At 49.2% G+C, this 1,153,433-nt stretch overlaps 4 protein-coding genes, 1 long non-coding RNA gene and 1 pseudogene across 24 annotated transcripts; 4 read left to right on the top strand and 2 right to left on the bottom strand.

The window, feature by feature from the left end:
• Window positions 1-31,088: 31,088 nt before the first annotated feature.
• Window positions 31,089-116,918, bottom strand: DYNC2I1 (dynein 2 intermediate chain 1). Of its 9 annotated transcripts, none has more exons than XM_028092387.2 (25): window positions 116,616-116,912; window positions 102,343-102,396; window positions 100,751-101,168; window positions 99,389-99,480; window positions 96,641-96,949; window positions 91,729-91,805; window positions 90,427-90,481; window positions 87,788-87,856; window positions 85,481-85,558; window positions 84,700-84,895; window positions 83,475-83,577; window positions 81,218-81,347; window positions 79,181-79,292; window positions 78,332-78,420; window positions 76,973-77,102; window positions 74,397-74,569; window positions 73,389-73,551; window positions 69,438-69,551; window positions 69,282-69,343; window positions 68,744-68,795; window positions 65,610-65,670; window positions 62,736-62,835; window positions 62,419-62,550; window positions 60,367-60,590; window positions 31,089-31,914 (listed from the first exon to the last, which is right to left on the bottom strand). In XM_028092387.2, the coding sequence occupies exons 1-25, from the start codon at window positions 116,814-116,816 to the stop codon at window positions 31,911-31,913; spliced, it is 3,198 nt and encodes a 1,065-aa protein (XP_027948188.2). In that variant the 5' UTR covers window positions 116,817-116,912; the 3' UTR covers window positions 31,089-31,910. The 9 variants fall into 9 exon arrangements, 7 of the variants coding, with proteins under 7 accessions (XP_027948188.2, XP_087874781.1, XP_027948184.2 ...); XM_088018655.1 differs by lacking the exon at window positions 31,089-31,914 and adding an exon at window positions 51,072-51,738 and having other exon boundaries at window positions 116,616-116,913; XM_028092383.2 differs by lacking the exon at window positions 31,089-31,914 and adding an exon at window positions 51,812-55,242 and having other exon boundaries at window positions 116,616-116,910.
• LOC114200339 (tyrosine-protein kinase Tec pseudogene) lies at window positions 34,600-36,551 on the top strand (annotated as a pseudogene).
• Window positions 116,919-124,505: 7,587 nt separating the features above from the next.
• Window positions 124,506-125,596, bottom strand: LOC114200343 (uncharacterized). Its single transcript, XR_003607449.2, has 2 exons — window positions 125,373-125,596; window positions 124,506-124,982 (listed from the first exon to the last, which is right to left on the bottom strand). It is a non-coding gene; the product is annotated as an uncharacterized LOC114200343 (long non-coding RNA).
• Window positions 125,597-126,049: 453 nt separating this feature from the next.
• Window positions 126,050-209,445, top strand: ESYT2 (extended synaptotagmin 2). Of its 6 annotated transcripts, XM_088018587.1 has the most exons (24): window positions 126,050-126,417; window positions 155,593-155,634; window positions 156,520-156,654; window positions 159,618-159,694; window positions 163,597-163,669; window positions 163,916-164,005; window positions 172,371-172,426; window positions 177,559-177,679; window positions 181,131-181,307; window positions 182,309-182,391; window positions 183,771-183,819; window positions 184,874-184,963; window positions 185,430-185,525; window positions 187,352-187,453; window positions 191,162-191,224; window positions 194,603-194,677; window positions 195,400-195,486; window positions 199,686-199,835; window positions 201,060-201,445; window positions 202,567-202,665; window positions 203,988-204,119; window positions 205,749-205,854; window positions 206,552-206,601; window positions 206,698-209,445. In XM_088018587.1, the coding sequence occupies exons 1-24, from the start codon at window positions 126,106-126,108 to the stop codon at window positions 206,741-206,743; spliced, it is 2,697 nt and encodes an 898-aa protein (XP_087874713.1). In that variant the 5' UTR covers window positions 126,050-126,105; the 3' UTR covers window positions 206,744-209,445. The 6 variants fall into 6 exon arrangements, 5 of the variants coding, with proteins under 5 accessions (XP_087874713.1, XP_027948179.1, XP_027948178.1 ...); XR_003607441.2 differs by lacking the exon at window positions 187,352-187,453 and having other exon boundaries at window positions 205,775-205,854; window positions 206,698-206,737; XM_028092375.2 differs by lacking the exon at window positions 187,352-187,453 and having other exon boundaries at window positions 126,051-126,417.
• Window positions 209,446-223,272: 13,827 nt separating this feature from the next.
• On the top strand, window positions 223,273-292,589 carry NCAPG2 (non-SMC condensin II complex subunit G2). Of its 6 annotated transcripts, none has more exons than XM_088018282.1 (30): window positions 223,273-223,342; window positions 223,755-223,909; window positions 224,787-224,848; window positions 225,117-225,233; window positions 230,558-230,746; window positions 231,304-231,418; window positions 233,099-233,253; window positions 235,074-235,208; window positions 237,799-237,893; window positions 239,403-239,472; window positions 242,249-242,335; window positions 245,630-245,725; window positions 246,732-246,857; window positions 258,883-259,062; window positions 260,313-260,465; window positions 264,755-264,977; window positions 265,214-265,311; window positions 268,760-268,933; window positions 270,952-271,022; window positions 272,383-272,536; window positions 273,049-273,222; window positions 274,532-274,648; window positions 274,737-274,877; window positions 275,320-275,419; window positions 279,844-280,031; window positions 280,858-280,998; window positions 284,319-284,422; window positions 285,058-285,158; window positions 286,289-286,388; window positions 292,173-292,589. In XM_088018282.1, exons 4-30 carry the CDS (start codon window positions 225,129-225,131, stop codon window positions 292,222-292,224), a joined length of 3,444 nt encoding a protein of 1,147 aa, XP_087874408.1. In that variant the 5' UTR covers window positions 223,273-223,342; window positions 223,755-223,909; window positions 224,787-224,848; window positions 225,117-225,128; the 3' UTR covers window positions 292,225-292,589. The 6 variants fall into 6 exon arrangements, with proteins under 6 accessions (XP_087874408.1, XP_087874410.1, XP_087874407.1 ...); XM_088018284.1 differs by having other exon boundaries at window positions 223,278-223,342; window positions 223,646-223,909; window positions 224,787-224,833; XM_088018281.1 differs by having other exon boundaries at window positions 223,278-223,342; window positions 223,646-223,909.
• A 19,684-nt stretch (window positions 292,590-312,273) lies between these two features.
• Window positions 312,274-1,125,155, top strand: PTPRN2 (protein tyrosine phosphatase receptor type N2). Of its 2 annotated transcripts, XM_088018277.1 has the most exons (23): window positions 312,274-312,409; window positions 393,494-393,544; window positions 539,799-539,912; window positions 610,817-610,919; window positions 620,212-620,371; window positions 635,814-636,174; window positions 661,974-662,168; window positions 663,399-663,439; window positions 666,354-666,733; window positions 684,184-684,270; window positions 702,742-702,821; window positions 856,448-856,512; window positions 1,015,802-1,016,014; window positions 1,036,652-1,036,846; window positions 1,059,993-1,060,140; window positions 1,075,313-1,075,386; window positions 1,082,262-1,082,339; window positions 1,093,054-1,093,173; window positions 1,094,147-1,094,313; window positions 1,099,730-1,099,783; window positions 1,101,582-1,101,646; window positions 1,116,506-1,116,579; window positions 1,123,552-1,125,155. In XM_088018277.1, exons 1-23 carry the CDS (start codon window positions 312,319-312,321, stop codon window positions 1,123,621-1,123,623), a joined length of 2,988 nt encoding a protein of 995 aa, XP_087874403.1. In that variant the 5' UTR covers window positions 312,274-312,318; the 3' UTR covers window positions 1,123,624-1,125,155. The 2 variants fall into 2 exon arrangements, with proteins under 2 accessions (XP_087874403.1, XP_027948198.2); XM_028092397.2 differs by lacking the exons at window positions 312,274-312,409; window positions 393,494-393,544 and adding an exon at window positions 539,582-539,696.
• Window positions 1,125,156-1,153,433: the final 28,278 nt, after the last annotated feature.

Genomic DNA, 1,153,433 nt, shown 5'->3' with positions numbered 1-1,153,433 from the left:
AGAGGGCACAGTGGCTCTGGGGAGCGCTATGCATGAAGTCACTTCAGTAAACAAACCCCAGCGCCTTTGCTCTGAGGACAGGGCATTATCTGGAGAAATTAATTCTGATAATATTCCAGCCACAGGGAAATGACAAATGGAAATGAGGAGGGAAAAGGTATTTGTCAAGCCTCAAATGTGGAATTTAGTATCCAGCAGACAGTTTGAAACCACCCTCTCTCTTGCAGGAAGGCATTATCAGTCACTGCCAGGCAGGCCAACCCCCAGAACAGATGGTAAAAATGCCTATTATCCTCATGCCCAAAATCTGTCTGCTCCAAAATAGAAAAATAACATTTTCAGAGGTGAAGCAGGTGTGCTTGGAAAGAAGGGCAACAGATCCCTCTTGGACGTAATGAGAAGCACAGCCCTTTCCGAAGCAGGGGAGGAGGACCTGAACCAAGCACAGTGGTATTTGTTGAGCACCCGACATTCGCTAGGGGTACTCAAAGACAGGATGTCCTCTACTTCTCAGAACAGACCTGTGCATGAATAACCCCTTGTACAGATTAGGGGCAGCTCTGAGCAGCAGGCCCAGGGCTCCAAACCCAGCTCTTCCCCATCCGGGGCCAGGGGGAGTGTGGGGGCTTACGGGGCTCTAAAGTTTGGGTCTCGTTTGTTTTTATGAATGGCTAATGGAAAACGTTTAACAGCTTATTTTTAACCTTTAACCTTTTGCACCAAATTACCTGGTAACACTTCGAAAGGAAAGAAATCATTTTAGCAGCTCCCTGCATGTTCACTCTGAACCCAGTACCACAGGGATGTAAAAGATCTGAGGAGCCACAGAATGCCAGGCATCCCCGGGGCTGTGCCACTTCATCTGCACTGATCAGCACGTGACATCCAGCAACACTGCGTAGCCTCAAGCCAACACAACAGAAAGAGCCGGTAAAGAAAAGCCACACCTAACAGTTGGATCCCGGCTGTCTCAGGTTCATACCAACAGGGAAATGGACATTTCATCCCAGTCTTAGAGAAAGCAGCTAGTGCCATCTGCATCCCCATCACCGAGGGCCTTGGACTCGGATCTGCACACTCAAAGAGCCTGCCCTTCCAGAGCCCTTTCTAAGAAAACCAGACCACAGAGAGTTGCCATGACCACCACTTTGTACTTAAGCCTCCAGGTGTCAGGGATTCCATCCTGCTACCCCATTTCCCAAGGTAGTGTCTATCACAATGTTGGTCACAAATATCTGTAAAATTGAAGGATGAAGAATATGAAGGAAAAAATCAGAAAACACTACCTCCAAAAATCAGAAATCAAAACTAACAAGAATCCAGGCAAGACATTGGCAAGCACCAATCTTCCCAAGGGTTGTGTCCTCCAGGGGACTATTTGAAAATGTGACCCATGGGGTGGCCAGGTAGAGGGAGGAACATCTCTTGAGTGTCATCCAATCCCATGAAACAACTGGAAACCTGTATCAACAAGCCCACTCGGGACTGCACCAGACCACAGGTGATCAGTGGTCATGAATAGCACCGCGGAAAGCTGGCTAGAGTAGAATTTGCCATTCCTCGGTTCCCTGGCATCACGGGAGGAGGCCAGTGCGTACGATCCTGTCTGTCAGAAATACTACCACAGCCATCATCCCCCCACCCCGACCCCTCACTCAAACCCACGGTGGGGAGCACAGGAGTGCTAAAGAGATCTCAAACTCCTCCAAGGCAGTCTTTGTACTGCTGGGTGAAGACATCCAGAGACTCACAGGTATTTCCACACGAGTGAGACAGAGCAGGGCCCTAGTAGGCGCTAAGCTGCTTTCATACTTGACCTGCTGCCCCAGTGTCAACTAGCTTACTTGCTCCGAGGTTGTAGGTCAAGGTAAAGTGTCCTTTCCACATTTATATTTCAAAAGAATTTCAGGCTAGCAAGCAGCAAGCAATTCTGACTGTGCCTGAAAACACCTGGGGAATTTATTCTTTCTGTTATTAGCAGAAAGCCTAGTTTTAGGGCTTACATTTTTCATGAACTCAAGAAAAATGTGGGGAAACAATTATCTCTGTTGGTCAGGGAAATATGAACACTCTTCCATGTGAAGAGGTTGTGGCAGGCCCCATGAGAGAGACTCACGTCAAAGACACATGACAGGGCCCCTAACGGAGTATCTGGGTGCAGGGAGTTCAGCGCACGTTTCAGAAGATGCAGAAGTTGTTAGATGCTATAAATACATGGAGAAAATTGTAAGCACTTGGGTATGCCTTAGGAAAACCTGGAGCACGAGTGAAATAACCACCTTCTGCTCTGATCCCTCTCCCTACAGGACGTTTTCCCCAAACACAAAGCGAGACCCTGGGAAGACTGGCATGTGGATGCAGGCGGAGTGTGTGGGATGAGCAGCTCCCAAACTTTGAGTTTCTTTGTATTTCACAGTCCCAAGTTTATCCTCTGGCTTTTGCCCTCCATACAAAGTTGCCAGATGAGAGTCACAAGAGACTTATATACGCAAACTAGATTGCCGCCAAATTAATTCACAATCAGAATGGGGCAGAGCCCGTGATACATTCTCGAGGCTAATCCACAGGAAGGTGGACTGAGGTGGGACTGGGGATTTGTAGTCAAGGACCTAAGCCAGGAGTCTGCAGGTAACTGGGGTGGCAGATGCCAGCAGAGCCCAATCCTCTCCAGGGACATATTGGGTCCAAGAGCCAAGCACCGGCTTAGTGATCTCAGCCCCTCTCCGTGGACAGCACACTCCCTTTGGGCTCTTTCCTTTACATGGTTTTCTTGGCCAACAAGTCCTTATCTTTCTCTTTCTGACAGATGAGCCCTTTCTTTGGTTATATTCACCTTTAATCAAGTTACACAGAAATCTCTGCCTGAGACATTTTGTCTATAAGGTCAGTTTACATGTCTTTGCTCTGATCCACACTAAGTTACTTCTCAGAGGGCCACCAAGTTCCCACTCGAGGGAAGCCTGTCAATATGACATAATAAACATACAAAACCAATACTTGCCATGTATGTACTGTGGAACATGAATGTGCATGTGGCTGTAGGAGACCAGAGGAACCACAGGTGTGAGAGGGAAGGTTCCAGAGGCGACAACTTGAGACTTGAGACAACTGGAAACACAAGAAGGGGCTGTCCAGATGAAGGAAGTGGAAGAGGGGTCCCAGGAGCACTTCCAGGCTGACGGTGCAGTAGAAGACTTCAAGGAACCCACAAATAGTTCAACCTCTAAACCACAATATCTTTAAGGGCAGCGACTGTCTTATTCACTCCTGTTCATTGTAGAGTACCTCACTATTAGCAGCGGTTCAAAAAATACTGTTGAATGTTGAATGAATGGCTCATAGGAAGCAAGTGGCAGATGGTGAAGAAGGAAGCTATAAATATACATAGGATTCATTCATGAGGCCACTTGCTTTACAAGCCAAGCAGTCTGCATTTTATGCTGAAAACCACTGGAGATTTTAAGCAAGGAAAGTAACATAATCTAATGTTCCTATGGAAATTTGTAGGACAAATGAGAAGGGCCCAAACTGGGTTGGTGGAGATGTGGAGACAGATTCAAAAGAGTGTGAAAGGTAGAATCAATAGGACTTGTGTGGATGATAAGCAGTAGTCCAAGATGACTCCTTAATCTTGACTTTGGACAGCTGGGTGGATAGTGGTGTCATTCATTCAGACTAGGAATTTTAGAGCAAGAATCCATTACCAAAGAAGATAATGGATTCAAACAATAGAAAATTTAAGTATGGAGTTTAGGTGAGAAAAAGGGGGAGGGGATGGGATGAATAGATAGATGATGGATAGATGGATGGATGCTGGATGGATGATAGATAGATGGATGATGGATGGATGATAGTTGGATGATGGATGGATGGATAGATGGATGGGTGGATGATGGATGGATGATGGGTGATGGATGGATGGATAGATGGATGGGTAGATGATGGATGGATGATGATGGATGGATGATAGATGATACATTAGATAGATAGATAGATAGATTAGATAGATAGATAGATAGATAGATAGATAGATAGATAGATAGATAGATGATGGATGGATGATAGATGGATGATGGATGGATGATAGATGGATGATGGTTGGATAGATGGAGGGGTGGATGATGGATGATTGGTGGGTGGATGATGGATGGATAGAATAATCCTCTTCTTCCTCCCTTCTACAAAAACCAACATGTACATTTCTAAGCTGCCTTTTGAACCAAAGCTAAAGTCTCTTTCCCAAATCACAATCCAAATAATTCTTTAGAATATTACTAGCAGTCAGTTTTGAACTGTCATCTACTGAGCTTAAGCCTACTCAAACCACTTGACAAAGACCATAATTCAAGTATAATTATATTTCTTCTTGAGAAAACTCAATAAATATTTGTTTACTAAATAGCAAGATGTCATTTCTGAAATGACTGGAGCAGTTGAATGCTCCACAGAAAAATGTTAGACATGGCCCTGAACTCTGAGTAACTTGCTTTACATCTCTCAGAGTATGTACCAGAAAGTACCAGAGCATGAAATGTGGGGCAAGGGGTCCCCAAATGCTCCAACAGATTTTCTAATTGCATATTCATTATGAACACTTAATTGAACTTGTGACATTAATTTTTTTTCCTACCTATATTCCTTCATTGCATTCTCTGTGCCTTTTTTTAAATAATTTTTTATTGTTATGTTAATCACCATACATTACATCATTAGTTTTTGATGTAGTGTTCCATGATTGTTGGTGCATAACACCCAGTGCTCCACACAGAATGTGCCCCCTCTTTAATACCCATCACCAGGCTAACCCATCCCCCCACCCGCCTCCCCTCTGAAACCTTAGTTTGTTTTTCAGAGTCCATCGTCTCTCATGGTTCGTCTCCCCCTCCGACTTACTCCCCTTCATTCTTCCCCTCCTGCTATCTTCTTCTTTTTTTTTTCTTAACATATATTGCATTATTTGTTTCAGAAGTACAGATCCGTGATTCATCAGTCTTGTACAATTCACAGTGCTCACCATAGCACATACCCTCCCCAATGTCTATCACCCAGCCACCCTATCCCTCCCACCCCTCACCACTCCAGCAACCCTCAGTTTGTTTCCTGAGATTAAGAATTCCTCATATCAGTGAGGTCATATGATACATGTCTTTCTCTGATTGACTTATTTCACTCAGCATAACACCCTCCAGTTCCATCCACGTCGTTGCAAATGGCAAGATCTCATTCCTTTTGATGGCTGCATAATATTCCATTGTGTCTATATACCACCTCTTCTTTATCCATTCATCTGTTGATGGACATCTTGGCTCTTTCCACAGTTTGGCTATTGTGGACATTGCTGCTATAAACATTGGGGTGCACGTACCCCTTCGAATCCCTACATTTGTATCTTTGGGGTAAATACCCAGTAGTGCAATTGCTGGATCGTATGGTAGCTCCCTATTTTCAACTGTTTGAGGAACCTCCATACTGTTTTCCAGAGTGGTTGCACCAGCTTGCATTCCCACCAACAGTGTAGGGGGGTTCCCCTTTCTCCGCATCCCCGCCAACATCTGTCGTTTTCTGACTTGTTAATTCTAGCCATTCTGACAGGTGTGAGGTGGTATCTCATTGAGGTTTTGATTTGGATTTCCCTGATGCCGAGCGATGTTGAGCACTTTTTCATGTGTCTGTTGGCCATTTGGATGTCTTCTTTGGAAAAATGTCTGTTCATGTCTTCTGCCCATTTCTTGATTGGATTGTTTGTTCTTTGGGTATTGAGTTTGATAAGTTCTTTATAGATTTTGGATACTAGCCCTTTATCGGATATGTCCTTTGCAAATATTTTCTCCCATTCTGTCGGTTGTCTTTTGGTTTTGTGGACTGTTTCTTTTGCTGTGCAAAAGCTTTTTATCTTGATGAAATCCCAATAGTTCATTTTTGCCCTGGCTTCCCTTGCCTTTGGTGATGTTTCTAGGAAGAAGTTGCTGTGGCTGAGGTGGAAGAGGTTGCTGGCTGTGTTCTCCTTTAGGATTTTGATGGACTCCTGTCTCATGTTTAGGTCTTTCAACCATTTGGAGTCTATTTTTGTGTGTGGTGTAAGGAAATGGTCCAGTTTCCTTCTTCTGCATGTGGCTGTCCAATTTTCCCAACACCATTTGTTGAAGAGACTGTCTTTTTTCCATTGGACATTCTTTCCTGCTTTGTCCAAGATGAGTTGACCATACAGTTGAGGGTCCATTTCTGGGCTCTTGATTCTGTTCCATTGATCTATGTGTCTGTTTTTGTGCCAGTACCATACTGTCTTGATGATGACAGCTTTGTAATAGAGCTGGAAGTCCGGAATTGTGATGCCGCCAGCTTTGCTTTTCTTTTTCAATATTCCTCTGGCTATTCGGGGTCTCTTCTGGTTCCATACAAATTGTAGGATTATTTGTTCCATTTCTTTGAAAAAGGTGGTTGGTATTCTGATGGGGATTGCACTGAATGTGTAGATTGCTCTAGGTAGCATTGACATCTTCACAATGTTTGTTCTTCCAGTCCATGAGCATGGAACGTTTTTCCATTTCTTTGTGTCTTCTTCAATTTCTTTCATGAGTATTTTATAGTTTTCTGAGTACAGATCCCTTGCCTCTTTGGTTAAATTTATTCCTAGGTATCTCATGGTTTTGGGTGCAATTGTAAATGGGATCGACTCCTTGATTTGTCTCTCTTCTGTCTTGTTGTTGGTGTATAGGAATGCCACTGATTTCTGTGCATTGATTTTATATCCTGCTACTTGACTGAATTCCTGTATGAGTTCTGGCAGTTTTGGGGTGGAGTCTTTTGGGTTTTCCACATACAGTATCATATCATCTGCAAAGAGTGAGAGTTTGGCTTCCTCTTTGCCGATTTGGATGCCTTTGATTTCTTTTTGTTGTCTGATTGCTGTGGCTAGGACTTCTAATATTATGTTGAATAGCAGTGGTGATAGTGGACATCCCTGCCGCGTTCCTGACCTTAGGGGGAAAGCTCTCAGCTTTTCCCCATTGAGAATGATATTCGCTGTAGGTTTTTCATAGATGGCTTTTATGATCTTGAGGTATGTACCCTCTATCCCTATACTCTGAAGAGTTTTGATCAAGAAAAGATGCTGTACTTTGTCAAATGCTTTTTCTGCATCTATTGAGAGGATCATATGATTCTTGTTCTTTCTTTTGTTAATGTATTGTATCACGTTGATTGATTTGCGGATGGTGAACCAGCCTTGCAGCCCAGGGATAAATCCCACTTGGTCATGGTGAATAATCCTTTTAATGTACTGTTGGATCCTATTGGCTAGTATTTTGGTGAGAATTTTTGCATCCATGTTCATCAAGGATATTGGTCTGTAATGCTCCCTTTTGGTGGGATCTTTGTCTGGTTTTGGAATCAAGGTAATGGTGGCCTCATAAAATGTTTGGAAGTTTTCCTTCCATTTCTATTTTTTGGAACAGTTTCAGGAGAATAGGTATTAATTCTTTAAATGTCTGATAGAATTCCCCTGGAAAGCCATCTGGCCCTGGGCTTTTGTTTGTTGGGAGATTTTTGATGACTGCTTCAATTTCCTTAGTGGCTATAGGTTTATTCAGGTTTTCTATTTCTTCCTGGTTCAGTTTTGGTAGTTGATACATCTCTAGGAATGCATCCTTTCCTTCCAGGTTATCTAATTTGCTGGCATAGAGTTGCTCATAACATGTTCTTATAATTGTTTGTATTTCTTTGGTGTTGGTTGTGATCTCTCCTCTTTCATTCATGATTTTGTTGATTTGGGTCATTTCTCTTTTCTTTTTGATCAGTCTGGCCAGGGGTTTATCAATCTTGTTAATTCTTTCAAAGAACCAGCTCCTAGTTTCATTGATCTGTTCTATTGTTCTTTGGGTTTCTATTTCATTGAATTCTGCTCTGATCTTTATTATTTCTCTTCTCCTGCTGGGTTTAGGCTTTATTTGCTGTTCTTTCTCCAGCTCCTTTAGGTGTAGGGTTAGGTTGTGTATTTGAGACCTTTCTTGTTTCTTGAGAAAGGCTTGTATTGCTCTATACTTTCCTCTCAGGACCGCCTTTGCTGTATCCCAAAGATTTTGAACAGTTGTGTTTTCATTTCCATTGGTTTCCATGAATTTTTTTAATTCTTTAATTTCCTGGTTGACCCATTCATTCTTTAGTAGGATGCTCTTTAGCCTCCATGTATTTGAGTTCTTTCCGACTTTCCTCTTGTGATTGAGTTCTAGTTTCAAAGCATTGTGGTCTGAAAATATGCAGGGAATAATCCCAATCTTTTGGTACCAGTTGAGACCTGATTTGTGACCTAGGATGTGATCCATTCTGGAGAATGTTCCATGGGCACTAGAGAAGAATGTGTATTCTGTCGCTTTGGGATGGAATGTTCTGAATATGTCTGTGAAGTCCATTTGGTCCAGTGTTTCATTTAAAGTCTTTATTTCCTTGTTGATCTTTTGCTTAGATGATCTGTCCATTTCAGTTAGGGGGGAGTTAAGGTCCCCCACTATTATTGTATTGTTGTCAATGTGTTTCTTTGCTTTTGTTATTAATTGCCTTATATAATTGGCTGCTTCCACGTTAGGGGCATAGATATTTACAATTGTTAGATCTTCTTGTTGGATAGACCCTTTAAGTAGGATATAGTGTCCTTCTTCATCTCTTATTACAGTCTTTGTTTTAAAATCTAATTTGTCTGATATAAGGTTTGCCACCGCAGCTTTCTTTTGGTGTCCATTAGCATGGTAAATTGTTTTCCACCCCATCACTTTCAATCTGGGGGTGTCTTTGGGTCTAAAATGAGTCTCTTGCAGACAGCATATTGATGGGTCTTGTTTTTTAATCTAATCTGATAGCCTGTGTCTTTTGATTGGGGCATTGAGCCCATTTACATTCAGGGTAACTATTGAAAGGTATGAATTTAGTGCCATTGTATTGCCTGTAAGGTGACTGTTACTGTATATTGTCTGTGTTCCTTTCTGATCTATGCTGCTTTTAGGCTCTCTTTTGGCTTAGAGGTCCTCTTTCAATATTTCTTGTAGGGTTGGTTTCGTGTTTGCAAATTCCTTTAGTTTTTGTTTGTCCTGGAAGCTTTTGATCTCTCCTTCTATTTTCAATGATATCCTAGCTGGATATAGTATTCTTGGCTGCATATTTTTCTCATTTAATGCTCTGAAGATATCATGCCAGTCCTTTCTGGCCTGCCAGGTCTCTGTGGATAGGTCTGTTGTCAATCTAATGTTTCTACCATTGTAGGATACATATCTCTTCTCCTGAGCTTTTTTCAGGATTTTCTCTTTGTCTCTGAGACTCGTAAGTTTTACTATTAGATGTCGGGGTGTTGACCTATTTTTATTGATTTTGAGAGGGGTTCTCTGTGCCTCCTGGATTTTGATGTCTGTTTCCTTCCCCACATTAGGGAAGTTCTCTGCTATAATTTGTTCCAATGTTCCTTCTGCCCCTCTCTCTCTTTCTTCTTCTTCTGGCAGCCCAATTATTCTAATGTTGTTTTGTCTTATCGTATTGCTTATCTCTCGAATTCTGCCCTCGTGATCCTGTAGTTGTTTATCTCTCTTTTTCTCAGCCTCTTTATTTTCCATCATTTTGTCTTCTATATTGCTGATTCTTTCTTCTGCCTCACTTATCCTAGCAGTTAGTGCCCCCATTTTTGATTGCACCTCATTAATAGCCTTTTTGATTTTGACTTGGTTAGATTTTAGTTCTTTTATTTCTCCAGAAAGGGTTTCTCTAATAACTTCCACACTTTTTTCAAGCCCAGCTAGTATCTTTAAAGTCATGATTCTGAACTCTAGGTCCGACATCGTACTAATGTCAGTATTGAGTAGGTCCCTGGCAGACAGTACTACCTCTTGTTCTTTTTGTTGAGGTGATTTTTTTCATCTTGTCATTTTGTCCAGAGGAGAACAGATGAATGAGAGAACAGAATGCTAACAGGTTAACAACATCTCCAGCAAATATACTCTATACAAATCAGAAAAGACCTGAAACCAGGGGACAAGAAAGGGAAAGAAAGAAGAGAAGAAAAAAAAAAAGGAAAAAGAAAAAGATAAAAACAAACAAAAACAGAACAAAACAACAAAAAAAAACAGAATATAATCAAATATGATCAGGCTGGTGCATAGATCAGTGCCACACACTAGCTTTTGGGCATATTTTGGTCTGTTGGAAAAAAGTGCCTCCTAAAATTTTAAAGGAAGAAAGACTTATATATGTACAAAATAAGGGTTGATACAATGAAGGGATGGCAGATGACTGTAAAGATGAAAATTATAAAAGATTTTATAAAAGGAATTGATAAGATAAGTTGTTTTTAAAAAGAAAGAAGAAGATTTAAAAAGAAAAAGAAAAAAGAAAAAAAAGAAAAAAAAAGGGAGAGAATGTGATCAGGCAGGAGGCTAGAACAAAGCCATACACTAGGGATTTAGGGTATATTTTGATCTGTTAGAAGAAATTGTATCTCAAAATTTTAAAGAGAGAACAACTTATATGTATATGCCAAAAATAAGGGTAACTACTATGAAGGGATAAAAATATGACTCTAAAAATGAAAAATAAAAAATGTTTTTTTAAAAAAGGGATTGATAAGATGTTTGAAAAAGGGAAAAAGAAAAATTCAAAATAAAACGGTTAAAAAAATTAACCTTGAAAAACTAATGAATTATGGTAAAAAAGCCGTGAATTCTATGTGCAGTATTCCCCTAGCGCTGGAGTTCCCCCGTTCTCCTTGATCGGTAAACTTGGTCTTGGCTGGCTGTTCGTGCAGTTCTTCTGGGGGAGGGGCCTGTTGCCGTGGTTCCCAAATGTCTTTGCCGGAGGCGGAATTGCCCCGCCCTTGTCGGTCCGGGCTAAGCAAGCTGCTCGGGTTTGCTCTCAGGAGCTTTTGTTCCCTGCAAGCTCTCGGTACAGCTTTGGAGGACCAGGGTGAAAACGGTGGCCTCCCAATCTCCGCCCGGAGGAGCTGAGAACTCGGGGCCCCGCTCCTCAGTGCGCCCCCAGAGAAAAGCAGTCACTCCCGTGTCCGCGGTCTCCGGCCGCACTCCGTGCTCACCCGGCCTGTGACCGAGCGTTTCTCTCTCTGGCACCCGACCCCGTGTGGAGTCTCCAAACCCAGCAGATCCCTGCGGTGCGCTCCCGCGCCGCTCCTCCCCGGGGAGGGAGGGGAGTCTCCCCGGATCTGCCACTTGTGGGGTCCCTGCTGGAGGCGCAGTGGCCCGACTGGGCCGCGGGTCACAGTTTATGGCCACCCCGAGCTGAGAGCCCGCGCCTCGGCTCCGTCTCTGCAGCCGGCTTCCCCGCTCCGATCCCTGGGAGCTCTGCCGCACTCAGGCACCGCCGGTCTTTCTGTGACCCCGAGGGTCCTGAGACCACACTGTCCCGGGAGGGTTCCACCCCCCGCTTAGCCACTGCAGCGACGTCCCTCCGCGGAGCCGACTTCTAAAAGGTCCGATTTTGTGCTCCGCGGCTCTAGCACTTGCCAGAAGCGGCCGACGGAGGCCCCCTCCCCCGCCGTCTATCCTCCCGAATATCGCCTCGGATTCACTTCTCCGCACGTCCTACCTTCCAGTAAGTGGTCGCTTCTCTGTTCAGAGAGTTGTTGCTACTCTCCTCTTCGATCTCCTGTTGAGTTCGTAGGTGTTCAGAATGGTTTGATCCCTATTCAGCTGAATTCCTGAGACCAGACGAAACCCAGGTCTCCTACTCCTCCACCATCTTGCTCCGCCCCGTGACATTAATTTTTAATTAAGGAAGCACGTTAAAGTTTCAGCTGCATGGGCATTTGTGTGGACACATTCCCCGAGTGATTAAAGCCCAGGCTTCATTCAGAGGACACACGCAATCTGAGCTCTGTCTTAGTAGGATAGGGTGGGACCACCCTGAGAGTGACTCCAGCTTACAGGGAACCAAGAACCTTTCTGGCCAGAGCTGCTTTCTGCCCTGCACCTCAGGGACAGCTCCCAGTGGGGCCAGCCTTTCACACTTTCCTAACAAACTCGTCTTCCCTCTGGGATTGACCACTGTGCTCACGCCTTCTACTTCCAACATTAGCATCTTAATGAAATTGAGTTGCCATTAAGAAAGCCTACCATATGGAGGAAAATACATCACAGAAGAGGCCCAGGCAGTCCAGAGCAGGTACGGGGAGGAAGATGCTGCTGGTCACGCTGACCAGTGAGCCTGTGGTTGGGGGTGGTGCTGAAAAGACACTGACTGTAGCTGAAGGCACAACGTATGCTCCAGCAGCCTGAACCCCTGGGGACACCGGGAGATCAGGCCCCTGCAGCTGACGGGGCCCTGTGTGCTCTGAAGTGGGCGTGGGTCAGTTCTATGGCCTGGGAGCAGCTCAGATGCTAAAGGGACAAGCTTGATGAGGAAATAATCTCCCCCATGGGGACATCCACTCCGAGGCTCTTTCCTCTTCCAACTTCTCTCGGCTCCTTCCAGGAAGGCAGTGATGATTTTGGGGAATGGGGCTATGCCACCTGTGTAGGACTCCAGCCCAAGCTAAGTCAGTCCCTTTTACATTTGCCACTTCAAGCTTTGGGTTCTGAAAAGATTCTCCATGCAGACTCTCTATCCCAGCATTATCTGGAATAAATACTTAGTAGCATCTCTCAAGTGCCAGACCCTGTGTTAGGCACTAAGGATATGTCTCTAACCAGAAAAATAAAAGGACTTTCATCCCTAAAGAGTTCCGTGGACTTCAGAGCCTGCCTCATGCCCCTTAGAAGGATCACCCCAGCATTTATTTCACTCTCTCCTTACTAAGGGACCCCTAGATTCTCCCGAGTTTTCATTAGTATAAACAAGAAAGCCGTCAATATCTTGGTGCAGAACTCTGGAACCAGAAATTGGCCTACATCCTGGGCAGTTGGAAATCCCGTGGACAGCTGGTGTGGTAGGACCCAGTGCCGGGGGTGGCCTCCAGTGCGGATGGGGCCATGCCCTCAGACTTACCCACATTCTGGCTTCAGTATCTTCACTAGGAAAATAAGCAAGTGAGACCAAATCTCTAAACGCTCTTAAGCTAACATTCTGTGGTCAGGACCTTTTGTAATTCCTCCACAAAATCTGGAGTTGATGGTTTTGGAAAGGGTTTTAGTGGATAGGGTAAACATACCCTTGGAACTGCCAAATTTTCCAGAGAACTTTCTTGCAGAAACTTCATGAGCCAGTTGGCCGGCTCAGAATATCCACATGCGCACTCATTCTGAATAGAGGGCTCACCCAGGTGACGCTGAGGGCCATCCTCGGGTCATTCTTCAGGTCCAGAGAGCAATGGGGGAGCACAGACCTTCGGATACATACCAGGAAGACCCCCTTGGGTGGGCAAACACTGACCCAGCCTCTCCCCTCTACACCCCCATGACTTTTCCACTGGACCCCAGGTCCCCAGGCACAACCACCGTAGCCAGTGCCATGGGGGCGTTAAATACTGTCAGATGACCGTTGGCAAGCAATCTGAGCCTCACCCTGTGTTGGTCTGGGAGGGGCTGTGGACGGTGGAGATAGATGTCAGCCTGCAGGTTTCTCCTCAGAACACATAAGCCTCACAATCTCCTCTCCAGTGCTTTCCACTGGGACGGGGTGGGCCTGTCTTGCCTCCACCTCTAGAAAACGCTTGGGAAATTCCAGTCTCCCACAGCCTCACCATTAACTATCTCCGGAGGCTCTGTCCTCAATGGGGTGGCACCAGACCCTCAGCCCTGCACACAGGTCCTCCTCAGTCTGCCCCTGCCTGCTTCTCTTGTCCTCACAGCTCACAGTTCCTTCACACTCCGGGTGTGGCTCACGCACCCGCCATCATCCTGGGGGCCACCTCAGAAGGTCCCACTGGTAGGAAGCAGCTCCTCAACCCTGAGATAGAACCCACCACAGGCCCTCTGCGCACCCATGCCCTGGACTGGCTCCCAGCCAGCATGGTGGCACTGTCTGCACTTCCCGTGTCTCATCCTGGTGATTATAAAATCCAGAGATTAAATGGCCCGGGCTTAGGCACCAAAATCTGAGGCTCCATGCCACCATTCTGGGAGTTACCTGGACACCCTGGCCACCTGGTGGGAAACTGGGCTAATGCTTCTGTGGCCTGTGGCCAGGTGACCCAAAGAGAACACTCGGCTTACTTCTCCACAGATTTTCATCCCGTGACTGGGGGGCCTAACATAGCACCTGGCACACATCAATACATCTTTGCTAATAAAAGAACACAACACTGTGTGACAAGGTCCAATGGATCCCTATAGGAATGGTCCCCTTTGACTCTGTCTTACAAAGCCCAGCACCACAGTCTGCTTCAAGGGTGCCAACCACAGCCCCCTTGTCCTCCTTGGCAAGCCCACCCCACCCTCCACCAGCAGCTGGGGGAACAGGCCTCCAAGGCCCCTGCTGGGCCTGAATCTCTGCTGCATGCATAGATTGAGGGTGCTAGAGGGTCTGGATCTCCCTGTCAGATCATGGTTGCTCCCTCTTTGGGCTCATTTGTTTCCCACTTTGGTTCATGCTTTCTCTCAGAACCAAGATGAGGAGTCTGCAAGGAAGGTCTTGGCAAAATACTTGCCTATGGTTTCTGTTTGAATTCACACAAACCTTGGGTGCCTGGGTGGCTCCGTCAGTCAAGTGTCTGACATTTGATCTCAGCTCAGGTCTTGATCTCGGGGTCGTGGGATCAAGCCCCGCGTTGGGCTGCATGCTGGGTGTACAGCCTACTTAAAATAACAGTAAGAATAAGGATAAGAATAATTTACACAAACCTCTGTGGGTCATCCCAGGGCAATACTCAGAAAAGAATGTTAGAGGTAATTGGACTAATTATAAATGTCCTTCCTATTGTTTGGCATCCGGCAGCCTCCTGTAGAAAAATCATGCAAAGTTTGGTCTACAAGAACCTCAGGGTGGATCACAGGAAGGAAAGTCATCATGGAAAACTCCTTTCATAAGTGAATGTTTCAAAATCTTCAAGAACCAATCGAGGCTCAACAGGGGGTTTCTGAATCAGCATCAAGAGCTTCCTCCTCTGCCTCGATCCTGGAGAGGTTTGATAAGCTTTTGAGAAGGGATGTCAGTCAGCACGGGCGTCAGGCTGCACGATTCCCCCGCAGTGCCACACAGAACTTGATTCCCTACCAATTTCAGGGCAGGTGGCCTTCTCAGTCCCCTCTGTTCTCTGGCTTTCTTTGCAAGCCCACTGCCCTGAGAGCAGGTCCAAATGTCAGTCCCTTTGCTAACACTGCTTTACCCTTCAGTAAACAGCTGCGGTTTTGATGACTATCAGTTGATCTTACTGTGGGTTTCTCCTGGTTTCCTGCAAATGCTTATCAGACTTATCAAGTACACAATACAATGTTGCCATTTATGACCTTACTTTGCCATCACACAGGGTCCAGACTTTGAGAAGTAACCTCTGCTCATCCAGGGATTTCTCACTGTGCTTTAATACTCTACTCCATGGTAGTACCTGGCCCTGAAAACATGAAAGCCAGAGATTTCACTGTTTTTTTTTAACCTGTTATAAAAAGAAAAATAAAATTTCTGTCATTTTAAAAGATGAACTCAAGTTAATGAGTCTAGAAACATTGGCCAAGTCATCAAATGAGGACATGCTTTACCCTTGCCAGTGACTGTGGCCAGAAATAATGGTATATGGTCATATAGTGCCCAAAACTAGAATTACTGGACCATAAAAATAAGGCTTTGGGGCGCCTGACTGGCTCCATTGGTTAAGCATCCAACTCTTGATCTCAGCTCAGGTCATGATCTCAGGGTTGTGAGATCAAGCCCCACGTTGGGCTCCATGCTCAGTGCAGTCTGCTCGTCCCTCTCCCTCTACCCACTCCCCCGTTCACTCGCGCTCTCTCTCTCTCTCTCTCTCTGTCTCTAAAATAAACAAATAAAATCTTTAAAAAATAATAAGCCTTCAACAGTATATAAGGAACTCTTGCAATTCAACAACAAAAAAGCCAACAATACAGTTCAAAACTGGAAAAGGACTTAAATAGACATTCCTCCAAATAAGACATCAGGATGGCCAGTACACATGTGGAAAGATGCTGCACATCAGCAGTCATCAGAGAAATGTAAATCACTTGCACCCGCAAACCTCCACTTCTGACCCACTTCTCAACCCACGCACCAGCCCTCGTGAAGCGCCCACAACACCCACAGCTCTGGGTGTGTCCGAGGGTGTGATGGAGCAGGACACAGTCCCTTCCCTCCAGGGCCTCAGTGTTCACGGAGAGCAAAGGCAAACCTGATCAGTGTGCGGTAGACCAGAGAGACGCAGCCCTAGCACTGTGGACATCCAGGCATCGAGGGAGCCTGGAGGGGCCCTTAAGTGGGATTTGGAAGGGAATCAGCACGGATGAAGGCAAGCCAGAAGAGAAACTGGTGGAGCCCTTGTTTCCCTGTCCTGGCGACCAACTCCAGCCTGAAAACTGTTTTCTGTTCTTCCCCTTGGGGGTTTTCTTTGTCTTCTTGTGATGCACTCCCCACTGCCCATCTGCACCCCATTGCGCTTCAGGTCAAGAACACCCATGTCCAGCCCCTCTCTGTGGCCTTTCTTCTGCCACCAGAATGTACTCAGAGCCACAGAGATCCACACGTCCTACATATGACAAGATGGAGGGTATTTGCAAAGAGAGCCTAGTTTGGGGGATTGGAAAATAGTGATCTTCATGATTTTCATGTGGCTTATTCTACAAGGAACTTCTCTAAACTTACAGTAACATAAAGATGGCTTGGAGAATGGGCGGGGGCTAACCTCTCCCACATTCTCCATCTGCCCGTCCGGGCCTGGCTAACCCTCCCCACCTGCCCTCTGCCTGGGGCAGCCAGTGTGAGCTCCTGCCCACCCACCCCCCCTGCCGCCTGCCATAAATTCAGAGCAGGGAAAGAGAGGTGGTGTGTTGAGTCCCTGCAAGATGGCCTCAGGCTGACTGTGCCCCTCACACAAGGGCCTCCACACTCAGAAGGGACCCCTTCTCAAATGCCCCAGGAGAGGGCGCCAACAGTCCCCGCTGGGAACCTGACATAATAAATAATGTGACCCATTCACGTAAGGTTTGCATTCTATAAACAAATTACTAGGCGTAGAATTACATGCATTAGCCAAGAGTTTGAGGAGAGAAATTTAGAGAAGAGGCCGTTTCCAGTGAGGGTCTCGTCAACATACCCTCCACATTCCCCACAGCTGATGCATCTCCTTTAACTGTGATGATAACCCTCTCTGTCCTACAGACCAGAGCCGAGGACACAGGTGCTGGGTCACCCACAGTAGCTTCTGGGAGATTTGGGCCAGCAGCCCTCTCCCCTCTACCCTGTGTGCTGTTCCGGGAGGCCCCCTTTGTCTGCAGGTCAGCCCTTGCTGCCGAGAGGACGTGGGGAACAGAATGGGGGAAGCGAGAAGGATGAAGAGGAGATGTTGGCCCTCCCCATCTTGATGCTGATGCTGGACCCACACTCAGAATCTTCTCCAAGTTCCATAAAACTACCACTCACGGAAAGCCACGGCAGGCAGCCCAGAAGTTATTGGCAATTTCATAGGTGAGTTGGAGGCATTCAAGAGACATGAGTCTTGGACAGGGGAAGAATTGTTTTGGGCCCAGTGACCAGGGGTGGAGCAAAAGGGGGGAGGCCGGGCCCTCCCTTGCCCCACCACCAGGCCACACAGCTTTGGGGTACAGGCCTTTGTGGGGGTCTCCTGATGAGTGGGGAGCCGACAGAGGTGAACCCCAGTGGGAGTGGGGTGCATGGTGGGCAGCCAGGCCTCCAGGCAGCTGGGAATGAAAGGAAAACAGGGCATTTGGGTTTTAGACAGACAAACCCCATGAGTGGATGATGAATTGCTGCGGCAATCATGTGTGACACAGAGCAAACCAGAAGCCAGGAAAAACGGTCTTATTCCCAAAATAAACTTCTCTTTTCCCCTCAAAGACTAAAACATGCAAGGGCCTGCTAGTGATCAAAAGGAGAGTCAGCAGACGCTCTGTCTTGGGCTCTGGACACAGGGCAAAGCCCCGGGCAGTCTCGGGTCACTTAACCTCGGCTACCAGAGAATGTGCATTCCCAAGACGGGAGGCCTTAGAAAACTTCAAATTCCACTGAATCCAGATTTCCACTCTGGGTCCTTGCCCAGAGGCTCTTCAGACTTGCACAGCCAAGTTTTACATTTCCCACTAATGCACAGTTTTAAAGGACACAGACCTGAAGAGACATTTAGAGTAAGATCAGAGGCCACCGTGGAGTGTTGCTGGCACCAACAACACTTAGTTGTTTTAGTAACTTTACTACTTAGTTACTTTAGTAACATTTAGTAACTTAGTTACTAAATGTTCTGTCCTTAGTAACCCTAAATGGGGCGACTGGCTCATGCTCCCGCGTGTCGCAGCTGCGGTGCAAAGAGGTGGCGACTGGCTCATGCTCCCGCGTGTCGCAGCTGTGGTGCAAAGAGGTGGCGTTCACGCGGCAGGCGTGGGCGACGGTGCTGGCTTCGCTGGGAGCCTGGGTGTGCCCGGCTCTGTCCAGGTGTGCTCACAGGGACCCGCCAGGGCAGACCCCCCCGGCCCCACACCACTCACCACCCCGTGCTAGGGAAACCGGGACCTGAGGGCAGAGCCCAGGCACGGGAACAGAGGGTGGACAGGGGAAGCCCCCAGAGCAGGTGACAGCTGAGGGCTGAAGGCGGCAAAGGAGCTATAGCCACGCCAGCACAGGTGTGTGTCCAGTTGTCACGCGCGAGTGTGTGCGCAAGCATTCGTGTGCATGTTCGCGTGTGTGTGTGCACGTGTGGATGTGTGTGCACGCGTGCGTGGGTGTGCACGTGTGGGTGTGTGTGGAAGGGCGCTCCAGGCAGTGGGTGGATGGGTGTGTGCACACGTGTGGTTGTGCATGCGCACGCGTGTGTGCGTGCACGTGTGGGTGGGTGGGTGTGCGCGCGCGCGTGGGTGTGCACGTGTGGGTGTGTGTGGAAGGGCGCTCCAGGCAGAGGGAGGGAACAGCATGTGTGGGACGAGCTTGGGATGTCCCAGAAATGGGAAGAAGGCCCATGTGACAAGAGCGGGTTTTTTCTGAAGGCCTGAGAGCGGGTCCGGACAAGGGAGCAACAAGATCCTGCGGAGGTTTAGCACAGTTACTCAAGCGTTGCTGGACAGGTCTCGGGGTCCCCGCCACCCCCGCCACGGGGCTGACACCAAGCACGGCTCCTCAGAGCGGGCTCTCCTCAGCACCGTTGCCGTGGCTCCCACGTTAGCAGGGACGGAGCCCAGTTCGGAGCGCCCGTCTGAGGACTGAACTGATTTACACAGTCTCCCCTTGCCCTCGGACACCCTGTCCGCAGCCGCCCACACGGCCTGGAACCCGCACGGGAAAGACATCAGCCTCCCTCCTCCATCGGCACCGCCTCCCGCAGACCCGCTTAACCGAGAAGGTGCCGATTCAGGAAGAGGTGGCGGCCCAGAGCCCCCCTGCAGCAGAAGGGTCCGGGCTGAGAGTGGGGGGTGGTGGGAGAGACCGACCTTCTATTGCCTATTTGTCGGTACCAGGGCCACTCGTGAAGCTAGGTGGGCGCAGCCTGGAGCAGGCAGGCCGGCCGGCTGACGCCCCGGGCCGGGGGGGTCAGCACCCCACCCCAGCGTCTCCACTGACAGAGGGGCAGCCTATCGTCCCCGGGCAAAGTGGTTTCTGTGAGCGCTTAGGAGAACAAAGCAAGCGGTTCCGTGAGGCGAAGTGTGTGACCCCTGGCACTTAATGATCCCTAAGACAAGCTTCCACCAGGTGAGAAGCTGCCGGAAGCCACTGGCCTCCCCAACCAGCTGTGACCCATGCACCTGTTGCGTGAGCCCCCGGAGGCCGGGACCAAATCCCTCGGGACTGCTGCCGCTTCCCAGGTGTCTCCTTCCTGAAGGCCGCTACAACTCTAGGGAGTAGCGCGGGGTGCTGTCCCGCCCTCCGCGTCCAGCCCCAGGGAAGAGGGGTCCCGTGGGGGAGAGGGGCCCCACAGCGTGGGGGGGCCCTGCGGGCTGCAAGGCCAACGACGGCCCGGGAACCGCTGCTGGGATAGTGTCCACAGTCAATGCGCTCCATCTGGGCCAGGGCGTCACATCTCCGGGAAGCAGGAGAAGGGGGTGGGGTTGGAAACCAGGGGAAGCCTGAGCTTCTGCCGCGCTCACAGGTAACAATGAAGGGTCCGCTCAACAGCATTTTGTCCTGTGCAGTCTGTGGCAGCGACCCCGCGGCGTCCCGTGCTCAGGTGACCCGTGCCTGGTGAAGACAGGATGGAGCTGCCCAAGGGTTGACGGCTCCGGAGAGTCTCTGCCAGGAGACCAAGCGTCCCCGGGACGCCGCGCGCCGGCACCAGCACTGGACGAGGAGGAGGGGCCGCTCCGCTGGCTGCGCTTTGCAGACATACTGGAAGTGAACCAGGGAGCGGCACCCTTTCCCCCGTGAAAGCACAGCATTCCCACCCTTTGCAGGCAGCCTCCTGCAGACACTAACACCTATTACCATGGCACCTCGAGGTTCTCGAAACAACTCCTTTTCATCCCGGGAAGTCCATTGGCCGACACCCTCCCTCTCCTGAGAGCAAAGCATCGTAGGAAGGAGGCATGCTGAGGCTCCTCTTGCTCGGCAAGCTGCTCTCTCGCCTGACACAGACACTCTGATCTGTCAGGATAATCTCCAGGAAGGCACAGCATCTGTGAGCTGGTAGCCTGAAGACGTGAGCTATGCTCCTCGGATCAGCACAGTGTACCTTCAGATGAGGTGTGGGCGATGCCACCCCTGAAACGGGTTCCGGAGAGCAGCGTCCTGGTGAAGCTAGCCCCCGGCCGTCCACCTGGGCATGTCTGGACAATGGGCATAACTAAAACCCTGACAATCTAGGGGCTCAGAGTACGGCAGCAGCACCGGTTGCCTACCGGCCCGTCATTAATCTTGACAAAGTCCCCAGCCCTTCACTGCAGAAGCGTGGCCCACACTTCTGCATGTGGCCCCTGCCCCATGGCTCTCCCTTCTCCCTGAGCCCACTCTCCCGAGGAGAAAGGAAGGGCCCCACAGCCACTTTTGGCTGCTTCCCCACCCTGTCCTACAACCCTTTGCCTCTTGCCCTCTGCCCCAACTGCCCCTGGGGATTTACCCTTGTGAGCTGTTTCATGCCGCTCCAGCCACGGCAGGGACCCAGGCCCCCAGGAGTGCTGCCCAACCTCCCTCCCAGCACCCTGCCTCCCAGATGCAAGGCTCCTCGTTTCAAATATGTCTGTCCAACCCTTCCTGGCACCTTCCCTTTCCACAGAGAGGATGCAGCCCCTTCTCCTTTCCAAGGCTGAACATTCCATACTTGAGAACATGGTGGCAGATTTCGAGGTTCTAGCAGCTCTAAACCTCTCTTCCTTATTTGTAGAAAGGAGGTAATAATCACTCTCTCCAGTGAGATTTAGGATCACAGGCAAGAATGCGTGTAAACTGCATAACATAGCCTCATACACGGAGTTCCCGTTTCGTTTAGCTATTAACATCACTTCCTCTTTCCCCCAGCTTGTTCAGACCTTCAGCCTCCCACCTTCCTTCCACCTCTGGCTGAGGCCTCTGCCCTGACCAACCATCCTGAAGAGCAGCCAGGGCTTGCTTGCTTGTGTCTGGACTCCCCCTCACTGCTACAATAATCCGTCCTGCAGTGACCTTCTCATTGTTAAACCCAGCAACTGCTCTTCAGTCTCCACCAGGCCAGCTCCCTAAGCTACTGTAACAGTGAATTCCATGTGGACTGGGCTGGCCACAGGTCCCAAATATATGGTCAAACACTCTCCTAGATGTTCCTGAAGGTGTTTTTTGCTTGGGATTAACATTTTAATCAATGGGCTTTGGGTAAAGAGATTGCCCTCGCTAATGTGAGTGGTCCTCACCCAAACAGTCCAAGGTCTACATGAAGAGAAATGGACTGAAGTCCCAGGAAGACAGAATTCAGGCAGCAGATGGCCTTCGATCTCAGACTGCAGCATTGGCTCTCCGCTGGTCTGCAGGCTACCCACCATCCTGCTGCATGGCAAATTTTGGTATTCCATAAATGTTTGTCATGCAAATGAGTACATTCCCAGGAACACAGAGGGTGTAGTGTGTATTGCTAACTCCTCCAACAAGTGCTTGTCTAGGGCCCACCATGTATGGAGGGCAGAGATATGTCGGTGTAAAGACAAGTGTTTTGCTGGAGCTCAGGAGGGGAAATCAATGCGAGCAAGATGTGCTCTTGCCCAGAGCAGGGAAGCAAAGAGGCCAGCAGAGCCCTCCCCAAGAGGACCAGACCGTGCTGTGGGCCAAGAGAGTGTGGTAGACTGAGAAGGAGCTCTGAACCCAGACAGATCTAGACAGGAACCCTGGCCTCCTGCTCATAGGACTTTTCACTCTGGGCAAGTGGTTTCACCTTCTGAGTTACAGCAAAGGGGGTAACCCTACCCTGTAGGAATGGCAAGGATCAAGCAGAGGGCACCAGTACATGGCATATGGTGGGGCCTGCTGAAGGTTAGCGTCCCCTGCCATGGCCTGTCGAGCTTTAACACAGAGAAGCTACAGAGGAAAAGATGAAGCCGGTTTGGTGATGAAATTCTAGTTCTAAACTCACAAAAGAACAACAATCACCACCTTTAAATGTGTACAAAATAAATGTCCTGTGGCTTGAAGGAAAGGATTGGCCTCTCTAGGGACTGACCTGCAAATGTCCAAGCTACTTAGGGACCCACCTGCCTCCGCCCACTCAGGTGGCTAGGAGAGAACACCGAAGTGCTGGGCGGACACCGCAGACAGAGGGGCTTGCGAACAACAGAAACGTGTTTCCCACAGATCCGAGGCCGGAAGGCCAAGATCAAGGTGCTGGCGGATTGGGTGTCTGGTGAGAACCTGCCTCCCGGCTTCAGGGGTGGTACCTTCTTGCTGTGTCTGCACATGGAGGAAGGGCGAGGGGGCTCTCTGGGGTCCGTTTTATAAGATTCCATCATGAGAGCTCCACCTTCATGACCTGATCCCCTCCCAAGGGCCCCACCTCCCAACACCAGCACCGTGGAGTTAGGATGTCAGCATATGCATATGAATTTTTTTTTAGGGAGGACAGAAACATTCAGTCTATAGCACCATCAAATGCGTGGAGCTGTTAAAGACGTTTAGAGCCAGCCTGTATTAACAGGGAAATGTTTAAGTTGCAGCATTAAGTATAAGAACAAATCAGTGTGCATAATTATATACGGAGTGCAATCCTTAGATGCCCAGAGTTACTGTGGGAAACACAGCCAGCTATAGCCACACATCGAACTACGAAAGCAAACATGGTCAGGAAATCAGTCTACATGTAGCATTTTCTCTTCTTTCGGCCATTCTAAACCTTCCATATTTCATGACCATGAATTATTTTTATAATGGAAAAACAAATATAAAACCATTTTAAAAGATAAGTTGCAATTATAAAGAAAAAAATCGAATGAGTAAAGAAGTCTTGTTATACAATGAAATGGTGGGTTTCTCATCATGGAGGATTCAAGGAAAGTGAGTTGGGGATTTTGTAGAAGAGATTCACCAGTGGACTAGCAGGGTGCCTTCCAATGCTAATATTCCGAAATTTTAATACATTTTATTTTCCATTATCAGAAGACTCTTCAATGCTTAAAACAATACTACTGTATGACCTAGAAATACCAGTTGTGGGCCATGAAAAAATTAACTAGGGACATCGCTTTTAATATTATGTTGTTAAGCATTCATTAATCTAAGATATAAATGCCTTTACTTTGCAATTTCTCTTCCAGAAGTTAATTTTAATTTCCTCCCATTATGAAAGTGAGCATTTGCCTGTAGAGAGAGCTTAGGTCTGTTATCAACTGACAAGAAAGACTTCATCTCAGAACTGTGATGAACTCGAGATAAGAGTTTTGCTGCCATTTTTAAAAAAGAATTTTCAATTATTGTTAGCAGGAGAGAACACATTTAAAAACATTAACAACATGATGACCTCTCCCCCACTGCTTATTGAAGTGTGGCATGATTTTGTGTTTTGAACCAGTACGTTTCAGCTGTGAAATGCACTCACTGTAAGCACTGAGCTGAGTGCATGGAAACTGTTACGCTTCTCATTTTATGTGATCTCCTAATTGGTATGTAGCAAAAAAATAATTTTCTAAACCTGTTTTGTTGCTTGTTTTGTAATAAAACCATGTGAAATACTGAAGAAAAAAAAAAACATTAACAACAAAGTTACCAACCTTTTGCATTTTCTCTTTCAGATTTGTACATTGTTGTCTTTGTTCTAAACAAGACATTACCCCCCCATTCTAAATTTCACTTCTTTGTTCCTGTACCACTATGTCTTCAGAATATGTTCTCCAGCATTTTAGGCTATAAGTGAAGAAATCAGTGTAATCGATTAGTCTGACTCAAGAAAATGGATGTTAGCTCCCAAATGCCTGAACTAAGTTCCCTAAAACACCACCATCTCTGATAGATTAGTAGGTAATATGAGGGAAAATGATGGGGGGGGGGGTCCTGGGGTTTGAGGACTTTTAATTTATTTTATTACTTTTAATTTATTATTTATACATAGTATTATATGTGCATGTGTATATATGCTTTATATGTTATTTTTGCTACTTTATTACTCTATTTCCTTTGGAAATTCACACTCCACATTAACCTATAACAATCTCTGAGAAGTCCTGCAATATAATAAGCTCTTTAACTATCTTTAGCCCAGTATTTAAAAAACACACTGTATTTCACTGAATCTAAGCCATTGCTTGAAAACATACGACTATTTGTGTACCAAGTAAGGACAAATAGTCACTGCTAAGTAAACTACTACATGCATGGAATTATAGGGCACATCATGACTTTTAAAGCATTACGACATTCAAATTAACATCTTAGAATGTATGAAATATGCTCATTCGCCGTGTATATCAGTTATCTATTGCTGCAAAGTGTATTATGTCACAAGTGGCATAAAGTGATCGATTTATCTGCTCATACTTCTTTGTGTCAGTAGTTGGGTTTGGCTCAGCCGGTGGTTCCCTTGCTCTCTATCCTGGGCCCCCTCTCATAGCTGCAAACAATGGGGTCTCTGGAGCTCCGATCTCACCAAGTTCAGAGGCTTAACACACATGTTCCATGGAAAGCCCAGAGGAACTGGGCCTTAGAGTAAAGATTACCAGCCAGTGCTAAGGGGTTTGTCCCAGAACTACAGGAAAAATATAAGTCTGTCATAACAAACTGTGAGGCCAAGCCTCGTAAGTTCATGATCCACCTTCCCCAGAACATAGTTCCACACTCTTCAGGGGGAGTTAGAAGCCAGAATCTTTACGACATTATTCATCACAATATCCAGTGTACAACCAAAAGTTCCTGAAGAAATAGGAAAATGTGATTCTTAGTTAAGAGAAGAATCAGTCAATAGAAGGAAACCCACCAATGACCCAGAGTTCCAATTAGTCAAACGGGCTTTAAAATTAAAAAAAAAAATGTGTTTAAGATTCTACAGGAAAGAGGTATAGATACAATAAGTAGGAGATTTAGAAATTTAAGGAACGGATGTTCTAGATATGAAACCATAGTATCCAAAATCAAAACTGTATTGATCAGGATCAACATCTATTTGAACACATCAAAACACAATATTTGTGAACTTGAAAACAGGCCAGTAGAAATCATACCGACTGAAACACATAAAGAAAAGGTATTTAAAAACGAACTGAATACAATAATAAAAAAATGAACAGAACTCAAAAGACCTGAGGACAATATCACATGATCCATCCACAGACGTATAGTCGAGTCCCAGAAAGAGAGACAGAGAGAGAAACAGGAAGACACACAGAGAGAGACAGTGAGAAACAGAGAGAAAGAGACAGAGGTGGGGGAGAGGGAGAGGAGATGGTACATTTAAAAATATTGAAAGATTTTGTTGAAAAGATAAGAATATTCAGTGACCCTTGTTACAGATGGTGAGGCAGACTATATTCAGGGCCATTTGATAGATATAGGGACCAGGTCAATGAGATTTTGCAAAAAGGGAAAGAGATTGGGCTGAACACAGCATGGATGTGGGCAGGTAGGAATTTATAGCCAAAGAGCAGGCAAGTTGGTAGGTGCGAAACCACTAAGAGGAATGGGGGCACCTGGGTGGCTCAGTTGGTGAAGCGTCTGCCTTTGGCTGGGGTCATGATCCCAGGGTCCTGGGACTGAGCCCCGAGTCAGTCTCCCTGCTCAGCGGGGAGTCTTCTTCTCCCTCTCCCACTCCCTCTGCCACTTGTGTGAGCTCTCTCTCTCTCTCTCAAATGAATAAATAAAATCTTAAAATAATAAAAATAAAAAACACTAAGAGGAAGCATCAGGGTTGAGGGGTTCTGGCTGAGCTGACCTGACGGGATTCCTGCTGAGGGACTTCACCTTGGGGAAGGTGGGGAATGAGGAACCCAGTTAGATTCAGATTTGGCTGGGTTGGTTCTGGCAAACTGACTTACCAGGGTTCTTGCTAAAAATGGATTTTATAAGAAAGAGCACAGGTCAGAAACCTAAGTTTGGACAAGCAAAGAATCTTTGTCAAAATAATGTCCAAAATATGTCCAGATTTGAACAAATGTAGCAATCCCAAGATCAAGGAAACCAGGCAAGAATAAGTCAATAAAAAATAAAATACCTACTCATATCATAGTCAAACTGCTAAAATAAAAGGCAAAGAACAACAAAATCTTACAATTAACCAGAGGAAAAAAGACATTACATAGAGGGAAACAATGATCAGAATGACCAATTGCTTTTTATCAGAAACAGTGGAGGCCAAAAGATCATGGAATAACAGCTTTAAAGTGTTAAAAGAAAAAAAAATCTCAATCTAGAATTTTATATAGAGAAAAACATCTTCCAAAAATGAAAGGATCTCAAAGATGGGCTCAGATACACCGTTTCTACCTCCGCAAGTTACACACTGTAAGGTGGCCGCAGAGCGCGCCCCGGCAGAGGGAGGGAGGGGCCATGCAGGACGGGGGAGCAGAGCCGCCTCCCGGAGAGAACCCCACCACCCAGGACACCCACAGCAGTGCCTGTGAGCCCACCTCCGCCGGGCCGAGAGGGGCCGCCACACCCTGTCTGGTCGCAGAAGTAGTTCCAAGCAATAGTGGTGCCAACTATCTTTTGGAAATGCCCACTTCACTTAAAGTCACCAAAGAAATGTAATCATACTTCCGTTACGAAGATAACATAAATCAGTCTGCAGATCTTTAAAGAGTGTCCAAAGCTCAGATTCAAATTATATTCAAACTATACAGGGTGGTTCACCCCCAAACCAGTGTCCACAGCTGGGCTCCTCACCTCGGGTGACACTACCTTTCCATCAGCAAGTGCTTCCAAAATGTCTTGAGGAAGTAAGAGCCGGACAACCCAGGAAAGGAGGAAGCCCGAGAGCACCCTCACACTGCCCTGTGCTGTGCTGGCTGGGGTGGTCGTGAAGACCCAGGACGTTCGCAGTCACGATTCCGACACCGGTCCCCTCAGACACGTTGTGGAGGACCGGCGCCTGCCGCTGGGGGTGTCCAGAGGAAACGGCCACCCTAACACCTCTGGCCCGCTGGACACCAGCCCTCTCAGGCACCAGCCCTCCCCCACGACGCCTGTGTCTCAGGCGGGGAACGGGGAGTTAGTGGAGGGAATCGGCCTGTGCATTTTGGGCCCTCCACCAAGGTGTCCTTGGGAGGTGGCTCTGCGGCTTTGGCCAGGCAAGTCTCTGGCGTCCCCAGGCTCGACCTCCTCCCACACCGAACGCTCACCCCAGGACCACCCCACACTACAGGACGCCTGACACAGGGACCCAGGGACCCCAGCGGGAATGCGGGGAGACACCGACAACAGCCACTTCTGGGAGGCGCTGTCACACGATCATCAGTGCTTCTTGGTCCCCAGTGTCCTAGGCTCCCGGAACTGTGCAAATGTGCCGAAAATTAAACGGCAATTTTTCACAGAGTAATACCGTTAGGAGTCTCACACAGAAGTCATCTAGAAATTCAAGCTTTCCTCTCAGGAAAAACAGCTCCATTTTAACCCAAAAGTAGAGTATTTTATTATTTTAATTTAGGGGAAAATCTGGATTCCTTATAAAATGCTAATTCTTACACCAAATAGTGAGGTGCTTCCAGACAGCCGAGGGAAGTCTAATGACAAAATGTCCGCTCACATGTCACACGGCAGTGACACAGCTTCCTCTCACTTCTAATTTTTCCCTACGTTTTCTTGTTGTAACGTTTGGTGACGCGGTGTCTGCAGGAGAGTCGGTACCAGTTGGGCATTTGAAGGACCAGTATCACAGGCCAACAGCCTGAGGGCATCTGCAGGTGTGTGCGCTCTGGGGCTGGGGAGGGTGCATGAGGGGCTGAGGGGCAGGCTGGCCGGCAGTGCTCACTGGGGGGTCGGCATCTGCCCCCCGCCCCTATACGAGGCAGAGATGCCTTGAAAGGACAATTTTATTTCTGACTTTTCCCCTATTTCTGGGTCAGTGTTTGTTGTTCCGTTGCTGTGGAAACACTCAAACTCTGGATTCCTTTTGACTAATAAGTAGATTTCTTATGCATGACCATGAGCAGAACGCACTAATAGATTTGGTCTTTTATTTTTTCAAGTTGAATAGCCACATTTACCCATAATTTAATCATGGGTAACACTTGTTCAGAACCGACACCGAGTAAGCCTTACATTTATTTAGTTCTCATCGTGTACCAGGAATTGTGCTAAACACTTCACATGGATTATTTCATTTAACCTGCACCCCGATTCCATGAGGGAGGTGCCTCAATACCCAATTTCTCGAGGGATCCCAGTTACGGACAGGGACACGGAGCACGGGGAGGCTGAGGCCTTGCACAATCAGACTCCGGCAGAGCATGGCTGGAGCCCAGCCTGAGTGCAGACCACACTCTCATCCCCGTGCTGGCTAGACGCTGTCTCGTGCCCTTCGTTTTCAGACCAACAGGATGTTGGAGCAAGACAGAAAACAGGCCAAAACTATCGATGTTGCCAAAGCCCTAAGTGCAGTTTCCCATATAGTATCCAGTAGAAAAACATGTTAGTCACATCTGAGGAAGCATTTCGTCCAGTGACATCAGGGAGAAAGAAACATGGGCGGTGGGGGGGGAGAGGGGTTCGTTGCAGCCCCTGGGTAGGATGCCCTGTGACGAGCAGCTCTTACCAGGCTCCAGGATGAACCCAAAACTCTGGGTCCTTCCCAACAGCCAGTCTTGAGTAAGATGCACACACACTCGTGCACACGAATGTCCACCTATATAAATCCATACGAAAGGATGGGGCGCCCGGGGGGGCTCAGATGGTCAAGCCTCTGCCTTCGGCTCAGGTCATGATCTCGGGTCCCGGGATCGAGTCCCGCATCAGTCTCCCTGCTCAGCGGGGAGCCTGCTTCTCTCTCTACCTGCCACTCCCCCTGCTCGTGCTCACTCTCTCTCCCTCTGACAAATAAATAAACAAATCTATACGAAAGGAAACACTATGAAGGTCACCAGAACCAGGCAGGTTTCAAACATGAGAAAAGCAGTTGAACTCTGGAAGAGAAGACAAAGCTGTCTAGATGGAGAACCTGCTAAATGGCAGATTATCGAGAAGATTCTTGTTCATAAAAACTAGAGGAGTTTCGTGGTCCCCACATTGGAGCACACGGAGCGTCCAGCTCTGCCCATGAGCAGGAGACAAGGATTTCGGAAAACCCCCAATGGCCCAGGCATGCACATGCACACAACCATCTGCTCCCCGGAGCAGGGGCTTGGGGACTGGCTGTGCAGTGGCCATGGGCGCCGTGGCTCCGTCAGTGGTACAGCTGCGCAGGTCTGGCGTGAGAAGGCCACATCCACTCACCACATCAAACTGCCCAGGGGCCTGCAGACTCATTGCTTCACTGTTTCCTCAGCCAGCTCACAGTCGGACCTGATGTGAGTGTGGCCTCTTTGAGGACTGGGTGTCCAAGACACAAGACTCTGCAGGGAAAGGACTCGACGGGCTGCTTTGGCCTGACATGCTGCCAGGGCTGAATTCAAGCACGAGCCTCGCCCGTCCTGGCTCGCTGTTCACTCCCATAAATTCCAGTTGATCTTACTCTGTCATAAACAAAGCTTTTCCTGGAGAAATTGCTTGGTTTGTTAGGACAAAGCCAGTCTGCCTTTATTTTAAGGCCCATCAATTATGCATACACCACACTTGGAGGCTAAGCATCTGTTTGGTTTGGTTGTTTAGCAGAAAATGTGAACTGCGGAGAACCTTCTGTGCCTTCTGTGACGGAAGCATTGGGGTGATACAATTTAGGTCTTTTCTGTGTGACTTGGAACAAAACTCCTGACTTAGAATTTACAGGAAAAAGCCTCTCTTCTCCAGCTTTCACGCTTACGCTTAATCAAGTAAGGTTGGGTGATCCTTTGAATACAGTGTGAAGAAAAAGAAGGAAGGGTCCTATTTTTCTGAGCTGTTTCTGGCTGGAGGCAGAAAGGGTGAACTATACCCCCATGATAAAGTAACCACAGAGAAGGATGAGCGTTTCCGTTAAAAACAACAGCTAGAACACACAAAAAAATCCAGAAACTAGCCATTGAAATACAAACAGATCTGCCAAGTTAATAAAGAACTACACGGCCATATTAAAGCCCAGGGATAAAGAGGGTCGGGAAGGTGTGTCTCTCAGAGACGTAGGCACATTAAAATGGCCCACAGGTGGGAAGAAGCGCCCTAGCAACACTGTGTGCACAGGGAAGGCCAGAGTACAAGGTCCAAGCACTTGTAAAAGCTCTTTTCAAGGAGCGAAGACAAATTCTCATTTATAATCTGTCATTCCTACAGAGACAGCCATGGAACCTCGCCCTGAGTCTCTGAAGAGCAGCTGTTCCCCAGCTGGGAGGAACTAGAAGAGCCCAGATCTGGGATGTGCCTGCAGACCACACATCAGTCTTGCTGTGGTGTCCCTCCCCTGCCCCCCACCTCCACCCCAAGGGGGAGATCCTCGTACCAGAAGCGCCGGGCACACTCCAGCAGTGAGGCCCGGGGGAGGCATGTGGTTAGCCTGGAGACGTGCAGGAGAGGTGACGGTGGGAGACGGGGGTCTTAGCCCTCATACACTGGGAAGTTATCAAAGGGCATCAAGCAAGCAAGTGATGGGTCCGTTAACATTTTTTAAGCTCTTTCTAGCTGCTCTCAGGCTAGTGGAGGAAGCATGGAGCTCAGGCTGACCCCATGACGCACAGCCAGCCAAGCCCGCCGTGGGCAACCCTGAGCTTTGGTGGAGGGGCCTGAACGGAAGACCTCTGTTGGGCGGGGAGACCACATGGAGATGGGTGGGGTGAGGGCACACGGCCAGCTCAGGGGACACTGCACAGGAGCGTTCGTGAAGGAGAGAGACAGAGATGCAGTGAGCCAGCCTCCTCGTGACAAGAGGGCATTGCATAGACTCAGATCCTGCAATGGCACCACTTGGGGAACAGAGCTCCCCACGTTTTTCCCAGCCTGGGTCCTGGAAGAACCAGAATCCAGGAAAAGAGGGAGGAGAGAAAGTACAGATCTGCACCCCCTTCCCCACCGCAGATTAGCAGACCTGGGGAGGTCTGAGCTGGAGGAAACGAAGGGCTTGGGTTGATTGGAGATGGAACTGAGATGAAGATCACACCAGACAACTCTGGGACCCGGAGACACTGAAAGCCGGTGGGACCCGCCGCAGGCATCTTCCAGGCTGGAGGCTGCTGGACAGACGGGGCCTCAGAAGCACAAGGTGATTTCCCTTAAGTGACCTGCTGTCCCAAGTTCACACTGAACATTTTCAGGCTGTTTTGAAACTGCTTTCGGAGTCCATTTGTCCATCTTCCAAGAAAAGAGCCCCGTGTTTTAAAGTCCCATCACCTGAAGGAAAACATTAATACCACGCCTGAGAACTCATCATATTCACCAGACTAGATGCCCAATGCACCCAACATGCCTCAAGGGCCGTGGAGAGACGGAAAGTATCGGTGGCTGGAACCCAGGGGGAAAGTGGCTTCGGGAACCGGCAGGCAGGAGGGAAACAGAGAAGGGAATGTCAGCTCGCCTCCCCTCCTGCCGCCTCCTTCCCCAAACCTTCATTTCTGCAAATGAATTCTCCACATCCATCCCCCATGGGCATCTCCTAGCAGTGAGAGGTCTCCTTCCCAAGTAACACAGTAACAGCTGGTGAGGTCCTCCTTCTTTTCACATCGTATAATGGAGTGGGGCTGAGCTGAAAATGAACGGTCACCGCTGACAGTGTGGAGGACATGGATTTGAAATCCCAGAGATGTTTAAAGAAGGGATGAACCCAGGATCATTTGCCTATAAATAAATCACGATTATTTAAGAAGAAAAGAGGCTCTATCCGTGATAGGTTACAAAAAAAACCTAACAAGTTAAAACTTGAGTCATCCAGTTATTTGGCATTGAGCAGACAAAATAAAAGAACGTTTTAAAAGACGCAAAAAAGAGTCTAGCTCCTTGTTTATCTGCAGTGTATTGCTACAAGACGGACACAGAGCAGAGAAGGGTTTTCAATAAACACTTGTTACTAGAGGCACAACACCCAGAGAGAGTACTTATCGAGCACCTTCCATGCAGAAACCGGCCCTGCAACTACAACTACTAGAGCCCACAACTAAGTAACAGATCAGGGCCTCTGCCAACTCCGCAGGGAAAAGGAATCCATGTTCAGGGACAATTCACTACAAAGTAGCTGAACAGGGATGTTGGTGAAACAGAGAAAAAAAAATGACACAAATAATGCAATATATGTTAAGAAAAAAAAAGAAGAAGATAGCAGGAGGGGAAGAATGAAGGGGAGTAAGTCGGAGGGGGAGACGAACCGTGAGAGACGATGGACTCTGAAAAACAAACTGAGGGTTCTAGAGGGGAGGGGGTGGGGGGATGGGTTAGCCTGGTGATGGGTATTAAAGAGGGCACGTTCTGCGTGGAGCACTGGGTGTTATGCACAAACAATGAATCATGGAACACTACATCAAAAACTAATGATGCAATGTATGGTGATTAACATAACAATAAAAATTATTGAAAAAATTATGACAATAAACAGAGATACCAGCCAATCACTGATTCCTCCTTGCTGGTTTTTCACATCCTCATCATCTGCTTCCCACACTTACATAGTAAGTTTTAAGCTTTAAGGACCGCCATTATTAGGAGGTCTTTCTGGAGATTCTACTCTAATAAAACTGCAATCATTTCAACACTAGCTACTTTGCATATAAATTAAAAGCATAATAGATACAAATGGCACCACCTTCCACCATGGATTTTTCTCATGTGTCTTTCTCTAAGCTTCCCTCTTCCTCTAGAGCCTTTCCCAGGGTGTTTATAAAACTGCCCCCAAATCTAAGGTCTTATGAGTGGCAGCTCAGCATGGAGACTGGGCTTGCTGCAGCCGCCCAGGGTTATCCAGACGGGGTGACGCCCTGAGAAATGCCCTCACCCAGCAGAAAGCAGGCCCGTGGGGACCCCGCTCTTGCTGACCGGAGCCCTGCCTGAAAAAGCGCGAAGCAGCTCGGGCACCGTGGAGGCAGGTTCTGGCGGGAGTCTGAGAGTCGGTCACATCGGCATAAATGGAAGGACAGGTGTTCACAACACCAGGGAGGCAGTGATGTGCGTGAGACAGGGAAACTGGCAGTCCTGCCCAGTGGGTATTGGGCACCTGAGTCTACATCTCCCTTCTTCTGAAAATGGGGAGGCTAAGAGCCACTTTCTGGGGCCAAAGAGAAAGGAAAGGCCACTTGAAAGGGCCCCTGCTCAGAACCAAGCCTTCCTCATGGCAGGGCTCAGAGAGGAGCCACTCTGCTTGAGCCTCTGCCCAAAAACGGTGTATGGTCTGTAAGTACACACATGAGTCTTGTGCGGAGGAGCCCGGGAGGACTCTTACAAAGAGGAACGACTGTAATTCATCTGTGATGCTGCAGAGCACACACAGCAGGTGCCTGGCTCCTCCTGGGTTGACCTGGTGAGTGGTCAAAATCATTGTAAATCATCACCCTTCAGAGGCCGAAGAAAACTTGAAATCATCTCATTGCTCTTACCACATTTATGGTGTTGAGTCTTTGCAGCAAAGTGGTCTGTGAGTCTCTAAAACGATCCTCGGCTTCACTTGCTCTCCGATTTTGCACTTACTGAATGCCGGGCACAGTGCTGAGAGCATGGCTCCCTACAGCATCCAATAGGCAGGTGCCAAGGCCCCTGACCACCATACCGATAAGCCAAGGGAAGGGGATGGAATTGCCCTAATGGTGGCAAGAATTAAATTCTGAGCAGGTGTTACAGGAAGAACTGTGTTTGTAAACATGTATACGAGAGGTGAGGGAGCCTTTTGGGATTATGGGGCTGAGTTAGAACCCCACTCTGGCGTTTGATTAAGTACAGGTTTTCAGGGGTGGTTTAGATGTACTGAAACCTGCCCCTGAGTTCTGCTGAGCTTCCTGGGTATGTGAAGCCAAGAGGCAGTCAAGAAGACAAGGGAGGAGAGGACTTCACACTGTCTGTGGCTCTGCGCACCCTGTGCACTCCAGCCAGAATACTAGGATCTTCAATGGCAAGAGACAGAGTGATCAGAAGACCGAGATGAATTTTAACTCTATTCTAGAAGAGATTCTTATTAAAAGATCACAGCAGAAAAAGAAGACATCACCGTTAAACTACAAAGAGAGACTTTTTGTGCTAACAAAGTCCGTGTTAACCTACTATGAGGGTCGAGCAGAGAAAAAATACAGAAAGGGATTTATTGATGTTTCAAAAATCAAGTGTGTGGAAATAGTGAAGAATGATGAGGGTGTTATTCCCTGCCAAAATAAATATCCATTTCAGGTTGTTCATGTATTTGCATGTTCATGTATTTGCAAATTATATGCAAAAATTGTTCATTTTTGCACCTAGTGCACAAAGCAGGGACCAGTGGGTGAAGCAGTTAAAAGAAGAAATAAAGAATAACAATAATATTATGATTAAATATCATCCTAAATTTTGGGCAGACGGAAGTTATCAGTGTTGCAGACAAACTGAAAAATTAGCACCTGGATGTGAAAAATATAACATTTTGAGAGTAGTATAAAAAAAGCATTACCTCTAGCACCAGAAACAAAGAAGCGAAGGCCTCCCCCACCAATTCCACCTGAAGAAGAAGAGAATAGTGAAGAAATCGTTGTAGCCATGTATGATTTCCAAGCAACAGAGCCGCATGATCTCAGATTAGAGAGAGGCCAAGAGTATGTTATATTAGAAAAGAATGATGTTCATTGGTGGAGAGCAAGAGATAATACGGGAGTGAAGGTTATATCCCAAGTAATTATGTAACAGGAAAGAAATCAAACAACTTAGACCAATATGAGTGGTATTGCAGAAATACGAATAGAAGCAAAGCAGAGCAGCTCCTCAGAAGTGAAGATAAAGAAGGTGGTTTCATGGTAAGGGATTCCAGTCAACCAGGCATGTACACAGTCTCCAAAGTTTGGAGGTGAGGGCTCGTCAGGTTTCAGGCATTATCATATAAAGGAAACAACAACATCCCCAAAGAAGTATGACCTGGCAGAAAAACATGCATTTGGTTCAATTCCTGAGATTATTGAATATCAGAAGCACAATGCAGCAGGACTTGTCACAAGACTGCAGTACCCAGCTAGTACGAAGGAGAATGCACCAACCACTGCAGGATTCAGCCAGGAAAAATGAGAGATCAATCCTTCAGAGCTGACCTTTATGAGGGAACTGGGCAGCGGACTGTTTGGAGCGGTGAGGATAGGCAAGTGGAGAGCTCAGTACAAAGTGGCAATCAAAGCTATTAGGGAAGGTGCCATGTGTGAGGAAGACTTTATAGAAGAAGCTAAAGTGATGATGAAGCTGACACTCCCGAAGCTAGTGCAGCTTTATGGTGTATGCACCCAGCAGAAACCGATTTACATTGTTACCGAGTTCATGGAAAGGGGCTGTCTTCTGAATTTCCTCCCACAGAGACAAGGTCATTTTAGTAGCGATGTGCTGCTGAGCATGTGTCAAGATGTGTGTGAAGGGATGGAGTACCTGGAAAGAACAGCTTCATCCACAGAGATCTGGCTGCCAGAAATTGTCTAGTAAATGAAGCGGGAGTTGTGAAAGTATCAGATTTTGGAATGGCCAGGTATGTTCTGGACGATCAATACACAAGTTCTTCTGATGCAAAATTTCCAGTGAAGTGGTGCCCTCCCAAGGTGTTTAATTACAGCCGCTTTAGTAGCAAATCGGATGTCTGGTCATTTGGTGTTTTAATGTGGGAAATATTCACTGAAGGTAAAATGCCCTTTGAGAAAAACACCAACTATGAAGTGGTAACCATGGTTACCCGGGGCCCCCGACTCTACAGGCCAAAGTTGGCATCCAAATATGTATACGAGGTGATGCTGAGATGCTGGCAGGAGAAACCAGAGGGAAGGCCTTCCTTTGAAGATTTGCTGCGCACAATAGATGAACTAGTTGAGTGTGAAGAAACTTCTGGAAGATAAGTGGTGGTGTGATCCGTGGCGTCCAGATTCCAAAGCATGAGGAAGAAATGGCACTTTGTGGCTAACTTTTAACTTATTTAGCACTTGGACATGTAGACTGTTTTACTTATAAAGTGAAAAAACCTAAAGCATTTGCTTCTAGGCCAGTCCTAGCTCTGGGACTGGATCTTTCAAGTTATGGAAACGCTGCCGGAGAGATGGTGATTAAAAACACTCACTTTTATCACCCCACAAGTACTTGAGCACTCACCATGTGCTAAGTACGATGCCCAGACCCCAAGGTTTTCCCATTTTAGGGGTGTACATGGGGCCATGTTGGCTGGTGTCAATGGAAGGTCAGGATATTTGGGAAAGGAAAGGGAATTAGAGCCTTGTTCCAGCAACCTCTTTCCTTTGACTTCTACAGAATTCTGGGCCTGAGGCATTGTCTAAAATGTGGGTTCTGGATGAATCAGGAACCCATCTTGGATAAGTACCCCTCTTTTGTTTTGAAAACATCCATTTTCAAGACTGACATTATTTGTATGCTGTATATATTGTAAATATATATAATATATAAAGATATATATTTATAAGAAAAAAAAAGAAGACAAGGGAGGAGACATGTGGGTCCTGTGTCCCCACAGACGCTGGCAGCTAGTAGACGCACAGAGCAGGCCTCTGGCCAGGGGTCTCAGCGCCAGAAAACAGCCAACATGAGGAAGAAAGAATGACTGCGTTTGGGATCTCTGGTCAGCACGTGTTTGGAAGCCCAGATGTCAGGTGGAATAAGACAGTGGCGTGATGCCAAAGATCAAGCAGGTGCTTGCTCACGTCTGAGCCACGGCTTCAGTATGTTTCTGGCATGGAGAGGCATCTTGTCATCAATGCCAACAGAAGTCAGGCAGGGCCGTGCTTGTCACCGCTGGGCAGGTGCTGACGCCCACGCACCCAGGACCCCCAGCCTGCGGCCTGTCGGGGTGCTTGGATTCTTCACATCTGTATAATTGTAATTTCAATTTCAATGCCTAGTTACAATTTTACTTTATTTCTTTTAAAGATTTTACTTACTTATTTGACAGAGAGAGAGACACAGCGAGAGAGGGAACACAAGCAGGGGGAGCGGGAGAGGGAGAAGCAGGCTTCCCGCGGAGCAGGGAGCACGATGCGGGGCTCGATCCCAGGGATCATGACCTGAGCCGAAGGCAGTTGCTTAACTGACTGAGCCACCCAGGCGCCCCACCTAGTTACAATTTTAAACAGTTCAAAACATCTTCAGTCTGATGCAGTAAGATAAAAAGTGACTGTGTAGGCAGCTGACTTCCTGTCATGTGCCAGACAATAAAACTGAACAGAGTAGAAATCTCCAAGTATCTCAGACTGCGTCACAAAATTTTCCAAAATTGAAAGCGTTGGTGGTACAAGTTCTTGTAACACAAAGACCACATCCCAGCCACTGAGCAGCTGTCAGAGCTTGTGGCTGTCGTGGCCAAGTGCTATTTAACTGTCCACCAATCCAGCCACAGTGACATGTGGAGCTGCACGAGAGACAGGCAGAAATGCCGGGCGCTGCTCGACACTTCCCAGCAGAAGGCTTCCCACGTCTAGAAGACCAGGAGGCCCCAGTTTTCAGGAATGGCTGTAGAAGGAGCGAGGAGCCAAGGGCAGCTCGGGGGACTCTGCACAAGAGCCGGCCGGACTCCATCTCTGCATGACCCCTGGGGACTATGCCTCAGTGCCCCTCTTGGGAGAAGCTGGGTTTGTCTAGAAGGAATGCCAGCCTGCTGTCACGGACCCTGCTGGAGGGAGGCCGCAGGAGGTCTCCCCCTCTGGGGCAGCAAAGGGGGCCAGGCTGGGTGGAGGACCGTGCGGCCCTCCCAGGGGCTCCTCACCTGTCTGGGACATTATTAGAACCACCAAATGCCTGACACTGTGCATTTGGGTGCAGCTGGGGCGAGGGTTGTTTCACAACCAGCTGCGCTGAGTACACGAAGGCAGAGGGGTCTCAGGGATGCCCGGGAACCGAGGGGCAGTGACCAGCAGCCCTGGCAGGACGGGGTTGAGTCCATCCACTGAAAAGCCCGGGGTCAGGGAGGCGTCCCCTGCATCTGAGCTGCCACATATGGACAAACAGACAACAATGTCCACTAGAAAGGTGTACACTGTGGGGTTTGGTGTCCCTTTTCCCTGGAATAGCACGAACTTAGTGTGAGCCTCACACTGTAGAGGGGGGATAGGGTGGCAGTGCCCTGGACTGTTGGACGGTGAGAGAGACCCCGGGCTCCAGGCACTCGTGGTCACAGGCTCAGGCCCTGCCCGAAGCACTGAGATACAGAGGGGTCCTCAACGGCTCAGTTTGAGGAAGGAGAGCAGCTACCCCTGCCTGTGGAACATGGCTCAATGGTTACACCGAGCAGGCGCGGGCCAGCCCGGATGCAGGACCTAACAGACGGTCCCACACAGCCACGGGGGGCTCCCCAACGTCGAGAGCCAGAGCCGTAAGTCAGCACTGTCAGAAATGGAATCTGAAAACTTGTGTGATCAAAGTTTGGACGGTATGAGGAAGAGAATGGTGATAGTACTTCGGGATCGCCCGTTTTACAAAAGCATGGGTTTAGGGAAGATAGTGAAGTGTGGATAAGGTCAGGTTTGGGAGACGCAGGGGTCCAGGGCCAGCCAGCGGGACGTGGGGGCACCGGCGTTCACACCGGAACAAACAAGTAGACAACAGAGTGTTCAGGCCCAGGCCAGGTTCCGGAGACTGACGGAGAACCCAGCCACAAGGAAGACGCCCCACTCCAGGAAGAGGCCGTCAGGTGAGCCTTTCCCGCCCTCTCCAGCCCCGAGCAAGCTTGGTCTTGGGTCGGAGTCTCCAGCCACTGAGGGAGACAAGCCAGGGCGAGCAGAATGAGACACCGAGTAGCCACCCCCCAAACACAGCGCTCATGCCGACCTTTGCCACCCCATGTGGGCCATGGCGGGGTTCTCACGTTGGCCCACAGCAACCTCTAAGACGAGTGGACCGAGTGGACGGAGAACATTGCCCCCATTTCATAAGCAGGGAGTGGGGTTGGAAGTGGATTGACTTGTCCAAAGACAGGGAAGCTGGGAGCCTCAGCCTCCTGACTCCTGACCCTCCATCTTCCCACCTTTCCCCTCACTTTGTGGCACAAGACTGAGGATAAAGCAGGAGAGTGTGGTTCTCTCTGGCCCTGGCTTGGCTGAAGAGTGCCTCCTGCAAAGAACAGGCCCTGACCTTCAGCTGGACACACATCCAGCCTCCCGGGAGCATTCAAGGCCCACGCTCTTACAGGCTGCCTGCTCTCACTTCCCTCCTTCCACTCCTGTGGCCTAAAATGTGGCGGCAGCAGCAACGTGGGGTGGGCTCTAGGGCGGAGGAAGCCTGAGCATGTCCCCAGGAAGCCCCCAGGCCAGCTCTGGAGTCCTGGGCTCAGGCGCGTTCTAGACCAGGGCTCCGGAAACGTTTTCTGTGAAGGGCCAGAGAAGAAAGGCGGCCCATGCCGGCCCAGCCCTTGCACCCAACTTGGTGCTGTCACATGAAAGCCGACTCATCATCGAGGAGCTTGGCTGTATCCCAGTGGAACGGCCCCCACAAAGAGGGGAGCCAATGCTGGCTGACCTGTCCTGAGCGAGAGAAAAGTAAATTCTATCATCGTTTAAGCCGTTGACCCAGGGTCACTTACAAATCCTATGATAAAATCAAATTTGACAATCCTGAGTATGGTCTATTCCAAAATTACCGAAACAGCAGCAGGACAGTTTAAAGATAATGCTCAGTTATACCTTCCTGCAGAGCCCCACAGGCAGGCTTATTTCTGTCCAGATGCCTTTGGTCACCCTGCTCCCGGTGACAAATGCCCTCCAGCTGCTTCTCCAGAGGTCTGGTGGTCTGCCACCTCCGTGTGGCTGAGGAGGGCTGTGTTTACACTGTTACCACACACACATGAGGGGCCACAAGCTCACCAGGAGCCGAGTAGGCTGTGCAGAGATGGGTGGGGGCTCTACTCTAGAGACCCTGGACCCTGGGAAATATTCAAAGTCAAACATTTACAAAACACTACAAAGGTCAAACAAAATGCTTCTGCAGGCAGGACCCCTGACTGCGCTGGAGTTGGGCTTACACTCATTCACACACGTACACACTCGCACACACACATGCATGCACACGCACGCACACACTCGCACACACGCATCACAGTTGTGTGCACACATGCACTCACACACTTGCACGCACTCGCACGCACACATGAACACACACGCACACCTGCTTCACACTCGGATGCACACTTGCACACATGAACACACACGCACACCTGCATCACACTCAGATGCATACATGCACACTTGCACACACGTTTCCCTACCACCCTAGGGCCTGTCCTGCCCCAGCAGCACCACACAGCCCGTCCAGAGCCACCCCTGTAAAGAGGTCACTAGGACACCGGCTACAACTCTGGAGGGTGAAGAGCCTGAGCACGTGACCCAGGGGAAGACACAGGACGATGTGCTCCCAGCCTTCAGTTTGCAGAGCAGTGCAACTAAACTTTGGGGAAGCAGAAGGCTCAGAAAATCACATATTCTTCTTAATTCAATTTCCTGGATGCCACAGAATTAAATGGAGAATTAAATGTTTTAAAAGCTTTTAAAATAAATCAGAATGCCTTAAGAAATAATCCTTCAAACGTAGTTTGAGGGTCTACAACAAGCAAATAGTGTGTGTGAGGTAGGGGTGCTTCAAAGACGAATTAATATGATCTCCACCCAAAGGGAGTCACAGCCTAACAGGAGAGAGACGTGCACACAACTGATTAAGTTTGGGCAGAATTAAATAAGCACCAGACGGGGGCACCCGGGCGGCTCAGTTGGTTAAGCGTTACATGCAAAAAACAGAAAATTTAAAAAACAACAGATTACAAATAGTTGGATATTGAACCCAAACTGTGTGCAGGTACTATAGTCCATTAAGTAAACATAGAAAAAGGAATAAAAGATGTCTGGAGGGTTCTCATGGAAGCAGCTCTGTGCACTGACTCACTTGGACACTGATTTGGGAATCACACAAGCTCCCCCTTCCTGCAGCTGCTTTCCAGTGGGCAGAGAGAGACAGTAAATCATCATGTACCCAAGAAGTTGAGACAATGCCGTGACAGACGTAATGGGGGTGATGCCCAACGACAACAGAGCGCACACGGGCAGGTGCTAGGAAGGCATTGCAGAGCTTGTGGATTTATCGGAAAGACTGGAGAAACACACTTTGGGCTGAGCTTCCTGGAGCAATGCTGCAAATGGCACCCAAGGGCCCCAGGAGTCTGACCATTCTCTGCCCAGTCACCACCAGCCTGCCCCCGTTGTCCAACCTCTGGATCAAAGGTCTGAGTGGAATGTTGCCTGGGAACTGTGGGAGACGGGTGGATTTTCCTTTGCTTCTACTTAAAAGGGCAGGATTCAGCCCTGGGACCTACTGAGGTGGAGAGGACCACAGACCTGCGGGTGAGCGTGTCACAGGGGAGTGAGGCGGCCTGACACCCAGACGGTGGGAAGGACACACTGGGGGTCACCCCAACACGACCACCAGGTCCCGGTGAAAGTTGACTCACTGGTGTTATTAGAAAAGTTTGTAGTCGGGCGCCTGGGTGGCTCAGTTGGTTGGGCGACTGCCTTCGGATCAGGTCATGATCCTGGGGTCCCGGGATCGAGTCCCGCATCGGGCTCCCTGCTCGGCGGGGAGTCTGCTTCTCCCTCTGACCCTCTTCCCTCTCGTGCTCTCTCTCTCTCATTCTCTCTCTCAAATAAATAAATAAAATAAAATAAAATAAAAATAAACTACTGAAATTCTTCTGAGCCATTAAAAAAAAAAAGTAAGATTAGAAATGGGTTTTCAGGGCACCTGGGTGGCTCAGTCGGTTAAGAGACTGCCTTTGGCTCGGGTCATGATCCTGGAGTCCCGGGATCGAGTCCTGCATTGGGCTCCCTGCTCAGCGGGGAGTCTGCTTCTCCCTCTGACCTTCTAACCTCTTCATGCTCTCTCCCTACCATTCTCTCTCTCTCTAAAAAAAAAAAGAAAAGTTTGTAGTAAAGACTGTCTTCTCCATAAAGATGGAACAAAACCTTGCCCCTTGTAACAGAGCTGAACCACATCCTGTCTGATCTGTCCTCACCTAATGCCAGACAGCAGGTAAGAAAGCAGGAGCCCATACTGAACCAAGATGGTTCGCGTGAGACGTCACATTACAAGGGAGGACTCCAGTCGGAGAACCCACCAGAAGAACCTCAGATCCTGGCTGTAGGACTGGCCGTGAGATGAGAGAGGCACACGCTATAGTGAACCCGTTTAAATGTCACCAGCGGTTCCTAGGAGCTTGTGCTGAAACCAAAACATAGAAATGACTCAGATAGATAGACGATTGATAGATAAAACATGGATAGATAAGATTGAAAGATGACTGATAGATGATAAATTGATAGATTATTGACGATAGATCAAAAGACATATGGAAGTCAGAGAGACAGTGGTTCTCAGCCACGGTTGCTAATTGGTAAACTGCAGAGCTTGAAAACAACTCTGTCCCACCCCAGAGACCCTGAATCAAGCAGTTTGGGGGAACCCTGTACTGAGTTTGCTCCCAGGGACTCCAGTTTGCAGCCTGAGAATCAAGCTCTGAGCATGTGTGACATTGAAATACACGCGTGTGGCAAATCTCTCCTCCCTGAGGACGTGTGTGAGTGAACAGATCACAGTGTTTGATCAGAACGCCACCGGGCCCCAGCTGGCTGGGACCCGTGTGCCCGGAGCGCCCGGTGTGTTAGAAGGAACAGGTGGAGAGGCCACACCCCATGTCAGGGGCCCCTGAGCAGAACGCCCGCACTCCCGTGCTCTCCGCTGTGCACAGGCACCTGCTCCGGGGGAGGCTGGCGTGGGCCAGGACCACCATCTTCCCAATTCTGGGCACAAGGGCCAGCAAGCCCATGGGCCACAGTCAAAAGCCACATGTCTGGCCTGTTTTCACCCAGTTGAATCCAAACATCAGCAGGGAAGGAAACAGGGTTATCTTTTAGTTCCCCAAACAACTATTAGGTAAACACTATGATTTATTCCTATTTGACAAGAGAGTAGACTGAGGCAGGTAACACCCAGATCACACACTATGTAGACCCAAACCTTGGGGACCAGAGTCTGTCTGATGGGCCCTCACTGAACCACGTTTTACCAAATGCCTGGCACAAGCTGGGCATAGAGGAAACCTTCTACTGGACACCACTGCAGAGTCAGCTGTGTTGGTAAGAACGGGGCGACCCAACCCTGGGGTGGGGAGAGCTCATCCTGAGCCCCAGCACTGGACGGCCTTCCAGCATGAAGCGGCCGGCCCAGAACAATGTGCGAAACCCAGACACACAGCTGTCCCTGTGGGCCTCCTCCCAAAAAGCCACGTGTGTTTCCTCTGATTTCACCCTTACTCTTCAGAGGCCGGCTGGTCAGCTTAAATGAGTCCTGAGACAGGCCCCCCGGACAGCAGGGCTGGGGCAGGGCGCCTTGGCCGCCGGCTTCCCCAGTGTCCTGTCAGGCCCCCGCTAGGAAGCTCAGGGCGACCCGCCCCTTCCCCGCACGCCCTCGGGAACTGCTGTGCCTGTGTCATGGTCCGGAACGCCTGCTGAGCTGTGGGAGGGAGGGGAGAGAATGTATGCCGGCCTCTCCCTGCCTCTCCAACCAGTTAATGGTGCACAGGCTCCCAACCTTTCAATGAAGATACTTCCCTGTCGCCACGGAAGAACTGCTGTCGTATCACAGTCGGACTTGAATTCAGCCTTGGGAATTTGAGTGTAAAAGATACTGAACAAAAGTTAAAAAAAAAAAAAAAGATGTCTTTTAAGTAAAAGCCTTGACTTTGTGACAACCGGGTGGTGCATTCCAATACTCGGGGGAGAATTTTGTTATCATGGATTTATAAAGGTAGTAATTATAGCTTGAAGCTGAACCATCAAAATTCCAAATTCTTTCTGATGGTAGCTTTTTAGTTGCCAAGGGGTTGTTTTGCTTGGGGTTCGTTTTCCCGTCCTCGTGGCTTATTTCCACATAAACCACACACAGATGGTGCTGATCCCCTCTGCAGGGCAGGACACCTGCTCCCCCAAGTTACACTGCCCACCTCATCACCGCTCCAGGGGAAGACTGGTGTTCCCTGCCCAGCTGCACCCCTTCACCACAGAATCACCCCTCTGGCAGACGGTCCTTAGAGACACGTAGCTTTTTGCTTTAAGAGCACAACAGTCCTCAGGCTTAGAGAAGAATGGCCCATCATCGCTGGAGAAAAGGCACTTCTGACTTGAAGAGGGTTCTGTTTTGAGTGGTGCAGATCCACCCTGTGAACTGCGGTTCTCAGATGGTAGAACTGGCTTACTTTCTGAGGGAAAAGCCCCTGCAGAAACGAGGACCTTGAGGTCCTGTGGGGGGCACCAGCCGCACGTGCATGGTCAGTGCTCACCCTCCACCCACCCTTCATGGAGGCGTCCGGGAACGTCTCCTGAGTCAGGGTGAATGCCCAAGTGTGGTCAGAAAATGTAAGAACTGTAGGGACAGGGCTTCCCTGTAGAAAAGATTGTACCTAACTGTGGGTTTTTTAAGTATTTCACATTAGTGCTTATCAAAAATAGAAGGTCTTCAAAAAATAAAAGTGATTATCCCCCTTGATATCACCATGAGAAGACTGGACTCTGATGGATATATTTTAAATAACATTTCTTAGAGGAGAGCCCTTAGCTGTACTGCTTCTTGCAAATGTGTGTGGTTTTGGAATTCTAAATGCAAGCTCCATAGTGAAGCCCAGAGGACGTGGGATTGGAGGGATGGCCGGATGTTTGCTGCCCCCATATGGCTCACTTTCTCACAGTTCCTGTGCCTTTTGCAAATCCCCAACCCCAGAACATCCTTGAGGGAGGGCAGTCTTGCTCCAGGGAGCTCTAAGCAGCACCAACAAGCCACTGAGGATGGGTGAGCTGCAGCCCCAGCACATGCAGAGGAGCTAAAAGTTCCTGTGTTCTGGGCCCAGCAACGGGCTGTGGAGACCCAGGAGAGGTTGGGAGATGGGTCAGTGACCTGGGTGAGGGGGCACCTCTCCAGGCTTCTCTCCTGGACCCCTGCCCCAGGCAACTGTCAGAAGCATGGCCCTGAGAGCATCCTCCTGGTACAAAGACCCCTTTGGGGCCAGGACCTTCACCCTGTCTGCGTACAGAACAAGCCTTAAGCTGTCAGAAGGCATGTTCTTTGTCAGAATGGCTAAAATCAACACGGGAAACGACAGATGTTGATGAGGATGTGGAGAAAGGGGAACCTCGTGCACTGTTGGTGGGAATGCAAGCTGGTGCAGCCACTCTGGAAAACAGTATGGAGGTTGCTCAGAATGTTAAAAATACAACTACTCTACGAGCCAGCAATTGCACTACTGGGTATTTGCCCAAAGGATGCAAAAATACAGATTTGAAGGGGTACATGCACCCCAGTGTTTATAGCAGCATTATCAACAATAGCCAAACTGTGGGAAGAGCCCAAATATCCATTGACAAATGAATGGAGAAAGAAGATGTGGTATATACATACACTGGAATATTACTCATCCATCAAAAAGAATGAAATCCTGCCATGTGCAGTAGCATGGATGGAGCTAGAGAGTATTGTGCTAAGTGAAATAAGTCAGTCAGAGAAAGACAAATACCATATGATCTCACTCATATGTGGACTTTAAGAAAACAGATGAACATATGAAAAGGGGAAAAATAAAAAAAGGAGAGAGGGAAACAAGCCATAAAAGACTCTTAATGATAGAGAACAAACTGAAGGTTGCTGGAGGGAGGGAGTGGGGGATGGGCCAGACGGGGGTTGGGCGTTAAGGAGGGCACCTGTTAGGGTGAGCACTGACTGCGGAGGGAGGGAGTGGGGGATGGGCCAGACGGGGGTTGGGCGTTAAGGAGGACACCTGTTAGGGTGAGCACTGACTGCGGAGGGAGGGAGTGGGGGATGGGCCAGACGGGGGTTGGGCGTTAAGGAGGGCACCTGTTAGGGTGAGCACTGACTGTTGAGGGAGGGAGTGGGGGATGGGCCAGATGGGGGTTGGGCGTTAAGGAGGGCACCTGTTAGGGTGAGCACTGACTGTCGTATGTAAGTGACGAATCACTGGATTCTACTCCAGAAACCGATATTGCACTGTATGTTAACTACCTAAAATTAAAAAAAAAAAAAAAGGCACACTCTTGTCACCCTCACATCGTAAGTGATGACCATGTAGCTAGGAGGGAAAGATAAAAACTGGGGTCCCTGGGGGGGACGGGGGCAAAAGCAGGGGCTAAGCTCAAGGCGTGGCCAGGAAAGCAGCAGGAACACCCTGAGACATGGGGCCAGGGCCTGCTGAGAGCAGGCTCCATCGATACACAAACCCAAAGTCCACCCCCCAACAGGCCATGTGCATCAAGCAACAAGTCACCTACTGGGGAACAACCACTGTGAGGAAAAGTGCAGAGGGAACCCCAAAACTGAGGGTGGAGCAGACACTGAAGACACCCTCTGACAAATGAGTCTCCACCTACCCCCAAGGCCCAAAGGATCAATGAGAGAAACCTGGGGCAACAGCAAATCCCAAGCACATCCCAAGCCCTGATTAGACTGACTCAAGCCCTACAGAAAAGGTCTGGCAGGAGAAGGCCAGCCATTCCAGGCTTTAGTCTCTACTGTCCTACACCAGATATGCAACTTTCAACCAAAAAACCAGAAGCCTACACAAAAGCAAGAAAAAATGCAACACACTCTTAAGAGATGAAGCCACCATCAAAACCATGGATACCATAGTGAGGTTGCGCCCAGGTGGCTCAGAGGTTTAAGTGTGTGCCTTCAGCTAAGGTCATGATCTCAGGGTCCTGGGATTGAGCCCCATGTCAGGCTCCCTGCTCTGCAGGGAGCCTGCTTCTCCCTCTCCCCCTGCCCCTCTCTCTCTCTCAAATAAATAAAAATAAAAAATCTTAAAAAAAAAGAACCATGGATACGATAGTGATGTTGGAACTAACTGAATAGTTTGCAGGGAACTTAAAATAGCTATGATTAACACATTAAAGGTTATAATGGAAAAGGCAGACAACATACAGATCAGATTGGTAATTTCAGCAGAGAAATGAAGACTATAAGGAATTAAGTAAATGTAAATGCTAGGAAAGAAAAACTTAATAGCAGAAAAAGAATGCCTTCAGTGGGCTCATCCTTAGACTCAATACAGCCAAGGAAAGAATCAGTGAACTTGAAGACAGGAAGAGAGAAATTACCCAAACTGAAACAGAAAGAGAAAAAAAAAAAAGGCAGAACATATTATCCAGGAGTTGTGAGATAATATCAAACAGTCTAATGCATACATTACTGGAATCTGAGAGGAGAGAACAGGGGAAAAGAAATATTTGAGGAAATAATGGCTGAGAATTTTCCAAAAGTAATGATAGACGCCGAACTGAGGGTCCAAGAAGTTCAGAGAACATCAAGTAGGATAATTTTTTTAAAAAGTGGGGCAGGGGGGCAAGAAACCCACATATCATATTCAAATTGTTGGTAAAAGTCAGAGAAATTCCTAAGAGCAGCCAGAGAAGAGACATATTACATACACAGGGACAAAGGTGAAAAGCTAGGCACCCTGTCTTCAGAAACGTGGCTGACAATGGAGGGATATCTTTGATGTGCTGACAGAACACTCTCAACCCAGAATGATGTACTGAGTGAAGACGCGTCTCAAAAGAAAAGGAGAGGGGCACCTGGGTGGTTCAGTCAGTTGAGCATCCGACTCTTGATTTCAGCTCAGGTCGTGATCTCAGGGTCATGAGATTGAGCTCTGTGTTGGGCTCTGTGCTCAGTCTGCTTGAGATTCTCTCTCTCTAAAATAAGTAAATAAATCTGTTCTTTTAAAAAGTGGAGGAGAAATAAATACTTTCTAAGACAAAGAAAATTCTTAGGAGTTTTATTGCCACTGTCGCTACTCTCCAAGAAATGTTAAAGGAAACTTCTCAGGCACAAGGAGGACAATACTAGATGGCAGCTCACATATGCAAGAAGAAAAGGAAAGCACAGGACACATGAGGGTAAGGTAAGATTCATTCTCCCCACACGGAATTACTTGAAAAGTTAACTGTCTAAAGCAAACATAACAACACACTGAGTGTTTATAGCACATACGAGGAGAATATATGCAGACGCACACAGGATGAGAGGAAGCAGGTAAGTTCCTCACCGTGCCCCTGAAGAGGTATACAACGTTCAGAGACAGACTCTGGTTAAATAAAGATATATGTTGTAAGCCCTAAGGCAATCACTAACTACTTTTTTTTTCTTTCTTTTTTTTTTTTTTTTTGGATGCAGTGTTCCATGATTCATTGTTTGTGCATAACACCCAGTGCTCCACGCAGAACGTGCCCTCCTCAATACCCATCACCAGGCTAACCCATCCCCCCACCCCCCTCCCCTCTAGAACCCTCAGTTTGTTTCTCAGAGTCCATCGTCTCTCATGGTTCGTCTCCCCCTCCGATTTCCCCCACTTCATTTTTCCCTTCCTGCTTTTTTTTTAACATATATTGCATTATTTGTTTCAGAAGTACAAATCTGTGATTCAACAGTCTTGCACAATTCACAGCGCTCACCATAGCACATACCCTCCCCAATGTCTATCACCCAGCCACCCCGTCCCTCCCACCCCCCACCACTCCAGCAACCCTCAGTTTGTTTCCTGAGATTAAGAATTCCTCATATCAGTGAGGTCATAGGATACATGTCTTTCTCTGACTGACTTATTTCACTCAGCATAACACCCTCCAGCTCCATCCACGTCGTTGCAAATGGCAAGATCTCATTCCTTTTGATGGCTGCATAATATTCCATTGTGTATATATACCACCTCTTCTTTTTTTTTTATTTTTTTATTGTTATGTTAATCACCATATATTACATCATTAGTTTTTGGTGCAGTGTTCCATGATTCATTGTTTGTTCATAACACCCAGTGCTCCATGCAGAACGTGCCCTCCTCAATACCCATCACCAGGCCAACCCATCCCCCTACCCCCCTCCCCTCTAGAACCCTCAGTTTGTTTTTCAGAGTCCATCATCTCTCATGGTTCGTCTCCCCCTCTGACATACTCCCCTTTTCTTCCTCTCCTGTTATCTTCTTTTCTTTTTTCTTAAAATATGTTGCATTGTTTCAGAAGTACAGAACTGTGATTCAACAGTCTTGCACAATTCACAGCACTCACCATAGCACATACCCTCCCCAATGTCTATCACCCAGCCACCCCATCCCTCCCACCCCCAACCACTCCAGCAACCCTCAGTTTCTTTCCTGAGATTAAGAATTCCTCATATCAGTGAGGTCATGTGATACATGTCTTTCTCTGATTGACTTATTTCACTCAGCATAACACCCTCCAGTTCCATCCACGTCGTTGCAAATGGTAAGATCTCATTCCTTTTGATGGCTGTGTAATATTCCATTGTGTATATATACCACCTCTTCTTTATCCATTCATCTGTCGATGGGCATCTTGGCTCTTTCCACAGTTTGGCTATGGTGGACATTGCTGCTATAAACATTGGGGTACACGTACCCCTTCGGGTCCCTACATTTGTATCTTTGTGGTAAATACCCAGTAGTGCAATTGCTGGATCGAACGGTAGCTCTAATTTCAACTGTTTGAGGAACCTCCATACTGTTTTCCAGAGGGGTTGCACCAGCTTGCATTCCCACCAACAGTGTAGGAGGGTTCCCCTTTCTCCACATCCCCGCCAACATCTGTCGTTCCCTGACTTGTTAATTTTAGCCATTCTGACGGGTGTGAGGTGGTATCTCATTGAGGTTTTGATTTGGATTTCCCTGATGCCGAGCGATGTGGAGCACTTTTTCATGTGCATGTTGGCCATTTGTATGTCTTCTTTGGAGAAATGTCTGTTCATGTCTTCTGCCCATTTCTTGATTGGATTATTTGTTCTTTGGGTGTTGAGTTTGATAAGTTCTTTATAGATTTTGGATACTAGCCCTTTATCTGATATGTCATTTGCAAATATTTTCTCCCATTCTGTCGGTTGTCTTTTGGTTTTGTGGACTGTTTCTTTTGCTGTGCAAAAGCTTTTTATCTTGATGAAATCCCAATAGTTCATTTTTGCCCTGGCTTCCCGTGCCTTTGGCGATGTTTCTAGGAAGAAGTTGCTGCGGCTAAGGTCAAAAAGGTTGCTACCTGTGTTCTCCTTTAGGATTTTGATGGACTCCTGTCTCACGTTTAGGTCTTTCAACCATTTGGAGTCTATTTTTGTGTGTATACCACCTCTTCTTTATCCATTCATCTGTCGATGGACATCTTGGCTCTTTCCACAGTTTGGCTATTGTGGACATTGCTGCTATAAACATTGGGGTGCACGTGCCCCTTCGGATCCCTACATTTGTATCTTTGGGGTAAATACCCAGTAGTGCAATTGCTGGATCGTAGGGTAGCTCTATTTTCAACTTTTTGAGGAACCTCCATACTGTTTTCCAGAGTGGTTGCACCAGCTTGCATTCCCACCAACAGTGTAGGAGGGTTCCCCCTTCTCCTCATCCTTAACAACATGAGTTGTTTCCTCTTTTGTTAATTTTAGCCATTCTGACTGGTGTGAGGTGGTATCTCATTGAGGTTTTGATTTGGATTTCCCTGATGCCGAGTGATGTGGAGCACTTTTTCATGTGTCTGTTGGCCATTTGGATGTCTTCTTTGGAAAAATGTTCATGTCTTCTGCCCATTTCTTGATTGGATTATTTGTTATTTGGGTGTTGAGTTTGACAAGTTCTTTATAGATTTTGGATACTAGCCCTTTATCTGATATGTCATTTGCAAATATCTTTTCCCGTTTTGTCGGTTGTCTTTTGGTTTTGTTGACTGTTTCATTAGCTGTGCAAAAGCTTTTTATCTTGATGAAGTCCCAATAGTTCATTTCTGCCCTGCTTCCCTTGCCTTTGGTGATGTTTCTAGAAAGAAGTTGCTGTGGCTGAGGTCGAAGAGGTTGCTGCCTGTGTTCTCTTCTAGGATTCTGATGGACTCCTGTCTCACATTTAGGTCTTTCATCCATTTTCAGTCTATTTTTGTGAGTGGTGTAAGGAAATGGTCCGATTTCATTCTACTGCTATTCAACATAGTACTAGAAGTCCTAGCCACAGCAATCAGACAACAAAAAGAAATAAAAGGCATCCGAATCAGCAAAGAAGTAGTCAAACTCTCACTTTTTGCAGATGATATGATACTTTATGTGGAAAACCCAAAAGACTCCACCCCAAAACTTCTAGAACTCATACAGGAATTCAGTAAAGTGGCAGGATATAAAATCAATGCACAGAAATCAGTAGCATTCCCATACACCAACAAGACAAGAAAGAGAAATTAAGGAGTCGATCCCATTTACAATTGCACCCAAAACCATAAGATACCTAGGAATAAATCTAACCAAAGAGGCAAAGGATCTGTACTCAGAAAACTATAAAATATTCATGAAAGAAATTGAGGAAGACACAAAGAAATGGAAAAACGTTCTGTGCTCATGAATTGGAAGAACAAATATTGTGAAGATGTCAATGCTACCTAGAGCAATCCACACATTCAGTGCAATCCCCATCAAAATACCATCCACTTTTTTCAAAGAAATGGAACAAATAATCCTAAAATTTGTATGGAATCAGAAAAGACCCCAAATTGCCAGGGAAATGTTGAAAAAGAAAAGCAAAGCTGGCGGCATCACAATTCCGGACTTCCAGCTCTATTACAAAGCTGTCATCATCAAGGCAGTATGGTACTGGCACAAAAACAGACACATAGATCAGTGGAACAGAATCGAGAGCCCAGAAATGGACCCTCAACTCTATGGTCAACTAATCTTTGACAAAGCAGGAAAGAATGTCCAATGGAAAAAAGACAGTCTCTTCAACAAATGGTGTTGGGAAAATTGGACAGCCACTAACTACTTTTTAAAAGAGGTATAAGAGTGCTAAGTCAATAGACATAAAATGGAATCAAAACAATGCTCAATTAACTAAAGAAGAGGGGAAAAAGGAGGAAAAATAAAATACATTTCCTTAATTCTGAAAGAACGTTGATGTTTTATGCAATGCTGACCTTGATCCTGTCTGTGGATCGCCTCCCAATGAGCCTTCTGACATGCATATTCAGGTCTTTTATCAACTCAGGAAGTTCTTCCTACAATTGTTTATTGTTACTTCTTTTCCAATTGTTCATCCTTAGAAGCACCTATAACTCCTAGTTTGGACCGCTGGTCTTTTACAATTTCATCAATTTGTCCCTCTGCATTCTGAGAAACTCCTCAAGTAAGTCTCTACATCACTGCCCCATTATTCCTAATGGAAAATACCCATTCGTCATCTTCAGTGTGGATTTTAACTCTTATTTTACACATTTTCTCTAGCATTTAATGTTAAATCTGTTTTCTCCTGTGGCTTTCTATTACTTTTCTAGAAGCCATTTCTCCTTATAGTCTATCATTTTGTTGTTGTTTGCTGCTTGCCTGTTTTTCTTCCTCTGGCCAAGTGTCTTCAGATGCCTGCTCCCTTTCTGGGTCCTCAGAATAATATTCTTTCATTTGCCAAGTAATATATTTCACAGCACTACATTCATCACTCCTGGTCTACTCCTCCTTCAAAGGTCCAGACTCTGTGGTTGCCAACAAGCCGGGCCCAGTGGGACCTTCTTCTTCTAGACGCTGGGGTAAGAGCTGTGCACATCTCCAGCCCTAAACAGACTCTTTCTAGTGCAGACCCACAACTCAGATGGGGCCTCCTCTTCTTCCTCTTCTGTTCCTTAATGTCTCTTAGACACTCTAAACAAGCTATTCAAAGAGCAAAACCCCCTAAAACTGGCTCCTCCAATAAGGACTGCCGGCAGGACCCTTCTAGTCCCCACATGTCCTCAAAGATAATTTTGGCAAAATTATATTTTGGCACTTATCTCCCTCTGGTTATTTCCTGGTGTTGGGGTCTCGATGTGAATGGGAGGAAGGAGGTGCTGGTGGTGGGCATGGGGGAGCTTTGTCTGAAAGCAGAGAGCAGCATCCCCTGAAGGGAGAAGCAGCTCCCCCAGAGGACTGGGGAGGGGGGATCTGCAGGCAGGAGTCTTGTGTCCAAGACACAGGCTCCAATAGGAGGACCTCAATCCCTAGGTGTCACTGGCCCTTTTCAGTGGAGTCCAATGATCTCACACCTAGTTCTCCTAATCAGCGGGCCAGTTTTTGGTGGCCATGCTTTTTCCCTTCTGTGTCCTGAGCCTCTGTTAGGATTTAGAAGAGCCAGTATGGCTGCTAACTGGATGCCATCTTATTCTGGAGGTCTCTGGAGGTCACTCATTATTACTAGAGTAGTTAGACTCCTCTCAATTCCAGTTTAGGTCAAATTTCACAAATAAGGACTTGGGGGGATGGTAGATGAGGGGCCAGGGGGATTAGCCTGTTTCCAGAATTAAAATCTCCACCACCAGTCATGAACTACGGCATTCTGGTAGGACTCTGCTCTGTATTAGAGCCACACTGCCAACTCACTCAATTGCTTCTTTCACCACTGGCTGAGCACCGTGTGTGAGGCAGGCACACAGCCCTCGGAGACAATGGTGAGAAAGAGACACATCTCTGTCCACAGAGCTCCTGGTCCAGTGAAGGAGACAGAGCACATCGACTGAACAAGTCAGACACATACATGTTTACACACAGGGGCCAAATGCTCTGGAATGTCCCTTGTTACCTTCTGGGTAAAAGATGCTCTCATCCTGCCGTGAGATCTTCCTGTGGCTAAGTGGGAGCTCCGTGTGGCCAGAGAAACTGAAGCCCCACCTGGCCCCTCGCTGACCATCCCCACCCCTCACTGTGCCAGGGGGCCATCCTGGGCTTTCTTGGATCTCACCCCAAAATTCTGTTATAACTGAGTACAAAATTCAAGAGCATTTATTTACTTAGGTTATTTTTATACAGACATTTTTAAATACTAAAGCATAATGTAAAATGTGCCTGACATTCAAATAATGTCAAAAGAAGCCCAAGAAAGTTTTAAGAAAACACAGTTGGCAGAGGTCATTTCAATGACATAACTCCATTTAATTTATACCTGAGTATGTCCTTTTCTGCAGGACTAAGAAAATTGCTCATTAAAGTACATTTTCATGGTAGACTGTTTAAAATATAAATGTGCTAATATTTTAAAGCTATTCTAAAAATAAGTAGAAATATTCTCAAAGAACATAATCAACATGACTATTTCCTCTCAAGCTCAGCATACACTAAAAGGTGTGTTGTTTCCATTCAAAAAATAGTGATTTACTCACTGGGAACACTGAGGTGACATTCTTGTAAAGTAAGTTACATAGAGAATACATACCCTCTATCAATGTACATGCACACGGATACAACTGTCTTTCCCGTGTGGGTCATCATTCTGCCCTGCCCCCGTCCCCAAGACCACACCCCGCTATCTGGCAGCCCCCCTTCTACAGGGCTTCCTGAAAGAGTAGCCGCAGCTTCCTCAGCTCGTCTCCCACGGGGGCTGCCCACGCCCTCTTCAGGTACTGGACGTCCACGCTGCCAGAGGCTCTGGCCAGCACCAGGGCCAGGAAGCTGCCACTGGCCTTCTCTGCTTCACCCACGACTGTCATGGCCACCAGCCTGAAAGTAAGAAGCACATGCTGTGTGATCTTGAGTCTCCCAAATTATCCATCCTCCAAGGAAGGAGTAAAAAGCAAAGGAAATTCTAAAAATTTCAGTAATAGTCAAAAGAAAGGTTGGGCCAGAAATAAAAGATACAAAAATCTATGGAAACCGCTTAGAAAACGTATTTCTGCATTTTTGCAGACTGACCGCTTGCGAGGGGCACAGATCATGATGGAGGATGTGCTGCCTGAAGACACCTGGGCTGGAATGCCTTGAGCACTAGACCGTCCCATCCAGCTTTGCTCCTTCTGGTGAACGGGGATGCCAGTGGCCCTCAGGCGCCCAGCAAGAAACCCAGAGCCAGCCCAACAGCCCTGACATTGCCTCTCCCGTCCCTTCACTGACCAGTTTCTCTGACTGGGTCCTGTCTCTAACCTTCCCCCTCACAGGCTGCTGACAGACACTCAGCAACCTGCATCCCACGTCTACTCGAGGCCCGCTGGCTGCTCAGGGCCACCCAGATCCCAGTTCCCACACAGCACCTGCAGTACCGGCCTCTTGGGACTCTCGCTCCTCCTGTCTTCCTCTGTTCACTTCCACTTATCCTTTGAGACCTGACTCAGCGGCATCACCTCCAGAGGTCTCCCCTGGCCCCTGACTAGATCCCTTGACGATGCCTGATTTGGTCAGGGGTCCCCAGCATCCTCGAAATGCCTCTGGCCTACATTCATCCCACCTTTACTCACCAAGAAGGCTGAGACCATGCCCACCTCATACCGACCTCAATGCTCCCGCCCCTCCTGTCTCCTCATAATGACAAAGGCCGCCAGCACCAGCACCCACAGGGGCCTTGATTCCGTGGGATCCACGACTGGCACAGGACGGGAGCAGTGAGCCCCTCCAGGGGGTTGCCAGCGGTCGCAGGTAGCAGAGAATCCCCACTGTGGCCCCACGGGGACTGAGTGCCCACTGATACTCCTAAGTTTGTCCCCACAATCCAAATACTCCCCCAGCCCCAGGCCCCTGTGATGTAAGCACAGCACACCCCGATAGGGACCTGACTTAGCCCCTGGGAGGCCAGTCAGTCTACACCCACCCACAGGCCACACTCTGGAGAGCCACAACACGATTTGTGGCAGGTGAGCAAACTACGAAAAATTACAATCATTGAGGGAGACAAACCATGAGAGACTCTTAACTCCAGGGAACAAACAGGGCTGCTGGAGGGAGGGGGTGGGGTAGCTGGGGGATGGGCAGTAAGGACGGAGGTGATGTGATGAGCACTGGGTGTTGTACGCAACTGATGAGTCACTGACCTCCACCTCTGGAACTAACATGACACCATACGTTAACTAACTTGAATCATCACTTAGTACTACTTAGTGCTTCAACACTGCTGTTCAACTACTAGTGTAAAACACAGGTCAAGTTTAACTGCCACAAACTTGGAAACATGAGCAGAGGGTGACAAACGTGAAGGCTTCCGCTGCGTAGCAACCGCGATACTAGGGTGCACCACACGGCGTGCTCCACGGGGCACCGCTAAGCTGGGTCTATGTGAAAACAGATGTCAAAGCACCAGCGTGGACTCTGACGGTTCAGGTAAAATGCCCTTGGGATTTGAGAGCCAGACAGAATCTAAGCCAAGGGCAGAGAAAAGGCACAGTCCGGGCTCGCAGGCTGCTACCACCCCCCTGCCCTGGCCCAGAGCCGTGCCTGCCCCCCACACACTCACCGCCTGGCGTGCTTCTGCTCCCAGATCATGAGCACGCAGCTTACTTATCACCCTAAATTCACCCTAAATGTGGTAAATTCTTCCTTCTACCTAAACTTGTGCCTTTTAGACTCTGTCAGTTGCTTGTTCTGTTCTTCTCTGCAGCTGAAGAAACACAGCCCTTTCTAGGAATATGACTTCTTTAACGGACACTGCCGCTAACCAGACAGGAGGCGTCTAAGATGGAATGCTCCACATCATTCTGGGCTCTGCCTCAGCAGCTCCCCTGCTCTGTGCGGCTTCAGCTCGCTGCCCTCTGCCGAGATCCAGACACGCTGGCCGGTCCCCACTGCCACCAAGGGCATGAGGGGGGGAGAGACCCCTGTCCCTACCCCAGGAGACCCCAAACCTCCCCTCTTCTTGGTAAGACCTTCCTTCCCTGCCCCACCGAAAATCCACACTGGATCCCTCCCTGTTCATTTCTCCCATCACAAGTTGTGGGACTTCCTAGTTTATTTTGTTTACTACCCATCTTGCCCCATCAGGATGTGAGCCTACCAGCTGGTTCACCGCTGTACCCCAGGGCCTGCACTGGGGCCCGGCGCACAGTAGGTACTCGGGAAACACTTATTTTATTAAATAACAGACAAACTTTGGGAAATAAACTGTATGTACATTCTGTTTATAAGTGAATCACAGTCTGGATTTCAATGATGTATTTTTTAATAATTAGAATAATGTAAGTGGGTCCATTTCTGGAGACTCTATTCTGTTCCATTGATCTAAGTGTCTGTTTTTGTGCCAGTACCATACTGTCTTGGTGATTACAGCTTTGTAATAGAGCTGGAAGTCCGGAATTGTGATGCCACTAGCTTTGTTTTTCTTTTTCAACATTTCCCTGGCAATTTGGGGTCTTTTCTGATTCCATACAAATTTTAGGATTGTTTCTTCCAGCTCCATGAACAATGTCAACGGTATTTTGATAGGGATGGTGTTGAACATGTAAATTACTCCAGGCAGCACTGACATTTTAACGATGTTTATTCTTCCAATCCATGAGCATGGGATGTTTTTCCATCTTTTTTGTGTCTTCCTCCTCCATTTCTTTCATAAGTGTTCTGCAGTTTCTAGAGTATAGATCCTTTACCTCTTTGGTTAGGTCTACTCCTAGGTATCTTATGGTTTTTGGTGCTATTATAAATGGAATCGATTCCCTAATTTCTCTTTCTACAGTTACACTGTTAGTGTATAGAAAAGTAACTGATTTCTTTGCATTGATTTTGTATCCTGCCACATTACTGAATTGCTGTATGATGTGGTTCATATGTACAGTAGACTACTACTCAGCCATCAGAAAGGATGAATACCCACCATTTGCATTGACATGGATGGAACTGGAGGAGATTATGCTAAGTGAAATAAGTCAAGCAGAGAAAGTCAATTATATGGTTTCACTAATTTGTGGAACCTAAGGAACAGCATGGAGGACATTAGGAGAAGGAAGGGAGAAATGAAGGGGGGGAAATCGGAGGGGGAGACGAACCATGAGAGACGATGGACTCTGAGAAACAAACTGAGGGTTCTAGAGGGGAGGGGGGTGGGGGGATGGGTTAGCCTGGTGATGGGTATTAAAGAGGGCATGTTCTGCGTGGAGCACTGGGTGTTATGCACAAACAATGAATCATGGAACACTACATCAAAAACTAATGATGTAATGTATGGTGATCAACATAATAAAAAAAGAATAATGTAAGTGTACCTACTACTTGCACTAAATACACAAAGGTCTTAATTTTTTCAGGTCTTTTTTTTTTTTTTTTTTTTTAGAAAGAGAGAGAGGTAGAGAGAGCGCACAAGCAGGGGAACGTCAGGTAGAGGGAGAGGGAGAAGCAGGTTTCCCACTAAGCAGGGAGCCCAATGCGGGGCTCGATCCCAGGACCCCGGGGATCATGACCTGAGCCAAAGGCAGACACCCAACCGCCTGAGCCCGCCGGGTGCCCCTTTTCAGGTCTTGCTGGTGTGTCCTAACATTCTGTCAAACCGTACCCTGGTTTTGATCACCGCTTGCCCTTCTTTTTCCTCTACAAAGGGACGTGGGTGACAGCTGGGTGGCCCCCTCCTCCGCAGGTCATGAGAGCTTTCATTTCATAGCAGGAGAATGTACTGACAAAAAAGAGAAAATCTCAAGAAAGAAAACAGGTATCGAGACAAAATGGGGTCAAGAGAGAGCCCTTCACAGTGAAAACTTGATACGTATTTCAACTGTCGATTAAACAGAACAACAAAAACGGGATTATTTAAAGCACATCACTAACTACTCGCATGAATGGGTTTCACCTCACTCAGTGCAGAGGCACATGGGGCTGGTTTGAATGGGACATCAGTTTAGGGCAGAGAAATGACACTGATGTGAAATTATGTGAATTACTGATTCCCATGTAGTATCCCTTTTTAGAAACGAGAAGGAAGACTCTGTATATCGCTCAAATACTGAATTTAAAAGACGAATAAATGGGATGCCTCGGTGGCTCAGTCACTAAGTGTCTGCCTTCTGCTCAGGTCACAATCTTGGGGTCCTGGGATCGAGTCCCACGTCGGGCTCCCAGCTCCTTGGGGAGCCTACTTCTCCCTCTGCCTCTGCCTCCCTCTCTCTCTCATGAATAAATAAATAAAATCTTTAAAACATTAATTTTTTTTTTTAGATTTTATTTATTTATTTGACAGAGAGAGACACAGCAACAGAGGGAACACAAGCAGGGGGAGCAGGAAAGAGAGAAGCAGGCTTCCCCCCGAGCAGGGAGCCTGACGTAGGGCTCGATCCCAGGACCCCGGGATCATGACCTGAGCTGAAGGCAGACACTTAACGACTGAGCCACCCAGGCGCCCCCCCCCCAAAAATTTTTTAATTAAAAAAATAAAAGACTAATAAATGAATGCAACTAAGGAGCTCACAAAAAGCTTTTTTTATTTATAGAATGATAATCATGGTGGGGGGCAGCACCTGGGTGGCTCAGTCATTAAGTGTCTGCCTTCAGCTCAGGTCATGATCCCGGGGTCCTGGGATCGAGCCCCATGTCGGGCTCCCTGCTCAGTGGGGAGCCTGCTTCTCCCTCTCCCTCTGCCCTCCCCCTGCTTGTGCTCTCTCTCTCTCACTCACTCTATCTCAAATAAATGAAAAAATAAATAAAAAGGATGATAATCATGGGAAAATAGTATAGTGTGAATTCTTTAATCCACAGACTATTCTGGCCTAAATATGAAATAACATATTCTAAAGTGGTTTTCAACATATTACTTAAATATGTAAATATAAAAGTATTTAAATTTAAACATAAATAACCGCAGTTTAAAGTGTAGCAACCTTACCCATAAATCACCAAGGATGCTTCTGAGAACTGCCTGTGAGGGCACATCATCAGACTCACCTGTCTGGGGAGATGAGCTGTTTGGCTACAGGACCCAGATCACTTTCCAGCAGATCCCAGATATAAATACAGGACATGTCATCCTGGGCCAGAAACATGGCAGGTCTGGTCAAGGACCAGTGGAGGCCTGTGACCGCGTGGCCGTTGGTGCTGCTGTCCCACTGAAGGAGAGGGCACTCGGACGTCAGCTGGTGTAACCTGATGCTTCCATCTGAACAGCCGGCCTGGGGACAGGGGTGGACATTGTTGGTCTCGTTCTTTCTTCTTTTTCACTCAGTCTCAGCAATGAGGGACACTCTTCAGAGCACTAGGTCTGTCCTCACAAATTACAAAGGTGAGCATTCGCCCTGGAGATCCTGATACACTTGGAACCCCCTTCCCCTTCCCCAAATGGCCAATAATGAATTCAGTGAATACATAAACAGGTGTTTATCTTTAACAAAGTTGAATATTGCTAATTCAACCATAGGCTGTTAAGATTGGCTCCAGAGAAATCAATAACCCACCTTTTTAAAAAGATCACATAAATGTGAACCAATAATACGGTTATATATTCCCCTTGGATTGAAATTTTTATAAAACAAAACTTGGCTGGTTAAGTAAAAGCCCAAATTTTTAGCTTCGAGAAGCTTAACTCCTTTTTAACGCAATATATTTAATCCTTCACATCCTTCCTCGAAAAGAGCAGAGGCATGAGTTAGCAACCACAAAATGCTCTGTGCACTCTAGGATTGAGCACGTAAGTGTACATCACGGGTAAGGATTGAGCACATAAGTGTACATCGCGGGTAAGAGAAGCCAGGTCTCCCCCTGCCAGGTGGGTGGAGGGAACCAGGGTTGCCCTGGCATTAAGGATGTGAGTGAGCACCGGCTTTATGATAAGCAGACAGAGATCAAAGCAGGTATCGATGCTGTGTCCTGCCCAGTGAGCACTTCTTGCTGCCCAGATCTTGGTTTCTCAGTACTTTTCTCCTGACTGGAGCCAGGACTCCTTGGAGAAATGGCTGATTCCGGAGTTTGCTGTACCAGAAAGCAAAGGTCAGAAAACACAAGAGCCAGCCTGAAGGGTGTCCCCAGGACAGTCTGAGCAGCAGAGGACGTGACCCAACGAGGAGAGTCAACAGTCAACAGCCATGTGTCCACCTGACGTCCTAAATACACACATGCGTGCCTGCCCACGAGAGAAGGGAAAGCCTTCCTACCAGCGCACAGCCAACCAGTAACATAAAACTAAGGGGAGGACTAGGAAATCACCATTTGCTTATCACCCCAATAACGGATGCAGGCAAGCCATGCCAATGGATGCCCAGACCGAGTGACCGGCGGGGGGAGCTGGGAGCTGCGTGTGGGGCACCAACCGAGTGACCATTTCTCTCCCCACAGACACATGGGAATCAGACAGGGAAAGGAGTGACTCCACTGGCAGATGCGGGTCAGAGCAAACCTGAATCTAATCATGAGGAAACATCACACAGAATCAAACTGAGGAGCCTCCTAAGCCCCTCAGAATGTCTGAGGAACTGTCCCAGAACTGAATGAGATTCGTGACCTCAGGTGTTATTTTGCGTATAAACCAGGCCGTCATTGATCAGACCCGCACGTTGGATGCCAGGGCTGTTCCAGTGCTAACTTCCTACTGGTCAAGGCTGGACTGCAGCTGCAGGAGTATGACCCTATTTTTAGGAAACCAACACCAAACTATTTAGGGATAAAATATCATTTCTGCAACTTCCTGTCAGACAGTAAAGCGTGGACACCCACACACAGACTGGGGGAGAGGGTGGAGCCCCGGAGCAAAGGATGTGATGCAACGGGCAGGTTCTTGTAACTTTCCCATAAACCCAAATTACGTGAAGATAAAGACATTTCAGACCCATTCCACAGCCACATGGAATGCTCTGCACAGGCTACACAGAGGGGACCTTCGCCCCATGCAGTCCACTGGCACCAATGTGCGCTGGTGAGTGATCAACTTTAAAGAAATCCCCAGAGATCACTGCTAGTGTTTTGCCGCCCAAACAGAAATGGTGCTTTAACAACAGACTTTCTTACCAAGAATACTGGTTCTCCAAATGGTGAAAAATCGATCACATTCACTTGGACTGGTCTCATACCAGGTTGCTGGGCTTTGTACAATTTGGGAGATACTCTCAAATCTTGTCTGGTGCCATGACTTATAAGACCCTGGTAATGAGAAGACCAATGGTGATATAAAGGATTAGGCATGAGGTTGGATAAAAGCAGTTATTCTTGAAACAACTACACAGCATCATAATAAAAGCAAATAATAAGTCAATCTTTAATGAAGATTTGCCAAACAACCAAGAAAGGAGAATGAGTTACAGAATGAGATTTAAACTCTTACTTACCACGTCTGTGCCAACAATGAAATGACTAGGGTCTGAAGGCAGAAACTTCACATTCAGGGTTCGTGTGGCCCCCCAGAATTCACAGCCTTTATGGGAAAGGCTGGAAAGAAACAGCAAAATGAGCAGATGAACTGTTTGGTGCCAGAGGGCTGACGGCACTTCACACATTTACCCCTCACTGGGTGTCCTCAGACATGGAGCTGCTGGTCTCACCCTTCCCCCGTGGCTCTTCGTTGCTCTTTTCCCATTCCTTTTTCTGCTCCCTACGCTACACATTCCTCCAGCTCTGGTCTCCTGTTCACTAATTCTTTCTTTAGCTACATCTAATCTACTTAACCATTCACATACTTTAAAATTTCAGAGACAATTTCTTTCTAGAAATGTCTTTTAGATTGTCCCATTATCCCAAGTTCTTGTTGTGCTGAGCCCATTCATTGTGCCGTGGTAAATGTTTCTTCAGGCTTGCAGTTTTTATAATTTTTCTTTCTGAACTGCTTCTTCTAAGAGCCCTGGGAGCGTATCTCATGGGAGCATCTCCCACGTAGGAGTGCTGACAATACTGACTTCATCTTGTGCGTGTCCTCTCTCAGGGCTACGTGTTCCAGGCCCCTTGGAAAGTAATATACACACCTTAGAAATGACCACTGAGGCCAGGACTGGGGGAGGCTTCCTTTGGCATTCTACCAATTTGTTAAAGATAACAAAGGGTCCCCCCTTCCTGAGACACAGATGGCACCATGAGATCTAATTAAGGGTTAGCTTGCAATGAGGCGCACACGAACCCTCTGAGGTGTATGTGAACCCTCTGACCTTACTGCAATGCCTCTCTGCACATCCGCTTACTCTATAAAACCTGTGCACTAAGGTCTGAACTTTGCAGAGCACAGCTCTGGATGGTCACCTGCTCAATCCTCCCTGTCAGTAAGATACCCTGAATAAAACGCTGAGTAAACTGGATGGAGTCACCTGCTTTGTTTCCTGGTCTCAAAGTGCCTCCTCAGTAGGAAGGATGGACCCTCCTCCTCCACCTTCGAACACCGCCTACCGGGCAGCTGTTCCAGTGTTGGATGGTGAGCCACTGGCCTGAGATTCTGATGCCACCTCCTCAGCTTGTGGATCCCAGCCCCTGCCGGGAGCTCAGGGTTTCAAGTCTCCCACACCCCATTGTCTCTCCTGGGTTGGGGTGGGGATCCCTGAGTTTCTCTCTCACTGAAGGGGCCATGAACTCAGGAATCCCGCACAGGGCTCTCACTTCTAGCCCCCAGTGTCAGGCAAGCCTGATGCGTCACTGGTTGCATGGCCTGAGCCCCGCACAGCCAAGAAGCCTGTGACAGCCACACTGACACCCAAGCCTCCACACCACACAAAGGCTTGCACGCCAACTCTAAGCTCCATTCCTGGCTGGCACCGTCCTCTTCTTTGTTGGAAAAACTCTATTTAGTTTATTGTTAGTATTTACGCTATACAGTGTATGTATTTGTAACAGGAAAGGGTCCATGGCTGCCCCTTCTGCCAGAAGTTGGGAATCTGGCCACTGTCTCTCATACCCACATTGAGGACTGCAAATGTCCCTGGTCAGCTGAGGACTCTTCAGTCTGTGCCTCCAGCTAAGATCTCTGCTGTGGAGCTGGCTGCCTCCTGGGCATCTCCACAAGCAGCACGAGCCCAGTCCCCTCCCCCTTAGCTCCGGTTCCTCATGTTGTGTGCGGTACACCTGGCAGCCAAGCCAGACACCCCAGTGAGAGGCAACTCCTCCAAACTCCACCCCTTTAACTGAGATCAACCCCTCCCTATGCAAGATGGCCACCATACTTCAGACCCTATCCTTCTAATCAACCCTACAACAGCCTCCTGTCTCCCTTCCTCTGTCCAATCCCACACTGTCGCCAAGCAGATCATTCTAAATCACAAATAAGACACACCACTCTCTGCCTTAAAATCCTGTACTGGCTCCCTACCCCCTGCAAGAGAGCCATCTGGACCCTGCAGCACAGCAAACACTCTGAGGTCTGGCCAGAGACTCACTCCCACCTCTCTCGACAGCAAACCTGCCGGCAGTTTCCTAGGGGGGTCGGGTGCTCCTGCCCCTGGGCCTCCCATGGGCTGCTCCCTCTGACTGAGCACGCTCCTTGTCTACCTCCCGTCTCAGCTGCCACCTCCCCAATCCACGGGGAAATTCAGTGAGGGCCAGGGGTCACAAGGTACTAGCTGACTTCTTTAAACATAAAGAATTCCCTGTAGTAATCATATTTAAACCAACTAAAGGTGACTTAAAATCTCAAAGCAGGTACAAATTCATTACTATACCCCAGAGGCATTCTAAGAAGAATCACGCTAATATAAACAACTTTTCAAGGGTAAATCACATGCTGATAGCCCCCAACTGCAATAAACGACAAGAAAAAAGATGTTTCGGAAATAAATTTACATGGAGTATATAAGTACCACAAACGATATTTGTATATTTAATAAAAATTTTTACATCACATTAAGTTATACGAGTAAAAGTAGAAATTGAAATTTCTGAATAAAACTTTCATATTGATGTTTCTGGTTCCTGAAACTTACCTATTTAACTTCAGAGTTATATTAAACCTGGTTGAAAAATAGTCAAGTTTTTGTAGTACCAATTTATAAGATAAAAATTATTTTAATCAAAGAAAAAAATGTTAGCTCTATATGTGGTAACTATTTATTACACTGACTCATTAATATTAAACTAATTGAGCAAAAATACAGTGTGAGGAGTTGGATTTTTCAATGCACACCCGACCACACATTTTCTGTATGTGCAATTACCTAACGTTATTTCCTTCCGTGGAAGTCGGTCTTGGGAGAGGAGAGAACGTTCTCACTCAGACTGCACAGGCTTACCTGTCGCTCAGCTGAATTACAGCACTGTGCACCAGCTTTATCCTCCCTCCAGGTATCAGACCTAAAAATAGGAAAACCATAAATAAATGCACCTCTTAATACAAGTTAAACCAAAATCTAATCACAGTTGCCTGGAATCATTTCTCATTGCTTAAACATCTGTGTTAGGAAATGACACCAAATCGTGGGCCCATAAAGAGTGTTCCCTCCCTAATGCAGGCGAGGTTCGTGTAAACTGCCCTATGAGAAAAGGACTGTGGAACCAATCAAGAAGCCTTTACATTTTTAGATCTGATAAAATAAAAAAATGGCAGTACACTAAGCAAAACAAAACCAAAACCCCTTAAGTTCCCAACAGGAATAGTTTGCTGTAAATGCCCACTGATGGTCTTATGCTCATCAGAAAACACCGAGGACCTCCCTCCTACAAAGGCAGAGGCACACCCGGCGGTCACCCGCTCCTCGGTGCTGGTACCCCCTTCCCTGGACTCCCGAAGCACTTATGGCCACAGCTCTGACCTCTCTGCCATTCACTGACTTTGCCTCCTGTGTCTGCCCCCAATATCCTCCTCCTTTTTTTGTAATTACCGCAAAGGAGGGAACTAAAAATTTATGCATACTGAAACCCAAATTCTGGGCAAGGTACTGCCTAGACCCTTGGGAGTATAGAGACCCTAACCCTACAGACAAATTCAACTTGCAGGAAGTGTGACTGATTATAGTGACGGGCTCTGTCAAGGTTACAACTCTGATAGGAGAATATTCTATGTTGTCACAGACTTGAGACTGCCCTCGTTTTCCCCAGCACACTGTCCTCCTGCAGGAACTCCAGTGCTGAAAGTCTCGGCCCAAATGTTATGGCCTCCCCTGGGAAGTCTTCCTGCCCTGGCTCCACAGCCCTTACTAAGCACATCTTCTGAAGTAGCGGTCACATCACCGATGGCCATGGCTGGTGTGTCAACCTCCCCATATAAGACAACACTCCCTGGGGCAGAGCCAGCATCCTGTCACCTTGCTCCCCTGGCACCCAAGACAGGGCCCAGTTTGTTGAGAACCCTTCATCGATGGTGAGTGATTAGCTGTAGCCGTGATTTGAGTTAGCACTCATGTAACACACACACACCTCAAACGCTCCCACGGGCATTTAATGGTCGTGCTCTTCCAGCACCGACTACTGGTATGAGTGTCAGCCCCTCTTTTCCCAAAAGCAAAGCTGAAACATGGTCAGAGTTTGGGTAAGTGGTCCTATAGATAAAAGGAGTTTTTATATAACAACACTTAACGATGAAATACACACTGCCCTATAATAACTTCTGTGACTATTCCATATTACTACAAAGCATTTTTATGCAAAATGATTTCATCTCCACAGGCAGATTATGAACTAACTGTGGACAGAGACTTTCTAACTCCTCACCACCATCCAAAATTCCTAAAAAATGGCCTGGTCATGGCTCAAGTGAGCAACACAGGCAGCCTGAAGATGCGCTCGAAGGCTGCAACATCCTTGGGTCCAGGGCATCAGCCTGGGTGAGGGCAGGGTCAGCCCTGAGCCCAACTCTGAGTCCGGCCCCACCATCAAGCCACACTGAGGAGGGGTGAGCACCTCCCACGCTGTCCTGCTCTAGCAACCCAAGAGTCTATGAGCCCCCCAAAGGCTCAATACAGACTCAGTATGATGGCTTTGTAAGAAGCAGAGAGGAAGCTATAAGAAAACAGTGAGAAAATAGTTACTCTGCCTCAAAAATGTTTACACGTGAAATCAGTGAGATAATTCAGCCCTGTTTTCATTAAAGTTAGAGTCCACAGTACTTCCGAGCACTGTCTCTGACATTCAGCACGAAGCACGCAGCCCTTGCTCCATGGACACAAAGTGCCCCATCTCTAACCCTCTGGTTTCCAGACGGCAGGAACAAGTGTCAGCCGGGCACACCCCTCACACACACAGGGTGAACGGGGCTGGCCCCTGGAAAGTAAGCAGTTGAACTAATGATGTGAGGACAGAGTCAGGGAGTGCCAGACCCAAGGAACAGACTCAAGAGTCCACCATGCCCAGGCCTCGCGGGAGCGAAGCACTGGACACCACGGCATCGCAAAGTGCTCGAGCTGACTCACACTTCTGAGATGGAGCAGGGACGGGACTCCAGTCCCTCATCCAGAAGTCCTCACACGCCACCGTCACCCAGTTTTCTAGCCCTGCTTACAGGTGCTGCCAGAAACTAAGCCAGACACCAGAAGCCACAAGCCCCCAATAAGCAAGCCCCCAAGACCCAGTTTTTGACCAGTTTACTACAGTTCAGACACCCTCCAGCATCTAAAAGGGAAGTTCGGCTGTGAGAACCAGACCAAACCGGTCTGAGCCAAGATGGACCACAGTGCTGACCCTTCACCAGCTTTCCCTCTCATTATCATACTAAAAATCACACCCGGGTGTGGGGATTTAACATGCTAGCTAATTAGACATGTAGCGTATGAAGGAGCATGAAGAAGCATGACCGCTAAGTGTGCCAGCCCCCAAAAAATCCCTGCTCTACATCTTTAGACATCACCCTTTTCCCACCAAAGTTTCTTTAAAGCTCTCACCAACCCCTCCTGGGGAGGCAGCCTGAGGACTCCCTTTATGCATCCCCCTAGTGCTGGGGCACAAGCCCCAGCAAAGCCCTGCCTGGAACCCCCTTTGGGCCTCTTGTCAATTTCTATTGCTTAGCACGCCCAGGGCCATTCAGTAAACACTTGCACTCCCCCCGACGTGCGAGGCCGTGGCAGGCCTCTGCCAACTCCAACCTCAGAGAGGCCCCGGAGTCCGACCAAGGGAAGACCACCCACAATGAACATGCGTTCAAGCGCTCAGACTCCTGAGTGCATGGAAGGAACACAGAGAAGAGAATGGCACACAGACAGAAGCAGAACTTATTAACCCTTCCTGAAATGAAAACATCATCAGCTGGAAGGAGTATTACTGAATCACTCGGACGTGTCTATTCAGCAGTTGATTACCGTTATACAATATAGAACGTTAACGTTCATTTTTCAGGCAGCTACTCACTTATTTTTCAAAGTGGTTGTCAGTATCTTTAATCTCTATTCACCCTAGAAAACATAGACTAAGTTAACTTTTTTTATTTAATAGTTACCTAAGTCACTTACTGAGCCTGCAATATCTGCCTTTGGTAATTCAACAACCACCTAAAAACAGAATATTGAAATGAGTATTAATGCATGTCAGGGATATACCAGGACACAATCTAAGCAAAGTGCAGTTCTAATTAAGATAGCATTCTATATTCAGTACTAAAAATATAACTGCTCCAGAAAAAAGACTGATCATTAACTTCAGAATTAGTATTTTAAATGTTATGAATCCCTTTCCTTGACCTCTTTTCACATCTCGTCACTCAAACTGGCCGGTGGCCAGAGCCTCAGGGCGTCCTCTGAGAGCGCCCCAAGAATGCATCCCCAGCGCCCTCCCCTCACTCCCCCAGGAAGTCCTGCAGGAGCCTCCGAGTCAGTCCAGTATCGCCCTCTCGGTGCTTGCGTCTTAGCCAAGCATATCATCGTCCGACCACCAGGCACGTATGAGTGCCTGGACTACCACAGAACTGGCAGGTCCGAGAGCCCATGCATTCAGTCGGCGCTGCCCCGTGTGTGAGCACCTGGGCACATCCTACTCACCCACACATTGAGAACCCCACTTTCATCCAGGGAAGCAATGTGGAATGACAAACCTGACATTTCTAGTAAAAACAGAAACAAGAAATGGCTTGTGAACAAAGAAACCACATTGTATAACTTGATTGAAGGATTTCACAGAAGTGAAAGATCACATACCTTCTTGAGTAGAAAAGGGGGAAAGCACAAAACTCTGTTTTTTGTAGACAGATGTGGAGATGGGTTCTATGGCTTGAACAGGACTGCGGTGGTTTACGGAAGTCAGGATACCATCTAAGGTTTAAAGCACACAGGACCACACGTGAAGAAGTCACAGAAGCACAACTAATGTCACGCGGGGACCCATCCTCCCCAAACACCACAAAACCAATATGGACCCCAAATAAAATGATGTGTGATCACAGCTTTCAGCATTACTGTGAAACGGAGATCATGGACCTCAAAACACCTGTAAGGAGAGAGAGAAGTACTCATTCCAACAAGGCTATAGGCACGGAGGGCAGGGGTGAGGTCAAGACTCTCCATGGCACGAGGGAGTCAAAGGCCCAACAGAAACCAGGCAAAAGCGCCCTGAGAGCAAACCCAGCTTCCCGGGCAGGGCCTGGTGGGCCACTCACCAGCTACAGGGATGGACAGGCTGCAAAGTGAAGCCAGACAGGGCAGGGCACGGCAGCACACGGAGCAGGGACACTCGCCTGCCCCACCCAGGAAAGAAACGACATTTCACAAACTAACAGAATAAAGCTCCTCTGACCTAGAATAGCCATCTATAAAAAGTCCAAGAACAGGAAAAAAAAAATCGACAAACTCCATACAAAACTGCTATAAGAAGAAAATACAAAATGCAAATCAAAGGATGTGAGATAAAAATTCTCCTGCCCCAAACAAGCACTTAGCAGAAGCCCAGAACTCACCACCCTAGACTGTGTCACATCTCTTCAAAAAGCACTTGGAAATGTACTTCAAGCAAGCAAGCAAAAACAACACCTGAAATCAGAAACCCAGGACAGACATGGAGAGAAAACAGCAAGAAACAAAATGAGAGTGGGGGCTGAACCCTGAGAAAAACCAGTGAAGAGCAGACAAGACTCTAGTTCGAGCTTGAGGAGCAAGCACTGAGGGCGGCCCAGGTACTGGGCAGGGGGCACGCTGGGAGGAGAGTTGTGCAGTGCAGGGGTGGGGGGAGGGGGTGCTGTACACTGCAGGGGGGCTGCACACTGGTGAGCCACCCTGGGGAGGGGCACACAATGGGGGGCCACACTGAGGGTGGCCTGCAGATGGAGGGCACTGGGGGGGTCCACTGGAAGGGCCTGTAGGGGGAAGATGCTGGTGGGGGTGTGTGCAGGGGCTGGGTCAGAAGCTCCCTGGCTCACTCCCCGCTGGGAGCTTAGTGAAACCTGAATGGTCCCAGTGACAACATTCAGCGGCAAAAAAAAATGAAGGAGGTGTTTGAATGGAGTCACTTATCTATATATGTACAGTTTAAAAACTTAACAGTTCCAGTGTTCTGAATATGGTGGTGAACTCAAACATTAATTAGTATATCAGGAGCAATTAGAAAATGCACATTTTTAAAAGCTATCTTTTGGGAGGTGCCTGGGTGGCTCAGTCGTTAAGCGTCTGCCTTTGGCTCAGGTCATGATCTCAGGGTCCTGGGATCGAGCCCCACGTCAGGCTCCCTGCTCAGCAGGGAGTCTGCTTCTCCCTCTCCCTCTGTGATCTCTCTCCCTCTCTCAAATAAATAAATAAAACCTCTTTAAAAAAAAAGCTGTCTCTGTAATAGCATCAAACCGATAAGGTACCTATAAACTCATACATTCTCAACAACAGCAACACTGCCCCAAGGAGGCAAAGGTTGTTTGTTAGGGGACAAAAAACCTTTTTGTATGCATTGTGAAAATTAATAAAGGGAAACCTCACTACAGTGGAGGTGGGAGGCTAGATGGGGAGCCCAGCACTCAGTGCCCGTCACAAAAACTGTCAGTTAGAAACCCCAACATCAGAACACTCCACAGGACAGAATCACCAGGGAAAGATGTTCACTGCGTCCCCAGCAGCTCAGCCAGTGAGAAACCTCATCACCTGGAACCCTGCTTTTTTCCAGTGGACCTTTCTTCAAAACAACCCCCCCCCAACTTCCTCCTTCTCCAAGCAGTACCGTCCCTGTGTCCTGTGTTTCTTGCACTTGCCTAGATCTGCCATAGCGTGCTTATGTGGATTGCAACCCTCTGCCATACCCAAATAAATCCATCTTTTGCTGGTACAATAACTGGGAGTTTTAAGGCTAACAGTATAAAACACAGTTATGCATATAGTACATACACAGATACGCAACATATGTGTGATATCAAAGTCTCACGGAGGAAGACCAGAAACAGAAAGTTCAAAACCCCACTTGGTTAAGAAATGAGAAGATGAGCCACAGCCTGGGAAAAAATACTGGCAAAACACACATCTGATAAAGGACTGTTATTCAAAATATAAAAAAAAAAAAAAACCCCTCTTATAACCCAACAAGGCAATATATCACTTGTAGAAATGTGCAAAACGTGAACAGACACCTCCCCAAAGAAGACACACGGTGGCAAAAAAAATGGTGCGGGGAGCTTTGGGAGCACCCAGGTGGCACAGTCCGTCGAGCGTCCGGCTCTTGACTTGGGCTCGGGTCACGATCCCCGGCCGCAGGGTCAAGCCCTGCGTCAGGCTCTGTGCTCAGCAGAGTCTACTTGAGATTTTCTCTTCCTCTCCCCGCACCTCATGCATGCTCTCTCTCTCTAATAATTTTTTTCTAAAAAGCCTATGAAGAGATTCTGCACATCATATGTCATCAGGAAATGCACATTAACACCATAATGAGACACCACTACACACCTATCAGAACGGCTAAAAGGCTGGTGCTACCACGTGCTGGTGAGATACAGAGCACCAGGAGCTCATACTTCGCTGGGACTGCAAAATGGTCCAAGCGCTGATACAGGCCCTTTGATGCAGGCTCTATTCACAGTCGCCAACAACTGGAATTAACCACATGCTCACCACCTGGTGGACGGGTAAACAACATGGTGCACACATTTGAGGGACGAGCTGCTGGTGCACGCAGCAGCACAAGGAGCTGTAAATGCAAAATGCTAAGTGAAAGAAGCCAGGCTCAACGGTCTACATTCTGTAGGATTCCATTCATTTGACATCGGGAAAAAGTAAAACTGTGGAGACAGAAAACCTATTAGTGGCTGGTGGGAAAGGAGAGACAGGAAACCAAGTGTGTGTTGGGCACAGGGGCTCCTGGGCAGGAATGGAGAGAAAGACAGAGTGGAGCCAATGGGGTCTGAGGGCAGGCCCCGCCACAAAGTCAGTGTGACCAGGGACAAGCTCCTCCTCTCCCTGAGCAGCAGGGAAGTAGGCCAAGATAGGCATTAGACAACCAATGTCTACAAAGCACTGAGGAAGCCCCAGAACACATACCCACCAAGGGGTGGGGGTTGTGGCTGCTGTGGTTGTGGAGGCTGGTTTGGCGGTTGTCATGGTTGTTGGCTAAGGCTGCAGTTTGTGGTTGTTTGGTCGTGGCTGCTGTGGTTGCGGTGGTTGTGGCGGTTGTTGCGGTTGCTGTGGCTGTGGCGGTTGTGGTGGTTGCTGTGGCTGTGGTGGGTGGTTGTAGCCGTGAGTGGTTGTGGCTACGTGACTGTGGCTACAATGGCATGGCAGGAAGGATTCACATTAAAGATCCTGGCAGGTGCAGATGTTCAGGGTCTTTTCATCCCCCAAGAAGTGAATCATTTTCTGTCTATTTCAAGCATTCGTGGGGTTAACTACGCCGTGGAACACACACGTACCAATATGCCTTAAGCTAATTTAAAACTAAAAGTTATTTCACTGAGGATTTGAAATCCAGAAATTTAACAAGAAAGAGCATTCTAATCATTGTTGGCCATGAGCTGAGCACCACCTGGGTAGATTTTTGACTTCACTATTCCTCAAATGCCTCTTTTGTTCATAGGTCAGACCCCATCCTGGGGTAATCTGAAGGAATAAATGCAAAGACGCTGCAGATGTTCCTCAACTCTGTTATGACTTTTCTAGAAGACACCGGATGGGCAGGTGGGGGTCACTGACCAGTAGAAAACGTTGCTGTCCTGAAGGTCCAGAAGCAATTGCCCAGCTTCACATAATGATGTATTCTAGAGTCTTCTCGTAGGTCCCACACAAGGACCGAGCCGTGCACTGTCCCAGCAAACAGTAAAAAGGCTTTAAAAGGGCTAAAGCAGCAACATGTGACCTGGAATGACAAACACAGGAAGCTGGAGACTGAAAACGTGAGGCCGTGGTCATGGGAGCACCAAGCTTCCCCATGTCCCACACTGTCCCTGGGAACCCCCCACCGGGAAGTAAGCAGGCGCAAGTCAGCATCTGCTCCAAGTGGAGAGCAGGGAGGACGAGCCACTGCAGGACCGGCGTTCACAAACACGGGTGCCTCGCACACAGCTGGGCACACAGAGTGTGCTCCACAGCCCCTCCGTTCAACCCCAGTCGCCAGGCCCAGAATGGCAATGCCATGCTCTGTCATTTTATTTACATCCTATACCACAAAACCTGTGAAAGTTATTCTTCTCAACCGCCTTGGTGAAAATCAGTGACTTTGAGATCAAGGAGCATATGTACTTTCCCAATCCAAAAGGAAGCAAACCTAAAAGGACAACTCTCCCACTGTACCTGTTAATGAGGGGCTAGGAGAAGCACAAGAGAGGGCTCTGAAAACCTCCACGCTGCTAAGACACCCCTAAAATATCCATGACTCAAATATTGCAAGCCAAAAAGGGACACTTCTCGGGTCCCAGAGACATGCCAAGGGTGGCCAACATCTTTATGAAGTCTATAGCTACACGGATACCTACTCAACCCCAGTGGACCTATAAGGCTGTGATAACCCCAGATTTCTTCAGTCTGAGTTGCTCTTTGAAATAAGAATTTCTAGAGTCAAAGTAGACACGCGCATGTGTCCCATCACACCTGCATATAGCTGAGGGCGGCCGGGAAGGGAAAGAAATGGCCATCCACCTGCACCTGCCCCTCCCACTGCCTGCCCTTCCTCTCAGGAAGCCTATGGCTCTCCCGGGGCCGTACCTTCGACTCACATATCAGGACCTTCTGAGGCCCCGAAGGCTGCCAGATATCCCACACGCACAGCACATATCTGCAGTCCAGCACAGGGGCGGCCGCGGCTCCAGGCGGCCCGTGCACAGACACCACCGTCTGTCTCTGCACCTGAGAGGCACATAAGCACGACACTTTTCGATCTGGGGGTAAAAATGAGAGAAGTGTTTCTGCATGTTAGTGTTTGCCGGAATCCATGTTAAATGAACACACAAGGATATTCAAATAAGGGCGCCTGGGTGGCTCAGTCAGCTGAATGTCTGCCTTCGGCTCCGGTCATGATCCCAGGGTCCTGGGATCGAGCCCCGCGTCGGGCTCCCTGCTCCGCGGGGAGCCTGCTTCTCCCTCTGCCTGTACCCTTCCCCTTCCCCCTGCTCATTCTCTTTCACTCTCTCAAATAAGTAAATATTTTTTTAAATATTCAAATAAATTTCTGCTTAATGAAGAAGTAAAGTCCTTTCAGAGCTGCCTGGGCCTGAGGTCTGGGTTTCAACAGGTGGCCACTGCTCCTCCTGAGAAAGGCCCAAGCGGGCCCCATGGTTTTCCTGATGTTCGGCATACGCCGCGCCTCGTCTGCAAGCTACTCTCAGAGAACCAAGTTGCCTGGACGCGATCTGGAGTCAGGCCACGCAAGGGGTCCCTTTCGTGCCTCACTGAGCCCCTCAGAGCCTGTGGTTTTCACACAGCGAGGCCTTCTCCCTCAGGAGCCAAGAGCGCCAGCCCTGACACTTCCTCTCCTCAGAACTCACCCGTCTGACACACTGCACATTCACTTTCCCAGTTACCAGGAGGGCAGGACTTCTGTCCACTCGACCCAAAGAAACAGCAGGCCAGCATTGGCTGCATCGTTCTTTGGTGTGTGTCTGAACAGTGAGGATGGCACCACACAGATCCGTGAAGATCACAGACTGGGGTGTAATGTGACCAGGTCCCAGGTCCACAGGTGAGACCAACTCCTCACTCGGTCAGATAACCTGCCATCTAATCTCATTTTCCTTCTGTTACCTCAAAATTCATGTCACTGAAGGGGTGCCTAGATGGCTCACGAGGCTGAGCGTCCGACTCTTGGTCTTGGCTCAGGTCGTTATCTCAGGGCCTTGAGATGGAGCCCCACATCAGGCTCCGCACTGGGCATGGAACCTGCTTCAGATTCTCCTTCTCCCTCTGCCCTCCCTACCACCCCGCTCTCTCTCTCTCAAAAAATAAGTTCATGTTACTGGAACACAAAACAAACTAACGAGAGAAACCTGCACACTGTTCACTGGGGGAACTCATGCCTACCACAGCCAAGGGCCCCGTGTTGTAAGAACATACGTGCATTGTGTTTCTCACAAAGGATTCTAGATGCATGTATATAACCCAAGCTCCCTCGGTTTTGTAAGCTGTGTTACTCATCAGCTCCTGGAGCAAAGTGTGTCTTTAACTCCCATTTCTTGGGGTGAGGTGGGCTGTGGGAGTGTGAGCGTGCAGGTTTTGAACACTCTAGATACAATGATTTACTATTTTTCTAATAGGGTAACTCTTACCTTTTAAAAATGAAAACTCTCACAGAACATGCGTTTTTTTTTTTTTTTAAACTAGTAATGCCATTTCTGTTCGTGGTAAATGAAAAGGGACATATGTGAATATAAATCTCTAGAGAGCAGGCAGGACAGAAGAAACATCTAGAGGAAATGGCACCAACGCCTGGCTCCCCACAGGCCCAGGATGCTGGACGAGCCGGCCACTGGGCCCCCGGAGCAGACCGAGGCAGCTGTAGAATCTTTTCCTCCCAGTACCACAACAGGCCTTTACTGAGTCCAATCATAATACTGTCAGACTGGCATGCTCTCACTACAGGATTTCATTTACTGTCAGGTAAAGCCCTGAATATATTTTTATTCTTTCTACAAGTGCACTGTCTGTTTCTTTGTACATACAGTACAAGAAACAAATTATTTCAGAAACTAACAAAAATACTCTTCCTTTCCCTCCGACACAGACCAGGACAGACTGCAGCCACTACCTCACCAGCTGGAACAAGGCAAAGAGATGACCAGCTGAAGAAACATCAATTTGACCATGTGAACGCACTCTGCTTAAAGCAACTTAAACGCTCACACATGTATGCAGCAGCTCAGCCGGGGTGCTCTGGGACCAGCTGAGGTCTGAGGATGAGGACCCATGGGAAGAGCAGCTACTCACACTGCGTTCACGGAGCACCCCCTCACGTGGCCCCCCGGGGCCCCCACTCCAAGGAACCAAGAGAAACCGAGTAACAGACCGGAAGAAACGGGATTTAAAACACACACACAAAACCTCCGCTTCCACTCATTTAAATTATGGCTCACCCCCTCCATCACCTGGGGCCAGTGTTCATGTGAGTCTAACGCAGTTTCCTTTTTAGAAGAAAACCGACTTTGCATTTCAGAGTTCTGCAGATGATGAATCTCTGTTCTGTATTCAGTAAACCCCATGACATTAACACAAGATGCAACAGTAAAGATCATTCTTTCAACATAAATGCTCGCTACGAGATTTCAACACACTTCAAGGCTAGCCCTTACTCTGAAGGAACGGCAGGCTGGTATTCAGCTGAGAGGAGTTGTCACTGATATGCAGGGTGCTGTCCTGTGTCCTGGGGCCCCAGCTGGGTTCGGCTCCCACACGATCCTCTTCAAGCAAAACCGCAATCACCTTTCAAAGACAATGAGCAGTCCTTCATAAGATTTCAAATATATTCACTTTTATAAGAACAAAACAAAACACACAAATCATTACCTATCACATTTCTGAAAATAACTGCTTAACTCCAAGACATCACAGAAACAAACAGAACAAAATTATATTGTTCTCTCTGCACAATAATAGAAACAAACAGGTAAAGTTCCATTAACATAAACTCCACAGGACAGTCATTGTTTAAACACTTTTCTAAAAATAACAGGAGGAGGAAAACAGCGGACCACCCCAGTTTTCTTGACTAAAGAAGGGGTATAAAAATATGTCAGGCATATACACACCACTACTGTCTTTCTCATGGGGCCACAGTGAAGACAGAATGGGCAGTACTGTCACTGAAATGGCTCTAACAGGGTCATGTTTAGGGTGATGATGGGAAAGGGGACACACGGCAGAACCAGGAGAAACATCCACCGCAGAAATGGGACCGGCGTGGGAGGTCGGGCTGCAGAAGACAAAGGAGAGCTGGGAGGTTAGGGTCAGCCCAGACCCAGCCAGGCCGACTCTGGCCTCACTCATTCCTACTCCAGCCCCACCTCCCTTCTCACCCTGTACCCAAGGGCTCTCTCCTCGTAGCTCCTCATGAACTGACCCTAAAAGAGAAGCTGATTAAGTTTAAAATTACGTGAAAGTATGATCTATCTCATGAAGCACAGACTCTCCCCTAACACAGCACGCGGGGAGGAAGGAACCACCGTGTGTCCAGAATGCAGACGGGGAAACAGGTGGACTCCAAACCCACACGTCAGGGCCCACGTTTACCACACTGGCCGCTCCCATAAAGACACAGGAGACAACTGAGAGCACGTGAGCGACTTCACTCTCAATAGTTTTAAGGGTCCTTTTGAGAGACTCACCCTGAAACGTGGAGGGGCTGACAGAAATAGCTGGAGGTGGATGTGGGGTGAGGCCATCAGCCATGAGTTGATAACCAGCAGTGTACATGGGGGTCAACAGACCATTCCCATCATCTTTGTATGTATTTTGTAAATTTCCTCAGTTAAAACTCATGAATTTATTAATTTCGGATAGCCTAGTGTATGCCTGCCTTCACAACGTAGTATGTCTGTTTTTTAGTCTATATTTATGTTAAAATGTAAGAAACCGGTATTAAAGTATGGACTCCAAGTACACAGCCAGCCTTGTGGTGACACACATCACACGGGGGCCCAGTGAGCACGTACCTGGCACGCCGCCCGGAGGAAGCTGGACAGCCTGGGTGTGTCGACCTTCGGTGCAGCGGCCACATCACAGGGATCTCCACTCATGCTCCCTAAAGAGAGCAGGCTGCACTGAACCAACCAAGTGGACCCTAAACTTCATGTCTTACACACCTTAGGATTCAAAGAGTTGTTACAAACTTTTCCCTGGAAGGAAAAGTCAGAGAATTTTACGTTGTATTCTCTAGATCTACCACGATTTTTTCAAGAACAACTGCACCTTGTTTTATGGAAGGTCTGTACAGAGAATCCTACTTACGTACACTAAGGGAAATAGTTAAAGGCATCAATTTAATCACTTTGTAAGTGTTTGGGTATCTTCTTTTCCTAGGGGGAAGCTTACCTGAGGAAAGGCAGCAGTAGAACCCTGGCCACACAGGGTAAGTCCTGTGAGTAAAAATCAACTAGGAAGGCAACCGGCCTCAAGCATGGCAGCGTGCATTCTCTTGGCCTTCCATCCAACACTCAGACAACATGTCTGGAAACCGAACCTCCTATATGAAATTCTCTATTAATGAGAACAGGCCCATTTGAAAGCACTTGTTTAGAATATGGACTCTCCCTCTGTTTAGGAATAAAAGTGTTATCAACCCTGGTCAAGGCCCACCCTGGGCCTTTAGTTCAGTGCTAATGTTAGTGGTTCCCAAAAGCTAGTCTGCTCTTGCGAAGAATACTGGTGTCTCCCTAGTCACACATTAACAACCACACTGGAAGAAACGGTACAGGAAGAAATGACAGGAAAGGGAATAAACACAACACCAAAAATAACGTCAAGACACTGCCCTCAGTGCTCAAGAGCAAAGGCCTGCTCACCCCCTGACACGGCCGTGCCCTCTCCGGGGTGCTGGGTCCACACCCCTCTGGTCTCTATCTCTTCAGTCTGGATGTCTCTGTCAACGTTATCTTCATTGTACTGAACATATGCCTTAAAAAAGAGAGAGAGAGGCTGGAATTAGCACTGGGTCTCAACTCCAGAGCAATTTCTCATCACTGGAAAGAAAAAAACAAAAGTTTTTAAAGTCAATAGTGAGTATTCTTGCTTTTGTCAAAGGTATTGTGGTAGAAATAACAATCGTGCAAAGACCACTTGTGTCTTAAATGTTGATACATACAGGCCTAATTTTTGAAGGTATTTTCAAAAACTCACATTAAACTGTTAGGTAAAAATTGGACAGAAGTGGAAGGAGACCCTGAGGCAGAGTCCTAAGTCCCAGAAGGGGAGTGATAGAGTCAGGAGCTGGAGGTGAGGACGGTGGTTTTAAAAAGCTATGCATTAAAAGCCTGGAGCTCAGCATCCTGACCTTGGGGCTGACGGGTCAAAAGCCACAGGTGTGGAGCATGGGCCCTCCTCCACCTCTGCCCCAGGGAAACCCCTAGACTCTACAGGATGCGTTTGCTTTGCGGGTACAGTCCCACCCTAGGAGAAAGGCCCCCAGGATGTTCCAGTTCAACCTTGTTAGGGGCAAAAACTCCCCATCCCAACCTGTGGGAGAAGTTTCCCAAAGGACTGAAAGCACCTCCATTAGACACAGCTCCTCCCAGCCCAGAGAGACCCAATAACATCCAATCCCAAAACAACCTAGCCCCCTCTCCACCTTCAGAGTGTCCTTCTGCTTTAACACACTGCTTTGTGCTTGCTGCTTTCCTTCTGGCAGTCTTTATTCAAACATGGATCCCCACAGAAATCTTCTCATTCACATAATACAGAAACTCCCTCATCCCTGACAAAACAATTTAGCTTTGGTTTGAAAATACTGCCACCTAGTCCACCAACTTCCTATTCTCCCAGAACATACTCTGTCTTTGCAAACCAAACACAACTTTTTTTATTTCGAAAAATTTATAAACTTTTATTTATGCTTCAGTAAAGATAAATGTGTTACTAATAGCTTTGAGATGAGCAGGTAACCTACTGAAGGATGGAGGGAGCCAGCTGTGAAGCCAAGACTAATCTGTCAGCTTTCTGAGGTTTGCCTGTGCCCTTCTTCCTATGGAAAGAGTCTTACAGACGGAGTGTACCCAAGCACCTGTTGACCGATGACAGCATCAGGGACAGAAGAAAAAGGTTCAGAACCTTTACAACCTCGTTGGGAAGTTGGACAGTTACGAAACTCATGCTTACAATACTACAGGGGAGTACAAAGTGTGTGGTGTGGATGTAGTAAGTCTGGAGTAAGAAGAATTCAGTGGAAGCCATGAGGAAGGGATTCACCTAAGGAACGGGCGTGGACACTGAGGACTTTCGGCAGGTAGAGGAGAGGAGGAAAGCAAGGTAACAGAGAGGCATGCGGGGATGGCGAGTTAAGGGAGGAGGGGGGGTGGAATGCAACAGATGGGACCATGGGCAACGGATCCAAACATAACATTCTGCTTGACTTTTTTTTAAAAAAAGACTTTATTTATTTGCTAGAGGGAGAGAGTGTGGGCGACAGAGATTGAGCGAGAGCACAAGCAGGGGGAGCGGCAGAGGCACAGGGAGAAGCAGGCTCCCCGCGGAGCAGGGAGCCCGATGTGGGGCTCGATCCCAGGACCTGGGACCATGACCTGAGCCGAAGGCAGACGCTTAACGACTGAGCCACCAGGCATCCCTCTGCTTGACTTTAAAACATCTGCAAGTCTGGAAGCGTGCCCCATTCCACGCGGGCTCAGGAGCCTGTGGAGCATTCGTGGACATGTGCACACGTGCACAATCTCTCCAGGTTAATGAGCACCACATGATGAAGGGGTTCCCTCTTCCTCAAGTCTACATCCTTCCCACACTATTCCCAAGCTCTATCATTCTGGAACAAGACACAGTATAGCACAAGTATACCTTACTGTACCCTACTTGTTAATACATCTTATACTAACCTGCTTGGTATTTTTTTTCCCAAAGTTTCTGATATACATGTCATATTCATTTACTGGCGGTAGATCCAAGAGAGAGAAAGTGAATGAAAAATCTAAGTCAATGAGCCGAAGCAGCTTTGTACTGCGTGTCCTTTAAAATAAATTGGAAACAAGAGAAAAGTTAATAATATACAAAGGAAAGTACAGGGAGAGCATAAGGAACCTTATAATCAGATCAGGTAATTATCAAGGACCGAATTTTCCTGGGGCTGTGAGTCTGAGGTACTTAACAGTTGTGAATAATAAGACAGTCGTGCATACACCAGCAATGTGACTACAGAATGAACCAAATTTTTGATTATTCTAATTCCGTGCACCTGAGGTGAACACAAAATAAAGTTATAATATTTGCATGCCTAGAATTTTCATGGAAAGCAATTATTTTGCTTCATGAATTGATGTCTTGATCAGAAGGATTACATTCTGTGATGTCACCTGGGCTGTGGCCAGGTGCACGCTGTCTTTTAGGCCACTCTTCCGAGATGACCAGACAGGAAGTAGCCAAGCAGCACATACCACAGTCCATCGCCCCTCCCACCCGACAATGCCGGCAAGATGCTGCTTGCACGTGTGCTTGCCAGAGTGTTTGCTTTCTTTCATTTACTATGATTTCCACAGAGCTGGTGCTCAATCTGCATGTGGGGAATGGTCTCCACCACCTGGGCAGCTCACAAATGAGATCTGCTCCCTCCCCATCCGTATGTGCCCATTCTCGGGCTTTCCCACTAACTGCCACCTTTCCATAACCTTACTCTCTGGCCACTGTCACACCTTCCCCAATTAGTACCTCCAGTCCTCCATATTCAGTATAATTTCTGACCTGAAATAATTCATGTAACACACGTACACTTATGTATCATAATACGGTAACATCCCATGAACTGCTGCCCAACCCCAGAACCAGAAACCATGGGATGACCTGTGCCCACATAGGGCCCCCCACTGCCCGTGACAATCAGTATACAGAACTTGGTAACTATCATCTTCTTGCTTTGTGAAATATAATTTCATCTTACATTTATATATGCCTAAACATCACACTGTGTGGTTCTGATTTTCTCTGAGTTTATAAAAATTATATTAAACCATATGTAGTTTCCAAGACTTGAATGAGGTTAAAGCAAAAACAAAACCTAGCCATAGTGCCAAAAACTGATTTTACTACCTTATATTTTATAAGGACAACAAAAATGATATGAAAACTTATTATTATTCATGATTTATTTGTTCATTAAGCAAAGTTTCCTGAGTACCCACTAAGGTCATGTTTGAGCCAGATGGAATGATGGCTTTTAAAAAACATTTAATTTGGGGCACCTGGGTGGCTCAGTTGGTTAAGCGACTGCCTTCGGCTCAGGTCATGATCCTGGAGTCCCGGGATCAAGTCCCACATCAGGCTCCCTACTCAGCAGGGAGTCTGCTCCTCCCTCTGACCCTCTTCCCTCTCATGCTTTCTATCTCTCATTCTCTCTCTCTCAAATAAATAAATACAATCTTTAAAAAAAAAAAACATTTAATTTTTACATTTACTTCTAAATCATATTTGAATTTAATATGATAGACCCTTTACTTGAGACTATACCCTTTGACTTTCATAAATTTCTAATTTTATAAATTTCTAAGTTATAAACGTGGACTGTGACATCTGGGAGCCCTGGGTTCCAAACTTGAGCCTCTCTCCCCTCATCTGTAAAATGGGGCTGCAGGGAATGAAGTAGTTGACACACAGGGAGCACAGTGCCTGGGACACAGAGGGAAACTCGCACTATGTGCACCCAGCTGTTAGCACTCTTGACCCTTACAAATTGCTCAGCCTCCTCCTCTGAGAAACGGACACAGGAACACTGAGCTCTCCAGTGTGCGAGCATTAGGTGGCGCTCGCTGCACCTCGAGTGGGAGCCCCACGCGGAGACGCAAGGAGGGCCAAGCTCATTCAGTTCAGGGAGCACAGGGCTGTGACCCCGCCTCAGCCAAAACAGGGTGTGACTCCCGGGGTGACTCCAGAATCTACAAACGCTGGACGCCAAGCAGTAGTAGACATCGGTGCACTTCCACTATTAACACGACAGTGGAACACGGAGAGACGTAGCACAAATTTAAAAACGTACATAACGTCAGTAGTGAAAAGAAAAAGAAAAAGAAAAGCTCTATTTTTTTAAAGCATACTGAAGTATATTAAAATTCCATAATACCCTTCACAAATTCCCAACACACCTACTTTTGCTTAAGGGCCTGAGTCCGACTCTTCTGACGGCGTGAGGCTGTTGCAAAATCAACGAAAATTCCACATACAGGGGCTCTGGCAGGGGAACTGTTTTCATCTGTACAAAAAAAGAAAGCTATTTTCTGAAACTGAAATATTTCTTTCGGGCGGGACAGCTCCCCTGGCTTCCAAAACACTGGTTTCACTATAAGCTTGGAGAATATTCTATGTATCAGCACTCGCCAGCTCAGTTCTGCCTCATCTGTGGCAAGCGCAAAATACAAGGGTCCTAGGGGCGCCTGGCTGGCTCGGTCGGAAGAGGTGACTCTTGATCTCCAGGTCATGAGTTTGAGCCCCACGTGAAGTATAGAAATTACTTAAATAAATAAAACTTAAAAAAAAAAATGAGGATAATTATCATTCTGCCTTTCATTTGGATTATTATATTAACTACTAACCTAATTAGTTGTATTAATTGCTAATTGTTTTACTAGATAATTTAAAGTAGTATATAAGCCAGTAATATTTTTAATATTGTCCTATTGACCTTTGGTGCTATGTTTAATGCTAATTTTTTATCAGAATGTCATAGCTTTCCCTTTAAGTGACTTTAAAATATTTACTTCTACTCTTACAAGTGACTTTATCATAGCACAATGCCAAGAATTTTTGGGCAGAACACATTTCTAATTTCGTACAGGAAATCCCTGGGAAAGAAGGGCTCACTTAGGAGTGCTCTTGAGACACGTCCAGTGGGCCACATTCCTGAACCTGTCTCCCTGAACCAGCCCTCAGCTCTGCAGCCACCGCCCACATAGGCTCTCATCTGCTCTGAGCCTCCCGCCGACCTGGTCACTCTCCTTTGTGAAAATCGAAGACAGTGGCCAGAAAACAGAGCATGCACTGCAGACGGGCCAACTGACAGGAAGGGAAAAGTGAACAGGGCCACACGCAGGACCGGCGGTTCCTGTGTGAGCGCCCCCAGAAGGGCCTGTGCTCACAGCCACCCACAGGCTGCAGGCGCTGACCAGGGAGGCCATGCGCAGCTTCTCTCCCTCAGACAGTCCTGAACACACAGGGCCGGTATCTTCTGAGTGCCTCACACGGCACCCTTGTGGGAGCACACGACGCTCACGCATCTGCCACCTAGTTAGAAGGACTCCGCACTCAAGGATCCTGCAGGTGTGGGCGCCCACTGTCCTAAGACGGATGCGTGAACCTGTCCTCACAACCCTCTCACCCTCCAGCAGACCTGGCTTCTGAGACAGTCTGCAGGACAGCTTGCCGATCCTTTCGTTTTCTGCATTAATGGCTTTCTGAATCTCCTGTATCTCCTTCTTTCTGGCCAGAGGAAGCTCTTCGATTTTCTCTTTTGGTTCCAGCTCGTTAAAGCTATCATCATCTCCATCACAAACCTCAAAGTCATCTTCGTAATCCTAAAAACAATAATCACAGTTTTGGAACCTTTAGACAAACTAACTTTAAAGAACACACATACAGAACAGAACAAACAATTTAGAATTTAAAACAGACAAAATGCTCATTATGGCTAAGAAAGATTTTTACAGTTAACAGACACCAATGCCACTGAGTTATAGATCTGTATAAACTGCTGCCTTTTTCTCTAAAAATGAATCACACTGTATAGATTTACATACACTGACAGGTGTCAGTAACAATAACGTGCTAACATTTTTGTGCTAAGAATGTGACTGTGTGTGTGTGTGTGTGTGTGTGTGTGTATGTGAATATATGTACCCTATACACACAGAGATATTCATTCCAATACAAACATACATGTTTGGATGCAGTGCACTTAATAGGTTAAATTGTAAAATCATTTAATTATATTGCATTGGTAAGCACTGATAGTGTAGCACTTTTTATTGGCAACAAGCCTAAATCAAACAGATATAGAGTATTAAGAGTAACAAAAAGAGAAATAAAGCTATTAACATAATTAAGCAGATTTTAGAACAAATTATTTTTAAGCCGAGAAAAATTTTAACTTTTATACAAACTTCAAAATCATCTTCAAAGCAAGCTGTATATTCATCAGCTCCAGCATTTTCTGAATCAATGTCTTCCTTTTCAATTTCCTAGAGGTAAAAAACACACACACAAAAATTCAATCATAAATTTGAATCTTGCAAATAGGTTGGGAAAATGTTAAGATTAATTTGATGTTGCTAATTTTAAAATGTATTTATAAAATGAACATAATCCAACTTCAAATTCTTTAAGAAATACCTTCCTAAGTGGTAAATACGACCGTAAAGAGGAAAAGTTAATGAACTCATCCTTTCTGAGAAACCACCACAACCCTGATGAGGCGCTAGTGCGGCCCTCTCCTCTTCACTGAGCGGCAGACAAGCTGCACAAATCCTGGCCCCTCAGAATCAGAGCACACCTGCCCCATCACTCCAGCACTCCAGGCCGGGGAATAAACACAGTAGGAGGGGCGCTCCGTCAGGCTCTGGAGGTGTGGGGAGGCTGCACACATCATTCCCAAAGCCATCCTGGCCTAGGTACCCGGAAAACTGAGTAGAAACATATTCCAGGTTTCCAGGATAAGAGGGTAGCAGAAATGAAACAGATGTTTAGAAAACTCATATTTTCCCTCCAAAAGCTGTTCCTCTTCTTATCCACATCTGCTCTTCCACGTCACAGGAGCCCCCACCAGGCCCCGACCCTCCCCCACCATCATCCTCAGCCCAGCACCCCCATCCCGGCCATGTCCCCTCTCATTCACTGAAGTTCAGAGACATCCTTCTTTAGAAAGAAGCATGACTGCACCACACCTGCTTTCACGCCCCTGCCGGATGGCCCCCACACACCACACATTCACCAGGGCTCCGGTTCTTACTCTGGAGGGGAAACAGTAAAGTGGAACTCTGGCCACAGGCAGCATGGGCCTGGGGGGCAAAGGGGCAGGAAAACAGTGGCCTGGCTTCAGGGTAAAAAATGACCCCAAGTTTTCAGGGGCGAAAACTGGATGGATGTCAGCAACTCAACCAAAACAGGCACAGAGGAGGGAGAGGGGGCCTAGGGCGAGAATATGGTGAGTGTGAAGAGAGACAGGGGCATCCAGGAGACGATAGAGCTCAGGAAGCGCCCAGTGGCACAGTCTGCCACCTGGAAGTGCATCTTTCATCTCGAGAACCCAGTGCAGTGCTGTGCAGTAAACAATGCCCAAAACCAAAGCTTGATGCCACAACCCAGCTGTTCCTCTAAGTGGCTACCTGGTCTGACTTTCTAAATAGGCACATTCTTGTATGCCCACAGGACTGAAAGGATTACTAAGGACACCTCATTGCCTGGGGGTGGGGAAGAGTTATTTTATGCAGATACTTTATAGGAAAAACTGTCCCCTAAAAAAGATCCTTTTTGGCACACTGTCATATAAAGTCACTGGACATTAAAGTGAATGATGCACACCACATTTACTGCACCAACAGACAGGACACCTGCTAAGTGATAAGAGAAACAAAAACAAATGCTGTGGTTTTGCAGGAGTTTTAAGCAAACCTTGCAGCCTCACACTGCTGAACCCTGTTCCCGTGCACCAGACCCCTGACACACATACCCACAGGGACTCTGCACCACGTCCAAGGTGATCCCTCCACTCGGCCGGCAAACGCTTCGCCCCCAGGGTGTGCCAGGCACTCTGCCAGGGGACCACAGGGCTGACACATCACTCTTTGTGGAGCCAGAGCCCAGCCAGGGACGATGACAACAAAGTACCACCAGCAGGAGCTCAACCACCCCTTCCCTGGGGCCTTAAGTGGGGCGCCATGGTGCTTTTCACTCATCAGCTTTGGAAAGTACTCAGAGTTATCAATGATCTCTCCTTAAAAGAAGATAGTGCCATTTCCTTGATCTCCCTAGTTTGGCATATATTTCTGAAAATTATCTATTACCTTGACTCTGTTTCACTGATAATGAATCACATCTTCTGAGATGTCTCTAGTTGGTTTCTTCAATTCTCCTCAACCCGCTCGAATATAAATACAGAGCAATGATGAGAAGGCTGGCTGTTCCCTTGGCTGGACCCTCTTCCCTGCCATGCTCTTTGCAAACCCCGCCCCCGCCCCCACGGAGGACGGCCACAGCGTCCAAGCACGTGCACAATGAGCCAATACTCTTCCAGCCCTCAACAGCACCCCAGACTCTCCAGTGTTACACGGAAACCTATTCACACCTATGCTCTGTGGTCTAAAAGGAGTAATAATTACCCTAATAAACAGGTACTATGAAAGCAAAGAATCACCAGTAAAAGCACACCTTTGGACAGGAGCACCAAAAATGGAAAGATGCGCTCTCCTTACCGTGCCTTCTTCTTCTCTCCCATGCCTCTGAGCCAGCTTCCACACGGAGGCGCCCTCTTCCCGGATGTGCTGGAAGACAGCAGAGCCAGTCAGCCAGCACAGGGAAGGTCTCCAGGGCAATCCCAGAGCCCACCCCACGCCCCACGGAGGCGCTGCCCTCAGTGGTTGAGGACTGGGGTTCTGGCCCCAAGGTATACAAACAAGATCACCGAGGGCAAGTAACCTCGGTGCCTCAGTTTTCTCCTCTGAGAAATGGGCATAACAACAGTACAGTGGTTCCCAGCCACAGGATGCTTGCCAAGCCCCCCAGCGGAGGCCTAAAACTGTGGTCGGTACCAAACCCTATACATTCTACGTTTTTCCCTACACATACATACCTATGATAAAGCATAAAAAATGAATAACTAATAATAAAATAAGACAATTATAACGATATACTGTAATAAAAGTTATGTGACTCTGGACTCTCTCAACATATCTTACCATCCTGCACTCACCCTTCTCGTAATGACCTGAGATGACAGAATGCCCCCGGGACAAGATGAAGGGAGGTGAGTGACGCAAGTGTGCGACGCAGCGTCTGCCTAGCCTGACCTTCTGACGATGCGTCAGGGGAGGGCCATCTGCTTCCAGACCCCTGCTGACCACGGGTGTCCAAAACTGCAGATGAGGGGGCACCAGTGGACCTATCTCCTAGTGACAGGGACAGATAAAGTGACCCTGTGCCAGTGAGGGAAACGCTGATTTCCATTCCTGTTGTGGTCACTGGCACGAGGAAGACCCAAGTCCTAGACACCACTACCCACAACTAGTCAGTGCCCAAAACTGGGGACGGGATGGCGTATTACCATGAAGAGAATAAGGAGCTTTCCATGTGTCCAGAAAATTACTCTGGTGTACGATAGGCTTCTCATAATGCTGAAGAATTAAACCAAGACAAACTCAGTGTTGATGCTATGAAACAAATGACCTAATCATAAGCCAAAATGAGATGTCAAGTACCTTCAAGAGTGCTTCAGGGGAAAAATATATCACAAATTTTGCTCTGTTGGCAAGAAAAAGAATGTGAAATATCTTACTGATAATTTTTATATTGATCACATGTTGAAAGAATAATAGTATTCCAGAAATACTGGATTATATAACATGTTATTAAAATGAATTGTTTCTTTTTGCTTTTTTAATATGACTACTAGAGAATTTATAACTATAAATGTGGCTGACATTATAACTCTAGTGAACAGCGCTAATCTAGAGCTCATTAGAAGAATTGGGAGACGTAAGGAAAACACTATAAAATCTATATATTTTCATCCAACAACTCCAGTTCAAGAATTTATCCACAAAAACTGTGAGGCAGATCTGCATCATTCGAACAATGAATTGGGAAAAACAGGATGCTGCATCGGGGATGGGAGTGCGTGTGCAAAACAGAAAAAAGGCATCCCCAGCTCCCAAATATATATATTAATATACAAGTATAAGAGACTATACAGCAAAAAGATTACCTGGGAAGAAGTTGTCGTAAGGCTAACGTTTGTCCCTAGGTGTGGCTTTAGCTAGATGGTCAGTGATCCAACCACTCCCCAAAACTGAATGAATAAAACATACCCACATCAAAATAACACACACCCTGCGATCGATCTAATTTATGTAAAATTCCATGTGTTTCTGTGTATGCATATGGAATAAAGAGATACACAAAAATATGGCACAAAACGTTAAAGATGATTATCTCAGGGTCATGGGTTTCAGATAACTACCAAAGAAAGTGACAGGAAAAATTATTCTTCAGAAATAATGACCCAAATCTGCTTGCCACATTACCTATGATAAAAAACAACAAACTAGGAAAATGGTTGGATGATAATTAACCCCCCAGCGTCAACCACTTCATAGTTACTAAATATTCACTATGAAGACTATTCTGATGTACGATGATGGTAAGAAACACAAAGACGGGAACAGCCCTCCACACGCAGGAGACAGTGACACGAGAGGGCAGGACCATGTGTGGTGTGCTGGTGTTGGTAACAAATGTGGGACAGAACTTGCCCACGAGGTCACCGGAGCCTGGGCCTCCCTGCGGGAAGACTAACACTGAGCCAATGTGTTCACCTGCCAGACTTCCGACCTCTTCCGGAGACAGCTGTGGGGGTTCCTGTCTCCAGGAGCTTGTCCCTTCCCCTGAGGGGCATAATGTGCTGCCATGAAATGCTATCTCTCTATCCCCTGGTCAAAGGGGGCACCCTCCATTCCTCCCTTTAATTCTGTATTTTGAGGCTCCTCTGTTAGGTACGGGCTCATTTATAATTGTGACCTCTCCCTGCGAGCTGATTATCACTAGGAAAGGCCCTCCACTTCACTAACATTCCGTCTCAGAGTCAATCCTGCTGACACGAGCGCAGCCACTCCAGCTCTGACACAGTTGCCACGTGACGCTTTATCTGGTCCCTTTTTCTACTTTCAATCTATTTGAGCCTTTTAATCTAAATGTGTCCACTATGTCCTCCTGGAATTACCACTCAAATCAACCCATCTGCAGGCAAGGCCTGTCTCAGGCTCTGCTTTCCAGGGCATCACAAACTGAGCCTCATGGCTAATCTTGCTGCAAAATAAAGTCAACATAAATGTCTTACCTTCCTTCTTGAGTCTTTATCTTTTCCATTATTTCTTACTAAATTCTCTGCATACCTAGAAAGTATGATCAAATTCAAAATTAATTTCAAACAAAGACTTGAAACATAAAGCATTTTACACTTCAGCCAAAGGCTCTTATCAGTGTCTGACAGGTCTCATTACAACTGTGGATACTAAAGTCTTCCTACATTGTTGGTATTTCAGCAGCAATCCAAGAAAGAAAACAGCCTCAGCAGAGAGAAGAAACTATGTGTTTTGACAAAGTTGTACGTGTGTATGACTCTCTATCCTTATGAGACTTCTAGAACACTCCTGTAATTTTATTAGTCAATCCCAAAAAAAGAATGAGATCCTGCCATTTGCAGTAACATGGATGGAGCGAGAGAGTATTGTGCTACGTGAAATAAGTCAGTCAGAGAAAGACAAATACCATATGATCTCACTCATATGTGGACTTTAAGAATTGAAACAAAGGAGGAAAGGGAGAAAAAAGAGAGGCAAACTAAGAAACAGACTCTTAACTCCAGAGAACACACTGCTGGTGACCAGAGGGGCGGCGGGGGGGGGGGGGGGGGGGGGGGGCGGAAACAGGGGAAACAGGGGAAACAGAATGGGGATGAGCACCGGGTGGTGCACGGACGTGCTGAATCCCTACATTGTACACCTGATACGAACATTACTGTATGTGAACTACACTGGAATTTAAATAAAAACTTAAAAAAGAAATCTAGAGCTTATGCACAAAATGAGATCTTACATACAAGCTCTAATCTGTGATCTTCACAAAACCCACACAAAACAGGTACTGTTACTAGACTTTTACCAGCAGAGAAAGAGCTCTGGAGGGCTGCCCAACACGCCCAGTAGAGGTAGACGTGCCATTCCAGCAGGCTGCTGTCCATGCCCTGGCTGTGGCTAGACAGACTTCCTCTGTTGTCCGCACCCTGACTGGTCGGGGCACTGGTGGCAGTGAAAGGGGTGGGAGCCCACCTGCAGAAACTCCGCCCTCTCCAGGTATCGAGTACTACAGGGTTGGAACCGCCTCTCACACACTCACACCCCAAAGTGAGTACTGATCTCCAAGTTCATGTGAGTAAATATAAAACAAACAAAATAGGACTAAGAATTTATAAAAAGTTCCAAGCTCCTCAGGTGCACCTAGAATATAATTTGGAGGGGCTATATCAAGAGTAAATGAAGCGTATCTATAATTCATTCTCATTTACTGGCTATAATCAGGCCCCGTAAGAAAGACTCATGTTCAAACATTCTACGAGAAGGACGGGGCACACAACAGTCACCAGAGAACGCACGTTCCTTCCCGGCTGCCGATGGGATCTCTCCTTGAACTTGCACCCCGGTTTCGGTGCTCACTGTCCTATGAAACAAAAAATTCCATGACACTCATTAGCATATCATAATGAAGTCACTGTAATTGTAAACTCTGTACAACAAGCATGGACTCCAAATTTAACAAAAGCATCGACACCACAGGTGTTACTGTTTTTGACCAGCTACCTTCAGCCGATTACATAATTAATGCAAAGAAGATGAGTAAAGGTATACTAAAAGATTATATGTTATCTAAGTAAAAGACATTTCTACTTATCAATTTCACATTACTTTCAGATAAATCTGACTAGTTCCTTAAACTGCTTTAAAATTATGAACTTTCCAACATAATGTGGCTATTTCATAGATCCATCCACCTATAGAAAAGAAAATTTAAACAACTGATTTATAAATTCTACTTCTATAATTCTCTTAAATCAAGTGAATTTGTAAAAATAAAATTAAAACCATCAGATTGCAAGCCAAGAAATCCAGGTAGGTGGTTTAAAGAAAGAGGCATCTATTGAGCAAGTACTGGCTGGAAGCATGGCCTAGAGGGAGGGGCATGAGGCCGGAATGTGACAGGTGAAGACCCCAGGGTACCAGGGCAAGTGCTCCCCAGGACAGAGAAAGCTCACAGACCTGGGGACTGATCCATGAAGATAAAAAGTGCAGAGCAGAAAAGGCAGGATTAAATGACCCACCAAGAAAGTCCAGAGAGCAATACACAACGTGTACCAAAAGCCTTAAAAACAGTTAAAAATATGGCCCTTCTTTTCACTACCTCTGTGTCTTTGGGGTAAATACCCAGGAGTGCAATTGCCGGGTCATAGAGTAGCTCTGTTTTTAAATTTTTGAGGAACCTCCACACTGTTTTCCAAAGTGTCTGTACCAACTTGCATTCCCACCAACAGTGTAAGAGGGTTCCCCTTTCCCCACAGCCTCTCCAACATTTGTTGTTTCTTTCCCTGTCCATTTTTGCCATTCTAACTGGTGTAAGGTGGTATCTCAGTGTGGTTTTGATTTAAATTTCACTGATGGCTAATGATGATGAACATTTTTTCATGTGTCTGTTAGCCATTTGTATGTCTTCTTCAGAGAAGTGTCTGTTCATGTCTTCTGCCCATTTGTTGACTTGATTACGCTAAATGAAACAAGTCAAGCAGAGAAAGTCAATTATATGGTTTCACTTATCTGTGGAACATAAGGAACAGCAGGGAGGACATTAGGAGAAGGAAGGGAAAAATGAAGGGGGGAGGGAATCGGAGGGAGAGACGAACCATGAGAGACTATGGACTCCGGGAAACAAACTGAGGGTTCTAGAGGGGAGGGGGTGGGGGGATGGGTTAGCCTGGTGATGGGTATTAAGGTGGGCACGTACTGCATGGAGCACTGGGTGTTATACAAAAACAATGAATCATGGAACACTACATCAAAAACTAATGATGTAATGTATGGTGATTAACATAACATAATAAAATGAAAAAAAAAACAGTTAAAAATATTCACTTTCTTTCATCTATAAATACTTCTAGGAAATTATTCCTAGAAAACAAAGACATGTATTAAGGCTTTCCATCTGTTTATCACCAAATAATTTATGAAATAAAAAAAATATTAGTAACCTGAATGTTCCATATTAGGTTGCTTGTTAAATAAATAAGGTTATGACCACATGAAAGAGTACCAGATAGCCATTAAATACCCAATTACTAAAAAGTATTTCCCAGGGGCACCTGGGTGGCTCAGTTGTTAAGCGTCTGCCTTCGGCTCAGGTCATGATCCCAGGGTCCTGGGATCGAGCCCCACATTGGGCTCCCTGCTCTGCAAGAAGCCTGCTTTCCCTCTCTCACTCCCCCTGCTTTTGCTCCCTCTCTCGCTGTGTCTCTCTGTCAAATAAATAAATAAAATCTTTAAAAAAAAAAAAAACTATTTCCCAGAATACCGTGAAAAAAATAGCCATGATTCCAATTTTGCGTTCATTTACATATGGGAAAAAGAATTGTAAGTATGTACACACTTATTACAAAATGGATTATCTCTGAGATCACAGATAAATTTTGTTTTTGTTTTTTTATTATTCCTGTATTTAAAATTTTTTCCAAAATTAATTGGAGAAAAGTATAATTACATGTTTAACAGGAAGAGCAGTCTGGCATCAGTCTGTTAAATAGATTGGAATGGGGGAAAAAATGAAATCAGTCCTGCCAGGTAGAAAAAATTATGATTTAATGGCTATCTAGGTACAAAGAAGAAGAAGAAAAAGTAATCATGAACAGCTCAGTGCCTTGTTCCCAAGCCGTGTGGGCTGGCCGGGAGGGTGCTGGGCTAGAAACAGATGCCCACAGGGACCTGTGAAGTCACTACCCCAGAAGCAGAGAGGGGCAGGGTCCATGTTCAGCAGCAGTAAAAGAGGGATCATCACGCAGGATTCTTCTAATAAATAACTAGAAGACACTTTGTTATAGTTATTATGCTTAATCATGCCCTCTCCATCCCTAATGGAAAACTGGAGAAGGGGGCACCTGGCTGGCTCAGTCAGTAGAGCACGTGACTCTTAATCTCAGGGTTGTGAGTTTAAGCCCCATGTGGGGTGTGAAGCCTACTTAAAAAAAAAAAAGGAAAGGAAAGGAAAGAAAAAACTGGAGGAGGTACACAATTAAAATAACAGATCAAAAATCATACAAAGAGGGATGTTTGGATGGCTCAGTCAGTTAAGCGTCTGCCTTTGGCTCAGGTCATGATCCCACGGTCCTGGGATCAAGTCCTGCATCGGGCTCCCTGCTCCTCCTCCCTCCATCTGCCCCCCTTCATGCTCTCTTTCTAGCTCTCTCTCCCAAATAAATAAATAAAATCTTAAAAAAAAAAAAAATCACATAGAGAAAGTGAGAGAGAACAAAGGAGAACACAATCCCGGGGAACAGTCCTGGTTTGTACCCGTGGTCCCAGCATAGTTATTAATAGTGCCCCCTTGTACTTTATGGTCACCTCAGCAGCAACCACATCAGTCTCCAGGCTAGCATAATAACTAAGTTAAAAAGCATATTTTGAGTATCTGAAAGTCCAGGCAAAGAAAAACGTTAAACACATAATGTTCACTAATCACTCCAATATACTGTATACGCATTTGTTTCTTTCTTTATATGGCTTCTCCAGTGAAATGTAAGCGCCACAAAAATAAACACTTTTGGTCACAGCCATGTCCTCAGCATACGGAACAAAGGCCAGCACAGAGTAGCCCCTCCACAGATAGGAACAAATTATCAAAAAAAAAAAAGTTGGTCATCCATCAGAAGAGTCTCTCAAGGGGGACTAATTATTATGTTAATCCTCATGGAAGGAGCATTGCTGAAGGCAGTGGTTTTATTAACATGGGCTATTTCTTATATCCAGCGTTAATAAAAGCCAAATGTGTATATTGTGACAAGACTCAGAAAGGCATTTCTGTGGGAAACCAAACAGGCTGTGTTTAGTCACTAAATTTGATCTAGGGAATGTAAAATGGGCAAGTTTATTAAAATGTTAGTGGTAGGATCTAGGTGGTGGAAACTTGTCAACTTTGCTGTATGTTTAAAAATGTTCCTAATAAAAAATTGGGAAAAACACACTAAAAAGATTCTGATCTAGGGAAAGAGATTTAAAACACAAGAGGAACACACACCTGTCTGTGAGGGTCCATTCTCAATTCCGGTCCCTAAGCTCATTGACACTGTTAGCAAGGGAAACAGTCCAGGGGCTCAAGATACACATGTGTATGTGGTTAACAAAACTGCTGCTGTCAGATGACATATGTCCTGACCATGGGCAGAGGTTGCAGGTGCCAGGGTGGGGGCCCGTGAGGGTCCTGCTGTGAGGGAAGGTGTGGGCAAAGGCACGGGAGGCGGCAGGTGCAGAGGTGATTTATCACACTCGGCAAAAAGGCAGCCAGGATGGGCACGAGGCCAGGCAGCAACTGCAAAGATTTTTCAGGACATTCTTAACCAACCCTCCCTAAAAAGACTTACACATACTTTCATGGATGGGCACCAGTCAATCAGAGGTCCCAGTCTCTGCCCCTGAAGGCCTGACCCTCCTGAGCCTCACAGCCCCTGACCCTCACTTTGCTTGCACCTGAAAGGGAGCACCACTGAGAAACAGGAGAATGAAATCCCTTTGCTTCAGAGTCTGGAAAAACAGCACAGCAAAAAGTATATACATGAGAACAAAAGATACAATTAGTATAGGAAAATATTGAGCAATGGCAGTTATTTTATCAATATACACGGCAGGAAAATTAGACCCTTTGCAATCAATAGTTTTATTTTTGTGTTCTGTTTTGTAAACCTACACTACTAATTCTGATTCAAACATTTTGCTGTATTATTAATTTACTTTCCACTTAATATCATCTTCAAAATTTCAATTTCATGATAGATTTCTGAGTATATGTTAAAAGTACATTCGGAGGGGGAGACGAACCATGAGAGATGATGGACTCTGAGAGACAAACAGGGCTTTAGGGGAGGGGGGTGGGGGGACGGGTTAGCCTGGTGATGGGTATTAAGGAGGGCACGTTCTGTGTGGAGCACTGGGTGTTGTGTTATATGCAAACAATGAATCATGGAACACTACATCAAAAATGAATGATGTAATGTATGGTGACTAACATAACATAATAAAATTAAAAAAACAAATAAAAGTACATTCACAATATAATCAGAAAATCTGGCTTCATATTTCCTACTGTATCAGCAATTTCTCTGCACCGATCACATTACACAGACTTGGATCACGTTCTACAAAGGCGACAAATCTTACCCTCTGGCTACAGAGAGAGAAACCTCTTCTAAGAGCGCCAGCCTCAGGGGGACTACAGAGGCCAGGAAGCATCAGAAACGGTACCTTGGACTCTCTTCTCTTAAGGTCTTCTCTTGACAACCTCTCCTTTTCAGCCGTGTTACTCTGGCGCCTCTCCTCATCGAACTGAAAACCTTCCTTGTGTCGTTTTCCCTTGTGTCTTTCTTCCCCCTCCTTGTCAGAGAAGGAATTACTTTTTTCTTTTGGATACTTTTCTCTTTTTTCCCTTGTGCTGCTTTTTTCTCCATGTTTCCTTTCTCGATCTGGTTCTTTCTGCTTCCTATGTCTCCTTTCACCTTCTTCTTTATACAGCCAGTACTTAAGAGGATTGTCTTTACTGTCACCGTACTGCAGCTTTGAGTGGGACAGATGGAAAAAACGCATGAGCATATGAAACGTGGGCTGCCATCCTTCACACGTGCGCGAAGCTACACTGCACTCACTCCTCTACCCTGACTCTAAAGATGTGCTTCCGGAAAGAAAAACCCGCTGCTGGCCACACAACCCACTGGGTAGTGGCTACATTGCACTCCTGCCTTCACCCTGATATGGAAAACCACGAGCAAACTCCTCAGCATGGCAAGTATGCCCCCGTCCTCCACAGCCCGTCCCTGTCACTCCTGTCACCTTCTCCCCAGCTGTGAATGCGTCCTGCACTCCACCAACCCTAGTGCCTCCTGTGAGATGTGTAACCTCTGTGAGCAGAGCACCACGCACCCTACCAGCCTCTGTCCTTGGCAGTTCACGCATCTGCTCCCTCACAGGGAGATTCCTAAAACCAGGCACCACTGTGTAGTCATCTCTGATTCCCCAAAACCACTGTGGGTGCTCAGTAATAAGTGGTGACATCCATCACATGGTGACGCACAGCTCTTTGCAGAACATGCTGCTGACATGTCATATTTTTGGCTCAGACTCAGTTTTGGGAGCATCATCAGTATATCTCAACTGAACCCCAAATGGAACTGCCCTTTCCTCCCACCGAGGGCCTCCTCTACTCACACCCAACAGTGGGTCACTGCTCGCCCTCCAGCCACAGGGCCCTGACCTCCTTCTCGGCTTAGTCCCCATGGATCCCACTCCTGCCACCACCCCCCACCCCGTGGCTGCCCAGCAGCCTCCCGACTCCTCTCCTTCATCTGATTCCCACGCACTCTGCTCATCTCTGCCAGGATAACCTTCCTAAAGAAAAACGTGCTGGCAAGCTCCATGACCAAACTCCTCAGTCGTAAAGTTAGATTACAACCACATACCTATCACCAAAATCAATTCTATGGGGATTAAAGATTTAAGTGTTAAAAAAATTATAAGGACCCAGAACAAAATACAGGCAACTACTTACGTAATCCTGGTGTGGGGAAAAGGCTCTCTGAGCATTACATCAACAACCAAAACAAGGAAAGACAGACCTGACTACCTCGTAACTTTAAACTTACTAATAAAAACAAAGATCCCAGGGGCGCCTGGGTGGCTCAGTCGTTAAGCGTCTGCCTTCGGCTCAGGTCATGATCCCAGGGTCTTGGGATCGAGCCCCACATCGGGCTCCCTGCTCTGCGGGAAGCCTGCTTCGCTTCTCCCTCTCCCACTCCTCCTGCTTGTGTTCCCTCTCTCACTGTGTCTCTCTCTGTCAAATAAATAAATAAAATCTTTAAAAAAAAAAAAAAAAAAAAACAAAGATCCCACAAACAAAATTCAAAACATAAATGGAAACAGAAATAACTAGCAGGGAGTTCATCTTTAAAGTACTCTTAGAATAAATGCTCCATTAGGAAAGTAAGCAAACATGCAGAGGGGTAACTAACAAGAGGGCAGTAAACCCTTTCATAAAATGTTCAGAAGTGTTCCTTTGTTCTGAATCAAATTAGCAAAGATTAAAAATTATGATCATGCCTAGTTGCTGCTTTGGACATGGCAAATTACACTCTGATGATATAAATAATTACAGCTTTTCTGTACAGCAAATGGGGTAAGTTTACATTTACTTTCATCTAGCAAGTTCATTTCCAGAAATTAATCATAGGAAAATAATTATGAATAAATGCAAAAACTTTACCCCATGGATGTCTTTATAATAAAAAAAAAAATTCAGAAGCAACCTAAGTGTCCAAAAAAAAAAAGCAGATGTATCAAGAAAATTGACACACCCATATCATTATATTGTACAGCCATTAATATTATATAGAAATATGACTTAGAAAAATGTTCCAAATGTATCCAGTTTAAAGTTCATAAAAGAGGGGCGCCTGGGTGGCTCAGTTGGTTAAGTGACTGTCTTCGGCTCAGGTCATGATCCCGGAGTCCCGGGATCGAGTCCCGTATCGGGCTCCCTGCTCGGCAGGGAGTCGGCTTCTCCCTCTGACCCTCTTCCCTCTCGTGCTCTCTATCTCTCATTCTCTCTCTCTCAAATAAATAAATAAATAAATAAAATCTTTAAAAAAAAAAGTTCATAAAAGAGTAAAAATCCAATTTAAGAAAACATATATGTATACATACACAAATGCATATGTAAACCTACTCTGTTAGGGTATATACTTAAATGTTATCAATAATCGTGTTGGGGTGGAATTTGTTTTTATTTTCTTCTTACTATCTATTTGTATTTTCTAAATTTTCCAAAGCCACCATGTATTTCTCCTGGAAAGAAAACAACACACGCGTAAGGAAAAGTGGCTGAGAACTTCCTCAGACCCTACATCCTGTGTGACAACACTTTCCAAAACTGCTTCTACTAACAATGCAGGAACAGGCTGTGCTCTGCAGACTCTGGAAAGCCCTTCTGGATTTCCCACGTACCTTTCTCTCTCTGTATCGTCTTTCTCTCTCCTCGTCTCCCCTCTCAGGGTCTCCATCTCTCCTCTCCTTCTCTTCCGTTCTCACTCTGCTTACTACAAAAACAGAACATATTTTTGACATTTCCAAACGTCAGCACATCAGAATGACCTAACATCTTGCTGCAGTCTTTACTGTACATATTGCATCATTATGTAGTATATGTTAACACATATGAAAACATATTCTTCAATTAAAACACAGCCTTCAATATCAAGCATGAGAAGTCCTAGAATCTAAACTTAAAATGGGCTAAGGAGGGAGACCGCAATGGCAACTGAGGCAATCTGGAGAAGATCCGACTGACCCCCTGGAAACTCAAGAGGGGCACTAGCCCACACACACGGCATCTGAGTACCTGGCCACTGACCGAGGTGCTCAGGGAAGCAGAGAAGCAAAAAAGATATTATTAGAAATACATACCAAGAACATCAATACAATAACCGTGAAAAGAGGCAATGGAGAGTAAGGAAGTTTCTGTTAAACATGCCGAGTGGTGACCCCATTAACCCATAATCCCACCCCTAAGTACACTTTACCCAACAAAAATGCACACTCACGCCCCAGTAGGTGCCCTGCTTCTGGGCTCCGTGCAGACCCAGGCAGCGGCCTCGGGAGCAGAAGGCAACAGTGATAAGAGGGGACGTGAACAACAGGCCGTGGTTTCCGTCCTGTTCATGACCAGGACCTCAAGCCTTTGTGACAAATCTAAGAATTATTATGTATTGTTTAAGTATGTTCTTTTTGTTTACATTAGCTAGTTAGAATTTTTTAGAAAAACATATACTATTTGTACAGTAAAAAAATGACGATACTTACATGGGGGGAAGTATGCACATTTATCTTAGAATTCCTGGGAATTAGATAAAAATATTTAAATCTTGCTTAGAATAAAACTGACACTTTTGGGGAATTCTTCTAATTAAAGAGCATTATTTTCAGATATTTACAATGTGGACTGAGCTTTAGCCAGGTAGTCTAAAATGTACCTTAATAGTAAAACTGTAGTAAATATTGAGAAAATTGTTACTCCTTTCATTCACTGAGTTTTTAAAATGTCAAAAAAAAAAAAAAACAGTGAAAAGTACATACATACCTGCACACACACACCACAGAGGCCTATACCCCCAAGGTCAAGCTAAGACATTTATGAAAATCATGAAAGAAAATACGACGAGCGAGCCTTGCAAGACAGGGAAATGCCCCTGAGCACTAAGCTCTTCTATGGAGAGATACAGACAAGATGCAGCCACCAGCCACGCAGCGCGCCTCCGAGGGGGTGTGGAGCCGCACCAGCTGCCAAGGTTCCGCGGCGGAAACACGCACCTGCTCGGGTCTCGCGTTCTGCTCTGCCCAGGAGCGGCCGGCCCGGCGGGACGGCGCAGGCAGCCGTCCGCCCGCGCTCCTCCCTCTCAGCTCCGCGGTCTCTGGCCTTGCCCCTGTCTTTTCCTTTACCGTGAGACTTCTCCGTGTCCTGCTCTCGGTGTTTCTCCTTATGCCTTTCTCTGTCCCGGTCTCTGGAGTCCTTTCTCCTTTCCCTTCGCTTTTCTCTTTCTCTGTCCCCATGAGGGTTCTCCCTGGACACGGGGCCATCTCTCTCGCCAGGCCTCTCTCTGTACTTGCTGTCTCGGTCTGGGCCCCCGTGCTTGGGCTCTCTGTATTCAGGGAGGTCCATTTCTGACTCCTTATGCAGCTTCTTTTCTCTGTGTTTCTTATCTTCCTTGGGACTACCTGATTGTGCAGCCTAAACCAAGAGAAAAAAAGCAGAATTTGGAATCGGAGTCATACTCAATGAGGGGTCTTAACACTAGCTGCAACTGCTTTCCATCCCAGCAAGATGGGCCTGGAAGAAGAGTCTCTGAATGCAAAATCAGACTGAGCATTTCTATGACTGGCAATGGGCACCCATTTACCAGAGACATTCGCATCTGCTGGCAAGTCAAATCTGAACTACCACATGGAACAGAAAGAAAAAGAAAGGGTTACTGAAGCTACATCTTAAAGTCTCTGAGACACTAACAGCCTGGGTCCAACTCCAAGAACAAGGACTGACCGGCCCCTCACCCCTATAAAATTCTCAGGAGGTCTTGATCTCAACCCCTGTTAACCCCGGTTACTTTACCAGCAAAAATGGGTTTATTCAGGAACAGCAGAGAATTGCAATCTGGGACAATTACGCTATGGCAAAACCATAGGTGATTCTGCAGAACAAAGGGAGGAGGCTCTTTTACAGAGGAGAGGGGGCACTGGGAGGGGCTGCATTAATCTAAAAGTCCGTTGGTGTTAACTTGGAGCTGGGAAGTGTAGTGGCTTCTCGCTGGCTGAGCTGTTGCCAGGGCAGGAGGAAACCTTCCTTTCTCCTTCCGGGATAGTAAAATAGTATCCACTGGGAGATGCATCTCTCCCTGTTGGGTCTGCAGTGGACAGTGGACTGGTAGAGCCTGGGCGCTGCCCTCTCTGGCCTCCCGACTCCAATGCAAAGGGGGATTTTCCTTTTACTCATTTTCTCAGCCCAAAGTTCCCTCCACATACACCACACACACAGACACATGCACACACACACACATAAACACACGCATGCAAACTCACCACACAGATAAACCACACACACATACATGCGCGCACACACCACACACATGCACTCAATGCACACCACACACATACACGCACACCCCGACACATATGGCCCAAGCCCTGACCCATAACAGAAACCTGATGGAGCTGCTGGGATGCTGGGCTGAGCAGGGCAACCCTGTCCCACCACAGTTCCAGACCTATTAACGATACGGCTTTATCTCTGAGTCAAAAACACTTCTGAAATGAGCCACACAGAAGCAAAGTTGAGAAGCAGGTAAAACCGTCCAAGAAACCGTCCAAGCTCCAAAAGGACCCCAACTCAAATCTTTAAGATACAGTACCAAAAGATGTTTTCTGAGGTCATCTGCTTTCCAAGTATCATCTTTTGTTCTTCTCTAAAAAGAAAAGTATAAAGTTAGAATTTTTAAAGTTTAAAAAACTAATTTTGTACACTCTAGTGAGCTGCTTTTTCATTAGGTCATTTAAGTCAATGGCAATTAGTCCTTGACATGCAAGAAATTACTACCTACTAGGAAAAAAGGTAATAGTAATGCAAATTTTAAAAAACTATTCCCTAGTCTAAGATTACCTATAAACAATTATAGAATGTGTTCCTCTGGCTACTTTATAAGTGTAGGTAAAACACACTCCCCACTCTCCACCTTCCATGTCACCCAATGCCTGTCAGTGCCCAGTCCCACTGCCCAACAGTGTTTCTGGCTGCCAACAGAGGAGATGCCCCTGGAGTGTCCCTACCTGGCAGGCTGCGCCCCGCCCCCCTTGCCCCCAGGTACTGAGCATGCAGCAACATGACTCCTCCATAAGCGCATACACAATTCACCGGCCACATACAAGACAGATTTAGATAATGAAGAAACTCACTAAGCAAATTAATCAAGGATGTTTCCTATAGACAACATGGTAGATTTATCCAGATTATTTCACTTTCCCTTTGAGAAACACTGCTTTGAGGGTACAAAAAAAGTAAGATTTTTGTAAGTTTCAGATTTAAAGCAAATGTAGTACAAATGAAAAACAAAAACTTATTCATGGATAAGCCACCAAACATCTTCCTGGTAATGTGAAAGTTAAGGAAACAGAAAAACAGTTCACAATAGTTCATAAATACTAACTAAAAATAAAAAGCAATCAATTATAAGAATCTAGCCAACGCATACTATAACCACAAAATTTACTGTGATCTACTATAATGAGAAAACGTATTTTTTGATAAATTGGTTGACTTAACAAAATGGGTCCTCAGCAAGATATGGTGTAAGATGATCAGTAGCAATTAGCATAGTTATAACTTATAGTTTCTGAACATTAAAAATTTTTGTCTCAAGTTCACTGCTCTGTGTAGAGGTTTAACACAGGACCTTTTCCGAACACATGGTCCAAACTGAACAGAGAGCTCGTGTGCCCCTGAGAGAGGACAAGAGCTAGAGACCCCTACAGAGGGGAAGGGCACCAGCCAGGGCCCATGGACTGGGCCTCCTCCTAGATGTAATTACATGACTTATGCTGACAGGTAAAAACCCTGCAGGCAACAGCTCTCTGGTAGACCACAAGATCCTCCTTCTGCCCTTTTCACCAACCCAGCTTTGGGCCCTTGAAAATCAGGCAAATGGCCTTGCTCACCCCCTAAAGATTTTTCTTTCTTTGTTTCTTTTAAATGTCTTTTGTCATTTAAAAAATTAATGGTTTATGTTATAAAATAACACACAGTTCCCTCATGCCCTATCCCAGCCCTCACGTGTCACATGTATTTTTAGGAACTCTGCGTACATATGTGTAGACAGAGTGCTTCAGACCAGGAGCCTTTTGTCTTTTTTACCCTCCACTCTCTTAAAGACCAAATTCACCAGCATTTCAGCCCCTGCCCTGTGGAACAGAGACACCAGTTAAACTCTGGTCTCTCCAAGTACAGAATAGAAAGGCAGCGCTTCCCCCTATAAGGGGAATAAACCCCACTCTGAAAACAAAAGAGGGGAGCTGCCTACACAGCAAACCCTTCAAGCTACAGGATTACTCAGTCCACACACAGGCAAACCTGAGAGTTCAACTCCATGGAGGTCAATGTCCACACCAGGTGACCCCGGGCTGCGTGTCCGCTGCATGTAAAATGAGCAACTCCAGAAAGAGCCCCAGTGTAGCCGACCAGCATCTCACATGAGCCACCTGGTGAGCCGGCTCAATGATGCCCATTTACCACGAGGCTCTCTGGAGCCCTGTGCGGGGAGAGCCTTAGACAGCCTTCATGGTGCTGTCCGTCTGCCCCTAGAGTACAGCAGGACTTCAAAGGAATTCTCTGCACTTCTCCTCCACCTCATGCTGACACCCCAGGAGGAGGCTGTGGGAGCACGGACACCTCACCCACCATCCTTTCCAGAGGCAGAAGCTGCAGAACAGCTCCTCCTGGGCCAGGGTCCTTTTCCCTCATTACACTATGTACTGTTTATTCTTGAGCCAAACTCAGAGGCAGGAAAGCCAGAGTCTCACTCTTGGGGTCATGCTCGGGGCCTGTTATCCCCAGTCACCCCTCTAGCCCCACTTCCCTATTCCCAAAAAGCAGTTTCCCCAAAGCACATAGATCCCGGAACATCATGCCTGCCTCCAAACACCACCCAACCCACGAGCTTCCAGGGTGTCCTGGATTGGCAGCACTGTGCAGCCACCCGATGCCTTCAACACCCAGCACCATCTTGGCTGAGCAAACACTCACTCGCTTGCCGAATGTTAAAGCTAAATGTCAGCTGAACCCATTAGTTGCGTGTTAATAAAGGGTTAAAAGTGCGAAGTTGTTTTGTTTTCCACAAATTGTTTGACAACAGCTGCCACAGCTCCTGACACCTGGGGGCTACGCACCCTTGCCCTCAGCATCCTGGTTGCCGGTCGCTGTGGCTGGGCTGCATGCCAAGAGTGGCCTGGTGGACAGGGCACTGACACTCCAGTCTCAGATCAGATGCAACCCATCAACAAGTCCTACTACTTCTCATAATATGTTTCCTAAAATGAAAGAAATCCATTCTTCCTGTCCAGTCCCACTGCCCCAAACCCAACCCAGGCCCACAGAAGGTGGCCTCCCAAGCCCACAGAACAACAGACCAGCTAGTGCATTTGCCAACAGACGCAAAGAGGGGAGGCTGGCTCACACACAGCTTTAGGATTGAGACATAATTTACCTTTGGCTGTCTTTTTCAAAATTACCCCTTAATGCTAGAAAATGTTTTATATTATAAATTCGATTACTTAGAAACAAATTATTGGCTGCTCAAGTAATCAAGTAAACTGGATTACTGGTTGTTCCACAGCTATCCCTCTCATCCCTGCTTGTTAGCACACCAACAGGCACACAGCCTGGCTGAGAATGTGCAGGTCGTTTCTAACGTTCCAGACGACAGACTCGACGTTGTGGACGCGTGCATCTGCAAACAAGAGCCCTAATGTGCAGATGCTGCACCAGGCACAGGACACCAAAGCTCAGATGGCACTGAGTCTGACTTGCAAGGGCGAGGCTGACCGCAGACTGAGTCCTTTCGGGGGCTGACTGCAGATTAGCAGTGTGGGGAGAAGGTCCAAGACAAACTGCCGACAGCAGGGGACAGCTGAGCTCCATTCCCATCTGTGCAGGGGTGGCTGGGCACATTAAACGGAGCAGCTGGGGAAGAGAAAATCACGCAGGGCTGGTCAGCATAAATGCAGCCAGGCCAGACACATAAGTGTCTGCAGGCTGGCAGCTATGGAAGTCAGGAGCCTACCTTCCCATAGAGACCTGGAGGCAGAGGCCTCATCCTTCCTGGGGATTCTAGTTGCAGGATGGCTTTCAGGTCCTAGAGAGAAACACTCCTGGGTAGTAGAGACACACAGACATCTCAGGGACAGAGGAAGGATGCAAAACTGTAAATGCACTAGAAAGGGAGGGGCAGGCCTATCCAGGTGCTGACCAAACACACTGCCATTCTGACAGCCCTGGGCTTTGCCAGACAGGAACTCAAAGGGGGCTGGGTCATCACAGGGACATAGCCTTAGGCTGTCAGAAGCCCCTAAATGTTAGTCAGTTTTCTTCATGCAGGAGAACCTTGTAAGTGGGTTAGTGAGGACCAACTCTCCAAGAGCCCAGGGTATTTGCCCTAGAACATGCAGCCTTTCTAAAAACAGAATGAAGCTGCACTGCACCGACCTAAATAGTTAACAGCAGTTAACAGTGAATGGCTGTAACACAGCAATTCAAATTTCATATCTACATTTAAAAAGACAAGAAATTTATTTTATTCTAAGGATAAACTAAATACATACACATATATATATTTATCTATATATATGTGTGTTCATACCTTTTAAGCTATGATTAATAAATTTCATGATAATAAACTCACACATTACCAATTGTTTGGTATGTAACAAAAAATTAGAAATTTCTAAAATTATCATTGAACATAGAAATTAATAAAAGTCAAACACTAGAAGCAAGGTAAACTAAAATGTTTTTAAAGAACTAACACTTGGGGCGCCTGGGTGGCTCGGTCGGTTGAGCATCTGCCTTCGGCTTGGGTCGTGGTCCCAGGGTCCTGGGATCGAGTCCCACATTGGGCTCCCTGCTCAGCGGGAAGCCTGCTTCTCCCTCTCCCACTCCCCCTGCTTGTGTTCCCTCTCTCACTGTGTCTCTCTCTGTCAAATAAATAAATAAAATCTTAAAAAAAAAAAAACACTGAAAACTCACTACCTTTATCAAGCAGCTGTAAAGTCAGCAAACACACTATTAAGTTTTATTTCCTATAAATAGCTACAAAATACTGAACCTTGTTATGATCTTAGTAGAAATAATGAACACAAAACTGGTTATATTAGTGATAGAAGTGATGTCAGCAAATAAATATAGTGACACAAACCTAAGGAAAAGCCTGGTACATGATAAAGTTACAATAAAACAACACCAAAAAGTCGAGTACAATTTTATTCCAATCACTGCATAGAGGTTTTACTCGTCCCTTGACTTTATGGAACAAAATACACTAATTCTGTAGCACTATAATAATTGCATAACAAGGTTCTAATAACCAGATTAACTTCCTAAAAAGTTAACGACCAACTTGCAAATGAGAACCTAATATGGGGATTCATTAGCTGCCAGGAAATAGCTGCTTTTGCTACTTTGAAATGTTTATTTTATAAATATGCATTAGAAAACAACCCCCAAAATAATTCAAAGTAATGAAAAATGTAATCAACTTGGTGAACTATGTCAGCCAGAATCACAAAAAGACACAGAAGAGAACTTATCTGGGTGAGATCTAATAGAGAGGTACGTGTCTGATAATTAAATGGTTTTGGGAGTGAAGGGCCTGAAGAATCTCTGTGCCTGCTCTGGAATCCTATCTCAGTGCTTAAGAACAAGGGCTTTACAAACAATTCAGGGAGAAGACTGAGCAGGAACCAGGAGAGCAAACCCCTACTATTCAAAAAACTTACTTTAATAAACCTGGTGGTTCATTCATAAATATGAAAAGTCAATCAGACAGTTGAGAAAACACTGACATAAAAAAGAGAAGAATCAAGAAAAACAAATGGAGAAAATGACCCTAAAAGAAAATGACCCAAGGAAATAAAGAAAAATCTTTATTTAGGGGCACCTGGGTGGCTCAGTCGTTAAACGTCTGCCTTCGGCTCAGGTCATGATCCCAGGGTCCTGGGACTGTAGGGAGCCTGCTTCTCCCTCTCCCACTCCCCCTGCTTGTGTTCCCTCTCTCGATGTCTCTCTCTCTCTGTCAAAAAATAAATAAAATCCTTAAAAAAAAAAAAGGAAATTTAAAAAAAAAGAAAAATCTTTATTTAAAAAAAGAATACTAATTCAAAGGGATACATGCATCCCAATGTTTATAGCAGCATTATCTATACTAGTCAAATTATGGAAACAGTCCAAGTGTTCACTGATTGATGAGTGGATAAAGAAGATGTATATATACACAATGGGCTATTACTCAGCCATAAAAAAGAATAAAATCTCACCATATCCAAGGACATGGATGGAACTAGAGATTATCCTAAGTGAAGTAAGTCAGTCAGAGAAAAACAAATACCATATGATTTCACTCATATGTGGAATTTAATAAATGAAACAAATGAACATAAGGGAAAAGAGAGAGAAATCAAGAAACACTCTTAATTCTGGAGAACAAACTCATGGTTACCAGAGGGGAGGGGTGGGGGGAGGGGTTAAATTTGTGATGGGGATTAAGGAGTGCACTTGTCTGGATGAGCACTGTGCGATGTAGGAAATTGTTGAATCACTATACTGTACGCCTGAAATTGATATAACACCGTATGTTAACTATACTGGAATAATTTAATTTTTTTAATTTTTAAAAATTAAAAAAAAAAAAGCTTCCTACTCTAACCCCAAGGGGAGACAGTGCTTTAAGAGCTATCTCCCTCTTTGGGGTGCCTGGGTGGTGCAGTCAGTGAAGTGTCTGACTCGTGGTCTCAGCTCAGGTTGTGATCTTAGGTCGTGGGATCGAGCCCCGTGTGGCACTCTGTGCTCAGCGAGGAGTCTGCTTGAGATTCTCTCTTGGCCTCGCTCCATCCCTACCCGTCCCCCCCACTCTCAAATAAATAAATCAATCTTTAAAAAAATGGGGCGCCTGGGTGGCTCAGTCCGTTAAGCGCCTGCCTTTGGGTCAGGTCATGATTCCAGGGTCCTGAGATCGAGTCCTGCATCGGGCTCCCTGCTCAGCTGGGAGTCTGCTTCTCCCTCTGCTGCTGCTCCCCTTGCTTGTGCTCTCTCTCTAATAAATAAATAAAACCTGAAAAAAGCTATCTCCCACCTTATTTGTAACAATAAAAGTTCTTTGCTTAAAAATTAATTAAATTAGAACTAACAAGTACATAAAGCTAACAATAAAGCTGGAGAAATCAGAATATAGAAAAAGAAAGTCAAGGAGATGGAAAATATGAGCCATGAATTCAACATGTAACAGGAGACCGAATCAGAGTTCCAGAAAGAACGGGGAAGACAGAAAGAAGGAAATACAGAATAGAAAAAATGTCCTAGAAGTAAAGGCAGACTTGAGGTTCCATTTTGAAATGCATAATCAAATGTCAAAAATAATGAATGAAAAAAAAGAACCACAGTAGACATATTGCCATATGTGTCCAGAACACCAAGGACAAGATCCTAAATCTTTCGGAAAGAAAGAAAATGTTATTTACAAAAATATCTCATCAACCGGAGGGGGCGGAGCAAGATGGCGGAGGAGTAGGAGACCTAGATTTTGTCTGGTCTCAGGAATTCAGCTGAATAGGGATCAAACCATTCTGAACACCTACGAACTCAACAGGAGATCGAACAGGAGAGTAGCAACAACTCTCTGAACAGAGAAGCGACCACTTACTGGAAGTTAATTTTTGTTGACTTTTTTTTATTTTTCTTTTTCCCTTTTTCAACCAACATCTTATAAATCCCTTTTTTTAAAAAAAAAACATTTTTTATTTTTTTTTTTTCATTTTTAGAGTCATATTTTATCCCTTCATAGTAGTTATCCTTGTTTTTGACATATATATATAAGTTGTTCTCTCTTTAAAATTTTGAGGTACAGTTTCTTCTAACAGAGCAAAATATACCCTAAACCACTAGTGTATGGCTTTGTTCTAGTCTCCTGCCTGATCACATTCTCTCCCTTTTTCCTTTTTTTTTTTTTCCTTAAATCTTCTTTCTTTTTTCAAACAACTTATCTTACCAAGTCCTTTTATAAAATCTTTTATAATTTTCATCTTTACAGTCATCTTCCATCCCTTCATTGTATCAACCCTTATTTTGTACATATGTCTTTCTTCCTTTAAAATTTTAGGAGGCACTTTTTTCTAACAGACCAAAATACGCCCAAAATCTAGTGTGTGGCACTGATCTATGCACTAGCCTGATCATATTTGATCATATTCTGCCTTTTCTGAATTGTTTTGTTTTTGTTTTTATCTTTTTTTTCTTTCTTTTTTCTTTTTCTCTTTCTTTTTTCTTTCTTTCCCTTTCTTTTCCCCTGGTTTCAGGTCTTTTCTGATTTGTATACAGTATATTTGCTGGGGACGTTGTAAACCTGTTAGCCTTTTGTTCTCTAATTCATCTATTCTCCTCTGGACAAAATGACAAGACGAAAGAAATCACCTCAGCAAAAAGAACAAGAGGTAGTACCGTCAGCCAGGGACCTACTCAATACGGACATTAGTACGATGTCGGACCTAGAGTTCAGAATCATGACTTTAAAGATACTAGCTGGGCTTGAAAAAAGCGTGGAAGTTATTAGAGAAACCCTTTCTGGAGAAATAAAAGAACTAAAATCTAACCAAATCGAAATCAAAAAGGCTATTGATGAGGTGCAATCAAAAATGGGGGCACTAAATGCTAGGATAAATGAGGCAGAAGAGAGAATCAGCGATATAGAAGACAAAATGATGGAAAATAAAGAGGCTGAGAAAAAGAGAGAGAAACAACTACAGGATCACGAGGGCAGAATTCGAGAGATAAGTGATACGATAAGACGAAACAACATTAGAATAATTGGGATCCCAGAAGAAGAAGAGAGAGAGAGAGGGGCAGAAGGTATATTGGAGCAAATTATAGCAGAGAACTTCCCTAATGTGAGGAAGGAAACAGGCATTAAAATCCAGGAGGCACAGAGAACCCCTCTCAAAATCAATAAAAATAGGTCAACACCCCGACATCTAATAGTAAAACTTACGAGTCTCAGAGACAAAGAGAAAATCCTGAAAGCAGCTCGGGAGAAGAGATATGTAACCTACAATGGTAGAAACATTAGATTGGCAACAGACCTATCCACAGAGACCTGGCAGGCCAGAAAGGACTGGCAAGATATCTTCAGAGCACTAAACGAGAAAAATATGCAGCCAAGAATACTATATCCAGCTAGGCTATCATTGAAAATAGAAGGAGAGATAAAAAGCTTCCAGAACAAACAAAAACTAAAGGAATTTGCAAACACGAAACCAGCCCTCCAAGAAATATTGAGAGGGGTCCTCTAAGCAAAGAGAGAACCTAAAAACAGCAAAGAGCAGAAACGAACACAGACAACAGACAGTTAACAGTCACCTTACAGGTAATACAATGGCACTAAATTCATACCTTTCAATAGTTACCCTGAATGTAAATGGGCTCAATGCCCCAATCAAAAGACACAGGCTATCAGATTGGATTAAAAAACAAGACCCATCAATATGCTGTCTGCAAGAGACTCATTTTACACCCAAAGACACCCCCAGATTGAAAGTGAGGGGGTGGAAAACCATTTACCATGCTAATGGACACCAAAAGAAAGCTGGGGTGGCAATCCTTATATCAGACAAACTAGATTTTAAAACAAAGACTGTAATAAGAGATGAGGAAGGACACTATATCCTACTTAAAGGGTCTATCCAACAAGAAGATCTAACAATTGTAAATATCTATGCCCCGAACATGGGAGCAGCCAATTATATAAGGCAATTAATAACAAAAGCAAAGAAACACATTGACAACAATACAATAATAGTGGGGGACTTTAACACCCCCCTGACTGAAATGGACAGATCATCTAAGCAAAAGATCAACAAGGAAATAAAGACTTTAAATGACACACTGGACCAAATGGACTTCACAGACATATTCAGAACATTCCATCCCAAAGCAACGGAATACACATTCTTCTCTAGTGCCCATGGAACATTCTCCAGAATTGATCACATCCTAGGTCACAAATCAGGTCTCAATCGGTACCAAAAGATTGGGATCATTCCCTGCATATTTTCAGACCACAATGCTTTGAAACTAGAACTCAACCACAAGAGGAAAGTCGGAAAGAACTCAAATACATGGAGGCTAAAGAGCATCCTACTAAAGAATGAATGGGTCAACCAAGAAATTAAAGAAGAATTAAAAAAATTCATGGAAACCAATGAAAATGAAAACACAAGTGTTCAAAATCTTTGGGATACAGCAAAGGCAGTCCTGAGAGGAAAGTATATAGCAATACAAGCCTTTCTCAAGAAACAAGAAAGGTCTCAAATACACAACCTAACCCTACACCTAAAGGAGCTGGAGAAAGAACAGCAAAGAAAGCCTAAACCCAGCAGGAGAAGAGAAATCATAAAGATCAGAGCAGAAATCAATGAACTAGAAACCAAAAGAACAGTAGAACAGATCAATGAAACTAGGAGCTGGTTCTTTGAAAGAATTAACAAGATTGATAAACCCCTGGCCAGACTGATCAAAAAGAAAAGAGAAATGACCCAAATCAACAAAATCATGAATGAAAGAGGAGAGATCACAAGCAACACCAAAGAAATACAAACAATTATAAGAACATATTATGAGCAACTCTATGCCAACAAATTAGATAACCTGGAAGAAATGGGTGCATTCCTAGAGATGTATCAACTACCAAAATTGAACCAGGAAGAAATAGAAAACCTGAACAGACCTATAACCACTAAGGAAATTGAAACAGTCATCAAAAATCTCCCAAGAAACAAAAGCCCAGGGCCAGATGGCTTCCCAGGGGAATTCTATCAGACATTTCAAGAAGAATTAATACCTATTCTCCTGAAAATGTTCCAAAAAATAGAAATGGAAGGGAAACTTCCAAACTCATTTTATGAGGCCAGCATTACCTTGATCCCAAAACCAGACAAAGACCCCATCAAAAAAGAGAATTACAGACCAATATCCTTGATGAACATGGATGCAAAAATTCTCACCAAAATACTAGCCAATAGGATCCAACAGTACATTAAAAGGATTATTCACCACGACCAAGTGGGATTTATTCCTGGGCTGCAAGGCTGGTTCAACATCCGCAAATCAATCAACGTGATACAATACATTAACAAAAGAAAGAACAAGAATCATATGATCCTCTCAATAGATGCAGAAAAAGCATTTGACAAAGTACAACATCCTTTCTTGATCAAAACTCTTCAGAGTATAGGGATAGAGGGTACATACCTCAATATCATAAAAGCCATCTATGAAAAACCTACAGCGAATATCATTCTCAATGGGGAAAGGCTGAGAGCTTTTCCCCTAAGGTCAGGAATGCGGCAGGGATGTCCACTCTCACCACTGCTATTCAACATAGTATTAGAAGTCCTAGCCACAGCAATCAGACAACAAAAAGAAATCAAAGGCATCCAAATCGGCAAAGAGGAAGTCAAACTCTCACTCTTTGCAGATGATATGATACTGTATGTGGAAAACCCAAAAGACTCCACCCCAAAACTGCTAGAACTCATACAGGAATTCAGTAAAGTAGCGGGATATAAAATCAATGCACAGAAATCAGTGGCATTCCTATACACCAACAACAAGACAGAAGAGAGACAAATCAAGGAGTCTACCCCATTTACAATTGCACCCAAAACCATTAGATACCTAGGAATAAATCTAACCAAAGAGGCAAAGGATCTGTACTCAGAAAACTATAAAATACTCAGGAAAGAAATTGAAGAAGACACAAAGAAATGGAAAAACGTTCCATGCTCATGGATTGGGAGAATCAACATTGTGAAGATGTCAATGCTACCTAGAGCAATCTACACATTCAATGCAATCCCCATCAAAATACCATCCACTTTTTTCAAAGAAATGGAACAAATAATCCTAAAATTTGTATGGAACCAGAAGAGACCCAGAATAGCCAGAGGAATACTGAAAAAGAAAAGCAAAGCTGGCGGCATCACAATTCCGGACTTCCAGCTCTATTACAAAGCTGTCATCATCAAGACAGTATGGTACTGGCACAAAAACAGACACATAGATCAATGGAACAGAATTGAGAGCCCAGAAATGGACCCTCAACTCTATGGTCAACTTATTTTTGACAAAACAGGAAAGAATGTCCAATGGCAAAAAGACAGTCTCTTCAACAAATGGTGTTGGGAAAATTGGACAGCCACATGCAGAAGAATGAAACTGGACCATTTCCTTACACCACACACAAAAATAGACTCCAAATGGTTGAAAGACCTAAACGTGAGACAGGAGTCCATCCAAATCCTAAAGGAGAACACAGGTAGCAACCTTTTTGACCTTAGCCGCAGCAACTTCTTCCTAGAAACATCGCCAAAGGCACGGGAAGCCAGGGCAAAAATGAACTATTGGGATTTCATCAAGATAAAAAGCTTCTGCACAGCAAAAGAAACAGTCCACAAAACCAAAAGACAACCGACAGAATGGGAGAAAATATTCGCAAATGACATATCAGATAAAGGGCTAGTATCCAAAATCTATAAAGAACTTATCAAACTCAACACCCAAAGAACAAATAATCCAATCAAGAAATGGGCAGAAGACATGAACAGACATTTCTCCAAAGAAGACATCCAAATGGCCAACAGGCACATGAAAAAGTGCTCAACATCGCTTGGCATCAGGGAAATCCAAATCAAAACCTCAATGAGATACCACCTCACACCCGTCAGAATGGCTAAAATTAACAAGTCAGGGAACGACAGATGTTGGCGGGGATGTGGAGAAAGGGGAACCCTCCTACACTGTTGGTGGGAATGCAAGCTGGTGCAACCCCTCTGGAAAACAGTATGGAGGTTCCTCAAACAGTTGAAAATAGAGCTACCGTTCGATCCAGCAATTGCACTACTGGGTATTTACCACAAAGATACAAATGTAGGGACCCGAAGGGGTACGTGTACCCCAATGTTTATAGCAGCTATGTCCACCATAGCCAAACTGTGGAAAGAGCCAAGATGCCCATCGACAGATGAATGGATAAAGAAGATGTGGTATATATACACAATGGAATATTATGCAGCCATCAAAAGGAATGAGATCTTGCCATTTGCAACGACGTGGATGGAACTGGAGGGTGTTATGCTGAGTGAAATAAGTCAATCAGAGAAAGACATGTATCACATGACCTCACTGATATGAGGAATTCTTAATCTCAGGAAAGAAACTGAGTGTTACTGGAGTGGTTGGGGGTGGGAGGGATGGGGTGGCCGGGTGATAGATATTGGGGAGGGTATGTGCTATGGTGAGCGCTGTGAATTGTGCAAGACTGTTGAATCACAGATCTGTACTTCGGAAACAAATAACGCAACATATTTTAAGAAAAAAGAAAAAGAAGAAGATAACAGGAGAGGAAGAAAAGGGGAGTATGTCAGAGGGGGAGACGAACCATGAGAGATGATGGACTCTGAAAAACAAACTGAGGGTTCTAGAGGGGAGGGGGGTAGGGGGATGGGTTAGCCTGGTGATGGGTATTGAGGAGGGCACGTTCTGCATGGAGCACTGGGTGTTATGAACAAACAGTGAATCATGGAACACTGCACCAAAAACTAATGATGTAATATATGGTGATTAACATAACAATAAAAAATTAAAAAAAAAAAAAATATCTCATCAACCAAACCGTTGCTCAAAGACGAAAGCAGAATGCCGTCGAGGTCCTGGAGAAACTCTGGGGCGCCGGGGGGCTCAGTCGGTGAAGCGTCGGACTTCGCTCAGGCCGGACCTCGGGGTCCTGGGCCCCACAGCGGGCTCCACACTCGGGGCGCGTCTGCGTCCCGCTCCCCCTCTCCCTCTGCCCCTACCCCGCTCGGTGCTCCCTCTCTCTCTCATTCCCTCAAATAAACGAGTCTTCGAGGTCCTGGAGAAATTAATTCTGATCCTGGAATTCTGCCCTAAGCCAAAGTCTCGAGTGTATCAGCAGAACAAGGACCCTCTCGGAGCACAGCCTCCTTCCTACATAACCTTATTTAAAAACGGCACTTGAGGGGCTACTCCAGGGAAAGGGTGGGGGGAGGGCGGTCTCAAGAATCCTGAGGGCACTGGATCCAAACACAGCAGATCTAACCCAGAAGTACAAAGAAAAGAAACTCCCAGATGATTGCTCTGAGAAGGTCTAGGAAAAAAAATGAGTTCTGATTAGAGCACAAAATCGGCGGACTCTGGAGAGGATTTCGTAAGGTAGGCTTTATTAAACGGATAATAGGGCTGATTAATAAGCTAAAGTATGGTAAGTGATAAGGTTAAGAAAAAAGGCATTTGCCTCGCCAGAGAGAAGGGAAATACAACCCGCCCGCCGCGGGCCACCGCCCTGGGACTGACCCTCCGCGCCGCGGCCCCGCTGACCACGACGCGCGCAGCCTGCCGCGGCCAATTCCCACGCCGCCCAGCGCGCGACACGACCACGGCGGGAAGGAGGCCGGGACGCCGGCAACCGCGCACCCGGGCCCACGGGCGACCGCCGCGCCGGCCCCACGGGCCGCTCGCTCGCACTCACCTTCCCGGGCTCCATCGCAACGCGCGGGCCCGGACCTCCGGGCCAGCGTCCCCGGCTCCTAGCAACGGGCCGGCGCGAGCGGCTGAGCGCCGAACGACCGCTGTCCCGCCAGGCCGTGCGGCTGCCCCCGGCGCGTCTGGCCTCTCCCCGCTCCTAGCAATTGGCAGGCATGAGCAGAAGAGCGCCGAGCCACCGCTGTCCCAGAATACCCCGCGGCCGTCCCCAGCGCGCCTGCGCATCCCTGGCTCCTAGCAACCCACAGGCAGAAGCAACAGAGGGCCGAGCCATTGCTGGCCCGGGTAACCAATCCCCCAATGCCCACAACGCACCACCGTCACCGTCACCCCCACTCGGTGGGGCGGAAAGGGACGCAGCGCGGTCCTGGTCTCCAGCCCGGTCGGCGTTCGGTTGGGTGGGGGCGCGGGCCTCGGTGCGGGAACTAAGCTGGGCTGGCCCTCCGGCCTGGCCGGGAGGACCGGAGCTGAGAGCGTCACCGGACATCTGGAGCTACGACGAGGAAACTGAGGCATGCCGCTGAGCTGACTGCTGCTTAAGCGGCGAAACTCCAATTCCTGGGTGCCTGGTACCGCCAGGTACTTGGAGGGCGTCGTACTCAGGTCCCGAGGCAGCATCAGGAAGCCATCTTACGCCCCGCCTCTTCGAAGCAAGAACATTAAGCACCCCAAAACTCGACTTAGCAAACATACAATGGATTAGGAGAAGAGCTTTCACCTGTATCTGGCTTTGCACCTTAGAATTCCTTTTCCCATATATGTCACTGGATAATACACACCCTGTAAGATACTGGGAATCAAAGTATTTGAAAATGTAATTGTTAAAAGAATGATTTTTTTATATGAGACAAGAGACAAGAGTACTGAAACATTAAGACAGATAGTCTGCATCTCAGATTTATTTTATCAGAATTATTTTATTTGAAGCTTAATATAAAAGTCCATATTAAATATGCAAGACTGAAGAGGGGTGGTCCTATTCCAGTAATGCACGTTATAACTGATGTTTAGCTATGTTTCCACAAACTGTTTTGCATTTGTTTAGTATCCAAATGTTACTAAGAAAAGATTCCCCTTAATATTTCATGCACACAAAAAAAGAGCAGACTCTCAAATCATGTGTTAAGGAGTACATCCGTGAGCATGTTATTAATAGTCTGTGCTTTTCATAGCATGTTTTCCTGGAGATAAGAAAATTTATTTTGCAGATGTTGTGTTTTTGAATCACACACTATTATGAACCAGTTTACAGTTTTATGGATCTGTCTTCTTTGTTCCAGACAAAGGCCATTTACCTAGCTTCTTGCCTTAGAGAAATTAATAGCAGATCCAAAAAGCCTTTTATATTTAATTGTACTCTGGTCCTGGGCATATCACTACTATCTTTCATTCTCACTCATTAACCCTTTAGGAAGAACATAACAGAAAAGGAAGGTAGGAAAGGCAGTTTTCAGTGAGAGCTGTGATATATTGAGGAATTGCTCCAAGTGAGGCACCAAACTCAAACTTTCCATTGGGCCATTCACTTAATTCTTGTGGCATCCCTGTGAGGTGGACCTGTTACTGTTTTTCAGATGAGGACACTGAAGGCCAGAGAGGTTAATTCACTTGCCTAAACTCACAAAACCAGGCTGATGGATGGTCTGATGCCAGAGTCCATGCTTTTAAGCACTATGTCACTCTTTGTCAACCAAGAAAACAGCTGATTCTGGAAAAGCTTCAAACTCTGTTGAATATGAGGAGAAAGTCATGCATACCGCGTTACTGACTTGGGTCTCAAGTGCCACCAGACTCCTTTCAACATAATCATGTGTTGACTCTGCTTCTCATTTCCACTGCCATCCTTCATCAGCAAACAGCATGACTTCGAGCTCCCCAGATGCACCATAGTCACAGGCTTGGTGAATGCTGTCTCCTCTTGCTCACTATTTCCAGCACAACTGCTGAATAAATGGCTATGGAGGAAGCTAAAATAGCCTTTCTCTCCTCGGACTTCCTAAAACAACCATTTTCTAAATAACTCCTTTGATGAGCAGTTCCATTTTGTCTTGTAATATTTCTTTTATTGTGTTCATTCATATAGTAGTTGCCTTCCTAAGTTCATTTGATGACCTGGGAAGTGACAGAGGGCTAGAGATAGAAAGCTACATTAACACTCTCTGGACGTCTAGTAGCTCATCACTGCTAGGACAGAGAAACAGGCAAACAGCTGCTAAATAACGTGAACCTGTGAGAGCGGTGAGTGAGGAGGTGACAGATGGCTGTCTGGAAGAAAGAACTGAGGTTGGGAAGGACACATAATTTCCCAGACGAGAGGCTGGGAAAGAACATCTTGAGTCCAAGCCCTGAGAGGAGGCTTTGGAGGGTTCCAGGAAATATGATTGTCCCTGGAACTGTGCTGTAGAAGAAAGCATATAGAAATATAATCCAAGCCACATAGATCATTATAAATTACGTAGTAGCCACACTTTAAAAAGTACAAAGAAACAGATGAAATCAAATTTAATAATGTATTTAGCGGGGCGCCTGGGTGCCTCGGTCGTTGGGCGTCTGCCTTTGGCTCGGGTCATGATCCCGGGGTCCCGGGATCGAGCCCCGCATCGGGCTCCCTGTTTGGTGAGAGGCCTGCTTCTCCCTCTCCCACTCCCCCTGCTTGTGTTCCCTCTCTCGCTGGGTCTCTCTCTGTCAAATAAATAAATAAGGTCTTTAAAAAAAATAATAATGTATTTAGCCACATACATGTTATCATTTTATCATATAATGTATATTTAAAATGTTGAGTTATTTTACATTTTTCTTACACTGTCTTCAAAATCCAGTGTGTGTTTTATATTTACAGCACACCTCAGTTCAGACTGGCCACATTTCATGTGCTCAAAGCCCCATGTGGCAAGTGGCCTCTGTGTGGAGCCAAGCAGGTGTCCAGCACAGAGTATGTGAGTGGAGGTGGCAGGGGGCACATGGAGTGGCATGAGATGGTCAGAGAGGAGGCTGGAAAGGGGGGCACGGCCAGTCGGTGAAGGACCTCGAAATGGCATGATGCAAAGATTTAAAGCATTGTTGGGCAATGCTAAGTCGTTAATATGGGAAGAGAATACTGTTTGCAGACTGAAGGACAGGTAGGTTGGAGACAAATGGGAGCCAACAGTGGGGGCTTCGTGGGGCTTTGCAGCCATTGTGCAGCCTATTCCTCTGCCCCTTCCCCAAGCTAGCTTTGCTCTAGACGCCCGGAGACTTAGCTGCAACACGTCTGCACAGACCCTCCCCTGCTCACATCGTTTGGTCCCACTGGTTTATTAAAGTTCTCCTATGTCCTCTTTCCTAGAATTTAAACATGTCTGTCCATCTCCCTCACTGGACTGTAAACCAGCTTATAATTCCAGGTTATGATAAAAACAGAACCTTTTTTCACAGTGATAAGCAAATCTGTCACAAAAGTCAAGAACTTTCCTTTCCCAGCCTCTTTGGTTTCCGAGGTCAGGTAAATTGGTGTCCCTCTAATGCCTGTGTACATGGATATGATAGAAAACCTACCTGTAGGTTTAACAAACTAACGTGCTAGTGAGAAGTCAGATCAGCTTCTCACTGGCTGTATGAACGTAGGAAGTTTGTTTTACTACCTTGTGCTTCAGTTAGCTCTACAGTAAAATGGGAATTATAAGGTACCTATTCTGTAGAGCAGTCATGAGGATTACATGAGCAATTATGTGAAGTACCCAGAACAGCGCCTATCGCAAACTAAGCACACAGTAAGTTATTAACAAGTTTATTACTGTTATTATAGATTAGCACCTAAGTTATAAATATCTAGGACAGATGAAAATAGGTGGGGTACCAAAATTAGAGCCTGCCTTTATCAATTTATAAATTATCTGCTACTGTATGAAACCATAATTGGAGCACTTCAATCAGTGAGGAGATTGCGGTAGGCAGAACTCTGGCCCTGATGGTCCTGCCCCTGGTACCCACTCTCTTGTTTGAACACTCTCTCCTTGAGTGTGAGCAAAACCTGTGAATGTGATGGGATCCACTCCCGTGGTCAGGTTACTGAGGAGTTGACTAAATTGGTCGAAAGGGAGATAATCCTGGTTGGCCCTGACTTTCCAAGGAAGGTGATACATCTGAGAGAAAATCCTGTCCTGGAAGAAGATGAAGCAAACTGCCATGCCAGGAGGAGATGAAGGAGGAGGCACATGGAAGGAACAGAGGGTGACCCCGGGCTGTCAGCCAGCAGAAATTAGGGACTTAAGCCCTAGAGCTGCAGTGAACTGAATTCTGCCAACACCCTGAATGAACTTGGGAGGGGATCTCAGATGAAGGTCTCCAGAGGAGACCACAGCTCAGGCAACAAGCCAATACTTGGTTTCACCTAATGAGACCTGAGCAGAGGACTTAATGAAGCCATGCAAATATCATCTTCAATAACGATAAAAACTGGAATGGGGCTTGTGACTTGATAGATGGCTTCAGTTGGGTGCTCTAACATGTACCACCTAATGCAGACTCCCCTCCCCAAGAACATCAGGGCTCCCCCTCACATGCACAGAGCTGCCTCTGGGGCTCCTGAGGGCTGAGCTGTATTCAGCAGATAAGTGTAGTCATGGAGACAAGCATAAGGTATAGACAGGATTAACTTGAGGAAGGAAATATCACAAAAGGCTTCGCAGAAGTGGAGATATACAAATTGCTTTTGAAAGATGAATAGGAGGGGCACCTGGGTGGCTCAGTCGCTAAGCGTCTGCCTTCGGCTCGGGTCATGATCCCAGGGTCCTGGGATCGAGCCCCGCATCGGGCTCCCTCCTCGGCGGGAAGCCTGCTTCTCCCTCTCCCACTCCCCCTGCTTGTGTTCCCTCTCTCGCTGTGTCTCTCTCTGTCAAATAAATAAATAATCTTTAAAAAAAAAAAAGATGAATAGGAGTTTTACATAAGGATAGAGGGAGAAGGGTAGTCCAGACACAGAGAACAGCCGGTGCAAGGGCACAGACAGGTAACAGTAGGGTTTGGGAGGGATGAGCAGCAGAGCAGACCCTAGATGGGGAGATGAGGCGAGAGGTAGATCAAATGTGGACAAGCTCTGTATGTCATGCAGAGGAGCTGTAAGTTCACATCAGAAGCAAAGGGTATATAAACAGGGAAGAGATTCAATCAAATCTGCATTTTGAATTCGCCATTTGATAGAAATATGGACTTTTAAAAATGACTTTTGGGGCGCCTGGGTGGCTCAGTTGGTTGGGCGACTGCCTTCGGCTCAGGTCATGATCCTGGAGTCCCGGGATCGAGTTCCACATCGGGCTCCCTGCTCAGCGGGGAGCCTGCTTCTCCCTCTGACCCTCCCCCCTCTCATGTGCTCTCTCTCTCTCATTCTCTCTCTCAAATAAATAAATAAATAATCTTTAAAAAAATGACTTTTGGATTAATTTCAAACTTAGAGAAAATATGGAAGTACAAAGCACCCCGTCTCCATTGCCCAGATTCCCACCATGAACCTCCCAGCACGTTTGCTCCTCTTGTCTGTCATCCAGCATTCATCTGTCTACACATACACTTACCCATTATCGTTAGACTTGTTCTGAGTCATTTGACAAAGAACTTCAGATAGGATTACTCATCACTCCAAAATACTCCAGTGTTTGTCTTCCCAAAACAAGGACAGACTCTGCTCCACAGCCTCCCAGTCAGGAAGTCAACATGGTTACAGGTCTGCTGTCCGATCCAAAGACCCCCTTGTTCCACCGACTGTCCCAAAAACACTTCTTTTCCCTCACAGCCCAGATCCCACGAGGAACACACGTCGCATGTAGTTGTGTCTCTTCAATCTCTTGTGATCTGGAATATTTAATTCCTCAGTAAGAACAGAGGGGACCCTAACCTGCAGCAGCCCCCTGAGTCCCTAGGCCATACTCAAGTCAGGCTTTCTCAAGCTCTCTGGCAAAATGCCCCAGGAAGGCTGCTGTACTCCTCTTTCCCTTTGTAATTGATAAGTATCTTGTAGAAAGTATTCCAGTATTATTCCTCATCAAACTTCCACCTACTGCCCTTAGCCTTCGTTGATAACTTGCTCTTGCACTACTGTGGCGGCTAACTGGTGATTTTCCATTTCTGTGACTCCAGTGATTTATTTTCTGTGCATTCCTCACTCGCTCATTCATTTACATCAGAATGGACTCATGGGTTCTTATTTTACTCCCTGGTTTGTAATCTGCCAATGTCATCCTTGATTTTGCTGCTCAGATAGTCCCAGATTTAATCAGCAAGAGCCCTTCAAGTTGCCTCCCATGTCCTTTGACAGCACATGATTCTTTGAGCATTTTCTTACCTCCTGGCACAACAGAATATTCCAGGCTCATCTTGTACTTTCACTGCTCCAGCCCTGAAGTCAACTATTTCTCCAGAGATCTCTGGTTCCTTTTATTGGAAGATGGTATCTAGACGCCAAGATCTGGGAGTTACTTGTGCTTATTGGTATAGGGGTACCATTGTTTCTGGACACTCTCAGCAGAGAGAAACAGAAAATATGTAAGATAACACATAGACACACTAATACAGACAATAACTATTTTGGGGTCTCTGTACATATATATCAAAACACATGAGTTCATACCTCCTCCAAGTCCAGTCCAACACATGAGGGTTCTTTCTGGACTCTCCCTTTCCATGCTTGTAATATCTTCTCCAATGGCAAGAAACCTGGCTTTCATTATATCCTCAGTGTATGTGTTTATTTGCTGATAGACTGGGCTGAGGAGTCTGCCTGACACCTCAGGTAGGCCTTTCACTGCCTCCTCCATGGTGGGGTGGGGGGGCGAGAATGGTCTCTGTGGAACTCTTAAAGGGAGGGACTAAAGAGCTCCCAGTCAAGTAAGAGATTTCTGTCATGATCTGAGCAAGAAAGGGCCAGGTCTTTTCTGATTCTTTTGGTTGCATAGCACAGAAACCCACTCAGGTGGCTCAGATAAAGAACATGGTTGTGTCACCAAAGGAGCATCTTAGAAAAGGTAGGAGTCTTGGTGAGTTTGGGCAGAGAGTCCTGGTTAGTAGGATGAAAGGGAGAGAGGCAAAGTGTGATCCCACGGTCTGCAACGAAACCTGTGTAGAGCTGATAGGGAAGGGGCTGCAACAGGAAGGGGTAGAAGAGCTGGACCGGATAGTGATAAGGCCCAGGCTTAGGCGAGAGGAGACGTGAAGCAAAGCAGAAAACATTCAACTGAAACAGATGGCAGCTCTTTTCTCTGAAACTTTATAGTTTTTTACTAGATCACCCACAATGATGTTCTTTCCTCTGAAAGCAGTGCCTTTCATTGAATAACTGTCGGCACAGAAGGTAAGGAAGGAGGTAACATGAAGAGCTTGCAGGAGACTGAGGGGTTTAAAAAAACCCTAGCAAAAACCTAAGAGCCAAGCTGGGCCTGTTATTAGGCTCTGTACAGCGTGAGATGTGTTCTGCCTTGCTGGTATGATTAAGTGCAGGGAAGTGGCCAGAGGTTCTAGGGGTCACGAAGGCAGCTGAGACTGGGAGGCTGATTGGTGTGCAACATGGACACTTCTCTTCAGTGTACTTTACAGCGCTAGGCTGCTCAGGTCAAACACTCTACTGCAGATGTGCAAGATTTTTTACGTGGCTGGTGTCCATTCAGATCTTTATAGAACGTGATTCTACGGCTCTTTAGAGGAAAAACCACAGAACAGAAAGGCTCATGCCCCTTCCTGTGTTAACAAGGTAATTGTCTTGAGTTTGTTACTTAGTCTTAAGACTTGCCATTAGAACATTTAGCCGTTGCGGAGGAAAAGGTTTGAGACTTGCCATTTAATATATTTACAACTTAATGTAATATGGTGAAGAGCAAGAAAAGAGGGGGCGCCTGGGTGGCTCAGTGGTTAAGCATCTGCCTTCTGCTCGGGTCATGATCCCAGGATCCTGGGATCGAGCCCCGCATCAGGCTCCTTGCTCAGCGGGAAGCCTGCTTCTCCTTCCCCCCCCCCCCCCGGTTGTGTTCCCTGTCTCTGTCAAATAAAATCTTTAAAAAAAAAAAAAAAGAGCAAGAAAAGGAAAACCTCTTCCCTTGCTTGAGGTTTAGTGTCCTTGCCCAAAGTTGAGCGCTCTAGACCCTAGAGCGATGTTTCTGATATGAGATATATTTCTATATCTCCATGGCCACACACACATATATGCATAAATAATCACGTACAGACCTGAACACAAGGGAGGAAGGGAGGTATTGTTTATTCATTCAGGGGCTAGCCTGGAGATATGACAGTAAACAACACGGTTGTTGCCCTCACGGAACTTAAAGCCTAGTTGAACCGTTAATGAGACGTTGGCAATGCCATCAATGCATGCCAATGCTTCCCCCACCCAAAAAGCTCCCGCTGGAATCCAGTCTTTGCTCATCTGTTTTGCTAACAGCGCCGTGATGGCAGCTGGGTCTGCAGCTGGCAGTCTTCTTCACCTCACCGGCTTTTACTCTGCACAGCAGTCTGCGGAGTGTCACCGTTTTGTCCCGAAGACGCCAGGCCTTGTCCCTGCAGCTGTCACCGTCACTAAGTTGTTACTCCAGGATCCCTGCGACACGGCAGGGAAGCACTCGGTGACACGAAGTGCACACGCCAAGCGAGAGCTTAAGAACAGAGCGCGCGAAGTCCCCGGCCTTCCCGAAGACGATCGAGGCGTCCGGGAACGAAGCCCTGCAGAGTAAGAAGGGGAAACCAGCTGTACTGTGACACACTGGATTCAAGTGTCCTTGGAAGCTCAACTGGGACTTGCCCCGACTGAGTTTACGGGAAAACGAGGTAGTCACGGGGCGTGACGTCCTCCCAGAAGTCGCTCGCAAGCAGGGAGGCGGCCGGCACGAACAGCTTCCAAAGCAGCTGGCGCAGGGGCGCGGTTCGCGCGGAGGCGCCCCCCCGTTCCGCACGCGGGAAGCCGGCCGGCCGCGCTGTTTCCGCGCCCGGGGACCGCGGAGCGACTCCAGGCAGAAAGCGTCCTGCGCTGCGGCCTGACCGGCACCCCCAGGACTGCGACTCGTTCGCGAGCACTCAGGAGTGCGTCCGGTTTCCTAACATCTTGGAGCTTACCAAACAGGAATTGCCTAAAAGTGGGCAACTGGAACACCCACGCTGCAACGGGCACTTCCCGTCCCACACGGGCCTCCCGGGAGGCACGCCCCCGCCCCCGCCAGGCCGCGGCCGCGCGGGAGCCGGAGCCGGAGCCGGAGCCGGAGCCGGAGCCCGCCGCGCGCGGTGACGTCACCCGCCCCCGCGGAAGCGTAGGGAAGTCAGGCCCGCTCACGCCGCGGAGGTACGCGCTCTAGACGCAGGGCCGCGCCCCGCCCCGCCTTCCCCACGTGACGACGCGCCGCGCCGCCTTAGCGGCGCCGCGCACGCGCTCTTCCATGTCGGCCCCACCCACGCCCGCCCCCGACGGCGCCGCCCGCCCCGGCGATGAGGTAGCGGTCCGGCCCCGCCCGCCCACCCGCCCACCGTGACTACGTGGCTCGGGTCCAGGGCCGCGCCGGGCCGCCTGAGTGGCGCCCCACCCCGCGCGGTGACGTTCACGCCGATCCCGCGCTTACTCCCGCCTCCAGTGGTGTTCGCACGATGGCGTCACCCATCAGCCCCCGCCCACCCCCCCGTCGCGAACCAGGCCCGGGGCCGCGCCCGGCCTCCGCCCCGCCCACCCTGCGTGCTGACGCCGCACGGCGCCCGCGACCAAGCGCGGGCGGGCCCTAGCGCCGGCGCGGTCCCCTCAGAGGGGCGCTGGTGCGCGGGCTGGGCGCTCGCGGCCGGGTGGGGACGCGAACGCTGCGCGATGAGCGGCGCGGAGGACCGTGGCCCCGGGGCCGGCGCTGCCCCCGCCGAGCCCCCGGGCGCGGTGCTGAGCGTGGATGTAGCGGGGCTGCTGGCGCAGCTGGCGCGCAGCTTCGCGCTGCTGCTGCCGGTGTACGCCCTCGGCTACCTGGGCCTGAGCTTCAGCTGGGTGCTGCTGGCGCTCGGGCTGCTCGTGTGGTGCCGGAGGAGCCGCGGCCTCAAGGCGACCCGCCTGTGTCGCGCACTGGCGCTGCTGGAGGACGAGGAGCGCGCCGTGCGCCTGGGGGTGCGCGCCTGCGACCTGCCGGCCTGGGTGAGTGCGGGTCCCCGCCCGGGCCGGGGGCCGGCCAGGACCCCCGCCCCCACCCCGCCCGGGCCCGCGGTCCGCCCCGCCGTCAGTTTCCGCGGGCCCCGTGCGGGGCGTCCTGCGCGCCGCCGGGCTCCCCGCCCCTCACCTGCCAGGGGTCCCCCTGTCCCGGCGCGCAGACTCCCCCACGCCCGCCCCGGGGACGGCGCCTTCCCTGCCCCCGCCGCAGGCCCGCGCGGAACCGCACAGCTGGGAGGCGCGCTGCGGCTTCGGCCCCGCAGCCCGGGCCGGGGCTTTTCCTCTGGGCGCGCTGGCCGTGACTCGCGCCTCTGGAATGTGCCCTGGGAGGCGGCGGCGGGCTCTGCTCGCAGCGCCAGAGCCGCCCGGTGCCGCCGGCCCGGTGCCGCCGCCCCTGCCCGGGCCTGGAGACCGTCGGCGCTCGCTCGGCTTCCCGGGGAAGGGGGCGGGCGGGCTTTCCGTCTGACAGCGGTGGGGGGAGAAGTTAGAGCTGCGTCCTCCGCAGACGCGGTCATGCCTGCGCTGCGTGTGGAACTGAGCCAGGAGGCTCCCCCGGAAGGCCCGATGGCAACGTCCGTATGGGGTGAACGCGAGTCCGGTGTGGATTCGGGAGGAGAGGGTCGGAACTTCTTTAGAAGAGTTGCACGGACAGCAGGAGTCATGATATCGATGATGTTGTTTTTACCCCGGGCAGTTGTCTGCACCGCTTACTTCTGCAGCGAGGAAATGAATGCAGTTGGTTTCCTCCTCTTTTCCTGCTCAGTCCCTAACTCTTTCTTAACCAGGAGTTGCTGTCACAGCTTCAGATTACAGGAAATGTGCTCATTTTTAGACAAATGATGTTCCCGTTAGGCTTGCTGTAAACGTGGTGTGAAAATGGCCAGCCAGCGAGCTTCCCCAGGGTCATCTTCTCTTAGAGGAGGAAAGGGCTTGGAGAGCGACCGCAGGTTCCAGTCGTAAGACGCTTGTGAAGTCAGGCGTGGGGTGTAGGACACAGGAGGCAAACAAACGGGTTGGGACGCGGGGGTACCCAAGGCCGACAGGAACCTAATGGTACCACCTTGTAATGGCAAATACCCGTGTTACTTTCGTAATGAAACCAGTGAATCGCTCCGTCTAGAAGTGTGCGTACAACAGTAGAAGCCGACTTGTAGAGGGAGAGTTAGGGTTTCTGTATTACTAGTACTTGGACTTTTATTCTCCAGACTGGTTTTGGGAGTTCTGAACTTTGGGGTGGTATCTTGCTGTGAATAAGGTAGATTTGTACATGTTTTCACGATGTGTCATTGACAGCTATTATTCATCGCAGGGTGGAAGCATAGGAAAACATGAACCAATGTGGTACTCACTTCCTAACCCCGCTTGTGGATATGTTCCTGACAGTTATTAATAACAATTTATGCTGCGTATGGAAAACGAGATAATATTACTACGTTGAGAAAAAATATATATCGTTTTGAATTAAGGCTACTACGACATGAAAAATGGTTCTCACTTAACCATGTGATAGTTCTATAAGAACTTGGTCCTGTAGCTTTTATGTAAACCATATTATTATCCATTCTTCACTCTTTTCTCCCCATAAACAGGGAAAAGGCCTGACAGGTTTGGGTTGCTGGATTAAGGACTGGCCTTTCGTCGTACCAATGTCTCTCTACCCTGTGTTAATTGGGCCCTGTAAAATTAGACCGTGGGTGAAGGAATATTCTTGATGAGTTTTTATAGAAATGAACAAGGACAATTTTCCACTGCTATTTTTATTTATTTGAAATATTAGAAGTTGGTATGGTGAAGTCTGCCCCTTTCCTGTCTTTGCGACTGCCAATAAATGCTGATTCTATGGCTGCAAGTTAAGTAGAGACCCAAATCTGTCATATACAGCACTTCATAACTGTTTTGACAGTTGGTCTTTTATTACTCTCATACTTTGATGATTAAGATTTGAAGCAGTCAGCTTCCTTATGAGGCTGTTCTGTATTCGTATGTACAAGCTTTTCTTCAGGGAGAGTGTTCTTCCCATAGTTCTTCTGGGAAGTCCAGAAGATTTTATCTCTAGCCAAAACTGAGTATGTATAGGTGGAGAACCAAATGAACAAGAGAGAAGAATACACTTCGGTCTCATGTGAAGGAAGGGCAAATATTTGTTTTTAATTCTTAGCGTTAATCATTGAGTTACACTTTAAAACTTGGTGTAGACTTGTAACAAAGTAGTTCGTGTAGCTAAATCAGGAACCACGGTTTAGTTATTTTAAACTGTGGTTGCAACTTTAGCGCTTAGATCCTAGAGGGATTATGTGCTTTGAGATGTTCAGAGACCTCCTCAGGGATGTGAAGGGGATGTGGATGCTGCTTTGGTTTTTTATATACCAGCGCTGCTGCTGCTGCTGCTGTAATTCAAAGAGGAAGAGGACTGTAAACGTTGCATTGCTGAGTTACACAGTCTAAATGCTTCGTCATAAAGCATCATGTCTTTTAGTTTAAGTGGATTTAGAGTTAGGATATATGCATTCATCAACTTGTATACTCTGGTTTTAATAATACTTCTGTTTTAGATTAACGTTCGTCTCACTTCACATTTCAAGACAGGAGAGTATAGAGCTAGGACTGAACTATAAGTAAACATATGAATTAGAAATATATTAAAATAATGTTATAGTAAATATAATTTATATAATATAGCGTTTGATCCTGCGAAGAACCAATTATGAAAAACTGACTAGTAATGCAGTGTTCTTGTTAGGCCTAGTGAATCTTACATCTTTTCTGTAGGTTTTCATGATCTCTACATTGGTCACAACATTTAACTTAGAATAATATCACAGACATTGTGAATATGCTAAAAACCATTGAATTGTACATTTTAAATGAGCAAACTGTATGGTATGCGCATAAAATCTCAATGGTGCTATTTAAAAGTATTATGGACATTGAATTTCTTTTAAAAATAAATGAAAAGTGTAGTTACAATACATAGGAAACCTAACATATGTCCTTGCTTATGGAATTCCAGCTAAAACTGTTAAAACTTTTAATTTTATTAAGCTTTTTAATTCTAGTATAGTTAATACACAGTGTTATATTATTCAGTGTACAACATAGTATAATACTGCTACAACTTTTAAAAATTATTGTTCCAGCTTAAATTTTAAGGTATTTACGTTTTAGGGAATATTTAATGAAAAGTGTGGGCTTATGAATGAAAACTAGCAAGGTAAATATTTTTACCTTAATCCTAATGTTACTGTAAACATTGATAACATAATGGCTAGCCGGATTCTAATAAATGAGAGAGAAATCACGCTTCAAAGATATAAACAGCTTACATGTGTATTTTTCTGTGAGTTATTAGAAACTCTTTCCTTTGATTCAAGGTATTGACACATTTATGTATGTTTAAGAAATTTAGGGTATACATTGGTTTGTTTTATATTAGATTCATTTTATCATAGCATGATTTTTGAATGTATTGTTGTGGTCTTTTTTTATGTTTTTTCTAATCTTAAATTCAGTTAACATATGGTATATCATTAGTTTCAGATTCTTAGGGTCTTTTGCATTTTATTATGTTTTGTTAAGTCATCTGTTTTGGTTTCCATGACACAGTGCTGCCTCGGATGAAATTTCTTTCTCAGAATTTAAAGATCTGAGGAGCTACTATATGCAGAAGTAGAAGAGGTCATCCTGCCTTCATGTGTGTGCCATCTTTCAGGTAGATATAAGGCAGGATGTGATGCCCCAGTGCCATGGTGGTCAGAACAGAGGATGGGAGGTGGTTAGTGGAGAGGGGATGCATATAGACACGTTTATGGACTTTAAGAATAGAAGGACATGGCATTATACTCTATGGGGACAGTAGGGTAAACATGCAGGAGCAGGAAGTCAGGCATATCCCGTGGTGGGACCATCATAGCGCACCTGGACTGTCTCCATCAGAGGGGAGCTGTATGGAAGGTGATGAATTGAGTCTCAGGGGTGAGGAGTAGATGTACTCCATCCAGCTAGGGCCCGAGTTCTCAGGGCAGCTCTCCCAATTCACAGGGATCCTGTACTGAGCATAAATATAAATACTACTCTTAAGACTCACAGTGTTTTGGCATGGGAGGAAGGGGAGAGAGTGATGGATTCAGAATTAAACTTCTGAAATCAGAAAGTGGAAGCGCCTGTGCAGTGGAGTAGAGTTCTTCCTTCAGCTGCCAAAAAAACAAGCCAAGATTATTGCTGGATTGTTGCTTTGTACCGTGGAGGTAGCTGGAAGTACCCGCCCACCTTCCCTCAAATAGACCATTCTCTTTCACTCTTAATAATCTTTTTGTGCTTAAATACTGAGTCACCTTGTGTTCTTTTGGAGTTGGGTGGGGCACGGTTCTTACATAAATAGTATCAGTGGTTTCTTTTGTGTGGAGCCATTTTTCCATTAAACATTTTATTTGAGAGTTTTCTTGTGATCTTTCTCTGTGCCACTGACTTTTCTTCATGTATTTTTCTTAACTGTCATGAAAGTCCCTACTTTTTTTTTTTTAAGGAAATCATTTATTTTTTGAATTTTTCCTAGAGTAGATCACATTTTAAGAAAGTAGCTCGACTTACATGTAGAGATTAGAAATGAGCCTTTATGGATTCATCTATTTACTCAACCCACATTTATTAGCATTTGCTATGTTTCACGTCTCCTGCTAGGTGCTAGAGATGAAGGTGTATAAGATAAGGCCTTAAAAACTTAAGAATTTACCAGCTGAGGGGCGCCTGGGTGGCTCAGTCATTAAGCGTCTGCCTTTGGCTCAGGTCATGATCCCAGGGTCCTGGGATTGAGCCCAACTCTTGGGCTCCCTGCTCAGCGGGAAGCCTGCTTCTCCCTCTCCCACTCCCCCTGTGGTGTTGCGTCTCTTGCTGTCTCTCTTTCTGTCAAAAAAAAAAAAATCATACTTCCAAACCACCCATAATAGTAGTTGGTGAAAAATTACAACAACTTTGAATGGAATTGTTACTGTGAATTTTTTTATTTGTGATGAACAATACTAAAGATCATTTGTTCAGGAAAATGTGGTTTAGAATTTAAGTTTTCTTGATGCTTAACTATGTATGGAGAAAGGAAAGGCAGACCTTTCTTAGGTCTTTCTGTTGGTGAAGTGGTATGTATATTCATTTTCTTAAAAATTACGCCATTTAGAGCATTTTGTACATTTGCTAAGGTAACATCTACAGTCTTTAAATCCATGAATTTTAAAACAAAGATTTTATTGATGAGGATTAAAACTTTATTCTAGACTTTGTTGATCTAGGTATGCATAGATGCCCAGTTCTGTGCTCTGCTGTCTTTGCCTGCTTTGTGAAAGGCAGTTTTAGGATTACTCATGGTGAACATCTCCGCGACCCACAGTTCAGCACCTGTCGGATTACAGCAAGGTATGCAGATAAGGAAAGTATCAGTGCAAAATAGCACATCTTGAGTGCACCCATGTGTCGGGAGTGCTCTCCTGGTGCCTACATACAGGAGTTGGTGACAGCCGCACCAGCAGCAGATGTGAAAACACTAACCTGACAGTTCACACTATCCTTTCCTTTTTATTATTTGCAAAATTGTCATTGAAGTTGAATTTGAAGTTCTTTTGTTTACTCACTGAAGTTCTTCTTACCTATTTTTAATGAACACACAGTTGTGTTTTTATTTTCCCAAAAACACATAATCTTTTTAGTATGAGAAGAATGCAACCTTGTTGTAGGACATTTCAAGCTTTGGAGAAGAGTAATGAGGAGAAAGTCACCTGCATCCTGCTAACTAAAAAATGATGACCATTATTAACTTTTTGATGATTTTCTGAATCTTTAATGCGTATGGATATACGTGTATGTGTGTGTATGTGTGTGTGTGTGTGTTGTATCCTCCTTCATTGATGCATTACATTGTGGACATATGTCATTATTCAGAAATCTGACTTTGGTTATTGCAATATTACCTATTTTATGGGGCTGCTGTGTTTTATTTAAATAATGTCTGATAGATTTCAAAAACAAGATTGTTAGATATTATGTGGTGAGAAAGATAAAAGTAGAGTTTGAGATATATTTAATATTCTGCTCTTTTCAAGTTATGAAAGATTATTTGTTTGAGCTATATATCCGATCTGTTCCAGGATACATGAACTGTTTTTGAACTCATGAGAGTAGCATGATAATTTTATAGACAAAAATCTCACTTTGGAGGGCAGTGTTTCTTTTTGTATGGTGTTGATGTTCAAATGCACAGTTGATTCATCCAGATCCCCTCTTACGTAAATAACCTTGAGAAGGAAAGCATTCCCCGCATGAGGAGTCACAACTTGAAGTAGCTTTCCTTCCTCTGCTGTGTTGGGACATTGAAATTTGTTAACAGGAGGAATGTTTTAAACTGAAGTTGTGGCTTCATGTAGCACAGTGTCCTAGTGGTTACTTGGAGATTGCTGAGCAGACTCGCTGGATCATCATTGACTTTGTGTTACTAGCCATGTGACCATTTACTGTCATCTGGCAGCCCTAGTTCTCTGAGTGGTGTGTGCCGCGAGCAGATGAGTGGGCTACCCTCCTGGTACCAGTCTCACCGTGATGGCATTGCTGCTTAGGTGCACACTGGAGAAGCAGGCTCTGGACCTGGTACCGGACCTGGTAGCCTGAGTTCCTGTTCAGGTCCAATCCCTTCCTAACTCTGCACTTGGGCAGGTCAGTTACACCCTTTAGACCCTCATTCTCATCATTAGGTAAGCATTGAAATGAACCATGAAATGAACATGGTGTGGTTATGAGGCTGGAATGAGGAGAGGCCAAGGGACATGCTGGGCCTGGGAGGGCAGTGGCAGCCAGTGGTGCCCTTGAGTTAGTGATCTTGGCGGCTCATGCTCCCTTTCAGTTGCCCTGGTGCTGCGGCCAGTTTCCTGCTGCCTGAGTCATTTCTCTTACCCCCACCTCTCCTCCCCCACGTCAATAAAGGAGGGAAGAGGAGACCTGGAGTTTCTCTGTTTCTGTTTCACTGTGGTTTGTTTGTTTTGTTGCTAAGTTTATCTACCTTAATGCTTTGTTATTGTTCACATTCGAAAGTACTACTTACGATTTCTCTCTTTTCTCTGTATATCCCTAAAATGATAGCCAGGAACCTATGTTATTAACTCCCACCCTTGCTGCTGCTTCCTTAAATGCTACCCTGAGGACATGGTTAATTTTCCCTGTTCTGCTTGAAGCAGCTGGCCTGATGGCCTAGATAACCATAGTTACGTTCCGACAGTATCATGTTGTAAATTTTTTTCATTCTAACGCTCATTCCTCTTGTGAATAAATAAGTGTTGGTCAGTGACTAAAGTGGGGATTTGAAAATCCACTCCTATTTCTGGGTCAGCTGTAACTGTTTAACTTTACCTGTATTATCTGTGGAGTCGTTTCCTTCTGTTTGCATCAAGGGGTGATATGTTTTAGGTTTCCCCCAAAATAAGGTAGAACGGTACAAGAGAAATCCAGTGATGTGGGAAGAGAACATTGTTCAACTTGCTTCATGCTGTAAATACTGCACTGGGGTACAAGTTACGTACTGGTTTCAGTTACAGTGCTCACGTTTTGAGATACCAGCATCAAATTGCTACAATTATTGATCTGAGCAATACTCTTATTTTCTATTTTCTTACTAAACTTTGCTTACATATTTGTTAAAGCATTTAGTTAAATCTGCTTTGTCCTGTATTTGTGTGTAGGATTGGAAGTTTGAAACAAGGACTTTCAATATCCATTTTAACGTCTAGCAGAACGCATTTATATACAGGTTACTTGGTAAACCTAGTGAATTTTTGGAACAGTGAACTACCAATTGCTTGTTTTATTAGGATTTCCTACACCCAGTTTGTGCATTGTTATGTAATGCCCATGTTGCCATTATTGTACGTATTTGAGGTGAATTGTCTACTGGGTTTGTTAATTTATTTCATGCCATAAATATTTAAATGCCTAGCAAGTGAATACGTAAGATCTGTTAATACTTTCTAAGTTAATGTCTGAGTACTGGGTTTCTAAAAGCAAAAGCCCAAATGTAATTCAAACCATAAATGACAATATAATTCCTAGTTACTTTTTCACATGCATAAAGATCTTGAAATCTACCCAGTACCTAATACAAAGTGTTGATTTTATGTGGTAGCTTGAGTCAGCTTGTGGTTTTACATTGATGGAAATAAAAGAGTGAATGTTGCTATGCTTATGAAGTAGTTTAAAGGAATTAACCTGTAGATTGTAATTTCATAGTGAATGGAGCTAGAGGGGAAAGGTTACAGCCCGTCTTTGCTTGCTGCCTGCCCTGGGACCACTGTAACAAAATACTGCAAGCTTGGTGGTTTAAAACAACACAGATTTATTTTTCACAAGTCTGGAAGCCAAATGTCTAAAATCAGTTCCTGTGGGTTGAAACCAAGGGGTCAGCGGGTCTGTGCTCCCTCCGGAGGCCTTTCCCAGCTTTTAGAGCTGCATTTCTGAGCTCCTGGCCCCCTCGCTGTCTTCAAAGCCAGTAGCTGTTTCCATCATCACGTTCCTTTCTGTTTTCTATTTCAAATCTCCATAGGCTCCCTCTCAGAGGGATGCTGTGATTGCATTATGGTCCACCTGGATTATCCAGGGTAATCTTCCAAACTCAAGATTCCTAATTGGTCACGTCTGAAAGTCCTTTTTTGCTATATAAGGCAACATTCACAGGTTCTAGGGATTAGGACATAAATATCTTTTGGGGAGCCATTACTGAGCTGCTCTATGTCTTGAGATACTCTGAGCCTTTGGAAGAAGGGCGGCCTACAGGTGGCAGTGTTTTTGCATTGTAGATAAGTACATGGAGATAAGCACATGAAGCAGGGCCTTGCACTGTGTAAATGTAGGAGTTTGGGCTTGATCTAATAGACATTTAGGGAAGCATCAAAACATTTAAAAGAGTGGTGTGTCCCAGCACGTACTGGGTGATATATGAAAGTGTTGAATTACTGTATTGTACTCCTGAAATTAATATAACACTGCAGGTTAACTGATTGGAATTAAAATAAAAACTTTTAAAAAATAGTAAAAATAAATAAAAATAAAAAGGCCATATATAACAAGATAAATTTTGGAGTAATAGACAGACCGAGGAGACAAAGACTGGCCAGTCTGAGCATAAGGAAGGAAGGAATGCCTCAATCTCATGGAATCACATTGGGAAGGAAGGAAGAAAAGAGAGGAGATGGAAAAGTGAAAGATGACTCCGGGTTACTTGCCGGGGCTCCTGGGAGAGGAAATGATGATGCCATATACCAAATAGGATACATAGCAGCAGTTTGGAGGCCTAGGGATAAGGGTGGGAGTTAAGCCTAGGGGAGTTCCAAGAGGTATTATCCAGACAGCAGCCAGTGACACACATCAGTATGTGTTCACTTCACAGGTGATGGGTGGCTGAAATCATGCTTGAAGTGGGAGATAGAGAAAGGGTATGCAGGTAGAATAACAAGAGCTGGTGGCCTACCGCAGACCCTTTGTGTTTCTGGAGGAAATCAGGGGATGGGAAAATAAGGAAAATGGTTAATGCATTTAGTGCCTACTGTGTGCTTACTTACTCTCTACATAGAACTCATTTAATCCCCAGACGTGTTACCCTCTTTTTACAGATGAGGAACCTGACAGCATGCTCACTCTTGAGAGGTTCTGTGACTTGCCTTTAGTCCCAGAATCGGAAGTGACAGGGGCTGAGAAGTCTACTGTCTGTTGTGCCATTGTTTCTCTGTTCTCCACCTTCTCTTGATGGTAGTGAAGAAGGAACTGAGGATTAGACATTGTCTTATCTAGTCATTTTGATAATTTCCACTTTTCAGAGGAGGAGGCTGAGGCCCTAGGGGTTCAGCAGTTACCACAGGCACACAAGCACCAGAGGCGATGCTGGGGTGAAGTCAGGCATCCCTCTGTGCCCCGAGGGCCGGGCTGGCCATGGCAGCTGCAGGGCTGGAGACGGTACTGCTGCCGTCTAACAATCTAACAAACTAGCCCGCCTCGGTAGCCAAACAGGTCTTCAGTTTACACAGCCTCCGCCTTCTCAGTTCGTATGTTGGGGGTGACAACTGCACAGTGGCATGGATTTCAGGTGTTTTTGATCTATGTGAGTATTTGGTACAAGTAATAGAAATGTTCTTTCTTGGTCTTTGTTTCCTCCTTACATTTCCAAGTTTTTGTATGGGATCATTTTCCTCCTGCCTAAAGAACTCACGTTAATGTTTCTTTTAGTGCAAGTCAGCCAGCAATGAATTTTGTTTGTGTTTGTTTACAGAAAAAAATGAGCAAATAATACAGAATTCTTGTATTCCAACCTACATACAATTTCTTATATTATTAACATATTGCATTAGTGTGGCATATTTGTTACAGTTATTGAAAAGTGTTGATTCATTTAGCTGAAGTCCACAGGAGTCTCATTTTTTTTTGTTTTTTGTTTATTTTTTTAAGATTTTATTGGAGAGAGAGAGCAAGCAAGAGAGAGAGCACAAGCATGGGGAGGGGTGGAGGGGGAGAGAGAAGCAGACTCGCCACCAAGCAGGGAGCCCTATGCGGGACTCGATCCCAGGACCCTGGGATCATGACCTGAGCCGAAGGCAGACGCTTAACTGACTGAGTCACCCAGGCGCTCCTTTATCTTTTTAAAAAGATTTATTTATTTTGAGAGAGAGCGTGTGCACGTGACTGGGAAGGAGAAGAGAGAGGGACAAGCAGACTCCCCACTGAGTGCAGAGCCAGATTCCAGGCTCAATCCCAGGACCCTGAGATCACAACCCCAGCCGAAACCAAGGGTCGGATGCTCAACCTACTGAGCCACCAAAGCACCCCAAGAGTCTCTCCTTATTTTGTAGAATAGTATCACTGCCCTAAAAATCCCCCTATTCTCTCCCTCTCTCAAACCCCTGGGTGGTTACTGATCTTTTTACTGTCCATAGTTTTACCTTCAGAATGTCAGGTACTTGGAATTATGTAGTATGTGGCCTTTTCAGATTGGTTTCTTTAATTGTAGCAATATGCATCTAAGGTTCCTCATTTTTCCTGGCTTGATAGATCATACCTTTCTTTGATTTTTACTGCAATAAAATTCAAATAACAAAATTAACTTTTAAAAAATATACAATTCATCGTCATTTAGTTCCTTCACAGTGTTGTGCAACTATCACCTCTCTCTAGTTCCAAAACATTTTCATCACCCCAGAAGAAACCCTGTGCCTATTAGCAGTCCCTCCCCACTTCACCCTCCCCCTGCCCATGTAGTCACTAATCAGCTTTCTGTGTCTGATTTTCCTGAATATTTCATATAAATGGAATCATATAATATGTGACCTTTTGTGTCTGGCTTATTTCACTTTGCATAATATTTTCAAGATTTTACCCTGCAGTATACATCATTTCTTTTTATGGTGAATAATATTCCGTTATATGGATATACCACAATCTGTTTATCCATTTGTTTATCATTCCATCTATTGATGAACATTTTGGTTGTTTCTTTTGACTGTTGTGAGTAGGGCTGTGAACATTTGTGTACAAATTTTTATTTGAATACCTGTCTTCAATTTGGGCGGGTTATATACCTAGAAGTGGAACTGCTGGGTTTAACTTTTTGAGGAACTGCCGAACTGTTCTCCACAATAGTGGGACTCTTTTACATTCTCACCAGCAATGTGAAAAAGTTCCAAATCCTCTTCATGCCTGCCAACATTTATAATGTTTTTAATCTTTATTCAACTTTTAACCATCACCAGTGGGCACTAACAAAGCCTTTTTTTTTCTTTTTGTCATCTCTGTGCGCAACGTGGGTCTCAACCTCAAGACCCCAAGATCGAGAATTACTTGCTCTACTGACTAGCCAGCCAGATGCCCTGAATACTTGTTATTTTTTGTCTTTTTGATTATAGCCATCCTGGTGGATGTGAAGTGGTATCTAATTGTGGGTTTATTTGCACTTACATAATAAATAATATTACCTTCACATGATTATGTGCATTTCTTCCCAGCTCCGCATTTAGTGAGCTTTGTTTTTTGTTTTTTTGGGTTTTTTTGTAGCTTTAAATTGGCTGTGGTGGGAATATTTATATCCCAGGCTTGGCAATCTCAAAACTGGTTGTAAATTTGTACCAGCATATCACTGCTCTGAATTATGTTCCTCTCCTCCAGAGACGGTTCACCCTGTCCTCTCTGGCAGAATGAGAACAGATCACCTTAATCTAGTTAGGTTCTGAGTTAGCCCTAGAACAAGTTGCAGGGAAAAGCTCTATCTAGTCTGGTCTCACCCACTTTCAGGTATAGCCTCCAAATGTAACTGAAGACATGCAGCATGCAGTGTTGACTAAATCCCTCAGGGTCCAGGTTATGCTTTCTCAGTACAAGGAACCTGCCAGAAGCCCTGTTTTTCCTGTTAGAGGCTAGTTTCATGTCCTGAGTAGCTTAAGAATTTGGCAGACACCTCAAGGATAAAATTATAAGAGTAAGTTCACTTCCCTCCCCCAAGGATCTTGGACCTGGGAGCCCTGTTGCTAAGCTGACCCCAACTCCCAGTTCTTGTCTCTCTGGTTTTGTGAGATTTCCATTCTATGGCTTACCTGCTTCTTAGCCACTTCCTCAGCCTTTTAAACCACACCTTTGGGGGAAAACAGCTTCAGAATGTCACTTCACCACTGTAGTGCCTTCTCCCCTGCGTGAGAGTGTGAGCGTGTGTGAATGAGAGTGTTTCATCTGGCTTCTCTGATTGTCTCAGCAGAATTGGTCTGTTGGAAGGTTCTCCTAGCCTCATAGCTTGAAGCCAATGTTATTTTTAGGGAAAAACAGATTTGTGGACTCCTAGTATATTGCCCTGTGAAAGGTAGAAGAAAAAGTATTTTCTTTTGTTGACTGTTCGATTTGGTAGGGGGATGGGAAGATAGATTCAGGAGAAAGATTAGGTATCAAGTTTTATTTGTATAATTTTATTTCAAAATGTTTCCCTAGGTAAATATTTTACATTTATGTGGGTTTAATGGTACTTCCCCCCGCAAGGTTTTATTTAAATTCCAGTTAGTTAGCATACAAGGTAATATTAGTATCGTGTAGAATTTAGTGACTCAGCACTTCATACACCACCCAGTGCTCATCACAACCAGTGCCCTCCTTCATCCCCATCACCGGTTTCACCCATGCCCCCCCCCACCTCCCCTCTGATAACATCAGTTCTCTAGAGTTAAGAGTCTGTTTCTTGGTTTTCCTCTTTTCACCCCGCCCTTGCCCCCTGCCATGTTCATTTGTTTTGTTTCTTAAATTCCACATGAGTGAAATCATACAGTTTTGTCTTTCTCTGATGGACTTCACTAAGCAGAATGCTCTCTGGCTCCATCCACGTCATTGCAAATCGCAAGGTTTCATCCTTTTTTATGGCTGAGTAATATTCCATAGTGTGTGTGTGTGTGTGTGTGTGTGTGTGTGTGTGGCACACACACACACATACACACCATATCTTTCTCCATTCATTGATGGATGGACACTTGGACTCTTTCCATAATTTGCCTATTGTTTATAATGCTGCTATAAACATCAGAGGCATGTATCCCTTTGAATTACTATTTTGTATCCTTTGGGTAAATACCCAGTAGTGCAATAGCTTGATCATAGGGTAGTTCTGTTTTTAACTTTGAGGAACCTCCATACTGTTTTCCAGAGTGGCTGCACAAATTTGTAGTCCCACCAACAGTATAGGAGGGTTCCCCTTTCTCCACATCCCTGCCAACACCTGTTGTCTCCTGTGTTGTTGATTTCAGTCATTCTGACAGGTGTGAGGTGATAGCTTATTGTAGTTTTGATTTGTGTTTCCCTGGTGATGTGATGTTGAGCATCTTTTCATGTGTCTGTTGGCCATCTGGATGTCTTCTTTGGAGAAATATCTGTTCGTGTCTTCTGCCCATTTTTTAACTGGATTATTTGTTTTTTGGGTGTTGAGTTTTATAAGTTCTTTATGTATTTTGGATACTACATGGTACTTTTAAAAATTTTTTTAAGTAGGCTCCATGCCCAATGTGGAGCTTGAACTCATGACCCTGAGATCAGGAGTCGCATGCTATACCGACTGAGCCAGCCAGGCACCCCAACATGGTACATTTTTTTTTTAATGAAAATACTGTTACTATTACTGTTAGCACCGGGTGTGAGGCGACTTGTAAATTTTAAGCAGTAGAGCTTGAAGTAAACAGATAACAGAAAAATTCCAGTTTGGGCTTCACTTATTTTACCTGTGAAATGGTACCTGACAAGTTTGGTAAACTTGGGAAGTACCTGTTAAACATGACCATTTTAGTGAATTTATGTTTTTATGATCACGAGCACTGTTTCATTTATTTTACATTTTATAACTTCAGGAGAAGGACAGGCTGAAGACATTGGGAATGTGAATTAAAAGAAGAGAAAAATGGATTTTAAAACTTTCACAAGGGTCCCATTTGTGTGTAAGGAGGGGCAGGAAATATGGCTGCCCCACAGAACAGTTTGGCCAGCACTGCCTCAGGGGAGCTTGCCTGGTGTATGCTCTGGATGTGGAGTCAGGGTCAGAGGCCAGTCCTCCGTGGACCCCAGCTCCGTGGCTGCTGGCCAGCATCAACCTAATGGGGCTCAGATCCTTTACCTGCAAATTGATGAAGTGCAGTGATTGATCTCAGGTCCATGCAAGCTCTTAATAATAAAAACTGAGCCAGGAGCAAGGGATGGGAGTGGAAGAGTAAAGGGTTGAGGTGGTGAAGGGGTGAGGGAGTGAGGGACTTCTTCACTAACCATTAGGCCAGGTGCCCTTTAAGGGCAAATAGATCACTAATGTGTCCTTGTTTGTTGGCTTATCCACTAACAAGGAGCTCTCAATCAGGCTACTAATTTATCTCTAGGCCTCTGGAGTTACTTATTTGGTTCTGATATTATTTTGGGAAATATCAGAATAAAATAAATGAAGTGTGGTAACACAGTTTATATTTCAAGGAATGGTATATTTCCCTTTTATTTTTTTTTAAAGATTTTTTTTTTTAATTTATTTAATTGACAGAGAGACACACACACAGCAAAAGAGGGAACACAAGCAGGGGGAGTGGGAGAGGGAGAAGCAGGCTTCCCGTGGAGCAGGGAGCCCGATGTGGGGCTCGATCCCAGGACCCTGGGATCATGACCCGAGCTGAAGGCAGTCGCTTAACGACTGAGCCACCCAGGTGCCCCTCCCTTTTATTTTTTAACATTTATGTTTGAGATACAATCCACATACTACACAATTCAGCCACTTAAAGTGTACAATTCATAGTTTTTCAGTATAGCACAGCACTGTGGAACCATCACCAATATCTAATTTTAGAATGATTCTGTCCTCTGGTAAACTCTATACCACAGGGCACCCGGGTGGCTCAGTCAGTTGAGCATCTCCCTTCAGCTCAGGTTGTGCTCTCAGGATCTTGGGATCGAGCCCCACATCAGGCTCCCTGCTCAGTGGGGAGTCTGCTTTTCCCTCTCCCTCTTCCCCTTCCACCTGCTTGTTTCTCTCTCTCTCAAATAAATAAATAAAATCTTTAAAAGAAAAAAAAAAAACTCCATACCCACTAACAGTCACTCCCCATACCCTCCACATTTCTCATGCTAGCCCTAGGCAACCACTGACCCATTTTCTGTCTCTATAGACTTACCTGTTCTGGACAGCCCATGTATATAGAGTCGGACAGTATGTGGTTTTTGTGACTTTGACTACCTGTGTGATATAGAGGTAGATAGATGATAGAAAACGAGAGAGGTGATAGGTGATTGATAAGTGGTAGATACCATATTCACCTCCTGGTTTTGAGGGTGCACTGTAGTTGTGTAAGATATACCCATTGGGGAAACTGGGTGAAGTGCACATAGAGCCTTTCGGTGCTTTTTGCAATGCCTTTAATTATTTCAAAAGAAAAGAATAGAAATTCTTGAAGGTGATCTTGGGATCTAGTTATTGTGTCTGTATTTAGTTACACATACATAGTGGGTAAACTAGTGAGCTAATTATCTTTTTTGTATGTAGTGATGCACTTATAGTGAATAAGCTAGTGGGTTTTCTAGGGAGAATTGGGGAGGGTCCAAGATTTGATCAAGAGATGTACAAAAAAATTTTTTTAAAGATTTTAAGAGAGAAGGAGAGATAGAGAGTACAAGCCGGGAGGAGCGAGAGAAGCGGGTTCCCTGCTGAGCAAGGAGCCTGATGCAGGGCTTGATTCCAGGGCCGAAGACAGACGCTTGATGACACAGCCACCCAGGCACCTCAAGAGATGTCAGAAATTTTTGTGACTTTTTTCCCCTGAGATTCCCTGTTATTAAGTCTCTTATATGGAAAAGAAAGAATGATAGAGTGAGCCATGATATTTCTCCCTGGGATATCAATATAACACCAAAACTGAGGGTTTGGGTTTTTTGGTTTTTGGTTTTAGGTATTTCTATATTGCATGATCACGTGTTGATGACAAACAGGTCAAGTGGGGGATGTATCAGAATCTTGGTTTCAGACATCCAGTAAAAATATTATATTTAGGAAAAAAGTCCTAATGTTTTCAAGTGCCTGATTATCTGTTGTTCTTCATTACATACCAGTAAAGGAATAAAAAGATTAAACAGGTAGATTGTGGGTTTGTAAATGTCTTTGACTTCATTCTCATAACGCTTCAAATATATATTGTCTGTGAAAGAGAAAAAAATTAAGCTCTTAGAAATATGTAAACCTATTTCTTGAAAATGAAAAATTCATAGTAAAATTCCAAACACAAGGTGACTTCTAAGTCCGTGTAGATGTTTGGTATTCCTGTCAGTTCTGTACCGCAGGGGATTTTAACCCTGACTTTATGGTCTCCTGTAGTATTTGTTGCTGCTGCTGCACCTTCTTCAGCAGGAGAACAAAGCTGGGTTGATTCCACTTAGTATATGGAACATGTGCGAGTAAGTCAGTGCTACATTATGTATCTATCTTCTGGTCCATTTCAGTCAAAACATAAGCATATAAATTTGAATAGTAGCATTTGATTTGAATTTAAGGCGAAAAACAACCAGAATGTCTTAAATGTTTTAGTGAACGAGATGAGAAGACATGTTTGCTATTCTTGGACTCATTTTGATATGCAAGATTGATGTAATTTATGCCAGAACCTCAACTCTAAATCAAGATTTGTCACATAATTTGTATGACTTTTCTTTAGCAGTTGCAGATCTAAATGACTTTAGAATTTTGTTAAAATATGCTTAAAGTCTTTGAAAAATATCCATGGCTCTGCATCTATATGTAAAGCATTAAATAAATCTCTTGACATTAGTATTTTGATGAAGGGATATCTAATTGTTCTCCTGGGTAGAAGTTATGAAGTATCCCTGTCTTGACTCTGCCACTGAATATTAGCCCTGACTTAAATTCTCCCGTCATTCCATGCATGCGCTGAAACTTAAGCCTCTCGCCCCTTCCAAAATTAATGGATGAATAGTACATCTAACATGGCAGATATATTATATGAAATTACAGAAGGCCTCATAGTAAAATTTCTTTAAAGTATATATTCTTTTAGTGAATTGGAAATAAGAATTGGTTTTCAAATGATTTAGACAGCTTGGTTAGTTATTAATAAACCTAGCTTTTTAGTTTTTATTTTAATGTTTCCTGATTTACAAAAATAGGTAGTGGTCATTCATATAACAAGAGTAATGAATTATTGAAGAAGAACATCCTTTAAACAAACATTTGTGAGCAGTGTATGCAAGTACTTCCCTTCTGTCATTGCTTGGGCCGGAAGAGTCTCAAGACCATGGAGCTGAGGTTTGGTCCACATTTGTGACTTCCTATTGGGGTTTCAGCCAGCCTTCTTTGGTCATCAGCCAGTTCTTACTTCAAACTGTTAGAGTTTGAAACCACAGAAGAAAGCAACAAATTTATCCTGTTAGGTCTGTGGTGAGCATATAAAGAAGTGATCGTGGTCACTACCTTTGGTCTAAGGTGAAACACTGCAGGAATGTTAGTGCTTCTCCGATTCCCTGGTGACATTTCTTGTTAATGGAAAAAGTACCTAGGAGAGAGTTTTGAAAATGTTTGCCAGTAGGAAAGGGCCTTTAAACAGGTGGATTTTCCAGCATTGTCATTGTATTTTAATGTCTTTGTACTATAGCGTTCTTTTTGGTCTATCAGATCACACTGTTACATAGTGGTCGAAGTCCACATGAAGCGGACACAGACTCCTAAGAAGTGTACAACTGTGTGGATCTAGAAAAAGGTTAATTGCTTTATTTACTACATGAATTAGTTGATTGCCTACTTTTTATGTAGACTAAAAATAGGTAAACTCAGTTTTGTTTTATTTTTTTAAAGATTTTATTTATTTGACAGAGAGAGACAGTGAGAGCAGGAACACAAGCAGGGGGAGTGGGAGAGGGAGAAGAGGCTTCCTGCTGAGCAGGGAGCCCAACAGGGGCTCAATCCCAGGACCCTGGGATCATGACCTGAGCCGAAGGCAGATGCTTAACGACTGAGCCACCCAGGCGCCCCTAAACCCAGTAATTTTGTGCAATTTCTTTTTACCATCCAAATGACTAATTTGACCATACTGTTAACATTTTATTACAGGATTGACAAGTTCTGAGAGAAACATTCCTCTCTCATGTTTTTAACCTTGAATACTTTCTTTGTAGAAGTAACTTTTAGGAGAAAGCATTCCAGTATCTTAGACAAAATTATTAAAATTTCTTGACTCCAGTTTTTCCAATTTGCATGCATACTGAGCCTCTGGGGAAGGTGGGAGTAGGGCAAATTGGAATTGGGCATTGTGAGGAAAGTCAGAGGTAGTTTACAATAACCCCTCTGGGAAATAGGTAAAGAAGTTTAAATATAAAAAGATTGGAGGGCACAAATTTATGTTGGTACCAATTTTAATCTGAGTCATTTTCTTGCTGATATGTTCAACAGCCAGTCGGTCAGAATGCTCAGAGCTCCTCGCTGATACGTTTACCAAGAGGTAACATGTACATTGCAAGATACTGATGACTTAAGTTTAAATTTTTTGAAATCCTTCCATGTGGAAGTTTGTCCAATGTCAGTATTTAATACTTTCCCTAATGCCTTTTTTCTCATCATAATTATATAATATGAAGAAATTGTGATTTTTTTTTTTTTTCCCTCCAGATCCCATGCGGAAGTCCCCAGGTCCCTTCCACATTACGTCAGCAGGCCATACATATGTTGTTGTCTGTGTCTGTCAGGGTTGGAAAGCACCGGCATGGAGAATTGTAGGTGTCCACTTGATCCAAGGTCAGGAGAGTGAGAGCACTTCTGACACACTCCTGCACTGCTGTCCCACGCTTCCACCTTCTTCAGTAGCACTTTCAAATCCTGGGTTCTCCCAAGTTGTTCTAAACACTGGAACCTTAGACTCCCTTTGGTTGATTTGTGAATTAACCAAAATTTTTCTGGATAATTTTAACTTGCTGCAAGTCTTTTTCCATTTTCATTGATTTTAAAATTAATCAGTATGCGGACAAAACAATATTAAACATTTGAAGATTTTTAGTTATCTCCCCAGCTTGTGAACTGTTTGAATGCAGGCCAGGTCTGTTTAAGTAAACCTGCTGTGTACTTCCAGGCAAGGTGTGTGTTGATTGCTTAAAGGTTTCTGTTTCTCTTGTGATATAATGAATAAAGTGTAGGCATCTCGTTTTCTTAGAACCTATGGTTCTGTTGTCCGATTCTTGCCTTGTTTGTTCTTATTTTTGAGAGGTAAGTGTTAATTTTAGAAAAGGAAATAAAACTCCCGCTTAGTCTTTTCAATTTGTAGACATAGGTAGAATTCATTGCATGGTGTAGGAAGGTTGGTGTTTTGGGATTGCCAAAGTGTGGGTGACTCTCACTTGTGCCGGGTGGGTGCTGAGGTAGGGCTTGCTTGGGTTTGTGCTGGTTGGAATCTCCCCCAAGTTCCAAAGGCACGCTCAGAACAGCTGTACCAGAGGGATTGAAGTCCTTTTTCCTTTCCCCCAAAGTAGTGAAAGAATTCTTTCACTGGAACCAGTCATTGCTCCAAGTAAGAATTTGGTGAGTTTTTTGGTGTTGGGTGTGTTTTTGCTGTTGGTTTTTATTTGTTTGTTTTTGAGATAGTGCCTAAAGGATGATGCAAAAATGAGCAAAGCTGAAATCTTTCTTGGGATGAGGAAGAATGTGATTAAGTGAACTTGATAACTTAATTGGCCAGTTTCCTGTTTGAAGTTTAATGATACTTGGTTTCCAAAATGATCATTTTATTCATTTATATTTTTAATTTTACTTAGAAATATTACATCAGTCATGCTTCAGGTGCCGTAGATATGTTTCTTCATATTTTCCCAGACAGTGATTAGCTTATTCTAGATTTTTTTAAAAAAGATGCCATGTTGTTTTCCTTTTGTTCTTATTTTTTATTTATTTGACAGAGAGGGCGTGAGCAAGCACACAAGCAAGGGGAGGGGCAGGCAGAGGGAGAAGGAGGAGCAGACTCCCTGCTGAGCAGGACCCTGGGATCATGACCCGAACCTAATGAGCCACCCAGGCGCCTCTCGGGTTTTGTTTTTTTTTTTTAAATAAAGGAAGGAGTCCCTAGCTTTTGTACTGCATGTTTCAGTGCTGCTAATGCAAGTGGAACTTAAAAGCACCCCCACACTTGGCGTACTTCTGTGGAGTTGTAGGTTCCCAGGCCTCTGCATTGAGCACTGATGGCCCACAAAGTGCTGAGTGTTCACATTGTCTTCAAGGGGAGTGCTGTTTGAAGAAAAAAATGCAGTCCTTTTATTTAACTTCAGTTTTAAGCATTAGCCCATATTATTTTTAATGTTCAGAAATAGGGAAAATGATTTGTTTAGAAAAGTTTGGCTGTGTTCCAACTTGTAAAGCACCCCTTGTACTTCACCAGGTGTAACAGGGAGGGCGTTAGAACCCTCAAGTCTGGGTCTCCTCCCTCTAGACTGTTCCCCTGTCTCTTTGAACAAATTAGTCTTCCTCTGTGAATCTGTTTCATGACCTGTTAGATGGAGCCACTCATTGTTCAAAGTGTTGTGAGGATTAAACAAGATACTGTATGTTCCTGGCACACAATTAATGTTCTATCTTTGTATATTTGGTTTAATTTTTTTTTTAAACAAAACAACTTTGGTAATAGCAATATCATATTAGAATCCAAAATATGCCTTTGTTCTTTTTAAAGATAAGATTAAAAAGAAATTTCTTATGTAGTGTCGACTTTTAAATATAATCAGAACGTAAATAATCATACAATGGTTCTTTCTAGTTTGTAGAGATAATATAAATAATAAATATGAAAACTTGGTTTTTTTTATTTTTTTATTGTTAAGTTAATCACCATACATTACATCATTAGTGTTTGATGTAGTGTTCCATGATTCATTGTTTGTGCATAACACCCAGTGCTCCACACAGAACGTGCCCTCCTCAATACCCATCACCAGGCTAACCCATCCCCCCACCCCCTCCCCTCTAGAACCCTCAGTTTGTTTTTCAGAGTCCATCGTCTCTCATGGTTCGTCTCCCCCTCCGATTTACTCCCCTTCTTCTTTTTTTTTCTTAACATATATTGCATTATTTGTTTCAGAAGTACAGATCTGTGATTCAACAGTCTTGCACAATTCACAGCGCTCACCATAGCACATACCCTCCCCAATGTCTATCACCCAGCCACCCCCTCCCTCCCACCCCCCACCACTCCAGCAACCCTCAGTTTGTTTCCTAAGATTAAGAATTCCTCATATCAGTGGGGCGCCTGGGTGGCTCAGTCGTTAAGCATCTGCCTTCAGCTCAGGTCATCATCCCAGGGTCCTGGGATCGAGCCCCGCATCGGGCTCCCTGCTCAGCGGGAAGCCTGCTTCTCCCTCTCCCACTCCCCCTGCTTGTGTTCCCTCTCTTGCTGTGTCTCTCTCTGTCAAATAAATAAAATCTTAAAAAAAAAAATTCCTCATATGAGTGAGGTCATATGATACATGTCTTTCTCTGATTGACTTATTTCACTCAGCATAACACCCTCCAGTTCCATCCACGTTGTTGCAAATGGCAAGATCTCATTCCTTTTGATGGCTGCATAATATTCTATTGTGTATATATACCACATCTTCTTTATCCATTCATCTGTCGATGGACATCTTGGCTCTTTCCACAGTTTGGCTATTGTGGACATTGCTGCTATAAACATCGGGGTGCACGTACCCCTTCGGATCCCTACATTTGTGTCTTTGGGGTAAATACCCAGTAATGCAATTGCTGGATCGTAGGGTAGCTCTGTTTTCAACTGTTTGAGGAACCTCCACACTGTTTTCCAGGGTGGTTGCACCAGCTTGCGTTCCCACCAACAGTGTAGGAGGGTTCCCCTTTCTCCGCATCCCCGCCAACATCTGTCATTTCCTGACTTGTTAATTTTAGCCATTCTGACTGGTGTGAGGTGGTATCTCATTGAGGTTTTGATTTGGATTTCCCTGATGCCGAGCGATGTTGAGCACTTTTTCATGTGCCTGTTGGCCATTTGGATGTCTTTGGAAAAATGTCTGTTCATGTCTTCTGCCCATTTCTTGATTGGATTATTTGTTCTTTGGGTGTTGAGTTTGATAAGTTCTTTATAGATTTTGGATACTAGCCCTTTATCTGATATGTTGTTCACAAATATTTTCTCCCATTCTGTCGGTTGTCTTTTGGTTTTGTGGACTGTTTCTTTTGCTCTGCAAAAGCCTTTTATTTTGATGAAATCCCAATAGTTCATTTTTGCCCTTGCTTCCCTTGCCTTTGGCGATGTTTCTAGGAAGAAGTTGCTGCGGCTGAGGTCAAAGAGGTTGCTGCCTGTGTTCTCCTTTAGGATTTTGATGAATTCCTGTCTCACATTTAGGTCTTTCAACCATTTGGAGTCTATTTTTGTGTGTGGTGTAAGGAAATGGTCCAGTTTCCTTCTTCTGCATTTGACTGCCCAATTTTCCCAACACCATTTGTTGAAGAGACGTTTTCCATTGGACATTCTTTCCTGCTTTGTCCAAGATGAGTTGACCATAGAGTTGAGGGTCCATTTCTGGGCTCTCTGTTCTGTTCCACTGATCTCTGTGTCTGTTTTTGTGCCAGTACCATACTGTCTTGATGATGACAGCTTTGTAATAGAGCTGGAAGTCCGGAATTTTAAATTGGACTTATAAAGGAGATTTAAGTGGCTTTTGTCCTTTTTCTTTTTTAAGTTCAAAGATAAGATTTTAAACCAAATGATATGTGTTCGTGGTCTCTTCTGTGATTTAGGAATGTGTTTTCTATTTTCTCTGTATATTCCAGTTTTTATCTTCGATGTTTTTGCTACTTTAAATTCTGTTTGGTGGAACATAAGCAAATGTTTATGAATATGTATTAGTGAGAAGCAGATTTTTTGACTTAGTAAACAGAATTAAAATTTGGTAACAGATATCTTTCTTCAATTTTGATATCTTTGGCACTTTGAAATAATCCCTTATAAATTAAAAACCTCAGAATTATTGAGTGCCTCGGGATTCTGCTATGAGGAGACGGACAGACCTTCAATTCCAGCTGGTTCACTTGTGTTGAGGGTTTATTTGTGCAGGTGGTTTCTCTGCCGCGTTCTTTCTGATTGTTTCAGAATAGATTGGGGGTACTGCAGAAGTGTTTCCTGGAATGCTAATCTTCCATCATTTCTCTACTGAACACTCCAGCATTGACCCGATGCCTGTAGAATAAAATCAGCACTCCTTTGCATGGCATAGAAAACATTTCAGGCTGGTCTTGACCTGATTTTTCAGCTTCAGCATTTACCATTCCTCCCATCTCCAGATCCAGCCAGCATAAATTGCATATGCTGGTATTTTTGCCTAGAATAGTCTCTTTGCATAGCAAACCCCAACTAATTTTTCCAAACCCATCTCACACACTGTGTTCTTTCCAAATTCTTACAGACTCTTCCAGGCAGCATCAGATACTCCCTTCACAGACCAGTGATCACACCTTTCCACACCAGTCCACTCCACCAGCTGTGAGCTTCCCAAGTACAGGAGTGTGTCTCTGTGTCATATCCCTAGCTCTGAGGACAGAGCCAGAAGTAACTGCTCAAAAAATGGCTGCTTCAGTCTGTTCTTCAACAAGAACAATCTACACGTGTGCAGTAGATTAAGGAATAGCACAGTGTCAGAAATGCAATAACAAAATCAGAATTCACACCGGTCAAACTGTATTTCTGTTCTGGTGCATGATTGTGAGTAGAGAAACCTTATTATTACATAAATTTAAATTCTGTAGGCAATTTGTGGGACTGGAATGTATTTTGCAGGAAAGAAACAATAGCTTTATAGGGTTACTCTCTTTAAGTATGACAGGATGAATAGGAATTTGCTAACATACTGGCAGACCTAATTTGAAAAATACCAGTAAACTTAGAGAAACCAAATATTGTTAGAGAAGGCATATGTTTTCATTTTGGAACAATTTTTGCAGAAGTCATTTTATCATATTTAATCAGTTGCTTAGAAATGGGATTGCTGGGTCACAGGGTGAATATACATGGAATTTTATCATTACTAAAATATCATAGGCCTTTTATGCAACTATTAAGTAAAACCAGTCTTTAGATTGCTCTCTTCTTAGTCTTGGGTGAAATACTGGGTTTGGTAATTGTGTTTTATTGTGAATTGCTATCATGCCTGCTGAACTTTGCTCTTAGCTATTTCAGGACTTGTACTATATTTGACCTCTAGAGTCTAGATAAATAGATCACTATTAAACACAAAATCTTCTACTTCTGACTTGGTACTTCATATAATTTAAGGCATATATCCTGAGTTCTGAGCTTCACTCTTTCATGGGAGTCTGTCCTACGAGAACTTGATGGACTCTGTGGATTGACTGTCTCCACAGCACTTTTTTCGTCCCTCAGTAATAAAGTGGTCAACAGTAGGGGCAGACAAATCTGATTTTTCATCCCCATTCTGTCACTTAGTAGCTATCCTGTAAATTGGGGATGTTAATGGTTCCTATTTGTAGATTTGTTGTTAAGAATTAGCTCAGATGGAGATTTAGAAGGAGGAGCTGACCAGGGTTGTGGAGTGAAGGAAAGGCAGTAGTAATGGTGACTCTGAGATTTCTGGTTTGCTCGACTGGGTGGATAGTTTGAAATAGTTCAGGTGTAGTGCGGGAGAGACAATTAACATGGGGTCCATTATGTATGACTTGGGAGACGGAAAGTTTCATGGCCTCATTGAAATAATTCTTTTCCTATTTTAAAGGCTGATGGATGAGAAGGAAGAAGAAATATGATTTACAAAGTTGTGTTGACATACATGTGCATCTGCACCAAATGCCTGGGGACAGAGGGCGTGGGATTGGTGTCCTGGGTTGTGCAAGCTGGTTGTCTACCTTATTAAGATTCAAGGTCTTTTATCCACAAAAAGAAAAAAGAATTAGTTCAATTAATGTATGTTGATAGCTTACCACAGAACCTGCCACACTCAAAGCAGCGCATAATGCTGCCTGGCAGTTACCAGTTACTTTTACTATGTCAACCAAGTATACTTGGGTTTGAAGACTCACTAATCTTCCAGCAACCCAGTTGGAGGGAGATTTGTTTTCTCTTCCTCAGCCATCCAAGGATGGGGTCTTCCCTCACCTTCTGCTCCTCTGAACCTTTTATATGAAAGGTTTTGAAGGGAGCTCAGCTTTATCGATCACCTCATTATATGATCTTAACCTTCTTGGCTTCGTGGGCTCTGTGAAACTCTGATGATTCGTCTCTAAGTAAATTTGTATACACACAACTTTGTGCATATCAACTTCCAGACAGGCCCCTAATCTTTGAGCCTTCCTTAAATTTGAAGTGGGTGGAAAATCTAGATTAGTCAAAGCTTTCTCTGTGTGAGGCATTATACTTAGGTTACCTGGTTATGGGCGTTTAGAACTTAGCAAGAATTCAGTTCTTCAAAGAAACTAAGGAATCTTAAAAAAAAAAAATGAAAACTACTATAGACACATTTTACCCCTCAGTATTAGAAGGAAAACCATTTGCACGTAAACTACAGAGAAACAATTCCTCTGAAGTATGTAGGATTAATAGATGACTCTCTACCAGTTTGTGAAAAGGAACTGACCACTTACCCCTGCTCACTGGAAAAAGATGCAGCTCATCTGGCCCAGGTGTGCCTGGCAAGACCGCAGTCTGTCCTGTCTTCTCTTGGTTACTGAGGAATGTGGGATACCCATCTGTAGAGGTACTGGTACCAGCCCCCCAAGAGCCTACCGTGTTCTCAGTAGGGTAGGCATCCTGATGTCTGCCTTGAGTGATGATTTGCGGCATCACAGACTAAAATCACAACAGGTAAAGTCCTTGTTTTCACAGATGGTGTTTCAGTTCTTTACTGGGTATAAGGTATAAATGAACATATCCGTTGGGAGCAAAGAAAAAAATCTGAAAACAGGTTAAACTCATCTTGCTGTAATTTTATTAAAGGACACTTGACATTGGGAATATTTCTTTTTGAAGCAGAGCAGCAGTTTAAGATTTCTAGAATTGAAGCCACAGACCACCTGTGTGGGCCCCTCTACTGACATCCTAACATCATGCATTCTTGCTGTCATCTGTAAGCCCACAAGGTCCTAAGGATTATCTTGATGTGGATAGTTATTTTTATTCAGTGTGGAATGATACAGAATTTTAATCTAAGTCCAATACCGTATTGAGGTTTTACACTTCGTATAACATTTTACATTAAAGTAGAGCCCGAAGAATTAAGAGTAATTTCAGTAATATTCTAAACAGAAGTATAGATGTCTCTGAAAAAGCAAACTCCACACAAAAGACTCAGGAGTAATGTTATTAGGTTGAGTGTTGAGCATTCTGTCAGCTCTGAGTAGCATCTCTTCAGAGACTGTTCTTCCTTTGTACAAGTATGTAGTGCACTGGGCGAGAGGGAGGTGTTGGGTACACAGAGCAGCTAAGGAGCCTTAACAGAGTGATAGGTGACAGATGCAGATTTCTGGAGAGAACCTGAGTGTGACTGCTGTGGGGCTGAGGAGTGATTGTGAATGGTGGCATGTTTGGGAAGCTGTCTAGAACGGAGGTGAGCTAATTGTAAGGAAGAACTGGCAGAGAGGGGAAGTTAAGAAAAAGGTAACCAGTAAATAGAGAAGAATATATTTCTGTGCAAAGGAGCCATTATTGTTTGGTTGAATTCCACAGGACTGTGATAAAGACAAGATTTGGGGGTGGTGAGTCAGAGAAAATATGATTTGAGGCAGGTCTTTGGTCTCCCATTTGATAAACATGTAGGAATGTATGGCATTGAGTGAGGTAACTGAAATGTGGCTTCTAGAGCTAGACTTGGTGTGGCTGGGAAGCGGAGCAGGGCCTCCCAGGGTGGCAGGCATAGCATCACCAGAAAAGGCAGGCCTGCAGAGAGAGTTGTCGATTCTCTTGTTTGCTCTGAAATTCCAGGAGAAACACATCTACAGTGAAGGAGTTCTGTCCTTCCCCAAATAGGTGCTCTACTTGTGCTTTTGGTCCTTTCTGTGGCCATTGTGGCTAGTTGGATTCAGAGGGGCAGGGGCAGAACAGAAGACAATCTCACTATAAATTGCTTCCTGGGACCACAGTTGAACACCTGCTTATTAAGGCCTGGTACCCTGGAGTAGCAACCACCCGACGCATTCCTGATCTGATGTAGAGTACTGGCTACTTTACTATAATGTGAAGAAATAGCAGAATACAACCTGCAGGGGAGTTGCACCTGCCTCATTTTGTACCCTAGTCCAGCCAGTCTAGCAAGCCCCCAAATGTCTTGGGTTTTTGGCGGAAAGTACAGTTCCACTTGGGTCAAATAGGCCTCTCCACAGCGACATGTCCTCTGGATTTAAGCAGTTTTTGCCAGTAGTTCTCTTTCCCAAATCTTTGCCTTCTTTAGCATTATCCTTCCCAGCTCTTAAGCCTTTTCCTTAATTCTGGAAGGTTGCCGTCCCTTTGCTTTTGTCCCAGAATGGATTCAAGCTGACTAACTTAGAAGACCTTATTTCCGTTCCCTCTGCGTCCCCCTTATGGCTCAGGCATGTTGAACCTGGGGTGTGAAGGAGCGGGTGGCTCTGGCACGTGGACACACGAGCAGGAGGAAACGGCTGTGGCCTCGCATGGAGCAGTGTGGCTCTGAGAGGGTGCAGTGACCGTGGCTCCTCCCAGGGCCAAGCTTGAGAGAACCGTCTTCTCGGGAACTCCCCCACCCCCCGCCACCATAGTAGTCCCTGGCCAGTTCCTCTCAGCCGCAGTGTGGGGTAGGCTGCTGTGCCCGTGTTATGTAGGAAAGTGAGTGTGGCGGTTCCAGAAATCAGAACATTTCCCTGACCACATCACCCTCACAAAACGGCCTGTGACCCATTGTACATTTAAACCAAGAATACGCTTTTTGGAACATTAGTATGGCCTGCATGCTGTTCTTTCTTTGAGGGAGTACATAGCACTTCTCAAAGGAGAACTCCCTACCCAAAACAGCTTTAGCCTTCCTCTGCAAGGGGTTTTTATTTTAACAGCAAAGAAAATAGGTTTCCACCTTTTCTCTAAATAGGTTTCTGTCTCTGCAAACACTCATTTTCTCCAGTGTACAGGCCCTACTCATGGAGGACTATAATTATAATATTCATTTGGGAGATGGTGTGAGAGAAGCCAGTTATGGAAAAGCATCTGCCAGCTGGTTTGGACCAAAAGAGGAAAGTCAGAGGGAAGGTGGGTTCTGGAAGGCTGTGAGTCTAGATGTCTGGAGTACTGATGGCAGTGCTGGCCATGGAGTGGAGAAGCATGGCTCTTGAAAAGGAAGAGCTCACAGTGGAATACTCTTCCCAGTATTCCAGATGCCAGGGAGCTTTCCTCTGGACCTGAGAGATACAAAGAAGGGACTGTGGCATTGGTTGTCACTAGACTTGTCTGCCTCAAAGTGTTGTTGGGACGTAAAGAGCCAGAGCACCACACATTTCAGTTTCTCCTCAGAAGCCCTTGTGCAAAGCTTCAGAGCCTGGCATCGTCAGGAAGCATAAGGGAAACAATGGGCATATGATAAGATTAAACAGCCTGCGTGACGTTTTCATGTACAGTTGCTGGGAGTCCGTAAGTCATGTGTATGTTTTTCTCTTAGGTTCATTTTCCAGACACTGAAAGAGCAGAATGGCTAAATAAGGTAAGAGTAGAATATACTAAATACCAGAGTATCAGCGGGAGTTAGGGGATGAGGTGCCATCTTTCCATTTTTGGGAAGCTGGATGTTGACAGTATGTGAACTCCTTTGGATATAGTAGACTGGCTCCTGCTCTCAAAAAAACTGAGTCCTAACTGATAAATGGTACTTTCCTAAGTAGTGAAAATTGTGTCTTTAACATGAAAAAATTGATGATATAGTCATAGTTGTGTATTTGGCCTTGTGTCTACTTCCCTGATTGGCTAGTGCTCAAGTCTATTTTATAGTAATTACAAGCAGGATTTTTGAAAATATTATGAAAAGGGAAGTAATTCCCAAGAAACCTAATAATAGATTAATAATCATTTTTAAGGGTTATTTTTTAAGATCATATATTTTGAAGTAGGTGTTTGTCCCCACATTTTGTATATCCTTAGAGCTATAGAGTAAAAACTTAATGTAGATTAATGATTTCCTGACAGCACCAGAAGTTAGTCCATCATTAAAGAAAACTCATTAATGTTTATTAAGATCTATACAATTTTAGGTTTTTAGAAACGAGCTGAAACCACAGGGTTTTCTGATTTCCCCCCTCCCCAAGCAACTTTAAATGTGCTGATATGCTTAAATGGAATGCTTAACCAGAATAACTAATTTCTGGAACATATTAGTTAATCTGTAGTGTATTGTTGTAGTACATTTTTGAAATTCAGATCATGTTGATTTTGCATAATGAAAAGGAGACCCCCTCCTTTTAATTTTCAAAAATTCTGCTAAACCATAGAGATGTAATTTTTCATGATATAAGTACATCATTATGTGTTAGTACATAATACATTATTACGTATTACAGCATTTTGTTTGACATGAGTTCTTTCTTCTTTACAGACTGTAAAACATATGTGGCCTTTTATTTGCCAGTTTATAGAGAAGTTGTTTCGAGAAACTATAGAGCCAGCTGTGCGGGGAGCAAACACCCACCTTAGCACTTTCAGTTTCACAAAAGTTGACGTGGGTCAGCAGGTCAGTTTCTTCTTAAGTATCCTTACTTGTGCACATGGTAGAATTGGTGTGAACACTTTAAAAAATATATAAAACTACTTCAAATTACTTTATAGAGAAGAAATTGCTCCTGGGGAGGGTCTAGTAGGCTGTCTCTGCAGCTCATTCCAGTTCCATCTCATGTGGGACGCCCTCCCTTTGTCTGTCGGGAGGTCCTCACATTGCACTCATTTTTCCCCTGTGGTCTTTGGCCTGTTCACTTTCCTTGGGTGGTTTCTCTCGTTCCCATCATGTCTTTCTACCCCACATCCTTCTGTCAGAATTACCTTTGTACAGTTTTTCAGTCTGTCTAGTTGGAGTTTTATACATGAATTCATACTAAAAGTTTCATAATTGACAACAAACTTAAAGGTGTTTACCCCGCAAGATGTTTAAAAATGATAATTAAGGACTCCAGTGCCAGACTTGTAGAATCGCATTAATTATGTCGATGAAGGGGAAAAATAGATTTTGTTATTAGAATCAGATACAAAGAAAAACTGCTAATTCCTGATATTCCTTCTAGTGAAAGCCTCAAGACAACATCTAAATAAGTTGATCATGGCTAGTTTCTTTTTTTATTTTTTTAAGTCAGTGTTTACAGTGATTAGCAACAGTTCAGGTTAACATTTTTTTTAACTGAGGTGTAATTGACATATAACATTGTATTGCTTTCCAAGGTAACATTGTTTTGTTTGCCTAATGAAAATTCAGAATTCAATAGTACTTTAAATATACCCACACAGTTGACACACATTTAGTGCAAGCGCAGGAGAGCCAAACAACACACTGTCACCATATGCTGCAGTTCCCATGTCTTTGCTTCAGACCATCAGGGTTTTAATAATGTGGCCAAGGAGTGTCTGACCTGGTCGCTGTGTTGTGTTTGTCTGCGCCCCCAGGCTTATTCCCATCCTATACTCCCAGAATGCTCCATCTTATCTACAGTTACTCAAAATCTGGGATCTCCACTGCAGGCACATGTGTTGTACTTAGTCGTTTTTCCTCTTGGCTGTGAGGTCTCCAGATATGTTACAAGCCTGGGGTCTGATCATCCCGTTTTCAAGCACATAAATGCCTGCACAAAATGCCTGTGTAACACTTAACCTTTCATATATATTTTACCTTCTCTGACCTAAAATGTTAGCAACAGATAGGAAAACACAAATACAGGGTTGAACGCTATGTGAGTATGAAGCAGATGTACACTTTTTCTGTAAAAAGCCAGGTACTACATATTTTAGGCTTTGACAGCCCATAAAGTCTTTGAGGCATACTCTTCTCCACCCCCCCCATTTCTTTTATAATTGTTTGAAAAATGTAAAAACATTTCTTAGCCGAAGGCTAAATTTTAACCTGCAGGCCATGGGTTTGCAGTCCCCTAATGTAAGATGATATGCTTGTGTTTGTGGAAATTTAGAATTCTAACCCCAGCTGGATTTGTTTTAGGGAGAATTATGTTCACTTTATATTACACGCTCTTTAAGTTTGATACTAAGATTATCCTTGGAGAACAGGAAGAATGTTAAGAGTAGTGCTGACTCAGTAAAGGCAGCTTGACATCATTATCAACTGCACTGGTATCTTACAAGTACAGGCGAACTTGGGCTATCTGAGGAAGGAACAGGCCAGAAGGACATGCAGAGCCCGGAGCAGGGTTCTTTGTACACACCCGATGTGCTGGCTAAGTCCCTCAGTCAGCTGAGTTCCGTTGCCTTCAGGTGTTTGTCCTGTGTTGGATAATGCTCAGTCATCTGGAGTGGAGTTGGCCTCCCTGCCTCTCCTAACCTCAGATGTCATGTTAAGTGGAGGAAAGGAATATTATCTAATGCAGACATTTAAACTAAAGGTCCTAAGCCACCTATATCCCGTTTTCACTCATCAACATAGTGATTTGAACCGTGTTCTCTGTGATTCGTAGTCTGTGCATGTCTGAGCCAGTATCATCAAGGAAAAGGCCAGGAACCTAGGATAGTAGGAAATGTAGATGCTCAAAGACTTAAAGTTTTGTTTTGTTTTTAAGATTTTATTTATTTATTTGTAAGAGAGAGCACAAGCAGGGGGAGCGGCAGGCGGAGGGAGAAGCAGGCTCCCTGTTGAGCAGGGAACATGACCTTAGCCCAAGGCAGACGCTTACCGATGAAGCCATCCAGGCACAGCCCCCCCCCCCCCCCCCCCCCCGCCAAAGACTTAGAGTTTAACCCTGCAGCTAGTTGAGGGGTAAGATGTTAGGGCGCCTAAATTGTCACAGTAAAGCTGTAGTTCTCCAAAGGTAAGGGATTTCTTCAGTTTGGGCGTTTAATGCTCAAATGTGAGGTTGAGAACTTTCCTAGAAGCAATCTCCAAGTGGTAAAATGGGAGATTTTGAAATGGTGTTACAGCTGGATCCTTGAAACATGACATTTATTATAATCTGCCTTTTCTTTTTACAATCATGTCTCTATCTAATGTGTCTCAGATTAAGTTAAGATTAGATTAAAATTATACCTGTAGCCAGTATTTTTGATTCACTCAAAAGCCCCATTTTTGTGAAAATTTTAAGAAGTGAAAAATTAAAAGACATAAAGAAAAAAAAGAAAGGAAGTTGTGTCAAACCATGCAAGGACAGGGTTAGAGGGAAAGGGTCAAAGTAAATTGGAAGAAACAAAGGGCCATGGGGTTTGACCTTTAAGCACTCACTGTGCACCAGACATGTTCCTCATGTCCTTTGATTTCACAGTAACCTCATTAGATAGATGCCATTTATTATCCATACTTCACAGATGAGGACACTGGAGAATGGAGGCCTACTACCTTGCCCAAAGTGAAACAGCTAGTACACTCTGAAAGCAGAAGTTTAGTTCCTATAGCCTAGTGCCAAGCTTGTTCTCATCTCTATGCCGCATTGTAAGGTTTGGGTTTATTTTTTAAATAAGCGTTTTAAAATAAGCTGCCTCTTGTTTCAGCCCCTCAGGATCAATGGTGTTAAGGTGTACACTGAAAATGTGGACAAAAGGCAAATTATTTTGGACCTTCAGATTAGGTAAGTTTTTATTTGTGTTGTATTTATTTCATAGTTAATGACTTATAATGTCATTTAGCTGTACCCATAAAGTGGAACATATAATGAGCATACTTCTTACCTGGTATCTGGTGGAATCTGACTAAATTGTTGAAGACCCAAATTTATTTGTTTTCTGTGTCTTAATTCCTGATAGCCTAGAAAATTGCCAGTCATAAGCATGTTAAATTAAAAAAATTAAAGACCCTACAAGAAAACTACAGACCCATATCCATTAGGAACACTGATGGCAAAATCCTCATCAAAATACTAGCAAACTGAATTCAGCAACATATTAAAAGAATACACCATGACCAAGTGGGATTTATTCCCAGGATGCAAGGATCCTTCAACATATATAAATGAATCAAGTACCGCATTAACATAACGGAAGGAGAAAAAAACCACATGATCATTTCAGTTGATGTAGAAAAAGCATTTGACAAAATTAATTATTCTTCCATGATAAAAATACTCAACAAACTGGGAACAGAAGAAAACTACTTCAGCATAATAAAAGGCATATCTGAGGGGCGCCTGGCTGGCTCAGTCGGAGGTGTGCCACTCTTGATCTCAGGGTCATGAGTTCAAGCCCTACATTGGGTGTAGTGATTACTTAAATTAATTTTTTTAAAAAGGCATATGTGAGAAACCCCCAGCAAACATCATACTCAATGGTGCGAGACTAAGCTTTTCTTCCAAGATTAGGAGCAGGCATGTCCACTTTGACCACTTCCATTTAACATGACACTGGAAGTCCTAGCAAGAGCCACTAGGTAGAAATAAAAAGACAAGGCATCCAGGTTAGAAAGGAGGAAGTAAAATTGTCTCTGTTCACGTGTGATACGATCTTATATGTAGAAAACCCTAAGGACATGGAGCACTGGGTGTTATGCACAAACAATGAATCATGGAACACTACATCCAAAACTAATGATGTAATGTATGGTGATTAACATAACAATAAAAAAATTTAAAAAAAAAGAAAACCCTAGGGATTCCACAAAAAAACCTTGTAGAACTAATAAATTCAGCAAAGTAGCAGAATATAAAGTCAGCATACACAAAATCAGTTACGTTCTGTACCTAACAATGCACAGTCCAAAAATGAAATCAAGAAACAATCTCGTTTAGAATCAGAAAGAATAAAACCCTTAGGAATTAGCCAAGAAGGTATGGAAGGCATCCCATGTTCTTCGTTTGGAAGACTTAATATTTAATGTCAACACTAAAAGCAATTCCATAGAATCAGTGCAGTCCATGTAATCACATGTCCAATGAGCGTTTAATATCTGAAGGTATATAGAACTCCTAAAACTAAACAACACACAACCTGATTCAGAAATGGACAAAAGGTCTTGAATAATTTCTCCAAAGAAGATGTACAAATATACAGCAAGCCCATGAGGAGATGCTCCCCTCATTGATATTCAGGGAGATGCAAATCAAAACAGTGAGCTACAACCCCATACCCATTAGGACGGCTGCTATCAAACAACAGAAAGCAGTGAGTGTTGGCATGGATGTGCAGAAACTGGGCCCCTTGTGCACTGTTGATGGGAATGTAAAACGGTGCAGTTGCTGTTGAAATAAAATAGTTGTTCCTCAAAAAGTTAAACAGAATTACTGTAAGACCCAGCAATTCCACTCCTGGGTCCATACCCAAAAGAACTGAAAATAAGGTTTCAAAGAGATACCTGTACACCTACATTCATAGCAGTTCACAATAGCTGAAATGTGGAAGCAACCCAAGTGTTCATCGACAGATGAACGGGTAAGGAAAATGTGGTCTGTACATGCAGTGGAATTTTAGTCACCTTTAAAAAAAAAGGAAATTTGTCATGGTGAGCACCAGGTGATTAAAATAAAAACTTTAAAAAAAAAAAAAGGTGACTTTGGAAATAGCTGATTATCTAATACCATTCTAAAGCTAAAAAAAAAAAAGGAAACTCTGACACATGCTGCAACATGGATGAACCATGAGGATATTACGCTGAGTGAGGTAAGCCTGTCACAAAAAGACAAATACTGTATGATTCCACTTACATGAGGTACTTAGAGTGGTCAGACTTACAGAGAAAGAAATTGGAATGGTGGGCACCAGGGTCTGGGGGAGGGGAAATGGGAAGTGGTTTCATGGGGACAGAGTTTCAGTTTTATAAGATGGACGAGTCCTGGAGTTGATGGTGGTGATGGTCACACAACATGGTGAATGTGCTCGATGCCACTGAACTACACACTTACAAATGATGCAGATGGTCCACTTTACATTCTGTATATTTTATCACAATAAAAAGTAATTGAGAAAGATTAATTGACAGTCTGCCAGGTACCACACCTGGCAGATAAAGGTGGTTTTGTTTAGTTCTTGTCCTCATTCTTTGTGAACTTACGCTTGGCTTCCTGCCTCCCTGTGAGGCCTATTAACGCAGCTGTGTAAGGGGCAACCAACCGCTGAAGTGTGTCCGCTGACAGACTCGGTTCATAGTTTCGTTTCTTATTTTGAGCCTTGACTAAGGATCCTTTTATAATGTTGTCTTTGAGTTTCTGAAGTGTATAAATGTAGTAAAAGTACAGAGTTGGTATCAATTACCTTTACTTTAAAAAGGAGCATTGACTGCCTCTAATGATCTGATGGAAAAATCTGCATCTTTAAAATACCAGGCACTACTGTGAACACTGTGCTATATCAATGGGATGAAAGGAAGCCCGCCTGTGTCTTCAGCTCATCTGTAAGCTGGGACTGTCCACTAGTCTGATAATGAGCTTCAGGAGGGTGGAAACTGTATTCTCTTATTCCAGCACCAAGGGAGGGTTTCTAACACATTTAGTAAACATTTGAATGAATCAGTTAATGGATGGCATTGTGAAGACGCGGTCTGGCTTTCATGATTTTAACAGTCATAACAACATATGCAGATTATGCTGCTCAGATATTTATGTCTCAAAAAAATATTCCACTTTTTTGTGTGTTCTTGACTGGGACTTTAATTAGGTTATTGGCGGTAGAGATGAGGAAGGAGTAATTGGCAGATATTAGGGAATGATCAGGTCTTAGGATGAAGAAGAGGAAAGTTTTGAGGTGGTTTTTTAACAGGTGGTTTTACCAGCTAGATCCAGAGTCCTGCTCAGTAAGAAGAATCTATAGGTGCTTTAACACCAGGACATAAATATTGGAAGAATTCATCCTAGATGCCTTTCTTTAGTATTGTACTTGTGTGCTTAGACACTCTTTCCAGCACCTGTCACACTGCCCCCAGATGTCCTCAGGCAGGAGCATGATGTGCTGCTTTTGAGGGTGGGAGTCAAATCACGGAGATCCCACACAAAAACATAGATGATGTTTCCTGTTCGTATTAAGAATAGATGCAAGCCTGACATTCAGCATCGTACCATATTCTTGTTTCGTTTGTTTTGTTTTGTATTAATGATTGAAATGACTTAATCACTGAGTAAAATTGGTGCCTCAAAAAGACGCATCGTTTCTAACCTTTGATGTCACAGAGCCCTGGAGCACTGCTGTTAGTCTTCTCACGACCAGGGAGCATGGGCGCAAAATTTACTTCTGGTGAAATATAATCTAAGCTTTTTTTTATGTTTTAAACAAGCACAGTTGTTTATAAAACAAATGAAAACTACATTCCATCAAGAGACTGATCCAGAAGTTGCACTTTGAGAAGTGACGTGTAATCAGTGTGGCAATGTCGAATCTGCTAGCAGGAACATCTGTGATTCTGGGTAGTAAAATACCCGGACATGGGCCTCACATTACAGTTTTGCCTACAGGCTGGTTTTGGTTGTTTTGCTGTCATTTTACTCAGATTATATACCTTGCAGGTCTGTGGTGATTAAGAGACAGTAATATAGAACTTTTCCTTTGCTAGTTTTGTAGGAAACTGTGAGATTGATTTGGAGATCAAGCGATATTTTTGTAGAGCCGGTGTGCAAAGTATACAGGTAAGGTTTTTAAAGTTTCATAGTCTTCTAAAATTCTCTATGCTCTATTCAAAAAGAAAAGTGAAGTTTTTATTAACTCAGAATTTCTTAGAAGTTAAGTTTTCTATTTGTAGGTTATACTTGAGAGAAACATAAAGGCAGATGCTCAGAAGTCACTAGGATGATCATGTACCCTCCTTCTTGAATCAGTAAATGGCCTGTGAAATTGTCTTCTCTGACATGTGTTGGTTTCCCATTTGAATTTAGATTCATGGTACAATGCGAGTGATCCTGGAACCGTTGATTGGAGACATGCCCCTAGTGGGAGCCTTGTCTATCTTCTTCCTTAGGAAACCAGTAAGTAAACATTAATTTCATTTTTCCCATTAACTGACAAGGACAGGTAAAGCAGAGAAACAGTTTGTCCTTCTCTCACGTTTCCCTCTTCTGGTATGTGAATCCTTTGAATGTTTTTATACTTCTTTATGCTCTTAATGGAGGGCTTCATCTCTTAATAGACATCTTTTTTCCTGATTACAAAAAATGATGTTTGTTACGGAAAATTTGTTAAGATTTTATTTATTTATTCATAAGAGACAGAGAGGCAGAGGGAGAAGCAGGCTTCCCACGGAGCAGGGAGCCCGATGCGGGACTCAATCCCAGGACCCTGGGATCATGACCTGAGCCAAAGGCAGACGCTTAACCATCTGAGCCACCCAGGCGCCCTGAAAACATAAACTTTTTAAAAAGTGTAGATTGTAACTAACATTCAGCGCCTATCACTGAGTGTGATTTATAGATATTTGCTCATCTAATCCTTATTAACTTTATGGTTGAATACTAACATAGTTTCCTTTTACTGACCAGGAACTGAGAGTCTAATTTGTCCAAGTCACAAAACCAGTAAGTCTAGGACCGTAGGCTGACAGAGTTGCTGTTCTCATTCTAACCCATAAATCTCTTTGCAGCCCCCACCAACGAAGGCTGCCGTCATTCACACGCATTGCCTTTCTGTCGTGGTGTTTAATGAACTACGTGGTTTTTAAGAATCATAAAGGTTTTTGGTTTGGTTTGGTTTTGATTGAATTATATATATTATATATATATATAATATATATTGTATACATATATATATATTTTTTTAAAGATTTTATTTATTTGAGAGAGTGAGAATGAGAGACAGAGAGCACATGAGAGGGGGGAGGGTCAGAGGGAGAAGCAGACTCCCCGCTGAGCAGGGACCCCCGATGTGGGACCCGATCCCGGGACTCCAGGATCATGACCTGAGCCGAAGGCAGTCGCCCAACCAACTGAGCCACCCAGGCGCCCTACATATATATTTTTTTTAAGTATGCTGCACACCAAGTGTGGAGCCCAGTGCGGGGCTCGAACTCACGAATGTGACTGAGCACCCAGACACCCCTACTGAGATCTGTTCTAACACTGGGATAAACCGTACTAATCATCACTTCATATTGTTAGTGTGTATATACACACACACATATGAAATATATATGTATTCCACATTTTATTGTAAGTAGTCACTATTTAGTAGTCATCATTAGCTCAAAAATAAGACAACAAAAATGTCATTCCCACCTAGACTGACGCCTCACCCTAGCCCCTCCCCCTCCCTTTGACTCTTCCTAAGGCTCCTCCCCCTCACCTGGGTGGCTCCTTACCTACAAGGCCCCTCCTTATGTGGGCTCCTGTAGCCTCTGACTGGCTTTCTGCCTTGGCCCTGTCCTCCGTACACTTCACCACTAGGGCTGTCTTCCCACGGAGCAAACAGACCCACTAGGGAGCATCTCTCCCTTGCAGACAATCATCATGGTCTAGGTGGGGTCTCTCTCCAGCCTCATTTCCTGGCACTGCCCCAGGAGCGTCCCGATTTCCAGCCACAGGGAGGAATCATAATCCAAGGATAGTGCCAGCCCCCATCATCTCTCATCACCTCCCTTTGTCTTCCTACTCCCAGAACACTGTCTTTGTCCCTTTGTATAACCCCTTCCAAAGACACAGGTAGTCAGCTTTCCCCTCGTTCCCCTGGTGCCCTCCTGTCCTGTATGTTGTGGCATACTTCTTGTTACTCTTTGAAAGCCACAGCCATATCTGTCTCCATACAGTTCAGTAAATGTCTGGTGGATAAATTGACCTGTTTCTCAGTTATCTTTTCATGATATACCATTTATATAACTTTCGTGAGTCCTTTCTGGAGGTACCATTAACATTATATTTAAAATAAGAATATTAATTTTTAAAATTTGATTTAAATAATTTAATACAAATTATTGTGTTTTTTTAAATGTGGGTTTATTTAGACCAAACAAGTGGCATTTTTTTCTGTGTAAAAATGCAAGAATTAAGTGTCTTCACTTTTTTACCACTAAAAGTACTACTCTGATTTGCTTTTTATTGCTTAAATAACAGGCTTATTTTGAAAGTATTTTGACTACATAACACTAAAATTAAAAAAGGAATTAAGAAATGTCTCTGTTAAAATTTAATTTATTAAAATTTTGAGAAATGAAGAGCTCCCTAAAAGATTTAAAATTCATGTCTTTTTTTTACACATACCAGTTTAAAAGCCATTATATGCTTAAGAAACTTCATTAATGAGTATAAAAAAATAATCTTTAGTAGATAGCTAAGGATTTTTGATTTACAGGGAATTTTTAACAACTAAAGACCCTTTTTCAGTTCAGAAAATAATGAAATCCAAATATTTAAATCTCCCTCAAAACTTAGTAGTACTCTTTCTTAGGTTAGATCTTCCATAGGTATATTTACTTTAAAAATAACAGGGGCGCCTGGGTGGCTGAGTTGGTAAGCGTCTGCCTTCGGCTCAGGTCATGGTCCCAGGGTCCTGGGATCGAGCCCCACATCCCGCTCCCTGCTCAACGGGAAGCCTGCTTCTCCCTCTCCCACTCCTCCTGCTTGTGTTCCCTCTCTCCCTGTCTCTCTGTCAAATAAATAAATAAAATCTTTAAAAAAAAAACCAAAACATTGTAATGTAACTTTCAAACAAAATCTTAGTGTCAGAAATGGATGAGGCTGTGAAAAGTTCAGAATCATTCATTTCCTTATATGGTGAGTAAAGTCGCCAAACATATGCTGTGGAGAGAAGGGAATTTTTTTTTTCAGTTATTTTCGACTGGAAAATATGAGAACAGAACTCACTACTGGTTGCCAAGTAATTCTTCCTCACCCTAAGGAAAAATATAGCTACAAAGATTTGGGGGTTTTTGGCTATCCAGATGATTTAGAAGAATAGTGCCAGAGACTATTTTGAAACCTCTGCACATTTTTGTTCTTGTTGATTTGTTTCAATTAGTTTTGATAATGTGCTACTTGTTTAAAAAAAAGAAAAACTAAGAATTTCTAAAGTGACAAACTTTCAGAGTACAATGAAAGCAGTATGTGTAATGGTTAAGTGACAGACTGGGGTTTCTCTAGCCTGGTCTTCCACACCTGGTTTTTCTCTTCTGACCGTATGCCTTGAAGTTTGTTTAATCCTTCTAAGCCCAAGTCTCCCCATCTGTAACACGGGGACTACATGTCAGTGGGCGTCTCCCCATCTGTGACATGGGGACTACTGCCTCCCAAGACTAAATGTTAGTAGGTATAAAACAGTAGATGCCTGGGGTGCCTGGGTGGCTCAGTTGGTTGGGCGTCTGCCTTCGGCTCAGGTCATGATCCTGGAGTCCCAGGATCGAATCCCACGTCGGACTCCCTGCTCAGCGGGGAGTCTGCCTCTCCCTCTCCATCTGCCTCTCCCCCTGCTCATGCTCTCTCTTGCTCTGTCTAAAAACAAAACAAAAACCAGTAGATGCCTGGTTCATAGTAAGTCCTCAGATTTTTAAGAAATTAAGTATTTTCCTACACATAGGTTTAGCTCTCTGGTGGGTCTTAACACCAGAAGTCAAGTTTTGGTAAACACAAAAACTTGGGTGAAGTTTCTGGTAAGGGCCAGAACAAGCCAGTGTCTCCCCTTGGCCGTGTCACAGGGAACCGACCCCTCACTCATGCTAACCTGACTGTTGTTGAAACTGCCTCTCGCATACACTCGAAGGGGTGTTTCAGAATCCCCAGCTCTCTGTTAGGCCTATTCCAAGAGCACAGATTAGCCTCAAGTAAATCCAGCAGGTTTCTTCCAGAACTTATTCGGGAGATGTCATGGGGCATACTCACAATGTGTTTATCCTAAGAGGGTCCTTCCAGCTAGCAGAGTCTTTGAACCACAGAATGCATTTCTCCATCTGTAAAAATGGAAATATCTTCCTTTTACAATGACCATGAGAACTTGAGTCCTGTTAGCTACAAGTCTAGCAACAAATACCTTAATCAAAGGAAGGGGAAAAGGAAAGGCTTTACTTAAATGAGAATAGCATGTATTGCTCTCTCATGAAACCTACTGGAATGCAGAATTTAAAGCCTTTGTGACTGTCTGTCACCCATGCCTGATATGCCTTTGCTAAATTCTCTCTTCCCTCTGAGACCAGCTTCCTCTGGTCCTCTAGTCCACATGCCAGAAACAGGGCTGCCAGTGCACTCAAGAGGCAGTGCGTCTTCCTGCCTTCCGTTCCTTGTTCCAGCTGTGTCAGATACAGACCCCTGGACCGGCTGGGAGGAGGAAGGTTGCCGTGTGTGGATCAGGCTCCCGGAAGCCAATTCCTACAACCCTGTGTGGAAGGCAGCAGTGAGGTGGAGAGGCAGGGCTGGGCAGACAAGTCCAGCAGATCTACCAGACTGGAGACGGTCCCACACTTAGGCCACATATGAAGTCACCTGGGAGCTTTGGCGATATTTACCCTGTCGGGTGTTCTCAGAATTTCCTGGATCAGTGGTTTGATATCTTTCATTATTTTGGATAGTCTTGCCCCACCCCCACTAGTTGGAACAGGGGAGCTCCCCACTGCTCTGGCCTGCCCTGGGTTTCAGGGCTAGTGCCCTTTCAGGTGACCTTGCCGTCTCCTTGTACTTGTGTCTTTGGTGGGTCTTAATGCAGGCGTGAGTCTGCACACCTGCCCCCAGTCATTCAGGATCTCCAACAGTCAGGGCCTGGGACGGTGTCCTACTCTCCCCAGATAGAGAGGGTATTTTCTTCTCCTCTCTCCCCACCTGCAGTGAGCCTTCACCTGTGTGTCCCTTTTCCTAGTGGCTTCTTTTCCTTACCATTGAAGGTGGAGTTTGGGTCTTCCCAGCAGCAGCTGCTCCTTCCCTGACCTTACCCCTGCAAGAAGTGTTTTCCCCAGTCTCTGTGACCATGCTCAGCCCACCCAGTGGGTTGCAGATGCCCTGTGTCTGGATTTCAGAGGGCTTTCTCTGTCTCACCTGCACCTGGCCTTTAGCAATTAGGGTTCAACTGGAACCTCTCAGTTGCCCTGTGGCGGCCTTAGCCATTCTTGGAGCTGCCTCTAAGGAAGGGTTTCAGGCTGGTGGCCCTGTCACCTCAGTTCTTCTTGTGCATCTGCGATGCGCTTTCCAGTTTTCTATATCCCAGGTGGAAGCTGGAAGTCCCAGGGGTTTCTTGGCCTTTACCACCAGTGAACAGTGACTAGCTGAAAAACTCTGGAGAAGCATGGGAGCCACCGGTCTGTATTTTTAGCAGACTTCCCATGTGATTCATGGTCTGTGCTGTACAACTTAATGCACCTAGAACACCTGACATGGAGTAAGTGCCGAAATAAACAGTTGAACTATACGTTTCACTACATCCATCAGACTGTGCGTTCATGGAAAAGCAGAGAGGAGAAAGGCATGAAATGGTTTTCATGAAATACACAATTCATTTGTGTTGTTCCGTGAAAATATAACCACACTACTGATTCCATTTCTCCTAAGAGAGGTGCAGCGGCCCAGAGAGGGGGTTGAGAAATGTCTGTCTCTTCAGTTTCTCCCAGAGATCTCCATGGTCCCAGTGCAGTGGTTGGGGTGGTGACAAGGGACCCTAATTTTATTTGCTTTGCCCAAGCACCGCCTTGCTTCCAGCCCTCTGTGGCTTCCCTGTCTGTATGCTCACTTTCCAAACCTCTCACACTCACTCGTTCTCACATGTGGTTTTACACTCACACTTGTTCTCATGTACAGTCACTCGTTCTCACATGTGCTCACACTCACATGTTCATTTCTCACCCTTGTCCTCACGCATGCTCTCACACTCACACACAGTTCTCTCCCCCTTTTCTCACCCCCCATGGCTCTGGACTCTTCCTGTCCCTTTTCCTCCCCTTGCTCAAGGACAGGCCAGCTCCTCTTTCCAGGGCCTCCAGTGGGTCCCTTCCCTGGGGGCTGCTTTCTTGCATTCACATCTCTTCTCAAACCCAGCTAAATCCTGTTCCTGCCTCCCTGGCGTTTGGTTTCTCTGAACTTGGGTAGCATTTAAACAGATCTCCTCATTTTGACAAGGGTCATGAGAGTAAGCCCTCTGTCACCTGACACTTGATCGTCTCTAGTTAAAGTCCCTTCCGGGGGACCCACCTTTGACAGGACCTCTCATTCATTTTTGAGTGTTTCCCGAGCTTTCTGATTCCACAGGATGCCCCAGGCTCATCTTAACACTTCTTGCCCCAGTCCTGGAATCAGCTGCTTTTTCACAGTCCCTTGGAAGATGTATTTAGAGATCATGGTCAGGGTGCTGGCCGGTGCTGGTTGCCGCAGACTGTGATTGCTTCTATGCCTGTTCTTGGGGAGGACAGGTATGAGGGCACCAGTAGGAGTTTGTACTGATATTTGCAATAAATTTGTATTTCATTTCTCTTACTCTGAAAAATCTTAGTCTTTCAGGACTTCTTAAAAAATTTTTTTTTCAGGGCGCCTGGGTGGCTCAGTTGGTTAAGCGACTGCCTTCGGCTCAGGTCATGATCCTGGAGTCCCGGGATCGAGTCCCACATCGGGCTCCCTGCTCAGCAGGGAGTCTGCTTCTCCCTCTGACCCTCTTCCCTCTCGTGCTCTCTGTCTCTCATTCGCTCTCTCTCTCAAATAAATAAATAAAATCTTTAAAAAAATTTTTTTTTCAGTTTTGGTCTATCCAAAAGAATCTTGACTCTTCTAGCTTGTGTTTATTTATAACTATACACTTCCCAAAGGGATTTGAGCAGTTTTATTACTGCAACGATATGGGTAATTGAGATCATGCAATTTCAGTTAGCATTTCTTCTACAAATATAAAGCACAAGTAATTTTATTATGTGCAATATGCACTCTGGTAAGAAAGCAGTTTTTCTAATCAAGCTTTTTTTTTTATCTGTCTACATCCACTAAATGGAATCTTATCTTAGCCAACTATGTAGGAATTATTCTAAGTAAATACCCAAATACGCACTAGAAAATTGAGCAAATAGAATACAAATGTTGACTGAGTGGATAGAACATGTTCCACTGATATCAGGAAAATGTAAATTGAAGCACGGATAAAGTACCATTTTTAAACTACCAAATGGACTGATTTTTAATATCTGTTTTTGGGGAGAGTATAAAGAAAGGACATTTTATACATTTAGGGTAGGAATATATATATAAATCAGTACAGGATCTTATTTTGGGAGGCAGTTGGGTAGCATCTGTGAACATAAAAAATAAACGTATAAGGGGCGCCTGGCTGGCTCATTTGGTGCAGCGTGTGACTCTTGATCTCAGAACTGTTTCGAACCCCATGTTGGGTGTAGAGATTACTTTAAAAAAATAAAAATCTGTAGGGGCACCTGGGTGGCTCAGTCAGTTAAACATCTGACTCGATTTTGGATCAGGTCATGATCTCAGGGTTGTGGGATTGGATTGAGCCCCACCTTGGGCTCTGGGCGCATTGGGCTTCTCAGATCAGCACAGAGTCTGCTTGAGATTCATTCTCTCCCTCTCCCTCTGCCCCTCCCCCCGCACATGCAGAGGCGTGCATTCTCTCTCAAATAGATGAATAAAATCTTTAAAAAACATAATAAAAATCTTTTTTTATTTTAAAGATTTTTATTACTTGAGGAGGGTGTGCCTGGGTGGCTCAGATGGTTAGGCATCTGTCTTTGGCTCAGGTTATGATCCCAGGGTCCTGGGATCGAGCCCTATGTGGGGCTCCCTGCTCAGTGGGGAGTCTGCTTCTCCCTCTGCCTCTCCCCCTGCTCATGCTCTCTCTCTCTGTATCTCTATCAAAGAATAAATAAAAGAAATCTAAAAAAAAAAAAGAGCACAAGCAGGGGGAGGGAGGGGCCGAGGGAGGGGGAGAAGCAGGCTCCCTGCTGAGCAGGGAGCCCAACGTGGGACCTGATCCCAGGACCCCGAGATCACGACCTGAGCTGAAGTCAGACACTTAACTGACTGAGCCACCCAGGCGCCCCAGAATAAAATCTGTAAAAAATAAACATATATCTTTGACCAAAACTTTCACTTTTTGAAGGCTGGTTTACATATGCTACAAGAACATGTATATAAAAAGATATTCACTGAATCAAAGAGAAATTATAAATATTCTAAGTGTCCATCAGTAGGAAAGGTATATAAATTATTTGATTTTACCAGAGGAAACAGATACTATCAAAAACTAAACAAAAAAAGAGATAGCTCTTCATTTACCAACGAAGGACGATGACTTTGATATTTTTACAAAGTGAAAAGCAAGATGTAGGATAGTATTATGACCTAATGCATTTTGCTTATAAAAAACCTGTTTGATTTAATTTGGTAATTGGAAATAATTTGGAAACTTAATATTTTTGCCCTTTTTTTAAAACAGCTTATAGAAATTAACTGGACAGGACTGACCAACCTTCTCGATATCCCTGGATTGAAGTAAGTATAATGTCATGTCCTATGGTTAGCTTGTTGTTGGTGTAGTGTGCATTTCTAGTGTCATGAAAAGAACACAGAATGGGTAAGGCCACTACCGGGCAGAATCCGTGCCTCTCAGCAGGCTCTCATGTGTGGCTCAGATGAAGAGACTGGCTAGGTTCCGCTCTCCTAACTGCATCGGAGACACTGGGACCAAGTGAGCAGCAGAGTGGGTGAGGGTGTTGGACTGAGTCACTCACCTTTCATTTTACTTTTCATTCATCATGAAGCATCTTTCCAGCTTTGGTATTTTCTTTTTAACTTCTTAATTTTTTCTTTTTTTTTTAAAGTAGGCTCCATGCCCAACGTGGTGCTTGAACTCATGACCCTGAAATCAAGAGTCACATGCTCTACCAACTGAGCCAGCCAGTTGCTTCAAGCTTTGGTGTTTTAGAAAAGTAACAGCCTTTTAATATTTTGCAAGTTAATTTTTTAATTTGGTTTTTCTTATTTTCTCAGAAAAATAAAATTTTAAAAATGAATATATGTTTTGGAACTAGCCCTTTGGGTTCTTTTTAGGCTGTGCTACTGCCCCCATGCCTCCCGCTGCCCACAGAGGGGTAAATGTAGGTGCTAGACCTAGGAATGTGTAGGGTCACCCCAGGGTCTGGGTGCAAGAGCTGAGAAACCTAGAGTTTCTGCCTCACGTTACTGGGAGTCCCTTCATTATTCTGTAGCAATCTCACATCTAAAACATGAGGAAATTTGCCCATAATAAGCTTAGGAAACCATGAATGGCACATCCCTGCTATGAGGAAAGTGAAGTCTTCTTCAGGTCACAACCATCCATCTCACCTGATGGGAGGTGACTGTTTGCGATGGACCTATTGTTGCCAAACAGGAAATTCTGGAAACCTGCCTTTGTTATTTACTCTTGTATTTAAATGCTGAAATACAGTTACACATGTTCCTAGTAGGTAACTTTCCTAATCCAGATTTTTTTTCTAAAATAGCTCAGAAATTAAATTGGTCTGTTTTTTTTTTTCTATTTCTTTGTGTTTGTTTATGCCCTTAGAATGGCCATTAGAAAGAACTTTATATTGTTTCATTATCAGAGAAAATTTAGGACTTAAATAAAATGAGGCATAGTCCTCATAATGAAAATCTTTTTTAGGTACTGTGGTTTAATGGATATTGAAAGTTCTGTTATCTTTAAAAGATCTTTACAAAGAAAGGACAGCTTAAAGAACTGTTGAAGTATTCATTAGGATACTTGGTTGCAAGCAACAAGCCCAACATAAGTAGTCTTAAATAAAAAAGTAAGTAAATGAGTAGGGGTGGTTTGGCTGGCTCAGTTGGAGGAGTGTGCAATTCTTGATCTTGGGGTCTTGAGTTCAAGACCCACATTGAGTGTAGAGATTACTTAAATAAACTTTAAAAAGAAAGTGAATAAATAAATACTATTAAGACGATTTATTCATTTATCCAACAAATAGGTATTGTGCCTGGTATGAGCCAGCCCCTGTTCTTAGTGCCGTGGTGTAGCTGTGAACGGAACCGTCACACCTGCTCTCACGGAGCTCCCACTCCTGGCTCATTCCTAGCTCATGTCACTGGGCAGTCTGGAGCATTGTCGGGGTGAAGTCAGATGCAGGCAGGTGTTGCTGTTCAAACGATGCCCTACGGGCTCTCTGTCTCACTCTGGACTCTGCTGCTCTCTGTGTGGGTTTGTTGTTAGGCAGGCCCTTACTATGAAGTAGCAGCTTCTAGCTTCTATTTTTCGTGCTTAGCAGCTTTAGTCTGAAAAGAACCTTCTTCTGCTAGTTCCAGCAAAAGTTCTGGGCTGACTTCTTTTTGTCCACCCATCCTTGGACAAACCCTGTGATTCTGATGATCACGTTTGGGTCTCATACCCACCCCCAGAAGAGGAACAGGGGGACCAGGGTAGGGATGTGGGAGAAGCAAAGGAAGAACTTTCACCAGTACTTTCATCTGTGGGAATAGATGCTGGTTAGCCAGCAAAACAACAAATCCCTGTTGCCATTTGGTGTAGAAAATGTGTTTGGGATGCCTGGCTGGCTCAGTCAGTCAGGAAGTCAACTCTTGATTTCAGCGTGGGTCATGATCTTAGGGTCCTGTTTTGAGCCCCGATTCCAGCTCCATGCTCAGCAGGGAGACTGCTTGAGGATTCTCTCTCCCTTCCCCGCCAACACTCTCTAAAATAAATAAATATTTTTAAAAAAATGTGTTTGTTGTACTTTCCTCCGTTTATATCATAGGAGGACTGAAACAAACGCGGGCTTGTCAAGCAGCTACCCTGTAAATAGCATTGTATTAGTTCCCTTACAGCGTGAACCAGTGGGTGTATGCTGCCTTTGGCAAGCCTGCAGCTGGGGGAGTCAGTCGCAAATCATTTATTTAAAAGAGAGACATGCGGCGGGGTGGGGGCGCCTGGGTGGCTCAGTCGTTACGCGTCTGCCTTTGGCTCAGGTCATGATCCCAGGGTCCTGGGATCGAGCCCCGCCTCGGGCTTCCTGCTCCACGGGAAGCCTGCTTCTCCCTGAGCTACTCTCCCTGCTTGTGTTCCTGCTGTCGCTGTCTGTCTCTCTCTGTCAAATAAATAAATAAATAATCTTTTTTTTTTTTTAAGATTTTATTTATTTATTTGAGGGAGAGCGAATGAGAGATAGAGAGCGTGAGAGGGAAGAGGGTCAGAGGGAGAAGCAGACTCCCCGCTGAGCAGGGAGCCCGATGTGGGTTTTGATCCCGGGACTCCAGGATCATGACCTGAGCTGAAGGCAGTCGCTTAACTAACTGAGCCACCCAGGCGCCCATAAATAAAAAATTAAAAAAAAAAAAAAAAGAACCACTTTCAAAAAGAGAGATAAGGGGGCGCCTGGGTGGCTCAGCTGGTACAGCATGTGACTTTTGATCTAGGGTTTTTGAGTTCAAGCCCCATGTTGGGCATAGAGCCTACTAAAAAATAAAAATACAAAATGAAGTAAAAGGGAAATACATATACTCACACACATATGTCTGCATACATGGAGATACATAAATATATACACTCGGTTTTATTTAATGATATTTAATGATAATGGCAGGTTCTCTTTATATAGTAATAGTTTTTAGTTATTTTATATATAGATTTCTATGCATGCAGTACATAAAATATAGTATATAGAGAATTATATTATTAAAAATATATACTCATCTATATTAGAAATATGGAGGGAAATACACACCAGTCAGAAACAAAGCTGTGGTATAAAAGGTATATATAAAAACATCCCTTTTAAATAAAATTATATTATTTCTATAGGATATATATAATTCATACAAAATTATGTAAAATTTATATAATGTAACATGTAAATTTTATGTAATAAAATATATACATATAAACTTAATATAAAATGTGAACTGTGCTTCCCACTCAAAGACTTTCTAACAAATCTTGCCTCGAGCATTACAAAATGAACATCTACATGCTGTGTCCATTGATAAAAAACGGAACCCGGAGTGTTATAAAGTAGCAGTAATAGCTGAGTTACTGCACTTGACCATAAGTTTTGGCTGTCCCCACATGTTTCAGTGAAGAACCCTAAACTGAGTGGTAAAGGTATAAGAAGGGTTGAGGAGTATGATAGAACAAGAGTCGGGTGATGAGCAGGCAGTTTTGAAGGGCAGAGAGGACTAGACCCCGACAGCAGCTGGGACCAGCAGAGGGGCAGCCGCACGTCGACGCCCCCGGGGACCCTTAGGGGCAGCACTGCAGCCCTGGGAATCCAGGGGGAGGCTGGCGTGTACACAGCGGCATATAAAGGGGAGCAGGGATGAGGCACCAGCATGGGCCTTCTGCTTTCCTGGGGCTTGGGCCTCTCCATCTGCATGGCTAGGGTGGGTGGTGAGGCGGTTGGCCTACCACCATAGCAGTTAAGGGATTCTTGAAAGCATAGCATCATCAAAGGGTTTTCTGTTCCAGCAGATTTTTCTGTATAAACACAACCAGTATTTGGGTTGGAGGGGAATGGCAAAGTAAGAATATGCTTGGTATTCAAACTCTGAAGGACCATCTCACATCGCTGCTTAGTGAGCATATATCCAGTGTCTGGCAGCTGAAACTCTCTCTGTCTCTTTAGTGTTAACGTCTAATTCACGGACATATGCATAAATAGAGCTCTGTTGTCTGTGGGGTTGTGGGTTTTTCAGTCTTTTTTCTGTCTTGGACTGGAAAGTCCTAAGGTAAGACTCCTTCTCTTGTCATTGCATTTGGATACCCAGCTTAGAGTGAATGTTCAACTCTTAACTGAATGATGGAGACTTTCACTCTGTCCTAGTGGGTATTTTATATGTACAATTACTTTACATATATCTGTTAACAATTTTAACATCTGAGAAGTACTGGCAAGAAATAAGATTCTCTTAAAACTTCTCAGTTCTGGGTAAAGGTGTTGAAATTTCATTTATGCTTTCAAAAATGTTGTCCCATACATGTTACTTAATTCTCACATTTACCCCAAAGAATAGGCAAAAATATATTAAAAGTACATTTGTTTCTTTATCCTCCACAATTTTATTCATATTACTGAGTTCTCTGTGCAGTGGTATATAGAATTTCAAAATTATTAAAGTATTCAGTACGCAAATACAGTGTGAAGAGAGAATAAACTGTAAATTCTTTTACTTGATTGGAAGCTATGCGAAAATAATGAGAAATTTAATGTAAGAAACCTGGAATGGGTAGGTGGATGTTTGTTATGGTATTCTTTGCACTTTTGTGGCTGCTTGAAATATGCTAAAAAAAGAAAAAAAGAAAATGTAATGTGTCTTAGTTGATATTAAATCAGTGATGAAGTCACACAGGAACATATGAAACATCATTTAGAATATTATGAAATGTAGCCAGAATATTACCTTGTGTTCTCAGCTATACATCTCAGCTTTATATATATGCCACATAGTAGTCACTATAGCCATATTGCAGCTAAAGTATTGAATTACTGTCTTAAATATTGTCTTTGAAAAATTAGATAATTCTGACCTTGTAAATGGGGTGTTGTATCATGTTTGTGGTAAGTTTGCTGCTAAAGCGATAACTAGTATTGATATGCCTGATAGTTGATTTGTTCTTTTTACCACCCACCTAATAGTGGTCTGTCAGATACGATCATTCTGGATATAATATCAAACTATTTGGTGCTTCCCAATCGGATCACCGTTCCTCTTGTCAGTGAAGTTCAAATAGCTCAATTGCGGTTTCCTATACCAAAGGTAAGTACTCCTGAGCACCCATTAGCACTTAGATACAGAGACGCTTATCACATACTTGGATGTTGTAACTTCTCGTGGTTCTCTTAACAGTGACCTTGCCATATGGATCTTGATGTGGTAGTTTGTCCTGTCACACTCCTTAGGAGATTGGCCAGTGTGCATCAGAGACTTCAGGGCAATTCTTAAACCTCAGCCATGAACGTCCAAGGTGCTTATTAGAGGGATTTAATTCTGCAAATATTATTACAGGTCATAAAGGACTGCCGTGACGGCAGTCCATAAAGGACTGAGATAACTGCATAGTTATCTCAGAAAGCACATACTATTTGTATTATCAAAATGTAACAGCTTAGTCTAAGTGATGGGCACTTTGTATAATGACTGGTACAGGGTTTCTCTCAGCAGTGAGTGTGGTTACCTCTGGAGTCATAAGCACCGCGGCAGAAGCAGTGCTGGTGTTACAACTGCCCTGGACGGGATCGAAAGGGCAGGGCCTGGATCTCTGTCACAGCCCTGGGTTCTAACAGCAGCTTTACTTTTTGGGCCTATTACTTGGCATGTGTGGACCTCAGTTTCTTCATCTGTAAATTTGGGGTGATGCCTAGCACACAGAGTTAGGTCACAGATACTGGAGTCACCTTCATTTGAGTAAACTATGTAACCTCAACCAAAGACTGAGAAATTGCTGGTCAAGGACATAGTATTCCCTCTACTGGTCAGAGAAGAGGTCCTTGGAATGGATGGGCCCTCACAGGTTAGTGAGAGCTATTAACCTTAAAATAAAACCCCCAGGGGTGCCTGGGTGGCTCAATACATTAAGCGTCCGACTCTTGATTTCAGCTCAGGTCATGATCCTCAGGGTTGTGGGATTGAATCCCACTTTAGGCTCCTTACTGGGTGTGGAACCTGCTTAAGACTCTCTCCCCCTGGGGCACCTGGGTGGCTCAGTCGTTATGCGTCTGCCTTCAGCTCAGGTCATGATCGCAGGGTCCTGGGATCGAGCCCCGCATCGGGCTCCCTGCTCCGCGGGAAGCCTGCTTCTCCCTCTCCTGCTCTCCCTGCTTGTGTTCCCTCTCTCACTATATCTCTCCCTGTCAAATAAATAAATAAAATCTTAAAAAAAAAAAAAAAGATTCTCTCCCTCTCTTCCTCTGTCCCGCCTGCCTGTCTCTCTCTCTCTGTCTCCCTCTCTCCCTCTCCACCCCCCCAAAATAAAATAAAAAACTGCTGTTACTTTACCAGCAAAAATGGGTTTATTCAGGAACAGCAGAGAATTGCAATCTGGGACAATTACGCTATGGCAAAACCATAGGTGATTCTGCAGAACAAAGGGAGGAGGCTCTTTTACAGAGGAGAGGGGGCACTGGGAGGGGCTGCATTAATCTAAAAGTCCGTTGGTGTTAACTTGGAGCTGGGAAGTGTAGTGGCTTCTCGCTGGCTGAGCTGTTGCCAGGGCAGGAGGAAACCTTCCTTTCTCCTTCCGGGATAGTAAAATAGTATCCACTGGGAGATGCATCTCTCCCTGTTGGGTCTGCAGTGGACAGTGGACTGGTAGAGCCTGGGCACTGCCCTTTCTGGCCTCCCGACTCCAATGCAAAGGAGGATTTTCCTTTTACTCATTTTCACAGAGCTTTTCCCACTGGGCCCTCCAGAAGTGGAGCAGGCAACCCTGTTGTATGATGTCTGTAATGAGTGTGACACCAACACGCACAGGACAGTTTCTTTTACTAAACAGAAGGTGTTGAGTTGGTCCTGTTTCACTGCGTGTGTTGTTTTTAGTTTGTTTGCTGAAGTGGAAGCAGACAACTTTCCTTGATGCTTGTTACTTTTTTGAGGTTAAGTTAGATCTCCGTAACAGTGTACAAATCCTCAAACATGTCTGGGCTTCCTTACATTTTTTTGAAAGTACCAACACTCCAGCTAATTGATGCCTGAACTAGTTATATTGTTGGCATTCAGATTTGATGGGACAGTACATATGAGAAAGGCACGTCTTTTTTCCTTAACTTAGGATTTTCATCTCTGAAAACACAAGAAGTCTCTTCCATGAAGAAATCCTCGTCCTCCTTTGCCACTTGCACCTTTTATTCCCTGAGCGTGGTGAGCACCTGAGCCCGCCCAGATCCAACCTTCCTTAGCCTTGTGGGGTTTAAAAGCCATGCTACTTAAACATGTTGCCAGATTATCTAAACTTTAGACACATTTCCTGTAAACGGGAAATTCTCTTAAGTTTTTAAAAGCGTATTTATCTGTAAAAACGCATGTCTTCCTAGCTGATTGGGTCAGGACTATTACCCAGTGATTTTGAAAGGGTTTTTGGAGAATGCTGCCTCGTGCTAACTTTACCACCATTGTTTGCCTTGAAAGAGGTGTGAGTGAACATTTTTTTTATTTTACCAATTAAACAACATTTTAGGAAAAGAAAACTGTGTAAAGTCTATGAGTAGTACGTATTGCAAAGTTTCAGTTTCCTATCTATAAAATAAATTTAATGACAGTGCAGTTGACCCTTGAACAACATGGGTGGGGCCGCCGAGCCCCTGTGCAGTAGAAAATCTGCATATAATTTTTTTTTAAGATTTTATTTATTTATTTGACAGAGAGAGACACAGTGAGAGAGGGAACACAAGCAGGGGGAGTGGGAGAGGGAGAAGCAGGCTTCCTGCGGAGCAGGGAGCCCGATGTGGGGCTCAGTCCCAGGACCCTGGGATCATGACCTGAGCCGAAGGCAGATACTTAACGACTGAGCCACCCAGGCGCCCCTGCATATAACTTTTGATTCCCCCAGAACTTAAATACTAATTGCCTAGTGTTGACCAGACGCCATACCAATGACATAAACCAGTAACACGTATTTTATATGTTATGTACTATATTCTGTATTCTTACAATAAAGTAAGCTAGAGAAAAAATGTTACTAAGAAAATTATAAGGAAGAGAAAATACATTTACGGTACTGTTCTGTATTGAAAAAAATCTGTATATAAGTGGATCCACGAATTCAAACCTGTTTTGTTCTGGTCAGCTGTATTTCATAGGATTGTTCTAAAAGTTGAAGTAATGAGCGCCTGCCAAGGGCTTAGTGACACGTCTGAGACATCCTGTAATGGTGGTTCTCAGTCACTGTCGTACGGAACACAGGACTATTGGGTGACCCAGGAGACTAAGGCTCCTTGGGCTCCTGTTGCACACTGTCACTGGGGGCCTCACCCCTCACTCCACCCTGGTCTGGTCTCCTGACGGAAAGTAGTGATACTCGGACAGTGTCGTCCACCTTGCTCTGGCTTTCCCTCCGCACTACTGCCCGACAGTCCATGTTGACTTTCTTTTCTGCTGTGCAGGGAGAGGGTCTTCATGTTGTCCACTCTTCCTCATTCTTAGGACAGTGAGCACACAGCCATTGTTCCACGTGTGTCACAGTGAACAGTCCGTGCGTGCTCCTTCTTTTCAGGGTGTTCTAAGGATACATTTTATTGAAGCTCAGGATCTTCAGGGGAAAGATACGTACCTTAAGGGACTCGTCAAGGGAAAGTCAGACCCCTATGGAGTTATTCGAGTTGGCAACCAGATCTTCCAAAGCAAGGTCATCAAAGAGAACCTCAGTCCCAAGTGGAATGAGGTGTACGAGGTAAGATGTGTCCAGTGGCATCAGTTGGCTTCTCTCCAAATTCTGATTCCACTCCTGTTATACAGGAGTGTGGTTGGTTTAGAGCATCATTTAAATCATTTTTCTTTAATTTCCCTCCTTCAGAAGTATTGTACCTTCTGTCCCTACCTCACAACATTGTCATGCCAATGCATAAACAACACATAAATTTTAAACTTTAATTACATTAAACTATCACAATAAATAATTGACAAAGTGATTTCTGTGGTTAACATATGTAAACATTTACAAACATGAGATTATTATGTACTGTTTTGTAAATTCTCATTTAATACATCTAGACATCTCTCTCATGTCAGTAAACATAGATGAACATGATTTATACTTGCCATTCACTGAATAGATTCCATCATTTCTTTACCCAAGGAGATACTGGCTGTTCATTTCAGCATTAGAACCACTGCTATTACCAGTGTAATGGGAATGTATTTTTCTTCACTTGACCAGGTTTTCTCCAGATAAGCTCCTCAAAGTGGAATTGCTGCATCATAAATCATGCTTTTTTGAAAGAATGATACATTTTTGCAAAATTGTTCTTCAGAACAGTTGTACAGTTTATGCTCCCCCAGCTTCCCATCCTCCCAATCCTGTTTGTTGCCAGATTTCTTAATCTCTAAGTGGTGGTACCTGGATCACTTGTTGGTATCCCAAGAATAGCATTTGAACAGAGCCACTTCAGGACTAGAAAGATGTCCCAAGCCTGTACCAGTTTGTGGGCGCTGTCTTGTGACTTGACTTCGGAGCAGTGGAACTTGACTCAGATGACTGGAAGCACAGTAGACTGTTAGCTGGTCTCCCGTGGAGACGTGTGTTTGTGTGTGTGTGGTTGGACAGTGACACAATGTAAGCGCTCCAGTACTTACCATGGGAGAGAACTGCAGGGTGCTCCTTGCTACCGTCCTCATGTTCAGTAGCTGCCAACAGTAGTAACCGTGTAAGATAACTACTCTTTGTTTTTTCAGGCTTTAGTTTATGAACATCCTGGACAGGAATTAGAGATTGAGCTCTTTGACGAAGACCCAGACAAGGATGACTTCCTAGGAAGGTAAACCCTCGGGGAAGGAGAGCACAGGGTGCTTTTTCTTCTGAGTAGTGACACTTAGAACTAATATGGCTTCAAAAAATACGCTATGTATGTGTTACGTGTATTTTTAAGTGGCTTCTTAGATACAACATTTGTTTCACCTTAGACTTCTTGAAGTATGTTTTATTCCTATAAAGTTTCACATTTAAGTACAAGAAGGAAAAATTTTAGATCTGTGTCTGTTTCAGCAGCCACTGGCCACGTGTAGCTACTTGCCCACATTCGGGTGCTGGTAAGCCACATGTGGAGTGTGGCCCCAGATGCCAGTACCGCAGCCTGCTTTCATGCTGCGCAGGCTCTGCTCTCGACTGCAGAAAGGGGTTTTTAAGCTTTTTCAATTTGTTGAGTTATTTAGGGAGCAGGGGGGATAGTGATTTACATTGTGCCTACACATTGGAAAAATAAATATTGACTTGTTTACTTAAATTGAACAACCACTACAGCTGAAAAACATGAGCTTTTAAAAAATACATCTAACCCTAATCTTTAGTATTTGACTGACTTTCTTGTAAAAGATTCAGGGGTAGATGACGTTGGACAGATTTGGCCTCCTCAAGAACGGCCTATGTATTGTGCTTTGACTTCAGAATTCTTTCATGAGATGGTTTAACAAGGAGCGACCGAAAGATTGTAAGCAGGGCAGTGATGGATCAAATTTGCATTCTAATAAAACCACTGTGTGGCTCAGAGTAGCAGGGACTGAGACTGGGGACTGTGGTGATAGACCAGGAAAGAGCTGTGAGGGTCTCACCTGGTGCAGGGGCAGGAGGAGGGGCAGCTGCGAGAGAAAATAGGGTTACAGTCATCCCATTCTTGGCATCTCTGACTTCTGAGGGAGGCGAGGTCCATGCTCTGCAGCAGAGCAGGATTTTTAGGGGAAATGGAAGGGGCTCTCAGATAGCCGAACCAGAAACGTCTCTGGGATGGTTCAGAGCTGTGGAGCGAGGACAGGGAAGGGGCGCAGATGACTGAGCTGTAGTGACGGATGGCAGCGCTGAGGGAGAGCATGTCAGACAAGAGGGCTGAATATTTTCAGACATTTTCAGCACGTTATAAATAGCTACGTTGTGGGGAAAACCACATTTTTTACAACTCTGATCCTGGCTTTGCCAAACTGAGGGTCCTGACCTCCCAGAGACTCACCCCTGCTTGTTTCTTTACTTCCCTTCATAGTTTTGGGATAAGCCTGAGGAAGCTTCTGGAAGAAGTCTGTTTCTTGATAAACTATAGCGTTTTGATACATTTCCGGAGTACTTTTTCGTAGACAAATGTTTAAGGTTATTGCAGTTGTAAGAAGTGTGTTTCTATGTTCTAAAGTTGTTGTGTTGTTATTTCTATAGTCTTATGATTGATCTTATTGAAGTTGAGAAGGAGCGCCTTTTAGATGAAGTAAGTTTTCTTTGAGTATTATTCTATTTCATGAGCATTGACAGACCTGCTGGTCCCCCACACAATGTTCTGAGAACTTAGGCCTTTTAATAATGGCAAAGTGAAAAGAAGTAAGTTTAACAGCCCAATCAGATAGTGTGTATTGTGTGCCCACCATATGCTAGAAGTTCAGAAGAGTACAAGCACAAACCGACCATTTCAGACATGTGCTCTCCTTTGGGAGTCCAGGCAGAGACCTGTGAGAAGCTTCCCAAAAATGGGCTTTTTAAAGATAGCTGGAGTTAGTAACAGAGCTAACACAGTGCGGTCAGTGAGAGGTTGTCACGTGAAAGCCGCCTATAGGGCAGTGGGAGTTTACAACAAGCAGACACTACTTCAAGCACGATATTGCTGTCAGAATAAGAAGTATGAAAAAAGAAAATTTTGAGGTGGCTTCTAAAAGATGGGTATAATTGGGATGAGTAGGGCATAATTAACCAAGTAAGTGTTGAGATCCACTGCTTTCAAAGTAACGCATTTTCTTATGCACTCCCCAGGGCAGTCTCTTAACACTGAGTGTTTGGGGATTATCTTCGATGAATTGCTTTGTGGTGTTTAAGCTGAAACACGTGTACACTATTTTATTAAGTAGTACATAGTGGTGAATAAAGACACAAACATATTAACCTTCTTTGATAATGAAATTCAGTATTTGGGATCAATGTTATATTACCTCCTGGCCCATAAATTCTGTTGAAGTCCATACATAGAAGCCTGACAGTGCCAGACAGTACTAGAAGACATTTGAATCCTTGTGTGTAAGTTAGGGATGAAAATGGTATTGACTCCAGAGTGGTGGCAGTGCTGGGCGAGTTCCAGCGCACTGCTCTTGTCATCCTCTGGGGCCATCAGCTCATTCGAAGGGAAAAGCAAAACATGGTAGGACTCCGTCCTTCAGCATTAATCAGGAGCTGTCGGTGCCTCACAGTGAGCAGCTTGTGACATTGGTGGAAACTGCTTGACTGGAAAGGTTGACTCAGGAGAACTTTTGTGAACGTTCACGTTCTCTCTTCAGTGGTTCACCCTGGACGAGGTTCCCAGAGGAAAGCTGCACTTGAAACTGGAGTGGCTCACATTAATGCCAAATGCTTCAAACCTCGACAAGGTGCTGTGAAGTATTTCCCATGACAACAACCACCCCTCATAGCTAAGATTAGTATCTTTAGGTTGCGTTTCTACTTGGCTTAGAAAAATGGCAGCAATAATTTTGATTAAATTAAGTAAGTCACTGCAGTCACATCAGGGGTAAATTAAAGATAATGGAATTTTTTTTTTTTTAAAGAAAGATGTACAGGTCATTCCCACCTGTTTTATGAGATCTTCATATTTTGTGCTTGATAGAGTATGGGGGTTTGGAGAGCCACAGATCACCTGTGCTTTATTTAATTGATTCATATAGATTCTTGTCATTAAAATATATTTATTGTGTTCTTTCTCTCTGTGTTGCATGTATCGGATGGTTTATTTCCCCACCTTCCTTCTTTTCTTGAGCATTACAGACCGAATCAGGGAGAAATAGTCTAAAATCCTGTGGAAATACACCTGCTGAGGCTTTTTGTCCTTTCTCATAGGTGCTAACAGACATCAGGGCTGACAAAGACCAAGCCAATGATGGTCTTTCCTCTTCATTGCTGATTTTGTATTTGGATTCAGCAAGGAACCTTCCGGTAGGTAATGCCATGGGAGCTCCCTTGGGTGCTCCTTTCCTGGTAGCAGATCTTGCTGCATTCACCCACACTGTGTCACTGGTTACTGTTCCTCTGTTTTCACTTCACTCCCACCTGGGAGAGCAGCACGGGGGAGGGAGCGATCAGCATGTATTTGCTTCATGAGTATAATTTCGGTTTATACATCTTACGGATTTATCCAGGACGTTAAGAATTATTTTTACTCTGACATGTTTTATGAAGAAATCTCCATTACATAGGAAAAGAATGTGCCTGGTAGTTAGGGAAGAAGATATTCTATAGAAAATCACTAATTATTAAAATAGAGTGACCTAAAGATGGAAATTGTCTGTTTGGCATGGGAATAAAATGAAGCAGCTCTGCCTACAAGCCCAGAGTCCCTCCTGGCTGTAGCGTGGTAGGACGACAGACGGGCAGGCTGGGAGAGCAGGGCCTCTGAGTGGAGCCTCAGGTGGTCAGTCATACTCAGCTCCTACAGCCCACAGCAAGTGCTCCTACTCATTTGCATCAGAACTGCTTTGCTCTTAGAAAAAACTGAAGTACAGCCTTTGTAGGTAATGACTAAAATTGGGGGGAAGAAAAATCATACTATTTCCATTCGTGTGAAGCCTGCTGTGATCCTCCACCACCGTACTTTAAACCCACTATTTAGGATAATGTGATCATTTTAGACACATATATTGTTTTGATCATATTTTTTTTTAGTGCCAGTTCACTTATTCAAGAGATGGCCATTCTTATTTGGTGAAAGAAAGACTACAGATACAGGCTGTCTTCCTCCCGAAGTTATAATAAATTCTCATCCATCCAAGTGCATTTGCATGTAGTCTCCCTGTGTCCTCCCCTTGTTGGCATCTACTTGGCGGAGACAGACAAGGAAGCCAAGTGATCACTGCCCTTCACAGTTTGCATCTGAGTGTCTCATGTTGGACTGTGCCTAGCCTCACCTCACCACAGCTAGACTGTTTCCTTTGTCCCATGAAATACACACCCTAGTTTCACTAATGCCTTTGAGGGTTTTACAGTGGTGCTTTACTTGCACTTAGCTCAAAAGCAAATAAAGGTACTTTGTGCATCTCTATCTTTTATTTAAAGTCATTTTTGTTATACTGGGAAGATATAGTTGAACACTCTGTGTAATTGTATATAATTGTACTCTTTCTTTCAGTGAAGGTTTTTTGACTGACTTTTAACTTCGCAAATTCTTATTTTTCTTAAAGTGTTAACCTTAACCTTTTGGCCAATCTTTCAGTTAGAACTCTGTGACTTTTTCTGTTACAATTTCAACTTGGGGACAGTTACTTTGTTACTATTTAACCTTCCTACAGAATTTCTCAATACAGTAGAACTTTTTTTGTTTTTAATCACAGTAATGTTTGGTATAAAGTCTTTTATAATCCCTGATGGAAGTGAATTTGTTGCATATTTTAGGATACAAAGAATAGTATTAGTGAATTGGCAAGAAGGAATTAGGCCTCTTTCGAACTGTGTATTTTGTCACGTTAAATTGAAATTTAAATAACATCACGTAAGCAAAACAAAAGCAGAAGTAAATTTATTAATTTATTAAAATGGCACTTTGTGCATGAAGTATGCTCTGGCTGTCAGAGGCAAAGGATCTTTGCAAAACCGCTGCCCTGTTGGGTGTTTATTTTAAACGGGAGCGATTGCCAACCAGTTCTCCTGCGTTTCTGCGGGATGCTTTGACTCTGCCTTTTGCACTCCTGTTTATTAGTGCTTCTTGTGCGTTCATTGACCGCAATCCACCATTCTTTGCTTTCTCCTCCTGTTTCCACTTCCCTAAGAGTATCTACGAGGGAAACTTTGGGTGTGGCTACTTAAAAGAGAGGCGAGCGTCGGGACTAGTGTTTTGTGAAAATACTACCTCAGTCTATAGAGCACTATTTGTGAGTTCTCCAGTGTTCTTTCTTCCTTTTGTTTTAATGGAGACTGCTAGAATGTGGGCTGGGACTTCTAATGCCATCTACTCGGTGGTGGAATGGTGTGGCATGCGTTTTTAACTTTCTTGCATGATTTCAGTTACTGTGTGTGTGTTTCTTTTGTGCTTGTTTTGTAAAAGTAACACTGCTGTAACCAACTTTGGTGACTACATCTGAACAAACCTGGTGAGTCATGAAGAAGCCTAACGTTCTAAACTGCTACCGGCCCATAAAAAGATAAAGATAAAAATTCTTGTGAGGAAAAAATGAAGCCATAATGATTAAAACTGATTTTCTTGTGGTTATCTCAATGTGAGATGTAAATATTTATTTGCAAGCTTTCAAAAAACTTCCTTAAATCCACTTTTCCTCCTGACAAAACACAGAAGTGTCAGAATGTGGTTTTCCTGAAAGGTGCCAACTGTGCCCGAAGGGACAGTCAGTGAAGACAGAAGTCCACCTGTTACCCTGCAAACTTACCTTCTCCCTCACTTTTTAACCAGCGCTCCTAAGGGAGAAAAAAATATATTGAGTTTATGATTCAGCTTCTTTTAAGGAACTTAATAGAATTTCCAGGAGTGGATAATTGAGCATCTCTAACCCTTATTTGGGAAGCTGATTCTGATCTCATTATGTCTGTTTCCTGGGGTCTTGCTCTGCGGCCTTGATTCCTGGTACTGTTCTTGGTGCTTTTAGCAGGTAGTGATTTTTACTTGCTTTGAGGTCAGAGAAGGTCACCAATGGCTTAGTCATTAGTCTAGAAAGTTACTCTTTCTAGACTGATTTAATCAATAACTACTGAGATCCTTAAAGTTCTTTGGCCTTTGAATCTAATAGTGGTAGTGCTTTGCATTTTTGAAGAGTTTTCATTTCTATTTCCATGTGCATTTTCAATTTATTCTTATTTTAAAAAGAAGGGGAGCAAAACTTGAAGAATAGGTATTTTGTCCCATTTTATAGCTGAGGGAAATCAAGACCCTGAAGGGTTTGGTGAGCTGTTGAGAGTCACGTAGGTAGGAAATGGTAATCTCACTCTTTGCTTGTTCCTGTTAAAGGCATTTTAAAAGTCAAAATGAGGTCACTGGTGCCCATTGGCAACCATTCTCTGTCACTTTTTCATACAATGACTTTCTGTTTCTTAGTGGAAGGTTGTATTGTAAGCTGTGTCTATAAACGACAGTGTGTACCTCCCATGCATAAACTCTGTTGGTCTACGGTAGCTTCCCTAAGTTACTTTTTCTCATTCTGTAACTGCTTTTTTTAAAGGAAATATTTCTGACCTTGTGTCAAGATTTTTTAATTGCTTTATAATATTTAGCTAAGACATTGCTAGGTTATCAAAACTACCTTTCCTCCCGCATTATCAAAATCACGTACTAGTACTGCTTAATGATTCAAATATAGGCATCAATAAAGTGTTTTATAAAATAAATTTGAATGGATTTGATTGCCTTTTTTCTTTTTTAAATCCATTGGTTTTCAGTGTGAAGTTAAATCATTGCTTTCTCAGTTTTCCCCCAAAGGCCTGAGACCGTTGGTATTTCTAATAAAGGCCAGGCACAATGGACTCTTAGCTTCTACCTACTCAGAATACTTATTTTCCAACCCTGTGTATGCATTACCACCAGTGAGGCCATCTGCAAACCCTTAGCACTACAGGACTTTCTCCTGTACTGGAAACAGCCCCTTGGCAATGTAGACCGTCAGCACTTTGCCCTCCTTCTTTTGATCAAATTTTGGGCTGAATTTGAAACTGGAACGCTCAGGGTGTTCTGTGGCTCCCAGTGGCTAAGCAGCTTTACAACCTGAGATTTACACAATAGCACACATTTGCTGAGCACCTTCCGAGGGCTCTACCTGTGTGCCTCATTTAGTGTCAGGCCCTCATGATCACTTTTCAGGTAAGAAAACTAAGACAACACATAGACTGTGAGGGACTGAGGTTAGAGACCCAAGATCACAGCTGGTCAGTAGCAGAGCTGGAGTTTGAACTCTGCTGTCTACTCCATCCTAGTTTAAAGTGAATTCATTCTCACTTCAAGTTTGTAAGTTCATAGAGCTGTCCATGGAGTTTATCTAAGATGAGTGTTCACACTGTTGCCTACTTTATACATAGAAATGCTAGCTGTATAATGTGAAGACCTTTGGGTTTGATGATGCTAGGTGCCATCTTACTTTTTAAAAGTACAGGTGGCATTACTTTAAAATCTTTAAAAACAAAGCGGGGGCACCCAGCTGGCTTAGTTGGGAGCACATGCGAGTCTTAATCTTGGGGTTGTGAGTTAAAGTCCCACACTGGGTGTAGAGACTACTTGAAAATAAAAGTCTTTAAAAGGTACAGGTCACTGTTAGTGCTTCCACTTATGGTAAACAGCCCAAGGGTGGAAGGTGCAGTAACATCCAGGGCTCATAGTGGGCTTGTATGAGTGCACCGGTGTGATCTGGCCTGTCTCTCCTGCAAGCCTGTGCAGCTTCCCACGACCTCACAGTGCTCCTCTAGCACCTGCACCATGGCCTCTCCTGTGTTGCTTTCACTGATGCATGTTAGAATAGTATGTGCACTTGGCCTAGATTACATCTATCCAAAGTGAGCTTCAGAAAAGGTTCTTATGACACCTGAAGATTGTCAGTCCTCACACCTCAGCGCAGTGGTCCCAGCCTCACCTGTCCAGGCTCCTGCTAGAGTCCAGTCTGGTGGGTCCCGTATTTTTGAAGCTCCACAGACCACCTCAATGATCTGGCCTTTATGTCACATTAATTCCTTTTGGCCAAATGTTTTTATCTTCTCATCTGGAGCAGCCTGCCATGGCCACAGGAGGCAGGGAAGCTAGTGGTCCATCTTTCTTCGTTATGAAATCTGCTGTTTAATGAAAACATAATAAAAGCAGTTTGTCATAGGAAGGTAATTACAACTAACATGATAAAATCTTTAATCTTAAATGTTAGTCCTTGAAGGAGCTTGTGAAACAAATCAGTCTTGCCCTCTTGAAGGCAAGAAAGTAATGAATTTTTTTAAAAAGTCAATAAAAGTAGAACAATAAAACCCATAATAATAGAACTTTAAAGCCAGGACAGACTTTTGAAATGATGTGATCAGCTTCTGCATTTGATGCTTCGGAGAGAATGGGAGTGAAGTAGAGAAGGCCCACCCCTGCTGTGGTTTTGCACAAAGAAGGTAAATCTCCGAAGGAAGTAAAGTAGCATCTGCTAGGCTAGGGTATGAGCTGACTTGAGAGCAATTTGGGCATATACAGCCCATTCGTTTGTAGTTTAGGTAAAGCCTGTATTGTATATACGGTTGATATTTTAGGGGTTTATTCAAGTAAAGGATAGTAAATAGAACCCTTTCTTAAAGTGTCACTCCTGGGTTTTTCAAATCTCAAAGACAAGAGGGCTGGGAGTATAAAAAGAACAATAATCCCAAAGGATCGTAGTAATCCTAGAGGAAATGTGTTTCGATATTTACAAAGGCTTATTCTAAGATAAAAACTTGGGCATAAAGAATTTTATGTGCTAAAAATGAGTTCTACTGGTTTTTTGTGTCATTCTTGTTGGTGATTTTCATTTAAAGATTTTTTTTTGTTCTCATAAATTTTCATGTCATTAACCTTACATAAACTCCTCATTGCATGTTTTATTAACCCTTGGTATATTCATTTTCTTCTGACTTGAAAGAGTAACCCATTAGAATTTAACCCTGATGTCTTGAAGAAGTCTGCAGTTCAGAAAGCTTTAAAGGTAAACTAATAGCTTCCCTTTGAAAAGTTAATTGAAACATATTGAAAGAGATGATGCTTTTTAACTCTTGTGGGTCTATTGACAAATTGCGTCCCTACTAATGTAGTCATCAGTTGTCTAGTTAGAGGGATCCTTTTTGTTACCCAAGGATTAGTAGTTAGAAGAATTTGTCAAGTTTGAAGATAAATTTTATAAAGTACCAATACGGTAAATTAGACTTCTGTCTTATTGGTCTTAGGCAGCAGTATCTAAGATGGTTTTAAATCATCTGCATTTTAATTGGATTTGAATTTGTGAAAATGGTGAGATAGAAGGTTTATTTAAAAACTCAACCGGTTTCTAGATTATGATTTCAAGACATTTCTTCCTTGTGCACTGTGACTATCCGTGTAGAAATCACCTCTTCCAATATGCTGAGTTAGGGCCATTTTTTAGTCGGTGACCTCATGGCTTTTGGTGCTGCTGGGTTTGGGTGACAGATCTTTCGAGAAGCTTTAAATTTCATTAAATGAGGTATATTGAAAACTAAGCTCCACTCCCTAAAACAACATGAACATGTATTTTCTGGCTAAATTGTTAACTTTTCTGTGACTTAATGGCGTTTTATTATTTTTTCTCTGATTTCTTTGAACATTTTAGGCTTAAATATTTGGGGAGGGGTGGATTAAATGTTAATTGTTTTAAGAAAATTCTATCCAAAGGGATCAGGAATGTTTTTTTATCACTTCATGTAGGAAAATAAGTTCAATTTTAAAAGTGAGGAAGACAAACAATGTCTGCTTTCTGACATAGTATTTATTAAGCCCTTACCTACCCTGAGATGAAGTGTGGCCTACCAGTGATTTACTCCTTCGCAGTACTAGTTGGCACAGCAGTTAAAATAACTGCTCCCAGAACACTGGAAGGAATTAGATCAGCAGTCTCTCCTCACCATTTCTTTGATATCTGAAGGTCATTAAGCAGCAAGACATTATGGTTGGCGTGAAGGCGACTGTCTGGGTTTGGACTGCAGTCTGGCCTACTCATCAGTGTGTGCTACAGCAGGGTGTTCAGCCCTCTGTTACTTACAGACTGGAAGTGATATGGTCTTTTTCAGAGTATCCATAAATAAGATCATGCATGTAAAAGAGCTCAGTGTAGCTATTAGTTGTTATGACATCATTATATTTAAACCTAGCTTTTTTGGTACTGTGTCCATTTTTTAGACATGAAAACCAAGGTACGAATAGATGAAATATGTAGGTCTCAATAATCATTTGAAACAGCTGAAATTTAATTCAAGACAGTCTAACTTAAAAACACTTATCTTTGGGGACGCCTGGGTGGCTCAGTCGGTTAAGCATCTGCCTTCGGCTCAGGTCATGGTCCCGGGATCCTGGGATCGAGTCCCGCATTGGGCTCCTTGCTCAGCAGGGAGCCTGCTTCTCCCTCTGCTTGTGCTCTCTCTCTCTCTCTGACAAATGAATAAATAAAAAATCTTAAAAAAACAAAAACAAAAACACTTATCTTGGGGGCACCTGGCTGGCTCAGTCAGTAGAGCATGTGACTCTTAATCACAGCATTGTGAGTTCAAGCCCCACGTTGGGCATGGAGCCTACTAAAAATAAAACGTTAAAAAAAATAAAAACTCATATTTTCATTTCACTATATATCTGACTTGTGCTCATGCATTTTGAATATTGCATCATGGTAGAAACTTAGTGATTTTACCTTATTTCATGAAATCTAAAACATCATTTAAAAATACACCATTATTTTATGTATCACAAGAAAGAAAAGTTCCTATTAAGGCTTAATAGTGTTTATGTTTATTGGAAGAATTTTTAGGCTTAGGATAAATACAGATTTTTAATACATCACACACAACAAAAGGAAAATGGAAGCAAAATAAATCAGTTAAAGCAAGAACAACTGTCTCACTATTCGGACCTGCCTAAAAACAGGTACATAAAGTTACCAACTGTAAGTTTCATTCTGTTTTCAAGGGATGTTAGAAAGTTAAAAAAAAAAAAAAAGTGTGTCTCAGAATTGATAAGGTATGATAACTCTAGGAATGGATGGCTACTTTCTCAGAGATGAGGTAACTTATATTAGCCAGGAAGCAGTTTTTGTATCAATGCAGTTGCTGTATCAGAAGCCGCTGTAGCCTAAGACAGTTTTATTTCCCTGGAAAGTAACAGAATCCGGCCCGAAGCGCTGCTGTTCAGTTTCTCCAGCCAAAGGTAGCATCATCGCAAAGGCCCCTCCTTGGAGGCCAGACTGTTACCTGGCCACACCCAACTGCAAGGGAAGTTCAGAAATAGAATTTTCATGTACAGAGGACTTGTGCTCAGGTGGAACTCCGGGCTTCCAGTATTAAAGGAAGGATTTAGGGGAAGAGTTAGTATTCTCTGCCATAGTAGTCTATAGCCTTGGGTATTTTTTTTAACAATATTTATTTCATTTTGCAGAATTTATTCTCATCAAAAAGATGAACCAGAAAATAAATTATCACAGTATGTTTGGGCCAGTAATATTTTATTCTGATAAGCATATTAATTTGATGCCTACTTCTGTCATTGCTGCAGTGTTGAGGATTGACTCTGAAATTATTTAAAAAACACTTTTGTGACCTTCTAATTAATTCCCACTAACACAGATATTTAACTGCATCTTCTTGTGGGGCTAAGTTATAAATAAACCTCATGTCCCATATATGTTGTGTTTTACTATGTTCTATCACCTGTCTGCTAAAGTATGCTTGTTACCATTTTTTTCTTATTCCTGAATTTTTCTCATATTTATATCTGCTTAATTTAATGCAATTCTAGATTGATGTTTATTCTTCCAGTCAGAATTACTTAGGAGCTGGTAAGCAAGATTTGATATCTGATAGCTACATGTTTGCACAGAACGTACTAAGTTAAAAACATGAAGACATCTCTGATACTTTGTAGTATTTTTATTATTTCAACCAGGGGACTGTTCTGAATTGTACATTTCTACGTTTGCCCTTCCTCATGCTTTTCTGTTTCCGTTCGCTGCACTTATTCATCTTCTTATGTGTGTAAGATAAATTTTGAGAGCTGGAATTAGCATTAAATCTTTTTGGAAGATTTCATTTTTCCAAAGTAACTTGCTTTAAAAATAAAAGACCTTAGCATTTAAAAATCATATACAAACAGGAATTTTCTTAATTTATCTCATGGTAGATATAATTTTGCTTTGGGATATGCTCAGCAATTATTTTCCGATTAAATTCTTCCCAGATATTCCCTGTAACTGAAGTATCAAAAATAAATAAAAATGACTATTAATATGAGCCAGTAATCTCCTTTTTAGTAAGCCCCATTTCAAGATGTATGCTTACTTATTTTGTCTGGTTTTGTTTTTGGATAGTCAGGGAAGAAAATAAACAGCAATCCAAACCCTCTTGTCCAGATGTCAGTTGGACACAAGGCCCAGGAGAGCAAGGTAAGATTCTGACTAGTTTCCTGTGATGTCACTGTCACCAGTTTTAGATGAGAACGGTCAGCTGGCTGATGGTATAGGCGTGAGATCATTGATTTCCATATCTTTCTCTTCCACTCATAGATAGCCATACTTCTTTATTGGGTAACAAATATATTGTTCATTTTTAAAAATAATGCTAAAAAATATAATATGCTTTTTGCTTGATTTCATGGATAAATGACATGGGATAAATTTCTAAGTTTCCTTTGAAAGCTCTGTAAATATTTTGTTTGAAAGATAACCAACAGTCCTTAAAACTCAACAAACACAATTCTATTCAAGAATTGAGAGGCATTACTGTTGCTGTAATGTCTTCCACTTTCTTAACATAAGAAAAGCATTTCAGGAATTATTTAAAGTTATAGGCCACTGTTCACTTTTAAATGCTCACAGTTTAGGAAGCTTCATGACTTACCAGCATTATGTAGAGGGAGAGGTAGAACAGAGGGCAGACGAGGTCTTGTCATTGGGATGGGCATACAGTTGGGGTTTCCCTGACCCACTTTGGACCATCTCCGTCTTTGAACACTGTCACAATTAATATATAATAGCACATGCTCAGTAAATAAATGTCTTGGAATTTAATTAAAGTCATCCTAAGCACAGTAAATGAATAAACAAAGTCTTAGTAGCTCTTTTCCACGTAAAATATCACAAAGTTGATATCTGGTCATTTCTTTCAGATTCGGTACAAAACCAATGAACCTGTGTGGGAGGAAAACTTCACCTTCTTCATTCACAATCCCAAGCGCCAGGACCTCGAAGTCGAGGTATTTTATTTGCATTTTTTAATAGAATTGTAGAAATATAACGAACATACAAGTCGCTGCACAGATTTAAAGAGTACACTTTATGGGACTCATCATCATCATCGATAAATCTTTGTCAGACTTATCCCTAAGTATTTCATGCTTTTTGATATGTAATTTTTTTTCAATTTTCAACTTTTGATGGTTGTTTCTAGTATCTAGAAATGCAACTGACTTTTGTATATTGATATTGTACTTGGTTATTCTCAGCTTTTTATGGATACTTTAGGATTGCCTTCTATATGGAAGTCAGGTTTTCTGCTAATGATGTTACTTCTACTTCTGTGTCTCCAGTTTGGGTACCTTTCACTTCCTTTTCTTGCCTTGTTGCCCTGCCGTGGCCTTGCCACCTCTGCAGTGAGTAGACATCTTTGCCTCCTTCCCGCTCCTAAGGGGAGAGCCTCAGGATTTCACCATTAAGTCTGTTGTTTTCAGAAGTTTCCTTCTACTCCAACTACTAACTAGTTTGCTCAGTGTTTTTTTCATGGATGCGTGTTGAATTTTCTCAAAGGCTTTTGTACAGCTATTGAGATGATCATATAGCTTTTTCTTTTATGTTTGTAAATATGGTAAAATATATTGTTGATTTTCAAATGTTAAACCTTGCAAACCTTTATTTGGGGTCAAACTCCACTTGGTCATGATGAGGTATCCTTTTTATGTGTTTAATTTAACTTGGTAAAATTTTGTGATGAATTTTTGTATCTTAGTCATGAAGGATACTATTTGTAAGTTTGTTTTCCTGTAATGCTAGTTTTTGTATCAGGGTAATGCTGTCCTCATAGAAGGATTTGGGGAGTGTTCTCTCCTGGGCATTTTTCTAGAAGAGTTTATGTAGAATTGGGTTTTTTCCTCACGTGCTTGGAGAATTCCACCAGTGAAGCCATCTTGGCCTGTAGTTTTATAAGAAGGCATTTAAATACAAATTAATTTCCAATAATATAGATCTGTCTAGGTTATCTATTTTTTCTTGATGATTTTTTTTATTTATGACTTTCAGGGAATTCATCCATTTCATCTAAATTGTTGAATTTCTTGGCACAACATTATTCAGAATATCCCTTTAATGTCCCAGAAAGATGTCCCCTTTCTTGTTCCTGATATTGGTAATTTTCCTGTTCCCTCTATTTCTCCTGATCAGTGTGGCAAAGGGTTTATCAGTTTTATTTTCTTAAAGGACTATCTTCTGTTGTTTCTGATGAAAAGTCTGCTGTTGTTAAAGTTTAGAAAATTTTTGGCCAGTACTTGCTCAAATTTTTTCCTGCCTCAAGTGTCTCTTCTGTTGTCAATCCCATCCTGTGTGTTTTTCATCTCAGACATATTTTTCATCTTAGAAGTAAACATTTGGATCTTTTTCTCTTCCATGTCTTTCCTCTACCTTCTCGTGTTTAGTGTGTGAGAGTTTTTGGTACCTTGTTACTCATTCTGTCATCTGTATAATTGCTGGATCTGCTTCTGTGAATTACTTTCCCTCATCTTGGGTCATATATTCCTGCTGCTTTGGTTGCCTGGTCATTTTTCATTATGAATTTTACATTATTGAGTGCTGGGTTTTTGTATTCCTTCAAATATTTTGGAGCTTTGTTCTCATTTGCAAGTAAGTAACTTGGACACTGAGCCTTTCAAGGTTTGATTTAAGTTTTGTTAGGCAGGCCCGACAGCGTTCAATCTTGGGATCCTGTGGCCTTGCTAGTCTGCCCTACTGTTATGAGATTTCTCCTCCCTCTTTGGAATGGATACTCTCTGCAGCCCTTTGTGCTCTGGGAATTTTCCCCTGCTCCTCCTGGGGCATCTTTCCTGGCCTCAGGTAGTTGGCTCCCTCATGTGCTGATTGGCTGAAGATGAGGGGTCTTCAGAGGCCTCTAGCTCTCTTTGGAACCTCCTGCTCCCTGCTTTCTTCACCCTTCCTCACTCAGGGCAACCCCTCACATCTCTCTGGGGTCCTCATGCCAGAAGCATGGCCTGGACACCAGCTAGGCAGGAAATAGTTGTCAGGCTCACCTCACTTGGTTTCCATGCTCTCAGGGCACTCCTGTGTCCAGTGTCTCACGTTGTCCAGCCCAGAACCCATCATCCCGAACATTTTGTCTGGTTCTTAAGCTAACATGGGTGATAAATTTAGGTCTGGCTCCTCCATCGTAGCCAGAAGTAGAAGTCCTCTGCATGTTTGAACATATATAATATATATAAATTACATACTTGGGAGGAATCCGAGCTTCTTGAATGCACACCTGTTACTCTCAGTGGTCATATATTCCGCCCTCCTGTCACATGAGCTTCAAGGAAAGCGCCAAATGGATCGCGCAGCTTGTGCGCTCGTTCCCGTTGCCAGCATGCTAACCGTGCACAACCCTAGTTCTCTCCCCTTTTTCTTGGTTATGTCCTATTTCCCAGCATTCAGTCTTTGAGAAGTTTAAGGGCCTTCATTTTCGGTCTGGCTTGTACAACTCTGACTTCGTTCCCCAGCCTCTTGAGATCGTGAGGTCCGAGAGGGCATGTCCTGCAGTGGGGTTAGGGTTAGCTCCTTGACTGCCAGTCGTGCCCAGCCTGGTCCATTATTCTGTGTTAGCTGTTTTATATTTCTACATTCTGTTTTATACAGAATATGTATGTTTAGCTAATTATTGTATTTTGTATTTGTCTAGCTAATTTTTTCTTCATAAATCGCACTATTTTTCAAATAATTACAGGATCTTTAACTTTATTATTTTTTTAAGATTTTATTTATTTAAGGGACTCCTGGGTGGCTCAGTTGGTTAAGTGTCTTGCCTTCGGCTCAAGTCGTGATCTCAGGGTCCTGGGATGGAGCCCCACAGCTGGCTCCCTGCTCAGCGGGTAGTCTGCTTGTTCCTCTGCCCCTCCCCCCTGCTCGTGCACACATGCGCTCACTCTCTCTCTCAAATAAATAAAATCTTTTTAAAAATGCTTTTGTGATTACAGTTTAAAAAGAAATAAGCAATCAGGCTTTTAAGTGTTCATGTTTAGTTAGGGTCTTTGACCACTTACTTTCATATAGCCCATGAAATCTCCAGAATTCTTACTCTATTTGGTTAAACTATTTTGTATTCCTGGGACGCCTGGATGGTTCAGTCAATGGAGCATGCAACTCATGATAGGGTCATGAGTTCAAGCCCCACATTGGGCATGGGGCCTACTTTAAAAATAAGAATATGTTTAAAAAAACAAAAGACTTTTTGTATTACAATAATTTAACAGGAATAGTACGTGTTACAGAAGTAATGCTGAAGGTTATTATTCAGGAGACAGAAATTGCCATGCATTTAAAGTGGATACTATAAATTTTCAAAACAACCAGATAGATTTTGAATAGGGACTGCTTAAAAGGCACTTAGAAGGGGCGCCTGGGGGGCTCAGTCATTTAAGCATTTTTCCTTCGACTCAGGTCATGATCTCGGGGTCCTGGGATCAAGCCCCGCGTCGGGCTCCCTGCTCATCAGGAAGCCTGCTTCTCCCTCTCCCTCAGCTGCTCCCCCTGCTTGTGCTCTGTCTCTGTCAAATAAATAAATGAAATCTTTTTAAAAAATAAAAGGCACTTAGAAATGTTTTTCTCGGGGCGCCTGGGTGGCTCAGATGGTTGAGCGTCTGCCTTCGGCTCAGGTCATGGTCCCAGCGTCCTGGGATCGAGTCCCGCGTCGGGCTCCCCGCTCCTTGGGAGCCTGCTTCTCCCTCTGCCTCTCTCTCTCTCTCTCTCTCTCTCTGTCTCTCATGAATAAATAAAAATCTTTAACAAAAAAAAAAGTAATGTTTTTCTCCATAAACAAGTATCACCAGTAGAAACTTGATAGACGCATCACCATGAATGTGTATTGTCACCATTTTCACAGAATTTAAGACGTGTCTTCCTAATCTTCACATCTGTGTAGACTGCTGCCTCTCAACTCAGGGTTCTAATGGATTCCTAAAACACAGTGCTCGTTTTGTGCTCATAACTGTGTGGTGAGGAGGTGACAGGCATATGGGGCTTGAACACACTGTAACCTCACTCATCACAGTTCTGAGGGTGTCCATTGTGTCAGTCATTTATGAGAACCCTACCCAGAGATGGCAGAAGTGTTTTTTTTAAAGACTGGAATTTGGACATTTATATGCTTTCTGTCTTTACCTTCAGAGCTAAGTGTGTTCTGTCGTGTGTCCCTCAGGTCAAAGATGAACAGCATCAGTGTTCTCTGGGGCATCTGAAGATCCCTCTCAGTCAGCTGCTTACCAGCGATGACATGACCATGAACCAACGATTCCAACTCAGTAATTCAGGTCCCAACAGCACTCTGAAGATGAAGATCGCTCTCAGGGTACTGTAGTCTTCTGCAGCACATGCAGGAGTGGACAGGGTAACGGGCAGCACTGCCGACGCTCGTGGCACTGCTCCAGAGTGTGGCAGAGGGCATGGGGCACTCGTCTGGGGAGCAAGGAAACCACTGCTGACGGTTTCCAGGTGACTAAGGGAGAGCTGATTGAGGCCTGGACTCAGATCTCTGCCCAAGTTGGTATTTCCAGATTGCTTGAGCAGGCCAAATTAAATTTTCAAAGGTCATTCAGGAGAGAAAATTTAATAAAATTCTACAAGGTGGTAGAAATTACAAACCAAAATTTTTTTGTCTAAAATAGACAGTGATTCTTGTGAGTGTCTAAGGAAATGTTCAAAATTAATAATTAAGTTGGCAAACAGATGAAAAATGCTAAAACTCACTGATTTTTAAAATGCAAATTAAAAAGAACCCACTTTTTAAAAAATTAAAGCAAACTTAGTGGAGGGTGCATTGTACATGGTCTCTTTGCACTTGGTCCCAACTCTGGGGATCGGCACAGTTTCTCCAGAAAGGCCTGCAGTGTCTCCAGGCCATAAGCGATAGAGCCCCTTGAACCAAGAACCTTTTCTCTGCAAGTCTGACTTTCAGGAGGAAGACACAGTGCAGAGAGACCATGAACATGAAGATGTTTTCTGCAGCTTTATTTTATAAAAGCGGGAAAAGGTGACACTGATACAGTAACCCCAGGGTTCAGGGTTTGTGCAGTACAGGCTCTGCTCAGTGGAGTATTGCACACCTTGACACTATAGATGAAAGCCAGCAAAGCAAAGGGTCCACGTGCTCACACAAGCTGAGGAGCGTGAGGCCTGCTCCTGCATCAAGGCTGCTGTGTGTGGTGGCCCCCTGGAGAGGGTGTCCTCGCCTCTCATCCTTTCTCGGGGGCACTCGGCTCAGGCTCTCCCAGCAATGACTTCACCCCACAACTGTGCAGGAATGCGTGCAAATGGAAGAGGCTGAAGAGAACACACAGATGCGACATTCACATCATGGAAGTGATACTTTGATTCATTAGACTTTGCTTTTTCTAAACTGACTGTAATATGGCGTTATTTTAATAATAGAGTAGCTGAACATACACTAGACTGTTTATAGTGTTTTGTGCCGACTTTTAAAGAAACATTTGCAAATGAATAAATCTGAAGCCATTCAGGGAGCAGGCTGTTCTAGTGTCCCTGATTTTAACTTCATGTTTATTTCCACCTCTAGGTACTCCAACTCGAAAAGCAAGAAAGGTCTCCAGACCACCAACATTCAGCTCAAGTAAAGCGACCCTCTGTTTCTAAAGAAGGGAGGAAAATATCGGTGAGACCTCAGATGTCTGCATCGCCAGGCTCTGGTGACAGCAGCACAGCCCCGTGCACGCCAGTAATCGGGAGCAGTGATAAGCCTGGTGTGGAAGAGAGAGCCCAGCCTGTGGAGGCCAGCCCCCAGGGGCCACGAGACCTGGGCAGAAGCTCCTCCAGCCTTCAGGCCAGTGCCACCTGCTCGCCCAGCCACATCTCCGTCAAGGAGCCCACCCCAAGCATAGCCTCAGACATATCACTGCCCATCGCCACCCAGGAACTTCGGCAGAGACTGCGGCAGCTAGAGAAGTAAGTAGACATCCCATCCCCTTTCTGTTTGTCAAATCAGAGCACACACCTTTCATGCTGCAGGGAGGGAACATCATTTTAAGTTAGTTAAAAGAACTTCACATGGCTTTGGCCTTTTGCTCACTGAGTCTTTGACTTTGAAAATAAACCTGCTGTTTTCTAGGACCTAATATTTGGCTCATTTGAGGGTCAGGAAGCAGTGGGGTCACAGGTTCCATGAATAGGAAAGATGTGAAGCCGTGGTGTGGCTGTCCTCAGACCAGGAAGGCAGGGTCTAGATCTGATGTGTTCTCTTAGCACAGCGATTGTGTGCCCTAAGAACAGGTCCTGTGTGCTCAGCGTTACGACCACTGGCCGTGGTTTTCTGGTGTTCAGATTCATAGATGTGCCCCAGGGTTCTTGAGAGAAGGAGGAAAACAGCTTACAGTTATCACAAGCTTCATATGTTAGCCTTTTCCTCCCAGCGGAAGGAGTAAACTTGCCCTTTGAAGCCGTTCTTCCTGTCTGTTGTTCTCAGAGGTGTGTTGAGGAATCGGAAGTGGAGGCAGAGATGAAATGAGTGCTCCTGGGGGTAGAGGAAGCATGCAGGTCTGTGACCCACACTCAGCATGCTTTTCTCCTCTGTACCTTCTCACGTCCACTATTTTGGAAAAAAGAAGCCAGTCCCTTCCTGCAGTTTTAAATAAGAAAGTACTTTTTATCAGGAGCCAAATTTGGGGAGTAGCTGGGTTGATCTTGGGGGACGTTGCGCTGGGGCAACTGTTGGTGGTCTTGGGAGTCTGTGCTTCAACCCCGAGAGAGAGAAAGCGAGGGGTAGTGTTTTGTCAGAGAGGCTGCCAGTAAAAATCAGAGCAAGCAACGTGTGGGGCTTTGAGAAAGCATACGTGGGTTTGGGTAGTGACGGAATTGATGTTTGTAATTAGGAGACCTCCGAGCCTCATCAGTTCTGAATGACTAAGTTATGTTGAAGCCTTACTTGAAATGTGAGTTCAGCTGGTTGATTAAGAGTCTGAAGTTCAAATTTTGTTCAAGTCCATGGGTAATTTGGTTCCTTCTTGTGCCAGTGACACACAGCCCTTCAGTTCTGAGGAGAGCTGTAACTTTCTGCTTTGCTTCCCCAGTGGGACAACCCTGGGGCAGTCGCCCCTGGGGCAGATCCAGCTGACCATCCGGCACAGCTCACAGAGAAACAAGCTCGTGGTGGTTGTGCACTCCTGCAGGTGAGCAGGGTAGCCATTACATGGGGAGCAAAATACTGAGTTCTAGCCTCACCAAACAGACGAATTTATTTCATCTTTAAAGAACAAAGTCATGAGATTGTACTGTAATCCTAGTATTCAGTGTTGTATTCTTGCTTTGTTCTCGACATTGTTTCATAAGTATTTTCTATTCATAACCATTTTGGTTGCTTTGTAATACACTCTTCAGCTGCCATCCTGGATGTTTAGATTGTCCACATGTAACATAGTGACGAACATATCTTTCTTTTTTCTTGAAATGTCTCTTTGTGATTAAATTTCCAGGAGTAAGTTTATATCAATTCAGAGGATCCAAAAAAGTTTATGGGATCATGATAGGTATTGCCAATAGTCTTTCAAGACTATTTCTGGAGCATACCAGTTGACATTGGCACCCAAAGGTACAGGTGTGCCTTTCCCACCCTACCCTCCCAATCGAGAATAGTTTATTGTGCAGTGTACTAATTTATTAAGTGTAACATGAGATGACAATGTTGCTTGAATTTGTGTTAGATTAGTGATGATAGTATGCAGCCAACTAATTATTTCCCTTTTAGGTAACTTGTCCATCTCAGTAAAAGTTATGATATAAATGCATGACATAAATATTTGGATCTTATAAAAGACTGTTAGAAACATAGGAAGTTAGAATTAGTGACATTTAGAAATATTATATAAATGGGTTCAGTTTTGTACCTGTTTATTGAGCACCTCATGTATTCTTGCTGTGAGGTAATTACTGTCATAGAGGACTCTCACCAGATAATCCCCTAATTAGATTTTCAGGTTGATCAATAAGTGCGTAATTTGAAGTGGTTTCATATCATGCTTGACTGTGTTTGGCTCAGACCAGTTGTCCTAGGAGAAGTGCAGCATGGGCTGCACAAAGGAGGTGAAAGGTTCAGGAGAGCAAAGGACAGAGAGTGGAGTGAGCAGCCTGAGCCCGCACGGAGGAGGGTGCGTGGCCTCGCTGGGGTCTCCCGGAAGGCTGCTTACCTTGGCTGTGACTCCCTCACTGGGAGAAGACAGACAGTGTAAGTACTGTGGAAAGGTAAACCAGCAGTTGCCATTTTCAAAGCAGAGCAAGGTATCAGAATGTCCCCCAAATACTGGGCTCAAGAAATGGAGGCAGAAGTCGCCTCCGCCAGCAAGTGAGCACAGGGCAAAGACAGAAGCACACTTTGCTCCTTTGTGCTTCTCAGTGGTTTAGATAAATGGGAAATCAGAACAGTGAATTTGAACGTGATGCTAATTGTCATTTTCCTAGATTCTAATATCTAGTGTTCTCTGGTTTGTGTCATAAGAAATCTCATTGCCTTCTCTGAAGATGGCTCTGACCCCTATGTCCGCATGTATTTGTTACCAGACAAGAGGAGATCAGGAAGGAGAAAAACACACGTGTCAAAGAAAACACTGAACCCCGTGTTTGACCAGAGGTATGGTGTTAACTTCGGTGGGGCGGGGCGGGGGGTGTGTGTGGAGACAGACTATTGAATCCTCAAATAAGGAAGGCTCAATCAATACTCTTGAATGACTAACGCATTCAAACCAACACTGTTGGGAAGTATCAGTGAAAAACTCCAGATTAGCACCCACAGACTTGTCAGCATAAATAAATAAATACTTTGAACTTCATCTAGAAGCACTAAACATAGTAAGTCCAAATTGTGAACATTGTGGAAGGACTCATGATTGAGGACCTTAAAGAACTTTATTTTGTGGGGTGTATCTATTGATTTTTCTGAGTTATAAATAAAAACTGAGAATTTAAAATTTTTTCTTCAGATTTTTTAAATTCTAGTTAGTGAACATACAATGTAATATTGGTTTCAGGAGTAGATTTCAGTGGTTCATCACTTATATATAACACCCAGTGCTCGATTTTACATTTTATTTTAAATAGCAGTAATAAACCTATAACATCTTAAAATATTCTTCTGAAAAACAACTAGTTTCCAAAACAATAAAAAATATATATATATAAATAAATGGCATTATTGTTTAACATTTTTGCAGATCTCTTTAATGGTTTGTCTTAATAAAGGTCCTACTGCTTCTGCTGTCAGTCTGATGTGCTCATCTCCAGAGAGGGTCTCGGGGGCCTCTGGGGGCCTCAGGTCACATTTAAATAAGTCTTAGTCTGTGCAAACTGGGTACCTTACATTACAGTCTCTGTAGCTAAAAATCCACCAGCATTTTGGGAAATAATAAAGTCAGATGGTGTCAAAGTATCTGTTGCTTGTGTTTACATTTATCTTTAAAGGGACTGGTCGTTTTATCATAACTTCATGCCAACAACTCTATCTAAACCAAGGTCATAAACTGACAGGTGTGCACCAAATCCTGGTGTGGGTGTGTTTTGACAGTGTTCTCACTTAGCCCCCAGCATTTAAGGATTCAGAGACCCCACCTGCAAGTCTGGGTTTCTAGCTGCTCCATCCAGCTCCATGGAAAGGCCGGCTGCATTCCAGCCACGTCCCTGCAGGGCCTCAGGCTCTCTGTCCGCTGGTTTACCAGAGACCCTGCCTCACGATCGCCAGACACCAGCCAGCTTTGAGGACTTGGTGTCCTGGAGGCATTTTGGTTTGTGGCATCTGACTTCAGCCATTAAAAAGTGCACTGCAGATCTGTTCGCGTCCATGAGGCTGTGTCACTTATTTCGTTCACCCAGGCGTTTTATCTAGTGTTCTGTGGTCTTTAGGCCTGGATGAGTGAACTGGTCTGGACCCTCTGCTGTGTCCTACAAACGTCCCCGGTCCCCCATCCTTACAACTACTCTAAATACAACAGCCCTCCCCACACATGAGGGAGCCACAGGCAGTAGGGCCTTTCCCATAATCAGGATGCAAGAGTCACCACGTATGTTTGGAAAATAATGGGAAAAAAATGTTTTTGAGTCTTCATGAAATGCCAGATCCAAACGCTGAACAGAACTCAATTGTGTAATAAAAAATCAACGTAACATTTGGAACTGTCTCATAAGCAGAAATATCATTTTTTAGTTATAATAAAACACAATAAAATTATGGGGAAATTTAAGGAAGGTCCTCTTTCTTCCATGTCAGCTTTGATTTCAGTGTTTCATTACCAGAGGTACAGAGGAGAACGTTGGATGTAGCAGTGAAAAACAGTGGCGGCTTCCTGTCCAAAGATAAAGGGCTTCTTGGCAAAGTAAGTTTGAAAAATATCCTTGGTCAGTTCCTATATTTTATAAACATTAAACACTTACCCAAAGTGCATTTTTTTAAAGACCATACTTAAATAAGTGGAAAGGGGTGAACTTCCTCTATAACTATGCTTATTTATAAAATAGTGGACTATGAAAGGCCATGTTGTCTAAAACCTGAGTACATTTGAAGATTATTTTTAAGTTTTCATTGTTTTTACAGATTCATATTGTTGGCATATTATTCATCTCACAAATTAGTGGCTTTATTTCTCTGAATTTATTCTAGTCTTTGTCTAAATTCACATGTAACTCTTGCGTAAAATTATATATTCTTTAATATTAAATGTACAAGAGGTCAAGTTAGGGAAGAGGAGTTTTCAATTATAGATCCCAGTTACCAGTGATCCGTCCCATCCGTGCTGCCATGAATGGCACTTGAGCCAATACCCCTGTAAATTATCTGCACCGATTCTTCTTAATAACTCAATTTTGAGACTGCTGGATACAGGGTGGAGCTCTTGGATGTGATCCACTGTATCATTCATGGGGGGGTCATCAGGGCCCAAAACACTGACAGAGCCTCAAGATAACAGAGTGGGTTCCATCCTGAGGCAGGAAGAGGTTGGAGAGGCTGGGAGGATGGTAAGGGGTGAGCAGGGGCTGCTCCACCCACTGTAACAAATGTTGTTCCACCACCAGGTGTTGGTTGGTCTGGCGTCTGAAGAACTAGCCAAGGGTTGGACCCAGTGGTGAGTGTCCCACCGCAGACGAGCCCCGTGTGTTTACTTCACAACACTCTCCCCAGTTGACCTCACGTCTGTCCCCCTCTCCCTGTGCACCCCTAGGTACGACCTCACGGAAGATGGCACAAGACCACACGTGGTGACGTAGTCCATGCCGGGCGCGAGGAGCCTGCCACAGTGTCCCCGCCCACCCTTGTGTGCTCAGAGCACACCCTCCCTCCCGCACATGTACCAATACTGTTTTTATAATTTCAGTGTATTTAGTTATATAAATCTTCATAGTTTTATAAACCATGTTGACATTTTAGGCATATTTGGCCAATATTATCATTAGATTTTGTATGTTTAATTTTCTGTAGTATTTCACCAGTTATTATAGTGTGTAATAAGGTAGCAGTTAATCACCATGTCACGTAAAGGTGTATGTCAGTTATATCTACTAGGGAGCAGACGTATGTATATTGCTTTACTGTCGCCTTGTTTTGTACACACTGAGGTACACTATGCCATGTAAATAGACTATTTTTTATAATCTCTACATGCTGGTTTGAATTCTGAAGAAAATGGATTAAGGAAATATATTTTTTTCTTCTAAAATGTATGAAATTCTTACGACAGATAATCATTTTGTCTTTGCAGGGTAAAGTTCTCAGTGACCAATTTTATGGTGTTTCTTTTTTTAAAACAGGCTGAAAATTTAAATATTAGTATTCTGCCCATCATGAATGACGGAAGTATTCAAAATATTACCAGTTTCATAAATATAAAGATGTATTATTGAGAGTTAGTTGAAGTGCTTATAAGGAAAAGTGTATAACTGAGTAATACAAAATACTAAGAGCATTGTCATGATTCATAAATCATGGTGCACTAATTTGAAATTTCTTATGTAAAATGAAATGTCTTAAGTTTATTTTTAATTGCTTGATATAACTTATTCATGAAGTAGTACACAGATACACAGTTATACTTCCTAAAATATAATACAAATTTCCAATGTTAGCACTTAGGCTATTGTGAAACCATCCGTCATGAGCTTTGTTAATTTTCAGTGTTTTCCCAGCCTGTGAAGACAGGCTCACATGCTCACCATAAAGTTTGTGGGATAGATCTGGTAAGTAGGTAGGAAGTTGTTTTAAAAACCAACAGCTCGTCATTCATTCATCGTCAGTGCGACATCATCCGTCGGACCCTGTGCGCGAGGCCATGCGCTGCTGGGACCAGAGGGTTCCAGCACGGCGGCTGTTGACTTTCAATAACCATTTCCTGAGTCTCTTCACTTGATGCCGTGACTGACCTCAGTATTGGGATATTGTGATTCTGTTTTTATTTTGGAATACTTGTTTTCTTTTTGGATTATTGTAGCATGTTTTGTATCCTCGAGTCCCAAGCCTCTTGGGGGATGAAGCTCTGCAGCAGTGTCGTGCATGTGTCCGAGAAATGTATGATGCAGATGACTTCCTCAGCCAGGAGAACATTCTATATCATGTATGCAGATACTGGGGGAATAGAACTTTGCGACTAAAATTGGAGATCTTACCATAAATCGTCTCGTGGACTCACGGACTGCTCATGTGACCAAAATACCAAAGTGCCTGTGGTGGACGCTGATTGTTATTCCTGCGCACGTCTGCCTTCCAGCAGATTTCATGTTTGTTTTCATTTACACTTGGAACCATGGGTTTGTTTATAATGGCGTCTATAGTTCACAACACATTTCATGTAACCATAAAGACAGTATAATCTCACTGTTTCCTAGTTAATGAAACTTCACTATAAACCATGTTCAATGTACAGGAGGAAGTTTATTAATATATTGATGCACACATAAACATGCACACAAAAAATTTAACTGTGGTATTTTAGTAGCATGATAAAGGCAGGTAATTACTTACTAAATCTAGTTGCCTGCCCATGGTATTAGATTTATTAAAGATTTGTTTTTTTAATTCAGTCTGTTGAAGGGCTTCTGGCATAATCTATAAAAAGAGAACCACTCACTGGTTCCATACCGATAATTTTTACCAACATCCTAAACATGTGGGTTTTGCAATCATGTGCTCACCAATAGGTACATATTTACTTTATGGAATGCTTTATTTAAGTAATGAGGCAAAATAAATACAATGAAAGGTAGAAAGCCAGTTAGCAGCATGACACGTGCCTTGTGATACAGGGACTGGGGAACCTGGAGACAGACACATCTGCAGGTTCTGAAGCCTCTGGCAGTGGGCTTCATTCTGCTTAAGAGGAAGGAGAAAGGAAAGGGACTATTCTGAAGATATAAAACGTTTCCCGATGCTATCCTGTCTTTTGTGGCAAGATGAGCATTCAATGAGAAACTCATACCCTGTGGGGAGGCTTGAGAATTACTGTCGAGGCCAGACTCCAGGATCCTGGTGATGGAGAACACTTGAGTTCTCAAAATGTTCATCACTGATTCAATAATCACTTCAGGAAAAGGGAATGTTAACTTTTCTATATTAAGCCAAACCAATGGGAGGAAAATTAAATGAATTTGAATTCTGTTAGTTTTTACATGTGGGTTGCCTATCCTGTGCCTTAAAGTATGGAAGTTTGGCGGTGTTGTTTTCAAGTTTCAGATCATAGCTGTATTCAACTTACATTCTATACTAGGAGAATTCATTCGCAGATATGCTTCATCAGGAGGTCAGCCCTTCTCCAAGAACCTAAGCTCAGTGTAGACCAGTGTGTATAAACTCTGGTCGTCACCCACTGCAAATGGAAAACAGAGGGTTTTTTTAATTATTATGATAGAATGTCCTTTTTGATCGACTAATTTTACATGACAGTGCATGTATTTATTCAATAAACTTTTATGTTCGCTAACTTGTGATTTGTTTTTCCTTTGTCTTTTGAAATGAAGTTTTTAGTGTGGGATCAAATGATTTGAAAAGCAGATATAGTACGTTATTTATCCATGCTGTGTGTGAATTCTGTCATTTCTAAAAGAACATGAGATCATTGATACTAGTCCTCTTATATTCCCATCTTTTTAGTCTTCATGCCCAAGGTGGGGCTCAAACCCACAACCCTGAGATCAGGAGTCAGATGCTCTAACAACTGAGCCAGCCAGGTGCCCCTCTCTTGTTCCCATCTTAATTTGACTCTCCTCTGCCTGCTTTAGACTTGGAGTCGTGAAAACAGCTCTTATGAAAGACAATCACAAGTAGAAAAAAAACAGTCTTTAAGGGTCTTTTGTACGTAGAGTTCTGAGAAGTGATGACACAGAGAGGCTGGCTGGATCAGGTGGGAAAGCATCAAGCCAGGCCCTGCCGGTGCCCACGGCCACTGCAAACCCGGCCCTTCTGGCTCCTTTGCCATCTTCAACCAGACTGTGAATGTGGACGAACACGAGTTTTAGTTCCAGCCCCTGTTTTAATATTTACTCTGCATTCTGCTTGACAACAGTGACACCATGGTTTCTCAGTTTGTATCTGCAGTACAGACTCTGCTGCTGGGCTGAAGACCCGTTACCCCAGTGCCTCCTTGGAAGGCCTCACGGTGTGTCTGTCTGCCATCAGCCGAGGAGGTTGAGATGGAGACCTAGACGGCACCTCTGCCTCCCTGTGCCTCTCTCCCGTGTGCAGATAGATGCCAGGTCCCTTACCTCCCTGTGCCTCTCTCCCGTGTGCAGATAGATGCCAGGTCCCTTAGTTCTACCCTGGAATACATCCCCTCGGCTGTCCTCCCGAGTCCAAGCCACTGCCTTCCCGTCTGTCAGCTCCCAGCGCCGGTGCTCGGGCCTCCGCCCCCTGCATTCTCCACGCAACAACCAAAGGGATCTTTGAAAACACACCTCTAACTCTTTACTGCTGTCCATGCTCTTAGAAGAAAAACCAAGAGCGTATCAAACTGTGAGACCCTTCCAACCGAATTTCCTTCTCCAGTGCCACTCATCCGTGACACTTCCTCTCCGTTCCAGAAACGACCCCCGCCCCTCCTTCCTGCCTCAGTGCCCAACCTGCTCTTCCCCTGACACTGGCCTGGCTAACTCCCAGTGCCCTTCGCTTCTCAGCAGAGTGCGTTTCCTCGACTGTCCCTGACCACTCTCCCCTGTACAAGCTCTCTTAGCACCGCGTGCTGAATTCATTCCTATACTTAACATGATGGCGGTTTTGCTTTATTTAAAAATCACATCCGAGATGCACTGTAAGCTCTCGAGGGCAGAGGTTATGTGGGTGTTACTTAAATCTTTTTCCTGTGGCTTATCACTACTCTTGGCACGCAGTAAACAAATAACTGCTGGATGAATTATGTCTAAAGTTTGGCAGACCTTAATTTGTCTCAGCAAGTTTCCATTTAAAGAAAGCAACACCTGGGGCGCCTGGGTGGCTCAGTCATTAAGCGTCTGCCTTCGGCTCAGGTCATGGTCCCGGGGTCCTGGGATCGAGTCCCACGTCGGGCTCCCTGCTCGGTGGGAAGCCTGCTTCTCCCTCTCCCACTCCCCCTGCTTGTGTTCCTGCTCTCGCTGTGTCTCTCTCTGTCAAATAAATAAAATCTTTAAAAAAAAAAATATAAAGAGACACCTATTGACAGTTCTTAGTATTAAGTATAAAGAGGTACTGATGGACTTAAAAATACTATTGCAACAAAAAGCCAACAGTGTTGTTATCTGAGAAAAAAAAACTGAGCACAAACGTGGAAAAGAGCCAGGAAGTCTGCCTTTTTAAAAAATGTTTTATTGTTATGTTAATCACCATACATTACATCATTAGTTTTTGGTGTAGTGTTCCATGATTCATTGAGGAAGTCTGCCTTTATTTGATGTTATTCTGGAAATCCTGGGCAATACGATATGAAAAAAAAGATCAATTTTGTATGGGAGAAGTCATTTTCAAAATATGAGATTGTCTACCTGTAAAATCTAAGAAAGTGGGGCGCCTGGGTGGCTCAGTCGGTTAGGCATCTGCCTTCGGCTCGGGTCATGATCCCAGGGTCCTGGGATCGAGCCTCGTGTCAGGCTCCCTGCTCCGCGGGAAGCCTGCTTCTCCCTCTCCCTCCGCCGGCCGCTCTGCCTACTTGTGTGCTCGCTCGCTCTCTCTTGCTTTCTCAAAATCTTAAAAAAAAAAAAAAAAACTAAGAAAGTAAACTGAAAACTTAAGTGTTTTAAGTAATAAGGGCCCAGTTATAAAAACGTACGAATCTCTCTGTCTCATACGCTATTACTAGCTTTAGAAAACATCATGGGGGACACCTGGCTGGCTCAGTCGGTAGAATGTGCGACTCCTGATCTGGGGGTTGTGAGTTCAAGCCCCACACTGGGTGTAGAGATTAGGAAAAAGAAAAAATTAAAATGCGAAAAAGTCATGCAGTAGCCTTGGGACTCTGATAACAGTGACTGCAGCCGAGCGGGAGAGCATGCAGACTGGTTTTAGGGCTCACCCAGAGGCCCCATCATCTGGGAACTGTCACTGTGTGACCGGTCTGGCTCCTGGGAAAACTATCAAAAACCATCAGTGGCAGTTATGCAACATGGCGGCTGCTTGGGGCAGTGATACCAGTTAGGGCAAACAAGAGGCTGACCACAACAATTTTAAGGGAAGTCAGAAATGAGGTGCCCATTGAGGGCTTTGAAGAATGCTGGCGTTCCTGGAGCTCTAGGAGGGTGGGTGCACCTGCAGAGCTGTGTGTGGCTGGAGCAGGCCAGGTCCTGATGACTCACTGCTGGTCGTCCGCATTCGAGGAAATCTGTCCAGTCCTTAGCTGGCCAAAACAGCCAGCTGAGCAGAGACTTCAGAGGGAGCACATGACCAAGAAGGCAGCTTGTAGAGAATTAGCCCAAGAAAGTTGCTAAACCAGAAACAACAAAGTCAAAAGGGAGGGAATCTTACTTACAGAGTTGCCATACTGTTATTTTAAATGTCCAGTTTTCAACAAAAAGCCATAAGACGTGCAAAGCAGCAGTAAAGAGTGGGCTGTATTGGGGGAAAGCAGTAGGTGGAAAGTGTCCCTAAGGAAACCCAGATGTTGGGCATGCGTGGACAAAGACCTTGAATCAGCTGTTGTAAATACATTCAAAGAAATGGAGAATTCAAGGCAAGTAGGAGAATAATAAAGAGTATCTGTAAAGAGAAATAATTAAAAGGATGAAATAGAAATTCTGGAGTTTACAAGTGAAATACAAAATTTACTAAAGGAGTTCAACGGATGTGAGCTGACAGAAAAGATCAGTGAGATCTCTGAGGAACAGAGCGTGGCCACCACCCTCGCACAGCCGAGTCCTGGAGGGAAGTGGGGCGCAGGGCCAGGAAGGATAGGGTACAGGATGCCCGCCCAGCACATGCCAGGTAGGTTCCACATAGAGAGTCTGCCCTGGGCACGTCGTGGTCGGACCGGTGGAAGTCAAGGGCAGTCTGAAAGCAGCAAGAGAGACCCTTGTCTCACCCTGGACTCCTCGATAAGACGGCCACAGCCTCTCACCCGAAGCCGCGGAGGCCAACGCGGGGGGTGGCAGATTCAGATGCTGGAAGAAAGACAGCCAAACGTCCTGTCTCCAACAGAACAGGCCTTCCGAAATGATGGAGAAACAGCCATTCCCAGATTTAAAAAAAATAAAATTGTTCCTAGCCCGCCTGCCCTCCAAGAAACACGAAAGGAGTTAATGTGGCCTTTTGTGTTTGCATACATTTGTTCACGATTGCTCACGATTTTATGGCTCTCTTTGTACTTGGAGTACTGGAGTCCGGGAAGGAGCGTGGCTCTGGGTCAGACCGCGAATGTCCAGCCCCCGCTGCTGGGCCTGTGTGTCCTAGAGCAAGTCGCAGACCATATCTGTGCCTCCCACTTCCCGTCCGCAAGCAGGGGCAGGCTCAGGGCTTGTCTGCAGGGGGGTCTCGAGGAAAACGGGAGACAGGCCCGGCCGAGTGTGCGGGGCAGCGCAGGGTGCTGCCCCGTGTCTTACTCCCCTTCAAGCCAGGACGGGGCGCCCCCTCCGTGCCTCGCCCTCCTTTCAGGCCTGCCACAGCCTTGTGCTGCTTCTGCGCCCGCCACACCGCGGCACCGTCCTCTGGCCGCCTCGCTGCCACGGGCCCCGCTCCACCCGGCCCTCCTGTCTCTGGCATGTTGCCCCTCGTCTGTCCAAAACGAGAGCCTCAACAGCTTCCCCACCGCCTTGTCTGCCGGCCGCCGGCAGTCGTGTGTCTGGCAGGCCTTCCTCCGAGCACGGCTTCCGGCAGGCTCCCCCTGGCCTTGGTGAGAAGGCGCCACCTCCTTTAGTCTCCACAGTACAGTGAGTTTGTTTTTACTTCTGTTCGTTGTGGCATAAAATATACAGAAATGTGTACAGACCCTGGTTGTTCTGCCCAGAATGTTCCCAAGCAGCGCCCTGTGTGACCAGCACTGCCGTGAAGAGCGCCCCCCATGCCAGCCCCCCCGCGGCGTAGCTCCCAACCCGATGCCCAGCCCACAGCCTGGCTTCAGCAGACCCTGAGCCGCACACAAGCGGACACACTCCGTGGGGGTGTGTTTGTGTCTGACTTCTTCCCCTCGGTGTTATGTTTGTGAGGGATGCCTGATGTCTTCTACGATGGTTTGGTGAAGCCGTGGGAACCCTAGAAGCACACACACGGCGCTAACACGTGGTCAGCTGGGAGCTTCCTGCTACACGTGCGTCCAGCACCTGCTGCCCGAGGGCCCAGGCCTGCAGGACGGAGGGAGGGGCTTCTAGGTCCAGAGAGCCACCCTCCCTCCCTCCAAGACTCTTGCCAGAGGGAACCTCTGAGCCACCAGTGCCCAGCATGCGCATTCCCCAAAGCCTGCCTTGTTCTGCGTTAAATGACGGTGTGTGAAGACACCGCAGACCAGCCAGCTTACGCCGTCGCCCTCCCAGCCCACGTTTTCCTCCAACATGACCACAGGGTCGGGGCCACAGTTGCTGGGGGCAAACCACGGGCTGGCCTCAGTTTTCAGTCTTGTGAGGACAACACACACTTTCCTAGAACCAATGCCCAACTAGATAAAATGGGGAAGGTCAATCCTCTCATGTTTCGGATCACTTCACCGCTTCGCCCTGCCGAAGTTGGATTTGTCTCCATAATGAAAGGCTGTATCTGTGGCAGTTTTCTCACTGAAAAAAAAATGCGGAAACTGCATCTCCCTGTTCCATGTGTAACCTCATCTCCATCTGATAGAGACTCGGTTCCCTCATTGAATTCTCCTTTCCCTCTCTTACTAATATTCAATATCAGGTCACCTCTCTGTCTTGGCCAAGTTTCCCTTTCACTTGTCCAAGGTTTTGCTGCTTCAGCTCTCTGTTGAGAGCCCAAGATTTACGCACAAATAGAACATAACAGCAGAAGTTTCTTGGATCATGTTTTGTGCGACAGTTCTTCCACAATCTTGCCCAGAGACAGTGCGGTGGAAGTATCTGTCACACCACGCCTAATTCGTGAATGCCGTTGTCAAAAACCCAACTCTGCGTACTGAATAAAACAAGCAGGAAGAAGCGTTCATTGCAAGGCTTTTGACCTGCAGGCCGGAAAACGCAAGGCTAAAGGAGCACCGAGGGCCGCCTGGGTGGCTCGGTCGTTAAGCGTTTGCCTTTGGCTCAGGCCATGATCTCGGGGTCCTGGGATCGAGCCCCACATCGGGCTCCCTGCTCTGCGGGAAGCCTGCCTCTCCCTCTCCCTCCAGTGCTCCCCCTGCTTGTGTTCTCTCTCTCTCTCTCAAATAAATAATCTTTTTAAAAAAATAAAGGAATGAGTTCAACGTAGCTCACAGACTGAGGGGCTTTGACGAGGTAAATGCGCAAAAGTTACTTGGCTTTTTCAGCAGACTGGTAGCCTAGTGGTCTTCGTTCTTATTTGTATCAGGGAAGCTGAACCAGGGGGGCAGGAAGCATGGCATGAATTGGATGGTGTCTTCTACTGATTTTTTGGAAGAGCGGTAAATTCCTGTGTTTCTCTCTCGTGGTCTTTCAAATAAATAAAATCTTTAAGAGAAGTTCAATTTATTCATGGTTACACATTTTACCCTACACCCTGAGTTAGCCTCACCTTGCAAGTTTGGGTTAGTACTTTGACTGCCATTTTTTTTTTTAAAGATTTTATTTATTTATTTGAGAGAGAGAGAATGAGAGATAGCACGAGAGGGAAGAGGGTCAGAGGGTCAGAGGGAGATGCGGGACTCGATCCCGGGACTCCAGGATCATGACCTGAGCCGCAGGCAGTCGCTTAACCACCTGAGCCACCCAGGCGCCCTTGACTGCCATTTAGATGTAAGTATGTTCAGATTTCCACTGGGACTTACTCTTTATTCCATGAGTTATTCAGAACATTTTTAAGTGTCAAAGAATGCTTTCCCCTACCGTTTCGATGTCGGTTACTAATTTAAATGCAGAGGTCAGAGAATATTGGTCTACAGAATGTTGATTCTTTTGGGGGAAACTGAGCTCCTCCTACTCCCTCCTTGGTCTTTGCCCTCTTAGCCCCTGGTCCTCCGGAGCAGGTCTTCTTTTTTTTTTTTTTTTTAACGTGGCTCCACGCCCAGTGTGGAGCCCAGTGTGGGGCCTGAACTCATGACCCTGAGATCAAGAGTTGGACGGTTAACCAGCTGAGCCACCAAGGAGTCCCAGAGCAGGTTTTAGAGGATATCTGAGACCCCCCTCCTTGGTGATATTTGAGATTTTGAGACAACAGCCCCCACATCCAAGTGAGAGAGGCCTTGATGCACTTGCTGGTCCTGAGCATACGTCTTGGCCCATGTCTCCCTCTGAACTGTGCCACAGGTACCAGGTTCATGAGCTTTTCAGCATCTTTTCCTGGGCACACAGTCCACCTGACCCTTGGCTGCGGGCAGTGAGCTCAGAGCGGGTTTCTGTTCTGGTGGCGCGCGCACAGCCCTTTTGTACTCTGGACTCACCTGCCTGTCTGCTGCCTACAAACCTATGACCTCAGGACCCTTGTTTTGCGTTTCTGTCCCACTTATGCTCCAAGGGGCACAGCCATGCATGTTTCATTTTCTCTGTTCAATCTCATGTTTTATAGCTGTTTGGAGCAGAGGAAGTGAGTGGAAACATGTATTCCCTACACACCATAACTGAAATTGGCCTTTCTGTGTGTGTCTGCATGTGAGAAAGGAATCTGCTAGGGGTCACCTGGCAAGTTCTTGGCAGCAGGTGGATGGATGCCTTGTCTCCCCTCCAGGGCCTCAGTTCACCAGGCAGCGCTGCAGACACCACCACACACTTGAAAGAGGCTTTTAAAGGTTTGATGTCACACCATTTCATCCATTTCTGCGCGTCTTACACAATCTTAGAGCCGGAAGGAGCTGCTAGCCATCTGAGCTCTACCTCTCACGTCCCAGGAGAAGAACCATGCTCTTGAAGGCAGTGATTTAAGGGCTCAGGGCTGGTTATAAAGCCAACATGGCAAGAATACAGGCAAATCCCACCAGCACGTTTTATAGATGCTGGATGCAGGATGATGAAATCACAGAGGTTATTTCTAAACCAGCACAACTAAATCTAAATACAATAAAATAATTACATTTAAATCATTCTGATTAAGGGGATGTGGGTGGCTCAGTCACTTAAGCGTCTGACTCTTGGTTTCGGCTCAAGTTACAATCTCAGGGTCGTGAGATTGTGCCCTGAGTCGGGCTCTGCGCTTGGGATGGGGGTGGGGGGCAGAGTCTGCTGGAGATTCTTCTCTCCCTCTGCCCCCCCACGAGTGCGCGCGCTCTCTCTCTCTCTCTCTCTAAAATAGTGACTAAATAAATCTTTAAAATAAATAAATAAATCATTCTTATTAAGATGAAATGCACTGATGGCCCATTACTTCAGTTATTATTTTACGAAACTCTCCTACTATCACGGAAGTATTTGGACCATCCTTTGAATTTAATTATTCAGTAACAGCCAGTAAGATTATAGTTTCTTTTGTAGCTCATAAAGGGACTTACAGGAAATTTTTCAAAAGAATATAGGACAGAATATATCACATCACGTGACTTAACAAGCTAGCATTTGTTTGGAGCAAACAAGACTAACCTCTGAGCCACATATAAGTGCTCTGAAAAGTTGTGTTCCTACAAAGGTTATGAAAGGCAACCTTTTATGTAAAAAGGACATTTGCAAGGCATCGACTCCTCCTGACCAAGGGGTCAGGGGCCACATATTTAATAGAAGCTGCAGGTAGCTTTACCCACAAGTGTAGATGTCATCCTGGGGAGGCACAGAAGGGTGAGCAGTGCTCCCGACGGCGCCTTTCCTTCTGGAACTCGACACGGTGTGTCTGTTTCCTCCTTCAGCTCCACGAGGGACACTCACTAGGGTAACTGCCAAGCCCAGGGGACACTCATTCTTCGGTGCATTCAGTGAGTGCCTCTGTAGGCTATGTGCTGTGGAGAACGCTTGTGTGGGCACTGGGAGGAGATACACAACAAACAATCCCACAGACTCATCAATCATCAGGAACTCTGACCAAAGTGCTTGATGGGGTCCAGGGCACCCTGGGAGAGGGTGGGGGGAGCTCTGCGTCTGGGGGTCCAGCATCTAGAAGGAACTTACCCTGCAGCTGAGCTGTGGGGGGCATGTGAGGTGTAAGTAGTGAGGCAGGAGGGGAGGGTTCGGGTAGGTGGGGTGAATGCACAGAATGATGGAGCTTTGGGCAAGTCAGTAGGGGCACAGCCGAGGCTGAGGAGGTGGACAGGGCTGGGCACCCTGTTATTTATCCTAAAGCAAGGAGAGAGCACCGAGGGCTTGCAAGCAAAGGTTTGGCAATGGTCAGGTTCTCCCAAAGAACAAATCGTTCCAGGGACATTACTGAAAAGGAGAAGGAAGAGGGAAAACATTTATAGACATTTTATGGTTTCAGCTTTAATGGTGGTCTCTGATCCACTTTGAGTTAATTTTTGTGAATGGTCTGAGGTAGGGGTTCCCACTTTCTTCCATATGTGTACCCAGGAGATTTCAGCGCGTGGACACCAGCACCTGAAGCGTGGGCAGACAAAGCACAGTGCACCCGCAGGGGCCCCCCAGGCTTCTGCCCTCTACCCCAGTGCTTCCCTAAGGGCTCACTCAGTGTGGGCGCAGCAGGTGTCCTGCGGGGCTTGTTGGCCTGGTTCCCAAGGGGTAGAGGATAAAGGTGAGCCTTGAGTTTCCAATTACTTCTGCTTTTTCTTTAATTGTTCAAATGCATCCACATCCACTTTTCCCAAGTTCCACTCTTACTTTTAGAGACGCTACAATATAAAACCGCAGAAAGGAAGGGAAGTTTCTGCAGCTGCCTCTTGATTAGTCATGACCCCTCCCTCTTTCTTGGAATCAGTGACTCAGGTGCTGGGTGGAGTCCTGGTTCGTGCTGACTGCCAGCCCTGGGCTCCGCTCCACCCTGTTGGCTTGGCCCAGAACGTCGTCGGCGAATTGCTCCTTGTCCTCAGCACCATGTTAAAGTCCCTAGCCAGTGACTGCCTCTTCTTTAGCTTATTTTGGCAGTTGTAAATGTTATGATGAAATGACAAATTTTGTGTTTTCTTATTAGGCAGAGAATATTTCTGGAAGGATAGTCAGGAAAGTGGTAACAGTGGTTTCCTTTGAATTTGAACAATGCGATTTATGTTATTTGCCCAATACAAAATAAATTTTTATTTTTATTATTTTTTAAAGATTTTATATATTTATTTATTTGACAGAGAGAGACACAGCGAGAGAGGGAACACAAGCAGGGGGAGTGGGAGAGGGAGAAGCAGGCTTCCTGTGGAGCAGGGAGCCCGATGCGGGGCTCGATCCCAGGACCCTGGGATCATGACCTGAGCCGAAGGCAGACGTTTAACGACCGAGCCACCCAGGCACCCCCAAAATAAATTTTTAAAAAACCTGAGTTTTACAGCTGGTCTTTTATCAAAGATATTATTTTAGGCTCTGTGTTCCATCCCAAACAGTTTCAGCCTTGGTTTATATTGCTTTGCCACGGGGTCCAATTTTAATTCTATCAACCTTTTCTCATTACCGCATGGTAAGGTTCTAAGAAGAGAGATAACCTCAAACCTCATTCATTCATTTATTCAGAAAACATTTTCTTCAAGCCTCGAAAATGTGCCAGGGGGAGCCTGGCTGGCTCAAGCAGAGCCTGAGACTCTTAGTCAGGGTTGTGAGTTCAAGCCCCATGTTGGGCATAGAGCTTACTTTATCAATCAATCAATGAACAAACAAGTAAGTAAAATGTGCGAGACTTACCCTGAGGCTGTAGGGCTGAGTAGGACGCAGTGTCGACACGGGGGGCACGGACAGGGATAATGGAGGGAAGCGCTCAGAGGCTGCATCACAGGACAGGGTTGAAGACAGACTGCAGTTATAAGGGGTTTCGAGGAGGGCTGGGATTCATTCTTGAGGAAAGGCACGTTCGTGCCTTGAGGGTCTGGCCTCCGGCATGTCAGACTGTTCCTGTCCGCACTGCACGTAAGAGGAAGCTGATAGAGGAGGCCTGTCCCAGGGCATTCAGGTGGCTGGCGAGTGGCAGAGCTGATGCCCAGACGGTGTGGGTCCAGAGCCCACCCTGTTTTGTCAGGAGGCACCAGCAATGTAATGGGTGCTGCAGGGACCGAGTGAGGATGGGGATAAGGGTCCGGTGGGCGGGAGGGGCAGCTGGATTTCAGTTCTGGATGTGTGCGGTGAGCTGGGGGAGGGGCCCAGGATGGGAGGCAGCACTCGGGACGGAGCGACAGGGCCGAGGGGAGTGGTGCCATGCAATGGGAGGAGTGGGCAGAGGGGTTGGTGCCTCAGGGTGAAATGGGGAGGTGGGAACCTGGAACTTTCCCATGCTGTCATGCGGCTCCCTCTGCTTGTGTTGCTGCCACAAACTTCCCAACAGACCAGTACCCCACCCCCCAAAGGCTATAATTTTATATTGCTTGGTGCAGTGATAATATTCTTTATTTATTAGGTTTAATAAAGCACGTGATTAAAATGCACTTCACCGTGTTTATTCTTTCCAGTGTGGCAACTAGATGTCCACAGTTACATATGTGGCTCACGTGGTATTTCCACTAGTCAGCACTGGGTCAGGAAGGCAGCGACCACTCTGCCTCGCAGAGACTTCCAGCTGGCCTGGGTGCAGTCAGGAGCAGGATCCACTCTGGACAGTTCGAGCACGAAGACCTGTAGCTGCAGGGGCCATGTCCTCACGCAGGGAGGCCTGCTGTATTGACAGCCGGTGGGGCTGACAGGGGCCTGAAGGTTCCAGCGCACAGCGGGAGGGTTTTCGGACATCAGTGTGAGCGGGAGAAGGGAAGAATGAGGGATGTGGCAGAGCCTGGTGGGGTCTAGAGTATGGGAGTTGAGGGTGTGTGGTGATTGCGTGAACAGGGCACAGGTACACTGTCGAGACAGACAGGGATGCGGGTTTCTGGGGCTCCCCTCCCCCTCATGAAGAAAGCCGACTTGTGATGAGACGGGCCCATAGCCTGGTGAGTTGGTTCATGCTGGACTCCTCGGGGACTGTCTTTTTCCAGATCCTGAGTCCAGCACAGGCGAAGGAGGAGGCCTCTGTTCCCCTGATGATCTCGGGGGCCCACGGGCCCAGATCTCAGGAGAGGGATGCATTGGTTCTCCGTAGTCCATAAACACTCCTCCAGACTTTCAGATAGTTAGCTCTGATTTGGCTGATTGGTTTGACACTGAGGCCTGGATTTACCATGTGGATTGTTGAGAAGACGTTTTCCATAAATCCAGTAGAATCTATAGTACTCCAAGGTGTGGGAAAAGCTTATGTAAATCAAGAGATAAAAGCTTTTATTATTTAAATTTTTTAAAAGATTTTATTTATTTATTTGAGAGAGAAAAATGAGAGAGAGAGAGAGAGAGCACTTGAGAGGGGGGAGGGTCAGAGGGAGAAGCAGACTCCCCGCCGAGCAGGGAGCCCGATGTGGGACTCGATCCCAGGACCCTGGGATCATGACCCGAGCCGAAGGCAGTCGCTTAACCAACTGAGCCACCCAGGCGCCCCTATTACTTAAAACATTTTTTAAAGATTTTATTTATTTATTTGACAGAGAGAGAGAGAGAGAGAGCACAAACAGGGAGGAGGGGGAAAAGCATGGTGGGACTCGATTCCAGGACCCTGGGTCATGACCTGGGCAGAAGGCAGACGCTTAACCCACCGAGCCACCCAAGGACCCAAAACCTTTATTTTTTAATTAAAAAAATGGTATTCACAAAAGTGCCTTAAATGAAAGAGTAAACAATATACTGTAATTGATAGTAATTCAGTGTATCTGGGCAAAGGTTTTTGGTAAACTGCCTAGGAACTGAGAAAGTGAATGATTCCAAGGGACTGGATAAAAAAATCTTTTTGAAATTCAGGTGGTTTCCAAGTTTGTGCTTTCAAACAAAAATTGAAGGAAAGCTCAATCAAGTTATTAGCGGACACAAATTAAATTAAAAGAACAGACGGGGTGGGGTGCTGGGTCCGAGCACGGGACAAGGTCAAAGCTGCAGGGGAGTGGACAGCGAGGCTCCGAGAGCTGGAAGGATCTTGGGTCTGATCGACGATGGCTGACAAGAAGACAAGCGGCTGTCTCAGGGCGCTGCGGTACACTGCATGAGCTTCCTGCACCGGAACAGGACCACAGAATCTGTTGAAGGGCGGCAGAGGACGTGGACCCCCCAGACTTACAGAACCTCCAGGAGCACGTTCCCTCCATAGGGAACTGACACGAGCCTCCTTTTGCATGGATGGATTTTTTTAAAAATACATGGATATAAAATGTAAAAAAAAAAAAATCGATGACAGATCCGTATGTGACTTTTGGCATTTAACTAAAATATGTTTACAGAATTGAGCGACATTACTATCATTCCTTTTCATTTCTGTTTATGTGAACAAATTTTCTCAGTATTTACATCTATAAATATGAAAAATCAGAATAGAATATTCATCCTTGGAAACATGAATGGATTGAAAAAATAATCTTAACCGTAGCATTGAGATGTTTCAACAAAATTTTAATTTTATACTTATCAAAATTTACAATTTATTTATATGGTTTTGATCTATTTGTATCTCTAACAAATGTGAAAGTTTTAAAATCTAGAGCTTTAGGGTCACAAGATATTTAAGCAATCTATCTTGTTGGAGACACGACCTTCAGAAACTGCGCAGCAAGAACAGATTTACGCGGGGATTCCACTCCGTGGGAGACCCGCCGCCAACAGTTCCAGACCAGGGGCCCAGTTACTCGAGTATTCAGATTCCACTGCATATTTATAGTGATGTGACACTTTTACAAAGTCAGTCTTTGTAATTACGTTTAGATTGCAATCGTTTTAGCTATTTAAACCATTGACAAAACAAATTAGATTTCACACTAAACAAGCCAGACCTGCGTGGACGTGGGAGAGGCGTGGCCGGGCTCTGGGGCGGGGCCGGGCCATGGGGCGGGGCCGGGAGGGGGCGTGACCGGGCGCGGCGCGGCCGAGCTCTGGGGCGCGGCCGAGCCATGGGGCGGGGCCGGGCTCTGGGGCGCGGCCCGGGAGGGGGCGTGACCGGGCGCGGCGCGGCCGAGCTCTGGGGCGGGGCCGAGCTCTGGGGCGGGGCCGGGCCTCACAACTCGGCGGAGGCGCGGGGCGGGGCGTGGAGCGCGCCCTTCCGCGGACCCCGCCCAGGCGCTCTCGGCTCTCGCGAGAGCGGCGCGTCATGACGCGCCGCCCGGCGGAGCGCGTCGCCTCCGCGGGCGGGCGGGTTTGAATCTGGTCCGAGCGCGGGAAACGGCGGGTTTCCGGGACGAGGTGAGCGCCGCGGTGCCGGCCCGCGAAGGGCTCCGGGCTGGGGCAACGGTCGGGACGTGGCGGGGGTCGGGCGGGTGGGGCGCCCAGTCTCACAGCGTCCGCGTGGGCCGCGCCCCGAACGCACGGCCGGCCGGCGGCTCTGAGGCGGCCCCGGGGCGGCGGGCAGCGGGGGCGGCGGGCAGCCGGGCCCCGGGGGCGGCGGGCAGCCGGGCCCCGGGCGCGCCGACGCCCGGGGGCTGGGTTCGGGGAGGACCGCAGCGCTGGACCTGGCCGCGGGACAGGACGCCTCCCCCCTTCCCCCAGGCTCTGGCCCCCTGCTGCCCGGGCCCCTGTGCCCTGGCGTCTGTCATCGCTCTGGGGGCGCCGCCGCGCAGGCGGCGGGTGCTGACAGGCGCCGGGGACCTCTGTTCAGCGCTCGCGCGCCTTCGTGCGGGACCCCCGAGTGCGCCGTGCGGACGGCTACCTGCGTGCCGAGATGACGCCTCACCTTGAGCGCAGCGTCTGGCCGGACGGCCGAGGGCTGGGGCGCGAATAGGCCCGCAGACGGACCGAGCGCGAGGCGGAGAGGTATTGACCCAGCGTCAGGAAGCGGGGAGTGCGGGGGGCAGCTGAGGTCGTCCGGGAGGCGTAGACCGGGAAGGCAGGACGGGCGCGCCAAGGGCGTACTTGGAAAGGCCCCCGGAATCACGAGGGAGCGGGGGAGTGTGCGCAGGCACGGCCTAAGACGGGTGGTTCCGTGGACTTGACGGCACCTTCCTGGAATGTTCGTTGTCGAGGCCAGGAATGGACGCTGGCCAGAATTAGTCATCAGGCTTTGGCTGGCCACCCTGCCTGCTGCTTGGCCGAGAGGAGCTTACGTGTTCGTAGCTCGTTAAGATCTGGGCTTCTGCGTTTTTAATGACTCTGTCCCCATCATTGTTCCCCTCGGGGCCAGTAGCCTTGCGCACTGCTCTCGAGAACGGTGCGGGAGGTTCTCATTTGCCTTCACGGGGAGGGGTTTTGTTGCATCCATGTTCCGTCATCTGCTCTTACTTCATCTCTTGGTTGATGTCTTTCGAACAGCTCTGCCAGCACCAGGTGGTGTGGATGGAAAACAGGACTTATTGGGGGAAACAAGGCAGGGAGGGAGGTTGCACACAATTCCCCGAGCTCTGGCTCCCGCAGGATGGGCAGGAGCCTGCTGCGGTTGGGCGCCCCTAATGCACAGGCTCCCGCTAACAAGCTCCCCGGTGGCCTTGCCACACTGAAGAGCAAGACGACTGTCCCTGGGATTTTTTTGATAGAGGAATGGCCCTTTAGAAAGGCGGTCTGCAGGAGTTAGCAGGTGGGGTCAGCCTTCTCTCTCTCTTTCTCTCTCTCTTTTTTTTTTTGTTTTCTTTTTTCTTTTAGTACTTTCTTTTATTGACTCTAAGACTTTTTTTCCCCCATGTTTTGATGGACTCAGCCTTCTTTTGTTGAGCTGACTCAGACCTGCCTGAGCATCTTGCTAAGGTACTGAAAGAGAAGGTGAGCTTCCCACAGCCGTTTGGATTTCTCTCTTCTTCGTTGGTAGTAACTTCACTAACAGTTGATAATAACGTAATGTTATGTTGATACTCTCCTTTGGGAGAGAAAGAGAATTATTTTTTAGATATCATAAGTTGTTCTATGTCAGAATGTTGTTAAAAACTGTCTACAGTTCTTTTTTTGTTGTTTTTGCAATTTTGGATGTTATATCTTGTAGGAAAAGATATTTGCAAATTCAAGTTTCAGTATGATTGTGTTTTCTGCTAAGGTTACAGAATAAATGCCATATGAAAAAGTTTCATCTGTCATGGAAAAACGAGAGACATTTGTACAAGCGGTGTCTAAGGAGCTGATTGGGGAATTTTTGCAGTTTGTTCAACTGGATGTAAGTTTCATGTTTAGCTTTATTGCGATTTGACTGTTAATTACGTGCACAAATGAAATATAATCATCTCAGTGAATCCTTAGGGACCAAGGTTTATTAAAAAACAAAACAAAAAAACACACCTGTACTCAGATACACCTGCTGATGGGCAACTATTCACAAATTGTATTTCCTGCTTCCTTTTAAGAGAGTTGTAAAAATGCTAAGTGATGTAACACAGTGTGCTTCTATTTACTTAAATATTTATTGATCTCTTGCTTTGTGCATATAGCATAGTGAGGAAGACATACTTTTTTGGTCCTCAGGTTATTTATAGTGTTGTGATAGATCCAGGTGTGTAAATACACCAGAGTAAAAAAGCTAAGCTTGGGCAAGGATATGGGACGGGGCCCAAATCCAGCCATGGACTGCTTCCTATCCCAGTGGAAAGGGTATGGAAGCTGTGATATAGAGAGTAAACAAGTCAGCCAGTCAAAGACGGATGTGGGGAAGGACCTCTCCAAGTAGAGGGGATAATTTTAAAGACCGGAGAAGGTACATTGTATTTGAACTTGAAGACGTTCGGTAGGACTAGGGTATAGAAATGCCAGGTCAGGAAGAGGCAGGGGCTGAGATTTAGATTACGTCAGTCCTTCTTTACCACTTTAAGGAGCTGAGACTTTATCCTGAGAGGCGTGGGGGCTTGTACATGCATAGATTGGATTGAAGAGGGCGACACGAGAACCTAAGAGTGGTGAAGGGGTATATGCCCTGCATGATGGTGGTTGTATTAGGAGATGGATGTGGGAGGATGTGGGTGCCTTTGTGAGTTGTTAGGTGGTGAGGCGGTGGTGCTGTTGACTGGGTACGGGCCAGCGAAAGGGCCAAGGCAGATTCCAGGGACTGACTTGTGGTGCCTTTCAGTGAGATCATGGAGGTGGGGAAAAGGCAGGTTTGAGCGGGAAGATAGGCTCAAGTTGGAATGTTCTGGATGACTGCCAGGGGAATGTGCACAATTGATGTCCAGTAGGTGGATGGATAGCTGTATCTGAGGCCCGGGAAAGAGGCCTGGGTAGAGACAGATTTGGGTGTCCTCAGTGGCACTTGGAAGCTTCAGTCATGGGAGTGCCCGGGATCATCGGTAGTGTAATAAGAGAAGAGAAGCCCAGGACAGAACTCTGAGGAACCCCAACACCGAAGGTGCCAACTCCAAAACACTTGTGACTTTGGGGCAGGAGGTGCATACCTCGCTTGTTCTGCTCATGCAGTGAAAATTAAGTTAGTAGTGGTTAAGAAGTAGAGAGGAACCTAATATGAAATTTGTTGCTAGCAACATTTATGAAGTCATTTTTCTTTATAAGAGGAAATGAGTTTGTAATATGATTTTATATTGTAAAATGGTGCTCTGTAAACTTAAAAATAACCAGCCCAAACCCACGGGCAGCACATCACAGAAGGGTCTGTAAGAGCAAACTATTTGGATGTTCCATAAACTGTTTTAGTAGGGGTGTAGATGATTTGTATTATATTAGATGTGCAATACACATGTGATTTAAAGTTTACAAGATTGTTATTGCAGACTGGTGTCATAGTATTAACTAATACCACAAACTAAATTGATGATGATGAAGCTAAGTTAATATTAATTTAAAATCAAAAAGCCAAAATAGCAGCATTTGGTTAGCACAGTCCGTGCGAGATCACACTGGTGCTGCGTTGACAGAGCGCCCTTTAAGGTGCTTGCCTCCGACTTCCCTGGTCACATGCTGGAGAGCCTTGCACTGTTGCTCAGCAACGGACATCTTGGAAGGATGCTGAGTTAGTCCTCATATTCGTAGGCATTCGTTTTAGTTTATGAGTACCAAGTCTTATTAACACTTAATAATTTAGTATCTCAATCACCATGTAGCTCTTAGTTAAACATGAAAATGAGAAGATGTAGGATTGTGCATCAGTTGTTTTTTCTTTAGGTCAGGATAGTTGAATAATGGCAGTTTTACATGGTCAACCAAATATTTTAAGTCAGTTTGAAGCCTATTAAGTGGACCTTCCCACATATAATCAGTTCTGCTATAATACAACATACGCATTGCCAAAAATTGCCAAAAATCACTGTACTCTGCACAACAGGCGGTGAAAACCCAGAAGGATTATGGGACAAGTGGGGTTAAGGGCATAACACTCAAAAACTTCACCGGTGACACATTAAAAAAAGACAGTGACCTAATAAAAAGTAGCAGTTTTATACAAGTTAAACTCACTAAGAAGTACATAAATACCGTAGTAAACATGACGTTTACCTTGAAAAAGATCCTAAGTTTGCAGGTGGAAGTGGGCACCCGTGCTCCCAGGGGCTAGCCTGCCAATGCTGTGTGTGACAGGAAGAGAACAGAGAAGAAGAATACAGACCAGGCTGGGAGGACAGAGAACATTGAAGAGAGCTTTGGTCAGAGGGTCGCTTGAGGTGGGTCAAGAAGGTGGGAGGGACCCAGGGTGTGGATGGTGCGGCTTGAAGCCCATGTGGGGTCCCAGGAGCTGGCAGGCGTCTGGGGTGTGTGTTTTCTGTGACTCTGAGGCTCCACTCAGTGGGTGCAGTTTTCTGCATTCACGTACTGATGAAATCCCACATAAGTAAACCAGAAATTGTCTTTTGCTGAAATTGTTGCCTTGTGTGTTGATTGCATTGGAACAAATTTGCATTTCAAAACAAGTGTTATGGGGCAGCATTGCCTATGACCTCAGTGGTTCTCTGAGAATGGAGGGTTAGTGTTGAGAGTAGGGTGGTCAGGACCCAGGATAACTGCCATTTAAGGAGTTGTCCTGAGTGCTCTCTGGATGCCAGGTTCTGCTCTGGAGGTTGGGGTACAGCACATACCAAGTTTCTGCCCAAAGAGAGCTTAGGTTCTACAGGTGAAGGGAGAGGAACAAGCAGGGTAGAGGATGGGAGTGCAAATGTGATTTTGCTCAGAGATTAGAATGGGCCCTATGGAGACTGAGGGAGGAGAATTCTGGACAAGAGGGATGGGGAGGGGAAGACCCTGAGGCAGGTGCAGCCCTAGCCAGCTCAGATGGGGCTTCCTGGGAAAGAAGGGAAGATGGTAGGAGGTAGGGTGGGGAATTAGGCTTGGAGGGCCCTGGAGAGGCTACCTGCCCTCCCCTTTGCTACTGAAATAATTGCGGAGTTAAAGGAAAGTTGCAGAAGAATACTGAATCCCCTGCACTCGGATTTGCCAGTTACCACCTGCCATGTTTTCTTTATCATTCCCTGCATTTACCTGTTCTTTTTGAGTCATTTGGAAGTCTGTTGCAGGCATTTGTCTCATCCCTAAATATTTCAGTGTGTATTTGCCTAAAGAAAGATATTCTCTTATATAATCACAATAAAAATTCTAAAAGCCAAGAAATTTGACATTGGCACAATGATACTGTCATCTGCAGTACATATTCATGTTTCCCCCCCCCCCCGATCCAGGACCCCATTCAGTATTGCACATTGCATTCAGTTGTTTGACTTGTTAGCTTCTTTCTTTCTTTCTTTCTTTTTCTTTCTTTCTTCCTTCCTTCCTTATTTTATTTATTTATTCATGAGAGACAGAGGGGGAGAGAGAGAGAAGCAGAGGGAGAAGCAGGCTCCCAAGGAGCAGGGAGCCCGATGTGGGACTCGATCCCAGGACCCCGGGATCATGACCTGAGCCGAAGGCAGACGCTTAACCATCTGAGCCACCCAGGCGCCCGTTAGCTTCTTTAATCTAGAGAGTGTCTCAGCCTTACTTCATTTTTCATTACATTGACAGTTTTGAAGAGTGTAGGCAGCTATTTAGTGGCATATCCTTCAGTTTGCATTTATTTGATGATTTGATTAAATTTACTTTATGCATTTTGGCAGGAGCTGCATTAAGTGGTGTTTTGTCTTCCTCAGTGGAGGCAAAATGATGTCCATTTGTCCCATTATTGGTGAGGTTAGTTTTAATCAGTCACTTAGGTTGGGGGTCCACCAGATTTCTCCACTGTGATGCTACTATTTCCACCTTCATAATTAATAAGTAATCTTCATTGGGGAAGGAAGTTGAGATTAGGTAAATACCCTGCTCCTCATCTAACTTCTACCCACTAGTTTTAATATCAATTGATGATTCTTGCCTGAATCAGTTATTATTATAATGGCTATAAAATTGTGATTTTCCAACCACATGTCCCTTCTGTATTTATTCATTGGTATTCTATAGCATGCTGGTGCTATTTGTTATTTATTTACTATCAGTATAGTTTCACTGGTTCTTTATTCACTGGGTTATAATCCATTACTGTCACTGTTTTGGTGGTCACATTAGCTACAGGCAGTGCCTTTATAATGGATCCTCTACCCTTTTGATAACAGTTTCTGTTTGCTGTATCAAAGAGTAAGTGAGGTCATCTGCTCAGAGTGAGAGGAAATGGTTGGCTCAGGGCTTTTAAGGATAGTTGAGAGGATCTGATGTAGTCTCGTTGGCTGATGGAAGAGCATGATGTCTAGAGACGAGTAAGAGATCGGAAACTTGAGGTATACTCAGTTGGCTTTGCTGTGTTGGCAGCTGGAGCTATATATGATAATAATTGTATAGCTCCAGCACACTTTTGTGCCCTAATTATAGGCCTGGAGATGGTAGACATGTGGATGGATTGATTTTAGAGAGGATTTTTCTAAGTGGGTGAAATTTTATTTTATTTTATTTTATTTTTTTAAAGATTTTATTTATTTGAGAGAGAGAATGAGAGAGCACGAGAGGGAAGAGGGTCAGAGGGAGAAGCAGACTCCCCGCTGAGCAGGGAGCCCGATGTGGGACTCGATCCCGGGTCTCCAGGATCATGACCTGAGCTGAAGGCAGTCGCTTAACCAGCTGAGCCACCCAGGGGCCCTAAGTGGGTGAAATTTTAAACTCCAAAGACCAGGTTACTAGGGCTGAATAGGTAGAGGAGGAATCTGCTATTTTCTACTTTATTTTTTTATTTTATCTTTAAAATTTATTTATTAGAGAGAGATGGAGAGCACAAGCTGGCAGAGGGAGAGGGAGAAACAGACTCCCCGCGGAGCAGGGAGCCCAATGTGGGGCTTGAGATCCCAGGACCCTGCGATCACAACCTGAGTCAAAGGCAGACGCCAACCAACTTGGCCACCCAGGCGTCCTGGAATCTACTACTTTCTGTCTTGTTATTCCTATACTTTTCCTTTTAGGAAAAGTATTTCAGAACTACAGCTCAGCTCTTGAAATGATAATTAACTTAGCACTTAAATTTTTGATGCTGTTCTAGAAGGGATAGAACTAATTTTTGTATTTGAAATATAACAGTTGCTATTTATTTTGCAGAAAGATGCTTCTGACCCTTTCAGCCTAAATGAATTACTAGATGAATTATCAAGGAAACAGAAAGAAGAACTATGGCAAAGGCTCAAGAATTTATTAATAGATGTGTTGTTAGGAAGCCCAGTGTCTGGGTGGCAGACGGTGGAAGTCCAGGGTGAAGAGAATATGGAGACAGAGCGTGACCCCAACACGGTAGTAGTAGTCTTTCAAATAGAGAACTTGTTATATCCCCTTTGTTAAAAAATAGTTATTGTATATAATTGAATTTTAAGTTAAGAAACTTAAAGCTAGAAGTTAAGAATATTAGAAGTCTGTTTATTCTAGTTTTACTTTTTCCAATCCTGCTGTTACTAATCTGCTATTTAATGTTGCTGTCCTTTTTGGACAGCTGACCTGTATTCAATTTTAATTCACTTTTTAGAATAAGCTAGAAGTGTGGGTTCATTTTTATAAATTTAGTAACTTTCACATTTCTTTTTTTTTTTTTAAGATTTTATTTATTTATTTGAGAGAGAGAGAATGAGAGAGAGCACGAGAGGGAAGAGGGTCAGAGGGCGAAGCAGACTCCCCGCTGAGCAGGGAGCCCGATGCGGGACTCGATCCCGGGACTCCAGGATCATGACCTGAGCCGAAGGCAGTCGCTTAACCGACTGAGCCACCCAGGCGCCCCGTAACTTTCACATTTCTTTTAAATATGATATTTTAAGTTGATCTTAAATCACTTGAACTTTGATTTTTTTCATTTGTAGGAAAAAAACATAGAGATAATTCATGCAGTTACATCTGTGGTTCTTGCTTCTGTATCTGTAATAAATGAAAGTGAGAACTATGAAGACTTACTGGAATGTGCAGTTATGTTGAATGGTAAGTTGAATTTGTGATAACATGGCATGTTTAGAGGTGGGCATCTAATGATTCTCTGTAAAAGGAAACCAGTCATCATGTAGAAGTGGAAGTATTAAGGCATAACTTTGCATTCAAGCTCCTTTACTTCAGCTAGAAAAGGAGCAAGGAAGTATTCTTTTAAGGGCTGTCCTGATGAACTGATGTAATTTAAGCCACATAGAACTATTTCAGATGGTGAAAACGTACATACTGAACAACTGACTGCTTGTTTTCAGATTTTCCAGAATGTCTTATTTGACCTACAGGACCGTAGTGATAAGAGCTTATTAAGGGAAAATGGTCTGATTATAAATTCCTCAGCTGGTGATTACTGCCAGAAAGTTTCAGCTCAACTAAGCATTTGTGACACTGCATTTTGTTCTTTAAATATGTTATGAACATGACCTGAGGAATAATTATTGACTCTTAGGGGCGCTTTACTATTACAATTTATATCATGGTGCTTTTTAGGTTTTAACTAAACTGTGAAACTGTGGTTATTAATTTAGGAGGAACACTATGAATTAGAATATCTGATTATAAAATATTTACATAAAACTTTTATAGATAAAAAAGATTCAAAAGTAATTTTAATGAGTTTTAAGAAAAATCACCTAAGTGTTCTCACCTTCACCCTGTGAATTAATTAGTTCCATGTGACAAACTCTCACATCAGACTTTCCATTCTTAGTGAGACTTGGATTTATGTATCTGTTTTATTCAGAATTTTTGCATTGAAATACAATGTCTTAAGAAGTTACCCCTAATCGGTATATAAATAATTCCCAATGCTTTGTGAATGTTACTACAGTTTATTTTCACAGTCTCCAAATAACTGTTTTGTAAAATGGTTAATGCTAAAATTGTAGTTGTTCCTAACTTCCCACTGATTCAGGAATTTAACATGGATGTAATGGCATTCGGATATCTATGGATTATAATTATGAGCATATTATCAATATTTTCATTTCATTCTTGAGCTTTTCTATTAATAAAAGCACTGCAGTTTTTGTATTCATTATAATAATTGCTTTTACTGTTTTTCACCGGTGAGCCAGGATTTGAAGCCAACCTATGAAGGACAGGTGTAGTGGATTAGTGGTTGCCACACCTGACCTGGTTTTGGTGTTGAGTGTTACCTGTGGATGTTGTAGCACTTATGTTTGGGTAGTTTGAATACCTGCCTGTCTTTAGTGAGGGATGTGGACAGTGTGACCCCTCTGAGTCTTCCTCTAAAATTCTGTATTCTGTTGGGTCTGCTTTTATAACAGTAGTTAACAGTTTTTTTCAAGTTCACATCGTTTGTATTCTTTTTTAAAGATTTTATTTATTTATTTGACAGAGAGAGACACAGCGAGAGAGGGAACACAAACAGGGGGAGTGGGAGAGGGTGAAGCAGGCTCTCCGCTGAGCAGGGAGCCCGATGCGGGGCTCGATCCCAGGACCCTGGGATCATGACCTGAGCCGAAGGCGGCCGCTTAACTGACTGAGCCACCCAGGCGCCCCACATTGTTTGTATTCTTTAAATGTATATAAATTTGTGGCAAGTTAAACATAAATGTTTGCTTAGGAAACCTTTGTGAGTCAGTACTTTACACTATTGAATCTGAACTAATATTTGTTTACTTTACTAACTGAACAATTACTGTGCTGTTTTAGGTATTTTATATGCATTACCTGAATCTGAAAAAAAGCTGCAGAGTTCCATTCAGGATTTATGTGTCATATGGTGGGAGAAAGGCCTGCCTGCCAAGGAAGATATGGGAAAGACTGCTTTTATTATGCTATTAAGGAAGAGTCTAGAGACCAAAACAGTATGTTTACTTTTTAAAATACATACCTTCCTTTAATAGTGCATGTGTTCATACCAGTTAGGAATTATGTTCACTTGTAAGTGGCCTGACTGCAGTTGCTTCCCCAGTTAGGGTCTTTTTAACTTAAGATATTCAGGGGTGGACAGTGGGTGGCGGCTCCACATTGCAGTCCTTTTTTTTTTTTTTTTAAGATTTTATTTATTTGTCAGAGAGAGAGATACAGGCAGGCAGAGGGAGAAGCAGGCTCCCCGCTGAGCAGGGAGCCCAATGTGGGACTCGATCCCAGGACCCCGGGATCATGACCTGAGCCAGAGGCAGATGCTTAACGACTGAGCCACCCAGGCGCCTCATCCACATTGCAGTTTTATGTGGGCTTTCTCCTCCATCTTTTGGGGTGTGTGGTCCTTGTCCTCCCTCTTATCACTTCATGGTAGCAAGGTGGCTGCTGCACTTCACTGTCTCATGTGAGTTCCAGGTAGGAAGAAGAGGCAGGGAGGCAGCAAGGGCCAGACCTTCTCAGAAGTTCTCAACTTGTATCCACCATCCAGAACTGGGTCACATGGCCACATTTGTTTGCTGCAAATGGGGTTTTTGGAGGGATACATTGCCGCTGTTAGCAAAAGTGGGTATTTTTAGTAGTGAAGAAGGGATGACGTAACTGAGATAGGTAAGTGGGAGTGGCTGCCTGTGTTGGGGGGGTCCTCTGAGAGGCAGACCCCACCTCGGGCTGCGTAGGCTTGGACAGCGTCATGAGGGGTGAAAGGCCCGGGAGTGGTGGGGAACGCGGCAGGCCCAGCGGCAGGCGCGACACCCGTAGGGGTGGGGTTGTGTCAGACTGCAGCCTAGGCCTGATGAGGTTTTGGAGAGCAGATGTGAGGATTGGATTTAACTTGGTCCACTTCTCAGCCTTTCATCTTTGGTGTCTAGTTAAGAAATCCAGAAAAAGAAGTTTGTATCCCCTGATCAAGAAAACAACAGATACTTAGGTTCATCTTAGAAAAGTGGGCAGATGAAGAAAAGGGAAAATGAGGAAGAGAAAAATCCTCTGTAATTCCACCACCTAAGGTGATCATTCCTATTTTAGGGATGCTTAGGAATTTCTCTTTGTCTCCCCCCCCCATACCTTTACTTCCTTATGACAGATTCCTAGAAATGAAATTCATAGATCAGTGGGTTTGAACTTGATGCACATTTGGAGCTCTTGGTACACATTGCCAACAGCTTTCTAGCCAGCTTGCCCTTCATCACACTCCCACTGTCTGTGTGTCTGTCTCACCGTGGCCTCCAAGGAGCCGCCAGTATGATGACAGAAAAGACGGGCTGCTCCCTCAGCTCACCATATGATTGTCAGCATTTACCCTTAAGCCACTGTTGGTTTCTCTTTTAAAAAAATCTGTTTTCAAGAAAAAAAGTCCGTTTTTTCCGCCTTTTTGTTTCGCTTTTAAATCAAGACTTTATTTCATGTCTCTGGTGTTTTACACCTGTGCCATCGGTGTTTGGGCACCACTAGCAGCATGGGGCTACTTACGTTTCACTTGTAGTGAAGAAAACTACACACTGGGTCCCTCATCGCACCGGCCACACTTCATGCTCTGTAGCCTGATGGGGCTGGTGGCTGCACACTTGGACTCCACACCACAGAAACCAGACAGTGCTGCCTATCGGTGCTTCTGTGTGCTTTTACCACAGTTTCTTCCTTTTTGATGAATAATCCAGAGTTGTAATTATTTATTATATAAACTATTCTTATTGTAAATTTGAAATGTGACCTTAATTATTTATTAAAAAACTAACATCTTTCCTTTTTATGTCATTCCTAGGGTGCAGACATATGTCGGCTTTGGCGTATTCATCAAGCTTTATATTGCTTTGATTATGATTTAGAGGAAAGTAAAGAAATTAAAGATATGCTACTTGAGTGTTTCATAAGTGTTAAATATATCAAGAAAGAAGAGGTAACTAGGTTTTTCTTTTTTGGTGTTTTTGTGTACTGCTTTTTAATGGATGTTTTTCCTAAGTTCATCTAGTTGCTCTTGTACCATGCTCAGTGTTCTAATGAGTCAGCCTAGCTATCAAGAGTTGTTACATTTATTGCACATTTTTGCCTCATAGCAATATTCACACATTTTCCAAATCGTTGCTTATTTCATCATTAAATCAGATGGTAATAGGTGGCTGTGAATCCTGGGGGAACTGTGATTGCATTTTAAGAATAATTGGGTGGGGATGGGCTACATGGGTGATGGGCATTAAGGAGGGCACTTGTGATGAGCACTGGGTGTTGTGTGTAAGTGCTGAATCACTGAATTCTCCAGAAACCAACATTGCACTGTATGTTCACTAACAAAATTAAAAAAAAAAAAGTTCTTTTTTCAATGAAAGAAAAAAAAAGAATAATTAAAAATAAGATTGAGAAGGCATTTCTCAGTAGATCAGACCCAACCCTCTGCCCTAATTCCAGGCTAATTGGCATTTACTCAGAACCATCATCACGCAATATTCTCGATTCCTTTTTTCCTGCCATCTAGTCAATCCAGAGAGAAGCTTCTGGCCACTGCTCCACTGTCCATTTTGGTGGTCATTTCCACATGTAGCTACTGAGCACGTGGACTATGGCCAAATTGTGGCCTTCAGTGTAAAGTACATGGATTTGAAACTTACTATGAAAAAAGAACGTAAAATAGCTCATTAACAATTTTTATATACTTATTACATATTTAAATGATATTTTGGTTAGGTTGTCTTATATAAATATATTATTAAAATTAATCTTTTTTACTTTTATTAATGTGGTGATTAGAAAGTTAAAAAAATTATAGAGTGGCTTGCATAGTTCTCTTGGACAGTTCTGAATTGTTATCTTGGGATTCTTATGTAGTCCTTTATTGAACATTGACTGTATTCCCATGTGAGGGATGCAAAGAAGATTGTTGTTGATATTACAGAAAATAGGTTTTGTTTCTGATTGCTCTTTGCCTCACAGACACACACGAAGCAAAAGGAGGAGGTCTTCGCTCCTCCCTGAAGTAGGTGGGGAAAGCCTTCTTGGAGCAGGAGGATGAGAACCAGTTTTGAGGCCCATAAATGAAGAGTTTGTTCAAGGTCCTGTAGCTAGTCAGGGGCAAAGACATGGTCATGCTTTGCCTACTCCAGTGTACCCTCTCCAGCCAGCTAGGTTAAGGGGCCATATGTGGTTACTGACCATGCTGACCAAGACCTTCAGCTCCCAGGCCAGAAAGGCTGTTTTTAGATCCCTGTTTGTTCACTTACTAGGTGGTGACCTTGATCGGACTACTTTGAACCTGGTGTTTCCTTCTGTAAAATAGGAACCACAGTGGATCTTTCTCAGGACTCCTGAGGAGCACACGAGGTGACGTGTGTAGAACCTTTAGCACAGTACCTGGCAGGGACTAAGCATGTGGGAGGTGCTCTAACTGCTTATTGCTATCACTGAATCATTGTTGTTGGAAAAGAGGCTGCACCTGAGGCCTGTGCCCTTGGCATCTCCAGGACTATGGTTGAATGTGAGGAGAGCAAAGTAGCTGAAAGTGGGTTCAGACAAGTTAGCTCTATTTATAGTGACTTGTACGTAGTGGATGGTGACCTGCACATCAACCTGTGTGTATGTGAATGCGAGTAGATAGTAAAGACGTAAATATATGTCTGTGTTAACCCTCCCCCCCTTTTTTTGATTGATGTCTTTTGAATTTATGATCTAAACTTAGTTTCCTAATGAGTCCTTACTTTGGTTAGTTCAGTTTCCAGTCATTCTGGGTAAATGACAAATATCTTGTGCTATAATGGCAAATTATGGTAAGTAACATTTTGTTTTTAACTTGTTGCAAGCATGGGTACCCTGCTGTTTGTATCAAAGTGTGTTGAATTTCTGTAGATTCCAGAGACCGTAGTGGTTGACTGGTAACAGGGAAGAGGTGATGATGTTGTTTGTGGGGAAATTCTTGGTGGATGTATTGTATATGCTGTGTAGAGTGTAAGTATGGTATTAACTGCTTTTGAGGGTCACGTGTCGTCTAGTAGTATGCATATAAATTAACGTGGGGAGTAGGTGTATTTGAAAATTCTAGTTTGGCAGATACTTAGCTTCTTAACAAGTCCTCAGTTTTCTCATTTATAAAAGATGAAATCAAGTGATGTTCAGTTCCATTCCACCCCAAAATGCTAGGTTTTAAGCATTCTTTGATTTTAGGTTATACATAAGATAGAGCCAGAATGAAATGTTTGTGGACCGTTTAATTTAGCTCCTGGGACATGTCTTTGTAATCCTGTGGTCGAGCACAGAAGGAGGTCAGTGGTGTCTGCTGCTAGGCCCTCCAGAGGGGAGGTCTTGCCATTGCCCTGCTGCCCAGCTCTGTCACTCAAAGGCCCCGACTGCTGTCCTGAGTTACAATTACGTATGCTTCCTTCACTGGGAATAACACTTTCGTGTTACTGAACATCCAAATAATTGTTTGTTTTTTAGTTATCAGGAACTTTTTACTTGGTTGCAATTTCAACATTATATCTTTTTTTTTTTATTATTTATAGGGAAGAAGATTTCTTAGTTCTCTCTTCAATTGGAATATAAATTTTATTAAAATGATCCATGAGACCATTAAAAACCAGTTACAGGGATTACAAAAGTAAGTATTAAAGGCAATTGATATTTTGTGCTGTCTTAATCTGATTATGAAATATTCTATTTGACCTGACTTTTAAAGTTATATTAATGTATTGGAAGTTTTAAAAATTATCTCTTAGGTTATATTATTTCTTATGTACTATTTCTATTGTGTGCTGTTGTTTTTACTATGTATTTATTATGTAGTGTTGTATCACTGGATAGTTTTTTCCCTGCTGCAGGAAATCATTCTTTTTCAGTAATGACATTGAATTTAAGATTTTAATTTGTGTTCATTCTTTAAGTAGTCAAATTATTTACCAGTTAAATCTTAGCTTCGGGCGCAGTAAATTTCATGTCTCCAGCACTTCTGATACCATTTGAATGTAATGTCTACTTTCCAGTTTACTGTGGACTGAGCTATGTGATTTGATGGGAAGAGTCCTGCAGGGTAAGAGTCTAGGGCTGTACTCACAAGCCTGAGCTCCCAGCCTCTTGGAACATCACAGCACTTGGAGCTGTCGTGGCAAATGAATGTTTGTTGTGGGCTCAGTGCTTAATCCGCTCTGCAGCTGAGTACTTAGTGTGCGTTTTCAAATGGAATACTTCAGCTCTCGAGGTGGGCTTTGTTGCTGAGTTTCCCTGTCAGGTAGCTAGCTGTGCTTAAGTACTGAGCTGAGATTTGACTCTGAATCCCTATGATACAGATCCTGCTGTTTGCTAGAATGCTTTCTCCTCCTGTTTCCTCACTGGCAAAATATTTGGGTCGAACCAGTAGATTTCTAAACTGATTCTAAAAATCAACTCTGTATTTTAGGGAATTAGTAGTCTGGGAAGTCCAAAATTGACTCCCAAGTCAAAATTTTATTTATAAATTTAAACATTTTTTTACTCAAGAATTTGGTTCTCAGGGGCGCCTGGGTGGCTCAGTCGTTGGGCGTCTGCCTTCAGCTCAGGTCATGGTCCCAGGGTCCTGGGATCAAGCCCCACATCGGGCTCCCTGCTCCACGGGAGGCCTGCTTCTCTCTCTCCCACTCCCCCTGCTTGTGTTCCCTCTCTCATTGTGTCTCTCTCTGTCAAATAAATAAATAAAATCTTTAAAAAAAAAAAAGAATTTGGTTCTCAGCTTATGTTCTCGTAATTTCACAGAAAATAGTAAAGATCTGGGGAAAGCTTGACTGAGGAGGAAGAAAATCATTTGATACTTCAGTTCCCCTTCTCAAAATTTCTTCCCTTTCCTCCTTCCTGCCACAGGTATATAACCTGTCTCTGTAGGTAGTTGGCAGAGCACTAGTTTGTAGCGGCGTTTCTCCTTCTCTGGGGTAGGAGGGAGCCTGAACTGACACACGTTAAGAATGTGATTGTTTTGGGGCCCTTGGCTGGCGCAGTCGGAAGAGTGAGCCCCTCCTGATCTTGAGGTCATGAGTTTGAGTCCCATGTTGGGTGTAGAGTTTACTAAAAAAAACAAAAACAAAAACAAATTAAAAAGTCTAATGGTTTGAACTTGCATTAACTTTTTTTTCCCCCATAGATCTTTGATGGTACACATTGCAGAAATTTATTTCAGAGCTTGGAAAAAGGCTTCAGGGAAAATATTGGAGGTATTTTCTTAAATGTTAACATTTATTTTGTATTCTAGTTACTAAATAAGTTGTCATGGATAGTCATTTAAAATCTGTGTTGATAAAAAAATTAAAATAAAATCAAATCTGTGTTGATGCTCTTTGTCAAAATAAAGCCAGATAATGAGACTCCATGGGATGGAGATTTCACTCTCCTTCCCATAAATTTTCATGCTCAGTCACAGACCCAAGATTCCTGCCACTCATTGAGATGTGCCCTGTATCATTTTGGTAGCTTTACTAGACCTGTGCTGTCCAGCCGTGCGCTGGGAATGTGTCCAGTGTGAGTTGAGATGTGCTGTGTGAGAAACACACCAGATTTTGCAGACATAGTGGGGAAAGAAGAATGTAAAATATCCATGAATGTGTTTTTAAAATATTGCTTGCATGTTGAAGTGATAATGTTTTGGCTATATTGGGCTGAACAAAATATATTACTAAAATCAATTTTACCTGTTTCTTTTTTTTGTTTTTAATGTTGCTACCAGAAAATTTAAAATTGCATTTGTGGTTAGGGTTCTGTTTCTGTTGGGCTGTGCTGCTCTGGAACCTCAAACTACCTCTTACCTTTTAGTTACGTTATTTTTGAGAATGGAAAGACATTTATCTTGAATATGGCTAACCTTGAATGGCTGTGTAATATCTGCTTTATGAAGATGTGTTTGTATAATTCACAATCACAATAAGACTCAAAGGCCCTTTTGGAAGAATATCAAAAGAAAGTGTTTTTGTCTGATATCCTTTATGTTTTCCTTATACTACATTCTCAAACATGTTTTCTTTCCAAGAGTAAAATTTTTACTCTAAGGCAAAGAGGGGTGTTTGCTCTTCAGGGAGCAGGCCCTGAGCTGGTGGGTCAGGGAAGGCTTCACTGATGTCTGGAGCTTCCTTCTGTCCACTCTGCTCCTGTGCAGCTTGAGCTTGGTTTATCACCGACTTCCACTTCTAGAAGATAAAACTTGGTCGCTCATATCCCCTGCTGACAACATCCACGATCATTTTGCAGTGTAAAATTTTTTGGAGGAAAGGGCAAAACCAGGACATTGCTGTGCATTTCTGCATTGTTTTATTATTGCATGATACTTGTTCACAGGAAAGAATATTTGTCCCCCTTTTCTCCAATAGTGGTTTTAAAATTAGATGTTTGTAGGGGTGCCTGGCTGGCTCTGTCAGTGGAGTGTGAAACTCTTGATGTCTAGTCATGGGTTTGAACCCCACGTTGGGTGTAGAGATCACTAAAAATAAATAAAGCCCAATTAAAAAAAAATGGGTGTTAGTGGTTAAAAATGTAACTGATTGAGTCTGTACCAAATTAGTGCCAGCTCTTTGTACTTCTCAGGCTCTCTGCCTTCCCTCCCTTCCTCCCTCCTTTCAGATTTTTAAAGCGAGTTCCAAATATGACATCTCATATCTATGTACTTCAGTATGCGTCTCTAAGGAATATGGTTATACAATGCCATTAACATACTTAACAAAATTAACAATTTCTGGGTATTTTTGAAAATACTTAAATTTCTCTGCTTTGTTTCAAAGATGTCTTTTTATAGGTTTTTTTTTTTTTTTGATTCAGGATTCAATATGTCTCCTATGGCATTTGCTTGTTATGTCATTTAACTCTCTCAGAGCATTCCTCCCCGCCCCCCTTTTCTGTTTTTAAAACTTGGGCCATTCATGGAAATGTTGAAGAAACTGGGTCAGTTGTCCTATAGAATGTCTATATTCTGGTAGTTAACTCTAAAGGTTCAACTTTTGTGGCACAAATACTCAATAGGTAGTGCCACGTACCCCATTTCATCACACTTCAGTGTGTGGTTCCCCACATGGAGTGATGCTAAGATTTATTAGTGGCTTCATGTGAAGGAAGTATTTTCAGAGGTAATGAAGGAGGCTAATAGTAGTAGCAGGCTTTCTTGTGTCCTTCCCTAAAGCCGTGGGACCCCAGGTGTGGGGACATAGGGTAATAGACCAGAGCGTCCACTGGTGATTTGGGCTGCTCCCAGTGGTTGGCTCTGCGTCCTTTGCCCGGCTCTGGAGGTCTGTAGGTATTGGGGGCTAACCGAAGAGCTACCCACACCCACACCCTAACCTTGTCCTTCTCCATGGGAGCCCTGAAAGAGCTTGTTTTAGTCACTTTGGAGTCCTGGCCCCCACCTTCAGGGTAGTTCAGCATCAGCTCTGGGGAGCCTGTTGGAACAGATCCAGTCTCTGAGGTCCTCTGGGTCAGGATGACTTAGAAGAGAGGCCCTCAGGCCATGCTCAGTCCCTGAGCCATCTGGCTTGAACTAGCCTCAAGTGGTAGGGAGAAGCTTGCTGTGCCATCTAGCACACATTTGATATTTCATCAAATAAGATAGAAGAAGCTAAAGGAATATCAAAACTAAAGGGATTCTAAGAGGTACAGATTTAAAATAGGAAAGCTCTGGGCGCCTGGGTGGCTCAGTTGGTTAAGCAACTGCCTTGGGCTCAGGTCATGATCCTGGAGTCCCGGGATCAAGTCCCACATCGGGCTCCCTGCTCAGCAGGGAGTCTCCTTCTCCCTCTGACCCTCCTCCCTCTCATGCTCTCTGTCTCTCATTCTCTCTCTCGCAAATAAAATCTTAAAAAAAAAAAATAGTAAAGCTCTGATCAGGGGATCCTGGTGCTTTCCTTCATGAAGTAGATGAACAGAGCCGACTCCAGCAGCCTCACTGACTGTCCTGTCATCTGTTGGAGCGCACATGCACACTGAGTACTAACACTGTGCTTGCCATTCCAGACAATCGAAAACGGGTGCATCCAGGACTTCATGCACCACGGGATCCACCTTCCACGCAGGTCTCCAGTGCACCCCAGAGTGCGCGAGGTGAGCAAAGCACTTGCCACCACACCAGTCGCGGGTTTTTTTAGATAATGTCTCAGCTTCTTTGTTTTCAGATTATTGTTTTGTTAAATTTAAAAATTAAGTTAACCCCTCACAAACATCAGCTTAAAGGGCTTGCTCAAAATCTTGATATTTGGTATCTGGCAGTTTTAACTAGGAGAAGAAAAGTATGTTGTTAAGAAAGTCAGAACTTCATTCAAATAATCTTTAAATTCTCTGACATAAAAATGTCCAGAATCGTTACTAACTGCCACTACCACTTTTTCAAAAAAGAATATTCGAGATTATTTTTATTATTTGCTTTCATACATTAAATTTTCATTTTGATGTTCTGTAAACCAAATGGAATAAATGCGTAGTTTCTTTTAATATTAAGGATTTTGTTTTTAAAAGCTAATCTCAGGGCGCCTGGCTGGCTCAGTTAGTAGAGCATGCGACTCTTGATTGCAGGGTCGTGAGTTTGAGCCCCACATGTGGTGTAGAATTTACCTACAATAAAAATTTTTTAAAAGGTAGTCTCAGAATTTAGATACGAATTTTATACTTCCATTGTAAATGATCTGACTAAATAAGGCTTTATTATCAGTGTCATAATGACACTGTTAGGTGTTTGATAATCATAATGACCTTGGAAGGAGGAATTGGAAAATGTGGTCGGTTTAGGACATAAGATCAGGGTCCTAACCCAGGAGTGATGCCTGTGTGTTTGCTGTTAATTTTGGCAACTGTATACTAAGAAGCTAAATGAACAAAGACTCTCTCTTTATTTTCTTATATAGTGAAATTATTATTTATAGAATGTAAATATACTAATTATAAAAGCTTGAAAGGAAAAGAAGACATTTCTTTACATTATTGATACTTTAGTTTTGAGTTATCCAAAGATAAAAAACCTGGAGATAAATATATCCAATTGTCTCCTGCCCCCCACCCCCAATGATACACAATCTTAGTGTGGCTTCATTAAGTTATAGGTCAGCTTGGACATTTATTTGGCGTTTCAGATTCTGTTTAGTCATAAAGAATGGCAGTGTGTTAAACTGGATAAATTTGTGACATAATCGCTTCCTTCTTGGTACCAAATAACTAAAGACTTTTTTTCTGCAAGACTTTTTTTCATATTTGGTTTTCTGCTCTGGTAGTCTGAGTAATTAAATTATTGTAAATATAGATATCACTGGTAAAACTTTGGGAAAATACAAAGAATTAAAAGGAAGAATATTAAATTTCACTTTTTGAGTGCAGTATATTCCTGGACTCTTAATTCTTATCATTGTTTATAACACATTGTAGCTTCTTTCTCAAATCCCTTTTTTTGGTAAACATCACATTTGTATGATAAATTATTTTACTAGTATGTTGAAAGAAGCTTTAGGAAATGCTTCAGATGTTATTTGAAAGTAAAAATCCCCATACCGTTAATGAAAATCTTTTTTTTTTTTTAAAGATTTTATTTATTTATTTGACAGAGAGACACAGCGAGAGAAGGAACACAAGCAGGGGGAGTGGGAGAGGGAGAAGCAGGCTTCCCGTGGAGCAGGGAACCCGATGCGGGGCTCAATCCCAAGACCCTGGGATCATGACCTGAGCCGAAGGCAGACGGTTAATTGACTGAGCCACCCAGGCGCCCCTTGATGAAAATCTTCTAACATTAGGTACTTGGAATGGTTACCCAAATCTGTGAATATACTAAAGTCCACTGAATTGTATACTTTAAAAGAGTGACTTTTATGGTATGGGATTTATAACTCAATAACGCTGTTTAAAAATCTTCCTGTAGGGTGCCTGGGTGGCTCAGTTGGTTAAGCGACTGCCTTCGGCTTGGGTCATTGTCCCAGAGTCCTGGGATCGAGTCCCGCATCGGGCTCCCGGCTCAGCGGGGGGCCTGCTTCTCCCTCTGACCCTCTCCCCTCTCATGCTGTTTCTCTCTTGCTTGCTCTCTAATAAATAAATAAATAAAATCTTTAAAAAATATTTAAAAAATCTTTCTGTAAAGGAACACCTGGGTGACTCAGTCAGTTGAGTGTCTGACTCTTGGTCTCAGCTCTTGATCTCAGCGTTATGGGTTTAACCCCCATGTTGGGCACCATGCTGGGCATGGAGCCTACTTAAAATAAAATAATTAATTAATAAAAATAAAATCTTTCTTGGGTGCCTGGGTGGCTCAGTTAGTTAAGCATCTGCCTTTGGCTCAGGTTATGATCCTAGGAACCTGGGATCGAGCCTGCATTGGGCTCCTTGCTCAACGGGGAGCCTGCTTCTCCTTCTCTCTGCTGCTCCCTCTGCTGCTCCCCCTGCTTGTGCTCTCTTGCTCTCTCTAAAATAAATAAAATCTTAAAAAAAAAGTCTGTAAAGTGAGTGTACCATTGATACCAAAACTTGGTAATATTGTACACGCACAAAAAAATTATAGTCTAATATCACTTATTACACCATCAATAAAAATTGCCAAATAAAAAATTCTCAATCAGAAGAAATAATCCCCAGACTGTAGTTCTTTTAGGGTAAAGTTGATTCAGGTTCACTTAAAGTATAATTTATTGTTGGATAAGCTGTTTAATTTTTATTTTCCACTTTTCAATAATAAAATTTTAGTTCCAAGAGAGGTGACTTAAGGAAGTAAGGCAAAACTGACCATTGCTGGAGATGAGAGTCTGGAGAGTTGCGGGAAGATTGTGGCTGGTGAAGAGTAGGAAGAGGCAGAGGGGTGGAAGCTGAGCGCACGGCCCTTCTCTGATAGCTCGTGAGCTGGGAGGGTCAGCGTCTAAGTTAGGCTGTACTGTGAAGGGCCACTGAGCAGTGACACCCGCTTTGAGACATGTGCCTGTTTCAGATGCTCTTCCTAGGTTCTTTGAACCAAAGAGACTTACAGCCAGCTCATTTTGGAACCAGGAGGGGCTGCAGAGACCATTCAGGCCGACTCCTTTGCACACACTCCTTTTCCACTTCATCCTGAAGGTCAGAGGTCTCAGTGAACTTTTTGGAGATTATTTGACTGTTGGTAGAAGAGTAGAAACTACAACCCACACCTTTTATAACCCAAGGTCATTGATCTTTATTTCTGCCATAGGCTTCTTTCATGTGATGTCTCTCACATGTTTAGTACTGTCAGTATATCTATCATTGTATCGTCTCCTCTTAGGAAAGAATTGTCAAGACTGTGAAGCACCGAGGGTCTGCTTTGGTGAGGACAACCTGCCCTCTCTCTTCAAAGTAGGATCTTAAGTGCTCTCTTTTAAAACATTACCTTTCTTTTCTTCTTTCCTTGGCTCTTAGGTGCTGAGTTATTTTCATCATCAAAAGAAAGTTCGTCAAGGAGTGGAAGAGATGCTTTACAGACTATATAAACCCATCCTTTGGAGAGGACTAAAGGTACAGCTGTTTAATACCCCGTCCATGTTAAGAACATGCTAATTACGCTTTTGAATTTATTATGCTCTAATTCAGAATTGTGATAAGGCAGTACAGATAAGACTGGGAGCTGGGGGCTTTGTGAAATTTCGGGATAAATGTTTTATTCTTTTATTAAAAACATTTTTAGGCCTATTAGACTGGGAATCTGAATTGGTTTAGGCTGACTCCACAGTGAGAAGGGGGTTTGTCATGCCCTGTGAACCAGCAGAAGCACTGGGGGTCTGCATAGCTGAGCTGGGCCTCCTGCTCCTCAGGATCTTCTGCTAATGACTGAGGCACAGGATGACAACCTTCCAGGGGTGCTCGAATGAACATGAGTAACTTTCAACATGGTCAATCTAGTGTTGGGAGAGAGATAGTCACTGTTTCTTAGTGACGTAAGGTGGACTTTGAGGCAAGTAATCAGGTCTTTATTTTTTTAAGAAGATTTATGTATTTATTTTAGAGAGTGTGTGTGTGTGGGGGAAGGTGCAGAGGGAGAGAATCTCAAGCAGACGCCCCACTGAGTGGGGAACCTGACCTGGGGCTCAGTCTCATGACCCATGAGATCATGACCTCAGCTGAAAGCAAGAGTTGGGAGACTTAACCAACTGTACCACCCAGATGCCCCCAAAACAAATGGTTTGTACTCTTTTTTTTTTAGGTAGGGTCTATGCGTGGAGCCCAACTTGGGGCTTGAACTCATGACCCTGAGATCAAGACCTGAGCTGAGTTCAAGAGTCACTTGCTAACCAACTGAGCTACTCAGGTGCCCCCGGGTCTTTTAATATCTGTGATTAGTGAGCCACGAGTTTGGTTTAGCTCACAGAAGGTCTCCTAAGTTTGGTCAGTTAAAAGATTGTGATTGTCTTTAATTTGTAAGTAAGTCTGTATTGAGATACTTAGAAGCAGTATTTAGGAAATCTACACTGAAGCCTTTGAATGTTTGCTCCTTAGATTCTGAAACACCCTTTCGTTATTCCAGGCTCGAAACTCTGAAGTCCGGTCAAATGCTGCCCTGTTGTTCATTGAAGCATTTCCTATTAGAGATCCAAATTTTAATGCTATTGAAATGGATAGTGAAATTCAGAAACAGTTTGAAGAACTCTACGTACGTATTGCACGTGGCTGAGTCCCCCACGATGTCAGCTCCCTCTGGGCCTGGTGTGGGTCCTGGCCTCCTCCGGAACTACCTGTGTGCTGCCCTCTAATGGCAGGCTTTCCAGATCTTGACATTCTTCACAGAAATCTGTGTTCCCCCCTGGTGCCTTCTGTGACAGCGTGGACCTGATTGTGTTTTATTCTTTTTCTCTTTGTCACCTTTGGAACATCTAATTATTTATTACTCTATATAGTTTTTTCCCTTTTATTTATTTATTTTTTAAATAATTTTTTATTGTTCTGTAAATCACCATACATTACATCATTAGTTTTTGATGTAGTGTTCCATGATTCATTGTTTGTGCATAACACCCAGTGCTCCACGCAGAATGTGCCCTCTTTAATACCCATCACCGGGCTAACCCATCCCCCCAGCCCCCTCCCCTCTAGAACCCTCAGTTTGTTTTTCAGAGTCCATTATCTCTCATGGTTCGTCTCCCCCTCCGATTTACTCCCCTTCATTCTTCCCCTCCTGCTATCTTTTTTTTTCTTAACATATATTGCATTATTTGTTTCAGAAGTACAGATCCGTGATTCATCAGTCTTGTACAATTCACAGTGCTCACCATAGCACGTACCCTCCCCAATGTCTATCACCCAGCCACCCCATCCCTCCCACTCCCCACCACTCCAGCAACCCTCAGTTTGTTTCCTGAGATTAAGAATTCCTCATATCAGTGAGGTCATAGGATACATGTCTTTCTCTGATTGACTTATTTCACTCAGCATAACACCCTCCAGTTCCATCCACGTCGTTGCAAATGGCAAGATCTCATTCCTTTTGATGGCTGCATAATATTCCATTGTGTATATATACCACATCTTTATCCATTCATCTGTCGATGGACATCTTGGCTCTTTCCACAGTTTGGCTGTTGTGGACCTTGCTGCTATAAACATTGGGGTGTACGTACCCCTTCGGATCCCTACATTTGTATCTTTGGGGTAAATACCCAGTAGTGCAATTGCTGGATCGTATGGTAGCTCTATTTTCAACTGTTTGAGGAACCTCCATACTGTTTTCCAGAGTGGTTGCACCAGCTTGCATTCCCACCAACAGTGTAGGAGAGTTCCCCTTTCTCCGCATCTCCGCCAACATCTGTCGTTTCCTGACTTGTTAATTTTAGCCATTCTGACAGATGTGAGGTGGTATCTCATGGAGGTTTTGATTTGGATTTCCCTGATGCTGAGCGATGTTGAGGACTTTTTCATGTGTCTGTTGGCCATTTGGATGTCTTCTTTGGAAAAATGTCTGTTCATGTCTTCTGCCCATTTCTTGATTGGATTGTTTGTTCTTTGGGTGTTGAGTTTGATAAGTTCCTTATAGATTTTGGATACTAGCCCTTTATCTGATATGTCATTTGCAAATATGTTCTCCCATTCTGTCGGTTGTCTTTTGGTTTTGTGGACTGTTTCTTTTGCTGTGCAAAAGCTTTTTATCTTGATGAAATCCCAATAGTTCATTTTTGCCCTGGCTTCCCTTACCTTTGGCGATGTTTCTAGGAAGTTGCTGTGGCTGTGGTGGAAGAGGTTGCTGCCTGTGTTCTCCTTTAGGATTTTGATGGACTCCTGTCTCACATTTAGGTCTTTCAACCATTTGGAGTCTATTTTTGTGTGTGGTAAGGAAATGGTCCAGTTTCATTCTTCTGCATGTGGCTGTCCAATTTTCCCAACACCATTTGTTGAAGAGACTGTCTTTTTTCCTTTGGACATTCTTTCCTGCTTTGTCCAATATGAGTTGACCATAGAGTTGAGGGTCCATTTCTGGGCTCTCTGTTCTGTTCCATTGATCTATTTGACTGTTTTTGTGCCAGTACCATCCTGTCTTGATGATGACAGCTTTGTAATCGAGCTTGAAGTCTGGAATTGTGATGCCGCCAGCTTTGCTTTTCTTTTTCAAGATTCCTCTGGCTATTCGGGGTCTCTTCTGGTTCCATACAAATTTTAGGATTATTTGTTCCATTTCTTTGAACAAGGTGGATGGTATTTTGATGGGGATTGCATTGAATGTGTAGATTGCTCTAGGTAGCACTGACATCTTCACAATGTTTGTTCTTCCAGTCCATGAGCGTGGAACGTTTGTCCATTTCTTTGTGTCTTCTTCAATTTCTTTCATGAGTATTTTATAGTTTTCTGAGTACAGATCCTTTGCCTCTTTGGTTAAATTTATTCCTAGGTATCTTATGGTTTTGGGTGCAATTGTAAATGGGATCGACTCCTTGATTTGTCTCTCTTCTGTCTTGTTGTTGGTGTATAGGAATGCCACTGATTTCTGTGCATTGATTTTATAGCCTGCTACTTTACTGAATTCCTGTATGAGTTCTAGCAGTTTTGGGGTGGAGTCTTTTGGGTTTTCCACATGCAGTATCATATCATCTGCAAAGAGTGAGACTTTGGCTTCCTCTTTGCCGATTTGGATGCCTTTTATTTCTTTTTGTTGTCTGATTGCTGTGGCTAGGACTTCTAATACTATGTTGAATAGCAGTGGTGAGAGTGGACATCCCTGCCGCGTTCCTGACCTTAGGGGAAAAGCTCTCAGCTCTTCCCCATTGAGAATGATATTCGCTGTAGGTTTTTCATAGATGGCTTTTATGATATTGAGGTACCCTCTATCCCTATACTCTGAAGAGTTTTGATCAAGAAAGGATGCTGTACTTTGTCAAATGCTTTTTCTGCATCTATTGAGAGGATCATATGATTCTTGTTCTTTCTTTTGTTAATGTATTGTATCACGTTGGTTGATTTGCGGATGTTGAACCAGCCTTGCAGCCCAGGGATGAATCCCACTTGGTCCTGGTGAATAATCCTTTTAATGTACTGTTGGATCCTATTGGCTAGTATTTTGGTGAGAATTTTTGCATCCATGTTCATCAAGGATATTGGTCTGTAATTCTCCTTTTTGATGGGGTCTTTGGTTTTGGGATCAAGGTAATGGTGGCCTCATAAAATGAGTTTGGAAGTTTTCCTTCCATTTCTATTTTTTGGAACAGTTTCAGGAGAATAGGTATTAATTCTTCTTTAAATGTCTGATAGAATTCCCCTGGGAAGCCATCTGGCCCTGGGCTTTTGTTTGTTGGGAGATTTTTGATGACTGCTTCAATTTCCTTAGTGGCTATAGGTCTGTTCAGGTTTTCTATTTCTTCCTGGTTCAATTTTGGTAGTTGATACATCCCTAGAAATGCACCCTTTTCTTCCAGGTTATCTAATTTGCTGGCATAGAGTTGCTCATAATATGTTCTTATAATTGTTTGTATTTCTTTGGTGTTGGTTGTGATCTCTCCTCTTTCATTCATGATTTTGTTGATTTGGGTCATTTCTCTTTTCTTTTTGATCATTCTGGCCAGGGGTTTATCATTCTTGTTCATTCTTTCAAAGAACCAGCTCCTAGTTTTGTTGATCTGTTCTACTGTTCTTTTGGTTTCTATTTCATTGATTTCTGCTCTGATCTTTATTATTTCTCTTCTCCTGCTGGGTTTCGGCTTTATTTGCTGTTCTTTCTCCAGCTCCTTTAGGTGTAGGGTTAGGTTGTGTATTTGAGACCTTTCTTGTTTCTTGAGAAAGGCTTGTATTGCTCTATACTTTCCTCTCAGGACTGCCTTTGCTGTATCCCAAAGATTTTGAATAGTTGTGTTTTCATTTTCATTGGTCTCCATGAATTTTTTTAATTCCTCCTTAATTTCCTGGTTAACCCATTCATTTTTTAGTAGGATGCTCTTTAGCCTCCATGTATTTGAGTTCTTTCTGACTTTCCTCTTGTGATTGAGTTCTAGTTTAAAAGCACTGTGGTCTGAAAATATGCAGGGAATAATCCCAATCTTCTGGTACCAGTTGAGACCCGATTTGTGACCTAGGATGTGATCAATTCTGGAGAATGTTCCATGGGCACTAGAGAAGAATGTGTATTCCATTGCTTTGGGATGGAATGTTCTGAATATGTCTGTGAAGTCCATTTGATCCAGTGTTTCATTTAAAGTCTTTATTTCCTTGTTGATCTTTTGCTTAGATGATCTGTCCATTTCAGTTAGGGGGATGTTAAGATCCCCCACTATTATTGTATTGTTGTCAATGTGTTTCTTTGCTTTTGTTATTAATTGCCTTATATAATTGGCTGCTTCCACGTTAGGGGCATAGATATTTACAATTGTTAGATCTTCTTGTTGGATAGACCCTTTAAGTAGGATATAGTGTCCTTCTTCATCTCTTATTACAGCCTTTGTTTTAAAATCTAATTTGTCTGATATAAGGATTGACAGCCCAGCTTTCTTTTGGTGTCCATTAGCATGGTAAATGGTTTTCCACCCCCTCACTTTCAATCTGGGGGTGTCTTTGGGTCTAAAATGAGTCTCTTGCAGACAGCATATCAATGGGTCTTGTTTTTTAATCGAATCTGATAGCCTGTGTCTTTTGATTGGGGCACTGAGCCCATTTACATTCAGGGTAACTATTGAAAGGTATGAATTCAGTGCCATTGTATTGCCTGTAAGGTGACTGTTAACTGTATGTTGTCTGTGTTCCTTTCTGATCTATGCTGCTTTTAGGCTCTCTTTTTGCTTAGAGGACTTCTTTCAATATTTCTTGTAGGGCTGGTTTCGTGTTTGCAAATTCCTTTAGTTTTTGTTTGTCCTGGAAGGTTTTGATCTCTCCTTCTATTTTCAATGATAGCCTAGCTGGATATAGTATTCTTGGCTGCATATTTTTCTCGTTTAGTGCTCTGAAGATATCATGCCAGTCCTTTCTGGCCTGCCAGGTCTCTGTGGATAGGTCTGTTGCCAATCTAATGTTTCTACCATTGTAGGTTACATATCTCTTCTCCCGAGCTGCTTTCAGGATTTTCTCTTTGTCTCTGAGACTCGTAAGTTTTACTGTTAGATGTTGGGGTGTGGACCTATTATTATTGATTTTGAGAGGGGTTCTCTGTGCCTCCTGGATTTTGATGCCTGTTTCCTTCCCCACATTAGGGACGTTCTCTGCTATTATTTGCTCCAATATACCTTCTGCCCCCCTCTCTCTTTCTTCTTCTTCTGGGATCCCAATTATTCTAATGTTGTTTCGTCTTATTGTATCACTTATCTCTCGAATTCTGCCCCGTGATCCTGTAGTTGTTTATCTCTCTTTTTCTCAACCTCTTTATTTTCCATCATTTGGTCTTCTATATCGCTGATTCTCTCTTCTGCCTCATTTATCCTAGCAGTTAGTGCCCCCATTTTTGATTGCACCTCATTAATAGCCTTTTTGATTTCGACTTGGTTAGATTTTAGTTCTTTTATTTCTCCAGAAAGGGTTTCTCTAATAACTTCCACACTTTTTCAAGCCCAGCTAGTATCTTTAAAGTCATGATTCTGAACTCTAGGTCCGACATCGTACTAATGTGTGTATTGAGTAGGTCCCTGGCAGATGGTACTACCTCTTGTGCTTTTTGCTGAGGTGATTTTTTTCTTCTTGTCATTTTGTCCAGAGGAGAACAGATGAATGAGAGAACAGAATGCTAACAGGTTAACAACGTCCCCAGCAAATATAGTGTATACAAATCAGAAAAGACCTGAAACCAGGGGACGAGAAAGGGAAAGAAAGAAGAGAAAAAAAAAAAGGAAAAAGAAAAAGATAAAAACAAACAAAAGCAGAACAAAACAAAAAAGCAGAATATGATCAAATATGATCAGGCTGGTGCATAGATCAGTGCCACACACTAGCTTTTGGGTATATTTTGGTCTGTTAGAAGAAAGTGCCTGCTAAAATTGTAAAGGAAGAAAGACATATATGTACAAAATAAGGGTTGATACAATGAAGGGATGGCAGATGACCGTAAAGATGAAAATTATAAAAGATTTTATAAAAAGAATTGATAAGTTGTTTTTAAAAAGAAAGAGGAAGATTTAAAAAGAAAAGAAAAAAAAAAGGGAAAAAAAAAGGGAGACACTGTGATCAGGCAGGAGACTAGAACAAAGGCATACAGTAGTGATTTAGGGTATGTTTTGATCTGTTAGAAGAAATTGTATCTCAAAATTTTAAAGAGAGAACAACTTATATGCCAAAAATAAAGGTAACTACTATGAAGGGATAAAAATATGACTCTAAAAATGAAAAATAAAAAATGTTTTTTTTAAAAAAGGGATAAGATGTTTTTTGAAAAAGGGAAAAAGAAAAATTCAAAAAAAAAACAGTTAAAAAAATTAACTTTGAAAAACTAATGAAGTATGGTAAAAAAAAGCCATGAATTCTATGTGCAGTATTCCCCTAGTGCTGGAGTTCTCCCGTTCTCCTTGATCGGTAAACTAGGTCTTGGCTTGTTGGCTGTTCGTGCTGATCTTCTGGGGGAGGGGCCTGTTGCCGTGGTTCCCAAATGTCTCTGCCGGAGGCAGAATTGCCCCGCCCTTGTGAGTCCGGCCTAAGCAAGCTGCTCGGGTTTGCTCTCAGGAGCTTTTGTTCCCTGCAAGCTCTCGGCACAGCTTTGGAGGACCAGGGTGAAAATGGTGGCCTCCCCATCTCCACCCGGAGGAGCTGAAAACTCGGGGCCCCGCTCCTCAGTGCGCCCCCAGAGAAAAGCAGTCAGTCACTCCCGTGTCCCCGGTCTCCGGCTGCACTCCGTGCTCACCCGGCCTGTGACCGAGCGTTTCTATCTCTGGCACCCGACCCCGTGCGGAGTCTCCAAACCCAGCAGATCCCCGCGGTGCGCTCCCGCGCCGCTCCTGCCCCGGGGAGAAAGGGGAGTCTCCCCGGCTCTGCTGCTTGTTGGGTCCCTGCTGCTGAAGCAGTGGCCCGCCTGGACCGCGGATCACAGTTTATGGCCACCCCGAGGTGAGAGCCCGCGCCTCGGCTCCGTCTCTGCAGCCGGCTTCCCCGCTCCGGTACCTGGGAGCTCTGCCGCACTCAGGCACCCCCGGTCTTTCTGTGACCCCAAGGGTCCTGAGACCACACTGTCCCGCGAGGGTTCCACCCCCTGCTTAGCTACTGGAGCGATGTCCCTCAGCGGAGCCGGCTTCTAAAAGGTCCGATTTTGTGCTCCGCGGCTCTAGCACTTGCCAGAAGCGGCCGACGGAGGACCCCTCCCCCGCCGTCTCTCCTCCCGAATATCGCCTCGGATTCACTTCTCCGCACGTCCTACCTTCCAGAAAGTGGTCACTTTTCTGTTCAGAGAGTTGTTACTCTTCTTCTCTTTAATCTCCTGTTGAGTTCGTAGGTGTTCAGAATGGTTTGATCCCTATTCAGCTGAATTCCTGATGCCAGACGAAATCCAGGTCTCCTACTCCTCCGCCATCTTGCACCGCCCCCCTAGTTTTTTTTTCTTTTAGTGGGTTATGTATTATTTCTTTTTTTTAGGTTTTTTTTTTATTTTTATTAACATTATTTGTTTCAGGGGTTATTACTCTTTATAGTTTTAAATGTTTTTTTTTTTAAGATTTTATTTATTTGACAGAGAGATAGAGAGCACAAGTAGAGCGGCAGGCAGTGGGAGAGGGAGAAGCAGGCTCCCCGCGGAGCGGGGAGCCCAGTGTGGGGCTCGATCCCAGGACCCTGAGATCAGTGACCTGAGCTGAAGCAGACGCTTAACCGACTGAGCCACGCAGGCGACCCTATAGTTTTAAGTGTTTTACATGTATTCTTGTCTCCCTAGCATAGAGGCTGTATGACATGTGGTTATAGTAGGTCCCCAGATTTGATGCCACTTCTCTATAGTTGTGTAACTTTGGGCAAGTCACTAACTTCTCTGTGTCTTTATGTGTGGTTTCGTGATGTTGGTATTGCCTGCACTAAAGTGGCGTAATGTGGATGAACAAACACTGGTGATGTCTTAAGGCAAGCCTGTAAATAATGCCTGTTGCAATAGATTTTTCAAATGACTGATTTTTCAAATGAGACATGAGAGCATTAGGATGCCACGTTTATTTCCAAGGGTACTGCAGGGATTTTTTTCATCTGGCTGGAAAGTGCTAGCCTCTGCTTATTTCTCTATATTCCCTAACATTTTCAGGGCTTCCTAACACAAGCTAAAAAAATATTATTTATTGTCTTAGTAGAATAAAATTTTAAGAAGTGATAGCAAAAATGCCATGATAAAGATGGTTACCCATGACATTCCTAAAATACTTCCTTTTGTTTGTTTGTTTTTTAAAAGCAGACTCCCTGCTGAGTGTGGAGCCCAGTGCAGGGCTGGGTCCCAGGACCCTGAGATCATGACCCAAGCCAAAGTCAGACACTTAACTGAGCCACCCAGATGCCCCTGTTTGTTTTTTGATTTAATGAAAAATCTCAGACATGCAGCAAGTTGAGATAATCGTATAATGAATATGTGTAGACTTAGCTCTTTCTACATACATACATATACACATGTGCACACATACATACATATGCACATACATACACACCTACGTAGAGACACACATGCACCTAAAATGAGCAGTCGTTAGTATTTTGGTGTAAATGCCTTATCTGCATGTATATTTACCTGAAATACCCCTTGAGAATCATTAATTTTGTGGGGCTAATGTTGGTGGGCAAATCAAAACTAGATTTTGGTAGTTTTTAGCCAAAAAACTATGAAAAACTTTTGTTTTTTTTTTTTTTTAAGATTTTATTTATTAGAGAGAGAGACAGCGAGAGAGGGAACACAAGCAGGGGGAGTGGGAGAGGGAGAAGCAGGCTTCCCGCGGAGCAGGGAGCCCGATGCGGGGCCGAATCCCAGGACCCTGGGATCATGACCTGATCTGAAGGCAGATGCTTAACGACAGCCACTCAGGCGCCCTTGCTCTTTTTTTATTTTTATTTATTTTATTTATTTTTTTTAAGATTTTATTTATTTATTTGACAGAGAGAGACACAGCGAGAGAGGGAACACAAGCAGGGGGAGTGGGAGAGGGAGAAGCAGGCTTCCCGCTGAGCAGGGAGCCCGATGGGCTTGATCCCGGGACCCTGGGATCATGACCTGAGCTGAAGGCAGACGCTTAACGACTGAGCCACCCAGGCGTCTCCCTTGCTCTTTTTTTTAATAAAGATTTTATTTACTTAGAGAGAGCATGATCCGGGGGAGGGGCAGAGGGAGAAGGAGAAGCAGACTCCCCGCTGAGCAGGGAGCCTGACTCGGGGTTTGATCCCAGGACCCTGAGATCATGATCCAAGCCAAAGTCAGACACTTAACCGACTGAGCCACCCAGGCGCCCCAACATTTGCTCTTTTTAACCCAGGTGTCCAAATCTATGAAACTGTTGTTTTTAAATGTGTAAGCGTCTGCCTTGGATATGGTGATGGAGTGTGTGCCACCAGTCCAGCCAGCACATGTGTCTTAGATTGTACCTGCTGTTTCACAGACTCACAGGGTGTGCATGGCGGCCCTCCTGCTCCTGAGTGGGACACATGAGCAGTCCTCTGTGGATGTCCTGCAGGGAACCTCCTTAGCCCTTGTGCTGGGCAGCAGCACACATAGTGACTGAGAGCATGGAGTCACACATTTTGTTTTGTGTCCCACTTCCCACTTAATAAGTCTGGTCTTGATCAGATTACTTAACCTCTTTAGTCCTGTTTTTTTAAAACCTATCAGATTGTGGTAAGGTCGCAATGAAAAATTATATATAAAACATTTCGCTCAGTCCCTAGCATTAAGATGACAGTGGTTATAGGTGAAGGGGATTAAGAGTGCACTTATCTTTATGAGCACTGAGTAATATGTAGAATTGTTGAATCACTCTATTGTACACCTGAAATAAATACAACACTGTGTTAACTACACTGGAATTAAAATTTTAGAAAATATTATGTAAATAAAATGACAGTGGTTATTATTGTCCATAGGAACATCAAAAATATGTAAAGTGATGTGATTATGTAATATAATATTAGGAACGTATTGGTGAATCTTCTGTCTCTTGTACTAGAAACTGAAATGAATTTCTAGAGGCGAGTTTAGTTCTAATTTACTAGATGAAAGGTGTGTAGGGAGCTGTTGGTCTCTTACAGATGTAGATGCTGTCATATGCTTGGTACTTTGGATATTAGAATATTGGCTAATGAATGATGTAACTATATCCCTTTCTAGTCCATTGGAAATCCCTTATATTGTAAATTGAAGAAATCTTACTGTGAGAACATCATAGTTGGTAGAGATATTGTATGAATAAAAATGTTTCCATGCTACGAGGTTTCATATAATTTTAGCAGATATGTAATATGTACATGTTAATAAGTTTAAGAGGCAGGACCTATGAAATAATTGTTTTACAGTGAAAAATAAATTACACATAGGAATGGCAAATTCTTATTAGAGAAAACACCTAAAAGAAATGCCAAGTCTTTGTTAGATTCTAAGGAATAGACCGTATTAGGACTGGTAAGTGGGTTGTGTGGTTTTTGCACAAGTGGACAGGGCTTGTCAGCAGATCGAGTTTCCCTTGGGTTCTGTGGCTGAGGGACAGGCAGGCCAGTGACCCCAAGGTGACCAGATGGGGAGGGGCCTCCCCTTCTGGTGGCTTTCTCTCTTTTCTTTTTCCCTCTGTGGAGATGTAGGAGTTATTGCTGGCTTTTCTAAGCTCCTCTGTTCCCGACTAAGGCCATTTTTGAGAGCTCTTCCCTGGCACGTGTTTTACCGTGGGAGCAAATGCGTGAAGCTCTCAGTAGCCCTGGTACCATCTGTGTTCATGATCCCAGGTTTGGGCAAATCTGAGCTCTGGAAGGACCTAGGAGTGACTGGGTCACAACCTTTTCTGCTTGTCTTTTCATGAAATCTGTTTTTTCCTTCTTGTAGAAATCCCTCATTTTAGGGGCACCTGGCTGGCTCAGTTGGTTAAGTGTCTGCCTTTGACTCAGGTCATGGTCTCGGGGTCCTGGGATCAAGCCCCATGTCAGGCTCTCATTTCAGCAGGGAGTCTGCTTCTCCCTCTCCCTCTGTGCTCTCTCTCTCTCTCTCTCTCTCAAATAAATAAATAAAATCTTAAAAAAATCCCTCATTTCCAATGTTGCTATCTCTACTACCATCTCATTTTGGTCAGATTTGGGGGTGCTTATTCATCCTAACTTGAAGGCTTTTTTTCCCCGTAATTACAGAGTAAGAATTATTTGTGCTTCTAAACTTCTATAATAGAAAAATTTGGACATAATAATAGAAAGCCTAGTATAATGAAGCTCTATGTACCCATAATGCAGTTTCAGTATTTAGTGACCCAAGCCTAATCTATTTCTTCTTCCCTTGTTTTGAAGCAGATCTGAGGTATCATCATTTTAACTCTAAATACTTAAGTAGGAATTGCTAAAACATAGTGACTTTTTTTAGAAGCATAATCATATCATCGTTAACAACTAAAGAAAGATGAAAAGTAATTCCTTAATGCTGTCAAATATTGGGTAGTTGTTTTTTTTTAAACACTTAAACTTTTTTTAAATTTTTTTAAATGTTTTTTATTTATTCATGAGAGTCAGAGAGAGAGAGAGAGAGAGAGGCAGAGGGAGAAGCAGGCTCCCCGCTGAGCAGAGAGCCTAATGCGGGACTCGATCCCAGGACCCTGGGATCATGACCTGACCCGAAGGCAGACACTTAACGACTGAGCCACCCAGGTGCCCCCTCTTTTTGTATTGTTAGCAACCACTGATCACCATTTCTTGGATTAATTCATTAGGTAGAATAACTTTATTCTGGGCTTAGTGCATTACAGCATTTTGGAAATTCAAGAAAGTAGTTTACATGGCTGTGTCTGTAGGATCGTCTGAAGTCTGCATACCTCACTGAATGTGGGGATGGTATTTGAGACCCTGCTGTCAGCGAAGTCCCGTAGATGGGATTGGCAGATATCGCACCACATGTCTGGCTTGTCCTCTTTAAATGCTCAGCTATAGAAATGATAATAGATGTGTGAGTCTGTATAGGACCAGCAGTTCTGTAACTGGAAATGTCTGCTACATTGTGAATGCAGAGTGCTAATGTGTAAAGCGAATACTGATATAAAGGGAGCCTATTTAAGATTTTTAAGTCTTTTTTCCTCTCCATCTCATAGAGCCTTTTAGAAGATCCTTATCCAATGGTCCGTTCTACAGGGATCCTTGGTGTCTGTAAAATAACTTCCAAATACTGGGAAATGATGCCTCCAACCATTCTTATTGATCTCCTCAAGAAAGTAACTGGGGAACTGGCATTTGACACAAGCTCAGCTGACGTGCGTTGTTCTGTCTTTAAGGTAGGATTTAAGCAATATTTATTTATCATAGAATAATTAGAAAATACAGAGAAAGAACAATTTTTAAATTACCCGTAATTCTACTCTATGGATAGACTAGTATGGACATTTTTGTTGTACATCCAAAGTAACATTTTTAAAAACCAAATTGAAAGTCTTCTACGAAAAAGGCCTACTTGAAATAATACCAGTTTTTAGTGGATGGCCTGGGTGGGTGGTGCACAGTGTTTTTAAAATAGGAGTTGTGTGTAGTACTTAAATTTTTTTTGTAATTATACATTAAAATTGACTTTTTTGGTATACTGTGCACTTTTAACAAGAACCTACAAAACTATCCTTTCTCCCGTCATCCAATTTCAGCAGTTATCAGGAACACATCTGGTCTTGTTTCATCTTTAGCCAATTCATCATCTCCCACTATTGATTACTTTGAAACAAACCCAGGACACTATATCAGTTCATCTGTAAATATTTCAGTATGATGGTTAAAACAGAAGGTCTTGTTATAGTTAATAGTAATATTGTAATAATATTGTATGGTGACAGATGGTAACTACACTTAACCATCGTAAACATAGCTTAATGTATAGAATTGTCGAACCACTATGTTGTACACCTGGACAAATGTAACATTGTATGTTCACTATAATTCAAATAAAAAAGTTCTGTTTAAAAACTCCTTTTTGCTAATAACTGTAAAGCAAAGTGGAGTGTATCAGATCTTCAAATTGGTGACTGGTCTGAGCTTGGGCAGGTCACTCTGCCACCCATCTGAGGTGCACGTGGCTGTGTCCCCCCGATAGGGGGGGCTCTGTGCCCTCTGGTTTTCATGCAGGATTGAATCAAGAAATAGGAGAATTCATGGGCTACTAAAAAAATGTGAAAGGATTGTTGGATCCGACACAAATTGGCTTTGGAGCCCTCTCCACCAGTAGTTCTCTGTTTCTTTCAACTCTAAAAATCCTTTAAAATTTGGCTAAGAGAAAGCATTGCAGGATTATTTTATAACTCCTTTAATTTTGTTTGGATAGAACAATGGATGAACTGATTATCAGTGTTGAAACTATACTAATTCATTGAAAGTATGCTTTTTATATGAAACTGTTTTAGGAAAGTGTTACTTTCTGTAGATATATTTATTTATTTCACTAGTAGTTCACTAATAAGGATGGAACTGAATATTTTCTTAACTGAAGTTTTTATTGTTTATGTTCTAAATTTGAGTTGTTTTTATTTCTCTCTTTTGGTAGTGTCTGCCGATAATTTTGGATAACAAATTAAGCCACCCATTATTAGAACAGCTTCTGCCAGCACTGAAATACAGTCTCCACGACAATTCAGAGAAAGTGAGAGTGGCTTTTGTTGATATGCTGCTGAAAGTCAAAGCCGTGCGGGCTGCTAAGGTAGGACAGGCAGGATTTTATCATTGAAGATGTGAAATAAAGAAGTACATTCGTTTTCATCAACAAAAAGAGTAATTTTAATTCCAAGAGTTTTAGTAATCACATTTAAACTAGCGGATGTCTGGTGTATTCTGCCAGTTTATTGTGTCATAAAATTTTATTTGTTTTGTGATTTTCATTGAAGTTTCTAGAAGTATCATCAATGTGTGTTTTCTTTTTGGTGAAAGACATTAATGGAAGCAGCCCCCACCTTAAACTATATTTCTATCATGTGCATGAAAGCTTTTGTTCAAATATTATAATACTTGGCACTCAGTAACTACTTAAATATTACTGGGAGAACTCCCTTCACATTTTACAGAAGGAAGCAAGGAGATAATTGTGTTATGATGTACATTTTAACCTGGTGTAAACTTTCGAAGTGAGGGTATACTCCTTTAGCTTGAGTCCTGCTCACTCTTGGCTAAAAATGTTAGTTAGAAGGTTTTTAACGTCATTTGATAACACTGTGTCTTTTCTTCCTCCGTGCAATACTTTTCTGAAATTTACTTTAAAATGCTCATTTGTCCCAGCACAGAATTTGGGAGCAACCTGACATGTCCATTAGTCTCGGGTTAACCACGCAGACCTGTGGTGTGTTCATGCAATGAAGGAATGCTGTGTGGCCGTGAAAAGGAATGAGCTCACGTGGAAATCCCACTGAGATATGAGTAAAAGCAGGTGTAGGTGTGTGTAGTGTGCCGCCAGCTGTATAAAATGGGGAACATATGTATGTATTTGCTCAAATAGTGTAAAATATTCCTAGAAGAAAATGAGAAACTAGTAACAGTTGCCTGAGGTGAGGGGGATTGGATGTCTAGGGATGGGGCACTGGGGAGGCCAGGATACATATTGTTTTATGGTTTTTATGAATTTTGAACTGTGAGTTTTTGTTGTTAAAAACTAAAAACCAAAGACTGTTTTTCATGACCTCCATAGCACATGTCCCCCACGTCACACGCAAGCGCCCTTGGTCATTTTGTTGGAAGTCACTGGACCGAGTGTGGTCTTTCTGGACTCTGCTCTGGCCCTTTCATCTGTTTGCACGTCCTTAGGCCCCGGGCTGTGTTGCCTGCACTGCTACAGGTTCCCATGAAGTCTTGGAGCGTGCATCCTCCAGCTTTGTTGTTCTTTCAGAGCTTTTTGGCTGCTTTAGGTCTTTTGCATTTCCATATGTATTTTAGAATCAGTATGTCCATTTTAACAAAAAAGCTGGCTGCAATTTTTATCCCATTTGTTATTAACAGCTTAATAAAACTGAGTAGTTCTGAATCTGAGACGGAAATTTTGGTCTAGTGTTGTGTTTGAAGTGTTTTGTTTGCAGAGGACTATTGCGGTGATGTCTGGTGAGGAAATGTAGAGAGCAGTGTTTCCTCTTTATTAATGAGTCGACCCGAGAGAATTGGAGGGGGGGCCAGGCAAGATGAGGACAAGAGTTCTTTGACCTGGAAGTTTGGATTTTAGGAGAGTAGCCAGAAAGAAAGCATAATGTTTTACTAGGGTGCTTGTTTCATCTTAAATCTTAGCTCTTCAAAAGCCAGGCAGAGAGTGATTTAGCTGTGAGATCTCTGGCAAGATGGAGAGGCAGCTACCAGGAAGTGGGAGTGCTGATTGTCCACCATTCAGAATGGTGGGGGTCTCCTGCTCCACCGTCAGGCCCTGATCATGCTTGTGTTCGTAACGGACACACTGAACATTTGAAGTGAAAGACCAGTTACGATTTGCTTGTGGTCTTGTCTGCGGCAGATACCAACCTGCTGGTAATATGTTTGGGTAAAATAAAACTTCAGGTAATTGAAACAAAACAAATCAGAATCCTGAGCTAATTAGAATTGTTCTGCATTATTTGAGAAAAGTGAATCAAAGAAAAACAAGCTCATATGGGGAGTTTCTGGAAGGGCAGACGTGCAGGAAGTGTTAGTTTTAAGAATCACCCCGGAACCTGGCATTTGGTAAGAGTGCGAATGGCTAGTTCCCATTCAAGATGGTGTAGTCTCTGTGAAGGCCCAGGAGTCAACTTTTTAGTGTGACTGGGGGCAGATCGTGGAGAACTTCTCAGGTACTGGCTCTGTGGCTGGGCTATTGTGCTGAGATCTGGGATGTTCCTTGGTTGTTATTTCTTGCAGCCAGGTTGGAGCTCTGAAGTCTCGAGTCTTGAAGAGCCCTTGCTTACCTGAGTCCTCAAGTGGAGGGCTTTCTCTTTCCTCTTGGATTTTTCCCTCTTGGGATTGTTCTGTTGCTGCGCTGTTCTGAGGTTGACATTTACTAATGGCAGAATTGACCCATGAGTTCTCATGTGGAGGAGGTGTGATGCTCCTGCTGAGGGTCCTGTTGCCCAGAGGAACTCAGCAATCTGGAGTTGTCAGCTCTGTTTCTTGACCTGTTGCTTCCATTCTACATCAGTGTATGGCCTGCACACCATTGTCATCCACCTTTCTGTGAGATTGCAGGCAGCATATAGTAGAGCAGGTGAATGGTGAATCCACTCATTGGCCATTTTGGTCTTGGGTTGAATCTGCTTTTGTGGTGGTTGTGAAATTGCACCATGTAGCTAGGTGTGCTTGAGTGTTTTGGTAAGTGTTTTTTGCTGGTGTTGCTGTTAGCCACAACCTGCTGTTCAGGATCACACCTCAGTACACTCACATTCACAACCAGTAGCCCCTCTGGACTGACACACAGGCAGGAAGGGAGCAGGGGAGGTGAGGGAAGAGGGAAGTGGTTATAGCCACCAGTGGATCCTCAGACTCATCAGTACCTTCTTCTCCTGAACCTTGAAAGTACTGCCTCTCACCCTTGAGTAAGTCTCCAGTCACTTATTGCCAGCCTCACTCAGTCATTTTTCTAGTTAGTTGGCAGTGGGCTCTCTTCTGTGAAGCCACCTGCCTCTGGTGGGGCAAGGGCTGAGAGTTGGGCCACCATACCATCCTCTCTGCGTGACTTACTGCTGGCAGCACTCGTGCCGTTGCCTCCCCAGTACCACTGTGAGTAGCAGTGTCGGGTTTGGGACTTGGGCTTAGTTATTGTCTTTATTTACTCTAATAACTTTTTCAGAAATACCAAGAGGTGTCTTAAGTGGAAGTGTCCCAGGAGGTTTCTGGGGGGAAGTAATCAGTAGTATCGGAGATTTCCTGGAAGGGGAGGTGTGAATATGTTCATCTGGATTTTCAACAGAAGGTCATTATGACCTTGGCAAGAACAATTTCAGTGAGGGTAGAAGCCGCACTACTGTGGGGTGAGGAAGAGGAGGTGGGGGCAGAGGCAGGTCCCAGGGCAGAGGAAAGGTGAGCTGCAAGGAGACAGGAAATTCAAGCAGAGTTTTGTGGGAGGCTTTTGTTTTAAGAGGTGGAATGACTTGAAAATACTTAAATGCTGATGAGAAGGATCCAGTTGAAAATACTGGAAAGGGGGCAGATTGTTAGAGCTAGGTCCTTGAGGAGAATGTATATTGGTGGTATTATCCCCATTATACAGAGGAGGAAACTGCCAGCTGTAGGTATTTGTACAGGATTGCCAGCCGAGAAGTGACTAGGATAGGGTTTGAACGCTCCACCATTAGAATCTATTTTCTTCCTCCTGCTGTTTTTCTCTTGTCTGGAATGTCTTGCTTGGAAGTTTGTCTGTCTTTTTTAGGCAGTAGACAACTTCGAGGCTTTGGAGCAGAGGGGCTGTAGGACACTTGTGGTCGTGCAGCAGCTGTACGGTGGCTGGCGGAGGCCGGTGTGGTCATCTAGGCAAGCTGGCCCTGGAGAGGAGAGGCAGTGATGGGCCAGAGGGTGCTGCCTGCCGTGGGTGGTGGGCCAGGTATCTCTGGGGTTCAGGAGTGATGTCTCCGACGTAGGGAATGGGGTGTCCACTTTAGCTCTCTGTGTCAAAGTGTTGTAAATTTTTCTATTCACTTTTCACATTAATGGGCCGAAGTTGTTTTAGGAAATTTTTAAATTATGAGACTCATAATCATAGTTATCATTTGAGGGTTTACACCAAGCATGATACTAATTAGTTGTAATTAACCCTCCCAACAGTGTTATACTTTGGTACCTTGTAAAAATGTCAGTGCTTTTTAAAATATGGATTTGTTTTCTAATTTCTCTTACAGAAGAGTCACAGTTTCTGGTATAGTCATTTGAAATGAATTTTCTTGAATATAAAGATTAGTTCCTTTTTGATTTTGCTAAGGAACTTTTGCTTAGAAAGCGTTTTCAAGATTACAGGGACAGTTGACTATTCCTTTCTGTGTATGTTTTACACAGTTTTGGAAAATATGCCCCATGGAGCATATTTTGGTTCGTCTGGAATCAGATTCCCGGCCTGTGGCTCGGCGACTGGTGAACCTTATCTTCAACTCTTTCCTGCCCGTGAACCAGCCTGAGGAGGTGTGGTGTGAGCGCTGTGTCACGCTGGTCCAGATGAACCATGCAGCCGCCAGGAAGTTCTATCAGCATGCCCACGAGCATACCGCCTGCACTAATATAGGTGTGGGACACCTACATCTCCGTGCTCGTTATGTTGTCTTCCTAAAGCTAAAGCGTAATGAACGTCCCGTATCCTCAGTGTTGGTCATTTCAGTAAACTTCACGCTTTAGTGCATTTCTTAATGATTTCCTTTAAAATAATATTTTTAATTGTTTGGGATTATAATCTTACTGTCAGAAAGATAATTTTGTTGAAGAAACATGTACATTAATTATCGATTATTTTAAACATTTCAGCAAAGCTGATTCATGTGATTCGCCATTGCTTGAATGCCTGCATCCGGAGGGCTGTGCGCGAGTGCCATGAGAGCCACGAGGAAAGGGAGAAGGAGAACGTGAGTGTGGTCGGGCTTGCCCTGGCCCAGCTGCACCTGCGGCCGTGTTACCTCAAGGAAGACAAGGGCCCTGTGCCCTTTGCTTGGAGAAAGGCAGAACACTGGCATTTCCATGGACTGTTAGCAATATTTTGATTTCCCATTATTCCTTCAGTATTGATAATTCAGCAAATTATTGTAGAGGATCATAAGTAATGTTTTTGAAAGAATTGCTCTATATCCTTTATAGTTCATTGTGGAGTTTGGGTAGGATTTAATACAGAGGAAAATTTATCACTGGTAACACCTGTCCCAAATTTTCTTGGCCTTAAGCTTCTCTGTATATTTTAATTCGACCTGGGTATAGCACACACCTGGATTGGATTCTGGATGTTACCATATTTTATAATTAATGGGTGTTAATGTTCTTAAGGATTTACTCATAGCCACTGCTGTGAGATTCTACTAGAAACATCTAGGGGTTGAATTTCTAGGAATGAGCTTTATTTAGATTGATTGATTTGAGAGAGAGAGAGAGAGAGAGAGAGAGAGCACAAGCAGGGGGAGCAGCAGAGGGAGAAGCAGACTCCCTGCTGAGCAGGGAGCCCGATGTGGGGCTCGATCCCAGGACCTCAGGATCATGACCTGAGCTGAAGGCAGACACTTAACCAACTGAGCCACCCAGGTGCCCCGAGAATTATCTTTTAAAAAGTAATTAATTGGGGTGCCTGGGTAGCTCAGTTGGTTGAGCATCTGACTCATGATTTTAGCTCAGGTCATGACCTCAGGGTCGTGGGATCGAGCTCGAGTCCGGCTCTGCTCTCAGCTGGGAGGTCTGTTTGAGATTCTCTCTCCTCTCCCACTTGCCCCTTCCCCTGCCTGCACGTATGTGCGCGCACATACACACTCTCTCAAATAGATAAATCTTCAAAAAAACTAATAAAAATTAAAAAAATAAAAAGTTAATCAAAGGGACTGGTTAGCTGCTATTTCTTCAGAATCCAGAGTGACCACTTAAAAGAAATTTAAGATAGACACATTACTTATAAGCAGTATCCTAAGCTTATAAACAAACTTTCATGCTTATGTACATCTGAAGTAAAATTTGGGAGTAGTTTTGTAGTACCCAAATAGATTAGGAAACTGGCCTTTAAAAGAAGTCGCAAGAGACAGTCTGTCCTTTTGCTGAGACCTGGTCCTGCATGGAGGCCCCAAGGCCAGGTCCTTGCATACAGTTTGACCCTGCCTCAGTCCCCGCCTGCGTCCCACCACCTCTGACACAGGCCTTTTTGTAGGAGAGGGTGCCACGTTTGCTCACGGGTCTCACGCTGGCCTGACGACTTCTGCACGCACCCCAGGGACACCTGTGCCCATGGGCTTGCAGCTGGAGGGCCACCACTCCCATCAGCCTAGACTCTGTTTAAACAAGTCCTCGTCTCTATCCCAGTCAGGGAGGCAGGTGTGGGCTCAAGGAGGAAGATGCACAGAAAGAGTGGGACTGGGTTTTATCCTGACAGTGGGCCCTGACTAGTCGTTCTAGCCACTCACAGACCTCCTCGGCCTCGGTTTGGAAAGCCTTCAGCCCAGGGCATGTGGAGTTGGTTCTGCTTTTATTTTGGTGGAATTTAAGTTCCTCTCTCCAGGGTTTTTCCCTCAGTATACAGATTGTATGGGCAGAGTTTTTCAGGAAGCTGACTGCATTGCCCTACATCTTCAGAAGCCTCAGGTGGCATGACAGTCTCAGTTCACGGTTCTGGCGCGTGGGGTCACAGCATGGGAGATGGAGGCAGTGGTGCCCAGGGAGAGAGCACAGCATCTCCCTGGGCCACCACTGCAAACTCAGACTAGTGGTAGAAATGGTTTGCAGAAGAGCAGAGGCATAGTTTGTGATACACTAGTTGAGAGACTATTACATTTTGTAAAATTTGAAGAAACCCTGCACCCCTATTATTAAAAACCTAGGTATTTTTATAACACTTTGGGTCAGTTTCTGTACCATTAGAAAACACAAGCTTTTAGAAGTGCGTAGGTCGGTTATAGTTTATGCTAAACAAGAAATACCCTTTGTCATGTGGCTATTCTCATTCTATTTAAGTAAACTCTGCACCTGACGTGGGGTTTGGGCTCACGACCCAGAGATCAAGAGTCACATGCTCTACCGACTGAGCCAGCCAGGTGCCCCAAGTTTGTTTTCTTTTAAACTGTCTTTTTCCATTGCGTTTGAATAGATAGCATAACAGTACCAACTCCTGAAATGAATCTTCTTTTGCATCCCAAGGTAGTCCCTTTACAGGAAATTGTCTGTAGTGGTTGTTCGCAGGTTATCAGATGTCTTTGGTACAGTCCCATTGTAGGGCTGGCTAGCAGACCCCATCAGTGTGTGTGTGAGCTGGTTGTGTTCTGGGGCCTGTGTTCTGTGCAGAAGAAGCCTTGCCAAGGTGCATCTGTGGCTTGAGCATGCAGAAGAACATAGCAGTGATTATTGCTCGCGGCCAGTGTAAGCTCAGAAGGTGTGAATGGTGTGTTATTTTAGAACAAACTGAGGAAGCCAGTAATTGAGTGGGAGTTGGTCATCATCAGCCCTCACCAGGCCTGCATAGTGGAGAGCCTGGGGTGATCTGACGGGCCGAGTTTGTAGCTGAGTCTCAGTAGCAATCACATTAGGTAAATCCTTCCTTCCTCCCCCAGTCTGTTCACATCAAAGTGTACGGCAAGAAGTGACATCTTGCAGTAATTCAGAAGATACAGTGGAAGTATGCTCTTTACTTGCTTATGTCCCTAAAGACAATAGTTTGTACATTTTGATTTTTAGAGGATTTTTAATTCATATAAAGTATTGACTGAAAGGATACAGGGTTCATTTAGCATTTATTTCTTGAGTGGGCTTTTAAAGGCATTTACCTCTACTAGAGATTTTTTTTTTTAAGATTTTATTTATTTGACAGAGCATAAGCAAAGGGAGAGAGAGGGAGAAGCAGGCTCCCTGCTGAGCAAGGAGCCCAATGTGGGACTTGATCCCAGGACCCTGGGCTCATGACCCGGGCTAAAGGCAGCTGCCTAACTGACTGAGCCACCCAGGCGTCCCTCTACTAGAGATTTTCAAATAGAAGATAAAATCATTTTCATGAAATGAAAATAGACTTGATACCCTTTATGTTTCTTCTTCAGGTCTGGAATGTACTTTTTTTTTTTTAAATATTTTATTTATTTATTTACCAGAGAGAGAGAGAGAGAGAGCGCACAGTCGGGGGGAGCAGCAGAGGGAGAGGGAGAAGCAGGCTCTCCGCCGAGCAGGGAGCCCGATGCGGGACTCAGTCCCGAGACCATGGGATCATGACCTGAGCTGAAAGCAGACGCTTAACCGACTGAGCCACCCAGGCATCTCTGGAATGTACTTTTAAAGATAGAGTTGTTGTCATAATAGTTGTTATGATTTGATTATTTCACAATCAAATTATTTGTATCTTAGGTTCTGGACAAAACATTGTCTGTAAGCGATGTTGGATCCATGGCCGGTTTGTTAGAAATCGTTGTGATTCTCTGGAAAAGTATTCACAGAAGTATGGAAAATAATAAGGAAGCCAGAGTTTACACCATTAACAAGTTTGCCTCTGTGCTCCCTGAGTACCTGAAAGTCTTCAAGGTAAGACTGCTCACACTGTGGGTGAGTGTATTAAGATTGCATTTGTGCAGAATTAGCTGAAATGCCCAACACGCTTACTGGCAGGACCTGGTTGGTCATGTGTTAGGGGGGATGCTGAGCCAGTGCTCACCTGGCAGGGGAAGTGGCCTCTTGCCTTTCTCAAGGGTGGAGGCCATATATCTTGCCACTTCATATCCCCAGCACTCAGGGAAATTTGGGGGTGGGTGCTCAGTTTTTCTGTCTTCAATGGTCTGTGACACCATTTGAGAATTTAGTTTGATTAGCTGGGAATTGAGAAAGAAGAGTTGGCAAACATGATGCCATAGCGGCTAAGTTTCGTGGGCACTTTTAGGCATTTGATGGCATACTGTAAGCAAGTGGGTTTCTGAAGTGTTTGAGTTGTGTCTGCAAATAGAACCATGCATGTAACTTCTCTCTGGATGAAGGAAACCTGTTTCTTGACTTTTTACTTCTGAGGGAGTTCATATTTCCAAAACAAATAGAAGACTGAGCTAGAGATGAAAATGTACTCCCGATTATAAAGCATGGTTTAAATATAGAACGATCATAGGTTTTATGAACCATCCTTCTCTTGATGAATGTTACTTTTGGGCTCTTCCAAAACTGCTTATGTGACCTTGACCCCTTAGCTGTTCTGAGCCACATTTCTGTGACTGTCAAGTCTCTGAGCTTCATTGTGTCCCTGAAGTGCAACTGTGACCTGTTCAGGAAGGTAAATAATCTAAATTGCTAAAGTTATTGGTACATTTAAAAGCTCAAATAATTACACTGGGCTGGGAAACCAGCATTATCTCAAAATTCTCAGACGATAACAGAGAAGCCCATAGAATACTAGATGAGATGATAGATGAGCAGTGTGGCCTGCAGGTATCTAGGGACCCAAGGAGGGCAGTTAATTAATTCACTTAATTTCAAATGATTCTGGCAAGAGAACTTCTCTGTACTTGGTTGCTCCGAGAACATTGTGGTCTTCTTTATAAATGAATAAATAGTCAACAATCCAGACAGAGTGGAATTAGTGGTAATTAGCGGTCTACTTTTGTAACATTAAGAAAACATTTTTTGTATTGGGAGTTGGGGGAAGGGGTGGGTCCACTCCAACTGAATGCAGAGTAAGTGCAGATCAAATTTCGATGTTGTCCCTGGTTCTGTTTCAAGCGTATTTTGGGGGATATTGTTATATTTTTTTCTGTTAGGGTCCACCATCTCTTATTCTCCCAATCAACCAAGGATGTTTTCTATTAAGTGTTTTTGATTGAGCCTGGTCTACTCTTTGTTTTAACGGTGTAATCACAATAACACTGGTATGGCTGTGACTTAGTAAGTGCCACCATGGATGGGTTGCTGTGGTGTGCCTGTCTCGGTCCTCCCAACAGTGCCCGCCCTTTTTGCAGAGGAGGAAACAGAACTTGGCACTGACTCTTTGCTCTGTGCTGATCCAGCTGGTAAAACCCTGGAGTCTGGTTGGACTTAGATTTGGCTTGGTAGCTGCTAATAAGCCTATACATTTTCCATTAACCTATATTGTCTTCCCAAAGATTTTCTGATTATTTTATGGAAAAGTTTTTTTCTGACTCATTCATTCTCTTGACATTTATATTCAGGATACCAAGTGTATCCTGAGTTAATTTTTTTTCCCCTTTAATCAGTATTGTTTTTAAAATAGAAGTCAGTGCCTCAAAAGCAAGGACTTTGTCTATTCTGCTTATTGATATATCTCCCGGGATCTAGGTTGGCAGTTCGGACACAGTAGGTGCCTAATATATATTTGCACAAATTAATATATCACACGAGTGGTAAAATGTCACTTAAAACTTTGAAACTGCTTCTCCAATATAAGGCTTACCAGTAGGTTTAAGTTTCCCATTGAACACTGAAAGGAGTGCTCTAATTCCTACCGAGCAGCTCTGAAGATAGGTCATTAGGAAGTTATGTGGACAGCCTTTCAAAATGTCATTGCGTTTAAATACCCTTTCCCCCCCTTTTTATGCTTTTAGGATGATCGCTGCAAGATCCCTTTATTTATGCTCATGTCCTTTATGCCGGCCTCTGCTGTGCCTGCGTTCAGGTAACCCCTCCCTCCCTCCCTCCCCCCGCCCCCTCCCTCCCGCCCTCCCCCCCACCCCCTCTCTCCCCCTTTCTCCCCCTCCCCCTCTCCCCCTCCCCCGCCCCCTCTCTCTCTCCCCCTCTCTCCCTCCCCCTCTCTCTCTCCCTCTCTCCCTCTCTCTCTCTCTCTCTCTCTCCCCTCCCCCTCTCTGCCTCTCTCTCTCCCCCTCTCTGCCTCTCTCTCTCCCTCCCTCTCTCCCCCTCTCTCTGCCTCTCTCTCTCCCTCTCTCTGCCTCTCTCTCTCCCTCCCTCTCTCCCCCTCTCTCTGCCTCGCTCTCTCCCTCTCTCTGCCTCTCTCTCTCCCTTCCTCCCTCCCTCCCCCCGCCCCCTCTCTCTCTCCCTCAGTCATGAGTGGGAACCCTGACTTCGTTGTGCTTAGTTACTAGTGTGACATTCAGCAGAATGTGTGGGTCATGCTTCAGCTTTAAGTTCACAGTGGTGGTGGGAAAGCAGCAGGATGCAGTTTCCAGTGGGCTCTGGAGTTGCTAAGGGATATAGGAAGAGCCTGTGTGGAACTGAAGCTGTCCACTTTAAAGTCGGGGGGTGTTTTTCAAGCCCAGCATGAAGGGACTTCGGAGTCATGCTGCCTGTATGCATCTGGCATGTGGCCGCCTGGGTTGAGATGTGCCGAGGGTGCAGAGTGCACATGGGCTCAGAGCCTGGTGTGGAAGGAGGAGCGTGAAGAGCTAGTGGTTTTCTGTCAGTTACACCTGAAGACAACATTGTGGAGACAGTGGGTTGGATAAGATATATTACTGAAATTAATTGTACCTGTTTTTCTTTACTTTTTTAAGGTAGCTACTAGAAAATTTAAAATGACCTAAGTAGCTTGCTTTTGTAGCTCATGTTGTATTTTTTCCTGGATGGTGGCGTTCTAGAGTGTTGGTTATTAACTCAGTAAAAATGACTCATTTTTATCCATATTTATGAAAAAATTTAATGTTTTGATGGTAAGCAAAAATTATTCCCAAAAAACTGGTAGTCTTTGCTCTAGAGTCTGATGGAGATGACAGAGAAAAGAAAAGTGGGGGGTTTTATGGAACTGGCATGTCCTTGGTAACTTAATACTCGTATGGGACTGCCTTGACTTCAGTGTTCCTCAACCTGTGTTCAGATTCCATGTTTTGTGTTGGAACTTATCCTGTGTAGTAATTGTGGGAAACTATATTTATTCCTGTAGTTGAGAATGTCCAAGAGTTCCTACGATAAGAGGGCCTTATGTACCTTCAGTTTTTAGCTTCCTCATTTTTTCCCACCTTTTTGAGGAGTGGGAAACTGTTACTGAAATGTTAGATCTGATTTTGTATCTTCGACATTTTCAGCTGTGGTGTGATTTCCACATTAAGAAACCAGGAGGAAGGAGCAGCAGACAAGCGCTGTTGTACTTTGTTGGACTGTCTCTGCTCCTGGGGACAAGTGGGGCACATTCTGGAACTCGTCTGCGACTGGCTGCCAGAAGAACAGCCCCAGAGCAAGGTGTATTTCTGTCATGTTTCTTTAAAATTGCTGAATGAGGATGTGTGTGTATTAGAAATCATATGTTTTCCTGAGAACATGTGCTTTATTTTTTTTTAAGATTTTATTTATTCATTTGAGACACAGAGAGAGAGAGAGCATGAGCAGGGAGAGAGGCAGAGGCAGAGGGAGAAGCAGGGTCCCTGCTGAGCTAGGAGCCCAATGCAGGGCTCCATCCCATGACCCTGGGAAAATGACCTGAGCCGAAGGCAGACGCTTCTGAGCCACCCAGGCGCCCCCTTGTGTTTTATTTTTTAAAAGATTTTATTTATTCATTTGAAAGACAGAGAATAAGTGGGGTGAGGGGCAGAGGGAGAAGCAGACTCCCCACAGAGCAGGGAGCCCAGTGCGGGACTCGATCCCAGGACTCTGAGATCATGACCTGAGCCAAAGGCAGACGCTCAACTGTCTGAGCCACCCAGGCACCCAAGAACGTGTGTTTTAATTGTCAGTTTTTCGCTCTGTTCTTTCAGAGTAACTCAGCATCTAAACGGAAAGTGCAAATCCTTGACACACGCCCAGTAAAACCTGAATTGGCCCTGGTTTACATAGAGTATTTGCTGACCCATCCAAAGAATCGACAGTGCCTGCTCTCTGCTCCCCAGAAGAAACTTAACCACCTTTTGAAAGCACTTGAAATGTCAAAGGTAACTTTACAGAACAGACATGGACACCCCGAGAGTTGAGTGGGTCCATGTAATTAGTATGCGTGACAAAATAAGATCTAAATTTTTCATACTTAGAGTACAAAATTTTTCCAGCTGGGAAGGAGTTGAGAGTTATGTAACCCTTCAGTTTGCACAAGGACAGGACACTGAGGTGACTAACTGGCAAGAGGGGAGCTAGCTTAGTTTCCAGGCCCGTGGATGGCCCTCTTTCTCAGAACACACCAGTCTGTAGGAAGACTTCTTCCTGTACTACTTTTGCTGTACTCCTCACGCACTGAGATGGGAATACTAGCTTCCCCTCACAGTCCTTGGCAGCTTTTCTAGGGATCTTTGGAGGGTGTTTTCTGTGACCTCAGGATTTCCTTCTTACTGGCTCTCTGGCCATCTCCAGGGCCAGCTGTCAGAGACCACCCCTGTGACTGCTGCTGGTTTGGTCAGCCAGAGGCCGACCCTCCAGTGCTTAGCACCAGCATTAGCTGGGGAAGAGGAGGCAGAGTCTGAAGGAGGAGAAGGAGGTGCACAGCTGTCCAGGGGAGGACGTGGGCCAGGGCTGGCAGCCAGGCACGCATAGGAAGTGCTGGGATTTTGCCCGTGGACTAAGCTGGGCACTGGCTGTGCTGCTGTCCAAAGTAGGGCTACCTGTGGGTTCCGGGAAAGGTGGCTGGGTGCATTCCCCTTCAGGCTTTGCTAGTAGGGGAACAGATGATGTCCTGACTCCCTCTCCATGTGGCAGCCAGACACAGGCTCCTCGACATTTCCCAACTCTAAGGCATTCCTCCTTTTAAGGTACAGGGTTAGGGAGCTGTGGGTAAGCTGAGGCTCTGGCCCTGCCTGGGTGGCGAGAACATTGTTCTCCCCAGGAGCTGCCTTTCTTTTTCCTCTGACGGTCTGTGCTCAGAGCCCCCTGGCTGGGAGCAGGTCACAGCCTGCCCCAGGGGCAGATGCTTTGTGTGCTTGATCCTGGCAGTTTCTTGAGCAATAACTGCTAAGAGTTTTTATCTTGTCCTTTAGAAGGGAGGGTCTGCTCATGAAACCAATATTATGCTATACGTTAACTAACTAGAATTTAAATAAAAATTTGAAATAAAAAAATATAAAATAAATGAGTAACATAGGGAGGATCTTTTGCGGGGAGAGGAAGGGAAAATGTACATTTCTTAGTTTTGTTGTGTTATTAGATCACCTCCAGCTGTAGCTATGTGTCAGGTTCTTCAGATCGTCCTCACTGTGTATGGTGTGGGAGTGACTTAGTAGTCGGAACATGGCCACAGGTTTTTTTATTTTGCAGGCCGATCTGGAATCAATTTTGCAGTTGCCAGGTGGGAAACCTCATAACTTTAATGAAGCAATGGCCCTGCGAGCCTTCAGCCTCCACTGCCGGCTGAGTATTCATCTTCAGCACCAGGTGAGTCTGTCCCTGGCTGTGTGACCGAATACAAAGCCTTTTGGCAAAGCTGGTTCCATTACTGATTTGTCTTTCTGTTGTTGGACAGTTCTGCTCAGAAGGGAAAGTTTACCTGTCCATTTTGGAAGACACTGGGTTTTGGTTAGAAAACAAAGTTCTGTCTTTTATTCAAGATCAAGAAGAAGAATATCTCAAGCTTCATAGGGTTGTTTATCAGCAGATCATCCAGGTTAGACGTCTTACAACATGGAAACTTTCTCTTCACCAAGTTTGTGATGTGCTTCCAGATTTTATTTTCTATTTTAAAGTTATAACTTTGGACAGTAGTGTTGCTCTTCTTCAGTATAGCGTCATTTCAACACCCAGAGTTTGTCTTTTCCCAAAACATAAACCGCATAATATTTATGGAGTTTTACACCTTGCATGTAATAGGTTTTCATTAATGTTTATGGAATGATGTAAAATGGGTTTCCAGATTTCTTATGGAAATAAAAATGAGAACTAATGTATCTTTATGAAAATTCCTTTGTAAAACATCTTTATAAAACACTTGCTTTAGGAGATAATTAGTAGTAAAATCAGATATTAGAAGCTTTACCAGGCTGGATTTATTTTCCTTTTTTGGCTCTCAGTTTCTTGTAAATCCCACCGCACATCTCTGTCTCTTACAGACCTACCTGACAGTATGTAAGGATGTTGTGATGGTTGGCCTTGGCGATTACAAGTTTCAGATACAACTTTTACAATGGAGTCTCCAAATCATGCAAACAGGTACACTTCATTCATTAAAGGACTCATTTAGAGCAATTAATAATCAAACCAGTCCCTCTCACCTTCCCTCACTTTGCTTATTGGGACTCTTGCTTTCAGGTGACAGATATGTAACACAAACTAGCTCATACCAAAAAGGAATTCATAGGCTGATGCAACTGGGAAGTTCAAAGGTGTTTCTGGTGTCAGACGTGCCTGAGTCCAGAGTTTCTCTCATGGATTCTTCTCCCAGTGGTTTGCCTGGTTGTCAGGTGACTTTGCCATGTGGTGGGTTAGTGCAGTGGCAGCCCCGAACCTGTCTACTCACCACATGGGGAGTGTAAGTTGGGTTGTTTAATCCCCCCCCCCCTTAGGACCAGTGGGAAGTTGCTGTTACCCCGAGGACAGGGTGACAGTGGAACCTGCAGTAACTAATACCATGGAGTCTGTGCTTGCTGCATAGTGGGTACTGTGTTAAATGTGGTGAGTGAGAGATCAGCCTCCTTCCAGGTGGTTTGGGTACGGAGCTGGGCTGTGTGATTACCTGGAGTGGCCTGACCAGGGGCCCCAGGGCCAGACTCTTCACAGCCCCATCTCGTGATGGCGTGAGGAGTCGGGGAGTGATCAGGCTTTCTCCCTGCCTCTCATCATAGTTTGGCTGAGGAGAGTACTGCTGGCCTGTGACACCCCACCCTTCCTCACGCACCACCCACTGGGTATAAAACTGTTTCTGAATTGCTCTCACTGTAATCTGACACCACATCTGGTTGTTTCTGCTATCTATATTAGAAACTTGAAAATGCAATATTTAAATTTCTTTTAAACTTATATATCTGCCAGAAGACATTGAAAATGACCTTATCATTTTTAGATTCAATGTTAAGATTTGGACATAGAGTCAGTGAATCCCTAGTTAAGTTTGCAGTTAGTCCCTGGTGGTACTGAATGTTGTCATGTAGGCAGACTCCGGGGTCTGCTGATGGGGTGATATATTTCTCACGACACTGAGATCATGACCTGAGCCAAATGGCCGCTCTGCTCTGCCATTTCAAGTATGTGTTTTCTTGAAATTAACCTGTACTATATGCAAGGTTGTGTATGAGTTGTTTTAAATACCCACAGGTAAAGACTGAGCGTTAACCAGAACAAATACTGTTTGTTTCAGAATCTGGCTTTTCTTCGATAAATCTTTTATCATTTTTCTTTTCTGTTGTGAAAACATTTTTAACTTAAGTTTAATGATTGAAACAATGAAAGATGATTTGTATTTTTTAAAACTTCATTTAGCATTTAGGAATTTCTTCTCCTAAGGACTGACTCTACTTTTAGTATTTATAAAATTTACATTTCCAAGGAGGTAACTTGAATTTTAGATCTCTGATGTTGCTAGTTTCATTACATAGAGGTATCTGTTTCCCAAAAATAAGGCCTGAAGCTGCTGACTTTACCTGAACCAAACTGAAATGATCTTTACATCTATACATTCCAACAATTAGAGGCTCCCAGGGGAGAATCAACTGTGGCCATCCTTTGTAGCCCTGTCACAAACAGGATTATACTTAGCAGCTTAGCGAGGCATACCCAGAGTCTGTTGTTTACGGGGCTTTTTGCTCTACTTGAAAGAGTTCTAATAAAACTTTCTAATTATAAAACCACATTTATATTACTAATATTATAATATGGCATTCTCCATGCTGAAGTGCATATTCTAGAGGAGGTGTCCTTGAGTAGAGCTGAGTCCCCATACATAACCCAAATGTAAAAAATCTAAGCTCACACAAGTGCAGGTGTTTCAGCTGTAATGCAGGATGTACGTTTTGAAAAAAAACCATGTGCTCTGCAAAATCAGGGACTAAAAAGTAACAGGGCCTGTGGGAAAAGACAGTCTGGGGCAGGTGGTTAAGATAGTGCTTTGCGCCCGGAGCACTTAGGAGATGGTAATCCTCCAGAAAGTAATCAGCCCATTTAAAAAGGGAGGTTACATTTCTAGTAAACAAAGAGTAAGTACAGTAAACCTAGGGGTTTGTCTTAACTGAAAGGTGGAAGGGCTGCTGGCATAGAGCCTGGGGGCCCTGGGCCAGAGGGACTTGCAGGGAGGAACACATGACAGGCTGAGGCAGAGCCAGAGGAGGACGGGGTCCACGGACCCCCATATGCTACACTGCTCCCTGCGGCTGCTGCGTGGTCTGGGGTAGTGAGCGAGCGTCTGCTTGTTTGCAGATGCTGTCAGTGGCAGGCTGACGTCACTCCCCGCAATTGCTTTGGACCGCTTCCCTCTGGAGAAGCAAGAACTTCCAAAGTCAGGGTCATCTGTTCTGTGTAGCTGTGAATTCTGACTTATCTTTAGTAATGTGTTGTATTTTACTTAACCACCGTCTATGTATATTTGGTTATAAGGAACATACTGCTTGAATATAATGAAGTAGCTTTGAATTAAAGTTTTTAGCTTTTCCGATTTTTGTCAGTAGTTATACCAGTTAAGTGTGTGGTTCCCCGTGTCCTTGAGGGTGGTTGGACAAGGGCAGCACTCTGGTTTGCTGGGCCTTTCATCTTCAGCACATCGGCCTCCTGTGAGCTGTCTGTACTTTGATTTCAGAGCCTGGCGTTCTTTACTGCCCATTCCATTGAAGTGACTTGCACGTGTGGAGAGTGTGTGTCCCTCTGCCTTTTAAATAAAAGAGATTCATTTGTTGTTTCAGTTTCTGTTATGTTTGCAGTGATTTTAGAAACTGTTGACTGTGGTAGTTTCATAGACCTTTTGAGGCGTAAACTCGACTGGAACATGACCAGTTATTTTACATACTTTAGCAGGTAAATTTGGGTTTGGGGTTAGTTTCTTATCTCTGTCTCAAGCAGAGCTTACTGTATCTTACTAATTTGTTTTATGAACTGAGGTTCTTTGCATGGTCCATTTCCTGTGTAAGGCCATATGATACCTGTATAAGGTCAAAGAGGTCATACCTCTTTGTCACCTAGATAATAGTCTATTAATGAGGAACATTATTTCTGTGCTTTCCCATATGACAAGTTTTAAAAACATAGATACACATTTTATATAATTTATATATGTGTTTATATATGTGGCATATAGTTTGTATGTTTATGTAGTATATATTTTTAAATGTATACACGAAAGAATCATGCAGCATTGCTCCTGCCCAGGGAGAGCATGCTGTCTAAATGAGGAAGCACTCATGCACACACACCTCAAAAAGGTCAGTCAGCGAGTGTCAGGCAGCTTGAGGGTCCAGAGAGAAGTAAGAAACAGTGATGATGCTTGAGAAGCTTCTGGAGGGTGAGACCCCAGCTCTGGGTTTTTTTTTGTTTTTGTTTTGTTGAAAGATTTATTTATTTGAGGGAGAGGTTGTGTGAGCAGGGGTGGGAGGGGAGGGAGCACAGAGAGTGAATCCCAAGCAGGCTCCATACCCCCAGCAGGGAGCCTGACATGGGGCTTGATCTCACGACACTGAGATCATGACCTGAGCCAAAGCAGACACTTAACCATCCAAGCCACCCAGGCGCCCCAACACTTTACCAAATTAATGCAACACAGTAAAGGAAGTGATTCAGAAGAGAAAGACGAGATAAACCACAGAATGTTAGAAGTTTAGCAGAGTTGGCCTATGACATTTGTAAATCACATTTTGAAAGCTCTTGGGCCATCCTTCTCAGACTTGTGACAGTAGAGCTGGTGTTGATGTTGCCATTACAAGAGAAAAGGAGACATGTTCTCTAATCCATGTGTTCGAGGGGCCACACTGTCCACATGTGTAGTGAGCCCAGTTCTTAGTGATCAAGTTAAATATACTGTTGTTGCGGGTATTGGTGTTATATTTAAAAGGAGCAGGTTATTAAATTTTATTTATTTTAAAATCTGTGTGTGCTGGGGTGCCTGGGTAGCTCAGTCGTTAAGCGTCTGCCTTTGGCTCAGGTCATGATCCCAGGGTCCTGGGTTCAAGTCCCACATCGGGCTCTCTGCTCAGCGGGAAGCCTACTTCTCCCTCTCCCACTCCCCCTGCTTGTGGTCCCTCTCGCTGTGTCTGTCTCTGTCAGATAAATGAATAAAATCTTAAAATTAAATCAAATTTATGTGTTAAAATTTATTTTTAAAAAGATTTTATTTATTTGAGACAGAGAGTGAATAAGAGAGAGAGCACAAGCGGGGGGAGGGAGAGGGAGAAGCAGACTCCCCACTGAGCAGGGAGCCCTACACGGGGCTCAATCCCAGGACCCTGGGTTCAGGACCTGAGCCGAAGGCAGACATTTAACTGACTGAGCCACCCAGGCGCCCCTGTATGTTAAAATTTAGATTAATCTGATCAGCCTGGTATTGGCTTGCCAGTAATGATTTCTTTCCAGTTACCATAATACACATGTGTGAAAAATGTAATAATTTCAGCTAAATTTTGTGGTTAGATAACTGATTTTTCTAATATTCTTTCTAGTGAAGGGCTTCTTTTATGTGTCATTACTTCTGGGCATTCTGAAAGAGGTAACCGGCAGTTCCTTGATGCAGAAACCAGACTCAGACGAAGAAGTTGCAACGCTGTTTGATATGGTCCAGAAAGTATTTCAGAAACTGTTGGAATGTATGGCCCGGAGCTTCAGGAAGCAACCAGAAGAAGGCCTACGGGTACTCACATCTTCCCAATGGGCTGTTAGTCATTAGACAGACAGTGCTCACCCAGCAGACAAGGGTGCATGGGGGTGTGTCACCTCACACACAGGCTCGGCTGGCACTCACTTGTGCCATTGGGCTGTCGGGTGGGGTGCACCGCGGTATGGGAGATAATTACCAGGTGCTGTCCTGCAAGTGGTGCTTGCTGACCTTTTTCAGAGCATGGCGTGGTCAGAGAGGTGGTGCTGCCTGCACCCGAGGCAGGAGGGCCAAGAGCCCATCTTTGACTTGTAGTCTTGGAACAGGTTTTTTTTTTTTTTTTTTTAAAGATTTTATTTATTTGACAGAGAGACCCAGCGAGAGAGGGAACACAAGCAGGGGGAGTGGGAGAGGGAGAAGCAGGCTTCCCGCGGAGCAGGGAGCCCGATGTGGGGCTCCATCCCAGGACCCTGGGACCATGACCGGAGCCGAAGGCAGACGCCCAACGACTAAGCCGCCCAGGCGCCCCTCGGAACAGGTTTTAATGAGCCTAGGTCAACAGGCCAGCAGCAAGAGTCTTCTGCCTGGCAGGACAGGAAACACATACCTGATTGCAACTGGCTTGTGAATGCCCAACTGTTATTTCATAGAGTTTTCCAAATGAAATATACTTTTGAGAATGCTGATTTTGATTATTTGTACGTGACAAGGGGAGATGGTAAGGGTATCTGAGTCAGCAGTGGGAAGGGAAGGATTGGGTGTTGGTAAGGGGCAAACAGGATGGGGATCCCTGAAACTCGGGAGGGCAGTACAAATACTTCTCTGTAAACCACTAAAAAGTGACTGGTGTGTTTTCTTGTAGCTTCTCTATTCGGTTCAGAGTTCTCTCCGTGAATTTATAATGACGATTCAGTCTTGGCACGTGGACACGCCCGTCCACCGGGGCATGCTCTCGACGGTGATTGCTGCATCTGTGGTGGAGATAAGTCACCAACTCCGGAAGGTGAGGTCTGCTCGTCCTGAAACCACATGTCTGCTTCTGACCGTACAACATACTCTTCTCTCCTAGCAGCACATTTTCATGTTTTCCCAAGTATTTTTTAAGAACCCAGAGTTTAATAGGTGTCCTGCTTCTCCAGCCACTGCCCCTCACCGTTCGTAGCTGGCTGATGACTCGAGTCATGTGACTACTGGAGAATTTTGTTAAGGGTGTTGCCATTTTGATTAAGACCCAGCAAGTCCTTCCATCGTGAACTTTTTTTTTCCTTCTTGCATTTCGGATATAACATGAGTTGATATATTTCTTTTTTTTTTTTAAGATTTTATTTATTTATTTGAGAGAGAGAGAATGAGAGACAGCACGAGAGGGAAGAGGGTCAGAGGGAGAAGCAGACTCCCCGCTGAGCAGGGAGCCCGATGTGGGACTCGATCCCGGGACCCCAGGATCATGACCCAAGCCGAAGGCAGTCGCCTAACCAACTGAGCCACCCAGGCGCCCGAGTTGATATATTTCTTAAGACTCTTCTCTCCTGACAAGGCGAAAGCAGCCGTGGTCAGTGGTGAGCGGGATGCAGCATGGCGCTGACAGTGCAGTTTGGGGTAGTTCGTGTCTGACGGCCTTACGTTTCTTTTTCATGTCTAAGCAGAGGAAATTTGAACCTCTGATACCAGTTTAAACATAACTTATTCATTCCTACTCTGTAAAGGACTGGCTGTTTTCCTAGCAGTTGCATAGTTCTTACAATTAACCTACTTGTGTAAAGATCAACAAAACCAGGATGATAATTCAGGTCCTAACAGAAAGCTGTTTCTCCAGTGAGATCCTTGCATTGAGGGAAGATGCACTCCGGAGTAGTGACTTAGAAGCTAGAAAGGTAATGATAGATTTTCTCAGTATGAAAAGATGGAATTTGACGGTGGCATCGTGTTATATAAATTCTGTACCGTAAGACCATGAGTATAAAAACAGCCAAGTAAATTGCTAAAATTTAATGGAATTTAAGGTCCTCCTTAAAGCTTAAAGCTTGGTTTAGGAAACTAGTAACTAGATTATACATGGAATAAGAACTAGAGTTTATTTACTCCATTGAGCTTTATAGCTAACAACTATAAAAAATCAATTAATGGCCTTTGGGCAAACCTGACTCACTGTTTTTGTAAAGGAACTTCTATTGGAGCACAACTACGCCCGACATTTACAAATTTCCTTGGCTGCTTTGTCTGTAACTGCAGAGTTGAGTAGTCCTGACAGAGACTGTTTTGCCCACAAATCTGATATATTTTACTATTTTATTAAACATGTTTCCCGACCTCTCTTCTGTCTCCTTACTGATTTGTCTACTTGTTCCACTAGTGAGAGTTTAGCACCATGATGGACTTGTCTCTCTCCATTAATTTGCATGTATGTAGGAGCTTTGTTGTTAGGTGCATACACACTCAGGACTGCTCTGTCTTTTTGATGCATTGGCTGTCTGATAGTTCAAGAGACGGCTTTTAGTTTCAACGTGTTTTTCTACATGTTCAAAGTGTTTTCTTTCTTTTTTTTTTTTTAAAGATTTTATTTATTTGAGAGAGAGAATGAGAGATAGCACGAGAGGGAAGAGGGTCAGAGGGAGAAGCAGACTCCCTGCTGAGCAGGGAGCCCGATGTGGGACTCGATCCCGGGACTCCGGGATCATGACCTGAGCCGAAGGCAGTCGCTTAACCAACTGAGCCACCCAGGCGCCCTCAAAGTGTTTTCTATAATCACTTCATGGGCAGGCCTTTTTTTGGGGGGGGGTCTAGTCTCTGCCTTTTACCTGGGGTGCTTAGCCCATTTGATTTTAATGGAACCATCGATATGTTTGTATTTAATTTGACAGTTTTGATGTTTGTTTTCTATTAGTCCCCCTACTTTTCTTCTTTTCCTGCCATTTCTTGATGAATCAGGTGTTTGTACTGTTTCATTTTATCTTCTCTGTTGACTTTATATTGTCCTTTGTGTAATTGTTTTAGTGGTTTCATTTTAGTATGCATATTTAACTCATCAATCTCCCTAAGAAATTATGGTATGCCTGTGCATCCTAAGAGTCTTGTAACAATGTTCTTCCGATTAGCATTCTCCTACTCTGTGCTGTTATTCTATATCTTACTGCTACATAAACTAAAAATCTCAAGATACAGTTTTTAAAAGATTTTATTTATTCATTTGATAGAGAGAGAGAATAAGCAGGAGGGAGAGGGAGAGGGAATCTGAAGCAGTCTCCGCACTGAGCACAGAGCCTGATGCAGGGCTGGATCTACGACCCTGAGTTTATGACCTGAGCTGAAACCAAGAGTCAGACACTTAACCAACTGAGCCACCCAGGCGCCCCAAGATACATTTTATTTTAACCAGTCAATAATCATTTGTCTATATCACAAATGCTGATCACAAATGCATTCACAGCATTTAAGATGTAAAGCATTTTAATGAGAAATAGAGCTATTTCAAACATAATGATGATTGGACTTTAATATCCAAATTTGTATTATGAATCCTCCAGAGGGCATATGGAAAGGCTGTTTAGAAGTACTGTGTGGTTATACCTGAGTCGAGTCCCCTGATGGCCGAGAAGGAGAGGAGAGACAGTATGGGATGTATGAAGGTGGATGGAGTGAGGAGGAGATAGGGGTGGGATCAGGAAACAAAGACATAGCCCCCCCCCAGCCGCCATCCCTTCCAGAGCAGGGTTTTGGATTTAGATTTTCCAAGGAGCCATTTGCATGTGGAGTTCATTCGCCACTAATGGATGGCTTTAAACTTGTAAGGTTGGTGATGAGGGGCATAAATCCAGGCAGAGCCCCTTACGTGGGTCCAGACCAACATTACTGCACTGTGGGTGATTCTCCAGAAGACACTGGCAGTGCTGGGGAGGGGGTACTACTGGGATCTGCTGGGTGGAGGCCAAGGATGCTGCTCAACACCCTGCAGTGCAAAGGATGGCCCACAGCAAGGAATTACTCAGTCCAGGATGTCGGTCATGCTGAGACTGGGAAAACCCGATCCTGGGTGATTAACAACAGCCAGTTAGACCTGCATAAAGACACGTTATTTACAGAGAGTGCTACTGCATTAAAGGCTGTCTAACAAAAGGTTCGTTGAGTGTTTTTATCTTTTCACTTCTGTCCGATGAATAATATACCCCTGTCTACAATAATAATCATAATTACTGTAGATATTTCAACAGCTAATAAAAACTATTCTTTTGAGTTTCTGGTTGAAAATCCACAGCGGTATAAAACAAATTATTTAGCCTATCTCAGTCTCAGTTTAGAAATTACTGATTTGGAACTTCTTTTTAGGTTTCTAATATGGAAGAGCTCACCACCCCCGAGGTTCTTTCAGACCTCCCACCATTTTCAAGGTGTTTAATAGGAATAATAATGAAGTCTCCGGATGTGATCAGGTAACCATGTTCTCTTTACTGTCCTGAGATTCTCCTTGTGACTAGAAGCGCTCAGTAGATTTTGCTTATATTCCTTCAGCTCTCAAAATTTCTCACAGGTGCTTTTTTTCCCATGAGAAAAATGTTTCCTAGAATTTTCTCTCATCAGCAATTAAAAATAGTTGCATTTTAAAAAAATTTTGTATTATACTTCTACAAAGAGAAATTCAAACTTTTTGTCAAATACATCCATCTGAAAAGTCCCTGGTTATGCTTATCATAACTAAAATTCAGCTAGAGGGAAACATTTAAAATGTCACTGTGTAGTACAATACTTCTTACTAAGGGTACTCCGAACACCTGCCTGGCTTCAATGCCAGTGTGGCTTCTTGGCACATGCTGCTGCTGGTGTGTCACTTGGCTGAAGCCCAGGGTTTGCTGTGGCACACTCAGGACTGGTAGAGTAGAGAAGGAAAGATTTCGCAGTTGTCTGATACCTGATCCCTGAAGAACTACAGTAGTAGATACAGTCAATGAAAGTGTTAAAAGCTAGAATTCATGGTAGTTGATGAATCTTGGCTACCTTAGTCTTTCTATAAAGTGTGAGCATATATACTATAGAATAATTACAGATTTTTATTAAATTTTTTTTGCAGGTCATTTTTAGATGAGTTAAAGGCATGTGTTACCTCTGATGATATTGAAGGCATTGTGTGTCTCACAGCTGTTGTGCATATTATTTTGGTTATTAATAAAGGTTGGTTAAACTTTCTCTTCTACTGTCTGGGGTATTGCTGGGTATGATCTCATACAGAACTGTGACAGGATGTTTGAGAACTCGGTTCCTTGTTGCCATGTCCCCTGCCAGTCAGACTCCCCCACCTCTTGCAGCCTGTCGTCCCATGCTCTGAGCACACGCCATCTGCTGGGCTCCCTCTGCTCAGCTGACCCTGCACTAGCCTAGAAACCAGCCCTGTCCACCTGTCGCCTTTCCCCACTGGACCCATTACATGTCCCTCTTGTCATGTGTTCTCTGTGCTTAGAAGTCTGAATTTATTTTTGCTAATGATGGTGTGTTTTTGGTGTTAATACTTAAAGTATCTGCTTTTTTACTTAAGCCTTATACTTGCGTGTTTTGAATATCCCAGTCAGTTGAAATAGTACGGAAAAGTAGTTGGAGATACCTATAAAATGCTCACCTCAGTATAAAATGCAGTAATGTCTCTGCATATTACTGTTAAGTTTCTGTATTTTTTACTCAGTTTTACTAATGTTGAAATCATTTTCTAAGATGTAACGTATTATAGACAAAGAGTGCTCCTATTAAAACAAGCTCTGCCCATAAGCTCTAATGCATGGCGTGTCTACGGGTTTAGGATAATACTTTGTGACTAGTGTTACCCATGCTGGACATCAGAAAAGACTTCTCTGAGGGACTTTCACCTGAGTTGAGGTCTGGAGAATGAGGGGACATTCCCCAGGTGAAGGAGTGAGGGTGGGAGGTATGGTGCTGATGAGCACCTAGTACTTAATAGGTACTTACATTGGTGCCACACAGTGATGATGCTGGAAGATGGTAGTTGTTATCTGTGATGGTGGTCCAGGTGAGGATCAGGTCTCTGATGGCATAGACAGAACTCACGGGATCATGTGCATTGGAGCTGTCCCTCAGAGCCAATGAGGTGCTTCTGAAAACGTCTGCTTGATCTTCTCACGTCCCTGTCGGGGACGATTACTATTGCACAGGTCAATGGGTGGGTTAACTCGAAGGGTGGGGGGCTCAGTCTTGCTGCACTTGCACCACACTGATAGCAGAGTATGCTTGCGCTGACCCTGCAGTGGCGGCGTTCAAGTCTTTTCTCTGTCTTTACTGTAACTTTCCCATAGGTAAACAGAGGAGTTCAAAAGTGAAGGATGTTGCAGCCACTGTTCACAGAAAACTGAAGACGTTCATGGAGATTACTCTGGACGAGGACAGCACGGAGAGGTAAAGCACTAGATGCACCCAGATGGACTCTTCTGAGAGCTCTGCTCCTCTGTAGGTACATTTTAGATCCTGTTCTCATTGCTGCTACTTAACAGCCAGGCAGTGAGAAAACACGCTTGTAAGCACAGAAACGTCTCTGTTGGAAAACCCCTTGAGCGTAAGTTTAATTTACTCCCTAATTTGTCTTCAAAAACAAAAACAAAATTGTCATCTGGTAAATTCTACTCCAGAAAAATAAAGACATACAAACTTATTTTATATGGTTTTAAAACTAGACAGATTATTTTGGGTGGTTTGCTATGTTTTTGAAACCATAGGCTTCAAATTTCTAAGACATAATTGCCCAGTCCCCAGGCATCCATAATGAGGATGGGAAAGGTTCCTCCAGACTTTGGAAGAAATACTGGTCATTTCTTGCGTTCTGGGTGGCCCGCTGCTGCCGCAGGGACTGCTCTGGGGAAGGTGTTCACTGGGCCCCTCCGGCCGAGGGCCTTTGTTAGGGTTGGCAGCTGACAAGCTGTACAACCTCCTGCAGACTCTGCTGTTAGCTGTGTTTGATTCTCAGATCAATAGCAAAAGCAGTGTTTTTCTTACCGTTTTGTGAACTTCATAATGTTAAGTGTTAACAGAGCTCTGAACTAGGTCATAGTTTTATGTATGCCTGGGAAAGTAGCCACTTTTCTTAGCTACTTTCTCCTTTGTAGAAAGGCTTCGAAAACCCTAAATTGCTAATTTATGAACAAATTTTCTCTCTTCTCTGTTTACCTTTTCTTTCCTTTTCTCACTGCATTATCTAGGACTTCCAGTGCAGTGTTGAAAAGCGGTGATGAGAAGGGGCATCCTCGCCTTGTTCCTGATCTTAGTGGGAAAACTTCTAGTTTCTCACCATTAAGTTTGACATGAGCTGCCGATATTTTGTGGATGTTCTTCATCAAGTTGAAGAAGTTCCCTTCTATTCCTAATTTACTGAGACTTTTTATCATGAATGGGTGTTGGATTTAGTCAAATGCTTTTTCTGCATCTACTGATGTGATCATACGCTGTTTCTTCTTGAGTCTTGTGATGGATTACACTCAGTGGTTTTTGAATGTTGAACCAGCCTTGCATACCTAGAATAAATCCCAGCTGGTGGTGGTAAATATTTTATACACTGTTATTAATTGTATGCAGTCGATTGATGGTGCTGTTGAGTTCAACTGTGTTCTTAATGATTTTCTGCCTACTGGATCTGCATTTCTGATAAGAAGGATTTTGCTTATCTTTTGTGATCCTGATATTAGGTGCATATGAATTTAGAACCCCTATATCTTCTGGATGAATTGACCCTTTTATTTTTATGAAGGGTCTCTCTTTATCTCCAGTAATGCTTTACCCAGAAAGTCCGTTTTGTCTGGTATTAAGACAACTGTACCAGCCTCCTTTAGCAAGTGTTTCCTGGGTAGTTGTGGCATTCCAGTTAGAAGGCAGAAACCACACAGTGACTAGGACGGGAAAATCTCAATGTCAAAAATTCTTATCAGGGCGGCAGTGTAACGAACTATTGGCTAGTGAGAGTTAAAGCGAACTCCAAAGCAGAGAGGAAAGGCAGATGTGAGGAGCAACTCTGTTCCTAGGGACAGTGCACACCCCAGGACTGAGACCGTTCCATGGATGGCGAAGTCCTGAGGCCTTCTGATGGGACTCACTGGATATCCAGTCTCCAGGAGGCAGGGGACGTGCTAGGGTTGCTGCTGGAACCAAAGCTGGGGCCCTCTGCCAATCCTGGGAGCTTCCCTGTGCTGTTGTCGTCAGGTAGCTGCTGGCTGGACAGCTGCCCTGGGGGGCCTGGTGGAGACAGTCACCTGGGGTGTCACTTTTACTGTTGGGGTCTCCTGGAGAAGGCTGGGGCTCTGCAAAGCCTGTGGTCTCTGCAGTGGTCAGAACCAGGAAGAGAAGGCCCCCACGGACCAGGGCATTGACTTGGGCACTAGGGCAGGTAGAGGTTTGCATGACCTTGTTGTGAGCAAAGGGAATGAGTTCAACTATATACCTCATCCTAGAAAGCAGTGAATATTTACCAGGCGGTTTTAATAAAGTTGGGTTTGCAACTGTATATTTGAAGGAGAAACCCAACAGACTCTTAGGTTTTATGAGCTTATTTATTTCTAGACACTATGGGGAAGAGGGAAGTGATCTTCTGAGTTGGAGGAAATGAGGAGTGTTTGTATTTCAGAAAACACATGGCAGTGTAAATATTTTTACCAGGCACATCAGAATTACAACCTATATAAATGGTAAGTTATTTTCATAGGATATAACAATCTCAGAAGTCCAGGCATTTTTGTAAAAGATTTTATTTATTTATTCATTCATTGATTCATTTATTTACTTACTTACTGTGAGCTGGGAGAGGGGCAGAGGGAGAGGGAGAATCTTGAGCAGACTCCATACCCAGCCCAGGAGCCCAATGTGGGGCTCGATCCCATGACCCTGAGATCATGACCCAAGCTGCAGTCAGGAGGCGGACGGAGCCACCCAGATGCCCCAGAAGTCCAAGCGTTTTACAGGATTTCTTTGTTCTTAGAAATAACATTTGCAAGGATAAGTTTTTTTTTGGGTGTAGAATGGTATGTATATACTATTTTGAAGATGTAAGGGAACAGGGACATTTGCTCCTTAGAAATTTCTTTTATTCCCACTTGCACAGAGTTTTAAGCTGAGTACTTGAATCATGTTAGTTATATTGAGAGGGAAAAAAAGGCCTTAGAAGTTCAAAACTGGGGGCCCTTGGGTGGCGAGGTCAGTTAAGGGTCTGACTCTTGGTTTCGGCTCAGGTCATGATCTCAGGGTCTTGGGATCGAGCTTCATGTTGGGCTCTGTGTGGATATTTAATATACAGATGGCAAAAAGAGTTCTTCCCTTTAAGGTGGAAACATCTTAAGAAAATAGGACTGGACCATGAAACTCGGGCTCCCTAAATGTGCAAGAACCACACTATAGATAACCAGCGTCTAAAACAAAATCCATCTAATGGAAAATAGACAACATTTAAGACTAAATTGAAAATATTAGTGATTTGATGTTGGGGTAGAGACATTAAGGCAAGTTAACATCTTTAAGACTCTGGGAACCCTTTGGTCCAGTTAATATTTTAGGCAATGGGGCATTAATTCAGAAGTGAATGTTTTCTTGACGAATACACTACTTTTCTCTCTAGCAGTGTTAGTATTCTGTTAACTGGTCTGTTGGGTGCTAAATAAAAAATGCTTCTCATTGCACTTTAATTGCCTCACCTAATATAGCTGTAATATAGCTGTAAATTGGACATATTTTCTCACAGGAGGAATGGCATACATTTGCCAGCACGCTGGTACATTTAAATGTCAAGTATGTTATATTTATTACTTTCATAAGTAGTATGAAAATAGCAATAAATTTATAATTAGAAATTTTAGAAGTATAAATATTTCTTGTGGTTCAGGTTATATCATGAATTTTTCCCTCTGAGTAAATGGAATGTAATCATAAGCAAATTACTTGCCAATATTAATTATGCCTATGTGTAGGCAACTTTGATAGTGTTCTGGGCAACCCCCAACATTAAACCTTGTTATTAGACCTTGAAGGAAAGGCGTTCTCCCTGACAAAATCACCTCTTTTTGGTTATCAAGTACTGATGAATAATACCATTTTGTTCTGCATGAAATTTTAATAGTCTTTTTAAAATGATTTTGGGACTGGATGCTTTTTATAGCTCATTTAGAAGCATGCTTCCATCATCATCAATGCCTAGTGGACATTGGTGTAGATAAAGTTAGATGTAAATAAAAACAGACATTGTTTATCTTATTAATGTTTTTCTCAGAAAATTGATTTTGTCTGCCCCTCCTGTGGCTGTGGTCGTGTTGCACGTTCTCCAGCACATGAACACAGTCTGCTGGAGGCGGTGGGGCCTGATGGTGGATGGGGTGAAGACTCAGCTTCTGACATAGATTTAAAGGCTTTGAGAGCTCAGGTGGGCGAGCACATTCCTTGGTTCAAACGTCTTGTCACACATGAAAACCCTGGCCCAGGGAGGTAATTTGGCTAAGGCTTGCCTTTGTCCCTTCCAGCTCACTGCTGCGATGGTGGCCTCCACAGGGCCTGTGCCTCTCACCATTCACCATCCCACCTCTATCCGAGGTATCTGTCAGGCACACACTAAACAGCCATACATGTAGGGTAGCCCAGCAGTTAGAAACAATCAGAACAGCCATTGCTCAAGTAACAGTGCTGGGCCAGTCAGACAATTAATAATAAGAGTCTTCAAAGAAAAAAATCAACTATACCCCAAAAAGATGATGTAGAACGAAAAATCCTAAATTAAAAATGTCCCTGACGTATTGGAGATGTCACCGTTGAGACTCAGATTGCAGATGGTCTGAAAGATCACGTTGGAGGAGTACCTCAGAACACAGACTTACTGATGAAGAGGAGTCACAGGGTAAAGACAGATGAGGAAGCCGACCCAAGAAAAGCAGTCATCTAACAGATAATAGGAAAAAACTTCCCAGAGCTGAAGAAATGTGGAATTTTAAAATTTCTTTTTTTTGTTTCTTCCACTAAATTCTGGATGGGATTAAATGGAAAAGAAATCACGCTTAAGTAAGTCTGTGGATAAAATTATGGAATTCCAGGGGTAAAGACAAAAATCTCAAAATCTTTCTCGATCTGTGCTGCCCTGCAGTGGCCACTTTGTCACATGTAGAAATTGAACACGTGAAACGTGGCGAGTCTGACCTGAGATGTGGCTAAGTGTTAAGTGCATGCTGGGTTCTGAAGATAGTGTGAAAAAAACATTGTAAAGTATGCCAGTGTTATTTTTATGTTGATTACAGGCTGATGTATTTTGGGTATATTGAGTAAAATAAAATGTATTAAGATGAACTTCACCTTATTTTGATCTCTTTTAATGAGGCTAGTAGAGAATTTAGTTACATCCTGTTTGTACTGACACAAGACAGGGCTGTTGTAGACCACGTGGTGGGTTAGTCTCCGCGAGAGGCAGGACACAGGTAGACACTCGCTGAACAGTGCGTCAACTGAGACGTCACTGGGGTTGGAGGCTGGTGTTTGTGTCCAGGGCCCGCATCCCCTCTGAGGGAAGTGCTGGAGGCCCTCGTGGTGACCAGGTGGGGGAAGGGAACACACACATGTAAATGCCCGTGTGAGGACTTCCCGTGAGGGCTCGGGGGAGTGTCTTGAGTGGGCTCAGCCCAAACCTGGCTCTCTGGGGCAGGGAGGAGCAAGCCTCTCCTGGGACAGGCGTATAGGGCAGGACCAGGGGAAGTGATTGGAGTGGGTGTCGTTGTAATAGTGAGTCTTGGGATAAATAGTCTTCGTTTATCTTGTGTTTTTGTGGAGAGAAAGCCCATGATTGTGAAATGTACTTGTCATGTTTATGAGGCTGCCCTGTATCTGAGTCTTGGTTTAGATCCTCACAAATGAGAGTACTTCTGAGTAAGAGTTCACCTGTAGAAAACCTGGCCTGGTGTTTGGTTCGTGTGAAGAGTGCTTTGGGGACTCCGTGAACTGCTGTGGCCGCGGGTGCAGTGATGACGGCCCTGTTCAAGTGCAGTTTCCTGGTGATGGGGATTCTTGCTCCGCCTCACATATGAGAAGTAATCAGTGAAAGTTACTGATTATTTCAGCTTCTCGAAGTGTGTGTTCCGTTGCAAAACATTTCTAGGTTTATTTTGTGAAAATGTACATTTGGGTATTTTGGTCGCTGATTTCTGTTGTTAATCATCTTTCTTTATGTTTCAGGTTTCTCTATGAATCATCATCAAGAACTCTGGGAGCATTTCTGAATTCATAATCAAGCCAACATCTTTGGTCATGTGAAAACAGAGAAAAAGGACTTAGCGAAAGTGAAATGAATGTGTATTTTCCTAGTGTTTTTAATGTTAGTAACCCATATCATAGGGGTGGGATTTATTTGGGGATTTATAAGTAGGAAACTCAAAGGTTCTTAAGCTTTTGCCTGGTGCCTGCATAAATAATATATTTAATATAAAGGACTCTAGGTAGTGGTGCAGTGCAGAAACCTGTGGTGCAAAGGAAAAAAAGAAGACACTTTTCTAGCAAATGTGGTTGTTTTAAAAATGACATATATATATATATACACACATATATATATATAAAATGTTGCTTAAACTATGAGTAATAAACTTGATGACAACATCTGTTTGTATACTTTATTTAAAAATATTAGTGTGAGTCTTCCCCTTTAGAGACAAGGGTTGAATTCTGCCAAGAGTAGAAGGTGCTAAAGCAGAGGGAGTGGCTGTGCCAGGTGCAGGGAAGAGCCTCACGCAGGGTCCTGTAGTTGCCTCCTCTTCTGGTCTTGATGCTTCTTTCCGATGTCAAGATGGGCCCGGTGGCTCTCAATGTGGGTGATAGAGAACTGAGTCCTTCAGCCTGAAGGTGAATTACTATTATATTATCTTTTTTTCCTGAGATCTGACGAGGTACCAGCGGAGGACCAGCCCCGGGTTTCCTTGCTGCATCGTCCAAGACCCCAGCTTGTCTGCCCTAGGTTACCAGGTCTGTGTGTCCCTGTCAGCCACAGGCCCTGCGTCATGGTGGAGCCACCGCCTGTGACAGATGGGACATGCTCATTCTGTCCTTTGCCCCCAGCAAAAACCGTAAAGAAACACCAATTTCACTGTCTGTTTTTCTAAGAAGGTACAGGAATGGACTGCTTACCACAGTTATGAGCAGTTAGGGTAAGGTTTTTCTGAGATAACTGAGAAATGGGAGGTGGGGTTTGCTTATTTTAGCTAATTTTGAACATAAGACTTTTAGACATCTTTGCTAAGATGTTTTCTGTATTGGCAAATGTGATTTTTTTTTCTTTTTTGTCCTTGCCGGTGTTTGTTTTAGTATTAAGAAATGAACTGAGGGGCGCCTGGCTGGTCAGTCAGTGGAGTGCACCACTCTTGATCTTGGGGTCGTGAGTTCAGGCCCCATGCTGAGGGTAGAGATTACTTAAAAATAAAATCTTAAAAGAGAAAGAAATGAATTGAGGAATGCTCCATCTTTCTATATCCCTGGAAGAGTTTGTGTTAGATTAGAAATAGTTCCTTGGATTTGTTGTAACAATCTGCCTGAGCTTGGTGTTTTCTGTGTGGGAAGAGGTTAATTAGCTTTTTAAATTTATATATGAGTTTTCAGAGTAGTCAGGTTTTCTCTTTTATCTTGTGTCAGTCTTGATGGGGGAAATAATCCAATTTGTGAAAAAACATAATTCAATTTTTATCGGGCCAAAATAGTTCATAAAATCCTTCTCTAGGTATATGCCCTAGAGAAATTCCTGTGAATGCATGAGGACACTCAGAGCACCTATGTTTGCAACAGCAGGTCGAAGTAGCTCTGACTCCCTTCAGAGGGAGAGTGGGCAGGGCGGCTGTGGGGTGTGGGGTAACCGTAGCTCCTCCTTCATTAGGGACGACAGGGCGAGGTAGAGGGCACTTCCGGGGCATGATGTTGAGTGAAAAAGCAAGTCACAGAATAATATAGTGTGATTTCATTCTGGGAGGTTTAAAGCATATGAAACAACGCTGTATTGCTTTTGCTCACATAATATATCAATGTACTATTATATTAACATGTATTGACAATATATCAATAAGCAAGGAAAAGATGGTAGAATTCAGAACATGGAGTATGGGAGGGAAGGGTGAGAGCATGTAAGATTCTTCAGAGGTGACTATAGAAGTAAACTGGAAATAGGTATTGGCGTGCTCATTTTACTATTCATAATCTTACACGTTATAGTCTTTTGTATTCACTGTTTAACAAAACTGTAAACAGAATCAGATATGAGGAAAAGAGAGAAAGCATAGACCTCTTTGGCAAAGGATGTGTTATCAGTTTGGAGGCACACAGACACAGATCTCTACACCTGTGAACACCACTAGGCTAGCTCCCAGAAGCACAGAAGTGATGGCCACGCAAGGTGAAGATGCCAGACGGCCGAGCAGACCATGGAAGGAGGCTCAGAGAGGTGCGTGTGCTATAGTGTGGGCACCACAGAAGGCCAGAAAACCCATATGGGAGGACACACCGCTCACCGAAGCCAGATGTCCACCCTGGGGACCGGCCCCCAGGGCATGGGCAGGAGTGGCCCAGCAGCAAGAGGGAGCGGAAGTCTTAATGTCATGTGTTAACATCTAACAGAAAGCCGTGTGCCACCCATTTACACACAGCAAAGGTTTCACACCACAGCCCACAAGCAAAAGCACCCTCCAGGGATGAGTCAGCAAACAACAGAGACAACATGATGTGACTAAATTGGTTGGTGTCCCCACCTCACTCATCAGACACCCAGGGCTAGCTGGGTGGCATGAAAACCAGCCCCAGGGCAGGGAAGGGGGCTCCGCTCCCCACTTGATGAGGCCTGTGCAGTGCTGCCACCACCCAGCGGCCCTTGTTATGGTCCCTTGTTGCAGGACCGTCTCTCTGGCAGACTAGTCGGCCCTTTGCTAACTGCAGATCCATGAGGAAAGGTGATGGTTCTTTAAAAACTGCCCTAACACAAAACATTTAAACTATAAACCATTTCTAAGGTGAGAACTATTTCTCGAGGTAACCCTCAGAATTGAACAACAAGAAACTAAGAAGACGTGGCTGTACCACCTTGCTGATTTTGAAAATATTCATCATAAAATACAGTGAACGCCACCCTTAGAACCACTGATGGCTAACTCTTCTGCCTTTGTCCTTTGAAAAAGAAGTGACAGTGCACATGCCCTGACCTGGGACAGTGGGTCACACTAGGTGTCAGAGTGGGGTGAAGGCCTCATTCTGTGCTCCTGGAGCAGTGGCTGTGAGGGGTGAGCACAACTGTAAAGGGGTCCAGGAGTGGGGCGCCTGGCGGCTCAGTCGGTTAAGCGTCCCGACTCTTGATCTCAGCTCAGGTCTTGATCTCAGGGTTGTGAGTTCAAACCTCACGTTGGGCTCTGCACTGGACGTGGAGTCGAAGTTTAAAAAAGAAGTGTCCAGGAGCACATGCTGAAGGCTGCGTGGCCGCCCCTCTCAGGCCCACGTTCTCATGGACGTTCTGGCATCTTTTATAGCTGACTCGTGACTGAACCTCACTTTTTTCTAAAAGGGCATTTCTGAAGGATTAATTTCAGTAGAGGTGTCTTTTTTTTTTTTTAAAGATTTTATTTTTTTAAAGATTTTATTTATTTGAGAGAGAAAGAATGAGAGAGCACATGAGAGGGGGGAGGGTCAGAGGGAGAAGCAGACTCCCTGCTGAGCAGGGAGCCCGATGCGGGACTCGATCCCGGGACTCCAGGATCATGACCTGAGCCGAAGGCAGTCACTTAACCAACTGAGCCACCCAGGCGCCCTAAAGATTTTATTTATTTGACAGAGAGACACAGCGAGAGAGAGCACGAGTTGGGTGAGGGTCAGAGGGAGAAGCAGACGCCCCGTTGAGCAGGGCGCCCGATGTGGGGCTCGATCCCAGGATCCTGGGACCATGACCTGAGCCGAAGGCAGACGCTTAACCACTGAGCCACCCAGGCGCCCCTCAGCAGAGGTGTCTTAATTCACCTGCTAACATATTATGTGGCTTTTCTGTCATGTGGCAGCCATTTTTTGTTTTTTTCCAGGAAGGGAAAATTTCCTGATTTACATTTCTCTAGATTCCTGGCACCAGCATCTGACAGGGAGTCCTGTGTCCCTTGGGGACATCTCTTCAGCCTCTGTCACTCATGGCACATGAAGCTCCTCCCACTGGTGACACAGCGAAGAGAACAAATGTGAATAAGCAGCCCGAATGTATTTGAAATGCTCATGCAGAACAGTTTCTAAAGGGTTCTGGATCTCCTGCCTGGAAGACAGACAGATGGGTGGGGAAAATGTGTACAGAGGGCAGACGTGAGTCAGGCCTCCAATTCTTGCCCATAAATCAACTTGCCCAGTAGAATGGACTCTCGCACCGTGACCTCTCCAGGTTCAGCTACGGCAGTCCTTACCCCAGCTCCATGGTCACCCCTACTGAGTATCGAAGACCACACGGTGTACTGACCCCATGTGTCATGGCCACCAGAAAGAGCCTCCATGGCTCTACCCTCATCCAGCCCTTCCACTCCTTGGATGGGGCCCACAGGGTGAAGAGTTTCCTCTAGTTACGAGGTACATTGTGGCAATGCCAATTTGGCCCCGTCTGGAATCTGGTAGCTGGGGCTCTGGTCTAGTCTGGTTGCAGGGTTGATGATCATGCACCAATCACATTTATCTGCACAACAGCCCATACTGATCACCCTCCATGTGAACTTACACTCAGTTAAGTGGTAGGTCTTGCTTTCCTTGTAGAAAAGAAATGAGTTTTCAGAGATAATAGCTCCCATTCAAATACATCGCTTGCTGAAAGACTACTATTGATAAGTTTCTAGGGTAGCTCATTTTACAAAATAAAAGTAAATTTCTGGGATAAACAGCATGTGGATTCATGCTCACTGAGGGGCCCTGTGGTAGTCTGGTAGTGGCTCTCAAACTATTTGCTATAATCCCTGGACCTGTCAGTGTTGCCTTATACAGCAAAACATTTTGCAGACGTGATGAAGTTTAGGATCTTGAGTTGGGGAAGGTTACCCTGGTTTATTCGGTGGGCCCCGATGCCATCCTAAAGGTCCTATCAGGGAGCGAGGGGCAGACTTGTCACACGCACAGAAGGCAGAGTGACCACAGAGGCCGAGACTGGAAGGGTGTAGCCACAAGCCAAGGGCTGCAGACAGCCGCCAGAAGCTGGAAAAGGCGCACGTGGAGCCTCCCACTGAGCCTTCAGAAGGAGCGCCGCCTCACAAGACCTCGATTTATGCCAGTGAGACTGGACTGCTGGCCTCCAGAACTGTGAGAGAATGTGTTTGTGTTGTTTAAAGCCCCAAAGTTTGTGGTAATTTGTCGAAGCAGCCACAGGAAACTCATACTCCATCCTCCACCAGAACACACAGGTGTAGGAAATTCTGATGTTGGGCAGCTTTCCCCCCAAAGATCACACCTCCATTCTGGTGCACCGCGTCCTTGCTCACCCACTCCCAAATGCCTTTTCTGTTCAGTACACATGGAACCCAGCAGGGTCTCCTGGCCAACATGGGGAGGGAGTCCTGCGTTTGAGCCGCCATTCCCAGCGGGGAGACCCTCCTGGAGGGAGTCCCTGGTCCTCCTCGAGGGCTGCCTGGATGCTGTCAGTGATCTGCAGGCCCAGTGGTACTCATGTCATTAAATAGCACAACTTGTGCTCAGGAGTGGGTGACAGAATGGAACCATGAAATGAGCTGAAGTACATGAAATGCAAACGACAGAGACAGGAAAGGAACGTGAGGGGGAAATGGCCTGGGGCCAGCACTCTTTGGTGGCTGGGGCTCTATGACACCCCGTCTTGCTACTCATTCCACATTCCCCTGAACGTTTGGTGAGGGTCTTCCGCTGGGGTAACCCAAGCATTCGTTTCTGAGGGTCCACAGCAAGCCAAGATCATTTCCTCCAGAAGAAAATAATTACTGTAGCATGCCTGCTTGTGCTGCAAACCCTGGAGCTCACGCTGTGGCTCTCACGCTGCCCTTCCCTGCAGCAGCACACCGGCCCCATCGGCACGGAAACTGTCCTGCTTGGTTTAAGGCAAATGGCAAAGCAGTTTGCCCTGTAGTTAGAAAACCTTTTGATTTGGGGTCTCACAAAATTGGCAGCGTTTAGGTTTATCCAGGAAGTGTAAGAATGTACACCTACTAATCCTGAGAGTTCCCAAGGACTGCTGTCCCTTAGAGGTGGTGCTGTGCCTGCTCCCATGTGTCCGCAGAGCTTACCCACCAGACGCAGGGCCACCTTGGGGTCACGCTTGCCTGCTGCCTCGGCTGGCCGTGTGCTGTGCACTAGCTGTAGCAGGACTCGGGAGTGACAGTTGCTGGGTTCAAACCCAGGCCTGGTGTCCTCTTGCGTTTTTGCCATTGTCACGAGAACGTGCCTGTTCTCCAAGATGCTTCTGCCTTCCTACGCAGGCCATGCTGGGGTAAAAGTCATGTGATGGGAGTCACCACCTGGCATCATTCAAATCTTTGACAGGAGCATAGATCTCTGAAATTCTAGAAAAGTTGCTATTACTTTTTAAAAATTGAATAACTTACATGTGGTAAAACTCACCAATCTTAAGTTTACAGTTTGATGAGTTTTAAAAAGTATATTCAGCCACATAACCCATACCCCAATCAAGATGAGAACATGTCCATTACCCCAGAAAGTTCTCTCCTGCCTTCACTCTTGGAAGAAGCAGCTACTGTTCAGAGTCCCATTACCATGGGGGGTATTGCTGGTTCTTGAGCTTCATGAAATATTCTGTGTCTAGCTTCTTCCATTTTTTGCATGTCTTTGTAGTTAATTCTTTATTGAGTGGTATTCAGTTTTATCAATATGCCACATTGCTCATCCATAGTATTGGTTTTAATATCTTTGTAGGGAGGGGGCACTCAAAGACTTTCTCTTTGCTTCCATACTTCAGTACCTCTTCATTCCACAGTTGGGGAATAATCTGTAGCTCCCATTACTGAGCCTGATGTCCCAGAGGTACACTCAGTCACCAGGGAAATGGCATGGGGTGTGTTTGGGGGGCCCGTGGTGGCAGGGCATGGTGACATCCTGGCTTGCCAAGGGTGACTGTGGAGTCAAGGCCCTGCAGTCCTGAGAAGTGTTAGCATCTGCCCTGCCCTGGCCAGGACTGATGATGGCTACGGTTCTTTGGAAGAAGGAGGGAAAGTTAGAACACGTGCTGGTAATGTCTGCATCCTCCCCAAAGCCCCGGGCTCTGTGTATCTGGTGATTGATTCACTGGGACTGGGGGAGAGGCCTTGATGTCATTGTGAAGTTCCAAGTCACCTTTGTTTGCTAGACTTACAGTTATTTTGCTTAAATAAACCAAGTAAGAATTTACTAAGCTGACTCCAGTTTGGTTCTAGGATTCCCAGGATCAGTTAGTAACCACAAGGCCTGTGAGGAAGTCAGGCTTTCTCAGACCATCTCCAGGGATATGGCCGCCCAACACTTGTGCTGTCTTGAGAAGAGACTTCTAACTGTCCTGCAGAGCCAGGCCAGGTGCTGACAGCCTCCCTTTTGGTTTCGCTAGGAGAGTGCTGAATTCTCTAGTTTGCGTGGTTTCTCCTGGTCCTGCAGTCTAGCCATCTGCAGAAGCTTACTCCCACAAGGGCACGAACAGGGAGCTGGCCGTGGGGTTGGGGAGTATGTGGGTGACACATGGGGCCTGTGGGGTGCCTTACGCCATCTGGGGGGCTTCACAGGCAAGGGAACCCAATGGCTCACTGGCAGGCCTCCAGGTGCTCCTCCCCACCTTCCTCAGGCCGTGTGGCACACACAGTATTCCATCGGGGTGAGAAGGAAATGTGTTTCTCTGGTGGCATCCCACACACCTGGAGAAGCTGAGGAAGCTGGATGCTCGCTCACGTCCCCCTCTGCCCTGTAGGGGGAGTGAGGGAGCCAGAAGGGCTCTCTTGCCCTGAGCTGTGCTGCCTTGGGGAAGCGGGGACACGAAACCATCTTCCCTCTCCGGTGCATCCCATCGTGAATAAGAATAATCCTTAACATTGTTATTATCTTGTGCTCCAACAACATGCTGGAATTTCTCCGTTAGACTCCTGGACTTCCATAAAGGCTGTCTCTTCTGTGGGTGATTGTCAAAATCCGTGTTCTTTCAGAGTAAGACACTGGAAAACTCTTCTTCTGCCATGTTGATGATGTCCTGCCCTGTTTTTTTGAAGCTTTTTATTTTAATTCCAGTGTAGTTGACACGCTGTGTTATTAGTTTCAGGTGTATGATATAGTGATTCAGCAATTCTACACATTACTCAGTGCTCATCCTGATAAGTGTACTCTTTAATCCCCATCACTTGTTTCATCTACCGCCCCCCCCCCCCACCTCCCCTCTGGTCACCATCAGTGTGTTCTCTGTAGTTAAGAGTCTGTTTCTGGGTTTATCTCTCTTTTTTCCCCTTTGTTCCTTTGTTCTGTTTCTTAAATTCCACATATGAGTGAAATCATATGGTATTTGTCTTTCTCTGACTGACTTATTTCACTTAGAATAATATTTTCTTCATCCAAGTTGTTGCAAATGGCAAGATCTCATTCTTTTTTATGGCCGAGTAATGTTCCATTAAATACACACACACACACACACACACACACACACACACACACACACACACACACACACACCACTTCTTTATCCATTCATCTATGGATGGACGCTTGGGTTACTTCCATAATTTCACCATCGTAAATAGTGCTACAACAAACACAGGGGTGCATGTATCCCTTCGAATTAGTGTTCTCTATGTTTTGGATAAATACCCAGTAGCGTGATTACTGGATCATAGAGTAGCTCTGTTTTTAACTTTGTGAAGACCCTCCACACTGTTTTCCGCGGCGGCTGCTCCAGTTTGCATTCCCACCAACAGTGCGTGAGGGATCCTTCTTCATCACACCCTCCCCAACACCTGTTGTTTCTTGGGGTTTTGATTTTAGCCATTCTGACAGGTGTGAGGTGATCTCTCATTGTGGTTTTGATTTGCATTTCCCTGATGATGTGATGTTGAGCATCTTTTCATGTGTTTGTTGGCCATCTGGATGTTTCCCTTGGAGAGATGTCTGTTCATATCTTCTGCCCACTTTTTAAAAAAGATTTATTTATTTGAAAGAGAGAGAGCGCACACACACACAAGTGGGGGGAGGGGCAGAGGGAAAGAGTCTTCAGGCAGACTCCTGCCAAGTGGGGAGCCTGATTTGGGGCTCAGTCCCACAACCCATGAGATCATGACCTGAGCCGAAATCAAGAATTGGACGCTCAACTGACTGAACCACCCAGGCACCCATATTCTGCCCATATTGTAATTGGATTGTTTGGTTTTGGGGTATTGTATCAGTTCTTTATATATTTTGGATACCAGCCATTTATTTATTTATTTAAAGATTTTATTTATTTGACGGAGAGAGAGAGAGTGAGCACAAGCAGGGGGAGCTGCAGGCAGAGAGAGAGGAAGAAGCAGGCTCCCCGCTCAGTGGGGAGCCCGATGCGGGACTCAGTTCCAGGACCCTGGGATCATGACCTGAGCCGAAGGTAGACGCTTAACTGACTGAGCCACCCAGGCGCCCCAGACACTAACCCTTTATCAGATATGTCATTTGCAAATATCTTCTCTCATTCTGTAGGTTCTAGTTTTGTTGGTTGTTTCCTTTACTGTGCAGAAGCTTTTTATTTTGATGTAGTCCCAATAGTTTATTTTTGCTTTTGTTTCTCTTGCCTCAGGAAAGATTTCTAGAAAAATGTTGCTATGGCCAATGTCAGAAATTACTGCCTGTGCTCTCTTTTAGGATTTTTATGGTTTCAGGTCTCACTTTTAGGTCTTTAATCCATTTTGAGTTTATTCTTGTGTACGGTGAAAGAAAGTGGTCCAGTTTCATTCTTTTGTATGTAGCTGTCCAGTTTTCCCAGCACCATTTGTTGAAGAGATTTTTCCTCTTTATATGCTTTTTTTTTAAGATTTTATTTTTATTTATTTGAGAGAGAGAGAGAGAGAGAGAGCACATGAGAGGGGGGAGGGTCAGAGGGAGAAGCAGACTCCCCGCTGAGCAGGGAGCCCGATGTGGGACTCGATCCCGGGACTCCAGGATCATGACCTGAGCCAAAGGCAGTCACTTAACCAACTGAGCCACCCAGGCGCCCTTCCTATTTATATTCTTGCATCCTTTGTCAAAGATTAATTGACCATGTAATTGTGGGTTTATTTCTGAGTTTTCTGTTCTGTTCCATTGATCTATGTGTCTGTTTTTGGGCCAGTACCATACTGTTTTTATCACTACAGCTTTATAATATAACTTGAAGTCTGGAATTGTGATACCTCCCTCTAGTTTTCTTTTTCTTTTTCAAGATTGCTTTAGCTATTCAGGGTCTTTTGTGGTTCCATACACATTTTAGGACTGTTCTAGTTCTGTGAAAAATGATGCTGGTGGGGCACCTGGGTGGCTCAGGTGGTTAAGCGACTGCCTTCAGCTCAGGTCATGATCCTGGAGTCCCGGGATCGAGTCCCACATCGTGCTCCCTGCTTGGCAGGGAGTCTGCTTCGCCCTCTCACCCTCCCCCCTCTCATGTGCTCTCTCTCTCTCATTCTCTCTCTCTCAAATAAATAAATAAGATCTTTAAAAAAAAAGAAAAATGATGCTGGTGTTTTGATAGGGATTGCATTAAATGTGTAGATTATTTGGGGTAGTATAGACATATTAACATTTGTTCTTCCAATCCATGAGCATGTAATGTCTTTCCATTTGTGTCATCTTCAATTTCTCTCATCAGTGTTTTATAGTTTTCAGAGTACAGGTCTTTCACCTGGTTTAAGTTTATTCCTGGGTATTTTATTATTTTTGGTGCAATTGTAAATGGGATTGTTTTTTAAATTTCTCTTTCTGCTGCATTTTTAGTGTATAGAAATGCAACAGATTGCTGTACATTGATTTTGTATCCTGTGACTTTCCTAATTCACTTATCAGTTCTAGTACATTTTTTGGTGGAATCTTTAGGGTTTTCTATGTATAGTATCATGTCATCTGCGAATAGTGAAAGTTTTACTTCTTCCTTACCAATTTGGGTGCCTTTTATTTCTTTTTGTTGTTGGATTGCTGTGGTTAGGACTTCCAGTACTATGTTGAATAACAGTGGTGAGAGAGGACATTCTTGTCTTTTTTCTGATCTTAGGGGAAAGGCTCTCTTTTTCCCCATTGATGATGATTTTTGCTGTGGGTTTTTCATAGATGGCCTTTATTATATTGAGGTACATTCCTTCTAGACCTATTTTGTTTAGGGTTTTCATCATGAATGGATGTTGTACTTCGTCAAATGCTTTTTCTGCATCTATTTAGATGATCGTATGGGGACACTTGGGTGACTCAGTCATTTGAGTGTCTGCCTTCGGCTCAGGTCATGATCCCAGGGTCCTGGGATCGAGTCCCGAGTTGGGCTCCTTGCTCAGCAGGGAACCTGCTTCTCCCTCTGCCTGGCACTCTCCCGCTTGTGCTCTCTGACAAATAAATAAAATCTTTTTTAAAAAATAAATGATCATATGGCTTTTATTCTTTCTCTTATTGCTGTGATATATCACGTTGATTGATTTATGAATATCAAATCACCCTTGCATCTGGAGAATAAATTCCACTTGATTTTGGTGAATGATTTTTTTTAATGTATTGCTGGATTTGGTTTGATAATATTTTGTTGAAGATTTTTGCATCTACGTTCATCAGAAATATTGGCCTATAGTTCTCTTTTTCTGTAGTGTCTTTATCTGGTTTTGTTACCAGGATAATGCTCATCTCATAGAATGAATTTTTAAAAAATTTTTTAAAAGATTTTATTCATTTGACAGACACAGAGAGGGAACACAAGCACGGGGAGTGGGAGAAGGAGAAGCACACTTCCTGCTGAGCAGGGGCTCGATCCCATGACCCTGGGATCATGACCTGAGCTGAAGGCAGACGCTTAATGACTGAGCCACCCAGGCACCCTAGAATGAATTTTTTAATTTTCCTTCCTCTTATAATTTTTGGAATAGTTTGAGAAGAATGGATATTAATTCTTTAAATGTTTGGTAGAATTCTGGGGTGCCTGGTGGCTCAGTCTGTTGGGCATCTGACTTTGGCTTGGATCATGATCTTGGAGTCCTTGGATCGACCCCCATAATAGGCTCCCCACTCAGTGGAGAGTCTGCTTAACCCTCTCCTTCTACTCCTCCCCCTGCTTGTGCTCTCTCTCTCTCTCTCAAATAATGAATAAATTTAAAAAAATCTAAAAAAATAGAAGTAAATGTTTGATAGAATTCGCCTGTGATGCCATCCGGTCTTGGACCTTTTTTTGTTGGGAATTTTTTGCTTACTGATTCAATTTCATTGCTGGTAATCCTGTCTGCCCCAATTTTTAATTTTTTTTTTGCTCCAATTTTTTAATTCTTCCTGCTTCAATTTTGGTAGGTTTTATGTTTCTAGGAATTTATCCATTTCTTCTAGCCTGTCCGATTTGTTGGCATGTAATTTTTCATAATAATCTTAAAATTGTTTGTATTTCTGTGGTGTTGGTTGTTATTTCTCCTTTTCCATTTGTGATTTTGTTTATTTGAATTCTCTCTCTTTTTTGAGTCTGGCTAGGGGTTTATTAATTTTCTTGATCTTTTCAAAGGATCAGCTCTTGGTTTCATTGTTCTATTGTTTTGTAGTTTCTGTTTTGTTTATTTCTGCTGTAATCTTTATTATTTCTTTCCTTCTGATGGTTTTGGGTTTTGTTTGTTCTTTTTCTAGATCCTTTAGGTGTAATGTAAGGTTAGGTTGTTTATAGAAGATTTTTCTTGCTTCTTGAGGTAGGCCTGTATTGCTATAAACTTTTCTCTTAGAACAGCTTTTGCTGCATCTCTAATATTTTGGACCATTGTGTTTTCATTTTCATTTGTTTCCATGTAATTTTTTATTTCTTTGATTTCTTGGTTGACCCATTCATTGTTTAGTAGGTGTTATTTAACCTCCATGTATTTGCGGTTTTTCCAGACTTTCTCTTGTGGTTGATTTCTAGTTTTATAGTGGTCTGGTCAGAAAAGATGCATGGCATGACTTTGGTCTTTTTGGATTTGTTGCCACTTGTTTTGTGGCGTAACATGTCTATTCTGGAGAATGTTCCATGTGCACTTGACAAGAATGTGTATTCTGTGTTTTAGGATGAAATGTTCTGAATATATCTGTTAGATCCATCCTGTCCTGCCTCACTTTTATTTATCAACATTTGATTATTGTTATCTACATCTATTATTTTACTAGGAGTTGCAAAATGGTGATTTTCTAAGTATGTCATTCTTTTGTAATGGTCACCTTGACTTTTTCTGCAAAGAAGAACTTTACTTCAAAAATCATTTGGCTAACCTGAAACGTTATTCATGCAGAAAAGTCAGGATAAATGCCTTGACTTCTTTATTTTCCAATTTTCAGAAGAATGAGTTGGTGTCTTGGCAACTGTCGGATATTGTTAACGCTTTCTTAGTGTCATTATCAATAGTACATTTTTATAAGTCGGGCGAATTTGGCCAGTAGGAGCCTTTTTCTAGTTTGTTTTTGTGGCCTTTTGACAAGACTCTGGTCTCCTTTAAAAGTTTCCACACTAGGAGCATCTCAATTCTGGATTTCTGTGAGATACCTACCCTTTGGGACATTCTGGTGTGGCTTTGAGATTAAATCTGGCTTCACATTTTGGTTTAGCCTCTTATTATCTGGAGGCTTGGGCAAGTTATGAAAACTCTCTGAGCCTTACTTTATCTCTAAAATCTGGATAGTAATGCTCATGTCACATCAGTGAGGTATCAGATATGAAGTGCTTCCTTATTTCAGAGTATGTTTCTTGACAACCCTCCTATGCACTATAGTATTTTGCTGAGTAGGTGGTAGCTGTGTAATAAAGCTTATCCAGTGATAAGGTGAGGCCACTAAGGTGGTGCTCGGGAAGGCACTATTAACGTCTTAAAGTGCTGTGTGGGTGCATGGCATTCAAATTGGGATTTCCTGTCTACCTCATCCCCAAAGCTACTTGGTTTTCAAATGTTACCTGTTGGGAATTAGTCCAAATCAGATGTAAGGCTGTGTTGGTTTGGCTCTGCCAATAAACATCATTTGAATTCTGATTTGGGACTAATCCACCACCCCATGTGGTCTTAGCTCTGTTTCATTTGGTTGGAGACATTACTTGCCTTTCCAAAGGGGACTGTAGTTTAATTAATTGAGGCTTGTGGGGTCTTCTATAATCCTCAGACTGAAACACAAATTATAAATGAGGAGGCTCTCTCACTGCAAATGAAGCAGTGGAGTCTTGTTTTGTGGGAACTTGAGTTCTGAAATCCAAATGGCAACACTCACAGTTACTCTAATTGAAAGTGGCCCAAGGACACTCATGCCGGCACATTTAAGACCTATCACATTGCAGATGGTTGGCTTCCAACCTGGCCCAGAGTTGAGCTGATCAGAGAACTGACAGGAGGCCCAGGCTCTTTGTAGTCCTGGTCTGAACGACTTGGTTCTGGGCAGGCTAGACCTCTTCTTTGGCACAGTGGTCCCTGTGGGTCCAGGGGCATGAATGCTGGATCATAACCTGGGGGAAAGCAGGTGGTAGGAGAAGGGCTCCCAGAGGTGAGGCAGTGCCCAAGGCTGGCTTCATCTTTTTCTGCTGCTTTACCAGGAGACTTTCAGCCAGGTCCTTATACCACTTGTCCATCTAGAACATTCTGGGAAAGCACCACAGGATATGGATATCTTCCAGAAATAGACTGATTAGCCAGCTTGCAGGGAGAATGTGACTTTCTGCAAAGTTTAACTTTTGGTCAAGTTCACTAAAGGCATGCTGCTTTAGGTTTTCCCGGATGTATCTCCTTCTGACTTTTTTTTTTTTAAAGATTTTATCCATTTATTTGACAGAGAGACACAGCGAGAGAGGGAACACAGCAGGGGGAGTGGGAGAGGGAGAAGGAGGCTTCCTGCTGAGCAGGGAGCCCGATGCGGGGCTCGATCCCAGGACCCTGGGACCATGACCTGAGCCGAAGGCAGATGCTCAACCGACCGAGCCACCCAGGCGCCCCTCCTTCTGACTTTAAGTGAAAGAACACTGATTTAAACATGAAGCCCCTCGTGATGCCAAATATCTCTGGCATCACTGCCCTAAACAGCACCTGGTCACTGTCCTGCTGGGCAGGCTGACCCCTGCTCTGGAGAGGCCTAGATGCCACCACAAGGACTGGCTTCCAGAGTTTTCTCACCAAACTGTCAGATGGTGAACCGGGAAAGGCTGGAAGTGGGATGTTGGACTCTGCAGCGAGACGCTGTGGATTTGAGCTCCACATCTGCCACTTAAACTCTAGAAGATGGTTTGAATCTCCTCAGCCTGGTCTTGTAGAATGGGGGGGGTAATCACAGTGCCATCTGTCATTGCGATCAGCGTCTGGTACCTTGCCAGTGCTTTAAAAGGTAGACATTTCTCTCATTGTTAACAACCCGTGACTGTTTATTAGTAGTGAAGAACCTGAGGCTGGTTGACTTACACAGGCCAGCAAGCCTGCGAGCAGAGCGACTGAGAGGCATCCGACATACCTGGCGAAGCCAAGGGCTGCACGGGAGGCAGGGAGCCCGCAGAGCCAAGGAAGACACAGATGCAGGCCAGGGAATGGAACCAACAGGTAGTGCCTAGGGGCCAGCTCTGAACATGTCCAGCCCATCGCGTTCCGCTGACGTTTGGTGGGAGGGGGCCACAAAGACGGACAAGAGAACTGTTGGCTGCAGGGAAGCTGTGCCGTCAGCAGCACCGACTCCACACCACACCGGGTCGCTGTACCTTCTGCCCCTGACTCTGCCGACTGGCAAAGGCCAGTAACACAGCATCCAACATGCTCAACCTAGTTCTTCCAAGTTTGAGGGCCTAGGAGCAATATGGGGGACGCCGCTTCCCTCTTCCTGCTCTGGGGCTGTCACCGTCTGGGGCCAGAGAGGTGTGCTGGATGACAGGAGGCAGGTGCCCTTGGGACAAGGGCCTCTGGGGTAGCAGGGGGCTTCCTGGTGACTGAGTGCCGTGGTGCCTCGTCTGCAGCAGTGGGGGTGCACATGGTTCATCCCAGGCCCACGCAGGCTCCTCTCCGGGGCCTGGCCGCTGCTTTCCCTCTAAGGTGCACCTGGCCCATCAGATGACTCACACCCCGGTTCACAGTTCGAATAGACACCCAGGCAGTGAGCTGTGTTTGAAAGATGAAAGCTAGCCAATTGAAGGTGGCCAACCTGGCAGTTTTGACCGTTTTAGTCAATAATTCCAGTTTCATCACAGCTAACCATACTATGACATTCAGTGAGGGCCCAACTGTCCAGTAATTTGAGGATGCTCATTACCACATATCCATGGGCCTCTGTTCACACAGAATGTGCAGAAGCTGTCTGTGCTCACCTTGAGTCTCACTGCAAATCTCTCCTCCTTGAGAACGCTGTTCCTGATCGAGTGGGCACCCAGTGAGCACTTCCAGCCTGGCTTCCACCTGAAGGACAGGGTGAGGCCGGGCAAGGGGTGCCGTGGGGATTGGCGACTGAGCCACCTCCTCTGGGTCTCACCGTCCACTGAACCCCACCCCCCCAGAGATGGCCACCTTCTCAACACAGACTCAGAGGCCCAGCCACCCCACTGTGAATGCTTCCTGGTCCTAATCAGGTGTCACAGCTATTCTGTGATGTCAACTCTGATGTTTCCAGAGCGCTGACCCAATGCAGTCCAAACCATCGGGTTGGTCAATAGTTTGATCTGTCACCGCTCAGCAACATTCAAGGTCACAGAGCTGTCACGTGCCGCATCAGAACTCAGCCCTGACCTTCTGGCCCCAAGTCCTGTGTCCTCGCTGGGAGTTCCACCCCACCTACCTCCTCAGCCTAACAGGAGGTCCTTGGAGAAAGAGGAAGATCGAGGGCTGTGTCTGACCTTGAAAGTCTCCTTGGATGAGACTGACCTATGAATGCAAATATGTTCTTACGTGAACTGTAAGACTGCATCACATACTGAGCAGACCTTGGCACACAATGGGTACACATCATCAGTAAGTGTGACAATAATGGATTAAGTGATTTCATAAGTGAAAGCCACAAAGTATAAATACATGTAGGAACACCTATCTAAAGGACTCAGGGAAAAAGCACGTGTTGGGATGTTTGAGTGTGTACACAAAGCAGACATGTATACATGTGCCTTGTACAGCTGAAATTCAGACATACACACACAGGCTCATGCACAAATGCACGTGTGTGCAGTCACACCTGGGCAAACGCAAGGACACACACATGCACATCTCCTTGTGTGTCTGGGTCATGCACCGGGTTTCTGATCATGACCATCTGCTTGGCCTGCACTCCAGAAAGAGCCACGCATGGCCCTCTCTTAGACCAGAAAGCTGGGCCACCTCAGACTGAGCCCTGGACTGGCCGTTCTTCCTAAGCCAAACTTTCCTGCCTCCCTTCCTCCCTTCTGTGGTGTTCCTTTTCTCTGCCTCTAGTGGCTTCTGTCATTTCAGCAGAGCTGAGATCTCATGGCCTGCGAAGCTGAGGCCAGCACTGGTGAAGTCATCCCCACCTTTGTGGGTTTTGTGCTGCTTCTCAGAATTTCTTTTCTTGTTTTAATCTTTAAAAAAAGATCTATTTATTTATTTTAGAAAGAGAGCTTGTGGGCGTGCCAGTGCAGGTGAGGGGTGGGGGGTGGAGAGAGAATCTTAGGTGATTCCCCCCCAAGCATGGAACCCAACTTGGGACTGGATCTTGCAACCCTGAGGTCATGACCTGAGCTGAAAATAAAAGCCGGACACTCAACTGAGCCACCAGGCGCCCCTCAGTATCTCTGTCACTATGATTTCCTTGCAGTCCCTCCCGTGCCTCTGGTTTTCCATCTCCCTTTCCTGGGGCACTGGACCTTGAGCTTTGCTTGGACTCTGCCAGAGTCCTGAGGCCGCAGCCCTTGGGGTGAAGCAGGCCCAGGGTTCAGGAGACTGCACTCAGGAGCCCCAGAACAATGAGAATGACCCCGTGCCCTTCCTGGGAGACCTGTTTCACAATGCCAAGGAACACTGCAGCCCCCACATTAACAGTCCTCCAGGGACCAGGCTCAGGAGGGTCCAAAGCTCCTCTGGGTCCTTCACGAGGGATCTCGCCCAGTGACCTCCGTGTCCTGGTCCCTGGACGGCTGGCTCCCTTCACAGCCAGAGCGCAGTGACCCTTGTCTACAACAGAGAAATGGAGTTAGACGTCTGGTGGCAGGTCCTTGGGCATTGCCCAGTGACGGCATTGACCAGTGACCTGTACCGTGCTCCCGCTTCTGCGCCACCTTGTGGGCCCGCCATGAACAAGCTTTACCTTCTAGGCCATCTAGATCCTGTTTCCTGGTTTCTGTCGCCATGTTTATCACCAGCCAGCCCTCCGTAGTCAGGGCGGCAGCCCCCATGTGAGCACAGCCACGCGAGCGGTGCTCTCTCCCTGTCTGGCCTTCGCGTCCGCTGAGGTGGATCGCCCACACCTGGGAGCGCAGGTCCGCGGTATGCCCTGCATGCACCACTGGTCTGCAGGGTGCTGTGACTGAGCTGAGGATCAACTGTCTTCTAGACTTCCTCAGAGAGTCCGTGGATGAATCATCTCACTGGTGAATTCTACTTGAGGAGTCTCATCTGCTCTGAGCTGGGAGCAGCACCGTGCTAACTCAGAGTCCTTAAGTCCTAAGTGCTCAGAATACGCGGTGAGTAAAGAAACCCGAGTCTACCGGAAAGCGCATCCACCACCCTTTCCCCCAACAGGTTGGCACCCCTGCTCTGTGGGATCTGCAGGTTACGAAACGCAGACTTGTGGGCAAGTGTGGAGCGGGACAATGGTTTCTCCTGCTCTGTCCCCGCAGGTGGACAAGTGCTCCCTGGGCCTTTGGGTCACATCGGAGACAGAGGAGGAGGAACTGCTTTCCTGGGCACGGGGACAGCACGTTGAGCAGGGTGGGACGAGGGGGGGACCCGGCAGGGAGGACAGGCGTCAGCAAGGAGGTGAACGCTGGGGCTGTCAGGCCCGATATTTAGTCCCGACTGCAGAGGGCCTGGGTTGCGGCACGGTCCCCTCACCATCTACCCATCAGGCCAGCCTTGTTGGGGTGATAACGGGCAAGGAGGGAGAGGACACGGGAAGGCTGGCTGATGAGGGTCAGGCTGCAAAGAGAAACAGACAAGGCACACAGCACGACTGAGGGTCGACCTAGGCCAGCGGACCCCTGGGGGTGGGGGTGGGGGGGCCCAGGCCACAGCCAAATGCTGAAAGAGGCAGGTGGAGCCTGGGGCATCCAGGCAGGGCCACACGGGACGATGGTGATGACAGACGGGTTGGACACACAAACCACGCCCGCATAATACAGCCACACTCACACCCCACTGCTGACACACTCGACACTCACATTCTCTCTCTCTCTCTCACACACACACACACACACACACACACACACACACACACACACACACGCAGCTCCCTCTGATACCTAAAACGCCCCCCTCCTAGGACCCCTGCAGCCCTGCAACGGTCTTTGAGAAGCAGAAGTCTCCCTGGGAGGTCCGCAAGGTCCCCAGCGCCCCTCAAGGACCCTTGGACAGTGCCAGGGAGGGACTCCAGGCAAACCCCACCGGGCCCGCGTCCCCACTCGGGAGGGACTGACCCTCCAGGCCGGGGTCCCACAGTCTCCCCCCTTCGCAGGTTGAAGACCCCCACACCCCTCTGCTCCAGGACACTTTCTGATGGGCCGCGCGACAGCCACTTCTGGTCACTTACATGAACTAAATAAAACTAAAAGCAGGCATTCGGTCCTTGGCGGCACCAGCTACACGTCAATGGCCGCCGGCCCCCCGTGCTCGCGGACACCGCGTGGGACAGCGCGGGTGGGCACCTGCCACGGTCCTTGCAGAGAAGGGTTGGGCCTTTCCATCCCAGGCCAAGCGAGCACGCTAACTCTCCGCGTCCCTCCAGCCGCGGCTGGGGCGGGGCGGTGCGGCCCCAGGCCCGGGGGGGGGCAGGGGTGCGCTCGGGGCCCTCGCGTCAGGCACGGGTGGAGGTGGAAGGCCGCGCGCCGGCAGGTGGGCCGGGCCGAGGGCGGGGCGCCGTGGGCGGGGCCGGCGGGCGCGCGGCGGGGCGGGGCCTGGGCGGGGGCGGGGCCGGCGGCGCTGTCCGGTGCTGAAGCGGCGGCGGCGCGGGCAGCGCGGGGAGGGAGGAGCGGTGCTCGCCAGAGTCGGTCCCGCCGCCCCCGCCGCGCCGCCATGGACTGAGCGCCGCCCGCCCGGCCGCCGACATGGGGCCGCTGCTCGCGCTCCTGCTGCTGCTGCCGCTGCCGCCGCACACTGCACCCGCGCCCCGCGCCCGGCCGCTTCCGGGGCTCCTCGGTGAGTGGGGGGTGGGGGTCTGGGAGTGGGGGAGGAGGCGCCTGAGGGAGGGGGAAAGGGTGGGGGCTGCTTGGTGAGTCATGGGCGGGGGGAGGGGGCTGCTCGGCGAGTGAGGGGGCGGGGAAGGGGCTTCTCGGCTAGTGGGGGGCAGGGGGAGGGGGCGTGTGGGCGAGTGAAGGGGCGTGGGGAGGGGGCTTGTGGGCGAGTGAGGGCGGGCGGGCGGAGGGGGCTTGTGGGCGAGTGAAGGGGGCGGGGGACGGTCGGCGAGTGAGGGGTTGGGGGGAGGGGGCTTGTCGGCGAGGGCGGGCGGGGGGAGGGGGCTTGGCGAGTGAGGGGCGGGGGAGGGGAGGAGAGGAGAAGGGGGCTTTTTGGTGAGTGGAGGGGGTAGGGGGCTTCTCAGTGAGGGAGGGGAGGGGGTGGGGAGGAGGTTTCTGGACGCGTGGGGGGGTGGGGCGCGGTGAGAGCGCGCTCGCTGCAGCAGCGGGGGGTTTCGCGGGTTCTCGGCCCTGCCCGGGGCGCCTCCCTGTCCTCGCCGCAGCGCCCTGCCTCAGTTTCCTCCCCGGCGCCCCTCCCCGCGAGGACTTCCGCCCGGGTCAGGCCCGGGCGGCCGGGGAAGGGCGCGCCCCGCGCGTGCGTGTGGCCGCGGGGCAGGGTCCCGGGGGCGCGGGACCTGGCCTGGGGCGAATGGAGGGAAGCCGCGCGGCCGACTCCTGCCTGCGTGGTCGGCGCGTGGACTCTGCCACCGACCGCCTCGCCAGCAGACGGACATTTTCCTTCCGCGACTGAGGTGGAAGGAAGCGGGGAGGGAAGCGCTCTCCCCGGGGAGTGAGCCCGGAATCCGCCCCCTTGCAGGTTGACCGTTTTACCCGGGAAGCAGGCAGGGCCCCACGCCAGTCTTTTTGGGGAGGAGATTTACTTTCAAGGCCGCAATTACTAAACATAATGGATTCGAGTAATAGGTGGTGAATAGGTGTTAAAAGTGAGGGCAAATAGCGGTGCTGGGTCGCGGAGAGGGGGCGGACGCTTGGCCTCCTGGGCCGGCCCTGCTGGGCCCCTGTGGTCCCACACAAAGAGCCTGCCAGGAGAGCGCCATCTCCCCAGATTCCGGCTAACGGCAGACCAGTTGCCATGAATTTTTTCCTTGCTTGACTTGTCTCCTCACATGTACTTCTGCCCGGTGGGCAGCGTGGCACAGTTAGAGGGACAGCTGGTGATTTGAAGGGAGGGCCTCGCCCCCTGGGGTGGAGGGGTGTGTCCCACCCCCCCACATTCCGGGGTGCTGAGGGCACCGATCATTTTTGTCGGGGGGCCTGGCCCACTCTGCTAGATCTCCAGGCCCTTGCCCCAAACTAGTGATGAAGGTTGAGCTGTGTGTGCGTCCTCCGGCGTCTCACGTGAGAGCTGTTCGCTCAGTTGGCCTGATGCAGCCCTCCACGTACACACAGGTCAGGGAGAACCAGGCTCAGGTGATGCTCTAGGGAAGGATGGGTGGTTCTTAACTACTCTTTTTTCCATTAGAATTCCCAGTTCTAATCTAATCTAATCACAGAGGAAGGAAGAAGGGACAGGTGGCTGAGGGAGGGAGCAAAGGAAAACCCCAAACTGGAAGGGTATGAAGAGAAGAAAATCGCGGAACTGTCGTGGACAATATTGCCTGACAAAGCAATGGTATTTTGGCTACAGGCAAAGTTGAATCATATTTAAAAAAGGGTGCCTTATTTCTCCTCCGCTTACGACGTACTTCAGTGAGTCTCCTGGATACTGTCTTTGTGTGGGACATTGGGGGTCCAGACATCATTCACACTGTCTCAAGGACTCCAGGTGAATAGGGTTAACCTGCTCCATTCTCCATGTGATTGGAAATCGCCTGGCAGCGTATACAGGTAAAATGTAAGTGTGGTCTTCTCCTTTTGGGACCCAACCTGGAATAGCATGTAGCTTTGTTTACCTGTGTAAGGCCCCTGCATCCTGGTCACTCAGCCTTCTATCCCTAATGCCCTCACCCAGAATGCTGCTGCCATATTACCAGAATTCATATACCCAGTCTTCAGAAAGTGCAGGGGGAACCATAGTCACCTCAGAGGTATATGCTACCATGTTTCTCTTTCTCAGCCATTTGTTTGGTAACGTCACACTAAGTACATTGTTCCAAATAATGATGCAATGCACAGTGAAGGATCACCTGGAGACAGTTTTGGCCCCAGCCATGTCACTTGTACTCTTTTTATTTGTTTAGCTTAGGTTGACGCCTAAAGAATACACACAGTTCAAGGAGATCTGAGTTTTTGCTCCTTGCCAGCATCATAAAACTGTAGGTTAAAATGAGGAGTCTCCATTACACCAGTAAGACCTAAGACCAGGTCTTTCCGTACAGGCTGCCTTGACTTGAGCCAGAGTCCTCTTCAGATTTAGACAGTGAAGGACCTCTTAATGAAAACCAGGGTCAGCAAAAGTACTAAAATCTGAGTTTATTCTCCTTGTTCTGAGCCACATTCTATGACACTACCGTATTTCCACAACAGCTCTTGACAGCATCCGGATGGCAGCAGATGTCTCACCTTTTCCCTTTCTTTAAGGGTACCTTCCCCCCTTAATCACTCTAGCTTCCTGCCTTTGCATCGCCTATGTGTCCATGTCTTTCTGGTGCAAAAAGCTGCTTTATGACACATAGTTTTCCATTATCTTTGACACTATCATCAGAGCTGAACAGAGTGGGAATAATGGCACCCCCATCAATGATATGATTCAACTTTGCTTCTAGTCAAAATACCACTGCTGCATCAGGCAGCCTTGTCCAGGGTAGTTTAGCGATTTCTCTTCATATAGTTCCATCTTTGGGTATTCCTTTGTTCCTTCCCTCTGCCTTTCTCTGTGATTTCAGGACATCCTTTTGTTCAGGTGCCCAGTACTATATAAGTCTGATTTGAATGCCAGGTGTTTGTCTTTAGGCCATTTTTTAGTTAGAGGGAAGCCAGTTTGTGAACCTGCTCGAACAGCCCCACATTTAAGAGCAGTCATATAAAAGACCCTTCTCTAGCTAAAGAAATAAGAATCTCATTTGCCAAAGGACAGAGTCAACCTTTCATGCAAATGTTGCTTGGAGAATCCAAAGTCAAAGCAAGCCAGTGCCTCTAGCTTTGAGATAGGTGTTTCTTTTTCTCCCTTGTTTTTGTCTCCTAATTAGCCCACACATTTTTCATTCACCAGTGAGCCCACTTGGAGCTGAGGAGAGAGCAGCCAAGAGCAGGGGTCAGCTTGCTTTGTGAACTAGACAGCGTGGTTGTTTGTTTTTAAATCAAAGCATCCTTTCCATCACAAAAGCCCGCGTCCATCTTTACTTCTTAGGGTCCATAGCTCTTGATTTTGGTGGGTGTATGGTAATGAGCAGCCTGCTCCTCCCCTAGAGCAAAAACCCTGCTACCTCCTTTCAGGCTGTGAGTCTTTCTTTGCCTGTCCCCTCCCCCTGCTCCGGCTCCTTCAGCGGCTGGTGCTGCTGTGCCCATGCAGAAGGATTGGGGCCCCTGGAAAACCCTGGGCTTCTGTGGAAGGGAGGTGACGGTGGGCTCATCCACGAAACCAGATGCATTGGGTGGAACTGTCGTGCTTCTGTCTCCTGTGTCCAGAGACAGCAGTTAAATGTGTCAGGCTCGGAAGGAATGTGTGGGGAATAAAAGAGGTTTTGAGATGGCTTCCTCTCAGTGCTAAGCTTAGCTGTGCATCTCAGCATCTTGCAGCTCTTCTTTCTAAAAGCCGATCTGTTTTTGCACCTGGTTACCAAGATCATCATCAGTGGTACCCACCAATGTAGGAGGTGTGCTAAATTTTCGGTAGTCGGCTTTCTACTTTGCTCTGTGGTGGTGTTGGGTTGTGCCGTGTGTGCAGGCATTTCTATAGGCCGTAAGATGTGCAGACTTGTTGAGTCCTTGGCTTTCCGTGCAGGAGGGCAACAGCAGTATGGTAAATCTGCAGTTAGGCTGAGACCTGCAGCCAGGATGATCACTCAGGGTGATGTTTTGATGAGCGCTATACCAGTTATTGTGTCTTTTATGTGATGATAATTGCTGCATTCTGAGTTTATTTTGTTGTTCTCCCCCGCCCCCAGGCAGGCAGTATTACCTAATTTGTGAATGCAGTTATTCACCCACTTTTTTATTTTTAAAAGTTAGGAAGAGGAGAAGTTTGAAAGAGGGATGGGGTTAGCTGAGCCGTCCTTATACATGATCTTATTAAGAAAGGTTTTTATTACCATGACCTCTCAGAGCATTACCTTAGAATTTAAAAATTCCTTACGAAAAGGTGTTTGTAACTAAACGTAACTAAATGTGACCCAAACTAAAAATAACCTTTTGGCTTTGGGTGGCATATATTTAAGATATGCCTGGGTATGTGTAAATACTGCTAGTTTAAGGATTCTTTATATGTGGAGAGGCGAAAAACAAAAAACAGGGGCGCCTGGGTGGCTCAGTCGTTAAGCGTCTGCCTTCGGCTCAGGTCGTGGTCCCAGGGTCCTGGGATCGAGCCCCGCATCGGGCTCCCTGCTCCGCGGGAAGCCTGCTTCTCCCTCTCCCACTCCCCCTACTTGTGTTCCCTCTCTCGCTGTGTCTCTCTGTCAAATGAATAAATAAAATCTTAAAAAAAAAACCCTTAAGAAATGGGCAGAAAGAATTTGAATCTAGGTGTATGCCAGTAGATGCAGGCCCAGTGAGGCTCAGTTAACCAAGAACCTGCCTTATCTCTACTGACAAGATGTTCCATTTCCTGAGAAAGCAAACAGCTGAATTCGTAGCAGATAACTCTTTACTCCACATAAAAGCACCCAGCAGCTGTTTCCACATTAGTCTAAATTGACCTTCATGAATGTGGACCCAGCTGGACTTATTTTTTAATCTTGGTTGATAGGGGGACAGAAAACCCAAGAAGCAGAAAATAATCAGTGCACTTTTCTGCTGGCTGGAAACAGTTTGTTGAAGGAAGAAGGAAGTTTTTTCTTTTAATTCGTGCTATCTCCAACAAGTTTGCTACAACCACTGTTTAAATATTTAGGGCAGGAAGTGAGGAGGGGTGTGGTTCCCCTGGAAACACTTATGTTCACATGTTAAGTGACTTTTTTGTTTGTTAGCTGGCTTCTGCACCGATGAGGGGATGACTCACCTGTACGTGTAAGGCACTGAACTTTGGACTAGACGTGCTACTGGGTGAAACGTCAGGGGCCGTCTGTCTTTAAAATGGTCTTTGTGTGTATGATGTGAAGAGATAAGGAAGCTCTTCAGGGTTTTGTCCGTTGTGGATAACAGCGCATCTTATTTCTTTCATTTTCATCTGTTCCCTCAGGCCTATGATTATGGTTCAGAAAATGCAAGGACACTCCTTCTCAGTACATGGGACTAGTAATGGTTTCTGTGAGGGCAGTTGAACGGGCAGGAGGGGAATAGTTATAAAACAGACTGGGGCACGTTCTCTTTTTTAATTAAAAAGGACCCTACGGTGAAATTGAGTTTTTTGTTTTGGTGTATCATTCTAGGTATAGATTCTGATGACAGCTCAGAGAACAGTTCCCTCCCCCCAGCGTTGCCCTGAGCCCCCCCTTCTGTAGTGGCAGCCTACTCTGAGCCCCTGGCAACCTCCGCAACCCTTTACGTGCAGTAACATGTACTCCCAGAAACATCTTGACGGGTGAGCATTTATAAGTTCCGTTTTAGAGATGGAAAGACTGAGGCTTAGGGGTCAGGAGGTACAGTAAGATACTTGGTGCATTGGGTCCTACTCTCTGGCCTCTTCAGAGTTTCCTTTTCTCTCCAGTGGGCGGCCCCAGGCTGAGGCGCAGCGATAGCTCCTTAGGACGCAGAAGGGATCTGTGCGCTCTTAGAACACGGCTCCGTAACTCCACAAGGTGTTACAGGGACAGAGGTGATTTTCAGTTGTCAGATTGCCTTTCCCTAAGGAGCTTCAGAACCACTAGGCTCAATGGGCCTGTCTGAGAGAGAATTTGAAAATGCTCTTTTTTTTTAAAGATTTTATTTATCTATTTGACAGAGAGACACAGCGAGAGAGGGAACACAAGCAGGGGGAGTGGGAGAGGGAGAAGCAGGCTTCCCGCGGAGCAGGGAGCCCGATGCGGGGCTCGATCCCAGGACCCCGGGACCACGACCTGAGCCGAAGGCAGACGCCCAACGACTGAGCCACCCAGGCGCCCCTGAAAATGCTCTTTGGTCTGAGGTGGGGGGCGGGTGTTGATTTTCTGACTTGGGTTTTGTTCTGGGTGTCATTCAATTATCTGGGTAGCCTCTCAGTGAATCTTGATGTTTGGAAATGGATAACGTGTTTTTGGACACTTTTAGCCTTCCCTCATGGCAGGAATGCAAGTGCCACCACAGAGTTCACGGCTTAATGTGTTCATAAACACTATTCAGAATGCTTCTGTGCTTCCGTCAGGTTTTTTAAATGTGGTGACACAAACATCAAAGAAGCTAGCTCTCATTTCAGACCTGCTACAAGTAAAAGCCTACTTCAGAGTAAGGGATGAAGGAGGGATGATTCTCTTAAGAAAATTTTAAGAGTAGATTCCATCCAAGCTTGACATTTAGAGTGGCAAACAAGCAAAAGGGATGGCTCATTTTAGTCTTTCATTATTTTCTGAGGCATCTGGTAGAGCAAAGAATGAAACTTTCCCTCACATGACATGGGCATTCTGTGTCACTGTGTGTTCTGAAGGCCCATTCTGGCTTCTGATGCAATGTCCTACATACAGTACAAAAGATGCTTGGAAATGGTTTGTTTGGTGGAAGGAATTTTCAGGAGAAGAGCTGACCTGATTCCCAAAGGGAAAAGGACTTAATTAATTAATTAAAAGATTTTATTTGTTTGAGAGAGAGAGAGAGAGACCAAGAGAGACCGAGAGAGCACAAGCATGAGCAGGTGGGGGGGGGGCAGAGGCAGAGGGAGAAGCAGACTCCTTGCGGAGCAGGGAGCCCGATGCGGGGCTGATCCCAGGACCCTGGGACCATGACCTGAGCCGAAGGCAGACGCCCAACGACTCAGCCACCCAGCGCCCCAGGAAGAGGACTTTATATTAATGGTGCAAGTCAGTTCTTATTCCAACAGTGAAATATAGTCACCTTGTAAATGGACAGAGCAGCCAATAAAACTGGCCATGGGAGGCTGATGCTTTTTCCATTTGGGGCCATGGCTTTAATCCAGTTCAAAGCAGTAATTAACCTGTGGTAGGGCTTGAAGCCAATTCAGCGATTTGTATATTCTCTGAAATAGCTGGTATTTTAATGGCGGCCGACGAGGCCTACTAGCGAGAGCTTATTTCTCAGTGGTGGGCTGGGAATGGGAAACTGGGTGAGGAAGCAGCTTGGGCCACCATCTGTCCATCCACCTTCTCACCTCAAGGCACGTTCCGTCCTGCAAAGGCACATCTGCTTTTGTCAAAATATACTTCAGGACTTCTTGAATCTCTTTCTCTGCTTTTGCCTGAAAAGAGGTCTAGGTTAAGGTCACTAGTCTTCCATCTGATTTAAGTGTTGTATGAGCAGTGCAGTGATGTGATTATAAGCCCATGTGGGAAATACCAGGGTCCGTCCCAAGGGATAGGTGTCCATCCTTGGTGACCAAGTCTTCCCATGTTCTCTGTCTGCTTCACCAGCATGTTTTCGTCCTTGATTCCATGAAATAATAAACACGGAAAGAAACAGATACTATAGGTGATTCCTGGAAACATGGTGGGGAATGACTGGATATGGGTCCAGGACAGAAATTAAATGACAAAACAGTGTTTCCATGCAGCATATGTTGACAGACTGAGAGATTGCCTTATCTTTCCAATCTGGTAACCTTTACAGTTTGCACTCTAATATACTCGTATTAGAAGTCAAGGGGGAAAAAAATCAAGGGAAATGAAAGGACTTCACCTGTAATTTCTCTGAATTTATACCACGAGCAAAGTACCAAACTCTTCATGTTTTTGAGAGGATTATATGAGGTGGTGGAGAGTCCTTGGTAATGGCAGTCCTAGCTGTTACTCTTCCTGGAAGCTCCATTTTTTTTCCAGTTAATGTTGGAGTTTGGTGGCCAGACAGGGTGGAATATTGTTATTGTTGAAAATACTAGTTCTTTGGTGAGTCCAAGTCTCAGCTGAATTGACTACTGAGGTTTTTTTAAAGCATTACCAGTACATTTTATTTTTTAATTTAATTTTATTTTTTTTAAAGATTTTATTTATTTATTTGAGAGAGAGAGAGAATGAGAGAGAAAGCACATGAGATGGGGGGAGGGTGAGAGGGAGAAGCAGACTCCCCGCGGAGCAGGGAGCCCGATGCGGGACTCGATCCCGGGACTCCAGGATCATGACCTGAGCCGAAGGCAGTCGCCCAACCGACTGAGCCACCCAGGCGCCCACATTTTATTTTTTTAAAAAGATTTATTATTTTATTTTAGAGAGTGTGTGTGTGTATGCACATGGGACGTGGGGCAGGCAAGAGGGAGAGGGAGAGGGAGAGGGAGAGAATCTCAGGCAGAACCGCCCCCCCCCGAACTTGGGGCTTGATCTCAAGGCCCTGAATCATGACCTGAGCTGAAATCAAGAGTTGGACACTTAACCGACTGAGCTACCCAGGTGCCCCACCATTACATTTTAAGTAGTAGTATCATTTATGTTTTTTGGTAATGTTTATCAAACTTAAAAAAATAGTTATATGCAGTGAGGATGCAGACTTAATTATGTTGTAATGAGAATGACTAATGGTTATAGTATCATCTGGAATTTATTTCACATCATCCCTTCAAAGAGGTTAAAGCCCTTGAATAAAAGAAATTGGGCTTAAAAAATAGTTATATACATTTCTTACATGTTTGAGTGGAAAGTATAAGAAAAAGTACCTACTCTTCAGGTACACTAAACATTTTCTTTTAGAATATTATGTGATATTTGATAAATGCAAAAATCAGAGCACTTTTTTAGAGTATTTGACATGTCTAGGTTGCACTGTTCTTAGGTGCCTAGATTTTTGTCTTGTCACCGAGGCATGAAAAATATCTGCTGATAGAGACCAAAGGACTCACACACTCTGATAAAAGCATTGAGGGTCACCCACAGCATTGACTGAACTAGGGTCCCACAGATTTGGGCTGTGCTCACCTGCCTTCTATAGCCTAATACAAAGACAGCACCCCGCTCTGAGGGCGTGACACAGAAAGCATCCTCTGCACCCTGAGGCCTCTGTTTGAGCAGAGTGAGGGCTGAGCAGGGAAAACATTCTCTAACTGGGCTCCCAGGTCCACCACTTCCTGTGCCATTTACCTGAGGACCTGAGGGTGGAGAGCATGCATCAGCAAAGACTGAGGTGGCCATGATGGTAGCGTCAGAGTGGGTAACGGCCTCCAGGAGGTCTGACCTCATTAGCATCTCTCTCTGTGGGCCCTGGGCTCGGACTTTCTGATTTGGGGCTCAGGGTGTGTGGGCCTGACAGGACCAGGTTCCCCTCTGCGGGGAGGGGGCCCTGACCTCTACATCCTGCCTTATTGGTGTCCAGCAGTCACTGTAGTTTGTCCCTTTTGCTTGTCGGTGCGCTTCTGTGGGCCACTCTCCTGCTCTCCCAAAGCTTGGTCACTCTGTGGTCTGTTGCCTGCCTCTGAGCTGCAGTTGGAGGGGTGATCCTTGTGGGCTCAGTGTTTGGCTGGCCTGAGGGAATGGCAGGGAAAGAAGCAGTGTGGGTGCCCAGCAAGTTGACCTGCTTGGGGCTGTGTCATTTCCTCAGGGAGGATCTGTGGCCTCTGGGTGTATACGCCTTATTCTGTTGTTTGCTCCCGGTGGTTTACCTGTCTCTTCCCAGCAGCCTCTCTCAGAGAAAAGACCAGGACAGCCTCTCCCTTTGCTCTTCCGGTGTTTGTGAGGTTCCCTGGGTTCTGCAGGCCCCTGGACTGTTTGTGGGGTGGTGGGGAGGGTTAGGAGCTGAGCCCTGTGTGCCTTCCACCTTGCCCTGACTCTGTCTCTGTCTTGACCACCAGCTTTTACGCTCATGTGTCAGGTCGTGCACTTGTGCTTTGTTACTGTTGGTGAACTTCTGTAGTGTGTGACCTGTGTGACCACTGACCCCCAGAAATAACCTGGCAGAAATATCGGTGGGATGAGATAAGCAGAGGTTCAGTGGGAGGCTGTGTAGGGGGCGGACAGGGGAGGTGGGCACCCTCACTTGAAGCCCTTGTGCTGTGGGAGGGGCATGCTCTGGGGCTTCCCCAGCAAGAACCCCCACGTTCTGAGCTCCTAGTATCTGTTAACCTCTATTTCTATTCTTGTGGCCTGGAATATGCTTTATTTTTTATTTTTTTCTTTTTTAATGAGAGAGAGAGAGAGAGAGAGAGCCAGAGAGCAGAGCAGGAATGAGAGGGAGAAGCAGCCTCCTCAATGAGCAGGGAGCCCGATGCGGGGCTCGATCCCGGGACCCTGGGATCACGATCTGAGCCGGAGGCAGACGCTTAACCATCTGAGCCACCCAGGTGCCCCTGGAATATGCTTTAAAAAAAGGCTTTGTAACAGAGTTGAGTTGGAATAGAGAACTGTGATGTCAGAAGCAAAACTGTGCAGAGACTCTCATTTCTTGCTGAGCCAGGTTTGGGCTGAAATGCCTCTTCTCGCAGGAGCCTGGCAGGGTGCTTGGGCAAAATGGCCCCGTGCCCAGGCTGTGCCCAGCCTGCTGGTTACTCCACGTGTTCACTGAGCATGTCTCCTTGTGAGTGACCACACCAGGCCCTGGGTCTCCTGTTTGCTTTCGTTTTGTTTGCGGCAAGAAGCAAGTCCTTGAAGACGGCATATTAAGTGTGGTTGTTCAAAACCCAGAGAATACTCTTTTACCTGAATTTTTAATTGCTGGGAGCCTAAGCTTTTTGACCATTGAATAAAGAAACCTTTTAAGTTTTTTTAAGCTTTATTTATTTTAGAGAGAGAGCACGCGAGAGTGCATGCATGAGCATGAGGAGCAGAGGGAGAGAGAATCTTCAGCAGATTTTGCCCTGAGTATAGAGCCCGATACGGGGTTCAATCTCACAACCTCAAGATCACGGCCTGAGCCTTAACCGAGTCAGGGTGCCACCCACACAACCCAAGAAACCTTTTAAAATGGAAAAATTTTTTTTCAGAATAAACATTAGATTTTTAGTTTAGTCCCCTAAGAAGCGAGATCTACTTATTTTCTCATTTCTATGACGCTTTCTTTCTTTTTTTTTAAAGATTTTATTTATTTGAGAGAGAGAATGAGAGAGAGAGCACATGAGAGGGGGGAGGGGCAGAGGGAGAAGCAGACTCCCCGCTGAGCAGGGAGCCCGATGTGGGACTCGATCCCGGGACTCCAGGATCATGACCTGAGCCAAAGGCAGTCACTTAACCAACTGAGCCACCCAGGCGCCCCTCTATGACACTTTCTAAACATTGTCTCTTCCTCACATGTAGTGAACTTAGACTTTAATTTACTGTTGTCACAGAGGATGGGGTTGCATACGTGCAGATCAAGTAACTAGAAATGTGTAAATTGCATTGCTGGTTGCTGAAAACCATCTTATGGAACTCACATATGGAAAGCAAATGTCGAGGACAATGGACCAAGGCAGTATCAAAAGGAACAGTCTGGGAGTGAATAATTACTAGTAAAAAACATGAGAAGTTTATAAGGGACAAAAAGAGTACCGAATGTTAGCAATGAAATTAGATTTTGCTTGCTTATATGTATTTTGTGTCTTTGGGAAGTAAGATGTAGTTCTGAAAGAACATCTTGATTTAGTGCTATTCTGAGAAGATAAAAATGTGCAATCAAGCTGAAAATTTGGATATTTATATAGATATGCCTGTTCTTATTTTGCAAAGGTTTTGAGGGATTGAAATATAGATGTTAAACCCACTTTAGGACAGTATCAGTACATTAATGAAGAAGCCTATTAGTGATGTTAAAAAGTGGTATTTTTGGTCTAAATGCTGTTGAAGAATATATAGCAATTGTTTAACGAGTAAATATTTTTCATAGGAACTCTGAAAGAACACCAGATATCCAGGGTAAATTTAAAGTCAAACACTATGGAAAAAAGAATGTTCCAGACTGTTAGAGGCGATCTTACATAAAATAACATGTCTCACAAAGATTGTAATTAAGTGGGTACTAACTCCAAAATCAAAACCTTATTTTGAAAGATTCTACCCAGGTCTGGATGTATCGTTATCCTGTTTCTAATGTAGCAGTTCTTCCAGAATATCAGAAGATGCTGCTTTGCTATGTAAAATAAATGAATAATGGAAGGAAGAATACACTCTCCGAAGAAAGGACAGAGGGTTGTTTTAACCTGTAGGCTGGAGGAGAAGCAGGTGGTTGGTTCCTTCATGTGACCCAGTGGTTCCCAGCCGTGGTCTCCACTGTCTTTTGGTTGACCCAGCTGGGGTGGGAGGTCTGCTACTAGGCCCTACAGAGTGTAGGCAGGGGTGCTGCTGAGATGCCCGACCCCAGAGAACTGTCTACAAAGAATTGGCCCCACTGTCAGCCACGCTAAACCGGAACACCTGATGGAAATGCAGTCTTGGGAGGCAGCTGCTGGCCTTGTGCTCCTGATGGAAGAAGAGCTTGGCTGAAATACGGCAGAACAGACTAAGAGAAGTCTTCCCCTCCTCCAGGCCCTTCTCCAGTTGAGGCTGTGACCACCATGAACATCTGATCCTGTCACACTCTTCTGTTTGAGACCTCCCCAGATGTCATGGATGAGGCCCATGCCCTCTACTTTATACCTCTCCCCCAGGCACATGCTCTCCTCTCCACCTCTCCCCTTGGGTCTGTAGGTTTGATGGCATACGCAATAGAAATGTGCACTTATTACCAGGTACACACACACACACACACTTACACACTTATTTACAAATTACACATATGCTGTATTGAACTAATGCTTATTATCAAACAAGTTAAACAAATTTAAAAGAAAGAGATTAATAATCATTAAAGTAATTATTAACTAGTCATTAAGATATTGTTGCAGATACGAAAACTTCTCTGTAGGGGTGTCTGGGTGGCTTAGTCCGTTGAGCATCTGACTCTGTTTCATGCGTTGTGGGATTGAGCCGGGTCAGGCTCCAAGATTCTCTCCTCTGCCCCTCCCACTGCTCGTGCACACTCACTCTCTCTCTTTCTCTAAAATAAATCTAAAAAAAAAAGGGTATGACAAAATTAAAAAAACTTCTCCGTACTTGCCAAAATTATTGTTAATAATGTTTCAGATGCTTAGTTTTTAAATGTCTTTAATCTTAATGGCTTCAAGCTATCATCTACTATCTCAGGACACAAGATACAGTTAGAACAATGTCTACTATTGAGGATAATATATGTAATTCCATATTTGGAAAAGTCTGAAGGATGATTTGTGATCTTTTTAGCCACCTTCTTGTTGGGTCTAATTAAATTGCTATGCCTTTGACCTCAGAATGTGTCTGAAGGACAATTCCCACTAAGAGAAGTATCGGTGCTCACCCCCATTTTCTGTGTGTGTTTTTTTTTTAAGATTTTATTTATATGACAGACAGAGAGAGACAGCCAGAGAGGGAACACAAGCAGGAGGAGAGGGAGGGGGAGAAGCAGGCTTTCCACGGAGCAGGGAGCCCAATGCAGGGCTCGAACCCAGGACCCTGAGATCATGACCTGAGCCGAAGGCAAACGCGTAACGACTGAGCCACCCAGGCACCCCCCATTTTCTGTGTTTGTGCGGTTGTTAACAATGCATGATTTCTTTGCAAGAATCCCTTCAAATCTCTGGTTCATATTGTGTTAGTTAAAATGGGTCATCTAGTCCATAAATCACATCACCAGGCACAGTGCATTGCAATGAGCTGCAGGGCATCATGAGAACCAGTGGAGGGTCGTTCATCCCTCCTTCACCAGAACTCAATGGGCCATTTGCCAGGGCCTCCTGAGGCTGCAGAGTTAGCCCATATATCAGATAATACTTAGTTGTAAGTGAGTATAAGTGTGGGCATATCCCAATATATATACACAGTAATTTTTGCTGAATAAATAAATCAATTACAGACTTACAGGGGGCTAGAAAAGGTTCCCTGGTCTGGTTTCAGCAATTTATAAATTCTAAGTGAGGAGGTTCAGATCTAGGGATGTCAAGGTTGTGCAGTCTCCCAGGTCAACCCAGACAGAGTACCTGAGAAATGCTGTGGGGGTAGTCTCTTGGTCTGAAAGTCTTCAAGAGAAGAATGAACATGAAGAATGTGGTGAGCCCTTGCTAGAGCAGGAAGGTGGCCTGGTTATTCTTCCAGAGCCCCTTCTGGTTACTTTAGGGTTAGACTGTGTTTTCAAAAGTGATACTGAAAACTGACTATAATCGTAAACAACATAATCTTTTCTTGAACATTTCTTTTTTTTTTTTTTAAGATTTTATTTATTAGAGAGACACAGCGAGAGAGGGAACACAAGCAGGGGGAGTGGGAGAGGGAGAAGCAGGCTTCCCGCGGAGCAGGGAGCCCGATGGGAGCTCGATCCCAGGTCTCTGGGATCATGACCGGAGCCGAAGGCAGACGCTTAACGACTGAGCCACTCAGGCACCCTTCTTGAACATTTCTTAACTGTATCTGGCTTCATCAGCAGTAAAAGCTGATGTTTTCTTTCTTTCTTTCTTTTTAAGATTTATTTGAGAGACAGTGTGTGCATGAGTGAGGGGAGGGGCAGAGGGAGAGGATCAAGCAGACTCCCTGCTGAGCGTGGAGCCCTGACACGGGGCTCGATCCCAGGACCTGGAGATCATGACCTGAGCCAAAGTCAGACACTTAACCGACTGAGCAACCTGAAAGCTGATGTTTTCTGCATTTCTAGGGCACAGGTTCCCTTTCTCATCCCCTAGCCCATTTCTCTAGTGGTCATCATAAAATGTTAATGAAGTACAGAGGAATGTTGATTATCAGTTGAGTTATCTGTACCAGGAACAGTATTCATTCCTATCATGTGTTTTTATAAAAGTAAGATGAGGGCAGGAAATACATTTCTGTGCTATAAACATCAGATTTTCGTGCTACTATTCATTGTGTATCACTCTAACCTCTAGAACAACCCTTTAAAATTTAGATTCTCAGTCTAAGAACATTTCCAAATGAGTCAATGACAATTCTTCAGCCTAGACAGTGTCGGGGTGGGACTTACTGATTCAGTTGGAATAAAATGTAGATCATTCAGAAAATACAAATTCATATTTGCGAGCTTACTATAGTAGCAGCTGTCAGTGAGTTGAATGCCATATATCATACTCTCATTTTCATTTAGAAACTGCCATTTCAATATCAGCTTTAGCTTTGCCGCAGAGCAAATTCTAAAGCCATTTCAATGCCAAAGATCCTGGATAAATTTTTGTGTCCAGTAGTGGTGGACTGAGTCGTTTATTAACCCACTGAGAACAACAAAGAGAATCTGGACAAAAAGTAGGAAATACAAGAAGGATCAGAGTGAAGAGCTGGCGGGGGGTGGGGTTGAGCCCCAAGAGAGGAAAGACCAGAGTGTCAGCCAGTTCTGGGGAGGGACTGCAGGGGGTCCCTGATGTGCCTCCGAGATGAGAGTTGGGATCCCAGTGGGCTGCACACTAGGAGAAATGGTTCAACAGAGACAGGACAGTCCTCCTCGCGGGGGCAAGACCCTGCTGTGAATCATCTTAGTTTCTGGCTGGACAAGGCTGTCAGGGGCCTTGGATCTTTAGCCACCAGGCAGAAGCAAGAGCCGGTTTTCTATGGAAGAAGGTGGCATCATTAGAGTTTTAAGGTAGCTCCATAATTTCTCACATTCATGCCCAGGACCAAACAAAATGACATTTTGAGGGAAATTCAGATACTTATCCTTTGTCCAGTTTCTTCATTTTCACTGTGAATAAGGAGTTCTGGCTTCCCACTGACCTATAAATTTAGGCAGGTAGGGAAACCTCTGGTCAGTATCATGGATTGAGTACCTACAATGCACCAGGCACTATACTGGACACTGGATATGCAAACATGAACAAGACAGTGTTGCTGCCTTCCAGAAACTTCCCTGCCTCCAAAACGTTCCCTGTGTTTCCTCCCTCCAGAACCTTCTCTGCCTCCAGAAAAATTTCTGTCTTCCAGCATCTCCCTGCCCTCCAGAACCTTCTTTGTCTTCCAGAACTTTCTCTGCCCTCCCACATCTTCCTGAACCTTCCTTGCCTCCAGAAGCCCAGCAGGACCTTTCTTGTGCATCCCCAGTGCTTATTCTACGATAACAATTTTAAAGTTAATTTACTTAACTGTAGAGAATATTCAATGCCACATATACTGTTCCTGGGTAACTTTTATCTGTGTGAGAAGGTTTTGGTGAGTAAATACTGTATTTTTATTCCATGTATGTTTATTTTGTTGTGTTTTCTAATTCTTGCCAGGAAATGGAAGCTGCACCTATGAAGTTGGCTTTTTACTTTTTGGGACCCTTAAGAAATAGATGCTTTCCATTAGATGTGCTGACATATATGGACTTTATTACAAAATAACAACATGTAAAAATAAACAAAACAATCACAAAGAGAATAAAATGAAATAGGGGACTGATTAAAAATTGAAGCCTCAGTGGGTGGAGTGTCAGGTCCAGCTTGAAAACACACCACACGAGATGCTTGGGAATGTGTTGGCTCCAGGGCAGTAGGCGTCGTGGGGAGGGTCCTGTGTCCTGGTCTTCCTCCCGCACCTCCTCCTCGTTCGTAGTGCTTGTGACTTTGCTCTCTGGGTCCCATGGGGCTTTGCATGGGGTGGCTGCCATCCTAAAAAGATACAAAAACATCTTAGGTTCAGTGCTAGTAGGAATTGCTTCCTTAGCCACAAACTACAGTTGACCTCAGGCTTCCAGCTTATAAAGTGTTTCATAGATCGGCATTGAAGGGCTAAAAGTACCTATCATCTTTAGGTGCTTTGCCAGTTGGGGATGCGTTCAAGGGCCTGCGGGGTCATTATCCTCTGCTCTGCATGGCTTCGTTTTGGAATTGATGGCCTTTGGCTTCTTCTCTAGGCTATGTCCTGAATTAACGGCTAGGAAAAGAAGGTGAAGTGTTCATGGAACAAAAATGAGAGTGGGGAGGAAGTGCTCTTGTCTAGACTCGGCTTGGCTATGGCAGGGGCGTGAGGGCCTAGCTGTTGCTCTGACTGCACGGAGCAGCTCGCGGTGCTGGCTGAGTCATGATCTCTGGGCCCAGGGTCCAGGCTGTGAGTGAGTGAGGGCAGCACCTGAATCTGGGCTAGAGTTGGGGCCCAGAGTCACGAGTTTCCTCTTTGGTGACTTCAGTTTGACTCAGAGACCCTGTGTTCATTGCTCCAGAGGTTCCCTGTGTTTCTGATATGTGGGTCCCAGGTCTGGGGGCAGCACCCCTTCTGTAAGACCTGGTGGAGGGGCATGAGTCCTGGGACCTGAAGTGGGTGAAGCCACAGGGTGAAGTGGGGGGAAAGGAGGGAAGAACAGGGACACCTTTTTTTTTTAAAGATTTTACTTATTTGAGAGCGAGCACACGCACGTGAGTCGGGGGGGGGTGGCGGCAGAGAGAGAAGCAGGCTTCCCGCGGAGCAGGGAGCCCGACGCGGGGCTCAATCCCAGGACCCTGGGACCATGACCTGAGCCGAAGGCAGATGCTGAACGACTGAGCCACCCAGGCGCCCCAGGGCCTCCTGCTTTTTATGACTGAAGACCCTGGAAATTGGGCTCATCATACAGTCTCTCGAACCCAAGGACAGGAAGGAAACATCACTCCATATTTTGAAGCAGCCCCCCACCCCCGCCGCCATGTGCCCCAGCCTTCCCTGTGTGCGGGTCTGGTGCTCAGCATTTTCTGATGGGGCTGAGGCAGGAGATGGCAGTAAAGGGGCGAGAACTTAGACGTTGCTGGTACTTAGATGCTCAGGAGAATGAGGAAGGGACGTAGGGGCAGTAGTAGTGGTGAGGGTAGCTCTGCTCTTGGTGCGTGAGCAGCACAGCCGGTGCCCGGAGAGGCTTCGGGAAAGGGGAGGCCCCTGTTGTCTTGACTTCTTGTGGTGAGACCCTGCCTCTTCCAGCAGGGGTGTGGGCTTGCATCGCATGAGCCTTGACTGCTCCTCCGTCTCCTGCACAGGGAGATTGATGGTATTTCTCCTTTTTATAGTGAGCCAGCCAGGCACCTTCTTTGTGGGAAGCGAGGTTAGATGGATATACACACAGTCCTGTACCCCCAGGCTTACCAAACTGCCCTGGGTCTGGCTCTCTGCCCCGCAGTGATGAACGTGGCATTCGGTCCTTGAGCAACAGGGAAGTGGAGCATAGTGTGTCTGGAGTTGCGCTGGGTTTTGTGGAGGCCCAAACTTGATTTCTTTCTAGGTTACTCAGCAATGATCTGGTTCTGGGTATTCGGTCATGCTCCCTTAGAAAGCCGGATTTGTAACCCGAAGGTCAGTGTAGTATCTTTGGCGTGTGCCCCCGTGTGGATTATTTGCACCGAGCTGCCTGGAGGACCAAGCCTGGTCACCTGGTGAGGCTGGAGCAGACGTGGTGGCCCTGATGCTGCACAATGGTGAGTGGCTCCTTCCCATCAGTTCAGATTTACTCACTTTTAGAGACTTTTTAAAATTCCGAAATTTTATTTGTTAGTGATTGTTTTGTTTTTCTTTTTTAAAGACTTTAAGTAGTCTCTACACCCAGTGTGGGGCTTGAACACAACTCCAAGGTCAGGAGTCACATGCTGCACCGACTGGGCTGGCCAGGTCGTAGGTGTGTGTTTTTAAGCATTTTAAATTGGAAACCTAAAGATTTGGCAACTTTCTAGAGGTTCCCCTGAGGTTAAAAACAACCAAACAAATATGATTACTCGTCTATGAAATAAAAAAAAAATAGAAACCACTATTTTATGGAGTATTTCTTTTTTTCTTTCAGTTTTATTGAGATGCAGTTAACATACAGTACTGTGTAAGTCTAAGGTATTGCACAGCATAATGACTTAGCATACATTGTGAAATGGTGATCATGTTAACATCCATAATCTCATCAGATACAAAAAAAAAAGGAAAAAAATGTTTTTTTTTCCTTGTGTTGAGAACTTTTAGGATTTACTGTCTTAGCAACTTTTTAAATATACTGTGCAGGGTGCCTGGGTGGCTCAGTCACTTAAGCAACTTCATTCGGCTCAGGTCATGATCCCAGGGTCCTGCGGTGGAGTCCTATGGCGGTCCCTGCTCAGCGGGGAGTCTGCTTCTCCCTCTGCCCCTCCCCTGGTTCATTCTCTCGTTCTCTCTCTCATAAATAAATGAAATCTTAAAGAAAAAAGATCTCCCTCTCCCTCTCTGCCACACTCCTGCTCTGTGCGCACGCTCCCTCAAAAAAAAAAATATATAGATAGATGATAGATAGATAGATAACCGCTGTGCAGCAGTTAACTGTAGGCCTCATGTTGAAGGACTATTTGTATGAAGTGTGATAGGTGAGTGATATCTGCTCTAGGAACATGTTTAGTATGTTTGTCGTAAATATCACAATTTAGTGCAGTATAAACCAGGTGTGTGATTGACACCAGAATTTGAAGACCTTGTTTCCCTGCACATTTCCTTGGTGTGTTGGAAAAAGGAAATGCAGTCTAAAAGTTGTTGGTTTTTCTCCCAAACCAACACCCCAGAAGGAATCATTTAATGTTCCTACCTTTTCTCGGAGTAACAAAAAAAAGTAATTGTATTATGAATGACCAAATTATCTACTTTCTCTGGACCTCACTTCCCCCCGTCTATAAAAGAAGGAGGCTGAACTAAATATATGTATACGGTTTATAAACACTAGTTTTTAATAAATGAGAGTCACCTTTTTAATGCCTTAGTAGCAGTAATAGACATACAGCTATAGCAGCATGCTGATCATTTCTTCCTCCAGGACGACCAGCACCTCTGTCCTGCACGTCTGGGATAGGGCATGGTGTCTGTGTCCTGGGCCAGGACCCTTTCCAGGGTCTTTCTCTCCCCCGAGAGCACCCTGACATTTCCCTGCCCCTCACTGTTCGGCTGCTCTCAGCATGATGCCCTGCCTCTTGCCTCTGTCCTGGAGGGCTGTGTCCCTGTCAGATTCCAGCGTTTCCCATTGGCTGGTTAACTTAGAGGTTGGGTTGCCTGCTTTGAGGGGTGGGCCGGCTCACTCATCACATGGCAGGAACTTGTGCACTTGTCAGATAATAAGGGAGCCTGCAGGAGCCCGCTGGACAGAGCCCGCTGAGTCTCAGCCTTGACATTTTACATCGCCATAATGAAAAGCCTTCCTAAAATAAATGCTGCCTCTGTAATGTCTAATATATTCTGTTTGGAGGGTGGGAAATGCAATCACAGGCACAGCCCGGTCGCAGCCAGCCTGTTTGTCATGGTGACAGGACGGCCTGTTGTGAGCTCAGGAATTTTCTGGCCTAGAAAAGATTGGAATAAACACCATAAATATCCAGGGAAGCGCAGTGCAAGATACATTTCCTTCATTCGGTTGGATGAAAGCCATTTAGCTTCCTTTAATTTTTTATCATTTCTGTGGTTTTAGTGTTTGCAGTTGGACCTGCCGTGGTGACAGGACTGTAAGGTAACCTGTGAAAACCAGGACAGCTCAGTTGAGGACAGGTGTGACACCTCCTGTGGGGGCTGCTCCCACCTCCTCCCCCCAGATGAAAGTCCTCTTTTTTGGAGATGCTTAAAGGAAGGAAACCTAGAAGCTCAGAAAGGACCCTAGTTTCAGCCTTCCAGGGCCCCGTTGCTTTTCAAGTTCGCACGCGGGGACGTCAGGTGGCTTGGAGTTACCTGTCTGTGCTGGCCAGAGTGCAGGGAAGGTGGGTGGTGGGGGTCATGCTGCTGGCCTAGAGAGGGGTCTGCGGTGGCCCTCTGGCTGCTGTCTTCGACGTGCTCAGGAGTTAAAATGACCTTCTGATGTCTGTGGACAAAGCAAGTAATCGATCTCCAGTGCCGTCAAAACCATTCATAGTCTTAGGGAGAGATTTTATAAGGGGTAGAGGGGGAAATGGCTAAGACAAAGGAAATGACCTAGGACAGAACTGTTGTCAGTGAGTGGGTCCAGACTCTGGTGACATGGGAAGTCCCTTAGCACCTCCATCCCTGACGCAGCCTCCTCACGTGGGAGGGGGACAGTTGTCAGAGTGTTTTGGTTCATTTTGTGAAGAGCGACATGACAGAGGGGCCTCCTGGCCTTCCAGTACCCACGTGTCTGCCCCCAGCGGGTTCTACTTTGACCGTCGGCTGAGGCCGCGTTCCCCACAGGGGAAGTTTGAGGTCACTTGGGGTCCTCACACACTGGCATTCCAAGGCACTGATCGTGATCATAGCCACTTAGTGCTGGACCAGGCGGAGCCCAGTGGCCTGTGGGTTGGGGCAGGGGCGGCTCTGCGTCCCCCTCAGGATGGGTCTTGGCCATCTGCGACACTCCCCTTACATATGGCTTGTCTGGAAGTTGCTCACGTAGCCGCGTTCTGACAGGTGGTGGCAGGTCGCCCTGTGAGCGGCAGCTCTGCTGCGGGTAAGGTGGATCCGGATCCTCAGACCCAAATGCAGCTGGGCTATCTTTTGTCCTGGGGATCTCATGGTTTTATAAGGAGAGATCTCCGGCTTGTTTATCCTAACCTTGCCCCTCTCGCCACAGTATGGTTTTCCAAGCCACCTCAGCATTTCTGGAGCTCTGTGTGATTTGTATGAAGGCAGCTTGGAGGGCAGGGCCTGCACCAAGGGTCTCCCTATAGCTTCCCATGAATGCGCATCCCATTAAGGAGCAAGCATGCACGCAAAGGGCTGCCTTGGGTCCCTGCCTGTCCCATGGCCTTATTCTTAAATTTGCACATACTTGTCTTTGCTCTAGCAAAGCCTTCATCCTCCTTTGTGTTCCTGACTGATTTATGCCAGGGAGCCTTTCCTGGGCCTAAAGGACGCCTTCCTTGCTGGTTGAGCCAGGCACGCTTCTAAGACTTTCCTGTCAGTCTCTCACCTGCCCCATAAACAAATGTGTGCTGGGTAAAGCTACAGCAAAATGGGTCTAAAGAGAGATGGGGACTCAGTGGGAGATGAGGGGATTCAGGCAGGGGCTCCCAGGGGTACTTGGGGTCAGCTGGGATGAAGGCCATTTATGTTCATGTGTGGTCTCCAGGCCTCGCGGAGCCCTGGGGGGAGTGGCGAGGACAGGGGGTGGCCCCACTCTCATGCCCTCTTGGTGGGAGTGGAGTCACTTCAACCTCTTACAGGGTGATGGGTCATATTCATCACAAAATACACTGTACAAATACAAAATACTGTATGACCGGAGATTCTGCTTCTAGGAATTTGCCCTACAGCTTACTTACACACATGTGAAAATCCTTTTCACATGTGTTTGTGCCAGGATCTTCATCCTGCATTTTGTTGTTGTTGTTGTTATAAAGCTAGGAACAATTTAATGTTTTGTAACAAGAGACTGGTTAAGTGTAGTATTCATACCGTAGAATGTTGCAGTTGTTAAAAAGAATGAGATGGAACAACCTCCAGAGATTTGGTTAATAATACTTAGTGACAATTAACTGCCATCAATAGCTTGCTCTGTGCCTGGCACTTCTCTGTGCCCTTTGTTCACTTTGTCTCATTTAACCCTCAGATGCCCTCTCATGTAGGAACTACTGTGATGTGTGTTTCAGACACGGTCAGGCACTGGCTTTGGAACCTGAGCTCCTAAGCACCATAATAAATATGCAGGTATAAACCCATTGGTAGGTTTTAAAAATATATACTGGATCCTATAAATAAGAAAGGCCATTTATTTAAAAGTAGGAATCTTACAAAGACCCCACCATCCTTTCAATTAGGGGATAAGATGAAGGTGGTTGAGACGGGGTCTATAGAGCCCCCCCGTGGGGCCTTGGGACCCCCTCCTCTCCTGAAGCCACGCCCCTCACCTGTCTCAGACCTTGGGGCTTGCAGAAGGGGTGTGGCCTGAGCCTACAAGGATGCCCGGATGTTGGAATCAGGACTGCACGTCCAGTGTTCTTACTTGAGCTGCCAGGAGCAGGTGGATACTGTGTAATTAGCTCTGTTTGGGAGAAATATTTGTTGTAATCAAGTCGTATTTCCAGGGTTTTACAGCCCAGTTGTTTCCTCAGTGTACCAGCTGGGTGTTGGCACTGCCTCCCACCCAAACTTCAGATTACAAAACATCACGGTCAGTTTGCAAAATGCTGTACGAACAGACTTGTATTTTGTTGTGCTTTTGGTTCTTCCTGATCCACCTTGTTTCCATCCCATTTTGGTCTTTCCTCTGTCAAATGTCAAGGAAAGGCCATTGGTGAATAGTTAATGCTGGATGATCAATCGTAGAGATTCTGCTTTGTCCAAGAAGCCTTTTCCACCTCCTCTCCCACCCCCAGGTCTTTAGCTGTGAGTTGCAGTCCTGCTCTGGTGGCAAGGACTTCACCTGTCGGGTCCCTCCGTGCCCGTGGGTGCCTTCTCTGCACAAATGCTCTCTGTGCATGAGGGTTTGGCCATGGTAGACAGCTCCTCGGCAGCCAGAAGACCACTCTTTTCCCTGGGAGCATTTGATGTGGCAGAGACTGAGCTCCCAGCCTCTGCTGTCTGCTGGTGCTGGGAAGGATCAGGGAAACACTCTTTTTTGAAGGACCTGTACTCAGTATAAAGAAGGTTTTTATGTCTTTGGCTTGGTATTTAGTTAATCCACTTCCGTCCACATATGGGATTTTGAGCCTGGTTCCATTATGTTTTGGCATGGGCTCCTGGCAGTGTTTATCATATCATCGATCCTGAATTGCCTGCTGTGAGCCTTCCAGCTCCATGTAACCCATGGGGTCGGTGGTACAACAGAAGATGCACTTCATGAATTATTAAGGCCAGCAGTAATTGAAGAGCTTCACTCTCATGGTATATTACTCAACACATTCTTCCTCGGGCCTCCAGAACAAGTGTATAGGGTGTCTGAGGATCAGCGGTGCTGCTTTTAAGTGCTAAATGGACTATTAATAATCAGGAGCTTTAACGTATTGCTGATTTTATTTGTGGGAGACGGAGGGGGTGTCGTTATGCAGACAGGCCCTGGGTGTGGCTGCACCCGCTTGGATTTTGTTTGCCACTGTCCTTGCTGTTGATTTCACGGTCCCTTCTCAAGCAAAGGGAAGGTGGTTGTAGGGCTATATGGAAGACTTGTCCCGGGGGTTATGAAATCTCTGAAGACACGTGTCTGTTGGCCTGTTTACTTATCCACTTGGCACCAGGGAGAGGGAGATCTGAGGTCGAGGGTCTCACCCCTGTTGAAACGTATCTAAACAGTTTTTGGTCTGTGAGCTTCCTTCAGGCTCCTTTCTCGTGACCATGCTCCCCCACACCATGGAGTTTCAGCCAAGCAGTGGCAGCAGGGATGCCGACGATTTCAGAAGGGTCTGTCTGCGCCTTGAGAGTGTCTTGTCCTGCATGGGGATTCTCAAACTGAGATGTGATTGAGTTGGAGGGCAAACATGTGAAAAAGCAGTTTCTGATTGAAGTTTGGACCTTCAAGTCTGCATTTCTGGGGACACACTTAGAAAGAGAGGTCCAAATCAGTGTTAGAATCAATAAACTAAGCAATAAAACACTTGTTACTTGGGGATTAGGAAAAAGTTTTGACTTGCTTTAAAAGATTTTGGAGGTTGCCCGTAGTCCACAGAAACCTAACATTTCCCATGTTACAAAAGAAGGCTGTGTGGAGAATCCCCTCCCCAAATAGCTGCCAGGGATCAGTTTTCCAGGCAGGTCTTTTCCCTCTTAGGCCTGAGGCATTTGCTTTTCTATAGCAATAGGTGTTGCTGATTTAAAATTTGGAAGATACTCAGAAATGTTAATCAGAATCGTTTAGGTTGTTACTTCTAGAACCATTCGAATATTCTGACTTCAAGGAACCACAGGAATAATTACGTATGACCTGATCCCCTTAATCTTTCTGAATTTTTGGGATTTATTGACTTAGTCAAGTTTGTAAGGGTGGGGGAATTTAAAATTAGAACCTAGGGCTCCTGACTCCCAGGCCCAGCCATAAATAGAGCTTCTATTTATGGAATGCCTACTGTGTGCCAGGATCAGTGAGCCTTCTTGACATGCATGAACCAAACCGAGTTAATTGATCAATACTCACTCACACCTGAAGGAACACAATGTGGGCAAGGTTTCTTTTGTAATGCAAATTGAGTGACTGTGGTGATTGTTTGCCCCTTGGAAGGGTGCAAAAGTTAGGACAGCTGACTTCTCTTAAGGACATTTGGTGCAGCTTTCCATTCATTTTTGGGCAAGCCAGATATTTTCAGCTCTGCCTTCAGGGATGACGCAGTTTGTGCCTGTCAATTTCTGTTCTCAAAGGATGATTGATGAATTCATATAAAGAGCTCTGTTCTCTCTACTGCTGCATATGGTAGGTTTCCTCATATGAAAGCGAGGCAAGTGGGTGGCTGTACCTTCATCAAAGGGTCTCTCTGAGGATTGGATGAAATGCCCCATCTCAAGCATGCTGTGAACAAGGTCAGCCATTCTCATTTGTTAAGCTGAGAGTTCTGCTCTTAGTTGGTTCACAATAAATACCAGTTCACTTTCATCTAACAATTAATTAGAAAAAAAACCACCTTTATTTTGTTCCCTGGCTAGGTCAAAACATTTACTTGTTACTCTGAGTGTTTCACACATCACCAGAACCACACAGTGTAAAACTCAACATATGCCCACTTCTGGGTATATGCCCTGAAGAACTGAAAGCAGGATATTATACACCCCTACTCACAGCAGCATTATCCACAATATCTAAAGAGTGGATGCAACCCAAGTGTCCATTGATGGATGAATTGGTAATTCTCTGCAAACAATGTGGTCGGTACAAACAATGAAATATTACTCATCCTTAAAAAGGAAGGAGATTCTCACATTTGCTACAACATAGATGAACTTTGAGGACATTATACTAAGTGAGGTAAGCCAGCTCCAAAAGGACAAATATATGATTCCACTTATTATGAGGTCGCTGCGGTTGTCAGATTCATAGAGACAGAAAGTAGAGGGTGGGCACTGGGGGCTAAGGGAGGGGGGGATGGGGAGTTAGTGTTTAATGGGGACAGAGTTTCATGTTTGCAAGATGAAAAAGTTCTGGAGATCTGTTACACAACAATGTGCATATAGTTAATACTGCTGAACTAACTGTACACTTAAAAATGGTTAAGATGGTAAATTTTATGTTTTTTGCTCTTTAATATATTAACAAATTAAAATATGTAAATGGAAAGAGCAGCAAGGAGAATTTAGTTTCATAACGTATCCTCACTGCTTAGATGTCCTTGTAGAGTCCATCTTTACTTCCAGCCCTTGTGGAGTTCTGGGGATCTAGGATCATAGCAGGAGGTTGGTTGGCCCGTATTCATTCTCTGTTCATGTTCCTGAAGTGGGAGGAGAACATGGGGATGTGGGGTGATTGGAATCTGGTGTGGGTCGCAAGGGGAGGTCTTGGTGGTGAGGGTCTGACAGAGCATGTCATGGAGGGCCAGGCATTCCCCCAGTTACATGCTGGGCCACATTCCTAAAATGATTTCTAGTTAGGTGCTAGGTCAACAAGACTTTTCTCCTTTCTGTACAATGTATTGTGCAGTTGTTTGGTTTCCTTCATATGATAGAACAGTCATTGTTTTCATTGGAAATGAATGTTCAATAAGAAAGAATTGGGTAATTAAATGGATATACCTACATAATGGAGTCCTCTTTGGCCATTTATTGGCCTGAATGTAATTCTGGAGAGGGAAAAAACCAGGTCTCAAAAAAATACATCTGACCCAATTCTGGGCTAAAAAAATTACATACATTCATGGTGTTTTCTGTATCTGTATATGAGCAGGACTTGGGGGTGCATTTTGTTTTTTCTTTTTACTTCTCCTTATTTTAATTATTTATTTATTAAAATTCTTTATTTAAGTAAACTCTACCCTCAACGTGGGATTTGAACTCACGACCCTGAAATTAAGAGCTGCAATGTTCTACCAACTCAGCCAGCCAGGCGCCCCTACTTCTCGTTATTTTAAGAAAACATTGTGTAATGAGAACAATAAAAATTAGTTTTTTAAAAAAGATTTTATTTATTTGAGAGAGAGACAGCGAGAGAGGGAACACAAGCAGGGGGAGTGGGAGAGGGAGAAGCAGGCTCCCTTCCTGAGCCGGAAGCCAGCCTCCAGACTCGATCCCAGGACCCCTGGGATCATGACCTGAGCCTAAGGCAGACACTTAACTGACTGTGCCACCCAGGCGCCCCTAAAAATTAGTTTTTAATGTAGAATGTATAACTTCTTTTTAAATGGGTTAATGAAAAACAAAGAAACTGTGAGAGAAAAATCTCTCAGAACTAGACCTACTCTCATAGGTGGTTCTGGGGGAGCCAGCCCTCAGCCTCAGTGACCTCTGCCCTGCTGGACCTGAGGGTGGCATCAGGAGTCTGGGTTTGAGCTGACCTGGCCTTGGGACCCAGGCTGCTCTGATCTGTTGACTGATCTCAGTATGAGGTTCCTCATGCGAATACAGAATAAAGACAGTAAGGAAATCCCCGTTTGTCATGAAGGTTAATGCGCAATCAGGAGAAGGTGTCTTCTTCCTCCTGGGCCTGGTGTCTTTGATTTTGCTCTGGTTGCTTCCTGCCCCTTGTCTGGGAGCCTTCTGCCCATGGAAGCTGAGACCCCTTCATCGATTCCAGAATTGCTTTTTCCTTGTCTTGTATTGATGTGTTGAGAGGGTGGAGAACCCGCTCTGGACTGGCCTGAGGGAGGGGAAGGACTTGTTCCTCTCCTTGCTGGATTGTGGACAGGGCTCCTCCCCCTGCCTTCAGGGCCTTTTCCGGCAGCTGTACTTTAACAGGCTCCCTTGGTTCAGACCCACCTACTTGTTTTTGGTGCCTATAAACATCAGTGGAGATGGCCCTCTGGGTGCCCATGCTGAACCTTGTCTCTGGGACCCATTGGATGGCAGTTTGCTGCTCAGACGCTCTCCAGGGCAGCACACTGAGGATAAAGGCTAAGGCTGGAAGGCTGTGCCCTTGGGCCTCAGCATCTACAGATGGGGGACCAGGCTGAATGGGGTATCTTGGTTAAAGGTGATCAAACATACCAGCTTTAAGTCCAAGAATGTAGCGTTAGCACGGGACTGAAGGTGACCGTCCTGTAGGAGTAATTTCAGAGAGGTTTGGCCAGGTGGACAGTCGTGAGGCCGGGGTGGTGGTGGTGGTGGTGGGGGCGATTGGTGCCTCACCAAGAGAACAGACTGATGAGGTTTTCATCCATAGAAAATGTGGGAAGAGCAACTCAACCCTGTTTGCTTCTTTTACGTGATTTGCCTGATGCTGAGGCTTGCACAGGTCTTGGAATGCTAACACTGGTTCTGTAGGGGTGGATGGTCCAAAGTGCTCACTGATCAAGTAGCTTCCCACCGAGCCAGAACAGAGCATGTGGGTGAAGTAGGGCCAAGGATTCTGCTTTCCAGGGAAGGACTACAGTTTCATCCCATCATAAGTTCTTTGGAAGAGAATAAAAACAAGGAAAAGAAAACTGGAATTATCTTTGAAACGCCCATGTGAACTGCATTCTGGGCTTGGCTGGGCATTTGGACGCCAGAGGCAGCAGATGTAGTCCCTACACTCAAGAAGCCTGGTTTCCCTGACCTCACTGGATTTTATTGTTCTGCATCTTGTCTGTCCTAAATTCACCCCTGCCAAATTCAGGAGTAACCTCTGTTCACCAGGCTTTCCTGTTATCTCCTGGTTTCAGTTACTCTGGAATGAAGAGCTATTATATTGATTTTTATCCACCCCCCCATAGCTCTTTTTGTTCTACTCAACTTTTATTGTTGAGGCAGATTCTGATTTTTGTGTCCTGAGGGCTCAGTGTGGGGTTGGGCAGAGTTCTCTGGCTGAATCTGACTTTTTTTACTCCACAGCAGGATTGTGAATTATCTGGGATTTTATTTCCTGCTGGGAGAGGAGGTGTTTGTTAAACTGAGGGGCGGGCTTCATTTCAGTCTCAGAAAGAGCCCATATTAAGAGATGCTGTGTCAGGTTTTCATCAACAGTTCCCCAACAAGAACTGCATTCACTTGGAGTACTTGGTACAGTGAGGTCTGGCTGCAGCACCGAAGGCCCTGGGGACATGGAAGGTTCCAGAAGAAGACCTGTGAGTGGAAGGTGATCCTAGAAGCACCTGGCTCTCAGCCTTCTCAGCGGAGCTGGCCTGTTGGAACTCCTGGATTAAGGGCAGGCAGTGGAGGGAAATCCCAACCTTCAGCTTTTGTTCAAGGCTCACATCCCCTCTGGACCAGAGATGGAAGCACTTCAGGGATTTAGGCTCTCAGTTTTGGCTTGAATCAGTCCCCCATGCCATCAGGCTAGAATTAAGAGAAAGGATTAAATCTCTCTCTCTCTCTCTCTCTTTAAAAGATTTATTTATTTATTTGAGAGAGAGAACAAGAGAGAGTGTGTGTGTGTGTGCACACTCGCACATGACTGGGAGGGGCAGAGGAAGAGAGAATCTGAAGCAGACCCCGTGCTGAGCTGCCGCAGGACTACATCTCATGAGCCTGAGATCGCCGGCACCGGAGTCCAAACCAAGAGTCGGGTGCCTAAACCGCCTGTATCATCCAGGTGTCCCAAAAGAATTAAATCTCTTAAAACAAGCACAGAGTCAAACCAACCCAGCTACTTAGTTAAGGGCAAGTTGTAGAAATACACTTTAAAATCCACACAATAATAGTAACTAATGTTTATAGCAATCTTAAAAACTATGGACATTTTCTTTTTTTATTTTCACAATAAATTAATTTGTACAGATGAGGAAACCTACAGATGAGGAAACACAGCAGCAGATTTGGGACCTGATCCAGGTCTGCCCATGGCCAAAGCCTGTGCTTATACCGCTTTCCCACCTCTCCTTGCTCTGTGGGCCTCCTCCCTTCCCCTCCCCTCCCCCCATCTCCCTCTCCGTTAACCCTCCTCTCTCAGCCTCCTTCTCCCCCGACATGTGGGAGAACAGCAGCTTGTCCGTGGGGCAGCTTATCCACGAGTGGTGGGTCTGTGTGTAGAGGACACGAGACGGAAGGGTCTGTCTGAATCAGCCATGAGACTGAGCTTGCTTGGGGCCCACCTGCATTGTCGTCAGGAGATCCCATGGAGGGTATGGGATTACAGAGGCATCTTCCATGGGAAATGCTGAGATGCCATGGTTGGGGCTGGCTTCCTCGGGACGGCATTAGAGCCTCGGCAGCTGGGCTGAATGAGGTGGGGGTCTGTGTTACCTGGTGCCAGGGGGGCCTCTCTGGGGGTCTGTGGGGAGCAGAGGGGCAGGAGCAGGGAGGGGCCCAAATCGAAGGTGTGATGAGGTCCGCCTCCTGGAGCTGAGGAACCATGAGCAGGTACTTTATTTGTTTATTTTTTTTTTTAAATTTATTTGAGAGCGAGAGAGGGAGAGAGCAGGTGCACATGCACAAGCAGGAAGGGCAGAGGGTGAGAGAGTCTCCAGCAGACCCCGCTGAGCATGGGGCCCGACGTGGGGCTTGACCTCACAACCCTGAGATCAGGGCCTTGAGATCACAACCTGAGCCAAAACCAAGAGTCAGATGTTCAACTGATTGTCCACCCAGGCGTCCCCATCTTGTTCATTTTTAATTGCAACCTTATGCCTGTGGTCTCATCAGAACCCTTTGATAGCCTATGAGCTCCATGTCAGTTTGGATGAGCAGCAGCGGACCTCCTGGCTGCACAGCGAGTGTCCTGGGTCAGGGGCTTGACTGTGGGGACCAGGCCAGGAAGTGGCTACCTGGCCCTGGCTGGTCTTAGATTTGGTTCAGTGCTGTCACTGTAACTGATACCAGGCCCATATTTTGTGTGCTCTGGGTTTCCTTCCCTTGGAGTCTTACAGATCTGTTGGTCTTCTGTGAATCCACTGCCCTTGCATTATTTACAGAGGAATTGGATCCACAGAGAGAAATCTCCTAGAGGAGGAGGAACAAGTGTTCCGTTTTGTGTTTCTGCCTTCTGAGTGTACACATAACTTAAAAATAGATTATTTTTAAGGTTTTATTTATTTGACAGGGAGAGAAAGAGAGCACAAGCAGGGGGAGCGGCAGGAAGAGGGAGCAGCAGGCTCCCTGCTGAGCCAGGGGCCCAATGTGGGGCTCGATCCCAGGACCCCAGGATCATGACCTGAGCCGAAGGCAGACGCTTAACCAACTGAGCCACCTAGGTGCCCCTTAAAAATAGGTTTTTATGCAGGGACAAGAACACCCACTCTATAGGCTCTTCAACAGGGGAGAGGCCTGGGCAGGGATGTCCAGGACTGGTGTTTGCTGCTCTCGCCTGGATGCTGCTGGGACACCGGTCTGACTGAGGCAGCCACAGGTTGGCACAGCACCCTCCTTCGCTCCATCACAGCTGGGCGCTGGATCTGGCTGACCCCTTGGGTTGAATGGGACAGGGCTTCAGGTAATGTCAGGGAGTTCACTTGCTGCCAAACTGTGTGGGAGAAATCACTCCCCTTTGACTCACCGTGGGAGGTTCATGTCAGCTTCGGTTCCAAAAATAAGATTCTGTCTTTCATTAAAAAGAAGCCTGAATCATTCATGCAAACATTATTTACCCAATCTTCCGTTCTCTCCTATGGTATCCCAGGTCCTGTTCGTGCATGTTTGTCCTTGTGTTGGACGAAGAGAACTTACAGATCAGCCTTAGACCCGTCCCCAGGCCTCTCTCCTGAGTGCCAGCTTTCTGCAGCGCCCCACATCACAGAGTGGCTTTGTGGCAGAGGGCTGGTCCTTCCCTGAGTGAAGGGGGTTTTGCTGCCTTGAGGAAGGTCTTTCCTGGAAGATGCTGTTAGTACAGACCTCAGGTTCTGGTGTTTGCTGAGTTTCATTCCTACGATGTACAGTCTCTAAAGCTTCTCCTCCTGGTTCAGCCCATTCACTCCTGCTGCCTCTAGGTGGTGGCCAGGGCAGTGACCACCTCCTCTTGGTCTGGGCATTAGAGAGGGCCTCAGCCTGGGGGCATCTGGGTTCATACCACCTCCCTGCTGGGCTTTTCACCTGCTTCTGGGTACCCAGTGCTGTGTGTGGGCAAGGGTATGTCCTGGGTGGGTGATGTCATGCCTCGGGGTCTTGGCTTTTCCAGGGCGTTTTGATTAGTCTTGATATATAGTCCTTAAAAAATGTCTACAGAATACTCTGGCTGGAGCAGTGCTGCTGGGTAGCTTCAGAAGCCAGATGGGGAATGTTGGCGTACAGCCATGAACTCGGCTTTCCTAGGAGTCCTCTTCATTAAAGGGTCCTCGTATTTCCAACATGAATCAGCTGTCTGCCTGACCTATTAGAAGATCACAGGAGTGATTCCAAGGGGTGCTGATCTCCAAGAAAAGTAAACAATAATAAATCAAACAATAGAAAGAAAGTTGACTTCCTCTGCACAGAACTAAATACCATGGGATTGACTCCCCATGCTAGTGTGTGGTGCACAGAAGGAAGAAACCTCTGGGGCGGGGACTGTGGGGTCTGCAGATGGGAAAAGCAGGCATGAGGGTGGCACCATGAATTTCTGGGGGCTGCTTAGCTGTGTGCCCTCCCACACTTGCTCTGGATTCTGTCACCTGTGAAGTGAGGGCATTAGAGACACCTGGTCTACCTTCCTGCCCAGCCAGTAACCCTCCTCCCCATTCACATCCACTGCAGACACCACCCTGGACAGCGATTGTGTGATGATGGCGGCCCCAACGTTAGAAGACACATGTGAGCCCCGCTGCCTGCTGGCTGCTGGCACTGAGGGAAGCTGGGCCTCTGGGTGGGGCCAGTGGCTGGGGTTTCTATCCAGGATCATTGTGGTCAGTTGCTTTCCTCTCTCTTTGGCCTTCCAAGTACCTTGGAGATATTGCATTTATTACTACTCAGGAGGCAGGAGCTGTGTCTGTCCAGTGACCACTTGCTTGCAGAGAGTGACACACGCAAGGCGGCCAGCTGGACTCACCTGCAAAGGCATTTATGTGTTGCTGGCAACGATTTATTACAAGCCCAGAGCCTGTGCTCAAAGTTCGCGCTGCAGGGACCTCTCATCTCTGGGGCAGGTGGAAATCTCAAAGTGCTAGAAAGTTTTCTATATGTTGAACTGAAACCAAGTCCTCTATACCTTTCACCCAAGGGGGTGATTTAAATGACTAGGACTCCTTCTTTCTTTCTCCCAGAGGGACAACAGCCAGTTTCCAGATCCTTCATGTCTTGTCCATGTTCTCCTTTGCCATCTGAAAGTGCCCCTTAAATCATGGGGTAGGTTGGGTGGTAGTCTCCAGCCACGTTGCTGTCCACTTGTTGGAGGGACTCTCCCAGGTTGAAGGTGAGAGGCTCTGGGTGTAGCACGCTCTTGAGTTCTCCTGGATGTTAGGGTAGGACCTGGAATTCCTCCCGGAGTGTGTGGTTGACATGCCCCTTTTAAAGCTGCATTTCTGAGTCTCAGTTTCCTCAAAAGGAAAATGGGGACCGCAGGGCCTACCCTGTAAGGCTGGGAAGAGTAAAGAAAATAATGTAGAGCACATCGCAGACTCTGGAACTCCTCGGTGGGCTGAAAGATCGCCGTCAGCAAGCCGGTCATCTGGAGTTTAGTTGCTGGCTGCTCAAGGTTGAACATTTTGGCAAAGGCCTGGAGTGCAGATGTTTCTGTTACAATGGAAATGCTTTCTTAAGGGTGGTGACACAGTTGTGTCTTGATGTCAGAGTGAGCTCTGATCTTCCTGGCAGCCAAAGCAAAAAACAAACAAAAAACCCATCTCAACAGATTACGTAGTTTATACGGGCTAATCCAAGGAAGCATTGCAAAGAAACTGGACATGCACTTCTGTTTGGGCAAAGTCCCCACCCCTGGACATGGGAATTACCTTTGAGTCTGTGAGGAAGAATTCACTGAATTGGCCTCAGGTCAGAACTGAGCCCTATGTGGGAGAAGAGTGTCCAGCTGCACAAAGAAGGACAGACGGTCCCCCACAGTGAGGGTGTGCAGGGCAAGGTCCAACCTCAAAGTCCTGCTCCTTTGTCCAGCGGCCCTAGTTCACCTGGCCTGGGTGCTTGTGGGCATCTGCCCAAGTTTGATCTGCAGCCCTTGCAGGAAATTACTGCTAAATTACATCTTGTAAAATTTGAGGGTCTTAAAGGAAAAAGGAACATCATAGGATGCCAGGGTCCCGGTGGTTCTGGAGCAGTAGAGAATTTTGCTGCTCACTCCTTCATTGTGGGCCTCTTACTACCCCATTCAAGGGTTTCATGTTGCTGCACCTCTTTGTTCACTGGCACAAAGGGTCAGGAAGCAGTTCCATGGATGATATTTTGAGATGGCCCCACAGATGCCAATCTGGGATGGAAAAATGACCATATCAATCCTGGGAAGGGTGTAGAAAAGAGAAAGAAATGACGCCATGAAGTTTTACTTGAAAGTAGAGTTTTTGTAAGGGAGGAGAAATCTTACTGGGGTTTACATGTATTCTGACAAATTATTTTGGGGGATAGACATGGAATTAGCCAATGGCTGTGCCCCACTCTTTGGACCATCATTGGTTTCAGCTGGGTGTTGACTCGGTGGTGGCATGAGCTTCGAAAGGCTAATGATGGAACCACATGTGCCACCTCATCATGCCCCTGGAAGTGTCCTCTTGGTGGTGTCCGTGTGACGTGATAGAAGTCAGACAGGATGACAATGGTAGCTCCCCAAAAAGCCTGCTGACTTAATGTTTTTTTACATGTTTTTACTTGTTTAACTGTTCTGTGGTGTCACTCAGCTGGGTAGAGGGTTCAGTACTAGGATTTGGGGAGTTAAACTATCTCTGTTTAATTATTTTTTTAAAAATTTTATATATTTGACAGAAAGAGAGCTCGCACACAAGCAGGGGGAGTGGCAGGTAGAGGGAGAGGGAGAAGCAGACTCTCTGTTGAGCAGGGAGCCTGATGTGGGGCTCGATCCCAGGACCCTGAGATCATGACCTCAGTGGAAGGCAAATGCATAACTGACTGAGCCACCCAGGCGCCCTGTTTAATTCTTTAAAAGGATGGTGGTGAGATAAATTTATTTATTTATTTATTTATCTTTAAAATTTTTTATTGTTATGTTAATCACCATACATTACATCATTAGTTTTTGATGTAGTGTTCCATGATCATTGTTTGTGTATAACACCTGGTGGTGAGATAAATTTAAAAAAATTAAGTAAAAGCTTGAAGAGGGGACCCATCACATTCCCAAACAAAGCTGACTAGATAATGAGAAACCTCCTGGCTCCAGTGGTGATGGATAATGGCCAAGTGTTTGGGGGAGATGGGCTTTCTGACCAATGGCAAACCAGGCCTCACGGGAGATGTGGGAGGGCTCTGCACGTTTTGAATGGGCAGCTGAGGCAGCATGGCGTCTCCCCATCTGGAGTTACTATTCTGGGCAGGTTTGTGGGGGAATGGGGAGCTCTGGGGTGAAATCTGCACAGCTCACTCTAAATGCCAGGTTCATTTTACACCCCCCAATCTACCCCTTGCCTTTATTCCTACCTGAAGAAGACAGTGCACCTTAGCCTCAGACACTTCTCTGAGGTCTTGGGACTTGGAGTGCCTTCTGGGGAAGGTGTGCACTGAGTTTGGTGATCATGGGTTCTGGTGTTTAGTGATGAGCACTGTGTGGGGGTGGAGGGCTGTGCTCCTCTCTTAGGGACATTCAGAGGCTATTGAGAAGGGGTCCAGATAAGTCAGCCCTGCCTGGGATAGTCTGCACCCTTGATTGTGCTTTTGGCAAAGGATGGGTAAGCAAGTAGATAAGAAGTAAAATTGGCTCAAGTTAAGGACTGGGTAAAGGCTATCAAAGACTTACTCTGGGGGGTGTCCCAATGCTTTGCTCTGATGAACTCTCTGAGGTAACTTAACCGATTCAACACATGAAGGGTTTGTCCCCTCCCTCTAATGCATGCTGGGCACCCTGAATGGGGCTCAGTGTGGCCTATGAGCAGGGCTCTGAGTTTTACATTAAATATTTCCTGGCATTCACTGCATTTGCTTTTAGGCCTCATACACAAATAAAATGTGGTTTTGGATAATGCAGCACTTGATGTAGACTCATGTTTATATCTGCATGTCCCGAAGTGCCAATATTATAATTTAAAATTTTCTGCCATCTTGGATGCAGATGATGCTGTTACCCTTAATCCTGTTTTTTCATTACATATCAGGGTGTTTTCAGTTACCAGAAAAAGGGAAATAAAAAACAAAAATACTGCACCATGTGTCACATGCAGACCTTTTCGAGGGTTTTATGAAATCAAACCAATGATGAGAGAGGTACATTTGAGTGGTGATGGTGCATGGGCCACTGAGCTGAGGACTCCTTCCCCTCGCTCTGTCCATTTCTTCACCCACTTTCCCAAGTGACCTCCGTGGATGCGAGGGTGGGAGAGGGCGGTGCCTGGTGAGCATGGCCAACGTGAAGCTTTGGTCGGGGACCTCAGCTATACCCTCATCCCTCTGGGCCTCAACTTTCCTTATTTGAAAAGTGAATGGATTGAACAGGCCACTGTGTTTTTTTTTTAATTTAAATTCAGTTAATTAACATATAATATATTATTGGTTTCAGAGGTAGAGGTCAGTGATTCATCAGTCTTATATAACACCCAGTGCTCCTTACATCACATGCCCTCCTTAATGTCCATCACCCTGTCCCCCCCCACCCCCCCAGCAACCCTCAGTTTGTTTCCTGTAATTAAGAGTCTCCTATGGTTTTGTCTCCCTCTCTGATTTCGTCTTGTTTTATTTTTCCTTCCCTTCCCCTGTGATCCTTCGTTTCTTAAATTCCACATAAAGCGAAGAACCTTTTCCTCCTTCAAATGAGCAGTTTGAAAATGTGGTTTTATTGTGTTTCTTCATACCTTTCCTCCAGTCCACAGTGCTCGTTGTCTGAGGGGGGTGGTCATGTGGGGGCGGAGAGGGGGGCACACCCCTTATCCACTGTGGGTCTTCTCCTGGGCAGTGCCCTTCAGACCTCAGGGATCGATAAGCTTTGATTTTCAACAATGGTCTGGCTGTTCTTTTTCATAGAGACTTCTGAAATTCCACAGCAAAACCTTGATAAATGGAAAAGGAGCCCTCCTTCATGAAAAGAACCTAAAGGCACAGATTTGCTATCAACATGTATTAGTATTGTATAAAACATAATTTTGAAGTTTTTCATCATTAACATTTGACAAACTTAGAAAAAAATTAATATTAGAAGAAGAAAAATAAGGTATGCAGGATTTCCAACAGTCTGAGATTGTTGGGTTGAGCGTGGAACCTGGAGCGTAGCAGGTGTAAGGGATGCTCTTCCTCATCAGCTAGACTAGAGTGGCTGTGGTCTCTTGTTTGTGTTTTGGTTTATCTCACCCACAGGGGGCACACAGAACAGTAAGACCGTGTGCCCGGCTACAGTATGTGCAGAGCTTTATGATGTCCCCAGGTAAGAGTGAGGAGTCAGTAAGAAATACAAAAATAAGGGCACTGGTTTTTCGGAAATGACGAACAATCTAGAAAATATGTTGTTTCATTTTTTTTGAAGAATATAACTAGAGCCAGATAGACACATATTTTTTTTTTTTTTTTTTTTTTTTGGTCTCCTTTCTTCGGGATCTTATTTGAAGTATATATAAATGTTAGTAATTAGCTCATTAATTGGTAGTTTGTAAATGAATTCTTGTAATAAAGCAGTGTTTGTGATCTAAGGTAGGCTAGACTGGTTTGCTTCATAAACTGATTTAACAGCAGTTCCAAGTTATCTCAACTTCTGTGCAAGTGCCATCCATGCACTTGAGTGAAGCTTGGCTTTGAGTTCTTCCGTCTTTTTCTCGTTTCCCTGAAGTTGGGTGCCCCTCCCCCACTCTAACACTTTCTCCTTTTATGAGCATTGCAGCCTTTTTTGATTCTCAGTTGTGGCAAGCTTTAGCAAGTATTTTGATTTTCTTCAGTTCACTTAACTAAACCTTAAAAGAATCAACTAATGTGCATGACTTGGTAGAATTATAGCCAGATTTTTCAAAGAGCTTATGAAATGGCAGCCAGATGGCCATGGAATCTGAATACTTACTCCTGGGAACTGAAGCAGGTTTTCTGTCATGATGATGTTCCACGTGCATGCTCACCTCGCTTGGGGGCCCAGCGCCCTGTTCCTGGAAGCGACCCTCATGGCCAGGACAGAGTGGTGCCAGAGGAGAGGTTGCATTGGCCTTTAGGCTGCAATGCCTGGTGCAGGACTGGCAGGTGTCCAGCGGAATAACTCAATTTGCTGGCATTTGGACTTTAATTTTAGACAACAAGTTATGTTTACAGTGCTTCTGGGCAGGTCAGACCCAGTGGGCTACCTGCCACTGCAGCCCAGAGTTCTCAGAATGGTGACGCCAAATACCAGCTCATGCTGTATGCATTTCAGATAGCACGAGGTGGGAGAAGCCAAGGAATGTCACTTTGACATGTATAACAAGAAATTTGTTCTTTGTCTTCAGAAGGAAAGGCAGAGAAACTGATTTATGAAATACCTAGAGTGCCAGGCACTGTGACAGGGTTCTTTCCTGAGTTATTCTGTGGCCAGAAGATCAGTGTCAGACCTGGATTTGAACCCAGCACCAGTTATGGCAGTCTCCGACAGATCACTCAACCTCTCACAGCCTTTTTTGCCTCATCTGTAAAATGAGATTTCTATCTTGCAGGATGTTGTGAGCATTAAATAAGGTCATTTATGGAAAGCACTTTGTGATTGGGACAATAAATACTCAATAAATGTGACATATTGTCACCAGATGTCAGATGACCAAAACTGAGGGTGTGACACTAGATAGATGTAAGCACAGAACATTTGTTCCGTTATTCCAAACTAAAGGGAAAACTCATGAGGTTTTAAGGGTGGAAGAGGTGTGATTGGTGGGTAGGTGTTTGAGTCCCCTCTGTGTCCACAGGGAGGCATCAGTGACTGTGCCCCTGCCCTGAAGTCCAAGGGTTCGTGGGCTGCCTCTGTCCCGAGTGTAGTTTAGTTCCAGATGTTCCAGGTGCCGTGCTCATCAAACCTCCTGAGGGTGTGCATGCAGGGGTGTGGGAGGAGGGAAGCTCTTCTCAGAAGTCTTGCCTTACCATGGCATAAGCCCCTCCATTCCTCGGATGATGGAGGGTGTATGCAGCCTGGCTCCGTGTTGTCCACCGAGGCCCAACCTGCAATCTGTGTCGCAGACTAGCAAGTAGGGAGCCGACCTTCGTCACAGCCCCAGGGAAGCTCGGCTTGTAGCCAGCTCCTTGCTCCTTCGGTCCAAGCACTGGCCAACGGATCTTCCATTTAAAGGTGATGCCAGTGATTTAGGGCAGGTGGCCCTTCATAGGGAGGTGGCAGGTGACACTGCAGTGGACCTTGCAGCATGAAGGACCAGCAAGGAAGCAGAGAGAGGCAGGCACTGGGCCACAGCCAGGATAAGGTGCAGCTGCAGCCTCGGCCCATGGGTACCCTCAGACTGTGAGGGAGGCAGAGTGCCCAGGTGCAGCGTGGCTTGGTCCCAGCCACAGCAGACTTAAGTCTGGATGTTTACCAGGCTGATGGATGGCTCAGCAGGGAGATTTCCTAGGTATCTGGAGCAGATGAAGCAGACAGACAGACAGAGGTGGGCTCTGCACAAACGGATGGAAATTCTTCTGCATAGAGATAGCTCTGTGCTGAACCTGGAACTGAAGGAACCATTCTCACTGCGAGCTGTCACAGTCTGTGCTCACGCTCTTCCTTCCCAGGTGCGCACACCCTGAGATGCCCTCTACTCTGCCTTGGAGGTGGGTCCTCAGTCAGGGATGCGCTCTGTAGGACTCAGCGTGGAGCCTGCTGTTGGGACTGTGGGGAGACGGGATCAGGTGCTTGGCCAGGTTCAGTGTTCCAGCGTGTAGTGATGAGCTGCTCACGCTTACTTATCTATGGACATAAAGTGCTTACTTTTATTTATTTTTATTTTTTAAAGACCTCATTTATTTATTAGAGAGAGGAGGAGGAGGAGCAGAGGGAGAGAGACAAGCTGACTGCTCAGCATGGAGCCCGGCACAGGGCTCGATCCCTCGGCCTGGAGATCATTGCCTGAGCCGAAATCAAGACTCAGATGCTTAACCAACTGAGCCACCCAGGCGCCCCACAAAGGGCTTACTTTTAAAGAAGCAACCCCAAGGATATTTAAAAGGCAAGCAGCACCAACCCTGCCAATTTGCAGGGTAAATCTATGTTAATTAAATATACACAACCAGTATTACTATTATTTGCAGCTAAATCCACACCTTAGTGTATTTGAATATAAATTTTAAAAGATTCTCTGGCTCATTTGAATTCATAGTCATATTTTTAGATGAAATTTGGAGAAATAGTTTGTGGGAAAATGTGCCAATTGTTCATTACCAGTGTAGTTCTTTGCAGTTTCAAATTGTGGAAAATTATAGCTAACACTCGGAGCATTATTTTCCCTGAAACATTTTTGAATCTGTAGTTTAGTTCCTTCAAGAACTTTGAGAGAGAAAAGTGTGATTATCTCCAAGCTGTATTTGAAAAGGCTGACCTGCAGGGCTGAGGTTGCTTCCCCTCCAGCAGGGGACCAGGCCCTGGTTTGGGAATAAGACGTCAGGGGTCAGGCTTCCTGCCGGCGGCCCCCAGTGGTGTGGGTTGGGCTAATTGCCTCAGATCTGTTTGCTCATCTGTAAAATGGGATAAGATGCCAAGTTCATGTAATTGTTTCATTTATGAGGTGAGGATGTACAGCATTGAACATAGTGCCCAGTATGTGATCAGTATTCACAAATGTCAGCAGGCTCAGCTCCTGCCTTTTCACACGGTGTGCTTTTTTTTTAAAGGAATTTTTTATTTATTCATTTGAGACAGAGAGAGAGAGAGAGCAGGAGCAGTGGGGAGCGGCAGAGGAAGAGGGAGAAGCAGACTTCCTTGCCGAGCAGGGATCCTGATGCGGGGCTCAATCCCAGGACCTGGAGATGATGACCTGAGCCGAAGGCAGACGCTTAAAACCATCTGAGCCACCCAGGCGCCCCTCTGTGTCCTCCTTTTTGGCCCATGCAGTGGACATAGGCATGTCGAGAAGGGGTGCACAGCAGCAGGCTAGACTCGGCCTGTTGCTAAGGTGGGGCACCTGCTTTAGTCCTCACTGCTTAGGGAACGGTGAGATTCATCTGTGGAATTCCAGGGAGCATTGCAAAGCATGAGCTACTGCATATAGAATCGATCACGTCTATTAGCTGAAACAGATATGGTGAATTATGCGGGACACCTGGAGGATATCAGGATCATGAAATATGGGACATTGTTCTTCTTCTCTGGAAACTTGAAATTACACCCTAATGAGTAATGTAAAGACATGAAACAATTAGACACAGATTCGAGATTGTCCATTAGTGGATTTCCACAGGATGACTTCAGTACAGCAACGGCTCCAGTTGCCAGGAGGGAAACTACTGAAAATAAATGTTTATAATGGTGCTCATCCATTATTTGGTAAACAAAAAAGAGTCTTGAAAAGAGTTGCAAAATGAGATGTGATTCACAGCCATGGATGTATGCTTTGTGAAGCGTGGAAAGAAAGCAACTTACGCAAGGCTCCCTAAAAACTTGATAGTGGTTCTAGCGCTGCTGAGCTGTAGTGTTTCAACCACTGTCCAGCTCCGTTTCCTCATCACTCCAGGAAGACTGTGGCATTCCCATGGTGTTTTACTCATTTCAGCCCTTGGGAAGCCAGAGTTTTGCTTGCAAAGCTGGAAGAAATAAATCTTGAGCAAAGCCACTATTTTCTCTTGTTAGCTCTAAAATGACGACTTTCCAGCATTTTGAGAAAGCAGTTCTGCTCCTAGAATTTGAAACAACAAATAAAATGTGTGAGGTCAAGGTAAAACTAGCAAATATTACAAGGAAAGGAACATTTATAAATAAAAATGAAGAGACAGTCATTTATCAGAGAGCTTAAATAAGAAAAATTAGCTGACAGTTCTGGCATGGGAAACCAGTAATATAAAGTAATATAGCCCAATTATGTAGATTTCTGTGCAAGAAACGGTTTGGCAGAAGAGCCAAGAGCCGGCTGGTGGCTTTGTTGCTAGGTAGGACGTGGCCTGGTGTCCTCCATCTGTCCCCAGGGGCGCAGCCTGCCCACCTTGCTCTGCTCGTGTCTGCGGCTGTTCCGTGCCTCCTGTGGCCCCTCGCTGGCCGTGCATCCCCTGGCTGCTGGCGATGGGTGCCCAGCAGACGTTGAGGAGGAGGGGTGCTGAGCTTTTGCTTCCTCTGGCTCCCTCCTTGGGCTTCAGGTCAGTGCCCCCCATGGTGTCTTGCTGTGTGTTCCTGCATTCCTTCCTCTCTGGGGCCCTCAGAGCAGCCTGTTTACGGCCGACCTGAAAGTTCCCCTGTAGTCTGCATGGTTCCTCACACCCTCCACACCCCCTTGTGAGTGGTCTCTCCATTAAATGCCTTCCAAATGATATTAATTTCACTGAGCCGTCTGTCTTAGTCCGTTTGGTCTGCGTAGCAAAACACCACAGACTGGGCGGCTTAAACAGCAGACATTAATTTCTCACAACTCTGGGCACTGTTAAGTCCAAGATCATGGTGGCCACAGATTTGGTGTCTGGTGAGTCTCTTCCCGGCTTGCAGACAGCTGCTGCCTTGCATGATGTGCTCTCTCGGCAGAGAGGCGGAGGGGGGTGCTCTCTGGTCTCTTCCTCCTACAGGGACACTGATTCCGTCATGGGGCTCCACCCATCTTGGCCCATTCCCCTCCCAAAGGCCCCAGCTCCTGAGACCGTGGCCCGGAGGGTGGTTACTGTTTCGACATGGGACTTTTGGGAGGACATGACATACCGTCCACAGCAACCGTCTGTCTCCACCTGCGTTCCTGACTGCCAGGATGTTTGCTCATCTTTTTCTGGTTTTGGTCTCTGTTGACAGTGGATCTGGAAGTCCATTACAAGTCGACTGCCCAGTTGGTCTCCTATGCACCTGGTGCAGAATAAAGACATGGCCAAGCAGACTCCCTCATTTACTTTTTCTCTTATTTGCTTGTTTTCTTGGAAATGACAGTGACATTATGAATCCAATCAAACCCTCAAATCTAAAATCTTCTATTTCATTCAGCAAGCCTCTATTTACCCAGCCCTGGACCCTGAGCTGCAGTGAAGATTTTTCACTTAAAAGGCATTTCAGACATTCTGATTTAAATTTTCATGTTGTCAAGATGATGATGATGATGATGATTAGTTTTAAGATTATAATTTTAATTGACCAGATCAATGAAATTTTGGGCCTTACATCAACAACAGCCACAACAAAACTCGTCTGGGGGCTGGACTGGGTGTGTAGTTGTTTTAGAATGTCATAACGTGGGCGCCTGGGTGGCTCAATTGATTAAGCGACTGCCTTCGTCTCGGCTCAGGTCATGATCCTGGGGTCACAGGATCGAGTCCCACATCGGGCTCCCTGCTCAGCAGGGAGTCTGCCTCTCCCTCTGACCCTCCCCCCTCTTGTGAGAGTGAGTCTCTCTCACTCTCAAATAAATAAATGAAATCTTTAAAAAAAAAAAAAAAAGAATGTCCTAACCTTTTGGTTGTGAGCTAAAATCTAATTTTCCTTGTTCATTTTACCTGGTATGGAACTGGCCTTTTAGATTATTCATGTTTGAAGTATTTTTTTCTGATAAAAAATAACACAGGTTCATGGTAGAAAACTTAGACATTCTGTAAAGAATGAAGAAGAGAAAACCAATACCACCAAGTATAGCCACTGTATTAAGGTTTTTGCTGTATTTGCTTCCAGTCCTTTTTTAAAACGCATGGTTAAAAAAAAAAACATGGTTGAGGACATACTGTACATACAATTTTATCCTGCTTTTTTCACTTTGTATCATGTTAAACAGTTTATCAAGGAATTGAAAAACTTTTCATAATCTCATTTTTAATGGTTGCCTAATGGCTGTCTTCATATGTTTTGAATAAATAACCACCTGTATGCCATGAGAAAGAGCCATCTATACAATGATCTGATCCCCCAGGAAGTCCTCATCACTCCTCTGGCTTTCTCTCTCTTTACTTCGCATTTGATAAGTGGTTCAGCAATAGAAGGCAATGTTTCAAAGGCAGTTGAATATTGGGAGAAGGTAACAAGCATATAAGAAGCCAGGTGCTGTCTCTAGGCTCCCACCTTAATTGGCACCACAGGTTCTCCCGACAACCCATGAGGTAGGTATTGTCAAATCCGTTTTACAGAAAGTGAAACTGAGGCTCAGGATCAAGTAAGTAACTTGCCCAGGTTTACACAGCTGGAAGGGGGTAGAGTGGGGATTTAAATCCGGTTTGCCACAAAGCCCGTAGTTTCCCACTGTACAATTTGCCAAGAGTATCAGAGACTGAAGCTGCTTTTTCCTTCGGCAGTATTGTGGAAGGAACGTGATGAGCCTTTGCTGCAGGGTAACTTGGAGCTTAAATACTTCCTTAGATTGTATGTAAGAGCCACAGGGAAGAAACCCGTGGGAACCTGACCTTTCCATGTTGTGAGATTGTTTGGGTGACAGGAACTTTGGGGGCGGCCAGTCTCTCTGAGGTGGTTGTGTGGGGTGCTCAGCGCCGAAAGGGAGTTGTGTTCCATGTCGACAAGTCCCGCTTGCTAATGATGCTCAGTCCTTAAGCCCTCAAAGTGAGACCTTCTGTGGCTTCTCCATTATCTTGTCTGCCATGCCCTTCCTCCCAGACTGCGGAGTAGAAGGGACGGATGTATTGTCGCTGTTGGTCTAGCAGCACATCTTTATTGATAAGCTGTCTGGAGTTGCGAAACATATGAAGAATAACTGTCTTCAGAGAATTTATGGCACATTTGAGATCAGGCGTTATGTTGGGAAGGCAAGCAGTGATGTTGAGCAGGGACCCCGCTTTGGCCTGGGTGGTGAGAGCCAACCTGGCAGAGAAGTGTGTCCCGGAAGAGCTTGTGGAGGCTGGCCGGCCTGGCAAACCACTCCTGCAGATAAGATGGGGGCAGCTCTCAGGAGCATGAGGGAGGCAGGGTGGGCAAAGCCACCTTTCAGAAGTCCAGCAGTGAGTTCTGGAACACCCATTACGGCACAGAGCTGTCCCTGACCCCCACCAGGTGCTGGACACCTGAGGGATGGGCAGGGAGCTCTCCAGGCATCTCTGGGCGAGGTGTCCCTCCAGCAGGGGCTGTCAGCTGGACCGGAGAGGCCAACCAAGTTCTACCTGCTGGGGCTCCACAGAGCTGGGCTGTGGGCAGTGGGAGGCTTACCAGTAGTATTGTTGCTTGCGTTTCTGGTATGTGCACTCAGTGTCCATATCTTGAGAGGAAATTCCTGGGACTTTTTGTAGAGAGTCCATCAGGGTGCCTTGTGGAGGAGCTTGGGAAATGCTCTGTGGTGGGGAAAACAATATGCGCTGTAGCTGAGAGCTTCCTGGTGGGTTGGCCAGTTGAGTGGTTTGTTCCTCATTGCACGAGTCTTTGCAAACCCCTGGGCTCCAGGAGCTCCTGGGTGTCTACACAGCAGCTCTGGGGCCCAGGGCAGGGGCACTTCAGCTGAGCATGGGCATCACTCAGGCACCTTCACTTCTGAGGCACTCTGCCAAACATGGGGTTCAAGTTTGTGGATGAACATGTCCCTTTTTCTTTCTAACTTTATAGTTTCGAATGCAGCTTACACTGATTCTAAGAACAGAATAAGCATGTTTATATGATCTGTGAAATGGAAGGACCCAGACTGCTTTGGTTTTTTGCTTTCTCTGTTCATTTAAGAGAACAACCACCCTGAACACTTGGGCTTCTCAGACCCAGGTAAATATTTATGCAGCAGGTTTGTAAGGATGAGTTTGAGCTTCCAGATGATTCTGGAAGAGGAGGGGATGGATGGTGCCATTTGCCTTATGGTACTAGTTGCCAACATGTATGTGAGTAGATAGGTATTTGTATAGAAATGAGCTAGGAGGTGCTACTGCATAACCCTAATCTTTCATTGTCTACTGGGGCGGCAGTGTGGTGGGATTGAAGCTGGTGCTTTATGATTGATTTCATGTGATACAAATCTCTTTACTTATTTTTCCAAAGGTATTGTAATGGCTCATCGGTTTTATGTTTTCCTGAATTCTCTGAAGGCTGTGCTCCTCTTGGCCAGGACGGTTTATTTTATCCACCGCTTTCTAGGAGGTTGTTTATGAAATGTAGGTTTCCATTCACCCACAGCAGACTGTTGGCTTTGTCAGTGTTTACCGGCCTCTTCCTCCATTCCCCTGGGAGTGTGAGGGCTGGGCCTGGGCTCACCGGTTTGAACGTGGCTCACAGGCTCGAATCGAGGGTGTGAGGGCTCTTTCCTGTCCCCATCATTGGTCCGTAGAGCAGTTGCAGCCAGCGGGTATAGTGACACTGCTGAGAGTCGTGTGTGACTTGATAGGACTGACGTCACGGGGAGTACTCCCCAGAGTGTTCCTGAGATGACTGCACAATGGAACGGAAGTAACGGAGCACGGCTCAAAAGCTGTTATCCAAAGTGCCCCTGTGTGAGAGGGGCACATAATTTGCTGTCTCGCGCAGGCTTCTGGAGAGCCGCTGGGACTGCTGTGACTTGGGACGTTAAATTCACGTGAAGACCTGAGCTTCATTGGCCATAGTACTGCTTAGGGTTTCTCGTTTGAAACACAGCCTTGTTTTTGGTGTTTGTTTTTGTTGTTGGCCTTTTGGCAAGAGCTAGAATTCGTGTGTTTCCCATTGATACGCTTATATGCTTATCAGGGTGAATGTCACTGTGATCAGAAGGGCTTACTCTGTTCACTGCCATGTTTTGAGCAAAAAAAAGAGATGATTTCCATCTGCAACTATAAAGTTTCTTACTGGTTTTTCCTTTGTTTTTTCTTTTAAAATTTTTAAAAATTGGAACATTGAACAGGTGCAGATTCTTTGACTTCTGTATTCAGTTGGCATTGGTCAGGGAAATAGTCAATGGTGCTTGAACTACAAAGGCTTGATTGTGAATACTCATTTGTACCCATAAAGTTGGTTGTTCCTCTGTGCTTTTCCTGCCCCTCCAGCAAATGCTCTCACATGTGTGCACATGGACACATACGTTTTGAGGTGACTTGGCCACTTGGTCACCCCACTACCGCCATCAGACCTGAACTGTTATGAATGAAGGCCGCCATTCAAGGGAACTACATGACTCTGGATATTTTTCCTTTTCCCCTGAGAAGGGAGAAAAATGGGGATTTTGAGGGTAAAGTATATCTCAGGAATACGTGTCTTCCTTTCCTTATGCTACCAGTTCTTCATGGTGGTAATTCCAGCCACTATGCTTTCTTTTTCATTCCATGTGGTGATCACTTGCCTTGTTCACAAGCAGATCCTCCTTCCTCCTGGGGCCGGCCCAGGTGGACTAGACAACAGCCACCTGCTGACTTCTGTTATGGGAAGTCATGGGGTATCTGTCTGTCAGGAGCCTCAGGGAAGGCCGCATTTAGATGTTCCTAGAAGTTGTGATCTCCTCAGGAACTCAAGGACATTTATTTCCACAAAGTGCCTTTGAGGAAGCCTTTTGTGAGCAGGTGGCTTGAGCAGAGCCTGGACAGCCGTGTAAAGAGGGGAATTTGCTGGCCGGGACCTGAGTATCCTCTACTTTCAAGCCGCAGAGATGTGGGGCCTTCAGGTTAGCACTCTGGGCATTAGGATGGCATTTTAGGGTAATGTGTCTCCATGCTGTCTCTAGGAGGCCTTCTGTGAGCCATGGCTTCTGGCTGTTGGAGACAGTGGAGATAGCTGGAGGCTGGAGCTCAGGGTTTGGTAGGGAGTGATCAGCAGAGGTATTTGCCTGAGATTAGGGAGGAGAGGAAGGCCAATCTGCCACCTGAGTGGGGTACTCCGGACTAAGCAGTACTCATTATGCATAAAAGGATCTTTAAAATCCCCATAATACATTTAATTATACCAAATAGTAATTAAGTATTACATCTATTAATATTCACATCCTCAAGAACTTATAGCTAAGGCTCCTCTCAGGGGGGGAAGGAGAACAGAAAGTGTGGCTTCCTGGCCACAGACAGCCCTGTGAGGACACAGTGGAGAAGTGGCCGGAGGACACCTGTTCCCATTTCCACAGAGATCTGCAGACGGCTATAGAGCAGGAGGAAGGTGAGCTTGGCCTGGAGGGAGTTCAGTCTGTGTGTCTGAGATTCTTTCCCTCTTTCCTTTCTTAAACACAGAAAGGGCCAACAGGGCCAAACGGGCTGGAAGTCCAGCCTGGCGCTGGGCTCCTTGAATACTCTTCCTATAGGACTGAGTCTCTTGTCCCTGGCATTGGCTTCCACTACTGCCACCATGTGCTGTCTGACAGTTTTGTTCCACATTGGGTAGCTATGTATTCTACTTGGCAGATGCCCAGTTTCCAAAATAGCTAAACCTTAACCTCTGGACCATTTCCCAGAAGGAGCTTTCATTCTACAGAAACACATACTTTGCCTGGATGGTCTGCTGTGCAGCGAACTTGGAGCCTGGAGCTGGAAAGGCCCTGGACTTGCCCTCTTCCTTGGTTGAGACTCTTGGTCTTGAGATTTCTTGATGTGCTGGTCAGTCTGATATTTTACTTTAAAGTTCTTGCTGATCATGAACCACAGTCCAGCAAGGGCTGTCCTTCAGGAGATTGCAGATGACAGGCATCAGGGCTCCCTTTTGGAAGGCAGTTGGGTCCTGCATATGTCTGTTTCAGACTTCCTCAAGTGAGAAAGCTGACCTGAGTATAGAGCATCTCTTGAGGATGCCCAGTGGCCTCTCACCTTCTCCCAGAACCTCCCTCTTTGCTCACACCTTGCCTCTGTCTTCCCAGGTGGGGAGCCAGTCCTCAGTCCCCTGTGGCCCATTTCTCTCCTTCCTTGCGGTAGAACTTGATGGAAAGCTCTCTACCCGTGACCTTGTCTTCTACTACTGTATGGGTTTCCCAAGGTTGCTTCAACAAAGCACCACAGACTGAGTAGTCTAAATAAGAGAACTGTATCATCTCATAGTCTGGAAGCTGGAAGTCCAGGATCAAGGTGTTGGCCAGCCTCGTTCCTTCTGAGGCTCTGAAGGGGATCTTTCCAGGCTCTCACCTGCCTTCTGGTGGTTGTACTGATCCTTGGTGTTTCTTGACTTGTAGAAGTGTCACACCACATCTCTGCCTTCCTATTCACATGGCATTCTCTGTGTGTGTCCAAATTTCCCTTGTGTAAGAACACAGGCTTATTGGAGTAGGGCCCACCCTAATGAGCTCATTCACCTTAACAAATTATATCAGTAGTGACGCAGTTTCCCAGTAAGATCATGTTCTGAGGTATAGGGGATTAGGACTTCAACCTGTGAATTTTAGGGAGACACAATTCAGCCTATGACACCCCAACTTTCTTCTTACTCCTCAGTGATGTGGTTTCATTTCTCACCTGTCCAGTGGAGATTCACACTAAAAGACTGTGGCAACTTCTCTCTGGCCAGTCTTGCAGTCTCCCTCGCCCCACGTGCCTGACCTTCTGCTGCCATCCACCTGCTCCCACCGCTGGCTTCCAACTCTGGACACCACATTTGGCAACTCCTGAAGTTGTCCTGGCCTCTCCTCATTTATTCTTGCCTGTGATGTCTCTTCCTGGTTTCCTAGATGCATGCCTTGCCTCCTTCATTCTTGTCTTTGCTCTTCTGAGGCCTCATCTTCCAGTTTTTCAGACGCTGGTAACCACCTCAATGCTGGAAATTCACCAGTCTTAGTGTTGTCCTCTCATCTAAGTCCTTGGCTACCCTTGGTGTTCGTGATCATCTTAAACACAGCACATTCGAGGGGAACCTGCCATTCATCCCTACTCAGCAGCATCTCTGTTCTCTTAGTCTCCATATCCATTGCTTGTGGAATCAGATCATGTAGCAGTGAAGGATTAGGTTGGCTAGAAGGAAGATTTCGTGTGATGAGCAGTGTTGCAGAGGAGGAAAGTGCACATTCACATGATAAACCATAAAGGACACTGAATTCTGTGGATGGAGCTAACCCATTGCTTGCTCTCTTGGGCCCGAGCACTTGGCTAATTTGCCAGGGCCTGCTCCCTCACAGACACCACTCACTCCACTCAGTTCATGTCCACGATTGCATTACCTCTAGCTCAGCCCATCTCGTCAATGCACTGTTGGTGATGGGGGCTAGTTAGAGGAGAATGATTCATTTAGATGCAAAGTGGTGCATGCACACCCTCCCAGACAGTACATTATTCTGATGTGGACTGCTTTTCTAAGCTATTACCCATCAAGGTCTTCCTGACAATTGTCTGCAAATTGATTTTAGGATTGTTATTGCTTCAGTATTTTGTTGGGTACGAATAGGTCTCATTGTTAGATTCAGAAGTGGAGAGGAAAAACCATTTAGTAGAAACGAGTTGACTGGTTAGAAGCAGGAGGTCTGGTTCTACATCTAGCTCAAACCCTAACTGTGGGGTCTTGGGCAAGTCACCTAACCATGGAATTGGTCCAGGTGCTCTCTCAGGACCCTTTGGGCAACAGCAGTTGGACTTTATCATTAGTACAGTAGTTATAGCATAAGGCATGCTTTTTTTTTTTTTTGTCATTAAAACCATGATGTATTTAGTTAATTCACAAGAATCCATGCTTTCTGGGGTCAGGGCCTTGCCTGCCTTCTTTGTCAGTATCCTAGTACAGTGCTTGGGACAAAGTAGATGCTCAGCAGAAACCAGCTTTATGAAGAAATGAGTCAGATTTTTGTATTTCCTCTTTGAAGGAAATAGGGGGCAAATGTTGTTAATCCATTTCTCCCTGAGGGCAGTGTGGTTGAGTCCAACAGGGTCACTCTTAGCCTCAGTGTCATTGAGAGAGAAGCCTCTGGATGCCACCTCACAGAGGGGGCAACCCTAATGAGTGTAGCAAGAACTCCATCTGCATGACTCATGTGTGTCTGAAATCTGTGCCTGAACTTGAAGTCTAGATCGTGCTTAGTGGCCACTGGGTTTCTAACTGTCAGCAGTGGGAAAGAAATCACACATGGAGCGTGGGTTCTTTGGTTGGAAGATACTGAGCCGGCAGGTAGTTCACACTCTGGCTCCAGAGAATCTTTCACCTGATGATAATACTCTGCTTATATAAAGACTTCAACATACTGGGCTGTGGAGGGTACACATTGGTTTATGACAAATTTAGTCTGGGGTTGAGAGAGTCAGAAACCCATAGAATTTTATAACTAGATGTGACTTTAGGAATTACATACCATTTACAGATGAGAAGTGCAGAGTCCAGGATGGTTAGGTGACTCGTTTGCTTCATGCAGCTGGTAAGGTGCCACTAGGATCAGAACCGAGATTCCTGGTGGGCTGAGGACATCCCAGCCCCCATACTCTGGAGGCTTCAGCATCTGTGGTTCTGAGTGGCTCCCATGAAGAGAAGCCACGTGATAGAATCATAGCTGTGACCCTTAGAATTCCATTCTGGGAGAGACAAGAGGAGTTTGGTTGAATTGTCCTTCTCTGATAAGCTGAGTGAAATCTCTGAGTGAAAATAGCAGTGATGTCATCATGGATCTGTGTGGCAGTTTCTGGTGTACACAGGCTTTCCACAGATAGTCTCGTTCATTCCTCTGTCAGCCTCATTCCAGGTGGGGATCCAGGAGAGCCCAGTGGGACTTGGTTGTTTGGTGGCTGAGGAAGGAAATAGGAATTTCTGACCCTATGCCACTCTCTGCTTCTTTGTATTTTTGTTTCTGTTGGTGACACGTTTTCTAAAATGAGCTATAGCTTTAAAAAAAATGTAAGTGCTATTTTAAATGGTGTTATCACCATCACACAAAACAGCTAGAGGCTGTGCATAGTTTAGGGCGGTGGGAAGTCAGGGCTGGACCTGCTGCTCCTGTGGCTCCAGTGGGCTTTTGCCCGAAGGCTCTCTGGCTGCAGGTGAGAACGTGCTTCAAGCATCCAGGAAGGATTGCTCTGGAAACCACCATCTGAAGAGCATGAACTATTTTTAATTGAAACAGTAATGCAAATGGAAAGAAATTCCACCTAAACTGACATAAACAATCATTTTTTGAAGGAGTAAATTGTTAGGTTCTTTAAATTTCAGTGCTAAAAAGGTATTTCATGATAATTGAACCCACTCTTTTCCCTGCCCTGCCCACCCTCTGTCTCACCCCGATTCTATAAGGGGCTGGCTGGGTTTTGTCGAACACCCCAGACTGCCCTTTCCTTAGGGGGTTGGAGCCCTTTGCCCTCTGCACATTGTGCACTCCTTAGTGGGGCAGGGGAAGGGTCAGCTTCACTGCTGGAAATGTGTTCCTTTCTTGGCCGTGTTGTTTTCTAAGAAGAAATGTCAGTGTTGAGCTGGGGACAGCCCAGGCATCTTTAAAATTGTTCCATGTGGCCTCAGGGAAGTTCATCCCATTGCAGTGTTTTCCCATGGCACATGTCTTTCCTGGGACTTGTGTGTCTTTCGGTCTAAGGAGAAGTAGACTTGGAAGATGTGGTGACCGCGGGTGGTTTAGTTTGAGGAGCGCTACTGCGCTGGCCTTGCATGGAACGAGCAAGAGGAGGCCTGTAGGTGTCTTCTCCTCAGGCAAGTTACCGTCCCATGGGGAAACATCGGTAGCGTTGGGAAAGGAGCCCCCTCTTCTCCTTTGGGGACAGTGTACGGCCACTGGATTCTTGAATGCTTTCAGAACTAAGTTCCGGAATCGTCCAGACCAGGGAGAGACTGGTCCATCTGAGACCCTCAAAATCACCAACGTAACACAGTATGTAACCCAGTGCAGTGGTTAGTGAAAGCCTTGGTGTGAAGCACACTAAGGCCTGTCTGGCTAGGCCTGGAGTCACCATCCATGAGACAGCTCCTGACTGTCTCCCTAGAGGCAACCAGAATCCACTGAAGGTATTCCAGCTTGAGAGGATACAATCCCTTTTGCATTTTATTTATTTTTTTAAAGATTATTTATTAGAGCATGAGCAGGGGGAAGGGCAGAGAGAGAAGCAGGCTTCCCGCGGAGCAGGGACCCTGACGCGGGGCTCGATCCTGGGACCCTGGGACCATGACCCGAGCCGAAGGCAGATGCTTCACCGACTGAGCCACCCCCACTTTTGCATTTTATAAAGTTGCTTCTGGCTGCTGAGTGGGCAGTGAGTCAGGAGGCAGAGCAGCAACCAGATGGGAGACGGTGGTGGAGAGGCAGAGAGAATGGACTAAGAGATCCAGAAAAAAGGTGGTAAGACTTGGTGATTGTAGGGAGTTAAGGAGAGGGTCATATTCTGGCATTTCCTGTGTGTGGCTGTGTTCTACGAAGAAGGTGTTGCTGCCCTGCTCTATTTTCTCCAAGGCTGTGGAGACTGCTCAGCACAAATACAAGGTGATAGGCAGGTAGAATTAATGGAAAATACCTGAAAATTTGAGTAAGTACATGTATCGGCCCAAATGTGAGGTGCTGAGAGAGTAAGTCCCGCTTGGGCTTTATCTACAGGCTGCCTTGTCCAGGTCAAGCTGCTGGGGGCTTGCTGCCATCTGTGCTGTGCAGGCCACCTTCGGGATAGATGGCCCATTTGGGGCCCTGCTTTTATGTGGGTCACTGAGGACAGTGAGGTGGTGGGAAGTAAGGAAGTTGTGCCTCTGGGCGAACCTGGCAGGGGATGGGGGTGAGGGCCCCAAGACGGGGAGCCACACAGTGGGGCCAGAGATGGCTTCACGAGTTCAGAGACCACCATAGCTCAGAGGGAATAGCTGTTGTTTCTGACAACAGAACTGAAAGAGACTTCAAGATAAAGAAGGGCAGCCTTTCCAGAATCAGAGCCTTTACTCTTTGAACCAGCTACCACCAAGCAAAGGGTGCCCCTTTATCACTGGGAGTCTTAAATACAGGCCAGAAGGCTATTGGCCAGGCCCTTCACGAGAGAGTGTGTGTGGCACCCACTCATCTGTCCTCTTGTATTCGGGTCTGTTCACTCTGGCTCTGGCTCTGTGCTGTGCCCTGTGTTGTGGGGGACTCGCCGCACCTGGGAGTCTTCTGACATAATAGAGGAACAGCTCCCACACCCATTATTACAGCACGGTGTGATGTCCGCGTGGACAGGAGCAGGTGGGAGAGCCTGGAGGTAGAGATGGGAATGGCTGAAATTGTGAGTTGGGAGAGGGTTGGTGAAGTCTTCCATCCAGGACTGGGGTTCAGTGGGGAGGAAGGCATTGCAGAACCTGGGAATAGTGTGTGCCAAAGCCTGGAGGATGCCGCTGCCCCCCTCTGGATAGGTAGGGCAGGCTAGGGAAGAAGGTGGGAGTGGGTGGTGGCATCGGAGTCAAATGGAAGGGCCCCGTGGCTTTTATAGAAGTGTGTGCAGGGCACTGGAGGGCTGTCTGCACAGGAGGCAGTTCATTTTGCATTGTAGAAAGTTTCTGTGGTCACAGAGAGAACAAGTAGAAGGGAAGTGGACAGGTTAAAGCCCAGGACCAGTCAGGAGGCCATGCAGGCTGGAGATGGTGAGGGTAGGGATGGACGTGGGGGAGGCCAACGAGGCGTTCAGAGGAGCAGCTGACATGGGCAAGGGTGTGACCGTGGGTGGGACGGGCAGTGAACGTGGACCACTTAGTAAGAAGCACTTGCTCCATAGAGCTGGACTCTGCATCTGGGATTCTTGGAAGGGTTTGGAAATGTGTTTAGGAATCATTACAGATTAGGTCTGGGGATATGGAGAGAGAACTGGGGAGAGCAGATAACATAAGAACAAGAGAGAATCAACAGTACAAGTCCGGGGGCGCCTGGGTGGCTCAGTCGTTAAGCGTCTGCCTTCGGCTCAGGTCATGATCCCAGGGTCCTGGGATCGGGCCCCCCACTGGGCTCCCTGTTCAGCGGGGAGTCTGCTTCTCCCTCTGCCTGCCGCTCTGCCTACTTGTGCTTTGTCTCTTTAAAAAAAAAACCAAAACAGTACAAGTCTGGTAGACATCAGTACTTCAGTGGCGTGTCGATGAAAAAAGGCAGAGGAACGGGAACTGGAAAAGGGGTTGAGGAGTGATTAGAGGAGTTGTAGAGCCGGGAAGGAAGGGGTGATGGGGTCCATGGAGAGGAGAGGTGCCAGACATTTCACTGAGCAGTGGAAAGGTGAGCATGAAGACAGCCATGGGACTCCCGGTGTGCAGACAGTGAGGGGTGTGCAGAAAGCAGTTGAATCGAGTGGGAAGTGGTTCTTTCTAATGTCAAGATGTCATGCTGTAAACACTAAAATCACTGGCAGGGAAAGTACCAACAGGTGCTAAATACTTCTCTGTAAATTTGGAATCCCCTGCTTTCTCCCCCCACATACTCACCCCGCTCCGTGATGCTCTTGCTATTTCCACTTTTCCGATCATCTTTAGTGCTACTGTATCTTTAAATGCTCATCAAAAATTATTTAGACAGAGTACTATGGGAATAAAACAAAATGATACAGTGTGGATGGTGCTCCTTTCTTATGATGATTTTCTCATTGACTCCATGATGAAAGAGAGCAGGTCCAGAGAGGTCACCAAACCACACACATGCCAATAACAGTTCAGGCAGGTAGAGGATTATTTTCTTGGGAGAAGTCAACCATGAACGGTACATTTGTGAGGTATTTTTCTGATCCTATTTTCTTTATTTTTTAAAAAAGTGTATATTTTGAAAGGTGAATTTTTAGAATGGCATATCTTTTAAACCTTGAAATTCTACAGAAATTGTTTCTATTTTCTTTTTAACTAAACAGATGGAGCAGATTTGTTGTCTTATGTTCTCTTTTCATAAATATTTTCAAATTATTTCATTAATTTTAAGTGAGGAAGAAGCAAATGCATGTAAACAGCTGCTCCCATGTTGATGGGTGAGGAGTTTGAAAGTAGACTTGATTCTTCTTACGTTGCATCAGCCTCTGGGCCTTCAGAGTATGGTTCTTGCTATTGAGATGGTTCTTTGGCTGGTGGGAGCCATGGTCTTGTGCATGTGCATGTGCCCCTTTGGATCACTACATTTGTATCTTTGGGGTAAATACCCAGTAGTGCAATTGCTGGGTCATAGGGCAGCTCTATTTTCAACTGTTTGAGGAACCTCCGTACTGTTTTCCAGAGGGGTTGCACCAGCTTGCATTCCCACCAACAGTGTAGGAGGGTTCCCCTTTCTCCACATCCCCGCCAACATCTGTCTTTTCCTGACTTGTTAATTTTAGCCATTCTGACTGGTGTGAGGTGGTATCTCGTTGAGGTTTTCATTTGGATTTCCCTGATGCCGAGCGATGTTGAGCACTTTTTCATGTGTCTGTTGGCCATTTGGATGTCATCTTTGCAGAAATGTCTGTTCATGTCTTCTGCTCATTTCTTGATTGGATCATTTGTTCTTTGGGTGTTGAGTTTGATAAGTTCCTTATAGATTTTAGATACTAGCCCTTTATTTGCTATGTCATTTGCAAATATCTTGCAAATATCTTCTCCCATTCTGTCAGTTGTCTTTTGTTCCCTGTTATTAAGATCTTACTTTAGTACAGTATATTTGTTATAACTAATGAATCAATATTGATACATACTGTGAATTAAATTCTATATTCAGATTTCCTTAGTTTTGACTTAATGTCCTTTTTCTGCTCCAGGAATCCAAGTAGGATGCCCTATTATATCATGTCTCCTTAGGCTCCTCTTGATCAAGACATTTCTCAGACTTCCCTTGTTTGTGGTAACCTTACAGTTTTGAGGAATGCTGGTCAGGTGTTTTGCAGAATGTCCCACAATTTGGATTTATCTGATTCTTTTCTCATGATTAGACTGGGATTTTGGGTTTTAGGGAGGAAGACCACAGAGGTAAATACCCTTCTTATCATATCACGTTAAGGCTACATATTGTTAACACGACTCATCTCTGTGGATGTTGACCTTGAGCTCCTGGCTATGGTGTGGTGGCCAGATGTCTCCACTGTAAAGTTACCCTTTCTTCTCCTTTCCACACTGTAGTCTTCGGAAGGAACTTGCTATGCACAGTCCACACTTAAGGAGTGGGGATTATGCTCCCTCTCCTTGAGGGTGGAGAATCTACATAAATTATTTGGAATTCTTCTGCACAGATGTATCTCTTTCTCCATTTATTCAATCATTTCTTTTATACTCTGGGTTATACTCTAATACTACTTTATCTTTTTTGCTCACATTTTTCCAGCTTAGGTGATTGGGAGCTCTTTTAGTTGGTTTGTATGTCTCTGAATACTCCCATCATTGTGGATTTTTTTTTCAGCACTTCTTCACTTCCTGACACTACAAGGTACTTTAGGCTCATCTGGTGTGTTTCCTGTCCCATGCTGGAATTTGCTATTTCTCCAAGAAGCCTTGGTTCTTTTATTTGAAATGGTATTGGAAACTGAGTGCTAGGCGTGCTCACTGCTGCTGTGGAGTCATTGCTTCCAGAATATCTTAGCTGACAGAGCAGTGAGAGATATGTGTGAACGTATGCATGCTTATAAACATTTCTCTCTGTAATTCGTAGTATCTCTGTCAAGCTAAAGATAAGCTTGTACTGCCTTCAACTCCATTCTGTCATCACAGGGACAATCCCAGTCTATGCCTCTTGATTCTGGTTCTACTCCAACAATGAGGACACTGGTTCCCGCCATCCACCCCTGTTTACATAATTGTTGGATTTCAGAATATATGAATAGTTAGCAGTGTCAGAACTGTTAGTCTGTAGTCCTCGGGCAGCAGCTTTATCAACTAGAACACCGGGCTTCTGTGCACTTCCTTTTGAACAGGCCCTCCTCATTTCCAAAGTGACTGAAGTCAGCAGCCTTCTCCAAGCACTTCATTGACAGGGTTTCCCACATTTCCAGCACAGTTGGATTCTCTCATCATACTCTTCATTCCTTCCTGGGGTCCCCTGCCTCCCTGTTGATTTTTTTGTTGTTGTTGTTAATTTGCATTCACTAAGATTCATCTTTGTGCTGCGAAGTTTGCTGGGTTTCAACAGACTCTTAGAGTCAAGTATCCACAGTTACAGCAACATACTGAGAAGTTTTCCTGCCTTAAAAAACTTTGTGCTTCACCTCCCTCCCTTCTCCTTGGACCCTTAGCAACCAGTGATCTTTTTATTATGTTGTTGCCTTTTCCAGAGTTTTCTGATTGGTTTCTTTCACTTAGCACTCTTCATTTAAGAATGGCTTATTTCAGGGGTGCCTGGGTGGCTCAGTCATTATGTGTCTGCCTTCAGCTCAGGTCATGATCCCAGGGTCCTGGGATTGAGCCCCGCGTGGGGCTCCCTGCTCAGCAGGAAGCCTGCTTCTCCCTCTCCCACTCCCCCTGCTTGTGTTCCCTCTCTCACTGTCTCTCTATGTCAAATAAATAAATAAAACATTTTTTTTTAAAAGTGACTTATTTCAAATACTGTGATAACAGCCCTGTTCCACCCAGGGACCCGATGAATGTACTCCTGCCCACTATGTTTGTGCTGATCCTCAGGAGCCTGCAGAGACACCACGCTGAACTGGAAGCCCATGGGTGTTATTTGCATGTTATTTGCAGGGCAATGCTGTGCATTAGACTTGCCTGTACAAGGGTTTCTTTTTCTTACGTGAGGCCCACAGAGTGTCTGTTGAGGTATGTCCAAGGGAAAATGGCACTGGACCTGTTTGGATGGTGTCCTTTTATGTGGCTGCAAGGTGTGCATGGTTTAGAGGAACTGGAGGGACAGAGCACTTCGTGATTGGTGTGTTGTCGCTCACCTCCCACCTTCTACATAAACTGATGTTCTCTTGTGTTCACATCTCAGTATGTGACCTCTGTCTCGTTATTTAAATGGGATTACCAGGCCATGCTGTTCCATGTAGGCCCTGGGACAGGCTGCAGGATGGGGTCTACACCTGGGAGTGGTGAGAGATTGTAGCCAGCTGCCTCCGTATGTTTGGGTGGTGGGGAAGGAGGAGGGAAAGTGTGCGAGGGAAGCTGGGGCGGAGGTTCTGCAGTGATCGCACCTATGAGGAAAGGATACAGAGCCCTGAATATCAGAAGGAAAATTAACCTGCCATTTTCTGCCATCCCCAAGTCCTGGCCAACTGTTTCAACCTTTTGACTTGAGAAAAATAAATTCAAAATTGCCTATTAGTTGCAGTTGTGTTGCTTGGGTGAGAGTCTTTGTACACCACTTACAGTCTCACTCATGGGAGGGGAAGCTCGTTGTGGGAGGTGTCGTGAGGCAGCTGACATGTCTTGGTTCTCCCTGGATCTGCTCACGGGAACGTGTCTTGTCACCTTTCTTACTAAGTAATTGTCTCTGAAAAGAATCCTGTCCCAGTCCATCACCGTGTGCTTTGTATCCTTTCTGACTGTCGTTCTCACATCTGATCTGCCCATAATTCTTTCTCCTTCTGTCCCTTCTCCTCTTCATTTTTTAAAGACCATGGTTCTTTCTCTTCCATTCTAGTGTTCTAGTAGTTTTCATCAAGTGGGAGAATTTCTGATGTCTTTACTATTTCCATACAAAACAAGAGAACCTGGGAGGTCTAGCACAAGTTACAATGGATGGCAAAGAAGGGAAGAACTTTTTTTTTTAGGATTTTATTTATTTATTTATTTGACAGAGAGAGAGGGACAGCGAGAGAGGGAACACGAGCAGGGGGAGTGGGAGAGGGAGAAGCAGGCTTCCCGCGGAGCAGGGAGCCCGATGCGGGGCTCGATCCCAGGACCACGGGACCATGACCTGAGCCGAAGGCAGACGCTCAATGACTGAGCCACCCATGCGCCCTGAAGAACCGTTTTTAATGAAATCTTGCAAAAGATAAAACAGCCTTATCCTGAATTTGTTAGAATCAGAGAGAGAGGGAGGGAGGGAAAGAGCTTGAGGTAAATCAGGCTTTTATGGGGTGATAATTTGAGAATTTATTAGCTTGCTCATTTACATACTCTGTTGAACACCTGCCGTGGGTTGAGTAAGTGAAATAAAATTTCCTCAGAGCACTCCAGACATCTAAGTTATTCTTTGTCACTGGGGCTGCAGGAGACCCCAGAGGAAAAAGCTAAAAATGCAGTTATAAAATTGAAAATATATCAAGTGTTCCCTCAGAGAACCAGGCCCAGAGATATGTCTCTTAGCATGCACAAAACAAAGCAAGTTTATTAGCATGTTCTTGAAACTTGGGGAAATGGGAACCTTGAAATATTATCAGTAGGTTGTTACTAATTTAAGTGAAAATATTCTCTCCTTGGAGACTTCTGGGGAATGAAATATTGTTTTTTTCTCAAAGATTTTATTTATTTGACAGAGAGAGACACAGTGAGAGAGGGAACACAAACAGGGGGAGTGGGAGAGGGTGAAGCAGGCTCTCCGCTGAGCAGGGAGCCCGATGCGGGGCTCGATCCCAGGACTCTGGGATCATGACCCGAGCTGAAGGCAGATGCCTAACGACTGAGCCACCCAGGCGCCCCGAAATACTGTATTTCACTTGTGTTTGTCTGTAGAAGACTGTGAACAAGTGCTTGCTGAGTGGAATTATGTTTAAGGTGCATGGAATTGCCCAGAGCACCCCACTAGGCATGGAGCAAAGAGCGTTGCACGTCACCATGTTTCTCCTGTGCAAACCTGTAGACAACTCTGCTAGCCGCCTTCAGTTCTCGCTGTGTGGCCACCCAGGGCCTTGGGCCTACCTGCCAACCCCAGACAAAGGAAGGGGCTCATCACAGGGTCTTTGCTGCATGCTGTCCAGTCGTCAGCCCTGCCTTCTGATACAGGCTGACGTTTCACCTTCTCCTGTAGTGTGTTTGCCAGCACAACCCAGAATATAGGTGTAAGTGAAGCTGTGGAGACTAGAAAGAAGGAGAATAAATCTGGAGCCTTGACTCCCACACGTGCTGTTGCGGTCCTGCTTTCCGCACTTGTCCTGAACTCTGGTTCTGCCTTGTTATTGTGACTCTGGTTGATAGAGAGCAGAAATGGGGTTGGATGTTAAGTTCCGCATTAGCCTGAAGTGAGTCACAGAGTTGACTCCCAACGATGCGGTTGTGCCCTCCTGTGCGGTGTGCAAGTTTCCACGGGGAGATTCAGGACGTGCACGTCGACACTGTCCCGTTTCCTTGCCAGGAGGAAGAGTCCTTGGGCCTGCACCCCAGGATCCAACAGCTTTGACAAAGAAGGTCATAAAGGCACATTGCTGCAGGCTTTTACCGAAGACAGTGTTAACCAGCCCTGGACAAGGTCACGGAGGGAAAGGCCTTCTCTTGACCGTTTGCTTGCAGCTTCTGCTGTGGGAGCGCTTGTGACCTCCTCCCGCCGCAGTCACTCGCTCTCCTGGACCCCCGTCTCTCCTTCCCCTCACCTTCTCGCCTTTACAGACTTCACCCACGCCCGCCCAGCACCAGTTCTTATCTCCACAGTCCACACCTTGTCCCACCTCTTCTGGAGCTCATGCTTTCCCAGTGTGCGTGGCATCACCTCCTCCGTGTCCTGGTCCTTTACCCGAACTGAGCTAGGCCCTCACCGCCTGCTCCTCCGGGCTCTCCTCTTTCCCTTCACCTCCTGGGTCCTTCTGTTGCTGAGTCAGAACCACACCATCACCTGGACCCCAGCATCTTCCTCCTTCCTTCTGGCCCAGACAGTGCCCTTGTTCTCTGCTGCCCTCCTTCTGACCAGCCGTACATACCAGCTGCCAGGTGTATCTTCTCTGACGGGGTGTAGGTGCATTGCCCAAACCCCTCCTCCAAAGCTTGTGAACAGTGGTGTGGCTTGGCTTCCTGCTTCTGTCCATTGTGGGTGTCCCCTGCACAGTCCTGAGCCCCGTGCATGCCAACCCTTCCCCATAGGGTGTGTCTGTCGTGTGGGGTCTCCCTGGAATGCCTGTCTCTCTCCAGAGCTAGTCCATCCCCCACTCCCTGCCTTTCCATGCCTGCTTCTTCCAGGTCACTTTGTGATGTCCCTCAGTCAGCTGTGCTAGAGTTTTCTGTTATACCTGCCTATCAGAGTGGGAGTCCCTTGTAACAGTTAGTGAATAGTACAGAACAAAGCGCCGCAAGACTTTTTTTTTTTTTTAAGATTTTATTTATTTATTTGACAGAGAGACACAGCGAGAGCAGGAACACGAGCAGGGGGAGTGGGAGAGGGAGAAGCAGGCTTCCCGCGGAGCAGGGAGCCCGATGCGGGGCTCGATCCCAGGACCCCGGGACCATGACCCGAGCCAAAGGCAGACGCTTAACGACTGAGCCACCCAGGCGCCCCAAAGCACCCCAAGACTTAAAGCAGTAATTCTTTATTATTTCTTTGGGGTCTCAGCTGCTTTAGGCTGTGCCTACCTGGGTGTCTGCCCACATATCTCTCCTCCCCTTCCTGGCACCCACAGGCTGGTGCAGGCATGTCCTTCCGATGGTGATGACAGAGGAGAGAGGGGGAATGTGAAAATACAGCAGGCTTTTGCGGCCTGGGCTCAGAATTGGCATTCCCCCACTCAACCTCATTGTGGTGCCAAAGCAAGTCAAGTAGTGGAGCTGGAATCTAGGGCTGGGGCCTGCTCAGAAGGTGTGGCTGGAAGCTGGGTCAAGAAGCAGGTCATTCACAGCACCTACTACGTCCATTGTCCTCATTGCCACCCTAGTGCAGCTCCTCCTTATTGTCACATATGTGGTGACCTCTTCCAGTATGTCAGGCTTTCATGGAACTTCCATTTGAAGAGGAGAAGGTGAGCAACACACAAGACACATACTGCTTTTAGACCTGGTAATTGCTGTGAAGGGGGACAGAGTTGGGTCAGTGACCTCACAGCCTGTATCTTTTTGTTGTTGTTGTTGATTGCTATAGTTTATTTATTTATTTTTCTTTTTTTAAATTTAAATTCAATTAGCCAGCTTATAGTACATCGTTTGTTTCTGATGTAGTGTTCAGTAATTCATCAGTTGCGTATAACACCCGGTGCTCACCACGTCACGTGCCCTCCTTAATGCCCATCCCCCAATCACCCCATCCCCCCACCCACAACCCCTCCCGGAATCCTCGGTTTGTTTCCTAGAGTTAAGAGTCTCTCATGGTTTTTGTCGTTCTCTGATGCCTTCCCATTCAGTTTTCCCTCCCTTCCCCTATGATCCTCTGTGCTGTTTCTTATGTTCCACATATGAGTGAAACCACATGATAATTGTCTTTCTCTGATTGACTTATTTCGCTCAGCATAATTCCCTCCAGTTCCATCCATGTCGATGTAAATGATAGGTATTCATCCTTTCTGTTGGCTGAGTGATATTCCATCGCATATATACACTACATCCTCTATATTCACTCGTCTGTTGATGGACACCTCATAACAGCCCATATCTATCTCTGCTGGCCCTCTGCAGACCCGATTCACCGCCTCGTCCCCGTGCATAGGGATGCGTCTGTCCTTGATTTCTCTGTTGTCCCTAAGGCAGCTTAGGACACGTGTAATAGTTGTAGCTGCGGTTTATTGGATGCCACCCATGTGTCAGTGTTATTCAGCACCACCCTTAACATCCCAGGGCCCTGCCATATTTTGTGCACATTTACAGGTGAAATCACTGGGGCTTGGAGGTTAGGGAGGGTTTCAGGGTTGCCAGGGGCACTCTCCTGCTCTCCTAGCTTCTCCTTCCCTTTCTACTCTGTTCTCTGGCTCTTCCTTTTCTTGATCTCCCTGCCCCACTTGGAATGAAATCATCTAAGCCAGAGGCAGATGCAGGAATACACGCTTTCAAATTAAGTGTGCTTTTGTTTTTTAAAAAGCTTAGGATTTTATCTTTTGATGATTATAATTTCATAAGACTGTGGACAGCCCCTTGCAGCAAACAGGATGACTTGGACATCCCTGAGGTGTACCATTGCATATACATAGTTGTCACATTGAGAGAGAACACATCTTAGGAACTGGTCAGCAGAGATAATTCTGCGTATGCCTAAAGGCAAAGCTTTTAATCCATCTTGGCGGTTCAGGATGTGTGTTAAATTGCATTAGAGATCCTAAAACGTGGCCTTGTCTGGAGGCTTCATTCTGCCAGAAGTGCCTTTTGAGCTTATTTTACATTATTTATATATTTTTTGACTACTGATGTTTCAGATTCATGCCCCAGTGATGTAGGGAGACAAAAGAGGAGGGCAGTGTCCCAGAGTGACATAAAACAGTAACTCTCTTCCTGCATGCCTCATTTTATGTTTCAACCCCTGTTATGTCTCTGGGTTCTCCCACTGTTCCTTTGAAGTAAGGAAAGGTGATATTTAATCCTTTAACAAATTCAGAAGCTGAGGTTTCAAGGCACACTCATATGTTGGTGAGAGGCGATTTGTAAACATCTTTCTAAAATCTTAACACATAACACCTTAAAAAATCTGGAGGTTTTTTTTTTTTTTAGATTTTATTTTTAAGTAATTTCTGTACCCAATGTGGGGTTCAAACCCACAACCCTGAGATCAAGAGTCATATGTTTTACCCACTGAGCCAGCCAGGTGCCCCTGGAGCTCTTTTTGTAAGAATTTATTCTGAGGGGAAAGAAATCGGAGATATCCCCAAGGCCTAACAATCAGGACTGCTGATTATAGCATTATTTTTAATGGGGAAAATTAGAAACCATGTAAGGTTACTTCGAGGGGGCATTGGTTAAATAGTTGATGTACATGTGTAAAATTAATTATTTCGTAGTGATTAAAATTTATGGTGGTGAGAAATATCAAGTATGGAATTGTTCACAATGCATTATAGGTAAAAGGTGCTGTTTATAAAATTGCATGTACAGTGTGATCTTAGTTCTTTTGAATATGCAGGGAAAAATGACTGAAAACCAAAATGACTGAAAATAGGGATGTTATCTTTGGATGAGGAGCTAACTAGTATTATTCTTGTGATTTTCTGCATTTTCTTAATTTTCTAGGCTTTTATGATACAAAATATCTTCAATAATGGTTTTACTTTAAGTAAACAGGTGCAGAGAGAATGTGTAGTTCGTCCATGGCCACATGACTGACTTCTAGCACCTTCTACTTCTAAGCAAGACCTCTTTCCAACACTTGAGGTTGAATTTTCGGTGTTCCGTGATGTCATTTCTGTTCTCTTATCACCACAGTGCCCAGTTTGCTCCTCTTGAGAGGAGGGCACGGAAGAGATGCTTCCATTTTGGAAAAGGCTGACCTGGTGGGAGGGGGAGGGAGCTCTGTCCTGTGACCCACCCCTCTTCTCCGGCCTTCCTTTTTCCCCTCTTTCCCCAGCTCTCAACCAGCCTTACTGCTCTCCAGTACCCTGCACGGAGGTAGCCATGACTCAGATACAGATGGGAAGGATCTGTTTATTAAATTTGCGTGAGATGGGGGCTCCTGAGTGGCTCAGTCGTTAAGCGTCTGCCTTTGGCTCAGGTCATGGTCCCAGGGTCCTAGGATCGAGCCCCGCATTGGGCTCCCTGCTCTGCGGGAAGCCTGCTTCTCCCTCTCCCACTCCCTCTGCTTGTGTTCCCTCTCTCGCTGTGTCTCTCTCTGTCAAAAAAAAAAAAAAATTTGCATGAGATGTACAGCTGGGAATCCAGAAACATTTAGGCTGGAAATGGGGTAAAGTAGGAATGTGACCTTCCAAGAGTAATAGAAAGCAGTCAAGCCAAATAGGAGAGAGAAAAACGAGTAATAAAAAATGAAAATAGATTTAGGGAACTCAATGACATCATCAAGTATAATAATATTTGCATTTTAGGGATCCCAGAAGGAGGAGAGGGAAAAGGGGGGCAAAAAAAAGTAATAGCTAAAATTTCTCTAATTGGGAAAGGAAATAGACATCTAGGTCCAGGAGGTACAGAAAGCCCCCAACAAAATCAACCCCAGGAGGGCCACACCAGGGCACATAGCAATTAAAATGGCAAATAGTGATTAAAAAGAATTTTAAAAGCAGAAAGAGAAAACAGTTACATACAAGGGAAACCCTATTAGGCTATCAGCTGATTTTTCAGCAGAAACTATGGAGGCCAGAAGGGAGTGGCATGGCATGATTTATGCAAAGTACCAAAAGGAAAAACCCTGCAACCAAGAATACTCTACCTAGCAAGGCTGTCATTCAGAATAGAAGGAGAGATAAAGAGTTTCCTAGACAAACAAAAGTTAAGGAAATTCATGACCACTAAACCAGCCTTATAAGAAATGGTAAAGGGGTTTCTTTGAGTGGAAAGGAAAGTCCTTAAGTGGAATAAGAAAAGTAGGAAGGACAAAAGTAGTAAAATTAAGTTTACTTATAAAAATTAGTCAAGGGACTCACAAAAGGATGTAAAGTATGACATTATATACCTAAAATGTGAGGTGTGGAGGAGTAAAGAATGAGTTCAAACTTAAGCAGCCATCAATTTAATATAGACTGCTATATGCATAAGATGTTATATATAAACCTAATGGTAACCACAAATCAAAAACTTTAAATCAAAAAAATTAAAGAGAAAGCAATCCCAAGTATATCCCTTAAGAAAGCCAGCACACTGTGAGTGAAGAGAGCAAGAGAAGAAAGGAGCAGAGAAAAACAACAACAAAAAACATAAAACAAGTAAGAAAATGACAATAAGTACATACCTATCAATAATTATTTTGAATGTAAATGCTCCAATCAAAAGACAGGGTGACAGAATGGACAAAAAAGCAAGACCCACCTCTATGCTGCCCACAACACACTCATTTCAGACGTAAAGACACCTGGAGGTTGAAAGTGAAGGGATGGAAAGCATTTATCATGCAAATGGAATTGAAAAGAAAGCTGGGGTAGCAATACTTATATTGAATAAAATAGAGTTTAAAACAGAGAGTTAACAAAAGGAAAAAAGAATACTATATAATCCTAAGGGAATAGTCCAACAGGAAGATACAACAATTGTAAATATTTATGCACCCAACATGAGAGCACCCAAATACAAAAGCAGCTAATAACAGACAAAAAGGAAATAATCCATAGTAATACAATAGTTGTAGGGAAGTTTAACACCCAGTTAGATAAATGGAAAGATCATCCAAACAGAAAATCAACAAGGAAACAGTGCCTTTGAATGGCACACTGGACCAGATTGACTTAATAGTTATATTCAGAAAAAAAATAGTTATATTCAGAACATTCCATTCTCAATCAGTAGAATACACATTCTTTTCAAGTGCACATGGAACATTCTCCAGAATAGACCACATGTTAGGCCATAAAACAAGGGTCAACAAATTAAAAAAGACCAAAGTCATACCATGCATCTTTTCTGACCATACCACTATGAAACTAGAAATCGACGACTAGAAAAAATCTGGAAAGACCACAAATACATGGAGGTTAAATAACACCTACTAAATAATGAATGGGTCAACCAAGAAATCAAATAGAAAATAAAAATATACATGGAGACAAATGAAAATGAAAACACAATGGTCCAAAATCTTTGAGATGCAGCAAAAGCTGTTCTAAGAGAAAAGTTTTTAGCAATACAGGCCTACCTCAAGAAGCAAGAAAAATCTTGTATTAATAAGATGACCTTATACCTAAAGGAGCTAGAAAAAGAACAAACAAAACCCAAAACCAGCAGAGGGAAGAAAATAATAAAAGAGTAGAGCAGAAATGAATGAAATAGAAACCTCAAAACCAATAGAACAGATCAATGAAACCAGGAGCTGGTTCTTTGAAAAGATCAGGAAAATTGATAAACCTCTAGCCAGACTCATCTAAATAAATAAATAAGTAAATAAGTAAATAAATAAGAGAGGACTCAAAATCAGAAATGAGAGAGGAGAAGTAGCAATTGACATTGCAGAAATATGAAGGATTGTAAGATAATATTATGAAAAATTATATGTCAACAAGTTGCACAACCTAGAAGAAATGGATAAACTCCTAGAATCATATAACGTACCAAAACTGAAGCAGGAAGACATAAAAAATTTGAACAGACTAATTACCGGCAATGAAACTGAATTAGTAATTAAAAACTCCCAAAAAACCAAAGTCCAAGACCAGATGGCTTCACAGGTGAATTCTGTCAAACATTTAAAGAAAAGGTAATACTTATTCTTCTCAAACTATACTAAAAATTACAAGAGGAAGGAAAACTTCCAAATTCATTTTATGAAACCAGCATTACCCTGATACCAAAACCCAATAAAGACACCACAAAAAAGAGAACTGTAGGCCACCAATATCTCTGATGAACATAGATGCAAAAATCCTTGACTAAATATTAGCAAACCAAGTCCAGCAATACAGTAAAAAGATCATTCACCACGATCAAGTGGGATTTACTTCTGGGTTGCAGGGTGGTTTTAATACTTGAAAAACAATCAATGTGGTACTTCCCATCAACAAGAGAAAGGATAAAAATCATATGATCATTTAAATAGATGCAGAAAAAGCATTTGACAAAGTACAACATCCATTCATGATAAAAACCCTTAATGAAGTAGATCCAGAGGGAACATACCTCAACATAATAAAGGCCATCTATGAAAAACACACAGCTAACATCATACTCAATGGTGAAAAACTGAGAGCTTATCCCCCAAGGTCAGGAACAAGACGAGAATGTCCACTCTCACCACTTTATTCAATATAGTGCTGGAAGTCCTGGCCACAGCAGTCAGACAACACAAAGAAACAAAAGGCATCCATATTGGTAAGGAAGGAGTAAAACTTTCACAATTTGCAGATGATGTGATTCTATATATAGAAAACCAAAGATTCTACTGAAAAACCACTAGAACTCATAAATGAATTCAGTAAGGCTTCAGGAAACAAAATCAATATACAGAAATTGGTTGCATTTCTATACACTAATAATGAAACAGCAGAAAGAGAAATTAACAGTTCCATTTACAGTTGCACCAAAAAATAACAAAATACCCAGGAATAAACTTAAACAAGGAGGTAAAAGACCTGTACTCTGAAAACTATAAAACACTGATGAAAGAAATTGAAGGTGACACAAACATGGAAAGATATTCCATGCTCATGGATTGGAAGAACAAATATTGTTAAAATGTCTATACTACCCTAAGCAATGTATAGATTTAAGGCAATCCCTATCAAAATACCAACATCAATTTTTCTCAGAACTAGAACAAATAATCTTAAAATTTGTATGGAACCACAAAAGACTGTGAGTAGCTAAAGCAATCTTTAAAAAGAAGAAAGGGGCGCCTGACTGGTTCAGTTGGTTGAGCGCCCGACTCTTGATTTTGGGTCAGGTCATGATCTTGGGGTCATGAGATCAAACTCCATGTTGGGCTCTTCACTCAGTGGGGGAGTCTGCTTCTCTCTCTCTCTCTCAAATAAATAAATCTTTAAGGAAAAAAAAGAAGAACAAAATTGGAGGTATCACAATCCCAGATTTCAAGATATACCACAAAGCTGTAGTGATCAAAACAGTATGGTACTGGCACAAAAATAGACACATATATCAATGGAACAAAATAGAAAACCCAGAAATAAACCCACAATTACATGGTCAATTAATCTTTGACAAAGGAGGAAAGAATATACAATAGAAAAAAGTCTCTTCAACAAATGGTATTGGGAAAACAGGACAGCTAGATGCAAAGAGTGAAACTAAACCACTTTCTTACACCACACATGAAAATAAACTCAAAATGGGTTAAGGACCTAAATGTGAGGCCTGAAACCATAAAAATCCTAGAAGAGAGCCCAGGCAATAATTTCTCTGACAATGGCTATAGCAACATTTTTCTAGATATGTCTCCTGAGGCAAGGGAAACAAAAGCAAAAATAAACTACTGTTACTACAGCAAAATAAAAAGCTTCTGCACAGTGAAGGAAACATTCAACAAAACTAAAAGGCAACATATTGAATGGGAGAAGATATTTGCAAATGACATATCTGATAAAGGGCTAGTATCCAAAAATATATAAAAGAATTTATACAACTCAACATCAACCCCCTCCAAATAATTCAATTAAAAATGGGCAGAAGACATGAACAGACATTTCTCCAAAGAGGACATCCAGATGGTGGACAGACATGTGAAAAGATGCTCAATGTCATTCACAATCAAGGAAATGCAAATCAAAACCACAATGAGAGATCACCTCACACCTGTCAGAATGGCTAAAATCAAAACCCCAAGAAACAACAGGTGTTGGGGAGGGTGTGATGAAGAAGGATCCCTCACGCACTGTTGGCGGGAATGCAAACTGGAGCAGCCGCCGCGGAAAACAGTGTGGAGGGTCTTCACAAAGTTAAAAACAGAGCTACTCTATGATCCAGTAATCACGCTACTGGGTATTTATCCAAAACATAGAGAACACTAATTCGAAGGGATACATGCACCCCTGTGTTTGTTGTAGCACTATTTACGATGGTGAAATTATGGAAGTAACCCAAGCGTCCATCCATAGATGAATGGATAAAGAAGTGGTGTGTGTGTGTGTGTGTGATGGACACACACAAACACATGCATCTATATATGTAATGGAATACATATAGTGGGATGTACATATATACATAGGTATGTATATATAATGGAATGTGTTTGTGTATGTAATTGAATATGTATAATGGAATGTGTGTGTATATATATGTACATATACATATATATATAATGGAATATTACTCATAAAAAAGAATGAGATCTTGCCATTTGCAACAACATGGATGGAGTGAGAGAGTATTGTTCTAAGTGAAATAAGTCAGTCAGAGTAAAGACAAACACTTAGGATTTCACTCATGTGGAATTTAAGAAACAAAACAAAGGAAAAAACAGACAAACCCCCCCGGACTCTTAACTGTAGAGCCCAAACTGATGATGAGAGGGGGGTGGGTGAACTAGGTTGGGGTTGTGGAGAGTACATTTACCGTGATGAGCACTGAGTGAGGTATAGAATTGTTGAATCAGTATATTGTCTACCTGAAACTACTACAACACTGCATGTTAACTATGCTGGAATTAAAATTTAAAAAGATAAAAAAATTCTTATGCGATACACCCAGTTGTCCCTGGTATTTCAGATCAGTGTTAAAAGGGAGATGTATTTCGGTTTTCATTGTTGGGAAGCAAGGGGACACTGCATTGTGTTATTTGTGGACAAGTGCTCATCAACGGTGACAGAAACATTCTTTATCTCATTTATAAACAAACCCAGAAAATTGTCAAAGTAAGCCTTTGGCGCTCACAGTGTAAGAATTCCTAACGTCAGATCATAGGAACAGGTTTTGCTTTTTAATCCTGATTAAATTACAATGTACATTTGAACATGTCTAGTCTTAAAATTGAATCAAATATGTGATGTGATGAGCACTGAGTGTTCCATGCAACTGATGAATAACTGAACTCTACATCTGAAACTAATGATGTATGTTGGCTAATTTAATTTAAATAAAAAAATTGAACCCAATATGTATGCAAAAATTAGTTGATACATGATTTTGTTTTAAAAGATTTATTTATTTTTAGAGAGAGAGCGCTCATGTGCCCATGTGAGGGTGGGGAGGGGCAGAGGGAAAGGGAGAGAGAGAATTTCCAGCAGACCCCCCACTGAGCATGGAGCCCGACTCAGGGCTTGATCCCATGACCCTGAGGTCATGACCTGGAGCTGAAACCAAGAGTCGGATGCTCAACCGACTGAGCCACCCAGGTGCCCCAACATATGATTTTTCTTACATAATTAATTTGAAGTAACTTGAATAAGATATGCCACTTGTCATTTGGGATGAGAAAGAATTTGGGTGCCAAAAAATAAATTGTAAAGCGTTAGTTATAGTTACTTTATAATACAATCATTAATAATATGCTGATCCAGGTTTTTTGTCAGGACCCCCACTTATGTACACCCTGAAATATGATAAATACCATGTTCTATCATGTGATGATGACAAGATGACATAAATCTCCCAAGGAGGGTCCTGAGATTATATGAGTATCATAGTGGCCCGTGCATCAAGAATGGCTGAGAAACCAGGTAAGTCAGCCCAGCACTGCTGACAATCTTGGTTCCCTTTAAGCCATGCATGCATCTCACACATTATGGGAGGTTTGGCTGTGTCACCCATGTGTGCCACCTCTCAGCGATCCTACTTTTCATGTAGTTCACCTTATTCTGGCCTTCAGCACTGCTCTGTCTGGGGCGTGCTCGTGCCTGGCACCGTGGGGTTCTCTGAGTCGGCTTCCCTGTGTCTGTCTCCTGACAAAGTGGTTATTTGCACTCTTGGTATTTGACATTGGAGGCTCCTCTTTAGATATTTTCCCAAAGCTTTCCTTTAGCTTTGTATCTATGGAAACAAGCTTAGAAATGCTTTCTTAATCCCAAAGAACAATTCAGATAATATCCTTCTTTGGAAGATATTATTCCATTTCAGGAAATTGAAGCAAAAATGAAAGAGCCAATCAAAATGGCACTCAGAATACATCTAGTTGAGATCCATCAGCATATTCATAATGGTTGTATTTATAAAGTATGACAAGTAGTAAACATAAAGTAATAAAGCAGGAATGTATAGTGTTGACAACACATTTCCCAACAATTAGCTCCTGCACCTTAAAAATAAAACACAAAATTCTGGTAGATATCCTGAATTTGGAATAGTTTTTTTTTTAAAAAAGATTTTATTTATTTATTTGAGGGAGAGTGAGAGAAAGAGAATGAGAGGGGGCACAGTCAGAGGGAGAAGCAGACTCCCCGTTCAGTGGGGCTTGATCTCGGGGATCCTGGGACTCGGGGATCATGACCTGAGCCAAAGGCAGACACTTAACCCACTGAGCCACCCAGGCGCCCCTATTCTTAAATAAATATATGCAATTAGGAACTTGAACTCAAGGGAATTACTCAAGATAAGAATTTAGTTTTTCTTTATTTTAGAAAAATGTTAACAGAACTTGATGGTTGGCAGGTCCCAGCTAGTGGGCCCTTTTCCAGAGTAGGTGTGGAGTTCTCTGTGTAGAAGCTGAATTTGTGGATGGGGGCACCAACGGGAACTGCCTCAGGATAGTGGCCCCTGCCTCAAACAAGAACCTTGTTCACAGAGACAAAAGGAGATGTGTGGCAAACCATGGCCTTTTCAGCCCCTGCTGAATGCAAATACCATCTTCAGAGACAGAGCCAACCAAGCAAAGATGTGGGGAGGTGGGCTGGGGAGGGCCAGCTGTCATGACCTGGTGATTGGCATGGTATCCAGAGTCCACCTCACCAGCTTGCCCATGTTTGTGTGGGTTTCTAGCTGTGTCCCCTGCTAGGAAGGAAGCGTTGACGTAGAGGGGCACTGAACCTGTGGCCACCCTGTCACACAGAATGAGGTGAGAGAGGTTTGCCCAGAAGCTGTGCAGCGAGCAGGCAGTGCGTAGAGTGGAACAGATTGAGGTGTGTTTGTTGCATGATCAGCTCTCAGTTATTCCTGGGCAGTTGACTGCACAGCCCTAGGGCCCTGAGTAATACACACCAGTCGTGTGTATTCCTGGATGTGCTAGCAGGACGGTGTGATAGCAGGACGGGGTGCCAGGCACACTGGGCACTTCATCCTCAGAACTGCCGAGTGCAAGGAGCTCACCCCATTCACAGCTGAGAAAACTGAGTCAGAGGGGGTCTTTGCCAAGGCTGTGCATCCAGCACGAGGCAGAGCCAGGCCATCAATCTGGATGGAGGTGAAAAATGAAGATGACTTTAAAAAAAAAAACATCGCTTCATTCACGTCTTACACCTTCCTTTTCTTTGCTAATGCAATTCCTAGAAGAATATAATTTGGGGCACCTGGGTGGCTCAGTCATTGAATGTCTGCCTTCAGCTCAGGTCATGATCTCAGGGTCCTGGGATCGAGCCCCGCATCGGGCTCCCTGCTTGGCGGGAAGCCTGCTTCTTCCTCTCCCCTTCCCCCTGCTTGTGCTCTCTCTCTTGCTCTCTCTGTCAAATAAATAAAATCTAAATATATATGTGTGTGTGTGTACATACACACACACACACACACACACACACACACACACACACATATAATTTAATGTAATTCCCCAGAACTGCAGGTCTTCATAGCCCTTAGTGTTTTACACTAGGGAGAGACTGATAAAATGGCTTTGCTGACAATCCCTGTTCTGGTAAACTCTGGCACTGAAACTGATTTGATAAGGAATTGCCACTGTTTGGTCAGTATCAATTATTGAAAGGCTGTACTAGACACAGTACCTGGGGCTCAAGGTGCAGTTGCTCTTTTCTAAAGGCTTGGACAAGCCAGGACAGAGACACAAAGTCCGTAACCATAAACAACAGAGCATGTGAGGTTCAGTGGGGAGGTGGGCAGTGGGCTCCGAAGCATGTTGGGAGCAGTGGTGACTGTGTCTAGGGTGTCCGATGCGGCTTCTTGTGGAAGTTAGCTGGGCGCCGAGAGAAAGTAAGGCTTATATTATTTAACTTTGCTCTGTGTGTGTGTGTGTGTGTGTGTGTGTGTGTGTGTGTGTGTTAAGTAAACCCTATGCCTAATGTGGGGCTCGAACTCATGAGATCAAGAGTTGTATGCTCCACGTCAGCCAGCCAGGCACCCCTGCCTTACATTTTTGGAGTTATGAAGTCTGTGTATGTTCCTTGCAAAAAGGTGGTACTGAAGTATCAAACACCTTCCCAGAGGCTGCTGTGAGGACCTGAGTGTATTTCCTGAGACCTGCTTCTTTGCGTTCGCATGACTCAGGTTGTTGCTATGCCCACTGGGGTGTGGGTGGGAGATCTGAGGACGGACTTTACTCCTGGTGCTTCACCTGCTGCTGGCCCCAAAGCAGGCCCCCGATGAATAACTGCTCGGTGAATAAGTGAGTGAGTGCTGTCCCTGGCGGGTGGGTTTCAAAGACAACACAGGCTGGTTAGAGGCGGCTGGTGACGGCTTGGTCCTGGGCCCGCATGTCCACACGACAACTTTCTTGGGCCAGCCGACACTGGTTCACGCTGTCAGATGTCAGTTCACGTCACCCGGGTCTTAGAGTCCTCTGTAACACCTTAGTTAGAACTTCCTTTTGCCCCCGCACCTGTCAGGGGCAGGGGTGAGGCTGCCGTCAGCCTCCACCTGCGGCTCCCGGGAGCCTGAGCTCGCCCCGCCCTGGCAGAGATGAGCCCAGCATGTGTTCCTCTGGCATCTGGGGGGACTGCCCTACTGACCTGGAGGTCCTGGGGGTCGTGGTGGAGGACGGAGAACGTGCACCCAGCTGCCACCCCCGGGACCTCTGCCCACTCATGGGAGGGTCCCTCCTGCTGCTTAGCGGGGGGGTCAGATCCACCAGGTTCCGGGTCCAGGATGGGCGTGGTGCCTCCCTGCACACTCTCGGGTGTTCTGCCCCACGGGAGGCGAGTCTCACCCAATGAGGGTGGATACGTTGATTACCAAATATCTTGTAGCCGTTAACTGTTTTGATGCCACTTTTCCAGTAAAAGGAGTAGTTGAACCAAGAGAATGTTATTGCTGAGGTGTGGACTCCTCACATTTGGGAGCTGGGGCCTTGGAGAATTCCTGCTCAGCTTCTGATCCCTACAAGCGGAGAAGTGATTCCTCACACATTAAATCACCCAGTTTACTGAGTGCCTACTGTGCGCCAGGGGCTCTTGGGGGAGCTGCGAAGTCCTGACAGAGGAGGCACGGGAACGTGAAGATGAACAGAAACTGTGAATGTTCACCTGGGGGGGGAGTTGAGGGGAGCTGACCAAAGGGTGTTTGTGCCCAGCCCCAGGTCTGAGGTATTACTGGGGACCACTGTGAACCAAGAGCTGTCCTTGCTGGCCTGGCGTCTGCCAGGCGTGAGGTGGAGCTGTAGCTCCAGGACCTGCCACGAAGGGTCACCCAGTGGCCTGTAGGTGCTGCAGCTGGGCAGGCTTTCCTGCTACGCTGAATAGTCTGGTCTGTTCATTGCTCGGTTCCAGTTACTCACAACTTGGCTCAGGCATGAACCTTCATATGTAAAGCACTGCACACATGCACCATCTTGAAGCTTTTAGATTGTTGCTATTTAGATGTCTGAGAGCCGAGAATCCGCTCCCAGGAGAAGAGAAAGGGTCTGGGTTAGTGGAGAATGAACAAAGTACATAGCAAATCAACACCAAAATAAAAAAACCACCAAAAACAATGATGTCTGGCCACCCTGGGTTCCCCTGAGGTGCAGCCAAGGGGTACACCCTGCCCCTCCTGGGCCTGTTTGCCGTTGTTTGTTTTATTTTCTCTAGTGTCTGCTCTGAGACATGCCTCACGTTGGCTGTACCTGGGGTGGTGCTCCTGGTAAGTGTTGGCAGGATGGGCCTTGGAAGAGACCTGCTTTGCCCATACCTTTCATGTCTGCATATGGCTGAAGCCACCCGAGTCCAGGCGTTACCAGCTACTTGCTCTGCAGGGCCTCCCATCTCTTCCTGCTGGGGTGGGAGCTGCTCGCAGGGCTCCTGGGAGCAGAGGCAGGGCGTGGAGGCCAAGAACAGAGCCACGGCGGGCAAGAGCCCAGTGGTACTCACTTAGTGGGAGCTGTGTGGTAAAAGGAGTAGTAATGTGGGGATGCCACCCGGGTGTTAAGCATCCGACTCTTGTTTTCAGCTCAGGTAATGCTCTCAGGGTCGTGAGATCGAGCCCCGTGTTGGGCTCTGGGCTCGCGCTCAGGGCAGAGTCTGCTTGCAGAGTCTGCTTGGGACTCTCCTCTCCCTTTTCCCACTGTCCTTCCACCCCCGCCCCTCTAAAATAAATAAATAAATCTTTCAAGGGAAAAATAAAAAGGAGAAGCAGTGTGCAGGCGCAGGGGTTCTCCTTCCCTCCAAGGGTGCGTGCATGTGCAATCCCTCGCCAGATAATGGCACAGACTTGCCTCTTTTCCTTTCCTCAGAAATGCTCCAGGCCCACAGAAGAGCAAGAGTGGCAGGTGGAGGTAGGTAGAAGGAATGAGAGTTGCAGGTTGAGCATCTGGACATAGAGCCCCATCAAGTAAAGTCCTAGTGGTGTCACCTGCCTCTGTCTACCCAGGTGAACTCTTGGGTGGACACGCACCCACTCTTCTTACCTGGAGCAGCTTGGAATAGTGGAGAAAGCAGGTGTTGGGGGAGAGACAGACCAGCTTTGAGTCAAGCTACGGGCATATTATTAACCTTCTTGAGTCCAGGTTTCTTTTTCTGCGAAATGGGACTAGGCATTGCTGTAGGCAACTGGGGAAAGTCATTAGATTAGTCAAAGTGTTGTTTACTTTTGGGAGTGCTCAGTGAGAAGAGGGGAATGATCAAGTAAGAGAGTCCGTGTATGAGAGGACTTTGTTACTTGTGAAAAATTGCCTTTGGGAAAAGATAACCTACTTGTTATTAACATGCATTTGGGTAGAGTCCACATACCAGTTGGATTTTATTTGGCTACAATACTAAACCATTTTTGGCTTAGTAGCAATATCGGCTCTCAATTTTAAGAAAATTTCCTGAGAATCCTTGGGTTCTAAGAGTCTTCCAGAGGCTTTGTAGAAGATAGAGTCACTGCTCCTGTTCGTGTGGTCTGTCTGAGAGAGAAACTGTTTTATTATTGGTGAGAGAACTCATTTTACTTTCATCTTTTTCTTACATTATTCAGTCACAAAACCTCTCTATTTTGCTTGTGTGCATTGGCATCCATCTCAGTGCTTCTGCGAACACCTGCAAGTGGGAGGCAGCCAGGAAAAGAGCAGACCCTGGAGGGTAATTAGCTCGCCTGTGGGTGGGTGGGACGTTGGCGATGGGGCCCTTGATTTTCAGGCCACTCTCCCCTCTGGGCAGTGTCACCGCCTGGAGGGGACACCCTGGGAACGGAAAAGGGCTGGAGTGGGGTCCGTGCAGCTGTGGGTGGGCAGGTCCCAGTCAGCCAGAGGGTGGGGATCCTGCTCACTGTTTCCACCACAAAACACAAAACCCCTTCTAAGCGTCTCAGGAATGATGGGAGGCAGAGCTGGCCTGGCTCCTTGCAGGGTTGCTGGGTCCTTTTTCTGTTTGAATAGGAAAAGAAAAAGAGGCATCGATGTGGTGACACGATCTTGCTCGGTATTCTGAGAAAATAAAAGGGGAGCAGAATTAGAACTAGAAAGGTTTGGTACGTGTATCCGTGAGTGTAGCATGTGTGTGTTTGTGAGTGTGACTGTGTGTAGTGTGTCTGCGGCTGCGTGTATCGGTCAGTGTGCATGTGTGTTCTGAAGCTGGCGGGAAATCTATGGATATGATGAGTAAGGGGTGCCCCCGCTTCATAGCCGTACTCTGGGTGGTCAGCCAGGGGAGCGGTGTGAGCATTTTGGAAATGTTGCCTTTGTTTTCATGAAAAGGGTGGATAACACCATCAAAATTGAGGAATTCCAGTTTTAAGCACTAGGCACCGAGATGGACTGCTTCATGGGCTTGCTTCATGGATGTAACTGCCCAGCTTTGGAGTGGCATCTGGTCTTGAGACCCTTCATGAGCTTGACCGTGAGATTGCAGTGTGAACAAATCGACTCTGGAGCTGCGCCTAGCCTGCCAGGGGAGGGAGGGAGGTGGGTGCCGTTGGAGAAGGAAGTGTGTCTGATGGAGAGCCCAGGGCGGAGCCAAGTGTCTCACCCAGATGTCTTTTTCTTTCTATGATTTATGGTCATAATTAGTATTAGTAGGTGATTGATACTTAAAATGAAATATGGCCTTTCTTAATTTTAGAGCAAATAACAACACAAATAAATTAGCAGTCAAATTAGCGTAGTGCATGGCTGGGTGAAGTATGCATAACACGTGCAGTTCTGCTGAGAAACAACTTGAAATACCACTGGTGGAAGTCTCTGGGATGCGGTTTTTACCGGTTCCCTGCAATGTCCCCTTGAGACAGCAGGTTGTTGTTCCAGAGTCTGGATTCAAGAGTTAATTTCGATGCATGTCTCGTTCCAGTCGAGTCTGTCAGCTGTGTCAGAGCAGCACGGGAAGTGAGTAAAGGCTGCTTCCTGCTGCCTTTCCTCGCAGAGCCTGTCGTTTCCAGGTGATAAACGCAAGACTGTTAATGTGAGTGAGTCTTGGGCTTAAGTGTGGGGCTGCCCTTGTCCCTGCGTCCAGCCTTCCTCTGGGGTCTTCTGTGGGCACTGGAAATGCGCTGGCATAATCCTGGCCATGGAGAAGGGCGAATGTGGCCCTCTGAGCATCTGGGCCGGTGGGAGGGGTGGCCAGACCGCTTGGGCTCCTCGAGAGGCCCTTGGTGGTTTGCATCCGGTCTTCCACGGTGACAGTCTCCCGGACTGGAGTGGGGCCGTAAAGGTCAGCCGGCCTGGCCCTGGTTGCTCATGATACTGAGACTGGACGAGCCCATTGCCTTTGTCACGGTCACTGCTTCTGGGGGAACCAGACTGGATGCGGGTCTTGCTAACTCTCCGTGGTGGCAGGCTGTCTCTTGGATGGTTTTTGGCAGTTCTCCTTCCAGGCTGTTGTACCTTTTCCACCTCACAGGGCCTGGCTCAGGTGCCGAGAGAGAAGGAGGTGTGAGTGAGTGGCCCTGGGAGCAGAGCTGTGTGGCACGGGGAACAGGGACACAGCAGCAAATGGGGTGCTTGGGTCAGTTCATGGATGGAGAGAGTAGTGAAGATGTGTGTTCCTACCAGACTAAGACACGAAATGGTATTTGTCGTGAGATGTTGTTTCAGGAAAGCAGACCCTTTGCTTTGAGTTGAGGCCTGGGGTGGCCAGCCAGGGAGCATCTCCCTGGGTTTGTGCCCTCCGCCTGTCTTTAGGGCTTCTCCTGGGTGGGGTGGGGACTGTAATATCTTGCCCTTAAAATTGTTGTAAGGGCAAAGTGAGACTACTTATCCTCATGAATTCATGGTAATGCTGTCTCCTGACTCGACTCCTCTGGTTCTGCAACAACATTTGCTTTTGTAGCCTCTGCAGGTCCTGTTTCTGTGCCTTCCTCAACCCATATTTGTTTCAGAGAATGCTTCCAACTCTAGGGATTTTAGAACAATTCCCTAGTGAGCAAATTAATAATCAGGGCTTTACACTGACCCCGGGGGTGGATTCCTTCATAATGAGTAACCTCTTCCTAACCTGCGATTCTCTCGCATGCATCTTGCTGCCCTGGAGCATCTGCCAGATACAGGGTACACATAGAGGAAATGGCAAAGGACAAAAAGGTAAATTTATGTGGTTTCTAATCTTGAGACTCTTCTATTCAGGAGAGGGAGATGTGCCTCTAGGTTGACAATCACAACCTACGGTGGGCACCTAACAATACTAATCTGCCAGTCTAGTCAGGAGATTCCATGGCACCTTCTGAGCTGGGTCTTAGTGGATAAATAGGAGTTTGTCAGTTGGAAAAACAGGAATATAGGTATCGTGCTTTGTCAGGAATATGCGCTCAGTGTTGGTAGAAGGCCTGATGTGTTCAGAATATGTCAGGCTTTTGTAGGCTGGTGGCCTTCCCCTGGGGTGGGTGGGAGTATAGCATCAGGGGCCTGGGGAGGGTCTCATTGGGGTCTTGATCTAACCCTCCCTTGTTCATATGTTCACCTGACTGGCTCACCCTCTGGAAGGTGGGTGTTTCTTTCCATGTCCTTTCTTGATGCACTTGAACACAGGGCAGAATGTCTACCTTCTCTGACCTGCCACTACCCCTCTGTGGAGGGTAACTGCATTTGGGGTCGCACTCACTTCACATTCTTGTCTGTCTCTCCTTATGGAGGATGGGAGTCTGCTTCCCTCCACCTTCTTTCTGTGGTCCTGGCAGCACATGCGGGCCGTCTGTCCACTTTGGGCCTCACGCAGTGGGTATTGGGCACAGTGTGTGACAGAAGGACCCGGAGGTCCTATTTTAGTGATGATGCTGACAGAGCCCTGTGGGGCTCAGGAGATGTCTACGTGGATGGCCACCCCCACCTCCCTCTGCGGCTCTGGAAGGTGCCCTTGGGCAGACCACCCCTCCCTGTTGCCGGAAGGGACAGCACGTGTGCGAGTGTCCTCCCGATGGAGACGCCGGTCCACGTACACTTACTCCCTCTCAATGACTCAAGCCAGGCTTCCAAATTCAGCATCATCTCAGAAAAGCCAAACCCAAAGAGCCTGTGTGGGTCTGCTTTGTTTCTTGGACACTCAGGAGTCGGCAGATGTAACGGCCCTGGACGGCTGCACTGACCCCTTTCTCTCTTGTGCTTCCTCCCCAGGCTGTCTGTTTGAGGACGGCCTCTGCAGACCATCTGAGACCTGCGTAAACGGTAAGTGTGCGGGTCCCAGCTGACACGCGGCTGTGGGTCTGGGTGTGCCTCGACCCTGCCAGCCACCGGCGGGCTCACCACGTGGAGCCAATGTTCTGGGTGAGGTTCATTTTCTTCAGTGCCCCTGAGGAGAGCTGTGGAGCTGAAACGTCTCTAAGCGTTAGTAAAAACGTGACGGAGCCTTAACTCAAGTGGAACACGTTGTCGATATGCACGTCTGTGTGTCTACATCTGGGTCTGTACCCCAGGACTGACAGCGACTCACCAGCAGCTTTAGAACAGTAGGCGGTGAAATCGGTGCCCTGACTCCGGCTGGACCCGCCGCATCCCTCAGCTCAGTTTTGCTCCTTCAGCAGGAAGCCATTCATCCTTTAGACCGCCTGTTTCTTCTCTGGTTAGGCAGAGAAAAAAACGTTTGGTGTTCTGCGTTTTCAGAGAGGGCTCTAAGCTCCCAGGGAATGGGAGTCCTCTGGTAGCCGGGTCAAGGAGAGACAGGCACATCTGCCTTGCTCACAAGGGCTGCCTCTCAGCAAAGACTTGTGTCCTGTGTGATGGCTGCAGGTCTGGGGCAGTGTGCCCCTTGGTAGTGGCCTTCAAATGCTAAGGGCGGAGTTAGGGTTCAATGCCCGCACAGGGGGTTCGCCCAGGGCAGCTTCTCCTGAAGCCACACTGGGTCTGCAGGAGGCCCCGGTAGCTCTGGGAAGACCAGCGTGAAGGGCAGAGACCTGCCTTTCTCTCCAGGTAGTTTGTGCAGTGTGTTTGGGGTGAAGTTGGCACAGGCATCTCTCACTCCCCCAGCTCTCTGTGCCAACAGGGGTGTCTAGGTGGAGCCTGATTCACAGAGGACTTGGACCCTCTGCACGAGTGAAAGGCGCCTTCGGCCTGACTGCGTGTGAGCTCAGCTGGTCCTTGCTGGGCCGACATGGGACACCACTGGAGAGTCTGAAAGTCAAAACCCAGGTGCTGTGCGTCCTATGGAGATAACAGCCTGTGTACCGGACGATTTCGGGGCTGGGAACAATCATGCTTGTGTCCCGGTAGCTCATGTGCCCTGGGGACAAATCGCTATAGCTCTGGATAGTTCTGCTTTGTGGGTTGTCTTTTTTTTTTTTTTTTTTTTTTTTGGCTGTGGAGGGGTTTGGGGGAAGAATTCTGTGCAGCTTGTGATGATGGAGACCTAGGCTGGAGGGAGAGTGTGTTAGAACCTCCATGATGGCCGGATGTGGAGTTTGTAGCCGCCGGGCCCGGCCAACCTGGGCGCGTCTGACTCTTCCACACCGTCAGGCCTCTCCCTGGGCCTCGCCTCCCAGGCTGCTTGTGATTGTACCTTGTGCAGCTTTTATTTGGAGGCAACTTTTAAAAAATAATCTTATTTTAAAAAATATGCCACCTGCCCTCAGTGAAGTTTGATTATAAAGGAAACAGATGTGTGTGTGTTTAATTAAATTGGAGACGTAAATGGCACCGGCACAATAAAAACTATAGTTCTGTTCCCTCTCCTTTGTTCTTGACAAAAACCAGGCCTAGAAGTCTTGACCCTTCTGGAGGTTTTTCTTCCCTAGCCTCAGCTCGCCTCCTTGGCGTGGAATCACAGTAACATACACAAGAGAATAGCTTTGAGTTCTTTAGAAAAATAAAGTAATTTAAATGTAAATATAAATATGCAGGCTTTGATTTCTGGAGACAGACAATATTTGATATTTTTTCTATACAGTTAAGGTCTAGGAAACAGCCAAGCGGGCGTCATCCAGTCTCACAAAATTGTGTGCTATGAATAGCAGACAGGGAGTGCCAAGGAAGATGTGCAGCCTGGATCTGTGGTTTGCCACCACATCATTCAGCCTACCAGATGGTGGGGCAGGGAGGTGTGGCCCAGCAGCTTCATGGGGATGCAGAGGGCAGGCCATGGTGTGGAGTCCAGAACGTTCTGTGGTCAGACACAGGTTTCCTCTCTTTTCCTTACCCTCCCCTTCCATTTCTTGGGATACAAAGAGAAATGTGTAAACCTATTAACCTTATATATGTTCTCAAATTGTCCAACAGACCTTTTTAATCATAATTAAAATTAAAGTGTTTTCATAGGATAAGATACTTTGTAAAGAAAGTCAAAAGATAAACTTACTTACCAGCTCACACCTATTAGGATGGCTTCTGTAAAAAACAAAAACAGGAAACAGCAAGTGTTGGTGAGGATGTGGGGAAATCAGCCCTCGTGTTCTACTGGCAGGGATGTAAGCACAGCTGCCTAGGAAAAAAGTGTGAAGGATCCTCAAAAAATTAAACATAGAATTACCATGCGATCTAGCAATCTCAAAGGAATATCCCAAAGAATGGAAAGCAGGGACTCAAGTAGATATTTGCACACATGTTCACAGTAGCATCGTGCACAACGGCCAGGAGGGAGAAACAACACAAATGTTCATCACAGATGAATAAACAAAATATAGTGTATTTTTTTTATTCAAACAAAGTATACACATACCGTGGAATATCATCAGCCTTGAAAGGGAAGGGATTTCCAACATCTACTACGACATGGATGAACCTTGTGGACGTCGTGCTCAGGGAAGTTAAACTAGTCACAAAATGGCAAATGCTCAGGGGCGCCTGGGTGGCTCAGTCTGTTCAGCATCCAGCTCTTGGTTTTGGCTCAGGTCATGATATCAGGGTCGTGAGATCAAGCCCAGTGTGGAGCTCTGTGCTCAGCCAGGAGCCTGCTTGAGATTCTCTCCCTCTGTCCCTCCCTCCCATGCTTGCTCTATCTCTGTCTCTCTCTCTCTTTCAAATAAAAAAATCTTAAAAAGGAGGGGCAGGGCTCTGTGATTCCACCTTTGCGAGGTCCCTGGAGCCATCAGATCCATAGAGACAGGTGGGCACTGGGGGACTGGGGGAGGGGGCTTTAGTTCATGTCTAATGGGGACAGAGTTTCAGTTTGGGAAGAGAGAAAGTTCTGGAGACGGTGGTGCTGATGGTTGCGCAACCATGTGACTGTGCTCTGTGCTGCTGAATGGTACACTTAGAGATGGTTTAGATGCCACATTTTATGTTATTAATGTTATGTTATTTAATGTCACAATTAAAGAAAAGATAACCAGACTGGGAGAACCGTTAACAACATGTTGGTGGACCAAAGGTTCTTATTCTTAATTATGAAGAGCTCCTGTACCTTATAAGAAAAAGGCAAAGCATCGATTAGGAAATTGGGCAAAGATGTAAATGGTAATTTGCAAAAGAGGAAATGAAAATGGTCCACATATTATATGAAAATATGTTTATCCTCAATACAACTTAAGGAAGTTTAAATATAAACCACACCCAGCAGATTTCCAGAAATTAAAAATATGAATAACACATCCAGTGCTCGGGAGAACTCAGGAAGGTGGGCACAGACCCACTCTGCTGGTAAGCATGTGAGTTGGTCACAGTCTTTTGGAATGTAATCTGGCAATATCTATTAAATGACAAATATACTGATGATTTGTTTTGGGGATTCACATATATAAAAGCAAAGTTATACAACAGTATTTATAGTGGCAAAAACTGTAACACCTGTAAATCCACTCATAGGGGAATGGTTTCATAAATTATGGTGGATCTGTAGTATGGAAAATTACACAGCTACTTAAAAATGAGTTAAATGTCTGTTTCCTGCCCAGGAAAAATGTCCCTTATGTGGTAAGTAGAAAAAGTAAGTTGCAGAGCAGTGGTTATAATATGATCCTGTTTTCTGGAAAAGCCTATATATGTGCTCCCCACTCCCACCCCTGGCAGATGACCAGAAGGGACAATGACAAGTACCACTTGTATCTTTTAGGGAACTAGGGGCAATTTGGAGAGGGTATATATGGGAGGGATTAACTTGTGTTTAAAGATCTTTGTTTGTTAAAGCAATCTTGTGTTACTTTTGTAATAAAACTTATCTAACAAAGACATTTCAGAGTCTGCTGAACTGATTTGGAAAGGCAGATCTGGTTTTGGCCTGCTGACTCAGGTGCTGATCTTTACCAGCCAGGACTCCAGCCAAGCCCACAGCCCCCACAGGGGTGGCCCTGAGGAGCCATGACACCCCTGTTCTGGTTTCAGATGGAAGCTTTGAGGTGGAAATGTCTTTAGGTGTCTCAGGTGGGTGGTCAGGCAGATAGTTGGTACCTGAGGTGGGAATAGTATTGGGCAGGGAGCTGGACAATAACCTGTGCAAAGCATAGCCCCAGAAGTCCGGGGGGGGACACTTGAGGGGGCCAGGAGGGCAGGGAGTGGGCGCTGGGGCTGGGGGAGGGGACAGCACCCCGTCCCTGCTGGACGGCCTTCCAGCTCCAGTAAACAGCATCTGTCGATGGAGGAGGGGCCTCGGCTGGCTGTGTGTGGAGAGGGGCTAAGGCCGAATCTGGAGGAAAGGTCAGCTGGGGTCAGGTCTAAGGCCACGCACCGCGGCCTCTTTCTTGCGTTGGCCCTTCCCGGGCTGCTGCTGGTCCTCAGTTGGACAGGCTCTGAGCCCCCAGCATGTGAAGGAACCTCCCTCCCTCCCTCTCTCTCTCTCCCGCTCCTTCCTCCTGTCCTTCATTGCCTTCCAAAGCTTTCTTGAGGTATGAAGGAAGCCGACCAAATAAATATTTTTGTTGGAAGTGCTCAGAACAGTTTTTTATTTTCATTTTCGTGTTTAGTGATCACAGGCTGGGTCTGTCAACGGCAGGTCATGATCTGCTGGGGTACCCAGCATGCTGCGGAAAATTTGATAAACAGAGATCCTCTGTTTTATTGCTCTGAAAAAAACAATAAGAAGCTGTAATTTGGCACTGGGGGACAATGAAAAAGTATAGTCGGTTTGAAAAGAGATTAAGTAGTAGCAATAAAACCTATATCATATGAGTTGTGACCACCTGGAGAGCCTGAGAAGGCCTGTGGGGTCTGGACAGCCTGAGGCCCCTCTGGCCCCTGTGGGGTCTGGACAGCCTGAGGCCTCTGGCCAAGGAGGTTTTCTGGCTGAGGAGACCTGACTGCAGTTGGCTCTGTGGGGAGGGCTCTGCTTCACCAGGAAGCCAAGCTTGGTGTTCAGGACCCACCAACTAAGGTTCATTTTAGGGAGCTTAGCAGTGGGTTTCCATAGAATGAATTTTAAAAATCAGCTTTATGGTAACCACTTTCACTTCTTATTTGGAAGGTGATGCTCCTGGTTTGACTCTGTTGTTTGGGTAATAAAGCAGCACTGTGGAATTTTGAAGTTCTGGTTCTGTACTTGTCCTGACGGGCTTGTAGATGCCAGGGAGGTAGAGTTGATAATAGTTTTATCTGGATAAATCACAAGTTCATGGTGTTATAAATTCTGGATAAAGATGTTGAGGAACATGGCAACATCTTTAAAGATCATTTTATCAGCAAGATGTAGAGGCCACATCTGTGGGTTTTGATCTTCACCAATGACAGCATTCACTTGGGCAATTCCTGAAGCATGCGTTTGAGAGTTAACATGGGAGATTTGCATGCCAGCCCATGTGTTCAAGGCTACGGGTGACATCTCTTGTGAAGACTCTCTCGGCGTTGTGGAAATGATAACTAGTGGCCATTCATTTTTTCTTTTACCTGGTCACTCAACAAGTACTTTTCCACTGAAGGCCTGCACTGAGCACACTTTGGTAGGGCAATGCAAATGAGACTAATCCTGAGACGTAAGAAACTAGGAAGAAATTTAGGATTTGAATATTCTAAAGTCCTTCACTTTTGGGGCAACCCTAGTGTCTTGAGTGATCCATGTTGCACTGGACCCCCTGGGAGGGAGTTGTTTCCTTGACCAATTCCTGAATCTTGGGAGGGAAGTTGTATTAATTTATTGTGTGCCCAAATGGCAGGGCATTTGTAACCTGTGTTGGTTTTTTTAAGTGTCCTGGGAGTCCATTTGCCTGGGGTCAGAGAAGTAATTTTTTTAAGGAAGCATGGTTCTCCTGCCGTGTCCTCAGTTCTGAATGATAATCTGCCCCTTCCGTGGAGAAGAGACCTAGTGAAGGTGGCGTGTCCCTGCCACGGGGGAGGAGCATCAGTCCGTGGCCACCTCTGGGAAGTGACCGGTTGTGCGGCCACTTTCCAGAGAGCCATTGCTTTTGCCACAAGCTGTGCTGCCCCAAGAGCCTCCTCTCGCCAAGTCCCAGAGGGAAGGCTCCATCCCTGGTGATGACCTGCAGACCCGCCGGGAAATCCCATGTTGGCCCGGGTCCCTGAGCTGTCCTCACAGTGTGGCAGCCTTCAGCCAGCTGACCAGAGAGCAGACAGGCAGAGTGTCTTTGTTGCCGTTTGACTGCCTCTTGGTGTTTGCGTCCCTTCTCCAAGCAGAGGATGTGAACTTGCCCTTCTTAGCCCCCATGTGCTCATGTTGGCTGGTGGGCTCCATTCTGACAGGCACAGCTTATGATGCCTCTGCTGAGGCTCACCCGTACTTCTGTGCCTGGACTTGGGCCCCCTCCTCCTTCCTGGCTTCGTTACGCGCCGCCTCTCACGTCTCATCCTTTAATGGAGATGTGCTCACAGTAGAAGCTTTGAAAAATGGAAAAGAGCAGGAAAATCGAAGGCACTACCCTCGACAGTCTCTGTTTATGGTTTAGCAGTGTTGCCTTTGGCCTTTGTCCACCCCCTGTTTTGTGCCCATGTCTTCATGTTACACCTGCAGTTACGTGTCCTGAGTTTTCAGTTAGCATTCTACCACTAGCATTTTCTGATGCTGTTAACCATTTGCAAACTTCTTTTTAATCTCTGCCTAGTACTTGAAGTGCTGGAGTATAACATAACCTTAAAAAGCATTTCCATCTTTTTTTTTTTTTAATATCTAAGATATGTTCACTACTGTTTAAATTAATATAAATATCATAGCAGAAAAGAGCTTTGTGCTTGAAGTTTTTTTAGTATTTTGGTCATTTTCCTATAAGATAGTCTTACAAATCCGATTAGTGGATCGTGGACTGTGGGGCTCTTGAGGCACGTGACATGCTGGCAAACTGATTTCTACGAAGGGGTCTTAATTTTTGCCCCCATGGCATGCATGGAAGTGAACATCTCACTTCCCAGTGTAAGCATGGTGTTTAAAAAATCTTTGCAATTTTGCTTTCCTTTTTTATTTACGTGTGGAGTAGTTGATTATTATCCCTTCGGGATCTATTTTTAGGACATAGCATCTGTTTTTGGTTGTTTCTCAGTTAGGGTTATTGCCCATAGGCTCAAATCCACTGAAGAAAGAATTTAGAAACCTGCTCTCTTAGTAGTTGGGTTACTTACATGACTGCATGGGAACTCTTCTGTGACCTGTTCTAGATTGATGTAGTCATCTCTTTTTCTTATGATGTTACTTAGGGTTTTCCTCTAATGGTCAGAATTATTTGAGTTTGTTTTTGTACGTTGTCCTTGTTTGTTTCCTCCCGGCCTTGGGGCCCCTCGTGCATAGTAACCCCGGTTCCCACCTGCTCTTCTCTGCAGGGTCTTCCATGTCTCTGGTTTCCACTCATTCGCCATGCTCCCCTCCAGCAGGTCTGCCTGCCTTGCTCTCCTCTGTGTACCTCTTACCCTGCAACTCTGTCACCTCCTGGCCTCAGACCTTCAACTGCCCCTCTTCCTACAGAAGGAGCTTAGACTCCTGAGGACAGCATGAGCGTTTGAGGTCATTTACCAGGTGCCTCCAACCACGGGGTTACTTCAAAGTGACCTCTCTTTGTCTGGTTCATTTCTCGTTGTCCCCACACTCTCCCATTCCCGTACCCCCCTCCCCTCCCCCAGTTCGGGCCACCTCCCATTCATTCATGCTCTGGTCTTGCCTGCCTTCCACTGCTCACCAAAAACACTAAACGGTTTGTCCTACTCACGACACTCAATGAGTATTTTTCAAAGTTTGTGTTTTAACTTCCCTTCTGGATTGAAGATTTTTGAGAAATCTTGAAGTACTCCCTTTCTTCTGCTAGTTGTAATGTGCATGTGGGGAATATTTACTGATTTCCTGACAGTCTGCATCCTGACGTGGAGATGACTGGTAACAGACGAGTGAGCGATCTTTCCTGCTGTTCCCTGAGCCTTTCACTATGTCAGCCCAGCTCATTCTCTTCAGGCAAGTGCCCTGAACTTGTGAAAGCATTGCTGGTGGAAGGGGGACCACTTATGGAGTCAGTGCACAGACTGCTCTTCGCCCATGCCCCCTTCCTCCTCGCCTCTGCCGTTAGGTTCCCACCCTTGCACGTCTTCTGCACACTCACCTGCCCTGTCCCGTCGGCCGGGCCTCACCGTCTTCAGCCAAGGATTGGCACATGGCTAAGTTATGAACCCTCACTTGCACTCCCTGCTTGTTGGGGTAGCTGATGGTGGTCAGGGCTAGGGGTAACCTGGCAGGACTTGGAATTGACTGCTGTAACCTCCTTGGAGACCCTGCCTACATCTTGTGACCGACTGTAAGACTGGTGTGAGCATGGATTCTGATAGTTGCTGTTTGGGGAGTCACGGGAGGGAGAATGCCGGAGGAGTGTTGTTAACATGAGTGTGCACAGGAACAGCGTGTAAAGAGATAGAAATGACTCTCCTCAACCTTTGCAGGGTCAGCCTGGGGCTCCTGGCATCCTTCCCACGTCCTGCTCCTGAGTTGGAGTCTTCTTTATGTGTCTGTTGAGTTCTAAGGAGTAGAAGTAGAAGGAGAGAGAGAGAGTAGGGCTGCCCGTGCAGGTTCATGGCTTTTTTTTTCCTGGAGGGTTTTTATTTGATGTGTGACCCAAAGGCGAGTCTTTGTCCAAAACAGTTTATGTGTAACAGCTGTGGTCATATCGCTCCCTGTTTTCTGTGGGTCGAGGTGCTGCAAATCTGCGCTCTGTGAGGGTTCAGTGCCAGGCAATGAAGCTAATTCTGTCCTCTCTTTCTGATGTAGTTTCAAGTGTTGTATGTGGGGACAAGTGGCCCTTTCTGCAGCTCATAGAACCAGAGCTGTTAAATCTATTTAGATTTTGAGAAATGTATAGGAAGGACACCTTACTGAGATTTCAAAGATTTTTGTTTTATTTTGCTTTAGTAGAGAATTTGGCACATTTTTAAAAAAGTCAACAACTTGGACACTTATGTATGTTGGTTTAAAGCTGAATGGCTGTTTGGAGAGTAGAAAATTAGAACCAGATGTTTTAGGAGCCACTACACAGGTATTATCCACAAAGTGTGAAGCAGAATTATCTCTCATATTATGTGGTGAAGGTTTCCAGAACCTTCTAGTGCCCTAGTTCTCCAGAGACATGCCTGCCAGGTTAAAGCACTCCTGGGGGCTTGAGAAGGATGTCATGTTGTGAAGTTCATTTAAAAATAAAACTTATTAGAAATAAGGATGTGTCCTCTATTTGTCATTTTCTAGCTGACACATACCGTTCTATGAATGTTACGGTGGTGGTACCAAAAGTCTCCTCTGTCAGGAAGTCCTCCTGGTTGATTTGGAATCTCCTCCTCCTCTCTTCTCAGTGCTTACCCACCCCTCATGAGCTCCTGAGATTGGGGAATATCTTTGTATTCTGGGGGCCAGGATGTCACCTGACATGCGGGAATCCTCAGCATAGGCTGACAGAATGAAGGAGGTTGTTAAGAGACCAAGGAAGGAACAGGAAGGCATAATTTTGCACCAACTCAGAGTGTCTAAGTTCTCACTGCTTTATATTCACATCTGCTAAATGGATTTTTAAAATGAAAAGTTTTATTTTCTTAACTATAACCTAGAAAATCTGGAAATAAAGAATAAAGGGCACAAAAATATTGCCCCAAAGAGAACACCATAGCTCATTCTTCCATTTGAGCACATTGTCTTTCTTGTCCTAAGACGTTTATACGTAATGTTCGATATGCTCAAATAACGCATGTGAGCGCAGGACAGTGCACACCGGTGAGCGCACCACCTAGTGTGAGAAATAGAGCATTATCATTACTCGACCCCACTTTGCAATTCTTTTGATAATAGAAGACGGTAGCAAAGTCTTAGTGTATTAAAAAGAGAATGTGTTAGTCCCTGGGGTCTTCCCTTGCTTTTCTCTTTTAGGTTTATCACATATTGCTTCCAAAATAAATTATACAATAGTGTATGGACATATTCTCATGAGAAAAGAACACTAGTGATATGTAGACCCAAAGGCAAAGAGCTTCTTCCATATCCCTCCCTTCTGCCAACCATCACCCCCCGCCCAGAGGCAGTGGTGGTTACCAGTGGCTGTGTGGCCTGCCAGACCATTTTCCATGCCCATTAACGTAGAATGTGCCAGGCATTTGGTCATGAAAAAGATCCAGCAAGTAGCACACTCATTGGTCTCACCCCCTTCATCTCAGCTAATTAATTGTCGAAACGATGTGTATTGTCCAGGGCTGCTCTGTGGGCAGGATCTTGCCCCCTCGTCCTCACAGAGGGGCAGCGGGTACCCCACATGCAGACGCACAGCCCAGAGATGTGGGATTATATCACCTGGCGTGACCAGGAGGCTTGTTGCCCTCCCAAATTCCAATTAATCAAACCTAAAAGGAATGGAAATTAATTACCGAGTTAAACAGCATGAAGCAAAGTTTAATTTGGCATATTAACAGGAAAAGAAATGCAATTTTGAGCCTTCACGTTAATGACCTGAGTTAAAATTGATTCAGCTCCATTTGTGCACATGTGCATACTCCAGGATATGCACGTACAGGCCCACACACACCCACATATACAGCGTCACTGATACGATCCTAATTTAATCATATTGGGTGTGTCTTTGTAACTAAAATAATCGACGAGGGGGAAATAGTGTGAGTATATATTGTTCCTAATAAACAGAGTAATATAAGTCCCAGTGCGTAATGAGGGTAGGTTCAGAGCCTAGGTGTGCTGCCTGGAACTTGTCCCCCAAGTCAGGGTGTTAGATGAACTCTTGTGGACTGCGCTTCTGTACACTGTGGTTCTGAGGGCGCTGATCCCCAGACTTCTTCCCCATCAGACTGCCTCCTGACCCTCAGTCAAGACCGTATTGTATTTCTTGCTGCTAGAGTCAATCAATAGGCCCCACCGAGGATGCCTTGGAATTTCACGTTACTAGGAGACTGGCTCCTTGGCCCCACTCCCAAGCGCACAGAAGTGGCCTGCAGCAGTTCTGTGTTGCACTCATCATTGCTGGCTGGGAAGCCCACAGGATACGGTTCATACGTCACACCTGGGGGCCTTCCCTCACCAGGCCTCCCTCTAGGACCATTCTCTGACAGGACACTTCCTTCAGCCAAGTGACTTGTTTTCCCCAGAGCCCTGGCACCCTGCTTTCCTAACTGTTCTCGATTTCATCCTGCCCGATGGGTTTGCCGTTCATCTCCACCTTCTGAAGGCCCACCCCTCTCCACAGAGGAAGTGGAATGCGAGAGGAATTGCCCCATTTCCCAGCTGGATTGCTGACTTTGAGGACAGTGGACATGTGCATTTGTTAAGACATTCTTCAAATACTGTTTTTTCCTTTTGTCCCCAGTTTCTAGAGTGATATACTAATTCATTAACTTCCAAATCTCCAGTTTTGAAGTTGGGATAGGATAATTAATTGTCCACTAGATGAAACTCATTTGCATGTTTTCTGTGGCATATCCAAACCCAGAACCATTTAGAGGGTTTCTCTAGGGGAAAGTTAACTCAAAGTTCTAGTTATAGATGGTGTTTTCTACAGGGTCCAGGATCCACAGCCTTCCCACCATTGCCCTGAGAGTTTAATCAGCTTTTTGATCAATGAGCAGATTCCATGTATGGAGTTGCTTCCGTTTGGTTCACAGTTTGCTGTGATGAATGGTCGTGACATTGCCGAGCTCGGTGTGGATGGTGACTGTGGGGCGGTGTCCGCCTCCCACACCGGCTCTAGCCTGCCGTTCTGGCCTGAATCTCGGCTGGTGTGTCTATATGCTCTGCTACCACTTCGTGTCACGCATTCGAGAGCTCAGAGTCTCAGAATGCCGCCGGTGTGGAAGGAAGGAGACGCTCTATTGTGAAGGGTTGGGGTTATATCAGAGCCAAGAATTGTTAATGGTTAGGTTTATATTGCAGTAATTTTGGCTTTGCAAATTTTTTCTTTTTCTTTCGAATGCTTGAAACAGTTTTTATGATACTTGCAGCCAAAAATTGATATTTGAAGCAACGGCTCATTCCTTTCCACACTGTTAGAGGGTCTCTCGAAGCCAAGAAGGCGTTTCATTAGCTCCTTTTAAGCCACCCTAGATTTTCTGAGTGGACGGCTGTGCTCTCCTCAGGAGCCCATGTCCGGGGAGGCGCTTTGCAGTCTATGCAGCTGTCACCGCACAGAGCTGGGAAGCCTATCCTCCTTGCCTTCTTCCCCCGGAGTCCGGTTGCCGTGGTGATCAGAAGACCATCCAGGATGCGGTGGGCCCCAGCGTCCTGCCTTACTCAGTGTGCAGCGGCACCTGCAAGAGCAGGGACGACATGGGTGTGTGCATCCCTGTCTGGCTGCAGGCCCTGTGTGCTCTCCTGCAGACAGCCCAGGTCTGCGGTGCTGTTCCCAGTGTGGGCCCATGCCTGTCAGTGGTGGGGACGCCCACACACCGACTGTGGCAACTTGTTCCAGGGACAGTTCCTTCAGAGAAGGGACTTGGGTTTGTAGCAGGGATGGCTTTAAAGTTTTAACATATTCTCACAGCTGTTCCGTCTCCCTTTCTAGGACTCTGAGTCTAGAATTGGTGCAGTATTTAGAGAAATCTGCAACATCTTGATTTGATTTCGATTCAGTTTTGTTGGAAGCATTGGAGGAGACAGGAAGTTGGCATTGGGGCTCAGAAGCTGTTGAGGGGCATCCGGGTGACTCAGTTGGTTGAGCGTCCGACTCTTGGTTTTGGCTCAGATCATGGTCTCGGATTGTGAGATTGAGCTCTGCGCTCAGTGGGGAGTCCGCTTGAGATTCTCTCCCTCTCCTCCTGCTTTCTCTCTCTCTCTCAAATAAATCTTAAAAAAAAAAAAAAGCTGTTGATATTTTCAGCTACAACCAAGAGGCTGGATGAATAGTGTATATCAGTGGTTGTGCCACTTTGAATAGCACAAAAACTCTTTGTCATTAAAGCAAAATTTTATACTAAACTTTGATTCTAAAGATTACACTTAAAACAAAAAACTTACCTTTTTGGTGTATGGGAGACTGTTAGACCTAATTCCAATGGTTAAGCTTGTGGTGTGTTGGTAAATGTCCAACAGCCAGCTTTGAGGGGTGCAGGGAGACTGATTTCCAGCCAACGTGATGCACTTTTGAAGCAGTTTCCACAGAGGTGGGTCTCTGTGTTGAATGGCAGTTAAAAGGTGGGTGACCAACGGTCTCTGTTACCCTGACTCACGTGGTTCTCACCAATGCTGAATTCATGTGAGCAAGCTTGGTTTGGGATTGTTTTGGAACCTGCTGTACTTTGTTACCAGGTTTCAAGCTTGTGAGATGTTCCTGTTGGATTAACACCCCACTTGTCTCTTTTGTAACTGAAATAGCATTAAATAATAATAGTGTGTTTGCCTGGATTATACTTTTCTGAGTGTTTTCACATATGTTATCTCATTAGATTTTTGCAGCATCCCTGAACGATTTTTTTTCTCCCTGAGGTATTTTTGTTCTCATTTAACAGACGGCAAACTCGGTCTCCTAGATGTGAAGTGTGGTGACGCAGGGGCAGAAGCCCATCTAGGACCCACAGTTGACCCAGCCCACTTTCCCCTGACAGAACTCACCATTTGCTTCTCAAAGCTGCATGGAACCACAGTGGCTCACCATCATGAGCTTTTAAGATGCATGTTCTAGGTTCACTACGAAGATCCACGGTAACCATTATTCGCCTCTTGTGAACTGTTTATGAAGCTGACAAAAGAGCAAATGGTCATTTATGGGTTAGAGATGAGTGTTGAAGTGTGAGTAACTGCATTCCTGGTAACCTCTGTGGGAACCTGTAACTCTTGGAGCCTCTGCAGGCCGTCTTGTAACTGAGTGTCTCTGTTTGCCAGCCCATGAATTTCACTGATAGAGTGAATCAGGAGTCTCATACATACCTTACCCCTGGAGAAGTCCTGTGGCCAGGGTACCCATCAATTTAGGGAGGTTCTTGGTTATATTCATTTGGTTTGAAATCCATGTTGTTAGTGGAGTTTTAAGCTTGTTCTCAGAATTGGAAGAAATCCCAGAGACTGGAAAGTGGGTGAAGGTGCACGTGTGAGGCCCTGTCAAGTTCCACTGCTGGCAGATCTGGGGGCTTTGTGGGCAGGAGGGGTGAGGAGGGAGAGGGGGCTCAGTCCTGTAGAGGCTTCTTTCACCTGCTGGGAGAAGGCCCTCCCCACTCTGAGGGCCTTCAGCAGTATCTTTCTAAGTAGAGAAGAGCTGTTCCTTGGCTTTCCTCCAACTAAAGGGCCCTGTGAGGTGTGACCGGGGGACAGTGTGCTTTCCTGTTCTTGCCTCCATTTTGGGAAACAGACAAACTCTCAGATTTTTGCTTAAAGTGCTCCCCTGAAAGAAGAGGAGAGAGCAAGGAGGGAAACTTGATGGTCTGAGGGGCTCTCAGCTCTAGCAGCTTGTCTGGACAGACCTCTGCTCCTGGAGGTGGGCAGTCTGGTTGTGCAGAGGTCAGGGCAGCTCAAGGCAAAGTGTTCAGTGTTTGAGCAGTGTGACACGGCGAAGATTAGAACTAGCCCAAGATGAATGGATGCATTCGGAGAGCAATCGCCCAAAGCTGCAGTCCAGACGAGCACTGGTCTCACCAAGACTGAAGACAAGTAGGGTTTTTAAGTCCTTCAGGGTGCACTCCGACAGTGATGAGCAAGAGTGGGATGTGGTGCCGCTCTGGTGCCTGGTAGGTCCTATGGCCGCTGGTGCCCCACCCTGAAGTCCCTGGGGTTGGGGTGGTGCTTACTCACCCTCCCCTCCCTCACCTTGTGCCTTCCCTGCTCTCCCGCCAAGATGCATCGCAGCTCATCCCTTACATTCCCCGAGGCGTGCACTCAGGGTTGTGTATTTTCCTGGGCAGGGCGGGGGTGGGGGCAGTCATGGAGTTTGCTGTCTACCGCGGTGCCTGGCGTCATCCTTTACCTCAGGCTTTTCTTGCCTTTGTCTCCCGCTGCATATCTTTGTTCATTTGCTCCGAGTACTGTTCTGTGGAAGAATGGGCTGTGTTTGGGGTGTTCCCAGTGTTTGTCTGTTGTAAGGAAGGGCCTTTGGGGGACCCCACTGACTTCCTTGTGAGGTGGGGGGTGGGGCTTATCTCAGGCACCACCTGGAAAATTTCCTTCATTCCTTGAGAGTCTGGAAAGATGCAGAAATGTAAGAAATAAAAGTAAATACATAAAAAGTAGTTTATCCCATAAGCCACTAGGAAAACACATAGCTGTCTTTTTAAGCGGTCAGATCCTGTTGGTCAGTCTTGGTATTCTGGCCAAACGGAATCAATTATCTTTCTCCTGGTTGTTGAAATAAAACATTGTAACCATATTTGACTATAACCTATGTCCAAATAGAACTGTTCCACTTCTACTTTATTATTTTCTGACAAGTCACATCCCATTATGATGGTAGAAAAATCCTCATTCCTTATGTTTTCCTTTGGCTAGGTTTCTCTCTCACTTGCTGTGTGGCACGAACAAATGTACTTTGGGTACTCTGATGACCTGGTAGGGTTTTGTTTCTCGTATTGGTTTCAGGGAACAGGAATTCAGTTAAGCATTAGTAAGACCACGGGGACCACTGAGGGTGATGGAGGAGGGGGCAGGGCCACTTGCCTTTTCACGCCAGCATGCAGCTCCCGGGTCACTAACTCAGTCTGTTCATCTGATTGGCTCAGGCCAGTCTTCAGACTTAAACCACTGAGTCACGTGTCTCCTTCTGGCCCAGTAGAGTCAAAATTGGGGGGCTCTTGAGCTGCATACACCCACTGTTTCAGCAGGGCTGGTGGGCGCCTCTTTATCACAAATGAAGGTGTATTAGCAGTTTGTATTTTGTTTCTTCATTCTCTGAAAAGAAACACAAAACAGCCAGACCCAAACTTTATGCATTTTTGAGTCTGCTTTTGCGGACTAATGTTTTAATTTTCTTTATCTGAAAGCCTGATGCCATTGATTCATCTGTTGTTGTGTGCATGTGCACGCACACGTGTGTTTGTGTACCTTTGTATATACACTGTGGTCGTGATCTCTGGTACAGACATATTGGACTGGAAGTCAGGAGACTGGGGCCAGCCTGGGACACCAGGCTTTTTTCTTGACCTTCTCTATTCAAGTCGCTTCTCCATGGAAGATGCTGGATTTTTCACCTGTAAAATGAGGAGTTTGGCTATATCAGTGGTTATCAACCTTGGTTGCCCATTAGAAATACCTGGAAGCTTTTAAGTAATACCAGTGCTCAGACAGTGCCTGGCAGACTTGAATCAGACTCTGGGGAGTGGGGCCCGGACATTAGCTTGCTTGCTTTTCTTCCTTTCTTCTTTTTTTTAAGCTCCTTGCAGTTAGAGTTGAGAAGCACTGGGCCACACGATCTTTAAGAAATCTGCCAATTAAAAAAAAAAAAAAAAGAAAGAAACCTTCCAGCCCTAAAAATTCCATGAGCTCTGCACTAAAATGCCCGCTGTGTTTTATGCAGTGAAGCCAAAGGTATGGAGGGGAATTCAGTCTCCTCATTATGATTTCTATGGATTGTTAGCAAGAACATCATTAGCATCAACGATATTTCCCTGTGGACACACAAATCAGTGCAGATGACTAACTTACCATTTAACAAATTGTACATTACAATGCAAAAGTGTCTTCGGTAAATAAATAACCCTGGTCTAATTGAGTGGCAGTGTTCTGTTTTTAAGGATATTCTGTTATTAAGGATATTAGCCCAACACACAGGAAGACTATGAAAAAGCTAGCAATTGTTACTGATACCTGCGTGGTGTTCTACAATTAGTAGGAGATTTCATATGCTTTATTTCGCTTGAGCCACAAAATTCCAGTTTCATCTTAGATTGGCTGCTTGTAAGCCTGTTATTTTTTCAGCTAGAAAGAGGGTAGGGTAGAGGGGGAAGCAGGAACGTGAACGCTGGCCATAACATGATCTAATACGACATAAGAGCAAGGCCTGATCCGGGGCCTGCAAGGTCTTCGGTGGTAGAATTCCCTAGGTTATGGAGGCCGATGACTTAAACATATGCCATGTAAAGTGAGGAGGTAAACTGTGTTTGCTGTACGGGGGTCCTGTATATCACTATACGGATGCATCTTGTAACGGGAAGACCACTGGGCAACAAGGGACGGGATCTGGATTCAAGGCCTGAAAGTGTATTTCCAGGCTGAGCAGCTGAGCACACAGGATCAGGGGTCTCTCTATGCTGTAGGCTCAGGAGGTCAGAGTTTAAGTTTAGCACGTGCCTGGATGTAGCCAGCTCTTAATGAGCATGTTCTGGAGGCTGTTGGACACATACGTTTAGGGCAGTGTCTGGGGCAGACACATATAATGGACATGGTAGTGACCATGTGCCATCGGAGTCAGTCCAACAAGACTGAGAACCAAGTCTCCTGGAGACTCACAAGTACTGACTCTAAGCCCCAGTTTGCTTGTCTGTAGAGTGAGTATAATAATATCTTCCTTGTAGAAAGGTGAAGTGGGGTATTGCAAGTAAAATGTTGAGTATGTATGTGGCAAATACGGGACACTCAGTGAATGTTAGGTAAAACTGTTATAACAATAAGTGCCCACAAGTGAGCATCCCTCTAATGGAGGGATAAAGTAGCACACAAAGAACTTGCATGTGAGAGGGAGCAAGGGAAGCTCCCTGAAAGAAGAACAAGAAAACATACAGAAAGTAAGGAGGGGACGGACAGAAATGGCATCAGTGAGAATCAAGACAGGCTCAGGGAGGGGAGGAAATTGTGAAGGCTGTAGAGATGCCACTGTGTCTCTTCACAAAAGTTTTCTGAGGTGGGCACTCTCAGTGTCACCCCGTGATAGGAGAGAGGCCCATGACCACACTACTAATTAGTGCTGGAATTAGGATTTGTACCTGTCTATAACCTGGGCTGTTCTACAGACTTTCTAAGTAGCTGTGTTCTCCTAAGCAAGTTACTTAACCTCTCGGAACTTCAACTTTCTTAGGTCGAAAATGGGGATGATACTCTTTATCTGAAGGTTCAGTGAAAATGAGCATAAACGGTCTAGCATAGAACCTAGCACGCAGGTGATATTTAATAAATGGCGTAGTAACTCTACTGATAATGGCGATAATGATGACAATGATGATGGCCATGGTGGTGGTGATGGTGGTGATGATGATGATGATGATGATGATGGCCACGATGGTGGTGTTGGTGGTGGATGATGGTAAGGATGGTGATGGTGATGATGATGATAAGGATGGTGATGGTGATATTGGTGTTGGTGGTGGAGATGATAAGGATGGTGATGGTGATACTGGTGTTGGTGGTGGAGATGATAAGGATGGTGATGGTGATATTGGTGTCGGTGGCGAATGATGTTAAGGATGGTGATGGTGATATTGGTGTTGGTGGTGGATGATGATAAGGATGGTGATGGTGGTGGATGATGTTAAGGATGGTGATGGTGATATTGGTGTTGGTGGTGGAGATGATAAGGACGGTGATGGTGTACTGGTGTTGGTGGCAGATGATGTTAAGGATGGTGATGGTGATATTGGTGTTGGTGGTGGATGATGATAAGGATGGTGATGGTGGTGGATGATGATAAGAATGGTGATGGTGATGTTGGTGATGGTGGTGGATGGTGATGACAGATACAGTGATGGTGATATTGGTGATGGTGGTGGAGATGATGACAGTGATGGTGATGATGATGATGACCGTGATGATGGTGACAGTGTTGGTGGCCATGATGATGGTGATGAAGGTGATGATATTGATTTCGATGATGGTAATGATGATGATGGTGATGACACCTAGATTCTTGGACTTCCAGTTATCTACTTATATATTGAGGGACGTGGTCTGGAAGTGCCTGCTGTGAGGGGATTGGAGGTCTTGTGACAGGTTCTGGTCGAGAACATTGGCTGCCATGTGTGAAGGTCTGCATCACTTTTGAGAGGTGATAAACAAGCTCATCCAAGCACCTTTGGGAAGAGCCTAACAATTTGCTTTATGTTTGGAGAAATATGGGGAGAGTTGTGATTTTAGGCTTGGGGAAGGTGGTCCTGGTCAGGGGCCCTGCTGTGTGGATGCAGAAAGGAGAGTAGCAAAGGGTGTGAATGAGTCAAATAGGGGAAGCACAGAGGAATCATAAATCTGAGGAGAAATGCACCTGTAGCTGTTCTACCAAGTTAGGAAAGATTTTCACTCAGATGCTTGGTATTTTAGTAAGCTAGAACCCTCATATGCTACTAATGAGAGAATTAGTTATTTCTCTTGAAAGTTCTAAATATGCTACTACTCTTTAGACTCAGTAACTCAGATTGGAGTAATCTATCCTAAAGAAATGCTTTTAAATACGGAGATGAGTACTGATGTGTGAAGATGTTTAACAGTTTCTTTATAATGTGGAAAAACTAAAACCACGTATGTGACCAGTAGCAGCAGAGACTGGTCACATCAGTGTGGTATCAGCAGCCTCCAGAGATGGTCATGAGGAAGTTTTACTGGCTCAGGAAATGTTCACAGTGGAATGCCAATGTCTGATAGAAAATGCAGGGGCGCGGACTGAGGCTACAGATTGAACTCAACTATGTCTAAAAATAAGTAATTATGCAAAGAAAAACATTAGAAGAAAATGCGTCTATAATGATTTTTTTTTGTTCATGCATCTCTGCATATTCCAATTTTATGCCATAAGATTTTATTGCTCATATAACCAGAAAAAAAGTTATCAAAGTCTGGGACTTTGGAAATTTGTGGTTTCTTCTCTGCATTTTTACAAGGTAATCTTCTGACTTTGAGTGAAGCCGCATGACCTTGGCGTACACTTCTTGTATGAAATACTGTTGTTTCTTGGCAGCGTGTCCTGGGTATGAGGAAGTTGGTCTGTGATCTCTGCAGGGAGCTTCTTCCTGACCGACTCTGTGGGCAGTGGTGGGCTTTCTCTCTCCCTTCACTGCTAGCCTACCCAGGGAGCCCGCCCCTCTCTCTGATTCCTTCCATCCTGAGATACTCTGCCCTCAGAAGTGCTGCAGGCCCTGTTCTCGGTGTTCTTAACCAGTCTTGGGACTGGAGGGTGGAGCATCACTATCAGAAGCACCACTGGGTGAGGGAGCTGGGGGTGGTGCCTTGACGTCCCCAGGGACCTTCCAGGACCAGTGTCAGAGAACTGCATGGCTCACATATATATATATTTTAAGATTTTATTTATTTATTTGACAGAGAGAGACACAGCGAGAGAGGGAACACAAGCAGGGGGAGCGGGGGAGGGAGAAGCAGGCTTCCCGCGGAGCAGGGAGCCCGATGCGGGGCTCGATCCCAGGACCCTGGGACCATGACCTGAGCTGAAGGCAGACACTGAACGACTGAGCCACCCAGGCGCCCCCGCACAGCTCATATTTGTACTGATGAACTTTCATGTGTAGACGGGTGGATGTGTAGACAGATACCTTCTTATGCTCTTCTGCAGGAGGAAGGGCCTGGATTGGTAACCTGGGATGAGTCTGGTTTGTTAGGGAGGCCCCGTGCCCCTGGAGTTCATTTTCCTCGTTGGTGTTCTGTGAAGGAGAAAGGGTGGGGGGCCCAGGGCCACGGCAGGGACTGTGGTAGCTGGAGGAGGGCCGATGGGCAGCTGGACCTCATTTACCGCAGGGGCCTGGGGACCCCAGCTGCAGGGTTTTGTGAGTCCTTTGTGTGTGGACAGTGGGAGAAGGAGAAGCAACAGCAGTCTGACTAAGCAGTGGGTGGTCTTTGCGGGATTGTGCGGACCAGGCAGGGACAGCTCAGAGCCAGGCATCCCAGGGCTGCAGGGGGCTCCGGGTTCCCTCCCATATGCTGCTGTGTCCATGGGCACCTCAGGCAGGTCATCTTCCTCCGTCTGTCCTCAGTGTTTTCCCTGGAAAGTGGAGACATTAGAATGTGTGGTCTCCAGAGTTCTTGTCACCTCAACGTGCGGTGAGTCCAGCACCGGGGCAGCCAGGCCGAGGCCCTGGTGTCGCCAGGTGATGGCCTTGCTCTGTGTCTCCACGGGGGCTGCTCTTTTTTGCCTACCCCCTCCTTAGTTTCTAGCCAGTGCTCCCCTCCCACACATGCCTCTTCATCCTCTCTGAGCTGTGATCATAGCCTGCCTTTGAACGTGGTGCAGCCCTGAGAGCGAAGCGCAGCGCCACCAGCTAGTTGATGGAGATGTGTTCTGGATTCACCTCATGCCAGGCCAGCATGAGCCCACTGCTGGGATGAGAGGCTCTGGGAGCATACCCCCATGGGGAGCTGGCATGGCTGGTGTTCTCTGGGCCTAGGCTTGAAAGTCAGGCCCATCTGGGCTTGAATCCCAAGTCTGCCAGCCTGTTAGCCTCTCTGAGCCTCCGTTTCCTCACCTGGAAGGTGGGGGTGTTGCAGGGTTGTTGGGAGCATAGGGTGAGAGGCTGAGCTGCTAGGCACCGCTGTGGCTCCTGTACTCACCCTGGGGACGAGTGTGGAGGTGGTATGTATGCGGGGCTTTTGGAAATCTTAGTACTCAGGCCACACCCTTGTCAATTAAATCAGAATTGGGGATGAGGCCGGGCACCGCAGGTTCCCCTGTGAGCCATTTCTAGCCTGGGAGTCGTGCTTGAGCACCGCTGGGCCTCAGGGGAGAGGCCCGCTGTGGTGCCCGGTAGCAGAGGTGGGAGCATGCAGGCTGACATGCCCTGGTGAGGCTCTGCCGGAAGGATGTGCACTAAGGTTTGCTTCATTCCATGGTTAGAAGTGGTGTCACAGCTGAACGCAAGTGCCTGGGAGAGAATTAACCTTCCCTCAGAGCCACGCACCCCACTTTTCAACCACTTCTTCTACTCCCAGTTTCTACAACTAAAGAAAAAATGTAAAAATCCATCCATTCAGACTTGGAGGAGAATTGGAATATTTCCAAATGGAAGAAATTTAGTCATAGATGTGAAGTTTTGACCTTGCTGAGAGAATTCAGGATGTGAATAATATACTCCAAAGGATTCAAAATGGGATTCTGTTTTTATCATACTTTCCTGGGAGGCCAGATTTAACTCCTTGGAGAAGGGAGGTTTTAGAGTGCGTGTCCGTCACCATGTGCTAGGTGCAGTACCGTGTGTGGGCCCCCACCCTACTCCACCCTTTTTGTATCTTCCTTTTTCAGGCAGCGATGTGTGTCTTAGGCTGATGTGGGTGGGATCCCCTGTGGGAGGAATCCTGCTAGAGCTGCTAAGGTGGCAAGGGTTTCTTTCACTGGTGATTCCAGGGACGCTCTGCCGGAGTTAAGTGGGAAGCAGAATTAGGAAAAAATGACAGAGCCTAGAATTTTTGCAGTCAGATAAGGAGGACTTTACCAAGTGAAGATTCTGAGAAAGGATTCAGAAAACTCATCATCAACCAGTTATAGTTCGTCTGGTCCTATTGAAACAATAAATATTATTGAGTCCATCCAGTATCTAAGATGTATGGACCTTGTTGGGTTCTCAAGTCAAACAATTCAACTGTAAGATGACATTTTTGCTTTTAATAATTTTTTTATTTTTAAAAAGACTTTATTTATTTATTTTAGAGCAAGAGAACTTGTGCGTGTGAGTGGGGGGACGGGCAGAGGGGGAGAGAATCCCAAGCAAACTCCCTGCTGAGCGCTGAGCCTGAGGCTGGGCTCCATCTCACGACCTTGAGATCATGACCTGAGCTGAAATCAAGAGTCGGACCCTTAACTCACTAAGTCAACCAGGTGCCCCAAGATGACATTTTAAAAAGTCAGTTGGAGAAAATTTTTCTTTTTTTAAAGATTTTATTTATTTGACAGAGAGAGACACAGCGAGAGAGGGAACACAAGCAGGGGGAGCGGGAGAGGGAGAAGCAGGCTTCCCGCGGAGCAGGGAGCCCGATACGGGGCTCGATCCCAGGACCCTGGGACCATGACCTGAGCTGAAGGCAGAGGCCCAACAACTGAGCCACCCAGGTGCCCCATTTTTTTAAAGATTTTATTTATTTATCTGCCAGAGACAGTGAGAGAGGGAACACAAGCAGGGGGAGAGGCAGAGGGAGAAGCAGGCTCCCCACTGAGGAAGGAGCCCGATGTGGGGCTTGGTCCCAGGACCCCGGGATCATGACCTGAGCCGAAGGCAGATGCTTAACCATCTGAGCCACCCAGGTGCCCCAGTTGGGGAAAATTTAACAGTAATTGGGTATTAGAAATTTATGTATAAAGAACTGTTGTTCATTTTGCTAGATGTGATATTGGGTTTGTAATTTTATCTTTTAAAGTCCTCATCTGTTAGAGATATGCAGTAGGTGTGTTAGCTTTTCTTTAACTTACTCCAGCTCCTCCCAGAAGTGGGTTGGGGGGCAGGAGGAATGACTATTGCACTTGGTCAATGGATGCAGGAACATGAATCATATTGTTCACTCTACTTCTGTGTGTGTTTGAAAATTTTCACAGTAAAAACTTAAAATTTGCTGCCACCATGCTGGTTGCCCTAGTCATAGTGTAGTGTGTTTTGTTTTGTTTTTCCAGAATGTTTGGATCTCTCCAAGGCAGCTCGTGGAGGTGGTAGTGAGGGGACCTAGAAGGGAGTGGAGATTAACCAGCTGTCTTCTGTGTTTTCCCAAAGTGGGCTCTGAACACAGCAGTTAACAGAGGGAGGGGGTGGGGACTGCGTTCATTACCCGCTGCACATAGGGCTAGGTTAGGCTAACACAATAAAATATCGGAAGTGTGAGTGCTCACTGTGCGGGAAGGCCTTGTGTAATATATTCGTGCACGAAATATCTATGCTTTTCGGTTTTTAATACATTGACAGTAACGGGGTCTGTTCATGCATTTCGTTATGATCTGACGTGTAGCCATACTTCTCCTGTGGCTAACGATAAAGAGAAATAGAATTGTCATCTTTGACATTTGATTCACTCACCAAACACTTTTTGAGCGAACAATGGTCCAGGTGTAAGTAAGAGATAATTACTGTGCCTACTGCGTGTTGCTGTGGGTAAGTGAGGGCGGCCTCGGGGAGCGGGCTGCCCTGGTCTGCAAGCCGGAGGACGGCCAGCTTGTACGTCTCATGGGTGGGGGCAAGGGTGGCCCGGCAGGAGGCCCTGGCATAGTGTGTTGTAGTCACTCGTGTGGAGCTTCTTACCCCAGGAGCTTCTGCGCCTGTGCCGGGCTGTCGTCCACTCTCCGTGGAGCACCCTGCACGTGGGAGGAAATGTGTCAGTATTTTGTGGTCGAAGACAAAAGTTCTAAAGACAACCGTGTCATGGTGTGGGCATGTAGTGCTGTTCCCAGCCACATGGTTCTGGGGCAGCTGCAGGGTGCAGTGATTTTGTCTCCAGACCATCTCAGCAGAGCTGGCTGGCCCAGGCTGGACTCTGGGTGGTGGGTGCCCGAGCATCTCTGCGTGGAGCCATGCTTCCTCCCTGTCCTGGGAACCGGCAAAGAGAAAGATGATGCGCGTTGGGAGGGGCAGTGAGGACCCGTGGACGGAGAGGGAGATGGTCCTGCAGTGTGGGAAGCCGGGTTTCAGGACTTTTCACTGTGAGGGATGAGAGCCAGGGTCTGAGCCTTGACACCAAAGGAGTTGTAGTTAGTACTTTCATGCCAAGTCTGCAAAGTGCCGCTCACTGGCCGTTTTTGTCAATAAAGGTTTATTGGCACACTGCCACACCCATCCGGTCACACTCCAGGGCAGCTCTCCAGGCACGAGGGCTCAGACAACACATGGCCCACTCAGCCAAAATCGTGTGCTCCCTGGTCCTTCTCAGAAAAAGCTTGAGGACTCTTGGGTTTATGTCAGCTACTGTCAGCCTTTGGCGGACTGAGGAATCTTTTCCTTTGTTATCAAATTTAAATCAGTTTGAAAAAATACACGTGGACTCATTACTTCCAGTACCCTGTCAGGGTTGGGAGCTTTTAAAGCCTAGGGTGACCTGATCTGATTGGTACTGAAATGTGTCAGAGAGGAAGAGTGTGCAGGGAGCACTCCCTGGGGTCTGAGGGACTCTGGGCAGTGGCTGCTGAGGACAGTGCCCTTACGTGAAGTCAGGGCACCGGAGGCGGGCACCTCTCCCAGAGATGGTGAGCTGCCTGGGCACAGGTTGACTTCAGGTGTCCACAGTGTGTCTGGGTAAATAGACAGATGGAATAAAGACATAGATATAAACGAATAGAGGGATTTGTTCCTTAATTATTTCCTTGGTAAATTGTGGCTCAATAAACAAAATTATTTCTAACATATCAACCTGAGGTATACACCAAAACCATTCTTGTCACAACTTTAAGAATGTTACTCAATTTACATGTTTTGTTTTAGTTTCTTACCAGATGGACATGTTTATTTCCCTTCCCTGTATAGTTTTATCTCAGCTTCACTGCATACTTAGGTTTATCACATTAAGTGATCATAGTTCTGATGGCCAGGACTTTTTAGTGGTTTAGCACGGTTTTACATATTTACACGTTTAGAGGCTTTTGGGGGGGTTTTTACGTCTGGTTCTGGACTGTAGCCTCCTCCCTGCACACTTACTCCACACCGTGCCCTTGATTTCCCTGGCACGCCCGCGGTGCCCACAATGCAAACTGCAGAGCTGGGGGCTGTTGCTGGTTGTCACTCCCGGTTCTCCGTTTGACCTTTGTCTGCTTGTGGGACAGCGTCTGTGTAACTGTCAGCCTGCTCTCTGCTTCACTGGTACCTGCTGGAACTCGAGTGGCTTGTACAAACTGGGGATGCACGGAGGCCCCGGGTCCTGTGGGGTGCAGGGGCTCTGACTGACTCTAGAAAACTCCCCTCCTGGGAGCAGAGTACACGTTGTTCCTGATCTGTGTATCAGTGCATTTAAGGAACCATTTCCATACATTTGGGTGTTTTTTCTATAACCAGAACATGAGTCCCCCGAGGCCCATCATCACCCGCCTTCCCCTGGAACCGCCCTTCTTGGTAGGCGGCTTCTCGGCGAGCCTGCACGAGCCGCTCCCCGTCCGCAGCCTCTCTACCGTTCCTCCGTCCGTAGCATCTGACCAGTCTGGATGTTAGTTACTGTGGTCTGTCTGCCGGCTGGAAGGTGGACAGCAGGCGTGCAGGGTCTTGCCTGTCTTGCTGTCTGATGTTGCCAGGTGTCTACAACCACCCACCACAAAGTTGGCGCAAAGCAGATGTTGCTCAATGATTGGTATTTATTTTGTGTTAATGACACAAGTTGCTCTAAACTTTCCCTCAGCTAGTTTGATCAGAGTCATGCGTGTAAGTGGTTTTAAGCATTCAGTCCATGTGAGGTTATGATAAAAGCAACAGACCCTGACTTCCCCTCCCCAGGTTCCCCAGCCCTGGGAGCACCACTCGACTGTTCTGTTGACCTCACACTTCCGCCCTATTTCCTTCTGGGTCCCCTGGTCCTTCTCTGTGGAGCCTCTGCTGAGATGGCCACAGCTTCGTCATTGCCTCCCACAGTGCCAGGGCCCTCCCATCGCTTCTCCCTCACCCAGTTCCAGGCCCTGTGTGCCAAAATTTTGCTTCAGTGTTAACGATCCTAACATCCGTTCTGTAACTCTGGCTGCAGGTTGATCTTAGGCAGTTTTCCAACATCGTGGCTGTGAAAACAGTGCTTGTTAAGAAGCTGAGTGGGAGTCTCTGACTGCCCTGTGCCCTTAGAGGAGGGGGGCTTTGTCCAGTTCGCATACTCTCCATTTTGACTTCACAGTTGCCCCCAATCATGCCACTTTGGGTTGGTGTACTTGGGCCCTTTTCTTAGTTTTTGTTTTCTAAGCTCCTGGTCACTTTTTCCCTGTCTCTATCCTCGGGGCGCCTGGGTCATTAAGTGTCTACCTTCAGCTCAGGTCGTGATCCCAGGGTCCTGGGATCGAGCCCTGTGTCAGGCTCCTTGCTCTACTAGGAGCCTGCTTCTCCCTCTGCCCTCCCCCTGCTTGTGCTCTCTCTCTCGGTCAAATAAATAAAATCTTATAAAAAAAAAAAGTCTTTACCCTCATCCCCTCCGGACCTCACTTATACCATCTGTTTATCAAGTCTCACTCCCAGAGGGTTCCTTCTAAGAATTCAAGGCTCCAGCCTGCTGGCACGGGGCCACCTTGCGCCCGCCTCCACAGCGGATGCTGGGTGGCTCCTGTTACTGTCTGTGAGTGGCAGGGCCTTCAGCTGCAGTGCAGTGCTGTGGCCGGGACCAGGCTGCGGAGGGCAGGGATGCCAGCCTCCTTGTCCTGCACATGGAGCTGTACCAGGTTTGCAGCAGGAAGGTTTGCACACAGTAGGAATTGCTCTGAGTCTGACACTTACCATTTCTCATGCCCGCCTCCCATTGTCTGCTGCGAGTCCTTGCGTTCCTAGAAGAGGGCAAAGTGCCCTTGACCCCACGGGCCAGTCTGCTCACACTCTCTCACTGAGCCCTACTCCAGAATTTCATAGCTACTCTTCAGGGGACAAAACAACTCTCACCATTTCCTGCCGCCTGTGGAGGAACAAAACTGTTGCTGTCCACCCAAATGTAAGGCACCATGCTTTGCAGTGTCTGCCCTTGAGTCCTGCTAACAAACACTGGAAACTTCACCTACCCTCATGCCTGGCTTAGTGGGGGTAACTTGGGTCTGCATGAACATCCTGGGAAAAACAATTGAACCAATTCATTTACAAGTCCACATAGACTCCTAAGAATAGTAGGTGTAAATAGAGTGCTCAGGTCTTGGTTATCCACCTTGACATGGAGAACCCACAAGTCAAAGCATGGCATTAGCTGAGATTAAGTGTACTTGCGTCAGTGCTGTATCTCTTGGGAAGATTGTTTTCTTTTTCATTTTATTGTTATGTTAATCACCATACATTACATCATTAGTTCTTGATGTAGTGTTCCATGATTCATTGTTTGTGCATAACACCCAGTGCTCCACGCAGAACGTGCCCTCTTTAATACCCATCACCAGGCTAACCCATCCTGCCACCCCCCTCCCCTCTAGAACCCTCAGTTTGTTTTTCAGAGTCCATCGTCTCTCATGGTTCGTCTCCCCCTCCGACTTACTCCCCTTCATTCTTCCCCTCCTGCTATCTTCTTCTTCTTTTTTTTTTCTTAACATATATTGCATTATTTGTTTCAGAAGTACAGATCTGTGATTCAACAGTCTTGCACAATTCACAGCACTCACCATAGCACATACCCTCCCCAATGCCTATCACCCAGCCACCCCATCCCTCCCACCCCCCACCACTCCAGCAACCCTCAGTTTGTTTCCTGAGATTAAGAATTCCTCATATCAGTGAGGTCATATGATACATGTCTTTCTCTGATTGACTTATTTCACTCAGCATAACAGCCTCCAGTTCCATCCACATCGTTGCAAATGGCAAGATCTCATTCCTTTGGATGGCTGCATAATATTCCATTGTGTATATATACCACATCTTTATCCATTCATCTGTCGGTGGACATCTTGGTTCTTTCCACAGTTTGGCTATTGTGGACATTGCTGCTATAAACATCGGGGTGCACGTACCCCTTCGGATCCCTACGTTTGTATCTTTGGGGTAAATACCCAGTAGTGCAATTGCTGGATCGTATGGTAGCTCTATTATCAACTGTTTGAGGAACCTCCATACTGTTTTCCAGAGTGGTTGCACCAGCTTGCATTCCCACCAACAGTGTAGGAGAGTTCCCCTTTCTCCGCATCTCTGCCAACATCTGTCGTTTCCTGACTTGTTCATTTTAGCCATTCTGACGGGTGTGAGGTGGTATCTCATGGAGGTTTTGATTTGGATTTCCCTGATGCTGAGCGATGTGGAGCACTTTTTCATGTGTCTGTTGGCCATTTGGATGTCTTCTTTGGAAAAATGTCTGTTCATGTCTTCTGCCCGTTTCTTGATTGGATTATTTGTTCTTTGGGTGTTGAGTTTGATAAGTTCTTTATAGATTTTGGATACTAGCCCTTTATCGGATATGTCATTTGCAAATATTTTCTCCCATTCTGTCGGTTGTCTTTTGGTTTTGTGAACTGTTTCTTTTGCTGTGCAAAAGCTTTTTATCTTGATGAGAACCCAATAGTTCATTTTTGCCCTTGCTTCCCTTGCCTTTGGGGATATTTCTAGGAAGAATTTGCTGCGGCTGAGGTCGAAGAGGTTGCTACTTGTGTTCTCTTTTAGAATTTTGATGGACTTCTGTCTCACGTTTAGGTCTTTCAACAATTTGGAGTCTATTTTTGTGTGTGGTGTAAGGAAATGGTCCAGTTTCATTCTTCGGCATGTGGCTTATCCAATTTTCCCAACACCATTTGTTGAAGAGACTGTCTTTATTCCATTGGACATTCTTTCCTGCTTTGTCAAAGATGAGCTGACCATAGAGTTGAGGGTCCATTTCTGGGCTCTGTTCTGTTCCATTGATCTATGTGTCTGTTTTTGTGCCAGTACCATACTGTCTTGATGATGACAGCTTTGTAATCGAGCTGGACGTCCGGAATTGTGATACCGCCAGCTTTGCTTTTCTTTTTCAAGATTCCTCTGGCTATTTGGGATCTCTTCTGGTTCCATACAAATTTTAGGATTATTTGTTCCATTTCTTTGAAAAAAATGGATGGTATTTTGATGGGGATTGCATTGAATGTGTAGCTTGCTCTAGGTAGCATTGACATCTTCACAGTGTTTGTTCTTCCAATCTGTGAGCATGGAATGTTTTTCCATTTCTTTGTGTCTTCTTCGATTTCTTTCATGAGTATTTTATAGTTTTCTGAGTACAGATCCTTTGCCTCTTTGGTTAAATTTATTCCTAGGTATCTTATGGTTTTGGGTGCAGTTGTAAATGGGATCGACTCCTTGATTTGTCTCTCTTCTGTCTTGTTGGTGTATAGGAATGCCACTGATTTCTGTGCATTGATTTTATATCCTGCTAGTTTCCTGAATTCCTGTATGAGTTCTAGCAGTTTTGTGGTGGAGTCTTTTGGGTTTTCCACATACAGTATCATATCATCTGCAAAGAGTGAGAGTTTGACTTCCTCTTTGCCGATTTGGATGCCTTTGATTTCTTTTTGTTGTCTGATTGCTGTGGCTAGGACTTCTAATACTATGTTGAATAGCAGTGGTGAGAGTGGACATCCCTGCCGCGTTCCTGACCTTAGGGGAAAGCTCTCAGCCTTTCCCCATTGAGAATGATATTCGCTGTAGGTTTTTCATAGATGGCTTTTATGATATTGAGGTATGTACCCTCTATCCCTATACTCTGAAGAGTTTTGATGAAGAAAGGATGCTGGACTTTGTCAAATGCTTTTTCTGCATCTATTGAGAGGATCATATGATTCTTGCTCTTTCTTTTGTTAATGTATTGTATCACGTTGATTGATTTGCGGATGTTGAACCAGCCTTGCAGCCCAGGAATAAATCCCACTTGGTCCTGGTGAATAATCCTTTTAATGTACTGTTGGATCCTATTGGCTAGTATTTTGGTGAGAATTTTTGCATCCATGTTCATCAAGGATATTGGTCTGTAATTCTCTTTTTTGATGGGGTCTTTGTCTGGTTTTGGGATCAAGGTAATGGTGGCCTCATAAAATGAGTTTGGAAGTTTCCCTTCCATTTCTATTTTTTGGAACAGTTTCAGGAGAATAGGTATTAATTCTTCTTGAAATGTCTGATAGAATTCCCCTGGGAAGCCATCTGGCCCTGGGCTTTTGTTTCTTGGGAGATTTTTGATGACTGCTTCAATTTCCTTAGTGGTTATAGGTCTGTTCAGGTTTTCTATTTCTTCCTGGTTCAATTTTGGTAGTTGATACATCTCTAGGAATGCACCCATTTCTTCCAGGTTATCTAATTTGCTGGCATAGAGTTGCTCATAATATGTTCTTATAATTGTTTGTATTTCTTTGGTGTTGGTTGTGATCTCTCCTCTTTCATTCATGATTTTGTTGATTTGGGTCATTTCTCTTTTCTTTTTGATCAGTCTGGGCAGGGGTTTATCAATCTTGTTAATTCTTTCAAAGAACCAGCTCCTAGTTTCGTTGATCTGTTCTACTGTTCTTTTGGTTTCTATTTCATTGATTTCTGCTCTGATCTTTATGATTTCTCTTCTCCTGCTGGGTTTAGGCTTTATTTGCTGTTTTTTCTCCAGCTCCTTTAGGTGTAGGGTTAGGTTGTGTATTTGAGACCTTTCTTGTTTCTTGAGAAAGGCTTGTATTGCTATATACTTTCCTCTCAGGACTGCCTTTGCTGTATCCCAAAGATTTTGAACAGTTGTGTTTTCATTTTCATTGGTTTCCATGAATTTTTTTAATTCTTCTTTAATTTCTTGGTTGACCCATTCATTCTTTAGTAGGATGCTCTTTAGCCTCCATGTATTTGAGTTCTTTCCGACTTTCCTCTTGTGGTTGAGTTCTAGTTTCAAAGCATTGTGGTCTGAACATATGCAGGGAATGATCCCAATCTTTTGGTACCGATTGAGACCTGATTTGTGACCTAGGATGTGATCAATTCTGGAGAATGTTCCATGGGCACTAGAGAAGAATGTGTATTCCATTGCTTTGGGATGGAATGTTCTGAATATGTCTGTGAAGTCCATTTGGTCCAGTGTGTCATTTAAAGTCTTTATTTCCTTGCTGATCTTTTCCTTAGATGATCTGTCCATTTCAGTCAGGGGGATGTTAAAGTCCCCCACTATTATTGTATTGTTGTCAATGTGTTTCTTTGCTTTTGTTATTAATTGCCTTATGTAATTGGCTGCTCCCATGTCGGGGCATAGATATTTACAATTGTTAGATCTTCTTGTTGGATAGACCCTTAAGTAGGATATTGTCCTTCCTCATCTCTTATTACAGTCTTTGTTTTAAAATCTAGTTTGTCTGATATAAGGATTGCCACCCCAGCTTTCTTTTGGTGTCCATTGGCATGGTAAATGGTTTTCCACCCCCTCACTTTCAATCAGGGGGTGTCTTTGGGTCTAAAATGAGTCTCTTGCAGACAGCATATGGTTGGGTCTTGTTTTTTAATCCAATCTGATAGCCTGTGTCTTTTGATTGGGGCATTGAGCCCATTTACATTCAGGGTAACTATTGAAAGGTATGAATTTAGTGCCATTGTATTACCTGTAAGGTGACTGTTAACTGTCTGTTGTCTGTGTTCGTTTCTGCTCTTTGCTGCTTTTAGGTTCTCTCTTTGCTTAGAGGACCCCTCTCAATATTTCTTGGAGGGCTGGTTTCGTGTTTGCAAATTCCTTTAGTTTTTGTTTGTTCTGGAAGCTTTTTACCTCTCCTTCTATTTTCAATGATAGCCTAGCTGGATATAGTATTCTTGGCTGCATATTTTTCTCGTTTAGTGCTCTGAAGATATCTTGCCAGTCCTTTCTGGCCTGCCAGGTCCCTGTGGATAGGTCTGTTGCCAATCTAATGTTTCTACCATTGTAGGTTACATATCTCTTCTCCCGAGCTGCTTTCAAGATTTTCTCTTTGTCTTTGAGACTCGTAAGTTTTACTATTAGATGTCGGGGTGTTGACCTATTTTTATTGATTTTGAGAGGGGTTCTCTGTGCCTCTTGGATTTTGATGTCTGTTTCCTTCCCCACATTAGGGAAGTTCTCTGCTATTATTTGCTCCAATGTACCTTCTGCCCTTCTCTCTCTTTCTGTTTCTTCTGGGATCCCAATTATTCTAATGTTGTTTCGTCTTACGGTATCGCTTATCTCTCGAATTCTGCCCTCGTGATCCTGTAGTTGTTTCTCTCTCTTTTTCTCAGCCTCTTTATTTTCCATCATTTGGTCTTCTATATCGCTGATTCTCTCTTCTGCCTCATTTATCCTAGCAGTTAGTGCCCCCATTTTTGATTGCACCTCATTAATAACCTTTTTGATTTCGACTTGGTTAGATTTTAATTCTTTTATTTCTCCAGAAAGGGTGTCTGTAATAACTTCCACGCTGTTTTCAAGCCCAGCTAGTATCTTTAAAGTCATGATTCTGAACTCTAGATCCGACATTGTACTAATGTGTGTATTGAGTAGGTCCCTGGGAGACGGTACTACCTCTTGTTCTTTTTGCTGAGGTGATTTTTTTCATCTTGTCATTTTGTCCAGAGGAGAATAGATGAATGAGAGAACAAAATGCTAACAGGTTAACAACGTCCCCAGCAAATATACTCTATACAAATCAGAAAAGACCTGAAACCAGGGGAAAAGAAAGGGAAAGAAAGAGAAAAGAAAAAGGAAAAAAAAAAAAAGAAAAAGAAAAAGATAAAAACAAACAAAAACAGAATAAAACAAAAAAAACCAGAATATGATCAAATATGATCTGGCTAGTGTATAGATCAGTGCCACACACTAGATTTTGGGCGTATTTTGGTCTGTTAGAAGAAAGTGCCTCCTAATATTTTACAGGAAGAAAGACTTATATATGTACAAAATAAGGGTTGATACAATGAAGGGATGTAAGATAACTTTAAAGATGAAAATTATAAAAGATTTTATAAAAGGAATGATAAGAAGTTGTTTGAAAAGAGAAAGAAGAAGATTAAAAAATAAAGAAGAAAAGAAAAAAAGAAAAGGGAGAGAATGTGATCAGGCAGGAGACTAGAACAAAGCCATACAGTAGTGATTTAGGGTATATTTTGATCTGTTAGAAGAAACTGTATCTCAAAATTTTAAAGAGAGAACAACTTATATATATATATGCCAAAAATAAGGGTAACTACTATGAAGGGATAAAATATGACTCTAAAAAATGAAAAATAAATTTTTTTTTTTAAAAAAGGGATTGATAAGATGTTGGTTGAAACAGGGAAAAAGAAAAATTCATAAGAAGAAAAGAACAGTTAAAAAATCAACTTTGAAAAACTAATGGATCATGGTAAAAAAGCCATGAATTCTATGTGCAGTATTCCCCTAGCGCTGGAGTTCTCCCGCTCTCCTTGATCGGTAAACTTGGTCTTGGCTGGCTGTTCGTGCAGTTCTTCTGGGGGAGGGGCCTGTTGCCGTGGTTCCCAAATGTCTTTGCCGGAGGCGGAATTGCCCCGCCCTTGTCGGTCCGGGCTAAGCAAGCTGCTCGGGTTTGCTCTTGGGAGCTTTTGTTCCCTGCAAGCTCTCGGTGCAGCTTTGGGGGACCAGGGTGAAAATGGTGGCCTCCCAATCTCCGCTCGGAGGAGTTGAGAACTCGGGGCCCCGCTCCTCAGTGCGCCCCCAGAGAAAAGCACTCAGTCACTCCCGTCTCCCCGGTCTCCGGCCGCACTCCGTGCTCACCCGGCCTGTGACCGAGCATTTCTATCTCTGGCTCAGGACCTCGTGTGGTGTCTCCAAACCCAGCAGATCCCTGCGGTGCGCTCCCGCGCCGCTCCTCCCGGGGGAGGGAGGGGAGTCTCCCCGGCTCTGCCGCTTGTTGGGTCCCTGCTGGAGGAGCAGTGGCCCGACTGGGCCTCGGATCACAGTTTATGGCCACCCCGAGCTGAGAGCCCACTCCTCGGCTCCGTCTCTGCAGCCGGCTTCCCCGCTCCGATCCCTGGGAGCTCTGCCGCGCTCAGGCAGCCCCGGTCTTTCTGTGACCCCGAGGGTCCTGAGACCACACTGTCCCGCGAGGGTTCCACCCCCCCCCCCTTAGCCGCTGGAGCGACGTCCCTCAGCGGAGCCGACTTCTAAAAGGTCCGATTTTGTGCTCCGCGGCTCTAGCACTTGCCAGAAGCGGCCGCCGGAGGCCCCCTCCCCCGCCGTCTCTCCTCCCGAATATCGCCTCGGATTCACTTCTCCGCACGTCCTACCTTCCAGAAAGTGATCGCTTTTCTGTTCAGAGAGTTGCTGCTATTCTTTTCTTCGATCTCCTATTGAGTTCGTAGGTGTTCAGAATGGTTTGATCCCTATTGAGCTGAATTCCTAGGACCAGACAAAATCCAGGTCTCCTACTCCTCCGCCATCTTGCCTGTAATCGGGTTCTGAACATTGTCTTTGACAGTGAGGATGGCACAGGAGAAGGCTGGATACTTGAACGGAGACGGGACCCAAACAAACAGTTAAAAATCCCCATAGACATTCCTATTTGCAGAAATAGGTAAAAAAGTGTAATACAGATTAATAATTACTGAAAGTCATTCAAGAGTGATTTTTTCCTACCTAGTCCTGTTCTCAAATTAAAACTGATTTTTTAAGACCAAAGTTTCATAACAAAAATGTACTTTTTCATTCATTTCCATTTACCCTAAGACAGACTCTCTCTCCACTGTTGTATAAGAGAGTTGGCCATCCTGCACCTGCAGAATAAGGTGCTTGCTAATGAAGTAGTGGCAACTAGGGACAGCATCTCTCTGGGATGCTTCATCACTGTCAGGTAGGGAATCACAGTGACTCTCCGAGGGCTTCAGTGTTGGTACAGTGTCTTGTTGGCACGGCTTGTTTTGAGCAGAAGGTGCTGGCTGGCAAAATCCAAAGGGTAGAGTTTTATGGAAACCTTATTTGTTTTTCCATTCTATAAATAATGTTCTTCATTAAAGAAAAAAATGGAAAGTGCAGAAGAGCAAAAAGAAGACGAGGGATTCATGGTTCTGTCACTTCCTACAACCATTGTTACTTTTGACCTCTTTTTTCCCCTAGTATATTTCCCACACTTGGACATGTTTTATGCATTTATAAGCATAGTTGTTATTAGCATTCTGTCTTGAAATTACGTAGTAAATATTTTCCTATGTTATTTCATGATATTTCTAAATATACCTTTAACCGAGTAGTTTTGGGCCCTAAAATTAATGGGAAAACACAATCCCCTTTAACTGGAAAAGTCATTCATTGACCATTTTTTAAAAAGATTTATTTATTTGAGAGAGAGAGAGCGAGAGCGAGCATGTGTGTGCACACGCCAGGGGAGGGGCAGAGGGAGAGGGAGAGAGAGAATCTGAAGCCGACTCCCCGCTGAGCAGAGAGCCCAATACGGGGCTCGATCCCAGGACCCAGTGATCACGACCTGAGCTAAAATCACGAGTAGGATGCTTAACTGACTGAGCCACCCAGGGGCCCTCATTCACCATTTTGTGAGGAGACTTTTGTTGAACAAGTATCTAGTGCTAGGCTCCTGAATAATAATGATGGGAAAACACTCTGCTAACTCCACCTTATGGGGGAAGAGGAAAGCTCAGGCTTAGAGTTAAGGGTAGGGAGGAGGAGAGTGAGCTCTAGGGAGAAGTTCTAGGCAAGCATTCGCTTAGTGTTTGTAGTGTGGCTTTCACGGTCCTCACCTGCGTTGTCCAGACAAACCTCCATCGTCAGTAGGGCCACGTTAGGTATGCTGTCCGCCCACCACTATTCACTTTAGAAGAAATGAAATGTGTAGAACAAGTTAATTATGGGAACACTGTTTATAAAAATGTCACCTTCCAGTAGAACTTCCAAAGAATTGATTAATCCAAAGATAATTAGACAGCTCTGGAGCATAAACACACACACACACACACCCCTTTCCAATTCTCTCTTGCAAAGATAGCACTCATATACAAGCTGTAAAATTAGCACACATTCAGAAGACACAGCACAGTGCCACTCAAATACTCTTATACAATTCCTACATAAAATATTAACTCATGTAATCCAGTAGCACATTAAAAGAATACTATGTCAGAACCAACTAGGGGCTCATTCCAAGAATAAAGAATGATTCAATAGTAAGAAGTTAATACAGTTTATCATATTGATGGCTTAAAGGAGAAATACAGGTATTTATTTACAAAAAGATTTGAGAAAATTCAACATCTATTTTTTGATAAAGATTCTTAATAAAGTAGGAATAAATGGAAAATTCCTTAACATGAGAAGTTTTATAGGTAGGTAGAGAAATTGATAGACAAGTGTTAGAACCCAGCATAATGACATGGATTTCAGCATTCATACATGCACACATGTGTGCACAAATGAGTATTAGCTGTCAGCTGTTATTTAGCATAGCTTTGGCACTATCAACCCAGGGGTTCTCACCCTTGCTGCTGGGCATCACCTGGGAGCTTTTAAGAGCTTCCATTGTCTCCATTCTGCCCCAGGTCAATGGAATCAGAATCTCTGGGATTGAGACCACTGTATTAGCAAATCAAATAAATGTGAAAAATATAAGAGGTATAAAACCAAAAGAAAGAGACAATATGATCATTATTTCCAGGTAATATGGTTATATACCTGGAAAACCTAAATGAACCCATTGAATTACTACTGACGGTATTTGGTGGGGTGACTGGTTACACATTTAATGGAGAAATGAGCTTTCCTATCTACCAACAACCAAGGGAAAACATAATGGGAGATGCTTAAACCATTTGGAAATAATCTGAAGAATGTATGTCATGTATGGAATACCCTCTCAAACTCTGCTGAGGGAATTCTGCTTCTGAGTATGGTGACCAGCTTGCAACAGACCAGTTTTACCCTAAAGCTAATATATGTGCTGCCGAAGCGAGCACTACCCTAAAGCTAATAGAAAAGCTGGATAAACAGCAGAAAATTACCTGTGGGAGATACCAGAGAGGTACAAAGATAGCCCAAGGTTGCAGGAAGGGGAACCAGTTCTGGTGACCTGGCGTCGTTGCATTTGCCAATCAATAATCAATCCTGGCAGAGGGAGGGCAAAGGAGAAAGCAGCTGCTGGGGGTTTCAGAGTGGTCATTCAGGGTCTTTCAAGGTGTGAAAACTCTGGGGGACACCCTAGGCTTTTAGTCAGGACCTCTGGAGAGCTGGGACTACCTACAGCAGGAGCAAGGATGGATAGCCTGGCCATCTCCAGCCTGGCCACAGCAGGCTCAGGTAAGCTGCCCTGCGCTGCTGACTGCCAGAAGTTGAAGAAGAACTCTGTGGGGTAAGATATCAGCTTGAACCTCTTCCCTTTTTCACACACGATATCAGCATGTGGTCAAAATTGCCATGGGTGTTAAGTGACAGGACCAAGAGAGAACAGGCAGATAGCAGAGACAGATGAGGAGGTGGCCCAGGTATTGAAGTCATCAGGCTTTGACACTGAAATAATGGTGATTAATATATTCAGAACAACAGTTGATAAGTGGAGAATTTCAGAGAAGTACAATATATAAAAAAGAACCACATGGAAATTCCAGCACTGAAGAATGTACTACGTGGATTTAGGAATGTAACCTAGGGGTTTAATAGCAGATTGGACAAAGTGGAAGTGAATGGAAAGTAGGTCAGAAGACCATATCCAGAGAGAGGAAAACATGGAAAAAAATAGAGAGAGAGACATATGGACATTGTAAGGAGGTAACATAGTGTGGATTGAAGTCCACAAAGGGGAGGAGACAGAGAATGGGGAGAAGCAAGTTTGAAGGGATAAAGACTAATAGTTTTCCAAGATGTGTGAGAGACATCAAGCAAAAACTCAAGCATTATGAACCTTAAGAAGAATACACATGCGCGTGCGCGCGCACACACACACACGGGAATGGTATAGAAAACTTGTTGAAAATGAAAATTTAAAAATAGGGCCTAAAAACAGAAGAGGCACATAACCTCCTAGGTTATAAGACTGCATGGGAGATTGCACTACTGTCCCATATCTCCCTTTTTACCTGCACACATCCCTATTGCTGAGTAACCTTGTGTGATGGATGGCACTCCTCGCCCACTGTCTTATTCTGGGCTCAGCTTCTGGCTTAGCTTGGCTAGTCCGGTGAGGAGGGAATAACAGAGGTGCTGGTCCTGACACTAGGGGCCGCTCCTGCTCACATGATGGTCGTTTGAAGTCCATGGGTTTTGGGGGTGATTCTTTATGCCATTGAGAGCTGACTTCGATAGGTAGGGGCAGCCAGAAGATAATGGAATGCTATCTTTAAAGAACTGAAAGAAGATAACTGCCAACCTAAAATTCTATACCCAGAGAAATTATCTTTAAAAAGACAGTGAAATAACCGGGTAGAAAGTCTGTGGCCGTAGAGGGAAACGTGCAGTGGAGAAGGGGTGAAGAGCCGTGTGGAGGAGGTAGACTCACGGACAAATCCAGAATCTCCTCTGAGAGGTATGAGGACGGTCGGATAATTGGCAAGACAGTGTTTCTGGGTTGGAAGGTCTAATATTGTATTATGTCAGTTCTCTCAGAATTACCTTTATGTTTAAGCAATTACAATAAAACCTTAACAAATTCTCTTGGAATTAAGCAAACTAGTTTTAAAGTTCGTGTTGAGAAGTACATATGAGGCTGAACAGGAAAGTGATGAACCCAAGATGTTGTTTGCTGGCTGCGGACTGACCATCCCATGCCACAGTGCTTTATGATGATGGGGTATTCAGACCCGAGTGGTTGTGATCGTAAATAGGCAGACAGATTGAAGGAAAAGAATAGAAAGTCTAGAAATAGACCTGAATGCATATGGGTATTTAGTATATGATAATGATGACATTTTAAATCAGTGGGGGAAAAGATGTATTATTCAGTAATGATTTGGGGACAACTGGCCAGACATTTGGAAAATACAGAGCTGAGTCCCTCCCAAACTCCTTACCCCAAAATAAAATCCAGATGGTTCAAAGATTTAAAGTATAATGGGATTTTATAAGTACTAGAAGAGAACTTGGGGGAATTTTTAATAATTTTGAGAAGGAATAAATCTTTTAAGCAAGATAGAAAACACATTATCTATGAAAATTTAAAATACACATACTTTTAACTCACCAGCCCCACTCCTACAAAATTACGTGATGAATATGCTTAAGTGTATGTGTAAAGAATCAAATGTAAAATGATTCTTTGGAACATTGTAATAGAAAAACCACAAACATCTTAAATATCCTTCAAATTATGGTTCATCCTGAATATGGAACTGTATATGTGTTGATTTAGAAAGACCTCAAGACATTTTGAATGAAAAGCGAAGATGCAGAACAGCTGGGATCCATATTAGAAAAAAATGAAATTGGCCCTAATTTCTTTTAGAAAAGTCAAGTCCTATACACTTAAGTGTGAAAGGTAAAACAATAAAGATTTTTATTTTTTTATTTTATTTTTTTTAAGATTTCATTTATTTATTTGACAGAGAGAGACACAGCGAGAGAGGGAACACAAGCAGGGGGAGTGGGAGAGGGAGAAGCAGGCTTCCCGCGGAGCAGGGAGCCCGATGTGGGGCTCGATCCCGGGACCCCGGGACCATGACCCGAGCTGAAGGCAGACGCTTAACGACTGAGCCCCCCAGGCGCCCAAAACAATGAAGATTTTTAGATGCAAATACAATGATTTTGTGACCTTAGCCGACAAAGATTTTGAAATAGGACATAAAAATCACTAACCACAAAGGAAAGGATGGATAATTTCAACTATGTTAAAATCACGAACATTTCTTAATTAAAAAGACACTAAAAAGAGTTAAAAAACAAGTAACAGAATGGGAGAAGACATTTTTAAAATTATTTTTGAGAGAGAGGGAGAGAGAGGGAGGAGAGGGAGGGGCAGAGGGATAGAGAGAGAGAGAGAGAGAGAGAGAGAGAGAGAATCTTAAGCAGATTCCACTCTCAGCACGGGGCCCTAGCAGGGCTCCATCTCACGACCCTGAGATCATGACCTGGGCTGAAATCAAGAGTTGTACACTTAACTGACTGAGCCACCCATTTGCCCCAGGAGAAGACATTTTTAACATTTATCACCAACAAGTTTCATACTCAAAATATATAAAGAATCCTAACAAACCATTAAGAAAAGACAGAGACAAGAAAAATTGGCATAATGTTTTAACAGGACCTTCTAAGGAGAAAATCCAGATGATTGAGAAATATATAAGATGGTGTTCTCCCTAATTATGAAATTGGAGAAATTAAATTGAGGCCACATGAAATACGGTAGATCAGCTACTCAACTGGCAAAAACTCAAAGTTTACAACTTTTGGATGTTACTGAGAATTGAGCGCAGGAGAACTCAGGCCCAGTGGTGGTGGCATAAACAAGGAGTAAAAAGAAGAAAGATGAGCCCCTCACCCCCCGTTTTGTGTGACCAGTGTGTGTGTGTGTCCTCCGGGAGGAAGTTCTGAAGGGTGCCAAGAGTCGGCGGGCAGCAACCTGTAGATTGGTTCAGTGGGATAGGAAGAAAATTTATATTTCGTTGTAAATTTTTTTTTTTGCTGTTTTTTCAATGGGAAAAGAAGTCACCTAAGACTTCTACAATACATATTAAAAACATACTTTAAAGTATTTAAATGACATGCAGCCTTCCCAGTGTGTGTCTCACTGGTACAGTGCTGTGTTTTGCCTTCATGTATGAGGGAGAGAGAATGGTGGGGAACGTTCCTCTACGGCAAGGCTGGGGTCTGCACGGTGGGACTGTTTCGGGACATTCTTCTGCACGCTGCTGAGGTTGAACACAGAGAGACAATCTACTGAAAGTGTTTCTGGACCCCCAACTAAGTTTGCTCTTATTGTTACTCTTAGCAAGTGTCCGGAAGCAGTACTTCACAGGTGTGATAGGATTGACATGGACCAAAGGGTGTGCTCGGGGTGCCCATAAGTGCCTGATCTAGACTGCAGGGTCCTGCTTCCTGGGAGAGAGGAAGCTTCCCTCCAGTGTCTGTCTACTGGTTCTTTTCAGTGCTTAGCACACTGCTGAGTGGTTCTGTCTGTAAGTTCTGCAGTGATCCAGAGTGGTTGTTTTTCCATGTTTTCAGCAAATGAGACAATTCATTAAATAAACTTACTATGTCTGCATGTTCAGCAGACAATAATGAACATTCTTACAACTAAGCAGTAGTTTATATCTAAGTTTCCTTTTAAGGAAGAAAAAATAAAATTCAAAGATATGCTTGAGACTTCATTGTGAGTCCACATGGGAGCCGTATATTTTTCTGCAGGGGTCAGATGTTGCACTACCGAGAAAAGAGGGGTTCTCTTGGTTCCTCTCTGCCTCTCAACAGCGTTTGGTTGCCAATTAATGTAGCACATGTGTGCCGAGCACCCCCTCTTCCTGGCATTTTGTAGGCAGTAGAATTTAGTGTAAGCAGTGGGCTAGGCTTTCTCCGTGATGTGCACGCCAGAGAAAGGAGCTGAGAGGAAGCATGTCATCTACCTGTCTCCTGCCTCCTTTCTCCCCAGGCTTTGCAGTGCTCATGGCCATGTTCTGAGGTCTCCTGGGTGCTTCTGAGTCCAGACAGTGACTCAGGTGAGGACCGGTGGCCAGGGAGGTCCTCCCTCCACAGACTGATAGCTGCACCACGGCCACCTGTGAAGCAGCCACCTGGGGAAACTGCCCCCCGCTGACTTTTCAGCCTGTTTCTCACCTCCTGTCGCCTCTGTCACCTTCCGGACATCCTCTAAATCAGACACGTTTGAGTTTTTGTTTTAGAAAATTTTGAAGCTGGAGACCAGGGAACGTAAGAACACGTCACTTGGTCACAGCTGTGTTGGCCTCCCGTCATAGCCGCGGTCAGACATGTGTGTCCCGTGGATGGCTATGGGGCTGAGCTGTGGCTGGGACATGAAGGGGAGAGGGCCTGCTGGGCAAGCGCTTCCTCGCGCAGCGCCATCCTCCTTGCTGTAGGGTCAGTGACTTTGCCAAGTAAAACTTGCTGCTTTTCAAAGTGAGCACAAATAAGGTTGGTTGGTGGGTGTGAATAAGAGGAAGAAGATGGCAGATACTGCCGCCCGCGCTGTAAAGGCTATTAGAAGTGGGGTCGTTCTGGTTTCATATCTGGAGAAGGAAGTGAAAGGGATGCGTGTGGTAATAATAATGAATAATTTCCCTGCACTGCCATCACTTTGATCTGCAGCATTTGAGGTTGGTCCTAGCTCTGCCATCTTCATTTTAATACCAACTATAATACAACCTTGAAAACCTAATAATTTAGGAACAAAAGGAGGTTTTAGTATTTCTGTCTGCTGGGAAAATCACAGAGGGTTAAATGATTATAAAAATGAATTATAGGTCACAAGTTTAGTTTGTTTGTTTGTTTAAAGTGGGCTCCCTGCCCAGCATGGAACCAAACGCGGCTCGAACTCACGACCCTGAGATCAAGACTGAGCTGAGACCAAGGGTCAGATGCTTAACTGGCTGAGCCGCCCACGCGTCCCATGGTCACAAGTTTCCATGACTACTGGAAAAAACGTGTCTTGTTAATAGTTTCCTTAAGGTGCTGCAGCTGCCGAATTGCTCAGCCTGCCAACATGCAGAGGAAAAGTCTCTGTCATCACTGGTCTGTTTCACTGTGTGACAGATAGGGCTGAATTTAGAGAGAACAAGCAAACAAGAGTCTAAATCCCCTGATTCGCCTCAGCCAAAACCTTGTCAGCTTAGGTTCCACTCATTTGCGGTGTGGACTTAGGCAGAGCCCATGTGTGTCTCTCTGTCCGTGGGGACCGGCCCTGTGTGTTCATGGGTCCTTTGTCCCTGCAGGGATGTGTGTAACCCCAGGGACGGGGCAGAACATGCAGGTGGTTTGCTTTCCATGTCCCAGGTGGTGGAATGTGCTGCGTACCATTTTCTTTGGAACCTTGCTCTTTCAGGAGCCGTATCTCAGGATGTTGGACAGTTACGCAGCTTCCATCAGAATTGTGGTAGAATCACAATTCCTCACTTAAATGTTCTGGTGATGGGTGATGGGGAGGGAGAAAGGTCAGATCACAGCGGTGTTTTCTTCTGGCAATTCCAGCAACTTCAACTTAACGTGTGCCGCCTTTTCCTGTGGCTCTCCACCCCACTTGCTTTTGGCGTAACACATTCATTTTAAGCAGACTGAGTATATCACAAGGTATTGTTGCACACACTCAGCTCAGCTGTCTGCTTGCAGTTCATCTGGAAGATTCCTGTGGATTTAGTGCATGAGCTTAGAACGTGCACCTGAGGATGGGGTTGGGGGGTTCCTCTTACTGGAAACATGCCCCCACGCCCAGTGATCTGGCGAAAACGGAGTTCGCGCATTTGTTTCCTGGTGTTGGTTAGTTGGGGGAAGAGAAGGGAGAGAAATTGGTTTTGTTTTTCCTCTGGTGTGAATGTCCCTGGACCATGGGCTTGCCCTATTGCTTGCCACACTTAGAGGGTTCCCAGAGGTCTCAAAAACTGAAAGCCCCTTGTTCATGGCACCTTGACATGCAGGCAAATGGTGGAACACTGAGGGAAACCAGCCCTGGGTGGATGGTGTGGGCCGCTGAGAGGCTGTGATCTTCTGCCAAAATGCAGAGGCCAGAGATGACCTTCTCTCAGGCTTCTCCCTTGATGCTCCCCAACACCTGGGAGGCCCATCTTAGCATTAGACCTGCTCTTGGGCACCAGACTAGGGAAAGGGATTGAAGGTGAGAAAGGGTCACGTCGGGGGGATGCATTACCTGGGGGAGGAGGTCACCTGGGGGCAGAAGGTCACCTGAGGTGGGAGGGTCACCTGGGAGGGGGGTCCTCTGGGGGGAGGGAGGGTCACTGAGGGGGTCACTCTGAGGAGAGGGCTGTAGGTGAGGAGCTGGGAAGCAGGTCAGAACGTATCTTTATACCTTTTGTTTGGTCCCACAGAAAAGACCCAGAAGCAGGGCTTTTCTTTTTTTTTTAAACTATTTTTTTTTTAAGATTTTATTTATTTATTTGACAGAGAGAGACACAGCGAGAGAGGGAACACAAGCAGAGGGAGTGGGAGAGGGAGAAGCAGGCTTCCCGCAGAGCAGGGAGCCCGACTTGGGGCTCGATCCCAGGACCCTGAGATCATGACCTGAGCCGAAGGCAGACCCTTAACTGACTGAGCCATCCAGGCGCCCCGAAGCAGGGCTTTTCTGAGACATTTTATTGGCAGGCACCTTGATAGTTGTGTGAGGTTATTATTTGTCTTTTCATTTTAGGTTTAACCTGGATCCAGACAGAAATTGGCATTCTTATCTAAGCAGTTCTTATCAGGGTCTTGGCCTGAAAATCACACCCTCCTCAGAAGCTCGCCCACTCACTGGGGTGAGAGATGTGTCTGCCCAAGAGCTTGGGAGGGCAGCGGTCAGCGCTCAGAAGAAGACCTTGTTAAAGGGCATCGGGCTTTCAAAGGGGTGTCGAGTCAGATTTCAGAGGAAACGCAGATGTAGGTGTTGGGTGGGCGCCTGCTACCTGAAGGAAGGCCTTGTCTCGCAGTTGAAGTTCCAGCTGGGCTGAGGACAGGGAGGGAAGCGACTGGAGTCCGCATGCTTCAACCCCCCGGCAGCTGGTATGTCCCGCGAGGCCGCGGGCAGTTGTGCCCACCCCTGCCCCCAGGACCAGTGCGGGTGGGAGAAGGGGGTGCAGCGTTTCCCAGCGACCCCACTCTTCGCTAGCACTGACCAGTGCCGGTGGGAGAGGAGTCAGTGTCCAGGCTGGGGCATTTGAGAGTAAGGGATGGGGCTGCTGTAATGGTTCTGGGACGTTCCCCACCCAGGAGTGGTTGCACTCTCCACCTCACTGTCGGCCACCCAGGCTGCCCTCTGACCTGTCCCCTGGGATGTGACCTGTGGGGCCTCATGCATACAGGATGCTCTGCTGCAATCCCAAAGTGATTATGGACTATTGGGATCATTTCCGCTGAGTTTTCCTTTTAGGAAGGGACCCAGCGGGCAGGCTTGCCCAGGTGGGGACAAGTGGCTCCTGATGCCCAGGGATGAAACATTCGCCCAAGCATGGCTCTTTCAGACTAGGCTCTGCCTTCCTCCCTCTTCCTCCAGGGGCCTCCCGGCAGCTGGAAGCAGCGTGAGTGCTCAATTACGTAATTAATTTTAACAAGCTCCACAGTGAGATTGACCAGGTGCAGAGAGCAAGCCCACTGTTCTTAAAGATTTGTGGGAAAAATCTCATTAATTCTCCCTTGATTCATTTGATCCTTTCTCAAGAAATTCAGTTTATCAATTTGCTACAAACCAGTCCCTGGATTTATGGGGAACTCAGGAAAGAGAAGGCGACTTTGAAGCTGTAGATGCCCTGTGTTGAGATTTCACTCTTGGCGCTATTGCTGCAGATGTGGTGATGGAGACAGGGCGTCTTCTGTGGCATCAACACAGAGGTTTCTGGGCTGACAAAGACCAACTTGTCCAATGATCTGGTATCCATCTAGTGGGAAACACTGGTTTGTTATATGCTAGAACAACTATATATATATATACATCCATCCTGAAAGGGTGCTGTCCTGCTTCAGTAGTTATGTTTTATATTCCTGGGCCAATGCCTTTGATACTTTGTGTTCCTTTTTTCTTTTTCTTTTTTTTTTTTTTTAAAGTAGGCTCCATGCCCAGGGTGGAGCCCAATGTGGGGCTTGAACTCATGACTCTGAGATGAGCTGAGACCAAGAGTCAGATGCTTAACTGACTGAGCCACCCAGGCGCCCTGATGCTTTGTATTTTTAGAAATTTCTTTTAACCAGCTAAATGTGGGAAGTTTGTGTTTGGACCTGCTCCTCTTCTTGTCTCCCATAAGGTGGGAATAATGGAGTAGATGAAATCTGTTTTAAATTTTTCAACAATGGAAATGTATTATTTTACTTCCTGATAAAAAAGGAAACATAGATTCATTTCCTTCCATGCCTTTTTCATGTGCAGGTTTCTTATAATTAAAGCATTATACACAATAAAAAAAGGAAACATGCTGAATGGTGACTATTTGGGCAGTACAGAAAGGTAATCACCCACTTTATCCTAGAACCCCAAAATAATCATTGTGAAGGACATTTGAGTGAATATCCTTCTTGATGCCTTTATGGGCACAAAAATGGAATCCTATAATTCTCCAGATTTTTCTTGTCACTTGTTAAACACAGGCTCCTTTACCCTGGTCTGCTGAACAGTGTTCTACTGGTGGGTACTGACAGGCAGTGCCCCTTGTATGGAAATACAGTTATTTATTGAGCCAGTCCTCTAGTGATGAAAACCAAGGTTTCAGTGTTTTCCCATTATTCAGATATTAACCATTAATGAGAATCTTTTCTAAGTCCTCGTGTATTTGTGTATGGAAAGGAATGGGTGGAAAATGCTGTGGGTTTCAGTGTTCTGTTTCAGCCCCTTTAACTGGCATATGATGATGTTCTTATGTTTGGGGAAACCATCGCTCTCAGGTTTTTAACCATGTTGGGTGGTCAGAGAATGGTTTTCTGACTATTACTGTCAGTGTTGAGTAAGTGTGGCTGGTGCTGTGCCAGACTCTAATATACTTGTGTAAAGTCTGTGACCCTTCACAGATACCAAAGTCTCTAATCTGGGGCCTTTATGGAAAGCATCTAGCTCTTAGAAGCAGGACTTGGAGGTGTTTGGTGCCTGAATATCAAGCCCTTGGAACATATGTTTGAGGTGGTATCTTTGCCTACAAGAGGACAGTTTTCTAGTATGGTTCTCCAACTTTGTGGGCTGTGGCCACCCAAGCTATCTCGGTGGGTTTAATGCATGTTCTTTGTTCTTACAACTGCGTCTGGGGAGAGTGTCAGCTGAGAAGTGATGACATGTTTGAGTGTGGGCAAGAAGTTGGCAGGATCCGGTAGGACTCATGCGAGGACATGGAACTAAAACTGTTTCCTAAGTGAGTTAATACATTACGGGTAGGGAATGCAGCTGGTGCCACAGCATGACACCACAGAATCTGAAACTACCTTTCCTGTGGGTCAATCCTCGTCACTCCCAGGACTCAGTATTTACACTTTGCAAAATGAGCTCCAAAAGATCTAGCCTCCCTGTGAGTGCTGAGATATACCACTTAAAATAAGCCCAGAGGGCTTTGCATATTGGGTACTTCTATTGTTAGTCTTTCAAAACACATCTTGCAATTAATAGAAAATTGTTTCTCTATCCTATACTTCCTATATCTATTTAACAGATATTTAATATATGTATTAATACACACTAACTATTGATATTTAAAAGAATGAGAGATGGCCTAGAATAGGGGTTGGCAAATTTTTCTATAAAGGGTCAGATGATAAATATTTTTTACTTTGAAGGCCAGATAAGGTCATTGTCTCTTTTTCCTCCTCTTTTCTCCTTCTTCTTCAACGCTTTAAAAGGCCCTGTAAGAAGAGACCAAAGGCAGGGTTGGGTCTGAGGGCTGTCTGTAGTTTGGTGACCTGTGATCAGAGTTTCTCCTACAGAGTTGTTGGCTGTGGAAGTTCTGCTGAGCCCTGTGTTACTCAGCTGAACGTCCAGCCTAACCTAAGGTTTTAAAGGGTGTTTTAACACAGTGCGTATTCATATTTGGCAATTTCCAAGAACATTATGGTCATCAGGATTGAACTACAGACTTCCCCTCTCTTGGCTATGATGACCTAGTTTGTAGCAGAGCAGATTTCCTGCAAAGAACAACTAGAAAACCTGGATAGAAAACAGGAGATGCACACTTGAAGGCATTGGGCAGCTGCTAAAGCCACTGGGATTTGCCGAGATCCGACAGAGGCAGGGCCAGTGCAGAGCCAACATCTGCAAGCTGCTCTTTCCCTCTGGGCATTTGCAGCTCTTGGCAAAAGAGGCTGAGAAACTGGGGAGGAGTTGTCGGGGTAAAGGCATGGAAAAGAGAGAGGAAGCAGCAGAGCATTTTGTCCTCCCCACAAAGTGCAGTTCTCCATATCCTGAAGAGAGGTGGGAACAGGAAGAGGGTCCAGCACCCGTGGCTTTCTCCCCTGAGGCATTTGCCTAATTCTAGAGTTGCACAGCTGCAGGCTAATCTGAAGGATACAGGAAGCAGAGCAGAATTTTTGGCAGTCTCTTGATGCCAGAGAGACGAAACTGGAATTCCAGACTTTCTAAGAAAGAGGGGTCAGAACGCACATCCTAGGTCTTAGCTGAGACCCCTGATGAGTCACACCCTAGGTATGTGGATGAACCAGAGATAGAATTATCCTTACGGTGATGATGAGGGTTAGGCCTTGATTGGATTAAGTGACCTGGCCCTAATCTGGCTGCCTAACCAAGGAGGAAGGTAAGAAGATCAAGTCAACCGGGGCCTCTGCTGTTTCATAGGTGATGTCTGGCATTCAATTGTCAAGGATGAAGGGCCAAGACCAAGACACAGAAACATGATAAAGAATGCTTATAGTTATTGTACTTACCACACTTCAATTTTAAAAATAACTGTGATTGGGGCGCCTGGGTGGCTCAGTCATTAAGCGTCTGCCTTCGGCTCAGGTCGTGATCCCAGGGTCCTGGGATCGAGCCCCCACATCGGGCTCCCTGCTCAGTGGGAAGCCTGCTTCTCCCTCTCCCCCTCCCCCTGCTTGTGTTCCCTCTCTCATTATCTCTCTCTCTGTCAAATAAATAAATAAAATCTTAAAAAAAAATAAAATAACTGTGATTGCTATGTCCAAGAAAATAGATGATAAAATAGATTATTTTACCAGGGAAATGGATTTTTATTTTTAGAGCATGAGAGAACGAGAGAGAGAGAGAGCGAGCGAGCGTGAGTGGGGGGTGGGGCGGAGGGGCAGAGGGAGAGGGTGAGAGAGAATCTTAAGCAGGCTCCACGCCCAGTGCAGAGCCCCAGGTGGGGCTTGATCTCACAACCCTGGGATCATGACCTGAGCTGAAATCAACAGTCAGTCACTTAGCTGACTGAGCCATCCAGGTACCCCCAGGGAAATAGATTCTATGAATAAAATAATCAGATGAAGATAACAGCACTGAATCTAAAGACTTAGTGATGGGTATAACAGAAGATTAGACACGGCAGGAGAGCAGATCAGTGAAGTGGATGTAAGTCAATAGGAAATAACCAGGCAGAACAGCAGAGCAGGCGCACCTGGCCAGTTCGGTCAGAGGAACATGCGACTCTTGATCTCAGGCTTGTGAGTTTGAGCCCCACACTGGGTGTAGAGATTACTTAAGTGAATAAATAAATAAAAACTTAAAAAAAAGAATAACAGAGCAAAGCTGATAAAAACTCTAGAAAAGAGTATATGAATGTGGGATATGCTGAAAAGGTCTACTATGCATGTCATATAAGTGGAGTCCCAGAATAGGAAGGAAGATGTTGAAGAGGCAATATTTGAGGTGATAATGTCTGAGATTTCTTTTTTAAAACCGAAGAAAGTTTACCAAACCTTGGATATTAAAAGATCTACTAAGTAGCCATTTTGTAGGTACAGAGAGGTTGAATACTGGTAGTTTCATATGGTTCAACATCATAGAATGAATTCAGATCAAACCACACCTCTGAATAGCATAGTAAAATTAGTAAAACTAAAGTTGAAGAGAAAATCTGGAAAGCAACCAGAGAAAATATCTGTCAACCCGGAAATATAATGCTCACTGAAATTATTTTTCAAATATAAAGGTGAAATAAAGACATGCCCAGACAAAACTTGTGATATTCCATCAAGAGAAGACTCTCACTGAAATATTAAGGGGAGTTCTTCTGACAAACAAAAATAGCTCCTCATAGAAGCGGGAGATGCAGGAAGAAATGGAGAGAGCAGTGAGAGAGGCAAGGAGGTGGTAAACTCACCCGGGTACTGACTGTGTGGGAGGGACGTGTCCTTAGGTTCCAGCATCATGCTGGGTGCAACAACTGTGTTAATACCGTAATGAGTCAGGGATCCTGTTGTGGTTTCTAGGATGCCCACAAAAAGAATAGCTAGCAAGTAAGGGGAAACAAGGAAGTAATAAAAACACTCAATCAAGAAGAAGGCATAAGGGAGAGAAAAAAAGGAAATGTAAAGCAGGCAGGACAAATAAAAAGTCAGTGATAAGATGGAAGGTGCAAACCCCAATACACCAGTGATGGTGTTGAAATTAGATTGGTGGGGGGCACCTAGGTGGCTCAGTAGGTTGAGCATCCGACTCTTGATTTTAGCTTAGGTCATGATCTCAGGGTTGTGAGCTTGAGCCCTGCGTGGGGCTTGGTGCTGGGCATGGAGTCTACTTGGGATTCTGTCTCTCCCTCTCTCCCTTCCCACTTGTCCCCTGTCACCCTGGGCATGCTCTCTCTCTCAAAAAAAAAAAAAAAAAAGAAATGGGCTAAATTTTTTTTTTTTTTTTGATAGAGAGAGAACAGGAGGTTGAGTAGAGGGGCAGACAGAGAGGGAGAATCTTAAGTAGGCTCCACACCTAGTGTGGAGTCCCAAGTAGGGCTCAGTCTCACAACCCTGAGATCATGACCTGAGCTGAAACCAAGAGTCAGATGCTTAACTAACTGAGCCACCCAAGTGGCTGAAAATTAAAGATTGACATTAAAAAACTAAACTGTATTATGTGCTTTTACCAGAGGCCTCTTAAATGTGGGATATAAAAGATAGGAAAATAAAAGAATGGAAGGGGATACCATGAAAACACCTAAAGAGAGTTGGTACAACTGTACTAAAACAGAGTCGATTTTAAGGTGGAAGTATGTCTAGAGATAAAAAGAATCATAAAAAAAAAAAAAACCTAAGAGTCTGTTGACCAGGAACACACAATATCATAAATTTAATGCCTCTGATGTAACTTCAAAATACACAAAGCAAAAATTGAGAGAATCAAAGGAAAGATAGAAAAAATGCACAATCATGATTAGACTTCAGCATCTTTCTAAATAATTGATAGAACAGACAAAAAACAACAAAAAACAAAAAACCCCAAAAAATCAACCCAAATGTACAGAAGATCTGGAGAATAAGATGAGCAAACTTAACCTGATTAACACACAGAACATTGCACCCATCCAAATGGAATATGCATTCTTTTCAAATATAATATTTACTAAATTAACTAAAATTGATCATATGTTGGGCAAAAAACATTTCTAAAGATTAAAATCATTCAAAATGTTTCTGTGACTTGAGGAATTAAGCTAGAAATCCATAAAGTTAATAGAAAATTCCTAAATGTTTGGAAATTAAATACTCTTCTAAATACCCTATATATCAAAAAGAAATCTCAATAGAAATTAGAATATATTTTGAACTGAATGATAATGAAAATACAACATTATAAACGTTGTGAGATGCAGCTAAAGCTGCAGTTGGAAGGAAGTAATGATCTGAAGTGCTTTATTAGAAAAGAAGAGAAATTGAAAATGATCTACATATCCATTGCAAGAATTTAGAAAAAGATAGGAAATTGAACTTGAAGGAAATAATAAAGAACAAAATATAATGTAGCAGAAAACGAATGTACAGTGGAGAGAATGAACAAAGCCAGTCATTGGCTCTTTAAAAAGATTTTAATATAAATTTATGACAAGATCAGTAAAAAAGGGAAGGACCAAGTTACTAATAGGGATGAAAAGTGGGGTCACTACAGACCCTACAGACGTCAATAAGACAGCAGAGGACTGTTAGGAACAGTTTTGCCTGTAAATTCAGAGAAAATGGCAAACTTAGGTATATATATATTTTTCGCTTTGTGATCCAGCAGTTCCACTCCTAGGGGTGTATTCCCGATAGAAATGCATATGTAGATGTACAAAGGCTGTGTACGAGAGTGCCCCAGGCAGCTGCATCCCTAACAGCTCCAAACTGGAAACGTGTCTTATGTGTCCATCACTTACATACAGAGGAATGTGTAAATACATGTGCTCACACAATGGAATACGATAGAGAAATTACAGAACAAGTAGTGTTACACAGAAGAGTGTAGATAAATCTCACAAACACAACATTGAGCAAAGGAGCCAGACAGAAAAGTTAGCACACAAAGCGTGATTCCCTTTACATGAAGTTCTAATAGTCGAAAGAGGAACCGTGGTGCTGTTATTAAGAGTGAAGGTGGCTGAGTTGGGTGGGCGTGCGTCTGGGTTACAGATCTGTGTTTCAGTGGGTGTGCACGCTCTGTAAGAATTCATCAGGCTGGATGGTCCTCATGTGTGCACTGCTTGGAAGACATATTATATTTTAATAAAATGTTTATGAAAATATTTCTCTAGCTTGGTTCGCTTTCATAACACTTTAAACATATGCCAGGGGCCATAAAAAATATTTTCATAGCTCATCCTCACAGAATACCTTTGCAGAAGGAGACTCCAAGTGTTAAGTGACCTTCACCCTGCACTTAGGGATGGGGTCTGAGCCAGATCCCGCACCCCAGCTCCAGCTCAGTGTGGGTCCTCCGCTCCCTGCTCCCTTCAACAATGGCCTATATGGGAGGTTTGCTGTTTGTAGGTGTCCATAGCTGGACAAGTTTAGTGCTTGTTTAGGGAACACACCTACGCCATCTGAGCACCTGTTGGGTGTCATGTGTTAGCCACTGTGCAGACACTTCTACATATCACTGCTTTTAGTCTGCAAGATATTACTGGAGAACGTACACATTGACTACCTCCACTGAGCTGCACTTTTCTCTTCTCCTTCCTGTTCCATGGAAGTTACACACAGTCTGGGGGTTCTGGAAAATGCATCTCGGTAAAGTCAAGGAGAAAATTCCAAATCCCTGACTGCAGCAATTGGTTCAGGAGAGGTCATGTGACCCATGCTGATCCCGTCAGAGTGATTCATAGGACTTTGGGAGAATTCTGGGGAAAGACCCCTTTTTCTACTCAGGTGGACATGAAGGTAGGTGTGAGAGCATGCCGCCATCGTCACCCAAGGGATGGAGCTAGCAGGTGCCTTCCATGACAGTGGGCCGATCAGAGAGAGGGAAAGAGAGCAGACCACAGGTGACACAGGGGAGCCGTTGGATGAAACTCCCCTGAAGTCAGCCCTTTCCTCGGGATTCTTTAGTTAAGTGAACCAATATATTTCCTGATTTTAAGCTAATGTCAGTGACATTTTCTCCGACTTGCAACTGAAGGCATCCTAATTGTTACAGAAATGAAGATTTTGATTAGTTCTGATTTGTTCAAAATCACACAGCTAACAAATAGCAGAGCCAGGGATTAGAGCATGAGTTTTTCTCAGTCCAAGCCCTTTTTCCACTAAACTGTATCAGCGAAGCGCAAGGAGCTGGCGCTCAGTGAATTGCTTCTAGCTCATGGGTGCGAAGCCATCCCAGGCTAGCTGAGCCCGTGTTGAGCCCTGCGAGGATGGCTCTGCCACGGAGCATCTTGTGAGGTTGCTCAGACTCATTCTCACTTAAACTCATGTAAAACAGACTCACAGCACCGCTCCACTCTCAGAGACCACTCCACTTGGTAGCAAGGGCCAGGGAGCAGCCTTTGCTGCATTCCTTAGGCAGTTGCCATTCAATGTGTTTCTCTTACGTTGGATTCATTACAAAGCATTTTAGTTTAAGCAAATTCCATGTTGCACGAGGAAGCTTTTTAACCTCATGTTGTCTTAAGGAGTGCATTGGCTCGGTCTGGGGAGCACCTTTACGTCTTTGCCCTCTGTGGATCCTTCATATTCTACCCCCTTGCTCTTTTTCCTCTAAATGATTGCCTTTCTTTGGGCTTGACATTTCAGACCCTATTAGCTCAAAATCCATGGTATGTTATGGGAATCTGCTCCTGCATCAATTTGAATTTAAATTGCATTTAAGTGAAAAGCCTGTGTATTTAGTGAAAAATCAGAAAACCAGTCTACCTCCATCTTTCCATACATTTGAATGCTTACAGTTCTGGACTGGAGCATTTTCCTCTCAGACAGGACTCTGCTGTTTGGAAGGGCAGTTTGTGCACACCTGAGCACAAGGTAGCCAGGATAGGACTTCAGGCGGGAGTGGGGTGAGGCCAGGGGGAGCCGAGTGCACCTACAAAATTTGTGGAAGCTGAGGGTCAGGACCAAGGACTAGAGCTGATGGACAGCAGACGGGAGGTGAAGATCATTGTGGAGCTGGATGGTGAAGGGTGAGCCTAAGGCAGAAAGCCAGGAGAGGAGGTGAGTGCTGGAGTTCCTGTCAGCATTAAATTGGTGAGCATCACCCTGAGTCTGCAGCAGGAAGAGGCACTAACGAAGGACTATGCTCAGTGGCCTCCTTTGAGGTTTCCTGGTGCCCAGCCATCTTCGTGCATCTGTTAGAATGTGCCATTGCTTCTGATATAAGTATGTTCTTCCTAGAGACACTGAGCAGCCTGCCCTGTTGAGAGAAGTGGTCTTGGCATGAAAAGCCTGTCTGCTGGGCAGGCACTGCCCAGGGCACAGGGATAGCCAGTCACTGACTTGTCCTTGGCGTGGTCCATGTTACCCACTGAAAAGCATGGACTGGATCAGAAAGCGGATTCTTCAGTAGCAGAGCAATCGTATGAGAATATTGAGTTAGTAACAAAAAGAGCTAGAGCTAGGAGTTGAACCCTTGGGTCCAAGTACGGGCTTTGTTGCCAACCAGTCATGTCACCCCAGAATGATTCCATCTGATCTGGTTGGAGTTTGTAGAATAGCCCAGTTCCTCCCTGCCACCTTGCCTCTGCTCTTGCAGCAAAGATGTGCTGACACTAGGTGGAGGAGCAAGGGGCTGGGCAGTGAGTGCAAGACATTTTTGTTTTGCTGTAGTTCCTTTTATTGCTATAAATTCCCACTGCTATAGAAAACAGTTGTTTTTATTAGAAAAGACTCTGAGAGAAGTGATTAAGGAAAATGCAAGCACAAATAGACTGAATTTTCCCAGCAAAATCAGGAAAGAAAGTTATAACTGAACTGTGACTCCCTTCCCTTTAGATTTTATACTTCCTAGCTCTCCAAATCTGCCACAGTCCACTCGGGATTTGCTAATTGAAATTATCCACCTTGGCAAAGCGGAGGCTTGGCAAACTATGAGCAATGATGGATACTGTGTGCCATTAAAAGGATTTTTTAAAATTATTTTAAAAAAAGTTTTTATTTAAATTCCAGTTAGTTAACATACAGTGTAATATTAGCTTCAGTTGTATATAAAATGATGCCTATAAAGAGTTTTCCAAGGACATAAGGCAACTCTTATGAAATGATGTTGAATGAAAAGGGGAGCTATATACAATTACATAACTAATGTGCTGTCAAACATGTGAAGGGTTCCTGAGTGGGGGGGGGCAGGAAATGTGCCAGAATGGTAATGGCAATTCCTCCAGTTGGCAGTTATGAGAAATTTTAGTTTCCTTCTCTATATTTTCTCTGTGTCCAAACATTCTTTGAAAGAACAACCTAAGTGACTCTCAGGAAAGGCTTTTTTAAGGGTCTCACCATTGCTGTCTTTTTCTGAGCTGTGAAGAACAGACTCTCTTCAGTGCTCTGAATTACACCTTCCCTTTTATATATTCAGCACCTCATGCTTCCCTATTTAAAAAATTGCTTTTTTTATTCTGGCCTGAAATAAAATGCTCAGTTTCCACATCTGTCTTTTTTAAAAAATTTTATTTTATTATGTTATGTTAGTCACCATACAATACATCATTCGTTTTTGATGTAGTGTTCCACGCTTGTTTTCGTATAACACCCAGTGCTCCATGCAGTACGTGCCCTCCTTAATACCCATCACCAGGCTAACCCACCCCCCCACCCCCTCCCCTCTAGAACCCTCAGTTTGTTTCCCAGAGTCCGTGGTCTCTCGTGGTTCGTCTCCCCCTCCGATTCCCTCCCCCCTTCATTTCTCCCTTCCTTCTCCTAATGTCCTCTGTGCTGTTCCTTAGGTTCCACAAATAAGTGAAACCATGTGATAATTGACTTTCTCTGCTTGACTTGTTTCACTTAGCACAGTTTCATACGTGGCTCCTGTTTAAAGATCCTCAGTGACTTTGTTGCGTTCCATAACACCCTGTTTAACACTTGATTAGAGGTTAAGAGAACCACTGAAATTTGGAAACCCCGCAGAATTTAAGGCCTAGGCAGATTAGATTTTGAGGCATCTGCTAGAGAGGAATAGGATTTTAGTCTCTTTTCTGATGGCAAATCAGATAGGACCCTTTCAGTGTATAATTCCAGGTTCTCAGCTGCAACGCACAGACCTGTTGTGGTCTCTAAAGCTTTTCCTTTGTATGTACTTCTCTAGCAGCACGTGAGGGGTGGGAAGCTCCTGTCGCGTCCTGCCCAGCCAGGCTTCCTTCCTCCTGGACGCCATCTCTGGTTCCACACCTACTCTCTCGGTGGATCTGTACCTTCCCTTCCTTACCTGACACGTCTGCTTGGCCACCTAGTTAGTCCAGCCTATCTTCCCAAGAGGGTCTCTCCGATCCGCCTTCCCAAATTCATGCTGACGAAGCTTGTTGCTCCCCCTCCATGCCCCCAGTGTGCTTGGATGTACCTCCAGGTCAGTATATATCTCCCATGGTGTTTTGTTGTAACGGTCTATTTCCATATCTATCTCTCTACCACTGTGCCAGTCAGGGTTTCCAGAGGAACAGAATCAACAAGGGTGTGTGTGTGCGTGCGCGTGCCCACCTGCTTGTCTATAAAGACATTTATTTTAAGGAATTGGCTCACGTGATTGTATGGGCATAAGTCCAAAATCTGTAGGGCAGATCTGAGTGTGCAGACTCAGGCAGGAGTCGAAGTTGCGGTCATGAGGCCGACTTCCTTTTCCGGACACCTCAGCCTTTGCTCTTCAGACCTTCAACTCATCAGTTGGCGCCCACCCACATTATGGAGGGTAATGCTTTTAAAGTCAATGAAGGTGGTTGGGAATCACATTTACAAGACAGCATCACAGCTACATACCTATGTTCGTGTTTGTTTGTGCTAGGTGTGACAGCTTAGCCAAGGCGATGTATATAACTGGCCAACCAGGACTAGCTGTGGACCCTCCAGCTGCACATGCTACTTGTTGAAATGTAGCCACAGACTTATTAAGGAGGAACCAGGAGGGTCAGGTCTATGATTAATCTTCATCTCCAGCAGTAATGGTCCATCTCTCTGCTTTTGCATGGAGCAGTGTGTACTTGGGCACTCAGAGCCAGTGTGTTCTAATTACAGATTTTAGGAGCAATAAAGTGTTAATAGGCAGAGTTTCTGAAAATGATGCCCCACTTTGCTCCTTGACTGAATTCCATTATAGCCGAGCAGGAATCAATATGGCTTCTTGTTTTTTCAGTGCTTTGTTTCCGCTTGGGAGGCAGCTTAATAAAGCCAAGTGGAGAATGGACTGCCCAGCAAATAGAACTGGCGATACCACTCACCCTGCTGCCTGGGCCTCTGTGTCCACATGGGGACACTCTGCTCAAGGCACAGGCACTCCTGGGCCATGTGTCATTGTGCGTCTCGTCCTGTGAAAACCACTTGGTGTCTTGGGGTGGGAAAGGCTGCGCTGGCATGGTCAGCTAGCTGGGCGCTGGTCCTGCAGGTGGTTCCCAGGGCAGTCAGGCCACTTCTAAGCTCCCAGACTCTGAGCATGCTCTTTACGCCCTCCCATTTCATTTTCCTCATCTATAAAGTGCAAATAAGAAATTACTACTTCAGAGGGGAGAGTGAGGATTAAGTGAAATAAAACAAACTATTGAACACTGAAGACTCTGTGCGTCCTAGCAAAATTCCAGTCTGGTCTCAATTCTTTGGTCTTACCGTAGTGTGACGTCTCTGCTTCTGGATCTCCTCATCTAGAGGAGGAGGGAGCTAGACTCATCTCCAGGATCCCCTCCTCAAGGAGTGTCCGGGGTGAGCTGAGTGCTCAGTGAAGAGACACAGTTTGGGCCTCACCGACGGGCGGTGGAGGTCACCTGGGGGAGGACCCAGTGAGACCCTCACAAACTTTACTGCCCACTGCTTGAATGTCCAGAGGGTTCTCTGCGCACACACCCCTGAAGCCCCTCGGGCAGGTGTGGCCCGTGGTGTCCCCCACTCCAGGGGTGGCTGAGGCCCCACAGCTGGTGGGCCGTGGGGCCTCAGATGTGGTTATAGGTTCTCGCTACTCCTTACCGTTGGGTCTCCTGTCTGTTCCTCCAGGTTAGCTCCCTGCTCAAGCCGATCCTTTGTTATCTTAAAAAGTGAAATAAGTTAGAGAAAGACAATTATCCTATGATCTCACTCATATGTGGAAGTTAAGAAACAAGACAGAGGATCATAGGGGAAGGGAGGGAAGAATAAATTCAGACAAAATTAGAGAGGGAGCCAAACCACGAGAGACTCTTAATTCCAGGGAACAAACTGAGGGTTGCTGGAGGGGAAGGGCATGGGGTAACTGGGGGAGAGGCATTAGGAGGACATGTGACGTGATGAGCGCCGGGTGGTTTTTTTGTTTGCTTTTTAAAAAGATTTTATTTATTTCTTTGACAGAGATACAGAGAGAGAGGGAACACAAGCAGGGGGAGTGGGAGAGGGAGAAGCAGGCTTCCCGCTGAGCAGGGAGCCCAACGTGGGGCTTGATCCCAGGACCCTGGGATCATGACCGGGGCCGAAGGCAGACGCTTAACCACTGAGCCCCCCAGGCGCCCCCATGAGCACTGGGCATTGTATGCAACTGATGAATCTTTAACCTCTAACCCTGGAACAAAATAAAGAAAAAGAAAAAGAAAAAGAAAGTGATGGTATTTGAGGTAAATTTGCATAAGGACGCTCACTTCAGGTTTTCTTGTTGCTTTGGGCGGGGCCTAGCGGAGAAAGAAGCTCCTTCATGTTAGACTGGAATTCCTGTCCGGGAAGCTGCCTTGGGTCCTACCGGTGCTCTCCCCCTTCTCACTTTGTCTTGGAGAGCAGTCTGCAGCGCACGGTGCCTGTCCGTCTCGTCTTCCTCTCTACTTCCCCTGCAGATGAGATCCCGATATGTGAGCCCTGAGTGTGTTCAGGCTGGCTGAGCTCGGATGAGGCACCGCGACGGGGTCTGCTGAGCTCGGTCGAGTCACTGTGACGGGGTCTGCTTGGTGGTCACCAGGAGGCCTGTGCTTCACACCTCAGGCCTTGCTCAGTGCTGCAGGCCCCAGGGTTTCACGTGGCATTTGCTGCTTCAGGTGGAGGGGTGGGTCTCTTCTTTTTTCTTATTTCTATCTTCCTTTTATTTGACTTTCTTTGAGACATGCAAGAGTTTGTGTATGCATCTGAAATGAGGAGCTGGCAGGTTTCAGAATTTTCCAGCTCTCTTGCATGTCCAGATTTGTAATTCGAGAAGTCAGATGGTGTTCTTGGAGCTGCCACTGAGGGGATTTGCTGATGCCTCTCCATGTGCATATTCCAGTTGTCCCAAGCCAAAGCAGCCCATTTCTCCTTTCCCACACGTGTGGGATGCTGTCTTTGCAGATTGGAAGGCTTCGATGTTGTAGATCGTTCTTGGTTGCGGTTGAATTTCCTCGTAGGCCAGTGCCGACACAGTTGCCAACCTCTGAGGCAGGATTCAGTAAGCTTGTGAAATTAATGAATTCCAGCAAAACTGCGTGTTTTAATGACACTTCTTTTGTAGATACTCTTTGAATAGTGGATTTTACTGCAGTGTTTCTGTGATGAATCTTGATTGCCAGTGACCAAACTGCCTCTTTTAGAGTAACCTGGTCTCCAGTCTTAGCACCTGGGCCGTAGGATATTGCACACAATCTGGTAATGAAGGAGGATCTAAATTGTTTATAGTTAAGACAGCTTCACTTTTGTACTCCAGACCTTAGGGATGATAGTGATTCTTTATTTTCTCCACAGCTATTGGTGAATATGTGGCAGTAAAATGTTTGATCACTACTTCTAAATGTAAGAATTTTAGATTTCAGTTATATCCCATTTATATCAAACAGAACATATGGGTCTCAAAGCAGCACAGAACATATTGGAGACAAACCCAGTAATTTGCTCCACTATTCAGCTTCATTTTTTTTTCCACTTTCATGGAAACCATAAGATTGTTTTTGTGTTTCAGATCAAACATGTTTTTGAGCAAAGAGTACATTACCCAGCTGTCCTAAAAGCCATTACTTATCACTGTTCAAATTTAATCTGAGCCATCTGTTACATTTCTTTCTTTCCATTTATTTTTGAGGCCCATCACAGGAAAGCTGCTTCTTGACATATCTCACTTGGAGAAACTACAAAAAGGAAAATATGTTAGAAACTTTAGATAACATCTTGTCAATGCATTTTGCATAAATAATTAAGTTATATTCCACTTAGGATTCAATAACTCTACGCTCTTACCCCAAATTAAAATAAATTTGAAGACTCCAAGAAACAAAATGAATTTCCTATTAATATTTGTTAGTGGGGTGGGTCTCAGTAATATGCAACAGGTTAAATTCTTCCTTTTAATTGTGATTCAGTTGAAATTTTTCTCTGAAGACCTGAGACTAAATTGTAGTATGCAGTGTATGTGCTAATGTATTTACTAATGGTAATGTGCCTGGTAAATGTGTATAACTGGTTTGTTTTTATTCCGAAGACTGGATAAAAATCTGAGCTGCACAGGCTTAAGGCTGTAGAAGAGTTGTCACTCCAGAAATGAACTTGAATTCGCTTAATTTTATCCTAGAAGGACGTTGGCAGAATTGGGTATGTGGTTGGTTTCTGAAAGCTGCACAGGCTTTGGAAATTTTAAGAAGATAATGGGTAGAGTTTCTCTGCATGACTCTTTTGGAACCTGGGGTGCTTTATTCCTGAGGACTTTGGCCCCCTTGGGCCATGACGCACTTGTGACACGGCCATGCTGGGGACGTGGACACATCTCAGTAAACAGCGATGGGATGGGGACGTAAGTCTGTCCACAGTCATGACAGATACCTTTGTGGGACACGTTTCTCACAAGGGGATGCAAGAGAAGGGAGAGCGGAGTCATCAGCCAGGGGTTATTTTTCTGGAAGCCCATTTGGTTGAGAACAAAGATATTGTTTTCATGATTTACATTAGCCCCTGTCTTTGGGAAGAGAAAAGAACACAGAAATCATGCCTACATGTGTGAATTGATTAGGCATACTATTCGTTGAGCCTTCCCTTCTTGGAAATACATCTTAAATTGAAAGCATAAGACAGCTTTGCAGATATGCCTCATTTGCCTTTGAAGAAGGGGGAAGAACACCCACCGACCCCTCTGCTTAAAGCAGCCCTGGACACCCCCACCTCAAAAGACAAACCCAAGATTTGTGTTCTGAAGAGTCCCCGAGACCAAAGGTGCACAGGTCAAAGGGAGTTTGTGGCAGGCAGGACCCAGCACATGGAGGGCGATTCTCCTGTCAGTGGGTTTTCCCAAGGCTCTCGTCACTGTCTCTGCACTTGGCTGTGCTCTGGGTCCCAGGTAAGGCGGCTCACAGGACGCGAGCTGCTTTGGGAGGAAAAACAAGCAGTGGGTATTTGGGGGAGAGGATGCCTTCTTTGTTCCTTGCTCGCTTCCTGAAGTGCTTGTACACAAATGTGGCAGAAACCTCTGATAATACAGCGTATTCCCACTTCTCTTTGCACTCTTTTTCCTATTAAGTTTTTAAATTTTAATTCCAGTACAGTTAACCTACAGTGTTGTATGAGTTTCAGGTGTACAATGTAGGGATTCAGCAGTTCTACACATTTCTCCGTGCTCATCCCGATAAGTGTACTCTAATCCCCATCCCCTGTGTCATCTACGCCCCCCACCTCCCCTCTGGTCGCCAGCAGTGTGCTCTCTGGAGCTAAGAGTCTGTTTCTTGGTTTATCTCTCTTTTTATCCTTTGTTCCTTTGTTTTGTTTCTTAAATTTCACATAGAAGTGAAATCATATGGTGTCTGTCTTTCTCTGACTGACTTATTTCACTTAGAATAATATTGTCTTCATCCAAGTTGTTGCAAATGGCAAGATCTCATTCTTTTTTATGGCCGAGTACTGTTCCATCATATATATATAATATATATATTATGTATATACACACCGCATCTTTTTCCATTCATCTATTGATGAACACTTGAGCCTCTCTCATAATTTCGATGTAGTCCCAGTAGTTTATTTTTGCTTTTGTTTCTCTTGCCTCAGGAGACATTTCTAGAAAAATGTTGCTATGGCCAATGTCAGAAATTACTGCCTGTGCTCTCTTCTAGGATTTTTGTGGTTTCAGGTCTCATATTTAGGTCTTTAATCCATTTTGAGTTTATTCTTGTGTACAGTAAAAGAAAGTGGTCTAGTTTCACTCTTCTGCATGTGGCTGTCCAGTTTTCCCAGCACCATTTGTTGAAGAGACTGTCTTTTTCCCATTTATATTCTTGCCTCCTTTGTCAAAGATTAATTGACCATGTAATTGTGGGTTTATTTCTGGGCTTTCTAGTCTGTTTCATTGATTATGCATCTATTTTTGTGCCAGAACCATACTGTTTTTATGACTACAGCTTTGTAATATAACTTGAAGCCTGGAATTGAGATACCTCCCTCCAGTTTTCTTTTTCTTTTTCAAGATTGCTTTAGCTAGGGACACCTGGGTGGCTCAGTCAGTTAAGTGTCTGCCTTCAGCTCAGGTCATGATGCCAGGGTCCTGGGATCGAGTCCTTCATTGGGCTCCTTGCTCAGCGGGGAGTCTGCTTCTCCCTCTGCCTGCCACTCCCCCTGCTTGTGTTCCCTCTCTCTCTGACAAATAAATAAAAGTCTTAAAAAAAAAAAAAGATTGCTTTAGCTATTCAGGGTCTTTTGTGGTTCCCTACACATTTTAGGATTCTTCTAGTTCTGTGAAAAATGCTGGTGGTATTTTGACAGAGATTGCATTGAATATGTAGATTTTTTTGTGTAGTATAGATATTTTAAAAATATTTGTTTGTCCAATCCATGAGCATGGACTGTCTTTCCATGTTGGTGTCATCTTCAATTTCTCTCATCAACATTTTATAGTTTTCAGGGTACAGGTTTTTCACCTCCTTGTTTAAGTTTATTCCTGGGTATTTTATTATTTTTCATGCAATTGTAAATGAGATTGTTTTCTTAATTTCTCTTTCTGTTGCTACATTATTAGTGTATAGAAATGCAACAGATTTCTGTACATTGACTTTGTATCTTGCAACTTTACTGAATTCATTTATCAGTTCTAGTAGATTTTTGGTGGAATCTTTAGGGTTTTCTAGGTATAGTATCATGTCATCTGCAAACAGTGAAAGTTTTCTTCATTACCAATCTGGGTGCCTTTTAATTATTTTTGTTGTTTGATTGGTGTGGCTAGGACTTCTAGTACTGTGTTGAATATAAGTGGTGAGAGTGGACATTCTTGTCTGGTTCCTGACTTTAGCGGAAAAACTCTGTTTTTCCCCATTACGAGTATGATATTCACTGTGGGTTTTTCATAGATGGCCTTTATTATGTTGAGGTATGTTCCCTGTAGAACAATTTTGTTGAAGGTCTTTATCATGAATGGTTGTTGTACTTTGTCAAATGTTTTTTTCTGCATCTATTTAAATGATCATATGGTTTTTATCCTTTCTCTTATTGCTGTGATGTATCACATTGATTGATTTGTGAATATTGAACCACCCTTGCATCCTGGAAATAAATCCCACTTGATTGTGGGGAAAGATTTTTAAAAATGTATTGTTGGATTGGGTTGGGTAGTATTTTGTTGAAGATTTTTGCATCTGTGTTCATCAGAGATACTGGCCTATAGTTCTCTTTTTCTGTGGTGTCTTTATCTGATTTTGGTGTCAGGGTAATGCTGGTCTTATAGAATGAATTTGGACATTTTCTTTCCTCTTATAATTTTTGGAATAGTTTGAGAATAGGTATTACCTCTTCTTTAAATGTCTGGTAGAATTCACCTCTGAAGCCATCTGGTCTGAGACCTTTGTTGGTTGGGAATTTTTTGATTACTGATTCAATTTCATTGTTGGTTATCAGTCTGTCAAATTTTTTATTTCTTCCTGCTTCAGAGTTGGTAGGTTATATGTTTCTAGGAATTTATTTCTTCTAGGTTGTGCAATTTGTGGGATATGATTTTTCATATTAATCTGTTACAATTATTTGTATTTCTGTGGTTTTGGTTATTTCCCTTTTCCACTTGTAATTTTGTTTGAGTCCTCTCTCTCATGTTTTTTGTTGTCGTTGTTGTTGTTTTGAGTCTGGCTAAAGGTTTATCAATTTTCCCGATCTTTTCAAAGAACCAGCTCCTGCTTTCATTGATCTGTTCTATTGGTTTTTCTGGTTTCTATTTCATTTATTTCTGCTCTACTCTTTATTATTTTCTTCCTTCTGTTGGGTTTTGTTTTCCTGTTTTTGTTCTGGGCTTTATTTTTTTTCTAGCTCCTTTAGGTGTAAAGTTAGGTTGTTTATTTGAGACTTTTGTTGCTTCTTGAGGTAGGCTTGTATTGCTATAAACTTTTCTCTTAGAACTGCTTTTGTTGCAAGACCAGGGGAAAGTTGGCAGAGAAGTAGGGGACCCTATTCCAACTGGTTCCTGGAATTGAGCTGGATATCAACCAGACCACTCTGAGCACCCACGAAATCAGTCTGAGATGTAAGAAGACATATCTGGATCTCTACAAACAGAATATCGTGGGCGGTTGATTTTGAGGTACAAAGCGGGGAGCCGTGATTCCGCGGGCAGATATCAGAGGATAAACGGCAGCAGGAGGGTGCCTGGCCGTGGGGATCCTACACTGCTGGTGAGGGACAGCCTCAAGTGCTGGGGACGGGCACAGACTTGCAGACCGGTAGTGGCAGGGAAGGGACTTTAGGGCAGCCCCCTGGAGGGAAACCCCGAGCGGCGGGGTCGCACGTGCGAACTGGGAGCGGCTGGCGGTTTTAGAAGCACAAAGGGCGGAGATGTGCCCCAACCTGGAGGCGAGGACTGGGAGGGCTACAGAGGGGCGCACAACCCAGGACACTGCAGTTTATAGCAGCACAGACAGAAACGGAGAGAGTGTGACCTGGAGAACTCACTGAAGAACACACTGCAATCTCTCTGCTCTGAGGCAGGGGGTTGGAAATGGTCTCTTCTGCTCTGACTCTTGGAAGAGACATGGAAAGCCACCAGGGAAAGCCGCCAGAGAAGAAAAGCCCCCCCAAGCCGGTTTTCACTGAGCCCATCCCCCACCACAGGGGGCAGGGCAACTCTGCCCAAACAGGGTTGCCTGAGCAACAGCATGGTGGGCCCCTCCCCCAGAAGACAGGCTGGGAAAACAAGAGGCCAGCAACCCTAAGGTCCCAAGAAAACAGGTGCATCTTGGGTTCTGGTCAATAATTTGGACTCTGTACATTCTCTCAAACACCCTTCAACAGAATGACTAGGAGGAGAAACCCCCAAAATAGAAAAGACTCAGAGATTATGACTTATGCAGCAGGTTTACAAATGGATGCAGATATAACCAAGATGTCGGAGATGGAATTCAGGCTAGCAATTGTGAAGACAATAGCTAGAATGGAGAAATCAATTAATGGCAACATAGAGTCTCTAAGGGCAGAAATGAAAGCTGAATTGGCAGAACTTAAAAATGCTATCAATGAGATCCAATCTAATCTAGATAATCTAACAGCTAGGGTAAGTGAGGCAGAAGAACAAATAAGTGACCTGGAAGACAATTTAATAGATAAAAAGGGAAAAGAGGAGGCCAGGGAAAAACAACTCAGAATCCATGAAAATAGAATCAGAGAAATAAGGGACACCATGAAGCATTCCAATGTCAGAATTATTGGAATCTTGGAGGGAGTGGAGAGAGAGAGAGGACTAGAAGATATATTTGAGCAAATCGTAGCTGAGAACTTCCCTAATCTGGGGAATGAAACAAACATTCCTGTCCTAGAGGCAGAGAGGACCCCTCCCAAGATCAAGGAAAACAGGCCAACACCCCGGCATGTAATAGTAAAACTTGCAAATCTTAGAACTAAGGAAACCATCTTAAGGGCAGTTAGGGGGCAGAGATTCCTTATGTACAGAGGGTGGAACATCTGAATAATGTCAGACCTATCCACAGAGACCTGGCAAGCCAGAAAGGCCTGGCACGACATATTCAGGGTACTAAACGAAAAGAACATGCAGCCAAGAATACTTTATCCGGCAAGGCTGTCATTTAGAATGGATGGAGAGATGCAGAGCTTCCAAGACCGGCAGAAACTGAAAGAATATGTGACCACTAAGCCGACCCTGCAAGAAGTATTAAGGGGGGTTCTATAAAAGGAGAAAGACCCCAAGAGTGATATACAACAGAAATTTACAGGGACAATCTATAAAAACAACGTCTTCACAGGCAACATGATGACAATTAATTCATATCTTTCAATAATCACTCTCAATGTGAATGGCCTAAAATGCTCCCATAAAACGGCACAAGGTTGCAGATTGGATAAAAAGACAGGACCCATCCATATGCTGTCTACAAGAGACTCATTTTGAACCTAAAAATACATCCAGACTGAAAGTGAAGGGATGGAGATCCATCTTCCATGCCAGCGGACCTCAAAAGAAAGCCGGGGTAGCAATTCTTATATCAGACAATTTAGATTTTAAACTAAAGTCTGTAGTTAGAGACACAGAAGGACACTATATCATTCTTAAAGGGTCTATCCAACAAGAAGATCTAACAATTGTAAATCTATGCCCCCAACATGGAAGCAGCCATCTACCTAAGCCAACTGTTAACCAAAATAATGAGTCATACTGATAACAATACATTAATTGTAGGAGACCTCAATACTCCACTCTCAGCAATAGACAGATCATCCAAGCAGAAAATCAACAAAGAAACAAAAGCTTTGAATGATACACTGGACCAGATGTACCTCATAGATATATACAGAACATTGCACCCTGAAACAACAGAATACTCATTCTTCTCTCTCTCTCTTTTTTTAAGATTTTATTTATTTATTTGACAGAGAGGGACACAGTGAGAGAGGGAACACAAGCAGTGGGAGAGGGAGAGGGAGAAGCAGGCTTCCCACTGAGCAGGGAGCCTGATGTAGGGCTCGATCCCAGGACCCTGGGATCATGTCCTGAGCCGAAGGCAGACGCTTAACGATTGAGCCACCCAGGCGGCCCAGAATACTCATTCTTCTTGAGCGCACATGGAACTTTCTCCAGAATAGACCACATACTGGGTCACAAATCAGGTCTCAACCAATACCAAAAGTTTGAGATTATTCCCTGCATATTCTCAGACCACAACGCTTTAAAACTGGAACTCAGTCACAAGAAAAAATTTGGCAGAAATTCACATACTTGGAAGGTAAAGACCACTCCGTTCAAGAATGTTTGGGTCAACCAGGAAATCAAAGAACTTAAACAATTCATGGGAATCAATGAGAACGAAAACACATCGGTCCAAAACCTATGGGATACTGCAAAGGTGGTCCTAAGGGGGAAATACATAGCCATCCAAGCCTCACTCAAAAACATAGAAAAATCCCAAATTCACCAACTAACTCTACACCTTAAGGAACTAGAGAAAAAGCAACAAATGATGCCTAAGCCATGCATTAGAAGAGAAATAATTAAGATTAGAGCAGAGATCAATGAATTAGAAACGAGAAACACAGTAGATCAGATCAATGAAACTGGAGGTTGGTTCTTTGAAAGAATTAATAAGATCGAAAAACCACTGGCCTGACTTATCCAAAAGAAAAGAGAAAGGACCCAAATTAATAAAATAATGAATGAAAGGGGCGAGATCACGACTAACACCAAGGAAATAGAAACAATTAGTAGAAATTATTATCAACAACTATATGCCAATAAATTGAGCAATCTGGATGAAATGGATGCATTCCTGGAAACCTATAAGCTGCCAAGACTGAAACAGGAAGAAATTGACAACCTGAATAGGCCAATAACCAGTAATGAGATTGAAGCAGTGATCAAAAACCTCCCAAAAAACAAGAGTCCAGGGCCTGATGGATTCCCTGGGGAATTCTAACAAACATTCAAAGAAGAAATAATACCTATTCTACTGAAGCTGTTTCAAAAAATAGAAACAGAAGGAGAGCTTCCAAGCTCATTCTATGAGGCCAGCATTACCTTAATCCCCAAACCAGGCAAAGACCCCATCAAAAAGGAGAATTTCAGACTGATATCTCTGATGAATATGGATTCCAAAATCCTCAACAAAATTCTAGCTAATAGGATCCAACAAGACATTAAAAGGATCATCCACCACGACCAAGTGGGATTTAACCCCAGGATGAAAGGGTGGTTCAACATTTGCAAATCAATCAATGTGATAGAACACATTAATAAGAGGAGGGAGAAGAACCATATGGTCCTCTCAATTGATGCAGAAAAAGCATTTGACAAAATACAGCATCCTTTCCTGATTAAAACTCTTCAGAGTATAGGGATAGAGGGAACATTCCTCAAGTTCATAAAATCCATCCATGAAAAACCCACAGTGAATATCATCCTCAACGGGGAAAAGCTGAGAGCCTTTCCCTTAAGATCAGGAATACGTCAAGGATGCCCACTCTCGCCACTATTGTTCAACATAGTACTAGAAGTCCTAGCAACAGCAATCAGACAAAAAGAAAATGTATTCAAATTGACAAAGAAGAAGTCAAACTCTCTCTCTCTTCGCAGATGACATGATACTTTATGTGGAAAACCCAAAAGACTCCACCCCCAAATTACTAGAACTCATAGAGCAATTCAGTAATGTGGCAGGATACAAAATCAATGCACAGAAATCAGTTGCTTTCTTATACATTAACAATGCAACTGTAGAAAGAGAAATTAGAGAAACCATTCCACTTACAATAGCACCAAAAACCATAAGATACCTCGGAATAAACCTAACCAAAGAGGAAAAGGATCTATACTCTAGGAACTACAGAACACTCATGAAAGAAATTGAAGAAGACACAAAAAGATGGAAAAATATTCCATGCTCATGGATTGGAAGAATAAACATTGTTAAAATGTCTATGCTACCCAGAGCAATCTATACCTTCAATGCCATCCCAATCAAAATTCCAAAGTGCTGGAACAAACAATCCTAAAATTTGTATGGAATCAGAAAAGACCCCGAATCCCCAAGGAAATGTTGAAAAAGAAAAACAAAGCTGGGGGCATCACGTTGCCCAATTTCAAGCTATATTGCAAAGCTGTGATCACCAAGACAGCATGGTACTGGCACAAAAACAGACCTATAGACCAGTGGAACAGAATAGAGAACCCAGATATGGACCCTCAACTCTATGGTCAAGTAATCTTTGACAAAGCAGGAAAAAACATGCAATGGAAAAAAGACAGTCTCTTCAATAAATTGGTGCTGGGAAAATTGGACAGCCACATGCAGAAGAATGAAAGTCGACCATTCTCTAACACCATACACAAAGATAAACTCAAAATGGATGAAAGACCCCAATGTGAGACAGGAATCCATCAAAATCCTAGAGGAGAACATAGGCAGTAACCTCTTTGACATCGGCCACAGCAACTTCTTTCAAGATACATCTCCAAAAGCTAGTGAAACAAAAGCAAAAATGAACTTCTGGGACTTCATCAAGATAAAAAGCTTCTGCACAGCAAAGGAAACAGTCAACAAAACAAAGAGGCAACCCACAGAATGGGAGAAGATATTTGCAAGTGACACTAGAGATAAAGGGCTGGTATCCAAGATCTAGAAAGAACTTCTCAAACTCAACACCCAAAAAACAAATAATCAAGTCAAAGAATGGGCATAGGATATGAAAAGACACTTCTCTGAAGAAGACATACAAATGGCTAACAGACACATGAAAAAAAGATCATCATCATTAGCCATCAGGGAAATTCAAATCAAACCACTTCGTGATACCACCTTACACCAGTTAGAATGACAAAAATGGACAAATATTGGAGAGGTTGTGGAGAAAGGGGAACCCTCTTACACTGTTGGTGGGAATGCAAGTTGGTACAGCCACTTTGGAAAACAGTGTGGAGGTTCCTCAAAAATTTAAAAACAGAGCTACCCTATGACCCAGCAATTGCACTACTGGGCATTTACCCCAAAGACACAGATGTAGTGAAAAGAAGGGGCACCTGCACCCCAATGTTCATAGCAGCAATGTCCACAATAGCCAAACTGTGGAAAGAGCTGAGATGCCCTTCACCAGATGAATGGATAAAGAAGATGTGGTCCATATATACAATGGAAGATTACTCAGCCATCAGAAAGGATGAATACCCAGCTTTTTCATCAACATGGATGGGACTGGAGGAGATGATGCTAAGTGAAATAAGTGAAGCAGAGAAAGTCAATTATCATATGGTTTCACTTATTTGTGGAACATAAGGAATACCATGGAGGACATAGGAGAAGGAAGGGAAAAATGAAGGGGGGGGAAATCGGAGGGAGAGACCAACCATGAGAGGCTATGGACTCTGAAAAACAGAATTTTAGAGGGGAGGGGGGGGGGGGGATGGGTTAGCCTGGTGATGGGTATTAAAGAGGGCACGTTCTGCATGGAGCACTGGGTGTTAGACGAAAACAATGGATCGTGGATCACCACATCAAAAACTAATGATGTACTGTATGGTGACTAACATAACATAATAAAATTAAAAAAAAAGAACTGCTTTTGTTGCATCTCAGAGATTTTGGACTGTTGTGTTTTCATTTTCATTTGTCTCCATGTAAATTTTTATTTTCTATTTGATTTCTTGGTTGACCCATTCATTGTTTAGTAAGTATTATTTAACCTCCATGTATTTGTGGTCTTTCCAGATTTTTTCTTACGGTTGATTTCTAGTTTCATAGTGGTATGGTCAGAAAAGATGCATGGTATGACTTTGGTCTTTTTGAATTTGTTGACACTTGTTTTGTGGCCTAACATTCTGGAGAATGTTCCATGTGTACTTGACAAGAATGTGTATTCTGCTGTATTAGGATGGAATGTTCTGAATATATCTATTAAGTCCGTCTGGTCCAGTGTGCCATTCAAAGGCACTGTTCCCTTGTTGATTTTCTATTTGGATGATTGTTCCATTTATCTAAGTGGGGCATTAAACTTCTCTACTATTATTGTATTACTATTGATTACTTCCTTTGTGTTTGTTATTAACTGTTTTATGTATTGGAGTGTTCCCCTGTTGGGTGCATAAATATTTATAATTGTTGTGTCTTCTTGTTGGATTGTCCCCTTTATTATATAGTGCCCTTCTTTGTGGAGACCTTTTGGATGAAATCATGTGCACAGAAGCATAACAATTAGCAACATATTGGGCTTTCAGTGAATCCCTGTTGAATAAATAACAGGTAGTAAAAATCTTCTACAGTTCAATATGAGACTCTGTGTAAGGTAGATTTTCTGTTTATACTGGTTGTAAAGGTTTTCTCTTTTGAAAGTAGGCTTTGAAACAGAGACTACCCCTTGCTTCTAGATTTGGAGATGGTAAAATAATGAAATGCTAAGCTTCCAAAGACTTTAAAACATTATTTACAATCTTAGAAATCTCTTGTTGGTGAATATTGGCAAAGTAAAATGATAGTGGGCTTGTTAATTGCACGGTTTACTTGGAGTGCTCAAGACAAATATATCATTTTAATTCTGCTTGGCAGTACATTGCTGACTGGCCTCCTGGCATGAAGCAGAAGAGGAAGGTCTGTGCGAATCAGTATCAATTCTTTAGGAATAACGAGGGAGAGGAAGAGCTGACGTTCATTTGACTTTCCACTTTAACAATGTTTTTGTGAAGCTGTGCATTTTTCTGAGTCTTAAGGGCTCCCCAGTGCCCTTGATAGAGACTTCCTGCATCTATGATGCGTAATTAAAGCAGAGAAGGGGTGTTGGCTTGTTACAGTGTGTGTAATGTTTGCAAAACAGCCATTTCCTGAAATGGGGCCTTCTTGGCCAAAAGCCCTTCATGTTAAGAAAATCTATCAGCTTCTGCTGTCCCCCCAGTAATATCTCAGAACGGTGGGTGTACACATAGGTGCCCATTGTTAGTCAGTCACAGGAACCACATTGCCCACGACACGTGTGTTTAGTCTGGACCGTCTTTCCCTCAAACTTGGCAATGCTGTGGGTGTGCTTAGAGGCAGTGTTCAAACAGAATGCTGCACGAGATGGTGAGAGAAGCATTCACTCACAAAACCAGTGCCAGGCCGTCCCCACTCTGTACAGAGGTGTAGGACCTTAACAAGCACCAGCACGCTGACACCGGGCAAAGTGATCACTGGTGGGCACTGGGGGAGATTACAGTCGCCCACATTAGTTTAATTTCCCTTAAGACCTTTCTCATTTATCATGCAAGGAGCCTGGCTGAGGGTCTTTGATGCAGGGTCTCCTCATGTGTGGGATGGCGATGAGTCACTGGAGGGTAGGGGAGGAGGTTGTCAGAACGTCACTATACATTTTTTTGTAAAAGCATTACAGACTCTCTTACTGCTGGTTATCAATGTATAGAGGAGTGAAAAACACTAACATTGGTTTGGTACAGTATAACTCAAAACATCAAAAACATTGAGAGTCAGAGTGTCCCAAGTCCAGTTTGAGCTGCGTTCTAACTTGAAGATCTGAGGAAAGCGTCTTTTCTGTGACTTGGTAAATCGTCATGCACCTTTCTAAGTTTGGATCAGCTTCTAACAATTCTCCTTTGCATATTCAGTGTTGTGAAATATCTCTGAGTGTTCCTTTAATGTATTTTTGCTGGCTTCACCTCCTTCTCTGCTTCCTTTTCTTCACACCCGCATCCCTCATTTATGTGCGTGAGTTGTCTTCACTGAGTTCCTGCGGCTGCACATCTAGTCTCTCAGACAAGGCTGTGTCCGTATTCATTAGGCCAGCGGTCTCCTCCAATTCCATTGGCATTTGAGTCACATTTCACTTCCAATACTATTGGCTTTCGCTTCTTTTCTTCACTTTCATCTCTCTTGGTCAGTTCCCTCTTTCCGAGCGTCCATTCCTGTGAAATGCCATGTGGTTTGTCACAGAAGACAAGGAGCCCACACACCTACCTGCTTTGCTGTCTGTGTGTGAATGGCAGGAAGCATGCACAGTGACCCATCCCTGACGATCTTTGGAAGGAGTGCTGTGGTGGGTCACGATGCACAGCTGTTACACTCACAGGGATTTGTTCAGTGAGGACCTGGCAGCAGACTCTCTCCTTTAGGCAGTTATCACGGATGACGTGCTGTGAGAACTGAAATGTGAACTGCATTGCTGGTTGTGCAGCTAAACTCTGGTAACCGTCTGTGCACAAGGAACTGGCAGAGTGAGTGTTGCCTTGTGCCATCCCATCATAGAAGTGGCCCCAAATCTGGCTGATTAATGATGTAACTAAACTTAGTTTACTATATACTTACGGAGACTGTCTCGGGACCCCTTTGACGTGTGGTCAGGTTTTGTTAGGAAGACGTTCATGAAGGCACTAGCAAAGTCGGTATGGAAGAGAAGAAAGCCAGAGCTCAGGGGACAGTGGCTGCTACCAGGGGTGTCAGAGATGGAGATGACGGGAAGGCCTGCTCCAGGGTGCGACCCCAGAGGGCAGGTGCGTCTCTGAGGTGACCACCTAGCCCCTATGGATAATGTTCTCTCCTCGAAGATCCTTGTAGAGGCAGTTTCATAAACTTCTCTGAAGTCACCTGTTGGTGACTAAGTCTAGGCTGAATCACCCGAATTGGTTTAATTTCCCTTAAGACCTTTCTCATTTATCATGCAAGGAGCCTGGCTAAGGGTCTTTGAGGCAGGGTCTCCTCATGTGTGGGATGGCGATGAGTCACTGGAGGGTAGGGGAGGAAGTTGTCGGACATAATTCTAAGTTGGGCACAGGTATGTAATTTGCGTTGACAGAATAGGTGCAGAGTGTTCTATATCTTTATTGCTTATAGAATCACTTGGGGAGATTTTAATAAAGCTGATGCTGAGGCTGCTTCCAGACCAATTACGTGAGAACCTGTGGAGGTGGGACCCGGGCCTCTGCATCTTAAAAAGTCTCAAGTGGTTTCTGTGTGCAGCTAGGGCTGAGGAGGTTGTTGGGGGCTTTGAGGGGCCAGAGCGCGGGGCCAGGGTGATCCCCCAGACCCTGTGGCAAAGCCTCTGGTCTTCAACCCAGCCACAGCAGGTGGGTTTCTTGGGGTGATCTGCTGGAGGCTTTTGTTTGTTTGGCTTTCAATCACTGGGTTTCCAGCTGTTTACCAATGCAATTGTGAGCAAGCAGTCAGAATGGTACTTAGAGAGAAAAATGAGTTTGGAAAGATGAAGTGGGAAGTACAATTTATGACCATGTGATCAGTCAGGAAAGTAAACGGAACTGCTCGGCTTCTGTTAAGCAGAATTAAGCCAGGAGCAGCCCCATTAATTTCAGTGCACATTTCCAGTCTCGTTGAGTTGTCCCTCAGACGTCGATGATTAACAGGTTGGTGGTCATTCAGTTAGTGTGATGGAGTTGGACAGGATGGAGATTGACCTGGAAAGCCCCTCCTCTTCCCATGGCCCTTGGGGGTGTTAGTGGGAACCCCGAAGAATTAACCGCATTGGTGTGGCCTGGGCAGGAGAGCAGTGCCATCTGGACAAGTATGCTGGATGTAGGACCTCAGGGTGAAGGCTTTGTTGGTCGGAAAGAGGCGGGGGTGGCTTATTCTTAAGAATCCTCAGTGGGTGGTTCTGATGGATTACTTACAGCTGAGCCCAAAGAACACCTAATTTCTTTTGCAGTTGCCTTGCTCACAGATGCAATTACTGTAGTGAAATTTGGTCCAGGAGGATGTGATGAGATTCTATTTTAAGGCTATTTCTTCTCTCTGTGGTGAAGGCCTGAATAGCCATTGTTAACGCCCTGCTACCCTCCCTGATCTGTCCTTTTGGACTCAATGCTTCAGCCCATTAACTTCTTTTAAATTTCTCCCAGGTGAGCACTCCTAGTCAGCTCCTTTGTCTTAACCTCATGGTTCAGTGCTGCCCTCCTGATTCATGGTGTGTTGAGAAAGTCGCCCCTCTGCTTGGGGGTTGGCGGTAAGTCAGTCATTCCATACAGGCCTTGCTTTGGTCTGTTTAGGACTTAGTACTGGATTTCCCTGTCATTTGTGAACACTGGTATTCCACATCATATCACATTTGCTGAACCATGGCTCACACCCCTGCCTGCACCTGGGGGGGTGGTGTTGGGGAGGGACCCTGACTTCACATGCAGGGGAAGCCAGGCCGAGAAGGGCTCAGCTGTGTCAGCAACAGCAGGTCCTCATGGGTCTAGTGCACCAGACAGGTAAACTCCCAAGTTCTCAGGTAACCCCATCACTCAGGGCTCAGATCAAGGAAGTGCCTAGCGTGCTAGTAACTCCTCTCTGACCCACAGAGGTCCTCCTACAGTGCTTTCTCCAGGAAAAAACCCATCAGCTTGTTGCTGCGGTGACCAGGGAGCGCTCCGGCCATGGCTCTTGCCTTGACTGTGCTGTGGGGGTGCAGGCTGGAAAACGCCAAGGGGTGAGATGTCACCCCTTTGTTAGCTTCAGGTCCAGATCTGGCGGCGGGAAGAGGAGGCAGCAAACCAGTGCACTTTAGGCCCATTTACATCATGTTTGCTTGAAGGTGTTTTATTTTATGTTTGTGTGTATTTTGTTCAGATGCTAAGTGAGAGCTGTGTAGGAAATTTATAGGCACACAAGCAGTTGGATTCCCTTCCTTTGTCTCCTGCCCCCTACAACTTATTACAAACAAGATACAAAGGATTGTTTTGATCTTGAACTGAACTTTAGTTCAAAATTTGTCTTTCCTGCTGTAGATTATCCAGTAGGTCTTGAACCAGCTCTTGATCTATTAGATTGGAATGAGAAAACAGATGTATGCTCTGTGGACAGTGGAGAAGCAATAGCCCTTAAGGGAAAGGCCTGGGTGGGGTTGCTGACTGTGCCTCCCCCCCCAGTCTGAACACACGTGAGCCCCCGTCACATGCTTAGCACCCTCGTGAGATGGGGGTGTGGTCTTCCTGGGTTGCAGACTGGCTTACCTGGGGTTACACAGACTCTCCATCCAGACATACCACAGAGCTCCTTCCTACCTGGCTGTGCTGCCCCCCCGGGAGCTCTGCCCTGACCCCCAGGGCCGCAGGGGAGCCTGTCCTCTGTGGCGGTGGGGGGGCCGTGACCTGGGGGTGGCAGCTGGAACTCCAAGGGGGATCCTGACCTCTGTGGAGGGGGCTGGGACTTTGGGGTGGCCCTGACCTCAGTAGGGAGTGGTGCTGACCTCGAGAGGAGAGCCCTACTTCCAAGGGAGCCCTGACTCCAGAGGACTCCTGACCTCTGGGGTAGCTTCTTGCCTTGGGCACCTGAGGTGTGGGCAACATAAGCCCATTGACTGTGGAGGATTGACTGTCGGCTGAGCTTCCCAATGGGAAGTATGGAGTGACTGTAAGGAAAGTGAATCAGTGCTGATCTTCTCTAATAGCAGCCGTTGTTATGAGGCTGGGGGTCCCCTCTTAGGAATCAGAAGGGACTTTCCTCAAGCACAGTTGGACCTTCGCCTGGAATAGAACTGGGGGTGATGCAGCCCTGCTGTCCCGGTGGGAACAGTGAGTGCACTGAGTGGAAGCTGCCAAGCACCTGGAGACATGTGGGAGCTTTCCTAGGCCACGTGCTCTCAGCAGTCGGGAGGAGATCTGTCTGCAGTGGGCAGACCATGCAGAACCCCATCTGTAAGGTGTGGAGCTGACCGCCATGTCTTATCTGTGATCTTCTGATGCTGTGGTCCTTGGAAGGAGAACACCCAACATCTGCCAGCCTTGTACAAGAAACTGATTCTGTATTTTTTAAAATAATGAGCTTCCTGGTACTGGATAGGACATTTTATTAACAGACGATACACCAATGAGTGCTGGTCTCTTGGCCTGAAAATAGTTGTTTTCAGATGCTATTTAGAGTTGATTACAAATGTGAGGTTCCTAGCAGCTGCTCAGGCAGACATGGCATAGGCCCCTGAGATGAGAAGTATGAGCCGTCCCGTTCATGGCTGCATTTGCAGACCCAGTGGCTGCAGACCATCATTGCTGTTGGTCCTTACTCATAGCTCAGGCGAGCTTCAGAGACAGAGAGATCTCGTGGGCGCAGATCTAGCAGGAAGCTGCCCTACCATTGGCCTCGTGGTTCTGGGCACCTCAGCCTAATCCCAGATATACATGGGGCTGAGAATGTACGGCACGGGTTCTGGGGAGCATGTTCCTCAGAGACTGCTATTGCTGAGCTGCCTCCATCCCAACTTTGGATAAGACAGGAAGTGTGACCTTTAAACCCAAGCCTGGTAAGAGGCTTCGAGGGATGACTCAGCCAGTTCGAAGTGGTTTCTTGCAGATGTCGAGGACTGGTACCTCACTGTGGTGAGGACTGACCCCAGACCCCAAGAGGACGAGCCTGGCTGCTCGAGGGCGGACCTGACCCTCAAAGCTGATCAGGGCAGGTCTGGCTTCTTGGTCCATATGTGCTGTTTGGAAGAGTGTTGACAAAGGGCGCCTGGAAGGACATGGGAGGAGCTCAGGGAAGAAGGAGCCATGAGAGACCCATAGTCAGGAGAAGTAGGGTTCTGATTTCAGGGTTACCCTGGAATTTCAGGGTAAAAACCTTGGGCCTTCACACATCCTCATGCAGGTATAGGAAGAAACACGCCCCGCCCCCACCAGCTGAAAAAGCTCAAGGAAATGTGGGACAAAAGAATAAAGTCGAGTTTTTATCACGGTGTACATGTTGAGTTTGTTTGCTGGCTTACCACCAAATCCACAAATTACTGAGTGTTTGCTTTATAAAAAGATTATGCTGGATGCTGGGGAAATAAAGGAGAAAAATGGGGTCTTGGGAGAGTCCACTACAGTGAGGAGGAGATTGCCCAAAGAGAAGATGGTCCTGTTTGTATTAAGACAGCCCAGGCTGTCAAATCACTGAGGAGGAACACCATGAAAGTGGCTTCTCACGCATAGTCCATGTCTCATGGGACATTTGTCCCACACCATCACATGGGGACCTAATGATCCAGGATGGTCACATGCCTTCTCTTCTGTGCTCCGTGTGCCTCTTCTTAGAAGGACACTAGTCATTGCACTTTGGGCCCGCCCTAAATCCAGGATGATTTCATCTCAAGATGCTTAACTAATAACATCTGTAAACACCCTATTTCCAAGTAAGGTCACATTCTGAGGTTCTGATTGGATACAAATTTTATGGGGATACTATTCAACCCATTACAGGACCCTATCCCCAAAGGACTAAAGAGCCACAGACATTGTTCCCACTTCAGGTTTGGGGAAACAGGTACTTGGAGAGGTTGGTCTTGTTCAAAGCCTTTAGCCTGTTTGGGACACTTAGGGAGCCCCTGCCATTTGTTGTCCACAGTGCTTCCCAGAGTCCTAGAGCTTTAGCCAGAGGAAACCGTAGCTGGTACTGCAAGTCAGTATCTACTCCATCACTTTCACTCTGCGGAAGTAGAGAACCTTGTTAGTCTAGAATTACCTGGCAGGACAGTGATGGAATCTGGGTCCTGACCTCTGCTTGTCTCCTTCTTCCGCACCTCCCACCCCAGGGGACAACACACACGTTCTCATTATTGTGTTAGGTTGATGCTTTGATGGTGGGGAGAGAACTTTGGAAAGGGACGGGGGTCTTGGGTGGGAATGCACAGCACACACCTAAAGGTGAGAGGGCGTGGGCAGAGGTGACTCGGAAGTGGGCTGTGTTTTTCTTAAATGGTGCCAGAGAGGGAAGGTGTTCAAAGACCTTGGGCAGCCATCAACAAATGCACTCACGTTATGCTTGCAGCCATTGGAAGAAGTCAAAGGTGAAATTTGGACCCTGGACTGAGTCAGAAAAGTGTTCAGCTGAGCATCTGGAGTGGGTGGAAACCATGTAGGCATGCTCCCCATCTTCTGTGGTTTTTAGGAAACTTTGGAAAACAAGTGCATGGCATCTACTCAAAATGGCAACAGCTTTCTTTCTTCTTAAACCTGGATTTTTTGACAGGTGATGTCAACACATTTTTCTCAGCTCTTTACTTCAGTTCTTAAAATATTTCTCAGGTCCTGCAGGAAATGTTCTGAATGTCTGCGCATCTGCAAGGGCCCCTCTTCTTCCCAAGCACTGGGTTTGGAGGAACCCTGAGCCATCAGCTGGCCAAACCCCTGCCCTTGCGCAGGTGAGGAAAAAAAGCCAGCCAGATGTTTCGAGACCTCCAGGGACGTTTTTTGACCTTCTGTTTGGCTCATTCAGAGGATTCACTTGTGATGCTTCCTAAATTCTTGTGCACAGCCCGGTCTCAACAGCTTGAACCTCTCTTCTCTCCGGACATTTTCATAAGTGTGGAGAATGGCAGCAGGGGCAGCTGCAGAAGAACGTGCCTGACTCCGGTTTGTTGTTGTTGTTGTTTTTCGTTTCCTTTCCTGCCGTTTCCTTTTTTGTGCACAATTGTCTGTGGCTGTCCACACACCGCATCTGGATGAGGCCTTGGTCCTAAGGATGAGGGCTTGCTCTCCAGCCCAACACACTGGCAGCAACTTGAGTAGAGATGCCAAGGGGAAGCGCTGCCCATCCCCATCCAGCCCAGCCTTTGTCTGGCCTCCCACTTCTCTGAAAGAGAGAGTGGCTGCCCACGATCCAGCAGCTGAGTTGTGGCTGAATCCAGCCAGGAAACGGAGCCCTGCATGTGGAGAGCAGGCCCTGATGGGTTTCTCACACACCCCGTGTGTTTCCTTCTAGGCCCTTTGACGGATTTTACTACCCATGACTTCTAGCCAGCGGTGCTCATGGCTGAAGGACACAGGGATCGTGTTAAACACATCAAACCAATGGGCAGTTGCATGAACCTTCTCTGTCTGCAGGAATGATCTGCAGGCTCTGGTCAGCCACTCCTCTGTGGGGTGCCATGGAATACACCCTCTTCTCAGGCGTCTGTGACTTGTGTTGAGGTCGGCCAGTTTTTCTGGCGTGCTGGTGTGGCCCTGGTCATTTCTCCGGCAGCCACGGAAGTCCAAAGGTCCTAGGCCTGGCTGGAGACAGAGCTCAAGTTGGAGTTGTGGATGCATCAGCCCCCAGCCTGGGTCAGCAGTCCTGGGTCAGCAGTCCTGCGTCAGCAGGAGGTGGGCCATGGGAATTGTGCGTGTTTCTGCACACACCTCACCTTGCATCACCAGGTCCAGGAAACCCTAATCGCAGGCAGAATGGGTGCTTCCAGCTGCAAATGTCCGGTCAGTCCTAAAGATCCCCCATGTTCAGGAAAATCCCCCTTTGACCATGCAAGGTGCCTGGGTGAGCCCTCACCTCTTCAGCTGGCTGTGGAGGTGTGATCCGGGCCACCACAGGCTCTGTTAACTTAAAGGGATCATTGTTTGCAGAATGAGTCTGTGGTGGCAGGGGCTTGGAGAGAGAAACTGGTTGCTTGCACACAGGCTTTCCTTCATTTCCTGCCATTTCTGTTGTCTTGGGAGTTGGCACAACCCAAGAGGAGTCCTCATGCCACCACTAAAGAAAATGATCATCAGTCCCATTAGGAGGCAGTGAAGGCAAGATCAGAGCCTTTGGTTTTGTCATTTGCAGTTTTGCTCCTTCTCAAGTGCCTGTCAGCTGTCAGGTACCCTGTTGGTCTTTGCGGTGACCCAGACATTGCCGTCCAACCTGAGCTGCTGAGGAGCCAGGCCCGACAGCCCAGTCCTGACCACGGACGGAGGGACTGACCTTGGGCAGCACGTAGCAGCTCATGGGCTGGTGCTTCTCCAGGGAAGCAAGCTCTGCACCCTGTACAGGGAGGGGGTGTTGGCCCTGAGCACCGTCCAGTGAACGTTAACGCAGAGTGGACCCTGAGATGAGGCTGGGGTGGGCCAGATGCCACAGCTGCCAGAGGTCTGGAGGACTGAAGTGTTCCCCTGGGGCTGGAGAGTAAACCTGGATGTTCATCCACTTATGGAGATGCTGCTTGTTCATTGTATGATGGGAATCATGAATAAGAACGTGTAACTCCTGAGTGCTGTGATAATTAAGGTTGTGCCTGGTGTGAGAGAGAGGATGACTGCCTTCCAATGCTTTTTTTTTTTTTTTTTAAATTAAAGGGTAAGGTGATCACTAGAATGGGTGGCTGTGTGGGGATTAACTCTGTATCTTCTAAAGTAACATTGTTATAGCAGAGTTTCAAACTGTCTTTGCTATCTGTAGGAAGAGACAAACAAATATAAATATGACTGGGGAGGTCCAGTGTTTATGTTAGCAGTATTTTATATCAACATACTTGACTTTTGGGGCACCTGGCCAGCTCAGTGGGTAGAGTGTGAGACTCTTGATCTTGGGGTTGTGAGTTTGAGCCCCATGTTGGGTGTAGAGATTACTTAAAAATAAAATCTTAAACTAAACATATTTGACCTTTGAGCAGAATCTGAAATTTTGATCTGACCCCCTTCTTCCCCCATCTTTATTTTATCACCATTTTCAAACTGAAAAGAGCCACGTGGTCATATGTTCAAGTGTAGTTCTGCAAACACAGGGGAAACATTTCTATTATGCACTTACCTTTTCTTATCATTTGGGCTTTTTCTGAGCCTGTTGAATTACCCATTTTATTAATTTAATTTTGACATACTTAGTAATAAATATCATTTTGCAGAAATAAGTAATGAATATCTACTTTCTCCCAATTTCACTCCAAAAGAATAGAAGAGCTTCCTGTAAGATGCTAATGAACAGCTTTCACAGGAGAGAGGCCTGTGGGCTCATGCCCTCAGGGACTGATCTCTTCTTTTTAAAATTCTATTTGAAACATCCCACTATAGAGGGAGCTCTTCTAATCTAAGCTCCTTTAACAAGGTGTGGCCTAGGAAGAAGAAAATTGTGCTTTATTCTTTTGGTTTATTAAAATTAAAAATATGCTTAAATATGTTCTTATTAATTTTTTCATTATTTTATTAATATTTTATGCTGCCTCTGGTGGTGTTTGCTTTCAATCCCAAAGAAACCATAAAGATGTGTTTTGATTACAGAACCGAGTATTTCCTTTCTGATACAAAAGACCACCAGATGTCAGTGTAACTTAACGATTAAAATCTCACCACGTTAGTGCCTTTGTCATTCTGTCTATGCATGTTTCTTTCCTATTTGACTTCTAAAACAAGGAGGAGCTTTAGGGAGCATGCACACATGCCCCTTAAGGACGCTAGCTGTTAAATGTTGTGGGAGACATCTTCTTGCTTTCACGCTCTTGAAGGTTTGTTTCCAAATAAATGCGTTGCAAATTCATTTTCCATTTCACTTAGCAATATGACATTTCAGGATCAAGGGTTTTTTTGAGCCATGAGCACAGGCTTCCAGGTCAGGGTCATGGTGGCACTGTGCCTGGACTCTCAGGGGTCTTTGGTCTTACTATGGGCCCGGGACCCAGAGGGTTGAGCTTACTCTGTGGCCTAGGATGTGCACTTGTTTTCTTTCCAGAGCCAGTAGCTGAGTATTAACTGTGGGCCAGGACCAGTGTTGTCCGTTTTGTGCTTGTAGCATTTTCTCCATTGCATAGTTGTGGAAAGCCAAATGATTTGCTTAAAGTCACTTGTCTGTGTGTTTCTGAAACTTTGCTGTCCACTGTTTGATACCAGGTGAAAGAAACCTAAAAGGCAAACAAAAAATCAAGAATGTGGTTCGAGTACAGAAGCTATGCATGGAAACAGAGGTTAGGAAGTAGGCAGCTGTTAGTTCAGCAGTGACCTTTTATTTATTTATTTATTTATTTTTAAAGATTTTTATTTATTTATTTGACAGAGACACAGCGAGAGAGGGAACACCGCAGGGGGAGTGGGAGAGGGAGAAGCAGGCTTCCCGCGGAGCAGGGAGCCCGATGCGGGGCTTGATCCCAGGACCCTGAGATCATGACCTGAACCAAAGGCAGATGCTTAACGACTGAGCCACCAGGCGCCCCTCAGCCGTGACCTTTTAAAGGTGTGTGGACAACGCAGGCCCTGGGAGAGGGAGCCCGCGCTCACACAGCACGTGGTGTCAAGGAGCTGCCACGGGGGTCACTGCAGAAGGTGATGGTCCCTCAGGTACGCTTCAGGTGTATACAGGCTCTTCCTCCATGTGATAGATGTACCTCTTGGATCCCAGTTTTATGGGGTGAGTCTCATCTATGGCCGCAGCACACAGCGTTTCTGCCTCACAATTGGGAAGGTTCTGGGTTTCCTGAGCAGAGCCTCCATAGTCAGATGAGCTTGACTTTTTTTTTTTTTTTTTTTTTTTAAGACTGAAAAGAACACAAATTTGGTTGAGGTCAGAAAAATACATTCTGAGTACATTCAGAAAATAGTGGATGCCACAGAACTAGATAAATCATATTTTGCAGCAGGGAGAATTGTGTACATAAAATACCATTCATTAGAAAAAACTCTTGAAATTTGTTGTTTGCTACCTGCCAATTAGGAGGTATGCCCGCAGCTCATTTTGTGTCTCAGGTAGGCAGGCATATGGTGAGAAGGTGTTTCCTCCAGAGGCCTGTTCTGGAGAGGCAGGCTTGTTTCAGGCATTTAAGACTTCAGTCCTTCTGGGTCAAACCCTGGTTTATAGCCAAAATGAAGGATTTTGAGGGCTTATTTTCGGCAGTGCAAGCTCTGTGGCCATGTCTAGCCTTGGGTCCCAGCATCTGCACTGCTGGGAGGGGAATGTGGGGTGCATGTGCCCCCAGCTGAGAGGGTTCCCAGTGCCCTCTTTGGGGCAGAGAAAGGCCCAGTTTCCTGGTGGTGGGAGCCGAGGTGCTGATGGCCTGCTTGAGACAGGCCTCCTTAGATGTGTCAGGGCAGGAGTGGGCTGTCCAGTGACCCACAGCAGAAACTCGATTTAGGGAATGCCGCCTAACCAAGAGCCTTGAGCTGGGGTCCCCTGGGAGCTCCTGTCCTTGTGGTGGGCTTGGAGATGTCTCCATCCAAAACCTCAGGCCCGTCTCCCGTTCCAGAGAAAACCGACCAAGGTGGGCCCCATCCCTGCAGATGCAGGAGGGGCACCCTCTTCCTTGTGAAAAAGAAGGTTACGGATTGTGTTCTGTCCTCGGGCCTGTTGTTGGGCTGTCATCACACTCATGGGCTAAAATACCTCCCAGTGGTGACTTGTGTTTGCACCTCTGGCTCACAGCACACTCCGCATCTTGAGTGCTCCTTTGGTGATTCACCTTGAACGGCCTTGCAGAAACTCCTGTTTTTTCTTTCATTGTGTTGTTCAATATCTACTACTCTTCCTACCCTAGCATCAGGACATCACATTTATAGTGAGTAAAATTGACATTTAAAATCTTTGGGGGGAAAGTGCACTCTAAATTAAGTGGTTTTGGGCGCCTGGGTGGCTCAGTCGGTTAAGCGACTGCCTTCGGCTCGGGTCATGATCCTGGAGGCCCGGGATCGAGTCCCGCATCAGACTCCCTGCTCAGCGGGGAGTCTGCTTCTCCCTCGGACCCTCCCCCCTCTCATGCTCTCTCTCTTTCTCTCTCTCAAATAAATAAATAAAATCTTAAAAAAATGAATTAAGTGGTTTTTATAAAATTAATTTTTCTTATTGTCACAGTGGTACCTGTCATTATGGAAGATTTAGAGGGTTCACATAATCAACAAGATGTAGGTCACTGTGGGCTTTTCACCCCCGTATTTTGTGCCTGTTTTCATGTGTGTCTTGTCAGTATTTCTCTTCTTGGGTGGATGTATGAGTATTCACAAACATGAAGTCACAGTGCACTTGTGACTTTTAACCTGCGTTTCAAATTGTATTACATTGATTAGTTGAATTTTTATGTTAACCTAAGAGGCAAGGCAAAGATCCATTTGCTCCCTTTCAATTATTGTTCATTTTTTTCAAAGGGTATTGTCCTAGAATCAGAATTTCAGAACTCTGAGGAATCCAAAAGACATCTCAGTTCTGTGGCACTTTCGGGTGTGATTCCTGGCCTATTCACATTGCCCACTGCTGTCACCCTAGTTAGTCCATCTAAGTAGTGAATCTCTCTGTGGTGAATAAATTCTCGTACTCTCAGGAGTTTGAGTTTAATAGGTGCTTACTATGGCCATAGGTTCTCAAAAGTGCTGCCCAGGAGAACTGAATCAGTCTGCATGTTGCTATCCATTCTCATGTACAACCAGGAAGGAGAAGTACTGTTCTTGGTCATACCCTGGAATTACTGTTTTTAAAATTTGTACAAAAAAGGAAATTCCCTCATAGGCATTTTTGTGTAATTTGTTTCTTTAGCATATAAAAGGCTGTTTCATTTGGTTTGCTTGGGAGGCCCTGTCCACCAAAGTTCTGATGTTTGAGGCTTTGCTAGGGCAGGTCTGTCCCCGGTATGTGCCTGGATGTGTGTTTTGCCCTGCTTTGCCTCCTGCATGTACAACATGAAGGCATCACGATGCTTTAATGGGAGAGGTTCTGAACAGCCTTGCCAGAAAGGGGCAGAATGCCCATCCTGGCTGCCTTGGGAGGGGCTCATGTAGAACATTCTGGGACATGGCAAACTTGTGGGGGACACAGTAGCAGGAAATCTGGAGGGCACCACATATTTGATGGAGATGCATGAAATCAGGAGTGGTGTTAAGGAAAAAATGTGTCTAGCAAACAACTTTGACTGCTCTTGACCTTTTTTGGGTCATGTGCTTTTATTGGCTAAATTGTGTCTCCCCCCCAAATTTTACATATTGAAGTCCTAACCCCCAGTACCTCAGAAGGTGGCCTTATCTGGGAATAGGGTCGATGCAAATGTAGTCCATTAAGATGTGGTCAGTAAGGTGGACCCTAATCCAAATGAGACTGATGTCCTTCTGGAAAGGTGAACTTAGGACACAGAGACAGACACAGAGGGATAATGATGTGAGGATACAGGTAGAGACAGCTAATTCTACACCAGGGAGAGAGGCCTCACCAGAGAGCAGCCCTGCTGACACCTTGGTTGGGACTTCTAGCCTCTAGGACTGGGAGAAATAACTTTCTATTGTTCTAAGCCCTAGTGCATGGGACTTTGTTACGGCACCCAGAAAACTAACACAGGCGCTATCTCTTGAGCTGAGATTTAGCTCCTGATCTATTTTGGGATGTCACTTTACCTTCTTGCTTCTCCCCCAGCTACCTTTGGATCTGGACCCCAGACTTGCACCTTTTCTCACTCACTAGCTCTTTGCCTTCTGGCCCTGCACCCAGAAAAACTCAGCTTTACATTTGAGTGGGAAAAAAATGCTCATTTAGTCTTGGTCCAAAAGCATCTCTTTTATTTGTTATTTTTTTTTGAAAGTCACTCTTAAGTGACAGGAATAGGCAAAACCAGTGGAGTTCTCTGGGGGGCAGAAATAATGTCCTGACAAGGTTTCCACATCCATCCTGTTGTGATGGGAGCTAATCTCGGAGAGTATTTTAAACTAGATGCACATGGAGTCATGCATTTTGGAAGGAAAGAGAAGTTGCAGATGAGGCTGCTGGGCCAGCCCTGGAGTCTCCCTGGCATCCCTCGACACTGAGTATGAGGCCATGCGGGCCTTGGAAAGATAGGAGTGGGGAAATCTGACTTTTCTTTCAAGTCAGAAGCTGTGCATGGCCCCAGGAAGAGGCAGCAGCCCCCGTGTCTTAATACACCCCTCGCGTCTGGCTGGTGAAGAACTGAAGCCCCCATTCTGGGACCTAGAGGGGAGAACCATGGATAATCCACTTAAATGCTGGGTCTTCAGAAAACCCTCAAGTTTGCTTGTTTCTTGTTTGTGCAGGACTGCCCATTCTCTCTTCAATTACTGCAAGCCCTGAAATTAACCTAGAATCTGCAGCCATCAAGAGACGATACTAGTGGTATACTGTAATTGGATGGAAAGGAACATTTCCCCTTGCACACACTTTTACAAATGGAATGTGAACATGTCCTGTATTTCATCTCTCCAGCAGCCCCGTGCATGATGCATGTAGTCCTCTGGATAACAGAGAGTCCACATGTGTGCCTGTCTGCTTGATTGGCAGAGATGTAGGGTGGAAGGGGTAAGTTCCCTCTTCCCACCTGTAATTATCTTTCCGCTTCAGCTGGCACCTTGGCGCTAGTGCTGCACATGCTGAATACACTTGGAGGGTTGAAGTGGATTGAAATGAAAAAGGCATCCGTCATGATAACCTCCTGGGAAGCCTGATGGGACGGAGACCACAACAAGGTAATTGGGTTGCAAGAGGAGCATCTGGTTTTCTGCCTCTTTGCAATAACTGTAGAGGTAGTCGGATGGGAAAGGGATTTGGAGGTCGATGAACAACCTGCACTCTGAATCATACTCTTGCTCAATAACTTGAAACTTACAGGAGGAAGGATGGGAACTCTGGTATGCTCTACCCCATGCACAGTTTGAGATACAGTCAACCACACTGCTGGCTGACCTGTCAGTCTGGAGGCTAGATCATCAGTCCACTGTGCATGAAGCCTTAGAATGGAATTTTATCTTTTGTTTTGCACAGTTTTTCAGCCAACCTGAATTTGGCCATGAGGTAGGAAGGGGTGTCAGGAGATGGCACTAATGGCAGGCAGGCACCTGAGGACCCTATTTTAGCCCTCTTGTGAAGGATAATTAATTATTATCTCAGGAAGGACCCTGTACCATAATTATATCTGCAATTATAAGATGTGAAAATTCCAACTAATTTTCCAACAGCCGTATTTGCAAAGTGTCATTACAGAGACACCAGTACCTGGGAAGTTCAGGCCCATTGTTATTCTCTGTTGGCCCTCATAGTCACGCAGAGGGAGTAGTAGTTCAGGTCAAGTAAAGGAATATTATAGTTATTATGAAATGAGTGGTTGGGAATCACTAATATCTATCCACAGAAAACTAAATCACATAATCTCTAATTACATGCAAAAATTGTCTGGGGCTATTTAGTAGTAACTCAAGTCCGAGAATCCTTGGAGAAGTCCAAGTTTCAGTTGAGGGGATAAGTTTTCTAAAAAAGCAGGAGGATTCTAGGAAGATGACAGAGAAAGAAGCACCAGGAAGCTGTCTCCCAACTGGACAGCAGCTGCACTGGTAAGAATCTGTCTGAGTAACTGTTTCGGAACTCTGGAGTCTACTGAAGCCTTGAACTTCCAGGGGAAGGCTTGGAGAGTAAATCAGGATTAATTTTGGTCAGTTTCAGCTAAATTTCAATTTAGCCCAGGAGCAGCTACCCCCGGTAGGCAGCTGTGAGCATGTTCTGGAAACATTTGCACATGGCTTGTGCAAACCAGGGTGCATACAAAGGACCCTGTCTTTCAAGTACTGGGGATCTGTGTTCTAATGACTGATTGCTCCTTCTGATCACAATTATACAGACAAAGAGGTGAGTGACCATTGCTGTTGCACCTTCCTCTGTTGTTCTAAGTCCCTCCCCCTCTGGCTCAAGTGACTTACATGGATTTAAAGGTCCAGTACCCCACCGTTACTCCCTTCATTTGTCACTTTTCACCTTTCGGGAGACAGGTATTGAAGCCTAGAACATTCAAAAACAACTACATATATGGGGAAAATATACCTCAGGCTGATCCTTGGCACAGAGAGAGCCTACCACAGTAAAAAACCCAAACACTATAACAACAACAACAACAACAACAAAATAACAAAACCCAGCAAATCATGGGGAAGGAGGACATGATTTCCAGAATTACCACATTATTAGATTCATATGTCTAGTGTTCAACAACAGCAACAACAACAACAAAAATCACAAGACATACAAAGAAACAGGGGAGTATGGCCCATTCAAAGGAAAAAAGATCAGTCAACAGAAACTGTCCCAGAAAAAGTCCCAATGGTAGATCTATTAGATAAAGAATTTAAAGCAACTGTCTTAATTAAAGATGCTTAAAGAATTAAAGGAAGATGAAGAAAAAAGTCAGGAAAATGATGTGTGAACAAAATGGAACTTTCATTAAAGAGATAGAAAACATGAAAAGAAATTCTGGAGCTGGAAAGTACAATAACTGCAACAAAAATTTTACTGTAGGGATTCAAAGGCAGATCTGAGCAGGCAGAAGAAAGAATCAGTGAGCCTGAAGACAGGACACGAAAATCATTGAATCTGAGGAACGGAAGGAAAAACACTTGAGAATGAGTGAACAGAGCCTAGGGGTAGGTAGGATACTGTTAAGCAGACCAACATACCCATTGTGGGAATCCCAGTAGGAGACAGAAAGGGACAAAGGCTGTTGAAGTTAAGCTACTATAAATTCAGATTAGAATGCTATAATTTTAGGATGTTAAATGTAATCTCCATGGTACCACAAAGAAGCTAGCTATAGAATATACACAAAAGGAAATTAAGAAGAGATTTAAATATTTCACTATAAAAAAATCAACTAAAAAAGACAGGAATGTGAGAAATGAGGGACAAAAAAGCTATAGGTCACATAGAAGACAAATAGCATAATGACAGAAGGAAGTCCCTTCTTATCAGTAATTGCTTTAAATGTAAATGTATTAAACTCTCCTATCAAAAGACAGAGAATGGCAGAATGGATAAAACATGATCCAACTATATGATGTCTACAAGAGACTCACTTGAATCCAAAGACACAAACAAGTTGAAAGAGAAAGGGTGCAAAATGATATTCCATGCATGTAGTAAACAAAAAGAGAGCAAGGGTGCCTATGTTAACTTCAGAAAAATTAGGCTTTAAATAAAAAAGTTTATAAGAGACAAGGAAGGACATTGTACATTGATAAAAGGTTCAATAAAGCAAGAAGATACAACAATTATAAACATGCACCTAATGACAGACCATCAAAATATATGAAGCAAAGGCTGACAGGATTGAAGGGAGAAACAGTTCAGCAATAATTGTTAGAGACTTCAACACCCCACTCACAGTAATGGGTTGAACCACCAGACAGAAGATAAATAAGGAAACAGAGGACTTAAACACACTATAAACCAACTAGATCTAATAGACATTCATAGAACACTCCACTCAACAGCCACACACACTTTCTTCTTAAGTGTATATGGGACATTTTCCAGGATATACCATATGTTAGACCACAAGTTAAGTCTCAACAGATTTTATTATTTTTTTTAAAGATTTTATTTATTTATTTGACATAGAGATAGAGAACACAAGTAGGCAGAGGGAGAGGGAGAAGCAGGCTCCCCGCTGAGCAGGGAGCCTGATGTGGGGCTCAATCCCAGGACCCTGGGATCATGACCTGAGCCGAAGGCAGGCGCTTAACGACTGAGCCACCCAGTCGCCCCTCAACAGATTTTAAAAGATAGGGATTATACAAAGTATCTTCTCGAACCACAAGAGGATGAAGCCAATCAATAACAAAAACTGGAAAATTGACAATATTGTGGAAATTAAGCAATACATTTTTAAACAACCAATGGATCAAAGAGGAAATCACAAGGGAAATTAGAAAATACTTAGGAATGAAAACAAAACCACAACTTACCAAAACTTATGGGACAGAGTGAAAGTACTGGGGAAATTTACAGCTATAAAATGTTACATTAAAAAACAAGAAAGATCCCAAATCAACAACCTAACTTTATAACTTAGGGAACTAGAAAAAGGTGAACAAACTAAACTTAAAGCTAGCAGAAGGAAGGAAATAGCAAAGATTAGAACAGAGGTAAGTGAAACAGAATAGAAAAACAGTGGAGAAGATCAGTGAAATCAAAAGTTTATTCTTTAAAAAGATCAACAAAATTGAACCTTTAGCCAGATGGACTAAGAAAAAAAGAGAGAAGACTCAAATTACCAAAGTCAGAAATGAAAGTAGGTTTGTGATTCTACAGAAATGAAAAGGATCAAGACAATACTATGAGCAATTATATGCCAAGATACTGGATAACCTAGATGAAATGGACAAATTACTACAAACACAAAACCTACCAAGACTAAATCTCAAAGAAATAGAAAAATCTGAATAGACTTAAGTAGTAAGGAGGTTGAATCAGTAGTCAAAAATTTCCCAATATAGAAAAGCCCTGGACCTGACAGCTTCAGTGGTGAAGTCTACCAAGCATTTAAAGAAACACTAATGCCAGTACTTCTCAAACTTTTCAAAAAAAAACACTGAAGAGGAGGGAATACTTCCTAACTTACTCTTTCTGTGAGGCCATCATAATCCTAATACCAGAGCCAAAGATACTACAGAGAAAGAAAGCTATAAACCAGTATCCCTTATGAACCTTTATGCAAAAATTCTCAACAAAATGCTGGCAAACTGAATTCTACAGCATTTACCGGGATTTATTCCTGGAAGGCAAGGATGGTTCAACATAGGAAACTCGATCAGTGTATTCCACCACATCAACAGAATGAAGGAAAAAAAATCACATGGTCCTCACAGTTGATACGGAAAAAGCATTTGACAAAATTCAACATTTCATGATAAAAACACTCAACAAAATACAGTTGACCATTGAACAACACAGGTTTGAACTGCCTGGGTCCACTTACATGCAGATATTTTGGACAAATATGGTATAGTACTGAAAACATATCTTCTCTTATGATTTTCTTAATAACATTTTCTTTTCTCTAGCTTACTTTATTGTAAGAATACAGTGTATAATGTAACATACAAAATATGTGTCAATTGTTTATGTTATCAGTAAGGCTTCTGGTCAACAGTAGGCTATTAGTAAAGTTTTTGGGTGAATCAATACTTTTACTTGGATTTTCAACTGTGTGGGGAGTTGGTGCCCCTAACCCCCATGTCGTTCAAAGTCATCTACCTCTACATAATAATATAAGCCATAGAGAAAAATCCACAGCAACCATAACACTCAGTGGTGAAAGTCTGAAAGCTTTTCCTTTAAGATTAGGAGCAAGGCAAGGATGCCTACTTTTATCACTTCTGTCCACTATAGTACTAAAGCAGTTAAGCAAGAAAGAGAAATAAAAGAAGAAGTAAAATTATCTGTTTGCTGATGATATGATCTTATATGTAGCAAGTGCTAAAGACTCTTAAAAAATAAAAGGCTGTTAGATCTAATAAATGAATTCAGCAAAGTAGCAGGATACAAAAACACACAAAAGTTAGTTTCATTTCTATACATAAGCAATGAACAACAATCTGAAAAGGAAATTTAAAAAGCAATTCCATTTACAATAGCATCAGAAAGAATAAAATACTTAGGAATTAACTGAATCAAGGAGGTGAAGACTTGTACAATGAAAACCAGAAAACATTGCTGAAAGAAATTAAAGGAGAAAAATAAATGAAAATATATCTCATGTTCATGAATTGGAGACAATATTGTTAAAATGTCAATTACCCAAAGGGATCTACAGATTCAGTGTAATTCCTATCAAAATCCCAATGACACTTTTTGCAGATATAGAAACATTTAACCTAAAATTAGTATGAAATCTCAAGGTACTCCGAATAGCTAAACAATCTTGAAAAAAAGGACTAAAATTTGAGGACTCCTACTGGCTGATTTCAAAAGTTTGCAGTAATCAAAACAGTTGTAATATTGGCATAAAGTAGACATATAATATAGACCAATGGAAAAGAATAGGGAGCCCCAAAATAAACCCTCATATGTAGTGTCAAATAATATTTGACAAGGGTGCCAAGAACATTCATTGGGGGAAAGGACAGTCTTTTCAACAGATGAAATCTGAAAACTAAATATCCACATGCAAAAGAATGAAGCTGGACCCCTTGCTTAACCCCACATACAAAAATTAATTCCGAATGGAACTAAGACCTAAATGTAAAGCCTATAACAATGAAACTCTTGGAAGAAATACAGGACAGAATCTCCATGACATTGGATTTGGCAGTGATTTCTTGGATATGACACCAAAGGCATACGTAACAAAAGAAAAAATAGACAAATTATGCTTCATGAAAATTTTCAAAAATTCTGCATTAAAAGACACTATCAACAGAGTATAAAAAGGCAACCTACAGAATGGGAGAAAATATTTGAAAACCCTAGATGATGAGGGGTTAATATCCAGAATATATAAAAAACTCCTAGAACTCAACAACAGCAACACAACAACCCAATTCAAAAGTGGGTAAAGGACTTGAATACACATTTCTATAAAGAAGATAGACAAAAGGCCAAGAAGCACATGCAAAGATAACCCAACACCACTAATTATTAGAAAATGCAAATCAAAACTGCACTGAGATACCACATCACACCCATTAGGGTGGCTACTCTCAAAGAAACAGGAAACAACAAGTGTTGGCACACTGAACCCCTTCTGCACTGTTGGGGGGAATGTATAGTGGTGCAGCTGCTGTGGAAAATAGTATGGACCTTCCTCAAAAAGTTAGACCTAGAATTACCATATGACCCAGCAATTTCACTTCTGGGTACATACTCCAGAGAATCGAAAGCAGAATCTTGAAGAAATACTTGTACCTCTATGTTTACAGCAGCATTATTCACAGTAGCTGAAATGTGGAAGAAACCCAAGTGTCCAATGACAGAGGAATGGATAAGCCAAATGTGGTCTATCCATACAAGAGAATGTTTTTTAGTCTTAAAAAGGAATGAAATCCTGACACCTGCTACAACATGGATAAACCTTGACATTATGCTCAGTGAAATAAGTCAGTCAGAAAAAAACAAATTCTGTATGATTTTGCTTCTATGAGAGACCTAGAGAAGTCAAAGTCATAAAGACAGAAAGTAGAATGGCATTGCTAGGGCTTGGGTCAGGGGGAGAATGGGGAGTTAGTATTTAATAGGTGCAGTGTTTCAGTTTATGAGGCTGAGAAGAGTTATGGGGATGGTTGGTGGCGATGGTTGCTCAGTGTGAACATGTTTAATACGAGTGAACTGTACACTTAAAAGTGGCTAAGGTGGTAAATTTTATGTTACGGGTATTATACCACAAAAAAGAAAGAAAAAGAAAATCGATGCCATTATAAGGTACTGAGATACTCAGGTTTTAAGAATGGATTTTGAGGAATTGCAAAGGCAACAAAGCCATTAGGGAGGAATTGATTTATTTGGTTAATCTGATAGAAGAATCGTAGGTAAAATGGTCTTAAATAGTCTTGAGTGGCTTGTCATTCATGAGCAAAAATGTGTGAAGAGCGAGGGGAGGGGAGAGCATGAATGAGACAGTCTAATGAGTCCTAATGACCGCATTGATCCAACTGGACATGCCTGATAAGGAGCGCCCTATCAGTTATCGCCCCCCGCACATGTTATCCCTCTCTTGCGAGAGGGTAAAGCCGTGTACTTAAAGCTTGTGACAATTTATTTGAAGGTCATGAGAAGCCTTAAAGTGAAGAGCCGGTGTGCCTTGCCTCCTCATTGGTAAAATGGAATTAATAAGACAGATCTTCAGTGATAGCATGAGGCCTGCCTGTGGCCCCGGTTCCAGTTATCTCTGAGGCAAAAGGGAATGAGCTTGCACACACATGCACATGACTACACCTGCACACATGTGGAGCCTTCCTGTGGACAGGAAGCTAGCAGTAGGAAAGTGTGAGCAGAAGCCCCTGCTCTTAACTTCTGTGGTGGTTTGGGACAGCTGCGTGGGCCCACCGAGCACTCACCCTTAGCTAACAGGTTTCTCTGGACACCTGAGTCTTTCAGCAGGTCATTAATGCTTGAAAACCCAGATCATAAAGAACGTCAGGGGAAGCTGGCCCCGCCTCAGATACCCAGCCTGGCACAGGGAGGGCCTTGGGAGCCTGCATGATTGGCCGGGGGTCACTGGGCCCCACTGAGCGTGTCCCCTGCCAGGCCCTGTGACTCCAGGTGTCATCTTGAATATTCTGCATTTCCTGCGCTCATTTTCTACTGTCCTCAGAAGTCTGCCCCCAGTGGGCAGATTACCTGTGGTCTTGCAAACCTGCTACTGCTGTTGAGGGATGGCTGCCTTCCAAGCCAGCTGCAGGGCTGGACAGGTGCAGGTGTGAAGGAAGCCCGGGCTGTGTGGAGCCTTGCTCAGTGTGGAGATACGCAATGAGTAGCTCAGGGTAGCTCAAGCTGTCTGGGTGCAACTCTGGTCTACAGCCACCCTCTGAGGTGCTGTCCTCACGTGTGGAGATCGAGGGAGCTCTGTATGGCCGGTTTCTATGATGATGGAGGGCCCTGCAGCAGGACGGCCCAGAGGTCAAGAGGGGTGGTTACCCCAAGCCCCAGGGCTAGAGACAACTTGTAGACTCATGAACACGGGAGGCAGGGAGCTGCTGGGGGGCCGGTTGATCACTGATTTTTGTGCAATGTGTCCGCACCCTGAAGCTTCCCGGGCTTCTGTCTGGCCTGCAAACCGCACCCCACCCCGATCCTGCTGGTTCTGTGTGTGCCCCGGAGCAGTCGCCGGCAGCTTAGGTTCCGGTGCCTGTGGTGCGGACAGGTGCACTGAGTGGCAGCCTGCTCCCAGGACTCCAGCCGGCCCATCGCAGTATTTGGTTCTAAGCATGCCCCAGAACTCCAGCCACAGCGCACAGAAGCTCCTTCACGCTCTGCTCAGCCGTTCGCCCAGCTCCCGCATCTGCTCTTTTGGGTCTCCCTCCCACATGTGTTTTGGGGTAGCCACTGTATGGGAACACTGCAGATGCCCTGAAGGAGATGGGTGGGGCCGGGGTGGAGGGTGCCGGGCTGCGTGGCCGGAGGGTGTGGGGGTGGGCAGCAGATGTGCAGGCTGCTCTGCTGCCTGGTGGAGTGCCGGTTCCTCGGTTCCCTCCGGTGTCTGGGTGGGCCGGAGGGAGGGAAGCAGGTGCGGCAGGAAGTACGGACACTTCCCCCTTCCCCTCCTCTTCCGTCTGCCTCTCTTGGTCCTAGAAAGAGTGGAAGGGGCACAGGCTTTTTTCCCACGGCTGTGGACGGACACCCAATTTACAGGCACCCACTTTGGCAAGGAGTTTACTTGGTCTTGTTTTAACATGGGAGGAATTCACTGCCTTTCTTCTGAGGTCAAAGGTGTATTTGTTTCTCTGCATTGAGCCCTCGTAATCGGAGTGATGTCCCCTCAGGTACTGTGGGCCCCAGGTGGGGCCAGGCTCCTAGGGAGCCCATGTCTGCAGTGGATCAGATCATGCCTCCCAGCCAGCCAGTGCATGGTGGCTGGCCCTCTGGCAGTCGCTCGTGCTCCTTCTCTTCTGGTCTCCCCTTTTCATTCACATCCCCTCCATCATCTGCTGTGCTTTGGAGACGCCTGGAAGGAGCTGCTTGCTCTCTGACCTGTTGCTTCCTTGCCCCACGCATCTCCTTCATCAAACGCTTGTTTGCTGTGGCCAGATGGTCTCTGTGCCTGCCCATCCCTTCATCCAGGGCAGCCTTAGACCAGACTGGACACCTAGTCCATGCCATGCAGATCATAAAACGGGGTGTGGGAACTGCAGGGGCGACAGCTGATCTCCAATGAAGCCTTTCCTTTCCTGGAAGGGAGTTGCAGTGATGCACCCAAGGCCACAAGCCAGTTAGCCTCAGGAGATTCATGATGTAATCCTGTGAATTTGGGGGAAGGTTTTAATTTATTCCAGCAAATATTTACTGAGTCCCTACCATGTAAGCTGCTGGGATTGCAGTGGTGCCATGACATCGAGTGCTGTCTCCGTGGTGTTCGTACTCCACAGTGTCATTTAGATTCTCACTAATTTAAATTCAGTACAGATGCAAACTCGCCAGAACGGAGGGTGTGGGGTGCATTAGTACAGGACTCGACAGCACGAGCACATCCACTTCCAGGAGTCCAGTTAACATTCTGGGGCAGCTTGTCTGGTCTGTGGCAGGCACCTTCCCACCTGAACAAATATGCACAGAGGCTTTTATTTAGGTTGGCACTGAGGTATATGCCTCCTGGGTGCAAAAAACCCAAGTCAGCCCCTGGTGCCTGGGTCCTGCAGCCTCCTGGTTGCTGAGTTCTGCAGGACATAAGTGCAGTCGTGATGCTCTCCACAGGTGGGACTCCAGATTCTTCTGAGGTCCTGTAATCACTGCTTTTAGAGTGAGTGCCAACGTGCCCTATTCTCCATCCCTTCGCTGTTAGCCTTGTGTGCTGTGCCTTCCCCATGCCCTCCTGGACACCAACCGGATCCTTCTTCCCCAAGTATCTCTGACTTTACTGAAGCTGTGGGTTGGTATGAGCATGCTACAAGATGTGTTTCATACCCTAGTTCTTTGGTCCTGGGTCCATCCTTGCATCAGGGGTGCCTGCCAGCTCTTGGGCTGTGCACAAACCCTCCACTCCACACGTAGAATCCCTGTCCATTCCATAAATACAAGCACTGTACATTCTCACCATCTGCCTCTCAGCTGCCACTTCGAGCCATGTCTTATAGATAATTTTCTCCATTAAAATATATAAAGGTGTTTTGCTAAACACGAATTTTTCCATAAGAACGTATTCTTCGTTTTTAAACTAGCCTTTTCTCCCCCTACTTGTGATAACAGTGGCTCTTTAGAAGAATGCAGTCATAACTGTGACATGGCGTGCCAGGGTCCCTGAGTGTCACGTGTACCCTGGGGACACCCCTGGGCCCTGACCTGTCTCCGTGTGAGCCCCCTCTCAGTCACTGCCTTCAGTCTCTGCTCTCTGAGGGTCCAGATGCTTCTCTTGGGGTAGCAGAACAGGAAAGGAGCTCCAGTTTATGAAAGACTTCTCACCACCAGAGGGATGGGAAGCAGCAGAGATGAAACAACAAAAGAGGACTGAAGTCCCCTGTCCACGGCTTCCTGTGCCTCACGGGGTCGGAACTTGGCTCCGCCTGTCTGGGTTGTGCTTCGGAAGAGCTGTCGGAACCTTACAAGTCCCAGGCCACATAGGATCATTGCTGCAAACTGCAACGCTGATCCTGGTTCCTGACTGTCCCCACCTCTCTCATATGGAAGGTTTCTGGCTTTCTCTTTTTATCCCCTACCTTGCAGCATATACAGAGGCCACCCCACATAATGATGGGCCTTCAGGCCAGCAGAGGCTGCTGTAGGATCCAAGTGCAAGCTGGAGGGAATCCAGGTTTACTGCCTGCTCAGCTTTTACTCAAAGGGAGAATATCCTAAATCAGGGTATTCTTCCAGGATCTGGGGGAGGGAAGCTATTGGAATGGGGGTAATTGATTGGTATTTGAAGTGCTCACCCAGAGCCAGGACCACCACTGGGAGACCTGCCCTGGCTGGTATAGCAGGTGTGGAACAGATGGTACCTTTGTGTAAAGGACACTTTGTGGTGTGAAACTCTGTGGGACAATTCAGGGTTAGTGAGCAAATGCATCCTGCCTGTGTTTGTGGCTGGAGGGACTGCCGCCGAGTGTTGTGGCTTATGAGGTGTGTCTCAGCTGCAGGAGAGATGTTGCCCATGGTGGGAGACTGGGAGCTTGCAAGGACAGTGACTTCCAGTCATTCTTCAGTTTGGTCTTAATTGAAACCAGAGACCAGAGGTTAATGCAGTTTTGTTGTTTTTATTAGATTTGCATTGACTTGACCCATGGAACATTATGTCAAGATGGCTTTGAATCTCAGAGAAATTGACTTGAGTGATCATAAAGTGATCCCATTGATTTTTATGATTGTTATTTTGTTGTGATATAAAGAAATTTTTCTCTGAGGTTTTTGAGGAGCTGTATGTCTGATAAACATACAGCAATACACCAAAATAAAAAAACTAAAAATCTGCACACACCCGAAGTATGGAAATAATAGGAAAACATGAATGTTGTTTACAAATGCCTGTTCTGTCCATATAAAATAGTGTACAGGTTCATGCTCCTGTTAAAAATGTGATGAGTTGGCCCAAAGGTGATCAAGATATTGGCTTCAGGAGAAATATTGATCACTTTTTTTTCCTTTGGGCAAAATTCATGAAATTTGGGGGGACTCTTTGTTAAGTAGAATGTCTAAGGGTTAAGTTTCAGCTATCAGAGCAACAGATATATTTTTAGAATGTTTTTCTATCTGGCCCTTTGTTTCATGGAGTATTTACATGAAAACATCTATCACATGAAAAAGGGAGGGGCGCCTGGGTGGCTCAGTCGTTTAGGGTCTGCCTTCGGCTCAGGTCATGATCCCAGGGTCCTGGGATCGAGCCCCACATCGGGCTCCCTCCTCCACGGGAAGCCTGCTTCTCCCTCTTCCACTCCCCCTGCTTGTGTTCCCTCTCTTGCTGTGTCTCTCTCTCTCAAATAAATAAATAAATATAATCTTTAAAAAAAAAAGGATTTATTTACTCTACTTAACCACCTGATATGAAAGGCAGTACAGGTGCAGTGCAGATGTGTTATTTTTAATCAGATGGGTTGCAATCAAAGTGGGTTTTTAATATTACAGATAGTTTGGATACTTGTCTGGCAGGTACTGATGCCCCAACCCCATCCCTTCAGGGCATGCCCCCTTCCCCCACTATATCTTTCCCTCATTGTGATCCTTTGATATTGCCCCGTGGTGGGACTAAAAGTTCTGGAGGACTAGCTGCCTCACTTCCACCCCTTTTGCCACAGGAGCTCCAACTGATGGCCAAGGAAGGCTAATTGGGGTATAAAGGGATGCATAATTACCCCTAGGTGGGGTGATTCTGATGCGTGTGGTCATTTTGGTGCCTGCAGTTTCTCCATGGTGTAATCATGCTCCAGGCACCTACAGCAATAGCTGGCTTGACAGCACATTCATTATTAGAAGCCTGACCTTTCTTGTCTCCCTTCCCCGGCGTGGTAATTTCTTATTCTGCTTCCAGGAAATGGAAACAAGGATAAAATTTTGCCCAATGAAATAGCTTAGTGTGATTCCTGTACTGACACTGTCAACAATTCTGCAGGCACACACAGCTCCCAACCAGCTTCTTCTTGCCAACTTATTAAATATTAGTAGGCAGCCCAGGATCATCAGACACTTCAAAAAGCCTATGACAAAAGATAGGTGCCCCCCCCAAACACACACACACACACACACATACACACACACCCACACACACACACACAAGACAACGTGAAATGACCAGACTGAGGAAACCAAGCAAACAAATAAGACATTTATAACTCTGGGAAAAACAAAAAGGAGTATAAGAAAGGAACACTAATCACAGTATACTACATGGCCTAGCTGGGAATAGCATATACAAAGTCATAATGTTGTAAGTGTCTAATATTAACCTGATAAAAATTGTAATAAAACTAAATGGGACTATAGAGAACATGTGTTTGTGTGTATGAGAGAGAGGGAGAGAGAGAGAGAGAGAGAGAGAATTGTATATATTGATGTGTGATAGAGAGTTAAGTCCCCATCATCCATAGTGTAGGAAGTCAATAGATAATTCCTAAATCTGAAAACTTGAGAAGGAGCAACATAAGTGTGTCATTCAGAGATATGGAGGTGAAAACCAAAAGGTTCAATTAAATGCATTGAAAATGCCTTCCTTTGGGGAGTAGGAAAGGTGTGGAGAGTTAAGAGGTTTACTGGTTTTACTAACAAATTTAGACTTTTCAAATTATAGGCAGTATAATATTGAAAAATAAACTCTAAAATGAGAGGAAAGAGTTAACTTTGACAACAGCAATGGTAACAAAAAACAAATACAATGTATATATGTTCTCTGTTGTTCCAGCAAATATGTTTATCAGCCTCTACCAACAGAAGTCATGGTTGGTGCACCAGCACTAGCGATAGACCGGTGGGCACTCACCAGGCCCCAGCTTTTCACTGGGAGCTGAATAGTGTGGTGGCAGAGTTAGCTGGTTTCTTAGGAGGTAGGTGGCCAGACCTCAGCCACCACCCCTGTAAAGCTGTTTGGGGTAAACACACCTAGTAATGGGACATCTTCTATTTCTGATAGGATAATAATACCTAGTATGTATTGGGCATGCTGTATTTTGCTATCACATTTGTTTTGAAAAAGCGGATTTGTTCCAGCGTGACTGATATGTTGGGGAACACTTTGAGTGTAATGTGAGTTTTGGGTTGGCTTATGCATGATGACTGATATTTTTCCCATCTGGTTAAATATTTACAAATATATTTGTAAGTTTGACAACCTACCCTTAGGACCATGGGAATGTATTAAATGTCCACACCAAAGAATCCTTGAAGTGTCTGAACTACCCTCACCTCAAAATCAGAGAAGGCGAATTTTTTTTTTTTTGGCGTTTCTTGGTCTTGGTGTTCAGTGTCCCAAGTGACCTCCTTCTGACCTCCTGCCCCATTACCATCATGTGCACACATGACTTCACCATTCACCGAGTGTTTCATTACTTATAGATGATACCATCCCATTTGTGCATTTTATTTCATTATTTTTTTAAAGATTTTATTTTTTTTATTTATTTGAGAGAGAGAGAGAGAGATAATGAGAGATAGAGAGCACGAGAGGGAAGAGGGTCAGAGGGAGAAGCAGACTCCCCACTGAGCGGGGAGCCCGATGTGGGACTCGATTCTGGGACCCCAGGATCATGACCTGAGCCGAAGGCAGTCGCTTAACCAACTGAGCCACCCAGGCGCCCCCATTTGTGCATTTTAAAAGGCACTTTGTTTTGGTCTGTTTTGTCTATATATATGTAGTTGCTTTTATTTCATTGTTATACTTTTATTCTCTATTTGTTTCTTGTATCTTTTTGGTTGAAAGGCCTCAAAAGGCTTTTCTTCTCTTGGGGGTGATGAAACAGCCCTGAGAAGAGTGGGGTGCTTGTGAGCAGACAGAGGCATGGAGATGCTGAGAGATGGTGCATAAGCGGCAGAACTGAGGCCCAAAGCAATGCTTTGGGGCTCTCAGACCAGCATCTTGGTTCCTTTCTATCTCACTCCCTAATTTACCTTTTGGAGTCCCAGCAATGAATTGCTACTAGGATGTGAGAGGCCCAAGTAATGTGGCATTTTGGGCCTTTTCTGGGCAGAATCCTGTTTTGTCCCTCGTTTTAAACTGGGATATGACAAGCTGTTTCTCTGGGAAGGAAGGCAGAGGTGCTGGGACAGGCTGAGACGTCAGGGCCACAGGGCCCATCTTGATTCAAGCACCATGCTCTGATTGCGGACCTGAAGGGAGTGCAGTGAAGTGGGGTCCTGCTGCTGACCCTGCTGAAGTCATGGGGATCCAGTTCCAGGACGTCTGCCGGCTGGTTTCAGCTGCATTTGTTAGTAGGATCAGTTTCTGCAGGGTCCAGGTTGAGTCCTGACCCCTGCCTCTAAATGTTGGGGAGGTATCTCTGGCCCATGACTCAGACAGAGTTTCTCTAAGTCTTGCTGGGTGTGAGAATTAGTAAGAGAAGGGGAAAAAAAGCAGAGGGCTCAGTTTGGAGAGTATAAGGTTCAGCTTAAATCAGGGAGAAGATCTTCTAACAGGTCTTTCAGAATCCTGGAAGAGCCACTGAAAATCCTGACATCTTCAGGAGACATTCAGGGTAGAGAGTCTCACGGTTCCACCAAAGAACCTTGTACTTTCCCCTTTTCTGGAGGTTTCAGCTCTTTGAGGGCTGTTTTGGTTATCAATGTCTTGTTTTGGGGATTGCTGCTGAGTTCTTTGGTGTTTACCACACTGTGCTGGCCGAGCCTGTCAGATGGCTCTGACACTGGAGAAAGAGTAAGAGGTGACATATGCATACAGCAGAGTCCACTCTTAGTGACCTCACCCCTTTGTGCTCATTCCTTTTTTTTAAATTTTATTTTATTATGTTATGTTAGTCACCATACATTACATCATTAGTTTTTGATGTAGTGTTCCATGATCCATTGTTTTCGTATAACACCCAGTGCTCCATGCAGAATGTGCCCTCCTTAATACCCATCACCAGGCTAACCCATCCCCCACCTCCCTCCCCTCTAGAACCCTCAGTTTGTTTCTCAGAGTCCATAGTCTCTCATGGTTCGTCTGCCCCTCCGATTCCCCCCCCCCATCATTTTTCCCTTCCTACTATCTTCTTCTTCTTCTTCTTTTTAACACATAATGTATTATTTGTTTCAGAAGTACAGGTCTGTGATTATCAGTCTTATACAATTCACAGCGCTCACCGTAGCACATACCCTCCCCAATGTCTATCACCCAGCCACCCCATCCCTCCCACCCCCCACCACTCCAGCAACCCTCAGTTTGTTTCCTGAGATTGAGTCCTTAAGGTTTGTCTCCCTCTCTGGTTTTGTCTTGTTTCATTTTTCCCTCCCTTCCCCTGTGATCCTGTCTTGTTTCTCAAATTACTCATATCAGTGAGGTCCTATGATACATGTCTTTCTCTGATTGACTTATTTCGCTCAGCCTAATACCCTCTAGTTCTATCCACGTCATTGCAAATGGCAAGATATCGTTTTTTTGATGTCTACATAATATTCCATTGTATATATATACCACCTCTTCTTTATCCATTCATCTGTCGATGGACATCTTGGCTCTTTCCCTAATTTGGCTATTGTGGACATTGCTGCTATAAGCATTGGGGTGCACATACCCTTTGGGGTAAATACCCAGTAGTGCAATTGCTGGGTCTTAGCTGGCTTTATTTTCAACTTTTTGAGGAACCCCCATACTCTTTTCCAGAGTGGCTGCACCAGCTTGCATTCCCACCAACAGTGTAGGAGGCTTGCCCTTTCTCCACATCCTCACCAACATCTGTCGTTTCCTGACTTGTTAATTTTAGCCATTCTGACGGGTGTGAGGTGGTATCTCATTGAGGTTTTGATTTGGATTTCCCTGATGCTGAGTGATGTGGATCACTTTTTCATGTGTCTGTTGGCCATTTGGATGTCTTCTTTGGAAAAATGTCTGTTCATGTCTTCTGCCCATTTCTTGATTGGATTATTTGTTCTTTGGGTGTTGAGTTTGATAAGTTCTTTATAGATTTTGGATACTAGCCCTTTATCTGATAGGTCATTTGCAAATACCTTCTCCCATTGTGTCCGTTATCTTTTGGTTCTGTTGACTGTTTGCTGTGCAGAAGCTTTTTATCTTGATGAAATCCCAATAGTTCATTTTTGCCCTTGCTTCCCTTGCCTTTGGCGATGTTTCTAGGAAGAAGTTGCTGTGGCTGAGGTCGAAGAGGTTGCTGCCTGTGTTCTCCTCTAGGATTTTGATGGACTCCTGTCTCACATTTAGGTCTTTCATCCATTTTGAGTCTATTTTGGTGTGTGGTGTAAGGAAATGGTCCAGTTTTATTCTTCTGCATGTGGCTGTCCAGTTTTCCCAACACCATTTGTTGAAGAGACTGTCTTTTTTCTTTGGACATTCTTTCCTGCTTTGTCAAAGATGAGTTGACCATAGAGTTGAGGGTCCATTTCTGGGCTCTCTATTCTGTTCCATTGATCTGTGTGTCTGTTTTTGTGCCAGTACCGTACTGTCTTGATGATTACAGCTTTGTAATAGAGCTGGAAGTCCGGAATTGTGATGCCACCAGCTTAGCTTTTCTTTTTCAACATTCCTCTGGCTATTCGGGGTCTTTTCTGGTTCCACACAAATTTTAGGATTATTTGTTCCACTTCTTTGAAAAAAGTTGATGGTATTTTGATAGGGATTGCATTGAATGTGTAGATTGCTCTAGGTAGCATTGACATTTTCACAATATTTGTTCTTCCAATCCAGGAGCATGGGACGTTTTTCCATTTCTTTGTGTCTTCTTCAATTTCTTTCATGAGTATTTTATAGTTTTCTGAGTACAGATTCTTTGCCTCTTTGGTTAGATTTATTCCTAGGTATCTTATGGTTTTGGGTGCAGTTGTAAATGGGATCAACTCCTTAATTTCTCTCTCTTCTGTCTTATTGTTGGTGTATAGAAATGCAACTGATTTCTGTCTTTTGTACTCATTTCTAAAAGGACTTTCTGTTTGGGACCATTTTTTGTATTTGAAAGAATATATATATTTGAAAGAAAGATAAATATACCTTTATCTCAACATACTTTTGTTCTTTGTTTCAAAAAACTTCTTTTTTGAAAATGCTTGAAAAGCCTTTGATGCTGTGAGAGAACCAGCCTGGTAGGGAACAGACTCTCTCTTGAATGAGGGGCCCTCAGGCCCATGGGCCCAGGTGACTTGCCACAAGTCCTGAAGCAGGACGGGGCTGTCCCCATGCTGCCCCTGGAGCAGCATTCTCAGGCATCCCTGGGCTGTCCCCATGCTGTCCCAGAATAGCATCCTCAGGCTGTCCCTGGGTGTCCTCAGACTGTCCCCATGCTGTCCGTGGAGCAGCATTCCTAGGCTGCCCCCAGGCTGTCTAGGGGCATCATTCAGCCTCCTCTTCTGACTGAGAACTTGGACAATTTGGTCCCAGTGTCTGGAGGTCCCAGCCAGCCTGAGCGTGAAGGGTGTTTGGATGGGAACCCCCTGCCACGAGGCTCAGCTTGGACTTGCCGGAACCACCTGGGCAGCTTGAGACTGTCCCCTCCCGGGCCCTTCATCAGAGGGCCTGGTGGTCTGGGAGGGCCTGTGAAGGGCACCTGTCCTCACCCCCCGTTGAGGGCCAGAGAGAGGAGCTGAATGAATTCTTTTCAACCTATAGCCCTGTGGTCCCACACCCACTCTCCCTCCCCCCTCCCAGAGAGAGGGGACTGAGGGGCGAATTCCTTTGGACCCATGGGAGTGGGGCTACATCCGCACCTCCAGTGGCAGGTGCCAGGGGCTCTACCTGAGGTTTGGGGCAAAGGCCTCTCCACGTTGCCATCTTGTGGCCACTTTCTGGTGTTGCAACCTTCCCACCAGCCCCAGCATCGCACAGAAGGGGGTAGAGTCGATACTACCTTAGCTACTGGATGGTGGAATGGAAATAAATAAAGACCTCACCCAAACGAGAGCAGGAGCTACTGTGTGCTGTAGCAGGCGTGGTGGGGATGCTTCATGGTGGCAAAGGGGAGGCCCCCCTTGGGGCTGATGGGCGTGCTGGTCTGAGGCTACCGAGCGGGGGGCAAACTGGGAGCCGCGTCCTATGTGCTGGGTTAGGGGAGCGTGTTTTGCTTGATCTGGTTGGTCCTGACTTGGAAGAAGGGACGTGATTTAGGAAGCTACCGTCGATGCCCAGGTCCTGGCTTCTCCGGGCCCGTGGCTTGTGTGCCACTGTCATGGCAGTCAGTCAGTGGGCCGGCTGCACCGGGCTGCCGTCCTGGGCCGTGCTTGGTGTGGAGGCTTCGGGAGGTCTCAGCTGGGAACCGCCCACAGCCCGCCCACCCACCATTTCTGTCCCTTCTCTGCAGTCTTTGTTGCCCTTTCTAGGGAACTGGAAGCTTTGGCGTTTACTTTGCTTTCCCAGGAGGCCGACTGTCTCCACTGTCCCAGCTATATATGTCTGTGTGTCTTACCTCCTTCCTTTGCTTGTTGGAGAGCATGTGGGCGGTCCCAGTACCTCTGTGGGACGGAGGCTTGCACAGCGCCCTCTCCATTCACACAGGTGTCTGGGGGTGGGGTGGAGAGCCCAGCGTCGCTCTCCCGGCACCACCTCCGTCGGCCTGGAGGGGGTGGCGGGCACACACTTGTGCCTTTACCTGTGGGGCCTTCCCTGCCACCCTGCGCTCAGGATTGGGTTCTGCCTGGAACATTGCTCCTTGTCTTCAGGTCTCCTCTGAAATGCTTCCTCCTCTCGGAAGCCCTCACCCGCTCCTCCGGACTTGGGAGGCTTGTGTTCCCAGCACACCTTAATTCGAGCAGCTACACTTGTGCTCAGTGGGCTGGGAACCTAGCAGGCCGTCCAGGCCCGGGGCCCTGGACGGGCTGACGGTGGGGAAGGGTTTTGGTGGGAGAGAGATGGGGGGCAGAGCACTCCTAGGGCTGTGGGGGTCCGTGGGGGGGCCGGGGGAAGGGAGGAGTGGAGGTGCCAGGAAACGGTGTTCCATCCTGAGGGGCCGCAGCTTCCTTACTGCAATTACATGTCATAATTCCAGCTTTACAAGTATCAGGTAGTTAGGTTATAATGAACACCGTTAGAGTAACTACACCATTTGGAAGAATCACCCAGTAAGCCATGAGAAATTGCTTTGAAAAACAAGAAACTTTATCTGATGAAAATTACATTTGAAGAATTTTAGTTCCAAGGCCCAAATTCACCAGAGGAAGAAACGCACAGCCCACCTTGAACTCCTCGCAGGCACCCAGGCCAGGAGCCTGTATGTTGCCTCAGGGACGTACTTCAGTGTCCCACATTATGCGATAAATGTCACCCGTCCGGCTGGGACCCGTTTCTGCTGTGTGGGAGGTGGACTCCCCGGTGCGGCCCTCGGTGTTTCTGTTGGGGAAGCCAGGCTGAGCCGTGGTTTGCTGAGAGTGCACATTGTGTGCCAGGTGCCGCAGCATTTAGGGTTCCTGGATGTCTGCACAAGTTTCAGACTCAAGACTGGGGGCGGAAAGAGGCCGCAGGGTGAGGGAGGAGAGCGGGGAGGTGCTAAAAGCTGCGGGGAGTTTCTAAGCCCTCTCTGTCCTTCCACCAAAATCAGTGGGTATAACCAGGGCTGTCCCCATTAGGGGGCTCCCCTTAGGGACACTATTCCCCTCCTTTCCTAGGGGGCCTGTGGTGGGGGCTGGGAGAGAGAAGTAACAAAGTCGGGTGCTCCAGGTGACCTTCTCTCCCTCTGGGCAGGGCGGGCATTTCTGGGCTATTACAATGGGAGGACTGGAAGGTTGAGACAGGTGAGTGTTTAGCCCAAGGCCACACACCCGGGGAGTCACAGAAAGCAGGGTCCCTGTGTCCCTGTTACTTAATGGAAGAAAGTCACTCCCCAAATTCCACGCAAGGGGCTGCACTGGCTGGTGGGGCAGGGCGGGGAGAGAGAGACATGTCCCAGAGGCCTAGGAGGAGGCTTGGGAACGTGGAGAGGAAATGGGGGCAGAGGCCCCCTTGGCAGGGTCCCTGGGCTGGAGGAGAGACGTGGGAAGCCCATGGGAGGGCCCAGGGTGGCAGGGGAAGCACTGGCAGGTCCCCTGGCTCAGCTCAGCAGTTTCTCAAAGCATATTAATCTGTGTTTCTGTAGCATCTTGATGTGACGGGGTCCTACCGAATTGAGTCACATCGACCGCAGGACAGGTGCACTTCGGCTGCTGGGTGGGTGCTGGGGCAGATCTGATCCCCACGCGGGTACTTCCTGGGACTCTAATGGGTTGAGGGGTGTCTGTCCCTGACCTGCCAGCAGGAGGCCCCGCTCTCATCAGGAATAGTGTTGGATGCAGCAGTTCCTTCCCTGGGCAGGGCTGGACACATGGAGGGGCCCGCGCTTTCCACCTCTCCTAGTGCGAGCTGATGATAGTTTAGTCGGCTTTGCCCCCATTTTATTCAGCCACTAATTCCAAGATGAGGCTGGCCTTATCTTACAGAGTATAAATAAATACCTCCCTCCTTCAGCTTCCCTGTCTGCAGCCCTTGGTGATGCTGGGATGGGCCCTGATGAGCTCGTGGCCCCCAGATGTTCCCCCTGAGTGACCCCTCCAGTGTCTGCCTTCCCTTCCCTCCCTGTGGGGTGCCCAAGCCCCTTGGTCAAAGGTCAGCCCTGTGTCCACACAACCTCCCCTTCTAGGGTGTGGTCCCTTGCTGCCCACCAACCTGGTGTGGCATTGTGCCCAGTGTGGCATTGCTCCTGTGAGGCTCCCCAAACCTGACTGGGCCCTGGCAGCAGCCCCTCATTAGCCCCTGTAACTGCCCAAGCAAGAAGCCTCTTTTCCTCTCCCTACCCTGTCTTGTGGGGCTGTGAACGGTGGGTACCCTCCACTGGTCCTCACTCCTGAGTTTGCACCCTGCCCTCCAGCCCACTGGACCCTTATTAGTAGGGCAGGGCTCACAGCGGCATCAGCCTCAACAGTGTGTATCCTAGTGGGAAAATGTCAGAAAGTCCCTTGTCCCGTGGAGTGGTTGGATGTTTATCCCCTATTATGGTGATTTCAAGCTCCAGGAAGAGCTGGGGGGGCATTGTGCTGTGGGAGAGCCCTTCCCAGAGCCAGACCACCTTCCCATGGGGCCCCAACGGTCAGCGTCCCAGGAGAGGGAGGCTGGCTCAGAGATCAGAGCCAGGAGTGTTTCGGGCCCTGGATTTCAGGAATGGCTGAAGGATGGGCTTGAGGCTCCGCCAGGAGAGGGAGTGTTTCTTCAGACTTTGGAGATGCCGCCGGTGCCGGGCAGGGGGAGGGTGGAGCGGGGCCCTGCCAAGCCTGGTTTTCACCAGCCGGAGTTGAAGTCGGGGTGGAGGTGCTTCCTGTCTTTAAAGGGTTAGCAGAAGACGGATTGGGACGTTTGGGATAAGTATTTGTTTCTGCCCTATTTGCCTTGTGATTGGCACTTCTATGTCTGAGTTTTAAGATTACGATAGCTGGGTTACAACTATTCTAAGAGGGAAGAACAGCTAGTCTGTAGCTGGCATAGTTTCAAACGTACCAACTCGGGTTGTGACTGGGGGAGATGGGGTTTATCGAAAGGAGGCTCGCAAGCCGATGGCACAGACACGTGAGGGGAAACCGTGCATCACATCCGACAGCTTTCCAGCTGCCTTCCCTCCTCTCTTCTGCAATCCCCTCTTCGTTTTGTTGGAGTATTAATACAGGCACCTCGCGCGTTGGTCCTGGCATCACATTTGGGGAGGCCTTTTTAGTGGACCAGATGTCAGCGGCAGGGGAGGCGGTGAGGCCTGGGGCACGTCTGCTCTTGGGTGTGTGGGTGTCCTCGGAGGAGAAGGAGGGGGCGCCAGGGATGAGGAAGCAGGGGTGCACAGACACCTGGAGACATCCTCTGGGGCCTGCAGGGACCACTCCTGTCAGACGAGGGCGCTTGCTGCGGGGCCTTTGGTGCCATGGACCCCGAGCTCCCAGTTTCAGGTAATTTAAGTCAAATCACACAGGTGTGGAGAAGGGAAGGCAGGCCGAGGCTGCGGTCCAGGCGTCTCCCATCCCCACTGTCACCCCCACATGCCTGCCCCCCCCGCCCCCCAGAGGTAGGGGCCACTTTGTATTGTCTTTGAAAGCTCGTCTCTTTTCCATAAAGCAAGTCGGCGTGACGAGACTTCTCCCTGGCTCACCACCTCGGGGTAACTTCTTAGCCAACGTTCCCTGCTCCTCCGGGGCTGCCGGGCACCCCTGGCTCAGACTCGGGGCTGTTTGCCCTTGGGAGCTGCAGAGCTGAGCGGCAGGGTCGGCCCCAGGTGGGACGCCCCCGAGGCAGGGAGGGCAACCCGCACGCACACACTTGGGCCGCTGGCTGACAGGGAGGGAGGAGGCCCAGTGGGGACCAGAAGTGGGTTTGGAAAGGAAAGTGGCTGAAGGCTGAATAGCCTTTTAGAGTCTTGGTCCCTCAGGCTTCTGGCACCCTGCAGAAGCGACTGTGGCTGTGAGGAACACCATCACCAGAGGCCTCTGAGAAGGAGGGGCGGGAGGCCTGCGTCTGCAGGAGCGACGCCGGGCCCACAGGAGGCTGTCCTGAACGGACCCGTTCCTCCTCCTCTGTTGGATATACCTGCGAGACTTTCACGACCTTGCAGAAAGATCTCTGATTCTTAGCTGTTTTCCCTCTGGTAGCCCCTGTTTGTGAAAGCTAAGAAGACGTGGCAGGGAAGGAAAGCGGGAAGGACCGCTTCTCACGGAGCCCCTCCTCTCTCCTTCTGGGGAATTCTGAGACCCAGTCCATAAACACAGACCATGTATCGAATGCACGTTATTAACGTGCCATCAGCAGCCATGGGGGGGGGGGGTTGGCAAATGCCCTGATCTGGGAGCCAGAACCCAGAATTGGATTTGTGAATTTGGCATCTCTTTATTTATATGTGTTTTTTTTATTTACTGATCTCTCACAGATGCTATTATTTTTAATTTACTTAAAAAAGAGGAGTGGGTGTTTCATAATTCAGAAGCAAACTGTGATTATTCTCATATTCTTCAGTATCTGTGTGAGGGGGATGCCTGCAGGTTGATGTGTCCCATTGCTCAAAGACCAGAGAATTAATTGAGATGTCAGCACGAACAGAAGGCACAATACATCTCTCTTCTAATGAACTTGCACTTCAGAGCTCAAATCCGAAATAGGTGCAATTTATAGCTATAGGGCATTTTACTTTGCATGGTTAATAAATGCAGGGATGTTTCATCCATGTGTTTTCTAACATGTGTATTGATTTTAAGAACAACTTCACAAAAAATGGGTGTGTTGTATTTTACTTATTTGGGAATTACTAACTGAGATGCGGGGAAGGCCTTAGTTTTTAGCTGGTGGTCCCTGTTCACCACCTGCTTTGATCCTGCCCTTCAATTACCCTGTGTCCCTGCATCTTCTATTTGAAAATGTTCTGTCCCTTGGGCTGCCTGGCCTCCGTTTGGGAAGCCATCATCATTGCTGTTTCTTCCTCATGTTGGGTTAAAATCCCCCCCCCCCCTGCAGCCTCCAGTCACCCTTGGGGATAGCCCATTCCTTCAGATCTGTCATGGCTGAGCTCAGCACTGAGAACACAGAGTAAAGAGAAGTTTAGTAGAATCTGTATGCAGTATAATAAAAAGATGTATATTTGGTCTTTGTTTTTGAGTAACAGACTTTAGTGTTTAGAGCAGTTTTAGGTTCACGGCAAAACCAGTGGACGGTGCCAGTTTCTCGCATACCCCTCCCACAACACACGTCAGTGTGGACACATGTCATTATGCATTTGTCGAAAACCTCCAGAATGAATAAACAGAGTGAACCTGGATGTTAACCCTGGGCTGTGGCGCCTTTGGTCTCTGTTCTGGCTCTGGGATTCTTGGAATCTCTGCCTGGTAAGTATTGCTTATGTGCTAATACGATGGCCTGTGACTGGGCCCCCCCTTCCAATGGCTTCAGGGTGGGGGCCGGTCTCCAGAAAGACCAGGGATGATTAGAGGATTGGGACTCCTAACACCACCCCGACCTCCAGGAGGTGAGGGGGACTGGAGGTCAAATCAATTACCGATAGCTAATGATTGAATCAATCATGCCGTAGCAATAGAGCCTCTATAAGAACCCTTAAAGAACCTCTAAAGGGCGGGGTTCAGAGAGCTTCCGGGTGGCGAGCACATGGAGGGGCTGGGAGTCTGGTGCCCCTGGAGAGGCACGGAAGCTCTGTGCACACCCCCATCCCCGCTCCCGTGCATCTCCCCCCTCCCGTGTTCCTGAGGGGTACCCCCTGTAATGAACAGGTCATCTAGTAAGTAAAGTGTGTCCCAGAGTTCTGTGAGCTGCTCTAGCACATCCCTGAACCAGAGGGGGTGGTGGGAACCCCTGATTTATAGCTGGTTGGTCAGAAGTATGGGTGCCATGGGACTCGTGACTGGTGTCTAAAGTTGGGGGTGGTCTTGGGGACTGAGCCTGTAACCTGTGACCCCAAGGCCTATATGGGTGCCTCAATTTCCAAGCCTCTGATTTGAATATCAGAGTAGTGGGTATAATAACAATTTACGGCCTCTGTAATGTCAAAGAGGCAGGGCAGGGAAACATTCCTCGTAACGGAGCTCCTTGTTCACTTGGTATGGTTATGCTGCTTTGGAACTGAGCAGGGAGGGAGTAGATGGCTGCAAGAGCATGGGGCAGTCCACACCAGGTTGAATCTTCCAGACTCACCTTACAGGCATGTGGCAGAAGTGGGTTTGGCTGGGCGAATGTGCTTTTTGGAAGGAGTTTCCCCTGAGTCCTGGAGAAGGTGCTTGTTTGTCCTGACTTTGCTCACAAGACTTGAGATGAGCAGCGGTGAAATACTACATTCCTTGAAGTGAAAGTAGCATGAGAGAGAGAGAAAGGGAGAGAAGGAGAGGCTTTCAGCAGAGAAAGCATTTATTAAGTCAAGTAACAGTCCTCCAGAAGGCTGTGTGGGCTCTGGGGCCTCCTGGTCGACATCTGCAGGAGGCAGCCGCCCCGAAACCTGTGAGGTCTCAGCCCTTCCAGACTGGGGATTTGTGTTGCTGTTGTTGCTTGTGCAGCCAGGAGAACCCCAGCTGCTGCTGCAGCGAGAGAAGTAGAGGGTGAGGGCAGAGGAGAGAAACGCTCTGTGTTCTTGCAGTACAGAGAAAACTGGGGTGTGATTAGCTGCGCTTAAATGCACATTCTTTATTGGTAAATTTCTCATCCCCTTTCCTTGGTTTGGGGGAGTATTACAGACAAGTGGGAAAAACACATTCTAAACTTACATGAATTAATGTACCATGGGCTGACACCAACAACTAGAAAGGAGGGTAGAGCAGGGTGGTCACTGACGGCCCCAGAAAAATCCTTCAGTTGGACTTTTGTCTAACTGTCTTTACTGATTAATTCAGAATAGATATTGTTGGAGGAGAAGAAAAACGCTCATAAAACTGTAATGAGGTATCAACCAACTATGGAAAATATGAATAGTTGAGAGAACTCCAAAATCACGTGTGAGGAGTGTTTCGGTTCCCCCAAATCATGTTTAGTTACCCTGTGATACATCCTACTATAAAAACTTGAAGAATAAGGAAGAACAACAATAAAGAGTTGCTCGTAATATCATCTTTGTGCCAGACATCAGCAGTAGCTGTAGACGTGGGGTTCAACACTGAGATTCAGGACCCAGAGGGCTGGTGCTTGTTTCTCACCTCCGTGTGAGAGTCGGCAGGTTGTAAGTTTATATTTGGTGATGGGGGTGGTTTTTCTTCCAGGTAGGCTGAGGATTGAGGAATTGTTTTAATCAAGGGCCAGGGCAGAATTGCATCTCAAAAGACCTACTTGAGCAGATTCTTGGGAGCAGTGCCTTTTATAGTGTCTGTAGTGTTGTCTCAGTTGCTGAGAAGGTTTCTGCATGATCAGTCTCTCAGATGAGAAGAATGAGCGGGAGTGAAGGGCTGCCCTTACAAAGTTGAGGGGTCGCCATGTCCAGACCCAGCTCTGGGGGTAGGACCAGCCCCCCACCTCCCATTTGCCCAGCAAGGGCAGATGAGAGGAAGAGATGGAAGTTTGTCTATCAAATTTGGCAGAGGAAATCCATTATATGGACACTTCGAAGCACACTTAGTTTGGGGAGAAGATTTTGATAAGAAACAGGAGAGCTCAGTTTTCAGGAGAATGGCCTCAAATTTCTTTTCCCTTCAGGTGGTGCTTGGATGGCTGCTGTTATCATCCTGGCCCCTCCCCGTACTAGGTGCACGTTGATGAAGTAGGGGATGGAGTTACCTCTGATCTGATGGTCTGAGGTCTCCTGGACCTCAGGAGTGGGGGTGTCCCCAGACATCACCACGCAATAGCTTAACTTCAGCCAGCATGGTAGGGCCTGTCATTTTTGACCACTGTTACCTGGAAAAGGACATTTTTTGAAACTTGAAAATTAAAGATGGAATGATTTGGCATTTTAATCACTGAGAAAAATGGTATTATGATCTTGATCAAAGCAGCGACTCTGATGTTTTGTTAGTGAGGGTGTTTTATGTTTGCTCAGGCAAAGTAGGATTTTCCATTGGATCACCTCCCAGCAACTCTCTGTGGTTCCCACACAAAGAGATGTTTTTCGTGGAAATAAAAATAGAAGTTGACTCTGTTTTGATGGTTTTGTGTTTACTTCTAGTGTTTTTTCAAATCTCTGGAAAGCTGAAATTTCATCAGAGTAAATTTTCATGGGTGCAATTAAAAAAATTTCACTGTGGTATCTCACTTTAGCTGAAATGGGACAAAATCTGGTCTCTGGAGCTACCCCCAGGACTTTATATTAAAGCAACCTTTTGTTATTATGGGACTCAAACAGTGTTGGCCTGTGTGGAAAAAGTTTAGGTTCTTATCTGTGTCATCAGAAGAGAATATATGGTCTCATCATTACCATTCAGTGTTTCAAAGGCACTAGGGGGGTAGGAACAGAAAACTCAGAAGTAAGAAATCCCCATTCAGGAACGTGGAAGTACTGAATGGAAGCCGCTCCAGTGAACCCCACAATTTTTTTTTTTTTAAGATTTTATTTATTTATTTGACAGAGAGAGACAGTGAGAGAGGGAACACAAGCAGGGAGAGTAGAGAGGGAGAAGCAGGCTTCCCGTCAAGCAGGGAGCCCGATGCGGGGCTCGATCCCAGGACCCTGGGATCATGACCTGAGCCGAAGGCAGACACTTAACGACTGAGCCACCCAGGCGCCCCGAACCCCACAATTTTAAAGATGTGGGATTTAAAGAACCCCACAAAATTTAAAGATTTGAGAAGCAGGACCCACTCAGTGCTTAGGTTAATATCATCTACTTGTGCTTGGTTGGGCTCTGACTCGTGAAAATGCTTTCTGAGCATTAGTCCTGCAATGTCTGTACTTTTGGTACCTTTTACAATAAAGGCATATTCAAAAGTTAAATATAATCATTTTTGGTAGATTAAATTACTTTAAACATACAGATGGACCTTCCTTATGCATATAGAGTTTGTGGTGACTTTTTGATAAAAGGAAGGTTCATTTTGTCCCATAAACACTCTGCTGGCTAAATCTCTCCTCTGAAGTAGGGTTCTTCTATCAGTACTCTGTATTGACTTAAGCTGTGCTCTGCCCCATTGTTTTCATTGTATGCTTTGATTTATATTGCAGAGATCTCGGTCAGGAGACCCTCTCCCCTTACTGTAGGGGACACGCTTAGCTTTAACTCCTCTCGGTAGGAAAACCCCTTGGACAGTAGTCCTGAATTAATGGACTTTATGGCCCATGGTCCCAACAGCTTGAGTACTTGCTCCCACTGTTGTTTGTCTCATGAGTTTGAGAGACATGTGAGGACTGGCCAAGGGTCCTCTCTGGTCTCTAGGGTACCATGGATCTACACAGCTAGCATACTCCTCTGCTTTGAAAATTTGTGACAGTGCAGACTCTCGGCCAGGTCTTTGTCCTACATGGTGACTTTCAAATGCTGCTCTATGGGTGATGTCTGTGGACCCATACACATCAAATAATGTTGAATGAAAAAGGCAGAATGCATGATGGTGGGTGCGCGTAAATCACTAGTGTAGAACGTGTGGATGATCAGTGATAGAGCAGGGAATCCTTGGAGTGATTCCAACAGAATTTAATGTTTGCTATGATCTCTTATCTGTAAAACCACTCACGTTCTTAATTTAAAATGTTCTTTGCTCAAAAAATGTTCGGGGCCAGAGTTCTCAACAGAAAGTGAAGATACAAAATGGAGAGCATTTTCAAACCAAGGATTCTAGCAAAGATGATTCCTTCAGTGTACTCAGACTTTCTGGATAATAGTAATTCTTTTATGTCAGAGGACTTAAAAATATGAATGACCATTGCTTGTTAGTGTCTGTGCATCTCTTATGGACTTATGCTTATGCTTTACAAGAAAGAAGATTCCGCTTGAGAGAGCGCCATGCTGCCGTGGCCTCCGTGGCCTGCCATCCAGGTCCACATTGGTGTTTTCGTAAATTCACATCCTTCTGGCACTTGAATGTAGATTGATAATACCTTTCTTTCTTCACCATTTAAAGTTCTTCCTGGGCCCTTCTGTTTTGATAACTCCATTTAGAGTATTATCTTGACTCTTGAACTTCAAATTAAATTTTTGATACTCTGGCTACTTCACTTTTAAAAATCATTTCTTGGATTCTCTGTAGGATATTTAGCATCTTCGATTCCATGTAATTAATGAGAAATGGAGCGTGTATGCATGGCCAAATGCTCTACCTTAAACTGGCAACCCCAGGGGCTCTTCTTCAGAAGGTTGTACTTCAAAATTTTAAGTACATGGTACTCTCTACTTGATAGGAGCGATACTATTTACATCATTGCTCAGCAAATATTGGTTCTATAGACCAAATCAAAAAGATCCAGTAACGGAAAAGAAATGCCTTAATCTATCTGCCACTTTGCCTGTGATCACTTTTTTTTTGAATGAGTTATAAAAGTAATTCTTCAAAGCTGTTTAATAAGAATTTTATATTAGGTCTGTCTTTTGAACTCTTGTCAGATGTTCAGTTCAGGAGGTGTGTCTTCAAGAGTGCCCTGATATATTAACATACACATTAATATTCTCCACTTAGCTATAATGATAAACACTAATACAGTATGAGGACATTCAAGGGAATGTGCATCATTTATTAATATACTGTAGGAGGATAGAATAAGAGAGAAAAATGTCTTTCTCTAGGTAGAAAAAAGGCTTAAGCATTTCTTCTCTTCCATTGTGATTTCCCAAGGAGGGAGAAAGGGAGTGGATTGGATTGAGAAGACTTGCATTTACGGAGACTTTGCAGTTCAATATGGTCTCACCTACTTCATATTAAAAGTTTGGCAAGGTTATGAGGCTTGCCCAGGGTCCTAACTCCGGGGAGCAGTGGAGCTGGTTTTCGCCCAGGGTGCCTGTGATCGGAGCTGGGGACCATCAGCCCTGGGATAAGGCCCCGAGTACCTTGCCCTCCTCCACGTGCCCCTTGGGCCTGCTCTTAGCGGGGATTCTGGAGTTGCTGAGGCTGCGTCCAACTGCCTACACATGTTCCCATCAGAGGGGCCAGAGATTGGGCTCAACTCGCTGTTTTTCATCTTGGGGCATGGCTCCATGGGGCCTCTTGTGAGGGGCAGAGTTGGCATCTACTTAATGTTAGCATCTGTCCCCACGCAACCCATATCTCCTGGTGAACCTGTTGTGAATATGTTAATTGTCTTATTGAAACCTGTGTTTGAAACCATTTTCTTATCTGTGTCATTTCTCATGACTCCTCCCCAATTGTCACAGTGAATTTGAGTCTAGACCCGCTTTCCCTTTCAAAATAATTAGCTTCTCTCAGATGCTCTAATAAACAAAACTTTTCATTTCTCCTGGGTAAATTACTAAGAGTGCAGTTGCTGGGTCATGTGGAAAGTGCATGGTAATTTTATGAGACAGCTGCAGTGTGTCCCAGAGTAGCTGTGCCATTTTGCATTCCCACCAGCCAAGTAGGGGAGCACAGGTCGTTCTCTCCCCTGCACTTTGTACTGAGCTTTCTGCTTCATGCTGGTGGGTCCTAGTAATGTCCCATTGTGGTGGTAATTTGCTTATGAGTAATGGCGCTTACCATCTTTTCAAGTGCTTATTGGTCATCCCCATCTCTTCTTTGGTGAGGGCCAAGACATTTTAAATTTAACTACTTCCCTATCTTGGATTTGAGAACACGTCCATATTTTTAACATGGATGATCCTAATTGTTATCATATTCATGATACTTTTCTCAGGGAAAAATGTAGTTTTTAATGGATTTGATGTCTATGGGATTTAGGAACACAAGAGATCTTGTCCGATCCGTGGTACTGTTGGGCCTGACTTCCCCACTGGTTTGTGCCTGGTTGCTCTCCACCTTCTGCTAGAGTATCTGCTGTGGACATGGAGATGTGGCCCACAGTCACTGTGCCTGCCTCCAAGATGCTCAGTATTTGTTGAATGAAGGGATAAACGAGCAAAGTCTGTCCACAGGAGCAAACCCTCTGCTGGAATGCTGGCCCCTGAAGGCACCTGCCAGGAGCAAGGAGGCCCTGAGCTGCTACCATGCAGGTGTTGTGGGAGCTGGTGTGGGTCTGATGGGTCAGGAGCATGAGGGAGCCCCCTGTTGCACATCCTGGTGCCTCTCTAGGTGTATGCTGCTTTTCTGACCTCTGTGCCCTGAATGTCACTGTAGCCTCACTCCAGATAGATCTCAATGTACATACCGGCTTCAACCTGGAGAGCCAGTTCTTACATAACAACAGGACTCTGCCGGAAGCCTGTGCCCTCCACGCCACTGAAGTTTCCTGTCTCACCATTCTTCTGTGCATCTGGGATGCTGCCAGGCTTTGCCTTTTTGCTCTTTTGTTTTTAAGCAGGAGGGGATTGACTCCTCTCCCCTGCCCTTTAGTTTATTATTTGTCGTTTACATTTTTCCAGTAAATTTTTCATATAGTAGAAACCTACAGCCTTCAAGGGGATAATCCTGTGAATTTTTGCAAATACACACACCATATTATCCCCTCCACTATCAAGCCATAGAACACTTACATTGTCTGGAATGTTCCTTGTGCCTCTTTCCTGTCAGTACCGCAACCAGGAAATGGTTTCTCTGATCTTTTCTACTACACACTTAGTTGTGCCAGTGCTAACACATCATGTAAGTGGCTTCTTCTGTGTGCACACTTCAGTTTCTGCTTCCAGTCCAGAGAGCTGTCTGTGTGGCTGTGTGTCTCACTGGCTTCTGTTTATTGCTGAGTGGCATTGCATTGCAATTTAGAAACCCATTTTCCTGTTGGACGTTTTCTTTTTTCAGTTTGGCTATTATGGATAAAGTTCCTCTGAAAGTTCTCATACAATTATTTTTATGGACATATGTTTCATTTCTCTTGGGCAAATACCCAGGAGCGGAATTGCTGGGTTATTGGGTAGGTGTATGTTTATCTTTTAAGAATGGCAGACTGTTCTCCAGAGTGGCGAGCTCTCTGGTTTTATCAGGAATGTATGTGTGTCAGTTGCTGCACCTTGTTACCAGCAGGGTTTTCTGTCTTTGTGGTTTTAGCCACTCTAGTTGGTATGCAGTGGGATCACATTGTGGTTTTGATTTCCATTCCCAATGGTCCATTGTAGGTGTGGCGCCCTTTTCTCAGCAAAAGAGCTTGGGATTCAGGTAGATCAGTGTTAAAAACCCAGACACCTGGGGCCTTGAGTGAATCATCCAGGTTCAGACTCCATTTTCTCCTCTGTGAGTTGGGGACAGGGATGGGTCCTGCCCCAAGATGGAAGGATGAGTTGTGGGAAATGGCGGCACGCTGGAACATTGGTATTGTCATCCCTACTTTTTCCGGGAGTGTGGCCAGTTGTGTTCTGCTGGTTTACTTCAGTGTCCAGCTCTGCACCACACAAGGCATCTTGTTCTTATTCATTTGCTCCATAGCAACTGGATGCTACCTGGTTCAAGACAGGAGGTCAGGCTTGCTTGGGAGGCAAGCCCCAGAACGATGGGTACATTCCTCACCATGCTCTGGATTCCTAGGGGCCTGGCCTTTGCCTAGGCAGGGCAAACCTGAGTCTCTACTCTTCAGGTGTCTGGTCTGGAACATGACTGCTATTCTTCTGGATGTTTCCAAATCCTGTTTCTTCTTCAGCTCTCATTTGTTGGGAGTTGGCTACATTGCAGTATAATTCTCCATTTCAAAGATGGATGAATCACATTAATAGGAAACAACAATCTCCAAACCAAAAAAAACAACCAAATATCTGTGCCAGGAGAGAGAGAGCCTTTATTTGATTAGGTGGCTGCTGGTGTGTTTTTTACTCTGAAGAGATTAAGGAACTCTTAGTGAATATATGTGTGTTGCAAAAATGGTCTTGCAGCCTTTGGGTCAACTAGTTTACTAAAAAGAAATAAATTTTTCTTTAAATCAATATAACTGTACTTGCTGAAGATAAATGTATTTAAGAACATGGCGGGTAATGCTATGAAATTAATGTTATTCATACTCAGTTGGAATAGAAATGCCTTCAACCTTTTAGCAAAAGCAAGAGCAAATTATAGCAAAAATTTCATTTCAGAAGTCATCTTCATCTAGAATAGGCTGGGCCCCGAGGTCAAGTCATCAATTTTGGTATTCTATTTCCATAATGCAATTCTGCAGTGTACGTGCATTATGATGGAAGCCACATTTGCTTCCATATTAGTTTTATAAATGGCTATGTTAATAGTCTTTTATAGACAAAGCCGCCTTTGGTTCATATCAGCAGAAGTTTCTTCTGCGTGAAAATACTTGATTTAAGATGCCACTGGGTCTGACTCTTGGAGGTTCTGCTTTTGTTGAATGCTGGGCCCTGACTGCCCACCTGTCTGTGGCCCTGGTCCAGCTTTTGCTTTGATTTTCAACAGGGCTGTCCGTACTGACGGTGAGTGTCCTGAGCCACCAGAAAGGCGCTCGGAAACCATCACATTCAGGGAACTGGGGCAGCTCCCACCACCTGACCACTGATTAAGTGCTGAAGGGGTTATTTTTGGACACGTTGGATCATAAACACAGCTGTTCCTGTGTGTAAACAGTAGGCAACGTTCCCAGCTCAATTCTTGTCTCTTCACCCTTGTACCACAGATTTCTTGTCCTAAAATTATAGTTTCTCTGTGAACAGTGGAGAAGGGGACTGGGGGACTGAGCACCAGGAACAACCCAGTCACTCAAGATGGATTGTGCGGCCTGCAGGGGAGGCTGCACCCTCTCTTCCTCCTCCTTGTGAAGCTGCACCTAGCTGCTTCTCTCTGCTTTGCTCACTGGACATGCTTCCGTGGTCCAGCTGACCATCTGCAAGCTTCCTGGTTCCCACCCTTGCCATCCCTCTGTTACTGAGGGAGGAAAGGGGAGTCAGGAGCTTTTCCACACAGAGCTTTTCCAGGTGGTGCCTATTGTCTGACCTTTGCCATGTACGGAATTTCGCCGACTTGGTCATAGTTACATGAAGATTTATCAGCCCAAGGCATGACACTGGCAGGAATAAGAAATTTTTTTTTCAAGAGGGTTTGAGACAAAACAAGAGCTATGAAGTTTCTAATAAAAATCAAGATCTGCTTATTTGAAGTCCACAGTCTAGTGGGTGCCACCTGAAGGAAGCTGCCACAACAGATAAAGGGACCATGGTCTGTCTCAGTTGGAGACTGTGACAGTTTCTGAACATTGGGGAGGTCATCGAAGAGCTGGCCTCTCGAATCAACATACCAGGTAAAAATGTGTCCTGTTAAAATGATGGACAAATTGTATTACTTAGATAAGGAGCAATCTTGATAGGGTAACCTCCCCAATAAGGTTTATTTTATAACACAACCATGACTTCTGATATCTGGCAAACCTTGTTTGCCCCTTAGCACCCTGTCATAATGTCAGTGCCCTGGGGCACTTACAGGAGGGAAAGTCAGACTTGGGCATTCAAGCATCGGACAATGAGAAGACGGCCCTGAGTCAAGGTTCAATTAGATCACCATTTTGCTTGTGCTAATTGCCATAGTTGAAATTTGTAATTGTTCTGGAGAAGTTGTTCATGTAATTGAGCCTTTGGAAAATGAATTCATGATGTAGAAAAGCTGCATTTCGGTTGGAGTACCTGAGTATCCAGAGGGGCTCCTGGGTGGAGGAGAGCCTGTTCTGATACCCATGAAGGTGCTCATGAGGTTTTTTCCGCTCTCTGGAAAAATCCGTCATAGAACTTACCTCATACTTCTTGGTGCTATTTCCATGCAGACTGGTTTCTCTCATCCTCAAGCAGAACAGCTGTGATGCATTCAGTAGGTGCTGCGGCTGCACTCCGAGGGCTCCACAGAACTCAAGCACAGCAAGCAGGCAGACCACGCGTTGGTTGTCCTAACTCATTGGCATCTCGTTGTCAATGCCCCTGCTCCCTAGTGCCCCTGAAGGCCCAGGTGGCCCCCTCTTCTGGCCTCCAAGCACCCATCAGGTCCCAGCATCACGGGGGCACTGGGAACATCATCCCATGCAACAGTCATTTTCCAGGCGAAGTGTCTGAGGCTCGTTGGAGGCCACGTGGGAAGTTATGCCTCCGCCTGGACCAGAACCCTGGCCCACTTCTAGCGCCCTTGCCCCTTGCTGTGTGCTTAGCTCAGCTGCCTTCAGTTGCAGGAGGAGGATTTTGCCTGTGTCGTTTGTTTCCGAGCACCAGGGCTGTTACATGAGGGAAGTCGGATCTTCGGGTTCCCCTGCGGCCCTAGGCATGAGTTTAATTTCCCTTATTCCAGTGAACTAGCCTTTCATGGTAACTCACCCAGGACTCTTCCATGTCAAGTTCAGCCTTTTCCCCAGAGCCCTTAGAGCTCTCCTTTTCATGTCCTGACTGGAAGAAAATACTTTCCAGCAAGGGTGTGCTTCTGGCAGACAAAACACCCCCTGGACATCACTAAAGGAGCTGCTTTCTTCTTTGCTCTCCTCCTGACATTCTCAGCTACTTTGCAGGTTTATTTCCACTTGCAACGCCCCTGGAAACAGAGCCGGCTAAATGGCAGCCATGTTCGGACCTCTGGTGACCAGCGGCAAAGAGAAAAATCCAGGTATAAGAGCCCTGGCTGTAAATGACAACTGGTTGTAAGAGGAAAGTGTCCTTGAGAGGAGTCCCACCAAATGTGGCAGGAGAGACACTCTGTGCTGGCGTGGCCTCCTGTCCATCGAGCAGTGTGTGACGGTCAGCAGAGAGGCTGCCCTGGCACCATGTGCAGAGAAATAAGAGGTGTGGGTGCTTGGCGCAGGGTTGCTATGGTAATTCCTCATTATTGCCAAGTAGCCGAGAGGATCTCATGTGAGGTATTGACAGTTTAAGTGAGTCCTGCTGCTTCTCCCCGTAATGATTGCGTGTGCGTGCCTGGGCCTGGGCGAGTACACATGTGCCCCCACATAATCTTCATTCATTAAGGGAGTGATCCCACGCAGTGCCACTCGTAATGGGTTTTCAGCTGTATGCGAGCCCTCTGCCAGGGGACATGCCATTTCTGGTGGGAGCAAGCTTGTTTCTCCGGCACTCCAGTTGGTTGATCAGAACTCTATCAGGGAATAGAGGTACCATGATTTCTTACGTCAAAAGACAGGGAAGGAAGGGAGGAGAGAAACGAGAAGCCACGCCCTTTTGGTCAGAAGGAGCTTAAAGAGTCTCATTTTTCAGAAGTGCTAATTCCATCTGCCTGTAGCCTGGTCGGCCTTGTGGAGCTCTGGCAAGTTCCCAGCGACTGTCCCAGCAAGTAGAGACTTTTCATTCTGGAAGTGTGCTTCACACGAGTACTTCCAAGGGCTGTTTTCCACGGGCATGCTTTCCAGGCCCTTCTTTGTGTTCCCCAGTCCTAAGTGACCTTAAAACTGGGATATTGCAGATGGCATCGGAGGAGTGAGGAAGAGGGCTATTCCCCCCGAACTGTTACTGTAGGACAGTGACATGTGTGTGTTTAATGTGTGTGCAGAGACACACAGACTCCACGAACTCTGTCCCTGTATCCTGTGCTTCAGCCGTGACTCATGTTCTCTCCTCTGTAGAAGTCAGGCTCGTGACTCTTCAGATAAGAGCTCATGGCGGTGGTGTGTGCATTTAAAGATAAACATGTCATGATGATGTGTGTGGAGAACACAGACAGTAGGTGTTGGAGGCGGGCCCCCCACACACATCAAGGGCACGGATGATGGCTTCCCACTGTAACAGCAAAGCTCAAGTGATCGGATGCCTGAGCAGAGAATTATGCATGGTGAGCCTTATGCACAGTCTTTCAGCGTGAAGTTTGATGTTTAATTGAACATCCACCCGGCTTTAATACGAACTTCTTTATTAAACTTACATGTGAATCTCTGCCTCTTTGCTTCTATTCTCAGATCTTGGGCAATATTTAAAAATTGATCTACTACAACCTGGAAGAATGGATAAATTCCTAGAAACACACAACCTTCTAAGACTGAACCATGAAGAAATAGAAAATCTGAATAGGCTGATTATAAGTAATGACATTGAAGCATTGATTTAAAAACTCTCCAAAAATAAAAGTCTAGAATCAGATTGCTTCACAGGTGAATTCTACCAAATATTTAAAGAAAAGTTAGTACTTAGCCTTCTCAAATTATTCCAAAAAATTGAAGAGGAAGGAAGGCTTCGAAACTCATTTTTTGAGGCCAGCATTGCTCTAACTATGAAACTAGACAAAGATACCACAAAAAAAAAAAGAGAGCACTACAGGTCAATAACTCTGATGAACATAGATGTAAAAATCCTCAACAAGATATCACCGAATGAATTCAACAATACATTAAAAGAGATCATTTACCACAGTCAGTGAGATTTGTTGCAGGGATAGTTCAACATCCACACATTAATCAACATGATACACCACATTAATAAAACATAGGATAAAAATCATGTGATCATCTCAACAGACACAGAAAAAGCATTGACAAAATTCAACATCCATTTATGTTAAAAACTCTTAACAAAGTGGGTATAAAAGGAATATATTTAAATATAACAAAGTCCATGTATGACAATCCACAGCTAACATCATACTCAGTGGTGAAAAGCTGACAGTTTCCCTCTAGGAGCAAGACAGGGATGCCCAGTCTTACCACTGTTACTCGACATAGTACTGGAGGTCCTAGCCACAGCAATTAGGAAAGAAAAAGAAATAAAGGCCTTCCAAATTGAGAGCTGTCACTCTTTGCAGATGGTATGATACTGTATATAGGCTCCACCAAAAAAAGTATTAGAATGAATACTTGAATTCAGTAAAGTTGCAGGATACAACATTAACAGAGATAAATTGGTTGTGTTTTTACACGATATTGAGATATCAGAAAAAGGAATGAAAAAAACAATCCCATTTATAGTTGCATCAGAAATCATAAAATACCTAGGAATAAACTTAACCAAGGAGGTGAAAGACCTGTACTCTGAAAACTGTAAGACATTGATGAAAGAAGAGACAAATAAATGGAAAGATACTCTGCTTTCATGGATTGGAAGAATTAATATTAAATCTTAAACCATGACAGTAAAAAGCCAAATAAGTAACTACTATATAAAGAAATGCTCACCTTCATTAGTAGCCATTGCAAATCGCTGGCCAAATGCAAATTAAAATGAATTATCACCTCATGGGCCCATCAGTTTGGAAAAATGAGGAAGTCTAAACACAGAATGTTGGCAGGGATGTGGGAAAGGAAGAAGGTCCAATTACTACTGGGGGTACGGACAGGTGCACCCTTCCTGGCAGCAACCCAGCTGTGCTTGATGACTCTCAGAATGTGTTCATGGTGCCCCTGCAGCCCTCCATCAGGGCACGTCCCTGAGAGCGTGCCCTGGCTGTAGGATGTGTACCAGTTCTTGGGGGTCTTGTAATCCTACCCCTGTGAGTAGGACATGTTCCTCACGACACTGCAGTAGCAAGAGAGAAGAGACAATCCACAGCTTTTTTAATGCAATATCAAACCATGTAGACCCAGAGTATGATAATATATACCTCTGTTCTCTATAAACTTTTTTAAAAAACAGTATGTTTTTTACACTTTGTGTAGAAAAATACAGCATGCTTGCAAACCTGGAGCACAAAACAAAAATAACATCTCACACTTGCGAATGTGCATTATTTTCCTATAGATTTAAAAGGAATTTTTCTTAAACAACCAAATACTTTCTACAAATATCTGTCTTAATATTATTATTTGAATGTGATAGCAATGTACTTTGAAACATTATTTAAGAAATTTAGGATAATTTATTAAAACTGCAAACCTTCCCTTGTTACTGTAACTACAATATGATGACAACAGAAAGGGAAGAGAGCTTTTTCTAAGGCTGTACTTGTCATTTCATAACAGTTAACCCCTGAACCCTGGTGTTGTCTTCTCATGCTGCCCTATTAAATAAGTCCCTGGTTCCCAAGAAGTATAGCACATAAATGTTCTAAGTTTAACCAGATAGGATGCTCTGCATACTTGAAGAGCTTTAAAGAAAGGTTTGAATATTGTAAAACTTTTTTTTTATTAAAGATATTTATTTCTTTATTTAACAGAGATAGAGAGCATAAGTAGGCAGAGCGGCAGACAGAGGGAGAGGGAGAAGCAGGCTCTCCGCCGAGCGGGGAGCCCCATGCGGGGCTTGATCCCGGGACCCTGGGATCATGACCTGAGCTGAAGGCAGCCGCTAACCGACTGAGCCACCCAGGCACCCCAGAATATTGTAAAACTTTTTGACAATAATGCAAAATTGTCCATCAGAAGGGGTGTGTCTCATTTGCACACTTTCCAACAATAATTATTTGGTTTTAAAGTGGATGAGCCTGTCACGCTCATTACACAGCAGCCACCCAAATCATCCTCACACGAGGCCCTTTGCCAATCTGATGGGCAAAATTGTCATGTTGCTTTCGTTGGCAGCTCTGTAATTATAGATAAAGTAGGGTGGTGTTCTTGTGTGTGTGTGTGTGTGTGTGTGTGTGTGTGTGTGTGTGTGTGTGTGTGTGTGTGTGTGTACGGTGATGCTGAGGTCTTTTTCTCTGTATGCTTATGTAGCAGCATTACCCCAGAAGTGTGTGGGCAGGGGTTTCTTCCACCCGTCTCTGTTTTCCAATTCCATAGAACACACTGACGTTTAATAAAGGCTGGGGGGCTATCAGCTGGCTTGGCATCTGGGTGTCTCCGGCAGGCCAGATGCTGCACTGCAGCTCTCTAGAGCTCAGGGCCATGGTGGGGCCCAGGAAAGGCAGTGCGGGCTGGGGGCTGTGGCTTTCACACCTCTCCTGTCTGCAGTTGGATCATGGTTTGATTGGGAGGCACAAAGAAAGGGTGACCAATACACAGAGAGGAAGGAAAGAAACCAAACACTGAGGAGAAGGGAGAAGGAGCCTGAGCATCAAGCAGTGAAGTGAGAACAGAATTGGGCTCAATGGGAAGAGGTCAGGAGGTGGGCTCAGCACAGATTTGGGATGTGTTCTGTGTTGTTACTGGAAACACAGTGAGCACTGGATGGTGCTGGCTGTAGATGCCCAGGAGGGCCTGAGTCTGTCTCATGGCTCAAGGATGACTGGACATTGGCAGCAAATACTGGGTGATCTACCCCATCTGACTTTAAAGGCCCTTGTGGGGTCATCTGTGGGGCTTGTGGGGACACCAGGGTCCAATCTCTTGGTGCCTTCACATCCACATCTGCTTCAGGACCCACCTTGGAGGGTCACCTGGTCTGACCTTCCCTAGGCTGGGTCAGGATGTGGCTGGGCTGTGCCTGTGCTAAAATAAGGCTGGCTATCCTAAGATTGCAGAAGCTGCTCTTCCATGTGGCTGCTTTGGTCTCAGAGTCTGACAATTAGACCCCGGACCTCATAGTGAGAATTCTGTTGGAGGCATCCATGGCATTCTGGGTGTGAGTGGAGACTTGGCATCCGCACCGTCCTGGTGTGGACGGACAGAGTTCATGGCCCCTGGAAGATGGACGCTCTGGGGAGGGGGCTGTGGCGGTGAGATACCTACATGAGTGGGGTTGCCCTTGGATGTTCTACTTCTAAATGTCTTCCAGGTCTTGGGGTCTGAAAGGATGTACCTATCTATTAGTGAAGCTACTTTATATTAAAAACTGTCATAGAAAGGAAAGCAATTTCACCAGGCTCCTTGGTTAATGAGAGCTGGTTGCACATCAGGCGCTTTCCTTAGGCATCTGGGCTCTTGCACGGGCTGCCATTCTTAATCATATTTTAATTTTCAAATAAATTGCTTTCATTATTCTTTCATTTACAATACTGTGTGTGCATCACTGCTCATTAATGTTTGTCAGCACTTTGCTGCGGTTGGTTTTTAAATAGCCATGGTGGCGGTGCAGTAATTAAGGATGATCCATGTTGGTTTACAGGAATTATTATTTTTTGTAGTCTTGGAGAAAGCAACCTTAGAGGGTGGTTGAAATTGGGGCTTCCAATGGAAACACTTGAAGGCCATGTGAGGACTGGGACTGCCCTTGGCCTTGATCTGGAGAAGGTCTCCATCGTTCCAGTTGGCCCATCCATCAGAAAGTTCATCTGGCGTGTCTGACGGGGCTGGAAGGCATTCTTTGTGTTCCTGGTTGTTAGCCTCACCAAAGATCTCTTTGCCAACATGAAACCAAATTAAGTTGTTTTTGTAAATCCATTATTAACTCATTTCCCCCCAAGAGCTGATCTATCCAGGTTGGAAACCAAGATATTTTTAAAGTGAAGAGCTCTTCTACTGGATACGCTTGTTTCTAATGAAATTTTTGGGAAGTGATAATGTATTTCAGCCTCTGCATGGATCACCTTGGATCCTTGGGGTTCTGGAGTGCACGCGCGTCAGGGAAAGCTACCCTGAGAGAACCTTCCCGTCGCTTTGCCTTAAATGTCATAGCCCAGTGCATTCATAGGTCTGTCTTTCCATCGCTTTTCCTGAGGTGGGGGCATATCTCTTCCATTCAGTTTCTCGTTCATTCACTAAATTTTTTATCACTCTTAAAAAATTGCCATAAAATGCACATAGCAAAATTTACCACCTCAGCCATTTCTCGGTGTAAAGTTCAGGGCATCAAGCACATTCGCATTGTGGTGTGACCATCACCACCCTCACCTCCAGAGCTCTCTCATCTCCCCTGAGACAGGGTCCCTGAGACCCTGTCCCCATTAGACACCGACCCCAACCCCTGCACCCACCCTCTACTCTCTGTCTCTATGGATCTGACGACTCCAGGGACCTCCGATCCTGGAATCACGCAGTATTTGTCCTTTTGTGACTGGCTCATTTCACGGAGCACGGTGTCCTCAGGGTTCATCCGTGTCGTGGCAGGTGTCAGGGCCGCCCTCCTTTTTGAGGATGAATGATACCCTGTTGTACATCTTTACCACATTTTGTTTAGCCATCCACCTGCTGACGGACATGTGGGTTATTTCCTGGCTGATGTGAATGACGCTGCTGTGAACATAGGTTGCAGGGATTCTTCGAATATCTGCTTTTGATTTGGTAAATTCTTATTAAGTCATTTCCATTGGCCAATCATCGCGGTGAGCGGGACCCACCCTTCCCTACTAGGAAGGAGACAGACAAATGGACAATTGGATGATTCCAGAATGCAGGGCTCACTGGGCACAGGGAGGGCGGGTGATGCTGAGGTCTGAGGCGGCAGGGGAGTGAGTCTTGTAAGAGGAACAAGCAGATCGCACAGCATTCCCAGCCACCACACACGAGATGGACGGATCAGGACCCCCGGGTGTGGGTGATCATTACAGTGGTGGCGGGAAAACTGCTTAGAATCCAAGTGGTAGTAGTTATTCCTAGTAGTAAAAGTTTATTTTAAATACAGAAATGTACTTCGTACAGAGTTGAGTTTCCTATTAAATAAGTTACTGTTTTGAATACTAAAACTTTTAAGTTCCCATCTCTCTTTGGACAATCTCTCTGAAGTTTCCATTTTTCTAACAAATAATCATGTGATGGGGAAGGAGAGCAAAGGCTATTTTAGAAGACAACATTTAGGGGAAGGACAGGTATTCAAAAATGTTGGCCATTTAGCTGGCGGGGATGTGGAGGAGATAAAAGGGCGTTGGGGGGGGGGGTTTTCTGTATATTGCCCTGTCTGCCCATGGTGGGTTCACATGGTGCTGCAGAAACGGAGGGTGTGCCTGAGGAGCTCCAGGACCTGAACATTAGACACAGGGAAGCCCTCCTGTGTCCCCTGGACTCGGTGGGCTGTGTTCCCTTGGTGCCAGCAGGCACACAGGGGTCTTTGGGTCACCTGATGCCATTCTCCAAGCACTTGTGGCTGGCTGCAGACACTTGAGAGCATGCAGGCTCGCTAGGCCACGCTGGGTGTGTGGGAATGGGAATGGCCTGCACATGCATCACCATCTGACCAGCATTAGCAGAAGATCAGGCTCCCTGTGGCCCAGAGAGCAGGTCTCTGATGCAGGGTTCAGGCCTGGGGCTGCTCTGGTGGGCAGGCTGGTGGCCGTCGAAGGAAGCAGCACCTTTACCTTCCCCCAGGGCCCATGGCTTCTCCTTGCAACTCCCCCAGCCCACTCAGGTCCTGGTGTTTCTCTTTCTGCCAGCTTGAGAACAGAGCCGGGAATGGGGTGGGGAGAGGGTCTTGGGTCGGTTGACAAGTGGTCGGGCATGTCCTTCAGAGGCTCATGCTGGGGGTGGGCCCTGCAGGTTTCTCAGCTGCGAGGCTCTGGGTGTGCCCAGCCTTCTGGGGACTCAGCTGTGCCCCCCCCCGGGGCTGGAGGGCACATATTTGGGTAATTCAGAAGGTAGGACCTTCATTCTGGGGAGCTACCCCAAGCCTGTGAGAGTGGAGGGGCTGGGCAGGGGGAGAAAGGAGAGGAGAGGAGAGGGGCCCCACTGTAAGCCTGGCTGGTAAACAAGCCCCCGCCGCTCCCGCCCTCCCTGACTCTCTTCTCCCCACCCTGTCTCTCTGTGTCTCCGTCTCCGCCCCCCCCCCCCCCCAGTGGAAAGTAGGCAGGAGCTCTTCAGTTGCTGGAATAAGAATGGGTGCAGAGGCGAGTGATGGATGGCTGTTTTTGAGTAACTGTCACCATCCTGATAAGATGAGGGCTAACACATTCCCTTTTTCCTCATCCCACATAATGTGCCATTTTCGTTCCGTGCTGCTTACAGCCCTCAGTGCCAGGCCTTTCTATTCTTGTCTGAATAGTCAATGGAACGTTCCGGGCTGATAAGAGGAGCGGCCTCGGTTACTTGGCAACGGGCTGGAGCAGAGGGCTGCTGATGGGGAGATTAGCTGCCATAGATAAACCGCCTTTTTTCCTTCCCTGCTGCTTATCTTTGGACCCACAGCCGACTGCACCAAACATGACAGCCCGCAGGGATTTGGGTGGGATCTGAGCTCTTGACAGTGAGGTTTGCTGGGCACCCTTGGGCCAGCCTCGGATGGGTCTCCCGTCCCCAGCCAGGGCCCTGCCCGGATGAGCCTGACTTCCTGGGGTTGCTCGAGTGTGGCCAGGACCTGAAGGTCAGGGCCGGCCATCCCTCCCTTGACCGGGAGCACGGAGCCTGCTCAGCTCATTAACGGTGGCCGGGAAACCGTGTTGCCTCCAGGGAAAGAACAAATCATGGAAGCAGTGCTGCTGTGTCCATCCGGCCCAGATTCTGGGCAGAAAACCAGAACGGGCTCCCACCTTCATGGCAGAGTCACCAAAAGTGAGAACACTGCCTGCCTACGCACAGGCCTGCAAACGACGTGTGCCATGGTGGTTTGGGTTTTGCTTTTCCCATCTTTTAACCGAGTCTCCCTCCCAGTAAACTCCCTTTCAGGTCGATGAAATCCCTCGTGGCCCCGCTACTTGGGGAGAGCGTCTTCCTACCAGCGGGCAATGACCACTGGATTTTAAAGCTGGAAGAGATGTTCAGATGTTTTGGCTCCACTCTTATTTACAGAAATAAGCAAACGAAACAAAGGCCAAACCCCTGAAGATCAGAGAGGCTCAGCAGTGGGTGAAGGTCCCCCAGCCCGGGGGCAGCAGAGTGGGGCTCCTCCAGCCCAGGCCGCAGAAGGCACTCGGTCTGTGGGAGAAACCCCCTCAGCGAAGGGCCCTGACGGCCAATGCTGCCGCCTAGCACGGTGGCCGACAGCCGGCCCCGGGGGAGGGTTGCAGCTGCTCAGCTCTGCTGGGACGCCAGTGGACGGACGGCACGTGCGGGAAGCAGTGAGTGACTTCCCCAGAATGGGGTGAAGCTTGGCAGTCCCTGCAACTCAGAAAATCTGGGTATTGACAATGCTGCTCATGCCCGGGGTGTTTCCTACAAAGAGAGCATTTGAACTAGGAGAAAGGGTCTTAGAAAATAGCTCATCCCCCTGGTGCATTTTAGGGAACTGAGGCTGCGAGGAGTGGAGTGATTTGCTGCAGGGGGTGCAGCACAGGGGTGGCAAAGCTGGACCCGGAACCCCCTGTCCCTGCCCCGTTCCACGTCCCTGCTGTGACTCACTGTGCTCAGGTGAACTCAGAGGACAGCGGTGATATTAGGTGCAGCGAGCGCAGTCTTCTAAGTGGACCATGTGCTTCAACATCGTACTTAGGAAGTAAATAACGTCCACCCAGTGTCTTTGTAGGATTGTTTACACAGCCCGACGTAATGTGTTATCTTCCGACTCTGACCTTACATTTTATTTTATTTATTTATTTTCTACTGAAGGAAAACTATGGCTGCTAGAGTGTCAGAGCGGAGCCAGAGTGAGAGTGGGGGCTGCCGGCGGGGTCTTGGTGGGGAGTGGGGAGAGCAGGGGCGGCCCCTGGCAGCTTGCCCAATCCCTCAGGTCCCCAGGTTTCTTGTCTATAAAGCGCAAGGGCCTGAATAAAATACACACTACCGTGCTCGTCAGCTCTCAGCGAAAGCCCTGTTTTTTCTAAAACCCCGCAGCGTGATCAGTTGACCTGCTCTCAGGTGCCATGGGATGAGTGTCCGGCAGGCCCGTCCATTTCAGGAACAGAGCAGAGGCCTGGCAGAACCACACTGCGCGAGATGGTGAATAGCAGGTCAGAGAGGCTAATGTCTGTGTTTGAGGATGTATCAGTGCTACCACCTAGTTGATGATATTAAGAGGCAGATTTTCTCTGCAGGAAGGGCTAAGTGTTGTGAGGCTCAGTGTGATTCATTTTTGTGGATCAACATTGTGCTTGGGATTACCAACACCAGACTGCCCCAGCCCCCCTCCCTGGAGATTTCTGGGGCCCAGAACTTTCTATTCCAGGACTCCAAACCCCACAGTGGCCAGGCCTCCTCTTCAGGGGTCAGAAGTCAGTAAGAAGTTAAAACACTGAATGGCAGTGTTGCACAGACCTGATCCTGCTTCGGTTTTCAGTAACCATCAGAAGGAGGAGAATGTTCTGTCGGCTGTCCCGATGGCTCTGGGAGACCGCACATCAAAGCCGACTGTGGGGTCAGTGGGAGACGTGCTCGCAGACGTTGGCTCAGGGTAGTGGGCCAAGGTAGGAAGCGAGTGTACCTTCTCTTCTCAGCCCCGGACGTTCCACTGCCGACTGCCTCCAGGTCTCTGCATGGCCTGAGTCGAAAGCCCTGGGAGTGAAGGTAGTTGGGTCATGCAGCATACCCTCCCCGAGATACATGTGAGTTCTGGAAGCTGGTTCTGATGGGATGTGGCCGCTGTCTGAAGGGTTTCCAGAACCGTGTCTCGGCGTTTGTTCCTGAGAGTCCAGCCTAGCAACCTGAGGGCCTTGCTGGAGCCAGCGCCCGTGTGGAACTGAAAGAAGTCTGGGTCTGCTTGGGTCGAGTAACAATCAGCTCAACAGGCCAGAGCCTACCTTCGGCCAGGCCTCCCGCCTCCCTGCAGACCGGCATGTTCCGGGAGCTGTCCTGTTTGCACACTAGCAGGGAGGCACAGACTACTGCGCACCTTTGTTGACAGGGTCCTGAGCTTTGTCGCTGTGACCTTCTGAAGTGGACAGGTGTGGGAGCTGGTAGGCACACCGCAGCTAAGACCTGCGATCTGAGCTCCCTGCATTGGGTAACGTGTCTCTCATGGGCGCCTCACTTCGGCGTGACTGCTGGCTGCCAGAAGACACCGGTGAACAGAGGGGTGTTTGAGGGAAGGACGATTCCAGTAAGACCCTGGCACGAAGCAGTCCTGCAACTTCTCATCAGATGAGGCCCAGATCGCTCCAGGTTTTACTCTCTCCAGCGCCTTACGAATGCATGCCTCTGGGGCCTACTGCGTGCATCCCAAACTGCGAGCCTTCAGCGTGTCGCTCGCATTGAAGTTGCGGGAAAAGGAAAATACCACTGCCTCTCGTTCTCTGTCTGGGTGGATTCCATCGGGGGCCTCTTTGGTCTTTACTTTTGCTTATTCAAGAGCTAGAAAAATCTGGTTTCCCACGTTTGTATGCAATTCCAAATTCCTGGGTGACAGTGCAACCAACACTCTGAAGAGTTTCTTGTATTAAAATCCAGGTGGTAGAATTTGCATTCGCACCCCAGATGCAAAGCGTTGCAAGCAACCTAACAATATGGCGGGTGACCGTTTGGGTGGGGGGATGCACTTGCTGCGGGGTACACAGGAAGCAGCCCTACTTCACTGTGACTGGAGCCACCACTCCCCTGTGGAGCCAGGAGTCCTTGTAGCAAAGCTGCATAATCCCAGACTTGCTGGGTACTTGCGGTATTCAGTCTTGTGTCCGCTAGATGCCAACCCTCCCCAGGCTGAAGGCTTTTCCCATACGGGTGTGGAAGACCAGTCAGGAGACCAGGGGCCTCCCAGCCATCCTCAGCTGGGCCGCAGTAGTATAGCACCCTGGCCTTGCCTCCTCCAGAAAGCCCTCCCTGATCAGCCCTGACTTTCTTCAACAAACCAGGCCTGTCTCGGGGCCTTTGCTTGCAGGCACTCAGGTCCTGTGACATCATGGTGCCCACGTGTGTCTCATCAGATGGGAAGGGCTGGTGTTTCCCTGAATTCAGATGGCTGGGCCTAGCTTGTGGACAAGGTGTGCTCATTGGTTTGAGCTCACCTAAATTTGACCTTATTCTGGGGACTGGAAGGGCACAGAGGCCCCCCCGAAAACCTGTTGGCCGGGCACAGTTGTGGTTGTGACCCCATGGCAGCTATAACTGATCCCAGAGCCCAAGCGTCTCCTCCCCCGCTCTGGGTGGAGGCGGCCCTTGCTGAGCGGGACACGGTAACGTCTCTTAACCTGCATACTCCGTCCTCTCCAACAGGGTTCTGCTTTGTTAGACTCTTTTATTTTGAATTGCTTTTTGTTAAATTTTTAAATTATGGGGAAATATACATAATTTAAATTTTACCATATTAACCCTTTTTTAAATGTACAATTCAGTGGTACTAAGGACATTCACATTGTCTCACAGCCACCACCACCCTTCCTCTCCAGAACTCCTTCCATCTTCTCAAACTGAAACTCTGTCCTCATTCAACCCTAACCCCCTCCCCAGGCCCCTCCACTCTCCGTCTCTGTGAGTCTGATGCTTCCAGGGACCCCGTGGGAGGGGAACACACAGCATTTGTCCCCTTGTGACTGGCTGGTCGCACCTGGTAGTGGGTGTCAGGATTCCCTTCTTTTTACAGCCCGAATAATACTCCGTTCTATGGATGGACCACATTTTGTTTCTCTGTTCATCTGCTGGTGGACGCTTGCGTTGCTTCTACCTCTTGGCTGTTGTGAATAATGTTGTGGGTAGAAAGTATTTCTTGGAGTCCCTGCTTTTAATTCTTCTGAGTATAAATTCAAAAGTGGAATTGCTGGAGCATATGGTAATTCTGTGTTTAATTTTTTTAGGAACTGCTATACTATTTTCCACAGCAGCTGCACCCTTTACATTCCCACCAACAGTGCACAAGAGACTTTTTTTTTATTATGTTATGTTAATCACCATACATTACATCATTAGTTCTTGATGTAGTGTTCCATGATTCATTGTGCATAACACCCAGTGCTCCACGCAGAACGTGCCCTCTTTAATACCCATCACCGGGCTAACCCATCCCCCCAGCCCCCTCCCCTCTAGAACCCACAGTTTGTTTTTCAGAGTCCATCGTCTCTCACGGTTCGTCTCCCCCTCCGATTTGCCCCCTTCATTCTTCCCCTCCTGCTATCTTCTTCTTCTCCTTCTCCTTTTTTTTTTTTTTTAACATATAATGTATTATTTGTTTCAGAAGTACAGATCTGTGATTCAACAGTCTTGCACAATTCACAGCGCTTATTGTAGCACATACCCTCCCCAATGTCTATCACCCAGCCACCCCATCCCTCCCACCCCCCACCACTCCAGCAACCCTCAGTTTGTTTCCTGAGATTAAGAATTCCTCATATCAGTGAGGTCATATGATACATGTCTTTCTCTGATGGACTTATTTCACTCAGCATCACACCCTCCAGTTCCATCCACGTCGTTGCAAATGGCAAGATCTCATTCCTTTTGATGGCTGCATAATATTCCATTGTGTATATATACCACTTCTTCTTTATCCATTCATCTGTCGATGGACATCTTGGCTCTTTCCACAGTTTGGCTATTGTGGACATTGCTGCTATAAACATTTGGGTGCACGTACCCCTTCGGATCCCTCCATTTGTATCCTTGGGGTAAATACCCAGTAGTGCAATTGCTGGATCGTATGGTAGCTCTATTTTCAACTGTTTGAGGAACCTCCATACTGTTTTCCAGAGGGGCTGCACCAGCTTGCATTCCCACCAACAGTGTAGGAGCGTTCCCCTTTCTCCGCATCCCCGCCAACATCTGTCCTTCCCTGACTTGTTAATTTTAGCCATTCTGACGGGTGTGAGGTGGTATCTCATTGAGGTTTTGATTTGGATTTCCCTGATGCCGAGCGATGTGGAGCACTTTTTCATGTGTCCGTTGTCCGTTTGCATTGTCGTCTTTGGAAAAATGTCTGTTCATGAAGAGACTTGTTTTTAATCATTTGCTTTTATTTTCATTTTTTTTAAGATTCATTCATTTATTTTGGAGAGAAAGAGCATGCACGAGTATGAGTGGGGGGAGGGGCAGAGGTAGAGGGTCAAGCAGACTCCCTGCTGAGCACGGAGCCCATGACCCCTGAGATCAGAGCCTGAGCTGGAACCAAGAGTCAAACGCTCAACTGCCTGAGCCACCCAGGCGCCCCTAGTTGTTTGCCTTTTAAAGAAAGGTCAGACTTGTCTGGATACTTGACGTAGATTGTGAGTTTCTTGAACTCTGGGGTCCCTCGTTGTGTGTACACGCGGAAGCTCTTGGTTCTTGCAGAAACTTGTGGGGGCATTTGTGGTACATGGTAGGTGTCAGGTGCTTCGCCTCTGACTTGATTTCACTGGGAAACATGAAGGCAGCTGAGCAGTGAAGAATGTTCTGTCCCTTGTCTCATTCTCAGCCTGGTGCAGAGCTAGGAATGTCCAGGCTGTGTATGGGTTGGCCCAGGTGTCTGAGCAAGCAGGCCCGGCCTGAGCATCTGGAGGGGCAGGCCCCCAGCTTGGTCTGTGCACCACTGTTTCATCAGGGTAGCTCACAGCTGCCATTGGAAGTCAGAATCTCCTGCTGACACCCGTCCCCGTAGTGCATGTGGCTCCAGCCTGCCAGGAGGAGCTCCGGGAGCCATGTGGCACCATCCCCATGGCCAGTGCAGGCATGAGGACGACCTCGGGAAGGGCCCAGGACCCTCTGGCCATGGGTGGCTTGTCATGGTGCAGGAAAAGTCCACTCAAAACTGTTGCTGGTATCAGTTGGCTAAAAACAGCCATGTGCTGGTCCTCTAACTGTCAGTGGTTTATTTTTTTCTGATGTGGGCTTAGGCGATCAAAACGATGAAGGTATCTGGTCTTGCTTCCCCCGCCCTGGCCAGGTGCTGGCTGTCACAACTGCACAAGAGAGATGTCACGTTAGTCGTAACGAGTGTGCAGACTCGAGGCCAGCCTGCCGCTTACTGTGTGACCTGCAGCAGGTCACTCAACCTCTCTGGGCCCTGGTTTTCCCACCATGACAGTTCAGACCGCTGAGAATTGTCCCAGGGTTAACTGAGTTGAGTGTGTCCGAATGTTGCTGGTGCATCATAACTGCATGTAAACATGTTAGCTCTTCCTTTGAGAGCTGACAAACATGAGACCAGCGGATTTTGTTAATTGCTTTCAGAACTAGACATTCCATCCCTGCAGTGTAACTACAATGACCACATTTTCGGCGTCAGAGATTGGGACACGTGTTCGGGAAGGAAAGCTAATGCTCAGGGTGATGGTGGCCAGAAGGTGAAGTGGGCCATTCTGGAAGATCCTGGGCAGGACTCCCATGCATCACCGATGCAAGACACTGGGTTGAGACCTTGGGCAAGGTCCTGAACGTCTCTGTGCCTCAGTTTCCAGGTGGTGTGAAATGGGATGGTGGCACTCCTGTGTAACAGCTTCGTGGGAGTGTGACTGTGACAGGGATTTAGAGTCATCGCACGGAGAAGACTTAGAAAAGTGCTTGGAACATTAGCTCTCAGTGAGCAGGGACGGGACTGGGTTTACTCTTGCTGTGCCATCTTCACTGTGTTCCCTGCATAGCCTCACCCTGACACCCACTCCCCCGCCGGACTGCCGGCCTGGGGCTTATTACCCGCCGTTGACCTTCCCAGATCTTGTCATGCTCCTTGGGTGATGGGAGAAGTCGATCCCCAGTAGTCACACAAGGCGTGGCCGAACATCACCAGCTCCCGAGCTCCAGGACTGAGGCTAACATGCGGCTGCTGGACAGCTGATAACTCTGTTGGTCCCCAGCCACGCTCTGCATGGAGTGCCCCTGGCACCCGATGGAGCAGGTCCCTCCTCGGTGGCCGTTGTGTGAGAGGCCTTGTGGGTGCCCTGGGCAGCACAGTGGGGTGGGGAGGGCCGCTTCCACCTGGAAGGGGAAAGAGCCTGGGTCCTAAGGGACCTCAGTGGGGAGCCCAGAAGGCAGGAAAGGGTGGTGTAGCCGGGAACAGCAGGACCTGGGTGACAGCGTCTTTGGGCTGGCCTGCAAGGTGGGTGCGGGCATCTGTCTGCAGATGAGGGGGATCCCTTGGCCGGTTGTGAACCCTGCAAGAACGTGCATGGATGGGTGTATGCGTGTGTAAGCGTGCGAGCTTGTGTGGGTGTGTACACACGTGTATGAGCTTGTGTGTACACATGCAAGTGTGCATGTCCCTTACTTCCCCTGCCTCCCTGGGGAACAACACCATCACCGTCTCTCAACCAGGGCCCAGCCAGCTCGTGGGGCCACCGGCTGGGTCGATTCTGGGTCTGGCCTGTCCGGGCTTCCCGGGAGCGCCCCTGCCGTGTCACTGATGGGGATCCAGTGATGCGGGGAGGCGGCCACGAGGGGTCACTGTGGCTGCTTCATCCTCCCTGGGCGCGAGGGGCCAAGTTCGATGCAGGGTGGGGGCGAGTGACGAACCAGTTTTATAAAATGTATATGCTCCCTAGATGGCGGCTTATGGGTGCTCAGATGCAGCAGGTGTGGCCGTGGGGTCAAGCGCGGGGCCTGGGATCCCCGAACACACCTCTCGGCCTGTGTGCCGTTTCTGAGCACTGAGTTAAACCCTTGGAACGCCCCAGGAGGTCCTGCGGTCAGACCTGTTCTTGCTTCCTGTTTCCCAGGCGAGCCCCCGGGGCTGTTTTAGGCAAAATCCTGTTTCTTTTGTCTGCAGGGTTGGCTCACCACTTCACAAGGTGAATGAGTGCATCGGGTGTTTACCGTGTGCAGTATTTTGAGAGAAGCTGAATGCCTGTCACAGGCCATTGTTTCTGTGATTATGGAAAGAAGCAGGGCTAGTCCCTGCACTAGACTTCCTGAAGCTCTTGTTTTTACCCCTGCAAGGAATTCTGCATGTGGGTGATTTAGTTTATGTTTCTCTCCTGCCCAATAAAAATAGTAATAGTAATAAATTTTTTTTTAAAGAGGCTCCACACGCAGCGTGGAGCCCAACATGGGGCTTGAGCTCACAGTCCTGAGTTCAAGACCTGAGCTGAGATCAAGAGTTGGAAGCTTAACCGACTGAGCCGCCAGGGCCCCCTGCCCCATAATTACTTGAAAACCACCTCTGGTACACCCTCATTTGCAAAGACTTTATGATTGCAACACCTTTTCTGCCTATCCACTTCTTACTCCAAAATCAAGAACATTGTTCTTAAGGTTTCCAGGGAACCAAGATAATACATTTGCACATATTATTTACATGAATAGACTATTTATATAAGTTATTGAACAGGTATGTACATTGCCATAATTTCTAAATGTGCTCTAAACTAATTATCCCACCCTGAACATCTAAATAAGGTGATCACATTGTGTTTATGAATTACCTAGTCTCATTATTTCTTCCCAAAGAAATAATGGGGTGAAGAAATGTAAAAAAGATGTATAAAAAATAAAACAGGTGAAGATACTAGAAAAAGAAGAAGAGAGGATTAAGTATCGTGGGTACAAAGAACATGGTTACTTCCTTGAGAAAAATACTACCAGAGCACAACCAGATCAGTAATCTGATGAGAGCTTCCTCATGACCAGGCAGAGAGGGCCCCTGGAGGGGAGAAGGTGGTCGGTTCTGGCCCTCGGGTCTGGGAGATTCCTCCCCTGGATGGGTCTTTTTGAGAGAGACGCTGATGATATTGTGAGGGATGTTTCTCGGTAGGTGTACAATTCAGGCTCCACAGGCTTTTTTTTTTTTAATGTCCTTTAATGCAAGCCTGAGGCGAGTTGCATGAGGGAAACTGAACAGAAATGGTTCCCTCCTGGAGAGACCTAAAACAACCTGTTCAAGCCCGCGGCTGCCTGGTGGTCTGACCTGCTGGTTTGGGTCGTTCTCTGGGAGGCCTGGCACTTAGCAGGCCCCAAAACGACAGCATCCTAAGAGGGAAGGCCTGTGTCTCTGAACATGAAGTCTCTTCCCCAGAGCAGAGGTCCACTAGGACCACCTCCTCCATGTGTGAGGGAGAACCAGTGCCCTGAGCCTAATCAGAGATGAAGGAGGAAGCGGCGCGGTGTTTGTTGAGAAAATGCAAAGGTGCACACCCGTCGTTTGCAGGCTCCGGCACGAGCCCCCCGGGTTTGCTCTTGGCGATCCCCGGTCCTTCAGCCAGGTCATTTGCTGGAAGTTGTAGACTTGTAAATCAGTGTGAGATTCCAGCAAATTAGGATGCTAGCTAATGGTGCTATAAATTTCTGTGGGCATCTCAGCTTTTTTTCAGGCAAATGGAAAAACACCAGTTAATCAGTCACAAATATTTATTGAACCCACTGTGGGTGCAGAGGACGGTGTCAGATGCGGGAGCTCTAAGAGGCGGAGCTTGGATGCTTGCCGCCCAGGAGCCCGCGGTGCCCTGAGGTGCGAGGAGAAGTCAGTGTCAGAGGGATGTGGAGAGGTGTGTGCATGTGAGTGTGTGCACACATGTATGCTGTGCAGCCTGGGGACACGCACTGCCCCACAGAGCAAGGGAGAAGTGGTCCAGGAGGAGGGCGTCGCCGCTGGCCTCCAGCAGTGTTTAGGGGACAATGATGTTTATGAGTGAAAATGACTTTTGCCTGTGGGAGTAATGCTCCAGGGAACACTGGTTACAACACACCTACAGACAATATAAACAGACTGTTTTCTCACATTCTTCCAGAAATCCAGCAAAAAAAAAAAAATCACCTCTGGGAGGTGACCTCCCCAAGGAAGGGTGCAGTCTCACCCCTGGGCGCCGCTGGGGCGTCCGTTTCCCCACCTCTCCCAGCTGGCAGCAAGACAGCTTTGTTACTGCTTTGGAAAAACACATGTTCTCTGGGCCATCTCTCAGAATATTTGCTCGAACCCTAGAACCTTTCTGTGCCACAGACACATGGAAGGGGCTCCCCTGCAGCTGGGCAGCATTGGCATCCCACGGGTTCCCCTCTGAAAAGGCTGCGGATCTATCCAGTTCTCTTGTTTCCATGGTGGCCAGCCTCGCTGAACCACCCTCCTGTGGACAGGCAGCTCCCTTCACCCCGTGGCTCCTGGCAGAATGGAAAACCAGCCTGTAAGGTCCTAGCAGCTCCTGGGAGGAAGGCCCCCACGCCCTCAGGCTTTGTCCGACTTGCTTCATCACATCTTGGAGCTCAGTCCCCAGGTCCCAGAGCTCTAGGGATCGGGGGCTTCCTGCCCTCCACAGAGCCTGCCCCCCCTACCTAGATGTCCTTGCCAGCCCCATGTAGGCAACCCCATTCTGTAAATGCTGGAGCCCAACCTGATGCCACTTTCCTGGGGCCTTTGTATGTTGCATGAGGTCAGTGCCCCTTCTTCATGCTGCCCTGTAGCATGTTCCTCTGTATTCTGTGTCACAATCGTGCGTGAATAGTTTGCATGTCCACTTCTGCCCCAGAAGCATGTCCCACAGTATTCCATCTGTCCAGCAGGTGACGTTAGAGCAGAGCTGTGCATTTGCCAAGGTTGGGGTGCAAGGCAGAACACTGGGCAGGGATGGACTCGCAAATGCACAGCAGATATGGGGCTGGAAATAATGCTAAGTGTGTTGATGAGAGTGTGCACACAGTCCTCCAGAGGACACAGAGAAAGCTAGCGAATTGTTTATTGAGTAATAAATATGGAAATCAGGTTTCTTTTAAGGAGGTATTAACAACATCTATTTCCTAGATGAACTTATGATGTTGGAATAGCAGTACCCTCGGGTTCTCACACTGAGTTTGGCAGTTTAACAAACAGTCGAGGCTGTGTGTGTATGTACACACATACATGTCACGTGCAGAGCACAAAACACACGAAAACAAATGCATAACCGTGCAGGACACATGTAGAGGCACATGTATACATGCAGACACGCAGACACACGCAGACACGCAGACACATGCAGACACGCAGATACGCAGACACACGCAGATACGCAGACACACGCAGACACACGCAGACACATGCAGACGCGCAGACACACACAGACACACACAGACAGCCAGACATGCAGACATGCAGACACGCAGACACACGCAGACACGCAGACACGCAGACACACGCAAACACACGCAGACACACAGACACACGCAGACACGCAGACACACGCAGACACATGCAGACGCGCACACACAGACACACACAGACAGCCAGACATGCAGACATGCAGACACGCAGACACACACAGACACGCAGACACATGCAGACACGCAGACACAGAAGCACACATTCATGAAAACAATGCACGCGTGCACTGTAGATACACACGTAGATACACATGCACACACAAGTACTGTATTTCTAAAAAAAATTATCTGTCTAAATGTGGACCTACATAGTTTAAACCAATGTTGTTCAAGGGTCAACTGTGACACTCTGGAGCTGTAAAGACACAGCTGTGGAGACAGTCAAATGGCCAGTGGTTGCCAGGGCTGGGAGGGGCAGAGCGATGAACAGGTGAAGCACAGAGGATTTTCAGGGCAGTGAAAGTACTCCGTGTGATGCCAAAATAGTGAATACATGCCATTGTGCATTTGTCCAAAGCCATAGAATGTCCCCACCAAGAATGGCCCTGATACAAACTATGGACTTCGGGTGATAATGATGTATCAACGTAGGCTCGTCAGTTGGGCAAATTACCACTCTGGCAGGGGCTGTTGATTATGGGAATGTGTATGCATATGTGAGGGCAGGAGGTATCCGGGAAATCTCTGTACCTTCCCTTCAGTTTTGCTGTGAATCTAAAACTGCTTTAAAAAATGAAGTTTAGGGGCGCCTGGGTGGCTTAGTCGTTAAGCGTCTGCCTTTGGCTCAGGTCATGGTCCCAGGGTCCTGGGATCGAGCCCCACATCGGGCTCCCTGCTCAGTGGGGAGTCTGCTTCTCCCTCTCCCACTCCCCCTGCTTGTGTTCCTGCTCTCGCTGTGTCTCTGTGTCAAATAAATAGAATCAAAATTAAAAAATGATAAAAATAAACTTTATTTGGGGCACCTGGGTGGCTCAGTCAGTTGAGCATCCGACTCTTGATTTCGGCTCAGGTCACGATCTCAGGGTTGTGAAATCAAGCCCTGTCTCAGTCTCCCTCTCTCTCTGCCCTTTCCCGCACTCACACACACACTCTCTCTCACATAAATAAATTAAATAATAAAAAAGGTTTATTTAAAAAATAAAGTTTAAAAAAATGTACTGGGGAAAGGTCTGTCCTACCTCATCAGCAAGGTTGTAGTCTAGGGGCAAAGAGAATCAATGGTTAGTTTAGTTTCGACTTTCAAATCATCAAAACTAAATTAGTGGCTAAAACTAATTTTAAAAACACAAAAAATACTCTGTATTACATTATATATATGTGTTTTAAATTCATGTTTAAGAGAAAGATTTCAAGAAAATCCAATAAATATTTTTCTGAAAATATATTGACGACATTGTATTGTACAGCATAAATCAAATTTAAAGAATGATGCCATTATACTTCAGAAGGGAATTAATTCATTTGGGATGCTCCAAAATAAGTAGGAAATGTCTGGCTACTTTTCACTGATGAGGACTCCAGCCAGGAGGGAGTCAGGAACCCGATTTCTCTTCCTCCTATGGCCTTGGTCACGATGCTCATCTGTAAAATGTGGGGTCAGACCATCTTCATGCTCCTTCTAGTCCTCATGCATTATGATTTTACTTTCAAGATACTCCATTTGCAAAGGAAATTGAAAGTTTTAGGTGCATTCTAAAGAGTCCTTTGTTTTTCTCTTAGCTGCTTCCCCCCCCCCACCCCAATAAACACACCATCCACAGGCATGGTGTTCTTTGCACAAAATAAAATCAAAAGCACAGGGACACTTACTGTCTGTGTTTGTGTGGAGCAAATTGCCTGTCTCACTGGGTGGTGACGGGGGACAAGGCCCTCCCTCCAAGAGAACTGTCGTTGGGAATCACTCTGGCCCAATGTGGCCATTGTGTTAATTGAAGGGAGTTGCTCAGACAGAGTGCCACGGAGCCCAGTGCGGTGGCGATGGCCGGCAGAAGGTTGACTTCGGCTGTGCGGGTTGTCTTCCCAGATCCTGTGAGCTTTGCAGAGTCTCGTAGAAATTCACGATATCCTTTCGATACTTAAGAAGATTTTCTGCTAATCACACAGCACCGTCCGTCTGAAGCACATATGTAATATCAGACCAGTAATTACTGAGTCAGCCTGGCACTGGGCAAATGTGTTTCTGCTAATTAAACTTGTTGCATTTGAATGGCTTTCTTCAGCTACACTTCGTGCAATGAGCCCATCGTGAACAATAAAGAAGTGCTTCCCCTTTCCGTCCGGGCCTGAAACTGCAGATGGCCGCCCTGTGTATCACACACTGGCCCTTGAATTAGTCTTTTGTGTGTACGAAAGACAGTAATTTGGATGTTTGAACCCCCTACAGGAAGCTTATTTCAAAGTGAACAATTTGCCGAATAAAGACTAATTGGGGCCTAAATTAATTAGAAGGTGTGGTTTGAAAAGATGATGAGCAGAGTCTGTCATTTTAGACAAATGGAACAGAGCTAGATAAATTGGTCCCTGCTCATGTCTCCTGTTCCGGGAGCACCTCTCCTTTGCCACATTGCCGAAAGCTCCCCTTGAAATGGGCCTTGTTGCCATTCCTGGGTCTGCCCCCCGTTTGCCAGCCCCCTCCAACACGGCACCTGCGTGGCAGACGCTTCCACAGTCCTCATGGCTTCTGCAAATTAATATTTATATTTCTTGGGTGTTCTGTTTCTCATCTGGAAAACTGGCCCTGAATGTTATTGATTTTTTTTTTGGTCACGGGACTGTCAGAAGCAAAGCTTCACATCAGAAAGGTGAAAGCCACGGGCAGGAAATTATAAAAAGTGAGAGGTGGGGGAGGCGAGGGGGCAACGGATGTGAAATAGAATCGAAAACGCAAACGACTGCATTCACGTCCTTTTCTCTGTACCTTTGCAATGGTGTTTTCCATGATGCTCTTTTATTTAAATAAACCATTACTTTCCAAGTGCTTCTGAATTCTGATAGCGTTTTGATGACTTTCTCAAGCCATGTTCCAAAGCCTCAGCATGGTGCATAATTAGAATATATTGCAAGGATGTGTTTAATACCTTTCTTCTCTCTGAAAACGAAATGTCACTTTCTCTTTCTTCTCTGCCTCCCTTTCCCCACAGATGGAGTGTTTGGAAGGTGCCAGAAGGTTCCAGTGATAGACATAGACCGCTATGAAGTGTCACCGCTGGTTCTGCAGCACCTGACCGCCACCTTGCAGAAGCTCTCCCGTACAGGTAGGTGGGCTTGGCCCAAAACTGTGTCCTGAGACTGGCACACTTCTGTTGGCTGTGATTGTACTCAGTGCTCCTTGGAAACCGTGGGCCTCTTAGGTGGCAAGGAATTAGAAAAGGGCGAAATCGGCCAGTGTTGCAATAGAGAGAAGCAGACTGGGAGCAAGGAGGCTTGTTCATGGAATGTTCGGTGGGCGTTTCCTTCGTGCGTTGGACGTGGCCCTGGCTTGCCTCTGCGCGTGCGGGAGCCACAGCAGTTTCGTCCCTGCTTCAGAGAGTCCAAAAGACCTGCGGAGTGGCCGGGCGGGCACCAGGAGGCCTCTGGGCAGCCTGCTCAAGCCCACCTGACCACATCCAACCCAGTGGCCGACCGGCCTCCAGAATATCAGTTTGCCTCTACATACTGTCATTATGCAAGTTTCTGTTATGCAGTTCTGTCACAGGAGATTGCTGTTACCTGTTTACTTCACAGGGGTGCTAAGAAGATAATTTTATAAATTACAATAATTTGAAAATTATTATGTATAATTGTCATATATGTAATTAATATCATGTATATAATTTTTACGATGGAGGGGAAGCTACGTCAGCATGCTTAGCATTACTGTGACCTGTTCTTCCTGCTGGGGTGAAGCCCTATTTCCTTGTACCCTTAGAGTCTGGACAGGAGGTGACTTGCAAACATCGCCATGGTGTTGGGTGAGGGTTGGGGGTAAAGTTCTTGGGAGTGGAATTGCACGGTCAGTACCTGAATGTCCCTGCTGGGGGCCCAGGCCCGGAAGTGAGGGACCAGGAGAGCCCCTACATTCTTTCTTCGTCAAATCCTACAGGGCTTATCAGTGGCTCCATAAAGAAAAGAAGGTCTGTGGTCCAGTAAGTTTGGGAAACTGTACTTGCTCTGTTCCTCCTTTTGAATGTTCATAATGTACACTGGCTGGCTAACACACCAGAAAGTTCTGCAGGAAAGAATTGTGTTAATTCAGGGGCGCCTGGGTGACTCAGTCGGTTAAGCCTCTGCCTTCGACTCAGGTCATGATCCCGGGGTCCTGAGAGCGAGCCCTGCGTCAGGCTCAGCGGGGAGTCGGCTTCTCCCTCTGCCCCTCCCCCTGCTCGTGCTCTCTCTCTTGCTCATTCTCTCTCAAATAAAATCTTTTTAAAAAAAGAATTATGTTTGTTCATTCACTCGAAGTCACTGGACTGTGGCACCCTCTCCCCCTGGAGCACCAGCTGTCCTGGGGTTCAGTCAGGGAAGCAGACCACGTACACGGTCAGTTACAGGGGTTTGGCTGTGTACAGCTGTGGCAGATGATGGAGTGTCCCCACCAAGCTGCTGTTCGTGGGGCCTGAATCTGCAGGGAGACAGTGGGGAGGGACGGTGGGTGTGAGGTTGGAGGTCAAGGACAGGGACAGTCCATGACTGTTCTGGGGGCCTTGACCTTGGGGGTGAGGTGTCCTGCAGAAGCCGGGCCCTCATCAGGGAGCTGAAGACACAGTTCCCAGAGGCTGGGGAGGCTGAATGGGGCCTTGGGGGAGCAGGGCCGCTGCTGCAGGTCAGAGTGAGTGGGCAGGGGGGCAACGATGTGCGCGAGCTGCAAAACGCCTGTGGCCCTACAACATTTAGTTCATGATAGCCACGTCGGGTGGTAGCTTGGAGGACCATGGTCGAGCGTTCGTTCTTGACCAAGGTATAGTAGCAGGCCGGAAGCAGTTTCTTGAAAGGAGAGTAGCTGTCTGCAGAGGACGTCATGGTTTGCTCCGAAATCCTGAGGGTCTGCTCTGTAGTTCACCTATAGGGGCCTTTCTTTTCTTTTTTTTTAAAAGATTTTATTTATTTACTTGACAGAGGGAGACAGCGAGAGAGGGAACACAAGCAGGGGGAGTGGGAGAGGGGGAAGCAGGCTTCCTGCTGAGCAGGGAGCCCGATGCAGGGCTCGATCCCAGGATCCTGGGATCATGACCTGAGCCGCTCAACCGACTGAGCCACCCAGGTGCCCTATAGGGGCCTTTCGAAGGCTGCAACCCCATCATCCGTGTCTGCCACTGACATCCTTTGGTGTGCAAATATCTTACCCAGAGATGTGGATAGTTGCTACTTCCTGCTCATTAGGTCCAATCAGCCTAATGTTGTAAATGTACTGATGTCCCGTGCATGATGTCCTGTGCAAAGGAGAGCTAATTAAGGCCCCTGAGGACCAGATACTGACAGGGGGCTGGAGGGTTGAGAGACCCATGACAGCAAAGGGAAGATGCATTGCTGGCCTTGCCCAGTGAGAGCAGACGCTTCTGGTGATCTTTACTTCGGGCGTAGGGAATGCACTCACTGGACTAGTAGCTGCACCGTGGGTCCCATGCTGTGTTCACTGGCTCTATCAGGGAGACCACATTTGCTGTAGCAGCAAGCAGCTGGGTAACTCACCCCCGGGTCAGTTCATGATAACCCGCTGCCCTTCTCCACCATCCGCCTGTCCTGTGCACAGGCCAACTAGATGCATTGAATGGGGTGTGGTATCAGTCACCACCCCTGCATCCTTCACATCCTTGATGGTGGCACTAATCTCCCACTGATCACCCCCTCCAGGGATGCAGAACTGCTTTTGGTATACGGTATATGGTTTTGTAAGAAGGGGCAGTCCTAGGGCCTTTCCCACCAGAATAACCCTGGCTCTGCAAGTTAGGGAACAAGTGTGGGGGTTCTGCTGACTGCTGAGTGTGTCTGTTCCAGTTACGGGTTCCGGAACTGGGGAAATACCCCCAGGATGAATCTGATAACCTAATTCCTATAAGCCCCTCTCTGACTGGTGGACCATAGTGACGTTTTGAGTTTCCCGGTGTTAGTGTCAGTCCAGAGTCAATGTTTGGTAACCACTGAAAAATGTCATTATTTCCTCTTCCCTGGTGCACAGTCATCCTAGCAGAGGCCGTAGGTCCCTTTGGGGAAAGGCTAGGAGAAATAATAACAGTACAAATTTTTGGCTTGTGTAGCCTTCAGGGGACTTGCCCCCACCCTCCACCTTCATTCATGGGGCTCTGGTCTGTGAGATGGAAATTGCCAAATCTGGACATTGTTTTAGTTTACATTAAGGTTAACTTTTTGTTTTGCACACTCCATGGGTTTGCACAAATGTGCACTGACCTGTGTCCATCATGATAGGATCATACAGAGTAGTTTCACTGCCCTAAAGGCTTCTGTGCTCCCCTGTTCTTCCCACACCCCAACCCTCCAGCCACTGGTCTTTTTACTGTCTCCATAGTTCTGCTCTATCCAGAAGGGCATGGAGTTAGAATCATATAGTATATAAGGCCTCTTCAGATTGGCTTCTTTCACTTAGTAATATGCATTTAAGGTTCCTCCATGTACCTCCATTTTCATGGATTCATAGCTCATTTCTTTTTAGTACTGAATAACATTCCATTGTCTGGAGGGACGACCATTTGTTTATCCATTCACCTACTTGAGGGCATCTTGCCTGCTTCCAAGTTTTGGCAGTTGTGAATAAAGCTGCTGTAAACATCTCTGTGAAGTTTTTTGTGTGGACATGTTTTCAGCTCTTTTGGTTAAATACCAAGGGGTACATTTCTGGTTCATATGATAAGAGCAGGTTTAGTTTTATAAGAAACCACCAAACTGTCTTCCAGACATGGATGTGGAGGGGTAAGGGGTTACTAAACCTCTTTGAGACTCAATTTCTTCATCCAGTGAGTGTGGACCATCTAGATCACCCAGTCCTGCCCTAGATCACCGAGCCCTGCCCTAGGTCACCCAGCCCTGCCCTAGGTCACCCAGTCCTGCCCTAGGTCACTCAGCCCCGTCCTAGGTCATGCAGCCCTGCCCTAAGTCACCCAGTCTTGCCCTAGGTCACCTAGCCCTGCCCTAGGTCACCCAGTCCTGCCCTATGACACTTAGTCCTGCCCTAGATCACCTAATCCTGCCTTAGGTCACCCAGTCTTAGCCTAGGTCACCCCCCTCCTGCCCTAGGTCACCCAGTCTTGCGTTAGGTCACCCAGCCCTGCCCTAGGTCACTCAGTCTTGCCCTAGATCACTCAGCCCTACGCTAGGTCACCCAGTCTTGCCCTGTGACATCTGTCTTGCTCTAGAACTGACCCCCTTCCCCAGTTCTAAGTTGATTCCCTCTGGCTGGTCCTGAAGCAGGCTGCACAGGTTTCTTGGGAGCCACCTGGCACCTCCCACAGAAGCTGGGAGACGTCTGGTGGGTGTGGGATTCTGTCTTAGAGATGGTGGGCGTTTCTGCTGCTGGTGGCTGTTTGCTGCTTAGTCACAGAGGGCATGTCAAAGTGACGGACAGGCTCATGGATGTACCCCTCAATTAGCTTGTACTTGTGATGGCAAATTGCATTTCTTTCTTTTTGTTAGTGGCTTGGAAGTCACACCCCAATTAGACTGGAGGTGTAGGTGTGAAGTGGGGTTTTATAGTCTAGTTTGAAAAGAAACTTCGTGGGGAGAATCACTGTGCTTTTCTGGGAACCACACTGTTCTGAAGATTTCTGGAAGTGATTTTTGTACATCCCTTCAGGCCCCTGAAGGCTCGTGCTGGCCAGTTCTCTGCTACTCACCTCCCAGGTGGCTGATGGCTGGAACCTCTTCTCTGCTTCTTGCCTCCCTCGGCCAACACATTGGAGATGCGTGGTCCACAAGGCTTCGGGGTAGACTCGCCTCCAAACTTCCCATGGTCCACGTGAAGATCCGGTTCTGGGGTCAGGCCTGCAGTTATTACACAGTTTAATGATGGTTCTTTGGGAAAATCATTATCCAGCTGGAGAATATGAAGTATGGGCATAAGTCTGAGTTGCTCTTTATAAGGAGTTGGAACCCTGCTTCAGAACAGGACAGGGGAAGGTACTCTGGGCTGTGCTTGTTGCTTAGATCTACAGACTGACTCCCGAAGGACCCTTGCTGCCCCCTCCCCACCCTTCATTCCGAGTCCTTATCTTTTCTCTGAGGGGACCTGGGAGGGAGAGAAAAACAGAGGAAAAGCACTTTCAGGTGGCAAAATGATCATAATTTTTGACTTTGATATTGCCCCATGCTGAGCCCCCGTCTGGGTCTGATCTTTCATGTGACCGGGCACCCCTGGCTTCATCTTGGCCCCATCCCAGCCATGGCCTGACTCTGGAAGCAGACAAGGGCAGCCTCCCTGAGAGAGGCAGAGGTGGCACATTCTCTTTACTACCTTGCTCAATGCCTGCTCCTTGGCACGCACCCTGCAGACCATCTGATCTTCCTGACTGCTTGTGAGCCTTGAGATTAGCTTTTACTGCTCCTGTGTTTCTGGTGCGTGCTCTTGGAGACAAGGGGCATCTTCTTGGAGCCAGGAAGTCACACCAGCCAAATGATGCACAGAGCTACACCTCGTTGAGTCCCCAGCCTGCTGCAGGCTTTGGCTGAGGGTCAGCTCTGGTGTATCACAGAGAAGAGAACACAACTGTTGTGGATGGACAGCTGAGCCTTCTAGCTCGGCTCTGCCCTAGGACAGCTTTCCTGCTGCTGGCTGCCTCCTGACCCGTTACCTCTCTTTCCTGGGGCTATGGGTTTCCTCAGACTGGGAAAACTCATCCTTGGAACTTGGAAAATGCAGATCCATGGGCCCATTCCGTGGTTCTGACAAGGGCCATGGAGCAAGACCTGGGAGTCTGTGTCTTCAGTAAGCATGGGAGACAACCCTGACCCTAGAGGGGCTGGTCCTTCTTGGCCCTTTGCTGTGTCTCAGCCCTGCTCCTACAACTGCATCTGAGGGTTCATGAGCTGGCCCATGCCCACGTACGGGGAAAGGGCCATGTCAATCCAACCAGTACGAATTTAAAGCCGGGTAATGTTGATTCTGGACTGCCCTGCCTGATGTTTGCCCTACAACAAGCCTTAGTATAAATGCAGTATGGCTGCCACTCAGTGGGCAGTCACCACCTCCACTCCTATCAACACATGTACACATATGCACTCACACATGCATACATCCGTGTACACAATGTGAGCACAAACATGTGCATACATGTACTAAGGCACACACACGCACACACGCACACCCACACATCCACACAGATAGATGCACACACGTACACATGCTACCACACACATGCACACCAGTATGGGCACACACGGTCACATACATGTGCACACATGTATAAATACATTCACACATACATGTGCCCACGTCACTGTGAGCCCTCATCTAACACTTGTTTCAAACAGCACCATGTAATCTGGAACTCTTTCTCTGCTTTTTTTTCAGTAAGTGCTCTCTACTCTCGTTCTCAAATTTTCTTTGGATGTTTTAGGTTTTTTCACTCTGGTCATGAAAGGCTCAAACATAACACCCTGGAGGGGTTGGGGAGTTTATGTCTTACTCTAAGGAAGCAATCTCTAATCCTGCTGGTTTCCTGAACTCGGTTAGCCTGATATGAGATGGTTTTGGGGAAGGGAGATTTTTCAGAATCCCTTAAAATCATACTGCCTATGTAGGCACATTTGAAGTAGAGTAGGTTGTATGTATTATACATGAAGATTGCTGTTTGGTGATGTGGTTGCCAGTCTCATTGATGGCTGCCTGCACTGCCGTTGGGGAGCCTTCCTCATGAAGAAGGAAAGGAAAATGGGATTTAATTGTACAATTTTCTTTTTCAATGTAAATATATACATCAAGGAAAAAAATATGTTCACTTTCTGTTTACCATTCTTGTGTCCTACAAGAAGAACTCTTCTCATGGTTCTCTCATGTATTAAATTTTTTAAAAATACATTTCACTTCTTCTGACAAGTCATTAAAATTCAGCATTTAAATGTCACTCGTTGGCACATAATTCGCTGTCATGAAAACAACTATGGATTTATTTCCTGGCAAGAATCTCCTGTTGTATTGAGCTATATGTCAAAACCAAAAGCAAAAAAGCAATATTGAAAAAAAAAACTAACACAGTTTTATAATTCCTTGAAAGAGAATGAAAAGAAATCATCTAATGGTATGGAACACCAGGATCGGCAGAGTGATTGCCGGACTTGACGGCTGTCTGCAGAGGAGCTAGGTACTGGCTCTGCGTTATACGCGCATTCTGCACCCAGTCACTTTGTGCAGCAGGTCAAGCTGAGCGTTGGCTTTCTTCTTCATTTTCCTCCTTGATCAGTCTCTCTGCTTGCTGTCAACCTCCACTTACTAACCTGTCTTCTCTTGTTCGAGAACCCAACCTCTGCCCCGGGAAGTTGGAGTCATTCCTTCTTTCTGAGGTCCAGCTGAGGCCTCCACGCCGAGTTCCGGGCAGATTCATGCTGTGGGGTGGGGGAGGTGCACGTGGAGGGCACGTACAGTCACAGAGCTGATGCTTGTCCTTCGCAGGGTTTTCATTATGTTCATTTGGACATTCACACGTGGTGGGAACCTGGTGGAGGGGCCACTGAGAGTGAGTGATGAGTAAAGGGGGATGGAGAGGCCATGAGAGGGTCCCAGAGCGGCACCTGGACCACAAGGCCCAGAACATAAAGAGCACTCATAAATCAGTAAGAAATGAAGTCCGCTCAGCCTCACTAGAAGTCAGAAAAATGGAAGTTAAAATCATAAGAGGTTATTTCATTAACTATAAGATGGCAAAAATGAAAGAATCTGACAATCCCAAGTATTGGCCAGAATCTAGGGCAAATTGGAAAGTCTTAGACACAGCTGACGCAACCATTTTGGAAGCTGTTTTGGCAACAGAAATAATTAAGTGAATGTCCTACATCACAGCTCTCCACTTCCAGTTATGTGCTCCAGACATCAGTGCTCGGTCTGTAACCGTCATTGCTACGTCTGTGGCAACGCAAACCAGTGGAAATAACCTACCTAAACATCCATCAGCCAGGACGCGATTCAACGTTATACGTAACCAAGGCCAACAGACTGGAGGCACGCATATCAACGTGTCTGCATCTCACAAACATGTTGAGCAAATAAAGCGAGGTCATATAGAACGCGCAGAGCCTGAGACTATGCGAAGGTGATGGAGGAAAACAGTTACTGTCGGCTGTTTAGGAGAACTCACATGTGTGGTCCACATGGAACGGGGGATGCAGGGCGCTGAGTACAACGTGAGGACAGTGGTCTCCTCTGGGGTGAGGCAAAGAGAGAGATGCAGGCAGGGAGGGTCTCTAATGTGGCCTTTTACATCTTACAGAAAACAGTGGTGAGTACAGGCTGTTTATTAGGTTATTTTATTCCTGTTTGTGTGCATGAAACACTTTATGATCTATTAAATAATAAAGAGGCTGACAGAGCAAGCAGAAGACAGTACAAAGAAGGAACTAATGAAGGAAAGAGCAGAAAACAAGAAAGAGATAAAGAAATAATGAAAACATTGAGAAAACAAACAAAAAGCTGGGGTCTTCGACAAGACTTATAAAGCGGAGAGACCCCTGCTTGACCAGTACCAATAATAAAAAGGAATAGGTGTACGACAATGGGGAAGGAAGTGTCACTAGGGGTGAGCTGAATCGAAACACCACGGGAGAATACCATCAATCACTTTGCTCTAAGGAATGTGAAAAGGCAATTAAAAAGAACTATAAACCAGTAAGAGTGACTCCGAGTGGTATAGAACACTTGGATAAGCCTAATCATTTAAAAAGTCATATACCTACATTTTCAGAAAGTTGGTTTTGTAAATGCAGTAAGCATTGTGTATATTCATAGTGGGGAATCTGTTCTGTTCCCAAGCTCCTCTTGTGACGCTCCCTCAGACAGAGGACCCACCGCCTGTACAGACAAGGGTGCAGCCCTCCTCAGTCCTGCAAACACATGGTACTAGAGCATGTGTCACTTTCAACACTGGCATGTGGGGTGTATGCACATAGCAGCCCAAACTCTGCAAAACCCTTCATGTGACTGAACACTGACCACCATTTCTTATTTGGTAAGAATCCTCCAGAACCACATTTTCTTTGCAAGTCCGTATTTGTTTGTAACATCTCCTTGGCTCTAAAGCACCGCTCCTTGCTGGTGGGTTTTGCCATCAAAGGAGAAATGAGGGGTCTTAAGTAAATGAAAACCCCTCCCAAGACAAACATTTTCTCTGTAAAGAAGTAAAAGAATAGTCAAGGTGAGCTTGCAATATTGTGTGGGCTGAGGGTTGCTGAGCTAAAAGGAAATATGGTATCAAACAAATGGACTAGTGATGTCATTCACATTGCAAAGGTGGCCTCTCTACCTTCCTGAAGCATTCTTGGCAGATTTCCTTTGAACAAAGAGCTCCCCTGGTACATTTCAGAATTGGTTTCCAGATTATTGACACCAGGACAAACATGTGAAAGCCGAAGAGTTAGCAGCTACTTCTAAATGTTGATCAGTCTGAAATGAAGAGAAAATAGTCCTATGGTTAGAAGAGAAAATATGATCGATTTTTTAAGCTTTATTTTTCCTTAGCTCTTCAGAGCTGTGATACCAGAAACTACATAGTTCGTGCCTATTCCTCTAAGAACTCCATTGTGAGAACCAGTCTTACTCTGTGCACTGCGTTTTCACTGTTGTCTCTTGAGGAGCAGAATAACTAGGAAATATATGTCTTTGGGGGTAAAAATCCCATATTTTCTGTGATTTTCAAGGACTTCCAGAACGTTGCTTCTGGCCACACTCAGTGGGTCCTCCTGCAGTCCACCTGCCCATGCCTGGTGCTCAGCGCTATGTCCAGGAAGCTGCCGTCCTCCCAGGAACACCAGGGGGCCTGGGGCTCGGAGCCTCTGTGCCCACATCCCACACACCCACGCACTGCCCGCCCCATCAGCAGCCTCCAAAGGGTACACACAGCTGGGGACGAGCGGATGGGCCAAGAAGGTGTAGACTAACTGACACAAATTCATCTTTCATGGATGTAACTATGTGTCACGTCAACCATGGTATCTGATCGTGTGCTGAAGAAAGCTAGCAAGATGATGATCTGATAACTAGCACCAGGTATCAGCATCCCCCTTGTCATGGTGGAAGTGTGGTGAAGCGCAAAGTGAGGCAGGGTTCAGTGGACACACGAGTCCCAGTTCTCAGTAAGGCAAGCAACTCACACAAGGGACATGGAAGGAGCCAAGCTCTGTGTCCCTCCAGTGCTGAGCTTCTCCCCCTGCCTCTCCTCTGTGGGAGTCTCCCACTCACCAGGTCCTCCCCCGGTTCTCGCTGTCGGCCCGCTTCCCTGTCCTGTTGCGTGACCCCCCTCCAGCGGCTCACCCAGATGCATTTCTTTTTTTTTTATTTTTTTATTTTTTTATTGTTATGTTAATCACCATATATTACGTAATTTGTTTTGGTGTAGTGTTCCATGATTCATTGTTTGTGCATAACACCCAGTGCTCCACGCAGAATGTGCCCTCTTTAATACCCATCACCAGGCTGACCCATCCCCCCACCCCCCTCCCCTCTAGAACCCTCAGTTTGTTTTTCAGAGTCCATCATCTCTCCTGGTTCGTCTCCCCCTCTGACTTACTCCCCTTCATTCTTCCTCTCCTGTTATCTTCTTCTTTTTCTTTTTTCTTAAAATATGTTGCGTTATTTGTTTCAGAAGTACAGACACCCAGATGCATTTCTGATGTTGCAGTGCACTTTCAGGAGCTGATGACAGACAATCACATGTTGGATTCTCAAAGCAGAATAGAGGCAGAAGTCAGAGCTCTGCTTCCTGAGCTGGGATGCACTTAGCTGACACCAGAGTGAACCTTCAATTTACATGGAAGACTTACGACAAACACGGGAGCAGAAATGAAAACCAGGACTTACTTATCACTTAGAGGGCAAACCACAGTCATTCTTTCTATGTATTTGAGAATCAAATTTTTGCCTTTTAGAAGATGCTTGGATATCAAGAAAAACTGACAAACTATATATTGTCCTTATAATTAAAAGGTAGATTTCTTAACTTTGGACACTGGAAAAGCTTGCATTTTTTTCTCATACAAACTAGATATTTTGCTTTTTAATTTTAAAGCATGAAGCTAGGTAGACCTTATCTTATTAAAACTGGAAAAGCTAAAGGCTCATTGAGGGTGCTGTTGAGCATTAATGGAAAAACCACCCCGGAGACTGGCATCTGCTTTAGAACACCCTGGAGTGGGGACCATCTCTGTTTCAGGGAGACTTCATTTCCGACACGACAGAGCCTCCCTCCTCAGGAGAGTTAGATGTACCCACAGAAGTGCAGCCGAGGCCTGGGAAACCTGGGAGCTTCCCAGAAGGCACAGAACACCCTGCATTTCTGAGAGAAGCAGGAAGGTGAGGGGGGGAACACCAATTTATGGGCTGTAATTTAGTGTTAAACCTCACTAAAAGCTATGTAGGTCATGGAGCCAATCTTCTATTCTTTGAAATAATTCATGCTACAGGCTTGTGTATTACCTGTCTTATCAAATAAAAGCCTTTGGACTCAGGTGGGCAGATAATTACAAATGGATTCTGGACCTCTCATTTTGGAAATAGTTTTTAACCCTGCTCTGCTTTCTCTCCCTCTTTCATCTCTCTCTTGAGTTAAACTTCCTTGTGATTTTGTAGGGTTCTGGGGGTGTTAGCTGGTCTATGAGTAAGTGTCAAAGCTACATGAAGTCACTTTTATCTGAAGTCAGGAGGTGAATGACAGCGTGCAGGAACACTGGTGCAAGCAGAGGGTTTCTCAGTGCCGCGTCCATCCTCTGCAGGTTGCGGACCAGGAGCTGCGTGCCAGGCAGCGAGGTACCGACACGCTCGGCTGTTCTGGGTGGTGTTCTCACCACAGAACACTCTGTGAATCTCATGTTTCAAGACAAAAGGCAGGTGGAGAAACACCTTTGGCAAAACATTAGAAACCAACCAAAACTAAAAAATTAGTTTGTTCACCAAAACTAAGGGCAGAGGGGCTCCTAGACCTTCGAAAGAGAAACAAAACAAAAGAAAAACGCACACACACCAATGGAGTAAGTGCAGTTCTGTACTGCGACTTTACCTAAAATCCTCAAGCATAAGACAGTCATCAGTAATACCTAGTAACAGAGCTAGATGCCCGCCAAGGAAAGTCGTTGTGCAGATCAGTGGGCTGACACTGGTGATGCAGTTAGAGAATTCTAGAATGCCATATAAATGGAAGCTGGTACAGGCAAATGGAACAGAATGGGGACGGGCCTTTCTCTTGCCTCGTGGCACTGAACACCCCCACCTCCCCTTGGAATGGAGATGCTTCTTGCTCCTGGTTCAGCAAGTCCCTTCTCCTGGCCAAAAGTCCCACATTTTATCCTTCAGCTTCTTTAGGAATCGGACACCCCTTTCCCCAGATACTTCACAGGTATTCCCACATCCAGTCAGCCACCATTTAAGGAACGTTCCCGCTGTTACCGGACGTAGCGATGGATTATCTTGGACATTCTCTTATTAGTAACAGAATGGTGCGGCGCTCCACTGGGCAGAGGGCCAGTGCTCACTAGATACAACATTTAAGGCCAAAGTGTGTTTCCCTGATTGTCATGAATGCACGTTTGTGCTCACGGTTTCCCTGAACACTAGGAATTGCTTCTGCGTGACTCGCCTTATGGAGCAGACAGCCCCGTAGGCTGACCCCACGGCCTCAAAGGTGAGTACTCATGCCCTTCAGAGGCCCTGGTGGGTCCAGCCCAGCGTTGGCTGTAACTCCCGGCTCGAAGCTGGGTGTTCTTCACTGTCTCCACTGCCCGAGGACCAGTGCTGTGCACAGACAAGAAGCAAGATGTGGAGCGAGTGCCCTGTTGCGGAGGTGGTTGTCCGCATTCTGCTCACACCGACAGGGACGTGGAGGCCCTCTTCACATCTGTAGCTGCGCACAGGGACCATTGTGGTGTGTGGGGGAGCGATGACAGGCCACACGAGGAGAAGAGCTGCCGCCCACTCTTGGGGAGGGGTTCGGAGGGTGGAAGGACGGGCCAGGCCCACCTACCAGTGCGTGCAGGGCTCGCCGGGGGGCCCGGCTGTCAGACCTGGCTCTGCACGGTGGAGGGGCGTGAGACTCACCTCTGCTTCGTGTGGGGCCTGTAGCGAGGGCTAGGAGCCGATGGGGCTTGCCCCTTGTCTCCGGGGGGTGTGTGGCAATCAGCCCTTGCCACCTTCATTAACAAGTGATGCTTGGCCCCTGGCGTCTCTTTTTCACCGCAGCCCTGGCGCATCCTCCTGTCCCTTCATTGTGGGCACGTTGACCCAGCAGGAGACTCCCCACACAGCCCTGGCAGGGGTGTGCTGATGGGCTGTGCGCGGAGGCTGGGGAGCCCCACCGGGACACTCGGGATGGCCTACCTTTTCAGCTGAGAGCAAACAAGACCAGGTCCAAATGCTAAAAACCAAAACAGAAGTGAACAAAACTGAAAACAGGGCGAGCATTTACTGAGATGGCTAGTGCTGGTTGGGACGGTGTTGTCACCCCTTTGGTTATTAGTGAGGGGTAAGGCCAGCATGCAGGCACGGAAGGCTGCGTGGTGACAACGTGTGCAGACAGGGACTAAGTGAACGTGGAGGGGGTGTAGGGGGTAGTAGTCCTTGGGGGATTGAGATGAGGGGCAAGGAGAGAAAGGTCTACAAGCCTGAGAAATGCAGCTGTGAGCTACAAGTTCTCCCATGTGGTCATGAGGAAATGCACGGATAGTTGGTAATGCTTTCCAGGCTCTGTGGTGTAGTGATCAGGGCCGTGGGTCCTGAGTCAAGTCCCTGCATTTGCTGCCAGTGTGACATTGGGTGGGATCTGTGCAGCCGGCCGAGCTCCGGGGTTCTCAGCAGCATGGTGGGGATCATTACCTACGGAGTTAGGGAGATGTGTAAGAAGTGCTAAACATTGTGGGCTGGCTATTTGATGTTATTATTACTCTTTTAAAATGCAGCCAGTACTGGGGCGCCTGGGTGGGTCAGTGGGTTGAGTGTCCGACTCTTGATTCAGGCTCCGGTCGTGACCTGTTGTGGTGCACTGGGTAGTCTGCTTGAGATTCTCACTCTGCTTCCTCTGCCCCTCACCCCCCTCGTGCTTTCTTTCTCTCTCTCTCTAAAATAAATAAATAAAATCTTAAACAACAACAACAAAAAGTAGCCAGTACTGAGTCATGTGGGTTCAGCTTCAATGTGGATCGCACACATGAACAACATATATTGGACATGCCCATGAACACCAATAAATGCATGTACATGTGTGTCCGTGTACTGGGGAGAGTCCGGGAATGTCCAGTGGAAATATAATGACCTCAAAATACATCTTGGATCATCTCTTTAAAGCATATTTTAAACATGTAGTTGATTAACATATGACCTGCTTTTCATTTCTTTAAAAAATGTTTAATAGCAGAACACAATCATTTTGCAGAAAATGCCATTGTATACAGTAGGCCATTTTAGTGTTTGCTTCTCTGAGACATGGAATCAAAGATGCAGACCATCCTAGGTGGGTGCTTGGAGTGCATTTTGGTCCAAGTTTCTCACCGACTCTGCTTTTCTGGGCATCAGGGAGATTGTCCGGTGATGAGCTGGGCTTTGTGTGGCCAGGGAGACTGGGGTGATGGGCCACCATGTGTGTCTCAGCACTGCCGATGAGTCCCGGAGTGCTTGCTGGGGGCAGAGGTGAGCTGGAAGCTGATGCCCACTCACCCATTTTTGTCCTCTTGCCTCGGAGTCTGGGTGGCCAGTTTGGGATGATCTGTTAATCACCTGAAACGGGGACTCGCTTTCCTGTTTACGGATGCTAGGCAGCATCCACAACTAAGATGCTTGCATGGTGTCTTCTTGTTGATGAAGATGAAATCATAAATTACATGTGCCAATATGGTTTCTTTCATATATACAGTTCAATATACCCTCCGGAGGAGTGCGCGTCCCCGTTTTCTGTATTTCAGTGTATTTTCCGTCTGAGACGTGAAGGCCCTGCTGTAGGAGGTTACAGAAGACGAGAAAGAGGCCAATAAGCTGTGTCCGGTTGCTGAGTTAGCCACGTGTCATCTCACTTAATACGCAAAATATTTCCTAAAATAAGCATAATTATCTCAGCTTTACAAATGTGGCTGGTGAGCTTTAGGAAGTCATCATACATTGCCCAAGGCTTTTGGTCTCTACCCTCCCCCCCGAAATCTGCTCTCTGCCCCACAGCTCGGTGATAACTCTCTTGCTCACTCTGAAGCCCCATGTTGTATCCTCAAAGATGTCTGCTTCACCCTAGATTTCAAATACAAATATACCTTTTTCCTCTTACTTTTGGTAAGTAAGTCACTTTTCCCAAGACAATAGAAAAAGACTGGTTACTTGGTTTGTTTTTAGGATTATGAGCTTATGATGCTGGGTGAGAATTTGTTTAGAAACAGCAGAAAATGTATCCCAAAGCTTTCTTGGGTGGATGTCTACTTTCTTCTGTTTCACTGCTCTCCACAAAGACGGAGCCAGTCCTGAGGGTGCTTGGGTTATTAATGACGGGGACTGTAGTCACAGGCTCTATCAGACCTTACTCATGGCCTGGCCTCCCTAATCAAAGGCCAGAACCCCTTCTTAGAACACAGCATCCCCTTAACCTTATCCACAGAGGAAACCCTCACCCTAGACGGGTTTCTTACAAGAGGGGAGTTTCCAGAAGGCCACAAAGTCTGGGTGATGGTGGCTGGGTTTTGAGCTGGGAGCCCTAGTGTGGAGAAATGGCCTCTGCCCATTTCTCCCACTAGCAGAGATGGGGGCCACCTGAGACCTTTAAAGTCTCAAGAAAACTAGGATTTACTCTGGTTTTATACGTTATTGACTCAAAAGCCTTTATGGAGAACTGTCTTTGTCAGGAGCCGAGAGTTGGGGGCACAGCCCCTGAAGGACATGCTGCCCAGGCCGCGTGGTCGTCTTGGTGCCTGTGTTCTTTGGTAGCACGTGGAGGGACGAAGGGCCAGTGCTCCCGTGTCAGGGGAGCCGGGCTCCGTGTGTCCCCTCCCTGGGCCCCCTCCCCAGCCTGGATCTGTTCCTTACTCTGTCAGAGCAGGAGAGTTGAAAATTAGACTTTCATGGTTGTCGGGAAGATCGTAGGGGATGGGGGTGCGTCACTGTGCTGCTCTCGTTGTACTTCTGTGCACACGGCTGTGCCCGACCTCCAGGTTTTGGGTGACTCCGTTCTCAGTGAAAAAACCTTACGCGTGCACTCCAGTATTCTTACTGGACCTCAGTGTTTGGGAACACGGACCACTCTAACGTCCTGTGTGCTTCCAAACCACAGAACCGTTTACCAGGTGTGATGAAGAGTAACGGTCAGCATCTGTGAGCGCCGCTGTGTCTGGTTCCAGGCAGTCCCTCGGGGGTCCGGCAGGTGCCCGCTGCACGACAGCAGGCTCGCTCTGTCTGCTTTCCCGCTCACCCCCGGTAGGCGTTTCTTCTTCTAATTCGAACTTGGTAGTTAAACTCTGCAAAAACACTTCTTCCATTGTTCAACGTTTGGGAAAATTTAAAATTTGATAATATAGTCCTCAGAAAGAAAGAGGTGGTGTGATTTTTCTCTTGTGAAGTTAATGAACTGGCTCGGAGAATCTAGCGCGGTGGAAAAAACCAAAGTTCACATCTGAGCCTCAGTGTGGGCACCCTTCACGGCTCTTCCTCCTTCGTCATTCCATGCTCTGTTCTCTCTATAAAACCCTGCTCTTTCTCCCTTTATCTCAATACCATAATGAAAGGCCTTCAAAGACCGAGTTTCAAAAAACATTCCCCAGAGAGGGCCAATTAAATACATAAAGATGGTTTGTGTGTAAAGACTGGAGTCTTCAGGGTTACGAGATTATCTTGAATCTCCAGGTGGAGGGCGGAAGCTGGGAGGCACCTGCAGCTCTCTCTTGCCCTCTCCTTCCTGCCGCGTGCTCAGCAGATTGTTGGAACGCAGCAGGGCCGGCGGGACCCTGTTCCACATGGGGCCTCTGACGGCATCCCTCCCCCTCCTTCTGAGCAGCGGTGTTCTTTAGCTGTCACTTGGCAAATTTTTAAGAGCGTGCTGCCTCCCTGAGCTTGGGCTTCTGCATGCAGAGAGCTCCAGCTTCTGGCTGGGTCCCTGTGTCAGGAACAGATGCATGGGGGCGCAGATTTAGGGTCTGTGATGTTCTAGGTGTGGAATGGCAAGTGTATATTTATGCAGTCTGTAGAGAAAGGATGGGACAAAGCCTTATACAAGTTTAGCTGTCTGAGAACAAATTGTTTTCTAGGATTTTGGGCAGTTCAAGAGCCGCTGTGGAACGGTCAGGTCACACCGAGGTTTGTGTAGCCAGGTACACTCAGTGAGGTCAAGCTCATGTGCCAGTTCAAATCAGGAAGTGAATGGCACGGTATTGGTTATTGATCACATTGATTATTTTTTGATGGTGTGATTTGACCTTCACACCCACACTAAAGGACTGAGATAGGAGGTCACCCTGTAGGAGGCTAGTGGTTCCTGCCTTCAGTTTCCACTGTTTTATTTGTGAGAAGTGGCGTTCTGGAAGGATATCCCCACGTCTTCCTGGAATGATCACCTGGGGAGGCTGCAGGAGCGGGTGTGGGCGGTCCCCCCCCCTCCCCGGGGCCTCCTCCGGCTGCCTCAGTACATCGTGCAGGGTGAGGCCTCCGAATCTGACACACATCGCTCTCCAGGTAACACCCAGGCAAAGATGCAAGCTCCTTTCATTTTGCTGAACATTTAGGGCAAGCGTAAGAACAAACCTGTTCTCACACAGGTGGTTCTCCCTCTGTGAGAAATGCTGTGGGCGGGACACCGTCCAGGGCCTGCGCGGTGCTGAGCACCAGGTGATGCAGGGCGGGGGGTGGGGGGAGTTGACGGCGCTTCTCTCGGGCTCTGCGCTGAGGCGTGGCCGCAGCTGTGCGCGCCCCCCTGTTAGGGCCTGGACAGAACGTGTGCTAAAGCTGTGGGCACTCCTCTCCCCGACAGGTCGCGAGGGGAGGATGCGTGGGTGCCAGCCAGGGCAGGACACTGGGAAGGGGAAGGAGGAGGGAACGTTTTGTGTTTTCTTTTTGCCAATTCAGTTTTGGAGACAGGACATTTGGGACAAGGTGGGGCTGTTGGAGGAGTAACGCGTGGGGACAGTGCCGCTTGCCCGGGTGATGCTGGCTTCAGCACTGGCCATCTCCGTCATGGGAGGTCACCCGAGGGTGTCACAAGGTGGTGTTTCTGAGCCGCCCAGGGGCCTGCTCTGTCGAGGTGAAAGTTGGGACAGCCCGGATCACGTCCCTGTCACACCATCACCCGCACCCCTCTTGCTGGTGTCCCATGCAGCATCTACCAGATCGATCCCCTCAGATGGGAGGTGCAAGGCTTGCAGATTCAGGCTGTTCCTGGAGGACAGACGCACGTCCAGGCCCACTGCGTCCCTGACCCAGGACACGTTCATTACGCAGTGGCCCCATCCAGTGGTCAAAGGCTCTGACTTCTCACCATTCCAGGCTATTCCTGCACAGCTCAAGTCCCAGGAGCCAAATGGGTATCAGAGGCAGGCCTGGAGGGCGCTTTTTCAAAGCCATAGCCCCACCTCCTTGACACCTTGTCTTTAAAGCAAACATAAATCAAATCACTGTGCGTAAAGATGCACCTTCCCTGTTATCCCAATGCCTGCAGGAGGTTTCGCTTCGGGACCTGAGAATGCCTTCCTGTGCATATGTGTGCACATCTCCACGAGGAGGTTGGGGCTGCTATGGAGGTTTGCTCTGACCCTTACTTGGGGGACTCAAAGGGTCAAGCTGGGCAGCAGGCATGTGAGCCCCCGCCACAGCTCCGTGCTGACTCTGGTCTCACAGAAAGACTCCGTGGCCAAGGGCATCTCGACTCCCAGATCAAACACTCCATGCATCGAGTCCCTGGAGCTCTGGGCTTACTTTGGAAGCTGCCCTGTGACCAAAGGGGCCAGGTAGATAGGAGGAAAGGTCCTGAGGCTGCTGTGCACTGGGGACCAGCATGGAAGGGGAACCAGGCCTTGGGGAGGGTCTCCTAGGGCATGTCGGTCAGGGAGGCATCCAGGAAGGAGGTGTGCCTTCAAGGGTGGGAGGGTTTTGAAGGTGGAAAAGAACCCTAGGGAAGGCAGAAAGCCACAGATGGAGAGGGAAGAGCGGAGGTGCACTTGGGGACGGTTGGTCGGCACCCTTTCAACTTCTTCAGGGTGGTGGCGGGTCCAAGTGCAAGGGTAACATGAACAGAAGGCTGGTTCTGGGATTTTAAGGTGAGGGGGATGCCGACAAGCAGGGTGGTATTTTCTGGGGACTCTGGATTTAATTGAAAACCCAGATTTGCTCTTCTCAGAACAGCAGATGGACTGGTGCCCGTGTGCCCTATTCTGCAGGGTAGGTCCTGTCTCTCGGCAGCATGAGGCTGTCCGCCCCCCCCCCCCCGCCCCCGCCCCTGCCTGAGCCCAAAGGCTGTCTTCTGTCCTGGGTGGTCTAGCTGGAGGCTGTGCACATGGCAGTGCTGAGGCGCGGGGAGGGGGGCAGCCCTGGCTAAGCAGCTCCTGTAAAGCAGCACCTTGCCTCTCACCAAAGAACAAAAATTACTCACAATTACACACAATTAGCAATTTTAAATTATTAATGGTGGTGAAAGAATGTGTCTATTCAACAAGTAATTTGTCGTAATTTTTAGTAATTGAAAGTAATTTCTAGCAATTAAATCCTAATTTAGTGCATTTTCTGGGTGATGCCCTTATTCAAGGGGTGCCTCTGGTTGTACCGTTTGGTGCTTTTTTCCAGGCACTTTGTTCGGTAAAATTTGCTGGGTAGGGTATTGGGGGGAGAGCAAAATAACCCCATCTTGGCAGCACAGCGAAAATAAAGAGCTGATCCAGGCTGACACTTCACTCAAGGGGCGCGTCCCGTGCTGCCTGTGGACACAGGCCTTCCCCGCAAAGCCACCCCTCTCTCGGCTTGCTCAGAGTCATGCTCAGGGGCTGGGTCGTGTGAAGGGGTCGGGAACTGGGCTGGCACTCGGGCCAGCATCCAGGAAGGGTGTCTGGCTGTGCCCGTGGTGCCCGTTCGCAGTAAGCCGGCCAGGGCAGCAGGTGGCCCTCGCTGGTGGCCAGGGCTGGAGCGGCAGTGAGGCGGGGAGGGACAGTGGCCGGACACCAGTGCTGCACTGGTTCTCCTTCATCGCTTCCTCCCTTAGCTTTCCAAACCCCCTCCTCGGTGGGCAGGTGTGCTGGGGGAGGATGGAGAGAGACTCTGGCTGTGCCCGAAGAGTTAACCTAATCATGGTGGATTTGCATGTGAAAAGCAGCCTGGAGACTGTCTTTGTCTACCCGAGGAGGGGATCTTATCCCTGATGAAATCTGTCATCTCTTTTGTCAAGTAGCAAATAAATATTCTGACTAAATTCTTCAGAAATGAAATGACTTGGTCTATCTGGGAATGTGCTTTATTCCCCTTGCAAATTAGTCATTTTAACTATGCATGACTTCTTCCTACCGCCCTGGGTAGTAATTGAAACTTGAGTGTGGTTACTGCCTTTCCATATTTATTTTCTGTTGGAACCATGGATACCTGAAGCCAAAGACACAGACATGAAAGGCTGGCCATGGTTACACACGTCTCTGTCTTTTTCGGGGGCCAATCCGGGACTTCCTGGGCAGCAGCTCCCTTGTATATGTGGACTGGGTCATGGGCCCTGCCCCTCCCAGTCGCACAGGCCGCAGGACCCCACAGGGACTCAGGGCTCTCTTGCACGGTCTTCCTTCTGTTGCCTGGGATCCTTTGCCAGATCTGAAGGCCCCTCCTTGCCCCTTGGCCTGAGCGCTTCAAGGCTCAAGTCCACAGCCGCTTCAGAGTCCCCTGACCATGTCACATGGGCTCCTGCAGTGAGTCTCAACCTTCTCAGACCTCGGATTCTACTGACAGCAAATATTTGGTCATGCTTCCTCTCCTACCTTCATATGAAGTTAACGACAGAATCCCCCACATGTGAGGAGTTTAAAAAATGAATACAATGCCATGAGATAGAGACAGTTGGAAGAAAAGTGAGTGATGATAAACTAGCACGCGTTTTTGATATGTACGTGCCCTGCACAGGCACAGCCGAGGATGGAGTGGGGTGCCCGGTGTCGAATCTCTGTGAGTGGCAAAACCGAATGCAGAATGATCCCTCTATGCGCCATTTCCGAGTTGTGAGCTGCATCCTGGAGGCTGCACGTCCGCCCCGAGTCTCCAAGCGAGGACTGGGACTGCGGAGCGCACACTTCCTTGGGTCTGTTTGTGTCCTTCTTCCCGGCCACCTGTGACGCCCTGAGAGAAGACAGCGTGACGCCCTCTGCTCACCAGTGACCCTTACTCTGTTGACTTTCCCCGCTTCCTGGCAGGGTTGGTGATGCTGCCAGAGCACGGGGAGTCTGTGGCTGGTTTTGCTGAGCAGCTCTGATCAGTAAATTGCAGTAGCAAGAAGGACCACCCCCCAGGGAGAAGCCAAGGGCTGAGCTCCCTTTCCTGGATCATTTGTTAAGGGCAATTCTGCATGGCAGCCTGGGGGCTCTGGCGAGCTCTGACCTTTTCAGAGTATGCTGATTTGGTCTTTCTGAGTGGAACAGCAATTGTACCTGCCAACATCTCTTCAGGCAAAATAGTTAGGAGGATGGAAGGGAAGCAAAGGGCAGTAGGCTTCCTTTCTACAAATTTAACCAGAGAAAGCAAAGGTAAAGATCGAAGATCAAAAAAAAAAAAAAAAGATCGAAGATCAAGGATCAATCTGTGCCCTAAACATAAAAAGAAGAAAGAGTCCTTGGAAGAGCTCGCAACAATTCCGTGACCTTCTCCGCGAATGCCAGTTGGGCAGTCGAATCTTTCATTTTTCGGGTAACGTTGACTAACTGCCACGGTGTGCCTGGCTCATGGTCCCAGCTTCTTGTAACAGGCCAGTCCCGGCAACGGGCTAAGGGGGAGTGACCTCCTGATTGCGGGGGGCCTTTTGGTCCTAACTGTGGCCTGGGTTGAAGCATTTAAAACCCTTCCCTTCTCTTCCTCTGCCAGGTGAGCAGGGAGCTGGTTGGATGCTGCGTCACCACCGCTGGGAAGGAGGCGTCCCAGGGAGCCGTCGGGCGCATGCAGACACGCATGGCCGAGATGTAAAGCTTTGTTGTGTTAAACCGCTAAAGTGTGGGGGTTAATTTGTTACTGTAGCATCACCAAAACCTAATACGGAGGAAATTCACAGTCTAGGGGAAGCTGACATAGAAACAAATTATAATGCTGTTGCATGATAATTGGAACAGAAGCCTGGCATTCATGAGGGATATATAACTTTTGTGAATGCCAAATTTATTAATTAACTCTAAAACAGCATATAATCCATTCCTTAAAATGGTTAAAATGTAATTTAAGAAGTTAAGGAGAATTTGAGATGATTTGATATTTCTATAGGAATAGGATTAAGGAAGTTAGTAAAGATACCAAAATACATATTGCCACTAAAATAAACTACACGACGCTGGTTACATTATTAAGTGGAATGAAGTGAATTGTAGGCTGTGGTACCCTGGCGAGCGAGGGGCTGTCCGGCTTGTCCCGCGTGTGACAGGCGGAGAAGGGGACGAACCGTGCGCTGTGTGTGACTCCGCCAGCATCACCAGGAAGCAGGGCGGAGGGCAGAGGTGGGGCAGGAAGGGGCACCCTCAGGTAGTTCTCCTCACAGTCTCTGGTTGCTTCCCCATCTGAACCTGTGGGGCTTTTCCTGGAGGGGCTTCGAGACGTGGTGGGGCCAGCGCCACTGCTCCATCCATGGTGGATCGGTAGGGGACGGCCAGTGGGGCGTGGGCAGCAATGTCCTTCGGGGTTCCCGTGACTGCTGTCCTCCTGGCCGGCCCTCCTGCTCTTCCTCATCCACGAGTCCCTCACCAGGCCCCGTGTGCTGAATTCCCATCTTCGTTCCCTGAAGAAAACCCCACAAAGCCGGGGCTCCCTGCAAAGGGCTCTCGGACCCACAGCAGCTATTTTGGATTTCACTGCATCTGGCACTCAGAGATTTTCATGCTTTGTCGTGTTGGCTCAAGTCCAGACTCGGGTACTCGTGGTGTTTCCATGTCAACCACGTGACCTGCTTGTCACGTCCCAACGGTTAGGACCACATACTGGTGGAGAGTAGGAAGGAACACGGCGGGAGTGGGGAACCACATCTTGATCTTAGAATGCACAAATTGTGTATTTTCTGGGCAAATCTGTTCAGCATCTTTGGTAAGCAATGCCTAAAATTCATGATTCTGACTTAAGGCATTTCTCTACTTCTGACAAAAGCCACTTACAAATCAGTCAACGAAGAACTGCAAAGTGATCCAAGTTATTAAAAATGTACTGGCCATTCTCATTCTTTTTTTTTTTTTTTTTTAAAGATTTTATTTATTTATTCATGAGAGACGGAGAGAGAGAGAAGCAGAGGGAGAAGCAGGCTCCCCGCTGAGCAGGGAGCCCGATGCGGGACTCGATCCCAGGACCCTGGGATCATGACCTGAGCCGAAGGCAGACGCTTAACCATCTGAGCCACCCAGGCACCCTGGCCATTCTCATTCTTGATGATGCCACGCGTTTGCGAAAAGTGGAGTTTGCCTTGTGTGAAGATGGCTGTGGCCAGAGAAGTGACCCCCAGAGACCTGGGCTGGCTCATTCCTGAGTCAGTGATGTTCCTCAGGGCTCTGGTTGTCATGAGGACCCTTCCATCCAGTTGGAGATGCATTTCAGCCTAGACCCTTCCCTCTCTCCTCCAAGCTTCTTCAGCTCCCCCACCAGCTCCTGAGGCATGTTTTTCCTGCTTGCCTCGGTTCCTTTATGCTCAGCCAGGACTCAGCGAATGGTGGAATTAGTCAAATAATCCATTCATAAGAACGAATATAGAAAATGATGTGAAACAAACCAGTTATCACATATGAAAACAATACCAAAGCTGCCAAAAGTAGCACCATTGCACTTCAAGCAAGTGAAAAGGAAGACATTGATAGACCCCCGACCCTCAGAACTTGAGCCAACATCAGGGACACATCCGATACGTAGGTGGGATCTAGCCGTGGTAGTTGTCCATACTTCGCGTTCAGACCTTCCACCAGAACCTTTCTCAGAGGAGACCGTGAGAAGGGGCTTATGTGGAGAGAGGTTGAGTTGAAGGTTCTCATGCTCCAGGTCCTCCTGGAGGCATGTTCCCCTCCTTGCTTGTGTCTGAAAGTTACAGGTGGAGCTGAGCAGAGGCCTGACAGGAGACTGTGAGAGTGTTTGGAAAGAACATTCTGCGCTTGGGCTGTGACGGCTCTAGTCGGTGGATGTCCATGTTGTGACCTTTAAAGAATTTCAAATAAATTCATGGGGCATGTCATTAAAGGTACTTATTAGTAGTCCCTCAAGTGAGTTATTAATGTTTACTAAAGCTTGGCGTGCAGAAACCAAAAACCGGCAGCATCTACAGAGACGTCTGAGCGCCAAGCTTCACCGTGCTGCAGGATCCCCCTGCCCACCCTCCACAGTCTGCCCACTGAGCTGCCTGCTGAGGGGGAGGGACCGTGATGAATCACGTGCCCTCAGGTGTTGTGTCAAGTTGATCCAGGCTTTTCGTGGTACATGGTGTCATTGTCCACTTCAGCGTGACGTTGCTGCTATAGCCCGGCTTTGTCGGTGTCAACTGCTGTTGCCTTATGTTCAGTTAGTCAGCTGTGCCGTGTGTGGAGAACTGGATTACATCAAGAGCATGTGTGGTCTGAGAATCCCAATGCTCGTTTCCAGGCCCAGGCGCTGGTGGTTCAGAGCTGACTCTGCTCCATTCGGGACACAGACCGGAGTGCACAGCAACAGAACCACCGGTTCTGCCATTGTCTGTGAGGTTGTGCTTCAGTTTCATCACGGGGTCCTTCTTCTGGGAGCTCTCCAGGAGAGACGGTGGCCCAGAAGCGTTTGCCCTTCTTCAGCCAGTTATGGCCAAAGCTTCCAGCCTCATTGCCGTAACGTGACTCGGTTTCCTCTGGCATTCAGCCCGCGGGGTGGGGGTGTGCAGCCACCAGGAACAGCCATTTCCCTGCAGGAGCACAGTTATGGCCCCTGACTCCGGGTAATCTGGGGGTGGACTCTGCTCTCTGCTTCTTGCTCTGGTCCATCTCTCTGCCTCTAGCCTGCAGGACCTGCCCGGGGCAGTGCACAGGTTGGCTACAGGCTGGCTTCCCATCACAGGGACCTTGCCAGAGTCCCTCCTACAAGCTGGCCCCACGTCTTCTCTTGTGTTGGCTCCAGCTCGCCCTGTCTGTCCTCCGAATTTGAGGATATCACCCTGCACTCATTCTCCGTGAGTGGGCTGCCCTTGCTGCAGAAGACCTCCGGTCACGGTCCAGGGCAGAACAGGCAGAGCTGACGGTCCCATGAGACCACACACACAGGCCCACAGGCCTTGGCGCTGCGGCTCTGCGGCTCTGCGTTCCTGTCTCACGTTAGTACAGAAGAATGGTCACAGCCTCTTCTCGGGGAAACCCAGGTCCCCTCCCCAAACCTCCTATTCGCTGAGCTTTCCTGCTCAGGATCTAAGAGGCCACTGCGTGTCTCTCTCTCCAAACTGGGCTTCATCTCTTCCAATTTGAGAACCTCGAACAGGCGACCCAAGTTCCCAGAGCCCAAACTGGCTTCACTCTTCTCTGCTGTCCCAAGAGAGCTGATAAACAGGGTTTCTCGTCCTGCGTGGCTTCTCAGACGTTTTGCAGCTTGTTTTCATTCTCAGCACAGAAAGTTTTCTTCTTAAAGCGTCTGCTGCTCTCCCCTCTCCCAGGGACTTAAAAACCCAATTTGAATTTGCTCAAATAGCTTTAAAATTAGTGTTTTCCTCACAGATCACAGTCTTGCTGGATGGAATATTTTCAGGGCTATCATAAAGGAGTGAGTTGATACACAGGGTTATATTAAAGTCACAACTTCTTTTCATCAAAAGATGCTACTGAGAGAGGAGAGAGACAAGGCAGGTTACAGGCTGGAGAAGACATGGCCACACATACATCTGATAAAGGACATGTATCTAGAATATACGCTAATTACAATTCAGTAAGGAAAGGTAGACAGCCTAACAGAAAAATGGGCAGAAGACCGGCATTCAGAAAGGAAGGTGTGCATCTGGCGGACGGATGTGAGAAAGCGTTCGGTCGGTTACAGAGAAGCGCAAGTCAGACCCGCAGGTGAGGCCGCCAGGCGCCCCCAGAGCGCCCGAATGGGGGCCGTGTCCATGCTGCACCCCTGACCACTCCCACCTCTCACACTTGCCACCCAGAAAGGGCTCAAGGAAGACAGCCGCAGTGGGTGCCACCATTACGGTCCACGTGTGGGACAGCCGCCACCCAGTTTTCACCGGCTCCAGGGAGGATCGGTGCAAAAATTCACCAAGTGTAGCCTGTGGCCGCCCCTCCCACCGGCAGGGCTTAGCCTGTCTGCCACCTGTCAGGTGAGGGCTGCTTTCGGAGGTGCAGGGCCTGAGGACCGTCTCTGTGAGGGCCTGGTGCTCCAGGCAGCCCCCTTGTCTCCTGTGTCCCTAAGAACAGGCCTTCAGTGCGTTTTGCCCAAAGAACCATCCAGTGGATGTGGGGGGCAGGGGTGGCTGGGGTGGTGACGATGCCCCCGAGCGCTCCTTGATTCCGGACCCCACTGCTGAAAGCTGGGTGGCAGCCACTGTACCCGCCTTGAGAACACACCGGAGATGCACAGCACATGGTTTTGAAAAGCTGCAGCCTTCAGGCCCGGCAGCCGCTGCCAGTAACTGTGCCACCAGATGCTCCGGGCTCAGCCCTCACACATGGTCCCGGGCCGGCTTACATCACCAACCCACGGAAGAAGCTCTAGTAGCCGTCACGCGGGGGCTGTGCTTGCTGCCAGCCCCTCCCTCCACGGTCTGCAGAGAGTTGAACGGCCTGCGCCGTGAACGGTCCACCGACCACAGCACACATGTCTCCAGGGGAGGTCGGTGGGCTCAATGCAGGTCCTGTGTCACAGACACCCAGCGAATGTTCCGATGACAGGCCGGGTGGAGTCCACTGTCCAACTTTCACGAGGCCCATGGGGTGGGGGGGGGGCGGGCAGGGCTGATGTTAGGGGCAGGAAGTAACATTTCTAGCATTACAGGCACAGTTCGTACTGTAAGGAAATGCTCCAGGTCCTTGCCAGAGAGCAGAAGGAGGAAAGCCGTAGAGGCTGGATTTTGTTTGCTGTCCTTGGGTTGTCCACAGACCTGAGCACTAAGGTGTGCGTGTGTTCAAGTTATTCAAGAAATGTTTCTAAGTTGGATCTCCTTGAATTACACAAGGAGGAGGGAGAGAAGGGGCCCAGGGCTCTGACTTTGTGCAGAGAGGGCAGTTAGGGTGTTCAGCTCAAGCCCCGAGGCACAATCCCATGTCCACTGCCCCCAGCGCCCAGGCTCAGCCGCCCTCAGCAGGACGGGCCCCATGGGGTGTGGCGCCCACACACATCTCTGCTCAGAATCCCTGCAGCTCTTAGGTGCAGAATGTCAGTGCCCAGGGGGCTCGTGGCACGCGGCACTCCTTGGGCGGGTCCGGGGTGTTGCCCACAAGCACCGCAGGCGCACAACGGGCTCAGTCCCCTAATGACACTCATGATGGAGTGCACCCATACTGTACTGCTCGTGTTCCCGCCAGCTGGCTTCGCAGAGGCCGATGACGGTACCCACCGCGCGTGCGAGCGCTGCCCGTGCCCCCGACCCTCTGCGGCTCCTTGCAGGGGAAGCAGGGTCTGAGAGGACGCAGCAAGGTATGCACACTCCTGAGCCCTGTGCACCGGAGAGCGTCCTGAGTGTCAGCAAGCAGCAGCTGGGTGATGTATTCGTCCTTAGAGACAGAGCTTGCGCAGCCGCCCTGAGTCTGGGGCCCCCAGCCTGCAGCAGCCGCCTTGTTAGCACCACGTGAGCAAACACGTGGAGATAATGTCACTGCTCTTCCCTCTGCCATCTGGGCTGTGGACGAATTGTTTTTTCATTTGGCGTATTTGGAGTCCATCTTTAAGTGGTTATCAAACCAACTCTGAATTCAGTCTTCAAAGTAACCAAGCTTTCCTCTCTGCACTGACTGAAGGTGTAGTGTAGGGACCGCCCTGTCCTGAGGCCTGGTCTGCTCAGGCCCCTCCTTCCAAACCTTTCCTTTCTGGGGTTGACGTAGGCACTGCCAGACACGAGCTTGCGAGGGCTACTATCCGGAGTCCTCAGGACAGGTTAGCTCTGTGCCCTGCTGTCCTCCAAGGGCGGCCTTTGATCCCACAGAATGTTCTGGCTCTTCCCTATTCTTATCTCCTTCTCTTGTCCCGGAGTCTGGCTTACTCAGCTTCTCTCTGAGGCTGGGGAACGTTCGAGAGGTAGTGGGCAGGGGCTGAAGGGCCTGCTGCCCCTGCCTCTGGGTCTGTTGACACGGTGTCCAGGCCCAGGGAGAGCTGACTGACCACGGTGACTGGGGATCAGCACTAGCCTCCTGGTCGCACTCCATGATGCCCAGAGGTGAGATCTGCAGCTGTGCTGTGGAGAGGAGGTTGGAAGAGGGCCCAGGCCCTCAGCGTCCTTATTGTAACTCCTTGCCACTTGGAAAGGGTGTCCATTCCACCATGTGACCTCTGACTTCCAGGGCATCCAGTGAAATCAAAGGGGCGCCTGGGTGGCTCAGTTGGTTAAGCGACTGCCTTTGGCTCAGGTCATGATTGTGGGGTCCCGGGATCGAGTCCCGCGTCGGGCTCCCTGCTCAGCGGGGAGTCTGCTTCTCCCTCTGACCCTCTTCCCTCTCCTGTGCTTTCTCTCTCATTCTCTCTCTCTCGCAAATAAATAAAATCTTTAAAAAAAAAAAAGATGGATTCAGTATGGGGCGTTTCTGGATATCAAGAAAGGACCCGTTTAAAGGAAAGTGTTTCATCTAGCTGATTATTTTCTTTATTTATTTTTAACTTATTTTGAAGCTTGAAGCGGAGGGGTGAGGCTGAATGGGCCAAGATGGTGGGTGCAGGCTGTGGGTGCTGCCAGTACTCACCTAGAGGACCTGGCTCTCGGTGCAGTTTTAGAGAATAGTGGATGGTCCTGTGTCTATGGGGATGGGGCCTTCATCTGGGCCATGTGCATTCACCATGTCAGGCAGAGCTAACAGGAAGGGAAGTGGATGGTCCAGTCTCCCTGAGGGTGTCTTGCACCTTTGTTTCACTCAAGATCCTGAGTCTATGCAGCAGAACTTGTGAACTTGCTGTGTTGAGGGCATTGTGCCGCCTGGCCTGGCTATCCGAGCCCCACCCTCCACCCGGCCCTCTGACTTGACCTCTCCGCGGGGATCAGGGGCCCCAGGGTGATGAGCTGCCTGCCTGTGCCCCGGAGGACACCACACAGCGTGTCTCCTGCAGGAGCACGCACTGCACTCTCCCTGCCCTGGGCAGCAGCCTGGGCTGAACCCACCCCCAAACCTACACACGACCATGGTGCCTGGTCATGAGAGGAGACGTACTGTCCCCACCCCGGAGCCTCTCAGGTGAGGCAGTAGGCCGGACGGTGAGCTTTCCACTGTGTTCCCACCAGGACCAATCCCCAGGTCCCTGCAAAGAGAGGAGGAAGGAAGCCTACTCGACCGTGCCAACAAGGGAACCCATCTCATTCACGCTCTGAAAACACACCCAAGCTTTGGGAGGAGCTTCACCCCTTGAGCTGGCTCACCGAGGCTCCCTTCTCTGGCACACTATTCCTGATTTTCCTACTCCAAGATGCACCTCGGACCTCAGGAGACATCTATCCATTCCAGTTGACAGTTGGAGCTTTCGTGACAAAGCAGCTTGGATCATTGGGAAGCCTCAGTGAGACAGCCAAGCCTTTTGGGCTTCTCCCACCTTTGAAGGGGGTGCCATTGGGCGCTTGTTAATGTTGAAGATGGCAGCGCTTAGATTTGAGCCTGGCTCTGGCTGGCAGCCTGATGGATAGCAGTGCTCTGAGGGTACGCTGGCCCCCAGTGCCCCTGCATGCTTCCCTGGGCCCCTGCCAGGGCTCTGAATTTAAACACCCATGTGCACTCACACAAAGTCTAACAGTGAGATGGCATCTCCCTGGTCCTCAGAACCCACCAAGCAGGAAGGATCAGGGAGACACACTTCTCTTCTGGTTTCTATTTTGAGGTCTTGGGTGGGTCCTGGAGAAAGAGCCTTGAGGTCCCAAGGAGGTCATGGACTGAAGTGCTTGGAGAAAGCATGAGAGTGGAACAGATGTGAGATATTATTGGGATGCCAGTGAGCCAGTCATAAACACCAAAGGAGCGCAGTCAAAGAAGACCTGGCATCTCCTCTGGAAGAATGTGCTTCCTCACACAGAAAGGCAGGCTCTGTGCTATCTGTGCTTAGCCCATTGGGAAGGGAGCCTCTGCCCATCTTTGTGCCCCTGAATCTGACCCCGGGGGAGAGAAACTGGGTGAACATGCCCCACAGTGAGGACTCTGGTTCTGTGTTTCATGTGGTGGGCTTTAGGGGGTCTTAACCCAACACCTGTTCATGGAGGAGTGGGTGGCCCCTGCCAGAGCCTTTCAGAGATGTGTGCCTGGTCCTCTTCCCACTGGCCCCTTCATTCATTCCTTTCCCCCAGTGTTTGTGAGTCCACACTGTGTGCCAGGTTTGGCTTTCATGGACAACACATGTGCCTTCCCTTGACCTCCAGCTGCCAGGCTGCCTGCTTCAGGAGCACATGTGAGGGAATGATGAGAGCACTGGGGTCCCCTCCTCCCACAGTGGGGGGAAGAAGGCCACCCAGAGGATGGGATGCCTTGGCCACAACGGGATCATGTGCAGAAGGTGGTCTGGCAGAGGGAATAGGGGGAGAATGCCTGCCTCTGGTTGGAGCAGACAGGACTCCAGAAGACCTGCTGTGCCAGCCCCTGGCAGAATGAATAGTCCGTGGTGTGATGGGGGAGTCAGGCTTAGAAGAGCCATCTCAGAGTCATGAGATTTAAACGTCACATCGTGAAGACCTCGTAACACACTGTATGTCGGAAGTGCCCAGTAAGTGAACGCACCTCTAACACCTCGCTTTGAGTAGTGAATATTAACAGTGCACAGATAAGTCTTCAACTCTAGGTGTCTTGTTTTCTCTGCCAAATCAGAAAGTCTCATCTGTAGCATGACATACTTAGGAGGTATTGTCCACTCTAAACAGATGTTTTTTGCACTCCCTACGGTGGCTCAGCTGTTGATCCAGAGGCAGTGATGGCCACAAGCCCCAGAAGTGGGAGACTTACAACCTAACCATATGACCTCCTTCTAAATAGCCCTTCCCAGAGTATGAAATGAGGATGTCCAAGTGTTAGAGTGTTCAGGCTAAGACCCGACGTGAATTTAAGGAAGAACTGTAGTTACCGATGAAGCCCACACCAGTCAGCTGGGTATGTGAAGGCAGAGAGGCTAGTAACTTCCAGCATCTGGATCAGCCGTCCTTCAGCTTTCCAGTCAGTTTCCATGTGTCTTTGAACCTGGGCAGGGGAGGCATTCGTCTGCTGAGAGGCTGTATTCGCCACTTGGGACCCTAGGGCACCTCACTGGCAAACACTCAGAGCAGGGCACCGGCTCGGCTTCCTGGAAGGCAGGGCCTGGTGAGAGAGGGCGGTGGGACCTGGGCGCAGCGACAGACTGACTCAGAACCCCACGGAGCGCAGAGTCTTTGCCCTCCACCTGCCAGGGGACTGGAAGGCTCAGGAGCAAAGATCGGTTCCGGCCCTGGGCCCTGCCAGCTCTCTGTTCGTGGGTGGAGAGGCACAGACAGTGACAGCCAAGTAGAGCTTACCGGCAGTGAATGGGACCGGCAAAGCTGGGCAGCACGGGGAGTTAAGAAGCCGTTCTGTTGGAGAGCAAGGGTCCTTCATGACAACAACTCTGAGGAGGCCGAGGGCCACAGTCATTCAGCTCAGAAGTGCAGGAGACCCATGCCATCCATGGCTGAAGGGCCTGCCTCTGCCCGGAAAGAGGCACCTGAGGCCTGACTGTCCTTCCTTCAGCCCCAGAGGAGCAGGAGGGGTGGAGGAGGGCGCCTGTGTGCACACACATGTTTCTGTGTGAATATACATGTGTGTGCATGTGTACGTGTGTGTGTGTGAGTACATTAGCATGTGTGCACGTGTGTACACGTGAGGGCATCTGAGGTATATGTATGAGTACGCCTCCGGTGCCTCAGTGACCCTGTGCCTCCGTGACCCCCCATCCCAACACCCCTCTGCATCCTCATCAGTTTTAGCTCAGTGCTCCTAGAATTTGTGCAGGCTTCCTGCCAGCGACCACACATGTTACTTCGGGAAGGAAGAGCCCCCCACAATCTCACATGCTGTTCTTCTTTTCTGGGCGATCTCATCTCAATTTCAGGAACTCCTCTGTCCTTGGTGCCCTCCTGGGAGGCCTCTTCTGCCTGCCAACCGACTACCTGCTTACTTGCTAAGCCCTGCCTCTCCCACTCACCCAGCCTGCATTGTGCCATGGGCACAGCTTTTCACTTCCCACTGCATCCTCTGGGCCATGGGGGAAGGACACCAGTTGTCCTTCTCGGAGGGCCATCATGTCAACAACTAACAGAAATGTAAGCAGTCCAAGTCGGGTTGCTGTCTCCTTGCGTTGGACACCCAGGTTCCCGTTAGAATGGTCCCAGGGCTCCCACTCCAGGGGCTCTGGGGCGCGGAGCTGACCCTGGGCTGCAGGTCTTCCTGTTGTGTTCCGTCTGCTGCCCTCCGGCTCTGCTGTCCCTTGGTCTCTCATGGGCATCCTTGGCCTTCCTGTTCCTTGCTGATGCTGCTGGTGGGCTTTCTGGATTGGCTTAGGGTTGTGCGTTTTCCAGACTAGTCTTTTTACCATGTTCAGGGTGATAAACCCTGTCCACCAGTGCCACTTTCTGGGAGGTGTTGAGTGGTAGTGCATGGGCTTTCCTGCAGTCACTGTCCTGAGTCAAGGTGGTCTTGCTGTGATCGACCCCATGAAGCTCCAGTGGCAATAGCTAATATGTATTTGTGTGTGAGTGTGTGTTAGGTGTACAAGGATTTTAACCTTAGTATAAGCACTTGAATGTCTGTAAAAGAGAATGTTATGATTGTTTTTGTTTTGGAGTTTGTGGAAGCATGCATTTCAGTTTTATAGCCCTTCTGGGCTTTATTCCAATGGACTGTTTTTCAGGAAAAGTTGTATCCTGCCAGATTTCGTGGTTTCCGTTAACCATGATTTATGAATGTGGGCATTACTGTACATTACTGACAAATTATTTATAAAGCAAAATTTTGTATATAAAACCTTATTTCCCCGTGGAATTACTTAATAAAATTTGAGCTGTGTGCTGAGAAGGCAATCTTGCAGGAACTGATAGGAAATCTTCAGCCAAGCCAGCAGCAAACATGGGAAGCAAGCTCATGGCAGCATCCTTGCTCAAGAGCCCTCAGTATTGATAATTTGCTTTGCTTTGCTGAGTTTTAAAACATCTGGTGACTGCAGTGATATGTGCCTCCAAAGCCCCATGGATAGAAAAAAAGCTTTTGTCTGTTAGGCATGTAGGCATTCTAAATCTCATGTGCACATTATAATCTACACATGTGCGCACATGCGCATGCATTCACATACACATGAAGATGCACACACGTGCATATGCACCATGCAGACACAAATGCATGTGCACACAACACACATGCAGACACAAAGACACACATGCATGCCCACACTCATGCAGACAGTACGAACATACACATACACGCACACGCATGTGACACACAAATGCTTACATGCACTCACAGCCGTGCACACACGCGTGCACATACACACATGCAGACAACATGCACACAAGCAAATGCATACATGCATGCCCATGCACATACAAATGCACACACAGAGGCTCACGCAAGACAACATGCATGTAACATGAAAACGCACACATGCACACATGCATGGGCGCAGTACATATGCACAGGCATACATATGCAAACACAAATGTATGTGCATATAACAGAGATGAGGGCACCCGTGAGCACATATGCACACTCACAGGTACATACAAATGCATGCACACACACATGCAGCTGTGTCTGCTCCCTGGTGGAGGTTGAGGAGGTGCATCACCTTGTCCCGGCTTGGGACGAAGTGGGATCGCCAGGAAACGGTTGCTACCCCTCTCGGGACTCCTCTTAACAGATCCTTTTCCGCAGCCTTTTCCAAGCCATGAAGCATTTCACACTGTGCCGTCTTCAAGGTAACAAAAATATACTGCTCTTACTTCCCAGAGAGATAGTCTTGCCCTTGGGGAAGACAGTCTTACGCAGATGTTATAGAGGCCAACTTAGGTTCTTCCTCTTGCCTCTGATGGGGCATCGTGACCTTTGGAGCTGTTCCTGTAGCACGGAGTAGGGTGGGGAGGTGAGGAGCTGCAGGAGCTGCGGGAGGACAAGAGGTCGCATGCTCTCTTCCCTGCATATTTCCCCCCACCTGCTTCTGCGGCATGTCAGCTGGTGCTCTTGTTCTCTCTGTCCACCTTGAGCAATCCTCTACTTCTCCAAGTTTCTCTGGAAGTTCTGCATCCACCCGACTGAAGTTTGTGACTGATACAAGTGTTCCGCTTTGGAAGGAAGGGGCATGTGGGAGGGCCTTTCAGAGTAAAGTGTGTGTGGTGCTGCCGCCCAGAGGCCTTCCTGTGGTCTCCTGATCCTGCTGTGTCCTGCTTACCCTGTTAGGATTATTTAGGTGACTTTTTTTTTTTTAAAGATTTTATTTATTTATCTGACAGAGAGAGACACTGCGAGAGAGGGAACACAAGCAGGGGGAGTGGGAGAGGGAGAAGCAGGCTTCCCGCGGAGCAGGGAGCCCAATGCGGGGCTCGATCCCAGGACCCTGGGATCATGACCTGAGCCGAAGGCAGACACTTAACGACTGAGCCACCCAGGCGCCCCTATTTAGTTGACTTTAACTCACTCTACACCATCGCCTTCCCGGAAGGCAATGCCCAAGAGGTTGCTCAGGCCTGTCAGCATCTGCTCATGGGAGAACCCTCATGGCTGGGGCTTCTGGCCTAGGTGGTGTGAGAAACCACGTCTCAAGACATTTCCCCAAAGTTTCACAATATGCACAACAAGCAGGCCAGAACAGACAAATAAATAAGAATACGGAAAATTGGTGGTTGGTCCTAGAGAAGATGGACAGTCCCACAGAAATAGAGTCTGCTTGGGTCACGCCGCATCCTCCCCAAACAGGACACGGGATAGTCTTATGTGAATGGCCACCTGGGGGAGTCCCTTTGGGTGAAGACGCAGGGATGCAAAGCAGAAGGATGGTTAACAGGCAAAGATACATTTCTGTAGAGCAGTTGGAAGTTTAATCAAAATGTGGACCACAGGAAAAATAAAAGGTCTTCTGTGAGAACTGGAGCAGGAGGGATACCCACTGAGAGCAGAGCACCTAAGGGCAGCCTTCCCGATGGGTTCTCTACCAGTCTGCATGCAGGACAGGGGCTGAAGATGACACACGGGGGCGGAGTGCAGGGGTACCACTGGGCAGCCATTTTTGGAAGAGTCTGAGGCTAGGGTCCTTCAGAGTCTTGGGAATGGACTCTCAGGCAGAGACTGAGTAAGACATGGAGCATGGACATTTGGCAGAGTTACAGGAGGAATATCAAGTGAGAAGGGACTCAAGGACAGTCTTGATACATCTACTGGAAGATGGCTGGGTTCCTGAAGGGCAGCCACCGCTGTACCTGCAGAGTAAAGACAGCTCTAGGTAAGAACATGGAGGAAGTAGCCATGACAACAGATTTGTTACATTAACTGAGGGACTTTGGCTAAAGCAGGGCTCAGAGGAAGGGCCACAGCCTTTGTTGCCTACGCTACTTTATAGGTGGGGATGCTCTCAGCTGAGAGTAAGGAGACCCAGCTGTGCACGAAGCAGCTGTAGCTGGAAGTACACACTTGCTGACTGGGCCAGGCCCAGCGATGTCAGCAGAGACCCACTCTTACGCTCCTATGTGCTGTGGGCCGTAGCACATTGGCTCTTCTTCAGGCTTTTCGTCCTTATTCTTGTTACCTGATGACCCCAAAATGTCTGTGCTGTTCAGGGATCACATTTGTGATGAGTGAGGGAAGAATAGAGACAAAGGAATTTTCCTTGAGTGGTTTTTTGTTTTATATCAAAGGAAATGAGTTTCCACCTGAGCCAGCACATCTCTCCCCAATACACTATTATCCTTTTCACCAGCCAGGACGGGTCACCACCGACCCCCAGGTGAGCATCTGGCTCTTTTAGCCATGGTAGGGAGATAAGGGCCAAGAGAGCAGATGGTACAGGTCAGCCCTTAAGAGCTGTCCCCATGTTACCTAAAACAGAAAGGTTAGGGGTGAATGAGTAAAGCATACAAGTTAAGAGGTTGGAAAAAGAACAAGACACACTTGAGGAAAGCATAAGAATTAAATGATAAAAGGGCACCTGGGTGGCTCAGTCATTTGAGCGTCTGACTCTTGATCTCATTCATGTCAGGTCGTGATCTCAGGGCCATGAGATCAAGCCCCGCATCAGGTTCTGTGAGAAGTGTGAGTCTGCTTAGGATTCTCTCTCCCTCTGCTCCCTGCCCCCACACATCGTGCTCTGTCTCTCTCTCTGTGTCTCTAAAAAAGAAGAAGAGGAAGAAGAAACAATAAAGAAACAGCAGAAATTAATGGATGAGTTAATTATGAAGAGTCAGTAGAATTGGTGAATACTGGTAAGAGCCGGTTCTTTAGGAGAAAAGAACAAGGAAATGAACAAACTGTCAGCTAGCCTAATCAAGAAAAAAGAGGGATAACACAAACACACAAAGTTAGATGCAAAACGATATTGAAAATAGAATACTGTAATAATATTAAAGAAGATAATCATAAGTGAGTACTTTGTAAAAGCATGCAAATACATTTAGAAAGTCTGAATGAAATAAATTCTTTTTAAAAAAACAAGTTATAAAATCCGACCAGGAACGAAACTGGACCATTTCCTTACACCACACACAAAAATAGACTCCAAATGGTTGAAAGACCTAAACGTGAAACAGGAGTCCATCAAAATCCTAAAGGAGAACACAGCCAGCAACCTCTTCGACCTCAGCCGCAGCAACTTCTTCCTAGAAACATCGCCAAAGGCAAGGGAAGCAAGGGCAAAAATGAACTATTGGGTTCTCATCAAGATAAAAAGCTTTTGCACAGCAAAAGAAACAGTCCACAAAACCAAAAGACAACCGACAGAATGGGAGAAAATATTTGCGAACGACATATCAGATAAAGGGCTAGTATCCAAAATCTATAAAGAACTTACCAAACTCAACACCCAAAGAACAAATAATCCAATCAAGAAATGGGCAGAAGACATGAACAGACATTTTTCCAAAGAAGACATCCAAATGGCCAAGAGACACATGAAAAAGTGCTCAACATCGCTTGGCATCAGGGAAATCCAAATCAAAACCTCCATGAGATACCACCTCACACCAGTCAGAATGGCTAAAATGAACAAGTCAGGAAACGACAGATGTTGGCAGGGATGCGGAGAAAGGGGAACCCTCCTACACTGTTGGTGGGAATGCAAGCTGGTGCAACCCCTCTGGAAACAGTATGGAGGTTCCTCAAACAGTTGAAAATAGAGCTACCATACAATCCAGCAATTGCACTACTGGGTATTTACCCCAAAGATACAAACGTAGGGATCCGAAGGGGTACGTGCACCCCAATGTTTATAGCAGCAATGTCCACAATAGCCAAACTGTGGAAAGAACCAAGATGTCCTTCAACAGATGAATGGATAAAGAAGATGTGGTATATATACACAATGGAATATTATGCAGCCATCCAAAGGAATGAAATCTTGCCATTTGCAACGATGTGGATGGAACTGGAGGGTGTTATGTTGAGTGAAATAAGTCAATCAGAGAAAGACATGGATCATATGACCTCACTGATATGAGGAATTCTTAATCTCAGGAAACAAACTGAGTGTTGCTGGAGTGATGGGGGGTGGGAGGGAGGGGGTGGCTGGGTGATAGACATTGGGGAGCGTATGTGCTATGGTGAGCGCTGTGAATTGTGCAAGACTGTTGAATCACAGATCTGTACTTCTGAAACAAATAATGCAATATATGTTAAGAAAAAAAAAAGAAGAAGAAGATAGCAGGAGGGGAAGAATGAAGGGGAGTAAGTTGGAGAGGGAGACGAACCATGAGAGACGATGGACTCTGAAAAACAAACTGAGGGTTCTAGAGGGGAGGGGGGTGGGGGGATGGGTTAGCCTGGTGATGGGTATTAAAGAGGGCACATTCTGCGTGGAGCACTGGGTGTTATGCACAAACAATGAATCATGGAACACTACATCAAAAACTAATGATGTAATGTATGGTGATTAACATAACAATAGAAATTTAAAAAATAAAAAAAATAAAAAATCCGACTAGAGACAATGGAGGCTTTGACAAACAGTACAAGGCAGTTGGAACCAGGTAGAGGCAGATCACAGCTGCCACAGGACTTTGGGTTTACCCCATGCCCACCAGGCTGGTCCAGCCTCAAAGCACCAGGCCTGTTGGTCTTACAAGTAAATTATTTCAGGTCTTCAAGAAATGTGTGATGTCAGTGCCATTTAAAGGATTCCAGGTGTATGTTGCAGGATACAAAATTAATGCACAGAAATCAGTTGCTTTCTTATGCACACTAACAATGCAACTGTAGAAAGAGAAATTAGAGAAACCATCCCATTTACAATAGCACCAAAAACCATAAGATACCTCGGAATAAACCTAACCAAAGAGGTAAAGGATCTATACTCTAGGAACTACAGAACACTCATGAAAGAAATTGGGGAAGACACAAAAAGATGGAAAAACATTCCATGCTCTTGGATCGGAAGAATAAACATTGTTAAAATGTCTATGTTACCCAGAGCAATCTATACCTTCAATGCCATCCCAATCAAAATTCCAATGACATTTTTCAAAGTGCTGGAACAAACAATCCTAAAATTTGTATGGAATCAGAAAAGACCCCAAATCGCCAAGGAAGTGTTGAAAAAGAAAAACAAAGCTGGGAGCATCATGTTGCCTGATTTCAAGCTATATTACAAAGCTGTGATCACCAAGACAGCATGGTACTGGCACAAAAACAGACCTATAGACCAATGGAACAGAATAGAGAACCCACATTTGGACCCTCAATTCTATGGTCAAATAATCTTTGACAAAGCAGGAAAAAAAATATGCAATGGAAAAAAGACAGTTTCTTCAATAAATGGTGCTGGGAAAATTGGACAGCCACACGCAGAAGAATGAAACTCGACCATTCTCTAACACCATACACAAAGATAAACTCAAAATGGATTGAAAGACCTCAATGTGAGACAGGAATCCATCAAAATCCTAGAGGAGAACATAGGCAGTAACCTCTTTGACATCGGCCACAGCAACTTCTTTCAAGATACATCTCCAAAGGCTAGTGAAAGAAAAGCAAAAATGAACTTTTGGGACTTCATAAAGATAAAAAGCTTCTGCACAACAAAGGAAACAGTCAACAAAACAAAGAGGCAACCCACAGAATGGGAGAAGATATTTGCAAATGACACGAGAGATAAAGGGCCGGTATCCAGGATCTATAAAGAACTTCTCAAACTCAACACCCAAAAAACAAATAATCAAGTCAAAAAATGGGCAGAAGACATGAACAGACACTTCTCTGAAGAAGACATACAAATGGCTAACAGACACATGAAAAAATGTTCATCATTAGCCATCAGGGAAATTCAAATCAAAACCACATTGAGATACCACCTTATACCAGTTAGAATGGCAAAAATGGACAGGGCAAGAAACAACAAATGTTGGAGAGGTTGTGGAGAAAGGGGAACCCTCTTACACTGTTGGTGGGAACGCAAGTTGGTACAGCCACTTTGGAAAACAGTGTGGAGGTTCCTCAAAAAATTAAAAATAGAGCTACTCAATGACCCAGCAATTGCACTCCTGGGTATTTACCCCAAAGACACAGATGTAGTGAAAAGAAGGGGCACCTGCACCCCAATGTTCATAGCAGCAATGTCCACAATAGCCAAACTGTGGAAGGAGCCGAGATGCCCTTCACCAGATGAATGGATAAAGAAGATCTGGTCCATATATACAATGGAATATTACTCAGCCATCAGAAAGGATGAATACCCAACTTTTGCATCAACATGGATGGGACTGGAGGAGATTATGCTAAGTGAAATAAGTCAAGCAGAGAAAGTCAATTATCATATGGTTTCACTTATTTGTGGAACATAAGGAATAGCAAGGAGGACATTAGGAGAAGGAAGGGAAAAATGAAGGGGGAGAATCGGAGGGAGAGATGAACCATGAGAGACTATGGACTCTGAGAAACAAACAGGGTTCTAGAGGGGAGGGGGGTGGGGGGATGGGTTAGCCCGGTGATGGGTATTAAGGAGGGCACGTACTGCATGGAGCACTGGGTGTTAGACGAAAACAATGGATCATGGATCACCACATCAAATACTAATGATGTATTATATGGTGACTAACGTAACATAATAAAATTAAAAAAAATAAAGGATTCCAGGTTATAGATAAATATTGAAAGTTTTAAAGTTAAGCACTTTGCTTCATAGCTTTTTAGTGAAACAGCAGAATCCAGAAATAGACTCAAATACATATGGAATTCAAGTGTGATACAGATGGACTTTTAAATCGTTAGGAAGAAGACAAATTGTTCAATAAATTGTGTTGTAATTCTTTTGGGGAAAAGTATCTGAGCTCTTATTTTTTTAAGCAAAAATGAATTTCAAATGGATCAATAAGTTAAATGATAGTAATATAAAAAGTTTGTAGTAGAAAGCGTGAGTTTGATTTATATTGTGGGAGCCCTTTTTAACTGTGATATAAAACTAAAAAGCCATAAATGGAAAGAGTAGTACATTGGATGATACAAAACTCTAAAAAAATTGAATAGAAAAAGGTATTATAAGAAAAGTTGCAAGAGTAGAGGACTGGCAAAGACCCAACCTTTCAAGTGTGGAGATGTCCTACAAATGAATGTGACAAACGGTACAAGGCAATTAGAACATGGCAGAGCTGGGGGCAGGCGGTTTGCATAAACAGGCATATGAGTCACCTGTAAATATTTAAAACATTCAGCCTCGTTCATAATTGAAGAGAAACAAACCACAACAACAATGAGATAGAATTTTTTACTTAACAGATTGACAAAATGAGACTTTTGGTGATACCTGGTGAGAGGTGCAGAATATAGTAACTCTCACACACAGTTGATGAGAATATAAATTGACACGACTTTCCAGGGGACAACACTTGTCATTCTCTCTTCAGTTCTAAGTTCACGCACCATCTGACCTACTGTTCCTCCCATCAGGAATCGACCTATGCTTTGCTTGCAAATTAGCCAGGATGTCTGTGCAGAGTATTCTCAGCGTTATCTGTAGTGGCCAACAACTGGAGCTAAACTAGGTATTTATCCATAGTTAAATATTCCTGATGAGCTGCTCTTGAGCAGACACCCTTCCATCAAAATTTTCTTTCCTTCTGTTCCTAGAGCAGACCTGTCTTCTCCCTGGTTTACTGGCCTCACTCTTAGCTCCTACGCACTGGATCCTCCCAAGCTTCTTTGGATCCCCGTTCCTTCTGCCTTCCCCAAGCTCCACCCCACCTGGAGCTCCCTACCTCGGGCTGGGTCATCTTCCCACCCTGACACCCCAACTCACTCTCTGACTGTCTAACCCTTCTATTCCCTTTCGGGCTTATCCTAAATATTTCTTCCTCAGACAGCACCTCCCCTGACACTCTGAACACGTTAGTCCTGGGTGAGCACTCCCTTATCCTGCAGCCCATCCTATGAGCGGCTGCTTGGGGGCTGTGCTGAGCCTGGAGCACGGTGTGGGCTGCCTGCACGCAGGCCACCCGGTCGTGTCTCACTCTCTGAGCAGCTAGGCCTTCTGTTTGTTCCCTTTTTCTGTTGATATCCGTATTCTAACTTGCACCTGTTTCCCACCCATAAGCTACCAGGGGTTAGAATTGATTGTGGCATAAACACTGTTAGGACACAGATCCCAGTTTGGGCCTTGCCTACGGATTTCTAAAGGAAGGGCAGGGCCTGTGTTTCTTGTCTGTGGTCTCTGGGACACACTGTGCAGGAATGACCCTTAGGGCCTATTTTAAAGCGTTAGTAGTGCTATATGTTAGCAGTCAAAGAGGCTCCTTCTACAAGATCTGTCTCCTGGCTGGAGCTGACGTGCCTCTGAGCATGATGTCAGTTGTGGGAGGGAGTCCTCGGGCAACCTTGGCTCTCAGGAGGGCAGCGTGGCCTGCAGCATGGGCTAGTGAGGAGCAGCCAGCACTTGCGATTGTGCGCTCCCCTCGTTGGGTCAGGCTACACTGCAGAGGACATCCTTGAAGGCAGCTGTCCAGTGGCCAGTGGTCAGGGGCCATGACACGGTGAATAGCAGAAGGCATGGTGAACTCCCCAGAGGTGTGACCCCTTGTTTCCTCTCCCTTTCACGGCTCCCCTGTCAGCACATGCCTACCTGCTCCCCCTGCTTCCACACCTCCACCAGGAAGGCACCTCTCCACCCACCTCTCCACCTGCCCATGCAGCGCTTCACACTGTGCTCTGGGTGCAGCTAGCTCTTGTCTCCATGTCCTGCTACTGTCTCTGCCCCAGTAGGCATGGCCGTAATGCTTTGTGATGTATGTGCTGATGCATCTCCCCACTGGGCCGTGGTGTTTGAAATTCAGTCAGACCACAACAGTGGTTGGGCATGGCTGTGGGATTAAACACCGTTGGATCAGGAGACCAGGGGGCACTCATACCCTGACCCAGAGCACAAGCAGCTTCCCTGAAGGATGGAAGGATGGGTGTGCACACACATGTGTGTGCCTGGGTGTGTGCATATGTATGTATATGTGCATGGATACACATATGTTTATATGATGGAAAATTAGAGCAGACTGCTTCTATGGTTAGTTGGGGTTTTGACCCAAGTAAGGAAGGACATTGGGACCCCATGACATGGGAAGAGTGGTGATGAGCTGTCCACATGGGGACAGTTTTTTCCCACTAAGAAGGAGAAGGAAGTGGGAAAGAAGCCCCAGCGTGGGTGGATGATGGTGCAGGCTCACAGACACAAAGAGGTATCTGTGAGAAGTGGTCCGTGGGCCAGAGCAGGAGGGCAGCTCTGGGCTGCAGGGTGTGTGGGTGTGATGTGCCTTTTTCTGTGGTTTGGACTGTGGTAGAGGGGAGAGCATGGGTTGGGTGGCGGGGGGAAGGTTATGCAGATGAACTCTGAGGGGTGGAGGCCGCTCTGATGAAGAAGGACGCACAGAAGGTAGGATTCAAGGCTGTAATCTGAGAGAGCATTTCTGGGCAGATGGAAAAGGAGAAAGAATTGGCCAAAGTAATGATGTGCAGGCAGACAGGAGGTCTTTGGGGTGAGAAGCGTTTCAAGAAATACAATCAAACTGCTGATTGTTGACTATTGACCAAGTAGATCATTGTTCTCAACTGTTCCATTGAAATCCAACCAGAAGGTTGGCCTCTCCCTTCTGGCTCTCCTTTGGTTTGCAAGTAAAATGATACTCTCCGCATAGAAATTATTCAGAGTCCTAGAAACGAATAGATGTTTCTCCTCCATCTTGGCTCCTAGAGTTTCCTGAGGTGGTAATCTGAAAAGAGCATCCTCTTGCTTTTTGATTCAACAGCTTTGAGAGCCACACATACCAGGAGGCCCTGTGGGTGGAGGCTGCAGGCTGTTTGCAGAGAGGGATGCTCTGGGAATAAGGCTGGCACCTCAGAGGGGCTCCTTGGTGATGCCTAGGTTGGCACCCTGCAGTCCCCAATCCATGGGTGGTATCTTGGAGCTTTGACACCAGCAAGAAGCACCTGCCCTCCTGTTTCAGAAAGAAAAGTCCAACTGGTCCTTCCTGCCTCCTTTGCCTGCAGTATGGGATTTGGGAGAAGGACTGGCACACACTGGGGGTAGCAGGCAGGCAGTCATGTGGCAACAGCTGGTCCTTTGGCTGCAGATGGCTGTGTGCAGGGAGTAATGTGTAGCCTCTGATGTCAGGGTGAACAGATTTGTTGGAGATCCTGGGCTGCCAGGGCAGGGCAGAGTGGAAGCCTTCACGGGAGCCTGAAAGGGAAAGGAGAGGCCTGTCCCAGCACAGGCCATGCAGGTCCCTGGAGCTCAGGATGCCTGTCCTCGAGGGCTGCCACTACCCCCCTCCAGTGTGCCATGTGGCTGGAGACATTCATGGTGGTGACGCTGTGACAGCAGATATTGGCACCGTGGGGTTCAAGAAGCTGGTGCTCCTTTCTGGTGAGTGTCTCCTTTCTCCCCAGTGTGGCCAGCAAAGCAAAGGTTGTGACGAAGGAAAGACCCCACACTGGGCCATGGGCCAGTTATTTCAGTCTTATTTAGAGTGTTTCTAGAGCATCTCATAAGAAAGGAGGACCCCAAGGACAAGTGCTCTGATGCAGGGGGAGCTACCAAAACTAGAGCCCAGCAATGCTCTGGTGATGAGATGCTCCCCTTCCCTGAGCAGAGGGCAGAGCACAGGCCTCTGCAGACCAGGCCAAGAGCCCCATGCTCCTGCTGCAACACCAGTTCCAGTGGATTTTTTCACAGAGCTAGAACGAACAATCCTAAAACTTGTATGGAACCAGAAAAGACCCTGAATTTCTAGGGGGAATGTTGAAAAAGAAAACCAAAGCTGGGGGCATCACAATGCCTGACTTCAAGCTCTATTACAAAGCTGTCATCATCAAGACAGCATGGTATTGGCACAAAAACAGACACACAGATCAATGGAATAGAATAGAAACCCCAGAAATGGACCCTCCATTCTATGGTCAACTAATCTACGATGAAAAAGAAAGAATATCCAATGGAAAAAAAGAGTCTCTTCAACCAATGGTGTTGGGAAGATTGGACAGCCACTTGCAGAAGAATGAAACTGGACCATTTCCTCACACCATACACAAAGATAAACTCAAAATGGATGAAAGACCTCAATGTGAGACAGGAATCCAACAAAATCCTAGAGGAAACACAGGCAGCAACCTCTTTGACCTCAGCCACAGCAACTTCTTGCTAGACATGTCTCCAAAGGCAAGGGAAGCAAGGGTAGAAGTGAACTACTTGGACTTCATCAAGATAAAAAGCTTTTGCACAGCAAAGGAAATGGTCGACAAAACCAAAAAACCCAACAGAATGGGAGAAGACATTTGCAAATGACATTTCAGATAAAGGGCTGATATCCAAGATCTATAAAGGACTTATCAAACTCAACACCCAAAAATCAAATAATCCAGTCAAGAAATGGGCAGAAGACACGAACAGACACTTTTCCCAAGAAGACATCCAAATGGCCAACTTTTATGTTTTAAGTGGTTTCAAAGCTCCCCACTCGAAAGCCAGCATGAACCTCTGGACATGGGAGGGAGGTCACCATGGACCCTCCAGCCCCAGTGAACCATCAGCTGACTGAGTCCACATGAGGGGAGCCACAAGAGAGGGAAAGAACCACTTAATTGCTGACCCCCACAACAGTGAGGAAGAGTGGGCTGTGGTGTGTTAGACCTCAAGGCGGAGGTTAGTCACAGAGTATGAGGTCAATGAAGCATTGTCTGAAAAGCAGGGACATGCCCACGCTTTGGCAGACACATGCTTCTCTCTGACATTGAATCCCAGGACAAACCTGTCATGTGGGTTCTTCATAAGGATAATGGTTTATATAATGGAACCCAAGGCTTCTCACTGAGGGAGAATCCATGTTTTCTGGGAACGTTTAAAGGGCAGGTGTTATAGGTTAGTTAGCATCACCCGGAGACCTCGGCAGAACTCTCCTTGGGGCACTGTTTCCCCTGCGGGGCCATCAGCAGCATTCCCTGAGAAGCACAACCTGTGCTCAAGAATTGCTTAAAGCTATTCTTTTGCATTTGGAAACTATATGCCAAGAAAATTGTTTCAGTTCTAGTGTCGTCCATTGATCTGGGGCTGTTCTTTCCCAGAAGCAGGGCCAACGTATGTGTTTGCTTTTCAGGACCACTTCTGGTTTGGGTTGGTAAGATGATGCATCTCTGGCATAGAGGGGCCACTGCATGTCCTCATGCATCGAGAGAAGGGTGACACACGTCCATCCAACCTGTCAGAAGGAGGAGCAAATGATTTATAGTCATGCCTAGAAAGCAGATGCCTTCGGGACCCCACCCGGTTTACTGTTGCTTAAAGCTGGGCTTCCAGCGTGTGGCCTGTGACGTCTGTGTGTGCAGTCCTCGCGGCGAGTGGGCTTCAGAGACACATGTCGGGGCCTCCTCAGACAGCAGCATCTGTGGTTGTGGTCTGTGACGGGCTGTCGAGACCGCCACGGTACATGAAAGAGAAGTTGGAGAAAGCTGTAAGTGGAAGGGGGCTTCGTTAGAGGTAATTTCTGGGGAGGATTGTGTTCCGGGTTTTACCAACAGCCCAGAGACAACGGCATTGGCGATGATGGTGATGAGGGTGCTGGAGTGAGTGGGGGGAGGGTATTGACTTGTTCCGAACACAGATTCCCCAACCTGAGACCCAGGCTTCCCTGGTGAGCTGGGCAAGTGCCCATGAGTGGGCTGAGGCTGATCTGAGGGGGGTGGTTAGCAGCCCAACTCAACTATTTGCTGAAAAATGCCCTCCCAGGTAGAGTTTTGGCAGCATCTCCTGGAACAGAGCAAGAGTGGGTTCTGCCGAGGCGTGACGTGTGTGGCCACACCCTGCGTGCTGGCTGGATGCATGCATCTGCCTGGACTCTGACGACAGAGCCGAAGCTGTGCAGGGTGAGACTTACAGGACTGTTTCTTGTGGCGGATGTGGTACCGACATAGTCGGGAAGCAAGTGAGGAACAACCTAAAAGCCCCGTGTTGTGGACGTTCAGGTGGCCAGAGCTTGAGGACGTCCTTCTCGGGGCCTGGCTGTGCCGGCAGTTTTAGTTTTGTGTCTGTCCGTCATGTTTCAGGGCTGAGCTGGGAGATGGTGGTGGGACATCCCTCTGACCTGAGTTTGCTCTTGAGATTGCGGTAGCAGAGTGCACCCCAGGTCCTGGGGAGAGACGGAGCCAAGTGCCCTCCCACGACACGGCGCCTCCCAGGCGGGAGTGGCTCACCCCGTCGAGGACCTTCTTGGTGGCGGCTCTGTCGATGAAGACCCGGCCGTGTGGAGTCATGGGCACTGTGTTTCGGAGTCCACGGCGACTCTCTTCGGATCTGAAATGACCTTGCTGCTGGCTCGAGACACACGCTGTTGTTTCAGGCTCTGCACCCCAGCTCTTGCTGTGGCGTTGCCCCGGAGCCCCTGGCAAGATGCCTCCCAGCCTTCTAGTGTCTTCCCCTGGAAAGCAGCACCAGACCCTGGGGAGGATTTGAAAGTTACTGTTTTGTGAGCCCCTCTGCCTTTGGACATGCTCTTCTGCTGTGTTGCTCCTGTGAGCTCCTTTGCTGTGGTGTTTGGATTGCTCTGGGACATTAAGCAGCAATGGTGATTTGTGAATGACCAGGGGCCTCACTGAGAGGGCACATTATTAGAGTCCTGGGAAACACTGGTGCTGTCCCGTCCTGTCTGCTGGCAGAGATACTGCGTGGAGGCCACCAGTCCTTCCCTTGGTCAGTCTGTGTTAGACTCTGTCCCAAGAGGGCAGGCCCTCTGTTGAGGGGGAGCTTGGTCACCTGTGGGTGGCTGATGGGGACGGTGGAGGCATCAGCACGGAGGCTCTCTTTCCAGGTAGTCTTAACATGGAGACTCTGAGCCCTGGCTTCTGATCTAGAAGCTCTTCAGTGGACCAGGATGTCCCTTGGCTGACACGAAACACCACTGACTCACGTGGGGTCGTGATTGCAACCCCCACATGAAGCACACTGAGCAGGGAGCTGGTAGTGATGGTTCTAACACGTGGGGTCTGCGTGGTGCTTTTAATCTGACGATATAGTCCCGAGGCTGAGAATTCTGAGAATTGTCTGCTTCAGGAGGCCTCCCTTGGTGGAGACCGTGAAGAAGTCAGCAGAGAGGGTGGTTAAGAAACAGGAAAGAAAGGGCATCCTGGGTGTAGGGTCTGCCCCAGATCAGTGGAGCCCACAACATGGGAGGCACAGCCCGGGCCGGGAGACCAGACATGAGCTGAGATTCCCAAACAGAGAACCCAACACCCAACTCCACACACATTTCCTCTGCTGCCCCCGACCCAGCACCTGCTCTGACCCCTGAGGCTGTGGAGCTGGGACAAGTTCGTCTTCATTTCCAACAAGTCCACTCAGCTGTGGCTTTTTAAAGGGGAAAATTCATGTGGAATTGATCGATGTGTTCCTGTTAAGAAGGAAGGTGTCCCTTTTCCGACGTCTCAGTCTGCCCTCCCCCCCCCCGGGACCTCTTTTTCTTCATGAGCTGGGCCCCAAAGGAGGCTGGCCAGGCCTCACACAAACACGTGTGGGCAGGGTCAGACATGCTCCACCATCTCTCCAAATCCGCTCGAGTGAGACCCGCTGTTGCCGGTCTTTCTGTAGGGAAATCCTCGCATTGAGCAGGTTCTGAGCACAAAGCATATACTCCCATCTGTCTGTGTGTGGTGTATGCACATTTGTGTGTGCTTGTGCGTGTGTCACATCAAGCTCTGTCCTACCTCTGACACTTCCCTGTAACTCAGTCTTCGGTAGCTCCTGTCTTTAGGCCCCTCTTGCTCTACAGAGCAGATGTGTCCAGGAAATGCATCTCAGCGATGGAAAAAGCTGAAGAAAGCTAGTTTTCCAGGAACCACGGTGACTGCAGTGCTTCCCTGTCCTGTGGGGGTAAAGGTCCTACCTCTCCTTCCCGAGTGTGGGGTCACCGGCAGGGGGTGCTCTCATGAGGCCCAGTGGCTCCACGCTGCCCCTGAGGGAAAGGTTAGGGCTTTGCTGGTTTTGGTCGATGTGGGGAGTGTGGTATTAGCCTTTGGCCACTATGCATGTGTGCGTTCGCAGCGTTACTTTAAAAGAGTTAGTTCACCCTTCTTTGAACCCTTTTTCTCAATGTCCTCCTCTTTTCTGGAGCTTTTGTTTTTGTTTTTGTTTTTTTATTTTAGAGTGAGAGATGTGGAGGGAGGGGCCGAGGGAGAGGGAGAGAGAGAGAATCTCAAGCAGACGCTGAGTGCGGAGCCCGATGCGGGGCTCGATCTCACGACCCTGAGATCATGACCTGAGCCAAAACCAAGAGTCCATCGCTCCACCGACTGAGCCCCCCAGGCGCCCCTTTTTTGGAGTATTTTTAGCGCCAGATGCCTTATTGCCCATCGAAGCCCCAGATCCTGGTCTGCCTGTCTGCCCGCACGGCAGGTTCACTCCGACGCCAGGATGGAGGCAGGTTCGGCGGGCCAGCTGTCCTGTACGAGCCGGGCTGGGCATCCCCCAGGCACCCCAGAAACCAAGGGGGGCAGTCTCAGGTGACATTAAGTTTTGTGTGGGGTTCTCTGTAAGAGCAGCATGCGTGACAACCCCTGGGACCTGCCAAGAAAAGGAGCAGGGCAGTATTCTCTCCTTTCTACAAAATGGAGCCTAAAGGCTGTTCTGTGAGTCATTATTGGGATGGGTTAAAAATTAGCTAACTAGCTAGCTAACTCATTGTAGTTCATGGTCAAGGCCCTGCTCTGGCACCTGGCTCAGCTCTGAGCAGCTTCAGTCCACAGGGCTGGATTTAGGTGATCTAGAAAGTGAAATTGACCAAGGTAGATCTGCAAGATCTGCTCAGTTTATTGGAAGCAAAGAGTCATATATTCAGTTTAAATTGTCCCAGGATTAGTGCTCAGTACCTATTTAAAGCACTTGGGAACAAATTCTTGTTTGGGTTTTTTTGGACAGTTAAGTCTTATTCAAGGAAATGGTGCCTTCCATGTACTGTCTCTGGTTCTTAGGTTTGTGAGGGTGGATTAGGGCTTTTGGATCAAATTGACTCTTATCTAGCCATCTTCAGGTTCAGGGAACAATCATCAGATTTCCCTAAACAAACAGTGTCCATTTAAAAAGTGGTTTTGCTTTTCCAGCACCTTGATCTTTCCCATCATTAGGACACCCCAATTGTGCGCGGGGTGGTCTGGAGCAGAGGGAATTGAGAGGTCTTGTCCCAGGTTTGTGGGGCGCGTCGCTCTTGTCAGGGGGCCTGCTGCACGTCCAGCCTTCGGTCAGCCCGGTGCTGCGGTCATGGGCGTGGTTGGGCTGGCCTGCTGCTGGCCGTCTGCCTGGAGACGGGCTGGCGGGGGACTTGCTGTCAAGGCCACGAGTCTTTGGGGGGTGTGCGTCTTGTTTGCCTGCCGCAGTCAGGCAGGCAGAGGTGAGGGTGGGAACAGCAGGGAGCGCAGTCTGGGCTCTCGGGGGGTCATCCAGCAGGACACAAATAATTCGGTAGCAACATGCTCAGGTCTGCCGACCACCGAGCCGTGGAAGTGGTGCACAGCTCACCGCCCAGGGGCACGGGGAGGATTTTGTCTCTCCTCCAGGTAATTGGCAGTAGGAGGCCTGCCTGCGTGGCTTGGCCCTACCCCTGCAGCAGAGAGGTGAGGGGAGACACAGGCCATGGGGTGTTCTGTGTGCCTGCAGACTCCCGCCCACACTGCCAAGTACTGGGAATGCCAGGGTTGCCACGGCAACGGGAGAGGAAGCTCTTCAGGCAAACAACAGAGGGAACTTTGCTTTCCATTAGCCTTTTATTTTTAGTGAAACAAGAGCCTTGTGTGGAGTGAGGAGGAGGCCAGACCGCTGGGCTTCCAGAAAGGTGTGTGCAGCCCAGATGGTGTTGCTGTCACTTGCCACTGGGGGCACGTCTTCTCACCTCTTCCTGGGGTGTTCATCCTGTGCCGAGGCGAGGGGGTCCTCCGTCCGAAGCTCAGCGACCTGCAGGTCTCAGGTTGCAGGCGGGGTGGTAGACTCGGGGAGTCAGGTGCTGCTGTGCTTACTGAGCATATTCTGAGTCTATAAATGTCTACAGATAGATTGCAGCAATCATATCTACATGGAGAGGGAAGCAATTACTTTCCCAGTTCACCGGCTGGTGACTGCGGGTTCCAGCAGGACATTTAGGTGGATCCTCTGTCCCCAAAGGCACATGATTTCTGTTCTCCTGTGGTGTGCACACTGTCCCTGCCGTTCCTCCGAGTTCCTGAGTGTCCACAAAGTGACACCGCGCTGCGTGGGCCTTGTCACCTCCACTATGCGTGCGTTCGAGTTTCCACCGTAGCCTGCACGTGGAATTCTCCAAATTCGATTTCTGTACTATTTCCACCAAGATTTCAGTAGTGCTTTAATCTCTGTACTTGTTAGAATCAAGTCAAAAGGCATTCACATCACTGTCAATGATTTCACCTTTTCTTTTAGAAAAATTTCCCACAAGAACTTTAAGAACAAGTGAATTGTTAATTTTTTCCCTACCAGATAGCATGTAACTGAAATTGTCTTTCATAACAACACAGCTCACAAGGCAAATTTATAACTTGCTGAAAAGTGATATAAAATATTGGTGTCAACTTGTAAGAAAATATCAGGAGTATGGCTCAAAAATTAAATGTGTTTCGTGTCATATCCAGAAACAGACAAAAGGGTGAAAACTAAGAATTCAGTGTAGAGTCATCATAAGAATAAACTTCCCTTTTATTATTTATTTATTTATTTTAAAAAATATTTTATTTATTTATTGGAGAGAGAGAGAGAGAACAAGTGGGGGGAGGGACAGAGGGGAGGGAGAAGCAGGCTCCCCACAGAGCAGGGAGCCTGACGTGGGGCTCGGTCCCAGGACCCTGGGATCCTGACTTGAGCCGAAGGCAGATGTTTAACAGACTGAGCCACCCAGGCATCAGGCGTCCCTAACCTTCTCTTTATTAAAGACTTTTTCCACGAGACTCTTTCTTTTGTTTTCTCTTTCTGTGCAGATGCATGAGTATGTGTGCATGTGCATGTATGTGTGCATGCGTGTGTTTTTGTCTTATTTTGTTTATTTGATCTTACATAGTGCTTTAAAAATTTTGAATTCATTGCAAACATTTTAAAATCAACATTCAAGCAGAAATCAATTTCTGGGTTCTCTGGAGAAAGTGGGAAACCTGGCCTCCTGAGCCTGTGCTCCTCCGCAAGAAGGTGGTATCCCTCATTTGGCCCAGTCCTCACCACTGCTTGGTGACTTCCGTCTCTGAGCCACGTGCACACCAGTTCCCAGCTGTCAGGGAGCTGGTGGCTCTGCTCCTTTCTCAGAGGAGAGCTAGGAAAGTGAAACATATCTTCAACTTTTGTTTCTAGCAAGAAGGCCTCAAGTGCCAAGACCACAGAAGGTGGGGTGCAGATGTTGGAAGACGTGTAGTCAAGCCCAGTTTTAACACGCAAACCAAGTGCTTCTGTCCTGCCCCACACTTCCGCTGTACCTGTTGGTCTCTGCAGGCCTTTGAGTTGAGCTCTGGGTTCAGGATTTTATCTTAAGAGCATGTTAAGGCATTTCTCCCCCCTGCAATGGGATCGCTAATTCTTTACCCTTTGAAATAATGTGTTGTCATTCGATTAAGTAAAATTTCATTATTTCCCTAATCATAGTAATTGTGGTGATAGAACGATTTCCTCCCTTTCCTCTACCTTCCTCTCTGGGTTGGGCATCTTGTGCAGTTAAGGACACAGACATGAGAGCCCAGCCCTTGGGTCACATCCTATTTCTGCTGTGTTCCTAGCTGTGTGCCTTTGAGCAAGTTGCTTACTGGGTGTGTGCCTCAGTTTTCCATCGGGACAGCCTGTGTTCACCCACCTGAAGCATTAGAGCGCTGTCCGATGGGGGCGGGCAGCTCAGACAAGTGTGAGCTCTTGGTGCTGTGGGGTAGTGTGCATATGGAATGTGTGTGTCCTGAGCTGCGGGCCAGTTCTTCCGCCTGTCTCCTTTGGGCTTCCTTTGCATTTTCCTAGAGAGGCTTCCAGTGGTCAGGAACACCCTTCTCTACTTTCTCCTCCTGCCGTATAGCCTTCCCTGAAGGAAGACTCTGCGGTGCATGGGGTACCTCCCTCCAGACCGATGCACCTTGAGCTTCTTTCCCATCTTGGCCCCACGTCCAGCATTTGCCTCAGATGCTGTCTACACCTTCCAGCATTTCACCGAGAGTGTTGCCCTCCATCAGTCACGTGCTGGCAGGTGCTCCATGCAGAGAGAGGCAGGAATGCTGTATGGTTAGCCCAGAGGTTGATGCACTCGCCCTCACTATCATCCCACGCCAGGAGCAGTGGCCCTGACCACTCCTTAATCCATGTCACAGGTGTTTCCTGGCTCAGGCATGGCCCTGATGCTCAGGCCCCCACTTCCTTCTTGAAAATGTTCCCCGCTGTCCCTGAATGCTTTTGGGAACAGCAGTGTTAGATCTGTGGTTCTCTGTCATTTTATTCTGACCCACCAGCACACATGGTTGTCTTGCCTGTTAGCTCTCTGGGGCTGAATCACTAATAAAACCATATAATTTTGGTTGCCACTTTCTGTATAAGTCCTTTAAAAAGGTCAAAGGAAGGGGCGCCTGGGTGGCTCAGTCGTTAAGCGTCTGCCTTCGGCTCAGGTCATGGTCCCAGGGTCCTGGGATCGAGCCCCGCATTGGGCTCCCTGCTCCGCGGGAAGCCTGCTTCTCCCTCTCCCACTCCCCCTGCTTGTGTTCCCTCTCTCACTGTCTCTCTCTGTCAAACAAATAAATAAAATCTTTAGGAAAAAATAAAGGTCAGGAAAAAAGCAAATGCTTTAGAATGTAGGTTGTCCTGCTTTGAAAAGTCTGGTGAACAGGATGACCCAAGGTGACCTGGGAAGCGCTCACTTTTTCAAATTCAGCTTCTGAAATCCAGCACCCCTGCCGGTGGGTGGGTCACGGTGCATCCCTCCCAAAGGAGATTTCATTCTCTTTCGGAGGACACTTGGGTCAGTGTTTTCTTCCACATTTATAGATGGAGACTCACATCCTGGAGGATAAAGGACTTGCCCAAGGTCACACGCATGGTTGTGGCAGCATCTCGGCTCCACATCTTTAAGCCCTCGGTCTCAGTCCTCATGGGGTCTGTGGCAGAATACCACCGATTTGCTTCTCACAGGCGGGTAGAGATCCTGCAGCCTTGGTGTCTGGTGAGGGCCCTCTTCCCGTCTGCAGCCACCTTCCTGCTGTGTGCTCATGGGGGAGAAAGGGCACTTCTTGTAAGGACACCCCTGCCACGATGGGGCTCATTCCTCATGGCCTCAGGTGTACCTCGTCCCCTCTGAAAGGCCCCACCTCCCAACCTGTCCCCCTGGCTGGCTTTTAGTGCGTGGGTCTGCGGTCACAGCATACAGCACGTGTGGGTCACCAGGGGACCCAGCCCAACTTCACAGTGGCATCTCCACAACGACAGTGCCTCGTCCCCCTCCCTGAAGTGCTGACTTTAACCTACGTGAAGTGTGTATGTTTTGCTGCACATACCCAGAGGCTTAGAGAAATGTGTATCTTAAATAACTGTAATAAATCAATCAATCAACCTGCAAATGCAAGCTAGCCTGGAATATCCATTTTTAATGAGTTTTGATACCGCACAGTCTTGTATCATTACTGGAGGGTGACACCATGCAGGATTTATTGCTGCAGGGGGAGAAGGCCTCTCGGCAAATCTTACTGCTGTCAGCCGTGCCCCGATCCGTGCCCTGACGTAACTGGAAATCCCGTAATGAAGAACAGCGCTCCAGTGAAGCCTTTTCACAGTCTGAGACAGCGGGGATCTGGGTGGGTGCTGTGCAGAGGGCGGTCCTGGCCCCCGGTGGGTGACAAGAAGGATAGAGCATCAGGGACCGACTGTGCGCGATGCCGTGCAGCCGTTACCTGTTTCGTCTTGTCGGTCCTCAGCAGCCACGATGCGGCTGAGGGTTTGGGGAACAGCTCTTACCGTCTGAATGTGGACATGCAGAGTTGTGTTCATATCCCCCCAAATCAATCCGGTTAGGAAACTCACTCAGCCCAGTTAACTGATCAGGTGGGTCAGGCCTGTTCTTTATAAGGAGATTATGTCTATTTCAAGAGATCCACTCAGATGTTCTCCGCTTTGAACTCATGTGCTCTCTGACAACGTGAGGAACAGGCCTCTGATGTCTAATCAATAAAGCTCAACAGACCCTGAGTTCCTGGTCAGATGAATGGGGTTCAGTCCCATTTAACCAAGCTTAGGAGGTACTTAGTACTCATTAGTACTCAGTCCTAAGGAGAGATACCTTCTTAGGAAGTACTTATGACTCAGTACTGCTTACTACTAAGTACAGACCCCTGCATAGGACTCAGCAGCACTTGGTCCTAAGCTGATACTGCTACTTAGGAGCTACTAAGTACTCAGAAGTACTTAGCATGCAGAACTAAGTAAAGTTTGCTCTCTTTGTGAAGGGACCAGACCTGCAGGATGTTTGTACTCTCCACATTGGCCTCCTGGGGCTCCTCAGCTGAGACCCCAAGACCTCCACGGCAGGGTATGGCTGTGATGGTGTCCTGGGACCACAGAATGACCTGGAAGCATGAGAACTATCTCTCAATTGAGCTTTTCTTCTTATGAAGCCAGGGAACTGACTTCACAATTCTTTGTTCTCTCACTACAGTGCCTGAGACTTTAAACAAAAAATTGTGCAGGATGTTGTACACATAAGGGAATCCTTTTTACAGAGATTGAGCAGGAAAGCACAGTTGAGGTAGGCTGATGTGAGCAGTGCAACGGTTTGAGAAGGAGAAGACTATCTTTGCAGCTTTGAATCTAATCTAAAACCCCAGAACTTTGCTGATGTGCTCAGTTCTAATTAGGGGCTGGGGTCTGATGAGAGCAGTCCACGCTTTGTAGCCAGAACATTCCAGCACCAGCCCCCTGGGCCAGCACGTTTTGTTTCCTAGAAGGAGTTGAACTCTGGATTTTTCCCTCACTCCTGGTCATTGAGCTTTATCTGTGGATGAGACTCTCACCTTCTGGATCTCCATTTACCAATGTCTGAGTGTGTGTTCACCTGGAAAGACCCTGAGCTGAGAGCTGGGGACTCTGTGCACCGGTGGAAGGATGCCGCAACTCAAGACAGCAGTCGGAAAGGATGTGTGTGAAATTGGATGGAGAGAGAGGGCGGGAGAGGTGGGGGGGGGCGGTTCTCAACAGAGGCTCCCTGAGCCAGCCCTGCCCCTCACTGGGCTGGGGGGCCACAAGCTGGGGGGTCCCCTAGGCTGATTAGGAGCCATTAGGATGCAATTTGGGTCAAATCAGATTCAATTAAGATTTGAAAACAAACAGCAGCAGAAACCAGCAAACAGGCTTTGGCAGCAAGAGCAACTCTCTTAGTGAGACTGTGGATACAGGTTGAGACCTCTCGTGTCAAAACTGGGATGGGGGATTTGAGGTTTCAGCACTGCCGGAGCTCCAGGGGCCACGCCTTTCTCAGCTCAATATGCATTTTTAGGAACGCTGAAGCTATATGTATCATTCCCTTGACTGAAAAAGAAATGTCCCCAATTATTTTCTTACTCAGTAAGCATTAGAGGAGGACCTCATCAGGGTGACATCCGTGGGCTGTAGAAGGTTAATTTAAAGACAGTCGCAAGATTAGGGGGGAGGGTATGAGAAGTGCAGGCAGACCAAAGCCAGAGGGAGTAAAAATTTCAGGACACAAGATCATTATGGCTGAGTGTAGGGATGATTTGTACTTTGAAGTCTGTATCAGGGGAAGTGAAAGATTTTAATTAAAAGGTAAAGTTCATCAACAAATCTGTTATGAAAGGAAGTATTACTAAAACTGGGGCTGGGGGGTAGAATCGACCTGGCATTGAAAGGATTTATAAGAGGTCACAGTTGGGGAAGCTTTGAGGGCTGCACCGGGGTGCTTGCTGGTCCTCGGCATGGAGGCCAGGGGTCCCCCTGGGGTCTCTGGGGGCCCGGGGCGCTTGCTCTGAGGCTATACCCTGTCAGCAGCACGGCGTGCACGGGTGTCCTGGTGTGTTTCCTGGGGTCTGCACCAAGGCCTCTGCCAGGACTCGAGACCTCAGTCTGTCCTTCGCTCTCCTGTTTATGAGCAGTTGGAGAGTAAGCACTTGATGTCAGTTATTTAATGGGCTCTTTCTTCTTTTGCTGTTAAAAAATGTGCCTCCCTGCTGGATGGGTATTGGACAGAGTGTGAGGATCCGGTAAGTGTGGAGTCGGAAGGAGATGAAGCGTTTGCTCTCAGTCACACCAGCCTTTCTGATACGGTCGCCCTCTGCCTCTGGTTTGAGTCTTTATTTAATAACATTGAATACCTTTCCTTTTCCTTCTTTCTCTCTCTCCTCATCCTTATTTTTAAAGGACTGATTTGCTGGTTTTATGTGCTTATGACTTCCCCCCGCTTCTTTATGCTCCCCATCATTTTACGGTGGCCTGTTGCTAGAAAGTCAGTCACCCTACGCTGGCCTCCTGCACCTCCACCAGAGACAGAGATGGCCATCTTAAGACAGGAGGACACTGATCGTTCCGCCAGGTGCGTGTGGTACCTGCCTGGCGCCTGGCAGGGGCCTTGGGTTTTCGGCTGGCAGTCTCCTCTCTCGCCTTGAACAAGTGGGGATCGCCGTCCCTCCTCTTGGCGTCGGGGACTGCGGCCCAGACGGCAGCCTCAGCAGCCCCAGTGCCCATCACCACGGCCTCCGGGCCGGCAGCAACCACTTCCTGCGCCCACCCAGGACCGGTTGGTGAGGGCCCAGCATGGGGCGGCTGACAGAGAACCGAGGCCTGCCTTCCTTGCTCTGGGACTCGGCTGGTACCTTATCTGTGCCTGCATCCAGAAGAGGGAAATGCAGCAGCCGCTCAACACGGCGAATCTTGGTCCGTGGGACTGCCCAGGCACTAAGGCGGTCACTAGGAGAAGCGCATGGAAGGACACGGACATCATTTGATGTGTCCTTGAGCTCTGGAAATGGCAGTGTGAGACGAGAATGAGGTGGTCCAGGGGACCGTGGGAGCAGTCTCCGAAAGTCACGTCCCGGGCTCGAGCCGGCGGCTGTGAGAATGGGGAAGAACACCCATCACACACCATCCTCACCCATTCTGACAGCTAAGGGGGGTGCAACGATTTGCAGCACAGGGTGTGAGGGGCTGGGGGGCTGGCTCTGCAAGGGGCACCTGGCTTCTGGCCTGAAATACAGTATCGAGCACTAAAAAGAGAGAGGCTGCCAAAATCACCCAGCTCCAGGGAATCCTGGTGAGAACAGAGAGCCCCGTGTTGTTCCAGGACGGCAGACTGGCTCACCCTTGTCTGGACAGTGATTGGGCAAGCCCAGGGGGACGGGCCCATGCATTGTACCATCAGGAAGTTTCTGCACCCCCCGCTATTAGGAAACAACATGGGAGGACCACCGCTCTGTGAAAGAGCCTGGAGGAGGTGGTGAGTCCTGCAGCATGTGTCAGCGCTGACACGTTAGGGGAGCCCACCCAGGCAGACTGAGGCCTCGAGGGCCAGCCCTGCCTGCGTCCTGCCCCTGATCCTCGAAGCCCCCCCAGGGTCTCTGAGCCCATGTGCACCTCCTGCCACCTCTCCTTCAGGAGAGACCCGTCGACAGCGGCTGCTTCTGGCGTCACACCTGGCCCCTGTCTGTGTCCTGCAGCCCATGTCACAGGCCCCCGATCTTGTCGCCTCTTCAAAGGACCTTCCTCACCCAAGACCTGCATTGGAGTCCCTCTTGCTGGACCTGCCAGGCCAGCTGAGCCCATGCCTGTCACTAGGAGCCTCCCTGGACCATGTGGACAGCTGCCAGCTAGCCCCCACCTGACAGCTAGCAGCATAATCGTGAGGAAGTTCTCATTTAAGGACATGAAAGAAAGAAGTCTCAGGGTGATGATGAGGAAGACCTGAAGTCTAAAATAAAATAGGCTCCAGCCAACAGGCCTTCCTAGGTGGCACAGAAGCTGAGTGTGGTCAGATCAAGAGGGACAGAACTAGGGGCAGACAGAATGCGTCAAATGCGTAGTCGAGGCGTGCGGGTTCTAGGGGCCGCAACCTTCTTGCTGTGCCCACCTGCTGCCGTGCATAGAAGATGCTTGAGGCGCCTCTCCCAGCTCTCCGCTCCTGGCCCATGGAACCACCAGACCCAAACCTGGATGTTGTCCAGGCTGTTGGCTGCACCCATGTCTCCCTCCTCACACTCACCACTGACTGTGGGGTCCGGCTTCTCACAATCCACCTTTGGTAGCAGCTAGTGTCTCTCAACTTCCCCTCTGGCCACCCTGATGACCTCCCTCCACTGGGTGACAGGGTGTTACCATGGGCCCCACATTTCCAGACTGAAATGTCAACCCCTTCCCATGCACTAGGCCTGCCCCGGCCCCCTTCTGGTTCTGGAGTGCTTGGCCTGGCTGCTTTCACCTTGAAGACCCTGACCTGGTTGCTCCTTCCCCCTACACACCTGTAGCCTTTCCTGCTCTTCTTTTCTGTTTTTTTAAATTTTTTACTGTTATGTTAATCACCATACATTACATCATTAGTTCTTGATGTAGTGTTCCATGATTCATTGTTTGTGCAGAACACCCAGTGCTCCATGCAGAACGCGCCCTCTTTAATACCCATCACCAGGCTAACCCATCCCCCCACCCCCCTCCCCTCTAGAACCCTCAGTTTGTTTTTCAGAGTCCATCGTCTCTCATGGTTCGTCTCCCCCTCTGATTCCCCCCCTTCATTCTTCCCCTCCTGCTATCTTCTTCTTTTTTTTTTCTTAACATATATTGCATATTTGTTTCAGAAGTACAGATCTGTGATTCCACAGTCTTGCACAATTCACAGCGCTCACCACAGCACATACCCTCCCCAGTGTCTACCACCCAGCCACCCCATCCCTCCCACCCCCCACCACTCCAGCAACCTTCAGTTTCTTTCCTGAGATTAAGAACTCCTCATATCAGTGAGGTCATATGATCCATGTCTTTCTCTGATTGACTTATTTCACTCAGCATAACACCCTCCAGCTCCATCCACGTCGTTGCAAATGGCAAGATCTCATTCCTTTTGATGGCTGCATAATATTCCATTGTGTATATATACCACCTCTTCTTGATCCATTCATCTGTCGATGGACATCTTGGCTCTTTCCACAGTTTGGCTATTGTGGACATTGCTGCTATAAACATTGGGGTGCACGTACCCCTTCGGATCCCTACGTTTGTATCTTTGGGGTAAATACCCAGTAGTGCAATTGCTGGGTCGTAGGGTAGCTCTAATTTCAACTGTTTGAGGAACCTCCACACTGTTTTCCAGAGGGCCTGCACCAGCTTGCATTCCCACCAACAGTGTAGGAGGGTTCCCCTTTCTCCACATCCCTGCCAACATCTGTCGTTCCCTGACCTGTTAATTATAGCCATTCTGACGGGTGTGAGGTGGTATCTCATTGAGGATTTGATTTGGATTTCCCTGATGCCAAGCGATGTTGAGCACTTTTTCATGTGTCTCTTGGCCATTTCGATGTCTTCTTTGGAAAAATGTCTGCTCATGTCTTCTGCCCATTTCTTGATTGGATTATTTGTTCTTTGGGTATTGAGTTTGATAAGTTCTTTATAGATTTTGGATACTAGCCCTTTATCTGATGTGTCATTTGCAAATATTTTCTCCCATTCTGTCGGTTGTCTTTTGGTTTTGTGGACTGTTTCTTTTGCTGTGCAAAAGCTTTTTATCTTGATGAAATCCCAATAGTTCATTTTTGCCCTGGCTTCCCTTGCCTTTGGCGATGTTTCTAGGAAGAAGTTGCTGCGGCTGAGGTCGAAGAGGTTGCTACCTGTGTTCTCCTTTAGGATTTTGATGGACTCCTGTCTCACGTTTAGGTCTTTCAACCATTTGGAGTCTATTTTTCTGTGTAGTGTAAGGAAATGGTCCAGTTTCATTCTTCTGCATGTGGCTGTCCGATTTTCCCAACACCATTTGTTGAAGAGACTGTCTTTATTCCATTGGACATTCTTTCCTGCTTTGTCCAAGATGAGTTGACCATAGAGTTGAGGGTCCATTTCTGGGCTCTCTATTCTGTTCCATTGATCTATGTGTCTGTTTTTGTGCCAGTACCATATTGTCTTGATGATAACAGCTTTGTAATAGAGCTGGAAGTCCAGAATTGTGATGCCGCCAGCTTTGCATTTCTTTTTCAATATTCCTCTGGCTATTCGGGGTCTCTTCTGGTTCCATACAAATTTTAGGATTATTTGTTCCATTTCTTTGAAAAAAGTGGATGGTATTTTGATGGGGATTGCGTTGAATGTGTAGATTGCTCTAGGTAGCATTGACATCTTCACAATGTTTTTTCTTCCAATCCATGAGCATGGAACGTTTTTCTATTTCTTTGTGTCTTCCTCAATTTCTTTCATGAGTATTTTATAGTTTTCTGAGTATAGATCCTTTGCCTCTTTGGTTAAATTTATTCCTAGGTATCTTATGGTTTTGGGTGCAGTTGTAAAGGGGATTGACTCCTTAATTTGTCTCTCTTCTGTCTAGTTGTTGGTGTATAGGAATGCCACTGAGTTCTGTGCACTGAAATTATATCCTGCCACTTTACTGAATTCCTGTATGAGTTCCAGGAGTTTTGGGGTGGAGTCTTTTGGGTTTTCCACATACAGTATCATATCATCTGCAAAGAGTGAGAGTTTGACTTCCTCTTTGCCAATTTGGATGCCTTTGATTTCTTTTTGTTGTCTGATTGCTGTGGCTAGGACTTCTAAAACTCTGTTGAATAGCACTGGTGAGAGTGGACATCCCTGCCGCGTTCCTGACCTTAGGGGAAAAGCTCTCAGCTTTTCGCCATTAAGAATGATATTCGCTGGGTTAGGTTTTTCATAGATGGCTTTTATGATATTGAGGTATGTACCCTCTATCCCTATACTCTGAAGAGTTTTGATCAAGAAAGGATGCTGTACTTTGTCAAATGCTTTTTCTGCATCTATTGAGAGGATCATATGATTCTTGTTCTTTCTTTTTTTAATGTATTGTATCACGTTGATTGATTTGCGGATGTTGAACCAACCTTGCAGCCCAGGGATAAATCCCACTTGGTCGTGGTGAATAATCCTTTTAATGTACTGTTGGATCCTATTGGCTAATATTTTGGTGAGAATTTTTGCATCTATGTTCATCAAGGATATTGGTCTGTAATGCTCCTTTTTGATGGGGTCTTTGTCTGGTTTTGGGATCAAGGTAATGTTGGCCTCATAAAATGAGTTTGGAAGTTTTCCTTCCATTTCTATTTTTTGGAACAGTTTCAGGAGGCTAGGTATTAATTCTTCTTTAAATGTTTGGTAGAATTTCCCTGGGAAGTCATCTGGCCCTGGGCTTTTGTTTGTTGGGAGATTTTTGATGACTGCTTCAATTTCCTTAGTGGTTATAGGTTTGTTCAGGTTTTCTATTTCTTCCTCGTTCAGTTTTGGTAGTTGATACATCTCTAGGAATGCATCCATTTCTTCCAGGTTATGTAATTTGCTGGCATAGAATTGCTCATAATACGTTCTTATAATTCTTTGTATTTCTTTGGTGTTGGTTGTGATCTCTCCTCTTTCATTCATGATTTTGCTGATTTGAGTCATTTCTCTTTTCTTTGGCTATGTCTGGCCAGGGGTTTATCAATCTTGTTCATTCTTTCAAAGAACCAGCTCCTAGTGTCATTGATCTGTTCTACTGTTCTTTTGGTTTCTATTTCATTGATTTCTGCTCTGATCTTTATTATTTCTCTTCTCCTGCTGGGTTTAGGCTTTATTTGCTGTTTTTTCTCTAGCTCCTTTAGGTGTAGGGTTAGGTTGTGTATTTGAGACCTTTCTTGTTGCTTGAGAAAGGCTTGTATTGCTATATACTTTCCTCTCAGGACTGTCTTTGCTGTATCCTAAAGATTTTTAACAGTTGTGTTTTCATTTTCATTGGTTTCCATGAATTTTTTAATTCTTCTTTAATTTCCTGGTTGACCCATTCATTCTTTAGTAGGATACTCTTTAGCCTCCATGCATTTGCGTTCTTTCTGACTTTCTTCTTGTGATTGCGTTCTAGTTTCAAAGCATTGCGGTCTGAAAATATGCAGGGAATGATCCCAATCTTTTGGTACCAGTTGAGACCTGATTTGTGACCTAGGATGTGATCTATTCTGGAGAATGTTCCATGGGCACTAGAGAAGAATGTGTATTCCGTTGCTTTGGGATGGAATGTTCTGAATGTCTGTGAAGTCCATTTGGTTCAGTGTGTCCTTTAAAGTCTTTATTTCCTTGTTGATCTTTTGCTTAGATGATCTGTCCAGTTCAGTGAGGGGGGTGTTAAAGTCCCCCACTATTATTGTATTGTTGTCAATGTGTTTCTTTGCTTTTGTTATTAATTGCCTTATGGAATTGGCTGCTCCCATGTTAGGGGCATAGATATTTACAATTGTTAGATCTTCTTGTTGGATAGACCCTTGAAGTAGGATAGAGTGTCCTTCCTCATCTCTTATTACAGTCTTTGTTTTAAAATCTAGTTTGTCTGATATAAGGATTGCCACCCCAGCTTTCTTTTGGTGTCCATTAGCATGGTAAATGGTTTTCCACCCCCTCACTTTCAATGTGGGGGTGTCTTTGGGTCTAAAATGAGTCTCTTGCAGACAGCATATCGATGGGTCTTGTTTTTTAATCCAATCTGATAGCCTGTGTCTTTTGATTGGGGCATTGAGCCCATTTACATTCAGGTAACTATTGAAAGATAGGAATTTGGTGCCATCGTATTGCCTGTAGGGTGACTGTGACTGTATATTGTCTGTGTTCCTTTCTGGTCTATGCTGCTTTTAGGCTCTCTCTTTGCTTAGGACCCCTTTCAATATTTCTTGGAGGGCTGGTTTCATGTTTGCAAATTCCTTTAGTTTTTGTTTGTCCTGGAAGGTTTTGATCTCTCCTTCAATTTTCAATGACAGCCTAGCTGGATATAGTATTCTTGGCTGCATATTTTTCTCGTTTAGTGCTCTGAAGATATCATGCCAGTCCTTTCTGGCCTGCCAGGTCTCTGTGGATAGGTCTGTTGCCAGTCTAATGTTTCTACCATTATAGGTTACCTATCTCTTCTCCCAAGCTGCTTTCTAGATTTTCTCTTTGTCTGTGAGACTCGTAAGTTTTACTATGAGATGTCGGGGTGTTGACCTACTTTTATTGATTTTGAGAGGGGTTCTCTGTGCCTCCTGGATTTTGATGCCTGTTTCCTTCCCCACATTAGGAACGTTCTCTGCTATAATTTGCTCCAATATATCTTCTGCCCCCTCTCTCTTTCTTCTTCTTCTGGGATCCCAGTTATTCTAATGTTTCATCTTATGGTACTGCTTATCTCTCAAATTCTGCCCTCGTGATCCAGTAGTTGTTTATCTCTCTTTTTCTCAGCTTCTTTATTTTCCATCATTTGGTCTTCTATATCGCTAATTCTCTCTTCTGACTCATCCTAGCTGTGAGTGCCCCCATTTTGATTGCACCTCATTAATAGCCTTTTTGATTTCGACTTCGTTAGATTTTAGTTCTTTTATTTCTCCAGGAAGGGTTTCTCTAATAACTTCCATGCTTTTTCAAGCCCAGCTAGTGTCTTTAAAATAATGATTCTGAATTTTAGGTCCGACATCATACTAATGTCCGTATTGAGTATGTCCCTGGCAGATGGTATTACCTCTTGTTCTTTTTGTTGAGGTGATATTTTTCATCTTGTCATTTTGTCCAGAGGAGAATAGATGAATGAGAGAACGAAATGCTAACAGGTTAACAACGTCCCCTGAAAATATACTCTAAAGAAATTAGAAAAGATCCGAAACCAGGGAAAAAGAAAGGGAAAGAAAGAAAAAAGAAAGAGAAAAAAAAGAAAAAGATAAAAACAAACAAAAACAGAATAAAACAAAAAAAACAGAATATGATCAAATATGATAAGGCTAGTGCATAGATCGGTGCCACACACTAGATTTTGGGTCTATTTTGCTCTGTTAGAAGAAAGTGCCTCCTAAAATTTTAAGGAAAGAAAGACATATATGTACAAAATAAGGGCTGATACAATGAACGGATGGAATATCACTGTAAAGGTGAAGATTATAAAAAATTTTAAAAAAGGAATTGATAAGGTGCTTGAAAAAAGAAAGAAAAAAAAGGGAGAGAATGTGATCAGGCAGGAGACTAGAACAAAGCCATACAGTAGAGATTTAGGGTATATTTTTATCTGTTAGAAGAAACTGTATCTCAAAATTTTAAAGAGAGAACATAAATATATATGCCAAAAATAAGGATAACTACTATGAAGGGATAGAATATGACTCTAAAAATGAAAAATAAAAAAAGGGATTGATAAGATGTTGGTTGAAAAAGGGAAAAAGAAAAATTCAAAAAAAAAAACAGTTAAAAAAATTAACTTTGAAAGACTAATGAATCATGGTAAAAAAAAGCCACGAATTCTATGCGGAGTATTCCCCTGGCACTGGAGTTCTCCCGTTCTCATTGATCGGTAAACTTGGTCTTGGCTTGCTGGCTGTTTGTGCTGATCTTCTGGGGGAGGGGCCTGTTGCTGTGGTTCCCAAATGTCTTTGCCGGAGGTGGAATTGCCCCTCCCTTGCTGATCCAGGCTAAGCAAGGTGCTCGGGTTTGCTCTCGGGAGCTTTTGTTCCCTGCAAGCTTTCTGTACAGATTTCGAGGAAGAGAGTGAAAATGGTGGCCTCCCAATCTCCACCCGGAGGAGCCGAGAGCTCAGGGCCCCGCTCCTCAGTGCGCCCCCAGAGAACAGCAGTCACTCCCGTGTCCCCGGTCTCCGGCCGCACTCCGTGCTCACCCGGCCTGTGACCGAGCGTTTCTATCTCTGGTACCCGACCCCGTGTGGAGTCTCCAAACCCAGCAGATCCCTGCGGTGCGCTCCCATGCCGCTCCTCCCGGGGGAGGAAGGGGAGTCTCCCCGGCTCTGCCGCCTGTTGGGTCCCTGCTGGAGGAGCAGTGGCCCGACTGGGCCGCGGATCACAGTTTATGGCCACCCCGAGCTGAGAGCCCACGCCTCGGCTCCGTCTCTGCAGCCGGCTTCCCCACTCCGATCCCTGGGAGCTCTGCCGCACTCAGGCACCCCGGGTCTTTCTGTGACCCCGAGGGTCCTGAGACCACACTGTCCCGCGAGGGTTCCACCCCCCGCTTAGCCACTGGAGCGACGTCCCTCTGCGGAGCCGACTTCTAAAAGGTCCGATTTTGTGCTCCGCGGCTCTAGCACTTGCCAGAAGCGGCCAACGGAGGCCCCCTCCCCCACCGTCTATCCTCCCGAATATCGCCTCGGATTCACTTCTCTGCACATCCTACCTTCCAGTAAGTGGTCGCTTCTCTGTTCAGAGAGTTGTTGCTATTCTCTTCTTTGATCTCCTATTGAGTTCGTAGGTGTTCAGAATAGTTTGATCCCTATTCAGCTGAATTCCTGAAACCAGACGAAATCCAGGTCTCCTACTCCTCCGCCATCTTGCTCCGCCCCCTTTCCTGCTCTTCTTAGTGAGTCCTGCCCACTGTGCTCACCTGTGTGCCATGCTCACCTGTCCACCACGCTCCCTGTCCACCACGCTCACCTGTCTACGGCTGCCCATCTTTCTTCACCCATCACCAGTTTGCTTTCCTCACAGCACTTACCACAGACCAACATCTTATTTAATTGTGTGTTTGTGTTTATTGGGTCTCCCTCTGTGGGAATGTACGTCCCTTAATGGGAGCAAGAACTGCGTCTTTTTTCACCCTCAGATCTTCACAGATTTGAAAACTAAATGCCTAATATGTTCCTGACTCCCTCTACTTTATCAATTTATTTCCAAATATTTAGCGAATTCCAATCTTATATGAAGTTCTGTGTCTGTACGCCCAGGATGCAAAGCAGCCTGACTGTGGAGGTAAAGCGAGCTAAGCGGCCACGAGCTGCATCCTCAGCCCCTGGGACTCATGGGCGCAAGTAAGTGGCAGTGTCTCTGGCAGGAGAACGTGGCACATAGGAAGTGTTGAGTCACGCTGGCTCATGCGAGTGCACGCACACATGCACACAAGATGGAAATTAAGTTTTCGTAGCCTACTCTCTGGTTCAGTTTTTCTTTGTTAATAAAGCTTATAGTCTAGCATTGACTGATAACGTTGATGGAATTTGCTAAAAGGGATCTAGATGAATTTTGTTTGTGTTCGCTCTACCATCTTAAAACTAAATAGTGGCAGGTGGAAATGTTCCAGTGACACCCCTTCTAGAGTGATAAATAGATTCATGTTGTATTTCATTAATGGTTAAATTTATAGATCGTGTAAAATAAAATATCCGTGAATAGTAAGTTTTACATCAGAAAGGTCGGTGACGTCCTCCTGTCTGGTACTGAGTTGGTGGTTTTCTGGGTGTGTGACCATATCTATTGTGATCTTGCTTCTTGCAAAGTGCATATTATAGCAGAGTGCACATATTGGACATTTAATCAATTAATTTTTAAAAAGATTTTCTTTATTTCTGAGAGCATGAGTGGGGGGAGGGCAGAGGGAGAGGGAGAAGTAGGCTTCCCACTGAGCAGGGAGCCCAACGCGGGACTCGATCCCAGGACCCTGGGATCATGACCTGAGCTGAAGGCAGATGCTTCACTGACTGAGCCACCCAGGCGCCCCCCTGAAGGATATTTTTGATGTGTATCTGGTTTAGTAGATTTTCAGGATTCGAGGCTGATGGTTCCTTTCTTCCAGCACTTGAAGAAAGTTGTGTGATTTCCTTGTGGCCTCTGTGGTTTCTGATCGGAAATCCTTTGTCTTTTGGATTGTGTTTCCCTCATAGGTAAGGTGTCATTTTTCTCTAGCTGCTGTCAAGGTTTTTTCTTTGCATTTAGTTTTCAGAAGTTTGCCTGGGTGTCTGGGAGGAGACTGAGTTTACCCTGTTTCCTCAGCTCTGTGAATCTTTAGGTTTCCATCTCTTGCCAAAGTTGAGTTTTCAGCCATCATGTTTCTGAATGCCCGTTCAGCCCTGCCTTCCTTGTCTCCCCTTCTGGGACGCTGATGATATAGATGTTAGATCTTTTGTTACAGCCCCACACTCCCTGAGGCTCTGTCCATATTTTTTTTCAGACTGTTTTCTCTCTATTGTTGGAATTGGGTGATTTCTGTTCTCCTAGTTTACAGGTTTTTCCCTCTGTCCCTCATCCTTCTATTTAGTGCATCTACTTGAGCTGCTTATTTTGGTTATTGTATTTTTCAGTTATAATATTTCCATTTGGTTCTTTTTGTATTTGTTTGCTGAGACTTTCTGTTTCTTTGCTAAGCCTTCTAGTTTTTCATTTCTTTCAAGTATGTTCATAATTGTTCACTGAAGCAGTTTTATTAAGCTGTACAATCTTTGGCAGGTAACGCTAACATCTTCCAGCCTCAGTGTTAGTGGCTACAGATTGAGAACTTCCCAGTTTTGGTATAACAACTGATTTTCTGTTGAAACCTGAACACTTTAGTATTCTATTATGAGCATCTGGATCTCATTTAAGCCTTGTGTTTTACAGCTTTTTCTGACACTGCTCTGCCAAGGTGTGTGTGTTTGGGGGGGTCTCTGTTACTAACATGGGGATGGAAATCCAAGTTCCCCCCTAGATTTCTGCTGACATCGGAGGGAGGGGATCTTGTCCATATGCTGGGCAGGGTAGGTGGTAGGAGTTTGAACTCCCCATGTGGTCTCTATGGGGGTCTGACATGGGGGGTGGGTATACCACCCACTGCCTACCTGACTGCTCCCCTGACCCTGCTAGGGTCAGGGGAGGTCAGGGGCCTCATTCCAGCTTCATAAGAGAGGACGCCCAGGGTCCCCCTTGGCCTTTGTTAGCACGGGTATGGGTGGGCTGTGGGTTTTTTTGGTGGTGTTTGATGGGAGGAGAGCTGTTATTGTCTAAAATGTGCTAAGTCAATCCCTTCCTGGCCCTCTGGCTGGGGAGAGGCGACCTCAGTCAGGGCTTCTCCTGCACTTGGTGCTCCCAGGTTGCTGCCTCAGCTCCAGTGTGAGGTGCACAGGCCAGAGGACAGCCCAGGGCACCCTGCATGTGTGGTTCCTCGGATTCCCTGGGAGCACAGCAGCCTGTCTCCTGCCCTCCCTTCAGAGCCTTCTGTGCATACCATCTCCAGGGTTTTAGTTGTGCCTGGCGGGCAGGGTAGGGGAAAGTACATCTTCTCCGTCTTCCTGGAAGCAGATCTTCTCTTCATGGGGTTTTGGCTCCTCCAGTACACCTTGGACAGGCGTTCAGAGAAGACGTCTAAGCCCCAGTGTATGTACTGCTTTGGTTTTTATATCCAAGTGCCCGGTTTCTGCCTGCTCCCGGGAAAGCTTAGAAGCCAGTCTAGGGGTTCAGGGTCCCCCTCAGATTGCCTGTATATAACACTTCTATCAGTTGGCCAACTGTTGTGACCGAGTCTTCCTCACAGACCCCAGAATCAACATAGCTCAGACTCTTCTGCTCTTTAGATAAAAAAATATTATTGATGTTTTGTTATTTTAAATTTTACAGATGAAAGTTTTTTATAGGCACTTCCTTTTGTGCTCTTGATTTTTTTGTTTCCTGGTAGATATTAAGACCACCCTTTTGGGAATGGCATGTTTAAATTATGCTTATTCTCTAAATCCACAGTGCTAGGATTATGCTAATATTGCAACTGTGCTTTCAATTGAGAATACTCCTGGCAATGAACCAATGGTTAACAGCCACATAAGCCATACACTTCATATGGGTGGTTTTTTAGTCACTTTTGGCAAATGGAAGATTCTTGCTTATTATTAAGTACACTTAATCCTAAAGTAAGGGTAACGGTGACTGTGGGGTGGGTGTCCCTGCAGTGACCCGTTCTCTAAATGCTATATTCATGCAGAGCAGCTTAGAACAAGTTGCCATAGGAGGCCGGCCTGTTTGGTGAATTTCCCCATCAGCTTCTCTTTTGGGTAATGCCATAGAGCCTTTTGAGATTTAGAAATGTTTCAACTGTTTGAATCTTGCCATTTGTAAGTGTAAAAAAAAAAAATGTTAGATTTGCATTTGAAAAAAGAATTCAAGTGTGTTCATGAAGGCAGCTTATATCTGCTGAGCCCTTCTTTTTATTCCCCAGAACATGTGGTTCTCAGCAAGTTCTGGAACTCCCTATACCACACTCACACACACACATAAACAGGCACGGAGCCGTCCTGATGTGAAGATTTTGGTAATGTGTTTTTGAACAGGGCATAAAAATATATCTCTGTAATTACATGATATTTAGTGATTAGATAATTATGGATAATTGCATGGGGTAGTTCTAAGTGCTAAAGTGTTACCATAAGATCTAAAATGTACAAATTGCATAATAATTATTCTTGGGAGTTATTTGGTAATTCTGAGCATAATTATCATGTGATCTGCAGTGCATGTAATTAATGCATAATCACATGGATTTTGCCTTCATAACTACTTCGCTCTTGTTATAAAGCTCTTTGTCATAACATTTGAGTATAAATATAATGTAATTGGCTCCCAGATACAGCACATTAAGCCCCATGATAATTGCCTTCACAGTGACAATACCCTTATTTCATTACCACTGTGTGGCTCTTCGGCAGGATGGAGTTAGAACGAATTGCCCGAGATGTGGTGGTGAGCAGGCAGGCTAGTGGCCAAGTGGTGGGTAAATGTGCGCACATCTGGGTCAAGAAAGTCTTTGCTGTGACCAGAACCTTTCCGTGAGAAAGTCTGAATCTTTCACGGGGACAGATCCCTCTTCCATGTGAAATGTGCACCTGGCGACAGCTCATTTCATCCAGCCATGGCACCCCTGGGCGTTGTGCTTCTCATCCGGCAAAGTGTCCGTCCTATTTCTGGTCTAGTGGTCTCAGGAGATCGGGACTTCTATAAGGAGAAGACCTTATTAAAAAACCACAGTGAGAGGGAGCCATGGGTTGTTGATGGCATTGAGGGCAAACTTTGAAATGGTAGCAGTTTATCCTGAGACTGAAACAAGACCTTTAGCTCAACTTCTGGGTTGATAATGCAGCTTTTCAACTTTCCCCAGGCTTCACATGGCAGGATGACTACACCCAGCACGTGATGGCCCAGGAACTCTCAACCCTTCCCCACGCCTACCCGCAGCATCTGGAAGCTTCCGACACAGCCAGGTAAGCAGACTGCTCTCTGGCCGCAGCCGACATCCATCCAGCTTGTTCTTGTTTGGACGTGTTGTGTTTGTGCTGTAGAGGGTCCAGAGGGTGGGAGAGTCCTTCTCTACCGTGTCCTAGCGCAGGGACGCAAGACGCGTTGGCATGACCCTCAAGCCAGGTGCCGTCCTCACGACAGACACCCCAGTGGTCCTTCCCCTCCCTTTTCCAAGACCTTTGGGAAGCCCTGCATCTTCAGAACCTTGGCTGAAAGCAGAAAAGTCAAGATTTCTCATTTCCCAGTAAGAATTTATGTTCACTTTAGTACAAAAAGCAGAATTCCGTCGTGAAAGTTTTCCTGTTGCCAGAACGTAGCAACCTCTGCTGAGCAGCGACATCTCATTTCATCCTCACTACATGCATTGAGGGGTTCCTAAAGCCTGTCCTGTTCTTGGAGGGAAGGGAACTGAGACGTGGGGCAGTTGGAACTCAGTCCAAAGACAGACCACAGGGAGCCACTTGGGTTTGTCTCATTCTTCAGCCATGGTGCCAGATTCTTCAAGTTGATAGAATGTGGAAAGGGCCTTCCCCAAAGGCTTAGGGAAGTTTGGAAGGCCCATTTTTTTCCCCCTAAGAGAGAGACTATTCTGAAACTTTAGTTAGAAAAATCTCAGTGACACAAAAACATAGGTATCTGCCTTAAGCTTCTGTTCCTCTAATAAGTGAAGTGGCTAAGCCACCAAGAAGTTCATTTCCAAATCCACTGAGAGTTAAGTGAGTGAACACACCTAAGGGACTTGGACACACTGAAAACACATTCACCATGTTAGCTCTCTCACCAGCCGGACTGTGAGTTTCTTGAGGGTAGGAAACATGTCCTTCTACTTCTTGTGCCTAGCTTGTCTACGTTGAACACCTCCTTTGTCAGAAAATATGCCATTATAGTCTGTGAGTATGTGTAAGACTTCTCTGCAAGAAAAAACAACAAAAAACCAAAGCTAGGCTATCTCGAATTCCCGTTTTTGTTTTGGATTATTGCCTACTCTGCACTGGTCTTTACATCTCGGCGTTTCAGTGCTGTCCACTGCTTCTTCCTTCCGAGTAAAGATTTAACTTGACTAACCATGAAGCGCACTATCCCAGATAACCTTGAACTCCACCATGAGCACAGACTAGCTCCTTGTACAGCCGGGGTGAGAGAGACCAGAGCATGGTATCACCCAAAGACCAGCATTTGCACACAAGGTGAGGCCGTTGAACAGACGCCTGGATGACTACTTTCTTCCCGGCATCAATATTGTCATTTTTTAAGATTGCCAGTTTTATTATGAAAAATGATACCTTATCTTTGTTTTTTTTAATAAGTGAGATTAAAAGTTTAAAAATATTCATATTTGAGATTGGAATTTTCTATATGAATTTCCTATGCATGATCTTTGTCCATATGAAAAGTATTTTTTGTATTTTTCTGTTTTATTTCAGCATAGAGCCTTTATATTTAAGGCTAGTAACTTTTCATTTATCCTATTTTGTAGAAATATTTTTTCGGTCTGTACCATGGATGACACTCGGTACAGTTGCTAATGAAAACAGAGTTCTCTTAGCCGTCTCTAGGCTGGATTTTTAATTTCCGTCTTTGACAGGGTTGAACCTAAGTAAACCACTCATCCCAGCTCTGAAAGCAGAGCCCCATTTCAGAAAGCCCTGATGGGATATTCCCAGATTCCTGTGCCTCCTACTCCTGGCTCTGGCCCCGAGGGTGGGAGTTCCCGGTGTGCACAAGTCCCGCGTCCTCAGGCGGAGGCTGGGGTTGTCCAGCGGGATTCACCCCAGCTTAGAGGGCAGAGCAGATCAGGATGGCAGCGGGAGCTGGGCAGGGTGTCTGGCCCCATGACCGCCTCCCTCCTCCCTCCTGGTGCTCTGGGGGTTCTCCGCGGTCTCCCCGTCGCCCCCCTCGGTCGTGTGCGCCTCTGTAGATAACGTCCCGTTCAAGTACTCAGACCTCCTACTTCCGCGTGCTTCCTGTTGGCACTCTGCCTGGCGGACCGTCTCAGCAGCCAGGACGGGGGCACATGGCCCTGCTGTCGTCCGGGCTTTGTCCCTCCCTGCAGCTGGGGTCACGGTTAGACTGTCGTCAGGGTACGGACAGTGGTGTTCCCTCTTTTCACAAAATTTCTGCAGAACTTTCTTTAGCACTGAAATGATCTATTTCCTGGTGTACATATTTTTTATAATCTTCCTTTGAGATATATCTCCTAGCACTTTCATTGTCTTCCAAGACTACTGGTCAAGTGTGCTCACAGTTTTTATTGTGTGAAATTGAGGCATTTGTATTTTTACAGAGAACGGTCATCCTTTTCAGAAGGATTTCCAAGTTTGTTAACATGGTGTGATATTTAGAATTGTATTATAATTTAAAAAACCATTCAATGTACATATACTTGTCACTCTTGTCATTTTTAATGTATTTATTTACTTTTAAATGAGGCACTGTCCACTTTTTTTTAAGTTTCAGAGGTAGAATTCAGTGATTCATCAGTTGCATAAAACACCCAGTGCTCGTTACATCAAGTGCCCTCCTTAATGTCCATCCCCCAGTGACCCCATTTCCCACCCAACTCCCCTCCAGCAACCCTCAGTTTGTGCCCTATTTTTAACATGATTTTTAAAATTAATTATCTTTGGATTTTCTTATTTCTACTATCCTTAGACCTATTGTTTTTTCTTCTTTTTTTAGACCTATTTTAAAAATATTTTATTTATTATATTGAGAGAGAGAGTATGAGAGAGAGAGAGCACAAGCAGGGGGAGGGGCAGAGGGAGAGGGAGAAGCAGACTCCCCACTGAGCAGGGATCCCGACGAGGGACTCGATCTCCCGACCCTGAGATCATGACCTGAGCTGAAGGCAGATGCTTAACCCACTGAGCCACCCAGGCGCCCAGACCTATTTTTTTTTTAAACTTCTTGAATTGAATGTTTTGTTCATGTTTTTATTCATTCATTTTTAAAAAAGTAATGAAGTTACACAAGTCTGTGCATTAGCTTTTGAGCATAGATTTGGCACCATCCTGTGATTGACTGACATATCAGTCAGAAACGTTCTACATTTTCTGTAACTGTAATTTTATACCCTTTGGAAAGAGTAAGTGTCCAGTTTTCCATATATGTGTTGTTTTTAAACTTTAAATTGGTGCCTAGTTTTATTTCATTTTAGTCAGACGTGACCTGTCCAGTTTTTACCTTCTGGAGATTTTGAGGTTTTTCTCTGTGGCCTCTTTTGTACGATCTTGTTACTGATTTTCAGTGGATTCTTTAAAAAGATATTGTATCCACTATTTGCAGGGTACAGATTTTTATATATAGTTTATAATTTTATATGGTATATAATATGTCCTTAATTACATTTTGACTTATTGAAATTTCTTAGAAACTGTTTCTGTAAATCTTCCTTTTGTTGTTAATATATTTCGCCTTAAACATTTTGAGGCTCTGACATTGGGCACATAAAAGTTGCTGGGTCACATTTTTCTTGGTGATTGCTGTACCCACGGTCACTTCCAAAGGGTGCCTTGGTTGCCTTTAATGCTTTTTGTCTTGGATTCCATTTTTCTAAAATTAGTACTGCCATTCCTGTTTTCTCTCTTTTTATTTGCTGCCTAATGAATCTGGCCGTCCTTTGAAATCTCAGCCCTTGGACTGTCTCTATTTCACATGCAGCTTTCCTGAGCAACGTTAGGTGGCACTTTTTACGGTCGGACAGCTCAGTGAGGCCCTGCTGTCTCTGCCCACTTCCTTTTCCTCTGTGGAGTGTGACTGGTTTGCTTTTGTTGTCTTTAGTGTTTGTAACTGTCTGATTTTACATTCACTTTGTGACCATCACCTTTTGGGTGTGCAGATATTCTTAGAGTGCAGGTTAATGTCATTGTGAAGAAGTCGGTGTCCTCCGATCGCCCATTTGAGATAAGGACACTATTATGCTTCTGCCTTCTTTCTGCCGGCACCTCTCCAGGTGCGGCTTCTGGCCCGGAGACTGCCGGCACCTGGCATGAGCCTTTCAGGAGGTTGATGTTTGGTCAGTATTTGTTGAATCAGTGAAGGATGCTTTTGAATTGTTATATGGGCCACTACACCAACCGAGAATCCTTCCTCGCTTTCCTCACTCCACAGGGCAGATGCGGTCTATATATGCTTTATAGAGCGTTCTGTACTTGATAGATTTGTAAGTATCCACAATTGGCCAGTTTCACTTGGCATGCTTCGTACAAGACAGTTGACCTTTGGAGAAATTAACTTACCCAGATGAGGTTAGACTCGTCTTCAGGACGCCCAGCCCTGCTCTTGTTCTGACCAGAGTAAGCACTGCGTGTGAAAGCCAGAATGTGGGCACAGCAGTACTGCAGATCCTCAACGTAAGGAACAGAGTGGAAGCGAGAGGAGCCCCTGAGAACCGAAGCCTGCCCTTTGTTGACACCCTGAGAGCAGGAGGCCCCCAGTGTGTCCGGGGCTCCCGTGAGTTCACACGAGATTGTGCCCAGGAGCATCGTGTCAGATGGCTTTAAAGGTAGTATGTGGAGAGCAAACTGTTGTTAAGTACGGTTACCGTTGCTGAGAAGGGAATGAGAGCCAGGCTCACTGTGAGCTCTCTGTAAAGATTTTGTTCCTAGTTCGGGTTTTCTTTTTCCTTTAGCAAATTGGGTGACAACCGAAAGCATCTCATATTATTTGGAGCTAGAAGATCCATACATGCAAGTGGAAAAGGGAGTAGTAAAATCCTACACATAAAACATTTTTAGTGTTTTTGAAGTGGAAAATATGTACTTAAAACTTTTGACCTACTTCAAAAATGACAGGCGAAAGTCCATTTGCAAGTTAACTGCTCCGGTGTTGCCCGACAAACTGGCCATGCTCATCACTCTAATGTCTTAGAGCGTCACAAACAAACAAGATGAACAAGACAGTTTAGAGGCACTTTTATGAGGTTAACAATTAGTGCTGAGAAAAGACAATCTACTGGTGAAATAAACTGATCTCCTTTAAAATACACCCAGACCCCACAGAACATGGGATTTCATCCATTCAGTGATCGTCCAGGAAACTTGAGCTGTGGTTGGGGATCAAAGAACCGTGAAGTCCTCATCATTGGCACACATGTGAGGTCCGATTTGGTGTAGCTTGAAAAGGCATTAGAAATAAAAACCGGACAACTTTATTAACGAGATAATTAAACACAAATAAGAAGATTTTCTGTAAGTCCCAGCTTTTATGAGATATATACAAATACCACACCTAACATTAGTGATCCATTCTTGAAAATCAGACTTCCTACATGAAAAAACTAGCTGGGATCCTGTTTTCCATTACTTAAAGTGGGAACTCTATAATGATTTACATACCCACCTAAAACCCCAGTAATTTCCTGAAGTGTGTCAAAATCACAGTAAAGACCAGCATATAAGTAACAAACCATCATGTTTATATAAACTACTTAAGATACTGTTTCCTGGTCACTAAAAGTACATATGGTTATTAGCAAATTGAGCATTTTATTTACAGTAACCCAGCCTAACCCAGCCTACAAGACATGTACACAGACCAGACACACAAATGTAGATGCACACACAGACATACCCAGAAACACACATACACATGTAGACACACACATGGGACCCTGAGTGTGGGAAACTCCATGTCCCCCCTTTTCCTGCATTTATGGCTTTTTTAAGGCCTCACTGCTGTGCTTGGGGAACTGAGGGCCCTCCTGTTGGCACATCAAAACACTTCATTTCTAGAATTGTCATGAAACTTTATCATAGTTGGTACACTTGTAGGTAAACGTGAAAATCCTCTCTCTCTCAAATAAATAAACTAATTAATTTAAAAAAAAGTGAAAATCAAATGATTGCTTAAAAGCGAAGTCTCTCCAGATAAAAAAAATCAGCACAGAAAGGATGGGAAGAAATGAAAAACAGCAGATGAGTCCGTGCCCCTCATGTTTTCTAAACCTCATACTAACATTGGGTAAGCTGTGCCATCTTTCTAGCAGTCTGGGATATTTTTGTTCAACGTCAAGGGTACTTCTGGCAGATAATTAAAAAAATACATATTTTAAAACCCAGTATTTACTTACATGAAGGTCAAATGCATTTACTATGCAAAAAAGCCCACCCACATATATTGCTATGTAAATGTCAGAGTTATAATTGCTGACAATTATTTATCATTCAAACATAAGCTGCTACATTTATGAACATCCACTACGGAGAGCACAATTTGAGGTTATATAGAGTTGCCATAGGAAACCTGTCCGGTTCTTTCTACACAAACAGTGTTTGTGTCAAAGAGGCCTAACAGAGACTGGGAGAATTGTGTTTTATATAACTTAAAAACTCATTTTCCTTAAAAAAAAAAAATAAGACATTTTTCTTTCAAATTAGTCCATAATTTGATCACCCCCACTACACCACAATTATCAGCTTTGTTATCCTGAACTCACTTTCACTGATAACAGTTTTTAGATTTCACAGGAAAAGTGTCACTTAACAGGTTAATCATGTGAAATGCTAACGTTTTAGGCTAACTCTGCATTAACCCGGAACTTAATGGATGTGTCTGAATTCATCCATTCAGTCCACACGTCTCTGTCAATGCTCAGTTAGGCTCTGCGTAAGTTCTGGGGTGGGAGCTGAGAACAAGGAGAATATAGGGGAACATGATCCCTACGCTCAAGCGGCTTCCATTCTAGTGAAAGGGTGTCTAGCAACAAAAAGCACATAGTAAATAAAGAAGGTAATTTCAGCTAGTAATAACGCTCTGAAGACCATATCTTAGGGTGATCTAATAAACAATGACTGGAGTATACCTCTGATTGGATGGTTTGGGAAGGCGCCTCTAAGCTACGAGGTGAGTGAATGACCAGGAAGCAGGATGTGACTGGAGCTCTTACCTGTAAGTGATGGGACCTGGGGCAGTTTTTCCAGGGGCCCCCATGGCTTCCGGGCGCCCACGCCTGACTGCACGTGACCCGGATGAGGCAGGTGGGAGACGTGGATGGATACGGGGCGTGTTTCTGGGTCAGCCTGAAGGAGTGTGTGGATGTGCAGGTAAGGAAGAGACAAAAGAAAGAGTAGCGGTGAAGCCTCTGGTCTGCGGCCAGATTGGTGTTTGGTGCCTTGTCACCTGCAGAGATGTACGGTCAGTGGGCAGAGCAGAGCCAGCCGTGGACAGCACAGCGAAGGAGAAAAAACAAACTGAGAGAAGAACTTGTGAAGAGATGGTTTGGGCAGTTCTCAGCCTCTCCAGATTGCACGGGGTGCCAGGGTTAGGAAAATCCACTGTGAGGCAAGCCCTTCTCAGGGATCCAGAGATCAGTGTTTAGTAACACAGAGGGGTCTCTGCACAGAGTCTTGCTGTGTGGCTTCCTGCCCCATTCAGGATGCACTTGGCCCTTTGGGGACGGGTGACCTGCACACAGCAGAGATGTCCGCGGGCTGGGAAGCGCTGGTCAGTGGATCCAGGCTGCGAGAGGGCTGGCCACAGAGCTCAGCTCTGCGCAGCCAGGGTAATGAGAGGAAAGGGAGCTGACCCAGACAGGAGGCCACTGAGGGATGAGTCCCAGCGTCTGTGTCCTGGCACCTGTTGAGACCTGTGGCCCTGACCACCTGCTGGTAGCAGGCCACCGGCCGCTTCCTCTGTGCCTCTGGTTTGGGCCAAACATCTGGCTTCAGAACCACTTCCATCTCGCCACCCTGTGGAAAACAGAAAGTATCTCGTCTGTCATTCCAGCTTCCAGCCCGTCTGCCTGGCACGGTCCCTGCGTACACATGACTTTCTGGTCACGAAGGTGCCACAGCATGGAAGCGTATGGTGCTGCCTTAGTTTCCCGCTGTGGCTGATCACAGACTTAGTGGCTTCCACGGTTCCATGGGCCAGAAGCGCCACCTGGGCCTCACTGAGCTAAAGCCCAGGTGTCGCAGGGCCGGCCCCTTCTCGAGGGCCATGCTGGGAATGTCCTCTCTGCGTTCTCTGGCTGGTGGCCTGCCCTCGCCCAGGGCTGGAGGGCTTCCTCCATGATGTCACTCGGACACCCCCTCCACCTCCTCGTCCTCTTTTAAGGACCTGGGATCCCACTGGGCCACCGGGGGACCCAGGATCATCTCCCTGTCTTAGGGTCAGCTGACTATGGACCTCATGCCTCCTGCCACCTGCCTGCCCCCAAGCCCTGACCCTGGAGCCCAGCACGTTCACAGGGTGTGGGAGTTGGGAGTGATGTGTCTCTGGTCACTCTCCGCCACGAGCACCAAACCACTGCCCAGGGTCTCCCTACCTCACTCCTGTAGAGGCGCCTCTGAACAGGTGTGCGTATGGGGTGTTTGCTGAGGCTTTGGGAGGTGGTGGGATCTGGGAGGGCTTCTCCTCCTCTGTGGGGCTGTGCCTCCCATTACTGTGTGACGTCCACCTGCCCCGTTTGTAGAGAGGTCCACCCTCGGTCCGGCTCCTGCCCCGTTCATAGCGAGGTCCGCCCTCGGTCCGGCTCCTGCCCCGTTCGTAGAGAGGTCCGCCCTCGGTCCGGCTCCTGCCCTGTTCATAGCGAGGTCCGCCCTCGGTCCGGCTCCTGCCCCGTTTGTAGAGAGGTCCGCCCTCGGTCCGGCTCCTGCCCTGTTCATAGCGAGGTCCGCCCTCGGCCCGGCTCCTGCCCAGTTTGTAGCGAGGTCTGCCCTCACTCAGCTGCCTCCACCTCCGATGATGCCCAGCGGCCAGGGCTCTGCAGGCGCCTGTCCTTGCTCAGACCTCACACCTGTGCTTAGCTCTTTGTTCCACCTTTGACTCCTCTGCCTGCGCCGCACCCCCGCCCCCACCAATCCACTTCCCTGACCTCAGACCCCCTTCCAGGTGGACCTCTTGTGCCCCTGGCCGCTGCGTACCCCTGCCCTCTGCTTCTCAGATTCTTGTTGGACTTGCAGTAAGTCCTGGCTGTTCCACGTCGTGTGTTAGCTTGTCTCCCACCCCGGGGGCTCAGAGGGGCCATGCTGAGGACATGTTCCAGGCCTGATCCTCTCTAGGGGTCACTCAAGTCCCCACAATGGCTCTGAGGCGCATCAGAGCACTGGGCTCAGGGAGATGGGTGAGACACTCAAGCCCGTGGCTGATGTGCACCAAGGAAGCAGGACATCACCCTCTGGCCACGAGGCCTGTGTCCTTGCTCGGGCACCGAGGCCATCCCGCGTGTGTTTCTCTCGCCTGAAGCAGATGCCCAGGCGGCTAATCAACATGAACAAATGCAGGATGGGCTCATGGTTTTCTTTGGCTTTTCAGGAGCTCAAAGCTGAGTGTGGATAAGGAAAGGAGCTATAGTCTGGAGGGTGACGGTGCTCTGGCCAAGGCTGTGCAGCGCTACCTGCCATACCTGGAGGCCCTGTCGCAGGCGGCTTCGAACACGCGCCCCAGGACAAGGCACGACAGACCATCCGCTCAGGTGACCCTTGCAGCTCCCTCTGTGGGCTGGGCATGTCTTACCTGCCGCGTGCAGTTTCCTCTGTGTGCACACACAGGGCCGACCTCACAAGTCCTGGGCACTTCCTGGTTTCTCTCCTGTGTCCCGTGCAGGTCCGGGTGCATGCAGAGAATGGCCCCTGGACCCCTTTACAGTCGCACATGCACGCTCACCAGTCCAGCAGTGGTGGCCCTCCCACCGTCAGTGCTGAGGGCCCTCAGAGCCAGGGGCCGTCATGCATCCCAAGGAGGGGGTTTGGGCAGTTGTTGGAAGTCCAGGGTGATTGTGGGCATGCTGGGTATTTGGCAGCCCTGCACACGCTTCTTTTTTAGTTATGTCCACTGGGATTTGACGTATGTCCCTTTCCACGACTGATGCATGGCTTACAAAAGTCCTCTTCCTCCAAGGCCCTGTTGGGGCTTTAGCAGAAGATGGTTGTGGCTCCAGGAAATATGGGGGAAGCAACGCGGGTCCCTCTTTGATTATTTTCCTGTCGAGAAGCCACTGAAATCACTGAAGCCCACTCTGGACTGGGATCCTGGTAGCACCCCCACACACTTCTTTAGAGGGCTCACTGCTGATGAGGCCGCAGAGTTGCCTTCGCACGGGAGTGGACTTTGAGTAAGTACAGAACCAGGTGCATGTTTTCGTGGGTGCTGCAACCCTGCAAGTTAGGTGTGGGCTGGCAGCTCCCCCACAATCACATTTCCACCCTGGGTCGTGCAGTGTGTCTGCCCAGCTCTTGGCATCTGCCCTGATAGTGGAGGTCTTCTTCAGTCCTCACAGGTGAGCCCCTAGCGGGAGAGAGTAAGATCATGCTGGGAGGGCCCCCACGCTGCGCTTGGCCCGCGCCCGCTCCGGCCTGGACCGCTGGCCAGCTTCTCAGTGCAGACCTTAACCCTGGAGGAGCTCACTTAACACTTTTTTTTTAAATGTTAAGATTTTTTACTCATTCTCTGATACTGACTAAGCACTTTCCATGAGCTGGACACTCAGCTGGATGCTGTGGGGTGAAAGATGGGATTGTCATGGTGTCACAGACCTGTTCCTGGAGGAATTGGCAGTGGGCAGACGTGGTGGGCGAGACGGTGGATTCAGAACCAGTCCCACCAGTGCTGTGTGTCCCTGAGGAAGCTGCTCAGCCTCTCTGTCCTGGGGGCCCTGGCTGTGAAGTTGGGTCATTGTGAGGATTGAGCAAGACAGTACACATCGAGCTTTCAGGGACAGCCTCAATTAATAGTAGTTATTACTTCTCATCATAAATTGTCTTCAGACACAGTGAAAGTAGGTCAGGAGTCTGGAAAGCTCTGCTGATTGTTGGAGTGTCCCCGTCTCCCGAGGAGAACCGAGGACCCAGCTGTGCTCTGACGCGGGTTCCGTCCGCGCTCCAGCGCCGCACAGCCGGTGCCACCTGTGTACTCCCTCCACCACACGCTGGAAAACCAGCATCGCCCCCGGGTCCTGAAGATGGGTAATTCAAGTACATACAAACCTAAAAGCATCATTTCGTCTGCCTCCTTTTCCTCTGATGAGTCTTCATCAAAAGGGACACGAAGCTTCCTGCTCAGCCTTGGCTTCTGCTGTGGGTTTCTGGGCTTCTGTAATGGAGACATTGCCTCATGTCCCTGCGTGTTGGACCCCGAGCAGGTTGTGGAGGAGGGAAGGGCAAGAGAGTCATTAAAATTTCCCAAGACTTGGGAGATTCAGAAGATGCTGAATGGAGGAACCAGCTGGAATTTCTCTGTGAAGCGGTTCACCATGTTCCCCTAAGTCCGGTGATTTCTCCGCTGGCTGCCAAACCAGAGAAGGAAGGCGGGCAGGCTGCAGGGCAGTGGCTCACCTCTGTCCCACAGGGTGCTGGCAAAGCCTCATCAGCTGGCCCCCTTGGTCAGTGGGAGCCTTGGCGTTCATTCTGAATCCAGCACCGTGTTTCCCCTTCAGTGTGGTCAGCACTCTCTTAGCCCTGCACTAAAACGAGAGAGTCAAGTTTAGAACAGAATTTGCTCCCTGGACATGGAGGGGCACGGAAAGCACCTGGATTCGCAGCCGTATGCCGTGCTGTTAGCACCCTGCTGTCAGTAACCCGAGAGCATGACGTCAGGCTCAGAAATCACCTGCAGTCAACTGTGCAGCTTGTGAAGTGGGACTTCTGAGACTCACGTGGCCTGTGCCAGGAGTGTTGGGAAGGGTTGCGGCCATGTGGTGGGAGGGGGCTAATAGCAGGTCCTGGGGGCTCTCGGGTCGTCCCAGGGCACGACCTCCAGGTGGTGAATAACTCTGCCACATCCACCTCCGTGGATCCTGTCAGGCCTGAGGTGGTGGTAGGGTGTGTGAATGTGTAGCTTCCTTACACTGGCCAGTAGCATTTGCTGCAGTGTCCCAGCCCTGCTCCTGTACCCTGTGATTCTACCACTGAGCATCTGGACACACATCCTGGGATTGCTCTCAAGGCAGCCTTCCCTTTCTGGAAGAAAGCGTGACTGCTGTCTTTGCATGGACCTGAATTCCTTCGAGAGCCTATGACTGAGATGTGGGGCCATTGCCTCTGACTCTACCCTAGAGCCCTGGAGGCAGAGGGAGAGGTGGTATCCATCCCTCTGCCTGCACGCCGTTCCAGAAGAGCCAAGTGGGAGAGGGGGGCTGCCACTGGCCTCACCACACATTGCATCCATTTGACCCTGCCAAGTTTGGCTTCCATTGTCCTTAAACACCCACCCAGCAGGAGGGCCATCCTCCGTAGTTGGTCTGGGCACTGTCCCTCACAGATGTCCCGATCTGAATCATGGATTCTGCGGTCATGCTACCACATGGCCATTTTACCACCACAGTCACAAGGATTATGCAGGAAATGAGCACTTAGAGAAGAAAAGAAAATGAGCACTTGGTGGCATTTTTGGCTTAGGCTTTTTTCTTCTGTGTTGAGATAGATGCTTCTCACTATTAAAAAATGCATTAAAACCTAGAACTTGTTATTTTCTCTGTCCAGTGTCCTCTCTCTGATGAACAAAGCCTGGATAAAGCAAAGGAAGACCGTGATCAGATGTTACTGAAGCTACTGTGCAGACTTCATTGCCACAAATGTACAGCCAGCCCTGGCTTTGAGCAGGGTCTTCTGCTCTCCACCCTCTCAAGGGATGAAAATCTAAGTTGGAAATTTAAGCTTTATACACCCATGACCTTTCAAGGTGCAACCAATTTCCAATGAGTTATTTTATAAATAATCTTTTTTTATGTACCTTGAAAAGCCTACTCTAGCATAGGTCAGAGAAACATTGTGGATTTATTACCTTTAGTTCGCTCGACTGCGAATTACTTCCTGACAGAAGCCAGAGGGAGTCAAACAGCCTTGCGGCTCTGATGCATGGTTGAGCTCCTCTCAGTCAGTGTCATCGCTCCCCGTGTGTTGTCTGTCAGGGGTGCAGGCAGCTCCTGTTTCTCCTGACCACGGCAGCGTTGGTTAAGTGTCCTTGTCGCTGTAGAGAACACAGGAAATTCTCAACTTACACTATGCTGTTGAGGAGATTAAAACCGAAATTCATCACTTGGAAATGCTGTGAATTAACTGATTTATTTTGGAAACGTTGTCTCAGCATTTTTCATGTTCAACAGGCTGCACTAGGTGCCACGGTTAGAAAGGTAAACCCGAGTCCTTCTGTTGGGACCTCACAAGCCCTCCCAGGTAAGGAAGACACACAGACGCAGTTAAGGATGGAACAGCACTGCACTGCAGGGAATGCTCAAAATAAAGGAGGCCCGTGAACCAGACAGTGGGGGAGTCAGCGAGGGCTTCTCGGGTTGGGTCCTGGAGGAGCATCCAGAAGTCACCAGGTGGCCTCAACGTGCAGAATGTCAGGAGACTACCCCAGTCCCACCTAAACAGCATGAACAGGCCAGGTGAGCTACCAATCCTAGCTTTTAGAAAACCCTTTGGATTGCTGATGATACAAAGAAACCCAAATGGATTGAATTCCAGAAAGTAATGAGGTCATTCTAGGGGAGAAGAGGCCCACTCTTTTCATACAGGCTGCAACAGCAGGAGGGGAACCAGCTGTAGGAGGGATGAAAGAGCACGGCCCCAGCTTTAAGGAGCCATTGACCATGCATGGGGACTGGCATGGGGGGCAGGAGCCCCAGCAGGAGCTGCATGGAGCACTGAGTGTATGAGAAGACAGTGCACTGCTGGGGGAGACTGGGAGCACCAGACCCTTCTGAGCACCCCTCAGCAGCCCTCTGGAGGCTTGGGGCAAAGCAGAGTGCTGGAAGAAGAGCTACCTTATGGGGAGCAGAGAGGTGGGGCCCACAAAATGGAATTGGCTATAAATCAGAGACAGCTCTCATGCTCAGAAGAGTGGCAGCCGTCTGCAGAGCATAAAGCCAGAGTTGCACTAGGGCTTAGATCCCAGTGCTGCCGAAGAAAAGGCCTGACCCCACCCTTGACATAACTATAGCCAGGAGTTACTGAATCCGACTCTGCAGCAAAACCAACGCCCATTTCAGGTACAGCTCACGTGAATTCAGCCCCACGATAGCAGACTGACAAGAGAGGGACTTGCCATTTCCCAGGGACAAAGATTACTTCCTTCATTCTCTGTTATTCTTCAGACAAAACTCAGCTTGCAGTCAAGAACTGGGAGACATAGGAAGGGACAAGAAGATGGGGCTCATGGTCAAGAGAGGAAAGAGGCAACAGAAGAATAAAGAATACCCAGATGTGACTCGGGTGTTGTAATGATTAGAAAGGATGTTTTAATAATGAAATATATTAAAGGATTGGGTGGGAAAGGTGAAAAAACATAAATGAACAAATGGAAAGCTGCAGCAGAGAGATGGAAACAATAAAAGAACACCAAATGGGAATGCTAGAATTGAAAGCAATCAGATCAGAAATAAAGAAGTCATTTGATGGGTTTAGTAACGGACCAGACACAATAGAGGAAAGAATCCTTGAATTTCAAGTCAGGTCAATAGGAATGATCAAAAATGAAGCATAAAGAACATAAAAGAAGTACAAAAAATGAAACAAAACATCCAAGACACATGGGGCAATATTAACTACTCTAACATATGTGTAATTGACATCCCAGAGGGGAAAGAGAGAAAGGGGTGGGGTAGAAGACATATTTGAAGAAATAATGCCTGGGATTTGCCCAGATTGATAAAAGACAGCAAAACATAGATGCAAGAAGCTTAATGAACCACAAGGAGGCTAAATAGAAAATGAAATCTAGGCATATCATAATCAAACTAAGGAAAACCAAAGATAAAGAGAAAATCCTGAGGGGAAGAACGACAAATTATATCTTGGGGAATAATTATACGAATGAAGTCTTACTTCTCATTAGGAGACCAGAAGACAATAGAACATCTTTAAAGTATTGAAAGAAAAGAAAAAACCTGTCAATTTAGAATTCTGTGTTCAGAACTGTAGGTGAAACAGGGACAATCTGTCTCCGGAAGACCCCTACTACAGAAATGCTTAAAGAAGTGCTTTGGCTTAAAGAAAAGTGATATCATAGAGAAGCCCATATCTAAAAAATAGAATGAAAATGACCAGAAATGGTAAATTTGCAAGTAAATATAAAAGATACATATACATAAGATATATAAAGTTTTGATAAAGACTATTGGATATTTAAAAGAAAATAATAAAAAATGTATTGTGGGGTTTGGGGCGCCTGGGTGGCTCAGTGGGTTAAGCATCTGCCTTTGGCTCAGGTCATGATCCTGGGGTCCTGGGGTCAAGCCCCACATCCGGCTCCCTGCTCGGCAGAAAGTCTGCTTGCCCCTCTCCCTCTACCCCTCCCTGCTGCTCATGTGTTCTCTCTCTCTCTCAAATGGATAAATAAAATCTTTTAAAAAACATATTGTGTGGTTTATAGCTTATATGGAAGAAAAGTATATGGCAACAGGAGCACAAGAGTGATTTGTGAAGTTTTGTAATACTATATGAAAGTATACTATAATAAATTAAATATATATATTTTAACTTACATAGCGACCATCCTGAGAAATAAGCAAATATAGGTAAACTAAAAGTCAATTCAGAGGTAAAATGAAATGCTGAAAATGCTTTATTTATCCATATAAAGGAAAGAAAAGAGGAAGTGAGAGAGGAGTGAAGACCTCGTGGGCTGAATATGAAACAAATATCAAGAAAGTAGACTCAAGTCCACCCATATTGATAACTGTATCATACAAATGGACTAAGCCCTCCAAATGAAAAGCAGAGATATTCAATTTTAATAAAAACAGAGAACAAATAACTCTATTCTTCTAAAGCCAAAGCACATGAAATTAGAAAGACACGTGTAAGTTGCAAGTAAAAGTGTGGAAAATATATAGAATGGAAACTCTAAGTATCAGAAAGCTGCTGTGACTATGTTAATATTAACCAAAGTACACTTCAAGACAAATAGCATGATCAGAGATAGATTTAGTGATCTATTGATCAATTCATTAAGTGACATAAAAATCTTTTTTATGAACCTAATGTCAGCACTTCAAATACATAAAGCAAAAATATGAGAATACCAAAAAGAGAATTATACAAATCCACAGTCTCTCTCAAGAACTTCTTATACAAATAGATAAAATATCATTAAGGATATAAGGATTTGAACAATACCATCAAGCAACTTAAACCTAATTGATATTAATAGAACAATAGTATCTAAAAACTGCTGAATACACATTATTTTCAACTATACACAGACTACTTCCCAATATAGATCATGTCCTGGGCCATAAAATAAGCCAATAAATATCAAAGGATTAAAATCATACAAAGAACGATAAAGGAAAAGAAAACTTCAGATCATTATCCCTCAGAAATATAGAACCAAAATTCTGGAAAAATTTTAGCAAATCAAATCCAGCGTTATATAAAAAAGGATAATACATGATGATACAGGGAAATTCTCTACATTTGAAAATTACTGAGTATAACATCACATTGACAAGAAAAAGGAAAACTACATAATAGTTTTAAAGATGCAGAAAAAGCATTTGACGAAAGTCATCATCAATTCATGATAGAAATCTACAGCTAGCATCACACTGAATGAAGAAGGACTGAATGCTTTCTACTTAAAATCTGGAATTAGGCAAGGAAGATGGCTCTTGCCTCTTCTGTACTGGAGGGTTTAGTCAATGCAATAAAGCAAGAAAAAGAAATAAAAAGCATCCAGATTACATGACCACCTTGGCAGAAAATTTAGTGGAATCTACAAAAAAGCTGCTAAAACTAATAAGTGAGCTTGGCAATGCCATAGAATGCCAAGTAAATGTACAAAAATCAATTGTATTTCTATATACTAACCACAATTAGAAGAAGTCATTTATAGTATCATTGAGATTATGAAACAATTAGAAAGGTAACAGAATATGTGTAAGGCTTTGTACACTGAGAATTAAAAAAACATTGATGAGAATAACTAGAGAAGGTCTAACTGGCAATATGATGGTGTCTTAGAATGCTTAATAGTGTTGAGGTGCCCCAAACTGATGTATAAATGTGACACCAAAAGTGCAGCCCAGAAGAGAAGAAGTCATAAATTGGACTTCATAAAAATTAAAAATTCTCTTCTTTGAAAGGTCCTGATGAGAGAATGAGAAGACAAGTCATAGGCTGGGAAAAAAATTTGCAAATAATACACCTGAAAAAGTACTTTTCTCTATGATGTATAAAGAGCTCTCAAAACTCATTAAAATGAAAAAGAGGAGGCAAGTAAAGAATTGAGCAAAAGATTTAAAAAGACACTTCACCAAAGAAGATAAATGGTGGCAAATAAACTCAGGTGAAATGTTCAACATTGTTCATCAGGGAAATAAAATGAAACTACAAGGAGCTGTCATCTTGCACCTACTAGAATGACTGAAATTTAAAAGACTGCCCACACCACGTGTTGGCACGGGGGTGGAGAAATGGAACTCTCACCCACTGCTGGTGGGAATACGCCCACTCCGTGATCCAGCCATCACACTCCTGTCCAAGGTCCATCAGAGCTTTGTCCATGTGAAGGCTGTACATGAATATTCATGGCAGCTGTAATAGTAATTCCCAACAACGGGAAAAACTCAAACGCCTATCAACAAGTGAACGAAGAAACAGGTGAATACTCCTCAGCAATAGAGATGAATGAATTATTGATGCATGCCGTAGCTCGGATGACTTTCCGAATCATTGTGCTGACCGACAGAAAGAAAGTGCATACTGTTATAGTTTTATTTACACAAAGTATGAGAAAATACAAAGTAGTGTGTGAGTGACAGAAAGGAAATCACTGGTTGCCTGAGGGTGTGTGAGTGGGAAGCGGTGGGAAGGAAGTGTTAAAAGAGGGGACAAGCACACTTTTGGGTGAGAGTTGTGTTCACTGCTTTAACTCTGGTGATGGTTTTCATAGGTGTAGAGTTGTGTCAAAACAAATGTGTGCTGTTTATTGTGTGTTAATTATACCTTAATAAAGATGAAAAAGAAAAACAGCTGAGCAAGCCAACACAAAATATGTGAGGGTTTTGAACAGATACTTTATTAAAAAAAGACATAGAAATGGCGAATAAGGGGATTAAAAGTGCCCAACATCATTATTCATTGGGGAAATACAGCACAACACCATAAAGGACTAACTACTTCTTGTCCACTAGACTGACTAAAATAAAACAAAAAGGAGCTATGATACCAACTCTTGGTGAGAATGTACAGTAATTAGTGGAAACATAAAGTGTTTCAGCCACTGTGTCGGCAGTTTCTTTACAGTTGACCATTGGTCTGTCTTGTGACACGTCAGAGAAAGGACAGGTGTGTTCACAAGGAGACTTCACGAGGCTGTTCACGGCAGCCGTCTCCTCATAGCCCCAGACTGGAGACCAGCCAGGCGTCCTCTGTTTCTGAAGAGGTGCCATCTTAGGAAGTCCAGTCTGGGGGCTCAGGGTCCCCCCTGCCCTCTTAGCGGTGCTACTGGGAAGAGCGTGTGCAAAGGTGGAGCTGTGAGGAGCATGGCCACAACATTGTGTCTGAGCCATATCCATGGTGTTCATTTGACCTAAAAGGTGCCTTCTCGTGCTGTTATTTCTACTGACCTGCGGTGGAAGCTGGGATCTCATGGTAGAGCTGTTCTCAGCGTTTGTGCCTAATACGTAGAGGGGATTAATCATAGTTTCTCTGAGTACCATCCCCCATGCCCTGCTCCATAAAGTCCTACCAGGCCACCCCACTTACAGAAAGCCTGAGGGTCTAGTCGGCTCAGAACTGAGCTCTGTGGGCACACCAGCCTACCTGTCATTTACGTGTTCATCTGCTTACCCAGCAGGTGGAGCGTCCGAGGTGTGACCATCATGAGGGCTGGGGATCAGTGTGTGACCCCACGCGGTCTGATCACACATGCAGAATCTCTCCCAGACACACGCCCTGTCCCCTTCCTGGCTCGTGTTTCTGCCTTCATCCTGCTGGGCCCCAGGCCAGATCTTGCAGTTAAAGAGCAAGGCAGCGGGCCCTGCCCTCCCACCGCTGACTGGCTGGGAGGAGAGAAGGTTGTATAAACGTACACGGGAGGCCACAAAGAGGCTTTGTGAGAAGTCCTTATTTCTTGTTTTTCTTTTTCTTTGAATTCAGTTAGCCAAGGTATCGTACATAATTGGTTTTTAATATAATGTTCAAAGATTCATCAGTTCAGTATGCCACCCAGGGCTCATCACATCATGTGTTGAATCTGTGTGGGCAGAAGACATTCTTTTTTTGTCTTTATTTTTTAATCTAACTTCTCATGTAACCATGTCATGTAACCATGTGTAAGAAGCTACTCGGGCATCCTTGGAGAAGTTGTCCACTTCTGCCATCTGGACTCCTCGGAGCTGACTGGACAGGCAGAAAGAAAACCACAGCCTTGTTACATCAGGCTGGATTGTCCTTTCTGTAGAATCATGCTTTATGAGGGTGAAAAGTCCCCCGAGACCTTCAGTGGTTTACAGAGAGGGACACTGACGCTGAGAAGGTACAGTGAAGTATCCACTTTCCAACACTTAACTGGTGGTAGAGCTGAAGTCAGAACTCTGAATTCTTGTCCAACGTTTTCACATTTATTTTTTAAGCCAAAAACAAGGTCACCAAGTTTCCTCCTCCAAACTCTGTCCCTTTCCTCCAGACAGACTGCAGGGTGAGCCTGCTTCTTTCTGCAGTACAGCCTGAAGCCAGATGTGCGAGGCTGCGCCCCAGCCCTGGTCCTCACCTGCCGGAATGTCGGCTTCCTATCCGTAAAATGCTGTAGTTGTGTCTACACCGTGGGGTTGTTGAGAGGGTCAAAAAGAATTAAAACATAGAAAACCAAAGAACAGCCTGGCACCGGCACTCAGAAAACAGGGCCCATTTTGTGATGGTTACATAGTCAATGGGCTCTAACTCCATGCTTCATGCTTATCCCAGGTGGGTAGAAAAATGGATGGCAACTCTCTGCTTCAGTGCATTCCTTTCAACCTGTTACTTGCTGAGTCTGAGGCTATAGGTGCCGCTGCTGGAAAGGACAAGATGCAAACCAGGACAGCAGATGAAGCAGGAATGACAGGAGGAAGACGTAATGTGGGTGGGGAGGAGCAGGGTGCTGGCTTCAAGCCATCAGCTGTCTCTAGAACCATTCCAAGTGAGCGTAACGCAGGATCATTGTGGAAATCCGTAATCTAAAATCCACAGCTCGGATTACTGTTAACTTTCTGCAAAATTCTTTGATCCCAAGTTTAGAACTTAACATCCCTTTAACCACATAGATTTTGTGAACTCTGTAAAAGGTGTTTGGGGACTGGTTTTTCTAACTGAAAGCTCTATGGCTCAGCTGCAGAGAAAGACCAGTGTGAAGCTCCCCTAAAGGCCAACATTTCTTTTGTCCTGGCTGCAATGCGTAAGAAGGACACCTCCAGTTTACTCCCTGCACTGGGGGCAGGCTGGTTGCTTAGAGCTTGAGCACCTTGGCAGGATAGCCTTCTCTCTCTGTGTTGGGGAGGGGGAGGGGGAGCGTAAAGAGGGAGAGAGGGAAGAAGGGAGAGCCAGAGAGAGGGAGGCAGAAGGAGGGAAGAAAGGGAGGGAGAGCGGGGAGAGGGGCCGAGGAGGAGGGAAGGAGGAAGAGGGAGAGACGGGGTAGGGAGGGACAGAGAGAGAGAGAGAGAGAGAGAGAGACGGAGGGAGAGGGTTAAAAGTGCACCAGAATCGTCGTCCACGGCCCGAGCACAGAAGGGCACTGCAAAGTAATCGCTTCTCTACATTAATGAATTGGAGGCGGAGGGTTCCTGAGACCCCCTTATGGGGATCTCAAATCTTGCCACATCCAGTGGCATCGTGGGGGCACCTCATTAGGAAGCCTGTGGACAGCCCCACTGCTGTGTACTTTGTCACCAGCCGCAAGCACATCTTGATCAACGTGCTTGTCAGTGCTGCCTTCGGGCTGTGGGACAAACGGAGACAACGTTCTGTGGTCAAACAGGGCCCAGTGTGAGTCTTCTAATTTGTTCTGGGTCCTTGGCGTAAGGGAGCACCTGATAAGCATCAGTGGCCAGTGTATAGACACGTCTCATCCACTCAGTGTTGGCTCGCATGTGGGACTCCGAAGGCCTCCAGGCTTCCTGGCGGTCTGAATCCATAATTGTGCGGTCTGGGACTGGAGTGGGCGGATTTCCATGCGAGGAAGGAAGCCTGACTTTTCGCTCTGGGCCCTTGGTCCTGGTGAACCTGGCAGGAAGGAGAGCTTCCATGCCTAGTTCATGGTTGGGCAGACAGGCTGTGGCTCTAGGAAGTGTGTCGGCTGGCTCCAGGCGACTGCTCCAATTCTCCTCTTCCTTCCACACCAGGGTCACTGAACCTCTTTAAAAAATACGCTTTCACTAAGAGTTGCTTAGGTCCGTGACCTAACTCCCATTTCCGCCTGCAGTTTGTCTCAGGTCCGTGTTTGAGACCTTCTCTCCCCACAGAACGTAGTCCAGAGCTTGGCATACCGCTAGTGCTTGTGATGCTGCTGGGGGAGGTGACGGTGGCGATCATGCCCCTGGTAGCCATCTGGATGGGGATGCTGCTGCTGATGGTGGCGAGCACAGAGGTGATGATGCTTGGTGCTGGTGAGGAGGATGCTACTGCCCACCATGTCTCAACACCTCCTCTGAGCCCTGTGCTGAGCACTGTAACCTAATTTTTTACCCTCACTAATCCTCATACTTGCTTTAAGAAAAAAGGAAGTATTTTCCTAATTTTGAAGGTAGTAAGAGGGAAGCTCAAAGTCGTGCAGATGCCACAGAGCTGCACTGACAGGATCAGGCCAGTTTCCCAAAAGAGCCGTCTTCCCCTTGGTTTTATTCAATACCATGGAAGGTGTGGGTAAGTGGATTCCACTCCTTCTCATGTGGCAACACCTTGGGTTAAGGAATATGCCTGGAGGAAGATGATTTCAGGGTAAAGTTCAGCAAGCTTTGGCAGCAGTTCTCAGAGGCTTCATGCAAAGTGTATCATATCAAGGATGTCCCACCTAGATTTCTCTAATGTATGGTACGAAGAGTTAATGTACCAGAAGTGGCCACACCATGTGCTGGGAATTGGCAAATTTGTGTACTTTCAGGTTGCTAATTCCAGATTTGGGCAACTAAAGTCCGAAAAATTATTCAGCATTATTTTTGGGAACCTGACATCATAGGTTTGTTGAATTCAGGCTTAAAACCTTCAGAATGGGGGAGTGGCTTCTGCTCAGTTCATCTGTGGACTTCCTACTGTTTTAAAGAAAAGGAAGGTCTAAGAAGGTGAAGTAAATAATAGTAGTAAGAATGGCAGGAGCAGTAACCAGCAACACCAGGCACTGTGCTTATTATCCCCATTTTACAGATGACTTAGAGGTTAAATAACTCACCGGGCTTGTGAGATCAGAGGCGGGACTCCAACCCAGGCCCCAGAATCCAGCCCCATCTACCAGCTCTATCCTCCAAGACTTGACGCCACAAACAGGAAGCCGTCACGAGAATACTCGTATTGCTGATCTCCCAACTCCCAGGGCTCCGAGCTATTGGCTGGGCCCCAGTGAGCTCCCCCGAGGACACCATCATGCTGGCTGTCATTTACAGAGGACCTGGTATGACTTGTAAAAACCCATGCTTTTCTATTATTCCTACAGTGTACCTACGGAAATATTATTTTTCCCTCTTCACCTTAATTTGGTTCACAGGATGAACAGACCCAAAATAGATTGTTTATCGCAGTCTAGTGCACGGATTACGTTCAGCAGTGATTTGTTGTGCACTGTGTTCAGCCTGGTTTGTCCTTTACCCGGAGCATTCCAGTTCAGCTATAATTAAAGGCCCTTTGAGTAGAAGCTCTAGGATAGGCTGCATTCGTAGCAGAGAGAGGAGAGACGCTTGTGGGCACATTAATGAGGCATTTGGATGAGATCTGCAGCCCCCAGCACTGTGACCTGACCAGGTGTTCAGACACAGCCTTTCGGACAGAAGTTCAGGCTGAGCTTAAGATTGACACTTACACCCAATTTGTGGGAAACTGCTGGAGGGGCCTATCTGTGTGGTAGCATTTTATTTTTCTCTCCCTTTCTCTAAGGAATCTTACTTTTTTCTAAAGGAAAAGCAGTTGATTTCAGCCAGTACTTGGACAACATTAAACAATTTGGATGACAGCTAAAATGACATCATTTTAGAAAAATAAAGACAATCTGAGAGATAATGTCCAGTCTCCTTCTTTGACAGAAAATTCAGTCTCAAAAGGCCAAAGGATTTGCCCAAGTTCATATGTGAGAACAATAACTAAAACCAATATCAACCCTAGTTTTCTGATTTCTAACTTGCTACACCAGAATCTATCCTGGAAGGCTGAACCCACATATTTTTGAAAATGGCCAGACTTGGGAGTCTGAACCACTTGTCTTAAATTCAGTGATGGCTGCACATCTTAACTAGATCCCAATGTCTACTCCCCTTTGACTCAACATTGATCTCCTGCACCAAGCAAGGTGCATTTAGAAAATATGAATATGGGCAAGATTGAAAAACTTTGTGGCTCATGGACCCATTCCACATCATGAAGGGAGCTCTGAATAAGTCTCTAGGACAGCTGTAACTTTTCTGAGAATCTCCACGTTGGAAATTTCTGTGTTTGTCCCACAGTCAAAAGTAGAACATTGAACTTTCTAGCATTTTTATGGCTGTTGCAGAGTGAGGACACCTGGGCCTTGATTTGTCTACTGGCAAAACCGTCTGATGAGAATGTACCCCCCTGAGACGACTGACTGAGTGAGTGAGGAGGACACACAGGTGGAGGCTCAATGAGAGGCCATGCTGGCTGGGTTGTGGATGTGGTGTTACATAGAAGGGTAGCTTTGCTGTTGTGGAATATTGGTGTCGAAGGAATAGGAGAGAAAAGTGATTAGAGTAGTTGGTAAAGAAAGGAGTTGGAGTGAAACGAAGACCGTAAGACAGAGCAGTAGGTGCCTGTACTGAGGGAGAGAGTCAGTCTCAGATGGAGAGCTGCTTTTGCAGCAACAGTAAACACCAGTGCAGGTGACGGAACTGGAGAGACATTTCTCCACGGAAGACGAGAAGCCCATGAAAGACGCTCAGCATCATTGACCAGCAGGGAAATGCAAGTCAAAGCCTCAGTGAGCTGCCACTTCACACCCAGTAGCTGGATGTAAGGAAACAGCTGGCTAAAGGAGGGAGAGAGACTGGAGTCCTCACAGCTGGCTGGTGGGACCACACAAGGCACATCCGTGTTGGAGCACATCCTGGCAGCTCCCAGCAAGTCACATGCACAGTTACCATACTACCCGGCAATTGCACTTCCAGGCGTAAACCCAAGAGGACTGGAAACATACGTCCCCAAGAAACTTGTAGATGAATGTTCATAGCCGTATAATGGCCCCCGATGTCCACCAACTGACAAACAGAATGTGTGATCTCTTTAAAATGAGACGTTTCAGCGGTAGGAAAAAATGCAGGGCTGCTGGGTGCTGCGGCCAGGATGCACCTCGAGCACAGGGTGCAAGAAGCCAGGCACGGAAGGCCACGTGGTGTATGATTCCACTGATAGAACCTGTCTCCATAGAGACAGAAGGTAGACTGGCAGGTGCCTAGGGCTGGGGGTGTGGGGATGAGTATGAGGTTTCTCTTGGGGTGATCGAGACATGCTGGGATTAAAGATGGTGGTGATGTTCACACTGTTCTGGATATACTGAAAACATGAGTCGGGTGTATTTTGTGGTATGGGAATTATACCTCCATAAAGCTGCTATTAGAAAACCAATGCAAAATGAATATGGACCATAGAGTTTGGTCTGTCAGTGGCGGGAAAATTCGGGTGTGCATTTCAGAGATGTCAGGGCTATGTAGTGCCTCAAATGCCCTTTTGAGTGGCTGACGTGGAGGCTCACCTGCTGTGTTTGATCCTTGGCCCCTACAGGGTGAGGACCCCCGTGCTGACAGCATGCTGACCTTCATGGCGCAGACATCCGCTCTGACCTACGCTCCCGGGCCCCGGGCCGATCACCCCGGGGGCCGCCCTTTACGGATGCGCAGCTGGCTTCGGCCTGATGAGCTGAGCCCCAAGGTGGACGGCGGTGCTGACAGACAGAGCCTGGTCACTTCGCTGGGCACCTCTGTGGCTCGGAAGCCCCCAGCGCCCCACGGGGAGGGCGACCCAGGGCCTCGAAATCCGCTGCGTATGCCCTGGAGAACAGCAAGGGTCCTCTCGGCCCCAGCAGCCCTCCAGAAATGGCCTTCATCACCAGGAGACCCCGAGGACCCCCCGGCCTTTGGTGATGGTGAGTCAGCCTCCTCCAGTCCCCCGTGTTTTTGTTGTTTCTGTCTTTCCGGTACCTGCCCAGGGCCAGCCCTTTGCACTCTGCACTGCCCCCCTGGGTCACGGCCACAGCCCTTGTGGTGTGAGGAAGGGCCTTCAGCACCATCCCGTCCCCCTGCTGCTGTAGGAAGGAAGGCGGTCGTAGTCAGGCCCAGCAGAAAAGGGCCCTTCTGGGGATGGCAGAAGCAAAGGGTGTGTGGGCCCTGCCCTGCAGTGTCCATCCATTGCTTCACGGATGAAGGCACTCAAACAGGTTGGGGAACGTGACCAGTTCTGGCCCCCAAACCATGTTGGCCACAGAACGTTTTGGAAAATGGAACATGCAGGCTTTTGGATTTGGCGTATGTCACCCCTCAGCACTCCTTATGGTCAAACTCGGGGCCACCTCCTGTAGTTATGGTTATTTGCCTGTCCCCAAAAGAACCCAGTGTGAAGCTAATGCCACTCACAATGCAGTGAGGCCACGTGCAGCCTTCGAAGTGATTGGCTTTCCACCTGATCCTCTAGGGCTCTCCCGCGGGTCACGCCCCTGCTGTGGCCGCCCCAAGGAGGTGTATTGACTGGCTCCGACTCTGTAAGGTGCAGAGGACTCTAGTGTGTTTGTCTTCTAAGACCATAAAATATCAAGTGAGACTCTGATAAAATATGACTTCTTCTTTGAAGACATACAAATAATAAAATTGAGCAGATAGCAGGGTTTCTAAAAAAACGGACCAAGAATCACATTAACATCAGCCGTCTATTTTCTGTAAGTGACGCCTTAATTGGATTTGCTCTGACAGTCTTCTTTTCTCCATATTGCTGCTTTTCAGCTAAGTAGGTCTCTTGTTCTCTCTCTCTCTCTCTCTCTCTCGATCCACAAATCCATTATGGCACCTTCTAAATGGAAGGAAGGCGAAGTTATAATTAGAGCGAGGCATGTGTGGCCATTACTAATGCTTTCTTCTCGTTCTTGTCTTGGGAAAGGAAGCTGTATACGAAGGCAGGCTGTGCACTTGCCTACGGGTTGTTTGCCCATAGATACACCATTGTACGACTGGAACTCTGAGGAGGAGGCTGTAGCCTCCAGTAGCCCCTCTCCCTCCTTTGGGGGCTGCTTTAAACCGTACACTGCTATGAGAAATCCCGTTTCCTGGCCCTGCTGCCTTCCACACTCCCATAATTACCAGCCTCCGTCAGAGGCCTTCGTCTGCTGATTTGGCTTTCCTGTTGTCGCTCAGCGTCACCCGACACCTCTGCTGTAAACACACCGCGGAAGGTCGCCCCCACCCAGCCAGTGGCCAAGCGGTGGCCTCTGGTCCGACTGCAGGCCCTCTCCATGGTGCTGACCACCCCCTGTGCTTCTCTGCTTTTGTGTTCCAGGTTATGCTGTGGGGGCTGTCTACTTCTCTCTGTAACCACCCCTCTCTGTCTCCTTTCTCCTCTCCCACAGCTTAAATCCCATTTATCAACTACTTCTCTCCTAGTTGTTGGAAATAGGAAGCCCCTACCAAAGGGATTTAAATCCATTAGAGAGCCAGGTATGTGCACAGAATGCGGCACACTTCAGGGGTCTGTTACTGCTTAGAAGGAACTTCCTGCCTCCCCGTTACTTGGGACCTTCCCATTCTTCTTGACGTCCCCCGAGGTGCAGCTCTTTGGGAACATCCTCTCTGAAAATGCTCTTCACTATCCAATGACCCTTATTAACTGCATAACGTGGTGGGCATTTTTTTCTATGCTGACTTGCAATGTTGGTGTCTCTTCATATATACTGTTTTCCCAGCTGCACTTTATGCTTTAAAAAGAAACATGTAAAATGTCAATCACAAAATAATTAGAGTACTGTAAGATGAACCTTGTGCATTGCATCATGGGGCTTCGGCCAGTGGCAGGTCCCGGTCTTTCCTACTGCTTCTCTGCACCTGCCACCTCCCCGTCCTCAGAGGGTTCCATCTGTCTGTATCTCAACACCGTATCTCTGGAAAAGAGGAGAACACTTGTATAACCCTAACCACAATAGTTTCACCACGTATGAAAGTTAATAGTAATGTCTTAATATCGTTATCTAATCAGAGTTCACGTTTCTTAGTGGTCACAAATTTTCTTTACAATTTTTTTTTTTTTTATTTGAAGCAGGTTCTAGAGAAGAGCCACTGAAGTGGCTGGTTTATCTGTTTAAACGTGCAGAAGTGTTCTCCCACTTCTTCTTCCTTTCCTCACAGCACTTTTAGAAAACGAGTTCACTTGTCTTGTAGTGGTTTTCACGTTCTGGATTTTGCTGATTGCATCCCAAATATAGCATGTACCTTGTTCCTTTGCTTCGTACTTTCTATAAACCTGGAGCGATAGGAGCTAGCCCAGAGATTTGACTGTGGTGTTCACTGCTCCTCAAGAAGGCTTCAGAGGTGGTGAAAACGTGCCCTTCTGTGCAGAGGACACAGTCTTGCTGTGTGTTGTTTCAGCATCAGCAGCCAAGGGCCACTCAACCTCCCTGGCAGACTTTGGCTTGGCTGTTTGAAATGCTCCATCTCTCATCAAGATGAGCTCGTACCCCACCCCAAAGGAGAGGCTCATGGCATCCTGTGCCTTCCCCAGAACACATCTCACAGTGTGCAGTGCGTGTTTGTGCAATTGTTTGGTAAATGCTTCTCTCCCCTCGTAGACCGTCAGCTTAGGAAGATGGCACACCACCTCGTCACTGTCTGCATCCCAGTACCCAGTGCGTGCCTGGCAGTGTGTTTGCTGAGTGAATGAACCAGTGGATTTGTCCACATAAATGGCCTCATTTGATTTTCATATCACCCTTAAAACACAGTATTATTTTCAGTTTTATTTTGCTGGCGAGGAAGCAGCAGAGGCTAAATGGTGGCACTGAAGACTGAGTTGGGTCACCTCGACGTCAGGTCACTGAAGACTAAATTAGATCACCCTAAAGTCAGGGCCCTGAAGACAGAGGTGGGGCTCCTAAGAGGCAACTGTAGAAATTTCAGATTTGAAGGGAGTTTACTTTGTTACTCTGGCTAATTACTCCTGGACTCTAAAGCTTTAAATAACCTGTCAGCTGCAAAGTTTAGCTTTCTCTCTTTCTTGTGTGCAAAAGTGTGTGCCTAGCCTCCAGAGGGAGCAGAGTAGCAAAGATCCCTTGGGGGCAGGGGTGTCAGCCAGTAGAGGAGGGGTAAAGATTTCTTACATTCTAATGAAAAAGAATGAGAAAAGGCCAACTTTCCTCTGAATTTGCAGTCCAGGGGCTTCCTGAAAATAACTCTTCGACTCAGTGCACTACTGGGATTTAATTGGTGTTCAATAATAGCAGACACCCAGGTGGGCCATTTCATACCACTGCCTGGAGAGCTGCCCGTGGCATTCGGCCAAGCCACCTGCGGCCCCTGTGGCAAGTGCAGGTAGATTCAGTGCACCGTGAGCACAGTCTCCATGCGCAGTCCTCTGCATAAGCCCGATTTCATCCTGGAAGCAAGTCAAAGGGAGGCCCAGAGGGCTGGTGTGCCGTGAGGTCTTAGGGTGGTACGGCCTGGACAGCAGGAAATCCCAGACCCCCAGCGTGCTGCTACCTGGTAGGGGGACCCTGGGGTAGTGCGGAGGCCCTGGAGCTGCCCTGTGACTCAGTGAAGGGACTGCCCTTCTGCAGCTCGGTCAAGTCCGACATGTGACACTGAGTTCAGGTTTCACGTACAACCACAGGAAGACCCAGCCATACCCACCCCCAGAGAAGTGGCGAAGAAAGCGACTTAATGGGTATGGCAAATATGCATTTGGTGGGAACTTATCATAGAAAAGAGAGCTGCTTCTTCATTTATTCATTATTTACACCCATTATTTACTTCTTTTAGAAAGCTTTAAGGCAGTGTGTGAACCAGGATCACGGGAAGGACAGACAGCACACCGCAGTGCTTTAGTGTGGAATTCAAGCTTCGCTGCATCCGGGCTCTCTGGTTAAAGGGGCAGTGCCCGGTGCTGCCCACATGGGATTCCTCCAGAGAATGTCATTCTGTAATTTCTGTAATGGTCAGTGTGCTGTGGGAATCGGTTTGTGGAAGATTATTTGTTGTGCTTTTTACCAGTTATAAAACAACCAATGGGGGCGCCTGGGTGGCTCAGTTGGTTGAGCGACTGCCTTCGGCTCAGGTCATGATCCTGGAGTCCTGGGATCGAGTCCCGCATCAGGCTCCTTGCTCAGCGGGGAGTCTGCTTCTCCCTCGGACCCTCTTCCCTCTCGTGCTCTCTCTCTCAAATAAATAAATAAAATCTTTAAAAATAAAATAAAATAAAATAACCAATGGTTACTATGCAAAGCTTGAATAATAGGTGTGTAGAAAGAAGACAAAAGTCACTTCAGTCTTATCTCCAGAGGTGAGTGCTGTCAGCGCTTGGTGTGCACGTCCCCTCTTGGCCTCTGTGTGTGTTTGAGGACTCGTCCGAGCAGGCCGTCTCATGGTGTAGCTCTTCTTGTCCCTTTAATGTATTCCCCAGGCCTAGTTCTCCCTCCAACCAGAGATTAAGCCTCCTGGGAACTCTGGTTATTCTTAAACAATAAAAAGTTTCATGTCCACTTTTTACATTTAACTTTTTAGAAATTGTGGTAAAATACACATGACCTAAAATTGATCATCTTCCCAATATTAAGTGTACGGTTCAGCGGCGTTAAGGATATTCACATTGTTGTACAACTGTCACCAGCATCTGTCTCCAGAACATTTTCATCATCCCAGATGAGACTCTGTCCCCATCTCCCTACCCCAGTCCCGGGCATCTACCCTCTACTTTCTGTTTCTATGGGTTGGGTGACTCTAGGGACCTCACAGAGGTGGAATCACACGGTATTTGTTCTTTTGTGACAGTTTTATCTCACTTAGTATAATGTCCTCCGGGTTCTTCCATGTTGTAGCAGGCGTGAGAATTCCCTTCCTCTTTAAGGCTGAGTGAAATTCTGTTGTATGGATAGCACCATACTTTGTCCATCTGTTGATGGACACTTGGCCTGCTTCTACCTTTTGGCTATTGTGAATGTTGCTGCTATGATATATTTAAATTTCTAAATTACCTTTTGCATTATAAAATTATAATGTGCTTATTTTAGAAAATCCAACTAGTACAGCGTGTACAAGGGGAAATCTGAAGTTTCCTTTCCCGCAGCCAGTCCTTCTATGACTGCTCCACACTCAGAAGTAAACTGCCACACTGTCTATGTGTTCTTCAAATTTCCCACCCAAAACCAATGATCCCTACGTGCACCCATACGTCTGTATTTATGGGATCCCAGTGTTGAAAGATATTGGAGCTTGCCCTTTGAACTCTGGTTAGTTCGGATTCCCTCTGTGTCAGTATCTCTGGACCTGCCTCCTTGCTGGAAGATGCAGTGTCCTTCATATCACTGCTCTGTTGTCCAGTTAATGAGCTTGGAGCATGCTTGTCTCATTGCATATATTGTTAACATTTTGCTGCATCATTAAATGCATTTCCATTACATTTTTTATGGGAGCATAATAGTCTGTATATGTATGTACCATAATACATTTAAATTAGTTCTATATTTATGCAGTTGACCCTTGAATAGTGGGGATTAGGGGTGCCAACCTTCTGAGTGGTTGAAAATCTGCGCATAACTTTTGACTCCTCAAAACCTTAATTACTAAGAGCTTATTGTTTTACTGATAACATAAACAGTGATTAACATATATTTTATATGTTCTGTATATTACATACTATATTTTTGCAATAAAGTAAGCTAGAAGAAAGAAACGTTATTTAAGAAAACCATAAGGAAGAGAAAGTACATTTACAGTAAAAATCCATGTATAAGTGGACCTGCATAGTCCTAAGCTGCATTGTTCAAGGGTCAACTGCATATCTATTAAAATATATATTGTTTATTGATCTTTGCTCTTCACATAATACCATGATTAACATCCTCATGCATGGATCTATTCAGAGCATGGAACCTTGATTGTGGTTTTCCCCAGGCTCAGTGGTCAGAGTTTTAACGAAGCCTAAAGTCACTCTTTTTCCTTTTTTTAATAGACTATTTTTACAACAGTTTTAGGTTCACAGAAAAATTAAGTGGAATGTATAGAGATTTCCCATATACCTTCTGCCCTCACACATGCAGAGACTCCCCCATGAACAATATCCCCCACCAGAGTGTTAAATTTGTTACAACTGAAGAGCCTGCATTGACAGATCATTATCACTATAGTTTAGGGTTTAGTTAAGGTTCATTTTTGGTATTTTACATTCTGTGGGTTTGGACAAATGTACACTGACATGTATTTGTCATGATAGGATCATACAAAGTAGTTTCACTGCCCTAAAAGTCCTCTGTGCTCCCCTGTTCATCCCTCCCCCTCCCAGTCCTCCAGCCACTGGTCTTCTCTGTCTCCATAGCTTTGCCTTGTCCAGAATGTCTTAGCGCTGGAATCACACAGTGTGCAGTCTTTTCATATTGGCTTCTTTCACTTAGTGATATGCATTTAAGGTGCTTCCATGTATTTTCATGGCTTGACAGCTCATTTCTTTTTAGCACTGAATAATATTCCATCATCTGGATGTACAAGAGTTTAATTTATCCATTAACCTACTGAAGGACATCTTGGTTGCCTCCAAATTTTGGCAGTTATGAAGAAAGCTGCTATAACATAAACATCCATGTTCAGGTGTTTGTATGGACATAAGTTTTCAGTTCCTTGGGGTAAATGCCAAGGAGTGTGGTTGTTGGATCTAGGAGTTTTATATTTTTGTGTTGTACAGTTAGGCTTGTGATACATTTTGAGTTAATTTTTTGTGAAGCGTGAAGGTCTGTGTCCAGATTTACTTTTTTGCTTGTGGATGTCCAGTTGTTCCAGCAACATTTGCTGAAAAGACTGTCTTTGCTACATTTTATTGCCTTTGCTACTTTGTCAAAGATCAGTTGACTATTCTTATGTGGATATGTTTTTGGGCTCTTCAGATCTATATGTCTGTTTATTTACCAATACCATACTGTCTTGATTTCTCTAGCTTTATAGTAACTCTTGAAATCAAGTAGTGTCAGTCCTCCAACCTTTTTCTTCTCCTTCAATATTGGATTGGCTATTCTGGGTCTTTTCACTTCTCCATGTAAACTTTAGGATCAGTTTGTCAATATCCACAAAATAACTTGCTGGGATTTTGATTGAGATTGCATTCAATTATAGATCAAGTTGGGAAAAACTGATATCTTAACAATTTTGAGTTTTCCTATCCATGAACATGGAATATCTCTCCATTTATTGAGTTCTTTGATTTCTTTTGTTAGAGTTTTGTAGTTTTCTTCAGGTACATCTTGTAAATGTTTTGGCTAAAGTCATTCTTTAAACTCAAATCTCAATGATGACAAGTAAATAATTATGGAACCCACCTGAGGGGATGATACATCATACACAATTTTCTAAACAGTTAACTAGAGCTAATGACAAATAATATGCAGTATGCCCATTGGTAGAAGCTCCCAATCTAATTCTTGCTCACTGATAACATTCAAAATCAAACCAAACAGGAAACAAAACGTCTAACCAGTCTGTTGGAATTTTTTCTTTATCATCTTGACTCCACACCTTGTGGAGCCTGGACTAGGACTTAGGAGAATTTAATTCATATTATTGCTCTGCTAACTTTTGGCCTAGGTATTTCATATGCCAGTTTCTTCCCCAACACACCTCGTTGTTTTTCCTATTCAGGTATCTTACTATATTACAGGTTGAATGGCCAAGGTAATGAGTATTCTCCACCCACCCCTCCCCCACCATCTGTACTAAAATGGATTCTGTTGTACTGATGTGGAATGTTTACTAAGGTGGAAGTCTAAAGCACTTTCTTTAACTACTGGCTGTGCAGTCTTCTAACTATGTGACTCTTAGCAAGTTTACCCATGAATTCACTCATTTGCAGAACACCTACTGAGCACCAGCCAGTCATACAGCTTTTCTTATTCTCTTCCCTCATTCATGATAAGAGTGTTGTGATAAGTGTGTTTTGGGCCTCTTCCTATTTGAACTTCCCATGGTTATGAAGTACTGCGTTTGCAAACTGTGTTGTTTACTTTCCCATTTATGCTGATGGTAGGAATCCCAGCCCAAAAACTCATATGGAGCAAAGAGCATACCCTGCATCCCCCAGTCTCAGGAGGGCACTGAACCAGGACTTTTCATGGTGACCATGATAGATTATAATATTGGAAAACCAGATTCAAGTGCTTCTGTTGTCCTGGAGAATATATGCCCACATTTTGGGGTCATTTTCACTTGAAAGGAAGCATTACTGCCTTTTTCATTTTTGAAAAAAGTCCATTCACACTTGAGTGAAGGCCAGTGTTGCTCTAAACACTTTTGGTTAAAAAAAAAAACAAACAAACAAACAGGACCAAATTGAGCACGTAGTCACTGGAGTAAAGAGGCTGCTCAGAGCCTGCCCCATGAGGAACTCAATAAATTCTTCATCCTGGCTTCATGCCCTCCCCCAGGGTATATGAGCACCTTCTAGAACATGAGAAGAAGGCACCTGTGTTATCAAAATACCTCTCCTTTTAGTGAGATTTAGTCCCACATTGGTATAAAATGCCTAAAGCCTTTATTTTAGCTCACTGCCATGCTGTGGGGTCAGCAAGTGGTCTACTCCGGCCCAGGGTGAAGGAGAAACAAGAGCAGGAGAGGGGAGTCTGCGTATCAGTCTGTGGCTTACACAGCAGGAAAGTGACTCCTCTTGTTTTGCCTTCTGATCCCACCCACCTGCCCAGATCCCTGAAGTAGATGCCCCTGAATGTGTTGCTCAGCTGTGCAGGGAGAGCAGCTGTATGACTAGGGAGCCTAACTCTGCATTGCCTCAGTCCCATGCCCTCCTCCTTGCCTTTGAGACCACTTTCCTTGACTTCTGCACCAGCAAAGAGTTACTGTTCAGATTTGAATGGAACCTGGGGAGTCATGCACTCTGCCCCCACATGACAAGTATCTTTAACAGCATCTCTGGCAGATGATCTTTCAGCCTTCCCTTAGGTACATGTGACCTCATTGCTTCCCTGGGAGGTCCATTCCACAGGAAGCCTGATGTGTTTTCTAGAAAGTTCTTTACATAGAGTAGTAATGAGTTGAAATTTGCCTCTTTTAGATGGAGAGTGAGTAGGGCACCTAAAGATAACTTACTGCAACCATTATTACTATCACTTTCCAGGAAGGCCTCCTGGAACAACACAGAACAACAAGAGTGCTCTCCTTGCTGCCTGCCACCCTCATGTATAATGTCATCTTCCTGCCACATTTCCACCCTGAAAATTCTGGGTTAGTGGAGACCACTAATTCTGGTAATTTTTGCCTTCCAAAGGCATAGAGTGGGTCTTGGGAAAGAGCTGAAGGGTCAGAGGGCTCTTTCCTGTGAGATGTGAGGATATCTGTGGCCCCCACAGAGTGGAGCTGGGGTCTAGAGTCCCCAGGGCACTGTGGACAGTGATTGGTTTGGATGTGAGTGTAAGTTGGGTTCTTAGCTACAGGTAAGTATTAACCATGCACACCTGGTCTTCCACCAGATAGAACTTGGCTAACAAGAGGGAGTTCGAAAACTCTTGCCATTCAGAGGGTATGTCTATGACTGCGATCCAAATACTCTGCTGGTTTAGCCTATTTGGCAAATGTAGAAAAAATTCAGTTACTATTCTTGGCCATCTCTGGAAAGTTTTATATTCTAGTCTGACATTTGCCATCCAGCACATGTCCACGCCACCTTTCCTTGTCACAAGTAGGTCAGTTAACATTGTGAGTATGAAGATTCATGTTAATGGGAATTTCAATGAAACATCCTTTAGAAAGCAATCTGTCAACCCCACCACCAACTGAAGTGACAAAATTAATGCCAAACCTAATTTCATTTTTTTGTTGTTGTTCTTTGTCTCAGTATTACATGTACTAGAGAGACTGGGTGATGGAAATGATGATGGTGCTGCTAGTGATGATGGTGCTGATGGTGATGATGGTGCTGGTGGTGGTGGTGCTGACAATGAAGATGGTGATGGTGGTGATGGTGCTGGTGTTGATGGTGGTGATAATGATGGCGATGATGTGATCGTGGTGGTGATGGAGATGATGGTGCTGGTGTTGATGATGGTGATGATGTGCTGGTGGTGATGGTGATGGTGGTGGTGGTGATGGAGATGATGGTGTTGGTGTTGATGATGGTGATAATGATGGTGATGATGTGGGGGGCGGAGCAAGATGGCGGAGGAGTAGGAGACCTGGATTTCGTCTGGTCTCAGGAATTCAGCTGGATAGGGATCAAACCATTCTGAACACCTACGAACTCAACAGGAGATCAAAGAAAAGAATAGCAACAACTCTCTGAACAGAAAAGCGACCACTTTCTGGAAGGTAGGATGTGCAGAGAAGTGAATCCGAGGCGATATTCGGGAGGATAGATGGCAGGGGAGGGGGCCTCCATCGGCCGCTTCTGGCAAGTGATAGAGCCGCGGAGCACAAAATCGGAACTTTTACAAGTCGGTTCCGCCGAGGAACGTCGCTCCAGTGGCTAAGCAGGGGGTGGAAGCCTCGCGGGACAGTGTGGTCTCAGGACCCTCGGGGTCACAGGAAGACCGGGGGTGCCTGAGTGCGCCAGAGCTCCTGGGTATCAGAGTGGGGAAGCTGGCTGCAGAGACGCAGCTGAGGCGCGGGCTCTCAGCTCGGGGTGGCCATAAACTGTGATCCGCGGCCCAGTCGGGCCACTGCTCCTCCAGCAGGGACCCAACAAGCGGCAGATCCAGGGAGACTTCCCTTCCTCCCCTGGGAGGAGCGGCACGAGAGCGTGCCGTGGGGATCTGCTGGGTTTGGAGACTCTGCACCGAGTCGAGTGCCAGAGATAGAAATGCTCGGTCACAGGTCGGGTGAGCACAGAGTGCTGCTGGAGACCGGGGAGATGGGAATGATTGAGTGCTTTTCTCTCGGGGCGCACTGAGGAGTGGGGCCCCGAGTTCTTGGCTCCTCAAGGGCGGAGATTGGGAGGCCGCCATTTTCACTCTCATCCTCCAAGGCTGTACCAAAAGCTTACAGGGAACAAAAGCTTCCAAGAGCAAACCCAAGCAGATTACTTAGCCTGGACCGACAAGGGCGGGGCAATTCCGCCTCCGGCAAAGACATTTGGGAACCGCGGCAACAGGCCCCTCCCCCAGAAGATCAGCAGGAACAGCCAGCCAAGACCATGAGAATGGCAGAACTCCAGCGCTAGGAGAATACTGCACATAGAATTCATGGCTTTTTTACCATGATTCTTTAGTCTTTCAAAGTTAATTTTTTTAACTTTTTTAAAAAATTTTTCTTTTTCCCTTTTTCAACCAACATCATCAATCCCTTTAAAAAATTTTTTTTTTATTTTTCACTTTTAGAGTCATATTCTATCCCTTCATAGTAGTTACCCTCATTTTTGGCATATATATATAAGTTCTTCTCTCTTTACAATTTTGAGATACAGTTTCTTCTAACAGATCAAAATATACCCTAAAACTCTAGTGTATGGCTTTGTTCTAGTACCTGCCTGATCACATTCTCTCCTTTTTTTCTTTTCTTTCTTTTTTTTAAATCCTCTTCTTTCTTTTTTCAAACAACTTCTTATCTTATCAATTCCTTTTATAAAATTTTTTATAATTTTCATCTTTACAGTCATATTCCATCCCTTCATCGTATCAACCCTTATTTTGTACATATGTAAGTCTTTATTTCTTTAAAAATTTGGGAGGCACTATCTTCTAACAGACCAAAATACACCCAAAATCTAGTGTGTGGCACTGATCTATGCACCACCCTGATCATATTTGATCATATTCTGTTTTTTGTTTTGTTTTGTTCTGTTTTTATTTTTATCTTTATCTTTTTCTTTTTTTTCCCTCATTCTTTTTTCTTTCTTTCCCTTTCTTTTCCCCTGGTTTCAGGTCTCTGATTTGTTTAGAGTATATTTTCTGGGGACGTCATTACCCTGTTAGCATTTTGTTCTCTCATTCATCTATTCTTCTCTGGACAAAATGACAAGATGGAAAAAATCACCTCAACAAAAAGAACAAGAGGTCTTGTACCGTCTGCCAGGGACCTACTCAATACGGACATTAGTACGATGTCGGACCTAGAGTTCAGAATCATGATTTTAAAGATACTAGCTGGGCTTGAAAAAAGCATGGAAGTTATTAGAGGAATGCTTTCTGGAGAAATAAAAGAACTAAAATCTAACCAAGTTGAAATCAAAAAGGCTATTAATAAGGTGCAATCAAAAATGGGTGCACTAACTGCAAGGATAAATGAGGCAGAAGAGAGATCAGCAATATAGAAGACCAAATGATGAAAAATAAAGAAGCTGAGAAAAAGAGAGATAAACAACTACTGGATCACGAGGGCAGAATTTGAGAGATAAGCGATACCATAAGACAAAACAACATTAGAATAATTGGGATCCCAGAAGAAGAGGAAAGAGGGAGGAGGGCAGAAGGTATATTGGAGCAAATTATAACAGAGAACTTCCCTAATGTGGGGAAGGAAACAGGCATCAAAATCCAGGAGGCACAGAGAACCCCTCTCAAAATCAATGAAAATGGGTCAACTCCCTGACATCTAATAGTAAAACTTACGAGTCTCATAGACAAAGAGAAAATCTAGAAAGCAGCTTGGGAGAAGAGATATGTAACCTATAATGGTAGAAACATTAGATTGGCAACAGACCTATCCACAGAGACCTGGCAGGCCAGAAAGGACTGGCATGATATCTTCAGAGCACTAAACGAGAAAAATATGCAGCCAAGAATACTATATCCAGCTAGGCTGTCATTGAAAATTGAAGGAGAGATCAAAACCTTCCAGGACAAACAAAAACTAAAGGAATTTGCAAACATGAAACCAGCCCTCCAAGAAATATTGAAAGGGGTCCTAAGCAAAGAGAGAGCCTAAAAGCAGCATAGACCAGAAAGGAACACAGACAATATACAGTCACAGTCACCTTACAGGCAATACGATGGCACTAAATTCCTATCTTTCAATAGTTACCTGAATGTAAATGGGCTCAATGCCCCAATCAAAAGACACAGGCTATCAGATTGGATTAAAAAACAAGACCCATCGATATGCTGTCTGCAAGAGACTCATTTTAGACCCAAAGACACCCCCACATTGAAAGTGAGGGGGTGGAAAACCATTTACCATGCTAATGGACACCAAAAGAAAGCTGGGGTGTCAATCCTTATATCAGACAAATTAGATTTTAAACCAAAGACTGTAATAAGAGATGAGGAAGGACACTATATCCTACTTCAAGGGTCTATCCAACAAGAAGATCTAACAATTGTAAATATCTATGCCCCTAACATGGGAGCAGCCAATTCCATAAGGCAATTAATAACAAAAGCAAAGAAACACATTGACAACAATACAATAATAGTGGGGGACTTTAACACCCCCCTCACTGACCTGGACAGATCATCTAAGCAAAAGATCAACAAGGAAATAAAGACTTTAAAGGACACACTGGACCAAATGGACTTCACAGACATATTCAGAACATTCCATCCCAAAGCAACGGAATACACATTCTTCTCTAGTGCCCATGGAACATTCTCCAGAATAGATCACATCCTAGGTCACAAATCAGCTCTCAACTGGTACCAAAAGATTGGGATCATTCCCTGCATATTTTCAGACCACAATGCTTTGAAACTAGAACTCAATCACAAGAGGAAAGTCAGAAAGAACGCAAATACATGGAGGCTAAAGAGCATCCTACTAAAGAATGAATGGGTCAATCAGGAAATTAAAGAAGACTTAAAAAAATTCATGGCAATAAATGAAAATGAAAACACGGTCATTCAAAATATTTGGGATGCAGCAAAGGCAGTCCTAAGAGGAAAGTATATAGCAATACAAGCCTTTCTCAAGCAACAAGAAAGGTCTCAAATACACAACCTAACCCTACACCTAAAGGAGCTAGAGAAAAAACAGCAAATAAAGCCTAAACCCAGCAGGAGAAGAGAAATAATAAAGATCAGAGCAGAATTCAATGAAATAGAAACCAAAAGAACAGTAGAGCAGATCAATGACACTAGGAGCTTGTTCTTTGAAAGAATGAACAAGATTGATAAACCCCTGGCCAGACTTAGCCAAAAGAAAAGAGAAATGACCCAAATCAACAAAATCATGAATGAAAGAGGAGAGATCACAACCAATACCAAGGAATTATAAGAACATATTATGAGCAACTCTATGCCAGCAAATTAGATAACCTGGAAGAAATGGATGCATTCCTAGATTTGTATCAACTACCAAAACTGAACAAGGAAGAAATAGAAACCTGAACAGACCTATAACCACTAAGGAAATTGAAGCAGTCATCAAAAATCTCCCAACAAACAAAAGCCCAGGGCCAGATGGTTTTGCACGGGAATTCTACCAACCATTTAAAGAAGAATTAATACCTATTGATCTGAAACTGTTCCAAAAATTAGAAAGGGAAGGAAAACTTCCAAACTCGTTTTATGAGGCCACCATTACCTTGATCCCAAAACCAGACAAAGACCCCATCAAAAAGTAGAATTACAGACCAATATCCTTGATGAACATGGATGCAAAAAATCTCACCAAAATACTAGTCAATAGAATCCAACAGTACATTAAAAGGATTATTCACCACAACCAAGTGGGATTTATCCCTGGGCTGCAAGGTTGGTTCAACATCCACAAATCAATCAACGTGATACAGTATATTAACAAAAGAAAGAACAAGAATCATATGTTCCTCTCAATAGATGCAGAAAAAGCATTTGACAAAGTACAGCATCCTTTCTTGTTCAAAACTCTTCAGAGTATAGGGATAGAGGGTGCATACCTCAATATCATAAAAGCCATCTATGAAAAACATACAGCGAATATCATTCCCAATGGGGAAAAACTGAGAGCTTTCCCCCTAAGGTCAGGAACGCGGCAGGGATGTCCATCATCACCACTGCTATTCAACATAGTATTAGAAGTCCTAGCCACAGCAATCAGAGAACAAAAAGAAATCAAAGGCATCCAAATCAGCAAAGAGGAAGTCAAACTCTGACTCTTTGCAGATGATATGATGCTTTATGTGGAAAACCCAAAAGACTCCACCCCAAAACTTCTAGAATTCATACAGGAATTCAATAAAGTGACAGGATATAATTTCAGTGCACAGAACTCAGTGGCATTCCTATACACCAACAACTAGACAGAAGAGAGACAAATTAAGGAGTCAATCCCATTTACAACTGCACCCAAAACTATAAGATACCTAGGAATAAATCTAACCAAAGAGGCAAAGGATCTGTACTCAGAAAACTATAAAATACTCATGAAAGAAATTGAGGAAGACACAAAGAAATAGAAAAATGTTCCATGCTCATGGATTGGAAGAACAAACATAGTGAACATGTCAATGCTACCTAGAGCAATCTACACATTCAATGCAATCCCCATCAAAATACCATCCACTTTTTTCAAAGAAGTGGAACAAATAATCCTAAAATTTGTATGGAACCAGAAAAGACCCCGAATAGCCAGAGGAATGTTGAAAAAGAAATGCAAAGCTGGTGGCATCATAATTCCGGACTTCCAGCTCTATTACAAAGCTGTTATCATCAAGACAATATGGTACTGGCACAAAAACAGACACATAGATCAATGGAACAGAATAGAGAGCCCAGAAATGGACCCTCAACTCTATGGTCAACTCATCTTGGACAAAGCAGGAAAGAATGTCCAATGGAAAAAAGACAGTCTCTTCACCAAATGGTGTTGGGAAAATTGGACAGCCACATGCAGAAGAATGAAACTGGACCATTTCCTTACACCACACACAAAAATAGACTCCAAATGGTTGAAAGACCTAAACGTGAGACAGGAGTCCATCAAAATCCTAAAGGAGAACACAGGCAGCAACCTCTTCGACCTCAGCCGCAGCAACTTCTTCCTAGAAACATCGCCAAAGGCAAGGGAAGCAAGGGCAAAAATGAACTATTGGGATTTCATCAAGATAAAAAGCTTTTGCACAGCAAAAAAACAGTCCACAAAACCAAAAGACAACCGACAGAATGGGAGAAAATATTTGCAAATGACATATCAGATAAAGGGCTAGTATCCAAAATCTATAAAGAACTTATCAAACTCAACACCCAAAGAACAAATAATCCAATCAAGAAATGGGCAGAAGACATGAACAGACATTTTTCCAAAGAAGACATCCAAATGGCCAAGAGACACATGAAAAAGTGCTCAACATCGCTTGGCATCAGGGAATCCAAATCAAATCCTCAATGAGATACCACCTCACACCCGTCAGAATGGCTAAAATGAACAAGTAAGGAAACGACAGATGTTGGCGGGGATGCGGAGAAAGGGGAACGCTCCTACACTGTTGGTGGGAATGCAAGCTGGTGCAACCACTCTGGAAAACAGTATGGAGGTTCCTCAAAAATTTGAAAATAGAGCTACCATTTGATTCAGCAATTGCACTACTGGGTATTTACCACAAAGATACAAGTGTAGGGATCTGAAGGGGTACGTGCACCCCAATGTTTATAGCAGCAATGTCCACAATAGCCAAACTGTGGAAAGAGCCAAGATGTCCTTCGACAGATGAATGGATAAAGAAGAGGTTGTATATATATACAATGGAATATTATGCAGGCATCAAAAAAATGATATCTTGCCATTTGCAATGACGTGGATGGAACTAGAGGGTATTATGCTGAGTGAAATAAGTCAATCAGAAAGACATGTATCATATGACCTCACTGATATGAGGAATTCTTAATCTCAGGAAACCAACTGAGGGTTGCTGGAGTCGTGGGGGTGGGAGGGACAGGATGGCTGAGTGATAGACATTGGGGAGGGTATGCACTAAGGTGAGCACTGTGAATTGTGTTAAGACTGATGAATCATGGACCTGTACCTCTGAAACAAATAATGTAATATAAGTTAAGGAAAAAAAAAAGAAGATAGCAGGAGGGGAAGAATGAAGGGGGGGAATCAGATGGGGAGACGAACCATGAGAGACAATGGACTCTGAAAAATAAACTGAGGGTTCTAGAGGGGAGGGGGAGGATGGGTTAGCCTAGTGATGGGTATTAAGGAGGGCATGTTCTGCGTGAAGCACTGGGTGTTATGCAGAAACAATGAATCATGGAACACTACATCAAAAACTAATGATGTAATGTATGGTGATTAACACAATAGTAAAAAAAATGATGGTGATGATGTGGTGGTGGTGTTGGTGATGGTGGTGGTGGTGATGGAGATGATGGTGCTGGTGTTGTTGATGGTGATAATGATGGTGATGATATGGTGGTGGTGATGGTGGTAGTGGTGGTGATGGAGATGATGGTGCTGGTGTTGATGATGGTGGTAATGATGGTGACGATGTGGTGTTGATGGTGATGGTGGTGGTGGTGATGGTGATGATGGTGCTGGTGTTGATTATGGTGGTCATGATGGTGATGGTGATGATGATGGTGATAATGATGGTGATGATATGGTGGTGATAGTGGTGGTGGTGATGGTGATGGTGGTGGTGGTGATGGTGATGATGGTGCTGGTGTTGATGATGGTGATGATGTGGTGGTGGTGATGGTGATGGTGGTGGTAGTGTTGATGATGGTGATAATGATGGTGATGATGTGGTAGTGGTGGTGGTGATGGTGAGGATCATGATGATCATGGTGACAGTAGTGATGATCATGGTAGAGATGATGATGATGTGTGTTTGGACATGGCTAAATTGTGTGCTTTCATATACGCATGGTGATAAAGACATTTAAGAGCAAAAGCTGTTATACATGAACCACATCTTCCTTGTTAAAGCAATATTGTAGTGAGGTTATCTGCACATTGCTTATTCTCTAAAGCTTATAACATTTTGTCTGGGTGACCCTATTAAGACATATAATTTCTGTAGGTCAGGCTTGCAGCAGTTGTGCTTGTGAGTTGATCTCCTCCAGGCCTTACATATTTGATGTCCTGACATTTGTGTAATTGCTCTGCTAGAGCCCACTTGGAGCATTGAAAGCTACTTAAAATGTCATTATAAGCTGCCCGGGTCTCAGAATTATATGGTGCTGTTGATGGAACAAAAGAATGTTCCACTTTGATGCACGTGGTATTTGATTGTGCTCTGTGCCGTGGTCCCTCTTCATTCCACCAAGGCTAGCTGGACTTTTTAAAAAGGATCTCTTGATTTATGTTTGTCTTCACATGATTGACAGTGGGTGCCTTTGAGATAACTCAGTGTGGTTTACAGTGGTGGCATGGGAGATGATTTCTGACATGTGTTAATTGTTCTCATCATAAGCTAGTGAGCCACTTTGAATCTACCATTGCATACTGAAGCTTTGTTGTTGTGAAAATAATTCTTTTTTAAAAGTTATTTTTTACTAATGAAACCTTAAAAGTTTCTTTTTTGGATGAGAGGAGACAATTTTAGGAATTATATTTTATTATTCCATTTTGAAGGTAGATATTTCTTATTATAGGCATTCTAAGAGACCCATGGAAAGTCTCTCCTGTTCTCTGATCTTTATCTTAAAGAACATGAGTTTTATCCTGTGGTGATCTATTCCTGTTCTTTTCCAGATAATGAGAATAGAGTGAAGGAAGGTGAATAAAAAAGATGTATGGTAACCATAAGAATTTCTCTGAGTTCTTAAATTAGATAATTAATAATCTAAAGATTATTAGAAGAGGGGCACAATTGCACATTCACTGTATTGATTATTAGAAATGTGGTAGATAATCTACACACTTTATTTTGTTTTCACAGTAAACCCTTCAAGTGGCAATTATTGGCTTCCTACCTCCCTCATCTTCCATATCCTGGGTTATTTATCCATAGCCCCTATCAGCACCAGACATTCTATGTATTTGTGTTTTCAATTGCTTATTTTCTTTCTCTTCTGATATGGATGAATGTTTCGTGAAAGCCAGGGCTTTGTTAAGTGCGTTATTCCTGCACCTGGGAAGTAGCTCTGCATAGAAATTGTGCAAGGAAGGAAGGAAAGGATGGGGTGGGGGTGGGAGGAAGGAGGATCTCCTGAACTCTTCTGTTTAAATTCTAGGGCCTCTGGGAGGCATAAATCACTCACTGATTATCAATCACTTTAACAAGACCTGGAATGAGTCACCCATACTGTGAACAACACAGAGAGGCTGCCTAAAGAGCAGCCTGGGTGGGGGTGAGTGGGGGCCACAGGGAGGGGCGTTTGGACAGGTGAGGACAGGAGTAGACCCTGGACTCCTACACAGAAGATGGCACGAGGCAGTGAGGGATAGACTCTGCCATACACAGGCAGGGACCTGAGAATCTAGCCTGCTTCACAGCTTCATCCAAGGCCAATTTGCTGCAAACCGGGATCTGAATAACCACTGTGATAATTCTTGTGGCCCCTTTACATTGTAGTTCCAGCACAATGATCCCATCAGGTTGCATTCCTACGTCTGGAGACGGTGGAAGACTGGAGACTGGGGCTCTGAGAGGAAACGTTCTGCTGAGGTAGACAGTAAACCTTGACACTCAGAGGCTTAACTTAGTCTGAAATGTTGTCCCAGGGGAGGTAAGTGGCATCCTCTGCCCACTGAGTGGGGTAGGGCAGGGATTCCACGTGGTGGAGCCCTGTTAGGATGGACACCTTAGCTCTGCGAGAGAGGGTGGTCTGACAGAGACTGAGAGCAACGGTGCTTAGGAATGGAATGCTTTTGTCCAGTGATTTTTCTGGTGAAGTTTGCGTTCACCGGAAACACATTTTTGATTCAACACTTGTTAAACATCCCTGTCTTGGCAAATGTCTGGGGGCACTCTGGCCCTCCCTAAGGGGACCATGCATTTAGCGTGCAGCACCATGCTGTGACAGGCCTTGGCCACCTGCATCAGGGCCTCTACTTTTAGGTGCTTGCCTTTTCTCACCTTCTATGCCATCCTTGCAGTAATGCAGGCCACTTGAAGTGGATGTGTTTATACTGCTAGAGATGAAGTAAACAGCAAAGACTTGTGCTTACTTTTTAGTCTAGGTTATTTTTTCATGTATTTTATTGATTTTCTATTTGAAATATATTCCTGAAATTTTTAATGAAAAAGTTTTGCTCAGGGTAATTCAGACCCCAAAATTATACAGTAAGATTTTTTTAAAGACATAATTTGGGTTTATCTTTTTAAAAAAATCAGTAAATTAATTGGGTTTCCTTTATTAGAAATTATAAACAATAAGAATTTTTAAAACTTTTTTAACAAAAGTTTTATATTTTTATATTTTAAAAGTTTTATGACTGACATTTGTCAGATCTAAGTTTATCAATGTAATTGTTAATTTCTGAGGGTAAAATGTAGGGAGTAATTTACAAGTAGATTTAAAGTTTGGAGGTTGGTTGAATTTCAGGAAAGACATTTGCCTACAAATAGGGTAATAAGTGACAGTTTGAAAAGCATGTCAGCTCAAATACTTGCCTGTTTTAGGAGGAAAATGAAATGACTTCTTGAGTTGTGCTGTCATTTGATGTTCTTGCAGGGTTTTTATGGTTGGTCTGTCCCATATGTTAAGTTTGCTTAATACTATGCAGTAGTCAAGTCTCTCTGGCTTCCAAAACATTTTGATATGTATGTGTGAATCCTACTGTAGCTCTGCAGCAAATCATGCCTTTAATTCTCTATCCTTTCTAATAGTGATTCCTACTCCTAGGTTCTGAACACAATGAGTACCCAGTACCAGTTAATGAGGTGAATAGGTGAATGGATGGGTGAATGGGAGAGTGGATGGATGGGTGGGTGGATGGATGGATGGGTGGTTGGATGGATGGATGGATGATGGATGAGTGGGTGGTTGGATGGATAATGGATGGGTGGATGAGTGGATGGATGGGTGGACGGCGCAGGTGGATGGATAGGTGGGTGGATGTGTGGGTGGGTGGATGCATGGATGGATGGATGGGTGAGTAGATGGCTGGATGGATGGGTAGGTGGGTGGATGGGTGGATGGATGGATGGATGGGTGGGTGGATGGATGGATGGATGGATGGGTGGATGGTTGGACTATGGATGGGTGGGTGGGTGGATAGATGGATGGCTGGATGGATGGGTAGATGGATGGGTAGATGGATGGATGGATGGGTGGGTGGGTGGATGGGTGGGTGGATGGGTGGATGGGTAGATGGGTGAGTGGGTGGATGGATGGATGGTTGGATGGATGGATGGATGGATGGATGGGTAGATGGGTGGGTGGGTGGATGGGTGGATGTATGGGTGGGTGGATGGAACTTGAGGCCTGACTTTAATAACTGAGGTTAACATTTCTTTAAAATGAGGCTTAATACTTTGGCAAAGAACCATCTCAGAAAGTATAATCTTAAATTGAATGTTGAACAAACTGGGAGGCAGTAGTCAACTGGCACAACTAAGCATCCTGATGGACAGGTGGCATGTTCTCTGCTCTTTGCTTATGGATTATGCTGAACTATAGCCAGAACTCACCATGGAAATCCGAGCCTGTGTATTTATGGTAGACTGTAAGGGATGAAAAATGATGGAGGGTAAATGATTCCTGACCATCACCTCATCATCATGATAGTAGTTACAGTCGTTGAGCACTTACAGTATGCTTGCCACTGAATAAGTGATTCACATGCTTGTCTCACTTGTTCATGGCTGATGCCAGGCAGTGCCTATGCTAATGGGTCCACACAGAGAGCAGACATGGCCTGGCACCGTCCTCCTGTCTGCCTCAGTGGGTGAGGTCTCTGCTCACCATTTCCTCCCTTTTGGACCAGTCGCTGTGCCCCTGGTCCCACAACACCATGTTCCCTGTGTCCCTCTGTTCTTGTGTCGCACGGATGGTCAGGTCTGCATGTGGTGAGTGGGTGGGGTGTTTTGTGACATGATTTCTGTTGGGATTGTTTCTCTTTGTCACTGTGATGAAAGAGAAGGCTTGCTGGAGTGGACTTGGCAAGCATGGGTCACTGTGGACTTTCTTCTTTCTGAAAGGGACTTTTCAGAGCAGATGCTCTGCATCGGTATTGGTGTGAGGGCAGGGGGGCCCTGCCCTGTCAAGAGGAGGAAGGCTTGGCGTGCCTCTGGGGGGTTTCCTGCACATCTTCTTTCCCAGGGTGCAGCAGGCACTCCAAACCGGAAGTCCCCAGTGCCGTCTGTTTCCTGAGAGGAATGAGAGCTTTGTGGTCAATGTGGGGTCCATGGGAGTGGCTGGTGACACAAGACCTTGCTGAGATAAGCATCAGAAGAGAAAGGTGTTTGGTGGGAATCAAAAACGAAAAGTTGTACTCAGCTTGCTGCTCACTGACTCAGTTACGGTTCTGGGACAGTTCCTTCTGACTCTGAAAGCTGCAGTGAACAGTACATTTCTTCAAAACAGCCCAATGGCTGTGACAGGTATGCACCTGCAATCCCGGAGTGCATCTTTACCTTTCCCGTGAAACAGCCTGTACCTTCTGTCATCCCAGCATCAGCTGCTGTTTGTGTGGGATTGCTCAAGTCTTCAGCCTCCTGTCACTTCTGCATCGGGCAAGCTTTTCTGTATTTTTAGGTATGTTTTGTTTATAAGGAAGTGAAATTAGTGCTGGAAGTTGTTCTTGAAGTTAAGCGTTCCGTCGCTGAACATTTGGGACTGTGAGAGGCTCTGGGGATGGAGGGGAGACAGCCGCAGAACAGGCTTCGGTCTGCATTCCCTTTGGCAGCAAGCGGTTTCAGATGCAGGCTTTGTTATTAGTCAGGTTTGGCCAGACTGCTGAAGACAGTTCCCAAGAGGAGACCACGCTCAGGGCCCCCCCAGGGAAGCACCAAGTTGGTGGTGAGGCGGACCGAGGGGACCGTTCAGGAAGAAGCAGGTGAGGTGGGCCCAGCGGGCGAGGGGCTAGTGAGCAGACATAATTTCAGCGGCTCTGGGGCAAGGCCCTGGGACGATTAGGGCTGGTGGTTGGTGGCCTGCTGGGTGGGGGCCCGGTAGAAGCCGTGACAAGCGGTGGGCTCTGGATTGGTTGGCTGGCACGTGAAAGGCAGTGTTTGCTGTGTCTAGGATGTGGGTACTCCTGGGAAGCTCAGTGTCCCCAGGGTCAGTGAGACCACGCGTCGGAGCATGAGGAACAGGTGGTTGATAGAGAAGCCAAGGCTGGGGTGGTGCAGGGACGTCACCGCCCTGTGTTGGTGCCGTAAGGCTTCCGTGTCGGCCTCACCAGGGCTTTGCTGCTGCTGAAGGAGCAGTTACGGTCCAGTCCTGACCACGAGGGTCGATGGCGTATGCCACACGCTCTGTGTCCCCCCCACTTTCAAGGACCCCATCTGACGATCGTGCCAACTGCACCTCCAGCTGTGTTTCCAGAACAAGGACCATGGAGACTCCAAGGGTTGTCGATCCAGAAGGGACCTCAGTCGTCAACAGGAAGTCTTGAGTAAAGATTGACAGAAAGTGTCTTCACATAGCAAAATCAGAATTACGGCAGCGACTCTTCCTTGGCGAGGAAGAGACTGTGGGAGAACATGGGGTGTGGCACGCAATGTTCAGAAATGAAAGTTTCCTTAGGACAGTGGAGCAAGACTCCCCTGAAAGAGCGAGCTTTGGTGGACAGGTGAGCATGACTGTGCGTTTTCTTCCACTCGAGGAATTCACAGTAGGCTTGACCTGCTTCTTTGAAAAGTCAGTAAGTCTGGATAGCTCCAAACTCTCCTGTCAGGCTTTTATTATGAACAAACCTCACTTTGACCAGGTGAGGCCATCCTGCTCTGTCAGCAAGACTCAGAGGTGGAGCCCGGGGGTGGGGGTGGGGCGCTGTGCACAGTGTTCCGGGGGCTTCTGCACGTAGCTTTCCAGCCACGGCCATGTGGTACAGATGTTATTACCTCAGACAAGTGTTAAGTTTGGTGAAGCTGTTTCGGAGAGTCTGGGCCTTCCCCTGCTGGATCCTGGCTGACAGCAGGAGCGGCTTTGACCCACGCTTTCTGCATGTGCGTAGGGCAGAGCACCTGCCTGCCGGGCCTGCTGAATCCTGAGTGTTGAGAGCTTCTCATGCCTGTTGGTGAGCAAGAACTCCAAAGATGGAAACATTAAAAAATCTGAAAAACCTAAATTTCTTAATTTGCAAGAAGCAGAAAATAATCCCCACCCCACTCAGTTCAGGGGCTTGCCTGAGTGAGGCTGTGGAAAGAGTGTGAACTCTCACTGGTCCAGGGTTCTCAGGGAGCAGTCACGAGGGTACCCATCTTGCATAAACCTCCACTTAGGAACCAGACACGTCAGCCTTCGATACCCAAGATAAAGAAGTCGGGGCACCCTCCACATCAGAAACAAGACTCCATCAAACATTCCTGTTACTGAGAGATTTATTTGTCATGAGATGCATGGACGCCGAGTGTACAAGTGAGTGTGGACGTGTGTGTACACATAACTGACACGCCATTACACATCCCCATCACCCCAGGCAGGGTCCCAGCACTAAGTCTGCTTGGAGTGATCCGCACACACCTCACGTAAAGTCCAGATAAACCTTACAGCAGCTCCTGCCGGTGACCCTCCCGTGCCGTGTAGTTTACCTCGACATGCATTAAATGTGGTTACTTCTTCCCGTCGACCGGTCAGCTGCCCTTTAGCGGCACTAAGAGGAGAGAGACTTTTGTCCGGTGCACCACATAGTCACCCTCTGGGAGCTTTTCAGCACTTCCTACAGGCCCGTGTTTCCAGCTGGCGTCACCCTCCTGGTGTGTCTTGTCGTGCGGGTCCGCTGGCCGCCGATCAGCTTGGCCCCTCTTATAATAGGATGTCTTTCCCTCACCTTCAGGCTTGAAGGATGTTTTCACTGGACGTAGACTTAAATGTTTTTTCTTTTAACACTTCACATATATCCTTCATATGTGTGTTATCAAATCGATGATTACAAATCCCGTCAAACACCTCATTCTCAGAAGGCACGCGGTGAGTCCCGTCCCCTCTTCTGCTTGAGGTCAGCGCACTGCCTGTGTCCCGTCACGCCTCATGCATGTCTTAGCCTCTGGCTGTGGTTAGGGGTCTGCTTTACCTTCACCTTCCTAAGAGATGCCACTGCGTGGTTCTCTTTGTGCTTGTTCTTCTGGGGGTTTGGTGCCTTGACTTTTCAAAGTAAATGCAATTTTGGGGAATTGCAGGAGATTTTTTTTTTCCCTTTAGTTTTTGGTCCCATTCTCTCTTCCTTTTCCTTCTTGCTCTCTGCTTGGAGTCCGTTGTGCCTGGGGTGGTTCTGCAGGTTACCAAGTTTCCGCTCAGTCTTTCTCAAATCTTTTTTAATTTTTTAATAAAGATTTCATTTATTTATTTGAGAGAGAGAGAGAGAGAAAGCGAAAGTGGGGGTAGGAGCAGAGGGAGAAGCAGACTCCCCGCGGAGCAGAGAGCCCGACGCGGGGCTCGATGCCAGGACCCTGAGATCATGCCTGAGCCGAAGGCAGACGCTTCACCAACTGAGCCTCCCAGGGGAGGCTTACCTGTTCTTAAGATAATAATAGTTTCTGTTATCTATCTTGAAATTCACTAACCCATTGCTCTCCATTGCCCAGTCTGCTGCCAGGCCCATTCAGTGAGTTTTTAAATTACAAATGTTGTGCTCTTCATTTACCGAACTTCTGCTGCTCCTCGTTAAATCCCATTTCTCTCTGAGCTTCTGGGTGCCCACGGTGCCCCTGTTTGGGATCGCTCGTTTACCTCCTCGTTCCAGGGCTGACTGCTCCTCCTTGGTGTCCTCTGTGCTTGCCTTTGTGTGTGCCCCCCAGAAGCACTTATCCGGAGTCTCCTGAAGGACCTGGGAAAGCAGCCTGTGGAGGGTCTGAGCCCCCTGGGCCTCGGCGAGATGGCCCACGTGATTGCTACCGCCGTGCAGGGTGTGGGTGCAGAAGGGGAGCTTCAAGGAGCCGCAGGAAAGCCCAGAGAGGCCAACGCTGGCAAGCAGGGTGGAGACGGCATGGCAGGTGAGCCTCCCAGCCCCGGGGTCACGTACATGTGTGGGGCTCGTGGGGCGCGCTGAGGCTGCAGCTGTGCAGAGGCCTGGCTCAGCAGGCTGTTAAACATTCCTTCTGCTGAGGAGACGCGGATTTGTAGGAACAGTTTTTGTCTGTTTGAACTTTTGCCTCTAAAAGGCTTTCTTCACAGGCTAAGCCTACCAGAGCAATTATGTTGAAAGGCAAATTGCTCTTTGTGCTGAGGTTCGGAGTTAGAAAAAAACAGGCATGATAGAAAGTGTTTTTGTTTGGATTGTGCTAGTGAATAGAGTCAAATATTTGAATAATACCGTGAAAAGGCTTCATTCGAATATCTGCTCGAGGCTCACATGCACCCTCTGAGGCTGCTCCAAGGAGAGAGCAGAGATTCCCCCCTACCCCCCCAGTGTGTGTGTGTGTGTGTGTGCACGCATGTGCACACATGTTGTGCACACAAACACACACACACAGCAGCTTCCCTGATGAATGGCCTTATCTGTGCCTGATTGCTTCTCAGAGTCGCTGCAACTGCATGAAAGCATCTAATTCAGTGCCTTGCACACAGTAGGCACACAAAAAATATGTGCCCAAAACACAAGTGAGAAGATGCATGGGCTGGGAACCGAGGCTTGCTTGGAAGCCGGAAGCAGGGCGGGATGTAGAAGAGGGTACCAGAGCCCAGCAGGACAAGGTTTTGTGTTGGGCCATCAGTGAATGAAAAGATGGGTGCCTCCCTGAGGGTGAGGGGGGGTCTAGAAGGTGCCTGGGCATTTGGGCTTCATGAGTACAGGAGTTCTGCACTGTTGGGCGCTGCCACTAGGATAATTAGAAAGGTAGTGAACTCTGAGGACATCTGACCTTGAGGTGGTTTGGTGGAGACGCCTGCCTTTGTTTTTCTATCGCTAGTAACTGCTGTCGGCACCGTGGGTTTATCTTGCTGTGAGCTAACTCTAAGCACAGCACACGGATCCCTGGGGCTGGTGATGCTGTTCGTGACTGAACTCACATTTGTCTTTAGTGGGGACACCCTTCCTCTTCCATGACATTTACAGAACACTAATAATGTACTATAAACAAAAAGGTTTACTTTTTAGAAGAAACTAGGCGGACATCATCCTGACTGTCTGACCTTCTGTCAAGGACTCTCTGGTATTTTGGGTGCTGCAGCGCCTATGATGACGGTCTCAACAAGGGTTCTGATAATGCTTGTGTCTTTCACAGATGACCGAGGGCCAGACGGTGAAGGTGGCGTTTACAAGGAGGTACGGAGAGGCGTCTCTGCAGGTTTGGTTCCCCTTAGATCTAGGGCTGTACCGGTCAATTTTCTGTTCATGGTTTGGGAACAGACAAAATACAAAGGTTTGTTGGCTTGTTTTTTCAGAAAAGTTTGGAAAAACTCTAATAATCCCCAAATTGGGAAAAAGTATAAAGAGAGCATAAAAAATGGTGTATATTTAGATATATACTAATGTCTACTTTCAGATTATATAGTAATATTTACCCATTGTAGAAATATGGAAAATGTGGTTAATGCAAATTAAAAAATTAATATTCCTTAGAATTTTCCTACCTGGGGATATGGACTGGTGTATGTCCTTGAGATCATCCTGTGTGTGATTCCCGAGTTTCATTTAGCACGGACCTTCACAGGCCCTGGGTCATTTAGACCTGTACTGTCTGATGTAGCCACTAGCCACATGTGGCTATTTAAATTTATATTCATTAAAATTAAGTAGATAAAAATTCAGTTCCTCAGTTGGACTAGCCACATTTCAAGTGTTCCTTTGTAATATGTGGGTTGGGTGGTACATTGGAGAACATCTCCATCATTGCTGGAGGGTCTGTTGGACAGCGCTGGACGGGAAGGCAGTGTGAAAAAGGGCTCGGTCACAGGTAACACCCCTCACGGACTGGTTTGTTGGCTTTTCCTGTTTAAGAACCTTTGCTCATTAGTATAGGTCTTAAGGATGCAGAAAATCAGTGTGTAAGCAATGACAGTGGCATTATGTGGTTCTACAAAACCCTTTTTTTGTGGAGTGGAAAAAAGTTTTTTTGGTTAGTACTTCTCTTTCCAGATTATCTTAGTGGTTTTTGGTTCAATGCCTATTAGCAAGTAGCAAAAGAAAACATCAACAATTCTCTTAATTGTCCATCAGAAATTGGGGGGTACTCTGTCTCAGCTGAGGCGTGAGACGTGGCCCTAAGAACACGTCTTAGAAAGTGGAGGGACGCCAACAGCCAGAGCCAGGGCTGTGGGGCCTCCAGGGGCACACACTCCAACCCACGTGGGTTCGCTGAAGACCCGCAGGGCTCTCATACTCCCACCTTTCCATCCTAAACAAGTTGAATTTTGATTCATTTCTCTGTTACTTGGGGTACATTTTCAAACAATTTTTTCTTTTTTTTTTTTTTAGGATTTTATTTATTTATTTGAGAGAGAGACAGAGAGCACAGAGGGAGAGTGAGAGGGAGAAGCAGGCCTCCCCCTGAGCAGGGAGCCCAACACGGGGCTCGATCCCAGGACCCTGGGATCATGACCTGAGCCGAAGGCAGACGCTTAACGACTGAGCCACCCAGGCGCCCCTCAAGCAATTATTTCCAAAAGGCATCTGAGTGTTGTATTTTCTGAGCTCTTAATTGTTAACATCTTTTGTTTCCTCCTCTCATGGAGCACAATTCAAGTGAAAACACCATTCTCTTTCTTTTAAAAGCCTGAGGACAGGGCTCCATCTGTACGTGGTAACTGAAATGCTATGTACTGTCACCATTCGGAATCCAAATTTGAGCACATGTTTTTATCAAAATACCATTTTCTTTAAATATTTCAAAACACACAAGGAAAAATTATGTACAATTTCTAGTCAACAAGGAAATAATTACTTTCCTTTACAGTCCTTCCTTAGTTTCCTATAAATCTTGTGTTTGATACACGTGAAGTAAATCCACTTTTTGTCTTGCCATCTAGTCTAATATTGGAGATGTAATTTCATGGTGAAACGGGAAATCCCTTGCTCTTGCGCGTCAGGAGGGGCCCCCCCTTCTTGGGCACCAGCAGCAAGCAGGGGGAGGGACCAGCGGCTTCCCTTGGAGGCAGTGCTGGGGTCTCCAGAGGCGGTGTGGCAGCCTCTCTGGCATCAGCGGGAACAGCACTCGAATTCTGGATCTGCCATCAGTGATCTCAGGCACGTTATTAACCTCTGTAAGCCCCAGAGCCTACAGACTAGAGATAAAACTGGGACTGCACTCCCGGGTTGAGGTGGCAATTAAGTGAGAGCGCGCGCAGAGCTCTGAGCACAGTGCCTGGCAGATAATCAGTGCTGAGTGTGTAAGATAATGTTCATCTGTCGAGATGTCAATTAAGTAGCTCTGAGGGCCCTCTTGTCCAGGAAATGGGGTCAGGATGGGCAAGCCTTGGCTGTGAAGACCCCAGATCCCCTAGGTGCTGTGAGGCTGCAGGTGCATGTCCCCGTGACCGCTCACTCCTGGCCTCTCCACGTCCCTGAGGGGCTGGGGGCAGGGTGAGAGCTCCTGACTCACAGGGCGCCGTGAGCAGGTCGGGCGTCTGCTACAGAGTGCCCTCAGGCCCTGTCAGAGCTGAGTAAATGCAAGTGGGACGGTCATCGTCAGGCACTCATTGTTTCTGGAGGGGTCTTAGAATCCACATAGGCTGTTTTTGCTTTTGTTTTTGTTTTGTTCGTTTGTTTTTAAAGATTTTATTTATTTATTTGAAAGAGAGTGCACGGGCAAGGAGGGGGGCGGGGTAGAGGAGGAGGGAGAGGATCTCAGGCAGACTCCCCACTGAGGGCAGAGCCCGCCGCAGGGCTCCATCTCTCGACCCTGAGATCATGGCCTGAGCCAAAATCAACAGTCGGGCACTCAACCGGCTGAGCCCCCCAGGCACCCCCCACATGGGCTCTTTTTTAAAATATAGATGGGAAACACCTACACTGAGTTTATAAAATCAGATTCTTCCGGAAGTTGTATGTGTATGAGACAGACAGAGACGTGCTTGGCTGAGTGATGCTGATGTGTGAGGCCCTCGTCCTCCTCTCGGATGAACGTGTCCCATCCAGATGGGATTCTGACTGTGGCCATGAGAGCACCACTCCACGCCCTGCCGGGGGCTGCCCACCGACTGCTCCCGAACGTCACCTCACTGAGCCTCTTTTCTGCCAGGTCAGTCGTTTGAGCCTCCAGCTTGGGGACCGCCTGCAGGATCCTGGGTCCCGACTCTTTCCTGCCACCCCACTTCTTATGGAGCCCTTCAAAGCGGAGATGAAGAAATCAGAGACGCCCAGGATGCCCGCGGCTTGGGAGGAGGAGAGCGCTGGGGTGGAGGACGTGCGGAGTCAGACCTACTCCAAGGAGCGCCTGCAGAGGCTACCTCCCACCGAGCCCAGGGCGGGCGGCTTTGGCAAGTTCCAGACCTGGGTTCCGGGCCCCTCGCAGGAAGATGCCCGCCTTGGAGCCGGAGCCCAGGGGCGCCCTGGTGAAGGCCTGCGGCTGGAGGTCAGGCCTTCCGAGGAGGAGCAAGGCTACATTGTGACTGGAGATGAGTAAGTAGAGCCTCTGGTTTTTCTCTGCTGGTGCCTGTTGGGTGGGTGGAGGGGGGCCGCTTTCATTCTTGCCTGTCTTACCCCGGAGACACAGGAGGAGGTGTTCCTGGCGTTGTGGGGGCAGGAGGGCAGCTGGGAGCCAGCCCATCTGTCACCAGTGCTGTGACCTAGGAGCCCGAGCTCCAGGGGGATTCTCCACAGAACAAACGCCTCCTGGCTCTTGGTCCCAGCCTTGCACCTCCGGCCCAGACCGCGGAGTGTGTGGACGCAGAGGCCCCCGGGGCGCGGGAGACTGGGCTCTGCGTCTGTGCTGCCTCCCTGCCTCCTGGGGCTCCAGCGGTTTTGTCTGCCTCACAGCAAAGCAGCCCAGGTATCGGGACTGAGTCCTCCTTCAGAGGGGAGATGTGCGCATGGTAACAGGATGCTCCTTCTTCTCTTCTCTCTGATCTGCATGTATCTCGAGGGGCCTCATTCCCACAGTGTGTACCCAGCAAGGGACACGTGGTCAGCCCCATTTTCAGGTCATCACTCTAATGACTCTGGCTTTTGACACCACGCTCTGTAAAAATGTCACGGTTTCCTCAAGGAATGGAACAGTGTTTCAAAGGGGAAAGCGTATGTGGCTGTGCACATGCGTGTGCTTGCATGTGTGTGTGTGTGTGTGTGTGGGCAGATGTGTGCAGACATGCCTGTGTAGGCTTCTGCCGTTGCATTATAGTGTTCATTGTCCAGGCAGTTCTTCATCAGTGGCTTGGAAGTTGCCCACGTTCCAGGGATGACGTGTGGGGTGGGAAAGGCCGCTCCATTCCTCGTGCTGCGTCCGCACGCTGTCTTTCTGCGCTCGCGCCTCCCGCAGATTCACTCCCTCGGCATGGGGTGTAGTCGTTACGTGGCAGATAGCATCAGGCACAGCTATATAGCACCACGATGGGGTGGAAAATATTTAATTGTGAGCTCAGACCACTATCAAAGCTGGCTTTAGACGTAAGACTGTTGAGCTGTTGATGGTGTTTTTAGAGAAGTCCTCAGCAGCTGACACTTCAAGCCCACACCAAAATACTGACTCCATTTTCTCAAGTACTTTTTATTGAGACGTGTTCTCCCATTTCTGACCTCTTTGCCTGGATGGTGAGCTCCATGTATTCATGTCTATTGTCAGGCTCCTTTTCTTAGAACGGGAACTCCCAGTGGGTGTGTGTCTTTAGAATCGCGCCTTACAGGGAAGCACGAATGGTACTTGAACAGTACGCCCTGCTGAGGGCTCAGCTCACACCTTTGAAGCAAAGGCAAGACACCTCCTCAGTTCCCTTGTGGAGCAAACCGTTCTGACAACCATTCCTTATTCTCAATTGTCCAAAGCCCTTTTGTGGATTCTTCCCTCCCTTGGGAAACATTGCTGTGTTGTGTGTGCATGTGTGTGTTTATGTCTCTGTGTGTGGTGTGTATGTGTTGTGTGCGTGTGTGTGTTGTCTATTCATCCGTGTGTATCTGTGTTGTGTGTGTATGCTGTCTGTATTCATCTGTGTATCTGTGTGCGTGTGCACGTGTGTGTTGTCTGTATTCATCTGTGTGTTGTGCATGTGTGTGCAGTGTCTATATTCATCTGTGTGTTGTGTGTGTGTGCACGTGTGTGTTGTCTGTATTCATCTGTGTTGTGCACGTGTGCACGTGTGTGTTGTCTGTATTCATCTGGTGTGTTGTGTGCATGCGTGCGGTGTCTGTATTCATCTGTGTGTGTGTGCGTGTGTGTGTTGTCTGTATTCATCTGTGTTGTGAGCATGTGCACGTGTGTGCTGTCTGTATTCATCTGTGTGTTTTGCGCGTGTGTGCGGTGTCTGTATTCATCTGTGTGTTGTGTGTGTGTGCACGTGTGTGCGGTGTCTGTATTCATCTGTGTGTTGTGTGCATGTGTGCAGTGTCTGTATTCATCTATGTATCTGTGTGCGTGTGCACGTGTGTGCAGTGTCTGTATTCATCTGTGTGTATCTGTGTTGTGCGTGTGTGCTGGATGGACCCTCCAAGAATGGCTGAAGGTCAGGATGGCCGTCCCTTTCCTCCAAGAGTGATTTTAGAGGTGTTTTGAGTTCAGAAGAGCTAGCATACGGAAGGTGAATTTGCAGCCAAGGGAGACGTTTGTCTCAGCAAAGGAGAACCTGCGTTGTACCTCTGATCGAGAAACGCGTAAGAGCACGTGGCTCTCCGGGTGCGCCTCTCTTCTAGACACCCTCGTGTTTGGGGTGTAGTCCTGTGGAAGGACATCTGAGTGACCAGACTGGCTTTGGAGAGGCGGGCTCCTGTGGAGGCTGAGCTCTGGGCAGGAGACAGTGACGCCACTGTCCTCACGGGCCGCAGGCAGCTTGTGCGTGGATCATCGAGAGCCCCGCCGTCCTGCACGGAAGCCTGCTGCTCTGGCAAAGCTTCGGTCCCCATTTGCTCTTCAGCCTGGAGGGGTGAAGATGGGCCGCGGGGCCGGCTGTCGGGGGCGGGGGGCTGCTGGGAAGAGCGGTTGATTCACGGAGAGCAGCCCTGGGGCAGAGCAGGTCCGTCGTGCTAGATGAGGTCAGCCGGGAGCCATGAACAGAGAGCCATGGAGTGACAGAACATGAGTGGAGGGAGAAGGTTGCAGGGCTGGAGCAGGGGGACCTGGGGCCAGGGTGCTGGAGGAAAGTGCCGGAAGTGTAGCGGGCCTCTGACGCCCGTCAGTGTTCTGAAACGGACAGGTTGGTCCTAAGTTTTCTCCAGTGTTTTCTTCCCATAAAACTCTTGCCTGGGACACGCCCACCAGCAATATCACAGACGATTTTCTACTGACTGACATGTCTCCTGCGTCATGGGCAGCTCGGTGTGGCTGCCACTCCCAGCAGCTCGGCCCTGATGGGGACTCAGCCTGATGCCTGTTAAGGAGACGCCACCGAGACGGCAGGCATGTTCTACCGTCTCTTCACCGACGAGCCACAAGGGTCTTGGGAATGCAGGTCTGGAAGAAGGTTCAGCGGTCAGTCCTCTGAGTGTGTGCCAGCTCCCAGAGGTTCGGGCATGAGCCAGAGGAGGCCTCGTGCGTGGGCAGACGACCTGCTCCCCTTCCTGTCAGACACGTCTTTCTAAATCATTTCTCTAAATTGAGAATCAGGTTCCTTTTAGAGCTGTCCCAGGAGGAGATTGCTTTTCCCATCACAGACTTGAAGATGTGAAAACCCCTATGCTCAGGGGGGACATGCTGTCCCCCCTGAGGTCAGTGTGGTGGGAGGGGAGGGGTCATAGCTGAGCCACAGGGGGCAGAGTCCAGTCGTCCTCTCCCCGCCTGTGCAGAGACCCCTGGCTGCCCGCGGAGCCCCTCAGAGCTGCACCAGGGCCATGGGGCCCATGGTGGTTGCAGGGAAGGCAGACGAGGACGCGGGGAGGGGGGTGGACCAGTGCCATGGCCTGTTTTCCCTTCTTTGGTAGAGAAAAGAAATCTTCACAGGCTTGTGGACAGATTCTGCAGTTGTAGTGTCTGCAGGTTTTGTTTATTCTGTTCTACTCTCAGACCACGTCTCAGATGATATGTTCGAACTTTTTGTTCAGAAAGTACAGCTTCTAGGGGTCTTTCCTGAATGTGACAAGTTCACTGTTGTGTCGCCACTCATCTCCTTCATTTGTGTCAAGAGACCATGTGCAGGGTGACGGATTCATTGTCATCTGAGATTTTAGGTATGGGGGCGTATAGCCAATGAGTAAAAATAGTCACATTGGCTTGTATGCTCAACAACAAGAAGAAAAACCACACATTTCCAAATCTAAAATCCTTGACTGCAGAGTTGGTAGTTGTGGGGGATGTCTGTGACAAGAATGGTGAGCAGTGGTCTCTGAGCCCCAGGTTGCGGCCCAGCTCTGGCCTTTCTGTAGGCACCCCTGCCTGGGGCATCAGCACGTACTTACTGGGCCCCTGCAACGTGGGGGCCCGGCAGAGGTCCCCAAAGAAGGAAGGAGATTCAAAACAAGCCCAGTGCAGTTCTCCCTTACGGAGTCAGACACTCTCAGTTTAACTCACGGGCTGTTTTGGAGTTCAGATGAGGAGAGCATAAAAAGCTTCACGGTGAGACTTTATCCAGAGAATGCAAACAGCTCTAACTGAGTGGGCCCCCAAGCCCGTGAGTTAAAGAATCTCAGAACCTGTATCAAAACTTGAGCTAGGCTTTCCTATAAACTTCTCACCCTGACTCCCCGCTCATTGCCTCCTCCTGTCAGCCACAAAATTCCATCTGCCAAACTCAGCACCTCCTGGCCGTCTGCCCTCCCTCTCCTCCCCTCTGCCTGGCACTTCCTGAAGCCAGCAACCTTCCCCGTCCACCGGCCACAGCAGCTATCTGAGGCCGCTCCATTCTCCCAGAACCTTCCCAGCTTTCTCGTCCTTGAGGATGCTGTCCTTCCCGTGCTCCGGGGAGTACCTCCATGCCGCCCCTCCTCTTGGGCGTGGGAAAGAAGCCTGAAGCTCTGCATGGTGGCACAGTCAGCATCTCCCGGCGCCATGCTTCCTCCTCCAGGGCTCATGCCTGGGGCGGCACTGGCACCAGCACCCTTCCCCGCCTCCTCCCAAGCGGTGAGGATCTCCCGACCTGGCCACTCCTCACCCCGCGCTCCTCCTGCTCTTGGTGGTCGGCTGCTCTCGCGCTGGTAGCTGCAGGGACCTCTTTCTTATTGCTGGTCCTGCATCCCCCCGCCTTTCCCCAGTCTGTCAGGCACGTTGACCCCCAGCAGGATCCTCCATCACCTAAACCTGACTGTGCCCCTCTTTCCTCTTCAGACTTTGCGGTGCTTCCACTGCCCTCGAGGTGGAGGCCCAAGCCCTGCGGGCTCTGCAGACTCACCCTCTCCCTGCTTCCGCACCACGGTGCTCTGCCGCGCCCCCCGCCATCCCGCTCCGGGAATGTGCAGGGCTGTCACGGGGCCCTGGAAGTGTTCATCCCACTCTGAGTGCTACCCCCTGGCACGCACTGCTCCTGAGCTCCTCATCGTGCTGTCTTTGGGGAGCCCTCCTGACGCCCCAGGCTGAGCCAGGGCCCCTCAAAAGCCCTGCCCCTTCTTCTGGAAGCCTTCGCTCTGGCCACCGGGAAGCCACTGAGGTTGCAGTGTCGCACACAGATGTCACACTCCTCGCAGGAGGGGCTGCTCTGGGTGTCCTGGCCCCTCCCAGTGCTGCCAGGTGATGTGGGGGAACTGGGAGCAAGGGAGGCAGGCTTCTGGAACCATCCCGACATCTGCTCATCAGCTAGTCGAAGAATCACCTTGAAGCGGCTTTTGGTAAATTCTAGGAAAATGGATATAGTTGATGTGAAGGTTCTTCCCAAGGCAGTTTGAGGATCAGATTGTAACACAAGTCTGAAGTCACAGAATGGAGTTTTTAAAAGTCCTGGCAATAAGGCTTTGGCTTCTAAGTAGAGGCTCTCTTTAGAAACTCCTCCCAGCATCGGTGTTGGGGGCACCCTCACCCCCAGACCTGCCCTGAAGGAAGCACTGGTACAAAGACCTCTGATAGTCACGATGCAGGTGCCCAGGCCCCTGTCCTGGCACCTGCCCGCCATGTTCCCAAGGCCTTGGGCTCACAAGCCTGGCTTGTCCCCAAGTACCTCGTCCAACAGGCCTCCCTGGCTGTTCAGTTTCATATTTTTCATGAGGCAAAGGATGGATTTGTGTCTCGCTCTTTCTAATGCAAGATCTTGAACATGCACAGAGATAATGGCCCAGGCCCAACCTTGCCCCATCCACACACCCCCATTTACACCCACCTCTCATGTTGCTTTCAAACAAACCCCACTTTCTTGGAAACATTTTATGAAATAGCTCTAAAATATAAGGATCTTTCTTTGTAACATACCATCAAGCCTTAGTAGCATCAGGTGTCGAGCCTGCGTTCAGCTCTGTTGTCACATCCACGTCAGAATTTTGTTCGTTGGATTTTGGCTCAGGATCTAAGGTTCACCCCTTGCACTGGCTGTCTGGTCTTTGATGCCTCTGACTCTGTAGGCCCACTTTCATCTCCTTTGTTGAGGTTAGAGTGATGTGTTGGATTTTGATGTCTGTTATTGGCTGAATTCTAGAACTGGAAGAAATTTCAAACTTGTCTGACCTCTAACTATGGCGGTAGACAGCGTGAGAAAATACCATGAAAGTGCAAATATGGTGGGCGTTAGAGACACTTCCAGGGCATCTTTTACCAAATGGCTTCTGAGTTGGCTTGGCCATGTCTAGCCTGTTGGAAGACATTCAGAAGAGATGATGCCAGGCCAGGAAGGGGCTCTTTCATGGTCTCGGACTGTGGTGAGCCAGCCCCCTTTCTCACATCTGATGCTCTCTTTTTGTGGCAGAGTGTGAAATTGGTGGTGGTGGGGAACAGGGAGGAAAAGGAAATATTGGAACAGCCCAGCCCAGCCCACTCTGACCAAACCTGGAACTTGGACATTTAACATTCTGTCTGCTCCATGCTTGTCCTTAGAGTCTGACTCCTACAGGTTAGTTCTGCAGCTCAGCCTGGGTGCTTGAAACGCAAGAGGGTCTCAGAAGGTTCCGACAATGCTGGGACTCTGGGCCGCAGTGACATCTGATGGCAGCAAGGGGGTCACCATCAGTACCTGTCTACATCTGTGTTTACACCCGCATCTCCGTATGTACACCTGCACCTACGCCACATCAACACCATCCACCCGTGTCTGTACCCGACTATATCTCCATCAGTGTCTGTGCGTCTACACCTACATTGATACATCCGCGTGTGCACCTGCATCGTCTACCCACACCTGTGCCCACCTGTGACCACCTCCATCAGTATTTGTGTGTCTGTGTCTCTACCTGCATCTGTACCACTGATCTGTATCAGTGTCTGTGTGCCGCATCCAAAAATGTACCTGGTCTCATCACGTGTATCTGTATCTGTACCACGTGCACTTGTGGCCCTCCGTGTCCACACCTGTATCTGCCCCTGATCTACACTCGCCTTCATGCCTGTATTGTCAGTTTCAGCTGTGCCCTCTCTGCCTCTGTGCCCGTGTGTTCACAGGCCCGCCTTCTCTGGCAGTTAGGTCCATGCATCTCTGTCATCGTGGTGGTACAGCCTGGTTTGGTATCGGACTTCTGTAATTGTTGGGGAAGCTTGGCTTTTGCTCTTCAGGAAGAAAGTCCATAGTAGAACTCTCCAGGGACCTTCAGAGCCTAAACATGGCAATTGATTTTTGAAAAGTGTCATCTGCTTTATAAGTTGACCTCCAATTAAACCTATCTGAGTTAAGCAGTTTAAATATCACTCCAAATGGGAGGGAGTAAGAACAAGGGAGAAAAATAGGAAGAGACTTGCTAGGCTGTCAAAATACAAGTAAACTGCAGATGACAAATGAAGGTGGAAGGAAAAGGAAGAATGGGGAAAAATAGTGTCCTAATGTAGCTCGTTTGTGGAATATTGACTTCATTGAGACAATGACTTAAAAAAATAAGAGTGTCTTACTAGAAGAGCTGGCCACGGGTCACTGAATTCCAGCACACCCCCTATATTCTAACTATGTAGAAGGCCCATTCAAGCTTCAGATAAACTTGTATGGCCGTTACTTCAAGCTCTGTAGTGGGCAGGTGGGTGGGAAGGAAATCATGTTCCAAAGAGAACAGCATTTGCAAAGCGCCTGCATCAGGAGTAGCATGGACATTTCAGGAGCTGAAATAAGGCCGGGGGAAGGTGGGGGCAGTAAGCATGAGAAAGGCTGGCCAGGCCTCAGGGCCCCAGCAAGGATTTGGGTCCTTGCCCCCAGCAGACATGGGACACCACTAGAGGACAAGCGGGCAAGTGGTGTGGTCAGGGTCCCACTCTCCCAGGTCCCTCTGCTGCTGAGTGGAGAAGGAATGAGGAAAGGTGGGTTCAGTGGATGGAGGGACACTGGTCAGCAGGTGTGCTGGCCACTGGGCCATTCCCTCAGCTCTCCTTTCTTTCTCTGCACTGTGAGGCTGACCTGCAAAATGTTGTCTGTGCTGTGAGCTGGCCTGGACAGAGCACTACAGTTCCCAGACTATTTTACCCATTGGGCTTTTGGCAAGATTCCAGCGGGCTGCACTACCATTCCTACTATGCCTGCTCTGTTGAGTTTTTATCATCAATAGATGTTGAATTTTGTCATGTGCTTTCCCTGCCTCTACTGAGATGATCAGGACTTGTTATCCTTCATCTTGTTAATGTGGTGTGTCACCCTGTTCGATTTGCAGATGTTGAACCATCCTTGCATCCTTGGAATTAATCCCACTTGATCATGGTGTGTGATCCTCTTAATGTATTGTTGAATTTGTTTTGTTAATATTTTATTTATGGATTTTGCATCTGTATTTCATCAGAGATATTGTCCTGTAGCTTTCTTTTCTTGTGGCGTCCTTGTCTGACTGGTATCAAGATAATGCTGGCCTTGTAAGATGAGTTTGGAAGTGTTCGCCCCTCTTCTGTTTATGGAAGTTTGAGAAGGATTGGTAGTGATTCTTCTTAGGATGTTTGGTAGAACTCATCTGATCCTGGGCATTTCTTTGTTGGGAGGTGTTTGTTTACTGGTTCAGTCTCCTTACTTATTGGCATCTTCAGATTTTCTCTTTCATCACGGTTCAAGCTCCGTCAGTTGGATGTTTCCAGGAATTTACCCTTTTTCTTGGTAGTCATTTTGTTGGCAAATAATTGTTTGTAGTTGTTTCTTAGGACCTGTTGTATTTCTGTGGCAGTAGTCATGTCTTCTTTTTCATTTCTGATTTTATTTATTTAAGTTTTTTTTTTCTTGGTAAGCTTAGCCAGAGGTTTATCTGTTTTATTTATCTTTTCAAAAAAAAAAAAAACCAGCTCTTAGTTTCATTTATCTTTTCTATTGTCTTTTCAGTCTCTGTTTCATCTGTTCTGATCTTTATTATTTCCTTCCTTCTGCTAGCTTTGGCCTTCATTTATGCCTCTTTTTTCTAGTTTCTTGAGTTGTAAAGTCAGGCTGTTTATTTGAGATCTTTCTTCCTTCTTAATGCAAGCATTCTTCACCATAAGAAAGCCTCTTAGAACCCTGTTCTACGTCCCACACATTTTGGTGTGTTACATTTCCAGTTTCGCTTGTCTCAGGTATTTTTTTATTTCTTCTTTGACCCATTGGTTGTTCAGGAGTATATCATTTAATCTCCATATATTTGTGAATGTTCAAGTTTTCTTCTTATAATTGATTTCTAGTTTCATACCATTGTGGTCGGAAAAGATGCGTGATATGATCTCAGTCTTCTTAAATTTATTAAGATTTGTCATGTGATCTGTCCTGTCATGTGATCCATCCTGGAGAATGTTCCATGGGCGCTTGAGAAAAATGTGTATTCTGCTGCTACGGGGTGGAAAGTCCTTCATGTATCTGTTAGGTCCTTCTGGTCTCTGCTGTTATTATATTCCTGTCTTTTTCTCCCTTCAGATGTGTTGATATTTGTTTATGTATTTAGGGGCTCCTATGTTGGATGCATAAATATTTACAAATGTTATATCCTCTTGATGAACTGACCTCTTTATTATTATATAATCATCTTTTTTTGTCTCTTGTTAACAATCTTTGCCTTAAAGTCTGTTTTGTCTAACATCAGTTTATCTACCTCTGGTTTCCCTTTTCATGGACTATCTTTCTTCATCTCTTCACTTTAAGTCTGTTGGTGTCATCAGTGCTGAAGTGAGTCTCTTGTAGGCTGCATGGAGTTGGGCATTGTTGGGTTTTTTCCCTATCCATTCAGCCACCTGTGTCTTTGATCAGAGATTTTAGTCCATTTACATTTAAAGTAATTACTGATAAGTATGGGCTTCATTTTGCCATTTAGTAAATTATTTTCTGGCTGTTTGGCGATTCCTTTGTTCCTTTCCCTTTCTTTCCTCCTCTGTGATTTGATGATTTTCTATAGTGGTGTGCCTACATTTCTTTCTCTTTCTCTTTTGTGTACATATTATAGGCTTTTGCTTTGTGGTTACTATTAGGCTTACATGAAATACCATATGTTTAGAACAGCCTGTTTCAAGCTGATAAAAACTTTGAATGTGTACTAAAGCTCTACATTTTTGTACTACCTTCCTCATTTTATCTTTCTGATGTCAATACTTTCCATAAAAATAACTCTAAGACATTGTGTACTTAGATTTGTATTAAGCTGTTGGCAAATATTTTTTTCCAAAAATTTAGAGAAATAAATATACTTGTGGTGAGAAGTATAGTCTCATCTTAAAGTTGTTGGAATACAACAGTTTTTCACCAATTGATTTGTTTTACCTGTGAAGAGTTGGTGTCTGTCAACAACTTCACTAGAAAGAGTAATTCAGGGTTCTGGCATCTCCAGACGAATTTGCATGTACTCTAGAAACCTGTGGGCTCAGCAGTCAGAAGAATCAGTTTGGTTGCACAAATTACCATGAGCTCACTCAGTCATTCTCCAGAAGACATTGGGTTTATTTCTCTGCAGGAAAGAAAGGTGATACTGAATCAAGGTTGAGATTTTGAATCATGGCAGCTCCTCTCTCATTTCTCCCATGAGAAATGTCTTTTCTCTACATTGGGGAGAATTCCTATGGGTTAACAAAAGTGTAACTAGCTTATAATATTATTTAAATAGAATAAATATTGTTATTTATTAAAAACAATATATAGGGATAGCTAGAATAATTGGGGAATCCCATGAAAACCTCATTTTATCCATTGGTTTAAAATATCTCATCAAAAAAGTTTGTATCAGAGTTGACTGATATCATTTTGCAATCCATCAATCATTTAATTCCCTACCTTTGGTAAATTTTCGAATGAATAGTAAAATATCTGAAATCAGGAAGTGAAGAAGCAGAAGCACAAACTGTCAGCTCTTGAACATAGAGTCCTAGACGTGGGTGTCTGGTTGGCAGGACCGTCTGGGCCCGTAAGGAAGAGACAGTAACACTGTTGCCAAAACAGGGCCTGGAGGAATGATGGGTGCAGACACTCTGCAGCTTAGTTAAGGTAAAACACAGGGAAGGATGCAGCCGTTACCTGGGCTTGCCCTGCAGTTTGGAAGCCCGTATCACACCCTCACTGATGAGTAACGTTTAGGTTTTGGGACTTACTGGTGGCATGTCCTGGAGCTTAAATTATTTTCTCTGATCTCCGTTTCCAGTCCTTTAAAACGAGGTTCACAACAGTACCTTCCTCACCGGTCTGCTGTGAGCATTACGTGAGAGTGTTGCGTGCGGCCTCAGCATAAGGGCAACCTTCAAGGCCTCCCGTGGCCCCTAACACTTCTCACCTGAAGTTATTGCCACTACTCCTGTGTTAGGGTGCTCTCCACAACTCCTTCACCGTCTGACATAACAGTTTTTCTAATTTTTCGTCTGTCCTCTCATTCCCACGGTGATTTCAGGGCACCATGGAAGTCCACATCCTGTGCGTGGCATGGAGGCCATCGTGGGAAACGGGGGTACTGTTGCTTCTCCTGTGGGCTTCCCATCAAGTGAGTGGTGTGAATGCTTTAGATTTTCTCCTGTTTTGCTACTTTAGTAGGTCCCTAGGGGCATCTGACTTCACGACGATTCCGCAGTCGTGTTAACATGTTGCTGTGCTTCAGAAAGGAAAAGCGTCAGAGCAGATAGCATCTAGCTTTTGCGAGCCCTCTCAGCCGCTAGATGTCGAGGCAGGCGGTGAGGGCCGAGCCGCCGGCACGGCTTGCGTCTCTCCCTCCACGGCAGGATCGGGCGTCCCGGTGATGAGGGTGTCACCGACACACAGATGAAATTGCATGTGCCATATCCGTCCATTGATTTTTGAGATTAACTCCCAACTGCTTTCTAAGGAAGTTCAGACCATGAAATGACAGATGATGGCCATGTATTTTAAAAATAAAATAGAAATAACTGCATGCTCATTTTGAGCACAATCAGCACCATCTTATTGGTCTAACTATTGACTGGACCCGCTATTGTTGTAAGCCATTTGTGCTTGGTGCTCCAGCCCAGACAGCGAGCCGTGGGAGGGGGGGAGCACTGCGGGAGGAGCTGCGGCACCCGTCAGGCAGCTGGTGTGATCAGGGGTCTCCTTGTGGAGGCAGGAGGGTTCCTACACGTATCCTGGCGGATTTCATCATTATCTTTAAGGCCGTTTTAAATAATCATGCTGCAGATACAAGTGTTAACTGTATGCATTGTGGGGTGAAGGAACGTAGGGTCATTAGACACTCATGAGGCCTAAGCGGGGCTGGGACTCATGATAAAGCCTCTGGGTTCCCCATCACCTAATGTCACCCTTTGGTTTAAAACAGGCTTGAGCACAGAATTCATGAAATCTGGTACTAAACTTGGTTGGGAAGCTGGTTTAGGTCCAGCATGGGACAGTAGGTTCTGGAGGTACAAAAAAGGATGAGATGTGGTTTGTGCCCTCACTGAATGTGCACTTTGGAGACAGGAAGAGGGTTAAAACATGTGAAATCGTTAAGAGAGCTTCCGTAATAGGTGGTGGCCTCGGGGCTTCTACATCAAAGCAGAGGGAGTTTTAGAAAAAGGAGGGAGCCACGCGGGCCCACTGGTTAGAATGTGGGAGGCCTGGTTGGTGGGCAGGATGAGGGGAGGAAACACTTTGTGGCATTGTGAGTGTGGGGCACATGAGGGAGGGGTGGCCGGGCAGGCAGGGGGCCCTGGGAGTGTCGATCCAGGAGTGCACGTCATCACTACAACCCTCGCTGGTTTTAGTGCCAGTGCTCCTCTTGGTGAGCACGTCGGCGTGTGTGGACATGTACAACTCTTCCACTGTCTCAAGCACACACAGGTGTGTGTGTGTGTGCACACCTGGGGAGTCTCCTGTGTCTGCAAGGTGTGTGTGTGCACACCTGGGGAGTCGGTGGTGTCTCCTGATGCCTCCTGTCCGAGGCCATGTGGATTCACTTTGCAGGGCTCCAGCTCCGAGTCCATTCGCAGAGCACAGGGCTGGAGGGAGACCAGTGTTTGTGGCCCCATAGTCACAGGGAGGCCCCTGCACGTCTCCTGCTGGCAGCGTCCTCCGAGGGGGCGCAGAAACATTTGCAGACGAAGCACGTCCTGAGTGAACGCCTGCCGACCCTCCCATGAAGGACCAGGACAGCAAGTTGGGTGGGGCCGCGGGGGCACCTCAGTGCATGCAGCATCAAACAGAACTTCATTTTTCCTACTCCTCACCTGGTAATTGTCACCTGAGGGCCCATTTTCCTAGATTGAGCTGTCATTCCCGCTCTGGGCTGCGTGCCTGATGCCGCCCCTTCAAATGAAGCCCCTCGCTTGGCCATGTACACGTATTCCTGTCATCCGTTCAAACTCTCGGAGATAGAAGGGTGCTAGGCTGAGACCCTGTGCTCTGTTACTCTGAGCACACCTGTGCTCAGGTACAGGACGGGGCCTTGCGTCACCTCCGTCCCAAGGATTTGCAGGGATGTTCTGTGGTCACACAGGACATTCGGGGGTGTGGGTGGGAAGGGGGTAGAGTGGAGTGTGGGCAGTCACACTCGCGGGGGCCACCACACAGGTGCATTTCCAGGGTGTCTGCCCAGTGCCCGGGGGCACGTTCTGGCAGCCAGGACCCCCTCTGCACAGACAGGATTTCTCTGGGCGGCCCCTTTGAGCTGTTTCTTTCAGGCGTGTTCCGCTTGCCCATCCCCCGGTGGACCGTGCTGGCTCCTCTCTTCGTGGGAAAAGCAACCCAGTGGCTCTTGCCTTTCTCGCTGGGGTCTACTGTCTGGTGCGTTAAATTTGCACGTTCTGTTATTCTAGTGTTCCACTAGCTCTATAAACAATTCGTATTCACCCTGTGAATTTTTTGACGACTAGCAGACTACTTCCTTGGTCCCACTGTCTCCTCCACACTTTGATGCCTTGGTAGATAACACGTTCACCCACTTGTCATCTGTTCGGGTTGAGCGACTCTAGCTCTGGTCTCCGACTGTGGCGTCCCCTCCTGGCTCACATGAGTGACCCTGAGCACGACCTCACTCATCTCTGTTGTAGATCGAGGAGCAGCACCCCAAGTGCAACACCTCAGGCCCTGCTGTCTCTCGGGGATCATCAAGGCCATGTTTGTGGGGGCTTCCCTTGACGCTGCCTTTCGGACCCTTGCCCTCCCCAGCACCCACTGCAGGCTGGAGCCTGGGGGCCAAACAGGCCCCTTCTTGGGGAATAGGCATTGGAAATGGGCGGGAAAGGAAGACAGCAGGTCCTCCTGGTTGAAGGGCAAGCGATTGCCTTTTGATTGTGAAATTACACAGAAAACTACCCTGAGAAGCCACTGACAGCACACCAGGCCCCTCCCTTGAGAGAGGGTTGAACAGGGGCATGTTCTTGCGGGTCTGGGGAGGAGCTCGGATTGGTTTCCACACACGGCCCCGCCAAGAGAGGTGTTGCCATGAGGCTGGAATCAGGCTGTTAGTAATAGAGTCTGGGGCTGGAGAGCTGTTCAGGGTTCGAGGGGCTTTTATGCCCATTGTCCTTGATTTACACAGTAACTCTTGTCAGCTAGGTGGGACTCCTTTAATAACTTACGTTTTAATGATTTTCAGCGTGAGACGTTTTGACATCTTCCTGTGTATTCACACATTTGTTCCATTCACACACACATCACATCTGCTCGTGTCCGTGTGCGGGGCAGCTGGTGCCGTGGCCGAAGCCCACACCCGCGAGGCAAAAGCCTGACCGCCGCCCTGGGCCACACAGGAGCCTGCAGCTGGGTCGTGCTGGTGGCGCCGGCGGGGGCGGACGAGCTGCCCCATCCAGGCCTCACCTGGCTGCACTCATCTGCCTGGCCTAGGAGGCCAGCAGGGAAGCACCGAGTAGGGAGCCCCCAGGCTGGCTGCAGGTGCGGTGGGGGCCGGCGTCGGGCTCCGCTGTCCCGGGTGCTGGGAGTCCAGGGGAGCTGCCGGGGCGGGGCCCAAGGAGGCGGGGTCTGTGCCCTTGGTGGGGGTCTGTGAAGCAGGAATGTGTCCTGGCTGGGGTCTGGCCTGGGGCACATGGGCTGCGTAGGTCAGGGCGGCTCTGGTTCGCTGTAGACCTCACCCCGTCACTCGCGTCGGCAGATGCTGGTTGTCCGCCCGCCTGCGCTGCATCTGGCGGGCCTGGTTACAGGAAGAGTGGCCATCTGAGAGCCACGGGGGCAGGGGCACCAGAGCTCTGCCACGAGGGCCTCCAAGCACCTGCTGCGTTGCTGGCGCCCACGTCCTGGATTAGGGCTTTGTGCGGCTGTGGTTCTTTGTCCAGATCTGACTTGTAGTGAACACACCTTCCTGGTGTTGCTGCTCTCCTCTTCCTGAGTCTGCACACAGCACCATGGCCTTTCCCCAGAGTGGCTCGAGGTCCCTGCACACTTGGTTTAGACACAGGCCTTCTTGGGGCTCTGGGCTGGCTGATGAAAGGCGAGCTCCAGCCTGCAGCTCCGGGTGGACAGGCAGGGAGTAATGATGAAGACACAAAGGTTCCAGGTGGACCCCTTCCCCCGTCGGTGTCTCACCCCCTCGTGGGCCCAAGTGTGGGCTCTGCAAGATGCCTGGGGGGATTTCTAAGTCAGGTCGAGTGACGAGGTAAAAGGGTGCACTTTCACACCACGTGCACACACTGACCTGAAAATGTGTTCTAATTTACAGCATAATGTGAACAGCCCCTGTGTTAGGAGGCTTGTAGGACTTGTCTTTCCTTCCTGGAAGGGTCCCCAGCCCTGGGCATCTCACTCTTGCCTGGGAAGCAGGATGGAGGGCCGAAGGTCCTGATCGCAGACCTGCATCAGGCCTCTCCTTTCTCACTTTAGGGCAGAACAGCACCCTGCAGGTTGGCAAGAGATCTAGAACAACGGGTGAGGCATGGAGAGCAGGCCTGGCTGTGGGTAGAGAGCCTCCTGCAGAAACCGGTGTCCCTAGGAAGAAGTCCAGTTCCTGTCCCCACTGACAGAAGGTGGTGGGGGGCGGCTTGGTGCCGTGGCTCATTACCAGCCTTCCCTTAGAGGACGGGAGTGTCCGTCCTGCTGTGGCTGCACGTGCATGGGACACCCCAGGACAGTTGTGGGGCAAGCCGGCAACTCCTGACCCCAGCCCGCTTCTCCATCTCTAACTGAGGCCTCCAAGGGCCCTCAGCTCCTCCTTGCTGGCTCTGTCCCCCCGGATTCCTGCTTTAGCCATTCTCTGAAGGCTGCTTTCCCCAGCTGCTCCCAGCTCAGATGCTCAGCGTGGGCTCTGTCTGTTATGATGTGTCCACAGGAGAATTCCCGAATTTCCTTCCCATGCTTCTCCATCTCGCATGCTCCTGGGTCACCTCCTGGTGCCATGACACACCCATCGCCTCTGAGCCCAAGCCTGCAGGCCCCCCCTGCACCCTCCTGCCCAGTCCTGGTGTTGCTGGATCCTGGTTGGCTCCTGCTTGCACCCTGCACCCCATTGGCTCTTGGAGCCGCGGGGACTCTGGATGCTTCCCGACTCACCCCTGTGCATGTCCTCCTCCTACGGGGACTCTGGCGACATTGGATTCGGAACCACCCTGATGCCCTCCTCATAGCATATGACAGTCAGCAGTGACTTCTTCCCACGTAAGGTCACATTCTGAGGTTCTGGATTTAGGACTGAACATGTGAAGCTTGGGTGACACACTTCAATCCACAACAGTGCCCGTGTGCCGCTCGAATGCAGGCCCCAGGAAGGCAGGGCCCGGTCTGTTTGTTGCTGCACCTAGCCCGTCTCCTGTCACCTTGGCCAAGGGCACGAGAGGTTGGCCGGGACAACGGTGGTTGCTGTGCAGCAGCTTTTATATGACAACATAACGGAATATTCTCTGAAACTCTGCTAACAGGGTTTCACAGGCGGGCGTGACTTATGCAGCCGTGTGCTGGGATTCAGGACTGGTCGTTGCAGCTGTGAGCCGCACGGTTACGGTGGAGCTGGGTCTTCCGCGGGCCTGGGGCGCATCATCCCGGAGCACCCCTGCCCCTCCCAGGGGGTTGCTGCGCGCAGCCCCTCTGGTCTCCGTGTTTACCTTCAGATGTGTCCCGTTCACATCTCTTTCATGGCACATCACTCATTTTAGAAACAAGCCCATTTAAAAATGTGTTTCCTTTGTACATTTGACGCCCATCCTGAAACTCGATTTTCAGCATCTGCTTTTCCGCCTCCCGTCTTTTCTCTCTCCTTCCTGTGTTGTGCCCTCCCCTCCCACCCCCCCATTATATTTTTTATTGAAGGCTGAGTTGAGCGGTCGCTGCATCACGGGCCCATCACGCTTCTAACAATTCCATTTGCACTGTATTGTTTGTCTCATTGCTGGGAAATCCAGGTGATTCATCATGCCTGAAGAAGCACCTGATCCCGGCTGCCCTGAGAGCCTGGTCACTATGTGACAGGAATGCCACAGGCGCTGAGGTGGGGGCATGGGGGACGCGCAGCTTCTCAAGTGTTGATGAGTTCCATTTTGTAACGCTGCCCCCCACTCTCCTCAACAGCCCCCTGAGCCCAGAGAAGGGGAAGGAGCTGATGGAGAGCATCGCGCGGCTCCTGGAGGTGCCGATGAGTGTCTTCCCAGACATCGCGTGAGTGCCGGGTGCGGGATCCGGGGCTTTTAGTCTCCACTCACATCAGGTTCCATTTCATAATTGGTTTGCAAGGGAAAGAACTGTGTGCTTGGGGTTCTTGTTAATTATATCAGAGAGAAACAGTTCAGGAGAGAGACGGAAGGAAAATTCCAGGTGGGTTTGGTAAGTTATTTAAGTGCAGCTGAAACTGGACTGTAATTGTGAGAATTATAATCTCCTGGAAGGACAGGGCCCACTGGGGCCACGGTGCTCAGCCCTGCTGCACCTAGAATTGCCTGGGGGGCTCTAGAACATTCCGGTGCCTGGGCCCCACCCCGCTGCAGATGAGTCCGAGCCCAGGGACGGTGCGTGTCCGTGAAAAGTCAGCACTTAGGGAGTGCCTCCAGCATGCACACCCTGCCACGTACTTGCTGCACCACGTCCCCCGAGCACGACCAGCCTCTCTCATCATCAGGGGAGAGGCTGGAGGCAGATTCGGTGGCACTGGAGACTGGGGGGAGGTCCGGACATGGAGGTCAGTCCAGAAAGTCGTCTAGGGACGGATCAGTGGTGTGCTGTGAGCCACTCAGGCCTGGAAATAAGAGGCTCAGCCGAGCTATCTGTTTACACAAACGGCTGGCCCGGGGCCTTCAGTCCTGGAAATACAGTTTGACCGTCGGCAAGTCTTGCCACTCGGTGGGGCTGTCCAAGCTCTTTCCCTACAGCTGTTAACTCATTTGGAAGTTCATCACCCTTTATTTTGAGTAGAAAGGAGCCAGAAGTTGGGAGAGAGGGCCCAGGCCGAGTCCTAGTCCTAACAGTAAGCCCAGATTCACTTCCTTGGGCTCCTTGCCGCTGACGACAGTGCAGCCCGTCTCTCCGACAAATGAGGGCTCTTGTATCATCTTTGCCCCAGCAAAAGGGACCATCTACAAGACACAGCTTTTCTTTCCTTTCCTTTCTTTTTTTTTTTTTTTAAGATTTTATTTATTCATTTGACAGAGAGAGAGGGAACACAAGCAGGGGGAGCTTCAGGCAGAGGGAGAGGGAGAAGCAGGCTCCCCGCTGAGCAGGAAGCCCAACCTGGGGCTCGATCCCAGGACCCTGGGATCATGGCCTGAGCTGAAGGCAGACGCTTAACCAACTGAGCCACCCAGGCGCCCCAAGACGCAGCTTTTCATTCAACAAATGTTTACAGAACACTGTGCCAAGGTGGAGCAGAGAGCATGACATTCCATCAGAAATGGGCACAGAGCAGAGCTGGAAAAGGTCAGGCAGCCCTAGTTCATGTGGAAACAAGGGGCCAGAGGCTGTGAGGTCTGGAGAGCAGGTGCCCGGCTGCCTCCAGGCAGGAGGGACTGCGTGCCCCATGCGAACAGGCAGGGCAGCTCGGGTGGGCCCCAAGGCCCTTGTGAGGAGTATGGCGTTCCTTCCATGGGCTGGCAGGCTACCAGAGACTTTACATCAGGAGAGCATGTTTCTATTATAAGGGACACAGGTGGAGGCCCAAGTGCCTTGGGGCCGCTGAGGTTTCTAGATGAGTGTTGGTGGTCCCAACCCCATGCCAGGTGGGGTTTCAGCCTTGGAGAGGTAGTCATGAGTGTGGGCAAGAGCTGAGAGATTGGGAGACACCCACGTGTGACTGCGTCATTGCCTGGTCAGTTGAGCCACATGCCAGCCCTGTGGGAGCAGCTTTTATTCCAACCTGTCATTTAGACACCTTTGAGAACTGTCCTTTGTCCGAGCACATTCCCCCCCATGCAGGACTCCATGCCAGGTGCATGCAGGCGTCTATGCCCATCCGTATGCGACCCTGCGGAAGGGGCATGGCTGCTGGACTCGGGGGCTCAGCGTGAACACAGGAGGCCCCCCCAGGCCCTTTGCCCAGGGCATGCGTCTCGGGTGCAGTTAAGCAGATCGCTTGCAGAGAGAGCCAGTCCTGACCTGGTGGCGCCGACCATTCCCTTCAGAGAAGCAGAGGGAAATGCCCGGTATGCCTGCACCCCACACATGGCTAGTCATCTGCAGTCTTCACCTCCGGACCCCGAGGGCGGGGCTCACAGTGGTCCCTGACACGTTCACATCAGGCACCCAGCGCAGGACTTGCGGAGTGCGGGCAGCACCCACGCCATGCCCACCAGCCAGGGCGGGGGGCAGTCCTTGCCCCTCCATCCACAAGTAGGAGACACTGAATGTGGCCCCCGAAATTCATCTGCTGGGGCCAGGGACATGTTGCTGTTGAGGGAGTGAATGAATGAATGAGTGCCTCCTTCATCAGAGGGGAAAATGTCCTGGGAGCAGTTGGAAGGCGGTAAACAACAGCTCCCCTCACATCTCCACGGGGAGCTCCCAGGAGGGGCCGGGGTGGCCTGAGCTTTTGGAGGATGTTCACACAGCTCAGGCCCGTTATTGAGAACATTAGACAAAAAAGTAATCACACGGAGAGGCTTCAGAGTAAAACGTGGCCTGGCCCCACTGGTGACTGTATTTATTGAATTTTCATTATTTCCCCCTGCGCTCTGGGGTGAGTGAGCGCCAAATAGAAGGCAGAGGTCCCCGCACACGGAGGCCTTGTGCTTCCTGGAGACTCGGCCCCCTGCCACTGCTTGCTTGTTGGAAGTCGGGGTGTGTGTGCCTCGTGACCTGGGCTCCGTGCTGCTGGGACAGCGGGGTTTGGGAGGAGGGTGTCCTCAGGACAGGGGAGGGCCTCAGGAACCGCGTGGAGCTCTGCAGGCCGAGGTGGGTCAGGTGGGTGCGACCCAGAGTCCACCGCCGAGGAGGGGGGCTGCCCTTGGGCCAGGCCGGAAGCCCCCATGGCGGCCTGCCGCATCGCCCACCCCCAGGGGCAGGCCCCGCACATGAGCCCACTGAACGCTGTAGGACTGAGCCTTTCACACAACTGGCGGCCACTGACCACGTGTCCACGACTTTTCTAGCAGCGAGAAGTCTCTTGTTGAAGGAAGGTGTCTCCCAGAGAGAACGGGACACGGGTGTCCAAGGTCAACAAGCATGTTTAGCCCATCTTCAGTCCCCTGTCCCACGGTTTCTGCATTGCCCACCAGTCGCCTCCCTCTCTCCACATCCTCAGCCAGGCCCATCCGCCTCCAAGAGTCTCAGGGCAGTGGTGGGAGGCCCAGAGGCCAGGGCGGGGCAAGGCAGGCTTCCGACAGGAGAGGCTTCTGGTGCGGGCTGGGGCTGGGGGTGTCAGGACTGGAGGGGCTTGGGTCTGGGCGAGGGGCATCTTCTGGAGAGGGGCATCTGATGGGAGGGGTGTCAGGACTGGAGGGGCTTCTGGTGCCGTGGTGTCCATGTCGGAGCTGTGGTGGGGGAGCGGTGTCCGGTGTGGGGGGGTGTCTGGCAGGAGGGGTGTCTGGTGGGGTGGTGTCTGGTGGGGGGCTGTCTGGTGGGAGGTGCTAGTGTGGGGGGTGTCTGGTGGGGTGGTGTCCAGGGTGGGGGGTGTCTCGTGGGGTGGTGTCTGGTGGGGGGCTGTCTGGTGGGAGGTGTTAGTGTGGGGGGTGTCTGGTGGGGGGCTGCTGATAGGAGGGGAGTCTGGTGGGGCACGTCCGGTGTGGGGGGCATCCGATGGGAGGCGTCCAGTGGGCGGGGGGCCCGGGGGCAGGGGCATCCTGTGCGGACAGACGTCTGGGGGGAGCCAGCTGCACTCTCTCTGTCCCTGGTCTCTACCTCGGGTCTGTGGCTTACCCGCCTCAGCCCTTCCCACCTGCACCCCTGTCACATCTGAGGAGGATTGGAGCGCAGAGGGTTTCTGGGGAGCACTTTCTGGCTGAGCTTGTGGCCATACCAAAGCTTTTGTAAATGTCTTTTGCCACAGTCTCTTCCCGGGTCAGAAAACTGGGGGCTTCTGATGTGGAGCCAAACGTGACACCACCAGCCTCTGTTTAAGCCGGTGAGAGTCTGGTCCGTAGCTCTCCAGCGAGCCCAACACTCCAGAAGGTCCTTCCCCGCTGCCTCGCCTGGCTGGAGGTGTCCCCAGTCTCCCCTGCTCCTAATGCAGCTCATGCTTCCAATCTAAAGCTGGTCCTCGTGGTGCCAGAGCCCCCCGTCCTGCTGGTTAGTGTTGTCCCCACACGTCTGGGTCCTGAGATGCTGTGTGCGAGCGCACACAAGCCTGTGCTGTGTTGTACACGTGTGCACTGGGTGCCCAGCACCATGGTGGCACACTGAGCGCGTGCGCCCACTGGACAGACGGACGTGGGCAGTGGAGGCCGCGGCGGGGGGCAGCTGCGTGGCCAGCGCTTGGCTGTGTGTCTAGGAGCACGTTCTCAGGGCTGCTCATTGTTCCAGGAGAGGAAGAGAGGCCGCCGCGCAAGCCGGCGTCTTCAGAGCTTGTCTGCGTTTTTATGGAAGTACCCGTTATACTTAATATGTTTTGTTAATGGTTATGTAGCTGTCAAGTAAATTCCATTATTTCTTATTACATCATTAGAGACCATTAAAACGGCATTAGCATGCTGATGTGATTATGCCAACAGACACACAACGACCTCAGTTACGATTTTATAACCTAATCACGGCTGTCCACAGTGGTGCTGATCGATGCGCAGGCTGCTCCCTCCGGGGCCGTCGGTGGGCGGTGCTCGGGGACCCACCATACACAAGGAGACTCTGTGGTCAGGTGGGGGCCGGCGTCCGCGCTCCTCCTGAGGGGTTCCAGCTGAGCCTTCGGATCAGCCCCAAGAAGGCTCAGATCAGCCGAGGGCACTGTGGGAGGACAGCCTAATTCTGTGATCAATCTTCCTGAGTTCTCCTGATGCAAGAAGCAGTTTCGTTTCCCATCTGTGTGATTTACGGAATTGATGAAAATACAGTGTTCTTGTTTTTCAAGACGGTTGCTGAAGATGCAGTGGTGGGAACTCACAACCCTGACACTTCTCATTAGCGCCTTCTTGTATGGGGCCAGGGGGGCGTGGTGCCCAGCCCAGGTTGGTCCCGTGAGTCCTAGGGATGTGAGGCCCACATTATCCCCCCTTCCTATGCCTCACACCCCGCCCATCCCCACCCCTCTTTCCATTTGTGAGAGAATTCGTGGGCGTTTCAGTTTCGTAGGGCAGAACTGTGGTTATTGGGCTCCTGTCTTGTCTCTCTGATTTATGAAGACATTAAAGAGGAAGTTGAAGTCGGACACAGGGTCAGAACGGCCTTTGCCTTGCTGGGTTGGCCCCTTAGGCTTGCAGCCCAAGTGATGACAGAGCTATGGGTAATTTGGGGAATGGGCCAGGGCATTGCGATTAACGGTGACAGAGATTATGCTTGGGATGAGCAAACATCACTCACAGCCAAGAGCCTCCAGCAGTCAGACCCGGAGCCCTACGGGGGGCCCCAGTAGATGGTGATTGCACCCCTGCTTGATGTGTCCACTGCCTGCAAGCTCTGGGGTTCACAGGTGGATGCCGTCACCTTGCTCCACCTGGGTCCGGGATTTTCTCAGTGATGCCACCTTACAAGGACAGAAGGAAGGGCCTCCTGTCTTCTCAGAGCAGGAGCACTGGCCGTGGCCTACACAGGCCTTATGCACACTGTAAGATTGCCAGGGTCCCGTGGAGTGGCTGGAGATAGCGTCGCTGTGCACCCAAGGATGTGTCACGAGGTGACAACTGCCGCAGCCCTGTCTTTAGGCTGAAAATGAGACCGTGGGAAGGGTGCTGCCGGGGTGTTCATGAGTCACAGTTCTGCTTGAGCGACAGAGGGCCCGTTCTCATTTTAAGTAAATCCTGTGCTTTGGGTGAAGATGTTTATATTTAAAGTATCGGTTGAGCCCCTTCCTATTGAGAAATGACAGCTTAGGAGCAGAGTTGAAATACTTGGCCTTTCTAAGCCTCAGTTTCCCTACCTGTAGGATGTGGACGGTCAGGGTATGCTCCGGGACCCTGCTCTGAGGAGGCCCCTACAAACTGCATAACTGGTTCTAAGGCTGATGGGATCTCCGTGAAGATCCTGTGTGTCATATCCCATAGCCAGGAGCTTAGGCCCCGCCTGCTGTGTAAGCGTTCGGCTTGGCCGGTGGTGCGTAGACCATTGTGCTACCATTATTTTTGTTGTTATTAATCTACTCTAACACCTAACGATGAATAGGTTCGATCGTCAAGAATAACCCAGTCAGTTCCTTTCCCCAGGCTTGCACGGACGCTTCGAGTGTGAAGCGTTGGGTAGATGGTGGAATTATGTGTTGGACTGGACGTCTCAGTATCTAGGGCTTTCTTAGAGAGACTGCGGTTCCTCGGAATGGCCCTTTGATCCGGAAGAGTGTGTCTTCATCTCTCCCAGGAGACGATACTCTCCTTGAAGGCGGGGATTGGCCTTCTATTTCTCCGTGGTGCGTCTTCAGTACCTAGGTTGGTGTCAGGCACGTAGCAGGTGCTCAGTATTTGCTCAGTGACTGAGTGAGTGAATGAATCGATCAATGTGGCCTGAGTTTGTGCCATCTTTCCGCTGCCCTAAGACATTGGGCAAACTCCCGAGGCTCGCCTTGCCTCCGTTTGCTCATCTGTAGGATGGGCGTCATGGCACCTGCCCTGGAACTATTGTAGGAGTCACTCGGTAGAGGGTGGTGCTCCACATATAACACACTATGAAAATAATAAAATGTTGTTTAAACCAAGAAATATCTAAACACATGAAAAAAGTTGTACTGAAATAAAACTAAGTACTGTGGTAAAATATACATTTTATTTATTGCCTGTGCTGTGAATACTAGTTATCTCTGCCCAGCTTCATCCTTATTTTTCTCAGGAGAACAAAGTAGAACTCATTTTCACTCTCCGGCCTTTTTCTGAGTCAGAGATGCTCCTGGCATGCTAATGTCCGCAGGACTGTGGCGTGGGCAAGTCAGGACGCTTTACTTGGGAGCCGTCCCTACAAGAAAGCTTTAACATCCAGCGGGAGGCCTTCCCCCTCACACATGGGCACTAAAATCCATAAGGAAGGGCCAGAGAAGACTCAATGTGGCTGGAATTGAGGGGTGCCGTGACTCCTCCCTGCGTGGACACCAGCCCCCGTGTGTTCGTGGTGTCATGTTGTGGGTTATGACGGATGGATGTGTGATGTCCAAAGAAGCAAAGCGGAGTGAGCCTCAGAGCCAGGGATGCTAAGGTTCAGGATGGAGCGCCGTTGTCGGGAAGCTCACGGGGGGGGGGGGCTCCTGTCCAGCTCTCGGCAGCACTGAACGGGCGTTGGCCTGGTTCTCTGAGGCTTCCAGACAAAGCCTTGGTCCAGATTTTCAGGGGCTGCTTTTGTTTCTCAGTTTGTCATTAATAATTCAGTTATTTGTTTGTTTGTTTCATTCATTAATCCTTAAAGCACCGTGCGAGTCCAAGGACAATGGGAGATAGGTCTCCGGTGGCCCTGGGGCCTTCCAGGCACCCCTGGTCCTTACGGCTCCGGCTGCCCCCCCACCCCGGGCTGGTAGAGCACAGGCTTCTTGTGACCAAACACATCATCTCTCAGTTCTAACTGGAAAACAATAAATTGTCCTGGGGATTGAGAACTAAGCAAATAGTTTAAAAGTGCCAAGTCAAAACATAAATATGGAATCATCTGTTTTCTTCCAAATAGTCCATGGGAAGAGAGAGGAGTGCAAAGTAAGGCATTCCCTAATGACAGAGAGGAGCTCCCAAATTGCACATAATCACACAGTACTTGCAAATAAGAGGCGATCTGTACAGTAAAGCAGTTGCTCAACCCTTTAAGAAAATAGAGCATCATCAGTGTTGTGTTTTGGTGAAGCCTCATGTTAAATTACCGTGCGATAACTCTGTAAGCCTCCATTTCCTCACACAGATAGGAGACAGCTCATTCTCTCAGTCCCTCTTCTCTGTCAGCCCTCAACTCAGATACTGTGGAAAGTTACTGCCTAATGTTTGGGAGGCAGGAATATACAGTTGTGCAGAAAATATGGTAATGGAAAGTATGCTTTAGGAATATATGTGTGCACCATTTTGCTATTTCATGGAATTCTAGAATTTTGTGATTTGACACAGAGGGGATGAGGCATGCAAAGATGTAGCAGCCAGATATGGACTCATTTTTCTGTTGGCTTTCTCTTGGCAGCTTGGGTTAGGGACTTCTCAGAGTTAGGGACAGCTAAGGAAGATGACTAGGAGGGAGCTGGTGGTCCTCAGAAACAGTTCAGGGTCAGTGCCGGTTCTAGGGAAAGAGTGTGAACACCATAGTTCTGGAGCCCGTAGCCAGGAGGGGATGCTGGGCGAGGCAGTGTACAGACTGCCTGATCATGGATGGTGCCGAACAAGCTCTCACGGAGAACCCAGGAATCACTTTTCCAGCCGTGGCATCTCTTCTAAAACTGGACCATTGGGGGCTTGTCCTTAAAACTCCCTGTGTTTTGACTTATTCATCTGTAAAATGAGGCATGGAGGCATGGTCCGAGGAATTGCTTCAGCTCTACATTAGCACACCCTCCTGTCTGTGTTCTCTTGAAGCCAGCTGGGCCTCTCCTGCACTTCAGCCGGGAGGCGAGCCGAGGGGCTGGTTTAGGAAGCCCCTTAGAACCATGTGTGCAAATAAAGAAATCTTCTTGCTCTTCCTTGGCCTCAGTTTATGTTCAGTCAGACACAGCAAGTCTCCTAAATGGTTTTATTTGGTAACTTTGGGTCCTTTATTAGCATTTTGGCTTTTTTAAATTAATAACGAGTAAGGTACAGAACGAGCAATTCACCAAATGTATAGCCCGCAGATGAGAAAAGTTAATATAGAAAGATTCTTAAGCAAGTCATAGATAGGATTTTGAGAAAATGTCTTTTTTTTTTTTTTTAAAGATTTTATTTATTTGACAGAGACGAGAGAGGGAACACAAGCAGGGGGAGTGGGAGAGGGAGAAGCAGGCTCCCCGCGGAGCAGGGAGCCCGATGCGGGGCTCGATCCCAGGACCCTGGGATCATGACCTGAGCCGAAGGCAGACGCTCACCCACTGAGCCCCCCAGGCGCCCCACTTTGCAGTCTTCCTGCCCGTTCCCCCAAGGTTGAGAGGATCTAGTCCGAGCCTTGTCTCTATTTAAATTTAAATACAAAGAGCTGTTCAGCCCGTGTTTATAAGGAAAATTACAGTCATATTTGTTGTTTTCACTGTAGACCTTAAAGGTTGGCCTGATACAAATAATCCTGTGTCATGTATAATCTATTACTATACAGGAGAAACACTACCCAGATTAGGGCAACTAAGCGGAATCCTCAATCGGTGGGGATTTTTGTGTTCTATGTTTTGGACCTGGTGTTAAGTAACAAGAAAAATAAGATCTCGTCAGGGAGTCGCTTCCTTCCCCATATTCTCCACTGAAATATCGGTCTGAGCACAGGCTGAGTTCAGTGTCTTATAACTCGTGCGATTAGAGTGTCATGCATGAAAATTAATGTGCGGAAGATCACCTCGAGACACATGATTATTAAGAAGACTCATCTGTCAGCATACTGATATTATAAAGGCAGAACTTTAGATTATCGGAAAATGACTTCAGTGATAAATGTAGAAGAAAAGGATTTCTAAAGAGTCCCCATTTAAAGAAAAGACCAAGTAGGCAAAGCTCTCGCCCCAGCACGTGGATTAGTGGGGGTTCTGTTTGTTCCATCAACTTGATAGGGTGGGGAAATTCCAGAAAACCAGCAATAGGTCAATATTAAAATGCTAGAAGTTACTTTTGTTCTTTGTTAGAAGTTACTGTGATAACGAGTAATCAGTATTATGACTGATGTGTGATCATATATATTATGTTATAAATATGTAATCACATTATATTATCAATACCTAAACATAACCTAGAGTTAGATTGTAATTAATAGTAAATGGCAAGTAGAAACATTGAATTTTACGGGGCTCAGGACCACTTGGAATTCTCTTTAAAACGGAGATGGCTCCAGCTGGAATGATGGTGATGAGACCCCCCCTTCATGGGTGTGCACATGTACGGTTTGCTTGAAGTGGTTAAAGGAAATTTAAAATCAGTGAATACCGCAAGATCTCAGGGAGGTATCTTTTCCTATTATTTCCAACCTGATGGGGAATCGATTCCTAACAATAGTGTGTGGTTTTATTCTCCTAATACGGTCTCCAGGAGGGGCCATTGGAGCATTTCTCGTGGGACCCACGTGCTCCCTGGGGTTTCCTAGGCTGAGACCGTGAAGACTGTCTCTTGCTACAGGAGGAAGGATTTGCATCTGGGCAGGTGGGTCCCACCTGGTGGCATTTCTTCCACTGTAAATAGGAGTCTTGTCACAGTAAGTGAATTGGACTGCCAGAAAGTCTGTGGTCCTGCAGGAACACGGAGTCAAGTGACTTGTGCGCTCTCAGAGCACAGCACCTCACCATAGGTAGGGTACGGTGCTCTTGCCCGGTCTGCCTGGGATGACCCCGCACAGACTGATGATGAGCTTGCCATCCTAGAGCCATGGGGTCTGGAGAGAAGTGGCTGATCTTGCCCCTTGTGTCCACCACGTGGTTCCAGACAGAGCAGGACTGCCTCGGTCCTGAGGCGGCACGGTGTGCAGAAGCCCTGTGAGCCCACAAAGGCCTGAGAGCGTGGACCTACGGCAGAGACTGGAGGAGTAGCTGACTGCTCCAGATGGTCGGGGCGGAGGATGGTGGGTCGGCCCTCCCCAGATATATGCAGTATCATCCCACTTCGCAGGTTCAAAAGTGTTATCTGCTGATACCACACAGCAAGGAAGGACAGGTGCGCAAGTGGGTCTCAAGCCTCTTAAAGTCTAATGCCCAGGCTCTTTCTACAATATTAAATTGTAAAATGTGACAAGAACAATAAGGTCATTTGTTGTATGTGAATGTGCTTAACACAGACACTAGAAAACACAGTAGACCCTCATTATTAGTGATTCCGTATTTGCAAGTTTATTTGTAACCCTGAAATCAATACAGCACTTCCATGGTCCCTCGAAGACCAGTGCAGAGGGAGAAAAATTTGAGTGCCTCACGTGCATGTTCCCAGCTGAGCTTGAACAATGCATTCTTGTTTCAGCCCACACTGTAAACACATGCTTGTCCCTGTTCACGACTACATTCTCCACGTCTTTGTGCTTTTTGTTGGTGATTTCGCTGTTTGAAACAGCCCCGTGCGAACGTGGAACGTGTAGCGTTCCTACCTGCAAGAAGACTGGGCTGGGCCTTCTGCAGAAGTGCTGTTGTAGAAAAGCTGCAGTTCTAGAGGTGGTGAGTTCAATGTTCCTGGAGCAGTAATGTCTGTCAATAAGGTGTCTTTAAACGGAAGCACACATAAAACAAGGTGTACGTAGACCGGTTGGTGAAGATGTGACCGGAGGCTGGCAGAGCCAGCCCTGTGCTTCCCTGGGAGCCATGGTCCAATGTCCTTAAATGCACATTGTGTTGACCTTACAAGACATAACTCTGCAAATAACAAAAATGTACCGTAGTGTGTTTCCAACAATTGCTGGTTGAATCTGAACGAGAATCTGAAAGCCAAAGCACAGGATAAGTATCCCTGTTTTGTAATGAAACATAGATATTCCCTTGTAACTTGAGGTTCATCTTTCTTTGTTTCAATAATTTCTTCCTAATCTAAACAACAATTTTTTTGTATCAATAGAGTTGGAATGTTGTGCTCTGCATGAGAAACTCTCATTATTTATTAATGAGTGGCTTTCTCAAAGGAAAAAGAAAAAGATTTCTCCCTGCCAACTCTAATATTAGATGTTATATTTGCTTCTCAGAGACTCTGCAAGGCTATAGGCATCTGTTTTATTTTTTAGTTTCTGATTAAACATAGAAATCCCCCTTTCTGTGCCAGCATTATGCATATGGGACTGCTCTCCCCAAGCAGAGCTGAACAAGACGGTAAGTTCAGCCCAGGCGCCATGGTCTAGGAGGAAGACGATGGTAGCTCCTGGCGTCCCGCCCCCACCCTATAACCCGTTTGTATCCTGCACAGCCCGAGCTGTTGGGGTGCAGGGAGCCCTGCTGGCTGAGGATGGGAGGTGGGCATCCTCCCCACAGCCGAGTTCCCAGCTGCGGCCCAGGGCCGGCCTTGCACGCAGGCTTTCTGCGGGTGGCTGTGGCAGGCCGCAGAGTTCACCTGGGAGAAAGACTGAGGGGCAGGTAAATGAGAGGAGACGGTCTCGGGAGGGTCTTGCCGGGGCCTCCTCAGTCTCCAGCCTTCCCCACAGGAGTCCTGGCTGAGCCCCGGCAGGCCACAGGCAAGGTTTAGGGCGCACCCTCCCAGTGGAGAACACGGGACCTCACAACGGTCCGTAGCCCTGCAGAGAACCACAGCACCTAGACAGGCACAGTGTGCCTGTGGCATTAACCTGTCCTGGACAGAAGCTGGTAGCCAGCAAATGTCTGGAGTGTTCCCTTAGGGGACCGACAGCAAAGCTGGGCTGAGACACCTTCTCAGAGCGCGAGGCCTGGGGGGACAGGGAGCCACCGTGGCACCTCGTGGTGTGGGCCCGTGCGATGTCCTGAGGCCGCGTCTATGTGTTCTGAGGGTTTGGAGGCTCTCAGGCAGGTGCAGGAGGGCTGGTATTGCTGCTGCTCCAGGCTTTGGAGAGGACGCCGCACCGATCCTCGCTCTCCCGCTGGGAGGGGGTGGGGGTCCACGCGGCGGCCGAGGGGCTGGCCTGAGGGTCTGCTGCTGCCGTGAAGGTTCAGAGGAGGCGGCTGTTTGCCTCAGAGTTCCTCCTCCTCCTCCTCCTCCTCCTCCTTCTTTTTAAGATTTTTATTTATTAGAGAGACAGAGCGAACACAGCAGGGAGAGGGGAGAGGGAGAAGCAGACCCCCTGAAGAGCAGGGAGCCCGATGCGGGGCTCTATCCCAGGACCTGGGATCATGACCTGAGCCGAAGGCAGACGCTTAATGACTGAGCCCCCCAGGCGCCCCAGAGTTCATCCTTCTTAACGCCCTCGGTATCTTGGGTTGGAGCAGCCGCTGAGTCCCTTACCCAGCGGTAGCATCAGGCACAGCCCAGCCTCTGGTGCCTGGTCCCCCAGCACCGCGCCCCCGACTCGCTGAGGCAGTATCCATCCTGGGCTCTTCAGTCTGTTTCTTGCCACTCCTTTCTCCCCCGTCACATTGAAGGCCGCTGATCGCAGTCTCTGAATTTTAGCTGAGCATCTCCTGTGTGCATGCCTGTGCCACCGGGTGGCCCGGGACCAGACCCTGAGCCGGCTTCAGGCTGCCCTGCTGGAATCCCTCCACCAGGGAGTCAGGTAGGGTGCACCCGCTTCTCGGCTGCCCTCCGTGGAATATGGGAACCCCAAAAGTCCAGAGAGGAGCACGCCAAAGGGCTCGCGGCGGGAGACATCATTCTGTGGGGACTTATGTGCACTCATGCCTGCCCTCACCCGCAAATACTGTTTGACCAGAGACAGCCAGGCCTGTCCACCAGGCTCACCTTGTTACTCTCTCTACCAAGACTTGTGTTTGCAAGGGAGAGTCCACTGTCTGGACAAATGTCCACAGTGATGGGCATTTGCTGAAAGGGCAGGGTGGGCAAGGCATTCCTGCAGCAGTCAACCCCCAAGTCATTTCTGCACAAATCTGGTAACTACCTCATCCCTGTACACAGAACAGAAGAGAGAGGGTGACAGTTTGCAATATGTTGCTTTATATGACTCAGAGCAACGTGATGCACATAAAAAATAGCAGCAGAAGGACTGAGTTCCAACAGTCCCCCAACAGGGTACTTCGTCTGCAGATTTCTAGTGTTAAGCTGGCATATTAAGGGAGAAGGCCCATTTCGCATGGGCAGCCTCCCCCACATATTGCTCACCTGGACTGGAGGAGACCCAGCAGAGTGAGGGGGGAAGCACTCCGGGCGTTTCCCAGTGCTGCATTAAATGTATCCCTGTATCTAATGTTTTAAATATTTTGTCTCCACACTCTATTTGCAAACAGCCCTGTGCTCAGAAGGACCAGTGTTTATTGCAAGTAAACACAATAGACTAATATTAATTCCAAGGATCACAAAGCAGAAAAGGGGAAGGAAATGAGTCTCAGGCTGACGTCATTGAGAGAATTGGCCTTTTGAGGTGGTTCCTGTGGGTTCCTTTGGGTGGTGCTTCTGCTCTGGTGGATCGAGTGCTCTTGCAAACGTTTATCAGAGAAATCCTTGTTTGGTTTGGGGATCTGACCCTGAGTAGAGGCCCGGGGGCCCGGCTGCACTCGTTCAAGGAGCTTCTCACTTTAGACACTCCCGGTGGGAAGCTCAGTGCTCCTGGCACAGCCGGCCCTGCACGTGCAGTGGGGTGCCCCCGGCCGGAAGGACAAGGTGGTGCTTGGCAGAGGGGCAGCAGGGTCTCTGGTGCTGTGGGGACTTGTGTGGAGGAGCGCTGGGGACAAGGACTGTGGCCTCTGCTCACCTACCTGCCCTTCCCTCCCTCGTGTCCCCGGGCGCTGCCCAGCACGGGCATCATCGGGTATTGGCTTCACAGAGCAGCTGCTGCGGCAAAGTCAGAGCCTCTTGGCCGGAACATGCCTCCCCGCTGTGCAGCCGAGTGACCTGAGGCCAGCGAGGTTAAAGGCTTAGCAGAGGTGACACAGAGTGACACGTAGAGTTGCAGCTGTGAGGTCTGGCTGGAGACTTCCGTGCCCCACGTTGGAGCAGGCGTTGGGGAAGAGCAGGTCTGCGTCCCTGGCGTGGCACCGGCCTGGACTGCTGACCCTCTCTGATCTGCTCTGTAAACAGGTTTTCCTTCCGTCGCAGATTCCTGTGAGCCCGAGAGGTAACGGGCCCGGTGCCTGGGCCAGGCTGGGCGGCGCGGGGGTGTGCGGTGTAGACCTCAGCGACAGCGAGGCCGGCACTCGGGAGTGCTTTCCGTGTCCGAGGCGCGTTCCCAGGGTCAGGCGCGTCCCTTGCTGGCTGGACGGTGACGCGTGGCATCTCTTGCTGGCTCTATGGGTTCGGGGGGCAGATGAGCTGCATTCTTCTCCATGACTTGGGTGAGCGAGGAACCAGGAAGACCCGCAACGTCTTTAGAGAAAACTCTTGGCACCTGAGGGAGGATTAGGTCTAGGGGACCCATCTGCCTGGGAATTCTCAGATATTTAGATTAGATTAGCAATGTCACAAAACCCACACATAACCCTGAAGTCCTGTTAAGACCTGTTATTGGTGCCCCTTCGGTGGCAGGTGAAGCCTATTCATGGTAGGAAGGACCCTCTCTCAGTAGAGAAGACGGTTGTGCTCAGTGTCATGACTCAGTCACGGCTGTGAGTCTGTCACCCCCCACATGTGTGGGGCGCTGGCAGAAACACCCCACACACCCTCAAAGAGCCAGCCACACTCGGGAAGCTATGAATGTCCTGTAAGGTAATCAGCGTGCTAGATACCATGTGTTCCTGCACCTGCCGAAGATCTCAGGGAGGGGTCTGCTGTGCTCAGAGTGTGGATGCTGGGCTCAGACCAAGAGGGACTCCGAGAGGCGGTAAAGCCGGGGAGACGGGGGGCAGGAAAACCGATTTGTGTGAGGGCACAGACAACCATTGCTCCAGGGGCAGACCTTCCAGCAGGAACGGAAGGGGAGCGGTCTGGCTGGGCGGCTTCAGACACAGGCCTGGAGAGCCAGCGTGGGCCCTTAGACTCGGTGGAGAGTGGGCAGGTCTGGAGGGTGCCCCTGGAGACGTGCCGGGCCAGGACGTGAGCGGGGCTCCAACTGGGGCAGTGGGAACCCAGAGGGAGGATGAACGTGGCGGCATTTTCAGGGAGTTTCAGCAGAGTTTTATGACCATGTGGACATTCCTGGTACAAAGGCGTTGAAGAGAAAGCTGCAGGTGGGTCGTGCCTGCCTCCCAGAGCTGTGGGTGCAGTGCCAGGGGCTGACTGGAGGAGGCGTCCTTGGGCCTGAGGTGCAGCTGAGGCTTCTGCGGGAGGTGCCCTGCAGCAGTGGTGGTAGCCCTGCCGCGGCCAAGGACTGTCCGTCTGCAGGGCCTCGCGCAGTGGGCTATAGCCCATGGCCAAGTGAGCCAGGCGTTCCCATGAGGACCAGACCAGAGCGGGGACCGCGGTGTCCTGTCTGAATGCACAGGGAGTCCGGAGGCTCGGAGCGGGCCTGGCCAGGGTCACAGGAGGGGCAGGAGTGGCCGCCTCTGCATGGACGAGCGCCGGAAGGCGGGGAGCAAGAGATGAGATGTGGAGGGATGGCGCGTTTTCATAGGGCGGTTCGCTTCTGGCTGTGGTTCTACCAGTTTTGAGGCGGCCCTTACAGTCTTCACGTGGCTCTTGTTGAGCATGGCCTCGTCACTCACTCAGACCCCTGGGTACTTTTCTTGGCGTCCTTCTCACTATCTGCACCTTCAAAAACGACCCTGGCAAACGCTGAGAAGGTGATAGACTAGGTGGGAGGCTGTCAGCTGGGGGTAGCCGGGTTAGAACCCCGGGAAGCTGGCATCCTGCATGGGAAGGGGGCAGCTTGAGAAGTGGCGGGCGGGCATTCCCTGTGGCTTACCACCTGGATTCCCTGGAAGGAACTGTTGAAGGCCCTGGCGTCCTGGGTTTCCTCTGCACTGGAATGTAGCAGGTGCACGTGATGGGAGGTGTCCCTGCGCACACAGGAGGGTCTAGCAGGTGACACAAGGGGTGGTTTTGCTCTTGGTGGTGTTAGTTTGGCAGTTGAATCCATGCATATCGGTAAGATTCTGGGCCGAGGGAGGACAGTGGAGTGCAGAGCCTGTCACAGATAATGGTGGGAGCCCCCAGTGATCACCAGGAAGGACAGCTCTCCCGCCAGGTGCACCTCTGGGACCTGCGAGGCATAGCAGCGTCTGTGCTGGGGGAGGGGGAAGAACACAGCCCCTCCCTGCGAGCTGCATGGTGCCCTGCACGCTCTGTGGCGCCAGCTCCAGACTCTGCCCTTGCATTTGCAAGAGGGAGAGCGGAGAAAGAAATGGGATCGCTCTTTCCAAGGGGAGTCCAGGCCACTGGAGCCAGGAGCCTGGGGACCTAGGAGGGAAGTCCTCCCCTCCCCCCCTCCCCTCCCCTCCCCTCCCTCCCCTCCCCTCTTCCCTCTTCCCTGTCTTTCCCTCCTCCTCCCCTCCTCCTCCCTCCTCTTCTCCCCCAGCCTCCCCCCTTCCCCCTCCCCTCCCCCTTCCCCCTCCCCTCCCCTCCCCTCCCCTCCCCTCCCCTCCCCCTTCCCCCTCCCCTCCCCTCCCCCTTCCCCCTCCCCTCCCCTCCCCCTTCCCCCTCCCCTCCCCTCCCTCCCCTCCCCTCTTCCCCTCCCCTCCCCCCTTCCCCCTCCCCTCCCCTCCCCCCTTCCCCCTCCCCTCCCCTGCCCTCCCCTCCCTCCCCCCTCCCCCCTCCCCTCCCTCCCCCCTCCCCCTCCCCTCCCCTCCCCTCTTCCCTGTCTTTCCCTCCTCCTCCCCTCCTCCTCCCTCCTCTTCTCCCCCAGCCTCCCCCCTTCCCCCTCCCCTCCCCCCTCCCCCCTCCCCTCCCCCTTCCCCCTCCTCTCCCCCTCCCCTCCCCCTTCCCCCTCCCCTCCCCCTCCCCTCCCCCTCCCCTCCCCTCCCCTCCCCTCTTCCCTGTCTTTCCCTCCTCCTCCCCTCCTCCTCCCTCCTCTTCTCCCCCAGCCTCCCCCCTTCCCCCTCCCCTCCCCCTCCCCTCCCCTCCCCTCCCCTCCCCCCTCCCCCCTCCCCCCTCCCCTCCCCCTTCCCCCTCCCCTCCCCTCCCCCCCTCCCCCCTCCCCTCCCCTCCCCTCTTCCCTGTCTTTCCCTCCTCCTCCCCTCCTCCTCCCTCCTCTTCTCCCCCAGCCTCCCCCCTTCCCCCTCCCCTCCCCCCTCCCCCCTTCCCCCTCCTCTCCCCCTCCCCCTCCCCTCCCCTCCCCTCCCCTCCCCCTCCCCTCCCCCTCCCCTCCCCTCCCCTCCCCCTCCCCTCCCCCTCCCCCTCCCCTCCCCTCCCCTTCCCTCTTCTCTGTCTCTCCCTCCTCCTTCCTATTCTCCTCCCTCCTCTTTCCCTCTCCCCTTCAGATGAATAAAATTATTTAAAAAGTGATGTATTTTTTCAAACTTATATTCAACATAGTATTTAAAAAGCTTTGAAAATTTTAATCATTCCTGTCTGGCAATTCCCTGCTAGTTATTTTTATACTAAATAGTTCTTAATGACTTTGATAACTTTTTTAAATGGTTCCTGTCAAGAGAGATTTTAAAATACCCGTCTCTTTCCTTTCTGCTTTTGATTCCTACCGCTCCCATGGGAGCCAAATACTCGACTCTGTTTCCATAACAATTTTTCTTTTTCCCTTGCAAGACCGTCCTGTTGGTTTGTTGGGGCTGATTTGAATCTTTTCTGAGAGCACTGCAGTGTATGGATCAGAGAAGCACAGCCTGTCGGAATTAGTGGATTGAGGGCAAAGAGCCACCCGTGGGGCGGGGGTCACCCGTGGGGCGGCCGGTGGCCTCAGATGTGTTTTGTGAGCGTGTCCGTGTTTTCTCTGTAGCTGCAGAGGAGCAGCTCAGGATGCTGGGGCAGTTCTGAGCTCCTTTCTCATGGTCTCTTCCAGTGTTCTGGGACCAGCCATGACCTTCAGAGTGAGCGCCAGCGTCCAAAACCTGACGGCGGCAGACGTGGTGCAGGCTACAGGTAAGGCCCTGTCAACACAGCCCCGCGTGAGTACACACACCCCGGGCAGAGACATGCACAGTCTCCCCAGCACCCCGACATCTAACTGGGCGACGGGACGGCCGGGTCAGTGGGCACGGCCGGAGCCTCATCGCCGTGGTGCGGCCCACCCGGCTGCAGGTGGAGGACACGGCTCCCTCCGAGACAGAGGGCAAGGGTCTGGGGTCTGTGGCGGCCCCCAGTCTCCGTATGGACAGAACGGGTGCCTGCTGCTTTTGGCATCCCAGCCAGGCTGTGCTTTTGTCTGTCACAGACCAAGACAGTGCCAGAGGGGGCGCTTAACAGAAACAAGGGACTTCGCCACAGCTTTGCTTTGGAAGCCCTGGTTGCTCCGCTCACCTGTCCTGAGCCCCGGCGAGCCACACCCATACCGTCTGGGGGGGCTGTTGGCCGCGGGGTAGGCGGCTCCCGCGCTCCAGCTAACGGGATGAACTGTCTGCCTTACCTCTTTTGGTTGCTGTTGAATTTTACTTGTCAGATATCTTGGTGCCCTTAGTAACTCTTCCTGCTGAAAGTGCTGATTTCAGGGGCCCGTAGTTTTTGGTTAAGGGAGAATTCCCTGCCACGTTGTACTTCCAGAAACCTGACCAATTTCAGCTCTGAGGAGAGCCGAGTACCCCAGGCTTCACTGCAGTGTCATGTGTCACTGTGAGGCCGGAGCGGTTGGCTGTCACTCAGCGAGCTGTACGGTGTCGTCCCTCAGCACGGCGGCCTGATGCGGCCCCAGCAGATTCCGTTGCAAACACTCTGCCTCCTGAAACAGAGCGGGTTCTGTGTCGGTGGCTCTGATGCCTCCCTCCTTCCCTCCAGCGTCCGTTCTCCCATCCTAGCTGCTCAGCAGGAGGGATTATTGGCCATATTTAAGACCAAACCAGTTCCTAGTCTTTTCAGGCAGAAACATTCACAGTTGTTTTACAAGTGGCCGTTCACCCCAGTGCTGGGAAGTAATGCTTTTCTTTTTTTTTTTTAAAGATTTTATTTGTATATTTGAGAGAGCGAGAATGAAAGAAAGAGAGAGCACATGCTAGGGGGGAGGGTCAGAGGGAGAAGCAGACTCCCTGCTGAGCAGGGAGCCCGATGCGGGACTCGATCCCGGGTCTCCAGGATCATGACCTGAGCCGAAGGCAGTCGCTTAACCGACTGAGCCACCCAGGCGCCCGGGAAGTAATGCTTTCAAAACTGGATTTGCTGGAACTTCGGGATACAATAATGAATGGAATAGAATGGAAGGAAGTTTTTCCATCTTTGACAATCATGACAGTATACTCACTGACCATAGCCTTCATTTATTTTATTGCTTTCTTGGGAAAATGAGGTCGATTATTTAAAATCTAGTTTCTGGGTCATTTTATTTTATTTATTTATTTTTTAAAGATTTTATTTATTTGAGACAGAGAGAATGAGAGAGAGAGAGAGAGAGCGCACAGGAGAGGAGGGAGGGTCAGAGGGAGAAGCAGACTCCCTGCTGAGCAGGGAGCCCGATGTGGGACTCGATCCCGGGACTCCAGGATCATGACCTGAGCCGAAGGCAGTCCCTTAACCAACTGAGCCACCCAGGCGCCCCTCTGGGTCATCTTAAATGTGTTCGTGTTGAATACCAAAGCGCTATATGCCAAGGGGAGATTACCGTCAGACGTATGTTTGAATGTCATAGTAACCACTTTCTAAAGACCTGAGTTTGCTACGTTATAGCAGTGTGTTTGTGTTAGCTCGCCAGCTGAGTGCTTGTTGCTCGTCATGCATGAGCAAACGGACAACACACGTGCATAGTTTCAAAAAATTAGTTCTTTTATGTTGTGAATCATTTCAGGATGTTATGAATGTACCTGATGCTACACAGGAAAAAGATGATGAAAGATAAGTTTGTGACCATTAGGGTTCTATAGTTCGGCAGTAGACTTACCACTCTGTAGTGGGCATTGAGGGCCAGGTCCCCAAGGGTGTTAGTACCAGGAGGAGAAATGAGCTCACTGAGCCCTAGACTTATTCGTGTGTTAACAAGGAAAGGGATTTGGGGGGGTTTCTTGTTTTCAAAGACGATGTGGAGCCCTTGTCACAAGCTACTGGATGGCGTGGTTGGGGCAGGCCCTGCGTGGGTGGTGCTCAGCACCTGCGGGAACAGGGCCCTCTGCTGGCATTGCTGCCGCAGACCCAGTTGCTGTGGTGGCTTCCCTCGGGGGTTTCCTGGCACCACGCTTGATGCCCTTCTTGGGCTATACGACCGGTGAAAGGGACACAACCCCGCTGATGGAACTTCAAGGGTATTTGTTGGCTAACCTCATGCAAAAGGGTACCAAACTTAATAGGCTTGCTGTTAATACCACGTTAGTTCTCATCAAACGTCAGTGGCATTTGTCCTGACGGGTGGATGCAGCTGGTTCTTGTTCGGAATCTCTTCCTTGTATTACATGATTCTTTTCTGGATTCTACGAACCTCGGCATGAACACAAGGTGCTAGTGAATGCTGAAAGTAAGCAGGCGCTGCACAGGGAGGAGCTTCTGTATTCCCAGGTGCAGAGAAACCCTGGTGTCACCGTGTTTACTGTGTGAGTGTTCAGAGCACAGGTTCACAATCCACATCTGCACACACTACAAGGTGCCCACAACTGGAAGTATAGTAACTGGCACTTCTCATCTTTCTGGCCGTATGCCATCTGATCAAATTGGGCAGAACAGAGAAATCGTTTTCTACTCTTCATTTCCTTGGTAGTTTATTCTCAAGTAGCATATTTCTAATCCATTTTTGCATTTCTCCTTTCAGAGAAGATATGGTTAAGTCATCTTTTGGGAAAAGCGTTTGCCTTCCCCTGGGCAGCAGTGCACACCCCCAACCCCTGGGTTCCCATGACTCAGGGCTGGGAGCTGCCGTGCGCACTCCCTGTCTCCAGGATCACCTGTTCCTACAGCTTACCCCTCTTGGCACCCTGGGGAAGCTGGGCTTCTGCTCGGTGGCGCGTTCGACTCACTCGCTGACCATGTAGCTGCTGGTTGGCCGTCCTCGGCGGGCGTCTCCCTCTCACCTGTGTTGTCAGCTCACGCTTGTCTAAACGGAGCCTCTAAGACTTGCCCTTTGGCTAAAGTTCTTTCTTTCATCTTGTTGGGGAGACAGCACGTGCCATTTCAGACAACATCTCCTTACGCAAAGATGTGATGTCTTTCCTCGAGTTCTAGCAACTGGAGCCTGGCTGCCTTCTCATTCACCTGTCAAGCATCTGCAGGAGTGAGCGAGTCTCCTCTCCGCTGTGGTGCTGTCCCGCTTGTGGTTTACACATTGTCTGCACGGGGGAGGGAGAGGTCGCATGGCCTGTGGACTCCCACTCAGGGCTCATCTCTGGACCCTGAGGCCTCATGAGCGTGTTTTGAGGGTTGGACTCCAGAGTGAGAGATCGGGACAGCTGTGCCCCGTATGCATGATGTTTGACCCCAGAGCCCCCGTGGCAGTGAGTGCTGCCCAGCCTCCTGGACTCCGGGTAAAGGGGACAGGTGTGTCTATTTTGGAAAGGGTAATGGAGTCCAGCCTGGGACAGTGAAATGAGCCCTTCTATGATGCATACTCAGTTCACCCCTCTGAACTGTTGCTCCCAAGCGAGAATCCGTGCTTCATGCTCATCTAGGTTCTCCCCTGGGCAAGGCACCGTGCAGGCTCTAGGCTGACGCCAACACCCAGAGGACAGCAGTCTGCCCAGGAGGAGCCCGGCAGGTCTTTCAGAGAAATGGACAGAGTGCCCGGTGCCAGGGGTGGGGGGCTTGCCAGATAAGGCTGCACAGAGGAGCTGGCTTGGGCGGCAGCCAGGGATACTCTGGCTCTTAGGGGGCTGGAAGGTGAGGAAAGGGTGGTCACATGAGGGACAGCAAGGAGGGCCAAGGCACGGAGCCCACATACCAGGGACAGGGTGGGGAACGGGGCTGGGGGCTGGAGTCCAAAATCGGTCCCGAATCAGACTTTGCAACGTGGGACTGTGTCTTCAGTGTCTACAAGGAGCCCTCAGGCTTGGCTTCCTGTCGCTGAGGGACTCGGCTTTCCTTCCTGCGACACGGGGCCGGCCGGGGGTCCGCACGCTGTGCCTGTGACAGGGATCTGAAACCTGGAGGCCTCTGGGTCTGGGCAGGGGGAGGGGAGACCTGCGGCTGCATGAGCTGCACACTCGCACTGTGGCCATCTGCCCCGGGCGGCCCATTGCGGGACATGCCACTGGGGTCAGCGAGCGCTCCAGGTGGTGCTGTGCATGTGTCACTGGCCATGTGTGGCCTGGAACCTGTCTGTGGTCATTGCACTCTCGCTGAGGTTTGGACTGGAGCAAATGTTGGATGGGCTAGCGCACCTCAGTGTGGACAGGAAGTTGTACTTTTCCAGTGAAAAATAAGGAGGCGGCTCTGGAAATGCTAGAAAAGGCCCACTTGATAGGAAGATTTGTGTTCATTTACTGGTGAATGAGATGCCTGTGAAAAATAAAAGTGGAAGAGTCCATAGGATCCTGCACGCTTCTCTGAGATGTAAAGTTAGAGAATCAGAGGACTTTTAGGTGAAAGGGATGTTGGTGTTCCTCTTCTTTGAGCCCTCATGACACAGATGGGGAGGCTCAGGCCAGAGCAGCCGGTGGGCTCTGTGGTGAGTGAGGCGCGCTGGGGCGGGGCACCCCTGGGGGGGCCGCTGATCTGCCTCGCAGGAAGGACGGGCCGGGCCGTTCTGTCATTTCCAGTCAAGCTGGCTGCTCAGAAAACAGCCTTTGTGGAGGTTCCAGGGCGCATCCCGGGAGGTGGGGCTCCCTGTGGCCCAGCTGCTTCGGGCAGATTCCAGGCTGAGGGGGTGCAAGGCCTGGCTGGCCCACAGGACCCCAGCCGACAGGCAAGGGCCTGCCGGCGAGGTCAGTGGGGAGCATGCTGGCGGGGGACGGTGGGGGAAGGCGGGGCCGCTGCATCAGTGTCCACCAGGCTGTGCAACACTAGAACGTGGCACAGGAGGAAGGTACCGTGGGCAGTGAACCAAGACACAGAAGGCAGGGCGAGGGGAGACGGGCGCCCTGCCAGGATGGAGTGGCAGGTCGGAGGTCGGAGGCTGGGGACTGGGGACTCAGCGTGTGAGGCATAGCTCGGGAAGGTCGCTTCTGAGAGGAGAAGACAGCTTGTCCTCCAGGTCTGGCCACTCTGTGTCTTGTGTTGATTATTGCTCGCAGGGGAGGAGTTGAGCTTATCCGACTGAACTGATAGATTATACGTTTCAACAGCAAAGTGTAGGAGGAGGCCTCTCATCCCTTTGAACATCCTGAGAAATGTTCCATCTTGTGCAGCCCAGAGAATAAGAAATCATCTCTTTAAAGGCATCAGTGGGGTTAGGAGTGGAAGGCTCTCTCTCTGAGGGAGACTCAGCTCTGAGGCACTTTGCTGTAATGCGGGCTTCTCACTTTTTTGATGATGAGAGAAGATCTATTGAGTCAGAGCAACAGTCCTCATTCCTGCTTAGCAAAAAGCAGATGATGGGCTCGGAGGTTTCATCCGGGCCTGATTCAGTGGCCCAGCTGCAGGATGCGCGTCGGGCAGAAAGATGCGGTTCCTGCAACTGAAGAAAAGTGAATCTACTCTCAGTCAAAACACAGTGTCGTTTGGGGGGTACTCTGCATGTTGGAGAACTCAAGAACTTCGTGCAGTAACATTTGGGCACACTCTCCACACCGGTGTGGTGGCAACTTTGCTTCCATCTGGCAAGGCCCCAGCGAGGTCCTGTCCCCCTCCGTGCTGAGGGGCGTGTTGGTGCTGCCCTGCTTTGCCGGCCCCTGCACAGCAGCCGGGCAGACGTGCATGGGGAGCTTGCATCAGGGCGAGGGCTGGCTTCCCTCCATACGCCCGACCAGCCTACTTGCCGTTGGGTTGAGACCCGGAGACAGGAGTCCTTCATGAGCCACACAAGGACGTGTGGTCGCCTCCCTTCTAGGTGCACGTCTGTCGGCACCAGAATGAATCGCGAATCAGATGCCAACACAAAACCAGCACAAGGATGCCAGGGGGTCAAACTGTAGGACCGGACTCAGAAATGAGGCTACCAGGGTCGGAGTGCAGTGCAGGCAGGAGTGGAGTCTGGAGCTCAGGGGGTCTGGGGGGGACGCGGTGGGGGCAGGGGTCTGGGGAGTGACCCAGCATGGACATCGTGGGGCACCTAGCCCGAGCTGAGCTCCTGGACAAATTCCAGGCCTGGCCTGCTTCCTCCCCAGGCCACAGGCTAGCATGGGACCCAGGGTAGGAAGGCACAGACCTGCCGATGAGAAATCCACGGCCAGGGTTAGCGAGTCCTGCTGTCTCCAAGGACCAGCGGATTCTCCAAGTTGGCTTCGTAGTCAAGTCCAGTTTCGCACTTACTCAGTCGTTCACCTGATACCCGCTGAGGTCAGCCTCGGGCCAGACACCGTTCAGGAGCAGAGAGGCTGTCTGGCCAATGAGACACTCCGCCCTAGTAGAGGCCAGCCCCCCAGGGGAGGCGCAGAACGAGGAAAGAAGCAGTGATGTCATGTGGCGTTGCCAAGTAGCACGGCGACGTCCGGTAGCAGGAGGCACGGTGCAATACCTGACGTGGGGTCGTGCAGTATGGCGTGACGAGATCACCCAGCACAGCGTGTCATGCCGTATGCGATGTAGTGACGCGCAGAGCACAGTCGTGGAAACACCATAACATACATCACATATACCACTGTCGTCCAGAAATGGCAGGTGTTCTGAGGAGAAACCAGCCGAGCGGGCCGGGCGTGGGAGCTGTTGCCGACCGTGGTCAGACAAGGCCTGGGGTGACCTTGGAGCAGACCCACTGGGCGCGAGGCAGCCCGCCGTTGGACCTGGGGGCGTGAGGAGGTGACGGAAGCGGGCTGGGGCTGCCTGTCGGGTGGGTGATGGTGGGGCATGTTTTGGCAGGAGGACGGAGGTTCCGGCGGCCCCAGAGCGAGGGCCCAACGGCTGCAACCTCCCGGAGGTGCAGTGGGTGGCGGGAAAGGAAGGGCGCCAGCCCCATGACTCCATTCTAAACAGCCAGGTAATTGCTTCTGGCATTTTGATGAGGGTTTGCTGGAGTGGAGCGCAGTGCTGTCAGCGTGGTAGAGCTGTGCCAATCGGCCCAGCTGGAGGAAACTATGGAGCCGTGTCCCCGTGATCTGAAGTTGTGGAGGCCAGTTCTCATCCTGGCTTCACCCTGAGCACAAATGAGTCGATGCTAAGCGGGGATTTCATGTGCTGTGATTTGCAGGGTTACCTGAATGGGAATACATGAGCAGCGCTCAGGGCGGGGTTGGGGGATGTTGCGTAGACTGAATACCAGAAACCGTATTACTCGCTATTCCCTGCTCCATGTTCGCATCTGGACAAAGGGAGACGGCAATTACAGACCTCCGTTACAGGAGGAGCACGTTCCCACCTGCAGATGGGTGAGCATTCGCTCTGCGTGGCATTTGGCCTCCCTTGAGCAGCTGAGAGCATCAGTCACTCTCTGGGCTCCCTGGATCCCCAGGGGTCACCGGTTGTTACTGTGCTCCTGTTCCTGGCCTGCTTCGTGCCGTTCCTCAGGCTTCCCCGTGCTCACCACCTCCTGTTGGGGGGTGGACGGGAACCAGAGCCCCACATCCTCTGCACCTGCTGCTGCTAGAAGGGTCTGGACCGTTTTCCCTGCCAGGTGAGCCTTCCCTCTGCTCTGACAGCCTTCAAGAGGCACCTAGCGGGAGCCTCTCCGAGGCTGGACGGTGCTCCACGGGTGAAGAGTCCTGAGCTGTGCCTCTTGCTGCCTGACCACCGTGCTGAATAAATATTGCCAAGTTAGTCATTGCTCTTTGCTCTGTAGGTGGAAAGTTGTCTAGTTTTATTAGCAAGCAGGCTGTTCGTGGGCACGGGGGTCTCATGTGGAACCCAGTGCATGCAATAAATGCTTTGTCCTGTTGTGCAGGCCCCTCTGAGTGGGATGGACACGGGGTCAGAGAAGCCGACTCCAGTCCAGGACTGGGGTCCTGAGGTAGGTGCCCCGGCTCATGCATGCCCTGTCGCCTCCAGGCTGGGGGCATTTGGGAAAGTCCTAATTCCAGGTGCCTTGTTGGTGAGATGGGGAGCGGCACCGGCTTCGTAGGTTCTGTGAAGGTCGGATGGGGTGGCCTTGCCCGCCGACAGCTCCAACACGGTCAGTTATCACTGATGCCGTTTTCCTACCGTGGGTGTTGGGACCCCAGCTTCTGCGTCTGGGACGTGAGGGTGCTGTGTGACCATGGATGGTCACGGTAGCATGTGCATGAGCACTTTATCGCGAGTCTGCCTGATGTGAGCTGTGCGCAGCCCTCTCGATGGGCGATGCCCCGCGGTGTCCCCTCACTGCCCACAGCTCCCCGTGTTTCCCCGAAGAACTGGCCTTCGAATCCTTGTCCAGATCGGCATCTGGGGGAACCCACATCTCTGGGACCTGGGCCTTTACTTTGTCTGAGTGGAGAAGCGGCTGGTGTAACGTGACCTGAAACACTGAACAGGGTCAGGTTGCCTGCAGAGCCGCCCGGGGTGAGGGGAGGGAGGTCACAGCCGCGGACACCGCTCCTGTGGCCGCGTTGGTCTGAGGTGGTGTCGGCTTAGAAAGGGTGTCGGGGCCCAGACGCTCTGAGTGGGGACTCTGCTCGCTGGGCAGGCAATGGCATGTGGCGCAAGGGAAACAGAACTGGGGGGCGGCCCCAGCACCCAGAGGCTGCTTTGGGGAGGTTAGGGAGGAGATTCCTGTGGGACGAGGTGCCCCTAGAATGAGACATGCAGACGTGGGCCATCGGGGGTTCGTGGCTGTGGTCCGGGCGCGCCCCTGCTGGAAGCACAGGCTGGGGACTGGGCCACGTGACCGCGCCCACGGCCTGTCTCTTTCTCTGCCGAGTCAGCGGCTGACTTGGGAAAGCTGGGCGGTCCGTGACCAGGCCACGTGGGTGCTCCCCAGGGCGTGAGGGGACACTCGGAAGACGCCCTCGGCTGTCCCTGTTGCTGTTCTGCCGCCGTGAGTGTTGGAAAGCCCCTGCTTCCCCTGTTCCCACAGGCAGTGTAACTTCGTGGGCACCTGAGTTCTGTGCCTCCTCTCTCATCGTCTCTGCGTAAAACCCTCAGCTTTGCTGCCTGCGCAGCAGGTGCCTTGTTCTGAAGATGGGGCCGTGGGGCTACGGGGAAGCTTGTCAGGACGCCGCTCAAGACGGGCCCCTGGGTGAGGAGACGGGGACGGGGCTGGGCTGGCCCCCTGGCTGTGTGCAGGGAGCGGCTCGGGGGACCTCGTCGTCAGGGCACACATCCTCCCAGCCCAGTTCCATCAGCCACACCGCTGCCCGGGGCTCGTGGCCGGCCGTCTCCAGCGTCTGTTAGAGGCCCCATCCCTGGCTGTTCGTGCTCAGACCACAGTCCCCATGGCAACAGGGGACCGCTGCGTGCAGGGGATTCTAGCTGGGGGCTGGCTGCCGTTCCGCGCCCGGCCCCGGCACCCCCGCCCCTGAGGCTTCGGCAGCGGCCGAGTGGCACGGTCTCCCCGTGGCAGCTCCCTGTGCAGCCCTCAGCGCCTGTAGCCGCTCGCAGTGGGGCAGGCAAGAGGACCTTTTCGTGCGGGTGGCCGTCCCACCAGCCCACAGACGCACTCAGCCCTGGATTGCCCCCGTGTTTGCTTTAGGAGGCTCTGTGCGACCCAGCATTTGAAGCATTTCCTGCGCAGCGGGCACGAGGCGCGCCGGCCCCTCCAGCTCCTGGTGCCCGTCAGCACGCGGCTGCCGTGCAGACTCAGGTCGGCCAACCGTCACCCAGCCGGCCATCCCCAGGGCAGGTCCTGCAGATGCTGGGACTCAGGGCAGGATCTCTCACTGCAGGGCAGAGGGTCAGGGAGGTGTCAGAGCCCAGAGCTGCCTGGGCCGGGGGGACGGGCCCTGGCATTTGGGACCAGCTGAGTCCATTTGGCACTTGGGCAAGAAGCCCTTCTGCAGGAGATGTGTCACTGGCCCATCTTGCTGGCCAGTGCCCCAGCGGAGGCCGGCTCTGTGTCCTCAGGGCTTCTTTCCCATCCATCAGCCACGTTTCCTCCTGCCTGGGATACTAGACTCTTGAAGGCTCATTCTTTTTTTTTTTTAATTTAAATTTTATTTATTTTTAATTAACATATAAGGTCTTATTTGTTTCACAGGTACAGGTCTGTGATTCGTCAGTCTTGCACAGTTCACAGCGCTCACCAGAGCCCACACCCTCCCCAATGTCCATCACCCAGCCACCCCATCCCTCCCACCCCCCACCACTCCAGCAACCCTCAGTTTGTTTCCTGAGAGTGAGAGTCTCTTATGGTTTGTCTCCCTCTCCAGTTTTGTCTTGTTTCATTTTTCCCTTCCTTCCCCTATGATCCTCTGTCTTGTTTGTCAAGTTCCACATATCAGTGAGATCATATGATACTTGTCTTTCTCTGACTCATTTCTGAGGGCTCATTCTTGAAAATGAAGCTGGAAGTTGACCCAGCAAGGCTGGTACCCACATCCTTCTGGCCCTGGACGCCTCTCCCTGGGGCAGACACGGTGATGTGCATCAGGGCACACCTTTCCCACCTGCTGTGAAGGGCACCGTAGGTCATTAGCAATCAGCAGATGAGCCATGGGGACAAAAAGGGCTCAGCTGGGTGACGTGTGACCCCTCCATGGCGGAGGTATTCAGTGGAGCTGAGGGCGGGATGGCTCCCTTACCTTAGCCCCTGTGCCTCCACTTCGGGTGTCTCAGCTGTAATGGACCGTGAGGTGTGAGCCGGGGTAGAGCAGGTAGGGCAGGTTCCAGTGTCCCCTGCTCCGTCTGGACGTCTGCCCTGCTGTCCTGTGACAGTGGAGGCTGGGAAGGGGAACTGTGAAGGACGGGGGGTGGGGTCAGGGCCTCGGCCCCAGCCCCTATTCTGCTTTCCTGTTTCGAGACTTTGGACGACTGTTTGGTGTCAGTGAGCTCTGGCCTCCTTCTTTGTCAGATACAAGGACTAATGATTATGCTCCGTGGGGTTGCAATAGCATCAAACGAGGCAGGACGAATTTGGTGGGAGACGAGAGTCAAACTCTAAAGGGTGTGGGAGTATTTTTGCTGTGTTCTTTGTGTGCCTGGGATCAGAAAGACGTTGGGCCAGCTCATGGCGACACAGTGTCGTTCGGGGAAGTTCTCATTCTGGCCAGGAGCTGACAGTCTCGTGGAGTTGGACGGTCCCAGCATACTGTGCAAAGAACGTGGAAGCATGGTGACCTGCTCAGACGCACAGGGGCTGCGCCGGGACGTGAATCCGCACCTCTTCCTGCTGCGGCAGGTGGGGGCCGCGTGGTCGTCGTCCTACGCGGGGGCGTGCCACGCTGCGAGGTGCTGGCGACCTGGAGCGCGACGGAAGCCTGGGCTGCTGACGGGCGCAGCCCAGCAGCGGCGCGCGGCGTCCACATCACGGGAAGGCGGCTGGGGAGGGGGCCACCTCTGCCCTGTGTAGACGCGCCCTGTACCGTGATGCCTTCTAAAGGTAAACGCAGTTCGCCCTGGATCATTTTGTTTTCTTAGAATCATCACGAAGCACAGGAAAGCAAATTCAGAGTGAGAAGTCTTCAGCAAAAGCATTGACATAATTCCCTCCAGGGCATAAAATGGTGCGTTGGGAAGTCTCGCCAACCTCACCACCGCACTGATATGCCCAGCGAGCCTGTGTGGTGGCTCGGCCGACCCAGTTTAACGGTGGTGACCAGAGTTGAGCCTTCACGTCTCAAGAGTCCCCACATACAGTGGTTTCTTTAATTTTGGACTCTTTCCTCGTGAGCCCAGCTGACCTGCCAACAGGTGCTTTCCTGTGGAGGTGCTGATTCACTTCCCTGGGCCGGAGAGCTGGGAACAGAGCTGCCCTGTCCTGGGCTTCTGATGGCCATGGGGACCTGGGCAGAGGGGGGGTGCCCCCCATGGAGAGCACATAGAGCTGCGCGTGGTGCCCCCTGGCCCCACCAGGACGGTCGCCTCCCTCCACTCTTGCTCCCCAGCGTTGAAGGTGAAGGAGGCGGGGCCAGGGCCCAGGGCCGCTTGCTGCACTGAGGCCCTCCGCCCAGCAGAGCCCTCCTGGGGTCCCTGCTGCCTGCACACCTGCACCCCGGGTGCCTGCCCCGTCCTGTGTGCTCACACCCAGGCCCTACCTCTTCTCCAGCTTCTCGGGGAGAGCCTAGAGCACCGTGCTGTCAGCTCTTTGGAGCTCTCAGCTGCCCAGCGACTGCCTGTCCCTGCCCCCAACCCACGCCCTGCCTCACCCCTTCCCGGGGCTGGCCAGCTGCCGCCCTCGGCCGCACCGGCCTCCTGGCACTCAGACGCATCAGCCTTCACATCTTCTCTGTGGCTGCCCAGCCTAAACTGTTCACTGTGGCCTTTTACAGAGGACATTTGCTGACCCCAAAGTTCAAGACAACGTTTCTCGAAGTCCCAGCTTGGCTGGCAACTTGTTAACAAATAATCCTCTGCACTCTGGTGTGGGGCCCGGCGGCACGGTCAGACCCTCTCGCCTGGTGGCATTCACGTCGGAGGTCCACTCACTGCTGTGGACAAATGCTCCCTGAAGATGGAGCCTGGTCTCATGCATCTTTAGACCCCACCGCCCAGCTGGTGCTTGGCCCACGGCACGGAGCACAGTCAGTATTTGGGTTTGATGGGAACAATGACGTGGAGTGAAGAAAAACGTGCGGCATTTGCAATACGTTTCCTCTGTTTCATGAGACTCCCTGAATGGAGGGTTTTAACTGAAAAGCAAGTTTAAGCAAGTTTATGGCATTTTCCTCTGCAGAGATGAAACTTCATCCTGACCATACCCTGCACCCCTGCAAACACAGCCCAGACTTCCTCTGACCCTGGCCACCAGCATCTGCAACCCACTCTTCTGTGGGGCACGGGGAGAGGAGTTCCAGGAAAGAGGGGAGTGCAGACTGACTCCCTCTGATTTATGGTTCTCGTCTAGGATGATGACTGCTTGCCCCATAATGCTTGAGTGTGGTGACCAACCAAACACTGAACGTCTGCTAGGTTTCTGCTGCTTGCTGGCCAGCCTCAGGACCCAAAAGCACTCCATTTCAGGGCCAGCTGTGGGTCCACGGTCACCAGCCTGCCCCTGCTGTGTCCCGGGACCACGTCCAGATGGGGCAGGCACCTCCAGGAGGCGTGGTCACATGAGGCTGGGCAACTCAAGGAAACCGTTTCCAAAACTAATCTTAGGGGCGCCTGGGTGGCTCAGTCGTTGGGCGTCTGCCTTCGGCTCAGGTCATGATCCCAGCGTCCTGGGATCGAGCCCCGCATCGGGCTCCCTGCTCTGCGGGAAGCCTGCTTCTCCCTCTCCCACTCCCCCTGCTTGTGTTCCCTCTCTCGCTGTGTTGCTCTCTCTCTGTCAAATAAATAAATAAAATCTTAAAAAAAAAAAAACTAATCTTAGCTCCAACATCTTTATGAGAGAAAATCGTTCTTTGTGTCGGGACAGCGTTTTGTGGACGTCCCACGATGCCCACTTACAACTGGTCTGCCTTCTTGCTGAAGGATCAGGAGACATTCGAAGCTGCCTCCGAAGGGAGAAGCACCAGGTAGAGGTGCTGAGACGAACTGCAGCGGGACGCTGGCCCTGCGTCGGGGGACTTCTCTCCCTCCTGGAGCCAGAGACGCGGCTGCTTGTAGAGGAGAGCCTGAGCGAGAGGGTGCACCTGCCGTGGGCACTCGCCGCACACCCTGTGGAACCGGAGGGCGGCCCTCCGCCGCTGAGTCCACCTGTAGCAGACCTTCGTGCTTGCCTGATGTTTGCAGACAGACGGACGGCTCTGTCTGGCAGTCCTTGGAGAAGATAAACAGAAGCGCGAGCTCCCGTCAGAGGGGACTCCAGGCGCAAGGGAGCTGCGGCCCCGCCTGCTTCGGTCTGGAGAGTGGAGCGGGCTCTGTCCCAGGCAGGGTTCTTTTATGAGCCCCGCTCTGCCTTCCCCTTGTTCTCTCTTTAAGGAACCTGTTCAAGAACCCAGTGCCTGTGTGATCTTCGTATTCTAAAGGAATACAGAGACGGACAGTAACGTTCTCGTGCTCCAGGGTAATTTCCATTCTAAATACACAATTTATCATCATTCAATAGAAGTCAGGTTTCTTTGATCTGTAATTAAATTTAGAATGTGTTATTTTTTTGAAGGCCCTCATGGATTTTTGACCATATTCTAAAAACTGAACGAGTAAAAGAATTTCCAGCATCCGTTTGGTGAATGGTTCTACTTTCGATCCCCTCGCCATGAAAACATGAACCCCCAAGCACCCCTGACCTGGCCTGTGGGCTGTGTGGCCTCCTTCCAGGTCGGCACAGCCCCGGCTGGCTCTCCGTCCTCACTGGCCCCACGACCGGCACCCTCCACGCCCCTGCCGCGCTTAGCTGAGATGGACCTTTCACCTGAGAGCCGTGGGCGCTGGAGGCCTGCATGCCCAGGGGTGGTTTGCCTCGTCATTCCTGCAGATGGGCCCTCTGTGGACCTTCCTGGGGCTCCGCCATGACCTCCTGTCCTTGGTTCTGTGTTGAAGAAATGCTTGTGGGGAAAACACACCTGCTGCTGATTAGGATGCTTCTCCAAGTCTTCCAGCCAGAAAACCCCACCCTAACTCTTGGGGCTGGAGGCCAGGGTACAGGCTGACGCCCGTGGAACCATTACGACTTCTGCCAGTAGACGGTAGGAGTGACCTACCTCCCATGCGTTCCTCTTCGCCCAGGCTGCCAGAGGCTCATAGCTACCTTGTGGGTCCCGGGGAGCGTTTCTCCCCCAGGAGGATGTGTCGGGTGGTACCAGGTCATCTGTCACCTCCTGTCCTGTACCCAGCGTACGCTCTGTGTCATCCCGCGCGCTGTGTTGTATCCTATCCAGTAGTGTTTCCCTGCTCCTCCTTCCTTTCTAGTGCTTTCTTTCCTAGCTCCTGCTCTTTGTGCAGCTGAGTCTCCGTGTCACTGCTCGGGAGTTCCCAGATGAGCTGCTCTGTGCCCCTCGCGTCCCAGGGACACCAGATCACCAGACGGGTCTGTGATGCGCTGACCTGTAGGGTACAGAGAGTAGGTGAAAAGTCCCTTCCAACGGCACTTGGAGGACAGTGTGCTTGAGCCGGTGCTCGATCTGTTCGTCAGGAGAGCAGACCTTTCTCTTCCCACCCCTACCAGCAGCAAACGTCCCTGCAGATGACCTTCCAGAAGTCACTCAAATCAAGAACTTTAGGTTACATAGGAGAAGACAGGGACATTGAAAAAGGAAAAGGGTTGTTCTTGGAAAGATGGTGCCATCGGCGTCCTTCAAATATAGTGGCTCTCTCTGTGTAGACAGCCAGCTCTCTATCTGTGTGGATGGTGCCCTCTCTGTGTGGACAGCTAGCTCTCAGGGACGACTTGCCTGCTCGTGTGGCACTAGTCCCAGACAGGTGTGCACAAGGTCATGTTAAGGCATCGCCCCCCACTCTGGCTGTCCTCCCAGTTCTGGTTGTGCATCTTGGCCTGTGGGGTGGGACAGAGCATCCAAGGGGATGAGAACCTGAACCACTGACAGTTGCTGGGCCCAGACCGTCCTGTTGACCATATGTGATGTGTGGAGTGTGTCTTGTGTGTGCGTGTATGTGTGCAGGTATGAGGTGTGTATATGCATGTGCTGGGTGTATTTGTGTGCAGGTGTGTGGTGTCGGAGGATGCAGAACAGCCATTAGTTAACTGGGTGCTAAATGACATTGTGGTGACCTTGGAGGAGCGTAGGTTGCCCCCATCCCTGAATGTTCCTGAAGGTGCCCGAGCAACCAGCAGCCTGCGTTCCCATGTTATATTGTGTCCTGGTCCAAAGAAGCCTGGTGGCGGCATGCCATGGCGGGTCCGGCAGCACTGACTTGGATCCCAGTGTCTGATTCTCACAGAGCATCTTTTGGGAACCCCACTTTCTCCACGCATGGGGTAGTGTCGGCACCCCTCCCTGGAAGGGTGAGGTTGCCTGTGCAATTGCTCCCATGCTGGTCTCCTTGCTGGAAACTGGTTCAGGGCCTGAATGTCCACAGTAGATCAGGGGCTCGAGCTCCGTGGGCTCTGGCTTTCTGGGTTGAAGGATTGGCATGGTGTTCTGGGTTTTCTGAGCTCAGTGCTGCCTCTCACAAATGACCCTGTCCCTGGTTATTTGGCACTTCCTGTGGTCAGGCACTTCCCCGTGAGCAGACGGGACTGCATTATTAGTTGTTCGCACTCAGAGTGGCTCATGTGACGTTTGACTTCGATGCCTCAGTGGATTAACAACCTCATTCGGACTCCATGTCAGGTCCTTGTGTTACTGCACCGAGCAGTTTTGGGTGCTTGTGGCTAGAGGTCATGGTGCTGTTAAGGAAGGAGCCCTCCTCCAGTGTTGTCCACAGCTCGCCTCACCACGTGCAGCGACTCTGAGCACGGAAACCTCCCCTCCTCTGCTTTCTCTGGGTCCGCAGCCAAAATGATCTTTGGAAACTCCCCGGGCGTGGGCCCCTGACTGTTCGCACTGTGGTGCAGCGGCCACGGAGTGGTCTGCCCTCTCCTCGGAATGGCTTCAGCCTGGAGGGGATTTGCTTCATGGGCCACCTGTCTGCAATGGCTCTTGTCAAGCTTGTGGAGAGCACCCTTGGCTTCATCCTGCGCCGATGTAGGTCCCCCCCGTTGCTCAGTGTCTCGGTTGCTTGCGCATGAGTAATGGCAGAGGCGGATGCACGACTCTCAGCAGAGCAGCTGGGCTGGTTTTGTTCCTTTAATTTGTGACGCGGCTGTGATCAGGCATGGCCGAGCCACGGGGACGGCAGCCCCATCTCGGCCGAGGAGAGCTCTAGTCGGTTTGCCCCGCTCTTTATCCCCTGGTGATGTCAGGACCATCAGGCCGCACTGTGAGGCGGCGTGGTTTGTCAACATGAGGCTGGGGCTCGTTGCACTGTGCGCCGAAACAGGGCCCCTTCTCAACAAGGCTGCTGCGGCCTCTCCTTGTGCCATTCACGGCCTCAGAAACCTCTCCACGTTCAGACGTAGATGAAGATAATGCACGTGATGCGTCTAGCAACTGGACTCGTGGGAGTGAGAGCTGGGTGCAATGCTGCCCCCAGAGCCATGTCCCGGTTCGACCCCCGGATCTGTGATGTGGACTTATTTGGAAAGAAGTCTCTGTAGATGTCATCACATCAGGAGGAGGTCATAGGGGATTGGGGTGGGTCCTGGTCACGGAGAGGGAGATGCCACGTGAGGACAGAGACACACGGGGTAAGTGCCCATCGTGAAGGGCGCAGGGGGGCGAGGCTGGCTGGCAGACCCCAGGAGCTGGCAGAGGCAGGAAGGACCCTCCCCTGGAGCTCCCCTCTGAGGGAGCCCAGCCCTGCCCGCACCTGCGTTGTGGACTCTGGCCCCCGGAACTGCGGAGTCTCTGTCCTGAGCCACGCAGGTTGTGTGCTGAGAGACTCCTACAGCACCACTGGTTCCTAGACAAGCAAAGTCGGCCTAAACCAGTGAAACAAGGCAGCCCAAGATGTCCGTAGCCCATTACACGGGTTTGTGGTCTCTTTTCTGTAACTTGGCTCCTAACTGTCCTGTTGTTTATAAAGTGAGGAAACTCTGACATGCTGGACAGTAGGATTTGCAAGATTAAAGCTTTCTCTGAGATAAGGTGTTGATGCTGAGAAAGGCTCCCTGTTTGGGTTTGGACAAGGCCAGCTGGGCCCATGGGAGTGCCAGGAGACCCCAGGGCATGCTCCTGCACACGAGGAGCTGGTCTGCAGCCCCTCCACTGGCCACCAGAGAGACGCCCGCTCGCCAGTCCAGGGCTGCTCTCACGCTGACTGTGCTCAGCATCAGGGTTCCCTGCTGTCAGTTACAGGGAGCGCTGACAAGGGTGTGTAACTTGGCAGGGCTGCAAGTGAGGGCAGAACTCTTCCCGCTTTGCCCAGTCAGGGGTACCGACCGGGGCAGGCCGAGAGTCTGTTCACAGGCAACGCGGCTGGGACGGGGCCCCAGGCCCCAACTCCACCCCGTGTCCCCTCTGCTCCACCGCAGGTGACTGCCATTGGCAACCACCTTTCTTATCTTGTTTGCCGGGCTCCCACTCTGGGGCAGAGCCTGTGGGAGCTGTAGGCGCCCGGCCACATGCTGTCCCTGCCCTTGTGGGGCTCGCAGTCTCGGGAAGTACATGCGCACACGTGTAATGAACAGAGGGAGGGCAGGGCAGGCCTGGACCCAGCGAGGGAGGAGGGCATGCACCGCCAACAGCAGAAAGACCGTGCCCACCAGGAGGGACGCGGGCACCGCGGGGCGAGCAAGCTGCCCCCGCAGCCTGGGGGAGGGAGAAGGTCGGGCCAGTCAGTGACCGTTTCTCATGCTTCTCCTAAGTTAGGAGATAGAGCAGCAAACGGGGGTGACGGCGGTGGCAGTTCGCATGCCCACAGGCACCGAGGGGACTGGACAGACCCCGCCTTGAGCCGGCCGCGAGGGGGTAGGCGCAGAGGGGGTCCCCGTGGAGGCGGCCGCCCTGTCGAGGCCACTGCGTCCATCTGTGGCTTGTCTTTGTTTCTGAGGTTTACGAACTCTAAGGACACTTCATGTCACATACGTGTAAAATTTCTGACTGTTGAAATGGCATTTAGCAGAGGCACACTATCCCAACATCTTTAAAAAGAGACACTTATTTTCCTGGTTTTATGTACATCAGGCCATCGTTTCTTGTCTTTACTTGAGAAAACACTGACCTGTGAGCAATTAAAAGGGGAGCTCTGTAATGATTCCAAGAGTGTTAATAAAGTGACAACTGTCAGCTGAGTCCTCGATTCTGTCACGATTGGGACACTGGAGGAGCCCTTCAGATTAAAAATGCAGCAGGCAAAATGTGACCAAGGTTAATAATGTCACTGCAGAATTGAGCGAGCAGGAGAAATCGATGTGGCAGAATCCTCCTCCTGCAGGACTGAGTTCTGTGGAGAGCTGACCTGAGATGTGGCCAGTGAAGGGTTAGTTGTAAATGTGCCCTCGCTGACCCCAGTGACCCTTGGCAGGGTTTTAATGGCTGACCCAGCCCTGGGCACGTGGCAGAAACTTGGTTCTGTTGAAAATGAGTGCAAGACTGACTCTTACCAAGTGGTCTTTCCAACACTTCCGTGCGGCTCCCAGAGGTAGATGGAATGAGCACCTGTTTCCCAGGACCCTTGGGGTGCTGCTGGCAAGGCTGGCTGGTGCCGTCTGTCCAGTGTGAGACAGACATCGCGCCTTCGCACATGAAAGTGTTGGTCGTTAGGATGTGACAACCCGTATTTACAGAGCATCTGTTAAGGAGACCCACCGGAGTCGGGGAGACGGCACCCCTGAGGTTGCGATTAGCAGACTGAGGGAGGCAACGAAGCTGTGTGAGGTGGGAAGGCGTTCCCGCCGCGGCAGGCACCGGCAAGGGTCTACGGCACGGCGGGGGGAGGGGATGCTGGGCTGGTGGTGGTTGCCCTCCGTGGGCAGCCACAGAGAGGACGGGGTGGGGAAACCACGGAGAAGTGTGGCTTGAAGGGGAGCCGGCTCGTTGGGCTCGGGGCAGCCGACGCAGGCAGGAGGTGACAGTGATGGGATCTGGTGATATGGGGGAGGGCGGTGAAGGCACAGTGAGGAACAAATGGCTGCCGGACCCCTGGCTCCATCCACGTGGAGACAAGGAAGCAAAGATGGACCCGTCGGGGTGGGAAGGGCTAGGGCTGTGTTGTCTGCAGAAGAGTCTGGTCTGGGGGCAGAGGTTGTGGGGCCTGGTGATCCGGTGGACATGTCCGACAGTCTGGGAGGGCTGGGGCCCAACCCCACGGCCTGGCCTGTTCTGGGGCCTCTCCCCCTGGCCCCTGGGGGCCTCTGAAACGTTTGCTGGCGAATACTGCATCCTGGAAGACGGTGTGTGTTTGCCTCTGGACCGTGCTCCCCCGTAAATGCAGGTCTGGTATTGGCACCCTGCCTCCCTTCCGTCGCCCCCTGGCATAGGTGACCCCAAGTCCCGCTGGAGGTGCGTTTCCGTGCTGGCTTCCTTTGCGGGAGCAATGCCGGCACTGACACGTGCCTAGGGAAGATCCAGCGGGGATGCCCTGAGAGCAGCCCCCACATCATCCTCCGTGGCCACCCCACTTTACGTGCACCCCGGAGCAGTGCTCCCTCTCAGCCTGATTCGGAGGGAGTCTTGCAGGGTTCCATGCTCGCTCTGGGGTTTCTTTAAGTTTTCCTCAACAAGCTGAAACACCACTTACATGAAAAGAAACTTATGTGCAGGTTTCTGGAACATGCCTGTTATGTTTAAAGCTTTTCTTTTACCACATTAATCAAATTTAATCTCTTGAATGATTTACGATAAGACACACTAAGAAAGTTTGTTTTCTGATTTGTCCTAATGCCCACCCCCCCGCAGAGCTCCCTGTGTTTGGCGTCAGATGCTGCGGTCGGCCCTGAGCGTGTTTTCCCCTCTCCGGTCCTTATCTCCATGCTGATTAAATAGTTGAGCTTCTGCAACAAACCGGCATGAAGAGGAGATGCAGAGGCCTCCCCGTTTCTTGCGCTCCCTCCAGTTAAACCCCAGACGTAGCTGAAGCGGCCCCTCCGAGCCCCGTGGCACTTTTTGGTCAGTTCCTCATGTGGCGTCTGCCCCTGCCGTGAGCTTTTTCAAACCCTTGCTGGTTTGGAGCCTAATGCCCTGGTGCTCTCTGAGATTCCCTCACAAGTGACCACACACCTCCCCAGCCACAAACCCCTTTCTGGGTCAGCTTATGAAAATCACCTCCGTTGACCTTGTTTGTGGTTGAAAGAGTAACCCACCCCACGGGACAATGATGACGAAAGGACAGAGCTGTGTTTGTAATGGGTGATGCGTGACACGTGATGCACGACTTGGGGTGCTGAGAAGCAGGCGGGTTCCTGCCACAGAGGATTGCAGGGGTGTGGGTCAGGCAGACACAGGAGGGTCTCAGGCCCTCTCAGCCCACGCCCTCTGTCCTGGCTGGCAACAGCCTGGGGAAGTGTGGCCCCAAGGGGACGTGGTGGCTTGAGGGGACGGCGTGGCCGGCCAGGTGTGCTGCTGGGACAGGTCCTTCCTCTCCAGGAGGCCCCCACGTGTGGCCGAGAAGTGACGATGCCCACCCCGGGATGACAGGGGCGCAGGCCCCCCCCCCAGGAAGTGTTTCTGGCCGTGAATGGCTGAACCAAACTTCATAGCATTCATTATTTTTAAAAATTTCCCCCAAATCACCCACAAAACCCATGGTCATTGCTTCTAGAGGAATTCGGTGAAGGCTTTCCATCAACACTCACAGTCTAGTTTTCATCCTCGGGATTTTGCTCCCTTCTGAAAAGAATGTCAGAAACCAACGAACAAATGAATAGGAATCAAAGGAGATCACTTATGATAAGAAAATGTTATGCATAATAAACATTAGCACATGTTTAACAAAAAAATTTCCTCTAGTAGAAGTCATTCCCATGTTAATTTAATCCTGCTGTCTAAGATAATATAATCTCTTTGAAACAGTCTCGACTTTAGTGCCCAGGGACCTTTCCTGGATCAGAGGCCAAATTTCCATCACCTGATGAGCTCATCTGATGTGACAGCCTTGGATGCAGATGGGGAGTCTCCCGTCAATAGCTTTTCGTCAGAGACAAAGAGAGGCAAATGTCTATATTCATTCCCTCCCCTCATGCATGAGTAACACCAGCTCTTCCCTCGTCCTCTGTCTCTACCTGGTAGTCACTGCAAATTTAAACTTCAGCTTTTCTGTTTTGAGCTGGCTGTGCCTGCAAAGCTGTTTATGGACGCCTGGCAGCCTTGTCTATCTGTTTAAGTTCAGCGTGTTTTGACATGTAAATTTACATGAGGCATATTTAATCAGTCACAATGATATGCTAATTGGATTCATCTGTGAACTGAATAAAAAGCACATTTGAAGAAAAATGAAGTGCACTTATTACCAGCTGAGGCACTTTGTAATCAGCACTGTACATCATCGAAATGCGAAAAGATAAAGGTGCCAGGTATTTGGTGGGGGAACCATGATGGCCCTAATTCAGGTGAGCTTTTCTAGCCTCACTGACCCACATGCACAGAGTTGTGTGTGTGCGCGTAGCTACTGCAACCGGCCGGTCATTGTTCTCTTTGGGGCTGACCCTCGAGATCACTCGGGACACCTCACACCAGAGCCATTAGTAAATCCATTATGAGTGTGTGAATGTGCACAAGTGTGTGAGCGCAAATGAGTGTGTATGTGAGCCTTCACAAGAGTGTGTGTACGCACATGTGAATGCAAATGTATGCGCAAGTGTGAGCATGGATGTGTGCAAGAGTGCGAGTGCATGTGAGTGTGTGCAGAGGCATGTGTACGTGAGCACATTTGAGTGTACAGGCACGTGCGCCTGGTGTGAGTGTACATGTGTGTGCGAGTGTGTGAGTTTGCAGGTGTGGTAAAGTGTGTGAGCATGTGGGTGTGTGTGTGGCTGTGCAAGCATGTGAGGGTGCAGGTGTGTTTGAGTGTGAGCACTGTGTGAATGTAGTTGAGTATGTAGGTATGTGTGAGTGTGCAAGCATGTTTGGGCACTTGCGAGTATGTGAATGTGTGTGGCTGTGCAAGCCTCAAGACTGCAAGAGTGAGTATGAGCCTGGAGTGAATGTGCTTGAGTGTGTGAGCATGTGCAAACATGTGAGCATTCGCAGGTGTGAGTGTGTTTGAGTGTGCGTGCAGGTGCAAGCGCAGAGGAGAGAGGTTTCCTTCCCTGCCCCCCCCCCCCCAAGTCACATTGTGGCTTAGGGACTGGGTGTGAGTGGAACTCAGATCAGGCAGTTCGGCTTCCTTCCCGTGAGCTCTCACCCAGGCAGGAATGCCTGGAGCTCTAGGATCTCCACAAGCCTAAGCCTCCGGGTGGGCTGATGCAGGGCCCAGAGCCTGGGAGCTCCCTACTCCCCACTGCCCCACGCCTTCTGTGGACAAGGTGGCGGCCCTGGTTCTCTGCTCTGCTCACCACACCTTGCCTTTGTAGCCTGGAGTCAGAAACCAGCAAAAGGAAGTGAGGGTGCCCCCACCAGTGTCTCGGGGTTCTTCACCCCCTATCGTCACACATTTGCTCGGCTGTCCTCTGTGCATGGCACGGGCAGTGTGCTTCCTGTGCTCTTGTGTGTGGGGAGTGGACTTCTGGAAATCCAGCGGGCTCCTCCGAGTGAAGCCGCGGGTGTGAGTGGCGGATCCAGTGCAGCTGCACGGACAGGGTTGGCCGCAGCCTCTGTGTTTCCACTGTCTTCCTGTGTGAACATGAGAGGTGCAGGGATGGGTAGAATTTTCTCTTTGGCAGGCAGGCATGTGCGGAGCCGGCGGACAGAAGCAGCAAGACAGCAGGAGGGAAAGGATGCGTCCTAACCCAGCCCTCAAAGGGAGCGTCCCGTCACAGGCCACCACGTGCAGGGCCGAGGCTTGGCAGTGCCACCTGCGCCTGGGGAGAGCCAGAGGCCACATACACAGCGTGCAGCCTGTGGGTCTTGGGGAACTCTGGAGGGAGGAGTGTGGAGTTCTGCTCACGAGTGTTGCTGGTGCACGCACGGCTCTCCGTGAATAACCAGAGGGTTTCTGGAGGCGACTGGCTTGAGCCCCTGAGGTTGAAGTTGCTGTGAACTTGTTTCTGCTGGGTAGGTTCCAAGACACTGAGCTGAGGAGATGTTAACAAAAACTGCATCCACGAGTATTTATGATGCATGATTAGTGAAGGTTTTGTTCTGTGAATTATGGTTTTCTTGAATTCTAGGAGAATGTAGAAATAAAAGCATAATTACTTTTAAAACAACCCATGAAAATCTGCATCCATCGAATGTACTCTTTTCAACATGATTCTATCAACAATGTCTTACATGGTAACTTTTCTTAGGCCACGTAAGAAGTAGTTTGGCTTGGACATACCTTTAGAAATATGCTTGTTTTGTGAGTCAGGCTGCTCACTGGTCTGCTCTTACTTTATTTTTGGCATAATAAGAGGGGATGGTGAAGGATGGATAACGTGTGCCTGGGCTGCTCCTCTCTTCTTTAACCCCTGCTGGCCCCAGAGGTAACCAAACTGATTCCTGAGCGCCAAGTGTCTACCAGGCAGTGTTCTTTGAGGTGTGCAAAGGGTCAGCCTCCAGCTTGCAGCGGGAGCCATGAAGTTGGCCAAGCTCCCGAGGAGCTTCAGAGTCCACTGAGGGTCCAAGTGAGTGGGTCCTGGGTTCGGGTCTGCAGAGTCCAGATGAGCGCGTAAGGAGACAGGGCAGGAGAAGGTAGGGTGTGAGCAGGCTCCACCGAGAGTGGTCTGAAGTCATCAGCAAGGGCAGCAGAGGTCCCCCACCGGGGTACCTGGAGATGGCGGGGCGGCAGCTGGAGGACGGAGGGGCTTGGGCCTGGTGGGTGGGGCACAGCAGCTCCGGTTCTGTGGAGGCGCAGTGGGCTTTCAGCAGGAGGCAGCAGGAGGGAGGTGTGCTGGAGGGAATATAGTGGGATGCAGCAGGTGGAACGCTAGGAAGGGTGTCTGCAGGGCCCTGGCTCTGGAGGCCTGAGCTGGCGACTCTGTGCCTGCCCTATGACACCAGCTCAGGACGCGTCAGCTGTCGTTGTCAGCGTGGTCATGAGTAGATGGACGCCTCTTTCACGCTGTACCCCCAGAAACTGAGGACTGATCACCCAGCCACAGGCAGAGCGAAGCAGAAAGGTTTCCATCCCGGAACAGAGCCTCAGAAAGATGGAGGTGAGGCTGGGGATCACGTCACCCCTACGGAACTAAGGTGCCTACAAATGAACCACTCGAGCCTGCAGAGCCCAGGCACCCTGCCTCACCATTACGAGGACTTCGGTCTGAGCAAACAAGGACAGCTGGGAGAGACCTGGCGACTTCCAGAGGAATGTGGCGTTGTCCTCCTGCAGCTCTGTGTGGCTGCTGAGAGAAAACTGGTCTAGGGCCGTAAAGCTCACGTTACAGGGTCGGACAGGCATCACGTTCCCCGACATTCTGTTAGGAATACAAACAGAAAAGTCGAAGAACGGTGCCTGACCGTGTGCGTGTGCGTGTGCACGCGTGTGCATGCTTGTGACCGAGTGTGCATGTCTTTCTGTGCATATGTACAGATGTGTGCATGAAGTGTATGTCTGTGTGTGTGTACATGCCCACATACATGTGCGGACACATGTTCACAGTATCATTAGTCTTTCGATACATGTTTATAGAAGGAAATGGCCTCGTGAGAAAGGTCTGCACGCTACTCTGGTGCCCTCCACATCTGCCTGCCCTCTTTGTCCCTGTTCCTGCCCAGTTCTGCCACCTCTGCCTCACACCTGTTGTGGGTCAGCCTCACCTGTGTCCCAACTCCAGGTCACTGTGCAGAGCCCCAGCCTGTCTTTCTGAAATGCCACTTGGGTCAAGAACCTCCAGGTTGCTCCACAGATGAGCCTTGGCCATCCTTCCCTCCCCAGGCACCGGTTACGCCCTCCCTGGCCACAGCAGTGCACTGTTGGGTCTGTAGTGCTGTCACCTCTCCGAGCCCTCCACGGCCGCACACGGGGCCCTGCCAACCCTTCCCCAAGGTCTGGGATGTCACCTCAGCCCTTTCTTGGAGTCACCGCAATCTGTTTTGGACTTTGTCATGTGTGTCCCTCATTTTCTTCCTGGATCAGAGCCCACCTGTGGGAGGGAAAGGAGAGTAACCACCTGCTTTGGCTTGTTTTGTTAATAAATGTGGTGGCGGGTGCGAGCGTGGGTCTGTCTGACTCCAGGGGCCGTGACTGTGCCACTGAGCCGTGTCCCAGGAATCGCCTCCCTCTGTGTGTCTCCTGGAGGAGGCGCCCAAGAGTGCGAGGTACACTGTGTGTAGGGTAGGTGCCCAACCAGCATTGGGAACAGGTGCATTCTCATGGGACACTTATGTACCTGGAAGCTTCCCTCCACATCGGCAGCCTCCCTGCCCCTCTACTGATCTGGACGGATTAAGGTTAAATTAAAACAAAGTATGTGATGGACTTAGATGGACCTCTTGGCAAGCCTGTGGGGCTGGCACAGAGCTAGGGGCACACACACCAGAGGGAGGAGGAGGGCTCAGCTTGTAAGTGGCGGCTGAAGGATTATTGCTGAGAAGTGCATTCCTGCCTTCCTGAGATGTGGATTTAGGAAATGTGCTGTAGGAAGCACAAGAGCATCTCAACGCATCCTCCCTCTGTGTTGACATCCCGACCGAGGAGGCTCTTGCAGCCACTGGATGCTCCCCACCCTGGAGTACCGGCTGGGGTGCTCTATGCTGGGAGAACATGCCCCAGAAGGAGGTCAAGGACCAGCTCTAGGTACCGGAAGGGCAGTGTGTTGGGAAAGAGTGTACGAGGGCTCCAAGACTCGACACTTTGCTCCCAGGTCTGTCACCAACCAGCCAGGCAGCTATTCTCAAGTCTTTTGCTCTCTTGATTCCTCAGGCTCAAAATGATACAACGGGAAGATTTTACTGCATAATTATCTCTGAAATGTCTTCCCACTCAGCGATCCCTTGGGTACTCAGGCCGTGGCCCATAAGCCGCCTGTGCCTCTCCCAGCTTCCCTCCTCTGTTGTGTACTGTGCTTCTTGCATCTTATCACTGCTGTGAGTACTTAAGACGTAGACCCAGGCCAGGCTGCCAGGGGAGCTGGGGTGCTGCAAGTGGCATTTCGCTGGATAGCCAGGATCTTTACCACGGAAAAGTGAAAAATTGAAAATCTGATGAATGTAAATGTCTTTCTAATTTACACTTTTTAATAAAAAAAACTTAATTCTCCAGCCATTTGGAGCCTCCTGGCATAGGGACTGGCTTTGCTTTACTTACTCATGACCGTCTTTATCAGAAACAAACCTACCAATGCCGCACATTACGTGAATGTTTTCCTGAAAGCCCTCAGCCTTTTTTAGCCGAGTCAGATCCCAGGTCTCCAGCTGTGCGTTAGCCTTTGGGTGGTTTAAGCGCAAGTCCCTGGTTAATTTAGGGACTGATACACGTGTGTAAGCTCAGCACCAGTTGATGGATAGCAAAGTCACTTAAACAATAATCTAATAATGACTAGCAGTCTCAATCTCAGGCATGTCCCCGGAGGTGAACTGGTGTTTGACTCAGAGCATTTTTGGCCGCCCTTCATTGGCGATGGTTGTTCCAGCTAGGATGCATCTCTGAGAGGCTTCTAGGTGCTCTTCCCGAGAACACTGTCGTCCCTGAGGTACACTCCTCAGTCCTTCTTCATGGCTAGGCTGAACATCTGGTGGCGTGTGTGCAGGAGAGGACGTCTCATCCAAGCCGCCGCGGCGCTGGTCCCCCGCAGGCCCTCGCCGCCCTGACGCCATTGTTGCGGGAATCCCGTGTAGTCCTCTCGGGAACGGCCCACGGTCCCAGCGGCCCCACACCCGCCTTCCCTGCTGCTGTCCTGGGCATGTGTGCTCACGGCTGGGTTGGGTGTGCATGGCATTCTCACCAGCACGCGGGGGCCTGAGCTCCTGCTCTGCCCATGGCTCCCAGCCAGGTTTTTGTTCCTCTAGCTGTGGCTGCTTTGTCGAAGCCCCTGGCTTGTGTTCTTTCTTTGGGGGTGAAGTAATTTAGAATGGGCTCCAAAGCATTCCCTGTCTACGAGGCATAAGAAGGACACGTGGTGTCAGAAGGCTGCTCTTCTGTTTTTAATTTCCGTGGGGGTGAGGAGTCTGAAGGGAGAGAGGGGGCCCGAGTCAGACGGGGATGGAGTAGCCGAGAAGAATGCCCCCCTCTGTCCAGCTCCGTCCTCCCGCTCTCAGCCCCTCATCCTGCTGCGCCCCCTGTTTGCTGCGCCTCCGTCACCTTCCACTCAACCACATGGCGGGTGCCCACAAATGTTCCTAGTGAGTGACAGGACGTTAATCTTACAGGTTTTATGTGGTGGTGAAACATTGACCCAGTCGTGTGGGCTCACATGTGCGCATCCTGCCGGCGGCACCCTTCCGCCTCCTGGGGAAACGTCCTTTCCGACTGAGTCTGTCCTGGGGCCTCTCTAAATTGTCTGCATTTGCTCTGGTGCCCTGGGATTTAGGACAGAGTTTTGTGAGCAGGTTTGTAAATGTCACGTTTCATTGCCTGGCAACCCTGCCCCTGCTCTGAAAACATCTCTACTGCAGATGGCCTCCGAGGCGGGGTCAGACGCTACCTACCCTGGGCAGTCTCTGCTGCCCACATACCACTCCTCCTGCATGGAGTTTGCTGGGGGGACGTGGTTTGCTGATGAGTGTTTTTGTTGAAAAACTTAGCAACCCTTTCGTGTCAGGCAACAAGAGTGAAAGTCCTCCTTGTGTCCCCATCCCCAGCATAGCAGGCGCCGTCAGGCCGGACACCCCGAATCAACAAGGAGGACCGTCATCAGCAAGACCACAGTCTCATCTGCACAGCATATTAAAACCTTGCATTTGTTCACGTAGATCGGAGGAGAGCTTTCCCCTTGCATCGTGTGTGACTTTCACCCTCGCCCCCCCGCCCCACGGGGCCTTGAATTTAACTTCCCTGCTGTCTTCCTCTTTCCTCGACTGCTGCAGAATGGCCAGATGATTCGCACACCTTCCAGAAACTTCATATAGGGGTGTGTGTGTGTGTGTGTGTGTATATATATATATATATGTACAGAAATATGGAATTTATAAATGAGGAAACTGGTGAGTGTTCCTTTTAGTAATGATAACAGAGCATAATATAAATATATTCCTAGGTAGTTCATTAGAATCTGTTTTCCAGTATTGTGTCAGCCACAGATCTGCATGCCAAGGCTCCTTCTTCCCCAACACATTGATAGCAAGTGTCCATCACCATGACCCACTGGGTATGGGAGATCAGTCGGGGTTCTTAACCAGCAGGTGTTTATTAAGCACCTGCTATGTGCTCAGACCAGCAGTGTCCCTGTTCACCCTGGGTTTTCACTGAGGAGACAAGAAAACCTACAAAGAACAACTAAAACAGCATGTAGTCAACAGTAAAGGGATATGATGAAGCTATAAGAACAATTGGTGCAAATGGAAATATATCTATTACGTTCAGTATTATTTACAGTACAGGAATCTTTCATTTCTTTCTGAATTTGTCATTTCTGCAGTTGGAAGGGTCTGGCCTTCACCACTCAGCGCCCACATGGCGAGTGTGGGCAGAATCGCAGCTCTGGCTTCCCTGAGCTCGCACAGTGCTAAGGTGTGTTTTGGTTTGCTTTGAAGTGACTTCCCGCTAACTAGAACACTTAATTAACCAGAACTACCCCTCCATCATCAGTGTGCTGCACGGAGTTAACCACAAGCCATGTGGTCTGTTTCCCAGCCTCATGTTTCTCTCCCCAGCTTCTTTGTGCTATAAGTTTGGAAATCCACTCTCTCATTTCTCTGGATGTGCAATCTACTCATGAATTAGGTGCTTTGGGGAGTGTACTTCCTGGCTTCGTCCTGCTACCAGACGGAGGAACGTCATAGAATGGCTCATAGGTGAAAGCTGTGTGTCCTTCAGAATTTCTTGGTGTCTTTAATTACCTCTTCTTTTAATACAGACATCTCTCATTTGACATTGATCTTCTTGAAGGCTTAATACAGGTAATATCTATACACAAGGAATTCAAAACCACGAGATTAATAAGAGTTCTGCAAGATACAAGAATTAATAAAGGAGCTAGACATGGCTTAAGGAAGTCTGTCTTTTCAAACACAGACTTAATCATTCATGAGAGGGTAAGCTTTACAGGAAAAGGTCACGTGACAGGTAGCAGTTAGCGAAGACTGACACTGACCTTACAAGAACCAAACCTACATAAACTTAGTTCCTTTTTTTCTGGACCTAAGTAAGAATTCAGGTGTCTCTTTGGCTATAGGTTTCCCAAGAGTTTAGATATTGACTATTTGTAGTTTTCAGTTGTTTCTTTATAAGTCAGTGGTATTAAGAACTACTTGGGGAAAAAATAAATTTCTATACAGATAATGTATTTTTATTCTTACTTTTAACTTCCTCTAATAATGAATGGTCTATTTCAACTACCTCGGCTTTTCTGCGGTTCCTTACACATTCCCAGCAGGCTCCCCCCCGCTGCCCCAGGGCCTTTGCACTGCTCTTCCCAAGGCCGGGAATGCTTCCCCTTAGATATTTGCATAGCTCTGTACATAGATCTTATTCTATGTTGTTTTCCTTCTCTCTGAAGAGTTTCTTCTGACACTTCTTTCAAGGCAGACCGACTGTTGACAGAATTCCTCATTTTTTGGTTTATCTGTATAAGTATTTCTCCTTTACTTGTGAAGGATAATTTCATTGGATACAGAATTGCTAGGTTGTGTGTTTTTTAACACCTTAAATATTTAATTTAATTCTCTCCTTGCTTGCATGGTTTCTGAAACAAAGTCAATGTAAGTCTACCTTTGCTTCTTAGTGAGGTTAGGTGCTTTATCCTTTGGCTTATTCAAGATTTTCTCTTTGTCTTTGATTTTCTGCAGTTGAATATAATATGCCAAAGTACAGATGAGACGGATTTATAGTGATTGTTGTGGTCTGAGCTTCCTGGATCTGTGGTTTAGTGTCTGTCATTAATTTTGAAATTTCTCAGCCATTATTATTTGAAATGTTTCTTCTGTTCTTTCTTTCTTGTTCTTCTGGTAGAGTCCCATTACTAAACATGTGGCATACCTCTTGCAACCTGTCCCACAGTTCATGGACATTCTGTTCCATCTTGTTCATTTTTCTTCTCTTTGCGAGGCAGTTTTGGGAGTTTCTGTTGACATATCTTCAAGCTCACTGGCTCTTCCGTCAGCCGTGCGTAGGTTTATCCGTGAGTGCATCAAAGGTATTCATTATTTCTGTTACAATGTTTTTGATTTCTAGCATTTTAAAAATTATTTCTCAGATTTTCCATTTCTCTGCTTACATGACTCATTGTTGCTACAAGTTGGCCACTTTTTCCAATGGAGCTCTTTAGCATATTAACCACAGTTATTTGAAATCTCTGGCCTGATGATTCCAAAATCTCTGTCATGTCTGAGTCTGATCCTGATGCTTGCTTTGTCTCTTCAAACTGTCTTTGTGGTTTTGCCTTTTAGCATACCCTGTAATTTTTGTTTAAAGCCAGCCATGATCTACCAGACGAAAGTAACAGGTAGACGGGCCCTTGGTGGGAGGGTTATGTTCATCTGGCTGCGAGTTGGGCTCTGCTGACTGTGTGCTGTGGCAGTCGGCGGCAGAAGCTGGAATGTTCTCTGGGGTCCTTGTTTTGTTCCCTCCGTTTTCTTTAAGTGTCCCTAGAGACTTTACAAACAAAGTCTGAGCTGTGCAGTTCTCATAGCTGTAATCCCCTGTTATTATACAGAAGGGTGACTGATGTGGTGAGGGGTGGGGGGACGGGAAGTTCCGTAGTCCTGTGATCAGGTCTCACCGTCTTTGAGTGACCAGTGCCCCACGGCTGTGACCCTCACATATGCCTCTCGGCCCTGTTTCTCCCTGAGATGATACAGGTGGGCGGGAGGGCCTGGAATGGGCTGTGTGTATGGCATTTACAAGGTTATAAATGATAAGACATTATATTTATATCTTTGAGGTGTTATAAATGTTATGTAATAATATACACTATATGTTTATAGGTAAACACTTCGTGTTACATATGGCGTAAGATTTTATCATGTAATATATAGTATTATATTTGAATACTAATCCTTTGTCAGTAAATTATGTATGTTACAAAAATAAAGGTACAGCATATCTTTTATCTTTCTATATGGTATCTTTTGCACAGAATTTTTTAGACGTTAATCTTATCAAATTCATCAGCATTTTCTTTACAGTTTGCGCTTTTTGGATCTCTGTTGTGGGATCTTTCTCTACAGTGATGTCACAAAAATATTTGCTGGTATTCTCTTCTATAATTTTAGTCTTTAATCCATCTGGAATTTTTTTGCTGTTGTTGTGAGATAGAATTTTATCTCTTTCCACTTAGTCAACTGTCTGGCAACTTTACTGCATGGTTTAAATATCCTCCTTTCCTCTGACCGGTGACTTCACATCTGTTCTGTGACATCACATCTGTTGTATACCCCCCATCCCACATGCAGGTACTATCTTCCTAGCTTCTGGGTTTTACTCCATTGGTTATATTTGTCGATCTTCCCAAGACCATGCTTATCAAGTTCATAAGAAAGACTGAGTAGATTTTTAAATCAGAATTCTATTTATTACATAGATTAGTTTGGACAGAATTGGCATATATCCAATATTGGGTCTTCCCATCCATTTACATGGTGTATTTAGGTTTTTATTATCATTTATTTAGTTATTCCTTTGTCATTCAATGAAGTTTTATTATTTTTCCTATAAAATTCTTAAAATATTTTGTTAAGTTTTTTAAAGTACTATAACATGTGAGTGGATTATTTTTAAATTAATTTCTAGTCATTTAAAAATGTTTAAATAATTTAAAATTATTTTGGTACAGCAGTTATGGAAAACAGTATGGATGCTCTTCAAGATTTTAAAAATAGAGCTACCATATGATCCAGCAATTCCACTTCTGGGTATTTATCCAAAAAAACCCCCCAAAAAACAAAAACATGTTTTGTTGAAGAGATAGTTCACCTCTGTGTTCATTTCAGCATTATTTACAATAGCCAAGACATGGAAATAGCCTAAGTGCCTGTTGATGGATGAACGGATAAAGAAAATTTGGCGCGCGCGCGCGCACACACACACACACACACACACACACACACACACACACACACACACTATGGAATATTACTCAGCCATAAAAAGGGAAATCTGCCATTTACAACAACATACATGAAGTTTGAAGGCACTATGCTAAGTGAAATAAGTCAGCAGAGAAAGACAAATGCTGTATAATCTCAGTTATATGTGGAATCTAAAAAAGCAAAATTCATAAAACAGAGGAAAATGGTTGTTGCCAGGGACTGGGTGGGGGGAGGTTGGGAATGGGGAGATGTTGGCCAAAGGATACAAACTTCCAATTATAAAAATGAGTAAGTTTTGGGGATCTAATATATAGTGTGGGGACTACAGTTAATAGTTAATAATACTGTGTTGTATGCTTGGAAGTTGCAAAGAGAGTAGATCTTAAATGTTCTCACAGCACAAAAAAGTAACTGTGAGGTGATGGATGTGTTAACGGATCTTGTTGTGGCAATTATTTCACAGTGTCTAGGGTATCAAATCCTCACATTGTGTATCTTAAGCTTACAAAATGTTATATTTCAATCATATCTCCATAAAGGTAGAAAGATAATAACAGTTTAACAGCTTAATTTTTTAAAAAGAAATGTACAATTATTACTTTGTAATCAGTTGTTGCTGATATAGAGGCACTTTGTTTTCTGCTTTGACCTTGTGTCTTGCATCTTTGAGGAAAATTCATATTAGTTATAATTGCTTGATTATGGATTCTATGTGTAGGAAAATATATCTCCAGCTTCAAACTCTTTTCTTCCCTTCACATCCCATACATCTTTTTTTTAAGTTACCTATAACATAATGGCCAAATAACCAGGTTTTGTGTTTGTTTGTCAGTGCTCTTTATTGTTTCTCATTTCATTACTTTTTGCCATTATAATCTTTTTCAGTTTATTACATCATCTTGATTTCTTATGGTGTCAATTCTCTTGTTTGCTTGTTCTTTTGAATTTTGCTAAAACTCCTTGATTTTGGGTTGTTTCTTGTGTTGTTTATAGTTTTTTATTGTAAGTTTATCTTTGATGCCTTTCTTTTCCTTATGAGAATCATGTGGAAGTCCAAAGAACCCTCCTGATTGGAAATGTTTCTTAATGTGATTTTAATTAGAGTGATTCCAATTGGAGTATTATGTTAAGTATATTTTATCTTATTAGGATGTGACGCTCCTGTGTGACACAGATTCTAGGTTTCTCTTTCTTATAGGAGATATTTTTGTTTTGATCCAGAGCCTGAAGAGGAGATGGTAGGGAGTGGCAGGAACCCACTTTCCTCCTGAGCCCGTTGTTGGGAGTCTGCCTGGCTCGCTGCTGCAGCCCCCTCCTGCCTCCAAGCGGATGTCAGCCCCTGGCACATACACTCTTGACCTGGGGCAGACACCACCTTCTCCCTAGCCTATCTCCATGCATGCCCACCAATCCAGCCTTGGTTTTCTCTGCTTGGGTATCGGGGGATTGCCCTCCCTTCCTTTCGAGTTTAGTTGTGTATCAAAATCTCTGTTGCATTGTATTTGGCATGTCTATGCATTTGACATCCGTGTTGTTTTCAGTGTTTGCTTCAATCTGGAGTCCCTCTTGACTATAGTATTATAGTTAAGATGCCTATTGATTACAAAATTAGAGTATTTCAGAGTGCACCCTTTTGTCACATGGATGCTTATAAAGACAACAATACATCTTAGATTTTTCCAGGCTGATCTCAAACTTTTGCTCCTCCTGAGCGCAGATGTATTAGGCAGGCCGTGTGTTCTGAGTCAGTCCAAAAGAAATGGTGATAGTTTTAAGAAGAGTTACTAAGTTGATCCCAGCTTTCCATTATGGCATTTTTTTAAATGTAGATAGCAGAGAAGAGTTCTGTGTAGGATTTTGACTGTGTAACTATAAAGGCCTGCTCCCAGAGAAATGAACGTCCATGCTGCCGAATATCGACCAATCCTGTGTGGCTGTGCGGGCCTCTAATGCCCAGGCCTCTGCTGTGACCCCAGATTCTATTTAGGTTTGTCACCGTTTGGGAGCGGTGAAGGTGCTGGGGTGAGGAATCCAACCACCTACCCTGATTCCCAGTCCCTGGGTCCCTGCCTCTTGACCTGAGGGCTCATGGCAGTTACTCTGTGCACCAAACATCACAGACTGGAGGCAGGCAGGGGCTGCAGCACAAGTCTGGCCCCAGCTACCTAGAGTTAGCCAAACTTCACAGGTGAGAACACCACCCCCACAAGACTACCCTCACCAGACATCAGCTGCAAGCACGGGGTTCCCTGGGCCACCCACACTCCCTGACCAACGATATAAATGTGGGGTTCCCATGTGCACCCTCAGGTTCGATAATTCACTCGACTGACTCACAGAACTCAGGAAAGCTCTCTCTATGATCACAAAAAGGGGTACGAACCAGGACCGGCTGAAAGAAGAGACACATAGGGTGAGGTCTGGGTGGGTCTTGTCATGATGCTCCTTTGCCCTCTCCCGGTGGAGCCTGGACATACCGTTTTCCGAGCACATTGACACGTAAGTGTTCGTAGGGTCCTGCCCTCCAGGGAGGCTCACCTGACCCTGACGTCCAGAATCTTTACCGGGGTTTCAGTATGCTGGCATGACTGAGGAACCCATGGCCAGAGGGTGCACGCGGTGTCCAGCCCCCCCAGGGGTCAGGCTGCCACCATGTGGCCTCCATCTTTCATCTCTCTGGTGTGGCAGCCCCCATCCTGAGCCACGTCACTAGCACCAACCATGAGGCATGCCACCGGGAATAACACAGACTCTCCTCGCGCAAGTGAATATTCTGGGAACTAAGAGGCTCCCTCCCAGGAGCTAGGACCAAAGCGGGACAAGTTGTAAACCACACAACAGGACTGAACTACTCATTGTTCTGACCACCACCCCCCCCCGCCTCTCCTGTCTCTTTGCTTCCTCTGTCGCCAGAGGTGAACACAGGTCTCCAAGCCCATGCGTGGCCTGCCAGGGGCTATGGGCTCCCTGGTGGTGGTGCCCTGAAGCTGATGTCTCATGTTTTCAGGCTGAAGAATTGTTGATTATAGACTTTCTTCCTTTAATGTGATGTACCTCTGCCTTCCTCTGGGCTTTATTTCTATCTGAGATGCACGTACCTGCACAGGCACTGATTTGGTCACCTGATTTGCACAACTCCACGGCATCCCCCCCGTAACAGAACTAGAGACTCTCTTCCTGCGTTTTTTTTTTTTTTTTCTGGAAATAATTATGGCTCCTCAAATTAAATTTGAGTGACCTCAGCCCCTGGAGACCCACAACCATTGACTTTCAAGTAGTCCCCATTGCTGCTACATTCCTGGTACTCCGGGGAAATGCAGCCCAAGATTACCACCCGCCTGAGGGACGTGGCCAGCGCTGCTGCTCTGTGGTCCTTGAAGCTTGTCCAACGTCCACATGACAGTTTTGGAAGAATTGTTTTAGTAAAGATTTTCAACCATAGGCACTTACAGGGCCTTGTTTAAAAGATATTGTATACTTTTGGTTAATTGATTCATAGAGCTACATTTGATATGTATATAAATAAGTGGATTATGAAACTTTGTTCACTTGCCCGGTGTTTCCTCCTCGGGAGCTGAGAAAAGTCACCTGTTACGTGGCCTCATCACTTAATGTGTACCTGAAATCGGATTTCCTGCCTGAGCTTGGGGTGTGTCCAGTGGGAGCCACTTTCCCACGTATGGGGTAGCTGTGCACTGTGGCCATACAGAGGGAGCAGTACTAGGAGCCAAGCATGATGTCCACCACAGTCTGCCCTGGGCTCCCTCTGGGTCCCCTCTGAGCTGGCGGAGGCTGTGCTTCCTCGGGGTGTCACCCTACACTCTTCTGCCATGAGACCTACGAGAGCACGGCTGAGTGCAGTGCCTCCTCCAGGAAGGATGGGGGACGTCTCCTCCGAGAAGGATGGGGAGACATCTCCTCCGGGAAGGATGGGGAGACATCTCCTCCAGGAAGGATGGGGAGACATCTCCAGGAAGGATGGGGAGACATCTCCTCCGGGAAGGATGGGGAGACATCTCCAGGAAGGATGGGGGACGTCTCCTCCGGGAAGGATGGGGAGACATCTCCAGGAAGGATGGGGAGACATCTCCTCCGGGAAGGATGGGGAGACATCTCCAGGAAGGATGGGGAGACATCTCCTCCGGGAAGGATGGGGAGACATCTCCAGGAAGGATGGGGGACGTCTCCTCCGGGAAGGATGGGGAGACATCTCCAGGAAGGATGGGGAGACATCTCCTCCGGGAAGGATGGGGGACATCTCCTCCGGGAAGGATGGGGGATGTCTCCTCCGGGAAGGATGGGGGACGTCTCCTCCGGGAAGGATGGGGAGACATCTCCAGGAAGGATGGGGAGACATCTCCTCCAGGAAGGATGGGGAGACATCTCCTCCGGGAAGGATGGGGGACGTCTCCTCCGGGAAGGATGGGGGACGTCTCCTCCGGGAAGGATGGGGAGACATCTCCTCCGGGAAGGATGGGGAGACATCTCCTCCGGGAAGGATGGGGAGACATCTCCTCCGGGAAGGATGGGGAGACATCTCCTCCGGGAAGGATGGGGAGACATCTCCAGGAAGGATGGGGGACGTCTCCTCCAGGAAGGATGGGGAGACATCTCCTCCGGGAAGGATGGGGGACGTCTCCTCCGGGAAGGATGGGGAGACATCTCCTCCGGGAAGGATGGGGAGACATCTCCTCCGGGAAGGATGGGGAGACATCTCCTCCGGGAAGGATGGGGGACGTCTCCTCCGGGAAGGATGGGGGACGTCTCCTCCGGGAAGGATGGGGGATGTCTCCTCCGGGAAGGATGGGGAGACATCTCCAGGAAGGATGGGGAGACATCTCCTCCAGGAAGGATGGGGAGACATCTCCTCCGGGAAGGATGGGGGACGTCTCCTCCGGGAAGGATGGGGGACGTCTCCTCCGGGAAGGATGGGGGACGTCTCCTCCGGGAAGGATGGGGAGACATCTCCTCCGGGAAGGATGGGGAGACATCTCCTCCGGGAAGGATGGGGAGACATCTCCTCCGGGAAGGATGGGGAGACATCTCCAGGAAGGATGGGGGACGTCTCCTCCAGGAAGGATGGGGAGACATCTCCTCCGGGAAGGATGGGGAGACATCTCCTCCGGGAAGGATGGGGAGACATCTCCTCCGGGAAGGATGGGGAGACATCTCCTCCGGGAAGGATGGGGAGACATCTCCTCCGGGAAGGATGGGGGACGTCTCCTCCGGGAAGGATGGGGGACGTCTCCTCCGGGAAGGATGGGGAGACATCTCCTCCGGGAAGGATGGGGAGACATCTCCTCCGGGAAGGATGGGGAGACATCTCCTCCGGGAAGGATGGGGGACGTCTCCTCCGGGAAGGATGGGGAGACATCTCCAGGAAGGATGGGGGACGTCTCCTCCGGGAAGGATGGGGAGACATCTCCTCTGGGAAGGATGGGGAGACGTCTCCTCCGGGAAGGGTGGGGAGACGGGGCCATCACTAAAGTGGTCCTAGAGGGAAGTACACGACCTTCATCAGAGCGTGTGCCTGCCCTTCTCACTGGCCTTTGCTCTTCCCCACAAAGTCATCGTCATGCTCCCCGGTGGAGCGGTGATTACCAGCGACGGGATGCTGATGGGACACCAGTGTCCCTTGCTCAGCTGGAACCAGGATGGGGAGCCGGTTCCAGAGCCCAGCGGGAGCATAAAGGCCCCTTCCGCATGGGGTCCGGATCTGGGGGTGGGCGCAGAAACAGATTTTCCTGTGCATCCTGCTGCAGAAAACAGCCAAAGGTCCCTTGAAAGTGAAAGCTCAGCTGCTTGGAGCATCCTCCTGAATCAAGAGTGAGAAACAAAGGACATGGACAGGCTTCAAAGGTTTCTGGGGCCTTCGGAGCTTCCAGCTTCAAAGCAGACTCTCTCTTTTGTAGTTTTACTCCGACGATAATTAAAACATTTTAAATACCGTACTGTAAACAGCTCACCCTCTGATTTCTGTCCCCCTTCCCTCCTGATTTAGACTGTTTTCCGGCTTTATTTGTCACTTTATTTAGTGGCTCCTGACCTTTTTCCTTTACTTTTTCTTTTTTTTTTTTTAAACAAATGAATAGTAATATCCACTGAAGATTAAAATACCTTTTGAAAAAGTTTACGTGAAAATGCTATTCATAGAAAATATCCTTTGCTTGCCCTTCATTTATTTATTTTTTCTAAAGTCCGAGAAGCATTAATTTCCCAGTTCCTGAAATGCATCATCCTTATATTTCTCCATTTCAAAGGTAAACAGACGGCAGCTGAGAGGCTTCTCAGGGCACGGACGTGGCTCCATCCCCGAGAGGCCCCTCTGGTGCAAACGGGCTGCTTGCAAATGCCTGTCTTATGAAAATTAAGGCCATTCCTGCAGCTTTACTGTTGCTCTACCCTTTGGTGAGACCTGCCCTCCCTTGAGAACAAAATAGACCGTGCGGGTCGTATGTGGGGACCAGTAAGTGCAGGGATGCCGGGAAGAATCAGTTTATTCCTCGTGCACCAACGTCTACAGGACCAAGGGGGTCTGTCACCAGACAGAGTCTTCTAGAATGGACAGTCCGTTCTGTGAGTAAATTTTAGAAAACCTGGAACATGTGGAAGACAGCAGTGGCCCGAGCGGCGGTGTTTCTGCGTCCCCAACGTGGCCTGTTGAATTAAACATCTTCTTCAGGGGGTCAGCACGTGGTGCCGGCTACCTTCTCTTCCGTCTCCAAGCTCGTGAGCACGGGGTGGGAAAGAAAGACTTCCAGCAGGAGAACACGCGAGGGTCGTGGGGATGACCCTGGGGGTGCTCCTTGCTGGCCCCCAGCACTGCTGGCTCAGATGGCTCAGGGGCTGGGCTGGGCTGCTCAGGGGCCCGAGGCGGCAGGGGTCGCGGTTCCGGAGCCTGCAAGTGTGGAGTGAGAGAGGGCATCAGCGGGGCCCCACGCGAGGGGGCTTCCTGGACTTCTCCAGCCTTCCATTGCTGCCAGCGCTTGGGTTCTCCGCGGATGCGTCTCCTCGGCTGTCTTCCCCTCGTGTCCCCATCCACGGTTTTTATGTGGACACCAGTCCTATCAGATTAGACCCACCCTGATGACCTCATTTTACCTTGATCACCTCTGTAAGGATCCTGTTTCCAAATGCAGTCACACTGACAGGAACGGCGTGCTCGGGCTCCAGCGTGCCTTCTTGTGGGGACACAATTCAGCCCAAAGCAGACAGTTTCAGCTCCGCGGTTATAGAAGGCACAGCAGTGGTGGTCTGTCTTGTTTATGTGGCTTGCTTCTTTGGGGGGATTCATTTCTGTACTATTCTACCTTTAAAAAGCCGCTGGCCTCAATTAGAAGGTAAAATTTGGAAGTTTGGCCCATGGAAGTTCTACCTCTGAGCTAGCCATCATGGGCACTTTCTGCTCTTTCTTCCAACTATAATCCCAGTTTGGTGTTGCTTCTGTTCGGGAAAATGTTTCTTCCAACCTGACGCAGTATTTTATCATTGTTTTTACCTCTACATGGCTTTGCTAGTATTTGAAATTGGCATGTTAATTCTGGTTACATACATAGCGTTCCCCCCATTTTCATCAGATCCTTTTCCACTTTGTGGGGTGTGGGGAGGGAGGGCCACATGGTCTGGTTATTTCTAGCTGCTGGGTGGACACAGGGAACCAGGCTCCAGCCCCTGGGATTTACGCTCGCTCCCTGGGCCAGTGTCTGTTTGTGAGAGTGGCTGGAGGGGAGGGTGGGCTCACGCTCTCAGCCCTTCTCAAACGGCAGGGCCACGTGCAGTCTCCTCTTCATACGAGGCTACGTGTACGTGGCATTTTGTCCACGTACAAGTGACACCAGTTCACTTCTGACCCTCACTTTCTGCAGTTCACGCAGACCCCACAGGCGAGGGGCTCAGGCCCACAGGACCATCCCCCACCTCAGATGCCAGGCACAAGTCTGGGCTCCCCTCCTTCTGACCAACTGTCTGTAATTCGGGCATCCTCTGGACCCTCTCCTCTGGTTCAGGGATGTGCTAGAGCAGCTCACAGAACTCTGGGGCACACTTTACTTACTAGATGACCTGTTCATTACAGGGGGTACCCCTCAGGAACACCAGAGGGAGGAGAAGCATGGGACCGGGGATGGGGGTGCACACAGAGCTTCCGTGCCTCTCCAGGGGCACCAGACTCCCAGCCCCTCCATGTGCTCGCCACCCGGAAGCTCTCTGAACTGCCGTTGCAGGGTTGGTTGGCTTATTTAGAGAGAGAGAGAGAGCAGGAGGGGCAGGAGTCTTAAGCAGACTCCAGGCTGAGCATGGAGCCCGATGCAGGATTTGATCTCGCAACCCTGAGATCATGACCTGAGCTGAAACCAAGAGTCGGAGACTTCACTGACTGAAGTGCCCCCATTCTGGGTTTTTTTCTGGGGGCTCCATTCCCAAGGCATGATTAACTGAATCATTGGTATTGGTAATTGATTCAATTTCGATCACCCCCCCGCCAATCCCCAACCCTGGAGTGGGGGTTGGGGCTAGAAATTCAAGGCTTCTGCTCAAGCTTTGGTCTTTCCGGTGACCAGCTCTATCCTAAAGCCATCCAGGGGCCCCCAAAGTCACCTTGTGAGAACAGAGATGCCTTTATCACCCTTACCACTCAGGGAATCTGAGGGTTTTAGGAGCTCTGTGTCTGGTAACAGGGACAAAGATCCAATATCCTTCTGTGATGCCTTGGGCGGCCTTCAGAATTTAGGCATTCTGAGGTTGAGAATATGCGTCTGTTTACTTCAGGTTCCCGTGGGGACCACCCTGAGGGGGCGAATCACATGACTGGTGCAGAGAAGGACTGTAGGTAGCAGTGACTCGCCTCCTGAGGAGTGGCTCTGCTAAGACCGTCAGCGTGCAGTCTGGCTTCTCCATCCACTCGCTGGAACCTTTCTGACTATTCTTAAAGGGTGAGGACTGGCCAACTAGTTTGAGTTAGTAGCCCAGTGTTCTGGTTTGGATGTTAAGTTAGCTGTTTTCACCAGGTGGATTGATTTTCAACAGGTGATCTTTGCCAAGTTGGCAGGGCTACAGCCCTCATCCCTTTCGGAGGTCCTGGTCACCTAAAACAGGAAGGCGTGGCTTTCTTCCTTTGCTCTGTGCTCACTCCCCTTTCGTGGGTTCAGATTCTTCTCCTGCAGGGTGCTCACTCTACGCTGGTGTTTGCTGGCTGCCTACTGCCCCTCACTCCCACCGCAGGTGATGCCCCTTGGGCAGGACACTCGGTTCTGGGGGAAGAACAGCCCATCAACCAGTGTCTCACAGGGTTGGGGCCTTCCTCCTAATGCTGCAAATGTTTAAAACTATTTTTTCCTTCCAAAACTCCAGTCTTTCCCCCCCACCCAGTTAACATCAGTTAATCTAATTCACTTCTCTTTTTCTTTTTTTAATCTTCACTCTATTCCTCAGCAATCTCTTCGTTGTTAGGCTGTGTTGCTATTCCTCACATTGTTTTCTTGCCTGTTTTCCTCTCTCTCTTGTCTGATCGGCTTTCTCCAAGAATTTGGGACAGAAAGGGAATCAGTGGTCCTGGTGCTGCTTCACCTCCGAGCCCCTCTCTTCCCTTCTCTTCTTAGTTCTCAGGTTTTTGATTCATTCCTTTTTCTTCCTTCGTTTTCCCTCAGATTGTTCACCTGCTTTTGTTCATGTAGATTTTGCAAGATTCTCTCCTTCAAAATAGTGTGCCAACATAACCTGATCCCCAGAGACTTCAGGAAAAAAATCCAGTAATGACAGATGTTCTCCTGGGGTTTTAGCCATAGAAGTGTAGAGAGAATTTTAATCTGACCAGGAGAGAAGATGGCTGGGTGGGCAGACCAGCCGGTACCCTGGGGACTCAGACATGGGGAGGAATCAGGAGCCGGCCACATCGGCTGGTGCAATGGGTCTTGGACATGGGAAGTAAGGAGGGATCTCTAGTTCTACATGGATTCTTTCACTCAACCATGTTTTTGTGATACACTAGTTATTTCTAAAAATGTTCTCGGCCAGATGCCCAAATTGGATATGGTCTTTGTTTACACTTTAAAAATAGAAGTGAAGCTTCCAATCTTAGGACTGCAGGAAAAGTTAAGGCTTTTTAATGCTGCTTTGAATATAGCCAGCTCAGAAATGCCGCAGATTTATTGTGTCTAAGCGAAAAGACAACACCATAGGAGGTGTTGTCTTTCAGACAGATCAGGGCCACACCAACCTCCTCCTGACTTTATGGGTGCTGTCGCATCTGACTCTCTTGATGAGTTGCATATGTGCCAGACATCCCTAGTAGTTAGAACATCCCTAGGATGTTAGAACAACCCTTGCGGTTAGGACATCTTTAGTGATTAGGACATCTCTGTGTGGTTAGGACATCCCTGGTAGCTAGGACATCCCTGGTGGTTAGGACATCCCTAGGTGGTTAACCCATCCCTGGTGGTTAGGACATCCCTGGTGGTTAGGACATCCCTAGGTGGTTAAGACATCCCTGGTGGTTAGGACAGCCCTGGTAGTTAGGACATCCCTGGTGGTTAGGACATCCCTAGGTGGTTAACCCATCCCTGGTGGTTAGGACATCCCTGGTGGTTAGGACATCCCTAGGTGGTTAAGACATCCCTGGTGGTTAGGACAGCCCTGGTAGTTAGGACATCCCTGGTGGTTAGGACATCTTAGGTCATTAGGATATCCCTGGTAGCTAGGACATCCCTGGTAGTTAGGACATCCCTAGGTGGTTAACACATCCCTGGTGGTTAGGACATCCCTGGTGGTTACGACATCCCTGGTGGTTAGGACAGCCCTGGTAGTTAGGACATCCCTGGTGGTTAGGACATCTTAGGTCATTAGGATATCCCTGGTAGCTAGGACATCCCTGGTGGTTAGGACATCCCTGGTGGTTAGGACGTCACTGGTGGTTAGGACGTCCCTGGTGGTTAGGACATCCCTGGTGGTTAGGACATCCCTGGTGGTTAGGACATCCCTAGGTGGTTAGGACATCCCCGGTAGTTAGGACACCCCTAGGTGGTTAACACATCCCTGGTGGTTAGGACATCCCTGGTGGTTACGACATCCCTGGTGGTTAGGACATCCCTGGTGGTTAGGACATCCCTGGTGGTTAGGACATCCCTAGGTGGTTAGGACATCCCCGGTAGTTAGGACACCCCTAGGTGGTTAACACATCCCTGGTGGTTAGGACATCACTGGTGGTTAAGACATCCCTGGTTGTTAGGACATCCCTGGTGGTTAGGACATCCCTAGTGGTTAGGACATCCCTGGTAGTTAGGACATCCCTGGTGGTTAGGATATCTAGGTAGTTAGGACTTCTGGGTAATTAGGACATCATAGATGGCTATCTTGGTGTAGGATTTATTTCCTCTGTAATAATGAAATTATGGTTTTTGTACTGTGGGCTGCAATCAATCACTCGTGATATATTTCACAGGAACAACACTATTTGCTTTATTGGAGAAATGCACTCCACAGCCTTGGTTTCAAGTGGTATTTAAACAAGTGTGTGTGGTTGACTTACGCATCTAAGAAGCATTAGGAAGCAATGAAAACAGCTGTGAAAATATGGGGGTAACCCAAGGGGAGGCCACGTGAGAGACCGTAGGCCATGGAGGGTTCATGGTGGTGGTGAGGGGTCTGTGCGTTTGGATCACAGCTTCCTGCTAGTTTCTGACCCTGTTTCCTCACCCCTGACACCCAGACTTTGACCAAGAACAGCAGCTCTCACATCACGTCCCTGGAGCCCCGGGTGTCACTGCACTGGGCCGAGGTGGGGCAGGGCCAGGCGGCCACAGAATGTCCCAGAGCCTCTACATCTGCTCCTTCCTACTCCTGTCAAGGTTTAATGAACACCTGCCTTTTATGTTTTATTCATTGAAATAGTGTCCCGAGATTTCATTTTTATTGAGGTCCCGGCCATTGTTTTTAAGTGGAGCCAGTGGGTGGACCGGCTTCTTAGGGTCCTTCTACTTCTGCATTGCTCATCTCTCGTCCATGTGGCGGTGGGTCTCTGGACTTGGCTGTGAGCAGTTCCGGTGGTGTCCTGTGACCCCAGATCAGCCCTGTGGTACTGTGGGAGCCACCGGGCAGCTGCCCTGCCTACGGCTCAGTGTTTCCCACCCAGGGCCTGGTTCCGTCGCCTCGGTGGGGCTGTCCAAGGGCCTCAGACCTGGGCATGTGTGGTTGAGGGAGCGGTGGGGAGAGAGAAAGCCCAGGCGCCCCTGTACCGCAGCCTGCTATCACCCACATCGCCCCTCCTGAAAGCATTAACCCCCAGCTGTGGGCACCGCAGGCTAAAGACACAGATGACTGTGGCAGGTGTCACGTGGTGGGAGCCAGACAGAAGCCAGCTAGAAAAATGGGGTAGGTTGGAGAGAAGGAAACTAGCAGACATGTTAACACAGCTGCAGTGGGGTTCCTGGGGGCAGTAGGACTGCCTCTCTGGGAGGGGCCCTTGGGAAGGTCTCCCAGCTGAGAGGGTCCCAGGGGGCTCCAGACGCCAAGGAGCAGCGATGGCCATTGGGGGTGCCTTCAGCAGGAAGCACAGGTGTGGGGAGGCATCCAGTCATGCCAGCCTGGTGCCCCGTGTCCAGGGAGTTTGGGCTGACCCTGTGAGCAAGTGGAGTGACCAGTGGGGTCTGTGTAGGGAACTTCCATGAATGTTCCATTTTCGAAACCCTCCTGTGGTGCCTTAGGGGTGAACAAGCATGGACTTGGAGGAGGAGAAGCCGGGTGGGAGAGCCCTGAGGGGGGACGGGGGACCCCAGGGGGCAAGGCTGCGAGCCTGGGCTAGCCCTAGCTCTGGGGCCGTGGACAGCAGGACACAGGGGATGTGTGAGGCTTCCATGGCCAGCTGGATCTGAGAATAAGGATGGAGTGCAGTCACGGGGGCTGTCTGTCATGCCACGTAACTTGGCCTGTGCTCACAGACTCGGGGGCTGGGAGGTGGCCCAGAGCTGCCTGCCACGCGTCACGGTTTGTGGAGCACCTTACACCTCACGCGCGCCCCGCGGAAGACCGTGGCAAACATCCCCGCTGTGGACCGCGGATTGCGTGTGCAGCACACGCAGATGTGAGGTCATCTTCCTCCCAGCGCGCTGCGTGTCGGAGCCGGCCGTGCATTCCGGGGCTGCGAGCATCCCGGGCAGAACCAACGGGACGGCAGGTTTATCAGCAAGGGCAGTGACCCTCCCCGTGACTTCCTGTTCCGACTCCTCTGCGGTGTTTGTGTCTGTTGTCCTTACACATCTGCTGATGGTGAAGTTCAGCTTCTTGGTGGTCTTTGCTGGTAACTGTTCTCGCTCATGCCTGCGTAAGGACTGTGAACATCAGGTTGCCTGTGTTTGTAAGTATTTTAGTAAGACGGTGATGGAAGGAATTTGTGTCAGTCCTGAGATGCGGGAGAGGCTTTACCTTTAATCGGGGATCACGCGTGACCCCGTCCTGCCACACGCCATCCTCTGACCGCTCACCTTCCTTGGGTGCCTCCCGCACATACCCATCTCCAACAGAGCCGCTCATCAGACTGGACCACTTCTACTTGAAGTTGTGGACACACGAATTCCATAATCCCTGGCATTTTACTTATGGATTAATGTTTTGGGAAATATATTAATAGCAGGGATATGGATTCTGTAATTTTCCCTAAAAAGGCACCACTCCAGATAAAACCATCAGGTCTAAATGATACATAGGCATGTGAGAGCCTGCTGAGCATCTGCACCCTCCCCAGCCCTTGGTTCTCACCCAAATCGCTGTTTGCACGGCCGCGACCGTCCCAGCACGCGCTGTGCTTGGCATAAAGACACGGCGGCGTTCACGCGGCCACTGAGGGGGGCTCAGAAAGCTGCCCCTTCAGAATGCCACTGCCTTTGAAGACTCATCTTAATTGTCAATAACTAGTGCTATGCCTGTTACAAAAAGGGTTGTAGGCAAAAATAAGACCAGGACGCCAGCAATAAGCTGGGGAGCAAACCCTGGCTGTGCGTTATCTGCCCCGGCCCTCTTAAGCTGTGTGGCCTGGCACCGCAGACCCGGGCGGCCCTTCTCAAGGGTTTGCCTCCGGATCTGTGCCTCCATTACTGAGCAAAGCCCCTGTCACACACCGCAAAGCCGTTCGCTAAGTGCTTTCATTCTTGTTCGGCGTCTTATGTTTCAGCTTCTGAATCTCACTTGCCGATATCGCGCTGGTCATCTGAGTAGGGGACATGCACACGCAAACCATCGCCCTGCGTGGGCACCTGCGTGTGGGTGCATGTCAGCTTCAGTGAGGTATACCTCGACGCCCAGGCTGGCTGTGTGCAGCGAGGCTTGCTGCATACACGCCATGGTCTTAAGGGGTGACCAGACGAGCCAGCCTGCGGGCTGCACAATTCAGCGTCTGAAAGCCTGACATCATTTTCCAGGGTGCAGTGGCCACAGGGTAGACGAGGAGCCTTGGGACCTGCAGGTGAGTTACTGACCGATGCACGATCTCAAGGGAAGTTTGAGAACAAAAGCCAGTCCAAGTGTACTGCACCTTAGGGATCTTTGTCTGCATTTCTCAAATATTAAAACTGTGTTTTAGATGTGAAATAACAGGGCAGTGAGGACTGTTCTGCACGTCAGTCCAGTCGCTGCCCACCGGCTGTTGTCCCTCAGGGTGTGCTGGGACGGGCGTCTCTGCCTCTTTGGGAATTAGGCCTTTCTCCTCTGGGCTGCCAAAGCGCCGGACATGTGTGACGCCAGGCTGCCCGGGGCTGGACCCGTCTTTCCTCCTGCCAGCAGAACCAGAGTGCCCACCTACATCTGTGGAGGGCACAGCCGCTGCAGACCCCGTTCCCCTGACCGTCTGGGAAGAGAACATGTAGTTTCCAAGCCACTCAACTGCCAGCGGCTAAAGCAAGCAGGTGCCCCGTAGCACCCAAACCCCACTAAAGCTTTGTGTTCTTGCTTTGTTCCTGTTGTGTTTTTAGGTAAACTCTTTTGTTTATTGAGAACCTACTGTGTGTAACATTTGTTGAAGGAGACGGTGGAAGGCCACTCGGGTGAACAGTCAGAGAGCTACCGAGGTTGCTGACCGTTTAGTCCCTGGGAGCCTTCTCAGCCCTGGCTGCAGGCGAGGGATCTCATCCCCAACATGGTCCAAAGGAGATCTGCTCCTTGTGGTCCATTTGTCATGGGTGCCTTAGCCTCTGCCCCACAGATGGGCGCTCCCTGGGGCCGGGAGCCATGTCCCGGTCTTCCTGTCATGCCAGGGCCTGGGAAGGCACGTCTGTCCTGGCAGCACCATAGACGCTGGTGCCCAGTGGAGGTCCGTCCCGGCAGCGCCGTAAACACTGGTGCCCGGGGGAGGTCCGTCCCGGCAGCGCCGTAAACACTGGTGCCCGGGGGAGGTCCGTCCCGGCAGCGCCGTAGACGCTGGTGCCCGGTGGAGAGCAGGGGCTGCGTGGGATGTGTCTGTGTGCCGCTCAGATGCTGAGTCCAGATCACATTCTGATGCCCTTTTCAAGTGCCATTGGCAATCTTTTGGCAATTAAAAAAAAAATCAAATGCACATGTCTCACTAGACATCTTTAAACTGCAGAGCCAGTGAGCAGACATTTCAGTTGAGTGGACTGTTCAGTGTACCCAACTGTTCTTTTGATTGATCTGCTTCTTGGAATGAACTGACTAGTGGTTTGCCCAGACTGACCAGTCAATTAAGTGAGAGCTCCCCATCCAGACTCCACGGGGCGGGTGCATGAACGCCGAACGGCAGCAGGAATTCTGAAGTCCATCACCACCCGGCGCTGCTGGAGTGCACTTGGGCATTTTGACAGAAGATGAAAATAGCCTTTATACCTCAAGGGGAATGCAGAGCACCGCTGGGTATGAGCATTTAGCTCTTCTGTTTCGAGGTGTGGGTTGCATCTGCCAAATATAAAACCCCGACACTTTGCTGTGTGTGTGTGTGCACACGTGTGTGGGGAGTGGCTTGGGGAAGACAGTGGTGCAAGGGAAATTGCGAAGCCAAGGCTTCTTACTAATTTCAAGACAGGCTCATGTTAAGAACGCACATATCCACTGACTGCAACTGCAGAGAAACTCAGTGCTCACTCCTATAGCCTTGGAAATGCTCCGATCCATTGGTGCAAATCCCAGGGCAGTGGGGTGAGCCTTGGGGAAGAATCACTCTGCTCTCAGCATCGTAGGTTGGGGGGGTAGACAGAGCCTGTGCATTTAAAAGGTTTTACTTGAGTTATTTAAAAGTACAGAAATTTTTAAAAATTAAAAAAAAAATGTTAGTTACTACAAAGAAAACCCCCACACACATCCAAAGGAGAAGTCTAGGAGATGTCCCCAGGAACCCGAAAGCGTGCCGGGCCGAGAGTATGGACACAGGAGGAACCAAGCCTCAGTTTTCCACAGGGACGAACATATTGAAAATTTGTTAGTCAATAACGAGCCACAAGAAAACAGCTATTGCTTTGGCAGGTGAACCTCAGTTTATCACTGCATGCTTTATGCTTTTTTACTTATTAGGGATAAACATACACGGAGAATGAAGCCCTCAATACCTTCCCATTGATACTTGGCAAAGAGGCTGGGTCTGCTGTAAATGGGAGATGCTCAAGGGTCCATGGAAGCTAGCTTCCCCAGGCTCTGGCCTGGGGGGATCCTCTGATCAGCTCTCCGCGGTGGTGAAGATGTTGTGTAGGCCAGGGACGGAGACTGTGCTGTCATGGGCTGGGACCACAGACCACCAGACCACAGACGGGTGGCTCCGCAGCGGGCTTCACGCTCATGTTCTGGAAGCTGGAAGCTGGAGATCAGGGTGCAGTGTGGTCTGGCGAGGGTCACGGACACAGCTGTTTGCTGTGCCCTCACCTGGCAGGAGGGAGCACCCTGGGTCTCTTTCATAAGGGCACCAGCCCCATTTATGAAGGCCGCCCCTCATGATCTAGTCGCCCCCAAGGCCTTGCCTCCTGCTACCTTAGCCTTGAGGATTAGGATCGCAACAGGCACTGGGAGGACCCAAACCTTCAGACCACTCCTAAGGTCCAGGGCTGTGGGTCGTCTTTTTCTTCCTGTTTATGATCGTATCCCGAGCAACACCCCGCTGGGATGGGTGCTCAGTAAGCAAGTCTGGGACCGTGATGGTCCTTCTTGCCGTGCTGCCATTAAAGCCAGATGCCACCTCGAACCAGATGCGCGGGCGCTGATCCTTGGTGATCTGCGCGCACGGGCTTGACTGGTCTCCGCTCGCTCAAGCCCCTCAGGGAACGACGGAGGTGAGGGCAGAGGGCATCTTGGGTTCACAGCAAGCCCAGCTGAGGGCTGAGCACAGAGGCCTCCGCACGGGAGGTGTGCCGTGAGGGTGGAAGGGTTCAGAGCGCACAGGGAGCACGTCATCACACCACGGAGTAAGCGCCAGGTGAAGGAGGGCCTCTGCTGTCACACCGTGTGGGCTCCTGCCAGACACGCTGTCTCGCCATGTGTCTGCCGCTCTCCTAGCAGAGTGCAAACCAAGACTGGCGCTCTCGGGTCGCCGTCACCTGTCCGCCCTGCGCAGCTGCATGCTGTCCAGGCCCGCCGCCCGCGGCAGGGGCAGAGACCACCAGCTTCCGCTGTACCTCAGTCTCCCTTCCCCAAGGGGCCTCGCAAGATCCCCTCTCTTGGGTTTCAAAGACCGTCTCCAAAATGGAGGTTGGCAGATTCTGGCCCATGAGCCAGCCACCTGTTTTTGTAAATAAAGTTTTATTGGAAATAGGGCTACCAGATATATTAGTTTTCCAGTGCTACCATAACAATATCAGACTGCATGGCTTAAACAGGAGACATTTATTTTTTACAGTTCTGAAGGTCAGAAATCCAAAGTCAGGTGTTGGCAGGGTTGGCTTCTCCCCTTGGTATTGTAGGTGTCCATCTTCTGTGTTCCCACAGGGTCTTTTCTCTGTGTGCAAAGACCTTGTGTCTTTTCGTGTGTCCACATTTCCTCTTCTGATATAAGGACACCACCTGGATTGGATTAGGGCCCAGCCTCACTTTCCTTCATCACCTCTTCAGAGGCCCAATATCCAAGTATAGTCAAGTCCTGATATATTGGGGCTTAGGACTTCCACATACGAATTTTGGGTTGGCAGGGGACACAATTCAGCCCATAACATCAGAGTTAGCAAATAAAAATACAGGATATCAATTAAATAGAATTTTAGATAAACAGCAAGTTACACATAGAACATACTTATCTTAAAAAATTATTTGTTACTCATATGAAATTGTGATTTATCTGGAAATGTCATTTTGTCCCGCAGCCCTGATTAGAACACAGTCCTGTCTCTCCTGTGTCTTTTGCCCCTGCCTGTTTTCATGCTCCAGTGGCCAAGTTGAGTAGCAGAGGCTAACCCCAATTCCTTTGAAAGTCCACATGAAAAATGAGTCACCTCCCTGGGAAGCAAGAATATGGGACTTATAATGACTTCCAAGGACCAGGGCTTGAGCTCATGATGGAACCTACAGAACATACGTCAGATGGTCCGTACTGAGTGTGTGTTGACTTAAGACATCCGAAGACCCAACACTAGAATTTGGGGTGGGGGTGGGGAGTCTGCACTCTAGCAGGTGGGAATATATGTCCTCCTGTTTTCTCTGTAAGCACTGCCTAACGTTCTGTTGTGTATGTATACATCTCCTAACGTATATCCTTGGTTTTGACCAACATCGTTGGTTAAGTTTCTCACTGTCTTGTCTTGAATTAGAAAGTGTTTTGTCCACTGGTGATTATCGCAATTTTTCTTTCTTTTGTTCGTTCGTTCTTTCTTTCTTTCTTTCTTTCTTTCTTTCTTTCTTTCTTTCTTTCTTTCTTTCTTTCTTTCTTTCTCTTTCTTTCTTTCTTTCTTTCTTTCTTTCTTTCTTTCTTTTTCTTTCTTTCTTTCTTTTTTTCTTTCTTTCTTCCTTCCTTCCTTCCTTCCTTTCTTTCTTTTTCACGTACTATTTTTATTGAAGGCATTTGTTTAAACTTGTTTTCTGTTACGATTACTGTGGCATGGATCCTATCCAGCTCCATCCTAACACCTGCTGTGTTCTGACAAAGTAAATACAGGCATTTAAAACCTGAGAAGCCCAAGGGTGTCGAGTGATTGGAGGAAATTTAGAGAAAAACACAGAAATAGTTAAGAAGCTGGAGGATTTATTTGCCAGAAAAGTGTAAATGAGCTAAGTACATTTGCCTTGGCAAAGGAGGGACTATGACGGGGTAGAGCCCCGCCAAGAATTTTAAGTGTGGCAATCCCAAGGACAAAGAATTATTTTAGAGTTGCGGGACAGATTTAATTACCATGAGAGAAAGGAGCTCATTGCCCAGATGTCAATGGGGGAAGTCTTCCATGAGAAGTTGGGTCCAGCAGAGGGAAAGAGGGAGGACAGACCAGTAGCCACCCCCACCCCAGGATGCAGCAGGAAGTAAGGTCAGGAGCAAGAAGGAGGGTAATTGCTCTGTTGAGAGTGAGCCTACCCACCAGCAGTCCTCAGGGCTTGAGGTGACTGTCTGCAGCTGCTTGGTGGCCCCCCTGGACTTGGAAATAGTACAGTCACCCCCCACCTGTCTCCATCTCTAATCCCCGTCCAGTATCTGTTTCTGCCACAATCCTGAGGACACTGGCCAGGCAGGGCTTGGGAACCACCATGAGCCACATCAGAAGTCACGACTACATGAGTGGTTGTGGAGTCTGTTCCAGCCCCTTGACGACTGACTGCTTGCCCAGTGCGGGCATGTCCCCCAACCAGACCCGCTGATTCTAGAAGAAGAAGAAGGGGCGTGGGAGTGGCTAGGGCAGGTGCGAGGGGCACACACCCCCACCTGGTGGCCGCAGCTCGAGTGTCAGGAGGGTCGGGCAGCGCAGTGACCCTCCTGCACAGAAGCCACCGGAGACCCACGCGCACCAGGGTCTGCACCACAGACGTGGCCCCAGTGCTCTCCTTTAACCGAACGACCAGCCTGTTAAGTAGCCAGCGATCCTGGAGTGCGAGGCAGAAGACAGATTTACTGAGACATAATGGACAAATGGAATTGTAATACTGTACAGTACGACGACTTGATATGCATACGTGCTGGGGGAAGACCCCAAACCAAGTCAGTTGCACGTCCATACATCCATCACCTCAAATAGAACCCCCGTTAGGGCTCCCACAAGGACGCCTGCCTGGCTGAGGGAAGGCCGCTGCTAGTACCCAGCCCTTTACTCTACCGCTTGTTTGTTTCGTGATTACCGTTCATGCATTTTCACATGAACTTACACAGAATCGGGGCAGTTAATACAGAAATGAGAAAAGAAAAACATAAACTGTTATGGGGCATTTTAAAACCACACCTAACCCCGGATGTGACCACACCCCTTCCAGAATTCCTTCTGCTAGCTTAGGCCCGACGCCTTCAATTACAGTGTTAGCGGGCAGCTCCTGTCTTTCTCCCAGTGCAGTGACGAGACCTAGACCCTTTGTGCCCTGGACCCGGGCCCTCCCCACCCCACAGAGGTCCTTGCCCCATCCCCCATCCTAGTCACCTGGGCGCTAAGTAAACTGGACTCTGAGGACGCATCTTGTCTCCCTTGACTAGAGGATGGCCTCTTTGTTTGATGTTCCTCATTGGGAAAATCAACTGTCCATAATCATCAAGACCCTTTTCTTCTCTAAGGAGCTACGCTTGTCAAAATGTGCCTGTGTTCATTTGCAAAGGCATTCTTCTATAGTTTTAAAGCAAAAAATGCATTTCAAGAAGCACCATCCTGCCCTTTGCCATAGTGTTTGTTAACATTATTAATCTGATTTAAATGAAAATTATCCCTTATATTGCTTCCCATATATACACACTTTTTTCCCTTCAAAATGGAAGGCTTTGCCAAATGCTGTGTTTTCCTTTCCTGCAAAGACGTATGGGGCTATTTTAATACAGATTAGTGGAAGTGCCACAGCGGAGCTCTGTAGGTGGTGAGACTCAGTTATCATTTGTATGATTAGTTTCACCTTGTAGCTGTGTCTCGGAAAATGCAATTAACAGTTTCATATTCAGCATAGCTAGCTTTTATTCCTGCTGCATGCTGAGCAACATTTGCATCATAAAAAAAACTAATTGGTAAACACAGTCTTGCCAGCTTCTCTGCAATCTACCCAATTCTCTTCCTGCTAATTGGCTCAGCTCCAACACACACGGGATAGAATTTCAAAGGACACCGCAGATTGGGAAGCCTTGGAGGACTTGTGTTTCACAGAACCAACTCCAAGGAGGCTGGGGAAAATATTTTAAATTAATGCCGAATGCAGGCAACGCTCTGTCCAGGCGTTGCCACGGAAACCACTTTGCCTGCTAATCTGATGAGGGTGTGTGTGTTCACTGGGATTGTCCCCGAAGACCTTCAGAGAGGAAGTGGGCTGCAGGGACCCTTCTGCCCTGGGCCGCACCGGGAGCTCCCTTTGCCTCCGGGTTCTGCTTCTCTGCCCGGGCTGCCTCGAAGCGCATTGAGCCCCAGCCCTCCACATGTGACCCCAGGGGAGCAGGGCTGTGAAGTCACACATCCCACACAAGAGATCTGTGGCTGGGGGAGTGGCGGAGATTTGCCCGGTCTCTGTGTGGAAACGCCCTTGCGGAGCTCCTCCGGCACCTTCCCGCCCAGCCCCTTCCTTTCTCATGAACTCTCCGAATAGTCAGATGGTGCCTTACGGAGAAGCGTCATTCTTCTCTTTGAGAAAAATCAGTGATCTCTGATTTGCTGGTTGTTGGCTTGAATAAAAAAGTTCTTGGAAGTGGTTATTATTCCTAGACCGAAGGAAACTGCTTGCGCCATGCACGCAGGGTTCCTGGGGAGGCTTAGAGTCCAAAAAGGCTGTGTCGGTGATGCTCCGTTCAGCAGCCATTCCGTGCGACCGGTGAGGACGGAGATCGAGCTTGTCAGTGATGTGACGGAGGTTTTGTTAGCCAGAGACGACTTCTCTTCCTTTTTCCCTCCCCTCGCCGCTCCCCCCCTCCCTCCACATCCTCCCCCTCCTCCTGGACCCTAGGCTCAGTACGTTTTTGTCGTAATTACCAGGTTCTACTGAACAGATGTTCTTACCTTAGTGTTTAACATGATGGGGACTGTCAGACAGTTGTAATAGACAGACATTTTTGTTACTTGTTTTGAACTCCTATAAAAAGATATTTTCTTAATTGCCAAAAAAAAACCTTCATAAATTGTCTGCTAGTGGCAAAAAACCAGCTCTTTTTCGTTAAACATTAACAAAATGAACCGCTGGTAAGTAAAGGGGAGATGGCAATGCTTTCTCTAAATTGGATTCCGAACGTGTCCAGTGTCCATGGGGAGCACGGGTGGAGGTTGGACCAGGAAGCAGGTGTGTGTTTGTACCTGTTCTCAGCAGGTAAGAATAAAATGGAGTGTGAAATGAAGCCCGATCGTACCGGACACAGAAGTGGGACAGATGTCCGGCCTGAGAGCAAACAGGTGCTTCTGGGCCCGGCTGCTCAAGGGCACACCCTGCCCCTCTCCTCCAGCCCTCGTGCCAGGGACACAAGCTCCCTGCTCCCATCAGGAGCCCCACCCCTGCGCCACAAATCATCTGAAAGTACCCTGGACTCTTTTTTATCAATAGGCTAGAAATCTGTTCATTTCGGATTTTAGGTTACGAACAAAACAAACAAAACATATGAGCACGAATGGAGAAAAGGTAACTGAAGATACTGTGGCTTAGAGAAGCTCACAGACGGACAGCAAAGCAATTAGGGCCAGACCGGAACAGGAATGCGGCACGTGGAAAAGCGCAGCTACTTGCTGGGCTCCTTGGGCATTTGGGGCGAGGATCAGTTTCCCCTGCTCTGTGCAAGACTCCCTTTTTAATAATCTACTTTTCTCTGCATGATTTGCAAGATAAAAGGGAAGGGAAATGGGCAATGAGAAAGGAAGAAAGATACTTTGGAGTTTGTATCCTCTTATAAATTAGGAAATGAAAGTAAATTTTTGAATTCAAGGAGACTTTGCATGAAAGACGACAGCCCTAAATCCTTGTTTTGGAACAAAGGAAAGGCTAAAAATAGAGGCAAGTGATGATTGATGTGGGGGGTGGCCAGCGCCCTGCCTAGTGGGAGGTGCCGTGGCAACTTGCCCACTTTGCTGAGGAGGTGAGTGGCTGAGGAGAGAACGCAGAGGGCTAGGATTCTGAAGTAGACATTCAGAGAGCATGTGTTTCCTCCAAGGAGCGTGCTGTTCGGCGGATGAGAGCCTTGATGAGCTGGAGAAAACGGGCCCCCGGTATGAGTGGTTGTCAGTTTTTCTCCTTTATGGCTAAGGTTCTGCCCTGGGTTTGTTCTAGAGAGGGTCTCCAGGGGTGACGGCAGACCCAGGTGTCCATCGTGAGCATCGTGCCTTTTGACCAGGGACTGAGCAGTGGGCACCCGGAGGGGCAGTGTCTCCTGGTTCTTAAGTGTGTGCGCTCCTTCTGCATCGTGTGTGTGAGGACAGACGTCAGCACGCCGGCGCGCTCTCCGTGAGGGAGTTTGGGCGCAGACTGTGCTAGATTTCTGAGTACTCTGCACTGGATGCTTGCTACCAAGTCCCAAGTGTTGAAATCCTAACTCCCGATGTGGTGACATTAGGAGGTGGGGCCCTCGTGATGGGATTAGTGTCCTTATGCAAGAGGAGGAGACACAAGACCCTTCTCTGTCCCCTGAGCAAGGGGATGACGAGAAGACGGCCATGTGCAGACCAGACCTTTACTAGACCCAGCTCCCGGTGTTTCCACGAGCAGGACGGACCTGCCGTGTTGCCCATGGTGTTGTTCCTTGGGCCTCCTCTGGGGCTCGAAGCCAGAGAGCAGTAGCTAGCCTGCACCACACGTGGGAACAGAAGCCTGCTCGCACACCCCAGGTTCATTGCTTGATACATGTAAGAAAAACCTTCTACTTTTTGTGAATCTTGGTAATTCCTCCATATAGATTTGTTACTATGGATAACTAAACACAGCGCTGCCTACATCACGTAAGCTTGCTGCGGTCGGCCTCGTGACGGAGGGGTGTCAGGTCGGCATCATGTAGTCTGCATGTCGAGTGCAGTCTCTTCCCGCTACATCCTCACACCTCCTATGTGTGCATTTCTTGGTTCGCGGATCCTTCCGTTTATTCACTCACCCACTTAGCAGAATTCTTAAACATCTGCTCCATGAAACGTGCATATGAAACGCTATGAGAAATAAGTGAGCTGTGGGCCCTGCCCTCTGTGCACCTACCATCTATGGGGGAAGGTTCTAGAACAGTTATCTAATAATTATGTGATCAAACAGAAATAGGACGGGCTTTCATTATAATCTTGAATTCATCTACAAGCAGCAAAAAGCTATCCTTTGTCCCAAGTTTAGTTCGAAGTCCTTGGTAAATTATTTCACTTAGCATTATATCCTCCAGGTTAATGGCAGGGTTTCCTTTTTTAAGGCTAAGTGATACTCCATTGTATGCAAAGGCCACATTTTCTTTACCCATCCGTTCATGGGCAAACATTTAGATTGTTTCCCTGTGTCACCTACTGTGAACAGTGCTGCAGTGAACGTGGGGGAGCAGACACCCCCTTGAGGTGGCGATTTTATTTCCTTCGGGTGCGTACCCAGAAGTGAGATTGCCTCCATCCCATTGCCCGTAATGGCTGTACCAACTTACATTTCCACCAACAATGTGCCAGGTTCCTTTTTCTCCATATCCTCATCACCATAAACCTGGAAAAAAATAAGATGGTCCTTACACACACCTTCATTTTCTCCTAAGGTTCAGTGGAGCTTCTCTGTGAGAAGATCCACGTTAGACGGAGGGCAGGGGTCAGTCCCCGCTGCTGGCCCCCGGCCTACCCCGAGTCACCGTCATTTCTCTGTGAGTTCCATAAGCAACATGGCAGACAAACTGTGGAGTGTGGTTCCTACTTCCATTTTGTTTCAGTGTTCTGTCATTCACTTGTGTCTTTGCCCGTGTCTCCTCACGAACCCAAGCACCACTCTGTTCTTACTGAATCTGTGCACTTTTCCATTGCTGAGTGCACTTACTCTGTTTCGATGGCCATAGGATTGTTCCGAGTTTCTTTTAAACATGTGCTCCCTCTTCTGGTTGGATGGATGCTTCAAACCGGAGTGGAACCAAACAGGCGTGGAACCAAACAGGCGCACATCTTTGAGTTAGGACATTGGTACTTTTAAATACTCCTTGCAGTAAAGGGTCTCAAAACAGAGACGGCAGAGAAGAGGCTTCTGGTGGAGACCGTGGCCACATTCTTTCGTGAGCCCCCTTCTCTGTGCATTATGGAGACGCAGAGGCCCACTTTGAAAGTCGTTTACGTCAGAGGCACGTTGTTTCTGAGCAGTGACATGCAGTGGGATTTTGTTTGGGGAAGACACCATGGAGACCCCATAATGACCCCGTGGTCATTTTCAGGAACGCCGTGACCGTCATATGCCATGGTCTCGTCTGTGTTCATAAGTTGGTGAGCCTCTACAATTTTCTGTGTGTAAAAGTGATTTCTACTCAGAGCAGCAAGGTGTTTTTAAAGTGGGGATACTCATCTGGGTCTCCAGCTGGGACCATCTGCAACGGGCGTAGCAGCCCTCCTTCTCTGAACAGCATCTTAGGCCTTCAGCGTGGTACCAAAGAGCACCTGGCTAATATTTGAAATTAGCAATACCTGAGTGTTTGTTCTTTCTACACACCTAAGGCAGCAGAGAAATAAGCAATTAAGCAATGCTTTTTTAAAAGTGGACTTCAATCTGAAGTATATTAACCTCTCAAATGGGCCCTTATGTAGGATGTTAAGTTATCCTGGAAATACATCGATTTGGAATAACTTTTACCTAATTGGTGCTAAATAAAAGAGGTGCGATTTCTCTGTAACTTGAAATTTTCAACATTTGTGAAACTCATTGTTGAAGTAATGCATAACGGTCACCGTGAAATGGAATCTGCTTCCCAAAGTTGGTGGGTGGTAGCTTCGTGGATTTGAGTGAATCCTCCGTGTAGGCTCCGCCCTGCATCCGCCACCTGAACTACTGACCTTGAGGTTCCTGTTCAGGGAGAGAGAAGATGTCGTGTGTGCAACTGACTGGGAAACATCCAGTGCTATCAGTTAGACTTTAAAAGTAGAGTGTTGGTGTATCTGCGGACACATTCTGGCCTCCCCTGAAGCACGGGTAAGTGCTGAGCTGGTGGGTAGAGCCGTGACAGGATCTTCTGGTCTCATAGAGGAGGTAGACATCCTTTTAAAGCCCTACCGAGACTTCCCCGTGTGGCCCGCCGGCAATGCCACGTGCACGAGGCATAAGTCGGTTCTTACATGCTGTACCTCCCTACTGCCACTGGGCTCGGAAGCAAAGGGGCAAACAAGACGAGGCATGGGGTGCAGGAAACGGAGCAGAAGGGGAGGGCCTGGAGCCCACAGGCATTGAGCCATCTTAAGGGAGACAGGCGGGAGTTTGAGGTGGCACAGAAGGGAGAGGGCATCCCCTCGGCAGGACTAGCTGGTGCAGAAGGCAAGGTCAGACAAGGGCATGGCAAATTCTGGAAGCGGAGTCCCATAAGTAAAGAATGTGAAAAATCAAGGAAGCATCAAATGTGTAATGAGGGTGTTATCGGTAATGTTCTTCATTCCAAACTGGAAATTCAGATGCAGCGCCTGGCTTTGTCTCCTGTGGTCTTCCGTGTACGGTTTGATGCGAGCTCTCTGGGTGGCTCTTCGTGAGCTTAGCGAGAGCGGTCCCTGCACAGACGGGGAGGGGCAGGACTCTCGGGGTGCACGGGGGCACATGTGGGTGCCTCGGGAGTGCTGGGGTCCTGAGCAAAAGGGCTTTCTGGCCAGAAGTTAATAGTCTCCTGGCTTTCAGCATGATGTGGGAAGACTGGACTCACCTAAGACCTTTGGGGAAGAATGCCGCATCAGTGATTGTTAATAAGCATGGCCTTAGCACCGGACACTCATTCGTCTTTGATGTCTTTAATGTGCCGTTACTTCACATCACATGTTCCACCTTTCCCCTCACCGGGCTCCGCTGCCTACTGCTGAACTGACCTTGTCCGCATTTGAGATAAATAGTGGCCTTCCCAGGGATAACAGCACATAGCTATCCGGAACGATGGAGAAATCCCTCCATGGCACCGGCCTCGGGTGCATGGGGGCCATTCATAGGGTGAGCTGTGTGCACCTCTGAAATGCTCGACTCTAAATTAGGTCGATGCAAAAGCAGTGATTAACGAAGGTGTTTTTAAGTCCAGGCTGGAGAGAATGGTTACAGTGTCTGAAGTGCCACACAGTGTGTGAGTCCCTCCAGTAGGTTCACCGCAGACGGAGAGAGAACGTCGCGGGCCCCCTGCATCCGCGGGGCACCTGGGGCAGGCTGGCGGGAAGAGCCCCTGGGCAGTGCGGCTGGGGGTCTGCAGGCCCCAGCCTCCCAGGGGCTCCGGCACCAGTAGGAGGAACTTGCAAACTGAGGTGAAAGGAGCAAGTCCACGTGTTCAGCTTCGGAAGAAGGTTGGAAATGTCAGCATTTTTGACAAACTCCCTGAACATGGCAAACATTTAGTCCTCACATTTACTAGCATATATGCTTACCCAAGAAATCAGCGTGAGGTGAGAGGCACCCCTGCAGGGAAGAGAATACAGCAGTAGCTTTGCAGGAGCATCGTCTAAATCCCGAACTTTGTTAAATGCCTGCCACGTGCCAGGCAGTGTGTGAAGACAAACGAGAATGCGGCTCTGGCTTTGAAGCCCTCGCGGCCCTAAGTGCACACAGATCCGTGCTGCATGGAGAGTGGTGGGTGAGTTTTCTTCTTCTAAAATGATTTCCTTTGTTGTTAGGGTGCAATTTGTAAAATACATAAAAATCAGTGGGAGACAAAAGAAAAGAATTCCAAACCTTTCTTTGGTAAGATAGCACCCCGGTGATCCGGACGCGGGAAGCCCTGGGCGTGTCCGCAGTGGGTGTGGGACGGGGTGTGGGGGTGGTGGGCAGCTGGAGTGGCGGCTCATGCACCCTGACGGGACAGGGACCTCGGCGCTTGGGCTTCCCCCTGCCGCCCTCTCTTCAGGGTGAAACCAGGAGTGGGCGGTTGTCCAGTGTGCCCCCAGTGTGCGGTCAGTAGTTTTGGTTGGCGTCACCTGGACTCACTGATGCGTTCATTTCTTAGAAGGGCTCAAGCGTCACGCGTGTGAGGTTCTGCACACACGTCACGCACCTGAACAGCTCTGCTTTCTGGAGTCCCTCCCATGCACCCCTCTTCCTCACCTATTCCTGACAGTTTGTTTGGATCCCTTCACCAGCCATGGAAGGCCCTTCTTGATTGGGAATCCCATTTAATTACGATCATTTCTCGTGTCCACTGACTTTTGAGAGCACCACAGAAGGTGTCGAGTCTCCGTTCATCCTGCTTGTTCCTGTCTGTGAGGCCACCCTCCCCTGTCCTCTACCCCTGACGTGGCCTCCGGGGGCAGGTGCGGCTGGAAACATCGACACAGGTCGCCTCCTGCCTCCCCGTGCCCCGTTCCCCACCCCCCCACCCGGATCTGCCCCACCCCTGCATCCAGGGTCAGCAAGGTCAGCCCACTCCCTGTGAATTCATCCTGTGATGGGCTGAAGCACGTGTCCCCAAATGCCTATGTCAAAGTTCTAACTCCCAGTAGCTCGGGAGTGGGTATATGTGGAGACGGAACCTTTGAAGAGGGGACTGAGTTAAAAGGAGGTCACGTGAGTGGGCCCCAAACCAATCTGACTCATGTGGTCCTTCGAAGAAGAGGAGATTTGGTCGCACAGACACCGGGGACGCTCACAGAGAGGAAAGACCAAGCAAAGACCCAGTGAGCGCAAGGACAGCCGTCGACACGCCCAGGAGAGAGGCCTCAGGAGCAATTGCCCTCCCTTGATCCCAGAACAGACTTGAGTCTGCTGTGTCTGTGGTCCTGTGTTTCGTGGCCCAGGGGACTCGTGCACTTCCCAAACGTCGGCTTGTGAGTGGATGACATGGGGAGCCATCTGCCTGCCATAAATTTTGCTTGGGAGTTCATCTTACCATAAAATATCCTAATTGCGTGACAGTCCTTGAATTTTCACAGGTGTGTGTCTTTAAGACTTGCGACCTCAGTGTTTCCTCTTGGAAGAGCAGCGACCCGCCCAGGGCGGCGCACAGTCAGGCGACGTTTCTGTAATGGAGCCTCTCTGGGTCCAGCCTTCCTCCTCTCTCTGAGGAGACCAGAGCCAGGGCCCAGCTCTCGGCCACACGCTCACCTCCACACCCATCGAGGGAATTACTGTGAAAGAGAATCAGTGGACTCGTGATCGGGCAGGAACGTCTAGAGAGGGGTCGGGGAGGGTAAGAGGTGCGTCAGAGGCGGCGTTTTCCTTTGCTTTGTTTTTGCCGGGACCAACCCTGCGGGCGCTTCTGTCAAGAAGACTGAGGCCCTGGGTGGCAGCAGGAAGCTGTGTTTCCGGACTGTCAGGACCGCGTTCTGGGTGCCAGAGGGAGCCTCCAAGTCTGACTGCAGACCAGGTCGGTGCTCAAGCCACACCAAGCACAGGGTGGGCAGAGCTTCGGGCCTTTCTTGGAGAAGTTTGTAAAAAGCGACACATTCTTTGTCATTTCCGTTCATACTGCCCACATGACCTCCATCTCCCTGTAAAAAGAAAAGGGGTGTTGGAAACAGGAACCTCACATAAACCGTAGTGTTGGTTCACTTTTTTCCGGGTGTCCCGTCGACAGTTAGGTGAACCCAGACAGTGGCCACTGGGAAGGCGTCTCAGCAGAGGAATTTCCAAGGAAATTCAGATTCACGTCCAGCGGGAGACCGTCTCAGCCTCGAAGGGGTTCATTCATGTCTTTGTAGAATGAAAAGAGGGTCTGACTGTAGGGCCAACTTGCTGCTGTGGCGAATTCTAGGGACACACGTTCATACCCATAGCGTTTTGGACCACATGCACTAAACACTGACCTTACGTGGCTCAGCACACGCATCCCATGCGTGGAGACATCCCGGGTTGCCGGCCGCCACACCCTAAGCTGCTCCTTTGGGTCGGTCGGTGTTTCCGGATTGGCCCAGTGGCCAAGCTCCACGAGCTTCCTTCCCTTCCTTGCTCCCTGCCCCCACATCTTTGAACACTCCAAAGACAGCTTGAAAACCAGAACGCCACTTCTAATCGTATTTTCTGCATCTGAAGTGGGTTTTATTAGCCCCCGCTCTTTTTTATTTTAGTCAGTGTTGGATTAGTGAATTCCAAACTAGCTTAGGCACATTGCTTAGTGACCTTTCTCTTCTCTGCATTTTTTAGAAGAAACCAACAAAAGACAACAATAGTAACCTTTCTATGTTCATTATCATAAGCTGCACTGACCTTAAGAAGGAGTCCGGCAGGCTCAGGTCCCGGCACTTCATGGCGGCCTGGACGCCAGACCCGTTTCCTCCCGTTGGAAATTCGATGGCTTGTGGAGAGGAAGGGAAATCACGTGTCCTCACATCTCCGCTCCGTCTCTGTGTTTATGTAACTTTAGGCAGTTAGCGTTTCCAGAGCACGTCTCCTACTCCTAGAGGCTTTAACCCCGGCCCTTGTGTGTATCACCATCGTTGCAGGAAGGACGGAAGGAAGCATTTCAGGCAGAAAATTTGGTAGAGTGGAGGCTAATACTTCTAAAACCAGTCTTTGGGAAAATGAACTCAGAGTCACGGAAGTGAAATTTACATTTATTGGCTTGAGGGACATGGTTTATAAAACCTCTGGGAATCAAATATTGTGAATTTTTTCTAAAGATGAAAACAAATTTAGGGAGGGCAGAATGCAAGGGGATAAGTATTTCCCATGCAAGCATGTAGTATTATATGATTCTGGAAATTAAACTGTCAGCAAAGTGATAAGATTTGCCTATTTCTGTGGTCTGGAGAAATATAATGTAAAGGGGCAGCAAACTATAGTGAAAACCAGGGTCGTTGTTTTTAATTACGTTTTCCCTCTGTTAAGTAAGGTGTTATTCACAGCAAAGAAATGCATGCAACCCTTTACAGACATATATGTGTTGGCTAACTTTGCACCTGCTACTGAGAGAAAGAGCCACCTAGCTGGGGGAGCAGCGTGAAGGAAGTACAGAAACGTGGGTTCCACTAAGTGCTGTCCTGGGTGTGTGGCTCCTGGGGCACGAGGCCTCTGTCCCGGGGCCGGGCCGGGTGAGTGGACATTTCCACTCCGCCTCCCCTGCAGGCACACGGAGTAGGCCTGCAAGCCCACAGAACCCCTGCACACTTTTCTCGGGCAGAAACATCACTAGCAGTCTCTTTTTGGGTGACAAAATCCATTCTTTACCCCCAAATTGGACACGGGAAACATTAACAAAACAATTTCTTCTTTTTCCACGGATCCAAGTCACAAGGCATTTTAAACGAGAAACTGAAGAACACTTTCCATTTAGACCCAGTTTGTTCTGGCTCAATATAGATTTTCTGGAACTCAGTGAAATGAGAAACATCAGCCGGGTTTTACAAGGCACTGACAAGTTTCCTATAATGATATGACAGTAGCAAATGATTTTTGCCATTTATAGAATTGTAAATGGAGTTGGCTGATTAAGTCAGCAAGAGTGATGAAATTAATAGATACTCTCAAAGTAATTAGACAAGCAAGCTATTCTTAAGGGGAAAAAAAAGAGCGAGCCTGGAGAAATTTTATTCCATTTGATCAATGACCTTAGAAGTATTGCGGGGGGAGGGGAGGCTGACGAGCGCAGATTAAATGCCAGCGCCACGAACCGAAGAGGCCCTCACTGTGGAGCACAGACCGAGGGAAGCCTGTTTCCTTCCTGCCTTAGTCTTTCAGGGCTGGCATAACGGGACCCCACAGACGGGGCCTCTGTTCCTCACGTCCCGGAGGCCGGGGTCCAGGCGTGGGCAGGGCCGGTTCTCCTGGGGCCGCCCTCGCGTGTCCTCGCGTGGTCGACCCTCCGCGTGTCTGTGCTCTGATCGCCTCTTCTTCTCAGGACACCAGTCACGCTGGATCGGGGCCCACCCTCCTGACCTCATTCCACCGTAATTACCTCTCCCAAGACCGCGTCTCCGAACACCGACGCGCTGGGAGTTAGAGCTTCAACACAGACTTTGGGAGAGGACGCCGCTCAGCCCACATGGCTTAGACTTCACCCAGCTGTCCTCTCCTGCTGCCTTTCCTCCTCTCACCTGGATTCTCTCGTCTTTCGGAGGGCTTGCCTTGACTGGTAAAGCCCCCAGAAGTGAGTGCAGTCAGGGGCCACCAGACGCCCCGGCCAGCGCGGGACCAGCGCCCTTCGCCTGGCGTGCCACGACGGGTGGGACCAGTGGCTCACAGCTGAGCATCTCCACGGGGAGGGTTGCAAAGGCCTGGCTCCTCACTCAGTTTGGGATGTCTGCGAGGACCCTTCCAACTCTGGGGTTCCATGGACTGATGAGACCCTTGAGTGACCCTGTCCCAGCTGGACTTCTCCGTCTGCCTGTTCAGCTTCCCAGTCTCAGTCACCCTGTGCACGGGCGGCCTCCGATCTGCCCCAGCCCAGCCTTGTCATCCCAGAGGCACCTCCCTGAGCAAGCCCCGAGCTCCCTAACCTGCCAGTGCATAGCATTGTCCTTTGTGACTCTCTCGGCACTCCTTAGATCAGCCATAAGCTCCTAGAAAGTGGCACGGGGCGAGGAGGTTCTGTGTTTGCTCCACCCTCCAGATTCATATGCGTTTGGCCGGAGCCTCGTGAGCCATGTGGTGGCTTCAGTTCTTCCTTCATCCTCTCGTGCATTTGCTGGACTGGCGTCACCAGCCTTCCTAGGTGCCAGTGACTGCGCTAGGAATTTAGGACACAGAGAGGTTTCGTGCCCACCACCATCACACGCACCTGTGCACCCTCCTCCCCCAGGCCCCGAGCCTCCCACCCTTCACCATGGCTGGTATGCTGCCTCTGTGGTGGGAGGTCATTTCCAGGCTGGGCAGCCAAGCCGGCGTCGTCTGAGGTTTCCCGCCTCGGGCGGGTTGGAGCAGCCGGGCCCCTAGGGTAGAATCCCCATGACAGGATGTAAATGAGGAGACGTGGCCCCCGCCCGGCGCTGACAACTGCCCGAGCCGGCGTTGACGGCGGGGGCTGCCACGGGCCCCCGGGGCTCATCATCCTGACTCAGAGGGAAACAGCGGTAAATGTCATGTCTTAGAATGAAACTCAAAGCCTTCGTCCTCTCAACACCCAAGTCCCAGTGTTTGGACAGTTCAGCTCACCGTGGAAGAAAGGTTTTTGGAAGTCCACAGAGTGTCTCCAACAGTCTAGGGGTCTCACTCAGCCGCTGAGTACTTACCGAGTACTCTGTGGTTCAGGGCAAGACTCTTCTCATGGAGGACAGCTGACCTCGGAGACTCCTGGGGCTCAGGGTGTGCTCTGCATCCCGCCGTTCCCGCAGAACACGGGCTCCCGCGCTGTCGCAGGTGACAGTCGGGCTTGCTGTCGGCACCCGTGTAACCCGTGGTCCCGTCAGGAGGGAGCAGCCTGCCAGCGAGCACCTGCTGGCCTCGCCCAGTGGCGGCCCGGAGACGGGCACGGCTCTTTGCCCTGCGAGCCCCTGACAGAATCTTCACAGAAGAGCGACTGGTTTCATGGATGCAGCAAGGTGTGAAGTGGCCACCAGTATACGGCAAAGCGCTAACGGTTTCCAGACCCTCCTTTACCTTCACTTTAAATGCTTCATGGCATCAAACTGAAGCAGCGGACCCGAGGGCCTCGACCTGCCGTGTCCAATACAGCAGTCACTGGCCACATGTGGCCACTGAAACAAGCAGGCCCTCCACCAGACTGGGCACATTCCAGGTGCCAGAGACGCCCGCCCTGGACGGGCCCGCACAGATGCCGAAACACCGCGTCGCAGCAGGAGGCCCCACGGACAGCACTCCGTGGTTAGAGCGTGCGGCCCACGTCCTGGACACAAAGCACTGCCTTGAAGGAGGTTGGGGCAATGACACATACATACATTTAAATGTTTTTAGGGAATAAAATAGTAAATATAAGAGTAAAATGAATGATATGTACAGTAAGTGCTAAAAGAACGTTAGCTGTGGAGGCCGGAGATGCCTCCCTGGGGAGCGAAGTCCAAGCAGGGAGTCCTAGAAGTCCAAGCTTCTAGAGTCTCCTCGGGTTCTTGTCGGGACCTCACGTCTAAGTTTAATCCCAGGCGGGGGCTGGCTAGAATTCGTGACAAAGCCCCAGGGCGCCAGTGCCCAGGCCACGTCGGGGTCACAGTAGGACTCTGCGCTGGGCTCCTCTAAGCAGTGACCTCATGGAAGGGGTGTGTGATGAAGGACATGCCCAGCTCCTGACCCCATGGCCTTTGCACATGCTCTTCCTGAGACCTCTGCCTTCCACACCTGCCTCAACAGCAGCAGTCTCGGTAAAGCCTCATCCTCTCCAGTCCCAGCATGACTGCCCCTTCCTCCTGGACCCTCACAAGGCAGCTGTTGGGCTCCCCCCCACTTTCCCCGACTGATTTTAAGGTTGGTCGTCTGAGTAGGTGTTTCCTGTCTCCCCCAGGTTCATTTCTTTGTGTTCACTGTCCACTGGCACAGGATATAGACAGCACAGGCTCTCGGAAGGAAGGAAGGGAAGGAGGGAGAAGGGAGGAGGGAGGAGGGAGGGAGGGAGGAGGGAGGGAGGAGGGAGGAAGGAGGGAGGAGAGGGGAGGAGGGAGGGAGGGAGAAGGGAGGGAGGAGGGAGGGAGGGAGGGAGGGAGGAGGGAAGGAGGGAGGAGGGAGGGGCTCAGAGCAAATGGACTCCAGGACGCCCCCACTAATCCTTATGATGAAAACAAAATGCATCGCCCCTCAGGCTTGCACACCAGAGACGGTGACTGAATGCCTTACTTACATTGCACGTGTCCTGCTGGGGGAGGTGGGCGCCTCCTGGACGGCCTCCCCGTGCAAATCTGAACTGACTCTGCGTTATCTCCATGTGGCAGAGGCACGTGCGAGGGAAGAGGGGATGGGAAGGTGTGGGGGGCGAGGTGCTCTGTGAGGAGAGAGCAGAGGCATGGCCCGGACTTCAGGGGCCCCTCGTCACGGTTTTCCCATGACTCGCACAAAGCAGCAGGTGGGGTCCTGTTTGCCCTTTGCAGAGAGAGGGTGAGGAGCCCACAAGAGCCCAGATGGGAACCCGGACGGCCTGGGCCGAGCTGCCTGGCTCCCCGAAGCGGAGGAGCCGAGGGGCTGATACTAAGCCAGAGCAGGGGGCCGGGCCCAGAAAGGAGGTCGTCCCCGTGCTGTGTGAGCCCGTTGGGTCATGCTAGCAGCCCCACAGGGCACTCGGGAGCTTGTAATGGGGCCGGCGTGGAGCCCGGCTGGCAGGTACACTGGCTGGTCGGTGTGTTTGGCTGCGGGAGGGAAGAGCAGAGACAAGGTAAGGTGAGAAAGCGAAGTCTCCGTGCACAAATGTCTGCATCGACACGAGGTGACCCTTATCAGAGCAAGCTGATCTGACCCATACGTTATTCTCTACCATAGTTTTGAAGGGTAGTCTATACTTTACAAGTTTGTTTTCCCGGAACCTGAGTACCTGCCGGAGAAGTTGGGTTTCGCTGGCTGGCTTTCCCTCTGTGTGTCTGGTGTGAGCGTGTCAAGTCTGTCCTTGCGTCGGGCAGTGACACGGTGTGCTCAGGGGTGAGTGAGCCCCGAGCCGGGATCCCACAGGCCGCTGCTACCTTCAGGGACTGAGCCACCTGTGAGCCGTCGGCACAGGCTTCCTGGGGGTTGGGAAGCACGTGGGAGCTCGCGTCCTGAAACTTTGGAGTTGCTGCCCTGTGGGAATCAGGGATCGTGACCCCAAATGCTGGGGTGTGTTTAATAAATGCTGATTGAATTGAGATGGGCATTTTTACCTCCCAAATGTGGCCAGACTGGCGAAATTAGTCCCTGGGTGACAGGTGGGCCTTGGGAGAGGCTGATGAGGATAAAGTAGGTAGAAAGTGTGGAATTACTGCTCAGCGTTCTTCAGCGGGGACGCTCGAAATGAACGACCGTTCGTTTTAAGAATGAGGCATCTGGTGTGTGCAGGGAGGTGAAGCCCTTGGTCCAGAGACTTCTCAGTGTCAGGGCAAGTCCGCACCCCCTCAGGACTCCCCTCACGCTCCCTTCCAGGGATGTGTTGCTGGTTTCCCATCAGCTTATTTGTGTTTTGTCAATTTTAAGGATAGAAATATTAGGAAACTTCGCTGTGCTTCTTATTGAAATAAATTGGGAAGGAAACAATGGTAGGTTGTAATTGCACCCAATAAAGCTAGCTGAAATAGCTCAGAGCGGGCATCTGCCCTTAAGCTGTGTAATTATTTTTCTCTCTAGAAGCAGAAGATTATTGGTGGCCTGTAGCAGAGAATTGCTGTGTTGGAAATATTTAAAGAGGCTGAAAACAACGTTGACATATTAGGTCTGTTCTGCTGGTTTCAAAGAAATACCCAACACACTGTTCAATAATCTCGTGAGCCCAACAATAAATTATTCAGGTCGCCATATCAGGTACATGGCAGCATGCACGTGACCGTGGGGCAGTAAGACCACATCCGTGCATATGGAGACACGTGACATGTGCTCATCGTCGAGTCCTGGCACGGTGGTCCGGATGGTCACCAAGCCTGCCTTGCTGGGCTTCTCCCTCTGGCCATGGGGATTCGGGGGCTGTTCCCCTGGCTGCAGCCCCTTCTGCTCACTGCTGCATCCCTCAGCCCTGCAGTCTCCCGTCGGCCGTGTGAGTCCCTGCAGCCCTGCCTCGAGGCACTGAAACAGATGCAGGAGGTTGTGGGAGAAGACAGCCCTCCTGGCTGGGAGCCTTCAGGTTCCTGGGCTGGGCAGATGATTAAAATGGTATCTTTCCTGCACATTTTCGGGGAGCCTTCGGAGGTTTCCTGCTGTGTTTTTCTTCCAAAGCTCCCTGGTCCTGGGTGGGTGCATCATGGAAATTACCTCTCTGAAAGGAAGGAAAAGCTGACACCCACAGTGAGCATGTCTGCTCCGACCCACGCAGGGGTGGGCTTGTAGGTCTTTCTTCCCACAGATGCTGGTTGCTGCTGAGATACTTTTATTTCATCAAGTCATACCACCTAGGAAACAAGGAACTATTTTCCTCCACATCCTTGGACTTCCTCTTCACATGGACTTGTACACCGTTATGGGAAACCTGCTCTTCAGAGAAATCTGAATCTGTTTATGTTTTGATAGAAAATCTTGTGAGCAGACCATCACGCGCTGTGGGAAAAGGAGTTTGAGCTAGCTATCGGGAAACGGAAGTTGCGGTCCGTGGCCCAACGGAAGCACACCGCCCTGTGGTGAGCTTCCCGAGAGTTGAGCATGCAAGATGAGGAGGGGTGGCGACCTGGGCCCCGGGTGCCCCGCCTGGAATGGAGAGGGGCTCGTGGGGATGCACCTGCCACCCTCCTCCACAAGGATCTTCCGGTACTGCCCCTCCCCTTTGCAGGTGGCCACGAGGATGACACAGAGGATATTTTTTAATGCTTCCTACATGAGGAAGGGAAAGGGTCTTTTTATTTCACGTTCATTCTTAAGTTGATGTGTTTGCGGTAAAGAACCCCAGACTCCTGAGCTATCTAGAGAGATTGTCTGGGAACCCCACAGACGCTGATGCCCTTGACCCGGGGTCCCCAGGCTCAGAGACTAGCTTGTTCTCCTCCTTCCTCTGCCCCTCAGCTTCAGGACAGTTCGGGTGGAAGACTCCGCTGTTGAGGGTGGAGAATGTGCTCTGTATCAGTGAGACCTCATGGTGCTGCCTCATCCCAAACGGCAGTACTTACAACATCGTGGCTCACAATGCTAGGTTTTTAATAACACATCGAAACAATACAGAAAAGCTGAAGGAAGAGCTATTCACAACCTCCCTCCCTGGAAAACACCAGTTTAGGTGGGGTTCCTTAGGAAACATTCAGATTGGGCTGGGGATGTATTTTTTTAAAGATTTTATTTATTTATTTGACAGAGAGAGACAGCAAGAGAGGGAACACAAGCAGGGGGAGTGGGAGAGGGAGAAGCAGGCTCCCCGCGGAGCAGGGAGCCCGATGCGGGGCTCGATCCCAGGACCCTGGGATCATGACCTGAGCGGAAGGCAGATGCCCAATGACTGAGCCACCCAGGCGCCCCTGGGCTGGGAATATATTTTTCTGCCCTTCCTCCCTCTGTCCCTCCACAGCGGCGGCCCCGCTGGGTCCTGCTGTCCGTGTCCGTGGTGCACGTGGTTCGCAGCACTGACTCTGGGGGAACAACGAGAGGACAGACAGGGCTCTCGGCCAGGCCTCCCCTGCTCCCTGCGTGCGTGCCCTGCCTCCTGTCCGTCCTCTCTCCCCTGCCCTGGCCCCGTGCAGAGCGTGTGCGGGAGGAGGGCGGACGTGATGCCATCTGATGCCCCCTCCTTCCACGTGTGTTTCTGCCACAAAGAGGAGAGTCAGCCCAGCTCCTGAGGGACGGAGGGTCAGGGTGCAGAGCCGTCGTGGGGCCCCAACGAGCACACCTCGAGGCCCGGGACTTGGGCACAGCGGGGCTGGCGTCCCTCCGGGTCGCTCCGCAGCTCCGCTTCACAGGGAAGCCGCGCGGCCCCGTGGCCCTGGCCAGTGTTGGAGCGCTCCACCCAGGAGCGCACTTCCTCCTGTGGCAGGGGCGCAGGTCTGCCCGTCGGTGCCCACTGTCCCTCTGGTCCCTGTGAGTGTGACTGACACTGCTGTGCTCGTCACGGAGGGCTGTTCTTCACCCAGGGCCGGAGGACGAGGTTCACTGAGAAATTCAGATTAACTCACTCTTGCTAAGAAAGTGATGTTCACTGTCAAAGAGGGGACACGGAGTGGGTCTGCAGCTGACAACTTGGGAGGGACACGGTGGTAGGGGTGGGGTGGGTGGGGAGGCTAGAGCAGCTCTGCGAGTGGGAGCTCAGGACAGTGCAGCGCTCTAGGGGTGAGCTGAGACCAGCCCAGGCCACTTCCCCACCTGCTGCCCTGCTGGCCCCGACTTGTCAGCCTCAGCCTCCCCATGTCCAGGAAACCATGAGAGACTGGGAGGGCAGTGTGCTCAGTAAGCTGCTCTCCACCGCCCCCGGGGCGCCCCGGGGTGCACTGGCGCCCACAGACCCCTGTCCAGCTCGTCCTGTGACCTGCCCCCAGCAAGCTCCCCACACAGCGGCCCCTGCAAAGCTGCACCCACCAACCACTGCATCCTGCTCCCCTCAGACCACAGCAGTGCTGGACGGGGCCGAGCTCTGCAAGTAACCGCACGGAGACCGTGCCCAGGACCGGCTCCTGCAGGGGCCCCTCCTCCACCCGCCCCTGCCTCCAGCTCACTGAGCCTCACCCCTATTAAAGCACTTCCAAAAAGACGAAACGACCCTGTGCTAAATCTGTCCCGCTAACTACTGAATTCAGCTCTTTTAGAAGGTTCAGTCCGTTAGCAGAAAGCACCGCCATCATTCTGGCAGAAATTCCGGTTTGGGGGCGTGTGTGTGTGTTGACTGGTATGAAGGAAATATTTGTAGGATGGAGGGAGGAGTGCCCCTGACTTCTTCAGGCCTCATTGCCCATCCATGGCCTCAGACCCAAATGCAAGAACCAGGTCTGCCTTGAAGGATCACGCCACCCAGCGCAGGCACGCACGGGGTGGGGGCGGAGGCGCCGTCTTCCTGCACCAGTAAACTCCCCCATTTTGTGGCCCAGGAAATTAAACCAGTTTTTGTAAATAACTTTTTTGAGGAAAAGTTAGCATGCATGTAACTCAGCAGTTTTAGAAAGTGACGGTCTTTGGCCCAAGTCAAGACAGTTTCTGATCTACCTTGCTCTCCACGTCCCCTCCTGACGCACACCCTGTGACGCTGTGGGGGCCCTCAGACTGTGCCCTAGGACATTTGGCGGTGGTCCAACACCTGTTTTTACCGATAGTGGCAGTAAGAAGTTCCCTGAATTAGTGCTTTTCCCAGCATCCGCCTTGGGGGATTTGTCCAGTGTTTGTCCAGGAGCATCATCCACACAGTGGGGATTGCCCCGTCGTCCTGGAGGGACATTGCTCAAGGCCACACTCAGATAGACGGTCCACCGTCGTCTGCTCCGGGGTATAATATAGCTTTAATTGGGCCTGGCTGCCGGATGGAGCGGGGTGGGGGCTGGGGGCTGTGCCTTTCTGGGAGCAAGAACTGAAAAACTGGTTGGTCTCGGTTTACTTTGCAGGGTCTTTGCAATTGAGGAGAAAGTAGAGAGAGCCGTGGTCAGACATTCTCTGTGTAACTGAGGTGAAAACAAACCCGGGTCAGTTCTTCCTGGCTGTGTGCCCACACCGGTCACACGCCCGTGGTGGGACCACGGAACAGGCGGGGTGCCGAGCACGTGTGTGTCTAAAAGAGGTGCAGCTCACCTGAGGACACGTCCTGTGGGTCATTCAGAGTTTTCACAGACAGCTAGAGCACCGCGTGCTCTTTAACTGCAGAGACTTTCGTGACATGAGTTAGAAGTTGCGTGTGTGTGCCTGCGTGTTCGTTCTAAACCACCAGCCACTGTGCTGAACGGGAGTCTGTCCTGTTCTCAGGAGCCTGGAGCCTCTCTGGAAAGAGACAGGAAACCTTCAAACAATTAAGTTCATGCTCTGAGTTGGGATGGGAGGTGAGCTGGAGGCCAGCGGGGGCACTGGTAGGAGGTGGGGGCCGGGAAGCCAGGGGGCCCTGAGGACAGTGGCCTTTCACTGTGTGCACAGCTCCTCTGGGGCTGGGACCGACCGGCGAGAATAGGGTCTGGGTGGGGCAGCTCCAGAGAAGGGTGCCCGGGGCAGAAGGAGCAGAGTGCTGGCGGGGGACGAAGACGGAAGGACCCTAGCCCGGGTGCCAGTCTTCTCCGTCGTTCCCACCCTGCGACCACCGTGTGGGCCTCAGTCCCCGCGTCCCTGCGGTCGAGGGGCTGGGCCAGCTGGCCTCCCGAGCCTCATGGCTCCGGGTCCCAGGACCCTCGAGCCGCCACAGCTAACCAGCTCCCTTGTTGCAGTTTTGACTGGGCTCTAACGGTGGAGCCTGCATGCCGCCTCACGTGTGTTGAGCTAGCGGATGGTGTGCAATCACGGCACCCTTTCCGTCCCTCCCTGCAGAGCGGCTCGTGCACGGAAACTGAGCCATGTGACCCGGCTCCAATGGCGTGTGCTGGCCTCTCCGGTTTAGACCCACAAACGGGTCTCTGACGAGACACCCACAAGGGGTGAGCAGGTTTGAATTCTCTCCAGTGCTGGACCGTGTGCCACGTTTCAGCTCCAAGTACCTGAGGAAGGGGCCTGGGCTTACGGTGCTCTGCAGCGGGGTCGGTGAAAGTTGATTCTGAACCGTTCTTGTTAACCTTGTGGGAGGTCTGGCTGGTTTTTCTTGCTTTGGGTACTTGGCCTGACGGCCTCCTGCACACACATCTCAGGAGTCGGCTTGAGCAACGCTGGCGTTGAGGTGTGTGGAAGACCCACTTGCTGCATCGTACACGGAAGGAAAAATTAAAGAGAACAGAAGGGTAGGGCCTCAGAGACCACGTGATGGATCTGAGGGTGATTGAGTCTTAAACACGATGCATATTCCCGTGTAACCAAGGGGTCCTATAGCATGACTGCATTTCTTATCTCTAATCACGGCTGCTACGTGTCAGTATCTCTTATTTCTTTCCCATTTTGAGTGACACGGTGTGATATGTCTAATGACAACTAGAACAAATTCTGGTAATGAGGTCACCTTGGGCCTGTATTACTGTCTGAGTGCTGTTTTCCATAGAAATTATCTGTGGAAGCATACCACGTGCGCAGAATAACTTCCTCCTCAGAAGTGTGGGTGTCAACAGGCGGCTTTGTCAGAACCTGCCGGATACAAATGGCGTGTGCTGGCCTCTCCAGTTTAGACCCACAGATTGGTCTCTGCCGAGACAGCTTCTGCTTAATTGACAGGAAAGTGACTGGTTGTGATTAAGTTATTTAGTTTCCTTTAGGTGCAGGCTTTTTATGCAGAACGTGCATAAATGTGTGGTTTAGAAGTAAATAGGGCCCAGAACACATTAATTTTTTTTTGAAGGGAGTTTTCAGTGGGCACATACTGAGTTTCAGAATTGCAGAAAGGATTATTGTAGGAGAAAGTTTTCGGTGAGGGCTCCTGGAGCAAAGGGACATTGTGGGGAACCTGGGTGGTTGGACAGCACTGGGCAAAGGGAAGAGACATGGGGACATCCCAGTAAGGAGCCGGGCTCAGGAGGGGCTGCAGACCCGGAGTGGGGTCGGAGGTGCCTGATGGGAGGGATGTGAGGCTGTGTCTCAGCAGAGAGAGGTCCTGGGGTCTGAGCAGGGGACAGCGGGTCATGCAGGTGGCTGGCGGAGGTGCGATCCCAGAGCCCTGTGTGTGCACCTGGTGCACCGTTGCACCTGCCTCATTGCACTGTTAGGAGATCACAAAGAAAAAGATGGGGGCTGTGGGTCGAGATGTGCCCGCAGGAAAACTGAGCTTGTGGAGATAAGCCCAGGGGACCTGGCACTGCTGCTGATGAGGACAGTCAGATGCCCTGGAACTGGTCGGAGGTCAGAAACCCGTAGGGACGTCTTCCTAAAAATACCATCATCACAGTGCCAGGTCCCTGAGGTATGTCAAGGGTGTTCTGCACCCGGGTCCAGGCCCCTGGTCTGGATGGAGCTGAGGGTGTGGAGGGTGGCCTTGGGCGAGGAGGACTCAGAGGCAGGGGTTGCTCTTTCAGATGAAGTCATCATTAGGTAGACGTTGTCTTCTGAATAACAAGAAGGTGAGATCTGAGATAAAGATACATGGTGCTTATGGCCCTCTCCACAGATAATCACACGGTGCCTTTCTTTCTTTGTACTTAGACCCACAAGTGCATAGGCGCAGCTGATTTCTAATCTCGTAGGGCCCTGCGAGAGTCAGGAACAATAACGTGGCACCTCGTCAGTGTCTCCACGTCAAGCTGGGAGGCAGCACCAGAAAACCGTGTGTGCGGCCACACGTCTGCACGGTTTGCACCAGGGCCACCTTCTGAGTTCATGAACTTCATTCTGTCCAGTTTCCGTTCCTGACCATGCAGACAGCCCAGTGCCAGCCAGACGTCACATGAACAACGGTCAGTGACCAGCTCGTGTTCTGTCTGGAGGCACACACATATGTGGGTACATGCATGAACTCACACACGCATGTGCACGCACACATGGTGAACACCCTCCCACACGTTCAGGCTGGCTGTCTCAAGCCTGCCGTCCTGGGACTGAGGCTCACGCTAGGGCCTGTGCTGACCTGAGCAACTGGAGGCACTTTGCTGTTTGAAGGTGACTGAATGGGAGAGTAGGCACATCTTTTAGAATAGTGGTTCCAAACTTCAGCTGCATCAGAAACTTCTGGAGGGTTTGTTAAAATAGCGACTATAATTCCTTTCCCTGACCTTTAGTGTTTAGTGGGTCTGGGTGGGGCCTCATAATTTGCATTTCTGATAGCCCCCAGGTGACACCTGGTCTGGGGGCAACCGGCAGAGAACCACTGCTTTACAAAACCCTAAATTGCTTCATTTGATGAGGGAGTTATATTAACTTGAGGTTTTCAAAGCATAACTTGTGCCACTCTGAAAGTGCTGTGAATTAATTAACTTGGAAATGGATCACTCGTGACACCCAAAGGAAATTTTAGAGCAAATCTTGCTTTATGTGGTAGATGCAGGTCCTGGTAAGTGATGAGCCAATAGGATTTTATTGCAGAGAATCATTAAATCATTTGGTATACTGAATGTATTTTTAATTTGGTAAACTGCGTTATTAAAAAAACAAAGAAATGGAACAGCTCCTTGGTTAATAAAGTAAAAGGGAAAAACTACTTTTAAAACAGGAAAGAAATTATTGTTTTAAAAGAATTTCCTATTTTATCTATGGCTGGAGTCAGATTTTTTGGTATGTTTTAAAATTTATGGTCTTGGGGTGTCTGGGTGGCTCAGTTGGTTCAGCACCCTACTCTTGATTTTGGCTCAGGGCATGATCTCTGGGCTGTGAGTTCAAGCCCTGCTTTGGGCTCTGCACTGGGCATGGAGCCTGCTTAAAAATAAATAGATAGATAGATAAATATTTTTAAAAATTTTAAAAGGGTACCCGGGTGGCTTAGTCAGTTGAGCGTCTGAGGTCTTGATCTCACAGTTGTGAGTTCGAGCCCCACATTGGGCTCTGCACTTTGCATGGAGCTTACTTAAAATAAACAAACAAACAAACAAACAAATAAATAAATAAATAAATAAATAAATAATAAAATACAATTTATTAGTTGGTTTTAGTAATGTGAGTTTCATCTGTGCTAGAATAGAGTTCTTGACACCATCGGGAGGTTTCCCTGTCCTCCACACATTACTGTCTCATGGGGTCTCCCTTGATGCCACCATCTGCCTTTGCCTCCTCTGAATTTGTATGACGACCAGGAGATATGGAGGTTCTTTTAAACTTTGAGGTCACTCTTGAAGTAAGAGCCTGTTTATCCTCTAGACTTTGGTGTAGGGAAAGCCTTTCTGTACATTACTGATCTAAACTTTTGGTGTGTAAAGACAGCACTACAGAAAGGTGTGGTGGTAACCTCTGTGCATCTCTGGTGTAAGTGTGGGGGCTCAGAGTCAGAGCTGCTCCATCCCTGATGCTTCGACCTCAACACCTCTTTCTGCCTTTCAGGCTGGCTTCATTTGTGGGAAGGTTTTTCTTTTTTTCTGCATTGTTTGTATAATCTTAGGACTGACACTTCATGCAATTCAGGTCCCCCTTGTGGAAAAAGTCTCATCCCTCTGCTTTCAAACCAAAACAAGGGAGGGCCTGGTGTAGAGGAGGGAGATGGGCTCTGAGGGAGTGTGGCTGTTGGCTGGCTGCACCCTGGAATCCTCACCAGTGCAGGGGAGGCTGTTAGCTGTCCCCAGGCTACTGTAGGCACAGTGCCAGTCCCGTCACGTGGTAAGAGCCGCCCAGTCCTACAAGTCTCTCGACCCCCTCCACAAAGATCCAAGGTTGTCTCTTTTGGACTTTAAGAAAACTTGACAGCATTTCTAAGATATTTGAAGAATATTTTTCCCTAGAAGTTAGCATAAAAAGAGCAAATGGTTTAAGAACTTTCCCACCCAGAGGCGGAGATACTGGATAACTCTCAATGTCCAGCCCAGCCCATTGGTTTAAGAGTCACAACTGCATAAAATGAGTCCCACAGTGTTTCATCTTTTGCAGAAAAATCTCAGTGATGTGATAATACTCTCACCATTTCCACCACTGCTGAATTTTTACCAGGTTATCAAAATGTGATGGTCATTGAACTTTAATGAAAGTAGGATTATATTACATAGGCTAAGGAGTACCCAATGATGATCTTCACAGAGCTCTCTGGAAGCTCTTTTCATCCATTAAGGAAATGTACTGTATTAGTTATCTAATGCTATATACGAGTTACCCCAAACTTGTCAGCTTAAAACAACAGGTGCATTTGTTGTCTCACAGCATTTCTGTGGGTCAGAAATCCCAAGAGCTGCTCGGTTGGTTGGTTCTAGCTCAGAGTTGCTTGTCAGGTTATGGTCAAGCTGCAGGCACAGGCTGATGTCCCATCTGAGGCTTCACTGGGCAGAAGGAGCCACTTCCAAGGTGGTGCCCTCACACAACTGCTGGCCAAAGGCTCAGTTCTTCACCATGTGAGCCTCTCCAGAGGGATCTCCATGACAGGACAGCTGGCTGCCCCAGGAGCAAATGATCTAAGAGAGAAAGAGACTAGTAGGAAGCCATAGGACCTTTTATGACCTAGTCTTTTCCATTTTATCCTGTTCGTTGGACAGGAGTCATTAAGTCCAGCCCATATCCCAGGAGGAGAATTTGACTCCACCTCTTGATGGGAGCAGTTTTAAGCAGTTTGTGGACATCATAAAACCACCACACATACCAATGATAAGGGAGCTGAAAAGGTAACATTACTCTGCAGTCAGGCTGTCTGGGTTAAGATGCTAGCTTTTTACATATTAACCAAATAACTTCAGACAGGTGGCTTCAGATTCCTCAACTGTAAAATGTGGCTTATATGAGTAGCTCTCTCATAGGATTTCGATGAGAGAAGTATGATGTAGGAACTTAGAGTGATGACTAGTACATAGTGAACACTCAGCAAAACAGCGTCGCTGCTAATATCGTCATCACCATCATCACCATCATCACTATCACTGTCACCACCACCATCATCACCACCACCATCACCATCATCACCACCATCACTATCACTGTCACCACCACCATCATCACCACCACCATCACCATCATCACTATCACTGTCACCACCACCATCATCACCACCACCATCACCATCATCACCACCATCACTATCACTGTCACCACCACCATCACCATCATCACCACCAGCATCATCATCATCACCATCATCACTATCACTGTCACCACCACCATCATCACCACCACCATCACCATCATCACCATCATCACTATCACTGTCACCACCACCATCATCACCACCACCATCACCACCACCATCATCACCACCACCATCACCATCATCATCATCACCATCATCACCACCACCATCACCATCATCACCACCATCATCACCACCACCATCACCATCATCACCACCACCATCACCATCATCACCACCATCATCATCACTGTCACCATCATAACCATCATCACTATCACTGTCACCACCACCATCATCACCACCACCATCACCATCATCACCACCAGCATCATCATCACCACCACCATCATCACCACCACCATCATCATCATCACCATCATCACTATCACTGTCACCACCACCATCATCACCACCACCATCACCATCATCACCACCAGCATCATCATCACCACCACCATCATCACCACCACCATCACCATCATCACCATCATCACTATCACTGTCACCACCACCATCATCACCACCACCATCACCATCATCACCACCAGCATCATCATCACCACCACCATCATCACCACCAGCATCATCACTGTCACCATCATCTCCATCACCACCACTTTTACCATCACCACCATCACCACCATCACCATCATCACCACCATCATCATCACTGTCACCATCATAACCATCACCACCACTTTTACCATCACCACCATCACCACCATCACCACCACCATCACCACCATTGCTACATCTGTTGTTATTGCTGCTGCAACCACAGCTATACAGAGTTTTTTCAGATGTTTAAAGTTCTGAGGAGCAGTAAATTTTCCAGAGAAAACCATGGAAGTAAGGATAATATTTTCTAAACTGTACCTTATAGTTAACATGTGTGTGTACTAGGAAAGAGATTCCCAGTAGAAATTCCCACTGTTGGGAGACACATCCGCCTGACCATGCGAGTGCCCTGTGGGGCTAGGAGGGAGTAACCCCAAGCAAGCACGGCCCATAGTCTGACTGCAGTAGCACCCTAGGTGCATAAACTTAGGCAAGTCAGTGGACTTCCCTGACTTTCAGACCCTGTTGTATACAGTAGAGGTAAGGTGTCCGGCCTTACAGAGCGGTTGTGGGGATCAGGGTGTGTTGCAGAGCAAGGCACACCTGAGTGTTCTGTCTACAGCGGCCGTGCTACAGGAGGTGAGGAAGGACGTCGGTCCTTCAGGGCAATTACCGAACTAGGCTTCAAGAAATCAGGACAGACTTGCATCACGCCTGAGGGAGAAATGGGAGGAAAGGGCAGAAGGACCTGTTGTGAGAAAGAAACAAAAAGCACGTAGTCCCTGAGGCTAACTGGTCGAAGCTGAAGGAATCTCTCCCGTTTTATAAGGCATCAATCCTTGAAAGTAGGTAAGGTGTGATCAGCTTTCACCTTTGAGAATTTTAGCTCTGATTTCTGTTTTCCTGGTTTTGTGACTTGGAGGGGTTTGTTAAAGATGCCAAAATTAAGACCTTTCTATTATTTTCACAAGTGTTATATCTTTGGGCGTGAATGAACAGGCCACCCGGCCAGAAATAGGGCACAGTGGTGCTCAAGACTTCCCCGAGATGAAAAGACTCAGAGTTCTGGTGAACGGTTTGCTCAGTGGTCCGTGATTTTTCTTTGCTTGGGAAGTATGGGAAGTCAAAATATTTTGGTACATGTTCTCTATGAGGAGAGGTTTGGCTCTTGAAAAGGAAGGTCAAGAAAAATGTGATAAATATAGCAAGTTTTTGTGTCATTATAATACCCGATGTTGTAAACTCAAGGCATACCTGTTCCATCTTGAGCTGTTTGAGCAGCAAGAAGGGAAGTTTTAAAGCCCCTTCCCGTAGAAGGTGTGACTTGGACGGGACAGGGCACGTCCAGTGCTACCTGCAGCCTTCCCAGGAACCACCCACCCTGCAGGAGGGCGTCCAGGTGGCCCCTCTCCACCTAATTAGTCGTAGCAGTTGGGGCCCACCTGACCCATTGACCTCTATTTTTTTCAGACTCGTTTGGAATTTAATGTTGTAGGTTGTTCACATGAAACACCGGGAGTCCAGATGGGATGTTTCACTTACTTACAGAAGTATGGCAAACCGGGGGTATTCTGCCTGCTGCATCTGTCCCCCTTGCCATGCCTGGAGCCTGCCCTCCCTCCCCATCTCAGAGCAGCATCAGGCCTTGCCACCACAGGGAGCTCTAGAGCGTAATCAGGTCTTGCGGATGTCCCTGCTAAAGCCTTTCACCACTTCCCGTCCTGAGGTACAGCCCCCGCCCTGCACCATGATGAGCCCTGCACTTACCTGACCTCGCACCCTGCACCTGCTCATGCACCAGCCACTCAGCTCATCCCCACCTTGGGCTCCAAGCCTGCAGAGCATATCCCAGAGTCGGCTCAGGTGACCTTACCCTTTAGACTGCCAGCCAGAGACCCCTTCAGCAGGCCTTTCCTGGCTTCCAAACCCCAAACAACCTTCTGCCATACACCCCTAGCACATAAACCTCTCTTACTCGAGTCACAGCCCTGTCATGATGTGAAAGTATCCTGTTCACCTTACTGATCTGCTTGCTTAGGATCAGTGTTGCCACAGATTAGAAGCTCTAGCAAGCTCCGTGAGGGCAGGCACTCATCCCTGGGGGTCCTCCACTGGGTCCGGCGGCTGGAAGAGCACCTGCTCTCACAGGTTCTGTGGATGTACATAAATTCATTAATTAGCCCACTGATTGATTAGGTGCAAGGACTATTAATGTGGTTCAGATCCTTGCATCTACTTTATTTTCCTTATCTACTAATGGTTTTTGAATAAAACTACTGTATTTGTTACTCTGTTCGTAATTGCATATGCCTTTGAAATTTGGTGAAATCTGTAACAATTCACAATGTATGTTACCTCTGTTAGAGACCTCTGATTTGCTTCAACGAGCTTTTCCTAAACCTGGCTTTGATGATTCTGGGGCTTAAACAAAGGTCTTTCTGTGCTCTAATTACTGTAAGATGCTCCCCGCTGTTCACACAGCTTAACCTAAACAAGATAAAATAGGTTTAGATACAATGAAAAGCAAAATATTACTTAGTTTTAGTATTAATTGTATCTTGAACACTTTATCTTAATTGTCTGCTCTAAGGAGACTCGGCTCAGCACATATCTGTTGAGTGCTTGAGCCTCGTGTGTGCAGTGAGTGCTTGAGCCTCGTGTGTGCACGGCACCGCCCACTGCTCTGCAAGACCCGGAAGGAGTGAGGTGGCGTGTGGCCTGGGGCCTTGGGGTCTGGTAGGGGCGAGAGTCAGTGCGCCCCGGATGGCGTAGGAGGCAGAACGAGGGCATCCATGGAGATGCCCACAGAGGGCTGGCAGCAGACCTGGACTGCCCGACTGAGGCTGTGTGGGAGACCCTGAAGGATAATGTGGCCACTGGGGAGGCCGCGTGGCTGGAGTCTGACAGAGGATGCTGAGGACGGACGCTCCTGGCGGGAGGAATGGAAGGGCAGAGGCAGAGACAGCAGCACGGCGTGTTTGGGGACAAGACACAGCCCGTTTCGGGGTAGGCAGGGAGCATAGGAGAGGCCTGACCTGTGGGAACCCGGGGGCCAGGCCGCGAAGACACAGCCCGTTTCGGGGTAGGCAGGGAGCATAGGAGAGGCCTGACCTGCGGGAACCCGGGGGCCAGGCCGCGCAGCTCATGAATAAACGGCGGTCAGGTGGGCAGCCGCGGAGCACTCTTGCTCAGAAAAGTGTTGGGATCAGCGCTCTGCTTGGGGAGGTCTGCGCCCAGGCTGAGCTGGTCCCTGACTGAGGGTTTGTGTGACTGAGGTCGCGTCGGGCGAGTGTTTGTGCTGTGGCTCTGCTTCCCACCCCACCTCAGACAGGGAAGGACACGGGTGGTGAGCCTCAGATCAGGGAGGACCCCCATGATTTGGGTCGTGAGGATCTGGATCACCACCCAGCTCTGCTTCTGGGCCCCTCAGCCAGTGTCAGGCCGGATGCGCCTCACCTGAACTTGGAGGGGAATTTGGGGAAGGGATGGATGCTTGGAAATTGTGTGTGGACAGCAGTGTAGGCAGAAGGGGAGGCCGTGGACAGACCTTGGGGACAGATGCCAAGGTCAAGGGCTGAGGGTGGGGGTAAGCGCAGAGAACGTGAGGAGTGCCAGCACCGAAGGGCACCTTCCAGGAAGCTTTCCAGACCACAGCTCTGTGCACCCTGGATTTTCTCCATGGATCCGTCTGTCCTGCCTCTTTCCTCCCCCGGAGCCTACAAGTCTGCAAGGGGGTGAATACCTACGAGGGAACAAAGGGACAAATGAAGTGGGGTCCCTGCACTGCTGGGAGGCCAGTCTGGGGCCAGCTCCTCTGCCTCCTGGACACTCCCAGTCTCTGCCCTCCCAGGTGTCCCCTGCTCTCCACCTGCCAGACGTACCCCCCCGTCCCTGACCCACCGAGGTCCAGTGTCTTCCTCAAATAAGCTAAGTCTCTGAGGGCGGATCCAGAGATGTCCATACTGAGGATGGAAGGGCGTCCCTCTGGCGGTGCGGGGTCAAAGCCGTATGCTGCCCGCGAGCCCCTGCGCTCCTCTCTGCTCATGAAGGGCTTTGTCGTCACTGCTTCCCTCCGTCTCCGTCTTCTCAAAACAGACCCCGCAGCCCCCACAGAACCATCAGAGCCATGCCACAGAGGCTTGCCCCTCCAAAGCTGTCTTAGGGAATTCCAAGGTGATCAGAAACCCACTGTTTGAAATGCTGGCCTGCTCTCTGTGAGTCGAGGAGAATGCCCCATGGGAGGGCCTTCTTGATCGGAACCCTGGCCCTGGGCTCCATGTTAGTCAGCGGGGCCGCCCACCAGGGTTAAGACTGGTTGTCAGCCATCTCCCTGCGAATGTGTCATCCAGTGTTACCTGCGGAGAAGCTGGCCAGTGCCTCTCTGTGCGGCTCCCAGGTGAGCCCTCCGAAATGTGCCTGCAGCAGGATCGCAACATCCAGACGCCATTGTCTTCCCAAAACAGGTTATTTTATCTTTGTATCTTTCTCTGTTACTCTGGTTTCTCTTCAGATCGCATAAATCTTTCACCTTTTACATTGCCATTAAAAAAAAAAAAAAACAAACTACATACAGATTTGTAAAATCTGACACCACTTTATGTCATCTTACAAATTTGCACCTTGCCCATAGCCCGAGAACCGGGCGTTTGGCGTCCAAGGCAAACACCCCAAGTCACGGTCCTGGGCGCTGCCTTCCCATCATCTGCCGCCACACACCATCGGTCCTTACAGAACAGACCACGCCCGGCAGCTGCTGAGTCTCCGACGTGGACCAGCTCATGTGGCCCCATGCAAGTCTTCTCTGTAAAGCCTCTGGTTATTTTGTAAAGTTACTCTAAAGGATTATGTGCATAAATATTGAAAATGGATTTCCCTCTAATTAGGAAAACGACCTAAGGAGTCTGGAGACACGTCCAGTTTTCACATGTTGAATGAGTGTCCCCTCCTGGTGTTGCAGCTCCCTCCACTCACCCCCAAAGGCTGTTTGTTGTTTCACATGTGGAAGGTTTCTGTGACTCTCTATTCATCCTTTAAAATGGGACTGTCTTCTTTGGACCTGCTCCCCTGCTCTGTGCCCGAAAGCAGCAGTGGGTGTGGGTGCTCTCCCCTACACCCCCCCGCCCCGCCCCGCCCCGGGGCCTGGAGGCCTGCAGGCCTGGGTGCAGCCCGCTCTGCTGCCCGCGGCGAGCACCCCGGCTCCGACCAGCGCGCATGTGGCACCACCCCTGTGGTGGTTACTCTGCCCTCCTGCTGTGGAAGCCCAGTGGTTTCTCCCCAAAGGGACCACACCATCGTCTGTTGTTTGGACGGTGTCAGTGTTCTCTCGTCCCGGGCATTTGTCCGTCAGCAACTTAACGCGTTGCCCGTGTGCTGCAGCATCAACCTCTAAGATCAGAGGCGTTAGTTGCTGCATTCCAGGTGTCTCTGCACGTGCCTGTCATCCCTCGGAAGATGTGCGTCCGACCCGGCAGAGGACAAAATAGCATGATTGACGTGACTCTTGACACGATTTTTGTCAAGACTTCAGCATGCCATTTGCTGCAGGACCTGTTCTAATGAATGCCTTTTACCCTCGCAAGCTGCGCGGTCTTCCCATACACTTCCTTTTCTCCCACCTCGATATCCAAATGCCAATCATCGGGAAGAAAATCATGCCACTGAATGAGGTAGCATGCAATTTACTCTCTAGAAATTGAACATTTACCTTAAGTGGTAAAAAAGGTGTTTTCTATACCTTGATAGAAGTTTGCATATAAATCTCTGCCTTCCTATTTCTAAATTCATGTATACGGAGCGTGTATCTTTGCAATTCATCCTTTTATTTCACTAGAGTGTTTAACACACATTTTAAAATTGCTTTTGTACATACGCAGTTAATAAGTTAAAGTACAGAGAGAGGTATTTTCAGTTTACACCTTCCCTGGGGAGCTTCTTTCCTCCCCAGTTCAAGAGGCAGCTCTCGGAGCTGCCGGCAGCGAGGTCCGCCTCTTCCCCGAGGCTTTCATTACTGCATTCCAATAAAGTGTTGTTTTTTTCCTTTCCCACCTTTTTTCTTTATTGGCTTGGGATTTGTGTCTTAATCAAAGTGTGCAAGAAATGCACTTAATCGTCAGACATGGTGACACTCTTACGTGGCGCTTCAGTTAATTAATGCAGAAAGTTGCAGAAGAACGCATGATTTTCCATTTACATCAAATGAGTTTGCTGTGATTAATGTTATCATAGGAAATACCAAAGGAATTAATAATGATTAGGCCATTACTTCCAAGTGGCGCTGAAGACTCAGAGATCTTTACTCGTTACAACAAGAGCTTTAAGAAAACCCACCAACGTTGGTTTCTCTGCTCTGATGGTTTGAACATGGTGGCCTGAGTGCAGTGGGTCCCTAGACTCGCCCAGTGACGTTCGATTTCCAATCCACTTTTCTTCCAGAGGTTTTCAAATTTGGGTTCGTGATGGGTTCAAAAACTTTTTTCAATCTTTTTTTTTTTGAGGGATTAATGCTTCAAGACTTCATTTACTCATTCCAAAAAATAGTAAGTACAAATACAAATATGTATTACGTACAAGGCCGTAATTTATGTATTCGAGGGTGAGACCAAAGATGAACATAGCGTGGCACCTTTCTTTGAAGAACCGGGCAAGGAAGCACCCACAGAAAAGATAGATTGCAGTCAGGTGTTATTCAAAGCTGTAATGGAGACGGGCGCGGGGGCATGGGCAGGCCCGGAGCCGGAGGGGGCCTGTCTCAGCAGGCTTCCCGGGGGCCGAGCCGTTTCATCTGCTTCCGGAAGTGAGGAGTTGGCCAGACGGATGAGAGCGGAAGGTGGTGTGGAGCTGAATGCATCAGGGACAGGGTGACTTGGAGTGTGTCTGCCGCACAGGGGCGGGCGTGACCAGGAAGAGCCCCACCAGAGAGCCCCAGGGATGGAGAGGGCTCCGAGTGCGAGCGGTGGAGGCGGCTATGAGCTCCTTTCCTTGCGGCAGAAGCACCAGTGCGGGTGCAGGGGGTGTGGACACTGCACGCTGTCTGTGTGGGTTCTCCCCTCACGGCCGCCCTGCAGACACTGTGGACCCCCCATTTGCCGGGATCACCGAAGAAGCACCCGGTTGCTGTTCAGCTGTTGTCCTGGTGACACCTTCCTGAATTGGACTCTGGAAATAGGTCAGTTGAAAGGGAAAAGGAAGCCCGCCCTTAGCGTAATGGCCCTCCAGACGTTTGGTTTGATAGGTTCCTGGCCCCTCGGGCCTGTTGAGAGCAACACCAGGTTGACACAATTGGAGACGGTGGGCCTCTGTTTTCTTGAATCAGCTGCTGCCCAGACGTTCATTGGGCTTTGCTCCTTTCTTGGATGGGAGTTGAGACCTGCACTTTTCCTGCCCCTGTGTCTGTCACTCTGGGCCATCGTGGTTTCCTCGTCCTTGTGGGCAGAGGGCCTGGAGCCCAGTGGGTCTGCCTGATGAAAGGACGCAAGTGAGCGTTCGCACGGCCTATTGCCCCCGCTCCAGTCTTCCCAAGTGTGTGCACTTAGCTCTGGGAGGTGGCATGGGGCCTTGAAACTGCCCTCCAACCATGATTGCCCATAGCCTGGCCGCCCATGTTCTCAGCTGAGCTGGGCAGGCCTTCTCCCCATGGAAGACTAATCCGTGTCATTCCTGTGCCGTCCTGGGTCCGGCCTGTCCCCGCCCTGCCGCTGCAGTTCACCTCCCAGTGCCCGCATGGCTAGGGCAGCCCGGGGGGCCTTGTGACCCTGCAGTGCGGCTTCTCCTCCAGCCCATCCCCCACAGCCTTCTCCTCTCTCCCTGGGGAGCTCAGGGCTCCCCCGGTGTCCACGGGGACTCTCCAGGTCTGTCCCTCCAGGCCTTTCCACGACCACAACCTCCAGACCTGTACAGATATGTCTGTTTGGATACCTCCCTCTGAAATGCAGCCCCATTTGCCTGCTCCCCAGGTACCCATTTCCATCAATGACCAGAGCCCCAGGTCAACCCTCCCTTCCCTCTGCACCCACGACTCAGACCTTGCACTCAACCTCTCTCCAGTCTGGCCCTGCCTCGGCGTTGCCATGGTTACCGCGGTCCCTGGAGGCCTGCTCCTGCGGCCTGGTGGATGCAGACATCCCCACCCAGGCCTGTCAGCTCTCTCGCCCGCCATTCAGACCTTTCTGATTGCAGTTTCATCTCAGGATTTAGAAGAGAGGAGGAACCCGTGCACAAACCCAGAGTGAAAGGTGGGGATTCTGACATGGTGGCCAAGAGAGCGTATTTTTGCCTTTACATGCGGCTTCTCAAGGGGCAGTGCAGGCTCCTAATTTAGCCTGGGTCAGAAGCTCAAACAAGCACAGATTTAAGAGGCAATCTTCTGTGATGCGAGGGACAGACAGGCGTCTTGCTCTTTCTCTGGCAGCTTCCACTGAGCCCATCCCCACAGGGCGACCCCACAGGGTTCAGTGCATGGGAGACTGCCCTTCCGGCTCATCAGAGCTCCCTGGGAGGTGAACTTTGCTCCCACGTGTCCAGATCACAAGGATCCACCTGAGGGTTTCCTCTCACTTTGCTTTTCCTTCTTTACCTTCTCCGCTGTGTGTGTGGAAGTAAAGTGCCATCAGGAAGTCACCTACAAAAACACAAGACAACCTCTAACCTACATCATGGGGTTGGCAGAGCTGGCTCCTTGGCTTTGCCAGCGCCCCCCGGAGAAGCCGAGCCAGAGAACTGGCGTTCCAGGGCTGGAGGGGCTGGCCTCCACGTGCCAGGGAAATGGGAAAACAAAGATGGTGGAGGAAGACACCCTTCCTGAAATGGGAAGCGTTGTGGGCTGTGCGCATCCCTCCCTCACATCCTAGGCGTCTTAGACAAGCCTCCGAAAAGTGGGACGTGCTGGCTCCACATCCTCGCGGGCGGCCCTGAACCCCAGCAGTCTGTGGAAACCAAGACCTTTCCCCCAGTCTGTGCAGCAAACACGCCCGGACTCCCCATTGCTCACAGTGTCACTTTTCACTGGTTCTGCTGGAAAATCAGCCGTCGGTGTTCTGGAGCATGGCCGAGACGCCCGCTGGGCGTGCTGGGCAGTAAGTGGAATGAGGGCCATTCGAGGAAGTCCTGACCCCCCAGAGTTGGTGGTTTCAGGGCTCTCATGAGGACTAGACCAGACTGTCTCTTCTTGCTGTTGAATTGGATGGAGTGAGGGGGCAGAGGCACCGTGCACACCACGACACGCACACAGCTGTCCGTAATCCTGACTCGCAGGGGCTGCCCTCACAGACAGCCCGGGGCGGTGGGCTCTTGACCAGGCACACTGGCAGCTTCCTGCAGCCGGTGGCCCGGTGTGCGTCGACCTGTGTCGGGAGCACTAAGTCTCATGCCACACTCTCAACAGCCTTGCTCTAACACCCTGTGTGCTGACTGCTCCTCATGCCAGGAGAGGAACCGCTGAGGTGAGTGGGGCCCACGATGGGGTCTCCGCTGCGGCCCCGGCCCTGCGCTGCGTCCACACACATCGCATCGGCTAGCTCCCAGTCCTCAGTAGGCCTGGGTGCTTCTGGTTGTTAGGCCTTAAAAACAGCTGTGAGGGGCGCCTGGGGGCTCAGTCGTTGGGCGTCTGCCTTCGGCTCAGGTCATGGTCCCAGGGTCCTGGAATCGAGCCCCACATCGGGCTCCCTGCTCCGCGGGAAGCCTGCTTCTCCCTCTCCCACTCCCCCTGCCTGTGTTCCCTCTCTCGCTGTGTCTCTCTCTGTCAGATAAATAAATAAAATCTTTAAAAAAACAACAGCTGTGAGTGCCCTTTATGGTTATATGTCTATCTTCACTCTCGTTATGGCTCCTGAACACTCATCCCCACGTACACGTGTCTTCAGCTGCAGACCAGCCAGTCACTGTTTTCAGTTTCCACCCCCTTACCCGCTTATTTCTCCTGCTTTCTCTCGGTTTCCCACACCGTTCTTGGGCGTAGTTAACACGCTGTTAACGGCACATATTCAGCTTGCACGGTCTGGTCAGTTTGGGAGCAAGTGAGCACCTTTCTCCACCTCGGGGGCATTTGGCCCCAGAGGGCCGGTGCCTGCAGCGCCTCGGCCGGTCCATCAAATCACAGTTTTTCTAAGGTCTAACCAGCAGAAGCAACTAATGCGGCGTACAAACGCAAACTCCGTGAATGAGGTATAAGCCGCCATGCAGAGGCATCAGCCCACACTTTCCTACTTGTTGTCATCTGTGTTCAGGGGAGATGCCCGGAGGTGCTGCAGGCCTGCACAGCTTCTGGATAGCCACAGGGAGATGGCAGAGGACACGGCCACGTGACGTGGTCATTCCCACTTCAGTGCCACGTGTGTTCATTGTCTTCTGTCTCATGCCTGGCAAAGCGCCCACCCATGAATGATGTTGCGTAGACCACGATACTCAGCTGAACCGTGGGATGAGTGGGGGGTGCTGTGCTGTTGCCCCCGTCCTTGTTGGCAGGGCCAGGAGCCCCGAGCACTCCGTGGCCAGCAGCGGTCCCGCTAATGCGTGCTCCGCTCTATCAGCGGAACCATCTGCTTCGATCAGCCGGTGCCCCCTTAGGCCAGGTGGGCAGCATGAGCCCACGCCCTTGTCCCCGTCACCAGAAGCCGTGAGTACGGGACCTTACACAGCAGACAGGACTTGGCAGATATGATTCAGTTAAGGGGCTTGAGAGGGGAGATTGTCCACACAGACCCAGTGTAATCACAGGGGTCCCTAAAAGTGGAGGAGATGGCCACAGACAGCAGGGGGAGACATGACCGTGGGAGGAAGGCACAGACGGAGGCAGCTTTGCTGACTTTGAACTGAAGAACGGGGCTCGTGGCCCAGGCATGCAGGACGCGCCCAGAAGAGGAAAAGGCAGGGGACGGGCTCTCCCTGGAGCCTACAGAGGGAAGCCAGTCCTGCGGACAGTGAGTTTGTGGTGATTTGTTGCAGCGGCCGTGGAAGGCCAATACCCATTCAAACCCAGGACTTGTTGGAATTAAACCCTCTTAAACAGTGATGTTGATGTTGATATTGGGGCGGAGGGGGACTGAAGCAGGACCTCGTCCCTCCATGGGAAGGCAATAAGCCATGAATAATGGGTCTGCCGGGAAGAACATGCTCTGAGAGTAATCCCTGACGATGTTATGGACCGCGAGGCAAGTCTTGCTGGTTCGGGGCAGGTCGATGATGTAGCTGGAAGGGCACTAGCTTGGGAGCTGGATGCTGTGGGGAGAGCTGCCACCTTCCCGTGACCGTGTGTGAACTGAGCCCCACGTCTGGGTCCCCACATGTGCAAAGCCGCAGGGCTGGTGTCCTCGCTTGTGGTTCAGTGAAGGCTGGCTCCCAGGGTTTGCCAAAGTGCTGGGCACACAGGAAGAGTCAGTGGTTCTGCGAGTGTTCGGGGCTTACTGGAGGGGCCGTAATCTTTCCTTGGAGATGGTTTGGGAAACATACTTTTTACCTTTTTGTAACTGGGGGGCTCCTATGTTGTGTGTGTGTGTTTTAAGAGAGAGAGGGAGAGCGCGTGAGTGGGGTGGGAGGGGCAGAGGGGGAGGGAGAATCTCAAGCAGACTCCACACCCAGCGCAGAGCCTGATGTGGGGCTTGATGCCACGACCCTGAGATCATGACCTGAGTGGAAATCAAGAGTCAGGATGTTTGACTGAGCCACCCGGGCGCCCTGGGGTGCGGGGGGCCTGCTGTTTTTAAAACAACAAGATCTTCAGAAAGTCATAAAAAAGGCAGTATGTTATTTAGGCATTGGGACGCTGGGTGGGTGTGAGCAGAGATTGGCAGGAATCTAGGAAAGAGGGGGATGGAGAGCCGGGACCTCTGACCGTGCCTGGGCTGCCGGGTAACCGGGGGTGGGGGGGAGCTGAGTGTGTGGGAAAGCACCCAGAGCTTTCCATCAGCGCTGGTGCTGATCCGAATGCTGGCTTCGGTGCTCCAACTGCATGAACTTGGGGAAGCCACAGATACTCAGTTTCTTCAGTTCTTCATCATAGAACTATGTAGGACATTGTGGTAGTCCAGCCGGTCCAAGCCACAACCAGTGGTGAGAGCCACCCTTACTTTATTTACCATCAAGAAAGCGCCCCAATTGGCATACACTGTCCTGCATCTTCATTTCAGAGATGCTAACATGTGAAAAGCCGTGTGTCTTGGAATTGATGAAAGGTAGCAATGCCTGCCTCACATGTTAGGAACAAACGAGTATTTAGCATGAAAGGGGGACGCACAGAAGACCAGCTCTTTCCCACCTCTCTTCTGCAAATCTACCAGCTCACCCTTTCTAAAATCCCCTCAGTGGATCACTTTCTGGATGTGGCATTTCCTATTAAATGCAAACATGTCACCCGCAGATGGGGTGACCGTGTGCCCCAGGTTGCCTGGGACAGCACTGGCTGATGCTAGCGTCCACTCTCAAAATTTCCCTCTTTGGAAGGTACATTGTATTGTGACCCTGCTTGCAGAGTACAGAGTGCCGGCAGAGCAAATCTCACACCCACAGTGTGGCTAGGCTTCGGGCAAGAGGAGGGTGGGCACCTGTGCAGACCACGATTGTTACCGGGGAGTTGCACGGGGAGCTCCTCGAGGACGAGGGCGAGGCGGGGGGCCTGCATGGCTGCAGGTCTGCCTTGGGCTTGTGCTGATGGCAGCCACGCTTGTTGGAGCTGGTCAGCCCCGGACGCTAGTGGTGTAGGATGTCCTCCGTGGCCGTCCGTGCCTGCACCCCGCACAGGGCTCCGGAATGGACTGGTCAACCCACTTAACTGATCATTAGAGTGGAAAGCTTCAAATTTAATCAGTTTAAATCCAAATTGATTAATTCCTCTCAAGCTCAAATTGTCCTCAAGTTTTACTGTCTTGACTAATTCAAGTGATCCTTCTGTTTGTTCTAATGGCAGAGCATCAGAGTGTTGGGGCCAGAACGGTCTTCATAACTTAATAACCCCCAACCCAGAGGTTCCATCTCTTGCTGCACTTAGGAATTATCTGGGAGGACTTTTTAAATGCTGAGATCCAGGTGCCACCCCCAACTAGTTAAGTCAGACTCCAGGCAGGGGAGGCCTGGCTCTGTATCCCTAGAACTGTGCACACAAGGGAAGACCACTGTCTGGTCTGTCCTTACAGATAGGAGGGTGTGGAGGGACCAGGAAGTGGAGCGCAGGCACCGGGGAGCCCGCCGGAGCTCCCGGCACCCGCTCCCCAGTGCGCCCCACAGTGTGCGGGGTGGACACGGTTGAGTCCCACGGAGACAGTAGGCCATAGATCATCCCTCAACAGCCTTTACAGGTCAGGAATAAGATCTGTCAGGCATCGTCTTTATCTAAAAATATACATTGTTTTAACTTAACCAGGGCACATTAATATGTAAATAGGACTAATAATAGAAATTACGTTTCACCTGTATAACAGTCACTGTTATTCGGACTGGAAAGTAAATGGAAACCTCTTAGTGACCAGAAGTAATACTGATTCGGCATCTTAAATGTGGACTCTCTGCTTGTGCTAAGTGAAGTGGTTCTGAAGTGTAGGAAGGGCCGATGTGCTTTAGGAATGGGGTCTCAGTCACTGGGACTTCTGCCCCGAGTTGGAACTGTTTTCGGTCAAGATTGCATGGGTGTCGTGGGGGTCCTTTACGTCTGTGGAACACATTCTCAGAGAAAACGTTAAGTAATTAAATCTAAGCTAATGGGCTATTTAGCAACTGAACTGATGTCTATAACACATATCCCATGCAATTCTTTTTAAGAACTGAGTCTTAACCACAGCACATTCTCTGCTTAAGGAGAAATAATAAAACTGAATCAATTCTTAATTATGCTCTCAATGATTAAAATCCACAGATCACTAAAACACCTTATAGCTGTCATTAGTTCCAATATTCTCCAGCTTAGCTTTCCCAGATGACATAATCGTCTGGTTCTGTTCTTGTTGGCGGCCCCACTGGACTCCGGGGTGGGAACAGCAACACATTCCCAAGGCTTCAGGCGGTGAGGGTGGGTATTTATCGAACGACACGTGCTCAGAGCTGTGCCGAGAGGTTGGTATTTAATTCATTTATCCCGGTTCCATCCTATGACATCAGTATGAGTGGCCCCAATACACAAAACCGTAGAAGGGACAACTCAAATAATGTGTCAGAATCACAGGGCTAATAGGGCTGCTTATCACCAGTCAAGGGCCAAATGCTAATTTGCGCAAAAGGTCGTTCAAATAGTGGGACATGGGGCCAAGAGTGGTACTCGGTCAGTGTGACTCCACAGTCCACGCAATAGGTGGTCCCCAGACTGGATAGTAGGAAGTTTGCCCGAAGCAAGACCTACAAGGTTAACCCTTGTCAACCCTCCTGGGCTGTGGTTGATATTACTCCAGTTGCTTCACTTCGAACTTTTCCCATGACATCTATTAAAGGACAGGTGTCAGGAGCCATTACTGCTCCAGAGGTTGCCAGAGGATTCTTCTTCCCTCTGTCAACATATACTTATTGAGCGCCTACTGTGGGCAGGCGGTGCCAGACTCCAGACACGTAGAGATCAATAAAAACGTGTGGTTCTGAATTCAGGGAGCTTAGTCTTGACATATATGAAATGATCAACATATCACATGTTGCCCAAAATGTGAAGTAAACACCCCTGAGCTTCAGTATTTCGTCAGTATGCCCTCTAATTTCAAATAACAAAATTTATTATTGAAAATAAACCTGCCAGTGCCTGAGCTTAAAAATCCTACCATTACTCTGCGTACCCAAGCATTACTGCACTAAAATCAACACCAAAGAACTGGAAATTGGAAGGGAAAGATTTCCCTACTCTTACGTGTATAATTTTAAAAAAATTAATTCCAGTGTAGTTCACATACAGTAATGTTAGTATCAGGTGTACAATGTAGGGATTCAGCACGTCCGTGCACCACCTGGTGCTCATCCCCATTCTGTTTCCCCTGTTCCCCGCACCCCCCCCCCCCCGCCGCCCCTCTGGTCACCAGCAGTGTGTTCTCTGGAGTTAAGAGTCTGTTTCTTGGTTTATCTCTCTCTCTCTTTTTTTCCTTTGTTTGTTTTGTTTCTTACATTCCACATATGAGTGAAATCGTAGGGTATTTGTCTTTTTCTGACTGAATTATTAAATGTGTAAATTTAAATTCAGATCTCATCCTACTTACACCATGATTTGCAGTCACAACCAGAAAACACACAAATATTTTTGGTTGTTTATGCTAATCCACAAACAAATTTTAAAGCATGTTGTTTCTCCCTCAAGTACCAAGAAAAATAGAAGACATTGTGATTTTTTTTTTAAGTAAATGATCCACTTCTTTCTCCTTAATTTATTTAAACTGCTTAACAAAGTCCTCCTGTATGTCAGGTGCCCAATGGGGCAGGCTGAAGGTTCTGGAATCCCACCACAGTGTCTGCGCCCTCAGGCCACCAAGGGCCTCTTTGTCAGGAATGAGGCAAGAGGGCAGAATTACAAGTGGTTTGTACTTGCGGTGACCATTTCTCTCTGTAGTCTGTAGTCTATAAACCTGGCAAAGGAGAGCATGTAGAGGATGCAGGCTAGCAACCCCTCTGAGTGGAGTCCTCCACCGTCCAGATCTGACCACCCAGTTGACTTAGCCAGAATCACCCGACCCTCGGTGTCTCTTCTCAGTAATTTACTACGCATTTGTTCCCTCAGTCTGCCCTCAGCTGTAAATCCCCAGCGGTCTTGGCTACATCCGGAGTTTAGCCTGGATGCAGTGGTCTTGACAACGGCCATAGTAGACCCTACCATTTTTACAGATGTCACAATAAATTTTTTTCTTTCTCAGCAACCATCAACATCATCCATCCCCAGAATTTTTCATCTTGAAAAACTGCAACTCTGTCCCATTCAGCACTAACTCCCCATTCCCCTCCCTCTGGTCCCTGGTACCCACCAGTCCACAGTCTCCTCTGTGGATTTGAGGACTCTAGGTCCCCCATATCAGTGTATTTATACTGTAGTTGTCCTTTGGTGTCTGGACTCTTTCACTCAGTATAACGTCCTCGGGGTTCATCCATGTTGCAGCAGGTGTCAGGATCTCCTTCCTTTTTAAGGCTGAAGAATGTTTCATTGTGTGTATATCACATTTTGTTTATCCACTCATCTATGATGAACTCGTGGATTGCTTCCACCACCTGACTGTTGTGAATAAAGCTGCTATGAACATGTGTGTACAAATGTCTTTTTGAGTCCATGCTTTCAGTTCTTTTGAGTAAATACTTAGAAGTACAATTGCTGGATCATATGGCAATGAGTTCAGTTTGGGGGGGGAACTGCCATCCTGTTTTCCACAGTAGCTGCCCCATTTTGCATTCTCATCAGCAATGCACAAAGGGTCCAGTTTCTGCACATCTTTGCCAACACTTGTTTTTTTCTGGGTTTTGTGGATTTTTTAAAAAATAGTATCTCTCCTCAGGCCTATCTCATTGTGGTTATGATTGGCATTTCCCTAATGACTGCTGATGTTCAGTATTTTTTCATGTGTTATTGACCATTTGTATATCCTTTTTATAAAAACGTCTGTTCAAATCCTTTACCCATTTTTTAATTGAGGTTTTTTTTGGGGGGGTCACTGTTGTTGCATCTGTATGAATATACATTCTGTATATCAATCCTTTATAAGACACGTTATTTGAAAATGTTTTTTCCCAGTGTTGCCTTTTCACTTTCTTGATAATGTTCCTTTATACACAAAAGGTTTTAATTTTGATAAAGTCTGATTTACTTACTTATTCTTTTGTTACCTATGGTTTTGGTGTCCTATGCAAGGAATCATTGCCAAATCCCATGTCATGAAGCTTTCCTCCTATGTTTTCTTTTAAGAGTTATACTTTTCTTTCTTACATTTGGGTCTTTGATCCATTTGGGGTTCATTTTTTAATATGGTACAAGATACAGGTCCACATTTCCTCTTTTATTTGTGGGTATCCAGTTATCCCAGCACCATTTGCTGAAAAGACTGTCCTTTCCCCATTGAGTGGTCTTGGCAGCCTTGTCAAAAGTCATTTGACATATATGTTAGAGTTTATTTCTGAGCTCTATTATAGTCCATTGTTCTGTTTGTCTTTCTTTAGGCCAGTACCTCACTGCTTTGATTACTATTACTTTGTAGTAAGTTTTGAAATCAGTAAGTGAGATTTTCAACTTTGTTCTTCTTTTCCAAGATTGTTTTGGATATGCAGGGTCCTTTGAGATTTTATATGAATTTTAGGATGGATTTTTCCTAAGTGGGACACTGCAAAAACATCATTGGGAATTTGATAGGGGTTGCGTTGAATCTGTAGATTGCTTTGGGTTGTATTGACATCTTAACACTACTGAATGTTACAGTCCATGAACGTGGGATGTCCTTCCATTTATTTGGGTCTTCTTTAATTCTTTCAGCAATGTTTGTAGTTTTCAGTGTACAAGTACTTCACTTCTTTGGCTAAGTTTATTTGCTTAAATATTTTATTCTTTTGATGCTATTGTAAGTGGAGTTTTCTTAATTTCCTTTTCAAATTGTTCATTGTTAGTGTATAGAAACAGCTCATTTTGCGTGTTAATTTTGTATTTTACAAGTTTGCTGAATTCATTCATTGGTTTTAATAGTCTTTTTGTGGAATTTTTAGGGTTTTTTAGATATAAGATCATGTCATCTACAAACAGATAATTTTACTTCTTCCTTTCCAATTCAGATGCCTTTTCTTTCTTTTCTTGCTTAATTTCTCTGGTAAGTACTGCAATATAATGTTGAATAGAAATGGCAAACACAGGCATTCTTGTCTTTTTCCTGACCTCAGAGGAAAAGTTCTCAGTCTTCCCCCATTGAGTATGATGTCTGGTGTGGGTTTTTCTCTGTGACCTTTATAATATGTGAAGTTTAGTATGTGGCAATCTTCTTCTCTTCCTAGCTTGTTTAGTTTTTTTTTAATCATGAAAGGTGTTGAATTTGTTGAATGCCTTTTCTGCATTAATTGAAATGATTATGTTTTTTTCCCCTCTTCATTTTGTCAAAGTGATGTAGTACATTGATCAACTTTAATACGTTGACCGTCCTTGAATGCCAAGAACAAATCTCACTTGTTCATAATGTATAGTTCTTTTAATAAACTGCTGAATTCTGTTTGCTGGTATTTTGTTGAGGGATTTCACATCAGTATTCATAAAGGATACTGATATATAGCTTTCTTTTCTTGTAGTGTCTTTATCTGGCTTTGGTATCAAGACAGTGTTGGCCTCAAGGAATGAGTTAGAAAGTGTTCCCTCCTTTTTAATTTTTTGGAAGAGTTTGGGAAGGATTGATGTTAATTCTGCTTTAAATGTTTATAGAATTCACTCATGTAACCATCTGATTCAGGGTTTTTTGTTTGTTTGTTTGTCTAGAGGTTTTTGATGACTGATTCAATCTCCTTGCTAGTTCTAAGTCTGTTTAGATTTCCTGTCTCTTCATGATTTAACCTGGGTAGGTTTTGTGTTTCTAGGAATTTGTGCATTTTATCTAGGTTATCCAATTGGTATATACTTGTTCATAGTATTCTCTTACAATACTTATTATTTCTTACCATACTTTTGAAGGTATCAAATATTACTATTTTAAAGTATTACCTAATCAATTTGATTATTTTTCATTGTTTATCTGTGTGCATTATAAATATTTTTGTCTAGAGATTGTTTCACCATAGTCTGATTCCTTTTTCATCCCGTAACTCTACTTCCCTTTAAACCTCTTGTCCACTCACTGCCCAGTCTTTAGTTTATGGGATTCATCCATGTGGATTAATATTCAAGTCCCAGAGGCCAAATGTAAGCATTTCCTGAGCACATGGTTAAGATGCACTGTTACTCTACGGAGAGAGTGGGAATTGGTGTAGGGACACTGCAGATGCTGGGGAGTGCACATCAAGTGAGTTTGTGGGATCTAAAGTTCCCTTGCACTGTTCTGGTCTCCAGCACTAGTGATCGATGGGCTCAAAAGTACGAAACCGCCTAAGCTGCTTACTAACTCCTCAGCCTCTCGCTCTCTCAGATGGCAGTTTCAAACACACTTGCGTTCTCTGGCTGTTTGCTTATCTCACTCTTACATCAGGCAGGGTATTCCCTGTTATTTTCCGTCCCATTTCTTTTTAGGGGGCCATTATTGAAAAATAGAACAAGCTCATATGCAGGTTTTCACAATGGGGTAAATCAGGTGTTCTAGCCAGGATGCATACTTAAATAATCCCTTTGGTTTGTGGCAATTGAAACATTCTTTTTGTGAATTTCTGACATGAATTAGTCACACAAATTAATTCCAACTCACAGGTTCAGGAGCCAAAATAATTCAGGCCCTGTATATAAAAATGTGTCTTCTGGGAAAGTAAGATTTTTATTAAACACTGAAACAGTGACCCCTGACACTGGGCTGTCAGCCTTTAATCCACATGGCCGCCAACCCAGACGGGTACCAGGGGAGGAGGGGCGCCGCATCCGCGCCGTGCTGCCGTCCTGGCCCCGGGGCTCAGAGCTGTAGCCCCTCTCACTGCTTGGGCGCATTACACGCACTTGCTGGCGAGTGACCGGAAACAGGCGGACAGCGCACCACTGGTCCCCGAGGAGCTGCCGGAACCCTCTCTTCACACGCTTGTTCTTGTGCTTCGGGCGCCTTGCGTTTGTTGGTGTCCGAGGAGAGCTCGTGTTCGTCAGGCAGGGACCCAGCCCCTCACAGCAGCCCCGCCTGCCTGAGACCGACAACGCCATCCCATGTGGAATCCTCTCGGTAGACTCTGTACTGACTTGCCACATGAATGCCCTGCCCCGTGCTGGTCCAGCCCCCTATCTGTGGATGTGCCCGTCCATCTTTACTAGTCACACGGGTCCGTGAACGCAGTTCTGTTCCCTCTGCTCTGACCTCCCTGATGCCCAGTGCCCTGCACCCGGAGAAACCCCAGAGTGCTCTGAGCTGGAAACCCAGCTATTCCTCCATTTTTCTCACAGCACAGCCATCAGTAAAACAGGTCATACAAACACCAGAGGCATGAATTGGTGTTAGAGGCTCGCAAATGGGCCAGGATGACTGAGCGGCTGACGTCGTGATCAGAGAACACATTTGTCAATTTGCATGTTTCTTTTATGGTCTCCCGGGTTTCTATTGACCCCTGGCTCTCTTTAGAAGTATGCAAAGGCCAATTTAGTTGCTAAAATTTGTGCCAGTTTTTAGACTTTCGCAGAGGCGCTTTCTGGGATTCTGAGCCATGTGAGCCCCCGGTCAGCCCCCCTGCACAGAGCTGTAGCACTGACTTTCCCGTCGTCCCTTGACTTTCTTTCTTGAGTTGGACCCTGCAATTCACACAAAAATGATTAGGAGTTGTCTGAAGAAGGGATGTGATCCCGAGACCATCTTTTCGGAGGCATGGATGGCCCTGCTGTGTGCTGTGTGGAAGCAGAGGCCAGTGCAGGACTGAGAGTTGCTTTTCTCACGGGACCTGAGATGGGCCAGTGGTGCTTTCCTGAATTCTGCCTCTAGAGGTTGAAATGGTTTAAACGTGCTGGCAGGGCCTCTGTGTCCACTGATTAGATCTGGACGTAGCTCCCACCAGGAAAGAAGTAAGCCTGCCTTGCATTTCGTAATGGGTGCCTGGTTGCAAGAAATCTCAAGAATCGCAAACACAACTATACTTCTGGCTATTGTACTTAGAATTGCTTTTCCTTACTGAACCACTTGTGATCTGGCATAAATTTAGGACATTTTTGACAAAAAGAGGTTGTTCAACCGGCAGTGAAGCAATATGCCTGGCTAGAAAATTCTGGAGTTTCCTGAGTCACACCAGCTCATTTCTAGCTGCATTCATATGTGTGTGGCTCTTGTACCCACGGGGGGCTGCAGTAAATCAGTATTTCTGGAAGAGACCACTGGGGCAGGGGTCTGTTCATTGAGAAAAGAAACTTATTCACAATGGCCCTGTGGCAGGCCACCTCATCACCAGCAGAGTGTGAAGAAGAACAGGGAAGCAGGGCTTGGTAAAGCCAAGGAGAATGCCAGAAATTCCCCAAGTTTTATATTTTAACTCTATTACTGTGATGTATTATTCTTTTACTTTATTTTAAAAGTCAGTTTTGCAGAAATAAATAAAAATAACAGCTGAAAAACATATGGGATGTTTAAACACATCGTCTGACTTGGTTCCAAAGATGTCAGAAAGGACTTTGATGTTTCCCTGCAAGAACCCCCCCACCCCCCCTTGTCCCCCGTGACTGAGAACACCTTCGGTACATGCCGCGGACGGTCACACACCTGCAGGATGGGGTCCTGGGCAGCACCCAGGGCCTCTCCACTCCCCATCCTCAGGGTTCTTCATTTCTTCCTGTTGACATCACTCCCCGCCCGCATTTAAAGATCCTTGAGGCAATTAAGAATAAAATGGGTAACTTTACTTTTTAGCCCAGACACTGAAACTTGTTCACCGCTGCTGGAACCTCCACTAATATGGCATTTTAAAAAAGTAATAATTCTTTGAACTGCCTTTTAAGAGGATTCTCTCCATAAAACTGGTCGCACACATGTGTGTCTTCAAAGGATGCACACATCACGGGGGACGGAAGCAGAACATTTACACCAGCGGTTTCTGCTCCAGAGTGCCGGCTTTCCCAGACTTCTCCCGCCTTGCTTTCCTCTGCTGCCCTCAGTAACGTCACGGCCCCGTCCATGCCTCTCTTTCCCCTTTCCCCTCACAGTACATCCTGCTGGGCTGACCCCACTTCTGAACACAGCGGCCCCCAGTCACCGCTGGGATCCATGCGGCGCTGTGCGTTCCTGACAGCATATCCATGCTGGTGGGCCCGGCAGGATATGGGGCACCCTTCTGAGGACCGGGTATCGCCCAGAAAACAGAACAGAGCCTACAGGTAGAGTGGTCCCAGAGGTAGAGGGACCCAGGAAGACCGTCTCGGGCAGGGGGGACAGTCCTGGTCAGAGCTGTGCAAACAGAAGGGTCTGTTGCCCCCAGAAGACCAGGAACCCCAGGGGGCACTCAAACAGCAATGTCGCAGGAGAAGGGCAAGGTCAGATGTGGGCAGGACGTGGTTCTTCGTCCATCTCCCTCCAACTTGGTCTGTGCCCTGTGGACGCAGGGGAGGCGGGGCCAGCCCTGGAATCCAGAGGGCTCCTTGGGACATCTTCAAGAGTATACGGGGCAAGGGTGACTGCCGGCATCAGACGGGGACCCAAGGTCATAAACCTGGCAGGTAGAAAGACCCGTAGAGGAACCCAGCTGTACCGAGCTGGGCAGGCCATTGCGGGGGAGGCCAGTCCATTCAAGCGAGGCTCTCGGGCTGGGTTATCCGGACGTGCACGCCCAGCGCTCCTGTCTGCACGCTCCCACCCAGCTTTCCCTGTAGCCCGGATAGCTGGCGGGCTCCAGGCAGAGGGGGTCCTGCCCCACTGCCCTACCCTCCCTTACCTTTGTATGCTGGGGCCGGTCACATCCAGCACCGCGCAGACCGCAGATCCTGCTCACGTGCCTGAAGGGGGCGGCTGTGCATGTAACATCAGGTCTGACGGCACTGTCAACACAGGACACGCAAGTGACTCCACCCAGAAAGAAAATAAGTGTTTTCAGAGCATGCAGGGACCTGGCTTTGAGGATCCTCTTTCACGAATGGGAAATCATAGCTTCTTGCCCGTAATTTATTTCCATGTTAGTCTCCGCGGCTCTCCCTCCCCTCCCCTTGTCTCTCTGTCCCTCTCCCACATATGCCCTCCAGGGCCCTCCTGCATCCAGGACACAGTCACCCTCTCGCACGTTTGCTTGCCAGGCTATCCGCCTCCGAATGCCTGCGCCAGGATCTGCTGTGGGTGCAGAGTGAGGTCTGGGCAGCAGACTTCCCTGGAAGGAGCTTCGTGGACAGGCTTCTGTTGGCGCCATGTGCAGCCTGCCTTGACTCCCTGCCCAGGCTTTGGTTTTTGTTTTGCGATGTGACCCTCGCCTTGTTGCAAGGCGTGCTGAGGCTGACGGAGAATGAGGATCGCAGGCATATGGCAGCCGGCACTCGAGCTTTGAAGAAATATGGCAGCAAATCACAAAACGAAACCCAATCTGGAAAATGTAAAACAGGGCATCTGGAGGAACATAATCAGCCCCATAGATACTCTGGATGAAAGCAGCGATGGGGAAGTGAGCTAGCCAAATATTTACCAGCAAGTTGGTTGTGAGGATATGGCGTGAATCCAGCCAACACCTCATGAGCGCTGTATGCTGTTAGCTTCCTCTGCGGGACTCGGGTTCCACCTGGGAGTGGAAGACAAGCCTGTGAATCAGAGAGAATTCAGGGGAGGTCAGAGACAGGAAAGATAGCGGGACAGGAGAGCTTGCGGAAGGCAAACCTGAGACCCGGTCTCCTCGAGCAGGATGGCCCGAGCTCGGCTGCACATCGTGGACAGCGTCTGAAGCCATCCAGCACGGCAGACTCAAGCTTACGGGAATGCTCTCTGATTAAACAAGAGCCATCTAACAATAAAATATTTCTGTCTTAATCCTCGTTGAGATGGTGTTAGAGTGCATCCGTCTGTTTCCCGGCATTACAAGGAGGTCACGTGACCGTCATTAAGCGGAGTGGAATCCTTCTGTATGACGCGCCGTGCTGGGCCTCGCCCGTCATTGTAAGCACGGCACTTGGGGTTCCCCAGCGCGGTGCTGGAGGAAACACGCACTGACCCCAGGATGGAGCCTGTGGGTTTTGTTTGCTGATTTCACAGGTCCTCAGTAACACTTCATTGTGCTGTTTCCTCTTTGTACCAGAGCAATTCTTTGCAAGGAGTAAAATTCTCATTTCCTGAACGTTTTCATAAAAAGGGTTTACAGCAATAGTTTCAGACAACAGGCCCTGCCTAAACTGTGTGTTTCATCCCTGAATTAAAGAGTGAGTTTGGAATGTGGGGCTGACCGGCCCGGGGGTCAGGACCCTTCTGTTACCCACACACGCCCACAAGCAGGATCGGGACGTGGGCCAGAGCCCAGGACCCAGCTGCACCGGGCGAAGCAAGTCAGCACAGTCAGGCATCCGGGAATACTCCTCATGAGGAACGAGCACGCTAATATACAGAGAGGGCGGAGGGGACACTTTTCTTTTTATATTTTATTTTACTGTTAATAAATGGGGAGCCCCTCCGTCGGCAGGAAATGGTAATGGGACACAGAGGGGCCGCCTCGGTGACTCCGGTGAACCGTTGCTGCACCTGGACCTCAGGTCTCTGCTCCCCTCATTGGGCTCCCTGCTCCGCGGGGAGCCTGCTTCTCCCTCTCCCTCTACCTCCCTCCTGCTCTCTCGCTCATGCTCGCTCACTCTGTCAAATAAATAAATAAAATATTTTTAAAATATTTTAAAAATGAATAACAAAAGCAGACAGGGATATCAGAGAAGTGGGAGGTCACAGACTGAAAGTATCGCTAAATCCTGTGGAACGTAACCAAACGTGAATGTGAGAGTTTAGGGCAGAGAGAGGGCCTGCCGTGGAGCCTGCCGCCCCTGCATGCATGCGTGCACTCCTGCAGAAATGCCCGGGGGCCAGGCGTCCCCCTGGGCTTGGAGGTCGTGGGCTGCGACAGTGGAACCCCTTCCCCAGGGGCTTCACGTCCCCGGGAAGATGGGAAACAGGCACCAGGAACACAATGAGGAAATCACCTCACTGACGTACACATGGTGTAGCATTAAATAGTTAATCTGTGGAAACAAACTTTAAAATTTCATTGTAGTTTTTTTTTTCGCAAAAATATAAAAAATTGGTGATCCACACACTAGAGAATCAGGACTGGTTCTAGCTCAATTTTTTAAACTTTCGTTCCAATTTAAACTTGGTGAGGAAGCTGAAAGCGGCTGGTGAGGCTTGAACGAGTCTGCGTCCTAATGGCATCTTGAGGAGACCGCGGCCCCCCAGCCCCCTGGAGTCCGAGAGGCCGGCCGCTGCTGGGGAGGGCGTCTGGAAACATCCTTGTTCAAGGAGTCATGGACTTCAGGGGGCCGAGGGGTGGGAGCTTCCTGCCCAGCGGGCGGCAGACGTGCAAACAACTGTGCTTTGTGTTTAAGGGTTCTGACGGACCGTGGGCTCCGAGGAGGGAGTGGTCCACATCACCCCTGCAGCGGTGCAGAGGGCCCGGAGAGGGGACCCCGACCCTCGGGGGTCAGAAGTGCGTGTCCCAGCCCTGTGTCTCACAGCCAGGCTGCCGCCGCCGCCGCCGCCCCCGTCCCCGGTGTTGCTCAAGGATGACCGGTGGGGGAACAGTCCGGGGAGCTTGTGTTTCTCCCCACAGCAGCTGAACACAGCCAGGGCTGAGAAGCCGCAGGCAGCGGACGGTCCGACGGGCCTTTGTGGGTGCGGCAAGAGGACGGGTTCCGTATCAAAAAGACCAGGTTGGCATCTTAGTGGAAGGGGGTGGAAAGCAGAGACTTCAAACAAAACAATAAAGCAAAGGTAGGGTGTCTCGGTGACAGGCAGAGGCTGGGACGATGGCAGGACAGGTGCCAGGGGGTCACGAGGGCTTGGGAAAGCGGGGGTGTGGGCACGGAGACTGCGGCAGCCGCTCACCAGACGGCGCGTTCTCCCCCGGGGCCGGAAGGGGAGCCTGTCTGTGCTCCGCATCCGGAGGACCCTGACCTCCTCTCTCCTAGGGCAGGACCCATAGGACTTTGTGACTTTAAGAAAGACTGCAAGGTCCCCCAAACCATAAACCAAAATGTCTCCTCATTTTCTTGAAACTTCCAGAAATCCTTTGAGCAAAGAACAAAACCTTCCGCTCCTCAGCAGAAGATGAAAGGCTTGGAACACAAATGCTTCCTTGAAGCCTTGCTTGACTGACAGTCATTGTCCCCAGAGGGTAGTCACTCGATGGGAGGGGCCCAGCTCTGCCGGCGCCCGACTCCAGGCCGAGAAGCCACTCAGGGAAGAGAGCACAGGAGGTTGGGGACGTATGGGTTTGGGGGTGGGCCCCCCACGTGCCCCCACTCTGTCACTCTAGGGAGGTCCACTCAGGCTGTTGTAGATGCTGCTCCAGACGCGCACAGCCCAGGGCCACGAGCCGCTGAGCTGCGTAGGGCCGTTTTGTTCAGGCCAGCTCTGTGATAGCAGAGCTTCCTTCCCAGCGGGCCTGCTTGCTCAGGCGCCCCCGTAAGCACGGGTGGGGTTTGACCCTACATTTCTACAGGACACTGTCCACCATCCTGTGGGAAACAAACCTGGGCCCCTGATCAAGCACCTGAGCTTTGGGATACGTGGGTTCATTCGTGTGGCTGGCCAGCCCACGCTCACTGTGACCATGTGCGTGTGCGCTGTTGACTGGAGGGAAAGGGTCCTCGCCACGTGGGCGGTGAGCAGGATTTCTTCAGCTGGGTTCGCACTGTATCCAGCCCACAGCACAGACTGTGGCGTAGTTGTCTCGGCGTTCCATTTCTGCCGTATTTTATACTTGGCAGGTGAAATGCAACCCTTGGTTGATGGTGTTTTAAGAAGACTGGTTTTCCAGCAACACTGGAAATTCACTTAGATGCAGTGTGTCCTCGGGCCCCTCGTCTGCCTCTCCACCACCCCTCCCAGGGCACGGGGCCCCCCGAGTGCCCTCAGAATGCCCGCTGGAGGACCCCCCCCCGGTCTGTCCTGCTCAGGGAGAGGAGCCGTCACTCCAGACCCTCCCCCCCCCCCCGCCATTCGTCCACCCCACCCAGCACCCAAGGCACGCCCTTCTGTTTTCAGACCTGAAGTGAGGGCACCCCTGGGGCCAGTGATATTCATATAGAGCTCCGCTTGTCCTGTAATCACTTATAATCATGAGGGTTGAGTCAGAGATCGTCCAAAAAGCACACACAGCCCATCTGATGTAATGACCACTTCTTCCTTGAGCTCTGGATGGTATTGGTGCAACATCCCCCCCAGAAATGGGGGCTCCCACCTGGGGTCACAGGGCTTCTCAGCCCGGCCAAGGCCTGACCCCGGTGATGCCCTGGGAGGCCAGGGCTTGAGATGCTTCGTAGATGGCTTTCTTCACCAAGCTGCCCCTCAAGCTGGGCTGGGCAGGCAGGGCCGCTCTCCCTGGATGTGGGGGAGCGTCAGGTCCCTGTCCACGGCCCGGTGGCCTCTGTTTTACTTGTGAGGTAACACGGTTAGGCCCTCTTCTTAGGACGAGCCTGTATCTGCGCCTCAGCCTCCCCTCCCTGACTCATTCTGTCTCTCCCCATCTTGCTCTTTGTTCCCTTGGTCACTGTCCCTCTCACTTTTGTCTGTGTCCAGCCCATGCTCCCTGGAGTTCAACCAGCTGCTGAGGCTTGAGTGCCAGAGCTGGTGCGGGTCCCTCTGGCACTGTGACCGAGCTTCCCATGTCTGCTCTCGGGTGCAACACCGAACACTGATGGGAATTCAGGCCTGCTCTAGGAGGTCACAGGAAACCATGGTCCTCAGCTGCAGCTCAATTAGATACCATCCCAGGAGATGGACCTGCCCACATCCTTGTGCGTGGCTGGAAGAAGTCCAGAATGATTTGTGGGCTCTCATGGTGTCCCTGAAACCGTGCAGCATTGGGACACATCTCTCACCCCTGGCAGTACCCCGTGAAAATGCTGGAGGCCGGGAGCATCCTGGACCACAGAACTGACTGAGCAGTGGGGCCAGAACAGTGGGTGGAGCAGAAAGCCCCTCGGAAGCCCCTCTCTGTGTTTTCAACGGGCATAGCATCAGACGAGTGAGTTTGTGGGGTTCCCTGGCCCCATCGGTTGAGAGAGGAGCCAGGAGAGACCCTGATTAATGTTCTGCCTCACACTGAGAGGCCCTGCAAAGTCATGTTGGGGGCCGGATCACGAAGAGAGTGTCCCTGCAGCGTTATCCTCTGGAAGCTTCACCTCAGGCCGTGGGGGGTGGAGCTGGACTCCTGCAGCTCCGCCCTGCCCAGCTCCCTGCAGAGTGCCCTGCGGCCCGCCACCCCCATCAGATCCACCAGCGCCCGCTGCACCTCTGCCCACGTTCCTCTTTGCCTGGAAGTTCTGTCCCTCTCTGCCCATGCGGCTGGGGCTTAACTGCTCCCCAACCCTGGGCCACTGCAGGGAGATGCGCACCTTCCTGGCTCTGTACCTGCTCAGTGCTCATTTTCTGCTATTTTGTGTTGTCACTTGTCTGTTCCACCGCTGGTCTCCTCTCGCCCACTAAACCGTAAGCTCCGTCCAGGTGACGCCCACACTGTCGGTCCCTGCAACACGCATACACCCAGTGGCTGTCACAGCCAACGGGCAGCCTGGGGATGTGGCCTCACCAACAGCCAAAGTTTCCCAGTACACTCAAGAGGCCAAGCCAAATTCCTTACCGTGATTGAAGCCCAGTGATGTGTCTGTGCCTCTCAGACCCCCCACAGCCTCTCCAGCCACACTGGCCACCTTGATTTGGGAATACAGAAAACCCAGATGTCTTCCTTATACTCACCTGGCAGGCTCTTCCACAGATGTCCACATGGTACATGCCTCACCATCTCAGCAAGGGCTCCCCTGGCCTCTACCCAGAAGGGCAGTAGCTCTCCCCCTACTGCATTTCCTACTCTGATTGTCTCCTTTATATTCATCATCAATTTTTATTTATTGTATTGTCTGCCTTCCCTGCTAAATTGTCATCTCCACGAGATCACATATTTTGTCTATTTTGTTCACTGCTGAAGCCCCAGAGCCTAGAACTGTGCCTGACACATAGAGAGTAGTCAGTAAATCAGGAAAATAAAATGGTCAATAAATCTTGTTTGGAAAACCTGTCAAATATGTCAAATATTCTATTTTTGGGGGGGTACCATGTTTCTATAGTGACCAGGCCAATCATTTTCTTATATTTTATTATAATATTAAGACTTAAAAGTCTATGAATGAAATTTAGATACTTGTAAGGACATATTTTTGGAAGAAAAACTGAGTGTTTTGAGTATCATCTCCTTCCCTACCTCTCTCTGGCTTCCAGTAAAGCTGGTATATTGACTCAGAGTGAAGACAGTCTTATCGAATGAACATAATTTGTAGGAAAAGTGCACAATTTTTTCCGTTTCCAGATACGCATACTAGCCCTTCCTCCCCATGTGCTTCCTTGCGTGAGCATGTATGGGAGTGTTTATGAGAAGGAAGGCCTGCCTGCCACCGGGTGGTTTCCAAACACTTGATCTTTTACAGTCTTGTTTTTACAACCAAAGATCAGTCACAACAGCAGGAGAAATTCAGAATCTCCCACGTCACAGAGAGAACGGAGTGAGGGTGGGCTGCCCAAGCACCGTCTGTTCTTCCCCCATGTGCTGCGGGCTTGGAGAGGCTTAGCCCTGTGCTTGGCGCTCTGAGGATGGCACAGTAAACAGAAGCCAGCAGGGCTCACAAACTTGTTAGACGTAGCATGAAAATGGGTGTTCTGGAACTTCTCCCCATTGTGCATTTCTGTCCATGCCATGACTGGAACCACAGCTTGCGGATGAGCCAGCACAGGGAGACAGGCAGAGAGGGGATGGACAGGCCCATTGTGTGTCAGCCTGCCCTGACGTGCCCTGGGATTCACAGGCTTCGTCCTTCCACTGGCCAGAGTTGCAGGCACACAGGCAACACTGGGCTGAGCCTCAGCAAAGTCATCTGTGTTGTTCATGTCATGGAAATGCCAGAGCCACCAGTGTCTGAGTCATTCAGTGATGTTAGCCCCATGCTCACTGATGTCTTCAATGCATATTCTCTCTGCCAGGCACCATATGAAGAGGAGTAAGGCCCTGTCCATGTTTGAAAAAACTTAGAATCCGGAGGAGCACACAAATAGGAAACACTACAGCACAACTAAGTTAATGGAGCTTTAAAAAAAACTTGAGATGAAATTTGCATCACATAAAATTGACCACTTTAAAGTGAACAATTCAATGGCATTTAGTCCCCAACAATATTGAACAACCAGCACCTCCATCCAGTTAGTAAACATTTCATCTCCCAAACGCATCCTTTCACTTTGAGCCTATTTGTGTCTCTGGATCCAAAGTGGATCTGAGAACACTGGACGAGATGAACTTTGCAGATATATTCAGAACATTTCATCCCAAAGCAGCAGAATATATATTCTTCTCGAGTGCACATGAAACATTCTCCAGAAGAGATCACATGCTGGGTCACAAATCAGGCCTCAATTGGTACAGAAAGATCAAGCTCATACCATGCATATTTTCAGACCACAACGCTATGAAACTTGAAGTCAACCACAAGAAAAAAACTGGAAAGACCACAAATATATGGAGGTTAAAGAACATCCTACTGAAGAATGAATGGGTTAACCAGGAAACCAAAGAAGAAATTTAAAAAAATACATGGAAGCAAATGAAAATGAAAACAGGACAGTCCAAAACCTTTGGGTTGCAGCAAAGTCAGTCCTAAGAAGGAAGTATATAGCAATACAGGCCTTTCTTAAGAAGCAAGAAAAGTCTCAAACACAACCTAACCTCACACCTAAAGGAGCTAGAAAAGGAACAGCAAATAAAGCCTAAAGCCAGTAGAAGAAGGGAAATAATAAAAATTGGAGCAGAAATAAACAATATAGAAACAAACACAGTGGAATGGATTATCAAAACTAAGAGCTGGTCTTCGAAAGAATTAATAAAATTGATAAAACCTTAGGCAGACTTGTCAAAAAGAAAAGAGAAAGGACCCAAATAAATAAAATCATAAATGAGAGAGAAGTAACAACACCACAGAAATATAAACAATTATAATTTTCATACTATGAAAAACTATATGCCAACAAACTGGGCCATCTGAAAGAAATGAACAAATCCCTAGAAGCCTACAAACTACCAAAACTGAAACAGGAAGAAATAGAAAATTTGAACAGACCCATAACCAGCAACGAAATTGAATCAAAAATCTCCCAAGAAACAAAAGTCCTAGGCCAGATGGCTACCCAGGGGAATTTTACCAGACATTTAAAGAAGAATTAATACCTATTCTTCTCAAACTGTTCCAAAAGATAGAAATGGAAGGAAAACTTCCAAATTCCTACGAAGCCAGCATTACCTTGATTCCAAAACCAAAGACTCCACTAAAAAGAATTACAGGCCAATATCCCTGATGAACATGGATGCAAAAATTCTCAATAAAATACTAACAAATCAAATTCAACAGTACATGAAAAGAATGATTCACCACGATCAAGTAGGATTTATTCCTGGGCTGCAGGGGTGGTTCAATATCTGCAGGTTATTCAATGTGACACACCACATTAATAAAAGAAAGGATAAGAACCATATGACCCTGTCAGTAGATGCAGAAAATGCATTTGACAAGATACAGCATCCTTTCCTGATAAAAATCGTCAACAAAGTAGGTAGAGGGAACATACCTCAACATCATAAAGGCCATATTTAAAAGACCCACAGCTAATATCATCCTCAATAGGGAAAAACTGAGAGTCTTTCCCCTGCGATCAGGAACAAGACAGGGATGTCCACTCTCATCATTACTATTTAACATGATACTGGAAGTCCTAGCCTCAGCAATGAGACCAGAAAAACAAGAAATAAAAGGCACCTGCATTGGCAAGGAAGAAGTCAAACTTTCACTATTTGCAGACAATATGATACTCTGTAGAAAATCTGAAAGACTCCACCAAAAAATTGCTAGAACTAACACATGAATTCAGCAAATTCGTGGGATATAAAATCAGTGTACAGAAATCTGTTGCACTCCTAGGCACCAATAATGAAGCAGCAGAAAAAGAAATCAAGGAATCGAGCCCATTTTCAGTTCCACCAAAAACAATAAGATACCTAGGACTAACCCTAACCAGAGGTAAAAGATCGGCACTCTGAGAACTACAGAACACTCATGAAAGAAATTGAAGAGGACACAAAGAGATGGAAAAGCATCCCATGCTTGTAGGTTAGAAGAACAAACATTGTGAAAATGTCTATACTACCCAAAGTGATCTACACATTTAACGCAATCTCTGTGAAAGTACCACCAGCATTTTTCACAGAGCAGGAACAGATAATCCTAAAACTTGTATGGAACCACAAAAGACCCCAAATAGCCAAAGCAGTTATGAAAAAGAAAAAAACTGGAGACATCACGATTCTGGATTTCAAGCTCTATTATAAAGTTTTAGTCATCAAGACAGTACGGTACTAGCACAAAAACAGACACAGAGATCAGTGGAACAGAATCGAGAGCCCAGAAAAGGACCTTCAACTCTATGGCCAACTAATCATCCACAAAGCAGGAAAGAATATCCAATGGAAAAAAATCTCTTCAACAAATGGTTTAGGGAAAATTGGACAGCCACTTGCAGGAGAATGAAACTGGACCACTTTCTTATACACAAACAACACAAAGTAAACTCAAAATGGATGAAAGACCTAAATGAGAGACAGGAATCCATCAACATCCTAGAGGAGAACACAGGCAGCAACCTCTTCGACCTTGGCCGCAGCAACCTCTTACTAGACGTGTCCCTGGAGGCAAGGGAAACAAAAGCAAAAATGAACTATTGGGACTTCATCAAGATAAAAAGCTTCTGCACAGTGAAGGAAACAGTCAACAAAACAAAGAGGCAACCTATGGAATAGGAGAAGATATTTTCAAATGAATCTGATAAAGGGTTAGTATCCAAAATCTGTAAAGAACTTATCAAACTCAACACCCAAAGAACAAATGATCCAATCAAGAAATGGTCAGAAGACATGAACAGACATTTTTCCAAAGAAGACAAACAAATGGCCAACAGACACATGAAAAAGTGCTCCACATCGCTCGGCATCAGGGAAATCCAAATCAAAACCTCAATGAGATACCACCTCACACCAGTCAGAATGGCTAGAATTAACAAGTCAGGGAACGACAGATGTTGGCGGGGATGTGGAGAAAGGGGAACCCTCCTACACTGTTGGTGGGAATGCAAGCTGGTGCAGCCACTCTGGAAAACAGTATGGAGGTTCTCAAAAAGTTAAAAATAGAGCTACCCTACAAGCCAGCAATTGCACTACTAGGTATTTATCCAAAGGATACAAAAATATAGATTCAAAGGGATACATGCACCCTGATATTTACAGCAGCATAACAATAGCCAAACTATGGAAAAAGCCCAAATGTCCGTCGACTGATGAATGGATAAAGAAGATGTGGAATATATATATATATACATGCAGACACACATACATACAATAGAATATTAGTCAACAAAAAAATGAAATCTTGCTATTTGCAACCACATGGTTGGAGCTCGAGGGTGCTATGCTAAGTGAAATAAGTCAGTCGAAGAAAGACAAATACCATATGATCTCACTCATGTGTGGAATTTAAGAAGCAACAAATGAACATAGAGGAAGCAGGAAAATAAAAAAAGAGAGGGAAACAAGCTGTAAGAGACTCTTAACAACAAAGAACATGCTGAGGGTTGTTGGGGGAGGCGGGTGGGGGATGGGCTACATGGGTGAAGGGGATTAAGGAGGGCTCTTGTGATGAGCACTGGGTGTTGTGTGTAAGCGCTGAATCACTGAATTCTACTCTAGAAACCAACATTGCACTGTATGTTCACTAAAATTTAAGCTAAAAATAAAAATAAAGTGGGTCTTAGTGGCAGCGTGTAGTTGGATTGTATTTAAAATCCATTCTTCCAGTCTGTCTTCTCACCGGTGAGTTGAATCCCTTTACATTTCAGGTGAGGAGGGGCCCCTTCCTCCACGTTGCTGGATCTTCTCTGCCTCACACCTGTCCTCAGTCCACTCATCATTTCCCTCTCTGTACTTGTCAAAGTTATTTTCTTAGTGCATACACAGGACAAAATTAACAACCCAAATTTATAATGACATAGTTGGAATTAATATCAACATAGCTTCAAAGCCCATAAAACTTGTGATCCTACGCAGCTCTGTCCCCCTGGCTTTATGTTGTTATTGTCATGCATCATATCTTTATAAGCTGTGTGCCCTTTTTGTTAAAAAAAATTTTTAACTAATTATTTAGAGAGAGAGCGCGCGTGTGAGAGCGCAGGGGAAGGGCGGCGGGGGGAGGAAGAATCTCAAGCAGACTCTGCACTAATCAAGGAGCCCGATGTGGGGCTCGATCCCACAACCCTGAGATCATGGACTGAGCCAAGACCAAGAGTCAGACACCTAGCCGAGCCGCCCAGACGCCCCAGCTGTGTGCCCTTTAACTTAGGTTCCTAGCTGTTGTGTCCTGAGTTTGTCTTTCAGGTCACCGAGACCACACCAGACACACAGTACTGCCGGCTTTGCCTTCACCTCTGCCACCATCCTCCCTGGAGCTCGGTGCTTTTCTGTCCATGGCTGGAGGTGCAGCTTCCCGTGCTTTTGCTTCAGCCGCCGTGACTTCCCATAGCTTGTCTTGTAGAGCAAGTGTGCTAGCGACAAGTCCCTTTGGTTTTTGTTTATCTGGGAATGTCTTAACTTCACCTTTATTTTTGGAGGCTGGTTTTGCCAACACAGAATTCTTGGATGAGTTTCTTTGTTCTAGCGCTTTAGATATGCCCTCCCACAGTCTCTGGCCACACGGCTTCTGGTGAGGCCCCTGTAGGTGACAAACCGCTTGTCTCCTGCTACCTTCAGGATTTTTTGTCTTTGGTTTATGACAGTTTGATTATAATGATTCAGTGTGGATCTCTTTGAATTTATCCTGCTTGAAGTTGTTGAGCTATTTGGATATGCGTGTGTGTGTCTGCCACCAGATTTGAGATGTTATTGGCCATTATCTCTGTTGTCAGCCAGTAACCCAAAAGAGGTTTCCTTAAATGCTTGGAGCCAGGAGGGGAAAAGAACTCTCCCAGCCTTTGCAGACTGGCTCTGAGCTGGTCACTCTTTCAACACCATGCTCAGCCACCCAGAACTCCGCCTTCGCCTCCACTTCCTGGTGTTTGGAGCCCAAAGGTCCGCCAGAGGCACAAGCCTGGAGTCCCCCCAGCTCTTCTCTGAGTGCATATTGGCCCTACCCATGCGTGTCATACTCCAAATTCCCTGGGGTATACAACAGCCCTTCAAAACCTTTATCTTCCCCAAAATCTTCCTCTCAGCCTCCTCCTTCCCCAGCTTTTGGGTCTGTGCTGCTTGGCTTTCCACCATCTCTTGCTCCAGGTGGAGCAGTGTTTCCAACAGATGCCTCCCAGAAAGCCAGTCCAGCCCAGAGATGGAAAACAAAGCTTACCTACCGTCTGCACTGGTCCCTCAGGGAACCACCAGACACGGCAAACACACAACCACTTCTCGAGACCCAAGTCCGTATTGCCCCCTGGTACCAGCAAGCCACACCAGGGATGCAGGCCACTGTCCTTGCAGCCGCTGCTGAGCTGCGGAGGGGGGGTAACAGGTGGGAAGCGAAACGCTGCAACACCTTCTACCAAAATGTAGCGGTCGCTTTCTTCTTCGACCATTCCCTTGGTTGCTGTATGCTTTTGCCACTAGACCCCAGTATTCTGAAGAGTTGATTCTGTCCATTTTTGTCACCTTAACTGTTACTTCATTGTGGGGACAGGTCCTTGGAGCCCCCCACTCCACCATGTCCATGGTGCCGTCGAGTTGATGGAGCTTTTCAGCCCATCTGGGAAGAACTCCGTAACAGACCCATAGCCCTGCCCACGTCCCCACAGCCTGCCAGGCCCACCCGCAGCTCTCCCAGGCAGGTCCTGGCTTCTCTCTGCTCAACAAAGACATCTGTCCGGTGCCCAAGGATGGCCAGTGCTGCTCAGGCATTAGCTTCCTCACAGAGGCCCCCAGAGAGTGAGGGATGGTCTGAGGCACGTTCTGCAGCCTCACGGGACGTGCATCAGGATGCACTACCGGGTGCTCATTCATGTACCTTCACCAGCATCTCTTCCTGGCGTCATGTCCCCCAGCCCCAGCCAGGGTGCTCCCTGGGGTCACCTCTGACACACCACTGTGGCCACATCCTCATTTCATGTGGAAACCCAAACTAAAGCAGCCTCGGCCTCTGTTCCTTTGTGTTGAATCCTCCAGCGTGACGTCCCCACACCTGCGGCTTGCCCTCAGTGCAGCAGGCCCTCGTGCAAATGGCCTGGGGCAGCTGCAGCCAGCAGCCTGTGCCCGATTCTCAAGGTTGCAAACCCTTGGTTGCTGTCTGTGGGCCTTGGCATCTGGGTTACATGTAAATAATTAAAAGTGTCTCATTTGTATACAGATATGTCAGAATCCTTGCCTCGGGACAAAAATAGGCATGTGTGAAATGGTATGGAAACATAACTTGAAGTGTTCTTAGTCTCTGTGGCTTCATGCTGCACATAGCAATATTTTTCCTGCTGATTGAAGAAATCTTTCTCCCTAAGGACTGGCTGGATCTTACTTTTTTTTTTTTTTCCTGAGTGTCTTCCTGGGAGAAAGATCTCTAAAGTCTCCCATGAGGCGTAAGCCAGCTGGAGAGACTTCAGCTGACTGGTTTGGTTACTTTACAAGAGCAGAAAAGTTGGTTTTTCCACATCCCCGAGTGAGTTTTGGAGGTGGGGAGTAGCTGCTCCTTCACCATGTTACTCTGAGAAATGACTGACTTCCCTCGCCTCTCCTGCTGTCTTGCGTCCTCTTGCTGGGAGGTCAGCTTTCCCTCCGCATTGGGGGCTACGAGGCCTGCCCTGAGCCCGGGACTCCGAGGCCGGGAAGCAGGGAGCAGAGCAGGCGTGGGGGGCGGGAAAGGGCACGCACTCGTCTGCGAGCCGACTGCACGGGGCTTTGCTTCAGCCTGTTCACTGGCTATGGACTGAGAGAGCTCAGGACTTGGGCGCAGGGCGGCCTGGGGCGGCACTCAACGCTCTGCCGAGGGGAGTCTGCCCATCGGCTGGCTCCACGGCCCTCTCTCCCTGGTGTCTGCTTCCTGGTCCTGTTGACGGGCCCTGGGGCTCACCCCCTCCGCGGCCCTCGCTCAAGCTCGCGGCAGGAGCTGCCAGTCGGAGGCTCCCGGAAACCAGTTCTGGCTGGCTGCTCTCCTGGTGGCTCTCAGCGGCCCACAGCTCGGCTGTGATTTGACAGGAGTTGGTGTCTTAGTGATTTTTCTTCTTGACAGGAGCCTCTGAGAGCAGACAGACCGTTGTGGAGCCTGCGAGAGCTCCAGCTGAGCCCAGATGGGGGGCAGCGAGGGTCCTAGAACATGAGCAAGGGGGGAAGCTAGGTGGCCCCTGGCGTTGCTCCTGCCCCGACAGACGACATCACACCCGCTGGAGGCCAGGGTCCAGGGTGGGGCGTCAGGCGCTCCTAGGTCTGCAGGCAGCTGGAGGAGGCAGATTGGGAATCTCACTCCCAGCAGACCACCCGTCAGGACCCCGGGGCTGGCACTCTGAGCTGGGATGCACACCTGTAACCAGGATGCAGAACCTTCTAGAAGGCAGCGAGGCTCTTCCTGTGCCGCTCCCTGGGTGCTGCAGGCCCCGAGGCCACTTCCTGCCATCACGCCCACTACCCCGTCCTGGGTCCTGAGGGTAGGCCTGTCAGTGCCGCTGCTCACAGAGGCTCTGGGGCTCAGAGATGCTGCAGGGAGAGCTCACTGGGCCTCACATGCTCACTGGACACGCGGGCAGAACCAGGTGGACTCTCGGGGAGCAAAGGAGGCTTTTTATCCTTTCCCATCACTGTTCCTTGCAACATGCTCTGCTGGTTTGATTTTCTCCACCTGCACGAAATCCCTGCCAATCTCGGTTTTCCTGTGAAAAGCTTCCCCCCTTCCCTGCTGGGCCTGCTCGAGGGGCTGCCTTCTCCCTGGACCAGAGCCCCCACACAGCCCCTCCAGCCACCATCTGTTGTTCTCGAGTGTGCATCTGGGAAGTGGGTGTAACAACCACAAAGCTCTGCTGCAAACTGCACTTTCCCCAGCTCACCAGAACCTGGGTCCACTAAGTGTGGTCCTCTCCATGCCAGTGGGTGACCTCCTGATGCTGGCGGACAGCAGGACTCCACCACCCCACGTGGCCTCGGTCCCTCAACCGACAGCGCCTGGCGGGGCTCAGGGCCCGAGCTCCTGGCCCCTGTCTCTGGGCGGTGCTGTTGGTTTCAGGGGCAGTGGGGTCCCGGGGGGACATGTGGGCTGTGTGCCTGGGGAGGGGAGCTAGCAAGCTGCAGGGCAGGCAGGTGGTGGCCGCGAGCCTGGACGTCTGGGAGACGGCCGCGTGGTCACCACCCCCGAATCACTGGTGAGAGAATAGACGAGGCCGCTTTGAGGGGGCTACTCGCGGAAGTGGCATGTCGCGTTTCTAGCAGAAAGTGGAGGTTCTATGATGACAAGGATGACCGGATGAGGAGTCGCAACTCCAGCCTCCTTGGGAGAGTCAGATGGTTTTTGTTTCTCTTCAACTTCATACCACAAATGCTTCCTAGAAACAAAAGCTCTTCGGAGCCTCGATACTTTCAAGAGTGTGGAGGGCGTGTGAGGCCACAGAGTGCAGGCATGGCTGTACCCCCTTGGTCCCACTGCCCGTGGCTGGCCGGGCGCACAGCCACACTCATGGGCCACGCGCGTGGGGGGAACGAGATGCTGGCGGCCCGTGGAGGTGGCTCTGACTTCGGGAGTGAAGGGTGGACGCTGAGGGCCACGTTAGGGTTGCAGTGACCACGTGGTTCCATTGGGAAGAGAAGGGCAGCACAGGGTTCAGGGTGTCCAAGAGGAAGCCTGGGTAACACCGGCCACTCGAGGCGGGGAGGGAGGAGCTAGTTCTCTCTGCATCCTTTCTGAGGCTGGGGGTGCCGGGTCCCCTGTCAGAGCAGGGGGCGCAGCTTGGGGAGGGGCAGTGAGTTGGGGTTGAGACATGCTGAGCTGAGCTGTGTGTGTGGGATGCTCTGGTGACCTCACAGCCGCTGGGGTCTGGGGCTGGGAAGCCGCAGCTGCCTCTCATGGGTGCGCAGCACCCTCGTGGATGTGGCGCCATGTCGCTCCAGGGCCTCCGTTCGTGCGCGCTGCTGGATTTGCAGTCCCCGGTCACCCGTCCCAACTCAGCCCGGACGGGCAGGTCTCCGGAAGTGCTGCCCCGAGGGGCCGCATCCCAGGACGCAGCCCGGCTGACCGGCCAGCCTGCAGCCAGCCACTGTAGCAAAGCTGGAGCTCCCAGTGGGCTGAGGGGCGAACACCGAGGCCCTGCTTAGCCGTGGTCCTGCCTTCCCTGAGCCCTCCTGACCGTGGAGCTGGGGGCCCCTGGGAGTGACTATTTGCTGGGCTGACAGGGAGAACGCTGTCTCTGGAAAAGGCCACTGGTTGTCATCGTGTTGCCCTACAGGATCTGTCACAACTAACTTTTGTCGAAGTTAGGTTCAGGTCCATCCACTGGGCCTGTGAGGACCCCTGAGAAAGCGGGGTTCCCTCTTCAGCATTGTAATTGCTGCATGCTTCCTAGCGATCCCACAGCAGACGACAGCGGGTGCATTCCTGAGTTACTGCATGGGGCGGGGAACAGCGGAGCCCACCTCTGTCGGAGCACATGCCGCGGGGTTCTGAGTCCCCGCCCACTGGAGCCGGCGCTCTGGCCGGAGCTCTGGACTTGCCTGTAATTCCACTCTCTTTCTTGGGACACTGTGTCCCTCGGCCACTGGTGGGTGACCCAGACAGCCAGCATGCACTTGGAGGGATAGCGAATTGTGATCTCACCCAAATGTGGTGAAGACCATTAGACTCTTTGCACTGAAAGGCTGTTTGAAATTGTCTCATACGGTCCTTAATCCTACACTGAGGGAGCTCACATTATGTCCATGAGAACAGGGCAGGTTCCCCAAAAGGCGTGCTGCAGCCGCACCGTCCCGACTCCCACTTCTGAGAACGCTGGATGCCGCCTGATGCCCCGGAGCATGGTCAGAGCACCACCTCCCGCACGCGGTGGTTCCCAAGAGCTAGGTCAGAATTGCAGATTAGACTTGAGGAAATTGGGCCCATGGCCCTCATTCAGCAGCTGGTCCTTCTGCCCCTGTCTGTAGGGGGGGCTGCAGTGACCATCACAGGCTGCGAGATACCACCTTGAATAAGATACAGGCGTACCTGTGCCCTCAAGGTGTGTACACTGTGTCGGGGCAGATAGACCCCACGTATGACCAGGTGGGTGCAGAGAGGGAACTGCCCACGGTGGCCGGCGGCTGGCTGGCCCAGCGTCCTGCTGCCGCTATTACCCCGGCTAAGGTGGCCCACACATCCCACGCTTACTTGAGCTCCGGTGTGGCTTCAGCTCTCTGAGGGGAGATATACTCTCTGCTTTTCCTCCACAGAAATGTCCCTCCAAGGGCATCATGTAGAGCCCAGAACTGTGTGTGGAGCCCGGGAATGAGCGTGGGCGAGTAGGAGAGGCCGTGGTGGGGTCAGGCATCTTCTGCAGGTGAGCCAGGTCTCCCTGAAGGCACCGATGGGCCCCTCCTCCCTGGCCCAACCTCCTCCCTCCCAGACACACTGCTGTTCCCTGACGCTCTTTCCTTTTTGTTTTTGGGAAGCGTTGTGTGTTTTCTAAACCCGGTCCTGTGAGTCAGTCGTCTTGATGTTCAGTGGGAGCTCGGGAGCATGGTCCAGGGGAACAGGAAGTGCATAGTTCTTGGTGGGTGGGGCACAAGGAGGCTGCCCCCATCCTGGGCAATAACGTGGTCCAGCCTCAGGAAGATGGCGGGGCTCCTGAGACGTGTGGAAAAGGGATAAAGATTGATGAAGCCCACCTTGTCAACAACAAGGGTAGAAGCCTGCTGGACGGGTGCCTGGCGTGGGGCAGGTCCGGGAGCTCTGCCTGGGGGAGGGTGGTCTCCTCCTTAGGCGGGGTACCAGCCAGAGCCAGACTGAGGGCACACATCGTTTCCCCAGTGCCATGTCTGCCATAGAGCTGCCATTTCTGCACCACCACCCCCAGAACCCAGGAGTGTCTGCAGTCCCTTCCCTGCTCTCGTCTGTCTTGGAGGGTCCCCAGTCAAGATGCAACTGTGATTGGTGCCCACAGGCGTGGCTCTGGGTTTGGATGTGGGAGCAGCAAGCCAAGCCCATCCCGCAGAGGCCTGAATGTGGCGGTTAGAAAGGTTCCCGGGTGCTCGCCAGCTCTGGCAGGGAATGGGGACCAGCTGGGGCAGGGGTTCCTGGTCACAGTCCTTGGAAAGGACACATGTGCATGCACACACACACACATGCATACATGCAAGCTTTTGTGTACGTACACAACTGCGTATGTGCACACATGCACGCACCCGCACACATGCACATGCATGCACACGTGCGCGCACCTACAGATATGCACATGCACATGTGTGCATAGACATATATGCATATGGACACCCCTACATTGGTGCCCATGTGTGTGTGCATACACACCCTACATGTACACACATACACATGCACACCCACATGCATGTACATACAGATACATAAACATGCATATATACATTTATATACATGCACAATGCACATGTGTATATACACACATTTCTATGCACACGTACACACATACACACATACCTGCACATACTCACACATATATTCACACATACATACACACACATCTGTACGCACACCCACACATGCACACACACCTCATGTCGGGAGCCCACCTCTGGAGATTCCTTGTCCTAGCAGAACCCACGCGTTGGTGTCTGGGGGTCTTGGGTGCAGTGTCACGGACAGGACTGCTCTCTGAAGGCGCTCCAGCAGCCCCACCATAGGGGCTGAGTCTAGTGACCAGTGTTCCCAGTGTCACAGTAACACTGAGAATCTCCAGCCTTCTTCAGTCGTTCAAATCAGATATTTTAATGTTTGGTAATCAGCTGAATATGACCCTGCACCCTGCATCTCAACAGCAAGAAAGAGTTTTCTCTGAACACAGACCTAAAATTTAATACTAATGCTAAGAAGGGAAAGAAAAACTCTGCTCCTGGGCTTTGAAGAGAAGCCTGTGGCTGAGTCCGCTAAACCCTGGGCATCGATATTGCAAACTAGCAAGCCAGACAGAACCTCCGAGGGAGCGCCCAGAGAAAATACACAAGGAATGAGTCCCTTGGGGTCGGCGCCTGGAACTTGATGAGGGTTCATGTTCTGTTGTGAGACTTTCCTGTACCTGGCTCATGTACTCCCTCAGCGTTCGGTACTTACTCAGCGTTCGTGTGCTGCCGGCTCCCTGCACGGAGGACCCACATGTCATCTGTAGACGGCACGTAGCCAGCCACCTGCTCCTTCCTGGGCAAGGCGCCCCTGCCTGGACATCCACCCAAAGACAGTGTCACAGCACAGTTACATTTTATTTTCTTGTGGTATGAACATGACCCTCCTAACAAATGTTGAAGGGAAAGTACGGCGCTGTTTGCTGCGGGTCCAGTGGTGCTCGGCGGCTGTCCTCAACTTAACCCACTTGCATAACTGAGAATTTATGCCCGCAGGTTAGTAACCCACACTCCATCCTCTGCTTCTATGAGTTGGACGACTTCGGATACCTCACTTAAGTCATGCAGCATTCAGCATCCTGTGACTGAGTGACTTCATTCACCCAGTCCTCGGGGTTGGTCGGTGGTGTCCCGTGGCAGCATTTCCTTCTTTAAGACTAGACCGTGCCTGTAGGCGTGCATGGAGTTTCTTCCGTGCGTTCGACAGACACATTGTTCGTTTCCACATCTTGGCTATTGTGAGTAATGCTGCAGTGAAAATGGGACTGCAGATATTCCTTCCAGATCCTGATTTCAGTTCTTTTGGATAAATACCCAGCAGTAGAATTGCTGTCATATGGTAATTCTATTTTTAATTTGTTAAGGAGCTTCCATACTGCTTTTCTCAGTGGCTGCATCATTTTACATCCCTACCAGCCCTGCATGAGGGTTTCAGTGTTTCCACATCTTTGCTAACGCTTGTCTTTCTTTTTTGATAATTGCCATAATTAGAGGTTGAAGTGTACAAACACATTTTTTTGTACAAACACATTTTAAACACCCTGATATAAAAATAAATTGCAGGTTATCCCTGAGAGAATGGGGGACTGAGGAGACAAGAGTTCAAATTCTGTGTCCATTTCTACCAGTAAGCTGCAGTAGGTACAGGATGTTTCACGCAAGGCCTCTGGGCCTTGCTCCCACCGTTCCATGATTATTGGTTTTGGTCAACTGGATTCATGACCATCCCTTCACAGCAGATGCAGCTCTGCCCATGGAGATTTCTAATCCTCAGTGAGCTCCACCCAACACACTCCCAGCACTTAGCAAAGGACCAGTGCCAAGTGCCTAAGGCAGCTCTGGCTAGAACCTTTCTTGGTAATGGGAAAGTTCTAGATGTTTGCTGTCTAATATGACAACCACTGGCCACTTGTGATGTTGGTAATGTAACTGAGGAGCTACATTTTATGTGTTATTTGATTGTAGTTCATGTGACATGAATTCGCGTGGCCGCAGTAAGGAACAGTGCAGCTTTGGAAGGCTCGTGTTGGGCTCATGCTGCTGTAGTCTCTTTTTTTTTCTTTAAAATTTTTTATTGTTATGTTAATCACCATACATTACATCATTAGTTTTTGATGTAGTGTCCATGATTCATTGTTTATGCATAACACCCAGTGCTCCACGCAGAACGTGCCCTCTTTAATACCCATCACCAGGCTAACCCATCCCCCCACCCCCCTCCCCTCTAGAACCCTCAGTTTGTTTTTCAGAGTCCATCGTCTCTCATGGTTCGTCTCCCCCTCCGATTTCCCCCCTTCATTCTTCCCCTCCTGCTATCTTCTTTTTTTTTTAACATATAATGTGTTATTTGTTTCAGAGATACATGTCTATGATTCAACAGTCTTGCGCAATTCACAGCGCTCACCATAGCACATACCCTCCCCAATGTCTATCACCCAGCCACCCCATCCCTCCCACCCCCCACCACTCCAGCAACCCTCAGTTTGTTTCCTGAGATTAAGAACTCCTCATATCAGTGAGGTCATATGATACATGTCTTTCTCTGATTGACTTACTTCACTCATGCTGCCATAGTATCTTGAAGAGCCCTTTGCCTTCAGTGTCCCATCAGGACATGGCAGTTCTTCACTGTGGGCCACACCCACAGATGTAAAAACTCTCTGTTTCACTATTGGAAATGAAATCACTCGGCATAAGTGCTGAGTTCCCAAAAAGCAGTTCTTTCCATTAAAAAATTATCACGTTTGGCATATCAGAAGATATGTACCTTTGTTATTAAATAGAACTTTTGGAAAGAGAGTTACCCATAATTCCATCAATTTAACACAACTTTCACATTTAACCTTTAATGTACTGATATGATAGGTCTAACATTGAAAATGGTGGTATTTGGTGCAAGACAGACCTGGGTTCAGATTCTGCCTCTGCATTTTGTTGTGGGGCATTGAGACGACAGAAGAGGTCCCTGGGGCTCCCTCCCCGGCTGTAAGGGAAGGAGTAACATGTGAGCTCTGTGCTGGCACTTGGTAGGGCGTGGGAGGTGGTCTGCCGGGTGTGTGTGCATCTGCCCCACCCCCCTTCCTGTGTTGACGTGGCTCAGCAGTCACATCGGGACTTGTGGCCACGGTCACTGGGCAGACCGGAGCATCCCTGAGAACTGCCCGGCTGGTGTCTTCTCCTCAGCGCTGCACACACCTCCTTCTCCTCATCCTGGTTCCCAGTTTGGCCGCTGCGTTTCCCTGCATTTTCACTTTATTTAATGTGCGAACTTCAGTCCAGTGGGTGCTCCAATTTTTCTGAGACTGCCAACTCTTCAAAGCGAAGGAACCCTTTCATAAGGACAATCTGCCACGCACTGGGCACCCTCCCATGGCAAGCCCATTCCGCGGCCACCGCCTCCATCCACGGTGCTCTTCCTCAAGAATGGCTCTTGTCTTTGAACAGCTGAGGTCAGGTTATGAATAAGAACATACCAAATAACCCCACCATGCATTTTGCTTCAGATCTGGAAGATTCCATATGTCACACTATTTCCACATTTTAGCCTGATGGTGTCAGAGGAAACTAAAGCATGCCAGTGAGAGAGGGAACATGTGTCAAATAGTTATTAAGCCCCAAGTCACAGCGGTTGTAAATGGTGCCGCTGAGCAAGATTGCTGCCAGGCTCACATCATTGGATGGTGAGAACACGGGTGAAGAAGAGCTGGAAGATGCATGCGACTTGCAGGCAGACTCTGCAGCTTCCTGAGACAGCAGTCCCTCATCTTCTAGCTCCAAGGGCTAACAGGTGGTCAGTCTTTTTCAAACCAGGACCTACCCCAAAACTCTCAGGGCCATGTCTCATTCTCTTCCATGAATGAGCTGGTGACAGAAACAAAACCTTTGGACTAATGAGTCTGGCTCCTCTCTGGCTATTTAAGCATTTTCTCCCAAGAGTAAAAGATGAAAGCCTCAGGGCGCCTGGGTGGCTCAGTCGTTAAGCGTCTGCCTTCGGCTCAGGTCATGGTCCCAGGGTCCTGGGATCGAGCCCCGCATCGGGCTCCCTGCTCCGCGGGAAGCCTGCTTCTCCCTCTCCCACTCCCCCTGCTTGTGTTCCCTCTCTCGCTCTGTCTCTCTCTGTCAAATAAATAAATAAAATCTTAAAAAAAAAAAAAAAGATGAAAGCCTCAGTTACTGGAGTCATCCTGGAGCATTGCACTTGGAGGTGTGAAGCCAGTGGGGGCCAATGGTTTTATTCTCTCATCATATGCTCTTTGTCAGGCTCTGAACTAGACAATGCAAACTGAACGAGAGCCCACACGATCTGCTCCAGAAATTAAAGATCAGTGTCTTCTCTTACCTTTTCCTTTCTTCATCAACACTCTTGGGTCCCCTAATGCCCAAGTGACAAGAGACCCTGCATCCCCCTCCAAAATCTTGGGCTCCACTCACTGACACATGACTACTCCAAGTTCACATTCTCACTTCTGTTAGGGACCTGCACGAGGGCCTTCACAAAGAACGAGCCTCTAGCCTGAGGTCATGAAAAGTCCCAGGAAGGCTTCCTACAAGGTGCCTGTGGGTGAGTTCTGAAGAATGACACGGAATCACCCCAGCGAGGGAGGCTGTCATGGGTGAGGGGAGGTGGGAGGACCTTCTGCAAGAGGCAGATGTACGCAAAGAGACCCAAAGTGAACAGGAACGTGGTGTGTTTAAGAAAAGTCACATGGCAGGGCGTGGCAGGTGCCCCTAAAGGATGGGTGGGGACTTAGGAGTGTCTGATGGAGTGCTTGCAGTGCCTCCGGGGACTTGTACACAGGACTGCACATGACCAGGTTTGCATTTTAGATACCACCTCACCCCCCACCCCCTGGTGTCCACGTGGGAGGAGAGGCAAGGATGGGTGAACAGAGAGCTCCTGGAGGGACCCTCAGGAGGGTTTGTTGATGATGTGCGGAGTTGGGAAAGCACGTGGCCAACGTGTTCTAGTTCGGGAAGTCATGTGAACGGCAGTGATACCCACAGAGCCCATGATTCATGTGCTGTGTCTTCAGCAAAACAGAGAGCTAAGCCCAGTGACTCCCAGTATGTTTTTAAATTAGTTGAGGCAGAATACCCTTTCCTCTCAATGTGGACTTTCATATAGTAGTAGCTGCAGTAAAATTCAGCGATGACTATTGAGCATCTCTGGGTAAGAAGATGTGGGGTAAGTTAAAACAAGAGAATATGTTTGCATTTACTTTATTTTGTTGCTTGTTTGCACTTACTTTAGTAACAGGTTCACTTTTGGATTACAAAGCCCATGTTAAAGTGGTGTTGGCGCACATTGTAAGGATAAATAAGCAGCTCTAAAGGAAGAAAAATAGATACTAATGAATATAGATACTAATAAATCACAGTTATTTCTAATTTAAAAAGTAATTAATAAGGTGTAACTAGGTTCCTATGCTGTTCCAATCAAAATGTCCACCATACAAAAACAAAACAAAACAAAACAAAAAACCACTGAATATGTGAAGAAGCAGGAAAATGTGATCCAGAATGAAAAAAAAAAGTGGTCATTAGACACAGACTCTGGACTTTAAAACAACTATTATATATATGCCCAAGAACTTAAAAGGAAAATATGATCATACATTGGGCACACGGGGACCTGAGCAGAAAATCAGACTACACAGAAGACCACACTGAGGTCTCAGGAAAGAAAAGCATGTGTTAAATGGAAAGTTCCCTGCATAGACTTGACGGCAGAAGAAAGGATTGGCAAACTCAACGTCAAACTGACAGACACTGTCCAACCTGAAGAACAGAGAAAAATAAAGAGAGCCTAAGTGACCTGAGGAGTGTCGCACGGACTCATGTGCACATAGCAGGATCTCGGGGACCAGGGAAAGAAGAATGATGTGCAGCCCGCCCCCCAGTGGTGGAAGAGGAAGCCCAGGGAGCCCCAAGCCAGACAGCAAACAAGAGAACAGTCTAAAAACATCAAGGTCAGGCTGCTGTGGCCACCAGAAGCACTCAGTGAATGTCGCCTGGGCTTGTGGCTGGTTCCGCAAGAGCTCACACTCCTGTTCCCAGGGTGCCCCTGTCTTCACGAGTCCCGAGAGCCGAATGCAATTTCATGCACAGAAGACGCCAAGAAGGGCTCGAGCTCCTCACAGCCCCACCAAGCTTGCCGCCGCAGACCTGCGTGGGCAATTTGAAGGAGACATTGCGTTCAGCGAGGGCCCACCTCCCCTCCTGCTTCTCACTCCCACACTCGCCCGCACCGCACAGCCAGGCCTCTGCTCCCAGACACTCAGTGTCATGGGGTTTTCTGTCTTTGGGGCCCCGCGTCAGGAGCTCTCTGGTGGCAGGACCCCTGGAGCCAGGGTTCCAGACACAGTGAGACAGTGGTCCCCCACCGCTTACCAGCAGACAGGACGCACGAGCTCCAGGCGGCAGGCAGGCAGTGTCCTTCCCAGGGCTGGTAAGCAGGAGAGGATGCCCTTCCAGTCAGGTGTGGGCGTTCAGCGGTGCTGAGGGCCTGTGAGTGCAACAGACCTGCCCCTGGCCGGCGGCTCAGAGACCCCGTGGCTGGGCCCAGGCCGTAACAGAAAGGGGATTAAATTGGGCGATTTTGAAAATCCCTTCCTGGTCTCTCATTGTTTCTATTGAGCTGTTACCATCTCCCGTGAATTCAGCGTGAGGCAGGGTATGTAAAGCTCTACCACAGTTCCTGGCATGTGCTTGATCAAAGCGGGTTTCTCCTCCTCGGCTTGCTGTGGCGGGGTAGGCAGGGAAATGGCAGACAGAGGGACAGTAAGTGCACAGATGACATGCACGGTACATGCAATATGCAAATGTAAATCAGATCCGTTCGTTTGTGCTCAACGCTGTCTATACCGGTTTGCCCTAATGATGGTGCGCGTCCTGAAAATCACCACAAAACCATGAAATAGTTTGCGGGGAAATGCTGCTCTCATCTCTGGGAGAGGGGGCTGTAAAATTACGCAGAGAGAGAGAAACCTGTGGACATTTGCTGGTGCAGCTGGCAGCCCGCTCTTCCTCCACTCCTGTCCTTTTTCGAATATCGTTTCGCGTTTTCCCAGCTCTTTGAGGGTGTGGCGGCGGGCGCTAGCTTCTCTCTGACACCTCTCTGGCGCTGACCAGCGGCGCTGGCTTCCGCCTGGGAATGTGCCAGAAAGGCAGGATCTTGGCGCCCCCGCCCCAGGTCAGAATCTGTGTTTTCACAAGGTCCCAGGCTGTGCCTGTGCCCTTGACAGCTGGAGAAGCCCCCACCCGCTCCAGGCACCTCCTGGCTTCTGCTCGCCTCCCCGAACCAGGCCAGGCTTGCCTCCAGCCACAGGGATGTGGTGGGGGGGGGGGGGATTCTGCTGCGGGAGAGTGTGGAGCCCAGCTGGCCGGGGCTGTCCTGGGCTGCTCGGGCGATCCAGGTACAGCGAATGCGGGCATGTAGCCTCTGAGGATTCTGGAAGGGATTTAAGCTACTAAAGCGAGGTGCTCAACTCAGGTGCCCTGTGTCTTCACTGTTCATTAACTGTTGCATTTGCCTTCTTGAACTTCAGCGGCTAAGTTTTTGTCACCTAAAGGTAGTGAGAATTACAGATCTTAGTCACGCAAAATTGGGTGAGCTGGACAGTGAGCTGTGAAGTGGCGAGTTCCCGTCTGGGAGGGCAGGCCTCAAGTCGCCTGGTGCAGAGGGCTTCCTGCCCAGGCATCACAGGAACAAACCAGGGCATCCTCCCCATTCCCCATCTTCTCTTGGAGCTCCAGAATGGAAACCCCCATGCCCTAAGCAGGCCGCTGCCGGGTATCCGGCTCTGACACTGGACCAACCCTGGGGCCTCGGAGGCCATCCTGGGATGTGGGCGTTCCGTGAGTCAGACAGTGTCCCCAAGGAGCAGCTGTCCCTGCCAGACCCTACTCGCCTCGTCAGCTGCGATTGAAACTCAGGATTATTCCTGAGGATGCTTCAGCTGAGAATTCCTCCTTATAAGTGCAAAGGAAACGCAGGGTCTGGCCCAGAGGCCACCCTCCAGGGAGAGCCACCCCTGAGAAGCCCCAAGCACCCTCCCCAACATCCCTGCTCTTGCCCTGTCCTGCAGTGGGGGGTACTGCGCGAGGCCCGGCTGCCCCCACCCCCAGAAGTGGGAAATGCTCAAGACTGTGGTCACTGTTGGCCCCTCCCGTGGCCTCTCCCCTTCCAGTGCGGCCTTTATGGTGGGGTCTCCAGACTGTGCACACTCCTGGTGGTCCTCCTCTGCCACCTGCCATAGTAGGTCGGGGGTGGGAGGCTCTTAAATGGTGCCATGAAAACCATATTCAGATGGTTTTCTTTTTTAAAACATTTTATTTTATTATGTTATATTAGTCACCATACAATACATCATTAGTTTTTGATGTAGTGATCCACGCTTCATTGTTTTCATATAACAGATGGTTTTCTCAACTTGAAGAGATTTCACATTATCCTTTGAAATTCCCTCTCATTGGTTTGTTTGGATCAGATCTATCTCTTAGGCCCATTTTGCAGAAGTGACCTCTCTGTGTTCCGGGCTTCTTATCTGTTGGGTGAAGGAATGGGGTGTGAGACCCTCAGAAGTTAGATGTTCATTGACTTTGCCCCCCAGAATTTGTGCAGGATCTTCAGACGCTGGTTTCTGGCCTCCGTTTGGACCAACGGGCACACGCAGAAGGATGGGAATAATGTTCTCTGCATTTTTTCCAATCAAGTGTGCTTGAAAGCCCCACGCTCTACCTCTCATGAAGAATGAGCTTGGCTCCACGTGCTATGTCCTGTGGCTCAGGCAGGTCCAGCCCCAGGTTTGGATGGTCCCTGAAATGCTGGGGAAATCTTGTCCTGCCTGGACACACAGAGTCATGGACAACAGCAGGAATGAGGGGCTAGCTTCTCCTGCCCCACCTGCACTGGCTTGCGGGAAGGCTCCCAGTGACCCACCTGATTTTTCTAGTTTGGGTTAGACAGCATGCCCAGGAGAGCTGCTATAACACTGCGCACCTTACAGCATTAGGATAAACATGAAAAACCTAGAACGATGTTTTATTTATAGACCTGCATGGAAACACACACACACAGTTTAGGCTAAATTTTACATTAAACCCTGGTTACAAATAAATGTGTTCACCTGAGTAAACAGTCTCTGGGGTCTTTATTAAAATGGCTTTAAGGAGAGGGAGGAATTTGTTGACTGCCAGTGATAGGCATCCATGGGGATGGCTGGTCCCAGAGCTGGCTTGGTACCGGTGCCATCATTTGTAATGTATATTTTCATTTTGCTCTGAAGCAGAGCAAATAGATTTTCGTAAGCCAATGACCTTATGGATTAGCTCTGTTATTTGTGACTCAGTGAAGCAGCCCGTTGAAATATTGAAAATGTTTTCCCAACTCTGTGTGATTTCAGCATGCTGCATAAGGACATGACGCAGCCCCTCCTGATGAATAGTGAAGAACCCTTGCCTCACGTGGTTTGGAAGGGAAAGAGCCTAATCTTAGCACAAATCCTGCTTCTGCTTCCCCCAGCAAAGAAAGCTCATGCTGAGAAAGTGGTCCGAGCAAAATCACACTTGCTGGTTTGTCCTCAACGATGAGAATGTTCATCTTGCTTAGATGGGTACTTAGCAGAGGATACAGGTCTCGTGCGTGTCTCATCTGTACTTCCCGGGTAATCCCGATGCTGCGGAGTTTTTGATGTGAGACCACAGGCCCGGGGGCAGATGTCCATTTTCCTCCTTGCTGCATGTCAGGGCCCAGTGCGTGGGCCCCATGCCGTAGCAGAGAGAGCCAGCCAGAGCTGGGCCCTTCCCCGGGTCACTCCTCCTCTGCCCTGTCTCCTGGTTTTTAAAAATTAAAACACAGAACACCAATCAGCTGAGTTGGAAAATGATAATCGCTCTTCACACTCCTACTGACCATTCCTCTGTAGTAATAATCTTTGCACCACAGGATGCCCTTCCCCTAAAGCCCTCAGGGCATCTGGACGTCTACCCAGGGTCATCTGTACCTCAGATAGGAACAACGGACGCTCAGCCCTTGTTTTTTGTTTTTTACACAGGCTTTATTTGGAGAGTAGCTTTATGTTTACAGAAAAATCAAGTATAAAGTAGAGAGTGCTCCCATGAACCTCGCTTCTGCCCACAGTTCCCTGTTATTAACGTGTTCCATGGGTGTGGGACATTTGTTGCACGTGATGAGCTGATAGTGACACATAATTACGGACTAAAGTCCATAGTAAACATTAGGGTCAGTCTTGGTGTTGTACATTCTGTGGGTTTTAATAGATGCGTAATGACACGTGTCCACCATTATAGTTTCACTGCCCTAAAAATTCTTAATGCTCTGCTTATTCATCCCTCCCTCCCCCGACCTTGGGTGACCCCGATCTTTTTACTGTCTCCATAGTTTGGCCTTTTCCAGAATGTCATAGAGTTGGAATCACACAGTGTGCAGTCTTTTCAGATTGGCTTCTTTCACTTAGTGATATGCATTCAAGGCGCTTCCATGTCTTCTCATGGCTCCATAACTCACTCCTTTTTCATGCTGAATAATGTTCCATTGTCTGGATGGACCGTGGTTTATTTATCCACTCATCTACTGAAGGACATCTTGGTTGCTCCCAAGTTTTGACCATTACGAATAAAGCTGCATGTAGGGGTGTCTGTGTGGGCGTAAGTTCTCGGTTCCTGTGAGCGCATGCCAAGAAGCATGGTGCTGGACCAAATTGTGCACGTGTGTCTAGCTTTGTCGGAAACTCCAAGCTGCCCCACTCCCTAGCAGCGACCTGGGAGCACTCTGGCTGCCCCACATCCTCACCAGCACTTGCTGTGGTCAGGGCTCTGGATTTGGGCCATTCTGATCGGTGTGTGCTTGTGCTGGGGGGCTCAAGAATGTGCAGATTCTGACCTGCCGGATGAGGGCACAGGCCACCCACATGGGGGTGGCAGGTGGTTCCCTCAGCATCGGAGCTTCCACCTTAGGAAGTGAACCCACCGGGTCATTTTGATTGAAGATGCAGTTTCAATACACCCACACAAAGGAAGCTCGGTCACAAGATCTCTCATTACTTATGGATCCCGGAACAGGGGGTGCAGGGCGGGAGGGAGGGCAGCCCACAGTCCCAGGTCGCCAGCGACAGGAGATGGAGAGCAGGCTAAGAAGCACATTCTATCTGCAAGGCGGCTGCGGTGGAGTCACTCACTCTTTGGGGCTCAGCTCTAAGTGGTTATCTTGAAAAGGTCCCCAGGAAAAGCAGAGCAGGAACTTGGCCTCACCTAAATGCCCCGACCCTGGGTGTGGGCAGGTTGTCAGACTGTAAGATGCCCAGACAGCAAACTCAGAAAAACAGTTGTTTTTCTCATCACAATAGCGGCGCCTCGTTAAATCTGCATTTTGCTGATGACACGTGATGTGCACCAGTGTTTCATGTGCTCATCTGCCATCTGTGTACCTTCATTGGTGAAGTGTCTGTTAAGATCATGAGCCCATTTATTACTTGTGTTGTTTGTTTTCTTATTGTTGAGTTTTAAGAGTTTTTTGTATACATTTTGTATGATTTGTATTTTGTGTATATACAAGTCCTTTGTCAGATGCGTCTTCTGCAAGCATTTTCCCCCAGCTTCGGGTTTGTCTTTTTATTCTCTTGACCATGGCTTTTGCAGAGCAGTTTTTAATTTTAGCCAATTCCTACCTATCAATATTTTCTTTTATGGAGCATACTTTTAGACGTCACCCCCCCGCCCCAGCCCAGTTCACCCACATGTTCACCTGTGCTCTCCTCTAGGAGGTTCATAGTTTTGCATTCCACATTTGGGTTTAATTGTGGATTCGTTTTTGTGGAAGGTGTGAGATCTGTGCCCCGTTTTGTTCTCTGCATGGGGACGTCTAGGTGCTGCAGTGGCCCAAGCTATTTGTGTGGCTGTCTCAACTTCTGACTTAGTAAGTTGTCACGACGAAATGGGTGTCTTGCTCAAGAGGTTTTGGAGGTTCCAAACATTTCGGCTCCTGAACATTCAGAGGGAAGAGGAAACAGGCAGGGCCCCTGCCCTCAGTTCGCCGTGCTCACCAAGCACACCCCTGGCGTTGACCCTTCGCACCCTGTGGCTCACTCACTTGGCCACGGGCCTGCGAGCCACCGACACGGGGTCACTGACTCCCCGAAGTTACTGATGAACTTGGCGCCATCACGGTCACACTCATCTTCTCCTGAAGGAGATTGGACAGTTTTCTCTTTCTTCATAGTTATCTATCCAGATTCTTTCTTTAGTCTTTGCCAGTTTAGTAATTTATGTTTTCTTTGTTTATAATTCAATTCCTTAAGAGTTGTGAATATTTATACATAAGTAATATTTTTAGCTTGTAACTCTAAAATTTTCACCATACCTTTGGTTGTATTTTCTTTTTCATGATTAATTTTTGGTAACTTTAGGGTTGAAGGTGTCACATTTCTCTCTCTTAACTCGACTTCTAATAAGAGTTTATGTATTTTTTGCCTAAAATCCTGCTCTCAGATTTATTCATAAATCCTGGTTTTCTTTTATAGTTTATTAATGATATTTTTACTTCTTATTTCTGTTCCTTCCCTCGGGTTCTGACACCTTAATTTGAACACCTGGTTTTTGTTCCCTTGTTTCTTAGGAAACAATGGAAACAGTGCTGGCCCACCATGACGCAGGCTTTGGTTACCTCCCGTAGTTCAGATTTACAGCTTTCATACCATTACTTGCTGAGTATTTTGAAATCAGAGTTTTGATGTCTTCTTTAACCTAAGAGTTATTGAAGACTGTATTTTTCAATACCCAACTGATTGGATGGTTTCATTTTCTGCAGTTACTAATTTTTAATTTTATTAGATTCCTTGTATAAGTTTTACTATTTGGAACTCCTGAAGGTCTCCTTTAGGGCCCAATACCGGATCATCTATATTTTTGTTTCTACACCATAGAGTTGGATCAGTCGCTACTGAATTGTCATCCATATGTCCCCCACGTGGGTTGGGGAGAATAGTGTCAAGGCTGGTCTGCCATTTCTTAGCTGTGTGACTTTAGGGAAGGTACTTATCCCCTGGAGTAAGCTCAGTCTTTCTCACTTGTGCAGTGGGACAATTGAAAGGCCCTCTCTTGAAGGGCGCATTGTGTCAGGCAGTGAAAGTGCTAGTCACAGTCCTCAGCATTTGGAAGGCCATGCATGTTGGCTGCCATTGGGTTTTCTGTCTGTCAAGCCTTGGGAGGCATGTCAGTTCTCCTTTACTAATTTCAACATTTTGTCTTATTTCTTGGCACATACACTGTACCTTTATTTTGGATAATTATTTTATTTCACTTAAAAATAACTTTTTATATAATTCTGTATTGTCTTGATGTTAATATCATGGCCCTTCCTTTATTTCTGTTTATCTGTACCTTATTTTTCCTCTACTCCTTAAATTTTTAATATTTCTGAACTGATTTGTTTGAGATGTGTTTCTTGTAGTTAATACTTTTGACTTAAGTGAGAGACTTTGTCCTAGGAGTAAAATTTAACCTGTTTACATTTATTGTCATAACTACACATGTTTTTAATTCATTCATCATCTTGTTTCCTGCTCTCCACTTTCTGTGCATCCCTTCTGTTTCTTGTAGTGTCTGTCTTTAGCCATGTAGATCATGTTTGGCTTTATGTTGTTCTCAAGTGTTTTGGAATGTGTATTCACTGTTGTAAGTTCTTCAGACTTTTCAAGTATAGTTTGAATCCACATATTCTAACTATGAACTTCAAGAAGAAACAAATTCTCTCATCTTAGACGAGCACCTGAGGATATCTGCCTCCTCCCACACTTTGTAATGTGGAGGCCGAGTTCAACCTCATGTTTGCCATGATCGAAGGGTGTCTTTACCAAAGTCTGTGCTAATAGGTTGGGGGAGAGGTAACATGAAACTCAGAACCTAAAACTACTACAGTGCATCTGCAAACAAGATGGGGGCAGGTCTTTGGGGGGCAGGTCTCAGGTCTTGTGGCTAAAGAGTATCAGAAAATATGTTGATGAGGAGATGTAGCTATTTATCCTGGTACCTTTTAATAATAATAATAAAAAAACCATCATCAGATTTCACTGAGATTTGCATTGGGAAAGCCAATTACACAGTGAAATTGGTGGAAAATCTTATTATTATGAGCACCTAGCCCCAGCTCTACCTGCTTACTGTAATGTCTAGAGATAAATGAGGAGATAAATTTCCATTTTTCCAAAGCACCATGGTCCCTCCCTTCCCCATCACTTTTATTGAACATAGCAGTTCACCAGGACCCACACACTGAAAATTGCTTGAAGATAAACATTGTATTTTAAATTACTGCAGGCAACCAGGCAGACTGGAAAAAAATCATTTGAACAAATTGAAAACTGAAATGTTGATATCAGATATTAAATTAATGTAAGTGAGATTGAAACAATATCTAATTAAAATAATTTGAAAAATGACTTGGAAATTGAAGCTGACATTAGCTTTTACCAGCCTGTCATTATTATTACCATGCAGCTAAGCTGCATTTTCGCAGAAACCCTGCCTGCTCTCGGGAGACTTCACAAGAGACCGACAGATAAAAGTCTCATTTATTTATTCGGTTATGGCTAGAACACAAGGGCTAAAGAACCTTTCTTGGGGACCTGAGGTGTGGGGTTGACAAATCGACCTTTCAGTTTCCAAGGAGAGAATGCTTTCCAGACCCTCCGCTCCAATGGGGACTTTTGCATTTGAGGCTGGAACGTGTTCGGTGTCTTCAGTTTTTACAGAGCTTTAAAAAGAAAAAAAAAACCCAAAATTTGGAATGGCAAAGAAAGTGAAGGAGAAGCGTCCCTGCTGCGGTGACCACTGACAAGTGGACAGATGTGTGGTCGCGGCTCCTCAGCAGGGTCTGTGCAGGGACACGGGGCGTGCGTGCCCAGGAGCTGTGTGGAGAGTTGGCTGGGAGTCTGTCATGAGGCCCTCTCGCACCTCCTGAGTGCAAATGGGACAACACTGACGATGCTCCTTTCATGCCTCTCTAACATCTGCTTCCAGAGCCGTCCTCACATCTCTGTTTCATGAATAAAAGATCATTAAAGGAGAGCTTTGTCACATGGAGACAAGTGCTCCTTCATAATCTATGGTGGAGTGAGGCGAGAAGAAGCCTCAAGCTCAGGAGTCCTGGCTTTGCTTCCCGCAGCCGTGCCCAGAACGTGGCAGCCCCAGGCAGATGCCACCCCTCGGAGGAGATGAGTCAGCTTGTGTGATAAGTGGGCACTTCGGGGCGTGGGCTTCAGATCCAGCAGCGTGCCCCGGGAGTGTTGGAGACAGACGGGGGTGGGAGGCAAGTGCAGATTGCGGGCAGGGGAGAGACCCGCGTCCACCTTCAAGTCACTCTGCAGCAGGGGTGTTGTTGGCTTTTCCTTTTCAGAGTCCAAGCAAGAGTTCCTACCCAAATTGCATGAAAACTTTGAATAATCTGACAGTTTCATACACGTGTATTTATAGTTATATTTAGTGTAATATAAAATTACCAAATTATTTAATGTTTTACACACTTTATATTTAGTTTCCCACCAGGTTTTGCTCAAACCTGCATTAACGTAGTTGCTGCTCCTTAAGCAGGGTGGTTGGGGATGGGGTGGGGGCCAGGGTTTCCCTTTTTCCATCCGTGCACTGGAAGAACAGATACGGGGCTGACTCTGTTCAGAGAACACCGTGAAATGCTGAATGCGAAGATATAGATACCATTTTAATCATATCAGGTGTCTGGCAATATGCAAATCCTTAGAGATCTTAAACCAAGTGAATAGCACCACATACTGCCAGGACCAGCTCAGAATAGTAGGGAAGCCATGGCGATCCCGCCTGCCCTCCGTCTGACCTGAGGGGCGCGAGGCTGCAGCCCTGTCACCGGGTACGATCTCCTGCGTGGTCTGTGACATCTCACAAGGAGTTTCATTTGAAGTGGTCTTGAGTTGGCAGGGCTCCCAGATTCCCAGAAGAAGGAAATGCAAAAGATTCTCACAGTTAAAATACCAAGAAGTAGGAACCCAGGATAAAAAATTTTGGAACATGCCGGGGAACAAGATACCGTGAGCAAAGTAAGCTGAAAGAATGAACGAAATTAAATCTCGGATGGTGTGAGTAGTAGACACAGAACGTAAACTCATGTATTTTAGTTGTTTACAGAACTACAAGAGGGAGATAAAATGAGTCCTAAAAATAGCCAAAAAGTGTTTTTAAAACAATAGAATTTTTAAAAACAAAAGACATAATAGAAATTCTAAACTCAGGAGGTGAGTTTAGTGACAAGTTAGGTAAAGTTGAGGAGGGAACCAGAACCAATAGATGGAACTGAGAAATTATCCAGAATGCAGCTGAGAGAGAAAGAAAAGGAAAATATAGAAAGGCAAATGCACATTTAATGTGAATTCTAGAGGAGAGGGGAGGGGGCTGAGGCCATATTTGGAGAATGTTGGTGCTGATGGAAGACACCCATCCCCAGATGCAAGATTCATAACAGCGAGACTGCAGGATGGCAAAGACAGACTCTTCACAGCAGCTGAGGGGAAAGACAGCTGTCCAGATGGAGTAGCTGCTTCTCGGCGGCCAAGGTGGAACCGGGGACGGGAGAGCCGTGTCTTCACGTTGCTGAGGCCAAAACAGTTGTCAGCCCAGAGCTGTGCCAGGAGAGGCTGTCTTCCAGCAAATGATGGCCAAAAAGAAGGAAGAAGAGAGGAAGGGAAAGAAGCACTGAATAAAGACACTTCCAAAACAGTGAGAGTTTGTCCCCAGCACATCCTCATTTAATTCTAAAAGATTTCCCACAGACAAGAGACAGTAATCCCATACGGAAGACCTGAGATGCAGAAGGAATAACAACCAAAGAAAACATGAAATGAGGGACTACATCTAAAGAAAATAAATGGTATAGAATAGTAGTGTCCTGTGAGGCTAAAACCCAGACTGACTAAAACAGCCAACACAAAATGGTATTTTCACGGATGTGAGCATGATGGCGTGAAAGGGTTCCAAGGCCTCTGTAATTTTAGGAAGAAAGCACAGAGCTTTATTAATTAATGGGAGTTTGTACATGTGAATTTTAAGTCTCTGGGAACCACTAAGAATTAGAAGCCCAGCACTTCTTTCAGACATAAAGACATAATAAGATGCTAGAAGTAAATTCAGGTATGTCAGAAATCACAATAACTATAAGCAAATAAAAGTTCCAATTAAAAACAGAGATTTGCAGACTGGAAAACAGACAAATAAGTAAGTTTATAAAAGATGTAGCTAAAAGGACACAGAAAGATATATATGTATATATTTCTAACCAAGAGCAAATATTAACCGAAGGGTACTGCTCTGCTGTCCTGAATGCAGATAAAACAGACTTTAAGAAAAAAAAAATTATCAGAGAAAAAGAGGATCGCTACGTAACAATAGGATTTTTGACAGTCGCAAACCCGTGCCCTGATAAAATAGTCTATATGAGCAAAATTTGATAGAACTATGAGGAGAAAGTCAAATTCACCTCAGATGGTGTGAGTAGTAGACACAGAACAGGTGACACACCACAGGTGATCGTGGGAGGTTTTAATACACCTCACACAGTAACTGGGAAATCAAGCAAAAAAGCCGGAAGGGCACCGAAGATCTCCGCCACACAGGTGTTGGGCTTGCGCCGGGAGAAGGTGGCCCGGCGAGCAAAGCTCCCATGCCCTTTTCAAGCACACAGAACATCTCTGAAAACGGGTATCTCACAAACCTCACTCTCAGACAGCAATGCCGTCACGTGACAGAAATGCGTAAAAGAAGAATCTCACTCATGAGTCTGGAAAATTTTTTAATTGTTTTGAAAAAGCAGTGGATCAGAGAAGAACTCACAATGGAACTCAACGGTCACAGAAAATACTGGACTGTGTTTCGTACCTGGGGCTTGCAGCGAGAGTGGACTGTTGAGAGAAATTTATTGCCTTGACTGTTTATATTAGAAAGGAAGCAAAGCCTGAAGATAAGTAAGTTTTAAATTGAAGGACTTGGAAGAAGAACAACAGAACAAACCCAAACAAAGTAGAAGGGAGAACATACATGCAGAAGGAAATGGCAAACCCAACAGACCAAGAGGAAAGCAAAGCAAAAGTTTTCTTCTTTGAAAAAACAGAACTGGAAACTACCTGTCATCAGTGATCAGGATAAAAGTGAGAAAAGACAGAAATAATGTTGGGAATAAGGGAGGCGTGTAAGCAGAAGAGTAACGAGGGGTCGTCATGAGCAGTGTTATGGTGATATGTTTAGAAATTTAGAGAATGGGGCCAAAATGAAGCAATAGAAAACCATAATGGTCCTAGAACGGAGGAAGAAACGGAATTAGTAGTTAAAAGTCTTCCCACAAAGAAAGTGCCAGCCCACATGCTGTATAGAGGTTGTTCCCCACGCCCAGATAAATCAGCGCCGCACCGATCAGCCCACACTGCTCCATCCCCGAGGTGTCACCCCAATACCAAAACCCCACAAACACAGCGCAGGGAAGAGAAATTAGAGACCAATTTCCCACAAAAACAGATGCACAAAGATTAAATCGAGCAATTTATTTTTCACCGTTTAAGTTCTAACATTAGAAAGATAGTTGATGTGATTGACCACATTAATAGATTCAAGAACAATCACTCAGTTTTCTTGATAGATTTGGACAAAAAATTTAACATTCATTCATAATAAAAATGCTTAAAAATAAGACAGGTTTGTTAACTCGATTTAAAAAAAAAAAAAACAACCTACAGAAACGTCTTTCTTTATAGTGAAACATTGAAAATATTCCCTTTAGCGTCAGAAATACAGCAAGGCTGTGAGTGGTCACTGCGTTTAGTAAGGGTGCCGTAGGAGGCCCCAGCCGTCATGCAGGAGAACGAAATAGAAGGTTTCATCAGAGAGGAAGGAAAAACCCATAACTGCTTACAGGCAATCTCATTATTTATTCAGACACACAAAGGAAAACCCAGATAAATTATAGTATTAGATGGGAAGGCCGCTATGTGTGAAATCATGGGCAAAAGCTAATTGCATTTCTATACTTAGAAAATACAGTTTTAAAAAGTGATCATCACTTACCATTTTAAATAATAAGGTGCCAGGAATAAATATTTATTTAAATGTACAAGACTTTTATGGAGAAAATGATAAAACTGTTAGAAGATGTGAAGGAGGCCCGAAGTGTGTGGTGAGATTTACGTCTCAGGATGAGGAGGAGCAACTCTCCCAAACCTTCAGACTCAACAAAATTTTAACAAAAATCCCAGAAGATTTGGGGTTTTTTTATTTTTTATATTCATCTGGCAACTTGACAAGCTGATTCCAAAGGGTCCTTACTAGTAATACGAAGAGCGAGAACAGCTGGGCACCCCTGTGGAAGAAAAGCAGAGTGAGAGTCTGCCTTCCTGCGAGGTTGCATGGGGGCGTCAGCCTGAAGGGCAGCGGGCGGTGGGCGCCTGGGGACCCAGACGGCGGACCCGGAGGGGAGGACACCCCCCTTCCCGAGGAACCGATGGAGTCGGCTTTGCAGACCAGGGAGAAGGACGGCCTTTTCAGTAAATTATCCTGGGAAGACTGGGTGTCCAGTTACGGAGAATACCTCTCCTCATACACAAAATCAGTTCCTGGACTTGCATGTGAAGGCAAAACTTAAATCTTTTAGAAGAAAATAGAGAATGATACCTTTACAATCTTGGAATAGAGGAGAATTTTTAAATAAGGTACCCAGAGTGCAAACCTTAAAGAAAATGATAAACTAGAGTGTATTAAAACTAGGATATTTAGGGGCGCCTGGGTGGCTCAGTCGTTAAGCGTCTGCCTTCAGCTCAGGCCATGAGCCCAGGGTCCTGGGATCGAGCCCCACATCGGGCTCCTGGCTCAGCGGGGAGCCCGCTTCTCCCTCTCCCTCTGCCCCTCCCCCAGCTCGTGCTCTCTCTCTCTCTGTATCTCTGTGTCTCAAATGAATAAAAAATCTCAAAAAAAACCAAAACTAGGATATTTATAGGGCGCCTGGGTGGCTCAGTCGGTTAAGCGTCCACCTTCGGCTCAGGTCATGATCTCAGGGTCCTGCGATCGAGCCCCACATCGGGCTCCCTGCTCCGCGGGAAGCCTGCTTCTCCCTCTCCCTCTGCCCCTCCCCCAGCTCGTGCTCTCTCTCTCTCTCTCTCTCTCTCTCTCTCAAATAAGTAAATAAAATTTTTAAAGAAACTACTGGGAAATTTATAAAGCCAAACCACAAACTGAGATAAACTAGTAATAACCCATACAACTGACAAAGTATTAGCATGCAGAATGTTTAAAGAACTCCTCCAAAGCAATAAGAAAAAGACAAATAATCCAGTAGAAAAATGGGCAAAAAGCACACACAAGAATTTTGCATATGAGGAAGCGTGAATGGTGAATAACACCCGAGAAGACACTGATCAGTAATCAAAGAAAAGCACATTGAAAGCACCGTGAGACAGGATATTGCCTCCCCCGACTGGCAGCAGTGTTTAAGTCTGGCAAACCGGGGGGCGTCTGGAGCGATGGAAACCCTTACAAGCTGAGCAAGGGAGTGGGTAACTGATGCCATCACTGTGGCACATCTGCGTTTCCAGTGATTCCACCTGAGAAAAGCCAGAGTGTGTTGTGTGCCGTGTGCCGGAGCCTCGGATGAGAATGCTTATGGTGGCCCCAGGTGAGAAGTGGTGGGAAGAGAGGAAGGGTCAGCTGCATTGTCCATTGGATCGGATGTTTGAAAATAGGTGATGGTGCTCTAGATGCACACGGTGCAGCCCCGTGGCGGGGCAGACGTACAGACCACATGGCCACACAAAACCTCCCGGGGCCTGGGAAACATAATTTAGCAACAGAAGCCAGTCAGAGAGAACATACATGTTATTATTCCACCTTATTACATTCAAACCCAGCAAAACTGAGCAGTAGAAACATGTGGAAAAGTCTATAGAAAAGGAAATTATGAACCCAGAATTCAGGGGAAGGGGGTCTGATGGGGAAAAGGGACCGGGGACACGAAGGGTTCACTTGACTCTACGGTTTCAGTTCTTTTTCAGGATGTAGGATTCATGGGCATTTGCTGTCATTATTCCTTATAACCAACATGTGTTTTACAAATATTCATTGGTATCTGTCTAATATTTAATTAAATATTCATATTTTTGAATTACAGATCAACAAAAAATATTTCTATCAAGAGGTGGCTAGGGAGATCTTTTGCAGGATCCTGTGACCTGTTTAGTAAGACGATACCTATGGCACATACATAAACAAATGTGCATTTACTTTATCTGCCAAAACCACTCTGCTATTTCCTTTCTCAGCAGAGCGAGGCTTTGGTTGTGTAGAAACGAGCATTGCTGCATTGCTTCTGATGTCTTCAGCTTGGAAGTGAGTGTGCATAAGGACAAGTTGTTTGAGATGCAGGCCTGTCTGTGGGGTCAGGCATTGGCCTCGAGCACAGTGACACACCCTCTGTCTGGCTGCCTGCCTTCTTTTGCTAGAACAGGCGAGTCCCAGCTCCCTTTACCCAGTGCCTCTGGAGACCAGAGAAGCAGAGAGAGGGCCCATTTCCAGCCAAGGACAGGACAGGGAGCACCCACCCCCCCTCTGTTTTCCCTCTTAGAATTCAGCTTTAAATGGTTTCTCTGGTCATAAATAATTGTCAGGACAGCAGTTATGTTCCAGGTTATTTTCATTCTTCCTGACAGTTAGCAAAATTAAATATCCAAATATTGTGGCAACATGTTACTTTCAGATGACTTGACTTGAAATGATTGACATCAAAACGTTTTCCCATGTTTCATGTTGTTACAGCACATTACAGATCTGTGCCCTAACCGCCAGGCCGGTCGCAAGGGCCAAAGCAAGTGTCCTGCTGCCCACTGTTGTCCAGGAGTGTTTGGACAGCGACTCACTGGTTCACTTTGACACAAACAACTAAGTTCCACGTGGCTGTGAGGAAGGTGGGAGACTGATGATCTAGCAGTGCATGAGAAAACATTTGCTTCTGGACTAGTCTTGAACCAGCGCTCAATAGCAGATCCCGTCGGAAGAGAGTTAGGAGATTCCAGGACGAATCGTTTTGGTTCCAAAACTAGAATGGCAGGGGTGAAATCGGGCTCCCGTGACAGCAATATGGCGGCAATGTATCGTCATGGTCATGGTGCATCACCGCCCCAGGGACTAAATTTGCTTATTCCTGCCATCAATCATGGGACCATTCCCTTGGCAAATAGTCCCTGGTGTCCTCCGATGTGCCCGGCGCTGTCCTGGGCACCGGGACATGGGGCTATCCTACCATGGCTTACATCCTGGGGGGGGGTTGCAGAAAGAAGGGTTAGGTGGGCATTCCAGGCAATGCTGCCGTTTTATATGGGCAGCAAAAACCCCACACATGAGAGTGGTGAGTCCTGTGGGTACTGAGCCCCGGAAACAAACAGCATGTGCAAAGGCCCTGAGGCAGGCTTGTACCCCAGGGGGTGTTCAAGGATAGAAGGAGCCACAGATGCCTGGGGTCGGATTGGGAAAGCCTTGCACCTACCACATGGACCCTGTGGAGTTGGGACCCCGAGGTAGGGCTTTGCAGAGAGGAGTGAAGAAATGACCTGCATCCTCCAGGGACCGCGAGTCTGCTGTGCTAGCCATCGAGGGACTGATGTTGGAGGGACCCAAGGCACAGCACAAACAGAGGCCCCACGCCAGGTTTCTAATATTTAAATGTCTACATCAAGTTAACGAGCCGTTAAAAAATTTGATCTTCGTACTTTGAAATACATATATTCATAATGAAAAAAGTTTGTTTAAATATGCATAGAGCTATATTTCTTATTTCTGAAAACCAGCCAAATAATAAAAGATAGCTCGATAGAATTCTTATCATGCATGTTTGGGTGTTGCACTAGCAGCGTTTGGTGAGTGAAAAAGATATGTAATTCTTAATTATTGAATATTTATTTATGAATGTCTTTTCTTCCCCTTATTTCAGAAAATCACTAATTATATTGTTTAATAAGATTTCATAAAATCTGTGCATTTAGACAGAAATGATCCAAAGGTAATTGCACAGAGTGTAAAATGTGAAGGTGTTTTCATCAAAAATACAAAATACATATGAAACTGAACATTAAAATTATGTACATATCTTCAAAAAGGTTCTTTTTCTTTAGCAATACTGATGGGTATTAAGGAGGGCACATACTGCATGGAGCACTGGGTGTTATATGAAAACACTGAATCGTGGTCACTTCATCAAAAACTAATGATGTGCTGTATGGTGATTAACATAACATAATAAAATTTTAAAAAAAGCAATGACTCTTTAGCAATACTCAAAATGGACAATTAAAGTTATGAAACAAAATATAATAATAGATAACAAAGCTTTAAATCAAAAGTATTAATAAAGAGGAATTTGTAATTCTGCATTTTGAAAGTGTAATCCAGTCGTAGTCACTGTTATAAAAATAAACTCTGTGTAGCTTCGGGACCCACATGGTTGCCGGTGGAAAGAAGCCGTGTAGCATGACTCAGGCATGTCCCGTCTAGACGGATGCACGTACACAGTGATGAGCAATAGGAATCCATCAGTATGGCACATGCTTCTCTTGCCAACCTGTAGAACTACTGTGCCAACCCCTGAGAACTCCCAGAACCACAGACTGAGATGTGCAGAGGGTTCTGTGGACGCTCAGCATGGCTGGGAGGTGATGCTGCTCAAGGCAAGAGGCTGTTACTTCCCGGCTCTGGGAGGTTTGGCGAGGTGATTAATTTGTGTCTTCTTCCACCCGGTGTCTCTGTGGCTCAGCCATGCCCACGCCCCAGGCCCACACCACACCGGGCAGCAGAGGACAGAGGCCGCAGAGGTGGGGTGCCCTCGCCGGGGCTGCGAGCCAGGCACCTCTGCCAGGGGTCCTACTGTGCCTCTGACCCTCACAGGGGGTTTGCAGGGCAGAACCCATCTGTGGGGCTGAGTGGAGATGGGGCCGGCCCCGGACCCTGGGGAGGGGCGTGTGGCACAGCAAGAACGAGAGAGGGCTGCAGGTGCAACCAGCCCTGTGCCCCCCCCACCCCAGGGCATCTTGTTTGCGAGGGAGAAAGACCCCCTTCTCAAGGATGGGGCTTGCTACAGAGTGGATCCGAGAGGGTGAGGGCATGCTCTTGGTGGGCTAGGCCCAGCCTCCAGAGTGGGACAACGCAAAACTCCAAATGAGCCATGGACATGCGTTAGCCCCAAGAATCCTTTCAAGGACCAGGGTCAGGACACCACCTGCTTGCAGGGCCTCGTGAGCAGAAAGGACTCTCAAGGAAGGATCCCCTCACGCCCCCGAGAAAGTTCGCAGCAGGAAGGCCTGGGGCCTGGTGTCCACGCGGAGCGCCCTGCAGGGCCTGGGCCTGCACCTCCCTCCGCGGTCCGTTGTGACATCTGCCCTCCCCCACGCCCCACGACTCCCGGGCTGTACCCTCAGACCCCTTTCCTTCCCTCCCACCGTGACCGTGACCAGCTTATGCGTGGCTGCTCCTAGAGGCCATGGCCCACTTTCCCTAACTGACAGGAGTTCCTTCTACCACCTGTCGGCCTCCTCCTGGGGCTCCAGGCCGGTCAGTGATCGGGCAGGGCTCTGTCATGGGAAGCCACAGCCCCGTCCCTCTGAGAGAGAGTCTTGGGTTCCTAGGGGTAAGGGAAGTACCTGTGGCCCTGCAGGAGGGCCCTCGCCCCTCGGGAGGCCCCAGATCCAGAGGCAGGTCAGGCTGACAAGCCGTTCCCAGTGCCTCCCCTGCTGGCCCCTCCCCGTGGTCTAATGTGGTCCCCGGCCTGTCGGGGACACCGCACCACCTCCAGGCGGCCACCAAGCACACAGCAGATTAAAGGCTCTGAGAAGGCCAACAGGTATGTGTACGTGTGTTTGGCTTTATTTAGCTCTGTGTTTCCCCAACCTGTGTGAACTGAGACCCCATTTTTCACCGAATACCTGTTACCATCCGGGAGAACACAGCGTGGGAGCTGTAACTTGCAGAGATGGGCCCTCCAGCCGGCCCCTACGGTGGGAGAGGAATCATGCCCACGGGCCTCAGCCGCTGACTCGGGCTGCTTCTTAGAAAAGGTGTGTGTGAGAAAAGAATGAACTGCAATTAGGCAGAGACAGTCCCTATTTTTTTCTAATTCCTGCATAAGAAGATGCTCTGCCCTGAGAAGATTGGGCACAGTGTTATTTCTAGGGCGGGGTCGGGGGGGCTCAGCAGGCCCCCTCACCCCATGATACTTCTCTGCCCCCACCAAAGAAAGGAGGGTGTGGGCAAGGCGGCAGAGTTCCTCGGGGGGGGTGGCGGCCACGGCACCTGCTGTGCGGGGTGCAGCGGGCCTGCTCCCCCCTCCCTGCACAGGCTCCAGCTGTGCAGCTTTCGAGGGGCCGACTCCCAGGCAAAGGGGCCCAGTAGGGCCACTCTGAGGTCCCCGAATGACCCACATGCTTCACCCCTTTCACGGATGCCCCTATGTGTATAAATGTGCGGCAGAGCGGGTGAGCATTTTGGAGGTGGAAATGTGTCCGGGTACAGATCTGTGCCCCCAGGAACAGTGGTTTCAGCTCTGCCAGCAGCTGGGCTCCCTGAAGGGGGTCAGCTTCCCCACCAGCCTCGCCTGCCCCCTGCTCCCCACTCCCTCTCTGTGTTCTTGCTAATGGAGCTCGGCCATTCAGTTGTCTGGCCCCCATTTAGATCACAGAAGGGACTTTTGCACACCCTTTCAGTTAAAATGACAAGGCCAAAGAGAGGCAAAATTACTACACTGTAGCTACTTGCTTAATTACATGGAATACTGCATAAATTGTCCAGTGCAAGGAATTATTCTGATAAATTAAAATACTAATTAAATAGGCTAGTCCAGAATTTTGAGAACATTGTAGGGTTCTGCTTCTCCAGGTAATTTGCATATCCTTCATCTAGTGAATTTAATTTTAAGGGACTTCTTTTTTGTGTTTGGAAACCCTTTTTGTCTCCCGTGAAGATAAAAATAGGCTTTAGGCATCGTTCTCGGCATTATTAAAGCAGCTTCTCCCAGGTTCTCCGCCTCCCGGCCCGCCAGCCTGCTCGGGCCCACCAGCTCAGAGTCTGCGCTGGGCTGTAAAAATAACTCGGAGCTGACATTGGACAGAACGTCTGGCAGAAGCAAAGCTTTCCTTATTCCCCTGAAAATGCCTTAGCCAAAGACTGAAAAACATGGCAGTGTCCCCGTGGCATTCCAGAAAGTGGCCCTTCGCATAGACAGTGATGTGGAGGGAACCGCGTGGCTGCAGGGCAGATGCACCGGGGCCGTGGCCCAAGGGCCTGGTGGCGGCAGCGCATGAGGCACAGGGCAAGGCCGAGGATCTTCATGTTGCAATTCCACCCCGCGGAGGGGATTCTGAAAGGAGGAAACTCACGCGGCTGGGGGCACCCCCGGAGCAGATCCTGTGAGACAGTGAGTGCCCGAGGATAGCATTGAGAAGGGTGTCTGGGGGGCCTGGGGGCTGCAGAGTGCCAAGACCACTGGGTCTGCTCTCACGTCAGGTGCATTTGAGCAAAAAGAAGCAAAGAATGGCTGTCTGTAGGACGCGTCATGTGCCGTCTGTAGGAAAAGCACGGGGTCGTGCGGGGCTTGGCCTCTACCAGTAAGAACAACAAAACAGAGAAGATGTGACCCCAAGACTGAGAAGGGATGGAAGAGCACGGGCCACAGGCGCCACGGCCCCCGGCTGCCCACAGGGGCCTGCAGACGTGGCAGGAAACCCACCACGAAGTCTCCTCGGAAGCGTGGGGGGTGGGGCTCCCAGAATGTGGTGTCACCGCAGGTCTGGAAGGAGTTCTCAGACAGGCGGTGCACACGGCCTCGGGTTCTCTCTGAGGCAACGTGCCCAACGCTCTTCATCCCCTTTGTGGCGGAGCCCACCGTGGCATCAAGGGGGGCCCTGGAACCAGGATGGCGTCCACAGGACACCGGGCTGCCCATGATCTCCTGTGGAAAACATGAGGAAATGTGGACAGAGGAGCATTATGGGGTAGATTCACCTCCTGTTGAACAACTGTAGCCAGGTGTAGAATGTGAGGGTTGATATCAATCTGAAAGATGGGTCCACACCACCGGACCGTGGCTGGGTCCATCCTGTTGTGCATGCGTGCGTGCGTGCGCGCACACCCATGCACGTGGAGGACAGTCCGGAGGCCCGCGTTCGGGACGGCTGACTGACACCCTGCATTCTGGGTGAAGAATCTGTAGGATGGAGGAATGGGCTAGATGTCGCAGTGTGAATTATCACAGGGACAGACGTAATGTCCTGAGGTGACGGTGATGGGCCACCTGCCTGTCCAGTCCATCATGAGTGCGCTGCCGGCGAGGCTCACTCAAGGACTCTCCCAGACTTTCCCAGGGAGCCCCCCCAGTCACCGTGATCCCACTGGGCTGACACTGGCTGGGCCACATCTGGAGCAGCGTGGTCACGTCTGGAGGCCCCTCTCAGTGAACCTTGGGCACGTTGTTGCTGCATCCTGCCTCATGGGAGGCCCTCTGATAGCCTCTCAGCTCGCCAGGGCTCGCCCACTCACCGCCCGCCCAACAACTGGCACGCCACCCAGCCGCACACGGAGAGCACTAGATGGATGGATGGATGGATGGATGGGCGGACGATTTAGCAGACAGACACTAATTCTCTCTTCAATAGCACTTCAACCTGGCTAATCCTAAAAACTACCTAGTGATGAGGGATGGAAGCAAATTTTTAGGAAATATAGATTATCAGATCCACCTCTTGATTTTCTGATTCAAAGGTATGGAAAGGCCAGGAAACAATGGTTTTACCGAGATGGGAAGTTGAGGAATCTCAAGTCCTCACTATGAGTGGCGGACGGAGCAGGAGACCCCGAGGGAAAGCAGCAGAGAGCAGGTGCATCACGCAGAAGAGGACGGGCGTCCCTGTGGCTCACAGGGCAAGCGAAGCTCAGACCAGGGGGTTCAGGGAGACAGTGACGCTGACACAGAAGCCAGACCTTAACCCAGGCCACCCGGCACATTCGCTGGTGTTGGGCCTCTGCAGCAAACAGAAGCAGCGTCAATCAGCATTGATTGTATTGGAGACCAGAGGTTATTGGCATTTTGGAGCAGTGAGCAAACAGACGGTGGCTGCTACGCATTCGGTAAAGCAAGTAATAAACTGTTGCCGTGTGCCAAGCTGGGGTGTGCACAGCACCGTCATCCTCCTCGCTGCTCGGGAAGTGAAGCTTCTGATGCAGTTTCCGTAGGGGAAACTGAGGCCAGGTGAGGCGAAGTAACGTGCACGGGACCACAGCCAGTCTGACTGCAGGCGTGGTGGAAGACGTGGTGGAAACCGCCCTGCGGCGTGGCTGGTAGTGACCCACAAAGGGGGTCAGTAGGCGCTCCTGAGCCGCATGTGTGGCTCCAGGCTCTGGCCTGGAGAGAAGCTCTCCTGAGAACAGGTTCGCGTAGGACTTAGAGGCATAAACTGGGGAAATGTTGTTGGACAAGAAGCGGCAGGCTGCCCTGTCCGTGCCGAGTTTGGGGCCAGCAGCTCCGCATGATTTCTGTGTCTTTCTGAGGGTGGAGACCGGTGGCCCATGGAAGCAGTGAGGCCAGCCCGGGGCACCCAGCGTGCAGAGGCCCCGCTCAGCCAGAGGCGGCAGGCTGGGGGCCGTCATGGGACGGCAGTCCCCCAGGGGCAGGTGTGGCCGCGGACGGAGCACAGAGAAGGGGGATGGGGACAGCAGGGTGCCCAGGGGAGCCTGACAGTCCTGGGAGCCTCAGCGTGGTGCAGGGCTCTCCCGAGGCTTGAGGGGACCCGTGCCGGGAGGCTCCCAGCCCCCTCAGCGCCATGGCTCCACAGGGGCCTACCTGTGCTGCTGGGGCTCCGGGTGACCCCGGTTCTCTCCTTGGCCTCCCTACCGGCCCACTGGCAGGGTGTGGAGTCGGAACAGGTCAGCCTGCAGGTGTCACTGGGCGTGACCGGTCTTGAGCTGGGGCCGGGGGGTGCCCGCAAACGCACATGCTGAAACGCTACCCCGGTCTGACTGTGTTTGGAGATATGGGGAGAGTAAGGATCAACCGAGGTCACAAGGGTGGGGTCCCAATCCAGCAGGGTTGGGGTCTGCATAAGAAGAGGGAGAGAGAGCCCCTCCATCACGTGCAAGTGGACTCCTGGGAGGCAGCGGTGTGCAAGCTGGGAAGGGGGTCCTCACCAGACACCCACCCCGCCGTGCCCTCCCCCCAGACGCGCAGCCCCCCGCGCTGTGGGTCCGCACCGCCTGAGTCAGACCTGCCCACAGCTCTGGGCAGTGCCACCCACTGGGCTTCCTCAGTTTCCCCATTTCTGAAATGGAGACCACGCCAGATCTAACTTGCAGCTGGTTCTAAGGATTAACAAGGTTGGTATGAGCAGCGCGCGTCCTCGGTACCTGGCAGGCCACAGTCTTACTGCTGTTTTTATTATGGTTATTTGGTTATTTGGACTTGGACGTACACTCTGGTTGGGTTAGTTCGGGACGGTGAGCTAGCCCCTGCACCTTTACTACTAGAAAACCTTTACTACTGTGGAAGCAGCGTCATTTGCATGGCTCAGGTTGTTTGGCTCCAGTGCTGATTGGTGTGAACTGAGTGAACTCCGTTGTAAAAGGTCAGGCAGCTTTGAGAGGCCCTGGGGTGGTGGCATCTCCTGAGCCGGGGAAGCAGGTGCCGCTGCCCCACGGCTTCACCGAGTCTCAGAGGCCATGACTTTGCTTTACGACAAAGCAAAGACCACGATGACACAGTAATGTGATACTTTCTGATCACCAGGGTCACTTTGTGCACACCAGTGCGCTGTCCCAGAGCCCAAATCCGCTTGTGCAGGTGGCAGACACACATTTGAGCACAGCCCTGGGTCGGGCTTTCCCTGATCCATTTCCCAACACGGTGCCCATGGTCTTCCGTCCGTGTTGGTGACACAGTGTTTCGCAGAGAGTCTGCCGGGCAGCCGATGTCCCTTCCAGAACTTTCTGGAGCTGGTCGGAAGGTGGCAGTGGAAAACCGTCTGGTAGGAGTGGGAAGGCGTAGGCCTCTGCATGTGGGTTCTGATGCCCAGCGTGCACGGTGCCGTGTCCATGCGTGAGGCAGTCAGGGAATCACGACTCATCGGTCCCTAACCTGGGCACAGAGTTCTCCACAGCGGGGCTGGAGCCGGTTTTCTCCGCTTACTGGGGCTCATTGCCATGTTTCCAGAGATTTTGTGAGCCAGTTGTGAAAAATGACATTTTACACACATTTAAGTGACGTTGAAAACAGAAGGACCCGGTACCTGGCTCATTCACTACATTTTACTGTTCTCTGCACACTTGAGCATTTGCATCCCTGTTTGTGGGCGGTGGGAAAACAGGGTAACCACGTGGCACCCACACCACGGCTCGACGGTTCCTGGGCGTGTGGTGAGCCCACACAGCGCGGCTCGAAGATGTGCATGGTTGTGAGCGGGAGTCCCCGGGAAGGTCTCTGACACCTGGGGGCTTGGTGCTTGGCAGGTGATGCTGCGTCCAGCGAGCTGAGGTCAGCAGTGCATTTCTGGTGCGGGGAAAGGGCCTGCCCGAGGGCCTGGGGCTCAGAGGAGTGCCTAGGCCTGAGGGACTGGTCGGCAAGCCTGCGTGCGTCCGCGGAGACATGAGGGGAGGGCTTGTCTGCTCTGCGGGAGGGTCCGAACTTCCCCGGCAAACCCGTGAACGAGCAGGCATTTGGGCAGAGAAGCACCAGCATTCGGCCTCCTGTTGGTGCGGGTGGAGACATGCCCGCCGCCTCGACAGGACGTTTCCTTGGAACACAACCAGGACGGTTTCCTTAAGGAGGGTCCCGGCAGCCTCCTCACTGGGGGGCAGGTGGAGCCCCCGGCCACCCAGCCTGGAGCTCTCCGCCTGCCCCCTTGGAGCAGGTTTGCTGACTCTGGGATTGCATTCCCTACGTTGCTGTGGTTGGGCCGGCTGGAATACCTGTCCCTGCTCTGTGGCAACAAATGGAGTACTTTTTAAATTCCATTTTCATGTGCTTTCTGTTCTTCAGCCTATTTAAGAGTTCACTATTATTCCCCCCAAAAGTAGCTTGCCATTCAGCAAAACGTTTCCTTTGTTCACAGAAGAACATTAAAATCGATTGCTTTGTACTGTCTCTCTTGAAGACTGCCCTCCTCCATTCAGGGTTTCCATTTGGGCCGCCGCTTCACCACGCCCTCCCCCTGCTCCCGCACCCGAGCGTGAGGCTCTGAACCAGACAGGGGTGTGTTTGCCTCATCCTTTCAGAGTGTGGGGATGATTACCTGCATGTAAAAATAATGTGCATTTGTTCAAAGGGGAAAACTTTCTAGAAGACAACGAAAGGCCCCCAGATGAGGCAGGCGGGCTGTAAGGGGATCTCATTCGCATCCCTGCACAAGATAGAATGCCATCACCCAAATTAATGGGGGGGACACAGTAAGAGGTGGAGTAATCGATGTTTTCTTGGTCTCGTTCGGCATTAACCACAATGGCAAGGCACTCTGCATTCTTTTTTTTAATTTTTTATTGTTATGTTAATCGCCATACATCACATCATTAGTTTTGATGTAGTGTTCCATGATTCATTGTTTGTGCAGAACACCCAGTGCTCCACGCAGAACGTGCCCTCCTCAATACCCATCACCAGGCTAACCCATCCCCCCACCCTCCTCCCCTCTAGAACCCTCAGTTTGTTTCTCAGAGTCCATAGTCTCTCAAGGTTCGAAGGCACTCTCCATTCTTAGGGTCTGCGATAAAACTCTGTTTTTCCTGGTTTTCATTTCCAAAGTGACATGGGCTTTATCCGGAAGACTATTTCTACAGATTTGTGAGCCAAGGTCAATTGCTCTGTGACACCACTTCTTTTCGACAGAGTGGGGGCAGGTGGGTTTGCGGTGCTGCCATTAGGATTACTGAGCTTTCATTTACATCTGCTAATTGTTTCCAGAGCTCATTTCTCTTGGTGTGATTTGGAGGGTAATTCATCCTCTGCAAGTCTTCCTCATTCTAAGTCCGGAGGACATGAGGACGAGGCTTGTATACTGGAGCTAAACTGTCGTGGAATGTCTCCTCTAGGGGACGGGTAGCACAGAGAACAGCTCTGAGCACCACAGAGGTGCATGCACACACTCGGGCTTGCCGTCCAGTGAGTCTTTCTTGTGCGCTCGGGACGCTAGTTAATGAAACCCATTTCCCAATGATAACACACTGAATAACCAGCATATCATTCGAAAGTAAGACTCTACCATCTGCAAAGAATGTCCACGTACTATGTCTCGTGCACTTTTCACAACAGTTCTGTGGGTTCCCTGGGATAACGTTTGTGGATGAAGCTGAAGGCCCGCAGGAAGGCCGTCCCCATGCGTCGCCTCCAGTGGGGAGCAGGGCCTCACGCTCGGGTGCACCAGCCAGACTGGCTTCCAGCTTGGCGGCTGAATCAGGCCATCCGCGCAGTGACTTAACGGAATGTTTCCCGGTAGAGGGGAATGCTCAGGGTGACTTGAGAACAATTAGCTCTGCACGCTGACCCTGTACTTCTTAACTTTTCCTCACAGTTGACAACAAGGACAAACTGGAAAAGGCGTCTGGACTGAAAATTCTTCACGCTGGAAGCGGGTCGGTGAGTAGCGGAGGGTTGCCCTCCGAGATGCGCGTGGTTGGCAGCCAGGGGGCAGGCCCGCAGACAGGCCAGGTGACGGCATGCTGACTTAGGGGAGGCCAGTTGGCTGGTTCCTCGTGTGGCTTGAACACACCCGTTCGCGGTGCCCGGCTAATGTGACGCTGGTTTGAGTTGCCTTTGAACCCATCATAGGTCAGTTTTTCTCCCTGAGAAAAAACAGTCCTGCGTCAGGAAAACATTGCTATTCAGAGAACACATGCTTCCTTTTCAGAGGTTTTGTAATTGCTACATGCGTAGGCACGAGCCAGTGAGGGAGGTTCTTCTCTCCTCAGGGGAGTCGGCAGACTCGTTTGGGTTAGGGCGCCATGCACGCATGAAGGCTCTGTGGCATGACTTCGTCCAACAGCGGTGGTGCCCTCACGTGGCCTTGTTGGTTTCAGAGACAGGCACTTGACCAAATGCTCCATCAGCGATTAAAGCTGATGTCAGTCACCTCCAGGAAGCCGGGCCGATGCTTGCGTTCCCCGTCTTGGGGCAATTTAATGAATTGTAGGCAGAAGAGCGGACGTTGTTCCTCGCAGGAGTGGTATGTGGGCCCGCGTAAGGCAGCGCAGACCGAGACCAATCGTGCCATTGCGCTTGAGAGTTTAGATTTCACGGCACTCGGGATTACAGATAATTAGCTCTTACGGGGCAGCTTATTTATGAGTACTCCCTGCTCCCCAAGAGACATCTTGCGCAGAGCCACTCAGAGACGAGCTGCTTTCTTGGGGAATCTCCTATTCGGCAGCCAGAGTCCTGGCCCTTGAAGTAGGAACGTGCTTAATTAGTTGTTCTCCACAGCCTGGCTCCAGTGCTTCCTGAGCGGTAGGTGGGTAGGAATAGTCTTGCGGGGAATGCGGCCTGTGCCGTGCACTCTGTTGCAGGGATGTGGCGGGCGGAGTGCAGGGGGCCCGGCGGAAGCTTGTCAGCAAAGACCTGACAGGACCGAGACTCTGCTGGTTTGGTGCTCTCCCTGCCCACTGGCTGGGGCCAGAGCATGGAGGGTGCATCAGGCCGGGACATCCCACTCTGCCCCACTGCAGTGGGTGGTGGTCTTGGCAGGTAGTGAGCGCAGTGGGGGCGGGGAGGCCGGAGAGCGGCCGAAGCCCGGGGAAGGCGCGGTGGCCGGTGACAGAAAGGCCCCGACAGGGCTGCGGGTCGGAGTTGTGAGGGAAGGTTCTGGATGTGCTGCCCCCGCTTTCCTGTCCTGTCCCATCCTCGTCAGGTGGGAACCCCTTCTGGTGCCACGTGGTTCCCATGGCAGGTGGCCTGGGAGAGCGTCCCCAATGCTGCTGGCCAAGAAAGCTCTGGCTCCGCGAGTCCTCTGCCCACGAGGGTCCGTGGGCCACGTGGGAGGCCGGCTGCGCTGCCCCGGGGGTGTGTGCTGTGGGGCCGGCCCCCGAAGCCCCAGGGCTCCTCTTCCGAGGGAAACATGGCCTCTTTCGGGAAAAAGAGGACCCGCCAGGGCTGAGGCCACGGGCTGGCTGCCGTGGAGCGCGACCTTCCCAGAAGCGTGACAGCAAACACTGTCCTCCGTGAAACCTGAGCTGTGGCCTGTTGAGGACTCGGAGGGTCTGGGAGCTGCGACTTCATGTGTCCTCGCTCCTCCCCGCAGCCCCTGCCTCCCTCCCGCTGGTCTGCTCGCCTGTCCAAAGCCTCTGCCCCCGAGCTGTGAGGTGAGGCCCTCCTCCCCCAGGCTCCATTCTCCCCACAGGACTCCGTGTCCTCTGTTGTCCAAGGAGGTGCTTGCAGTCTCCACCTCGCAGGGTCACTGGCTCGCGGCCCCTCACAGCCGGCCCTGGCACCATCCGATGTCCACTTCCCACAAGGCCACTCTCCCAGGTTCTGCCCCCCCCCGGGGGGTGCACGTGGTCCTCCTGTGGACAAGAGCCCACGCCCAAGCCCGCCCCACACCCGGGGCCTGTGTGAAGCCGCAGACTTCTGAGAGCAAGTGTAACAGCCCCCTCACGTCACGTCTTTATTTCTTTATTCCTTTTGGAATCTGGAGATTACCCTTCCTTTTCTTTGGTCTTAGTTGTGTGTGGTTTTAAGTGGATGTATTTTCTTTAGTGTTTCCATGTGTCTACACTGAGAGGCGCCTACCCTGTGCAGTTTGGCACTCCACTCATTCATCCTAACGATATGCACTAAGCGCCTACTGTGTACCGGGCACTGTTTAAGGACCGGTCTCAGCAGCGAACAGAGAGACAAACCTCCCACCTGTGGAGCTCCCCTTTCCCTGGAAGCTGGGGTCCACTGAGGGTTAAGGTTCACCGTCTCCTCTCAAGACAAAGTGGCCTCGTCACCTGCATTGGGTTTTGTCGGAGGTGAGCAAGCCATCTCTGTCCGTTCCGGGTGACGAGCTTCACACCAAGGTCTGGAGAGCCTCACACCGTCGCTTTTTCTTGACCTACAAATGCGCTCACCCTCACCTCCCTGGACCTCCACCAGAATCACTACCTCTTTCATGCGTCCCCCCGTCCGTCCACAAATAGGGAGCACGGCTGCATGTTGTCTGGAACATCCATGCTTTAGTGTGAATATGTGTCTTCTTCCATGTGCCCCCCCCATTTCTGGGTTGCGGGCGTGTCTCCCTGGCTTTGCTATCCCCTCCTTGCCGACAGACTGCAAACTCAGTACCAGCAGACCACAGACAAACACTCAACACCACCAGACGGTCATGTCCAAGGATGCTCACTTGCCCAGAACACTGACTTTAAAGTTCTCCTTCCACGGCCGCCCCCAGGTGTTTGTGCACCATGCACCCGCCACCCTCAGTCTGTGGTCCTGACGTGCGCTGCACAGGGCAGAGCCCTGCGCCCTCCTGCGTCTGAACCGCCAGCTGGAATGAGTGTTTGGGTCTCCCCAGGTGTGAGAGGTACCGGCTCTGCCCTTGCTGGTTCCTGCAGTTTATACACCAGGCCCCCCTTCTCTGGCTCGCTACTGTCAGCAAACAAACCCACTGGGTATTTTCCATGTTGTTGAATAAAAACCCCTTGACACCAGATGGTATCTCTGACCCCAGATCCCTTCACAGCAAAACCCTTCATTCAACATTTGTGCGTACCCCCCACCCAGCACCGCACCCGATTGCTCCCGTCAGCCTGGTCAGGACTTGAAGGTCCCGCCCTCAGCGCCGTCTGATGCGTGGTTTTGCCACAAGGCCTGAGCTTCCTTGTCCTCGTGGCGGTCCAGCTGGTGTTTGAAACTCTGGCCATGCGGAGGGCCCTGCTCTGCCCCCGGGTCTCCGACTGCCCCCAGGTACAGTCTTTTCATTCACCTTGTACTGTCTCCCCAGGGCTCACTTATTCAAGAATGGTGACCCCAAATTTAGATCTCCAGACAGATGCGCTCACTGTGCCCCACTCGGCCCCGCATTTCTGCACTCGGAGGTCTGCACAAAGTGGGCAAAGCAGGACGCTTGATTTCCCTGCCAGCCCATCTCTGTCCCCAAGCATCCCTGTCGGTCACACCATACCATCTACGCACCGGATTGGGCCAACTCACGGAGACTTGAGTTGCACTTAGATTATTTGTGATGATGACTGTTCAGAAAATTGAAGGAATCGCCCTCTGCTCATTCTGGATGTCCACCCTTCTCACCCGGGTGGGGGGTCTGCCTCAGTGGATGGGCTGCTGGTGATGCGGTGGGTGGGGCGGCGGCCCTGGGTCCCGGGGTGGGGGTGGGGAAGGCCAGCAAGCCCACCATCACAGCGCTGGCTCCTTCCTTTCCACCCACCTGATCGTTTGCCCTTAGGTCCCCGATCGGAACCTGGACATGGGGGCTCACCTACCACACCCCCTGGGAGCCCCTCTGTCTTGTCAGCAGCCCCAGGGCTTCCTTGGTGCGCCAGGGGTTTGGAGACCAGCATGGCGGTATTCCCTCACCTGGAAGTTGACTGAGGTCGTTCTGGTGGGTTCCCCAGCCCAGGACCCCCGCGTCCCCCTGGACTTCTGCCAAACCCATCCACATTCAGAAGCCACTCTGGACAGAGGCTAGTAGATTGGGAGCCAGTTTTGGAAAGTGAAAATGGGAACAAAGGGGGCAAGTGGAGGTATTTCTAAAAAGCTAAGGATGTCTGTTTCTCTAATGTTAACTGCCTCACGCAGTGTTCAACCTGATTTTGACCATTCCGATTTTTTTGAAATGTATTTGATACGAGCATCCCCACTACTTCCTGAGTCTGCATGCGCAGTGGAGGGTGATTGCCAGGAGCTCGGCAGTCTCTCTCCCTGTCACTTATGACTCACGCATGTGGTGACAGAACGCAGCGTTAAAGCCCTCTAAGCCAAAGGGAACTATCTCAAAACAAAATGTAAGGAAATGAACAGCTTACAGTATACCCACACATTCCTAATAGATTGGGGGTATTTTGACGTATTTCAGGATCTGATTTCTGACATCTTGAAAGTTGTTTGCATTTTCTTCAAATTAATGAAGTCCTATTTCTTCCAAATATTATAATATTATAAGAAAAACTCAGATATTTAGAAGGAAGATAATCTAGGTGATTGTCAAAGGAGGGCAGACCCATGAGTCTAGCTCCCACAAGTGCATCTGAAATAAGAATTACTCTCTGATCTCTTGATGGCGTGATGAACATACAGCTGCATCTCAGTGGGGGAATAGCTGGCCCGCGAGGCTCAGAAACCCAGCGAGGGGACATAGGAGGCCGCACCCTTCACCACACAGCGGTCCTGGTTCAGACCGAGTGCCACGGGTCAGCCACAGGGCGGCTGCCCTGGGTGGTCATGAGCCCCCCGTCACCCGGCAGATTCATGGGGAAGAGGGATGGCCATCTGTTCGGATTCCAAAAAAAGGAAATCTTTCCATCTAGTGTAGGGAGGGGAAAGTTTTCCTCAAGCCTCCTAGGGTCCCTGGCTGGGTCCGACAGTTCAACCGACAAAGACAGATGAGCGGGAGAAGAGCACACAGATATCTTCAGTACAAGATGCACAGGACATGGGAGCATAAGGAGAGGAAGACCCAAGGAAACAGACCCCAGTCTTTTGTGCTGGATTTGATGCGGGGTGGACCGTCGTGGGGAACACGGCAGGTGAAGGAGTGTGCGGGAAGGGCAGTACGCGGGGAGACTGAGGGATCCTGCTCCATGTCACTCTGTCTAGGAGATACGGGCACTCCCTTCCTCTGGGTCCAGGGAGGGCACCTGTCTCATGAGGGTCTTGTGAGCTGCCTCAGGGAGAAGGGGTCGTCAGAGAGACCCTCCTGCTCTGGCACCATCTCTAACTCTGTCAGCTTGAGATCTTTCTATGTCAGGCACCATAGTTGGGGGAAGCGTGTCCTGAGCCCCATCCTCAGTGCAGTGTGATGTTAGGCATGCTTTTCTTTTCTTTTATTCTTTTCTATTTTATTTTATTTTATTTTATTTTGAGAGAGGAGTGGGGGTGGGGTAGGGAGGAACAGAGGGAGAGAGAATCTCAAGCAGACTCTGCTTTGAGTGCGGAGCCCGACGCAGGGCTCCATCTCACCACTCTGAGAGCACAGCCTGAGCCGAAATCAAGAGTCGGACCCTGAGCCGACTGCTCCACGCGGGCGCCCCTTGGTGTGGTTTTCATAAACGTCTTCCAAGGGACCTGGGGTGTGAGTGTCTTGTTTGAGTGAGGGTGCTGAGGGGTGGGCCCCACTCTCTGTGCTTCCCTTGTTTCCCTTCTCAGGCCCCTGGGCACGATTTTGTTCAAAGAAAGCATTCTGTGGCCAAGACTAGGTTGATCCCAAAAGTTCTTTAAAAGTCTGTGAATCGACGGTCTTGCTCCTACCCCTGGAATTCGTGGGCATTCTCCGCGTGATGGGCAGTGCTGTGCGGCATGACGGATGTTTGAGGTCTCAGTGCACCGCTGCCTGTGGACAGAGACCACGTCCAGGGGCCTCTGGGAGGCACATGCTCAGAGGCCCCGCTCCGGGGGTCCGGTCGGACCCAGGAGATGACTTGACACGGAGGGACCTTCATCCACAGTGTGAAGAGACCAGGAGGGTAAACTTCCCCAAGTCGGAGGTGGGGGAAGAGCTCCACAGGTGGGCGGGTGGAGGGGAAGCTGTCGTGTCGTCGCTGGCGCGGGGACCCGAGACTGAGGCTGGCTCAGTGCGTGTGCAGTTTTGTGTCACTGTATCTCTGATACCACTCTTTGCAATTTTAACTAAGAAAAGACATGCGACCAAAGTATGGGAGTCCACGTTCACGCGTACAAATATGCGAGGACCCGGGAGGAAACCCCACCGCGTGTGAACGCCCCAGGCTCCTGACCTCTGGACCCTGCAGACTGCTGTAGGGAATATGCTGCAAACAGCTCAAGAGTCATGTATTTGTGGACATTTTCCGTGGCTCCATGTCGTGCACAGGGAGGATATCAAGAGTCATTTAAAATATCGCTGGTGTTTGGGGCGCCTGGGTGGCTCAGTCGGTTAAGCGTCTGCCTTCGGCTCAGGTCATGATCCCAGGGCCGTGGGATCGAGTCCCGCATCGGGCTCCCTGCTCAGCGGGGAGTCTGCTTCTCCCTCTGACCCTCTTCCCTCTCGTGCTCTCTCTCTCTCTCTCATTCTCTCTCTCTCAAATAAATAAATAAAATCTTTAAAAAAAATTAAAAAATAAAATATCGCTGGTGTTTGGATCAAGGCACATACTTGAAATCCAAGGGGAAGAGCACTGGCTGTGGGTGTGTGGAGGAGGCCGGGAGGGCGGACGGCGGGCTCTGACCGGAGGCTGGGGAGCCTAACGTGGAGTGGTGGGCGCTCGTCCGTGGGTGAGGATGGGGGCCGTCAGAACGCAGCAGCGGACTCCAGTCTCTGAGACAAAGGACGGTAGCACGTGAGGGATGGCGGGAGGAGGTGGGGATTCAGGGTGGATGGGGCCCTCGGGCAGAGACTGTGAGTTCAGTTTGAGATGCTGGTCTTGTGTTTTGGAGGGTCCATGATATATTCCTCGGCTGGCGTGGCCTCCCGTGGCTCCCCCTTGGCTCCTCTCCGCCAGCCCTGAGGCTGGCACGGGGACACCGACCGTCACGGGCCCCCCGAGAGCCCAGGGCTAACCTCGGAACCTCTCTGCAGAAACACACGCACACCCCCCAATGCACGCCAGCTCGGTCCCAGGGAATGCGTGGCGTCCCTGCCCTGTTCCCATCCGGTGACCCAGAAGCCATGGCCGAATGTCTGCCGGGGCTCCGGGTGCGCTGGAGAGATCTGGGCCCTTCACAGTTGCCCTCGGGTTGGGTTATTCTAATCTGCATTTCGAGATGGAGAAAATGGAACTTTTTTCCTCCTAGATGCAAAAAGTGCATTGGTCCTGAGGGAAGCCTGTTTTCTGGTAAACGTTCTCCATTTGTGTTTGACATGGGAGCTCTGCATGGAAATACTGGCAGGGCCTGCCCAGTGGCCCCCAGATGAGGTGTTCCGAGTTTCACTGGACAGGCCACTGGAGTTTCCGTGGCTTCCCCCCGCCACGCAGTCCTCACTGCCGCTCCCCATCCTGTGTTCTTCTTTCTCAAAAGTGGAGAAAATCACACAGAAGTGTGTTCGATAGAATTAATGGCACTCGACATACTGACAAATACGAGTTTATTATGAAACAACATCTCTTCCTTCTGAAATGCTATATAAAGTACCACATCGTGTGGGCCACAAATGTCTTTTCAATACTTTTTGTGATTTAAAGGCAGGAGAGGCGCCATGTGATGTGGCAGTTGCTATAGCGACAAATTCAATTTTTATTCAATATCAGCGTAAATAGTCATGTAAGATGAAATAAGGAAGTTTGCCTGTGGCTCCTCCCCTCCGCCCTCCCCTCCCCCCTCCCTTCCCCCTCCCCCTCCCCTCCTCGTGCCCTCAGCTGCATTTCTGTGGAGGCCTGCCTGGCACGGGTCTCCTCACAGGCTGTTGTCTAGGCCGGGACTGGACGGTGTCCCCGTAAGAAGTGGGGGTCCGTCTCAATAAAGTGTAAGATTGTCCCTGTAGCTTCCTCCACAGAACTGGTTAGTGCGGCCTCAGAAGTTAATTCTCATTTAAAAAACTAAACTCTAGATACACTCCTGTCAGCCCTCAGAAGGTAATAGTTCAGAAACCCTTTTTAAGGCTCAATGGTAAGAACTGGAATTGCTTGAAAGAGAGTGAAGAAGACCGGAGGGAACTTCCACCAACCCAAACCTTGTCCGGCTCCTCACAGCACAGCCCCCCGGCCGCAGTCACGCGCAGCTCAAGAAGACCAAACGAGAGGCCACGGGATGGGGCGCCCGTGGGGTCCGGCCGGGCGGTCCCACTCCCAAGCCCGGCTCTTAGTCCCTAAGTGGCGCCGCACCAGCCTGAAACCCGGAGGCCCCGGGTCCTGCCTTCAGGTGAAAGGGACCTAGTGGCCCCTGCCGCGCGGGCCCGCGTCCCCTGTGGGACGGCCCCACAGCAGGCTTCTTGTCCCCAAAGACAGACCAGCGTCCACCTGAGATCCCACAGCGGCTGCGGCCGAGCCCCCGGCTCCTGCCCGGGTTCCGGGAGGACATGGACGAAGAGCGGTGCCTTCGTGTGCTGGGGAGCCTGCACTGCAGACCAGTGGCCCAGACCCCAGAAGCGAGTCCCCTGGCTCTGGGGTCCTGCTCTCGGCGCGGTGGTCCCGCATTGGTGGTGAGGGCAGATGCTTTTCAGGCTCTGTCCGTGGCCGGTGGGTCGCCGGCTCCTCCCACACCTGCTGTCTGCCTGCACGTCTGTGTTCATGTCCCGATGTCCCCTTTTCACAAGGACACGCCGCTCACACTGCAAGAGGACCTCCGGAAGGACCCTGTCTCCAGATAAGGTCCCACCGTCACATACTGGGGGTTAGGACTCCAGCATATCATTTGGGGGGGGGGACAGGTCAGCCCACGACAACTGGTCATCTCCCCTCCCCACTGCACTCAAGAGCTCGGGTTTTAGAAAGCTGCTTCCGGCTGGGGGTCCTGAGGTCGGGAGGGGTGGAGGAGCTGCTCGGGCCGGCAGACATTCCGCGACCCCAAGGCAGCCCGCGAGTGAAGCGTGCCGACCCCTCCGGCCCGTCTCTCCCCATGGCATCCGTCAGAGCGGAGCGGAGCGATGTGATGTCATGTCTGTCCCCCGTAACCGTGCACTCAGCAGTAACTCCACGTGTCTCAGTCATGCCCGTGTCTCCAGCACCCCGCACGAGGCCTGACATATGGCAGAAACTCAATACACACACGTTGAAACTAATTCAGTCGTGAGCCCCGGCTGCAGGGTGGACGCCCCTGCCGCTCCCTTCTCCGTGGATCAGACCGCCTGACCCGAGGCTTTGAGACCTCCGTGGAAAATCTGTGACTCCGTAACTGTGTTGTGTGCACTTTGTCCGTTGTCCCTGAGGACCCTCTGTAACACCACAGCTCCCAGTCCTGCTGAACGCGGCTTCATCTCCATGACAACTGATTTGAATACCTCTCCTCTGTGCTTCATCCAGGACTTGTTCTTTTTTAAAAAGGATCTTTTCATCGCATGAAATAATTAGTGATCAATATAACACCAAATATAATCAAATGCTAAGTTTAAAACACTTCTGTGGAAACAGGCCGTCGATGCAGTTGTTGTCAAGTTCGGCAGAGGTAAATGCGACCTCAGGTTTTCTGTGTACCAGCATGTGTGCACATCTGTCCTGCAGGAAGGGAGCGGATCCCTCCCGCTGCCATTCCCCTGGAGCAGGGCCTGCGTCTGCAGGGTGCCTCCCCCCAGCAGTAAATGCATGAACCCGCATCAAAGGACAGCGATTGCAGGTGGGCGATGTGGCTGCTGCTGGATGGGGGCTCTGGCAGGTCCCCTGGGGCGGCAGGATGCACCCCTCCCTCTCCCTTTCCCTGGGCTCCTGGGCCGAGTGCAGCGGCCGTCCACACCAGCCTCCGCAGCTCCACGCCAGGCCCCAAAATCCATCATGGGGGCCCCACGGTCCTCCAATGTCTCAGCGTCCTCATTGTAAACCTCATTAATAAGCCCTGGCACCCCACGTACCCCAGATGGGGCAGCCCCACAGCCAGTCAGCAGGACTGGACTTCCGACGTGCCCTTGTCCTGCATGGGTCCCAGGGTGGGCAGACACGTCCTGCTGCCCACTGGTCTCTTGCCCGGATTGTGACCACCAGCAGCCTGGCTGTCAGGGTCCCGGAGCCACTGTAACAGGGTGCAGACACTGGGGGTTTAAGACACAGGAATTGATCTCCCCCCGTTCCGGAGGCCAGACCCACGGTCCCGGGGCAGGCAGGGCTGGGCCCCTCTGAATGCTCCAGGAGAGGGTCCTCCCTGCCTCTGCCTCTGCCAGTTCCTGGTATTGCTGGCCGTCCTTGGAGGCCGCTGGCTCAGGGACCCATCTCTCCAGCCTTGCCCCTGAGCTCCCTTCTCCCCTGTGTGTCTGTTCTTACGAGGACATCTGTCATGGTGGACTGAAGCCCACCCCACCCAGTAGGACCTCATCTTAATTTGATCCTGTCTCCAAAGACCTGATTTCCAAATAAGGCCTGACCCACAGGTAGAGAGAGTTGGAAATTGCACATACATTTTGGGGGACACAAATTCAATCCACAGAACCCTAAAATCACGGGTGCCCTCCATCTTCTGGACTCAAGGTCCCAGTATTGATCATTGACTGACCTACAACTGAATTGTTCTCCTTTTGGGAAGGGGATATAGTAGTTTGCCCATCTGATTGTATGAACAGAGTTAGCCTCTCCAGCCAGATCCGTTTCTCTGTTCATAATCTAGTTTGACCCCCCAGGCCTCACACACACACACACACACACACACACACACACACACACACACCCCTGTCTGCCGGTGCTGATAGAACTGAGGAGAACCAGTATCCAGATCTGGGAGTGGGGTCCTCATGGATCACGCCTGTCCTGTGGAACTTCCCGGAGGGAAAAATACGCGGACATGTCTCCCTTACAGAGCCCTCTGAGAATTCTGTATTTTCAGGTGAACATGAACAGTAAATCTAATGTTATTTTTATTAAATTAGCTAATTCTTATTGTATTGTCATATTAAGTTATTTTTTCTCATCAAGATTCTTAAAAGTTAAAATCTCATTTGTTTCACCCCTAAGGCCCATGACACCCACTGTACTCTGTGATACGAAATAATTTTTAAGTGGAAGGTAGGTTAAGTGCATATGTAAAATTTTCACCTGCAAAGTCCATGAGTTACAAGTGCAAAATCCTAATTTTCCAAATTCTGAGCACGCTACCCCTCCTAGGGACTGGGAAAAGCCTATGGGTAAGTCCTGGGAGTGTGGGCAAGGGTTGACAGGTAGAACTTGGCTTCGGTATCCTCCAGGTGTGTCCTTGTTGCCAACCAGACATTCTTCTTCCCCACCAGCCCAGAAGCCCTCGTGGAGGCTGGCACAGAGCCCGCTGTGCAATAACTGGGCAAATAACCGGGGGTGGAGGAGGGAGGGGTGCGTCCTGCTGCTCCCATAGGACCCTGCAGCTCCCTGGATGCTGGACACAGGCCCCAGCCCCGGCCTGAGGGCTGCTCTCCCCATTTGCATAACATGCGTTCTAATCACGTGTTAGGGAATCCTCAGAACAGCAGGTGCACACAGACCCCCTTGCCTGGGGCGGTAGCACCAAGCTACTCCGAAGGGGGCGGTGAGGGCCCTGGGCAGCAGGACACTGGCAAGTCTTCATCTGTTTGCATGCACAGAACTTCACCTTTTATTTCTGTGCAACAAAAGTCCTGCTTAACAGGCTACTTAGGCTTCTGCGTGCACAGACCTCTTTATGGAATTACAGCTCTGTTTTTCTTAATGAGAGCGTAAAGCAAAAAGATAGTTCTTAGGAAGTAACTTTCTTCCTTTGACAAGCACTTGGACTTAATGCTACACTAAAAATATAAAGGTCTTTCCTCTCTTGCGTGATCATGCCACACTCTGCAATCACAGGGGGTGCACCTCGAACGTCTGACAGAAACCAGAGGCATTGTCTCCACGCCAACTCCATTAGTTTCCTACAACAACCTCAACAGCACCACACTTGGGGTTCCTTAAACAGCTGACGTTCACTGTCTCACGCCCAGGGGGCCGGAAGTCTGGGATCCAGGCGTGGTCGGGGTTGGTTTGCTTTGAGGCCTCTCTCCTTTGCCGTGTGGATGGCCGTCTCCTCCCCGTGTCCTCCCCTGGTCCTCCTCTGGGTGTGTCTGTCCTGATCCCTTCTCATTAAGGACGCCGGTCAGCTTGGATCCGTGCCCACCCTAGGACCTCATTCTGACTTCGTCATCTCTGTAAAGGCCCCATCTCCACATACAGTCACATTCCGAGGTCCTGGCAATAAGGGTTCAACATGTGGATGGGGGTTCCAGCTCAGCCCATAACACTGACCCATGGTCAAACCTGTCTTGTTAGTGTCTGATTAAACTTTGGGTTACTTTTGCATATTAGTTCCAAAAGGTAGTGTTGAGAAAAGCTAACGTCCAAAAATATATATGTGCTATGTTCCTAGACCATGTTGAACAATTAGTGGAAAAGTAAAACATTCTACCAAACGAGGAGGGAGGTAAAAAAATAACAGAGTGCATTTTTAGAAACATAATGGGATAGTTTTGTGCACAAGCCCTTCAAATCCATGGTTTGATCTGACATCCAGCCATAGCAATTAAGTAAAAATGACCACATGGTCCAAATAAATTAAGTCTCACCAGTGGTGGTGTTGAGGTGGGAAGACCCAGCCATCCTAGGCAGCAGGGGAGGCTTGGCCGTGTGTGAATAACCCACCAGGGCTCTTCCCTCCAGCGACAGTGGCGGCCAGCGCCAGGGGTAGACACACGGGGGGCCCCCGAAAAAATTCTTGACGTTGAAACGATGTAAATTGTGTTGCAATTTTATTTCTTTGGCATAGGGTTGTCTGTTTCTTTGTGGCTTATTTACCGATGGAAGCCTTTTCATTTTGGTGTGCAGCAGGTAGAGTAATGAATTTATTTTAGAAATGTCAGTGATGTTTTATGATGCTGCCTTCGGCAGCAACATAAAAGGGACTGATTGTGAAACTGCTAATTTACAGATCTTCTCTAAGTGAATGCAAACAAATTCTGGTCCTCAAAGCCCTGCTAATATACAATGTTCAATTTTTAATTTCCAGTCCATCTTAGATTATGGGGATGAAAAACAATATTTAATCCCTCGTTAACACATGAATAAGCGGAAGCTGTCATTTTCAACCAGACAATAACAGGATTATCTCAAGAACTGTCAGTTTATGTGAAAACATTATGTTGCCCAAATTTTCATAAAAATTAGCAGTGGATAATATTCAAGATCAGAGCCATGGAAAGAGGAAAGTCTGCATTCATGGTAATAAATATTCATATTTGTCTGCTCAGGAGATGAAAATCTAATCAAGGGGCTATTGATGCGCTGGCTTTTTTTTTTTTTAACCAAGACGTTTCATCTAAATTGGGTTTGATATGGAAATGAGTCTCACTAGAGTCCTCCAGGCCGTGAGCATGCGGGGATCACGGGGTGGGGTGTCCACCGGGTCAGGTGCTGCCCTGATTCGCTGTCTCAGGCCAGCATCTCCTTAACTCGGGGTCCGGGGCGTTTAACGAGATGGAGGGTTTTGGACCCTCCCTCTCTTTTTTAAGAAAAACACAGCATAATTTCATGCCAGGTGACTCCTAGCTACTGCAGGGTTAAAATCATCTGTGTTTTTGCTTTTGTTGACAATTACCATAAATCAGAAGACACTCTGCATGAAGCTTAATGAAATATGTATGATTTTAAAAAGAAGAGATAGTAGATGCAGGATGTTGTTGTGCGTGCGTGTGTGCGTGAGTGCACGTGTGTGTGTGAGGGTTCCCGATATTTTCTTGAAGGCTCCATTTTCCCCTGCACATCAACAAGCATTTGAAAACATTGAATTAAACAGGCATATTCATTAGTAAACACCGTGCAGTTTGATCCCATCAAGAGATCCCATCTCTGGTCCTATCAAGGTGCCCTGTCTTCACCATGTTGGAGTGTTCCGGGCCACTAGGAAACCCCCCGGCACTCAGGGGTCTCCCTTAGGACACAGGCGGCCACGTTTAGCAGGACCTTTTCTAGCTCACCCATAAATTCCTAGAGAGCAGGAACAAGATATGCTGTTTCATCCTTAGCAAAGGACCGAATGTAGCCCTTTAGCATGCCAGTGACGGGATAGCCACGTGGCTTCATTGTATATCAAAATGTGCCCGGCTTACAGAAACAGGATTTTCCTTAGATCACTGTAGTTATGTTAGAGAGCAGAATATTTGTATTAATGTATATTTTAAAATGATGACCCTGGCGTATATTTTCCATTCACTTTTACCCCCTCGCTCAATTGGAGCTGATTATGGGATGGTCTGGTTATTTTGGAGGAACACAGAGAAAATGTGGTTTCTCAGGACAGTGTTTTCTGGACAGAAATCTCCTTGCACAGCTCCTACTGGGCCAGGAAGGACTCAAAAAACCTTTCCTTCGTGCATGTTGCTCGGTGCCGTGTGTGTCCCTCACATCGAGGTCTAAGCCTGACAAGAGCTGTGTCCTGTTTCCCTCCTGCCCTGTCAAGACTTCAGGTTTGCCGTTGGGTCCAGAGACAGTTCCTTCCTCAGCAGGCGTGGAGGCAGGAGGAGAAGGAGCACACTCAGGTCTGCTGGGCTCACCTGGGGTTTGTCCGTGTCCCTGCATGGATAGGGAAATCGTGAGGCTCTTTCAGGAGCAAACATGCCTCCTGGAAGTCAGGTTGGTGTATTCCCTGCCAGCCACTGTCGTCCTCTGGGGTCCCTGGAGTATAGGCTCCACACGTACCTGTGTAGACGCTGCCCCTCGGGTACTGTGCCTGACTTTCCTCCTGAGACCCTCCTCCACCCGAGGACCCAGAATGTGGGGAGGAGTGGAGCCTGCACCATAGAGCACCCCTGTGCGCTCCACCCGCAGCCTCTCCTCGCACCGACCTGCCCGGTGTGACCACGGTCTTCACTGCCCATGAGCTGCACCCCTTGTCCCCGGCTGTCGAGTGCTGTGCTGGCATCTGCAGTCCCGTGTTAGTCACAGAAGGAGTAGTTCGTCCTGAGAGAAGCAGGACCAACAGACGGCTGTACGTAGAGACAGAGGGAGAGAGAGGGAAGTGTATAATGAACTGGCCCACCATTTATGGACACGCCGGCAAGTCCCACCACCTGCCGTCTGCAAGCTGCAGGCCCAGGGAGCGCAAAGCCCCACCCAGAGTCCAAAGCCCCAAGAGCCAGGAGCAGGAGAAGATGCATATGCCAGGTCAGGCAGAGAGCAAATTCAGCCTTCCTCCGCCTCTGTGTTCTGTTCAGACGCTTGGTTCAACTGCTAATGTAGGGACAGCGCACAGATGCCCCGGACGTTTCGCCAGCCACCCACACCCCTCGGCCCCATCGCGTTGACCGTCACAACCTCCTAAAGCTGCTTTTCCCATGGCCACCTGTCGCTAGAGCGTCTCTTCCTTCTCCACCGATGGAGAATGGCGGTTTTCAGGGTCGGGGTTGGACAGGAATTCCATCCTTGCTGGTTAGGTTTCCACCGCTGTGTGAGTGTGAGGGGACGTCCTCGTGGGGTCAGGAGTGAGAGTGCTGGTCACCCCCAGCCCCCTGTGATGTCCTGGTCTACCTTCTCCTGGCGGTGGACACCTGCTCACCAGGGCTGCAAGCGCCCAGGTGTCCGTGTTTCTGCAGACACTTTCTCCCCCCGCCCGCGGCCCCGCTCCTGGCAGCGCAGGGCTGAGGGCAAGGCTTGTCCTGCGGAGGAGGCCACTCACCAGGCACGGGCATCAGCAGGAGGATGAGGGATGGGAGCTCCAGGGTCCCGTAGCCGTGTGTGGAGTGGAACCTCCAGGGGCTGTGGTCTAGTGAAGGAGAATTAAAGTAAATAAATATTTAAGTTAAATAACTGGGATTATCTGCCGTGTAGCTAATACCAATTCTGTGTTTTCAAGGAAAGGGGTAATTGGCCACCGCAGAAAAGTGTTAGGCTTTAGAAACACTCACGAAGTAACATGTGGTGACGGTCTGTCCCGGGACCACGACTTGTGAACCGTTTCCTCGGTGCTGAGAATTGGGTTTCCAGCGCCGATTCTGCCCTCAGCCCGCGCGGTGCCCTCAGAAGCCGCGGCATGAGGGATATCCCGCAGGACTGTCCCCGGAGCTCACGTGGGCCCTCGTCCATGCAGCCCGGCTCGTTGGGGGGAGGGGTGTCTGTGGGTGAGCAGCGGGACCGGGAGGCAGGGCGAGCGTGGGTGGACGTGGACGTTAGTGATCAGGAGACGGGATCTGTCGAATGGAACGTCGTAAGTGCTTCCCCAGACAGACAAGCCGCCAGAAGAACTTGCTTCAGTTTGCCACAGTGTGGTCCCGGCCACACGGCCACCAGACTCTGCCAAAAAACCCCGGGAGTGCGCCGTCCCTCCTTGGGGGGTCCAGGCAGGGTGGGATCCCTTGACCCCCTGGGATGGCTGAGATGGCTGGCGCGCTGCAACCACTAGGGGTTACACTTACATCTCCTACCCCGCATGAGGGGTCCCCCATGCAGGGGCTGCACCTCCACGGGTTGGCAGGAGTTTGCCGGGACTGACAGGCGGTGCCACGGGAAAGACGTGCTGACACGGAAGGAACTCACAAACCGCCAGTCTCTGGGAAAGCATGTTTGGGAGGCCCCATGTTCCAGAACCCCTGGGCAGCGGCTCTCAACTCAAGTTCCCGTCACCCCACCAGAAGGATGGCGCCCGACCTCGAGCAAGGTTATCCGAAATTGCTGACAGGGATCTTCCCATTTTCTGCTGTAAATACTTGAAGCCAAAAGGAAGGAAGCAACCTCTCTCTGGCCCATGGAAGCCTGTAAACTTTCTGGTTTCCTCTCGTTTGAGGAACTAGGGATTCGCCATGGGCTCCTGGGTGAGCAGACCACACCCATCACCAGCCTCCCGGGTAAAACCCCATAACCAAGCTCCCTGTCTCCAAGATGGATGAATTGAGTGATTGTTCTATTGCAGGGACCCTGCCCTTGGCAGGAGGATTTCCTGCAGGTTTTTCCTACTTATCTGTGTATGTGTGTGCTTGTGAGAGCATGTGTGCACATTTGTGCATTAGCCTGTGAGCATGTGTGCACAAGCCTGTGTGCATGTGTGTGTAAGCACCTGAGCATGAGCCTATGAGCATGTGTGCATGAGTGCGTGTGTGCATGAGTGTGAGTGTATGAGCATGTGTGCATGAGCCTGTGAGCACACGTTTGAGTGTGTGTGCATTACATAAGAGTGTGTTACTTTACTTCTGTGCACATACCCCAGCTGCTGCTGGCCAACTCAGACAGTGCCACCTTCTGTACCTTTCTCCCTGTCTCCTAGACCCCAGACGCATCTGTGGGTGAGTCAGGAAGCTTCCAAGGCAAAGATGGGGCCTCCCTGAAAGAAGAGAATTGTGAATGTATCAGCTGCAGGAAGGACACTCCAGGTGGAGGGCCGGGCGAGGAGCAGTGGAGTAAGGAGTGGGTGCTGGGAGTGAGTGTGGGAAGAGAGGACACAGCGGTGCCCAGAAGGCAGGAGGTGGTAGTCAGTTTGAGGAGAGAGTGAAGTGCAGGACATCGTCCACTGACCGAAAGCCCACATGAGGCGGAAAGGTAGTTGGGGGCTTTGGCTTCAGGGTGGAGGGTGGTAATGTGTTCGTGACAATGGGAGTCATGAGTCTTGCTGGGGGCAAGGGGCAGTAACCTGCTGGCTGTGCTAAAGGCCAGGGAGGAAAGAAGCAGCCTGCAGACTGCTGTGGGCCATTCCAGTACCTTCCAAAGGAGCCAGTGTGGGGCTGGAGTGTGCAGGGGCGGCCCTCACCCACCTGTCAGCTGTCAGATGGGGGCACGGTCTGAAGGTGAGGGATGGATTTCGAGGAGTGGATGCCTTAGTCCACCCATTGCCCCCCCTCCAGTGCCTCCAGAATGGTCTCAGGCTGCTGAGGATCCTGGAATTTTATGGAAGTTTGGGGGGGGGGCACCCAGAGTAGCCAAAACCATGAGGAACAAGAAACACCTTTGATGGACTTGCAGCCATACTAGTGGCCCCCTGCTCAGCGCTTCTCTCTGGAAGCCACCCCCCACGCAGTCCTTCTCTCCCAGAGGCACCTGATGGATTTCTTGATCAATATCATTCAGAGAGCTAAGCTCTCCCAATACCCTAAACCAGGGCTTTTGTACATCCAAAGACACCACCCCTGAGGGAGCTCTGCAAAAGGAACCCACTTCTCCAGGCCTCCTAACGGTAGACAGAGTGCAAAAGCCCCTGGTGGTGCTCTTGTCTTCAGTACACGCTGGATCAAGCCTTGGGATTTTAAGGTGAAATGAACAAAATAGGAGGGTATTTCCCTGTCCAGAGTAAGCCCCTAGGGGGTCAGGGTCAGTTGGTCTGTGTTTCCTTCTTTCTACATATTAATTCACTCAACACTTGCTATTAGGTAGAAGTACATGAAACATATTTTTAGGTCAAAAGTGGTCAAACCTTGGCAATTCCATGTGGTTCAACCTTAGGAAGCATGCCTGGAATTGGGCCCTGGGGCACAGCAAGCAGGACAAGTCCTGTGAGTGGAGGCAGACGGGGAATTCTGGGCTGGAGGCGAGTCATCAGGTGGTAGGATGGTGAATCTTCCCGCAGGGAGCTGAGGGCCTAGAAGCACAAAGAGGAGAGGCTTGGCCAGGAGGCGAGGCATGGGCACATTGACCTTCCTGACTCCTGCAGGTGGGTCAGGCAGGATCCTGGATCCTGACAGATATTTGGTGAGCGTGGCTATCCTGTGTCCCCTACTGGCTGGTCAGCCTACGGGAGGAGGACATCTTGCCCTTTGTTCCACAGGGTCTCTGATTTGGGAGGGCTGAGGCAGAGCCTAAGCAAGTGCTCTTCCAAAAGAAGAAGATGCTGTGGCCTGGGACCCCACTTTGAGAACCCCTGCTCTAAACATCTGGGTCTTTCCTGGTGAGACAGAGGGAAACTGGTACCTAATTCATAGGTAACTTTGGGGGCTGGGAGCCCAGCTTCCTCCTAAGGGCACTTGTGTCCAGTGATGTCTGTATGTAGGCAGGGGTACCCCATGTGGCACATAAGAGAACAGCCCCTGTTTGCACTGAAAGAGCCCCCAGGTGGGGGGCATTCTCAGAGCCCAGGCTGACCCATCCCCCGCGTGCAGCATCAGCTGAGCACAATGGCTCATCCATCTGCAGGGCCTCACGGAGACGTAAAGCATTCTAGGAGGAGGTGGGATGTGCTATGGGGCTGTCACCCACCACAAAGGCTCTTCCGAGGGCACATAGCACCACTCAGAGGAGGGAGGGGGGTGTGCAGGTGAGTGGCAGGTGCTCTGCAGAGCCTCACTGCCAGTCCTCAGCCCCTGGAGCTGGGGCCTTGACCAACTCACCCCATTTTCTCCACCTGCCTTTTTCTGAGTTTATCCAATACTTAGAGCTGTGGTCTAGATTTAGGGTGAGTTTGTCTGCTAACTAAGGGAAAATGTAAGCTTTGTATTTACTTTGTTACTAAGTGTGGCCGCGGAATTCTCCTATCAGATGAAATAGTTCACAAGATTCTATATGCAAAAGAGATGAAGGAAGAGACCGAGGACCTGCTCCAGCAGAGGCTCGGAGGCCCTTCTCAGACCTTCTGTGCATCGAGGAGGCATGGTAGGCACTAGGAATACATTGGGGGCTCCAGCAAAGTGGGGTTGCAGGAAACGTTTGTAGAAACAACTGACTATTTCAATAGAAAACCATCCTGGCATCAAGGGAAAAGCCAGAGCTTTGACTTTTTTATACTAATTTTAAAACCGAATACCTATACATTTTGAATTATGTATGATAGGGTGGTTAGGGGATGTGGGAAAGTCTGTAAGCTCTATTTCAGAGGCTTTTATGAATCCTATTTTGACCCTACATGGAGCCTAGTCTAAAAATGGCTGCTGTGGTGGCAAGAACAGTGGACAAGTTTTGGAAGGCCTGGCCTCACAGTTAACTCCCTAGGAACTTTGAACTAGTTGTTGACTCCTGCTAGTCTACTTCTTAATGTTTGAGGTAAAGAAACTGGGCAGGTGATCCTGAACACCTCTAGGTAGAATATTCACCAGAATTTATGCTCTGTGAATAAGAAACCTTATTTATCTCATATGTCTTTTCATCTCCAGCAATCCACACAATGTGTGCTCAACAACATCTCCACCAGTTTTTACTGGATAGATGGATGGAAGATGGGTGGTAAATGATAAATGGATGGATGGATAAAGGGATGGTTGGATGGATGGATGGTTGGATGGGTTGGTGGGTGATGGATGATGGATGGATGGATGAATGGATGGGTGGATAATAGATGGATGGATAATAGATGGACGAGTAGATTGGTGGATGGATGGATGAATGAGTTGGTGTGTGATGGATGGATGGGTAGATGATAGATAGATGGGTGGATAATAGATGGACAAGTAGATTGGTGGATGGATGGAGGGGTTGGTGGGTGATGGATGGATGATGGATGGATGGACGAGTGATAATGGATGGGAGGATAAATGATGGATGGAAGGATGGATGATGGGTGGGTGGATGCATGGAAGACTGGATGGTTGGTGGAAGGATGGCTGGATGATGGATGATGCATGGGTGGGTAGATGATGGATGGATGATGTGACGTTAGATCGGTGAATGAGTGAGCTGTTCTTCTGGATGACTCAGAGTTCTTCATTTGGAGCTGTCCTTGATCTTGAAATGAAATCTTTTTCTATGTGCCATATTTTTCTTCTTTTTAAAAAAATTTAGCCAGTTCTTAAATCACACCAGAGAGAATATAGATATTGGACAAGTGCAGCTCTGAGGTTCATGGGACTGGTTTCCTCTCACTGTGGCTCTATTCTGAAGGCAGGGTCTTCTCTAGAGCCAAGGACTCTATGGAGTCTGGAGCCTCAGTGTGTTGCCCTGCAAAGATGTGGTTCTATCATGGAAACATCACACCATGGAAACAAACAGGTGGGCTGTAACCCTGAAAAGAAACTTATCCCTCTGCACACCCCATCACCCAAGAGGTCCTCCAAAAGTCACAGGTCAAAAGAGCTGGCTGGGTCCCACACTCCCCCATCACTTAGCCATGAATGGGTCAGAGATCCAGTCCCAGAGCACTCATCTGGTGGCATCCGGAGAGGAGCTGTTTCTGCAGGGGACACTCAGATCGCTGGTGTATAATCACTAAGTAAATCACCAAGTAAACCTTGCCTAGTTTGGCTATTTTGGATGGCAGTTGGCAGGGTGCAGAGTGTGTCTGTTGCCTTCTGAAGCACAGGATACTGGGCATACATCCGACTTTTCCTGAACGTCTGATGGTCGTCACAGAGACCTCAGTTAACTCTGGAAGGTCTCCTGGGTGCTATTCACTTTTGTGGCCCCTGCATCCCTTGGGCTGCTTCTGCAGACTTCATAGTGTGTGCCCTCTGGGCCTGGCCCCCAGCCATGGGTCTGCTGTTCCCCCTCGGGGCCTCCGGTGCACCTCCTGCCACGGACCAGCCCCCGAGTGTAAAGAAGGAGAGCGTAGGCCCCCAGGACTAGATTTTGGGAGAGTCTAAATGCATGAGTGCTAATGCGCAGGCTTTCCAGCCTTTCTGTCTGCTTTATGTTTTTGAGATGTTTCATGTTGATTTATGTGAGTCCAGCTCATTCTTCTTATCTCTAGGGTCATGTTTCAGTGTGAATACAAGTCACAGCTTTTCTGTACTTTTGCCCACTGAGGACACTCTGGTTGTGCCCATGGGGTTCCAAGCAGGGCTGTGAATGAGCGTCTCTGGGCGCATGGGCTGCACCTTCTCAGGCGTGTGAGGAGCTGATCCTGACTTGGTGCAAATCCTGACTCTCTCACCTGGTCGTGTGGCCGCAGGGAGAAAGGAACCTTTATGACTGTGGGGCTATTCAAAGACTGGGAAAGGTACGCAGAGAGGAGAGGACGTCGTAAGTGTGAGCGTGCACGTGTGTGTGTCTGTGCAGGCGTGTGTGTGTGTGTACACTTGTGTGTACACACAAGTGTGTGGTGTGGTGTGTGTGTGCTTATAGGCTGTGCATCTGTGTCTGTGGGGTATCTTGTGTACATGGTGTGGTACGTGGGGTGTGTGTGCACACACAGTGGGATCTGCTGTTCCTGATCCGTGGTCTGCAGGCACGGAGCTTCAGCAGGTGCAGGGAGGGACGGGCGCCTTGGCTCGGAAGAGCGCCTACCAGTGACTAGTCCCCTCTGGTTGTAACGCTTCCGTCACTACGACTGTGTTTGGACAAGAGTAAGAGAAACACAAATGGCAGGCACAGCGCGTCTGACTCCGTTCTTAGCACCTGCTCCGGCGTGTCGATGCAGAGAACGGGGCGGGTGGACGCGCGAGGCCTGCCGTCCTGTGGCTCCGCTGGTGCATGCCCGGCGGGAGGCAGCCTGGAGGCGCCTGGCCAGCGCTGCTGGGGAAGACGCCCCGCACCCTGAGCTCCCGTCCTGTCGCGACTCCCCCGTCACTGCCGGATTCGGCGGGCCAGGCTGGTGATTGTGAGCGCAGGAGCAGGGGTGCAGCTCCGTGGGGCGGTCCACCGGGCTCTGACCACATGTGGGAGCCGGTGGCGGCAAAGGCAGGTGAGGCTGCAGAATTCTGTCTCATCTTCCAGAAGGACAGTGACACTGGAAAGGCAGGGTCAGGTTTTCGCCAGTGTTCATGGAGTGGTTTTGACGCTGCGCATTAGAGTCAGGCCTCGCTCAGTCTTCACTTGACAAGGCTGTGTGGCGGGGCTGGTTTCCCCAGATTGCGCTGGACCCCAAAATTATGTTTCTTCCTAGAAGCTGAAGCGTGCATCAGCTCCGGGGCCTCAAGAGCCCTGACCTGCAAACCACAGAGGAGGGAGGCTTCCGAGGCAGAGGTGAGGCCCCTTGTCGGCAGGCCCTCCGGGGAATGGCGGCCAAGGCTTGAACTCAGGTCCTACTCCACACAATAGAGGCTGGCTCCTTGCTCCCTGCCCCATCCCTGCGGCCTCTCCTACAGCACCTGGCTCTCATCTGGCCCCGGAGTCACTGCCTCCGGGCAGCAGTTGGGTAGGAAAGGGCTCTAAGGGGCCAGCAGGAAAGAGGTGTGCGGGGGCCAGCTCAGGGCACACGGGCCCCCCCATTCCACAGCTGGAGGTTGATCCCAGGCCACACTGCCTGCCCAGGGAGCTGGGACTGCTAGCCGTGCATCCAGAAGGAAAGCAAAGACATTCTCTGCTGCCACAGACCACGTCCACAGACCAGGCTCCTGACCTGTCACCCCCAGTGGGCTGCCTGTGTGCGAGATCACGGCCTGGGAGCGTGGCCTTTTGGGGGATGTCAGGTACTATTGATTTAGAACAAAATAACACAAATACTGTGCTGCTTCCTGAGCATAGGTATGAGGACATCAGTCTAACGGGACCAGGGTCCACCCCGACGACCTTGTGTTACCTGCCTCACCCGTGAAAGACCCGGCTCCAAGTGCACTCACAGCCTGAGGGACCGCCTGTGGGGACAGGAGCGACTGTGACAGGGCCCCAAATCATGTTGTGGTCTGCCCTGACAGTTGCCTTTTAAAGAACTGTGTTTTAATTAGCAGAGTTTTAAGTTATTTTTTTCCTCTTGACGACTACTTCTTATTATAAAGTTCTGTTGGGCACAGATCTGGTCCCGCTGAGGCTGGCCCCAGCCGTCAGTTCGAAGATCAGACACTGGTAGGATTGGCCAGGAGTCACCAAACTGTGTCCCCACCCCGACGAGGCAGGAAAAGATTGTCAGGAGGCGTATTGGCAGCTCCCCCATGTGATCCCCAGAGCACGGCTTCTGTAACAGCTCTTCTAGGGGGAGGGTTTTGTGGATCGAGAAGTGTGGCAGGGCCTGCGTGGGACGGATCAGGCCTGTAGGGTCCCAGCGCCATCTGCCGCTGACGGCTGAGAGCCCGCAAGTTTCAGCAGCGTGAACCTGACCTCCTCCAGCCTCCCTGAACACAGAGCCTACATTTCTTGTGACATGTATGGGGGCAGACGTGGGGGAACGGTGGCCTATTGAAACCAGACTGCTGACCATGCCCGGGAGCCCCACCTGCAGGGACACGCAGATACTCCGCCTTCCCGCGAGGAAGAGCCATGTGCCTGGGGCCCCGCACCTGAGTCCCAGCTCCCTTGTGGCTGTCGCAAACGGCATGCCGACGGGAACACGCCGCTCAGCTGTGGCCCTCCCTGCTCCCTGCTCTCCCCGTGCAAGGGGGGAACCGCCATGACCCCGTGGCTGCCACTGCCGGGCTCCTGCGGGTCCCTGAGCTTATGCTTCCAGGCCTGTGTCTACACAGCACACCTCATCAATGCGAGATTTGTGCACCCTTCCTAAAAAGCACTGCAGGTTGCAGAGAAGGCTCTGGGCTGCTTCTTCTTCTTTTTTTTTTCTTTTTTATTGGCCAGTTTGTATTAAATATTCATTCATTCCATAAGTATCTAATTGTTAACCTCAGGAGCCGTGACTGATGAGATGGCGAGAATAGGACAAGTTCTGCGCCGACGACACGCGAGCTGGGGGTTTCATTATCCAGGTGCTTTAAAGCATGGCAGCAAATACCTGTGGACCGTCCGGGTGCCAATTTGTGTTCTGAAAATAGAGGCGAGCATAAAACAAAAATGAAAAGTCATGGGTCCTGCCCTCAATTAGCTTATAATCTAGTGGAAGGAATGGAATAAATGCATTTTAAAAATAGGTCAACTGTGTATGATGAGCTAGTATACAAGTGAAATAAACAAGAAATTCTTCATTCCCGGAAGAGAGCCCATGGCGGTGGGGACTTCCCAACAGAGAAGACCTTACGATGCTGTTGTCAGTTAAATTGTGTCCCCTGGAGAGACAGGTTGAAGTCCCAGCCCCCCGGTACTGGGGAACATGACCTAATTTGGGGACAGGGTGACTCCAGGTGCAGGTCAGTTGAGATGAGCTCCTACTAGAGGGGGTGGGCCCTTGCTCCGGCGGACTCATGGACAGCACCACGTGAAGACATGGACCCTCCACAAGAGGCTTGCATGGAGTGGTGTGTCTGCAGGCCAAGGAACACCAAGAGGACTGGCCACCTCAGAAGCTGGAAGGGGCAGGAAGGCGCCTCCCCCAGGGCCTCCAAGGGAGCACCACCGCCGGCACCTTGATGGCAGACTGAGAATGCATTTCTGTTGTTTGTGGTACTTCGTTACGTCAACCCCCAGAGACTGCTGGACATGCCTGCTGTGTCAGATGCCCGTTGGAAGAGGCGGGGGAGATGGCGTGAACTAGGGGTTAGAAACCACAGGGGCCCTGCTGGCCAGTGAGGAAGCCGGGCCCAGAGCAGGGGCTGGGTCAGGGACGTGGCAGAGCTGAGGTTCCAGTGGTGGGGCAGGCCACATGTCACGAAGTCCCGTGGTGAGAACAGAAGCAGGTGGGAAGCAGGGACCCTGGCCATGGTGAGCATGGCCTGCTCGCACGTGACCCCTGCAGAGGGCATCCGTGCCATTACCAGACTTGCTTGTTACGAAGGCGTGAGGACTCAGCAGGACGCCCCGGCGCCTGGGAAGCTGCAAGCTACACTCCTGGCCTGGCCATCCGGGCATCAGCACCTCCTCTGTGTGGGGAGCCTGATAGCTCTGAGGTCCCAGAGCTCCATGCTCCTCCAGCTCCTCAGAACCTGCCTGCACCCACTTCAGAAAGAAGACGTGGTCTTACTTTCTCCTGCCCATAACTCCCTTGAATGAGCCACATTCATGGATCCATCTCTGATTCTTCATTAACTTTGGGCTGATCCAGCTGTGCCTGTTCTGGACTCCAATTCTGACAACTATTGACTGAACTGCCTGGTCAGTTCCATGAAAAAATAAAAATAAAAATGAGTCCAACCAGCCAGTTGCTGATTGAATCGATCAGCCAGCGCAGGGAGATGATTTCTCAAGCCGCCGGGTTTAGATGGGCCATGAATGCAGTCAGTTTGTATTTTATTTACAGCATGTGTATTTATATAAATGTGAGAAACTGTGTGCTCAGCCCACAGAGTAATTGTCTACTTCTACCACCTAATTATCTCAATGCGATTAGTGAGTGAGATATTAAAGCAGAAGATTAGATATTAAAAGGCATCATTACAGCACAGAAATGAGATTTACATAGAGAGGTATCTAATTCCAAACCAGAAATGCACTCACATAGCACACATTTAGGGATCTAGAGACCCAGCCTCAAAACATCTGTATAGGAAAACAAAGATAAAAATTCATTACTGTGTCCAAAAGATATGAACTCTTCCATTTTTTAAAAAATGTAATGTGGATCTCCAAGACACAAGTGTTAGATGATAACTGTGATGTGGGATCCTTTTGCAAAATAGCACTGAGTTCTGAGAGAGAAGGAAGGCTGTGGGGCGGGGCATTGCTCTGTGTACAGCCTGACTGTGTGCAGCCCGACTGTGTATGGCCTGACTGTGTACGACCTGACTGTATGGCCCCACTGTGTGCAGCCTGACAGTGTATGGCCCCACTATGTACAGCCCGACTGTGTACAAACCAACTGTGTATGACCTGACTATGTACAACTTGTATGCAACCTGACTGTGTGCGGCCCAACTCTGTACAGCCCGACTTTATACGGCCCAACTGTGTGCAACCTGATTGTGTACAGGCCAGCTGTGTACTGCCCCACTGTGTATGGCCTGTGTACAGCCTGACTGTGTACAACCTGACTATGTACAGCTTGACTGTGTACAGCCCGACTGTGTACAATCCGACTGTGTACAGCCTGACTGTATACAGCCTGTGTACAACCCGACTGTATACAGCCTGTGTACAACCCAACTGTATACAGCCTGTGTACAACCCAACTGCATACAACCTGACTGTGTACAGCCTGTGTACAACCCGACTGTGTACAGCTGGACTGTGTACAGCCTGACTGTGTACAGCCCGACTGTGTACAACCTGACTGTGTACAGCCTGACTGTGTACAGCCTGTGTACAACCTGTGTACAGCCTGTGTACAACCCGATTGTGTACAACCTGACTGTGTACAGCCTGACTGTGTACAACCCGACTGTCTACAGCCTGTGTACAGCCCGACTATGTACAACCCGACTATGTACAACCTGACTGTGTACAATCCGACTGTGTACAACCTGACTCTGTATGGCCTGACCGTGTACAACCTGACTGGGTACAACCTGACTCTTTACGGCCTGTGTACAGCCTGACTGTGTATGGCCCGACTATGTACAACCTGTGTACAACCTGACTGTGTACAGCCTGACCGTGTATAGCCTGTGTACAGCCTGACTGTGTACAGCCCGATTGTGTATGGCCCAATCATGTACAGCCCAACTCTATACAGGCTGACTGTGTACGGCCTGACTGTGTACGGCATGACTATGAACAGCCCAACTGTGTACAGCCCGACTATGTACAGCCCGACTTGTACAACCTGACTGTGCACAGCCAGACTCTGTACAGCCTCCTGCTGCTTCCCACTCTCCCCCCACCAGGGATGGACCAGCACACCATGCCTGCTTCGAAGGCATGCTGCTTTGTTCAGACCACCTTCCTTGTGGCATGCAACAAGCTAAGGGATGTGCAGCTTTGAAAACAGACCACCTCCCTCTGTCCACAAATACTCAGAAAGTGTATATAAGATATTATGAACAATTTGAAGGTACGAATTCTCAAATTATGAATTGTGGAGGTTTGTTAAATGGTCGTATGAATACATAGGTGTTTCGGACCTTTCTCGATTTATAAACTCAGTTTCAATATTGCATTTTATTTAACATTTCCACTAAAGGAAAGATGTAAAGGCCCCAACATATTCAAGAGTGAATGACTTCTTTGTGTATGAAGGCCCAGAGATGGGAAAGCATAAGCAGCTAAGCGTGGCTGGAGCTGAGCAGGAAAAGGAAGTAGGGCAAGCAATGCGATGGTGGAGGGGGCGGGGATCCAGGGCCCTGCTGGCCACAGAAGGACTTGGACTCTGTGGGGTGGGGGTCTGGGAAGGCGGGTCCCTGCTCACCGCACAAGGACTCAGACTTTGTTCTGAAGGTTCTGGGAAGCTGCTGGTGAGTTCAGGAGTCGAGAGGTCACCTTCCCAGCATGGTGGACGATGGAGTGGGGTCAGGTCTGGAGACAGCAGGGTTCACGGGAAGGCTGCTGGAATAGTCCATATGAGGTCTGAGTGAAAGCCTCAGTCGTATCTGCACCTGCAAAATGGAATAATGATAATAAATCATGGGGTTCATGGGGATCAAAGGACGTAATGCTCATGCCTAGAGCAGTGGCTGTCCTCAGGACACCGTGCGTGGTTCTGTTCAGCAACCACGAGAAGGATGCGGGCTTCTTGAAAGCAGGATTTCAAGTATCTCCTGCATTAATTTTCTACCTGGTACACATCCTTCTATGTATTTTTGTGATGTAAATGAATAAATGCTTTAAAAAAAAAAAAAGACTGAGTGACTTCTCCAGTAACGGCAGCACTCTGTGGGCAAAGTAAATGTCTTCAAGACAGAATCATCATGGATAAAGTGACCGCTGTCATGGAAGAAAGGCTGGGGCAGGCTCTGGGGAGCGGTACAGAAGGCGCGCCCTATATGAAATCCCTTCTCTATATTATTTTAGGTAATGCAGCAAAAAGTGGATTTTATACACTTAACATATTTTAATTTTTACAACTTATAAACAAGACCTGTAAATTATTGGGTAACCTTTATAATAAATTATTTAATAAAATAGGAGGAAACCAGACAAACATGTGCCACACAGAGGCTGGCTGGTTATCTGTGGCAAATACTTACGAGTTAACAGGCCACGCAGACCAAGTCCAGGGCTGCGGACCTTCGTGGAAGGGGTGTTCTCTAGCAGACGTGTCCAAATGAAATGCATTTCCTGAGTAGGAGCCATTTGAGGGGCTGCCCTTGCTGTGTGATGCGGTTTCAGGGGACAATTTGTGCCCCTTACTAAATTTTTCATAGTTACATTTCTAAACAACCTGGGGTTTTCAGGCTCAGCATCTTCCCAAATGATATGTTCAACGTGCTTAATACGTGTTCGAATTTCAGTGAAAATGTCACAAGTTCCAGTCCTTTTGAAAAATAATTCATGGACATCAGGCACGGAGAGACAAATTTGCATGGCTGGCAGGTAGGAAACTAAATGAACACCACAATTCAGGATGCAGAGCTGACTTCTCCTGCTGGGATCCACACGAGCTTCCGAGGTGCTCCGTGGCCACCCTGGCCGCCATGGCTGCCGCGGCCAGCTTCCATGGAAGCAGACCTTCAAGTGTCTTGAGGACAAACTATCAAACCAGTCTTGGCAAAAATAATGAAGCACATGCAACCATATGACTCTCACGAAAATAATGATTATTAAAGTACTCACTAGAGCAAAAGGCTTTCTCTACCACCAAATAATCACATTTAAAAAAAAATAATTTTATTTATTTTAAGATTTTATTCATTTATTTGACAGAGAGAGAAAGACAGAGTAGAAGCAGGGGGAGCAGCAGAGGGAGAAGCAGACTCCCCGCTGAGCAGGGAGCCTGACGCAGGGCTCAATCCCAGGACCCTGGGATCATGACCTGAGCTGAAGGCAGATGCTTCACCCACTGAGCCACCCAGGCGCCCCACATAATCACATTTTTAAACGCTGCTTATTTTGTCTCGTCCTCCTCTCGCAAAACTTATTTCCTAGATGGTCTACAACACATACAGTGTGTACGGTAGCAGGCAGATACATTATCAATAAATCAATAAACATTGGCAAGTGCTCAAAAGTGACAGGTAGAAAGCATTTTAAAACAGAGCCCGAGAGGTAATTTATAACGATTTGAGGGGGCTTTTTTCTTGTTCATCTTTATATGGATGTTGTTTCTCAAAAACGATGGTCCTTTTTTATTTCAAATGCTCTGCTAGACAGCTGGAGGAGGCAGAGACAAACCTCCTCTTTCCATCCCTTCCGGCCTCTCCATCGGGAAAGCTCGTGCCCCCAATGCCGTGGCTTCCCCTCAGCTCAGCATTTGCAGATGGTGTTGCTGGGAAGCCACGTGTGGGACCCTGCCGGCGGACTGGACCTGTGACCCCACACAGAGAACTCTGCACCACGCGCCGCATCCCGCCCTCCTCCCTCTGGGGCCCGTGGGGGGTGGCCTTTGTGGCCCCGGGCTCCCCAGCAGACCCAAGGAGAAGCAGCACAAACCCGGGTTTCCCACGCGGAACGCCGTCCCCACTGCGGCCGGGTTAGCTTGTGGCGTTGCTGAGGAGCGGCTGCTGGGAGGCCCCCGGGGCGCACCCTGCCCGTTTGCTTGTGTTGGCGGCTCGGGATGGGGAGCTGGACAAGGCAGCATCCTGGACGGCGTCGGGGACCGCTCGCAGAGCACGCTCAGGGCCGCCTCCCTCCGTGGTGGGGTCTTCCCCAAACCGCAGGCCCACGCTGTGCCGCACGGAGCAGGCTCTCCGTGCCCCGGCCTCTCCTGACCTCCGCCCTGCCGCCCCCAGCCCCCAGCCGCTCTGACTCTGACTCTGCAGGACGCCCCCTCCCGACTTGCCCTGTGTGTCCGGTCCCCTAGAAAGTCAGCACACACCGCCACAGTCCAGCAGTGGCCTCGGCCTCCAGGACTTTGAGCAGGACTCAGAGCCATGCTGGTGGCTCTTCTGACCCGTTCCTCGTGTCGGCCTCCCCCGCTCCCCTGGCCGTGCACCCCACTCAGCTCTGCAGCCCCTTCCACAGAGCCACCAGAGACGGAGGCACGGCACACCCCACCGTGGCAGAGCGGGTGGCTTTGCCACGGCCACCGCGGAGACGCGGGGCTCTGGCATGGCCGCCTCAGTGGCCTGTGGACCGTGGTGCCTGCAGCAGGCCAGCCTGCACCCCGCGCCTCTCGGGCTCCCTTCCCGCCGAGACAAGCCCTGATGCCCACATCGGTCACCTCGCTTCTTCCTTCAAAAGCCTACGCGCTGGGCGTTGTGCGTCCAGGCTCTAAAGGGGCAGCTGGGTGTAAAGACACCAACTTTCCTACTCGTACATGAGTCTGGAGGCGGGACGGCCCAGAGCGAGTGTCACAGGGCTGGCTCCTCCCGAGGCCTCTCTCCCTGGGGTGTGGATGCTGTTGTCTCCCCGTGTGGTTGTCCCCCTGTGCGTGTCTGTGTCCTGGCCTCCTCCTCTTATAAGGACGCCAGTCCAATGGCATTCCGGCCCCTTGGTGAGCTCACTGTCGCCTGCTTACCTCTCCACATAAGGTCACATCCTGGTCCTGGGGGTTGGGGCTCCAGCATGTGAGTTGGGACACGGGACGCAGGTGCTACTGCTGATGAGGACCCAGCTGTGACGGGCGGGTGCCCCGCGGAGCCCCTGTGCTGGTCCTTCCATCTGACCCTCCAGGCCTGCCACTGTAAAGACTCGCCCAAGGACATGACTAAGCTGTGACAAAGCGCCACCTCCACCCGTCAGGAGGGGGCTGAGGCTGTGGATTTCGAGGATTTCCCACTGGAGTGTTTAAACAAAGGTCAAACGAGGTGTTTGGGGATAGAGAGGAGGCCAAACACAGCAAATCCCCCCTTTCCAGGATCCCGGCCAAGCCCCTTTGTAGTAAGAAGAGCTGCTTCTCTCCAGAGAGGGGTCCTGTGGCAGACGGCCTCTGGGCGGGCCGTGGCAGTTGGGGGGGTCCGAAGCTGCCCGTTCCCCTCTGGGGCGGGGATCGTCCTGAAGAAGAAAGCCATTTTCCTCTGGTACCACTGGGCTGGCAGCTTCTGGAGTTGAGTCTGGTCTTCCCTGTCGTCTGCAAATGAACTCCCTCAGACCCGCCAGGAGCGGTCCGGCCCCACCGCCCGGAGCTGGGGGGAGACTCTGGTGTGCGTGCTCACGGGTCAGCAGGAGCAGCTCGTCTGCGGAGCGGGGGCTTGCGACCCCATTCTGTGCCTCGTGTGTGCTGCGGGCTCCCGAGCCCAGCCTTGTCCTCACGGTGACCGGAAACAGCCTCCTTCCAAGTAAACTCTTTTTGCAGTGAAAAGAAAAGGCGGCTGGGGGAAGGGTTTACCCTTGCAAACGGGGTGGCCAGCATCAACGCCCCTGAGCAAACGGGGTGGCCGGCATCAACGCCCCTGAGCCTCATGTGTTGCTGTTGGTGCCTCTTCGGTCGTTAAATGGCACCCGTGTCACTAGCGGTGTTCAAGGAAATAGGAGAAAAAATATGAACCATCCTTTTTGAACCATGCAACCCCGCCTGGGTAGAAATGGTTTTCAAGATAAAGTTACTTAAACATTTAATTTAAGAGTAATCATGGCGGGGGGGGAGGAGGCTTGGTTCAGAAATCAAAGACTAAAATTTCCAGACCTCCGTCTGTGGCCCGGTTGCCCGGGGCTCGTGCCCAGAGCACCTCAGCGCGGCGGCTGACTCTGAAGTGAGGGCCACGCAACACCTGCCACCATATTGTTTTCAACCAAGAGGTAGAGTCCCTTTCTAAAAATACATTGGTGCTTTTGGGTGAAAGCTTAAAGAATCGGACAAAGAATTTGCTAACGTTTGAGGATTGTCTTAACAAAATAATTTCTATAGAAATACAACTTTTCTTGACTGTTTGCTGTGACCCTGAGTATTTTTAGCATATTTCAAAAATCTAGACACAGTGACAGGCAACATTCTAAGCAAAGATGACTCTAAAATCTGGAAACTTGAAGGTACAGTTTTCAGCACAAAAAATTCAACACAGAGGACTTTGTTTACCAAGCAGTTGTGCATCACATTCAACATATAGTTCTGATAACAGTTCACCTGCCAACCTTTTAGGGAGAGGAGGATGTTGTCCGGAGCGAGGCGGGTGTGCGTACCAGCAGCACGAGAAGGAAGTATTTTGTTCAGTTGTAAATACAGGAGCATTGAGGTTTTGTGCCAAAGAAAAGAAAATCTGCGCCACGGGTGTCTTGCTGTTTGTGTGCGTGAGGCACCACACCCCAGAGGCTGCTGGAGCGGACGGCACCACGCAGCGGTCTGTCCACGGAGCAGGCAGCCCGCTGCCCCCGCAGCGGGATTGGAAAAATGGCTTGTGACCCAGCCTGGGTTTGCCTTCCCCTTCAGAAAGTAGAGGACACATGGCTCAAGCACATCTGTGGCCAGACAGGACTGCCCGTCCGTCGCTGGGAATCCGGGCAGGGGGACACCCGTGAGGTGGGGTTTCCGGGGCTTTCTGTCAGCACAGTTTTGATTCATGAGCTGCGTTTGTGTGAATTTTCAGATACATGTTATGATGATTTTGAGAAGTTAAGGGATAATTTAGATTCTCGGTTGATGCTCTTTGTATTATTTAAATAATGCATGTGCTTATTAAGCATTAGCTACCACCCCATGGAGGGGGGACCCAAAATGGCCTCATTAAGAAAATGATGAAAAGACTCTCTTTAGAACCCTTTTCAGGGGTTGGTAATTACCACCGACGTTCATTAGGCAAAGGGAAGGGAGAGGCCAGCTGCTGTGTGGGGCCTGCAGGCGCCTGGGCTGGACGAGGGGAAGAGCGGCCTCGCTGTCACTGGCTTTGCCCCCCAGCCCCGCCCCTGGCCCTGCAGGAACTCATCTTGCTTGGGGGCAAACCAAGAAGAGTGAAGAAAACCCTCATGTAGAAGGCGTGTCTCAGAGGTTACTGCCTCTTGCGCGTGGCTGCCACATGGGGCTCCCACGCGCTGAGTGAGCATGCCCTCGGGTCCCCATCTGCCCGTGGAGGCCACCACGTGCTGCATAAGGAAGGCTCCACTTGAGCCCCAGGCTGCCCCTGCCCCACCGGATCCCCACGCCCTTGGCATCCCATGGCATCCAGACTGTGTGGCCCCCTGGAAATTGGAGGGCCAGGGTCTCCCCACGGCCCCCACAGTGGAGTCCTGTCGAAGGGACAGAATGAAGTCTGTGCAGTGGTTTGGGGAGGGGAGGTTCCAGATGACCGGTTCCCCGCAGAGCACAGGTGAAGAGACTCCGCGTGCTTCTCGCCCGCCATGCTCCCGTGCGTGACAAGACCCTTCTCTGGACAGGGCTCCCCAGGGGGAAGTGGGCCAGGGGGCGACATCAGCTCTCCCTCCGCGTCTCTCAGAACCCCTAGAAATATAGTTTGCAACTCCTGCCCTCGGGTGGAGAGAGAACACATGGTCTATTACGAATATTCCCTCCCCCTCTTTCCATACTTGGAAGAACATTTAATCCAGGCATTTATTTAAGCCAAGAGCATCTGAATGGAAGGTGATGTGAACTAAAGCAGGGAAGTTCAAGCGTCTCCATCTGCAGGACAGTCCGCGGTGCGGGGGAGCCTGGCCAGCCCAGGGGTCTCCCCAGGAAGCCCCACCAGCCCCCACTCTGTACCCATCTCTGCCGTCTCCCCTTCCTCCCTGGTGACAACCCTGATCTTCCCCCGGGCCCAGTGCACACACAACTAGAGGAACAGGAGGGCGGATGTGCCGACCAGGGTAGTGTGGGCTCTCCCGTCGGAGTGGACACCTGCGGCCGGTGTCTGGAAGGTGGGCAGGTGGCTAGAACTCCTCGGGCCATCGCACACATCAGGGGCTGAAGCTGGAAGTCAGGAGTGAGGTGGGGCAGGAGGAGGAAGAACGAGGTGCCCCCCCAGGTTCGCTTTAGGTGAGAGAAGACACGAGCCAGCGTTCTTACAGCAGCTGAATTTGTCTGAAATGGTGCTTCTTCCCAGCACCAGATCCCAGGCTAGCCCAGGCTGGCTGTCCTCAGGGTCGAGGTGGATTCTAACATCAGGGAAGCCATTTGGCAGCAGCTGGGCTGAGGGTGCAGATCTGGCCTTCCTGACAACTTAGCTTTGTGACCTTGAGCAGATCGGTGATGTTTCAGGAGCTCCAAGTGGCTCTGGGTCTAACACGAAGGGGGCGGCCTTCTGAGCACTTCCCGACCTTACCCACACCCAGTCTTCAGTCTGCCCAGTGGGAATGAGGTTTTGCTTCCTTGAAAGGACCCAGAGAGTCACCCATCACCCCAGAGACCACTGTCCATCCGAGGATGCGAAGTTGGGCTTTGCAGCATGGAGTTCTGGAAACCAGCCACGCTGGCGATTGGCCCATCCGCTGACCTCTCTGTGAAGAACCACAGCTGGGTCAGCGTCTACCTCGGGGCACCGAGCCACAGAGGCACCGTGCCTGGCCTCAGGCCTCCGTGCTGTGGACACAGGTGGGGGCAGGGTGTGGATGGTGCCCCCAGGGCCACACAGATCTGGGTGGGGCGGGGTGACCCTTTGAGAGAGAAAGTTCACCACTCTCTGCACGGTGGGCCGGAGGGTTGTGAGCAGCTCTGGGGCTCTCCTGGCTCTGGGGCCCGACTTTCTCCCTGTGACGGGCGGCCACTGGGTCCAGTGCACAAGGACATGGTACGAGTCCAGAGCCGTAATGGAAGCACTTTGTGAGCACATGCATCGCACGGGTGCGAAGTCATTACATCGATGAGGGACCCGGGGCCAGCTCTCCACGCACCTCACTGACTGACCAGCGAGGACCCGACCCCCTCCTTGTTCTGGCCTCAACACCAGGGGAGCCCACCCTGCTCGAGTGTCCCTGTGAGGAGGCTGAGGGGCGTTTCCCAATCGCTGATTGAAGAGCTGGTGTCCTCAGAGCATCCTGTCTGCGGAGGCTGCCCGCGTTTCGCCCCCATACGCGGCCGGTCACTCAATGCTCCTCGGGAGGAGGGACGGGCTGCTCTCAGAGCAGGAGAATGGCCCCTGCCTCCTCTTTGTCGCCAGCACACACAGCAGCTCCCCTGCTGAGTGTCTTCCTCTCGTCCCTGAAGGACCAGGGGACGGCGGCCCTTGCTCTCACGGAGAGGCGGCCAGCACGTCCCTAGTTTGTGACGCACACCCGCCCCCCCGACTTCCAGTCATGTTTTTGAGGCACTGAAGATGCACCTTTGAACCTGAGTAGTTGTTATCTGTTTTCCCCTCTGTGGTTTGTGCTTGTGCTGCCTCAGTTCAGAGGGGTAGTTAGATGTGTTCCTGTATTTCCTCTGAAACATTTACAGTTCTGTTGTCATCTCTAGGCTTTACCCTGCCGAGGATTAATTTTCAAGTATTGTGAGAAACCACGGTCCAATCTGATTTTCTTTGTTGCGTATGGACCCCGAGTTGAGTGGTCCTTCCTTCTCCCACTGGCCCCGAGGTCCTGCCACTGCCCGCGAGTTTCCAGACATGGGGGCTCCGTCTGGGGTCTCTGTTCCATCTCTCGGGGCTCCTCGCTCCTCCCTGCAAGGCCCCTGCAGGGTCAGGACAGCACGCCCTGGCGTCCCTTGTCCCTGCTTCTCATCTGTCTGTTTGGGGCAGAGTACAGACTTTCGGGTGGACCAGAAAGTCAAGTGTCCAAGCCTCCCGTGGTACCCCCAGTCAGACCACAGTGAGAACCCACAAAATAATAATAACAAACTGAAGAAACAGAGTCGTTAATGGCTCATGGAAACACACCCCCTCTTCACTCCCAGGATCTCGGGGTAACTAGAGCACCCTGAAGGTGCGTGCGGGTCCAGCCAGCACCACCCCTCACCCCTGCAGAACGCTTAACTCCCATCAGCCACCGGCTCCGTGCTGGGAAGAAGCTGATGGTACGTTGTCGGGAGCGGGACCGGTGCACTGAGTGCAGAACGCTCCTGTGTAGTCGTGAACTGTCTGCCAGTCCCAGCTTCCCCATCTAGGTATGTCCGTGCTGTGGAAGCAATTCCCGCTCTTAAGAATTGCTCTGGGATCCCGAGCCCCTGGTGGCCTGGCGCATGCCTGCCTCTCCCCATGCTCTCCACACCCCGGCTCCGTGCCCACGCCCGAAACCCACAGTCCTCTCTGGGGTCTCAGCTGCACCTCCTGCTGGGGCCCCCGAGCCCAGCGAGGGAGCCCCCCCACCCCACCCGGGTCACAGGCTGGTATCGAGAGTCCCTGTGGCTGTCCTGCCATCAGCCCCGCTCCCCAGCCTGCAGACCTTATCCAGCCCCTCCCACACGCAGGAGGCCCAGAGTCGCCTCTGCCACGTCCGTCCCCGTGGACGGCTCAGCGCGCGGCCAGCCGGGAAGCTGCGGGAATGATGTCAGATCAGAAGGACCCCGACGCGGGCACGTGTTACAGTGGCCGTCCCATCCCCCTCTCCATCAGCACGTCAGCCCTCCGCATCCGACCTCGGCCCACGGTCAGTCACGCCCAGGCACAGGCTTCGTTTCTCAGGCTATGCCTACGGAACAAAGAGCTGTGTTTATTAGCTTGCTGTGCAGCGTTTAGGGGGAAAACCCAAAAGGCGTTATGTGAGTTACTGCGCACTCACTGGTTTCCCCAGCACCGGCGCTCGGCGGGCAGCTCCCGGCTTCGCCCTCCCCCGGGGGCCGGGGAGGGTGGACGCTGAGGAAGGGGCAGCTCTCCACTCTCGAGGGGGCAGCTCTACCTTGACAGACGTCCAGGTGGAGGAAGGTGGGGACGCAAAGCAAGGAAGCAGGGTGCGTGAGCCGAAAACCAGCCTCTAAAACCCACACCACGGCCCCCTCGGGACGATTAATTCATTAATGCTCCCAGCCACCACTGCATTGTTTTCTTGTAATTATACACACCTCGTACACTTGCTTTTGAAGACATTAATTGCATGATTAGTTTTATGATTTCTTCTGATTACCAATTAAGTTACCTTTTTTTTGTATTTCATACATACCATTAGAGTTTATAGTGCAGCTTTTTAATTTCTCACCTAGCAAGGGTTCTCACACATTGGAAGGCTACATTATCCACTCAATAAACAGAGAGAGCTTAATTTTCTGTGTAAAGTATTGGTGTGGACCTAGGAAGGTGATGTTTCAGATATTACGCTATCAAGAGTGACATTTAATTTTACAGGGAAAAATCTTGTTTTTCACTGTCATGACGACGTTCACAGAGTGTGATTTTAGAGAAGGGCGCCGACCAGATGCAGTGATCCTGCGTCTGCTGGCTTGGATGGAGTTGTCACACCCCCTTCCCTGAAGAAGACGTTGGTGCCCACTCTGCCCGTCATCTCGTTATGCCCTGCCTCTTCCCAGAGAGGACCGTGAACCCGCAGGTGCCCCTCCTCCCATGCCCAGCGGTGCCCGCACCTGCGGCGGGAGGGGACTCTGCACCCCACGGACAGCAAGGGCGAGACCTCGCAGGGCTCTGTTCCTGTATCCCCACAAGGTGGTGTAAGAAGTAAAATGGCCAGCCTCCCGCCACGGCTCATGAAACGGCCTTTGCGCCCGGCTGTACACTCACGCTCCAAACTCTCTTCCCGTCCCCCAGGAAAAATAAGAGCGAATAGATCTGTAATCAACGGATGCTCAGGTGGACAAGATGCCTAATTGGATTGCACTGAAATGACTCTCCATAAACGGGCTGTGCGGGAGGAGGCGCAGTTTAATCGTGTGATTTAGCAGCATCGATTCACAGCCCCGCGCACAAAGGGGCCGGTGAATAATGCCATTTATAATATCGTGTATGGGCTGGAGACCTTCGCGCTGATTTAAAATGTATGTGTGTTTCCAGCCCTCTGACAGCCAGGCCGCCCCGAAGGGGTAAGCACTGGGAGGTCTGAGATACTTTTAATTGGATGTGGCTATAGAAAGAGAAAGTTCCAATTTTTATGTTGATCCTTAAAGTATTAGCCTGACAAAGCGCTGCCCTGCAGTGAAGAATGGAGTGGGGGAGGGACGTGTCCACGCGGTGCCCCGCGCATCCCAGGGCACCGCTGAAGGCGTGCCCGTGACAACCAGGGAGAACAGCCCAGCACCCTAAAAGCTCCCAAATTTTTCATAAATTGTGGGAAAAATAGTAGGGTTTCTTGAGGACTCTTTATTTACTCCTGGCTTCCCTGTTTAACCACACTTCTTTCTCTTGTGAAAGCCTGCTTCATTTCTTGTCCACAGGCTCCTGAATAATGTATGAGCAGGGGCGCTGTCAGTCCCGGGGACACAAAGGTCCCCAAGCTAGGGGCCCTGTCCAGGGGCCTCTGGGGAGCCCCTTCACCCGCGGCCTCTGTGGTCATTACCATTCATGATGTGCAGTTTCCCCGCCCCAGATACGTGTGTATATTTTAAAAGGCTAATTTAGGATTTTTTTAGGAGAGCTTTGTCATTGTAGGGGGTGGTGGAGGCCTTGCCCTGAGTTTCATTGAAAACCCAAATACAAGATTGTAAGTTAAAAAACAACCACCACGAGGGAAGAGAGGACAGCCCTGTTGCGTGGCCGTGGCGGGGAGCAGGGGTGACATCTGTGTGGGGCATCGGCTTGTACTCGGCAGTTTCTGCTGCTCGCCTCCCATCCAGTTTGCAGAGAGCAGAAGAACAAATAGGGGGCCCTGTCTCCTGTGCCAGACCCTACTCCTATTTCATCTAAGGGAACCCCAGGGTTCCTGTGCTGCTGGTCCTGGCCTGCATTCTGGGTATCAGGGATGCACAGAGCCCGCGGGTCGGCCCGGCTCTGGCCTGCACTGCACAGAGTGCACAGAGACGCGGGGGGCCTACTCGCTCGGCAGTGTGGCGGTGAGATGGAGCAAGGGGCCCTGGGTGTGAGCAGTGGCACCTGTTTGTGGACGTGGATGGGGCAGCAGCTCCCTGGGGGACCCCGGGCCGGGTCTGGCCGCTCACGGCTCTGCCAACATCCACTCTGGCTGTTGCCGGTCTTCCCCGAGGGGCGGGGGAGGCCAACCAGGAGCCCTCACCGCATCAGGAAAGGGACAGATTCGGATTGCGGGGAGGGGTCTGAGGCCACGCCCCCCCACGGACTTCCCAGGGGCCACTACTCCTTTGCTGGCCCCAGGGCTGCTGGTTGGGTGGCCTTGCTCCTCGTGTCTGCCTGGAACAGTGTCACTGGTTCAGCTGGAACGGCCCTCATGCTCAGACCTGCCCTCCGAGGACCCGGGGACTGTCCCTCCCTGCCACCTCGCTGGACATACTCACAGACAGCCACTATTGTCTGGACTGAAGTGAGCTCGTGACAAAGACGGTGCATCATCGGTGCCCAGAGTCGGCCCCGTGCTGGCAAACACACACTTGTCCACGTTCTCCCATGGCCACGCACAAATTAAATAATTAAAGAACAATTAGGTGCTAATCTGCCTGTGCTGAATGTGAGTCACTGGGTTTTAGAGAGGGTGCAATCAGCAAAGCCTGGGGTAATCAGAGGCAACTTCATGAAGACATTACAATTTCAGCGGCTGCTGGAAGAAGGAGGGGGTGTGAGCAGACATAATGGGGGCAGGCGTATTTCAGGGAGGAGACGTGGCAAACACGCATGTGTTCTGTGTTAGGGGAGGGAGTATACAGTGTACGGGGCCAGCCCCCGCGCCGGAGAGCCCCGGGGTAGCCGGGGACATGGACACGTCCCTGTGTTGTTGCAGAGGGATGCCCATGAAGGAGAGCGCACCTCCAGCTCACAGGGGGGCTGTCTGTGCCGGGTGCCGGGGGCGGTATGAGTTGGCTGCCCAGCTCAGACACAGAGGACAGAGACAAAGAGCCCGAGTGACGTAAGCCTCGAGGATGCACCCTCATCCAGGGGCAGTGGGGGTGACTGGTGCGCCTGCCGTGGGATGTGTGCGTAGCGGGGAGCTGACACCCTGGACGCTGCTCAGCCTCAGCTGCCCCCGAGGGGCACAGATGACCGCTTAGCCATCCTTCAGCCTGGCCCATAGTACACATCCGATGAGACAGAGGGAGAGGGAGGGTGAGGACCTGGGGTGGCAGGCCGGGGACTGGGAGGGTGGACGATGAAGGTCGACCCCACAAACATAGATTTGGAGGCGCTATTGGAAAGTCTCTGGAGGGGCGCCCGGGTGGCTCAGTTGTTGAGCATCTGCCTTCGGCTCAGGTCATGGTCCCGGGGTCCTGGGATCGAGCCCCACGTCGGGCTCCCTGCTCCGCGGGAAGCCTGCTTCTCCCTCTCCCATTCCCCCTGCTTGTGTTCCTGCTCTCACTATCTCTGCCAAATAAATAAATAAAATCTTTAAAAAAAAGTTCTTATAAACTGTAAAATATTGCAGATAGTTAGAAATAGCAATGATAGGGACGCCTGGGTGGCTCAGATGGCTAAGTGTCTGCCTTCGGCTCAGGTCATGATCCCAGGGTCCTGGGATCGAGCCCCACGTCGGGCTCCCTGCTCCGCGGGAAGCCTGCTTCTCCCTCTCCCACTCCCCCTGCTTGTGTTCCCTCTCTCGCTGTGCCTCTCTGTCAAATAAATAAATAAAATCTTTAAAATAAAAAAAAAAGGAAAGTCTCTGGAAACAGAACCAAGTCCCAGGCCAGCACACAGACCACAGGCAGCCTTCTACGTTTTCAGAGTCAGAAGAGCATATTTTTGTTAACACTTGTTTTGCTTCATTGAAGCAAACTTAGAAATGTAGAAAACTTAGAAAATACAGAATAATAAAATTTACAAAATTAAAACAACTATAATTCTGCCATCCGGACTTTCTTGCTACCTGGTATTTCTTATAGAATGTGTATGTATATAAATATATAATGTGTTTATAAAATATATATCAAAATACACACTCTATAGAGAGTTTCATCTTGCTCTTCACTTAGCATGTTTGGCCATATCAAATAGTCTCTACAACACTATTTGGAGGAGTGCACAGTTCTTTCTACAATGATTCCGTGGTGTTTAACCCCCTGCCATCATGGGTTGTCTCCGGGATGTCACTGTTACAAATCTTGCTGCAGTTGAAACCCATATACATAGATTTGATCCATGCAGCTTATTATGTAAGATCCACTTCTAGAAATGGAAATACTGTGCTAGAAGTCACCACCTCTCTAAGTCTCTGGGTTCTGAGTATCCAGTTGAGTGCACATCCACCCTGACCACAATGTACCTCCGTCAGGACCACGGGCAGTGTCCCCGCCCCTGACCACAGATGGTGTCCACCTCGATGACGGGCATGGCCACCCCAACCATCGGCAGTGTCCACCTCGATGATGGACAGTGTCCACCCCAACCACTGGCAGTGTCCACCTCGATGGTGGACCGTGTCCACCCCAACCACCGGCAGTGTCCACCTCGATGGTGGACCGTGTCCACCTCAACCACCGGCAGTGTCCACCTCGATGACGGGCATGGCCACCCCAACCACCGGCAGTGTCCACCTCGATGGCGGACCGTGTCCACCCCAACCACCGGCAGTGTCCACCCCGATGGCGGACCGTGTCCACCCCAACCACCGGCAGTGTCCACCCCGATCACACGCGCCTCTGCCCTGGCCACACACGCCCGTGAACACGCCCGCAGCAGCACCAGGGGCCAGACCTTTGCCAAAGTCTCTGCCATTCTTCAACGCAAATTGTGGCATCTTATCGTTGCTTGAATTCGCGGTTCCGATTCTGCATGAAGTTAAACATATTTACTCGATCACTTCTTGTCCTACACTCCTGGGAATACTCTGTGCATTTTGTTGTCTCTCTTCCTCGTGGCAGATGCTTCCCAGCTCACTGTTACACTGTTGGAAGTTGTGGATATTAAGCCGCGGTGTTCATATACGTTTGTCATTTCCTTTCGGACTTCGCCAACCGCTCGTGTGTCAGAAGGTCCTGGATCATTCTTGAACAGAGAAATAGTACTTTTTCTCTTTTTCGGTTTTTAATGGTTCATGTTGCTCCACTTACTCTTCATTCATCTGCATCGCTTCTGGTTATCACTATTATCTGTCGTGAAGTGAGGCATAAACGTGGATCCTTTGTTGCGTAACCCATCCCCCACTGGTTTGCGGTGATTCCTTCGGCCCTCTCACTAATTTTGCCTAAAGCTTCGCGGTGCGGAGAGCATGCTGGGTTTCTCTGTAAACCCTTTGGATTTTCATGCCCAGGTTTTCTCAGGTTTGGAACGTCGTCTTCAAGTCGGTGTTTGCCAGAGTTTGAGTTGGCCACTGGGGTCTCTTGGGAAGCGGGTCCCTGTGCCCACGCACGTCTCTGCCATGCTCTCTCCGCTCCTGGTGCTTTCACGCACTGTTCCAACCCTGCAGCTTCCTGCCGCATTGCCCCGGACCCGAATGTGACCTCCGCTCTTGTGGTTTTCACCTCTTGGCCCCTGTTCGCCTGTCCACAGTCCCACGCTTTGCCCTCATAACGTGTGACTGACTTGTTTTGCGTCCCCGATCACTGTCACTGCGTGATGTGTGTTCCTGCGTCCCCCCATCTCTGGCCGCCAAAGTCCTGTTTGGAAGGCACTCTCCCAGAGCCTCTGGGCACGGAGCCTCTTCCTGTTCTAGAGCATTCTTTCGGAGGTCCCATGTTGCCGGTTCCTCTCTGTGCTCTGGCTCATTCTCAAACGAAGATTAGTCTTCTTCTGACAAAAGGCAAGAAGTACGTCACTCCTGTGGCCTGTTTGCTTGCTGGTTACATTCTTTCCCCAGATAGGCTGCTCAGGGGGTGGGGGGGGGGGGGACGCTTAATATTCATAGCTCCTGGAAAATGCTCACATTCCGAAGTGTGTTTTAATCCGCTTTACTGAGGTGTAATTTACTCCTGATAAAATTCACCAATTGGATGAGTTTTGACAAGTGTGTGCAGATCAGGACCTAAACCTCCGCTTTCCAGCTGCATAGCATTGTGGCCTGTGGACGAGCCCTACGTCGTTCGGCTTTATGCTGTGTGGAGCTGCTGCACGCGTGCAAAGCCTCCTTCCCGCTCTGGGCTGTCGCGCTCTGAACCGCTCTGTGTGAGGGACCCTGGGGGCCGAGCGCAGCTGCACGGCAATGGCTCCCGAGCACAGGCGGGTGACCCCAGAGCTCAGCCCTCGGCCCCATTGCCTTGAGGGACTTCGATTTGTGCACAGACGCGGGAGGAGGGGGTTGGAAGCTCCAGCCGCCTCCCACAGTGCGCTCTGAGCCAGGACAGAGGGCGGGTGAGGCGGAGACCTGCCTCCACAGTGGGAGCAGGCCCCTCCACCCAGGGCGCGAGGCCCCAGGCACCGTGGCGGGCTGTCCATGCACCGGATGGCAGACAGCCACAAGAGGGGCACTGACCCATGCAGGGACACGCTTGTGTGCGCCTGGTGCTCCTTCCTCGGCGCTGGGGACGTAGGGGCACCTCATTTACAGAACGCGTGGGTCACGGGTCACGGACAGGCCCTGCTTGTGTTCGCGTGGCTCCTTCCTCCCGAGACGGTCTTCGTGGTCAGTGCAGGTCCTGCCGCCCCACAAGCCCAGTTGCAGTCTTGTCTGCAGCCGACCCCGGCCCCATCCCCTCCCCGCCACTGTGATGGGTCTCTCAGCCCGTCTTTCCCTCTGCTGCGCGGCTCTTGGTCCCGAGCCTCCACCACACCCAAGTTCCGGTGGAGACCCCTGAGCTGGGAGAGACCGCCCGCGGACCGGAGGACGGATGGGTGGAGCGTGGTTGCAGAAAAGGCCAAAGGACCTCGGCGGGACCCGCTGGGAACGAGTTGCAGGCTTCGGTACTGGCCGCACATCCCATGGACTGTTCCAAAGTACAAGGCACTCCTCAGGCCCAACTAAAGATGCGATTGTGGGGCCATCTGCCCACTTTCTGCCCCGATCAGAGACTCATGCAGTTCCGGATAGGCTAGTGACTTGCTGGTCCTAAAATTTCCACGTAAGAAGAAATGCAACATACTGATTTATATCTGGAAGAAATCCCAAGTGTATTTGTTAAATACACTTACAGCTACTCAGCTTTGACTCTGAGCCCAAAATACAGGAGGCCACAAGCGCGGCCCCTCTGCTCATGGCCCCTTACGCTTTGGCCAAAATGTAGTGCCCCTGCCCTTCTCAGACACGTGTTCCTTCTGAAGAACCTGGGCGTTGTGAAACCTTTTCTGACTGGTTGTCCGTGTTTCCCACTGGGGGAGGGCTGGTAACTTCTCCCTGCCACCAGGGAGTGGCCTGGCGTGGCCCCCGCCCTGGCGTGAGCTGTTGCTGCCTTTGATGCTGGAGGGAAGAGAGTCGCAGAAATATTCCCCGCTCAGCCTTCCAATCAGCCCGAAGCCTGCACGAGACACACTCTTCTGAAAACTGGGACAGATTGTGCACCCCCCCATTATTCCTTTCTGAATGGTGATTTTTGTGGGATCTAGGAACAAGTGCAGTACATCTCTGGGTTTAGGAGAGCTTGAATGCATTCATCAGTCAGGAATAAAACTTTGACATGGTGGGTGTATCTGTCCACTCAGCTGAGCCACTGAACTTTCTTGCCTCCCACCTGCTCCTCAGATTTATATTTAAAATGAAAACAAAGTATTCTGTCTCCAGTTTACAAAAAGGCAGCCATCCTTAACAAGCCCAAATGGATTAGAGCTCCTACATCAGCAGAGCCCACTTAGCAAAGTGTGGAACAGTCGCAGCCCAAGGTAATTTGCAAAATGCAGTCGCCTCTGATCAATCTGAAATAATCCTCCTGTTTATAAAACAGAACATGACTTGCAGCACCAAGCCCGACACCAATTACACTGGTAACACAGTTTTAAAGTGGCACCAGGCTGCCAAGGCAAGGGCCAGCCAGGCGTCCGCGTGCAGGCTCACTGTTCCCTCTCCGCTCCTTGGTGCTGTTGGGCAGCAACTGGAGAAGAATTAATCCCATGGTCATGGGAGCAGTTTTCATCCTCAGGAATTAGCGGAGGGAGCAGACACCGTGAGCACGCACAGCCCCACTAATAATCCTGCAGGCTCTGGGCTACAGCCATCCCCAACTCATGCTCTTGCAGACAGGAGCCAGGAAAACATCTCCTGCCCATTTTGTCAACAAGCACAGCTCAGTGCAGTGGGAGCCACCCCAGCCATCGGAGGACTCCGGCGAATCGAACCTTTGAATCGTAGGGTATTTCGCGTTTCAGTTTCAGCTCTGCAAACGGTTCCCCCCAAAGAGTCTGGTGGGACGTGCCCACCTCGGGGGCTCCGCCGTGGTGTGTCTGTTACAGGCCGGGGGCTCCACAGATGTCTGGCTGCACCCAGGGGCTGCTGGGTGCTTTCCCCTGTCCCTGCTCTCTGCGGGGTGAGGGAGGACCCAGTGCAGAACCCGGTGCAGGCAGCTTGAGGACAGTGCGATGGCTTCTGCATCTGACCAGGTGCGGGCTGTTGGAAACACAGCATGGCCCCTCCCCAGGCCCTCAGTCATGGATGCTGTCCCTTTTCTGCCCCACCCGGTGCCATTGGGGGAGAAGTGGGGAGGGCACCCGAGCTGTCCGCCCCTCCCGAGGTGTCCGGCTCTTCCCTGGACACAGCAGCCGCACCAGCTAGACGCAGGGAAGAAATTCCAGCCAAGCCCAGAGAGAAAGGGCTTCTTACCCCACAGGAAGCCTGGACATAGTGGGGTCACAGGGGGGTTAACTCTGGGACCGATCCAGCTGTCCTCACTGAGCCCGGGGTCAAAGATGCTGTGGCAGCCCCAAGCGCCCCCTCCTCCCACAGCCGGCTTGTGGCGGAAAGGAGGGGTCTAACTTGGGTTTCTCCTTACTTATTTTGCAAATTCCAAACTTTTGAACAAGTTGAAAGAATAGTAAGATAAACACCCACTATTCTTCATCTGGATTCACAACTGTTAGCTTTCTACTCGACATTCTTAAACCCAGTCATCTGTGTCTGTCTGGATGGTTGGCATGTTTGCAAATACGTTCCAGACTCTGCCGTGGAATTACTTACAAGTATGTCTTCTAAGAGTCAAGACATTCTGCATCACCCCCAAAGTACAACATCGGTGCAGTGTGACCGACGGTTCAGGGCCGCCCCCCCGCCCGCCACGTCCTCATAATGCCACTCATGGCCGACTTGTCACTTCTGTCCAGGTTCCAGTCAAGAAGCAAAGATTTTGGTGTCACATCTCCTGCTTTTCTTTATTCTCAAGTACTCTTCCTATCTTTCAGTTTTGCTTTATTTTTGGTCTCCTAATTTGGCCGCATGTGACGACACGAGGCCAGATGTCCTGGCACATAGTTCTTCATCTAGGTTTGTCTGTTCCCCGGTTGATTAGATTCCAAATTAGATGGAAGATTTCAGCAAGAATGCTAACATGTGGGGTCTGTCATGGGCTTCCCACTGTGTCACATCAGGAGGTGGGTGATGTCGTTCTTCCCAGTTTGGACGATGCTAAGTATCCTTTGGTGAAGGTGGTAGATGCCACCTTACTCCTCTACAAAGACAACCTTTTTCCTTGGTCATTAATGAACAATTTGTGGGGCTTTGGGACTGTGAGACTATCCTCCTTGCCAGTTCCCCTTGGCCATACATCTGTTTCAACAGCTGGGGTAGAGATGATGTGAGGGCAGCCTGAGGAGGGAGATCGGGCGGGGCGTCCCTGGCTCCGAGGACGAGGCCACCAGCCTGCACAGGCCCCTGAGGTCCAGGCACCAAGAAGCCAGCAGCGGGTCTCACCTGCGGCAGGAGCTTTCTAGGGGTCGGGGGCACTGAAAACCAGGAGGGTGTCGCTGCCGGGGAGAGAGCACGCACTGGGGGCTTCAGGACGCCGTGTCTCTGGAGGAGCAGTGGCAGAGGGTCGGGGTGCACCCTGAGAGTGGCAGGGATAGGCGGCGGCTCCATGGCCTGGGGGCCCCGTCTGGGCGGGGCTGCATGAGCCCAAGGCCCCTGCCTGACGCCCAGACCGGCTCCGAGCCCGCACGTGGCCAGGGGTCAGCACAGAGCCTGTCCCTGGCACACGGAGCTGCAGGAAAATGTGGCTGCCACCCTTCTTCGTTCGGTCGCAAAGGCGCTGTGGCTGACCAATTTGGGCTACTTTGTGCATGTTTCAGTGAGTCCTCCGTAAAGGTAGCGTACCACCTTCCTTGTTATTCTTGCTGGAACCTCTAAAAACAGAGCTTCCCTGGCATGTTCCATAACCTGCCCTTCGTTCCATAACCGAGCCCAGATCTGCGAGCAGGTTTCAAGCTCACCCGGTCACGCGTGTGGCCTTTTCCCCAGATCATGACCTGCTTGACAGGGGAGACTTAGGCTTGTCATTTCTAAAGACTTGGTGAATCGCCAGTAAGATGAGTCTCGCTTTTGTGTGCCCACCAGTTTGGTGTTTGGGAGATGCGGCCCGGACGCTTGCTGGGGGTGGGGTCCTGCGATGCTTGTGTTTGGCTTTAAGTGGCTCCTCTTTATGGGAGACAGTTTATTACAGACTCTTTAAAATACAATTCTGGGGAAACAAATTCAGTCGTCCTTGTTAAAAATGTATTACACATTTCAAATTAAAGCTCGGCCCGCAAGCGTGCCGTGCCTGGTCGCATCTTATGCCAGCATCAGCTTGCGCAGCATGACAGGAAGCACTCTGAAGCATTTGAAATTAAAATTGTGTTTAGTTTCAAGACAAGGATGTAATCAATTTCCCTTAGAAAATAATAAAAACCGGAACGCATAAAGAAATGTTGTTGGAAGACATAGTGACGCCATCTTTTTACTGAATCCATGACTTTACACAACTTATCCCATGAGATCCTTTTTTGTAGTGGGCCCCATAGATAAAACCAGGCCCCACCCATCGGCTTTCTGCTGAGGGCCACCTCTCAGCTCGGACAGGGAAGTCACGGCCCGTGACCCGGTCAGGTCCCCTGTAATTTGTCACCTGCTTTGCAGAAAGTTTGTAGTTGGCCTTAGATGTTTGTTTGCCTGGCTTTGTTTAACTTCTTGTAAGCAGATCTTTGATTTAATTATTCATATCTGCAATAAGTGGAACCTCCATCAAGATCTCCATGAGCTACTCTAACGTGTTTCCTCAGTGCTGACCACACACCACAGTGGCGGGCGGCCCAGGAGCTCGTGGGCTGACAGGAGGCGCCCACCAGCACCCGGATCGGCACCCCATCCAAGGAGAGACACTGTCCGAGGCACGGACGGGCTGGAAACGGAAGGCTATGTGGGAATGTTTTTTAGGAAGCCGTCCTGCCTGAGCTGATGTTGCAGGTTGGGAAGCTCCCGCAGAGAGTGTGCATTTGCTCGCCTGGTGCCCGGCCACGGAGCACCACACTCACCACGGCTGGCCTGAGCGCCCACAAGGCTGAGCTCCTGCGGCCAGGACTCTGCTCTATCCCGCGTGGCCCACACGTGCGCGGTGACCCACAGGGAGGGAGCAGTGAGGTGGCAGGGGAGGGTGGGCGTGCGGGAGCGCCACTGGATGGAGGAAGTTACAGATGGGTTGTGGGGCACGGGCAGCACAGCCCCATTGCCGGGAGAGACCGGCCGGCGCCCGGTGTCCATGGAGCCCCCTCTGCTCTGACCAACGACTGCTGTCCCCGCTGCGGGTCTGGTTTGCGGCTCTGGAACCTGCTGAGAGCCTGTGGAGGAGGCAGCTGGCCTCTGAGCCTTGGCCTCTGCACCTCTGTCATGTGATGCTCATGGGGCCTTGGCGGCAGCACCGTGCACACATCCAGTGGTGCCACCGCTAACCCTCAGCCAGGCTCTCCGCTCAGCACTCGACGTGCACTGTCCCACCTGAGGCCTCCCGACGAGGCTGTGAAGTCATGCCCGTTTCTTGGATGCAGAACCTGAGGCTGTGGGAGGCCGTGCACGCGTCTGGGGCACCCAGGGTGGGCGTCTGTGGTCTTCATGTGATCTTCACTCTAGGCGAGTCTCGTGCTACAGAAGCAGAATAGATCTGAATTCCTCTGGTGAGAACCTCCCTAGAGTCTGCATCCCCCATCCCATCAGCTCTGACCCCACGCACGCCCAGCGTCACAGGGCCCGTGCTGGTAATGGCGGCACACACGCAGGTACCCAGACACGCTGTTCTTCACGTGCCACGTTGGGGTAGCAGGTGCCAAGTCTTCTTTTAACCCAGAACATCGGGGTCCCAACTCAGGTCTGAATGTGGAATCCAAGGAGGGAGGAAGTCGGGGGTTACGTAACGCGCTCGAGGGCGAGCACCATGCTACAGGGCATTACTTGAGCTTTCGTTTCCCGGTGGGTCTTCTCGCTCTTGCTGTGTGAATGACATGTGCACCGGGCCCGCAGGGGCCTGGGTCTCCCCCAGACTCGGGAGCAGTGAGGAGACGGCAAGGCAACGGAAGGCACCGGCCACCAGGCATAGAACCAGCATGCTGGGCTCTCCTTGCTGGAGGGCCTGCCAGCCCGAGGGCGTCCTCTGGGCGCCTCCCACAGCCTGTCACCCACGCTCCTGCCCCCAGGGTCCTACCCACGCCTTCACCCTCTTGCCCTTGGGCTTTCTGTTCTTTGCCTTTGCAGAAAAGGCCATGTGCAATGATCAGGCTTGACTGTGTTTCCAGGTTTGGTTTAAGGAAAATAAATGGCTTGCACCTAGTAAGACCTTGTAAAAAGTCCTTGATTATTAATTTTGAAGAGCTTTTTGTAAGTAAAGCCCGGTCAAAATACACTTGGATTTCGGGTAGAATGAGTGCCGTCACCAGAGAAGACACAGCTGCCTCTGGGCCGGAGGTGCCTCTCCCAGCAAGGCACAGCGCCAGCCCTTTCCCTGCAAGGTCGTGAGGCTCCCTGCTACAGGCGGGATGGGGGAGGGCAGGCCCCTTCGTGGTCACAAATGGGTCAGGCTGTCTAGAAAGCAGGTGGGCAGCTGGGGCTTGATTCTAGAATACTCACCCGCACACACGCATGGCTGAGGCTCTGTGGCTCCGGACCAACTCCCAGACCAGAACTTCTCAGCCTGGGGGCCAGGGGGGACCCAGTGAGACTCCTGGTTCTCAGAGCCCCCAGCAGTGTTGCCTGGCCAGCCCCACGCAGGACAGGGACCTCACAGAGGAGGAGGAGGGGACCAGACCTGCTCTACATGACGGGCCACGCCTGTCGAGCAGGGGCGCATGCACGCAGTGCCGGCAGGCACGCTCTGTGAAGTGAGCCGCTTTCCGCGGTGTAGATACTGCCCTCGCACTCGGGCCATCTGCGCTCTAACACCTGGCCCTCGGATGGTCTGGCTGTTTACCCGTGGGACCCGCAGGGGTGTGGGCAGGCACCCGCACAGCACAGCTCGGACAAAGAGCAAATGGGCTCAATCCCGCGGCGCTCCCGAGCCATGCACACTGCAGCCATGTCCTGTGGGTCATCTCACCACACACTCACCACACACCCACCAGGTCACTACTCCTGTTCCGTGTTTCAGAGAAGAGCAGGCCTGCATGCCGGGAGGGTCCGGTGAGCACCCCGCGGCATGCACGGCGAGCTAGTGGCCACAGCGAGATTGCAGCGGCAGGAAGTCTGAGCGCGGAGTCCAGCCCGCGGGAGCTTGGCTGCAGGGGTCCCGTGGCCTGTGCGGCGCTGCTTGGAGCCTCTCTGGGCTCCCAGATGTGCGGTGTCTTCCCTGGCACCTTCTGCCCACCCATATCATGTTCTGGAAAAGCTACCTGCTCGTTCCTCTACCCCTCTCACTGTGAGCATCACATGGCTCCTTGTCAGCGCTGAGGGTCTAGGACGCAGCGTTCCTGGCCCTGGAGCTACACTCATCTACTTGGCAGGACGTGCCCAGGACATGGGCAGGTGCAGAGAGTTTTCAGGCTGACACTGCATGTGTATAGTCTCCGCCTCCCCGGGGGTCTCAGTGCGTTCTGTGCAGCCACGTTTTACAGAGGAGTAAACTGAGGCATGGGGACCCCCTGCAGCTCCCGCCAGGCGCTGGGTGGTTTGAGAGCGTGAGCTTTGGCCTTGCCTGGATGAGGCTTTTTCCCATCACACTGTGTACCCAAGTCTCAAACCAGGAGTGGATCCCACTGGAGGAACCTCGCTCGGCTGCCGGGGGGGTAAGGGTCTGTCCACCCACCTGTGAGGCATTCCTTTAAGCTTGTTCAGAAAAATGAACAAAAAGGGCAGTCCAAAGAAGCCACTGATCCTCTGAAACCAGAGAGAGGGGGATAATCCAAAACCAGAGCACCGGGGTCAGGGGAGGGCAGGGCCGGCATGCCCTAGGATCGTAGGTTCCAGAATGTCAGGGGTGGGTCCCTGGGAAAGAGCCCTGGCCGTCACCCTCCCCGTGGTGCCCCTGGTGCCTGGCATGCAGCCTGCAATCCATGAGCATCCGCAGCACAGACTGAGTTCCCTGGGCTGTGCCTCTCTGGGGAGAGGTGCACGAACCCACCGCCGCTGCCCGGATCTGAGCCCTTTCTCGGCGCCGTGGGGCATCGACCCAGCTTTGCCACCAAACAGCCCTGAGTCTGGGCATGCTGTGGCCTCTCTGTCTGCCCCCAACCATCCGTGGCGTCCTGCTTCGAGTCTGTCGGAAGAACACAGGGACTGCAGGAGTACGTGAGGAGAAGGTGATGGCAGACAACCGTGGGGTCCCTGAATGCTACTGCTGTGAGCGTTCTTGTTGTTTTCAGGATTTTATTTATTTATTTGACAGAGAGAGAGAGAGCATGAGCAGGGGTGGAGGGAAAAGCAGGTTCCCGCAGAGCAGGGGACTCGATCCCAGGACCCTGGGATCATGACTTGAGCCGAAATCAGAGAGTCGGTTGCTTAACCGACTGAGCCACCCAGGCGCCCCTTGTTAGTTTTTACTCTTTAGAAATGTTGACAGACGTGTTAGGGTTGGATTTGGGGCAATATTTAGGTATAAACACTCAGAGCCAGCCAGCATGATCAGAGAATATGGTAACCTCGGAACGCCACGGCGGCAGCCCATCGCAGAGTCCCTAAGCCTGCTCTGACAGAACGGCCCCACAGGGTCCTCCTTGGCAGAAGGTGCCTGTTGCTGGCGTCATGGGAGACAGATCATGTCTTGAAAACCCTCGGAGGGGCCCGGGCCACAAGCCAGCTAACACAGACCCCTGAGCTGCCTGTGACATCATGTCTGTTCTTGAATACACGCATGCAGAGCGCATGTGGGCGCTGAGCTTCATGAAAACCAGTCTTGGCTCACTCCGTTGTCCCACAATCTCAAGGCTATCTCTGACTTCCCAAAGCCAGGCCCCACCCGGTCCATGGGATGCCTGGGTCCTGCCCCTACTGCATCGGGACTCACCATCCTGGCTCCCACGTTCGAAGGGGGGACAGTGATGTGCGTGGCGCAGATCATGCCAGGCAGGCAAATAAATGGTACGCGTTGCACCTGCTGTGGTGTTGTCCTTTGTGGGATTACACCAACCCTCACACACACAGGAGACAGATGCACAGGACAGCGTTCGTAGCCCCTGCCCACACCTGAACCATGGACAGCCAAGAGCGTTTCACAGTGAAGCTACTTCTTGTTTCCTGGGGCCTGGAGATCCCCCGAGACAGTGCCTGGGAGCGAGACAGGACCACGGAGAAGGGAAGCGGGAAGGGGTGGCCAGCCCGGCTCCTTGCCTGCAAAGCCCGCCAAGCCAGAGGGGCCACGGCCTGGGCCCCGTCACAGAGGGCCCCGAGCTCCCCGCTAGCGTCCACCCCCGCGGTAAACCAAGACACGGGCAGTGTGGGGACGGGGCTCTCCACTCGCGCTCTTGACAGGGAAGCGTTCACAGGTGTGGTTTGGAAACTGACTTGGCATTTTGACGTATTTGAGAGGATAATCCATTTACTGGCAAACAGACGTGATTTAGTCAGGATTAGTGTGACTGAGTGTGACAGAAAATCCAAAAGAATAGTGGCTTCAACAGCTAGAGACTTGTTTTCCCATTCCATGGGGAGAAGAAAGAAGCCGGCTGCAGGCAGCGCAGAGCAGTGTGGCCCTGAGAAGCTGGAGCTGCCGGGGCCTGGCCACACGCCAGCGCGGTAGCCGGGCTGGAGGAAGAGTGCGCCTCCCTCCTGCAAGACCGCGTGCAGGACTCACTTGCACCCCGCAAGCCTGAGTCAGCTGCGCATCAGCCGTGACTGTGGCTGGGAGATGTGTCTTCTGGGGGTTCGGGGCCCAGCTGAAGACCAGGGCTTCCCAGGAAGGGGAGCACAACAGAGGGGGTGGAAAATAACCCTTGTTTTTCCCGGGCCAAGTGGCCTGGAGGTAGGGGTGTGGCAGGTCGGGGCCCCAGGGACATGTCCAGGACTGCGGTCTGGTCACAGGACCCCAGGTCCTCCCGGTGCAGCTCAGGGCCTGTGCCGTCGGATAGTCTGCTGCCCGAGTGGCCCCAGCCCCCCGGGGCACCCTGGGCCGAAGTTTGCCCCTGCCGCACCACCCCTGCGCCAGGCGAGGTAGAAGGGAACTTGGGGCTCTTTGGAGCCTAGCAGCCAGCGTCATATGCAAAGCTCTCCTCTTGCTGCTTGTCCGTGAGCTTCTGACCTCACCTCACATCCAGGACCGGAGGCAGCCGCACCGGTCTGCTCTGTGGAGTCCTGGCCCCTCAGCCCACCGTGAGCTCGAAGGGCCCGTGTGCCTATGCTCATGGAGCTGGCAGCAGATTCCCGGGTCCCGGCTGAGCGGCACGCACCCTGCCGGGCACACCTGTCCTCAGGAAGCCTGCAGCCTGTAGGAACAGGACGGCCACACGTCTTTGCCCTTAATATCCCAAGACAGACTACTGAGTCACGTCCCAGCTCAAGGGCAGAGACCCATCTGTAAGCCTGACGGAGAGCCCGCACACCAACACCATTCTTGTGCCCGACAGAGACTTGTGGTCAGCTTCTACTCCAAGTGCAGCCCGTGGGCGCCACGCACCAATACCAGGGACGGACAGACGGAATATCTCCCTTGGCGGCAGGGCTGTCTTGGTTCCTGGGAGTGCAGGGCCTTGTACTCTATCTGCTCAGCATTGCTTGAGTCTGTCCAGCCGTCCATCTCTGGAGAGGGTAGAAAGAGAAAAGTGGTGCTGACGTCTCTCCCTGCCCCACACCGAGGGCCCCTGGGAAGAAGCTGAGTGAGGGCCTGACGCACCCCCTCGGCCCTCAGAGGAATAGGCTGCTGAGGGCTTGCAGCCCCTGGACCATTTCCACCGCAAGGAAAAGCTTTATGTAACTAAAACCTGGGTCTCAGAACATCAAGTCCCTGACTATTAAAGGCAGACTGGACACCCAGGCTTTGAAAAATTCAAAGGAATGCTAGTCACAGAGTGAGAGAAAAATCTGGAAATTTAATCAGTCCTCAGATGTCATAGAAATCAGATGCACTAACCAGTAACCTTTGGGGGTAGGCACCTGCGACCACAGTGCTTGGGAGGAGAACCCCGGGGCCCCCAGGGCTCCAGTTCTAGACGGGGTCTCCATATCGGGTGGATAGTGGGTGGAGCCCAACCGTTCTGAGCGGAGTCTGGGCCCTGCCACCTGCCTCGCGGCCTCAGGGGAACTGTCCAGTGCCTCTCCACAGGGTCGTGCGACTCTGATGGGGCCACACATGTAAATTCATGGTGCACAGTGGTGCTCAGCAATTTGGGGTCTCTTCCCCTCCTACATGGCCCTGAGAGGCAGCGTCTGATGCCACTTCCCCGCTATGGTTGCTCAGAACATGCCTTCACTCTCACCTTTCCTGGTGCCACATGTGGGATGATGAATGACCCCAAGACGGCGCTCAGGAATCATGGAAACCTCAGATGCAGAAACACCCATGGGGTCTCTGTGAATGCCTCATAGTCCCCTCCATGTTGGTTGGCGTGGCTCCAGGTCAAAGTGTATGTGTGTATGTGTCTGTGTGCGGGTGCATGTGTGTGCGTGTGCGTGTATGTGCGTGTGTGCCGGTGCGTGTGTGCATGTGTGTGCATTATGTGCGGGTGCATTTGTGTGTGTGTGCATGTGTGTGCATGTGCATGCATGTGCATGTGTGCTGGTGCATTATGTGCAGGTGCGTGTGTGTGGGCCAGTGCATGTGTGTGTGTCTGTGTGCAGGTGTGCGTGCATGTGTGTGCATTATGTGCAGGTTTGTGTATATGCATGTGTGGATGTGTGTGCAGGTGCATGTATGTGCGTGTGGGTGGGTACGTGTGTGTGTGCATGTATGTGCATTATGTACAGCTGCATGCATGTGCATGTGTAAATGTGTGTGGGTGTGGGTGTGTGTGCTGGTGCGTGTGGGTGTGTGCAGAGAATGTATGTGTGTGCACGTGTGTGCAGATGCATGTACATGTGTGTACAGGTGATGTGTGTGCAGGTGCACATGAGTCCGTGTGTCCAGGTCACAGGGAACAGGGCATCCCATCTCCTCCCCTCTCTGCCCATCCAGCAAACTCTGCTGACACATGTCTGTGCTGTCAGAGACAGTGGAGGGAAAGGTTTTCTGACAAGGGGTGCAGACGCCCTGCAGGACAGTTGCACCCCTTCCCCCCACCAGCTCTCACTGCCTCTTCAGGACCGTGCACAGCCAGCCCCGTCCCTTCCCACACACCCTCAGAACAGCTGCAGGGGTGAAGGCAGAGTGGGTCAGCTGCACCGTCACAGAGGCCCCACAAGGAGGGCAGATCGGCTAGCCCGTGCAAGACCAAGGAGCATGCGTCTGTGTTGGCTCCTCCCCACGCTCCCTCTGCATGTGCCCTGAGGTCCTCCCAGCCACGTGCTCGCAGTGTGAGTGTGGCCTTGGTCCAGGGCCTGCGGACGGGGTGGCCACGTTTCCCTCATGCACACACATGTATCTGAAGGTGCACTAAGAGCTTCAAGCCTCTGGGGGCAAACAGAGGAGGTTTGGGGCTGGAAGTGGTGTCAGAAGGCACTCTCTGCCCTGCCTGTGTGGAACCAAGGCTGGATGTTGGGCCCATAGACAGGGAGGAGCAACCCCTCAAGAGCACCAAGTGCTTGTGTGCTGGTTCTCAAAGTGGGTCCCCAGACCAGCAGTACCAGCATCACCAGGGAACTGATAGCAATGCAGACTCTGGGCCCCTCCCCAGACCCAATGATGGAGAAACTCTGGGGTGGGCCGGGCCATCGGCGTTTCAACAAACCTCCATAATTCTGACTCACGATCAGGGGCCAGGACCACCGGAGAGTGTGCTCGAGGTGTAGGCCGCCACGTGGGGACAGACCCGGCATGTGGTGCGGTCACTGCAGGAGCGCTGAGACCATATCATCCCTGGTGGCACACAGCCCCTCTTAGGGGCACAGTATCCATCTGGGGTCAGCATGCCCCTCTTGAAACACCCACCAAGCCCCCCTGGGCTTCCTGTCTGCCTGGCTGGCACCCTATGCCTTGGTCAGCTGCCCCCTGCAGCTCAGTTGATGCCATGAACCATGCCCCAGGCATCTGCACCTTCCTGTGCGAACATTTCGGTTGTCCCGCCTTCTGGGGCAACATTCACACAAGAGTCATCAATGTCGTGTTGATTTTCCTAGTTAGGCTCCCAGGCTTTGCAAATATTCTGCTATCACCCACTATATCCAAAGAATGCCCTTGGCTACAAGTAATGGAACCTGAGTGAGCAATGAAGACAGTCTGTTGTCTCTCACATGAGGTGACCCACAGGGGCAGCCGAGCCAAGCTGCCACATCTGATCACCCCGTCACTTCGCCTTCCCGAGTGTCCACGAACACAAGACATCTCTCTGGTGCTTTGTGTCACATCTGCCCCGCATGCCAGGAAGAATGAGACCCTGGCTGGGAGCCTGGACAAGCAGAGCCTCTGTCAACAGAGACTCGGCTGGAACAGGGCCACGCAGTGGCGCCCCCTGCAAGGGCAGCTCCAGGAGTGGGGGCGGTCGTGACCGCTGAATCCGCACCCGTGCCCGGAGCTACGCCCACGGCTGCTAGGCCCATGGCTGCCCCAGTGCGGCTGGGATCTGTCAGCGGGCAGGGAGGGGCCGCTTTCCCCAAACCCTACCCCTGTGATCCGGACAGTCAGCTGCCGGGGTCTGCCCTGTGTCTGTGGCAGGTGTGAGGCCACTGGGTAAAGGCGCGTCTTGGGAGCAGTTTCGTTGTGCTGGCCTCTCCATCTGGACAGGTCCTGGCGGGTCTGGCGAGCTGTCCTCCCTTCCCAGCCAGATCAATTCTTGATTGATGGCACCTCGCCTTGGCACCCTTTCCCCACAAAGAGGGAATTTGGGGTTTTACTTAAATAAGGCATCTGAACACATGTACGTGAGATCAAAGAAAGAAACAGAAATGCCTGTGCTGGGGCAGGGGAGGGTGGACAGCTGTGATATCGACGTTGTGACCTGCACGTGGCACCTCTCTGCACGCGGGAGCCCCAGTGCCCCCCCACCCCGGCCACGTCTGGTGCCTCTTGCAAGTGCATCCTTGAGCACAGGCTTTCCATGTCCACCAGCTTCCTGTGTGTGGCAAGCTCTGGGCATCGGTCCGTCCCGTGGAGCATCCGAGCGCGTGGGGAACAGCAGGTGGTGGGCGGGGCCACGCATGGGCCCACGCAGGACTTAGAGCAGCACGCTTAGTACCTGTGGACCGATGACAAGAAATCCAGCGTGGTGTCTGAACCCAGGGGCATTTCCCATCACAGACGGAGAGGCGGAGCCTTGAGGTCACAACTTGGGAGCATTTACAGCCAAATGTGCAAATCTGGTTGTCTGCAAATTAAATTTCATTCTAAAAGGAGCCAGTCCTGCTCTGGAACAACGTAAGTCCGTTATATTTGTTTGTAAAGCAAATTTTCATTCAAGAACATGTATCCCCTCAGAGCAGAAAGTGTTCTGACGGGACACCGTCGTGGTGGCGGTCAGCGCAGGGCAGGCTGGACGCGCTCGGGCTCCTGGGCCTCCTGCCCTCCTTCTGTCTAACCCACGTCCACACCCCAGCCCTGGCTCCCACCTGCTGGTATCTGTAGCAGTGAGCGGGGATCTAACACCTGTGTAAATGTGGAAGTTGGTTGCATTTCCGAGTCACAGCGGCTGGATGACCTTCACGTCAAGAGGTGAGAGGCAGCTGGAGACCCCGAGTGCAGACTGCTCAGTGGGCTCCAGGGACGGAGGCTTCCGAGCCGGGAAATGTGCAGCGTGAGCCGTGCGACGTGAAGCAGGGTTTGCTTTGCTTGATGAGCCTCGAGTTTTGTGCAGGGTGTGCGTGACGCTCACTTACATTTCGGCGCCGGTGGAATGAGGAAGGCGGACGGGCAGTTTCTGGGAGTCCCACCTGCTCTGGAATCTCGGGAGATCTGCTCACGGCGCAGGAAGGGGGGAGGCGCTCTCCCTGCTGTCCTCCCCAGCTGTCGGGGCACTGTGGGGAGAAACAAGCCACACGTCAGTCGTTCGTTCCAGACTCCGGAGTGGGGCCAGCCAGGACCCTGCAGTTCCAAGCTTTAGCCACACATCTCTGCCTTTCTTCACTTCCCAAGGTCAGTGTCCTCCCCACCCACCCGGGAGCACGGCACGTTCACCACCCCAGTTCTCCCAGCCCCTCTCCCCTGCATGGGCTGCCTGCCCAGGCTTCCCCTGCACAGGCCTCCCTGTGGACCGCTTTGGTGAGTCTCTGTCTCTGCCGCTTTGGGTGGTCTCCAGAAGCCCATCTGCAGAAAGTGCCTCGTGTCTCAGATTGCCCCCAATGGCAGGCAGGGGGTTTTTGAGGAAGGCCCCACGACTGACCCTGGCCAGGCCCTGGCATGCGCTGCACCAGCATGACCTCCACCCACCTCCACTGGCTCAGAGAAAGGGGGCCATGCCATTCCCCAGGCGCAGAGAAGACCTCCCAAGCCCCTGCACTGGTGTGTGCTGGGCTTCGACCCCGTCTTCTGACTTCCAAGCCCAGTTTCAGAATCTCTGGCTCAGCCTCCAGTCTCCAGGGGCCTGTGGAAAATTGTCCTGAGAGGGTTGCTTTGGCACTGGCGGAGATTTTCCTTTAAAAACTGAAGAGGTCTGTGCCTTGGACATGCTGTGCAGGACGCATTTAACTGTGCCCTCCCGGGAGGCCCAGCCACCAGTGCCGTGGTGGACAAGCCAGTAACCAAGCTGAGAAGGTGCCGGCCTGCACCCTGGAGAGGTCTGCACCCTGGAGAGATCTGCACCCCAGAGACGTCTGCAGCCGGAGAGGTCCGCACCCCAGAGAGGTCTGCAGCCAGAGAGGCCTGCACCCCGGAGAGGTCTGCACCCGGAGAGGTCCGCTCCTCCACGCCCACTGTGGCTGCCAACATCAGTGCCGTCCAAAGAGAAAGTAGTGCGTGCCCCTCCTGAGACCTTGGGAAACCCTTCAGAGCCCTGGGAAGGTCATTTAGGTCACCTGTGACCCTGCCCCTGAGCAGCAGCAGGGTGATCTTATCTCCCGGGGGCATTTTCTCTTGACTTTTTTTATGCAATTGAACTTTCTTGTTTATAAAAGTGAGCTCACCAGATTTTGTATACTGAGGCTTGAAACATAATAAATTGTTCAGATTTCCCCTGCTGCTGGAGAGTTTTCTATTCACGATCGCCCGGTACGCTGTTACGTGGGCCTGAGCACAGCCCGCATCCGTGACCCTGGTGGGACTGTGCAGTTTCCCCTCCTTGGTCTCACACCCTGCCCCCTCCCAGTGCTGAGGCAGGTGCGGCAGACAGGGGCCCGAGGCTGCGCAGGGCTGGGCCTCCCTCGGAGGTCCCCTTCTCACCAGCCCACACGGTCACCACTTGCTCCACGATGACTCACCCACTACAGCGTGTGCTCGAGGGGCTCGTGCGTCCTGGCTGCAGGTGCTGCATAACCACAGGCATGTGGCCGTGCCCCGTGGATGCTGCCGTCACTTCCCATCAGGGCCCCTCCGCCGCCTGGCTTGCTCCCGTTAGGATTACGGTCCATTCAGAGGTGGGCACCCCATTGGAACAGCCCGGTGGAGGTGGAGAGGGAGTGGAACGTGTGACTTCTAAGCACGATGAAGGGCGGCTAGATTTAAGGGAGGACCCGGTCTCCACAATGTTGGTTCCACAGGGAAATTTCAACCCAGAGGCAGCAGGACAGTAAAAACCCTGCTCCCTTTTCCAGGAGCCCAGTCTATGTCCACAGACCCTTGCCTCCTTCCCATTGGAGGGCAGATGGATGAAATTAAGGCCTCCCTTGGTATAAGTTACCTGGAAATTGGCCATATAGCTGGTTATCGTGTGGAGACACCGGAGCAAAGAGAGAAGGGCCACGGAGTGGCCTGCAGGCCTTCTCCCGTCCCTTCTGCTCGCAAGTCTCCCAGCCAAAGCGTCATCCCCTGTTTTCTCGGGCAAGTTCTCCCTTTTCACAGTTAGGGACAACTCCAAATGGTTTCCATCAGCCTCGCATGATTGCCGTGCACAGGGCGTGTGGAGAGCGTCCTTCTAGCTCACCGTGGCTAGCGAAGTCTCTGGAATTCAGACTCGTGTCTTGTTGGCCATCCTGCCCTCTGCGGGGCTGTCCTTGTCGGATGAGGTGACCCATCGGGAGCATGGTTCTGCCCCTTCCCAGGAGCCGGAGGAAGGGTCCCGCGGGCCTTTGTCCTCTCAGTGAGATGCGTGGCTCGGGGGCTGAGGCTCAGGCTAATGGAGGCACCTTCTGTCCTGCTGGTGGAAACAGCAGGAAGGCTTGGCGAGGGGGCTGAGAAGTTGGGGAAGATAATCCACACGGTTGGCCGTAAAACCTCAGCACGTGTCCGCCTCCTGTGGGCCTGGGCACCCAGGGTGGACTGGACAGATGAAGACTTCTGCCCCCACTCGGGACGCCCTGGAGTCCCTTCTGGAGCGCCCGAGTACCTCCTGGGTCGGCTGTGGCGGGGGGCTGCCCTGCGGGGCGCCTGCCAGCCGACCTGGGGGCTCCCTCAGCCCCTGTGGGTTCTGAGGGGCACTGCAGCCCTCGGGCCGTCCTGTGCAGCCAGTGTTGAAAATATCCCCGTGCTCGGGATGGGAGAAGAGCAGCCCCTGGGGGCACAGCCTCTGCCACCAACCGAGCTCAGAAAGAGCTGCTGGCTGCGTGTTCCTGCTGGTTCACGAGGAGCCGTTTTCTGCTTGGTCCAGTAAGGTCAAGCGAAGGCCCCAATGGAGGATCGGCACAGGTCACCCTCTGGGGTGTTGAAGGGGGTCTCTGGATTCTGGGGGCCCTTCCAAAAAAGGTTTGGGAGATGGGGGACCATCAGGGCAAGTGGGGGCGTCAGGAGCTAAGGCTCAGGCGCACTAGCTCGGCGTGTGGGTCAACACCCGAGGGGGACGAGGGTCGAGGGACGACCCCACCGGTGCATCGGGAGCGGCTCGCGGGGGGCCCAGAGTAGCAGTCCGATGAGAGAAGACCCACTGGCCAGGTGGGCGCAGGAGAGGTTTGAGACCCGGAATCCTGGGGTTTGCTGCCAGGCTCCGTGAATGTCTTTGCTGATGATTCGCTGCCTGGTGGAGACACTGACCAGGGTTAGAGGTGATTCTCTCGGTTCCCGAACGTGCCAGGAACGTGGTCTGTGGTTTACTGGTGAACGGAGAATTCCTGCTCTTGGGTCCGTGCAACCCACCCTGGTCCCCCTGATGCAGATGGACTCGCTGAAGGAGCTGTCAGAGCCAGTCAGGGCAAGTGGCTGTACCCGCCGGTGGGGCGTGCCGCATGGCGCCAGCATGCGTCTGTGTTCATGGGGTCCCGAATGCCGGGACCCCGGGTGTGACCTGCCAGCTACTGCATGATACGCTTGGAATCCTGCTGTCACTCACGCCCAGCTTGCCGGTGCTGGGATAGCGCTTTCTGGGCTCACCTCCCTTATCGGCCTCCTGGAAACCCTGACGGCTGTACCCACTCTGCGGATGAGGAGAGCATGGTGGAGCACACTGATGCACTTGTCCTCCTGGGTGGGACATGCCGGCACAAGGATGGCACGAGCCAGTTAGCCGACCAACGGAAACCAGGACGTTTGGTGTGTTTCTGAACCGCCAGGGATGCTGGGTGGGGTGGGGACAGGGGCTGTCCCTGAGGTGGTGTCTGGAACACAGGATCGTAAGGAGGCCCCTGTCTCCCTGGCGTGTGGACCGCTGTCTTCTCCCGTGTCCTCACACGGTCGTCCGGCCATGCACGCCTGCGCTCTGTTCTGATCTTCATGTAAGGACAGCAGTCCTGTGGGATCAGGGTGACCTGCTGACCTCCCTTTACACTGATCACCTCTGTCAAGGCCCCATCTCCAAAAAGGTCACATTCTGAGGTGCCAGGAGTCAGGGCTTCGACAGAGGAATTTGGGGGGACACAATTCAGCCCGTAGCTCCCCCCAGAACCCTGACTCATTCCCAGGGGTGAGTGGTTTCAGTGTGTGTTTGTGGTGCTCGCCGGCCGGCAGGCTCTGCCTAGAGCTGATGCCGCGCGGGGTTCCCTCCACTAGAGCACACGGCGCCGCGCATGCAGCACGAAAGCCCGTGGTTTACTGGTGAACGGCTCGCAAGCCCGGTTTATCTGGGTTTAAGTGTAAGTCCCCGCTTAGAAGCTATCTAACTTGGGGCATGCTTATTAACCTTTCTTAACAGAGGGGCTGTATTTTATCTGTATTTTAAAAATGAGACTTGTGGTACTCATTTAGCAGAATTGACAGGAGGAATAGTTGCAGCAGTGAGTAATTAGGGACGTGCACGGTGCCTGAGATGCATCGCTGTTCCTTAAATATCCGTCATCTTCATTATTCCCAAAGCCCCTGCCCCCACGCCTGCCCACTGCACACTTGAGCTTGTCTGGCAGAGAGGAAGAACGGGGAGCCTGGCTTCCCTGGTACAGGCCCCTGAGGCTGACGGCCCACCCACCGACAGGGGTCTGTCTGTCAGCCCACCAGCCCCCGTGCACCTCGAGCAGCAGAGAAAAGCAGGCGACTGTGCAGCCAGCAGCCTCAGGGGCACAGACTGGGCGTTTGGCGTGTTAAATTGGGACTGAATCAGGACTTGCCTCCTGCAAGTAGAGAAACAAGGATTGCAAAGGGAACTGAGCCCGTGATAATGTTCTGTGCTGTGAACTGCCCTCGGGACGCTGTTCTGACAGGTGCCTGGCAGAAGCCAGAAGCAACTGTTGCTTTTTCTCCATCCATGGCCATTTCCGAGCACACGAAATGCTGGTTTGCGCGCAGAGCTCTGTGAGTTCGGCAGCGCAGGAGAATTTCTCACAGAGCGCATCCCCACACAGCCCCCGAACGGCTGACATGTGGCACTGGAGACTCGGGCCAGGCCCGGGGTGACCTGCCAGAGAACAGCCGAGGATGGACACCTCGATTTAACATAAAAACTTGGGGCAAAGTTATTTCGATACTAAAACACCTCTAGAGATATTAAAACATATATAGTTAAGAGAGCAGACAGCAAAATCTGCACCAATTTTAAAATCGAAGCTAAGACTTCAGAGACACATCTACCTGCTGTCGGGCCCTCAGAGCTGCAGCTGGGGGCAGGGAGGCGGCGGTGCGGTGGCCGCAGGAGGAATGGGGGAACGGGGTTGGGGGTCTCTGCTGGAAGAGCCCAAGCAACCAGGGCCCTGTCACCCTCAGAGGTCAGGCTGTCTGGCTGCTGGAGCATCTGCTGGGGCAACTCTAGGACCCTCCTATTGGGGCCTGGTGGCACTGGCCACCCTGGGCTTCCTGGGGCTGAGCAGGTTCCCAGGATAGGGGACGTTCAGTGCTAAAATTGAGATGTTTTCATATACACACACACACACATGTACATATGTACATTTATACACGCGTGCATGTGCACACATCTATACATGTGTGTACATGGACGCACACAGACATGCTTCTTTATACACACACGCATGTTCACCAGTAAACCACGGGCTTTCGTGCTGCATGCGCGGCGCCGTGTGCTCTAGTGGAGGGAACCACACGCATGTGCACGCTCTTGTACTCACGGAGATGCACACACGTGTGAATGCATACATGCACCAAGAATGGCCTCCAACGTTCTGCTTCCCGGCGTGCGCACGGTTTTCTGCTCCTCCTCACGTGGGGATGTGAGTGGATCTCTCCTGGGCACCGAGACAGCATCAGACACTGACACGAACCACCATCTGCCCGGGCTGTGCCCTGGAGCCTCCCCTGTGTGGGGACGGCTCTGGGTTAGAGGTAAGCCCTCGAAACCCAGAGTCCTGGAGCCCACGGTGTCCTCGCAGAATGGCAGAACTGGGCGGCGTGCACCAGACGCATCGGGCCCTTGCCACCCTCTTGAACAGACACCCCCCAGATCCTCTGCGTGCAGTCGCCCAGAGTGGAACGGCCCTGGGTCTCTCACTTGGCTGTGTCTCTCCCCGTTGAGTTGTTCTGCTTTGCTTTGCCAAATGTGGTCTTTTCGCTGAAGTGACACTGTTGAGCTAATTAAGATCTATCTCTTCTGGCATATTAACCAAGCCCTGCTCCCGTCCACCCTTCACTAGTGCACAAGGCCAGGGTACCATCCACGGCACCAAACATAATTTTAATGCACCTTACATGCCAAGGACCATGTGTCTGGTGCATGGCCCAAGCATCTGATCTTCCTCCCTGTTGTCCATTTATATTCTTTGTGTGTTTTAAAACCTTATTTCTTCCTTTCCCATTTTCCTGAATTTACTCTGGCCTAATTTGTGAGAAAAATGTGCTTTGAACTTTTAACTAAGCTATTGGGGAATAAGCTACCTTTCGTTCTTGGTGAGCTCACATCCATTTCCTTTTCTTCAAACCTTGAATTGCTGCTATTTTTTTTTTCTTTGCTTCTTAAAGAAACAACAAGGTCTAAAAAAGACCTTCCAGGTTCATACTATGAAAATCACTGTAGGAGAGGGGGGTTAATAATTTTATTATTAGAGAAAGATGTTTCTTCTCATTGGAATTTGCAGTTTTCTGGTTTTAGTGGAAAACGTATCTGAGAGCATTGTTTCGGCTGTAGGCTGTTTCCTGTGGCTTTTGTGGTGGTTTTCAAGAGCTGGAGGAAGGGATCTAGGTACTTGGCACTCCAAACCCACAGCTCACTGGGATAATTTGGGCAGAAGGAGCCTCTGGTCCCTGTGAGAGTCCAGGACAGTGGAAGACAATATGACCACAGGGAGCATGAATCACAATATCTCTGGGTGGGTCACTGCCAGGCCTCACACAGTAGGGAGAAAAATGAGTCCTCACCCCTGGGTAGGCTCAGACCAGGGAGTTGGAGGTGGGACTGGGCGCAGGGAACAAGAGAAAGGTGACAACCTGTCTGCAAAAAAACACCACTGTAAAGAGAAAGTCTTCAAATTCTGGCTGACCGACGGACTGTTGGTGTCTACCACCATCCCTGGACACCTGATAGGGTAAGAGGGGCTTGGGGTGAGACGTGTGTGTGTTTGTGTGCACCTGAGCACTCACCCATGTGCAGCGTGGCCTCATCAAGAGCTGATTAGCCAGGAACTTAAAATCCTCCCTGGGAGCAATTTCCAGTGTTATGAAATTGCTTTGTGAATTGGGATATTTGGTATTTTTAGGCACTACCAACTGTAAGAGTGGGAGCACCGTCCAGCAGGGCGGGTCTACTCATGAAAAAGGGTTACATAATTCTTAGAAGCCGAGGGCTTACAGCTATGTCTCAGCAAATCCCAGACTGCATGGTTTCTTGGTTTCCATTAATGAGATCTTTTATTTAATCCCAAGTATGTTCAGGATGCACTTACTACTCATTTGTGCACAAGTTTATACCAAACGATTTCAATAGCTTCTCTCAAGGGGCTTTTAGGAAATATTTATTTTACTAAGGAAAATGTGAGTTGGCAATAAAGAAATTACACCAAAAGGAAAGGTCGACACGTTTTTCTGTCATGAAAAACCTGCCCAGAATGCCAATTAATCATGCAATACTTCCTGACTTCAAAGTACATTACAAATCTACAGTAACTAGAACAGCATGGGACGGGGTAGTAACAGATAGACCAGTGGAGCACAGCAGGGAGCCTGGAAATAAACCCACACATATGTGGCAACTACTCTTCTATAAGGAGCCAGGAAGATACAATGGGGAAAAGACAGTGTCTTCAGTTAATGGTGGGAAAACTGGACAGCCACGTGCAGAAGAACGAAACTGGACCCTTATCTTACGCCATACATGAAAACCAACCCAAAGTGGGTCAAAATTTAAATATAAGACCTGCATCTATAAAGTTCCTAGAAGAAAACATAGGGGAAGAGCTTCACAACACCCATCTGGTAATGATTTCTGGGACATGACACCCAACAGCACAAGCAACCACAACAACAAAATTGGCAAGCAGTGAGCTACGTCCAGCCGAACAGCTTCTGCACAGCAAAGGAGACAATCTATAGAGTAAAAGGCAGCCTATGGAACAGAAGAAGATATAAGAAAACTACACATCTGATAATGGGTTAATGTCCAAAATACATTAGGATCTCCTACAACCCAAAAGCAAAAAAAAAAGAGTAACCTGATTAAAAATGGTCAAAGGACCTGGATGGATACCTTCTTCAAAGAAAATACCCCAGTGACCAGCAGGTAACTGCAAAGATGCTCAGCATCACTGTTTATCAGGAAATGCAAATCAAAACCTCGCACCTCTCAGGACAGCTAGTATCAAAATGACAAGAGACAACAGGTGTTGGCGAGGATGTGGAGCATGGGAATCCTGGTGTGCTGTTGGCGGGAGCGCACACTGGTAAAAAAAAAAATGGCAGTTTCTCAAACAAGAAATAGAACTACCATGTGATCCAGAACCCTAGTCTTGGGTATTTATCCAGAAGAACGGAAATCGGGATCTTGAAGGGCTCTCTGCTCCCCCACGTCCACTGCAGCATGACTCACGGGAGCCTGCATGTGGAGACGACCTTGATGTCCACCAGTGGACGAATGGCTAAAGAGGACCTCCATTCACCCTGAGAAGGGCTGAGACCCCGCACCATGGACAGCGGGGGTGAAGCTCGGAGCCTTGGCGCTGAGTGAAGTAAGCCACTCACCGGGACGGATGCTGCATCGACCACTGACATGAGAGGTATCTAAAGTCATGCAGCTCATAGATGCCGAGAAGGGATGGGGCGGCCAGGGCCGTGGGGGATGACGTGGGGAGTTCCTGATCAGTGGGTGCAGTGAGTTCCTGCCGAACAGCACCGAGCTAGAGTAAACAGCCCTTGCACTCACTGAGAGGACAGACCTCATGGTTAGCGCCCTTCAGCGCACAGAAGAGCCCAAGGGGCCGGAAGCGTCCAAGGAAACCACACTGCGGCTCCAAGGTGGGGGCACGAGCCCCGGGGCCTTCGAGGGAGTGTGCCTGCCCCTGCCGGCACCGGGACCGTGGCCCAGCGAAGCCGTGTTGCACTTCTTGTCTCCAAAGCCGTAAGAGAATAAATTTGTATGATTTTTAGCTACAAGAAAACCATGAAAGTTCTGATAAGGCCACACAGTTCTGGAGGGACCGCATGAAGCCCAAGGACCGAGTGCTGCCCGCGTGCTTTTCTCCCCCTCTAGGCTGGTGGTCTCCTTTCTATTCCAGATGACGCCGGACCCCACTTGTCCTCGAGCTGCCTCCCAGGGATTTCCTCAGACATCATTTGTATCAGCCCGTCAAATGCTCCCTGAGACTAAATCATGGTTGGCATGGCTTGATGGCTTGATGGCTTGAGGACAGTTGTTCTTTCCTTCTTCTGAGATAATGTTTGTTTTCAAGCAGCTTAAAAAACATTTGTGTTTTCCTCCACTCTGTCACCCACAGACTTCTCAGCCCAGTGGGGCCGAAATGGGGATCTCTGCTGTTTTCACATGGAGCCTGACATTAAAGACAGTCTGTGGAGAGCATAACCTCTCCCTCGGACGGATTAACGAATAACTCTTATGACACATCCTCGCGACGTAAAGAGCCCTGGGGCACAAATCACGACAGTTCTTTCTGGAGACGAGGAAGCAGGGTGTTCATCCTGGTTTGCCGCTGTTGTCCCAAACAGGAGACTCGGGGAGCCTGTGGAGGAGCTGAGCGGAGCCCCATCGCCCTGCCCTTGGTTCAGCTCTGGTTTGCAGTGAGCACTATACCCAGATCCCATGATCAGATTAGATGCCCAGAGACACCCCCGGGGCGGGGGGGCAGGCTGTGAGCTGGACACTCCAGAGTTGCAGTTTGCTCTTTTTAAACCCTCTCTCTTTAACAAAGTGTCAATTAGAGTTTAAATGAACGACATGGAAGAGCTGAAAAACCAAACTCTGTTGCTACAGAGGTGTGCAGGGGGTTCCTGCGTGACTGGCCTGCCCTCTGAGCGTGCACGCCTGGGCCGGGGCCAGGGGCCGCTCCTCGTAGGACCTGGCTCGCCCTGGAGCTCAGGCCGCAAGTAAGCCAAGGGACAAGATTTGGACGGCGCGTGATGAAGCTGCCACAGATGCCCTTCAGGAGGCTCTGAGCTGACCGGGCGAGCTGGGAGGGAGCCCACCTGGAAAAGAGATGGAGCTGGGGCCGAATGTGGTCAAGCTGACAACCAGGGGAAGGTGGGCACCAGGCTTGCTGGGCACCGAAGGACTTTGGATGCTGCGTGGCCCAGGACAGGAAGCCGACGGAGATGTTGGAGTCGAGGTCGGGATGCTGATCACGAACAGTCACACGGTCGCTGCAGGGGGACGCGGGAAAAGCACGAGCCAGCCAGGGACGGGAGGCCATTGCCGGGGCCCTGAGGCTGCGTTCTGCCGGAGCCGAGCCAGCCACGGGTGGGGGATGAGGGACGTGTGCATGTGAGTTTGGAGGTTGGCCAGGGAACAGGACTTGGCGTTGTGCGGTGGGGGCGGGGCAACCAGAAGCCCTGGGTGTTTGGCTCGGCCACCTGGGTGAACGATGGCCATCCCACGTGCTGAGAGGGGCCACTGGGCTGGGGTCGGCTCTGGAAGGGCCACGGAGTCACACTCAGGATATTCTCACAGACTCTGCAGGGGAGGGAATCAAGGCCAGAGATGGGCATCCAGGTGATCTCGAGAGCCTGAGGGAAAGACTAGACCCCAGGCTAGCAGGCAGCCCGAATCCCGGCCGGAGAGTGGCCTTGGTGGAGCCCTCTGACCTACAAGTGGTTCCTGACACAGCCGCGCCCTCGTGTTGCAGTGTGGGCTCAACTCCAGCCTCGCCCCGCACTGTGAGCACACAGCAGGCTCACCTTTGGGACCCGGTCTTTGCTCCGGCGGGGCTGCAGCCCCTGGACCCTGCCCCTGGGATCTCAAGGTCACTTCCCCCTGCCGCCCGCATAGACCTGCACTCCCCCATAATTTCCTAGAGCAGGACCTGCAGTAGGGGCGGCAATGAGGGGCAAGCAGTCACGGAACAACCCGAAGACCCAAGGCCACAGGCATGGTCGGCATCCAGGCCGCCAGGCCCCCTCCATGCAGCTGGCCTCCCCTCTCCCTCCAGCCCTGCAGAAGGCCGATGCAGCTGCGCTCCTGCCCAGGGAGGAGAAGACACGAGGGTGCTGCCGAGTGTGTGTGAGTCTGCGAGCTCCCCGGGCCCCAGGAGCCCACCCTGCTGAGTATGCAGAGTCTCTGAACAAGACCCTGACTGCCCCTCTCCTGTGGTGCGCGCGTCCCATGCGGTCACAGGACTTTCTGCCCCAACCACACGGCACTGCGTGCGAGGTTGTCCACGCGGTGCGCCAAGCATCACAGGCCCAAAGGGAGGAGGAGACAGAGCCGAGAGCCGGTCACGTGATGGAGAAGGACGGGAGGCCGAGGGCAGTTTGGGGAGCCCTGGCGGGAAGCCTTTGGGGCGAGAACTGCACCCTCCCCAGCATGTGGTGGTGGGCAGGGAGGGAGCTTGTGTTCAGAGACAGGCGCAGGACTTGCAGGGGTGCAGCGGGGCTGGATGTGCGGGGCAGGAGCCCCGGTCGGAGGAGCCCCGAGGCACTGTCCGCCGTGAAGGCCCCAGCTCGTCAGACCCAGCCCGGTTCCTCCGGCGTGGCGTTCCAGAGGGAGAGCCGACATGCAGGAAACCGCCCTCTGAGACGTGGGGCCGGACAGTCGGCTGGGACCCCGGGCTGATTGCAAGAACCTGAAGGACTGGAGGTCACAGGCTGTGTGGCGGCATCTCTGGATGACATTGGGAACTGGGAGGAGAATGGCGTGGGCAGTGCCCCCGGCCGCGTGGACGGCGTGGCTGGTTGTCTACCCCGTGGCTGCATTCTCAGGAGACAGACTGGAGACAAGGACACGCACGGTGGGAAGACGTGTCCCTGCGGAGGAGCTGACGCGCCCAGAGGCGTCAGCTGGAGCGCGGGGAGCGGGCGACCCCTCCCACCTCTCAGCCCCCCGGCAGCCCGCTGGTCCGACTTCTCACGTGCAGGAACGTCAGGTCGAGAAGAGTCTGTCAGACTTTATAGCCCAGATTCCTTTCATATCGGTGAGGCGGAAGGAGGTAATTAATAAAGTGAACATGAAGTTCTAATTATAGGGTGTAAATACCTCTCTCCTCTCCATCATTAAGGTGAGGAATGGGTTTTGTGAGGAGGGGCAGAGAGGAGGCCAGCGTTCTCCAGCTAGAGGTGACGCATGCAGGGTGAGAGACATCGCATTGGAAGAGGTGAGGAAAGGAAACACGCCCTCAATGCCTCTCGTGAAGCAGCTCCGTGCATTAGTCTCCTGAAAAGTCTCTGCTCCGACTTGCAAGGACCCTCATCTGTGATGCTAACCAGGGCTGGGGGAGCATCTCTGGAGGGGATGGCTAGGTCTCCCGCTCCTAAAAGTGAGTCGGGAAGTCAGAAACCCATCCTGCCGCACCTGACTATGGAGTGAAGCCCAAACTAGAATGGAAAGCAGGGAAAGTCTGTGGTCAGAGCAAGAAGAGGAGCAGAGATGCCTGCCACCCCGGGCATGGATGCGGCACACGCCCAGGGAAACAGCACGACTCAGCTCCGTTTCTTCCCCCGGGAACGTGAGGATCACAGAGGTCGGAGCATGGCGAGCGGGCACGGAAGTCCGCAGCAGGTGGGCCGGCAGAGAAAGCACCTGACTCAGAGCCGCCAGGTAGGAACCCGTGTTCCCTGGTGGAGGAGCAGCGCCGTGTGTAATGGGCACACATGTGCCCGGCTGATGTTCCATGAGCGATGCTGCTACGCTGGTAAAATGTGTGAACTGTTAGTGAAGAGGGAGTAGTTTGCCCGGAGCGCACACTGAAAGCAAAGTCCGTGGGGAAGAGCAGAGCCGTAGCACTTGCAGAGGGAGAATGATCTAGTGACCAGGGCTCCGTCCTGAATCTGACGGGGATATTTATGTCATTTAGATGGAAAACTGATGGGGTTTGCCAGCCCCTCGGGTTTGCGTGAAAGCCTTATTCCCGGGCCTAGAAGGTATGTGTTTATCTGCCCTGTCACTGTGTTGGGCAGTTCCTGCAGCCAGGCCAGGTGGGGCGCATGGTGCTGTGGCCCCATCCAGGTCCGCCCCTCCTGCGGTCTGCCCTCGGCCCAGTCCCCGAGCCGGCGACACACGGTAGCCCCTCCAGTGTGCGGCTCTGTGCTCCCTTCAAAGCCACGGTGCTTCTGGGGACCCTTCTCTACACAAAGCTGGAGTTTTCTGGAGGGCAAAGGGGCAGGAGACCATCACAGAGAGGCCAGCCTCTACCTCCAGCCCTGCCTCTTAGCTTTATGAGCATCATCAGTGACCCCACTGAGAACTGCAGGCCCTGGGCCCTTTGCCCCAGGCAGGTGAGGCGCCCAGAAGCCTCACCCCGGTGTCAGGTCTCACTGATATCTCGGCAACAACTCCGGGGGCCTCCAGGCCTCTCACCCTTGTGACTGGGAGGTGGCTGATAGTTCTAGCCCCTCGACCTGGTTACCACCCTGGGGCAGGACGGGCCTGTCTGAGCCTGAGCCTCTCTCCCCAGCGGATCCCCAGATCCTCCCCTCTGGGAGCCTCGCCAATTCCTAAGGGATCAGGCGGCTGCAAGGGCAGGAAGCCTGGCCCCCGGCTGTCTGACGGTGTGCATGCTGGTCAGCAGGAGGGGGCAGGTCAAGACTGGGGGGCCAGCACCTGGCCTCGGCAGGAGGCCCTGGAGGAGAGTTGGAACCGGCAGGAGAGGGGCAGCTGCTCCCACCTAAGGAAAAATTGTGGTCAGTCTCCAGTAACTTGTGCCTCCGAAGAAAAGTGTCACCACCAACATCAAAGCCCCAGGGCTTTGGGCATCAGACACTGAGTTACTAATTGAGTGGTTCTGAGTCTTAATTTGGGAGAAGAGAGGCCATAGATCCCTTTCGTAGACAAAAGCCACAGTCTCTTGTAGGAAAATGCACAAACAAAGTTCTGTGTGCAATTTCAGACGTTGTAGGAACCTCACCCCTATGTCGTCTGGGGTCCGCGACTCCCTCCCACCCCCTGGACGAGGATCCTCTGTTCCAGAGTGCGACGTGGATTCAGTTTTGTCGGATCACTACTCCACCACACAGTGAGATGGCCGCACTGGTTCACCCACTGGTTTGCACGTGGTGGGGACACAGACGCAGGCCCAGAGTCCCTGAGCAGAGCCCAGCGTGCTGTGTGGTGCGCGCGGACTGGCCGGGCGGCCTGGGTGTGGAGCCTGTGGGGAAGGAGAGGCCACAGGGCAGGCGAGCTGGGGCGACTTCCAAGCACATGGGAGGCCAGTGGTAAGATGGGAGAAATGCCGGTCAGCACCGCCGGGCCCCTGGCTCCACCGACAGCACTCTTCCTGGGATCCAGAGCATCTTTTGTTCTCTTTTCCTTTTCCTCTTTTTCTGTGGCCCAGGGGGGCCTCATGTGCCTGCAGACAGCCCCTGAAAGCTCTGCGTCGGGTGTTGGGGGGCACGTGTAACGTCCCGCTCTGGCTCATCTGTCTTGGGAGACCGGGAAGGTCGAGGGACAGGAGGGTCGGCCCCGCCGCCCCGGGCACCGACCTGGAGGAGGTGTGTGTGCGCGTTGGCTCCTCCCTCCTCGGTGTGAGGGGCACAGGGGTCCCACGGATGGACGAGCTTGGTGCTGGCGTCCACGGGCCAGGGCCGGGGAAGCCATGGCCTCCTCCCATCTCACATCCTCCCCCGGCCCGGGAGCTCCCGTGGAGGGACCCCAGCAGCTTTCCCTCTGAAAGCTCCGCAGTGGAAATCCAGATCCTATGAGGGAGGCATTGCTTTGTTGTTCCTAGAATCTTGAAAATCACGTGGCGCCAAGTTCCCTGCATATACGTGAGGTCACTCTCAGAGACCAGTGGGAGGAGGTCGCCCACGGGTGCCTGGGGCAGGGCCCAGGGGCAGCAACCGGACCTCCGGCAGAGGCAGAGTCTGGAGCAGTCACTGTCCGCCTGGGGAGGGTAGAGACAGGCCAGCCTGGCCCTGGAGGTGTGGCCTCGCTGCTCTGGCCTGGGCGCTGAGCCAGCCGTGTGAGCCCAGATGCAGGCCTCGGGGCCCACGGCTCCATCCAGATAGACATGCGGGCCCACACATCTCTGTAGGAAGGTGCAGGGGGTGAGTGTTTGTGACGGTATCTCAGAGAGGTTTCCGCAGGGAAAGGTCACAGAGAAAGAAAGGTAATGTGACCCTCTGCTGGGAGGTGGATGCAGATGCCACCGCAGAGTCCCTTCATTTTCAGGCTGAGTGTTTTCAGGCTCCTCAGGCTCCTTCAGAGTTAATAACACGATAAAGAATATAAAATGCATCGGGCGTCGGTTTTTCCCTTTTATGCTTTTACTGTGTGTTCCTATAAGCCAGGAAGACATGAGACCCGACGTGCACAGAGCGGAGACCCTGGCGTGCGATTGCCACCTTTGACGCAGAGAGGGGGAGCCTGGCTTCATACGTCACGAAAGCAGTGACGCCTTCGAACAGGACGAGGCCCAGCGGGCTTCTCGGAAGGAGAGACCCCACTGCCCCTGTGGCTGAAATTTGTCCGCGGCGCTGCCCAGGAGGCTGGTGCTAGGCAGGGCGGCCTGGACCGCGTGCAGGAGCAGCTGGGGGGTGGACAGAGGAGGAGGGGACTCGCGGGCAGGGAAGGGTGAGCTCGTGTGGTTACGAACAGCCTAGACACCACCAGACTGTCCCCTGCCCCCGATGGAGCCACAGGCTTGTGGGCCCCATTGCCCTGCCTGCATCCCACACGTCAGGAGGGCCCTGAGGCTCCAATGGGGGGCTCTGCTCCCACCCCCCGCAAAGGGAGGAGGCTAGAGCCCTCACAAAGGGTGCGATTGTCCTCCAAGCAATTCTGTAAAATGGGTGTTGTCAACCCCATTTTACGGAGGGAAACCGAGGCCTAGAGAGATTAGGTAAATCGCTGAAGCTGGAGCAGCCCGGAGTGACGACACGATGTGTCCACCTCCGACATCCGGCCCCCACTAGGCCTGCGGTCCTCGGGGGCCTGGGGGAGACTGAGCTGTCCCCAGAACACTGGCCTCCAGAGCTCGGTGCTGGGCATAAATGAAAAGGCATGGCGTCTCATTCGTCTCTCTGGCCCTGGCACACGGCAGGCGCTCCTAACGCTCTGGGACAAGTAACAGGTGCCCATCGGGCCAGTGCTTTCTCAGAAGCAGGGCCACTGGAAGGTTCAGGCTCCACGTTACTGGATGGGGGGAAGGAGAGGAGCGCTGGTCCCCGCGCGGGGCTCAGACGCCAGGACCCACACCCCCCAGTGATGGTGTCTCTGCGGGGTTCGGGACTGCGCTAAGGATTCCTGAAGACCCCACAGAAGCCATCCTTCCATCTCTGAAGGCGACTGGGATCCATCACCCGATCCACCGAGAATGTGGTGTGCAGTCCAGCCATGGCTGAGTAGCCCCTCAGATCCCACCCTGCCCCAAATATCTGTGACGCTGTGATTCTCATACATCTGAATGATCTCAAGAGTGAAATCGCACCTCCAGAAACACAGGTGTCTGCCCGCTGAGCCCCCCAGATAACACGCACCACCACCATCCTTGACATGACATCGGCGTCTGTAATCTCATGTAAAGCACCAACTGAACTTTCTAGAAAACCTGGCAGTGTTACTCACCTGTGACATTCACTTTCAGTGAAAACTGTGTTTGCTGTTTCCGAATCCCAAAGACTTGCAGCTGGGCACTGTCCCCAGGTCCCCCCAGAGAGCCAGTCACAGCGCTGCACCCCAACCAGCACACCACAGAGGGGGTCCACTGACTTGGGGGGAAAACCCTAAGAGATATAGAAAACTTACTTATCTCATCACTGTTGTTTAATCCTAAACCGAGGTCCCTAGCCTCAGCTTTCGGAAAGAGATGGGTTTTAAAAGTGCATCCATGGCCGTGTGAACATGACAGAGAAATTGATCCACCCCAGTGGAGCTCTGAGGTTAGAACTGAGAAGTGTTCATTGATTTCTCATGTAAATCACCAGCCCTGCTTTAAAACGGAAATTCCATGCCTAGGAAGTGCCAAGCATGTGCCGTCTCTGAAAAGCACTAGTTCCTCTGGTCCCTGGGACCCTGTGGCTCTCCTTGGTGGGAAGTCACACCATCTGTCCTGGTGGGGAGCACCCTGCCACAGGGGCCGTGGCGGCCATGGGGGCCACAGCACCCCCTGTGTGGGGCAGAGAGGTCTCGATGCGGCGTGGCTACCAGGAGAGCATATTTATTTACCCATTGAAACACCACTCAGTGGGCACCTGCGATCCCCAAGGTCTTGCCTGAGCTGGTGGCAAGGGTGGGGCTGGGCCCTTGGGGAGGGTGGGTGCTCCTGGTCCAGAGGCAGCAGTATCCTGGCCCCTAGCCCCTCATCCATCTCCACCTACATAGAGCCCAGAGGGAGGGGGACATCACTCATCACTGCGTGGGTGAAGGTCAAGGGGATAGCCAAGGGCTCATGGGGGGCCACACCCTGGATCTGGTCCCATGCAGGGTACCTCTGAGCCCCTTCCTCAGCCGGGGGCCCTGGGGGGTCTCGGTGCCATGCTGAGGCCCTCCAGAAGACAGGTGAGGAGGGAGCCATCTCCAAGAGCCACTCCATTATGGGGGGTGGGGGGACAGGGAGGTAGGGCCCCTCGAGGCCAGAGATACCCAGCTTTGAAGGTGACAGGTGGAGGGACCCTTGGATGCCAGGCCTCTTTTAAAAGAGCAGGTCCCTGAGAAAGATGGCCTGGCCATAGAAAACACCTGGAATAGTAATTGTGTTTTCTGCATGGCAAAAGCAAGAATTGTTGAAGTTCTTAGCAGCGTTATAGCTAAAACTCTGTTTCCAAGTTAACATAAAGGCCAAGGGAAGCTCTTGGATAAAAGAACAATTCTAGGAAAATAAACAAAGCCTGAGGGGCTGCCTTCGTTTTGTCCGTGTGAGCTGGGGTCGGCGTTTGGCGGGTAGGGCCCTGAGCGGCAGGGACCCTGGGTCCCCATGGAGGCCGGCTTTGGCGGGCAAGGTCAAATGTGCTTCGTAGAACAGCACGTGGCAAGCTCACCTCTGGCTACGCAAACCCTGACCTCATGCACTTGGTGCTGTGGCTGGGCCCTGTCCCCCCAACACACTCCCTCCCCTCCCTCAGGACCCACGTCCACACCGTTCACTCGGGGTCAGTGTCTCCCTGCCCCAGGTCAGGCAAGCAAGTGCACTTTTCCCTCAAAAACTCTAGAAAAGCACCAACGGAAGGAGAAGATGGCATAGCGCCCAGCACGGCCGCACTTGGAGAAGTCCCAGTGCTGAGGGCCCCCCCCCGACCTCGCCCCAGCCCACCCCAGCCCCAGGAGTCTGGGCTCCCCACACCAGTTCCAAGCGTAAAAGGCACACACATCTGTGGGATTGCAATGTTATTTCTTGTTGGGTTTTGTTTGGGTTTCGAAAGGAAATCCACGGTCGGCTATTCTATGATCAGCTTAAAACAGTTGACAAGAAGCAAGAGCACAGGGGTGTCTCCTCCGATCAGAACCTCGGACAGCTCTCCGATCAGAACCTTGGACAGCTCTCCCCGTCACCGACTCGAGACTTTAACTAGCCTCCCTGGGCTCGTTGGCTGATTTCTGTTCCCAGTTGCAGGCTTGCTGCCCTGTCCCTGTACAGGTATGTGCGTTTACACCGTAATCTTTGCAAATTAGATTATGAGGATTTTGAGATATGGTTTGGTCAGAGCGTGCATTTTTATTGCCAAGTCACCCTCTAAAAGTACCGATTTATACACGTAATAGCAGTATATGAAAAAAGAGATCATCAAGCTTCTTTACTTTTGCCAAAGTGACAGGCAAAATACTGTTTCATTTTTTATTTTTTAATTATTACAAAGTTACACATCTTTTTATGTACTCGCTTCTGTTCACGTGTCTTCTCTTGTGATTTACCTGATCATAGTCTGTGCTCATTTTTCTCTTATTTTTTCCCCACTGATGTGTCGGAGTCATCCGTATGTAAGATATATTAACATTTTAAGACTCCTGGATTTTTAAAAACAGCTCAGGTATTATGATAATCTAGTCCCAAAATAAGCAAGTATTTTATATTTTCTTCTAATCATTTCATAACTCACTATTTTTTACATTTAGATTTTGATCTGTTTGTCTTATGTGGACTGTGCTGGGGCTCACTTTATTTTCATCTTCCTGGCTGTATTTACCAGGTAGTTCCCTCTTTACTCATTGGTGTGAAATGCCACCTTTGTCACCAAGCCCCTTTCTGTGTTCAGATCTGTTCCGGACCCTCTGTTCTATCCCACAGATCCACGTGCATATTCTCACATCCCTGTGATGCCACCTCTGTACTTCACCACATATTTTAGTATCTGCAGAGCAGATTGCTCATTCTGCTTTCCCCCAATTTTTTGGCCAATCCTAAATGTTTATTCTTCCAGGACCTGAATCCAGATGATCTTCAGAACCAAATTATCAAATCACACACTCACACATATTCACTTTCTAAGATTCTCACTAGAAAAGTATTTTAGGGACACCTGGGTGGCTCAGTTGGTTAAGTGTTTGCCTTTGGCTCAGGTCATGATCTTGGGGTCCTGGGATCAAGTCCCACATCAGGCTCCCTGCTCAGTGGGAAGCCTGCTTCTCCCTCTGCCCCTCCCCCTGCTTGTGTTCGCTCTCTCTCTCTCTCTGTCAAATAAATAAATAAAATCTTTTTTTAAAATGTTACTGTATAATGGACTGGCTTTTCACACCCAAAAGTCTTTTAATCCAAACGTGTGATTAATTTTCCCATTTACAAACAATTTGTTCTGTGTTTCGGTAAAGCCTGATGCCACTTTCTGTGGGCACAGTCACCTGTCCTGGGAAAACCAGCCATAGAAGTCCAGGTTCTCCAGAGAAACAGGACCAACAGAGAGAGAGAGAGAGGGATTCAGCGTAAGGCATTGGCTCCTGCAATTGTGGGGGAAGCAAGTCTGAAGACTGTAGAGCAGGCCAGCAGACTGGACACCCCCAAAAAGAGCTGACACTGCAGCTTGACTCCAAAGGCCGCCTGGAGACAGAATTCCCTCTTCTTCGGGGCAGGTCAGTCTCTTTTCCCTTCAGGCCTTCACTTGGTTAGATGAGGCCCACCACAGTGTAGGAGGCAATATACTTCATCCTCGGTTCACTGATTTCAAAGTTAATCTCATCTAAAAAATACCTTCGTGGCAACATCTCTACTGGGGCTTACCGAGTGTCTGGGTATTAGCCACATCTGTACATAGACTTCACCATCATGCTGGCCTTTCAGCCTCGCCCACCTCCCTCGCTGGGGGACCCAAGCGTTGCTGCTCAGGACAATGCTTCAGCATCAGTGGGCTCGTGAGCAGAAGTGCGTCGGTCCCAGTGGCCTTACCTCCCGGGGTGCCCAGCTCCCAGCCACAGCGGGACAGGCCCCAGAGCCTGCCTGCTCAACAGACACCATCCTGCCCCCGGTCTCTGGGGCCCCTCCTGGGGAAGGGCCGCGGTCCTGCACAGGCTGCCGCACCTGCCCTGTCCCTAACAGTCTAGCCGGACAGAAGAGTGGGCCACAGGGCCCAGACAGAAGAGACTCCTGGCTCACTCCCTCCTGGCACCTGGGGTTGGACAGCACCCACCCCTGGGGCTCATGCGGCTCCAGAGCACGGGGCCACGGTGTTCTCTGAAGAGAGCCATTTCTGAGACCCAGGCCCTCCCCGCAGTCTCCCTCCAGGATGCCGTGGAGAAGCCAGGGTCGCCCTTCCTGACTCCCTGCAGTTCCCGGCAGCTCAGTGTGCAGGTGGCCCAGGTGGGCAGCAGCACATGTTTGCACACGGCGCGGACCTCCTCCGTCACCTACACCCAGTCTCCGAATGACACCAGCTGTGGCTGCAGCTGGGCCCACCCCCCAGAGCTCATGGCCTGCTGTAGACAGAGGATCCAGCGCAGCGCAGTCTACACAGGGGGCCTGGAGGAGGGGTGGTCAGGGCAGGCCTTCGAGAAAGGGGGGCCTGAGCTGGTAGGTGGACACGGGACAGCAGAGGCAGGGGGCCGGGAGCCTCCTTGGGCTAGAGGTGGAGCCAGGGAACAGGAGGACAGACCCATCCAGCAGGGGCCATCTGAGTCCACCCAGGAATTTGGACCTTTTGCTTAAGCTCCTAAAAATATTAGAAGGTGGAAGGTAGAAGTGATATGGTCACATGTGTGCTCTAGAAAGATCCTCCCAGTGGCCTTGGGACAATGGAAGGTGGTGGTTAGGTCACTGTGACCAGTGTCCAGCGTCGAGCGAGGGCACAGGGCGGGCAGAGGAGGGCCCGCCACATCAAGTGTTGCATGTGGGGCCTGACGGTGGAACGTTGTACGTGGCCCTTGCCGTCCACTGTGAGGTGGGATGGCGCCATCTCGTCTACTCGCCGTCTGCCAGGACAGCCGGGGTCACTGAGCCTCAGTCCGTTAAACCGGGCCGCACCTGTGGTCAGTAGGGGCAGCTGACCTCCTTGAGCCTTGGTTCCCAACTTATCCTGTTAGCGTCCATGTTTTGGGTTCAGTCTTTCGTCCCAGACTGCGTCCTGCCGTCAATGCCCTTGCGGTCTGGAGAACAGGAGGGGCCTGAAATACAGAAATGGCCCTGGTCCAGCCTCCTTGGGCCAAGGTCAGCACCCCAGGCTCAGGAACACATAACCTGTGTCTCCTTACCCTCCTGACTCCTTGTCTTCTTGTGACACACAACCCCCCCCCCCCCCCCCCCCGCCGCCGCCGGCAGAGCTGAGGGTCCTGGCAGCCATGGGCCTGCTCCTCGGAAGACCTTCCTCCACAGCTCAGCTCCCGGGGAGGTTTGGAGGACTTGGCCTGGCCAGTTCTGTTCCACTATTTTTAAATAACTGACAAAAGGTCAATCCCAGGACCTTCTGACTTCATGATATCACCAAGGAGGATCAACTAGCCAGAGAATGGTGATTTTGCTCCCCATCAGATTCTTAGAAGTTAGGCATTCTTAGAAGTTGCCGACCTCCTAGACTTTCTGCTAAGCTGCCAGGTTCCCACCAGGATTACTCGGATGCACAGTTTTCACAAGCCACGTGTGGGAGAAGGGCCCCCTCGTGTGTGCGTGTGTGGATGTGGGGGGAAGTGTGTGCATGGGTGTGTGTGCGTGTGCACAGGCGTGTGTACCTCTGTGTCTGCGTGTGCACAGGTGCGTGTACCTGTGTGTGTCTGCATGTGCATAGGCACATGTACCTGTGTGTCTGCGTGTGCACAGGCGCGTGTACCTGTGTGTCTGCGTGTGCACAGGCGCGTGTACCTGTGTGTCTGCATGTGCACAGGTGAGTGTACCTTTGTGTGTCTATGTGTGCACAGGCGTGTGTACCTGTGTGTCTGCATGTGCACGGGTGTGTGTACCTGTGTGTCTGTGTGCACAGGCACATGTACCTGTGTGTGTCTACACGTGCATAGATGCGTGTACCTGTGCATGTGCACAGGCGCGTATACTTGTGTGCATGTGCACAGGCACGTGTACCTGTGTGTGTCTACGTGTGCATAGGTGCATGTACCTGTGTGTCTGTGTATGCACTGGTGCATGTATGTGTGTGTCTACGTGTGCATTGGTGTGTGTACCTGTGTGTCTGTGTGCCCTGGCACGTGTACCTGTGTGTCTGCATGTGCACAGGCGCATGTACCTGTGTGTGTCTATATGTGCATAGGCGCGTGTACCTGTGTGTGTCTGCATGTGCACAGGCGTGTGTACCTGTGTGTGTTGGCGTTTGTACCTGTGTGTGTGCGCATGTGTGGAAGGACACCAAGCCAGGCACGGCCAGCCGCTGTCCACTGAGGGGCCCTCCGAGGTGGAGACTCTGCAACAGGCATCTTCTCTGTGAGCAGTTACATGGGGGCCTGTGGCGAGCACCCCCAAGCAGATCAGATACTGGCGAGTTGGTCTCACTACGCGATGCCCCCAGGAGCTGGAGGCGGGGGGTCTAGTCCAAGTGCTGGAAAGGTTACAGTAGCTTTCTTCTGAGGGAACCTTTGATTTTGAGGCTGAGGCATGACAGAGAGGAGTGGGTCCGGGTGCCAGCCTCCTGGTGCTGGCCTCCAGATCCAGGCTGCTGGGTGCCTAGGGAACTCCGTGGCTGCCCCCCCAGCCTCCCCTAAGTCAGGGACCCTCCAGCTTATGGGGAGCTGCCACTTGCACTGGCTGAGCCCCTGGAGGGTTGGCGGTGGGGGTAGCCCTGGGGCCAGGAGGAGGCAGAGCTCCTACCCCAGGCCTGGGTGTGAACCCTGATCCACCTCCCCTGTCCCCTTGTGACAAGTCCAGCTTTGGGAGCATGAGTAAAGCGGTTTTCCCAAGAGGAAGCTGGTGGGGTGCCATCGCCCCAGGAGCTGCGGGGGCAGGGGCTCCACTTCCAGAGAAGACTGCCGGGAGAGGAGCCCTATTTCCGATCATCTCTCCCTCCAGACCCTGGCTGTTGTCTGCTGGCTTCCTCTTGTGGGGACCCCCTGCAGCTGCCCAGTCTGAGTGCATGCCTGGGGGTCCCACTTGGCTCCAGTGCTGAGGAACAGCCCACCCCTGGCCGAGGACGAAAGCAGTGCCAAGAAGGGCACGTTGGACAAGCGCGGGACCGGCAGCGCCGCCTGCAGGGTGCCCACTCCTGCCTGCCGGGCCGGGGGCTGCGTCTTGTCACCTCACCAGCCCCGGGCCCTGGCCTCAGAGCCAAGGGACAGGAGCCGGGCCTGACACAGGTCAGTGGTACTAGAGGTCTCTCCCCACCCACCCCCTGCCCTGGGACAAACGACGTGGCCACCCCACGGCAGGCATCTTGGGCTCCCGCAGGGGGACCGGGGTCTCTGAAGCTTCCCCTTGCCAGGCTGGCCCTCGCCCCTGCACCCCTATGTTCCAGAATGGGCTCCTCGGTCGGCTATGTTCAGGCCATCCCTCAGCCCAGGGCCGTCTCCATGTGCCCCCGCGGTCTGCCCCCCGCCCCACGCCTGGCGCCCCCACCCCATGCGTGTGCTGCAGCTACAGCAGTGAAGACAGTGCTTGTTGGATGTTTCCCAACACCCAGGTGTGCGAGCATCACTCTGGTCCTAGGGAAGCCTGGCGGCTGGGCAGCACCCCTGCAGCATCCTCCACCAGCTGCCAGCCGTGTGCAAGGGGCCGGGGTGGGCCGGGGAGCGCAGGGACCGTACGTGAGCCATGGGTGACTGTGGGGGGGCGCTCGTGGACACTCCAAGTGGGCACCCCAGCCGGTCGGGAGGTTCACTTGGTGCTTCTGTGAACGCAGAGCTGTCAACGAGGCAGCGCGTGGGGCATCGTCTCTAAACATCCGTTCAGCTTAGCACAACAGACCTCTTGTTCCTGCCACTATTCCCACCACTTTTCAGATGTTTATCCAACACTTGCTGGTGCCGCACCAAGCTACGACTTTATTTAGCGCATACAAGAACATTGTGAGAGCTGTTACAGGGAAGCGGAAACAGGACGCGATCAGGGAGCTTGCCAAGACCGTGCCGTCTGTCCTGGCAGAGCTGTGATGTGGACTTGTCCGTCGACACCAGGTCCCTGGTGCTTGTGAGGACAGGCTTGCAGACGCACGCTTGCAGCGCGGGGCGCGGGGTGTGCCGTCGGGGACAGAAACAGGTGCCACGGCGGCAGGCTCAGCTGTCGGCTCCGGAGCGTGACCCCTCAGCTGCCCCACGAACCCCCGCCACCCCAGCGAGCCTGTCTGCTCCCCGCTCTGTGCCTCGTGCCTGCAAGCCAGACTGCGGGGACAGAGCTCACCAAGCCCCCCGCAGAAACATCTGCACCGAACCAGAACCACCTACCCTGGAAAGTGTGCAGGACACCACAGGGGCAGGCAGGCTCCGGAGCTGGCACACGGAGGTCATGCTCGCTGGGCACTGTTGGCGTGCACGCGTGTGGTGACCCTACCCTCCGCCCACGCACGCACACGCACACACACGCAGGTCAGCCCTTCAACGCAGCCCTCGTCCTGATCAGCCAAGGTCAAAGGCCGGCTCCCCTCTCCAGCCCCGACCCCAGGCCAGACTGCATTTATTCCAGGCACCCCCCAACCCTGCTGCCGGCCCATCGGCCAACGCCTCTGCACAAGCCCAGCTGGCTGACTTAGGGTCTGGGGAGGAGAGAGTTTCCTCCAGGAAAATAGTCACCTATCAATGTGACAGACTCTCGAAAATATCCCAACTCTATTAATGGTCTGGCCACTTTGCACCCGGAGCCCACATGTGGCAGTTTCGTTGACCTCCATCAGCTGTGTTCTCTGCGTGCTCCCTCCCTGTGCTGGGACCCGGCGTGTGGCCCCGGACACTGGGGTCCCACCGACTCTGGGGTCTGGGTCAGCAAGCAGAGGCTGTTCCCGCGTGGTCAGGGGTCTTTGTTCCAGGAGCGGGCCTCAGCTCCATAAGTACCGCCCTCGGTGGCATGGAGCAGGGCTTCTCCTGCTGTTCAGAGAGGCAAGGGGTGGACAGAGGAGGACGCAGAGCCCTTCTGAGGCCCGACCTGCCCTCTTCCAGGCAGGTCATGGAGACTGCCTGGGGTCAGGCACCTGCCTGCAGACACCTGGTCCCGTACCCTTTCTGCTACAGGCTGCCTTTCCCGCATCTGTTGAGAGCTTGTGAGACTGTGAGTCACTCAGGGCCAGAAGCCACTAATGTGTGTGGTGCCTTCCAAAATTAGCAGCCCTATGTCCTGCCCAGAAAGCAGAATTTAGGAATATTCCTTGCAAGAGAGACTAAAAATACCCCAACTTCTCTACATTTATGTGTCTTCCCCTTGGGAGGCTTGAACTCCCGCCATGTAGGAAATAAACCCGTGTCGGCCGCACGTTCGCTCCACGAAGGGAGGAAAGAGCAGACACGGCCTGCAGCCCAGCCCCGGGGCCTCTCGAAGACATGGGCCCTCTTGGCCTCCCTGTTCTACCTGTATGGAAACGGGCCGTGCCCAGGCCGGGGGCTGCAGCCGTGAACAGACTCCAGCAGACACTGCAGTGTGGCTCGAGAGGTGCACACGTGAACGCTTCCCTAAATCAGATGTGGCAGGAGAGGCAGAGGTCTGGGCCGTGGGCACACGTGGGTGCACTGTGGTCCTTCCAGGCGTGTTGTGTGCAGCTGAGCTGGAGCTGAATCTTACCTATGAGCATGACTGGTTATGGATCGGAGCAGTTGGCTTTGGTATGGATCTGGTGGATACAGGGCGTCCTGAAATTAGTGGCGTTCCCATCACTGACATTGTTTTAGACTCGAGTAGGTAAACACGGGGGTGTTCAGAGTCGTGGCCTGTCCGCCGGTCTCAGGCCAGCCAGTCCGAGGACAGCAGGCTCCGGCCTGCGTGGGAGGCACCCCCCGGGCTGTGTGTCCAGAGCACCCCGAGGGTTTCATGGGTCTGACGAAGTTCCCATCGTGACACTTCAGTAACACAATCACACAAATAACGCCGACTCCACGCGGGCAGACACCGCTGTGCGTGGAGCATTCTGTCCTCGCAGAACCAGCACATCCCCCTGCCCCTGCCTCGGCACCTCTGCCCTTGAAGGAAGGAAAACAAAGCCTTTATCTGCATCTTGTGCTTTCCTCTGATTCCTCTGTCTCAACTGGACACAGCTGTGCTAGAAAGAAGGGCCGAATGTAGATGGGGTGGTGAGGTCGTTTCTGGGGTGGTTGTCCTCCAAATAATTTCTTTGGTATAGAAACTGGTGTCTCTCTCTTGGAGGGACAGGCACGGATGAGTTCCTCCTGTGCGTGCCTCTCTCCCAGATTGTTTCCCCTGTCTCTGTGACGATCACACAGGAGCCTGGGGCTCCGAGCCTGAGCAATCCGTGCCGGGGGGGGGGGGGGGGCCCGCGTGCAGTCCTGGAGCCAAGTCCCAGGACTGCCGTCTCTCTTCTGGCCCTGGTTCCCGCCCTCTCTGGCTCCTGGTGCCGAGCTCACCCACTCAGCTCAGCTGGTTGGAGCTCCGGGTCGTGAGTTTAATTCTTGCATGAACCAACGAGTTATATTCCAGTCCTGAGTTCACACCACCAGCCTCCCTCCAGAGCTGCTCACCAGCGGGTGCCTTTGGCCCCACTCAGGGCAGGACAGGTGTGCAGACCAGGTGGTCAGGGCGAACCGACCCGCACGTCGCACGACATGCTCAGGGCAATATCTGCTCTCCCCGCCCAGAAGTCCAGGCGCATCTGTGCCTGGGAGGAGACCAGGGGCTGCAGACGAGGTTTGTGGCATCTCCTTGGAGGCTGGTGTGTGGGTCCTTAGAAGCCATGTGAACAGGAGGTGATCGGAGCTGGCCAGGAGGCTGGCTATTGGGGCGGAAATAACAGGGACTATTCTGAATGCCGTGGAGTCGGGTGACCGACTTCACAGAAACAGAAAAAGTGACGATTTAACTGTGGATGAGAAACCAGCCTGGGAGAGAGCCTCTCAGTAATGAGCCCCCCCACACACACACGCACGGCCCAGGTGGCTCCTACTGGCGCGTCAGCACCGCGTTCTGTGACGGGAAGCCAGAAAATAAACAAGAGGTTATCCGGGATTTGACTGAAGAAGTGGGACCACTGCTCAGGTTAGTGCAAATTCATCTTGCCGTGAAGCCTCAGACTGGGTGAAATGACTCACACTTGATTCCAGGCGGAGGCCAGGCCTGATTGGACCATGTCTGCAAACTGCCCTGCAGGCCTCGCGTTTGTAAGCACTTCGGGAGTGGATGCAGAAAGGGCTGCCCACCTGCTCAGGACGCGTGGGCTGTCGCTCTGCTTTGAAGAAGACAAACACTTGCACAGTGTGCCACGTAAACCACGATGTGGACTTGGAAGGACGGACTTGAACTGGGGGGGGCTGGGCTCGCGGGGTTGGGTTCAATGGGCAGGGTGGTGCCGTGGGGCGCTCTGCTCCGGCCGCGAGGCCCGCCGGCCTCCAGCAGTGGGCGAGGGCAGGGTGGGCGAGGGTGTTGTTTCATGGGAGGGATGAACGCAGTCAGAGGAGTCCCGTGGGGACACGGGTGGCGGGCCCGTGTGACCTGCAGGCCCTGCGGTTCTACCCCGGGGCCGGGCTGCCCTGTGCTCGGCTGGAGGAAGGGAGCGCCTTAGCCGGTTGAGTAAACAGACGTTTTGTTCCAACTGGTCGGTGGGATGCACGCTCATCAGGCGTAATGGTGGGCGAGGCCATGAGTGGGAGTTTGGAGGGCCGCAGCTTGGCTGTGTCCCGGGCATCCCAGGGCCCCGTCACAGCGGGGCGGCTTCTCGGAACACAGGCTGGGGTTTCTGGGCTTCAGGCTCAGGTAAAATGCAGCACGGTCACGTGCTTGTTCTGTGCTGGGCCCTGTCCCATCGGGTTTCTGTGACACATCCTGACCCAAGATGCTGTCATCGAGGCCTGCAAGCTGGGGAAGAGCCCACGGCACCGTGAGGAGACAGGCACGGGGGGCTCCGCCCTGACCCAGCAGGCTTGGACCCTGGGCCATGGGCATGGCGTCCAAGCTCTCGTCTGCCAGACCCAGGTGCCCCCACTGGGACGTCCGCCCCCATTTGTCCATCCGACTGGGCCCCTCGGGGGTCAGGCTAGAGCTGTCCTTCCACTGGTTGCCCCTCGTTGACGCTAGCTGGTAGGGCCTGGGGGCAACGACCCCACCCAAGAGCTTCATTTTGGGGGTGGACACTGTCTCTCGTCGTCCTGGCCTCTGTGCCGGTGGGAGGGACGGGTGGGTGATCTGCCCCCAGGAATGTCCCCGGGGACCGGGAGCCCCCCCACAAGAAATAGGACAGTCGGGCGGAAAACGAAGATGATTCCATCCACTCTCTGCGCGCCCTGGTGAGTCGTCAGAGATGCATCCTGATCCTCAGGCGTTTGGTGAGAAGTCACGCAGCCCGCGGCGCCAGCCGAGGCCCTTAGCCGTCCACTGACAAGCCTGCTCCCCGTGGGATGGTGGACCTGTTGACCGCGAATGGACCATTCCTTGAAAGCTATTTTTAGACATAATATTGACCCATTTTAATTAATATTAATTTCAACAGAGCTGCTCCTCACTTAAAACCCAGCATTACCTCTGTTCTCCGTGGGCATCTGTCTGAGGAGGGTTTCTGGAAATAGGGGATCTGATTCAGCCCTGTAGCACCGCGCCCCCGCCCCACCGTGCTCCCCTCTGCAGGCTCCTGACAAGCATGGAGCCCCGCTTGCTCATGGCTGAGACTCCAGTCAGGAGGGATGCAGAGTCCTGCAGGCATGCACAGCCCACTGCATCTGCCCACATGACCCTTTTCTTTGGGGGTAGATCCAAGTTACAACTTCAAGCTATTTCCTCATAACTGGAGACTCCCATTTAGGGGGATACCCATCCCTCATTTTTAACCATGACCTAAGTCAGCCACCCCGTCTGTAGTCAGCTGGGCTGACACCTTCCTCTGCGGAGACCCAGGAAATGCTGTCGGGCCTGCTCACAATAGCCTGCAGGTCAGAACACCCCCAGCCAGCTTCCCTCCACCCCACACCTTCCCGTTCGAGTCTGGGGTTTGTCTCTGAGCTTCTGGGACTCCTGGAGTAGAGCTAAGAGGCAAAGGTGGGTTGTTGGAGAAGGCAAGTGCACACAACAGTCTGCTGCCCACCTCCTCCCAGGCCTGGTGGGAACAAAGCAGACCCGGGTCAGAAGGGTGTTTTGGGGTGGGTCTCTCCGCCCCAGCAGGATGGGAATGTGGGCCCAGTGAGTAGGGCAAGGAGCAGGCCCCCAGCGAAACCAGCCCTTCCCCTTCTGGGCAGATGAGAAACATGCCTTCACGAGCACATGAGGGGCACGTGCACTTTGTCTCGGGCTGCCCCCGACGGAAGCCAGGCATGAAGGATCGCCAGTCCCTTATGAATGTCAGCCACGTCCTGACAGTCTCCATGTGGTGTCGGCACCTGCGCCCGACAGGTGTCCTGATCAGGTTGGGTCCACGGTTTTACATCCTGCATCCTGGCCACCATGAAAAGAAAGTATTGCTTCTAAGTGGTATCTGCTTGAGGGGCCGAGACCTCAGGGAGGGACGGTCTGGGGACCCGTGACCAGGCAGACAGTGTGCTCCCCGTGAGCACGCGGCCCCGTGAGGTCATTCCTGGCAGGAAGCAGGAGTTGGGGCACCTCCGGGGAGTCTGGGTCACGGGCCCTCAGTGCGTGTTTGTGATTGTTGGTTCACAGAGGAGCAGGGTGGTCGGTGCGGGTGGAAACGCGGAGTTGTGGCTTCCGGCAGGGAATTTGACACCCGTGGGCAAATGTGAGTGTTAGTGTGTCATCTGAGCCAAACAGACAGATGGAGGCTTGGGTTCCCCATGTCTGACTGTCCTCCTCACCTGCTCCTCAGAAGGATGCTCAGAATACATGCCTCACCTGGGACTCACTGATCTGCTCCCTTTGAGCTTCTGTTCTGTGGCTTTTCATTCCCCCGGTGGTTCTTGTCTGAATTTATTTTTATTCTAATTTGGTTTGAATTGGGGCATTTTGTACTGTGCTGTAAAGATTCGTCTGAAGATATTTTAACACCGTAAAAGCCAACTATGTATCAATATTATCGATTAAAACATTTTCCTTGGCAGTGGTTGGAAAGGACTGACTTTCAGGTAGACGTTTTATTCCACACGTCTGGCTGTGCTTCTACATTGTGCAGCAGAATTAAAGAGGAAGAGTAAAGAGCAGTAAACAAGTGTTCCTTTATATTTCAAGATCTAGTGGTAGGCGTTGCATTTGCGTTATCACAGATTATCGTCCGTTAATGAGCGGAGCTGTGTCCACACGGGATGAGGGCGGTAGCCCGGGAGAGGACACAGGGCGTGTGGGGGGACCCTGCCTGCGTCACCGCTAGGGTGGCGCTGCCTTGTGACACTGGCCTGGCCGGGTTTTGCCAGCGTCCTGCTGTCACCAGACTCACCCGTTTGGGGGCATGACTTGTCCTGGGGCGCCAGGAACCTGCCCCACCGTGGCTTGGGCTCCGTCTGGCGAGAGGAAAATGTTGAGGAGAAAATGCTAGAAAGAGAAAGGAGGGAAGGGGAAAGCAGAAGGGGCAGCCGCGGGAGGGCAGGCGGGGGGGCCCGCCGCGCCTCCACCGGTCAGTGTCGGGAAGCCCCGCACAGCTCGCTGCCGGCCTGTCCCGGCCCCGGATTCCTGCTGAGATGAGGTGAGTTGCAAGCCCTCTCTTTGCTTCATCCTTGACGTTTCTCTCTCTCTGGGATCTTCCCTGTGTCGTTGCAGAGCCTCCCTTCAAATGAGGGATGGAGTCCTCCAGCAGTACCCTAACCATGGCAGGCGGGCGGCAGGCGCCCCTGTTAACGAGGGGGGAGGATCTGTGCAGCAGGAGCTCCGCGGAGGTGGCGGAGGTGACCCTGCATGACGTTCTCACTACAACAGTTACCCTGAACTCAGTAATGAGAAGCGCAGACAGCCCCGCACGACTGTCCTCACGTGGCGGGAGGCCTTCCCTGCGCGCGTCCGGGGGGCTGTGTGGCCCCTCTCGGTCCTCGTGGGCTTCCTTCCCCCCAGCAGGAGGCTCCCCAGCCTGAGTGGGAAACACACGCTGACAGACACTCATACAAAGTTCACCGTGCGGCTGGCCTGCACCCGGACATTACTTGGAAGCCTCACAAGCCCGGCGGACCACGGCCACTGTGCTCGCTCACGCACGAGGGGGTGGCTGGGAAGCAAGTGAACGTGGTGTGGGTGTACGTGTAAGCCGGAGGGACCTGGGAGGGAACACACAAAAACGCCCGCACTGTTTACAAGTAATTCGTGTTCATTATGCTTGTCGGTGTTTGTCAGGTTTTCTTCACTGAGTGTATCTTTCTTTCTGAATGAGAAAACAGTAACTTGCTTTTTAAAGGCATTTTTGTTCAGCACATCTGACTGCATGCAGATCCCAACAGCCTGGGGCAAGATGAGAGCCCCCCAGGGGGCAGGGGCGGTAGGACTGCCGCCTCTCTGACCTCGGGTCTGGGGTCAATCGGTCCCATGGTTCCCCCTGGGGTGGGGGAAGGGGCAGGGTGTGCCCCAGCCTGCATCACAGACAGGCAAGGTTAGCCACAGAAAGCCCCTCCTGCCCCGCCTTTCAGGGCTGCTGCATCTTCTGAAAGCCCTCCTGTGTGTCCCAGAAACAGGCTCTTCCCCCCAAAACCTGCCCTCAGCCCTCCATTCCTCTCCAGCGCCAACAGGTAATCTCAGCACACAGCCCACTGAGAAGCACCTGCATCTAAATACGTATCAGACCCTAAGCCAAGCCAGGAGCCTCCTGATCTGCCTTCAGCACGAATCAAGTCAGGAAACCCTGGGAAGAGGCAGGGATCCTAACATGCGCAGTGGTAGAGGCCCTTAAAACCGTATTCACGCTAACCTGGAGGGGAAGGAAGATGCTTTATGCTGGCAAAGTGAAGGAAACGGAATATTTTGCTGAAGGAAAGCATGGGCCATATAAAGTGTGGGACCCTGTGCTAACCTTCGACCCCCAGCAGCTGGTGTCCCCCCCGTTGTTCCCTCCCGGAGCACCGAGAGCGTTCATTTGGCCCCTGGTCATGTCCAGCACACACCTGCTGCACGCGGGTCTGCCCACGCTCCAGCCCACGCTCCAGCCGGGAGCAGAGCTTCCAGACATGGAAACACCCAGAGGGACAGGTGGATCTGTGTGCACAGAGCGTAGCCCCGGCCTCACAGCCAGGAGCCGCTCCACCAGTGGCCTAGAGCCCACACGCACAGGCTCGTCTGGACCTCCAGGAGCTCCAGGCTGAGAGAAGTATTTACAAGAACCACGTTGAAATGGACGCCCACATGCGTCAGACAGGGAAAGGCTCACCACCCTGTTCGCCTCCAAGAAAGTCAGGCAGAGGCACCAAGGGACCTGTGTGATCAGGCTGTGATTGGCGATGGTCCAGACTTGCGTCTGCTTCTCAGGGTTTGGAGCGTTCCTTCAGCCGGTGTTTTGTAAATCACAACTGCCATGTGCATCAGGGCCCAGATGCCCCCGCACGTGCCTGTGTGCAGACGAAGGGGCCTCCCCCACACTAGACAGCAGGACAAATGCCAAAACTAAACTAAGAATCCATTCAGGTCCCAGCCATGTGCATGTCCGTACTTCCTTAAGGAACGTGCTCGGTGCCTGTGGTGGCCCCATCCTGTCTGGTTCCCTAGGTGGCCCTGTGGCCGGAGAGGGCATAGAGCTTGGGGTGTCTTCCTGCCGGGTCATCACTCGGCTGCTGACCCTTGTGTCCATGCACTTGCGGCCTGTAATTCTGATGTGGACAGGATCTGGGGGAGCTCTCTGGCTCACCTTGGTCCCTGTGGCTGCAAACCCCCTGCTCTTCCCCAGGCTCCACTGTGTGGGCACCTCGCCCTGCATAGTGACCCTGCAGCTGGCCCCCATCTCTAAACACGACCCAGAACCCCTGAGAAGGCCAAACCCTGGGGCATCGTCTGCCCAGGAGGGGTTATGCGGGGCGTTGGGGGGTTTGTGAACAGGACTCAACACACGTGCAAAGAGAAAGGCCCCATCAGGTGAATCTGGAGGAATCTGTGCGGACACCCAGGCTCTCTCTGACCCCTGCATGCCTCCCTACAGCAAGATGCAGCAACTTGTGTGCCATATTGAAATGCCCCGAGCCCAGGGTCTTGAGGGCGGCTGGTCACATGGGCACCATGACCAGCCACGACCATAGAAATTCCAGATTCCCGGGGGTGCCTGGGTGATGCAGTCGGTTAAACATCCAACTCTTGGTTTTGGCTCAGGTCATGATCTCAGGGTCATGAGATCGAGCCCTGTGTCAGGTTCTGTGCTGGGTGTGGAGTCGGTTGAGATTCTCCCTCTCCCTCTGCTCCTCCCCCTTCTCTCTCTCTCAAAAAAAGAAGGAGAAGGAGGAGGAGGAGGAGAAAAAAAAGAGAAAGAAAGAAAGAAAGAAAGAAAGAAAGAAAGAAAGAAAGAAAGAAAGAAAGAAAGAAAGAAAGAAAGAAAGAAAGAGAAAGAAAGAGAAAGAAAGAAAAAGAAAGAAAGAAAGAAAGAAAGAAAGAAAGAAAGAAAGAAAGAAAGAAAGAAAGAAAGAAGAAAGAAAGAAGAAAGAAGAAAAGAAAGGAAAGAAAGAAAAAGAAAGAAAGAAAGAGGAAGGGAGGGAGGGAGGGAGGGAGGAAAGAAGAAAAAAGAAAAGAAAGAAAGAAAAGAAATTCCAGATTCCCAGAGAAAGCAGCCGGCCAGTGCCTCAGGGATGGAATGGCCTTAGCAATGCAGGGACTGTCCTGAGCCAAGTTCCCCGATGCCAGCCCAGGGCCACTGCAGGCCTGCCACTCCTTCCCACACGCGGACCCCACCAGAGCCCCCGACGGGAGGCGGGGGGGACCCAGAGCTGCCCGCGGCCCCCAGCGACGCCCCGCCCCCTGCCGATGCAGCCCACCGGGAGTGGCCACAGAGGGCAGGAGCTGGGCCACACGGAGAACCCTCTCTCCCCTCACTGTCCCTCCCTCCCAAGAGGGGCGGCGTGGGCTTTCTCACCTCCCCGAGTCCTAGTCAGGCTTCAGCAGAGGCAGAAAGTGGGACTTGTCAGAGTTCACGGGCTCAACAGGGTGGGATGCAAGCTTTTGGCTCTTACGCATTAGAGAGGGCGGGCAAGACCTCGTAAGAAAGCCGGCACTGTTTCTTCTCCTCCTTCATTCCCTCTGTGAGACAAGAGCATCAGAACAGTGCTGGCAGGGTCAGGTGCCAGGATGACGGGACGAAGGGACGCCCCCTCGTCACACCCCGATACCAAGTGCACACGGACAGCACGCGTGGGTCACAGGGAGAGAGTGTGACCTCCGGAGTGGAGTTTTCACACTGTAGGTGCTTGGTGACTATTTGCTGGGTGAATGTGCGGCCACATGAGGCTCCAGCCTCCTTGTACCTTCCCTGCTCCAGGGGTCACGTCACATCGCATCCGGGCCCTCCCGACATCCCTGCTCCTCACACAGACTCCAGGTCACGAGGCAGAGCCTGAATATCCCAAAGTGACCGGGACTGTGCGCAAGCTGCTGCAGCCACTCAAGCATCTGGGTTTTTCTAAAACCAGAAACATAAATCCTAAAGCTGTTGACTGATCACGTTGTAAGTCATATTTATTTAATTCTGCACGGGAAGGATGTCCACCGCTGAGTTACAGACAGATAGAATTTGGTATAGGCATCCAAGCTCCTCCTATGTCGCAAGTCCTTTTAGGATACAACAGAATTGTAGAGAGAAGAACTCAATGGGGAAATAAAAGTCTAAGCTCTGCTCTCATCTGGATGAGTAGGGGCTGTACCCCTAGGTCAGAATTCCCCGGTGGCCTGAAGGAGCACCTCAGGAGGGCCAGATCCTGCTCAGGAGTGGGGTAGCGTGCGGGACAGAGTTCTGTGGGGGCACAGGGGCATGGTGGGGCAGGGGGAGAGGCCAGGGGCCAGGCCAGTGGAGGTGCTGGCTCAGATCCTCGGCACCAGACGGGGAAGGCGGAGGGGATGGGAGGGCCTGGCCTGGCCCAGTGTGTTCTGTGCCCGGGTGGCCACGGCTCAGCTCCGGCCCCGCGAGCGGAGGATGAGAACTGCCCCCAAGTTTGGTTTCCGTGGTATGGATTGCAGATGGCGCAGGAACTGCTCCGTCTGTTCAAGAACACGACGCGCTCGCAAACAAGGACGCATCGTAGCCAGCAGAAGGGCTGGCTTCCGCACCGATGTGCGCTCCCCACTGGAAGCCGCTAAGGAAACGCGCGAGAGGAGCGCTGAGGGCCGGTGCGCCTCCGACTGCAGGTCGGGACCACGTCTCAGGGGCACAGGGGCACACGTGCCTATTCCTTCTGCTGACGCGCTGTGCGTCCCGACCCGCGGGCACGAAGGTCCACACTGAATGACCTCCAGGTGCCGCGCCGTGGGTGGTTTCTCATCGCCCTCCTGAGAACAGACCCAGGGTCCTGTTCCTGGCTGCTCGGGACCAGCCCGCCCCTTATCCAGAGAATGCAGGAGCCTCCGTTGCCGAGTCTAGAGAATGACTGCATCCCTTCGACTTCAGGGCTTTCTTTCCTTGCCATGTCTCAAAGCAGGATGTACAGGGCGGCTGTGTGGGCAGGCCCTCCTGCGTCCGCCTCGGCTCTTCCCCATGGCCTGCAAGATCCATCACGTCCCACCCCGTCCACCTGCCCAGCCTCCTCGCTCGCCTCCTCCTTCCACAGAGCTCCCGCACGCAGGCCCTGGACCCCCTCCCTGCCTCCTGCACCGCCGTGCTCATACGACACGTAGCGTGGGAGCCTGCACCCCAGCCCCCACCACACCAAACCCCTTAGCCACAGCCCCAGCACCCTGAGCTCACCTTGTCACTTGCTATGTCTTGTATTCTGTCTCTCCCTCCTACACGGTGACCGGAGGGCGGAGTACCTGTCTAAGGGAAGGTGTTCTAAGAGGGGGACACCGAAAGGAATGCGTCTTTAATGGTGGAATTGCAAAGAGAAAAGACTTATTTTCTAGCCAGCAAAGAACATGTGGGCTCAAGGTAGAGACATAAAGAAACTGGCTTCAAGCCTAGAAGAAATTCCTTTTCCTTTGGATCTCTTTTTCAATCCAGAATTCCTGACACGTGTGCAGCTGGAAACGTGGTGACACTTAACCAAGAGGGAGAGGAAGCAGGTGGTCAGGAAAAGACGGTTGGGGGCATGGGGCCGAGGAAGTGGGTATGCAGAGTTTGAGGAAGCCCCTTGAGGGGACCCCCTCCGTCTCCACTCCACCCACCCCCAGCTCCAAGAACTGCCGCCCTCCGTGGCTCCTTGGGGCAGAATCAGTCCTGGGACCCTGCACCGTCCCCGGTGCTCGGCCCCTGGCCTCCCAAGATGTCAGAGGTCACTGCAAGCCTTTTCCTCTGGGGAGGAGACAGACAGCGGCCAGCTGCTGGCCCTGGCCTGCCCGACCAGACATCACCCTCCCACCTGGGCCCAAAGGTGGGCTGCTCACACAGCCTTCGAAGCAGATGCCACCGACCACAGGAGGTAGGAGGCCAGACTGCGTGCAGACCAACGTGGCCGGGCTTTGGGACCCAAAGGGCTGGTGTGGGGCAGGAGAGGGGCAGGCGTCCTCGGGAGAGACCCAGAACTGGGTCTCTTGGTGTCTTGGTCACAACTGTGCAGAGAAGGGGACCAATCAACAAGAACATCTTTGTGGTCTTCGTTGAAAGTTGATTTGGGCCAAATAGCACCACTGATGGTCCTGCAGAAACCAGCGCACGCCCCATCCCTGGACTGCTGGGCTCACCGGCGTGGGCCTCGGGCTGTCCTGGAGATGAGACCACAGTGAGCCGTCGGAACACGGCCGCTCCCGGGGCCCCGCGTCTCGGCGATGGTACCTTCTCTGTCTGTTATGTCGCCATGGCAGACAAGGCGGTGTCTAGGCTGGTCGAGGTGAGCAGCTCGTAGATTCTGTTGGAGTGAAATTCTCTGATTTTACGTCTTGAGACCATCCCGCTCCTGCCACAGCCGCCACACAGACGCCGCGCATGACCTCAAGCACGGACACCGCCGGCTCTGCGGAGCGGCATTAGCGCACCGAGCTGGATGAGCTGTAGGATGTTGCTGTCATCACAACATGAAGCAGCCAGCAGCCGTTTGTACTTTCGTGGGGCGTCTCTCCAGGACGAGGCTTTGAAGCCATCACTCTCTGCCAGTGGCCCTCAGTGTCCCCACCTCGGCTTTCACTGTGTGTCATGTGACTCTCCGGTACCCACGGAAGAACGGCTCAGGGTTGGCCAGTTACATGCAGGGCCATTTGCTCTCCACGCCCCATGAAGCCCCCATCAGCTGGGCTTCTCGCCTCGGGGCAGACCTGTGCCCCCGCCCTTCGAACTGGGTGACGGCCTCCCTCCTGAGTACACCCACCCGCGCCGAGGGTCCGGCCAGCCCACCTCCTTCCCTGACGTCTCGGCCTCAGTGTTTCCTCCTGATGCGGGGCCGACTTCCGCTGCTGGGGTGTTGAGTGCCCCGTCTGCTTCATCTCATCCGTCTCTTGGGGAACCCTGGAATACTGTTTAAAATACAGGAATAGTTGTGATCTGTAGCTGCTTATTCCCCATGCTTATTTTTGTTATGTTTGATTTTCATTTCACCCACTTTTATTGGTTCTACTTTCCTGTATTATATGCATCTCTTTCTATTACCTTTCTGGAGTAATGTGAGGCATAAATGAGAAACAAGTCATTTAGCACTCCGCGTGGCACTTAGGAAGAGCCACGTGGAGCTCGGGGTTGGGGTTTACCAATTCTTCAACTGACTTTGGCCCAAACCAATCCAGTCTTTGCTGTTATCATCACGGGGACAGGACAGACAAGGCCTCTGCCCACCAGGAGCTGCTCGCTGGGATGACGCCAGGCCAGCAGCACTACGTAAGGAATGCCCGGCTGCCGTGGCCCCTTCTGGGGCAAATGGACACCTTGTCCTCCGAGTGAAGATGTGGGCGATGCCGGGAAGCAGGGGGCAGGGCCTGAGCAGACTGTCAGGCAAGGGGCAGGGCCAACCGCTCCAGGCCCCGGGCTCTCTGAGACCAGCATGTCCCCTCCTGGAAGTAGGAGCCATCGGTCCCCTTGCTTGTTACTTACCAGAGCTTCTGCTGACTGCGCTCTGTTGCTAACATGCAGCCAGAACGTCCTGGAAGATGTTGGAGCGAGACCAAGAACCGTTGTTCTGAAGATCTGCAAGAGAAGAGAGAATCCAGGACCCTTTCTTGTTCTGCTAGAAACACCCAGACTGAGGCCTTGCAGAGAATCTCCAGAAAGACCCCACGTCCGACGTTGAGCCTCCAGCCGAGCCGGAGCCAGCGGCAGCTCCATGACCTCCGACCTGCAGCCTGTGATGCGGGTCCCCGGGTTGGGGGCTGCTTTGGTGGGGGCCATGCTGCCCCCTGAAATGCACAGGGCCTCAAAAGCAGCTCACCAGAGGGTGGGGGCCAGAGAAGGGAGTTCCAGCAGCCAACGCAAGAAAGTAGCAAGAGACTCGCAGATTTGAAGAGACAGTCAGCCTTTCCTGGGACCAGGAACCTGGTGGAGAGACCGGTCTCTAAATGCCCGTGCTTCTGGTTGCCCTTGCCCCTGATTTCCACCTGCTCCTCCTGGAGGGAGCCCGGTAGCGGGGGCAGCATCCCGCAGCTCCCAAGCTCCAGCCTCCTTCCAGCTCTCAGTCCAGGACCCTCGGCAGCCATGCGCCACAGGCACCACTGCTGCGGGCCTGGCGGCACGGCCTCTGTGTCTCTGTTTCTAGCAAAATCGTCCTCTTTTAAATCGCAGACACCCTCGGGAGGCTGTGGATGCGGGAGGGCTGAGCCATTGCTGTCCACAGGGAGCCCTGCAAGCTCGCGGGAGCATAAGGGGTACTGTCCCTGCAGTCGGCCCCCCAGCCGGCCCCACGGGCAGAACCCGACCGGACACAGGCCCACAAGGCCCTCTGCATGCACACCCTCACACACCCTCGCTGGCTCCTTCGGCCCAAGGGCCTCCAGAGCCTCCCTCCTCCTGAGCATCCTCCCGTGCGCAGCATCTCCCCTCCCAGGCTGGCAGATGGGAGCGTGACGCTGGGGGGTCAGCAGACCCACCCCCGAGGCTGGGGATATGAAAAGGAACCACATCACGAGAGTATTGTGACCACCTGTGAGTGTGGCCAGGTGAGGGGCATGCAGCACCATGGTCACTGTTCTCTTGACCCAGACCCGACTTCTCGCCAAGGCGTGAATTCCCCAGAGGGAATTCTGTTCTCTGTCTCTCTCTGTCTCTCGGTCTCTGTTTCTCTGTCTCTGTCTCTATCTCTTTCTGTCTTTGTCTCTGTCTGTCTCTCTGTCTCTGTCTCTCTCTGTCTCTGTCTCTCTGTCTCTGGCTCTCTGTCTCTCTCTGTCTCTGTCTCTCTGTCTCTGTCTCTCTGTCTCTGTCAGTCTCTCTCAGTCTCTGTCTCTCTCTCTCTCTCTACCCTGTGCTATATTGGACACTGGGCCTTATGCTTCCACTCAGTTGCGAGCTCCTCGAGGCCACGTCTTGCTCATGTGCGAGCCCCCATGCAGCCCTGGGATGTGGGGCTCCTACGTGCTACTGTAGGTGGTGTTAGTGTGGAGCAATGAGCCGGGGAAGGCAGAGGCTTGTGCTCGACGAACCCATCTGCTGGTGCATAACAGGCTGTCCCGAAGCTCAGAGGCTGACGTAAGGACCGCATTGCTCACAGATGGGACATTTTCACAGGGACAGCACAGCGAGGGCTGCAGGGCTCACCGGTAGGATGGCCCGTCTACAAGGCTGGCCAGTGGGGCCGCGTCTGGGCTGGGCGGAGTGTCCAGGAGCAGGTGTCCAAGGTCCACCCCAGTCTCTCAAGTCCCAGAACCTGGTGGCGCAGCGCTGGGGTGACCCGGTGGCCGCTCAGGGAGGACGGAGGTCCAGCTCGGGGCGGGAGTGTCGGAATGAGTCGCATCTGCCTTCCCCCAGCGACGCCGGTACAGCTGGGCCGCGGGCTGGGGTGGCCGAGCGGCTCTCCCCACGCGCATCCTTTTGGCGCGGCTGCTCTGGGGTGACGTGCCGGAGGACAGAAGGAGGGGCTCCAGAGAACCTTCTTTCCCTCTGTCCCGCCATCCAAAAGCACCCCCCAACCCAGGGCTTTGCAACTTTATAACAAAAGTATCTCCCCGGAGGAGAAAGTCTCGCCTTCGGAAAGCTCATGGTACCGTTGAAAGAAAATGAAAAGAAATTAGCTTCACGCATTCATAATTCCCACATTCTTTGGAAGCACAGAGCCTAACGATAGCGGAGAACCTCGCCGCTCACAGAAAGAGCGAGAAGAAAGCTGCTAAGACCTTCAGCACAGAAAACGCTTAATTGAAAATTTGGTTTCTCTACATGTGGCTGTTAAGAATACTTAATTAGCATTATCACGAAACAGTAATAGTTCGTTATAATGACATTATGCATTCTGTGATGGATACATTTAAACCAGCAGACACCTCCAGTTTTGTCTCTATAAACTGCTCGAAAGCCCAGCACAGTGCAGTGCGTTTCTGAAATTAAATTCACTGGATTAAACAAATAGAATTAAGGGTGCAGAGTTTCGTATCTAAATCACATATCGCAGGACTGAAGGACACTTTCCCCAAAGTAACCACGCAGTAGCCACAGTTTGCCGGAGCTGTCCCAGGCGGGTTACCTGGTGCAGAGTGTCGTTGGTGGATCTGCTCTCGCTGCACCTCTGGCCCCGCCCCCCGTCAGACCGCCGCTCCCGGGATCATCGTGCGCGCACCGCTCCCACACGCAACCACCGTGTTCCCTGACTCTTGTTTGAGGGACCTTTGAAAACACAGCCTTGCGGAGCCTGCCTCTACATTTGTCGCCGGGTGCTCGCTGAGGACAGGTAGCACCGAATCGTTAGTCTTACAGATCCTGTGACTCACGCACACTGATTGTCTCTCGTTTTCACTGGAAGCTCAGGATCAAAGTCTCAGCTCAGTTTTGGCAGCTCAACGGGTCAGGCTTGCAGCCAAAGCAACCCCCTGGACTTTTCTTCCTTATTTTTACCAATATTTCCCCCAGATCTGATTTTTTTTATTTATCTGCTTTTCCCTTTTATTGTATGTATTCTTGAAAGTGTTGTTTTTAGAATGAGAAAAGATATAAACAAATTTTAGTGCACAGATAAATGGATAAATAAGTAAATAAGCCAAATGTTGGCATCCATTGTATGAGGAGTTTGAGACACAGGTGCACATGGCACCTTCAATATTTTTTGACGAGGGCATTTCATGAAGGCGGTGTGAAGAGCATGCTCGGTGTTTACTCACTCAGCAAACAACTGCTGTGTACTCCATGCAGGCCCCAGGGACAATCGGCCTGGTCCCGGTGTAGCCTCTGGTGGGACAGACAGCCTTCAGTATGTGACTGAGCGCTCTTCACTGGGACTGGACTAGAGGTAGCTGAGACCCACATGATGCCAGGGAGCTGGTGGGGGAGGGTGGAGAACAGTGTTCCAGAAGAGAAAACCGCGTTACAGAGGCCACGGTGGAGGGACATGCAGCTCTTCCCCAGAGCGTGAGGCCCAGAAATCATGGAGCACACCAAGCACTGAGTCTTTGTAGGTCACAGTGTGGTCTTTGTGAGCCGTGTTGGGGGTTGGGGGTCTTCGTCCTACAAACAGCAGTAGGAAGAGCACAATCCGATACGTGCTGATGAACCATCGGCTGGTCTCAGGAAGAACAAATTGGCGTGGGTGAGAAGTGTGGCAGGGTGGAGGGAGGGAGACCCGCTGGGGGTCTCCGCGGAGCCGGAGAGAGAGAAGCCATGTGGTGGGGGTGGGAGGCAGGGAAGCCAGGGGTGACCCTCAGTGCCCGAGACACAGACCCCTGGTCGAGGTCCCACCTGGGGAGATGCTGACTGTGGGGGTGTCTATGCAGACCCCAGGGAGCCGAATGCGTGGCTAAGCCACGCTCTATCCAACCTCTGCTGAAGACGTACTGAACGGCCCCTCGTGGGGCTCACGGGAGCAAACGTCCCAGACACCTGCACTTCCATGTTTGCCCTTGACATGGCTATGATGCATGTTTGCCTTTAGTTTTACAACCTTCTCGTTTCCACAGTTGCTCAGTCATCCGTCACACCTAAAAATCAACACAAACAACTTCCTGGAACTAGAACAGAGCTGTCTGGGGTGGGGTCGTTCGAGGAAAGGGCGTCTGGGGACCGGACAGGGCGAGTGGTGCCGTTGTTGCTCGGATTGCTGGCGGCTCATTAGCACGCCCCCCCCCTTCAGATTAGCAGGAATTAAACTGTGAAATCAGACCAGCGCCTTAAGCCCAGACACCATACCAGGCTGTCAAGAGGAATCGCAGGGGATAAATCACCGGCCCGTGCACTGCGTCTCCCTCTTGGCACGGGCAAGGCCGGCGGGAGGCAGAATAATGAGGACATTCAGCCTCTCCTCTCGGGTGGACACTGGGCAGGCGAGCTTTTGGAGCGTTGTCATGACGATGACGGGGCACAAGCAAACTTCCTCCCACGAGCTGCGGTTAATGAAGACGGTCGTGAAAAATTATGCCAACATTACGGCCATTCCTTGCATGCTGACTGGCACACGTAACCTCACGCCCAGTGGCACCACGCAGTGGTGACAGTATTGTGCGTTGACAGATGGGGCCGAGATGCCGGGAGAGGCCTGACGCAGAGACGTGCGCGTTGACTTAGCTGAGTGAGCCCCTCCCGTGAGCCCTGGCTTTGTTCCGTGAACCCCCAGTAGGTGGCATCAGACTATGGGTGCCAGGAAGCATCTCCAGCCAGGTCCCATTGTTTCCCAGAGAAAAGACCGCTATTGAGGCAAAAACTGCCCCCCTCAGAGGAATGAGCGAGAACAAAATGAATTAAACTATTTTTAAATTGTTAAGGAAATCGGTACTTATCGTTTCCAAACGATTTTTCTTGTGGGGTCGTGGTTTTGTTTTTTTGGTGGCTTTTCTCGCGACTGAAACATTAGAGGTGCGGCTGGGGCTGGGATGGGGTGGTTGCCGTCCGTGGCACACTGGCCACCTTAGCACCCTGTGAGCCCGAGAGCGCTCCATTTGTGTGTGTCGCAACACCTGGGAAGACAAGCACAGCGACACCGACGGGCTCTCACGCCATGTGGCCGGGGACAGTGGGTGTCCAGCCAGAACCTCCTGTGACTGTGCCGGGGTCACTCGGTGGCTCCTGATTAAGACAATGCGTGTGCGCTCTGCACGTGCATGTCATGCTTGAGTAGATGTGTTGAGAGGCACAAAAAATGCAGATGAGCTGCTCAGAGGCGCAGATGACAATTTATTTACTGCAAAATGAACTTGCCAGGCTGTTCTCTTCACATCTCCAGGGGCTGGAGTGAAGCCCCAGCGATTCGGAGAAGTCGTGCAGAATCACGGATGTAGGTGTAGCCTGTAAACACGCAGGTGCCCCCACGCTTACCTCGGCATCGTGTGCAGCAGGCCAGGTGTCCACCAACAGATGAATGGAGAAAGGAGAGGTGACATACAGACATGAAGGAATAGTACTCAGCCGTCAAAAAGATGAGACTGCCATTTACGACGACGTGGATGGAGCTGGAGGGTATTGTGCAAAGCAAAAGACATCAGAGAAAGACAAATACCACATGATCTCACTCATAGGTGGAATCTTAAGAAACAAAACAAATGGGCAAACGGGGAAAAAAGAGAAAGAGAGACAAAGCCAGAAACAGACCCTTACCTACAGAGAACACACTGCTGGTCACCGGAGGGGAGTGGGTGGGGGGCGGGGGAATCCTGATGGGAACGAAGGAGCACACCTGTCCTGATGAGCGCCGCTGGTGCACGGACGTGCTGGATCTCCACATTGCACACCTGAATGTGAACTAACGGGGATTTAAATAAAAACTTTTTTTTAAAATGCAGGCGGCAGCCCTAGGGGTGAGGTCTTTCAGTTGTCAGTTTTGTTAAATGAAGGCACGTGCATCGTTGCCCTTCGAGGAGTTGTTGGCCTTTGGAATCATGTTCCGGTGTTTTTCAAGGGCAGGACGGTTGCCACATCGACGGGTGCGGTTCCCAGCAGGGATCGCGGGTGGTTTACACCCTGGGTCTTCGAGTCCTGAACGCCCCTCTGCCGAGCTCCCTGGTGAAGTCCTCCCTCCTCCCCACCTGGAGAATGTCCAACAGCAAAGGACACATGGCTGGAAGCTGCTGCTTTGGCGTGGTGGGGTCACCCCTGCTCCCGGCAGTGTGCCATGTCACCGCCCCCCGCCCCTCCATATCCCTAAAAGGAGCAGGAATATGCAAGAATGATGAACTCCTCCGCACATCGCAGGCCCAGACCTGGTTTGCATGACTCAGAACCGAGCAGAGCACTAACGTGTGATCATGGAAGGAACACTTGTCCCGAATTTGAGGAGCTGGCTGAGCCTGGCTCAGTCACCGATTTGGGGCCCTTGGTCTTCTTGGAATGTAAACGGGAGCGTTAATGATTCATCACACACATCCCATGAGGTGCTTACTGTAAGCACTTCCCAGTCCTTTACGGGCAGAAGCACTCTAGTGAAGGCATAAGGTGTCGGCGCCACCTCGAGGAAGGTGCTCATCCGAGGAAGCAGACACTGGACTGCCAGCCTCAGGCTCACAAAGAAGACACAGTGAAGAAAACAGAAGCCCACTCCTGTTCAAACTTCAGCGCTCCCATTATGTTTGGGAGGGCCAGTGGTAAGCGAATGTGAAGGTGATTTTTAAACTGCCAGGGTTCACGGAGTTACCCTGACGTCACCTGAGCCTCATGCATTGAGCAGAGCGGTGCCCCGTCACCCCTGCTCCGCACACAGGGAGCTCCGTCACTTACACGGAGCCCCTTGTCTACCAGGGGAAGGGGCAAGGATTCAAGCACGGTGGTCAAGCCCTGGCTGGTTACCAAGTAAAGAGGAAAGCAGGAGAGCCAGCACCTGGTGTCACCATCCAATGTCGTTGGGTTTTGGGGACAGGCAGGTGCTGCCCACCAGGGAGCAGACAGGACCCTGCCACGCATGAGGGGGGGCTCCTTCCAGCAGGCGTAAACCCAGAAACAGTGCTTCTGGTGCAGGGGCCCCCGTGAGCCCATGAGCAAGGGCCTGGTTTGTGTGTTGCTTTGGCCCCAGGAGCTCCTCGATGGCGAGCCCACGGAAGCTGGGAAGGAGGCTGTGGCAGGAGTCTGGAGGGTCAGAGGCAGAATGTCATGCATCACTGAGCTTTTGTGGGCTCAGCTTCCTGACCTCCCAGAACCCGTGTCTCAGCCAAATGCCGAGGGGTCTCGTCCGAGTGGCTGGCCTGCTATGCCCGTCCTCCCTCCCCGCTGTGCACGAGGCATTTGGGGGATGGACTCTCTGTAAGTGACAGCACGTCTCCCTGGAGTGGAAGCTCCCGGAAGAGCTGGGGTTTTGTCCCACCGCTGTATCACACGTGTGGCTGACTTACACATTACAGGTGGCCACTGCCTCTCTGGAGACCCATGACCCATGATGAGCCGGCCTCTCTCCTTCTTGGCCCAAGTGGGGGCTTTCTGAGGGTGCTGGGAGCTCTTGGATGCCCTCCGTCCCCCCACTGCCCATCCCAGGTCCAGAACAATTCGCCTTCACCCGGCAACTCACCAGCAGCCGAGGGAGCCCCTAAGGACTTGCACAGACCCCTCAGTGAGATCAGGGCTGTCAGAGCCCTTCCTGAGAGTAGCTCCAGCCCTGTGGCCCCTTGGGGATCAGAGCAGACTGCATTCTCCAGAAATGAGGCAGCAGGAGGGTCCAGGGCGCAAGACCAGCCTCACCTGCACCCCGTGTAGCTCCGTCATGGGACCTCAGGTGCAGCTTCCCGGGGGCAGAGAACAGAACCTCCTCGGTGCCCTGTTCTAGTATCAAGGCCAGACCCCCGCCCCCGGCCAATGGCCTCCAGGGCACAGGATGCGTGATACCCCGGGCTCGAGAGCCATATTTCCCAGAGGGGCAGTGGGTCTCCATTCCCTTGGCTGGTGTCTGGCTGGGGTGGGGGCGAAGGGGCAGGTCAGGGAAGGCACAAAGCTCACACAGGTTGATTCTCTAACCCTCCCCAAATCCTTTGCAGGGAGGGAGGTCTAAATAGTCCCCCCTTTGTGGATCACAGTGAGGAAATAGCTTGCTGAGTGGCCGGCCACCTAGCTTTCCTTTTAAAGCAACCACACGCGCACCCGTGGTGAGCCCGTGGGCCCTCTGCCGAGCCGATGGGCTGCTGACGTGAGCCCCCTCCCAGAGGGTCTGACCTGAAGCCCTGGGGACTGCATCAGGGGGCCTGGGGCTCCAAACTTGGGGAGAGCCGTAAACTAGAGCATGGATACCTGAGCTCCCAGCCCACTCTGCCTCATCAGCCATCAGTGTCTCATGTTCCTTCCTATTTCTTTATTATGGTAAAATACATACCATAGAATTTGTGATTTTAACCATTTCTAAGTCTGCAGCTCAGCAGCATTGGGCACGTCCACATGGTCATGCTGTCACCACCATCATCTCCAGAACTTTCCATCTTCCCAACTGAAGACACTGACTCCCCCTCCCCCAACCCTCTCTGTCTCTATGGTTCTGATGGCCCCAGGGACCTCATAGATGTGGAATCACATGGCATCTGCCCCTTGGTCACGGGCTTATCTCATTCACAGAATGTCCTCCTAGTTCATTCATGTTGTAGCAGGTGTCAGGATTCCTTGCTTATGAGACTCAGTGGTACTTGGTTGTGTGATGGGCCGTATTTCGTTTATCCACGCGTCGGTCAGTGGGCATTCGCGTTGCTTGACCTCTTGCCGCTGTGCACGATGTGCTGTGAACACAGGTGTGCAGATATCTACCTGAGTCCCTGTTTTCCATTCTTTGGGGTAAATACTCAGAAGTCAAATTCCTGGATCGTGGGGTAATTCTCTTTTGAATGTTTGAGGCATTGTTTTCCAGAGTGGCTGCACCGGTTTGCATTCCCACCACCAGTGCACGAGGGGTCTGTGTCCCCTCATCCTCGCCAACACCTGTTTCCCGTTTTTGGTTTCTTGATTACAGTCTTCCTGGTGGGTGTCCGCTTCTTCATGTTGCATATGGCTACAGCTAAAGTCACACTATGTTTGGGGACACCATGAAGGTCAGCCGAGCAGGAGAAGGTGGTGGTTTTTCTGAGGTTTGAGCCACAGGATTGTGCCAACTGTAGCCCGCTCTCCGTAAGCACGATCAGGGTGTGAGCATGTCAGGGACCATGCCCACCGTGCACCGGCAAGGTCCCACACAGCAGGTGCCCCCCGCTCCCGCTGCCTTGCCCAAGGCCTCCTTGCTCCCCCGGGGAGACCGGCAGGGTTGGGGCAGCGTCGGGGCTGCTTGGCCCCACGGCAGCCCACTCAGGAAAGGTCCCTGCCTCTCCTGCCCTCGGCATCTCTTCCTCCGGGTGGGAGGAAGGAGAACTTGCTGCCAGCCCCCACCATCCAAGTGGAGAATTAATTCCTAATGAAGGAGAAACCAACCAATGAAGCCCACTAAGACCCACCCAGGAGGTCGGTGCCCCGACTGGCCCCATGACGGCAACAGGGGGCTGCTGTCCCAGCTCCGGGGCTGAGCTGAAGTTTCAGGAGGAGCCTCGGCTGGGCTGCTGCAGGATGGAGCCAGCATCCGGGGGCGCCAGAACCCCCCAGCCCGGCCGGCCGGAGGACCTGTGCTCGGGGCGGTCCCACGGCTGATGCTATGACCAGGCCACAGCCACGGTCCCAGTGACCACCTCTGCTGTCTCCCCTCCCGTCCTGGGGTTCTCCGGAGCTCGGCATTCAGCTGCCCAGCTCTCTGTGCAGGTGCTCCACACGCAGTGGGTGCTCTCTCTCGTTGGAAAACGGGAGGGAGGCGGGCACGGCCAAGGTGCACACCGCTCAGGCCACAGGGTGCACGGCCCGGAACAGAGTGAGGCCGTCAGCTCCGACGGTGTCAACCCCGTCCACTGTCGAGTGAGCGGCAGCCGTGGGATCGGGGGAGGGGCAGGCTCCGATGGCGCAGGACACAGGCCGCCCGGGCCTCTGTCACGGCAGGACCGGCTGAGGGGCCTGCTTCCACGGAGAGGCTCTGCTGCACCCCCGCTCTGTGGTGGGCCCACCTTCCCAGGTCACTTATTTGGCTCTGAACAGTTTTTCAAATTCCAGATGCCTTCTCAAATAGCACGTAGCCGCTGAGCAGTCCCAGTGGGGACTGACCGCTGAATAAGAGGGCAGCGCAGTGAGGCCAGGAGCGGGCTGAGGGCGCGGAGGGGGGGACTTGGCAGGAGGAGGCTTGATTATTTTTCTCCTTCACAATTTCATCCGGAGTCCGCCCCTGCCCAGACAATGGTCCGCTCAAGAGCAGACTTGTGGTGTCGTTTGCATTATGAGCGTTCAGAAGTTCGGGGTCATGCGTGTCGAGCAGAACGTACGGCCCCGGGGAACGCGGAAGCTGCACCAGTGTTGTCTCTCTCTAGAAGCCTGAGTAACGTTCTTCCTCACGGCCATGCTCCACATGGGGGACAGGCCTAGAAGGACCCCCTCCGCCCCCTGTCAGTAGAAGATGCCGGGCAAGTGGGGCTGACCACTGTTTGCAGGGTGGTCGCAGGAGTTCAGTGGACAAAGTGGGGGCTCCTGGAACAGAAAGTGGTAGCTGTCCCTCCGGCCGCTGTGGTTTCTGGAGGGCAGACTCGTGCATCCCCAGGCTGCATGCACACAGCCCCTAATGCTTGTCGGACAGAGGGCGGCGGAGACCGTCCGGGCGGGGACTGCCCACCTGGCCTCCTGCGGGTGAAGGTTCCCGCTGGCACTCCGATGCCCATCACTTACCAGGGGCCTGACCGCTATCGGACCACTGCCCCCAGGCCCTGAGGCGTGTGAGGCCGGGTCAGGATGGATGCTCCCTGGGGTCCGAAGGACATTTGAAGGATGTAGTCGAGCATCTTTAAACGCAGTTTAAACCTGAACTAAGTGCAGAAGAAGTAAAGAAAAAACAAACCTTGCTGCTGGCCATTTGCCATCAAATGCGCAAGTGAAAACCAGCCATTCGAAGATCCAGACTTGGGCTCCATGCAGAGAACCAAGTTCAGATTTCGTCCAGATTTCCGAGTTTGCATTCAGACACCAGTGGCCGCTCAGCCAGGTGGGCCGGTGTGCGGCCCCAGGCAGACCCGCTCGCCCACCCTGCGTGTGCTCTGGGGACTCTTCTCTCAGCCCTCTCGGGCTGCATGAACTCCGTGCCAGCGCAGACGAAGGCTCTCGGAGAAACAGAAAGCAGTGGACAGACGCCAGCCGCTCTGTCCCTCTCCACGTCCCAGCACAGCTCTCATTAACGCATGTTCAACAGATGATCAGCGTAGAGCCTTTCCTCCCATCCGCAGACCCACTATGTGACTATGTTGCCGTCACATCTCAGAATAGCTGCCCTTCTCTCTCGGGGGTCCCGTCCCCCAGGTGCCCCTGCTGGATTCCAGGGCCCAGCCTAGCAGGTACTCACCTGAGAGGAACTGAGTCTAACGGTCCCAAGGAGTCCCCTGGGGCCCTGCTGCTCCCGGATCGTGGGCATTAGGCAGCGCCTGGTTCATTCGGGGAACCCTGTTTTGCAGGCGTAGGTTTTTTTATACCATGATATAGTGATGGAGGGAGGGGGTTCTTAGAAAAACTTTTATTTAGAAAACAATCTGACCAATGGGAGTGAGTTAGTCCATGTCTATAGCTTCTTCATACACAGCCGCTTAGTGATGCGGAGCACACACATCCCCAAAGTAGATGAGGTCTCATAACCAGCCAGCTACCCTACACGCTGTGCATCGTGACACCTCGTCTGTCCGTCTCCCGTTTCCAAGGTAACCCAGAACTGGTCCAGAGCTCAGCCCTGCTCGCACCTGCCTGGCCCTTACTGGTGCCAAGTGCCCTTGCCTCGGCTCTGGGGGTATTCCACATCCCCCTGAGTGTCCTCCCTGCCGGGCCTGGCCTTGCAGTGTCATGAGGCCCACCCGTGGGTGAGGTACTGTCCCATCGGGAGGCTGCTTTGGCTGTGGGTGCACAAGTGTCCGGCCTGGAGAGTTTAGTGTCAGTCTCCGTTCACACCCACATCACCCTCTGGGTCTCTCCACCTCCTCTGCTGGGCATCGCTGTTTCCTGCCAGGAGCCTTGGCCCTCCTGTCTGGTGGGCCCTTGCCCCATGTCTCCGACCTCTGAACCACGATGGATTTCTTCCTTTGACCTGTGCATGGAGCCCCACTGTGTCCACGGGGAGACCTCCTCCTCCAGCTGGGTTACTGACCAACGCCCCGGTCCCTCCGGCGTTGGCTCAGGAACAACAGGGCGGGCAGTGAGACCCTCCTCACAAGCGGCGTCTCATCCATCAGCAACAGAGTGATGTTTTGGCTTGTTTTGCTTCCCTCCCCCCGGTCAAGCCTCCCTGTACCTCCTGAAAACCTAAGGCTGGAGCTGCGGCCTGTGGATCGGTGTGCGGACGCCACCTGACATTTGTCCGTTTGACCCCTGATCCCCGCTGCTTTGTACCCACCTTGCGGTGGCAACAGCAGGAGGAGATCACTGTGACCACCTCCCGCTCGGAACAGGCAGCGCCGAGATCCGGCCCAGAGCCCAAGTTATCAACCACTTCCAAAGTCTTACTCACTATGGAAGCGCCTTTTGGCAATACCACTCTTGCAGAGAATTCTACACATAACTATTTTGTCTGCAGATAAGTCTTACCTTCCCGCTATGTTGTGGACCACTTTTTATATGTGGATTTTGCTTCAAACTATTCCTGTGTGGTTGCACAGATCCTGCCCACAAGATGTCAGACCCGTAAGCACCGGCTGGTCGCGTCCGCCGTGCCCACCCTGCCCTTGTGTGGCTGGGAGCTTGGGCCCGGACTCCACCATGGGCTGTGGGGAGGGCTGCCCAGGAGTTGAAAATGCTCCCGTTTTTCTGCCAATCAAGTGGAAATGATTCAGTATTTACAAAACCCACCCAGGAAGCGACCGTTGTGCATATGCTCTGAAGTTTGATAAGCTTCCCAAAGAAAGGTTCTCTAGAATACTCTTATCAGTACCCTAGTACTAAATAGTTTAAAAAATAACAAAATTGTCAGAGGTCAATGCTTGCAATTACACCTTTTCCAGTTTCCTCCACAACTGGAAGACACCAGGCTCCCAGGTAATTGTCTTTCCAGCTTGTGTCATCTGAAATTTCAATGTTTGCTTTGTCCATAAAGAATTATTTTAAGGTAAAACTTTATAATATTAGACTTCCACAGAAGCAAACCCTACTACAGACTTCATCACAGACCTTAATTTCCATGCAACTCGAATGATTACTCCAATTTTTATCTTCGACGGTCAACCCCACGCCATGTGCGCCACGGGAAGTGGTTTTGGGTCCTGAAGGAGACCAGGAAGCCTCGGGCAGAGCGCACCTCGTGTCCCGGAGCTGCCTGACCTCCTGGGACCCACATTTCTTGAACTCTGTCTGGGGAACAGGACCGTCGCCGACTCTGTCTTCATGCGCTTGGATGAGTCCTTGCTGCGTGGCCCGATTCTCCTGATCCCTCACGTCACACCAGCCATGTGGGGGGTGGGGTGGACGTGGGGCTGGAGGGGCCAAGGACGCGGGTCAAGGCGTTGGCCAGAGGGAGGCTGGGCAGCGGGGCCGAGAGCTTGGCCACAGTGGACGTGTGGCACAGTGTGCTGACCGGAGACATGCTTGCTCCCTGGCGGGAATGGTGACGCGGTGATGAGGTGTCCGCGTGAGCACGGACGTCAGCAGTTAGCAAGCAGCGAGCCAGGGGACACACGAGGCCGGGAGATGACCTGGGTGGACAGGGAACGTGGGAATCTGGGAGCAGCAAGCCAGGAGGCAGAGGACGCCTGTGTGCTGTGCTGTTGGCTGAGGGTGGAGCAGGCTCGGGGCGGTCAGGGCCTGGAACGAGGATCCAAACCCAGATTCTGATGGAAAAGGAGTAGTCTCTGTAGCAATTGTATTTGTAGTGGACTTTTTTCTGGAGCCATATTCCGGCAGCACAAGGGGGAAACATCCTGACAGAAAAATAAATCGATATGCAGTCAACTATTCATATTTATACGTTACTACCCCAAGCACCCTCTGCCACCATCCCCCCCACGCTGTGACACCAGCACCCGTGCTCTGGCATGTCTGGCCTGGAAAGTCCCTGAGTGAGTGCTGGGCAGGGGTGGGGGGCACGAGAGTGAGAGTCGGACCTGTGGGTAAGCATCCCGTAGCTGGTGGCCTGGGACCTGGACTTACCGGAACACATCAAAGTTGGATTGGAAATCTCGCGAGGCCAGGTTTTCCAGCAGGACTTCGAGCCCCACGCGTCCCTGGACACTCGCCGCCCAGACGCGTTTGCACGTGCCCTCCCCTTCCGCGTGCTCAGCCCCTCTCCTTTTGGGAGGAGGTGTGGGAAGAGTGCCTCGTCCCTCATCCCACGGAACGTCCTCTCTGTTGGGGCAATGTTGAAAACAAAGGGCGCACGGCTGCTATGTTCTCTCCGCTCCGAGCGAGGGCGGGCTTCCTGGCCGCTGGGCCGGCTGCAGTTACAGGGCTTGGAGGAGAGAGGAGCAGCCGTGCCTCTGCACAGCGCCTGGTTCTCACCTCTCGGACACCCGCCCCGCAGTGGATGCAGAGCTCATGTCCTGAGCCGGGCCGGGAGGCAGGCACACGGGGGTGCGGGAGTTAACCCCTCCAGAGGGCTGTCTGCGGTGCACACACCCTCAGCCACATGATGCCTCCGTGCTAAATTATATCTGACGTTTAATTTAAATGCACGGTGCCTTCATTCAAAGCCACCCCTGCTGTGCGCTCAGGGTACTCACTGTATGGATTTTTCCTTTTTGCCTGCTCTCCCGGGGTGACCCCACCCTCACCTCGCCCAGCACACACAGACGGGGATTTAGCCGTCTCTCTACGCTGGATGTCACCCCCGTGCACCCCTATCTCAGGGCTTCCCTCTGCATGTCAGGATGTCTCCATCTGCAATTTGTAACCAAGAAAGAAATCAATTCCCCAGTATTGCGGCTGCACGAAGGCCCCCAAGCCCATTAATGGGCATTTGGAATGCCTGCTCCTCTTCACACCTCCATAATCAGTGAAGCGCGGCGGCCCCAGCCACAGGCGGGGGCGTGCTGCCCGGAGGGGGGGTAGGGTACTTGCTGGGAGCCATTGCTTCAGGGAGCCTCTGGCCGAGTAACCCTTTCCATGCAGACGTACGACGTGGCCGGAACACTCCACTGCTGAGGGTGGGCCCTGTCCTGTGCAGCAGGACAAGGGCTGCCCCTGTGCCCCGAGCCCCCAGGCTCCCCAGGCCCAGACTGCAGCTGCGTTCTGTGTCACAGGCACACGGCGTCTCTGCGAGTTGGATTCCGTCTGTTCCCGTTGTCTTAGAGACGCTCTAGAACCCGGGGTCTAGCTGCTTCTAAACTGACCGAGGACATCCACACCCTGGTATGCGTCAGGCTGCCTGCAGCAGCTAGATTCCTGGCCGTGGCGCTGAGGGAGGGGACAGACCAGAAGGAGTTGAGCACTTGGAACAGCTTTAGCGGCCAAGATCTGCTTTCAAAAGAAATGGAGACGGGGTGCCTGGGGGGCTCAGTCCATAAGCATCTGCCTTCGGCTCCGGTCATGGTCCCAGGGTCCTGGGATCAAGTCCCGCATTGGGCTTCCTGCTCAGCGGGAGGCCTGCTTCTCCCTCTCCCTCTGCTGCTCCCCCTGCTTGTGTTCTCTCTCTGTCTCTCTGACAAATGAAATCTTTAAAAAAAAAATGAAGACACACCCCAATAAATGCTAGATTAAATGGAGTACGCTCCAGCAGATGGGGCAGGTGAGGGTCCAGGACCCCCAGCGGCCTTCCCTCCACCCCCTCCCCCTTGCTGTGCCCAGTGGGGACCAGCGGTGAGGGAGCCAAGGGACCTCCTTCATTTGCAGGTGTCACTCACTCAGACTTGGGAGCTGGCCTCCCGAAGGAGGGTCACCCGCGCACGGCTGAGCCCCTTCCCTCTTTATGACCCTAGAGGCACCATCCACAGGTAGGGAGGAAACTGTGTCCTTGAAGGCAGGAGCCCTTCTCCTTGTCCTGGAGCTCAGCACGTGGCAGGCCCCGGGGCCCACTTAGCATCTGACTGAAAACCACTGGGGCCACCAACTGCAGGATGCAAGGGTCGCAGGCAGCACGGAGAAGCCAGGACCCAAGAGTAGATGCTTTGGCCAGGATGACACAAGGAGCTGCAACAGAGGAGTTTGGGAGGGGCACACCACAGTCTCCCACACTGTCTGGGAAGGCCCCATGGAGGGCAGGCGGGAGGGAGGGTCCGCTCGGGCTGCGCCAACGCAGGGCCCTAGCCTGCCGGCCTGATGCTGAGGAGGTCGGGGGCTGGCCTGTTGCACGTGTGGTCAGGTGGCTGTGGGTCCCTGAGGGGGACGGCCTCACCTGGGTGAGGAAAACAGACACGTGCAGCCCGTGCACACAGCCGAGGGTGACGGAGGAAGGGAGCAGAGGGTGTGTGTTCCTCCCTCAGGGGCCTCCACCGAGCGCGACGCTCGGAACTCAGGGCGAAGGGCGCCCTAGGAAGCCTGTGGTGCCGTTGGAGCCCCCTTGGGTGCTGGCGCGCTCACCCTTCCTGTCCTAGGGCCGCTGTGCTGGGCGAGATCAGGTTGGACGAGAAGGGCTGAGGTGGGTACGGGCAGAGCTGGGAGCCTCTGCCTGGCTGCCAGCCCCCCTTCCCACCGACCGTCACCCCATGTGTGCCGTCCACCCTGCACGTGTGTGCAGAGCAGGCATCCAGGGCCCAGGGCGGCCAGAGTCACTGGGGGAGAATCCCCACCAAGCAGGTGCGTGGACTGAGGCTACCTGCGGAGTGAAGGGGCATAAGCAGAAAGGCCGCAGGCTGGGAGCTAGGCTCTCCAGCTCTGCACAGGGGCTGCCCTCCTGCCCTGGGAGCCCACACGCCCCCGGGCCCCACTTCTTCCCCTGTGAGGTACTGGGGCTGCGTCACTAGGGCGCTTTCCTGTCCGGCTCTCAGTGCCCCCGCAGGTTGGGGGGTCATGTCTCTGGGATACACCTGGAGGCCCCACGAGGGAGACATGGCCCCAATGGGGCTTGCACCATGCACACACCAAAATGACACCCCAGAAAGCTGGGGGAGCCGGAGAGGGGTGGGTGACACCCTCCGGGCAGAGTCCCAAGCCATTCATCAGCCTTTAATCTGTTCTGTTTTGCTGTTCTGGTTGTTTTGTCTGAACTTAGCTGAGTGACAAGGACATGGGAAGAGCTTGTCCTGCCCTCGGCCTGATTCGGCATAAACCTAGCAGACATGCTTCCTGCCGCAGGCCTGTGCCCACCTGTGTGCTCTAGACGCCTCATGCATGTCAATGTGAAAGGAGCAGACCTGCATTACTTTTCAGAACTCAAAAACAAACCCAATCTCATATCTTAAATGGAGGCTGTAGAGGGCTACAGTGTACTAAAACTCTGTTTATGTCTTAAATAAGGAATGAGCTTCCATTTTTTAATATTAAAATGGGATTCTGGGCATGTTTACAGAAGAGCCATTCCCTATTTCTAGGATGGAGTTCGTGGTTCCCCCATAGTGGAATGAATGGCAGGAATGAAGGGCTCGGGGTCTGTGGAGAGGCTCTCAATCCCCTACATTTACGTGGGAGTTCCAGTATCTTCCATTCCCCTGCCCAGCACACGGGACACTGTGCTCTGCTGGCGGCTTGCATTTCCATTTGCCGTGGGACTTGCCAGCCCCCAGCGCTGGCGGGTGGCCGTGGTGCCACGCTATATGGCTCTGCTGGGCAGTGAAGCTCCCCGGGCAGTGGGCAAGTAGGGGACTTTCCAGAGCCCCAGCAGAAGGATTTGCTTGAAGGATCGTCTAATGGCGCGTCTATGCCTGCGTCACCGACAGTGACCGATAGGTTTGTGTCTCGCTCACTGTAAAAACCTCTTGTCTCAGAGAAAACCTTAAATTAAAAAATCGTAAATTATATCTACTTCCAAGAAAAGGAATTAAAGTTGGTCACAATTTTTTAAAAGTGGGTATGTGTACAATGTGGTTACGCCGAAGTGATCGAAGGCACGTGGCATGAGGGAGGCCTGTTGGCCTAATCAGCAAAAAAGGCAGACTTAAAATATGTATTTTTTAAACAAATGTAAATATAAAAAATCAATTACAAAAACTTTCAACTGTGCAAGGTGTGGGAGCTGGCATAGGCACCGAAATAAAAGCACAGAGCTCTGATCTTTCCTGCATGACTCATGACAGTGACTCTGGTCCTTAAGACACCAAATAGCAAATTATTTCATTTAAAGCAGCAAAACGTGGGTGCCTGAGCTTGAGCTGGGTCTCCTGTGGGGTGCAGCTTCGGTGGCACCAGGGGCGACCCTGGGGCCACCGCAGCTCAGCCTGGAAGCTTGCCGGCCCCTCCTTCCTGAACGGGGCAGATGTCAGTGGGGAGAACTGTTTTCTCTGGCAGGGGCTCCATCAGTGGGCACCCCCTCACTGCAGGGGGTCCCATCCAGACAAGTATGTAGAGATTGGGTGTGTACGTAAATGAGAGCCCAGACCTCGGAGTTATCACTTCGTGAGGTGTCCAGCTCTTCTCTGTCGTCAACACCCACAGTGCATCCATCTTTGGTTTTCCCACAAAAACCAATATGGCGGCACTAGGGGTGATGTGTTTGCGTGGTGACTGAAATGAACATCTTCAGTACTCGGTATTTGATCCAATAACCTTGTGGGGTCAGCGCTTGGGAAGAAAGAGGCCAGCACCCCAGAGCTCAGGGCATTGAGTTAGCCCCTGGGCTAGCCTGGGGCGGAGGTGTTACTGTGTCCACTGCATTTACAGAACCGGGGAAAGGCTATCATCCCCACACCCCCAGATGCCACCCTTGGTTTCCCACTGGTACCCTGTCTCCTGCCCTCAGGAAAGAGCAGGCTGGAACACAGGAGGTGGCATGGCGGCCTGCAGTCCCAGCCTCTCCTGGGGGCCTGTAAGGCTCTGGGAGCAGGGATCAGAAAGTAAGGGACCAAGCACAGGAGGCCTGTACCACAGGCACAAACGGTACACAGTTTATGAACGTCCTGGGGCCAGCCCAGCCTCACAGCTGCTGCGTTTTGTGTTGGTCTTGAGTTGCTGTTGCTTAGGCAGTGTGGAGAAATGGAACCTCAGACCCGCGGAGAGCCCTGAGCGCTCGCGTCAACCTTCGACTCATTGTGGGTCAGCTGTGTGGCCCTGGGCAAGGCTCTCATCGTCGCCTCTGAAATGCCTGACAGTAAAACATGCCCCTGGGTCACAGGGACTTTGTGTAAAGGGCTCAAGCTCCTTGGAATAGAGATACTATCTAAATAGGACAGGCCTACAAAAAACAAGTAGTACAAAGTTAAACCTTACCTTCCAACAGGTGAGGAATGTTCCCTTCCCTCTGCTTCCCTCTTCTACTCCTAAGGCTTCCACACCGAGGTCCCCCGGGGGTGGTGGAAGGCTGGCCAAACAGTCGCATTTTGACTTGTGAACATCTTAAGGGGCTGGTCCCCCTACCCATTCATGTAACTAAAAATGACACGCACAAAACCGTAAAACACAAGTCTAGAAGATGACTCGCAATGCTGACTTTGATGCCTAAAACACCAAACACCAAATTTTTTCATTTAAAGCAGCAAAGCATGGGTGCATGAACATGAGCTGGGTCTCCTGTGGGGTGCAGGGCCGGTTGCACCAGGGGGGACACGCCAGTGACCTTCCACAAAATCCCACACTGCATCCCCAACAGCACACCTGAGTGTCCTCCCTCCTCTGCGGCAAACTTTAGGCCACACCTGTTCACACTGCTCACCAGCACCCTCGTCTCCTTTCTGATGCTAGAAACTCTAGAACCAGATGTAAGGAGGATGAAGGGTCAGCTTTCCCAGTGCCCGTGCATGAGCCGCCTGTGCCAAATGCGTGGTGTTCCCACGGGTTCATGGTTAGCTGGCTATGACAGCCTCGTGCTAATCGATGCAATAAACAATTAATAAATAGATTTTTTAAATGTAATGCAGTACTAAGAGGGCTTAATATTGTTTAAAAGTGAAAGCTTTTATGGTGAAACCCAGAAGAACAGTGAGGCCCTTTGGGGCATTGGAGATGCACGAGGCTGGGCCATGGCCTCTGGCAGCCTGCTCCCCCAGATGGCATGTGTGAGCAGGGTCCCACTGAGGGCCGGGCCCTGGGGTGAGAAACAGGGCCTTCTCCCTTATCACCTGTGTGTCCACGTGAGCCATGTCCCCTGAGCCACAGGTGTCCCATGCCCCTAACAGCATCGCAGAGCCCCTGTCACTGGCCTCAGACCCGGTATACGCCCGGAGTCAGTGGTGGTATTTGTCCATCAATACATGGTGTCCTTGGCGCACAAACAGGTGCTGTCCCACATAGTCCAAGGAGCGTGTGCAGGACTCGGAATGCACTTTTGCCCTGGACATTATGGCTGGTCCTTCAGCCAGGACACGAGGAAACTCTAAATGTACCAAGAGATGAACGCAAATGCCCCATTTCTGCCACACCAAACCCCCATTACAGGAAAAAACAGGTTCCTCTCTGACCTGCTTTCACTGGGGACCATGGAATCGGTACAGCAATCACTTGCCCGTGGTATCTTTGCTTCTTGGGAGCTAAGCACCGAGGGCCGGCCGTCCCCTGGAGCCCCACCAGGCCGGAAGCTCAGACGCAGCCCGATGACCGCCATGGGCCCGGCGCCCTCCTCGTGCAGGCGTGCTGAGTGTAGGTCGCGAAGACATCGCTGCGGCGCCACACACGGGGACGTGCAGCAGGGCCCCACCCACGCCCGACTGGACCCCAGGGTCAGGGGGATTCAGGTTTCCCAGCACGTCCACGTGTCAGGCTAACTAGCGAAAGGGAAACTGCACGAAGATAAACATCGGTGGCAGACTCCACGTGGGTGCTCAGGCCACATGAAATACTCGTCAAGTTAACGTTTTAAGCAGATGTGTAGAATTCCTGCTGCTGGAAGCAGGAACTGGCCTGTGGTTGTCGCGGACACATGGTGTGCCGGCTGCTGAGGAGCTGGGCTGCCCGGGAGCATGCCCGCGGCCTCTGCAGAGGGTAGCTACAGCCGGAGCAAAAACGCCCCCTCCGACCTCCCCGAGGCAGAGAGGAGCTCTGGTTTGTGGAGGGAAACCGCTACCCCTTGGCTCCGGAGCCCACGTGTGTCCAGCCTGCTGCAGGCGAAATCGTACCCTTTCTTATTCTTTTCTCGGAAAGTGCAGAGGACGTCACCAACGTAGATGAGCGGCACGCCTACCCAAAGAGCAGGAAACGCGCGGCGTGCTAAGCTGTGGTTCTGACAGCCCCGCGGAAGAAGCTAGCTTTGCTCCCACCTGAAGTGGACACTGTGTCCCCCGGACGCACATGGCCTGACACCCTCTGTCTTGGTCAGCTGGGGCAGGCACGGATCAAACACACGGACCCCGATTTCCTCAGAGTCCAGAGCAGGTTGCGGCCTCTCTCCTCAACTGACATGCAGATGGCCACCCTCTCCCGTGGCCTCTCGTGGTCGCCCTGTCTGTGTTAGCGTCCCTGGCAGCTCCTGTCACATCGAGGGCCCGCCCAGTGACCTCACTGAACCTTAATTCTCTCCTCAAAGGCCCATATGCAAATACTGTCACCTTAGGGGTGAGAGCTTCAGCATAAAGATCTGGGGGACACAGTTCAGGCCATAGCACCCTCTAAAACAGCGAGGCCAGGGGCACACGCTGGCCCTCCAGCGGGGGATTCCCCCCCTCCGGTGAGCGGCAGCTGAGGGGAGGCCAGGGGTGTGGCGGGGAAGGGCGGGCCATGCCTGGCAGGCTCGTGGGACTTACCCCCAGCCAGAGACCCTGGTGACAGTGCAGGGAGGCTCTCGACAGTCGTGTTGGGACCACAGGACGCCACGCCGGCAGCAGGATTCCAGAGAGGGAATGTGGGGACGAACATCTCCAACTCTCTTTCGAGCCATCACCCGCCCCCTCCTGCTCTGAAGCCTGGATGAACGCAAAGCAGTCTTGTCTCGAGACTTGCCGATCATCATCAGCATCATTATCGATACTGTCCGGGGCGCAGACATCTCCCCAAGGCCAAGGACATGGCCCACATGTCCATTGGGGGTTCACCGGCAGATGCTTCTGGACAGAACAAGTGAGCAGAGGACTCCTTCACTCCGTGTGGAGGATGTGCAGACCCACGCACGCAGCGCACGCCACGCACCGGAGACGTTAGAACCAGCCCAGGAGTCGAGTCATGTTCTGTCATTCCAAGTGTTTTGATGCCATTTCATCTCTTCATGCTTTTCAAAAATAGTTTTAAAAATAGACTTCCATTTATTTCAGATCCATCTGCTCCTGTTAAAGAGCTCACTTTGTCTTGAACCCTAATCATTTCCAAGGGACGGATTCAAAACCTTCTTTCCAAAACCAGCTCATTCATACGGTGCATGCCTTGGGCAGCTGATGAGACCAAGAGCGCCCCCCCCACCCCCAACAAGATGCAGAGCACCAGGAAGTCACATTCACTCTGGGCCACGCAGCCACAGCCAGGGCACTTGTGTTGACCCAGCTGACTTGTCAATCCAATAGCAACTTTGATGGAATTCCAGCCCAATTCAGCCAAGGTTGGCTCGACTTGTCTGTCTGGCCCCCATGGCCAATCTGGTTGTGAGTGTTCACACAGCTTGCAGGGGCAGGGCCACGGGGAGCAGCAGCCAGTAGGAGGTGGTTTGATGTGTGTAATAGGCAGGCCTGTGTCCACCAAAGCTGTCTTAAAGCGATGCACACGTGCGGTATTGGAGGGGAGGTCAGCTGGGACCAGGCGCGACTCAGTCCAGAGTCCACCAAGGTAGAAGCCCCCGAGGCACTAAATCAGCGCACCTGTCCAGGGCGCCGTCAGCATCAGGACTCAAGCTTCCTTGGGGAGATGACTCTTTCGTGGGCCCGTGTGTGGCTTCCGTTTGGCAACCCAAGATGCGTGTGTCTCCTAGACAGCCACGTGGCTGGTTCCCATGCCAACATCAGGGCGGGAACCGCTGGTGCGGGGAGGGTCCCTGGCTTAGAGTCAATTGTGTCCTCCCTGGGGTCTGCCTGTGGCTGGCTGACCTCCTGGCCCCACGTTCTGCATCCACCACGTGGGTGGGGTGGCCGGGTGATCACTATTGGCCCATGCGGTTCTAGGTCATCATAACAGCGTCATGGGATTGTTCCAAAGCCAAGTGAAAATGGCTGTTCCAAATGTAAGTACAGCCTTGTAACATTTTAGTAAGGCGGGAGCAGAGTTAAGAATAGAAAATTAGGTGTTCAGGGACTCTTGGCTGAGTCACCGTGTAGTCACTGGGATTTTGTTAAAATATTTGTACATCTCTGGGACTGGGAGATGTTGGGACGGTGTCCTTGTCTGCCTCTCTCTGCACTGCAGACCCAAGCCGGTCTTGGCCAAGTATGCATGCTGCTGAAGCGGCTTAGAAATCGTTTTTGAAGATTAAGTTGTGTCTTCCTGGAAAAAAACATTTATGGAGCATTCTCTGTCCACTGCAGTGCTAACTGTCAGAAACCCAAGAAGAGTGACATGGAGTCTCCGTCCTGAGGAGATCCCATCAGTTAACTTACTGGTTCCTTTAGCAAAGTTTCACTGAGCACCTGTTACTTGCAGATGCTGCACAGGCAGCTGCCCAGTCCACACTGCAAACAAGCCACCGCCGTGCGATGTGGTCCCGCTCTAGTAGAGTTCTCTACACGGTACTGAAACGGCCAGAAGCGGCCGAGGTTGACCGGGAGCGCTCGGGGCAGACTTCGAGGAGGAGCCGATCTGTGGGCGGGGCTCCTCTGTTCAAAGTGATGGACAACTGGGCGTTGCTGGCAAGAGCTCTGGAGGTACGAGGGGCCGCAGAGGCGAATCCACGCAGAGTCATCCACCACCGGCACGTTCAGGGGACTGGTCGCGGCAGGAGCCTGCTTTGAGAGGAATGTGAATTTTGAGGCATGTTGAGACAAGATGGCCAGAGGCAGGGCCAGGCAACACTCAGGTGGGCTCACAGACGTCCCAGCCACATCGGGGAGTTCAGATGTGTTCACCAAGGTTTTGCTCAAAAGTAACACGAACAGACTTGGAAACTAGCTCGAGCCAAGGGAGGCTGACACAGGGAGGCCAGTGAGGGGTGCAGTACTAACCAGGGAGAGAAGAAGGAAACTGGCCGGGAGCACTGTGGCTGCTGGGGAGAGGAGACTCAGAGGGCAGAGCACAAGCCACGAGCCCGCCTCACCTCTGATGGCGAGGCATCGGCACCACGGGGGAGAGCTTCACGCAGCGCGAACGGGAGGTGTGGGTGCACGAGAGGCACCTCGTGCCTAGTGACAGCATGAGACTCGGACATCACTCTCAAACTGATACCGGAGCAGACAAAACATAAGTAAGGCCAATGCACATTGAATAACACAATTAACCAGCCAGACCTACTAGGCATCGTATCCAACTGGGAACCCAGCAAACAGAGGATCCAGATCCTTCCCAAAGTGAAATAGTCTCAGGAACAATTCTGGGCATAGGGGCACCAGGCAGGGTACTCCCAAAAGTAGGGTCTGGGTTTCCAACCTCCCGTCTTCTGCCCCCTCCCAGGGGCATGCTGGGGGCGAGACTGACTGGTCCCGGGACTTGTATGTGCTTGCTTTGTTTTAAGCCAATGTGTTTGTATGTTGTGAGCCTGGACATACAGATGTGTGGGGAGAGGGGCTGCACACTGGAGTGCAGAGCTCAGAGGAAACCCGGGGGGCAGAAGGGAGCCCACCCCTTTGGCCAGAAGCAGAGTGACAATGGGGAGCAGGGGTGAGGTCACTGTGAGGAAGGAGGGGCTCGGTAGGTGGGGAGTCTGGGAGAAGCCCTGGGGGAGAGATCCTCCAGGAGGAGTACCGACTGGCAGCAAGTGGGGATCTGCTGAGACCAGCCCCCTCCCCAGCGGAGGAGCCATGCCCAGGGGGCCGGCGTGCCAGGGGAAGCCGGGGCTCGGCCGCAGAGCAGGATTCAGACGGCCAACCCCGGCTCCCAGGCAGGCTGAGTGCACGGTTGCAAAGCACCCCGGTGGATCCCCCCAGAACTGATTACAGTTTGTGCAATCCCATGGTCAGACCCGTTATCAGAGACGGCCTGCAGCATTTCAGAGAAGTTGAGGGATTTCTCATCCTCGGTAAGAGAGTCACTGCAGAAGGCAGGAGAGCCATGACCTGGTTCTAGTGGTGCTCTGGGCCTTCAGACCCCAGGAAGGGGACTCAGGAGCGCTCCCTGCCAGACTCCACTCATGAGCTGGGCCCCTTCCAGCTCCTCCTCCCCATTCTCCCAAACAGGGAAAATTCCCAGACACACAGCACAGGCCACAGGGGCTCCCCTGCGCCACGGGGTCCGCATACGTTGGGGTCCACACACCCTGGGATCAGCACACCCAGCACCATGGGGTCCGCACACCCGGGGGTCCATACACCCCTGTGCTGTGGGGTCCGCACACCCTTGGGGTTCGCACACCCTGGGGTCCACCCACCCTGAGGTCCACACACCCCGCGCCCTGGGGCAGGGCCCCAGACGTTGTAGACCTAGAACCCACACTGCCAGACTGCTCCCTGCCGGGTGACGTCATATATGCATGTGACATAAAAGTAATTTCCCCAAATCTCCCAATAAACTTGACACTCGAGAAAGGCAGACACGTTTCCCTGGTGGCCCCGCATGCCTTTGCGGGACAGAAGTACGTCCTACATTTAACACACGTAGTTTGTTTTTTCCCAAAACAGAGACAGAGAGGGAGGGAGAGATGATGTCTCCCCGGCCCAGGGGGTTCTGCTGCCACAGAGTGCCCCCCCCGCCGGCCCACGCCCCTCCGGGCACCGACAGAGGTCACTGGGGTTGAGTCTCTTCCACGCTCAGATTTCCCGAATCGACCCTTCCAGCTAATGGCAGTCAGTAGTCGCACAGTTTGAGCGGCAGAAACCTTTCCTTGAAGAGAAGCCTTCCAGGACTTCAGTGCACGCGAGTTAAAGGTGGGGGGCCGGTCCCGCCCCTGCACCCTGGGCTGGTGCGCTCACTCCAGCCACCGCTCCAGAAAGCAGCTCATGGGGTTCCCGTCTCCCTCCCGAGCGCACCGGGCCTAGATCGGTGCCCCAGATTTCTTCCTCCTTTAAACATATGAAAATTCACAGGTGGGGCAGGTGTACTTAATGAAGCTTCTGGCCCAAGGAGAGGCTTGCAGCTTCCCATCTTTCCTGTGCTCCTCCCGTCTGTTCCCACGCCCTAGGTTATTACCTGGGGTCAAAGGGCCGGGGAGATACCCTGAACCATCTGTGCTCTGGGGCCGCCTCTCTGGGGACTGACTGGCCGCAGCTGCTGGGCGTGGAGTCCCCGACAGGCGTCCCCGCTCCCTGGACCCTCTCTGAAGGACTTCTCCAGGCGGGGTCCAGGGGGCTCCCGAAAGTTTGTTCTGGGGCCTGGAGGTCTGCACTGGGCTGGGGATTCATTCCTGTTTGTCCCAATTTCATGAACCTCCTATAAGAAGCAGGTGAAAGCAATTTATGCAAATCCTTTTTTCAATAGTCTGAGACTTTTACCTTTTGATAATAGGCAGCCAGCCAGAGGGAGACAGCAAGTTTGAGGACCCAATTTAAAATGTGAGCTCCCTTTTTCCCCCGCACTTCTTCAAAAGCTTTTCTGAGGATAAGATAAGAGTGTAATCCCTTAGTTTGGTACAAATGTTTTAAGACTTTGTGTTTCTAAAATCCAATTTGAATTAGCCTTGAACTTTAAAGCTGCTTTGTCTACTGAACCAAAAGATGCCATGTGACACCATAATAGAGAGCGTTGCGCTGTCTCCTTCCTCCCTCCCCTCCCGACCCCCGACCCGACCCCCACGGGAAGAGCGTCCAGGGGCAAATGCCACAACCTCAGAAAGCCGCTTGTCTCTTTTCAACAAGGATTTTCTAAGCTTCCCTCCCCACAGACCTGAGGAGTCTTATAGCTTAACAGCCAGCCACGAGGTCAAGCACACCTGGGTGACCTTGGCCTTGTCGGGGAGGCTCTTGGGGAACCTGGCCGTTCCCACCCAGGCCTCGGTGCAGGGGTGCGGGGCAGAGAGCCCACTCACCTGAGGACCTCGGTGCAGGATGCACACTGGGTGCCTGCCTGAGGTCCATCCCGTCCACAGGGCCAGCCAGGTGGAGCGGGGGCCCACAGGATCCCCGGGGTGATGCCCGCCACGGGAGGAGGAGGGATGACGTGCTAGGTGCCGGACACAGCCCGAGACACAGGCTGCTGGCCCGTGGGCCTCAGGGGTCTAACCCGGGCGCTGGCTGGAGGGTGGGGCGCAGGCTGGGTCAGCAGGGCTACCCTGAGGCCCCCTGGCACCGCCCAGCACACACCACCCAGCTTCACGGTCTGCTTTTCCATCTCAAACCCTCTCTCAGGAATGCCTAATCCAGAGAAGCCCCGTACTTGGTGTTTTCCCCACTATTCTATCATTTCTTTCTTTTTCTTATCTTTACTGTGGTAAAATTATATATAACCTAAATTTTACCACCCTTAGTCATTTTTAAGCACATTGTTCAGGGCATCAAGCACATTCACACTGTGGTGCAGCCATCACCACCCTCACCTCCAGAGCTCTCATCTCCCCCGACTGAGACCCTGTCCCCATTAGACACCGACCCCAACCCCTGCACCCACCCTCTACTCTCTGTCTCTATGGATCTGACGACTCCAGGGACCTCCGATCCTGGAATCACGCAGTATTTGTCCTTTTGTGACTGGCTCATTTCACGGAGCACGGTGTCCTCAGGGCTCATCCGTGTCGTGGCAGGTGTCAGGGCCGCCCTCCTTTTTGAGGATGAATGATACCCTGTTGTACATCTTTACCACATTTTGTTTAGCCATCCACCTGCTGACGGACATGTGGGTTATTTCCTGGCTGATGTGAATGACGCTGCTCTAAGTACGGGCGTGCCCATACCTGTCCTGAGTACCTGTTCTCACGTATTTTGAGTGTAGACTGAGAAGCAGAATTGCTGGGTACAGTCATTCCCTGTTTAATTTTCGGGAGGGTCACCACGGTGGCTGCACCCACTTGCATTCACACCAGCGGTGCCGGGGGGGGGTCTGGTTTCTCTGCAGCCCCCCTGCCCCAGCATGTTATTTTCTGTTTTGATTCAGAGAGGCCGTCCTTGTGGTGTAAGCGGTATCCCATGTTGATTTGCTTTTCCCTAACGACCATCCACACTTGAGCATCTTTTCCTGTGCTTTCTGTCTGTCGTCTTTGAGAAATGTCTGTTTTGAGTCCTCTGCCCATTTTCGAGCTGGGTTGTTTGTTGTAGAAGTTCCTTATATATTCTGGATACTAATCCCAAAGCAGAGATATGATTTATAACCATTTTCACCAGTTCTGCGGCATGCCTTCTCACGCTCTTGATGGCGTCCTTTGATGCAGCAAATCTTTTAAGTTTGATGACATCCAATTTGTCTATTTTTTTTCTTTTATTGCTTGTACTTTTGGTATCATATTCAAGAAATCATGACCAGATCCAATGTTATGAAGATTTTCCCTGCCTATGTTTCCTTCTAAGATTTTTATAGTTTTTCCTCTACCTTTAGGTATTTGATCTTTTTTGAGTTAATTTTTGTCTCTGGTGTGAGGTAGGGGTCCAGCTTCACTCTGTTTTTTGTGGACATCCAGTTTTCCCAGCACCATCTATAGAGAAGACCGTTCTCCCCCTCAAAGGTTTTTTTCAAAGTCAGTTTATTTTTGTATAGTATATGGAAAAAACAAGGAATTTTTAAGCAAAAGAGTTTTATTTCAGACTATATTTTTTAAATTGTTACAAAGTTCATTTTATATGATCTTTAAAATATTGATAATTTATAAAGCCACATATTGACACGTGATGAGTACTTCCTAATTTGTTTTAAGTGAATAATGTGGGGAAAAGCATAATTCATGAAAAGTAAACTCAATAATATGTCATGTTTGGGAACTGGATACATATTACAATGTAAATTGAAATTTAGGTGTTATGGTTCCAATAATAGACAAAAGATACTTTAGTGACCTGATGCTTGAAAATACTTACTTTTTCGAATAGAAAATTGTTTATTTTTATAATTGCTGTGTTTTAAGTATGAATTATAAGATACAATAGGAAGTTTTAGCTACTACTTGTAAGCAAGCTTGTGCAAATAAACACACTTCAGTCATGGGTAATCTAAATCCTTAATAAACTAGAAGCCCATTTGGATATATTCGCCCTTAACTCTTGGGTTGTGAGCCCTGGTTTTGAAGCATGAGAGTCATCTGGACACGCCATGTGCAACTGGGAGGGGACGGAGACGTGCTTGCCGGCTGCTTGCCGTCTCCCGTCTCACCTAGTGCTGCCGTTTTTCCATGCCCTGCGTTTGGTCAGTGCTCCTTATGAGAGCTGATGTCACTACGTAACCCTGAGTGTACGAACTGAAAGTGTAGAGCCCATCGTGCGTTAACTTTCCTCACCGTGAGCATCATTCAGCGCCGACACGAGCCACCCAGGTCGGGGGGACCAGGGAGCAGCCTGCCCCAGTGTTCAAGGCAGGAGACGCGGGCCTGAGCCCCTGGTAGCCAGAAAGGAAGCGGGAGGAGCTGTCTGGGTGTGGGGACCACTGGACGCAGGAAGGAGGGCAAAGGTCAAGGGCCTCTGAGGGCTGGTTTGGGAGGGGTGCCACCCCCTGTGGGTGGCTGGGCCAGGGCGACACCTCCATGAGCTCTGTGCGGATGTGCATCCTGAGCTGTGGCAGGGACACCAGCGGAGGTGAGCTGCCAGCGTGCCATAGGGAGCACGAGTGTAGGGAGCACTCGGATGCGTGGCGGCCAGCAGCCCAAGGACGGGGACAGGGAGCGGGAACAGCTGTCTGCTCGCTGGGACCCCTGCGTCCTGGCACAGCCCCGCGACTCCCAGAAGCCTGGTCTCCAGCTTGATGAGGGAGCTCCTCTCTAAAGAGGATTTCTGAACATCCCTTAATTCAATTTTGAACTTCCAGCAAATCTCCCCTCATTAAGCAGAACTAGGTGGCCCGTCTGAATTAGAGAAAATCCGGGTTTATGGAGATCTTCGAGACGCACTGTGCCGTGCAGCTGGGGTACGAAGTGTGTCTGGGAAGTGGTGTAATAGACACAGAAGTGGTTTGTGTGTGTGCGAGCGGAGACGTGACCCGGTGGCTGTTTACGGAGCACCCAGCAGGCGCCTTTCAAGCTGGAAAAGTGTGCCTGGCCCACCACACGTGCAGGTTCCCCCAGAGGCCCCCGCCTCCCTGCTGCCTTCTCTGGCTCCTGTCCCGTCCCTGCCCCACGAGGACAGGCCCTGGGGCAGAGCAGCCAGCACCCCCTCCCCTGCCTGCACGTCTCGGACAGCAGCCCCTCCATTTCTTCCCCTGCACCGGCCAGCAGCCCCCTTGCTCAGCCCTGGCCACTCCCTGCCACAGGCAGGTGACCCCACACTCCCGTCCCTCGGGAACCAGGCACCGCGCCCCCTGAAGCCGATACAGACGCTCCCAACCGGCCGTCCCTGCATCGTGGGTTCCTGCCCAGCGCCCACACCCGTCCCACCGGCCCCTTTCTCGTTCCACATGCGGAGAGGCCGGTTCTCTTCTCGCTCACACTGGCCACACGTCGCAAAGTTCAGAGACCTCCACCCCAGCAGTGTCCCCTTACCCTCCCCCCGTGGGCTCGTCCCCTTCGTGGTGCCATGGTGCCACTACCATTCTCCAAGCCCCAAAGTACCCCAGGCAGGCACTCCCCTTGCCCCTCGGAGGGCCACGTTCCTGGCCCGTGGCTGGGAGAGGACCCTGCTTGGGAAGGGAGGTGTCCAGAGGGAAGTCACAAAGGTCAGGTGAAGAAGGGCGGGGCCTGGGTCACCTGCTTCCCCTAAGCGCCTCGCGCCCCTGGGGCCTCTGCAGATGACTGTGCTCTGCCCCCTCAGCTCCCTCTTTGCTTCTGGAAGAAGGTGGGTTTGTGTGCTGCGGGAACCAGGAGGGAGCGGGGCCGGGGCAGGTGGCGCTCCCCTCCGCGGGCCTGGGGTGAGGGGACTACGGTGGCAGATGGTTTCCTAGCCGTCCCCCGCCCCCACCCCCGAGCATGACCCCAAAGGGAGAGCAGCAGCTTCAGGGTCACGTCTGCACCCTGCTCCCCACACCACCCGGCTGGGGCTCTTCCTGGAGGTGATAGGTCTCCGCAGCTCGGGGGTGGGCACCTACCTGTGATGCTTGATTCAGAAATGCCTCCCAGTCACAGCCTGCCTGTCTTTCCAGGCACGGGGCGCGTCCCCACGAGACCTGAAGTCTGCGTCTTCTTGGCTCTGCAATGACAGTGGGTGACAGGGTGGGATTTCTTCTGCTTCTCCGTCGTAATTTCTACTACAAAAAGGAAATAATACCCACCATCTTCGGTTATCCTTAGTTTTGTCCCCACAAAAGTGACCTGACGGAGACAGGACCTGCCCCGGGTACAGGTGGAGGGACTTCTTAGAAGCCGTGAGCTCAGGTAGACCTTGTTAGGTCGCAGTCTGTGCGCGTGCGCACGGGGGGTTCGGAGCAGCGAGGACTGCAGGGCATGCGGTGCCGTGTGTGTGGAGGCCGGAGGGCCCAGGCGTGACCTTGTCTGTGACAGGATGCTGATGCTGGTGGACCACGCAGGCTTCGGAACCCGGAGCAGAGGGCTGTCCCCACCCCCGGCTCTCCTGCCTCCCAGAATCTGCGTTTATTCCAGGGGCGGGACAGCAGTTGCCAACGGGATCTAACAAGAAACCTCAGTCTCCACGATGTCAGGCAATGAGGCTTGGGGGAAAACCTAGAGAAAATCATGAAAACTCTGATGCAGGGGAAACAGGGGCTACCTTGCTGAAAGGGGGTCTTCAGGAAGCACCTGGTACAAGTGTAACCCCACGTGGGCCTGGAACGTGCTGGAACGTGGTCAGGATTGTGTGCAGCACCTGTGGTACAACAGAGCTCGCATCCAAGCCCCCGCGGCCACTCCCGGCTCACGGCCTACACACCCAAGCGCGGGGCCAGCCTGCAACACCAGCTGCGGGTCTCCCCTCACCGCCACTCTCAGAGATGCACAGCGTCTCAGTCCTGTGGCCTTTGACCTCTGTGATTTGGGCAGCCAGAAAACTTACAAGTCGTTTGGGGCACGAGAATATCTACGGACCCGTGTATCTTAAGGGTAGCGGCAGCGTCAGTAAGAAGCCCCCACAAGTTAGGTGGTGGGGGTGGGGCCGGGTCAGCGCCCCCACAGCTCTGCAGGCCACCACGGCAAAGGGCGACAGGAAGTCAGGGTTCACATCCGGGTGGGGAGCCCCGAGCGGAACCCCTATATCCACAGGCATCATCCATGGGCCACACAACCACTGACAGATGAGAAGCATAAACCACACAGCCGTGAGGGGCATGCCCAACCTTGTGGGGAAGGGGTCAAGCCGGAGCCGCCCAGGCCCTGGGCCCCGGGAAGGCCCTCTGCTTCCGTGAAGATGTGTGTCTCCCACCGGGGCCGCGGGAGGGCCAGGAGGGGCTGGCCTGCAGAGGGAAGCCCAGGAGCTGGGGCAGAACCGCGGGAGGCTGAGGGGTGCAGGCGTCCCCTGACCCAAAATGCTCACCATGCTCAAAGCCCACTGAGACACAAACAGTTCTGCTAGCAAAAATGAGAGTATAATTCACTTTTATTGGCCAAAACAGAGTGAGTGTTCCAAACAATGTCCAACAGAATATTTCCTGCCTTTTTTTTTTTTTTTTTTTTTGATGATTCTTTCTTCAGTTTTCTCCTGTGAGCTTTTCAAACCAGAGAAGTTTCTTGGCAGGGGGCACACTTCACTCAATATCTCATTTTCAGTTAGGAATTCCAGCACCATCCAGTGAAAGATTTCCTGTTGACTGTTCCTTCAGATTTTCAGCAGGTTGTAAATACATGCATGCATCGCGAAATTACCTCGCAAGTAGGCGAGTCCTAGAGAGTTTCCCTCTGCCTGCACCAGGCTTCCGGGGCTGCCGCGGCCCCTGACCTCCCGCCTGGCAGCTGAAGACAACGCACACGCGGCTTCTCACAGTCCCGATGCCGGAAGTCTGAAATCAAGGTGTCAGCGAGGCCACGCTCTCCTTGAAGTTCTAGATGATGCTTTTGGGGGTTGTGTTTGTTTTTGTGGCACTATCATTTAAGATTTGCCCTCTTAGCAACTTTGGAGTATTTAATATGGGATTGTTAACTACATTGTGCTGTATGTGACACCCCAGGACTTGCTCATCTTATAACTGAGATTATATACACTTTGACCGATATCTCCCCATTCCCAGCCCCTCTGCCAGCCCCTGGCAACCACCATTCTACTGTTCCTATGAGGTTGACTTCTTTTTTAAGATTCCACATACAAGAGAGATCCCACAGTATTTGTCTTTCTGTCTGATTTATTTCACTGAACATAATGCCCTCAAGGTCCATCCATGTCATTGAAAATGGCGAGATTTCCTTCTTTTTATAGCTCATTGATATTCCACTGTATAGATACATATCGCATCTTCTTTGTCCATTCATCCATCAGTGGGCACTTAGGTTGTTTCCATGTCTTGGCTGTTAAGAATAACGCGGCAATGAACGTGGGGGTGCAGGTATCTCTTCCAGACACTGATTTCAGTTCCTTCAGATAAATATCCAGAAGTGGGATTGCCTGAGAACACGGTATTTCTATTTTTAATTTTTTGAGGAACCTCCACACTGTTTTCCGCATGGCTGCACCAGCTTGCATTCCCACCAATGGTGCACGAGAGTTCCCCTTTCTCCGCGTCCTCACCAACACCTGTTATTTCTTGTCTTTTTGATGACAGCCATTCTAACAGGTGTGAGGTGGTATCTCAGTGTGGTTCTGATTGCGTTTCCCTGACGATGGGCGATGTCGAGCACCTTTTCGTGTGTCTGTTGGCCATCCGTGTGTCTCCTTTGGAAACATGTCTGTTGGGAAGGACCTTCCTTGCGTGTCCCAGCTTCTGGTGGCTGGCAGACCCGGGCATTCCCTGGCTCGTAGCTGCAGCCCTGCACTCCCTGCCTCCGTCCTCACGTGGGGCTCTCCCTGCACCTCTCGGTCTTCACAGGGCTGTCTTCTTATAAGGACATTAGTCATATTGGATTGGGGCCCATCCTATGACTTGATCTTGACTAGATATGTCTGCAACAACCTTATTCCAAATAAGGTCACATTGTAAGGTGCTGGGGTGTCTTAGTCTGTTTGGGCAGCTATAACAAAAATACCACAGGCTTGGGGCTTCAACAGCAAACATTGACTTCTCACAATTCTGGAAGTCCAAGACCAAGGCACCAGGAAATTCGGTGTCTGATGAGAGCCCACTTTTTGGTTCATAGACGGTGTCTTCTCACTGTGTCCCTACCTGGTGGAAGGGGTCTCTTAGAAGGACACTAATCCCACTCATGAGGCTCTACCTCATGACCTAATCACCTCCCCAAGGAGCCACCTTCTAGTGCCACCACCCTGGGGGTGTGGAGGATTTCAATCCATGAATCTTGGGGGGACACAAACTCAGTCCATAACATAGGAGTTAGGACTTCAATGTACATCTTTGCTTGGAGGCAACACATCTCAACCCATAACAATAACTAAGGGTGTCATCTGCTTTTGTAGGGGGGAGAGAAATTCCCTAATATATTCTGGTATTTTAGTATTGTCTCTGATATAGCTGGGGAGGGTGGCTTCCGGCACTCACCAGCACCGCGCCCATCCCCCACCCGAGTCCCACGCTGCACCTAAGATGGCTCAAGGGCGCACATGGGTGCCTGGCCTGCTCGACCCCGAAGGTGTCTGGGAGTGGCCCCGGCAGCACTGCGAGGCTGGAAAGAGATCGTTATATGAGTGATTATCTAAGCCCCCAGACGAAGGTTTTATTCTTTCCTCTAAGTTCCAAAGGAATTTTGTTTCTTATAGCATCTCCCACACCTTCCCATTCATCAGGGTCCTTGACGCCGGCGGCTCTAGGCCTATCCCCGGACGGACAGACCCTCAGAAAGGCGCCCATATCTTTATGGCCCCCACAGGGCTATCATAGTGCCTCACACTTAATAAATAAGGACTCCGTAAAGGTTGGATCAGTAGGCCCCAGTGAGCTGATCAGCTGATGGGCTCCCTTCTGGGTGATATCGGCAACGTGCCTCTCAGTCCAGTCAGACTGAGGAATGAGGGAAATAGGTGGAGAATTCCAGAAGGCAAGATACTGAAGAAGGTCTCCTCGGGAAAGGAGGTTTTGACACTCTTCCAACTTTGCCTTGTTGGCCTCCACCAGCTCGGCCAACCTACGAGGCCCCATCAGAGGAAGAATTGGAGGCAGCCAACTCGCCGGCCACCACACACTAACACCTTGGTGAGTTTGCTTCTCAAAGTAGAGGCTCAAGTTCATTCCAGAGACCCCACCGCCGTCCGCGTGATAGAAGAGAGACGAAAACAGCTACTAAAGCCTGAAGAGCTCATGAGAGCCCTGAATTCTCATTCTGGAAAACATTTCCACCAGCCCTCCCGCACCTCCCTGCTGTAGCCCCCTCCGACTGCAAGGGGCTGCCGTTCCTGTCAGCGTGGTCTTCTCTGGGCCACCGGCCATCATTCCAGCAGAAGTCCTACATGCTGAGAGCCAGGCAGTACATGGGAAGTCCTCCTGCGCCCCAGAGCGAGAGGCTGGTCCCCGAGACAGGACGTGCCATGGGGGTGGCCAGACCGGGCTGCCCGGTGGGCCACGGCCTGCGGGGGACACGGCAGCCCTGAGTTGCTGAGAACCGCATCTCCTCGGAGCTCGGAATCTGCGTTCTCGAATGCTCCCTCCACTCCCACTGGGGGAGGCTCCCTTCCCCAAGCCTGGAAGAGAGGGGCCTGAGGGGGGCCCCCTAGAAAGCCCGGCCTCTAACCCCCTAACCTGGAGTGGACCCAGCAGAGACACACGTCTGCAGAAAACCTAGCCTGAGCGGCCACAGAGGCTAGAATACACAGCGCCTGGACCAGGGGTCACCACGGGTGGGGTCACAGGCCACCAGAGGGATTTGAGCAGCCAAGCAGAAGCAAGGCACCTGGGTAGACATGCTTGCGGGAGGACACCTCGTGGAGCCACAGGGGTCGGGAGGATCTGCAGGAGCCCAAGGCCCCGCAGGTCAGACACCAGGACAAGAAGGCGGAGGAGTGGGCACAGCCTCCCCACTGGTGGAGGAGGGAACCCGCGTTGGACTGACCCATCGGAGACCACCAGCCAGACTCAAATGGCCAGACTGCTTGCTGCTGTCACCAGGGGGTAGTCGAGAAGAATCCACAAGGCAGACTAGGGGGCTGTGGGAGAAAAAGTTCCCGTGTTTCCCGCACGCACCTATGGAGACACCGTAAACAACCGTCCAGCTTCTAGCCAGGTCTGTGCATTCTGGGAAAGTGAGGGTGTGAAGAACGCTTTCATTAATCTCTTGTTTTATGTAGTGTACATGAGAGCAGAGAAAATGAGTTGTTTCTAAAATAGCCTCTCTACAAGTGATTACCTATAGAATTAGCTGATAATTCAAAAACTCTAAGTTTATTTGCCAAGTTCATTCAAATTGCTCTGATTTTATCACCCTTCCCAAATCCCACATTTATTGCAGGTTTATCCCTTGCCGCCCCCCTCCCTCCCTCTGTATAATGGCTTAGGAGAGATTACAAAGGAGAAGTCGCCCACAGAAAAGTCAGGGCCAAGCCGCCGGTGCCCAGAGGTGAGGCGCGGGTTTGTGGGGAGGTGGGAGCAGGCCGTGGCCGCCGGCGTGGACATAGAAATGAAGTAGCTGTGTGTGTTCCACAGTCACTGGGAGGAACAGTGACAAATGGCTTCATATTAACATCCTGAAGTCACGCGGTGGCAGGAGCGATTGACTGTCTTCAGTAGTGAAGAGTCTGGCTGCCGCGGCGGTGATGAATGCCTGCTCTGCGCTCTGGGAGGTTTCGCAGCAGGCGCCGTGGCGAGGGACCGGGGCGGGGGGGGGGGGCCTACGGGGCCGCAGCCGCAGCAGCAGGAAACAGGCCTGGTGGGGAGCACGCGTACGTGTCTGAGCGCAGGGATGCTCATGCGGCCCTTCTAAGGGAAGAGACCACAGGCCCCAAGGGGCGGCCGACGGAGGGCTTTCCCTCGGTTCAGGAAAAGCGCTGGCTCCGCACACGGGTCTGAGCTCAGGCCCCACACTCACACATCTCCTGCACACGGGCCTGGAGTGAGTCAGCGGGCCCTCGGAGCCCAAGCGCCTGCTCTGAGCCTGTGACAGGCGACTGAGGTCAGGGCTGCCAATGGCCTCCGTGCCCATGTTCTCAGGCCAAGCCCGGGGCAGCGAACCCCCAAGTCCATGGAGGCTGCCCTGCAGACGAGCTCAGAGCCGGGTGCAGGCTGTCCAGTCCACGGTCACTAGCCACCTTCCTGCCCCGCACATTGTGGCCCAGGATTGCCAACAAGTGACAGGCAGCAAACAAACTGAATATTTTTACAGACATGAATGCGTATGCCCTTTCTAAACATCTCAGGAATCCGTGTTGATGGCGCCGTGAACCATGGCTCTGATTTCCGGGTGTTTATGTGCAGGTGTACTGGGTCCCCAGCGGGAGACCTGCAGGTGCCGCTCTCCCCCAGCCCCCTCCCAGGGTCACAGCTGTCACCCTCCAGCCTGTAGCAGCCTTTGCCAAGGCCGGAGGCCACAGGGCTGTGTGTTTGGTCCATGCAGGCTCCTGGGGTTTTATTTTTCATCCCAACTTTTCAGGGAAGTTTTTGGGGAAGTTGGTAGGTATCTCAGATTGGTTTAGGTTGAAAAAAAAAAAAAAAAAGAGAGAGCAAATCTGAGCATTTAACCCCAAGCGCATGAAAACCACTCTTCGGGCGTTGCTGAGTTTCCACTCCCAGCTTCACCCCCTACCCCGGGGTCCTTGGCCTTCCTGGAATGCCCCCCCCCTCATTTCCCTTCAGGATGTGATCACTCCACACCTGGGACGGGAGGCCTGTTTCTTGCCACCTTGGCAGGAGTCAAGGAGAGAAGGTCTCCCAAGGGCTCGGGCACCACGTCTGCAGAACCCACCTTCTCCCTGGCAATCCTGGCTCCTGGCGGATCTGCTGGAGTCTCCCGACAACCATCTGTTGAGCAGGGGCCGGCCTGGTTCTAGAGTGCCTGAGATTCAGGATGGTCAGGTGAGCTGATCCCTTCCAGACTCATGCCCTGTGATGCCAGCAGAGGGGTCACGGCTGACAGCCAACCCCACAGCCCGCAGAGCTGAGAAGCAACTACCTAAAGGAAGGCCGTGGGCGAGCAGAGCTGGGAGACCGCAGCCCTGCAGGGGGGTCTCACCCCTTCCTCCCCACCCGGCCTGCCCCCCGCCCCACTCCCCTCCCCTCCCCAGGGCCTCCTGTCTCCTCTGGCTGGGCTACCTGGGGTCTCTAAGGGAGGCCCCCCCCCGCCGCCAGCCGGGCCATTCTGTGTGACCCTGCACCGGTCATGTGTCCCCGCATATAGCCCGTGTCACTGGCCGCCCCCAGCTTTTCCCACCTGACCTGTTTCTCTCCCCACCTACATGTGAGGCTTTTCTTGAGAAAGATCATCTTAAGCAAAATGAAACTTTATTCATTCCAGATAAAGGTGACACAAAAGACACCTATGTATTATTGGAAAGCTGGACACAGAATATTTTTAGGAGAAATGTGCCAGGCTTGGGGATGTGTTTCTGTGAGAAACCGGCTCGCAGTGCTCTCACACCATTTCTGTTTCTGGGCACTCCTGTTCAGCTGACGCTGGCTTTCTCCAGGTTGTAGGATATTGATTTTCTGAAGAAGAAAATAGTTTGAAGTTGTACTCAATAGCAATTATGTACCACAATTTCTAAATTCATGAGTTTTTCTATTTTTAAGCCTTGCCAGCTGTCCTCCTATAGTCCCCGGGCAAGGGGACACCCATCTAGCAGGACTGCCGGCTCAGTTCCTGGAGCCTCCTGTGGTGGGACTGTGGAGGGGCTGCGTGGCTGCCGTGGCCTGAGTCCCGGGGCCGGCCTGGAGCCAGGAATGAATGAGATTTGAGCGTGTGTAACCGACGAGACTATCCTGTCGTGAAAATAACGACCCTGGAGTCCATGGCGTCTCAGACTTGGTCATGAACGTAGGTTTTAAAAGTATCACACTCCACGTTTATGTTTCATAGCACTGTAATGTCCCTCGTGAAATGACTCAGAAATAAAGACAGGAGGTTGCTGGCTCACATGAGGACGGCTGCCGTCCAGGCATCAGGAGCAAGATCAGAAGAAATGCTTTGGTGCCTTCTCAGACTTACACACCCCAAAATGTGGAGTTTGATCTTCCTAGTTCTTTCCTCTGAGACATACGGGGCCATTTCTGCATCCTTCGTGAAGGACAGTCACCCTCCAATGTCAGGAGCGGCCTGTGGAGCCTGCAGCCCAGGGAGAGCCGCCTCTGAGTCTGGCCTGTGCCTGCATCCTGGGGTCACCAGGAGAGCAGGGCCTGCATTCGCAAAGGGTGTGGGATGGTTCTGGGAACCCACACCATCCAGATCCCGGCTCTGGAGCTGCTTCACGCAGTTTTGAGAAATTTTACATAAATAACCCAGAGGTCCGACTTTTACTTTAAACAAAATCAAAAGCTCTGGCAGGCCACCTTCCCTCCTGGCATAGGTGCCGAGCAGGGCTGGGGGCACTCGGGTGGGCGGGCACCCCAGCTCGCCCTGCTTTGTTCTGCTGCTGCACCAGCCGGCTGGGCCCCTGGAGCTGGGCGGTCACACGCCCTGATTTCCACCCGGCTCTGCCCCACGGAGGATTTAAGGCCTCTCTTGAAAGGATTATGTGCTCCAAAGTCAGGATGAAATAGTAAAAGAGTAGAAAACTGTGCCCTGGGGAGTCACGAGCGTGCTGAGGCACCCGCGCCGTCTGGCAGACCCGCAGTGCCCTGCCGAGCGAGATCCCGGCTGGGGGACGGGGGCGACCTAGCCACCTGTGGGACTGCCCGCAGCTCCAGGCTCCTAAGCCCGAGGAGAATCGGAACGGAGGAGAACAGACTGCGAGGGCCTGCCCAGGGCAGTGCGGCCCGAGCAAGGAAAAGAGACCGAAGAGGGACGGGGTTAGTGTGTTCACGTCATCAGGTGGCCAATCCTGGCAAAGGGAATAGCCTCCTGGTGGCTCCAGAGAACAGAAGAATCACAATGAGCCCCCCCAAAAAAGCCTACTTCGGAGCCATAAATGCGGGCTCTCTAGTGTTTGGAGCTTTCCAGTAATAACACAACTACCTCCCTGGACGTGGTCAGCCGAGTGGCCAGGGCACCGTGGAGAGTGTTTGCACAGACCGGGGCGTTAGGCAGATGATGATGTGTTTCAGAAAAGGTAAGATCCAACGGAACCCAGAGGTCACGGGAGGGAGCAGAAGCCTGGGAGACCCGAAATTCTGTCGGCAGGACGGCACCGACGCACTGCGCTGCACACAGCCCCCAGGTCCCCATTTCCTGACCCCCGGCGCTCAGCCTTGGCCCGAGGGCACCGGGGGCTGAGTGAGTCTCCGTGGCGGCGCCCTGGGCACTGCGGGGTGTTAGCCGCACCCTCCACCAGGTGGAGGCCAGCAGCACCTCCCCTCCATCTGTGCAGCCGAAACGGTTCCTACACACCGCAAATGCCCCTGGGGGGCGAGGCTAAGACCCCCGTGCAGGCGCACATGCGCACGAGAACACCTGCGCTGCCCCCCCCCCCCGCCCCGCCCCAAGGCCGCCCGCGGGAGGACCCGACCCTCCCCGTGTGTCAAGCACTGGGTTCTGGACCAGAGGGCCTTAGGGAATGCGGAGTCAGAAGGCTGTGTTTGGATCCCAACCCCTGCTAGCACGCGGCACTTGTGCACCTGTAATTCACGTGCAAAGTGGAAATAAGATGACAAGTGGGAAGTGCAAAGCTCTGTTGCTGTCGCCAAACACAGTGTTTTCTTACCCAAAATAAATGATGGACAAAATGTCAACAAACAGCACTGATGATAGAGTCAAGTGGAATAAAAGTACTCTTAGTTTGATGTTTCAGGGGATGTGGATTACCAGCGTTTACTATTCCCAGAGAAGTCTTTAACCAACATGCTGGTGAAAGGGAGCTTAATCAGTCAATGCAGGAATGTTGCTAAAAGTGGGAGTCTTGTTTCTCGCCCCTGTTTGGAAGTTCAGCAATAGAACGTTGGCCTTGTCCCCACTGGAGAAAGGTCGGTGCGCGTCTCCTTCCCTCCGGGGTCTTGGCTTCCCAGTGGGCTTGGACCTCTGCTGGAGGGCTGGCTTCCAGAGTCCTCCAGCAGCCTGACTTGGACTCCTCCCTGAGGTCTCAGGCAGGACTCAGGCACCCACCCCGTGGCCTCAGGAGGGGCCGTAAGTCTGTGCCAACGTGCTGTGACCTGGCAGTGGTGCGGGCCGAGCCCTGGCCCCCGTGGCCTCACCTGCACCTCTGTCCCGTGTTTCAGGCAGGCCACAGCCTCCTCTTTCCAGCACCCACACTTTGCTCCCAGCTGAGGGCCAAGCAAGAGAAAACTCAGATACAGGCTCACAGTGTAAGGAACGCTGGGGGTCGCGATGCTGAAGCCGGCACGCCTGGCCAGACATCGTGTGGTTCGTTTGTGGAGACTTGCCCTGCTGGGCTTCCAGGCCCATCCCTAAGTCTAGCTTTTCAGAATGTCCCAGGCCAGTTAGAGGCAGCAGAGTGTCCTGCCCTGTGGGACTCCTGAAGTCCCTGCATATCTGGTGACTCTGAGCAGCATGCAGGTACCCCTGGGCTCTTGGAGCAGGTGTGTTAAACCCTAGGCTCCCAGCACACGTGGTTGCAGCACCGTGGATGGACACACTTGAAGCCTCCATGTCATTGCATCTCCTAGATGGCTGACAAATCCAGCCACAGCGTCTACTGTGGGTACTTTCCCAGTCTGCACGCTTCCTCATGTGGCCCAGGCTTTCGTTGCTTTCGGGGGACGGGCTGAAAGGACTGTCAGAGGTCAAAGTCTTGTTTGCAGTTTTCTTGGAAATAAAAGTAAGCAGCTTCTTGCAGACTGTACAACCATCAGGAACCTCTGAACAGAATATGCATGTATCGGTGTCCTGCTTACCCATAAGGTCTGTGCTTGTCACCTCCCACAAGCGGAGACCATAAGAGCAGCGCCGGACGGTGCGTCCCTGTGGCACATGGCACCCGCCCACAGCGGGGAGTGGAGGCCACAGTTGCTCTGACAGGCTCACGTTTGCTGCGGAGGGACCGGATCGCAGCGTCTGGCCCCAGGTGGACTCTCATTGCCCTGGAAGGGTGTCGTTTAAAGGTGACAGTCTGCTCGGACAAGGTGTGATAGCCAGACTCTGGCAGAGCAAAATAAATGCAAGAATGTTTCCAGCTCCTGATGATAACTTCTATCCAGCCCTACTTGGTTTGTTATTAAATTTTGATTATGACCCGTATTATGTCTGATATAAAGGATAAAGAAATTATGTGCCTATGGGTGATTATATTGCATTCTTGGTTTATGAGTCTGTAAATCCCACAGAGAGAAATACCAATCACAAGCCGCCTTCCTGGCTCACTTTAAATGTAGAATACTAAATCGTAAAGGCAGAGAGCTCACTTTGGTTGTTGTTTCACACGACTCTGAGCACATGCAGGGCATGCCCCAGCTGTGATCACTTCGGACAGGGACTGACGGTAAGGAGCATTCCCAGGCTCGGCGGACAGCCGGGGGGGTCTCTATCATCTACGCCCCATCTCCCGGGAACGCGACCCAGTCCTGGGTGGTTTGTAGCTGCTCCTGAACAACGGGAGCCTCGGTAGTGGTCTCCATGGGCGTGTGGAGGAGGGTCGGGCCCCTCCTGGCTGCTCTGAGTCCACAGGCAGGCAGACGCGCTCTGAAGGGAAAGGAAACGGAGCATAATTGATGGGGAAACATGCATTTCTCCATAAGGAACTGTGCCGGAAGGACCAGTTCTCAGTGGGAGAGCGCCACCCGTGGCCTCCTTCCCAGGAGCGACCTGCCACTTGCCTTGGCCACTAGAGCAACTGTGGGCTTCTCAGGGACTGTGTGTAGTTCTACCACCTTTTGGGTGACATTTGCTGAAACTGGATAACCGCAGGGTTTTCTTTTTGAGAATAAAAATTAAAGGCATTAGATCTCTCAACACTTTTGTTTCGAAGTGGCGGAGGGCTCCGCCTTTAATCCTGTTCAAGGCATTTGTTGTCCGTGGCTGTGGCTAATGCGTGCGAGACCGAGCATGCCTTCCTTCGCGCCTGTTACACGCCGCTGTTTCTCATCACCCCAGCCCAACGGCGTCCGGTGAGCACATACTCCAGTGAGTCCACATCGTTAATCAGCAGAGGTGAGGCGCGAGCCTGGGAGCGCAGAAGGACAGCTCGCGGTGCCAGGCTGAAGCCGCAGGAGGCCACGCGGCTGGCCGGGAGAAGGCACTCGAGCCGTCTGGATTTCTCTGTTCCTCGTCAGACACGTGCCACTAAGGGAGGCAGGCGGTGTGGGTGCCCTCTCAGCATACTGTCTCTGGGCCTCCCACTCCCCATCCGGGACGGAGGTGCTAGTACTCCCACCCCTCAGGGAGGCCAGGGTGCGGAGCTGGAGACTCACAGCGAGGTCCCTGCGGGGGCTTCCCAGGCGGGCGCGCTGTCCCTCCACCTGCAGATGCGCTCCGGGGTGTATGAAGTGCACTCCAGGAGGCCTGTGTCTCAATTCCAAACTGACACGACTCTGCTCCGAGAAGGACAAGAGTGACAGAGAGGATACAGTAGCTGCAGAAAACTCGAAATGGCCCCGCGTGCCAGACGCCAGATTCTGCCGGGTCCTGCGCTGTCCCCAGAGGTGCTAGTAAGCAGAGAAATGGAACAATCTGAGTATTGCTTCTCCTTCTGGCTCCGTGGGCGTTCCCTGAAGAGGTGCTGGGACCAGCAGGTGAAGGGAGCAGGGAGAGCACCAGCAGAGCCCCTCTCCGAGCAGGGGTCTGACCCTCCCGTGGGGCCTGCAGACTCTGAGCCTCAACACAAATGCGTCCATGCGTGCCCCCTTTATCGGGGATAATTTTTTCCCCTTGTATTTTTATTATGGAACTGTATATGTTAAAGGACTCAACATTTGTCTAGAAAGAGAATTTCCATTTGCTTCCATGGAAATGAAGGTGAAGCACACAAGGCAGAGATAATAAATAGCATGATGCTGGCTTCCCTCAAAGGAAAGGTTTGTGACCGAATCCTGGGAGGGACCTCTCGTCACCTGCCATCTTCAGTTCACTGGGTCCATCACCCCATCCAGCCCACCTCAAGCTGACCTGCCACCCAGCCACTCCAACTCTGCACCCCCAAATTAGCCCAGTCGCTTTGCCACAGGCCGGACTTAGGACTATTTTGTGTTCCCCCATTTTCCAGACTTTCTGTGATATGTTCAGAAAAGAAAAGCAGGGATGGCTCGGTGGTTAAGCGTCTGCCTTCGGCTCAGGTCATGATCCCAGGGTCCTGGGATCGAGTCCCACATCGGGCTCCCTGCTCAGTGGGGAGCCTGATTCTCCCTCTGCTGCCCCTCCTGCTTGTGCTCTCTCTCTCTGACAAATAAATAAATTTTAAAAATCTTTAAGAAAAAAATAAAGGAGAAGCAATTATATTCTTTTCCTTGATTTTAGTTGAAGGCTTTCCACAAACAGTTTCATCACCAGCCCTCTCCCAGGACCAGTCCTGTTCCAAAATAGCAGCTCGAGGGGCGCCTGGGTGGTTCAGTCGGTTAAGCGTCTGCCTTCGGCTCAGGTCATGGTCCCAGGGTCCTGGGATCGAGCCCCGCGTCAGGCTCCCTGCTCCGCGGGAAGCCTGCTTCTCCCTCTCCCGCTCCCCCTGCTTGTGTTCCCTCTCTCGCTGTGTCTCTCTCTGTCAAATAAATAAATAAAATCTTTTTAAAAAATAAAAACAAAACAGCAGCTTGAGGTGTAAGGGCCCCTCTGGATTTCCTCTGGGCACCCTGCCCTCATCTCGTGGACGAGCACCCCCTCCAAGAGTTGGGGACCCAGCAGTGGTCACCCCGCAGGCTGGCTCAGCAGGGCACAGGGTGTCGGTGACATAGAGTGGACAGCACAAGTATGTTTTTCTGGTTGTATATATGGTTGCAGTCATTCAACAGAGATCAATTCTTAAAGCCACATATGTGTAGAACGGATAAAAAGAATAAAAGCCAACTGTCTTTTTCCAAACACAACTATTATTACTAAACTGTTAACCAAGTAAGAACAGCTGCTATGACTTTGGGGGGGATGCTTGGAGGGTCTCATGGGATGAAGGGGGCACAGCCTGCCCAGGAGCTCCGAATTGCTTCCCTGGCGCTCACACAAGTCTGAGGCCAGAATCCGATTCTCCCCAGACTGTGTGTGTGTGTGTGTGTGTGTGTGTGTGTGTGTGTGTGTGTGTCGCGGTCCTAGCACCGACCAGCTTGGGGGACTCAGCCTGCCTCTCAGCACTGGTTCTGTCATCTGTAAAGCTGACAGTGAGCATGCACGAGCCACGGGGTGTCTGTGAGAGTCCACTAGACCGTGCACAGAAAAGTGACAAACAGGGTCCACGGTGCGGCAGCCACGTTCAGGAAATGCATTCTCTTCTCCACATATGCAAGTTTGCACATGTGTGTTCGATGTGTGTGAGAGGATGTGTACGTGAGATGACGTGCGCAGAGGTGTGTGATGTGTGTGCCGTGTGTGGACATCGATGTTGATAGTGTGTATATCTGTGTGATGGTGTGTGTGCATGTGTGTGACGTGGTTCATGTGTAAGGTCGGGTTTACATGTGTGCAGATGGCATGTGTGCCCGTGCGTGAGGTGGTACACGTGCGTGTGGGGGGGAGAATGACACGATGGTGTCTGTGCATGTATGTGATATGGTGTGTGTATGAGACAGTGTAAACTGTTCACTCGTTCATAGGTGGCATGTGCTTGCATGATGGTGCATATACGTGAGATGACAAATCTGGAACATGCAAATACTCTGAAGGCTAGGGATTTGGTGTTGGGTTTCAGGTGAGGGAAAGACTCTGAGCCGAGAAGCCCGGGAAGGGCAGCCCCCACAGCGGCCGGCTGCCCGGAGCTCCCAGTGTGGGGAGCCGAGAAGCAAGGGTGCTCTGGAAGCATGATCGTATGCGGGGTTGGCGGGAGAAAGGGGAGCCAGCCTTCAGAGGGTCTGAGGAAGGCTTGGTGGAATATTGGTAGTGAGAGCAAGGAAGTGGGTCTGATGGATCGGGGTGGAGATTCTGAGGGCACCAGGATGGCCCCCGGCAAACCAGCACGCGTGGGCGGGAACCAGTCATGGCCCCAGAGCAACAGGAACTGACCGATGCAGGGCAAAGGGCCGGGAAGCCTCGAGCCTCACCCCAAAGGAGGTGGACATTCGGGCCAGAACATCTCCAACACGAGGAGTAACGGACGCTGTCTGAGCTGAGACCACAGGAAGGCTTGTCCCCCGCCCTGCCCCCACTGAAGCTAGCCCCTTCTTCCCAGCAGCTGGTCGTGGCTTTACCGTATGTTGGGCATCACTCTCGTGAAATGGCCTCTCAAGAAAGATTCTTAGTGGGTCTTTCTTTAAAGGCTTATTTGATTTTTTCAAATTCTCAAGAGGGGCACCTGGGTGGCTCAGTAAGTTGAGTGGCTGACTCTTGATTTCTGCTCAGGTCATGATCTCAGGGTCGTGAGACTGAGCCCCATGTCGGGCTCTGTGCTCAGCAGGGAGTTTGCTCGAGATTCTCTCTCCCTCCTTCGCCTACCCCTCCCCCTGCTAGTGTGTGTGCTCCCGCTCTCTCTCTGAAAAAAATAAAAATAAAATACTCAAGAGCCATCAGAGATAAGGATGATGAAATGGGGTGATCAGGTTAAGTAATAGAGTTTGGGGGAACCAGAAGTAAAACAGCATTAGAAAATATAAGACTAGATTTCCAGTTTTGTTTGGGCATATTCCAGATAATTCTAAATAGGAATTTTAGATACAGTGGAAAAAGGCTAAAGTGAACATATAATAACTTCCTAAAGTGTTTGAAATGAAAGATAGCAGGATATATATATCAGGTAGGTTTAAAAGAAATTTAAAAGCAGTCTCAGTACACCATAGCATCCTATTTAAGATTATATGCTAATTTTGTACCATACTTGCTAAAATGCCAGTGCACATCATGCAGCATCTATAGAAAAGATTTGACTATTTTTTATTCATTTGGCTATTTGGTAGCTATGGGTGAATTCATGTGGAATTCCGAAGTACCATTACTGAATTTTTCAGAGAGTGATGGCCAACCGCGAACCTTCTGGGATTGGTTCATGTTGTGTCAGAAGGAAAAGCAACTAGCTGCTTCCGGGGCTTGCGTCCCATTAGATCTAAATGCACGCACACTTATTTGCAACACAAAATCAGGAAACACCCCTCTACAGTGATCCCTCTTCCGTAGACTCCAGATACCAAGGCAAGTGTTGTCAGGCTGGGCTGCTCTATCATTTAACCGGAGCCTATTTCCACACAGAAAAGCACACATTAGAGTTTTTCTTCAAAGTATATGCGAAGAGCACAAAGTGAATTACATAATTGTGAAATAAACATTACTTGAACTGTTGTTCTACTTCTAATTCCAAACTAATTTAAGGAAAAAACTGTTTCCAGTTATATGGACCGTAGCATGCAACTGACAGAAATTATGGAACAGCTTTTGGCTGAAAAATAGAGCAAACCTGGGTATTCTCCACAGCAGTATTTTGTTTCCTGTCATCTGGAGATAATGGCAAAAAAGTTAGATTCTTGTTCATGAAATGAGTCTTTCGTACAAACATTCACTCTAAGGAATTTTAGCTCAATTTTGTAAAGAAGAATAAAATGTAATCATGAATATCCTATATATATATTATATATACATATATATACACACTACCCGGAGCACCAACTATTAAATATGTATTTTATAGCATTATTTTAAAAATAGCTAAGGTTAGATCTTTACAGTGAGGTAGACTAAATGTGATACACTTTCTAGGTTCTAGAAACTGGAGAATAAACACCAGATTATCCTGTCTGTCTGCGAATATCTGTGCCTGTGAGCAGCAGTGTTGCATGTTACCTCTAAGGAGGAGCTAAGAAAAGCAACACTAAGTCTCTGAGGCTTTTCTTGTTCTTACAGGAATTGTAATTTCAAAGTTTGAAAGAGGAAGTCTAAAAATCCCTACATATTTGTTAACCAGTCTTTCAGGAATAAATTTCTTTTGCTAAAATACATTTTTTGTTTTTAGTAAAATGGTTTCATGTTAGGCCATTGGAGAGGGTATCAACTCTATTTTGTATAAGATATCCTATTTTTGGATTTTAAAACTTCTAGGTCATTGTGAATATGAGCCAACATGAGAATTAATAATAAAAGCTGAGTAATTTGGTAATTATTTTTCAAAACCAAAAAAATGACTGTATTTTTGTTTTGAGTACAGAATTCACATTTTTTTCTTGAAATAAAGTAAAATATGTGAACCAATCATTTTATTATTTCTTAATTCCTCTCCATTTTAAAGTGAATGTAACAATTTTATACGAATATCTTCAAGCTGGTAACATAAGAAATGCAGCAAAACCTTCTCCTAAAGCATCACCCCAGTTAGTGAATTTGATTGTCCTTGCTTCCAGCTTGCAAGGGTGCGTGGCACAGTCTGCTGACACGCAGGCCCCTCTCCCCACAGTGGATGTGTCTTCTTTCATGATGAATAAGGACTCATCATTAGTGTTTAAGCCTTTATAAATATTGTCCTCGAAAACAGCTATTTGTTGACAATTAGTTTCAATTTAGAGTCGTCTATACTCACCATGCAAGCATCTTCTTTTTAAAATTATCACAATGCCAATTACTATGTTTCACTAGGAAGTTGACCAATTAAAACATCTTGCTTTTCAAAATTCACTCATTGATACTTTTAAGATGTTATTTTAACATTTTACTATGTATGAAAATACCATATACACATAACTACAATATTCAAAGGGACCTAATTTCATTTTTATAATTTAAAGTCATTTTTATAAATGGATTTACAAATCAGAAGTATTTTAAATATAATTTGTATACCATTATCACAAATTATTGTTTTATTTTTAAAACAAAATTGGTTTAGATTTTCTGAAATCAAGCAGGTATCCCAGAAGGTGTGTGTGTGGTTTTTTTTTTATCATTTTCTATCTAACCATATTATTTAAAATTCCTGAAATAGGTGTTGTTTTACTTTATAATAATCATGTTTCCCATGACAGTCTTTCTCTATTTTGTTTAAAAATACATTTTCTTTGATAATTGAGTACATTGGAAATTTATCCTAATCACTTAAATATGTAATATATAATAGTTTGGTGTTTCCTAAATTGAAAATGAGATTCTTATCACAGAACATTAGGTTTTACACATAACAAATGTGAACTGATCTTTTAAAGAAGTATTAGCAGGATCAACAAATCATTTCAAACTATATTGTTTAGATATTTTGTAGATCTTGGGGAATTTTACATATCCTATATTTTTTATTCATCAGCCAATCATAACTTCCTTATTAATAATGTACTCATTTATCATGTATAAATGACTGCCATCAACATGCCTCTCAAAAACATTTTGCATCATGTTTAAAAGTTTTCTCTGTAAATGTCACTGAAATTGAAAATTGAAATCTATTATTAAATGAGGTCTAAGCTCTCATGACAAAAAAAAAAAACCCACCTAACATCATTCATTCTTCAAGATATTAGCTGACTCTAGTCTCACATTACTGAAAAGACACTTTTCTAAAGTATTTTCAAGAATTAAAGGATACATTTTTCCTGCCCTGGAAATAAGAAAGGATTTTAAAATAAAGGAAAATAGAATGAAAATCCGGTGGATTAATTTATCAGTTTCTGAAACAGTAGACTAAAAGGATCAGCACCTAAAACACAAATACGTTCTTTTAATGAATTCCCTGGGCAATCCGTTTATCTTTAAGCCCCTAGCCGCGGGTTAAACAGCCAGGCATTGATGTCGGCCCAACCGCGGGGGGGGGGGAGGGGAGGCGGGAGGGAGGGGAGGAAGGTGACCGACCCAAAAAGAACACACTGTGTGTGCACCGAGGTATCCGTGAGAAAATACACTTCTCTACTTAGGAATACCTGAATTCAGAGTTTAAGGCCCATCTGACCATTTACAAAGTGACCAAAAGGGACTTCAGTGGTACCACCTCCCCACACATTCTTCCCCAAAGCTCTAGAGACAGGTGGATCATTAAATTCAGATTAAATCAGGAATGTGGTGCTTTGATGTTGGAAGTGAAACCTTTGGGACAAGTGAAACTAGCTAAATAAAATAAATGTATCTGTGTACTTACTTATTTATTATGTCATGTCATGTTTGTAAGGAACAGTCTATCTGGCTTTGAGCAGCACGCCCTGTCCCGGGCTCCAGCTTTCCCTGAGGTCGCCGACCCTCTGGCCACCCTAGGACCCCAGCAAGACGCAGCCAGGCACCTCCTCTCGCCGTGGTAGAGCCGGGGTGGCCGCGTGGGGTCCCGAGCCACCTCAGCGACCGAGGGGGCTGGCCGCCCCGGGATCCTCACACCTGGTTGTGGTTCCGGCCCTCGCGGTGAGCAAGGCGAGAGGGGCGTGCCAGCCCCGGGCGGCCCGCGTGGAGGGTGGCCGCCGAGGCCGCGTCTTCGGGACCGGCCCGGCCTGCAGCGCGCGTGGCCGGCCACTGGCGGGCTGCCGGAGCCTCTCTGCGCGTCGCGGTGGGTTGGGAGCCGGCGCGGGTTCCCCTCCCGCCCCAGCGAGCCCGGCCGGGCGCTCCCCGAGCCTGCGCGCGGGTCCCGGCGGCTGCCCCGGCTCCAGCCGGCCTAGGATGGAGGCGCAACCGCCACGGCCGCCCGGCCCAAGTCCTCCCCGCTGCGCCTCGCGAGGCGCCGCGCGGAGTCTCAGGGAAGACGCTTGGTCAGCGCCACTCCGCCGAGGTCCCAGGGCCCTGAGACCGCAGCGGGCCGGCCCCGCCGACGGGGGCTGAGTGCCCTGGTGCCCCTGGGCCAAGCACGGGGCCTGGAAGCGTTCCCTTCCACCCCGCGCCCCGCCCGGTGCCCCGCGCGGCGTCCCCAGCACCTTGGAGGCCGGCCCTCCAGTCCTGGAGGGGCCTTCCCTGTCATCCGCCCCCCGGTTCTGAGACCCCCACCCAGGACTGGGAAGGCGCAGGAACTCTCTGCACACGCGCGCGCGCGCGCGCACGCACACACACACACACACACACACACACACACACATACAGGAGCGCGCGCGCAGGCCGTTGCTATGGAGAGGCCGGTTACCAGAGAGGCTGAGGGCGACAGGTCCCCTCCTCCAGGCCTCCCTTCCCTGCCTGCTCCCCCTCTCCGCCGACCTCCCCCCTCGCCCCGCTGGAGCTTCCGGGGCCCCTCCCGCCTCCTCCGCTGCCCCTGCCTGCAACCCCTCCTCTCTCTCCCCTCCCAGGGCCGGGCCAGGGGTCGCCCCAGAGGCTGGAGCAGTACGCCGGGGCCCGGGGTTCCCGGGTGGGCTCACGCCCTGAGGAGGACAGCGAGGAGGGACAGGCATCACCACCATTCGGGTCTTTGCCCGAGGAGGACCCTCAGAGAGTGACCCAAGCTGGGGCGCAGGTCTCGGCCTGGACAACCGAGAGGCCCAGCTGGCAGCCAAGCGCTGAGCCCCCAGCGAGTTTCCAGAGGGTCTGCAGGCCCTGCCCTGGCTGGGGCTGCAGGAGCCCGGGTGATTTACCACCTCCCGGCCTACTGGATGTATGAGGGGGTCGGGGTGCACCGCGGGGTGGATAACCCGAGAGAAGCCCAAGGCTCCCCCTTGGCCTCCACTGGACGTCGTTTTCCCCTTGCGCTTCCGGAAGCCCGGGACGCCCTGGCCCGCCACGAGCTCGCGACGAGCTCGGGCCACCTGGGCCTGCAGGAGCTGTTGATGGAAGTGCCACCTCTTTGCCCTGGGGCTCTATGAAGCGCTGGGCTCCCGGCCACTATAAATACCAAATCAAAGCAGAACTCAGCGTAGGCCTTGGGTCAGAGGAAGCTAGTCCTTATGACACTTCTAGACAGAGGCAAGCAGGCACTCGACTCCTGTCTGTTGACGACCCTGAGCACTGGCCCCGGCGTTTCCCGAGAGAAGAGTGACGACGGGGCAGGTCTTGGGGGCAGCGCCTGAGGGGAGGGGTGGGGAGGAGACGGGTCGCAGTGCTAGCTCCCCCCGGGCGGGCGGCTGGGACTGGGAGTGGGGGGTGCAGTTTGCTCTGGAGGGGCCCGGAGTGGGCGCCGAGGACCGCGGGCTGTGGGGCGGGAGGGGCGTAGGGTTAGGAGGGGCCGCCCTACTCCTCCCGGGCCGCCGTCTCCAGCCGTCCCGAGCACAGGAACAATGGTGAGGCAGTGGGGGAGGGGGACTGGGAGGAGGGCGCCAGGGTGTCCAGAAAAGGAGAAACTAAAGAGCCCCGCGCAGACTGTCATCTGCATGTGACAAGGTCTCTCCCCGCTCCTTTCTTTCTTCCTCTTGTTCCTGCAGCTGTGGGCCTCGGAAAACGCATTGTACACACAGATGTTGGGTTTCAGCTCTCGGGTCTCTGCTGCTCGCCCAGGGCGTAGCGCACCGGGGTGCCCCCACCTGTAGCTGAGACCGGGGGTCCAGGGCTGGGAGAGAAAGAATGTGTGTGGGGGGAGAAGGGCCAGGGAAGCGCGATGGGGTGACTGAGCGTCTGCGGGAGGCCAATCACAGGGCCCAGCAGACCTAGTCGCCCCCTCCAGACTCCAGCAGGGTCAAGGAGCTTGGGGAGGAGCCCGCGGCTGGAGTGCAGCCCGGCGACCCCCACCCCTGCGCTCCATTTGCCTGCTAGGCAGTGGTCCAGGCCAGGCCTTTGACCTGCCGAGGCAAGAAGGCAGATGGATTCCACGGTTTCACTGCCGCCTCAGCCCAGCTTCGGGGCTAGAGACCTGCACCGCGCCTGGGCGAAAAGGTGGCAAAGTTCTCACTCCTTCCCGCCGTGGGCAATGCGCTTTGTACGCGAATTGGAGACCTAAACACTTGAGAGTAAAGGGGGGAGGGTCAGGAAGGGCATTTACTCTCTTGTTTTACCAGCGTAATTGACCTGCCTCGATTTGGAAAGAAAGCAAAAGGCACCCCATGGCAAAAGTGGAAAAACTAACTCGAAAGAACAATTTGCCATAAATTTTCCACTTGCAGAGTTTGGACACCCCCACCCTTCCCATAGCAGAGGTCACGGTAAGGCCATGCGGGCTGACGGTTCTTGCCGAGTCCCCTCTCTCCTGAGCGCTACCCTGAACTTGCCGGGTTTGAAGCGCGCTGGAGCGGTGGAAGGGCGGAAGGCTGAAAAGAAAGAACAGGCGAAGGCCCGGGCGTTGTACGAATGACTGACAAAGCCGATGTCCATTCATAGTCTCGGGCGGGAGAGGGTGTTCGGAGAGCCGCGGCCCCTTAGCCAATTGCTGTCAGCAACATGTGGGGGGGGGGGGAACATCGCTATAGCAACCGGTGGCTGGGCCGCGAGCCGCGCCGCCGCCGGCCGGGTGCGCGCCGGGCCGGATATAAGGCGGGGCGCGGCGGCCGCGCAGGATGGAGCTGCGCGCGCGGCCGGTGGCCCTGCGGGGACTGTCCCGCGGCGGCCCCGCGGCGGTCCTCGCCGCGCCCCGGCCCCGAGCGCCTCGCCCCGGGGCTGGGCCAGAGCGGCGCGCTCAGAGCCGGGCGGAGCGGCGGCGCAGAGCTGCCGGTGCCCGCGGGCTCCGAGCGGGTGCCGCAGCCGCCGCTGGAGCCACAACGCACGGCACCTTTGTCTACGCCGGCCTCCCGAGAAGTTTGTGGTCAGAAGCAGGATGGACCCGCTCGTCTGTGGCTCGGGCGCAGGGAAACGGCTAGCCGTGGTGATGGCGCCTCCGCTGCCCGCGGCCGCCGCGCCCCGAGGCTGTTCGGCCCGGCGCATGCCCCCGCCCCCCTCCGGCTTGGGCGCTGGGCACCGGCCCCTCTGCAGGTAACCAGGAGCTCGGGGCCGGGGCGCAGGCACCGGTAGGGTTGCAGGAGAAAGGAGAGAAGCTGGGGTGGGGGAGGGAGGAAGCAGGAGGGACCCACCGAGGGCACCGCCAGGCGGGTATAGGTAGCAGGGCGCGGAAACAGAGCTTGGGGAGGGGGGAGGGTGCGCTTGGGGGCTTGGATGGGCAACCTGGACGTCGGAGAGCCCAGGGCAGGGGCTAACTCAGACTCGAAGCAGGACACCTGTCAAAGGCTCTGGCTCGCGGGGGGGAGGTCTGAGGTCATCCTCCAGTGGGTTTTGGTTACGCATCCCAGGGTGACCCGGTTGGTGGTGCAGAGATTGAGAGGGGGTGGCAGCTGTCCTACCCCCCACCCGTCCCTTGGAGACTGGCAGGACTGGGCTGAGGCCCTCGTTCTTGGACTTCCCCCGGCCACCCGGGCAGTTCAGACCATCAGGGGAGAGGGGCGTGGGGGGGGGGGTGGAGCGCACGCTGATGGGCAGGGGTGTGGGAAAAGAAGAGGCAGGATGGAGGGGAGCCAACGCGGGGACATATTCCTCCCGCCCCTTTTGGGGTGCTCTTCACTGTCCTCTTTTGGTCGGGGCTCGCGCCTGTGTGCCATGGGGTGTTTCAGTTAAGGGGCACGGGATGGGTACGCAGGGAAGAGCGAGCGAGGAGCAGGTGGGGTCGTGGGTGAGATTGCAGGATCTTTTGAGCACACCCCCCCACCCCTGCGCGCGCCAGTTGGAGAAGCGTCTCCGAGTGGCCACCTCCCTTCCCCCAAACGGAACCTGCGCTTTCTCGGCCCCCCGAGGTGAGGCGGCCGCGTGCTCGCGGAGAGAAACTTCTGAAGGAGGGACTTCATTTCCTGTCTTCCTTAACTACCTGTGTGGTTCTGAACTGTAGCCTCCTTCGAGGTTCTAGAGTAGTTCCACTCGAGGCAATCAGACGGACCCCAAAATTAGGGGTTGAAACCACAGCAGAATTGGCTTTTAGGGCCGGAAAGAGTCTCCCGCCCTTTTGTGTCACCAGTGCGCTGAACTAGCCGCGCTCCACGCTGGACGGTTGGGGGGTCTCTGTCACAGTCGCCAGGGCACCGGAACGCACACCCCGAGGGCAGCAAGGACCCTCTCTGCACAGGTCCCCACGGGGCTGGCCTGCTGTTCCGGCCTTGCCTCCGGCCCCCTGCCCCTGCGCGTCCTCCTGCTCTGGGTTCCAGTTCCCGAGCTAAGTCCGCAGACAGCGGTCCCTGTTCGGCACACGGAGCCTCTCCGCCTGGGGTCCAGGGCGCAGCGTGTCCACGTGGTCTCCGCCCAGACAGCCTTCCCCGAATTTAGACGCAAGCGAAAGTGCGAGGAGGTGAAGGTTTGTGTGCAGGAGGGGGTGGGAAGCTCATTTCTTTTTATCAACCCAAGAGGAAACGCCCCCCACCCAACCAAGCACACCCACTTGGCTCTCGAGAAGGGGGTGGCCGTGGTGGGGGGAGCGCCGCAGAGACGTGCGTGGTGAGCCTGTGCAGGCTCCTGGGTGGATGGATGCGGGCGTTGTTGGGGACCTCAGCCGGTGCCCCACGGCCAGCGCGCTTTGCGGCGCGGAGTTTGGGCCAGGGCATTGTCCCCTTGGGGAAGGGGGCCGGGGACCTCTTGGAAACCCCTCAGTGCTGTGAGTACTTGCGGCCCCCAGGAGCCCTCAGCCCGGGCGCTGCGGCCTGTCCCGCGCTGCGGCCTGATCTTTGGGACCTCTGTGGGCTCCGGTAAATAAGTGAGGGGGGGGGGGATCGGGCAGAGGAGGTGAGATAGCCCGCAGTCCGTCCAGCCGGGCAGGGCCCCAAAACAGACCTGTGCTCCAAGGAGCGCCACCGCGGCAGCGGGGTCCTGACCCGCGAGGCCGGGCGAGTCTAGGATGGAGCTTCTTCGCCTCGGAGGAGGAGGATGGGCAAAAACTCGAATCCTGAAGAGGGTTTGGTTCTTGCGGGGGCGGGGGGGGTACTTCTTGAGACCACCGCGTCACCTGACCGAGGAGGCGCGCTAGTGCGCGAGTCAGAGCAGGCCTCGGGACCGATTTGCACGCCGAAAACACGGGTCGGGAGCGGGCGCATCAGGTGTATTGGCTGAGCGTGAGTCTGTTTGTAGTAAGAACGCCGGCAGAGAATCTGAAAGATGGCTAGGGGCAGGATTTTTCTTGGGGGGCCGATCTTTCCCGGTCTGTTCTCAGCTGGTCGCTCTCTGTTCTCCCCGAGACAATTTGCTATGTATCAAGCTCTACTAAAAATTAGTTCACACAACGGTAGTTTTCCCCCTTTAAAGACATAAATACCGTAAATCTTCCCTGATGTCTTACAACAGAATAGTTCCCCAAAACTGATGTTCTAGGAGCACTTAAAGCTGGTAAATAGACAATTTATTATCTTTTGCATATTTATATTTGTGTCTATGCCTAAAAAAATAAACAAATGCTTATTTTAAAACAGGGTACCCCCACTTATTTTCATTTAAGAATAATTATTTCTTGGACATTCTTTTCTCTTGCCTATATAGGCTTTTTTTTGTTTTGTTTTTTGGCTACTTGAATGGCAGATTTGCAAGTACAATTTCATCTGTGCTAGGAACAATGGCTTTCACTTGCACAAAGGATTTCTCCCACCCTGGATTCAGACCGAAATGCCTCTTGCTCTGATAATAGCTTCTGAAAAGATTTTGTAATGCAGAGAATTAATACATGATTATTTCCGCCTGACTTCTCTCATTTATGAGAATTCTGTGGCAAATTCCAAATTAAAAATAGTTCAGTTAACAGCTTTAAAAAATACTTTTGAAATATTTTAAGACACTACCCTCCCCCTATATTTTTAAGTTTGGTCATTCCCATGGCCTGAAAACTATTAAAATTTTTGATCAGCTTTAGAGTCATAGTTACTATATTTTAGTAAGTACATTTTGGTAAATCTAGCATGAAATTTCCAAATAATTCTAAAATTTTTCATCTGGGAAAGCAAAGACAGATTTGTTATAGCGACTAATTAGTAGTCTCTAAAATCAAATTCTAAATTTTACAGGCAAAGGGATGGTTGCAGTCATAGTCATGTCAAGGTGCAGAGGAACATAAGATGAGGCTGGGCTTGCAAAACCAAGTCCTTAGGAATGATACAAATGAAAACACGCACAGGTTAGAAGTTTCATAGTAATGAAATTAAATGCCCATGCCCATAAGTTTTGGGTACAAGTGTATTTTAAAATTGAAGTCAGTGGCTTAGGCACGGGGCTGCTATTGTTAACTGTTCACAAGCTTGGAAAAACACTCACTGTTGCTACTGGTCCACAAATATTTGTTACCGTGAAGTTTTGTGTTTGTGTGCTGCCTTAGTTCTCACAACCAAGTTTGGGCATAAAATGTTCTCTTTTTTCTCTTTCCTTTTAAGCTTACCACATGGACAGCTAAAGAAAAAAAGTTTTGAAGATATTTTGCCATAAATGGCTCAGAAGACAATGTAAAGGAAGCCCCATGCACCTTCACTTACAAGCACAGATCAAAATAGTTTAAATAGGTCAGGACAACGCCTGTAGATTCTAATTCCTAAGAGCAATTCCACAAATTGTCTCTGTGGTCACATTTATCTTAAATCATAGCTTCTGCAATATTTTACATTCTAAATTCAAGGGGTTGCAGGTGGAAATGGTTGAGTGGAAGAAATATGCAATATTATACCACAGTTTACTGTCAAGATACATCTAACCTGATATAAAATTGACTTAATTATTCCTGATTATTTTTTAAAATCATACTTTTCCTGCATCTGGAGCTTAGCATTAAGTGCTTGTGTGTGTGTGTGTGTGTCTCCTACATCCTGGGGTGCACAGACACCAGCACTCCTGTGTGATCTCAGCCACCGCACAGTTCCGCTTTTAAAAGACGCCTGACTGTAAATGTCAAAGTCATAAATATTTCAGCATTATTTTCTTTCAGTTCCAAGTCAAGACTGACAGGATGCTTCTAATTAGTCGAGGGCTCTCTGCAGGGCCCAGCCCCAGGACAAAATTTGGGGAAAGCACATGTAGTTCAAGTTGCTCAGCCTTGGGCAGCAGGGACCCAGAAGGGGAGGAGGCTGAGGCCCACCCCACCCAGGTCACACCTGGAGCAGAACCTCGGATCAAACTCACTCTCCAGCGGATATCAGGCTAATTCTTTTCTCTTAAAGCTGGTGGTTAGCAGGGATTAGAAGTTTTGTTTGTTGTCTTAATAACACAAAAAGAAAGGAAATAAAATAATCAAAGTTATTTTAACTCAATCACTATGCCAAAGAGGGGAGGTCACTTTAATTTTTTTTTTGAAAAATTTCTATAAATTTTCGTTTCTTCCGGGATTCTTAAGACCTGACTAGCAACCAGCAACAGTTTTTCCTCCCGCTGGACCCTTCCTCTCCTCACTGGGTAGGTCGGAACCACTGGGGGTGCAGGGGGGATGGGCAAGGAAGAGTGACTTTTCCGGTTCCAGCTGAGTAGCCCCCGGCGGGCTGGAGAGAGGGTTCCGAGCCCGGCCCCAGGATCCTGTGACCTCGTCGTCACAAGCCCGGTGGGTCCGTCAGCCCTACCACCGCCTTCCCTCTCTGGCTCAGACCCGCTGATTCCCCGCCCACGCTCCTGTCACAGACCGCCCCTGCTGTGCGGGCTGGGCCGGGCCGGCTGTCCACAGCCATCGACCCCTCCCCTGGCTGCCGGAAGGGCCTCCCCGCCGACGGGCTGCGGGGGAAGGGGGGGAGCCTGGACCCCTCCCTCCGGCCTGAGACCACCGTGGCCCTTCTCTTCGGGACAGCTCCGGCCCATGCAGCTTGGAACTAGAGGACATCATAGAAAACGGGACTCGGTGGGCACGGGGTCGCGTCCTTTTTCCTTCCCCGCTTCCCTTCTCCTCTAGCAGCACCTGGGACCCGGAGGGGGATGGTGGTGCTGAGCAGCTGGGAAGAGGGAGAGCGGGATCCGGAGAGGAGGGACGCGAGCTCTGGGGGCAGTCACTCTCCTTGGCGTTTTTCTTTGACCTTTGAGTTAGTTCCACGCCGGCTGCGAAAGGGGCAGCGGTTGGGCCCTGCTTCTCTACCCCCGTTCGCCGGGCGCATCGTGGGTCTCGGTGAGCGTCGGTGCCCCAGCCGGCCGTGGCGGCCGCGTTTGGGCCCCCCTGCCGCCCTGGGAAGAGCTTCGGTGCGGCCTCCCGGCTGAGTGTCCAACCCGGGGTCTCTCTTTCGCCCCAGACCTGGGCCAGGTTGACGTGTGGGCACTGCCACCTGCCTCCGTGGCCTCCCACCTGGAATCGCGTGACAACCGGGCCACCCCGTGCCCCTTACACGGTGAGCCCGCGGGCACCCTGCGCAGCGGGACCCCGCGTCCCCGACTGCCCGACACCCACAGCCCCGGCCTTGGTCCCTGGCGCGCGTGCGACCGTCTGTCGAGTGCGCACTGCGCGTCCTCTCTGAACCGGGCTGGCCACCACACGCGTGTGCGCTTCACGTCGCCAGGCAGGAAGGTTCAGGAAGTCCCTGTTCCCGGGCGCCGTCAACCACGTGGGCGCGAGGGGTCCTCCCGACGCCTGGGCGGGATCCCCAGAGCTGGCGCTTGGCCTAAGTGAGGACGCGGGCACCTCCAGTGGTTTGCACTGGGGCGGGGTTGAGGGACGCGTAGTGACGGCCAGTCGGACCCGGCCCAGGCGGGGGGACAGCGGACGCCCCTCCTTCGGCCGCGCCGCCTCCTTTGTTGTCCCTGCTCCGTCTACCGAGGCGAGGCTGTCCCGCGGGGAGAGCGAACCGTTCTCCTGGAAATGGCCCCCACGGAGGTGTCGATTCGGCCTCTTTCGGGGAGCGAAGGGGCGGCCTCCCCGGCCGCGGAACGCAGACGCGGGGCGGCGGCTGGGACCCCGGCCCGGAGCCTCGCTGGCCCTCGGGCGCTCACCGCTGCCGGAGGGGCGCGAAGCAACGCGCGGCGCGGGCTCGGGGAGCTGGGCCGGGCCGGTCGCGCTCCCTCCCGCCCTGCTGGGCCTCGCTGCGCGGGGTGGGGTCCCTGCGGTTTATTTACCGGGCTCTGGCTCTCACCCCGCCAGGGGCGGGGACAGGGGTGCGGAGGGAGCGGGGGCGGCGGGGAGGGGTGGTCCGCGGCTCCCGGAGCTTTAACCTTCCGGAGGCGGCCGTGCCGGCGCGGAGGGAGGGGCGAGCGGGAGGGGGGAGGGGAGGGGTCCACGCCGGGGGCGACGGCGGGACCGGCCACACAGGCCTCGGGCAGCCCTGCGCGCCCCTCCCGCGCCCCCGCCTCTCCGTGTCCCCCACCCCCACCCGGGGGTCCTCCCGCTCCGTCCCTCCCTCCTCCCCCCGTCGTCCCACCCCCTCCGCCCCTCCCCTCTCCCTAGCCCCCTCCCCTCCCTCCCCGCCCTCCGTGAGCCTCCCGCCCTTTGCCAGCCTCGCCGTCCTCCTCCGAGCCGCGCATCCAGGCAAGAAAATCCAGCGTCTTTTCTCATTTAACCCGCGTTTCCATTAACTCAGTCCCGGCACCAGCTAATCCGCGGCACCGAAGGCAAAAGGAGGCTAATTAATGACCAGCTTTTCCAGTCAAGACCGGCGATAATTGCTTTGGTGGCCTTTATGATTACAAGCTAAAAATGGCCCGGCCTGACATAAGAGGCCCTGTGTACACTCGGAGACAGGAGGGAATGAGGAGGGGGGAGGCTGGATACAGAGCAGAAAGTTACTAATACAAGACCCATAATGAATAGGCCGGCCAGGCATTCATGGGGAAAAAAATCCATTTTGTTACCACGCGAAATTAGGTGGTGGAAAGGAGTTTGCTAATTGTTCTCATCTTGTAGCAACCGGGACCGAGGCGCGGGCGTGCGTCTCCATTCATTTACCGAGTAATGGTGGAGGGCGTGCTGGCCGGAGCCGCGCGCGCCCGCGTCCTCTCCGTCCTCCCGCGGCGTTTTCATTGTGGCTAATACACCTGCTAACGAAGCTAACGGGCGAGCACCATGCACCTTTTGCACGTGGAGACTAGTGAAATGCACCCAAAGGATCTCCCCCCGCCAAAAAAAATACAATGAGAATCTGATGGTTTGTCTCCCTTACTCTCCACGCCGCGGAGAAGTGAACTCGTGGACCGTCATGTTTCAAATGCCCTGCAGCTCCTTTCAAGGAAGAGCGCTGAGGTGCGCGGCTTTGGAGTGTGTGTCCCGCGGGCGCGCGCGCAGAGGGGCTCAGGTCGGTGGGGACGTCAAGGAAAGGTTCCTCCAGAGGCGGCCCTCCAGCAGTGTCTCCAAGAACGTGGATGTGAAACTTAAGAACCTGCCCCTGATGGTGCTGTGTGCTGTAGAGTTGTTTGACCTCTCTGTGCTCCCGGCACCGCCCCCCCCCCAAAAAAAAAGCATTGTGGTGCATGCTTTCAGGATAAACTGCTCTATTTTCCTCACACCTGTTTGAAGAAGGGATGTGCGCTTTTCCTTAAAGCTGCAAATCAGCTGCCAACGACTTTGCCTTGTTAGGGTTAGAAAAACGGTGGCCTTCAGGAAAACAAGTAATGCTTCTAAGTTTTCTTTTGAAACGTTGCAATGTGTAATGTGCTAGTTAGAAATAACTTCCCTCCTTGTTTGCGGGGTGCTGGTTCCGGATGGCCCCCCCAGTGGCTGCTTTAACACCAACATGGTGCTGTGCTGAGCTTTACGTTTACCTTGCGTTGGAAAAGGGTGGTTTCCAGGAGGTCATAATTTGTTAGGTGCTAACGCATGCCTTCTCTCCTGTTCTGCAGAAAAGCAAACTCAAGCTTCTGCCGCATGGAGCAGAGCAAGAGGACTCGACCCCGTTCATCGTGCTGACCCTGGTCTCTGTCGTGGCCATGGTCGGGGTCCTCCTGGCCTCCGGTGTCATCTACTGTTTGCGCCACACCTCGCACTCCCAGCTGCAGGAGAAGCTCTCGGGACTGGGGGAGCACCCCGGCCCGGATGCCACCAACGCCTACCAGGTAGGGGTTCTGCTGGGTTCTGTTCACCAGTGCGCGGTCTGTGGCCCCTCCCCATTCCCAGCGCTTCATGTAGTCACAGTTTGGGTTTTTTCAGGAAGACGGTTTGAAACTGCTCATCAGCATTCACGTAAATACCTTGTAACCACAGTTTTACTGCTTTGTGTTAATCTTACTCTGTTCTCGGCTCATCTCAGTTAGCTGTGAAAAGCAGGTTGCTCATTAGAAATGTTGAAACAAAACATGAATTATGTATTATCTGTTATCTTTCTTAGTTTGGCCACTATTAATGAAAAATGCCAAAGTTGCAAGATAAATTGGTTGTGTAGATGTTTGAAGATGTCTCTTAAATCATCGACTTCCTCCGGGTCTTCTATGAAAAGATCCTTTGACCTGATCCATCGCCACCCCCTGCTAGTATTTGGATAAAGTGAAATCTAATGCTGATCAGTGGGAAGTAAGCCAAGGGCGTCTCCATGAGAGTGAGGGTGGCCGCTGGGCGCTGGAACTCCCAACCATTCCAGACACACCTGGAGATGAGTCAGAAGCCAATGAGAATGTGAGGATGCAGATGCAGACCAAACGGGACAGTAAAAGATTTTTGGACGTTGTGTAGCACGCACTTTATATTTAGTGATGTCCTGCAGTGAGAATGAGCAACACCAGCCCAAGGCATAAACAAGTCAGGGCACAACTCAGTATCGTTCCCATTTGGGAAGGTAAAATACTTAATCATCGTTTTAGAAATTCAGTCAGTATGTATCTGTGAAATATTTTCTCCCGTTGGACTAGTAGATTCTTTGTTTCCTCTACTCACATGATTACGATGTGTAATAGGTCTGTCTCATAAATAAGGCATCATATTTTACAATAATATGTAAGTTGACGTTCAGTCATCACAGTCATATGGGGGTGGGGGGTTTCAAGCTCTTTCTAGAACCACCGTCCCTCCAAACTGTCCTGCGAGGTGCCCTCCAAGAACTTGTCTGAGCTAGCTGCTTTTCCTCCATAGGCCACCCTGACACTGGCCCACAGAAGGACCTGGGATGAATTTATAAAATCACTATCCTTAAAAGAGACCAAGAGATAGCTTTCTCCCCCCATTCAAAAATTCTTGGTATTGTCACTGAAGAGAGAAAAGCGCTGGCTTTCTGGAGGAGGTCACGAGGCTGGTCAGTATGATCTTCTCTCATAAAGAAATGGCACCTTCAAATGTGTGGGAGGTGGCATTTCAGCCCCAGTGCACGGCTCTGCTTCAAAGCAAAAGAAAAATCACGTTTGAAGAAGAAGCCCAGAAAAAAAATGTCACATAAACTAGTAAGAATTTATCCAGAAATTCTGTTGAGCAAGACCATCAGTGTAGGATGCCGGGGCTTCTGGGCCATGTCTGTGCCAGGACATAAATAAATTATCACACCAGTTCTGTTCTGTGTGCAGGAGACGGGAGATCACACGGGTGGATTTTTAGAAAGCATAGCATCCTCTGATACACTTTGAAATTCAAATATAAAATATTGATAGAATGGAAAGGTTGGGCTTGCATGCAGAAATGACTCAGTTTGGCAAAAATACGGGTTGAAATTGCACACTTAGAACTGAGTTTGTGATAATTAACAGAAAAAAATCTTCCCGGTGACAGCTCTAATTAATAGTATCTGTAATTAAAATCATGCCCTTCCAGCAGGAAAATTGTTTGAATTTCTTGGAGTGACCTTTTTGCTATTCCTCCTGGGGGCATGGTGGTTAAGTTGATATTGATTTTATAATGAGCTCTGGTTTGTTTAATAAGAATCTGTAATCCAGACAATAAATGAAATGTGTGCTTTTCTTCAATCCAGATTAATAAAAAAGGGGGAAAAGCACAGAAAAAACTTTCCCTTTGAAAATATGATCTAGGAAAATTTGGAAATGAAATTATTATAAAGATTTTGTGATGGGCTTAATTTCGAAATCACTGTGAAATACCTCTCAGGGAACCACCCTGGTTAAATGCAGACGTTTGACCCAAAGTGGACGATCTACTGGGGAGAAGATGCTAGTGCTTGAGCTGTTGAGTTGTTTTGGTGTGTGGCTAGCAGAGCAGGACTCCGCCAACAGGGTTGGGATCTCAGGGAGGTTGCCTCTAGATTTCGCTGAGTCACGTGTGAAGGACTCTTCACCGAGTAGCCGCAAATAGAGGATGTCTGCCTTTGTAAACGAAGCAGGTATTAACTCGGGAATGCGTCCACACTAAACTTGGCTTTTCCAGAGCTACCACTGAGACCCCCTTGCAAGCTTCAAGTCTGTCTGAGAAGTTGTTTAAAATATTGCAAACGTAAAAACAATTTCAGGAAAAGTTGCCTTCACGCCGTATTTCTTTTTAAACCATTGAACTTCTGCACTCTGCTAATCCTATAATACAAGTGAAGTTTGGATAAACCTCCTCTTAATTCCCAACACCGAGTGACGAGGAAAATGGAGCGATTCAATATCATGCCTTATTTCATGCTCAATCATTTTTATAAACTCTCCGAAAGAGATGAAGGTTGTTGTGTACGGAGGTTAGAAGCAGCTGCCTGGGAATGAGGAACGCGGTAGGCAGTGAGGTAATAAGTTTTATTTATGTCCGAATGTGAACTTACCCTTTAAATGGACGAACTAATTGTTCTCATCAGAACATGAGGAGCCTTTGGGTCCGCGGTGAGGAGGGGGAGCTCAGGGCCGGTGGTCCGAGGAGGCGCTGGTGGCCTCTGGGATCCTTCCTCCCAGAGAGCCACAAAGGAGGGTCCTTCAGTGCGCGGGTAAACAGCATGGCAGTGGACTCGTTGCAAGAGAGCTCGGGTGGGGGCGCCCCACCCCACAGCCCACCCTCTGTAAAGCCCTGGCCCACGTCAGCCCCGACAACGCACACCTTCTAAGATTTGCTCTCCCAGGCTCCTGGCGGCTGATGATGCAGAGCCCCCCTGAGCTCATAATTCATGGTCTGCGGCTTTGGGTTAGTTACAGTGCATTCATGGAGTGTTCCAGAATAGTCAGTGGGCTTGTCTCAAAATTGCTTCAAAACAGTGAGTAGTTTGCAGTATTAGGTCCCAATGCAAACACATTTAAACCTTTTTTCTCTTCTTCCACAGAATAGAGCCATTTCATAGAGCCAGCATCTTAAAGCTTAGCTTACATGCGTGTAGGAGTATGTGATATTTTGGTTTGCTTTACCTATTGGAAAATCAAATATTTCTTGATAGACTTATATGTTAGCACTTACCAAGGGATCAGTCTTACCAGATAATCTATCAAATTTTAATTTCCTCAAACTTGAAAGAACTAGGTATATTAACTTTCAGAATAACGGAAATCCATTTTGAAAGGCCATTTTTTTTAATGGCCACCAAACTTTGCCCCAGTGTTTTACTGAACGTTATTTTTTCTTCTAAATACACGAAACATAACGTATTTGGACTAAATCTGTACTTCATTACCTAAAAAGATGATTTCTTTACTTTTTTTCTTTTTTCTCCCCCCAAATTGGCATGTCGGTACATAATATATATGTCGTGTGTGAGCACGTCTGCTTGCTGCTGGTGTGTGCGGTCAGTGTGGAAGGAGGTGTGATGCCTGTGCCCAGCACACGACGGGCGTCTCCTCGCACGGGAGGCCCATTTCTGTGGAAGGCCGTCAGGTGAAAATGCCGAGGGAAGTGATTAGATGACTAGAACACATTCCCTCCTCTCTCTCTCTGAGTCTCTTTGAGTGTTGCATCCGTTTCCCGGAGGCTTTGATCACCTTGGAGCAGGAGTTCAGCGCTCGGCCGGCCCACACCCTCGGCCCCACACGAGCGCACAGACTCCTGCGGAATTTCCAGCAAGCCTCTTGTGATGGGTTATTTCTCAATAGCCAGCACGCTTCCTTATCGCTTGGAGGCCTTTGGAACCAGCCCCAGAGGAGATCACGCATCTGGGCGCGGCGGGCATCCCACTCATGGGCAATGACCAGCGAGTGACCTCACGTCAGGTGCGAGGTGGCTGTGATTGGGGTGTCCCGTCCACTCCGGCTGAGGGGCTGGTGGCCTGAATGCAGCCCAAATCCTCATCCCCCCTGGGCAAGGGAGAGCCGGCCCCTCACAGAGGGCACCTGTCACAAGCTGGCTTATTCTCCGGGGCCTTGAATTAAGGGATCCTTCTTTTTCTAAGGCAGCTTAATCTTTTGTAATTGGTACAATCACTCGTTAGAGAAGCGTTTTCCGATTTAGGTAGAAAACGGGGACTCTCCTGAGGTTTGCCTGAACCCACCACAATCTCCTAAAATAGCCCATTTCAGTCAGCTGTGTATCAGTCAGAAAGAACGGCCTTTCTTTGCTTTACATGTAAATTTTCAGGTCAAAATAACTTTTGTGCAACTTCCCAGCAAGAAAATCTATCCCGCTTCATAAAAGGAAAAGTGCCCTCAAATATTATTAAAGAACTTGGGTTTTTATCCTAACCCAGTCAAGCCTGAGAATTGGGATTTTGCTAGTTTTGCCTTTGTAAGAAGCTGCAGTTTGCACCTCTGTGTGTCGGGAGAGCTCTTTTGAAGCTTTGCAGACAGAGCTGGTGTTTCATCTGGTCAAGGGGAAGCCAGGCTGCTGAGGGAGAGGACTTGTCCTGGGGTCCCAAGCGCCTCGATCCCAGAAAGAGGCCCGGGCTGCGCTGTAAATTAAGCACACGCCTCTCCACACAGTCACGTGGTAACGAAGGAGAACTTGTAGACTTTTGCCTTGCCACAAGGAACGCACCTGTCCCAAGCATTTCGAGAACATGTGTGTGTTTGCGTGTGCATTCAGTTTCAAGTGATCAGTTCGGACCAACAGGCTCTGTTGAGTAGATTCCTTGCCACCCTGGGTCTGAACATTGTCCTGTAAGGCGTGAATGTGTAGTGCATTTATCTCATAAACCTTAAATTTTCAAGTCCGCAGTTTCCAAAAGCTGCGGCTGCGCGCCCATTCTCCAGCTTCTGTGCAACGCGTCTCCTCAAAAATAGCTCCTGAGATTTGGAAATAAGTCTAGAGGAGGCGGAAGGCTGGAAAGATTGCCAAAAACATATCCAAACACAAAACTGAGACATGTCGCTGTCCTAATATAGCAAGCCATCTCCCTTGATCAAACGATAATAATTAGATCAGACTTAATTGAAAATAACAGACCACTCGAGATAATCTGGAAGACAAAAGCTTGCGATGGCTGGTGCAAGGAATCCCAGAGCCTGGATGCTGTGTCTTCTTTTCATTCCTGGGTTGCCGGATTCTGTTGTACGTTTGTGGCCTGTTAGCAGATCTGGATTTTACCGGAATAACCGTCTCTTAAGGAAGGACGGCTGAGGGGAGGGGAGGAAGTTCCAGCCTCACCTCTGCTGTGTCAGGCACTCGCCCTGCGTGGGTCCTGTGGTCCGTGAGGGCCAGCATGGGAGAGCGCACCTTGGAGGCTGCTGAGGGAGGCCCCGGCTCGGGGCCGGCTCATGAAGGTTCACGCTTTTAATCTGCTTTAATGCAGTTTTCTGTCGAAGTCAGAGTGTGCTTCCATATTGCAGAGGCCAGGGGAGCTCCTCCAAGGGCAGCCCGCGCACTCAGGAGCCTCCCGGGCCCTGTCCCTTGTCCCCCGCCAGGGCCCAGGGAGGGGCTCTGCAGCTCACCCTGTGCAGCCACGTGGGGAAAGTAAGCATCGGGTCAGCTGTGACTTGTCCCGGGCCCTACGGCGGGCGGGTGGCAGAGCCGAATTAGGGCAATTTATAGCGTTTAGGCCCCGGGCGAGCGCTCTTCCCACTGGACGGAGCAAGTCAGGGGCCCCAGGAGCACTCGCACACGGGACAGGGCAGGACCTCCTTGGAGCCCCAGACCCGACAGTGCCCCTCCACCTTTCCCTTCGTGGTGCGAGGCTCCGTGGGGGTGTCCGGAATGGTCGAATTCACTTCTCTGCTCAGTTTCTGATTCCTTAAAGACGAGGAGTTTGCCATGAGACCACAGGAAGCATTAGTAAGCACAAGTGATGACACGGGGCGGGAATGCCGCCACCACAGTCTCATGACGACGGGCCCAGGGTGCCCCCTCACTGGGGTGGCAGACCCCACAAGGACAGGCCTGTAGAGCAGGAGAGGACAGGAGGGACATCCTTCGTGCTCACCCTGGAGGCAGGGACCGTGCGGAAGGGCCCGACTCCCGGGCCCAGGCAGGGCCGCCAGCCAGGAGCTCCTGCCGGGGACCAGGTCTGTCTTCCTCCCCGGGCCAGCTCCCCTGTGCTGAGGGCAGCGCCGTGGGGGAGCCGTGGGCATGCCGGTCCTCCGCCTCCTTTCACGCGGGGTTCACGTCTCAGCTTAAACATTTCCTTCCCAATATTTGCACTCGTGGGAAAAAGAGACCGTGATAGCCCCGTTCCTTCCAGGCCTCATGTCTCTCTGCGCCCCAGCCACGAGATGGGATGGAAGGAGCTGTGTGCTCTTCACTGGGCTGCTGAAGGTCGAGGAAGGTCACGGAAGTGTAAGTGCATCTCAGTTCTAAATTCTGAGGAAGGACAGTCATTTGGGCGAGGGGGGTGCTGGGGGTAGGAACCATTGATCGCCTCCCTGCTCAGTGTGTTTATTAAGGGTCGTATTCGAACAGCTGCTCTCTCTCCTCTGGGCCCCGACTCAGAGGTGGGCACACCTTCTGAACCAAAACTTAAGACCGTCTGTAAAGAAAGCACGTACCTCCGGGGAAATCCGGACTTCTGTGAAGTTCGGCGCATTCTGAGGCGCACGGTTAGAGTGGGCGCAGGTGTGGAGAGTCCTGCTGGCTTCTCCCCCATGTTTCCAGCACCAGACAGCAGCAAAGCCATCCCTCACATAACCCCGGGGTCGGGGGGACATGGCTGCACACCGGGCCCACCTCCCGCCCCGCGTGCCAGCCGGGGGCCTGGGCGTCGGGAGCCACCCTGTGGCTGCGTGCCCAGAGACGGGCTGCCCTCCGATTCTCAGAGGGGATGCTGAACTACTCTGAATAAGGGGTGCTGGCAGGAGAAGCTTACCAGCGTAAAGGGAAACATGCAGAATGGACTTCCCAGGGACTGAGACCAAAATGGCAGGAGGAGGGAAGGAAGGCATTCAGAGGGCAGGTGTGGGAGCTGGAGAGCGGGTGTAGGATGGTCCCACCGTGAAGTACAGCAGGCCCAGACTGCATGCTTCCAGCTCTGAGAGGCTTCCGCGTGGACTTCCCCGGGGGGAGGTGCGGGGGAGAGAGGCCGGGGATGGCCCTGTGAAGTCAGGCTCTCCACCTGCGGGAATGACACACCCACTACGGCCTGGAGTCTGTCTCGGGGTCGGCCTCGTGCACGGCAGTGCTGAGCAGTCTGGCAAACACGCCCAGGGTGCCCTCCACTCCGACTCAAGCCCTCGGGGGGCCTTAGGGGGCATACCCCGTGCTGAATGGCACGGAAGAAGGTAAGGCAGGACAGGAGGTGGTGGGGTGGGAAGCAATGGCTTGAACCTTCAGAGGTGCACAGGATGTGTGTTCACGAGCAGGGAGAGCTTTGCCAAGAGCAAACGCACACTCAGGTCCAGGAGACTCGGGCAGATGACAGTCTCCAAATGTCAAAGGAGAACATTCAAGGTCACAAGAGGAAGACCCACTCGGCCAGTACACCGCCTGCCCTGGAGGCACGAGTCCCGCTGGTTCGGCCGTCTGTCCTGCCCAGGGGAGGCCTACATGTCAGCATCACCGTCCCCCAAGGCCCCTGCTCCCCTCCTCCCACCTCGGGGGGCAGGTGCCCGCGAGCGGATTCCGTGTCGGCGTGTGGGTCACCCTTGAGGAGTGGAGCCGCACAGGGCCTGGGAAGGGCTGGATGGCCAAACTTAGAAGTGGTCCAGTGGGTTTCTTTCCAGAAAGCTAATTTCTTCTAATGAAAGAATCACGTTTTCTGTGACAGTAAGGATGGCGAAGACCTTTATTTCACCTTGGAGTTTACACTGGTATGGAGCGTGTGCTTGAGACGACAGTGCCGTGATGGTCCGCAGGGAGCCCAGGGTGGCCCAGGAGGGCTTCCTGGAGGAGGTGAGCAAGAGACGTGCTCAGGACGGGATGTGGTCGGTGCAGTGTCACAGTCATTTGAACAGTAAGGACTTTTCCTCTTACGTTAGAGAAGCTACATGATTGGGTTTCTCTTCTCCATCTAATTAGTCATCCCTAAACTTCATTCCTCAAAATATTTCCGTCTCCATTGGGGTTCTCTGCTTTGGGAGGATTTTGCTGATAATTAAGGATGGAATCTTGGTAGGTCGTTTCTCTATAGCAAGTACAAGACGTTCACGCCAGTGGTCTCCAGTGCGGAAGGTGACTTGTGAACAAAAGTATTCACTCCAGACTTTCGAATAAACAGCCAGGATGTGAGGGCGCTCAGGTTGCGACGTCGGCCGCCCCGGCGATCACCAGGGTCGGTCTGGCGGATCTGGCTGCCGAAGCGGGCGTCTGCTTCCTCCCTCCCGGCGACGCGTGCGTCCCCCTGAAGCTGCGCCGGTCAAAGAAGTCCCCTTTCCCGCGGAGGAGGACCTCGGTCCCAGGCACACACGTGGCTGCGCTCGAGGGCCTCCAGACAAGCTCCACGCAGCACGTGCATGAGGACGCCGGGCAGTCCAGGCCCAAGACTCCAGACACATCCAGATGAGGCGCTGCTGTGCAGTCTGCCTTTCTTAAAGAAAATTTAACAATTTTTAAATTCAAAATTTAAAAATAGAGCAACCAGCAAAATTACACGTCTGGGTATATGTTTGTGTGTGTCTGTGTGTATGATTATTTGGAAAATGGGAAAAGGAAGATTCAGAGATGCTTCTATTAGCAAGTAAGGCCAAATGTTTAAAATGCGTAATTCCATATGGTGTTTGGAGAACGTGAACACGACATACAGCTTTGAACTTGGACTGACTCTATGGCCTTCGGCCGAAATCAGCTGAAGGAGTTTGGGTGATGAATGCTGGGATTTGCAAACTGTACAGGAGGTCCGCGCCCATATGCAGCTAGACTTCAGTTCTTTGCCCAGTTAAAGCTAAAGGCTTGGATTTGTTCTGTAAGGAAGCATTTTATCACTTTCATTTTTTGTGAAGACAACAAAGCAGAAGAATAACCAAAAAGGAGTATTCGTAGAATTGCACCGAGTGGGGGAAATAAAATACAGATTTGTTTGTAAAACCAGATGGTTCTTCAGAAGGGACGTTCCACCCAGTCTCTGTGTTTCGGGACTCTCTCCCCCTCCCTGGCCTTCCTATCCTCTGCCACATTCAAGGAGAATGAAAATCCTGAGTTTGGTGGCCCCAAACTTTGAAACTGAAACAGGGGAAACCGGGACAAAAGCTCAGATTGTCCTGCCTGCTGCTCTGAGCTGTTGCTTTTCTGGCCGCGGACTGTGGCCTCCCTGCTCCTGTGTGCGGGGCGTTTCCTGGGGACGTCGTGAGTCTGCAGATCTCAGATGGGCTCCAAACAGAGCTTGGCTGGTGACCCGGACCCTCCCAGTGCCTCTCCTCCTGCCAACCCCAGAGCTCACCGCGCTCGCCGGACCCACGGGACGGCACCCTAGCTGGAGTCGTGCCAGGGCCACTGGAAGCACTGACTTCCTCCGAAGGAGCACCTGGGCCCTTCCCGGGCATGACAGACTCTCAGAAACCCTGACGGGGCCTCCGAGGCCGGCGCCCTTCACCCGTTTCACAGCGGAGGGAAAGGAGATGAAGAGGAGGGGGAGAGGGACTCACTGTGGTCTCCCGGCCTGCAGCAGCAAAGCCACCCGGCCGGGGCTCCCTGGAGCACTCTTCTGGCCTCGGGCCGCCAGGTCGCCATTCAGAGCAGCTTCAGATGGAATAATTGGGACCCAGAACGATGCGCAGGGAGACGCAGCTGCGTGGGGGACTGCCCCTGCCCCCGCCCCCAGGCCCTGCCCTTTGGCTTAATTAGGCGCCGCCACCACAGAATGGAAGGACGTGAATACCTTTTGTGTCCCTGGCCGGCTCCTCACAGCCCCTCGAATATCCCCTGTGCTTTTCTGTCTCTGAACCTTTGTGCAGACCGCTCCCCTCACAGTGAAAGCCCTCCCACTCAGCTTTATCCGTCCAGATCATTCCCATCTGTCAGCCTCTGCAGACCCCACACCCTCACTGAGCCTTCCCGCCCAGCCCGGGATGGCCGGCCCCCTTTCATCCGGACCCTTTGTTTTCCCCTGACACTGCCCTTCGCGTCTGTGGTCTCCGGCACTGGCCGTCTATCTGGGCTTCCTTCACCACCGCGGCGCACTGAGACAGGCCTAGGCCTGTTCCTTTCCTGCCGCAACAGCCTCCAGTGAATGGGAGGCGCACCCTGGTTCCCCGAAACGCCAGATCTGTGCGATGAACGCACAACACCCGGCAGGGGATCTTCTGCTGCTCAGGAGAAACTAACCGAAGCACTGCACTAAGACACAGATGTGAGCGGAGCCGGTGGCGGGGAAGCTCGTGGAATGCTCTCCAAAGCACCCCTGGTGCTGGCCGGCCGGCCTCCGAGCTGGTTCCCCGATGTGATGGTGGTGATGATGACAAACGAGGAGAATTCATTACCTTTTGAGCAAGAAGAAAGTTAGGAATGTGACAGACTTTTTTTGTAGAAAACAGCATCCCCCACCCCCACCCCCAGCCCACGTCAGGCCCAGGTTGCTCTGAAGAGGCGCAGGATTTATTTTTGATGGACTTGGCGACTTTGACTCGTCTGAATTTGAACCACACGTGTGGGGCCACTTGAGACTGGCTCTGCTCACAGAGGTCGAGCCCACGGGGCTGGAGCTGTGAACTTGGAAGGCACCGCGGACTTCTCGAGAACACTTGTAACTTCCTGGCGGGAGGGTCACGTGCAGGAGTCCCACACGCCTGGGGTTGGTGTCTGTGGTCTGACCTGCCGCACAGATGCGGCCCGGCTGGGCTGCTCGGGGCTACAACGGCTGCATGCCCATCCGATGGGCCTCGTCCACGGCCCAGCCAGCTCCACGTTCCCGCGGGAGCCGTGGTTACAGAAGCCCACGTATGGGCTGTGGGAGAAAGACGCTTATTGAAATGATGTGCGTCCTTCCTCTGACTGGAGTCTGATGTTTATCAGGAGCAGAGCGAAGGGAGAAGATGAGTGGGTGCAGCCCGCTGGGTTTCAGGCACATCATACGCGTGTGGACAAAGTTGGACGTCCTCACTCATGGCCGTCGTGAGACTGCAGGAAGCCTCTGACCTTGACCGTGCTCCTGAGCTGTCTCCTGGTGCTAGACAGTCCCCGGGTGGGAGGGTGACAGATGGAAATGACTTCTGTCCTCAAGTTCGGGAGGCGAGATGTGGTTCTCGCCCTGATAACTCGAGGACAACACAGGACGGCCGTTGCTGAGGGCCAGCCGTGGGGCCGCGCCGGCGTGCGTGGCAGGGAGCAGAGGGGCGGATGATTGCCGTGGCTCCAAGAGAGCAGAGGGACGCGGCTCTTTTCCTTCTGACACGGGACTGTTCGAAGACCCTCCTGCATTCAGAAGACTGCAGAAAAGTATTTTCGCTTCTATGAGTTAAAATATGTCTTTGAGTTTTATTTTGAGAAAACATCTTGCAAAATGGGATAAAATTACTCAATATTCCTTGGCAAACGGTGTTTCTCATGGAGCTGTTTGGGTTAGTTTACGAATGTTGTGGAACCCAGCCCTTAATGCGGCTGCGCGTTGGACCAGAGGAGCGTGGTTTGCAGCCCGAGTGGCTGAGGGTAGCACTGGTGGGGATGGGGGGCGCTGCCAGAGCTCCAGGGAACGGGCGGAGCGAGCAGCTGTCCTGCCCAAGTTCTGGGGCCCGGGTTGGGGATTCACCCTGGAGAAACGTCCCTCCCGCGTGGCGTGTTGTCCCCCAGTCCAGATCACTGAGAAGTCCCGTGGAGGTGGCGAGGCGGTGTCCCAAGACAGGCAGCGGTGGCTGGTCACATGGACTGAGCTGTGAACTGGGCCCTCCGCCCAGGGAGCAGGTGTGGCTCTGGCCTTAGACGAGGGATGGGCCGCCCAGGGTACCTGCTATGGCTCGACCTCCGCGGGAGGAGAGGGAGGATTCTGTTTGTCTCTCAGAATTGGCCATGGTCCTGTGTCCCCCATGTGGCCCCAGTGTCCCCCCAGTGTCCCCCCTTGTGCCCCCCACAGAGTCTCCCTGGCATGCTCCCCATGTCCCCCCCAGTGTCCCCTGCTGTGTCCCTCAGTATCCCCCCGGTGGCCCCCCGTGCTCCCCCAGTGCCTCCCCAGTGCCCCTGGTGCCCCCCAGTGTCCCTCCCTGTGTGCCCCCAGTGTTCCCCCGTGTCCCTCCAGCGTCTCCCCAGTGCCTCCCAATGTCGCCCCTGTGCCCCCCCGGCGTCCCCCCATGTCCCTCCAGTGTCCCCCCGGGGTCCCCTGGTGCCCTCCAGCATCACCCCGCTGTCCTGTGATGTTGGGGAGAGCCCTTCCAGCACGCCCCGAGCTCGTCCTACTCAGATGAGCTATTTATGGTGAGACTATTTCTGTAAAATAGCTCCTGTAAACCACATGGAGAGCTCCTGTCTCCGAGCTCCAGCCCCGCCGGCCCGCCTTGTGCGGCAGACCCTCCTAGGCCCCACTCACTTCTGCGGCGAAGTAACAACCTGCCCTAACAAACCCGCTGTGGACAGGAGAGGTGATCAGACGCGACGTTTCTTTTTTTATGTGCCTTTTTTGTTTAATGCGACCTTGGACCTACTTTGACAATCTGGGATATTTTCTCCCATACTTTTCCCCACACATACTTTCTAAACATTTCACTTAGTCTTAATCCTATTGGGTGAAAAATTTTACGTATTTTAAACACCCCTTGTTTTGGTGTTCCTCATTACAAAAGTCACACGTGCTTAATTTAGAAGAAAAAAAAAGAGCAAAAGAAAAAAGGAAATAAACCCGCCTGTTTTCCCCGCCGTGGGCAGAGAGTCTCCGTTAGGATCTCCTGGTGCCCTTCTGGGTTCCCCCTGTGTTCGCGTCGGCGTCGGGGGGTGTCTGTGATAAAGACCTCCCCGCGCGGTGAGCTCCCCGGCCTCCGCGTTACATGGGCAGCTCTCCGCCGCCCTGTCCGCCAGCCGTCCCCGGCCAGGCCGCCTTGTGGGTGCTTTTGTGCGCCATTGTTTGTGCTCTATTGGTGGGATTCTGCGGTGCCCTCTGAGCTGGAGACGGGGTCCCTCCCCAGAGAGGGCCGGCTCCTTTTCAGTGTGCTCACTCAGTGTTTTATGCAGCCTGGAAAGTAATTGGCCTTTCTCCCTCCCCGGCCCACCCTAATGAGCCGCCCCTCCTGCTCCGGCAGCTTTGTGCGGTACCCCTCAGTTCTGCCCTGTTACCACAAATTATGCTCTCCAAAGAACCCTAGAACTCCAGCCGCCCTTTGTGGACACACTTAGGCAGTGCGCTGCTTTGTCCCGATTGTTCCTTGAAAGGTACAAAGCGGGTTTTTCTTAAGCCTTTGTCGTCTTGGTCTTTCTTTTGGCAGAATTTGGGAATGACAGGTCTTTTCTCTCAGAGCGATTCCCACTCTCTGCAATTTTCCCCCATCAGATAAGATTTGAGAAGTGAGACATTTGCATTATTATGTGTGTGGATGGATTTCTGCCCCCAGAATCCTATTCAACTTATTTTTTTGCAAATTGTGTTACAAAGAAGTACGAAATACTTTGAGGCTCTTCAGAGATACCCAGGGCCCCGGCTTCGCGGGAAGTGGTGGCTGTGGGGTCGAGACATGGCAAGCAGTCCTGTACCCTGAGAACGTGGAGCTCTCTGGGCTGGCTCTGCTCAGAGGGGTCCTGCCCCAGGGCCTGGGGGTGGGGCCCGGCGGGGGCCCGTGGGCAGCAGGCTCTGGACACCCTGGAGGCCGTCCCACGCCGCACAGAGGCTGACGCTTTGAATTTCCTTGGAGAGTTTGTGGACACCTGGGTGCAGCCACTCATGTTTTTGCCTTTCTTGACAAATGAAGGGTATTTTAAATAGTGTGGCACAGGCTTCATGTGTCTACTTTGTGATCGAACCCTTAAAGTTTAGGAGCCTGAAAACACTGTTGTTTTCTTTTTTAGAAATCCCGTTACTCTGGTTGCTACGGGAAGGGTGGGGAGAGTCCCCTCGCTGAAGACGGCGGTCCGTCGTCAGCTAGGTTCCACGTGGCCCATAGTGCCATGGTCCGGCAGGGGCGGCGTCCAGGCGGCGGGGCCTGGCCTGGTGTCCTGACTTGCCCTGCCGGCTGTGTAACCCCCTCGGCACCCAGGTACGAGGGAGCCCTGCAGCCTGGCGGCTGGGACAGACCAGCGCAGTGCTCAGGGCCTCACCTGCATCCACGCCTAGAATCTGCCCCCCCGCCAGCGCTGCGCGGTCACCAAACTGGGACACAGGGAGAGTCGGGCACCTCATCCCAAGCCATGCAGACAGCAAGGGGCCGAGCAGGATTCAGACTACCCGGTCTGGGCCCACCGCCCTTGCCTTCAGGCCCCTGGTCACGTCTGCGACGGGTCTTCATACGGACTGAGGTCTGTCTTGGGCCTGTGTTCTCCACCACTGATGGATTTCTCTTCCCGCCATGGGATTTTCCCTAAGACACTGGTGGTCTAGGACGCGTGCTCGTTGGCCGTGGACGGCTGCCGTGGGGAGGTCACCTGCGACACCCTGTTGCCGTCTCATTATTGTGTGTGCACCTTCTCCTCGGGAGCGTGAAATGGTCTGCATCTGTTTTCCTCAAGGACGTTCTTCACACCTGGTGGCGGGGTGGGGGGCCGACTAAGAAGCGACAGGGCAGAGATGTGGAGATGGCCAGTCTCTCCAGAAAGACGGGAAACCCATTCCCAGAGCAGGACAGTCTCAAAGTACGCGACTTCCCTTTTGCTCTCTGGAGAACAAATCTCTAATTCACACCTGTATTGGCGTTTTCTTCCCCTTGGATGAGAAAAGGAAAGTGATTAGGTGAAGCTCCCAGGGGGAGTGAGTCGTGAACCCGCAGTGAGCTCTCTCGGGCTGGGAGAGGCCCGCAGCAGGACCCAGCCCAGAACAGGTGTGGCTCTTGGGTGCTCGGCACCTTCCGGACGCGTCCGTGGGCCGAGGGTGGCCGACCAGGGAGCCGTTTGAAGGGGATTATGTGACTGGTTCGTTGCCCCCACGTGTGGGTCTGTGACTAAAAGATCCATTTGATGAGACCCGCCTTTCTTCTTCCTTCATAATTAACGGCCTCTTGGTTGTTGAATCCCATGAATCATGACACGAAGATGGTAATTGTCTCATAAACTCCAGGTGGTCAAGCTGAATGCCATTTTCATTAATGTGGTGCTACCCTGATCGTAATTTTAAAAAAATTAAAGTGGGGTTGGTCTGGGTCTTAAACCTGGTAAGATTTTTAGTTTTTAATGAGGGGCTGGAAGGCATGGCACATCCTTCTCCAGCCGAGTGAAGATACATTTGGGAAAAATCTCTGCAGTGCTCAGGACAAGGCCTGCCCTGCACAGGATGTGCCGGGGTCCCTGAGGAGGTCCTGGCCTCCAGGGTGAGGTGTCATGATTCGACTGGGTTCACGCCCTCGTGGCAAACGCCGCCCCCCCCCCCCCGCGATGGGCCTGCATCTGCTTTCATGGCATCCACAACCCGGCCACGGGGACCTGCGTTGCAGGTGTTGGGGACCCCCGTTTTGCTTGCTGCCAGGATTATAAATCAGAAATTTCGGGAGGCCCTGGGCCGGTCTCCAAGTCCTTCCAGAGCATGCCTGCGTTGTCTGTCGAGCTTTCGCTCAAGTGAAACGCTCCCCATGGGTGGCCACGGCCCTGTATGTCACAGACTGTTGCTCGGTGACACGGTGTTTGTCACGGAGCACCCAGTCTGCTCTGTCCTGCGTGGGCCCCCCCACGAGCCGGACGGTAAACGCAGGGCGGGAAAGGCAGGGAGCGCTGGGGTCTGGTAGCATTTCCAGGTAACTGGGAACTAACGCTACCAACTTCAAATTACATTCTAAATAAGTGTTTATGCGCAACCCATCCCCTAAGGGGGCAGAGGGGTCGTGCCTCCATGTGTCTCTGTGTGGACTGCGACTGCCTTTTTAGGTGTAGGTGAGACTTTTACATGAAGGGTGTGGTGTTGCCTAGAGGCCCGTGGAACTTTCTGGTCTGGGGGGAGGGCAGAGACTCTCCCTCTCCCCAGACAGCTCTGCTGAGAGGGTGGGCACAGCACAGGACTCTGACCCCACACCTGACCTTGCACCCGACCCTGCACCTGACCTTGCGCCGGGGCCCGACCCTGCGCCCGACCCTGACCCTGACCCTGCGCCTGACTCTGACCAGACCACAACTGAGTCAGGTTGCAGTCTACATCTTGTCTTTTAAAAAGTTTGACCTCAGGAAATTTCAATTTTAAAGTAATAACACAGCGACAGGTCAGAATACAGGATTTCTATTATTTTTTACAAACCATAATTAACCGAAAGCGCTAATTAAAGGGACCTCTGGTGGTTCCTCAGAGAGGGCAGCGGGGCAGAGAGGAGGATGCAGTTTCCACCTGTGGGGGCTCACAGCCGGGGTCCCCCGAGAGTCAGCGAGCTGGTGTGTGTCCCCTCCCAGTGGGCGTTTCTGTGAGGAGCCTCTGGTTTTGTCCCAGACGGACGGGCATGGCCTCGTTGTGTCTGGCCTGGAGGGAGACCCCGGGAGCCGGGGCTTGCCCCCCACAGTCCGCGGAGCAGGGGCCATGCCCTCCCGGCACCCTCATCTCGTCGTGAGCCCACGGCTTATGTTAGTGAGACGTCCTGCAGCAACCCTGCGATGTGGGGCCTGCCCGCCGTTCCTTCCCGCGTCTCAGAATAGGAAGATGAGGCGGGAGAAGGCACGCCGCTTGCCCAAGGTCACAGGACGGCCGCTCCTTCAGACCCCAGCCCAACAGAAGCTGCCGGAGCAAACCCTGAGACGGAGGGCTGGTCCCGTAGGAACCTCAGTCAGCGAGCTCGCGCCCCAGCAGCGGCCGGGCTGCAGGGAGGCGCACACGGCAGGTGAAATTCTCTCTGGACACGTGGGAAGCCGGTGGGCACGGGTGGGCTGTGGATGGCAGCTTCCCTTGGAGCCTCAACTGCGCAGAAAACCACGCCGACAACTGCACTGCCGACCAGACAGACAGACGGCCGGCGCTCCACCTCGTGCTCCCAGGACAGCCGACCCCAGTGGAGCACGACCGCGGGGCCCCTCTTCTCCCTCACTGCGGCCGCTGACCCCCTTCCCTCCAGACGACCCCGGCAGGTCTGCAGCGCCTCACCCCGGAGACCCCCGCCCCCCCGCTCCCATCCCCCCGGAACACCCCGCAGACGTCGTGGGAGCTCCGGGCTGGGCCGCGAGTGGAGGGGGCTCAGGGCCCCGCGGGTCCCGCTCTGCAGTCCTTCCTGGGGCCTGGGACCGATTCGTGCGCGTAGCCAGAGCTGAGCGGCTCAGTACTTGCTAGTCGTGGGCCAGGCGGTGCTGAGGGCGAGTTCTGAGCCCGTGACCTTCCTCAGTCCTCCCAGGAACCACGGGCTTGGTTTCACAGGTGAGGAGACCAGGACTCAGAGAGGCTGGGTGCTTTGTCCGCGGTCACACAGCCCATAGGTGCCGAAGCCAGGACCAGAGTGAGGCACGATCCCTCAGGTGCTGGAACAGGGGGGTGATTTTCTGGAGCCCAAGGAGGAGGAGAAGGCAAATGTGTCACAGCACGGGTCTCCTGAGCCCCCGTTTCTAGGCGGAGTCTCTGCTCGGACAGCCCTGAAGACCCCGCTGTGCACATCTCCCTGGCATCCAGCCCCTTCCCAGCCCTCGGAAAGCCCAGAGCAGCCCCCTGGCCGGGAAAGGCGGGAAAGAGAGCCACGGGCAGCCAGCCGCCCACAGAGGCGGGGGCCTCACAGGCCTCAAATGCACAGTGACTTCAAATCCAAGAACCCACTTCCAACCTAACCTTCCTGTCAGTAAACCTGTCATCACCTCTGCCTCCAGACACTCCTTTGTCTCAGCGGCTCGTATGCTCATTATGCAGAAACGGGATAGCAGTCAGCCCAACGCCAAGGTCCACCCGAGCAGGGGCGCCTACCTTTACCTGGGTGTACGGGTGTGACGGAAGAGGCCTGGCCTCTCTGTGGAGGCCGTGGGCCTCCTCGCCTCGGAGACACTCCAGCTCTGCAGGTGAGGGGCCCTCCCCAAGCAGTGCCCTCACTCTAGGCTACACTCAGGCAACGGCCACACTATCGGGGGCCACTCTCGAACCAAGGTGCCTGGGGAGGGGGGTTGTGCACTGCCATTGGATACAGGCTGGGGACTGTTTCTTCTTGGAACCTTCCTTCTGTTTTTAAGAATTTCATTTTTCTAAAGAGACCTACAAGGAGTGCCAGCACTGAGTAACGCTGCAGAGCGCTCGGCCCCAGGTCGCAGCCCCACGGGGCCCTGCAGCGCGTCCGGTCAGCCACAAAGTCACCTGTCAGACGAGGAGGTCTGCGTGGACGATTACTGCCTCTTCAACTCCAAAATTCTGAGCTTTCTTTAGAAATACCTTTGACCTCACCGAGCCCCTGAGAGTTTGTTCTGGTTTAGAGATTTTTAATTTTTATTGCACTAATATCTGCTGATGAACAACCGAAGACTTTCTCTATAGTGGGCACCACACGGGCGTCTTATGGTAACGAGACTGGTGCTTCCATTTTTCAAGTGGACACACTCGAGCTCCGAGACCTTGCATGGGAGCCCGCCGTGCACACTCCCCTCCACCAGCAGAGGGAAGAACGGGAATCCAGGGCTTGTGGCCCATCCTCCCATCCCCCCACACATTTGCAGGGCGGTCACCTGGCTGGTGTGACCCTAGCTGGTGTGACATTTGCTTCTTAGTGACAAAATCTCAACCATCCCGAACCTTCCTCCCCAAAGGCGCTCCTTCCCGGGGGACACATTCTGCACTCTCCTGACCGATGCTGGAGTTGTCTTTATGCTTCGGTCGGAGTTACTACTTATTCTTGCAGATGAACTATGTGAAACCATAGCAGTTGGTGCAGAAACGTCATTTGGTATGCTTTCTCCAAAATTAAGTAACATCCCACGTGCATCCAGGGGAAAGAAGTGGTTACTATTACCACATACCTGGTTAGAATTACCCACCGTGTCTGGGGTTGGTTGGTTAGTTGGTTTTTAAGATTTTGAGCAAATCTGGCTGGGTTTTTTAAATAAAACCGTTGTCTGAGCACCATGCATGAGCCGGCAAACCCTGAGGACACTGGGGGCCCAGCAGAGGTGCAGCCTGGCTTTCTCCCTCTTCCCTTCCGTGGCCCGCACGGCGGCCCTTTGTGTGAAGTTCACCTGTCTCTTCGGGATGCCCGCAGCCCTGCTCCATGAGACCCACTGCTCTGGCGGGTGGAGGGGCCCCTCTGCGGACTTGTGCTGGGTGGTACGCACCGTCTGGCTCCAGGCGCCCGAGCTGTGCCTCCCAGGGGAGCTGCGCTGAGAGAGGGGTCTTTTCTCTATGGTGGCAGATGCCTGATGAAGGTCTTTAACACCAAGGAGAAGGGCAGCTGCGTGAAGGATAAGGAACGCGTGTAAGGGTTCCGTGGGCTTTAGCCAGCACCCTGGGGCGTGTCGAGCTGGTGGGGGCAGCGGGGTGCAGCACCCCCCGGGTGTCACCCCCGGGGAAGGGAGGAGCACCTGGCAGCCATGCAGCTCACCAGCATCTTTCCCCGTGAATGCATTTTTACTTCCTCTCTTGGCTCAGAGTCTCTTACGGAGTTTTTCTTGCTATCATTTTATTTTGGTGGCTCAGGTTACAGTGATTGTTTCAGGGGGCAAAAGGCTGGACTTCATCAGCTCAGGATGCAGGTATTTTGCCAGTGAGAAGTTGCGGGGGGGCGGTCCTGGCCGACTCTCTGGTGACAGCCAGGAGCTAGTGCACGGCGACACCGGGGTCCCTTGCTTCTGAGCGCTGCCCCCACCCGCGTGTTCAAACACCGCTGCCCTGCGTGGGGTCAGCCAGGACCCTGTAGGGACCCAACAGCAGCTCTGTTCGGCTGTTATACTGAGGTTTTCCTTTAAATCTAGAGACTTTGTCTTTGGGGGTCTAGGCAGAGAAGCAAATCCTTTTCCATTATTAAACCACATACTTTCTTTTTCCATGTGATTTTATCTGTCCTCTCTCGTGTGAGCTCTCATCAGTTTGGGTGTTGTTTGGGAGAAAAAAAGGGAAGAACCAAACAGAGGTTGTTGTTTTTTTCCTGAACACCTGAGCATGGTACCAGTTTCAGAGCACGGTGTGAAGCCCTGTCCGTGACCGGTATTCTAGAAAGAAAGGAAAGTCGGCTAGCTCAGCCGGCACGTTGCGTCATTCCAAGATAGTCCCGCGTCCCCACCCAGCGGGTCCAGTGCCCTTTCCCCGGATCTGCGCGTTTGTGTGTGTGGTGCCTGCACTACGTATGTGCACACGGGTGTATCTGCGTGTGGCTGTGTTACATCCATGCATGTGTGTGATATCTGTGTGTGCGCACGTGTACCCGTGCATGTGTGGGGTATCTGCGTGTGTGTGTGTGCACGTGCGCATGGCCTCAGGGCAGACCCCTGTCTGCCCCTCGGCTCTCAGGTCGGGCAGGGCTGGGGGGTGAGGCCGTGGGCCATGGGGGCAGCACTAACCTGCCCTCGCTGTCTCCCAGGAGCTGTGCCGGCAGCGCATGGCCGTGCGCACGTCGGAGCGCCCGGAGGCCCCGCACGCGTCCCGCATCAACAGCGTCTCGTCCCAGTTCAGTGAAGGGCCGGTGCCCAGCCCGTCCGCACGGAGCAGCACGTCGTCCTGGTCTGAGGAGCCTGTGCGGTCCAACATGGACATCTCCACCGGCCACATGGTCCTGGTAAGGCCCGAGCTCCTCTCCGTCGGGAATCGCGGCTCAGACCGTCTCTGGGAGGGGAGCAAGAGCAGGGGGCACTCACAGCGCCCTCCCACCCACACACACGTCCCCGGGATTTTTCCCACCACACACCCAGCCTGTGTCAGAAGTGTCAGCAACAACGTGCCGGCCACCAAGGCTGACCTGGGTGGGCAGCTGACCAGCAGGATGAAAGCCCAGAGTGTCAGGGCACCGCCGATTCCGTCCTCCCGGTTAAGTGAGGTGAGCATGTGCACCCGCACACATGCCTAACCACACGTGGGATTCTGCCCTGGGCACTCTGTTTTCACTGGTGGAATGCACATCGGTGAGCGCCTACTGTGTGCACTGCCATCGTTCAGCCTCTGACCAGGAGACCGTCGTGGCATCTTCTCTCCGTTGCAGATCTCACGGCGTGGTTTGGGGAGTCAGATGTCCCTCACTTGCTGCTTCTACTTAACGGTGACGGGGGCAGAGGTGGGGACTCAGAGCCCTTGTGGGGGGCCCTGCCGTAAACACCTGCTCCTGCCTGTCTGGCTCCCTGGCCTGTCTTCCCCAAACCCAGTGTCGTCCTTGGAGGGCCGCGCGTGGAGAGGTGGTACGCTGCCCTGCGACGCGTGCGTGTCTGATTTTACTAAGACGTTCATAATTCGCCCTGTTCACTGCTGTCTCCTGAAGGCAGAAGAACACCACGCTCCTGGACCCTCAGGCCGCACGAGTCCACTGTTTCGTGGTTGCAGAGCTAAAGCAACAGGCCGTTGGCCATGACTCTCCTCCTAGAGACAGAGTGTTCGGGGATGGCAGGCAGAGCCCGTCTCGTGGCTCCGTGACGTGGCGGCAACATTCCCGTCCAGTCTGTGTCCCAAGTGTCAATGTGGGACAGGCCCCAAGGGTCGTGTTTGTGGTCCTTAAACATTTATTTTTTTGTGGAAAGTTTCCTTATATGTCTATTTACCGACAATATAAGCTGGTGACATTGGACCACGGCCCCCAACGGCTTAGTCCACTTAGGCCGCCATAAGGAACCACCACAAACTGGCAGCTTGAACAGCAGAAACGTGCTTCCTATATAGTCCTAGAGGCTGGAAGCCCAAGAGCCAGGAGCCACAGCAGCGTGGGTATCTGGTGAGGCCCCTTCCCTGTTCCGAGCTCGCACCGTCTCGCCACATCCACCTGCCCCTTCCCACGCTCCCACACCACAGCCACCAGAGAATTCCTTCGAGGTTCCCTGCCCCGGCCTCTGCTCTCACATCCTGACCCCGTGGTAGAAACATGGTCTGTGCACAGTCGACCTGCGTGTGTGTGCGGGGGGCGGCTCTGAGCACTTTCTGCTCGTGCAGGAGTCCTGACTCTCTGTCCTCTGACCCCACATGACAGACGGGCTCAGGAGCTCTGTCCACCCCGTGCTTATCTTCATCCCAAGCACTTCCACGGGTGCAGAGCCCAGAGGCCTGGAGCCACACGGCATAAGCAAACAACTCAGCATTTTTACAAAAACTCTCACCCACTAAGAGACTCATCTTTTAGGCCCTGACATTAGTCCATTCTCACGGGGCAGGCCACAGAGCATGCCGTGGTTAGAACGGAGTCCCGGTCAGCAGGAAGTGGCACTCTCCTTACTGGTTCACGAAGGGCCCCCTCCCTCCGTAGCACAGCCTGTAGAAACCTACGCGTGTCACAACCTCAGAACGTGCCGGAATCCCTGACCTTCTAACTCATTAAGGCGACAAGGAAGATAATTCTTGGGTGATCATCAGCCCGACCCTCCGTGAGGAAACTTTCATGTTTATCAGACAGCTACATGATGATCTTCCTGAACTACATGCTAAGGATTCAAAGACCATCAGATAAATTATGCGAGGTCCAGGCACATCCCAGGAGCCAGCTCCTCCACGAGTGTGCCATGCAGATGCGACATCTTAACTTACAGGTGTGATGGAATCCACGGCAAGGCTCTTTACATCTGGACAACAGGGTGGAAGCAAGGAGCGCCCCACAAAGTCAGAAGGGAGTTGGCTGAGTTACCTATGGCCAGGGTACAAGATGGGAGCGCTGTCTTCAGCAGAGGATGGAGAGCGTGTTTGAAGCAATCAGTGGCATGGGAAGTTAAATAGCCAAATGTTGACCCCTCGTGCCACAGTACTGTCAGGAGCGGCTGACCTGGGGGCAGTGCTGACCTAGAACCAGAAGGCGGGGCTGACCTACAGTGGAGCTGACCTGGGGGGGAGGGCGCTGATCTAGAACCAGAGGGTGGGGCTGATCTAGAACCTGGAGGCAGGGCTAACCTGGAAAGCAGGTTGACCTAGGGTGAAGCTCACCTGGGGGCGGAGCCCTCAGACCCCAGCCTCCTTGGATCTGGTCACTCTCCGCAGTAGAATCCTGGGCTACCTGTGCAAGGCGCTGTGATCTCCTGCCTGGAAAGCCATAGGAATAGAATTCTAGAAATAAATGCTCCACCCAGCAAGTGACAGGACCCTCCGAGAGGAAACAGGTGGCCCAGGGTTTTGCATGGAAGAAGGGCTTTGCTGATGGGGGGTCAGGAGTGGGGGTCGCAAGCCATTACTCCGTGGTGACATCACTGATGACCCTCAGCACTCATTCCCAGGCAGCTTTCATGGGGAAGAGGCTGAGCCCCACATGCCCGAGGGGAGGGCCTGACTAACACCCCTGGTCAAGGGGCCCCAGGTGGGTGGACAACCCCCCGAGAAGTGAGTCAGGGGAGCATGTGTTGACTGAGGCCTGGAGACACTGTGGGGTCAGGACGTGAGAGGAGAGGCCGGGGCAGGGAACCACAGAGGAATTCTCTGGCCCCTCCCAGGAGCTGGTCTTCCTGCACAGACCCGGGGCATCAGAGCTGCCCTGCTGGGGCATCGAGGGGTCCGCTCGAGAACGGGGTCCTGGGAGGCCAGGTTCATGGACCCCACCCTTCAGCGAGCAGAGGGAGAGGGCAGTGGATGTGGGTCGGACATGGTCCTGGAGCCATGGGGAGTGGGGACGCCGTGCACTGGCAGGACAGCTGGGAGCAGAACTGTGAGGAAGCAGCTGCATCAGGAACCTGGCAGGTCTCTGAAGAAATGTTTGCATGGGAGCTTGGCAGTGTTGAATCAGGGCCAAGTGCAGAACTCCGAGAAACACGGGACCCCGTGCAGCTGACCTTACGAAACTGTTAGAAACATTGTCACGTCTTGAGTATGTGAGGGGGGAATGCTGTGGGTAAGGTCAAGAATCACCTTTGAATTTAGTTTTTAAAGAGGTCTGTTTCCATATCACATTTGCCTCAGAAGTTGAGCATGGCTGCTTTGTAGATGCCAAGAGCAGGTCACTGTCCTGAGAGTCACTGATGGCCGGGAGCCTGCCGTGAAGCAGGCGTGAGAGCACGTGCAGAGGGAGGAGCCACGAGCAGCCGTGAGGGCATGTCTGCCCCATCCACAGCACTCTCCTTCACTTCTCTCCTGAGTTCAGGGAGCGTGGATATTGGGCAAAAGCTGGCTTAATGCTGTCTCCATTATGACGTAAGGAATAGAGAACGTAATTCAGGAAAACAGTGCTGACTAGCCTCTTAAAAATACATCTGCATCCATGTCGAAGGTAAGGACTATGACCCTTGCATCCCCTTTATCCTTGGAGACAATGAGGCCGGAATGAGCATCACTGACGGTTTGTGTAACAGCCACTGTCCAGAAGCCATGCAGTGGGAGCTGACGCGTGCCCACTTCACAGATGAAGACCACGGGACGAGCGCTGTGAGAATGAACGTCCCGGCACCGGGAGGAAGGCAGAAAGGCCGCGTGTCATCGAAAACAGAGAGAACGAGCTACAGCAGGAGGTTTGGGGACCGAGGGCTGCAGAAGGCCTGCACGGGGTGGAGCACGTCGTGTCCGCCATGCGGGCGGCGCAAGTGCTGGCAGAGCCCCGTCGCACCCACCTCACCACCAGCACCCACCTCCGGCGTGCCCCACATTCATTCCAGAGCCTTGACTTCCAACGTTTGCACTTTGAGTGGGGCTCCTCTGACCATTCCTGTCCCACCAGCCTCCTCGGCTTAACGCTCCTTCATATTTGGATGGCACGAGTCATTGCTCACCTAGGAAGGCTGGCTGGAGAGGCTCGGACGCTGGGCTGGTGTGGTGGAGCGGGAGCCCACGGGGCTGCTGGCGTGGCCTTGGGCACCTTCATCCCGAAAACCAGTAGTACATCCTAGTCTTTCTTAAAGGACACGGTTCCATAGCATTCCTTCCCTGGCCTGCTCTCTGAGGCTGGGGCGAGCGCCCACGGCACCGTGGCAGCCATCCTCACGGTGAGGGGACCGGCCCCTCCCCCAGAGCCAACACTATTGTAGGTTTTTCTGTGACAGATAAGGAGAACTGAACACCGTCCTTCACCTGACTCGGTGTCAGACATGGCTCCACAGGAGATCCGTGACTCAACTCTGCTCATCTTCGAAGACCCATGTTTTTCTGTTATTCCATGTACTATAATGTATTTATTTTATACTGCTAAGGGTGATTTACAGAATTTTCAAATGTTGCCACTTCAAACAGCATATGTGAAAGTAATTGTAGGCTAAATTTCTAGAAGACCCTAGAGGAGGATGCCCTTCATTTATTTTAAGAGGTATCAACAAACTTCCTGCCAAAATGTTTGACTAACTGACACTCCCACCAACTATGTAGAAAATGGTGCCTGTGTCCCCAGACCCTCCTCAACCCTGGGTACTGGCCACCCTTCATCTTTGCCACTGGTGTGTGGAAAATGCTATTTTAAGAAATGTTTACATTTCTCTCGTGCATAAGATTGAGCAACTTTTCCTACATTTGGGAGCTATTGATCCTTCCTTCCAAGAATGGCCTCAGAAGTGTCCCTCAAGGGCTGCAGGGCCACCAGCTTCTGAAGCCCGCCGAGGGCGAGTCCTGCACATTTACAAAGTGCGAGCCACGGACACCAACAAGAGCATACCGCCCTCGACACCGTAGGGAAACGAAGTGACTCTCGTCTCTTCTCTGTATGGCCGAGGAGCAAACCCTCCCCGCCCCGTGAGAGAGGCACTGCTATCGACTGATCCAGATAAAGTTTGCATAAGAACAACAAAGGAGAACCCTCTGAAAAGTTACCTGGGACTGAGATTGGCGCCCGCAAGTTGGAAGGTAGCAGGCTCCGTGCCTCAGGACGTGTATCTCCTGTGCGTGGGAATGACACACCAGTGTTGTGAGCCAAGCAGGGCGCATTGTTTCAGCTTCTAAAAATAACTTGCCCAGTGACAGGCCTCAGTCTTTCCCATTTCTGTCATGTCCCCCATGTGCTGCGGGGGCTGAGCAATCAGGACTACAGCCCATGCCAGGCTCTGCGCCCCCAGAGCTGTGCCAGGACCAGGAGCGGCTGCTAAACCATTCACAGAGCCTCCTCCCTCCAGGCATGGCCCACGTTTCCTTTTCCGAGCTGAGCCTCCGGCCCAATTGCTGTTACTCTGGGAGAAGGCAGCTCCGCAGGCACCCGGAGGTGCCTTAGGCAGCTGGGATATTGGCGACTCTCATTAGCGTGGTTTTGACACAAGGCAAAGAGTGTCGTTTCTGTTGTTCAGTCTTTATTGGGAGGCATGGGTTTATTATTTTTTTGATGGGGTGGTGTGATTTGCCGTGTTATTGTTAAAAATCTGCTTTACTGTTTAAACTGCTAGGATGATGCTAGAATGTTTTCCCTGCTTGTTAGACCTTCCTGTAGTGAGTAAATTGGGTAAAGCCGAGTAAGTAAAGTCAGGTGTCCAGTTATATTTGTTGAATTAAATTAAACATCAAACACTACATTTGGTAGTTAGTATGTCTACGAGTTAACGTTTATAAGGGGAAGAAATTGAAATCAATGCCCAAAACAGGGCATGGAGCATGTTCATTCACATATATGTGAACAGGAAACACTTTCTGAGTGCCCAGCAACCTCCTGGGGCTTCCCTCAAATCAACCTGACAGGATGAGCCGAGAAGAGATGCACATCCTTCTGGCCTATTCAGTTACCCCTACACCTCCCAGATTTGCAGACAGTGCTTGGGGGAATGCATGGCAGCAGGATTATTCCATGCCCGGGATGGAACGATGTGATTGTGTATGTACAAGTTACTGTGAAAAATTAACACCATCTAAAAAGTAGTTTTTGGAGTTGCATCAAGTCTGTGGTTCCACAAGTAACCCATACACAAACAAGCATCCGTTGAGTTTGCTCATCTTTGTGTCCTTAGCATTGAGCACAGCTCTTGGACATAGCAGGTGTTGGATAAAAACTGTCTGAAATGCCCAAGTGAAGTAGATGATTAGTGTTTTGCCCCCAAGAAATGTACAATCTATCTGAAGTGAAGAGGGATGAACATCTAGAAAACACTGGACACGGCCAAATGCCAAATTGTGCTCTTTTGCTGGAAGACTTCTTCATCCTTTGTGAAGGTGTGGGGTGCCAGGGGGAGACTGAGGAGGGGAGCGGGCCCTGTGGGGTACTGGGCACAGTCATAGTCAAGGAGGAGTGGCTGTTTGGGGTGGGCGGGAGACAGCGGGCAACAGCACAGCTCCTGGGAGCCCTGAGTCAGTCCCCAGGGCTGGAGTCTATGGCGGACGAAGTAGGAAGTCAGTACGTAAACCTGGACCACATACCAGCCAGGCTGAGCACCCACGTGCAGGCTTGTGCGTGATCCTACACGACTGCTGTGGTTTCTTGAAAACAGGAAGAGCAACATTCACTTGTTCACTTGCTTGTGTTTGTTCGCTAGAAGGTGAGAGTATCTGTGGCAAACAAGCTGGGGAATGTTCTTAATTAATCCTCAGACTGGCATAACAGATTAGCCAACGGTCCAAGTCTAGTTAACGTTTTCTCATTCCTTTAAAAATCCTGTTGTCTTTGATGCCATAGCTGTTGAGAAGGCAGTTTGTGACTGGCCCAGGGGCTGCTTTTGCGGGTCTTCCCACTTTCTTCCTAAATCCTACCCCTTTGTTGTTCCAGGATCTTCCTGGGTCCAGTCTGGGTGCAGACCTCTTTTATTCTTACTTTCGCTCCAGCTTTAGTATATTCCTCTGTTGGAGAATCCCAGTTGTGCATGGGTCCTCAGAAAGGACAAACCATTCACAACTGACACGTGACTGTCTGTGCTCTCTGCTCTCGTGGAAGCATCCGGGGCACGTGTGCTCCCGTGGCCCTCACGTCTCTTCCACATGTCTTCCACATGTCTTCCACATGTCCTCTTGTCACCCCTCTTCCCCGCATTCCAGGGGACTCCCTCGGGTCTGTTGTCCAGTTTGCACAGTTTCTCTTCAGCAGCGTCTAATCAATATGTGATCACCCATCGCATTGATAATTACCAGGAGCCTCTTTTTCATTTGTGGTTGATCTCTTTATTCTTTTTTGAATCTGCCTGCCATATTGTTCTTCTGTCTTCAGTCCCACTGCAATATCTTCAATCATTGTAAATGCATTATTTGATTATTTCTGCCTAATGCTTCTGTCATCTAGGTTCTTCTGAATCTGATCCTACTTTTGATGTGTTTACTGAGTTGCTTAGGGGAGTTTGTTGTCTGGTGGGTTCTGTAATTTCCATCTTTCAGAATTTTGTGAGACCATATTGAGGGTGTTTAAGTTGAGAGAGGTTCTGGGGTCACTTTGCCAGATAATCTAGGCTCCCATTAAACCGGGACCATCTTTGTATCAGTTCTTCACCTGGATATTTTCAGGCCATCCACATATTGTAAATTTGAGCCTCAGTCTAGATGAGGCCTGTGGTCCAAACGCCTTCCCATTCTAAATCCATGTGGAAACAGACATGCTTTCTTGTGGCGTAAGCAAGCCCTTTCCCTGGGAATGGCGTCTTCCCAGGGTCCTGGTTTGGAGGGGGCTCCCACATCCACCTCCTTACCTTCTGCCTTGCCCCCAAGACCCCACGTGGACAGCAAAAGCCACGACCCTCGGTCTGAGGTGCAGGAAATTGTACGCCCTGCCCTCTCTCAAGGGCTGGCGTGCCTTCAGGTCATGAGCTAACCACTTCACCCTCCTCTTCATTCTGGATTTCTGAGGATTTCCCTTGATCTTATGAAAAGCTGACTGTGCCATTTATCCAGCATTTTACATGTCTCATAGGGGAGGCTCTTCAGGTCTCATGTCTCTGGGAACATAAGACTTAAAGCAAGTTAAACAAAGGGAACGCAGGGAAATGGTGCTTTGCTGTTTGCTCTCACACCGCCTTGACAGTCGTGTCTGAGAGCCAGCTTCATGCTCTGCACCACAAGGAAGACATGTAACGGTGGCAGGCTCTTGTCATCCAGACTGGTTCCCACACTCCCCCCTTCCATCTGCAGGCGAAGGGGTCACCTGCTTCAGGAAGTGCTCACACACTGTGCGTCCAAAGTAAGCCGTTGGTGGGTGTGCACTGCCCGGAGCCTTGGACCCCTAGGGCCAAGGGCGAGCAGTCTCGGAGGAGTCCCAGATGGCACCCCTGTCATGGTGACGATAAAGGCAGCTGTCGGCAGGGGTGGCTCTGGGCTCCGTGGCTGGCTCGCGGGGCCAGGAGAGCGGGTGGTGTGACACCTGACAGCGCACTCTCACTTCACCCATCAAACCTTGAGAACTCGTGGGCGTGTGCCACGGGCAGTCCTCGGTCGGATTGGCAGTTGAGCGGGGAAAAGATTAAAAATACATTTGATAGTCTTATCTCTAACTTTTCACCCTGAAAAGTGAAGATAATTTTCAATAGGTCAACTCAGTTCTCTTTTCTCCTTCGAACTCCTCATTTCGAAGGCACTGAATGAGAATCTGGCCCACCGGCTCCCAGCTGTGGAGGCTGACGACTGAGCCCTGCTCTGCTGCGGTCCCCGCCACATTGCAGCCGGACACTTGGGTCTCCCCCCGCCAACCCCAGCCCCGGAGCAAGAGGGGATTTCTGGCATTTTCGCCATGGGCTCTTCCCCATTCCTGTTTATTGCTCACAGCATGTAGCCTGTTGGTTCTAGGAAATTAAAACTCAAAGACGTTCTGGATCCAAAGAGCACTCTGAGAATTTCTGCAATTGTGTCCTAATAACATGCTGCTACAGGATCCAGCATTTCCCATCCGGGCCCTGGGAGAGAAGATTCCCTCACATCGCCCGCTGGGACACTCTGTTCCTCCCGAGCACTTCATCAGGAGGTCACGGCGAGTCCTCATTGTGGGTACAGGGTGCCCAACGCTGCTTTGCCACGGGGGGCTGTCAGTGCTGCAAGGCACCCGGCCCCACCCCCTCCTGGCCGGGGGTCTCCCCTCAGACCCCTGCGGTCGTCTGTGACAACGGTCTCCTCCTGGCCCGCTCCTGTCAGGCCGCTGAGGGCAGTGCTGGTGGGCCCTTGAGAGAATCAGCTCCTGTAAACCTGACGTGGAACTGGCCGCGGGAATTGCGTAGTTGACCATCCATTCAGGAAGGTGGGTGGACAGCCATGCAACACTCGAATCTGCTGCCATGCAGCGTGGGGAGGCAGCTCTGCAAAACCTGCTTCTGCAGCACTCCAAGAAACCAGCACCACCTGAGTCACAGATGCCGGCGTAGATGTGGTGGCGGCCCTTGGGCACCCACAGGTCCACAGGTGTCAATGATGCTACTTATTTGGGAGACCCTGTTTTTCTACTCGAATTTGTTAACAGAAGGGCTTCTCAAGGTTTGTTTATCCTAGAACTGCATTTCGTGACTTGTTTCCTCTTGTACCCCCACCTTTCCTCTCCACTCTTTGGAATCCAGCCTTGGTTTCCTGCTGAATTTTGTACATGAATGGAATTTCTCAGTAACTTGCAGCTTTAAGTATTTTTCGTATGTCAAAGGGACATGGTTGCAGCTGAAATCAAATTCTGATTTTCTCATTTAATAAAGACTGTGTATTAATTTATATCCATGGAAAATGGTTGTAAAATTATTTGCACACACATTCTTTCATATTGTTGAAGTATCTAAAAAAATAAGTAGAAATGTAGCTTTGTCAGATGCTTCCTTTTCCAGTTAAACTGTTCTGACTTCTATTCCACATTCAAGTCTCAGAAATGTGAACTTTCTTTGTAAAAGTTAACATCAGTGTCTGTGCTAAACTGTAGTCAAACTTGGATTTTACAGATGGAATGATTTACTTATTGCTGAACACAGAGACTTAAAACGGGGGAGGAGAGAATGGGGGACCGCCGGGGTCCTGTCATCTTCACGAAGTTTCTTCTGACTCCCAGCGTGTCGTTGGTGGAAGTTAGACTCCTTAGGAGTAGGTTCTTGCTTAGAAAACAGTTGTTTCGGGAGCTCAGAATGCCATGGGTAGACATTTTAAACTCTTAAAAAGCAGTAGTTAGTAGAAATATCATAAAGCTGAATTATCTTTTCTTTAGACTTGTGTTAATTAAAGGAGCTGCCGATGAGCAGACGGGTATTTAAAATCGCCACGTTGTCAGTTGTGGGGTTGTGGTGCGGGGGGGATTGCTGGTTGTTGTTACTGTCTGTAGACCAAAATTACAAAAAGAAGAGAAACACACAAAAGATATTTGGTAAAGGCAGGTGGTCTGGATGAATAATGTTCCTTTCATTAACATATTTCCCTTATTAACTGTATAATTAATTGTACATAGCCCAGGGAAGCTGTGGAAATTGCATTTTGAGATGTATCAAAGCGGACTTATGCTTCAGACTTGCATGCAATTTACCATTAATGAAGCCAGAGATGGAAGCCTCAAATCTATAATTATTACTTACTGTTTGAATGACAAGCAAAGAATTTTATCAGCAGAGTTTTAAATGAAAGGGGATTAGCAGCTAATGTTGAAATTGTTAATCTTTCTTATGAAAATAATTTTGAAGAAAATGTTTTAGCGGAAAGAGAGGTTTGAGGAAAGCGTGTGCCATTAAAACAGCTACTTTCTGTGACTCCGTATGCATTTGTCCCCGTTGACAGCGGGGTGCAAATATTTTTGAAGGTGAATGAATATTTTATAGGATCCAGAGCTGCTCATGCATTCCAGGAATGGATTATGCAATATTCCCAAGTATCCCAGCAAAGGTGAGAGAGTCTGTAAGCTAGCCAGAGAAAGGAGCCCGAGCTGAAAAAATTAAAATATATGAGAATGTTCTAAAAGAAACAGGAATTTGCTTAGTAGTATAGAAATCTGCCTTTCCTCCCTTCTGAATGCTCATGTGAGTTAAGATTATAAATAGTAAATATTGTTAAAAGAAAACTGTTAAATGGAGCACCGGTATCCATTTGTCCAGGAAGAGTCCATCGGCAACACTGCCATGGCTCTGTTACCTTCAGCTCAGGTGTCCCCCGCGCAGGCCCAGCCTTAGACAACCAGGGCCCTAAGACGGAGACGCAGAACTGTCGCACATTCTCAAGAGAGATTCATACGACAAATATTTGTTGACCACCGAGGCTGCGCCAGGCTTCATGCCAGTGGTGGGGAGGCTGTAAGAAGTAAAATAATTGGCCTATTGGGAGCACCTAAAATGTATCTTACACTGATTTCTTTGTCCTGATTTTTCCCACTGAGCTGATGGCACAGACTAAAATACTAAGTTTATAGCACCATCTGGTTAGAGCCCAGTGTCTCTATGAACAGGGGAAAGGCCGTGTTTGGGTTTCTAGAAGCCCGGGAAGCTTGCTGTGGGGGGGGACGGTCCCTTTTAGGGCCTGCGGCAAACCCCACGTGTGTTCGGGCTTCAGGTCATGCTAGAGCCACGCGCTGATGGCAGACAGGTGGGACGTGGGGCTCTGTGCTGGTTCTTCTTCGGAAACCCTGAGCTGCCCCCCGACACCACGTGGTGCCCAAAGAACACAGGCAGGTGGTGTTACGGGGTGCAGATGTGCTCTCTTTCCATTCCCTCAAAAGTCTTGTTTTCTCAAACCTGACGTCTTCTTGGTTTCAGTCTTTAAAAGATAAAAAATATATTTTAATGTGCTGATCCTATCATTCTGCTCCAATTTGTGGATCTTTCATGGAATTGTTGTGTGTCATGTGGGAAGCAGCTCATGGCTGCAACGGTACCGTCCCGGCAGGGGTCCCCGGGTCGGCTCGTGATGCAGCGGCACGGTCCCGGCAGGGGCCCCCGGGTCGGCTCGTGATGCAGCGGCACGGTCCTGGCGGGGGCCTCCAGGTCAGCAGGTGCTAGTGCAGTGTTTCCCAACACCCAGGGCACGGCAACTGGCTCTCCGCGGCTTCCAGCCCAGCCGTGCTCGCACACATTTGTCTGCATTGTAGAACTGCCTTACGTGTCCACGTATATCAGAGTATTCCAGGTTAATTTAGTTGACTGATTTTTACATTTTAAATTGTGGGTTAAGCTATTGGCTGTTGATTTTCTGTGGCTCTTTGGGCACACTGACAACCAAGTGGTGCCAGCAACTATCTGAGCATTTTGTCCATGCAACAAAAGCAGGGAGGTTGTTGGAAATACCAGGAATTTTGGTGAAGTTTTTCGGGTTTTACTCCAACTTCTGACTTAGGGTAGATGAGGGCTGTGACCTTGTTTCTCAGACCAACTCAGTAGGACCTTGCCCCGCTATGGTTGTGTGACAGATGGAGGGTTGAGCCAATTACAGAATATTTTACAAACTGAGTGGTTACAGAATTTTAGGAGTGTAAGGCAGAACAGCTTGGATAATCAAATGAGCAGTCTCTATCAAATAGACTAAAATCCTCTGATTTACTCAGTTAGTGAATCCTGGCAGCTCCGCCTCCAGAATATATGATGCATCTGCCCCCTTCTCTGTGCTCTTTGCCCCCGCTGCTGTCCCCAAATGTCAGCCCCCGTGCTTTCATGTGCGGATGGCCCATCTTGTGCAGTTGGTTCCCGCCTGTAGCGAGAGTGACCTTTTAAAAGCATCTTTTCCATTATGTGCCTCCTTTGCTTAAAACACTCCAGTGGCTTCCCGCAGCTCTTACTGCAAACTGCAGGCTCCCCCCGCGGGCAGCGGGCTCCCTTGTGGTCAGGGCGCTGGCCGCTGCCCCACCTCGCCCCTTTCGCTCCCGCCACCCTGGCCTTCTCTCATGTTTCTGGACCCTGTCGGACCCTTCCCACCCCGGGCTCTCGCCCTGGCTGCCCGGTCTCCCTGTGATACCCCTCTTTCTTGATGATGAGCCCTTCCCATCCTGCAGGATGCCCTCAGGAATCCACTCATCAGAGGGGCCTCCCCTCCTGGGGTCTGAGCCTCTGCCTCCCACACCCCTCACTTAATCTCTGTCATGTGTTCTTACCGCTCTACTGTTAGCTGAAGTTATCTTTCTAATCATGTTTGTTTATTTGTATGTGGTTTGTTCTCCTCCTAAAGAAATCAGCCGCACGAGGACAGAGTCTTTGCTGGGTCCTCGGAACACACACATGCCCCGGCTCGGCTGATGCACTCATGACAACGTGAATAATGAATGAATAAATCCCTAAACCACCAACACCAGGGCAGGAGTATGAAATAGGAGTGAAGCTCTGGTCTCTCTTCCACAATTAGAGGAGACATTCAGCGTTCACTCATAATGCCAAGGAATCTCTTTGCCCTAAATTCAAACATTAATACCTTTTTCATGTATGGAAAATGCAGCATAATTCTCTTATTTTCCATCATTCATGAGTATTCATCTTTGTATTTTGATCTCTGTTCATATAACCTTAACTCTTAAGATGCTAAATAAGATAATAAGATTCATAAAATTGTTTATTTAAGCTCGTCGAGCTCCTTGAAGAATGACAGCCTGCACAGGGCAGCACGACGGCTGCCACCACGTGGGCTCCCTTCTCTGTCTCCCTGCGGAGCCCGCGTCCCCCCCCCCCCACCGCCCCCACACACACACTGAGCACCGCGTCATGCTGGAGAACCTTCTCCCTTCCTCCGGTTTAGTAAGAGTAGGTGGTAAGGACAGAACTGCTTCTTTCTTAAGGTTTATTATTCGGAACCTTCCTGGGACAGGTGTTCATTATTAACAATTTCCGTCGAGGTTTTAATTGTAAGTGTTCATCAAGTTGTGGTTTTCTTCTTCTACAAATCTGTCAAGTAATTGCTAGTGGAAGTCACACACTGATTCGATGAGCGCGTGTCTTTAGCACAGACGGGGTGTCCTTCAGCACATCGCTGATCTATGTCCAGCGCCCCTGAAGACCACCCTGTGACCGGGTTAATTATTTATGGATTCCAGGAAATGCCCCCGCAGGCTCTTCCACCACTGTTCAAGACCTCTCTTCTGTCGATGTGACTCTTTGCAATTCTGGACCTTGTTCTAGATGCAGAATACCAAGACCCAAAATTATAATGAAGCTCCCAATTAGTTAGTTCTACATAATCAAGATTTAATTAGTTTTCATGTCCCCTTTAATGGTTGCTTTGCAGAGAGGCACCTTGTGTTCTCTCTGACCCTACAAAAGCACAGGGGACAACCACGTCTCAACTCCTGCCTTGGAGACTCCTGCCTGGGGGGCTTCCCAGAAGTTCTTTGAAAAACATGATGTTTTCTTTAGAGCTTTTGTTTATTTTCCTAGTCCTTGCATGTGTTTTATTTTTCAATTACAAAAGGGATTTTAAATAAAGCCGAGAACCCAGTGTTCACAGCCTCAAACCCAGCACGTTTTCTCCTCTGTTCCTTCTGCACTTTGTTGCGTCGCTGTGTTCACTCACCTCTGCGCCTAAACTGCGTGTGAGCTGGGGACTTTCTCTTAAAGCCTTTCCACTTGGCAGCCTTTGAACTTTTCTCCACTGTTTTAACAATTGTACGTTTCTATCCCCCCAGTGTGCTTGGTTACGATATGAAGAGTGGGAGTGTGTTTCCAAGTCACGTGCAGATAGCCCTGAGACCCGTTTTCAGGGGTTTCTGGGCTTCAGAGATTCTGCTTGGCCGCCAGAGCTTTCAGAGGGAGAACTTGGGGAAAATGACGTGAGTTCACACTTGCCAGTGAAGCCGGTTCTCCTGCCCACATGATGCTCCTGCTGGTCAACCTCACCAGGAAAAACCAGGCTCACTGCAAAGATATGTGGAACGTTCCCTCCTCAAAATGAATTTCCACGGAAGCGATTTTCAAAATGTAATCAAAAGGAGGAGCACCATGAGTCTTGCCTCTGTTCCTCATGCCTACGTCTTTAGGCTTTTTGTACACGTGACCCAGAGGCTGAAGGCCAAACTATGATTGCTTTTCCCAAGTAAACTCCGTTTTGATAATACAGGAACATGCTTTGAGTTGGCCTCTCCTGGGTCTGCGGTTTGGTTTTTTGTTTGTTTGTTTGTTTGTTTGTTGCCATTTTTAAGAATAACATGTGTATATCTACTGGAGCCACGCATGTTTTAACCACTCAGGGAGACCCAGCAGTCCCATGGCAAGTGAGAGGAGATGCAGAGATGCGGGGTGTGGTACGGGACACGCTGGGCAGCCAGGCCATGCTCTTTGTGCAGGGCCTCACCCTGTGGCTCCGATTTATCAGAGTCAGGTGGCATTTGAATACGATCGTATGGTTCACAATTCCTGTTTCTAGCAAGTTTCTTCTAAGCGGAGAAATAACAAAGCTACCCTCTGATCATTTAACTAGATCTGCCCTTCTCTGAGTTTGAATGTACTACTTAGAATTTCTAATTTTGAATTTCAAATATCTTCACGGGCCCACTCATAACATTAATGAATAACATTGAGAGTGTGTCAGAGGCAGCGCTGTGCAGGCGGGCAGAGCTCCTCTCCTCGCCAAGCCGCCAGCTGACACCGTGGCTCTGGCTGCGTAAGCTAAGTCAGGACAATGGACCCCATCGAGGTTCTCCTTTCATCTTTACATATTTTTTGCTTGGAATTCAAACGTCTTACTGTGGGAATTCAAACATTTAACATAAATATTCCCCTTTCATGTATTAATGAAGACAAGTGACAATGTTTTTTTTTTTTCTAAAGATTTTATTTATTTGACAGAGAGAGAGAGAGTGAGAACAGGAACACAAGCAGGGGGAGAGGGAGAGGGAGAAGCAGGCCTCCCGCCGATCAGGGAGCCTGATGTGGGGCTCGATCCCAGGACCCTGGGACCATGACCTGAGCAGAAGGCAGACACTTAACGACTGAGCCACCCAGGTGCCCCAGCAATGTTTTATTTTTAAAGAGAAAAAAGTTCCTCCCTTTGCCCAAATGGCAGCAGAAGCAGCTTACTCCTTGCTTTTAAAGGCATTAATCTACCTCTACCTGATTTTAAAGCACAAGCCTTCTGGTCTTCTCACAAGGAAGGGAAATGTAAATGGGTTGTATTCTTCACTTTAACAAATGGTTTGATTGTCACATCAGCAAAGTCATGTAATAACAGGCACCAAGGTAAAGAAAGGAATGGAAACAAAGCCTCCCTCATAAAAATCGGGTCTTCCAAAAGCCCACCTATCTTTAATACGCCTTTGCCACAGCGGGCAGATGCTTGTTTCTGGCAGCACTGTCGTAAAATGAAGTTCCACCGAGATGCTCTACTTGTTTCGTATCTGAGGACCCACACAGCAGGTGTCCGGACACCTGCGAGGGCACTGTTTCATGCTGCTGTTGACGGTTTCTGTATATATTGACTGAGGGGACATGGTGCTGAGTGGATGCTGTTTCGCTTATCTGTCCATCCGTGATCCTCCATCCTCATGAGCATTGGTGTTCCTGGAAAGGGATATGTTTCTGCTGTTCTCTTTAGTAATAATGAATCCACTCTCACTGCCCAGCATCTCACCTCTTCCAATGCTGGTGTAAGAGATGCTAAAATAACATATAATCTCTGACGTTTAGCGGAGCTAAACTTTGCTGTCCCTCAGGCTCCAGCCAGCCACTGCACGCAGATTTGGCAGAGCACCTTTGGCGGCTGCGATCCGGGAGGCCCTGGACGAGCCCGTGCTGCCCTGTGGACGACCCCTGACAAGTCTGCACACTCCATTATCCTGGCGTTCAGAGGCAGACGGCAACTCTGCCAACTGACGTCAAAGGATGGATGTGGGCTTGTTGCGTGTGGTGAAACAGAATAGTTTTTGTAAGTGGGGTTATTTCCTTAGTGATCTGGAAATGGGTCCCGGTGTTGACACCAAACATAAAACGGTGCCCGTGAAACAGTCTCCGAGCAGGACGCAGTCTGAGGGTGCCGAGTCAGAAGCGCCACAGGGTATTAGCACCCGCTTTCCACACTGGAAAACATCTTTTAATTAGCAGCTTGATTTCACACCTTCTCTTATACTGGCATTTTCCAGTGAGTCCTCAAGACTGGCCATGAAATACCTCCCTCGCTAGGCAGTGATCAACAAAAGGGAACAAGGCAAGAGGAGGGGGTTGAGTTCTGGAACCATCCCCAATCTCACAGTCTGGTGGCTGTGAGCTCAGCATGGCAATCTGAGCACATGTTGGCTCTATCCACACAAGGTGGAAACTGAGTTTTTGAGGAAGATGGCTGTCCCTGATGACAGGATACGACTCTGAGTCTAGGAACTATGTGCTTACTGGTGCTTGCTTGTTATCTCCCTCTGTGGCGGTATTTACGCTGGTGTCGTGCCCGCCACGATGCCCCCGGAATTCTGCATTCAGGCTGCACTTGGTGTTTGCTTTTTCTGCAGACTCACTGTGTCATATTTCATTAGCTCATGGGAATGTCCCCAGGACGCACAGTAAAGTCACAGAATATGGATGACAATTTAAGTGATTCCCTCTTTTTTTAATGAAGAGCTGAGACCTGCCATGATCACCACCTCTCCGCATATATACACGTTATAGTTCACAAAGCGACTTCACAGAGCGACCCAGTCAACCCTCGGAACCACCTCCAGGAGTACGAACTATGATTCCCATTTTTACATAGCAATAAATTTAAGGGTCAGTGAGATGAGGTGGTTTGCCCAAAAGTATAACCAAAAAGTAGCTATGTGGGGACCAACTCTTTTTGTGAATTACACTGTTAAGAAGTCTTTCAAAATCCAGTCCAGTGCCTACTCCATTTTACTGCTTTCCAATTCAGCAAAAGCTCCTTGAGGCTTTCATAAAGGCTTTGGGGACAGAAGCTACAATCAGCTCCTGAAGATACAAAGTGCTCTTGTGATTATTAATAAAACCCCATCATGTTCCAGAGCATCCCAAATGCTCCATATTTTTAAGAAATCACCTTCTTGACCTCACGGTGTTGACAATTTGATCAGAGAACTTAACTGCAGAAAATATTTAAGCCACCTTGACAAATTGTGGACATATCTCCAAGCAATAACATTTTTGTCCCAAAGGTTTGGGATTCTGTGTAAAATCATCCCATTAAATGTGGAGGCCAGTCAGTTTGTCTGAAACACGGATGCTGTGTCATCTGGTGGCACATAGTCCTTGTGACCCAGAAAATGTCTGTAGGCTTCCTACCAGTGATCTAATAGCATGAGCTAGAAAAAGATAAGAGATGAGGAGTTAAGACTCATACGAAGAAGATTAAAGAGGAGAACCTCTGATTGGGTTCCTATCTCATAAAATAGGGCTTACGAAAGCTGGTGTCGTTCTCACTGGGCAAAAAACTCAAAAGAAATGCTGGCTCATCTTCAACCTGCTCTACTTGCTAATGCCACGGAGCCTGAGGCCGGTGTCAGCCGGTGTGTCCCGGTTACTAACTCGGAAAACCCACATTCTGGAAGCTGCCTGCTTTTTCCCATAAACAGTTTATCTGGGGATTATCTTTTCTGCAAGCCCATTAAGTCTAGGTCCCAGGAAAGTATCAGAATTCAAGAAGGTTAAGGCAGCTCCCCACTCAGGACTGATCTAAAACCAGCTTGAGTAAAATTCCTCCGAGGGAGTTCTTCCCGCCAAGAACACTTCCACAGCCTCTACCTCTGCCACCCCAATATTAAGGTATAGTGAACAATTCTAAAAGAGTAAAGTCACGCTTCCAAACATTCCTTAAGAACCAGCAGTAGCGATCAAAATTAATTTACCTACACTTTTCAAGTTGAAGCAACTAATACTGAGCACCAGCTCTTCACTTCTTTTACGTTTTCAGCGTGCACATCACAGTGGGATCCCACCTGCATGTGGCTGGTTTCCTTCTAGTACTATTAACTAGTACTTTGCATATCTCAGGGCTTCTCTCATAAAGTTTCCATTCAGAGGAACTCACAAGAACCTGGAACAGGACTGTGTAAAGTGATGTGGGTGAGGCGGGTACCTAACCAGCAGATGCTCACAGCTCCTGGGACGACAGGTTCTAGAAGCATCCCTCATCACACCCGTAATGGCATGTATTACATCCTGAATGAGAGACACTTGCCCAGCGCACAGAGTTCACACAGTGACAGAGAAGAACGGAGGGAGACAGCACGGGGCCTGGACTCAGCAGGAAGAGCTAAAAGGGTTGGAGGTAGAGCTTTCTGAACTGCTGTGGTGCCTCCAAGTTTCTAAATGTGTCATTACATTGGGGTTGCCACAGGAGCATTAGAATGCTGCAGCACCTGCTTGGCGTGGATTGTAAAGATGCTGGCTGGATAACCCAGAAAGCAAGAAGGAGGTGAGGAAATAGACAATGAAACAAAAGTCCCTACCTTACGTTTTGGGGCAATTCTTCCAACTTCAGAAGATCCTAAGGCAATTTTTTTAGATGCCATCATTGACATAAAATGTTTATCAGTAGTACAAATTACTTCTAGAAAATTCCAGGTTATGAGCAGTCATCCAACAAATATCGACTATGTGCCCAAAGCACGTGCCAAGTGAATGAGACACTGGCTCCATTTTCAAAAATCTTAATCTCGTGAGAGGAAGAATATCCTGACACCCCCAAGCTATAGCGCAAAGAAGAATGTGCAAAGACATAGTTTTTAAAATAGTAAGTGTCCGACGAAGAGGGTGGGGTTGTAGGAAATGAGGATCCGAGAGGCTGGCAGTAAGCACAGCCCAGGTTCACAAAGGAGATGCTGCTGTTGCACTGACCGTAAAGTCAGGGTAGATTCATTACAGAAGAATCAGCGTGAACGAAATGTAAAGAATGATGGTGATGTGGGGTGGGGGGTGGTCAGAACATTGGGAAATAGTCTTATTGGGATAGAAAGGAGCAGGTTAGTCAAATGAAGTTTGGACAAAGGGTAGTGCTAGTCTAGGCTCCACTGGTGGTTTTTTTAAACGAGTGGTGTCTGGGGCCAGAAGTGGTGATCTGGTTGCTCTGTGAGTGAACTAGGAAGTGGACGTGAGGGTAGGGGCGTGGGGAGGAGGTTGCCGCAGGGAGCCAAGACAAAACAGCGGTGTCCCAGGCAGCAGACCCAAGCTTTGGTGCTGCATCTGGCTGCTGGGGGCTTTGGGCCAAGGGTTTAACGAATCTAGGCCTTGGCTTCTCCGAATATAAGATGAAAGTTTCATCTCAGCTTTTTGTCAACTCAGAGAAGAAAGTCCTGTAATATAGGATGTTGTCCAAAGCTGAAGCGATGGTGATCAGCCCTGAAAAAAAAGAAAAAAAGCAGCCCATGCACGTGCCAAGGAGAGTAGGGTTTATCAAAGCCTTATGGTTAGCTCTGAGTGGTGGAGTTATTAGTAGCATTTGTTTTCATTCCGCTTCCTTTCATTTTCTGTTCTTTTCTATGCATGCTACATGTGTAATAAAAATGTACGGTTTGTTTAAAAACTATGCCCTCCCACCATTACCACCATGCTCACTCTCACATACACACACATATATAAAACAAAAGTATCGGAATTCAGTTTTTAAAACAGCTCCAGCCACATGCTCACTCTGGGGGAAAGAACATGAGTAGTGTTTCATTACATGTTAACTTACCAATTATTCCAGAAGATGACTACGTCTGAGGAGGGTTACTGTACCTGTTCTAATTCACACTTTTCACACCCTTGAGAGACAGGACCTCCCAGGATTAAGTTACTGTGGCAGTTTGGTTTGGGTGTTGTTTAAAAACACATTATTTTACGACTAAGGCTTAGCTTCCCCGCAGACAACATGAAAATATACTCTCATGTCACAGATGAAAAGCAAGAATCTTATCCACAAACATGGAAGAGGAAAGTCTCCAAAACCATGAATGGGGAAATTACATTACTTTACTATCATAAATGATGTTTCATAAAAATATTAACAGAACAGATCAAATTGAGATGACCAGGGCATGACAGACACAGGCTACTGGAGTAGCACATGCCGAGAGAATGAAAAAGTTATCTCAATTTTAATATAATCAAGTGTATCTTTACATGACTTTGTTCTCAATGAAAAAATAGTCCATATCTGCTCTTTCTCCCCCCTCCCTCCTACCACCCAAGCTTGCTTACTACAGTCCCAGTATGTATTTCTTGCTATAAATTTAGAAACCCAAGTGAGCTCACTGCGTGATTTCACTTCCCATCGTGGAGGTAAACGTGAAAATGTAAACACATGCAGTTTACAGGGATTAAGGTGACATCCGGTGCCCCTCTTGCAGACAATATCCGATCTTGAGGAAAGTAACCACAGTAACACTGAAACCACACACTTCAGCCAGAACTATCCCTACCCCCATATTTTAGCTGGAGAAAGATTTCACAAAACTTAAATGTTAATCATGCAAAAATGTCCTTATTAGGATAACTTTGTATTTAATATTCTATAATGATTGTCTCAAAAAGAAAAAGCAGTTTGTAGTTGATGTTTTCTGGATCGGGCCACTTAAATTCACTTCCTTCCCTTGCGAAGAACCCAGAGGGGCTGTCTGGGCGGAGGTCACAGTGTAGGGCGCTGATGAAGAGGGGTGGGCTGGTACGACTCCCTCGGCTTCAGTGGCTGGAGGCTGTGTTCCTCAGGAGGGTGTGCCTCGGAGGGTCGAGGGTATGTCACTGCCGTGGCTCGTGTGGTTCTCTGTCATCTGCACAAAAATCCATCTGCCGGGTCCCTAAATGACTGTGACAAGCCAGGTCCTGGCTTCCGGTCACAGCCCATCGCTGGCCCTCCCGGTGACGTCGGCTGGGTGCCCCCACCACCCCTCACCCGCTGGGCCAGGCAGACCCTGAGGGCGATGCTTTCTGTCCCACAGCACCCACAGGGCACCGGCTCTCCGTGGTTTGAGACCGACATGGATAGAGCTGGTATTTGTTGAGTGAATAACACAAACCAATTCAAGTCAACTGTAGTCCAAACTGTGAGACGAGTGGGAAGCCAACAAGACTGATCTGAGTTACTTTTCCCGGTGCTGCTGAGCGCAGAGCAGTTGCCCAGGGAGGAGACGCGGAGCAGGCCTGTCCTGGCCTTTGAAGGGGCCTGAGCTGCGTGCTCCCTTGGAGTGAGAGGACAGTGGGGGCTGGCGGGGGGCCAGGGGCCAACCCTGACTAGACCTGGGGGTGCCTAACCACTAGGGACCTAGACCCGTGTGCGTGTGTGTTTTATTTTGTTTGTGGATGTGGCTGAAGACCTGTGTCCACACACAATACATTGAAGACCCCCAAACACGGCGTCCCAGGGGGGGACCACTATTTCCGTTGGGCACAATAAAGCCGCTGAGCTTTGGTCATTTGAAATGCTTTTCCTTAAAGTCACGGTCATTTCTCAACTCCATAGATCCATGAGAATGCATAGACAGTGGCTGTCCTTGTGGGAGGGAATGTTCCAGAGGCCTTTCCTCGTCCACTTCCGGCGATCACTGCTGATGGACAAGTGCCCAGAAAAATTAAGATCCAAGCAGCCGAGGGTCAGGATATCTGGTTCCACTGTTTTGGGTTTTGGTTTTGTTTTTTTGGTTTTTTTACCACCACAAGCTGTTTAACATTTTGCACACATCGGAGCAGCCCCGTGCCTTAAGCCCATCACACCCACTGGACTCGGAAAAGTAGGCCAATTATAAGAAGAACGGCATCTGCATGGACACATTATCTACTCCAGCTTTTGGTCAGTTGATCGGATCTGGCCCGCCTTTTCCCCAGTCGGTTGGTAACAGCTTTCAAGGCCACGTCATCAGCTGAGTGTTCTTGATGCCTGGGCTCTGTACCCGGAACGCACACACCATGAACCCCCGGGAACCAACCAGCAAAACATGTAAAAAGCCTTTCCTGCATTTTGTGCGTCTGGCTGGCCTGTGTTTACTGGGTCTGGTAGGAACCAGCTTCTTCACTCATACACGCAGGTGACGCGTGGGCTGTGCCCTCTGTGTCGTGGGTCCCGCCAAGGGCTGTAGGCGGCAGTCCCTGACTCTGTGTTTTCCGTTTCAGGCCTACATGGAGGACCACCTGAGGAACAAGAGCCGGCTGGAGAAGGAGTGGGAGGCACTGTGCGTCTACCAGGCCGAGCCCAACAGCTCACTTGTGGCCCAGAGGGAGGAGAACGTGCCGAAGAACCGGTCTCCGGCTGTGCTGACCTGTACGTACCTAGCCGTGGCGCTCCCGGGCCGGGGGTGGGGGGGTCGGGGCCGGGGGGGGCCGGCGGCACCTCCCCATTCGCACCTGTGTTTCTGCTCCTGGCTGGGAAGCCGTCCTGGCCTAGAAACAGAGTCAGTGTCTCCCTTTGTGGTCCAGTGGCACGGTCCTGGGTTGAGGACATCCACACACCAACGAGCACTTGCTTTGTTTGCTATTACTGTGCAGTTGGAGACTCATTTCTTAGCCTCGTTGAGCCTCTTCTTCGTCTGTAATTGGGATCCTCCTGTCGTCCTTGAAATCTTTGGGCCCTGAGGATAGTTAGCGCGGTGCCTTGCGCACTGTGGGCACCAGGTGGGTGGTGGTGGGTCCTCAGACGTCTTCGGGCCTCACACTTACTGCAACAAGTATTGTCGAGGACCTGCTCTCTGCACAGGAATCACCACCAGAAAACAGAGATACAAAAAGATACCAGTTCTTTAAAGCAGCTTGCATCGAGTAGGAGACAGTCTTATTTTATGCGTTGTATGTGATACGACTTACGGACGGACAGGCCCGCACAGAGGCCGTAAGCAGACTGCCCCTTCCTGGCCACTGGGCTTAGTCTGCCGCTTCCTGGCCACTGGGCCCCTTTCTCGGTCACTTGGCCAATAAACGCAAGAACCTCCTGTGTTCTAGCAGGTTCCAGTCCGGGCTTGCACCCTGATGAATGTACGAACCCACCCTGCAGAGAGGACCGGGATGTGAGGGGCGTTTGTGACCCAGGTGCCTGACGTGAACAGACACTCTCCCAGTGCCGACCGTGTGGGCGGCTAACACGTGCGCAGTTACCCCTTCCCCGTCCTAGTGACTGCAGGAGAGACGTGGTCGGGCACACTTCAAACGTAATACAGTGTTCTTTGTCGGCTGACATTTTCGAGGACACGGCGAAGCCACACTCTGCAAAATCGGTGTCCCCGGTGGGGACGGACCCCCCCACGCCGTGTCCCACACGCTGTGTCCCAGCTCTGCAGTCAGCCTGGTGCCCCCCGGAGCATGGTACAGACCGTCTCCCGAGGGGCCCGCCTTACCTGGCCCGGCACAGGCCGCCGGAGATGTTCTGATGGTAAATGGCAGCAATCTGATCGAGTTTGCAGCTCAGAAGATTAAAAGCTGACCCCTTATGGTGCCTTCAACACTGACCTGGGCATCACAGACCCTTGAAATCTGAAGGCACTGGGCATGATTTTTTCTAACAGTTCAGTAGGGGTTCAGACCAGGCCCTCCACTTCCATGAGGTGTGAGGGGTTTTTCCCTGAAGAGCTTTAAAAATAGGAGCTTTTAGGGGCACCTGGGTGGTTCAGTTGGTTAAGTGCCTGCCTTCAGCTCAGGTCATGATCCCAGGGTCCTGGAATCGAATCCCGAGTTGGGCTCCTGCTCAGCCGGGAGTCTGCTTCTCCCTCTCTCTCTCTCTACCCGTGCCCCTCCCCACCTCTTGTTCTCTCTCTCAAATAAATAAATAAAATCTTTAAAAAATTTTTAAAAACAAAAATAAGAGCTTCTATATTTAGAAGGAAAGTAACAAAGAACCCACAATTGACTAACATATTTATTAAGCACCTACTGTGTGTGGGAGCCACTGACAGGCTGGGAGGTGTGATGATCAACCCGGGGCCGCTGTGGGGAGGTGGGGAGGTTTTGGCCTGAGCCTTGGATACGTAGCTGTTTGGGGCAAATAGTCCACAAGCTTCGATGGAACATCTCCCTGGGTTTGGTCGCTTACTTGGACTACTGGGTCCCGTATGGTAACTACTAAAACTCACAGCCTCTTCCTCCAACACCCCTCCCACAGTGAAAGCCCAGACTGCGGCAGGTGGCCCATGGAGTCCCTGTGCCCACAGGACCTTCGTGACGGTGGGGCACCCGGTCCCAAGGCCGTGGGAGCCCCGACACCTGCCCTTTGACCAGAGCCTCTTCCTTCTTCCCGTGGCGCTGGGGATAGGTGGCCAGTCTCCAGCAGCCTGGCCGGGCTCCTCCCTGTCCCGGGGTCATGAAGGGGCAGCTGTGCGGGCCACGGAGGCCAGGGTTGGCCCAGAAGCATTTTCGTGGATGACCCGTAGCAATCGCCCTGTCTCCCCGATACTGGCCGCCTTCGCTTGTCAGGGGAGTCTTACCATCGGATCTCAGCCTGCACCCCTTCCCGAGCAGGATGCAGGGGGTGGCATGGAGAGAAGCTGATGTCTCGGTCGGTCTTGCCAGACTGCACGGAAGATAACTACCTCCTCTTTCGGAAACCCTGCTTCCTGTGGCCAGGTGCTCACGCTCTTCGTGGCACAGAATCGGCCCCATGGTGGGACGGCAAGGTGTTGAGGGTGGGTTTCCCGCGCCTCTGGCCTCTGCAGGCCAGTGTGGGCCCCGTGAGCTGGTGGCCGGGGCTGTCAGCACAGAAAGCACCCCTCCCGGCGTCCACGCTGGCGGGTGGGAGCGGAGCTGGCTTTCCCCAGCACCCTCCCCGTCCCTTCCACCAAGCTCCCAGGTTGCCGATTTGACGGGTTCTTAGATACCCCAGGCGGGACCCCCGCGGTTGGGCCTCCCGTCCTCCTGCCTCCACACCTGTCCCTTCAAGGAAGCCCTTCTTCAACGGTTCCTCCACCCCAGGGGCAGAAGCGACTGCCTGACTTCCCCATCGAGGGCCAGTCGGCGTCTTCGGGGTCCACCAGTTGGACTTCTGCAGCTTCCCAGGCCCAGGGCATGACCTGCACACACCCCCGCGCCTTCCACCCTCCTTCGCATCTTCCTGCATCCGGGGCCCGTCTGAGACATCTCTCCCGCCTCCTGGAGCTTAGGCTGGCAGGTCGTGCAGGAGATTGAGAAGTGGCCGGGACATCAGCCTCTCCCCGACAGCCTGGCGGTCCCACAGCTACTTCCAATGTATCCATCAAAGGAGAATTTATGAGGAGATTAACTGACGCTGGGCTGGGTGTAGCCATGTTATTTCAGAAGTTTAAAGAATCTAATATGCTTTCTAAATGTATTTGTACTTTTAAAAAGAATTACGCAGTATTCTGCTCATCTGCTCTTTAAATTAAGAACAGGAGAATGATGCTGTTTTGGTGCACCATTTTAAACAAAACAAAACAAAACAAAAAATGTGTTTTATTCTGTGTTACAAAAACAAGACCGAGAATTAGATGGAGACAAAAAACTACTTAGAGGTGAAACCAGAAAGCGAACAGCTCAGGATGCAGACATGGAGAGACAGAGGGGAAGCACGTAGCAGCGTGCTCACAGTTTGGCTTTGTTGCTAAAGGGACCCCAGCCAGCCCGGCAGCCCTGGGGAGGACGGCTGACCCCGTCTGGCCGTCCGCAGAGGTCAGGGCACTGGGGCGGCGCCGGGCTCGGCCATGTGTGAACCCCAGCCCCGGGTGCCCCGCACAAGGCCTGTCACCTCGAGTCCCTGCAGGAGTCACCCCTGCACTTGACAGACGAGGGCGCTGGGGCATAAACCCTTACCCTCTGCTGGGGGCACACCGCCCCTACAGGCTTGTGCACTTGCCTGGGATTTTCCATGTTGGAAAAATGCACAAAAATTTCAAACTTCCACAGAAAGGAATATCCCAAATTCACACAGTACAGCAGTCCTTGGGCTGAGCATTGCTTTCCTTAAAACACACAGGAAATAATTTCTTTCCAAACAAACCTTTGGTTTACATTTGTTTTTCTAAACTCTAAGCGGAATCCCCACAGAGGGATATTCTGAGTTAGTGTGAGTGACCCAGACCTGCCCTGGTTTACCTGTCGTGATCGGTCATGGGTACGCCTCCCAAATCTGATAAGCAAGCAGGATTCCTTCCCTCTTGTGTGCGAGGCTCTGCACACAGGTGTCCCCTCGACAAGGAAGTTACAGGGCCACACAAGTTCCTGTCTCAGACCCAGCAGAATCTCTCCCTTCGGACTGGGGCAGGCTTTGGTTTGTTGACGTGGCAGAGATAACGTGCCCGCAATGGCACGTCCCCCACCAGCAGCTTGTCCGCGCCTCCAGGACCCGGGCTGGGAGCTGCAGTGACCGTCGGCACAACTTAACCTGTCACAGCTCAGATTTTATATTCCCTACACTGCTTCCCTCGGAGCCAGACCGCAGGCTCGTAAGCCCCGGTGCGGCGGCTGCCTCCAGTCTGCAGCAGCACTCCCTGCCCGGTGCAGCGAACAGACTGACCTCGCCAGGAGTGGGGGGCTCGTCCCTGACCTGTCCACACCCACCGTGCTGTCCACACATCACAAGCCACGAGGTCGGCTCGTGCTTTCTGTGGCCCCGGATGCCCGCGTCCCCGCCTGTCCTTCCTGAGGTTAGAGGCGCTTTGCCCTCATCTCTGTCAGCGGATCCTTGCTCACCACCAGCAAAAGTTTGATTCCTGGTTCCACGCACTGCCTCCCCTCTGTCAGCTTTCTGGATCTGCACTTCGACAAACATGATTTACGTGTCTTCACCTGTAAAAACACATCCAACAGGGTCAGCACGGGGCACTGCCCTACCCAGGCCCCCTCACGCGGACACAGGTCTGTGAAGGGGCATTCGGTGGCCAGTAGTGAGCCAAGGCTTCGCCTCCAGCCCTGCTGTGCGGCCCCGGGATCGTCGAGATGCTCACGGAGGGCTTGCATCAGACACGGGGGCAGATGCTGCAGACGTGAACCCCGAGAGGTGCGGGTCCTGTGTTCCCTGTTCCCGGTAGAAGAGCCAGAGCCAAAGGAGGGGAAGCAGGGGGCCCCAGGCTTCCCTCCTGGCCCCACAGAGGACGGCCCAGCAGCGCAATCCGACCAGGAAGAACTCCTGCGTGGGCCAGCCCAGGAGCCCTCGCAAAGGAGCGTCACCAGCGTGGCAGGGTTTTCCTCCACACATTTTATTGCAAAAGTTTTAAAGCGCTCAGGTAGAAATGATAACTGGATGGTGACCCACACACCCACCACCCAGATCCCACAGCTGCCGGTCAGTACGGGGCCGATTTTGCTTGACACGTGTGTGTGCTTTACTCATTTTCTGGCTGAACTCCTTCAAAGTGAGTTTTAGGCATCATGACATCTACATAAATACTTTAGCTTGTGCCTCCTAAAAATAAGGATGTCATGTTCTCCTACGTTACTACAGCCCTGTTGTTACAACTGGAAAACGAGCATCTCATTCCGGTCCATCTTCAGCGTTTCCAGGCATTCCAGGCACGTCCGGACGGCGGTGTGTTTACTGTGATGTAATCAAGGATCGTCATGGCAGGTTGGAGGTTCCACCTCTGTGGTCTTTTGAAAACAACCCCCTTTTGTTTTCTGACATGACTCGTTCCTAATGAAACTGCTCTCCTACTGACCACGTTCCCATTCTGGTTTTGCAAACGGTCCCAACAGGTCTTCGGGAAGTCCACCCGCTGGCTTGCAGGCTGGCTGTCCCCTGCCCCCGCCACCCCCATTCTGGTCAGGGGCCCAGGGGCACCATGGGATTGAGAGTGGCTGTGCCAGTCTCCGCGTCTCCATGTGGCCACTGTGAATGTGAGCCACGAGCGTGCTTCTGTGGAGGACTCGTAAATGCCTGAGCTCACTCGCCGGGCCGGTGGGGAGTGGCATCCGCCCACCATCCATCAACCCCCCGTCTCTTCTCTGCGCCTCCTGATTTGGAAAGAGATGGTCCAGGCAGGGCTGCAATCAAATACATTTTCTCTAAATCACCTGTTAAAATGGCTTCTTCTGCACCAGATCGAGGTTTCGTACCTGGTGAGATCTTTAGGTTTAAACAAACACAGCTAAAGAGACTCTCAGTCATCATCCCCTTCCTGTTTTCCGTCATCAACCCACTGAGGGCGTCAGCCTTCCTGACAGCTTTCCCTGTGAGGTCTGCGCCCTCGCTCGACCCGGTCCTTGGATGCACGACCGCACGTGGCCTTCGAGATCCTGCCTGCCCTGCTGCTCTGGACACCTGTCGCTCCTTTCCTTACTTGGGATATTTGCAGTTGTGCCCCCGGGGCCCCGATGCTGAAGGTTTCCCGTCTCTCTGGGGCTGGGCTCCCTTCTAGAGCTTCTGGAACAAAGTTCTCTCATCTGCTTCCATATTAACTGTCCAGCCAGGGTTGTCTTTCTTGGCAACCTAACACTTTAAAATAGTTGACCGCATTGCTCTCAAGGTTACCATGAATTCAGCAAATTCTTCCTTATTAGAAGTCAGTGCAGGTGAGTAGCAACCCTTGCCTGTGGACTTCCAGGATCTCAGGAAACTGGGACTGGAAGCTGCCCTCCCATTCCTAGCCCCGTGCTTCCCTCCTTCCTACCCCCACTCCTCCACGTCTTCCCACCTCGTCTCCTTGTCCACTTCATTCCCAATTGTCTGGAGAGCTCACACTCCTAGCAGTGAGGCCTCCCGGAAGACGTCCAGCGGATGGCAGCCTTCCTTCTGCAGGGATGCTGACCTTGCCCACGTAGTGCCTTCCGAAATGGGCGAGGCGAGCACCACCCACCTGGCCACGTGGTCCATCACAGGCAGTGGGAACCTGGGAGCGCAGAGCCCATTGCTTTCCAGAAAGGCCTTGAGTCTCTGACGGATTCTACTCTGTCACTTTGCCAAGTGTGGCAGAGATCCATGGCCCCAAGATGCCCACATCCCAACTGCCGGCATCTGTGACCAGTCACCTTGCAGGAGGGGGATTTACGTGGCAGACGGAAGGAGGGTTTGCAGATCAGCAGACACTGACTTAAGGCGGTTCTGCAGAACTGTCGGAGCAGGGGTGCGTGGAGGCAGGAGGCTGAGGGGAGGGGCTTTGAGCCGAGAACGTGGGCGCATCTCAGCGTGAGGAGGCACGGAGGTGCATTTTCCCTGGACCCTCAGAACCAGCCTGCCCACAGCTTGATGAAGACTCATGTCAGACTTCCCGGCTGCAGACGTGTAATTCGCGAGTGTGGGGTATCTGTGGCCACGAGGCATGGCTCTCCTTACTGCAGCCATGGGGGACCTGCCCTGTCCATGCCTCCGCCCACCATGCCCTTCTCACACGGCCCTGGTAGCCGCAGCTGTCACGAGGGGACCGTGGAACCATATTTCTGTGAGGGTCTCGCGATGGAGATGAAGAAGTGGCCACACCATCCTCGCAGCGTCTGTTGGCCCAGACGATGGCCTGGCTTCTCCAGGGTCTCGGGCATCACCAAATTGGGGGATACCTATGTGCCTGTGGGAGAGGCCATCTGCCGCAGTATTGGCCGAGCTCGGGCCCACAGGGAGCTCCTGGGCCAGTCCCTTGGGATGTGGAAGGCACCCCATCTCCCCAGTGGGTGCTTCCACATCCCCTTCATCCACCCAGACACCCGGGTCCACGGGTGGGTCTCGTGGACCTGCCCTGACATCTGCCTGCTTTCCAGCAGCTCACCCTCCCTGGCGGTGCTGGGCCCACCACAGCCACTGTGCTCCTGTGGGCGGGGGGTGCTGGCTGCTCTGGCTCAGTCGCAGGGACGGAGGAAGCCAGAAGCTGCTCCCGCATCTGTTCCGTGTCCCTCCGTCCCCAGGGCACACCCCTTCTCCTGTGGGAAGGGCTTGTTCTGTGGGGTATTTGGGCGTCCCTCCCCACCTCTGTTACGTTAATCAGCAAGTTTCCTGCCGAGCTTTCTTCTTTCACTTTTCTAGAAGCATCCTAGTTGGCAAGGCCTGGGGGGAATAATGTTGTCTCAGATGGCATTACAAAGGGTCAGGGGTCACTGTGTCCTCCTGGGTCCCCTTCAGATGTCACAACTATCCCTTGAAGACGACAGCTTATGCCCACCGTCCACCCCCGACACGGGCTCTAGTCCCCCCGATCGGCACAGATGCAGGTGGGATTGTTTCTGGGGGCAGCCTGTGTTCTCAGTGAAACACAGTTCTATCTACTTTGTTTGAACGTGTATGACTGCCCACCCCCCAGAGGCTGCAGGAGCTGCATACTCGGCCACCTGCGTCTCATGCATTTCCTCGTCTCAGCCACGGGTGGGCCGTGGTTCCTCACACGAGTAGAGGTGACATCTGTGTGCGTTGGCTGCAGGTCTCAGCAGAATTACACAGGCGGCGTGGCTGTGCTCGCGTCACCACTGCGCGTGCAGCACCGTTCCCGCAAGACGCCCGCCACGCCGCCTCACTCAGCTTTGCCCTCCCGGTCGGATGCGGCGCCCTCCGTGCGTGCTCTGCGTGCACAGCCCCAACACCAGCATGGGAGGAGCGCTCCCTCCACCCACCGCCATGGGCCGCCCACGGTTCCCGTAGTGCCCGGGCCCGCTCCTCCCTTCCGGCCCGAGGTCACGGCCGTGGCCCCACATGTGTTTGCTGAGCGCTCTCAGAGGATCCTGATTCTTTACCGCTGGTGGCACCCTTCTTGCTTGTCCGGGCTCGTCTCTTGTGGAAGAGACGGGGAAACTGGTCAGGGAAGCAGGACGATCCTGGCAAGGGGAAGGCCAGCCAGTCATGAGAAAGCCGGAGCGGGACGGAGACCCAACTCCGGGTGTGTGGGCCCGGGGCGCCGCAAGACCACAGGCCACAGTGGAAACAACAGGAGTTAATTCTCAGTCCTGGAGGCGGGATGTCGGAGGCTCTGAGGGAGCACCTGCTCCAGGCTCTCTGCTCAGCGTGCACACACATCGTCTTCCTTCCGCATCTGCCTCTCCCCACAGGGACACCAGACACCCTCACAGGGGTCATGTCTGAGGTCCTGGGGGTAGGGATGCCAGCACATCTTTGTCCTGCAGACAAGGGTTACACAGGTCAATGCTTGACCCCATGGGGCCTCGGCAGGCAGTGCCAGGCCACAGACCGGAAACCACCAGAGTCAGTTCCTACGTGTGCTCCACACACAGGCTGTGCCCAGGTGTGCCTTTTCCCCAGAGCTGCGCTGCGATGGGTGAGGTCCACACGTGGTCAGAACTGCCCCCGGCGTGGGTGTCCCACTGAGTCCAGCCCTCGTCCTCCTCCACACTGTCATTCACCTGTGGAACAAGCTGCCGGTCCTATTTGGGGATTTCTTTTTGAGAGCTCTGCTGAGATGTGGGTGAAACTATTGAAGCCACAAGATAGGAGACCAGGCCGTCTTGGGACTCCGAGACCTCCTTCTGCTGCATCTGGGGCCAGAGGCCGACGTGAGCCTCTGTGCTGGGTGATGGGCGGGTGACAGAACAGGTCGCATTCTCTCACCAGCTCTGGACACAGGAGGGTGCTGTGAATCTGGGACCTCACCACCCAGACCACCCAAACGCAGCACTGTGTGCTGATCCAAAGAGGCACTGAGTAGAACCCCAATGCTTTTTTTCTGGGAGGTTTGATGATCTTTAGAATTTGAGCTAAGAGTTTCCAGCACACTTACCTAAGAGCAGAACACCCACTTCCTGACTGAGGAAGGGGAGGCCACAGGAAGAAGCTTGAGCCGGCCTTTCTAGAAAGGACTTACCGTTCAGAGCAAATATGTTTCCTAACCTCACTGTGGTCTTCACCTTCCCGGATCTGCAAAGAAGCATGCTGTCTGTGTAGCTACTCAGTCTTCAAACAAACATATAGAAATGTATAGCTTTGCTCAACGATGCCGAGTCCAAATCAGTAAAGACATTCCCGCATGTAACTGGCTGGGATCCTTGGGCCAGCTTTAACAGCTGGGAGACCGCTGGCAGCGAGCTGCAGGCTGTGCGCTCCCAGTGCACTAAACCATCCACAGACCCACGAAATCGGAGAAGAAACTAGTGGCCACTGACGCCACGAGCTTCTCCAGGTGACCGGTCTCCATTAAAGACTCAGAGCCCCAACTCCACGGCACAAAATGCTGGTGGGTCACCAGACACACTCTGCATTTCCACCAGCCACACCGTCAAAGTAAAGGAAATGGCATCCAGCCAGCACGAGAGAAAGCAGTGACCACTGGGAGGCCCCATGAGGACATTGGCAGAGCGCTCGGGTGAAGAATTCCTTCGTGTGGTCAACCAGCAACCCCCACGCACACCTGATCCAAAGGCATTCAACATCCAGGAATTCATCTGCTAGTGCTGTGAAGATCACTGGCCCACATTTATCAATTCACTTGGCACGAATGACATAACCAGGATGCCTAAAGAAACACTACCCTTGGTGTCACAAGGCAGGTTAGAGGCAAAGGAAGGCTCCGTGCCCCGTCCTTAAACAGTTTGTGCGGCCGTGTTCTAGACGACGGCAAGAACGGGACGTGCCCACTCGTGGGTCGGCCACAGCCCTCCAGCCGTACCCTGGGCTGTCTTCACGTGCTCTTTGTCCCACTAATAATCCAGAAGAAATTCTAGAACTTTTGGCATTTATGAAAATCGTTTCAATCTAAAATGGGGACACAGACCCCATTCTACCTATGGCACCGTGTTCCCAGAAGAAGAAAGGCAATATGTGTAAAACTACTCTTGGAGCAGAGAGAATGCTGGAGAAGCTTGGAACATCACTTTTGAACAAGGAGTTGAGAGAAGGAACGTGCCCCACACAGCAGCATAATTCAACAAGTTTCTTCTTGGCAGGTGTCTTTCTCCTCCACTCCCTGATAAAGCTCACTGTTGTGGATCTCATGAGAGAAAATAACTCCATCTTAGGGTCAAATACAGACAGGAAGACACTGAGTTTCCATCTCCTGGCTCCCGAGTGAGGTCTCGAAGACCCTAAAGGACACACGCCCTTCTCAACTGAAGGGCAAACACCCAGGTGGCTACAAATCCTTGCTGCGTGGTTGGGGCCATTGCGTCTGCTCCAGGCAGGTGTGTGTGTTCACACTGGCCATGCTCAGTCAGTGCAGCACAGGCGAGGGAGAGGAGGGTTTGCTCATGAGTCCGCCCTGGGCTCACCTCCAGCTTGCTCAAGTGACCTCCAGTGAATCTGTCATGCCGCCAGGCCACACAAAGAATAAAGGCAGCCAGACTCAGCTTGATGGCAGCTCACTGGCTCCCATATCAGCTGTTTTAAAAAGATGAACAGGAAAAGTGAACCACAAGATAGTTGAGATTTGCCCAACCCATCGAAATACCCCCTGAGCCATCCCTGTGACATGTCCCCGCACTGTGCTCCAACCCTTCCGGGGTGGCTCTAAGTGTTTCAGATGACACAATATTAAAAACAAAACAAGTTCACTGTTAATTTTGAAATCAGCGTGTTGCTGCAAAATCAAGTATGTGATGGGAAGGCAGCAGAACTCTGAAGCTTTTGAAGCCCTTGTCCCAGACTCAATGGTGGCTTTAAAAGGGGGGCCTGCAGGAAGTGAGCATGGTGGAAACAGCGCTTCATGGGGAGCCTGACAGAGCGCAGTCTGTCCTCACCACCGGGCACAGGCTCCAAACAGATTGTCCCCTCAGCCATCAGAGTGCCAAGCTCTGAGTGCCGAACAAAAATGCCAGATTGCATTTTTATTTCACCAAGACTCTCACATTTGTGAACTGTTTTCTTAATTTTCTGACTCGAAAATCCAGCTGGTGCTTGTTCACTGGGCTGGTTGCTCGCAGGGCAGGGCAGTGCCGTCCCCTTGGAGGTGAAGGGTGCCGAGCAGTCCCCAAGCCTGCCCCTGTCCAGCTGGGTGACGTGTGGTGCCTTCACAGCATGCCCTGCCAGAGATTGGCGGCTGCAGCTCTTCCTCCCCGGACCCCTCCCATCCCTTCACCTGCTCTTTGTACAAATTTCTCTTGACAGTCAGGGGGGTTCCCCATTGCCACTCTCAACAGTGCCTGAAGTTTGCTGTGGTGAACATATTTCTAATGGGGCAGGGCCCCTGGGAGGCCCTCTGGAACCCTCTAGAAGCAGCCAGAAACTCTGCTTTTTTATTCCAGAATTCTGTGTAGACTGCAACAGTAGACCTGGTGTGTCCTTCAGAAAAGGCGCCTGCTTCTGAGCAACACATCACAGCCTCCAGCTTGATGTGTTCATGAGGCACCCTGCTGTGGAACTGGGCTTCTCGAACTTCATTTGGGGGTAGTATAACCAGGTCTGAGCTCTTTCTGCTCGCTGCACAACAGGCCAGTAAGTCAATAGGCATGGTGTTGGAGTAAGGAAAGCAACTTTATCCAGAAAGCCAACAGACCAAGATGGCAGCCTGTCGTCCTAAAGAATCGACTGGCCTCGCACAAATGCAGGCTTCTTTTATGTTGAGAGAAGGGAATGCAAGCTGGCACAGCCACTCTGGAAAACAGTATGGAGTTTCCTCAAGACGTTAAAAATAGAGCTACCCTACCATCCAGCAATTGCACCACTGGGTATTTGCCCCAAAGATACAGATGTAGTGAAAAGAAGGAGCACCTGTCCCCCAATGTTCATAGCAGCAATGTCTGCAATAACCAAACTGTGGAAAGAGCCGAGATGCCCTTCAACAGATGAATGGGTAAAGAAGATGTGGTCCATATACACAATGGAATATTACTCAGCCACCAGAAAGGATGAATACCTACCATTTACATTGACATGGATGGAACTGGAGGGGATTATGCTGAGCGAAATAAGTCTATCAGAGAAAGACAATTATCAAATGGTTTCACTCATATGTGGAACATAAGGAATAGCAAAGAGGATCATAGAGGAAGGGAGGGAAAACTGAATGGGAAGAAATCAGCGAGGGAGACAAAGCATGAGAGACTCTTAATCATAGGAAACAAACTGAGGGTTGCGGGAGGGGACGTGGGGGCGATGGGGTAACTGGGTGATGGGCTTTAAGGAGGGCACGTGATGTGATGAGCACTGGGTGTTATATGCAACTGATGAAATCATTGAACACTACATCTGAAACTAATGACGTACTATATGTTGGCTAATTGAATTTAAATTTTAAAAAAAGAGAGAGAGAAAGAAGGTGAAGGGGAGGGAGCTGGAGTCCAAAGGTGACTGATGACTATAGACATCCAGGAGCCAAAAAGGCTCTGGGAAGGACGGTGAAACTTCTTTGTCCTTGGTTGCCTGATCTGTGTGAATAGGAATCCCACAATGGTCCTATAAATCTTGGACATAGCAACTTCTGAACATACTTCCGTATCTCCTTGGGGAAACGTGGGTCTCAGGTAGGGGCAGTTTGCCTGAGTCTCAGCTGTCAGCAAAATTCCTTCAGTGACTAGCGTGCCTACATGCAGGGCTGAGCAGAAGTTTCCAAGGTACAGGTCACAGCTTCGAGGGAGGTGGGAGCAGCACGGAGTCAGGCGCCTGAGTTTCTTCTGTACAGTAATGTTTGTAGCGTGTTAGGATGTCAGAGTTGACCAATTTTTCTGGTATATTTTATTTCAATTCCCTGCCACTGCCAATTTTCACTGTTTCAAGAATATATTTGTTCAGGAACTCAACACCATTGAGCACATGGGATTTTTGTATCATTATTCACACCATAGGAGGATGCCTCAGCTGCTACCATCATAAATGCTTTCTGAGCATTTCCACTACCTTTGGGTGCAGATGACATATGCATATGTAAGCATATCATGCAACGTATGGGCTCTTCCTTATCTCTCGATATTTCTCATCTCTCTTATCTCTACTGGAAAAAAGCTAACGTCAATACCTCAATAAGACTGATGGGATGATGTCCAGTCCAGTAGACTCACCAAGTTTCCCAAGCCCCAGAGGTGTTGTCAAAAAAAAAAAATTAAGTAGGGGCACCTGGGTGGCTCAGATGGTTAAGCGTCTGCCTTCGGCTCAGGTCATGATCCCAGGGTCCTGGGATCGAGCCCCGCGTCGGGCTCCCTGCTCCGCGGGAAGCCTGCTTCTCCCTCTCCCACTCCCCCTGCTTGTGTTCCCGCTCTTGCTATGTCTCTCTCTGTCAAATAAATAAATAAAATCTTTAAAAAAATTTAAGTAAAATCTCCTAGAGAAATGAAAGAAACACAAACCATGGCACAGTCCCCAGGCTTTCCTGCCCCCAGTGCCTGAGCTGTTTTCAAGTTTGGGAGCCTGGAATTGGATGCTCTGCTGGGATGAGGGGCTGGGGTGAAATATTTACAGCCCCCCACGTCCCTGGCTTCCAAGGCTCCAGCCAGCTTGTCTTCAGATTCTCAGAAGAAAAGAAATAGGTGTTGTGTGTGGCACCCAGAGGCATCAACTGGAGCAAAGATAACAGGGTTGAGCACACTGCCATGTTTGGTGGCTTTCAGTTCCCTGCTGCGCCTCGCAGAGGACAGAGAAGGTGGCTGCCCACCCAGGGAAGGCGGGAGGAAGGAGGGACTGTCGTGGGCGTCCCTCCCCTGAGCCTGTAACCTGTCGTCGGAACTGGCACCGCCCCACTCCCCGCACTCCCTCCCCCACGTCCCTCCAAGGGCCAGCTTGGAAAGTTCCCGAAGACAGGCAGAGGGATGTCACTGTACACAAGAGGGTGGTTATTCCAGAACCAGAATCAAGAATAACTCGTGGATCAAGCACACTAAGCGTTGACAATCCCATGGCGCTAATCCCCACAGATGCGTCTGGTTTCCACATCCATCAAGTCCTGGTGCATGTTTGAGGCCTCCCCCCTGCACAATGCCTCTTCCTTCTTCGGCCACGTTTTCTTTTTCTTCTACTCTCCATTTAAAAGAAAAGTCCTGTTATCTCCAGAACTGAACCATTTCCAGACCACAAAATTGTGTATAAAAAGAGTTGCCTGAGGGCGCCTGGGTGGCTCAGTCGGTTAAGCGACTGCCTTCGGCTCAGGTCATGATCCTGGAGTCCCGGGATCAAGTCCCGCATCGGGCTCCCCGCTCAGCGGGGAGTCTGCTTCTCCCTCTGACCCTCCCCCCTGTCATGTGCTCTCTCTCATTCTCTCTCTCAAATAAATAAATAAATCTAAAAAAAAGTTTAAAAAAATAAAAAAAAATAGTTGCCTGATATCTGAATATTCACATAGATACGTATCTGCTATATGCGGCCATATATGTCCACTAGCTGAAAGGAAACCCCAAAGAAGATCCTGCAGAGGGACACCTGACCCTGGTATTTTGACTCTAAGAAAGACCTTAGAATAGCGCAGTTCTGCCACGGGAAACCTAGTGTCATTTGCCCACACTCCCTGCTTCTCTGCCCTGCCGCCGAAGGAGCGTGAATGGAGGACGGAGGGGGAAGTGACATGAACTGACCTCCGCAGAGCCCCAAGGAGGGACAGCAGCACGGCCGCGGGCAGCCCTCGAAGGGCATTCGGCACCTGCTGTTCCCCTGTGTAGCCCCTGGGGACACAGGCCTGTGTGCGGATCTAACTTTATGCCTCTGCTTGCAGACGATCACTCCAGGATCCTGCTGAAATCCGAGAACAGTCACAGCAACTCGGACTACATCAATGCCAGCCCCATCGTGAGTACATCCTGGCGGGGCCCCCGCCCGTCCTCAGCCGCGAGCCCGCGTGGTCTTGACCGGGCGGCTGGTCTCGACTGGGCGGCTCACCAACTAGGTAGTTTGTCTCCCCCGGGCAGCTGGTCTCGACCGGGTGGTTAGCCTCAACCGGGTGGCTCGCCAACTAGGTAGTTTGTCTCAACCAGGTGACTGGTCTCAACCGGGTGGTTAACCTCAACTGGGTGACTAGCCAACTAGATAGTTCGTCTCAACCAGGCGACTGGTCTCCACTGGGTGACTAGCCAACTAGGTAGTTAGTTTCAACCAGGCGACTAGTCTCAACCAAATGACTAGTGAACCAGGTAATTAGTATTAGTCAGGCAACTAGTCTCAGCCAGGTCATTAGTCCTAACCAGGTGACTCATCTCAACCAGCTGGCCTGGGCTGGGTCCTCACCAGGCGGGAGCAGTCCTGGGTCCACTGGCTTGAGGGGCCCAGCAAGAGCGGCCACTGGTTTACTGACTGGAACCCATAACTTTCAGGAAAATCTGTGGTTGGTGGAGTTCCTCCTTTCTAGACCCACTTGTTCCTAATTTGTTCAGGGGAAATGGAAACAATTGGACCCCAATCCTGCCCTTGTTAAAAAGATGGAGGGCACCGAGGCAGATGTGCGTGCAGGCTGGTCCCCGGGGGTGTTTCCAGGGCAGACCTTCCCCTCAAGACAAGCAGAGAGCCATGCGCAGGGCTGTGCCTCCCGGGGCCGGGCTTCCTGAGAACAAAAGCCCTGGGGGGGACCCCCGTGACCCGCAGCCCTCCGGCTTCCAGAGAATCCCCTGCAGCCCACGGCTGGCGGTGAACCCCATGGGAGAGCGGGCAGGCGAGGGAGTCAGAACGCCGGAGGGTGACGAGTCAGAGGTCAGACTAAGCCATGCGCAGCCTGGCTTTTCCAGAATGAAGTTAGAATGATCGTTAAGTGGGAAGCAAGTAAAACGAGTGTCCACGGAATGAGAGTTTTAAGCAGTGTGGTTGATGGCGGAGAGTTTGGGAGCCGGTGGGGATTCCTGCGGGAGGTTGGGTGTGGCCCCACCTCCCCCTCCCCCCGTGAACTGTGTGCGTCAACGTTGGTCATCAGGGAAGCGTCAGGATATCTGACTAAAATCTCAGATTTGCATGGAGCAGAGCAGGGCGCGTAGGATTCCAGCTCAGGGAGCTTGCCAGTGATCTGTGGGTGGCTGCTGAGGCCGTGGGTCGTCTCTGGATTCGGGACGCACCCCGTGGCGTCCTGACGACCCCTTGCATTCCGGCTGCAGCAGGCTCCCTTGAGAAGGTTCACTGTCGGATTTCAAGCGGCAGGAGCTGCTGCTAGAACGTTCTCGTAGCTGCTGGTTCTGTTTCCGGGGCGCCTGGCATATCAAGCTTATTCTTGGGAGTGCAGTGTGCCGTGGGCCAGAGCCTGTGTCCTGGCCCTCACGGTGCACAGCGGGAGGACAGTGTAGCCACCTCACCGCGAGAAAGCGGGTTAAGAGCTGGTCGGCTGCTCCGTCTACACCCCCTGAGCCCAGACCTTGGCTCCTGCAGTTACTGTTAAGGGGTGGCTCCATTACTGCCAGCACAGGTAGACCTCAAGGACTGGCCCCATCTGTGTTCTCCGGGTTCTCATCTGGGGCCATTCTGTCTTTCTCAGTAAGTGCCCTGCTGGGCTTAGTATTGTCTGTCAATTCTGATTTAGAATCAAGCCAAAGCCTCGTGGGTGTACAGCCTCCCCTTCTGTGGGTAGAGCATGGGTTCTGGTGAAGGGGGGGCGGTAGGGGCCTGGACGTGTCCCCCGCGGTGGGCCACGGTGCCGGCAGCTCAGATCTGCCTGGAGAGCCGTGTCCTCCTGCTGGGCTCCTTGTCCCGGGCATGAACCATGGGACAGGGCCAGGAAGAGAAGCAGAGCAGTTATTTTCAAGCCTAAAAGTGAGCGTCCACCGTTGGGGTGTGCCCAACTCCCCCTCATTTCGTGGGTTCCAACTTCCCACTGCTGGTGGTCTCTGGCTGAAGTGAAATGTCAGTGCAGAAGTCCACGCAGCGACGCTGGCGCTCCCACGGGCCCCAGAGGTGGGGCACCTGAGCTGCTCCCGCGCCTCCCACCATCCGGCCACGCCTCCACGGCGGGGAGCGCAGGCGGCACCCCCAGCCCCAACCCCGCTGGGCTGGGGCTCGGGTCAGGAGGCGATGCCAGGGGAGGGAGGGATTTAAGGCATCTTTTATGTTTCCCCTTCATTTCACGCCACAATTCTCCTCTTCTCATTTGGGTTCTAAGAATGAGCCGTGGTATCTCTTCTTTCTGAAATGACTGAAGGGACAGTGATAATGAGCTTCCTAGCAGCACTTGAATGAAAAACTAACAATTACAGCCCAAGAAGACCCTGGCTGTGCAGAATAAAACTATGATAATTACATCTGTCATATTTGTACTTAGTCCTCATTAAATCCCAGGGAAGTCATCCGGTAGTAAATAATGTGCAATCTTTGCTTTGAGAGCAGAGGTCATGAAAGTAAACGGGAATTCCGTGCTCCCGCCCAGCGTGTGTGAGGGGCAGCCTGTGGTCTCCACCCAGGAGTGCAGCCCAGCTCTTCCCAGGGATGCAGACTGAGGCGTGTCGTTAACACGCCTAACACACGGTGTGCTCGAAACAGCACACACATGTCTTTACCAGGGACGGGTCCGAAATTCCCAATGCTTGAAACTAAACTTACTCTTCATTCCACTGTTTACTGAGGGACAAGAAATTGTTTAACGTTTTAATTCAGAACGCATTTAACTAATGTGAGTGGTGCACCTGGACTCCTCAGGAAATCGGGTGACCAGTCAGATGTCCTGAATATCATAAGAAATTGGCCAAATATGGGAGCCAACTCTCGGGTTCTCAGAAAATATTTACAAGCAAGCATCTATGTGTGTATATTATATTTTATAATTTACTTAAACCTTAACTCAGAAGAAGAAAATATGAAAATAGCTTCAGCTAAGTCAGCCTCTCTCACATCAATTACGGAAGCTACCGTTTCTCAGTAAATTCCCATATGAAGACTGTCTAGAAAATTGACTTGAAAACTCTGACTTGATATTCGCTTGTTTTGAAGAAAACATTCTGTGAAATTTGCTCTAAATGTTAGGGGAAAAAATAGATGCAGGGGCAGGCAGATAGGAATAGAGAAGGAAAACGTGCATGTTTACTCTCTGAGACTTCAGAGTGAGAGGCCTGGCCCCGCACCCCTCCCCAGGTCATGGTCAAGACCAGGCAGTCGGGCCGGACCGCAGCAGGCAGCCTGCCGGCCCCACCCTCGAGCTCTTCAAGGCTTCAGGACGTGGGTCCCTGGTCTTAACACGCCAAATACTTGAGTTTAAACATCTCTTTTGCTCGTAGTACTGGGGAAATTATTGCTGAGTTTTTAATGCACGTTAGAGTTTCTGAAAACCACTCACACCCATTTAATAATTGGCATTGCCCAGCTTACAGCAGATGGCTAGGTTTGCTCTGTGGAGCCTGTGCATTTAGAAATTTGTAGGAACACACCTTTCCCGTACCCTGCCAACCACGTGCATAGTGGATTCAACACAGTTTTCGGGGGGGAAAAAATGACCTAGTGAAAACAAAATGGTAGTGTTAGTTGTACTTGGGACCCGGCACCCCATGGCCCTCGCTTGCTAGGCAGTCACTGGGAGTAAGTCCTGTTTGATGGTTGGGGCCCTTCTGCCTTACGCAGCACACAAGGGAGAAGGCCACCTGAGGGCATGGCGTGAACCGCACGGGCTTTGACTGATAGCCTCAGGGTTATGGCCAACACACTCCCACAGGCACGCACAGAGGAGTCCGCACGTATACGCACGTGGAATCCCAGAGCTGACGGGCACGTGGAGGTCATGTGCGCAGCCCACCCCAATCTCAGACACTGACCGAGGCCCAGACCCAGGAGCTGACTTCCTCCACCGCCCCAGAGCCTGTGTTTGTGAACAAGTAAAGAGCACTCCACAAAGAACAGGAGAGTGGTGAGCGGTGGGGGAGCGGCAGCTCAGATCACAGGAGGCTGCAGACGCTGTGCTCACGCCATGCTCATGCCCTGGGCGGTAGAGGAAGACGCACACCCACGTCCACCAGGGGCCTGTGGGCCAGAGTTCCTGGTGGAAAAGTGCTGTTAGTAGAAACTTGATTGCCTCTGATTACACTTCTCCTGCACTGGAAATCTTAAATATAAAGCTTCTGTTCATTTAGTTAAATATTTGCTTTACTCTTTTTCGGTTAAAGATTGCACAAAACCGTGAGACACATACAAAGTGCTTCTGCCCAGAATTATTTTCTGTTCAACAAAATGTGCACAGAATGAAATCATTCTAATTGTCTTTGAATTATTGTTAAACGGATGACACATTTCGCCACTCTGTGGTCATTATGCTATCTACTGCCTCCCAGGTGGCCGCCACGTGGCCACCATCGAGGGGGCTGGGAGAGTAGTGGGCCTTGTCCACACCCTCTCCTGCCTGGGCTGGAGCGGGCCACAGCGGACCACCGAGACCAACCACAGTAGGTTGCCTTGTTTACCCTCCTGAAGCCCTGTTCAGGTTTTTACTTTTAATCACAGATTTCTCAGTTTGAAAGCCACTAAGTGTGCTAGTTTGAACACACTAACGGTTTTTAAATTTGGTGCTCTCTAAATTGCTTTGGTCAAAAAACCACATTTGAAAAGGAGGTAGGGTTTTACTTTTTATTCAGAATTGTTTGCTAGAAAGGGATGGGGTTTTTGTAAATAGCAGTCACCTCCAACAAATGCATATTTTGAAAAATCAAAACTCCTTATTTCTGCTAAGCTTTTCCACTGAAACATTTTAATTGGGGCTTTCAGCGAGAGTAACGTAATTTTACCTATATTGTGTGTGCTGTGGTGAATTTGACAACGAGGTCCGGTTTTAATTGGGAATCACTAAATTGGAGGCAGAAAAAGCATCCTCCTCCTGCCCCCCACCCCAGCCGGCATTCCACTGTTGTTCTGTGGGAATGATTTACATCTGCTCTTCTGCGGTGCACGTAATTATAAGTGCGTCACGCACCCTTTTATGCTGACAACCATCATCTCTGCAAGGATCACTAAATCCGTGCTCCGGAGACCGTGCCTCACGTGGGCTGTCCTTCAAACCCAGCGCGGGGCTGCGTATTAGGGTGGCTCTGGGGTGGACAGCCGACATCTTCATGTGCTGCCATAGAACCATGTGTGGTTGAAACCTCCTTTCTCACTGCATTGGGAAATGTATTCTTAACAACTGTGTTTAAACACAGAACATTTTAAATCTTTTGTCAAACCCTGGTATCAAAAGAGTAATAGATTCTAGCGCCAGATGGGAGAGATTCAGGGACTGAGTACGTGTGACAGGCGAGCGCCAAGGTGAGGCTCTAGCACGAGGCCCTGTCCGTCCCCCTGGGGTGGTCTCTGCAGTCCAGTCCAGGGTGCACAGCACGCAGGGAAGTCCCGTGAGGGGAAGGGGCTGTCCACGGCATTTCCACCCAATTTCCTTCTCTAGGCTTTGTTGCCTGGGTCCCTTTCTCCCTTCTTTTTCCTGCTTAGACGTCTTTGAATTAAATGTCATAATGAAGGTATTTTAAGCCAGACCCCTCTGTTGAGGCCAGCAGGCTTGGACAAACCAACCAGCCAGAAAACCCATAACTGAATTCTACTGTTTGTCCGTCTTCAGCCCCTTGCCTGGCGCCATAGGACTAGAATTGGAAACGAGCTGCTGGAAGCCTGGGCCTGTCTCCTGGGGAGGGCCTGCACATCATGCTCGCAGACCCCTGGCATGACCCGGGGTGCCAGCGCCCCTTCCCGGGTAACAGGAACAAGCCCCCACGTGAGAGGAGCTAACTCTTAGGGGAGGCAGGATGCACTTGTTCATTCATTCTTCCAGGATCCTGAAGGGTGGCTCATGGGCCTGGCCCCCTGGTTTCACCTCTCCCAGGCCCACATCTGCAGTTCTCACAAAGCGCTTGTTGATTGGAACCCTGCACGTGGCCTATGGTGGGTGTGCAGGCAGCTCACCCTGGCAGGTGGCCAGGGTCGAGGCTTATGGCTGGGTTGGAGGCCATGCATGCTGGCTGGTGGCCTGGGGGAGGCCCGTGGCCTGGGATGGAGGCCACGCATGCTAGCAGGTGGCCTGGGGGGAGGCCCGTGGCTGGGGTGGAGGCCACGCATGCTGGCAGATGCCCTGGGGGGAGGCGCGTGGCCTCGGGGGAGTCCCATGGCTGGGATGGAGGCCATGCATGCTGGCAGGTGGCCTGGAGGGAGGCCCGTGGCCTCGGGGGAGTCCCGTGGCTGGGGTGGAGGCCACGCATGCTGGCAGGTGGCCTGGGGGGAGTCCCATGGCCGGGGTGGAGGCCACGCATGCTGGCACGTGGCCTGCGGGGAGTCCCGTGGCCGGGGTGGAGGCCACGCATGCTGGCCCGTGGCACAACTGCTGGCATCCGTGGAGACACCGCCATGTTGGCACCCCACCTTGTGCCCCCACCACCCTGTCTTTGCCCAGCCTGTTTATTTCTTGGCATCTGGTCTCTGGGGTACGGGTCTCCACTGTGGCTCGTGCTGTCCCTGTTACTGTGATATCAGGCGTGAAGCATTCCAGCATCAGCCAGGCTCCAGGCACAGGGCCACAGGGGCTCTGCTGAAAGCCAAGCACTGTTGGAATCAGGAGGGACAGCAAGGAAGACCAGCCTGCTTCTCCCACTTGTACGACCCCGTGTGTCCCTGTGGCTGGCATTCAGCGCGGGATATGCCGCCTTCACCTCCTCTTTGGCCAGGGTTCTCTTTCCTGGTTATTTCCTTGCTCTTAGCTAATAATCTTTGTTACTATAATCTTGTCTCTGCAGATGGATCACGACCCTAGGAATCCCGCCTACATCGCCACCCAGGGACCGCTGCCTGCCACCGTGGCCGACTTCTGGCAGGTGAGTCTGCTTGAGTTAAAATTTTTTCTGAAAATAAGATCTTGATAAATTAATAGTGGGTGATGCCTTGGATTCGATTCAGTAAATTTGAACTTGTTTATAGGTGTTGCTCGTCAAATGTTACTTGATTTCAGAATTTATATGGGTCCTTTGATGTTTTTTATTATCTTTTGTTTTTCAAAACTTGAGTATGAAAATTCCCTTCGAGAGATTGAATGCTTTAAAGACCCTTACTTTTTTAACCACTTTACAATTTTATTTCATGAAGTACAAAGAAATGAAATTAATAAGTGTTTATTACATTCTGTTCAAATCCTTATCTATTATTCTCTCCCTATGAAAGTAAAAAATGGTGCTCAAATTATAGTTTCTCCTCCTTGTAGATCCTCTGTAATGTATTTTAAGGGCCAGGCTAGTCTGCTTTGTCCAGCATAGCCCCAGACGCCCAGACCGAGGCTCAGCCGCTGAGCGCCAGTGTGAGCACAAGCCACAAAGGGCAGAACAGGAGAGCGAGGGGCCTCCCCTTCTTCCCCTGCATCCTCCTTAGGCCTCAGCCATGCCACAGAGCTAAGTGGGAAGGGGCTTCGGAAGGTGGCACAGTCACATGAACTCCCCCATGCATCAGGCACACCACTGTCCCCAAGCCCTGGCAGGGGGACTTTGACAGGCAGAGCCCGTGGAGGACAGAGGTGAGAGAGCAACCAGCGCGGGGGCTCGCGGGTGGACGGAGCGCCTGTTAGGACGGCAAGCCACCCACCCCCAGCAACGTGGCCATGCGTACAGACGGGGCCACGCAGGTTCCCTAGGTTGCTCTCCAGAGTGTCTGGAGGTCTGACGTTCATGGAATGGAAGAAGCCATCTTTAAATGAAGCAACATGAGAAAAATGACCAAGTGCAAGATCACAGCCTTGGTCACACTTCTCAGGACCCACTAGTGTCCCTCCAAATGGTGGCAGGTGTCCCGGGACAGGAAGGCTTTGTAGGCAATGGGCTAGCGCTCCTGTGATTACCGTACCTGAAAACACGTCGAAGCCGCTGAGAAGTCTGTCGTAAAGAAACTGCTTCAACTCTGTATCCTCCAAATGCACTTGAGCAAGACCCCGTGGTCTCGAGGAAGGCTGGGGGCACAACTTTTCCGTGGCTGCCATAACATTACAAAGCAGCACAGAAATGCTGGAGGCTGGCGGCCTGAGACCCAGGCGTGGGCAAGACTGGTTCTACGTGGGGGCTCCGCAGGAGAACCTGCTCGTGCCGCTGTCTCCGGCTTCTGGTCATGGCCAACACTGCTGGGGGTCCCCTGGCTCATGGACGCAACACTTCTGCTTCTGCTCCATCCTCGTGGTGACCCTTCCATAGGGTTCAAATTTCGCTCCTCTTAGAAAGCCACTGGTCATTAGACTTGGGGTCCATTCTGGCCAGTGCAGCCTCCTCTTGAGCGCACCTGCAGAGGCCCTATTTCCAAAGAAGGTCACGTCCACAGGTTCCAGGTGTGCGTGACCCTTGGGAGACACTATTCCACCCATTGGAGTGGCTAAGAAATGAGCATTGACTGAGACCGAATACTTTGCTGCTGAGACACACATGGCCACTGCGGGAATCCAGAGAGAGGCCGCTGGGTGGTGGGGGCAGGGGGGTGGGGGGCGGGAGGGGCCGTGAAGGTCAGGGCAGGTCAGCGAGGGGGGGGACACAAGCCGGGCCTAGCATGTCCAGAATGCAGAGGTCCCCAGTACTTCTAAATTACCTTGCAGGAAGGAGCTAACGCCTGGTCCCCCAGCCTGTGACAGCCCACAGGCACCAAAAAGCTCTGGTCGTCGATGAGCCGCGTGGGGAGGGGAACGCTGGGGCTGGGGGTGGAGGAAAAGGAGAAGGCGATGAAGGTCAGCTGTCCGCTGGTTTGACCCCGAGCCTGGAATACATATTCTAATCTGGGAGGACGTCCGCATCTGTGTAATGGGGCCTGCGTGGCTACTTTGAGAGAAAGAGGCACATGCACATGTGCAAAGGGGGGCATTGAAGTCCAAGTGAACACAAGGAAAGGAGCGGGAGGGGAGGGAAATCCCGTTGAGCACTTACTGTATGCCAGACCCTGGGCAGGCGCTTCAGGTGGCAACTTCAGTCAATGCCCCTAATGACCAAGGACAAGACTGAGCCCCTGGGGTCCCCTCATACGTGGCCTGTGGGGAGTCAGATCCAGGGAGACAGTAAGTAGAGGGTAGGCGCCTGGGGAGCAGACTTGGTATTTAATGGGGACAGTTTCAGTTTGGGAAGATGGAACGTTCTGGAGATGGATGGTGGCGATGGTTACGCAGGAACGTGAGTCTACTTAATGCTACTTAACTCTGCACTTAAAAATGGCCAAGAAGGTACATCTTATGTATATTTTACTACAATGAGAGAATATCATGATCCCCGTTCTACCAGAAGGCTGATGCCTGGGGTACCCTAAATGACTTCCCGAATCCACACAGCCAGCTGGAGGCAGGGCATGTTTTAAACCCAGATCTCTAGAACTCAGATGCTTTTACTACCCCCGCTCCCCGAGAAGGAAGAAGGCACCGTGTTGGGGAGGCCCCTGGGCGCATCCGTTCGCAGAAACGCAAGGCAAGCAGTCTTCTGCGGGGACTGTGGACATTCCCAGGGTAAACCCGTTGTTCCTGACGACGTAACCGTGTTGCGCCAGCCGTTTCGAAGGAGCGTCAGGACAGCTTTCGCGGAGAAGAAACTTCTCTGTGAGATGGGAGGGTGGGCGGCCTGGGGCAGCAGGAGGAAGGGGCCGTCCTGGGGACGTGGCCAGTCATTGCCATTCTTGCCACGGGTCCCTGCTCTTCGCACAGCGGTGGTGGAGCTCCTCCCGCTGACCCACCCCCCACCCGGTCCCAAGGGTCCCAAGGGGTCCCTCCTCTTGTATTTTTAGGGGAAGCTGGCAGAACCGTGTGCTTTCCACAGTGGCCGCTTTGATGTGTCACCACCAGAAATTCAGGCGACCCGATTGACCGAGCTCGGGTGCATGAGAACTATTTACAGACATGAGCTGCAGAGCCAGGCACATGAAGCCCCTAGAAGCGGGTCACAGCAGCCCCTCCGCCCCAGGAACTGGGACGTTCTCCATGGGACGCAGACTGGTCACCGTCCCCTTTCACCACAGGGTGGCTCAGCCAAGAGCACACTGGCCCGTCCTGCTTGACAGATGAGCTCTTTCAGACAGAACCAGAGGCCAGCGAGCAGGGACGGGGCGCGGAGTCCACAGTCCAGGGCAGAGGGCCCGCCCCAGGCAGCGGGGGTCCCGCCGGTGCCCAGGCAGTGCTAACACAGATGCCGTTATCAACGTTTGACCAAGAGAAAGCCCTCCGGTCGAGTTCCGTCTTCCACTTCCGGAAGGTATTCTGTTATGAAGGCTTCACCGGCGAAGCACTCTCTTCTCCAAAAGTGCTGGGCTGGGTTTAAGTAGTGTGTTTTTATCAATCCCAGTCCTTACTGTGGTCAAGAAAAAACTCAGAGCCAGCTTCTGTGGGAGAGCCAAAGAAGGCAAACGTTCTCCTTCCCCGGCACTTTCCGCCTGGGGGTCGGGGTGAGGGGGCAAGACGGGGACCCTGGAGGAAGAGTCCGACAAAGCCTGAGTGAGCAGTGCACACACAGCAGGTCCCCGAGGCCCGGACGCGGCCAAGGACCGAGTCTGCTGCACATCTGCCCTGCTCTCACGGCCCAAGCCCACATCTGGCGGAGAGGAGAGGGAAGCTGGCGGCCCCCACCTCCACAGTCTGCTCCACCCACAGATGGACACCTTAGAGCCATCGCCATCCAATCCCACAGGAGCCCAGCCAGCATCCAGAGAGGCCCCGGCCTGGCCTGGTCATGTGCAGGCACCCTAGGGCCAGCCTGAGCCTCCCCGAGCTTCAGGGCCCTCCAGGGCCACATCGTCCCCCTTCCTCGGGAGACCACATCACACCAGGGCTCGGGTCAGAAATCCGACTTCTGGCCGTCCTGAGACGCCTGACTCCAAGAGCCTGAGCCCATCCCCGAAGCCCTGTTACCCTGTGAGGCTGGTGACGAATTGTGCTTGGTCTTCACCCCAGGACACCCTCTGGTTCGTGCATGAAGGGGTCTTCTGTTTCTGGAGCATCAAGGAATTGTGGAAGGGGGACATTTACTCCAGAGCCCTGTTAGCTTACGGATTGTTGGTTTTAAAGCACGTTGTTGGGTCAAATTAAAGGAAATACAAGAATTAAGGAGAGTTAATTTCTTAAGAAAAACTTCTTTTGTTATTTCTGTTCATAAATACTTCAGCCACTTGCCCTGGGTTTTCCAGGACATTTTACTTCAGATATTTAGTCTCACTGGACTCCCTATACACGAGCTCATAAACCTTTAAAGAGAGAAGAAAACCTATCATGCCACCTCCCCTAAAGGTGGGCTTGAAAGCCCTGATCTGCAGGGGTGTCCGTGATTCTGCTCGGGGAGCACGCAGCGGAGAGCACACGTGCCCTCTTGGCAACCTTCAGACTCGGGCCTGGCTGAGAGACATATATCCCGAGGGTCTTGTTCTCTTCTTTTTTTTTGAAGATTATTTATTTGAGAGAGAGAGAGCACTCAAGAGAGAGCATGAGCAGGGGCAGGGGCAGAGGGAGAAGCAGACTCCCCGCGGAGCAGGGAGCCCGAGGCGGGGCTCCATCCCAGGACCCCGGGACCATGACCTGAGCCGAAGGCAGTCGCTCAACGACTGAGCCCCCCAGGCGCCCCCTGAGTTCCTTTTCCACTGACATTATGGATCGCAGCCAGAAACGTCCCGGCTATTCTGCTTTTAAGTTACTGGTCCCTTGTCCCCTCCTCCCTCCTCCCTCCCTCCTCCCCTCTACTCCCTCCTCCCTCCTCCCTCCCTCCTCGCCTCCTCCCTCCTCCCTCCCTCCTCCCTCCCTCCTCCCTCCTCCCTCCCTCCTCCCCTCTACTCCCTCCTCCCTCTACTCCCTCCTCCCTCCCTCCCTCCCTCCCTCCTCCCTCCCTCCTCCCTCCTCCCTCCCTCCTCCCCTCTACTCCCTCCTCCCTCTACTCCCTCCTCCCTCCCTCCTCCCTCCCTCCTCCCTCCCTCCTCCCTCCCTCCTCCCTCCCTCCTCCCCTCTACTCCCTCCTCCCTCCCTCCTCCCTCCCTCCTCCCTCCCTCCTCCCCTCTACTCCCTCCTCCCTCCTCCCTCCCTCCTCCCTCCCTCCTCCCTCCCTCCTTCCTCCATCCCTCCCTCCTCCCTCCCTCCTCCCCTCTACTCCCTCCTCCCCTCCTCCCTCCCTCCTCCCTCCATCCCTCCTCCTCCCTCCTCCCTCCCTCCTCCCTCCTCCCTCCTCCCCTCCTCCCTCCCTCCTCCCTCCTCCCCTCCTCCCTCCCTCCTCCCTCCCTCCTCGCCTTCTCCCTCCTCCCTCCCTCCTCCCCTCCCTCCTCCCTCCTCCCTCCCTCCATCCCTCCTCCCTCCCTCCTACCCTCCTCCCCTCCTCCCTCCCTCCTCCCTCCCTCCTCCCTCCCTCCTACCCTCCTCCCTCCCTCCTCCCTCCCTCCTCCCCTCCCTCCTCCCTTCCTCCCCTCCTCCCTCCTCCCTCCCTCCTCGCCTCCTCCCTCCTCCCTCCCTCCTCCCTCCTCCCCTCTCCTCCCTCCTCCCTCCCTCCTCGCCTCCTCCCTCCTCCCTCCCTCCTCCCTCCCCCCTCCTCCCCTCCTTCCCTCCCCCCCTCCTCCCCTCCTCCTTCCTCCCCTCCTTCCTGTCCACCTTCTCCTCCTCATCCACCCTCAACCCCCCTCCTCATTCTCTGGGACCCACAGCTGGACTGATGCATTGATACCAGGTTCTCATCTTGAAAACAAAGCGGCAGCCTGAGCGTGGCACTTTCATCTAAGCAGACGACACACATATTTAACCTGAAAGGTGAGCAAGGCTGAGGGACTGCCAACGGCTCTAAGTGGCGACACTCCCTCGGTCCAGGTACCTTCCCAGACGTCCAAGCACCTGTGATGAATAGCCTGGAGCGACTGCACAGGGGCTGGATGAAGAAGTCGGGTCTGGAAGCGGGTGGCCTGGCTCTGGAAACCCTGAGGGCCCAGTGTTTGCACCCACAGCCAGTCGGCTGGACAGTCGGCTGGACAGCTAGGCCAGCTGCGCCATCTTTCCAATAAAACTCAAACCCGGTTCCAGGGACAAGGAAAGGACTTCTTATTTAGATGCCTTCTCCTTTACTCCCAGTGGGAAGGGATTTCAGAGGTCGAGGCTGCCATTTACGGGCTGTGGGGTGGCGGCTGTGGGACTGGTTGGGCGCAGGGTGTCCGGCACCCAGCATCACACGGCTAGCGAGGAGGATGACTTCGTGGCCCAGGGAGGCCGCGCCGACACATTTTTGTGCTAAGCGGCAGGTCAGGTGGGCGCGTTATGAGTCGTGCACGGGAAGACAGAGCAGAAGTTTCCTCACCTGTGCCCCGTGGCTTGACGCAGAGCCCGTGACCACGGGAGGCTTGCTGCAGCGCGCGGACACGGTGTTCGGGGAGGCCTAGGGTGGGGTCTCGGCTGCAGAAGGTGTTGCAGACACCTGTTTTCCCCTTTCGGATCTATTTCAGACCGCATTAGAGCTGACTGACGTCAGTGAGCTTGTAAGGAGAAAAACACAAGTGTTACTAAACCTCATTAATTGACTCCTTATTATTTTAAAATGTGAGTCAGCCCCTTCATGGCCGGACTTCGGATTATCTCTGTTCAACCTGTAAAAATAAGTCCACCACAGAAACGCATGTATGGTCAGGATCGCGGGGGGATGTGGCGCCCACGGAGAAGAGCTGTCTGCCTCACGCACCCGCAGCTCCATCACCCAGGCAAACAGTTCATGTGCTAAAAGAATGAAAAATAAAAAAGCTTTTCTGGACGTTAAGCAGGTCCTGGGAGAACTTCTTCCAGGCATGCCTTTGACAGCATTTTATCTCTTTTTACAGAAATAGTCAAAGGGTCTCTTTTAAACATGTGTGTTGTTTTCAGCCGAGCAACCACTCTAGTAAGTCACGGTCCTGGCTGCCGTGGAGGGTAGAAATGGTGTCCAGACCAGCATCCGGTCTTCTCGGAGATGCCAGTCTAGTGGGAGAAAGATGTGAGCACATGATAAGGATGATGCAAGGTAGAAAGGGACACATCACAAGAGATCTAAGTACAGGAAGATGTTTTATGCCTGGAGGAACCGGGTGCCTGGCGGAGAATATGACCTGGGCCTTTGCGATTTTGGATCGGTCAGCTTTCCTTTGATCAGGTCTTAGCGGGACTTTGAAAGAGCTTGGCTTGCTGAAGAGCTAGTTTTCGAAAAAGACTTTGGATGAGGAGACGACTGTGGTTTCCTTCCATCTGCTTTAATTGGGTTTGTATAGGCCCGTTGGAGGGGCACGCTCAGCCCCGAGGAGGCCACTGGCAGCAAGCACACCGCTAAGCCTCGAATGTGGGTCTGAGCTGCCCAGGGCCTCCGGACGCAGATGTTTTCCAGGACAGTGCTGTAAACATAGTTTCTCTTCCTTATGATCTTATTGATAACGTTTTCTTTCCTCCAGCTTACCTTATTATAAGAATATAGCAAATAATGTACATATAACATATAAACCATGTGTTAATCGGCTGCCTGCGTTACTGTAAGGCTTCTAGTCGACTATGGGCTCGTAGTCAAGCTTTTGGGAGTCACAGGTTAAGTGTGGATTTTCGACTGCTGGGGGGCTTCTCTGAGAGTTCTGGAGGCCGGACGTCTGGAATCAAGGGGCCCGAGGGGCTTCCTCCTTTCAGCATCTGGGGACCCCACACAGTCCTGAGGCTTCCTGCCAGGGCCTGTCTTCGCCCGGGTTTTCCCTCTTCTTATGAGGCCCGCTCTAATTCAGTATGACCCCCTCTGTAACTCAATGACATCAGCAGGGACCCTATTTCCAAATAAGGTCACATTTGCGGGTCTCAGCAGTTGGGACTTCAGCATATCTTCTTGGGGGGACAAAACTCAACATGTAACAAAGAGCAATCTGGCTTTTCTTATCAACCGTCAGTAAACTGCCTCAGTTGGATCACACAGCAGCCCAAGTGTGTGCTTCCTGTCGCCAGAGCGACCTTCTGAGCCACGGGATGTCCCGTTACCTGCCTGCTTGCTGCCCAAGGCCACGCACGGGTCCCCATTGGCAGTGACAGCATCGTGAGCGTCTCCACCGCGTCCCCGGGAGATGCAGCCTGGGGCGGGCTCCCAGGGATTGGCGGCAGGTGGTGACATGGGACACCGAGCAGACCCCTCTCACTCCCGCAGCACGCGGTCGCCCAAGAAGAGGTTGGCGGGGACCATAAACGCCAGAGGCCGCCATCGCTCCCATCCCTGGCCGTGAAGCCGTACTGTTGAGGTGTCCTGGGCCTTCAGGGGGGACTCCTGAGGGGTGGTGCTGGAGCATCTGAGAAGCTCCCCAGAAAGCTCCTCCGAGCGCAGCCCTGGTTTATACTCAGGATCCAACCCTGAAGGCTCATGTTTCATCCATGTTGGTGGCCTCGTCTGGATCCAGGGGTGGAAGCAGCTGCTTCCTGTTTGGGAAAAGTCATCCATTGGGCACGAGAGGAGTTGTGGGCGGGACTGCAGACCCCCGTGGCGCTCTGTGGTGCGCGGTCCCCACCCCACTTTCAGCGGGCACTTCTAGTTACCTCTGACTCTCCTGACGTGCTGGGTGCTCGGTAAAGGTGCCCGGTAAACCAGGAGGTGACCAGGCGTGTCGTGGTCTCTGACACTGAAAAGAAAAGTGCTAGAAATCACCATTTCTGGCATTCACACATTTAGCTCACTCATCCAATAGACTGCCTCGCTTCTGAGATTCAGTGGGGCCTCTGGGTGGATATAGCTGCTTCCAGAAGAGAAGGATTAGGATTTCCCGAAGACCAACCGCACAAGCAGCCCCTCCTGCAGCTGGGTACTGCCCGAGGGCTGGGGAGCCACGGAAGGGGAAACAGAGAAACTTGTCCCTGTTTCTAACCTGAACTTTGGCTGGCGTCCTGGATCCCACCAGAACCCGCATTAACTCTTCTCGGCGTGTCATGAAGGCCAGTGGGTGACGCAGCGGCTGCAGGTGGAAGCGATGCGGGAGCAGCTCCGTCGCCCAGCAAGCGGACACACAGGCCCAAGGGGGCCGCCTGTTTGTGTGATTTACTAAATTCCCCTCTCTGCTCTTAGACACGGTGACCTAAAAAGAAATATGATCCCCAAGAGTGCCTTTGGGATTGTTTGTTTAAATTAAGTTTCATTTGGATTTAATCTTAACCAAGTCTTCAGAGAGCCGGGCGGGCTCCTGAATGGAAGCGCGGCGTGCACAGACCAATGAACGGGGCTACCCGGCCGGGCAGACTCCTCTTTAAATGAGGAGCTTCCTAATGTCACATTTGGGTGGCACAAGCAGAGTGTGAGATGATTAGTTTATGGTCTAGATCATTGTATTTTTATTACACTCATAAAATCTCTGTTTCTCCTCATTTTCGTAATGGCTTCAATGAGCTTCTCCACCTTCTAAAGACACATTAAATTGTTATGTGCTGGAAGGACCAATTTAGTGGGGCAGGCTGCAAAGCCTGAAAGCTGCACGTGAGACACATGCTTTGAATTCTCATCTTGTGGTTGGCTTTGCGCTAAGGAAAATGAAGGCACATAGGTTCGGGCATAATTCATATTTATTTGTGGGCTTTTTCATAAACACCAGCAGTTTCCATGAAATTCCAGTATTAATGAGACACAGCACAGTGCCATAAAAGCATCGACTATTCCCATCACGCAGGAATATAAATCATTATTCAAAGAGGAAAATACCGTGGACATGTCTTTTTTTAAAATATCACTTAAAGGGGGTTATTTAATAACATGAACTTTGAAGGAAACGCATTTTATATTTGAGCTATGTGGATTTTTTTTTTTAATGACAAGATTCTAATTGGATTGTTATATCTGTATTTAAAAGAAATACAAGGTCTCTTAGATATGAAATTTACATCTAAATGCAGTTGCTTATAAATATTTCTGTCAGGTCACCGTAACCCACTGCGGGGAAAGTAGGCTCCTCTTCACTCTATAATTTAATATGCTAATACACGTCTGCAGTGCCGCCTGAGCGTGCCCCATAGAATTCATGGTTTTCGTGATTATGCTCCAGTGTTAATACACAGGTCCACAGCCACGAAGTTGGAGTTGTGTTTGAGAGGAAATCCCGTGGAGGGCCTTGGTGTCTGCCCCCTCTCCGCATTTGGATGTGCGGCCATCGGTTCGCTGTGTCTCGGAGACGCTTCGTAATGTGGCTGCTATGAATTATTAACTCAGTTCTGTTTTCATTGAGTAGCATGGCCATATTCCGTATAGGTACATGAAACCCCAGCCGTTGCTCTCCGTAAGAGCCCATGTTGTGGGTTTGTGCAGCATGGTAGAAAGCTCCCTTCACAGATCCAAAGTTGGGAAGCCAGACCGCTGAATGTGGGTCTTAAGAGGTTCTCAGAGGTGTGGAATGAATCACTGGTGGTTGTTTTTAGTATTGCATGGACCATGGAGACTACGGGGCATATTCAGAGATGGGAAGCCAGCTATGGAGGAAGAGGGTCTGATGAAGGAGATGTTGGTCTGGGCGGGAGCACCTTGGGCCCGCGTCACTGAGCGTGGCCATTGCACGTGTCGCATGGATCTGCCAGTCACACTGTGGCCGCTGGCCTTCCTCTGTCTGCAGATGGTGTGGGAGAGTGGCTGCGTGGTCATTGTCATGCTGACACCCCTCTCGGAGAATGGCGTCCGGCAGTGTTACCACTACTGGCCCGACGAAGGCTCCAACCTCTACCACGTCTACGAGGTACTCCCCAGGCGCCCGCCCGCCGGGCCCCGGAGAACAGCAGTGCCCCCACCTCCCCAGGTGGCCCCTTCCCCAGGGCCCCACAGTCTGTAGGCACCCACACCCTCCAAAAAAGCCATGCTGTGGCACCTCGGGCTCTGGCATAAAGAGTGCGGTCTTCATTTTTAAAGTTTTAGGATTCCAAAATCAGACAGACGGAACCAAAACACATTTACCTCGCAGGGAGGCCCATTGAGCCAGGCTCCGAGTGATAGACCCTTCCTGGGTCTGTTGTCAGAAGATCCCTGCCTGCACCGTGGCCTCCCGCGGCGTTCAGGGCTGTGGGTCTGTAGATTCGACCTTCCTTGAGGGGCGCCTGCTGGCAAGCTTCTTTCTCTAGCTGGGCTCTCTACCCACGTTAACAATGAACTGCGCCAACTTGGGCAGTTCAACACGTACCAGCATGCATCTGTTGTTTTGCGTTAAAAATTAGTCAGAAGGCCAAAGTCCCATGGTGGAAGCGTGAAGATGAATCCTAGATCACAAAGTCGTGGATTTTGAGCTGCTGAGAAGGGGCTTGGCCCCGAGAAGCACCGAGTCACGCTATTTGCGTGACTCCTTTGGTCTCCTCTCCACCTCTAGTTGATAACCACCTGCAGTGAAACCTAAGTTACAGGGGAACCCACAGGTGTTCTTGTTCCAAACTATAGTTTTTCTTGAAGGTTTAGATAGCTTAGAAATATAAAAGATGAAAGCTGGAATCATTTTGGGTTGTAACACAATTTTCTAATAATCTGACTAATGCACCTAGGTGACATTAAAAACCCACAGTTATCTTTTGCATAAACCCCATTAAAACTGAGAAGGTGGGAGGAGCCATTAATCCCGCTGTTGACCCGCACGGGGTCCTCGTAGTATCCGCCCTTCGCTGCTCAGAGTGGCTCCCTGCTCAGACAATGCTTTACGTCCCAATGCCCCCTGTCCTCCTGTCCAGGTAAACCTAGTCTCCGAGCACATCTGGTGTGAGGATTTCCTCGTGAGGAGCTTCTATCTGAAGAACCTTCAAACCAACGAGACGCGCACGGTGACCCAGTTCCATTTCCTGAGCTGGTATGACCAGGGAGTGCCTTCTTCCGCGAGGTCCCTCCTGGATTTCCGCAGGTATGACAAACAGCGCTCTAAGCAGGGTAACGTGTTAGAGTGTGGGCATAAGAGAGGAGGGAACGCTGTCTGATACCAGATTTCCTGTGTCTAAGAAGCCATTTGCTGTGAGACACGCCATCTGTTTTATATTTATGGATTATAAATATACAGTTGATCCTTGAACAACATGGGGTTGGGGCACCAACCCCCCACACAGTTGAAAATACACGTTTAACTTTTGACTCCCCCGAAACGTAACTTCTAATAATCTGTTGACTGGAAGACTTACCGGTAACATCAGAAGTCAATTAACACATAGCTTATACGGTATGTGTATTATACGCTGTAGTCTTATAATAACAGTACGCTGGAGAAAAGAAAACGTTATGAAGAAAATCACAAGGAAGAGAAAATACATTTTCAGTGCCATCCTGTATTTATCGAAAAAAACACTCAGGTGTAAGTGGACCAGCGCAGCTCAGAGCCATGTTGTTCCAGGGTCAACTGTATTTATGATTATATATAGGAGAGGCGAGGGGAAGGAGATTATGTTAAAGGTACATATTAACTGCAAGATGTTTTCTGGTTTTAGAGGAGTTAAAAAGGGTGGGGGGGAACATAGATGCCTTAGAATCGTGGAAATGCGGTCATTATTTCTGATAAGATTCTCCAAGTGGTAGAGTCCTGAAGTTCATGCTTCACCGGATATCGATAAGGAAAAGGCAGATTTTTAGTTTGGATACTATCTGGTTGGACAGGATAATGAGATGTAACAGGTGTGGGGCCAGATTCCAGCCCGGGTGACCTTAGACCTTGGGGGAGAGCCTGCATGGAAGTAGCACATGACTGTGTAGTCTAGTGCAGTTTTGAAACTGACAGTCTGGAAACATCCAGTCTTTGTTCACGCTCCGGTCAGCCAGTTGCCCAGGGGGCTGTCTTGTTTTAAAGTGTGTTTATTGAACTGTTGAGATGAATGCTGGACTCCATCTTTCAGGAAGATATTGACAAGGCAAAAAAGGGGGAAATTTAAGATGGAAGCTTGGATTGTCCATTGGATTCGGTGATAACGGTGGTCAGCACTGGCTGTTGCGTGGTGGTGAAGAATGAGCGGCCACCAAGCGAGGCAGGCGTTGAGCAGCATGATAACCGAGCTCTCCGTTCCGTAGAGCCCCTCTTAACGTTTAATGGATTGGAAACCTGCCTAATCACAAAAGCAGACAGAGATCCAAAACAACGAACTAAGAAATAAAATGCACCTTAATCCAGCATTGTACCCAATCACAGAGTGATTTGTGTCCGAACAGTTACCATCCTTGAGTCTATGGCTATGTAACTCGAGACAGTGGGGTTTCAGGCTGATCTCTGCATTTCTTGAAATTGTGTGTTAGACATTCTCAAGGTTATTGTGATACTATTTCTTTTGCCTTTTAGTCTACTTTGAAAAGCAAAACAGAATTTTTATTTGAATAGTTCTTTGGACCAAATAGCGTGTGAAAGAGCTCCTGGAGAGACACGCATGTGGCATCTCAGCCATGGCGCACGTTTGCTGACCTCGCCCAGAGAGGCCGAGCGTGCACGATGCATCAAGTCCTGAACGCACCGCAAAGCACTGACTACACACAGTTCCCTCTCAATCCACCCCCATGTCCTGGCTGTCAGATACCTTTCCTTAATACAAATTTATGTCTAAAGACAGGCAATCTAAAAATCTGACCTAGGGCACATTTCCTGAGATACAGTCTTCGAGAAACAGCCGTTACTGGCAAAATGGATGTGGCTACAAAGATAGCAGATCATCCCAACCCCTGTCTTTACGCTCATCCAATGTGTTTGTACATATATGCATATGGGCGTACACCAAAATCCATATACATATATGGAACTGAACAATACACAACCAACCCTCTGTGCTTACAACCTGTCCTGAAGAAACACGGACTCCCAAAGTTCCCTTTCCCCAGAGGCTTAGGAGATAAGGCTCCAGAGGTTTTTGTTCAGTTGAAATTTGCAAGTCCATTAGAATCAAAAGCTTCGCTGGCTTGCCTGACTTGGTACCGCCCAGTTTTCCAGACCTGGCTGCCTGTGGTGCACTCACTGGAAAGTGGGCGCGAGCGATCACGTTCTTGGGAGCATCACTCTCAGGCACGGATTGCCGCTTCGGGGTTTTCTAGGTAAAAGAGCCACCCAAAGTTCAGCAATCAGAAAGAGGCTTCGGCTTCCGAAGACACTGGTCACCTTATGCGCAGGTCTCCCTCCTCCCCCCACCCCGACCCCGAACATTTGCCCAGCCTTCCCCCACTCTGGCCAGGGTGTGTCAGGCACTGAGACGTGTAATTACATACTTCTGGAGCCCAGAGGGAGCACATTTCCACTTTAAAGAGAAGCTGCAAAAGCCAAGAGATAATTAACATCACATGTGAGGGCTTTGCTTTTAAAAATTCTCTCTCTCTGTCTGTCTCTCTGAGTTTCTCCCTTCTTGCTGTGTGCAACGGCATTCACAACGCTGATCCCTGTAGAAATGGACAGACCCTTACTTTGCCAGCTAATGAGCGGTGGCCAGTGTCATTTTTGTGATGTTGCAGCTAGTAATATGAGCCCAGTTGCATAGTCACAAAAGTGATCATTGGAGGCTGTGACTCTGCTACAGGGCAGTGTGGGGAGCCCCTTTTCTGAGCCTCTCACGACCTCTGACCTTTGTTTGCTGTTGGTTGCATGACGGTTCCTTCTCACTCAGTGACCCGTGGGTTGGTTTGTATTACTAATCGTTCTTTCAGTGAATTCCTCCTGTTGAAATATATATAATATCCATTTTTCTGAATGTTTGCAACCTTTTGCTGACTGATGATTTGTTCTAATCGAGTCAAACAAGACAGCTGTGTATTTCTTATCTTCATGAATACTCTGCATCTCTATCTTGGGTCAACCAGGTGAACGCTTTTGTTGACTACGTGATGCTTTTTACTTTTCTATTCGTGATGTTTTACGTTGTAATAATACAAGCACGTGATTCTTTGTAAATAAAATTCTAAACCGTGGCAGCATATTGTATTCACACTGCGCGTCTCCTTGATTGCTCGTGGCTGTTTGTAAATAGGTTTAGCCCAGGGCGGGGCCAGCATGGATATTAAAACCGCATTGAAACCTCCCTGGGTCCTGCTGAGGCAGCCAGTCGCAATGAGCTGGAGAAAGTAATACTTTAAATATTCAATAACAGGAGAGCAGGGACCACAGAAGCAGTTATTAGAGCATTTTAGTCTTCTATAAGAGCAGTTATTCTTAATGCATTTTGCCAAAAATGGGGCTGACCAGCCCAAAATGGGACACTCCTGTTCTCCTGGCCCCTTACAGTTATGGTTTTCTGAAACTGATACAGTCTAAACAAGGGAATTCGGTGGTTGTTTATTTCTTTTTTTTTTTTTTTAATGTACTACTTTTGTGCTTGGCCCCATCAGAAAAAATGCCCAAAACCTGGTGATTGAGCAGTATGTGAGCAGGCAAACGTTGAGCCTGGACTACCAAGTATGAACTATCACAGACTGTTGGAGGTTCACATCTAAAAGATTCAGCGACCAAGAGATTTCTAGTAAAGTCTTCTGTTTGAAAGTAAAAGGCCTATAGGAATAAAGCCTCCCTAAATCTAGTCTGACCCTGAGCTTGCTTGATTCTGCACACGCACGCACGCACACACAGTGTGTACACACACTGCACAAGCAGGGCGAACGTGCCCACACACAACCTTGTTGGAGCTGGTGGGCCTCACGTCGCTCACGCTGAGGTACGTCCTGGGAGTCTGGCATCTATTTTGTCAGATCTAAAGCTCATGTTGCCCTTACAACCTGAGTCAAGAATGGGAGTTTTAAGATTTTTTTTTCTTAATTTTTTTTTTTTTAAGTAATCTCTACACCCAGCCTGGGGCTCGAACTCAAGACCCTGAGATCAAGAGTCACACATCCACCAACTGGGCCAGCCAGGCGCCCCAAAGAATGGGAGGTTTTAGACGGAGATATTAGTCGATTCATTTTCCAGTCTGTTTTATTCTCAAAGGCCCAAGAACCTTCCGGGCATTCTGGCCCACCATTGATTTTAATGAGTTCACTCCTACTTCCTTCACCTTCCCGCTAACCCCTCACACTGCAGTGGACCTCGAAAGTAAGAAAAAGTCCAGCAGAAATAGCAACGTGGCCATAGGGACCCTGAGGGGCTTACTCTCCCCATGTTTCTGGGTCTTCTCATTTTTAAGACATTTTGGGTGCTCTGCAAGCTCCACATGCTGCAGGAGGCAGCCACCAATCACAGCTGCCCTGGTGGGCTCGGCTGTGGCTCCCCCCCACCCCGCCCCGTGTTGTTTGGGCTCTGCTCTGGGGGCAGACATGGAAATACCCGCTGGGCACCTGCACGGGCCGTCACCTCCTTCTGCCCACCACCCCCGTCCCCGCCTCCCGACCCCTCGGCTCTGGGGTTTCGAGGCAAGGCCACCCGTTAACAGAATATGAGCTTCCAGCTGACTCTGCTGGGCAGGCAAGACTTTGCAAAGATGTGTGATGTTTTCCCATGTCCGGTGCAAGGAAAAAGATTTTTATTTCTGCACTGTCATTCGTTTTAAATTTAGCTTCATGTCATATTCATTGTGGAAATTCGTAGGGAGCATTTTAGAACACGGCCCCTCACACATTTTTTCATTGACTTTTCTCTACTCAGAAATATTTTATTGAAAAATCTGATGCACTTTGTAAACACGCTTAGTTGTTTCACTGATTTTCAACAAATTTGGAGCTGATATAAATCACAGGATTTGAAATCAGAGCTTTGTTTTGACTTAGGGCTTGATTACAAAATAATCTATGCTTATTGTTAATTCTCATAAATTCTGGTCTAAAATCTGCACAACAGAGTTGTTTGTAAACGTATGCAGATTTATACAAAGGAAGGACTTGTCTCAACTCCGCAATTTAGAACTCCGACCAAATGGACAGATCCAGAAGGACCTGTAAGATGCTGTTTTGAGACAATAGAGTAATATTATATTCCAGTATGATGTCTAGAATGTAAGAAATTTTGAGCATAAATTGCAAAACTCAAACATTTTAGCAAAGAACCTAGATCCTCATGTCACAACCAACCAGTCAGCTGAGTGGAGCCGCAGACGGAGGGGTAGGACGGGCTGGTGACGGAAGCCCCGGGTTCTCGCTTGGAAAGGGAAAGGGAAATTGCGAAAATGTAAAAATTGTTTTTAAAGCTCTGTCTAATCATTTAATATTGAAAAGAAAAATAAACCTTTGAAAATGTGTGTGTAATTTTGATTTTCTTTGTCAAAACAGGCTCTTATTGCAAAATGATGTCAAAGATACGGTCTATTTGTTTTGGCTTAAGAGTTAGTTTGCAAGACATAAGAGTCGTAGTGCATAACCATGATTTCTGTCTCTTTTTATTTCAGAAAAGTAAACAAGTGCTACAGGGGCCGTTCTTGTCCAATAATTGTTCACTGCAGGCAAGTACAACTTTTCACACGGATTAACCGGTGCTCCCTACCTGACAAGAAAACCACAGTTAAATATACACATCGAACTTTGTCCGTGCTTCGTAAATGCACCTAACTGGCACTTCTGAAGGGAACCAAAGCTACAGACGAAAGTTTCTAGGCCGCTCATGACGTGCGTGGTGTGCATGCCCCGCCGCGCCACACGACCTGCTGGGCCGCCCCTGTGCTGGGTCGTGCAGGCCGCGGCCGCATGCACGGCCTCACACCCTGTATTTTCTCAAGCCCACATGCTGCCCCCACACAAACACCTTGGGACGGGATTTTCCATCCGTGGCGATGTCTCAGGCGCCAACTCACTCAGCTGAGGTTTGGAACCAAGATGCTGGGGAATGCTCGGGGCCCGTTAGGAACAGGGACAGAATCGGGAATTAGCACAGGGATGGCCTGGCCCTGCTTAGGATGGGAGTCTGGCCTTTGGGTAAAATCCAGTGGCTCCTCAAGCATGTTACACCCACACAGATAAGCAGAGGGCCGCCAGAAACTCACTGTCAGGGTGCCGTCTCCCCTGAGCTTCGCACCCTCCTCGTTTGGGTAAAGAACTATGCTCTGATGGGTAGAACTGTCTTACAGAAGGTTCTTTTCCGCTGGATAGAAAGGAGCTCTGTCCAAGGATCAGACACCTAGTCTGTCAGTGTGTGTGTGTGTAACCGTGTGTGTGTGTCTGTCGGGTGCGTGTGTATCTGTGTGTGTTGTGTGTAACCGCGTGTGTGTCTGTCGGGTGCGTGTGTATCCGTGTGTGTGTGTGTAACTGCGTGTGTGTGTCTGTCGGGTGTGTGTGCCAGCGCGTGTGGCGTGTCCCTGCGTGTGTCCGTGTGCTTCCATGTGGGTGTGTGATGAGGACCCGAGCTGGCCGCAGCGGTCACCGGTGTGTGCAGGTGTCCGAGCAGCTGTGGGAGGGAGGGAGGCCGGCCTGCACCGGGACAGGTAGGGTCACCTACCTGTGCAGTGGGGACGGGGTGGTGAGTGAGCTCTGCACACATGAGGGTCCTGTGGGTCGCCGCGGCTTTCCCAGCCCCCGGGTTGAGGGTCAGGAGCCAGAGCCCCTGAGCCTTTCCCACAAAGGCCGCCGAGACCCCCCCAGGTCTCCCAGGACCGCGGCCGGCGCTCGGCCACGAACAGGGCGCTTGGTCCCGTCATTCCCAAGCCTGCAGTGGACACAGCTGACTTTGCTAGGAGGGGACATGACAGTCCCATCTAGCAACCGCTCCCAGGGGGACTCGCAGCCTCTGAGACAAGGGGAGACGTGCCCTCACGCCTCACAAAGCAGCCGCCTTCCCCAGAGAGGAGCCTCCCTGCCCTCCACGGGCTGACTGATGTCCTCTCCCGGGGACCCCAGTCACAGCTGGGGTGACCTCGCTCACCCCAGTGCAAACACCCTCAACGCAGACATGGCCAGACCCATCCTTTGTTTATTCTGACAAAACTGACCACGTCTTTGGCCAAAGAGGGAGAAAAAGGGAGACAGGAGCAAATCTACGCAGACACCATAGCTCATCCACACTGCCGGTGATGCTAAGGCTCCCTTCCCCGCCCCCTTCCTCCCCCTCCTCCCCCCCTCCCCCTGCTCCCCTCCCCTCTCCCATCCTGTGATTCTTCCTCAGCCCACTTTCTTCCTCTTTCAAATTCAAGCCTTCCTCTTCCCCCACGAGCCCCACTTAACACGGAGGGAAATACGCTGTCGCTGGCTTTGGTGGGCATGGGGTTCCCGTGGCCGGCGGTGTTCTCACCTCTCCCCTTCCGTTGGCAGTGACGGCGCGGGCAGGAGCGGCACCTACGTCCTGATCGACATGGTTCTCAACAAGATGGCCAAAGGTGAGGTGGGGAGCGTGGCTGCTTTGTGGCGGCTGAGCTGGGACCGCGTTGCCGTGGCAACCTGGGGGTAGTACTCTCCTCGGCCTTGGAGGAAATTGGCCGATGGTTGTCCCTTTCCTGAGTCACGTGAAGGCTGTTTGCAGCAAGCAGGGTATTTCTAAGGCAAGCGCCCAGTAGGTGTGGGTAAGTAGCTGCTGCAGAGGTCACGATTAACCTCACTGCCGAGGCGAAGACAGCCTTCGGCTCCTTGACGGCTGTAGCAGATCAGAGTGTCCTTCACGTGTTCCGTGCAAACCTCCCTGTTGCTAAAGCTGTGTGCAGAGTGCAGTATCGTGGGCCTGCCGTGGCCTTCTCCCCCAGCCACCCCTCAACACCCTCGTCTGGCACACTCTCACCCCTGCGGCCCCTGCAGTCCCCGCACGCACACACGGCGCACAGGGGTTTACCCTGAAGCATTCTAACCCGAGAGGAGGAGGCACCGGTCCGGCAGCTGGGGCTGCAGGCCTGGCCTACGAGGGGCCCCCCCTCAGCCAGCAGCTCCGCTGGGGCAGAGCCTGAGCCTAGCCCTCCGGCCCCCTTTGCCCCTGTGGAGGTGTGGACGCTGAGCTGGTCTGGTCGCTCAAATGTGCTCCCCGCACCAAAGCCCTGAGGTGTCTCCTTAGAGACCAGGGAGCATGCTCCACAGCCACTTTCGGGAAGGATTCACAATGGACCTGCCTCATGGACACGTGAATTACCATGGCAACTGAGGAATCCTGCAGCATTTCCTAAGCCTCCCTGAGAAAACACCGTTCTTCCCATGGTGCCTGTCCACATCCCACGGGACTTGGAAGGACTCGAGCTGAGGTGGGGACACCTTCTGTCTTTCTCACCCGCGAGCAAAACATTCTCTTCGTCTATGCGCACGCGTGCACAGGCCTGCGAGTTCTCACAGACAGGCCCCCGCCTTCCAGAGCACCCATCCTTCATCCTTTGCCCAGAAACAAGAGCAGGTGCTGATTATAGAAATGAGTTTCAGTACATTTTCACACAGATGCTGGCAACTCCAAACTAAGCATTTTCCATACTCCACTTTCTTCTGGTTAAAAAGGAGAAAAATGGAACGCATCTCTAGACCAAGGATGTGGATGTGTAGCCCGCTGTTTTACACATAAGGACCAGCACGCCTGAGTGATGGATGCCGTATGACCGGCGACTGGAGGGCCAGGACCAGACCCCGGGCTGTGCACCCCATACCCTGCCCCATGTCTGCAGCCTCTCGGGCGGGCCACTGCAGAGAGCAAGGAACTGGCTTTGCACCATCAAATCTTATTTTAAGTGCCCTAAATTAGCTGAGCGCTGGCAATGTGCAAAGAAACCGAAGCAAAAAGACAAATGATCTGACACTGTTTTTAATGACCTATTTTGGTTTTTGATCCTAACACAATCCTAACATTTTAGTTAAACTTTCCTAACTATTGATGCCACTGTGCCTTATCAAATGCATCTTTCCATTTGCAAATTTGCAATTATTGGGAGCTGGGAGCTCTTAAGAGAATTTACCTTTCTTCCTTTACACCCGCTCCTCCTTCTCTGCCTGCTGCACACGTGGTATTTCCCTCCCATTAGACCAGAATTCCTTTGGAAGCCTGCGGACCCTCGTACCCTCCTTGGTATTTGAGTGGCTCCCGTGGTGGTAAAGCAACGTGACCCGGTAACCCACGGTGCACATTTGCGTCAGAATAGAACCGGCTCCCCCACAGGCAGCAGACAGACGCCACCGCTTTCTCAGTCCTGTGGGGGTCACGTTGGTGTCCTGGATTTTCAGAGGTGCAGACTGCTTCACCAGAAGCAGCACAGCTGAAGAATGTGGCAGCCCAAGGAGCCGGCGGGGGCGGGGCTGGCTGCATTGTCCGAGGCCGGCCTGCCATTGAGTGGCTCCGCTGTAGCATGGACCGTCAGATCCCCTTCAAGTGTGGCCAGCCTTCAACAATGGAGCCCAGCCGAGTGGAACTGGCCGAGGAGGGCAGTCTCCAGGCCACGTCTGAGATGGGTCACCCCCATTCTGTTCTTGACCTGCTCCCCTCTGCCCAGGGGGCGTGCAGTGTGAAATCCTCTGACCTGGGGCCTGGGCCGGGTCTCAGGAGAGATCAAAGGGCAGGGCGGCCCCTCGCTGGCCGAGGTGGGTCTTTCCCAGGCCGCCACACTGCGCAGCCGCCTGGGGTTTTGTTCTGGCTCGAGCTGCCAGCCTGGTGGGGCCTGGGCTGCCTTTGTCTGGCCTGAGAAGCTGGAGGCCGTGCTGCAGACCCGGCGTTCATCAAATGATCAAAGGCCCAAAGCCTGGACACGAAACCTTTCTTCCCATTTCCTTTTCTTAGAAGGAATGAATTGCATGAGGACCAAAGAATGCCCTTCCAAAGCTCTCCTGCACGGCCGGCCTGCGCGGGGCACCCACACCCGCGAGCCCTCGCCGGCCCAGCTGCGGCCGCACGCGCATTCACTCGGGCTCCCGGGGATTAAGGCCCGCATCCTCTTTAGGGGCGAGAATGTGTGAGGCACAATTCAAGCTTTCTCCACTGTCTAGTTTATTAGCAAGCAGACGACAATGCAGTTTGAAATCAAAGCAAATAGGCTCCTGCTCTCTGCCCTGTCTGCAAAATCCTTCTGCACATCCCCTCTGTTGCCACAAGTGCACTTCTCACTCGCAGTTAATATTTTCATCAGAACCCGTTTTCAGGAGCGTGCTCCTCTCTCACCGGAGAACGAGGCTCAAGCGTAGTCAGAATGTGTTTGCTGACAAGATGTTTTCCAAAGTTGTGCCTTTTAAATCTGTGTCCGTGACATCTCTTCGGCCAGATGTTTTTGTTTTTGTTTTTGTTTAGTTGCAGTTTTTTAAAGGAAGTGGGTGCCAGGTGGAGGGTCACCCTGAGGCAGCGGCTACTAGCTGGCCCTGTCACTCGCCAGGGGGCCATCACAGATACCCACCCACTGAGCCCCACTGGGCCGCTCCGAGTGCACACCATGGCCTCCCCGCTGCGGCTCGTGTTGGAAAGCCCCATGGAGCTTGGGGAGGCCCATTCCTTTGTCTGCCGAGGGCCTCAGGACCGGGGACCTCACTGTACATGGGAATCAACTGCCCCTCGGGCACACAGGTGTGCGGACGTGCCAATGAAGTAGCCAAGCAGTGGGAATGTGGGCAGGCCTGTGCGTCCACGAGGCCGTGGGTCCAGCACCTCCTTCTGTCTCAGCAGCCTGACCTGCTTCCTGTTTTCTGTTGCACGGTGCCCCTCAGCCAACAGCTGCCTGCAGGAGGGCATGTAACATCTCCATTCTGCTCGCTGTCCCTAAAACTCACGGTGCCACGGGCCTCGTGCCTGGGAACCCCAGCATGTGTCCTTCCGTGACGGGATTAGCTCACTTGGCGTCCTCCAGACTCACCCATGGCGCAGGTGGCTGGAACATAGTCCGTCATGTGGACAGACCACACTTCATTGACCCATCACCCCTAATGGATGGACGCTCAGGGTGCATCCAGCCTGCAGCCCCTGTGTGTCATGCTGCTGCGAACATGGGCGTACAAACACCTCTCTGAGTTTCTGCTTCCTCCTCTTCTGGGTACAGACCCAGAGTGCAGTTGCGGAACCACATGCTCATTGGATGGTTAACTTTCTGAGGACGTGCCACACTGTTTTCCTCAGCGGCTGCTCCATTTCACTCTCCCACCAGCAGCTCATGAGGGGTCTAATCACTCCACATCTTTTCCAATATTCATTATTCTCTGTGTTTTTGGAAGTAGCCATCCTAATGTGTGTGAAGTGGTGTCTCGTGGTGGTTTTGATTTGCATTTTCCTAATGAGTATGGTATTGAGCATCTTTTCATGTTTGTTGGCTATTTGGATATTTCCTTTGGAGAATTTTTGCCCATTTTTTAATTGGGCTATTTGGTTTTAGTTGTTATTGAGTTATAGAGGTTCTTTGTATATTCTGAATATTAATCCCTTATCAGATATGTGATTTGCAAATATTTCCTCCCATAGAATGGGGAAATTCTATGGGAGAAAATATGTATGTTCATTCTCCCAATGGTGTCCTTGGTGCATGAAAGCATTTAGTTTTTATGAAGTCCCATTTGTCTATTTTTCCTGTTGTTGCCTATGCATTTAGTGTCCTATCCAGGAAATCTATTGTCAAAGCCAATGTCATGAACATTTTCCCCACATGAATCACTATATTGTACTCCTGAAACTAATATAACACTGTATGTTAACTACACTAGAATTAAAATCTAAAACTCAATAAAACTAAAAAACAAAAATAAATAAAAGCAATAACATATACATGCCTGTCAAAATGTTAAGAAAACATATAAAGCAAAAAGGCCAAATTTTCTTACCTCCTTGCCTTCATCTGCAGTTGTGATGACCCTTAACCTCTTTAGTATGCATCATTTTAGGACCTTTATATGAACACATATAATTTTTATCTATTTAGCTGATTTTTCCCTAGAGTAAAACATAATCGATATGGAAAATACACAGAAGAATTTTTTTAAACCTATCCCCAACTTTGTTTCTTATGTGTTTACATTTAAAGTGTTGTCAGACAATGGCTCTGTGGAGGTAACACTTTTATTACTATTTCGTAGGTAAAGACATTTGGGCTTTACCCACCTCACCCAGGGTCGCACAGCCATCAGGTGGCCTCGCTGGGATGTGACTTCACAGCACATGTCCTTGATAACGTGTCCCTGATACCATTGCCTCTTCCATGCCAATAAACAGACCACCCCTTTTTTTTTAAAGATTTTATTTATTTATTCATGAGAGACAGAGGTGGGGGGGGAGAGAGAGAGAGAGAGAGAGAGAGAGAAGCAGAGGGAGAAGCAGGCTCCCAAGGAGCAGGGAGCCCGATGCGGGACTCGATCCAGGACCTCGGGATCATGACCTGAGCCGAAGGCAGATGCTTAACCATCTGAGCCACCCAGGCACCCCAGACCACCCCATTTTTAAAGTTCGCAGCGAACCGTCTGGTATAAGAAATGCACATCAAACCCACCATGAACTATCACCTTACACCCGTTAGGATGCCTATTATTTAAAAAAAAAAAAAAAATTTCCCCCTACGTTTTCTTGTAAGAGATGCTAACTTTTAATAGCAGGTCAAATTCGGAGCACCTGGGTGGCTCAGTCAGCTAAGTGTCTGACTCTTGATTTCAGCTCAGGTTGTGGTCTCAGGGTCATAGGACCGAGCTCCACCCTCAGTGGGGAATCTGCTTCGGATTCTCTTTCTCCCTATACCCCTCCCCCTACTCTCTCTCACTCTCTAAAATAAATTTAAAAATCTTTAAAAAAAATAGCAGGTCAAAGAAGAAGATGGGATACTAGCTTTGGGAACCAAGAGAGCTGACCAAGCAGAAAGATTAACTGGACTAGTTGAGAAATCCTGCCCGCTGTGTGTCTTCACACCGTGACTCATTATCTGTTATAAGTAATGATATCAAAATATCTTTTTAAAAATCTTTCCCAGCCTTACTAAGACATAATTGCTATAAAACATTTTCTAAGTTTAAGGTATACAACGTGGTAAATCGGTAAATGTGTGTATTATAAAGCGATTGCCAAAACAGGGTTAGTTAGCAGCTCCATCACCTCACATGGTTATTATGATTCTTTTTTGTGGTGAGAACGTTTAAGATCTACTCTTTCAGTAACTTTCAAATATATAATAGTGTTGTTAACTATCAAAATATCTTCCTTAAATAATATTCCACGGCTCCTTGAACTTTCTTAAACCTGTAACTCCTCCAGAGATGCACTGGTCCATACGTGACCATTAGCCACACGTGCCGACTTAAGTGGATTAAAATGTGAAAATCAGTGCCTCTGTCATGCTGGCCACAAAGCACATGCCCAATGCCACGCGTGACTCGTGACCACCATGGTGGGGAACACAGAGCACCCGCCATCACAGGGAGTCCCACGGGGCCACACGGCTCTAGGGAACAGCACTGAAGGTGGGCACCCCGTTTCTCCCAGCCCTGCCGCAGCAGCCTCTGGAACTATCTCCCTGCTCAGTCCTGACTGTGTCTGCTCTCAATGCGGCGTCTGCATGGCATCTGAGCACTGCGCCCCTTGGGGCCCGTGGCCTCTCTGACCTTGGGGCTCAGGGCCTTTCTCGTACTGCTCCACAGCTCCCCAGTTCCTTTCTCCTCTCCTGGGTCCTGCCGGGCCTTGTGGCCACTGTCACCGTACCACGCGGTCCTCCTGGCGAAGCTGTAGAGTGTCGTTTCAGCCTGGTGTTTATGGAACACTTGCCAGGCTCGGTGTTGGGGGAGGCATGGTGAACAGGCCAGAAGACGAGGTCACCCTCCCTGAGTTTATCCTCCGTGGAGAGAAACAGAGTCTGCAGCCTGCAGTTTGTAGGGGTAGTACACACCGTGAGGACCCTCACTTGGGATGCAGGGTCCTGGGGGTGCCTCGCTCCCCACCTAGGGCAGAACGTTGGCCAGAGCTACGGACTCTTGCCCTCGGAACAGAAGGGGGCCTGAGGCTTATTCGTTAGGACACTGTTGTCAACTGAGGCAGCAGATCTCAGAGATCTGGCGACCTGCCAGAAGGCCTCCAGCTGGCTGGGTCAATGCAGAGCCCTGGCCTTTCTGCAAGTGGTAGAGCCCAGGAGGAGGAGGTGGTGGAGGATGGCAGGACGCCCAGAATCAGCACCGCAGAGACGGGCGAGCAGTGGGCCTGGGGAGGGGTTGTTTAGGGCCTGGAATGGCAGGCCCACTGGCCCTGGTCCGTCTGCAGCCGCCGGGAAGCCACAGTGTAGGTGGGGCTCGGGGATTGGCTGGACGAGAGGGGCGGAGTGTCCCGGAGGCCTGAGCCCGCCCCCGACGTGGGCTCGCCCTTGGCCGCGCACGTGGCCGGCTCTGCCACAGACAAGACTGGTTAGGAGGACAGGCTGCAAAGAAGGGTGTGTGTCAAGGGGGCAACATCTCTTTTTCTACGTGTGCTTGAAGCACAAAAGCCTGAAGAACCAGCAGAAAATGAATTTCACAGATAGTCTGGCTTCCACATGACTTCAAAGCAGAAACGCCTCATCTCCAGCTTCATGGACGTCTCAGGCTGACACAGTGTCCAGAACACGGTGGGGGGAGGGGCCCTCGTGAGCACCACTGTCGTAGAAGACGGGGCCTCCATCAGGCAGGGGCGCGTGTATTTCTTCCCTCACCTGACGTGATCCACACTTCCCACCTTGAGCAGCCTGGTAGCTCGCGGCAATGACAGGCACGCGGGGGCAGCGCGGGCAGGGGCGGTCTGCAGAGCTGGGAGCCGGGTGCTCTCGGCCCACTGCAGCCCAGACTCAGGTGAGCATTCCGGGAGCCGCATCCCTGCGCTGTGACCCCGGCCAGGGCACACCGGGCACACCGTAGACAAGCTGGTTAAGGGGGGGAGCAAGACACAAAAGGGCCGTTTACTCCAAGGAAGCACCAGGAGCACAATGTATTTGGGTAATTTTGTGAACCATGATCCTACAGTTCATCTCCTAAATGGTCTCCACCCTCTGGAGCGAGCTGGGCGGGGCTGACAGCTGTGGGCGCTCAGACCTGCCAGGGGGTAGACGCGGGTCCCCATGAGGCCAGCCTGCAGAGCAAGCATCCCCCCCTCCCTCACCTCCTGGGTCAGATCTGCTCACACGGCCTCCTGGCGTCACCCACGGCGCTCCTCCCCAGTCTGACTAGTCCGTGGGCAGACACACAGCCGACGTGAGAGACCACGAAACCTGGGTCAACCCACCTGACTTGGTTGGTGTTTGGGGCCGTCCCTCCTGTGAGTTCGCTTCCTTCTGCTGGACCATGGGCCACCAGCTTGTCCATCCACTGTCCCCCTTCCCTGTGAGCAGCGTCACCTGTCTGCCCTGCCATCCCCAGGCAGGCCGCCCTCACTGGGCCCTGCCACACACACCCAGTAGCTTTGCTGCTACCTCTCCAGCAGAGCTCCACCCACTGCCAGCCAGGCCACTCCACTCGCAGCCGTGACCCTCTCCCTGCAGACCCCAGAGGCCTCCAGGGAGGCTGCCTGTGCCCTTCTTGGCAGCAGTTCCCGTGCTCATTTCCTCCCCACATGGTGAGGGCATGTCCCTGCTCCTGCCAAGACCCCCGTCCATGCTGGTGGAGGAAGTCCCGACGCACAGCCATCCTGGTCACTTGGCAGTGGCAGCTCACAGGCGGTGTTAAGTAGGATTCTGAGGCCTTAGCAAGAAAGGGTGTCGTCTGGCTGGGGCAGGAGTACAGGGGACGGTGCCTCTGCCCCTTTGAATTAGTGACCCTTCCATAAGCACCCCCCACGGTCACCTGGACTTTCGCAGGACAGAACATACCGTGCTAAGTGTTAGCCCCATGCTGTCCTTCTGACTTCTGTGGTCCCTCCTGACTCCTCCTTGGGTGTCTGCTTCCCCTTTTCCACGAGGCCAAGAGGGGCCGAGTGCTTCACCGCCAGCACCGAGCCTGGAGTCACAGTGCTCAGCACTGTCCCCAGCCAGGCCGTGCGGGCTCCAGCTTTCTGAGTCAGAAGCAGAGGTGAGGACTGAGGGAGGAGGGGGGCAAACAGAGCCCATGGTGCCACTTTGGTGAACGGTGGAGGGTCAGTCACCTTGAAGGACTTGTTTTCCTGTTCAAGAGCAACCCGTGCGGCCCGGCCTGGCTGACTTCTGTGTCCCCGCCACACAGGCGCTCCAGAGAACCTGGTCTGAGCCGCAGACTCCCTAACATGAGCCGTCTGGCGTTCCTGGTGGCTTGGCAGGGGTCCTGCAGGCCCCTTTCCGGCCGCTGCCAATGCGCTCCCAGGACACACTCGTGCACATACATTCATGACATGGGCCTTTCTCTGGGCTTCGTGGAACCTCAACAGAGAGGAGGCTTGACCACACCTGTGTGCTTCCACGACCCCTGCAGCGTCTGCATCTCCTTCACGCCCTGTGCCCACGGCACCTGCTGCTCAGGGGGTTGTGAGAGGCAGCCGCACCTGTGCATGGCGGCGTGCTCTCCCGAGTGCTGGGCCGTCTCCCCTCATCCGTCCCTCTTCAGGGGGCCAGCGTGCTCACTTACACCTGGGCGCCTGGCACACATGTTCCCCAACCGTGGCTGCCCCTGCGGTGTGTCGGTGCCCGGCTGGAGGACAGGTGCTCAGGACCCTGAGCAGCCCCGTGCTCCCCTGCAGTACTGAAGGTGGTGGGTTTGAAGGGAGTGTGCACACCTACAGAGCCCTACTTCTGACTTACATCTTTTATAAAAACTTGGAAGCTTCTCAGTTCTCCTGAAAAATGATTTAGAATTTGTTTTATAAAAAAAATTTTGGTTTTGGGTCCCGGTGTACTTCATTTTCAAGGGAATAGGATGTAAACTTGTCTCGTTTGATCTAGTGACAAAAGGAGATTGTAATTCATCTCCGAGGTCAGCAGGAATCCGCCCGGCTGTGATTTTTACAGGCCTCCAGTTGGTTACGGGCATCAGAAACTTCTTGGCACAGAAGGCACAGGACAGCGGTGCGTGTGTGAGAGCCCGAGTCCGGCGTGTGCGAGCCCGGGTCGAGCGTGTGCGAGCCCGTGTGGGCGTGTGCGGGCCCGTGTCGGGCGTGTGCGAGCCCAGATCGGGCGTGTCGGGCGTGGGCGAGCCTGTGTGGGCGTGTCAGGCGTGTGCGAGCCCAGATCGGGCGTGTCGGGCGTGGGCGAGCCTGTGTGGGCGTGTCCGGCGTGTGCGAGCCCGGGTCGGGCGTGGGCGAGCCCGTGTGGGTGTGCGCGTGCGCGCACCTGTGGGGGCGGTGCCCACAGCCGCCGGATCTTGTCCTGCGGACCGGGGCGGAGCTCTGGCCGTGCGCGGTGGGCTCGGCCAGAGAGAGCCGTTGCTCGACGCCTCCTGACGGCAGAAGGGAGACCACCTGCTCGTGCAAAGTGAAGGCTTTTCCCTCTTGCACACTTGACACACCTTGTCTTTTTACCTTAAAGAAAAGAGCACATGGGATCCCTGCCGTTTGCAAACCTGTGGGTAAAAACTCTGTAACGAAACTCATTTATGTGTATTCGGCCTCACCACCGAACGGACTGCCGGAAGTCGTGCGGAGGGGAGTGCACATGCGCAGGCCACAGCCCCGCTCGCTCGTGCGCACCTGCGAGGGGGCTGGGCTGGCCGAGGGGGTGGACAGTCCCCACGAGCCCTCAGCCGGGAAGCAAACTGCAAGAGAGCTCGAAGCCAACCCCATCAAGGACTTGGTCTCCTTAAACTTCAAATCCATCCTTTCGCTGTAAAAAAAAAAAAAAAAAAGAATTTTAATCATACTAGTGTTCTCTAGATGTTCATTGTTTAACGATTAATACTTTTTATCTAGGGCTTAAAAACCTCTCTGGTCTTAAAAATGTATTTAGCCGGTGCGTAAACTTAGAAACCAATGGACCCTGAGTGAAGTAGAGACTAACAGTGATGAATACCCATCGAGCACCGCACTGGATGGGGCCCGGGTGTGCGCGCTAGCCGACCGTGCAGGGCCGCAGGGAAGACATCGGGGTTGGGCTGGGGCGGCCTACAGGGGGCCATGGTGCTGGGTCCCGGGCTGCGCAGCCACATCCGGGGAGCACACCTTGCGCTGGGCCGCAGAGCCCGATCCTGTGAGCGTTCTGGTGTTGGAATAGTCCTGACGCTTCTCAAGCGGGAAACACCAGAAACCGCCCCTGTATCTTGCTCCTGCCCTGTCTTCTGCATGGGAATTTTTTCTATGTTCTTTTTCTTTGACTGTTTACATGCTTTTCCATTTGAGCACCACACGCAGTAGGTCTGTCCGCCTCGAATTTCAGATGTTGTCAGCAAGATGGAATTTTTAAAGAGAGGGTTCCATTTTAAATGCACTAGAGGAAGCTTCCTAGATTTGGGGGGATTTAAATAAATCCCTTCATAAAGTAAGGAAGGACTCACACACCCACCCCCCTCCTGGCCCACGTGGATCTGCTTTATCAATGCGGGTTCTGGTTGGTGCTCCATGAGGCCCCACACCCTCAGAGGCCACTGAGCCTCCTCACACCACCCTCCCTGTGTGTCCCCAGCGCTCACGACTGACCACGGACTGAGTTCTGGAAACTTCCTTCTCAGCACAGACCGCAAATAGCTTATTACCATAATCCTGATGAGCAAGGGGATATTAGCCACCATGTCATACACTTGACCTGTGACCTCATCAATCCGTCTCTCCCCGAACTTAGTTCTGGATGTTTTTAAGCATCGGTTTGACCTCCTCAAGTGTCTGACTGGCTCCAGGCAAAGTGGGATTCTGAGCTAGCTCCCCCGGGGTGGTTTAAACTCCTTGAGTAGGGACGACCCGATCAGGCTTCCGCCTGTCCCTCCCTTTCCCTCACAGACCGTGGTCCAGAGGGCGTCAGCAGGTAACAAAACAAGAGAGGTTCCTCGTAGCATTTTATCCAAGGATCCTGCAGGCTCGGGACAACGGCCGGCAACCATCGTCCACGCGGACAGCCACCCAGGAGGGAGGGCTGCACATGTCCCCAGCCCGTCCCTGGCCTCCCGCAGGGGAGGCCTCCATACAGCCCCAGCATACAGAGCAGCCCCTCGGAATAAAAGAGCAGCTGGAAGAGGTTTTAAACCAGCTTCAAGGACTAAAAGAAAGTGACCTGAACTGCCTTAAAAAGAGAGGGGTTCTGTCTAAGTCCAGATCCCACATGAAGCCCTCCGATTTCATTTAGGAAGGACTGGGACTCGTCTCTGTTGCACCAGGGTCTGCCCCACACCTGACGCTTCCGAATGCGGGCCTCGCGGTCGTAGGAGGAAGTAGCTGCGCATCCAACTGGAAGCCAATGTAGGCTGTAGCCGAGCAGTTTAATTCTCCGGAATCTGCGAGCAGCTAGCATGCTGTCGGTGCCGTGATTCATGACCGCGCCTTGTCGCTCCGCGTCGGACCCTGCAAGGACCCTTGGCCCCCCCATGCCAGCTCGAGACCCCACACCAGCGCGGAGCCTCAGCCTGGGGCAGGGAAGCACCGCAAGCACCTGGCCCCAGCCGGCAGGTGTGGGGAGCATTCCCGCAGGCCCGGTTGCTGCTGCCCACGCCTGGTGCTTCTGTCCACGCCGGCTGGAGAGTGGCAGTGCCATGCGCGGTATGGAAGAAATCCGTTTCCCCCTCGCTCCCTCTCTGCGTAGCGTTTAATCTTCCTAAGGCAAGCTTGTGTCCTGAGGAAGCCAATTTCTGTGCACGGTTAGCCCCATAACTCACATGTGGGCCCCCAGGGCCCAGCCTACCTGGGAAGGTGAGGCAGCAGATCCTCAGGCCGTGGCCACCACGGGGGGCACCACATGCCGTGGCCTCCAGACCCGACCACTCAGCTTCCTCTCTTCTCCATCTTCCCATCTGGTAGCGGGGCAAACCTCTTTGTTTCAGACTATCTCAGATTCGTGGGTTCCCTTTATTTCTATTTATTGTTTTTGATCTGTTGTTGAAATTTCTTCTCTTATTTGAATTTTAGTGAACATACAGTGCAATTTTGGTTTCTGGAGTAGAATTCAGTGACTCATCGCTTACACAAAACACCCAGTGCTCATCACAAGAGCCTTCCTTAATCCCCATCACCCATGTAGACCATTCCCCACCCTCCCCCTATCAACCCTCAGTGTGTTCTCTGTCTGTAAGAGTCTTTTAGGGTTCAGTTCCCTCTCTCCTCTTTCCCCCCCTTTTCCTATGTTCATTTGTTTTTGACAAACATTGTTAAAATGTCTATGCTACCCAAAGCAATCTACACATTTAATGTAACCCCTATCAAAATACCACCACCATTTTTCACAGAACTAGAAAAATCCTAAAATGTTTACAGAACCACAACAGACCCCAAAGACCCAAAGCAACCTTGAAAAAGAAAACCAGGGGTGCCTGGGTGGCTCAGTCAGTTAAGCATCTGCCTTTGGCTCAGGTCCCGGGATCGAGTCCCTCATCGGGCTCCCTGCTCAGCGGGGAGCCTGCTTCTCCCTCTGCCTGCCCCTCCCCCTGCTTGTGCTCACCCTCTCTCTCTCTGACAAATAAATAAAATATTTTTAAAAAGAAAAGAAAAGAAAAAGATGTTTCCGGACTTCCAGCTCTGTTACAAAGCTGTGATCATCAAGCCAGTGTGGTACCGGCACAAAAACAGACACATAGATCAATGGAACAGAACAGAGAATCATGGGCTCCCTTTAAAACAAATTGTATTTATTGTGGCCTCGTCCACACCCGAAGAGGAGCATGTCCCGAAATTGACCCCTGTCTTTTCCTTGAATGAGTTTCTCAGCAGACCCCAGCTGTTGAGCTCCCTGTCGACTGTCTAGCCGTCAAGAGGGGGGTTTCTTCTCCTTCCTATGAAGGCCCTGATTTAACACTTGGGGAAACTCATGGTGTTTTCCAGTAGGTTGGAATTCCATATCTGGAAGGACCACCGGCTTACTTCCCATAAGGCCGCCTCATTCACGGCGAGCCCGCGACGTGCTGAGCACTGTCCCCCCAGCCTCAAGAGATGCAAGTGCTCCCATCCTGTCTGCTCGAGGATGAGAGTGGAGAGTGAGGGCACGGGGGTGCCCCTCCGCCCTGGGGGCATGGTGCCAGATCATCTGTCCTTCCTGTTGATTCCCCTTTATTTGTGCAGATACGTTTGGTTGGGATGTGTTTCCTCCCAGGACCTCCCCTGCCCACCTCTCTCCCTCTCTGCCTGTCTCAACCTGCTGTGCTCGGAAAACATCACTGGGTGCTCAGGAGCCCACCGGTTAAGCCCCAGAACCCTAGGACTTGAAAAATTACAACCACCTTAGAAATTTCCAAGTTCACTGTCCCGGTTCTGTGCCCGAGGGGAGCAATGTGCTCACTTAGGTTGTGCAGACAGAGAAGGGCCAGTCAGGGTCTTTCGCCCCTCTGCCTGGTGCAGGCTGGCTGCCGACAGTCGCGGCCACCTGCTCTGTGTGACCAGAGACAGGCTGTTCCATGGGGATAAGCCTCGGTCTCCTCTACAGCTCCCATTCCACTGTGTTCTGGTAACGAGCCGAGATGATGCTCGGAACATGGCACCTAGTTTGGCACGTGGGTTCCACCCCGCCCCCACCTCGGGGGCGACCACCTGCTCCCAGTTCCCACATTTTGCATTTTCATGTTGGCAGACGCGTCTCAGCTCCCTAAACTGTAAGAAGCTTGTGGGCATGGGACCCAGCGCCATTCTCTGTCTACTAGAAATAGAAAAACAAGAACACGTGTTGAATTAATGATAAGGTTAAAGTTTCAAACCCAAATAGTATTATTTCTGTGAAGCCCAGATCACCTGCGATGAGATGCTCTCTGTGGGGAGGGGTCTTTCAGTGAAACTCTGCAGTGAACACACACAAGGGCATCTCTACCTTTTCTTAACATTTGGAACCCTCACTGGGAGCTCCACCTTTAGAAGCCAATATAAGATGGAAAAGATTTATTAGTCTCATTTCTCATTACTTGAAATAAAAAAATTCTACACGATTGAAATTAAAGCTTATATGCTTCCCATTTCTAAAACATTCTTTTAAATGCACCCCCCCACACACACACAAATCATCAAGTTGTCATCTCTAATAGCAACGACTGTTGTAAGTACGTGGATGGGCATCTGACAGCATGTCTCAGCCCTGTGTTCCTGAATGAATGCTCGCAAAAACCGCGCTCCTTGTTTTTCTAGACGAACACGGACATGGCAGGTACCCGCCAGGCCTGCTGAGGGATGAGCGTGATCATTTTGAACTGGTCTCTCAGCCTGAAGGGAGCCCGACGCAGGCGAGGGACAGCTGAGCGCGGGTCATCTTGTGTCTGAGCCCAGCCTGATCTGTGTGTGTTGTTTGTTGCAGGCGCTAAGGAGATCGATATCGCCGCGACCCTGGAGCACTTGAGGGACCAGAGACCGGGCATGGTCCAGACAAAGGTACTGTCGGCCAGTCCTCGGGAATGGTGGGGGCGACAGGGGTGTCTTTCTGCAGGTGTTTCCCAGCAAGGAGAGAGGAGAAGGGAACCAAGTGTCTCCCACGCAGGTCCCAGGTGGGAGTGGAAGGCCCCTCCCGGGAGGGCGGCCCATGGTTCCAGCAACCACCTGCATTTGAGCAAAAACAGATGCAGTTGGATCTCCAGTCTTTGGAGCCCTCTCCCCACCAGATTTGGGGAAGGGGGAGAGCATTACATTTTTACAAAAAGAGCTCCATGATAGGGGCACCTGGGTGGCTCAGTCGGTTAAGCGTCTGACTCCTGGTTTCGGCTCAGGTCATGATCTCAGGGTCATGGTATTGAGCCACATTGGTCTCCACACTCACTTGGGAATTTAAAAAAAAAGAGGTCAGTGACAAACCCCAGCACCCTTGCAGGGGAATGGTCTAGATCCACTAACATTCTGCCAGACCCCCCCCCCTTTCTGGCCCACAGAACCACAACTCTGTTGTGTGGTCATCGGATGTCCCCGGGTGTACTCAGGTCCTCAAACACCTCAAAATAGCTTATTTGCGTACTTACTGAGAAGGCCACGTTTGCAACAAGAGTAAACACAAGATGGCTGGTTGGCTTTGGGTTAACCAGAGCTAGAAATGGGCTTTACATGATGTTCCTTTAGCACTCGGAAGTATCTGTGTCCAACGACCACGAAAGCTCCCGCGCATCTGTTCCATAAAGGTAATGAAGTCATAAAATACAGAATCTTCCCTTTCTCAAGGTAGTCCTGCCACCCCAGTGCTATTAGCACCTACACAAAAGGCCAAAATCCCTAAAAGACACCCTTGCAGAATTCCTTCCTTATGCCTAAGAGGACTGTAGGTTGTAAAAAGCACTCCCATGAAGTGGGGCTGACCCAAGGGCCCGAGGACCGTGCTTTGTGCCTCGTGGTGATGGTTCTGGGGCCCCAGAGAGCTTACCCTGCCTCCCGGGGTCTCACTACTCCCCCTGGAAAGTGCCAGTAGCCCCCAGCCCCCTTTCTGTCTGAATGTTACCATGAGAAGACACACGTCACACGGGGTCTGAGCTGGATGAGAGGAGACAGCTACATCCCAAGCTCTCTGTTGAGAATGAAGCCACACGCCTCAGGAGGCTAAGCTGAGCACACTTTGAACCGGAAGATCATTTCCTGAAATACCTTAACAGTCACCTGGCTGGTTCTTGATGGCCAAAGTCAACCCCAAGCACCGAAGCAAATTTAACTTCAGTCTCTTACAGAGCCACAATCTATTCTAAGCAGAGTCACAAGAAGCCTTCTAAAGAGTCAAGAACTGCTCCGGCCGAGCCCTTCCCCCCGGCAGCTGCGCCTGCCCCAGCCCCGGACCTCCACCCAGGCTCCGGCACCTGGGGGTACAAGCAGCCTGCCCTGTGCACGCTCAGCCCCGAAGAGCTGTCACCAGCACCGTGCGCTCACCCCATCCCCCTGTAGCACGCATGCGGGTCACGAGAATTCGCATTTGATTAGCGTGAAAGAAGTTTATCAATCATGGCACACTTTGTTTTCCTAGGATTTTTTTTTAATCTGAAGTTTTGAAATTATTTCAGACCTGCAAAACACGTGCAGAAATAATACAGATCATTCCCACGTGCCCTCACTAGGTTCCCACTGCTAGCACCTTATGTAACCACAGGTGACCGCAGCCAGGAACCGGCATCAGTATAAGCCATTTACTCGGGGGCAGACCTTGTCCTAGCTCATCCATGTCCGCAGTGACCTTTCCCTGGAGCAAGACCACCCCTGAGCACTCAGTCGTCATATCTCCCACATCTCGACTAATGGAACAGCTCGGTGGCCTTGAGAGCTCTTCAAAAGAGAACTGGCAGGTGTGGCTTGGTTTTCATAGACTGTCTCTTGCTTGGGTTTGTCTGAGGTTCCTGTGATGGGTTCTGGTTGTGCATCTTGGACAGGAACGTCCCAGAAGGAGGCACGTGAACCCGGTTGATCTCCTTTCTAGGGAGGTGAGCTTCGGTCACTCGGCTCAGGGGGTGTCCCCCAGGTGATTCTTCTTGGTAACGAGCAGTGTCTTGGGGGAGAGATTTGGTACTGTTCACGTCTCTTTGTTGTTGTGCTTTATCATGATGTCAGCAGGTGACAAATAACCCGCAGGTTTTGTGCCCAAGGAAGGTCCATCCTACTAGCCTGACCATGCCACTTGGTGGTAGCCTTGTGAGGGCCAGCACTGCAGGGTCAGTGCACTGTCCCTGGATGGTCTGGCCCCACGGGGCCACCAGAAGCCATGGAGGAGGCTTGGAGGCCTGAGAACCAGGGCCTGGTGAGCAGTGTCACTTTATAACCAGGAAAGAAAAGCGGATTCTGTCTCTGCCTAAATCTTGATGCTGCTTTGGGCCGTCTCCTACTGCACAGATAACCTGCAGGAAATCGTCAAGACTCACTTCTTCACTCCCTGAACCTGGGTACCTCCCAGGCAGGCTTCCTCCACCCCAGACACCCCAGACGGTACAAGGATGCCCAAAACACAGACTCCATGGTGGATCTGGGCGAAACCGTGGGGACGGTGCATAACACAGTGCAAAAACCATTCGGGCCTCGTGGCACAAGGTCCTGAGGCCCAGGGAACGGCCCACAGGCCCTGCCAGAAAGGGAGATGAAGCGTCCAGAGAGCAGAGAATTTGCCTCATGTACCTTCCCTGCCGGAACTGACCCTCTTCCTTCAGGTGGGGGTTCAAAAGCTGTCTGGAAGTGTGTATGTAAATGCAATTCCTAGAATTTCAAGGTATAAAGAAATAAGCACATCAAAGCCACCAGTCTGTCTTAATTTGATGGCTTTGCCCAACATTTCTCCATGAAATGGAACTTCCCCTGAAGTTCAGTTTAACAAAAGGAAAATTTCTGTGGGAAAAAATAGTGCCATACAATCTGAATACTCTTCCACAGAAGCCAAGAGAAGGTCGCCTGTGGGCTGTTCAAACCCATGTAGTCAGATTGTGCCATATGAGCTGAAGACACAAAACAGACCGGGGACGGAGCCCCCCGACCCCCAGCGCACAGCCTGACTGCACAACTCCATCTTTACGTTCAAAAAAGCCCCCAATAGCTGATTTTCCACCTGGAAACAAACCCTCGGTCAAACGAAGCACAGACACCTGCCGTGCGTCTGCCTGAGGAGAGGAAGGGAAGCCACGGCCCCGGGCCTGGGAGCTGGCGCCGGCCGCGGGGACGAGCCTGAGAAGCAAGCGGCAGCACAGGGTTACGGCCCGGGAGACCCAAGCAGAAGGAGATGTCACCCAACCCCCATCACCTCACGTGTGTCAGTAGCGCAACAGAATGCTCGTTCCTAGGAAGGGAGATGAAATCACAGGAGGCAGGGAAAACACACGTCACAAGGTGAGCGATGTCTCGTCCGCTACGCGTGTCGTGGAACAGACTCTCCCCCTCCGTCCCCTTCATCTCGTTAAGGTGCCTCCTTAACGCTCTCCGTAACGACACTTTCTCTTCGACGCTCACTTCAAAAGCCAACTGACCCGTGTGTCCCCAGGAAGTAGTGATGTTGGTTGGCCCCGGGCGGGTGCGCACGGTGTTTACATGTGGTACCGCACCTCCTGCCCCTCCCCTGCTCGTCTCTGGCTTTGGGTTTCACCCTATCCTTGTTCTGCTCCGCAAGCCCGGCTCCCTACCTTGCTCGGGGTCTGACGCGACAAGGACTGATTGAATTAAGTGTAATCCAGTTCACAGCCCCGGGCCTCCCGACCCACGTCCTGCTCCATCAGAAGCCTCTCAGTACCTTGAGATTGTTCCCCTCAGTCTCTGTGTCTCTATCTCCCCGTTCACACGCATGCATGCGCGCATACCTATGTGTGCGCGCACGTATAAACGTACACGTGCGCACGCACGCGTGCATATACCTATGTGTCCACGCGTGCGTACCTGTGTGTGCACACACATATAAACATACACGTGTGCGCATCCATCCGCGCATACCTGTGTGTGCACACGTATAAATGTACACATGTACACGCATGTGTGCGTGCATACCTATGTGCGCACATGTATAAACGTGCACATGTGCGCACACGTGTGTGCATGCCTATGTGTGCACACACATATAAACGTACACATGTGCATGCATACATGTGTGCATACCTATGTGTGTGCACACGTATAAACGTACACATGTGCACGCATGCATACCTATTAGTGCACACACGCGTGCGTGCATACCTGTGTGTGCACACACGTATAAACGTACACGTGCACGTGTGCATACCTGTGTGCACACACGTATAAACGTACACATGCGCACTCATGTACAATCATGCATACACGTGCACACATGCACATTTGCATGTACACTGTACGCTCATGCACACACATGCACACACATACATGCACACTCGCGTGTACACTCATGCACACATGCACGCTCACAAGTACACGTGTGCACTCATGCACAACATGCGCGCTCACATGTACACATGTGCACTCATACACACATGCGCGCTCACATGTACACGTGTGCAGTCATGCACACACATGCATGGGTGCACACACATACGCACATGCATGCACCCTGTCCCTCACCTGCTCTGGTATCAGATGTCAAGGATGGAGCCAGGGCTGATCTCTGTGAAGAACAGCTGAGCCAAAGGCACAGAGAGCACTCTGCCCTGCCCCCACCGTGAGGGAGACGTGGGGAAGTGCTGACCTGGGGGGGTCATTGGCGCTCCATGGAGGGTAACAGCTCCTGGGACAGCCATTTACTATGACTCCCTTTGAATTCAGGAATGAAAGTACCATGGCAATGTTGTGTGGGTCCACCCAGTCCTTTGTGCGAGCAGCCACAAGGATTGCAAACACGAATCTGAGTGTGACTATAAATGCAAACACGCGCACACGCAGCCCCGAACACCTCCACTGACCCTCACAGCCGCCACAGCAAAAGCGAGTCAGGTGCCGTGTCTGCCCAGCTTGTTTGTGGGGCTCCCCGGACTTCTGAGGGGTTGACTCGGGCCTGTCAGTGGAGGTGGTGCCACTGAAACTGGGTGCGCACCCGGCCTCCACCCATGGCGGGAGACCAGAGCGCGTCGGCGCTGCCACTCGGGGCTACTTCTCGGGGAAGGGGCAGGGCGGCTGACAAGCCCCATCTCATTGCCGACCAGCCCCAAGGGGCACGGCGTGCCTCTGCCAAGGGTCCCTCGTTCCAGGAGGCCCTGGTCTCCTGCCCGCCAGTGCCCCGAGAGCCTCCCGTGGCAGGGCCCAGCGCATTCTGCAGGCCCTCCGGCTCCCAGGGCCACAGAGCACACTGTGACCATCTAAGCCACACCTCCTGTCGACGTGTCACGTGTACTATGAGCACAGGGTGTCTGGATGAGGCTAATCGAGGCACAGGTGCACGTCTGGTCTGCTCTCCTCACTGGACCCTGTTGGCCCCCTTATCAGATACTCGTGATGGCTACGGAGGATTCCAAATGTGTGAACTTGCCCACTTCCCTGTCAGCGCTATGTCTTGGGATGGATTGTCTGCGTGTCAAAAGCTGTAAGCAGCCACATGACACATGACATGAGAGTTCCAAAGAGTCTCCTTTCATTTTTTCACATTTCAAGTCATCATGAAACCTCGGGCTCCCCACTGGCAAGCCAGCCTTTGGGGAAGAAATGGTCTGGAGTGGCTGTTCATGCGTCATAAACCTGGATCCTCCCAACGACACGTCCCCTTGAACAAGCTGTTAGCCGGAGAGCTGGTGACAGGAGACAGCTTCCTGTCACTGGTGACAGCCAAAGGCCCCTCCTCCGGGGCCTTCGAGCGTGAGGAGGGATGCCGGGCACACGGGGCCTGCCTCCTGAGGCTCCAGCCTCAGGCCGCTGCTGGGCACAGTGGTAAAATCGACTGGGTATGCCTTTGAAGGCAGTTTCCAGAATGTGCATCAGGAGGCTGTGTCCACTAGCAAAGACACTGTGTTGGTCCACGCAGGTCATTCCTTCAAGGCCAATACAAAGAGAACCACCAAGGGACGGTCTTTGACCCCAAAGTGAGGGTTAAATTATCCCGCCTTTCTGTTGTTTCTGCTCCTTACTGGGCATTCAAAGTGGATTTTAACCATGATTTTTGGATTTGAAGCTGCCCTGCCACAGATTATCAAGCACTGAAGCCATCCAAAGGGCTTTCTCAGTAGGTGATAGTGTGCATCACTTATTATTCCGGTGACTTCTCTGGTATGACTGGGAGGGGCCCAACACCCACTTCAGAATTTCTCTGCAGTGTCGGGGGCGTCGTGTGGCTAGTGACGTGTGCAGGGGACTGGCCTGTGACCTGCGTGGAGGGGGGGGCTTTGTTCCCGTCTGCTGAGACCTCCCCTTCCAGAGAGGGGAACAGTCCTGACACCGCCCTCATTTCTACCTCCTGGTCTTGGCAGGTTTTGCACGTGCCCCATCCAGCACGTGCCTATGAGTAGGAGCACACGTGGGCACACTCGTCTAAGGCTGGACACGCTGTGGATGAGGCGGGGTTTCCCGGCAGGTGCAACAGGGAAGGGCCGGGCTGGACGCTGGGGCGATGCCCACGACAGCGAGGACACTACCCCTCGGCCTTTCCGAGGCGAGGCCATGTGGCTGGCTCCGTGGCAGGTCTGCACGCAGCTGGTGTGGGGTCTGGAGCTCGGGGTGGCCGGTGTCTGCGTCGGCCCTGGCCCGCCCCGGGGGCTGCGCACTCCGCCGTCCCCGTGCCGTCGCGGGCTTAGCAGCTCCTCGCAGTGATAAAAGATGAGCCTTTCCCACGTGAGAAATTCTAATCACCATCAACATGGGGTCTCATCTTGCACACCACTGTCCTCTCTACAGAGATGTGTGATCTTTCTTCCTTTTCCTGAACCAATTCCTTCTGCAAAATGACACAGCAGAGCTAAAGGCTGGAGTCTAGAGGAACGTGGTCCCGCTCACCTCTTCACTTTCTCGTCCCTCCAGGAGCAGTTCGAGTTTGCGCTGACGGCCGTGGCGGAGGAGGTGAACGCCATCCTCAGGGCCCTCCCGCAGTGAGCGCGAGCACGCAGCCCGAGGCTGGGAGGCGCTGGCACCATGACTGTCGACTGTGGCTGGGAATCGCGATGCCACTTAGTTGTGTGTCTTCAGTGTCCCTGCCTCGTCAGTGCGGCCCAGCGGTTACAATGCGCATTTGTGTTCAACCAAATCATAGTAAGGGGAGATCTGGGGGATCGTCCAATCACAGGACAATCATTTTATCTGTTTTCACTTCCTTGAAAGGAAAACACTTTTCCTTAAAGCACACATTCACATTCTTAATTGCAAACAATGCCCTACTAATGATGCTGTAGGTTGTGCGCTCCACACCATCTCCACGGAGAGAGCCGGCCTGTGGGCTATAACTCTGAAGGATGGGCCAGCTCTGCAGGGAGGGGACCCGGAGAAGCTGGAAGGGCACCACCAGACATGTGGCATTTGTCTTTACGACATCTTATCACCGGCAGGAACCCCTCCCCGACTTGTTCAGGAGTTAGAGCAACAAAGTGTTACCATTCTGCAGCTTTGGGGGAAATAAGAACAGCATCGTCCCTGCATCTTCCCTCTGTTCCCCCGTGCAGGCTGCCCGACACCTGCCCCCGGTGCTGTTGACAGCCTATCTCCACTGTCCACCCCCCAAAGAAGGGCACACGCGTCCCAGGCCAGCCACCCCAGGCGAGGCCTCACATCTGCAACCAGTCTGGAGACACATTTTTAACTTTAAATACAGATTTACACATTGCAAAAGCAGATGCTGTTAATAAACTCTTCCCTTGGGGGTAACCAGATCCGGGGAACCAACCTGGCAGGTAACAAGCTCCGGGGTCCCTGAGGAGCGCCCTAGCCCCCAGCAGGCTCCTGTGCTCCCCTCTTGGGGGGGATGTCCTGGGCCCTGCCAGCATCCAGGGGAGACCCTGGGTACCCCGTTCCCAGAAGGGGATGCAGGGTGACGTACATTGTTGGTTTTACTGGGTGAGATCCTGGCACCAGGGAGAAAGGTGGAAACAGCAGCATTTCCTGGGCCCTGCGCCCCCCCGGGGTCACCTAGGTCAGACACCTGTGTAACTCGCTCAGACACAAGTGTCTAGAGGCGATTCGGATTTGCCACCCTCCCCCCTGCCCCCGACAGAGGAACTCATTTCGCTGGACTCAGAACGGCGGGCTCTAAGAAGGCAGACAGCTCTGTGCGCTACAGCTTTTCTTCTTAGGATTAGGTGTGAATACATCCCCGGTACCTTCCATGTCCCGCTTACTGCACACATTCTTCCCGCCCTAAGTAGACACTGCAACCCAAAAACCAGTAGCATTGGGAGAGCGGCCTGTGACTGGGGAAGAAGATGCCAAATACTGTTTGTGTCTTTAAGTGGTCCTGTCATGTCATCTGCTCTAATAGATCTATAATTTTTTGCCAGAGTTGTTTCTCCCTATCTGGAATCTAAATAATGAATAGCAACTAATTTATCTGAATATAGGAAGCATATACCTACTTGTAATTTCTAACCTTATGTTTCGAAAGAAATCCTCCAGTGTGAGATATATAAATATATTTAATTGTGTCAGATTAAACTTTTGATTTCACATTCAAATGGTCTTTATTTGGGGAGGATAGGGCAACTTTCCCTGCCCGTCCTTTGCTCCCGGAGGTGGGGGAGCAGATGGGAGCCTTTCCGAGAATTCCGCCTTTGCAGGGTTAGCTGTGCACAAAGGGCCAGAGCATCCCAGAGCTTTCCTTCCTCAAAGACTGATTGCAGGATCTCCGGAAGCAGCCGGGGCTGTGGTCTGCACAGTGTCCCCCAGCCTCTCATGCCCATCTGTGCGGCGTGAGCACAGGGCTAGCGGCGGAAGACCCTTCCTTCCCGGGGCTCAGGCTCCACCCCCCACAGCCAAACACCCATCCTGGCACATCAAGGCGGCGGCACAGGGACAGGCTTGTCCTATAGCGCCTCAGCGACCCCAGTGACTCAGGGCTGCGTGTGGAGTCAGCTTGTCATGGGAGTAGGTAACCCCTCACAGGGCCCGTCAGCTTGAGGGGCTCAGTGTCCACCCAAGTGCTGGTGTGTGTTTCTCGAGAGATCAGCCCCCAGGTCTCGCTGGGTGGACACCCAGTTACATCGGTCTCTCAGACCCCCCTTTCCAGAGTCGGCCTCACGTTCAAATCCTGCCTGGGCATCCGTGGACTGCGCGTCCCACTGCTGTGAGTTACTGCCATCGGGGGTCCCTGAGGTATCACAGGTGCACGCACCACATGGGGCGGCTTCTCATGATAAGCACATGTCAGAACATGCACACGGCAGACCCCAAGCCATGAAAAGGTTCCCCTCCCACCATGAGTATTTAGGAATGCTGGACAACATGTACCGGAAACATACGGTGCATACCAGCTCTAACGAAAGGGCAAAGAGGGAAGCCCATGGTCGGTGTGGGTGAGTGTGGACACTGAGCCACACAAGGGCTGGGGGCCGGTTCTGAGCAGCCTGCTCTGACCCAGCACAGGGGGCCCCGGGAGCTGGTGTGCTGGAAATGTCCAGAGCCGGCTCTCTCTGCAAACGTGGACACGCAGAAATGCGCGGAGATGTGCACTCCGCCAGCACACAGTAGTGACGTAGCCAGCCCTCCTCATCGTCGGGGCCACGGAGCCAACAACTTCCCACAGAATGCTCACCACAGCCTTCCACACCACCCACTTTCCACTTCGATCAGCATCAGTCACGTCTCCATCACTCACCTGCTGATTCCCGGGATGCATATACCCCCACAAGGAGTGACTTCAACGAGGGAAGGGCGGTGAGTGCCCGGGAAGGGACCGGGAAGAACGCAGCTGCTGGGGATGGGGGTGCAAAGGGAGTAAAGGAACTAGGAAGTGGCCACTTGTGTGTTAACGGAAGTTCTCGGTTCATCCAGGGTAGTTTCTAATAGCAGCTGATTTTAGCAACCAGTCCATGGTTGCTAAAATCCCTGCCTGCTGGTACCAGCGCTTGCGGTGCATCCCTGCCCAGAGCCCAGCAACGACGGGAGGGGTCTGGAGACGGGCCGGCCCAGCTGTCCTGCTGGGAAAGAAAGGTGCCAGGAGGCAGGGGGCAGGGGCCAGTCCGCCCTACCCGCACCGCACAGGAAACCCAAACCAAACAAGGAGGGTTGAAATGTGAGCCCAGCGGAGCCCTCGGGTGGCGAGCATCAGCGGAGGCAAAACCACTCGGGTGGAGCAGCGAAGTCCCCAGAAGGATGCGCCCCAGAGGACTGGGTTAGCTCCCCATAAACAACCATAACCACAGGGAGAAGAGGACCACAGCAGGGCCGAGATGTCTGATACGGGGAGAAATGCAGACAACACAACAATACAAAAAGGCAATAAAATGAGTTTGAACATTCCAAACGGCATATAAAAAGAACAGTGTGGGTGAAAGGAAGCAGATTTGAAAAAACCCAAAGCAACTTTTTTTTAAGATTTATTTATTTATTATTTATTTGAGTGGGGGGCGGGGGCAGAGGGGGAGGGAGAGAACCTCAGACAGACTCCCCGCAGAGTGCAGGGCCCCTTGCGGGACTCGATCTCACGACCCTGACATCAGGACCTGAGCAGAAACCAAGAGTGGAACGCTGAACTGACTGAGCCCCCCCAGGGGCCCCCAACACAGCTTCTGGAAGTGAAACCCAAAGGGAACGATTATTTAGAAACTGGGGAAGGTATGTGCACGTGGGACAAGCTGAGGTAAGAACTCCAGCTCAGCAGCAGGCTGGGAACCGCTCAGGCACCAGCCGTCACCTCACAACCGGGCTGAAGACCCCTGCAGATGTTCTGAGACGGGATGGAGCCAGCATTCTGGAAGGAAACAGAACCAGTGCAAGACCCCCTGCAGAGCCTTCGCCCCCCACAGCACAGGGGCGCTCGTGTGGGGCCAGCGCTGCCCCGCACCGTGCGGCCCTGCAGAACCTGCTGCGACCCCGGGTCCCAGCCCCCGTGGCCGCGGACACCTGCTGGAAGTCCTTGTTACTACCATATGGCCCTTCCTCCTGGACTGACCTGGGATGTGCATCTCCCAGTCACCAGGAGGGCTTTATCCCCCTGACAACACCCAGCATGTAGTGGGGCACCAAGCATGTACTCTGACAGAGGGGCTGTAGCCCCTGGTCCTGAGGGGCTTCAAGATCACCTGGAAGACCGGGGCAGTTGGGGGGCTAAAGAGAAAAATACGTGCACCCCCCCCGGACCCTCACCAGGTGGCAGCGAGCTCAGCGGGGAAGCAAGCAGGGCATGGTGACGGCTCAGCCACCCACCTTACGGGAGGCTCTGAACTCACCCCCGCCCGCCCGCCCCCATTGCCTCCAGAGACCGAGTCTAGGGTGGTTCTAACCCCCTCCCAACACCGTGGGCTTCACCAGCAAGCGATTCGGGGATGCATTTTTATGAAATTGTTGCTTGAGACTCTTTTTTTTTTTTTTCAATAAAATCTGTTAGATGTAATCTTACCGGAAGTAAGCGGAAGCGCTGTGCACGGCAATTCTATAACCTGGGTGATTCAAGATCACACAATGCCTCTCTTCACAGCGAGAGCCCAAACCTGTGTTCAGAGTATTGGAACTGGGGTCACCGCAAATCCTTGGAAATACGCACGCGTGTGCTCATACACAAACCTGCTGGTCGATAAAGTCCTGGGAGCGTGAGGGTGCTGGGTCACAGCCTGGCCCCCTTGTGCCACAGTCAGCTCTACTCCACCCTCACCCGCACCTCCCACAGTCGGCAGCATCCTGCCCTTACTGGCCAGACCTGGTCAGCGCCATCTCACCAGCAGCTGGGCAGGGCAGGACCGGGCAGTTTTCCCTCCCCCTCAAAGGCCCGCAGTCATGGGGGCTGGCACAGCCCTGTCCGCTGACACCAAGTCCACTTGCCACCGCGCCCGCCGGTGGCCACGTCCTACAGCCGGGGCTCGGGGCACCCCCGCACACAGCATCCGCACCGTGTCCCTCGAGGCTGTCTCCGCGGTTGGCTGGAGCATCTGCTTCTCGAGTGTCTCAGGGGAAGGCCGCAGGTCACCGTGCTCTCCCCACGCTGGGCCCAGCCTGCACCAGGGGACAGGGGGCGCGGGCTCAGAGTCTCCCCCAGCTGGGGCCCCAGGTTTGGGTGTAGGAGGCTGTATGTTCCTTTGAAAATCACCTTCATACTTGCAAAGAGCCAGTGTGCGTGCCCTCTGCTCTGTCAGCTGTCTTTCTCGCTGTTGCTCTCCGTGGGGAAATGGCAGTAATATTTCATGTGATCTGTGTTGTGTGCTTTATTAATCAAGGAGAACACTAATAAAACCTTCATAATTAGTGTAATAGGCATTAATTCAAAGACGTTTATTGGGATAGAAAATTAGACTTTTATGACACCTTTGTTCCTACACAGTGGCTGGTTTTCCTTTTATTCAGGATATTTGTTTAGGAACTGGCCTTAGCTGTTTATTAGGCACCATATGGCCTAAGTGGGTTGCGTTTTCGGGTGGGTGCAGCTGTCCTTCAAGACCAGAGGCAGTGTCTCCCTGCTCCAGAGTGTTCGTCCTGGGGGCCAGGAGTGACTGAGGGACACGGGACCCGCTGTCCCAGGCCGGACACACTGGAGAAGTGCAGTCACTCACAGGGACCAGTCCCTTTTCGGGGAAACCTGCTCCAACAGCTGTAGGTTTGGAGAACGACGTGGCACAGTTGGCCGGATACGGCTACAGACGCTGCAGGGCTCAGCAGATCTGTGGACACCACGGCCCCATGGAAGCTTCCAGAGTCCATCCCGCACCTTCTCCGGAGATGCCGAGGCCTCAGAAAGCAGCTGGGGGTCTCAGGCAGGAGGGCGGGCTCTCGGGGTAAAGGAGACAGGCGGGAGCACGGGAAGGAGCGCCCCCCCCGCTTTGCTACTCCGCCTGAAGGTGACTTTCAGGGCCCCACCGTGCTGCCCTCCCTCTCGCGCTCCCCTAACCTGCCGCGCACCTGCACCGGGCACCCCAACTGTCTAACACGTGGGCGTCAATACACGCGGTCACGCATGTGCACGCTCACAGGTGCATGTGGGTCAGGACTCACTGGGATGTCAAATATCCAGCGTCTAGACACCGGTCAACCCCTTTGCTTTAAAGTCCATCTGAGGTGCCTCACAGTGCTCAGGGCCCCGGGACGTCCCCTCCAGGGGTTCCAGGCCCCCAAGCCTCTGTCCTGCGCGCCCGACCCTGGGGTCTTCCTGAGACAGGGCCCTGCCCCTGGGGGCCTACTCCCCCACTGCAGGTGGAGGCCTGCGAGCCCCCTGCTCCCGCGGGCGCCACGGCCGGAGAGGCGGGGCCTGAGGCTGCAGGAGGCCCGAGCCCGCCGAGCCCGCCGAGCCCGCCGGCCCGCAGCAGCCCTGCTTCTCCCTCCCACAGGCGGTGTCCTCAGCTCTGGCCCCCCACACCGGCTTCTTGGTCTATACAGCCAGCACACAGCGGCTTGCTTTCTTCCGACTCCGCATCACAGCGGGGACCAATGGCCCTCGCTGCACCCGCGCCGTGGCCTCCTCCTGCTCCCGCAGCCATCGCGCCCATCCCCCCTCCCGCCGCCCCGAGGCAAAGGCGGGAACCAAAATACCGCCTTGAGGGCTCAGGCTCGGATGCTCCGGTTGCTCCGCACCGCAGGCCCCGCCCATCGCGCCCGCCGGCCCCGCCCACATCACTCCGCCCATCGCGCGCCCGCAGACCCCGCCTACCGCACCAACAGGCTCCGCCCACGCCGCCCCGCCCACCTTGCCTTCTGTGTCCTCCTGGGCACCTGGTCCCCCTCAACCCTCTGCCCACCTCGAGAAAGCTGCCCCATTTTGTTCATCCCTACACAGAGTGTTCGCTCCTCCGGCCTCTGATACCCCTCACACGTTCTCATTTTCTGTCCCTTGCCCTTTTCAACCAGCAAAGTCAGTCCTTGAGCACTTGTCCCGCCAGGCCCTGCAGTTACAACCCCATGCCACCTCTGCAACAGACCCTGCGCTCCCGCGGCAGCCCCCGGAGCAGTCTCCCCAGGCTGGGGGGGCCCTGCTTGGGCACCTGCTCTGACCGCCCAAAGGCCTCTGGCTCTGGCTGGGGGGAGACCCCTGCGTGCAGTGCCCTCACCTTTACCCCCACCAGGCTGGGCACCGCAGCTCGGCCGGCCCGGCAGCCCTGGCGCTTCCCATTCTTGTCTCGGAGGGCCTGGGCATCTGAGGCCCGCTGCGCCGCTCGCCCTCACACAGCCTCAGCACCGCGGCAGACACCTTGCTTGATAGCGTGTCTGCTGGGTTCAAATGTGCATTATTATCAGAAAACAGTATCACTGAGAAAATGTTGGGATTACTGGGTGAGAAACAAGGCTGTTTTGATAAACTCTCAGATTCCAAAATGAAGATTTATGGATGATTCCCAGATTCTCATATCAAATAGGACACAGTCGAAGGCATGGGAGCCCTGACCCCTCTATGGCTCCTGGGGTTCAGCCACCTGGCCTGGGACGCCCGGGGCTGAGGGCTGTCCAGTGCCTGGAATGCTGCGTGCCAGTCCCGCAGGGCTGCAGGGGGTGTGGGATCCGGAGACCCCAGTGCAGAGGCTGACTTCACAGGACACCTCCCTGCCCAGGAGGAGTGGACATGGGGAGCACGGTGCCAGAAGGTGGGAGGAGGTGGGCACAGCAGGGCAGCAGAGAAGGAGGGGGCAGTAGGAGAGGCAGGGCAGAGAGGTCCCAGAAACAAGGCCCTGGGGCAGCGGGCAGGAAGGGTGGGGGAGGCGCCACCTCCCTCTGACTGGTCTGGGAAGGTCAGAAGGAAGCCTCACAGAGCTGAGTGCACTGAGTGACAGTGACAGAGGAAGTGGGGTTGGCCCCCAGGCCTCCCTGCCTCCGGATAGTGCACTGAGGGAGCCAGCCTTGGGCTGGTGCTCACTGTGCTTGGGGCTCACCCGCCGCCCTTGGTGTTCAAACGCCTCAGCAGTTCCGGGAGGAGGAGCCATCTGGGGCCTGCAGGTAAGAACCCCAGGATCTCTCTGCTCAGGGCAGCTGCTAACCCTGCGGCCTCCTGCATGTGGCCCACAAGACCAGGGCTGCATTTCAGCCCCAATTTGTCCCCTCAGCCAGGGACCCTTGTGCGGTGCACAACATGTACAACTGGACTCAGGTGGGAGGAACTGAGGGTGTCTGGCTTGAACATGAGGCTAAGCAGCCCTGGATGGGCACAAGAATGTGCCTGGGATGTGCTGGCACCAACACTCGGCACCTGCCCAAGCTTGGGACCCCTAAGGCCCGTCCAGCTGAAAGGCCATGGCAGAGTTTAGCCTCATGGCCTCCTGAGTCGGGTTTCCATGGCGGAGCAGGGAATCTGGGTTTTTAACAAGGGTCAGGAGTTTGGGGCAAGAACACGGCAGGTTCTTAGAGCCCAACCAGGAGGGGCCTATTCTCGCATGTGCTCTTCCTTCGGTCCTTTTACTCTTCTTCCCTGACTCTCTGCATTTTGGTCATTTTTGTAGAGTGCTTCAAATCCTGTCTCGCAACAAGATTAAAGAGAGAAATAACGCTTTGAAGCACCAACCCCGGCCACGAAGAACGTGGGCTCCAGAGGCCATCTGACCCCCAGTGTCCTCTCGACTGTGTCCAAACGTGACTTCCTGGCCTGGGCTCTGCATCTCAGTCTCCAAACCTGAGGGACTGCCGGCAGGTGTCCAGATGGTGTGGTTTGGAGCCAGCCTGCCCCCTCCCCCTGCTCCGTAAGGTCTCAGGCCCTGCAAACTGCCCCCTGAAGCCAGCTGCCTCGCCAGGGCCTCAGACTTACTGAGGCCACCACCAGCCTCCCGGCGGGCCCTCCCTCCATCCTCCTGCAGACGCTCCCACAGCCTAGTGGGGTCTTCCTCTCCGTCCCAAACTAAAATTCTGTTGGCTCTAGTGTGGACTCCCGGCCGAAGCCCAGCTCCCCTGCCCCCCACAGCTCCTGCACACACTCAAGCTGCCACCACTTCTGGGGCTACTGTGAGGCCTTCTTTCTCTGCCTTGGCCCCTGGGCATCTGCATCCCCACACAGCAGCCAGGGTGGTTCCATAAAATCCTGTCACCTCTTCCCCTGCCCTTTCCTTCCTAAATAGCCTCACCCCTGCGGTGCAGGTGAGGGAGGCAGAGGCACAGCACCCCAGAGGGGAAAGACAGGGAGGGGGAGGGGCCAGGGAGGTGAGGATGGTGCCTGGAGGGGGGGGAGCCCAGCAAAGGGTATCGGGCCTGAGGGAACTTGTAAGTGAGTCGCACACATTCCCCACGCCCTCCCCTCTGTCACGGACCCAGAAGTACTGAGGAGCAAGGCCTCAGCCCCTGCCACACCTGCCCCCAGAGCCCTGGTGCTCTGATGTGGGGCAGCAATGTGACTGAGACGCAAGGGAGGTCTGTCTCCCTCTGAGCAAACGGACATCTGTCGCTTTTAGGATTTCACATAGATTCTTTTTTTTTAAGATTTTATTTTTAAGTCATCTCCACACCCACCATGGGGCTTGAACTCACAGCCCCGAGATCCAGAGTCGCACACTCCACCGACTGAGCCAGCCAGGCATCTCTTGGATAGGTTCTTTTAAACTAGCACTAGTCACCATTAGAGACAGGAAAAAAAAAATTCTGCTCGTAAATAAAACTAATTAGATGATATAAATGTTTACACCTTAATTTTGTTCGTCATAAATTGCATCAGAATGTGATTTTTGTCTCCTCGTATCAACACACAAGTTCATGAGACATACAGAAGGCTGTGCTCATTTCAGTGGCTGTCTCAGATACACTGTGCTCATAAACACCTTTCTTGGGACAAGGCAGCTCGGCCTTCCAAAGTGGTAAAGCTCGAGGACCGGGCTGGAGCCTCCCCTCCCCTCCCCCTGCCCCCAGCAAGCGCCGGTCAGCCACCCATGTACCCAGTTAGCGGTTCTGCTGATTCTGTGCTGACTGGACTCAACTCTGGGGATCCCTTGGGGTCAGCTGCCGGCGGGGCTGGAACATCCAAGACGGGCTCGCACACCCGTCCAGTGCTGGTCAAGGGCGGCTGCACAGCCCGGCTGTGTCTCTGGGACTGCCCCCCCCCCAGCTCAAGTGTCTGTGCCCCGCACATCTGGCCCCAGCAGAGAGTGTTCCTGAAGGAAAGAAGAAAAGCTGTGGGCTCGGTGGCCTGAGTGTCCTTCCTGCCACATCCTACTGGCCAAAGCAGAGGGTGCTCCCATATTCCAGGGGCGGGGACATAGGCCCCGTCTCCCAGGCCTGTGCCTCCTGGGGCCGGGACCACAGGCTCACCTCCACAGACCAGCCAACACCAGCTTCACCAGAGAAGCTCGTGGGCACGGGCTGGCCCACAGGGGGCTCTCTGAATAAATGGACTCACCTCGTCTTGACAAGTAAGGCCAGCTCACAGGAGTCCTGTGTGCTTTGGGTTCCCTGCCTTCCCCAGGGGAAAGAGTGCAGGGCTTCTCTGCAGCCAAAAAGGGGGAAGCAGAGAAGCTGGTGTGTGGTCACACTGAGACCACCGGGGCCCAGCACGGGGGCACCGGATCCTCCTGAAACTCACCCCAGAACCCCCCAGGCTGGTTGAACCCACTGCCGACTCCAGCCCAACCCACTGGAGACCAGGGCCACCCCCGTGGGTCCTTGGCTTGGGAGGTGACAGGACATTTGCTTCACCCGGACCAGCCCCAACCATGGCAAATCAGGCAGGCAGGAGCGGGGTGGGGGGCTGTGTCTCACCTGCGCGGGCTAGCCTGGCTCTGCCTCCCCAGGCTGCCCCCTGGGGCCCACCCCTCCTCCCGATATCCCCACTCAGCCCCAAGCCTGCTCCAGCCCCAACCCCGAGTCCCCCGGGGAAGCCTTGTCTCAGAGACACCCAGCCCAGCCCGCATCTGCGTGCAGTTTTGCCCACACCTGACTCCCCAGGCTGGAGTGCCTTTGTCCCCTGGCCCTGCCGCGGGGGCTGCCCTAGGCTGCTCCTGGCCCGTCTGCTGAGGTTAGAGGCATGGCCGCCTCCGTTCACTGGGTCTGGGGGGGAAGTCCCAGGACCTGACCCGGGAACACGGTGATCTCCTCAGAACTGCGGCTGGAACAACCACTCAGGCGCACCCCTGACACCGGGAGGGACCTGGGGACACAGCACGGGCCTCCCGGGGCCGTGGCAAAGCTCACATGCCCAGACCCAGCAGCCCTGTCCTGGCCGGCCCTCTGTGTGCAGCACTGGACGCTTCCCTCTCTCTGTCTTTCTGTCTCTGCCTCCCTGTCTGTCTCCCTCACACACACATCCCTAGTTTTGTCCTCAGACCTTATAGCCCAGCAGGTGTGGGACGCCCTGGCCTCTGCCGAGGGGCTGGCTGGCTGGAACAAGGAGAGGCCAGGAGGAGCGGTGACTCTCCCAGGAGGAGGTGGTCCACTCCGGCGTCATCACTCCTGAAGCAAGTTCTCTTTTTATCCAAAAGAGGGAGGGTGTCCTTTTGGTATGGGAACAAAAGTTGCCCTTTCATAAGCACTTGATTTAGAATTGTTTGCTAAAATTAAGCCTTTGTTCACCAGACATTTTTAGACTGAGTAATTTTCAACTCATGCCATCTGATAAGTAATCTGTTTTATTAGCAAAAAAATAAAAAATAAAAATCCTTGTCATATTTGTGCATGGATTAAATTAGACTTCCTGCGGTGTGTCATTGGCTCTCCTGGGGGAGGCGGCAAGTGCGACCTGTATGTGGACACAGTGCCAAAGCCCTGGGGGACAGGGTCAGCCGGGGGCCAGGTGGGTGGACGCAAGGCCCCGCCTCTGTCCTCAGAGCCCAGCAAGAGGAGCAGGTAGCTGGGGGAGGCGCCTGCAGGGAGCAGACAGCGAGGGGTCTGGGGTCTACTTTAGCCCCCCCGCCCTGGGCCCTGGGGAAGTGCCTCCCATTCACGGCCACCCCTGAACACGCACCTGCCGTGTGGATGTGCGCCCTGCCTCCAGTCCGGGGAGGAGTGCCTCATCTGCAGCGTGGGTTCAGTACTGTCCAGGCCATGAGGTCCAGTTCCTCCCTCGACTGCTCTGCAGACGGTAACTATAAACTCTGGGGACGCACTGAGACCTCCCTGAAGACGGGACGGTGAGGGGCTGCAGGCAGAGCTGGGCTGGCCTCCACACCAGGAGCAAGGCGACAGCACAGGGTGAGCCCTCCCCTCCTGGAGTTCATTCCCGGGCGTCTGCGCCCAAGCCTCTGAAGAGGGAGGGAGGGGCCCCAAAGACAGACAGGACCCACAAACTCGGCACGAATCCCTGCCAACCCCTGACAAGCGTGAGCAAGGGAAATTTCGACGCCAAGCAGCCCCGCTCAGGACAGAATCCGAAATCCGGAGCTGAGACTCCATTTGCCGCTCCGTGTGAGGTCACCCTGGTCACTGCCTGCTAAAACACACACACGGGACGACAGCCGAATCCAGAGTCGTAACCATCTCAACCAACAGAAAACAGCAGAATGACCCTGGAGGGGCACCCTGAGAGGAGTCGTCTGGGCAGGCGACCTCTGCATGCCCCCTCCCTCCCGCGCTCACCCTTCAAACCCAGCTGCTGTGTGCGTGCATGGGGGCCCACGCCATCCCCAACCAGCAGGCCCCTCCAGAGGACCCCAACCCCGGCCTCCAGTCTTCCAGCTGAAGCCCGGACGTCACGGACAGAGACAAGCTCTCTCCTCGCCCCCTCCCCGGCGCCCTGTGCAAACTGCCCACCCACAGACCCCCTGCAGAGATGGTGTTAGCGTTACTACCGTTTTAATCTGGCACATCCCGGTGATTCATTCTGCGGCAACAGAAAACTAACAGAGAACCTCAGGACCCTGCAGGACCACAGCACAAGGTCAAACCTTCATGGGCCTGGAGTCCCAGAAAAAAGACGAGAGAGAGAACAAGGAAAAATTATTTGAAGGTGTAATAATCCAAAAAGTCCCACATTTAGTGAAAGAATTTTATAGTTTGAAGAAACTCAACACGCCCCCAGCAGGAAAAATACGAGGGAAAACATGCCTAGGCATGTTCCAGTCAAAATGCCAGAAAATCTTGACCACATCTAGTGAAAATGACCCATTTTATAGAGGACCCAAGCACCCCAGCGCGGCCACGTCCGACGCTGCCAAGGGGTGGGGAGAGCTACGGGAGCTCAGCAGGACCCTGACAGGGCCAGGCCTGGAACAGCTTACAGGCCCTGTCACTTTCTAGAACCCAGAGGCCATTCTGGGTCCCGCCAAACCCCAGGCGAGGCAGGAGGGTGTGCCCGTCCTGGTGGTGAGCTCCGCTGAGGAAAGGCGCTTCCTTTCTCCCGGCCTCTTCTGATCTGACCCTGGCACTTCAGGAAATCCCCATCTAAACACAGTTTCCTCCCAGTCACTTTTTCTTTCCCTCTTTGAAAATTAAAAACTTGAATTGTTGCTGAGAAGCCTAGAAATAAAGTTAATGATACATTTATACAAAACGAAGTGAATATCTGAAAGTGCAACCAACATGTTAATGAATCAGCGCCTTTGACCTCGGGAGCGCTTGAAGGGTTCAGACGTCCCTTCAGAACCACCCCAACCTTCCCCCCTGCAAACCCTGCAGTGGCGCATCCTTCGTTTTGACCAGTGGGGCTCAAAATCACTCCAACAATCTTATTCTACACCACTGCATTATGCTGTGTCTAGTCACTGATAGTTCAGCATCACTTGCTACCTCTGGAGCTCTCTGCAAGCCAGCGGGAACCTCGACACCATCCACGACATAGTCTTTGCAGAAAATACGCTCTAAATGTCAAACAGTACTACTTCCTACTTGGAAACAAGGCACAGTCTGCATTTTTAAAAATGTTATTCAAATGTATTTAAATGAAATAAATTCAAATTCAAATTATTTAAATGAAAACAAAACCACAAAACACACAGTTCATCCATTTCTCCAACCCTCCACCCCCTGCCTTTTGCGACCACCAATCTGTTCTCCATATCCGTAAGCTCGGTTTTTGTGGGAGGTTTTGGATTCCACATACAAGAGAGATCACACAGTATTTGTCTTTCTCTGCCTGATTTATTTCACTGAACATAGTGCTCTCAAGGTCCATCCATGTTGTTGAAAAAGGCAAGATTTCCTTCTTTATATGGCTCAGCAACATTCCATCTTATATACATCTTCATCCATCGATGGGCACTGAGGTCATTTCCATGTCTTGGCTGTTGTGAGTAATGCTGCCCTGAACATGGGGTGCAGATTTATTTTCTAGATAGGGTTTTCATTTCCTTCAGCTAAATACTCAGTAGTGTAACTGCCAAGTCATAGGGTAGCTCTATTTTTAACTTTCTGAGCAACCTCCATACTGTTTTCCAGAATGGTTGCACCAGCTTGCATTCCCACCAAGAGTGTAAGAGGGTTCCCCTTTCTCCACAACCTCTCCAACATCTGTTGTTTCCTGTGTTGTTGATTTTAGCCATTCTGACTGGTGTGAGGTCATACCTCATCATGGTTTTGATTTGCATTTCCCTGATGATGAGTGATGTTGAGCAACTTTCCATGTGTCTGTTGGCCATCTAGATGTCTTTTTTACAGAAATTTCTGTTCATGTCTTCTGCCCATTTTTCATCAAATTGTTTTGTTTTGTTTGCTATTGAGTTGTATGAGTTCTTTGTGTATTTTGGACACTAACCCCTTGTCAGATACATGATTTGCAAATACTTTCTTCCAGTCAGTAGGCTGCCTTTTCATTCTGTTAATGGGACCCTTTACTGTGCAGAAGCTTTTTACTTTGATATCATCCCAATAGTTTATTTTTGCTTTTGCTGCTTTTACTTTTAGTGTCAGAGTCAAATAAAATCATCATCAAGGAGCACCTGGGTGGCACAGTTGGTTAAACGTCCAACTCTTGGTTTCGGCTCAGGTTGTGATCTGGTGGTCATGATCTCAGGGTCATGGGATCGAGCCCCACATCGGGCTCCATGCTCAGTGGGGAGTCTGCTTCCCTCCCCCATCTCCCTCTCCCTTTGCCCATCCCCCACTCTCTCTCTTTCTCTCTTCTCTCTAAAGTAAATAAATAAATCTTTAAAAAAAAAGAAATGCAAGAGATCGTTCTGTATTGATTTTGTATGCTGCAGCTTTGCTGAATTCATTTATCAGTTCCCACAGTTTTTTGGTAGGGTCTTTAGAGTTCTCTCTATACAATATCATGCCATCTGCAGATAGTAACAACTTTACCTCTGCCTTTCCTATTTGGATGCCTTCTTTTTCTTGCCTAATTGCTCCAGGGAGAATAGAAGTGGTGAGTCTATGCATCCTTGTCTTGTTCCTGATCCCGTTGAAGATGATGTTAGCTGTGGGGGTGTAATGTATGGCCTTTGTTATGTTGAGATATGTTCCCTCTAATACCTGCTTCATTGAGATTTTTTTCATAAAGGAATGTTGAGTTTTATCAGATGTTTCTTCTGCATCTACAGAGATGATCGTATGACTTTTATCATTCATTTTGTTAATGCGGCTGATGTGTGGAAGTTGAGCCATCCTTGCGTCCCTGGAATAAATCCCACTTGATCTCAGTGAATGATCATGTTAATGTATTGTTGGGTTGGTTTACTAATATTTTGTTGAGGATTTTTGCCTCTACATTCATAAGGATATTGGCTTGTAAGCACTGTCTGCATTTTAATTCTTTGGAAACTTGTACTCCATGAATGATAAATGTAAGAATTGCAATTACACAAAATGTTAATTTAACTAAAGCAACCCATTTCCTGACCATTTCACTCAGTGGAAGCGACTATTGCAAAAGGCTCCATCCCCTCAAACGCTCAGGAATAATGTGCTTCAAGGGACAGTTGTTCAGTGGTGGTTTTGAGCACACCTTCAATCCCCCAACAATCCCAAGAGGGTCAGCACCTTCTCAAGTCATGGCTAAGGGTTCAAAGCACACGAATTAACAAAAGACTGAAACTCGTGGAGTCTGGGATAAACTGTAAAGCACTGTACCAATGTAAGTCCTATTCATAATAAAAACAAACGTGCCATTATTACTGTAGGTTGGCCCTCAATGAATAGCAATCCACACAGTAATTCTCCAGAGCAGGACGAAGGCTGTGGCAGCTTCCTGACATAAAGCACAAGGTGTGGGATCACCAGGCATCCTCCAACCACCTCAGCAAATGTAGCTGCCTTTATTCTGACAGTTAGTTTCCGCTTAGTTCACAAAAGACGGATCTTTAAACGTTTCAGTGTGGAAGAGAGAATCCAAGACATGGTAGAATTGGCTCACTGCACTCCTTCCCACTGCAGAATTGGTGGCTTCCCGGAGTGGGAACGTTTGTCCATCACTATCTACACCTGTTTCCCAGACCCTGCAGCTCAGTGTGCGGAGCGACTGCGCTGGAGCTGGGGGTGGGCTCTGCCGCAGTTGGCCTCTCATCACCGTCAAATGACGGTCTGCCGGAGGGACACACCTGGGGCACGGTGCCACCACTGGACTCAGCTGCGTCCTGGCTGCGCCTGGCCCACCCACGGCCGGTGGCTGGTGGCTTCCGAGTGGTTCCCCGGGCGTGTCTCTCACCTGACAGAAGCGGAGTTGGGGTGGCTCGCTGCACTCCTTCCCACCGTGCAACTGGGGCACGTCTTGCCCTTCAGAACCGGTCCCCGCTCTGTGCTCTGCCTGGCAGAAGCATTTTTATCCAGGGGTCCGTGGTGTTTTCTTTTGGAAGGAAGCAGGAATGTGCTTCATTCACTCACATCCTCATGGGGCGTGATCTTATTTTTGTGCAGGATCGAAACTCCAATACTTAGAGGGCCTAATGCCTCTGCTTTCCCAGGAAAAGGCATTCTAACACGTGGTTGAACCCTTCTCTTCTATGAAAAGCACACTGGCCCAGAGGGACCGCAGACCACAGACACCTGTGTACTGCTTGGAGGACCCCCAGTGCCCATCCGCCAGGATAAGGTCCGTGCAGACTGCTGCGTCTCTGGGAGCCGGGGTCAGACGCCCGCACGGGGATGCATCCCGCCGTGTCTCCACCACCACTGGCTTCTGAGGGTCGTCTCCATCCGAGTCCCCAAGCTGAACCATCACCAACTCATTGTTTGTCCTGCTGCTGCGGAAGGCGGGCCAGGGTTGCCGGGGCGGGGGCAGCACGCCCAGCGTCATCAGGGCCGGTGGTCTCGCACAGGCCGCCTACCTTACCTAATTCCATACACTGTTTCAGATGCACACGGGCAGTCAGGGATGTGAGCCCACACCGCAAAAGTCGCCGACCAGGAATCCGCCCCCCCCCGCCCCACCGCTGGGGCTGCAGGGAGGGGGAAAAGGCCGCAGGCGCTGGGCACAGAGAGGGGTGCGCAGGGGCTGCGCGGGGTTGGGGGGCGTCCCAGTGCCCGACCCAGGGGTGGCGGGGGCCGCAGGAAGGGCGCAGGAGCGGCACATGGCCCCGCGTACAGGTGCAGAGGCGGCCGCTGGGTGGGAGGGGTCGCCTGCTGGCTCCCCACGGTGTGGCGGGCGGGTGAGCGCGGGGCGCCGGTGCCGCGGGCACGCACAGAGCCAGCAGAGCGGCCAGCCCCCACCTCGAGCCCCGCACGCCCCGGGGGCCCAGCCAGACGCCCCCATTCACGGAGCGGGGCTCGCGGGGTACACTGCACCCCCGTCCGGCCCTGCGCGTTGGTGGCCGCACTATGTCCCGGTGACGGGAAAGAGCGTGCGCGCGGCCGAGGGTGGGGCTTCCCCTTTCCCTCCCACCACGGGTCCCCAAGTTCTCACACACACCCCACATGAAAGAACGAAGTGTGTCGACGGCGCCCCGTCCCTAAGCAAAGCTGAGCTGTCCAGCACGAGCGAGCCCGACCTCCTCTGTCTGTTGGGTTCTCTTTCCATTTCTTCTCCGACCAACTCCGAAGCTGCAGACAGCATGCATCCATGAGGGCAGGGTGGTCGTGGCGGCCATGGCCAGGTCCCTGCTCCTTCCCGTCGCGCGCCCTCCCGAGCGCTCCCGCCTGGAAAGCCATCCCGCAGCGGGGGCCCCACCAGCTCCAACAATGCAGGCGGGGAGAAGGGCGGCTTGAAACTTGCACTTGGAAAGAAGGCTTTGGAGTCAGGCCAGAGCCTTGGGGATTTTTCCTGGGGGCCCCTGAGGGCTCCTTGAAGGGGTCACCCAGAGACCAGTGCTACAATAAAGCAGTCTTAACTGGGGGGGGCAGGGGGTGCTGGTGCGTTCCTCATGGGAGCCCTCATGGGGGCCACTGGCCCAGCCCACGCATGGGCTCCCCCTGCCTAGGGCCCTGCTTACAGGCCCCTGTGCCCCCCGGGGACCCTACACCTGCCCTGACCATGTGACGGCACAGATACTATGTTCCTAGGCTTTAATGTGGCTCTGCATGGCGGGGATTGAGTGACTTCACTTTCCTGACAAGCACGGCCTCCAGATGGGAAGCTGGGAGTCGACCCCTGTTTCGGCCGCTAGGGCTGTGGGGAGGGTTAGCCTTCTGTTTCCCCAGAAGTTAAAATTCTGGGTAATCAGGGTCCTTTGGTGGAGGAGCGCTCCCCACGCTCAGCCGGCACCAGCCAGGCTGGACTGCAGCCAGCAGACAGACGCCGCATCCTCCGTGGCCGAGCCCACACAGCAGCGCCCTCCCTGCACCCTGCGGGAACCCCGTGCTAACCCTTCAAGACCCCAGCCAGCACTGCCCAGGGCACCATCACCCCCGAACACCCCAGCCCAGAGCCGCATCCCCCCACCCCCACTGGACTGTGATTGTCTGTGGTGGGGCTACATTCTTGGTGGCCGTACCTCCGCCTTGCACGCAGTAGGAGGCCAGAGGATGTCTGAGGGTGGGGAGCCCTGCCCTCCTGCCCCTCCCCCGACCCTGGCGTCCACCATCTTTTAAAACTGATATTTCCATCCTGCCCTGTTCCAGAAGGATCTGAGGCAACTTCGATCGAATCTTCACAAAGACTGATTTCCCGGGAGTCCTGGATTAGCTGAGAGCCAGAGGCTTAAAATTATACATTCACTCGTTCAATCAATCAGCAAATATTTATTCAGCTCTGAGTTCTGGAAACAGGTTCAGTCCACGCGGGCCACAAGTTTCCACATCCAGCTTCACCCAAGACTCCTCGGGGCCCCGGCTCTGCTTGCCACCCTGGGGCTGGAGTGGGAGCTTAAAGCGCTTGCACGTGGTCCCAGGAGGAAGGCGGGGGAGGCCACTAGCCTCCCCTGAGAATGCATGTTCCTCCCCGGTCCTAACCCTAAGGGCTCTGTTCAAAGGAGCTGTTCCGTGGGGGTCGCACACTTGTGCTTGGACCACGGGAGCTGGGGTCCACGGGAGCAATGCAGAGGCCCTGACCACCAGCCTGTCCTGGGACCCCGGGAAGGGCAATCTGCTTCTCCAGGACTCACACCTGTCACTGTAAAGAAGAGGTTGAACTGGATGCCCCCAGAGATTCCCAGCTCTGGAATTCTGGAATTCTAGAATCCTGGCGCTCTGGTTCGCACACGAGGACAGAGGAAAACCATTTGGGGAAGGCAAGGACATTTCCGAGCTTCTCATCTTAAAGAAAACTGCCAAAGGCGATGGGCTTGGGGCCCAGCTCAGTGAGTCCCCCACCAGAGCACATGAGACCTCTGCTGGAGGCCGCGCACAGAAAGGCCCCGGAAGCTCACTAGCGGCTTTGCTCTCGGCGTTGCTGGCAAACATGTCCTGGACACTTACATGCGAGACGGGGTCCGGACGGAGGGGCCAGCAGCCACGAACAGGGAGCAGAATGCCTGTCATATCCCATTTGAGCACCAGGAGACCCCAGTCCCTCACAAGGCGAGGCTGTGACCGGGCTGTGGGGAGAAATGAAGCAGGGTGAGGAGGTTGGGGGCTGTGGGGGACAAGCCCATCTCCCCGAGAAAGGGTCCAGGCAGAGGTGAGTGGAGAATGGGCAGAACTTCACAGCTGAGGGCAGGAATGCGGAAGGGGGCGGTCCCGGGGGGGGGGGGGGTGCGGTAAGGAGAGGGGCGGCAGCTCGGACAGCAGGCGCAGGCCCGCACGTGGCAGAGGCAGGAAGAGGGAGGGTTCCCAGTACTTTGTCTTGAGCAGCTCAGGGAATGGGGTTGGGATGGAATGCTGGCCTAGCTGCCCTGTTCTAGAACAGTCTATGACTCCATGTGTCCGGCTCCTTTTCCCATTAAAAGCCTGCCTTTCGCTCTGTCCAGGCTTAGCAGCCCTCCTCCCAGTTTTTCTGGCTTTCTGCAGGATCCACCCATGAGAAGAAAATTAGGCAAAGTTGGTCTTTGGTGCCTAACCCCCCTACAATCGGCTACTCTTCTTCCTGGGGTTCTGGCACAGGGACTGAGGGGCACGAAGCCAAGGACGGCTTGGATCGGCCTGCTGGTCCTGCTCAGCCCTGCTGGTCCTGCCTCCTGAACCCACCTCTCTCCCTGTCTTAGTGACTGAGGCCTCTGCTTCCAGCCCGTCTTGGGCTGCTCAGCATCTTCCTAGAAGCGGTGTGGCAGTGTCTGGAAGCGTGCCCACGTGGACTGGCCCTGATGGACAGAAACAGGAGAGGTGAGGCACCCTGAGAGCACAGACAAGCACGGCCGCAGCTCCAGAACAGCCCGCGCTCCGGCAGAGGCCACCGTCTGCCCACGAGCCATCCCTGATGGCTGACACCATTGCTGACGGTGGCTGACCGTGGCCTCGACACACTTCAAGGGCGGCTCCTGGCTTACCTGCTGCCCCTGGTCCCCTGGACTGGGGATTCAGCATCTGCATGGTGATCCTTAGCAGGATGCTAGAGCGCTTCATTAAACGATGGATCCGGAGTTTTTTCTTAAAGAACACGCAGCTTTTATGAGGCCGGTGTTGCCAGGTAGCAAGCAGCACCGGGTAAAGACATCACAACAAAAGACAACAGAGCAACGTCTCTCAGGAATATGGAGGCACCAGGTCTCAGCAAACACCCCCACACTGACTCCAGCAGCCTACCACAAGAATCCTACAGCACGGCCAAGCCGGATTTATCCCAAGGGTGCAACATGGGTTTAACATCCAAAAATCAAATAAAGTAATATTTCATATCAATAGAATAAAGACAAATATCACACGATCATCTCAAGACATACAGAAAAAGCATCTGAGAAAATCCCAAATCTTCTCTTGATAGAAACCCTAACGAACGCGGAACCGGAGGCACCTCAGCCCGCTACAGGGCCTCTGCAGAAAACCCACAGCCGTCAGACTTGACGGGAGAGGTGCGTGTGTCGCCGGGGGCATACAGCGGACGACCTTCGGCCGCTCCCCATGACGGATCGTACGACCCGCCCCCGCCCTGCCCCACCGCATCGCACTCAGAGGTGCACACACATAAGGAAGAATGGAAGCATGCTCCTACCGAGCCTGGTACACGGAGCTTTATAGCCCGTGACAGCCAAAGGTGCAAACAGCCCTAAAGCCCACTGACAGACAAACAGATAAAATGTGGTCCAACCATGCAATGGAACGGAAGAGTGTGCAGCCATAGAAAGGGATGAATCCTGAGCCCTGCTGCCCCATACTTGCGAGAACATTACCCTGAAAGGAGCCAGACACCAAGGCCACCAAGGCCACGCACTGACTCCATGCACGCAGACGCCCAGCAGGGGAACACTACAGACACCAGAAGAATGTGGCAGGTTGCCCGGGGCCGAGGGGGCAGAGGTGAGGGGGTGACGGCTGCAGGATTCGGTTTCTCGTTGAGGAGACAAAGACGCTCCGAGCTCGCGGCAGCCACACAGATCTGCAAACACACAAGCAACCACGGAGCTGTGCACTTCAAGTGGGTGAGCCGTGTGGACGTGAGTTAGATCCCAATAGAGCTATTTCTTAACGTAAAACGCAAATTTTCACATGTTAGAATGCACCCAAGCCAGCCCCCGGGGTGACACACCCATTTCCCAGGGCTGCCGTGACAGGTACAACAGTGGGGGGCCGGAAACGCCACCCCAGTCCAAAGCCGAGAATCTGAGATCAGGTGTCAGCAGGGCTGAGCCCCTCGAGGCTCTGGCAGAGGTCCTTCCTTGCCCCCCCAGCCTCTGGTGGTTGCTTCCAACTTGGGTGTCCCTCCACTCGTAAACATGTCTCCCCAACCTCTGCCTCCATCGTGACCTGGTGTCACCTGTGTGCCCAGGTCCCTCCTCTTCCAAGGATGTCAGTCCCTGGACTTAGGACCTCGTCTAGTAAGAGCCTGATGACACCTGCAAAGGTTCTGTTTCCAAATAAGGTCAATACACAAGCACGGGGGTTAAATTCAACCCCCGGCAGGCTGCAAGAATTTGCCTTTACAACACATTTCATTGAATTCGCCTTCTTTGGCTGGGGAAGCAGGGGTGGGAATTGGCGGCTTGTGTCACCTGGAAGGGTCCTGCTGACCTACTGGCTTATGTTCCTGAGTGTTTCCGGTATTATTGGCTTTGTTTTCATTGATTTACTTTGTGTTTAATTTTTCAGGGTTTGGGGGTTTTTTGCTTTAGGTTTTTATTCTATAAACACAGAGCATTAGACAAGCACTGTGTTTATGAACTACTAAAAGAGACATTTCCTTCCTTTGTCATCATGGCTTCAACCTGGGAATTCGCCCTAGGCAGGATGGCTGAAGCAGTAAGTACCACCCCAATGTGGACGGTGGTCCCCAGGCCCATGGCCAGAGCATGGACATCGCTTCCCAGGCCCACCCTGCACTTGCACAATCAGAATGAACAGGGGCACCCCCCAGGCCAGCCAACCCCAAACGCTGCACAGCCTCTGAGCTCCTCCACTCTAGGAGGGTCTTCATGCAGAGCGGGCTCCTCCCCACCTCGGGCCCCCCCGTTTCGTTACCTTCATTCACTTGCACATCTGCTCCCCTTGAGGATGGGATGCTGCCTAATTCATTCTCACATTTACTGCCCAGAATAACCGCCTAAACCCCCTGACGAACAGCTCACAAGGGGCTCTCCTCCACCGCAGACATGCAGACCCCCCCATCCCATGCTCGTTCAGCTCCCACCCCTCCCTGTGTCCATGTGGCCCATTCAGGGCCTTGGGCTGCCCTCAGATTCAAAACAAGCCATGCTGGACCTGGTGAACTCCACGCCTGCTCTTGGGCCCAAGGGCTCCCTGAGGGGATCCAGAATGCTCCCCCCACACACACTGTGTCACAGGGCACTGCGACCTGGCCACTGGGTCAGGCCCTGCGAGCCACCTGGAACCATGTGCTCCCAAAAGGCCAAACCCAAACCTCGCCCCCTGAGCCTGTGCCTCCCCTCTCACGCAGGGACACAGTGGGCAGGAGGGAAAGGGGACTTCTGGGTTCCCGCGTCAGCCCCCGCTCGCCTCGGGCAAAGGAATACAGGGCCTGTACCAGCTAGAAGGTTGAGAGGTCATTAGCATTTGTCAGTAAAAAGCAATAGGAATTTCTAAGCAGCGGCATCTGGAAGAGCAAAAGAGATCACACTTCAATCACCAGGAAAACCTCTGCTCATTACGCACAATCATTTTTAGTTATTAATAGACACCCGCTAGACACTGACATTTTGCAGGTTTTCTCCACGATGCGCCAGGGACACTTCTGGCATTCGGTTTATCATTTTCATCAGTGTCTTCCATGGATTGACCGCCCGACCCCAAAATCTCACACTGTCACTCATCATAAGTGAATTTATCAACATGTACGTAATCAGAATACACATGAGGGTTTTAACTGTTTGCATACGAAATTACTTCATTCTTCACGCTTCAAAAAAATTCAATTTTGCATAATAAATGATGATAAGGTCCAGTTGACAATTACATGTAGGTGGGAATTGTATGAGGAGATGCCTGGAATTTCGATGGGCTGGGAGTGTATCTGGAGGTTGCTGAAGCAATCAGCCGCGAGTCTGCTCCCCTGGCGCTGGGGGTTAACGCAGGGCTCCCAGCCCCCACTGGAGGCTGCCTCCCTCACGCTGCAAACTGGCACGTCTCCTGTGTGTACCTCCTCCTGTGACACGGCCTCCACCTGGCTTAGATGCACGGTCCGGCGGATATGAAAATTAATTAGGCTATTATTGTAATGCAGAAGAAGAGCAGCTTGTCTCGAAAAAATCTTACAGGGACCCACCCCCCACAAACAAATGTCACCACCAAGCCTTGCCCTGCAAGGAAGACCGCCCCAGGATGTTCGGGGGGACTTAGGGTGTGGGCTCATCACATCAAAGAAGAAATGAGAGCAGAGTGTGTTCCGGGCTTTTCCAAGGACAGCCCGTCTCCTCAACACATGACAAGGCTTCAGACGGAAATGTGATTTTAGGTCTGATTACAACAGTTTAGGACAGCACTGTAATTTGGCTCATTAATGAGATGCGTCCCTCCTGTTCTAACCTAGATACTGCATCCGAGGGAGGACCACAAAAATCACTGTCCCCATGCTGCTGTGTACCTCCTCCCTGACATCATGGCGACACACTTGCACACACACACGGAGGGTCAGTGGCAGCCACCACCAGCGGCTCTGAGGGTGACCACAGCCCTGCAGCCCCGGAGCCCCCCAGCCCCGCATCCCCCAGCCCCGCAGCTGCGAGACTCCCCCAGGCCCCCCAGGCCCATAGCCACGCTGCCCCCCGGCCCCCAGCCCCCCGGCCCCACTGGGGTGCCTGCATTACAGCCACTCCCCCCCACCCCGGGGAAGCCGCGTCCCTGCTGCTGCTGCAAAGCTCAATGATCAAAGGGCTTTAGGAAAACGGTCTCCACTCATGGTTAAAACACGAATCCATATACTTCTACGTAATCCCAAACACCCTTTCCCATGGAATGTCTGCAAAGTTGACAGGTACGTTCTCACTTTAAAAAGTTCCTGTATTTTTTCCAGAGATGTGTCTGCGTGTCACAGCCCCTGGAGACGTGAGGCTTCGTCGGACTCACTGGGCTGCTGTGCGGGCGCAGGGCCCTCCAACCCACCCGGCGCGCCTCCGTGTTGGGCTCGGGTGCTGCCTGCCGGGCGTCCGAGTTGGAGGCCCCATCTCACTGTCCACCCACAAGCCTGTGTCCAGTGCCGGCCGCTGTCCCCACCCACGGATGGAGGCGAGGGGTCGAGGATCCTGAGAGAGGAGCCCCAGCGCGCCCGGCCCCCGATGGGTGGCGATGCGAGAGTCTGCCCGGGTCACTGTGTCGCCCTCCCCTGCCTCCACCGCCGGGTACTCGAAAGAGTCCTGCCGACGGCCTGCCTGCGGAGGCTTTGGGCGACCTTGGGCTAAAGGCAGGAAATCTGGCTCATCCCCTGCATTTCCACAGCGTGTGCAGAAATAAATGTCACCAGATTCGCCCGATCCAAAAATCTGCCAGGAGAATGGGGAGGAAGCTCCTGCCTTCAGAGTCTGGCCCTAGCTGGATAAAAAAGAAAATGCTGCATTGAACCCTACGGAACGAGATGGAATTCGGTGGAACTGGGTTGTTGGTTCTAGGAATACATGTGGCAGAAAGAGGGGGTGCACCTACACACACCAAGTGTCTCAAGCACTGCGGTCTGACTCAGTCGCCACGGCCATGTCCCCAAGGATGGATCTCCGAGGGGCTCACCTGCACCAGCTTTCCTACTCCATCCCGCTCACCAGGGTGGGCGAACCCGCCACGGAGTCCCAGGAACATGTCACTTCTTGCTTATGGGGACATGCCACATCCGGAAATGCGAGACTCCACAGAGACGCCCTCCCTGTGGCGCCATCCCTGTGACGCTCTGCATGACACCTTCCCTGTGACACCCCCACTGTGACGCCTTCCTTGTGACGCCTTCCCTGTGACACCCTCCCTGTGACGCCTCCTGGTGACACCCTCCCTGTGACGCCCTCCCTGTGACGCTCTCCATGACACCTTCCCTGTGACACCCCCACTGTGACGCCTTCCTTGTGACGCCCTCCCTGTGACGCCCTCCCGGTGACGCCCTCCCGGTGACCTCCTCCCGGTGACACCCTCCCTGTGACGCCCTCCCTGTGACGCCCTCTCTGTGACGCCCTCCCTGTAACGCCCTCCCGGTGACATCCTCCCGGTGACGCCCTCCCGGTGACCTCCTCCCGGTGACGCCCTCCCTGTGACGCCCTCCCTGTGACGCCCTCCTGGTGACATCCTCCCAGTGACGCCCTCTCGGTGACGCCCTCTCGGTGACGCCCTCCCGGTGACGCCCTGCCTGTGACGCCCTCCCGGTGACGCCCTCCCTGTGACGCCCTCCCTGTGACGCCCTCCTGGTGACATCCTCCCGGTGACGCCCTCTCGGTGACGCCCTCTCGGTGACGCCCTCCCGGTGACGCCCTCCCTGTGACGCCCTTCTCGTGACACCTGTGTCCCCATTGTGAAACCCCTACTGTGACACCCTCCCCTGTAATGCCCCCCTGTGAAGTCCTGCTCCAGTGACACCCTCACTGTGATGGCCCCCCCAGAAGGCCCCCACACACGTCTGGTCTAAAGCGGTGTCTCTGATGAAGATAAAGCCGCCATCCAGCTCCCCTAAGTGTTGGTCTGCAGGCCACCGAGGACCCCACAGCCTCCAAACCCAAACACTCAGGGTTGCCTGGAGTGAATTTGGGGAAACAGGGTGAATCGGGCATAGGTGTTCAATTCCACTCCAAAAACACCACTAAAGCACCACGAGGGCTCCTGTAAGCGTTCAATCACAGGAGAGGAGAGCAGAACGGACACACGAGGTGGTTATAATGCGGCATATGCTGGGTGCAGTGGGGTGTTGTGGGGTGCAGTGCTTAGAGTGGGTGCAGTGGGTGCAGTAGGGTGTAATTGGGTGCGCTGGTGTGTAGTTGGGTATCATGGAGTATAGTGGGAATAAGAGGGTGCAGCGGGGCACAACGGGGTGCAGTGGGGCATAATTGGGTATACTGGTATTTGGTGGGGTATAATGGAGTACAGGGGTATAATTGGGTGCATTGAGGTGTAATGGTGTACAGTGGGGTATAATGGGCTGTGCTGGTGTGTAGTGGGGTATAATGGAGTGCAATGGGTATTACGGGGTGCAGTGGGGTATAATGAGGTGCAGTGGGGTTTAATGGGGTGTGCTGGTATATAGTGGGGTATAATGGGTTAGTAGAGTGCAGTGGGGGTATAATAGGGTGCACTGGGGTATAACGGGGTACAGTGAGGTGTAATGAGTATGCTGGTGTATAGTGGGGTGTTACAGGGTACAGTGGGGTATAATGGGGTTCAGTGGGGTGTAATGAGGTATAGTAGGTACAGTGTGGGATGCAGTCACTGGCAGTCTCGGGACTGAAGGCTGGGGTGTGGTAAGAGGGTGGAAACCCGGCTGGATTCCCCATGGAGCCAACTCTGAGGTGGAGATGAGTTGGCAGGACATTTACGGGGTGACCGTGGGATCAGTAACTCAGGAAAGGCGAGGGAGGGGCTGCCTGCAGTGCAGTCGCCAGAGCCCCTGCCAGCCGAGCAGAGAGGTGAGAGGCCCAGAAGAGCCTGGAGAGCTGACCCAGTTGGGACAAGGGCCCGGGGACTGAGGGCTATGGCCCCGAGGGCGGCTCTCCCAGCTGAGACCATCCAGACGAGGCTGAGACGGGGCATGTAGCAGCACCCACCACAGACCCCTGCACAGCCGAGACACCCCCCGCTCCTGCCTAGCCGGAGACAGGCTCACCCTTGGGAGGGCTCCAGGGGGTCTCCAGGCTTGGAAGCACCAGGAACAGCCGAGGGCAGGGGACAGCTTTGCTAAAAGGGGGCCATCCACAAAAGCTTGCACACTGAATTATGAACCCCTTGCCCTTCAGCTTACACATCAGAAAAGATTGGTGGGCTCCTCTACAAAACACTGGCCTTCACAGGGAAAAGAGCTACAGACATGGAGATCCCACAGTGGGGTGGCGGGTGTCCCGCCCACCCCCACCCTGGGCCAGCAAGCTTTGGAGAGCCTGACCCTTAAAATTCATGCACATCCAAAGATGCCCAAGCTTTGGGGGGAGTTGTCTATTTATTTAAGGAAAACATCATCAAAAATATAATTAGGATATTCAGAGGAACAAGAAAAATATTGCAGCCATGGAACAGAAGCAAGATGCTATTTAAAATAAAAAAAAAGAATATTCAAAGAATAAGAAGGAATTCCTGTGACAACAGAAGCAAAATTTTTAATAGAATGGAAGAAAAAGCTGAGCAAATCTCCCCAGAAGTGAAACTAAGAATTTAAACAGTAAGAATTTAAACTAAGAATTTAAACTAAGAATTTAAACAGTAAGAAAAGTGGATTCAGCCTAGGGGGTCTTACAACATGAAGTCGGAGCTCCAGAACAGAGAACAGAGGGGTGGGCAGGAGGCTGTCCCGCACACGATGCCCCAGGGGAGAGCGTGAGTGGGTCCATCGGTGCCGGTGAGCGCGCGTCACCACAAAATCTCGAACCACCGACAAGCAAAGCCCCCAGAAGCTGTCAGGGAGGAAGGCAGGGAAGCAGGACAGACTTGGACACCTCCATGTAATCCAGGAAGCTCGGAGCATGCAGGGAATGGCCTTTGGGACGCCAAGGGAAAATCTCGTCCAACCTAAAACTAGATCCTTGGGCAAATAACAGTCAAGGATGACGACAGAATACAGATATTTTTAGACGAGCAAGTGCTCAAAATATTCATCTCCCACACAGCCTCTCTCAGGAAACATTGAATGTGCTACATCAGAATGAGGGACCAAGCAGAAGTGGAAGGTGTAAATGTGGGGAGCAGGGTGAGGCTTGGGAAGGAAGCCCCAGAGGGGCCTCCCAAGGTCAGAGGAGGACGCAAAACGCCCAGGACTCGTCAGCTGTGAAACTGAGGTGCCAGGATGTATCAGGAGCAGTTGCTGCTGGGGAGCTAGGGTCCCAACAGTGCCAGGCACATAAAAAACCAAGTTTTCTTTTAAAAGAGAGAGCACTCATCCATTCCGTGAAAAAACAAAATTTAATGCAAGAAATGAAACAATCACAGTATATTAAGTGGCCTCAGTTCTGAATGATATTTACAACGTAATGCTGTAAGCATTAAAAATTACATTATAAGCTCCTCGGGAGTACAAGAGAGAGGTGAGAGCGAACGCTTCATAATAAAAGCCGATCAGGAGAGAAGGTCTCAAACAGGAAAACCGAGAACAGCAACATAAGCTTGTTATTTACAAATACAGACATAAATAGCAGGAGAAAGGAAAGTTGCCTGCTTCCTCCTAAACTGAGTTTATTTTGTAAAACCATGTCTCTGCATTATTTTGATTAAAAAGTAAGTGGTTATAGGTCAAGAACAACCTGGAGAGATTTTCGGGCTGCAGGTGTTGGGGGCAGGGGAGGGGTGCCTTCTGGGGAGCAGGTGTTGGGGGGCCGAGGTCATCCGTCATCGAGGCATGGGAGCTCCTGGGGCCACTGCCGCCACACACCCTCCCATCAAGGAGCCTGGTGACCCAATGGGCACTTGAATGGGGGTCACCCCATCATCGAGTCCCAAAGGGAGGTGTGGAAAGTGGGAGTTGATGTCATTTCTGTGTCTCTGCCCCCAAACTTGTATGACCCAGGTTTAGTGACTTCAAGGAGACATAAATGGGAAGATTTTTCAGATCTGATTTTCTTTGCTGATGTGGCTAGCTGCTGAGGACTGGATCAGGCCGGCATGCTTGCTACGCGCACGGGAGCAGCCCGTCACCGTCCCAGGGTTCGCAAATGCATGCTCAGCAGCGTGGGGGAGGGATGGGCATGGCTGTGCTCCGGGACGGGGTGGGGCTGGATTTGGTCTGCAGGCTGCAGCACACAAACCCTCAGACTCAGGGCATCAAGACAGTCAAAATGGTCCAAGGACATCTCCACACAAGAGTTGAGTAGATGGACTCACAACACACCACATGTTTGCATCACAGTTATTGGATTATTTAT

The sequence above is a fragment of the Eumetopias jubatus genome, unplaced genomic scaffold (genome assembly GCF_037043125.1).
Source record: "Eumetopias jubatus isolate StellerSeaLion01/CBP00866 unplaced genomic scaffold, mEumJub1_p1.0 scaffold_14, whole genome shotgun sequence".
In the NCBI taxonomy this organism is placed as follows: domain Eukaryota; kingdom Metazoa; phylum Chordata; class Mammalia; order Carnivora; family Otariidae; genus Eumetopias; species Eumetopias jubatus.
Note: the sequence above shows the minus strand (reverse complement) of the source record. Positions and strands in the feature narration are given on the sequence as shown.

Coding starts and splice junctions, on each gene's coding strand:
- PTPRN2 (XM_088018277.1), top strand. CDS start 312,319: ATGGGGCCGCTGCTCGCGCTCCTGCTGCTGCTGCCGCTGCCGCCGCAC. Junction 1,016,015..1,036,651: donor ATGCCACCAACGCCTACCAG/GTAGGGGTTCTG, acceptor GCTGTCTCCCAG/GAGCTGTGCCGGCAGCGCAT. Junction 1,036,847..1,059,992: donor CCACCGGCCACATGGTCCTG/GTAAGGCCCGAG, acceptor TTTCCGTTTCAG/GCCTACATGGAGGACCACCT.
- NCAPG2 (XM_088018282.1), top strand. CDS start 225,129: ATGCCATATGAAAAAGTTTCATCTGTCATGGAAAAACGAGAGACATTT. Junction 271,023..272,382: donor TCTGCTGTGCCTGCGTTCAG/GTAACCCCTCCC, acceptor CGACATTTTCAG/CTGTGGTGTGATTTCCACAT. Junction 275,420..279,843: donor TCTCCAAATCATGCAAACAG/GTACACTTCATT, acceptor TATTCTTTCTAG/TGAAGGGCTTCTTTTATGTG.
- DYNC2I1 (XM_028092383.2), bottom strand. CDS start 116,816: ATGCCTCAGTTTCCTCGTCGTAGCTCCAGATGTCCGGTGACGCTCTCA. Junction 102,397..116,615: donor TGGGGGTGACGGTGACGGTG/GTGCGTTGTGGG, acceptor TTTTCTTTTTAG/AGAAGAACAAAAGATGATAC. Junction 78,421..79,180: donor GGGCACGGCCGTGTCAGGGG/GTGAGCAGGCCT, acceptor TGCTCTCTTTAG/GGAGCATGAGTGGAGATCCC.
- ESYT2 (XM_088018587.1), top strand. CDS start 126,106: ATGAGCGGCGCGGAGGACCGTGGCCCCGGGGCCGGCGCTGCCCCCGCC. Junction 182,392..183,770: donor AAGGATGACTTCCTAGGAAG/GTAAACCCTCGG, acceptor TTATTTCTATAG/TCTTATGATTGATCTTATTG. Junction 194,678..195,399: donor ACAAGGCCCAGGAGAGCAAG/GTAAGATTCTGA, acceptor CATTTCTTTCAG/ATTCGGTACAAAACCAATGA.